General features: G+C 38.3%; 2 protein-coding genes and 1 pseudogene across 13 annotated transcripts; 1 reads left to right on the plus strand and 2 right to left on the minus strand.

Moving 5' to 3' along the window:
* The first annotated feature begins 35,423 nt into the window (after nucleotides 1-35,423).
* PACRGL (parkin coregulated like) lies at nucleotides 35,424-54,930 on the plus strand. Of its 4 annotated transcripts, none has more exons than XM_079921083.1 (10): nucleotides 35,424-36,449; nucleotides 39,401-39,468; nucleotides 39,585-39,733; nucleotides 42,098-42,165; nucleotides 43,842-43,932; nucleotides 46,684-46,818; nucleotides 47,293-47,400; nucleotides 50,964-51,044; nucleotides 53,906-54,003; nucleotides 54,793-54,930. In XM_079921083.1, exons 2-9 carry the CDS (start codon nucleotides 39,417-39,419, stop codon nucleotides 53,960-53,962), a joined length of 741 nt encoding a protein of 246 aa, XP_079777209.1. In that variant the 5' UTR covers nucleotides 35,424-36,449; nucleotides 39,401-39,416; the 3' UTR covers nucleotides 53,963-54,003; nucleotides 54,793-54,930. The 4 variants fall into 4 exon arrangements, with proteins under 4 accessions (XP_079777209.1, XP_079777210.1, XP_079777207.1 ...); XM_079921084.1 differs by having other exon boundaries at nucleotides 35,424-35,691; XM_079921081.1 differs by lacking the exon at nucleotides 35,424-36,449 and adding an exon at nucleotides 38,660-39,125.
* A 1,760-nt stretch (nucleotides 54,931-56,690) lies between these two features.
* KCNIP4 (potassium voltage-gated channel interacting protein 4) lies at nucleotides 56,691-684,838 on the minus strand. Of its 8 annotated transcripts, none has more exons than XM_079921091.1 (8): nucleotides 509,458-511,362; nucleotides 164,884-165,008; nucleotides 90,028-90,097; nucleotides 82,102-82,172; nucleotides 61,475-61,582; nucleotides 59,260-59,364; nucleotides 58,558-58,620; nucleotides 56,691-56,820 (listed from the first exon to the last, which is right to left on the minus strand). In XM_079921091.1, exons 2-8 carry the CDS (start codon nucleotides 164,983-164,985, stop codon nucleotides 56,773-56,775), a joined length of 567 nt encoding a protein of 188 aa, XP_079777217.1. In that variant the 5' UTR covers nucleotides 164,986-165,008; nucleotides 509,458-511,362; the 3' UTR covers nucleotides 56,691-56,772. The 8 variants fall into 8 exon arrangements, with proteins under 8 accessions (XP_079777217.1, XP_079777212.1, XP_079777214.1 ...); XM_079921086.1 differs by lacking the exon at nucleotides 56,691-56,820 and adding an exon at nucleotides 683,320-684,838 and having other exon boundaries at nucleotides 56,838-58,620; nucleotides 509,458-509,551; XM_079921088.1 differs by lacking the exon at nucleotides 56,691-56,820 and adding an exon at nucleotides 661,440-661,772 and having other exon boundaries at nucleotides 56,838-58,620; nucleotides 509,458-509,551.
* A 325,082-nt stretch (nucleotides 684,839-1,009,920) lies between these two features.
* Nucleotides 1,009,921-1,013,735, minus strand: LOC307186208 (bleomycin hydrolase-like; annotated as a pseudogene). Its single transcript has one exon. The product of its transcript is annotated as a bleomycin hydrolase-like (transcript).
* Between the last annotated feature and the right edge of the window lie 139,698 nt (nucleotides 1,013,736-1,153,433).

The following is a 1,153,433-nucleotide window of genomic DNA, read 5'->3' on the forward strand; positions in this document are numbered from 1 at the left end:
GGTTGAATCAATTGCCAAGGCCAATGATTGAATCAATCATGCTTATGTAATGCAGCCTCCATAAAACCCACAGGGGTGGCATTTGGAGAGTTTCTGGGTTGGTGAATATGTGGAGACTGGACAGAATGGCAAACTGGGAGAGGGAGTAGAAGACACGTGCCCTTTCCCCATTCCTTCTCCTTTGCTTCTCTTCATCTGACTGTTGATTGCATCCTTTAATATCCTTTGTAATAAACCAGTAATCTGGTGAATAAATAGGTTTCCTGAGTTCTGTGAGCCATTCTAGCAAGTTAATCAAACTCAAGGAGGGGCTCATGGGAACCTCTGATTCACAGCCATTTGATCATTGGCACCGGTGACAATCTGGACTTGCAACTGGCATCTGAAGCAGGGTAGGTGGGTGGGGGCAGTCTTGTGAGACTGAGCCCTTAGCCCGTGGGGTCTGATGCTATTTCTACGAAGATAGTGTCAGAATTGAGTTGAACTGTTGGACACCCAGCTGAGGTTGCAGAATTGCTTGGTGGTGTGGTATCTTTCTCCCCCCCACCATCCCCCTTCTTTGTCCCAGCCCCTGCCCATACCCACACAATGGAATTGGCTGTTAGAATCTTTAAGGTGGCAAAGGGGGTGGAGGTGGAATGTGAAAGAGGCTGAAAAAGTAGGCCTCCAACACACCACCCCACCCTTGAAACTTTAGTGAGGGAAGTCTCACTTTCGTTTCCTTCTATATCCCTTTATTGGGGCTTCATATACATATAGAAGTCTTTTGCTTAAAAAGAAAAAAGAAAGAATGATAATTATCACTCCATGTCTATTCAAGTGCTGGCTCAATTAGATAATGTGATACCTGGGATTCACTTCAAGTCTCCATTGCTGTCTGTGTTGACTTCAGAATGTTATAAGCATTTGTTACAATGGTCCAGATTTAAGGGTGACATGAGTTTCCAAGGAGGAGCATTTTTGATGAATTCACTGTAGACCGTTCATTACAGCTACAGTATAATTTTCAAAAAGGTAAATGCAAATCTTTCATATAAATATAAAATGAACATGTGACAAAGATTTTACTTAACATATTAGTTAATGAGGGAATATATAGGATATTAAAAACTGCATGTTTCAAGTGCTTCACAGCCACATGTGACTTGTGGCTACCATATTGGACAGTGCAGATGAAGAACATCCCCACCATTATGGAAAATCCTATAGGAGAGCACTGGTCTAGGTAATGGTAAATTCTGTGAATAACAGGCTGGTAACTATAGAGGATTCCCAGAACCTGGACAGATTGAGAAAGCTGTTTTGGGTTTCTTAAGGGAGGAAGCAGCCTTTGGTTTGAAAGACAAAGGGTTCTGTTAAAATCTGATGAACTGTTTAGGCTGATAGTTTGTGCCAAAGCTCTGAGTCAAGCAGAACAGAAGAGCTGGAGGAATGCAAGGAAGGCTGGACAGAAGGACAAAAGGAAGATTCTGAAGGTACATGGAATTTGCTTATGACTCTAAGAGTAGAAGCCACGTTTTTCTTTCCTTTTTTCCTAGAAGGGGTCAGTTTGGCAAATCCTTCTGTCATGCTCATGTACCTCAGGGGTCTAGTGTCTCACTTAATCGTAACCCTGCACTTTGATGATAAACTGTTATGCAAATACTACAAATGACAGTGTTAATTATTGAATCATCTGAAAGGCTGGGAGGGTGGACCAGGGAAGTCGTGGTTCTGGTTGTTGTGGACTTTTCTGTTCTGAGAGATTTGTGATTATTATTAAGATACTTCTAGACTTTGCTGTGGAGGTCTGGGAAGGAACTGGAAGGAGAGGTGACTCTGATTTGAGTGGGCTGCTCACAGGGTTCTAGAGATATAAATGGCTCAAAGGAAACCTGTGAGATGGAACCTGGCTGAGAAACTTTCAGATAAATGAAGTCCAGCAGCCAACTTAAATTTGCTTTCTTGTGTTGTGATCCCTTTACTTACTCTATCCTCACGTTTCCAGAAGTACCCATCAGCTCCGTGTTAGCACTGACTTCTGACTAAAAGTGGAACAAGGCAAACTAAGGAGGCTAAGGCACCAGAGAGTGAAGTAAGGGTGTGGCCGGAAGTAATCAGGAAGAAATCTAGGACAGACAATTATCAGGAAACTGTATTTCTCCTAGGGACACTTAGCAATCTTGAGAGGAGGCTAGACTTCTTGAAAAGTGGAGGGCTATTCAGAAGCCTCCATAACTTGACATCACTTGGGTTACATGATAATCATCCCAATAATTACAGTAACTAATGGAACACCTGCTATATCCCAGGTATCATGTTTACATGCATTGTCTCATTTAGTCCCCACAATAACCTTGCGGAATAAATATTATTGATACCCCAATTTATAGAAAAGGAAATTGGCAACTATAACAAATAACCCCAAATCTCAAAAGCTTTCAAAAATAGAAGTTAATTTCTCACTCAAAAAAAATGAAAAAGGGTGTTCTTCGTGGGCATGGAGGTCTCCTCCAAGTGACAGTCAAGGACCCAGATCCCTTCCACCCTGTGACTCTGCCATGGTCAACGAGACTGTGGTGATAATCTGTATCTCCCTGGGAGGAGGGAAGCGAACGTTGTCAGGGAGAGTTTTAAGTGCCTGCTTTGGAAGCACTGCCTGTCATTTCTGATGGCCTCCCATTGACCAGAACACAGATCGTGGCCACACCTGACTTCAATGGGTCTGGGAAAAGGACTCGCTGTTTCCTGAAAAAAAGAAGAAATGAGTTTGTGAAACAGGTTGCCAGTCTCTCCAACATCAGGCAACTGTCATTGCAATTGATCTAAGAATATCAGAAGAGGGATTTGAAACGAGATTTTTTTTGTTTATCTAGATCCCACACGACTGTTTATACACATACGTTTAGCATTTGGGAGCTGTTCAGCTTATCCTCATTGATTTGTTGGTTTATAAGCCTGTTTCAAAAATGGACTCGAGGAAGTTTACCTAATTATACCTAGGACAAAAGTGGGAAGAGAATACTAGTTTTGGAGCAAATAAATCTGGTTTTCCTTATCTGTAAACTGTGTAGAATAGTATTTGCTTTACTGTGTAATTATTACAGATACATAATGCACATAAAGCCCCCTCCCCCGCCCCAAATATGCCTGGTAAATAGTACGAGCTCAATGAATAGTAGCTCGTCTGATGTGATTTTCCTAATAAGAAAAATAAAGGAGAGTACGGTGAGATGAGGTTTGGCTAACAAGAGAAAGTCAAAGTATTTAATACGTGACTGTCTTAAAGCTTTGAAAAATGATAATCAGAGGCTGGCACATTAAATTCTGAGAAAATTAGTGGCCAAAATAGTGGGAAACATAATAACAGCCCATGTGCAGAACATGAATCAGCTGTCTGGAGAAACCCAGAATTTCCTGACACTGAAGATTGAGAGATATTTTAGGGAGAGGACAATGGTTTAGGAAGTGGGTCACATTCTCAACCAAAGACCTCAAATGAATAACAAATATTCTAGAACCATCTCTTATTGACATAATTTCCCTCAGGGGCATACTACCAAAACCAAATTTGGGGGGAAAAAAGCCAAAATACCCAATTCCATCAGGATCAACAAAATAAAATTCAAGTAAGCAGTATTCTAATTATTTAACTTGACCCGGGAACAACATTCAAAGATCCACAGGATGAGTGAACACATCCTTAATGTCTTTGTTCACCCAAAGGGGGTACAAACACCCCAGGATGTGTGCAAAAACAATCCAAGGGGCAAGGGAAGAAAATATTGCAACTTTTATCTACATTTATTTTTACCCATCCTATTCTGTTTTTATTTGTTTCACAAAGTATATATTTTCCTAGTACTACATGCATATCATCTATTAATAAATGAATATACCTATATTGTCAAATAGGCTCAAAATGTTTTTTAACTTAAATGATAAAAAATCCTCTGTTTTAGTTGATCATCCATGAATACTGAATTTATTTTTTGTCACAGTTCATCTTTTGATGAGAATTGCAGGGCAGGCTACCAAGGTTATATACTCTGACCAGAGCCTGTAAGGTTTTCATTTTCCAAGTTTCCCTTGCCTTTGGGAGGCACTATGATAAGTGGAAAGGATGCCAATAATTGAGTAAATTACAGTGTTCATGTTCAAATACCACCAAGGTCAAATACAGCTGAGTTATAGGGAACGATGATGCCGTCCCAGTTCTGTTTTCCTCAGGGGGTGGATGGATGGAGTAGATGGCATCTCTATTAATGTGGGTAGTAGCCCAATCTGAGTGCTTGATGCACAGTAGGTGCTCTCAGAAGTTTACTTGCTTCTCCTTAAGGGTTCTCCTTAAAGGCTCAACTGCTTTGTCCCGGCTGCTGGGCCTCCAGTTTATTTATCCCTGGGGCAGCTTCTCGCCAGAGAGATCAAATGTTTGCTCAAATTTAGCTAACATTATTCCTTTAAGGCAATCACATAGTCATGATATCGGGACTATGCTAATATCTCTGAAGTTTTTGTTTTAGAAAAGAGACTCCACACCAGGGAAAAATTAAACGTTATGATAAGGGAATATTTAATTCCCTTCCTCACCCTGGAGTGAAATTCCCCCATCTGTTGGAGGGAATGCAATTGAACAGAAGCAATCTGAATACATCACTGCTTTAATATGCAGTGGGAGCCATTGTAATATGGCAGTTGGTGGGTAACCTCTGATGTCCAGTGTCTGGTTTTCAAAACCCCAGCTCCTGCGTACATCCACTGTGCGACCTTGGGCAAGTCAAATCAACCCCTAGTGCCTCACTTGTGAATAGCACCCACCTATAAGCATTGTTTCAAGGGTAAAATGACTTACACTGTATGGAGTACTTAAAGTAAGCACTTATTAAACATTCAATAAATATTAACTATTATTATCAGTGATTCTCTCTCATTCCCCTTGTAGGGTGTTTATGCTGAAAGCGGATATATTTTTGGAGATAGCTACTCAGAAGGGAGATTCCAAACCCAATCGGAACATGTGAGAGCATCCTCACCTAATGCTTTGGTTACTGTATTGGAACCACCTCTGCTCACTGGTTTCCTCCTGAATCATAACCCTAAACCATCATCCTATTTTTCAGAATTCCTGGTCAAATAAGTTGTCCCACTGACCGCATAGACATCATCTTTTAGTCCATTCAGTACTTTTAATCCTAGTGCCAGCCACATGTGCTATCAAGGATGACATGGTGCAGGGGGTGTTGTTCCTCTCTCCAGCTCTTTGGACCACAATCCCCAAGCCACACAGACACGGTCTCTTCCTTTCCAGACCTCACCTCAAACTTTCCACTTTGCTTCACATGATGATGGTGGCTCAGCCCTGCCCATTTGGACTCTACGTGTATCTTCAGTTTCTCGACTCATCTCAGAATTGGATTGAAAGCCTATTTTACTTTGCTCTTTTGTAATTTTTCTTTCGCTTAGTTTGACAGTATTTAGAGCCAGTTATTTTTAAAAGCTTCTAAGTAACCCATTGTCTTTTTCTATCGGGACCAGCATTAGGAAATACTCTCAAGATGAAATAAGAATTAAACCTAACAGCCCATTAAGTGTGTTGCTGCTGGCTTCATTAGAGCCTCCCAAGTCGGAAATCCACTGGGTGTACACATTCAGGTCAAGACCACAGTATTCAGAGAGGTCTCTTTATCTGGCAAGTTTTGGGAAACCTTTTAAAAATATGACTTTTTCTTTAATGCTCTAATAGTATTTCCTACATCAAACTCTTCCCAGTCTGGATTCTCGAACACCAATATCCTAACAAGATAATTAATAAAGATCCAGAAACTGTGTGAAAGGGATTTGAGATTCAAATCCAAGTTACCAGCTGAGGAAGACTGAGGAAGTTTTTTTTTCCCCTTTTTAAGTCTTTGGTTCTGAATCTGCAGAATGGAGATAAAAATGTCTATGTCACAGGACCTGGAAAAAATTAATGATAAGATAAATAAGGTGCCCAGCACCACGACTGGCATATAAAAAGTACTTAATAAAGAGTTATGATTATTTTCAATCTTTCAGGACAGTACAATTTATTTTCTGGCAATGAGTCTGCACTTTCTTCCCTTTTGATTGGGAATTTATGAGCTCAGTGTCCTGACACTGGTTAGCTCATGCTGACCAAAAGCTATGATCAGCAGTTATAAACGTCTGTATTTGAAATCAGGAAAATAAATTATTTGTGGGTGTAGAGTGGAGCAAATCTCTCACGCAATGAAGCCCAAGGGTGAAAAATTACACAAGTGAACCATGACAAGTGGGTGCTATTAAAGAGCTGGGGTTTTGGAGTCTCTGTCTGACCATAAGCAAGCTTTTGAATGGCTCTGAGGTTTGGGTTCATCCTCTGAGAATGCTCATAATATACTGTGCCTTCCCCAGGGTTAGTGATGATGAAAATTGAGATAATATGTAAAATGCCTAGCACTGGCCTGAGACACAGTAGACTCCCCACAAATGATCATTTTCAACTCTTCCTTTATGGTAAAACACTGGGAACCACCGTTTTATCCCCGTATCCACTCACCAATGCACACATGCTTGGGAATGTGTGCATTTATTCCTGAGAATGACAGCCTCGTATATCATACGAGTAGCAGGTGATTAGGTTAGACAGCAAGCCTGAGTCTAGGAGATTCAGTGCTGGCTCCCATAGATCTAATTAATCTCACAGCTATGTCCTGATTTCTTAAACAGGAGACCTCTCTCAAAATTCCTTTGAAAACATATTTCTTTCTTTTTTCCTCCCACCCACATTTTAACTTTTAAATTGGATTCTGTTCTAGATGTCGATCCCGGCATCCTCCATTGGCTACCACTTTGCCTCTCATCCTAATGGGCTCCTTAAAGCCTCATGAAGCCTTTTTTTGTGTCCACCAGCATCCCAATTCTCCCCTTTCTGTCCTTGAGAGAAAAGTGCTTCTAAGAGGTGGAGGAGGAATGTGCTGGGGAAAAGCCTAAGAATTATCCTGGCTGAATTTGGTATTTGCTTCAATCTTTGATCTCGGATGCAGTAAAGTGTCAGCCAGACCAAAGTCATTTTATATATAGGCCTGCATAAGTGAAGTGGAGGGACTTCATGGTTAAATGATTAAAACGTTCCATAGAAGGTGCAAGATCAAAGGGCTGATGTCTGGTTTTATATTTCTCTGAGGTCCCGCAGGCCATGTGGGTGACACAGATGACCTTGGGCGTGAAAGTATTCAAAGGCTGGTGTTTGTTTGTTTTATTCTAAAACGTGATTTGTGTTTCCCAGGGCTGCCTGGTGACAGGTTGTATTGTGGGCTCCCCACGGCCCCAGTCTGTGTTTAAGGGGGGCTTTCATTGGAACAGCAACCATAGGCAAGAGGGCATGACCCTGTCATGTTGCCACCAGCACTTCTTTCTGCCAAACCCCAAGGAAACAGACTCCATTATATTACGGGAAGGAAAAGACCACAGTCTTCTCTCGCTTTTTTTCTTATTTCCAGTGAGAGTCAAGGAGAGGTTCACAAAGTCCAGGGTCAGTCTCTGGACCTAAGACAAAAGAGAAACCAGAAAATTTCCCATTGTCCCAACTGTCCTTGTAGGAGGGGAGGGAATCTGCTGGGCAGACATTTTTCTCAAGGTCCTCCAGTTACAGGAAACTTAGCAGGGGAGGAAGAAGGATCTGCTGTCCAGAGAAGCATCATCAACTATCTTGGGTGACATGGAGCCTTGACAATGGAATAGCTACCATTTATCAAGGAGCTGCTCTTTGCCAGGCACCAGCTCAAAGTGCAACTCACCCCTTGCAAAGTCTTTCATCCTCCTTCCTAATGGACATTGTGGAGGCCAGAGTGTGGAGGTGACTCCCTGAGATCACACAGTTTGAGCTGAGATTTGAACCCATGTTGATCTGGCTCTGAAGTCCACACCTCCTCAATCACCCTGTGTTGGGGTGAATTGTGTCCACCACGTGATAGTCACATGGTGAAGTCCTAGCCTCAGAATGTGACTGTCCTAAGAGATAGGGCCTTTAAAGGGGTCAATAAGTTAACATGAATTCATTTGGGTGGGAACTAAATGAATATGGCTGGTTTCCTTATATAAAGGGGAAATTTGGACACAGACTGTTACAGAGGGAAGACCATATGAAGACACCAGGAGAAGATGGCCATCTTCAAGCCAAGGAGAGAGGCCTCAGAAGAAACCGACCCTGTTGACCCCTTGATCTTGGATTTTCAGCCTCCTGTAGAACTGTGAAAAAATACATTGCTGTTGGTTAAGCCACCCAGTCTGAGATACTTTGTTATGGCAGTCTGGAAAATTAATAGATATTCCTAGAGTTTGTCTGATTTCCCAAAGGAACAACCCAGGGACGCAGGTGCTAGAGACACATCCCTCTAACTTACTCTGTGTGAGACACATACAATGAACTTATCAAAAAGTTGCTTTTTAAGGTACTTGAGTATAATTTCTGCTGAAAGAATACTGGTTCTTTTTTTTTAACTCTTTATGGGAGTATCATTGATTTACAATGGTGTGTTAGTTTCTGCTGTATAACAAAGTGAATCCGCGATACGTATACATATCCTCATATCCCCTCCCTTTGGCATCTTCCTCCCACCCCTCTAGGTGGTCACAGACACCGAGCTGATCTCCATGTGCTATGTGGCTGCTTCCCACTAGCTATCTGTTTTACCTTTGGTAGTGTATATATGTCCATGCCACTCTCTCACTTCGTCCCAGCCTACCCTTCCTCCCCGCCGTGTCTTCAAGTCCATTCTCTACGTCTGCATCTTTATTCCTGTCCTGCCCTAGGTTCTTCAGAACCACTTTTTTTTTTTGCATTCCATATATATGTGTTAGCATACAGTATTTGTTTTTCTCTTTCTGACTTACTTCACTCTATGACAAACACTAGGTCCATCCACCTCACTACAAATAACTCAATTTCATTTCTTTCATGGCTGAGTAATACTCCATTGTATATATGCTCCATATCTTCTTTATCCATTCATCTGTCGATGGACATTTAGGTTGCTTCCATGTCCTGGCTATTGTAAATAGAGCTGCAGTGAACATTGTGGTACATGACTTTTTTGAATTATGTTTTTCTCAGAGTATATGCCCAGTAGAGAGATTGCTGGGTGGTATGGTAGTTCTATTTTTAATTTTTTAAGGAATGTCCATACTGTTCTCCATAGTGGCTGTATCAATTTAGATTCCCACCAACAGTGTAAGAGGATACCCTTTTCTCCACACCCTCTCCAGTATTTATTGTTTGTAGAATTTTTTTATTTATTTTTTTGCGGTACGTGGGCCTCTCACTGTTGTGGCCTCTCCCGTTGCGGAGCACAGGCTCCAGACGCGCAGGCCCAGCGGCCATGGCTCACGGGCCCAGCCGCTCCGCGGCACGTGGGATCCTCCCGGACTGGGGCACAAACCCGCATCCCCTGCATCGGCAGGCGGACTCTCAACCACTGCGCCACCAGGGAAGCCCTGTTTGTAGAATTTTTGATGATAGCTATTCTGACTGATGTGAGGTCATACTTCATTGTAGTTTTCATTTTCATTTCTCTAATGATTACTGATGTTGAACATCCTTTCATGGGTTTGTTGGAAATCTTTATATCTTCTTTGGAGAAATGTTGATTTGGATTGAGTTGTTTGTTTTTTTGATATTGAGCTGCATGAGCTGCTTGTATATTTTGGAGATTAATCCTTTGTCAGTTGCTTTGTTTGCAAATATTTTCTCCCATTCTGAAGGTTGTCTTTTCGTCTTGTTTATGTTTCCTTTGCTGTGCAAAAGCTTTGAAGTTTCATTAGGTCCCATTTGTTTATTTTTGTTTTTATTTCCATTTCTCTAGGAGACGGGTCAATAAGGACCTTGCTCTGATTTATGTCATAGAGTGTTCTGCCTATGTTTTCCTCTAAGAATTTTACAGTGTCTGGACTTATATTTGGGTGTTTAATCCATTTTGAGTTTCTTTTTGTGTATGGTGTTAGGGAGTGTTCTAATTTCATTCTTTTACATGTAGCTGTCCCGTTTTCCCAGCACCACTTATTGAGGAGGCTGTCTTTTCTCCATTGTATATTCTTGCCTCCTTTACCAAGGATAAGGTGACCATATATGTGTGGGTTTATCTCTGGTATTTCTATCCTGTTCCATTGATTTATATTTCTGTTTTTGTGCCAGTACCATACTGTCTTGATTACTGTAGCTTTGTAGTATAGTCTGAAGTCAGGGACCCTGATTCCTCCAGCTCAGTTTCTCTCTTTTTTTTTTTCTTTTTGTGGTACATGGGCCTCTCACCACTGCGGCCTCTCCCACTGCGGAGCACAGGCTCCAGACGAACAGGCTCAGCAGCCATGGCTAATGGGCCCAGCTGCTCCGCAGCACATGGGATCCTCCCGGACTGGGGCACGAACCTGTGTCCCCTGCATCGGCAGGCGGACTCCCAACCACTGTGCCACCAGGGAAGCCCCTCCTTCATTTCTTTTTCATTTATTTCTGATCTGATCTTTATGATTTCTTTCCTTCTGCTAAGTTTGGGGGTTTTTTATTCTTCTTTCTCTAATAGCTTTAGGTTTAAGGTTTGGTTATTTATTTGAGATTTTTCTTGTTTCTAGAGGTAGGAGTCTATTGCTATAAACTTCCCTCTTAGAACCACTTTTGCTGCATCCCAAAGTTTTTGCGTCGTCCTGTTTTAATTGTCATTTGTTTCTAGGTATTTTTTGATTTCCTCTTTGATTTCTTCAGTGATCTCTTGGTTATTTAGTAGTGTATTGTTTAGCCTCTATGTGTTTGTATTTTTTACAGATTTTTTTCTGTAATTGATATCTAATCTCATAGTGTTGTGGTTAGAAAAGATACTTGATATGATTTGAATTTTCTTAAACTTACCAAAGCTTGATTTGTGACCCAAGATATGATCTATCCTGGAGAATGTTCCATGAGCACTTGAAAAGAATGTGTATTCTGTTCTTTGTGGATGGAATGTCCTATAAATATCAATTAAGTCCATCTTGTTTATTGTAATATTTAAAGTTTGTGTTTCCTTATTTATTTTCACTTTAGATGATCTGTCCATTGGTGAAAGTGGGGTGTTAAAGTCCCCTACTATGAATGTGTTACTGTCGATTTCCCCTTTTATGGCTGTTAGTATTTGCCTTATGTATTGAGGTGCTCCTCTGTTGGGTGCATAAATATTTACAATTGTTATATCTTCTTCTTGGATTGATCCCTTGATCATTATGTAGTGTCCTTCATTGTCTCTTGTAATAGTCTTTCTTTTAAAGTCTATTTTGTGTGATATGAGGGTTGCTACTCTAGCTTTCTTTTGATTTCCATTTGCATGGAATATCTTTTCCTAGCCCCTCACTTTCAGACTGTATGTGTTCCTAGGTCTCAAGTGGGTCTCTTGTAGATAGCATATATACAGGTCTTGTTTTTGTAACCATTCAGCCAGTCTATGTCTTTTGGTTGGAACATTTAATCCATTTACATTTAAGGTAGTTATTGATATGTATGTTCCTATTACCATTTTCTTAATTGTTTGGGGTTTTTTATTGTACCAGCTTTTCCTTCTCTTGTGTTTCCTGCCTAGAGAAGTTCTTTTAGCATTTGTTGTAAAGCTGGTTTCGTGGTGCTGAATTCTCTTAGCTTTTGTTTGTCTGTAAAGGTTTTAATTTCTGTGTCGAATCTGAATGAGATCCTTGCTGGGTAGAGTAATCATGGTTGTAGGTTTTTCCTTTTCATCACTCTAAATATGTCCTGCCATAGCCTTCTGGCTTTCAGAGTTTCTGCTGAAAGGTCAGCTGTTAAACTTATGGGAATTTCCTTGTATCCTATGTGTTGCTTTTCACTTGCTGCTTTTAATATTTTTTCTTTGTATTTAATTTTTGATAATTTGATTAATATATGTCTTGACGTGTTTCTCTTGCATTTATCCTGTATGGGACTCTCTGTGTTTCCTGGACTTGATTGATTATTTCCTTTTCCATATTAGGGAAATTTTCAACTATAATCTCTTCAAATATTTTCTCAGTCCCTTTCTTTTCCTCTTATTTTCCTGTGACCCCTATAATTCGAATGTTGGTGCATTTAATGTTGTCCCAGAGGTCTCTGATGCTGTCCTCAATTCTTTTCATTCTATTTTCTTTATTCTGCTCTGCAATAGTTATTTCCATTATTTTATCTTCCAGGTCACTTGTCCGTTCTTGTGCCACAGTTATCCTGCTATTGATTCCTTCTAGAGAATTTTAAATTTTATTTATTGTGTTGTTCATCATTGTTTGTTTTCTCTTTAGTTCTTCTAGTTCCTTGTTAAATGTTTCTTGTATTTTCTCCATTCTATTTCCAAGATTTTGAATCATCTTTACTATCATTTCTCTGAATTCTTTTTCAGGTAGACTGCCTATTTCCTCTTCATTTGTTTGATCTCTTGGGTTTTTACCTTGCTCCTTCATCTGTTGTGTATTTCTCTGTCTTCTCATTTTGCTTAACTTGCTGTTTTTGGGTTCTCCTTTTCACAGGCTGCAGGTTCATAATTCCCATTGTTTTTGGTGTCTGCCCCCAGTGGGTAATGTTGGTTCAATGGGTTGTGTAAGCTTCCTGGTAGAGGGGACTGATGCCTGTGTTCTGGTGGACAAGGCTGGATCTTGTCTTTCTGCCTGGCAGGACCATGTCCATGGTATGTTTCAGGGTGTCTGTGAACTCATTATGATTTTAGGCAACCTCTCTGCTAATGGGTGGCATGTGTTCCTGTCTTGCTAGTTGTTTGGCATGGGGTTCCAGCACTGGAGCTTGCTGGTCATTGAGTGGAGCTGGGTTTTAGCATTGAGACGGAGATCTCTGGGAGAGCTCTTGCCTATTGATGTTACGTGGGGCCGGGAGGTCTCTGGTGGACCAATGTCCTGAATTTGGCTCTCCCACCTCAGAGGCTCAGGCCTGACACCTGGCCAGAGCACCAAGGTCCTGTCAGCCACGTGGCTCAGAATAGAAGGGAGAAATTTTTTAAAAAAGAAAGAAAGAAAGAAAAGAAAAGTATGTTATTGAAATAAAAAATTATTAAAATAAAAAAATTAAAAAGTAATAAAGAAAAAGAAAGAAGAGAGAAAGCAAACCAAAAAACAAATCCACCAATGATAACCAGAACTAAAAACTGTGCTAAAAAACAAAACAAAACAAAAAACAGACAGACAAAACCCTTGAGTAAATGGTAAAAGCAAACCTATACAGACAAAAATCACACAAAGAAACATACACATATTCACTCACAAAAAGAGAAAAAGGAAAATATATATATATATATAAAAGGAAGAGAGCAACCAAATCAATAAGCAAATCTACCAATGATAATAAGCTCTAAATACTAAACTAAGATAAACATAACACCAGAAATAAATAAGAGGCAGAAAGCAAACCCTAAGTCTACAGTTGCTCCCAAAGCCCACCGCCTCAATTTTGGGATGATTTGTTGTCTATTCAGTTATTCCACAGATTCAGGGTACATCGAGTTGATTGTGGAATTTAATCTGCTGCTCCTGAGGCTTCTGGGAGAAATTTCCCTTTCTCTTCTGTGTTCGCACAGCTCCTGGGGTTCAGCTTTGGATGTGGCCCCACCTCTGCTTGTAGGTTGCCCTCTGGTGTCTTTTCATCACCCAGACAGGAGGGGGTTAAAGGAGTGACTGATTAGGGGGCTCTGGCTTACTCAGGCCAGAGGAGAGGTAAAGGTATGGAATGTGCGGGGCGAGCCTGTGGTGGCAGAGGCTGTTGTGACATTGCAACAGCCTGAGGTGCGCCGTGTGTTCTCCCAGGGAAGTTGTCCCTAGATCACGGGACGCTGGCAGTGGCTGGCTGCAAGGCTCCCGGGAGGGGAGGTGTGGATAGTGACCTATGCTTGCACACAGGCTTCTTGGTGGTTGCAGCAGCAGCCTTAGCGTTTCATTACCATCTCTCATGCCCGCACTGATAGCCACGGCTTGCGCCCATCTCTGGAGCTCATTTAGGTGGTGCTCTGAATCCCCTCTCCTTGTGCATCCCGAAACAATGGTCTCTTGCCTCTTAGGCAGTTCCAGACTTTCTCCCGGACTCTCTCCAGCTAGCTGTGGCACACTAGCCCCCTTCAGGCTGTGTTCATGCAGCCAACCCCAGTCCTCTCCCTGGGATCTGACCTCAGAAGCCCAAACCTCAGCTCCCAGCCCCCACCCACCCTGGTGGGTGAGCAGACAAGCCTCTCAGGCTGGTGAGTGCTGGTTGGCACCGATCCTCTGTGTGGGAATCTCTCCGCTTTGCCCTCTGCACCCCTATTGCTGCGCTCTCCTCCATGTCCCTGAAGCTTTCCCCCTGCCCACGCCCTGTCTCCACCAGTGAAGGGGCTTTCTAGTGTGTGGAAACATTTCCTCCTCCACAGCTCCCTCCCACTGGTGCAGGTCCCATCCCTATTCTTTTGTCTCTGTTTTTTCCTTTTTCTTTTGCCCTACCCAGGTACATGGGGAGTTTCTTGCCTTTGGGAAGTTGGAGGTCTTCTGCCAGAGTTCAGCAGGTGTTCTGTAGAAGTTGTTCCACATGTAGATGTATTTATGGGGAGGAAGGTGATCTCCACGTCTTACTCCTCCGCCATCTTGAAGGTCCTCCACCCCAGCATATTGGTTCTTATATAGGGAAGTTCTGATCATAGTATGGAAGGTTCTGGATAAGGAGTTCACATCCTTTGAGAAGTGTTCCATAACCCCATGTCTCCAAAATAATTTAGATCAATCCCTTTTTTGGTACTTGAACGCCTAGTGCATGCCTTCTTCTCAACATTTACACTCTTCTCTATAATTACTAACGTAACTCTGCGTCCTACACTGTAAATACCTTGAGATCCCGAATTTGTCTTATTTGACTTTATGTTGTCAAGACCAAGAAAAAGCCTTTATTCGGGATAGTTGAATGAATCAGTGAAGCCACTGATTCATTCACACCTGAATGAGGCCAGACACACCTGAATGAGGTCACCATCCACCACAATTACCTTGACAGGTACCATGGTGCTGTCAGTAAGCTCCAGGTGAGATTCCTGGAGTTAGGAACATAAACAAAAAGGAGCAACCCACGTTCAAAAATTAAAGAGCCTGTGGCCTTTTGAACTTGTTGGAAGGAATTTTGAGCTGATGCAGGTACTTGACTCCCAGGGAGTAGAAACAAAGATGGCATGCACAGGATGTGGGCAGAAAGGGAGCTCTTTGAGGGAGAAATAAGGCAAGGTGGCTGCAAAAGACCTGGTCCAGTGGACAGAGCCTAGGTAGAGGGGATGGCAGAGCCCAGCATTCTGGCAGACCCATCCCAAAAGCCTGTGGGGCACCTACCACGCAGCCCCACCTGCAGTGCGCTGCAGTTGTAGAAACTTTTAAGCAGCTTATCCCTTCTTCTTCCCTTTCCTTTTCCTCATTGCCCCACCTTCTTTCTACTTTCCTCATCCCTCCCCCTTTCCCTTAAATTTCTGTCTTGCTTATATCCCTTAGAATTTAGTGAACACAATGTTGAAAACGCCAGCCTCCTTTACTTTTGCAAAGATAAACCGTGGCCAGGAGCTGTGCTGATGTCACATCCAGAGTTCTATACAAGGACCAGGACCAGGACCTCCATAAGGTCCTCCTTATGGAGGGTGACTATAAGGAGTCCCCCAACAAAAGCAAACATCCTGGGCTTGCTTTTTCAACAAACATTACCTAATTTGTCCCACTTTTCTAAAAGCTATAGAGTCTTGTGTTTTGTCTTAATAAAGGTGACCCTGTTCTTTTGTGTGACTCTTAAAGATAAGAGTTACAAGCTCTGAAGAGTTGTCTTAGGAGAGAGCAAGCTGTCAGCTAAATAAGGGCTGTCATTAGATATATGGTCAGTAAATATATGAGTGAGGTCATGGCATGGCTCTTCAGACACTGTTCTTTCTCACTCAGCTCTCTTTCCTTGGTCACCCAAACCAGAACATTTGAATTTTGCACTCCATCCTGGAAGGCTGTTTTCTTCTTTATAGTCCCAGAACCTACCAAGGAAGGGAATGCACATGTCTGCAATGCCTCTTACATGCTGGGCCCAACCTAATGCATGTGACTCACTCTTCTTTGTTAATAGAAAAGCAACTTGGAGATGGTGTACTATTGATGAGAGGTCACAAGAACCATCCACCCATCCCTCTATCTAGCCATCCAACAAATGTTCATTGTACATGTACTATTGGCTCAATTGGGTACCATGCTAAGGAACAGGGTAAACACCAAGGAGTGATGTCCAACAGGCATAGATCCCAAGAAACAAACAAGCCCATGGTGGAGACTTGAAATTCTAAATAGCAATGTGAGGCTTCAACAGCAATAAAATATCAGATACATAAAGCTCTAGAAGCAACTTAGGATTTGGACCAACTAAGTGACATAGATAAGAAAAAAGCATCTCATGATAGGGTTAGATTTAAAGCTGCTGCTTGAAGGTATGTCTGTATGAATGAGCAGAAGGCACAATTTTAGCAGGGATAATAGTGTGAATAAAGGGTAAGAAGAGAAATGTGCATAGTGAGTAAGGAAGATCACTAACAGTCCTGTCAAGAAAGGAGGATGCTCAGGTCAGGGAGTGGAAGAAGATGAGATGAAAAAAATAGTGTAGCAGATTGAATAGTATTCTCCCCCAAATTCATGTCCACCCAGACCTCAGAATGTAACCTTATTAAGAAATAGAGTCTTTGCAGACTTAATTAGTTAAGATAAGATCATACTAGACTAGAGTGGGCCTTTAATCCAATGAGTGGTGTCCTTATGTAAACAGGAGGGGACAAACAGAAAGATGCAGGGAAGTAGGTGATGTGAAGATGGAGGCATAGATTGACTCATCGGTCTACAGGAAAAGGAGAGCCAAGGGTTGTTGGGACCCACCAGAAGGTAAAAAGAGGCAAGGAGATATTCTTCCTTAGAGCATTCAGAGGGAGTGTGGCCCTCCTGACACCTTGATTCTAGTCTCCAGAACTGTGGCAAAATAACTTTCTCTTGTTTTAAGCTACCAGTTTGAGATAATTTGTTATGGAAACCCTAGGAAACTAATACAGTTAGGTTAGCACAGATTAAGATTCTCACTGTGGAGTCAAGCACATGAGGGTTCACATCCCAGGTCTGCAGTTTCCTAGCTGAGAGACTTTGAACAAGTCAATTTTAATTCTTCAAACTTTAATTCCTTAGCTATAATGTGGATAGATAATAATACCTACCACACATGGTTTCTGTAAGAATTAAATGAGATAAAATATGTAATGTATTTAACCTGGTACCTGATACAGAATAAGCACCCAGACCATGTATCTTATGATCACCATTATCATTCATTATTTTTAATAATACTCAGTGCTCTCAATATTCAAAGAACTCTGACAGATGATACATGCAATGTGAAAATTAATATTTCTTACTCTTAAATTACTGTCTTGGTCAGCTTGGACTACTATAACAAAAATACCATAGACTGGGTGGCTTAAACAACAGACATTTATTTCTCACTCTTCTGGAACTGAGAAAGTCCAAGATCAAAGTGTCAGAAGATCTGGTTCATGGTGAGGGCTCATTTTCTGGCTTGTAGACAGCCACCTTCTTGCTGTGTGTTCACATGGCCATTCCTCTGTGCATTTGTGTTAAGAGAAAGAGACAGATATTTCTCTTTCTTTCTGTTTTTATAAGGGCACTAATCCCATCATGAGGGCCCCATCCTCATGACCTCATCTAATCCTAATTATAGCCCAAGGGTTCTACTGCAAATATCATCACATTGGGGGTTAGAGCTTCAACATAGGAATTTAGAGAGACACAAACATGCAGCCCATAAGAGCTGCCCAAACTAAAAAGAATTATATCATCTACATGTATACAGAGTAACACAGTGAAAACTTCAATATACTATTATCTATTGATGTTTTACTATAAATGTTAGGTTTTCTAACACACAAAACAATATTTCCCTTTTTCCAACATTTTCACTTCTACTTTGCATCAGAGGCAGCAACGGCAGTAGAAAACACATTAGAAGCCTCCTGTTTTGGAAAATGCAGGATCTTTTGGCTATAAGACTAGTTACACTGGCAAAGTGAGAGCCAGCTGAGACATATCAGAATAATATCAGTTGAAAGAAAACGTTTGGCAAGCCAGGAATACCCATACCATCTTAAATTTTGGTCAGTGTCCTGGGATAATTGTTCACCCCTTTCCAGACTTTGCCTTTGTGGGTAAAAATCTTAAATTGAACATTTTAACAAGTGGTTAAGAAACTGGATTTTCGAATCTGTTAAGTCATTTCTTCTTCCCAACAGGGAGAGACTGGGAGGCAGCTCTCCTGTCAAATGCTGGCTGGTGAATTCCTCAGGGTTGATCTTACAGCTCACAGAGCTATTCATCATTTTAGTGAGTATACTCAGAGGGGGCCCCTGGTGATTTACATGCTCCAGATAAATTATGATGCCTCTCATGATGTTATCATCATTTCGGCTCATGGATTCGAACACTTTCTGGGAGAGGACTTTTTTTACCCTTTCTTAAATGATGAACAACTCCCAGACAGATTATATTGTAGTTGTCAAGAAAAAAGATATAGGTATGTTTTCTTAAAGATAAACAACTCGGCCACCACAGCTAGTCGGCCTAGCAACAGGAAAACATTGTCCACTGAGAGTTCACTGTTTATACCACCTGGAAAAGATCATCACACTTGCTTGGTCTTTTATTCCTATTCTATTTAATGATGAATATTCTCCTGTAGTTTTACCAGGCTATTCCATCTCCAACAGGGGATATCCTAAATAAAACAAAATGTCTGCTTCTCAATTCCAGTAAATCTACAAGGTGTCAGTGCTTGGCTTTGACCTCATTTGACCTTGAGTTGATTGGGCTTTGCATTCTGCCCTGATCACAGACCAGGTGATGGAAAATGTGTTTTCCTTTCCCCAAGCCTGCCTTGTGGCTTCTGTTGGTGGTACATCTCACCACAGTCTTTTGGTGCTAGACCATAAACTTCCAAGATGAGCGTGGTAAGCAGAATAATGCCTCCCCATTCAAAGATGTTCACGTCCTAATTCCTGGGATCTGTGAATATGTTATGTTTTATTGCAAGGGGGCATTAAGGTTGCAGATAAAATTAAATTTGCTAATCAGCTGACATTGAAATGGAAAGAGGAGTCTGGATTATCCAGGTGGGCCCAGTGAAATTACTGGATTATTCAGGTGGGCCCAGAGAGAAATGCAGCCTGCCAACACCTTGATTATAGTCCTATGGGACACATACGGACTTCCAACCTCCAGAACTGTGAGTTAATATATTTATGTTGCTTTAAGTCAACGTTCGTGGTAATTTGTTAAAGCATCAATAGGAAACAAATAATAGGAGAAGCATTTTAATTGTCTTCCACTTTGAACACTCAGCCCAGTGCTGGCACATAGCAGCTACTTAATAAATGGGGGGTGAATGAATGAATGACGTCCCAATGTCACAAAACAAACGTCCTATCTTTCAAAGTTTCTGATCCCCCTGGAATGCTCTGGGTTCTTTGTTCCTCTCTGTAGATGCTTCTAGTTCTCCTTTCACTTTCACAACAGTTGGGGACCATTCCATGGACTCCAATGAGTCAATCTGCTCCCTTTGACAGTTTAGTCCCTGGATTCTCTTAGATGATCCATCATTTCAAAGGGAAGTGTCACCACCTTTCTCACTTCTGTAGCTTCATTCCTACTCTTTTCTTCACCTTGGTGCTCAAACCTCTTAAAATACCTGGACTTTCCCAATGCATCACTTCCTCTATGATGCAGATGCTGTTTCTTGTTTTGTCTTCGTTTTCTGTTTTTTTTTTTTTCTTTGTCATGGGTATATACTTGTTCTCTTGGTTCAGGTGACAAGCTGATATTTGTCCTTCAAAACTTACATTATACAGTACTTCCAGGAGACTTCTTTGACTCTTAGATGTAATTATTTAAATCTTCCCTTTGGCTTTTCTTTTAAACTTCCTTACTATGGTTATTGATGCATTTGGTTTTTACAGTAAAACTTGGCTTCTTCCTTTTCTTTCCCCTCATTTTAGTGTCGACAACCTCATGTCCTGTAACAATATCTTTTACACAAAAGGCTTTCAATCATTATGTAGTAGTTAATGAATATGTGGTAGTTAGGAATTTAACCTTTGAAATTTTAAAGTAAGAAGATATTTACGTCTATATTAGGAAGGACTGGCAGAATTTTCACCTAGGAGAGAAGAACCTTCTATTATCAGCGTGCCCTGAGATTTAGGAAGGCAAACCATTTAACTTTATTTTTTTAATAATATATTTTTTTCACTAATACAAATCACCAGTATATTGTCAGAAGTAATTCTTTTTATTTTGGGTTGAAAAGTTGGGGCTGCATTACCTAGTGTATAGTATTCAATTCAGAGCAGACGTCTTATATGATTAAGATTTTATAGTGTGTGTTCTCACTTAGTGTAAAGGAAAGGAAAAGGTAAAACAAAAGGATTCCTAAAGCTAGTAAATTGTGTTTAATGGAATCAGTTAAAATTATCGTTTGTCGGATGGCAGGTTCTGAGAAAAACATTACCTCCATAACTTTTTTTTTTCTCAAATCTGTTGAAATCTCTTGGAAATGAGCATAGGTTGAGAGGAGGAGGTTAAGGTCAAGTTTATATAACTGAATCAACTGACTTGATGATTATTTTGGCTGTCTTCATGATTGATTTCTCTATGTCATTCAGAATTAATCAGGAGAAAACTCAGGTAATCAGGTCAGCTGAGCCTGAGTCTTGTTCGATGACCATATGTGACATGGCTAAGGAGTTATTTTCTTCACATGCCATGTCCACTGATCATCAACCAAAAGGGGAATCACTGGGTTTTCTCCATGGAATTGTGATTAAGGAGGGAGAGGAGGACTGAGTTTAGTTGCAGTCAAGCATAAAGGAAACAGCAAATATGTTCTTTGCAAATGGTTGGTATCACAGATCCTGTTTTCAGGATATTGTGGTTCCATAATTTGAAACTAGAATTTATGACTGCATTATTTTCAGTGACATAAACATTCCTATGGATTTATGAGTATCCCCTCATTAGAAGAAGTGTCCATGAATCACATAAAAAGAAAGTATTCTTACTAATATCACTTAGAATGAATTCTGTATTACAGGCACTTACAGAGATGTAAGCCCTTGGCAAACAAGCACTAGGATTGTCAGATTAGCAAACTAAAATATAGGACACCCAGTTAAACTTGCATTTCATATAAACCACAACATTTTTAGTACAAGTAAGTCTCACATATTGCGTGGGACATACTTATATTGGAAAAAGGTGTTGTTTATCTGATATTTAACTGGACAACTCTATTTTATCTGGCAGGCTTCACAGGTACTCTCTGGCATATGCTATCTTTAATGGCTTTAAACAACTGCAATTGTAGCAGCATGTATGTGAACCCAACTAAATGTCCTTTTAATGACCATATTTAATTATCTGATTAATGGAGTTATAATTTAAAGATGTTAAATAAGGATGAAGTCTCAAATGTGTTTACTAAAAAGTTAGTAAGTCTAGTTTGGAAAGAGGATGACACTAAGTAATGACTCTGGGAATTGTGCTGGAAAAATTTATGATAGTCACATAGTACTTTGTATTCCATTTGATGTATTAGATGGGATTACTGCCATACATGGAGAAGAGAAATATGCCTCTTGGATATTTTGGTAGCTAAGATGATAGAGTGAAATTGCTCAGGGAACTGTGGGAGTCGAGGAAGAAGCTTAGGGTTGGAGTTCATCAGAATAGCAATTACCCAAGTGGGTCAATTTTTTTTTAAGAAAATAGATTTTGATAATTGAAGTCCAGGAGGAAACCACCTGGTTTATCCGAAATGACCTTCAAAATGCAAATACCCAAGTGATTTATGTCACTTTTAAACTCTGTGTCTCCAGTTAATGGCTACTCTCTGGATCATTTGGGAAAAAACAGCTGGTTTTTATAATTATTATCATTATGGGATTTGAATTAATGTAAATAAGACACTCTATTCTTTTTTTTTTTTTTTTTTTTCTTTGCGGTACGCGGGCCTCTCACTGTTGCGACCTCTCCTGTTGCGGAGCACAGGCTCCAGACGCACAGGCTCAGCAGCCATGGCTCACGGGCCTAGCTGCTTCGTGGCATGTGGGATCTTCCCGGACCGGAGCACGAACCCGTGTCCCCTGCACCGGCAGGCGGACTCTCAACCACTGCGCCACCAGGGAAGCCCGACACTATTCTTTTAAACATTTCTTATGCACTTTCATAAACAACCTGCTGCCCCCCTCCCCAGCTATCACATCACTACCCCCTTTTAATCGTAGGTTCAGTCTCTATAGCTCTAAAAAGAGTCCAGCCAAAGAGCCAGTCACCTGGATATTCTGTCTACAGAATTCTAGATGTCATTAAAAACAAACAAACAAACAATCTGGGTCTTTGACCATGATCAAGCCAGTTGTATCTTTTTTCATTGAGAACACTTGGCCTTGTATAGATGAAGAAATAAATTCACAATATCAAAAGGTGCCTAAAAAGATTATCTGAAGAATCCCTTGCTTCTAAACAGGTTAATGCTAAACCAGGGTTTCTAAATAGCAGTATTCATGAGATTTTGGCCCAGATAATTCTTTGTTGGGGGGAGGGCTGTCTTGTTCAATGTGTAGCAGCATCCCTGGCCTCTACCCATTAGATGCCAAAAGGCCCGCATCTCCCAGTCATGACGACCTAAAACCTCTCCAGACACTGCCACATGTCCCTTGGGGAGGTCAGTTGAGAAACACTGACCTAAATTATCCAATATTGATAGTTTTATTCTGGACCAACTAGCATGGGGGGTGGCAGTAAAAGCTGAATTTAGTCTAGGAAAGGTAAGAGAGTGACAGGGATGGGAATGGGATGAGGTAGTGGAGAGTAGGGGGATGAAAGCAGTAGACTGGTAATAGCCATCGCTGTTTCATTCATTCACGCATGCATTCATGGATTCAGCATTCTTCATCCATTTATTTGTTCATTCAACAAATGTGTATTGAGGGCTTACTAAGTAGAAGAGCTGGGGATTCAGTGGGAAAGCAAATACAAATTCTCTTCTCTGAAGGAACTTATATTCAAATGGAATGTAGGGGACAACGAATAAGAAGATCACTAATGTATCAGGTGTTAACAAATGATCAGAAGAGGATGTTAGTCTGGGTCTGGTTAGGAAAACAGAAAACACACCAGCAATTTTAACAGCGAAAATGTCATACAGAGAATGGGTTGACAGAGTGTAGGAGAACAACAAAGGCTATAAAAATGAAGAGAGGGTACTGAGGTCACATAGAGATAGAACTTTAGGAAGCTGCTGCTACCCCCAGGGCTGGGGGAGCAAAGGGAACAGGATGGAGTGACTAGAACCTGGAAACTTAGAAAAGAGGCCAGTGGAGGTGGGATCCAGGCCACTGAGGAGGTGGACCGCTGGCTGCTGTTGGTGCCTAAGGGGCTGGGATTAAGTCTGGGGGGGGAGCTGGGGGTGACTGGCTCATAGGGGACAGTGTCTCTGAGGGATGTGGTGAGGCTGCTTCTGAAAATATGGAAGCAGTCTGTTCACTGAAACCAGCTGCTGAGCTGGCCTGACACTGACATGAACAGCAAACCAACCAAAAGGGGCGAGTCTCCTCTTTACCGCTGCTGCTCTCTAGCGCCCTCTATTGGCAGACTTTAACAGGGAGCCAGGGGGCGCAGGGAAAATGTAGTCCGCAGAGGCCCAGCTCCAGCATTACACAGGAGGGTGTGGAAGGGAAGTTTGAAGTTGAGTCAGAGCCACGGAACCCGCGTAGGAAGGCTATTATTTTACATTGGAGGTCCTTGGAGCCTACTCTAGCCCGCTTCAGAGAATGCCTTGTACATGGATGTGCTTCAGAGAATCATTCACTGTGCTAATGTAAACTTCTCCAAGTCAGAGGCAGCCTGTTACCTGTCTCAACACAAAATGTTTATGAAGTGAATGAATGAATGAATACAATGATGCCTTTAACATAAAGCTATTGTTATTTTTCTGAATTACTTCATTTAATCTCAGACTCAAGCTTTAAATTGTTATGTTTAAAATTGAATACAAATGTCCTGGAAATTAAGTAACTATAGCTGAAATATTACTTGTCCACACCAGATAAGATTGTAGCATTAGTAAATTTTTCAGCTTGTGTTCTTCTGATTACCAGCCCTGTGTATGTGTGTGTGTGTGTGTGTGTGTGTGTGTGTGTGTGTACTTGTGCCCAATTCAATCTAATTCAGAAAATATTAACTAGGCACCCACTAAGTGCAAATCTCTGTGTCAGATGCTACATGGGACCTGAAACAATTAAACCAGTCCCTAAAGGACTCAGAGTATTGATTTCTATGTGTGCCATCTGGCGCTTATCACTATTTTTAAAAGGCCTTTTCTTTGATTTATTGAGGTCCCTTGAATCCTCTTCTTTTCTGTTTTTAAAGATATTAACAATGCACGTCTGCCCCCACCGCACTTCAGCTTGCAGCTCCGTCTCTTTTATGAACAGAATAAAATAGATTTCCTCCCAGAAGTAACCCTTTGGTAGTACTTGTCTAAAGAGAGAAATTAACTCTTTCAGACTCCCAGGGCACCATTACTAAATGTTCTGTAAAACTCCTTCCTAATTACTACCTGGAGAGAGACTTGGCATCTGGAGAACAGTACCCAATGTTTATATACTTATATCCTTCATCGTGACCTCAAAGAGGGCTGTGAGTTCATCACTCTGAAGAGAAGGAAGCCTCAGAAATGCTTATTCATAAATAAAATTAGGATGGGGCTGTGCCCTGGAGGATTATAGTCCCCTAACATATTTTGAAAGTTTGGCTCCCCAGATATCCTGAGTATTTGTTACCAAACTGGTCGACCAGACCTGTGCCAGGGTCCTAGCCCATCCCAAGACCCCCTGTCTCAGCCAGGGAGGTTCTTTTTCCAACGTACACAGCCAATAAGGAAACCGATACTGAGACTGGAACAGCATGAGCTCTATTCAATGGCCAAAGAATGGAGGAGCTGGAACCTAGTTTGCAAATCAACTTCTCAACCCAATTTGAGAGGAGACAGCAAATATATAGGAGGGTAGAAGTAAAAGGGAGGGATTTGGAAAGAATGGGAAGAATATTCATGAGTTATCTGAGTACTGGGGCATGGTTTGGACCTGGAATAGTTGCAGCTCTCTTTTTCAGTCCTAGTATGGGCTGTACCGGTTGTTGTCATGGCACTTGTCAACTGTCCTGGTGCTGGAGGGTGTGTCATTTAGCATATGCTAATGTATTACAATGAGTGTATAGTGAGGCTCAAGGTCTACTGGAAGTGGAATCTCCTGCCATCTTGGGCCCAGCTGGTTCTAACATGTTCTTGTTTTTTTCTCTTTGCAGCTTCCTCCCGAAACTTTGCTAAGAGTAGTTGGTTTCTATTTGAGGGAGGCACATGGGTTTGATTCTGGAGCAACAACCTTGGTAATAGATTGACTCCAGCCCTGAAAGGAAGCAGGAAGAAGGCTGCAGGGCTGGGGGCTGCCCTGATTAGGGCCATTATGCTAGCTTTGGTTGTTAAAGGTGATCTTCCTTAGCCTGTCTCTAAAATTACTGATAAATACTTCAGATGCTGTTAAATTTAACCTTGTTTATTGCCTCTTTCCCTTTGGAGAAGCACTCTATTGAACGTTAATACTTTCTTCCCTTGTTGCTTCAACATGTTTTTAAGGCCCAAAAATACCTTGCTCAACATTTGTGATTTTTAATATTCCCTAGTCTAGGCTTTCAGGGAGGAAGGCCTACAATGTTCTTTGGATTGCTTCATTATTGATATTCTGCAAATCTTCACCATTTATCTTATCAAAGATCTTGGAGCATTTTAACTTCAGAATTTTGCCTCTGAAAATGTTTTTAAAACTAGTAGGTAGGGCTTCCCTGGTGGCGCAGTGGTTGAGAGTCCGCCTGCCGATGCAGGGGACGTGGGTTCGTGCCCCGGTCTGGGAGGATCCCGCATGCCGCGGAGCGGCTGGGCCCGTGAGCCATGGCCGCTGAGCCTGCGCGTCTGGAGCCTGTGCTCCGCAACGGGAGAGGTCACAGCAGTGAGAGGCCCGCGTAACGCAAAAAAAAAAAAACAAAAAACTAGTAGGTAGTATTATTCATGTCTCACTTGATTTCTAATCTTAGCTTTACTTTGTAATCAGACCATCACTGAAAGAACATTATAAACCACACTGAATGATTTATACAGGCTAGACAAGCCTAGTGGTAAATAGAATCCAAAGGGCCAAGCAGTGATACAAGTCAAATACTAGGCCTCCAAGAAAATTTCTTACAGGGACCTTTTCTCTTTACTTTCAGGTTAAGTTCTCCAGAGAAAGAATCTTTTCTAACATTTGCAAGCCCTACTAGTGTTCTTGGGTGCAGGAATGATGAAAAGGCAAATGGTCTATTATGTGTGGTCAAAAACAGTTTTTCAAAGCTGCTCCGCAGATGTATTATGTTATAGTCATTTCCCTCCACATTATTTGGTCAAGATAACCACTGCCAGTCAATGCTGATTGCACTTAGCCAGACCATATTTTTTGTCCACCTTTCAGTGCTGGTCTTATTTCCTGCTTTTAACCATACAGATATATGACAATAAAGAAAATAATTTTGCCAGCAACTGAATTACAATATGTGCTTGGTTCTCCATTAATAAACCTCTATCTTGTTCAACATTTTCAGTAAATAGCCTTTATATTTCTTCCTCTCTTCAGTTTGCCAGCTGACAATAGAAAACGTTAACTGGGGTTGAAGGCTATGAAGGCAAAAAAATGAGAGAGAGAAAGAGAGAGATGGTTAGTCAGCACCATCTAGTGTCTAAAAGTTAAAATTTAATCAGCGTTTTTGGATCTTCCTTTCCCTGCAGCATACTAGAGAAATGAATAAATGCTGGTGGTATTTTATCTAGTATTTTATTTTATTTTTTAAATTTAAAATTTTTTAAATTTTATTTACTTTTTATACAGCAGGTTCTTATTAGTTATCCATTTATACATATTAGTGTATATATGTCAATCCCAATCTCCCAATTCATCCCACCATCTAGTATTTTAAAATATTTTCATTCTTTAAAAAATTTGAATGAAAGTTCTAATGTATAATAAACACATTAAATTTAAATTTATTTTAACTCCACTATTCATAGCTCAACCATAGCAAGTCAGGTAAGATTATGTGGAGCAAACAGTAAACCCAAGATTTATCAATTATCTGGTTATCTTCTCAGCCAAGACAGCTATTCAAGGAAGTTTCATCCTAAATGTATTTGACGTTAATTAGAAAATATATAGACATCACTGATGAAGCTAACTTGGTTATTTGTCTTCACTCTGTTCTTTGAACTTACTCAATTTATTCCAGCACTGATCTCTTTCTTTAAACCAATGTGGGATCTAGGGACGAAATTCGACACAGTGCCTCTCAACACACAGCAAGTATTTTTGAGTTTGTGGAGTTGAGAGCTAGAGATTTGGATCACAGAGTAACTATTTTACAGATCTTTGGTAATGCTTTTCAAAGCTGCTCTGTTGGGCAACTAGAACTTACTCCACAGCATGGAGAAATCTACTGTATTATTCTCCAAAGAGACAGAACGCACAGGATGTGTTAATATATAGAAATATTTATTTTAAGAACTTGGCTGACGCAGTTTTGGAGACTAGCAAGATTAAAATCTGCTGGGTGGACTAGCAGGCTGGAGAGATCCATGTTGCAGTTCAAGTCCAAAGACTGTTGACCACAGAATTTCCTCTTGCTCAGAGGAGGTCATTCTTCTATTCTACTGGGGCCTTCAACTGATTGGACGAGGCCCACCCACATTGTAGAGAGCAATCTGCTTTACTCAAAGTCCACTAATATAAATGTTAATCTCATCCAAAATCATCTTTACAGAAACACCCAGAATACTGGTTGACCATACACATAGATATTGTGGCCCAGCCAAGTTGAGAGACAAGATGAACCATCGCATCAGGTGAAGTGTGCAGAGGGAAAGATAAAGAATAAGGGAGAATTTGGAAAAGTTTTAAAACCTGCTTATTATTCACATCAATCAAATGATTGCTTTAGGTCAGAGGTTCTAAACAGCATCTTTATTTGGCACCAACACTTCAAGCACATTGGATCTGTGAGATCATGTGGCCCAAGTAGCAGAATGGCCTACAAGGCAGCCTGGACCAGTTGCAGAGCCTTCTCTTGTTCTGGGCCCCACTCAAAACTCGCAGCTTTTCAGTTCACTCAGTAAATGGTGTAGAGTAACACATGCAAATGACAAATAAGGTGCCTTCAAAATGCAAAGAGGCCCAGTGGGCATTGTGCCTATTTTGGGGTTGTAAAAGGGGTTAGATACAACTTACCCTTTACCTTAGAAGGAATATCTCGACATGTCCCATGCTACTGAATCCCTAGAAATTTCACAGACGTGGAGTCCCGTGCATTTTATTTAGGTTAATTTCCTGCACTCTGACAAGCAAATGCCTTCCCAATAAGCTTAAAGTAGTTTGCTACTTTTTGTTCATTAGGTCCAATCAGTATAATGATATCAATGTAATAGATCAGTGTGATACCTTGTGGAAGGGAAAGGTGATCAAGGTTCTTGTAGACTAAATTATGACAGAGGGCTGGACAGTTGATATATCCCTGGTATACGACAGTGAAGGTGTATTGCTGACTTGGCCAGCTAAAAGCAAACTGCTTCTGGCAGGCCTCTGGACAGATGTGGAGAAAAGAGCATTTGCCAGATCAAAAGCTGCAAAGCCCGGGATGTGTTTATGTCCTCAAGCAATGAAACTATTTCTGGTCTAGCAACTACAATAGGACAATAGGAATCACCACCTGGTTAAGTATATGATAACCCACTTTCTCCAAGATCCATCTGTTTTCCGCATAGGCCACATAGGTGAATTGAATGAGGATGTGGTGAGAACCATCACCGCTACATAATTTAAGTCCTCGATGGTGGCATTAATCTCTGCCATTCTTCCAGGAATGTGGTACTGATTGTGCTTTACTATTTTCCTAGGTAGAGGCTGTTCTATTGGCTTCTACTTGGCCTTTTCTACTATAATAGCCCTCTCTCCACAGGTCAGAGAATGAGTGTGAAAATTCTGGCAGTGTCTGAGTATGTCTATTCTAATCATGCATTCCCATATTGGAGAAATAACCAATAATGGTTTGGGAGATTCATTGGGGCCACCATGGGCAGATCCGAGCTAAAACTGCATTGATCACCTGACCTCTATAAGCCCTCACTCTGACCTGGTGGAACACAGTGACATTTGGCTCTCCTGGAATCAATTCAGTTCAGAGCCAGCATCCAGTATTCTTTGAGAAGTATGATTATTTCTTTTTCCCCAGTGACTTTTACAGTCACCCTGGTAAAAGGCCACAGGTCTCTTTGGGAGAAGACTTGGAGAGAGACTAACAGTTTAGATTTTTGCAAGAGGATTCATCCACCCTTTCATCCGAGGGGTTCTGCGTCTGGAAACTTCCTCAAGCTTGGGAATTTGTTGAGGGGCTGTTACTCTCTCGGTACTGGTGATTCAAGTTAAGTTTCTGTTCACTTGACCTATAGACACTTCCACTTATACAGAGCTGTAAGAATATGTTCTGCTAGGAACACCATCATCAACAGCCAGTGCCATAGGTCTCTGTGAGTCAGACTATTCTCATTACTGTTTTGACTCTAATGTCCACATGGCAACCACACCCACCTTATCTTTGGTGATTAAATGTGGACACATAGTCTCTGCCACCCTGAGCTCCATTTTATCCCCATTATATTTAGGGACCCAACTTTAGTGGCAGCAGTTTCCACTCTAATTTCTGACCTACAAAGAGTGACCACAGAACTCTTCAAGGATGCTGGGCTCTCCTCACAAATTTATTTCTCTAAGTTATGGAGAAAACTACCTTCCACCTGGCCTAGTGGCTTCCACCACCCTCTTAAGGCCAGGTGAGCAGGTCTCCCATGGTAAATTCACTCTAATGTTCCAATATCCCTAAGCCTTTGGATACTTTCTGCTGCAGTATAACAAGGCCGTTCTGGCATTTCAACTGCATCTACTGTAGGCCACTTTTTGGTGCATGTTTCAACCAACCAACAAAATAGAGCCTTTTCTGGCCCCTCAAACTACAACCAGATTCAAGAAACAGCCCTACAGTTAAGTGAGCAGTGTTTTTATTTTCTTTCCCAATGAAACTATTAGTTACTTAATCCAACAATTATTTATTGGGTAGATAAATGTGCACTTTGATCATACAGTCTGCTTTTAGGAAGAAACAGCAAAATTTATTCTGTGCCTTCTGTGTGTTTTGTCTGGATAATAACATTTTTATATCACATAATATTTTCACTCAAGAGCCTGTTGTCTTTCATGCATTTTTTTTTTCATGATCTGTAATCTATTTCAGTAAAAGGTTTACTTTTGAAAAGTTTAGACTTCTTAATTATTATTTGCTGCTGTGTTGATTTTAAATGTTATCACTCTGATCCAAGCCTACAATCACTTTTTATATTTACATTCTTATAAATTTTATTCGCATCTTGCCTCTTTTGAAAATTCTTTTAAAATTCTCCTTTGTTCCGGCTTCCCTGGTGGCGCAGTGGTTGAGAGTCCACCTGCCGATGCAGGGGACACGGGTTCGTGCCCCCGTCCGGGAAGATCCCACATGCCGCGGAGTGGCTGTGCCCGTGAGCCATGGCCGCTGAGCCTGCGCGTCCGGAGCCTGTGCTCCGCAATGAGAGAGGCCACAACAGTGAGAGGCCCGCGTACCTCAAAAACAAACAAACAAACAAAAAAATCTTTGCTGAATTCAGGTCCCACAGACAAAATATAACTGTTAGTATGTCTTCTATACCTAAACTATTTGGGGGTTTTCTTGACAGCTCTGGGCAACACCAAGTGTTTGCTTTCTCATGTTAGTAAGGAAAATACAAGAAAAAATTTAGCATCTCCAGATTTTTAATTAGGTCAACACCAGAGTGCAAAAAAAATTAACAAAACAAAAAGAGAGTCTCAACTCCTTCTGGGTAAATTATACACATATAATTCCAAAATGTTGTCAATATAAACATCTTTCAGCAATTGTGTTACTCTCAGTCTGCATAGAAGCCAACTTAAGTTCATATGTGCAGAGACTGGCATACTTGTCAACAAATTGATTTGTTTTTTCCAAAAGAAATATTTTGTTTCCAGGTTTAATATAACTCTTCGGCAGAAGGCAATCATACACACATTATAGGATGAACTGGAGGGCTCTGAGGATGCTCCTATGCTCTTGTATTAGCTTGGGAGGACTGCCATAACAAACTCTCTAGCTCAAAGCAATAGGAAGTTATTGTCTCATGGCTCTGGAGGCTCTAAGTGTGAAATCAAGGTGTCAGCAGGGTGGGTCTTTCTGAGGCCTTGAGGGAGAATCTGTTCCATGCCTCTCTCCTAGCTTCTAGTAGTTTGCTAGAAATCTTTGGTGTTTCTTGGCTTCTGCTGAACCACCCAGTCTCTACCTTCATCTTCACGTGGTGTTCTCCTTGTGTGTATATCTGTATTCAAATTTCCTCTTTTTATAAGGACACCAGACATATTGGATTAGGGGCCCACCTTACTCCAGTCTGACCTCCTCTTAAATAATTACATCTTCAACAACCCTATTTCCAAATATGATCACATTCTGAGGTACTGGGGGTTAGTATTTCAACATATAAATTTTGACGGGATAAAATTCAACCCATAACAGCCTGAATGTTCATAATATGTTCTTACCCTCAGTGTAATATTTGACTAAATCACTATAAAATTATTATGCATTGTACCTCAGTGAAGATTTCCATTCTCCTTCACTCCAGTGTTGTGGGTTTTATAATACTTTAAGAGGAAACACTTTTAATCATCAAGAGGCAGTTTCTGCTTCTCCCTCACCCATGCCTAAATCAATGCTTTTTAAGCTGTAAAGTACATTTCCTCATCTGGGGAATCTTGGTGAAATGCAAAGTCTGATTCAGTAGACCTGGGGTGGGGCCTGAGATTCTTTATTTCTCACGAGCGCCTAGATGATGATGATGATGATGATGATGATGATGATCTGAGAACCACACCATGAGTAGCAAGAACATAAAGATACCTCCACAAGCCACGGATCAGAAATTAAGTCAAAAGTCCAAACCAAACAAACAAAACAATTGCCTCAGCAAAAGACTGTACCAGATAGTCTTAACCATTGACGTTATAGAGAATGAAGTGGTGTGAACAGGTTTTCCATTATAACCTGACATCATCACCACGGACACCTGTCAGAGGGTAGAGAAAGCTAAGGCTTTCCATTTCTTTTAGCCCTGTTGCAAATGATTTTATGAAAGAAGAATCATTAACCCAAGATCAGCAGAACAAGATTTAATTACCTAGGACTTAATGAACTGATTTAATTGTGGTTAATTTTCTACTTTCTAACAGACATATGAGAAACCCATTCCTTTCCTGTCTATCTCTAGCCTTCAATTTAATAGGCTATATTTGAACTAAGTGGGATGAAAAACTCTTTACATGGTATATTATCCTGACTTGCACCTTGGAACAAAAAATATCCTATAAAAGATCCCAAAATGGGTTATAAACTAATATAATAAAAAATGTTTCTGCAAAAGTAATATCTTCAGCTATAGTATTTTATGCTTATTGCCTCAGGAAGGGGGATGTCATCATAAAAAGAAACTGACAAAAGTCAAATTTTTGGCTTTGAAGTTTCCAAAACCAAGTTCAATGATCAGTCATTATTTGGAAGATTTGGAAAAATAAGTCATAATTCAGAGTCAAGGTCCAGATCTGAGTGCAAAGAGACAGTGTCTTTTGATTCATATTTCGCTTGTGAATTTTTCTTAACTACATGTAGTTAGTCACCAAGCATTTTAAAGAACATATCAGAGGTATTATTGGCTTGTCTTAATTACTTTAAAGAAACTCTGTTCCTTTTTGTACAAATTACAGACCAACTAATCATCCCCAATCATTACTTGCCCTCCCCACCCTCCGAACGGTCCCAAATGCAACCCACAGGGCATGGGGGCTTTGCTGATGCCAGGCCACACAGATCAGCTTTCCAGAGTATACAGCAGGGTGGAGAAGGGTATAGAGTAAATCTGTAGGGACACAGGGGAGATATATATGGCACATTCTGTCTTTTTATATTATTTGCCATATCGCTGAACACATAGGTCAGCCTTCCTCCCCTTCTCCCTCTCTCTCTCCAAAAAAAGAACCTTGAAAAATTAAACCTTGGAACCAGGACAGAATTAGGAGACAGAAGTTCACTACCAGCTCTCTGTTTCTCACACACTGCACGCTCTCCCTGGAGCACCTCATCTACTCCTATAGCCTCACTTACTGTGTATATGAGACAGGCTGGGACCTGGAGCCTGGGACCCTTTGCTGCAGTGCTTGCACCTGGACAAATGTCTCCTCCAGCAACAAAATACAAAGAAACTGTAAGGGACTAAAAATAACTGCATGTGTGCACAGTTGGGGCAAATTATGGACAACAAGATACAAAAAGACCAAAAACCCACACAGCACCAACCAAGGGGGATGGACAGGCCATCTAAACTACCCCCGCCCCTAACAGACCCACCCCTTACTCTCACCCTGTGTAAGGAACAAGTTCACTCCCCTCAGGGAGTGAGCAAGGGAAACTGTTACATGTTCTCGCTCCCTCCTGCTGCAGCAGGAACCCCAGCAAAGACTTGTGTGAATTTCTTGTCTGGCCTCTTATCAATTTCTATTGATTAAGGAGGCCAAGAACCCTGGTCTGTAACATATGTGCTGATGACTTTAAAATCCACAGCTCACCCAGCTCTTGCCCCTCCACTCTAGATGGGCATATCTGCCTTCTGGGCAACTACACCTGGATGTCTCACAGCCTTCTCAAATTACTATGTCCAAGAAAGTATCCACCATTTACTGCATAATATCCAGACCAAGTCACAAAGCCAGTGGACCTGTTTTTTCTGTTGTTGTTTTTTTAATTTTTCTAAAATGAAGTAGAAAGTCTTACAAGAACCCTGTTATGATGAGGAAATTAAGGCTAAGAGGGGTTAAATGACTTGCAGAAGAACTCACAGCTGAGAAGCAAAGGAGCTGGGTTTCCAACCTACACAGCCTAACTTCAGAACATGTGCTCTTCACTTCTCTGCAGTATTGAACACGGATTATTCTTACTCTCCAGGCAGAGGGGCTAAAAGGTCATGAGCTAGGTGCTGCCAAGTCTGCCATTGTAGAGGCTAGGAGTGAAGAAGGGGAGAAGGTGATACAATAAGTCTTGGAGAAACTGGAGAAGAGAGATTATAAGGTGATAATAGCTAAGAAATAGGATTTTTTTTTTCTTAAAAAATTACTTAAACATGCATTGGGCTAGATATTGGAGATAGAAAAGTAATGGAAACAATTTCAGTCTAGTGGAGAAGATAGGTAAATACAATATAATGAAATTTAGAAGTTAAGATAGACTTGTATGCAAGGTTCACAGAACATTAGAGAAATTAGATACACATGGAATTCATTCGTTCATTGCATTTATTTAAAGAGTATTTCCTGAGTCCCCACTCTGTGCTAGAAGCTGGAGAAACAAAATGGAAAAAGGTACAGTCCTTGTCCTGAAGAAACTCACAGCCTAGTGAAGATGCTTCTGAGGCAGCAATTCAGGTACAAAGAATGGCGCTACAAGGGCAGGGAAGGATTACACTGCCTGCAGTGTTCAGACGATGCCAACTGTCTAGTTAGCTATTACCTGAGCGAAAAGTTAAGACCATAGCTTGACAACAGAAGAGGACACTAGAAAGGAACACAGTGGACAGGTCTGAAAGGGCTTGGGTTTTTTACTATGACAACCCAAACTGCTTTTGGTTGCAATTGCCAGGGTACATGCATTTTCCTGCAGTATCCGTTTTATTAAAATAATCTGGAGTACAAAAACACACTTTAAAAAAATATATGGATGTATTATGTAGTTGACTGCAACAGCATATAGTAAGATATGACAGGAAGGAAATTCCACAGATGGGCAGGCAGATGGCTCTCTCCGCAGAAGAGTCTGGGGCGGGAGTTCACGGTGGTCCTCAGCTCTCAGAGGGTTTAGGGCAAGATACTTGGAGAACATCGAGTTAAGAGTAAGAGAAAAACATACGAGTTAAATACACGGACTGCGGAGAGGGTGCGGCGCAGGTACAAGGAACCTGTGCTCCCCTCTGCTCCTTGGCTCTATTGTTCCTAAAATACCCTCCACCAGGAGCCCCTTTGTCCCCGGAGACAGAGCTCCTAGCTCGCGAGCTCCCCTTGCAAAACCCAGCGCCTCGTTGCCAGGGCAACCCTTTCCCGCCTGGCGAGCCTCTGCGATCTCCCTGCTATTGGCTTAGCGGACGTGGCGTGCGTCTGATGTCACTGCACGGCGCCGCGAGATCCGGGAATGCTGCGAAACCTCATTTCCGGGGCCCCAGCGGCCGGTGGCGGGACCTGTAGCTGTTGGCCCAGCGGGCGCTGGGCAAAGGCCCCACGTGGGGTGGCGGCTGGTGTACAGACCGCGGCGGGAGAGAGGCGCGGTAGGAACGGGTCTTTGGAGCCGTGACCGGCGCAGGTGCGGGAATCCGTGGTGCCGCCCGCATTCTCTCGGAGCAGGAGACTTCCTCTCTGGCCTGTTGCTATGGCCGCCGGACCACGTTGCTAAGGAGCCTGGAGATGTTGAGCGCCAAGAGCTCGCCCTTCGTGGTCGGGCTTTGACCGAGAGTTGCCTTGTCGGCCTTATTTGAAACTGGCCGCCTTTCTCCCACTCTCCCCGACCTTCTTAAAAAAACAAAAAAACCCCAGCTTTCTCTCCATTTTTTTCTCTCCATGTCCTTCTCATTTTCTAATTTTGACAACATCCCGGCTCTGAACTGGTCTTAGGTATTTGGAAATGTGTGGTGTTGGAGGCGGAGAGGCTAGGAAAATGGAAAGATATTAAGACCCTTAATACTGGCTGTTTGGATTTACAGTACTTTATGGTGAAAAGGATTGGGATAGGTGAATATTGGGCTATGTCGCTGTTTTTTGGAATTTGAAGGAGTTTTAGAGATGGAGCTCATCTTCTTTTGTGGGGCTCCTATTACACTTTTGGAACTTCCCAAACACCAGATTAGAGAGTAGGGGAAAAAAAAGTGGCCTCTGCCTCTGAGAATTTGCCAGATAGTTTAGTGCAGTGGTCTCAAAGCCAAGTGCGAGAAGAAAATGCATGTGGGAAAAGAAATAGGTTATATGAACTGTCCAAAACAATGAAAAAAGAGTACGCTTTCCTGGCATTGACCCAGATGCCTATAATCCCTTGTAGATGACCTGCAGCATCTAAGGAAACCTAAGGTAAAAATGAGGGGTCCACAGTGGGGGCCCTCCTTGGTTTGTTTGCTCTCTGACATAGTTTAGGTGATGGGGTTAAGTGGATTTATGGATTTTAGTGTCTATTTAGGATTTATATATTGTTTTGTAAAAGATTGAGGGGTGTCTGTTGCAATATTTAGAACACAAAATAGTTCTTACTTTTTCACTTCCTCCCACCATTAACCCTTTATATCACCCCCCACATGTTATTTAACCAAAAAGCACTCAAAATTTAGTGTAAGATGAATTACGCTTTTTTCCCTTTACAAACAACTTATGCTCTGGGTTTGCTGTCAGTGGTATGCTGCGAGGTGGATATTATTTTTAAAAATTGAGTACACTTCATTTGTCTGTAAAGTAAAGGGTGATACTTTTTAACAGTAACTGAAAAACTAATTGTTTTGGAAAGAAACTAACAGGGTGTTTTGGAAGTGGACAGAGAAATGTTTGCATCATTGTGTGTGGGTATGTTTTGATATTGTTGCTGAAAATTACATAATTGTATTACACATAAAAACTGTCCTGTATCCTTAAAACCTTTGGAAGCTCAAATTTCTAACATGTTTGTCAAGTGAAGAGTTTCAGTGGCTTTTTGAACGTATTCAAAAATATAACGTAGGACTTTCGTGTTAGTGCCTTACAGAAACAGCTATGTGACATAAAAGGAGATAGATAGAAATTGAGTCATTCTAACAACAACTTTTGCAGAATTGGAAGGTAATATTGAAAAATGTGCATCATGATTTGACGTGGTGAACAATGCTATTTTTCTGTTTGTAAGTAGGTATCTTTGTGATGCATCTTTTTCAGATATGACAGCTATTACAATTTACAACCAGAAAAAAAAAACTGAATTTAAATCAGGTCTTCAAATTGATAGCACAAGTATTAAGCCAATTTTTTCAAAAAGGAGAAGACATAATTTAGTTACATTGACCCCCACTATTATTAGTAATACTAAAAACATTTTGTACCATTATAAAGAAAATGACAATAGCTAAACTCATATAGTACTTACTATGTGCCAACCACTTTTCTAAAGTCTTCATCTACTTTTAGAGTAGCTAGCTACTGTAATTATCCCCAGTTATAGACTTGAGGAAACTCAAGTTTCCTTGACACAGATTTTTTTTTTTTATTAAACAGAAACTTAGATCATATTGTTCCCCATCAGGAGTTCTCAAAACAGAGACCAGGTGCAACAGTAAATACTTGTTGAATAATCACTGAAGTGCAGTATTAGGTTGACGTAATTAAAGCCTGCCTTAGCTTATCTTAGAATATTATCTGACAAATTTAATGAGCTAATTACCATATTTCTAGAAAATGCCTTGGGGATGAATGTGAAGTGTAATATTGGGAAGTAACTCATCTGCTGGTAGTAGGATGAGAAAATTAGATCAGTGTATTAAATCAAGAACGTTGAAATTTAAAATTATTCTGTGTACAGAAATAATCTTAACATTTAGTTTATCTTTACAAGGTACTTTGGTCACATCGTATTTGAAATATTTGGGGGCTGAATGTTATTACATGGAGCTTTGTCCTTGTGAAGATTTCTAATTTGTCAAGTGAATTAAAATAATCTCATGTTAGTACTCATTTAAGAAGGCATCAGCATTTATCCTGAAAAAGAGAAAACTAAGGAGTTATGACCCATGTCTTCAAATATTTGAAAAGCTGTCATTTGGAAGTGGAAGAAGACTTCACCTGTGTTGCCTTAAGAGAAGATCTTACAGATCTTTTAGAAAAATAATTGAAGACTTAAAGTGGGAAGTGCTCTAATGGAAGAATAATTGCAGTGTCATATAAATGGGGGAATGGAGTAACCAGATAGAAATAAGAAGAAGGAAGCAGTGCATAAATCAGAGTGCTGTGGATGTGGACATTTGAGAAACAGAAGATCAGGAAAGGCTGCATGGCACTTGGGATTGGAGCTAGACCTAGAAATACCAGCAGGCAGTTGAGTGTATGAGTCTGAGTGTTGTGGTGGAAGATTCCTTGAAATAATTTGATTAGGCAGGGAATCAAGGGCTATGAATGAGAGCTCTCCCATTAGCAAAAAAGAGGGAACTGTGAAAGAGGGAGAAGTGAACTACCATTCACTGGATAAGCAACTTTATATATTACCTTATTTAACCTTCAATAGCAGCCTTGATAGGTTTGTATTATTTCCCCCATTTTCATAGGTCAAGAAGTCAAGGCTCAGAGAGATTAAATAATCTGCTTAAATTCTTAAACATATAATTGGTAGAGATGAGATGCAGACCCAGATCTGAGCCCAAAGCTCCTACCTTGTCACACCACACTGATCACATCTGTAGGGTTGAGTGTAGGAAACGGAAGAAAAGGAGACAACAGAGATCCTAAATTTTTCAGCCTGAGGGACCAGAAAACTGGTTGTACCTTGAATTAACAAGAGGTTCATAACTTCAGTGTGATAACTTCAGTTTTGGTTACGTTCAATTTAGGGAACTTACGGTACATTTAGTAGGAGAGTTCATTTTGTCACTGGAAAAGTAGGACTTGTTATGCAGATGTTAACATTTGGAACTTTGGAAATACGGAGGCCAGAGAAGGTGAAGACAATATGGAACATGCCAGCCACTTTTTCCAGAAATCTGGTCTGCATTTTCTGAATGTAGCCAGAGGATTACAGTTGAGTTTCTAAACGTATATTTTGACTGTTTGAATGGAAAAATGCATATTTTTATACATCTTACTTTCTTACAGATGGTTTTTAGTTTACTGTTATCGATATTGAAGTTGATATAATTTCATATGTTCTTATTGGTCTTTCAGGTATTTTGTTCCATACCATATCTATTTTGTGGCTCTTTTACTGTATTTCCTACTCTGTTCTGTTTGGTCTTTATATTGTTAATGAATCCTTCTCCCCAAAAAAGTTGAAATCAAGTTTCATTTGACTGCAGGAGCAAAAGAGAAGCAATGCAGAAATCCGAGTGCCATAGAGGCATACAGTTAAGAAACAGAGTGACAGGTACAGAATGTTGCTTTTAAATGAAGAGGTAAATTTTGTTAATGACACATTCTGTTATACTGATGGATGCAGGATGAGCTTTCACCTCTTCCTTGTTGACATTCTGTTTCTTCCAGATAACTGTGATCAAAGGACATCATCAAGTGCACAAATAAAACATAGGACTACAGTTCAGCAAAGGAAATCCTCCTCGTCAACCAGTTCTCCAGAATCTGCAAGACATCCTCGACCAAGTGATAAACTTAACCCTAAAACAATTAACCCTGTAGGTACCAAAGAGATTCCTGACTCAGTAGATTTCCGAAGTAGTAGACATTTTATTGAGCCATTCTGAATGCTATCCCAAGTTCTTTTGTTCGTTAGTTTTAAGCTAGTGGTGAAGGAAGGCATATGGTAATCATGATGAAGAATGGAGATAATGATGTGAGTGTGGAAGTGAGACGGTGTAAAGTAAAAACCAGCTTTGGTATATCCTATCACATTCATGGATGAGTATTGTAGAGTATAAAATAAATTGCATTATCAGCTTTCTTTTTTTTTACTTTACTATGGTTATTGTACTTCCTAATGTCAATGAGTAAACTTGTATTCAATTGCCATAGGATGAATTACATGCTTCTATAGTTGCATAAAGTCTCTGACCATTTGTCTATCATCTATAAATGAGCTCCACTAGAATTCTTAACTACAGCCCTAGTTTTCTTTTGCCTTCTCACAGCAATTTAATCACATTTAGCAAACATAAGATTCATGTACATAAACGTGGGTAATTGTAAGTTTCTAGATCAGTTTATCCAAAAAGTGAACACATTTGTGCTCCAACACCAGATGGTGTCTGGCCCAGCCTTACATAGGGTAAGATGATAATGGTTTCAGCCTTTAAAGGGGATTATGAGAGTGGCTGAGACATGGACTTTGATGGCAGGTAAAATATGGCAGATACTTAAGTAAGGATACAATGAACTATCCAAGGGCAGAGGGAGATTTTCTGACTTTATAAAAGGAAAATGGAAAATAGTTTAAGCTTCTATGTTCCTTCACTTCTTTCTGTAATTTGCAGTGTCAAGGAAATCAAACATGTGAAAAATGCCCTGATATCTCTGTGCTCTTGCTTCCTTTTCTCATATTTTGTTGAGGGAGTTTATGGTGACACTTCAATTTTCTCCCTTTCTTTAAAGAAAAACTTTAGTAATATTTAGTGGCCCTAGTCTAAATTTTATTAAAAATTAAGAAAAGCTTTGGGAAATAATTTAACGATTTGACTTGAGAATAGGGTATATTAGAAAAGACCATGTCTAAGATATGTAAAAACTCCTGATCCAAAGCAAATCAGTTGGAAGTCGGGATAGTGGTTACCTTTGGGAGAAAAGGTGGAAAGGGGTTGGAAAGAGGCACCGGTAACATTCAGATTTTCCACCTGAGTGTTGGTACACAGGTATATTCACTTTTTGAGAACTCACTGATCTATACACAGTTTTTAAGACTTACATTTTTCTTAGCAGGAATTATAATTAGATAAATGAAATGTTAGTATTGCTGTGAATTGTCACACAGAACATAGGTTGAGCTTTGTAAATTAATCTTTTATTATAATATTATATTTTAATGAAATGTCATTTATGTATTTTTACTTAAAACATATGTGTTTTTCCAGAGGAAAAAGGGTTCGTTCTAAACTTAGACTTTTATGTACATTTTAAAATTACTGCATGTGACTTTAAAAAGTTTTTTTAGCTAGTTGTATCTTTAAAATAGATTAGTAAGTTTATATTTTGTAATTTAGACGGCTGTGTTTCATTTGATTATGTTCAAAGTACCATGTGGCAAAATATTTACTTTCTGTGCCTAAATTCTTAAGCCTCTGATCACTTACATTGAGATTCTGTATGCTGCGATTGTTTAACTGTTGTGATTGATCATCTTTTAAATTATCTTTGAGAGTGCATATAGAATTAATTTAGTCATAAAATAATTATATAGAAAAACTGAAAGTTGTGAAGTTATATATCTAAGCAGACACATCTGGGCATGTGTTTGTGAGAGTCTTGCTCTGTCTTCAATTCTGTCACTCCTGTTCATCCTAAGACTTTGATTTTTATTGAAGCACAAAACCAGATTGGAGAAATTACAGGTTCTCTGACCATCCAAGACCGTGCATATTTGAGTGGAGGAGAAGTAGGAGATGTGTGGGAGGTTGAAAACACATTATACTTTCCCTGTACACCTTTTCTCCATTTAGTCCTCACTTTGAAAGGTCACAGTGCAGAAGGGGTGGAAAGATGTTATTATCATTATTGTATTTGTTTATAGTATTTATATTTAAAAATATTTATCTATAGTATATTTATTTTATATATGGTTTCAGCTACCTTCAAACCTTCTGAAACAAGTTAAGGGTAAAAGGAAATATACAAAATGCGTTTGTGGTTGTGGTTTCAGTATTGAGAGGATTGATCATTTTTCTTAGCCATTTTTCTGAGTAGAATGATGTTGTACTTGATATGAGCGTGGTGGCTTGGAAGTCAGGGTGTCCATCTGCCTCTGACCGCAACAGGATTGAAGTTGATTAGGTATCACAAAGTGGAGGTGATAGTAATATTTATTGTATTCTTGTCATTTTTTATTTCAGTTTGGTGAACAGTCACGAGCCCCTTCTGCATTTGCAGCTATTTACTCTAAGGGAGGTGTTCCTTGCAGGTAAGATCAGTACAAGTTATAATTGACTATATTATTCAAAATAATTGAGTAAAATCAATACAGTTTTCAGTTTAAAGTTTTGAAAAATTTATTTACTAGGGAGGTTGAAATAATGGTGACTTATTCATACTTTGGCTGTTGGAGTGGTATAGATCCTGGGACATTGTTGAAGAAAATCATTTTAATTCCAAAACAGAATTACTGATAGATGTACAGTAAACCACCAAATAATTTAAGAAATTGAATGAACCAGTTTCTAAAACAATTTAAGCATTCATAGGCTTGGGCGAATTTCAAATAAATAATCCTTTTTTGTTCGTGAACTGGAAGTTGACAATTTAATGAAATTGTTTCATTATTTTTTTAATTATACTTCAAAAATCAAAGATTTACAATTTTATTTATTGAAATTATACTTATTAATGAGTAATATAGCTGTTTTTGTTTACTTTTGATGCAGTTCTTGTAGCTCTCTTGGATAGAGATCAAAACTATTTTAAAGCAGACGATGCAGGTTACTAATAGAGTGCGTGATATCATTTTAAGATTTCACTACTGAGAAACATTAATTTCTTCTAAGTATAACCAGTTTTAGCCTGTTATAGATGATAGAAAATTTTGTTTTCATTGTGGAAAGAATAATCAAAACATTCTTTTTGTTGTTCTAAAGTTAAAGAAATGTAGTTTTTAGTGGTATTTTCAGATTTGGAGGGCTAGGAGTGAAAAATAAGCTCAGGAAGCATTCTTTAATTTATTGTTGTTATTATCTTGTACTTGCATTCTGAATTGAAACTCTATTTTAAGGGTCTTATACCCCCTCCCCATTCTGAGAATTTATTATTGCTAAAAATGTAAAAACAGTCTTGCCGAGGCTTCTTGCTATTATGAAAAGAAGGTGTCAAGTTGAGAACATTACAAAAGGAGCGTGAAGTAACAGTTGAGTGTGTTGAATAAGTTCACGGTCATGAGTGTGATGATGGTTCCATGGGTGTATTCATACATCAAAACTTACCAAATTCTATACTGTATAACAATGTCCATTTTATTACATGTTGGTTATGTCTCAATAAAGGCTGTTAAAAAGAAAAAAAGCAGCAGCAGCAGTGACTTTAATTCAAGGGGCTGCCTCTTTGTTACCCTGCATGGGCCATTGCACCTTCCTGGCCTAAGTTTTCTTCTCTTTAACAGGGATAAAACCTGGCTTGCCTTTAGATTATTCATGTTAGGGTTAAATGATTTACATCTGAAAAATAATGTTACTTATTAAAAAATCATTGTTGCTAATTATCACATTTTGTTTGCATGTTTTGTGGTAGGTTTGCTATAGTTTTGTCTATATTATTTGGTTATAATTATAACTGAAACATATCAACTGTAACATTTGCATTAAGACACAAATAGCAACATGCTGGAACTCCAAAATTGTAGGCTAAACAAATGTGGAGTTTAGTTTTGCCACCAAACAATTTTGCTAAAAGAGTAGGAATTTGTAGGATTATAAATATATAATTATTGCTTTATAAGATGCCTTTGTAACATCATTTAAGGTCATAGTATTCCTACATGTTACAAAATAATTCTAATATGATTATGTTCTAGAAAGAATATGTATATGTTAGATAATCACTGCTTAATATATGTTGTCCTTGTTACATGCACTGCCTTTTATATTTTAGATTGGTCCATGGTTCAGTAAAACACAGGTTACAGTGGGAGTGTCCTCCTGAAAAGCTTCCATTTGATCCTCTTCTTATTACTTTAGCTGAGGTAAATACTCTATCTTTCCTAAATGTTTATGGAAAGCAAATTTTTTAATTTGTGTTAAATGTTATTTTGTAACTCATCAGTAAATACTTTTGAAATAAAAGCCAAACAACAGTATTAAAGCACCACGTTCCCTTAGGAACTAATTATGATTGGTATGTTTATTAAACTGTTTAAACAGCTTTATAAACATGAAATTAAACATGAAACATGAAATCTGCACAGGTATTTATAGATAAGTGGATAAAATATTCATATTTAATTTAAAAAAAAAGTTCTTGGAATCAAATTGAATTAGTCAAATCAGGAGAATATCACTGATTTGAACTTATATTGCATCAGATAACAATTACTGATTGGTCTTTCTTTATAGAAGCAGGCACCTTTAATATGATATGTTTCTTAGGGAACTGATATTACCTACCTAATGTTCTTTGGGAGAATTCTCTGGGCTTTTGCCTACTGGTACATTTTAAGTAGAATATCATGGAGATGGTTTTTGTAGAGGATTTTAGAAAAACTGCTGATAGGTTCCTTTATATTATTTAACATTTGTTTCAGGAAAACAGTTGGCATAGTATTAGCTTGAAGAGAGTCAGTGATATCTCCTGTGAATTTTATTATTTATAAATGTATAGAGTTAGAGTCAGAAGTTGAGAAGTGAATTAACCAGTTGTACTTAACCTTTGAGATACTTGTCTTCTTTAAGAGTTAAGGATCATTTTTGTTGTTGTTGATGTTAAGAACGACAGCAAGAGCTTCGATGGTATTAATCTGAATAGGCAGTGCCTCTAGGATAAGTCATACAGTAATAAGTAATCTAAATAAAATACGACACAGAAAAAACTCAAGCTTTTTTTCTTCATTTAAAGAAACATTTGCTTTTCCTATAAAACTAGTGGGGAGGGCCAGGTGGCGCCAAAACAGAAAAGTAGATAATTGTGCTGATTGAGATTTCTTAATTATAGTGAATCCTTAGAATTTCTAGTTCCTCCTTTAGTTTTCCAAGTATACTTACTCTTTTAAATGGACATAACAGTTACTACTGAAGACTGCCGAATTTTCTTAGGTCTCAGCTTTTCTTAATTTGTACCTCAGCTTGCCGAAGGTATTTTGGTGTAATAAGCAGTATATTTTTATGGGTAGCCTATTTTGAAATTAAATTTTAATTAGTCTCTTAAACTTGGTATTGAAAACTAAAGATGTTCTAATATTTCATTAGTTCTTTTTTAAACTTTTTATATATGGTAGCAAACAATATTTTAGATGAATCAAAACTATAGTGATACCTTTACAAACATACTCCAGCTAATCACAAGGAACGGGGAGTGCTTTAACTTGGGGAGTCCCCAAAGGGACTCTGAGTTTAGTTTAGACCTCATAAAGTCAGTCTTTTAAATACCCGTTTTCCAAACACCAATGCTTTTATTTGTGTACTGGGTAAACTCCACTCATTTAATAATGAGGAAATAGTGACAGAACCACCACTATTGAAATCCATTTCACCTCTTGACCTGAGATTCCTCATCTCTAAAATGAAAAGGATAGGGGTGCTCCTAAGACCATAGAACCTGTGTTCCAAAATGGTGCTGGTGTGTTTGGCATCATAGTTTTCAAAAGCATGACAGCATCTAGGAGAAGAAGTGCTTCATCACCGTTTGGAAGCAGATAGTTTGGTCTCAAGGACAAATTGTTTGAAAATTAGTATTTTTAGGCATGACCCTGCAGCTGGTTTTAGTTATTCCAAATAATAATTAGTCAAACTGAGGGAATGTTGCCATTGCTTTCTTTCTTTTTTTTTTTTAACATCTTTATTGGAGTATAATTGCTTTACAGTGGTGTGTTAGTTTCTGCTATATAACAAAGCGAATCAGTTATACATAAACATATATCCCCATATCTCCTCTCTCTTGCGTATCCCTCCCACCCTCCCTATCCCACCCCTCTAGATTTCTTTCTTTGTTTTTTCTTTTTAAAAAAGGTACCTATTTTATCCTGACTCAAAGTGATCAGTTAATCAAAAGACTACTGTCTAATTGTTCCTAATGCATTTGGGGTGAAAGGCATAGTAAGAAATGATTTACAGTGGTTTTTTTTCATATTTTTGTTTGACATTCTGATGTTAAAAATGGCATTTGATATCTTACAATGCATTTTAGACATAGTATAAGATTTGTCTTAGTATTTAAATATGAAGGAAATATAATATTTTAGAAAGTCATTAAACAAGTTGCAAAATCACCTTTAAGATAAGGGGTCCAGTAATTTTGCATTCATAAAGTGGAGTTTATTAACATACATTTTAGACTAATTTGCTCTGATTTCAGGCAGTGTTTGGGGGTATATACAACATGTTTTTAGTATCCTAGTGAGGTTTTTTTTCCTTTTCTTTATTTCTTTTTATTTCTTTCCTCTCCCTCCTGTCCTCCTTTCTTTTTTCTGTTTTCTTTTTCTTTATTTCTTTTACTTTTCCTTGCTTCTCCTTTGATTTTTCCTGTTCCTTTTATTTTTTTCTTATTCTTTTCCTTTTCCTTTCCTTCTTTTCTTGGTTAGAGATCCCTCCTGCCTCATGTATGTCCTGTGTTCCACGATTTCTTAGTTTAATTGAAATTGTAATTACTGAAATGATATTTCACAAATAGGAAAACAATAATAATAAAACTTGATTTTTACTTACACAAGTAAGGATTAATTTTTTTGGTATTAGCATCACTAAATGGGTAGTAAATCATGTTTTTGTCTTTGTTTTGGCAGGGTCTGAGGGAGACTAAACATCCATACACCTTTGTGTCAAAGGAGGGTTTTAGAGAATTACTTTCGGTCACAGGTGCTCTTGAAAAAGCTGTGCCTTTGCTTCCTAGACTGATTCCTGTGCTGAAGGCAGCTCTGGTATGTCCTTTATTCCTTTAGACTTTCTGTGGTACATTTAGAATATTTCATGTCTTTTTTTCTTTCAAATTATATGCCAATTTGTTCTTTACCTGTGATTTTGATGTGTGTGCAGAATTAGGCCACTGTTATTCAGGGCCAGATGATTACTTCCTGGAAGACACCTTGGGAGGATGTACTAAAGGTAAAAAGGGACATCTTGAGTAATTAGAGAAAATAATGAACCTCAAATCAGCCTTTCCGTAGGCTACAACATATTTTAATTAATGTTTCAGTCAAGCCAAATTTGGTTTTTGCTTCTAGATGTCCTGTACTAAAGGTTATGTTTTAAATTCTGGGTTTGGTTGACTATCTTCTAGGACTGAATGTTCAATCTCTTTTTCTCTACCTGCTTGCCCTTTCTCCTCACCCATCCTGCCTTCTCCCCTCTTTCTGTCCCTGCCTGTGCACCCCTAACCACCCAACCCTCCCCAGGTCCACTTGGATGATGAAGTGTTTGAAAGAGGATTGAATGCTCTGGTACAGTTAAGTGTCGTTGTTGGCCCTTCTCTAAATGACCATCTGAAACATCTGCTTACAAGTGTAAGTACTGAAAAGATTAGGTAGGGATTGTGTATATGTATCTCTTCCTGATGTAATGGCTTCAAATTAATCATTAAAATGATTCAAAACATTAAGAAAACCTTATCATCCTAACCAAAAAATATAGACGTCAGACCTAGTTGTTCATAAAATATTTTTACTAGTGGACATGGAAAGCAGCCACATGAGCAAATTTAGAGTTGTAATCAAAGTAAGCAGAAGTTGAATGGACAAAAATTAATGAAGTGTGAGGACTTCATGGCTATGTGGACTGGCTATGAATTATAAGCAGAGCTTATATGTATTCTTGTGGAATTGGATATTGTCAAAGTGATGTTCTTCATCTTTTTTCTTTTTCTTTGTTTCACATTGTAAGTTTTTTAGTGAGTCTCTAGCATTCAGGATGAGACATTTTCCTGTTAGGAGTAGTTTAACCATATCACAAACTTATATTGGGGTACTCTGCAGTTCAAGTGGTCCCCAAGACCACCCTTAGGTTGAACAACTTGCTGAAAGGACTCATGGAACTCAGAGAAGCTGTTATTCAGTGTTGCAGTTTATTACAGTGAAAGGATACAGATTGAAGTCGGCCAAGGGAGGAGGTGCATGGAGCAGGGCTGAGAGAGACCAGGTGTGGAGCTTCAGTTGTCCTCTCCCAGTGGAGCTGTGTGGCCAGTGCTTGCATTTTCCAGCAGTGACGTCTGGCATGATGCATGGAGTATTGCCAGCACGGGAAGCTCACCTGAGCCTGGGTGTCCAGGGTTCTCATTAGAAGTTTGTCACATGGCATCACCGCCTGCCTGCCTGGTTGACCTTGGTCTCCAGTCTCTAGAAGTTGAGCTGATACCTTGTGGCCCGAGGCCCCCACTTAAATCACTTTTGTTAGCATTGACTATCTGGTGTGGCCCAAGGCCCCAGGTAAACAAAGACATTCTTATCTGGAAGGACCTTCCAAGAGCTTCAAGGTTTCCATCCAGGAGCCAGGGGCAAGGACCAAGCCTTTCTTTATGCAGAGTTAATCCTTTACCGCACACACTGAAAGAAAGATTAAAGTCCTGGCTGGGATAAGCTGTAGCTAGAATTTCTCTGCATGCATCCTTCTGTAGTTCAGAGCAGAGACATCTATGTTGATCATAGTTCCACTTTTTTCTTGGACCCATCCACCTGAGAGATCCTAGAAGTGTATTTTTAACTTCTTATTCTGCAGATAGACTAATACACCCCAGGAACCACCTGGCTAAGCCTATGGAAAGAAGGGGTGGTGGTGCAAGTAGGGGTGCTGTGGTTAGAAATGGTAGGAGATAAAGTCTCACCATGGGTCTGGTGGGGAGAAGACAGAGTGAGACCAGACTCTCAAATGTTAACATATGGGGAGTCTCAGGACAGAAGGAGGAGAATCCTGGCAGATCCTTGCTTATCACCCTCAGGTCAGCAGGTTGGGTTGTGGCTGACTAACTACAGGAATTTCACAGTAATATGTAGAATGACTCATTGTAGATTGATTGCTTCCTTCAGACATTCAGCAGTTCAACATAAATCTGCTGTTCTCTGCCCTCCCATTTTGTGTCAGGTATCATGTGAGGCACAGGGAATATAATGCTGAACAAAACCAGATATGCCCCCTGTCCTTGTGGAGGTTGGTATTTGTTTGGGGGAGAAATAAGTAGCAAGGACGTCCTCTGAGAGAATTAGGATGAGGTGAAGAGGAAGTGACATGGAGATAAAAGGATCCTTCCCCCAACTGGAAGCTGAGCTTCCTAAACAGCCTCCCATTCCTGCCCAGTGTTGGCGGAGGGAGAAGACCAGATCAACAGTTAAACTATTTTCTTTTTTTTTTAAGGGACGGTAGCATTAATCTTTGGTCAGTCACATTCCTGCCCACAGCTCTGCTTTTCCTAAGACAAGGACTGACTGAAAGGACCTCTTCCCTTCATGGGGCGGCAACACTTTGGGGAGACCTAGCTACCACACTGGGCTTCACACCCCAGTGGGATTCCACAGAGGAGAGATCCTTGGAAACAGGACATGTGGAAGTTTGTCCCTGGTCTGTTAGCTACATACCATGAGGACCACTGAGGCGCTAGATGCTCCCTCCCCTCCCCTCATCCACCACCCCCTTCAGCCAGAAAGGCTCCACTTTCATGTCTCATAAACTTCTACATTAGGTGTTTATTTTAAGAAAGGACTCGTCTTCTAGAAAAAGAATTTCAAAACCAGTTACTGAACCTATATACAACTGATTTTCTTCATATGTGAAATAAGTCATATCCTTTCTGAGCTTCAACTCTGAGAGACTGTCCACTGACCCTAGGACAGTGATCCTCAAACTTGAAGGAAGAAAGAAAGAAATCACCTGGGAATCTTGCTAAAAGTGCAGAACCTGGGCCTTTGTCCTGCGATTCTGATAGAGCAATTTATGGGGTGGGACCAAGAATCTGTACTTTGTAAATGGGCATCTGTGGTGGTTCTGATGGTGGTGGTTCATTGTTTGTCCTGCACTCCCATGCCTGAGAACATGGTCTCGAAGAAAGCAAACTTAAGATCTATAAGAGGTGCCTTTTCTGTTCATCCCCAGGATGTTGATAAGCCCAGCCTGTCCTCTCTTTTAGAGTTGCTTTTCTCACATTTTTAATCTTTCTGGGTGTCTCTTCTGACCCTCCCTAACCATTGATGACCTGCTGAAAGGACCCATTCCTCAGTGCTCAGTGGTGGGAAGTATGCCGGGGTTACTCACAGATCTGGGAAGAGGAAGAACCAGAAACCTACTCTAGGACAGGGGCTTTATGTGTTTGATCAATGAGGAATTCTTGCCTGGGCTCCATTTTTATCCCCAGAAGGTGGAGCCGTGAGCAAGTCCTGCTGTAGCTGAAATGTTTAGGTCTTTGGGTGAGTGTTGCAGACACTTGGTGGGAGAACACAGTTATGAGTTGTGCCTGAGGGCCTGAATTGCGCCGTTTCCCTCTTTGCTCTTGTTCTCGCTCACCTGTGCTCTCTCCCTTCTTAGCCAGAGCTCCACCTGTGCAAGGAGGCCCCTTCAGGACATAGCTGGGGGTGATAGGTGGTCTTGTGGTTTTTAGTCTGATTCTTTTGCCTGCCACTGTTAACCGAGTTATTCATGTAAATGCTCTGTTCTGTTGTCTCTTCCTTTTTTAACTGTAGGAAACACGTGTGTTTTAGAAGCTTAGCTTTCCATCGTAGTCCTGCAGATGCTCTTGCAAATTACAGAATGGGAATGTATACAGTTTCTTAGAAAACTTACTCTGGAAAACTTACAGTATGCTAGTACTGTAGTGGATTTTGTAGGGTTGGTATTGTTTCAGATAATAGAAATCCATTTTTTTAAACAAATACAGTGGTGTCTATTATATGTAAATTTTAATGAGATGTTTCCTAAAAGAAGCCTTGAAATCTAAAACAAATTAAGTGGGGTTTATGTACTTACTATACAGTAAAGACTCAATGGTATTATTTCTAGTTAGCCTATTAGTGAAGTTTTACTTATGTTTATAGTGAATAGTGTTACTTTTTCAAATCATTTCATTCCCTTAATCTTATTTGAAAAGCTTTCCAGGAGACTAAGGGACAAGAAATTCAAAGAACCAATCACCACTGCATTACAGAAGCTGGAGCAGCATGGTGGAAGTGTAAGTGAACATTATTCCCCATAAATCATACTTTTTAAACATTTCAATTGTACTATGAAATTGACTGAATAACATATATTATCTCACTTCAGGCTCAAGTAACCACGTGGAGTTGGTATTATTATTCTCATTTTAGAGCTCAGAGTTTCTGTCTTGCCGAGGTCACACAGTTTTGTTGTCTTTCTTAATTGAAGTATAGTTGATTTACAATGTTGTGTTAGTTTCAGGTGTACAGCACAGTGATTCAGTTATACATATGTGTGTGTGTGTGTGTGTGTGTGTGTGTGTGTGTGTGTACATATTCTTTTTCAGGTGCTTTTCCCTTATAGGTTATTATAAAATATTGAGTATAGTTCCCTGTGCTATACAGTAGGTCACACAGTTTATAAGCACGAGGATTCAGACCCAGGTTAACATAGGGCCTGTGCACTGCACCGTGCTTACTGTACCACACTCTGTGTAGTACAGCTGTATGTTTTTTTTAATTTTGGTTGTATTTTGGATGTTTTTGCTTTGACCCTTGGGAAATTCAGAAAACAAAAGGATTAACTTAACTCGTTGAAGAAAAAGTGTTATTTTTCCTTTCATTTGCCATCTTCTCTGTCTGAAAAATTTACAATCTGCCCATAATCGAAGATTGAAATGAGGTTCCCAGGTGGCTGCGTTGTTCTCTCTGGAAGGCATGTGTGCTCGCTCGAGCATGCTCACATGCACACAGAGGAATGATTCAGCTGACTAGTCTAGCTTGCAAGAAGGTGCAGAGCCGTGGGGGATTGCATTACTGTCTGTGTGTTGTGAAATAACTGGGTTAATTGAATTTTTATCACTTGAAAGAAGTGTTCAAATAATCTAGTCTTGGAAATATTTCCATAATGCAGTAATTCCACCATGTTTTGGAGATTACCTTTAATCAGATCTTAATGATAGAGTTGCATGTGATTATCTTAACATTGTAGAACTTAGTTACACTCTAGGTATTTGATTATAAAGAAAATTTGCGTGATCGATACAATCTTAAAACGGCAGATGTTTGAGTTTAAGCATTGCCTAAATTACTTAATTTGACCAATTTCAGTGACTTTTAAAACTGATTATATATTCTTTTCGTGATGAATGCCTAGAATAAAGTTTATGAGGAGGAAGTCAGTCCCTGGGCTACTAGATGATGAATTTCTTTGTTGTGTGTGGGTCTAGGCGGAGGGTTAACCTTCTGACACCTTGTTGAGATGCACAGAATCATCCCGCAGTCAATCCAGTGTCCCTTCCCAGCAGAAAGGAGATTCTTCTTGCTTACAAACGTGTTCTGAGAATTGGAATGCGAAATAATTCGCCCTTTCCTCTCTGTGAAATGCAGATAAACACATGCTAAATAACATGGCAAGGCTTTTCAATCTGAAACTCTCCCCAGATGGTTTTCACACATCCTGTGCTGGTATGGGACATGGGCGATTAGAAAGGGGTGGGCCCAGCAGGTTAGATTTCTTGGGGGGGGGTGTGTGGAGGAGGGGATAGTTTTTGAGTAAATACAGGTTAGAAATAGCACACTAGGATTTGGAGGGGGAATATTGAGTATGTAGGTGACCAATCCAAGGGTCCCAGTGATAGCTAGCAAGGAAGTTCTCTTATTGCCACTCAATCTCATTAGTTTTTAATCATGCTAATACAGAATTTAAAAAGATTTTGAAGTTATAAGGACTATTAAGTGTTGTTTATTCCCTCATACTTTGCTCTTCTTGTTCCCCCTTCTAATGTCCTACATAATATTTTAGTAATAATTAATGTAATTGCAACAGGAAGTTTCAATCACATATCAAAGACTTCCCCTTGGCTTAATTATTATTGTGCTTGCTTTAGGTACTTTATAATCCATCATGAAATTAATGATGTTTTTTCCTTTCTAAAAACTTAAATGTTTACATCGTTCTCTTTCTTTAAATATTGGAGATGAGTCTTTATGAGAGATTCTTCTCAATATTATAGTTTCTCATTTCTTAAGGCTCACGTGTATCACAATGATGAAAAGACTCAACTTCTAGAGAAACTAAAATATCAGTTACAGACAGCCAGTGTCATTTTTTAGAACTAATTAGTTTGCTATCTGCCTTAAACTGAAATTGGTTCATTCTCAGCCTGATTTAATTTTTTTATGTTTTTTTTTTTTTTTTGGCGGTACTCGGGCCTCTCACTGTTGTGGCCTCTCCCGTTGTGGAGCACAGGCTCTGGACGCACAGGCTCAGCGGCCATGGCTCACGGGCCAAGCCGCTCCGCGGCATGTGGGATCTTCCCGGACCGGGGCACGAACCCGTGTCCCCTGCATCGGCAGGTGGACTCCCAACCACTGCGCCACCAGGGAAGCCCTAATTTTCTTTTTAAACGATATACACATTAGTCTTGAAAAAAATACATACATATATACATCCTGATCTTTATCGAACAAGTAAGAACTTATTACATGAGAGGTACTCTATTGAGTATATTTTAGACATTAAACTCATTTAATCTTCGCTACATCCCTCAGAGGTGGATTTTTGTTGTTATCCCCCCGTAAAGAGCTAGAAACTGAGATGCAGAGAAGTAATTAGCCCCAGATTTGACAGTGGAGTGACTGGCAGAAGCTGGATTCAAGTACTGGTAGTCTGGTTCCTAACTATTTTTCTAGTTAAATATTTTTAAACCACAAAAAGAGACAACGTATATTTTATTTAACTCAGAAAAAAAGTTCTGTTTCCATCATTCTGCTCCTATCCCATTTTGTGTGTTTGGAGTTTTGAATACTTTTTTAGGCATGCTCCTGCAAATGTAGTACCTCTTAGGGGAACCCTGCATGATACTAATGAGGCTAAATTTTTTTCTGTTGACAGGGAAGCCTTATCATCATCAAATCTAAAATTCCAACCTATTGCTCCATATACTGCTGAAGAAACTAGCCCTGGTGACAGGTGTTAAACGCTGACCACGGGTATGCACGGAACCTTTTCAGAGTCACTTCACTCTATTCTTTTGTAAATCACAACCACCCTTCATTATTCCTGGCTTTAGATGAGTATACACAATTCCACTGAATCATAGTACAAGTTATTCATTAAAAAAAAAGAGTGGTTGATGGAAAACTATTAAAAAATAAGTTCTATAATAGTACAATCTCGTGGGGTTTATTTTTTCGTATTTTTTATGGTTTGTGTGAGCAAGCTATTTGGTTTACAATGGATATGTTTGTATATATTTTCTAGTGCCTTTTATATATAACATTTATACAGTTCGTGTGTAGCTGTGCACTTACTTTTAGACATTTTGCCATTTCCGGGTTTTATATTTATCAAGTCTATGAAAATTTCAAATAGTGGACAAACATTTGTGAATTCACTATTAATTATTGTTTGTAAATATGTATTTTATAATGTAGAATGCTTGGAAATAATTTTGAGTATTCTAGTTTTAAGAAAAAATGTTTAATGTGTAAGTTCTCTTATAAGTATGGTTGTTTATTACAAATCATTAAAACTACCTAAACTTTAGGTATTAATTTAAGTAAATGTTATTTTTGTAGTTCATAGTCTGAAAATACTGATATTCAGTACATGAAGATACTCAGAAATTAAAACCTTAAAAGTCTTACATGTATTCAGTGATTTTGTTGTGCTTGCTTATGTTTAACAATTAATTCAGTTGAAAAAGCTTTTAAAACGTAAGTTACAAGTGTAGCTCTGAATGTTGATGTTACAGAAGCTGATTCTGGATCATTCTACAGGGAAAGGAGTAGAGGGAGAGAAACATCTGGGCAGGAAGAGCGCCGTTAGGGACCCGGCTGGCCACACCAAATCCAAGGCTAACAGACTTCTGAAGGGCTGGAGATTAGGGGCAGCAATATTCTGTCCCAGAAGCCTCGGAGAACACCCTTTCTTTGCTCCATCCTCAGGTACCAAGAGTGATCTCTTTGTAATTCTCATTTCAGATCCAATCTCACGGATGTAACTTAAAATACGAGGAGTTTCTGAAGAGTGTTAACAGCAGAAATGCTCCTCCTCCCTCAGAGCTCCTATCATTCCTGGTCCCCTGGCTGGCACACTCTGTCCTCAGGTGTCTAGTCACATCCTCAGGTTGCATCTGCTCACAGGCCTGCCTGCCCACTGGCCTTGCCCTGACTCCTCTATCCTTGCACTTAGCTCCACCCAAAGACCAAGATCTCTACCTTTTAGAAAAATGCCATAAGAAAAATGTAACGTTTTTAATCTAGTAATTATAAAATTTATTGTAATAAAGACCTGTAACATAGACAGTAGAGTTATAAACATTTTATTTGCTTTTATTTTTTCTTTTTGAAATACAAAATGTGCACATTGAATTTACACAAACACGTGATGGCCAAGTTCAGTGTACATGTATTGTACTACTCTTAATTTCTACACTGGTGATAGCAGGGCAGCTTTCAACATCCTATCTCTACACCAGAATAGATACCTGATTTATTGTTGCAAAGACAGTTGCAAATTTCCTCCTACTCTAGCCTCTTGGTCTTTGTGATATTTCTGCAAAACAAACGGAAGGTGTGTGTATCTTTAGTAATATTGTGGCAACTTTACAATTTTGGCTTAAGATCATTAAAAATAATCTGAATTATTGGAGTTTTATGATGAGCTAAATCATAATACAATCCAGATGAGTTGCTTAGCACTTATATTCCTTTTCTATTAAATTTTGATATTATAGTTCTCGATATAATGGAATCACTGGTGCTTTCAAAGTGAATTCTGCTTGCTGTTTGTTCTTGGTAGGCATTAGGGTAGCAAAGGTTTGTTTGTCCCTAAATGGCATCTAATGTAAAGGTGCCATGAGGGAGTCAGGAAAGAGGATGGACTAGGCCTTGAATGCAGTTAAGGATTACTTGTTGCTAAGCATTGCCACATACTGGATGACAGATGTCCTGACCCTTTGCTAAGCCTGTGGACATCCTTGCTTTGTTTCACACCTTCTTGGACTTCCACTTAGTGACATAACAGTCAACCTGTAGGACTGAACAAATCCAAAATTACATACATCATGTAGGCCTTGGCTGTAATATGTATTATGAAAAATTAAGAAATGCTTATTAAATAAGCTTTATTAGGCATATGCTGACATCTGGTGATAAACTGACTTGTTTCATGTTATAAAAAAATGCCAGGTAAATGAATGTCTTTAACAGAAGGAAGCAAATCCAGAGAAACTGGGACTGTGTGTTTGTTTGTTTGTTTTTTTCCAATTGTAGTAACCTTGTTTTGTTTACTTAAAGTATAAATGGAATTACAGCATACAAACATGAAAACTAATATCTGGAAATTAAGTGCAGATGCCAGTATGTCAGAAAACCATTTAAAATCCTGGGGCTGAATACATACAAATGAATAGCAAAAAACACAGATATTTTAAAATCACCGATACTGTGAAAGCCTCAATAATCCCGTGGCTAAAGAATCAATAAAACTATATGCCAGATCCTGTTACTTTTGAATATTCACAGGGTATGAACTGACTTACTTAGAACATCCCATGAACTCAGTGGCATTATGAGAAGGATGCAAATTTATAAATGGAAAACTCAACTCTTTTGGGGATTGCTTTATATTAAAACAAAGCTTGTTTGCATAATATGCCTCAGTGTAAAGCTGAGCAATCTATGCTAAAAGTGGTAGCTCCAGCTTTGTGTGATAGAATCGTTCACATTTGTCTGATTGAGGACGCATTCGACAAGTTAGATCACATTTTCAAAGAGCTGCATGGAGCGCATGATGTTTTCATCCTGTAAGGGAGAAAACGTGGAATTAAGTTCACCATATCGGCAAAGGAAAGTGCACTGTTTTGCCTCTAAGTACTGCCACCCTCCACCAACGCCTATGCCAAATGTTCAGATACTAGGGGTCTGCAAATGTAAATACTCTTCTACCCATTTTCCACACAGATAAGTATGGAGAGCCCATTTTGTTGAGTCTACTAGGCTTTAAACACTTTATTTAACTCTGACTCGGTGTTAAGAGGGGCTATTTCTCAAATTATTAATAGAATGCCAGCATGGAAACTGGAGAGGCGCAGAGCATAATCAAAGCGAGCAATGCAAACTGTGGCATTTTAGGTAACCGCCCGCCAAATCACAGCGACTTGTACACATGGAAGGATACAGGGTTTGTGTATGAGCCAAGAGCCAACTTCATAAAGATTGGAGGTTGGGGTTTAGGAGACAGGTTTGCAGTAATTACACCTCTCTTTCTGAGTCTGTTAGGGCTAAATCTGTGTGGACTTTGGGAATCTTTAAAAATGAATGGTCTCTCAATGCCAGAGAAAGGATTGTTTGTGAGAAACCATTGCCCAGTGTCTGCAGTTTAGCATGTTCCTTAGAAACTTAGGGGGACAGACTTAGGGCAGGATAGGGGCACTTGGAGATTGTGACTGTTTATAGCAGTGGAAAATGGTAGCAGAACTAATGATGCCTTCCACTACTAGATGCCAAGTAACAATACCACCATTAAGTAGGTTGATATCACTAAGTTCGTTCAAAGACCGTCGTATTGAAATGTGAGTTGAGAAAAAGGCAGGCATCAGGAAAGGGAAAGTATATCAACTTGAAAATAATGAGAAAAACTAAAGCACCAGCAAACTTCTTTGTCTCCATAATTTTTTTTTTCTTTTTTTTTTTGCGGCACGTGGGCCTCTCACTGTTGTGGCCTCTCCTGTTGCGGAGCACAGGCTCCGGACACGCAGGCTCAGTGGCCATGGCTCACGGGCCCAGCCGCTCCGCAGCATTGGGATCTTCCCGGACTGGGGCACGAACCCATGTCCCCTGCATCGGCAGGCGGACTCTCAACCACTGCGCCACCAGGGAAGTCCTGTCTCCATAATTATTTTAAAAATTCTTAATCATGATTCTACCCACGTCAAGTCAAATAACTAGGTATGCTAATACTGGTCTGCCACCAGATGGTGGAGAACCACATGGACTTTTCCTCAGGGAGAATTTTCTGCTGTTTAATTTTGTGACTGAAGACCATTACTGGTTCAGCCAAAGACATCTGTTGTCCACATACATTGAAGCAATGATGTTTCTCTTAGAAATCGGATATAAGTTTGGCCAGTGATACACTCTTGGCTGTACTGGAATTCTAAATCTATGGAGGATACGGTAGACAAGTTACATGTTATATGCTAGTTCTGGGGAAAGAACAATTCAAGTCTCACATATGTTTTATCCTCAGTGATGAATATTGTAAAGGATCTGAAGAGCAAAAACACACATGTGCAACCTTCATCTCTCCAGGGCTTCCCTCATAGCCTGCCTTGGGATAGACAATGAATGCTGATGAACTGAATGTGCAAATTGGTGATTGTTTTCACAGTGGTAGGCTTACTCATCTCAGCTATGTAGAAGTGGTGATCTTAGGCATATGATCTTTATACTTTGCTCAGTTCATGGTGGCTGGCTGGAAGGACCGAGTTCAGCTGTTAAGGAAGCAAAAGGGATAGTTCCTTTACTATCGTTACTTACTTTTTGGCAACTTTCGATGAATTCATCTATGGTAACGACTCCATCTTTATTTTTGTCCATTTTCTGTTCAGGAAGAAAAGAACAAAAAAATTTGCTCAGACTTACCCCTTGATACCCTCACCCTGAACTGAACAAGCTGAAGCTGATGAAAAGAAAGCCCAGCTGCTTATTTTATGGGGAGGAACTGCTTCAGAGCACAAACTAGTAGCTTCTTAGTGATAAGAATCGTGGCTGACTGATTTTAGGCTGTTGCCTTTTCAATAGAATGTGGTATAGATCTAGAGTCACTCTGTTCTAGTAAAATCCTGCCCTCCAGCTATGACAGACTTCAGGCAACTTGCTGAAACTTTCAGAGCCTTGGTTTTCTCATCTGTGAGATGGGGCTAATGAGGATTTATAAATAACCTCATAGGGGCTTGTGAGAAATGAATGAAAACAAACACCCCAAAACATATGAGACATGGCAATTACTTGGTGTTCTATCCAGGACATGGTGAGTGTTCAATAAGTGGAGTTATCAATATTATGATAAATTCAAAACCAAAATTACTAAATTAGTATGATGGTAAATATTCTATAGTTTTGTCTCTTTCAGTAAAAATTATTTTCCTGTACATTCTTTTGAATCATCATGATGCTTTGCAAACATCAGGAAATTTGCTCTTAATTTCACTTCCTCTCTGACTTCTATTGCATTCCTACCTGGAAAAATGTTTCAACGTGTTGTCTGGGAGCATCTTCTTTGAGGACAGGATATGTGCATTTACCCATCATATCGTATATCGCTTTCATTATATCAAGCATTTCCTGAAAAGGAAAAGGCAGTCACATGAAGCCTCATGCAATGTGAAAATAAACCACTCCGAGAAGCTTTGACAGATTATCCCTACTCAATTTCAAATTTTTTATTTTTCTTTGATTCTTCATTAAATGTCTTGGTTGTCCCAGAGGAAAAGCCAATGGCCTTATGCCGTAAAAGCAGCAGAATCAGAATGTAAGAATCAAGTCGGATCTTGGTTTCAAAATGAATAAAATTCCCATGTATCTAACATGATCAGGAAAGAAACATTCTGGTTTAATGTTTGGACTTCTCTAGACTTCACATTGGCTATCTTTGCTTTATTGAGTTATCATATATTTTATATGTTGATTATCAATTTCTGTTTATTGAGAATAAAATAAACTCCACATCATGAGAATTATACTAAAACTGATAAGTCTCAAAGCTCATTAGGGTTTTCATTGTGTTTTTCCTACTGTGGCTTTAACTAAAGTCACACATGTAGATTAGTCAAAATATGACCGTGGAAACACTTCGAAATTTTAATTTTTTAAATTAAAATCTAGTTTTTGATTTGTAATTTTCAATCTTAGTGAAAATAATATCTAGTTAACCTAGACATTCAGATTTATTGTTTACACTTGTTTCCTTCATATCGAAGTTTCCACAGAAGAGTATGGATTAAGTCAATAATATGGACGTAATATATATTTACTTCTGAGAGTATTCAATTCCATTTTAAATGATAAAGCAATTTGTAGTTTGTAAATTTTATGTGAAGCCCTTTAAGATGTTTTGAGCATAGAAGTTTGTTTGACATAGAATTCATGTGATGTGTTGGGTGTAAATGGTAAGAACAGCATGTTTATGTTAAACATAGAAAGGGATAGAAAGGGATCAAAGGACCAAGAGATACCTAATATCCTGGAGGCACCTGAGTACTAAATGTTTACTGTGTACTAAATATACAAGAGACACTAAGTATCCAGGAGATATGCTCGATATACCTGAATACTTAATACTCATGAGGTCTTAATTAAGCCACCCATTTGTGAGACCCATCTGGCCCCATGTGTCTTCTGCTCAACAAATAAAACCCATGGCCATTGATCAGGTTAATTGTCACATTGTAACTGTGGTCAGGTGAACTTGTCCCTGTGTCTTCAATAGAGCAAGTTGATGTCATTGGCCCAAGATACCTTCTATTTGAAGAGCCCAATGCTCAAAACTCAACTCGGGGGAAAGCTAGTGAGAGAAAGAGGACATATGGACATTGAACCACATCCAGGCTTCAGGTAATGTGGTCTTTCAACCCTACCTCCACTCCATCCTAAATTTGTTATCTTACCCCATCCTGCCCCCCCCTTGCTTCTTGCTGTGTTTTAAATTAATTTATTAAACCACTTGATATGAGCATCTGAATTTGGTCTGTGAGGCTTCCTTTTTAGATAGCCCACGTGGGAGTTTATTTGGGGCTCCACTATCACATCAGGTCATTTCCCACACAGTACAGGTCACTACATAATCCACACGATTTTAAAATTACATCTGTTTCCATATGGACCACATTATATGATAGAAAAAAGGTTACAGGCCAAATATTCTAACGTGTGGATATATTTTCTTCCTATTTGATTCCAACTACTATCTTTATTCCATGTACAGTATTCATTAAAATGCTATTAGGAAATCAGGATGTAATCCTTCTATTTTTTTTTTTTTTTTTTTTTCTGTGGTACGCGGGCCTCTCACTGTTGTGGCCTCTCCTATTGCGGAGCACAGGCTCTGGACGCGCAGGCTCAGCGGCCATGGCTTACGGGCCTAGCCGCTCCGCGGCATGTGGGATCTTCCCAGACCGGGGCACGAACTCTTGTCCCCTGCATCGGCAGGTGGACTCTCAACCACTGTGCCACCAGGGAAGCCCTCCTTCTATGTTTTATATTTACTTTGAAGATTAACCATAAACTGTTTCTAGCATTCCAAATTTTTCATCAGAATATTTCCCCAGCACTACAGAAAATATTTTAGACTTCCTGAAAAAGTGGTTCTAAAATAATAATTGCGATTGTTTAACATTTTGAAGTGAAAAAATGAAAATGGTCTGAAAGCTAGCTGTGTTGGTGAGGCATTTCTTACTTCTTTAGTGATGTAGCCATCTTTATTTATGTCATACAAATTAAATGCCCAGTTGAGTTTTTCTTGTACTGTCCCCCGGAGCAAAATGGAAAGACCCTTGATGAAATCCTAAAAAATAAAAATAAAAATATAATTTGATATGACATTTCTAAAAAAGAAAAGTAAAACACAAACTCTAATATAATTCTCTGTCAAATGATGGAAGCAAGGGTTACAACCCTCTGGATTTTGAACCATTTATTTATAGCAAAATGGTCCATGTGTTCCTGACTATCTTTTTTTCCAGAGATTTTTTGTGGGCATAAACCACTCCTTAGGTTTAATATTCTTACTTTCTAATTGGAAACTGTGACTTAAATCAACCTTGGAACTGGAAATTGTGTCAGAACAGACACCCAAACAACAAGACGCATGTGTATAAGTGGTATTACTTTCCACTACAAGTGCACACAATTCTTTTACTGAAAATCTAATAACATTGTAACTTTAAAAATACAAGCACATACATAACACAGTTCCCATGAACAAGATCTGCTAACAAGAAATATGGGCTGTCCTTAAGATACAGGCCAATTGAAGGCTTTATTTAGAAATCAAGTTATAATATGCATGGGGGCAGAAGTTAAGAGAATGGAGCTGAAAGCCAGGCTGCCTGAATTCAAATTCCAGCTGTTTCATCTGATAGCTCTGTCCTCAGACAACTTACCATCCTTTTGCCTCTATTTTCATATCTGTAGAAGGGATATGTTAGTATCTACTTCTTAAATTTTTTATGAGGATTAAAGGAGTTAAGCTGTTTATAACAGTGTCTGGCAAGGGCATCGGCTATGTGTTTGTCCAAGTAAATGGAAACCTCAGTCAGTATCACTGTTAGGCTGATATGACTGAACGGCAGGCAAACCAGATTAACTTGATCAAATTCATATATATTTGTTGTTCTGTAGGCAGGGTTAACATTACAATATGGTGAATTCTGATCTCACATAGAACTGACAATCTGTAGTTAGGTAGGAATGAAAGAGCAGAAGGTGTTACCAAGTCCAAGCTTTCTCTGCTCCCCGCAGGACAGGCCAGTAAATCTTGAGACGAGGTGTTGAGGCAAGGAATATGACTTTATTCGGAAAGCCAGCAGACCGAGAAGATGGCAGACTAGTGTCTCAGAAAGACCATCTTATCAGGGTCTGGATGCCAGTTTCTTTTATAGAACAGAGAGAGGGAGGAGGTGAGGAAGTAAAGTAAAAAGGCCATGAGTCTTGCAAATATCTCCTGGAATGGCCAGCCTCAGGGAGGGGATGTGTTAATTTCTTCTTTTCTTGCAGCCATTCACAGGTGGACAGGGTCAGGATGCTTCCCTGAACAAAGGCACTTTGGTTTACCATTCAGGCAGAGGGGCAGTGTTCCCCGAGGCAGGCCATTATGTATAGACAGTATCCTTTTAGTGAACAAAAGCAACGGGGAAGCAAAAGCTAAAGTAAAAGAAACAGATCCAACATGTAGTCAGATTTTGTTCTTCCCTGTAACAAAGGGAAATGCAGAAGTGGCCTCTGGGTGAATTTGTATTCTCTCTACATTTTTACATTCCAACATTTTGTAATTGTTTTCCTGTCTTAATTTCTTTAAATGCTTTTTTTTTTAATGGGTGACATTCATGTAGTTCAAAATTTTAAAATATATAAGATTACTGATAAAAAGTATGCCGCCCATTCTTGGACCCTAGTCACCCTATTTCTTTCCCCTAGACAACTGGCGTTAGTAGCTTCTTGTATTCACTTCCAAAGAGTTTTTGTGCATATACAAGTGTAAGGCATATTTATTTACACAAATGATAGTCTAACAGGCTGTTCTGTACTTTATTTTATTTTTAACTTAGCAATAAATCTTGGAAATAACTCTTGTCTTTTTCACTGTTGCATATGTATGAATATGTCATAGTTTACTTAACCAATCTCCCATTGATGAATATTTAAAGATTTCCAATCTTATTAAAAACAAAGCCACAAAGAGTGACCTTATACATACATAACTTACATTTTGAACAAGTATATCTGTAGGATGAGTCCCTAGAAGTGGAATTGCTGGGTCAAAGGATTTGAACATTGGTAAATTTTATAGTTATTTTCAAATTTCCCCCCAAATTTCCCTCTCAAAATCTGTATATGAGAATAGTATAGCTTGTCAGTACTATATGCCATCAAATTTTTTATCTTTTTCAATCTTAAAGGTTAATATTTCTTTTTCAGATTACTTAAAATTTGTTATTTATTATGAATAAATTTGAGCATTTTTTCCAAATGTCTTGATTTATAGAAACTCTTCACATATTAGTGAAATTAGCCCTTGTCTGGGATATATCTTCAAGTATTGTTTCCCAGTTTATCATTTCTTTCAATTTTTATTACATTGATTTTTGTAAAGTAGGCATCTTTTAGCTTTATATTCTAGATTTTGTCAGCCTTTTACTTTATATTTTTTGGTTTCTGTCATATTGAAAAGACCTCTCCCATTCTGAAGTTATAAAAGGATACTCCCATGTTTTTGTTCTAGTACTTTTAAGGTTTACGTTGTTACATTTAAATCTTTATTCCATTTGGAATTTACCCAATGTTTTTAGATAGCTGTCTGGTTTCACAATATTATTTGTTACCCACTGATTTGAGATGCAAGATTTATCATATCCTTAATTCTTTTATGTATTTATATTTCTGGAACTTATGTTTTATTTCATAGTATATCTGTTTATCTAAGCACCTCTACTACATTGTTTTAATTATTAAAACATTTTAGTAATTTTAATAGCTGTAAGGGCTATTTCCTCTTAACCCTTCTTTTTCAGCTATTTTCTTTCCATTTTTCCTTATTTAAGTATTCCACCTGACCCCTATTGGGATGTTTATTGAGCTGGAGGTAAATTTACAGATCAACTTGGGCAGAACTGACAACTACATGTTGATGAGTCTTCCTATTCAAGACAATAAGAAACCTTTCCCTTGTCCAGGTTGTGTTTGTCATTGAGTATGTTAGTTTCCTCTTGCTGCTATAACAAACTACCACAGATTTGGAGGATTAAAATAATACTTGTTTATTATCCTCCAGATCTGTAAATCAGAAGTCTGAAATGAGTTTTACTGGGCTGAAATCAAGTTGGAGGCAGAGCTGCAGTCTCCCCAGTGGATCTAGGGATAGAATTTGTTCTCTTGCTTTTTTCAGCTTTTAGAGGCCACTTGCATTGATTGGCTTGTGGCCCTTTCCTCCATTTTCAAAACACAGTACTCCAACCTCCTGTTGTAGTATCTCCTCTTTGCTACCCTGATCTTCCTGCCTCCCTCTTACAGGGACCCTTGGGATTACATTGGGCCCATCCAGATAATCCAAGGTGATCTCCCCATCTCAAGATCCTTAATCACACCTGCAGAAAACCTCCTTTACCATGAAAGATAACACATCCTACGTCCGGACATTAAGATGTGGACATTTTTGGTGGGTCTTTATTCAGCACACCAAACTCTAATACATTTTAAGGCCTTTTGTTTTTTCCAAGTTGTTCTTTCACATTTCTTAGTTATATTTATTTCTAGGTATTTTAATCCTTCCGTTGCTGTTATAAAGGAGGCCACAAGAATTCCTTAGTAGGCAGAAAAAAGAAGAGACGCAGGCAACAAATCTTGAAAATAAGTTTCTCAGGAGGTAAGAGAGGTCAAGAGAAGAAAGCATTTCACTAGGAAAGGATGGTTCATCTTGATACCAATCTTCTGGGGAATGAAAAGAGCTTACTGAGTCAGCAACATGGAGGTCACCAGTGACTAAAGGGAGAAGCTTCAGTGGAGGGGAGGGAGCAAAGAGTGATAGAGACTGTTAGAAAATTCACCAACCATGGCTGCATGTGAAGACAGAGGGACAGGGCTATATCTGAAGAGGAGGACAGGATCACAGAAGAGAGTTTTGAAGATGAGCACTTTAAACACTGAAGGGACGAATCTAAAAAGAGGAAAATACTAAAGATGTGTGTGTGTGAGAGAGAGAAAAAGACAGAGAGAGAGAGAGAAGTGGACTACTCCTGCGATGGTGGGAGAGATGGAGATGGTCTGCCCTGGGAAGAGAGGAGGCACATTTCCTCAGCTAATACAGAAGGAAGGAGAACACCATGCAGATGCCCACAGCTGAGAAGAGGTGGGAAGATGAACGAGTCCTCATCTGAGACCTTTAATGGGTGTTGTCTGCTTGGGAGTGAAGGACATGGTGGAAAGGATAAGAACTGAAGGTTTGAGGAGAGACAAGGAGGCAGCTCTGCTCCTGGACAATAAGGTGACTTGTGCAAATTACGGGAAGCTGCAGCTCCCTCAAAATATTTTTCTGCCATCTGCTGGAAAATTGTTGTTAATATATTTAAACCTGTAGTATATAATATACTGTAATTAAGAGGTAATGACCCTCCTTGGAGTTGTGTAGTATACAACTTGCAAACTATATAAGCTTTGGCTTTTTTGGAAGGTATAAAATAGTCACTGCAGAGCATGGGAAGGTAGGCTTACCAGAGAAGGATTGCTGGACAATTTTGAAAAGCCAGATGAGGTGGATGGTTATCAATATAATCCTTACCTGTCACTTCAAATCACAAAGTAATAGTTCTATGCCTTTAGCTGAAAAGAGAGGCTGGACACAACATCCATGAAGATATGCTCAGAGCATTGGTTTTCAAGATGTAGATTGCTGCAGAATCACCTGGAGGGCTTGCCAAAACAGCTTGCTGGGTCCCACCCCAGAGTTCCTGATTCATTAGGTCTGGGGTGTGGCTCAAGAATTTACATTTCTAATAAATTCCAAGGAGATGCTGATACTGCTGGTCCAGGGATCACACTTCGAGAACCACTGGCCTGCAAGAACCATCACTGGCATTGGCCCCATCACCAAGCAGAATAGGCCAGAGCAACAATGGGAGATTTAAAGTCATGTGTGGACTTTTGTTGTTTGCCTCCCTAGTTGGCCCCTATTTCCATTTGGTGCTCCATCCAATTCTGTGGAAGCGCACTCCATCTGTGGCTCTAGTGATGGAGCCATGCCCTGGGCAAAATCAGGAAGCACCTTTTATTCCTTTGGTCAAGGCAATTGGATCTGTGGTTGGCCTGCAACTGAACCCAGTCTACATGAGTGATTTTCAGGACTTCTGCTAGGAAGGGGTATGACAGAGATGCTTTTTCTTTCCTGCCTGGGGAAAAATCAAGCCTGGAGCTCAGGAGCTGCTGGCATCTTCTTGTAACCACGAGGGAGCCCACTCTTAGGTTGCAGCCAGACCTATCTCTGGACTTCTTATTCTTTTTTTTCTTTTTTTTTTAAATTTATTTATTTTATTTATTTCTTTTTGGCTGCGTTGTGTCTTTGTTGCTGCGTGTGGGCTTTCTCTAGTTGCGGTGAGTGGGGGCTAATCTTCATTGCGGTGCACGGGCTTCTTATTGCGGTGGCTTCTCTTGTTGTGGAGCATGGGCTCTGGGCACACGGGCTTCAGTAGTTGTAGCACATGGGCTCAGTAGTTGTGGCTCGCAGGCTCTAGAGTGCAGGCTCAAGTGCAGGCTTGCGGGCTTAGTTGCTCCGTGGCATGTGGGATCTTCCCGGACCAGGGATCGAACCCGTGTCCCCTGCATTGGCAGGTGGATTCTTAACCACTGTGCCACCAGGGAAGCCCCTGGACTTCTTATTCGCCAATACAGTTATATTGTTTTTGTTAGTGTATGATTTTCTATTATTAGTGAAAAAAAGTACCCTGATTCACAAGCTGACATCTAATTCCCATCTTTCTCTTAAATACTATGTATCCTGAAACTGCATACATTGAAAGATAGCTATGAACCTTGAACACCCCTCTCTCTTTTAATATACCATCTTGCAGGATGATATCAATAAACAGTTATTTCAGAACAGGAAATAACTATTTGTGCAAAAGGAAAATGAAAGACTCAAGGTATCTTGTACTGTTCTTGCTCCATGCTTTTCTGAATGGTAATTGAAATCTGTCAAGCAGGAGTTACAAGGCTAAAAAAAAACCAAACAACTCTCAAGAGTACTTTTCACAATCACCTTACTTTTGTCTGTGAAAGGTTACATCTGTTCCCTAATGTACAAAACTGATAGATGGGGATTGGTACTGAATTCTGGTTTCTAATATCTTATGATAAAGGCAATAGAAGGAAAAAGGCATAGAGAAATGACCCTATAATAACCTAGTCTTGTTCTATAGTTAGCTCTGTTTATCGACCAAACCTTTAATTGGTGCCTTAGTGCCCACATTCTGCCCACCATTCCCACACTAGGAGCTGCATCAAAGACCCAGCCTTGAGAGAGTATGTGTTATTGAGACCATCTAGATGGTATACATGACTGGACCCAGGTAAGGCCTGGAAAGTCATACATGTGTTTAGTATATTTCTTACTTTATGCTTGCTTTTACATTTTTAAGAAAATTTTTAAAGTTGTTTATTTTCTCTGATATGACCTCCCTTGACTGGAGTTAAACTTCCATAGTGGTTGAAAAATACAATTTCAGGTACTACCTGAAGTTTGCATTTTTGTTTGGAACTAATAAAAGATATCAACATGTCTGAAAAGGAAAAATGTATATTTCCCAAGATTTGTAGCCTAATTTTATCAGGTGAAAGAGATAAAATACTTACGTTGATTGATATACAATTGTAGTTAAGTAATTTAATATCTTAAAAGATGAAACCAGCCACATTAAGCTAGAGGAAAGTGGTTTGATCTCCCTGAAGGCCATTAAAAATTAAATAAGTTTTAAACAAAAATCACAGATATATAATAAATGTATATGTAAATATCATGCTTGATGTAGGTAAAAAATACAGAAAACTATAGAAGAAAGTTGCAATCACACATAATCCTATCACCTGTTCACATTGAATATTCCCACTCTTTTTTAATGCATACTTTGGCATATACTTATAGTACAAGCCATATATTATATATAAAATTATATTTATTTCACTTAAATTACAAGCATTTTCCAATATCACTGACAATTCACTGTGACATCATTTAAATAACTACAAAGTAGGTTTAACTGTATGAAATTGCCCATATTTTTTATCATGTTTGCCAAGAATTTCATATGATAGTTTCATATGGTCTTATCTAATAATACTAGCACAATGAATTTTGGACACTTTGGACCCCAAACCACAATAAGAATTACAATTTAAATGGCAGCCTAGTACTTAAGCAAGCACACACACATACACACACAAAATCATACACCAGAAACTAAAGTTATTAGTCTATTTCCATTTCTCTTCTATTAATTTTTTAGTACTCTTGTCATTAATGTCTAAATCAATTTTACCACCTGGTAATCACTGCAATCTCGAGTGTGAAACACTGCTTTGTCTTATGAATATATTCTAATTTATTTAACCATTCTTTCTTATTGGTATATATGTGTATTAATTTAAATTTTTCTTTATTGTACATGACGCTATAGTAAATACTTTTCTCCAACTATTTCCCATCATTCTGACTTATTTCCTAAGGAAAGATGTGGAATTCCTGGGTTAAAGGGCTCTGGGAACACTGAAATTTATTAGTAGTAATGAGGACAGTTTATCGATAAGTGTGTGGGGCTTGGTATTAGGCAATTTCTATGCATTACTTTATGTCAGCCTCACATAACCATAGCGAATAGGTATTGTCGTCCTTATATTAAAGATGGAGGCTCAGAGAAAATACGTGACTGAGGCAAGGGATGCAGCCAATGAGAATTAGAGCTGGAAACTGAACCCAGAACTCTGACTCAAAGCCCAGGCTCTCATTTTGTCTAGAACTGAAGCAATGGGCTGTGGTTACACAGAAAAGTATGATATAAACAAATGCTACATCTCTTTTTTCTGATACTATAGGACATAATTGTACGGTGATATGAAACAGTGACTCACAGTGATTGCAATTTTACTAATAACATTTGCAGAACGTTTGGAGGTACCAGGAATTCATAATTCTTGCCATGAAATGACATGGATAAATGAATTAGAAAATGGCCTTAGCTTTTAAAAAGGGAAAGTGAGTCAGTATGTGAATACATGTGTGACTAGGAACAGAATAAGAAGATAAGATCAGCTGAAGAAGAATCCCAACAGTTAGATGCCCAGGAAACAAAAGAAAATAGAGTGAGCAAGAGAGAGAGAGACAGAGACAGAGAGAAATTGATACCAGTTCTCTGAGAGAGACTGACCAGTTGTTACAGGATCACTAACATTACTGAGCATATTAATTGTGCCAGACCATTTTCTAAACTCTTTAGATTCATCATTTAATCTGACAACGAGCTTGTGAGATATCTATCCTTATTATTTCCATTTTACATTGAGGAAATTCAAGCACAGAGAGATTGAGGAACCTGCCCCAGGTATCCCAGCTAGAAGTGGTAGAGTTTGGATCGAGCCTTCTGACTCACAAGCATGTGCTTTTTCAGATGAGAAGAGATATCTGGCACCTCCTTGGAGATTGGAGTGTTAAAAGAGGAGACTGAAAAATTCTAGGACTGGGTCAGAAAAAATAGAAGATGAGGCTGGAGCATCTTGTAGTGTCCAAAAGTAAGGAATGAGCAAAGAAAGAAACAAAACAAAACAAAAAAATAAACAACCACAATGATGGGGCCATGTTGAAGCCAACTGCAAGAGCTTCCAGTGGCCCAGCTGGAACAATTTAAGCAAAAAGATAAAATATTGAACTATAACTCAAGTATAAAATATATGTCCATTTGTCCACACCGATATGAATCACTGGTGGAATACATTCATAAATGGAGGAGAAGAGACAAATCCTTCTCTTCTTTGGAAGAGAAGAATTCCAAATCAACTATGTGTACACTCTACCCTTAAGGAGTCGGAGCATAACTCCCAATCTGTAAGTGTGATCTGTGTATAACTTCCTTCCAAAGAGTATGGTTTGGAAAGAGGGATAAAAGCATAACTTTACAGTAAAGAAATTACCAGCACTACGTCAACCAGGTGATCAAGTTTTAACATCAAACGGTCATAAATCATGTTGATACTATGGACTCTTGTTATGTAATAATAAAAGCACCTTACCTCTGTGGTCTTCCTCCTCAAAACACATATCCCTATTCCAATCATGAGAAAAAACATCAAACAAATCCCAACTGAGGGACATTCTGCAAAACACCTGACCAAAACTCCTCAAAACTGTCAAGGTTATCAAAACAAGGACAATTTGAGAAACTGTCACAGCCAAAAGGAGCTTAAGGGGGCATGGTGAGTGAAGGTAATGTAAGATCCTAATAGAATTCTGGAACAGAAGAAAGGCTTTTGGTAAAAACTAAGAAAATCGGAATAAAGCATGGACTTTAGTTAATAATAGTGTATCAACATTAGTTCATTAATTGTAACAAGTTTACCATATTAATGCGTGATGTGAATAACAGGAAACTGGGTGTGAGGTGTATGGGAACTCTCTGTACTATCTTTGCAGTTTTTCTGTAAATGTAAAACTGGTCTAAAATAAAAAGTTTATTTAAAAGATGATTTATAAAAAGAGGGACCTGACCTTCAGACTTTTGAAGCAGATAGAGATATTTATTGGATGCTTTTTCTCTTGTCCCTCTTGTAATAATCTTCTGCTACCCCAACTTTCATTAAACATTTCAGTGTATGATAAGAGGGATTCAAAGAACTTGCCCTTGGGGGCCACAGGAATGTGGACAAGGGCAGCCATGGCTGGAGGAGCTGGATACCCCACAAAGACTATAAGGACAGAGCAGGCCAGAAGGACAGGGTGACAAGCAAAAACTAGGACACATGCAGCATGGCCACAGTCCTTGGGAATCAATAGAAATGCATGGGTGAGGCCCAGGTTGAAGAACCTTTATGGCAAGAATTGTTGGATTCTACAAAAATTAGTCATGAAAATGGGGGAATGTCAGCTCCATAAGGACAAAAATTTGTGTCTTTTGTTCACTGTTGTATCCCCAGCACGTTGAATATATATATATATATATATATATATATATATATATATATATATATATATATATATTTTTTTTTTTTTTTTTTTTTTTTTTTTTTGCCACCCTGTGCTGCATATGGGATCTTAGTTCCCAGACCAGGGATTGAAACCGCACCCCCACAGTGGAAGCACGTTGTCTTAACCACTGGCCCTCCAGGGAAGTCCAAAAAAATATTTGTTAAATGAAGGAACGAAATGAAAGGACATCTCAGCTACCTTTCCCTTTACTTCGCCAAAGAGCAAAGCTCCTGGAATGGGCACAAGAAAAGAAGAGGAGAATTATGTGGACAGGATGTGTAAGTGTGTGTGTGTGTGTGTGTGTGTGTTGAGAGATATAATAAAACTTAATGATTTAATCTAACAAAATGGAATTCTATACCTATTGGTAACATTGCCTAAATAATTCCCCTTGATGCCTGACATCTGAAAAGAAAATAGCTATTTTACTTGACAGAAATGACTCATCCTAGAAGGAAAGTTTTCCTGTAACCATAATTGATATTTGGGGAGAAAAAAACCCATTTTTTCTCATCACTGTGAATGACAAAGGGATTATTTTGGGGGGTTTATAATGCCTCCCAGGGTACCACTCACATTTCATTCTGTCATAATTGAATTGTCAGTGAATGGTGTTTTCTTAAAGCTCTGGACTGCGGCAGTCCTGCTCTCAATCGTCAGTTACCTGTAGTAAGCAGGGATAGCTATTCCAGAATTGTTCCAAAGGAAAAATACATTTTCAGACTCAACAGTTCAAGTAAACTTGCCATTAGGGATGTGCTCAGAGGAGTGCACTGCTCTGATGGTAATATTCTAGAAAAGGTAACTATTGAAATGGTGGTAAAAGTTCAGGGTTGCTTTTGCAGTCAGCAATTGGGTCATTCAGTAATCACTGCGTGGGATGAATTACTGAGTGGTAATTGTAAACATTGGTGATAATACTCAGTAATCAAATCATAGAAGACCATCTCAGATGTCTTCCAGCAAACATAGTGCCTCAGTATCTCCCTCTGCAGGAGGCAATCTATTGTGAGGGTTAAGAGTAGGGGTTGGAAAACTATGGTCCAGGGCTCAAATACGGCCCACCATGTGTTTTTGTTAATAAAGCTTTATTGAAACACAGCCATGGTCACTTATTTCGGATTTGTCTGTGGTTGCTTTTGTCTACAACAGCAGAACTGAGTTGGTAGAATGAAGACTATATGGCCTGCAAAGCCAAAAATATTTACAGTTTGGTCCTTTACAGAAAAGTTTGATGACCCCTGGTTAAAACCAATAGGTTTTAGAGACTTAGGTAGAGCTGGGGTTCAATCCTGGTTCTGCCATTTACTAACTATATGACTTTGGACAAGTCACTTAACCTAAGTTTGTAATTCCTCATCTCTAATACGTGGCAAGTAATACAGGTCCTTTATTTTTTATCTGCAACTTACCACCCCCATCCAAAAATGCTTTTGTAAACTGAAAAAGAAAAACCTTTACCGGGAAGACAGGGGAGGTGGTGAATTTTGGTGCCAAAACTCATTTGATGCCAAAACCTGAACTGAAATGGCATGAAAGTATTCTAATATCTATCTATCTATCTATCTATCTATCTATCTATCTATCTATCTATATCTATCATCTCTATCCTTTATCATCTACTATCCATTATCTATCCATCGATCACATTAATGAGAAGACATTAAAAGCTATTTTAATACTTGCAAATCGTAGTAGCTTGACACAGTATAAGCTTATTTACCACTCACAGTGAAATACGAGTGGGCATGGGGTTCCCTTCCATGTAGTCATGCAGAGATCCAGCCTCCTCCTACTTTGCTGGAAGGCAAACTGAAATATGTAACCTCACAGTCTCCATAGATGGGAAGACAGAGGAAGGAGATGTGGTCACTTCCACTAATCTCCCAGTGGTCAAAACTCAGTCCTGGTGCCACCTAGCTGCAGGAGAGGCTGGGAATACGGCCTAATCATGTGATCATAGAGCAAAGCACATGGACATTGGATCAGTAGTGCTCTCTGCCATATTTATTGTTTATCAGAGTTTTACTGAACAAATGTTACACCCTTGATTATAGCATACTGCAGACCCTGCAGGAGACATTAAATAATATAGAGTATAGGCACAGCATTACGTTTGTAAAATCTGCAAGACTCTGAATGAAACTCAGCTGACTCCAAGGATTTCAGATGAGGGACTGGGGACCTACATATTCCTCACTGGCAGGATAGCACAGTTGCTCAGAGATGCATTCTGGGCCAGACTGCTTGGGTTTGAATCCTGGCTCTCCTACTTTCTAACTAAAATGACAAGTTACTATATGTAATTCATTCAGCCCAATGCCTGACTCATAATGAGTGCTAAACAAAGGTCAGCTGGTATTATTGTGTGTAGCTATTACTATTGTTAATGTTATTTTTACACACTTAGTACAGTGATTGACACACATTAAGTGCTTGTTTTATAATCAGATGCAGAGCAATCTTTCACAGCATCACAGAGCAATCATCTGGCCTGTGCTTGAATGTTTTCAGTGTTATAAGATCACTATGTAATAAGATGACCAATGTCATTCTTAACTGGCTTCATTAGAAAAATCTGCCTTGTAGGGGGAAGTTTATAGCAATACAAGCCCACCTTAAGAAGCAGGAAACATCTCGAATAAACAACCTAACCGTGCACCTCAAGCAATTAGAGAAAGAAGAACAAAAAAATCCCAAAGCTAGCAGAAGGAAAGAAATCATAAAAATCAGATCAGAAATAAATGAAAAAGAAATGAAGGAAACAATAGCAAAGATCAATAAAACTAAAAGCTGGTTCTTTGAGAAGATAAACAAAATAGATAAACCACTAGCCAGACTCATCAAGAAAAAAAGGGAGAAGACTCAAATCAATAGAATTAGAAATACAAAAGGAGAAGTAACAACTGACACTGCAGAAATACAAAAGATCATGAGAGATTATTACAAGCAACTCTATGCCAATAAAATGGACAATCTGGAAGAAATGGAGAAATTCTTAGAAATGCACAACCTGCCAAGACTGAATCAGGAAGAAATAGAAAATATGAACAGACCAATCACAAGCACTGAAATTGAAACTGTGATTAAAAATCTTCCAACAAACAAAAGCCCAGGACCAGATGGCTTCACAAGCGAATTCTATCAGACATTTAGAGAAGAGCTAACACCTATCCTTCTCAAACTCTTCCAAAATATAGCAGAGGGAGGAACACTCCCAAATTCCTTCTACAAGGCCACCATCACCTTGATACCAAAACCAGACAAGGATGTCACACAGAAAGAAAACTACAGGCCAATATCACTGATGAACATAGATGCAAAAATCCTCAACAAAATACTAGCAAACAGAATCCAACAGCACATTAAAAGGATCATACACCATGATCAAGTGGGGTTTATTCCAGGAATGCAAGGATTCTTCAAATCTATCAATGTGATAAATCATATTAACAAACTGAAGGAGAAAAACCATATGATCATCTCAATAGATGCAGAGAAAGATTTCAACAAAATTAACCACCATTTATGATAAAAACCCTCCAGTAAGTAGCATAGAGGGAACTTTCCTCAACATAATAAAGGCCATATATGACAAACCCACAGCCAACATCATCCTCAATGGAGAAAAACTGAAAGCATTTCCACTAAGATCAGGAACAAGACAAGGTTGCCCACTCTTACCACTGTTATTCAACAGAGTTTTGGAAGTTTTAGCCAGAGAAATCAGAGAAGAAAAGGAAATAAAAGGAATCCAAACGGGAAAAGAAGAAGTAAAGGTGTCAATGTTTGCAGATGACATGACACTATACATAGAGAATCCTAAAGATGCTAGTAGAAAACTACTAGAGCTAATCAATGAATTTGGTAAAGTAACAGGATACAAAATTAATGCACAGAAATCTCTGGCATTCCTATACACTTATGATGAAGAATCTGAAAGTGAAATCAAGAAAACACTCCCATTTACCACTGCAACAGAAAGAATAATATATCTAGGAATAAACCTACCTAAGGAGACAAAAGACCTGTATGCAGAAAATTATAAGACACTGATGAAAGAAATTAAAGATGATACAAACAGATGGAGAGATATACCATGTTCTTGGATTGGAAGAATCAACATTGTGAAAATGACTCTACTACCCAAAGCAATCTACAGATTCAATGCAATCCCTATCAAACTACCACTGGCATTTTTCACAGAACTAGAATAAAAAATTTCACAATTTGTATGGAAACACAAAAGACCCCGAATAGCCAAAGCAATAGTGAGAACGAAAAATGGAGTTGGAGGAATCAGGCGGCCTGACTTCAGACTATACTACAAAGCTACAGTAATCAAGACAGTATGGTACTGGCACAGAAACAGAAAGATAGATCAATGGAACAGGATAGAAAGCCCAGAGATAAACCCACGCACATATGGACACCTTATCTTTGATAAAGGAGGAAGGAATGTACAGTGGAGAAAGGACAGCCTCTTCAATAAGTGGTGCTGGGAAAACTGGACAGATACAAGTAAAAGTATGAGATTAGATCACTCCCTAACACCATACACAAAAATAAGCTCAAAATGGATTAAAGACCTAAATGTAAGGCCAGAAACTATCAAACTCTTAGAGGAAAACAGGTAGAACACTCTATGACATAAATCACAGCAAGATCCTTTCTGACCCACCTCCTAGAGAAATGGAAATAAAAACAAAAATAATCAAATGGGACCTAATGAAACTTCAAAGCTTTTGCACAGCAAAGGAAACCATAAACAAGACCAAAAGACAACCCTCAGAATGGGAGAAAATATTTGCAAATGAAGCAACTGACAAAGGATTAATCTCCAAAATTTATAAGCAGCTCATGCAGCTCAATAACAAAAAAACAAACAACCCAATCCAAAAATGGGCAGAAGACCTAAACAGACATTTCTCCAAAGAAGATATACAGACTGCCAACAAACACATGAAAGAATGCTCAACATCATTAATCATTAGAAAAATGCAAATCAAAACTACAAGGAGATATCATCTCACACCAGTCAGAATGGCCATCATCAAAAAATCTAGAAACAGTAAATGCTGGAGAGGGTGTGGAGAAAAGGGAACACTCTTGCACTGCTGGTGGGAATGTGAATTGGTGCAGCCACTATGGAGAACAGTATGGAGGTTCCTTAAAAAACTACAAATAGAACTACCATATGACCCAGCAATCCCAGTACTGGGCATATACCCTGAGAGAACCAAAATTCAAAAAGAGTCATGTACCAAAATATTCATTGCAGCTCTATTTACAATAGCCCAGAGATGGAAACAACCTAAGTGCCCATCATAAGATGAATGGATAAAGAAGACGTGGCACATATATACAATGCAATATTACTCAGCTATAAAAAGAAACGAAATTGAGCTATCTGAAATGAGGTGGATAGACCTAGAGTCTGTCATACAGAGTGAAGTAAGTCAGAAAGAAAAAGACAAATACCGTATGCTAACACATATATATGAAATTTAAGAAAAAAAAATATCATGAAGAACCTAGGGGTAAGACAGGAATAAAAACACAGACCTACTGGAGAACGGACTTGAGGATATGGGGAGGGGGAAGGGTGAGCTGTGACAGGGCGAGAGAGAGGCATGGACATATATACACTAAAAAAAGTAAGGTAGATAGCTAGTGGGAAGCAGCCGCATGGCACAGGGATATTGGCTCAGTGCTTTGTGACCACCTGGAGGGGTGGGAGAGGGAGGGTGGGAGGGAAGGAGACGCAAGAGGTAAGAGATATGGGACATATGTATATGTATAACTGATTCACTTTGTTATAAAGCAGAAACTAACACACCATTGTAAAGCAATTATACCCCAATAAAGATGTTAAAAAAAAGAAAAAGAAAAAAGAAATATCTCCCTTGTAGAAACCACTGTGGTTAACATCTAATAAATACTGAGGACATATTTGGTGCTGGGTACTCAGCCAAGCCCCTAACTGACATCACTTTGTCATCCTTCCTTTACCCTATGAAGTAGCTTTGCTTGCTGATGATTCGCAGAGATGAACACTAAGCCCAGAGGGTTGAACTACTCAGCCCAGGGTCTCACAGCCACTTGGTGGTGAAGGGGTTTTAGATCCAGTAATATCTGGATCCAGGGCCCCTCCTGTCTTACTCACTCTACCCTTTGGAATTAAGCAAATTAAGTAGGAAACTTCCATTTCCCTTTATCTCAGAATCAGGATGGTCTCTGCTGTGCCTCTCAAGATGCTATTGTTACCCCAAATATGTTCATTGCCTAATCATCTCTGTTTTCTAGAGACTTTTCAGGTAGGTAATCAATTTAGAAACATAACTACAATAACTTAGTTTTAATTTTGATTTAACATTTATTAATTTAACCATTGGTTTGTCTTTAAAGAAAACAGTTTTTTTACCAACATGCTTATAGTATATAGCCATTATAACTAATTTCCCAAATTTTAACCAGCATTCATCACAATTACTGTGACGAATGTTACGTATTACAATAGTGACATTATGCATGGTTCCATATCATTAACACCAGACTAAATTTACATGTGAAATTGGATACAATGTGCTACAAGTAATTGATGGAACGTTTCTGATACATTAAGTAAGTTCAAGTAATGAAATCACTAGCAGTCTTTGTCTTACTCAAACTAGCTATGAAAGATTGTATTAGGTGAACTGGGATGTTTGACTTTTATGTTATGGCTAAACTAAGGCCGGTGCTGGAATTAATCTTGTTGGTAAAGTGCAGCAGACACTAATACGATATTGTTCATAGGCTGCCAAATCGGAAGAAACGTTACAGGGGACTGGTACCTATGACAATCTCACGTCTTCCCCACTAACTGCTGCTGCCACATCGGAGTCGACCCAGCTGCCCTCGCCTTGACCACTGCCAGCTTCTCCTCCTATTTTCCCGGTGATATTTCTTGGTTAAGTTGTGAGATGACACATTGAGTTTCCTGGCCCAGAATCTTCATTTTAGTAGCGCTCAATCTCTATGAGCATCTAGGATGTATGAGGAAGCACTTTGCTGCCCTGGTCACTCTGCCCCAGGGCCAAACTGAATGACCTCTCAGCAGGCTGCACCTCCCTTTTGTCATCCTGACTCCACAAAGCGTTGAAATGTAAGTCTACCAATTTAATTTTAATATCTCTTGAACTTGTCTCCTCCTCTCCAATGCCTTAACTGTAGTTCGGGCTGACTTCAGCTCCTGTCTGGACCCTTGGATAAATAGCTGCTAAATGGACTTGTTTCTAGGAACACAGCCCTGATACCTTAACTTCCCCGCTGAAAATTCTCCAAGGGCGCCTCACCTCCTGCAAGATAATTCAGCCTCTTTAGCATCCTGCCTCAGATGTGTGAGGATCTGTCCTCCGCCTCCTTACACAGCTTTCCTGTCACCCTCCTCTTTTGTATTCCACCTTCTAGGTGGTTTACAAATGCTTTCTCTTCATTCCCAGGCCTCTGCCTCACTCCCACTGCTTCCCATCCTGAGCCATTAGTCTCTTGAGCATCTCCGGCTTGTCCTTCAGACCTAGTTCATCAAGTCCATGGACAGGCTTCCCTGATACAGCCCCACCAGTGCCCTTCCTTGTTGATTCCACACCATCATCTGCTTTCCTTTATCCTGGCACTCACTGAAATTTCTGCTCATGTGTAAGATGCACCCTTCCCAATCCTAAATATGCATACCCTCTAAGTTATCTGGTTCCCATTAGTGACAATTCTGCCCCCAATTCCAGTGTGTGAGTGGGGATTTCCTCACACCATCAAGTTATCTCCAACACCAGATGTGTGTCTTATAATTGAACTTAACGCTGATACTTTCTACCTGGAGACAGAGCCAGATACTACATCATTGCCCCCTCCCAGCCCCCAGCTTCAGATGCTACTTGCAAGTATAGGTTGTCACCTGTGCTGCTGACCAATGGGTTACATATTGGAGGTTCCAACAAACCTTTTCTAGGGTTCAATGACTTTGCTAGAGCAGCTCACAGAACTCAGGGAAACATTTACTTACTAGATTACTTGTTTTTTGTAAGAGGATATATCTCAGCAACATCCAAGTGGAAGAGATGCACAGAGCAAGGCATGGGGAAAGGGCTTGAGCTTCCATGCCCTCTCAGAGTCCCCAGCTCTCCCGAAATCTCCAGGTGTTCACCAACTGGGAAGCTCTCTGAATCCTGTCCTTTTGGGTTTTTAAGGAGGCTTCATTACAGAGGCATGATTAATTAAATCATCGGCCATTGGTGACTGAACTCAGTCTCTAGCTCCTCTCCCCTCTCAGGAGGACAGGACGGAGGGACTGAAAGTTCCAACTCTCTATAATCAAGTGGTTGGTTCTCCTGGCAACCAGCCCCCACCTCTAGCTGAGGTTCAAAATTCACCTCATTAACATAACAAAAGACATCTTTGTTGTTCTCCTCACTTAAAACCCAATGTTTTAGGAGTTCTTTGTCAGAAACTGGGGACTAAGACCAAATATATATTTCTTTTCTTGGATATATATTTCTTATTATAAATCACAATATCACACATATATTAAAGAGTGATAATAATGTTACTTGCTAGAGACAAAGCACAGCCATTCAGAATATAAGCAAATAGATGATTTACACATTCTACCCATGTAATATAAATAAAATATACATAATAAAACAAAATAATACATAATATATAAGTAAATGTAATAAATATATAAATAAATATAAATAAAATATATTTTATTTATTATTATTCTATTATAAATAAATAATGTATTTAGCTATGTGAATACTCAGGACATATTTCATCTTACTGATGCTTACATGTAGTATTTTATGAACAAAATTAAATACAAATCACTTGAAGTACATAATTTGAAAAGGGATTTCCTTATAAAATTGTCAGTGTGGTGAATGTAGCATTTTGTTATACTTAATTTCTTTCTTCTATCTCTCACTTACGGACCTTCGAGAGCAGGGTTTTTATCAGCTTTGTATTTCCAAGGCCTACCACAGTAACAGGCCCACAGTGGATGCCAGTAAATACTAATTAAATTGTTTGCTTTCTGGGTTTGCTGTCATGCAGTTGGGAAAATGCGCTTTTCTTGTATAAACACATAGAAAGTACTAGAAAGCAAACTCACTGTGTGCTGTCATTCGCACTTATTTTGAAAGATAAGAGCAGCTTCTTGACAATAGAATGAGGGAAAGTAACTGTTCTTAGGCTTTTTCTTTCCTCTCCTCAAAAATTATCAGGCAGTACTAAGAGAGAAGTTTATAACAATAGATGCCTACATTAAAAAAAGGAGAGATGTCTCAAATAAGCAATGTAACTTTATCCCTCAAAGAGACAGAGAAAGCACAAACTAAGCTTAAATTAGAAAGAGGAAATAACAAAAATTAGAGCAGAAATAAATAAAATAGAGAATAGAAAAACAATAGAAAAAAAATCAATGAAACCAAGAGTCGGTGTTTTGAAAAGATAGACAACATTGACAAACCCTTAGCTGGACTAAGAAAAAAAGAGAGAAGACTCAAATAAATAAATAAATCAGAACTGAAAGAGGAAATATTGTAACTGATGTTACAGAAATAAAGAGAATAATAAGAGACTACTATGAAAAATTCTGTGCCCACAGATTGGATAACTTAAAGAAAAAGTGGATAAATTCCTAGATACACACACACAACTTACCAAGATTGAATCATGAAGAAACAGAAAGTCTGAACAGACCTATAACTAGGAGATTGACTCAGTAATCAAAAACCTCCCAACAAAGAAAAGCCCAGCAGCAGATGTCTTCACTGGTGAATTCTTCCAAACATTCAAAGAACTAACACCAATGCTTTTCAAACTCTTTCAAAGAATTGATGTGGAAGGAATACTTCCAAATGAGGTCAGCATTACCCTGGTGCCAAAGCCAGACAAAGACATCACAAGAAAACTACAGGCCAATATTCCTGATAAACACAGATGCAAAAATCCTCAACAAAACACTAGTAAACCAAATCCAACAGCACATTAAAAAGATCATGCACCATGACCAAGTAGAATTTATCCCTGGGATGGAAAGCTGAATCAACATATGAAAATCAATTAATGTGATACACCACACTGACAGAATTAAGGGTACAAATCATATGATCATCTCAATAGATGCAGAAAAAGCATCTATTGACAAATTCAATACCCTTTCATGATATATACTGTCAACTAGGAATAGAAGGAAAGTATCTCTACATAATAAAGGCCATACATGAAAAGGCCATAGCTAACATCACACTCAGTGGAGAAAAACAGAAACCTTTCAATGGAGAAAACTAGAAACCTTTCCTTCTAGGATTAGGAGCAGGGCAAGGATGCCTACTCTTGTTGAGTGTTCTTATTACAACAACAACAACAACAACAACAACAACAATAATAATAATAATAATAAAGGAATAAAAGGCTCAAAAAGCAAAAAAAAAAAAAAAAAAAAAATGACACCACCAAACTCAAATTTTCACCTTAGAAGCACTAAATCCCTTTCAATGTGTCTAAAGTCAAAGCATATTAAAAAAAAAAAATCTAAGACTTACCTCAAAACTTACAGCTCCATTGTGGTCCGTATCAAATGCATTGAACAGAAAATGTGCGTATGTGGTAGAGTCTGAAATGTTGAAAATAAAATAATAAGTTAGCATTTCATTATCCTACAAAGGATTTGTATAGCATGTCCCAAGCCTCTTTCTATCTAGGAAAATCTACTCTACCTCCTTTGACTTGTGCTTTCTTCTCAGCTGCCCACCTTCTCTCCATAGAGGATTGTAATTTGAGATTCATAGGTGTGAGTTACCTACAGAGGCCATTGGTGACAGAAGCTCTCTAAGTTTCTGGCTGGAAATGCTCTGAACACATGGGAGACTTAGGTGATATTACTGACCCTGGGATGAGTAATGTTACCATAGGTGGGTGTGAGGATTAACAAGATGCATCTGGAAATCGCATAGTGCTTGGCAGGGACTATCTCTAGAAGAAGTAAAATAATAAAAATACTAATAATGAGGCACAGATGAATTGCTATTATTGGTGTTGTTATTATTAGTTTGTTCATCATTTTACAACCCAGATAAGGATATCAGGACTCAGAGAAGTTGAGAAACTTGCCCAAAGTCACACAGTCCATACGGAGTAGAGTGGAATATAACTTAGGTCTTTCTGACCAAAAAGCTAAGCTAGCCCATAGCCAGTAAGGCTGCCTGATGAAGTGGAAACCAGGGTGATTTGGGAAGTTTCTGAGGCCATGTTGAAAGTGGATTGTGTGGTCCTAAAGGTTCCCAGTTGAAAGCAGTGAGGAGCTCCTGCTTTGCCTGGGTCCTGGATGGGATTAGAGGCTCTGGGCAATGGTAGACAGCTTTGGACAGCTCTCTTGTCCCAGTGCCACACGATGGTACCTAATGATACTGAAGTTCTCTGAAATCTAACACTTCCTCTGAGTTTGCTTCAAGTAGGTTATTTCCCTCTAATTTTTCTTTCCTTCCATTCTTCTCCTTTGTCTCCCTAATCTCTGAAATTTCTGCCTTTATATTTTTAAAGTATATGTATTTTTCTTATTGTTTTCTTTTCTTAGTGCACAGTTTTCATTTTTAAGTGCTTCTGTGCTTGACCCTTGATCAAATTGACGTGATTCTTTTAAATGTTTCATCTCATGGGTTTTAGCCTTTTATTGTAACCTTTTTTATATTAAAAGATTATAACCTTTTAGCTCATTGGCTCTAGCCTTATATCTTCTTTTGAAAACCTCATCTATTTCTATTTTATAACTTTTAACCTTTATTTTTACTGGGATTTAGCAAAACTTCTGTTCGCCTTTTACTTTATGATTTGCTTTTTGAAGACTGTCAAGAAAGTAAGTCATAGAAGCAGGAGTAGAGAATAGCTCTCCCCAAATAAGAGAGAGGTCAGAGGTCATGCAAACTTCTCTCCTAGCTCTCAAGCATCCATGGCCTGTGTATGGACTGTCTTCCCTGAATGCCTCACCCCAATGGTTAACTCTGTTGCAGGCCATATATTTCACAAGGTAAACTGTATACTCAGTTTCTCAAAATGGTGGTGGTACTTTCTTTCACCTCTTATCTTGAAATATGATGTGAGGAACCACTTATTTTTAAACGTATGAATTAATAACACTGTTTACAATGAGCCAAACAGGCACCACAATTGGGCCTTAACAGTATGTAAAACTGTTGTTTGTAGAGTGGATGTCTATCTTGTGTTTATTGGTCACAGGAAGAAGCCCTTTCGGGTATGAAACCAGGGTTTTGACTACAATCAATTTAGTGAGATTGTTGGGAAGTTCCATATAGAATTATCAAGAATTGCCAGTCTATTTCTATTTGCAAAGTTGTTTTGCTCTCAACAGTACTTTTACATAGACTTCTTGAACTATTTAGTGCCCTATGGAGAAATGAGCTGACAGATGGTATGCTAAACTTATTTTCAGGGAAGAAAAAATAAGGGATTTTGCATATTTTAAAATGAGCTTCATTAAGCAGGTCTCTTGTTACTTTATTTATACAGTAAGAGTAAATGCCTTTACCTTAGCAAGCAGAACTCACCATGAATAATGGCTCAGAACAAACGATGTTGGCAACTTTTAAAAACTTAAAACACAAGATAATGTAGGCATACAATAATTACCATCCTTCTCAGATGAGGTTGTTCTAGTTTAAAGCTTGACACAGGGGACACACACTCTCAAGGTTTTCCCTAATGTGGTTCAGAGGACGTCTTTTTCCTCTAAATGTACCTTGGCAAGTTTCCTGGAAGTGAAGCCAGTTTTCTAACCTACATATACCAGGCGGAGAGAGGTTGCTAATACAGTAGTGGAGTCAGATTGCCCGAATTTGAATCTCAGCTCTACCAACTATTAACCGTGTGACCTTGGGTGTGTTGTTTAACCTCTCTGTGACTCAGTTTCCTCAGCTACAAAATCATAACAATATGTACTTCAGAGAGTCATCATAAAGAGATTAAATGAGGTACTATACCCAAAGTTCTTAGAACAGTCCTAGGCAAATATTAAATGTTCACTAATTATTAGCTATCATTATTAAATAAATGTGATCAAATTTTTTTTTACAGATTAATACAGTTCACCTGAAAACATTTCTATATTTTGTGAACTCTCAATTGTGTATCTAAGTGACCGAAGTTCTAACCTAATGGAACTTCATGCTCAGTGAAAACCAGTATAATTATATCATGAATGGTATTGAGTTTCTGACAGAGTTTGGATTTCTTCAGTAGACATCCGGAGACAGTGAAAGATTTTAAAGAAGGGGAATGATGCTACTAGCTTTGATGGGGTGAGAGGAAGGAGATAAGGCATTGGAAGTGTCTGACTGGGCACAGAGGTGGATTCTGTAGAGAGAAAGGAAACTGTCCACAAAACCATCTTGGTCTGATTTCATCTGACTGTGCTCTTCTTAAATACTCAGTAAATATTTGCTAACAGGATGAATAACTGGCATCCTGGATTCTAGATTTCAGTACAGTGCTCAAAAGAAATGGCAATGGTTTCTGCTCTTCCCATATGAGCTGACAGTCTTCTTTGACCATAATTCCTTCCATATAACAAAAAGTTACTGAGTATCATATGATGACTTTGCTCAGTTTCCTGTAATTTTACTTGTGAAGCTGAAAATTAAGTGTTGAAATTTTACAGTTAGGGGACACAATTTGTGGAGTCTTAAGATAGGAAGTGATCTTGGATACCATTTAGCTATTTATCTACATTTAACAAAGGCGGGAAGTGGGTGTAGGTAATGTTAGGGACGTCGTTATGGTCACCTAGTTAGTTAACGGTAGAGTTGGTAATGAAATCAAGACATTCCCACACTAACTCTTAGAAATAAAGGATGTTAGAACAGAAGGAAAACATGAGGATTCTTCTGTTCCACATCTGGTGAAGGAACAACCTGAGGCCCAGAGAAATAAGCTATTTGAGTCACACATTTTCGTGGGGGCAGAGAGTCTATCTGTAAACTCAGGACTCTTGACCTAGTCCAGTGTCTTTAACCCAATTATGACACAGTGACGATACCAACTAATCCCTTGGTTGAAAAGGCCATGGATACACATACATTTCAGAATATTTAAACAAATACACTTGATTATCATGTCCCAGGTCTGTGGTTGAAATCAGTCTGGTTGATTTCTTTCTTCCACCACAAATCCCCTACTCCCACCTGAATTCAGGCAAAAGGTACAGACTTAGATTAATGCATTTGAATATACAATTCATGGCAATGTTACTACAGTAAGGCAGGTTCACATACATGAGTGGTAGTCTCTGTTAAGTATGTTCTCTCTAAATCACCCTGAAAATTCCTAGAAATATTGTCTGTGCATGAGAAGGATATTCAGTGGGTGGAGTTATTTGGAAAAAAAATTTAAACCTTTATGTCCATGGAGCTCATCTAAGTGCCTCAAGTGTCTTGAACGCAGTGATTGTTCGATAAATATTTGTTGACTTAGATTCTTCTGACTGAAGCTCACTGATTCGTTCCTTCAGTAGCTGTTTATCAGGTGCCTTGTATAGTCAAAGCAAATGCAAAATTCCTACAACAGAAGCAGGAGTAGCCCAGGAAATTGGAATTTTCATGAGCTTTAAAAATGCCTGGTGAGCTAAGAGTTTCTAAGCTAAGGTTTCCCCTGTACGTGGCGCTGAAAAGCATTGCTGGGCTTCCCTGGTGGTGCAGTGGTTGAGAGTCCGCCTGCCGATGCAGGGGACATGGGTTTGTGCCTCGGTCTGGGAGGATCCCGCATGCCGCGGAGTGGCTGGGCCCGTGAGCCATGGCCGCTGAGCCTGCGCGTCTGGAACCTGTGCTCCGCCACGGGAGAGGCCACAACAGTGAGAGGCCCACGTACCGAAGAAAAAAAAAAAAGAAAAGCATTGCTGTAATGATACAGGTAATGGCACAAACAAGCCATTTCCTCTCGGCTTGTTTTATAGGAGACATACTTTATCCCTTACGAACAGGAAGATTCTGTTCAGTCCAGCTGTGCTGACATCCAGAACTCCAAACAAGTCGTGCTTGGCAAACCATCTTGCTAAGAAGTAGAGAAAACTAAAGAGCCTGACACAGTACAAATTGCAGAAGGTTCTGGCAATAAGACAAAGAACCTCCCTGGAGGAAACTGTGAGACATTGTGATTTATGGACCCATCATTATTACGACTCATAATGAGAGACATCTGTTGCTTTCAGGCCATCAACCTAAATAAATGACTACACAGAAATGAGAGGATGGCCATAACATGGATTTGCCTGCCATCGGAGAATACATTCCTCCTTAGGACATTTTCCCTTTTCTAGCGGCACTGCAAGATACAATTTGCATGTGTGATATTAATTTTTAAAATTGCAAGTCATCATTTTTAAAAATATTTCATTTCCTTCAGTAATGCTGGCTGCTTTTAGATTTATGCATTCAATTAACAGGAATAATCAATGAATTTTTAAGAGTGCAAAAGTGATCTTTCCACAAATCCCTTTGGACTTTGTAACAAGAATCCCTTGCAAAGGATTGTGCTTAAGTAGATGTTCTCTAATGTTGAAATGTTATTTTTCAGATGAGGATAAAATTTTAATGTGAAGTTGTATCCAATTTGTAGCATGTAATAACTTTCATTTGAGATAATCAAAAAATAAAAGATTTCCATTTGTGCTAAGTGTTTTTTTTTTTTTTTTTTAATTTTTATTTATTTACTTATTTATTTTTGGCTCTGTTGTGTTTTCGTTGCTGTGTGCGGGCTTTCTCTAGTTGCGGCGAGCCGGGGCTACTCTTCCTCGCGGTGCGTGGGCTTCTCATTGCGGTGTCTTCTCTTGTTGCAGAGCACGGGCTCTAGAGCGCAGGCTCAGTAGTTGTGGTGCACGGGCTTAGCTGCTCTGCGGCATGTGGGATCTTCCCGGACCAGGGCTTGAACCCGTGTCCCCTGCATTGGCAGGCAGATTCTTAACCACTGCACCCTCCGTTTGTGCTAAGTGCTTTGATATTAATGCCTATCAATATATTGTCAGACACTTAGTTTATAGTAAACATCATTCTTTTAAAAAATTCCATGGTTTTTAATAATTTAGAAATATGTGTTAAACAAATGATATTCTAAATTCCTTATCAATTCAGACAAAGGATCCATTACAATCCTGGCATCAGACCCTATGACCAATACCTGTCTGTGGGCTGTTATTAATGAGATGGGGTTAGGGAAGTTGTCACCTATGATGTACCCAAATTCATGTAGTAGTGGGTCACCCTGTGTTTTCTCCGAATTCTAATTTAATTCTTTGAAAAGTCCATCATAAGTGAAACTTTCTAGTTTGATAATCCATGCCCAAAATTGAAATTTTCAATTTCAATTTCAACCTATTAAATATCTAAAGCCAAAAGTGAATCTAATTTTTGTATGAAATAATTAATATTTAAGTGTTGTATACATTCAAAGTTCCTTTTACAGATATTATCCCATGGTGAGGTGGATGTCATTCGTTCATCCATGCATTCACCCTGTTTTGCAGTGAGTATCTAGAGCAACTACTTGTCACTCACTGTTCCACGACCTGTGGACACAGCAGTGAGCAAAGCTGACAAAAACTTCTGTTCCCTTGGAGATGACATTCTAGTGGAAAAAGAGACAGTAAGCAACAACACAAACAAATGAAATATATATTATTAGATGCTCTTGAGAGCTAAAGAGAAACATAAAGAAAAGGCCTGGGGGATATGTAGGGTTGTCATTTAAGCCAGGGTGGCCAGAGGAAGCCTCACTGAGAAGGTGGCATTTGAATAAAAGCAGAGGCGGTGAGATATTGAGATGGATATTCGGGAGAAAAGAATTCCAGGCAGAGAGAATAAGGAGTGAATTCAAAGGCCCAGAGATAGGACTTCCCTGGTGGTCCAGTGGTAAGACTACAAGCTTCCACTGCAGGGTGTGTGGGTTCAATCCCTGGGTGGAGAACTAAGATTCCACATGCTGCACGGCCAAAAATAAAAAATAAAATAAAAAAACAAAGGCCCAGAGGCAGCAGCAGGACTGCTGTGCTGGAGGAAGGGCAAGAGGCCAGGACCTCTGGAATAAAGTGAGTGAAGGGGAGGGTCAGTGAAGGACGAGGCAGAGATAGAACAGGAGACGGTGACCTTGCCCTATGCTCTGAGTGGATGGAAGATTCTGTGCAGAGCAGTGAGACGACCTGGCTTACATTTCACCAGGATTACTCTGGCTCATGTTGAAAATACAGCATGGCTGGGGAGTGGAGAAGAGGGGTGGAATCAGGGAGACTTAGTTCAGAGACCACAGCAGTTATTTTGGCATCAGATGATGGTGGATCTTTTAAGTGGAATTGAAGTGAAAAGATGATGGCAAAGAAATGGATGAATTTCTCTGCACCTTAGTTTCCACATTCATTAGAAAGGGAGAACCATAACTCGGGTTGTTGGGAGGTGATGGGTAACACATGCCAAGGCCAGACACGTATCAGATACGTGATGAAAGGTGGCTACTTCAGCTCAGGCTCAATTTATCTGGATAGACTTTTTTTATTTCCTCCCTGTTGTTCAGCTTGTCTAACTGTGCCTACATTGTGCTTTTATAATACTATATTTTTAACCCCTATCCTCACATATATTTTTTTCTGTTGACATTGTTCATCTGCTACTCTAGACTCTAACATTCTTTGGGGCAGGTACCACATCTCACCCCTCTTACATCATCAGCACCTAATACACAGCTGGACACAGAGCAGGCTGCAGGACAAGTGTGAGCTGGGCATCCTGCTGAGTGATTGAAGGAGAGACTATAAGGTCCAGTGGCAAATATATCTCTCACTCGTCTCTAACAGGTATGTATTATCATTATGCGTTCCTTGTTCTCTTTCCAATTAAAATAATGTCTAGGGTGGTATTAATTTTCTTAGATGCAGGGGTAGGGGTGATAGTGGAGAGTTCCTGAAAGAGAGAGGAAGAGCAGAAAGAATATTAGATGAGGTTACAGAAAAATCTGGGTTCTAACCTAGATCTGCCACTTAGTGGATGTGTGACTCTGAGCAAAACATTTAGCTTCTCTAAGCCCTGGATTTCAGATCCGAAAATTGAGGATAATTCCATTTGTCCTAATTTTGAGAGTTGGGAGAATGAGACGTATAATGCATGTGAAAGCTTTGTGGCATATCCAGGACTCACCCATCATAGTTAGAAAGCACCGCGCCTTTGAGAGATGTGGTATCGAGCACACAGGAATACTGCTTGCATTAAGCTAAAGAGTGAACTCTAGGGTATTTGATAATCTGTAAGTAGCTCACTTTTATGATGTATTGAGAATCGTATGCACTGCATACTGTGTATTAATTCTCTGACATAAAGATGAAAAATGTAGAGTCATGCCATGAAAGATTAAACCAAACTCAAGATTGCAAGCATAATTCTAACTGAGAGTAGAATTCACTGGTCCACATTTGTACTTACCTCCCTGTGGAAAGAACTGCGAGTAAATCTCTTTGAAGGTGTCTTCGTTGACAACCCCGCTGGGGCATTCCTAGAGAAAGTGGTAGAGAGGCAATATGAGCAAAGTGTTCATAAAACTGATTTTGTGCCCATTTGAAATAGAACTGCCTACGTGCAAAGCTGCAGCAAGAAAGTTCCCCATCCACCCATTATCACAAAAAGAAAAAAAGCACACTATAAACTTCTCTTTGTTCCAGTTCTCACAGACTGAAAAAAAAGTTGCTGTTGTAAAAATCTTTGCCTAGTATCAGCATCAAAGCTGGTCTGACACATTAAAAAAACACACTGCTGTTTTTAAGAACATGTATGTATATTATCAACGAGGTAGGAAAACATTACTTCGTTTTTCATATATCAAGGACATTGCAAGATGCTTCTGATGTGGTCTTGGCTGGGTCTTGGTGCTGTATCCTCTGGAGATGTGCTGGACCCCCATGATCTTTAGTTCAATGAGAAAATGCTGTGCTCCCTTTGGGTATAAGGTGGCCCAACAAGTCTCAAACAGAAATAGTTACTAATTTCTGTTAACAGATTGTAGGACTGAATGATAACATTGTTAGTAATAAGTAACTCTGAGTAAGGCAGGACCTGAAGATCTGTTGAATTTCTGGAGAGGAAGGTTTGAAAAGAAACAGGCCTGAACATAATGAATTCCCACCTTTGTCCCATGGTTGGAGTTATTTAAGACTAAAGGATATTGACCTTGGGAACTCCACTAATGTTGGACTACTGACTTGGTGGGACCAAAGGGTAAAGGTACCCCTCTGAGATTGGGCATTTTCTGTAAAAGGAGCTGCAATCTAAAATGTTAGAAAAGATCTGCCTTGATGCCGAAATCAGGACTAAGTAAGTGGACTTGAGACTGAGGTAAGCGCGAAAACGCTTTCACTTTCTGGAGTTGCAAGAACAATCTGGTCAGGATTCTGAACTGGAGACACTCCTTGAGCAGTGGAGACTGACAATCACAAAATAATCCAACATCAAACCACATGTGGGACGTTAATCATACACTGAAAGTAGGGAAGTGATAAGTTCTATCCATTTCTTCTGAGTAGCTTCTTGTGAACAGGTGCATCTTACCTGAGCTCCCTTGCTTCAGTTCTCACAGGACCCCATTTCCCTGCCTTTAGACATGAATATTCTGTATACTTTAAATTTGACACTGTTACTGGGACCTTCAAAAATCATTTGTGGTCTTTAAAGCTTTTCTTAACTCTTAAAAATCATTGTCCCTTCATGAATAAACTTGATGTATTAATTTGATCTTTCTTTATTCTAATGAGCCAGTTATTCACAACTATAATGTGCTTCACATGAGGAATTTTCTGGTTTTTCCTTTGTTGGTTTGAAAGGTAGTACCTTTGATATATAAACACAGTTTCGAATAGTAGTTTCAATGTGAACTTGTGTTTATAGAGCTCGTCAATGTGGACTTTCCCCATTTGATCATTGTAATAAACCTATGACTTAGGAATCTCTATTCACTGAGGAAGAACTAGGCTATGTGGTAAAAGTTCCTTGTTACTCAGCTAGCCAGTGGGAGAGCTGGAATGTGAGCTTGGAACTTTCCAGATCATCACAAGGTTTTGAATGAAATAAGCCCTGTGGAAATAATGACCCCCAAGGACCTAAGAGGATTGGAGCAAAAAATGACAGCCAACAACAAATCAGGAAAAAAGCAAGCAAGCAAATTATGATGGTTAATTTTACATGTCGACTTGTCTGGGCCACAATGCCCAATTATTTGGTCAAACATTATTCTGGATCTTTCTATAGGGTGTTTTTGAATGAGATTTACATTTAAGTTGGTGGATTTTGAGTAAAAGAGATTACCCTCCATAATATGGGTGGGCCTCACCCAATCAGTTGAAGACCTAAATAGAACAAAATGCTAATCTCTCCAGAGCAAAAGGGAATTCTCCAGCACATTGCCTTGGGAGCTAATATGCAACATTGGTTCTTCTTGGTTCTACAGCAGACTGCCTTTGGACTTGAACTGCAATTCCTTCCTGAGTTCCTGAGTCTCCAGTCTGTCTCTCTCCTCCATCAGATTTTAAGTCTTCACAATCATGTGAGCCAATTGCTTAAAACAAATTACTTTCTGTATATATACACATCTATTGGTTTTTATTTCTCTGGCAAATCCTAACTAATACATAAGCAAATGAACAATCAACAGCTACAACTCCAAAAGGAAAGAAGATGGCATGTAGATAGCTCATCACTCAAAAGTTTTGACTAAATGACTCTGTCTAGTTGGCAGCAACAGAACCAATTTTAAAAGCAAATAAGCACTTTGTAGTTGGACCCTCTCATGCATGGAAATTGTGATTTATTGGCTATTTATCTCTGAGCCATCTGCTGGGGATAGGAAGGCGAGAACAAATAGATGGCTGTCTGCCATCAGGTGGTGAATTTGTGCAAGGTCAAAGCTGGAAACTTGCCTTGGAGTTCAAATGATTCTAGCCAGAGACAAAGATGGGAAATGAACGGACAGCTGCAGCCAGCAAACTTGTCAGCTGTCTCTAATCTCTAGATGTATTTGATAGATATATCTTATAATGTGAAATGAAATTCAGAAAGTGATGGTCTCATATGTCTGTTTTATGTTTAATCACATGTCTGTGTCAAACGAAATCCATTCTCTGCCAACTAAAAACTCCTGGTCAGGGACTTCCCTGGTGGTCCAGTGGTAAAGAATCTGCCTTCCAATATAGGGGACGTGGGTTTGACCCCTGGTTGGAGAACTAAGATCCCACATGCTGTGGAGCAACTAAGCCCACGTGCCACAACTACTGAGCTCTCGCACCTCAACTAAAGAGCCTGCATGCTACAACTACAGAGCCCATGTGCTCTGGAACCTGTGCACCACAACAAAGAGCCCGCGCACGCAATGAAAGATCCTGGATGCCACAACTAAGGCCCAACGCAGCCCTAAAAATAAATAAATAAAAATATTTTTTTAAAATTAAAAAGACAAAAATTTCTGGTCAAGTTTTAGGGTGGTAAGTCTCATCAAGTGGATCTGTCTTTATCCATCTTATATTTATTACATTAACTTACATCTTTAACCCATGCATACTGTATGTTTATTATTCTAAGAACTTTTCTGGGAAACAAGGCAGCAGCAATAAACAAGTTAAATGTTGTGCCATCATGGACCTACATCCAAATAGAACAAGAAAGGTCAGAAGCAACAGAAAAGAACACACAAAAATAACAGTCCATAGAATGGTGATCTTTTATTTATTCTAAAGAGTTCTTATGGGAAAGCAATTCATTTTACTACCTTCAGGTAAAAAAAAATTAATCTGATTTTTTAAGACTCTAGTGATTTACAAAATGGTATGAATGATCTATTCTCTAACTCTTCCCTCACCAGTTTTGTGAAGTCATTTCTGCACAAAAGAGGTATCTCTACCTCTCCATTAAGAATGAATTTGACGAGGCCCTGCGTACAGCTAAGTGTATACCATAAAAGATGTGGCTGTGTTAGGTTAACTCTTGCTGCTGTAACAAACATGCTCCCAAATATATAACTTAAATATATATAAATTTAAAAGAATGTAGTATATTTCTTGCTTATCCAACAGTCTTGGAGGGTGGGGAACAGATCAGAGTTCTTAAGGGACAGAGGCTAATGAAAGCTTGGCCATCGTCATGTGGCGTCTATGTGATCATTTAATCTGAAGGAGAAAAAGACATTGAAGAGTGAGTATTAAAGGTGTTTACGGACCAGGTCTTAAGGTGGTACATATCCTTTCCATTCTTATATTTTTAGTGAGAAATCACTTAATATGTCCACCCCAAACCACAAGAGAAGGCTCATGTGCCCAGGAAGAAGATAAGAAGACAAACTTGGTCAACTGTTAGCAGTGTCTGTCTCGGAGCCTTATTTGAAAATGCTCCAAATGTATGTGCTCTGAAATAGTTCTCCCACTGATGCTTTAATAGAACCATCATCATATCACTTAGCCATATAAATTCTTTTCATTTCCCCGGGGGTCATTTTTAAAGGATGACATTTTCAAATAAACAAGTGCAGTAAGGCCTAGATATCTAAGTATGAATTTGCTAATTAGGATTTCTTTACTCTAAGAGGAAGAACCCAAGAAGCAGTAGAATTCCCAGCTTTAGAGAGAGTGAGGAAAGCTTCACTCGTATATACTTTGAGAAGTTGCTATAACCTTCTATAAATTTTATGGTTTCTATATTATATTTTCTAATGACATTTCATCTGATTATTAGCAAGTGATCATTTCATGAATATATGTTGTCTATAGAAAAAAAACTAAAGATTACCCTTAATTATGCTACGGTAAAACTATTTTAGTCTTCTATCTAAGCATGTATTAATATGCTGTACAAATAAAATTAGAATAATGTAAGAATATAGTATTGCATCTTCTTTTTTCTTACTGTAACAAAATATCCTGAGCATTTTCCATGTCATCATTATTAATGGCTGCATAATAATGTGTCCATTGCACTTGTCATATTGTTGGATATTTAGGGGATTTCAGCATATTTTTGAACTACATAGGAATAACAATGTAGTTAACATTCTAGTGCATATATCTGTGATTGAGCCTGTGGTTCTCTCTTTACAACTAATCCCAGAAGGAGACTCACAAGACCAAAGGGCTTAAACTATGTTAGGCTCTTCATAATGCACAGTCACATTGATTTCCAGAAAGGCTGTACCCATATGTGCTACCACCACTTGTTTATGAGAAAGTTTCACATTGAGAGGGGCTGCTGACCAGAGTCACGTGGTAATTTGACACTCACCAAATCCCATGAACAAGCAACAGTAATTTGCTTTCCTCATGAATCTAATCATCATTCTGAAAATTATCAGAGGACATCAAGGCATTTGTCCAGATCCCTCCAGATGTGCAAGTTTTTCATGCAGACAAGGATGCTTTGATGGCAGGCTGCTGGACCACATCACCATAGCTGTTTAATGAAGGTACATTCAATGCCTTCTTACATACATCATCTCTTCTAACATTTTCACTAACCCTGAGGTGAGGAAAATGAAGCTTGCAGAGATTAAAATGAAGAAACCTGTTGGCATCACATTGTTTTCAGAGGCATACATGTGTTTATTCTTTGAACAAATAGTTATATAGTGCCTTCTGTGCATCGAGCACTGTTCTGGGCAACAAAGAAACAGAAGTGAATTTTTTTTTAATTTTATTTTTGCTTTTATGGAATTTAAAGATTAGTGGAATCAACCTCCCTGACTCCATTCATTGCGATGTTAGCCTTCTGGATTATCATCTTTTTCTCCATCAGGACTGAGAAAGTGGCCTTCTGGTGCACAACATGGTTTGCCTCCAAAGCCACCCATCATGGCTGTGTTGGAGAGAGCCATGTGCAAAAGGAAGACTTTTCAACCCAAACTGGGGATATTGATTAAGAAAAAAATTTTAAAAATTAAAAAAAAAATGTATCTGTTATGACCAGCAAGTCTCCTTTAGTGCTTCTTAAACCCTTTGCAATGATATGATCAGGATGCAATGAATGTGGAATGAGATTTTCTCAGCACGTTAACTGCCATACTTTTGTCAAGTGGTGAAGAGACGCTTGCCCTTTGGGGCCTTGTAGATGTGTTCTTCTCAGCTCCCTTAGGTAGGGTTATGAGAATGTGTCAAGATCAGTTGTAAATGTTCTATGATTACTTTGCTGCTACTAATATCAGTATTAATAAAAGAGATTTTTATAAGAATAATTAGCATCATGATGATGATGATGATAAGTTAATACATTGTGTTAAATGCTTTACATGGATTTTCTCATGTGAATGGACAGATGCTAGCATTACCTCCATTTTACATAAGCAAACTGTTAGGGAGAAACTACCCACGTTCTCATAATTAGAAAATGGCAGAGCCTAGTCTATTGATCACAGAGTCAGGAAACTTGAGTGTTTAAGCAACTTTAGAGATACAGGTTTCCCCTGCTCTCCAAAAGTAGAGTGCTCCTATGAAACCTTCTGTAAGCTGAAATGGCAGAAAACACAGAAGCAATTACCTAGGACACACCTTGCTAATGTGTGCAGAAAATAAGTTGAGATAAAGCAGAGATGCTCACAGACAGACAGTGGGATATTACTCAGTCATAAAAAGAAATGGAATTAAGTTATTTGTAGTGAGGTAAATGGACCTAGAGTCTGTCACACAGAGTCAAGTAAGTCAGAAAGAGAAAAACAAATACTGTATGCTAACACATATATATGGAATCGAAAAAAAAAATACTGATGAACCTAGTTGCAGGGCAGGAATAAAGAGGCAGACATAGAGAATGGACTTGAGGACATGGGGTGGGAGGGGGAAGCTGGGAAAAAGTGAGGGAAGCATCGACATATACACACTACTGAACGTAAAATAGTTGGCTGGTGGGAAGCAGCTGCATAGCACAAGGAGATCTGCTCCGTGCTTTGTAACGACCTAGAGGGGTGAGATAGGGAGTGAGAGGGAGACTCAAGACGGAGGGGATGTGGGGATATATGTATGCATATGGCTGATTTGCTTTGTTGTGCAACAAAAAATGACACAGTATTGTGAAGCAATTGTATTCCAATAAAGATCTATTTTTAAAAAACAACTATGGAGGCTCAATGCTGAGATGCAAAGTGTAGTTCTTCTTAGGGAAGGAGATTGGTGGTGTTCCTTTATGCTTGAGGTGTGCAGCCTCTATATCAGTTAGCTGCAAAATGAACGCTGAATGCTATTTTTACTTTTCTCCTTTTTATATAAAAGTGAAAAATCCTCTTCAGACTTCTTTTGATTAGGGAAAACAGGTACTAATACAGGTCTTTCATAAAGAGAACTTTTGAAAAGCGGGGAATACCTGTAATCCAGTCCAATGGCTTCATTTTAAAAACAAGGAGACTGAGGTTGAGGTTACAGGAATTGCCATAAACCACACGGTGGGCTGCTGAGCCTTACCTTGTGTCTGTGTTTCCTGATGTCTAGGCTGATGTGTGGACATTGCAAACACCCTCATGTCCATACAATAGCTGGTATCATTCTGCCAGGAAGCATTTAGAATAATTTAGTGAAATGCTTATGCTCCTGGGCTCTGGAGTGAAGCAGAAGGACTGCACTGAACCTCTGCTTAAAAGCTGCATAGCTTCAAATTGTTTCATCTAAGTCCTATTGTTCTCTGTAACACGGGGATAACTATTGACACCAGAGGTGTGTTATGAGAATTAGTAAGATAACGCATGTTATGTTATTATCTTAGTCCTCTTCTTTGTGCACCGTATTTGCTCATTAAATATGAGCTGTTAGTATAATGTTAATAATCTAGAATTTGGTAAGCAGAACTCCATGATACAGAGAGTCGCTGTAACCTCAACATGGCTATACCAAGGTTAAATGGTATTCATCAAAGCAGTTGAACCCAGTAGAGTACCGGTCTGATATAATGCAATGAGCCTATAAAACAGATATGAGTTATGCCTCCTCCTCTAGTTTTATAAATTGAATCTGCTCTCTCTAATATCATCAGAGTTTACCCTCAAAGGCAGGGGAATACTGCAGTTGTAAATGACAGCTGAGAAGAATAAAGGCTACCATACTGGAAATAAATGTCAGTAGAAACCCAGGAGACTTTTTATTCATTAATTTAAGGAAAAGTTTTCCCTACTAATGCTTAGATGAGTACATTAGAAATAAAGTAGTCCATGAAAAGTGTTGGGAATGGTGCTTTGAAGGGAGATCCACGTATGCATAGGAAATTGCTAAAGAAATTATTTTCTGAGGTGCATTGTGAGTTCCTATACTTTTACCTCTTAAGAAAGCCTTTCAGCATTTCCTCGAAAGTTGTCAGAACTCTGGTGGAATGCTCTAGAAATGGTTACAGTGATATGCTCTAGAAATGGTTACAGATGTATTTTCTTGCTAATATTTGTCCACTACTCCACTGGCTGAAATCTCCTCTTCCCATAAATGATTCTGTTCGGTGTATACCATCTCCTCAGGTTCAGAACAATTATTAAACATTTAGAGATACCTCTTCAGGAATCAAAAAAAAAAAAAGGAATTATGGTACAAAAATATCATGGAGAAAAAGTAAAAGTCCTTGTGAAATAAATAACTCCTTGGGAACCCTTTTATGATATCTAAAATGTCACATCTTTTAAGCATCTATGTTTTTCATCAACTCTCACACCTACTCCTGCTGCCAAGGAAGGCATACATGACAATGGTTGTGAGGTGCTTAAGTTGAAAACCTAAGGTTTCTACCCACAGAAATGTAATGACATCCATGTTTCATCCAGAGACTGTTTTTTCAGTTATTCTTTCTGACAAAGGAAGTAGACTGACATCTTTGATAAGTATCACAGCAGACTGTGGGCGGAACAAAAAGGGAACACAAAGACTGGACACTGGGCACTCAGACCAGAGAAGAAAACGAGGGAGACTCACATCGCTCCCCAGATAAGAAGAGCATCCATTCTTCTGGCAAAAATAGATGGCAGGTAAGTTGGCCATCTTAGAGGAAGTTACCTTCTTAAGCAGTACAATTGTTACAGACCACACTTAAAGCGAGCTGGGTACGAGTTCATAAGCAGAGACCAGAAAGCATCTTGGACACTTAGAAGAACATGCAGCAATAACCCATGAGATACACCGAAAGGGAACCTGATGAATTGGACAAGACAAGAAGAGGATTTCAGGTGTGTGTCTTTAGGGTTTTTTATCAACAAATTCTTCCTGCTTCCAAACCCATGGGAAGATTGTGTTTCATGGGTCCTTAATGGTTTGCTGGAACCATGTGTCAAACTGTCCAATGAAGGGGAAGTAAAAGTGACACTGTAATATTGTGATTTATAATAAGAAATATATGTTTGGTCTGAGTCCCCATTTCTAGCACAGAGCTCCTAAAACCATGAGAGAGATAAAGTTATCTCTTGTTATGTTGATGAGGTGACTTTTGGACCCCACTCAAGGATGGGGGCTGGTTGCCAGAGGAGCCAAGCAAGTGATTAGAGTGTTGGAACTTTCAGTCCCACCCCCTGACCTCCAGGAAGGGGAAAGGGTCTGGAGATTGAATTCAATCACCAATGGCTAATGATTTAATCAACCATGTTTCTGCCATGAAACCTCCCAAACCCCCAAAGGACAAGTTCAGAGAGTTTCGGGGTTTGTGAACACATTGAGAGTTGGGGAGAGTGGCATGCTCGAAGACATATTTGAAATTCATCTGAGAACTCAACTGTTTATGTAATATATGTATATATTTGCTTATACTTAAGTGAATTTAATCATAAGCTATTAAGTTCTTATTTTGAGTATGAATCCAACTGTTTATTAATTACTTACTACTTTACAAAGTCATAACTTAAAACTACTTTCAAACTACCACATGGACTCCATCTAATTATTATAGTAAAGATTCTGGTGTCTGGAGTGCCCCCAGATCAGATAAAAGGTCTCTTTATGGGAGGATGCTTAAACAAGTTGTATTTTTGTCTGACTGTGTTTTGTGCTACAGATGTATCATAATTGTTTGTATATATTTAACATTTGAGAAAGTGGCTTTTATTTTCTTAGTTTTCAAGATGTGAACATATCAAGCTGAGTTATAGTATAATTATTTCATAGGCAAGACAACTTTTTATCCTTTGAGATTTTAAAAAATATTTCCCATTACTTAGTTGATTAAATTGTGAAAACAAAACACCCCACCACCTCCAGCAAGGATGACTTTCGAAAGGTAGATGAAGTGAATTCACTGATACAATAAAGATGATGGATGGAGACTTTCATTCTCAGAGACGTATCATTGGGAAGCATGACTGTCTTCACATATTATTCCACCCTGTTTAATATGTAATCCAATTGGAAAAGCATAGATTCTTTTAAATTAAATTTCCATTCTCCACTTCCCTCGTTTGAAACTGGGGCTGCTCTGGAAAGTCACTCTCCTAGTAGCATGACAATTTAAAGATGACTTGGTATTCTACAGTTGGAGGAGAATTTTCAAAATTTACATGGTGCAATGCCATGAACTGTCCTGCTCTCATCACTAGATTCTGTTTGTGGACTCCTCTTCTCCCTTTAGACTTGGTAAATACCTTGAAGGCAGGGACTGATTTTTATGGAGCCCAGCAGTGTTCACAACAGAGTATTAAAAATGTTTATCTTGAATGAATAAATACAGAAACAATTCTTAGCTTTTAAGAAACTAGAAAATAAACTTGATCTGGCAGTTTCCTTTAAAACTTGTGTGCAAGTTTTTACAACTCCTTGCACTCCAAAACAATTTTTTTTTTCTCTGTAATTCTTCTGTTCTCTTCTATCCAGTTGTGCTGAGGGGAAATTTTTGATGCCTTGTGCTGTATTATTCAAGGTCACCACTTTGTCTTAAATACCTCTCTGTCCCTGGACTTTTGAGGTCAAAATCTTGGTTCCACTTCCCAAACCTCATGACTGCTTATCATAAATATAATCACAGAAATTAAGGGAAGACCACCAGGGTCAAGAGAAAACACTTCTTAGTTCAACACAAATTTTAAAAACCTTACCGTATTCAACATTTGGGCTGTTAAAAACTCATTTCAGAATGATAAGATTAGCCCTTCAGTTTTCAGAGCATACAACCTGATCACTAAGAACTAAAACTAGCTTTAAATTTTTGTTCCAATATTCCCAGGTGTTTGAACTCTTAGCAAGTCATTTATTCTCTCTTAGTCTGTTTCCTCATCTGTAAAATAACCTCTAAGGAATACTGACATCACAGGGAAATAAAACAAATGAAAATTAAAATAGATAATGAAAAAAAAAAAAAACTGGATACAACCAACACATTAGATATTTTGCTGCTTCCAAAATTTGCATTAAGAACCTTCTGTATTTCCCGAATATACTCCTTGGGGCCAAAATGAGGCCAAAGTGGTTAAATATGAATTTCAGATTGGAAAAAAAAGGGGGAGAAAGACTTTCCTACTTAATATTGGAAAAGAGATGCGTGCTGGGTGATAATCAAGATTCGACTCAGCCACTAAAGCGTGGAGATGTAGGCACATCCTCAGCCCCACGAGGCCCCCCTGTCACCCAGGATGAAGGACAAATATAAGGTACAAGGCACATTTTCTCCTCGTCTCCAGCTCTACTCTCTAACTGTGTGGAAGAGGGAAATATTATGGGAGATTTACAGCCAAAACAAAAAACCCAAAACACCAAAAAATAGGCTCCGGTTTCAGCTGTACTAACAAAGAAGTCATTGAAATGTCCCAGGATTCTGAGTCTCAGTCTATAAAATGTGAAAAGTAACAGCATTTTATAGTGAAGAAATGGTAACTCATTGACATTATGTATATAAAGATCCTAGTACTCTTCTAAGAATTAGACAAATGTTGATTTCTTTTAACATTCTCTTTTCAAGTCACTTATGTTGATTCTGCACAATGAAATTGCCCATATTTTGCAGGAAAAGGCTTCCCAGGATCTGGCCCAAGTCCTGAGCCTTTATTGGAATGCATGTAGAGTTATTTGATTCAAAGAGTATTCAAAAAGGGATTTTCCCAACTTTACACAAAAAAAGGGTTCAATTGGTCGACTCATTGTGTTGCTTCCAACATGAGTAAATTCTACAGGTACTCAAAAAATCGTCTGAGGACATAAAAGACAAAAGTGTCCAGAGAGCTGGTCTGTGTACAGTTTTCAATTGCTGTACAACAATACCACAAACTTGGTGACTTAAAACAACACAAGCTTATTACCTCACAGTTCCGAGGGGAAAGAGTCTGTCATGGCTTGGCTGTGTTCTCCACTCAGGGGCTCACACACAAAATGTTGGCTGACTCTGGTTCTCACCTGGACTTTGTAAACCTCTTCCAAGCTCATTCAGATCTTTGGCAGAATTCAGTTCCTTTTGGTTGTAGGACTGAGGTCCCTGTTACCTTGCAGGCTATTAGCCAGTGGCCTCTGTCAGCATTCTTTTCACATAAGTTCCTCCATCTTCAAATCAGCAAAGGTGTATTGAGTCCCTCTTACCCACTGATTCATTCTACTTCCCTTATCATTTAAAGGGCTCATGTGAATAGATTAGACTAATAAGGGTCTCTCCATTTTAAGTTCAACTGATTTGGGACTTCAATTACATCTGCAAAATTTCTCCACAGCAATACCTGGATTAACGTTTAGCTGAATAACCGGGAGACAGGAGTCTTCAGTGGGTCATCTTAGCTATCTGCCTACCACATCTGCTTTGTCTCAGTATGGGCTGACTTTGGTTTTCATAGCAGTTTCTGTTTAACAGTCTTTTCTATAGTTACATTTACAGTATATCAAACAATAGAAACTCTTCAGACTTGTACAAATACTGTACTATTTTCACCACAACTAGCAACTATACTACTTGCAGTCCTAGTTTAACCAGATTTGGAAGGAATATATCCTGCCGAGGCTGTGCTCAGCCGCGTACAGGACCAGCTGAGACTGCAAAACTGAATATTTTTTTAATGAACGCTATGAACAGTATTCCATACGCTGAGGTGTGCCCTGTCCTTATTTATTTCTGCTCTATATCACCAAGGTCATTAGGCAGATTTTATGAATTGATTAGATCACTTTCAAATTGGCATGCCATCAGCCTAATGATATTGGAAAAAAAAAAAAAAACCTCAACAAAAAATCTACTTAAAAAATCATGGGCTTCCCTGGTGGCGCAGTGGTTGAGAGTCCGCCTGCCGATGCAGGGGACATCGGTTCGTGCCCTGGTCCGGGAAGATCCCACATGCCGCTGAGCGGCTGGGCCCGTGAGCCATGGCCGCTGAGCCTGCGCGTCCAGAGCCTGTGCTCCGCAGCGGGAGAGGCCAAGGCGGTGAGAGGCCCGTGTACCACACAAAAAAAAAAACAACAAAAAAAAACATGTAATTTTTCAATCAGAAAGAATAAAACACTAAGATGATATTCATGTACGTGTACAGACATAAACACAATTGTAAGAGAATCTATTTTCTGAAGCTTTGCAATAACCATATACTCTTTCAGTCTAATTTTCCCCACCTACCAAATTGGCTGGATTCTGGCTCTTTGATGACTTCATTGTGTCTGTTGTCTCTTGACTTCTTATGTGAGAATATACATTTTCCTCACTCTGTAAGCTGTTTTTATTTATTGGTTTTCAGTTCTTTGCAGTCAAAGACACTTTAACATAAGCAATAACCTTTTGTCATTTTATTACATCTCTCTACAGAACGGGGAAATGAAAATGAGTTCTCTTTATTGGTTGCTGACAAATTTAGTGGAAGTTCTACCGGACCCAGAAGAATAAGCTAGAGATTACAGTGATATGTGCATGTACGGGGTTGATTTGATTTGCCTAGGTCCAGATATTTGAAAAACCCATTCTAAGGTATATCCAAAGAAGCTGTGAAGGAGTGTAGAGGTTGGAGGATTAACAGAAGTAATGTTTCCTGTTCACCTGTGGTCTGCTGGACACTGAGCCTGATGGTGTAGGAGATACAAGTAATCATTAAATCCTCATAACAAGTAGAGGAGGTAGATATTTTCTCACATGGTATATAACAAATGAGCTCAGAGGAGTTTAAGAAACTTCCCCAAGATCAGACAGATATTAGGCAGTAGGAGAGATCGGAACCTGAGTTTGACTATAAAGCCTTTATACCTTACAAACCTGCCATCTCTGAAAAGCAAGTGTAACTATAGAAAAGAAAAATAAACGAATAGAGAACTAATTATCCCAATATTTTTCATCCCTATTAATTCACCAAAAAATCAGTAATCAATGATTCAACAAAGATTCCTAAACCACCAAGCACAGTCCCCATCCATTTGGAGTTTACAGTCCATCAGGGAGAAGGGTATTATTCAAATATTCACACAAATACATATCATATTAAAACCCATGGGGCAAAGCAGCATGAAAAATCAAACTGCTTTTCATAAACGAATTCAAATGTCACAGGTGAGGAGATGTAGGGTAGCAGTTCAAGTCCTCTGGTCATTGGCTTTCGTGAGGGAGGGGGAAGACATGGTCAATCCAGCTCTAAACACATTTTATTACAGATTTATTTACCTCTACTTTCTTATTATCAGTTCTGAGAAAGGAATGCTCTGTCCTTTTCTCACATAGTTGCCTCTCATCAAGTTACAATTTCAAGAGCAGCCCTGGGTCTCTGAAGCTTAGCTGTAAGTCAAAGGAATGTTTATTCTCTTTAATTAACTTCCCTTTGTTGCAAATACTAGAGAAGTTTCTACCCACTGCCTTCTGGTGATTCTTCAGAGGTTCTTCTCTAAAGGGGACAACAACAGCCAGACATGGAAGCAAGGTTAATGTCCATTGACGGATTAATGGATAAAGAAGACGTGGTACATATATATAATGGAATACTACTCAGCCATAAAAAAAGAATGAAATAATGCCATTTTCAGCAACATGGATGGACCTGAAGATTATCATACTAAGTGAAGTAAGTCAGACAGAGAAAGACAGGTATCATGATATTGCTTATATGCGGAATCTAAAAAAAATGATATAAATGAACTTATTTACGAAACAGAAACAGGCTCACAGACTTAGAAAAAAAATTCATGGTCACCAGTGAGGAGGGGTGACCCCCTGGGGGGAAAGATAGATTGGGAGTTTGGGACTGACGCATACATACTGCTATCTTTAAAATAGATACCAACAAGGGCCTACTGTCCTTGTCCTAGCACAGGGAACTCCGCTCAATATTCTGTAATAACTTAAATGGAAAAAGAATTTGAAAACGAATAGATACATGTATATGTATAACTGAAGCACTTTGCTGTACACCAGAAACCAACACAACATTGTTAATCAACGATACTCCAATATAAAATAAAAAATTTTTAAAAAGTGGGGGGGCAATTAGCCAGGGTCACAAAAGCTGCCTGAGAGGACAGTGTGTCTCGACCTGTACTGTTTCCAGGCTCCCAAGGCGGCGGAGTGGCCCCAGAGACCTCGGCCTGCTAACTGTCAGTCGTAGAGCACATCACACGGCCCTCTGGAGCTTGGGGGACCCGCGGGACGCGCGGCCTCATTCTCCGAGTGTTTCATTACAGTGTTGAGGCACAAGGGGGCAGCAGTGTCCCCCACGATCGCTAGAAATTCCATCTCTAGTTCATACACTTCGGCAGTTCTTTCCCTAAGCTTGGGGCAAGTTGGAGTAGATTTCTCTCCAGAAAGATATTTTCTCTTTATGAAACGTGGCAGGAGAGCTCTTGTTCCCAAATTAGGTAGAAACAAAATTAACTATTTCAGGGAAAGGGACCCAGAGACTGTCTCCTTTCTGGATATTATAGTTGGAGTAAGTCAGCCTAAAACTGCCATCTCTTTTTAGGCAGTTGGGCGGCCCTTAATTTTAGTCACCAAAAATCTGTAGGTTGTAGGCCTAAGGAAACAAGTAAACAAACAAGACAGCCACAAAAATTCTAAAGTTTGAGTATGAAAATTTTATAAATTTGCTTTTAAGTACATGGGGGCTCTGCTTGTTCGGTTATTTATTGGGGAAAGTTTTAAATCCTCCGTAAAACAGAAATAATGATAATACCTATCTTGGGGTTATTATAAGGCTTAAAAAAGGATAACCCATATATAGTGCTTAGTGTGATACTTGGCATTAACTATGACAGGGATTATTTGTATAATGGTGGGGATATTCATTATGAATCTTTTTAGGTTTTGTTGTTTTTTTCACCTTTATCAAGGATATTAAATTTATCTTTATTAAATGCCATCTGCTTATTCATCTCAAAGGGTTTTTTTATAATCCCAAACCAATCTTCCATTTTCTTAGTTGCTCTAGGATATAGCTTTTGGAATTTGGTGTCCCTGGCTTAAAATCCACTCGTATCACCTACTAGTTGTGGGACTTTGAATAAATTACTTAACTTCTGTGATCCTGAGTTTTCCCATCATTCATTTATTCATCACATATTTTTGAAAATATAGTATATGTCAGAGACTGTAATAAGTGCTGGGGATAAAATAATCAACAAGACAGATGAAGCCCCCCCATGGGGAGCTTAGAGGCTTATCAGAGAAGGTACACATAAAACAAAGAGCTGCACAGATAATCATTTAGGGTTGTGATAAATGCTACAAAGGAAGTACAGGAGACCTACCTGAGGAAGTCCCACTTAAATGACTTTCACACAGAGACCTGAAGGATGAGTAGAAGTTAGCAAGAGCCAGGGTAGAAGCCAAGGGCCCGTACATAGCCTGGGATTTGTTCAAGGACTAAAGTGATGACAAATGTGCCAGAAGTGATAGTCTCAGAAAAAGTTAGTTCAAGGCCCGCTAGATGGGTTAAGGATCTAGGTCTTTACCAGTCATATGATGGGGATAATACACGTGCTTTACAGGCTCTGGAGAGAATTAACATAATTTACCTAAAGTGCCCAGCAAAAGTCCCAATCATATTATACATAATCAATATGGCCGTTTTCTTTTTGTCCTACCAGGGCTGAATTTCTAACTCTGATATAGTATTTTTTCAACACATAATTATTTAGCATCTACTCTGTACCAGGCTCTTTGCTGCAAGCTGAACAGACAGAAGGGGCAAAAGAGACATGGTCTTGCCCTTGCCTTGATCAATCTTTCCACTGATCAACTATTAGGTTCTTTGCCTTGTGTAAATTTATTTCAGCTGAACAAGAGTTTCAGCATAGCTGAGACATGATATCTCCTGCTCCCATCTCCCAATACAGAAAAAAACCAAACACACAGAATAAATTCACATTACTGTGGATTACAATGTAAATAACTCAGGATTATATAATTTGTAAGTAGGCGTTCCTTCTGCATCTTTCTTTGCTTTAGCTAATGATTAATAATAATGATGATGCTAATTTCTACAGTGCATACCTATACATGGTGCAGTGGATTAGGCTGGATCTCTATACTGTTGAAAGGGCTAATAAGACCTCCATGATATTCTCTGAGGCACTAGCATCTGAGGCACTGGAGGGTTAGAAGACTGGCAAGCTATTAGATGTAGCTAATGCCTGTGTGGATATGTTTACCCTAAAACCGAAGTACTCTAACTCGTATTCTTCTCTGCTTATCTGTTGTAATATATTACATAGTGCATATTTATTTATTTATTTATTTAACACATAAAAATCTTGACTTCTCAAAAATATTCCAGGCATAGAAAAGAACTATCAAATCACAAAACTCTACTACTTTTACTCTTCATTTATATCTGCACTTTTTCATTTTTAGAGCTCATAGATATTCAAGACATTTATTTGTAAGTATGGTGAAGGCATTATTCCCATCAGCAAGAGATCCTCTTCAAAATTCATGCTATATAAGTTTGTGATAATTTGTACTCTCTTTAGTGAGGCATAAAGCTACAGGCTTTATGTTCTTGCCACATACTGAAGGAAAAGCAATGCATGTTTTCCTCAGTATTTCACAGATATTTTCATTCTCTGGTTCATCTGCTGTTAATCTTAGTGCTTCCCAGAAAGAGATTAATGTTTGGAGTTAATGACGGTAGCTTTGCCTCATATTTTCTCTGTTTTTGTTATTTTTGTTGGGAGATGAGGAGTCTTGAATTGTTTGGTCCCTATACAATCTTCTGAAAATATTCCAGAAATCTTTTGCATTTTTTAAGGGTGAAAGAGACTTGAATAGGTTTAGAGGATATAGGGAAGCAGCCAGGAGAGAGAGGATGGGGAGAATTACAGATATAGGTAAAGAGGGAGCAAGATATCAGAGGGAATGGGATTAAGAACACAGGGGAAATTGACCAACCTTTTGTTTTACACTGGAAAGAATAAATCAGTAAATAAACCTAAATCAAGTGCCAACTACGCTTTAGACCTTGATCTGGGAACTGAGGATGTGGTGGCGACTGATGAAGAAAGACAAGATCCCTCTGTTCATAACTCTCTGTGGGAGCAAAGATGTTTCTGCATATGCATTTACTGATGGAAGCAGGAGAGCTTTGCAGGATGTATAGTTCTAACTGAAGTGAAGCGTAGAGGAAGAGATATTTGATCATGGAAAAGTAATGAGACTGTCAGCTTGTGTGTGAACATTGTAAATAAATAGTGACGGTTAGGCAAGTAGTAGAAGAGTGAAGAGAGAAGACTTGGCTGAGTTGGATTTTTGCCACGTGGGTATTGTGATAGGCAAAAAAATGCCCCCCCCCCAAAGACATTCACACCCTAATCCCTGGAAACTGTGAATATTACCTTATATTTTGCAGGTGTGGTTAATTTAAGGATCTTGAGATAGAGAGATTATCCAGGTGGGCCCTAAACGCCATTACAAGTGTCCTTGTAAAAAGAGAGGCAGAGAGATTTGACACACATGTAGAGGCGGCGGCAATGTGAAGATGAAGCTGAGAGAACTTTGAAGATGCTGGTCTTAAAAATCGGGTGATGCAGTCCCAAGCCGAGGTAGGCTGGCACCCACGAGAAACTGGAAGAGGCAAGCATTAAATCTTCTCCCACAGCCTCTGGAGAGAGCATAGCCCTGCCAACACCACGATTCTGGCTCAGTGTTACTGATTTCAAACTGCTGGCCTCAGACTGTGAGAGAAAAATGTCTGTTGTTAGCTACCCATTTTGTGGTATTTTGTTACAGCAGCCCTAGGAAATTGATACAAGTATGATCATACAACAAGAGTAAGGGAGTAGGGATGCTCAAGAGGTGTATTGAGTGATCCAAGGTATACAAGCCCAGAGGAATATGAAACTGGGGAGACGAAGGAAGGGCTGGTGGTAGTAAAGCTCTGGTTTGTAAAGTCAATGAGCAGGATATAGTAGGAGATAGGACCCAAGACAATTGAACAGATGGAAAGTTGTGGTCAAAAAGGTGAAACTAATTGAAGACTTCAGGAGGTGCACATTGTCAGGTAAAGATAAGGTTCAAGTTATGCCCATCGAAGTGAAAAGTTGAGTGGAGAAGAAAATAATGGCATTTAAAAAGTCAAAAATCACCGGAGGTGGGTGCCTGTTAGGACAGGTGGGTGCCTGTGAGGTCAGCTTCATGGATATTGCTTGCAGGCCAGTGAATCAAAAAGATTTTAAATTCAGGGATCAAAGTCTTAAATGAGTATGATATAGTGATTCTGAAAGTGACAGCATGAGATACACCGACTTTAGCTTCCTGTGGCTCTGTTTTATTCTCCTCTCTTCCTTGCTTTAGGAAGTGTCAGTCCCCCATAACACATGATACTGGTGGGGCTCTCAGTCTCAGTACCTACCATATCCCCTGGCCACCGGGCTAACTCATTGTTGCAAGCTTATCTAAGAACAATTCTCCATCTCCCAGGTCACAGTGATTAGTTCAGGTATGTCATGTGACTAAAGCCAGATCCTTCCTTGCTAGAGCTATCAGGACTGATGAAGAGAGAACAGAAAAGATAATCCTAATGATATTATTAGAGCCCTGATCCAGTTGTGCCTGATGCTCTAATTATTTCTCTATCCCAGTTATGTGAGCCAATAAAACTTCTAAAATTTTAATTTAAGATACTTTGAATTGTGCCATAAGGATGAGAAATTGTTCAATAAGGCAAGAAAAGGAGACAGAGTGGAAAAGAAGGCATAAAACTATCTTTGTTCTCAGATGACATGATCATCTATGTACAAAAACTGAAAGAATCAACCAAAAAATTCTTGGAACTAATAAGCGATTAGTTCCAAGGTTGCAGGATGCAAGATTAATATACGAAAGTCAATTGCTTTTCTATATACCAACGATGAAAAAGTGAAAATTGAAATTAAAAACATGATATCATTTACATTGGCACCCCCAAAATGAAATATTTAGGTATAAATCTAGCAAACTATGTACAAGTTCTAAATGAGGAAAAATATAAAACTCTGATGAATGAAATCAAAAAATAACTAAACAAATGGAGAAACATTCCTTGTTCATGGAAAGGATAATTCAATATTGTCAAGATGTCAGTTCTTGCCACCTGTATCCATAGATTGAAAGCAATCCCAATCAAAATCCCAGCAAAGTTATTTTATGAATATTGGCAAACTGATTCTAAAGTTTATATGGGAAGGAAAAGGACCCAGAATAGCCAACAGGAAGGAAAAGAACAAAGTTAGAAGACTGATGTCACCCTACCTCAAGACTTAGTATGGAGCTACAGTAATCAAAACAGGGCTGTATTGGTGAAAGAACAGACAAATAGACCAACGGAACAGAATAGTGAGCCCCAAAATAGGCCCACATAAATAGAATCAACTGCTCTTTGACAGGAGCAAAGGCAATACACTGGAGCAGATATAGTCACTTTAAAAAATGGTACGGTAAAAACTGGACATACACATGCAAAAAAAAAAAAGAATCTAGACACAGACCTTACACTCTCACAAAAACTAACTCAAAATGGATCATAGTCCCAAAAGTGAAACACAAAAGTGTAAAACTCCCAGAAAAACACAGGTGAAAACCCATAGAGGATCTTGGGTATGGTGACGTCTTTTTAGATACAATGCCAAAGACACAATCCATACAATAAATATTTGGTAAGCTGGACCTCATTAAAATTAAAAACTTCTGCAAAAGACAATGTCAAAAGAAATTAGAAGACAATCCAAAGACTGGGAGAAAAAATTGCAAAAGTTACATCTGTAAAAGAACTGTTACCTAAAATATACAAAAAAAAAAATCCTTAAAGCTCAACGATAAAAAAAGAATCTGATTTAAAAATGGGCCAAAGACCTCACAGACACTTCATCAAAGAAGATATACAGATGGCAAATAAACAGATGAAAAAGGGCTTATATTATGTGTCACCAGGGAAATGCAAATTAAAATGGCAATGGGATATCACGATATACCTACTAATATGAACACAATCTGGAGCACTGACAACACCAAATGCTGGTGGAGCAATAACAATGCTCATTCACTGCTAGTGAGAATGCAAAATGGTACAGTCATTTTGGAAGACAAAAGTAAACATACTCTTACCATACCATCCAGCAATCGTGCTTCTTGGTATATACCTGAAGGAGTTGAATTGTTACATCCACACAAAAATCTGCACACAGATGCCTTATCCATAATTGCCAAAACTTGGAAGCCACGAAGATACTCTTCAGTAGGTGAATAGATAAATAAACTGTGGTACATCCAGACAATGGAATATCATTCAATGCTAAAAATAAATGATCTGTCAAGCCATGAAAAGACATGGAGGAATCTTAAATGCATATTACTAAGTGAAAGAAGCCAACTGAGAACGTTATATATTGTATGACTTGAACTATATGACATTTTGAAAAAGGCAAAAACTATGGAGACAGTAAAACAATCAGCTATTGCTAGAGGTGAAGGTGGGGGGTGGATTAATAGGCAGAGCACAGAGAATTTTTAGGGCAGTGAAAATACCCTATATGATATTACAATGATGGATATGTTATTCTACAGTAGTCCAAACCCATACAGTGTGTAATGCCAAAGTGAACCCTAAAATAAACAATGGACTTTGAGTGATTACCATATGTCAGTTTAGGTTTATCCTTGGGAAGAAATGTACCATTCTTGTGAGTGATGCTGATAACGGAGGAGGCTCTGCATGTGTGGGGTTGGGATATATGGCGAATCTCCGTAACTTCCTTTCAATTTTGTTGTGAACCTTAAACTGCTCTAAAAAATATGGTCTTAAAAAATTACCTAGAATTAGTTTTTATTACACATACTCCAAAATATCCTAATCTATACCACAATGGTATTTTCTCCCTGCTTTTTGTTCTTTGTAGGATGGTTACAAAGGGATAAATGTAGTCCCTTGTTTCTCTTGTTGGTGTGTTTTGGTGCTTCAGGAGATAACAATCAAATGAGTGAGGGAGAGTTCATATTTTTCTTAGTTATTGTTTCAATCTCTAACCCCAGGCACAAGAAATGATATATTAGTTTATTTTATGAATGTTATTTTCACTAACAGAGAGTTTTAGCTTCAGAGAATTATTTCAAAACCCAGCAGGATGCCGAGACAATGCAAACAAAAACAAAAACAAAACAGTGAAACAAAACAAATTAATCTACAAGAACATTTGAAATTTTAAGAAATAACAATATCACAGCTGTTCTTATTCAAATCAAATCTATTCAACAAATCTCTATTAAACTCCTACTGTAAACCAGGCACATATAAATGAATAGGTGAACAATTTGAATTGACATCTTGTTGTGGCCTAATAATTACATTATATGATGAACTGCTTTGAGAAGTAAAGTGTGGTAGAACACTGAACTAGAAGCTCTAGGTCTACCATGAATTAGGCAGAGAGAAATACAGTATGTCAATATGAGTAAATATTGATGATTTTATGACAATAAGATTCTGTAATAACTGCAATTCAGATACCTCAATTCCTTACATTATCTGATAATTAAAAGAGCCTGAGTGCTATTATTTGAAAACCACAAAGGATCTATCTCGTTAACACTGTTTTTGAGTCCCTACCATTTATCTGGCACTGAGCTGGGTACTGGGGGAACACAACTGTGAGAAAGACAGGTCCAGCTCTTGTTCCTTGCCCTGTAGTACATATCAGGGGACACTCCAAGGCATCATTATCATAGTAATTATCATTTCACTCTTTACGTTTAGTAGGTGATAAAACTCAATTCAAACACTAGTGTCGTAAAACAGTACAAAGGTCTCTCTCTCTTAAATGGTTTCATTATTTTTATTTTAGTCACCCCAAAATAGAATCCTTAATTCCTGTGCAATACGATAACTAAATAACTGATCATTATTCCCAGAACATTAGTTTGCTTGAGTTAGAAAGGCTCATTGTGCTCAAGTGTCTCATTTTTAATCTGAGCAACCTGAGGCAAGGGATGCCAAGTGATCTGTTCAAGGTCATATTTTGACAGAGCAGGAATAAAATGCTCATAGTATCACTCTCAGCCCAAATTTGTTCCACTAAACCACGCATGTCTATAAAAGACAAAAATCGAAGAAATACAAGATTGTCAGGTTTAAAATTCTCTTCTTCAGTTGTACATGTGGTGATGGGAAATAATATTAAGTCTGTAGTTATATTATTGACTTGAGTGGTCAAATTTAGGATGACTTATTCTATAAGATTGGAACTCTCACTCTAGAAGTACTTTGAATTACTAAGGAAAAATTCCTCCTTCCTTTTCTTTTCCCTTCCTTCTCTCCTTTATTTTTCCTACTTTCTTCCCTTCCTTCTTTGATTCTTTTCTTACACAATCATTTATTCCACACAAAGTTATTCAATGTGTAGAGTGTTTATGCTGGGATATAAAAATGAGTAAGGCACGGTCCCTGCTCATAATGGGTTCGAAATCCAGTGAGAGGAAAGATGCATAAATAAGTCATTATAAAACAGTGTGATGTGTGGGTTAATGGTTCATAATAGAAGGAGTGGTCACTTTACTAGGGAGGAGAGGACTGGGAGCTAGAAGGCTGGGAAGAGTTTGTAGGGAAACAAACATCTGAAGATTTGTTAGGAATTTACCAGATTTTGAAATAAGGGAAGGGCATTCAAGAATGAAGTGAAGGTAGATGACTATATATATATACATATACAGGCATTTTTCAATGCACTTACTTTTAGTGTGAGACTATTATGCAATGATTAATTTGCTATCCAAATTTTAATGCTGTTAAATCAATAAGCACATTTTACTGATTTTTGAGCATTTATGTCATCGGTAGATTGATGAATGTTGCCTTAGTTCACCTTTAAGTTTACAATGGCAAAACTGTTTAAAAATCATTTACTTCTGTTTCCAGCATAATTTGTTTTTAGTGGAAATTCTCACTTGGGTTGTTTTTTTTTTTTTCTTTTATAAGTGACTCTGAGATAATTGTCTGAGTGTCCAATTATACTTTCTTACTTAAGAAAGTTTAAAATATGATTATATCTTAAAATGGGCTATTCTGTAATAGTTTTTCCCCCTTAACTATAAGGGTTTTACTATATACTTCCTTCCATGGTATTTTATTTTCCCCTTAAACACTTTTCACTTGGTATTTTGATAACTCATTTACTTGTATATATATAGCTCATCAGATTGTAAGTGCTGTAGGGAAAGCGACTTTTTTGTATATCGTGTTAACTCTGTATTCCTACATGTAGCACAGTTCCTAATAAGTAACAGATTAGTATTTTGAATGAATTAATGAAGGTGCCACAAACTACGAGACACAAGGGAAGAGATGTACATATAAATGCATGGAGATATAATTCACATGATAATGGACGTGTTACATTAAAAATAAACCTCTGAAACATATCAGACAAAATATTTTAAAGTATTATCCAAAAATGCCATGATTGTTGTTTCTATGCAATGAGGAATACCTTGGATCCCAACAAATTAGTCTTTCCACCAAAAGGAGCAGAATTTCACCCATCCTATCATTGTAGTACATGGTGGAAGATGAGCACAGAATGCACTTGACTATGTCTTCTGGTGGAAAGTCAGCTCTGAAAAAATAGATACAGAAGGCAATCCCAACCCAGCAGATCATGTTGGAATTCAGCATCTCATAGAGGATGCTGAAGGAAAGCAAAGACCCCAAAGTAATGTAGTTATACTTAGTCTATGCTCATAGAGAACTTTGAATAAGTGCATAAGCAAAGACTATGAGTCTTCAGAAAATTGTATAAGGCTCTAATGAAAACACAGGGATACCTCAGTGTGATTATCAAAAAGAGGAGAAAGAGCTACTAGACGCAATCCAATAAGTAGTTGGTGAATTTAGAGCAAACTAAAATAGAAAAATGTATTTTCTCAGCCACACAAAATAAAGCATTTCTAAGAGTTTAAACTAAGAGTTCCATAGTGCGGAGGAAGAGGGAGTTGATGTAAGAATTCCCTGATCATTGGGTAAAATATTTTATTTCTATAACGACTTCAGTTAATGAATAAGAAGCCATTCATTAAGGCCTCCTTCCATAGTGTGCATTTAGTCCTTCTCAAAGAATCCATTTGTTTTCATATTAAATTCCTAAGTTAAACAAATGAGCAAACACAACTTCTACATGTGTTATTATCATTTTTTGCCTAAACTAGGTAGGCAGATTCTGTCTATTGCAATTGCAAAGCTGTTTGCCAGGGCGAAAAAAAGAGGAAAGGAGCCTCCCTTTCCCTAGCTCCCATCTCTTCAAGAAAGCTTTACCAAGGGTTACTTCCTCATATTAAAAATCCTGCCATTTGTGATGACATAGATGGACCTTGAGGGTATTATGCTATGTGAAATAAGTCAGACGGAGAAAGACAAGTACCATATGTCTTCACTTATACGTGGAATATAACAAACAATCAAACAAAAAAATGAGCAAACTAAACCAAATAAAAACATGCAGATGCAGAGAATAGAGTAGTGGTTACCAGAAGGGAAGGAGAGGAGGGCGGAGTGTAAAACAGGTAAAGGGATTATCTGTACAGTGATGGATAGAAGCTAAATTTTTGGTGGTGAGCACACTGTAATAATGTATGCAGAACTAGAAATATAATGTTGTACACATAAAAATGTAATGTTATAAACCAACATTATATGAATAAAAAATAAAACTCGTTTGCTAAAACACTACTACAGTAGCTCAAGAATCACGATAGTCCGTAAATATTGCCAGTATTTTGTTAGGTTTGTACCATTTCTATAATCTAAAAAATTTCTAACAGAGCCAGAATTCATATATTTAAAATCTGTCTTAGATAACAAATATAAAAGAAACAAGGGAATAAACACCACAGATTAAAGAAAGACAGGTAAAGGCAAAATAAACTTTTTAAAGATGATGTAGAAAAACAAATTTATGACTTCAAAGTAGCACTAACCATAAGTATTAGATTGCAAAAACTGTAATCTAATACTTCCTAAACCCATGACCTTCAGGAGTCCCTTTCACAACTATGCTGGCTCTGTCATGTGACTTTCTTTGGCCAATCACAAAGCTGCTGTAATTACATGCTTGAGAAGTGCTAGTGCATTGAGCTTTGCCCTCTTCTGCTACTCTCAGGACATCTGCTACTACTGTCAAGTGAAGAAGTACAGGCTAGTTTTCTTGGCTGAAAGCCTGCCAACCATTGGACATTTATGAGACACCATCCTAGATCTTCCAGGTTCCAGCTGACATATATGCATGAATGAGCAATGCAGATGTCAGCTGAGCCATCAAGAGCAGCATTGCTCAGGTGACTCACAAAATCATGAGCTAAATAAATGCATGCTGTGGTTAGCTCCTAACATTAGGGTGGTTTGTTACACAGCAAAAGCTGACATGTAGAAATTGGCACCTAGAGGTGGGGTGCTGCTGTAACAAGACATAAAATATGTGACATTTGCTTTTGGACTACGCAGCAGGTGGAAGGTGGAAAAGCAGTGAAGCAACAGCAGACTGTGGAAAAATGGTGAACAAACTATTAATAGAAGCTGAAAAAGCAATAACAACCTGCTTTAGCTGATAGAGAAATAAGAAAAATGTCACCTGCAGTAACAATGGAGGAGAGACAATGCCTCTAAGGAACATATGGAACTTGGCAAGTGGGTTTATAGGAAAAATATTGCAAGTGCCATTCAGATTCCTTTTTAGCTGGCTAAGGTGGAGGAAGGAAAGAGAGAGATCACCCAAATAAAGATGGTTTATTTTGCAAACAGAATTTAGGGAGGAAAAGGAGAGGCCAGAACTTACTGGGTTGGAAACTAAATCTACCTCATTCTCAATTCTTCTGTTTGTAAAAATTCTTACGTTTGGGGGCCAGAGGAAAAAAGGCATGTTATATACACAGGAATGACTGTGATGATGGAAGAGATTTCTCATCATAAACAATGCCAGTTAGAAGACAATAGAGCAAAATCTTTAAAATCCTGGAAGAAAAAAAAAATGTCAACTTAGGATTCTTTATCCAGTGAAAGTCTCTTTCAATTCAAAAGGCAAAATAAAGACATTGTTAGACATTAAGAGAAGAAAGACTTCAGCAACAGCATACCTGTACTGTAGGAACTGTTGAAGGAAGTCAATCAAGCAGAAGAAAATTGGTATCAATAGAAACCTGGTTCCACATAAAGAATGGAGAGCAATGACTGTGGTAACTACATGGATAAATAAAACATTTTTTAAGTATCTTTAAAAGGCAACCAATTGTTGAGGGAAGCTGGGTCAGGGATACATGGGACCTCTGTACTCTTTTGCAAAATATTGTTTAAAATAAGTTTAAAATGAAAAGTTTTTAAAATTAAAAAAAAATATATCTAAAGCAAAATTAGTAACAATGCCTTTTAGTTATATTCTATGTAAAACGAAATGTATGAATACAACAGCACTCTGCCAGGGGCAGAGAAATGAAAGTATACTGTGGTAAGAGGTTTTTTTTACTATATGTGGAGAAAAATGATATCACTTGATAGACTGTGATAAGTTAAAGATATGTGCTATAAACACTAAAGTGACCACTAAACCACAAACCACTAACAGCACAATTAAACTTTATAACTAATGTGATAGTTAATTTTATGTGTCAACTTAGCTAGGCCTCAGAACCCAGATTTTTGGTAAACACTATTCTAGATGTTTCTTTGAAGATATTTTTTAATGGGATAAACATTTAAATCATTAACCTTTGAGTAAAGCAGATTGCCTTTCATAATATGAGAAGATGTCATTCAATCAGTTGAAGACCTTAAGAAAAAGGCTGACTGCCCTTGAGCGAAGGGGAATTCTGCTAGCAAACTACCTCTGAACTCTTCCTTGGCTCTCCAGCCTCCCAGCCTACCCTGCAGGTTTTGGACTTGCTAGCCTCTACAATCGGATAAGCCAATTCCGTGAAAATACATTTCTTTCTCTCTGTATGTACACACATCCAGTTGGCTCTGTTTTTCTGGGGAACGCTGACTAGTACACTAAAAAGCCAAAAAAGGAGACAAAAATTAAGTAATAAAAATGACTAAATATAAAAGAATCATAAAATGAGAAAAATTCTTATGTCTTCTGTGAAATGGACATTAATAATTACTCATAGTGTGACTATGAAATCAAGAGGTTACAGACCTGTTAAAATATGTTTAAACCCCTTAGCACCAAATCATGTAGCAATTCTTAAGAAGATGTGCTTCATTACTATCAGTAACTATGTCCTGGTTTCCACTGTAATTTTTTTTTTTAATTTACCGATTTCCTATTATTATTCTCAATAATGCAGAGTCTTTCTCTGAGTTGCAGCTTTAATGTTCTTGATCCAGTGACTCAAGCCAGCATGTCTAATTTCTCAAATTTGAGAAAAGTTTTTGATGCAGAGTGAGCAGGAAAGATGGAAATAATTAAGAAAGAAAACCCCCCAAAGTTGAGGGCCCCAAAGAAAAATGGTTTCAAATGAATATGTAATATGCATAAAACAGGTACATTGATTAGTAATAGATGGAAGTCATCTGTATTGCATAAGTTGATTTCCTAAATACCAAGTATTTCAATAAATAGCTATTTTAATAACATATATGTTCAAAGAACCCAGCAGTTTGTGCAAATGCAAAATTCTGAAATAAACAGCAGTTCTCTATTTTTCATTTCTCTTAACCCTAGCGGGCTCAAATGTTTCCCTTTGCCAACCCTTACAATGAATGTAAAAATCCAATTTTAGTGCTACAACTGAAAAGGGCTCAAGTGTTGCCAGATTTTTCTAAGGGGATATTTTCTGTTTTTGTCTACATTTGTATTCTACTCATTTAATGGAGGGAAGTAATAGAATTTTTCTCTCTGCTATAGAAGCTATTTCAGAAGTATATAGATGCAAGGTTAGAAAACATATTTTAAAAACCCCAAAAGGGAAAACAAAAATGATTTATTGGTTTTGAACCCTGAGGTCTTCCAACATAATAGTCAAGCATGCTTGGAATATAAAATTGTGCCTTTAGAGAAGTACAGTGGCGCACCCTGCAGTCCACTGAAGCAGTCTTCCATGGTATGAAGGAAAGAATTCTAAGGTGGCCCCCAAGATTTCCTGCCCCTTATGTACATACCCTGCGTGAATTTGATAGACTTTATTTTGTGATTGGGTAATGCTACATGGCACAGTTAACCTGTAAACTGTTAAAACAGGCAGGTGGGTCTGACCTGATTACAGAGCCCTTTAAAAACAGAGCTTTCTCTGGCTGACTGAAGAGGAATAAACCAGAAAGGGGAAGCAGGAAAATCCGAATCACAATTGCTGGCTTAAGGATAGACAGGATCAGATGGCAAGGAATGGATGCTGTCTTCTAGGAGCTGAAAGCAGTCCTAGCTTGTCATTAGCAAGGAGATAGGAAGCTCTGAAATATAGCCCCAAGGAACTGAAATATGCCAATAGCAAGAATGAGCTTGGAAGTGAATTTTCCTACAGAGTCTCCAGAAAATAACTCAGCCTGGCTGACACCTGGATTTTGGTTCTGTGATTCCCTTGGTAGGGAACCCAGTCATCCCGTGCTGGACTTCAAACCCACCCAACTGTCGGTTAATGAATGGGCATTTTTAACCCTTAAATTTGTGATAATTTGTTATGCAGCCATAGAAAACTAATAAACATGGTTTGGATCCTACCCAAAGAGTTTTTGTTCATTATTTTATATTCATTAATTTATTTATCCATTCATTAATTTCTGAATGCATTAATTAAGTGCATACTGTGTGCCAGGCTCTCGAGCTTTCTCAGGAGTCTTTAACTTACAAGGCAATTTCATGACCCAAAGCCTGAAGACAATGTTATTAGGATACTGGAATGTAATATCATCATCTCTCTCCAAACATGATGATATACAGAAAATATAGACACTGCAAGTTGGGAAACCAAGAATTCAATATGTATGTAGTTTTGTGGCTCATTTAGAAAGCTTGGTAGGCCTTGTGAAAAGCTGTAGATATTGCCCATATTTTAAAAAATGAAGGCAGTAGATGACAGCATGTCAGCCTAATTATTTTGGCTGTCTCACAGGCTTATTGAAATTTCCTCCTAGTTTTTCAGATATCCAATGACTATCACGCCTAGAAGTTCTAAATGCAGTGTCCCAGGCCACTTTAATTAATTTTTTTTTTTCACAGAGGTGGGGAAGCAAACAGGAACCTGAGTGGGGTTTGCTGTCAGATGATTCTTCCCGGCTCTGCCAATGTCCACTCCCATCAAATAGGCAAATCTCATGCCTTCGGGGAAATGAAATTCTTGGCCTCCTCTGGGTTTTGCTTATTAGACCAAGAGAGAGCAAATTAACACACCACCGCTCAACATAAAGCTTTCTTCCTGAACAAGAGAAAATATTTGGTGGCCAGGCATTCATGGCATCTGTAGGTAATGGAAGAGAGAGGGAAAACTTGATTCCTGCACTGAGGCATTGCTAAACAGGTTGTACCCTGTCTCTTCAGAGAAACATAGAATCTCTTCTCTTTCTTTCTCCCTTTCTCTTTCTTCCCCTCAGCTTCCCTCTCTCTCTTTTTCATTCTTTCTCTCCTCCCTCCTTCCTTCTCAACCCTCCTCCCTTCCTTCTCTCCTTCCTTCTGTTCTTCTTTCATGTCCTTCTTCCTTCCCTTCAACTCTCCCTCTCCCCCTCCCTCCCTCTTTCTCCATCTCTTCCTTTCTCCTGTCTTTATTCACTTCTAATTATCCCAAATTCCAGTAATGGTCCTTTCCTCCCTTCTTTAGCGGTAACCAACATTTTGTGTTTGCTATGTATCCTTCCAGACCACATTTAGTACCTTTTTATTCATATATTCCTGTAGAAAATATAAAGTCTTGCAGACAATAACAGTGTTGGCTAGGACGTGGACCAACAGGATCATTTATATTTTGCTGCTGGACTGTATGCTGTCACTATGTCTTTGGAAACCACTCCAAATTATTGAGTAAAACGTGCAAAACTTATAAGTCAGCATATGTTTTTTCCTGGGCAGATACTTCAGATGTAACCTTACTCACATGCACCAGGAGAGATGTACAAGAATTTTCACAGCAGCATACAACACAGGGGCAAAATATTGGACTCTTTCTGTCATGCACATGACAGAAAGATGAAGAAAGAATTGTGGTGTATTCATTTAATAGAATACTATATATCAGTAAAAATGAATGAATTGTTTCCCACATGTATTAGTTGCCTAGGGCTCCTGTAACAAAGTGCCACAACTGGGTGGCTTCAAGTAACAGAAATTTATTTCCTCTCTCCTAGTTTCTGGCAGCCTTAGGCATTCTTTGGCCTGGAGATAATTGTCTGTTCTTCACACAGAGTGCTTCCTGTGTGTTTGTCTGTCTCTGCGTCCAAATTTCCCTTTTTTATAAGGACACCAGTCATATTGAATTAGGTCCCACCCTACTCTAATGTAACCTCATCTTAAATAATTACATCTGCAATTACCTTGTTTCCAAATAAGGTCACATTCTGAGACACCTGGGGTTAAGACTTCAACTTTTGAATTTTGAGGGATGCAACTCAATCCACAACAATACATATATATCACTCAATATCACAAATATAACATGAGGCCTCAAAAGTGCAAATCACATAAGAATATAAAAGGTATGATTCAATTTACATGAAGTTTAAAATATACAAAAATAAACATATATTGAATAGTATATATACATATGCTGTGAAACTATAAAGAAAATGTGGAAATAACAAGCACAAAGTCTAGCAGAGTTTTTACTTCTGGTGTCAGGTACGGGAATGTGACTGGATAAGTGTCAGGAAGGTTGATGGCTCTCTTTTCTAAGCTGGGTGGTGGATAGAAGGGTGTTTGTTGTATTACTAGTCATTAAACTATACACATGTTTTATACACTTTATAAAATATCTGACATATTTTATGAGAAGTGGAGGATGGGCAACATGGGTGGTGGTGGTCAAAAGGTACAAACCTTCAATCATAGTATAAAGTCACAGGGGATGTAATGTACAGCCTGGTGACTGCAGGTACTAAGATTGTATTTTATATTTGAAAGTTGCTAAGGAAGTGAATCTTAAATGTTCTCGTCATAAGAAAAAAATTGTAACTATGTGTGGTGATGAATGTTAACTAACCTTATTGTGGTAATCATTTCACAATATGTACATATATCAAACCATTATGTTGTAAACCTAAAACTAATGCAATGTTATATGTCAATTATATCTCAATTTTTTCAAAGTAGGAAAAAAAGTAAAAATAAATAAATTTAGAGACCAAAAAATGACATATTCCATAATAAAATAATCAAGGGGAAGAAAACAACTTGGCAAAAAAAATCTCAAATAAAATATATAGTTCTGTTTTTGTGATTTCTGCATAAGCTCTATCATAATGAATACATTCCGACTCTTGCTATTTTTTTCTAAATATTTTTGGATCATACATGTATCCACATATAGATCTAGTTCATTCATTTTCAAAGTTGCATATTTATTTCTCTATTCCTGGACATTCCCAATGTCCCATTTTTTCTCTATTACAATTTTCAAGGTTTGATGACAAATTTTCTTTAAATAACAAGTTCTTCTGGAGACCTGGCAATGACTTCAGTCACTTAAGCTAGTTTCCCTTTACCTCAGTTTCTTCCTCTGAAAATTATTTATATGAACTATGTAGCACTTCAGTAATTAGCTAATTGCTTTTATAAATATATTAGATTCTGTTTCCCTCTATTTTAAGTGGAGAAAGGAAGGCCATAATCTCTCTTGTGAGTCTATTTTTTCTAATCCAATCTTTTTCAAAGTGTGGTCCCCAGACAAGTAGCATCCACATGTCTTGGAATTTGTTACAGATGCAAATTCTTGGGCTTCACACCAGACTTAATGAGTCAGGAACCGTGGAGGTGGGGCTGTGATCCGTGGCCCCATCCTCTCATACCTCACTCAGACACTGGAAGAGGCTCCACATTGATCTCTCAGCCTCTGGAGTTTACCTTCTTATAGAATTGCAGTTCTAATTGTGCCATTATCCTGCTTAAAATCTGATACTGGCTGTCCAGTGTCTTCTGGATAAAATAAAAAATGGCATGACTTCAAAGTCACTGGGAATCTGATTTGCGTCCCCCTGTAGCATATCTTATCTCACCTCTTCTTTCGCCCACCTCTCAGAATGCAAGCTCACCCTGCTCTCTGGCAGTGAGTAAAGATGTACATTTCCTGACTGGCCTTACTCTCTTAACCCCTGGGAGCCTTTCAGAATGCAATGATCTCTCCTTCCTCTGTCATAGCCATCCTACATCAGGCTTGGGTTTCTTCTTCGGGTTCTCTGTCCCTCCGTGTCACACCAAAAATTCACTGTATATATATATATATATATATATATATATATATATATATATATATACATTTTTTAATTAGCCCACTTGGGTCCTTGAAAGATGTAAAGTTATTTTGAAATGCAAAAAGATGGTATTTTTGCAAATGGAGCAAAACTCAAGGTTTTTGGATGGAAACACAAGAAAATATTCATAGAGTTTTCCTCTGGGGAGGGGATAGGAAAGTTGGGTTATAGGATGGGGAGGAGGTTTACCACCTGCACTCTTGATTTGTTATCATGACCAGGCTTTTTTTTTTTTTTAAACCTAAAAATCAGCTTAAAAGTGAAAACACATTTGTCACAGGGTACATAGATGTGTGTTGCAGGGAGAAGGAATGTTAAAGGGTAAGAAAGTGTGCAAAAAAGAATAAAAGCAATGCTTGAAATGAATAAGTACTGGGGAAGGAAGAAAAATGCATATCCTAATAACTATTCCAGTTTTTCCTAACCTTCAGAAATATACTAAAGCCTTTTAAATGTAAAATTTTCTCTTGATTCCCTTCTTCATGTTATTTTTATTATTCCTTTTTTAAATATGTATAAATGAACAAGGTGTATGGTGATGGTAGCATCATCCATTCTAAGAGCTTTATATATATAATTTGTTAATCTCAAGTAAGTTACACATAGGTAGGAAGTGGCAGAACTGGGTTTTGAACAAAGGAATCTCGTGGAGTCTATAATGTTCTTGTACAGCCACGAGACCAAATTAAACTAACAAGTTAAACATAAACACATTAAAAAGCCAGTCGATTTTGAACTCACAACTTTGATTTAATAAGTGCTGCTGTTTTGCTAAAACAAAATTGCCCCTCACAGTGTGACTATGGAACAGGATTCTATTCCATATGGGACAAATCACATCCTTGTGAGTTTGCAGGGTTCTGCCATGGCTGTAGGTTGTGTGCTCAGCTCGTTCTCTCACCATCTTTTGAAGAACTCGAGATCTTTATTTGTAGATTGCCTTTCTGACATTTGGCTTTTCTTACACCAAACATGCCATTTACAGTTAACTACAGTTAATGCCAGCCTTCTTTATTTTCTCATTACCCCATGTCAGTGCAAATAGCACCACTTGGCACCAGCAAAAACCTTAGCGCAAACACAATTTGAAGATCTCGCAATCACATGGCACTTTTCAGAAATGAGGTTATCCAGTGATCTTGCAACAGGGGTCAGAAGACTATGGCCTGTGGGCCAAATCTGGTATGTTGCTATTTTTGTATGGTCCACGAGTTAAGAATGGTCTTAACATGAATTTGTCTCTCTCTGTCTGACTCATTTCACTTAGTACTGCTTATACGTGCTTATATACAGTTACCAAAGGGGAAAGGAGAGAGGGATAAATTAGGAGTTTGGAGTTAAAATATACATACTACTATATATGAAATAGATAACCAGCAGGGACCTACTGTATAGCACAGGGAACTATACTCAGTATCTTGTAAGAACCTATCATGGAAAAGAATCTAAAAAAGAATAGATACATATATATATGTATAACTGAGTCACCTTGCTGTACACCTAAAACTAACACATCATTGTAAATAAAATAAATATTTCAGTATTTATTTTATTTATGAAATAATATTTCAATAAAAATTTTTAAAAAAGAATGGTCTTCTAAATGAAGGGCCAGACACTATAAAACTGTTAGAGGAAAACATACGAAGAACACTCTTTGACATAACTGCAGCAAGATCTGTTTTTGACCCACCTCCTAGAGTTATGAAAATAAAAACAAAAATAAACAAATGGGACCTAATGAAACTTAAAAGCTTTTGCACAGCAAAGGAAACCATAAACAAGACCAAAAGACAACCCTCAGAATGGGAGAAAATATTTGCAAATGAAGCAACTGACAAAGGATTAATCTCCAAAATATACAAACAGCTCATGCAGATCAATGTCAAAAAAACAAACAACCCAATCAAAAAATGGACAGAAGACCTAAACAGACATCTCTCCAAAAAAGACATACAGATGGCCAACAAACACTTGAAAAGATGTTCAATATCACTAATTATTAGAGAAATCAAAACTACACTGAGGTATTACCTCACACCAGTCAGAATAGCCATCATCAAAAATCTACAAACAATAAATGCTGGAGAGGGTGTAGAGAAAAGGGAACCCTCTTGCATTGTTGGTTGGAATGTAAATTGATACAGCCATTATGGAGAACAGTATGGAGATACCTTAAAAAACTAAAAATAGAACTACCATGTGACCCAACAATCCCACTACTGGGCATATACCCAGAGAAAACTATAATTTAAGAAGACACACACACCCCGATGTTCAATGAAGCACTATTTACAATAGCTAAGACAAGGAAGCAACCTAACTGTCCATCAAGAGAGGAATGGATAAAGAAGATGTGGTACATATATAAAATGGAATATTACTCAGCCATAAAAAGGAATGAAATTGGGTCATTTGTAGCAACGTGGATGGACCTAGAGTCTGTCATACAGAGTGAAGTAAGTCGGAAAGAGAAAGACAAATATATTAACGCATGTGTGTGGAATCTAGAAGAGTGGTATAGATGATCTTATTTGCAAAGAAGAAATAGAGACACAGACGTAGAGAACAAACCAAGGGCAAAAGGGAGGGTGGGATGAATTGGGAGATTGGGATTAACATATATACAGCATTAATGCTACATATAAAATAGATAACTAATGAGAACCTACTGTATAGCTCAGGAAACTCTACTCAGTGCTCTGTGGTGACCTAATGGGAAAGAAATCCAAAAAAGAGGGGATACATGTATACATATAGCTGATTCACTTTACTGTACAGTTGAAACTAACACAATATTATAAAGCAACTACACTCCAATAAAAATTAATAAACAAATAAAAAGAATGGTCTTTATAATTTTAAATAGCTGAAAAAATATATATATATATGACAGAGATGCATGTGGCCCACAAAACCTGAATTATTTACTATTTTAGATTTTTTATAGAAAACTTTTTCTGATCCCTATCCTCAAATATCCTTATATCAGTTTTTTTTTTTTTTTAAGTAAAGATTATCATGAAGTAAAAACACAAGCTGGACAACATCTTTTGGAAAGCTTCAGGACCCTTGGGAACACATTTTCAGAAAGCCAGGAGGAAAACACATTTTTTTCTACTGGAGAATGTGGTCTGTTACTCATGGTCCAATATTTGTGAGATAAAAGCACAAATAGACCATTGCCCAGGAGAAGCACAGCCATTCTTGGTACTAAAACCAAACAGAAATTACTCCCAGGACTGTCATAAAGAGGACACTGTGGGAGGTAACGACGTCCTCCCTGGCGTGCCTACAATAGATGTAACAGCAAGTTTTGTACAACAATCCACAGATAGCCTGATGAGGTCATACCAAATGTGATTCAGTAAAGGCAGTTTTCAAGGGACCTTAGAGTGTGGGTCAGGTATTTGGCTTTCTATTGAGCTGGCTAGATGTAAGACTAGATTGCAGCCTCTGGGGTATGAAGACACTGGAGGCGCTTGGGGCAAATCTCCCTCGATATCCTTTCACTTGGAGGAGCTGTTTGGCTACATGAGGAAACACTTTGCCACGCAACTGAAGGTCAGCTTGTCTATGCTGCCAACTGAATTCATACCTACTTTATGTCTTCACTGTGAAAGAACACAGCATAAAACTGAGAGCATGGCAATGCAAAACTCTGTGGGTAGGATTAAACACATAAATAAAACAATGATGCCATGAAAGCAACAGATCTGCTGCCTGAGACAGCTCCTCTCTTCACGTATCGTGAAAAAGACAAAGGACCCATGAGCAGTCACAACACAGCAATGACATTCACGTCAACAGGCAAGATGAAATCTCTGCCTCGATTTGGTGAGAAGCTATGCGTAGCTTTCCCACGAGACTGATCATTGTATTTATTAAATTGTATACTTTAAAGGATATAATTACTCACATTTATTTATAAACACATTTATATTTTATTAGTAATTGTTGAGTGGCCTGGCTTACCACACTTTATGCCAGTTCAGTCAATGTGATAAAATCAGAGCACACACAGCCCAAGTGCTCCTCTTAGAAAGTGTCCTGTGAAACCCCAACTTGCTCTTTGTTAAAGGAGTAGTTATATATGCTGTTATATACATATGCTGTTATACATACAGTTATATACGCTGGATTAAAGGTCAGCTGTACTCTGGGTCTATCAGACAGGTCCACATCCAGAGTTAATAAGGGTGAACTAGTTATGAGAGGATTTCAGATCACTGTTTGGAGCCACTCGCTCCTGTCTCCACCTCTGTGGGCAACACTTTTTTCTGGAAACTCTATTTAACTTAGATTTTAAAATCAGCTGTCAATGATTTATCTTCCATCAACAGTTGACTGCCCAGTCCTCTCTCACCCCCAGCAAAGTTGATGAGACCTTTAGGATCAGAGGCTACTGTTATTTGTATTTCCAGGACTCAGCCCAGTGATGGAGTGAAGATGCAATTTTTACCCCACACCTTCTATACTCGGGACCCTCTGAGCTAAAACGACTTATATCTTTAGTATCAGAGTCCTTCGGAGGTGGCAAACTCACATGTACTTCTTTAGTTGTCCGACCTCTCCAGTGACAGTAACGGTCTATACCCTGCAAATCACTGGGACTTGGGAAACACTCCGAGCGATTTTGGCCAATGACTTTTGTGAATGAGAAGAAAACAAGAATTGATAAACATACCTGTGACTTCCTGCCATTCAGTTGGTGAGTTGTGAGGTTAGAGGGAGTTAGGGTTGGGATGGGGGAACACGTGGAGCCTATGTTTTCGTTGTTGTTTGACCTACTTAAATCTCTTCACACTCTGACTATAAAGTCCAAGGTTGACTGGGGGAACTGGCATTCTGGCACCTCTCTGCCTAGATTTGGACTTGGGCTTCCTCTTCCTCTCTCTCTCTCTTTCTCTCTGTCTCTCTCTTCACTCCTGAAATGAATTTATAAATTCTCAACAACCTGGTTACGTATTTTCTACCTTTCCTGGCCATCAGCTCTATTATCACGATGATAATACAATTATCAGTCCTGGAAGTCATAGGGTGCAGTATCCACTTTCCTATTATCAGGAAAGTTTGGGTAATAAACTAATTAACTATCTTGCAATTTCCTATGAAATTTTCCTTCAACTGACATTTTCAACAGGAAACTTTACGAATTTGTGGTTGCTCCTTGGAGGTGGCAAGCAGCAGCAGCTCATCTCAGGATGAGATGCTCATGTACACACTGTTTGTTCTACACTTCCTCCTCCATGGCAGGTTGGAACCCAGCCCTCGTTCCAAAATGAGATATCCAGAGGGTCCTGCCTGCTGGCGTGCTGACAAGCGTGCTGTTTAGGGCAGGTACTCAGAAGCAAAGTCGGAGAAATCTGATGTTTTCAGCAGCGCTGCTCTGGAGGTGAACTTTGAGAACTCGGCATGACTCACTCAGACCAAGGTGAATACTATGATGTGTACAACCAACTGCAGCTCTCAAGAATATTCACCTCTCTTTGGCAACCGGGGACAAGCTACTGCTCTCTAGCTCCCAGCGTGGACGGTTCCTCACTTGAAACAGTTTTCCCCATTGTTGTCGTCCCTGGAGAACAAAGACTGCAAAAGCAAACCATTGTTCGAGCTGAAATTCATTTTGTGGAGAAAATGAGATTCTTGGACCAGTCTCTTTGTCCTTTATTTTATCGTCCCCTCTGGCATCCGTTTATGGATCTAATCTGATTTCTGTTTTCATTTTGCGTCTTTTCTCTATGACCTCAGGTCAGAGACAATATCAAAAGCAATGTGTTTTGGTGGGCTTATTTATCTGAGTCAGTGGAAGAAGAGAGAGGGAACAAAAATGGAAGGGTTGGGGGGAGAGAGAGAGAGAGACCAACTGAGACTAAAGCTACATGTGTATGAAAGGGAAAAATGACTACAGTTGGATCCGGAACGCTGACCATCTTCCCAACTAACCCTGACGCTGTTTACAATGTAAGAATCCACTTAAATTTTCAACATGGCTACAGTTGTCACAATCCATCAATATTTTATCCCATCTACATGGTCACCAAGATGAATGGCAAGGGAAGGGAGAATGGGGAGATAACCAGCAGCAAGAATGAACACAATAGATTGTCTTTTGCCATTGAAATAGCAAAATGTTATGTTTTTGAGATAACAAATTGTTTTCACAAATATTCTGGATTTGCCTTTTGTAAAATTTCATAAAACTTTCAAATCAAATTTTGACTAGAACCTTGGCATGCTTTCATTAAGTGCAGCTGTGTGCTTGTGAAACCCCATAGCGTTTGGTGCTTCCAGGGATGTGGGAAATTAGCAGTGTTGGCACTGGGGCATCAGTAGAGATGGCTGATGCACAGGAAGTGAGCGAAGGAAATGAACTGAACACAAGTGGGGAGTACACCAAGTGGCCACCTGTGGCTGGTGTCACCATTGATGCCACCAAACAGCTCGGGAGGAGGGAACCTTCCCCTACGTTAAAGAAGAAGAGTAAACCACAGGCTATAAGTTCTTTTCAAGAATTAGGCACTCAAACCAAAAGATCCAAATGGACAAACAAATGATCTAGTGAATTTTGTTCGAAGATAGTTAAAGCAATGAGACAGAATTCTCCTTCAGGTGAATAAAGTTGTTAATAGGGAAAATGTTTAATAAGCTTATTGATCTAGTGATCTTGGTTCAATTTTCCACTCTGGAGACTTTCCCAACCCCATAAAAAAATTTAAATGGATATTACAAATACTTAGAAAAATGGGGGTATTCATACTTAATTGAACCAGTTTTGCTTATTAAGTATGATGTAAGGCCATGGCTTCAGACTTCAGTATGTATTTAGGATTGTGTTGGATGTATGTTAAAAATACACGTGCCCAGTCTAGGCCAATCCTAATGATTTGGATTAAGTTGGTCTTGGGTGTGGCCCCTTTCACTAAAGTGAAAAAGGAATCATCTGCTAAGAGGAATGGAGGCACAACTGGGATTTGGGTTTGGGATATGTGGAAAAATACCTGCAGCTACCATAGCGGATACTGAGAACGCAGCTAATGAAATGAACCAAAGGAAGGTAGCAAAAATAGCACAGCCACAATGAAGGGAAACTGGGTGTAGCTAGAATGGCTTTGCAGCATTTCCAACTTCCCCATGAAGGGACAAAAGAAGAGAAAGTCTGTACTGAGGATGAGTTCAAGATGGGTCCTGGAACACCGCATCAGCCCAAAGGCAGAGGGATGGGGTGTCTCTAGGGAAGCAAGGGCGGCGTGGAAATGTTCCATGAAGGGGTCAGATCAGCTTTAGACAGTGCTGGGTCACCTCATATAACATATTTGGGCTTCAGTTTCATCATCACTAAAATGGAAACAGAAATAGCCCTCAGCTCCCAGGTTTTTGTGAGGACAAAATGAGACAACACATGTAACTGATTTTACATTGTATCTAATATATCTTAAGTACCCAATAAATATGCGGTGGTGACTAGACTCTAAGCTCCTGTCAAAGCAGGAAGGGGAGCACCAACAGCCCCCATACATAAGAAATAATGTCAGATAATGACTTCTGAGTGCACTATACTTCCTTTTTAATCAGCAAGCTGTATAAAAATTCCACTCACCATGCATGTTAGTAAGTTTCTCCAAAGTTGAATTAAGGAAAAAGGAAAACATTTCTGGCATAAAACAGCCTGCATATTTTAACAAGACAAACTCCATCTAAGCTGGCTGCCGCAGCACCTACTGATAATTTGCCAACGATTTTTCTTTAGCCAACATGTGATCTTCATTTAGCTGGGCCAGCGAGCTGCCGTAGGTGTGGTCACTCATCTTGCCCACTGGGCTGGGTGGAAAGGCAAACACAGATGAGCGAGCTTGCCAAGGAACCAGCTCTCTGTGCAGCTGTGGGGTTAAGTCTAGGAAACTGCAGATTTCTTGTAGCTTAAATTTCTCTAGTTCTTTTCTCTAAAACCTCCTCCACCTCGTGTGTTCCCGGGACGGGATCCACAACATTAGCATCACCTGAGAATTTGCTAAAAATGCAGACTTTCAGGCTCCATCACAGGAGAACAGAAGCGGAATCTGTCCTTTAATGAGACTGTCATGATGAGTGAAGTAAGTCAGAGAAAGACAAGTATCATATGATATTGCTTATATGTGGAATCTAAAAAAAATGGTACAAATGAACCTCTTTACAAAACGGAAATAGAGTCACAGATGTGGAAAACAAACTTATGGTTACCAGGGGGGAAAGGGGGGAGGGAGAAATTGGAATTGACATATACACACTATTATATATAAAACAGATAACTAATAAGAACCTACTGTGTAGCACAGGGAACTCAATACTCTGCAATGACCTACATGGGAAAAGAATCTAAAAAAGAGTGGAGATATGTATATGTATAACTTATTCACTTTGCTGTACAGCAGAAACTAACACAACATTGTAAATCAACTATTCTCCAATAAAAAATTTTTAGAAGAGATTAATAAATAAAAAAAATAATAATAAGACCTCCGCATGATTTTTGTACACACACATCAGTGTCCGAGAGACACTGATCTTAAGGACTTGTCTGAAGCCGCCTCATGTGATGGGCAAAGAATTAGCTTCCCTCAAAGGCCCTTTCACGTCCTTGCTGTCGTTTCATGATGTTGCATGTGGGTGCTCAAGTGAGCCCCAGCTTCACAAAGGCCCTCACTGTTGTGCCACATGGAGGCCAGCCCTGAGTCACCAGCGAGCACTGCTTTGGACCACTTTGATTGGAGGGCAACAGAACTCAAGGAAATGGTATGACCTTGGGTGGGTTTGGGTTTATCGCAGGCTCTGCCTCATGTTAGTTATTTGACCTGGGACAAATGAATCCAGGTCTGGGATTGTGCCTCCCCCAGCCCAATTCACAAACAAGAGCCTCTGAAGCCCTGCTTGTAACTGTTAACTCTTTCCCGGTGGCTGGCACTGACTGAAACAGGGGAGGACACTCGGGGGCAGCTGGGGAGGGCACCTAAAAGATGACTGGCCAGTTAGCTTTGCTCCCTGGAACATCTGGATGGGAAATTAGAGACACCAGTTGTCTGTCTCGGTGTTTGAGCCAAGAGGAGTCGTAGGAACATCTGGGGAGATTATCTCTCAGCTGTGGGCTCAGAGATGAAGAAAAAGCAAAGACAGTATGGCTGTAGAAATATGAACCTTAATTCCTGATAGTTTTTCAATTTTGGATCCCAATCTCTACTGAAATTCACTTTTACTTTCTCCTTTTTGAGTTCCTTGAAATACCTTTTATTTACCCAGTAATCAATCTCTCCTTCTCATGTTCTCTCGCTCTCCCTCTCTTTCTCTCTCTCCCGACTCTAACAAATTTTCTTAAATCCCCAAAGTCCAGACCAAACAATAAATTTTAAATAAACGGCCATATTATTATTATTATCTCTACTATTACATTATCAGCATCATGATTATTATTGGAATACCTCCTACACCAGATCGTTTCATTCAGATGTAGTAGCTGCCAATTAATTCTCAAAACTATAAGAAAACCAATCATCTGAATATGGGGGAGAATATCACTGATGGATTGATGTTCAAAGAATTAACTAAAAAACTAATGATGTCAACCATTACTGAGCATGACGGTAGCTGCCTTTCAAGAGCACTTTTATACGTTAACCACTGTACCAGGGAGAGATGGGGTTGTCTCAGTCTCCAGGGCTGTAATGTGCCAAATTATCTCTCAGGTTTCACAGGAGCACTAACTGAAGCCAGAAAGGTAAACTCAGTGACCTAGGTAACAACACTAGCAAGTTATAAAATGAATACTTGTAGGTCCCATTTGCTACCATGGTGCTTATATAATGTAGCCTAGGTTCAAGTCTGCAGAACCTTATCTCAGCTGGCAGCCAACCCCAGAAACTAATCTGAATCGCTTCTTGAGATACCGACTTCGTTTTTTTTTTTTTTATTGGGGGTATAGCTGTTCTACAACGTTGTGTTAGTTTCTACTGCCCAGTGAAATGAAGTAGAGTTCCTTGTGTTGAGATACTGACTTCTTGAAAACCTCAAACTATTTCCATCAAAAGATTGACCATTGAATGTATAAAATATTCGACATTGTCCAGTGGAAGATGTTTATTATTATCAACGTTAATGATAAAAAAATAACTCACATTTGGATGGCAAGGTTTACTAAGATGCTTTTCAGAATACAACATTTGTTAAGCATCATTTTCTATGTTTTAGTATTAAGAAGCGTGACGCTTTGAGAGGTGAAATAACTTTTCCAAGGTTTCCAGCTCACCTTCTAAAATCACACTATTGTGACAAATACAGATAGTTCTTCTCAGTGAATGCACTCAGGAATGCCCTTAGAAATCACTGAGTAGAAGGCAGAGCCTTTCTCAAGATGCTGTGCAATTGAAATTTCACATGCTCCTTTCCTAGAAGGAGGGAAGGTGATTTCAGGAGAAACTGCCTCTTATTCAGAGTTGTGACTGGCAAAAAGTGGAGGGCACCAGGGACACTTCTCAACAAAGTAAGCTCTGTAAGAAGCAGATCCAGGGCCAGACGGTTCTAGTTACCATGGAACAATAAATCAAATATCTTCATCCTTGGCAGGATGCTTTGCTGCCAAGCATAACCCAGCAGCATCATTATTTTCTAGTGTATTGATCTGAGGAAATGTTTCTGAAGGAGACTAGTCCTTAGATGAAGAGTTGAAGACCCTTTAGCAGTTCTCTTATCTTGAGGACTAAATAACTCAGTAATTGTGTCCCCAAGGAAGGGCAGATTTTTCTTTTGAAAATAGTTTTATCTATTTGAAAGTTCTAGGCAAAACTGAAAGGACTGTGGACGTTGCATAAACCATTTGGATTTTTGAAAGGTTGGCGCAGACCTACCAATAGGGACTCTAGAATGAATTGCATATTTTCTTATGAAAGGGTCAGTTCAGACAATGTTAGCCTTTCTCTGTTTCTTTGAGAAATTGAATGTGTGTTGGCCTGGGGGACTTACTCATTGGATTGTCTAAGTAATTCTATACAGAAACAAAAGTTCATGCTCTGATGTTCAGGTCAGTTTGATAGAGAGTAGTAATTTAGAGGCATTCAACATAGTTTTAATGGAGAAGGAAACAAGTCAATATTTTATTCATTCTGAATATGAACTGACACCATTATGTCAGGAAATCCTTTTGCTGAGAAAATAATGTCACCGAGGTTCAACCAATCACTAGAAGAGAGAGAAGGGTTCATAAGAGACTGTGTAGTTTACATGCATTGGTAGTAAATTCTGAGCCGCGTTGAGCCTGTGGAATTAGCCCAAGCCTTCCCTTTGTAAAAAGAGGCTTTTACCTCAAGCCAGGTTTCTAAGGAGGTTTCAAATTCTGCCTTTAGAAAAAATTCCTAGCCCTTATTATGAGTATAAACCCCATAATATTGTGGCTATAATACCCTCTTTAGCTGCTAACCGATGTCTCCTCACCAAGAGTCCCACCCTTGATGTAAACCCGACTCCATGCTGCTCGCATCCTGCCATGTCTGGTTATCTCTCCTTCCAATGGCTGCAATGCCCCTTCCCTGTCTAGAAAATGCTCTGTGGTCTTTCAAGTCTTGATTCAAATATAAACTTTCCTAGATCCTCTTTTCACTCTTCTCACCTGACCTGGCAAGCTTAATTCTTCCCACTTCATTCTACCTTTACTATTGTCTTATTGTGGCTTATCTTGGTAGCTCATTTTACCATTTGTCTCTCCCCCTTGAGTACAAGTTCTTTTAGGATGTGTTTTGACCTGTCTGGCCAGGGTCTAATATACACAAAATGCTGGAATAAACATAAACTTGAATGATGCAATTACTGTGCATTTTAAAATCTAAGACCAAATTATTATATCTGCTATATAATCAGATGTTGCTTTGAAAAGTTATTCTTTTCCATTCAGTGGTTCCTTTGAGGGTTGGTGGCAGGCTATGGGGAGAATTAAAGGAACAGATGAGTTAAAATGGTCATAAAATCAATCATGGAATTGTGCAAAAACAACAAGACAGAAGTTACTCTTTAGATCCATGTACACGCATTCACGTTGAGTTCATATTCACAGGATTAACTGAAAAGGAGTGCTACCTGTCGCTGTTGAGCACCACAGATTTGGCAGAAGTTATGTGGCTTCCACTGTACAAGATACTTTACGGTGTAATTTCTAATGATCACAATGCTGCATGAGACATTTCTTGCCCAGTTTGAGAGACGGGGAATCTGAGGTTCAGAGGTGTTCAAATGATATTTCAAATGTCAAAAAACTAAAAGGGGAGTCCTTCACAAAAATTGCCTATATCTTAATCATTTCAGGCTGCTGTAACAAAATACCACAGGCCAGGCGGCTTAAACAACAGAATTTATTTCTTACAGTTTTGGAAGCTGGGAATCCTAGATCAAGGTGCCAGCAGATCCAGTGTCTCTGCTTCTGATTTATTGGCTGTCTTGTTGTATCCTCACATATTAGAAAACAGAGAGAGGAGGCAAGCTTCCTCATGTCTCTTTTTATAAGGGCACTAGTCTCATTCCTGATTGCTCCACTCTTATGACCTAATTAACTCCCAAAGGCCCCACCTCCTAATTTCATTACACTGGGGGCTAGGATTTCAGCATATGAATTTCAGGGGATACAGGCATTCAGTAACAGAAGGCCAGGGTGGTGGGGTAATTGTAGTAGTATCAATCCCAGTACATGTAATCAGATATGAAAGTCTCTGAAACAAAGGTAGCACAGGCCATTTTAGTACACACATATGATGACACTTCTGCTCCAAGTTACTATGAGAAATGCAATCCTCTTCAGAAGCAGCTGACTCTAGCCCTTGGTGTGGCTTGTCAGTGGACTGACTCAGCTCTCGTAACTGTGCCATCCCATGGAGGCACAATTCTTTTTTTTTTAATTATAAGAAAGGTTTTTTTTTTAAAATATTTATTTGGTTGCACTGGGCCTTAGTTGAGGCAGGTGGGCTCCTTAGTTGCAGCTCACTGGCTCCTTAGTTGTGGCATGTGAACTTCTTAGTTGCAGCGTGCATGTGAGATCTAGTCCCTGACCGGGGATCGAACCCGGGCCCCCTGCATTGGGAGCACAGAGTCTTAACCACTGCAGCGTGAAGGCACAATTCTTGGAGGCTGAAATTCTCTTGACATAAGTAGCTGTCTAGTGAGAGCATAGCTTCTCCAAGTACTAAGGGTTGATTTTCAAATGTCCCAAGTGCAGAGTCTGAGCAGAACATCTATAGCACCACAGTGATGGAACTTGTTGCTGCATCCACCAGGAAGAACTCTACTTGTGTTTCTGTCAATTATAACATTAACCCAATAGGCTTGAGGCCGGTTGGGAAATTAAATTCAATGTACAATAGGTATGAAGTGGGATCATTGCCCTTTCAAATTAAGATTCAGAATTAAAGAAAAATATGCATGATACTTTCATGAACGCGATGATGTTAAATGACCCAGAATAGTCATAGGAAGACTGTCTAATACTTTGGGATATTTACCATGTGTCAGGTACCTGGCTAATCATTATGTATACATTATCTCATTTAATCTTCACAAACAATTTATAACATATGTAGGTGCTGTTATTATCTCATTTTACAGTTGAGAAAACAAAGTTACACTGTTAATAACTGACAGAGCCAACACTCAAACCACACTACACTGATCTATTTATTCCTTTAAATTCACTGAGGACTGAAGACTCAAAGATGAAGGGACACAGCACTGCCCTAAAGAAATGGGCACATAAACCATCTACACAATGTAACCACGCCATAAGCGAGGTACACAGGATGGTCTGGGAGGTGGGGAGGACAGAGGAGGCTTCACAGACATCTGAGAGTCAGAGTAATAAATGGAGTGCCTGAGTTCAAACAATCGAATTACAACTTGGCAAGAGAACATATCACATGCTCTGGAAAGGTTGGGTGTCTAGTTCCTTAGGACTAGAACTTAAAATATGAGGCAGAGAGTGGCAGGGAATGAGGGTGGAAATACAGGAAAATGTCAAATCCTGAAGGACTTCAAAAGTCATGCAAAGGAATTAAAATTTTATCTACATAAAAGAAAAGAGAGTGATTAAAGAATTTAAGCAGAATTAGCATCAGTAGATTTGTTATTTATAAAAATCACTTTGACAAAAGCATAGTGGATGGATTGCTGATAGTGAGACTAGAAATAAGGAAGTTAATTAAGACATTGCAATAGTCAGACCCTTGAAATTGAGTAGGGGGAGTGGAAATGGAAAGCGGATAACAAATTTGAGAGCGTAGAAAACATAGAGAGTGGTTAAGAGCATGTACTATGGGCTGACTGCTTAAACTTGAATCTAGGTCTGCTGCTCCCTGACTGTGTGTTCTTAGGTAACTCTATCATCTCTGTGCTTGAGTTTCCTCATCTGTAAAATTGAGATAATAGTGGTATGTAGTTCATAGTGTTGTTGTGTATATTAATATACGATGCTTTGTATTTAATATGACACATTATTGTTGAACATTATTGTACAGTTAATGTAAAGTGCTTGAAATATTGCCTAGCACAAAGAAAGGGTTATTCAAGAGACATCTGGAAACTGCAAACAATCTATATATACTTTTTCCTAATCTTCGCAATGGACAAAATTTGTTATTTTTCCTGTTGTAAAATTGCATCCTAAAGCAAATTTAATTTGCTTAAAATGAAACTCAGACTGAGAAGGCACAAAAATCAGCCTGGTTTAGAATTGCACATTTGTACAGAAAGTGAAATGTGATACTTCAATAGTTTAATATTTGTGGCCCTTTCGAGGTCTTGTAGTTGCATGGTGTAATGACTTTGGAGGTAGATTTTTCCAGAATAGGTAGAATTGTCATGTATTACTGGCTTTCATAATTGCTGTTTCTCTTCTTGTTACTACTCAATGTGCATTTAAAAGATATATAACCACAGACAATCCAGTTCTCAAGAATTACTAATACGCAGTTAAATATAGCATTACCCTTAATTTGGTTAGATCCTATATTTGAAATTACTGACTTCTGAATTTCATATGTTCTGAGGATTTTAATTTGCTTTAAAGCAAAATATAACAACATGAACTAAAGAGTATTTTCCTTCTAACTCTATGTTGGACTCAGACTTTCTATCTCGTCTCATTCCTCAGGGTAAACTTCAGGAGCAGGCAGAATGCCATGGCTCAAGAACTTGAGAAATTTGGTCTCACTGACAGAAAATAGAGTCAGTAAAGAATGAATTTCAGTATGAATTGCCTGGTTGGTTTTCCGTTTTACTTGAAAGATCTGGTGTTGGGATGGAGACAAAAGTCTGAGTAGAAGATAGAGGCATGGAGGCTGATTAGAACATTTCTGACCATTTCATAAGACAGATGATGTAGGCTTGAGCTGTGGCATGAAGGACTGGACTGAAGAGGAGGGGATCAATCTGAGAAAACAAAATCTGACAGAACTTGATGGCTGATTGGATATGGGTCACTAAGGAAAAGAAAGGATCAAGGATGATCCCAGATTTCTAGGCTGAGTAATTGGGTGGAAAATCAAGGACCCTAAAAGACAGAAAATGCAAGAGAAAAATGCAGTTTCAGGGTATGAAAAATGGCATGCTTAGTTTGTACATATTGAATTCAGAGGGCCTATGCCAGAGTTAGGCAGGTGTGACAGTTAGATAATTGGACAGCTTGAGTGAGATGTGGGCTGGTGAGACTGATTTGAGATTTATTGGCATAGATGGTAGATGGTTCCATGAACATGGATGTGCTCCTCTTAGGAGAATGGAAATTAAAAAGAACAATTGGTCAAGAACAAAATTCCAAGGCAAAGCAATGTTTAATAGATGTGCGTAGGAAAAAGAAACCCTTGAAGATGAAAGACTTCTGGATTAGAGAGACAGAAAGAACACAAGAGAAACCAAGAAAGTAGAAAATATTTTCAAGGAGGAGATATCTATTCTATGATGTGACACATCCAATATGGTAAATATTGAAAAGCTTCCATTGTTTTTTTGTTTTTTGGTTTTTTTTTTGCAGTACGTGGCCCTCTCACTGCTATGGCCTCTCCCACTGCGGAGCACAGGCTCCGGATGCGCAGGCTCAGCGGCCATGGCTCACAGGCCCAGCCGCTCCGCGGCATGTGGGATCCTCCCGGACCGGGGCACGAACCCACGTCCCCTGCATCGGCAGGCGGACTCTCAACCACTGCGCCACCAGGGAAGCCCTTCCATTGTATTTTTAAAATAGCAGGCTATTTAAAAAAATTTATTCGGGGCAGTTTCAGGGAGACATTAGGGATAGAAACCACATTGTAGAGTGTTGAGAAACTAATCCTAGGTAATGATGTGAAGATAGGGAGAGTAAATCCTGCTTCCAAAGCTTCTGATGAGGAGAGGAAAAGAGTAATATCACGGTAGAGCACAATTTGGAAAACTCTGCCCCGTGGTGGGAGATACATTGGGACCAGGAAAGCTGTTTGCCTATGAGGAAGGAGTTGATAGGTGGCAGTTTCAGACTCAAAAGAGAAAGTGATGACTGCAGGAAAATGTCTTGGAATGAAGAACACTTTACGGCCCAGGTACATGAATTAACTTTGAGTAGAAAGAAAATTCTTTCCTATTAAAGCCTGGAGGAAAGGAGCAAAAGAAATAATGGATATTACTGTGTGATTTTAGTAGAGAGGTAGAAAACTGTGAGTTTTAACACTAGACGGTGTCAGTGTACTGAAGTAGGAATCAAAATCTAAAAGTGAACAGGAGAGATGTTTAATAGAGGGGCTGAAGAGAATGGGAAGTTTTGATAGAGCCTGTGGTAGATGATCTCCATTGATGGCCACCATCAATTTCTCCTCTCCCTGTGAGCAAATGCTACTCCACATGTCAAGAGGTAGAATTTATTTCCCATTCCTTTGAAGTTGGGCAGAGCTTGTGACTTGCTTTGGTCAGCGGGATACAACAGATATGATGTTATACCAATTCCTGGCCAAGGTTTACAAGCACTGGTAGATTTCTCTTTCTCCTCTCTTGGAAACCAGCTACTGTGTCCAACTGTTCTGAAATCAGCATATTGTGAGAAAACTCAAACGAGCTGTATTACTTTGTTAGGTCTGCAATAATAAAATACCAGCTGGGTGACTGAAGCAACAGAAATTTACTTTCTTACAATTCTGGCAGCTAGAAGTCCAGGTTCAAGGTGTTGGCAGGGTGGTTTCCTCTGAAGCTTCTCTCCTTGACTTGCAGGTAGCTGCCCTCTTGCTGCCTCTTCACGGGGTTGTTTTTCTGTGCATGTGCACCCCTGATGTCTCTTTCTCTTCTTATAAGGACACCAGTTATACTGGATTAGGGATCCATCCTCATGTCCTCATTTAACTTAATCACCTCTCTTATAAGGACCTTATCTCTGAATATGGTCACATTCTGAGATACAGGGGGGTTGGAATTTCAACATATGAATTTTTCTGGGGGGGATACAATTCAGCACATAACACTAGCCAAGCACAGAGGTCGTGGGAGAGAGAGAGATTCTCAACTAGTCCGCAATTTTCCAACCTTCCCTGCTGAGGAGTCAATTTGCGAGTGAAGAAGCTTTCTAAGAGATCCTAGCTTCCCAGACACTGCACACACCGAAGAACTTTCTGCCGGAGCCCTGTCTGGTTTGAAGAATGATGAGAATCCAAAGTCTGAATCTAGAGCACTCTCTCTATGCGTCCTTGTTGTTTAACCACTAAATTTCAGGGAAGTTTGTTATGCAGCAATAGCCAACTGAAACAAATACTGAAGCTAACAGGAGTTGACTAAGAAGTCATAGGACTGGTGGACAATGTGAAGATCTATCAGTCGTTATTCAGAGCTTTGTATTTTCACAAATAGAATCATCCTTCCCATGAGGCCATTGCTGCATAGAGAGGAAAACTGTGCTAACTCTGGTACCAATTTCATGCTGCAGGCATGCCTTTTTGTTTGGAATTCACACACAGACCCCCCACATCAACATCTCTTAATAGAACTAGATTTGACACGTGAAATGATTAAAAGGAAAAAACCCACCCAAACCTAGCTTCTGAGACTGTGCTACTTCATATTAGAGTAATAACATAACCCACTAACATCACTGGCTTCTGATACAGTTGTGATATGTAACATACAAGCAGATCCCACTGAGGATATATATTTTTCTTTGGATTTACCTTAAATAATTGGTGGAATAGAGAGAATTGTAAACTGCAATTTCCTCCTGCCTAATAACATCCTGTACATCCCTTGAGAAGGTCACAAATCTGTAACTTTAAAATATATAGAAAGTCAAAGGACGCCAGTTTAAGTAATTCCTTGAGAAGATCCATATTATTGTAGGGGATTAAGTGACGTACATTGGCCCAATATTAAATAAAATCAGGATCGTCTTCATCAACAGGTAGAAGACTTGAAATTGTCCAGTTTACCCATTTCTCTGCATCCTAATTGAAACTCCAATAAATGTATTCTCAAAGCTGAATCACCAGACCCCTTTTACTCCTTTTGTTTTCTAAGCAACATATGCTCCAGTTTCTCCTATTTTGTTCTTTATTTTCTTATGCACATTGTTCACTGAATTTTAACACATACACAGAAACACGCCCAGCCCTATTCCCACCTCTGCACACATAGAGATTTGTGATGTATGAATGGTGGACACAAGGAATAAAGAATTATAATTAGGCACTTGGAAGAAGAGAATGCTGAGAAATGAGAAAGACAGGCTTTTCTAACGTCCAGACTTTCTGGGAAGGAGACAGTATCCTAAAGAAAGTAAATATCAGAAACTTCCCTGACTGCCTCTTTTGTAATTGTCTCTAGGTGATTGTGTTGGTGAGGGCAGGGGTGGAGTGAAGGCAAAATCTAAGGGATTAGAGTATATATCCTAAAAATATGTGAGAGCTCATCTTTAAAAGATTGTGAAGTTTGTCTTTTATGAGTTAAAGGTGAAAGTCCAGTCTTCCCACATTGGGGCAGTGGCACAAATTCCAAGAGACAAATTAATCTCTGCCTTCCTTGCCTTTAGATCACAGAAATAAGAGGAGGGGCCTGGCCCTTGCAGCCTTTTTGCTGTACTTTTACTGTAACTGGTATTGTATTCATCTTTCACTATGATTCCATTGCATTACAACTCATTTCTGTTACTACCATGGTTACTGATGACGTTTATCACCGTTGCTTATCTCAAGCTTGAACTACTGCAGTAGGTTTCAAGCTGGCCTAACAGCCTCTATTCTCATTCTTCTTACTCTGCTCTGTCAGAGTGGCATTTCTAAAACATAAATCTGACCTATTTTGTGCTTGTTCCCTTGGTGATCTCATCTAGCCTCATGGAGATAAATATGATTTAGATATTGAGGTCACTGATGCTTATTTCCCAGCCTGGACCTCTCCCCTTGAACTCTAGACATACATATGCTACTGCCTACGCCATAACTCTCCTCGGATGACTACCAGGCGCCCTAAATCCTTAAACAACATGGGGCTCCTCTCCAAATACGGTCCTCCTTCAGTCTTTTAAAGCGTCAATTCATTCTTCTGATTGCTTAGACAAAAAGGTCAGAGTTATCTCTGAACAGGAATTGAGAGATACAGAGAGGCTAATGACATCTTCAAGTTCACGAGTAAGTAAACAGCAGAATCAGGGTGTGAACCCAGGTAGTCTGACTCTGGGGTCTATGCTCTTTACACTTACATCAGGCTGCTTCTCTATCTTATAAACTTCTTTACATGTAATTTGGAATTTCATATGGCACCTGCATGGCAAACTGCATGACATGACCTGCATATCAACTGTTCACCCTAGGGCAGTCTTGCTAGAATTATAAATTCTGGTTCTACCTAGTTGTCATAAAAAAGAGCTGAAAATTCCCTTTGTTCAGGGCCAAGATGTTTTTTAAAATTTATTTTCACTCTATTTTTTAAGAGACATTCTGTGTGTTCTTATTGGAGAGGAGGCTGGGATTTTGAGATGGAAGCTCAAACGTGTCTGTTACAATTCTATCTCAGCTACTAATTACCTGTATGACCTTGGGAAGTTTCTAAACCTCTTTTATGATCAGTCCGCCCCCATACATGCAATAGTTGGTCCAGGCTCTATGGTAATAATGTAGAAAAATAAATAACAAGTTACACGGTCCCTTTACTGCCTGAGGGCAAGAATCATGTCTATTTGCTTACTATCCACTTTCCAAGAGTTTATTGCAGTCCATCTTCTGCAGAAGCTCAATAAATATGTGTGAGTTGCTAGTTGCATATTTCATGATTTGGTATGTGGTATGGACAAGGTGAATTAAAATTCCACAGGCGGTTTGGTAGAGTAGAGAGAACCCTGACTTGAGAGGTGGAAGACAAGGTCTGAAGGCAAAGAAGGCAGAGATTTATTATTTCATTGGCTATTTCATTCATTATTTGATTTCAGGACAAACAATCGTCACCTAGGTCATGTCTTCAGTATTTGTCTCTGCAAAATTTGGAGAAGGTGGGATTAGTTGTTCTCAATGGTGTATTAACAGAGCTCTGACTGCATAATTTACTTTCACCACAAAACCCAAAGAGTGTCACCATGGGACATTTTTGTTTGTGTTGGATCTATTCGGTGGAAGGGCTCGGGAACTCAGCATCAGGACCGACCATGCATAAACATCTCCACTTACACGTGATTTCTTTTAGAGCCCTCACCAATATTGTGAGGAGATATTACCCCTATTTACAAATGAGGAAGATGAAGTTCAGGGAGATTTCCCAGGGCAAAAAGACTACTAAGTGTCATAGCTGGGATTGGAATTCAAGATTAGATGGCTCTCAATTCCTCACCTATTTACAGAAGCACACGTCCTCCCTAAACCTCCAGTCCTAGTGATGCATGGAGGAGGGCAGTGCAGGGTGCTGCCGGGGGTGGCCTCACTTCAAATACCACCTTCATCTGACTCTAGCAGAGAGCACTATTATCAGCTGAAGAATATTCTAGTCACATAAAACTCTAATTAATTAGGAAAAACTAGTAATTAACTGCATGCTCCATTCTGTTTTCAATAAATGCAATCTATCTAATAAATCAGGAGCACTTATTCATGATAATACAAAGTGTGTTCAGTAATAGGCTTGCCTTCCATTAGGGAACTAATATGAGATTTTATGTGGCGTTCCAGAAGAAACCAAGTAGGCATGATTAGCATTTGCTTCATTGCACAGATTACATGGTGCCTTGATTCTGCGCTGACAAGCAGTAAATTGCTCAGTTGCGTATGGTGTATTAAAATGTGTTTAATCAACAATTAGTTCCATGAAAAACAGTATTGCCTACCCCACTTCCAGTCACCATGGATAACATATGGGTACTTAGAGTCCTAACATAATTACAGACCACGAGCTGTAACAATACACCACAAAGGGACTAATCATATCCTTTCTTGGAATTTGTTTATGTCAAATAATGTTTAGTTAGGTGTTTTTGTTTTTGTTTTTTTCATAAAGAGCTCTGTATTGGACCATATTTTTGGTAAGATGATCCAAACGTGGATTTTAACTGCAGAAGTTATGTTATTTACTTTCTTGGTGATAAGGAACTAAATTACTGCTTGGAATATTTTATGTTCTTTTTTTTTTCTAGATATTTCAACAAATCTTTTTACGATCTCTTTTTGGAATAAGACAGAGCATAACGTTTAGAAACCTACATGTTTAGACTAAATAACTAGATAACTAAAGTTAACTAGCCCTACAGTTGAAGGGCTATAACTAGGAACTATGCTGAGAGGTCCTAAAAAGAAAAAAATAATAATAATAAGAGAAAGTGTCATTGAGCATTTATGCAAAGTCAGTTCAAAAAAAAAGGCTGAGTAGTTTGCTTCTGAGAAGTTAATCGCTAATTGATTCTGGGTTATTCTTACAAATGTGCTACTCCTTATTTCCTCTTTCACAAAATGTTAATATTTCCCTTGATATGGCTTTGAAATGATATAACCTAATGTATGTTAAAGCATTTTTTAAGATAATGTTTAGTGTACACTATACATCAAGCTTTATTAACATATTAGCAACATACCTTATTTGGTGACATGATTCTCTCTTTTCCCCTTAAGGTATTTCAATGATGATTCTCAAAATCTTTATGGGTCATATTTGCCCCCTGCTAGTTCTCCAGCTTTGCCCTTCCATTCCTGAAGTTTTCCATAACCTATTAACTCTGATATATTTCTACCCATTTCTCTAACATGGTTTGGTACCATGTAAATTGGTCACTTATGCAAATTAATTTTTATGGTGGTGATTAACTTGATCAGATTGGCTCAAATATTAACTCTTTTCTCAAAGTTGCTAACCTCAATTACAATGACGTAATGCTCACAAATGGTGTTTTAAAAGTATTTCTTATTTGCAGATAGATTTTTAGACTCGACGCTTATTTTGTAATTAGCTTGTAAAGCATTTGAAGACAGAGCATTGTTTCCTTAATCTTTGTACCTCCTTGTTCCAAACCTTTTTGCAGACACATAGAGCCAGAGAAGCACCCCTAAACTAGGTGTTTGGTGAAGGGAAGGGTGTGTCCTGTGCAGGGCTACAGGTCCTGGGATCCAAGAATACCTGGAAGATAGCTTGTGAGGGGTAGAGCTCCACAGAGAGTTCAACTAAAAGGTTGGAAAAGAGCCCAGAAACCAGGAACGGAGACCAGAGATACCATAACATGGTAAGCAGGTTCTAAAGGGAAGAATTAGCCGAGAGGAATCCCCTGAGGCTGAGATTTAGCGCCAGGGGCCCTTTACAGAGTACCCACAGCCCTGTCCATGGTTATGGAGGGAGTTATCTGAGGTGTCTTGAACATATTCATTTATTCAAGCAACAAGTACCCATCAAAAACCTATTCTGGGCTTCCCCGGTGGCATAGTGGTTGAGAGTCTGCCTGCCGATGCAGGGGACACGGGTTCGTGCCCCGGTCCGGGAAGATCCCACATGCCACAGAGCGGCTGGGCCCGTGAGCCATGGCCGCTGAGCCTGCGCGTCCGGAGCCTGTGCTCCGCAACGGGAGAGGCCACAACAATGAGAGGCCCGCGTACCGCAAAAAAAAAAAACAAAAAAAAAACAAAAAACCTATTCTGTCCCAGGAACAGTACTGGGTACTGAATATAAGTGGGTGACCCAAACATCAGTGGCCCTGCCTTCATTAATATCCCATCTCATTGGGACTCAGAAAACAAACAAGTTAATTTATTATTACCGATGATGATACATGCTGAGAAAGGAACAAACTGGGTGCAGTGATAGAGTGTATCTGGGAGTAGTGATTTGACCTACACAGACATGTGATACGTAGACATGTGATCAGGGGAGGCAAGATTTAAGATGCTATTGAAAGCCATAGGAAGAACCATGCCTACTAAATAATAGGGAAAGTGTGTCCCAGAAACTAACATGTGAAAAGACTGTAAGAGCGGAAAGAACCAGAAGTTCTTCACTGCAAGTTATATTTTTCCAAAGATGTTCAAAAAAAATGTAACCTATAGACAAGATTTTGGGGGAAGAGGAGAGGGCAGCGCAAAGGCAGAAAAAGTTGGCAGGCACAGTTTTGTGCTCCCAACTCTCCCAGCCAAGCACAGGCCCTGCCTCCACATTTCCTCCTGCAGGGGTCAGAATTTGATTATTTCTCTGGAAAGCACTTGTGCCTAGGAAACTGAAAGGAGCCCAACACAGAGAATGAGGCGTGTTTGAAAGAGATGTAGTTGTAGTTCAGTGAATACTGTGGCCACCATCATTAGTTTACTCCTGACTCCCTGGAGCTTCCCCAGTTCTTCTCTCTTACAGGGCTTGGGTGTTTGTGTCTTCCTTCAGTTCTGTGAGCTGCCCTAGATCCTTCCAAAGACTTCTTTTTTCCCCTCCTGTTAAGCAGGCTAGGATTCTGTTGCTTACCATCCAAGAGCGCTAATTGATATAGACACTTCTCCATCCTTATCTTGCTTTCTTGCTTGCCCGCTTAGCATCACTCAACACATTTCTTACTTCTTGGAGGAGTATGGTCTCTAGGCTGATGTGATCCCACATTCTCCTGGCTTTACTCCCATATCTCTGTTCTCCTTCAGTAATTTTTTTGCTGTCTCTGCCTCATCTCCTTTACTGATCTTCTAAATGTCAGCGTTCCCCACACCTCAAGGCTGAATCCTCCTCTCTTTTCTCTTTTCAGTCATTCCCAATGGTTAAAAGCATGGACTCTGCAGCTAGAGTACGTTGGTTCAAATTCCAGACTTGTTCATTCCTAGCTGTGTGACCCTGGGAAAGTTACTTAACCATTCTGTGCTTCAGTTTCTTTATTTAAAAAGTTTACTTTATAGGGCTGCTAAGAGAATGAAGGCAATTAATTACCTCTAAAGTACATTGGACAGAGCTTATTTCACCATATGTACTCAATACATGTTAGAGTCACTATAATTTTTACTAATCATCCATTCTCATGACCCTGTATGCTGGTGACTCTTAAATTTATACCTTCAGCCCAAAATTCCCCTCTTAGCTCTGTAATCATATATCCAACCACAGTAACTTATAAAACTTTATGAGACTAAATCTGAACTTTTGATCCCTGACTCTTAACACCCCATTCCCACTCAGCATTTTTTTCTCCCAGTTTTCTGTGTCTTAGCAAATGGCTTCCATATCTGTCCATTTGCTTAAGTCAGAAAGTTTGGAATCATCTGTACTGTTTCTCTTTCTCTACTGGTCACTTTCAATCCATCATCAAATTCTGTCATTTTTATTTCCAAAATACAGATCAAACTCCTTCACTCATTTACGTCTCAAACACCACAATTTTTAGTCCAAGTCACCATTATATTTTGGCTAGACTCCTGCAATATCTTCCTTACTGCTTTTCTCTTCTTCATCCTTCCTCCTTGACCAAACCCTTTATCTGCCAAAACACAGGTCATGTTACTCCCCTACTTAAACTATCAATGGCTTCTTACCACACTCTGAACAATTTAGCCTACAAGGCTCTGTGTGACTTGTTCAATGCTCCCCTGATGGCCTCATCTTATAAATCCCTCTCTCCTTCAACCTCAGTCATGTTAATCTCCCCTTTCTTGTCTTAGGATGTTCATACTTGCTGTTTCTTCAACTGGGGATCACTTTATCCTTGCTGGTTTCATGAGTGGTTCTCTCTTTAGGTATGACATAAAACACCTGGACTTAAGAAAGGCTTTCTGTATCAGTTAGAGTAGGGGTCCCCAACCCCGGGGCTGCGGACCAGTACTGGTCAGCGGCCTGTTAGGAACCGGGCTGCACAGCAGGAGGTGAGCAGTGGGTGAGCGAGCTAAGCTTCCTCTGCCTCTCCCCATCCCTCCCCATCGATCCCCATCCCTCCTCATCACTCCCCATCGCTCCCATTACCGCCTGAACCATCCCCCCCTCCCACCCCCGGTCTGTGGAAAAATTGTCTTCCATGAAACCGGTCCCTGGTGCCAAAAAGGTTGGGGACCACTGAGTTAGAGCCATTCAGAGAAACAGAACTGTGTTCACATGTGTGAGAGAGAGAGAGAGAGAGGATTTTAAGGAATTAGTTCATGGGATTGTGGGACTGGCAAGTCTGAAATCTGTAGGGCAGGCTGGGAACTCTCTGTTACAGTCTTGAGGCAGAATTCCTTCTTCTCTGGGAAACCTCAGATTTTGTTCTTAAGGCCTTCAATCGATTGGGTGATGCTAACCAGATTATCGAGGGTCATCTCCTTTACTTACACCTACAAGGTTAATCACACCTACAAAAATAGCTTCACAGCAACATCTAGACGGATGTTTGACTAAACAACTAGGAACCAAGGCCTAACTCAGTCAACAAGTAAAAATGAACCATCACACCTTCTAGGTCGCCTGTGTCCACATGAATCTCACTCACAGAATTCTGTCCTTTTCCTTCATTAAATACACCACAGTTTGCACTTAATTATTTTACCCTTTCTTATTAATTATACACTTTCTACACCAAACTCTAGTGTCTATGAGTTGAGGACAATTCTCTTTTATTCATAAATATACATCCAATATTATCAAAGTACTTGCCATATAGTGAGTATTCAGTAAAGGATTGGTGTTCCATATGTGTTTGTGGAAAGTATTCACAGCCAGGAGGAGCTTGAGATGTAAAGTTCTGACTCAATCTCCTAAAATTCTATGGGAGTTAGAATGTCATAAATTAAGCATGATTCATTAGAATGTGCATAGATAAGGAAATTACTGATTCTACCACATTTTCTTTTGACACATTTCTTTGTATTTCCCTGAAGTTAAATTATTCAACACAGATTTAAGAGGATTTATAGCCTAACACACTCAACTCAAATGTAGCGTTGAAAAGACGAAGTTTTGGCAACTTATTTTATTTTAATGAGGATTTGAACACCTGCCAGGGTCACTGGAATAATTGTCAGTTAGGCTTATATTAATGAACACGTTGAAGTGGAATTGTAAAAAATGGAAAAGGATCTGACTTTATGGGGTAGGTTCACTGCCAGGAGCTTGCAGTGATGAATGTTGCCCCGGATTTATTGTTAGTTTTAGCCACAAAATATCTACAGTTGCACAGAAGGCTCTTTAGGGAGCATGTACTGAATCTGAAACATTATTTATTGGGCTCCCAGTGATGTATTTGTGTGAACCAGTCACTGCTTCCAAAAAGAATATGAAGAAGTCATGCTGTTAAAGTTCATTCACACAGCATCTTACCACCACCTGTGTTGGGTTCTGTGCTGTGAAGACTTGGTTCCACGTACAACAAATTGTATTCACAAATCCTTAGAGGAAGCAGCTTTTGAACTTGCTATGTATGCATTTCTGATATAATGCTAAGGGAAGTAGCAAGGCTTGAAGCATTCAGAAGACAGAGACATTATTATTATTTTTAACAAATCCTGATCCTTCAAGGGATATGTGAGTTTGAGGTCAGTAGACACATTACTCCCAGACTAAAAAAATTTGCCTCAGGAGGATGAATTGAACTAACTTAAGAAATCTGTATGATTCTCTAGAAAAATTCAGTAGGGCTTCCGTGGTGGCGCAATGGTTGAGAGTCCGCCTGCCGATGCAGGGGACGTGGGTTCGTGCCCCGGTCCGGGAAGATCCCACATGCCGCGGGGCGGCTGGGCCCGTGAGCCATGGCCGCTGAGCCTGCGCGTCCGGAGCCTGTGCCCCGCAAGGGGAGAGGCCACAACAGTGAGAGGCCCGCATACCGCAAAAAAAAAAAAAAAAAAAAAAAAAGTATCTAGGAGAATAAAGAAGAATATTAAGAGTAGTTACCTCCAGCGAGGTGGAGTGGGGAGTCGACTGTATATAGGACACTTACACATCTCAGTTTACACCCCTAGTATGATTTCAAATGTTTTGCATGGCACTTAATTAGGTTAAGATAAAAAAGAAACAAATAAACCAAGAAGCATCCAATTGCCACAGAATATATGTAACGTAAACTCATGCTTAAGGCCATATACTTCAAGATGACATCATGATCTTCCTTACGAATTTTAGTTACTTTTGTACTTAGAAGAATGAGAGGAAAAAAATGAAGGGCTCTAATGTCTATTTTTCACACTCTAAATGAAAGGGATTATGCAAAACATTTCTCATCCTTTTCTCATCTACACCAGCATTAAAATCCTGAGTCTTCAAATGATAATTTGATATCCTGAGAAGCTGAACTACTTGCTCAGTGTAAGAAATGGCAATTGAAAGTTTCAAGCCCAGGAGAACATGTGCACCATGCCAGCCCCTGGGATTCAGAAGGGCTGCCATGTTTACCTGCTTAGACCTGTAGACAACCTTCTCCTCAGAAAGCCCTGCTTCTTGGAAGTCTGATAGAAAACTCTGCTAGGGCATAGGAACACTTTAACTCTGTTCTTCTACCTAGATTCTAGAGTACATGAGTGATACTTTGCACTTAAGGAAGACTTACCTGACTCTTTCAAGAGCAGAACAAAACCATTTATTACCCACCTCCCTTCATGAGTGGAAAGGAAGATCTTAATCCCTAATTTGCTGACAGGGAAACAGAAGCTGCCAAGGATGAAGTGATTTACTGAAGGTCATACAGTCAGTCTACAAAAGCCTCAAGAATAACTCCGAAGGGGTAGCTTCAAGATGGCAGAGGAGTAAGATGTGGAGATCATCTTCCTCCCCACAAATACATCAAAAATGCATCTACATGTGGAACAACTCCTACAGAACACCTACTGAACGCTGGCAGAAGACCTCAGACTTCCCAAAAAGCCAGAAACTCCCCACATACCTGGGTAGGGCAAAAGATAAAAGAAAAAACAGAGACAAAAGGATAGGAATGGGACCTGCATCAGTGGGAGGGAGCTGTGGAGGAGGAAAGGTTTCCACACACTAGGAAGCCCCTTCGCGGGTGGAGACTGCGGGTGGCAGAGGGGGAAAGCTTCGGAGCCGCGGAGGAGAGCGCAGCAACAGGGGTGTGGAGGGCAAAGTGGAGAGGCTCCCGCACAGAAGATTGGTACCGACCAGCACTCACCAGCCCGAGAGGCTTGTCTGCTCATCCGCCAGGGCGGGCGGGGCTGGAAGCTGAGGCTCGGGCTTCGGTCGGATCGCAGGGAGAGGACGGGGGTTGGCGGCGTGAACACAGCCTGCAGGGGGCTAGTGCACCACAGCTAGCCAGGAGGGAGTCCGGGAGAAAGTCTGGAACTGCCTAAGAGGCAAGAGACCATTGTTTTGGGGTGCGAGAGGAGAGGGGATTCAGAGCATCGCCTAAATGAGCTCCGGAGATGGGTGCGAGCTGTGGCTATCAGCGTGGACACCAGAGATAGTCATGAGATGCTAAGGCTGCTGCTGCAGCCATCATGAAGCCTGTGTGCAAGTACAGGTCACTATCCACACCTCCCCTCCCGGGAGGCTGTGCAGCCCGCCACTGCCAGGATCCCGTGATCCAGGAACAACTTCCCCGGGAGAACACACGGCGCGCCTCAGGCTGGTGCAACGTCATGTTGGCCTTTGCTGCCGCAGGCTCACCCTGCATACCGTGCCTCTCCCTCCCACCGCCCCCCCCCCCCCCCCCCCCCCGCCTGAGTGAGCCAGAGCCCCGTAATCAGCTCCTATTTAACCCTGTCCTGTCTGGGTGGGAAACAGATGCCCTCAGGTGACCTAAAACCAGAGCTAAACCCCAGGAGCTGTGCGAACAAAGAAGAGAAAGGGAAATCTCTACCAGCAGCCTGAGGAGCAGCAGATTAAATCTCCACAATCAACTTGATGTACGCTGTACCTCTGGAATACCTGAATAGACAACAAATCATCCCAAAATTGAGGTGGTGGACTTAGGGATCAATTGAAGACATCGGGTGTGCTTTCTGCATCTAATTTGTTTCTGGTTTTATGTTTATCTTAGTTTAGTATTTAGCGTTTACTATTATTGGCAGATTTGTTTATTGATTTGGTGGCTCTCTTCCTTTCTTTTTATAAATATATATATATATATATGTTTTTCCTTTTTCTCCTTTGGTGAGTATGTGTATGCTTCTTTGTATGATTTTGTCTGTATAGCTTTGTTTTTACCATTTGTCCTAGGATTCTGTCAATTTTTTTTTTTTTTTAGTATAGTTTTTACCACTTGTTATCATAACTGGATTTGTTTTTTGGTTTGGTTGCTCTGTCTTTCTCTTTTTTTAAATTACTTTTTCAGTTTTAATAATATTTTTTTATTTTAATAACTTTTTCTTTTCTCTTCTCTTCTCTTCTTTTCTTTCTTTTTTCTCCCTTTTCTTCTGAGCTGGGTGGCTGACAGAGTCTTGGTGCTCCAGCTGGGTGTCAGGCCTGAGCCTCTGAAGTGGGAGACCCACCAGAGACATCCAGGCCCCACATAATATCAAACAATGAAAGCTGTCTCAGAGATCTCCATCTCGATGCTAAGACCCATCTCCACTCAATGACCAGCAAGCTACAGTGCTGGACATCCTATGCCAAACAACTAGCAAGATAGGAACACCACCCTACCCACTAGCAGAGGGGCTGCCTAAAATCATAAGTTCAGAGATATCCCCCAAATACACCACCAGATGTATTCCTGCCCACCAGAAAGACAAGATCCAGCCTCATCCACCAGAACACAGGCACCAGTCCCCTCCACCAGGAAGCCTACACAACACACTGAACCAACCTTACCCACTGGGGGCAGACACCAAAAACAACGGGAACTACGAACCTGCAGCCTGCAAAAAGGAGACCCCAAACACAGTAAGTTAAGGAAAATGAAAAGACAGAAAACACACAGCAGATGAAGGAGCAAGATAAAAACCCACCAGACCTAACAAATGAAGAGGAAATAGGCAGTCTTCCTGAAAAAGAATTCAGACTAATGATAGTAAAGATGATCCAAAATCTTGGAAATAGAATGGAGAAAATACAAGAAACGTTTAACAAGGACCTAGAAGAACTAAAGAGCAAACAAACAATGAAGAACTGCACAATAAATAAAATTAAAAATTCTCTAGAAGGAATCAATGGCAGACTAACTGAGGCAGAAGAATGAATAAGTGAACTGGAAGATAAAATAGTGGAAATAACTACTTCAGAGCAAAATAAAGAAAAAAGAATGAAAAGAATTGAGGACAGTCTCAGAGTCCTCTGGGACAATATTAAATGCACGAACATTCGAATTATAGGGGTCCCAGAAGAAGAAGAGAAAAGAAAGGGACTGAGAAAATATTTGAACAGATTATACTTGAAAATTTCCCTAATATGGGAAAAGAAATATCAATCAAGTCCAGGAAGCACAGAGAGTCCCATATAGGATAAATCCAAGGAGAAACATGCAAAGGCATGTATTAATCAAACTATCAAAAATCAAGTACAAAGAAAAAATATTAAAAGCAGCAAGGGAAAACAACAAATAACATACAAGGGAATCCCCATAAAGTTAACAGGTGGTCTTTCAGCAGAAACTCTCCAAGTCAGAAGGGAGTGGCAGGACATATTTAAAGTGATGAAGGAGAAAAACCTACAACCAAGATTACTCGACCCAGCAAGGACCTCATTCAGATTTGACGGAGAAATTAAAACCTTTACAGACAAGCAAAAGGTAAGAGAATTCAGCACCACAAAACCAGCTTTGCAGCAAATCCTAAAGAAACTTCTCTAGGCAGGAAACACAAGAGAAGGAAAAGACCTACAATAACAAACCCAAAACAATTAAGAAAATGGGAAGAGGAGCACACATATCAATAACTACCTTAAATGTAAATGAATTAAATGCTCCAACCAAAAGACATAGACTGGCTGAATGGATACAAAAACAAGACCCGCATATATGCTGTCTACAAGAGATCCATTTCAAACCTAGGGACACATACAGACTGAAACTGAGGGGATGGAAAAAGATATTCTATGCAAATGGAAATCAAAAGAAAGCTGAAGGAGCAATTCTCATATCAGACAAAATAGACTTTAAAACAAAGACTATTACAAGAGACAATGAAGGACACTACATAATGATCAAGGGATCAATCCAAGAAGAAGATATAACAATTATAAATATTTAAGCACCCAACATAGGAGCACCTCAATACTTAAGGCAAATGCTAACAGCCATAAAAGGGGAAATCAACAGTAATACAATCATAGTAGGGGACATTAACACACTACTTTCACCAAGGGACAGATCATCCAAAATGAAAATAAATAAGGAAACACAAGCATTAAATATTACAATAAACAAGATGAACTTAATCGATATTTACAGGATATTCCATCCACAAAAAACAGAATACATTTTCTTCTCAAGTGCTCATGGAACATTCTCCAGGAAAGATCATATCTTGGGTCACAAATCAAGCCTTGGTAAATTTAAGAAAATTGAAATCATATCAAATATCTTTTCCAATCACAGTGCTATAAGACTAGATATCAATTACAGGAAAAAATCTGTAAAAAATACAAACACATGGAGGCTAAACAATACACTACTAAATAACCAAGAGATCACTGAAGAAATCAAAGAGGAAATCAAAAAATACCTAGAAACAAATGACAATTAAAACAGGATGATGCAAAAACTATGGGATGCAGCAAAAGTGGTTCTAAGAGGGAAGTTTACAGCAATAGAATCCTACCTCAAGAAACAAGAAAAATTTCAAATAAATAACCTAACCTTATAACTAAAGCAATTAGAGAAAGAAGAACCAAAAAACCTCTCAAAGATAGCAGAAGGAAAGAAATCATAAAGATCAGATCAGAAATAAATGAAAAAGAAATGAAGGAAATGATAGCAAAGATCAATAAAACCGAAAGCTGGTTCTTTGAGAAGATAAACAAAATTGATAAACCACTAGCCAGACTCATCAAGAAAAACAGGGAGAGACTCAGATCAATAGAATTAGAAATGAAAAAGGAGACATAACAACTGACACTGCAGAAATCCAAAGGATCATGAGAGATTACTACAAGTAACTATATGCCAATAAAATGGACAACCTGAAAGAAATGGAAAAATTTTAGAAAAGCACAACTTTATGAGACTGAACTAGGAAGAAACGGAAAATATAAACTGACTAATCACAAGCACTGAAATTGAGACTCTGATTAAAAATCTTCCAACAAACAAAGTCCAGGACCAGATGGCTTCACAGGAGAATTCTATCAAACATTTAGAGGAGATTTAACACCTATCCTTCTCAAACTCTTCCAAAATATAACAGAGGGAGAAACACTCTCAAACTGATTCTGTGAGGCCACCATCACCTTGATACCAAAACCAGACAAAGATGTCACAAAGAAAGAAAATGACAGGCCAATATCACTGATGAACATAGATGCAAAAATTCTCAACAAAATACAAAATACAGCAAATAGATTACAACAGCACATTAAAAGGATCATACACCATGATCAAGTGGGGTTTATCACTGGAATGCAAGGATTCTTCAATATATGTAAATCACTTAAAGTGATAAACCATATTAACAAATTGAAGGAGAGAAAACATATGATAATCTCAATAGATGCAGAAAAAGCTTTTGACAAAATTCAACACCCATTTATGATAAAAACTTCAGAAAGTAGGCGTAGAAGGAACTTACCTCAACATAATAAAGGCCATATATGACAAAACCACAGCCAACATCATTCTGAACGGTGAAAAACTGAAAACATTTCCACTAAGATCAGGAACAAGACAAGGTTGCCCATTCTCACCAATATTATTCAACATAGTTTTGTAAGCTTTAGCCACAGCAATCAGAGAAGAAAAAGAAATAAAAGGAATCCAAATCAGAAAAGAAGAAGTAAAACTATCACTGTCTGCAGATGACATGATAGTATACATAGAGAATCCTAAAGATGCTACCAGAAAACTACTAGAGCTAATCAATGAATTTGGTAAAATAGCAGAATACAATATTAATGCACAGAAATCCCTTGCATTCCTATACACTAATGATGAATAATCTGAAAGAGGAATTAAGGAAACACTCCCATTTACCACTGCAACAAAAAGAATAAAATACCTAGGAATAAACCTACGTAAGGAGACAGAAGACCTGTATGCAGAAAACTATAAGACACTGATGAAAGAAATTAAAGATGATACAAACAGATGGAGAGACATACAACGTTCTTGGGTTGGAAGAACCAACATTGTGAAAATGACTCTACTACCCAAAGCAATCTACAGATTCAATGCAATCCCTATCAAACTACCACTGGCCTTTTTTTTTTTTTCTTTTTGCGGTACGCGGGCCTCTCACTGTTGTTGCCTCTCCCATTGCAAGGCACAGGCTCCAGACGCACAGGCTCAGCGGCCATGGCTCACAGGTCCAGCCGCTCCGTGGCATGTGGGATCCTCCCAGACCGGGACATGAACCCGTGTCCCCTGCATCAGCACGTGGATTCCCAACCACTGCACCACCAGGGAAGCCCCCACTGGCCTTTTTCACAGTACTAGAGCAAAAGATTTCACAATTTGTATGGAAACACAAAAGACCCCGAATAGCCAAAGCAATCTTGAGAAAGAACGATGGAGCTAGAGGAATCAGGCTCCCTGATTTCAGACTATACTACAAAGCTACAGTAATAAAGACAGTATGGTACTGGCACAAAAACAGAAATATAGATCAATGGAACAGGATAGAAAGCCCAGAGATAAACCCCCACACATATGGTCATCTTATTTTTGATAAAGGAGGCAAGAATATACAATGGAGAAAAGACCGCCTCTTCAATAAGTGGTGCTGGAAAAACTGGACAGCTACATGTAAAAGAATGAAATTAGAACACTTCTTAACACCATACACAAAAATAAACTCAAAATGGATTAAAGACCTACATGTAAGGCCAGACACTATAAAACTCTCAGAGGAAAACATAGGCAGAACACTCTATGACATAAATCACAGCAAGATCCTTTTTGACCCACCTCCTAGATAAATGAAAATAAAAACAAAAATAAACAAATGGGACCTAATGAAACTTAAAAGCTTTTACATAGCAAAGGAAACCATAAACAAGACCAAAAGACAACCCTCAGAATGGGAGAAAATATTTGCAAATGAAGCAACTGACAAAGGATTAATCTCCAAAATTTACATGCAGCTCATGCAGCTCAATATCAAAAAAACAAACAACCCAATCGAAAAATGGGCAGAAGATCTAAATAGACATTTCCCCAAAGAAGATATACTGATTGGCAACAAACACATGAAAGGATGCTCAACATCACTAATCATTAGAGAAATGAAAATCAAAACTACAATGAGGTATCACCTCACAATGGTCAGAATGGCCATCATCAAAAAATCTAGAAACAATAAATGCTGGAGAGGGTGTGAAGAAAAGGGAACCCTCTTGCACTGTTGGTGGAAATGTAAATTGATACAGCCACTGTGGAGAACAGTATGGAGGTTCCTTAAAAATTAAAAATAGAATTACCATACGACCTAGCAATCCCACTACTGGGCATATACCCTGAGAAAACCATAATTCAAAAAGAGTCATGTACCACAATGTTCATTGCAGCTCTATTTACAATAGCCAGGACATGGAAGCAGCCTAAGTGTCCATCGACAGATGAATGGGTAAAGAAGATGTGGCACATATATACAATGGAATATTACTCAGCCATAAAAAGAAAAGAAATTGAGCTATTTGTAATGAGGTGGATGACCTAGAGTCTGTCATACAGAGTGAAGTAAGTCAGAAAGAGAAAGACAAATACCATATGCTAACACATATATATGGAATTTAAGAAAAAAAATGTCACGAAGAACCTAGGTGTAAGACAGTAATAAAGACACAGACTTACTAGAGAATGGACTTGAGGATATTGGGAGGGGGAAGGGTAAGCTGTGACAAAGTGAGAGAGTGGCATGGACATATATACACTACCAAACGTAAGGTAGATAGCTAGTGGGAAGCAGCCGCATAGCACAGGGAGATCAGCTCAGTGCTTTGTGTCCACCTAGAGGGGTGGGATAGGGAGGGTGGGAGGGAGATGCAAGAGGGAGGGTATATGGGGATATATGTATATGTATAGCTGATTCACTTTATTATAAAGCATAAACTAACACACCATTGTAAAGCATTTATACTCCAGTAAAGATGTTAAAAAGAGAAAAGAATAACTCTGAGGGCTCATGTCAAAAGAGAAATTGCCTCATACAATGAGCAGCTTATTTCTCTATCCTAACCACTTACCCCACTGTTTCCCATGCATGTGCCTAACTCCTCCCCTCACCTTCACCGTAAGTGGGATTTAGAGCTTTTTACGTACATGTCCTTTGTCAAAAATGTAGATCCCTGTAAATTCATCGTCAGTTCCCTTCGTCTATTTTTAAAGTGCAGACGTTCTCAAACCCTTCGAGTGGGGTGGAATAGCCCCATCAAAGAACTTTCCTCTTTTACTGGTTCCTTTGGCCATAACATCAAATCTCTTGTAGAAACCAGGGGGGAAGGTTGGTGTCACTTTTGGTAAAATCCCTCAGGAGAAGTCTGGATTGCAGGCAAAAAACTGAGGGGGGGTATTAACTGTGCTTGAAATGTGACTTCAGACCAAATTTAGCAGCTCTACTCCATAAGGGTTGCTGCCTCCTCACAAAGACCACTGTGATGGATATCATGGAAATGTGACTCCCCATAAATCACACGCTTTTTAATCCCCTGCCTTGAGTGCTGGGATGTACAAGAGTGACGGGAGGAGATGTTAGTTCCACGATTATGTAACATTATATGGCTCTGCTTTATCTGAGTAGAGAGAATCTCTCTTGCTGGCTTTGTAGAAGTGAGCTTCCGTGCTATGAAAGAGTCTGTGAGAGCACCATTGGCAAAGGACTACAGGAGGCCTCTAGGAGGTGAGTGGCCCCAGGTTGACAACTAACACAAGAGTGGGGACCTCAGAAATACAACCACAAGGAAATGAACTCTGCCAACAACCCCATGAGCTTAGAAGAGGACTCCTAAACCCAAAGAGAAATGCAGCCTTACCAACACCTGGATGGTAACCTTATGAGACCCCAAGCAGAGGAACCAGGTAAGTCATTTCTGGACTCCTAACCTTCAAGACTGTGAGATAATGAATGTGCATTTCTTTAAGTCACTAAATATGTAGTAATTTGTTATACACAATAGAAAACTAATACAAACATCTTGCATTTTGAGGTAAAAAGAATATTAACACTTAAAAATTTTAGGGAAGAATGACATTAACAATTATTAAAGTGATACTTTAAAGATGTATTTGAATGTAAAGGATATTTTGACCTATTACAACTCAAAATAGTGAAAGAAAAGGAAGCAGAGAAAGATTTGGGACAGGAAGCAGTCAGAGGTCCAAAACATATTAGGTCTACCTAGCTGCAACTATCTTTCATCCTGTGCCTTAAAAATTGGGAAGACTATGCTGTAAATTATTTATTAATGAGAGGAAATGTCAAAGAGACATAGCCTTATGAAAACTTAATGCCCAACGGACCATTCATTATCACCTAGTGTTGAGTGAAGTTATGCTTGATTCTGAAAGAGAACAGCAAAGCAAGTTTATGCGTCATGTATACAGATACTTGTATGACTTGTATGACCTTCTAAGTCGATCTTTTTCAAATGTGACCTTCTATTATCAGTTTATTAAAATGGGATTTTTTTTAAAGAAGTTTTTTAAAAAAAAGATTATTAAACATCACCCCATATTTAACTAAATCAGAGTCATCAGAGTCATCATCTGCACACACATCCCACCCCACCCACCAAGGGTTTCATAAGGCTCCAATGTAGCCGGTTTAACCGTTGATATTTGACATTAGAGGGTTCATCACAAGTAGGTCAATTCTGTTTGTGATAGAAGCGCCTTTATGGCTATGATCTTATACATTGAGAACCGTTCTCAATGTTGGTTCTCAATCTTGGCTGCACATTTTCATTACCTGGAAAGTGGGGTAAATCCTGATGCTCACGCTTCTTCTGGGAGCAATTACATCAGAATCACCAAGCATGATACCCAGCTATCTGTAGTTTTTAAAGCTCCCTAAATGATTGCAACATGAGACTGCTGATGTGTACCTAATAACTTGCATCTTTCTGCAACCTTTTAAATACATAATTATGTAGCTCAAAACCTAAAACACTGCTGAGGAAGTATGTAGGTCAACCAGGACTGCCCCACTCTGATGGAACATAAAACTGACGTTGACTATTTGGGGCCACACTATAATAATTCCTTTTTGTTGAACTTAATGTTTATTATCTGAATTTACTAAAAAAAACCCCAGCAAAACAAAGGCAAAACCCATGTAATGTAGATATCATTATCCCAATTTGTAGAGACAAGGACACACAAGCCACTGATTCAGAGGAATCTCCCTAAACAAATAAGATATGGACCTGAGTCTGAGTGACACCAGTGTTTATGATGTTTGCATTGTACTAGTGTGGTCACCAGACAAGGAGCGTCAGCAGCACTTGGGAACATAGGAGAAAGGCAAATTCTCCACCCCAATCTCAGACACTAAATCATAATGTTTCAGTCTGGGGCCCAGCAATCTGTTTTAACAAATCCGTCAGGTTATTCTGAGGGACAGTAAAGATTGAGATACACTGTACTATATTATCCATTTCTATCAGTTGCCTACTTTTGAAGATTCAGTTTAGTATGTGGTAAGAGAAATAAAAATGTGGGGATGAGTCAGTGGGTAAGACAGGGTGAGGGGCAGAGAAATCTTCTCTCACTATCTTCCTTTCCTCCAATTTCCCATTTATATTTACAATATATGTTGGAGAAATGCTGTCAGAGATATAGCACTGGAAAAAGATTGGGGAGCTCTGGTAATCTTTACTTGCAGGGGAGTTCAACCACTTTCATATAAGTGTGACTGGTTTAAGATGTTGATGAATGGTTTATTCTTTTAATCAAAATATGGGGAGTTTGTCACTCCCTCTTGCAAGAGCACACAGAATCACAACTAACTGCTGAACAATTATTGACTGGAACTCACCAAAAAAGATACTCCACATCCAAAGACAAAGGAGAAACTGCAATGAGATGGTAGGAGGGGCACAATCACAATAAAATCAAATCCCATAACCACTGGGTGGGTGACTCACAAACTGGTGAACAATTATACCACAAAAGCCCACCCACTGGAGTGAAGGTTCTGAGCCCCACGTCAGGCTTCCCAACCTGGGGGACTGGCAATGGGAGGACGAATTCCCAGAGAATCAGACTTTGAAGGCTAGTGGGATTTGATTGCAGGACTTTGACAGGACGGGGCAGGGGGAAACAGAGACTCCACTCTTGGAGGGCACACACAAAGTAGTGTGCACATCAGGACCAGGGGAAGGAGCAGTGGCCCCATAGGAGACTGAACCAGACCTACCTGCTAGTGTTGGAGGGTCTCCTGCAGATGGGGGTGGCTGTGGCTCACTGCAGGGACAAGGACACTGGCAGCAGAAGTTCTGGGAAGTACTCCTTGGTGTGAGCCCCCACCCCCACCCCCAGGAGTCTGCCATTAGCCACACCAAAGAGCCGGTAGGCTCCAGTGCTGGGTTGCCTCAGGCCAAACAACCAACAGGGAGGGAACTCAGCCCCACCCATCAGCAGACAAGTAAATACAAGTTTTACTGAGCTCTGCCCACCACAGGTCCCTCCCATCAGGAAGCTTGCACAAGCCTCTTGGATAGCTTCATCCACCAGAGGGCAGACAGCAGAAGCAAAAATAACTGTAATTCTGCAGCCTGTGGAACGAAAACCACATTCACATAAAGATAGACAAAATGAAAAGGCAGAAGACTATGTACCAAATGAAAGAACAAGATAAAACCCCAGAAAAACAACTAAATGAAGTGGAAGTAGGCAACCTTCCAGAAAAAGAATTCAGAATAATGATAGTGAAGATGATCCAGGACCTCAGAAAAAAAAATGGAGGCAAAGATCAAGAAGACACAAGAAATGTTTAACAAAGACCTAGAAGAATTAAAGAACAAACAAACAGAGATGAACAATACAATGACTGAAATGAAAAATACACTAGAAGGAATCAATAGCAGAATAACTGAGGCAGAAGAACGGATAAGTGACCTGGAAGACAGAATGGTGGAATTCACTGCTGTGGAACAGAATAAAGAGAAAAGAATGCAAAGAAATGAGGACAGCCTAAGAGACCTCTGGGACAACATTAATTGCACCAACATTCTAATTATAGGTGTCCCAGAAGGAGAAGAAAGAGAGAAAGGACCCGAGAAAATATTTGAAGATATTATAGTCGAAAACTTCCCTAACATGGGAAAGGAAATAGTCACCCATGTCCAGGAAGTGCAGAGACCCAGGCAGGATAAACCCAAGGAGAAACATACCAAGACACATAGTAATCAAATTGACAAAAATTAAAGACAAAGAAAAATTATTGAAAGCAACAAGGGAAAAACAACAAATAACGTACAAGGGAACTCCCATAAGTTTAACAGCTGATTTCTTAGCAGAAACTTTACAAGCCAGAAGGAAGTGGCATGAAATACTTAAAGTGATGAAAGGGAAGAACCTACAACCAAGATTACTCTACCCGGCAAGGATCTCAGACCGGGGCACGAACCCGTGTCCCCTGCATCGGCAGGCGGACTCTCAACCACTGGGCCACCAGGGAAGCCCATGACTAAGAATTCTTGAGCCTAATTTTCAAAGTCCCTTTCTCTTTAGGTCTGTTTATTTGTATGTGTCATCTTGATAGATTACACATCTTGATGTGTAATATGAGTCCTACCTGTGTGGGGTAAGCACCCATCTCCATTATATCGCCTTCCTCCCCACCCAGTCCACCCCCACAAATGCCTGGGTGTCAGAAGAGGACCAGGCTTCAGAGGAGCAATGGAAGGAAACATTTAGGTAGCCCAGGCAACGAGAGCAGTGAAGAGCAGAAATGGGGTAGAGAGAGACCCCATGGAGTCAGAGAGGTGGTGGAAGTTTGTGTGTAATATGCATGTTGGGACCTTATAAAAATATTCTGAAAAGGCAACTAGCATTACAAATTCTGTAAGTAAATTTTTGTGTGGATACCGTAGAAGAGGCAGTTTTTCATCTTCATGAGGTTGGACAGAGATACATTGAGGTGGACAGATTTCAAGAGGATGGAATTAGCAGAAATCTTTGGACTCTATAGATTCCTACAGACCGTGGAATGGAGGCTGTTAGGGGCTGGATTTGAGGAGGAATTGAAGCAATTCACTAGGATCTCAAGGGAGACCTGTAGCATATGTAACTATGGTTTACATATGTGTAAGAACATAACACATCTTGGGCTGTGTATGCCACTTAATATACGACCATTTAATACTTTTAAGGATGAATTACTTTCAAATAAATTCACGAGGGCGAGTGTTCTCTGCCTATTCAGACCATTAGCTCCTTGAGGACAGAAGCTGGCTTTCGAATACCCTGCAGTATCTAGCTTAATCCTGAGCATATACCAAGGCATCACTAAGAGTGTATGCCTGACAGATCGCCCAGCCCATTCCTTGTCTCTCACTGTCACCCTCTGGTGTGCAAGGACTGTCACTCTTCTTGACGATGATTCACTCAGGAAGGAGCATGATAGGTGCTCCTGGATCACAGAGAACCGAAAGGAGGGACTACCTACAGATGCCTGTTGTTCAGAGTCATGGGTAACATGTTCTTTTAGAAATTATCAAACTTATCATGACTTTTCTGCAATGCTAGGAGTGGAGTTCCTTGATAGGCTCCAATCGATAGTCAATTAGTCCTATAGACAATTAGAGCTTATTGAAATGATGTCGATATAACCAAAAAGGAAAAAAAAAATCCCAACTGGAAATTGAATAAAGTAAACCTCTCTTCTGTACTCATCCTTGTTTGATTGGACAAGCAACGGTGTACCAAAGTGAACCAAAGCCCAAATGGATATCAACAATTTTCATATCTAGGAAAGATCTATAAGAAGCGTACATAGGATGGGGCTCTCACAGAACTGCACATTTTCCCTTTTTCCCTGTCTTTTCTCAGTGCTCCTCTGAGAACTGCGTGAAGGTAAAGTCAAAAAGAAAGTTCTTACATTCTTAAATCCTCTGTAAAGGATCTGGAGCTCCTTCTTGGTAAATTTGCTCTGGGCTTCCAGAAGCTCGAGAGCCTCAGGCCGATGCCTGACGGTGGCCATCTCCAGTTCATCTTCCACGCTGTCTGTGGAGGAAAACCAAAGTCTTAAGAACGGTCACTGCTCACCAATGTGTATACACAGCAACATAGGAAAATGGAAGGAAATCTTTACTGCATGTCTGATTTTTCCAGAGGAAGGATTCTCACACTGCTAATAACAGTTTTTACATTTCCCAGAGTATACAGTATTCTGCTAATTCTACGTAATATTTTTTCAAACTTTCTAGTCATCAGACACCACACTATGAACACTTTTACAGTACAGTTTGAAAAGTGTAAAAATCATGGAAAATTTTAACACTTCAAATGTGTGTATATATCAGGCACTAGTTATAAAAATGGAATTTTAGTTTGATAGTCTGTACCACCCTTGTATCATGCAACTGTGAGATAGGACTCTGCTAAATACACTCTGAAGATTCCATTAAAATCAAATATTTTGCCTGGGGCTACAAATAAAGCAGAGAGATCAGGTGCTGAAATGAGTGAAGTACTCAGCTTCCAGTTTGACTGGCATAAACCCAGTCTTCATAGGTGCACACTGGATGGACTGGAGCCCAGGGAACTTCTGGCTACACCCTACTTTGCAGCCAAGGGAATCCATAGCTACGGATAAATGCTGAAATATTATACTTTGCTTTGTGAATTATATTTACACTATAATTTCTCGGAGATGCTCTACACAAAAAAAGACTTTTGTATCCATGTAAATTTGGTAAATTCTGTTAAGTTTAATGTAGTTTGGGAGCAAAACACTGGAATATAAAGGTTTTGAGAGGATTTGCAACAAAGAATTCTGTTTAACTTTGTTTAACCCATTGACCCCAAATGGCATTTGTCCACTGAACTCTTTTTCCCCACAAGTAACCTCTGCTAACATCTTCATCTGTGCCCTAGGGTCCTGTAGAATGCAAGTCGGGAGGTATTGGGATATATTAGGATCTGGGTGCCCAGGTCTCAAAGTATAGCATCCTTAAGTAACTTCAGCTGCTTTGCAGTGGGGCCCAATGGAGACCTAAGAGATTCTTCCTGCCATGGTCCAGTCCACACCTCAGCTAAGGAACTCCTCACATCCAGGGCCAGTACTGAAGCCATGGCTTCTCTCCATTATATCCCTTACTCTTAGCTACAGATTCCCAACTCAGACAGCTGAGGCTCAGAACATCTTCTCATCAACTGGTCTCAGGGCCATGCACTCCTGATTCCGCGGCTCATGTGTTAGTTGGAAATTTAGACATTTTTGACTACAAAAGTCCTAAATTTTTGATAATTAATGATGCTGTCTCTCATTAACATCTGTGCCTACTTACTGCCCTGACACTCTGACGTTAGTGAGGGGCCAGAGCTCTCACTTATCAGGGAAAAGAAAGTCAGTGGAACCCTAATCTTGGTGTGTCTTAATTACTGCCCTCAAGCAGTTTACAAAAGACCACTAATGGCAATGAAATAAATACTTGGAAAGGTTGTGTTTGTCAAAGTGAGGGAGAGGAGATAAAAGCAAATATTTGTTTTGTACTTTTCATATTATAATAGTTTATTTTGGAACAATGATATGAAAAAGCTGCAGAATAGTGATGGCGGGATAAGAATAATAAAAGTCTATGAAAAGATGGGCAGGCCAAGAATAAAGTCTGAGCTGACAAGGATAAAATTGATGAGGAACTAAGCGCAGTGTGTACCTAAAGAATTTGCACAGGGCTAACAGTAGCTGAGAAAAGGCAGCTAGGCATTAACAAACTGACCTCAGGCTGGGTTTTATGGGGAAAATTTTAAAAGCTAAAATGGGTTTTTTTCAATTTTCTTTTTTGTTCTCTGGATTGGATGGGTTGATTCTACTCTGGGTCCTGAGCTTGAGAGGATGTAGGAAGATGGTCCTCCATAAAATTTCTGTTGATCCAGTGCATTGGACTGTGTTGAAGTTATTGCAGTTGTCAATGCAGAAATACATGCCACGGAATAGACCTAATATAAATAGGCAATAACAGATGGAAAGACTCTGCTTTCTTGAAAATGTCTTGATGAAAGCATCTTTTGAATCATTTACAGTATAATTTCCTCAACTTAAAATATTCCTCTTGGGCTTCCCTGGTGGCGCAGTGGTTGAGAGTCCACCTGCCGATGCAGGGGACACGGGTTCGTGCCCTGGTCTGGGAAGATGCCACATGTCGTGGAGTGCCTGCGCCCGTGAGCCATGGCCGCTGAGCCTGCACGTCTGGAGCCTGTTGCTCCGCAACGGGAGAGGCCACAACAGTGAGAGGCCCGCGTACCACAAAAAGAAAAACAAAACAAAACAAAACAAAACAAAAAATATTCCTCTTTCCTTTTTCCTCCAATTGAAAAACATATATCTTTTATAATCCCATTTAAATATTACTGCCTTCTTTCTGAAGGCTTTCCAATTATTCCACCATGCAGAACTGATGGGTCCTTGGTCAGAGTTCTCACATCTTACCTACCTCTCATATAGCATGTAAAACACTAATTACATTTATGATCTGTTCATGTCTGTCTTCTTCATTGTGAGTGCCATGAGGACAGGAGCAACGTCTTAACAGATCTGTATATCCTCTGCACCTAACATAGAGTCTAATACCCCAGAGTTCCTCAAAAATTATTTGGGGGATGGATGAATCAGTGAATCAATTAACAAATGATGTTGCCGCTGAAGTTTCAATCCCCTTGGAGCCCCTTGAACCTTAGCTGCCCTCTAGAAAATTATTTCTCAAACTGGGGTTTGTGGACAGTTGGTGGACCTTGAATGCTTTCTTTGGAATCACAGTATTCTCTATGCATTGTTCTGAGAAACACAGCATGGGCAAAAGTAGAGGAAATTTTAATCAGATTATCTGAGCAATCTTTCAATCATAGTATAACCTCCTCTAAACCTAATGACCTTTCCACTGGAAAGAAACAAAATAGCACATTAACTTCTCAGCCTTTGTAACAACAGAGCAGTCAAAACCACACTATCAACAAGGTTTCTTCCTCCCGCTGGCTCAGGCTTGCAGATGATGAGACTGAGACAAAAGAACCAGGGCTGAAGGGTCAGTGTAATTAAGTTAAGCATGTGTGGTAGGACCAGCATCACGTTCAGTATTCAAAGCACCACACTTGAAGAGTCTGCCTGCAGACTCTTTGTTTTCCTAGCTGACTGATACCTTACTTCTTAATGACTCCTACCTGCCAAAGGGCTGTTTCTAGTTCTAGAAGGCTGACAAGCTCTAAAAACACACCTGAAATCATCCCCAATCACCAGCATATAAGTTATAAAAGCAACATCACCTAACCCAATCAAGATGCTGATGTGGGAGGCAAGCTCTGTGGAGAGCACAGCATGATTCCTCATAGGACTGGGAACTTCACGGTGTGACTCAGCCACCATTTAAAAGCATGCACTCTGGGGGGTTTTTAATAGAGCGCTTAACATTTATTAAGTTCGTTATATGCCAAGAGATGGGCTAGGTGCTCTACTGATATCATTCTAATCCTCACAATAACTCCGCAATGAGGTAGAATTATCCATTTGTTTACATATGGGGAATCTGAGTCTCACATTGGTGAAGAAATGAGTGACCAGGTGTTACACAGGAGAAAAGACAGAGGTAGAATTTATACCCAAGTCTTTGATGCCGAACCTTATGTTTTTTCTACTTTGCCAAACTCTCTCTCAATATTGACAGAAATAACAATGATAAAAATAATATTTTTCTCTCCTCTCCTGCACTGTCAAATGTCTCAGAAAAGTTGACTGTATCCACTGGGTCCATTTCCTACCTCCTGTTCTCTTTTTAATCTACTGCAGTCTGACTTCTGGCCTTGTTATGGGTCGAATTATGCCCCCCTAAAATTTGTATGTTGAAGGCGTAACCTCCAATATGACTGGATTTGGAGATGTGACCTTTAAGAAGATAATTAAAGTTCAATGAAGTCATAACGGTGGGACCCTAATGTAATACAAATGGTGTCTTTATAAGAAGAGAGAGAGAGAGACGCCAGGGATACACAGGCACAGAGGAAAGGCCGTGTGAGGACACAGCGAGAAGGCAGCCACCTGCAAACCAGGGAGGGAGGCCTCAGGAGAAACCAACCCAGCTGGCATCTTGATTTGACTTCCAGCCTCCAGAACTGTGAGAAACAAATTTCTGTTGTTTAAACCACCCAGTCGGTGGCATTTTGTCATGGCAGCCCGAGCTGACTAATATATGCACCTATATTCAAAAGACATACAACTCCAGTACAAACAGGTCTTGCTGTTCACAGTGAGCCCAGTGAGCACTGGGTAGTCTAGCCAATCATATCATTTAATCTTTATAGCATCCTATCATCCCTATTTTATAGATGAGAAGACTGAGGCTTGGAGAGAGAGTCTAAGTAAATTGTTCAAGTTGAGATGACTAGTTAGTAATGAAGCAGACAGTTGTCTCTAGCACCCTAAAGTCCAACTTTTTATTTTAATTTTTTAGAATTTTAATTTTACTGGAGTATAGTTGATTTACAATGTTGTGTTAGTTTCAGGTGTACAGCAAAATGATTCAGTTATACATATACATATATTCATTCTTTTTAAAATTCTTTTCTCTTATAGGTTATCACAGAATACTGAGTAGAGTTCCTTGTGCTATACAGTATGTCCTTGTTGGTTATCTATCTTATATATAGTAGTGTGTGTATGTTCATCCTAAGCTTCTGATTTATCCCTCCCCACCACATTTCCCCTTTGGTAACCATAAGTTTGTTTTAGACATCTGTAAGTCTGTTTCTGTTTTGTAAATAAATTCATTTGTATCATTTTTAAAAAAGTAGATTCCTAAACTACAATGAGGTATCACCTCACACCAGTCAGAATGGCCATTATAAAAAGTCCACAAACGATAAATGCTGGAGAGGGTGTGGAGAAAAGGCAGCTGTCCTAAACTGTTGGTGGGAATGTAAATTGGTATAGCCACTATGGAGAACAGTATGGAGGTTCCTTAATAAACTAAAAATAGAACTACCATATGACACAGCAATCCCACTACTGGGCCTATATCCAGAGAAAACCGAAAAGATACATGCACCCCAATGTTCACTGCAGCACTATTTACAATAGCCAAGACATGGAAGCAACCTAAATGTCTATCGACAGAGGAATGGATAAAGAAAATGTGGTACATATATACAAAGGAACCTCCATACTGTTCTCCATAGTGGATTAAAGTCAGAACCAGGTAGCACTCTGGTCTGTTGAATCATCTCCAGGCTTCTGCCAAGGTACAACTATGTAGGCGTCTTGCTATTGGAATAGGATTGCTAATTCCAATGTTGCTTTTGCATCCTGAGACAAACTGCCTACAACTAGTATGCAGTATTCATGTATCTTCTAACAGATTTATTTTTAATCAGATGACAAATTCCCAAACCCAGACAACCTTGAGCTTTCCTGACTGTCTCTTTTTGTTCTTTGTTACTTAGATTTCAGTCTCTCAGGGCCAAGGATGTCCTATGTCTGAGTTAACAGTCCCCTCAGGCCATGACACATTTGGGCTAGAAATTGGAATTCAAATCCCCTGGGATCAACAGTATGAGTTTTAATAACAGACCTCTTTTTCTCATGTCTCACAACTTCTCTTAAAATACAGTGGAAGCCTATTGTAGCCCAATTCATAATTATGGAAATTTGACTCTATGAGGTCAAACCATATCCCCCAGAACATCTTGCTTTACAAATATGAGTGTGAGGCCTGCCTTCCTAAGACACACATTTGTAAACAAGGATTGTAATGTTAAAGTAAAACTGTTTATGAAGAATAATGTCACTCCTTCCAAGAAGCTGGTTCAGAGATGAGCCTTATCGTAGCAGGGAACATTGTAAGACTGTTGCCACATTCTTCTACCTGGGACCTGCCAGACTACTGGATAGCCCAGCCCAACAGCATCTGATTTGGCAGACTAAAATTGCTCAATTAAAAAAATGTGGAATCAATTAATCACTACTTGAAGAATCCCAATCATAGTGGGTCTATCTACAAGAGGTCCATTTCTCAGTACAGGATAACTCTTCTTTAAAAAACGTATTCATGGGCTTCCCTGGTGGCGCAGTGGTTGAGAGTCCGCCTGCCGATGCAGGGGACAAGGGTTCGTGCCCCGGTCTGGGAGGATCCCACATGCCGCGGAGTGGCTGGGCCCGTGAGCCATGGCCGCTGGGCCTGTGCGTCTGGAGCCTGTGCTCCGCAACGGGAGAGGCCACAATGGTGAGAGGCCCGCGTACCGCAAACAAACAAAAAACAAAACAAAAATGTATCTATTTTCATTGTAAAAAATCATAAAAACTATAACTTTAAAATTCTATTTGAGCTGAGACTGATTTGTCTAGCAAAAATTCAGCTGGCTTGACTTATATTGCTTTATCTCATTTATAAAAATACCCTCTGAGTCTTTACTCCCGATGTTTACCCTTTATTAGATTGGTTTCATAGTGACTTGACATGTACAGCAATAACATCACAGAGAGGATGATTACATCTAATGACACATATTATTAAATATTTAGAAGTTTAGTCCAGTGACAGGATTTGGAAGAGGCTTTGACTAATTTTGCTCCACGTTTTGACTTTCCACTAAAAGATGCTGGAAGATTCTTGACTATAGCTTTGGAAACTACTCCTAAGAACTTCCGGAATAAGGAGGAGATGCTATTGCCTGTTTAATATTCAAGTCTGATACACTGAGACAAAGATACTGCCTGGGAGAAATTTCCAAAGCTATTGTTCATGACACCTAAGTAAATTCTTTCTTTCCTTTCTTTCTCCTGTAAAGGCATCGGTAAGATGCCATATACCTTGAGCACTCCATTCCTTAGTTCCACCCTTCCCAATGCTCAAAGGGGTTGGAATTATAATCAGCTGAGGAAACTGATGTTCAAGAGTTAAGGAATTTGCTCAAGTTTACACAGCTACACAGTTGATAGCAGGGGAGCTCGGATCTGACACCAACTTGTCTTTTTGTTTTATCATTTGGCTTCTCTGGGTGGAGAGTTCAAACCTGAGCCAGAACCTGAGGAAAATTTTTACATTTTGCCAACTTTAAATGCTTAATCTCAGGAATGTGAAGGCCTGGGAGCCCTCTTGACTCTTCCTGTCAAGAGCTATTTTTGGGTGCACAAGAAGAGTATATGAGTGATTAACTCCAAGCTAATCACGCACAGCCCATGAACAGAAAGCCATACACCTATCCGAAGCACTGCGGGAGTCTTAGCACTTCCCAGACCACTGTGAACAATGAGTACCCACAAGTTGTTGTTAGTCAGACATGTGTTTCCTCAACTCTGGACCTGAAAGTACATTAGGGCCCCAAAAGCCCTTTATAATTCGTACTTTATCCTATTTACTATTCATATATCAAATGGAAAATGAAAAGTACTTTGAAAATGGCCAGCTATTTTGAATGTCTTCTGTTAGAGGTGGTTGTTGGCAATGACATTGCAGTTTCCATTCCAGGAGAATTTGAACTGCTTTGCAATTTCGTGATTGAATTCAATCACTTATAAAATGTAACTGCTCAAAGGGAAATTGATGGAGCTATTTCTCACAACACTTATGAATGGATTGTCTCTACCTTATTTATAAACATAAGTAACTCTTCACATAAGCTTAGGTTTTAAAATATAATCGCCTTATTGGAATACTTGCTATTAGCATGAACCATATTATTACTGCAACCATTCATGAATAGCCCCTTATGATAGGAGCTATTATTTCATAGGTGGTAGGGTCTAACTGGCTTTTTGGTAAATGGGGGAAATAAAAATTATGCTGCCAGTCATTATACACAGAGAGAAAATCTACAACAGAAATGCTGAGGTTGGGGGAGAAGGAACAAGAAATGTGATTGAACTTTCACTTAAAGGCAGACCAAAAAGATGGATATTTTAGTCAGGAAAGTCAACAACTGATACGGACTCTGATCAAAGAGAAAATTTTAAACATAGTGAAACATGGAGAGAGACAAAGAAAGCCCATAATAGTTCACAAAATTAAAAATGCCCTAACAAGAGTTTCTCTTGAAACTTGATAGACTTTCTCCTGTTTGTCCTAAAAATCTAATAATAATAGCAAACCACTTTTTACAGCATTTGTTCTATGCAAGAACAAATACATTTACATACATTAACTCATAAACTCCCCATCAGCGTACTCTGGGTGCTATATTCTGTTCTATAGATGAAGACACTGGCACAGAGAGATTAAATAACTTGCCCATGGTCACAAAGAAAAGCCAGTGTATGAACTCTGGAAAGACTGGTTCCAGGGTTTATGTAATTAACTATTCTGCTGTTCTATCTCCCATAGAAAATGAGGGAGGATGATGCCCTACTTATCTACAAATGACACGCCCAACCAAGAATCAGAAAGTTAGTAGCAAAAGGGCTTTAAGCAGAAGATAGAGTTAGAATTGAAAGTGGCCTTTAATCCAGCCCCTTAACTTTATAAATGCACATTTAAATACAGCGTCTTAAATTTAGTGGTTGTAAATCAAAAGCTATTGGGCACATCAGTGGCAGAACTGGGCCTTGATTCCTAGTGCAGCACTTTGCCAAATGCCTGTTGCAATGTCCTGTCACAATCAATAAGCAGACCCATCCTCACTTCATTCATATTTTAATAAGCTTCTGACCCCACCTCAGGAGCAGGTGGGGATGCTGAAGGAGGGCCAACAACTAGAAGCAGTCCCTGAGTCACATAATAATACCTGACATCTGATGGCTGGCTCTTTGTAGTAAGCAAAGTTATTTTCCCTTTCGTTACTATAGCTAAACATCATGATTACTCTTTGTACAGGTAACGTCACCCTGTTTTTATAGATGAGGAAATCACTGTTGGAAGGAATGTTATAACTCAGCTATAGAGTCAGGACTTAAACCCAAGTTTACTGACTGTAAAGTCTAGAAGTGACAGCTGATTACCTGAGAACAACAGAAGGGACATAAAGTTGAAAAGGAGCTTGAGCATATTACAGCAAATAATAATAACAATAAAAGAATCAGGGAGCAAATTCTGATCTTTAATAGTTAGGAAAAAAGCTGTCTTCATTTTATGCCATTTCAGAAGGTAGGCTGCAGGTGATACGTTCCTAAAAGATTCTTAATTAAACATGTTACATTTATAACATCTTACATGTTATATTAATTACATCTTACATAAACATGTTACATTTATAACATCTGCTGTAAAGGAATAAACATTTGGAAATTTTATTTATGCAAAACATAATGCCCGATTCATAAGATGTTACTGTGTTGTATGTTGCTTTGGTAGAGGGTATATAAATGGGATTCGTTATCCTGGGAGTTAAAAACAATTTGCGTAAGTTTAGAGATAAATTTTTGGTGATATATTAGGGAAATTTTTTCAAGCTAATATCAGTGATGGCAGTAATATTCTGCCACAAAACATTTATCCATCATGGCCATGTTTAAAACAGAGTACTAGGAAAACTGAGCAGTGATCTAGGTTTTGTTATGTTTCTCCTAGGTTTAAGCTAGTTTTTTAGTTCAGAGAAAGTTAGACTGTGTAGTCCAAATGTCAGCTGGACATTTATTGTGTGACTAGGATAAGTTAGTAAAACATTCCATGCCTGAGTGCTCCCATATGTTCAATGCCATAGAAATGAGCATAAAATTGTACCCAGTATTGTAGCACAGAGTGATTAAATAAGAAGATACATGTACCTGGCACATAGTAAATGCTCAATCACAGTGTTATTGTTATTATTTGTATTAGTATTAGCATTAATTACAGTAACATCTGGTGTCACCCTTCACATGATAAAGCAGAATGGTGCCTGGAACTCCTCATTCTAGGAAATTATTCAGTAGCTCTAGATTTTTGTTTTTTGCTGGGTCTGTTTCTCAATTCTGACACTGGAAAATGAGTTTGACCTCTCCAAGCTTCCATTTAAAAATTTCTAACTAAGGATAAAATTTGTTTCAATCTCATAAAATTGTTTTGAGAGATTGCTTCAATTACTTACTGACATACAATATTGATATATTGTATCAATCTATCAACTGATCAATATATTGATACAGTATTGATCAGTAAAGGACCACAATTATGATTACAAATAGTTATTGCATACTTCCTAGTGAGGTTTTGTTCTAGAACCTTCAGGAGTGAAGGTTCTGTTACTACACTTCTTGAGTGTGAATCCCTTTTCGGACTCTTGTTAACTGTATGACCTTGGGCACGGTGCTTAGTCAGTCTATGCCTCAGTTTCTTCATCCATGAAAGGGGCATAAAAATAGGACTCGACAAAGAACTGTCAAGAGGTTGAAATGAAATAATGTGTTAAAAGCGTGTAAAAATAGAGCCTGACACGTAGTGTTTAAAATATTATTATCATTTAGTTATTTAAAAGTCCTTCAGGGTGAGTATTATTTTGCCCATTTTAGATGGCTAAATCAAGGTACAAGGCAGTTGAAAAAGGGTAATTCCATCAGCTGTCAAAGCCCTTGCCCTAAAAATTGCGCTCAGTTGTTTCTTTTTGCAGAGACTCAATGCTGACCAATTATTGTTCATGGGATCCACTGAAACCACAGCTCCCTTTGGAACCTTTTATACTCTTCTGTTTGGTGTTGACACGAGAATAAGGACCATTTTTTTGGAATGAAATTCGAGGCAATAGCGTAGCTTTATTGCCTGTCATTTCCTCCCACACACCTTATGATCTAATATCTGGGACAATTCTCTATTCTCTGAACAAAGCCTGCATTGTCAACTTAAATCCTTCTGCTTACACTATCTCCTCCACATGGATCTGCCTTTCTTCCTCATCAACCTCTCTCTTTTCTCTTTAAGGCTCATCTCAATGGGGTTCACAGTGGAGAGGCCTCCTGAAACTTCTATGCAGCATGTATACTGTCTGTTGTCCGCTTTGATGGAGTTGTACATCATTGACCTGCTTGAATATTGAGAGACATGGGCTTGAGTCTCAGCTCTGCTGCTTCGTAGCTATGGAATTTGGGGTGAGTCACTTAAAATCTCAAATCCTCAGTCTCCTCATCTGTAAAATGCAGACAATAATAGCACTAACAAAAACACTGAAGATTAAGTGGAATAATGTATGGATTTTGCAAAGTGTATGGTGTGTGATAAAAATCCACATGCGTGCTTTCTGCTATGATGATGATGATTTTGCCATTGACCCCTCTAACATCTGCTCATCTAAAGCATTAACTAATTTTACAGTGTCATTGAGATGAATCAAATGTGATTTATATTACCTTCAGGAGCACTCACTGGACAATATATCTACCTCCAAGCATATTCAGAGAACACTACAAGGTAATAGTTGGAACTGTTGTTCTACCCAAAGTCTCAAATGAGAGTGTTTTGCAAAGAGGTGAATAAGGTTTCCCCTGTCAGTACATCTCCAGAAATTGTTTTTCTGCTTTTTGTTTTTTTTTCTGAAAGCTTGCAAGCAAAGAGAGGTCAGTGTTTCTGTAAAACAAACTTTGCCCATCACACTTGCTGCTCTATATCCCCTGACAAGAAGGCAATTTGAAACTAAGAAAGTTAAGCTTTAACCTCGCAATCTAAGCAGATAACATAGCCATGGTCTATATTTTATAGACCTGGTGGAGTGTAAAATTGAGTCCGCTTGAAGTGTTAGGCTCCCATTTTAGTGTCTTAAAGAAACCAGCAGAAGCCAACATTGCCTGGACTCATGTTTAGCCCAAATATTACTTCTGGGTCAATGCAAATGGAAAATAGGTATTTATGACTCCTATTAGAAACTGCATGAGGGACCGATCATGAAATCATTCATTAAAAAAGACAAAAAGAGAAGATTTTTGTTTATCTAAACTTTTATGTAGCTTCTTATAAGTAGTCATCACTCTACCTCTTCTGTTCCAAATTAACAGTAAGGAAAATAGTGGAAAAATCAAGTGGGAAGCAAAAGATTTCATCATATAGGTAACTTGACAAAAATACATCAATCAACAATAAAGCTTTATTCAAGCATGGCTTGTGTTCTTCAGACACTTTAAGCCAATGTGTCTAAAATAAACCTATCATCACCTTTTCTTAACCCACTTTCATGATCTTCTCTGTTTCTTATCTTGCTTACTGTCACCATTATTCTTTTGGCAGAACTGTGTTGTCCTTTTGCTATTTTTCACTTCATACCACCAACTGTTTCCCAGTGTTTGCAGTTACACTTTCACCATGTGTTTCAAATCCATCCTTTCCCTCCTACCACTGTTACTTTATATGTAGGCCTTTTTCCTCTCCTGTAGGTCTAGTGGTGAAGACCTTAAGCTCTGGCATCACTCTGTCCAAGGTCAAATCCTTGCTTTGACACTTGGTAATTGTGAGATCTTGGGTTAGTGATTTAATTTCTTTGTTTAGTTCTCTCATCTAAGTGGGGATTATAATTGTGCTTTCCTCATAGGTTTGCAGGACATACTTACAATACTTGTTCAGGCTTAGAATCGTGTTGTGCCCAGTAAGAGTTAGCTGTTTATATTATTTCTTGCATACGATTTTTAAGCAGTTTTCCAACTGATCTTTCTGTTTTCTTTTTTCTCTTCCCTCAACAATTTACCTGTTTTCTGATTTATTTTTGTGTCATTTTCTCACTCCAAGGTTTGGTTGGCTCCTTGATTGAGAAACTAATACCCAACTAGCTCTTGGTGACAGTTTTGAGAACTTGTCTCTGTCTTGTCTTCAAATGATGCTTATCCTTTGCTACTCTTTTCTCTGATTTCAAGTTCACCAGCAACCCTTCTAAAGTTGGATTTGTGTCCAGCTCCTTTGACTATTGGCTGGCTTTAGCCATCTTACAACCTTTTCCAGGCAAAGAATCATGCCCCATCATGATCTAGCAATCCCACTTCCGGGTGTATATCCAAAGGAAATGAAAACAGGATCTCAAAGGGATACTAGCACTCCCATGTTCAATGCAGCACTATTCACAATAGCCAACACATGGAAACAGCTTAAGGGTCCATCAATGGATGAATGGTTAAAGAAGATGTGGTATCTATACTCAATGAAATATTCTTCAGCCATGAGAGAAAAGGAAATCCTGCCATTTGTGACAATATGGATGGACTTTGAGGGCATTATGCCGAGTGAAATGAGCCAGGCAGAGACAAACACTGCGTGGTACCACTAACATATGGAATATTTGAAAAATTCAAACTCATAGAAACAGGAAAAAGATGGTTGCCAGGGTCTGGGGGTAGGGGAAATAGGGAGAGGTTGGTAAAAAGGTACAAACTTTCAGCTATAAGCTGAATAAGGTCTGAGGATCTAATGTAAAACATGTTGATTATGGTTGATGACACTGTATTGTATAATTGAAATTTTCTGAGAAAGTAAAACTTATTCTCACCGAAAAGAAGATAAATGTGTAAGGTGATGGATGTGCTGATTAATTAAATGGAGGGAACCCTCTCACAACATATGTGAATATCAAATCACTACGATGTACACTTTAAATATTTTGCAGTTTTAGATGTTCAATTATAACTCAACCAAGCTGACATTAAAAAAAAATAAATAAAAATCTTGGCTGACTCAACATTTCCTCCCTTTACTGCAGAGTGAAGTCCAGCCTTGGGTTGGCTGTAAGGAACTTCAAACTCTGGTCCCAGCTCACCTTTTCTGGCTGCCTCTCTTCCCTATTTCTCATTCCTCTGACTATCTTACCCTTGATCTTTTCAATACTAGAATCTTCCTCTTGCTTTTTCTCCCTCCAGTGAAATAGTTCTTCTCCAAAGAGCCCTGCTGAAATACCACCTCTTTGTGAAATGCACCTGGGGGAGATTCAGTCCCATCTCTGTGTGTGTAGCCGTCATGATCATCACAAGTAGTGGCAGAATAACAGTATTAACAGCCAGCATTTATTTTGACCACTTAACTAGCCAGTCACTGTTGTAAACACTTCACGTGCTCATTTAATCTTTTGATCAAAAGTGTAATATTTACTATTATTACCTCCACCTTGAAGATGGGAATATGAAACTCAGAAAGGGTAAGCAACTTACTTAAGATTTCTATAGCGAGTCAGTCATGGAACCAAGATTTTAACCAAATAAGTTGGTCCCAGTGGTATCACTCTTAACTTCTTGACTCTAATACCTCCCTAGTATTGCCTCTCACAGCATTTTAATTGTATTCATTGCATCTGAATGATTTTTATACATGTTTGTTTATTTCTGTATAATGTCAGCCTTCAGAAAGGGATTTAGAGTGTTCCCCTGTTCCTGGCACTATTACTTTTCAAATAGTTAGTGCTCCATAAATGTCTGTCACATCGAAATGAAATTTACTAAACCTGACAACAGGAAACAGCTGCCCTGGGACTCCCGCCTCCAACTTTCCTGTACTAAGACTCATTCATGATTTAATGAAGACTCCCAGTTGATAAATGATGGGCCAGAAAAAAGAATTCAGGGACTTCCCTGGTGGCGCAGTGGTTAAGAATCTGCCTGCCAATGCAGGGGACACGGGTTCGATCCCTGGTCTGGGAAGATCCCACATCTGCAGAGCAACTAAGCCCCTGTGCCACAACTACTGAGCCTGTGCTCTAGAGCCCACGAGTCACAACTACTGAGCCCACGTGTCACAACTACTGAAGCCCGTGTGCCTAGAGCCTGTGCTCTGCAACAAGAGAAGCCACAGCAGTGAGAAGCCCGTGCACTGCAACAAGAGTAGCCTCCGCTCGCCGCAACTAGAGAAATCCCGTGCATAGCATCGAAGACCCAATGCAGCCAAAAAAAATTAATAATATAATAAAAATAAAAATGAAAGAAAAAAGAATGCATACCTTTCTATTTGTCACTAAATACCTATGTAACTTTGGACAAGCCACTTAATCTCTCCAGTTTTTAGTTTGTCAAATGGAGACTTTAACCCCTAGGATCTTTCATTCTCCCAGGAGAATGTGAATGAAATGTGAGGATGAAATGACACACTCAAGAGGAAGAATTCTAAGACTTGTAAAAGACCACGCAAAAGGGAAGGGACAAACATTCTAATTACTATAAGTAAATGATGGTGCCAATTAATATTAAATCTGGGTTAAATGGAGTTTTTAACTTTTCCCACTTCCTGCTTCTCATGGGTAATGAAATGCCACGAAAGGAGGAAATTTCGTGCTAGCTTTGAGACATCCACCATTTGTCACAGGTAGAAGAAATGTCATCTCACTGGCTCCCGCAGTGCAAGATATGGAAGGAGACTTGAAACACAATCTGTGCTTCTCATTTGTACATGGTGAGACTGAGGTCCAGAGCGGGGAAACAACTCATTCAGGAGGTTACCACATCTTTTTGGACAATATGGGCTGCATGAGGGTGTCCTATGTAGAGTAGATAATTGGAAAAAAAGACTGTCTTGGTTTTTTGTTTTCTTTTTTTTCCCCCTAAAACTGACCAAAACAATGAACATAACTAGAGATCTGGTAAAGTACAGCTCTTTACCACTGGAGCTCCATTTCTGGAGTCAACCCGTCTCTCTTCCACCACACCCTTTACTGATGATGTGATTCAAGTGAGTTAATTAACCTCTCATCCCTCAGTTTCCTAGTCTGTAAAATTGAAATAGTGAAGTGTCCATCTTAAAGGAGTAATTTGAGGATATAATGAGTTAAACTGTGCAAAACTCTTAGAACTGTACCAACCACAGAGTAAGTGCTAGATGCTTGATAACTAAATAAAAACATCTGAGAATTTGAAAATAGCATTTTGGGAACTCATACATATGATGAAATTGAGGGACCATGCTTTCTACTTGCAAATTGTGTTTATAAACCTTCACAGCTTATGCTTCTGTTCTTCCAAAGATTTTCCTCACTACATGCCCAGGTCAGAGTTTTTAGCAAAGTCACCAAGGAGTTAGCATGAGATTAATTAATTGTCAGAAGGTTAAACTTCTTTTCCTGGAGGTTACTGTTGTATTTTTAATTGTTAGGATGTTGTCAGTTCGTCACTTTTTTTCTTTTGGCGGTACGCGGGCCTCTCACTGTTGTGGCCTCTCCCATTGCGGGGCGCAGGCTCCGGACACACAGGCTCAGCGGCCATGGCTCACGGGCCCAGCCGCTCCGCGGCATGTGGGATCTTCCCGGACCAGGGAATGAACCCGTGTCCCCTGCATCGGCAGGCGGACTCTCAACCACTGCGCCACCAGGGAAGCCCAGTTCGTCACTTTTTGAAAACAAATTCTCCAACAGTCAAATGCTGATGGTTTCTCTGCCAAAAAAGGCATCTAAAACTTTCCACGATCAACACGCTACCAGGAAAAACAAAACACGCTGAAATGTTATGCTGTATTTGTTACCAAAGATCTGAAGTCAAGTTAGGAAATTATGCTTTGCAATTACACAAGGCAAAAGCTGATGGTGGCTTATCAGTTATGAGTAGTCTGGCCTCACAATAACCTTGTCACATTTGCCCTCTTATGTCTGCTCAAACCAACAACAAAAACCCCTGGATGAAGTTTTAATTTAGTGAATCAATTCTTTTGATTGAATGTGGGCACTGAGATTGTATTGGGTAGAAGTTATTATGAAGTAAATTTAAATGAAAACGTGCATATAAATACACATATAGTCAAGTGTTCAATATTTTATCTTTTGCATTAGTTCCTGATGTTACCTAGTAACCTTTTTATCACCATAATGTCCTTTGAATAAACAGGGAAATGATTACTTTAGAAAAAAGTAACTGAGGCACAGAGAGATAAAGTGAATGAGTTGGAATTATCCAATGAGGAGATACAACTACAGAACTGACATCATTTATTTTTCAAAGAAAAAGTATCTGTGCTCATGTAGAGTACAGTAGCTAGAGGTGTCTTTTCTTTTTTTTTTTTTTAACTTAAGTACAGTTAAGCTACAACATCATTTTAGTTTCAGGTGTACTATAGAGTGACTTGATATTTTTATAGATTACATTCCATATAAGTTATTATAAAATATTGGCTATATTCCCTGTGTTGTACATTGCATCTTTGTATATTATTTATTTTAAACCTAGAGTTTGTATCTTTTAATCCCCTTCCCCTATCGTGCCTTTCCCCTCTCCCCATTGGTAACTACTAGTTTGTTCTCTACATCTGTGTCTGCTTCTGTTTTGTTGTATTTGTTCATTTGTTTTAATGTTTAGATTCCACATATAAGTGAAAACATACAGTATTTTTCTTTCTCTGTCTGACTTATTTCACTAAGCATAATATCCTCCAAGTCCATCCTTGTGTTGCAGATGGCAAAATTTCATTCTTTTTTTAACGGCTGAATAATATTCCTTTATATACATATATGTATCTATATAACATTACATATATATATTATATATTACATTTTCTTTATCCATTCCTCTGTTGATGGGCACTGAGGTTGCTTCCATGCCTTGGTTATTGTAAATGGCGCTGCTATGAACACTGGGGTGCATATATCTTTTCGAATTAGAGTTTTAATTTACTTTGGGTATACACCCAGGAGTGGAATTGGTGGATCATATGGTAGTTCTATTTTTAGTTTTTCAAGCCATTCATGAAATAGCTAGATAGATTCATTCATTCTACAATTATCTACTCAATATCAACATACACCTATAAGCCAGTTGTCAGCCTCCAAGATGTCATGAAATTGGGAACAAATCTTACCAGAAGAGCAGTGTGACTCACTCTGAGAATTGCCACTGATTTTGTAGGTCCCCAACCCTAGCTTTCAAGATGTGGAATATCTGGAAAACATCTTCATGTGGTCTGTTGAGTCACCTTCAATCCTTCTACATTCTGCTGTGGGTCTGGGAGGCTGCCTCTGTGAATAACGTTATCTGAACTCCCTGTCCTCTGGCTTCCCACTGGGCTCCCTCTCTGCTGGGGATTGGATTGATATTAGCTGCATTCCTCTTCCAAAGGCCAGAGTCCTCTTGCAAAGCCTCTCTGATAGTTAGAGCGATAGCTATGGCTTTTTTCATCTTCTAGTAACCATTGGTCTAGAAATGATAATGCTCACTCTTGCTAGCACTGGGTGCTTCAGCAGTCTCGCTGGGTCCAGAAACCCTGCCCACATCTTTGTAAATAGTCCCTTTATTAAACTCCCCTCCATTGCCCCATTTAAGTGGGCTTTGTGTTTTCTGCCTGGACCCTGACTGATACCAAACCATAGAATTTCAGTGTTGGAAAGTACTGGACTAGGAGCCAAGCTTCTCTTCCTCATTTTTTTTTTCTTTTTTGTGGTCCGCGGGCCTCTCACTGCTGCGGCCTCTCCCGTTGTGGAGCACAGGCTCCGGACGCACAGGCTCAGCGGCCATGGCTCACAGGCCCAGCCGCTCCACAGCATGTGCCCTGACCGGGGCACGAACCCGTGTCCCCTGCATCGGCAGACGGACCCTCAACCACTGCGCCACCAGGGAAGCCCCTCTTCCTGATTTTTTTAATAGCTCAGTGATTTTAAGCACATTGGTTCCCTTATCTAGATCTCAGTTTCCTCACATATAAAATAAGCTATATTATCATACTAATAGGCTATTATTATTATAAAAATAGGCTATGTTACTTACAATGTTTAAAGTATGATGAACATATCCTTAGACAGTATCTGGTCCAATGGACCCTCCCATGTGCCAATCCCATGAAACTGCCCTTCACTCCCTCCTTGAATTTTTCCATTAAGGCTTCATCCACTGATGTGACTGTCTCATGCACTTATTCAATAAGTATATCTGTACCACTGCACTAAGGGGCTTTTGGGTTTTATTCCAACTTCTCAGTTGTGTGATTCTGCACAAATCATTACCATCTTTTCACACCACGTTGTCTCAGCTGTGAAATGGGGACGTCAGGCCTAGCTTTCTGGAGGCAGAGGGCCAGACCTAATGCTTTCCCCTGTTTCTTAACAATTTTAAGATTTGCGATTTATATAACGAAAAAGAGCTACAATTATATGCCTAAAGGGGCTTCCTCAATCAATATCAGAGCTCAGTCTGATAAAGTGATGAAGACAGCAGGCTCTGGAGTTGGAGTCCCAGTTCTGTCAATACGAAAAGTTGTTTCACTTCTCTGTGCCTCAGTTTTCTCAGCCACTGTATGGGGAAAATAGTACATCTGCCTCAGAAGGTGGCTGGGAGTATCAACTGAGTTAATACTTGTCATATATGCGTACTCATGACATTTCATTTACTAAGTACTTTGCATGAATCAACTTTTTAATCCCCACAGAAACCCATTTTCCTGATGATCACAATGGTCTTTTTCTGTACCGTGAATAAACTATGCGACTTTTCTCCTTAGAACCTTTGCAGTTGCTGTTACCTCTTCCTTGGACCTCTCCAGACCCTCTCATGACCAGCCCCCTCTGGTTTTAGGGTCTCAAATGTCACCTCATCAATGAAACAAAGTATCTCCTCTACCTGCATTCAGTTTCCATTATATTACCATAGGTTTACTGCCTTCATAATACTCATCAATTCCTGAGATTATCTTGGTTTTCATGTTTATCATCTCTCTTCCCATATAAGCTCCATGAAGGCAGTGAACTGATACATCCTATTTCCCACTATAAATCCAGTGCCTAGAATCGTGCCTGCCACATATAGTCCCTCAAAAATATTGTGGGATGAATGAGTCAATAAGGGAGCTAGGGTGCAGAGGATTTAAGTAAAGAATTGCAGGCATTTTGTTTAGTAGGAAGCACAATAGGAATTCAAATGTATGAATGACACTAAACCCAGGCTGCCACCATTTGCCTTTTTCAGTAGTTCTTGGAGGAGGTAATAAGGATTTGCTTGACAGTCCTAGGACAAGAGATAGGAAGGGGAAGTTAATGTAAAAGATATTTCAGGGAGAAACTGACCAGAGTTTAGTGACCCATAAGATGGTGGGGGGCAGGCAGAAAGCAGAGGAACGGTGGATGAATCTAACTTCAGCAACTGGGCAGCTAGTGATGCCAATGAATAAATGATGGTGATCAGGCCATCACATCTGGTGGATGGTCTTGTCTGCGTCCTGGCTTGGGTGTTCAAAGAGCAGTGGGCAACTGGCCAGCTCAGGGGACAGGGGCAAAAATCTTAAACAGCTAATCCTTAACTCGTGGTCCAGGTGTCACCAGCCTCAGCTCTTATTCATTTCTCACTCTTGGTTGGGAGTTATTTGAGTCAGGGAGAAGACATTCTAAGTTCTAAATGAACTCTCACTAGATCACATCTATCACTTCTGATCAACAACTAGCCAGGCTGCCCCACGGCAGGCCATTGCGTGCACCTGTCACCTCCTTCCTAAAGCCTTGTTTGTTGTTCCCCAATATCTTTCCAAGGCAGTTGGACTTTTGTATTTGTCTGACAGTCTCCTCAAACATCAAAGTCAAGATGTGGGCTCTAACATAAGAAGATCAGGGTTTATGATTTTTACCTTTTGTTAAAAGTGAGCAATACATGTGATTTTCAGAAAAATGTAATAATGTCTATTGGTTTTCATGCAGAAAATCTTTGTCATATGCTACTTCTTTTAATGCTTTCATTTGAGGCACAAGAAGCAGAGCTAATATTTCAAGTCTGCATTTAATAAATGGCTAAAAAATACATACAGATTCCAAATATTGAGGATATTAAAAACACTCAAGAAGTAATAATGTGTGATGTGTTTAAATATTTGAAATACCAACTCAAAAAACAATTTTCTAATATACATAGGGAAGCTGCATTCACTTTAATTCTTTCATCCAATAATTTCAAATCTGGGAGAAAATAATCTAAAAGACATACATAATTATATACACAGAGATATTTATCTCAGTGCTATTTATATTATGGGAGAAAAAGGGAAAAAATCTAAATATTCAAAAGCCAGGGAATGCGGTCAAATACAACATATCGTAACTATACAATGGAATATTATGTTTGCCATTAAAATATTTACATTTTAATAACAAGGTTAATACTTATGAAGGTATGCAATGTAAGAAAAGGATAAATATTTGGTATGGATGGGATCATTAATGCACACACGGATGAAAAAAAGATGTTACTTATTATCTGTAGATACTTCAAAGTACAGGAGCACAGTAGGATTGTGTGTTGTGTGGTGTGAGTGTGTTATGTGCTGTGTGTTGTACTTTCCAAATTACTGCCATGAACATGAGTGACTTTCTTTATTAAAAAATGTTTTTTTTTTTACTTTTTATTTTATATTGGAGTATAGCTGATTAACACTGTTGTGTTAGTTTCAGGCATACAGCAAAGTGATTCAGTCATACATATACATGTATCTATTCTTTTTCAGGTTCTTTTCCCATTTAGGTTATTACAGAATATTGAGCAGAATTCCCTGGGCTATACAGTAGGTGCTTGTTGGTCATCTATTTTAAATACAGCCATGTGTACATGTCAGTCCCAAACTCCCAATATAACCCTCCCTCCACCCTTCCCCCCGGTAACCAAAAGTTCATTCTCTAAGTTTGTGAGTCTGTTTCTATTTTGTATATAAGATATGGAAGCAACCTAAATGTCCATCGACAGATGAATGGATAAAGAAGATGTGGTACATATATACAACGGAATATTACTCAGCCATTAAAAAGAATGAAATCATGCCATGAGTGACTTTTATAAAAAAAATGATTCACCCTCTCAACTCCAGAGGAGAAGGAGGCAGAACCCTGTCCCTGGGAAAAAGAAGCAGACCGGACGATTCTCCCAAGGGCAGGACAAGGACCACTATCGTTGGAAGTTAAAGGAAGGCTGCTTTGGGCTCAGCATGAGGAAGATTGCTCTGTAAAGCTGGCAATTACCAGCTGGTTATTTTCTTAAAGAAGCAGGCCTGCTCCTAGTAATGAGAGAGGAAGTCTTTCGGGGAACCAGACGTGAGGGAAGGCTCCCTTCAAACTCTTGGGTTCTCTGGTTTAGGGAATCCAAGTGCTCTATAACTCAGCAGAAGTTTGCTTTTTCTCTACAGAAAAGACTTTTTTTTCTTTTGTTATTTGCATAATATTGATAAATCACACATTCCTGCCAAGAGGAATGAAAAACCCTGTCATTTCTGCCTTCCTGAAAAAAGAAAATGGAATTTAGAATGAGTATTGGCCTCTTATTAAACTAAATTTCAGCTCTCTAGCTTTGAAGCTGCATAGGATCTCGTGGAGAATATTTCTGCAGCCCCTGTGCAGGTGATTCAAGCCTGGAACTCACCCAGTCAAGCCAAACCTCACTGGAGGGCTCTCTGTGGTCCCACATGGAGATGTTTGGTCCCCATGCTTTTTCTCCTGGGGGCTAGGGTCCTGTCTCCAACCACCTGCCTCCTGCTTCATGTTTTCACATCAGCTTTTCAGTCCTGTGCCCAACTGCTTAGGGCCCGGAACATGGTTAGGGATCTAATTTAAAAAAAAAAAAACGTTTCTAATATAGCAATGGAATTAATGTGGTCTCCTTTTCAAGTAATCTACTTCGATGTGCTGGGGTTTTCTTGCGATAGGTGGATAAGAGGGAAAGTGGTGGCTAGTGGCGGAGGGAGTTTTATATCTGTGGACCTTTGGGGGGGTCCACAAATCTTAGGCCACATCTAGTGTGGGTTCAAGAGCAGCCAGTTTTGTGAAATCCCATTTTTATAAAAGTATTAGCTTTTAGGTCAGTCTCCTAATTTTTTAGTATCTTCTGTTATTTTCTTTTCCTTTCAAGAAATGTCCTGACTTTTTCCTCACACTTAGTTGAAAATTGCATTGCCATCCTCTGTGAACACTTATTTAGAGGTGTGGCTTTCCACAGTACTGATTCAGGAAGAGTGCTAGCAAGGCACAACGATTTTGTTCTTCCCTAAGTGAGCAGAGAGATCCATCTGAAAGTTACATGTTACTTGTCTACTTTGTACAGATGACTCTGGTTTTGGTAAATATCTGATAAATTGGCAATTTTTATTTCAACTTGAAAGGGGAAAAGCAATGGCTCTAATAAGCAACATTCACTGACGAACAGTAGCAATAAAAATGTCTACAGCTTCAATACCGTGTAGAATTAAGGTTCTGGTATCTTTCTGAATTGTGGCCTTCCAGGCTGATGGCCTGTTATGTTTTGTTTGTGAGATAGTGTGTGTGTATGTGCAATGAAGGAAAAAAATCAAAGCAATGTAGCTTAACTATGTATTTTCTTGTCCATAGGATTATTACTGATAAAAATAATTTTGTCCTGCCCTCTTTCCCCACAGAAGGTTCTAGTAGGACAAAGCTTTTTAAAGGCTGTTGTACTTACTTCCCTATCTCCCAGCACAGGAACAGGAACTGTTATATAACGTATATAATAAATATACGTTGAATGAATAAGTGAATTAATAAAATATTATTATGATATATTAACTTTGGTCAGTGCCACTGAAATAAATTACTATGCTACTCTGGGACTTTTGACAGGACATACTGGGTTAACTGAGGTACATTCCATATTTTCTCTATCTGTGTTGTCGAGACTAGTGGAATTTTAGAGCGTTCACATATTTTAATCACTCATTGAGTTCATCAGTTCCTACAAAATGATGTAGCAGAAAAGAAAGAGAGTAGGTGAAGATATGGGTTGTAGCCCTACACCTGGAATAGCTCACCTAGCTTGTTAATGTTTGTTACCTCACTGGCAAAGAACGCTACCTTTTCTATCTGATTTTAACACGTTTGATGCTAGAAAAAAATTGTGCATGAAAGAATGTAAAAATAGGATGTTGTAAATGTTCACTATAAATTGCATAAGATATCTTTACAAAATAGAGGGTGTCCCTTTACATATCCTCTATATTCTACTGCTTAAGAATGCCACAAAATTGGAGAAAAAGAGGATGAAGACGTGATGATTAGTCTGATGGATCAATTTGGCTAGGCTATAGTACCCAGTTCTTTAATCAAATACTAATCTAACTGTTGCTCTGAAGGTATTCTGTAGACCTGGTTACCATCTGTAATCAGATGACTTTAAGAGATTACCCTGGATAATGTGCGTGGGCTTCATTCCATCAGTTGAAAGGCTTTAAGCAAAAAGTGAGTTTTCTTGAAAAGAGAATTCTCACTCAGGACTGCAGTATCAAATTTTGCCTGAGTTTCCAGCCTGTTAGGCCTATGAATTTTGGACATGGCAGCTCCCACAGTCATGTGAGCCAATTCCTTAAAATAAATCCCTTTATATATGTATATGTTTGCCTGTGTATGTGTATGCACATGTCTAGGTGTATGTATATGTATACAGATGGTCCCGGACTTTGGATGGTTTGACTTACGATTTTTCAACTTTACAAATGGTGCAAAAGTGAAACGCATTCAGTAGAAGCTGTACTTCGAATTTTGGTCTTTTCCCTGGGCTGGTGATATGCAACCTGGTAGATCCTCTCTCATGATGCTGGGCAGCGGCAGCAACCCATAGCCTCCAGTTAGCCATTGCTCACGAGGGTAAACAACTGATATGCTTACGTCTATTGTGCACCCACACAACCATTCTGCTTTTCACTTTCAGTACTGTACTTAATAAATTACAAGAGATATTCAACACTTTATTATAAAATAAGCTTTGTGTTAGATGATTTTGCCCAACCGTAGGCTAATGGAAGTGTTCTGAGCACATCTGAGGTAAGCTAGTCTAAGCTACAATGTTCAGTAGGTCAGGTGTATTAAATGCATTTCTGACTTAAAATATTTTCAACTTACGATGGGTTTATCAGGATGTAAGCTAAGAAAGACCTGCATGTATTGGTTTTGTTTTCCTAGAGACCCCTGATGATACAGGGAAAGAGTGGGCAGAGAAGAAAAGTCATATTTGGTAAATGTTTTCCACTTTATAGTAGTTTTTCAAACCTAGTAACATTTCTGATGTTTGGCAGTATCTAAATTACACAACAAATACGTGTATGTGAATCAGGAAATTTACGAGGCATTGCAGTTTAAAGTGCACAGCTGCTCTGCTAACAATTTAGGCAATGGGAATCCCTAGAGTTATCTGAGCCGCGTCCCTACACCTCAGATCATACTCCAATAAAGATGTTAAAAAAAAAAAAATCACATGGTGGATAAGTGTGCAGACAATAGAACACAGCTGCCAGGAATCAAATATTAGCTACATATCGAACAAATTAGGTGATTTGGGCTATTTGCTTAATCTCTCTGGTATTAAATTTTTGATCTGTAAAATTAAAATGATAATACCTACCCTCTAAAATAAAAAACAAAACAAAACAAAAAAAACAAAAATTTCCCAATGTTTTGAAGCCCAGACTCCTGTCACTAGCACTGTGCTGTCAGTCTGCCAAATGAGAAGTGCCTCACAACTGCACAGAGGTTCCCCTGGGTATTTAGGTAAACACGGGTACATTAATAGAGTTACTTTTGCGGAATATAATATATGGATTCTTTTTAGAAGCAGAGAACTGCAATGCATGCAGACCTAAACAAAGAAAACAAGCGAAGTTTGGGGGAGAAAAACAAACAAACAAACTTGCTTTGAACAGCAGGAGACGACGTTTTGGCAGCTGAGCAGGGCAAGAGCTTCATGAGCCGCTCTTTAATGCTGCGCTTGGTGCTGTTCTGAGTGTAGAGGAAACCTAGAAGATACGGGATGGGTTCTGTTAATGCTGTCTGCAGAGAGAAACTCAGGCATGCTGCAGGGTGTGTCAGCAGACGCCGGGCAGGCAGGATCTGGGAGCAGCCATCCACTCAGGCAGAGGGTTGGGATCCCAGAAGGAAAAAATTAAATCCTTGTTTTCCCCTTGCTTTTCTCACTTTTTAGGTTTCCTTTATGTTGCATTAGATCACGATTACCCCATGAAAAAAGAATCATGCAAATATATCTTCTGAGTGGCAAAAATAAAATTTGCTGGCTTCTTTTGGTCTTAAATTGGGAATACAACAAATATCACTAAAAGAGTTAACTGGATTGAAATTTCAATATTGAAACCAGTATTAAGGGCCCACGTGACAATTTTGTGCATGCATTGCTCCCCATCTTTGATTCCAGAGGAGTGGGTGCTCTGCATAAATCATTCACATCGCAATCATCTGTTAGTACTTTTGCCTTCCCTGAAAGTGAGAAAATAGATGTCCTTCATACACAGCTTCATGAGCATAAGCTGACGTGCCCAGAGATGGGACATCCTTCACATATTCACATGTGGACATTAATGGATGGGGCTCATTCAAACAGAGTGATTCCAAAAGAAACAAGGTGTGTTCACAGAACGTTAACCCAGAAGTAGACGGAGCAGTATCTGTGACTTCAGATAGCTGGAGACGACTCAAGAAAAATCAGTAGTGACCCAGTGGGCAAGCTAGCAAGCGCTTGAAAAACTATTGGTGTCGGGAGTCACACTTGTTCAGCTCAGCCTCAACTTGCCCACTCTGAGTGACCAGAAGGCTGAATTTGCATGTTGCTGTATATATTGCTTCCCTAAGTATAAAGCAACAGCGAAAGGACCAATTTAAATCAAGGTTAGACCATCTTTATAATATGAACATGGCAAATGTATCTCTTGTTGCTTTTCTACTTTATAATTCCCATCTCGGAATTATAAAGAGTCCTGACTGCAAGGCTACTGATCTATTTCCCTTTGGAGCTGTTCATCCTACCATTGGTGTCCACTGGCTAAAAACCCTGATAGATCTCTTGTGTTGGGCTGACGGCAAACTAGTAGCTACGAAAATCACATCAGATCATTTACATACTTGAAAGCCCCCTAAAACCTTCATGAAAAAAATCCACGCTTTCTAGCACGGACCCCAATCCCTGCATGATCTGGCCCTGTCTCACACTTACAGCATTGTCCACCACCCTCCCTGTCTTAGACCATCAGCCACCGGCCACGCCACCCTTCTCGCCTTTGTTGAAACGCACACAACAGGTCCCTCCTCTCCCCTTGACACATATGGTGTGAAATATCTTGCTTACTTGATATGCCAAGTGCTGGCTGAGCGTCTGGCACATGAGAAGAGATCAATAAATGTCTGACAAATGAGTGAATAGATTCACTTTCAATACCAAAAGAAGACCTGATTTCATTTCCTAGATTAGTATCTAAGGGAGCTTTTAAACTTGTGAAATAAGTCTGATTTACATAAAACAGAGTCTAGTTGGCTTCTTTGTATATTTCTAAGGAGACACGTCCATCTAAGTGTCCTCTCCTTTGTAAATGTGTCTGGAGCATGATGATTTTGCTTTAGTTTCTCAAGCGGGACATTCTGCTTCTTCCATTCATGTTCTTTCAAACCTCTGTGCCACTGTATGCGCAGTCTGGTGGGTCCTTCACCACTTACCAACTTCTACCTGCTCGTGCAGCCTTCAAAACTCTGTTCAAACACACTTGCCTTGATAAACTTTCCCTGTCGTGTTTGCAGCCTTCCCGAGAGAAGAAGGACCCTCCTCCCTCCTCTGCTCTATCTTCTCTATTGCCCCTGTATCACACCCCATTGCTCTGGGTATCGTCCCCTCTTGCTGATTGAGACCCTATCCTGACAAGGAGTTAGAGAGAGAAGGTTCTACCAGCCATCTGCAGTAGGAGAGAGACGAGTGTTACCTCCTACCCAGCTGCTTTGCTTCAGATTTGATTTCTTGTTGTCTAGTCCAACTCTACAAACATGCCTGAAACTGGCATGCGGCAGACGCTCAAGAAATATTTGCTGGTTGCTTGATTTCCTCCTTTTCCCTTAAATTCTGAAATCTGCCAAGCTCACTCTCTCTGTGACAGCTTCCTGGACCCTCAGGCCTTTCTGCTTCCCAGGTACTTAAGTATTAACGTTACATTCTGTGTCCCCATCTCCAATTTGGTAATTAATGATGATCTTCCCTGGAGCATCTTCTGAACTGTACTTGGGGCTACAAATTTTACAGGTTGCTGTTTTCAGTCAGTAGTTAAAAGTCTTAGATTTTAGTAGTGACCTTGGGCAGATTATTAAACTTCTCAGGGTGTCTGTCTTTTCTTTATAAAACAAACGAAGACTTTATACTAAAGATCTTGGTTGTCAAAACATATTTTTTAAATCCCTTTTAGGAATATATATATATATTTTTTTTTCTTTTGAAAATGAATAGCTGAGATTTGACATTTTTGTTTTTTGTGATTTTCTCTTCCCCTAAGAGAGAAGTGAGTAGGAATGAGAAACACATACATAAAGAAAAAAAAAATTATCTTGCTGCCTTTGCATGGTTATAATTTATAGGAGGCCCTTTTCAACAATAATCTATTATCAGAATCAATAAAATATAATCTCCATGAAGGCCAGGCCAGGATATTTGTCTCTTTTTCAGCAGATTGCAATACAAACCACATTCATGGATATGCTTCTTGATGATCTTTGTAATACTGGAACAGTTGACCATTTCCTCATGCCTCTTCACCTTAACTTCAACCTGGTTTTTCACTAATGACCTCACATTTCCTTCTCTTAGGAATATATTTAAATGTAAATTGTATACGGTGGTTTTTATTGTGTTTTCTTCTCAATGAGAGCTTTAGCTAAAAAGCTAAAGAGAGCTTTAGCTCTCCCTTCCTCTCCCTCCCCATCTTTCCTTCTCTGCTATCAGACCATTCTGCTCTTTTCCCCTTATAGTGTCTGAGTGTTCCAGCATGGTAATAAAACAGCCTAGGTAGATCCCAGTGCTATGTGATTTGGGATAAGTATTTAATCTCTCTGAATCTCAGTTTCCTCATCAAGAAAATGGGTTAGTAATAGTATCTACCTCATAATGTTGTTAGAATCTAATGAGATAATATATAAAGCATTTAGCACAGTGACTGTTCCTAACATACACTCAGTGAATGTTAGATAGTAATTTTTTTCAGTCCTTCAGTGTACCCCTCAGGTCCTTTCCACATGCTATTATCTCTCTCTGAAATGTTGTTTTACTTCATTGTGGCCTAGTTAACTTCTGCTCTGTCATACTTGAGATTTCAGTTCAATAATCACTTTCTGAGGAAAACTTTACAGGGCAGACCAAACTAGGTTATGAACAGCTTTACTTTATGCTCCTATAGTTTCCTGTGTTTCTCCTTTATAGCCTTATCACAAATATAATTAAAACAATTGATGATACAATTATGTATTTGACATGTCTTCCCTACTGCAATGTAAGATTGAAGATTTCTACCTCCAGCCTTTAGAGAATAAATAAATATTATTGGAAGTATTATCTCACCATAAGCAACCATATAACTGGCAAGTTACATGCGTACCTCAGAGACATTGCAGATTCTGTTTCAGGCCACTGCAATAAAGCGAATGCCACAATAAAATGAGTCACATACATTTTTTGTTTCCCAGTACCATCATCTGACAACCCAGTGTTGCCACAAACCTTCAATTTGTAAAAAAAAAAAAAAAAGCAATATCTGTGAAGTGCAATAAAATGAGGTATGCCTGTATATGAGGCAACTGTTTTTAAGCACTGAACAACAAGCAATGTAGAACAGTGGTACTGGAGAGAAAAACCCAAAAGGTGAGCTCCACAATGCCCAGCTCCCTCTGCCTGGGCGCATTTTCTTTCAAGAGTTCAGAGAGGTGGAGCGCATGCTCACTGTGCTGAGGTGGCAGAGACTGGAGTTTGCAGGGCAAGGTGCCGAAGAAGAGAGAACTGTTATGTGTGTCAGAGGGGAGGAGCTGTGTGAAAATTAAATGAATGTGGGCCATTGTGATAGTTAATTGTATGTGTCAACATAACTGGGCTAAAGGTTGTCCAGATAGCTGGCAAAACATTATCTCTGGGTATGTCTGTGAGGATGTTTCTAGAATAGATTAGCAATTTAATTGGTAGACTGAATAAAAAAGATCACATTCATCAGTGCTGGTGGGCATCACCCAATAGGCTGAGGGCTTGAACAGAACAAAAAAGTAGAGGAAGGCGGATTTGTTCTCTGCCTGAGTTCAGACGTCTATTTTCTCCTGCCTTCAGACATTGGCTCCCCTGGTTCTCAGGCCTTTGAGTTTGGACTGGAATTATACTATCAGCTTTCCTGGGCCTCTAGCTTGCAGATGGTAGACTGTGGGACTTCTCAGCCTTTGTAATTGAATGAGCCAATCTTTCAAAATAAGTGTCTTTCTGTTTATCTGTATACATCCTCTTGGTTCTGTTTCTCCGGAAAACACTGACTAATACAGTCACTGACCAAGGGCTGGGTGATGCACGCTCAGGGACAGACTTCATAATACTCAGCAAGCAGAAGCTACTCTAGGACTGAGAACTGAATGGAGATATCAGAAATCGTACAGTGCTGTAAGATGTGGGAGTTCTGGCCCAGGCTCCCCACAAAAAAATTACAATAAAAAAGAAGGGGAAAAAAAAGAGAGAAAGAAGGAAAGAAAGAAATTGCACAGTGCATTGAGCACCTCTGGCATGCACTGGAGAGCTCAGAAAGACTATGCTTTTGGAGAAAGTATCATTTCCCAGAGTAAGAGCCACACCCTATAACTAAGTATAAAATCAAAATTGACCTATCCTAACATATAACAGAACTGAACTTGGCAACACCAAAAGTGCGAGCAACTGTGGAAAGCCTTCCAGAGGAATACTCAACACACTTTAAAAGAAGATAACACAATCTAAACTCCTTACAGTGTACTATAACAATGTCCATCATGCTACCAAGCATTAGTAGACATGTGAAGGAGTACAAAAATGTGACCCATACTCAAGATTTTTTAAAAAGCAGTCAATAGAAACAGACCCTAGGATGACACAGATGTTGGACTTTAAAAAAAAAATTAGTCATAATAAGTAAACATTTTAGCAGTGAAAATAAAATTACAAAAGGAACCAAATGGAAATTTTGTATGTGAAAAGTAAGATATCTACAATGGAAGAGCTTTTTGAGATGGGCTTAACAGCAGATTGGGGACGACTGAGAAAAGAGTTAAGAGCTTGAATGGAGATAGAAAGAGACAAATCATCCAATCTGAGTAACAGAGAGGAAAAGAGATTAAAAAATAAACAGATCCTTAGTGATTTGTGAGACAATATCAAATAGTCTAACATGAATGTAATTAGAGAACCAAATGAGATAGAAGAGAAAAATTAGAAAAATAAATGGCCAAAACATTCCAAATTTGTTTATAAACATCAATGTACATATCCAAGAAACTTGAACCTCAATCAAGATAAATACAAGATGAATCACATAGACATGTCATAGTCAAGTTATTGAAAACAATTAGAAAACAATTAGAAAACTCTCAAAAAAAAACAGACTAAAAAGATGTGTTACAGAGGTTAAATAATATAAGAATGGTTTTCCATCAGAAACAATAGATGACAGAAAACAATGGAATAAGTTCTGGGGGGAATAAAAAGACTTTCAACCCAGAATTCTATATTCAGTGAAAATAGTTTTTTGAGAATAAAGATGAAATAAAGATATTTTCAGATAAACTAAAGCTGAGAGAAATCATAGCTACTAGACCTCTATTATCAGCAATTATAAAGGAATTTCTTCAGGCTGAAAGGAAATTACATGATATGAAAAGTTAGATGTACAGGTAGAAATAAAGAGCACTGGAAATTGAAAATACGTGAATAAATATAAAATATTATCTCATTTTCCTCTTATTTCCTTTGTTTAAAACAACCAAAAAATATTGTGGGGTTTATTTCATTTGTAGATACTACATTTCTGACAATAATAGCATAAAGTATGGGGGAAAGTAAATGAAATTTTACTGTTGTACACTTTACACAAAGTGGGACAATATTAACTGTAAGTAGTCTGAATAAGAGAAGAAGACAGATTACAATTGCTAGATGCTAGGAAAACAAATGAAAATAATAAAAGGAAGGGCAGTCAAAATTCCAACTGAGGAATTAAAATGTAATATCAAAAATATTTGGTTCACCCCAAAGAAGTCAGGCACAGAAGAACAGAGAAGCAAGGAGAATATATAAGACAGTAGACTTACACTCAACCATACCATGAAATCAGAAACCCAATCTTTTTTATTCACTACTGTATCCCCATTACTTTCCACAGTTCCTAAAATATAAAGAGCGTTCAATCAATATCTAATGAAAGCATGAAATCAGACTCTATGTCTTGTGACACGGTCTCAAAATGTGCAGATTGGCTGCATGTCTGTAACTGGCAGATGCATTTGGAATCTGCATGGGGGTATACATCCTCGCAGCATGTGAAGCAATGTCCTTCCCACACTCCAACTGGACAGCTGTGTGTGAAGGCACTCTACTAAGGATGCTATGGACTGCATTCCCCAGCCAATAACACTGAAAGAAGATTGATGGTGAAGGTAGCTCCAGCAGCAAAATGCCTTAGTCTGGAGGGCAATTTACCCCCATAGAAACCAAATACTCTTTGATAGATTAATTGCATCACATAAATATTTATTTATTCTTTTATTTAAAAAGCACTTATTATAATGCATATATTGTAAATAGTGTTTGTTGTAGAATTGTGTATACACAGTGGTCATATAAGAAAACGTCCCTGTTCTCTGAGGTCTAACCATCTACACTGATGGTAACACCTATTGTATTACATGACTGATTTATTCGTTTCTTTTATTAAACCTGCATTCTCTGAGGGACGAATTCTATTCGTTCCTTATTTCACTTTTTCAAAAAACATTTATTGAATGCCTTCACTGTGCTTTGTACTATCCCAGGTGATGGGAATACTTCAGTGAATAAACCAGACAAAAATTCTGGCTTTAATCGATCTTACATTAGAGTCAGGGAAGAAGAAGTAATAAACAAAAATAAATAGCAAAATATAAAGTTTGTCAGATTGAAAGCAGGGCTGAGGCCTACTGGGGAACAGGTTGGGAGGTGGGATGAGGAAGACTTGTAATTTTTTTTTTTTTTTTTTTTTTTTTGCGGTACGTGGGCCTCTCACTGCCGCGGCCTCTCCCGTTGCGGAGCACAGGCTCCAGACGCGCAGGCTCAGCAGCCATGGCTCACGGGCCCAGCCGCTCCGTGGCATGTGGGATCTTCCTGGACCAGGGCACGAACCCGTGTCCCCCTGCATCGGCAGGCGGACTCTCAACCACTGCGCCACCAGGGAAGCCCAAGCCTTGTAATTTTAAATGTGGTGGCCAGGGAGGTTTCATTGGAGTGATATTTTAGCAAAAATACCTAATGAGCTGAGAAAGTTTCTTACCCTATTTTGATTATTAGCAACTACCACAGTGTATTACATATATTAGGCACTAATATATATATATTTATTGAGTGATTAATCTTACTCATTTATTAATTTATTCAATTAGTATTTATTGACACCTATAATGGACAGATGAATGCCGTAAATTAATTGGCTATATAAACTGCTGAATCCAATAATCTATAACAAATTTATTGCCTTACAAATCAAAATTAAGTCAACTCCCTTATCCCTGCAACTAGAAGTTACTCCAGTCTATTAGCGTCCTAGTGCTTCAGAAATCATGAAAGAAAGGAATACAAACCAAAGAATAAAAAGTAAGTGTGCAAGTACGTAGGCCACTTTAAATCATGATATAACTGAATGAAAGTGCATTCATTTTTACCAATGGGAAAGGTTTCATCTTACAAAGCCTGACTTTACGGAGAACCAATCAGCCCATCATCACTCTGGTTGCTCTGTATTTCTGACCCTTCCACATCTCAAAGGTGTATATGCAAGTGGTCATTCTTCACAGACTGCTTTTCCTGTTACACAAAGAAATGCCATTACGTGTAAAAGTCAGGCTTCAGGGATGAGTGATGGTCCATGAATTATGAATTTAATAAGTAACTATCATGGTAATAGAAATGGTAATTTCACCATAATGAGAATTACGCTTGAATCTTCCTCCTTTTTCTAGGATAGCTGACAGCAAAAACGAGTATTTCCTGTGGCTTTGCATAGGAATAAAGGCTCCTGCCCCAGAATTCACAGCCCTGTTCAAGCTTCCATCTTGTGCTTTTGAATTATGGACGATGTTTTTCTTTCTGGATCCTAAGCCTGTGGATGTCTGGTGGAGGAAAATGGCTAATAACGTTTCCACAGACATGGTGTCTTCCATGAATCAATAACTATGACAAAATCACCGGGCATTGCAGTGGCACGGCGATCCTGCCTGTATCTCCTTTGAATCGGTGACAAGCTGATTCATGAGCAGTGACTTGGTGCTGGGCTAGGAAGCACATGCTTCACTGGTCGCAAATGGGAACTTACCACTCACAAGTCTATTTTTTAAATGGGTTTGGGGCTCATAAACACACACACACACACACACACACACCACACACACATACACACACACAGAGTTCATTTTGCCTTTTCAAATTTATTTCTGAAGAAGCAGGGCCCCAGACAGTTTGTACTCTGGTGATGATTCTTGCTGAAAATTGCTGTCAACCTGCACCAATTGTTATCGGAGGCTGCAGTCAGCCCGCCATTGTAATCATTCACTTTTTTTTTTTTTCACACACACAGACTGTATTTTATTTTTACAAGAGATAAATCAACTGACACCAAGCATTGTAAATGGATAACCATAACAAAAGCAACAATGATTGCAATTACCAAACACGAAACACACTCATACTGTGTCATAATATTGACATTCAATCCAGGAATCCTCCACTGTAACGGCTCCTTTACTTTGCAGTGAAAGACATCATGTATGAAGGGTAGCAGCAGGGTTAGTGACTGAAAATCAGGGGGAAATATCTACATTTAATTTTGTAACTATGAATCTGGGGGTATCACACTGACCTTCCTAACCCACCTGCTTTGTTTTGCCTGGTTGAGAAACAAGTTACCTTCTTTATCAGCTAATCCAGAAGAGGGAGCCAGAAAGTGCTTGAATTTGCTGGCAATAATCTATAAAATCTAAATGTAAATAGAGTAAATTTGACTCAGAGCTGCCATTTGAAGACACCTGTTTCTCATAAAACGAGTGCTGCTCTGTCAACCTCTTCGTCTCTCTCCTGTTTCTCCCTGCCTCTGTCTCCTTTAGATTTCTCTCTCACTTTCTTCAGTGTTTCTTGCTTCCTTATCTCTGTCTCCATCTCTGTCTCTGTGTTTCTCTGGCTCCATGTCTGTCTTTGTTCTTCTAGGTGTCTCTTTGTATTTCTCCTTTCTGTATCTCTGCTCTATCTCTGTCTGTCTCTCTGCCTCTGACTCAGTCTCTCTCTCAAACAGGACAGGGTCCCATTTGATCTTCTTTACCTCTGTGTTGAGTGTGTGCATCATGAAACATTTAGAGAGAGTTTTAGTCAGCTGAGTATAGGATAATCATTGTAAGTTATTGCTAGGCGAATTTCAGTAAACACCTAGATTGTCAAAAGCTCTAACGCTTTCCAAACCAGTACTGAGTGCTTGTGTTTGTTCACGTTTCTGCCCTGCTCTATTGGCAATACTAGCCAGAGGATGTTAGCAGAAAATAACATGGTAAAGGCATCCACTTTCTTTGGGATCCTTTAAGATTCATCACTGAAGCCCAATTGTCCTTTGTTCCTCTGCACAGATTGCCAAAACTGCTTATGTGGTGAGATCTTTCGTGTGGGAGTTGGGAAGTTATCTGGAGTTCCCTATAAGTAGGGTGACAAGACCTCCTGGTTTGCTCAGGACAGTGACAGCTTATGCGTTGTCCTAACATCCCATTCGTTAGCAGCCCCTTTTTGTGTTCAGAAATGTTCTGGTTTAGATGACAAATGATCTGGTCATGCTGGATTAGCAACTGGTAAGGTCCGTTCCCACAGAGCAATGTGCAGTCATTGAGGTCATTCCACTGTCATTGATGTAAATTGTGCAAATTTGTTTCAAAAACTGGTATTTAAAAATAGCTGTAATTAGTAGGAGAGATGAGTCAGGGAGCTAAAATATAAATATTTGCGTACGATAGAATATTATTCAGCTTAAAAAAAAGAAGGGAATCTTGCCATGTGTGACAACATGGATGAACCTTGAGGGCATTAGGCAAAGTGAAATAAGCCAGTCGCAGGACATGGTTCCACTGAGAGGAGGCATCAAGAATAGTCAAGCTCATAGAAACAGAGAGTAGATTGTTGGTTGCTAGGGGCTGGGGGAAGGGGATGGGGAGATGATGTTCAACTGGCATGAACTTCCACTTAACCCAAGTTGAAGTAGGTCTGGGGATCTGCTGTACAACATAGCGCTCTGTGGTGCACTTAAAAATTCAAGGGGCTAGGTCTCATCTTGTGTGATAAAGCAACATAAAAAATGTACCAACATAAAAAAATGTAACGTAAGAAATGTAAGTAATTTGGGCAACATTTGTAGCGGAAAGACTTGCAGCTTTGGAGTCAGAAAGAACTGGTTTGAATAAGTTCTGCCACTTTTTGTTCGTAAGACTTTGGGTAAGTAACTTAAACTCATGAGCCTCTTTGATCTCACCTGTATCACGGGAATGATAGTAATGTCAGCCTTTGCTATGTCCTGGGGTGTTAGGAGGTTGAAATGAGGTTACATATACATAGCTCCCGGCTTGATAATGTTCTCCTCCTGAAATGTGTTTAATGCTCAGCACCCAACTCAAGAAGGAATATTTCAAAAATGATAGCAGTACCTTTTTTTGATATAACAGCAATTAAAGCATCCTCCAAATCTCTATCTTGAGTGTTGCCCCTTTAATAATAATTGTATCATAAATATGAATTAAACCTAAATCCAACTGTGCTATTTCTTTTCTTCAAGCTAACACAAATAACCCATTTAAAATAGATAGCTAGTGGCAAGCAGCCGCATAGCACAGGGAGATCAGCTCGTTGCTTGGTGACCACCTAGAGGGGTGGGATAGGGAGGGTGGGAGGGAGACGCAAGAGGGAGGGGATATGGGGATATAGGTATATGTATAGCTGATTCACTTTGTTATACAGCAGAAGCTAACACACCATTGTAAAACAATTATACTCCAATAAAGATGTTAAAAAAATTTTTTTAAATATATTTTTAAGTGTTTGAATGATTAAGCATTGTATAACTTCAAATTTTCCTTTGGGATTAGTCAATCATGTATTTTAAATTAGAAAGTTAGTTATAATTGAGTGAAGTTGAGTCTTCTGATGACAAGAAACCACAAATGCAATTTATAAATTGAGTTATAATAAGATTTGAGATTATAAAGTTTATTTTCTTGGCAAACAGAGTCTTTATTATATAATGAATCTTTCTGCCCCTCCACTACCCCAGTCACATTAATTTTAGTATAGCCTAGGCTACCCTGTTCATTTTATGATTGGCCAGTTACCGGACTACTGCCCTTTAACAACATGCTTGAGAGGATTTTTTCAAAAAAATTAAAAACTGCTTCCTTTTCTTCACTTTACTCAGCTCCTTTTAGTATAAAATCCTAGAGTCTCATAGTGTGTTATAAGAACTTTGGCTTTTACTTAGCGTGAAATAGGCAGAAGGGAAAGATTTTGAGCGAAGTCTTTAGTGAGGTAATCTAACCTAAGTTTCATTCTAGAAATATTCAGTGTTCACCTACTAAGCAGTGTCAAAAACAAACCTAGTTTCTGCTCTCATAAAACTTACAAGCCAATGAGGAACGTAAATATGAAGAATTAAACAATTAAAACAGAAAAGTCCTTTAGACCTCACTTGAACATGATCTTGCCCTAAGGAAAGGTGGAGATAAATAAAGCCTACGACTGAGGCCTCTAACAACAGTAACAAGAACTTTCTATGTGTCAAGTATTATGTAAGGATTGTATCATTTAATCTTTACAAGAACTCCATGTGTCAGATAATATTATGATAGACAAATCACAGGTGAGGCCATTAAGCATAGGGAGATGCATGTAGCTTATAAGTGGCAGGACCAGGATGTAAGCACATGTCCATCTGTCTACCTCCTGGGTCTGACATTCTGACTTCCCTACTGCACTCGTAACGGCTCCAGTAAATAACTAGACTACTTCACTTACTGCGTGTGTCTAACTGTGTAACCTTCAGTTACAGGACATTTGTTTCACTTTGCAGAGCAATTTTTATTTCCTTCCCTGCCCCCTCAGTTAGCCTTCTTAAAACTCATCCTGTCTTGAATATAGAACTGAAAACTTGGTGACCTGCGTTCCTTCACCAGAAATGCTGCCTCTAATTGCATTTTCTGCAGGACATCCATCAAATTCCCGGTGGTATTAAAAAATAATAAGGCAGTTGAAGAGAAGGTTGCACTAGGAGATCCAATTTCTTCATCTGAAAAATAGGGGTAATAATACTTGACACTTACTAATCTCAAGGAAGTTAGGAGATGAATGAGGTAATTGTTTCTGCAAAATCTCATGAATGTAGAAGAAATAACATATAATCCATTATAACTTCCAATGTGAAACACTACTTTCCTATCCTTTTGGGTCACTGTATTCAATCTTGATCTTTCAACAATGTGTTTATTCTATAAAACTATTTGTTCATTAATCTAATGAATAGTATTTACTGAGTATATTATAAGGCAGACCCTGTGCTAGGTGCTTGGGATAAAAATCAAATAAAATATGGAATGAAGCTAATGTTTACAATTTTGTGAATACCAATGACCTGGTCTTTACTGCTCATAAGAATCAAGAGGGTGGCTTTGAAAAATCAGCCCTGCCTAATCACTCCAGGCTAACTGAATCAGGTAACTCAAATGTGAAGCCAAATTTGAGAACCATTGTTCTGTTCTGGGCTGATCCCATACCAGACAGATTTTCCAAAGAACTGCAGTTGTACAGTTCTGATATTGCAAACTAGTTGCTTCTACATGGACATTGTCCTGGGTTGAGAATGGTCTCTCAGAAATTCATGTTCACACTGAACCTCACAATGTGACCTCATTTGGAAAGAGAGTTTCTCAGATGTAATTAGTTAATGAGGTCATACTGAATTAGGGTGGGCCCTAAATTGAATGACTTGTGTCCTTATAAGAGAAAGGACACCTCCCCCCGACCCCTACCCCACACACACAGGGAAGAAGGCCATGTAAAGATGGAGGCAGAGACTGGAGGGAGGCAGATACTGGAGGGAGGCAGCTATAAGCCAAGGAAGGCCAGTGATTGCTGTCAACCACCAGAAAGTAAGAAACAGGCATGAAATAGAGTCTCCAGAAGAAACCACTTATGCTGGCACCTTAATTTCAGAATTCTGATCTCCCAAACTGTGAGAGAGTAAATTCTTGTTGTTTTAAGCTATCTACTTTGCGGTAATTTATTACAGATGCTCTGGGAAACTAATACAGGCATCAATTAACAGATTTTTAAGAAGGCCAGAAAAAATCGAATTACGCCATAGCCACATATTCATTCTCGACTTTATATATGGAGTCCCTCAAAATTTATTGGGCCTCCCTGGTGGCGCAGTGGTTGAGAGTCCGCCTGCCGATGTGGGGGACACGGGTTCGTGCCCCGGTCCGGGAGGATCCCACATGCCGTGGAGCAGCTGGGCCCGTGAGCCATGGCCGCTGAGCCTGCACGTCCGGAGCCTGTGCTCCGCAACGGGAGAGGCCACAACAGGGAGAGGCCCGCGTACCGCAAAAAAAAAAAAAAAAAAAATGTGTGTGTGTGTGTATATATATGTATATATATATATATATATATATAAAAGACATGGTGCTATACTTGTGATATCTTCTTAATAGTACTGTTAAGTTTTGCAAATTGCTACTAAGCATATTCATTCTAGGTAAATTAATCCACTTCACACTACAACTGAGTGGATTCCTAACTGTGTGGCAATGCCATGTTCTTTATTTTGCAGTTATTACCTGCCTGTCTTCACTGGATAGCAAATTCCTTGAGGGCAGGAAATTTCTGTATTTTTATTGCTTTATACCCAGAGCCTTAGTGTCTGGCACATAGTAGCTTCTCACTGAAATGTATTTTGAATAATAAGTGTAAAATGTATCGAGTGGTTGATGTTCACTTATCTTTCTATAAAAGACAGCTATCTCAATACGACTACCAATTATTTTGCACCTGCTACATGCAAGGCAGGGTACTAGGCGTCTTACATATGTCATCACTCACCCTTACAACAACTTTGCAAGCTGGGTATGATTCTTATTTTATACTCAATAACCTAAATATCTCAGAGATTTTAAGCCACTTCTCCTATATCCCTCAACAAGTAGCTAAGGATTTAAACTCCAGTTTGCATCTCTTAATGTAAAAAAGATGTTTGCACATTCTCAGAGCTTAGGAAAAAGCATAAATGCAGATTTCTTTTTTTTTTTTTTTTTAAGAAGCGGCCACCCAGAGCCCATCCTTTATTGCTCAGGCTGTAAATCTACTGAAATGATCGATACTTGCTAGGCACAATATCGTACATGTTGAGGTACAAGTGATACCCACAAAACATATCAATATGGGTCCAGAATAAGTTATATTCAATTAAACAGTATAGTTGGAAAGATCCCTAACTTCGATCCTAAATTCTCTATCAACACTGCAGAAAAATCAAGGACAACAAATCAATGTCCCTAAGACAGATATGAGTAGCTCTTCCTGCTAATTTGATTTTTAGTAACTAATGCTTTATGCTGACACACATTGTGAAATACTGTCCTTGAAGACAGACAGCTCTGTCTGCCTCTAGACACTTTTATTTATTAGAAATTGAGTCAGGAAAATCTGATGTTAAAATTTATCACAGCAGCTAAGGGGCTATGTCCTGCTGAAGAAAATTAATTTCACGCCAATTTGGTAGATGTTGTCTGATATCTTCCATAAGTAACTAACTTGACCACATCAAAATATTGCCTAAGAGAATTCTCTGAGCTGCATAAAGTGAGGTCACATTTTAAATGTAAATTCAAAATAGTACCATATATGTAATAAAGTCTCACACTATGTGCCAATTTGAAAGTAATGCAATACTCAAATTTGTGTTACATTTGTCAAGAATTTCATAACTTCAAAGCTGGGAGATTGAATGAATGGTGAGCTATGTAGGATATTGCTTTAAGGCAATATCCCTTAAAGCTTGTAACAGAAACTCTGGCCATCCTCTTCAGCCTTATGGAAACATCCAATTAAGACCTTAAATTCCTTGAGGAATAAATAAAACATATGGGATTTTAGATTATAGAGGGATAAATAAATAAAACATAAGGGATTTTAAATTATAGAGGGATAAAACATAATCCCTCTGTAATTCACACTAACCATGCCTCACCCCAAATACAGTGGACTGAAATTTTAATTCTGAAAATCCTAGCATCACTCCTTTCAAAACCACAAATGTCTGTTGATGCTTAAGTCTCATTAAATGCTCCTTGCTGCATTCTCTTTCCAGGGATCTTAGAGTTTTACTGGAGAGAGGGTTAACTTTTAAGAGATAAAAGTGAAATGATTTAGAAAAAAATCACTTCACTCCATAGGCTAATTCTGTGCCTTCCTCTGTCATTCAGAACTCCTTAGACTGTATTGAAGCAATCACATTCTCTGGCTCTTCCAGGTCTCCATGAAATGAAATAGAGGGCTGTTTACGAAACCCCAAACCATCATATTTCAGAAATCTGCTATGACTAAATATTATAAAAGGCACATTATAAATACTGTCTCATATAAACTTCGTAAGAATCATTTCTTAAGGAACAAACTGAACTCAGTAATATTTTAGCTTGTCCAAGATCAGAAGTCCAAAAACTAATGGAATGTGTCTAAGAACCTGGTCTGTCTGAATACCAAGGCCGCACGTACACTATTTATGTTTCATTCATCTCTGTCTCCCCAGCATCATGCACGATGCCTAGTATTGGCTGTTCAATGCATATTTGTTAAATGAATGAATCAATGTTGGTTGAATTCCAAAGGAGAAAGGAAGGCTCCTTGTTAATGAATAAATCATGACTTCTTCAAGGTTTCCAAAAACAATCAGCATTTCATTGGGACAATCTGAAATGCCAGATCCTGGCAAACCTATCTGTCAGTTGGAGACAAGGGCATTCAGCAAATTGAGCCTTGAAAACTCGCAGAGCCAGCCCTTACTCGGTGGCCTTCAATGTTAGGCTGCTGGTTACTGGGAGCTGGCGGGGGAAGGGGAGGTAGTAGTAGTAGGGAACCCAGCATTGTCAACAAACTCTAATAGTCTGAGATAACGGTGCTGTTAAAATATACTCAGATCAGAAAAAGGAACAGATTAGAGTTATGAAATTGAGATAAGATATCCTTACAGAGAGAAAGCAATATTGTGCTCTCAGGCTAAAATTTCATAGGAAGCTTGTGCAAATGGCTTTCTGGGTAAGGAAAATTATGGATCCTATCTTATTCTCTGGATGAGTAAATCCACTGAATTCAACCTGACCTTAGGATCATATGCACACAGAGCCAAGCAGGACAATTGGTCTGATAAATATTTTTATAACCAGGATAGATCTGAGGCTCATTTAGGCTTCTGGGGACATTGCACTGAACAAGTCTGAACTTCATGTTAATGATGATAGTAACACATGCCTTTTTTTTGAGCACTTTACAAAGCACCATCCAATATGATCATCAAAACAGTCCTAATAAAATAAACTACAAGGATGTATTGCAGCACCGGGAATACAAACAGTACTTTATAATAAGTGTAAATGGAGTATAACCTTTAAAAAGTGTGTATCACTATGTTGCACACCTGAAACATATAATACTGTACATCAACTATACCTCAATTTTTTAAAAAAGCTTAAAACAAACAAAAGTAAAACAAACATAAAACCAGTCCTGAGATATGCATGTTTGATATTACAGTCCACATTTTGCAAATGAGAAAATTAAGACGCTTAGGAAACGTACAGCTCAGTTGCTGTCTAGCTGAGACTCTATTCCAAGGCCTCTCACACTGGTTAGTCTTTTCCTTTCTGTTGTTGCTACTTAAAATGGTACTCAAACCATCAGCCTCATCTGGGAGCTTGTTAGAAATGCAGACTCTTTGGAACCACCCCTGAGCTACTGAATCATAATTTGCATTTTAATAAGATCTTCAGGTGATTTGTATGCACATTCAATTGTGAAAAGCACAGTATACATCATGTCACATTAGTCATCTAGAATGCCCCTGCTTTGAAAATCTCATCTCAACTTGATATAAATGAGAGGTAAGGGAAGGGCACTGTCATTAAGAATAAGCTGTCAATCTATGAATCTTCTCAAAACATGACCAGGTTTAAATACTGATGGCATCAAGGACGTCAGTACAGTACAGGTTAAGATTATAGACTGTGAATCCTGTTTTGCCATTTCCTGTGTGGCTTTGGGAACACTCCCTAACTCTTGAAGCTTCAGTATCTCATCTGGAAATGAGGATAATAAGCATACCAACCTCATGAGGTTGTTGCGAAGGGCAAAGGAGATGAGTACTCAGAGCTGGCGCGTGGTGAGCACACAGCAATGCTCATTATTTTAAGCACGATTCGCAACAGAGATTCACTCTAGCTGCCCACATTACCAAAAAAAACTTTTAAAGTGGTTCTCTTGGTTCTTCATCAAGTTAACCCTTTGAACTCTATCACAGAGACTCATCACTTCATATTAACTCTGACCTTTGGAATTCCACCCAGTGGCACAAGGTCATTGTGAGTTTCAATAAACTATCCCAGAAGGAATCTTTGACACATTTTCTAGCCTTCTCCCCTCAGGGATTATTCAGCAGTGAGTTATTAAAATATATAACCATCAAGGACCTACTGCATAGCACAGGGAAATATACTCAATATCTTGTAATAACCTGTAATGGAAGAGAATGTAAAAAAAGAATATATATATATTTATATATATATGTATAAGTGAATCACTTTGCTGTACATCTGAAACTAACACAACATTGTAAATCAACTATATTTCAATAAAAATTTAAAAAATAAATAAAGAAGTGATTTGTTATTAATGTTGTACTATTGTTTCTCATATGGGAAGAATTTTCTAGCTTCAATATGTGTGGTGCACAATTTAAAATTAGGTATCATAAACCACTAGGGTAAAAGTATATGAGACTAATACCACTACACTATTCCTGAATGCAGAATCATTGGTCTTTATAGAGCTAGCAAGTCCATAAAAGGCAGGTTGAAAGCAAAGATCCAAAAACACTGCAAACTGTAAGAGGCATACAATGAATTTAGCAATGCAAAATGAAATGAATGGAAATCTTCATTCTTCTTGCTTTTCCTACTGAAGAACAATCCTATATCTTTCTGTTGATCTTTATTTTGCTCCATTACTTAATTTGACACTTCCACCTCCTCACTGATTTCCACTGGACAAATTTTAACAGAGGAGATGAGTGCCATGGCTGGGATTAAAGCTGTTCTTCCTCATCTGCCAGGATCATTCAATCCACCTCTATTTCTCCTGTTATAGGACCCCGAGTTTGATTAGCCAAAGGAAAGAAACAATTTTTTCTTCAATGCAGACTTAAAGATATAAATAAAAAATCATAGGCCACGGACTTTACCAACTCTCCAAAGATAAAATTTTTTAAATTTTCAAATGGAAAATAATTATTTTTCTTTAAAATATGAAGTAAAACCACATTAATCTGTAAACACGTTGCCATATTTCGAAGGAGCTGAGGGTCATCTTCCAATTATTATAAATTAGTTGATGCCTAGCTTCACCCACATGATTTTTCACGTGTGGCTTCTTTCTGAGCTAAATTTGAAATATCTGCCTCTATTTTTCATCTACTTATTAAAATTCATTTCTCTCTTTAACCTCGTTGAGACTTTTCTTTTGCGTTTGCCTTTTGGTTATTTTTTACTGATGATTGCCTATATTTTATCATTTCATATTGTATTTTATTTTACCTTTTGTTGTTTTATATGGGTCTATTTCTTTTGTCTGGTTTCTCATAATTTTTCAACATATTTCATTCTATTTTAAAAGTTTTGAATCATTATTTTATTACCTCTCCAGTTTTTATAGCTTATAATCAGCGATATTTATTTTTTCCACCTTATATTTATTCTTCTTGTTAAGGCCAGACTTTTAGCCACTTAAATTGCTCTCATTTTTATTTAGTTGTGCCTAGTTTCTAGCTTTAACTCAATTTTCATCACCTTAAAAAACTTCAAGCTACTTTTGTGTTGCCCAGTTTTGTATTTACTTTTAACTCTTAATTTACAATAGTAGGCCAAGAAAGTGATCATAAAAGCGGCATCCGGGCTGAGCCCCAGGACTCATAGAGGCTGCAGAGAGCCACAGAAAGTCAAGTGCCGGTCGGGGGTCTGGTCTGGATCCCCAAGTTACTTTCTGTTTCATTTTGAAATGTGCCCTGTTTCTGAAACTGCTGCCTTCCAATGTCAAGGAAAATGCAGGACTCCTTGGAGACGCCAGCCAGGCTTTTAAGAACTGGGGCTTTGTACAGGGAAAGTGCCCTCAAGAGCTGTGAACTCCATCAAAAATGCTTCTGCCCACAGAGCTCAAAGGTTGGAGGTTGTAAGAACAGAAAGCGTGAATCTCTGTAGCCATGTGGCTGACAGGGTCTTGGTGCTCCGGCTGGGTGTCAGGCCTGAGCCTCTGAGGTGGGAGAGCCGAGTTCAGGACATTGGTCCACCAGAGACCTCCAGGCTCCACATAATATCAAATGGCGAAAACTCTCCCAGAGAGCTCCATCTCAACGCTAAGACCCAGCTCCACTGAAAGACCAGCAAGCTCCAGTGCTGGACACCCTATGCCAAACAACTAGCAAGACAGGAACACAACCCCACCCATTAGTAGAGAGGCTCTCTGAAATCATAATAAGTTCACAGACAACCCAAAACACACCACCAGACGTGGTCTGGCCCACTAGAAAGACAAGATCCAAACTCATCCACCAGAACACAGGCACCAGTCCCCTCCACCAGGAAGCCTATACAACCCACTTAACCAACCTTACCCACTGGGGGCAGACACCAAAAACAACGGGAACTACGAAACTGCAGCCTGCAAAAAGGAGACCCCAAAACAGTAAGGTAAGCAAAATGAGAAGACAGAGAAATACGCAGCAGATGAAGGAGCAAGGTAAAAACCTACCAGACCTAACAAATGAGGAGGAAAGAGGCAGTCTACCTGAAAAGGAATTCAGAGTAATGATAGTAAAGATGATCCAAAATCTTGGAAAGAAAATGGAGAAAATACAAGAACTTAGAAGAACTAAAGAGCAAACAATAATGAACAACACAATAAATGAAATTAAAAATTCTCTACAAGGAATCAATAGCAGAATAAATGAGGCAGAAGAATGGATAAGTGACCTGGAAGATAAAATAGTGGAAATAGCTACTTCAGAGCAGAAAAAAGATAAAAGAATGAAAAGAATTGAGGACAGGCTCAGAGACCTCTGGGACAACATTAAACATACCAACAATCTAATTATAGGGGTCTCAGAAGAAGAAGAGAAAAGAAAGGGACTGAGAAAATGTTTGAAGAGATTATAGTTGAAAACTTCGCTAATATGGGAAAGGAAATAGTTCATCAAGTCTGGGAAGTGCAGAGAGTCCCATACAGGATAAGATCAAGGAGAAACATGACAAGACAAATATTAATCAAATTATCAAAAATTAAATACAAAGAAAAAATATTAAAAGCAGCAAGGGAAAAGCAACAAATAATGTACAAGGGGATCCCCATAAGGTTAACACCTGACCTTTCAGCAGAAACTCTGCGAGCCAGAAGGGAGTAGCAGGACATATTTAAAGTGATGAAAGGCAAAAAATTACAACCAAGATTACTCTACCCAGCAATGATCTTATTTCGATGGAGAAATTAAAACCTTTATAGACAAGAAAAAGCTATGAGATTTCAGCACCACCAAACCAGATCTACAACAAATGTTAAAGGAAGTACTCTAGGCAGGAAACACAAGAGAAGGAAAAGACCTACAATAACAAACTCAAAACAATTAAGAAAATGGTAATAGGAACATGTGTATTGATAACTACCTTAATGTAAATGGATTAAATGCTCCAACCAAAAGACATAGACTAGAGGAATGGATACAAAAACAAGACCCATATATTATGCTCTCTACAAGAGACCCACTTCACATCTAGGGACACATACAGAGTGAAAGTGAGGGAATGAAAAAAGATATTCCACGCAAATAGAAATCAAAAGAAAGCTGGAGGAGCAATTCTCATATCAGACAAAATAAACCTTAAAATAAAGACTATTACAAGAGACAAAGAAGAACATTACATAACGATCACAGGATCAATCCAAGAAGCAGATATAAAAATTGTAAATTGAGGTGCTCACAGGAGCACCTCAATACATAAGGCAAATGCTAACAGCCATAAAAGGGGAGATCAACAGTAACACAATCATAGTAGGGGACATTAACAACCACTTTCGCCAATGGACAGATCATCCAAAATGAAATTAAATAAAGAAAAACAAACTTTAAATGACACATTAAACAAGATGGACTTAACTGATATTTATAGGACATTCCATCCAAAAACAACAGTACACACCTTCTCAAGTGTTCATGGAACTTTCTCCAGGATAGATCATATTTTGGTCACAAATGAAGCCCTGGTAAATTTAAGAAAATTGAAATCGTATCAAGTATCTTTTCTGACCACAATGCTATGAGACTAGATATCAATTACAGGAAAAAATCTGTAAAAAACACAAACACAGGGCTTCCCTGGTGGCGCAGTTGTTGAGAGTCTGCCTGCCGATGCAGGGGATGCGGGTTCGTGCCCCGGTCTGGGAAGATCCCACATGCCGCAGAGTGGCTAGGCCCGTGAGCCATGGCCGCTGAGCCTGTGCGTCCGGATCCTGTGCTCCGCAACGGGAGAGGCCACAACAGTGAGAGGCCCACGTACCACAAAAACAAAACAAAACAAAACCAAAAAAAACACATGGAGGCTAAACAATACACTACCAAGTAACCAGGAGATCACTGAAGAAATCAAAGAAGAAATAAAAAAAATCTAGAAACAAGTGACAATGAAAACATGACAAGCCAAAACCAATGGGATGCAGCAAAAGCAGTTCTATGAAGGACGTTTATAGCAATACAATCCTAACTCAAGAAAGAAGAAACACGTCAAATAAACAAGCTAACCTTACACCTAAAGCAATTAGAGAAAGAAGAACAAAAAAACCCCAAAGTTAGCAGAAGGAAAGAAATCATAAAGACCAGATCAGAAATAAATGAAAAGGAAATGAAGGAAATGAAGGAAAGATCAAAAAAACTAAAAGCTGGTTCTTTGAGAAGATAAACAACATTGATAAACCATCAGCCAGACTCATCAAGAAAAAAAGGGAGAAGACTCAAATCAACAGAATTAGAAATGAAAAAGGAGAAGTAACAACTGACACTTCATAAATACGAAGGATCATGAGCGATTACAACAAGCAACAATGTGCCAATAAAATGGACAACCTAGAAGAAATGGAAAAATTCTTAGAAAAGCACAAGTTTCCAAGACTGAACCAGGAAGAAAGAGAAAATATGAACAGACCAATTACAAGCACTGAAATTGAAACTGTGATTAAAAATCTTCCAACAAACAAAAGCCCAGGACCAGATGACTTCACAGGCAAATTCCATCAAATATTTAGAGAAGAGCTAACACTTACCCTTCTCAAACTCTTCCAAAATATAGCAGAGGGAGGAACACTCCCAAATTCATTCCATAAGGCCACCATCACCCTGATACCAAAACCAGACAAAGATGTCACAAAAAAAGAAAACTACAGGCCAATATCACTGATGAACATAGATGTAAAAATCCTCAATGAAATACTAGCAAACAGGATCCAACAGCACATTAAAAGCATCATACACTATGATCAAGTGGGGTTTATCCCTGGAATGCAAGAATTCTTCTATACACGCAAATCAATCAATGTGATACACCATAATAACAAACTGAAGGAGAAAAAACATATGATCATCTCAACAGATGCAGAAAAAGCTTTTGACAAAATTCAACACCCATTTATGATAAAAATCCTCCGAAAGTAGCCATAGAGGGAACTTACCTCAACATGATAAAGGCCATATATGACAAACTCACAGCCAACATCATTCTCAATGGTGAAAAACTGAAACCATTTCCACTAAGATCAGGAAGAAGACAAGGTTGCCCACTCTCACCACTATTTTTCAACATAGTTTTGGATGTTTTAGCCACAAAAATCAGAGAAGAAAAATAAATAAAAGGAACCCAAATTGGAAAAGAAGAAGTAAAACTGTCACTCTTTGCAGATGACATGATAGTATACCTAGAGAATCCTAAAGATGTCACCAGAAAACTACTAGAGCTAATCAATGAATTTGGTAAAGTAGCCAGATACAAAATTAATGCTCAGAAATCTCTGGCATTCCTATACACTAATGATGAAAAATCTGAAAGAGAAATTAAGGAAACACTCCCATTTACCATTGCAACAAAAAGAATAAAATACCTAGGAATAAACCTACCTACGGAGACAAAACACCTGTATGTAGAAAACTATAAGACACTGATGAAAGAAATTAAACATGATACAAACAGATGGAGAGATGTACCATGTTCTTGGATTGGAAGAATCAACATTGTGAAAATGATTATACTACCCAAAGCAATCTACAGCTTCAGTGCAATCCCTATCAAACTAGCAATGGCATTTTTCACAGAACTAGAACAACAAATTTCACAATTTGTATGGAAACACAAAAGACCCCAAATAGCCAAAGCAATCTTGAGAAAAAAAACCAAGGTTGGAGGAATCAGGCTCCCTGACTTCAGACTATACTACAAAGATACAGTACTCAAGGCAGTATGGTACTGGCACAAAAACAGAAATATAGATCAATGGAACAGGATAGATGGTCCAGAGATAAACCCATGCACATACAGTCACCTTATCTTTGATAAAGGAGGCAAGAATATAGAATGGAGAAAAGAAATCCTCTTCAATAAGTGGTGCTGGGAAAACTGGACAGCTGCATGTAATAGAATGAAATTAGAACACTCCTTAACACCATACACAAAAATAAATTCAAAATGGATTAAAGACCTAAGTGTAAGGCCAGACACTATAAAACTCTTAGAGGAAAACACAGGCAGAACACTCTATGACACAAATCACAGGAAGATCCTTTTTTTTTTTTTTTGCGGTACACAGGCCTCTCACTGTTGTGGCCTCTCCCATTGCGGAGCACAGGCTCTGGGCGCACAGGTCCAACAGCCATGGCTCACGGGCCTAGCTGCTCCGTGGCATGTGGGATCTTCCTGGACCAGGGCACGAACCCGTGTCCCCTGCTTCAGCAGGTGGACTCTCAAACACTGTACCACCAGGGAAGCCCCCAGTAAGATTCTTTTTGACCCACCTCCTAGGGAAATGGAAATTTAAAAAAAACCAAACAAATGGGACCTAATGAAACTTAAAAGCTTTTGCACAGTAAAGGAAACCATAAACATGATGAAAAGACAACCCTCAGAATGGGAGAAAATATTTGCAAATGAAGCAACTGACAATGGATTAATCTCCAAAATATACAAGCAGCTTGTGCAGCTCAGTATCAAGAAAACAAACAACCCAATCCAAAAATGGGGAGAAGACCCATATGGACATTTCTCCAAAGAAGATATACAGAATGGCAACAAACACATGAAAGGATGCTCAACATCACTAACCATTAGAGAAATGCAAATCAATACTACAATGAGGTATCACCTCACACTGGTTAGAATGGGCATCATCAGAAAATCTACAAAAAATAAATGCTGGAGAGGGTGTGGAGAAAAGGGAACCCTCTTACACTGTTGGTGGGAATGTAAATTGATATAGCCACCATGGACAGCAGTATGGAGGTTCCTTAAAAAACTGAAAATAGAACTCCCATAGAACTACCATATGACCCAGCATTCCCACTATTGCACATATTCCCTGAGAAAACCATTATTACAAAAGAGTCATGTACCACAATGTTCATTGCAGCACTATTTACAATATCCAGGACATGGAAGCAAACTAAGCGTCCATTGACAGATGAATGGATAAAGAAGATGTGGCACATATACACAATGGAATATTACTCAGCCATAAAGAGAAATGAAATTGAGTTATCTGTAATGAGGTGGATGGACCTAGAGTGTGTCATACAGAGTGAAGTAAGTTAGAATGAGGAAAACAAATACCATATGCTAACACATATACATGGAATCTAAAATTTAAAAAATGGTTCTGAAGAACCTAGAGGCAGGACAGGAATAAAGACACAGGTGTAGAGAATGGACTTGAGGACACGGGGAGAGGGAAGGGTAAGCTGGGACGAAGTGAGAGAATGCCATGGACATATATACACCACCAAATGTAAAATAGATAGCTAATGGGAAGCAGCCGCATAGCACAGTGAGATCAGCTTTGTGACCACCTACAGGGGTGAGATAGGGAGGGTGGAAGGAAGACGCAAGAGGGAGGGGATATGGGGATATACGTATACGTATAGATGATTCACTTTGTTATACAGCAGAAACTAACACAACATTGTAAAGCAATATACTCCAATAAAGATGTTAATAAAAAAAAAAAGAGTTATGATATTGGGGTGTTGAGCCCAGCTTTAGAAGCTCCATGAAAACATATTGATCTGATTTGTTTATTGCTGAATTGTCAGTGCCTAGAACAGTTTTTGCAACACAGAAATACTCATTTGACTTAATGAGTATGTGTTTGTAGACTGTGGTAACGAAGGAAATGATGCTATATCAGAAATCACACAGACCTAGTAAGAACCCATTTATTCCAATAAAATAAAATCCCAGCACCACAAAAGGAACAAGTTTACTCTTGAGACTCATTGTAATGAAGACTGGGTTGTAAATGCTGACATAGGTTAGAGCTGAGGTGACTTATTATGTCTTTATGTAAATTTAAATAATTTTAATATATTTTTTGGTCAATTAACATACAGAGGTCAAGAATTTTGACTAAACATCTGGAAGCCCTAAGTTCGACTCTGTTGACCCACTAGATTTGCAACTTTAGTTAAGTTACTGAACGGATCTCCTTAAATCTATGTAAAATGTAGACAGATAATATACCTATCCCATGTGATTAGTGATTATGAAAAATCAAGTCGAATAATAAATACTGAAACACATTAAAAACTGAAAACTTCATCGGATATTATATACAGCCACGATGACCATGATAACATAGTTTTGCTGAGTAAACTCTGCTATTGACAACTTCAAGTATGAAATACATTAGTTATTTAAAAGTGTATCCATTGAGAATTTAAAAGAGATTGGTAGTTTGATAATTAAGAGATATGACTATTCACGTTGGCTTTTCTCTTTGTGCTGTTGTTAGAATATGAGGAATTAAAAATAAATCAAATTTCCTTGAATAAGTGACTGTTATCAAAGTATCAACATTTTTAAGCTAGTTCCTCATGTATATTTACTCATAAGAACTTATTCTGATAAAGGAGATTCCTGATCAAGAATATCATACATTTTTGTAATATTCCTGAGCAACTACTACAGGGTATTAACTTAATTAACCAAATTATATGTAACTCTTTCTTTGTATCTATTGGACATCCTCTTGTCATTTTTTTCTGACAGTCTAATAGTTTGAATGCTACTTATTGTCATTATGGTTTTCCCAGCCTATTAATTGTGCTGAAATTGATTTAGGTTTGTTTCCTCACATGGTTCGAAACCACCCCCTATAATTTATTTATTGTAAACCTGGTGAGAATTCCCCTCAAGTGGATGGATGAAGATTCAGATTGAGCCACCTATACTCTGCCATTTTCAACAGAGAACAGATCGGGATAATTCTGTATTTGTGACCAAGTTCTAGGAACATCTCCTCAGTGAAGTTTTCCCTCACACCCCTCTTCTCCTGCAGAACTGACAGCTGCCATTTGAGAAACTCTTAACACACATGTGCAGGGCATGGAGAGCCGTGCTGCTTGGCAAGTTACTTAAACTGCTAAGGCTCAGTTTCCTCATAGGTAGAGATAATACCTCATAGGTAGCGATATTAACAGTGTTTGACTCATTTAGTTGTTTGAGAGCTTAAATTATACCATTAATATAAAGTACTTAGTACAGTGCCTGCTACTTAGTAAATAGCTCACAAATATTTGTTATTGTTATTATTGGAATAACTTTAACCACAGTAAATTATGACAATTGATGAGTGGAAACACCCTCATGTTCACAATCAGGAATTGGGAGTGTTAATTATGGTAACTCAAGATGACATACAATGATATGAAGTCATTAAATATTCTGTTACAGGAGAACAGGAAGATAGGAATGTGCTCTAGATCTGTTGCCAAGTGAAAAAGTAGGCTACGAATAGTTTGGTCATAGAATAGACTGGAAAACATCCACTGGAACATTCCTAGTGGTTACCTTTGGATCGTGGGACTTTTATTTTTTGTTTGTTTTATTTTCCTTTTGTATTTTTCTGCTTTCTTCACTGCTTTTCATAGAGTGCTATTTATGTATTAAGGAAAACTGCTTACAGGAAATCTGTAGTCCTTGTCACTCAGTGTATAATACTTCCCATTATTAGATATTCACACAAAGATTGAACTGGTTATGCACATCACCCTCGGCTCACCACCCCAGAAATGTGAGATTTTATAATGCACACAACTCTCCCCTAAGTCTCGTATGTACAACCAGCCCAATAGGCACTCCCACTAGGTGGGCTGGGGACCATGAATGCCAGAAACATTCTCCCATGTTCCTCTCAGTCATTCTGTCATTTGGGGTACATGGATTTGGCCATATTTACACTTACTTATTCCAGCCTTCTTTTCCCTTGCCTGCCTCCACTGTAAAGATTGAAAAAAAATCATCCATTTCCCTAGTCTTCTTTCCATTCAGGATTGGTGAGGAAGTACAATTTGGGCAATAATATGTTTGCCAGTGTCTATTTTGTTGTTTCCATGGGTGGGTGGCAGTTTGAGCCTTAGGAAAAGATGACGGTTACGACTAGCACATCGCTTCCCTCCCACTTGCCTGAGAGTAGGTACTGTTGAGCCGTTGCAGTTATTTTACAGCCATGAATGAAAAGCTAAACGATTCTCACAGATGCCAGCCCTGACATCACTGAGGCAAGAAATTAATGCCAACAAAAACTCTGTACTTCCAGTCTTCTCATAAAGTGAAGAAAATAAACTCCTATAGATTTAAGCAGCCACTAGACAGTTTTTAAACTATTGAAATCCTAAAGTATATCTCTAATCAATACATCATTCCTACCTAGTCCCACTGGGATCCAGATCCTGTTTGGGTTTCTTTTTTAAAAATTATTTTGTTATAATCATGTTTTCCTTTCCTTTTAGTGTACTTGGATTTCCTGCACTGACTCACTTTCACTTTAAAATAGTAAACTTAGCCCCCGCCCTCCAAAGACTATTTCCCATTCAAAGAAGAGAGTGTGTGTATGTGTGTGTGATTGTGTGACTGTACGTGTGGTTGTGGGTGTGTAGTATGTTAAGGGAGGGGCTTTTGATCATCACATACACTTTTTGTCAAAAGCACATGGCCAGGTAAAACTAGCCCTTTTCCAGCATCATCACCTTTCAGATCGACCTCACTCTGCCTAGCTCCTTCCTCTTCCTCTGCCTCACCTCCTTCAACACCACACCAGGGTTAAGAAAGAAAGACAGGGGGCTAAGTCTAACAAGAACTGTGACCATCATCTAGGTCTCAAAGAAGAAATGAAAAAAAAAAAAGAAGAAGAAGAAATGAAGCAGGACAAACCTAAAGAAAATTTCAGGAGAAAGTTTTTACTTCTCTTTCCTACTCCCATATTGTAACCTCTTCCTGGTCCTTTCCTCTAGAAGTTTAGTGATCTAATAGCAACACCTCTGATTTACTAAAACCTGGAGTATCCCAGGTTATTGATATCCATGGTATAACTCTTTATTCCAATATAATGACCTCTTCTGATTCCATCTCTCCAATAAAACTTCCCTCCTCTTCTATTTGAGAAGTGATCTGATGACATTGGACTGAAGACACAGTTGCTCTCTTTCTTGAGCCTCTGCCTGGCCCAGACCCTTCTGAGTGTGACACAGCTCCCAGGGTCAGTCTTTGGACTTCCTTACTAAGGGAAGCTTTGTCTCTTACTTTAGCTGAGAATTTGATTTTTTCCCTAGAGAATTAAATAATAGGTGTCTGAATCCTTTGATATTCTGGGAATCTCACAATGAAGGGTTTTACTCAAAAAGAGAAAAAATGAGCTATCGTGCAAACTATATTTCTAACTTAAGAGAAAGCCACATCAGACAGATTAGGAGAAAGAGTGAAACAGAAATTTAGATTTGTTGTAGCAGGAGTTTTCTGTTGATCTCTCACAGGGTTACCCTTTCCTCTTACTAAACAAAGAAATGGTTTTTTTGACTCTGAAAATTACAAATTATTCTTGTTTATGAAAATGACCTCATTTTACGACCAAGTTTACAGTATAGCACAATGATCGTTATGAATATTATTAAATAAGTGTCCAATACTTACTTATTACTAAGTCAGTAAAATAAGTTTACTGTAATGTACTTTACTGTAATGTACATTTTAATTGCTTACAGCCCTAACTCTGCTCATGGTGTTCAGTTTCCGTGGTTCATCATTCAAGAGCCAGGGGTTTTTGGCTTACAAGTTTGATAGAACACAGTGAACCCTAATAAAGTATGAGCAGAAATAGGTTGACTTTATTTTCCTATGTCTACTGCTTTGGGGTGGGTTTAATTCACTTTAAAAGATTATGTACAAAGGAGAGGAGAGTGGGTAAATTTCTGGTACTAGTTCATAACTTCAGTGTTTTCTGATTCCATGACTCACTGTGAAAGATGAGTGCAGTGGGGCTGAATCACATTGTTCTCCTATCCTCCTGACATCTCGATGACCTAGGCTGGCAGTGATTAACTGAGGCTTTGCTCCTAAGACTTTTCTTTTTCTCTATTAAAAATAAATCAGTGTAGAAATGGCCTTCACATATTGGATTCACAGTCTTCCTTGATTTAGAAAATAAATTCTCACATTTTAAAATTTCAAGTATTTTTTTTAAAAAGTGTAGAAGCCTATCAAACAGGTTTGTGAATGACTCTATTATCCTCCTAGTTGCAGAAGCCAGAAAACTGGAAATCATTATAGAGGGCTTTTGCTTTCAAATAATTGTCCACATAGACACCAGATTGAATCTTCTGAAGCAATAATCTGATCACATTCTAACCCAGATCACAATGCCTCCTTATACTCCTCTGCTTGATAATTATCTGCTTGATAATAAAGGCCTCCCCAATTTCACCCCTTGGTTACTTATTAAGTCTCATCTGCCACACACTTGCTCAAACTAGGGCTTTCATAATCTAGCACTATGGTTACAAGAAGGCAGATTAGTTTACACTTGGGGGCTGTAATCAGAAGGACTTCTCTGCCTATCCTCCAGGTTAAGTCCCACATATATTTCCAAACACAGATTAATCCATATTGGAATGAAAGAAGTACAACTACCTATCTATTTTCAGATGACATGATCTTGTATACAGAAAAAATCTAAAGGAATTCAGATCTTGAGATCTGGATCTCAAGAAAGAGAACTGTGTCTTCAGTCCAATGTCATCAGATCACTTCTCAAATAGAAGAGGAAGGGAGTTTTATTGGAGAGATGGAATCAGAAGAGAGAATTATATTGGAATAAAGAATTATACCATGGATATCAATAACCAAAAAATAATTAGAGTTAATAAGTGAGATCAGCAAGGTCACAGTATATGAGATCAACATACAAAATTCAATTCTATTCCTCTACAGTAGCTGTGAACAAGTGAAAATGAAATTAAGAGAATAGTTCCACTTATAGAATCAAAAAGAACATAGTGCTTAGAAATAAGTTTAACAAAAGAAGTGAGAGACTTTTATACTGGAAATTATGAAATGTTGAAAGAAATTAAAGAATACCTAAATAACTGAAATAATACCTATGTTCATGGATTGGAAACCAATATTTTTAAGATAGTAATAACTCCAAATTGATTTACAGTTTCAGTGCAATCCCTATCAAAATCCCAGTTGACTATTTTTGTCAGGTATTGACAGGTTAATTATAAAATTCAAATGGAAATATGAGGGATCCAGAATGCCTAACAGAAATCTTGGAAAATAAGAACAAAGTTGGAAGACCCACATTTCTTGATTCAAAATTTTGTAGTGTTATATAAGTCAAGGCTGTCTGGTACCGGCCTGAGGACAGACATATAGGTAAATGAAACAGAAGAGTCCAGAAATAAACCTACAAATTTTTTTAACATCTTTACTGGAATATAATTGCTTTACAATGTTGTGTTAGTTTCTGCTGTATAACAAAGTGAATCAGCTACATTTATACATATATCCCCATATCCCCTCCCTCTTGTGTCTCCCTCCCACCCTCGCTATCCCACCTCTTTAGGTGGTCACAAAGCACCAAGCTGATCTCTCTGTGCTATGCAGCTGCTTCTCACTAGCTATCTATTTTACATTTGGTAGTGTATATATGTCAATGCTACTCTCTCAGTTCGTCCCAGCTTACCCTTCCCCCTCCCCGTGCCCTCAAGTCCATTCTCTATGTCTGCATCTTTATTCCTGTCCTGCTCCTATGTTCATCAGAACCATTTTTTTCAAGTTTTTCTAGTTCAAGTTATGAACTAGATTCCATATATATGTGTTAGCATATGGTGTTTGATTTTCTCTTTCTGACTTACTTCATTCTGTATGACAGACTCTAGGTCCATCCACCTCACTACCAATAACTCAATTTTGTTCCTTTTTTTGGCTGAGTAATATTCCATTGCATATATGTACCACATCTTCTTTATCATTCATCTGTCAATGGACACTTAGGTTGCTTCCATGTCCTGGCTATTGTAAATAGTGCTGCAATGAACATTGTGGTACATGACTTTTGGAATTATGGTTTTCTCAGGGTATATGCCCAGTAGTGGTATTGCAGGGTCATATGGTAGTTCTATTTTTAGTTTTTTAAGGAACCTCCATACTGTTCTCCATAGTGGCCGTATCAATTTACATTCCCACTAACAGTGCAAGAGGGTTCCCTTTTCTCCACACCCTCTCTGTTCAACTTTTTTTTTTTACAAGGGTGCCAAGACAATTAAATGGGAAATGAAATAATCTTTTCAACAAATGGTCCTGGGACAACAAATGGTTCTTTTTCTCCATATATAAAAGAATGAATTTGGGGCCATAACTTATATCATATGCAAAAATTAACTCAAAATGGGTCAAAAATCTACATGTCAGAGCTAAAATGATGAAATTCTTATAAGAAAATATAGTTGTAAATCTTCCTGACCTTGAATTAGGTTTCTTACGTATAGCACCTAAAGCACAGGCAACCAAAGAAAAAATAGATAAATTGAACACCATCAAAGCTAAAACCTTTTTGCGTTTCAAAGGATACCATCAAGAAAGTGGCAAAAACAACCCATAGAATGAAAGAATATTTTTTGCAAATCATGTATCTGGTAAGGATCTAGTATCCAGAATGTATAAAGAACTCTTACATCTCAACAACAAAAATTTAAAAATAACCCAATTTTAAAATGGGAAAGGGATTTCAGTAGACATTTGTCCAAAAAAGATACAAAAATGGCCAATAGGTACATGAAGAAGATGCTTAAATCATTACTTATTAGGGAAATGCAAATAAAAACCTTAATGAGGTATCATTTTATGGCTATTAGGATGACTATAATCAAAAAGGTGAACAATAATGATTGTTGGAGAAGATGTAGAGATATTTGAACACTTATTCCTGCTGGTGGGAATGTAAAATGGTGTGGCCACTTTGGAAAACAATTTAAAAGTTCCTCAAAAATTTAAATATATAGTTACCATAAAGGCCAGCCATTCCAAACCTAGGCATATACCCTAAATAATTGAAAACATGCTCACACAAAAAACTTGCACACAAATGTTCAAAGAAGCCCTATTCATGATTGCCAAAAAGTGCAAACAACCTAAATATCAACTGATAAATGGGTATAAACAAAATGTGGTATATTCATTCAATGGAATATTATTCAGCTGTAAGATAGAATAAAAGAATAATACATGGTACAACATGAATAGATCTTGAAAACATCATACATGTGAAAGAAGCCAGACACAAAATACCACATATTGTATGATTCCATTTATATGAAATGTCCAGAACAGACAAATCCATAAAGACAGGAAGTAGATTATTAGTTAACTGGAGCTGAGGGGAAGGGAGAATGAGGCGTGAACATTAATGGGTGTCAGGTTTCATTTTGGGGTGATGAAAATGTTCTGGAGTTAGCTAGTGGCAACGATTGCACAACATTGTTTATATACTAAAACCCACTGAATTGTACATTTTTAAATGGTGAAATTTATGATATGGAAATGATATCTCAATTAAAAAGGAACTCAGCTGCTAACTTCTCTATGCAAACCTTCCTAAACCCTAAGGCCAATTCCATCACTCCTTCCCCAGTTACACCCGGGCAGTTTGCAATTATAGGCAATGAAGTGTAGTGGTTAAGCAGATGGACAGTAGAGATAGTGCCTTTCTTAAAATTCCTCTCTAACTGTATGAATGTGGGCAAGTTACTTAATCTCACTGTACCTCAGTTTCCTCACCTGTAAAATATTGATAATAATAGACCTAGTTCACAGAGTTGTCGTGAGGATCATCTGAATTAATATTGCAAAACACTTGGAGTAGTACCAGGCATTCAATAAGCACTTAATAAATTTACTATTATTAAAGCAACAGTTATATCTATTGTTATTATTGTTATTAATAGTAGTAGCTATGTCTCTTCAGCACTTTCCCCAGCTCTCTATCAATGCAGGCACTTTGAGATTTGTTGTTTCCCAGTAACCGGTCCCAGAGTTTATTTGGACTCACACCATGCCTCTTCAGAGTCAACAGCTCAAATGCAGTCTGGTAATGATATCTTTAGCCAAACTGTGTAAAAATAGTCAAGATGGCGACCAGCCTAGTTAGTTGGATGACATACCAAGTATACTGTAATCTGCTTCTTCTAAAAAATGTATTTGCCTATGCGACCACAGAAAGATCTGCTTCTTTAGTAGAGTCTTTGGGAATTAAGAGAGAGCTCTGAGAGATAATCATTCCCTGAGAAGTCCTGGACCTTTGGGGCCCCTGAGAGACAGCTCACACATCCTAGAGAAGAAAAGTCTAGGTAGGAAATAAGCTCTATAGTAGTCTGTATCCCCTATCTAGTAGTCTTCTCTCTCCAAATGACTACTTTACTCCTCAGTTTATAACCTTCCAGCATGATATCTATTTCTTTAAGTGCCAAAAATTTTGTTTATTCTCTATATGAATATTTCTCTTATATACCCCAGGAAAGAAAGTATTATACTCAAATAAGTTTCTTGTCCTCTACACGAGCCCTTGCAACTGAGCCGTAAGCAATGTTTTTTGAAGTTCATCCTCAGATCTATTCAGCAGGAGTGCAAAGCAAGATGAGAAAATGGTTCATTACTTATTTTTAGGAAGGATGAGTTCCAGAAAGAAAGTTAAAACTTTCTTGAAGATAATTTGCCTTGTGGTACATATTTTCAGATTGGGCAAAAAGAGCAAGAGAAATTTTTATTTATGTATGCTATTATATACAGGCAGCATATTAATATACATCAACTAATAGAAATTGATTCTCTTTCTGCAAAATTAAGAAAATACCTATATAGTCAGTAGGTTTTTTTTCTAAAATAGCATTCCATTAAAATTAGCTTCAAGCCACTCTGGACATAATCAGTTTTCTGTTTTGTTCAGTAAAGGATTTGATGTTGTCTAATGTAGAACAAGGAAGAAAATAGATACATACATTTATATGTATATAAGTAAACATATAACAGGTTTGAAGCAGAATAGTATTTAATCTACTAGTCAGTAAAGAAGTAAATATTTTATGAATTTAGATACGATATTTAGCACAGGCTTGTCATTGCCAACTTCACTCTACTCTTGTCTTTAAACAGAAGTGTGATAAAGTGTTTTACCTCAGTTTAACATTGCAAGGAATGAACAAAATTGAACGTTTCTTTAATGCCAGAGAAAAAATTTTTTATGGGCACATTGGAATTGAAAATCCTTTTCAAACTGAATTTTTAAATTTCCCATTTTGGATTCTTTGATCATATAGCTGGATAATGGGAAAAAAATTGTTATGCCCCAAAATATATATTCCTGAGTTCATTTCTGAGGGAGACAGTTTAGGGGAAAGAATGAATGAGTCCAGTTTTCAGTGTTGCTCAGTCCTACCATCCAACAGCTTGCTTCGTGGTCCTACCACAATCAGCTCTGTCCACCTCAGTTCAGAATCACCTCTCTTATAAAATGTCCTCTTCACTCCCTCAAGTCTCTTTTGACTATTTCTGCCCCAAAGAGCTCTCTTCTCTGACATGCACTAACATTTCCTGTCTACCTGACCACAGAGTGGCTTTTTAGAAGTGCTTACCTTTTTGTGGTTGTCATGGTACACTTGGTTTATCCTGTTAAAAACAGTAGTGATATTGCCTCTTTCTCTCATGAAATTTTCTGTAGATTTACCCACTAACAGAAAATATATATGCGGTCTCCATGGGCAACCCAGTAGAAAAATAGTAGTATTACAAAACAGAAGAGAGAAACAGTGGGGAAGGGAAAATGAGTTCAAGGGATTCTAGAACTTCATTTTAATTGGTAGCCCTTAGCATCCACTCAAAAAATCAGAAAGAATATTTCTTATGATCACAGCATGTTCTGGATGCAGTTTGTTAGATAAATTGAAATCTAGTTTAAAATTTCTCCCTGCTCGCCCAAACCCTGGAGCAAATCTTGTTCACGGAAAGTACGGCTGATCAGCTTTCAAGCGATTTGTTTTGAATCTTAACTGTCCTGCAGCAATGGTTAAGCCAAAACCATAACGGATGAACATTTTTCAAATAATCTGATAATGATTAGCTGCTCTAATGTCCTAAGCTAAACTGTTTTTGCATAACCCCAGTCAACCTTATTTTCCCTTCCCTTCTCTTCCTTCCCACCCTTTTTAATTTTTTTTGGTTCTTCTCCCATTAACAATTTTATGTTTATCACATAACTGTTGAAGGACTCGTGCCTCAACTCTTTTCTCTAGAGGGGGCGTACATGTAATTATTTAAATTTCTCCTCATTGTCTTAAGAAATGTCCATCAAGCACCTTCTGTACCAAACTCTGCCTCGCCCTAGAATGCAATGTTGAGCAAAGACCAGACCCGGTCTTGACCTCATGAAGCTTACAGTCTAGTAGGAGTGGGTGACTTATTCACATTAATGTTTATATAGCCACAAATGAGACAATGTCTTGAAAGATAGGAAAATGAGTTCCTGAGAAAGAATAAGAATGGAATGAACCAAGATTGGGATGTTGGGAAAGAATCTAAGGACAGCCGGAGATGACATCTCAGGGATGAGTAGGTTACATTTGTAACACAAATCTGATTATATTCCACCCTTACCCCAAATTCAATCTAACCTTTCAGTGGCTTCCCATTGCTCTTGAGATAATAATGACAAGCTCTTGCTTGTCATTATTGCTACATTGCTACAAATATTGCTACATTATTGCTACAAGTTCTCTTGTAGCAATACCTCGTTCTTTTACATACTGGTATCTTTACTACTCTTTTTAAGTACTGGATGCTTTATCTACCCTCCTGACACAGGGCATTGCACTTGCTCTTACTTCTCTGGTTCCTTTTTTCTATTTATGTCTCTGTTTCCTAAGGAGTCCTTCCTGGGCACCTTTTTAGAGCCATACTTCTCCCAAAGAATGCCTCCAAACCATTCTTTATCACATTGCCCTGGCTTGTTTACTTCATAGCACTTGTTTTTATCTAAAATTATGCTTTTCTTTGGCTTACTTGTTTAACTCCCTTCTCCAACTGGAATATGAGCTCTGGGAGAGGGTAATTTGTGGGGTCTTACTTATCACTCAATTTTAACACTTGGAACAGTGTCTGGCAATGAATGAATGAACAAATCAATCAATCAAAAAAGATCTGTCTTTCCGATTATACCTAGACATTTAAACGACAGCATTGGAATCTGTGTTAGTACACAATATCTTGTGATTTGGCTCTTAGAATATTTGATTTATTTCAATTCAACAAACTTTTATTGACTATCTCTTGTATTCTAGGCACTGTATCAAGCACTGGTGAGAAGGTTTGGCAGGAAATCACAGTTTGGTGAGAAAGAAAAACTGACAGATGTTTCCAAGTTTTTTAATAGAGAGAAATGCTAAGCCCTAGTGAATCTTTGCTATAATTGACCATATGATCTCAAAGAAGGAGAATAATCCCAGGCAACTCATTACCTCTCTGTATCTTAGTAGTTTCGTCTCTAAAAAAATGAGTAACATTACATTATAAAATTAATTTTCCGGTAACATGACAAAATAAGAAAGCATTTGGAAAATTGAACAATCTATTCTTCCAGCAGGTATTTGCATATTCTTTGACAGCAGAGTGATGGGAGATGAAGGTGGAAAATTACTTACTGACCTCATTGTGAAAACCTTTATTTGTCATGCCTATAATTTAGAACTTAACTGCTAGCAACGAGGACTTCTTGAAGATTTTAAAGAGAGCCAAGCTATGATTAGATATGTGGTTTAGAATGCTCACTTCAATAGCAGCGCCAAGATAGATGAGATCCAGAAAGAGATGTTAGTTGCTAGATTTCAAAATGCACATGCTATGGCTTGAACTGTACCTAATACTCAAGTCCCCCTAAATTCAAGTGTTAAAGTCCTAAGCCTCACCAGTTGAGAGAGTGACCTTATTTGAAGATAGGGTTTTTACAGAGGTAATCAAGTTAAAGTGAGGTTATTAGGGTGGGCCTAATCCAATATGACTGGTGTCCTTTTAAAAAGGAAAAATTTGGACACAGAGATAAACACAGAGGGAAGATGATATGAACAGGTAGGGAGAAGATACCCATCAATAATTTAAGGAAAGAGGCCTAGAACCTTCCCCTTCCCTCACAGTCCTCAGAATGAACTAAGCCTGTTGACACCTTGATCTTGGACTTCTAGCCTCTAGAACTGTGACAATTAATTCCTGCTGTTTAGACCACCCAGTCTGTAATACTTTGTTATGCAGCCATAGCAAACATAGAGCACTGTTGAGGGTTAGTGAGGGTCTAACTAGTCTAGGAAGGGAGAAAATTGTAGATTCTGGAAAGACAGAATTGTCCAGTGGAGAGCATATATGTTCTAAGTCAGAATTTGAATCCTGGCACTGATACATTTCAGCTATATCACTTTAGAGAAGATATGTAGTCTCTCTGAGTCCTGGTTTTTCAACTAGGAATAATGCCCATTTTGTAGGTTTGTTGTGACAATTTGAGACAGTATTTAAATATCAAGCACGATGCTTAGCATATAGGAGATGTTATGCAAATATTGTTGCTGCTGTTGATGGTGATGACAGTAGTATTTTTTTTTTTTTTTTTTTGTGGTATGCAGGCCTCTCGTTGTTGTGGCCTCTCCCGTTGCAGAGCACAGGCTCAACGGCCATGGCTCACAGGCCCAGCCACTCCGCGGCATGTGGGATCTTCCCGGACTGGGGCACAAACCCGTGTCCCCTGCATCGGCAGGCGGACTCTCAACCACTGCACCACCAGGGAAGCCCAACAGTAGTATTTTTAAAAATTATTATTTGAGACTTACGAGAAGGTACTGGAAAGTCTAGAGATGATAAGCCAACATTGGATACCAATCTCCCAACCACTTGAGTGATGCAAAGAACATTCCTAGTTGGGAAGTTTGTTAGCATGCAGGAACTCTGGCTTTCATTTGAAATCACCAAAAGTATTTCAAAATATTAATTCTAAACATTGTTTTTTCTACAGCCTCTAGGAATGAGGCTTATAATCATTCTTTTCCATGAACCAGAGATTTGTCACAGAATGAGCTGATATTCTTTTATTTGAGTATCTCCTTTCCTGGACTAGTTGTTCCTGGAGGGCAGAAACCGTGGTCTGTTTTTCCCTGACTACCGAGCATAGTATCTGTAGTTCTAAGTTCTTAGAAATATTTGATGGCTCTATAAAAAGTGAATTAATGTAAAAGTCCATCTTTGTCCTCTATTAGGCACAAGAAAATTTGCAGTGTTTGGTGAAGAAATTTGGGAGTGCTCTGTTCAACAGATCACATCCCAGAATTCAAACAATCTTGCACAGATTATAAGCATTATAATTCCCTCAAGAAAACGATTAGAGATAAAGTGTGATTCTTCCATGGATATCTGTTTTAGCCAGTCAACTCATCTGAGTAAAATTTAATAAATTGTAGGTATGTGGAAAAGACTACCATGTTAGAGCCCTTTTGTCTTAATATAGCTAACATAGCCTGTCTTCTGGATTGGGGATGATTTTCACATGACATAGATCTAATTTTCTTCAGGTAAGACCTTTTAGTTTCAGTGTTCCTCCTTTCCAAGAAAGTTCTCAGTCTTTATTAAAGGCAAAAGTACTGAAACACGTTTGGTGCAAGTTTTCTTCTTTGTGAATTATTTATTTTTGGAAGAATTTTTCAAAGTCACTAAGTCACAGAGTTAAAGGGATGTTGCACAAGCTCATCTCTGCTGTTGCCTGCTCCTCTGCTCAACCATCATACAGAGGGGGTGCTAATCTGACAGAGGCTTCCTCTGTCAAATACTCCAGGGTTTCACAACCTCTCTACTGGAACACAGTTCTACATCTTACTTCTTTTTTGCACTGTAAGTCTACATTCTTCTGTAAGTACAGACAAAGAACCCTACACATACTTGGTAATAATTGGTTTCTCTGATATTAGAAGGATTCATAGGTACTAGATATAGCAGTAGATCAAGGTGTACATGGCATGGATTGATGTTGAACCAAGTCTATCCTTTTATTCTTCTAATATTTTTTTGGAGGGGTGGAAAAGCACTCTGTAATCCTGAACCCACCATGGCCCTTCCTGCCCTGCCTTCATTTTTTGACACATATTTAGTGAATTCCTACTGGATTCCAGATGGTATGCTAGGTGTTGGAAATTCAGCAGTAAACACGACTGACATGTTCCCTATCCTTGGGAGCCTGCAGCCTAGCCAGAGTAGTCTCACCCTGCCTCCTTGTTTTTCTTCTATGTTCCCTTCCACTCACTTAAATCTTCCTCCTTGGGATTTCATGGTTTAAAATTGGGGGAGGTAGTCTCTTACCCCTCTTTGCCTTCTGTTAGGCACAAGAAAACTCATAATGTCCAGTAAAGAAGCTTGGGCTCATTTTGTTCAACAGATCACCTCCCTGAATTCAAAGAATCTTGCATAAAGTATACCCAAGAATGCACTCTACATCAAACTCTAGGATTAAGTCTAGACTCAGTCCAAAAATCCACAAGGGAAGTCTAAACAGCTGGGAAAACCAAATCTGTGAGAAAAAGGGTCAATGGCAAGTAGGCCAAGTATAAGTAAGATATGATGTGAAGCACAGGTATTTCAGGGCTAAAGCTCTCTTCTGCCCAGGTGCTAACATGCAAAGGGGTTCACACAAGGCATCCACATGTAAAGGCCCAATGATAGGAGGTCCTCCTTTCCAACCACTTTGTTCTTCATTACAGAAAACGATCAAGAAATGTAAGGTCATCAGGATTAACAGTAGGGCAGATGTGAGAGAAAAAGATCATAATAGTAAAGAAAATAACAATAACAGGTCTATTGTGTTTTAAATTTGACATGCCTTATTTAGTGTATTACAAGGCGGTCCTGAGTGTCAACCCAATAGACATGAGCTCTTGCTGAGCAGGGTCTCTGGTGTAATCATCACTTACATTCCGGGTACCAGGCACTGAATTGGAGCATGGAAGGCATTCAATGGATGGTTGTGAATGAAAGCATGACTTTTTGATCTGCTGCCTCAGACTTAAATGTCCAGGGAAGAGTCCCTGCTCTTTTCTCACTCTCATAAATATATATGTCTTAGTATTGTTTTGAAGGTCAAATGAGGAGGCACCTAGTACATGGAAGGTGCTCAGTAAATGCTTTTTTAAAGGATTATTATTATCTCTGACTCCCTTCCTCTATCACCAAATTGTAGTGAAACTGGCCTCAGAAACCCAGTTTCAGGCTTGCACATCACTCTATACATGTAGTAAAAGATCCTCTTCACTTTCAAGGACCTTGACTTAATGTCTGAAGAGGAACTATTCTCTACTTCTTCCTATCACAGAAATGTTTACTAAAGGGCTTTAGGCATTTTGAATAAAAGAATTATAAAAAATGAAGATTACAGTGTCATTATGCCATTCTTAACTAAACAAATTAATTCAGAATGGAATTTTCATGCATCAAAATTTACATCAAATGATATACAATTACATGCAATGTCCAAGAGATATGAGAAGAGGCTATTTGAATTTTACCGAAGTCATTCAGTTTTAAAACCATTCATTTTGTCAGATCTTTTAATTCTGGTGTGCTAAATGGCATACTAGACTGTTCCTTGACAGTCTTATAGATGGATATTAAAAAAAAAAATCGATTGTCATTGTATGCCTAGGCTAAGAGTTTTTTATATTATTAAGATTTGTACAATAACATTAACAATAATTTTATAGTGTAGTACTTCTCAACTTTAAATACTTTTATTTCTATCTTTACACAATCCTGTCACATTGAGAATATTTTATATGGAAAGGATAGCCCAGCATAGGCTTAAAATCATGAAGAATCATATTTGTGGAAAAGTGTGAAATTCAAAGTGGCTGAAGCAAAGGATGTACAGTGGGAGAGGCAGGGTTTAGCCTGGAATTAGGTCCAGCAGATTTTGATGGGAGTTGCATAATACATGGAGGACGCAGGCCTTAGTTATTTTAGAAAATTGGGAGTTACTGAGAATGACAATGATCTACTTGTATTTTTGAAAAGATAACACGTGCAGCAGGGTAGAGGATGGATTTGAATAGAAAAAAAACCCCATAGAAACAGAAATATTATACAAAATGTTGTTTCTATAGTTCAAGCAAGAGTAGGTGAAAAGCTGAACACAGGTATTAATTAGCATTGGAAAAATACAAAGATACCAGATTCAAGTGATGTTCCTGAGGCAAAACTGACAAGATTGGAGGGAGAGGAATCTAAGATAAGACATGCTATAAGACATGGCTGATGAGAGTGCAGCTGAGAACATGCAGAGCATGGTTGCTTTGGCTACCATTTGCAATTTTTGAACTGAAAGAGACACACCATGGATTTACAATGACCACTAGTAAAATGTCTAGATATCTAGGGTGCTTTAAATTGTGTATAGTATTTTCAAACACATTGTTTTATTAGAGCCATACAATAATTCTGTGAAATAGGTAGCTACCTAGATAAGGAAACAAAGGCTCAGAGAAGTGGATTTAGTTTGTAAGGTCACCTGATAATAAGTGAACTCATTTGTTTACTATGTCATGTTATTTTTTATTAAACACAGCCAATGAAATACAGAAAGTTACATGTAGAAATAGAACTATTTGGCATTATAAAATTTATAACATATTTGGATGCTTGATATCTGCTATTTATTTAAAAAAATGGAATTGTAGAATTAAAATTATGAAAAAATGTGATTACAAAATAAGTTCAGTGGCCAACTGCACAATATTCTTTTTGGTGTGTATTGTCTTATGCGGAACATGTTATCCTTTGGAAATAAAAGCAATAATGAATAAGTTTTCCACAGCAATCAGAGAAGAAAAAGAAATAAAAGGAACCCAAATCAGAAAAGAAGAACTAAAACTGTCACTGTTTTCAGATGACATGATACTATACATAGAGAATCCTAAAGATGGTACCAGAAAACTACTAGAGCTAATCAATGAATTTGGTAAAGTAGCAGGATACAAAATTAATGCACAGAAATCTCTGGCATTCCTATACACTAATGATGAAAACTCTGAAAGTGAAATCAAGAAAACACTCACATTTACCATTGCAACAAAAAGAATAAAATATCTAGGAATAAACCTACCTAAGAAGACAAAAGACCTGTATGCAGAAAATTATAAGACACTGATGAAAGAAATTAAACATGATACAAATAGATGGAGAGATATACCATGTTCTTGGATTGAAAGAATCAACATTGTGAAAATGACTATACTACCCAAAGCAAGCTACAGATTCAATGCAATCCCTATCAAACTACCACTGGCATTTTTCACAGAACTAGAACAAAAAATTTCACAATTTGTATGGAAACACAAAAGACTCTCAATAGTCAAAGCAATCTCGAGAATGAAAAACGGAGCTGGAGGAATCAGGCTTCCTGACTTCAGACTATACTACAAAGCTACAGTAATCAAGACAGTATGGTACTGGCACAAAAACAGAAATATAGATCAGGATATTGGATATCCTGGATATCCAATTCCAGGATAATGGAACAGGATAGAAAGCCCAGAGATAAACCCACGCACATATGGTCACCTTATCTTTTACAAAGGAGGCAGGAATGTACAGTGGAGAAAGGACAGCCTCTTCAATAAGTGGTGCTGGGAAAACTGGACAGGTACATGTAAAAGTATGAGATTAGATCACTCCCTAATACCATACACAAAAATAAGCTCAAAATCGATTAAAGACCTAAATGTAAGGCCAGAGACTATCAAACTCTTAGAGGAAAACATAGGCAGGACACTCTATGACATAAATCACAGCAAGATCCTTTTTGTCCCACCTCCTAGAGAAATGGAAATAAAAACAAAAATAAACAAATTGGACCTAATGAAACTTCAAAACTTTTGCACAGCAAAGGAAACCATAAACAAGACCAAAAGACAACCCTCAGAATGGGAGAAAATATTTGCAAATGAAGCAACTGACAAAGGATTAATCTCCAAAATTTATAAGCAGCTTATGCAGCTTAATAACAAAAAACAAACAACCCAATCCAAAAATGGGCAGAAGAAGTAAATAGACAGTTCTCCAAAGAAGATATACAGACTGCCAACAAACACATGAAAGAATGCTCAACATCATTAATCATTAGAGAAATGCAAATCAAAACTACAAGGAGATATCATCTCACACCAGTCAGAATGGCCATCATCAAAAAATCTAGAAACAATAAATGCTGGAGAGGGTGTGGAGAAAAGGGATCCCTCTTGCACTGTTGGTGGGTATGTAAATTGATACAGCCACTGTGGAGAACAGTATGGAGGTTCCTTTAAAAACTACAAATAGAACTACCATATGACCCAGCAATCCCACTACTGGGCATATACCCTGAGAAAACCATAATTCAAAAAGAGTCATGTATCAAAATGTTCATTGCAGCTCTATTTACAATAGCCCAGAGATGGAAACAACCTAAGTGTCCATCATTGGATGATTGGATAAAGAAGATGTGGCACATATATACAATGGAATATTACTCAGCCATAAAAAGAAACGAAATTGAACTATTTGTAATGAGGTGGATAGACCTAGAGTCTGTCATACAGAGTGAAGTAAGTCAGAAGGAGAGAAACAAATACCGTATGCTAACATATATATATGGAATTTAAGGGAAAAAAATGTCATGAAGAACCTAGGGGTAAGACAGGAATAAAGAAACAGACCTACTAGAGAATGGACTTGAGGATATGGGGAGGGGGAAGGGTAAGCTGTGACAAAGCGAGAGAGAGGCATGGACATATATACACTACCAAACGTACGGTAGATAGCCAGTGGGAAGCTGCCGCATAGCACAGGGAGATCAGCTCGGTGCTTTGTGACCCCCTGGAGGGGTGGGATAGGGAGGGTGGGAGGGAGGGAGACGCAAGAGGGAAGAGATATGGGAACATATGTATATATATAACTGATTCATTTTGTTGTAAAGCAGAAACTAACACACCATTGTAAAGCAATTACACTCCAATAAAGATGTTAAAAAAAATAATGAATAAGTTTTACTGAATTGCTAGAAACAACTATTGATGTCAGTGTGGTTGATGTTAAGAGTTGAATATTAATGAATGGCTGTCTCTACCATATTTGTTCATGGGACTTTTGATATCTTTTTGGGCCAAGAATTATCGTATCAATAAATGGACACCAGAATTCCAACAACAATTACTACTATGTCTCTTGAGTCATCAGTGAGTAGTTCTGCTAATAAGTTTATCTTTCTTTTGACATATTTATATACAAACTATATATTCAACATGTATCTATTAGAAGAATTACTGAAAAACACATATTAGTCTATTTCCTTAACTGTCAACTATTGGAATAATGGTCTGTTAATGGCCTAATTATTAAATTAGAATTTTATTGTGAAACCCAAACCAGACGATTTAATCAAAATGAAGTATCTTTGGCTCTAACTTTGTTTTGATACATAATTAATTTTCCTGGAATGTTGTACTGTGTATCTGGAAAATACTCTTATAGTATCAAAAATTACTCCTTCTGCATTCTCAGGATTTATTTGAAATGCATGTCTAAGTTTACAAGAGTGCAGTAGCAAGGCAATCAATTTATTAGAATTGAAGAGACCCTTATGAGTTAACCCACTAGAATTCTCAGTAAACCACGTTAATTGTCTGTATTATGGATTATTTGCAAAATTCTGTCTTTTAAACATTGTCATGCATTCATCAGATGTCTTGATTCCACGTGGTCATTTTAAGGGACAGATATAGATGCGTAAAGGGGTTAAAGTAGATACTCCTTTTAGAAACAAATGGTAATCGTTATACTATGCATTCTGTCTTTATACAATTGTACTTTTTTTAAGAAAAAATCTGGTTTTAGTACCATATTTAGGAGACTCTTTTGCTCTACTACTTAATGATAATTTTGATTATTTTTAATCTAGAGAGGAATGAGAGTTTCTTCTTTTTTTTAAAATCAATACATCCTGTTAGGAATACACTAGGAAAACAGCCAACTCCCCTTCAGGACTTCTCAAATTGTTTAATCATCTATGTATAACATAGACCAACATAGGATGTCACGTTTAATCCAAGAGTACTTCTGTCTGTGAAAGGACAAATGGCCTCTGGAAATGCACTATTAGTCATTTAGCTACCTTTTTTCCAATGAGAGGCACAACTTGGAATAAATAAGGTACAGACAACCATTTTATGTTATATTCTATCTCATTGATTTCCATACACAGAAAACTGTTTGGTGTGTAGAGCAAGGAGATAGGTGTAAATATGTTCTAGGGAGCATAGGTGGTGTTAACAGAATCAATTTTCTAGATTTTCTTTGCATATTTTCCCTTTCATAAACCATTTTCACATTGGAAAACAAAAAAGCTAATCTCTTGCCCATTCCAGAAGCTTACTATTGTGAATGGCCCTGGGGTTTAAAGTCCTCCTGTGTGTCAAATACAGGGATAATATCATACATGGTTCACCAGTTAGATGCTAATTCTAGAGTAAAAATCATTTTCAAAGTCAATTTCTACTTCTTCACTTTCAACAAAATTGATAGGGGACATAACTTGTCAGCTGATAGATCATCAAAAATTATTTTTTATTTACTAGATGATTTTTGGCAATTAAGTTGGAAGGAGTTCAAAGAACTATAACACTATTTTACAAAACTCACTCCTTTCCAATCTACTTGCTGCTCTTCAGAGGGTCCCTATAGAGCCAGACTCTGGTCGAATTCAGACTCAGCTGCTTACTTACCTGTGTGACTACAGGCATTATTATCAACTTTTCTATGCCTAAGTTTTAAACTCTAAAACTAGGTACTTAGATCTAGGTACTTTGGATATATTAATTCATGTAATCGTCACAATAACTCTGTGGGGTAGGTAATGTTATTATCCCATTTTATATAAAGAAATTGAAGCTCAGGAAGATAAACATGGTAAATATTTTTAAATTACAAAATCTAAAAATTATACGAAGAGAACCATAAGAATACTACTTACTTCACAGGGCCACATGGTGAGGATCAAATGAGTTGAATAAAATAGCAAGCATTTGAACCTTTGCCTAACATCCTACAAACATTATGTGAGTTTAGCTGTCATTACCATTTAAGTGAACAAAATTTTTGGCACTTACATCCATAAGAATGTAAAGGAGAAATATAATTGATGTTGAGCCCATTCTTATTCTGGTGGTTAATGTGAGTCTTCCATGGAAATCCAAACCATGGGACAACATTCCAATGAAATTTTGTTCTTTTGTTTAAATTATTTTCAAAATTTGAAATAAATTCTTTTGATCAATAGTATACTATTAATGATTATCATTCATGTAAACTGAAAAAAATTTTTTAATTGAATTCCTACAGCACAATTTTTTAAAAAACTAAATTACAATTCATACACATATTTTCTTACAGAGAAATATGATAACATGATGAAAAAAAGGTTTTCAACCATAAAAATCATGTATATTATATTTAGATAAATTTATCTGGAAAGAATAAAAGATGGATATTTCTGCTTTTTAAGAAAAATAATGAATGTATGATGGGCATCAATTTGCTATAGCAGTTAGATGCAACTTAATACATTTAAAAAGATAGATGAAACAATTTATTTTAAAATATCTATATTTACACTATGCTGGGAATTATAACATTCAGAACTCAGTAGTTAAACTTCTGATGAAATTCTAATTTCAATGAAAAATGTGCAACAGTGTAAATAGTTGCTCAAAATTATTTTAGGAAATATGAGCCAACAAAAAACGGAAGATTGTTTAACAAACAGTAGACTTGGATGCAGAAGATCCACATATCAGGCCTGGTTCAGTGACTCTTATTAATTTTAGAACCTTAGGAAATTTACTTAATGTCTTTGAACTTCAATTTTTTTACCTGTAAAATGAGATTAGTTATGAAATTTAAATAAAAATATATGGAAAAGCTCTTAAAAGCCCTAAAATACTCTATAAGTATAAAAATATGGAAAAATCAACCAAGAAAAGTACCTGCACGTGTTTCTTGCAAGATTCCTACAGCCCAAGATGTGGAATTCTTTCAAATGTGTTAAATGTTCTTTAATAATATTGTTTATAAAATTTATTTTACAAATTTGTTCTCCTGGTGTACAAAATGTGGCCTAAGTTATCTCTGAAAGCTTAATTTTTTATGGTCCATAGTTGAACTTGTGAGATTTTTGTTTTTTTAAGTGTGACTGCAAAGTAAGGAGATGGATTTTCCTCCTTAGATTGTAAACTGGCTCCTTTCAAAAGGATAATTTATCAAAAGATTCTATCAGTATCATCAGGATCAGAGAACAGTTTTTTAAGGTCATTTCATTAAAGGTTAGCAATTATCTGCATGTATAAATCTGGAGTGTTTGCTAAAATTTGTCATTCCCTTACAGTTTTATAAGTTGTATTTTTATTTTCTCATTTACTTGTACAAAAAATACCTCCTCACACTTGGCATGAAACTAACACCATGAGCAGAACAGCTACCTGGTGATATTGGAAACAAATTTGAAATTCACTCAGGAAACTCAACTATTGTGTAGGCTTGTGAATTTCCACATCACTCCTATTGTTTTCTTGTTATTTTCTCCTGCTTTGGAAATGGTATCTGAGGTGGACATTGAATCATTTGTATCTTCTTGACAGCATGTTGTCTGGATTCTTCATTGTACAGAAGCACCAGAAAAATACTCACAAATATTTAATTCACAATTTGTCAGGGTGACTCTAAAATGGCTTCAGTGAGGGGACATTCTCATGCTCAAAGATGGCTACCATGGATACCTCCAGACATTCCATCTACATTCCAATTAGAAAGAAGAGGAAGGTTGAAGGGCAGAAGGCAAGTGCCAGCTGAGTTTTTTCCCCCTCCTCCCCCTCTTTGTTTTAATTGGGAAGACAATAGTTGGTCTGGAAATTCTACCCACCAGACCTGTAGACTTCCACTTGTAGCTCATTGTTTCCAAATGCATTATATGACTATTTCAAATGGCAAGAAAGCCTGGATAACTGTGTATTTCATCTCAGCTCATTGCTGCCCCAATTAAACTTGGTGTTCTGTAAGTGAGGAAGAAAAGAGAATGGATAAAAGCAGCTTCTAGGCCTAACTCACTCAGCTTTAACAATGCTTTTTATTTGTTTTGCTATCTTATTTTATAATTGCAGCTGTGTAAAGGTAAGTAATAGTCTGAGTTTCCCTCCACTTTTTTTTAAACAACTTTATTGGAGTATAATTGCTTTACAGTAGTGTGTTAGTTTCTGCTATATAACAAAGTGAATCAGCTATACATATACATACATCTCCATATCTCCTCTCTCTTGTATCTCCCTCCCACTCTCCCTATCCCACCCCTCTAGGTGGTCACGAAGCCCCAAGCTGATCTCCCTGTGCTATGCAGCTGCTTCCCACTAGCTATCTATTTTACATTTGGTAGTGTATATATGTCAGTACTACTCTCTTAGTTCATCCCAGCTTACCCTTCCCCCTCCCCATGTCCTCAAGTCCATTCTCTGCGTCTGCATCTTTATTCCTGTCCTGCCCTAGGTTCATCACACCATTGTTTTAAAATTCCATACACGGCTTCCCTGGTGGCGCAGTGGTTGCGAGTCCACCTGCTGATGCAGGGGACACGGGTTCGTGCCCTGGTCTGGGAAGATCCCACATGCCGTGGAGCGGCTGGGCTCGTGAGCCGTGGCTGCTGAGCCTGCGCGTCTGGAGACTGTGCTCTGCAACGGGAGAGGCCGCAACAGTGAGAGGCCCGTGTACCGCAAAAAAAAAAAAAAAAAAAAATTCCATACATATGTGTTAGCATACGGTATTTGATTTTCTCTTTCTGACTTACTTTACTCTGTAAGACAGACTCTAGGTCCATCCACCACATTACATATAACTCAATTTTGTTTCTTTTTAAGGCTGAGTAATATTCCATTGTGTATATGTGCCACATCTTCTTTATCCACTCATCTGTCGATGGACACTTAGGTTGCTTCCATGTCCTGGCTATTGTAAATAGTGCTGCAGAGATAAACTCATGTACATATGGTCACCTTATCTTTGATAAAGGAGGGAAGAATATACAATGGAGAAAAGACAGTCTCTTCAATAAGTGCTGCTGGAAAAACTGGACAGCTACATGTAAAAGACTGAAATTAGAACACTTCTTAACACCATACACAAAAATTAACTCAAAATGGATTAAAGACCTAAATGTAAGGCCAGAACTATAAACCTCTTAGAGGAAAACATAGGCAGAACCCTCTATGACATAAATCACAGCAAGATCCATTTTGACCCACCTCCTAGAGAAATGGAAATAAAAACAAAAATAAACAAATGGGACCTAATGAAACTTAAAAGCTTTTGCACAGCAAATGAAACCATAAACAAGACGAAAGACAACCCTCAGAATGGGAGAAAATATTTGCAAATGAAGCAACTGACAAAGGATTAATCTCCAAAATATACAAGCAACTCATGCAGCTCAATATCAAAAAAACTAACAACCTAATCCAAAAACGGACAGAAGACCTAAATAGACATTTCTCCAGAGAAGATATACAGATTGCCAACAAACACATGAAAGGATGCTCAACATCACTAATCATTAGAGAAATGCAAATGAAAACTCCAATGAGGTATCACCTCACACAGGTCAGAATGGCCATCATCAAAAAGTCTACAAACAATAAATGCTGGAGAGGGTGTGGAGAAAAGGGAACCCTCTTGCACTGTTGGTGGGAATGTAAATTGATACAGCCACTATGGAGAACAGTATGGAGGTTCCTTAAACAATGCATTTAAAAAAATTTCTTTCAAAGGTTCACAAAATTCACTCTAGTTAAACTCCAACATATTCAATATATTTGTAGTTTTGGGGCATCTTGTCATGTACTCAATTGCATGTTCCTTCTCAAGATCAAATGTTGTATCTTATTCTTCATTGTGTAGCTACTAGAACATAGTGGGCACTTACCCATGATTTACTCTTTTCTTGTATTAGGTTTGTGTCATTCCAGCTCTGGGATATAGTAAAATGACTAATACATTCCTAAGGAATTTTGAGTATGTAATGGCTTAAATTGTTTTGGTATTAAGGGTTGACCACTAGGTAAGCGGTCTTGAAGCTTCTGTACTTTGAGTCTGATTACCTTGATTTGATTGAGAGCATGTGATAGTCCATGTTATGTTTTATTTTTTAATTGAATGAAAGATTCTTTAAATTCTACAGTGCTTTACAGTTTTCAAAAGTTTTACACACATGATTTCCTATAATCCTATAACAACCCTTTTTTTCTCTCCTACCCCTATATTGTTCCTCCCCGCTTTCCCTCTCCCCACTGGTAACCACTAGTTTGTTCTTTGTATCTGTGAGTCTGCTTATATTTTGTTTTATTCACTAATTTGTTGCACTTTTTAGATTACACATATAACTTATATGTGGATATCATACAGTATTTATCTTTCTGACTTATTTAACTCAGCATATGCCCTCCAAGTCCAACCATGTTGCTCCAAGTGGCAAAATTTTGGTTTTTTTATAGTTGAGCAATATTCTATTGCATATATATACTACATCTTCTTTATCCATTCATCTGTTGATGGACACTTATGTTGCTTCCATACCTTGGCAATTATAAATAATGCTGCTATGAACATTGGGATACATGTATCTTTTTGAATTAGTTTTTGTTTTTTGGGGGCTATATACCCAGGAGTGGAATTAAAAGCTGAAACTAGAAACATGTTATGTTTCCACACTTCCAGGCCATTACTTCAGTGTGGAAAACCTATATATATTTTTCACAACCAAAGCACCTTGGATTGGTAAGGTTGAGTGGAACTCCTCTGAATGGTTGTATCAAGGGTCTTAAGACAAACTTTGTGTCAAACTTTGGGATGCCTATAATTTTTTCTAAATATTAATTATGTGATTATTTAGCTAGAGAATCCTCCAGTTCCATTGCCCCTTCATACATTTTTAAATTAAGGTTTATTTCACCGTATCAAAAAAATACTTTGTTTTCTCTTTGCCTTTTTTTTCAATCTATATCCCTTGGCCTAGCATAATCCTGGCACATAGTGGGTCAAAATAAATTTTGAATGAATGAATGACTTTGAGCCAGTTTTCAAGCCTCTGTGCTGTAGTTTCCTCATTAGTAAAAATACATGTGAAAGTGCTTAGTAATAAGGAAAAGTAGCAGCGTAAGGGAAGTATTGGTTTTACATTAAAGAGGCATGAGTTTGAGTCCCAGCTCTACTTATCATCTTGTAGAAACTGCAAAATTAACTTTTTAATTAATGCATTCATTCATTCATTCATTCAACTACCTAACAAAGGCTGCTCTAGACCTCGGAAACATATGAGTGGGAAAAAAGAAGTTATTTTCTAGTAGCTCATAGTCTAGTGTGAAAGACAGAATTGTGTATGATAAATGCTTTAAGTTTGTTTCTTTACATTTCAGGTGGGTTAGCAATGTCTGCTTCCCAGATTTTATTATTGTACAGAATTATCATACAGACTCAGTCCATAGGTATCCACACCCACCACATTTTAAAATGTTCATTGCCCAGAACTCTGTTGAACGGGAGCATTCATTCAGCAAGTCTTTTGTCTCTCTTGTCATTTTTCTTTAGAGGAAAACTGTGCATATTCGTGAAGTTTTATCTATAAAGAAGATCTAGGGACCATTTGGGAATCTATAGCATGCCGAGTCTTCCTCTGCCAGCGTTCCTCATCAGAACCATGGAACAAAAAAAAATGATTTTTTTTTCAGTTCTTCCTAGAAAAGAACAGAGCTAGTACCATGCTAGATGCACAGGAGAGAATCTAATTTATTATATACTGTATAGTCACATTTTACATCACAAGTGCTTGTGTTGGAAGTCCCAAAGACCACCCCCAGGTTTGACGATTCACTTGGAGGACACACAGGACTCAGCACATAGTCCCCCTCATGGCTATGGCTTATTACAATGAAAGCATACAAAACAAAATCAAAAAGGGGACAGGCATGCCAGGCAAAGTTCAGAGGAAAACAGAGGCAATCACCCAAGAGTCCTCTCCCTGTGGAGTCTTATGGGGCACACAATTTCCCCAGCAAGAGTTGTGACAACATGTTGAACTGTTGTCCACTATGAAAGTTTATTAAACACCCAGTACCCAAGGTTTCTACTGGGGTCAGGTCACATAGACATTCTCCACCTAGGACGTACCACAGTTTCAGACTCTCAGAAGGAAATTAGATGATCACTATAAACCATATTTTTTGAGCAAACAGTTTATGAAGAGTGAGCCACTCTTCACCAGTTAGGGAATACGGGGAACCTTCCCAAAATCCAAGTGCCCAGATGCCAGACAAGGGTCAACCTTGCAGGCAGGCCTTTCTATGGATATCAGTCTCAGTCGTGTATGTTAACTTTTCTGCACAATGACTAAGGGCATTTGGTTAAGAAAGATTCCTGGCCTTTTGGAGTCTTAGCAATGATTGACTAAAGGGAAGCTTGAGAGGTGAGGGGTACAGAGAGTAAAGCAAGATTACAGTGGGTCCTGTATCCCCTTCCCTCTTCTGGGCAGAAGGAGATAAAAGCTTGGAAGGTGCTGGATTAATTATAACATCTTCTTGTCTTCCTTTTTTACTTTACTGCTCATAATAGAGGAAACAGAGATGATTTTCAACCCATTGTAATTGCAAGACATCTTTAGCTGCTTCCTGAAAAGTACTCATATATTGTGTTCCTGTGTTTTGCATGTACTGGAACTTACAATTTAAAGTCAACTTCTGCAGAACTCTTTGGCAAAGTGAGAAATTTATTTATAAAGTTCACTTCTTAAGTCATTCATCCTGTAAATTCAGAGTTTAGTCTTTTGAGATTTTGTAAAATAAAGGCAGAGTTGTGGGACTTTTTTTTTTTGTAGCTGAGTTTCTACATGAATCACTCCAACATACTGACCTTCCTGGAAATTACTGAACTTAGAAAAGCTTCTGCTAGATTTCTTGCTATGGTATGGGATTTGTGCTTTCAAGTTAGTTTCTCCTGCTCAAATAATTTAGGTTTTGGCCACTGGAAATAATTGTACATCCAAAAATAAATCCTTACACCTCTCTAAACAAAGCAAGAAATTATAAAATCAACAATTAGTTTCAAAATATAAACTTTTTTGTATTTTTCTTAAGATATTCTTGCTGGTTTTATTTTGGGACTGTGGTTAGATGGCATTTTTCCAAGAAAGTGAGTGATTATTTTAGTGAGCTGAAAAGGAGAAAGAAGTGTGTTGGAATAAAATGTTTAAATTGCTGTTTTCTTTGCAGCTGTAATAGTGTCTGTAACTGGTGGGACTACAATATTTAGAATTCAAGGGTATTTATCCCTATCTTAACAATATTTTGAGTACCATAATGTTTTCAATTGCAGTTCTTTGAAATGTGATAACAGTTGATTAAAAGTAAAAAAAAACAAACAAAAAAAGCCTTTTCCTTGATGCAATATTAATGCCTTCATGGAATAGCTTTACTAAAGAAAGAAAAAAGTGGAAGATAAAAATATTTCCTTCTTGCTAGCATTTTGACCTTTGGAGGAGGATTTGGGACCGAATCCTAGCTGTTTGTTTTCAGTATTTATTACAGTTCAAATTAAAATGTGTGGGATTTAGTCATAATGTCCTAATACCATTTCAGTTGTATACAGCTGAGCAGTTTCAGTGCCATGGAAAATGCCACATGTATCTATATTTTTAAAAGGGTATTTTAAAGCTAGAAAACAATACAATGGCATATATTTTTAAACTATTATTTGTTTAAGCGGTGTTATATTAAAATGTCTACTGTTTCTAGGGCTTCTTAAAAATTGAAGACATGATTTATTTCCAGGGGGACTAACTTATTCAATTCTAAGAGGAACAATAGAAAGAAATATTAGAACAAAAACTAACTTTGTGTGCTTTTGTGTATGTGTGTGTGTGTAATTGAGCACAGAGAAGAATAATAAAAGTAATAAAATATGTTCAAAAAAATGCATTTTTCAGGGTACACTCTAATATATGGCATTTTGATATCACTTTTAAAACTAAGTAAAAGCTATAGATTATATTACCTTATGCTTAGAAAATGCAGAATTTCTAAGACAGTTCCAATTTTATCATATTTATTCTTTTCTGTCACAACTGACTTGTCAAAATGTGCTTAAGTGCAGACTGAATTTTAAGTTTTTAAAGACTTTAAAATAAATTAATTTTTAAAATTTTGTTATGGCATACATTAATGTAAATAAACAAATTAGAAAAAAATTGCCAAGTCATCATACTTTCGAGTAATATGGCAAAATATAGGCTTTGATTTCAAAAATCATGTATTCACATCACTGAAATTTAGAGTGATCCTTATAACTTAAGTATTCCTTGCCACCTTTGGAACTATTATGTATAAGAATACTGAGTAGAACCTAGCTAATTCTATCAGTATTTATTAAGTGCTTAGTAAGCATAGAACGTAATTCTCTAATCAAATCTCATGTTCTAGTGGGAGATGAATACAAGTAAATAGATATTTGTAATACAACCTGATAAGTATGATGTTCTAAGTTAACAAAAATGTTTGGAAATCCACAGAAGGGGCATGCAACAGTACACTAACTGAAGAGGATACTTTTACGAATGTGTTTCTAAAGGAAGGACACGGAAGTTGGATTATTACATAGATTCAAGTAGGTTATCCACAATTCACGATATTGATATTTTAACAACAATTTCAAGGTAAGATCTGGCAGACCCAACATTAGTAAATGTTCAAAATGTTAACCCAAACAACTGTTGCTTTAGGCTAGAAGTATACTGATTTTGACTCTCCAGTCCTTCCTTTCCCAAAATCTTTAGATACCATGTCTAGCTAAAAAGAAAAAAAAGGAAGAAATTTAGCCAGCTCTGAATTAAAATTACTTAACAATGTTCGTGAGTAGGGTGGCCACCAACCCTGGTTTGTCTGTGGTCTCTCAGGATTTTAGCACTCAAAGTCTCATGTCTCAGGAAACCCCTCAGCCCCAGACAAACCGAATGGTTGGTCACACTGATCACGGGTTCTCCCCAATCAATGGGATACATTTCTACCCTTCTATTTGCATATGTGCATTTAGGGGAGGAAAGGTTTGGTAAAGTTGAATGTCATCTAAGGGATCAGAAACAAGCACTTGTTTGAAGTAAGTATGGAAAATATACACAAGAAAGACACTTGCTATATAAATGATGAAAAATTTAGAAGGCAAATCTAAGACATTATGATGTAAACAGAGTAGAGTCCAAAAGATAGATCAACTTGGTTTTCTCTTCTGCTAATTTTCCCCCATCCATTTGTTCCTGACCCCCTCCCTGCCTCATGTACACGCATATTTAGGCCTCTTATATTTTAGCAAAATAAAACAATTTATTCCTCAACCTGCTCCCATCTAATACCAGAAGTTCAGGCCACCACACACCTGAACTTCTCTCCTAAAGTTCATCAAGGATTTCCATATCTCTTCTCAATTTACTAGATCATTTTGTATCATGTGCTACTAGGAACTACTCCTTCCTTAAATTTCTCCCCTCTTTCGATTTATTGACACCATATCCTCCTGGTTTTCCTCTCACAAATGCATGGCCTTTCTTTCCCAACATGCACTTGGGCATCCTCTTATTTCTATTGCCCTTAAATTTGAATATTCATATTCCTTGCAGTTCTGTCATTGGTTTGCTTCTGTCTTTAATCCACACTTATACAGTTGACCCTTGAACAACACAGGTTCGAACTGGTGCATCATGGATTTTTTTCAATAGGTAAGTACAGGAGTAATACATGATCTGTGGCTGGTTGCTTCCACCTACACAGATGAACTGAGGATATAGGGGAACTGGGTATATAGAACGCCAACCATATATTATACATGGATTTTTTTACTGCTTGGAGGGTTGGGGCCCCCAACTTCCCATTGTTCAAGGGTCAACTGCAATACAAGGTATTGCAGATATTACAGTGGATTAAAAAAATAAAGAGGGCTTCCCTGGTGGCGCAGTGGTTGAGAGTCCGCCTGCCGATGAAGGGGACACGGGTTCGTGCCCCGATCCGGGAAGATCCCACGTGCCGCAGAGCGGCTGGGCCCGTGAGCCATGGCCGCTGAGCCTGCGCGTCCGGAGCCTGTGCTCCACAACGGGAGAGGCTGCAACAGTGAGAGGCCGCGTACCGCAAAAAAAATAAAAAAATAAAAAATAAAAATCTCTGCCATCATGGTGCTTAAATTCTAGTTAGGAAAAACGTACATTATATACATTAAAAATATAAATAGATTATCCGGTGGTTCCAAGTGCTACAGAGAAAATTAAAGCTGGGAAGGGGGCTGTATTAGTTCCTTAAGGCTACCGTAACAAATTACTTCAAGCTTAGTGGCTTAAAACAACAGAAATTAATTCCTCACAGTTCTGGAGGCCAGAAGTCTAAAACCAAGGTGTCCGTAAGGCTGTACTCTCTTCTAAGGCTCTAGGAGAGAATCATTTCTTGCCCTTTCCAATGGCTCTAGGCATTCATTGGTTTGCAGTAGCATAACTCCAATCTCTGCCTCTATACTCATATGGCTTTTCCCTGTGTTTCTGTCTCTTGCATGTCTCTGTGTCTCCAGATCTCCCTCTCCTTATACCAGTGGTTGGATTTAGGATATATCCAAGTCTAATATGATTTCATCCTAACTTGAGTACATCTTCAAAGACCCTATTTCCAAATAAGGTCACATTCACAGGTTCCAGACAAACATGGACTTTTAGGAGATACTACTCCACCCACTATAGAGGCTAAGGAATGTTGATTGCAGAGGTAGATGGAGAAGATGAGGAAGTCATTGAGATATCTGAGTAGCTCATAGGACCTCAAACTCAATCTATCCAAAGTGGAAGTCATAATTATCTCTTAAAGCCAGCTCTGAGCTCTTGCAAATACTCACCCTGGTCCTCACCTAGAAAACTAGAAATCATCTTAGGCTCTTAGGTCTTGCTCAGCCTAAACCTCCATGTCCTAACAATCTCTAAATCTATTAGTCTTACTTCCTAAAAATCTACCAAGGTATCTCTATCCCTACTCTACTGCCTTTATTTAGGCCATTTTTCTGTCCAAGTTCCCCATTCACATTCCCTACACTGCCTTAGAGGGAATTTCAACAAGAACAACCTTATTAGGTCACCCTTCTGCATAACCTTTTTGAACAGCTCTCCAATATTTGAGATAAACTATGGTCTCTTTTATAAGTACAAGATATTCCACAGATACTCCTAAAGAAGCTTCCATGACTCAAAAACTCTTTCTGGGGTTTCTAAAGACCTTTTTCATCCTGTATCAACCAATATTCCCCATTCTTCCCCACCACAATCTATTCAAACTTTCTGTAAACCAGTCATACTCAACTAGTAGCTACCTGCTAGTCAGCCATAGCTATCACCATCATCACCCCCACCACTTAGTGAGCAGCAACAATGTATGTGACAGTGTTTTCTTGCACATGCCTACTTTGTATGTAAAATTTTTAATTTACATAAGAACCCCAATGAGGTAGGTGTTATAATTCCCATATCATAAACTAGAAAGCCGGAACACAAGCGCTTAAGTTTCTCACCTGCAGGTCCTAGATCATACACAGGATGAAGTTGTGTTACATATAAACTAGGGTTAATAATTTTCACCTCATAGAATTGTCATTCTAAGGGTTAACTTAATTAAAAAGATATTTAGTACAGACACTGGCACCCTCGCAAGTCTTCAAGCAATGACGATATGATGACAAAGTTCACCATGCCTTATAATCACTCTTCTGGCAGAAGACAAGGAGGTGCTCAAGGGAAAGGTGCTGCCCAAGTTAAGTCCGTCCTTAGCCTGTAATAGCAGCAAAGAGTTCTCTTTCCATGCGGGCAGATACCTACCCCTTAGACTTAGGTAGGATTACCTGATACAACCACAGGATAGGAATAGCTTTAGAGTAGATTGTTCTAATCACTCAGTCATTTAACAAACATTCTTTCAGGATCTTTTCTATGCCAGCTTCTGAGATTACCTAGATTTATTTTTTTTTTAAAAATCCTGTCCTAAAGTTTTTATCATTCAAAAAGACATTAATATATGTACATACCAATATATATATATGAATCTACAGTAATTTTCACTCTTCAACAAATATTTATTAAATACTTACTCTATCCTTTGTGCTCTAATAGGTATGAAAAATACCCCAATGTTCCAATCTACAGGGTAGAGGTTTAAAATGTCAGTACTGGACATGTGGACACAGGGTGGGAAGGAGAGGGTGGGATGAATTGGGAGATTAGGATTGACATATATACACTACCATGTGTAAAATAGATAGCTAGTGGGAACCTTCTATATAGAACAGGGAGCTCAGCTCGGTGCTCTGTGATGACCTAGAAGGGTGGGATGGGTGGGGGGTGGGAAGGAGGTCCAAGAGGGAGGGGATATAGGTATACACATAGATGATTCACTTCACTGTATAGCAGAAACTAACACAACCTTGTAAAGCAACTATACGCCAATAAAGAAAGTCAGTACTTTTGATGCCCACATTCTCCACCAAAAAAGGTCAGTATTCAGACTGCATACAATATTGCCCATATCCCACCTATATCCACTCATCTCTTTATTCTCCCCTATTATTTGCATATGTCTCTATCATGAACTAGTTCATAAGCAATTGGAGAAAAACGTGTGTCTCGTTTATATTTTAATCCCTCACCACTTCCTACCCAGTGTAAAGCAAAATAGTTAACATTTAGCCCAAGGCTGGTATCTGAAAAATGGCTAGTGATAAAACCACGGTTATTAAAACAGAGTGCAGATCACAAACATGAATAATAGCTACCCCTTCCCTGTGGATACTCTGGGATGTGACCACTGGCTCAGGCAGGCAGTTCAGTGGATTAATCTGCTGGCTGAAGGAAAAAGTTGTCCTCTTCTTGGGGTCTGCTCTACTCCCTTGCACAGCTTTGCTGCTTTGAAAGAAGAGGGGTAAAACTCTTCTTGAGGGTAAGGGCTGGCTTGGTGCTGAAACATCCAACACCCACCTAGAGTGGGGGGACACTTGCATGACTTGTAGGGAATTTCTTTACTTGGTAAATTTCTTTACTTGGTAAATTTCTTTACTTGGATTTTCTCTTAAGCACATGCTTAGGGCACTAGCAAAAAGTGATCCCAAAGAGTTTTTTGAAAGAATCTGACATTTGAAATTGGGAAAAAAAGCATTTATGAAACCATCATAGGAAAATCAGAATGCAGGTTGACTTTCTTGCCTTTAGCTGATCATTCAGAATTTATTTTCAATATGCAAGGGGAAATTACCAAAGACTTTTCAATTTTTAATACTTCAGTGTAAGTTCACTGCTCAATTAAAGGTAGACATTGAATCAGGAGAAGCAAGATAAGGAGCAGCCCAAGAAAGCTTGTGTGTTTATTTTTGAACTGATGGGCTCAGAGATCAGTCATATTTCATGAAGCCAAATTGAATGTGGCCTGTATTCCTACCACTGTGTTTGTCACCACCATGTAACCAAGGTCACCACTGATCCTTTTTACGTTTTATCAGGCTTTGCCGCTGTTCTGTGATGGCTAGTGTCCTCAATCACTGAGGCACCAGAATGACTAAACTTTGAGTTATAATATTTAAGGGTAGATCTTTCTGACTATGGCTCTCCTCCCTACTGTCTTTGGTCACTGCACACAGAACTAGCCCCTTCCACTCTCTTCTCATACAACCATGTCTAAATTCCTGCCCAGACTGAACCCTTCACAGGTTCATCAATTCCTCCAACTTGCCTCTCCACCAAACCCTTTCCATTAAGACTTCTGGGACATACATCTCAACATAAGAACAAAACAAAACAAAGAAACAAAATTTCCCTTCCATATTCTCCAATTTTGTACAACATTCTTTCTATTGCTTTTCTTTACTGAGCCTCGGCTTAGTCCAGCCCCAAACAAACAAAAGGCACATGTGCCTCTGATGACTCTGATCCTTAGAGCTGAATTTCCACCTCCTTCTCCTAATCTTCATGTGGAAATTTGTTGAAATATTATTTTATGCTTATTTCTCCAATTTCTCATTGCCCATTTACTATTCGACCAACCAGAAATGATTCCATCCCTCACCCCTTTAGCAAAACTGTTTTCAACAACCTCATCTACTATCCCCTAATCTGCAAATTCAATGAATTATTTTAAGATCACTTACTGAACTTTCTATTACATTTGATACTGAAAATTCTGGAATCTTTACGGTTTCCTAATATCTCACCCTAAATCTCTCACCAGTCCTTCTTACTCTTCCTCATCCTTAAATATTTCTGTAATGCCTTACATCATCTTTGACCTCACTCGACACATTTTTTAGAGTGATCACTTCCAAACTCTGTGCCCTCATTTGCCAACTCCATGCTAAGACTCGTTCATCTAACAGCCTGCAAGGCAGACCCTCTTAGATCTCTCATTGTCTCCCTCCATGCTAGATGTCAAAATTTGAACCTCTGATCTTCTCCACTAAACAGCATACACATCTTTTCTTCTTATCTGAATTGAATGCACTACTGTCTCACCCAGTCACCCATAAGGCAAATCTGGAGTCATCTTTGACCATCCTCAACCTCACTTTCAACTAGTCACAAGCTGCTGTTAATTTGAGCTCTGAAATATTTATAGAATCTGTTGGTTACTCTTTCCATCTGTTCTTTACACACCATTCAATGACCATTGCTCTGGCTCCAGCTTTTATCAACATCTGAACTTGTGCTACAGCACCCTAACTCACCTCCCTACCTCTAGCTTTAGTCTTTTCATATGTAAACCCCAAGCAATGCTCCATGAAGATGCAAAAAAATAACTACGTCATTTCACTTCTAAACTTATTTCTTACAATTGCATGATTTGCCCTTGATGTAGATCCCTGTATTCATCAATTATTTCAGAATGATGTGCCTCTGGTTTTACAATGTTCTCCTCGACCTGAAATGCTCCTCTATGTCTACTTTCAATCAGCTATTTTTCATTTGTCCATTAAAACACAGCTCAGTTTTCACGTCTCCTAGGAAGCCTCCTTGTCCATCCTAGGTTGAATTATATGCCATCTCTCAGTACTTCTATGATGACCAATTAGTATAGCTGTCATTTAACTGTTCTGTAATTCTTATAACTGTGACAGCCTGGAAGCCCTCTGAGGGAATCGTTTGTATCTCATTCATCTTGGAGGCTCCCAGCATCCTGCAAGGTGCCAGGCACAAAATAGACATTAAAAAAAAATTAAATGGACAATTGAGGAGGTGAGTCCTAAATTTTTATTTTTAACTTTTATTTTTCCCATCAAAAACAAGGATAAGATGTGCTTCTCATGTTCAGAGGTTGATGAATAAATGGGTTGATGAATAAATGAATAAATAAGGATCCTCAGATCCTTATTTTTAACCATTCAGGATATAAAGCTTAGGGAATAAATTTCTTAGGCAGTCATTTCCTATGAAGTATATTCAGATTTCTGTTCATTTAGGGGAGTGTTCTTATCATTCTTTCTCTCATTCTTCTTTGACCTACCTTTGCTCATGTTGTTCTGCTTCCACCAAAGACTAAACTTTAGAAGTAAACACGGACATGGGCTGCCTGCCGGTTGTAGGACCGCAGGGCAAGATTCTGGAAAGAACACGGGCTTAGAGGTGGTCTCGTTGGATCCTAACATCAAGCATTTAACGACTTGGTGACACTGAGCAAGCTTCTCAACCACTTGGTCCTCATTTCATCTCCTTTTACGAGAGGAATAACAATGCTACTCTACTGGAATTTTGTGAGATTACATGAGCTGATGCCTTTAAGATACACCGCACAATAATTTGATTTTCCTTTTCACTATCTAAAGGTGGTATGCAAGGACTAGATAGAAAAGCCTAAAAGAACTAAATAAATGTTTGAATATTCTAAGTATTTGCATGCTAATTCATATTAACATGAATAGTGAAAATAGGGCTTCTCAAAAGTAAGGTTGTCAGTAAAATAAAATAAAAGCGAGTATGATATGATTTTTTATTTTCCTGCGTGGCTAATGAACTTACTTCTGCTTTGCTTGACTGGTTGCCAAAGCTTTGTCCTTGACTATATGAAATTAGAAATTGGATGAACTTTTCTTAATTGGCCAAAAAAAAAAAAAAAAAACCAAAAAAACCAACCCTACCTCAAAGCAAAAGTTATTAAAGACAGATATTCTTAACAGAAAGCTTAGCACAGACAGAAAGCTGCAAATGGAACATTCCAGGGTCAAAGGGATGGAGAAAGAAGGACAAAAGGAGAGGAACATTAAAGCTAGAAATTCTCTCATTATGAAGACTGATTATTTAAGCAAGGTTAGTTTTTTGAGGCTTATGGACCTGTTACATTTAAGATGGCAAACAACACAATGTTACTGCTAATTAGACATCCAATGAAATGTCAGATGGAAAGGTTAACTGTTTTAAAGAATGTTATATATTCTTGTATTTAAAATGCCATTGTTACTAGTTTTGAAACAGGGCTTGTTGACAAAACAGGAAAGAGTACATGATCCAGAGAATGAGGTAGAAATATTTTATTTGTCCAGTATATAAAAATATGAGAAAAAATATAGTGAGCTTTCATCCTTCATTTGAAACACTAACATTTGACCATTTCTACAGTGACTTAGAACCCGAATTATTTTGATTTATGCAGATCTCACCCCAGGCAGATTTGCAAACAACCATAAAATGTATGTGTGGAGGGCCTATTATATGCCAAATACTGCTCTAGACATTGAAGAAAGAGAATGAACAAAACAGTTAAAGTTCCTGGCCCCATATGGAGTTTACCTTCTAGTGGGGGAAGACTTACAGTAGGGAAATCATCACATAATGTGATGTCCTATAGTAACAGGTGTTATGAAGAAAGAAAGTAGGGTTTGGACATTGCTTTTCCCTGGCTACCCACTATAGTAATAATGGGTGGTTAACATTTCTCTGAAGAGATATTTAAGAAGAGACCTCACTGAAGAGAGGGAGCAAACATGTGGCTACCTCAGGCAGGAGTCTTGCATGCACAGTTGAGAATATTTGCTTGTGGCTCCCTGGCTTGCCTCCCATCATTACAATCTTTGGCCACTGCTGCTGTGGTGGGTGAGTGCAGAGAGAATTAAGAATTATGCTCTGGGCACTGAGCAAACTATCTGATAAAAGCCGTCACATTTCCCCATCCTAAACAACGTATAAGACAGGATGAGTTACCTCTATCCTCCAGATAAAGCAACTGGGATTTATGAAACTGAAGGAACTCACGTGGGGCTCTCAGCTAGTAAACTTCAGCTAGTAAACTTAATAATTTGGTCTCCAACCCACAGCCTATGCAATACTGCATCTCTGAAGATTCCTAAAGCTAGCACAGTTGCAGAAGCAACCCTAACGCTTACCCTTTATTGAGAGCATGCTCAGTACCAGAGGTTTTCTTTATACTATCTCCTTTGGTCCCCACCATACCCCTATGAGGTAGGGCTGTTATTATCCACAGTGCTCAGTAAGGAAACTGAGACTAGAGAGGGTTAAGTAACTTGTTCAAAGTGATGATGGGTCCATAATAAAAGCTAATATCTGCTATTTCCTTTTCTCTGAGGAGCTTATATATGTTGCCTGAGGTTACTGACTTCAACCATGAATCAGAATCAATATGCTTAAGAAATGCATTTATGAGAATAATAAAATCCCAAAGTACAGATGTAGCCTTGCATTTATATTTTGGTTTAACTTATAATTTTTTTTTCAATCATTTTACGCTGACATTTATGATAACATTTCCTTTCAAACAGAACCAACTGCATATATTCTGTGAGAAATGCAGTGGTGTTATACTGGTCTCAGTTCGTCAGAAGACAAGAGGCTGCCTAGACACTGGATTGTGGAGCCTCAGCTACAAATGCTCTTAGAAAACAGCTGCATGCATGCCAACCAGTGCACACCCTGTAATGCTTTAGTCTCTCCTTATGAATATTGAGCATCTATTTATAGCCTAAGCTACCATTTGGGGCAGAGGCAATATTTTAGTGATTAAGAGCTGAGGTTCCAATCTCTGCTCTGCAATTTACTACAACTGATTTGCAGCTTCCTGCAGCTGATCTGTTCACTGCTCATTATGTTGCTGGATGCTCATTATGGGTCAGGGACTATTCCAGGCACTTTACATTTAGTCCCCTTAATGGTCCCAAGATGGATTATTAATCCCATTATATGGAGGAGAAAACTGAGCTCAGAGAGGAAAAATAACTTGTTAGTGGTCATGCAATTAATAAGCTGCAAAGCTCTCATTTGAACCCCAGGTGTCTGATTTAACAGCCTGTGTTTCCTTCCCTATGTGACACTGTAGGACTAAAGAGGGATGGTAATGTGACCATGTAAGAAACACTATCAGCTCTGTAATGAGGGCTAGGCAGGCAGATCCCGTACAAGCTCCACAAGGCACTATTGCCTCAGTTGGTCAAATTCTTGGTGTTTTTAATTAGTAGCCCAGTCTAGGATCAAATGTATAAGGATATATTCTTGGGAGTGTTAGGAAGACTATAGATGGCAGAGAGAAGGAGCCTGTCTAAGCCTCAGGCTACTCATCTACTGCCAGGTAACCCTTCCTCTGCCTTCCTCCCAAGATAAACCAAGACAAAGATAAGTCAGGAAAGTATGGGGACTACATCCAGTCACTTATTCATATGTACAAAATGCCTCCTACTTCTGGGGAATTCAAAATTCTGTTTTCAAAGCCTTTGTTTGCCAAATACCCCCCTTCCTTGCTAAACTTAAATTATATATTGCCTCTTTCAGATACAGTTAGATCTCCATGAACCAGCTCAATCAGGCTAAGTGACTTTTCCAAAGATCTCAGCTCAAATAGGGATGCACCTGAGGAGAACCTTATCCTCAGAATTGAAGTTCATTAGATTGTGCTCCTCCAATTCTACCACCATGTGCCTGCAAATCTCAGAGGACCTTCATCCACCAAAAATCTGATTCTCTCTAACGCCTCATTTTTTGGAGTGGAGTCCATGAACCAGCAGCTTGTGCATCACTTGGGAGCAGTTAATATTTGTTAAAAATGCAGAGTAGCAAGCCCTATCCAGACCTGCTGATTCAGGACTGCAGTTCAACAAGAGTCCCAAGGTGATCCATTGACACAATGAAGTTTGAAAGTCCTGCCTTGGAAGTCATTCAACCCCCCTCATTTTCCAGGGAGGGAAACTGAACTTCAACTAAATGACTTTCCAGTACATCCCACAGCAGAATCCAGTTTGGATTCCAGGATTCTGATTCAGCAGTATAACTTTTGGCACTATCATGAACCTCTGCGGGCCTTTGTTTCCATATCAGTAAAATGAGGGTACTCACAACTGCCTGCCTCTTTCTTGGTATAAAATGTGATGATCTGTGAAAGCACCTGATTAATGCCAAAGACTTAAGCAAACAAATGTGTGTGCCATTATATCAAATCAAACTAACTTGAATCCTCGAAGACTGTGTGTGTGTGTGTGTGTGTGTGTGTGTGCGCGCGCGCGCGCGTTCACGCAGTCACGTGCACATGAGTTCTAGGAGCAGAACTGGGCCACATATGACAAATTTTGCCCTACTTAATTGACAATGTAACCTAATTCTCAGACAAGTTGCCAAAAAAAGAATCCTTTCTCCTTTAAATCTCAGAAGGGCTCTTAAAATGGATGGGCCCTCTGGGCCTCACCAATGTGTTTCCACTGCCCCAGAGTCAAAGCAGCCTGAGAGCACGGGGCTTTATAGCAATGGTATTAGATCTCAGGGCATGCATGAGCTCAGGTGGACAGACTACAGGGGAGAGGTGGGCAGCTTTTTTATTTTTCTGATTCCCAAGAACCACTAAAATCAAGTGTGGTTTAGAGGGGAAAGAGACAGGAAAATAAAAAGATTGGGAGAAGAGGAAGACGACAAAGGTGGGGAGGAGGGTTCTGTTGACAGTATCCAGCCATTCATGAAACATGTATTTATTGATCAATATTTATATGGCAGACACTGTTCTAGGTATTTTGGACACAGCCATGATCAAGTCCAGTGGATCAAGTCCATGCACCATCTCATAAGGATCCCACCCTTAGATGGTCCAGTGGTGGTGGTGGAGAGGGAGGTACATGGAAAAGCAAACAAATGACCAGGACAACTTGGGGTCACAAAAAGTGCTTTGAGGGGGACTTCCCTGGCGGTCCAGCGGTTAAGGCTCTGCACTTCCACTGCAGGTGGCCCAGGTTTGATCCCTAGTTGGGGAACTAAGATCCTGCATAACGCAAGGCATGCCAAAAAAAAAAAAAGAAAGAAAAAAAATGTATTACATGTTAAAAAGAAGTGCTTTGAGGAACACAGAGATGGGGGGTGGAGTTCTGCTTATGAATGGATGGTCAAGGGGGTTTGTCTGAGATGAAAATTCAACCTTAAAGACAAGAAGCTGTGTGCAGACAAGGGGAAAGGGCTTCCCAGGCAATGCTGGTGCTCCAAAGAACAGAGAGTGGTGAGAGCAAAGCAGGTAGGAGATGAGGTCAGACAGGCTGATCTAAGTTAGTTCACAGGCACCTTCTGGGTCATGGTCAGGGGTGTGGGCATCAGTCTGAGTGCAGTAGGGTATCACTGCCCATCCAACTGGTGATTTACCTAAGAGTAGAAATTACAATCTCAGAATCCCAACATAGCAGCACAGGTTAATAGACTCAAAGCAGGGGAACAGTAGTGTCTTTCTTCACTTTAGTTCTACCTTCCATCCCTTCTTCCTTTCAGATGTTTATTGAACACTTACTACATGTCAGCTACTGTGTCTCCGTGAGGGTGAGCGTTTGGCTTTCTTATTTAGATTCATCTCTGTGAATTAGTACCAGATACTTAATCAATGGTCCCCCATTGCCAAGAGCAACTCTGTTTTGTTGTACTACAGAACTTGTTACGTGTAATACGAGGATTCCATCCAGCTGTACTGGATAAGAATCTTGAGAGGTGGGTCTCCCATGGATGACGAGTGATGCTGCAAACCACACAAGCCTCTTGTCTGGGCCTCTCTCTGGGGTACCAACATCTCATCTCTGCTTCCGCAGCTGCCCTTAGTCTTTAGGGATCAGATCAAAGCCCCTCTCCTCTGATATCAAGTCTCCATGAGCATCTCTAACTCACACTACTCTGAGTGCTATTCCTGGACCTTAAGTCCTCATTGCCCTGTCCCCCCACCCCCAGCTGAAGTTTAGCGCCTTCAGGACTTGAGCTGATCCTTTATCATTTCATCCTCCCAGAATCCTGCCTCCTGCTCAATAGAAAGTTAAGAAATAGCTATTACTGTTGATAAAAATAACCTCAATACAGAGAAGTCTCAAGGGGCAAGGATGTCTCAACTTTATTTTAGGATGGGAAGAAATAATCACAGAGATAACACTGACCCAATGACATTGATAAGGGTTAGTCTGTACTGGACACATTGTGTGCCAGATACTGTGCCAACTGCATGCACCATCTCATAATCTAATTTATTCTCTATCTAGTCTCTACCCACATGAATCTGGATTTTATCCTAAAAGGCCCAGCCTGGTGGGAAATGCTCCCAGTAAACTTGGATTACTAGAGTAATAGAGTGGTCCTTTTCAAGCTCTCTGAGCCTCAGTTTACACATTTGGAAAAATGGGACGATAAACCCTTAACTCTTCTCTTTTCCAAGGTTGTTCTGAGGATCAAATGAGGCAACATAGTAAGTGCTATGTAAACATATTAAAGAAGGCTAGACATAAAAGTGAAGAAGAAGAAAAATAATTTTTGATTTTGGGGCAATGCCAGAATTCCAAAAGCAACTGATGGTTCACTTTCCTGCTCCAGAATTAGATCTTATTTATTTGCAATACTGCCATGTTACTGGTTATTTCTGGACTTATCTCAGAAGCAGGTCATAAGTAAAAGAGAGTTTGATTCAATATAATATTGGAAGGCTGAAAAGCCCAGGTAAGCAAAATTCAATAAGTATCGACCAAGGTCCTTCATTTCTAGCTTGCTTTGACAATGACCTTTATTTTGCAATTAATTAAACTCAGCGTTTCTCCTACTCAAGTAACAGGCTGGACTTGGCAGGGCCTGGTTCTCAGCTCTCATCTCTGCTTCTCTTCTCCACGCTAGCTCTGAGTGGGCTCTTCTATCCTGGAGTGGAAGATGTCACCCACCCCACCTGGCTGGAGGGAGAATCTTCACTATGCTTCCACAGCATGGCAGCCACCAAGGAAAAGAATTACAGTCCCTGGGAAACAGTTTTTCTGCCTGGTGCAGCTTTGCCTAAACTTACAGTTCAGGATGTGGTTCTCTGGGAGATAGGGCTGGGGGTCCTCCGAGGAGAAGTGGGGGGCTATTATTTGAGTGGAAACAGGAAAACCCTTTTGTCTTCTTCTCAATAACATCAGCACCATTATTGGAGTTGACCCACTTTGTTTTCTCCTGAGTTTTTTTTTTTTTTAATAATGATAGTATTCCTGAGAATGGTAATCTATAAAGTATCAATACCTTAGTGTCAGTTTGTCTATTAAGATCTCTTTTCTGACAGAAGGAAGTTCTGGGCTTTATAGAACACATACTCCAGGCTGTGTGTAAGGCCCTTTAACTGCATCATCTCTTTGACTCCCTACCAGGCCTCTGTATGGTAAGAACTGAAGGTCAGAGGGGGATAGTAACTCCCCACAGGTCACGCAGGTGGCAGGTGGCAGGTGGCAGTGTGTTTTGAGCACATATAAATGTGGCCTTTTTTCTATGATTCCTCATAGCTGTCTCAAATAAAGGAGAGTATAATATTCTGATTTCTTGGAAGAGAGAGTGAGGATGAATTTGGGCCACTTTGAAAAAATCCTTTATGAATCCTGAAACATCCCGTCACAATTTCTTTTGTAGCACCCAAAAGTCCCGAGTGGAAAGTATTATGTTTACACTGGTTAAAAAAATAGTACCAAGTCCCCTACACATTACTCTAACAGACTTTTTGTGGCTATGGGGGTCTGTCCTTTGGGCTTTCTGCCCATGTGCTTCACTAATTGGGTGAAGCAGATTTCATCCGCCACCAACTGAAATACTGATTCTTCTTCCATCAGGGAAGGAGATTTCTAGGGAAATGTTTCCTTTACCTGGAAGATCCAAAGCCATTAGCTAGTGTGCCTCCCTATTATCTCAGCTCCTTGCCTTCTTACCTTTTGCCTTTTCTCTTGATTTCAAGCTATGATGTTGAGTAGAAAGTGAGAAAGTTGCCCAAAGTTTCATTTGGTTCCTTTGCTGTGGATACTTTATTCTGTCCGTATTTCCTGGCTAGAATGAATAAGTCTTTGTTCCTTTAAATCTACATTGTTGTTTTCTGATATTGGAAGACATTCCACTCATAGCCATTCTGCAATCAAAATCCCCAATCCATTGAGGAGAGATCTAACTATATTTTTGGTGGTAATTTAACTCCAAGTTGATGCAATCAATACTCTGTGCAAGCGAGTGTGTTGCCATTAGAAACTTTCTCTCCTTTGTAGGTTCACAGATATAGCTTTTCTAAGCAGTGGAGAAGCATGTGATGTGGATGCCAATGAAATTACAGCCCCTGAATCAAATATTGCAGTTATTAATGCAATCATAGCTTTTTGCTCCAGGACTCTTACAAAACCAACTGACTTCCCCGGATGAATTTGCTGCCAGAATGCTCAAGAAGAAAACTAACATTAAATGCAAGGGGCATAACTTTGCTGCATTCTCTTTTGTTCTTGCTCTACTTCTTTTCTGTTCTTCATTTCAAAATACTCACACTCCTTTATGGACTACATTTCTAAAGTGATATGGGGCTCTATTTGTTATGGATTGAAATATTTGTGTCTCCTAAAACTCACATGTTGAAGCCCTGTAACTCCCAGTGTATATTTGGAGATGGGGGCCTCAGAAGGAAGTACTTAAGTTTCAATGTGGTCATAAGGATGGGGCCCTGATCTGATAAGATTAGTGTCCTTTTAAGAAGAGACACCAGAGAGCTTTCTCTCTCTCTCTCTCTCTCTCTCTCTCTCTCTCTCTCTCTCCTTGCATACATAAAGGATGCAGGGAGAAGGCAGCTATCTATGCGCCATGAAAAGAGCCCTCAGCAGAACCTGAGCATGCTGGAACTTTGATGTTGGACCTCTGGCCTCCAGAACTGTGAGAAAATAAATGCCTGTTGTTTAAACAACCCAGTGTGTGGTATTTTGTCATAGTAGCCTGAGCTGGCTAATACACAATTGATCTGGGAAATTCTAAATATTTGAATCAATTGGGTAAAGTGTTAGATGAATTATTTCAAAATCCTTGCAAATGTGGTTAGAATTAATATTAAATTAACACTGAGGAGAAAACTTCTGATCCTTTGGAAATGATTAAGCATATGATCTTTTTTTTAAGCCTCAAATAACTAGCAGCTTCTGATCAAGCAGTTTCCTTCCAAACTGAAGAGTAAATACTAACCCTCTCCTCTCCCTCCCCCCACAAACACACTCATACACCTTTTTGAATAGGCATCATCTACTACTGTCTAAAGGTAATCAAGTTTCAATGTAATTGAAACCAGATTAACAGTACATTCTATTCATTTGAGTGTTGGGCCTGCATTACTGTGTTTTATTGAGTTAATGAATTTAGTTTTCTGATGGAAGAAGGAAGAAAATGGGAGGAGAAAAGTCTGGGATTATTTAAGTAGTTGAAGATAGCACAATGGATTTGGAAACTGAGCAGTCAAAAGTGTTTACTCAGAGGGACCCAGGTTTCTTTCCTTCCTTCCTTTATGAAAATACATAGTAAATTTGTTAAGAAGCAAACTCGACTCTCCTACAGCAACAATAATAAACATATACTTTGCTTATTGTTACATTCCTGTAGGTGACTGGGTGCCTGTCACAGTGTGGGCACTTTATAAATAGGTACAATTGATCGATTATTAATGAAAAGTCTGGCTGTACTACAAACACATTTCTTAATAAGAAGAAAGAAAGAAAACATAATTTACGTTTTTGTTATTTATCTATGATAAACCTAACAATAGAAGAGATTGAGATTATAAAATTAAGTATGTTTTAGCTATAATCTATTGCAAAATGTTTTTTCTCAAAATGACAGTGATTCACAAAAAAAAAAGTTAGAGATTATAGCTAACCATTTTCATGGATTCACGTATTCAAGGAGCAAAGGGCATTTAATTTTATTATTCAAATTTAGAATTACTCCTTCATTATCATCTCAAAACTCCTTTATACAGTGACAGTGATATTATTACTTAAGAATTCAATTATCACAATATAAAGTACTAAAGTTATTACTACTTTTATTCTTCCCTGGCCACGACCCTCAAAAATATAGAATTTTACCACCTAGTAATAGAAATCTTGACAAGAAGTACATTTCAGTAAATCAAAAACTCTATGTTCAAAAGCTATAAGAAATCATATAAAGTTCAGATATATTAAGAGACTATTTTCCCATTTAGAATTGATTTACAACAGAAAGCATAATTTTTGCCCTTACCTGACGTCACACCACTTTTGAATTACTAATCTGTCATAATAATTTTATATTAGATCAAAAAATTAATTATTGATTTAATACCACAGCAGTCTTAAGGGATGAGGACCCTGACCTTGTGTAACTTGCCAAGGTTACAAAGCTGTTAAATGGTGAAGGGTGGATTTGAATCTTTGTCTGTTTGACTCAACAGTCTTTCTTTCAGCCAGTGAAGCATGCGTTACCTTCCCCCTCTGTCATCCACTCCCAGGGCTTCAATGTCTCTCCACAGAGAGCCTCATAATGCCTTGTGCAGAATTTATTGCACTTCCTCCTTTTCATAGCATCTATCTGTTTGACCCCTAATGACCAGCTGCAACTTGAGACTTCCATATCACAGGGACCTAGCAAAGTGTATAATAAATAATAAGTACAGTATATGATAATTACAATGTAATTTACCAAATGAATGAATGGTGTTAATGAGATCCATCCCTGTATTCCAAAGCCATGTATGCTTACTCTAATTTTATCAATGTTCCCCCCAATTTGGTCTTCTTCATGAAGAGTTATCAAAAGAGAGTTGTTATCAATCACCAAAAATGGATCAGCCCAGATTCTTCTCCTCCTAGAAATGTGATTCAGGCTTTGCTTTTCTTAGAGTAGGTCATACAGGTTAGCACGTGGAGACACATGGAACACTTCCTGTGTTCTTCTCAAGAAACAGACAGCCCTTCTGTGCAGGATTTGAGGAAAACATTGTGCAGAAATCATAAATCAACATCCCCATTTCAAAGGTCTATGCACATCCATTCTATGTGATATATGTCTGCATACTCTGAGAGCAAAGCTGTCTTTATGAACAAATATCAGCTCAAGTGAACACAGGAGCTCACGATAAAAAGAGATATAAAGAACATAAAATTCTGAAGGGCTCCAAGTAATACACTGAGTCCACAGTCCATAAACAAGTATACCTTCTAAGTTGCTCCAAATTGACTTCTTAGGATTCTGCACATGTGGACAAAACATGCTCTTTTTCTAAAGGAGGCTTGGCAGGGGAGTGGGGAGATCCCTTAAAAACATGGGTTTCACTAAGCCTAAGACCATGACATATGATATTTTGTGCAAACTGAACACTGAATTAATGTCTTTTGATGGAATGATTGAGATTTTAAAATCAAATCAATAGATATGAATTTAATGTACATCAAGTACTGTGCAGGGTGTAGAGATGATTAAATCCTCAAATACTTTATAGCTTGCTTTTATTCAATAAAGCATGATGACCATGATAAAGCAAAGAAGTCAATCAAGATATAATTAAATAGTGGCAACAAAAACAGCAAGAGTGCCACAGGCTTTACGGAATAATCTGTAAACCAAGTTGGTCAGGCAGCAACTAATTTATCGGGTGTATGTGGCATTCAGAGAATCCTGATCACTTCACACCCATACTTTTGGCAGACATCACTAATCAGCCACCAGGCTTTATCCTGCTGGGCCAAGATGTATCCCTCAAATCTTTCTCAATTCTGTGTTCCTGGCAGCCAATTAGCTAGGGCTGGCTAGCAAGATGAAATCTATTTGTCACCCCTGTCATATTATTCCTCACATGATATGGTTTGGGTCCCCTAATCCTATAATTTATCACTCTATTGGGTTCTCAGAAGATGGTCTGGATTGTCTCATTTAACATCTACTTCAAGCTCCTTCTGGCATGTCACTCTTTGTTATAGAAACGGGAAAGTTCGCCATACCTAATTCAGACTCCCTTGCAGCTAGAGATCTATATTTTGGTTTCACTTGAATGTGGAACAAAGGGGAGAGGCTGGGGCAGAGACAGCATGGTTCTGAGACCACAGCTTCTGAATATGGGGTCCCACGTTGCAGTGGTCAGCTATGCTGACCATGGCAGACGTGGGATGAAGCTGGGAGCTGAGAGTTGTTCCTAGAAGCCCTTCCTAGAGCTTGTTCTTCAAGCCCTTCCAACTAGTTTGTAAGCCACATAATACCTGGTACTAAAATCTTTTTCTCTTAACTCTGATAAAATATTCCTTTTGTCTGTAATTGAACCCTAATCTATATAGCTTTTGTCCCTTAAAATAGCTCTTAATATGAAGTCTGCCCCCAAACTAAGCAGAATAGGTTCCTACTTCCCCCCTTATCTGGAAAATAGATTTCCGTAAACAGATGCTGATATCATGCTAAGTATTGAAAGACGTCAGCCACCAGATCTGCAGCTAAGAGATGACTTTGTAAAATTCCCTCAATTCCTCTGGGGCTCAGGTTCCTCGTCTGTAAAATGAGAGAAATTCCAGGCCACTTCCATCTCTAGCAATCTTTACACTTGGTAAAATGATTTCTATCTGTCTCTATGCAAGAAATTTAAAAAATCTACTTATCATCTACTCTGCAATTTTCTTGCATAAGGTGAAATCTTTTTTTTTTGAATAAATATAATTGATCACTTGAGAGAGAGGTGACGTGAAGCTACTTCTGAGATAAGCACCTTATAGCTTAAGGAAATTTTAGGGCTCCTAATTCCATTTTACAAATATAGAAACTTAGGACCATTAAGGAGAAATTACCTAAATTCAGACATCTATGGGATGACACTAGCTTCTTATGCTAAATACAGTAACATCCTCCTTTCATTATTCCAATTTTACCAGAGAGAAAAAGGGAAGAATATAATGCAAAATTGGGTGCTTATTCTTTGAAAGGAATGACGGGTGTAAACTAAGGGTTTACATTTTTATTTCTCAGCAAAACTCATTTAGTATACTACCAGTTTCTGTGCCATGTGTCTTTGTGTATTTCTGATGATTGTTCAACTTCAGACATCTAACACGTCATGTCTATACATGTTTATACATGTCTAAATTTGATTGCAAACTTTTTGGTAAGGATCTGCTTTTAACATTCTCAGTGAACCTTGATGTGCCTTGTGTCACATAGGAATTCAATAAACATTAGTTATCATTTACTTTAAGTTATACTTAAAAGCAAATAAACTTTTACCTCCATAAGGAGTCAAATGGATACAAATTCAGAGTACTTTCCTTTAAAAGTTTGCTCTGACTTCATCATTATTATTATGTATTTATTGTTTTGTTATGTTTTCCCACCTCATTTGAGGTGATGTTCAAAAATGTATATTCACTGTAGAAGAATAAAATAATAGATTAAAAGTGAGAGATGAATCAAAAATATAAAGAAATGAATTATAATGCTTTTAGTCAGTATGCAATTATTCAATGTGGGTTTTAAATCTGACATTGAGCTTCCTAGCAGCAAAAGCAAGAAGTAAACCATAACACCTGTAAAAAAACAGTGACCACTACATATAAGTTTATTAAGTGCTTGAGAAGACAGTTTTTCCTTGACCTGAGTAGAACGAACAATATGGTGAAAAGAGTACCTAACAGAAGTCAGAGTAACAGAAATAATTACTAACATTTGCATAGCATGTATCATATAAAAACATTTTATATACATTAAAGTTCACCCTAGCCACACAATAATTCTGGTGTATGTTTATGTTTATTAGCAGTGTCCCAATTTTTAAATGGAAGAAAGAGAAAGCAAGCAAGCAAGGAAGAAAGGGAAGAGGGAGAAAGAGAGAGAGACTGAATCAGGTTTGTCTGGATTCAAAGCTTGTGTTTTGCTGCTGGACCAGTCACCTCCTCACTAATCAGCCACATGACCTGCAGCAGGTTTACACTCTTCCCCAAGACCTTCATCGCCCATGATCTTCAGATATGGAATAACTGATCCGTGCCTTTCCTGCCATAAAGGGTCATGGAGGCAAATAATGAGGTGCATGTGGAAGCTTCTGGGGTACTATTATAGGTATTGAAAATCCACTAATTGCACTGTCTATCAATAATATTAATAACTATAATTAAATCACTAAACAGAATATAGAATTATCTAAAAGGAATGGTTTGATTTGCACATGGTATAGGAGATGTTTCTGGTTATTCTCAGATTCTCATGGTAGTCTATGATTTCTAGCCTCAGATCCTTTCAGAGGTGTAGCCTGCAGGGAAGGAAGGAAGGGAGGGAGGCAAGAGTTTGCCCAATGACTCTCTTAAAAGAATACTTGCATAGATGTGCCACATCTTCTCAGCCATAAAGAGAAACGACATTGACTTATTTGTAGTGAGGCGGATGGACCTAGAGTCTGTCGTACAGAGCGAAGTAAGTCAGAAAGAGAAAAACAAATACCGTATGCTAACACATATCTATGGAATCTACCAAAAAAAAATGCTTCTGAAGAACCTAGGGGCAAGACAGGAATAAAGACGCGGATGTAGAGAATGGACTTGAGGACATGGGGAGGGGGAAGGGTAAGCTGGGACAAAGGGAGAGAGTGGCATGGACATATATATACTACCAAATGTAAAACAGATAGCTAGTGGGAAGCAGCCGCAGAGCACAGGGAGATCAGCTGGGTGCTTTGTGACCACCTAGAGGGGTGGGATAGGGAGGGTGGGAGGGAGATGCAAGAGGGGGGAGATATGGGGATATATGTGTACGTATAGCTGATTCACTTTGTTACAAAGCAGAAACTAATACACCATTGTAAAGCAATTATACTCCAATAAAGATGTTAAAAAAATAAAAATTAAAAAAAATTTAAAAATTAAAAAATAAAAGAATACTTGCAAAATGTGGCTCAGTTTTATCTTCTGAGGAAATTAGGAGTCTAATCCTTGAGCCAGTCAAAGATTACAGTTGTACATTTCATCAGCCTGTCACAAACCGCTACTACCTGGGCCTCCGGTTGCCTTAGTAACCTTTCTCAGTATGCGTTTAAAACGTCCTAATGGAAGTGTTACAGGAAGGATCCATGTGACATTTACCAGACTGAGGAGACCCACTTTTATGGCCCAGAGGATGTGGTAGCGGGGTTCCTAATGGCCAGTGAACTTCTTCCTCAGAAGAACACAAATCAAATGTAACATCTACAAAACTTACCACCGTGCTCATTCCTGTGGAAAATAGGGTGCTGAACGGAGAAATGCATGGAAAAGAAAGATTTCTACTAAATTCAAAGGGCAAAAGAAACCCACTGTCCTTTCTAACAACATCACACGATTGAGTAAACAAGGAAAGTTACAAATTCCTCTGGAGGCAGGAATAAGTACAGACTTTTTTCGTCTTACTCTATAATAAAAACTGATAGAGGACACAGGAAGTGTAGTTTCCCTTTAAGTGGATCTCAGTGGATTTATCAACTAAATTGAGAAAGAAAGTAAGACTTTGGACCAGTCATTCCTTAAATGCCATTTATTTGCAGAAGTAAGCAGCAGTATCTTTCTTAGGTGTTTATTATAGGACCCCTTCAATAGAGCTATCTGGGAGACAGGCAAACCTCTAAGATAATCTAAGCTAAATTAGCTGGTATGTGCAGCTGACAGGAAGAATAGGCATACTCAGTCCTGCTCTGTGTCTTTGACGTCAAACAGCGCCTGGAAGAGCTGTGTTGATTTTCACCAGCATGAATATCAGCAGTTGCAGACACCTTATTAGAGGAGGTAAGTGATGGACAAGCACAGCCTATGAAAAGATTAACATTGCCGGACACAGTCCTGGCGATTAATCCTTCACAGCTGTGGGATACCAAACAAAACTGAAATCCAACCACGATGGAACATGTTGAAATCAGTAGGTCTAGAGAAATCTCTAAATGATTACTTTGACCAGAGGGGAAAGGTTCCATTTACTACCTGCTGTAGAGGGTTTAGTTGACAACACTGAAGAGGAAAGAAAGATTTAAAATAAGGTATATCTCACATGCACTAAGACCATTATTTCAAGAATAGCATAAAAGAGGACAGTCACAAGGCCAAATGGATGACATGGTCCAACTCTAGGCTTCTGACAATCGGCAGCCAAAGTAAATTTTGTACTTTTAAGTAATTATATTTAGCACTGTGTATTCACTGTCTTCTATTATTACAATGGCTATCCTATAAGGATACACTTAGCATTTAACTTGTTATGGTTTCAGACAGTGACTCTTAGGTTTATTTACAAATGAACACAAGTTAAGTTTGAGCATTGGTTCCACAATGCTCAAACTGTATCTGCAAGAAAGAGTATGGATGGGAACTGCTGAAAACCAGTATAAACTAATTCAAAAAGGAGATTGATTCTTAAAATTCCTCTTCCTTCTATCTTCAGTCTGTCTTGTTCCTTCACTTGGAAAACTTCTAGCCATCCCTCAAAGCCTATGATGCTATCTCTCTTTGAAGCTTTCCCCAGCTCCAGTAAACAGAGTTTGTTGCTTTGTCTTTTGTTTTTATCACATCCCTTTCATCACATTTTATGATGTTTCTGTTTATGTATCTCTTCCCATCTTGAACTCTTTAGGAAGGAAACCATACCATTAATGGCATCATTATATGGTTATTAAAAATGGGCTCTCCAACCAGACAGACTATGCTCAAACCCTGGTTCTACAGCTGTGCAACCATGGGTATAATCCTCAATATCATCTGTAAAATGAGGAAAATGGAATATCTGCTTTATTGTGTTATTGCAAGGATTAAATTAGATAGTAACATACAAAATGCTTTGAATAGTACCAGGCTCTGTTAAATATTTGCATTATTTCTTTTTTAATATCACCATGTCTTGCTTAATGTCAAGCATAGAGTAGATGCACTGTGATTATGTATAAAAAAGATGAAGAAATTCCATAATAAATAAGTACTTCTAAAGTGTTAACTTTTGCATGGTTCTTTATCAGTTCTTCAATACTTATGATGAAACAGGAGCACATATGATGAAAGTATGTGTTCCGGGACTGAGCTTGAAGGCCCCCTTAATCCTAAATCAGAGTTTCTTCAATAAACTTCCACATATTTTCCTAAAATATTTTATAAGGAATTAAGAGTATCTGTAAACATATTTATACCCTACAGAGTTCTAAAACAGACTTCAGGTAAGGAACAGTGGCTATGGTTGGCTAGGTTTGTATTAAATGACTATCTTCCGAAACATTTTGACATAACTAGGTACAGCCTGGGAAGCAATAAAGAATCTGCTCTTCTCATTCACTGAAAACTCCATTAGCTGGCTCTCCTGTGACCTGGTCATGGAGCCACTGGCTTCTAGTTCCTCTTTTGTCTCCTATGTGCACCTGTCTGGCAGTGAATTTTTCACTCAGAAAAAGTTTTGCCATATGCACAGGGAGTGGTACCCCAGGTATATGTGAAGGGAATGGGGGTTCATGGAAAGCAATATCTTCATCCTGAGAAGAACTCCATCTAGCAGGGGCTACAATCCACTGAAACTCTGACCAAAATGTGCTCATTCCTTCAACCAGTATTGAGCAATACAAAGTCCTGGCACTATTTTAGGGGCTAGGAATCCAGTAGTGAACTACCCAAGAGTATAAAAAACTAAATAGACCATAAACAAAATGAAGTCTATTAGAAAGTAATGATGCACTATGGGGACAAATGAAATAGAAAAGGCGATCAGATAATCTTGGAAGAAAGGGTAGGAGGCATGCAGTTTTAAATGGGAGGATCAGGAAAGGCCCCATGGAGACTTCAGAGATTTCTGATCATGCGTGCAATGGACTGAAGGTTAGTGAGTCCCCCACATTTATATGTCGAAACTGTAATCCCAATGTGATGGTATTTGGTTGTGGGCCTTTGGGAATAATTAGGTCATGAGGGTGGAACGCTCGTGAATGGGATTGGTGCACTTACAAGAAGTGGGCAGAGAGCTAGCTGGCTTTTTCCCCACCATGTGAGGAGACAGAAGTCGGCAGTCTGCAACCTGGAGGAGGGTTCTTACCAGAACCTGACCATGCTGGCACCCTAACCTCAGACTTCAGCCTCCAGAACTGTGAGAAATAAGTGCTTGTTGTTTAAGCCACCCAGTCTATGGTAATTGGTTGTAGCAGCCAAATGGACTAAGACAACATTTATGAAGCACACATATGGGAGACTTTTTATATTTTTGAAAAGAGAGTCTGCTCTTTTTTTGGTGTAATTTATTTCACGGAAAAGGAATGATTTTAAACATTTGCTTACTTAATAAATTTTGACTACTGAGGAATATTTTTTCATTGCTTTTCCACTTTATAAATAACAATGTATTTCTCAGGCAAAGAAAAGCCTCAAGAAAAAATAGAACTTTAAAAGTTCAGTAAAAATTAAGTTTATGTTTATTAGCTTTTCAATGATAATTCCCAAGGCAAATCACAAAATTCAAAATAACAAATTGGTTTTATGTTTGGTATCATTTAATAAATAAATGTTTAAAAAAATCTGTGATAGCTCAAATTAAAAAAAAAAAAACTTTGTGTACTAAAAAGGTATTCAATTCCATCAAGCCTCTGCCCCCATGTTCTACCACAGATTATGCAAAATCCTGTTTGTGCATAAAGGCACAACTTCTGAGACTTTGGAAGACACTTGTGGTTTTGAGAAATAAATAACATTTATCTCCCGTGAAAAATGAAAGAGTCCCAAAACTCATCAGAGGCAACAATTCAAACTATTACTGAAAATGAACATACACAGAGTTTTTTTTAAAAATGGAAATTGATTTTGATAACTCAGATTTACATGAGTGTTCCATAAACTTAAATTGCCTCGCAATCACTTGGGTGCTTGTTAAAATTGCAAAGTTCTAGGCCCAGTCCCAAGATGTGAATGTAAAAATAGAACCACGGAATCTGCATGAGAATTAAGTACCCTGGATATTCAGGTCCCAGGGGTCCCCAGATAGAAAACAGTGGTTCCTGAAATGCAATGAAAACAAAGAAACAAAAAATCCACTTCTATTAAGGAAATATTAACACACTGTACACTCACTCCATGAACATTTTCACGCACTTTGATTAGAAGTGGCTTTAAAATTAACAATCCATGTGTGTTTTACTTCTTAAAACTAACACTTTCTATTTGGAGATTACCAAGAGGCCAGTGTTAGGCAAAAGTCCCTCTTTCCCACCTTTTCATTTCTGTCTTCACTAAATCATCTTGGCAACACTTGACCCTCACTTCCTCCCTCCTTGGGGAGAAGTGACTTAACTGAATGGTAAATTTGGAAAGGATAACTTCCCTGCTCTGCTTAATTTCTCTCTGTTGTCATTCTGGAAGCAAACTGCCCACAGGGAGCAGGATTCTCCTGTGCTCTTCCAAGCCTAAGGCTCCCCAGGCAGCACCACCCTCCCCATGCTATGTGCTGGCGACCATCCAGGGCAGCATCACCTCTGACTGAGAGACTCCCTAATTCTGGACCAGTCGGCAGGACCATGTGGCTCTCACACTGGGCTACAGCCTCTGACCTGGTTTCTATCATTAACAGACCACGTTAACACACCACATCCTCCATCTCCCACTCCTTTATCTTAGTTCTTACTCCTTCAGAATAAGGTGGGAGCAAAAGGGGGTGCTGTTTATCTGGCTCTTTTCAAAATCCTCAGAGTCAGAATAAGGGCTATTGCCAGATATACATGTAAACACTGGAGTAGCAGTATTGGTCATTGACCCAAACACTGAAACCAACAAGCCATGTTTGTACCATTTTATCTAAAACAAGTCTAAAAAGTTGTATTTCTTTTATCATTTTATTCATTCAGTAGTAAACAAAAAGAAACTAAAAGTAAAAATTCATACCATCCAAATCACATGTTGAAATGTTGAAAAATACTTAAAAATTTATAGGTAGCAATAACATGATTTATGACTAAGTCTCAATCTAAGCTAGGGTGTTTACTCCAATCTCTCAAGTGTCATTCAACTCATCTATTATCCATCTGATTTGGATTTAAAATAAAGCCTAAACATTTAGTTAGAATATGCTGACAGAACAATATTGGGAAGTCATTTAATTTCTCTAACCTTCAGTTTCTTCATCTGTAAATGAAAGTTATAAACATTTTTCTCTTCATATATTTGTGGCAAAAATAAAATGGGAGTACCTATCATAGTGATTTATAAGTAATAAAATATCATTACGAATTATTATTTTTTTATAAATTAGTATTCCTATTACTCAGTTATTTGATTTTTCTCAGGGAATCATGTAACTCTGCTATATGTATTTCTTCATATTAAACAACGATCTACTGAGGAAATCCTACATTCAGTGGGACAGGCGCTATATATGCTATGGATAATACATATTAGTGCATGCTTCCTGTGCTCAAGAAGCTTTTACTTAAAAGAAGAGATGCAAGAAGTACAGTGGAAGCAAAAAATAGAATAGCAGAGCAGATTTTGTGCAGTAACAATCATAAGGAAAGCAGAGATTAAAGAAATGAAAGGAGAATGGGCCCGATCTTAAAGATATCCTCGACTCACCTGGATGAAAGGGAGCAGGTAGGTAATTTCAGGGAAGACAGACACGTGGGCAGAATGAGACAGGAGCAAACATACCGTGAATGCTGGAGTAGTCGGGCAAGATGATTTCCTGCCCTTTGGTAAGCAGCTCACTAAGCATTGTCCTGTTTCTTCAAGGTGAACAAGGATGCGTGTCAACTACTCAGTTATGGTTTTTGGTAAGAATATGGCAAAAATATGGCTTTTAAAGGTCTCTGTAAAAAAGTGTCTTTGGACTGTCTTTAACCAAATTTTCTAGCATGTGAAGGAAAAAACGGAGCTAACATGGAGCAATCGGTGATAAGTGATAAGCAATCGGTGATAAGACAGGGTAAAGCTCAATTACGAGACTCCTAATTCTCATCTACAGAGTAAGACATGTATCATTATGTTAGAAAGTGTTTGGGGAAGATTATTTTAATTAGGTGGCACTTTACATAAATATTCTCTAGCAGCGTATGGATTCCAGGGGAGAGAGAAATCTCTCATTTGTTTACTTTGTTTCAACTTTAAGTAATCCTATATAATCAAAGAGGAGAAAATAAGAATGTCATTAAGTAAGTTTTACCTCTCTACTGGGGATCTGCCTCTACTCTTTCCCAGCATAGTTATGAATGTAGTCGGCACTCATCCATATTTAGGAGAAGGTACACAAAGAAGCAAAGCAAGGAAAGAATGGCCAGTTAGTCAATTCCTATCCTATATCCCTGCCTATATCTGGGATTGGCCTCAGACCAATAACCTTGGTACCTCAGAATCCATAATGTACTAAAGCAGACTTCCTGTGTGTTTACTGTGTAAAACATAAGCCACATCCCAGAGTGAAGAACACAGCACTGCAAGGAAACACCACGAATGACACCATATATAATGAAATGATTGGAGGTTCTCTAAGAGGAGGTGACATGGTGTAGACGTCACGGCATAAGATCTCAAGCAATCCTTGTCCGCTTGAAAAATTTCCCTCCCTTCCCAGCCTGAGAAAATGTATTTAAAGGAATTGACAGACTTTCCTTAAATAATTGTTCTAGGATTTAAATTGTTCCCTAAAGAACAGACATTTCAGGTCCTTCTGGACTGTGGTAGGGTGAGGAGATGTGCTTCATGGAAATATTTCTAGACTCACCTTAGATAGCCATTGGCAAGAATAGTTCTTACTGTTGTAAAATGTGTGTATTTGAAATATATTAGCAAGGCAGGTCAACTCTGAAGTTTACAAAGATTTTGCAACTACACGGTTTCTTTGCTGATTTTGCATTTCCCTTGAAAACACCTACAAAATGCTAAGCTATATGTTAGTTTTATTGTTGTTGTATTCTAGAAGAGATATATAAGAATACTGAAGCCAGCTTACTATCTTGAGCATTATATTTTTAGTCTAAAATCTTGTTAGGGACCTACAGCTTATGTGCAAATTTGTAACAGAGGTATATTTTCTAAAAAGAATTTTAGCTATGTAACCTCTATTGTCATGAAAGAAGGCATTTGGCTAAGTCCCTCTGTGTCTCCTTGAACATTTGCAATAACAGGAAGGAGTTAATTCTGCTTTTCACTCAGGTGATGTTTAAAAGCTTCTGCTAATTTCTTCTTAAAGGCACCAGTGATATTTAGGAATTGCTGAATATAGGGAAGACAGACGTAGGAGTTGGGTGTTTGTTCAGGTGCTTCTGGCTTCTAATTATTTTATCATTATCCATTTTTCCCTGTAATTTGTTTAAATTTGGAATCACATCATCAATATATCTCATTGCTGCTGGGTCTTCAGTATTCTCCTGTTTATTCATGAGAGAGTTTCTGTGACCAAGTCATTAATAACCATGAGTTTACTGAGATATAGAGTCACTCATGTACTTAACTCTATTCAAATGGATGTCTGGGAAAGCACTTGCCCCCAGTATACTACCTTGATCTTACTAATCTAGGATCCTTAGAGTATTTCTTTACTTGTAGAGATTTAGAAACAAACAAACAAGCAAACAAACAAAACAAAAAAGTTAGCACTTACGAAGAAGGTTAGAGTGGAAAAAACATGAGTTCTAGCTTCTGAAATCTGTGGTTGATTCCAACTCTGCTGTTTGGTTTCTCAGAAATGAGACAAGTTTCTTAGCTCCTTTGAACAAATTTCCTCACCTATAAAAGTGGTTATTGAAAATACCTGTGAACTATCTGATACGTGGCAGAACCCAGCATAGTATAAGTTGCAACACAAAGTACTCAGAATCAGCATAAAGAAAATTACGTTTTTGACAGCTCTGTTCACAATGTTTAGGAGCCTTTCTACCTAAACTAGTTTTGTAAGAAGAGGGGAGACTGAAGCAATAATTAGAAAATTTGAGTTACAATAGGGTGTGTGCCTTGTCTCAAAATTATTCTATGATTCAAAATCACTCTATGGTTTTGAAGATCTATGAAGCTGACATTTTGATGACCTCTATTTTATGGATGAGGAAACTGAAGTTCAAGGAGTTTGGTGATTTACATAGGACCAACAGCCAGCATGTTTCAGGGGTGGGATCTGACCAGTGTCTGTCTTTTTTCAAGGCTCAGTGTCTCCTAACGTGAATGCTGCCCTGCCTCTACAGCCAAGTTCTACCATTAATTCACAAAGGAACTCTGTGTAGCTCATTACATGTAATAGGAGGGAGTCTGACTGCATGGGCTTTCATATCTTCCTACTCAAAAGATCTATGATTCTTAGTTCCAGACTTTGTCACATAAACAAGATATCACACATTCTTACTTGAGATGAACACAAGCATACCTCTAAAAAGAGACATTACTCTCCCTCCCTGCTATTTAAATGTATCTCAGTAAAATGCATGTATTAGTAAGGCTCAGGAAACATTTATTAATAATAGCAATAATTTTATGTATTCCAATTTTCCTCCTAAATCCATACAGGCCCAGGTATTACTTCATCTAGAAAAATAAAAGCCATTTTTTTTTCAATAAATAATCTGATGCCTACTAAATGCCACTCTTGATGGTTGTGATGGGCATGATCATTGTTAAGAAGTGGAGATCATTTCATTAAGGAAGTGCATCCTGACTGACAAGAAAGCAGAACAAGAAGAGCATCTTCAAGCTACAACGTGAAGTTCATATCTGCACATAATTATGATTCTTAATGTTAGATTAAAAAGCATTAGCAATTCAGCCCTAAGACACAGTTTCTTAACATTGAGTTTGCCAACATGGTCCTCAGTGCCCACCTTCAGAATGTCCCCTGATCAACAGCAGATGGTGACAGTGCAGTGAGCACAAAAGCCTGGGCACTCCTACATTACAGACGGGCAAGTAAATTTGTGCCACCACTTTGAAAAGCAATTTGATCTTAAATATATGCTAGGATACATGAAACAGCCCGTTCTCTTGTTCCATTAATTTTTCTTCTAAGACTCTATCCTAAGAACATAATTCTAAATATGTAAGCAACTTCACACACAAAGATTCTGTTAAAGAATTTTTCAAATACTGGACAAAATGCAAATAACTTACATGTCCTAAAATCAGGGTAAGTGAATTATATTGTACACATTTATAGAATATAATGTAGGCATTAAAATATTTATGAAGGACCTATAATCTAATATAAAAAGATTTCTGCTCCACTGTTGAATTTAAACTACATAAACTTTTTTACATACAGTATTATTAAGTTTAAAGGAACAAAATATTACCAATGGTTATTCTTTGAATGGTGGGATTATGGGCATTTTATTCATATTTCTTTCTTTCTGTATATTTATAAACTTCTTACAATGATTGTTTATTACTTTTGTAATGGAAAATCATTCCCTTTCTCACCATTCAGGTTTGACTTCCAATGCTATAATCTTTTCACACTTAAATGCAGTTTAGTGACTTAAAAATATATGTATATAAAAAGACTTTATATGTGTATATAAAAACACAAATTATGTCTGATCATACCTCAACCCAGTGGTTCTCAACCCGGTGAGAGGTACTTTTGCCTGCCCTTCTTCCCCTCGCGGGATTCAGCAGTGCCTGGAGACACTTTTGGTCGTCAAAGTCTGCGGAAAGGTGCTGCTGGCATTTTGTAGGTAGAGGCCAGGGATGCTGCCGATAGCCCTAGCATGCAGAGGACAGCACGCTCAACAAAAAATCACCCAGTCAAAAATGTCGAGAGTGCTGAAGTTGAGAAAGCCTGCCTTAAACAAAATGTTTAAAAATGATATTCATTCAAGACTGTAATGGGAACTCTGGGTTTATTACCAGAACCTCTGAATAAACTTGCCTATCTATCATCACTCCATCCATCTACTCAATCCCATAGACATTGAGGGTACAGAGACAAGTGCTCTGCCTATGTGGTGCTTGAAGTTTAGTGGAAGAGAAAGGCATAGAAATCAAGTTTAATGTAATTTGAAGCGCTAAGGCAGAGTGCTTTGGGATAACAGATATGGGTACTTCATCCAGTTAGGTGGTTCAAGGGAGGCTTTCTGGAACAGATGGTGCCCGAGCTGAGCTTAAAGGATAAGGAGGAGTTAATCAGGTGAGGGGCAATGAGAATTTTCTTCTAGAAGGAGGGACAGTCATAATACAGGGAAAGGCATGACACATGAAATAGCATGGGGTGCTTGGGAAATAATGAGTTTGATAGCCTTGGAACATAAAATGGGCCCAGGGGAGGGTGGGGAAGGGGCACAGAGGCCTTAGGGCCAGAGTATCGTTTTCTGCTTCAGGAAGTCAAGAAATGCCTCCCAGAGAAGGAAGAATATGAACTATGATTTGAAGGTTGAAAAGATGTCTCCAGGAATATGAGGAGGGAAGGGCATTCTGGGAGAGAGAACAGTATAGGCAGAAGTATGGTAGCTGGAGACCACACAAAATGCTCAGGGAACTTAAGTTTAATGTGCTGAAACATAAAGTTGGGAAGCAAGAGGGGAAAAAAAAAGGAGAAATGACTAGAGATGAGATCAGTCAGATAGGCACTGGTCTGATAGTGACCTTTGTATTATATGCAAAGACATGGAGATTTTATTTTATAAGTGAAACAGAAGAATCTTGAGTATCAGCTCAGTCGCATGTCCGGAAAGATTTCCCTTTTGAGAATATGAAGTCAGGTTGGAAGAAAGTGGGATGGGGATGGTGTTAAGATGAGACACGTGTATTGATTTAAAGGGACAAGCTATCAAAGATGCAGTGAGAAACCCACTGATACATATTTGTTGTGCTTCCATGATATACTTTGTACTGCTCTGGACCCTATGGAAATACTGGGAAAATTCACTCTGTGCTGAGGTAGAGTGTTCTCTTCTCTGGCTGAGGAGAACATAAATGAACACAAAGTAAATGACTTGGGGAACAGTGCATGAAGGTTTGTTATTATCAAGTATACCTTGTATGACATACATCAGGACTGACTGAATTCAGATTAAGGAGGAACTGTGGTATTAGAGAGAGGGTAGGTTTTGATCTGGGCTGAAATGGGGAAATATGGGTGGCATTTGGGTAAGAGAAGGCATTGTGGGAGAAAAGGGAAGAATGGGAGGGAAGACTTAGAAACTGGGATCAGTACAAAGTGTCCTTGAAAATGTGAAACTAGGTTATATCAACTGTCTGTAGTTCCCAAGGATGTGTGATGCTGTCACTCAGATTCAGCTCAAAGGTCACCTCTATGAGTCCTTTCTGATGTTCCCCACCTTCTAAATAGTACTGGTCAGTCTCTTCTTATGTCCTTCTACGTCTTGCAAAGATGTGAGACCAGGAAAATTTACTAAACCAATTTGTCTGTGTGTAAACCCCTCTTAGCTAAAACTATGCCTTTAAGTTCCCAATTACTAGCACCGTTAAGTTCCCAGTACAGTGCCTGGTACACAGATCACTTTTAAAAACCTTCATTTCATGGATGGTTGAATGAACGATCATGTTTAGTAATAGGTATGATGGAAGTTAAGAACAAAGACAGCAATGATACTAACTCTGTAAGTAATACAAAGTATTTGGTGAGCTCTGTGTTCCAGTCACTGTGCTAAACATAATTTTAAGAAATATCATTTAATTTACTTCTCACAATAATCCTATGAGGTAGCTACTATTATTCTCCCCATTTTTGAGAGAACCGACGTTCAGGGTGGTTATAAACTTTGTCCAAGACCATGTGGACAGTCAAAAGCAGAGCTGTGAACTGACTTCAAGTCAGTCTCACTTCAAAAAACATGAAATTAACCACTATTTATAGATTTTTCGTTTTCAAGAGAATTCAGACTTAAGGTGATTTTACTTTTTAAAACCTTGGTTGATTCAATGTATTTGTCCTTGACGCATAAGACTCAATGTAATACAATAGGCGGACGACCAGTTTACTTTGAAGAGTTGAAATGTGTCTTTAACAAACCCACAAGATAAGGGTTTAAAAACTCAATGAAAAAAGCATAATGTCTTCCTTGTCCAAGAGGCAACGAAACCTAAACAAAAATCAGTAAGAAGGGGGGACCCTAATTGCCTAGCCCCAGCATTGACTCATTGTGTAACACAATCATGTTGATGGCTTAATTTACATAACAACCCTCTAAATTGGCCTAGAAATTGTGAAATTAGGGGAAGGGAAAACACTGCACACATACATCCTAATTCAAAACACTTGCTAATTTGGCAGATAATTCCATCAACCCAAAAAGAAGGACTAGACCCCCATCCACTCAATGAGACTCAGGACTCAAAAAAACCTAGATAAGTTTCCAAAAGGCGACATCTTACCAACCTGAGACCCCTTCTCAACGGGTTCCTTTATTGCCAACTCTAGTGTAGGGGTTGGCAAATTACAGTGAAAGGTCAAGTCCAGCCTGCTACCTGTTTTTGATCTTTCAGCGGTACTGTTTTACATTTACAATGGTTAAAAAATAAAATTCTGTGACATGTGAACATTGTATGAAATTCAGATTTGAGTGCTATTGGAAGACAGGCACACACATTCAGTTTTATACCTTTCGTGCTACAACAACAAAGTTCAGCAGTTATAACAGACTTCATGACCCACAAAGTTTAAAATACTTAACATATAACAAGATGACTGACAACTGTTCTAGAATAAAGCTCAGCAGGGGCCCAAGAACTCAGTGAAGAAATCACTGCAAACATCATGGGTTTGGCCTTTCAGATTTTTTGCCTAACTCAGTGGTTCTCAAAGTGTGTGCCCTGGAACAGCAGCAGCCTAAAGTGAGAAATCATTAGAAATGCAACTTCTCAGACGCTAACCTAGATCTACTGAATCTGAAACTCTTAGGGTGAGGAATAGCAATCTGTATTCCAACACACCATCTAGGTGATTTTGATAACACGTAAAGTTTGAGAACTGCTGGTATAACTCAAGGAACGTGGTATCTTTTCATAATTACCAGAAAGGCATTTATTGGCTTCTATTTGTATCCCAAGCACTGAGCTAGATATTTCACTTATATGTTTGTATGCCCTACAACAATCCTGAAAGGTTGGGCTTATTAGCCTCATTTTACAGAAGGAACTCGAACTCAGGAAGGTTAAGTAATTGGTTGAGAGTTACTGAATTAGGATTTAAACTCAGAGTTTCACTTGCCCTCACTTTACTCTGCCCTCTCCCTTATCATGTATGAGAGAAAGCAGCTCCTTAGACCGTGAGAGAGCTGCCCGGGTTTATCAGGTCGGCTTTGGCATTCTCTTGTTGAATATAAACAATTTCACAGACTACTAACACCAGACAAGACCACTCTGTACCTACGGATCAAGAAAAAAACAAGACCACTCTGTAATCAAGGCTGAGAAGAGGACAAACATGAACTTCGTCTAAACCACAAAAATAACCAAGTATCCACCATTCTAGCTAATGTAGCTTGCTTTTTGCCAATTACAGCTTGTACATAAGATTTATTAAGCCAATTACCCTGGATTACTGACTTCACTGAACAAAGCCCTGCTTCCTAAATCATAATCCTCTAACACAAGCTCAAATCCAGAAGTCCTTTCTAACACTCTGTTACCGAGATGCCCCACAGTTCTCCATGGTGTGTTCTCCTTTTCCGCGAAAAGTAAGGAAGCGAAATTGTTTGGCCACAGGTGTGTTCCTGGTGCTTTTTGGCTGGAAGTCATTGAAATGTACAACTCCTCCACCCTCATCCCTCCTCACTAAGATTCCACCTCTCTGTTCCAGGCTGGGGTGGGAAATGAGTTCCCAAAGTAAGCAAAACTAAAACAATAAGAGTCCCCAAACCAATCAGTACCAAGCACATTGCCAGGTTCAGAGCAGACATTTACATGGATTAATTATATCTCAAGTGGATTAATGGGCTTTTTAGAACCAACCTGATTACAATAATGACTTCAGGAAGCTGCCTTTTTTTCCTTTAAATTACAGTTTAAATTCCTATTTTTAGCTTCCAGTCTTTACTTATCAAAGTCTTTTGATCCCTCAACTGATCAGATTTCAAATACCACCATCTTTGTGTAGCCTTCCCTGAAATTTTCCAACTGGATGAGATGCTCTTCTCTTTGTGTTTTCTAAAGGCCTTGCTCCCCCGCACCAGACACTTTTTCATCTTGGATTAGTTATTCATGAGCTGTTTGGTCTTTAATTTGAAAACTTCCTAAGAACAGTAAAATGCCCCATGTCCTTTATTCCCCTTCACACAGTAGGTGCTTAGTAGATATTTGTTCAATTTCACTTAGAAATCCAAGTTGTTGTTGTTTTTTCCCAGTTATGGAATTGAAAGGGCTACTTTCCCAGCCAAATCAAAGTCCATCTAAGCTGGGCTTTTTCAGCTCTCTGCTGGACGTCTGATTTGAAATTATTTCCCAGGGCCATAAGGTTCTAACGGACAGCTACCTCAGATGCTTTTGGTGTGTGGTTTATCTCTGCTTTGCAGGGTAATATTGATGTTAAATCTTTCTAGCAGAGAAGAAAAGAAAGTAAAAAAATCGTAATCAACTAATCAACAGTTTCCAAGTTACTTTGGAAACTTGAAGGAGGCACTAGAGGCTCTCAAGTATGTAGCACAAGTAGGAGTGCACTGGCACTATTACTGTATGGGAGTAAATTACACTCAGGCCATGATTTTTTTAGTATGTTCTACATATCAAGCATTGTGCTGGACAGCAAGGTTAATTATATAATCAAGGGGAGGGGCTAAAACTATGTTTATTTCCCTTTACATTTTTTTCTGGTTTTGTTCCAGGAATTCCACATTTTATACCATGTTCCTATGTTGGTATTACCTCACCCAGTACCCTGCATGCAGAACTTGTGCAAGCAACTTTCTGGCATATGAATTTGATAAACTTCTCTTTATCCATTAAAAACCCAGTTTAGAAATCATGTCCTCTGGGGAGTCATCTCTGATCACTTCTATCTCTTCCACTTGGGCTTAATTACTTTCCATTCTTTGTATCTCGGACTCGTACTGATTTAGCTACCATAATGTATTGCATTTTCTTTGTTTATACTCTACATACCCTTATACAACTGAGAGTTCCTTGAGGGTAGCAACTATTTTTAATTCATCTTTGTATACTGGACCTAGCAGAGTGCCTGGCATATTGTAGACAAATGAGAAACAATAAATGTAAGCCACTGCGGAAACACAAATAACAAAATATTGGTAATTATTGAAGTTGTATGATGGGTACATCAAAGTTCATTATACTATTCTCTATACGTTTTGTGTGTAAAATTTTCCAAAATAAATGTTCAAAGTAAGTGAAGACCTTGCAAGATGTCAGATGTATCTTTCAAAATTTTTAAATTCCCACCGTAAATGAAGCTACTATATTGGTAACTACAACCTCTGTGTGCCCCAGATTTCTTTTTTTTTTTCTCATAAGAAATACATTTGAGGCCAAACAACACTGCCCTGAAATAAAAAACAATCATGCCATTTCAGAACAGGTGCAGGTCAAGAGTATTATACTAAACATGAGTTTCTGGAAAAACTGGAAATTGACCTTTCACATTAAATATCTTATTGAGGAAGGCAATCTGTGGAATTTTGCCCATGTTGTCTCCCACCTAAATTGTTCCAGAAGCATAACTGGTACCTCTGCTTCCACTCTCTTACCTCTGAACTCACCTTCACCTACTCCCAGGCTGACGCACCTGAAACACTGGTCTGCCATATCGCTCATTATTTCCCCAAAGCTGAAGACTTTGACCAAATGGCTCTTCACCAGTGAGAGAATGTGTGCTCTCAGCATTCACCCCAATGGACCCCTTCAGACACATCTCATTTCAACATTCTGATGCCCGCGTGCTACAAGCTGCTGCTCTTCTCCATGAAAGCTACCCTCGGTCAGTGCTCAGGGTCACAATTCAAGCTCTTTGCTCAGCCTGGAATGTTATTTCCCCATTCTCCCATCTGGGAACTCCTTCTCACACTCTAAGTCCTATACAACTGTTTTTCTCCTCCACGAAACCTTCCCTTGAGCCCTTTCCAGAATGTTCCACTCCATTTGTGCCTCTACAGGCCATTTCTTGGGTTTGTGCCCAGAGCTTATTTCTCCTGTCTTGTTAGGTAATTAGTTTCCCTTTCTAGAAATGTAAGGTTACTGAGAGTTCATTCCTTCAGTGTTCATCTTGTCCCTTCCCACCAACTCAGTCAATGCCTAAGAGAGGCCCTGCCCACATTTAGAATCCAATAAGCTATATATTACATGCAACGCTGTGAAATGATGAGATTAATCTTGTGAGTGTTCCTCCTCCTTCCCTTTATTAATGAGTGGATATATGTAAAACCTCAACTCATTATATTAAAATCCCATTAGTCATTTTAATCCTCTTTACAAATTGCTTTTGCTCCCTAAACCTTGAATTTTAACTGAAAGAGAATTATTTTTTAAAGTAGGGCTTTATTGAAATCAGAATCTAATTTAGGTGGGAGCAGAAATGTTTCTCTTTACCTTTTCCTATTCATGGCTAATTCTCACTAGCCATTGTAGATAATAATAAAGTAACACTGCTTTATCCTGACACTAATACAGAAGCTCTCATTCATATAGGCTCAGAACTACTTTCTAAGTTAATCAATCCACGGAGTCACACTAGAGAAAATACTCCACAATGGTACCAGTGAAGAATCACTGCCCCCTGAGGACAGTTTAAAGTTTGATGTTTCCTAAAAGAAGCTCATAGTTCTGCTCTGGGCCTCATCTTTACTTCTCCACCAAAAAGAGTGGCTAATTCTCTGGCCATTTTCTGCGCTATTTTTTCTAAGTGGTACAATCGCAGTTAAATGTTTGGCAATCTACATTGGGAAAGCCCTTTTTGGCCTTTTTATCATTTGCAGGTAGAAAGGATGAAGGACTTGATAATCTAATATTTTGTGGCTTGCTCTGTAAAGGCTTTTTTTCTTCTATCTCCACTTGACTGATGATCAAAAAGTTCTGTTTCTGCTTGGAGAGTGCCCCAATCTGAGAAGACAGAGACAGGAGGCCTAGGCTAGAATTCTTACGATTTCATTGGGTCTCATTGTTGGATTCTACTTGGGCTAGCCATTCATGGACATTGAATATGTCACAGATGGTCAGAATTCAGGGCAGGTCTTCGAGGGAAAGGGGCTCAGGAAACCATTTGGCTTGCTTCTGTTCTAATCCTGCCTCTAAAGTCAGTAGTCTGGTTTAGCTCACTTCCATGCCATGCTTGGGTCCTATACTTGGGTTGGGAAATTGTGTAGCCATTGTGTAATCTTATTTCCTATGAATGCATTTCCCTCAGATATCTCATAGGGTGTTAGTGGACAGTTCAGTACAAGATTCAGGAATTCAGGAAATTTCCCACCAATGTTTTCGTTAATTCTCTTTCCCAATATTAGGAAAGAGAAATAAGTGAAAAGTGTGTTGTAGTAGGAAAAGCACTGTATAGGGTTCAGCAGTCCTTGGATTCGGTTCTGTCTCTGCTCCCAGTTAGTGTTGCCTTCTGATAAATCAGTCAACATCTCTGGGTTGCAGTGGTCTTCTATGTAAACTGAGACAGTTGGACTAGACCAGTACTTTCTAACATATACTTCAGAACAAAAAAGGTTTTTTTCCCATTTTTTTTCTACTTGTCAAGGAAATATACCTCATGTATGGTGATAACCTGCATCTTTGTTATTTTAGCACAACCAAGCCTTGCATATTGAATCCAAAGTTTGCCCAGCTTATTGGACATTTTACACAATATCTTAAATGTGTAGGTACATCATCTCTATATATGTGTGTGTTTAGAAATAAAGATTCATATATGGACATGGATATTATTATTTGGGTATGAATACGGATACCTATCCCAAGAAAGATGTTTCAGACTAGCTCAAAATTCTGTGATTCTATTTGCAGGAGTCAGGTTTACAATTCTACTTTTTGTATTGTTGGAACTCAAATTTGAAGGTTCTGTCAGAAAATCTTTAAGTGACATAAAACAGCACTTAAAGAATAAAAGCTGAGTTATTTGCAGGGGGCTTTTGCAAACTTGGGACTTTTGACTTTAAATGTCTACATTACCAACACTGGCAATAAAAAGAACTGTGCGCTATCTTATAGGGCTGTGAAAGTTGACTTCCTCGAATCCCTCCATGATGGTTTTCCTTAGAGCCTGCTTCATCTAGTTCTGAAACCAAGCCATTTTGAGTATAGTGCACTAAAATTGTGGGCTATGGCTCAACTGAATCCAGAGAACAAAAACTAATATGGAGAAGGAATGAAACAGAAGCAAATTTTTCCAATCATAGAAACTGAAATGATCTTATCTGTATTTTGTTAAGTCACCACTAGTGAGTGCACTGAGGCAGAAATCTCAAAATAATGCAAGATTGTTTTGTACCACTTGGAAAAGTTTGTTTCTGTATTGTTTTCCTTCCAGTAAAAAATGTAAGGTTAAATAAAATTACTCCCACGGTTAAATAAAATTACTGTGTAATATGAGAAAAAGCAGAAATTATTTTCTGAGGTTTTATTTAATCCCATTACAATATTATTCTTATGTGTGCCTGAGCAGAATTTGTCACAGATTGAGAATACTTAAAAGAAGATACGAAAATTGCATGGAACTTTTTCTGTTCTTATAAGGTCTAAATAGTAGAATCTAATGAACCCACTTGTAGAAAACAGGACTTTCTGAAGATAACATACATTGACCATTATTAACGTATTAACAGAAACAACCTGTGTACCGGATGGATATAGTTTGGGATGATGTCATCTTAGCTCTCAGGTCTTAGCTCCTTAACTTGGTCAGAAAGATTAGAAGCATGGGCAGGCTTAAATATGTTCCTCATCTTCCCCCATTGCACACAACGTGAGAAGTGAATATTCATAAATAACTCGGCAGTAAAAGATCATATCCTTAGGAACTCCATTCTTTCACTTGAGAAGAAAGAAGAGCTTGGATGTAGAATTGACATCAAATAATTAGGGTTTAAATAATTCAAAGCATGTTATTTCAGTAGAAAGATTGTATATGTATATATAAAACTATATATATAACTATATATATATAAAACTATTAAATGGAAGTTAATCAACTTTTTTTACTCCCCAATCGTTGTATAGTAGAATTGATTTGGGTAGTAAAACTTATATTAGATGGATAAAATATTTATTGGTAGCACCAATGCTGTCCTTTGCTTATATGGGTTCCCACTCAAGAGACAAATGAGCAAAGTGGCTTCACTGGAAAATGCAAATGGAACACTTTTGCAAATTAAGAGTTCACAGCACATTTTTGCTAAGCATTCATTAACTCAATTTTAAAGCAAAAGCTTACCCAGAAAAAAAAAAGCTTACCCATTTTATATCATAATCAATAACCCAGCTCCACCCCCATACCTCCTAACTAATGAGGCAGCCACATATTTCCCTCACAAATCTGGATACTCTTCCAGAGGATGGAATTACTAATGACATTACGGCGTGGTAGCCAACACGAAACTTGACAACCAAAACAGCAACCTGTATTATCACCCCATAATAGAGAGTCCTAACTTCCCACCTTGGAACTATATTTAACCCAAAATATCACCCTAAACTCAAATAGGTTTCAAATAGAAAGATAATGGCACAATACCCCTTCCTTTCCAATGTCAAATATCTGGGTAAACAGAAATGAACTGCCCAGTGCTAGGCGGCTCCATGTCAAGCATGCATATTTTAAAACTTTTACTTTGCGTATTAAGCCTGCTCAACTTCTGCAGCGTCTGTATCCACTTCTGAACCAGACCTGACCAACGGCACAGATGGGAGCGACCACTTTACCTTCCGAAAAATCAATCAGTCCCAGCAAATGAAGCAGCTTCAGAGATGCACATATAATCACAACAATACCCACTGTTTGCAGTCCTTCCGACTCCCACTCGAGAGTCAACATCCTTCAAGCTGGTAGAGCATCCCAGCCTCCGAACCCCTTCGGAGTGGAGGGAGTTAATTAGAGAATCCGAGCAATATCTGGCTTGGAACGAAGACTCACGAGGGGGGAAAGTGAGCAGCTCCTCAAAGATGCACCTGGCAAAGCAGCGGCCCCCCGGGGTGAGGACCGACCTGGGCTGAAGTCCAGGCTCTCATACTGATGCTGGCATTTGCCTGGTAGGGTCCCTCAATCACAGCGCGCCGGCCTTGGGACTCTGCGCTGCAGCCAGCAAGTACTTGGACTTCAGAGCTGCTAGGGAAACATCTGTTGGAGAACCGGGGAGTTTGCTGTGTCCCTGCCGAGAAGAGACACTCCCAGGAAACTTGCCCTAGAGAGCACAGCGGCGCTCCGCGCGCTGACGACGCAGCACCGTGCTGAGAAGAGCTGTCTGCGCGCTAGTTTGCAGCCTGGTAAGCTTGCGAATGTCCTCTTTTTGCCATAGCAACTGCTCTCTCTTCGCGGAGCAAGTTCAACCCGTTCGCTCTCAGGCTGCTAGGAAAAATTCAATTTTGGTGGCTGGTGCCTACAGCCCCTTAAAAAAGCCCCTGCGGAAGCCCATGGGCAGCTTTTCTCGGGAGAAAAGTGCAGGGGCAAAATATCCATGATTCAATGGCTTTTTTCAAGCGGGGGCATCCAAACCGCAGCCCACTTGCCACTACACTGGGCCTGTTCTGGTCCCCGTTGACACATGATTGAGAGCATTATTAGGGAGATTGATTTAGTCATTATATTTACAAACATGGGTAGAGGGGTGGGCAGAGCAGTGCCTTGCAAGAACACTGCTGCTCAGTAACTGCCCCCTGGAAGGTGAGTGCTACGATCGTCCTTAAATTCTTGCTTTAGCCTGTCTCAAAGCAAAGTTTCACAGCCTTCCCTAATGATAAAAATTACTCGGCTTGTTAAAAACAATCTTTTGTGGAGAGTCTGATTCAGAGGATTCTGGAGTTTGTGTTCTTAAACTAGAAGCTAGGTGATTCTTACCATCAGGGAAGCATGAGTCCTGCTGTCCTGAAAGATCCCAAGGGGTAGTCTATTCCAAACCACACCAAGCAGCCTAGGCAACTTTGTGGGAATGGTCACTGGATTCTGGGCTATGTCAGAACCACACTGGCTTAGTGTGGTTTTGACATAGAACCCCAGCCCAAGAGTGGTGGTGAAAAGAATCAACTGGGATTCTGTATGTGAAGGGATTTTTAGCCCCTGGAACTCACTGTGAAACATAAGGGCTTATGAGTAATGTCTTAGACCCCAGGGGATATCTCCTGGTTCTGCTACTTTCTTGCTTTGTGATTATTTTGCAAGACACTTAACCACTCTGAAAACAGTTCTTATTCTGTGAAGTTGTGATTATGATCCTTCAATGCTTTATTTAAAGTTCTCCATTTAGGGCTTCCCTGGTGGCGCAGTGGTTGAGAGTCCGCCTGCCGATGCAGGGGACACGGGTTTGTGCCCCGGTCCGGGAAGATCCCACATCCCACATGCCGCAGAGCAGCTGGGCCCGTGAGCCATGGCCGTTGAGCCTGTGTGTCCGGAGCTTGTGCTCCGCAACGGGAGAGGCCACAACAGTTAGAGGCCCACATACCGCAAAAAAAAAAAAAAAAAAAAAAAAAGTTCTCCATTTAAAGGGACTCTGGCAACTTAGAGTGGTCATAATAATAGTTAACATTTACTGAGCATTTACTATGTGCTCATCAATATTAGCTCATTAACTCATCCCCATAGCTCTATGTGACAGGGATTACGGTCATCTTCATTTTATAGGTGAGGAAACGGAAACATAAAGAGGTTAACTTGCCAAAGCTGTGGGCACAGCGCTTGGTAGGCAAGGAGCGTTCATTCATTCAGTTATTCTTTAACATTTATTAAGCTGCTACTATGAGCTATAGATGATACATGAATGATAGAATGGGAAACAGCGTCCAAACCTATCCTTTGGGGACTTACAGGCTAATGGTGGAGGCAGGCATGAAATTGAATGTGACCCATAAATGTTCCAGCACTTGAGTAGATATCTTTGACGGTACAGTGCGAGCACAAGAAGGGAACGTCAGCTCCACCTGGGGAAAGGTGGGTGGTGGTAACAGGAAGGAGACTTCACGGAGGAAGTAACCGTCAGTGATTGTAGCTTTCATCATTATGGGAAATACTGTATCATACACAAGCTTCAGGGTAGGCAGGCTTGGGTTAAATCCTGATTCTGTCATGTGAACTGGGGGAAACCTCTCCATCTCTGAGTCTCAGTTTTCTAAATCCCAGATAGGAATGCAGCTGCTTCCTTGTCATGGTTGACATGAGAGTTAACAGACCGTGGAGAGCTGAGCCCAGCCCCTGGTATTCCCTTGCTCAGCACAGGGTAGTTGTGGGATTATGATAGAAGTGCCAACTCTTTAGAGGCTCTGCTGGGTCTAGATGGATGAAATGACTTTGCTCTTCTCTGGTCCTGCTACTCCTCCCTGCCCCTAAAGTCTAGTTGCAGTCTTTTCTCCATAAAGACTTTTTGAACACCCCAGCCCACAGGGCTATTTTTCTCCTCTGGGTACCAGGAAAATAACTTGTACATACAACTTTAGGTCATCAAGTTGGCTCTTTTCATTTTGGATAATACGCTTATGGGAGATATCTTTATATCAATCGGCCCAACCATCTAACCATCTAAACATGTTGCTTTTCAGTTGCATCACCAAGCTAGTGAAGGGGAAACAGTTCTCAGCAGTTGATGGGAAAATAAATGTTTTAAGTAACCATTCTCTGAAATTCCTGCCAACATACAGCTATAGGAAGTCAAAAGAAGTTATAGAAATTAATTAGGTCAAACTATAACTGTATTTTTAAATCCTACCCAATACCATATTATAGTTAAAAAAACTTAAGGTACAGAGAGGTTAAGTGATTTAGTCAATGTCACACAGCTAGAAAGTAATAGAGCCAGAATTAAAATATCCCTTTGATACCCAAATTTATTTTCTCCCTTTATGCATTCCAGCAGATTTCAGCAAATATTTGTCAATTGATCTTTTGAATTATAGAGTTAGGCAAAGTATTTTAAAGTTGCCACATCCCATTTTCCAGGAAAGAAATCCCAGCCCTGCTTGAAATTCACATAAAGCCCCATGGGTACGATTTTGTTAATTCCAGGCAGTATTTCCCTTCAGGACAATGGCATTCCTAGTGTAGGATCCACCAGCTGAGAGTCTTGGAGGCCCATCCCTTTCCTATCTACCTTAGCTACATTTGTACTAGGTTTTCAGAACACTTTCTGTTGGCTCCAGCTATCCATCTTCTAGCTCTCAAAGAATACAATGGGCTCTTTCACATGCAGCCCCCTAGGATTCTGTAAGGTAATAACACCATTGAAGAGTTTCATTCTTCATCTGGAAATCTAGGGAAATGGGAAACACCTGGAGAAGAGTGTCTCTCTAGGGGCATTTTGGGAAAGAATAGTTGGCTGCATATTATTTAAAAAAAGCAACAACTCCAGCTTAGGCGCTATCATTTTGTTGTAATAATTTGTTAGCCCCAAGTCAGGTTATTATATTAAAATATGCTCTGGCTTTCTCTCCCCATTCCCAGGCTCACCGCTTTCTTTACATTGTAAGGAATACCCACCATAGGAAAGGAATACCAAAGGAATAAACTAACATTTCATGCTCACTTACTCTAAGCCAGGCACCGTATACTTTACATGTATAAATTAATTTAATCTTACTACAAACCAGAGTTAGGTATTGTTATTCCTATTTCAAAGAAAAATAAAAACCAAGGTTATTGAGATTACATTATTTCCACACAGTCACATTCAATAAAGGGCGCACTCAGGATTTATGTCTGATTAACTCTAAAACTAATAGCCACTAGCATTTATGGAGAACTTATAAATGTTAGGCACTATTCTAAAATCTTTAAGCATATTAACTAATTTAATACTTTCATAATTCCCTGAGATTTATATTATTACTTGGGTTTCAAGGAGAAAGTTCAGGCTTTTAAAAGGTGAAGTGGGGCTTCCCTGGTGGCGCAGTGGTTGGGAGTCCGCCTACTGATGCAGGGGACGCGGGTTCGTGTCCCGGTCCAGGAAGATCCCACATGCCGCGGAGCAGCTGGGCCCATGAGCCACGGCCGCTGAGCCTGCGGGGGGGGGGGGGGGGGGGGGCGGGCGGGGAAGGTGAAGTGATTTGCCTGAGGTCTTGTAAAGAGTACTTGGCAGAGTTGAGATTTGAATTTAGGCATCTTGGGTGCCAGATTCTATACACCATGGTGCCTCTCCACACCATGATGAAGGGTTCTTTAACTGGGGCTCTGCTAAGGGATCCTGAAGAATCGCCAGGAACTCTTGGGAAAATGAACTTTAAAATGTACTCAAGGAGGCATGGCCAAGCCAATTAACTGGTCTGAGGAAGAGAGGATCAGTGAGTAGACTTTCAATTTTCTTGCAGCAATCCACTGTGATCCTTTAAGTAATCTCAAGTGAGCTAATTTGTCTGAAACTGGAAATTGATCACTTCCTCTTCTTTTTGTAGCTTCAGTTTGAAATTTCACCAAGTTGAGAAAAAATATTAAAGTTGGATAGATTTACCTACCTACCTATTTCCTCTCCAAAATATAGGTAGAATGAGAATACATACAGTAACTAGTGAAGTCAAATCTAAATTTAATCTTATCAATTTATACTTGTGTCAACTTTTAGAGATCATTTAGAGGTCAAATCATCCAATCTTTTTATCTTACAGGGGCTTAAAAATGAGGTGCAGAGAGCAGAAGTGACTTATTCAAGGTCAAAGGACTTGGTAAATGGACAAAATTGGCTTGAATGTCATGATTCCTGAGCTATTAATGACAGGAGAAACCAGGATGATACACTGAGAAGTTAAAAAGAAATTAAGTTCTAAAGGAAAAATCTTCTACTCTCAGTCAATAGGAGTTAAGAGAAGCAAGACATCAATGTGGTTGGCATCATTGAGAAGGTTCCATTGAAGAGAAAAACTAATCTGGGTCTTTAAAAATAAGTGAGGAGAGCAGGAATGACTTTCCCAGAAGTAGAAATGCACACACGCTAGGGCAGCATTCACGACGGTGGCGTGGCTGGATTGAGGCCTCCTAAGCAGGAGAGAAAAATGGTCCTGGAAAGTTGTTGGAAGAGGCAAGTAATGAGGACAAGGTTGTTGTATGACCCTTAGTGTCTCTTCTAATTTTAAGATTTTCTCACCAAAATGATGAAAGCTATTCACTTTCTAATGCCGTCTAATCTACCCCAAACCCTTACTTCTACCCTTAGTATATCACATATCTCTATCTCGGGGTTTCTCAATTACTTGCAAAGATCCCTAAATGTTCTCCAGACAAACTTTCACTCAAACATGACAGGACTCAAGCTATTTTACTTAGTCGCAGGGCTTATTGTGAAAGGTTAGTAAATGCGCCTGGCATGCATTTCTTTAAAATACGTATATGGTTGCCCATTAAACAACCGGCCTCCTGGTTTGAGTGCCCCATTGAATCCGTAAGTTGTTTGTAGGAGAATACCTTCTACTTTAAGAATTCCAGCAATATTGCACTAATGTATTTTGAAAAGAGTTCTCATGTACCTTTTTTTTTTTTTTTTTTTGCGGTACGCGGGCCTCTCACTGTTGTGGCCTCTCCCGCTGCGGAGCACAGGCTCCGGACGCGCAGGCTCAGCGGCCGTGGCTCACAGGCCCAGCCGCTCTGCGGCATGTGGGATTTTCCTGGACCAGGGCATGAACCCGTGTCCTCTACATCGGCAGGCGGACTCTCAACCACTGCACCACCAGGGAAGCCCCTCATGTACCTTATGATCAAAGTATGTGGAGTATGTAATCTTCATATAAACAATTGTCAGACTACTTGGAAATGCAACAAGAAAACTTTTATAAGAATCTAATCTTCCCCTGTGATTTATGATTTTTTTTTTTTTTTTTTTGCCTGCTTTAGTTTCCTTTTCCTGGCCTTTCTGGCCTAACCTGAGTGGGTTCCTGGGTTCACCAATTTAATAGGACATACAACTTTGTCACTCATGTCAAAACCCTTTTCACGTTCTCTTTCTATAAAAGGTGTCAGCCACTTATCACTACAATGGGCTGGCTTTAGGGCAATGATGATCAAGGATAATAATATGATTATCCTTTCTTTATTATCTTAAAATTAGGATCCAAATAATTTTGAGCCCCTGCTATGTGACAAACACTATACAGTGTGCATTACATAAACTATCTCACTGAATCCTTACAACGTCCAGGTAGGATAAGTAATATTAACTCCATTCGATAGTTGAGGACACTGAAATGCAAACACTTAAATTTTCTTATACTGCAACATAGGGGAAGTGATTTTGGCTTTGTGTGGTCCAACTTGAAATTTATGTGAACTACGTGAGTGCAGAGGGCCTGATTGATGACCTATCAAACATACATTGTACATCTGCTTCTGCTTTACTCATTAAAGATTTCATTATCCTGAGGTAAAGATTGCTGCTCACTTGTAAGATATAGATCATTGCCTTTCTTCCTGTGATGCTGATATTCATACTCATTGTCTCTTTCCCAGACACCAGGATCATGCTGCCCCACTATGTATGTGCTAATCTGTAACTATACTTCTGTGATGAACTTTTGAAAGAATAACCCCCTGCCAGGCTTGATGTTCTTTTTTCTAGCAAGGTATTAGACTATGCTAAAAACCATGCTTCTGGAGCATTTCTCAGAGCTGAGAGACTGTCTCATGGCCTATAGCCTTCAGCTTAGCTGGAATAAAACTCTTTCTTAATCTTAGTCACAGATTGGTTATTGACTTTCCATCTGCATTGCTTGGCATAGTCGACAGGGTATCAGAGAAGCTCACCCGAGGTTCCGTGTGTTCTCCTTTGGACAGGCACTCAGTATCAGCACAGGCCCCTTGAGCCCCTCTGGCTTCCCAGCATTCTCCTAGTGCTTTGGTGAGTTCTCCTGATATCCAGCCCTCATAGATTTTAAAAAGTGACAGTCCTGAGTTTTGCCCAAGCTGTTAAAATGTTAAGACTTGGAATCTTACGGAGGTACCAATACATTTCTTAAGTGGAAGGGTACTATAGGAAAGTCCTTAGGCAGAGAAAGCAGAAGGACCATTCGAGTCAACTGTGTTGGCTCAACTTTTTAAAACATGTGGCTTAAAAATTGGAAAGATTTGTACTTTATAGTAAAATGAAACAAAAAAGGGGGTTGGAGATTGTGCTTCTAAAGCCTACCCGCTCCTGGATGCACAGCCACAGACTGGAACTCCAGCTGGCTTCACATACAATGGGTACAAAGTCAATACTCATCTTGCCCCCAAATTACTAGGATGGGGTGCTTTTGACATTCCAAAACTGTTTTTTTTTTTTATATATATACTCAGTTAGAGAAACTAACTTGATAAAACATCTTTTCAAAATTCTGACCCTAAGAGAATAAAAGTATTCCTAGGAGAAAGCTTGAAGTTATAACTCTTATCATGTCCTTGAAATGTAGACATAGCCAGCATCACTTGAGACTAAGGCCTTGGCTCAGTTAGTAGAACCCAAAACTAAGAAAAAAAAAAAAGGAAAAGAGATTTTTTAAAATTCAAGCAGGAAAACTATGAGATTTCTGTCTGTGTCTATCTGGATGTATATATGCCTGCGTGTACATTATAAATATGATATCTCTATCTCTGAATGGTATTATCAAAATAAATTTGTAAAAGAGCTCTATTTAATTAATTTGAAAGTAAGCACAAATCAAATATTTCTAAATGTAACATAAGCTAGTCCCAAAATTTAAAGGACCACATGATCTAGGATTAATCTTTAATGAATAAAAACAAGTTTAAGTTGCTAGTTTAATTAATACAGATATGTCTTTAGACATATTTAGAGTCATCAATATTTAAGTATAATACTTTTATTGTACTTAGGTTTACTGAAAGTCAATAAGCTCATGTTATCTCTGTTACAAAATTTGTCAACAAGAAAATTAACTTGGTATGATGATATTTTCATAAATAATGAAATAGAGATAAATGGGAAAAAAAAGTTTTTTGGGTGAACTCTTTAAGAATACTTAAGTAATTCAAAAAGAGTCATGTACCAAAATATTCATTGCAGCTCTATTTACAATAGCCAGGAGATGGAAACAACCTAAGTGCCCATCATCGGATGAATGGATAAAGAAGATGTGGCACATATATACAATGGAATATTACTCAGCCATAAAAAGAAATGAAATTGAGTTATTTATAGTGAGGTGGATAGACCTAGAGTCTGTCATACAGAGTGAAGTAAGTCAGAAAGAGAAAGACAAATACCGTATGCTAACACATATATATGGAATTTAAGAAAAAAAAAGTCATGAAGAACCTAGGGGTAAGACAGGAATAAAGACACAGACCTACTAGAGAACGGACTTGAGGATATGGGGAGGGGGAAGGGTGAGCTGTGACAAAGTGAGAGAGAGGCATGGACATATATACTCTACCAAATGTAAGGTAGATAGCTACTGGGAAGCAGCCGCATAGCACAGGGAGATCAGCTCGGTGCTTTGTGACCGCCTGGAGGGGTGGGATAGGGAGGGTGGGAGGGATAGAGATGCAAGAGGGAAGAGATATGGGAACATATGTATATGTATAACTGATTCACTTTGTTATAAAGCAGAAACTAACACACCATTGTAAAGCAATTATACCCCAATAAAGATGTTAAAAAAAAAAAGAATACTTATGTTATGATATGCCTACCTAAGCTTCTCCCAATTTTTGGTAACTTGAAACTTTAATGTTTCACTGAATTAAGTTAAATGATGGAAATTCATTGAATTCTAGATCATTTTTAAATAAGATAAAATACTGAAACATTAATTGCTAAAAAAGTCTATGTTTACCTATTTTTGACCTCTTATTACAATGATACTAAATATATTTGAGACTGTAAGTAAATATATTTTGTGCTTTATTGCAATATTATACAATAAAGTGTCATATGTTCCTAGAAATTAATTTTTAAAAAGGACTGTATATGTAAAGTAGGATATATGTTGTTGGTAAGAGAAAGTATAAAAAATTGAGATATTTTGTTAAGGAAAAAGAAAGTGATTTTGTCCAGAAGCTGGTTATTTCTAAATGGAAAACGAAAGAAGGGACAAACATATGAATATAAAAATTTGTGGAAGGTTTGTGGAAAAGGAACCCTGAGAAAAGAGTTTTGTGTGTAATTAAGTTGAATTTGAGTGAATGAATTTTAATATTATAGGTAAAATGGTGGAAAACTAGAATTTGTGTTTTTCTCTGCTAAGAGGACAAAGTTTTCTTGAAATATTGATCTGTTGTTGTTTTTGACAACTGACTGTAAAGCTTCTTTACCTCTTAAGTAGTCTCTTGTAACTTTCTGTATTTGTCTTAGAATATTTTATTGTCACCTTGATTAAGTGAATAAGTAGTGTTTCACAGTGACTTATGAGCCTACTTCACCAAGCGTTTAAAACCTTTTGATATCTTTGACAAACTTCCTCAAGTCAAATTCTAAATGAAGTTCTTTTGACCTCTAGCTAACTTTTGGATGCTTCAGAGAGCCCTAAAACAGCTCAAAGGGAGATATTAAACTAATTAGGCTTATTTGGTAGGTTAAATTACATGGGAATCATTGTCAAATGAGTAGTGATAAACCTTCTTAGGTTTTATTGTATGAGTGAATGCTATTAATATATATGTTCTAGAAATTATATGAAGTTTCTAAAATTTGAAATGTCCTGGTATGTCGTCAGTCATAATTTTAGCTATTATCTTAAAATGTATGTCACAGAAATAGCTGAATTTCCTCAACAGTTGCAATGTAATCAGGTCTTTAACCATGCTTTTTAAGTCTTTTGTAATTTATAGGTAGTCATTGTCTTACTCTGATGCTTTTACAAAACTGCTTATAGATGACTTGCTTTTATGCTCTAAAACGAAGTTAGACTAGGTAGCAAAAGGACTTCCACCATGTATGAAGGCTATTTCAGCAATTGCTCTCTTAATACAAGGCTACTGAAAAGATAGTAGCGTGGTCTCCTTTAACTATTTATGTCCTCTACTCAGTTTGCTTCCAGCACCACAGTAAGAAAACAACCAGGACTGCATTTTATTAACAGATTATCTTCTTGCTCCTAGGAATGACTTACTAGAAATTCCTATTGATAATGAGGATCTAATTTGATTTACAGATGGGTCCTCCTTAAAGGATGAGCAGGGACATTACTGAGCTGGATATGTGGACATAATTGAAAGCTCTTATTTACCAAAAACAAAGCCAGCACAACAAGCTGAATTAATTATCTTAACCCAAGCTTGTCACCTAGCTAAAGACCAGACAGCAAACATTTATACTGGCAGTCCCTATCCCTTTGGAGTGGCACATGATTTTGGGATGCTATGGAAACAATGAGGTGTTTAACCTCTTCAAGACAACCTATAAAAAAATGGAAAACAGGTTTCAGAGTTATTAATTGCTATACACCTGACAAAACAGTTAGCAATTATTAAAACACCAGCATTCTGACACTATGGAAGCTAATGAAAATAAGCCTGCTGACGCTGTAGCCAAACAGGCAGCTTTAAATACTCAACCTGTCCAGCCTCGAGAATGTCCACTGTTCTCTGTTAACCCTGCTAAGTCAGTAAAAGATTTTCTTCTACAGGCGCAAGAAGAGAAGAGATCACCACTGAAGAAGAGAAACAGATGTGGCAACAAAAAGGGGAAATTCTTGACCCCATCACACAAATATAGTTTGGACCTGATTAAAAAAAAACCTATAGTGTCTGTTGGAGAACAATTGCCATTCTGTAAGTCATTTGGCACCTGAAAAAATGGTTTTGTGGGAAAACAGTGTTTTTGGAAACTTTCACCCATTAGTGGTTCAAGGGAGATATATTACATTATTTTCAGGGTCTTATTAAGGCACTTAAAAGATATAAAAAAATTGGTAGCTAACTCCTTTTTCAGCAACTTCTCCAGAGGCAGCTACCTTAAGGATCATGGATTAATAAAAGATTATTTGCAGCCACAATGGAAAGGATCTTATCAGGTATAATTAACTAATCCATGCTGAGCCTAACTGAAAGACATAAATTCATGGATTCACATCTTTCATTTAAAAAAGGCTCCTCCACCTGATGGGACACTGACCCTTGTTTTTGATACCTGGATTCAACAGACCAAGACAGATATCAACAAACCAGAATGAGAAGACAACAACAGAGGCAGACGGCTAAGGCAAGATGCCAGACCTGACCCATATGATTATTTATAATACTTTCTTGATTTTTTGGTACTTTTGCATACGATTTAAATGTTTTTCCTATTGTGGGCACAATCTTATGCAGATTTTAAGAATCAACCCAATTGTTGAGTTTGTGTTTAATTACTTATGTTCAGCATTTCTGGCTTACCTTGGTGGATTTCTCCTCTCCAAGCTCTGAGTGTATGTCCCTTAGAAAATTTATTTCAGAAGAAAGAAGTTATAGTCCTGTTTAGGCCACTACTGATATTACTAGATGGGACCCTCTCACCTGGTCAATCAATGATACTTGCTCTGACTCTGGCCATAAATATGAATTCTCTCTTAATGGTACCCAAGCTCAGTCTAAACAATGAGCTAAAATTCAGTCAAATAATTTAACTTCCCAATTATACAGGACCCTCCCTCAGCTATGGGATGGATTTATATGGCTAACACCAGGCTATGGTTGTTTAATTTTAAGAGCTCCCCTACGTTGGGAACCATTCAATCATACTAAGGGCAATCAGCCTAGTAATACTAGAAAATTAAGCTGGGTGCCTTATAAAAAATGTCACCACAGCATTTCCCTTAAAGTTAGTCATTGGTATGAGGCAGATTGGGTTATACAACTAGGAATACACTGGGTTTTACCTAATGGAACTCAATGGGTCTGTGGTACCAACCTATGGCCCTGGCTTCTGCCAGGATTGATAGGAAGATGCGTTCTAGGATTCCTTTGGTGTTAAGATAATATGCCTACCAATTTAGATGTAACTCCAGCAACATTTACCCTTAATGTAAGCCCAATGGCCCAAAAAATAGATATTCCATTGGTATGACCATTTGGCAGCATTTCAGTGCCTTCAGTAGGACTGGAAGACATAATCACCCATATCGAGGCCCTCACAAAATTCACCCAACAGGCCTTGAATGACAGTAATCAGGCTATAGTCCTACTGAATTCTGAGAGCTCCATGATGAGAAAAGCAGTATTATGAAACCACCTGGCATTTGACATTTCTACAGTGCCCCAAGAAGTCACCTGCCCCATAAATCAAACTGAATGCTATATTTTATACTGTTTTATACCAGATGAACCCTCTGTTATAACACATTTAATGACCCACATGAAAAATAACATTTCTGCTTTAGGTGAACCACTTCCCAGTCTTGGTGACCTTTAAAAAACGGGTTTGGCTCTGGAACTTCATGGCTTAAATTTCTACTTATGAGCTTATTAATGTTATTAACTATATTACTTACATACTGTCTGTTTTATAGGATTGTTGTTTCTTGCATTACCCAATGTGTAACCAAGCCTCAGACAAAATTAATGATGACCACATAACTTGATCACATATATAACTCTATATAAACAATTATCATTAATGTAACATGTATTAATATTTCTTTAAGAATTATTATTAAAAGCACAGGTACAATGCCTGTGAGACAATTTGATGTAGTTGATAAAAGGTAGAATCTATGAGATGTTTCCCTTTCAGCATATAGCTTTGTGCCTGTTCACCATATATAAATAACTCCCCAACATAGATGACTATGCAAATCCAGAGATAAAAGAGGCCTAAAAAACCCCCAAAGAATTAAAAAAAGAAAAAAAAAGATGCTAAGCACCAAGGGACATGATGGACCCATGGCAGACAGCACTCACTCTGGCATCAAAGGACAAAATTTGATAATTAAGGCTTTCTATCTAAAGATTGGCTATCAAAAGGGGGAAATGATAGAGAAAAATTTCAAATTTTCACATATTGAGATATAGGAAAGCCATTTTGGTTTTACATGATGCAGCTTGAAGTTTATGTGAACTACGTGAGTTTAGAGGGCCTGATTTATGGCCTAACAAACATACATTGTACACCCGCTTTACTCATTAAAGGAAAGAATGCATTATCCTGGGGTAAAGAATGCTTACATTGAAGATATAGATCATTGCCTCTCTTCTTGTGATGCTAATGTTAATACTGTTAATCTTGTCCCCTTCCCAGATGCCAGGGTCATGCTGACCTGCTGTGTATGTGCTAATCTGTAACTATACTTCTCTGTTGAACTTTTGAAATAATGTACCCCCTGCTGTACTTGATGCATGTTCTTTGTTCTCACAAGGTATAACACTGCTGAAAGTCATGCTTCAGTGGAACAGTTTTTCAGAGCTATCTGAGAGGCTTTCTCCTGGGCTATAGTCTTCAGCTTAGCTTGAATAAAACTCTTTCTTGTTCTTTGCTACAGACTGGTTATTGATTTTCCATCAGTTGTAACTTGCCCAAGATTATGAAGGGGATCAGAATAGGCCACTTCAAAATAATGCCACTCGGCATAAGGATTATGCTGAAAGTAATTGAGAAACAGCAGGTGTGAGAAGTGTTTTCTGCCCTCCTCTTGTCTACCTAAAAGCAGGGCATACATTTCACTTTGTGAAGCTGCCCCCATCCCTCCTTTTTCAGGAGTCAGAGAGCAAATCTTATCACGGGAGACAAAAAGTCATCACCACGATGAGTCTGCATAAACAAAACTAACTACATAGAAGCCTTACCTTCTATTAGTTTCCCCTATATACTTCCCCACAGTTTATCATCCCTTGAAACACAAACTCCCTTTCTTTTGTTAAAATGGTACATAAGCCTCAGAATCTAACTGCTTCTTTTTTTTAAAAAAATATTTTATTATTTATTTTTGGCCGTGTTGGGTCTTCATTGCTGCATGCAGGCTTTCTCTAGTTGCGGCAAGTGGGGGCTACTCTTGGTTGCAGTGTGTGGGCTTCTTATTGCGGTGGCTTCTCGTTGTGGTTCGCGGGATTCAGCAGTTGTGGCTCACGGGCTTAGTTGCTCCGCGGCATGTGGGATCTTCCCGGAGCAGGGCTCGAACCTGTGTCCCCTGCATTGGCAGGTGGATTCTTAACCTCTGCGCCACCAGGGAAGTCCCTAACTGCTTCTTTGTGTTTCACATCTTTTCTGTGAACTTCCATGTCCAGAAATATTAATAAAAATTGAATACCTTTTCTTTTGTTAGTTTCTCCTTTGTTAGTCTAGTTTGCAGGCCCCTAGTTACTTAACATAAGAGGATAGAGAAAAAGTTTTCCCTTCCTAATAATTACATGCTAGAAGTCAATGAGTTGGGATTTAACCTCAGGAATTCTCACTCCAAAGCCAGTGTTTTTACATCTTTGGGGAGGTATATGTAAAGACCACTATTTTTGTTTTGTTTTGTTTAGTTGTTATTGTGGCCCCATTAAACAGAGAGAAGCAAGATTTTTTTTTTTTTTTTTTTTCGGTACGCAGGCCTCTCACTGTTGTGGCCTCTCCCGTTGCGGAGCACAGGCTCCGGACGCGCAGGCTCAGCGGCCATGGCTCACGGACCCAGCCGCTCCGCGGCATGTGGGATCTTCCCGGACTGGGGCACGAACCCGTGTCCCCTGCATCAGCAGGTGGACTCTCAACCACTGTGCCACCAGGGAAGCCCGAGCGCAAGATTTAAAATGCAAACAGTATCCAGAAAGATGTGGTGTGGCCTTAACTTCACACTGAAGTATAATGCTTGGCATCAAGTTCTTTCCTGGCAGCAAGGTAAAGAGAGCAAGAAAGAGAAATGAGATAAGGGAAAGGGCTCAGGAGGGAAGGAGGAGGAAGGAGCAAAGTTGAAGGGGGAAGAGAAGAGAAGAAGGAAAGGGGGCGGGTAGAAATGAGAGCGAGAAAAGACAAGCAATCCTCTATGCTAGCCACCATGGGAGATTCAGAATACAAAGCTGGATGTGGCCTATTTTCTGTTTGCTAGATTCTCAGAGACTTCCAGGGAGATGGGATCTAAAATAGGAGTCAATAAGGCTAAAGGAAAGGAATGGGTAAGGGGTTATTTCTACCTGAATTAGTCCTACCTCCCTGGTCCATTAGTCTCTGGGGCCTCTGTAACTAGACATGCAGAACATCCATTCAGCGCCACTTTCTCAGCCACAGCTTCAAATGACCTTGGAAATAGAGCAGGCGGTTTTAAAAGTGAGATGAATGACATCTCCATGGATATTGCACTAGCCATAGCTGGGCCTTGGGCACTGCATTCAGTGTCTGTTTCTTGGCCCTGTGATGCCTTTCCCTTCACTTGGGGAAGGACCCTTCATCAGCTTGATTCTCTCAGTTTTTAGGCACAAGATTACCATAGTTTGACTCCAGTGTTCTCAGCAGCATTGGCTCATTTCCTGTCCCACAGCAGCACTTTGGGAAAGACAGCCCAACTGGTTTAGACTTTAATGCATTCTGAATCTCAAGAGACACTGAATGATTACCTTGGTCAGGTTTTGTTGTATAGGGTTGTAGGGACTACATGGAAAGGATATTTGCAGAGTCCTCAACATCCTTCTTTGAGAACTCTTCCAACCCCCTCTTGTTTGTTTATTCTCCTTCCTTCCTTCCTTCTTTCTTTCTTTCTTTTCTTTCTTTCTTTCTTTCTTCCTTTCTTCCTTTCCTTCCTTCCTTCCTCTCTTTCTCTCTTTCTTCTTTCTTTTTCTCTCTCCCTCCCACTCTTCCTTCCTTCCTTCTTTCCTTTCTCTCTCTCTTTCTAATGTGCACATGCAGGCAAGTACATGAGCGCACACACACACACAAACACACACACACACAATTATCACTGGGATCATTTCCCTCTTCTGCCAGGTACATGCACACACACACATAATTATCACTGGGATCATTTCCCTCCTTTGCCAGGTTATAACAAGTCCCCATGAATAGAGAAGTCCCCTCTGCACTGAGCTTAGTGCCTTCCTACTGGGTGAGAAACAAGGCTTAGTGAATGTCTACAAAGAAAATCTTTAGGATGCAGGGTGTTGGCCATGGTAGGCATTCATGCTCTAATTGCAAGTTCTCTGAAGCGACTGGCCAGGGCCTGACAGCCAGGATTCATAGCCGGGTCTTTGGACCCTCAATCTAGTGCTCTTTTTACTGTGATGGAATTTAAGATGTCTACACAATTACCAAGATACAAGCAAGAAGGGACGATGCTCTATTGAATAGAGACATTCCTCCTAGTGAGAAGATCAGAAAAATCCACAATAAAGAGAAGCCATGTGAATTGGCCTTGAAGGCTAGGCCTACTATTACCTATGTACAGATATTGCTCACAAGTGCCAGCTGTTGCTAGTACCCCAAGTCAGACAAACTGATGCCTCGCTGCCAAGATCTGCTTCAAGCTAGCAGCCAATGAACCTGGGGGCAGAGTCTGAGTCAATCTCTTTAGCAAATAGGACTAAGCCTTATTCAAAATAAAAGAAGAGGTAAAAAAATTTTTTTCTTCCTACCCCAGCTCCAAAAACAGAGGCCTGGAGAGTCAGAAAGGGAATCCCTTCTCTTCTGGGAATTACATGTTTCCCAGAACTTTGGTAGTCTATCAGTGTGGTAGCTTATCACTGCTGGAGATGACTTGTTTTCTATCATTACACTCATGTTGCTGTAATGCCAAACTCAGTTTGTATTAGTTTCCTATTGCTGCTATAACAAATTAACACAGAACAGGTGGCTTGAAACAACACAAGTTTGTTACCTTACAGTGCTGGAGGTCAGAAGTCTGAAATGGGTCTCACTGGGCTAAAATCAAGGTGTCAGTAGGGTTGTGTTCCTTTAGAAGGCTCTGGGAAAGAATCTAGAGGCTTTTCCAGGTTCTAGAGTCTGAACACATTCCTTGGCTGGTGGCCACCTCCGACTTCAATGCCAACAATGCCAAAGTTGAGTCTTTTTCAGGTAGTGTCATTCTGAACCATACTATTTGCCTCTTTCTTTCATTTATCCTTGTGAATCCATCAGGCCTGTCTGGATAATCAAGGATAACCTTTCTATGTCAAGGTCAACTGATCACCAACCTTAATTCCATCTGCAACTTTAATTACCCTGTCATGCAACCTAGCATATCCATGGGTTTCAGAGATTAGGATGTGGATGTCTTTGGCGGGGTGGGGGGGGGGCATTATTCTGGCTATTACACAGTTACAACATATAAATTACTTTTAACAGAAAACACCCCTTTAAATAAGAAAAGAAAAGCTAACCCTAAAATGAAACTCACAAAAATAAACTCTATTTAATCAGGAGCAAGCCAATTGATATATGTGTGTGTATTTAATATACATAAAAGGAACCTTATCTTTGAGAAGCAAAGGGCAGCTTTAATTAGCATTTCTGTCTTTAAACTTCCAATTTTCACTAAGAAAGGACTCTGAAGAAAGTACCTTTTAAAATATTAAAAAGGAACAGCAAACAATTTAGAAGATTTAAGCTAATGATCAGACCAAGGGACATTCTACTCTCATTTTAGTGGTCAGAAGCAATTAGATGCAGAGCAGGTGTTTCCTGTGAGCCCGGAACTAACCTGGGAGGTACAGGAGATAGAACCTCAGAGCAGACAGAACTGGGATAATGTTCCCCCTTTGTCGAATTTCTAGGAGGATCACAGAAGATAGTGAAGGAAGAGGCACTTCTTAACAGGGAAAAGGCACTCACACGTTAACACTCTAATTAACTCTCCCAGGCATCCTAGGACGGATAAGACTAGAAATAAGCCAAGATCTGCAGCTATGGAGGTTTTCATTTTTACTTAAAGCTGTCAATCCTCTGAACATGAGTAAGTCACAGATCATGACTTTCAGAAAGACTTCTCACTGCTTTAACAGCACTGTGGTAAATGAGGGACTTTCCTCTTTGAAGAGCCATATGATGCTTTCTCCTAAGGACACTGCTTTTAAATGGGCTGGTTCTTACACACTTGAGCTAAAACATCAATTCTAACACTTTCCAAAAATCTACATTTATCCAAGACTTTGTTATAATTTTATGTGTATTTTCACTTTCGCAGACTTTGTCTCATTTATTCTTTTTATCTGTCCATTGTAAAAATGAGAGCACTGGTGTTACTTGGCCTTATCCAAGGTCAAAACCAAGCAGCAAAACTGGGTTTTAAAACTAGGTTTTTGACTCCATATCCAGTTTTTTTTTTTTTTTTTTTCCTCTGCTCTAGTATTTACAGCATAGTTTCTCTGTGTTGGGTGTTGTGGTGAGGGCTTTATTTCGGTGATTTATAAAATGGGAATAAGTGCATAGCTCCCAGTGTTGTCAGGAGCAATAAATGGGTTAGTGCACAGTACATTTAAAGCATTCAGGCCATTGCAGAAGATTTAGCAAGTGCTCTATTTATAAGAGTAATTATTAGCATTTCTTCACAAGCCATCTCCGAGGTGTTTCTATTATTACACCCATTAGACACATGGAGAAAACTGCAGTTCAGAATGGTTAAGACACTTAACCACTTTTTCGGGTATGTGACCAAGTGAGCCACAGGAATCCTCATTCACACAAGCCAGCTTCATGTTGACTCTCTAGGCTTGGTTCTTTAAAACAGAGCCATTCTTAGTCACACACCTGGGTGCTAAAATATGCAAAACCCCTCAATATAATCCAGTCAACAACTCCTGTTGGCTCCACCGTAAAAATATCTTTTCTCTGACTAATTCTCACTAATTCTGCTAACAGAGCCCTTGACTCAAACCACTATGTGACACATTCCCAGCTGATTTCCCTGCTTTCACTCTCACACCTCTACAGTCTGTTTTTACACAGCAGCCAACTTACAGAGTATATTTTCATGTAACTTCCCTGCTTACGGCCTTCCGAGGGACAGCTGTCCATTACATTGAGGATAACGTTCTGGCCTCTCTTTGATTTCAGCTGAGACCAATTCCATCTCTCCCACGTCCCCAACCACACTTCTCACATAGTCTTTCAATCCTTTGAACAAACTAAGATTATTCCCGGCTAAGGTCTTGTGTTTGGGGATCCCTCTGTGTAGACTACTCATTCCTCCAAGGCTGTCCCCTTCTTTCATTTTTTAATTTTATTTTAATTAATTAATTAATCTATTTATTTATTTTTGACTGCGTTGGGTCTTCTTTTCTGTGCATGGGCTTTCTCTGGTTGCGGTGAGTGGGGGCTACTCTTCATTGTGGTGTGCGGGCTTCTCATTGTGATGGCTTCTCTTGTTGCGGAGCACAGGCTCTAGGTGCGTGGGCTCAGTAGTTGTGGTGCATGGGCTTAGTTGCTCTGTGGCATGTGAGATCTTCCCGGCCAGGGATCAAACCCGTGTCCCCTGCACTGGCAGGCAGATTCTTAACCACTGTGCCACCAGGGAAGTCCTCCTTCTTTCTTTCTTTTTTTTTTAATAGGCTTTTGTTTTTGGCCGGGCAATTACAGCATATGGGATTTTATTTCCCCAACCAGGGATCGAACCTGTGCCCCCTGCAGTGGAAGCATGGAGTGTCAACCACTGGACCACCAGGGAAGTCCCTGTCTCCTTATTTCTTGCTCTTTCTCATCACTCAATTCTAGGCTCAAATGCTGTCTTCTCAGAGGGAGTTTTCTTGACCAGAAATAATCTGTGTCTCCTCTCATTACTGCCAGTCACTCTCTATCTCCATAGCACTCATCACTTTCCCTGAACTTTTTTTTTAACATGTTTGTTAGCTCATTCATTTCCTATCTCTTTCCACTTGTATTGAAAACTCCCAGTATGACTTCTTTGTCATATTGTCTCCAGCACCTAGAAGAGTGCTTGATGACTGTAGGCTTTTCATAACTATTTGTTGAATGAATAAATGAATGGCATAAGACAGCGCTCTTCACTCATGCAGGCATTTGAAACCACATGAACTGCCTCAGCAACAGTCATAATCAGAGATTAGCAACTAACTTCATTTTATATAGTACAGTGGGTTCAAGAGAGAATTCTCTTGTGGGGGCTGTCAGACTATGAAGAATCATAAGTATCTGTAAGAGAGCTGAATGATGAGGCTCTAATAAGTGTTTCTGGGCAGTAGAGTGGTATGGTCAGAGAAGGGTCCTCTTTGCTTCTGGTAAAAAAAAAAAAAAAAAGCAATCGCAGCAAAGAGAGAAAAGAGAAAAGAAACTGAAGACAAGAAGATCAGTGAGTAGGCTATTGCAAGGGTCTAAATCAGAGGTCACATCAGTGGGCAGAAAGGGACACGGATGAGATCTGGCACTAGAAAAGATGCAGAGATGAGCTTGGCAGGACAGTGTGAAGCTGAGACTGAGAATAGGGGGCATCACAGGTGATCTGAACTAATTGTGAAACCTGGGGGATATATCTGTCAATATTTTCCTGGAACTGACTAGTGAAATGAAAGGCTGGTGGAAATATATTAAAAAAGATGCAAGGATAACACATGAACTTGAAATCAAAACTGAACAGCCAAGACTTAGGAAGGGGAAGAAAGAGAGCAGCTCTGGGTGGCCCACATCAGTAGTCTCTAGCCCTCTACTTGACAGGGCTACACTTAACTAGAAGTGTTCCAGGCACTCTTGAGCATGGCATCTACCCATCTCCAAATTTCAAACTTCAAAAAGGAAATCCCGCTTGGCCCACCTTGGGTCAGGCAAAAGCCCCTGGATTGATCAGTTATAACCAGAAGTCAGGTCTCCTAATGCAGAAGAGCACTGGGGACTCACTCTTGTGGTCGGTGGTCCCTTTAGGAGAAAGGAAACTCTTGAGGGTTCAGCCAGCCACTCCAAGTCATCCCCGGGTGCAAATGGAAATGAGAACATGTAGGGGGGCAAAGATAACTAAAGTTTTGATAGAACTATATTTGAGTAATGAGCAGGGAATCCAAGGAGAGCTGCTGAGTTGGTAACTTAAAATGTGAAGCTATACCTTGGGAGAGAGGCTAGAGATAAAAAGCTGGGATTCATCCATATAAAGGTAATTGTTGAAATGACAAGAGTGAATAAGATATTCAAGGAAGAGAGATGTTCAGAGACAGAGACCAGAGCAAAGAATCAACACTGTATGAAAAAGAGGAGCCAAGTATACCAGCCTAGTATACCAAGTATACCAGAACAAACATGGTGACAGAGATCCAAGGAGATTTTGGAAAGTAATATTTTCATGGGAGTCAAGAGACAAGAGAGCTTCAAGGAGAGGATTGACCCCTGTGTTAAATATAGAAATCCATTCATTCTCCAAGTTAAAGTGTAGTCCTAGCACAAATTATCTGAGGCGGGTCAAAGTACAGGTATGCAAATATGTGTGTGTATGCGGAGGAGTGTTTGTGGATGGGATGTGTGTACACGTACAGAAGACTGGAGTGCAGGGGTGAAAGAAGAGAGAGAATGCTTGAAAGGATTTTCAACTGATTAAGTTTTTTCCATTCAACCCAAGACAATTCTAAAAGTATTACTGACTATTCGGTATGTGCCCAACTTTGATGCAGGTACTGAGGATACCATATGCACAAGTGAACTAGCCCCTGCTCTTTTGGAGCCTAGGGTTCAATGGCAAATGCAGAGAAGTAAGGAGGCAGTTATTAAATATTATAATGAGAGCAATGGTGGTTCATCGTGGGATCTCACTAGATAGACACAACCCACACTTGAATTTGGACAGGTTTGTGGGAAAAAAGATATTATCTGAGTTGAGATTTTAAGGATGAGCAGAGTCAGATAAAGATGGGGAAAACATGTTACTGGCAGAGGGAACAGTAGGTGAAACATCTTAGACATGGGTAAGAGCTTAGTGCCCTGAATGAGTTTGGGCAGAAGAAACACAGAATGGACACACTGGATGGGAATAAATTGTATTTCAAGATATGAGGCTGCTAAGGTAAGCAGGACCCAGATCACAAAGGCTTTTTAAGCTGCTAAAGGAGTTTGCTTTTTTATCTTGAGAGAACTGGGGACCAGTGAAAGATTGTAAGCAGAGGCAAGACAGCATCAAATGTGTACTTTAGAAAGATCATCGTGGTTGCTGTATGGAGAACTGATTGGGAAGTTAGTGTGGCTGAACTACAGGCAAAGAGACTAATTATGAAGCTACTCCAGAAGTCCAAGTGAGAGACGAATTAGGAATGTGGCCGAGGTAACAGATCTCCAGGATACTGGGAACTGATTAACCGTAAGAGCTAGAGAGAGAGAGTCCTGAATGATGTTCAAGTTTCCAGAAAACAAAACAAAACAAAAAATTTACCCTCTCTAGTTGAACGATGAGATTATTTGCAAAATTAATTATATTATAAAGGCCTAACAAACTGATGCATGTAGGTTTGAAACAAGGAGCATTAAGTTTAGTGACTGCACAATATGCTAACTAGTCAGATAAGATGAAGAAAAGTCATGTACGTATGACTTGGAATTTGCTAGTATGGGAAAATTAATCTTCCCAGAGCAATCATCTCCACCTCTGGAACTTCTAGTCATTATCACGGAATGGAGCAAAAGAGAAGTGAGGGTAAGTGGCATGTGAACATTTGTTCATGGCCATTTAAAATCAACTGCTTTTGCTGAGTGGACTCTCCCCACTTCCACCTGGCTCAGAATGGTGAATTCTCTAGGCAGGTATATGCCATCTATTCTTGTAATGTCAAGTAGGAGGCTCTCCAGTTAGCATACAAAGCATTAGCAAATTTATTTGGTTCTTTCCTAAAGACTATTCAGAACCTGACCAATTCTCAGCAACTCACTGCCACACTCCTGATCCAAGCCATCATCCTCTCCTTCCTGACTTTTGTCTTATAAGTCATCTCTCAGCTTCTGTCCTTGCTTTCCCACGTCTATTCTATAAGAAAAACAGCCAGAGCAAACTTTTAAAAACATATGTCAAACCATGTGATGACTGTTGCTCAAAATCTCCCAATAACTCTCATTATTTTTAAAAAGTAAAAACCCATTTAAAATGGGGGCGTTGAGTCTTTTACAATAAGTTCCTGATCTCATCTCTCATTACTTCCCATTTACTCACTCACTCCAGCCACTCTGGTCTCCTCAATGTACCTCCATCATCCAAGGCATGCTCCTGCCTCAGGGCCTTTGCACTTGTGGTTTCCTCTCCCTGGATCAATCTTTACCCAGATTTCTACATGACTCACTCCCTTGGCAATATCAGGTCAGTATTGCATGACCACCTTCATAAGCATTCACAATCCCTAGCCCTGAGAACAGACTTGATGCGTAATAGGTGCTAGATAATGAGTTGATGAATGCTGCCGAAGTGTTTACTCAAAGCAACAAACATTCTTCATAAGTACACACAGTTTTCCCCTTAATAAACGCAAATAGATGTAATACATCACCGTTAAATATTTCATACTTAAATGTAACATACAAGTAAATAGAGAAAAAATTCCATGTTTCCTCTAGCAGAAAACACTATGAAATTATTTGAGGCAGTGCTTATAAAGAAACTGAAAATATAACAGGCAACTAAAGTTCAAAAAATGTTTGAGTGAGGTAAAAAGGTCACTAATCTTCCTTTTGAGGCTGGTGAGTCCTGAAATGGAGAGCGCTTAATGGTTTTTGAGTGCTGAGGTAGATCTGGTATAAAGTTTTAGACTTGAACTGGCTGAGCGGAATTGCTCTGCTTAATTGAGGAAGGTAGGATTTGAAGTGCCATCCTTCTTCCTGTTTCCTAGCTCTTTCATGCGTATAGTTCTGTGTGTGAAAAAAAGGGATGGAAGTGAAGGGGTAGAGACAGAGGCTGCATGCTCCTTAAGAAACGACAACAGTAATTTATTGAGTGCCTACTTTGTTCAAGATAGGGAAGCAGAGAGGCCGCACATATATATTATCCCGTTTAATTTTCGCAAGGGCTCTGTGACCTGTATATTATCTGCTCTCAGCAGATAAGGAAACTGCCAGAGGTTTAAAGAGCTTTTATTTTGCACAGAATTTGTTGGTGCTGAGATTGAACCTAATCTGCTGTAACACTTCTTTCTCCAAGAAGCACTGCTTGTTTGTGCTTTGAATCACTCTTTCCTTCTCACTGCAAAGTAGGAGACATTTTATCTTAGAAATTTTTTTACAAATGGTAATTTGGTTTCCAGTAAGTTCATTAAAACCCTTTGTAATACATAATGTAGCCAAAAGAACACGACTGTTTCTATGGAAATATGAGCCCAGAGTGCTAAACTGCCAATTTAACAAATGAACTTTGTGGATATAATCTGTTTCCCTTTCCTCAGAGGAGATAAATCGGTGGCAGTGTTCAATTCCTCAACACATTCTGTGTATCATCTTTCCAGGTAACATTTGGTTGTGTTACATTTTCTCCCACCACCGAAGTACAAAAGCTGCAGGGTTTTCTCCCACACAGAAGTAAATGCTGAACCCCAAAGCCAGTTGTTCATTTCAGACACGGCAGATTTCAGTGTGTACTTGCAAGCTTCAAATATGACTGTAAACACGTCAGCCAAAACAAACTGTCATTTTTATAAAATAAATCTGGGAGGTATGTTTTTCTGAAACCTAAGGCTCCTTGTCCAAGAGTGTAGAAGGAAAAGGGAAGGATGGGAGAATAGCTCATACTCCTTTCATTGGCAGTGCTGTATCCATACAAAACCTGGTAGGAAGTAATCAAGACAAACGGCCTCATCTTTCTTTGACACTTCTTGAGAGTGAGGTGTTTAAGAAAGCCAAGAACTCCTCCCAGCCAATTCAGAACAGAGTTATCTATTACAATGCTACGCAAAGCACAGCATCAGCAATACCTAGGAGCTTGTGAAAATGCAGATTCTCCAGCCCACAACAGATCTACTGAATGAGGATCTCTGGGGAGGGGGTGCAGCAATCTGTGTTTTACAAGCTCTCTGGGTGATTGTGATGAAGCTAAATTTTGAGAAATATGAACTAAAGGGAAGGGTCTAAACTATGACCCAGAGAATGGGGTTCAAGTCCCTGTAGCATCACTTGATAGAGAACTATTTTGGGATAAATCATGTAACCACCTGAGTTTCATGTTCTTGTCTGTAAAATAAAGGAACTGAACTAACATCCTTGATGTGATATTCCTAATATCAGAGCATCCTGTGGTTACCTGATGCTGATATAAATGACTCCCACGTTAATGAAAGATTTGGTTATCATTACCTGCCTGATCTTCTCTCTTATAGCTAGTGTAATAATGACGATGATCACAATAATAATAATAAAGCAATAATAATATCTTTATGCCTCCTGCGTGCCATGCACTTTGTGAGTAGTGACTTTTGTTTGACCTATGTTCTCTAGTAGTAATTCTTTCAATTTTAGTACTAAGAAAACCTACAGAGGTTACATAACTTACCTAAGGTCACAAAGAAAGTAAATGACAGTGCCAGAATTGAAATCCAAATCTGACTTCAAACATCCATGCTCCTTCCCCTCTGCCAGTGTCTATCTTCCCAGAACTGGTATCTTTCATTAGTGGAAGGAAAATCAAAAAATCACTGCAGTCCACAAGACAGGGCTAGGTAGACCAGACAGTTTGTTTCCTTTAAGTTTATAAAGCAATTACTTTGAATATATTTAACACATACATTGACTTCATATAAAAGCCACTTTACCTAAGAGTGATCAATAAACAAGGCTGTAGTTGTACTAAGCTGCTGATTTATTGACAACTCTGAGATGCTTTGTCCCTGATGAAAAGATGCAGAAAATGGAAGCTGGAGAGAACTTTGGAAAGCTTCTAGCTTAAAAAGGTCATTATAGGCAAAAGGAAATTTAGAACCAAAGCAGTTAAATGATTAGTCCAAGGTCACATAGCTGGTTAGTGGCAGAGATGTAACCAGAATGTATCTTACAGTCCACCTGAACTGGTGCTTTTGCTGATACTGTTTTATTAAATCAAACTGAATATTCCTTATTTTAGGAGCAGCCATATACCACGCATCCATGTTCAAGGGAGGTTCATAAGGAAGATGGGGTGCAACAGTCTTAAACGACAAGCAAGGATTATTAAAGCTAATAAAGTTAGAATGATAATTCTGGGCAGAGACAACAACATAAGCAAAGGTATGGGGTTCTGGAACCAAATGGTGTGTCTGAGGAACTAATAGAAACTGTTGGAACTATTAGAAGACTCCATAGTACTGAAAATTAAAAAGTACAAATTAGGAAGCAGTTGGAAATGAGGCTGGAGAGATACAGAATGGCCAGGTCTTGAAGGCTGAATATGTCATTCTAAGGCATTTGAAATTCATAAAGAGCTACTAAAAATTTCATGCAGGAGAATGACATGGTCAGATTTGTATCTAAGCTGCCTCTGGCTGCAGTGTGGACTATGAGACATCTACTTAAGTGGGGGCAGGGAGGGAGGAAGGAGAATCCAACTCAAAATAGTGAAACATTATACTTATAATATTCTAGGAAAAAGAAGGTAAATCTTGTGCAAGGTCAATTCTAGTAGAAATAAAGAAGAGAGGGAAGATTCAAACAACTTTTTGAGAGGTAAAATGGCCTTGATTTAGTGATTGATTAAATAAGAAAGGAGGGGCTTCCCTGGTGGCGCAATGGTTGGGAGTCCGCCTGCCTATGCAGGGGACGCGGGTTCATGCCCCGGTCTGGGAAGATCCCACATGCCGCGGAGCGGCTGGGCCCATGAGCCATGGCCGCTGGGACTGCACATCCGGAGCCTGTGCTCCACAACGGGGGAAGCCACAACAGTGAGAGGCCCGCGTACCGCAAAAAATACATAAATAAATAAGAAAGGAGAAGGTATAAGGTGACTCCCAGATTTGTACTTTGGGTAACTGATGGATAGTGATGAGAGGGAGAACAAGAAGGAATGCATTTGGCCACGTGGAAATAGTAAACCCAGCATTGAGGTCATTGTGTCCTTGGATCATCACTGCAGAGATATCCTGAAGAGACAGTCTACACATATGGCCAAAACCATTGTAATGTACAATTCTGCTTAAGGCAAGATGGTAGCATGATTAAGGTCAGAGTCTTGGAGAACACTGCAGAAGAGGAGGAGCCTCAACAATTGCTACGGAGAGAGAATAGAAAAGTTGGAAGTGGAGAGGGAAAGCCTTAGGTCAAAGAGGAAAAAAATGGTTTCACACTTAGTGAGTGATAATTAAAGGCAGAGTCCCATTCAAGTAAAAACTAATTCCATTGTTTCAATATAGGTCATTGGTCCAGAAGAGCAGTATGGATAGAAACTCAATTGAACGGGGATGTTAGATGCAGCATTAAAAACAGGAGTGGGGCTTCCCTGGTGGAGCAGTGGTTGAGAATCTGCCTGCTAATGCGGGGACACGGGTTCGAGCCCTGGTCTGGGAGGATCCCACATGCCGTGGAGCAACTAGGCCCGTGAGCCACAACTACTGAGCCTGCGCATCTGAAGCCTGTGCTCCGCAACAAGAGAGGCCGCCATAGTCAGAGGCCCGCGCACCACGATGAAGAGTGGCCCCCGCTTGCCACAACTAGGCCCGCGCACCACGATGAAGAGTGGCCCCCGCTTGCCACAACTAGAGAAAGCCCTCGCACAGAAACAAAGACCCAAAACAGCAAAATAAATAAATTACTAAACTCCTACCCCCAACATCTTCTTTTAAACAAAACAAAACAAAAAACAGGAGTGTTTCTGTTTTAAGGGTTTTTAAAAAATGTTAAAGGAGAGGGAGAATGTAGGAATGGAATGACTTAGGCATAACGTATAAACATATTGAAGAGCCAGCAAAGAAAAAGAAGTCAAAGTTGAGAGAGATGGGACAGTTGATGGGGCATCTCTGAAAGTGCAGTAATCAACAAGATGTTATTTGGAAATGGCTTAGAGAAAACTTAACTCATGTGAATAAAGTATAGATCTTTTCATATCAAATGTTACTTTTATGGGAGTTAATTCCATACTACAGCTGGAGGTTCCTTGTAAAACAACAGGGATTCCAAGATTATAATGTTAACTGAAGATCAGATGTCTGGAAAGGCTTAATGACTTTTTCCGACACTCAGCTGGTGGCATGGAGTGCCTCACTCACATCCAGAGGCACAGCTAGTCTGATGTGACAAGCACATTACATCTCTCTCTAATAACCAGGAGAGTATACCCCGGCAATACAGGTATGACAGATAAAACTAACCAATGATCATTGGGCCTTTCCCACTTTCCCTCATCTATTGAAATGTTTTCTGAAAAATACCAAAGGGCCTAATTGTAGAAGGCTTTAATCATTTCAGCTGTCTTAACAGATGCTTCAGAGAATTTATATTTAATATTTATTAAATTAACTAACCTATGAAAACAAAAATAAACAAATGGGACCTAATAAAACTTCAAAGCTTTTGCACAGCAAATGAAACCATACACAAAACAAAAAGACAACCTTCAGAATGGGAGAAAATATTTGCAAATGAAACAACTGACAAAGGATTAATCTCCAAAATAGACAAGCAGCTCATGCAGTTCAATATCAAAAAAGCAAACAACCCAATCCAAAAATGGGCAGAGGACCTAAATAGACATCTCTCCAAAGAAGATATACAGACTGCCAACAGACACATAAAAGGATGCTCAACATCACTAATCATTAGAGAAATGCAAATCAAAACTACAATGAGGTATCACCTCACACCAGTCAGAATGGCCATCATCAAAAAATCTACAAACTGGGCTTCCCTGGTGGCGCAGTGGTTGAGAGTCCACCTGCCGATGCAGGGGATGCAGGTTCGTGCCCCGGTCCGGGAGGATCCCACATGCTGCGGAGCGGCTGGGCCCGTGATCCTGTGTGTCCGAAGCCTGTGCTCCACGGCGGGAGAGGCCACAACAGTGAGAGGCCCGCGTACCGCAAAAAAAAAAAAAAAAAGAAAAAAAAATCTACAAACAATAAAGGCTGGAGAGGGTGTGGATAAAAGGGAACCCTCTTGCACTGTTGGTGGGAATGTAAATTGATACAGCCACTATGGAGAACAGTATGGAGGTTCCTTAAAAGCTAAAAATAGAACTACCATACAACCCAGCAATTTCACTCCTAGGCATATAACCAGAGAAAACCATAATTCAAAAAGACACATGAACCCTGTTGTTCACTGCAGCACTATTTACAATAACCAGGACATGGAAGCAACCTAAATGTCCATCAACAGAGGAATGGATAAAGAAGATGTGGTGCATATATACAAGGAATATTACTCAGTCATAAAAAGGAATGAAGTAGTGCCATTTGCAGAGATGTGGATGGACCTAGAGATTGTCATAGAGTTGAGTAAGTCAGAAAGAGAAAAACAAATATCATATAATATCACTTATATGTGGAATCTAGAAAAATGGTAGAGATGAACTTATTTGCAAAGCAGAATTAGAGTCACAGATGTAGAGAACAAACTTACAGATAGGATATCAAGAGGGGAAGGGTGGGTGGTATGAATTGGGAGGTTGGGATTGACATATATATACACTACTATGTAAAAAATAGATACCTAATGAGAACCTACTGTATAACACAGGGAACTCTACTCGATGCTCTGCAGTGACGTAAATGGGAAGGAAATCTAAAAGAGCGGACATACGTATATGTATAACTGATTCAGTTTGCTTCACAGCAGAAACTAACACAACATTGTAAAGCAACTATACTCCAATCAAAATTAACTAAAAAAAAAAAGTAAATTAACTTCCCTGAAACACAGTGTGGATATGTCTGTGTGTGTATAAGTATATGTCTGTGTGTGTATAATACATATATATGTATTGTATATGTATATAACATTTTTTTCAATATGAGAGCTCAGACCAAATGGGCTTCTAAGCTGTGCTGAACAGTGGGACAAGTTTGGTGAATTTCACTAGGAATATGGTTTGGCACAACTTTGTTTGAAAACAGAGTGATCGAATTTGAGGGAGCTGGTGTCCAGCATTCTTGCATCATTTGAATATAGAATGACTTTGGAGACAGTGCAAGAGAGAGAACAAGTCCTTGCTAGGTGCCTCAGATACCTTCTTATTTTATCACAGCATCCACCTTTCCAGGGAAGTATGATCCAAATATATTGTGAACAATTATTGTGAATTAGTGTGATTCTGGAACATACATTTTCCCCTGACACTTTAGTTTTCTGAAATTTGCATGCAACTTTTGGTTGACCTGCTCGTTGAATACATTTATTTTTTCCCTTAAAAGTGGTTATATCTGGGCTTCCCTGGTGGCGCAGTGGTTGAGAGTCCACCTGCCGATGCAGGGGACACGGGTTCGTGCTCCAGTCCGGGAAGATCCCACATGCAGCGGAGCGGCTGGGCCCGTGAGCCATGGCCGCTGAGCCTGCATGTCCGGAGCCTGTGCTCCACAACAGGAGAGACCACAACAGTGAGAGGCCCGCGTACCGCAAAAAAACAAAAACAAAAACAAAAACAAAAGTGGTTATATCAAAAGGATAGCAATAAGGATCCTTAGAATGGAGGAGACTGAGGCATAGAGAGATTACACATCCTGCCCATGGATACAAACTGGGATTAATAGAGTCTGGATTTAAGCCCAGGTTTATCTTATTTGAAAGCTGGTCAAGAACAAATATTTATTTACCATCCACTATGCTGATGGAGACACTATTCTAGGTCCTGGCATATAACAGGAGAATAGAGGGGTATCTGCTTTCAAGAAGCTTGCATTCCGGAGGAGGGAGATGGACACTAAACAAGTAGATAAAGGAAACTTAGATGCGATAAATGCCATAAAGCAAGTAAAATAGGGCTAGGTGACAGAGACAGATTGGGGAGTTTCTTCTTTTTTTTTTTTTTTTTTAACATCTTTATTGGGGTATAATTACTTTACAATGGTGTGTTAGTTTCTGCTTTATAACAAAGTGAATCAGTTATACATATACATATGTTCCCATATCTCTTCCCTCTTGCGTCTCCCTCCCTCCCACCCTCCCTATCCCACCCCTCCAGGCTGTCACAGAGCACCGAGCCAATATCCCCGTGCCATGCAGCTGCTTCCCTCTAGCTATCTACCTTACTACGTTTGTTAGTGTGTATATGTCCATGACTCTCTCTCGCCCCGTCACAGCTCACCCTTCCCCCTCCCCATAACCTCAAGTCCGTTCTCTAGGAGGTCTGCGTCTTTATTCCTGCCTTACCCCTAGGTTCTTCATGACATTGGGGAGTTTCTTCTTGCATGTTTCTTCTGGGAGGTAACATTTAAATTTCTTCCTACCCTTGCATGGCAACAACATATACTGTGTGAAGGAAGAGCAGCTGCAAAGGCCCTGAGAGAGGAAGAAGCTTACTCTTGACCATCTTTCAAATCAGACACTCCCTATTATAAGCCCCAAGTGTCTACCTTCAAGGGCTCATGATCTAATGGGGAAAACAGATCTGTCACATGATAAATGCTGGTATTATATACCAAGAACTGTGATGGAGATGTGTTCAAGATTCTACAGAAGCATGGAACAGTGGAAGTGGCTGTGGGTAGGGTGAGTGTGCCGGGGAAGGAGGTGCAGGTTGAGCTGGGTCTTGAAGGAGAAGTAGGATTTTGCCTGGGACACGGGGCAGGAAGTGTGTGGGTATGTACTGTGCCTGGAAAGAACAACATGTGAAATGGCAGGGGGGTATGAAGGAACATGGGGTATTCCATACATTGTCATGGCTAAGCTAACTTGGGGTTCCAAAGGAAGAGTGGCAGGGGATATAGTTCAATGAAATGCAGCACCTGGAAATGATTTAGCTTGTCAAGGCCTTGCAACAAATTTTTCTCTCCGTTTTTAAGGATAATGACACTGAAAACGCTCTAGGTGAATTTGCTGGCAGTGCCTGTCTGGCTTTCCAAGCTCTCTTAATGAATGAGATGAAAAGTGTACTGTTTAAGTCAGTAGCTCTCAGCCCTGGCTGCCCATTAGAACAACTAGAGGAATTTATAGTAAATATAAATTAAAAAAAATGTCAATCCCTGAACAATTAAAATCTGGGAGTGGAGTTTAGACTTTGGTGGTTTTCTAAGCTCCCCAGGTAAATCTAATGGGCAATTTGTGTTGAGACTCACTCTTTCCAAAAGGATCAGCAGAGAAACCGAGTTCTCCTGAAGACATGGGGCGTCTCATGCATTGCAGAAACCCTACAGGAAAAGGTCATCCATAAAAGGAGAAGGAACCGGCAAGGACTGATCTGAGGACTGACAGTGTTCCAGGGTTTAGAGAAAGTCATTTTGAAAATTAAGCAAGTGAAAGAAGTGTAATCCTTATGCAACCAGGCTCTGAAATGTAATGGAGAGGTCTGAACTTAATGGTGCCCCAAACACTCCTCAGTAATTATCTCAGAAGAAAACTGGTGCCAAAGGGAGGCTCTGATTTTGAACAGTCCCAAGCGACAGGAAATGGGAAGTAATCTGACTGAGAAAGTAATTGTGAGTCATGCCTTGACTTGCTTTACAATAATGACACCTGAAGCACGCTTGTTTGTTCTGTAAACCCTAGTTAAGCAAAGTTACCCTCCAAGACACCAGGGGTTTGCCAGAGAACAGTTAGTCTATTTGGAGCTCATCTGTTTTTGTTCCTAATGAGCTTCCCATTTTATACCCTGCTTCTAGTTGCAAATAAAATGTCCCCCCTGTCTGGGATGATTAAAAACCTGTTTAAGCCTGCAATATATGGTAGCTGCCAAAATGTTTCCAGCAAGCAATGTTGCTCAGAACTGAGGCCTGCAGGCAGGATGGGAATAGAGAAAAAACTTGATTGCTCTAGCTTAAAAAATCACATCCAATTATCCCTGGCTTTTGTTGTTAAAAAAAAACACCTTAGAATTGTGTTCACTTCCTAAGGTTTGCTACCACACTCTATCCCCACCCCATCCTCTTTGTTTTCCAGTTGGTTTTTCATTTGTAGAGTGTGATAAACAATGTTGGGAGTCCATACCATTAAGTCTTACCAGTGTTTACGGCTAAAATTTGGTTGTCTATTCTGCTTGTCATAGAGCTGCTATGCTATAAAATGTCTTTGTTAAAAACAAACCGCTTATTTATGAAATTAGTCATTCTTATGGGTCAGAATAAAGGCAACTTCATCTTATAGCTATGGGCATTTTCCTTTTAGAAAACTTCAAGGAGCTAATTACTGGGTGCTTCTTTAGGAGAAACATTTAAATAATATAATGCCAGGAATCCTCACCCTCAAACTTATACATCCCTTTCACTCTCCTCCAAAGATTGGAATCTCAGGATTTCTGCTGTCTGCCTTATACATTTTGCAAACTATTGAACTAGTGTACTAGAAAAAACATTCACAAACAATAGAGGGGCAGATGATTCCTGGATCATAATAATAAACTAGAGTGAGCTAAATTGCCCATTGATTTCTGGTTCTTAATCATTTGAAAATCTGATGAAAGGTGTGAAACTCCTTAGAAAAGGCAAATTCACACACCCTATTACACACATCATGAACATAAGCGGTGGGATCCATGACATGTGCACCTGCACCTGTCTCAGTGAATGGCACATGGTTGCTACTCAATAAATATCTGTTCAACAAGTGAATGAATAGTGAGTGAATGTGTAAGCAGCTTTTGTCAGGAAAGACCTCCTTGCAGAAGGCCCCCTTTTGTCTTGTCACTTTAACAGAGCTGTATTGTAACTAACCTTAAACCAGGCACCCCCATGCTCTACTCATCTCCAGCTCAAGCACACCTTTCAAAACTTTTTACCTTGTCTAACTTGTTGGCTCTTTCCAAGGTCAAAGCAGTAGCAATGAAGAATAAATAATTAACAGATGACCAGATCTCTTCCCTAGCTTCATATTCAGTAAACTCACAAACAAACTGTGTGAAAAAAGATAGCACCTAAAGAAAGATCACAAGGAGTCGACAGGCATGCACACAGCGGGAGATGGCTACAAGTCCAATCCCCTATCTCAGTGATTAAGTGCAATTACTTCCCATTTTCCATTTAAAAACTTCCATGGTTGAGCAGAATATTCAGAGTTGGTTTTGGGGACATGAGTCCATCTTCTCCCCAGATTGCTGGCTTTTCTGATTAAAGCAACTTTCCTTTCTACCAACACTTGCCTCTAGATTATTGGCTTTTGAGTGGCAAGCAGCCAAACCTGAGTTCTGTAACAAATGAAATTTCAGGGTAAGTTTGGATGACCACGAAGGCTAGTTTCAATAAACTCTGGATTAAGAGCCTCCACCATGAATGAAAAACATTATGAAACTGAATTCTCCAAATTTCTTCTGGCCCTGGAGACTTTCTTTCCTTTTCTGTGTTAAGGATTGATCATATCCTTCCTTGCCACACAATTTAAATCTAAACAGGGCATGCATGTTCGGTTAGGTTTCCAGGTAGATAATATAATCACTTCCAGACTGTCTCATAGAGATTAATCCAAATTTCTTTGATGGAACCTTTGGTTGTTCCTAAACTGCTCTGTAATGCATTTAATTACCATCTCTTGTTTTTCCCCATATATCTATTGTAATGCATTTTAATTTATCTTTATTCTCAGAAGACATTATCTTCCCCTCTATTTCCAAATTCCTAGGGCATCTTAGTCCATGTCCTGCCTAAGGCAGCTGGAAAACATGGGCTCAGCTTCCTCTCTGTGGCTGAGACAGGCTGCCTGCTCTGAGCTTCTCCAGACACATGCTCTAAAAAGGTCTACTTACAGGAAAAAAGTTCTGCCCACACCCCATTCCTACTCAGCTGTACTGACTGTGTCTATGCAATTTTAAAAGTCTTGTTTGCCTACACCTTAGTCTTCTTGGGCTGCCATAACAAAATACCATAGACTAGGTGGATTAAACAGCAGAGATTTCTTTCTCACAGTTGGCTGGGAAGTCCAAAATCAAGGTGCTGGTTGATTTGTTTCCTGGTGAAAGCTCTCTTCCTAGCTTGCAGATAGCTGACTTCTCACTAAGTTCTCACATGGCCTTTCCTTGGTATATGCACCACACACACACACACACACACACACACACACACACACACACACACAGAATCTTCATCTTCTTATAAAGCCACTAAACTCATTCCAAAGACTCACCCTCATGATCTAATCTAATCCTAATTACCTCCAAAGGCCCCATCTCCAAATAGCATCACATTTTGGTTAGGGCTTCAACATGAATTTTAGTCTTACATTTAGTCAACATTCAGTCTGTAACACCTACTGACTGGGGAGAGGAGTGATGTTAAAAGAAGAGGAAACAGGAATTCTTTTGAGAGCCTACTGTGCACCAGATATATCTCATGTGTGGTTTATTAAACCCTAACAGTATCATGGGGTAGCAATATAGACTTCCATTTTAGTAATGGGGACTCTGAGGTTCAGAGAGGTTAAGTAACTTGTGCCTGGTCTTATAGGTAGGAAACAGTGTCACAGGACTCTCATCTAGGTCTCATTTCACTAAGCTTAGATGGCTACAAACACTGATCTGAGGATCAGATGTGTTAGTCTCACATATGGGGATCTTCAAATAACACCAACATCTAGGACCCGCCCTCCTTTATAAGGATTCAGCCAGACTGAGGATAGGACCATCTCCACAGGAGATTCTGACTCTTGGCTGTTTTAGAAACCACTGCACCTCAATTCGCTCCTTCCCATGATTAGTATATACTGAGGTTGCCTTTCAAGTATGGCAATGATATTTGATGTTCTAAGACAGACATCATTTCAGGGCTCATCCCTGGCTCCCTAGGAAGTAACAGGTATATACCAACTACAAAGTTCTCTGTGAGGGGTAATTAAGGTCACATACCTATTGTTTCTTAGATGTGCCTCTGTTACTAATTAAGTATGGAGGGTCTTGAAGATACTAGAAGCCATAGGAAACATAGACAACACCACCGACAACAGCAATGAAAAAGCAACAGGCATTTTCTCCAGTTCCTTCTTATAGACATATGTCTACACTTTTTTTTTCCTGCCCCGTTCACAGAAGTAATGCTAGATGTGACTATAAAGTCATGTATTTGATTTTTAAATTAAAACGATAACAACAAAGGGGCACAAGGAAACTTTTGGAGGTGATATATGTATTTGTTACCTCGATTGTAATGATGTTATCATGAGTGTACACAAATGTCCACATTCATCAAATTGTATACATTAATTATGTGCAGGTTTTTTTGCACACCAACTATACCTCAATAAAGCTGAAAAAAATTTTAAAGCAGAATTTATACATTTAAATGAAATATGGTACCTACCCTAGAAGTACCTTGGGGAGTCACATGCTTAGTTTAATGGTGTGACTGAGGCTCGAACACTTTTTTGAATTCCCCATGCAAAATGCCTGCAGAACTTGTGGCGTGTTCTTTGAATGTGCTCTGTCAGGAAAATCCCTGCCCTTTACACCATGGATTTGATTTTTGGAAATAGAAAAATTGTATTTGGAGACCAGTTCTGCAATCAAGTTAAGTGAACACACTACAGAATTCTGCTTTGGGGACAAAACTGGGACATACCATAGACTAATAGGAACGCCTTCACTATCAGGTTTGCAAAACTTGCTTGGAGACCAATTACACTATGGATATTTTCCAACTGATTTTTAGCAAACATGACATAGTATATTAAGTGTATAGATTAGGTGAAAATTTTGTAGGACAAGATACGTTTGAAAGTGTAAACTATGATTTTTTTACTTTTATTTTTTTCAAGATTTTCTTTGTACACTTTGACTTTCATTTGAAATAAAATCAATTTCAGTTGACACTAGGTAATTTGATGCTACCAGATCAAGGGTTGATGAAACCAAACAGTTTCAGAAATTACTGTGTGTTGGAGCAGGCTGTCCCAAGATCTACCTTTCAGGAAACATAATCTGGGCATATACCTCATTATTCTACTAAGTATCTCCAGATATTTAGCAGCAACATATGAATAACAGGAGAATAATTGGGCAAAAGATGAATGATAATTTTGATTATAATTAGGGGCATCAAGAGAGAGGGAATAAAATGCAGTTAGGTAAAAAAACAACTGGAAATAATTGGCATCTTTGCCTTCTTGTGAAGTATACACTAACCCAGCATCATGATTTCTCCTCATTAACTTTAGAAGTGCTGCTTCTACCATATTCACTTCCTGGTTGCATTGCAGTAGATCTGTTTGCACTCTGTGTAACTGACTCAAGATTTCATACAATCCTTGTTTCTGAAATGTCTTCTGATCATTGAGTCATAAGGTTAGCTATTCTCAAGTTGTCATTGTTCTGATCTTTAAAGGGTCTCAGATTCTTGAAGAAACCTATTATTTCCCTCAGTACTTCTCCATCTTCCTGTGCATGGTATTATTTACAACCAACTTTGGAAAAATAACATCAATTATCGTAACAGCTTTGCATACTTACGTTGTACCTGTTCCCGCACTATAAATGATGATTTATAATTTAGGTTTATAGAAAATGTTCATGATAACCAGATCTCTGGGCACATATGTGCTTACTGAGTGTTTCAATTTCTTAATTTCCAGCTAGAAAAACACATTTATAATAAAATCTCTTTCTCACTTTGTGCTTAAGTCAACAAATAGTAAGGTTCTTTGATACTGGCTGTATAGATGACACTCCCAAATTTGGCCTTAATGAAGCATAACCAAACCCATTAAAATCCTACTTCCAAAGTGCCTTTTGAAAAAGTCCCTTACTTTCTCACTATCCCCAGATTCAACAGATGTCTTTTTATATGTACTTAATTTTTTTTGTTTGTTCCACTTAGAATCTAATTTCATCACTTAGCTTCTGTGGCATAATAGAGACAAGCTGGATGAATTATCTCCTGTTTCATACTGAAAGAAGCCCAAACTGGTCTCAAAATAGTTTTGATGCTTGGAGTCTTTCAGAAAGAAAGAAAGAGAGAAGAAGAATCAAACATAAGTCATAAGTCATAAGAATTTTCTAAGCTAATGTGTAAGTGAAGCAATTGTGGCACAACTGAACAAGGGTGTCACAAATTATTTCTACACAAAATTCCAACATTTCAACAGAACATAAGCTTGTAGAGGGCAGAGATCGAGCCTCGTGGTGCTTGGTGAGCTAAGCACTGAGCATTGTGCTTGGCATAGACTAGGCACTCAATAAATGGTCATTGACTATAACTTGGTCTAAGCTCTTCCAGGGAGAAAAAAAAAATGGTGTGAAGTCAAGGTGAAGAATCTAATCACTAGACTCTCCAAATACATATGTGCTTTTCATGTTTGGCATCCCATGTCATAGAACAAGGGCCTGGAAACTAGATTAGCCTTATAAAGTAGGGGTTTGGGTACCACACAGGAAGTAAGACTAAATTATGTCTACCTTCCAAATTGAAAATGAAGCAGTGTTTGAAAGTACATCTGTCCTGTATCCCTCAAGATCTTACTTGGCGTTGGGGCAATGACCAGTTTTCTACATGGTGTGATGTTAACAGGCAATGACAGCTTAATGCGCTAGCTCTTCTAGGCAACATACTTAGCTTGGAACAGACGCCTTTAATCTGAAGGTGTGACTCATTCTACAGAAATTTGAGGGTAGAATATCATGGTCCAGGGCAATGTCTTGACTCCTTATTTTCCCTCAAAGTTCATCATTCTAATCCCTCAAGTCCTGCTCACATTGCTCCCACACTGTTTATTTATTTTATTTTATTTTTTATTTTTTTTGCGGTATGCAGGCCTCTCACTGCTGTGGCCTCTCCCGTTGCGGAGCAGAGGCTCCGGACGCGCAGGCTCAGCGGCCATGGCTCACGGGCGCAGCCGCCCCGCGGCATGTGGGATCTTCCCGGACCGGGGCACGAACCCGTGTCCCCTGCATCGGCAGGCGGACTCTCAACCACTGCGCCATCAGGGAAGCCCTCCCACACTGTTTATTGACTGGGTCTCATGTCTTCTGTCCCTCTCTCCTGGACTGCTGAATCGGCCTTGCTCCTGCCCTTCCTGCCCCAGTCCTCTCCATAAAACCAACAGCTATATTGTAGCCAGAGTGATCTTTTAAAATGCAAATATACTTGTACCCCTGAATCACAGGAAAGCAATGATTACAACGAATCAGTGTCTGCACATCACTCAAAGAATAACATTCAAAACTGCATGCCCTTTGCTAGGGAAATGCAAATCAAAACAACGAGATATTACTTCATCCCCATTCAGATGGTTATTAGTTTAAAAAATGGAAAATTGCAAGTGTAGGTGAGGATGTGGAAAAATTAGAACACTTGTGTATTGCTAGTAGGAATGTAAAATGGTGTAGCTGCCGTGGAAAACAATTTGGTGGTTTCTCAAAAAGTTACACAGAATTACCATATGATCCAGCAAGTCTACTTTTAGATATATACCCAAAAGAGTTCAAAGCAGGTACTGGACAGATATTTGTAGATCAATTTCCCCAGCAGTGTTATTTACATGATAGCCAAAATGTGGAAACAATCCAACTGTCCATCAGGAGATGAATGGGTAAACAAAATGTGGTATAATATACATATAATGGAATGTTATCCAGATTTAAAAAGAAATGAAATTCTGATACACACTGCAACATGAGTGAACCTTGAAAACATTATGCTAAGTGAAATGTCAGACATAAAAGAAAGAATGTTGTAAGATTCCAGTTATCTGAGGTACCCAGAGTCGGCAAATTCATAGAGATAGAAAGTAGAATAGTGGTTCCAGGGACTATGGGGAGAGGCTGTTGTAAATCATTGTTTAACAGGTAAAGAGTTTCAGTTTGAGATGATAAATATGTTCTGGAGCTGGACAGTGGTGATGGTTGCATAACATGTACTTAATGTCACTGAACTTTACACTTAAAATGGTGAAAATGGTAAATTTTATGTTATATATATTTTACCAGAATAAAAATAAAATTAATTACATGCAACTTCCTGCTTCACCCCTTGGTCTCCAGCAGCTCTACAGTCACTGATAGAATCTTCATCCACACCACACTCCCTGTCTATGTTAACCTGACACTTGACTGACTCTCCAGGACTCCTTCCCTGCTCCCTCACAAGCTGGATGAGGGGCTCAGTTTCAGTGACCAGTAATGCTCCACACGTATCCTTTACCCCAAACATACTACATTGTAATGGTCTGGTTTTGACTGCCTCATAAGATAGAGAGCTTCATAATGGAAAGAACTGAGTCTTTTACATCCTGAGTTTTTTGATTGAGCACAGCACCTGACATGCAGTAGGCTCTCAATAAATACTGAGAGAATGAGCTCAGGAGAAAGCAGCTAATTTTTAAAAAATAAAATATCAAGATTGGAGGAAATCTTAAATCTTAGTCTAAAATTCTTAAGAAAAGAATTAAATGCTAATTTCACATAGTAACTAAAACGTTGCCTTCCAGAGGTCTAATTTTCATTTGAAATTCAACAGGAGCCATGTTTTCTTTTGACCATTGATTCTATCATTTAATGACTCATATCTGAATCGTACATTCTTCATGTCAATGTTTTCTAAACTTTAATGAGTCTTCATAGTGTTTGCTCTACCCATGGACTAGTTGTCCTAATGTCTAATTAAGTTCATCTTTAGCTTAAGCGATATTGTCAATTAAATCACAGCTTTTATGTTTTATTTTTTCTAGTATGTTAAAACAGATAATTAACTATAAAATAAAAAGTCACCCATATGCCACCTAAAGTCATCTTCTTGAACTATGTGGTATGTGAATCATAGGAAATCAGTCTGAACTGTATGACTGACTGCTTTCTTGAATTATTCTCCAAGGTCCAGCATGCAAAACTCATGATTCCTCAACAAGTTTTTAGACTCCCTGAAAGTTCCTTAGCTCCTTTATGGTTGACAAGCCTTCATTAAGTATTCAACACGTATCTGTTGACTAAAATACACTTGTTGCTTCAGAGATGGTGCATATGATCTGCCCTTATAAAATCAAAGCTATTTCAGAAGGTTAGGAAATGTGGAGATGAGGTGTTGGCGGAGAACCTTCTCCTGACCAAATTCTATTCAGGCTCCCTTGAAATTTTCAACCAAGCCTTGATTTTTGAACTTCTGTATTCCTCTTTGTATTGTCCAGTTTTAGCAAGAATTCTGCTAATTGTTTAGCCAGGATCCCCAGTCCTCCATATATGTTCACTTTCTATATCTAATTGGGTTTCTCATTCTCCACCTTCCCCCAGGTGATCACCCTGGCCTGTCTTCAGCAAGAATCCTGTTAGATTGGTTTAGCCAAAATCTTCTCTTCCCTCTGATGTTTCCTTTTTGTAATGTTCCATCCACTGATCACCACCCTTCTCCTTGGCTATAAGTTCTCACTTTTCCATGCTGTTTTCAGAGTTGAATTCAATCTTTCTACCCCACCATAAAATCCCATTTCAGTGGTCCCTACACCTATCACCATGGCCCCGTAGAATAAAGTCTACCTTACTGTGCTTTAACAAATGTCCTTGAATAAATTTTTCCATAACAGTTAGAATATTATTTTTCCTTTAACAATGTCTATGAGAATGTATCTTACAGACATCCAACACAAGGAGGTAGTTGACTAAGGGTCATAGTTGCTACCACTTTTGCACATTTGCACTAAAGTCACACATTCCACAGACTAGTACATCCAATAACAAAACTTATTGTAGATACTAAGGCAGGCTTATCTCTGGGAGACAGGGACTCCTCTCACAGCTAACTTTATTTCAGGAATCCTCAAAGGATTACACAGTCTAGATGGTTCCTCCAACTTTCCTTCTCTGTCTTCTTCACTTGGGGTCAGACTTACATCATAGTTTGATGACTCTCCCAGCCTTTCTTTCCCCTTTTTCTCTTACAGGCATTTCTCTTAATAAAATTCTTGTACATTTACTACTAAGCCTGTGCTCTAGAGCTTACGAGCCGCAACTACTGAGCCCACGTACCACAACTACTGAAGCCCGGGTGCCTAGAGCCCGTGCTCCGCAACAAGAGAAGCCACAGCAACGAGAAGCCTGTGCAACGCAACCAAGGGTAGTCCCCGCTCACCACAACTAGGGAAAGCCCCCAGGCAGCAACGAAAACCCAACACAGCCGAAAATAAAATAAATTTATAAAAAATTCTTGTACATTTATAATTTTCTTGAGATCTACTTCCTGGAAAACCTGGACTAACACAGGAGATATTAACATGAGCAACATAAATGTCAGTGGTATTTCAAGCTGAATTTGTTTATGAAAGTTTGGGGTATAGTTAATTCCAAATTCTGACAATATTGAGTTGAATTTATGAATTATTAACCGTATTAGTTTGCTGGGGTTGCCACAACAAGGTATCGAAAACTATGTAGGTAAAACAACAAACATGTATTTTCTCACAGTTCTGGAGGCGACTCAAGGTGTTGGCAGGGTTGGGTTTGTTTGAGTCCCCTCTCCTCGGCTTTTAGATGTCCATCTTCTCCTTATGTCTTCACAGCATCTTCCCTTTATGTGAGTCTGTGTCCTAAGTTCCTCTTCTTATAAAGATGCCAGTCATATTGGAGTAAGGCTCATTTTAATTTAATTACCTCTTTAAAGGCCCTATCTCCAAATACAGTCACATTCTGAAATACCGAGAGTTAAGACTTCAACATATGAATTTTGGGGAAACATAATTTGGCCTATAACACTAGCCAATAACTTTCAGCCAGTCACCTGACTCTACTGAGCCAGGGTCTGTAAAATAAGAAATGATAATATTTACCATGTAGTTTTATTCAAAATATAATAACATATATAATGTCACTGGCTCAGGCCACAAATACATATCAATTAAAAAAGTAACAGAGAGAGTGATGGGCTGAGGCTTTTTATCAACATACACTCAGTCTGAACCACAGTATATTTGAGGTGATACTCTCCTGTCTGTAGGAAGGTAGGCACCTTCTGCACTCCAGATTTCCAAACTGTTCATGACTGACCCACCCAAAAAGGACATGATCTCTAGAACGCACAGAGAATTTTTTTAAATTTAGATGCTTCATAGTATTGCCATTCTATCATCCTTTAGATATATGAGCTTGTTTCTTCAGAAAGATGACTTCAGTAATCTGGTATCCAAGAAAATAGAACACTTTTCCAAGTTTTATTGTATTATTTTCATTATCAAGACTAGAAGGTAACCCGAAACTATTATCATGATTAACCCCTTCAGATGGTTATGAAAATAGTGAGTGAATAGAGTCAATTAAAAACTGAATAAAATGATTTGTATGACTGAGTATCAAAGCAAAAGAGGAGGGAGGCGCTTCAAGATGGCAGAAGAGTAAGACGTGGAGATCACCTTCCTCCCCACAAATACATCAGAAATACATCTACACGTGGAACAACTCCTACAGAACACCTATTGAATGCTGGCAGAAGACCTCAGACCTCCCAAAAGGCAAGAAAGTCCCCACGTACCTGGGTAGCGCAAAAGAGAAAAAAAAAACAGAGAAAAAAGAACAGGGATGGGACCTGCACCAGTGGGAGGGAGCTGTGAAGGAGGAAAGGATTCCACACACTGGGAAGCCCCTTCGCGGGCGGAGACTGCGGGTGGTGGAGGGGGAAAGCTTCGGAGCCATGGAGGACAGCGCAGTAACAGGGGTGCCGAGGGCAAAGCGAGAGATTCCCGCACAGAGGATCGGTGCCACCCAGCACTCACCAGCCTGAGAGTCTTGTCTGCTCAACCGCCGGGGCGGGCGGGGGCTGGGAGCTGAGGCCCGGGCTTCGGTCGGAGCGCAGGGAGAGGACTGGGGTTGGCTGCGTGAACACAGCCTACAGGGGTTAGTGCACCGCGGCTAGCCGGGAGGGAGTCTGGGGAAAAGTCTGGAGCTGTCGAAGAGACAAGAGACTTTTGCTTGCCTCTTTGTTTCCTGGTGCGCGAGGAGAGGGGATAAAGAGCACCGCTTAAAGGAGCTCCAGAAACGGGCGCGAGCCGTGGCTACCAGCGCGGACCCCAGAGACAGGCATGGGATGCTAAGGCTGCTGCTGTGGCCACCAAGGAGCCTGTGTGCAAGCCCAGGTCAATCTTCACACCTCCCCTCCCGGGAGCCGGTGCAGCCCGCCACTGCCAGTGTCCCGTGATCCAGGGACAACTTCCCCGGGAGAACACACAGCGCGCCTCAGGCTGGTGCAACGTCACGCTGGCCTCTGCTGCCACAGGCTCGTGCCACACTCCGTACCCCTCCCTCCACCCAGCCTGAGTGAGCCAGAGCCCCCGAAGCAGCCACTCCTTTAACTCCATCCCGTCTGAGCGAAGAACAGATGCCCTCAGGTGACCTACACAGAGAGGCAGGGCCAAATCCGAAGCTGCATCCCAGGAACTGTGCGAACAAAGAAGAGAAAAGGAAATCTCTCCCAGCAGCCTCAGGAGCAGTGGATTAACTCTCCACAGTCAACCCGATATACCCTGCATCTGTGGAATACCTGAATAGACAACAAATCATCCCAAATTGAGGAAGTGGACTTTGGGAACAACGATATATATATATTTTTCCCTTTTTCTCTTTTTATGAGTGTGTATGTGTATGCTTCTGTGTGTGATTTTGTCTGTATAGCTTTGCTTTTACCATTTGTCTTAGGGTTCTGTCCATTTTTGTTTTTGTTTCTTTTAGTATAGTTTTCAGCGCTTGTTATCATTGGTGGATTTGTTTTTTGGTTTGGTTGTTCTCTCTTTCTTTTCTTTTAATTACTTAATAAGTTTTTTTAATAATTATTTTTTTATTTTTATATCTTTTTATTTTATCTTATTTTATTTTATCTTTTTCTTTCTTTCCTTTTTTATCCCTTTTATTCTGAGCCGTGTGGATGACATAGGCTCTCGGTGCTCCAGCCAGGCATCAGGACTGTGCCTCTGAGGAGAGCCAAGTTCAGGACACTGGTCCACCGGAGACCTCCCAGCTCCATGTAATATCAAACGGTGAAGATCTACCAGAGCCATCCATCTCAACGCCAAGACCCAGCTCCACTCGACCAGCAAGCTACAGTGCTTGACACCCTATGTCAAAAAACTATAAAGACAGGAACACAACCCCACACCTTAGCAGAGAGTCACCTAAAGTCATAATAAAATGACACACACCCCAAAACACACCACCAGACGTGGACCTGCCCACCAGAAAGAAAAGATCCAGCCTCATCCACCAGAACACAGGCAATAGTCCCTTCCACCAAGAAGTCTACACAACCCACTGAACGAACGTTAGCCACTGGGGGCAGACACCAAAAGCAATGGGAACTATGAACCTGCAGCCTGTGAAAAGGAGACCCCAAAGACAGTAAGTTAAGCAAAATAAGAAGACAAAGAAATACACAACAGATGAAGGAGCAAGGTAAAAACCCACCAGACCTAACAAATGAAGAGGAAATAGGCAGTCTACCTGAAAAAGAATTCAGAATAATGATAGTAAAGATGATCCAAAATCTTGGAAATAGAATGGAGAAAATACAAGAAATGTTTAACAAGGACCTAGAAGAACTAAAGAGCAAACAAACAATCATGAACAACACAATAAATGAAATTAAAAATTCTCTAGAAGGAATCAGTAGCAGAATAACTGAGGCAGAAAAACGGATAAGTGACCTGGAAGATAAAATAGCGGAAACAACTACTGCAGAGTAGAATAAAGAAAAAAGAATGAAAAGAATTGAGGACAGTCTCAGAGACCTCTGGGACAATGTTAAATGCACGAAAATTCGAATTATAGGGGTCCCAGAAGAAGAAGAGAAAAAGAAAGGGACTGAGAAAATATTTGAGGAGATTATAGTTGAAAACTTCCCAAATATGGGTAAGGAAATAGTTAATCAAGTCCAGGAAGCACAGAGAGTACCATACAGGATAAATCCAAGGAGAAACATGCCAAGAAACGTATTAATCAAACTATCAAAATTTAAATACAAAGAAAAAATATTAAAAGCAGCAAGGGAAAAGCAACACATAACATACAAGGGAATCCCCATAAGGTTAACAGCTGATCTTTCAGCAGAAACTGCAAGCCAGAAGGGAGTGGCAGGACATATTTAAAATGATGAAAGGGAAAAACCTACAACCAAGATTACTCTAGCCAGCAAGGACCTCATTCAGATTTGATGGAGAAATTAAAACCTTTACAGAGAAGCAAAAGCTAAGAGAATTCAGCAAAACCAAACCAGCTTTACAACAAATGCTAAAGGAACTTCTCTAGGCAGAAAACACAAGACAAGGAAAAGACCAACAATAACAAACCGAAAACAATTAAGAAAATGGTAATAGGAACATACATATTGATAATTACCTTAAATGTAAATAGATTAAATGCTCCAACCAAAAGAAATAGAGTGGCTGAATGGATACAAAAACAAGACCTGTATATATGCTGTCTACAAGAGACCCACTTCAGACCTAGGGACCCATACAGGCTGAAAGTGAGGGGATGGAAAAAGATATTCCATGCAAATGGAAATCAAAAGAAAGCTGGAGGAGCAATTCTCATATCAGACAAAATAGACCTTAAAACAAAGGCTATTACAAGAGACAAAGAAGGACACTACATAATGATCACAGGATCAATCCAAGAAGAAGATACAACAATTTTAAATATTTACGCACCCAACATAGCAGCATGTCAATACATAAGGCAAATGCTAACAGCCATAAAATGGGAAATCGACTGTAACACAACCATAGTAGGGGACTTTAACACCCCACTTTCACCAATGGACAGATTATCCAAAATGAATATAGATAAGGTTAAACACAAGCTTTAAATGATACATTAAATGAGATGGACTTGATTGATATTTGTAGTATATTCCATTCAAAAGCAACAGAATAACTTTCTTCTCAAGTGCTCATGGAACATTCTCCAGGATAGATCATATCATGGGTCACAAGTCAAGCCTTGGTAAATTTAAGAAAACTGAAATCGTATCAAGTAACTTTTCTGACCACAACGCTATGAGACAAGATATCAATTGCAGGAAAAAATCTGTAAAAAATACAAACACATGGAGGCTAAACAATACACTACTTAATAACCAAGAAATCACTGAAGAAATTAAAAAATACCTAGAAACAAATGACAATAAAAACACGACGACCCAAAACCTATGGGATGCAGCAAAAGCAGGTCTAAGAGGGAAGTTTATAGCAATACAATCCTACCTCAAGAAAAAAGAAACATCTCAAATAAACAACCTAACCTTATAACTAAACAAATTAGAGAAAGAAGAACAAAGAAAACCCAGAGTTAGCAGAAGGAAAGAAATCATAAAGATCAGATCAGAAATAAATGAAAAGGAAATGAAGGAAAGATCAAAAAAACTAAAAGCTGGTTCTTTGAGAAGATAAACAAAATTGATAAACCATTAGCCAGACTCCTCAAGAAAAAAAGGGAGAAGACTCAAATCAATAGAATTAGAAATGAAAAAGGGGAAGTAACAACTGACACTGCAGAAATACAAAGGATAACGAGAGATTACTACAAGCAACTATATGCCAATAAAATGGACAACCTGGAAGAAATGGACAACTTCTTACAAATGCACAACCTGCCAAGACTGAATCAGGAAGAAATAGAAAATATGAACAGACCAATCAAAAGCACTGAAATTGAAACTGTGATTAAAAATATTCCAACAAACAAAAGCCCAGGACCAGATAGCTTCACAGGCAAATTCTATCAAACATTTAGGGAAAAGCTAACACCTATCCTTCTCAAACTCTTCCAAAATATAGCAGAGGGAGGAACACTCCCAAACTTATTCTACAAGGCCACCATCACCCTGATACCAAAACCAGACAAAGATGTCACAAAAAAAGAAAACTACAGGCCAGTATCACTGATGAACATAGATGAAAAAATCCTCAACAAAATACTAGCAAACAGAATCCAACAGCACATTAAAAGGATCATACACCATGATCAAGTGGGGTTTATCCCAGGAATGCAAGGATTCTTCAATATACGCAAGTCAATCAATGTGATACACCATATTAACAAATTGAAGGAGAGAAACCATATGATCATCTCAATAGATGCAGAAAAAGCTTTTGATAAAATTCAACACCATTTATGATTAAAAAAACCCTGCAGAGAGTAGGCATAGAGGGAACTTACCTCAATATAATAAAGGCCATATATGACAAACCCACAGCCAACATCGTCCTAAATGGTGAAAAACTGAAAGCATTTCCACTAAGATCAGGAGCAAGACAAGGTTGCCCACTCTCACCACTCTTATTCAACATAGTTTTGTAAGTTTTAGCCACAGCAATCAGAGAAGAAAAAGAAATAAAAGGAATCCACAATGGAAAAGAAGCTGTCACTGTTTGCAGATGACATTATACTATACATAGAGAATCCTAAAGATGCTACCAGAAAACTACTAGAGCTAACCAATGAATTTGGTAAAGTAGCAGGATACAAAATTAATGCACAGAAATCTCTTGCATTCCTATACACTAATGATGAAAAATCTGAAAGTGAAATTAAGAAAACACTCCCATTTACCACTGCAACAAAAAGAATAAAATATCTAGGAATAAACCTACCAAAGGAGACAAAAGACCTGTATGCAAAAAATTTTAAGACACTGATGAAAGAAACTGAAGATAATATAAACAGATGGAGAGATATACCATGTTCTTGGATTGGAAGAATCAACATTGTGAAAATGACTATACTACCCAAAGCAATCTACAGATTCAATGCAATTCCTATCACCAGCATTTTTCACAGAACTAGAACAAAAAATTTCACAATTTGTATGGAAACACAAAAGACCCCGAATAGCCCAAGCAATCTTGAGAAAGAAAAACAGAGCTGGAGGAATCAGGCTCCCAGACTTCAGACTATACTACAAAGCTATAGTAATCAAGACAGTATGGTACTGGCACAAAAACAGAAATATAGATCAATGGAACAGGATAGAAAGCACAGAGATAAATCCACACACATATGGTCACCTTATCTTTGATAAAGGAGGCAAGAATATACAATGGAGAAAAGACAGCCTCTTTAATAAGTGGTGCTGGGAAAAGTGGACAGCTACATGGAAAGGAATGAAATTAGAACACTCCCTAACACCATACACAAAAATAAACTCAAAATGGATTAAAGACCTAAATGTAAGGCCAGAACTATAAAACTCTTAGAGGAAAACATAGGCAGAAAACTCTATGACACAAATCACAGCAAGATCCTTTTTGACCCACCTACCAGAGAAATGGAAATAAAAAGAAAAATAAACAAATGGGATGTAATGAAACTTAAAAGCTTTTGCACACCAAAGGAAACCATAAACAAGACCAAAAGACAACCCTCAGAATGGGAGAAAATATTTTCAAATGAAGCAACTGACAAAGGATTAACCTCCAAAATTTACAAGCAGCTTGTGCAGCTCAATACCAAAAAAACAAACAACCCAATCCAAAAACGGGCAGAAGACCTAAATAGACATTTCTCCAAAGAAGATATACAGATTGCCAACAAACACATGAAAGGATGTTCAACATCACTAATCATTAGAGAAATGCAGATGAAAACTCCAGTGAGGTATCACCTCACACCAGTCAGAATGGCCATCATCAAAAAATCTAGAAACAATAAATGCTGGAGAGGGTGTGGAGAAAAGGGAACCCTCATACACTGCTGGTGGGAATGTAAACTGATACAGCCACTATTGAGAACAGTTTGGAGGTTCCTTAAAAAGCTAAAAATAGAACTACCATACAACTCAGCAATCCCAGTACTGGGCATATACCCTGAGAAAACTATAATTCAACAAGAGACATGTACCACAATGTTCATTGCAGCTTTATTTACAATAGCCAGGACATGGAAGCAACCTAAGTGTCCATCGATAGATGAAAGTATAAAGAAGATGTGGCAAATATATACAATGGAATATTACTCAGCCATAAAAAGGCATGAAATTGTTATTTCTAGCAAGGGAGATGGACCTAGAGTCTGTCATACGGAGTGAAGTAAGCCAGAAAGACAAAAACAAATACCATATGCTAACACATATGTATGGAATCTAAAAAAAAGAAAGATCATGAAGAACCTAGGGGCAAGATGGGAATAAAGACGTAGACCTACTAGAAAATGGACTTGGGGACATGGGGAGGGGGAAGGGTAAGCTGGGACAAAGTGAGAGAGTGGTAGTGTATATATGGATATATATACACTACCAAATGTAAAATAGATAGCTAGTCGAAGCAGTCGCATAGCACTGGGAGATCAGCTCAGTGCTTTGTGAGCAGCTAGAAGGGTGGGATAGGGAGGGTGGGAGGGAGGGAGACGCAAGAGCGAAGCAATATGGGGATATATGTATAACTGATTCACTTCGTTATAGGAGAAACTAACACACCATTGTAAAGCAATTATACTCAATAAAAACGTTAAAAAAAAAAAAGCATAAGAGGAGCTGGAAGGAAGAGTTAACACCTTGTCTTCCTGAAGACAGAATTATCTGAGTCTGTCAAGAATGGGGAGTCACTACAGAGAAAACCTGTTAAGCCTTTAAATATATTTAAGATGTTAAAATAACTTTAATTGGTGTTCCCATTTTCTCAGTCACTCCGCATTTCCTCATGACACCTTTGACCATTGGAGAATGGAGCGTATCTCATACTTGATAAAATTACATTACATGTGCACCTAGCCTATAAACAATCAATCCGTACAAGCATCTTAAAAATAAACAAACTCAAACCCATTTTTCATATTATGTAGGCCCTAGGCAAATCCAACCACTTCACTTGATGCTATTTTAAAAATCTGTTTGTGCAGAATGACAAAGCCATATAGATTGGGGAGGGGGAGGTAGAGAGGTTAATACTTATAGGATTTTCAAGATAATTTTGACTCTTTTGACTAGATATCTAGCAGTACCTTTGCCCTGTCTTTAGCATCCCCTAGCATAAAATGAGAATCCACAGGAATTTAAGCCTGGAATTAGATCATCTGAAGAAGAAAATTTGATTCTTTCTTTTTTTTTTTTTGATGCATGTCAGAAGTAGCACATATACAGGAATACAATAAACAAAATTCAGAAGGTATTCCTCTAATTCCTACTAAAACTATCACAAATGAGCTCTAGAGTTTTCTTTGTCAAAAAAAAATCACAAATCACTGGGTCTAAATGACTCTGACCATCGTTTAATATGTCTTATCCCATAATTTTCTTATTCCATATTTATCCCAAAAATGTAAATAAGAAAATTAATGCCTCAGGAAAGAAAACACCAGAACAGTAGTGAAGCCATTAACTATCAGCTATTATAAAAATGTTACAAGACCTAAAGGAAATCATGATTATAGAAGTAAAGGAAGCTGTGATGACAATGTCTCATCGGAGAGTGTCAGTAAAGATATAGAAATTATTTTTAAAAAGAACAAAATGGAAGTGCTTGAGTTAAGAAGTATCATACCCAAAAAGAAACACTCACTAGTAGAAAGTGAAAAGATAACCCACAGAATGGGAGAAAATTTTTGTAAATCACATATCTGATAAGGGAAATATCTAGAGTAGGTAAAGAATTCCTAGACCTCAATAATCAAATGATAATAATCCAATTTAAAAAATGAGGAAAGGATCTAACAGACATTTATTCCAAGATATACAAATGACCAATAAGCACACACAAAAAATGTGCCACATCTTTAAGTCACTAGGGCAACGAAAATCAAAATCACAGTAAGATACTCTTTCACACCCACTAGTATGGCTATAATCAAAAAGACAGATAAGAAAAAGCTTTAGTGAGGATGTGGGGAAATTGGAATCTTCACACACTGATGGTGGAAGGTAAAACTGTGCAGCCTCCTTAGAAAGCAGTCTGACAATTCCTTAGTTAAACATAGAGTTACCTCATGATCTAGCAAGTAACTTTAATTTTATATCATGGTTTCTGTTGTCCATTTTTGATTAACTTATTTTATTGATAAAATCACACTTACATATTTTCAATTTAATATGGTTTGAAATCAAGTAAGTTAACGCCTTTTCCTGGTAACATTATTAGCTGGTGTAGTGAGTCTTTAAATACCAATTGGTATCATTCATCAACAGTGTCCTGTCTTTAACAGATTCTCTGGTTCAAGATGACTAATGTTGATGTGGCTGACAAGGGAACTGGGCATAATTTTGAGTTTTCTTCTGAACCATGAGTGAAACACTGAATTATATTCAGTACCATGTTTTGTTAAGCCGTTTTCTTCTTGGAAAATTGGCAAACATTGAGTAGTATGTATAGTGATTCTCTGACAACTAAAATATATGATTAAGCCTGCCAGATCATAGAGTTTACAGTAGGATTTTTAAAGCTTGCATTTCATCTGCATATATTTCCAAAGAAATCCCTATGTGTTGATACATTTTCTAAAGTTTTCACTAAATACCAAACAATAAATCTATTATTGTCTGTACTAATTGGCTATACTTAGGCTGAGTAGAAAGTTTTCCTTAATGATCCCTTCACAATTTCAACCTTACTGCTGGCATTTAGTGAATGTCAAGATACTTAATTCAGGAGTGAACATTCTGGTTTTTTCAAAAGGATTCTATTGTTATTGACTTTATCCTGATTAAAAAAAAAATTACCTCAAATCTTAAAAAATACATTTCTGGGTTCAGTAAATGTATTATTTTCTTAAAGTGACAAATCCTTCATGGGACTTTATCCTAATTAAAAAAAAAATTACCTCAAATCTTAGAAAATACATTTCTGGGTTCAGTAAATGTATTATTTTCTTAAAGTGACAAATCCTTCATGGGAATTCTTTTTTTCAAAATGTTAAGAAGAAATAGCAAAGTAAAATATTACTTGTTTAAATGTACAGGTCTCATTGAACTACCCTAAAATAGAATGAGAACATGAGATGGTACCAAGCAGAACCCGAGAGGAGACCTACTGGCAAAGCCAAAAGAGCTTTTACTTTGAGTTATGATTATGAAAATTTCCTAAGGAAAGAAAAGCATGAGAATTTAGCATGTTAAAGTCATATAGTCACCATTATTTAAACTGCTGTCGATTGTCATAGTTCATCATTTGTCATATAGGGTTTATCTGATCCCCATATAGGAGAGGTAGCCAGGGAGAAGAGAGGGGGCAGGTCCATCTCTGGTGTCTGCTTAGGTCCCTTAGAGCTTAGGAGGTAAAGGAGAACTGAGTGGCCAGAGGAGTTAGAAATCTTGTCCTAGGATGGGCCAATTATCAAAGCAGTTGGAAGTCCAAGAATTTAGCAAGAGACTTAAAGAGACAAAGGCAAGACTGCTGCCAGAAGCGAAGTGGAAACCAGGATGGTTCATGGAGTGAGAACAACTGAGGGAGAGAGCAAACTGAAAAAAAGTTGATTGATTGATTTTTTTCTTTCAAATATTTAATAACTACTTATTGAGTACCTTCAATATGCCAGGTCTAAAGTAGGATTTGGTGATATAATCATAAGCAACACTGGCACAATCTTTGACATCACGTGGTGCAGATTCTAAGAGAAAGAGAAAAATATAGTCCTGCTATTTCTAATAGTCCTGAAAATAAAGACAAATTACAATTATAAAGAGCGTTATAAAGGAAAAAGTTGTTAAAAGAACATGTAAGGAGGAGACCTGACTTCTACATACTGCTTCTCTCAGGATCCCTTGTTTTCTCGTTTCTGGTTGGATTCAACCAATGGGAGGCACTTGTCCTAGACAGTGGGAGGAGTTAGTGGCACTTTGTTATGGTAACAAGAGGAAGTAAAGAGGAATCACTGGCTTGTGGGTGGTAAGAGGCATCAAGATAATTTCCAGTAATGAGGATGGTGTGCCAAAGGCCTGTTTTTGTTGTAAGCGTGTTGGTCTGTAGGGTAGACTTTTACAAATGCAGTGTTTGATGCAGTCACATTTATTCAGAGTTGGTTTTGACAGTTACGTTGCAATTTCAGACAGGGTCCCTCATCATTTTGAGCTCTAATCTTCTTGAATTGGCACCCAATCATTCCAAAGCTGAGTAACACTCCATTGCATGGGAAGTTTTTTTTTTTTTTTTTTTTAAATAAACTCAGCTTCTCCTCTGAAGAACAAAAGTGGAAAAAACTTAAGAGGGAATGGACCACTATTTTTGTTGGAGTATATCAGAACTCAGGCCTTTACATATACTTACTCCTTTTTGATCTTATGCAACCTAAGGGCTTTAAGTAACTTGTATATGTAGACGACTCACAATTTATATTTCTAGCCCTAACCTCTTAAGCTCCAGATTCATAACTAATTGCCTACTGGACATCCCCATTTGAATGTCTAATAGATATCTCATAATCAACATGTGCTAAACTGAGTTCCTGACCTCCCTCCTAATCAGCTCCACCCATAGATTTCTCATTTTTGTCAATGAAAACATCATGCTTTCAGTCATTCAAGTCAACAACACTGGAGTCCTTCATTAGGAACCCTGATGTCTCTACCTTCAGATCAGAGTTTTACCACTTCTCACCATCTCCACTGCTGCCACTCTGATCAGAGATGTTATCTTCTCCAGCCCAAGTTCCTGTAATAACTCTCTAATAGGTCTACATGTTTCTATCTCTACTCTCTATACATTCTGCTTTCAAAGCGGCAGAGTGAGACTTAACATGGAGACAGATCATGTCACTTATCTGTTTAAAACTATGCAAGAGCCTCCAATTTCAGTTACTCAGCCAAAGTCCTTAAAATTGTCCACAAAGCCTTACATAATCTGGCCTTCACTTGTCCCTCTGACCCTTTACTCCACTGCAACCATAAGAGCCTCCTTGAATGAACATGTCCCTACTCTAGATAAACTGTAATACAGGAGTGGAAAGTACATGTAATTCCCAGAGAGGACCTAGTGAGATAGCTGGAGGTGTCTCTCCTCCTCTCTCTCTCTTTCCTTCCTTCCTTCCTTCTTACCTTTCTCCCTTGTATAATTCATTTGGTAAAACATTTAGTACCTTCTCATACATGTTATATGACTGATAAATGCTGGAGATAGGAAAATCAATAAAACCCTGGCATTCACAATTCTGTAGGGAAAACTCTTATGTAAACCAGCTAATGTAAAACAATGTAATAAGTGCAGACATAGAATTGTAGGATGCAGTTAAAAAATACCATGTCGAAGCTGGGAACAATAATTCTTTACCATATAAGATAATTCCAACCAGTGTAGTCTGGAAGCACCCAGGTATTCTACATTATATAGTGACTGGCAAGTAGCTCTACATGGTAAAGGTAGCCATGCCAATGCTCTCTTATGTGGCATGAGTTAACCACTGAACTAAGTTCCTTTTGCCAGCTCTAGAACATTATAAATTCCTGTCATTATTTTTTCTTTTCATGAACTAGGGACAATGATGGTTATAGGGAACATTGCCATCCTGAAATTATACTGAGTCTAGAAGCCTGAGGACAGGTCTAATCAAGACCTCTCTAAAGTACTTTGCAGAGTAAACAATAATTTGAGAACTAAATTGTAATCAAAGCTTGATGACTTTCTCTAATAAAGCAAAGTGCCCAAGGAAATAGAAAACCAAAGGCACATACACAGTATATTCCCTTCACTTAAAACAAGGTTGTTTTTACCCTTAGCATCCATGATAAAAGAGATTGGCAGGAATGTACATTGCAACTTCTATGGAAAACAGTATGGAAAAGCAATCCTACTTCTGGATATCTATCCAAAAGAAATAAAAACAGGATATCAAAGAGATATTTGCACCCCCATGTTCATTGCAGCACTATTCACAATAGCCAAGATAGGGAAACAACCTAAGTGTTGATCAATGAATGAGTGCATAAAGAATATATATATATATATATATATATATATATATATATATAATGTATATATACACACACACACATACACAATGGAATCTTATTCAGCTATTACAAAAGAAGAAATTCTGCCTCTTGGGAAAACATGGATGGACTTGAGGGCATTATGCTAAATGAAATAAGCTAGACAGAGAAAGACAAATACTGCCTGGTGTCACTTATACAAGGGAACTTAAAAAAAAAAGTCAAACTCTTAGAAACAGAGAGTAGAAAAGTAGTTGCCAGGGACTGGGGGTGGAGGAAATAGGGAGAGGTTGATAAGAGGGTATAAACTTTCAGTTATAAGATGAATAAGGTCTGAGGATCTAATGTATAACATGATGATTACAGTTAATAACACTATATTGTATAATTGAAATTTTCTAAGAGAATCCAACTTAAATGTTCAGCCATAAAAAGGAATGAAATTGGGTCACTTGTAGAGATGTGGATGGACCTACAGAGTGGATGGACTTACTCCATTCTCATACAGAGTGAAGTAAGTTATAGATTCTTAAATAACCCAGTCAAAATTAGACACGGGCTAAAGATGCACTTGAAAATCCCCTTAGGGTTCTGAAGAGCAGAGAGAGAAGTTTCTGTGGCCCATTGGGTGCGTTGAAATGCTTTCCGGCCCAGTAAAGGCGAGGTAGACTAACCATGAACAATCACATTGGAGGGAAACCATTGAATCTAGTTCCTTCCCCTTGAGTCTCCATTGTTGGAGGCCCCTGGACTCCATCAGGGAGGTCACTGTCAGAAGTGTTCCTAATCACACTGGTTGGTGAGCATCCTTAGGAAACATGGATGGCCCACACGTCCCCACGTTGGCCTTCACGCTTTTACATTGATGTGGGAGCCTTTAATTGCATAGAGGCCTCTGACTGGATGTAAACAATGACTTTTTTCAGTCAGATTTACTCATTGTTATTTTACCTGAACTCCTATCATATAAAAAAATTTAGTGTTAATAGCTCACACAACTTCTATGTCCCAAACACTCATTATTGAGTTATCTCCATAGAAGTAAGACTTGAACTTTGGAGTTTTATCTTTTTAAATGATTCAGTGGGAGACTTCATCTAATACCAAAAGCATTTAACAGTCTGTTTCTCACTCTTAGTCAAACCACACATGAAATGACTGACTTAACGAATGTTTTGTCTAACTGGAAGATCTCAGGACTTAGATTGTTTGCTTTTATCATTACCATTTTTACTTATAATAGCACTAATAATAACAAATTATATTATATATATTTATATATAATTTATATAATAATAATAAATGTGACAACTGCTTCAGAAGCTCAAAAAATGTGTACTTAATAATTGCTACTAGATTGAAATGTCTGTTGATTAGAATTTATGTAACTGAACTAGGATAAAAGGGACTCCAGTATTATCTGTTTTGTTTGTTTACTATAGCAAACACAGTCGATATCTTAGGCATATCCCCTTGACCTATCCTGAAAGCCACCTAAGACACTACAGCTGCCTGAGGGTGCTCCCTGAGCCCAGCAAAATGCCTACCACGGATGTAATGGCATGGGAGCAACCCTCACCCAACGTCCAACAAGAGACAGCAACTGTCCCACTGGGCAGGACTCTGAGAGGTTCTCCGCGAGACTAAGCCTCACACGCCCATATACGCTTTACTCACCTTCCCTTCTTCCTTGTGCCCCCCTCTCATTCTTTCAGATGGCTTCCTGGGGTCACATCCAAAACAAACTCCTTGCACCTACATGCTTGTCTTGGTATCTAATTTCAGGGGCACAGAGAGGGGAACCTTAACCAAGACATTTACTTGTTAATTTTTTGAGATTTATCGAATCCTTGCTCTGTGCCAGGCATCTTTCCTTTATTACGTCTGAATCCTCAGCAACAGTAGTTCTATTATTACAATACTCATTTTACAGAGGATAAATTGAAGTTTAAAGGGATTAAGATAATGTATAAATCATAGCAGGTGGCAAAGCTTAGAATCAATTTCTATTCTTCTATTGCTTTTATTGTTTTACTACCATCCTTTGCTTTTATGGGGTGAGGGCTGATCAGTAAAGTTAACACAGACTAACTGTTGTTATATAGTTACATTCTCTAAAGTTCAAATTTCTGAGTGGGTTTTGACCTATAGGATACAAAGTTGTGTCTTTCTATGACACATGCAAAGAAGGCTCCTCTTTGCTGGACAATCTCCCATTGACTCTGCACCTCACCTGCTCCCTGCTCTTGGCTTCATTTTCATCAGATGGAAAATGAAAAGCCTTGATCTAAATGATCTTTAGGATCCATTAAAGAGTTAATGTTATACAAACCTGAGTGGTGCGTAGTCTACTCCCTCTGGCCAATCCTATTGCTCTAGTGTTTTTCTTAGGTTGAATTCTCTTTATAACCACTTCTAAAGCCGAGATCGGCAAACTTTTTCTATAAAGCGCCAGACAGAAGATATTTCAGGCATCGCGGTCCTTAAGGTGTCTGCTGCAATTACTCAATCCTGCCATTGCAGTTGGAAAGCAGCAAAAGACAATACAGAAACGAATGGGTTCCAAGGAAACTATTTACTAAAATACGCAGCAAAGCCTCTGGACGGTCTCCACGTAGCACACAGAAAACACTTCCATGAGGCCCTCATGTCAAGATGTGGCAGGTGAGAGATGGCAGGAAAATTCCAAACAGCGCTTTTATTTTCTGTCTTCTTGGTCTCCTAGAAACTTTGGTGATCCTTCTCTTATAGCCCCTCAAAAGAACGAAGAAAAAGAAAGTTCTTCTGTGTCTTTCTTGTCTGAGTCTATCTGAGCAGCTTCTGTTTGACAGGGAGTGTTTTGAGTTTGTGTTTGTGCTGGGCTTAAAGGCCAAGAACAGTCAATACTCAATGGCACTGTCATCTGGAGAGCTGGAGAACATATAAATATTGCATTTGGGATGTATTTTCTTTTTGAACAAAGTTTCTGAGCAGGTTTGCTTGCTAAGGGTCTATTACTGGCATTTTCATTATAACCTCTCTAATACCAAGCTTTTTGAAAGGACTCATGACTCAGAACAAACATTTTTTTGAGTTTGAATGTGGCATACTTGATGTTATTCAAGAGATACATTTCTTTGTAGAAGCTTTCCATGGAAAATTCCCTGAGCCTTTTTTAGGGAGCCCAAAAGACCCTAAGAAAGAAATTGATGCCTCATGCTTGAATTTTTAGTCAGCTCTCTGAGCTGACAATGAGTAAACATAGGCTAAAATTATTTCTGATCCAATTTTTATTGAAAATCTTTCCTGGACTAGTGATTTGTAATCAATGATAGTTAAGGAAACCTATCTAAGTATCTTAGAGCGGTGGAAAGATGAAACAGGCTTCCTTGTGAAGCAATGAGTTCCTTGTCATTAGATGTAATCAAGCAGATGTTGAATAACAACCCACCAATGATGCTGCTTAGAGGCTTTGCATTAGGTGAGGGTTTGAGCAAATAGGTTCCCAGAGCCCCACCTTCTCACCTGTTAGGAAAAACTGAGGATGGGGCCAGAAAATGTGTCTGGACTGCACATCCGCCTTCCTTCCCATTCCCTCCTTGAATTGGAGAAGGTTTGCTTTTACATAATTTACATTTTGGGCATTAAGGGTGCTTCCTTTAAAGAAAATGTTATACTAATAATAATTTTTAAAAATAAAGAAAATAAATTTTAAACCAGAAGAGATTTCAATTTTTTCTAACTCTTAAGATTTTTAAATTCCCTACAAGTAGGCTTTGACACATTCTAAATGTGAACTCTTCCCTTTTCATCTTTCTCCAAAGTGTCTCCTGATCTCCACTCAGTAAGCATGGAACCTGTTTATTCTCGGTAAATTTTATACTCGACTTCCCATGAAAGAGTAGAAAATTCCCCACAGGTCTTCCATTCACAGGGAATAGCCATCAGGTTTAGGGTTTTGACCATCATTAATAAGTAAACTCTTCAAAAGTCAAGCAGAGTTGTGTTTATTGAGAACTCAGTCCTTTAGGGAAAAAAGGAAACCTTTAGTTAATATCCGACAGCCTACCGCATCTTGGCCTTAGGGGCACAGTATTTGTGCTGTTTCCTCACATGACTTTTAGATTTTTCTCCATCGTTAAAGCTGAGATTCTCTTAAATAAAAATAGAATCAGAGAGGAGTCGGGAGAGACTCTTCACTCTTTTTGTTAACATGACAGAAATTTATTTCTCTCTTAGGTAACAAAAGAGAATCAGTGAAAAGTAGGAAGGTATTAGCATAAAATAGGGAAAACCCCAAAAATATTACCATCAAGTATGTATCAGATAGGATAGGTACTCAATGAAAATTCCCTGAATGAATACATGATTGAGGTCATTATTACACACATTCTATATTGAATCCTTCTATAAAAAGAAATAATTTGAAACAAATATCTTCTGATTTAAATATTGGGTGGATTTAAATATAAAAATCAATGTGGATTTTTATAGTAATTTGGGAAAACTGCTTCTAGTGGTAAACTTCAAAGCAATAAGCAGGCATTCAGCTTATGTAGAAACCACTACTGGTGACGAGTATTGATTTACTTATTGTGCAGGCTCTGAAGGAAACGACATATGTTTTCTGGCAAAAGCTAGTGAATTTATGGGGAAAAGAAATTTGCTTTGTATGGCAAGTGTCCTAAACACATAATTACATGATAAACAAAAATATAATTCCATTTGGTTTTCTAAGTAATCCATGTTTTAAATTTTTGCGCAGGGCCATAGCAAAAAAAAAAGGAATCTATGTTTTTCATGTAAAACCTAACCAGTTGGCAGGCTAGAAAGGGGAAAAGTTTTTCATATACCATCACTAGGATTTAGTTCAAACTTATAAAACAGTCCCTTTCCTGAACCCTAGGGGTCTGGCATAGAACAGAACCAAACCTAATTATGTATCACCCTAAAGATTCATTAGGAGGATCACTTGTATCTGTTTGCCCATCAGTATTAAACGCAAGTCTGCCAGAGGCTTCAGCTGTCCAGGATGGAGGCAGTTTGCCTCTTTAATAACACAGCTGTGTTGAGAATGGTCTCTCTGGGCTCTCTACGCTGTTCTGTTTTGTTTCCACTGTCAAATGCAGAGTGAATAAAATTAGAATGGCCTTTTTAACTTCAGCCAAAGTCTCGAATGCCTAAGATCGAGGGGTACTCTGGTCTTCCTGAGCATGGTAGCCCATGATGCTTCTCAAAGTTGAGCTCTGGGTGGCTGGGACAGCCTTAGAAATCTTTAGTCCCCGCGATGGCTTCCGTCTGTCAGTCACCAGCGGAGGGACACATTAATTTTCAAGGCACGGCATAAGTTCCATCTGTTATCCTAAGTGTTAGTGGAGATTACATGCCAGACAAAAGACTTACTGAATGAATTAAAAGTAAATGTCACTTCCTAAAACTCAGCCTAGTCAACACAGCTTGGGGAAATATTTCCTTTCACCTGAGTTACAGCTATTGGGGTTAGGCAATATGGCAGTTTCAGACCTGGTTTACAGCTGGAGAACCTCACAGCTGCCCTGCCCCCTGTGGTAAGGATCATTGGACAGTTCTTTCTCACTTTCAATTTGCAGAGCCTATAAGGGTAAGCCTACGTGAGATCCATGAACAGCATGTTACAGTCCAATGTGATCAATAGGAAACCTGATAATGGCCCAAAGCAATTCCCATCTCTTATCCCTGGCTCTCAATTACCTTTGCTTTTAATGGACATGAGTCCCGGCTGGCAGTTGCTGAAAGTTTCTCAGATGCAGTGTTTTGTGTGAGAGCATCAAGCTTCATTTCTCATCTCAGTGGCTAGTCGATTCCTGTTCTCATCTTTAATACATTGAAGAACAGATGCCTCTCTGATGAATTTGTCAGAACTGCTAGTTTCTTAAATATCGAATCATTTACCTTGCCTGCAACTCTCAAAGCTAATTTTAATATGTATCAAAAATATTTGTATCAAAAACAACCCAATCCAAAAATGGGCAGAAGACCTAAATAGACATCTCTCCAAAGAAGATATACAGATTGCCAACAAACACATGAAAGGAAGCTCAACATCACTAATCATTAGAGAAATGCAAATCAAAACTACAATGAGGTATCACCTCACACCAGTCAGAATAGCCATTATCAAAAAATCTACAAACAATAAACGCTGGAGAAGGTGTGGAGAAAAGGGAACCCTCTTACACTGTTGGTGGGAATGTAAATTGATACAGCCACTATGGAGAACAGTATGGAGGTTCCTTAAAAAGCTAAAAATAGAACTACCATACGACCCAGCAATCCCACTACTGGGCATATACCCTGAGAAAACCATAATTCAACAAAAGTCATGTACCACAATGTTCATTGCAGCTCTATTTACAATAGCCAGGACATGGAAGCAACCTAAGTGTCCATTGACAGATGAATGGATAAAGAAGATGTGGCACATATATACAATGGAATATTACTCAGCCATAAAAAGAAATGAAATTGAGTTATTTGTAGTGAGGTGGATGGACCTAGAGTCTGTCATACAGAGTTAAGTAAGTCAGAAAGAGAAAAACAAATACCATATGCTAACACATGTATATGGAATCTAAAAAAAAAAAATGGTTCTGAAGAACCTAGGGGTAGGACAGGAATAAAGATGCAGACATAGAGAATGTACTTGAGGACATGGGGAGGGGGAAAGGTAAGCTGGGACGAAGTGAGAAAGTGGCATGGACTTATATATACAGTACCAAATGTAAAATAGATAGCTAGTGGGAAGTAGCTGCATAGCACAGGGAGATCAGCTCAGTGCTTTGTGGCCACCAAGAGGGGTGGGATAGGGAAGGTGGGAGGGAGACGCAAGAGGGAGGGGATATGGGGATGTATGTATATGTATGGCTGATTCAATTTGTTATAAAGCAGAAACTAACACACCATTATAAAGCAATTATACTCCAATAAAGATATTAAAAAAACATTTTGAGGTTAAAATATGACATTTCACTGATCATTCAAATATAAAAAGCAGAGTGGTTGAAATTGCCATGTGGTCTGTAGCAACAAGCAATAACAATCTTTGTCTACCATCCCTATGTGGCTCTGAGATTTACAGCAAACTAGAAATGAATAACAATCTTAGTTTCACAAGTTATGACTCATGTTCATATTCTAGTAGGCTGAGCAAATTCTTATTGGTGGTGATGTGTAGTCATTGGAAAGCCAAAAAATATACAATCTCTGACCTCAAGGCTTCATTAATTAGGGGGCTATACATATGGCAGAAGTAGAGACTGTTTAGGAAAAAATAAGGAAATAACATTTACTGAGACTAGACTATGTACTATTGTAGTGGACAGCCTCGGTGCTCTGCCTAGATCCCCTTGGGTCCCTGTTACCGGCTTCTAGAGCCTCTGCTGCTTCAGTAAGCTTTTGCTTCCTCTAATGGCCTGTGTCTGTGACTCAGCTCCGGTGGATGGCCTTTGGGTTGCTGGAGCCCCTGTGTCCACAGGGGCAGAGAGTGGGAAGTGCCTTAGGTTTATGGCCTCACTGTACCCTGCAGCTACAATGATTACTGAGGGAGGAAAGAGGCCCAGCTTTTTTGCCTTAAGTTACAGCAAACTCTGAGCCGTAATTCGCACAACGGAGTTCCTCTCTACAAAATCATGCTGAGGCTGGGACTTCGCCTGAAATCATATCCTTGCTGGAGTTCTTCCCCTTCCCAACCTTCCTTCCCCCACTGCTTTCCTCCTTTCTCCTGGGAGCACTTCCTGAATAAATCACTAGCCCCTGAATCCTTGTCTCAGGGTCTGCTTGGGATACACTCTGCTGAACCTTTTACTTGTGCTCTATTACATATGCTATGCTTTTTGCATGTATTATATTACATATGCTATGCTTTTTATATTATACTGTATATGTAATCTGCACAATTCTAGGAGGAAACTGAGGATCAGTGATTTTAATTAACCTGCCCAATATCATAGAGCTATAAGGTATTAGAGTTATGTGTCTCTTGAACCTAAGTCTTATTCCTTCATTTATTACATTTTATCCTCAGCATGGCAAAGTGTATGGAATGCATAAAGACTACTTTGGGAATAAATGCACTTGGAGATAGATGGCTTCCACACACTGGGTCTGATGAAAATGCTAACTTCTTACCAAGAAGATAACATTTGAGAAGGAAAAGATAAGCACAGGTTTGTTGTATTCTACGTTTGCTGAAAGAAGTTTCAAGCATCAGGCATATCTCTTGGCACTGGAAGCAAAGTGAATCTTGAAAACTGCTATGTGAGTTGTTTCATGCTTACTTTTTAAAATAAAGTACTTGAGTTAGAAGTTACTAGATTCACTGTAACATGGTGTTTGCTTGAAACAAATCTTTGCAAACACTAGATCAATAAAGTCGCCCCATGGCTGCCTACTAAGGAAGTTAACAAGCTTGGCAGAAAATGATAAACATCCAGAAAACCTTCAGCTTGAATATTTTATATCAAATTAGTTCAAATTAATGGCCTCAAATGGATAGAATTATAGTTCCCATTCAGCTTGATCTTTCTCATTAATTACTTCCACTGTGCATCTGCCACAATTAGTTTTATAAAGTAGCCCTGAAAGCAAGCAAAAGAAATGCTTACCACAACTTCCACAATAAAACATGCCTCTTAGATTGTCATTAAATTTACCCCAAAGATTCCATTATCTTTTGCTTTGTTTCTTTTTCGCCTTTGGTGCTTGGGGAATTCAGAGATGCCACAGCGGCAGGGCTGTGGATGACTCACACAAGTACTGCCTACCGTCTCACAGGGCCATGACTTTGAGACGGGCCTCGTTCTCCCACTTTCCTGGAGCTTCCAGGTCAGACACAGAAACACTGCCCACTTCACCTTCTGCTGAAGGGCTTCAAACGCCCTCACCAATATTAGGCAATGGCGATATGAGGGGTAAAAGTTCTGAAGTCAGAGTCCTACCGCGCAGCTGGAGGAATGACTTATAAGGCATGAGATTCTCAGAAAATGGCTTGATAATCTCTAAACATTGGTTGAACAAATGCAGATTCAACTAATGCACATTAAAGGCTGAGGATTTTACAAACAGCTTTGTGAGGAAAGTGCGATTACCTCTCCAGTTTACAGGTGAGGAGTCTGAGATTGAAAACTTGCTCACTCCAATAAGCAGAAGAGCTGAGATTCAAAGCCATAAATCTCCAGTTTGAGCTCAGTGCCGCAGCTCCTTTACGAGGAACCCTTGGCCTCAATGGTCCAAAATGGGAAAGGCTGCAACGTGAGAGGCCACAGGGAATTCTCCAAGTTCCCATCGCCATGTTTGCGTGGGTGAGTTGAGGCAGTTTTGCCAAATGCCTTAAAGTGAAGCCTAAAGTGGCAGACATGGGGTAGATATATCTGCAGAAACAAGCTTCGAGAGAGCAGCAGAAAATATTTTGTAGCCGTCTACAGACTTATCACTTCTGAGCCCTGGAATCCCCTGTAAGAATCCAGTATTCTGTTCTATACTATTCTATTAATTTTTTTTTTTTTAATTTTTTTTTTTTTTGCGGTACACGGACCTCTCACTGTTGTGGCCTCTCCCGTTGCGGAGCACAGGCTCCGGACGCGCAGGCTCAGCGGCCATGGCTCATGGGCCCAGCTGCTCCACGGCATGTGGGATCTTCCCGGACTGGGGCACGAACCCGTGTCCCCTGCATAGGCAGGCGGACTCTCAACCACTGCGCCACCAGGGAAGCCCCATACTATTCTAATTATTAAACTCATTCTTTTGGGTGTCTTCTGTATGCCAGATTCCTGCCCTCAGAGCACCTACATTCTAATAGGAGAGATAAAATAAACTAGACAATGTCAGGTTGTTCTAACTGCTATTTTAAGGAGATAGAGTGATACAATGGAGAGTAACATTTCATGGGTCTTATTTATTTACATGTCTGCTTTCATTAACAGATTGTGAATTCCTGGGAGTGGTACTTTCGTTTTGTCTTCATCTTTACATGCCTAATGTCTAGCATGATTTTAGATACTCAGTAAGTGGCCATTTAATGAATGAATAGACTAGTGAGCATAGGAAGCAGCCTATCAACAAGTGCTCCAAAAGCGTGCAAGAATGACTAGCTCAAAGGAAGGCCTATTTTCTCCATTTAAATTGAAGCCAAATGCTTTCAGACTTCCTGTCTTTAAAACATTTGGTGTTCCTATAATAAGAAGCAGACTTGACTCTGTCACATTTTCCACAAGTGACCACTTCCCATGAACACTTTAAGGGGAACAAGGTCACAACTGGCTATTTTCCAACAAGGATTAAAAATAATTAAAAAGGAATATTGATATGGGGCTTCAGGACCTAGGAGATTTGAGTTTCTTCGTTGGGTTTAGAAGGCAAGTTCACCGTCAAAATGTTGCAGCTGATTCTTTTACAGAAAGGAAAATGGTCACATTTTAAAAGTGCATCTTGATTTCTACCTACTACTGAACTTTTAAAAGTTGTCTCAGACCTTAAATCAAAGCATTGTTTTCACAGTATAACCATACTCTTCTTTATTGTAGTGCTGCTTTAGGCAGGATATATATGAAAAATAAGTTTAAAAGAAACAAACAAAGATATAATCTGCACTTCAGCTTAATCTTGACCAAACCAAAATCTGAAGTTACTAAGGACTAATGAATGTGATCTCAGGCACCTGAAAATACAAAAACAGGACTCAAAGTGTGTAGACAGAAATGACCAGAGAGGCTTTCAAATGCCTCATCCAAAAACATCTGGAGTTCTTTTTCAAACAGCATGTATTTCCCTTTTCATCTATCTTACTATTTTGATTAACTTTCTTCATGTGATAAGATAAATGCATTTTTTTTCTTGAAATGGAACTCAGTTTTGAAGAACATAAAAATTACCATATAGGACTTCCCTGGTGGCGCAGTGGTTGAGAGTCCGCCTGCCGATGCAGGGGCCACGGGTTCGTGCCCCAGTCCAGGAAGATCCCACATGCCACGGAGCGGCTGGGCCCGTGAGCCATGGCTGCTGAGCCTGCGCGTCCGGAGCCTGTGCTCCGCAACGGGAGAGGCCACAACAGTGAGAGGCCCGCGTACCGCAAAAATAAATAAATAAATAATTACCATATAATGCCTGACCAGTCAATGTTCTACCTATCTTTATTGTCTCAGCTTGTCTTCTTCAACCTGTAACTCCTAATAGTCTTTTAGCTTCAACCCTAAAGTTTTGTAGCAAGGATATCTGACAATGTATATGAATATCCGAAGATACAAAACAGTCAGAATTGATACTGTATAGTGAGATAGTGAGGATTTCAGATATTGAATATGAACATCTGACATGTTCTAGATAGACTGCTGACTCTTAGTGAAATTAAGCAGTTTTATTGGACTTCTCTTTTGGCCTGTAAATTTCACGAAAAACTGGCCCATTAGCGAGAGTCAGCAATCATTATATGTACCCTTTCTACTTTCCTTGCTCAATGAAGTGTTCTATCAGAGGTTTCTCAGACAGTCTCAAACTTAAAGATTTAACTTCACATTTCCAAAAACTAACCATGCAAAGCAATTTCAAATTAAAGTAACTGAATTTGGATTATGGAGCAAGCAAGCCAGAAGAAGGGCCTTCTCAAATACGCAACTGTTCATATTTCAAAAACTGCACACTTGCGAAACACACAAATACAGTTTCACTCTCTGTATTCTGTTTGCTACTGACCACAAATTTGTTGCAATCAGATAGAAAAATCTGATTTCATCCTAGGGAAGTCCAAGAAGCCAGAAAAGATGATGATGATGACAAGAAACTAAACATTTTGGTCTGCAAAGCAACTAGAAGGAAAACAACTTTAGAGAAAACATGGGACCATAAGCAGACAGCATGTATACATAGCTGAGAAGCAAATATTATTTATCTAAATGAAACATATTGTGGATTTGGCAGCCAACAGCTTCTGTGATGAAATCAGCAACAAGTAGAGGAAGCAGGAATCGGGAGAATTGGGTTTGATGTTAGCCTTGCCACTTCCTGCTGTTCCCTTACCTATAAAATAGACAAGATACCTAATCTTCTTGGGGGGCAGGTGAAAGGATTAGATTAGATGACCCAAGAGCAAACAGCCAACACAGTGCTACAACAGGCCACATGCTCAGTCAACATCGATCTCCATTCTCTGCCTCCCTCCTCTGGGCATACCTTCGGACTGTTTCAGGTCTCAGTTTCCACACCTGTAAGATGGGAACAGTCTTAAAGGTGTTGTTTGTTTTCCTATGATTCTAAAAGGAGGGTCAGAATGTGACCTCACAATGCTACAATTTTGTTTGGGGGAAAATAAAAAAGACAGAGATATGTATTATGACCCTAGAAAGGAGAGAGGAAGACTTTTCCTTAAGAGGAGAAATCAGAGTTCTAAGTGACACTAACGTATTATAACCATGGAGAATTTACTATCTAGGCAAATTGATTCAGCTCGCCTTCCATGTTTAAAGGCTTTACTAGGCTACCTAGAGGAACATTCAATATATTTCTGTATTCTGTTTACATTGCGGAGATTATTTCATAAGTAGTTACTGGAGGTGTTTCTAAGCACCAAGAAAGCCAAATTGTCAGGAAAGAAAGTTATCTTGGTCTGTGACAGCACAGCAGTCTCTGTAATCCTCAGATTTACCTAAAGTGGAAAGACATTCTTATTTAACTAATTCCATTAAATTAAAATAATACAAATAGATCATGACATAGAGACAAACAATGTTTTTTAGAGGTATGCTTTACTTTGTACTTGTTTTTTAAAAACAGAGTAGAAGAAGAAAATAGAGCAATTTTTTTGGAAGCCTGATATGTGCCAGAAAATGTAGGGATTTTTTCAGATAAATAAAATCAAAATAACCATTTATGTATCAAGTATTGTGCCAAGTGTTTTGCACGCATTGTGTCCCTTCATTCTCATATGCATAGGAGGAAACTGAGGAACAGAAAGGGAAATTTGCTAAAGATGGCCAAAATTCAAACCCAGTGGACACAAAATCCACTACATCTCACTGCTGTACTATGCTGTCCAGAACACTTACCAAAACTTCCAACAAAATGTCATTGGTTTCCACTGGGTGGATTAAGATTATAGCTGGGTTAGATCAATCACATGTCATAATTCTGGAGTTGACGTTCTCCTCCAGAGTCCTGGCAGATATGATCTCCGCAAACATCTGCTGAAAACTTTATGACTGGCCCCGCCCACAGCTGGATGATCCTAACAGAGTCTCTCACAGAATTCATAGCATCTCCTGGAAGGGGCAGTTGCCAGCTTCCTGCTCATTTAGCTCACTCTTATCTCCCCAACAATCTTTTTCCATATCACTGTTGTAACATTCTTATTTGAATTCTCCAATAAATGATCTTATTGCCTCAGTTTTCTCACCAATAATTACCTCCTAAATAAGTTGCACCTGTGTTCCATCCCTTCCTCTGTTGAAAGAAATTCAGACTTGCCCTCAAATGTCCCCATAGCAAGAACTCTAACCCCCTAAACTGCCAATATTTACCTCCAAATCCACTTGCCAGGATATATCCGGTCCCCCTTCTGGCGGCACCTTTCCTCTGCCTTCTTGTTCACCCCTTTCTCTATTATCTAAGTCACTTTGATGAGTCTGTGGATTTCTCTTGCCCTGGGTATCTTCCTCCCACTACTCCTCAACACTGTTGAGTGATCCTTACATAGCTAGGGATTAAATATGGGACCACCGGCTTTTTCACCTGATTAACATTCACCTTTAAAACATTGGGATAATCATCACCATTTGCACATCGCAGGTTTGTGGTAAGGATAAATGAGATCATGCATCTGGAAGGGACTTTGAAGGTTTATACAAATCTAAGACATCCTCATTATTTATTATGGGACTTATGTATTTCCCAACAAAGGGGATACATAATTTTTGCTTTTCTCTCTTTTTTTTTTTTTTTTGCGGTACGCGAGCCTCTCATGGTTGTGGCCTTTCCCGTGGCGGAGCACAGGCTCCGGCCGCGCAGGCTCAGCGGCCATGGCTCACGGGCCCAGCTGCTCCGCGGCCTTCCCGGACCGGGGACGAACTCATGTGCCCTGCATCGGCAGGCGGACTCTCAACCACTGCGCCACCAGGGAAGCCCCCTATCTTATTATCCCTCTCCATGGCCTCTGTACAACTCCAGAGCGTGCTGGATTTGGTCTTGGTAGCTTTTCCTTGTTTCCCACGTGTAGATTTTGTGACCTCTTCCTCATTAAGTAAGACAATTGTACTTCCTCATCAGTGTCTGGTTTAAATGCCACCTCCACTTGGGAGGCTTTTATGATGACTCCAGGCATCATTGATCAGGCAACTCAATAGGATTATTCATTATTCTGTCCTGAATTTTAATTGCCTGTATTCCATAATTATCATACACATACCACATCATCAAATTCAACTGTGATTTCCTAGGGAAAATTAATGCCTGAAGATGCTCTTGATAGGCTTAATGGTTCGTGAAAAAAATAATGTATAGAGAGTACCTATATATAGTAGATGTCCAGCTAAAAATGGCACAGAAAAATGACTGAAAGGTAATATGACATTGTGTATTCCTAACAAGAAAAAGTACAAAAAAATCAATTCTCATTATTTGTAGTAGCTATGTTCTATAAAATTGTTGTGAACACTGAATCAGCAAATATTGAACCACTGCTCTAGGAAAAATACAGGGTTAGGGTCCTGTGAGCCCCTGGTTACAGGATTTTCATCAACCAATCAATACATAACCTTGTTTTATGTGTACCTCTATTTAAGGTTACCTTCTTTAATATATGTTGTTAATTCATTAGCATTGAGTTCATAGCCAACAACACTGTAACTCATACCTGAACAAAGCTTATCTAACACACGTATTTTCCCCATTAAGTACCTCACAACCTTATAAAGCACAGGAAAACTAGACAGCACTCCAGCGCTCCATGTGGGGACCATCTTAGAGTGGAATCACCAACAAAAAAGCACAAAAATGTAAAAAACGTGGAGCTAAATAGATAGTGAAAAGGATACTTGTTTACAGTGTGAGAATTGAAAACAGAAGTCAGAGCAGCACCTTGTTCAATCTTGGCCGGAAATGTGTACATCAGACTCAAATTTTCCACATTCTATGGATGTCCACAATGATTGTGAAAGTGCCATGAGTACGGATGCTGGGGTTACAAATAAAGTTTAGCAAGTTGATGAGTTTGCAAATATGGAATATATAAATACTGAGCACTGGATGTATGTATAAAGAAAAAATGGAAGGCACTGTGTAATGTCTTTAAAAGTGACTTTTAGTGTCTTTTAGATTATTATTATTGAATAGGCATTCCTTTAATACTCGGAAGGATACATGTTTAAAAGTTTTGTCAGCCACTTTGGTTTCATCATCTAAATTTCAAAAGAAGAGAAAGAAAATCCTGCTCTCAGAGATTACCAATAAAATTCTTTTTCAATCCCTATCAAACTACCACTGGCACTTTTCACAGAACTAGAACAAAAAATTTTGCAATTTGTATGGAAACACAAAAGACCCCTAATAGCCAAAGCAATCTTGAGAACGAAAGAAGGAACTGGAGGAATCAGGCTCCCAGACTTCAGACTATACTACAAAGCTACAGTTATCAAAACGGTATGGTACTGGCACAAAAACAGAAAGATAGATCAATGGAACAGGATAGAAAGCCCAGAGATAAACCCACGCACATATGGTCACCTTATCTTTGACAAAGGAGGCAGAAATGTACCGTGGAGAAAGGACAGCCTATTCAATAAGTGGTGCTGGGAAAACTGGACAGCTACATGTAAAAGTATGAAGTTAGATCACTCCCTAACACCATACACAAAAATAAGCTCAAAATGGATTAAAGACCTAAATGTAAGGCCAGAAACTATCAAACTCTTAGAGGAAAACATAGGCAGAACACTCTATGACATAAATCACAGCAAGATTCTTTCTGACCCACCTCCTAGAGTAATGGAAATAAAAACAAGAGTAAACAAATGGGACCTAATGAAACTTAAAAGCTTTTGTGCAGCAAAGGAAACCATAAAGAAGACCAAAAGACAACCCTCAGAATGGGAGAAAATATTTGCAAATGAAGCAACTGACAAAGGATTGATCTCCAAAATTTATAAGCAGCTCATGCAGCTTAATAACAAAAAAACAAACAACCCAATCCAAAAATGGGCAGAAGACCTAAATAGACATTTCTCCAAAGAAGATATACAGAGTGCCAACAAACACATGAAAGAATGCTCAACATCACTAATCATGAGAGAAATGCAAATCAAAACTACAATGAGATATCATCTCACACCAGTCAGAATGGCTATCATCAAAAAATCTAGAAACAATAAATGCTGGAGAGGGTGTGGAGAAAAGGGAACCCTCTTACACTGTTGGTGGGAATGTAAATTGATACAGCCACTGTGGAGAACAGCAGGGAGGTTCCTTAAAAAGCTACAAATAGAACTACCATATGACCCAGCAATCCCACTACTGGGCATATACCCTGAGAAAACCATAATTCAAAAAGAGTCATGTACCAAAATGTTCATTGCAGCTCTATTTACAATAGCCCAGAGATGGAAACAACCTAAGTGTCCATCATCGGATGAATGGATAAAGAAGATGTGGCACATATATACAATGGAATATTACTCAGCCATAAAAAGAGACGAAATTGAGCTATTTGTAATGAGGTGGATAGACCTAGAGTCTGTCATACAGAGTGAAGTAAGTCAGAAAGAGAGAGACAAATACCGTATGCTAACACATATTTATGGAATTTAAAAAAAAAATGTCATGAAAAACCTAGGGGTGAAACAGGAATAAAGACACAGACTTACTAGAGAATGGACTTGAGGCTATGGGGAGGGGGAAGTGTAAACGGTGACAAAGCGATAAAGAGGCATGGACATATATACACTACCAAACGTAAGGTAGATAGCTAGTGGGAAGCAGCCGCATAGCACAGGGAGATCAGCTCGGTGCTTTGTGACCGCCTGGAGGGGTGGGATAGGGAGGGTGGGAGGGAAGGAGACGCAAGCGGGAAGAGATATGGGAATATATGTATATATATAACTGATTCATTTTGTTGTGAAGCTGAAACTAACATACCATTGTAAAGCAATTATACTCCAATAAAGATGTTAAAAAAAAAAATTCTTTTTCAAGGTGATATAGGGAAAAGGTCAAAGTGGGCTCACATCTATAGTCACATCCAGCTTCCACTCTTACAACCATCTAACTGTTGGCAAGGCACACAGCTAGCTGAGTTCTAGTTTCCTTAACTTTGTGTGAAGCCTTTCTCCTTGAATCTCCCTCAGTACATTGCACTTCCTCTCTCTCCTAAAGGGTTTTTGAAGTTCATGGTTAGTGTTTGTGTGTCCTAGTATAGTGCTTCTCAAGTTTTAATGGGCACACAAATCCCCTGGGGATCTTGATCAAGTGCAGACTGATTTAGTAGGTCTGGGTGGGACCTCAGATCCTGCATGTCCAGCAAGCACCCAGATGCTGCTGACGCTCCTGATTTATGGACCACACTTTGTGTAACAAATCCCTGCAAAATTTCAAGTGACTTCTAATCTCCATGATCTGCTTTGTCGCAAAATACTTCCTTTCTTCCATTTTTCACTAGCTTTTATTTATTGACCAAAGCTCTGAATCCTAAGCATAAGAAGCCTCATGCAATTAAAGGGAGAATCACAGTCCAAAATTGCTAACAACTCTTTTGGCTTCTCTATGCTACTCTCCTCTTGGATCCACTGAGCATAGACTGTACGTAAGTTTAGATGAAGGGCACATTTAAGACCTATTCTTCAACAATATAGATGATGTAAAATCATAGCTCTCACATGCATATTTTAACCATTAGGGAAACAGAATCGTGGAAAAATGAACAGAGAAAGCTGAAGAGGAAAAAAACATGAATAATGAGTTAAAAATACAATTTGCCTTTCAAATAGAAATAATATCTGCCATTTATTGGGCACTTCCCATGTGCCAGGCATATCATTACATGCGTAATGAAATTCTCTAGCAATGAGTGATTGATTATCTGAGTAATTTGATAAACTCAGGCAGCTATTGCCTTTGTTTTGTGCTATATGACACTGCTGGATTTTTTTCAATGACTGTGAAGTGGTAGGCATTTAAATAGGAGAATGGGGAATTTTAATTTGATATGATTGACAAGATGTTTGATGGGGTTGTCACAATGACAGCAAATTTTCAATGCATTTATTGGAATTACCTGGGCTGACTGAAATTCAAAAGGCAGTTGGAAATGTTTTCATTCACACTGACCTATTTTGAGTGCAAAGCAAAGGAAAAGAATAACATGACATGGAATTACCAAGATTCCTAGGAAGAAAACGCTGTGGTCCAATTTGTGTTGAGGAATGAGGAGAATCACATATAGAAGATGACTGGCCATATTGAAAAGACCTAAAGTGGACCTCGTAGAGCAAAAGAACAAAGCCTTGGACACCAGTACAGAGAAGGGTCGAACCACTGAGATCTCTTAAAGTTCGTATTATTTTGCAGAAACATATTATAAAATACGGATCTTGACTTCTTACTCAATTTTTGTCTGGCTGGAAAGGTGTTAGTTCATTATGTGTTGACATTTCTGTTTTGAGTTTCAAACTCAGAGTGGTAAACAGAATAGAAGAAGATAGGCTCTAGACTTTTAAATCATCAGGACATTCTGTTTGAAAAATGAGAGATCTTTGAGGGCGAGAGTTACTGGCTAATTTATTAAAGATAAAATATATATTTTATATATTTTTACTTAAAGCCTAATGAGATCTCTTGTACCCTGCCACTGTAAGAGCATGAGCCCTAAGGAACAAAACATAAAAGGCACAATCTTAGGACTGTCACTTTCTCTACCTGTGGAAGTATCTACGTGGGTTCTTATTAGTAATAATATATTTAAAAAATTAACAACATAAATTTCCAATGGTTTTAGAATAGATTATTTTCTCACTGACAAAATACATATTATCTCTGTCATTATATTAAAGTTTATTTAGTGCATTGTGTCATCTCTTTTTCCAAGCCTTTTCTTGCCAGTACATTAGTTTATCTCATCATGTTTTTTTCTCTTATCTTCTATAACAAGGCTTTGAGCATGAGGATAAGGGCTATGTCATGAGATTCATGGGCTCCTCCAAAGTGCTTTTCATACAATGATTGGCATAGTCTCATGAGTACCAGTCTACATCATTAGTTATAATAAAATGATAGCTACAGTTTTATTGAGAATCCCCTATATGACAAATATTCTGGTAAGTTTTGTGCACATATAATTGATACTTCTTACAATAACCCATCTATGGCAGCGTCATTATTCCTTTTTGACATGTGAGGATATTAAATCTTGGAGAACTTAGTGATGAGTCTCATGTCACAGAAATAGTAAGCAAAAGATGGTTTTCTCTGGCTCCAAACATATCCATCATCACTGTGAGCTCTGGAGAAGCACCTATCTAAGAAAATAGTATTTAAGAAAATTTTATAGTGTTATCTGCTGTGTTTAGTCTGCTGTTTTGTCAATCCTTTCTAATTCTACATGCCAAAGTCATTGCCAAACGTTATTATAAAGCTACCCCTACATCCAAAAGTGTGGGGTAGTTTCCAAAGTTATTTGCTAAAAATATCCTGGCCTACATAATCTGGCTTTCAAGATCTTCCTCTGTTAGATAATTCCAACATTATCTTTTCTTATTCTCCTTTAAAGCTCAACAGACCAGTTTTTTTAAAATGCTAATATCATATGTATCCAAATATCAAGGGCATCTGCAACTCTCCAATATATATAGGAGGTAGTGTGGTAGTGTAGGAAAAGTCTGGGACTGGGTTTGAAAGTTCTAGTACATTTTAATAACAAGATGTCTTAATTCTTGCCCTGATCACTTTGTCTACAATTGTACTCTTACATTCACAGTCATTCTGTATTCCTTTACCTTAATTCTTTTACTTCATAGCACCAATTACATGCATCAGTCAGGTTAAGTAACGCTGCATTATTCTGTGGTAATATACAAACCCCAAACCTCAGTGGGTTAACACAACAAAAGTTTTTTCTTGCTTCCATCAGAGATTGAATGACATTTGTCCCTCCTCTATCTTGTTGCCACATGATCCAGTACATGCAAATTCTAAAGACAAAAGGATGAGAAAGGATGAAAGAGGCACATCACTTGGCCTGAAAGTGACACACGTCACTTTTGCTCTCAGTCCATGGACCTAAACTAGTCAGATGGCCCTAAACTAATTGCAAGCAAAACTGGGAAATACACAGGAGCTTATGTGTATTTTGTGAACACTATCATTGCCACACTACCTTACTATCAAACTTACATTTATCTGCTTTTCTCCTCTTTCTTTTCTTTACTAGAAAATTCCTTCATATAGTCATAGATTTTATTTTGTTTGCCACGGTAACAAGATCAAGTAGAACAGTGGGTGGTATACAGTGGGTACTCAATAAGCAGTTGTTAAATTAAAGAATACTTACAATTGATTAAAGATGGCCATAAATTACTTGATTTTCTTTCATTGAGAAGTGGGGTCTATGCTCCCTCCCCTTGAATCTGGGCTGGCCTATGATAACTTGGATCAATACATTAAGGCAGAAATAGTACTATGCCAGCTGCAGGCCGAGCCTGTAAGAGAGCTGGCAGTTTTACTTTCTTCCCTGCAACACTATGTAAGGTGTCTGGGTATACTGAGGCAGCCATGCTGTAAGGAGGCACAAGCTAGTCATCTGTGGAGGATGCATGGAGGAAGAGAGAGAGAGATGTCCAAACACCCCCCCCCCCAAGCTATTTCAGCACCTTCTGTTTATCCCACCTAAGGTCACAGGCAGTGTGAAACAAAGACACATCACCCTTGTCCAAATATTTGATCGACAAAATAATATGTAATAATGATAAATCGTTCTCTTAAGGCACTAATTTTTGGGTTGGTTTGTTATGCAGCATTAGGTAGTTGGACTAATCCTTCACCGTGACTGATTTTGCCTTTTCAATCCCAATACACACAGTCTTAGCCCTAATGCATGCATTCTCTCTCAGGACCTAGGGCTCAACGTTTTAAAAAGACGCTAACTTTTTCATGTTAATGTACAAATGATTCTCTACCAAGACATCTTTACCTTCTCTCTGGTCTGATTTTGAGGACTGTCTTCTTGGATACACTCTGTACGTGTGCATCTCTCATAGCACTCAGGCAGGACACCTGATTACTTCTACATATTTATTCTTCATTTGCTGTGATCTGCATGACAAGTGTGCTCACCGTGCGACACATTCCAGGGAGCATTCTCAGGGGCCCCTAGTTATTCCTCATCCTTATCTTCCACCCAAGGAAATAATTTGAAATACAAGCGAATGAGAGTGATACTCTCTGAAGGATAATTTTTAATGCATTCCCATGTATTAGAAACAATTTTAAAAGCCAGTCATTCACATTAGCTTTTATTAGTTAAAGTTTACTTGTGGGCACACTTTATAAGTGAATACCATCCACCTCACAGCTCATCTTGACATCCCCACTTATCCAGCAACCAGAGGTGATAAGGTAGCTGCTTTAATATATGCATATGTTTAAAAGCATTTCTATTCCTATTAGCTGTAAACCCTTAAGGGTTTGATTTAATCTGTATGATTTATCCCTGAGTCACAGTTACTCAGTGGAGGTAACCAGCAAATACTAATATTTATGCATAAAATTAATAAATGAAAATAAAAATGGCAATGCCATACAAAGCTGAAAGTAGTATTTTGGACGTGTTCCTAATTTTTTAAACTTTCAAGCCATTTGAAGCTACAGTGCAATTATAATATCGTTATCCTGGCAGTACAAAAGGATCAAATTATGGTGGTACTATTTTAAATCGTATTTAAATATAAGAAAGTATTGCAATATATGGTCATAATTGCAGTTTGATCGAAATTAATATAAAAAAATTAGGAAGAAAATTTCTCCTCCCGGACCCACGTCAATGACTCTGTGGCTTATTGGTTGCAAGGTAAAAAGAAGGTAAACATTTACCTGTTATGTTAGATACTAAGATATTAAGTACATTTGGAAAAGTTAAATCAAAGTTCCCATAGGAAGGAGACGAAACAAAAAAGATCATTCCAAACAAGAATGATATATTTCCTGGAATATTCTCAGAATAGAAATCTGCCTTACAAACTAAATGGAGCATACGTAGTTGCATACTTCTATAATCCTTTTACAAAAATATGGCAATATGACATCACGGCAAAAACGGTAGGTCAACCCAGCCAAGTAAACACTGAGTAAGAATCAGGGGTGATGACAGCATTAACAGATATTTTCCTTTGGTTGACCACACAGGTTCAAAAATATCAAATTTATCTCAAGACATTCTAATTAGACGAAGCTACTTGGTGACTTGAGCAGCTGGAGATCAGAAGCATGCAGACAATTAAGAATGTCACTGTTTTTTATTTACTGGCCTCTTCTGTAATTTAGTTCAGATTCAGCACCTCATTGAAAAGAGTCATATTCAAACTCAATTCTTTCTCTAAGACCTGTTCAAATGCCACGTATTTTAAAAATGGCTCCTGAGGTTCCTTTCTAGAACCACTCTTCTCTCCTCCTAAGCTGCCCTACAGAGCACGCATCAGGAAATCCGTATTTTCCCCTCTGAATTGCAATTATTTCTAGGCATTAGCTCCTCTGCCAGCCTGGAAGCTCCTCAAGGAGCAGAGCACATGTTTTATTCACATTCGATTCTCTGTGGGACATCGCACTTGGGCCGCGCTTCTTTGAACACCGAAAGCAAAAACTGTCATTTTTCTTTCACTTATTTTTCACATGCATGTCCTTTTCTAGGTTAGATCTTTGCAAGGCATTTCGTTGTGTTATAGAGAATATGTCTAAATTTTAATAGATAAGTGAGATAAATGACAAGTCCAAGAATAAACAGGAAACATTCTTTTCTGTTGAGATATCTGTTGTATCTTTCAGTTATTTGAATTTTCAGGTCCATTTGCTTTCATGATTGACAGATTTTCTCAAAATTAAAAATGGTAATTAAGTTTTCCCTAATGACATATTACTACCACATACTTGTCATTCGATGATGTAGCTAAAAATTCAGATTGTAGAAAGAAAAATCTCATTGCTTTGAATCATAAAATACAGATGTAGATGTTGTCCAAATATTATTTAGTTCCTTCTCTTTTACATTACACATAATGGACAACGTTTGACCATTCTCAAACGTTGTAGCAATAAAAAATACAACTCCTCCACTGAGATTTGAAATCCATTTGACTCTAAAACATAACTTTAATTACAATCTTTAACTTATTATAGAAAGTATTGCATTTCTACTAAAACTTGAGAGTGTACAGCATATTGCAGAAGGTGCATGGAAGATTAAGCCTAATTTTGCTCCAAAAATCTTTCAGTTTAATATCAATGGTAAGAGGTTTGAAAAAGGTACACTACCACAGCTTTATAACATGCAGTAAGACATAGGTCACAAAGGAGAGGCAATTTTCAAACAGAAAATAAGTTCATACTGCAGGAAACACTGGCCCTGCATGTTGGATTGGCAATGTAGAATTGCTGGAATTCTAGACCATCTTGGGTAGTCCATGATAGAGCTACAACTTCAATACATTGGTATTTGAAAATAGAGGGAACATCAGTCAGACTCTATTTCCTCCATATGTCTTATCCCCATTTTCTCCTTTCTATTTTCTCTGTTCCCCTCCTAGGGTATCAAACTGTCATCATATCTCCTCCCATCCATAATCCTCACACTTTAGATAAATCTCACTATTTTCCAAGTGTATAGAATTGAGAGCCTTGCTCATGCCCTTTGCTGAGAATTCCAAATGTCCTCAGCTTATCCTTTAAACCCTCTTTTGATAATACCCTTGAACAAAATGCCTTAAACTAGAATTTGTACATGCAACTGAAATGCCAGTGAAGGGTCTTTCCAAGAATCCCCTGAACCTTCTGAAATTATATGCAAAATTGTGTATGAATTTTTCTGGGATTAGGGTCCATGACTTTTGTAAAATGCTCAAAGGGAGCCCTTATCCCACTGCATTTGAGAAATTCTATTGCTTCTAGACCATTGAGAATATATATTTTTAAATGCTGTGAAGTAGCAGCATTTCAGATTTGTAAAGTATGCAAAAAGATTTCCTGAAGATAGTTGGTCACCAAAAGAGGGACCATAGAATTCCTCTTTTTATAACTCCCTATCCCTGGGCAGAATTTCAGCATGGAGCGAAAAGTCTAACTTCCCCAAATTGTTATGCTTCCTGTACCTGCTCTGTCGCTCTCAGGTTTAGTAGGGTCTTCTGCTGACTTAAATCAGAGTCGCAATTCAGAGCTGTGATCATTGCTGCCTTGACACTCCCACTTGTGAGTTGAAAGGACAGTTGCAAACTTCTAGGGCTGGAAGAGTTAAGGCTCATGGTGATTTAACTGTGTGCATGTGCCAGAAGAGGAGAAAGAAAGAGAGAGAGAGAGCTGATCTCCAATGACATTCTCATCAGACCTCTCAAACTGCAAGGAACCAAACAGGTAAACATAACTGAGTGAAAAGATCTGGTGGGGTCAATGGTAAACAAGAGGAGGGAGGTCTAGGCAGCTGCTTCTTCATTTCCACTGATCTCACTGATTGGACAAGTGGGTAATGTTGTTAAATCACATAATTTTTGGGCAAAGCTGAGAATCCGACTTGTGTGTGAAATTTTCTAAGGTGTATGCATTGACGGCTACTTAGAGACATTTAGAAGTGTACAGAACAAAGATAAAACATACCTTAGCTGATGCAGACTCTAGAGGCCTAAGTTTGCAAAATTTGGTATAAAATTTAATCCCCTCCATTATTGTCTCCCACCATATTTGTAGTAAATTTGGGCTAGTTAGTATTCCCAGCAAACACCTTGAAATCCCCTGTCTTGTGGCTTATTCTCATAAAACTTCCTCAGTTAATAATTCCTTCTCTTCACTCATCTACCTCTTTACTCTGCCAAGCCGAGGTTATCTACGTCCATGAGGAGAACTGTTCCTTCTAGAACAAATCAATATGCTGTCTCTACCACATGCATGACAAATTGTCATATATTTGCCCATAAGACATTCTTTTTGATGTTGCTGTTATTTTTGAATGTTCATATCTGTCTCATCTCTCTTTATTCATTTATTCACCCTACAAACACCTCTTCCATACTCTGTATTATTGTACTTGGCACTGAAGATGAAACCAGGGAATTACACATTTTCTGCCCTTCAGAGCTCACCATGAGTGCACATCTAACACCCCTCTAATTCCTCGGAGGGTTATTATAAACTGTTGAGAGAGAGCTGAAATTCTCAGACTTTTTGTACTGACATATTGCTATGGACTGAATGCTTGTGTTTCCTCAAAGTTCCTGTGTTGAAGCTCTAATCCCAATATCATGGTATTAGGGGGTGGGGCCTTTGGGAAGTAATTAGGTTGAGATGAGAGCATGATCTGGTCTATGATATTTTGCTATAACAGCCTGAGCTAAGACAAACAGTATCTAGAGAGTAATGTATACATGGTGGATATCAAAATATTTATTGTTTGGCTACTTATTTTCACATGTAATTAGTTATAACTTATTAACAATATATTCCTGCATTTCTCCCTGTGGATGCTATTGTCACTGGGTATCTGTGTAGGGAACCACTTAGGGACCAGCAATGATTTATGTATTTGTCTACACTGCCATCATCCATATAGACTACTCTTACTGATTCAAAAGAAGCACATAGTTCTGCTACAAAGTAGATTTTCAATCATTTTTTATTTGCATTTATTTGAGAAATCACTTGCAATGCTTTTCACAGTTCGTCATTTGTGAAAGAAGCCTTTGTTAGCCTAAAATGTAGCTGTAACAATTATTTCTCAAAAAAAAAAAAAGAAAAATAACCTCAACACAATACTTTTAAACCTTATTTGATTACCTCAAAAATTTTCTGAAAGAGTGAATATGGACTGAAATCCACTTTTCATAAAAAAGGATTAACTATTGTTTCTTATAATCTTAGTGAGAGTCGAACAATAGCATCTCCATTTAAAAGAGACTTTTTCTACAAGGTTGAAATTAAATTTAATTTTTTTTTAAATGGTTCAAAAATAACTCACAGCATAGTGGTTATCTTAGAGGTGAGAATTATCTGTTTTATTAGTTCTCTTAGGGTGTATTTCACAGAAAAATTATCATGGCTTACTAATGTGTTTCAATGCATTGTTTGGAAAGCACTGGAGAAGAATTGTAATGATAACAGCTAAAATATATGAACACACTGGAAACTGAGGTTCTCATTATTGTAGCATGTTGGTGTACCTCATTCAATAGCATATTTTAAAAGTGTCACATTGACATCCAAACAGGAAAGAACAATTTAAAGAATTTCAGGCATTGCATGCTATTTAAACCTATCATGATAATGTTTTATATTCACCGAATATATCTTTAGAAAAGATAATCTAAAGAACAGAAAAGAAATAAAGGTATGCATAAAGACAGTCAGGGCTAGGTAGGTATTTATCTTAGGGCAATGACCTGAGTTAAGAAAGTAAAAACCTACCTAGATCATCTGGATTTCTTCTGACTAATTAGGGGTTAGCAAAGTAGTAAAGAGGAAGGATGCAAACTTTCAGTGGCCAATCAAGAAACATAACTTGGAACAGTAGGTGATAAGTCTAAAGATTGGTGGCTTAGAACAATAGAGAAAGAAGAGACCAAATTGGACAAGAAGGAAATTTATCCTTATTGTTCACAACCCCATGTCTTTTACAAGTTATGGACAAAAGGAAGATAAATCTGTGATTGTTCAGAAATTAAATGGGTAGCACAGCAGAGTCACTGGGGTCAAGCTCCAGAGCAGACACATACTGGTTTCTAACCCTGCTCTATAGTATATTACTTTTATCCATGAGCATATCACTTACTCCTTCTCAACTCATTTCATCACCTGTAAATGGGATAATAATGGTACCTGCCTCATAGCACTCTGAGTATTAAACAAGATATTGAAGGGTTGAGCACCATGCCTGGCATTTACTAAGCCCTCATGAAGTCCAATCATAATGCCCAATTATATTAATAACTAAATATATATAAAGGATTTTATCCATCCTTTGATAAACTCAGCTACCCAAACTTTTTTTTTCCATAACAAACTCTTTTCCTAACACTAGGGATTAGGAGAACTTTACCCTCATGGTTGCAAAAGGAACAGGGTGTTGCATGAATGTTGGTGTTCAGGAAGCTTGCACTGGTAAGGCCAAATGGATTTCTGCTGGTTGGTGTTGGATCTAATGGCTGGAGTTGGGAGGCAGCAGTTGTTTGGTATTTTGACTATTGTCCCAGAATATATTAATAGTTCAAGGATGTATATGATTGAATTAGAGATAGATGAATCAAGGGACTGATTTCTTTTATTCTATTTTTGATCTATGTGATAGACAGGGGGTTCCATTGCCCAGACCCTCCTTCAAGGAAAGCTGTTTTGCCCCAGCACCGAGCCTCAAGCTGTCAGCAGCTTTGGGGTTTGACTCAGCTGCACAGAGCTGCCTAGTCCAAGGACCAATTGTGGTCGGTAGAAAGTCACAACTCTTGGGCTTCCCTGCTGGCGCAGTGGTTGAGGGTCCGCCTGCTGATGCAGGGGACGCGGGTTCGTGCCCCGGTCCGCGAAGATCCCACATGCTGCAGAGCGGCTGGGCCCATGAGCCATGGCCGCTGAGCCTGCGCGTCCGGAGCCTGTGCTCCGCAACCGGAGAGGCCACAACAGTGAGAGGCCCGCGTACCGCAAAAAAAAAAAAAAAAAAAGTCGCAACTCTTTTGACAACCACAGGATAACTCAGACACCCCAGCACTCTCTCTGAGGTTGGTTGAGATTTTGTGGTTCTGCAATAATTAGACTTCCTCATCTAAAGTAATCATACTTCCTCCCTGCCTTCTAATCCCTGTACACCAAACTTCTTAAGAACCCAGTCTCCTTGGTTGGCTTGAGCCATTCAAAGTCTTTCAGAAATCTAGTGCTTTCATTCCTTCTTTTTTATACTCACAAAGTTACATGGCTTAAGTGTTCTGCTGTCTGAAAACCCTCAGTACGTAGGATCCTCTTGGACCACGGTAGGAATCTGCTGATATTCTGTTCCAGGACGACTTGGGGAAGAGAGGCCTGGGACCATACAAGAAAAGAAGGGCAGTGGGTGTCCTAAGTCTTGGGCAAAACACCAGGGATGAGGGCTGGATTACTGATCTGAACTTTGTGATTTTAATGAGAGTGCATTTATGAAACAGACAAGGGAAATGATAAATTATGACATTAATTATAGATTTTAGAGAACTGGAGAAAAAAACGAAAAGTAAAAACTACTTAAGTATGTTTACCTAATAAAATGAATGATAATTATCCATCTATATGAGCCTCTTTCTATTGAATTTATTTATTCTTTTAGTCATTCAATATGATCTAACTAAACAATTATATAATGCCGGGCACAGTGTTAGATACTGGGACATAGAGTTCATTAAAAACTGGTCTTTGACCTTAAAAAAAACTCACATTTGATCTCATTATCTTGCAATACAACATAAATATATCCTATTATACACATGCCAGGTCCATTTTTTATGTCCCAACCAATTTTGTCTTACAGAGGCAATCTGAAGCTGTAAAGATATAAGATTATGTCACTGAAAACTATAAAAATACTGTTCCATTTTTTAGAGTTATAACTTGGAAGTTTTTTAGTGTTCTGTTCAGGTATTATAGGTATCTGCTAAAATTTTTACAATAAAAAAATAATAAAATTGGCTACATGCATCCCCAGAGGCTTTGGATAAATATTCTGACAGTTGATTTACCCATAGATTTGAGCTGATTGATAACAGCCTTAAAACAATTAGATGCATAATATATATTAACTGAATAATAGGTTGACTAAGGAAGATATTTCACTAGATACTATTGAATGGCTTAACTCAGAATTGTTTCTCTATTCAAAATTAGGGACACAATCTACTGTTTTATTTTTACAGAAATCATGTTAATTCCACTAGCTGCTAAGAAACAGTCCCAATAAGATGTATAAGGTCATTGCATTGTTCATTTAAAGGAAATGTTTGTTACAGAGACAATTAGCCTTTTTACCAAATATTCATGCTCTTCTGTCTAGTGCAGAGCAATGCTAGGAAGTAGCTGTCCAGTCAAGAACTACATTACCACTGCAAAAGTGGTTAAGAAGCAGGGGGACAATTTCCACTTTCTTTCCCCTCAGATGCAGGGATAAGCTCAGGACTCTGAATCCTGGGAAGACGACAAAATAGGATGAAAGAGACTGAGTCCTTGAAGCATGGCTTGAAAGAATGATCATTAATCAGAAATACTGGTTTAGACCTTACAAGAGTGAGAAATCTCTTTCTACTTGTGTATTTCCCTTAACTATATTGCAAACTTGGGGTTGAATCTAAGAATTTCTTATGGAAAGGTGGAGAAATATATGTTAATGACAAATTGGGTCCAATATCACAAGTCTATTAGAAGATATGCATATTTTCAAATGATTAAATAGATTTTAACATTATTACATTTTCCCAGTAAGACAAATTACACTTCTAAAAGAATGATGCACTTGTGGCTAGACCTTATATTGTAAGTGGATGGATGAGTGGAAACTGTTCAATCTTCATTCTCTTGAAGATTAATCTTTTATAATTTGGCATTTGGCTTTTCACATGTGCATCAATAGTTAACAAATAACCATCAGAAAATATGTTCAGAGTCTTAAACATGCATTGTGGGGTTTTGTCAAGAATTATGAAAGGAAATAGCGTCATATTTACTCAATGTGTTAGGTAATTCTGGACTCTCCAATTGGGATAAGAAAAGTAAGACAAATAGTTTGCTGACTTATACTATGCATTCGTAATTTTCCTTTTTATGACAGTATTTTAAAAATACAATTATAATAATATAATATATGCAAAAGTGCTAAATCCTGGCAAATTGAAAGCAAGGTGATGAGCCAGTCTCAACTATACCAATGAGAATCGTACCTTAAGGGATGGAGAAGCAACAGGATAAATGGAACCTAGATGTTTAGATGACCTTATACAGCAGAGGCTATTAATCACTCTGTACCTCTTCCTACTTTTGAATTATTTTTACATGAGAAATAAATAAACTTTTATTTCCTTTGATTCAATTACATTTTAGGATTTTATTGTTACAGGAGCTTAAACTATTCAAAAGTGTTATGGGCTGAATTCCATCCTCCCAAAATTCATTCTGAGACTCTAACCTCAAAATGTGACTGTATTTGGAGACAGGGCTTGATAAAGGTGATTAAGTTAAAATGGAATCTTCAGGTTGGGACCTAATCCAGTACGACTGGTGTCTTTATAAGAAGAGGAGATAGATATGACACAGACAACAGACAGAAGGAAGACTGTGAGAACACAGTAAGAAGGCAGCCATCTGTAAGCCAACCAGAGAGGCCTCAGGAAAAAAACAAACCTGTGGACACCTTGATGTTGGCATCCAGCTCCCAAAACTGTGAGAAAATAAACTTCTGTTCTTTACGTCACCCAATCTGTGGTATTGTGTTACGGCAGCCCTAGAAAACTAATGCGATGAGTAATACACCATCCATCCATTCATTCATTCAACGTTTACTTGGCACTTATTTTGTGACATGCCCTGTCTTAACTGATGTAGATGACAAGGTAACGAAAATCATTCTGTGTCCTCAGGCAAATCACACACAATGGATAGGAAATATTTCCTTCCATTATAATTTATTCCTTCTTAGGGAATACGTTATGTAAATAAAATATATTCCATTAGTTATGGGTTATATTTTGTCCCCTCAAGTCAGCTCCCAGTGTCTCAGGAAGTGATTTTATTTGGAAATATGGGTGTTGTGAATTTAATTAGTTAAGATGAGGTTATACTGGATTAGGGGTGGGCCCCTAATTCAACACGACCGGCATCCTTATAAAAAGAGGACGCTTGAACAGAGAGACAGACAAGCATAAAGACACAGGAAGAACACCATCTATAAGGAGGGCCTGAGTTTACCAGAAGCTAGGAGAGTGGCATGGAATAGATCCTCTCTCACAGCTCTCAGGAAGAACCACCCTGCTGATAGACCAACCTGCTTCCAGAACTGTGACACAATAAATCTCTGTTGTTTAAGCCACCCAGTTTGTGGAACTGTGGAATGTCATTACTGCTGCTTTAGCTAACTAATGCATCATCTGTTCCACAATAAAGGTTAAGCATTTTAAATTCTGGAATGAGTAAACAAATCCTGCTACTTGACATTTAGAACCAGGGGAGCAAGTCATGCCAGTCTTACACTATTCAGTGATGCACCCCCTGTTCTTTCAATCAATGCTTACTGAGTAATATCTTCATCCATATCCTTTATATTGTGCCATAGAAAGTGTGGTAAATACCAATGAGCAGGAGACGCCAACCTCATATTTTAATATGTTGTAATTCTCAGGGAGACATGAAACAATGACCTGAAACTGATTTATTTTCTTAAATGAAATTTCTTATATTCCGCCAGTCAAAAGAAAATAAATCCTAAAGGTAATAATATCACCTTTAATTACACACTGAAGGACAAGAAGACCAAAGAGGCCAGATAGGCTATGTAAACTTAAATCACAAAATAAAGTAGATATCTGTGGGAGAGGAACACACAAGATACAGCTTCTCGTTATTTTAGAGTTTGGGGAAATGAGAAGAGAGAATGAAGAAAGGTTTTCCTTACTGTCTTGTTTTGTCCTGTTTTTCTCTGAACAAATCCTGGATGTGTAAGAAACAATGACAGTAAAAGAGATAGCAAAATTTTATGGCATTTTGCTGTGTATTAAGGATAACCTACTCCTTTACCTTCCCGTATCCAGGTAAATATTTAATTGCTCTTACATTAAAAACAAAAACTACTTGTCTTATTATTTTTTTCTCTCCTCTTTTTAACCTCTTCACACTTGCAAAGACACCTGTCTAGATCTAGAAACTGACTCCATTGATTACGTGGTAGCATACAAGAACACATGAAAGGCTCCGCTTAACTTTACAAGTTTAACACTTTAGCTTTGTCACAGTTCTCTGATCGCAATGTTGGAAAAAACTTGTGTGGCTTTCTCTCTGTTCTTTTCGTTTAGCCCAAACAATTGCTTTAGAAAACATGGTTGTTTATAGATTCCCTCTATTGCAACCAGCGCCATCAGTAAGTAAAATTTGGATAACTTGCTTCTTCAAATCTCAGTGCCTGGTTATTGGTGGTAGGGCTAGGATGGAGAGAGGGTACATTTTGGATATAAAAGAAGGTAAGATTAGGGCCCTTGACTAAATAGCATAAAAATCTCTTTGTTTTTCATGGTAATGTGGGGAGGGGAAGGGGGGCAGATGTCTTTAATGAGAAAAAATATCCTATTGAAATACAATAAAACATAATACAATCTTTATGAGAAAAGCATGAAATAAGATATTGCCTAAATTCCAAGGATCAGTTCAGAAAAGGAACTCCAAGGAGTTCAGAAAAGACTGTGCCAATAAAATCTAAGATTCTGATAGCCAGTGCATATTCTCTTTTTTTTTTTACTTTATCCCAGGACATTTAACGGATAAAAAGTATAAATTTATCATCATCATCATCATCATGTCTTAATGTTGTAATGTGTTACGATTATCAGAAGAGAACTATAAAGAAAATTCAACTCTTGATTGAGTATTGATAAAAATTTCAGAGGATGTGACATTGTTCAGATCCACTCTTATCCTAAATCCCGGGATTTTAGGAAAGAAGTCCTGATTCTGGGAAATAAGATCTAGGACTACCTAAAAGAGGGAAAACAATAAATTTTTCAAGTATTTTGAAAGAACTTCTATAATAGTTTTGGGAAAAGGAAGTATGGATTTGAATTATTCAGGTATGACGCTCTCAGTCCAATGACTCTTGAGTCTATGGTAACATGAAATATTTTTAAGCTTCATACAAGTCAACACCTGTATCCCAGTGTCAGTGTCAAGGAAGCTACTTTGTGTTTAAATTTCTACAAGTTTAAAGATTTATACTAACATCTCAGAGTTAGAAAACTGTAATTGAATGGAATCTTGGACATAATTAATTCTTAAGCTGTATAATTTTTTACTTTCCATTTCAAGGATTGTCACTAAAATAGTAATTTTCTTCTCCTTTTGCTAATCCAACAATTTCATACTGACAGCCTGTCATAGGAATTTACTATCGCATTACAGCTTTACACACTTTAATACAAACATTTCCAAGCCGAAATTAGATACACTGACAAGAAATATGGCTTTTAGTTAATGATGTATATTTCTGCTTTGGAAAAAGAACTGTTCTCTTAAATATATCATACTGGCAGGTGGCTTCCAAACTTTTTGTTGAAGCATTCAAACCAACTCGTTGACAATGTCTGACCAATAAAAATAGTGCTTTGACATTTTTATATCTCTCTCACCACAATAAAGAAAGAAAATACTACAATATTAGGTCACAGCAATTAACAGTATGTAAGTTGGAAACTGGTAGGCCAGGGTGTACATCTTGGATTTTCTGTTACCTACCTAGCACTGTGGTTTAGGTATATGGTTTACCTTCTTATGCTACAGATGTCTCAGCTATAACATGGGATCCTTGAAGAGTTTAGAAGGAATGACTAATACAATCCATGGGAAACTAAGATGAAGGAAACATCAAATAGGATTGAATAACTTATTTGAAGTTTCTATGATCACTACTTATTGGGTATTACTCAGGTGCTAGGTATTGGGCTAGGGTGTGAGGACATAAAGATGAAAAAGTCACACTTCTCTTAGACCCTCACAAACTAGGTTGTGAAACACAAAGCGGGTGGCATATGTGAAAGCACATTGAAAAATGGGAAACTCGACATAAATAAAAGAATGATTTGTCAACACTAGTGGTCACCAATGCCTTCAGAAATAATTTAATGCCGAAGTGTGGGTCATCATCTCACTTCAAAATGTTATGGCTTTTATTTAAAAACCATACTGCCAATAGTTTAATCTTAAATACATTAAGCACCTGCTCATTAATTAACTCAATTATGCATTCAATTCATGCACTCAGCAAACATTTACGAGTGTCCACTCTGTTTTGGGCACTCACTTCCTGGCCTTTATAGGCCATGTTTTGTTTCTGGAGCACACAGTCACACATTTCTTCCCTTTAATGTCAGTTACTCCTTATTTCATGTCTATGAGGCACTCTGAGCAGAATGGTGTGTGGGTAACTTACAAACATCTTAAAAAGATTAAGCTTCCCTAAGTCATCACAGCACCAAATCTAGCTGAAGAGGCTGCCATGAAAATGAATACCGGACAGGCTTTGGCTGGGCTTGGGAAAACAATTTGAGAGCCTAGATTTTGGCAGACAACAGTATCAAGATCTATTGTAACTGCCTCCAAATATTTTATCCACGTGACAAGACCTAACTTCTGCGGAAATTGGTTTGATTTACAGCTCAAGAGAACAGAGCTTCTAGTGTCCCAAATGCTAAAATACCTTATTTAATTGCTTTAATTCACTATTAACCAATTTTCTTAATACGCCACTAAAGAACAATTCTTTCCAAGTTCCACAAGCGTGAGTAACACAGCTAATATTATCTTTCCAACTTGTTGACTGCACAATATTGTGAGAGTTAAAACTACAGTATAATGAAGTGGTTTACTAACTGTTACCACTGTAATGAGAGATTATGTTTGTATCATTTGTCACAATCTATATAACTAGAATTTTATTCTTAAAAACAGTAAATGTAAATATCAAATGAGTTAAAATAGATCTTATAATTTACTGTTTTTAAATCATATTAAAACATAAATATAGATTAGATCTTTTCAGCATGACCCTGGAATAATAATAATAGTAGTATATTTTAATATTTGTGATTCTAGCATGTATAAAGTCCCCACTTGCCAAGATGCTTACTTGCAAAATTCTTCTTAAGAATATGGAAGAAAAATAGTATAGTTTAGGAAAAATACATTAAAAGTTAATAATTAATAACCTCTTCTTTTTTTTTAGTATCAAAGGGTTAGAAGAATGCCATCCTTGGCTTTGTCTCTTGCTTTTGTGGATTCTTATAGGGTAAACTCTACTGATGGGGAATATCCAAGAATCTACCTTATTGTGGACAATTCTAATGGTCCCAAGATTTTTCCTTGTGCTGAGCAGACACTTACTTATCTGTAGCTTCCATTCTTCAAATTTTAGTCTTCCTTTTGGTGCTAAATGAAAGAATCCTGTTTTCCTTATACTGGAAGGAAGATATTTAGTCCCAGTTTTCTCCTTATGAGCTTAAACACTCAATTTCATCAACTTTTCTTCACAGAACATGGTTTCGACTCATCATCTAGGTGAATCTCCTCTGAATGTGGCCTTGTATGAAGTTTCTCAAACTTTTTTCATAATATGTCTCATCAGCATAATTCATCAAGTTTGGTTTCCTATAGTTTTCATTATGAAAAAGCAGGTTTTGCTTGTTGCTCATGTAAAGAAAAAAATTAATGTTAAATTTATTAAAATGTTAAAATTTTCTATTAAAATATAAATTATCTGTTAAACTATTTAAAATGTGATAGTATACATACAGAAAGTTCTCTGGCTATTCTAATAGGCTCTCATCCCTGCTCTATCCTGTCACTACCCTTGCAGTAAATGATGCCAAGAGTTGAATACATTACTCTGAATGTGGTTTGACCAGCAGAAAACTGAGCAGAACGGACAGCTACTTCCTTCTGTACCCAATTTCTCTCCATTTCCTCTGGCACCACTCATGTCCACATCACAATCATCTCTCACCTGGACAACCTAAACAGGCTTTTAACTGGCCATCTCTTCCCCTTGTACATCCTTACAATTTATTCTCTACTTAGTAGCCAAAGGGCTCTCTTTTTTTTTTTCTTTTTTTTTTGTGGTACGCGGGCCTCTCACTGTTGTGGCCTCTCCCGTTGCGGAGCACAGGCTCTGGACTCGCAGGCTCAGCGGCCATGGCTCACGGGCCCAGCCGCTCCGCGGCATGTGGGATCTTCCCGGACCGGGGCACGAACCCGTGTCCCCTGCATCAGCAGGCGGACTCTCAAACACTGCACCACCAGGGAAGCCCTAAAGGGCTCTTTTGAAAGCATAAAGTAGATCAAGTCATCATCTGCTTGAAACACTCCAGAGACTTCTCATTATAATAGAATGAAATCCTAACTCCTTGCTCTCTGTTGCTACATAATCTCACCTACCTCAGTCTCCCTCATACCACTCACAGCGCTCTGGCCTTAGTCATCCTTTTCTCATTTCTCAACCAGGCCAAGCTGATTCTATCTCAGGGCATTTTCACTGCCTGTTCTTGTGTGGAATCCCTTTCACCACATATTTGCATGGCTGCCTGCTTGTCATTCAGGTCTTAGTTTGTATGTTCCCTCTTCATGAGGCCTTCCTTGGCCACTGAACACGAAGTAGCTTCTCTCATTACTTTCTATCATGTCACCGTATTTTAATACTATAATACTTGCCACCATAAATATATTATCATTTGTTTGTTTACTGTCTATTTCTTTAATGAGGTAAGACCCAGGAGAGCAGTAATCTTAATCATTTTATTCAGAACAATTCTTGGCACATAAGTATTGTTGAAGGGATGCATGTATGACTACAGGATAGTAGATTCATGGCTGTGAATAAATCAAGTGATTAAGATCGAAGAGTCTGAACCTGGGTTTGAATTGCTGATCTGCACTTACTAGAGGTGAGACTTGGAACAAGTAAACTGAATATTTCTGTGTCTGAATTTATATATACAAAGAAATGGGGATAAAAATGTTACTTGCCTCAAGTTTATCATAAGGATTAAATAACTAACTTTGTGTGAAACGCACAGACAACTGCTATATAAACTTAACAATCAATAGTAATGCAGCCTAATTTTTCGTGTTTGACTGTTGACTCACATTACCCTTGAAGTATAATATAAAATTATCTGAGTCTTTTTTTGTGTACTGCTGTGTAGTGTCATCTCTACATTTGGGGGCTCATGCTGTTGCCTTTGGAGAGCCAACTATAGTATTTTATATGGATTGGCTTTATTTTGTCATATTATATTTGAACCTGTTGAAAATACTGAAGATCTCAATTTTGTTATTCATTAAATGTCATTTTGGATATTTGGAACCAGGGCCTTAATCTAAAATCTGAGATACTCAACATCCTCTTGCAGCTTCCTTTCTCTTCTCCCCAGCAGAGGCCTGTGAATGCCCAACCTGTCTCTACAAAGCATATACCACATTGGAGGAAGCATAAGGGCTACAGAGAAGAGGTACAGAAGAAGACGAATGAAGCAATATGGGCACCTTGGCTGGCCAGGATCAGGCTTATGGGAAAGAGATGCTGAAAACAGGAACGTAGTTATAGAGCAACTTTTTAACTTTTCATTTTGAAATAATTGTAAATCCATAGGAAGTTACAAAGATAGTGCAAAGAAATCCTGAGTATCCTCCCCCATTTCCCCCAATGGTTACATCTCACAGAACACTTAATATCAAGACAGGGATTTGACATTGGTATAACATGTGTGTAGTTGTGTTTCATTTTCACACATGTGGATATTCATGTAAACCCCACAAGTGAGATACAGAAATATTTTATAACCACAAAGCTTTCCCTGCCCTTACTCTTTTATAGTCACCACCCCCTTCCTTTCCACCATCCCTAACTCCAGACAATCACCAACCAGTTGTCCATCTGTGTAAATTTGTCTTTTAGAGAATGTTATATAAATGGAATCATACTGTGTACGACCTTTTGAGATTGTTTTCTCATTCAACAGAGATTGTTTGCTCATTCAACATAATGCCCTTGAGATTCTTCCTAGTTGTGGTGTATATTGGTAGCGTGTTCCTCTTATTGCTGAGCAGAATTCCATGGAATGGATATAACACGGTTTGTTTAGCCACTCACCTAAAGAGGAACATTTGATCACTTCCAGTTTTGGGCTGTTAAAAATAAAGCTGTTATGAACAATCATGTACAAACTCGTGTGGACACAAGTGTTTTTTCCCTCTGGGATAAATGCTCAGGAGTGCAATTGCTGGGTTGAATGGTAACTATATGTTCAGTTTTTCAAGAAACTGCCTAAATAGTTTTTAGGGTGGCTGTACTAGTTTTCACTCCTATAGGCCCTATGTTTTACTTTAGCTGCTCTAATAGGTGTGTAGTGGTATTTCATTGTCATCTTAGTTATATTTTCCTAATGGCTGGTGATATTGATCATCTTTTCTTGTGCTTATTTGCCACCCATATATTCTTTTTGGTGAAATACCTCTTTACGTCTTTTGCCCATTTTCTAATTGCATTGTTTGTTTGTTTCTTTTGTTTTTACTGTTGAATTCTGAGATTTCTTTATGTATTCTAGAAATGTCCTTCATCAGATATGTGGTTGCCAAATATTTTCTTCCAGCCTTCTGCTTGACTTTGGTTCCTCTTAGGGATTTTCACAGAGCAAATTTGTTTAATTTTGATGAAGTTTATTTACTGATTGTTTTTTCTTTTATGGATCACATCTAAGAACTCATAGGTTCTGAAGATTTTCTCCTATGCTGACTCCTAAGAGTTTTATAGTTTTTGTTTTACATTTAAATCTATGGTCTATTTTAAATTAATTTTATAAAGTTTAGGTTGAGGTTCTTTCTTCCCTCTTTTCTTTTTTTTTTTTTGCTTACTGTTGTCTGATTTCTCCAATATATTTTGAAAAGATGATTCTTCCTCTATAAAAATTGCTTTTGCACTTCTGTGAAAAATCACCTGAGAATACTTGTATGGGTCTATTTTTGGGTTCTCTATTCTGTTCCATTGATTTGTGTGTCTATCTTTCTGCCAATACCACAGAGTCTTGATTACCATCGCTATAAAATAAGTCTTGAAGTCAAGTTGAATGATTCCATCTACTTTATTCTTCCTTTTGCAAAATGATCTTAACCACTGTAGTTTCTTTGGCTTCCTATATAAATTTTAGAATGATCTTGCCTTTGTGTACAAATACCTTGCTGGGATTCTTAAGAGAAATTGTGTTAAGCCTATATGTCAACTTGAGCAGAATTGACATTTTTGCCGTGCTGAGCTCCTCCCAGTGTGCATGCCTCTCCATTTATTTAGATCTTCTTTAGTTTCTTCCATCAGCATTTTTTGGCCAGATGGTACTGGATGTCCAGCCTCCCCATGCTGTCTCCACAGTCACTGTGCAGGCTGGGGTCCCCTGCTGGGCCTCCTGTAACATCATCCTGGTGTGCTGGGGTGACTTGTTACAGCCTGGTGAGAGTAGAAGTCTAGACTCTCCACTAGTTCTTTGATGACAGGGTTGGGAGCAGGGTCACAGTGTTTTTGGTGGTGTTTGGCTGGAGTAGAACTATTGCCTGAAATTCTGTTCTGCTTGGGTGCCCCATCCTGGTTCCTTGGCTAACGAGAGCAGGCTTTGCTTTGGGCTTCTTTTGTCTGCACCTATTGGTGGTTCCAAGTTGCTGGGTTCCTCACTGTCCTGTGGTCCTACTAGCTGGTGTGCTTTCTACTCTACATCTATTAGAATCGTCTTACATTTGTTTTATATGTGTGTGTGCATGTGTATTCCAGAGTTTTCAACTGTACCTAGCAGGAGGAATAGAGAAATGTACATGTAATCCTTCTTTCTGGAAGAAGTTAGAAGTTATAGAGCAAATGTTACCTCTTTTCAATGTGTGTTTCTATTCTTTGCTCTATTAGATCATTACAAAAGGCTGGTATTAACCCCATTGCACTTATAAGAAAGTAGGACAAAGAAGTACCCTATCCAATTGTATCTGGTCAGTTTGTTCATGGTACTGATCTTTGTACCAAATATGCATATTTTTAAAGATTAGTCTCTCTTCATATGAATACAATGGTCATTAAGTTATCAAAAATCATATAAATGCCTAGGTTATACTGAAACCAGGTAGAAGTCAGAGAATATGCTAAATTTGTTTTTACTGTCTATATTGCAATATTGCATGAAAATATTCCAGTTGGAGACATGTTCCTGAGTTCTGGCAGAAGATTTAAGAGTCCTGGTTCTTCTAACGTCTTGCTGTTTTTCTTAGAACCAGGCACTTAACTTCCAAATCTGTAAAAGAGTGGTGATAATACCTGCTTTGCTTATTTCTCAAGGTTATTATTGTTAAGGATCAAATGAGATAACATATGTGCAAATATTTCATAAGTTTTTAAGCTATTTATAAGTGTAAAACGTTATTTTCACCTCCATCATTATTACTCAAATACTTGCAAATATTCTCCTTATTCAGCAGAATGGAAAGAAATAAAAAAATACGCTTAAGGAAGAACATATCAGCAATTACAAGTGCAGGCAAAGCAAATATAATAGATTCAATAATTTTGAGTTTATTTTGTAAGACTGTGATGTAACATACACAAAGATGTGATAAAGAATTTCATGTAATTATATAAAACAAGGAAATTAATTATGAGATTTTTCTGGAAATTTAAAATTAGATTTGTTATCCAATGGAGTTTAAAGACACACATGAAGAAGAAGGAAAAGAGTCCACTTTAATCCCATTTCATTCCAACATGAGACATCTATTCCTATGAGGCAAGTCTCTTAAATATACCCTGTGCTTCCCATTCCATTATTCCCCTTCATTTCTTCCTACCCATTCTTCAAGATCCTACCGATATCCTCACCTCCCTCATGAACTTTCTCTGACAATTCCAGCCCACTCTACTCTCACCGTTTTCTGAAATCTTATTGCTCTTATAACCTGTACCACAAAATTAGGCATTTAATTATGTATTATTGTATTGTTTCATAACTTGTTTTGTTTTCTAACTGTGTCATGGGTATCTTCTCACCCATGCTAGCTTGTAACTTCTCAGCAAAGGACCAATCTCATGTGTTTCTGTTCTACCTTTAGCATTTAGAAAACATAGGCATATAACAGGTGTTCAAAGAATAATTGTTAATTGACTAAAGGATTTTTCTAGGCTTATTATAACTCTTTAGCTCTACAGAATTAAAAAAGTACAGAGAACAAGACCAAAGATGCCCATATTATGACCCCAAATGATAAAGCCATTCAACATATCTGGACTCTGACAGCTACTGAGATATCTTGTTGATAGAGTAAACAGTAGTGGTGAATTAAAGGACCATCCAAAGCAGTTCCCATACATTTTGAATCTGAGAGTGAGTTTTCACCATCTACTAAGTAGAATAGTTTGGTTTTTTTTGCTTTTTTTTTAAGTATTTGAGTTTTATTCCACCATTTACTGAAGTTGTGTTGGCATCAACCTTTTGGTATCCATTGCCTCAAAGTAAATCAAGAGGGTCAGAAGGGTTAACCTGTGCTGGAGTGTTAACCTGTTTCACACATGGATTGGATCCCCACGGGACTAAGACAAGAGGCTTTGATTAGGACGTTTTTATTCCTGGAAAATTCTGTAAAGTTCTTTTATCTCATTTTAAGAAAAAGTGCACATCTTTGAGGAAGTTACCACTGGGATCTTGGAAATCATCTAGTCTAGCTTCTCATTTATAGACCAGAGGCCCTGGCAGTTACATAACAAAGCTTAATGTCACGAGGGTCCCTTTGCCAGTTAATCGAAAGTTCAAAAAACATTGTTTTTACTACTTGACTCATTTTTCTGCTAGTATTTAGATAAGCACCACAAAGCCAAAATTCACATGTTTTGTAATCAGAGTTCTGGGAGCTTAAACTCTAGATTTGTTACTTAGTAGTTATGTGACTCTAAGTAAATATAATGCCTTCAGTTTCCTCATGGGTGAAATGGACAAAGCAATATTTATTTCTCAGGATTCTTGTTAAGAATTCATTGTCTCTTATAAGAAATGTGCTTAACACTATTCAGAAAAACACAAGATTATAAGGAATAAGTTATTCTCTATATGGGAGCCATTCCTTTTTATCATAATATAATAATATTATAATCATCATAATTGTTAACCTCAAATTTAGAGTAGGGCATATATTATTGATTAAAATGTAATAAAACTAGTGAAATTTTAGAACTAGACTAAGATGCCATAGTAGCATAGAAGGGGGAACCTCACAAAACCTAAATATCAGAAAGTATACTTAGAGTAGAGGACTCTTATTATGAGTCTTAGAGATTAAAAGAAGTCATTCATGGGGACTCTGGAAATAAGGTGGTTGGGTATGTTTAGATTCTAGATACATTTATCAGGAGGGAATACGGTAGAGTGGAGAGTATGACATTAGGACATTAGTGAAAGTTATTTCAGTAAAATAAGGACACATGTTAGGAGAGATAGGGCAGATGGAATTCTTTTGAGAAAAGGTCACACTTTGTGATTGACTGGAATGAGTCAATTACTGAGGAAAAAGAGTTGAAGATGATTCTCAAGTATCTAGTTTGGGAAACTAAGTATATAGTGAAATGGTGAATTTACTTTGGGCCAGTAGCAACTTGAGGTGTGTTACAGGGAAATGCTTCTTCCTACTTCTCATATGTCCTGCCAGGAAGAGAAAATTCCCCTAGTATGACACTTCCGGCTTCTCCCTCTCCCTTTATACATTCTGCCCTTGGGGAGATGAATGATTTCTTTGGTGAAACTGGGAAAAGTTACATCGGCAGAGTTACTCCTCCATTAGGAAGCAACCTGCCTATGAAGAGCATGGTCTCTCCTCTTTTTCTCCATACTCTAGATCTGTAGGTTGTGTAGGAGCCTGCCCTTTGGAGAACAAACTGCCCCAGTCCAGATTAATTTGTGGTTCATATTAGCAGTTCCACATACCCATATTTGTAAGTCATGTGCCCTAACCTAATCATGGTTTGACTTACATCTTTACTCCTTATTTCTGGGATTTCTTAGGGCTGAGGCCGGAAAGAAGAGTGTACCTTATTGAAGACTCTTCAGAGACCATACAACAAGGCCATCTTTCTGAACTTTACATGATTTTACCAACACATCTGAGACTCCCTTTGGCATCTCGCACAACTGACTCACTTAAATTTTTAAACTTTGAGCCATCTATAATATAAGCATGTCATATGCTTTTATATTCCTCCAAAGTACATAATAAATGCTTAATAGGTATCTGTAGAGTTTACATATTTCAAATTAGGAGGGAAAAATAATTATCCTGACTGAAAAGATTGTTTTAGAGAAATTTAGAGATATTAATTCATTGAATTAGTAGTTTGTGAACTGCCCCCTTTCAAATTTTGCCAAACTGGATTGCCTTTCCCATGATAGACCTTTCTCTTTCTTGTCAATGAACCTAAGTTCATGCTTTACGTGCTAGGTGGGATAATAAACCTCTAAAGATTACCACATCTTAATTCCCAGACCCTGTGAATACGTTGTTAAATGGCGAGGGGTAATTAAGGTTGCAGATGCAATTACAGTTGCTAATCAGCTGACTATAAATTAAGGAGATTATTCTGGACTATCTGGGTGGCTCCACTGTAATCACAAGAGTCCTTATAAGTGAAAAAGGAAGGCAGGAGAGTTCGAGTCAGAGAAGAAGATGTGCTAGCCGAAGCAGAAGGCAAAACGATGCAACTGGCTTTGAACATGGAAGGGAGGCATAAGTCAAGGGATGGGCACAGACTCTGGAAGCTTGGAAAAGTAGCAAAAACATATTTATCCATAGAGCCTTTGGAAAGGAATGCACCCTGATAACATTTAATTTTAGCCCATGAGACCCATTTCAGATTTCTGAACTGCAGAACTGTAAGATAATGAATTTGTGTTGTTTTAAGCTACTAAATTTGTGGTGATTTGTTATAGCAGCAATAGAAAACTAATGTGCTCTGCAACTCACCCTGCAAGTCTCCCTCTCTTCTCTGAGTGGCAGTGTATAGATGGATCGACTCCTACCCAGACTGCCTGAGATGAACCTTGGCTCCTCCGCTTTTCCACTTGCTCATTCGGTGACCACAGGCAAGTTAGTTAACTTTTGAACCACTATTTCCTTGTCTGTAAAATGAGGATTATAATAATACCTTCCTTGTAGGGCTGTTGAGTAGATTAAATTAGTTAATACATGTGAAAGCATTTAGAACAGTAGGCAGTAGGCACATAGTAAGCACTATAAAAGTATATGCTATTATGCAGTATTATGTCTAACTCTACAAATTATTTCATAACCAGTTCAAATCTCACCTCTTCCATAAAAAATGCCTATCCCTTCTCTTCCTCTTCTGGACAATCAGATCTCTCTTCCTTAAATCCACAGAAGGCTTTGTATTTACAACTTTTGTTTGTTTGTTTGTTGTTGCAGTACGCGGGCCTCTCACTGTTGTGGCCTCTCCCACCATGGAGCACAGGCTCCGGATGCGCAGGCTCAGCAGCCATGGTTCATGGGCCTAGTCGCTCCGTGGCATGTGGGATCTTCCTGGACCAGGGCACGAACCTGTGTCCCCTGCATCGGCAGGTGGACTCTCAACCACTGCGCCACCAGGGAAGCCCTGTATTTACAACTTTTTAATTGAACTTAGCTTTCTAAATTTTATTTAATCGCTTTTGTAGTTAAAGTGATAAATCACTTTTTGTTGAATTGTCTATCCTAACATACAAGATCCTATAAAAAGTCATTAATACGTGTTTTGTTTATTTTACTTTATTTATGTTAATCTTGTTACTCCCATAGTTTCTGAGCCAGTGTTTCGCATATCATAGGTGTTCAATAAACATATTTTGAGCTGCCAATGGTGTTTTCCACTTGTACCAATTTCAAGAAACAAACTAAACCACCCGCCATTCAGCCAAGCAACACCCATACAAAGTATTAATCAAAGCTTAAAAGAGTGTCACTAAATTAATACAAAATATTCTCTGCAATTATTTAGGAGGGGGGCTCAGACTTTTTAGGAAGTCACTCTAGATGTTCAACTTTAATTTAAATCACATGTTGGATCAAGTATGTTTTTTTAAATTATTTGCCCATAAAGTCTGTTTTCTATAGTCCACTCTGAAGCTTATCTCTTTGATAAGGAAGCATGATGCACTGTGGGGCCTGAATTTAGTTCTGTGCAAAGACTTGCCTGGAGTTACCATTTCTGAGCTTCTAGGATCTCTCAATTAACACTGGAGTAGGTTATAAAGTTGACTGCAGAGGGTTTTCTGGTGGCAATAGTAAGCTGATAGTGTTTCAGAAACAGGATTTTTAAAAAGTACAAATGTAATTGCCACAGGTATCAGTATTTTAAGTTCTAAAATTAAAATTCCCATTAGTGGCTATATTCATTTTCTTGTCTATATCTACAGTTAATCTCAAAACATTATTAACTATTGTAGGGTTATTATATCCTGTCATGGCACAAGAAATGAAATCCAACTGAGGTCAACTGCCATTAACCTTGATGGTATTTTTTGTAATATCAAACAATTACTCTCCAAACAGTTCTAAATTTTGTTAAAACTATGGAAGGAAAAGTTATTTCTTGGGTAGAGGGAAAATTAAATCTTCTAAACAATACAAACTCTTATTTAGAAGCTCTAATAAGAATGCCAATTCACATGGTTCTGCTTTTGTGTCATTATTTTGAAATTCCAGTATAATACTTGACAAAATATTATAGACATATAGAAGACAAAATGTCTTTACTTACATCATATGCATGCTATACTGAGGAAAGAACATTCACTGAAGAGCTCACTGACTTTTGAGAAGGTAATTAGGGAACTTTTTATAGAAAACAAAAACCATAATGGCTCATACATTAAGATATTGAAGAAATATTTGAAGTGAGCATCCTTTATAAATGAAGGAACTGTGTCTTCAGTTTGCAAACTCTTCAAAGCTCTACTACGTCAAATGAAGAGATACATCTTCCTTTCTGATGCCACTCATTTCACACTCAGAAATTAATTTTCCTTTCAGAAGGGAGATCACTGATACTGTCATTGATATGCAGTCTACTCTTTTATGTTGTTGTTATTGAAATACAATTGACTTACAATATTATATTAGTTTCAGATATACGACATAGTGATTTGATATTCTTATATATTACAAAATGATCACCACTATGAGTCTAGTTACCATATATTTCCATGTCACAATATTATTGACTACATTCCCTATGCTGTACATTACATCCAACCCCATGACTTGTTATGTAAGTCTACTCTTTTTAGTGGGTTGAATTGATCTGCTAATGCAGAAACTGACTTTCTCAGATTTGTTTAGCCTTTGGTGTAAGTGACTTTTTTCAATTTCTCTTTGCTGTTTTAGAAATAACTATAATGATTTTTTCTCATACTGATTTTTAAGTGTTTAAAGGAAAACAAGGGTTGATAGCTCATCGAGACACATGAGACTCCCCTAAGAGCTGACAACTCCCATTTTGATAATGCATTAGCCAAACACTTCCATTTCCACTGGAGGGTGTTACTAGGGGCACTTAAGCAAAGAAAGCTACTAAAAGCAAAAACACCCCAGAGATTTTCTGTAAAGGCTTTGATGTACGCTTTGCCCCATGTTTTAAAATGATATATCACTCAGGGAGCAACCCCACTAACAGATCATTTGGATTATGATGAGTTATGATGAACTCAAGCCTCTAATATTCTAACCCAACAACTTGCTTTATCACATCAATATCACAGACGTCTGCCTTAAAGAGTAGTCTTACTTCCTCTTCTCTTGGATACCACTGAGATTTACAGCATCTGGGGCATCTGAGGCAGAAGTAGTAAAGTCTTGTAGAAAAAAAACTGTTACATAAAGTCATTATCAGAAATGAAGAAATGATGTGAAATAAGTGAAGCCAAGATTACCATTTCAATTAGAGCTGAAGAAAGTGGCTGTAAATCTGGTCTCCTCTGGGGGAAAATGTGCTTATAACTAATGTGCACTGAATACTTTTTAGAGAAATGACTGTGAAGTTCCTAGCTGTGTGCCAGGTTCTGTGCCATGATAGATAAATAAATATAAAAATTATAGATATAGATAATTTCATGTAAGTGCTAAAGTAATGATGTTTTAGACATTGCCACTGCCACTTTAAAGGCACTCCCAGAGTAGCATAGCTAGTAAGTCATTTAGGTGGGATTTGAATGCAGGTCTCATTGGTTTCAAAGTCTGTGGTCTTTATTCTACATCACATTGGTCATTCTTTTGTTCTCCTCTTTACTTCTCTCTCTGTTTCTTACTCAGGCAAAGGTAAGAACTGACTACACGTGAAGACTCTTCTTAGCCTCACAAAATCAAATATTTTTATCCCCATGCAGAATTCCGATTCATTCTCTCTCTCTCCTTCCTTCTCCCCCTAAACAGCTAGCCTTTGATTGAATCATGACTCTGCCAAAAGATATGCCCGGGTCTTAACCCCAGAAGCTGTGACTGTTACCTTATTCAGAAAATGGGTCTTTGCATATGTTGAAGATTTTAAGAGAAGGAGCTTATTGTGACGTATCTAGATTGTCCCTAAATGTAATCACACATCTTCCTATAAAAGAGAGATAGCTGTCTCCCTCTGAGTTTCTTGATTCAGAGGGACGAGATACCAGAAGAAGGGGAGGTAATGCAACCACAGAGACAGAGCTTGGAGTAAGGCAGTCACAAGTCAAGAAGCACCTGGAGCCACCAGAAGCTGGAAGGGCAAAGAATGGATTGTCCTATAGCAGCCCCTGGAGGGAGTGTGGCCCTGTTGACACCTTGATTTCAGACTTCTGGCTTCCACGTCTGTGAACAAATACGTTTCTGTTGTTGTCAGCCAGAAAGTTTGTAGTACTTTATTGTGACAGCCACAGAAACTACTATAACTCTCCTCTTTTAAAATTCTGAAATCGGTGGCAGGGGAAATCGCAGTGTAAACACAGCACAATGCTGACTTCTAACCTGTGAAGTAATAGCAAATACAGATATACTTTAGGAAATATAGGTGCATTTTACCTCTGCACAAGCCTATAAAACTCCTGATGGTTTCACAGACTGGCTTCTTCCACCTTCTTGTCCCACAAGGTAATCTTCTGATTGCTGGAACATAGCCCGTGATCAATAGATTTTTGTTGAGCAAATCAACCTGACTGCAGTGGCTCCAGCAGAACAGGAAATTTCAAGAAGGAATAAAATTTTCTTTTATTTATTTTAATTTATTCTGAGAGGAGAGTTAATTCTTGCCTGAATTCTCTTGGACACGCTAACGACTGCTCTGACACGCATTGGCATGTCAGAACTAGCCAGCCTTTGTAACTTGAAGAAAAGAAGAGGTAGGTAAGAGATGCAATGCTGAATGTGGAGAGTCTCAGAGTGCGGTGTCAATCGTGACTTAGTCATCAAAGATAAACTCATACATATTTTTAATATATTAAACTAGATTTTTTCAGACATCTTTAAAACGTGAGAGAAATGGGAATGGCAGGGCATATATAAATCTAAATGGCATTACATGGGAATATTCTCCCATGTTGGGAAGTTATGAGAAGTAAAATCAGATCTGGGAATAGATCAGGTGGTTTTCAGTGTGGGTCCTCCACACCCAGGCAGCTAATTGCCCAGAATGCACCAGGTCCACCATCCTGGGGCTTTACAGTCAAAGTCCATTTTTACTAGTGGGTACCTGGTAGGACCAGCTGTCAAATATTTTTAACATCATTTCAATTCATCCGTTTTCTCTAGAATAGACATTCCCTTCTTTCCATCCCCAGTGATGTGGCTCTAGTCCCTGATTCTGTTTGGATCCTTGTTTCCCACTTGGATGTCCAAAACTGCTTCTTCGGAGACCCCTCTTTCTACAGAAATTCTTAACACAAAATTTCTGGAAACTCAACTCAAACATATAATTCCTCGGGCTTCCCTGGTGGCGCAGTGGTTGAGAGTCCGCCTGCCGATGCAGGGGACACGGGTTCGTGCCCCGGTCCGGGAAGATCCCACATGCCGCGGAGCGGCTGAGCGTCCGGAGCCTGCGCTCCGCAGCGGGAGGGGCCACAGCGGCGAGAGGCCCGCGTACCGCAAAAAAAAAAAACAAAAAACAAACAAACAAACAAAAAAACATATAATTCTTCTATTAAAACGTATAAATACATAAAGACCACATACAGAAAAAGTCACCACTTGTGGTTTCCTATCACCCACAGGATTAAATATAGATTTCATTATATATATATGTAAATAATATGCATAATTATATATATATATAATTATATATGCATATACACACACTTAAATATATTACATCTATATCTGATAATTATCTATATTATATAACAATAATGTCAATATTAAAACTATATATTCTATATATTAATTTGAACCCCATCTACCTCTGCTGCTACCTCTGCCTTTTCTTTGGAGTCTGCTTTGTAGCCATGCATACTTCTCATGGCTTTTTGAAATCACCAATTTCTTGGCTCTACCGCAAGATTACTGTATAAACCTCTCCCGTCCCTTCTCATTGTCCATAAGCCCAGTAATATCTGGCCCCACTTATCTCACAGTCTTATCTTTCACTACTCTCTCTCCCTCTCTGTGTTCCAGCACTACTAACCGTTCCATTACTCAAATGTGTCAGGAAACAGGCTTTGAATGTAGGGATGCACTGGTGAGCCCAAACCGGAAGACATCTATTCTGATTGATCTGGGCATCTGCTCTATTTGATTGGTTGGTTTGGGCTCCTCAAAAGGCAGAGCCTGAGATAATGAATTGGATACAAGTAGTTAATTGGAGAGGTGATCTCAGGAAGCAGGAGTGAGGAAGCAGTGAGAGTGATACAAGGATGGAGAAAAACCAACATAAATGTGACTTGCCAAGGTTGCTGCTGAGAAATCAAAAGTTCACATATGCTAAGACTTCTGAGTTGCCTATGGAATGCTCCCAGATGTATCCAGAAAAATAAAGCTTCGATTCTTCCATCAATGACTAAGTTTGCTGATTTCTTGCCACTTTCAGGCTGCATTTGTAGACAGGCTAAGGGAGCTCCAGTGACACCACCCTAGGCCAGGAGGCTGACTCAGAAAGATTACAGTGAGCAATGAAGTAAAACCCTGAGATTGCAAGGTGAGTCTGAGCTCCTGTGAAATTGTTGCTAATGTTAGAGATGGTCTGAGATAGGCACTGGAGGAGTCTCCTTTAAACTTGTGTCATAAAGATTGTTAAAACTTTAAAATATTACCGTTGCCTTTACATATGTTCGTCCTTTATCTCAGAAATCTCTTACTTTCCTTGAAAACTCCTCATATCCTTGAAAATATATATCAATGTCCCCACCAGTGACATATATGACCGGTTTGCCCTTCACAGGGATTCTCCAGGTGTAGCTGGGCCTATGGGATTTGAGCATAAATTATGTGCTCAACACCCAGCATGCCCTCCATCACCTCTGCTCCCTTCCGGTGCACTGAAGCATGGTTATTGAAGCCAGGTTACATCATATAGATTTAATGGAATAACAAAGTTATAAAAATCTAGATCCTTGCATGACTTGGTGGAGTACAGCAGCCTTATTCTTCCCACCCACCCACCCTTGAGATGCATAATGATTCTACATTGTAAAGTCAAACTTATTTTAGTCTTATTTAGACTAAAATAAGGACACGGCTAAACCCATGTCCTAATCCACGTGATTCTCATATGACATTGTTTCCGGCTCTCCACTTCCACCACATTCTAGTCCCACCTTTTGTCAGGTTGTATTGCAGTTATCTGTTTAAATGCCTGTCTCCATCACTACACTGCAAGTCCTTGATGGCAGTAGCAGTGCCATCTCTGCACCATGAGTGCCTGACAATGATTAGATCTACAATACATTTGCTTATAAGAAATGTAATTTAAAAATTTTAAAGAATTATTCAGATAGTAAAGCTATAATAGATGCAATTATGAATATATGATACATAATCATTCACTGGGCTGCTTGCTATACTTTTTCTCATGAAGCATAATTTTACACATTAATGCTCAATGAAATGCTTCCTATGAAGCATACTTTTACATATAACACAACTCTGAGATGCATCCCTGCACCTTCCCTTTCCTCCTTTCCACCTGTTACAATTAGGAAAGTGGTCCTTCTCTTAGCTAAGAGAAATTCTTCTACCATTCTCTAGATCCTCTGTCTTTTATCTTTTCTTCTTAAGACCCTATGCTTTCTCTTTTTAAGTCCTTCACGTTCCTTGAATCAGCCGGCTCAAGTCTCTCTCAAACCATGAAAGGAAATGCTCTTTACCCCATTCAGGTGACAACCTCTTTGTATTTGTTATAGTTTCAAAACAGCTAGTTCACTTTTTGAAAACCATGGCTTTCCTGGTTACTTAAATCCAAAATCTTAAATGTCTCCACTTCACTTGCTGCCTCCATTTCCTTACTCCTCCCTGAGTTCACAACGCAATGCCTGCACAAGCAGGCTTTATTTCTAGTAATATACAAACACAACTCTTACAAAAATCTCTCAAAATACAACAAATTTCAGTTACCATCATATATACGTGTCAGCGACACTCAACACAATTCACTTCTCCCTTGAAACACTCATAGTGTCTTGGCCTCCTTTTATTCTTCCTCTCTTTGTAGCCACTCTTCCTCAATAAGCTTTTCCTTATTAGACACTTAAAGTTGAAAATCCTCAGGACTCATATTCTTCTTCTCACTCAACATAATCTCAGTAGCTCACTTTTTGTATACAATGGCTTTCCTGGTTACCTAAATCCAAAATCTTAAAAGTCTATCACTGCACAGATCTTACGTCTAAGTTCCAGAAATTTTCAATCAAATGTGTACTAGTTGTCTCACTAGCAACTCAAATCCACAAGCTATTGCTACTTGAAAACTGGCCTCCATCAGGGATCTGACACAGGAAATGGTATCATAATTTACCTCATTCTTCAAGCCAGAGAAGTAAGAGTCTTACATGATTTCTCATTCTTCCACTTAGAATGACCAAACATCCTTATTTGCCTGCAACTGAGGGGTTTCCTGGGATGTGAAACTCTCAGTACAAAAACTGTGATGATCCTTGTCAAATCAGGATGGTTGGTGACCCTCACACATGGCACCAAATCCTGTGGACTCTACCACCTAAAAATGTCTTGTAGCTGTCCAATTATTTCCATGCCCAGGATTACCACTATTGTCTCACTACAAGGGTACATGAATCCATTCTGGCGCTCCATCCCCTACCTTCCAAATACTTTCTGCACACTGTGACCACAAGATCGTAATGAAAAACATGATTATTATATAAAGCTCTTCCATCTCTTCTTATTATCTATAAGACCCACTAATATTGGGCTACACACATCTACCAGCCTCATCTTTCATCACTCTCTCTCCCTCTGTGTTCCAGCACTACTAACCTTCCCGTTACTCAAATGTGTCAGGAAACAGGCCTGGAATGATTTCTCCTTCCTCCTCCTCCCATATTAACTCTTCATCTTAACAGGTCTCAGATTCGATGTCATTTCCTCAAGACACTTTTCCTTTTTTCCCAGATATGATCAGGCACATATTTTTCTCCCTGCTGTTGGAAGCTACACTTCTTCACAGAACTCAGCAGCATTGATTATTTGTTCATTGTCTATCTTTCCAGCCAAACTAGAAGCTCCAAGAAGCCTGTGTTCTTGTTTTATCCTCTTACTCACCATTGTATCCCCAGGCCCCCTCTCAGTGCTGGGAATGCAACAGATATTTGTGACATGAATGAATACACATTTGAAAATAGAATGTTTCTTTGTATGTTGTCACATCCAATTGTAATAGATATCTTAGTTAAAAACGAAACTATATTAAGAAAGGAAATTAAGGTCATTATCCCTCACAAAATTTTAGCAATTTTTATCATATTCCATCGAATAAGATTTCAACGATTGTAACTGTTGTCATTATTTTAAGTACAAGTAAGAAAGAAAAATAATGCTGGAAAATAAACCATGAAATGCCGTTGACTAAAAGACACATCCAGCTTTCAGATGTTAAAAAGTGAAAAAATGGATAAGACCACAAGGCAAGAAGTACCAAAACATGTATCAGATCCACATACTTTTCTCCATACTCCCCACTCCCTCCTCCATCACCTCCATGGTGATGGTCCATGGAACCATCACCTCATTCCTGAGATACTGAAGCTGTAGTTTCCTAACTCGTAACTCCCCTTGCATTTTTCAACCTCCAGTTCATTCTCCACTCATCCAGAGTGACCATTTCAAAATGCAGACTCGATTACACTACACAAACCCCTGCATGACCTCATCCCCGCTATTTCTTCTGTGTCACATCACACGCATTTCCTCTTACTTTGTATTCTTCTGATAGTTTCTAAAATATGCCACCTCTTTCATTCACCCAGACTGTTCTTCAACTCACTGTCCTCACTGCTTCTTTAGCTCCTCAACTTACAGGTTTCAGTATAAACATACTTTCCCCAGAAAGATGTTCTGTGATCCTACCATTGTAAGTCAACAGTCCCCCCAGCCTCCACCTCTGCCATTATTCTTTTTCAAACATACACCCTGTTGTCTTCCTTTGTGGCCCTCATCTCAAGATTTAATCTATATTTACTTGTGTTTTTATGTGTATAATGCCTGTCTCTTTCACTGAAATTTGAGTACCATAAGGATAGCTATGAAGATGTCATTTGGTAGCTAAACGATTATCTATTGAATGAATAAGGCAATGGAACAGACACATTTTGCCAAAACAAGGACAATAAGAAACCCAGTGGTTAGATCTGAGGCACTGCGTGCTGCTGAAAAGGAGCAATATATATCCCCAAAAGTTAGGTAAGGGATAGACTTGCCTTCCAAAGGATTTGTTTAAGGACAATGCACATTGTACTATGTCAGGTGACTTAGGACCTTCTATTTAAAAAAAAAAAAAAAAAAAAGTTTTTTTATTGTTTTATTTTTCTTCCAGATATTTTCAAATTATTTTAATCATTGTTTAAGTGTAATAATTTCATTTTTTCCAAAAAAATATTTTTTTAAAACTCTCACAAATGCATTAATGGACCTCAGTAACATTTGTTATGTTTTATTTTGAAAAGTAATCAGATTTGAAATAAAATGTGAGCTACAAGATTAAAACATTACAAACACATTTTTTTCTCAACTATGTTTGTGAAAATATTGGGTGAATGACTAATGAGAAAATATTACTATGCTAAATTTACAAAAATTATAGAGCAAAACCAGACTGATTTTAATAGAATCAGTGCCAATTACATCTTGTGCATCAATGGCAGTGAAAGTAAACTTGATTTTGACACATGTAATTGTGTTAGGAATAATTGCATATAGAGGAAAATGCTATTCATCTTTAATATCCTTGGGGACATTTTGCTCAACCAACTTCCAGTTTTCTAGGCCTAGCTGTAGTTCGTGTAAACAGCAGGGCCAGTATTCAAACTCTGGTTTGTCCAATCCTGAAACCTATGCAGTGTCTCTACTCGCTAGCTTCCTATCTATTCCAGTTCACTCAATCCCATGTATCTGTGGAATAATTTAATTATCATAAATAACTACCAGTTATTGAGCATTTGAAATGTACCTGGCACTCCTTAGAGATATTTCCTATGAATTAACTTAAAGGTACTTCCCATAAATCAACTTATGTAATCCTCACAAAAATAATAGGTAGGTCCTGCTATCCCAGTAGTATCCTGAGCACTATCTGCTGTCCCAAAGATGGAGAATTAAAGGACTAAGGTCTCTATATTTCTCAGCAGAGGTCAGTCTAAAAAGCACAGTCATATGTGCTTAATTATTCATCAGCCAGAAAATATGCCATTTTCAAATTACATATACAATTCATTGCATGTTCCAAACCCAGAACAGTCAACATTTTTTTTTCTTTCCTATCCACTCTGTTTCGCAAATATTTATTATGGCAAAGAATGAACCTGAGTGAATATCTGGAATCAGAGCCATCTATTTACATTTCTGTTGTGACTCATCCCCTCCCACTGCCACTCTCAACCACATGTAGACATTTCTAGCAGAAGGAGAAAGAGCCAATGAGGGAGGAATCAATGTGGTTCCTTTCTCTCAGCATCAGGCCTCAAGGTTCCCCATGAAGGGCATTGTAAGTAATGGCAGAGAACATAGCTTCATGATAGAATTAAATAGCGAGGTTGCTCAAGCAATGACTAGCCAGGTCCCTGGAAACTTCTCAGGTAAGCATCAGCTTGCAACCTAGTCTGGAACCAGTGGTACAAATGACTAAATATAATATAATATGACAAGTACTATTGCAGACATATGGGCTGAAATCATCTGAAAGCACCAGGAAAGAACTCATTATGTCTTTTCAATAAATGGTGTTGGGAAAACTGGAACACTACATGTGAAGGAATGAAAATTAGAATATTTTCTTACACCGTATACAAACATATACTCAAAATTGATTAAATACTTAAATGTAAGAACTGAAAGCATAAAACTCCTAGAAGAAAACATAGGCAGGACATTCGTTGATGTTGGACTTAGTAATATTTCCCTGGATCTGTCTCCTCAGGCAAGGACAACAAAAGCAAAAGTAAACTAATGGGATTATATCAAACTAAAAAGCTTTTGTATAGTGAAAGAAACAATCAACAAAATTTAAAAGTCCACTTACTGAATGGGAGAAGATATTTGCAAAAGATATCTCTGATAAAGGGTTAATATCCAAAATGTATAAAGAACTTATACAACTCAATATCAAAAAAGCCCTAACCTGATTAAAAATAGGCAGAGAACCTGAATAGACATTTTTCCAAAAAAGACATACAGATGGTCAACAGGCACATTAAAAGATGCTCACATCACTAACCATCAGGGAAATGCAAATCAAAACCACAGTGAGATATCACCTCACTCACATCAGAATGGCTATTATCAAAAAGACAAGAAATAAGACGTGCTGGAGAGGGTGTGGAGAAAAGGGAACTCTCCTGCACTGTTGGTGGGAATGTAAATTGGTACAGTTTATTCCACTACAGAAAACAGTATAGAGGTTCCTCAAAAAATAAAAACTAGAACTACCACATGACCCAGGAATTCTACCTCTGAGTATTTATCCAAAGAAAGTAAAAACATTAATTTGAAAAGATATATGCACCCCAATGGTCACTGCAGCATTATTTACAATAGTTAAGATATGAAAGCAACCTAAGTGTCCATTGACAGATGAATGAAAAAAGAAGATATGATATCTATATAAACATATTTAAATATATAATGGAATATTTCTCAACCATTAAAAAAGAATGAAATCTTGCCATTTGTGACAACATAAACCTGGAGGGTATTATGGCTTAGTAAAGTAAGTCGAACAGAGAAAAACAAATACAGCATGATTTCACTTATATGTGGAATCTGAAAGACTAAACAAATGAACAAATATAGCAAAACAGAAACAGACTCATACACACAGACAACAAGCTGGTGGTTGCCACGGGGGGTGGGGGGTGGGGAGATGGGCAAAATACGTGAACGGGATTAAGAGGTACCAACTTCCAATTATAAGTCAGGAGGATGTCATGTACAGCATAGGGGATATAGTTAATAGTCTTGTAATAACTTTGTATGACAACGGATGGTGACTAGATTGTGGTGATCATTTCGTAATGTGTAAAAATATTGAATCACTATGTGGCACACCTGAAACTAAAATAGTATTGTAAGTCAATTATAGCTCAGTAATTTAAAAAACCTCCAACTTATACCAGAAAAGAAATACATATATTTATCTAATATATACATGTATTTATCCAATATATATGAATAGTTTCAAAACTATTAAAATAAAAAAAAGAATAGGACAAAGTTTTTTTAATAACAAATGTTGTATTTACCAAAATTAAAAAACACAAACCAGTGGAACATATGAAATGAAAATAAGGTAGAGTAGATATGACAAAAATGAAAAGAAAAAGCTTTTAAAATAAATTAATTTAGATCTATACCTTATAGCAGATGGCAAAACAAATTCCAAACGAGTCAGAAGTTTATTTAAAAATAAACTTTATTTAAGTAATATTCTAGTCCAAACTAGAAATAAATATTCGTGAGCTTTTTAGAGGAATATACATTTTTGCATGAGAGGAGAAATCACGACGAAAGTACTAACAGATTTGACAACAGAAAGATTAAAACTGCCTCATATACAAAGAAAATTGTTAACTAAACAAAAGGGTACGATCAAAGAAGATATTTTCTAATATGACAGAAGTTAGTATCTGAATTGTATAAGAGGTACATTGAAATTGATAAGGAAAAGTTTTGGTAATGGCTATAAGACTGTTGGAGATTTGAGAGGTATGAAGGAAATCTCAATTGGAAGTACACTGCAAGAGAAGAGGAAAGGGAAGACAGATTTGGAGTAAAAGCATTGTTAATAAGAATAGCTAACTGGGCTTCACATCGGCTCCCATGAGCCTCACCTTCTGGTATTCACAACTTTGTGTGAGGGGGTCCCATACTGATCTATATAACCAATAGGTTATTACATTAATGACACTGTCTGACTTCTGAGGCTAGGTTATAAAAGATATTGTGGCCTCTGCCTTGTACTTTTTTGAGCACTTACTCTGGAGGAAACCATCTGCCATGTTGTGAGAAAACTCAAGCAGTCCCGTGGAAAGGTCCATGTGGAGAAGAACTGAAGCTTCCTGCCAACAGCCAGCATCAGTTCACTCATTGTACAAAACTGGGACACAGAGGATAAGAGACTTGCCCACGTTTACACAACAGGAAGTGCCAGATGTAGAATTAGAAACCCAGAGTCTGTGTCCTTATCCACTACATGATACTGTCTCTTGATAGAAGAAACAGGATGGAAAGTTACTAGCAATTGCATGAAATATAAAAATAACAACAAAAAAACAATGCTGAAATTCAGAAACCAGTTTGATATGGGGGCATTAGGGAGGGCAAGGAGAGGGTTAAAAATGGATCTAATATTTCAAATATGCATAACAGGGAGGATATTAGGGTTGTTAATTAACATGGGTATCAGACACTAGCAGCTTAGGAAGTCAGGTGTGTTCACAAATGTATGTGTGTGTGTGATCACTCACAGAGTAAAGTTTAGAGAGTAAAGTAGATACACAGGGAATGTAATGAGTGGACTAGTTTGGGAAATGCCTGATTCGAGTTTTCCCAGGCAAGGAGAATTCCAAAGAGGTTTCATTCCACTAACATATGATTAAAAGATGGCTTCTCTCAAATGAAAATATTTATACTGCCCTCTTTCTGAAGATTAGAAATTTCCTCTTTCCATTTCTTTTTGACTATATCTTATCTTTATCAATCAGTCTAGGTATGGACAAAATCTAAAATTAAAAAAAATAAAATTGACTCTTTAAAAAGAAATATCAATTAAGTAAAATCCAGTCAAATTAGGTCAGTGAAATAAAAAATAATTAGACCAGTTGCTTTGCAATAACTGGAATACAAACGACTACTCTGAATGTATACTCTGTGCTTCATTAGTGTGTGAGAAAAAATATTCTAGTTTGAGAATTAATGTTTTCTCCATTTTTCTCTCATGGCTAGTAACCACTAAGAGAAATGTTAGTTTTTTATTTTTTTGTTCCACAAACGTTATGTGACTTTATTTCATTTTAATATGTTAGTCACGTTAATAAATAAGATTCTCTCTATGGGGATCTATGAAAAGGTAGATGTCACAGGTGTTATTTTTGAAGAGTCCTGTATGTATTCATAGCTGTTTAGTTGTAATGCACTGCTGCAGGTAATAGCCAAGAAAATTCAGCATAATGCTACAACAAAAATTCCCAGGAAACCAGCAAAAGTGAAATTGGACAAATCCTAATACATAATGTATACACTACAATATCCATGCTTGCAAATCTGAATATGTCACTTGGCTTGTCTTTGTGTTTCACTAAAACAAAATTAAAAAACTCACAGACTCCCTGGGGAGATTTACATTTACCATATACAAAAATGCTCAAGGGAAGGTTGAATTCCTTTTATGATAGACAAACAAAATTTACCCAACAAGGGCCAGCACAATGTAATTAACCAAACTATTGGTAATGAATGGATATTCTTGTTCTACCATCCTGTCTTGATTTACTGCCAATCTCATGACTTACTGTCATTTCTTAGTGCCACGCCATTTTTGTTCCTATGTCACTTGCATAGAAGAAAAAATCAGATTCTAAAAATCAATATGTTGCTGAATCCTGAATTTATCTTCAGTCGCAGCTGTTTACTGTTTCCGTATTTTATTAATAGTCACATTTTATTTCTAAATGGACCCTAATGCTCACTATGCAGGTAACAGGCTCCTTAATAGGCTATACTCATTTTAGGCTTCTTAAACTTTTATATTCTTTTTCGCTGTGTGTTGTCTTAATCAGGTATCTCCTCATCTGGACACCAAACATAATAATTTTCATTATAGAAACCAACAAGCATCATGATCCAAAGCACTGAAGCTAGTTCTTCAGGAGTTAATTTGAAAATAGTTCTTTTGAATATAGAAAATGGATTTCCTTGTATTTTATACTTCATACATTAAATACATTAAATATATAAATTTATAAATATGTATTTGATTTTCTCTTGATATGTTTGTCTCAGAATAATTTTATTAAAAAGAAGACACAATTTTTAATTGTTTCATAAAGCTTCTTACAGTTTTTACATTGTGCAATAACTGTATAGCTATGAAACCCGACTGGAAAATCTCATGAGAAGGAATGAATGAGGGTACTCAAAGGGTGCTCTGTCTGCACACCTGGCCAGTCCCCAGAGCATACAGCCAGTTCAAAGCTGAACAAACAATGCCACAAAGTGACACGCTTTCTACAAAGCTTTTGTCAAATTCCATTCAGGCATAAACCTCCAAATACCTCAAAATTCAAACAAAACAACACACAATTCTACCAAAAAAACAAATAGCATGTATTAAAAAGTTAAATATGGACTTAAAATATGACCATATGACTCAACAACTTCACTCCTAGGTATCTTCTCAAAAGAAATGAAAACACATGCCCGCACCAATACTTGTAGGCAAATGTTCATAGCAGCTTTATTCTAAGTGGCCCAAAAGTTGAAACAACCCAAATATCCATCAACAGGTGAATAAACAAAATGTCTTATACCTACACAAGGAAACATTATTCAACAATAAAAAAGAGCAAAATCCTGATACATGCTATAACACACATGGACCTCAAAAACATCGAAAAGAAGCCAGACACAAAAGACCACACATTTATATGATTCCATTTATACGAAATGTCCAAAAAAAAAGAGCAAATATATAGAGACAGAAAGTAGATTCATGGTTGCTTGGAGCTGGGGAAGGTGGAGGAATAGGCAGTAACTAAATACACATGAGGTTTCTTTTGTAGGTGATGAAAATGTTCTATTATTAGTTTGCAGTGACAACTACATAAATATACTAAAATCCACTGAACTATACACTTAAACGTGTGAATCTCAGGGTATACAAATTACATTTCAGTAAAGCTATTAAAACATACAGTATAAACATAAAACTAACACTACTATGGTTACTGAAATTCTGTAATCTACATATGGTTCAGATCACAGAGAGAGGTGGCTTAAACAAAAAACTGTGGTTTAAGTTTATGTTTATCTTTAAGTGACTGAAGTTAGTTCCTCTTTAAAGATGTTTGGTAAAAGAAGATGTATAGAAAGCTAAGGGAAGTAGAAACATAGAGGCACAAAAAAAGGCCAGGTTCAGGAAGCCCAAGTGCACCTAAATCCCAAGAACGAGCCTTGCGACTCCTTATGCAGACCCGTCACTTTTATATACCCTCATGGAGAGCAACTAGAAAATCTCTTTAGGAGGGAGGTTGGCATAATGTAATACCATATAGGGTTTTGGTGTTTGTTTGGTTTTTAAAATGAATGTGTGTAGCATTTGTACGATATTAGAAAGAAAATTTTACCTGTATCTCATTGCTTTATATGCTACATTTGCTGAGGCAGAAATTTGAATCAGCTCTGCTGATTGACACAGAGTAGACATTCAACAAATATCTGTTATATAGAGGAATAAAAGAACTACTGTACTACCTATACATTGAAACATTAAACATCCACGATATATTATCATTCAGGGGCAATGGGGCATGGGCTATGAGAGAGAATTTGGAGGAAAAGCAGGTTTGGAGTATGGAGTAGGAAATAATGAGGCTGGTCTTGGACACGATGAATTTAAGAGGACCTCACCCTGAGGAACTGGAGCTGTCCAGCATGCATCTCAGTGTAGAATTCTGGACTGCAAACACAAATTTGGAAGTTTTCAGTGTAGTTTAACTCATGGGTGTCTGTGACTTAAAAATCAATAACAAATCAATTTCTTTTAAATAATATACAAAATATTCCCAAGTAGTTCAATTTTTGGCTCTGATTTTAAATCTGATTAAAAGCCTACCAAAATCGTCAAACATAATGCATTTTCTTTGAGAACAATAGTAGCTGTAAACAAAGCTGCCTTTGTTGGCTCAGAGAATATTTGCTGTTCTCTCCAATTACTTTCAACCATGCGAAAGTCTCTTTGAGACAGACTCACCCTGCAGTTATTAATTTTTCCTTCTAATCTCATTTGGTTACTTTTCTACAATATATTCCTTTTAAGGCACCCACAATCTGAAAATACGAGTCAATCCACAGATGAACTAGTAGGAAAAAAGAAAAATAGTATAACTATTTTCCTTTATTAAATGCTTCTTTTTTCTTTTTTTTTTTTTTTAAGAAGGTGTTGGGGGTAGGAGTTTATTAATTAATTTATTTTATTTTTGCTGTGTTGGGTCTTCGTTTCTGTGCGAGGGCTTTCTCTAGTTGTGGCAAGCAGGGGCCACTCTTCATCGCGATGCGCGGGCCTCTCACTGTCGCGGCCTCTCCTGTTGCAGAGCACAGGCTCCAAACGCGCAGGCTCAGTAGTTGTGGCTCACGGGCCTAGTTGCTCCGCGGCATGTGGGATCTTCCCAGACCAGGGCTCGAACCCGTGCCCCCTGCATTAGCAGGCAGATTCTCAACCACTGCTGCACCAGGGAAGCCCCCAAATGTTTATTTTTATTCAATGTAAATTCACTCATTCTTGCTGTGTAGCATTTGAATATTCATTTCATTTGTAGGGCTGTTAAAATATTATCAAACAGGAGTAGATAGATTTTGAGGGGACAAAACCATGATCTGGAGTCAAGTGAAGCTTGACTTAAATAATAGCTTTTCCATTAACTAGCTTTATGATTTTGAGTAAATTACACAATTTCTCTGAGATTCAGTTTCTTCATCCATAAAATTTAAATTCATTTATGTCCCCAGTAGGGTTTTGGTGAGAGCTGCATAAGATAATATATATAAACCCAAGTAAATTGGTTGCTGACTTTATCCTTAGTAGATGGTAGGCAGGATAATTATGGAGATGTCTTTTAATTATACCATTGCTTTCCACATCTAATGAGATCTTAAATCAGATAAGACATTATTCAGATGTATCTCCCACAAAATTTCAATGTAGCCAAGTTTTTTGGAGCAGCTTGAAATGTGTTTTTTTTCCTACTGTCCTCTGTGTGTTATTTTCCTCTAATCTTCCCTTCTTTTGATCTTAGCTGCTTTTAGAAACTCACTGCTTACTTACTTGAAACTACTCTTTTTTGAAGTAAGCAAGAATTTAAATTTTAAGAAAATATATAAGGAAAACAGATGATAGTGTTAATATATATATATAGTTATTTAAAATACACAAATTAATCACATAGAAAACACCAAATGTTCTTGAACATAATGAGGTCTTCCAGCTGTAGTTCCAGCTCTACTGATAAGTACGTAGTTTGGGGTCAAATTTTTTTTTTTTGAGTTTCATAATGACTTTTTTACTGGCTTTTTAAAATTGAAGTATACTTGATTTACAACATTTCATATGTACAACAAAGTGATTCAGTTTTAAATATATATATATATATTCTTTTTCAGATACTTTTCCATTATAGGTTATTAAAAGATATTGAATATAGTTCCCTGTGCTATACAGTAGGTCCTTGTTGTTTATCTATTTTATATGTGGTAGTATGTACGTGTTAATCCCAAATTCTTAATTTACCCCTCCCCCCCTTTCCCCTTTGTTAACCATAAGTTTGTTTTCTGTGTCTGTGGGTCTATTTCCATTTTGTAAATAAGTTCATTTATAGCTTTTTTTTAAAGATTCCACATATAAGTGATATCATATGCTATTTGTCTGACTTACTTCACTTAGTATGATAAATCTCTAGGTTCATTCATGTTGCTACAAATGGTATTATTTCATCCCTTTTTATGGCTGAGTAATATTCATTTATATATATACATATAAATATATATATCATCTCACATCTTCTTTATCTATTCATCTCTCGATGGATATTTAGGTTACTTCCATGTCTTGGCTATTGTAAATAGTGCATGTATCTTTTCAAATTAGAGTTTTCGTCTTTTCATGATATATGCCCGGGAGTGAGATTGCTGGATCATATGCTAACTTTATTTTTAGTTTTTTAAAGAACCTCCATACTGTTTTCTGTAGTGGCTGCACCAATTTACATTCCCACCAACAGTGTAGGAGGGTCTCCCTTTTCGCCACACCCTCTGCATTTATTATTTATTATTTGTATGATGGCTATTCTGACTAGTGTGAGATGATACCTCATTGTAGTTTTGATTTGCATTTTTCTAATAATTAACATTGGGGTCAAATATTGAATCACACACACACATATATATCACATCTTCTTTATCCATTCATCCATTAATGGGCATTTAGGTTGTTTCCATATCTTGGCTACAGTAAAGAATGCTGTGCTGAACATAGAGGTGCATGTATATTTTCTTTCTTTCTTTTTTTTTTAAAGAAGTTATTTAATTAATTTATATATTTATGGCTGCATTGGGTCTTCGTTGCTGTGTGGGCTTTCTCTAGTTGTGTTGAGAGAGGGCTACTCTTCGTTGCGGTGCACAGGCTACTCATTGCAGTGGCTTCTCTTGTTGTGGAACACAGGCTCTAGGCACACGGGCTTCAGTAGTTGTGGCATGCGGGCTCAGTAATTATGGCTCACGGGGTCTAGAGTGCAGGCTGAGTAGTTGTGGCACATGGGCTTAGTTTCTATGTGGCATGTGGGATCTTCCCGGACCAGGACTCAAATGCATGTCCCCTGCGCTGGCAGGTAGATTCTTAACCAGTGAGCACCAAGGAAGTGGCACATATATATTTTTGAATTAGTGAGTTCGTACTCTTTTGATACATACCTGCCCATAAAAAAAGATGAAATCTTGCCATTTGCAGCAACATGGATGGACCTTGAGGGTATTATGGTAAGTGAAATGTCAGAGGGACAGAGATAAATACTATGTGATTTCACTAATTTGTGGAATATAAAAAGCAAACAAACAAGCAAAACAAAATAAATGAACAAATCAAACCAAAGAAAAGCACAGACAGAGATATAGAGAAGAGAGTAGTGGTTACCAGAGGGGAAGGGGCCGGGGGGAGCACACTGCATGGTGTACAAAAGTAGAAATATAAAGTCGTACACATGAAATTTGTATAATGTTATACACCAATGTAACCTCAATAAAAAATAAAAGTATTTAATCCTTTGGAACCTATCATTTTAGCTCCATCTCCAAAGTAAAGTAATCAGATTAGAATTTAGGTCTCCAGGAATGTATTGGTTATTGCTATTTTAAATGAGAATTTTAGATTTGGGGCTTTCATTTTGATGATTGTACCAAAAAATGAATGTAACCATAATCTGCCTCATCAGGATGACCACTTGAATATGGTCATCTGATTTCAATCTTTATGGTCACCTTTGTAATGCTACTTCACTTGGTGAGGGCTAGGAAGGAGGGAAAGAACCAGATGTATATAAATGATGCATCCATAACAAGGAAGATTAGACATCATCACAGCCCACTGTACCAATGAAAGTTTGGCTAGAGTTTGGGAGGAGAAAAACAACAGAATAATTGAGTTAATATATGACCTGTGGCAATAAACATGTCAAACTTGAACCTGTTCTTGGCAGTGAGTACCATAACCTTCTGTCACGTTAATGCCAGTTATTTCATTATTCTCTGGTCTTGTCACTTTGCTTATACCATTTCATTTATAAATGAGTTTTAGGCTCTTGGGTTAAGATCTGTAAACATAAAGAGTTTTGTTTTCGCTCTGTACAAATTTAAATAACATTTTATTAAATATAATTTCACATTTGCCATTCTAGAGAACTTCGTCCTTTAAAAGGAGGTTGGTACTTTTCTGAAGTTTGAGAAACACTGAACTAAAATGTTTTCAAGATCTCTTTCACCTCTAAGTAGCAGCTCCCTTTAGGGGGAATGGTTTTCTTGCCTTCTTCTAAATAATTCACAAAAGACTCTTGGGAACCACAGAAGCTTGCTTTCTTGTGACTCCTGCCTCATATCTTGCTGGTGAGATTGTAGATACCAACACTGATGCAAAATAAAGTGAAAACTACAGAAAAATGATACAAAATGCTCAGAATATAATTAAGTACATTTATTAATATAGCTAATATTATTAAATGTATTCTAGAAACTTCTGACAACACATAGATTCCATGGCGTCACAGCTCTTAGGCTCCACACACACCCTTCCTTCTTTCTGCTTAGTTGGCTCTATTGTCCAAGAGAGTTCAGTAGTAACTTCCTCTCTAAAGACTTTTCTGTGCCTCACCCATTCCGTCCACATAAAGCTTAGGATCAATTTCTCTTTGCTCACAAACTTGTACCACTATAGTAGCACCTATCACAACTCCTTACGTGTATCCTTTCCATGTCATCTCTGTCACTCTTGTACGAGATTTCTCATGACAAGGACGGTATCTTATAACTTTCTTCCTTTTCATTATCTGACATAATGCTATGCACATAATAATGTCCAAAAACCATTAGTTCACAAAATGAAATACATCCCCATCTTAAAAAGTTATTTGCAACTGCTTCAAATGTAACTTCCCCAATTGAAATGGATCTAACTTAGACATTTCTTAGTCATTGTGGCACCAGGGAATGAGCTCAGACTGTGAGGCCAGATTGATATATCTGAAATTTAATTCTGTATCTAACACATTTTAGTTGTGTGACCTGAAGCGAACTACTTCCTGTTTTGAGTCTCAAGTATGTCATCTCTAAATTGGGAACAATAATTATATATCTTGCAAGTTTGTTTTGAAAGTTAAGGGGAATCATTAATATTTTCATTTTTTTACACAATGCACATCATAAGACAAAGTAATCACAATGAAATGTTAGTTCTTTTGCCCCTTTGAGTCTGATGGAATTTTTGTATTAAAATGACTCCAATCATCAGAATTTTCAAACTGCTCTTATTTGCTGATATCTTAGTAACTACCACAGAGGGATAATAAGTTGATTTATTAATCAATTCTGTTTTGTTTCCCGACTTTTGGCAGCAGCCAGAGAAGAGAGAACATAGGAGATAGAAAGAACAAAAGAATTGATCCTTGGCTTCGAGTTTCAAATAGCTGAGCTCCAACACAGACAAAACATTGAACAGAATGTATAGCATGATTAGAGAAATGTGTCCCTGCACTCTACTCCCATCCTCAACCAAGGCCAAGATTCCACAGGACTGAATTCAAAGGTGGGGAAGTAAGGGAGACAGTATAAGTCCCAGACAGGTTTAGGGAATGAGGTTTAGGAGGAAATTGACCTTTACCTTCAAGTAAATCCCAGGGAACCAGCAATCCCCTGGGGTTCTCTTCATCTAGCACAGGTGGGAACAGAAAAAAAATCCTGCCTGGGGTCGCCCGTGGACTGGCCTGAATCAGTCTCTCAGCTTCTCATATTCTGTGGCACGAAAGGAGTTCCCTGATGCCCAAAAGGGGCTCTGAGAATGGGTTTATTCTAGCCCACAATGGAGTCAGGAGAAGTAGAATGCTTTCTGTGTACCCCGCAGTGGGGCATTGGGACAGGATGACTCAGAAAAGCACAGACCTGAAGAGCTCTTATAGGCAGGAATGAGGCAGGACCTGGGACAGTGCAGGCAGGTGAGGAAGGCGCAGACATGATCCACAGCCCAACCCCATACCCACAAGCCCCCACCAGGTCCTTGCACTACATAAGCTCCATGTAAAAGGAAAGGGAGGAGGGAGCGTGCTAACTCAATGGAATCACATTTCTAATAACTAATGGAATGAGAGGTTAAAATAGAAATAAAGTTTCTTATATAAAACAAAGTAAAAACAAACAACCACAAATCTGTTCATCTACCTCCCCATCTAACTGAAGTTGTGATCGACTGAGATTCATGAGGAAATTAAGCCTGTAATAGAATTTAAGATACGAGAAGTCTTTTAGGATGGGAATTGAAAGGATAAAATGAACTAGGAGAAAAGCAGCTGTTAGAGGGATCCTAAGATCAATATCCTTTCAAATCTGCCTTGCCCTGACTACCTCTGAATTTTCTACAGTGTTGGACTTTGGGGTTTTAATCCTGATAATACTGAATAGTCATCACGTTAGAGTTCTAATGCAGAAGCACGGCTGGGTACAATGGTCCACTGCTCCAGTGGATACAAGTGTACCCGCTGGATACAATTTATCCACTTTGCTTGCGGATAAAGTTCAAGGAGATAAACAGTGAGCCAGGAAGGGGAGGTCCAGACTTCCAATATCCTCCAAGTAAGGAGAAGCATTTGTGTCACTTTAGAAGATGGATATGGACTGCTTCCCACAAAAAGAAGAAAGGGGATAATGTTCTGTTTATAATCAAGAGATCTCCAATTAAGGAATCAATGTTGGGATTCTTTATACCGACTGTCTGCTGGTGAGTGGTTCCTGGATCGCTGAGGTTAGAATCAGAGCCATCTGAACTTCACCAGGTCTATCTACTTCTCAGTCATCTAGAACACTGAGACTGCCTACCAGACCGCTAAATACAACCTGTAGTTGAATAGAAAACAAGTTGAATAGAAAACAGAAAAGGGAAGCTTATTTCCTACTCATCTGGCCCCTAGGGATTGGTATAAATGTTCATCCTCTTCTATCCTTCTTGTCTAACAGCCATGGAAGAAAAACAGAATCTCATCCCACTGATATTAAAATAGCCAATCTGTTACCATTTTTAAGATCTGACTGTGTTTGCTTTCTAATGCTTCCCTAATTGTAAACCTTCTATACTTTATGCTATTTTATAAATGTTATCAATACTTAAAACATAAAAATAAGATTTTTGACATGCTTGACAATACCTCTTCCACTGAGTCCAAATTCAAGGGAAATAAATATCTGATAATGTACAAAGGAGCTGCAAAAGGATGGCGGAAAGTGAGACTTGCTGACCACACACAGAGATGAAAAACTTTGCAGGTGGCAACAGCACAATCTAGTTCTAAGTAGGACTCTCAAGAAACAGATTCTTTCAACCCCAGTGACAAAGAAAATTTCATCAAGTTGGATTTCACACAGACATGGGGCTGTAATTCAGCTGAGGCAAACAGCAGGGGAAGTCATTTCCTTGCTACTTCAATTGAGAAAATGATTCCTCTTTCCCTGTTTATAGTTTGCCTTTTCTCTTTTGCTTTTGAAGACTGAACGAAATATAAAGTAGAGATTGTATCTATCTGTGAAGAAAGGTAAAGACGTACTCGGTGGAAGAGGCTGGAAGAAACACTTCAGTTAGCTTCTCTGGGGCCTAATCTAGACTAAGAGATCTAAGATCACAATTTGCTCTACTGTTGAGAGAGAGATTGCTCAGCAGGTCTTTTTTAAGTACTGAAAACAATTGCACAGCTCCAGCCCATGTGTCAGCATATGGAACTGTCCTCGGGTTGAATTCAAGCATGCGTAAGCCATGAGAATTTTCACCGATGCTCAATATTTGCACAGGTAACATCCGAATTAGTGGTTGAATTTTTTTTTAAAGTAAAAAAGGGACAAAAACTACTACACAAGGTGACATCCTAAACCTCAACTGACTTTCCAGCTTTACAACTCATCCAATCAAATCAACATTCCTTTAAAAACCATTCTTATATGATTATTCCCCTATTCTGAAACCTTAGATGATTTCAAGATTCTAATCCTCAGCTTTTGTTTTTTTGTTTGTTTGTTTAGTTTGATCCTGGTAGACTTTTCTAATCAGAACCTCTTAAGCTAGGCTAAAATACCTTGGTGTGTTCTTGACTCTACTTTGGTTATCCTAATAATGTTCCTCTTATCTTACCCATCATCCATTTATCCAGTTCAAATAAGAAATAAGGGCAAACTTAACTCCACAGTAATATTTTATCTCTTATTAGAGTTACTGAGTTGGTCAACAATTTGTAGGTTCTTAGGCTTTATCCCAGTCCTACTAAATTAAAATCTGAGGTTTGTCCTAAAAATCTGCATTTTAATAAACTCTGAAGTTTTAGATACACTAAAAATCTGAGAAACTCTGCTTGTAACCTCTTTAGAGAATTTGTCTTATACTGCTGGTGTGTGCCTGACTACTGAGTGTTTAATTAACACTTGTGTAAAATGAAATAAAATCACACACTAAGTCATTAAAAAGAAACACACACCAAATATACACATTAATATACATAAAATAGGTAAACAACAAGGACCTACCATATAGCACAGGAAACTATAATCAATACCTTATAATAACCTATAATGGAAAAGAAATTTTAAAAGTACATATATGTAAATATATATAATATATATATAAATCACTCCACTGTACACTTGAAACTAACACATTGTAAATTAACTATATTTTAATTGAAAAAAGAAAAGAACACACACATACACAGGTATCTGAATCAATACTAAAAAACAGGGGACATTTGACTTAAGTTTAATATTTCATAAGTTGTTCATTCCTCCATCAAAAAACCAAAGTTAGTTAATTCTGATCTAAGTCTAGAATTGAGATTTTTTTCCTGCCTTTCTTTTGGCTGGCCACATTGATCAGGATAAAATGGGGAAGCCAGAGAATTTGAAGTGGTCCAGAGCAATCTGTAGCCTGTTCCCTATTCCCACTTCAACCTTATCAGATCTCCTTTCATAATCTGTAAAACTACCCTGCCAGCTTCAAATATGATAAAGTAACTGGGCAGAAGTGCTGTGTTCAACATACAAATTCCTTCTTTGCCTTTCCCAGCATGGATTCTGCTATTCTCTGAGCCAATGCAATCAGCAAAAGGCCTCATTTTAAATAAACAAGCTCAATCCATCTATGCTTTCTAAGTTGCAAGCAAAAGTCAAATTGGGACCAAGAATAATCTGCCAATTGTTAAATTCTTCATTTCCCCTTCATGTGTATTCACAGCACGCACATCTATTGTACCACAGACTGGTACAATATTCTGGATTATCCAGGGACCTAAATAAAATAATGGGACCTAAAATGCATATATTCTTTTATTGATAATATCTAGTTCCATGCTCCATTTTTGTCTTAAACTCAATATATTTTAAAAACAAAACCAAAAATCTTCACTGTCTTCCCAGTTAGGTAAGAATGAGCACTGAAATACTAACTGCAGTAGATCCTAACTTTGAAATCATGACAAAAGTTATCATATACTGAGTGTTTACTATGTCCCCAGATACCAATACTAAATATTTACTAATTGTTATTTTATTAAAAACTCGTAACAATTCTATGAAATACAGGACCATTAATACCACCATTTACAGATGAAGACACTCAGGTTAGGAAGGCTAAGGAACCTGCCCAAAGTTATTCAGCTAGTAAGTCCTGGAGACATAAATTGAACATATGTCTCTTTGACTTTAAATTCAGAGCTATTAATCCTTTGGTAACACAACAAAGTCAGTCCTCCAATCAAGAATCATCAATGGGAATAAAAATGTAATATTAATCTCTGAGCCAAAAATATTAAAAATAATCTGAAATAAATGTGCTTTTGAAACTTCTGAAGTTAAACTAAAACAGAATGTTAGAATAAAAAAAAGTCACACATTTATGGTTGTGTACTTTTATGAGTATATGATATATTTAATAATGAAAAGATGTATAAGAGAGCAATACATTTTACATCCTCTTTTATATATTCTACGATAATTAAGTTCATATATGCAACTGAAATCAAAATTTCATGAAATAATTTAAAAAAATCATCAATGACTTCATGTCCTATACCAGGGGAACAAAAAACCTTAAGATTTTCTTCATGTCCTATACCAGGGGAACAAAAAACCTTAAGATCTGGGCTTCTCTGGTGGCGCAGTGGCTGGGAGTCCGCCTGCCGATGCAGGGGACACGGGTTCGTGCCCCGGTCCGGGAACATCCCACATGCCGCGGAGTGGCTGGGCCCGTGGGCCATGGCCGCTGAGCCTGCGCGTCCGGAGCCTGTGCTCCGCAACGAGAGAGGCCACAACGGTGAGAGGCCCGCGTACCGCAAAAAAAAAAAAAAAAAAAAAAAAAAAAAAGATTTACAGTGATTTGGCTGCTTTTTGTTTATTTAATCCTTATTTTCACCAGTCTTCCACAGGGGTCCACCACACTACCAGGCCATTATCCTTAAAGTTCCTGTTGTGGCTCAGTGATCCTCTGTCTCCTTCCTTCACGTGTTTTCCCTAAAGTGGTCTTCTGAAATGCATTTCCTGCCTCTGTTCCCATAATCCCACTGTCACTCCATCTGCATGCTACCTTCCAGGTCATGTCTCTAACCACACACAGTTTAATATAGTTTCAATCAGAGTTAACATCCATACTTTAGCTCCCAAAGGTAATAGTTTCATGTAGCTTACATTCATATTTTATCTAAAATAAACTCTTATCCATTGAAATCAGGGTCTATGGATTCACAATTTGTCTTTTTACCTGAAAACAGAATATTAACCTCATAGAAAGCTCTGCATAAATCCTTACTGTTTAAGTGAATAAATGAGAACTAATTTTAAACATAATAAAATATTACCACATGAATTTTCTAGAAATTTTACAGTGGCTTAAGTCGCTTCAAAATAGTAGGAAAGAGATTAAGCACATATTTTTTCAATACTTATTAAGATGTTTGACAATTCAGATTCAGCAGGAGTTTAAATATAAAGCGAAAGTAAGAAAAGATGAAAAAAATCTAATCCAAAAGATGTCTGCACTATGCTGAAAGATCAATAATAATAAATTGGATTTTTAGTCTTTGCGAATACATGGGTACCAAGAAGAAAAGCAAACTTAGGTAAAGTTTTTCTGAGCTACCTCTAGTGAGTGGACAAAATTATTTTACGATCAATGCTATATTTCATTGGAATGAAATAAGATGTATTAGAACCTCAGCAAGATAAATGAATGCTTGATGTTTAATAATAACTCTAACAGATAGAAGCTTTTTAAGGACACACATGTGACCAAAGTCTTTGAGGGAGGATCAATTCAACTGCTAAAGTCATAAAGTCATTTAGAACCACTGACAAAAAATAAAAAGAATTTCCAAAGTTTCGGCCAGGGTCAGGCCTAGGTGAATTGATGAAACAGATGACGTTGGAATACTTCACTTTCCTTTTCACTCTTGTTCCCTCTACTTCATTCCAGACTCATCATGAAGCTAGTGAAGCCAAAGCTTTAGGTCTTCCTGTTTACTCAGGCCCCATCTAGTTCTCTACATTTATATATAGCAGGTAAGATTATTTAAACCCTTTTTCTTAAGGAGAGCCCTCCAAACTGTTTAAACTTCAGGTCCCACAAATCTTGGTTAGCCCCTTGACCATAAGCATGCACTCCCTTGAAATCCAAGAGACTTTTAAGATTCCTTTTGGCAAAGATTTTCTTTATTCTGGTTATCTGAGGCTCATTCATTCACTCATTCATTCTCCAAGGAACAGAGACACATTCTCCTTGTCTCCTGTCATGTGGAGAGGAGGAAGGACTTGTGAGGAAACATGGAAATAAGCAAGATAGTCTCAGGCAGTCAGGCTTCAGGTTGCATCGGAACATCTCTAGACTTTGCAGTGCTAGCGACCTAGTTCTGAACTGAAAAGATTGAAAAGGGAAGCTTTAGGCATTGAGATATTTAATTTCTTCCTTGGCAGGTAGAAATCATTGGTCTTACACCTCTATAATGACTGTAACTTCCTATCTCTTGCTCTATGGCTTCTGCCACTAATAACTGAAGATATCACACTTCCCTTTTCTTTACTATCGTCTGCAACTTTGTGGTCGGCTCCATTCATCTTACAATTTTTGCTCCGAGTAGTTCATCCTATCTTGCATTTACCATCCCCAAGATAAGCAAGTGATTAGTTCTGTTATAACTGATGTTATTCCTGGTGGGTCAAAGCTTTCACAGTTAATCAACTGAAAGATCATTTTCCAGCCATAGATTGGCTGCCGACTGATAACATGCCCTGCTTTGGCTAAATGGATATCTGGGCGTGAAGATATATGGACAGAACCAGACCACCTGTGCAGAAAATATCATTGGCAGGGACTGTGGGTAGAAGGGTTTCCCTCAGGAAAAAAACTAGATATGGCAATCTTTGAGCTATTCAATATGGTCTTTCATCCCTACTCACCCAGGAAGCTAGGCACATTAGGAACTTAACCAGTTTTGCTTTTCTCTTCTGGAATTTTCCAAAAGTGTAATATGACCCAACGTTTAAATCTATCCTCACCTGCCCCATTTATGCCCAACCCACCAAGGACAAAAATTAATTCACGAACAAAACAAAACTAATCAGTTCTTTTTGATCTGTTTAAAATAAAGTTTTCAACTCAATTATTAACAAATAAAATTTTCTTCTAATTAGTCAAATCATTAGAAGAAAAGACTTGAGATCCAACGAAATTGGTCCTACTTCAACGATACCTTCCATAGATTCACTTTTACATTTTTCTTTTTCTCATAGCACATGATTTTATCTTCATAGCTACATAAAATATAATTCTGCTCAGTATTATAATTAAATATTTCCTTATACTTTATTAGTTCTGTGTTTCCATAGGGCTTAATGACAATAGAAATAATATCAATATGATTGATTAAAATAATAGTAAAGCTAATATACAACATACTATGTGTCAGGAACTGTACTAGCATTTTCATGTATTATCTCCCTTAATCCTCCCTAAAACCTTTGAAGTAGATTCCATTCCCTTCACCATTTTACAGATGAGGAAATGGAGGCTCAGTGATATTATGCAACTTGCTCAGTTAATAGGCAGAGTTGCTGGGATTTAAATCAGAAAGTCTCACTCTATAGCAGCACTTTCAAATTTGGCTGGACACTGGGATCACCTGAGGAGCTTTAATTACCCTGGGTCCCTCCCCCAGAGTTTCTGATTTATTGATCTGACGAGGATTTTTTTTTTATCATCTCCCTAGGTGATTCTAATATTCATCCAAGCATGTAACTGCTGCTCTACAAAGTTATTAACCATTAGGTTATAACTGAGTTAATGGACAAGCTAATGCATTATCTCCTCATTGCCTATTTTTTAAAATAAGTATGGACTGACAGATCCATTTAAATAAAAATAATTGTAACATTTTATTGGCCACTCAGAGAAAATCATGAAACCAATTTTGTCAAAATTGATTTACCCTGACTAGACCACTTGCCAAAGAGTTAATGCTATTTCCCAGAGAGAGGCAGTGAACGGATTCTGTAAATGACCAGCTCAGTCCAACTCACTTTTTCATGTGGACAGGGTCCACAATGGGGAGGCGACAGAGCACATCAAACCGACTTAAGCTGTTCAAATGGGCTCCTTGGTCCATTTCTTTGTTTTATGCTCTCCAGTTCCCTCACCCTGTTATCCTTAATGTGTCGTCCCTGCTCGCTTTGCCTTCGCTGCAGAGTGGGAACCACAGAGCTTTAAGCAATTAGCAGAGCAGGCAACAGGAGCTTTATTTCCTACTCTGGGGTCAAATCTTTTCTGTTAGTCACAGTCAACCTGAAGCTATAGATAAAAGAACCTAGACAAAACTATAAATACCAATCAAGCACCAATTTGCTATGTGTTAGTCACTAAACTGATAGTAGAGAATGACTAAGAGAAATTTCCAAAGAGCTAATAACCTTGGAGAGAGGGCATGTAGACAAATGGGGCAGGTTGAGTTGTGAAGTTTTAACTTGTTTGTTAATATGTGTGTGTGTGTGTGTCTGTCTCTCAATGTGTGTGATTCAATCTGATCGTGCTAAAGTTTGAGAACCACTGCCTTCTTCAACTAGTCCTACCCGTTCCTCATAGGGCTGAGAAGCCGAATATATAAACAGACAACGGCAAGACCATGGATGACAGTGAAACTCTGATCCACAAATAATGTAGCAACCAATGTGGGCAGCCGAAAACCAACCTCTGCAGCAATCTACCTAGAACAGGCAGGACTTGGACAATGACTGTCAACGTCCCTAACTTTTGTCCCTGTTTGCAACTCAGAACCAAGCAGAAGAAAAGCTAAATATGCTTCTCAAACCAGTCACAGAAGATACCTTGCTTTTAGTTAGCCCACCTCCAGCTTTTCCATGCCAACAACCTCCAACCAGAGCACATCTGAAGTCTCCCCTTTTTCCCTATAAACCTTTCCCATTCCTCTGCCTGCCTTTGAGTCACTGCCAAACACAAGTGGTGGTGGTTGACTCTTGATACAGCAAGCTCTGAATAAATAACCCCTATTTGTTCTTACTGAATAGTCTTTATTTATTTCCACAGAGCAAGGGGAAGGGGGCTGTGTTGTAATTTTGAGCCCACTCTAAGAGTCAGGCAGGTGAGCCTTCTTATATGTGTTTCCTTGAAATCCCCTTGCCTCCCCCTTATGATATCTTCAGGGAGGTGGCAGTCACAATGACAGAAGGGGTGATTGGAACCTGCATCCAATCCGGAAAGATCAACTTGAAGAAGCAAAGACTTGACCTGTTGCCAATGTCACAGTGGTGTTTAAGTGAGAACCTCAGACCTTAGCATCAATCTCAAAAGAGAGATGAACTCATGAATTTAATCACCTTTATATCTGAGATAAGAAAAATCACACTATCTATGGAATTTACCTGGAAACTGTAAGGTTTTTTCTTTTTAACGTTGGACAGAATGACTGTTCAAGATAGAAGTCAAGTTCAGTTATGGGAAAACAGAGTTATATTTTGGTCCAGTTCACTACTTAAGTGGTGCTAACTTGAGTTGGTTACTCAGAAATTTGGAGGAAAGGACGTATTTCCTTTTTCCATATTTCCTCTGATAGAGGTAGGATCTCCACGCCTGATTCGTGGAGGAGATGGTGTCTCGAGCAAGAAGGAGGAGAAACGTTTTGATACTGCGCACTTTTACTCTCCCTCTAACCCAGAGCCATTAGCACAAATGCCTCGTTGAAATTAACCAAGGAAGATAAGATAAAGATAATACAGAGGTCAGCACTATGACCACACCCCATTCCTTCCCTGGCTGAACCAGCTTGGTGGGTGGGAAGATGCTGTAATGCACCCCCGGTCATTTCACACCAACCCACTGACATCAGTTCACTCATAACTTCCTGGATGTGAAGATGAAGTTCTTTTGGATTTCCACTATTATCAGATATGTGTCTGAGGGGTTTAAAAAAAGCATAACCAAACACCAAGAGAAACTATTTCTTATTAAGCCTGAATATTTAATTAAAAAAATGTCTTTTCCTACTACCTAACCTACATTTCTTAATCAGAAACTGGGTCCTTTATTGAATTCACTGTCCCTCTTTATCTCCAAAATGGATATTTTAAAGATTATTTTCTTTCTTCTAGAAGAATGCAGCAGAATTAGCACAAGTAATTAGCAGGTTTAGTTAGAATTTAGAAACTGAGAGTCAAAGGAAATTAACGCTGGGGTAAACTCATTAGTAAAAGGTGCTAGAGTAGTGCGTGCCTGTAAATTAAGTGTTGTTATTCAATGGGTCAGCACTGACAACCCCACGTGTGGTTTAAAAACACAGAGGAGAAAAGGCTGACACCCAAGGGAGCAGAACGGAAAGGTGCTGAGTGGGGTGTGGACTTCCGGGGAGAGGATGAAGAAGCAGTCACCTCCGTGACTGTCCCAGCCTTCCAGATCCTGACCCCACCTTTTCTTTCAGTGAAGGCACCAAGGTGGCCGTGGCAGTGGGAGTCTGCCCTGTTTCTAGACTTTGGCAAATCTGTGCTTGGGAGCCTCAGATGCCAATATCTAGTTCTAAGAGGTTATCTTAGCCTGTTTGGACTCTAGAACAAAATACCACAGACTGGGTGGCCCATAAACAAGAGACATTTATTTCTCACAGTTCTGGAGGCTGGAGATATGAGATCAGGGTCCCAGGATTATTGGGTTTCAGTGCAGGCTCTCTTCCATGTTGCAGACTGCTGACTTCTCCCTGTGTCCCCACTTGGTGGAAGAGGTGAGCTAGCTCTCTATGGCTTCTTTTGTAAGAGCACTAATCCCATTCACGAGAGCTCTGCCCTCATCACCTAATCACCTCTCAAAGACCCTACCTCCTGACATCATCACCTTGGGCATTAGGTGTTCAACGTATGCATTTTGAGGGTACACAAACATTCAGACCATAACAGAGGCCAAAGTGCTCATAAAAAAGCTGGGCCTATTTGTTAGTATGCTATGGCTGCTATAACAAGTACCACTCTCTGGATGGATTAAGCACTAGTGGCTGGAAATCTGAGATCTAGGTGCCAGGCTGGGTGGTTTCTTCTGAGGCTTCTCTCCCTGGTTTGTAGATGGCCGTCTTCTCCTGTGTCCTTCACGTGGTTTTCCCTCTGTGTGTGTCCTAATCTCCTCACATATAAGGACACTAGTCATATTGGATGAAAGACTACCCCAATGACATCATTAACCATAATCACCTCCTTAAGACTTGATCTTTAAATACAGTCACATTCTGAGTTATTGGGGGTTAGGCCTTCAACATATGAATTTTGGGGGCATAGAATTCAGCCCATTCAGCCTGCTGGAGAATTTTATAGAGAAGGAAACTATTTATTTTAAAATAACAAACTAGCTTTTCATGAATACACAAGACATCTTATTCTGGAATGGTACAAATGCTTTCATAACCCCCATTCTTCAGCAAAACTGGTCAGTGAAGGTGAGAGAAATTACAATCTCAGAAGCTATTACAATCCATATTCAACCCCAGATGTCTCCTGCCCACAATTTGCCCTCTGTTCCACTCCTATCTTGCCCTGTTCCCCAGGAGATGGAATTGAAAGTCAAAGGTGGAAAAGCATTTGTGTGGTGCCTATACTTAGAGATTGCATTCTAGTGATTCTTAATGTGTATTAAACATTAATTTTCTTGATTGCTGGGCAATTTAAATTGCTTAAATGTTTGAAATCATCTTAGCTTTTCTTTATTTTGTTGTTTGATGCTGGGTAATCATGCACCCAAGCTTAAAGCACTGTCTTATTACATAAAAAAAAAGAATCTTATACCTGAAAAGGTAATATTCCTTCTGAAGGTACTTCTCATTTTGAAGGTACTATTTTGTAATGGAATCCGCAAAGAAAGAAAACATGTTTTACTAAAATACTACCTCTAATTCCAGCTGTGTGACCTTTGGCAAGTTACTTAACTTCTCTGAACTGAATATTCCTGATTATTTAAAATGTCATAATGTAAGGGAAGAAGTAAGTGAAGTATGGCATGTAAAACAAAGAGTACACTGTCCAACATATAGCCTTTCTCCTCTCTAGGTTAACTACGAAAGTGGCCATATGATTTAGTCAGACCTTTCTAATATACTGTCATGAAAATAAAAGGTCCTGCAAAAGGACTCCAAAAGCCTGGATTGTAACCCTAATTTGAGGTCTTATTCAGAGTTAATTTGCCTCTTTGAGTCTCAGACTTTTGGATATTGAAATGGAGATGATGGTTGCTATGGTCTGAATGTTTGTGCCCCACCCTCCAAACTCATATATTAAAATCATAATGTCCAGTGTAATGGTGTTTGGAGGTGGGGCCTTTGGGAGGTGCTTAGGTCATGAGTGCAGAACTCTCATGAATGGAATGAGTGCACTTATAAGAAAAGACAACACAGAGCTCTCCTTTGCCCCTTCTGCCATGTGAGGACACAGGGAGAAGCTGGCCATCTATGAACCAGGAAGTGGATACTCACCAGACACCAAATCGGCAGGCACCATGATCTTGGATTTCCAGCCTCTGGAACTGTGAGAAATAATTTTTTTCTTTATAAATCACCCAGTCTATGGTATTTTGTTACAGCAGCCTGAATGGATTAAGATAATGGCCAACCTTTGGACTTGACACAATCAATCAAGAGGACAATGCATGCAAAATACTAAAACCAAAAGAGTCACTCTGTCTTGTACACAGCAGACTCTGATGATGAAACAGAAACATTTTCTCTGTCAGGAAGAGTTCCATTTTGGAGAAGAAGCATTAATCCTGACACTTTACAGAGGGCTGGAATGGTAGGTTTAATTTATTAAACATTTCTCTTGTTGGAATTATTTCTCAACAAAACCAAACAAAACTTGTAGCCTAAGGAAAATATATCAGTGTGTAATTTTTATAAATCTATATTTTTTCCCCAGTTATTCAGGGTCATCTGATGATTCTGAGCACAATAAAAATGGAAATGGGGCCAGAACTTCATATTCCCTAAGTTATAATTTTCCAGGTCACCTCTCTGCATCTTAAGATAAACCTGGTACTGAAAACAGAATTATGTAGAAGATGGGGAGGCAGAAGGGGAATTGAGAAGGGAACACAGGTGAAAAGGGGCTATAGCACATCATCCTGGTACTTCTTGCTTTATGCTGATTTTGGAACATCAGGATGTCTATTGAGGTTGGGGTTATCTGCCACTGATTCTAGCTTCTACTTCCAAGACTCTAGAGATGGGGCAGTTCCTGTGAAAGAATTTTGTCTCTGAATTACTTTAAAACTATGTTGAATACTTACTGTTGACTTTTGTATAAAATATATTTTCTTTTATTTGTTCAGTTAATATTTATTGAATGCCTACTACATGCCAGACACTGATTTAAGAACTTGGAAAACAATTCTGAGCAGATAAAGACAAATATCTCTTCCCTCACGAAGTTTATAATTTCAAAATAGTCTTTTTCTAACTGTATTGAGATTCAACCATTTATTTTTAATGTTATGGTAGAGTGTAGCTGTTCTCAATCTTTATGCTCTCAGGACCTCTTTACACTCTTAAAAATTAAGGACCACAAAGAACTTTTGTTTATGTAGGTTTTATCTATCAGTATTTACTATACTAAAAGTGAAAACTAATGGTTTAAAAACATTATTTATTTATAAAAACAAAACTAAACCCATTACATGCCCCAAATAACATATTTTACGACAAAGAACTATATTTTCTAAAACAAAGAAATAGTGAGAAGAGTGACACTGGTTTTCATTTTTGCAAATCTCTTTTCTGTCTGGTTTAATAGAATAGCTGGATTTTCATGTCTGCTTCTTCATTTAATTTGTGGTATTAATAGCATGCAGTCTTTGGAAAACTCCTCTGTATTTGAGAGTATAAGAAAGAAAAGGTAAGTACGGTTTTATTATTACTATGAAAATATTTTTTACTTTATGGACCTCTAAGATGATCTCAGGGACCCCTGTAGTGAAATTCAGGGTCTCCATTTCGAAAACTACTGGTAGTGGCAAAAGTACACATTTGGAAAAACGGAGCTCTAATCTGTGATCTTCAGACGTTATTTCACCCCTCTTAGCCTCTGCTTGCTCCATCTAAAAACAAGTGGTTCAAATTAACTTATGGCCAGAATCTTTTCTAGCTATGACATTCCTTGCTGTCTGCCTTCTCTAAGTTGGTCATTTAATATTTTAATGGAATGGATTTTTTTCTTCTTCTTTTGATTTTCCCTTATCCCCGTCTTTCTGGGCCTGGCACTAACGGAGCTAGAAAAAAAGGAAGGGAGTCTTTATGACATTCAGTGATGAAAAAGCTACAGACTCTTGGCAAAGTAAAGCCCAAGATCATTCAATGATGCCACCTTGACTGTGAGGCTGGCTTAGTATTGTCAACGGATGTTTGGCCCCAGAATGGACTGGGAAGGGCAGCTTTTATATACATATTTATTTGTCCCTTCCCTTATCAGCATGATCTCATGCACATGATCTCAATACCTTAGCACTCTTATCCTGGAAAACCTTGATGACTGACATTAGTCATTTAAGCCAAAGTCTTAAAGGAAGTGGTGAGACTTTGGGGTAGTGAAGTCAGAAGTGAAGTATTGATAGTTTAGAGTTATCCAAGGTACCTAAAGGATGGAGGCAAACAGGAGTCCCCATGCAAGTCTGCCCCACCTGAAGATGGTGGGACCCCAAGTCCCAAATGATGCCCCTGCCCCTGCCCTTTGCTCTAGAGAAGCTCTCCTTCCCCACTCTTTGATAAATGAATAAAGCAGTGGTTCTCAGACTTCAGTGTGCATCAGAACCTCCAGGAGGACTTGTTAAAACAGATTTCTAGGCCCACTCCCAGAGTTTCTAATTCAATAGGTCTGCAGTGAGATTCGAGAATTTGTATTTTCAACAAGTTCCTAGGTGATCCTATGGTCCAGTTTGCTGGACCTCAGACCACACTTTGAAAACCACTGGAATACCAGACATTACAAGTGATTTGAGCTGAAAGGAAATAACGAGGCTTTTGAACTCTGAATGTCTCTACAATCAGGTTACAAAACAACGACACTTCGAACCCCCATTCCCCAACATAATGGTCTGTTTCATTCTAACCTCTTATTATTAAAAGTGAAGTAAGAGGGTCACATCACTCCTTACATACTTTAGCACAGCTATTCTGAGGGGAGATTCCATAAGGAGCACACTAATCATAACGTCTTTTTTAAAAGTTTGTTATTTTACTTTCTTTTGGGTTGAGGAAAGGGGGGGTTTCCCAGATGGATAGCAGTGGTTACTGTATGGCTGATTCCTTAATTTGGACAATTCCTTTTCAGTTATTAGGGTTCAGATGTAAAGCATTTGGAGTGAACAGGGGGCTTCAGTTAATGATTCAGACTCGAGTTTATAGATTCCCTGCAATTGTCTTGAGCAGACAAGCCTGTAACCTTTCCAGTCTAAGTTTAGCTTCAGTTTTCCATGACCTTTTACCAAGTATAAACACAACATCAAAGACTCTAATGATTAAAATAAATGTGATCTATTATGTTATCCAAATGGTGATCTTCCTTGGAAGCCCAGGACTGTAATCAGAGCACTTCCTGGAGACCATCATGGCTACAGGGTAAGGCCTTACTGGCCTTATAGGGCCAAAAGATGGGATGGTAATAAATCAGGTAAGCACTTGGTGTTGGGCTAGGTGGTTTCACATACAATATCTCATGTAATTCTGGTGGTTTTTGTTAAGAGAAGCACTACAAAGAAAATCCCTACGGAACACACAGGGAAATGGAGTTTCTGAGAAATGACAGAATTTGTGCTAGGGAGCACAGCTCAAACAAGGAGAAGGCAGATTTGAGCTATTGTATATCTGACTCTGAAGCTCATGGCCCTTGGGAAACAAAAATGCAACCTTGGGTCAATGGATATGTATTGAGCACCAACATTGTGTAAGAGGGAGAGAAGCTAGCAAAAAAAGTTCCTGCTCTCCCGATGCTTACAATTTAGTGAAGAGGAATAAGCATGTTTCTGGAAAGGAACGGGTCCATAGTCCCATTTTACACATGAGAAAATCATGGTCCAGAGAAGACAAATAGTTTATTTACAGACACAAAGCAAATAATAATGGTGCTCTGACACCTTTAAATTAAAAGAGAAATTTTTTAAAGTAGGTTTATTTCTTGCCAAGGCAAACCATCAGTATGGAAAGAAGACTGGTATCTAGGCTTTCACACGGGCTTTCTACCAAGGTCAGGTATAAATATCAAATCCAAAATCTTCACCCTTACCGCAAAGGCACTGGTCTTTCTGTTCCTGCAAGAGGCAAGCTTGTTTCTACCTCTGGGCCTTTGCATCTGCTGTTCCCTCTACCTGGAATATTCTGCATTGAGATCCTCACAAGCCCAAGTCTTCCTCACCATTCAGGTCTCAACTCCAGAGGATACCATCCAAAAGGTCTTTCCTCACTCTGATATCTGCAAAAGCTGTTTAGTCAACCTGTCCTGAGGACCCAGGCTGACAGTCCCCAGACAGAGCAATGGTTCTCTGCAACCCACTGCCAGAGGAAGGCTGTTTTCTGGTCTCAACTGGCTCTCCTCATGTTACTGTCTCAATTCCCTACTTTCTCACTGTACTTCTTGGGATCAACTCCAAAACAAGTCACTTGCCTCCAGTTCTTTGTCTCAAGGTCTGCTTTGCATCAAGCCAAACATAAAGTCATACTTGACCCTGTTCCTCATGATTGTTTATTTTTTCATCGACTTCTATCTACAATTACCTTATTCATAATTTGTTTACTTATTTATCATCTGCACTGCCATCTTATCTGACCCTCCAATGCCTCCCCAACATCCTCCACCCCACCAGAGGCCCAGTAGAATATAAACCCTATGATGGCATGACTTTGCCTGTTCTCTTCCCTGCGATATCCCCAGAACTTAGAATATCTCCCAGCAGAAAATAGGTGCTCAACATACGTTTGTTGAATAAATGAAATGAATAAATTAAGACGCTGAATATCAGGAACTCTCCAACATGTCAATGTAGAGAAATCTTGGCTAGCAGATTATATTCTTCAATTACTAAATCATTGGCATTCTCCATTTGCTTTTTTCCCACTTAGAGGCCATCAGTCTTCCATTTTTGTAGCCTCTCCTTTATCAGTCACTTTATGTTAAACGGGATGTCCTGCATAATCAGAAGTTTATAAAGGTATATACAAATCATTCCAGGCTTCTGGGGCAAAGAAATTCATTATCCACCTCAATCTATATTTATAAGAGTATATTAAAGACAACCTAAAACAGAAGCCTCTGTTCCTTTGGCTCCTATCACATTTGCCTTGCATAACCATCTATGTTTATTAAAAGAACTCCTGGTCTGTTTAACACTGTGTTTCTGTTTAACACTGACCTTCAAGTGCTTGATTTAATAAGCTGGGGAATTAGAATAAATCATACTAGCTTGTTCAATCATCTGTATTACAAAGAGCTTCAAGGAGAAGCTACAACAACATAAAAACTCAGGAAGCTGCAAACATCTTTCATAGAGATGAAGAGGGGAAGTCGAGGGAAAAGAGCCCAGACAGAGATGCTCACATGGAATGAAGATAACAGAAGCCCATGACTTTCAGGATCTTTTCCCCCCTGGTTAAAAAAACTTTCAAAGCAAAATTCAACTTAGTACTTGCTCTGGAAGCAGGCAACGCTTCAAAACATGACATAGTTATATTTCTGTTAACAGGTTTTTAAATAAACAAATACTGGGGCTTCCTTGGTGGTGCAGTGGTTGAGAATCCGCCTGCCAATGCAGGGCACACGGGTTCAATCCCTGGTCCAGGAAGATCCCACATGCCGCGGAGCAACTAAGCCTGGGTGCCACAACTACTCAGCCTGCACTCTAGCCCACAAGCCACAATTACTGAGCCCATGCGCCTAGAGCCCGTGCTCTGCAACAAGAGAAGCCACCACAATGAGAAGCCCGCGCACCACAATGAAGACCCAACTCAGCCAAAAATAAATAAATTAAATAAACTTATTAAAAAATAAAATAAAATAAATACCACCCAAGAAAAAAAAAGAGCATTTCTAGCAGTTTTTTCCCCTCTACCAAGTCATAAAGGAAGCTATCTGGACTGAGGATGAAGATGCTATTTCCTGAAATGTCCTGCCTTCTAAGAGACAAACGTGTACTGAATATGGATATTTTCCAACCCCTTCTCATACACAGTGCCTAGAAAAGGACCTGGCATATGGTAGGTGCTCAATAAATACTTCGTTTAAAGATAGAAAGCATAATTATTGGCATTTTTCTGGGAGAAATGATTCTTACTAGCAACATACTCAAACCAATGTAGCCCATCTCTTGCTTATATATGATCAGTAAGGGGCACTATGACTGGAGGCCATTCTTTACATATCTTACTGCCTCCACAAAAACAGAGAATATGCAATTTCTTGATATGTTTTGTGTTAAGAAGTGAATGCTATGCGGTAAGTAAAAGATCAGGTTTTGGAGTTGGTCACTTAAGTTTTAAGCTTCCTTTTCCTGATATGTAAAATGGGCTATTAATGCTAATTACTTCATAGTAATTCATTCATTGGGGCGATTAAATAAGGTTGTACTTGTTAAAAGCATACATGCAATGCTTGGGAAAGAGTTCACACTCAATAAAATATTGGTTACCCTTCCATTTTACAAATAAGAAAATCGTTCCGAAGGATTGAACGACTGTCTCTCCGGGCTCACCCCTTTCGGAACTGATGAAACTGGGATTTCAGGAAACAGGAACTCAGGTCTCTCGAACCACAGAAACCATGTTTTTTCTCCACACTCCACTGGTTCTTGTGCGGGGAGTATAATTCAGGTATAAACCTCACGTATCGTGACTTTGGCTTCCCTCACTCACACACAGCAGCTGCTGGCGTCCAAAATCCCCACTTCCCAAGCAGTGAACAGGCTGTTGGTGACCTTGGAAATAGTGAATTTACAGAGGTTCTCAACACTGGGGAATTTTTCTCACTTCACAGTATAGAGAGACACAGACCTAGGATCATTATAAATGTAAAATATTTAGGGTCAGATTCTCTAAAGTTCGCTATTTTAAAACGTGTTTGTTTGGTATAAGTTGATGTTCTTGGGACAAATGTGTCAAAAAACGTGAGATAATGTAACTGGTGTTGAAGCAGAAATGCTAACTAAACCAGTTTGAATGTAAATTAGGTTTTATACATTCCTGACTTGGAGACTTTGTAAACACCACTCCTCTACCTATTTTTCATGCTATATTAGCTGAATTACATAAAGTGTCAATGTTGTCTTTTTTTTTCTTGTCGAAACTTTTGACCAAGGAGGAAGCCTTGGATAATAGCCTGCTCATTGATCTTCAGTTCTAAGATTTTTTATTACTATTTCCTCCCTCCTATACTATGCATAAACCATACTGAACGACTTGAAGTTTTGTAAATCCACTAAGCCAGCGGTTCTCAATCATGACCTTACATTAGAATCACTTGGCAAGATTGTAAAAATTTCAGATATCCAGGCCTTACCTGCAGAGATTCTTAATTAATTGGTCTGAGATGGATACCAAGCATCATATTTCTAAAAATTTTCTAGATGATTCTAATGTGTAACTAGGTTTGTGAATTACTGTACTGTTTTACTGCCTCTGAACCACTGCACAACTAAAATTCCTTTTTTTCCCTTTATGATCTGTGTAATTCCTGGCCATTCTTCAAAATGCAATTCAGAAGCATCAGTTCCAAGAAGCTTCTCCATTGAGTAACGTAGGTCTTCCTCCTTTTATTAAAAAATTGCTCTATGCACAAATGAACTTGTCTATGAAATAGAAACAGACTCACAGACATAGAGAACGGACTTGTGGTTGCCAAGGGGGACGGGGAGTGGCGAAGGGATGGAGTGAGAGTTCAGGGTTAGCAGATGCAAACTAGTATATATAGGATGGGTAAACAACAAGGTCCTACTGTATAGGACAGGGAACTCTATTCAATAACCTGTGATAAATCATAATAGAAAATGATATGAAAATGAATGCATATGTATGTATAACTGAATCACTTTGCTGTACTGCAGAAATTAACACATTGTAAATTAACTGTACTTCAATAAAAAAAATTCTCTATGGCTCACCCTAATCCTTAATAGATTCCACCCTACTGTTAATTCCTTGAAAGTGAAGACATGGGATGGAAGTGGTTTGCTTTTTGTATCTACAGTGCCTATAACTGTCCATATAGGAGCTATATATAAATATGTTAAAAGATAAATGAGTGAATGATGAAAAGATTATTAGAGTGGGGTTAATAGCTCTGGGTACTTGTCTATTTGTAGATTTGTAGTATAACTGATGTTATATCCACTGTAAGTAGCTTTAAAATACTACAGTATATAAAGTTGAACATATGCATATGTTTTATGACCCACTAACGTCACCCCATTTATATATCTAACAGAAATGCATATACACGTTCACAGCAGCACATTTTTAAATAGCCACAATGACCAAAATGACCATCAACAGTAGAAAAATTAAATAGAATAGATAACAGGATAGATAAAATGATTATGACCTAGAATTCACACATAGACTACCATGCAGCAACAATGTGCATGAATGCAGTAAAGATAATTTCGAGCAGATGAAGCCAACAACAAAACAGTACATACTGTATGTTTCACATTTACATAGAGAACCAAAAGTAAAAAAATCATCTCTGCTGTTAGAAATCAGGACAGTGGTTACCATAGTGGGAGGTCATAATGACTGGAAGGGAGCATGAGGGTGGCTTCTGAGATGCCGGTTATGTTCTCAACCTAGTCAACGGTTACACAAGTGTGTCCAGTTTGTAAAAATCCATCAAGATGTAAATTTAGGACACGTGTACTTTTATGAACATAGATTACGCTTCAGTAAAAAAAACGTTAAAAAGTACTTTGGCATAAATGATATGACGTATACTTGTATATGAAGTAACTTCAATCTAAAGCTCAGGAACACTTAGTTCACATGTTGAAGAATCTGTCTTCCAGATACGGTTTCTCAGATAGAGTCAGTGGATTACATGGCAGTGTTGATCAGTGTTGATTTCTGATTCAGAAAGTGGGAAGGAGGGAGAGAGAGAAGGAAGGAGGGGGGGAGAGGTAATGGGGAAACTGGGTAAAATGAAGGATAGGACTTTATGCTGACCTGGTAGGCTTTCTCTGAGTTTGAAAAGATTTCAAATTAAATCATTTAAAATGTAAAATAAGAGGACTTTGTTGCACACGCTTTCAGAACTTTTCACACAATATGTTTATCAGGTGCATAAGAGGCCAAGAGCCAGAATTTCACCAAGGGTGTAGGGACAGCTTGTATCCATCTACCTTGTTCTTGTACCACTTGCTATTAGATGCTTGGACATTTGGCAGAAATGGATTTGCCGCTTGCTTTTGTAACATAGCACCCAGCAAATCATCTGAGGCTTCCAATGTTTACCCAAATCCTCATACTTGTTGAATGGAGACACTAGATTAGGATAACTCACTTACCCTCTTGGAGCCTTCATTTCTCATCTGTAGAACAAGGGGTTGCACTAGATGACATTCTCAGTTTTTAATTACAATCTGGCTAATTATTGAAAGTGTCCTCTTTCAAAGGTGTCTTGGTTTGGAAAGTAAATTATGTGGTCTCACTGCTCACTGCTCCCAAGGAATCTTCCAGGTTTAGCTTTCTAGACCTCAGTAGCTCTGAAGATGTGACCCTGGACTCCACAGGCAGAGTAGGTAAAGTGCAAAAGCCTCTGTATGGGTTTCTGGCTATGCAGCAGATGCGATCGATAGGATGTTAGAATACGAAGTTTTGGAAAATGTCAAAATAATCTCTTATTTAGGGATGGGAATTCATTAATTGCCTCACGGGTAATTATTACATGATGCTAAGATGGGTTTAACAATAATTATCAACTGATTTAGCAATATGTACTATCTCCTGTGTGCCAAATACTAAAAGGATCAAGGCAGATTAGTGAGGCAATTGGAAAATCAGGACAGTATCTTCTGCATCCCATAATCTCATGGAGCCCAATAGGACTCTCATTTTCTCACACTCATATTCCCTAGTCCATTGTGGTGCCTCACTTATTCTTGTTTTGTATTCTGTCTAAACTCCAAGGTTAGGCAATGCAACCATCCTTTCCCTGGATTCATCAGCCTCCTTGATCTTCCACCATCCTAATCAATGCCACTGACTCAGCAAATCTTACCACCCACTCTCTTCTGAATACTGGAAGTCGCAGAAATTAAGACAATATGATTACAATTTTTTCTGATTCTAACACAATCTCTTTTTATATGATCTCAGCCAAACTCTTGGGACTATTCATCATTCTTTTTATTAAATTGTATTTCATACAATTTCTATTTTCTACTCGCAAGCCACCAACCTTCAAAGAAACAAGCACACATATACCAGAAAGCTAAGGTTTTTTGCTTTAATGAGCAGATTGAGACCATTCATTTACTTTTAATTTAAAGTCTCTGTGCTATTACTCATACTTTTCTACTTCCCTCCTCTTTCCCAAGTTGCTTTAACACCAACTTGCTTCTGTGCAATTCTTCCATAAACCACTTCCCTTTAACCCCATGTAATCTAGCTGGAGTCCTCAAAATGAGAGGACTTATTTGTTGTTGAGGTCCCCCCAAACCATTTGTTTCCAAAGTCAACAACTTTTCTAAGTTCACCTTCACCATCACCAAGGGGATTTAAAAATTGGACCTCCTGTTCTTGAAATGATCTCTTCTCTTGGCTTCTACTCACAGATTCTTCCTTTATTGTAGGTTCCTATTCTATCTCCTCTATTCGTTTTTTTTAAAAATTTTTATTGGAGTATAGTTGCTTTACAATGTTGTGTTAGTTTCTACTGTACAGCAAAGAGAATCAGCTATATGTATATATATATCCCCTCTTTTTTGGATTTCCTTCCCATTTAGGTCACCGCAGAGCACTGAGTAGTTCCCTGTGCTATAAGGTAGGTTCTCATTAGTTACCTATTTCATGTATAGTATCAATGGTGTATATATGTCGATCCCAATCTCACAATTCATCCCACCCCTCCCTTTCCCCCTTCATATCCATACGTTTGTTCTCTACGTCTGTGTTTCTATTTCTGCTTTGCAAATAAGATCATCTATACCATTTTTTTAGATTCCACATGTATGTGTTAATATACAGTATTTGTTTTTCTCTTTCTGACTTACTTCACTCTGTATGACAGTCTCTAGGTCCATCCACGTCTCTACAAATGACTCAATTTCATTCCTTTTTATGGCTGAGTAATATTCCATTATATATAGGTACCACATCTTCTTTATCCATTCCTCTGTCAATGGATATCTCCTGTACTCTTGTTTTCTGAAAATATACACCCCCAAGCTATGTCTTCTGTCTACTCCTCCTTTATCAATGTGATCCCGTCCATTATCCTTGAAGATCCGTAACAGCCTTTTACACAGGAAGGCCACATTATGGATCAACATAGAGTACCATACAAACTCCATGACACACCACAATGTCTGGCCTTGAACAGAGATGGGCAATAAAGACAGAAACCACATGATGCAGTGAGACTTCTTGACCCAGGCGTCTGGTCCCTGCTGGCAGCAGGCAAAGCTGGACCAGGAGGCAAAGCTGTAAGCAGGAGCTGATGCCTCCCTTGGTACCAGCAGGACTATACCATGAGATGGAGATCTAGGCCAGCAGCAACAACCTCCTACGCTGAGTTCAGGGAATTCCCAGGATCTTTTAACAATAAGCCACTCAAAGACTGTGATCACTAAAGACAGAATCTTTGTGGATCTCACAAAGTGGACATTTTAGAAAAGATGATCAGGTTCACCAGACTTGCTCTTACAAAGTATATCATTGCTGCTCTCTGCTGGTCAAAAGCATTATTCCCCTCAATTAAAATTAGAGATGTGGTTAAGGGTCAAAGAGGGAAGGAACAGTGCTTTTAAGATGATATGGACTGGTGCTAGATAACTACTGTCATTAAAATGACTTCACTGGCGATGATACATATTCTTATGTAAAAAAACTAATTTGAATGAGGATCTATTGGACCACTATGGAAAAGATGTGCAATCAATCACCAGTTTTCTTATTGTAGTAAGAACACTAAACATGAGATTTACACTCTTGACAAACATTTAAGTGCACAATACAGCATTGTTGACTACAGGCACAATATTGCACAGCAGAGTCCTAGAACGTACTCATCTTACGTAAAAGAAACTGCATACTCACTGAAAAGCAACTCTCCACGTCTTCCCAAAGCCCCTGGCAACCACCATTCTACTCTCTGTTTCTATGAGTTTGACTATTTTAGATTCCTCGTATAAGCTGAATCATGCAGTATTTGTCCCGTGCCTAATTTCACTAATTAATATTTATTTTTATTTTTATAGATCTTTAATTAATAAAGCATATGGTCTATATCACATATTTCAGCAAGCATTAGTCACAATGTTTTAGTGCCAAACTTTCTATTAGCCATCATATTTGCATTTTTGCAGGATAATTAAGTGCTATCAAAGATTATTACCTCAATACAGTGCAAAATCCTAAACAGTTTTCTGAATCCTAAAAGAAGGTTAAATTTAGTTATATATAATTATACATTTTATTTATTTATTTATTTTTGTCTGCGTTGGGTCTTTGTTGCTGCGCGTGGGCTTTCTCTAGTTGCGGTGAGTGGGGGCTACTCTTCATTGCGGTGCACAGGCTTCTCATTGTGGTGGCTTCTCTTTGTTGCAGAGCATGGGCTCTAGGTGCGTGGGCTTCAGTAGTTGTGGCTCGCGGGCTCTGGAGCACAGGCTCAGTAGTTGTGGCGCAGGGGCTTAGTTGCTCCGCAGCATGTGGGATCTTCCCAGACCAGGGCTCGAACCCATGTCCCTTGCATTGGCAGGCGGATTCTTAACCACTGTGCCACCAGGGAAGTCCCCACAATTTTTTAATTGAAAACTTACTTTTGCAAGTATACCAGTAATTGCTTGTGACTACTCAGAATATTTGCATACTAAGAGTACTGCATGGTGAGGACAAACTTCGGCTCAAAAGCCCTAACACAACAGGTTTTGCCCGGGCTTATGTCACTTATTAGCTTTGGGTCAATTACTGAATATCACTGAGCTCCACTTTTCTCTCTCGTCAAATGGGGAAAGTAATAATATCTGCCTCATATTGTTATTATAAATAATAACTAAAATATCCCATATTAAGTGCTTAGCAGTCCCTGGCACAAAGTAAATGGTCAGTAAATCTTAACTGTTACCATTAAATTTATAATTCAGCCTAAGTAGCAGAATTTACTATATATTCCAAAACAAAGTTATTTTACCACAGGTTTAAAATATACTCTGTAGGTGACTGGGGAAAGTTGTTTTTAGAGTATAGCCTTGGCTCTGACACTAACTGTGTAATTTAAAGTAATGTCTTAAATTTTCAGAGCCTTGAAAATGTTTCCAGATGCTTGCCTTGCCCCAAGGTCCCAACATATCTCTGGGTTTTAATTTTATTTACAACTGTTTAATGGCCTATGGTACAAAGTGTTTTGTTTTCTGACCTTCTGTTCCCCACCTAATGACTTGCCTGAAGAACAAATAACCACTGGAGGAAGCTAGTAATCTTTTGGGAAAATTAGCAAAGAATATTTTTTAGAAGGAACAATGGAAGCAGCAAAGTGCACAGACTCAAGCATGCATCCTTCTTTTCAAGCATCACCACACTGAAATGTGCTGTTAGTTCAGTAGTAAATAGGGATTGGGCAGTTGTGGGGCTTGTCAGCTGGAAGTTCAGTGTGCTGAATCTTGAGGAGACTGTCCAACCGTTAGAGATGGGCTCTAACCAGAATGTTCCATATGGTTTCTCTCCTCTCCTCCATCTTGGAAACCTAGGTCAATTACAATTCTCCTGGGATGCAGTTCAGCGAACCATATATCAAAGAGACATGCTAGGGAGTCATCTTCCAATCCAAACCAATTCATGAAGTTCAGTACCATTGCTGGAGGGTTCCAGCAGTATGGAATCTACAGATTTGGTAGAGAAAGCAGGATTCAGTCAGACCCCTAAGTCCTGATACCACTCAGGGAGAACAATTGGTTCAGCCCAAAACTCGTAATTTGGCAAAACGTGTCTTCAGTGGCCACTATCCCTTCTCCTTAAGCACCTTCTCCGAGACCGCTCCTAACTTCATACTATTAATCTATACAACCTCAGCTATGTCCATGCTCTTCCTTAGCCAACACCCTGTGAACTTCTAGCCCCTTCTCAAAACTGACCTCTGTGTTCCATTCCATTGATCATCCTATTAAGCTAACAAATACATCAGGTTAATGTCTCCTTTTTCTGTCCCATTGTCTTGGTGAAATATTCTAGCAATAATGATCAAGGTGGAGCATGGTAAAGGATCAACACTCACGGTGAATTTTCAAGGGCAGAAAGACCTCAGAGTCCCCTTAAAATTCGGGTACCTGACTACTCACTGGTACACTAGAAGAGCTGCCCATCACAATGCAAATCACTGTATCTTCATGGAGAAAAAGTAACCCTTTCAGCCAAAAGAGAGCAGCAGTGAGTGGCATTTCCTGAGATGGCAAATAGCCTAACCACTTAATGCCTGTAAAGAGGCATCTCTCAACTCTCAACAGTTGATTCTTCAAGCTTTCTAATCAGGGGAGTCAGAAGGGATTCTTTCTCTCCCCCCGTCTTCCATTTTTTTCCTTCTTTCATTTCTTTTGTGTGTGATACTTTACAAATTTGAAGATACATATCTTGAGGGGGGAAAAGCGGCTTCTTTTGTTTCTGCATTTTATCAAATTGGCAAAATATTTTAGCTTCATATAGTCTTATCATAAAGTTGTTTTTAAAGAAATATCTTGGATCTACCTCTGTGTTATTTAAAGTAATGTTTTATCTTGTCGGGCTCTCCCTCTGTTCTTCAGCTGTTCAATGGGTATAACGTTTCCTAACTTAGCACTAACTGCTATGTTGGCACATAAGAACTTGATAAAGGATAATTATAATTGACATAGTAATGGGAAACTTAGTAACAGGAAAATTTTCTATAATAATGGAAAACTTTGAATGTTGGTATGACCATGTTTAGAAATAACACTTAAAGAAAAATGTATTTTCCCTAAATGAGTGTTTTCCCCTTTACCTTACCTGTTTTGTTTTGGTTTTGAATCCTGAAGCATCAACTTTGGGTCTAACAGAAATTTTTGATAACCATATTTCCCAGTATATCCTTTGCGTTCCCTAGGATGGAGTCAAGATGAATATGCCTAGCCATCTCTATCTCTATGCCTTTGCTGGTACTGTTTCTGACACCTTCTGGAATTTTCTTTGTATTTCCAATTTCCTCTAACCCCTGCGCCCTTTGGATCCCATTCAAATTGTTTAAATATTATTATTTCCTCAAAACCCAGTTCAAATGCTCTCTTTTCCATCTGATTTTCCCATCTGACTTTTTCTTATTGTACTTATATCTTGCTTTGAATGACAAAATTAATATATTTCTGTATTTCTCCAGACATACATATACTTTCTCATGCTGTGGTCTTTCTGCCAAGAAAGTCTGTCCTCATTTTTATTCCCCCTAGGCATCACTTACTAATCCTAAAAGCTCAAATTCTGAAGTCTTTTCCAATACCTTCCTGGGCAGAGGTAAATCACTTCTCTCCTGTTCTCTCATAATTGGTTTACATCCTTCTGGTAAGTACAACAACTGCCTCCTAAAGACATCCAATCCCCAGGACCTATGAATATGTTACCTAACACCGCAAAAGGGACTTTGCACATGTGATTAAGAATCTTGAGTTAGGGAGATTATCCTGGATTGTCTGTGTGGGCTCATTGAATTCATAAGGGTCACATGTGAAAGAAGAAGGCAGGAGAGTGAGTGTCAGAGTCATTGCAGGTATAATTAGTTAAGGTAAGTTTACTGGAGTAGAGTGGGTCTCTAATCCTATATGACTGGTGTCTTTATGAAAAGTAGATGTTTGAACAAAGACATGCACACCCAGAGAGAATGCTATATGAACCTGAAGACAGAGATCAGGGTGATGATGTGTTTACAAGCCAAGGAACAACAAAGATCGCCAGCAAACCACCAGAACCTAGAAAAGAGGCAAGGAATAGATTCTCCTATACTGCCCTCAGAAGGAACCAACCCTGCCAACACCTTGATCTTGGTCTTGCATACTCCAGGCTGTGAGACAATAAATTTCTTTTGTTTAAGCTCCCTGGTTTGTGGTACTTTGTTATGGCAGTTCTAGGAAATAATACAGCCACTAGGGTCTGACTCATACCCACTTTTTCAGTCTTCTTTCTGGCTTTTTCCCCCCAGCAATGTTCGCTGATCTAGCCAAATTAACATAGTCCTTTCTGCAAGAGTGCATTAACTCGAGTTAGTTGCCGTGGTTGGAAAATTCCTCTCTACCCTCTATCACTTTTAAGGCCCTCGGAGTCCCAGTTTTCTCCATGAAGCCTTTCCTGCCCTCCAGAGCCTACCTCCCTCTCTGCCCCCACCAGCATGTATTATTTGGAACAATCACTTGTTTCTTGCTCCTAATAACTGCATATTGCTACTGATCTTCTTGGTCAAGTGTGGCATGTAGGTAAACTAGATTCTGAGTGCCTGAGGTTCAAGGGGTCTGGTTGGTGCCCCTTTTCCATAGTGAGGAGTATGGTGATTATTCTTATCATACACATTCAATAACTAGATATTAATTTTCATTGAATGACTATTTACATGATGCCTTTTTGTATTGTTTGTTTGGGTTGAGAAAAATTATCAGCTATGATTTGAAGAAAAATAAGAATAAGGAAGATTTTTGCCTCTTCATTGTAGGCTATGAACTCCCTGTTTCTATATAGTATTTGTGTTGTCTACTGTGTTGGTTAAATGTTTGAATATACACTTACCACAAAGGAGTCAGGTAGTAAAAAAATAGGAGAAGCATGCCCCGTCTTTTATTGTCAGGCACACTTTATTCCATGAGTGTATTTCAATGGAAAGTAAGTGGTTCAAATGAATCTGAATTGATTTGACAAGAAAATTTTATTGTAGGGCATTAAAAAATATAAATGGGATAAAACGTGCTGGTATTTAGGTCTGTGTAGAGTGTTTCAGGACAAGAGAATAACAGAAGACAGAAAAAGAAAAAACAAAACAGAAAAAAGAAGGCAGCCAAGGGCTGAGGGAGATTGGAACATGTTTTGATAAGGAGAAAAGTCTGCTGGAGGCTAAACGAGCTTCTGTATATTTGCCACCCCATGTTGGAGATTCGGTAGGGAAGATTATCCAATCATCTCTAACTTGCTGCTGCAGAAATGCTATTTCCCACCAGTGTTCCTAGGGCACTGCTGGCTCCTGGATGTGTGAGCTGTAGGGTAAGCAGTAAAGATGTGAGGTCAGACGTGCTAGATTCCTTCTGGTCCATCTCCTAGCCTTGCTGTCTCACCAGCATCCCATCCCTTTGTCAGGCTTTCTCAGCAGCTACTGACAGAAATGAGATGTGTGTAGACACCTGCAAAATATGTCACAGCTATTTAGAAAGTGACAATAACCCCAATGCCATGGAATGATTTCAGGATTAAGGGATTAAACTGTGAAAATTATGGATGACATCTAATGTTTGGATATTGAAAACTGGTGCTACACATGGAGACTAAAACTATAAGTGAGAAGGAAGCATTTGTAATTACTATATTCTTACTATGTTTAGTTCATATCTACCTAAAACACACAAGAATGGATCCTGAAAATTAAACAACAGAAAGCAATTTCTTTATACTGGTATATAAGAAAAAATGATGAAAGACACTGAAATGGACTGAAAGGATTATTGGGTGGTGGGCAGAATGCTAAACATCATCCCCCCAAGATTCCGGTTTCCTGGTTATTCAATCAAACACTAATTTAGGAATTGCTATGGAGGGATTTAGCAGATGCAATTGAAGTCCAAAATCCATTGACGTTAAAATATGGGGATTATCCACATGGGCCTAATCTAATCACAGAAGCCCTTAAAAGCAGGAATCTTTCTCAGGTTCGTGGCAGAAGAGGAAGCAGAAAGATTCAAAGGGGAGAGGAGCTCAAAGGTCCACTGCTGGTTTGAAGATGAGGAGAAATACAGGTGGGATCCAGGAGCAAAGAGTGGCCCTTGTCTAACAGTCAGCGGGGAAACAGGATCTCAGTCCTACAATCAAATGCAACTGAATTCTGCCAGTGATTTGAGTGAGCTTGGAAGGAAATTACTCCCTAGAGCTTCCAGATAAGAGCCCAGCTTAGATGACACCTTGACTTTTCTTTGTAAAATCCTAAGCAGAGAAGCTAGTTGAGCCATGCTCAACTTCTGCCTGATAAAACTATGAGCTATAAATGGCTATGTTTTAAGCCACAAAGTTTGGGGTAATTTGTCACACAGTAATAGAAAACTAACACAATGCATGTCTATCTTCTGGGGTTTTTTTTTTTTCTAGTGTATTTAAGACTTTCATTTTTCTTAAGACTTTCATTTTTCTGTAAGTCATAGATAACATAATAATACAGATGACTTTTGTCCAGAGAAATGCAAATGAATTTTATTCATCAGAAATACAATCTCCCTCTACCCCATGGAATAGTCAGTATTGTCTCTGTTTGTAAATTCCTTACAGCATTCCAAATCTGCCTATATATGGGTGGTGCTTAAAATTCTCTTTTGATCCAGTAGTAACATCCTAGTGGTTACCTTATTCATTGATGACTTAAATATTTTACATGTGTTCATTTTGTATCTGTATAAAAGTCGTGTTTTTACCCTATTTTAAAAGGTATCATTTAACAGAGATCCATTCAGGGATATCCAAAAGTTATAGGGAAGGGACAAATATCTATTTACCTCATAATTTAGGTCAAGAAGAGAGCTAAATGCCATACTTAAATTCTCATCTAGTCTTCACACCAAATCCCTGATCCTGGTAAAAGGCATTCCCATTTAAAATAAGGAAATGAAGACTCAGACGTATCACATCATTTATTGAAAGGCACAAAGTTTTGGAATCTTGAAGCTGAGATTTTAACACAATATAATTTCGGGCTACCCCTTCTTCCATCCTGCCATACAGCTTTCCAATGTCAAATGGTACTCATCTCCTTTTATGTAATCCAACACCCTTCCCAATTTCCTTATTCCATTCATTTTTTTAGAATTGGGGTATATTTGCTTTACAATGTTGTGTTAGTTTCTGCTGTACAACAAAGTGAATCAGCTCTATGTATACATATATCCTCTCCCTCTTGGACCTCCTTACCTACCCCATTCCACCTATCTAGGTCACCACAGAGCACTGAGCTGAGCCCCCTGCACTATATAGCAGGTTCCCACTAGCTATCTGTTTTACACATGGTAGTGTATATATGTCAATCCCAATCTCTCAATTCATCCCACCTCCCCTTCCCCTGCCTCATGTCTACACGTCCATTCTCCATATCTGCGTCTCTATTCCTGCCCTGCAAATAGGTTCATCTGTACCATTTTTCTGGATTCCCCATATATGTGTTAACATATGATATTTGTTTTTCTCTTTCTGACTTACTTCACTCTGTATGACAGACTCTAGGTCCATCCACATCTCAACAAATGACCCAATTTCGTTCCTTTTTATGGTTGAGTAATATTCCATTGTATAGACGTACCACTTCTTCTTTACCCATTCATCTGTCAATGGACATTTAGGTTGTTTCCATGTCCTGGCTATTGTAAATAGTGCTGCAGTGAACACTGGGGTGCATGTGTCTTTTTGGATTATGGTTTTCTCAGGGTGTATGCCCAGTAGTGGGATTGCTGGGTCATATGGTAGTTCTATTTTTAGTTTTTTAAGGAACCTCCATACTGTTCTCCATAGTGGCTGTATCAATTTACATTCCCACCAACAGTGCAAGAGGGTTCCCTTTTCTCCACACCCTCTCCAGCATTTGTTGTTTGTAGATTTTTATAAAACTCTTAGAGGAAAACACAGGCAGAACACGCTTTGATATAAATCACAGCAGGATCTCTTTTGACCCACCTCTTAGAGTAATGAAAATAAAAACAAAAATAAACAAATGGGACCTAATTAAACTTAAAAGCTTTTTCACAGCAAAGAAAGCCATAAATGAGATGAAAAGACAACCCTCAGAATGGGAGAAAGTATTTGCAAATGAAGCAACTGACAAGTGATAAATCTCCAAAATATACAAACAGCTCATGTAGCTCAATATCAAAAAAAAAAAAAAAACAATTAAAAACTGGGTGGAAGACCTAAATAGACATTTCTCCTTAGTCCATTCTGGATGCCAACATTTTCCTAATCACTCAAGCTTTACAACATAAATCCATTTTGTCCTTTCATTTCCCTTTCTCCCTGTATCCAACTGGTTTTCAAATGCTGTGAATTCAGCAACTACCGTCTCTTCTGTAGCCACCTCCACTTCCTGTTTCTGCTTCCAATCATCCTCATTCTTTCTCACACTAATAGCAGCCCAAACAGGGCCAGACCCAAATGATGGGTGCCTGACACTTCTAATATTTGGAGGGCCATCTTTAGGGAGAAAATAGTAACATGTTATGAATATAAATTTAGATATTTCTTCAAAATGAGAAAAGAAATCATAACGAACTAACAGAGTCTTAAAGTGCCATGTCCTTTTGTTTTGCAATCTCTTATGGCAATTTACCAGTAATGTTTACATAGTAATGATATCTGATTGTAACCTGGCCCCCTCCCCACTTTAAACTTCCTGTAACCAGAGAATTCACAGGGGCCATGCAAATGAGGGTCCCTAAAACTTACACTTCATTCCAGTCCACTGTCAAATCTTTCCCCACTCTTAGTAAAGGAAATAAGTTATGCAATGAGAGGTCCAGAGAATTATTCAGAGCTTCATGGAGGTGGGGAAAGGTTACAAATCCAGGAGATTTTAAACACTCAGATTCCTGAACTGTGGACCAACATCCTGAGTAAGACTTCAGGGCATTTGTTCTTTTTTTTTTTTTTTTTTTTTTTTCGGTACGCGGGCCTCTCACTGTTGTGGCCTCTCCCGCCGCAGAGCACAGGCTCCGGACGCGCAGGCTCAGCGGCCATGGCCCACGGGCCCAGCCACTCCGTGGCATGTGGGATCTTCCCGGACCGGGGCACGAACCCATGTCCCCTGCATCGGCAGGCGGACTCTCAACCACTGCGCCACCAGGGAAGCCTCATTTGTTCTTTTAACAAGCTCTGTGGTTTTCTCAGGATACCCTGAGAAAACCATAATTCAAAAAGAGTCCTGTACCACAATGTTCATTGCAGCACTATTTACAATAGCCAGGACATGGAAGCAACCTAAGTGTCCAGCAACAGACAAATGATTAAAGAAGACGTGGCACATATATACAATGGAATACTCAGCCATAAAAAGAAATGAAATTGAGTTATTTGTAGTGAGGTGGATGGACCTAGAGTCTGTCATGCAGAGTGAAGTAAGTCAGAAAGAGAAAAACAAATACCATATGCTAACACATATATATGGAATCTAAAAAAAAGAAAAAAAGGTTCTGATGAACCTAGGGGCATAAAGACATAGAGAATGGACTTGAGGACACAGAGAGGGGGAAGGGTAAGCTGGGATGAAGTGAGAGAGTGGCATGGACATATATACACTACCAAATGTAAAATAGGTAGCTAGTGGGAAGCAGCTGCATAGCACAGGGAGATCAGCTTGGTGTTTTGTGGCCTCCTAGAGGGGTGGGATTGGGAGGGAGATGCAAGATGGAGGGGATATGGGGATATAGGTATATGTATAGCTGATTCACTTTGTTATGAAGCATAAACTAACACACCATTGTAAATCAATTATACTCCAATAAAGATGTTAAAAAAAAAAAAAAAGCTCTGTAGGTGAAATGGATGCAGCTGGCCTATGAATTATAGTTTGAAAACCGCTGCTCTAACTCAACTACCTGAAAAGTGACCCTAAGGGCTAAGCTCTCAAAGGGCAATGGAGTCCTCCAACATTTCCTGGGCACAGTAGGAAATGCAGAAGCCATAAAAAATGCAGGTGAAAAGGGCTCTGATTAAAATCTGAAATCGAAGCAACTGCTTTTCTCTCATAACTACATTGGCCTTGATTCAAGTAAAGCAATCAGCCTTATGAGGATCATCACAGCACAGAAAATGGCCTGGTACTCAGAGGAGATGAGCAATGAATCTCAAGTATAAGAGAAGTCAGACAGGACCCGGAAAAGATGTTTCCAATAGCCACACCCAACTGAAGATTTCACTGGGCCCTTAACTAGAAGAGACTGGGCATAAGCATCAGGACCACACTGCAAATATGTCTGCATGTTATTTGCAATGTACTGCTAATATCATTATGCTTAAATTATACTGTTTAATTTAGTACATACAATGCATTTTAAAGTGTGAATTCATTCTCAGTTATACATTGGCTTTGTAAAATCCGTCATTAAAAGAATTCTTTCAGGGCTTCCCTGGTGGCGCAGTGGTTGAGAGTCCGCCTGCTGATGCAGGGGTCACGGGTTCGTGCCCCGGTCCGGGAAGATCCCACATGCCGTGGAGCGGCTGGGCCTGTGAGCCATGGCCGCTGAGCCTGCGCGTCCAGAGCCTGTGCTCCACAGCGGGAGAGACCACAACAGTGAGAGGCCCGCGTACCGCAAAAAAAAAAAAAAAAAAAAGAATTCTTTCAGATACTATGAAAGAGAAAATTCCTTAAAAGTAGGACACTGAAATGAAGAATCAAGGTAGTGTCGTCCAGAGAGGGACTATCTGTTACCAGCATTATACTTATATGCCCACCACATATGCCCACCCCAAATGAAAGGCAGGTTAGAGAGTCCTCTGTATTTCTACAACGATGAGGATAAATCTTCCTGTCACTTCATGGCACAGTCTCACAGTCCCCGAATAACCACCCATAGATAGAACTCCAAGCAAATTTATTATCAGAGGTATATGTATTTACACATGGCAAGTCTCTGAGAAGTGAAGAAAAAAAGAAAATATTGTCAGTGAAAGAATGTTTTTCCTTCCAGAAACTAATATAAGATTTTAAAACATAGCAGAATAAAAACATATATTGAATTTATTGAATATATGCAAAACAAGCTAGGCAGTGGTTTAATATTAAGCAAAATGGGAGCTGTAAATAAATATTTTTTGTTCATTACTCCACCAAAACACATTCCGCTGTTTCCCGTGTTCACTGGGAGGTGTGTCTCCGTTTGCCCCTCTCTGCTCTCTGGCTCAGGAGGTAGACAGAAGTGCTAAAGGCTCCCATGCCCTCTAGCTTGTGGTTGGGTTCAGCCCTTGGGGTGCCCTGGCTTGAGTTGATAAGCAGGAGGAGAGGGAGATGGAGTGTGTAGCCTCCTTCCCTGAGTCCTGGCTGCAGGTGGGTGTACTTCTTACTAAAGGTCACTGTTCCATCTGTCAGCCCTCTGTAGACAACCCCCATCTCAACCCTCACCAACTTCCAGCAGCTGCTCCTCCTTCATTTCTCCAGGTCTCAGGATTATCCACTTGGTCCTGCTGTTACAAGCCTGAGAGACTAAACTATTTCTTATGGCTTCCCTATACCCTTTGTAAGTAGTTCCTTTATTAAACTCTTCTCAAATTACCCAATGCCCGTGTTCCATACCTTCATGATTTGTTAATGGATATATTTACTCCCTGACTGATACCTTTACTGAACGTTACTACCACTTGTAAGCTTTTTGCTTATGAACAGCCTGAAAGTTGTTTAGCTTCTAACATAAAATTTAACTTCCTCTATTATCAAAGATTTTTAAAAGATGTACCTATTCCTAATTTGTTTCCAAAATAGATTTATGGCAGGATTTTTTTTTGAGGTTATAGATTAAACCATTAAAAAAGAGGAAAGGAAAATCAAGTAATATTCTATGAATTCTGGCATTTAAGTAGATTTATGCCCATACAAATTATTAGCAACTTTTTCTTCCAAATCATAGACTAAATATTAATCTCTTCAGAGTATAAAAATTGGGAAACTATTGCCAAATGCCTTAACTTTTGATGTAATGCATTTTGCTCAGTATCTTAAATCCATGACAGTGTTTATATTTGTTGTATTGTATTGTTTGCCCTTAGACTAAGAAACCACGTGCTCTTAAACACTGTTTATTATACAAGAAAAATCTATCCCAAAATAACCTTCAGAGAGTAAAAATAGAATATGCTTGTATCAACAATTTGAGATCCTGGACAAGAAGGTGAGTAGTGGAGTTAATAATATGGAAATATGGAATACTGACATTACCAAAACCACATTTGGATGATTAAATTAATGTCACACTTTTCTCCTACATGTATAATGTGTTTGCATTTGATGATGACAATTGTGTTTTATTTAATATCAAGGCATGCTTACACCATTCCTCCATATAATGCTTTTACCAAATGATAATTATTTTACTAATTTTTAACATATTTAAATATAAACAGCTAAACTTCTGCTGTCAAGATACACTGTTCATTGATTTTTCTTTTTTCAGTAAAGAGTGTTGTTCCTAAAAGAGAAAACTCAGGAAAAAAAAAAGTAGCAGAAGTAAATAACATTAAAAAAGGCCAGGTAAAGTGACAAATCACAGGAAATAACAGACACTTTATCCCTACTGAGAAAGACAGCACAATTCAATTTGCTAAATTATTTCATTTATCTCTAAGCAGCAATACGAATGATCTGTTTTGATGAACACTCAAACTTCGCTGAATGGAAAACTGCACTGCGTCTAACATGTCAAGTTTGGATACAATAAAAGAAGATGTGAATTAAATTGGCTTTGAGTATGCTGCGTTAAAAGAAGAACTGTTAGTTAGAAATACCTTTCCAGTAGTTTTATTTGAACCAAAACACTTTGCTTAAGATGAATTTCATAAGTGTGCAAACTAAAATAGTAATTGATTATGTCTTGGTCCCTATATTTGAAATGTTCTTGAAATTCTAAACTCAGTAAATGGCTTAGAAGATTATACAAAGAGAAAGACCCAGTTTGATCAAAGACATTGGCAGTGAATTAGAAAAGGTTTTATAGTTTCAGACTAACCAATTTAGCAAAACTTTGAATTTCAGTCTCTCTTCATGCATTTATGCATTTTACTATTTATTGAAATACTGTTATGTGCAAAGTTTGTTCAAGGAATTGGGAATTAGGTATTGAAACCTCCCTGTCTTCAAAGAAGAGAAAAGTATTCAGAATATTCCATCTAGTAACTGGAATTACCATGTATTTGAAAGTGCTCTAAGTGACTGTTTCAGAAACACATAACTTTGCCTCATTCTTCAGGAAACTGAGAGATGAATTCTAAGTTGAGACCTGAAAGATGAGGTGGAATGGTCTAGGTGAACAGAGAAGGGTCACAAGTGAAGGAGTTTCCGAGGAGAGGTAGCAACATCTTCAAAGGTCTAGAGATGGGAGGGCCCTGGACCATTCCAGAAATTTCAAGAAGTTGAGTTTGGCAGGAACAAAGATGTGAGAGAAGTTTTGAAAGAAGGCATTGTTTACATAAAGTAAGATGAGGAAAGAAGTTTTAGAATAGCGAGGTGAAAAAAATATACATTATATTAGTATTTGGCCCCAGAATCCCTGTTCGGAAGAAAACAAGCTTTGTTTATGAATATATCCAAATTTTGGACTGGGAGATAAGACTCTGAGGAGAGCTGTTAGCAAACAATGAAAGCAAGAGAACAGAGAGCTAATTGATCTGCGCTGGAAATGAACCGGATTTTACGGTTTGAGGACATGAGAAAACTGAGAAGAAGCAAGGAGAAAAAAAAGAGTAGGAATAGAAATATGAAGGGAGGACAAGGAGGTATAAGAATGGGGATTTTAATTTGATTATTTTACTGTGCTGAAAATGACCTTTTATCACCCTTCCCCAAATATTCACTATTGTCTTCCACAAAGACAAAAGACATATATGGGTTTGTAGTGTTTTGTTCTATAGTTAGGAAAATCAAAGAAAGAATTCAAGTTGCACATCTGTTGTGATATCAGGGAAGAGATGAACTAACAGAACTCCTGCTAGAATCAATATGTAGAGTAAGTAGTATTTGGTGGAGGGAGAATGCAGGAGTGAGAGGTGACTCTGGGACCTGCAGAAACCTCGTAGAAGGCAGGAGACTTTTCACATGGCAGAGCTGAAGCCAATCCTCCGCGTTTCAAGAAGCGCCGAGCTCCAGCCAATGCTTAGGACATACAGAGCTCAGGGAAGTTTGGGATTGATGTAAGAATGATGGGAGTGTTAGGTGGGGTAGTGCTTGAGTCTATTTGTGCTCTGCATACACTGTGGAAATGGGTTTGGAGAGAGGCAGGACTGCAAGAAGAGAGTCCAGTTAGGGAAGCATCTATGCTGGATCACTTGCAAAGCCACTCTTGACTCATATTCTGGGAGGGCTCGCTGAACTATGATCTCAGTTAGCCTGGTCCCAACCTCGGGACTCAGACCAGGTACTGAGAACTTGGTAGAAGACATCACCACTTGTCTTGGAGGAGTGTGCAATATAGTTGCACGATTGTGTGTGTGTGCGTGTGTGCACTGGGGAGGGAATAATTATAAAGAGAGCAAAAAATAACAACATGATTAAACTGGTTACTATGCGAAGACAACTTTTGAGCTTAAAATTGTGTGTGTGTTTACCCATTCAAGAAGAGAATTGTCAAGAGTTCAATTGAATCATATCAGAAATTTATAAGCCCCATATTTTGTAATTCTGCCCTGGTAGAAAATTAGACCTGAATCTAGAGACTATCAGTCTTAATAAACAGTTAATGAAGGGGCTTGAAATAAAGGCAATCTGTTGAATTAGTGCTTTGAAAAGACGAGCCCTGAGCTAGCCATTACTCTTGTTAATCGACACATAAGCTAATGAATACAAAATTTATAGCCCTGTTACCATAACATTTAAGTTACATCTCTACACTCATTCTGTACCTTGTCATCATAGACTTATGTTTCTATCTAAAAATGTACCTCCTGAAAGGACAGAGAGCCTTCCTGTAATATTGAAAAGTTTCTTTTTAATAGTTGTAAGCACTATAGACAAACTTAAGACTAGTAATGTGTGTCAAAGTGTCTTTGCAAGAACAATTGCAATAGAAACCTTTGTTCCTTAAAGGCTTACCTATAGTTTGTAACAGGAGATTGATTTTAACTATGAATCCTAATGGCACTGACATCATTGATCAAACTCTAAGTAATTCAATTTGTATGAAAGAACTATGAAGATTTTAGTAAAGTTAGAACTGTAACTAATGACTTCCACAGGTTTCCACAATCACATCTGGCCCTTAGCTTTCTGTCTTAGTTTACTCAGGCTGTCACAGCAAAATAACACAGTCTGGGTGGCTTAAACAACTGAAATTTGTTTTCACAGTTCTGGAGGCTGGGAAGTCTGAGATCATGGTGTCAGCATGGTCGGATTCTTGTGAGGGCTGTCTTTCCCGCTTGCAGATGGCTGCCTTCTAGTTGTCCTCACATGATGGAGAGATAGAAAGTTCTCTCTTATCTCTTTTTATAAGGGCACTAATTTTATCATGAAGGCACCATCCTCATGACCTCATCTAAACCTAATTACCTCCAGAAGGCCCCACCTCCAAACAGTATCACATTGGGAGTTAGGGCTAGTATGACCTAGGAATTTGGGGGGAACACAATTCAGCCCACAGCAGTCCCTCTGTGCTTATATGAGAGCCTTCCCTTCACTTTTCTTCCTTTCCTTTCCTGCCTATGAATGGTAAGGGCTCCTATCTAAGGCCACCCATACCCCCTCATGCACTGGCTCTCAGGATTTCTTCCTGCACACGACATCACTCCAAGGATTCACCCCTTTCTCTTCTACACCCTTAATTTTCCCCTTATGTAGGCTGGATCAGTCTACATAATACTATGAGTGTTCCTTTTTTTAAATAAATATGAAAATAAAATAAAAATTCAAGACCTTTTGACTCTATATCCTCCTCCAGTTTATTGCTTCATTTCCTTACTCCCCAGTTCAGCAAATTACCCTAAGTAATACATTTACATTCATTATCGCTAGTTCCTTCCCTTCTATTATCTCATTTTAAAAAAGAAATAACTCCGCGCTTCAAAATTCAAACAATATAGAAAGCTGTGTGTCTACAATCTGACATTTCTCACCACTAGCGTCTCCACCAACTTGCCCTGGACACTAGGGACTCTCTTCAGATTACTGATCTCCCTGGTTCAAGCTGGCACACCTCCTCTATATTCTCACCATAACAATCAGAGTGATTCTTCTGAAACATCAGCCAGATTATATCATTCCTCTGTGCAAAACCTTCCCATGGTTTCCCTTGACACTCAGAGCAGAATTCAAAGTCCTAATAATAGCTTACAAGGTTCACATCAACTGCTAATTTTTCACTTTATTCTTTCTTACTTCTTTTTCTCTAAACATGCTAGTAGTTTCCTTGCTGTTTCTTGAACATGTCCATCATGTGACTGTTCAGAGCCTTACATGGGAAGTCTTCGCTGTCTTGAGTACTTCTGCAGCTAGCCATGTGGCTTTCTCCCTTCCTCCTTCACCTCTTTGCTCATATCACATATTGTCCTTAAGGCCTTCCCTGAACACCTATTAAAAATTGTTAAGCCCCTGCCCCCCCCCCAATATTCCCTATCCTGTTTTGTTTATTCTGCTTTAGTTTTGTGAAAACATTTGCCATATAACACAGTATGTATTTTTATTACCAACACATTTATTTTTCTCCCATTGTAGTAGGATGTAAGTTCCATAATAGTGGGGATTTTTGTCTGTTTTGTTTCCTGCCATATCCCCTGGTACATTACCTGGCTCACAGTATGTGCTCACTAATTATTTGTTAGTGAAGAGGCACGTTCCTCCCTATGGTATAGATTTTAAAGTAAGGTGACTCAATGGATTTACTTTAAAACAAAAATCCGAATCTCAATTTTGTCTCTATAACAGTTGTAGGGCACTAGAGACCGAAGATGGATAAGATATGGCCTTGCCCTTAAAGGAGCTCAGAGTACAGTGGGACTGTTGAGCAAGAGTAAATGCATATTTATACATGAGCACCAAGAAATTCAAAGTAAGTTGGATCTCAAAGTATATGTTGAACAGTCACTAATTGTTGTGTTTTCAACTCATTTCAGAATTGTGATCAACCCATTATGTTACAGTTCACATTAATGGCACAAGCACTGTATGATGCATTACTGCTACAAGTCTTATTAATGTTGAAACAGCAACCTAGAGAGCTTAAATGAGTTATTATCAGACCTGCAACACAGACGGATATTTGCTTATCCAACGACAGTCATTTTAATAACAGAATGTTGATATTATTAGGAGTGATACTGTTCTCAGCTGAAAGAATCCATGTATCCAGATTTGATGCTGCCTAATCTGACACATGGTAAAGTTCAATCCCATGTGTAGTAAAATGTGATGTGTAAGACTTCAGGAATGCTCCTTTCCCTCTGCTTCACCTGGAAGTCATGCCCTTCTTGCCATTTCCTCTTTTATCCTTTCTGTTGCTTGGACTGAAAGAATGATGGCTGGAACTCCAACAGCTATGTTTGACCATGAGGTGAGCTTATGAATGAAAACTATGCTCTAGGGCAGGGGTTACCAAACTCTGTAAATGGGCAAGAGAAATATTTTAGGCTTTACGGGTTACGTCTGGTCTTCATTGCATATTTTTCTTCATTGTTGGTTTGCTTTTTGTTTTATAATCCTTTAAAAATATAACAACCATTTTTAGTTGATAGGCCATACAAAAACAGTCTGTGGGCTATATCTGCCTGTGGGGTGTAATTTGCTGAGCCCTGCTCTAGGCTGGTGGAAGAGAAAGAGTAGAGGGCTCCTCTCGATGATGGAGCTGTCATGCCAGCCCTTTCTTACCTGCCTCAAAATTTCCTTTACATGAGAGACAAATTAATATCCAACTGTTTGAGTTACTATTACTTTGAGTTGTCAGTTATATGCAGCCAAACAAATTCTAACTAATAAATCTTCCTTGAAGAAAATGTTCATCCTACCTCTGCCTAAGAACCTTGGAAGATATTCTTTTGAGGATAAATTCTATACACAAAAGCATGCAGTTGGGAGCAAACTGCAAGGCAACATTTAGGAGAGAAGCTTGAAGTGAAGAAGTTGCTGTGGAGGTTACAGAAATACATTTTGATAGATATTATTTCATTGGTAATATCAGGCAGATACTGTTGATTGCAGGCCTGGAAGTCAGGCTGAACAGTTGAACTTGATTCAACAGGTAATAAAGAGCAATTGCAGGACATCAGAAAGCCATGTTTCAGAATCATTTGTTAACAATGTATTCTGGACCGGAATATGGTAGCTCCATGCTGATAATCCTGGAAGGCTAAAGCTTGAAAGTTTGAGATGACAATGGGAAGGAAAAGTTGATTTTGAGATATGTAACACAGGTAGGAGCAGAATACGTAGACCAGTATTCGTTAAATAAATGTATATCAGTATTAGGCGAGGAGCAAGAAGCCCGATATACCTACAGGTAATAAACCCCTGCTCTTATAACTTCCATAGTTATTTTTAGCTGCCTCGTTCACCTATATGTTATTTCCTATATTGTACTTATTTCAACAGAATAAAGACTGTTCCAAAACCCAGAAAATCATCTGTGATCTGACATAAGTTTATATCATTTAGTTGAATTTCCTTATTTCTTTCAATAAATAGGTAAGAAAACTCAGTTTCTAACTAAATATTCTTTATTGTATCCAGATCAATAGACTGATTCATAATAATATCTCCCCAGTTTTTAAGAGGATAGTATATGCCAATTGCTAAGGGCTCTACATATATTCTCCCTTTAGTCCTGATAACAGTCCCATGAAAAATGTATGGCAGAGAAGGTCAACTTCCCACAAAAGATTCAAGTTCACCTTCAATAGTATAGAATGGCTACTGGGAAAAAGCTAGCTAGGAACTGTACTTCCTTGTAGCTACAGAATTTTAGTGAATCTTTGTGACTGGATTTTACCAATTAATGTGAGCAAGAGTGTTGTTTATCACTTCTTGGTCAAAGTGGTCAAGAAAGTGCAGAAGATACCCTTTGAATTTTCTTTATCAGTCAGCTGAACATAGGGTCTCTGGAGGTAAACTCCAAAGAGATTCTAGGGGATGATGAAGCAAGGAGTTGGAGACACACTGCATCCCTGAGAGATTGCATGGAAAAGAGCTACTCAGGCGAGTCACCTGACACATCCAAACTGTGACATAAATGAGAAATATACATTAATAATTTTCTTAAGCTGTGGATACTTTTGAACCAAATGTGGCCTTTTCTAACTGATATAGAGGGTGTTATTAACATTACCATTTATACACATGGAAACACGATTTGAGAAGATTAAGTAACTTGCCTAGGATATTAAGTGGCAGAACTGGGATTAGATCATGGGTTATATCATTTCAGTTTCCATACTCTTAACGATTACTCAATTTCACCACCATTTTATATAAATTTATGAACAGTTGTTGCTATTGTTTTTTAATAAGTTAGAGAGAAATTCTAAAACCCTGCATTTTAAGGCATGTAATCCATGTTCACAAAGCCCCAGATAATATGGTAATATGCATTCCTAATGGTAATATACATTTCATTTAAAAAGTAACATTTGCTTTGAGGAACTGAATGATCTTGGATTTAATATTTTGCTTCAAGTTTAATTTATAATTAATTGCCCTCTCAGTTTTTCTCATTGATGGTCTTGTATGACTTAGAGGAAAGTATAAGAGCTGAGCAGTCAGAATTACCTGGACCAGACCATGACTTATATGACTTTGAGCAAGACATATAACCTCTCTGAGCCTTAGTTTTTCCTCTACAAAAGACAGATAAGGTCACCAGCTTTTTAGGATGATTCTAGATATTAGAAATAAGGATGGAAATCCTAATGAATTACTCAGTATACAGTAGATGGTTACGTAATTCAATCAAGAACTATTTATTTAATGCCGACTATATGCAAGACATCATTTCAGGCACTAAAAACACAAAAACTAAAAAAACAACTAAAATATCTGCCTCTCTGCACTCAATATATTGCATTTCATCATATTTTTTCTAGTAGTCCATAATAAAAGAAATCACCATTTAGCTATTTAATTCTGACCCAGATGGAGTAATAAGGATAAGATTTACACTCCAATCTAAAACAGAAACAGGCAAAATTTACTTCATAACATTTTAGAAGACCCTGGGCATAAGGCAATGATAGATAGCAATCTCTGAGACACTGGGGATGGACGAATGAGATGAGCCCTACAATTGCCCCAGCTTGCTACTTGAAAGAATTTCCAGGTGATAGTGCAGGGAGTAGGAACTCAGGTGGACTTGCTGAATTAAGGAGACAGATATGAGAGTGGCAGCCAGAGTTTGCTGGACAGGGTACTAGAGAAAAGGAAACTGTACAGAGAGAACACTCAGAGATCTGCAGAACATTTCTCTTGATTACTGATTAGAGTTCTGATCATCATGTGTATGAGAAATGAACCAACTGCGGGGAAAGAACCACGTCAAAAGATTAGAGGGGACAATACTCAGACCTCACACAGGACCAGACATAGTAACTTACAGTAATTGTTCTCTAAATTATGTGATTGCAACAACACATAATTAATTAATGGAGCATCAATTAGAGCACTGGGTAGACTACTCAGAAAAGTCTTGCCTCAAGAGTAGGAAATAATTACCATAGACAAAAATCTGTTCTCATCCTAGCTCACAAATATTAAAAGAAAGACCCAAAAGGAAAAAAAGTATGATCCTAAGCAACTTAACTGAATTCTAGTACAAGGCATAAGAATATTTACAAGAAGGAAAAGAATCCCAGCACACAACAATATAAAATTTACAATATTTGGTGTTTACTCAAAGAGTACCAGTTCTATACAAGGAACCAGAAAAATACAACCAATAATGAGAATAAAAATTATTCAATTAAAACTAAACCAGAGCTGCCACAAGGGTTAGCAAAAGCAGTTAATAAGATTAAAATAGTTGTTATAAATGTATTTCATATTTTCAAATCATTAAGTAGAAACATGAAAGGTATAAAAAAAAACCCAGATAAAACTCCTAGAATTAAAAACTACAGTGTCTGAGATGCAAAATACAGTATATATTCTTCATAGCATATCAGACATTGTAGAAGGAAAAGATTAGTGAACTTGAAGACATAACAGGTAAAATGGTACAGGCTTTCAACTAAAAGATGAATAAAGCCTGAAGATCTAAAGTAACACATGGTACTATAGTTGATGACACTTTATTGCATCATTGAAATTTGCTAAGAGAATAGAACTTAAATGTTCCCACAAAAAAGAAATAAAAGATACGTGTAATGTGTGACGTGATGAATGTGTGTGTTAATTGACTAGATAGGGAGAATCCTTTCACAACATATACGTATATCAAATCACCACAATGTACACTTTAAATACCTTACAATTTTATTTGTCAATTATATCTGAATATGAAATTTATAAAATAATAGATCATCTGAATAACTCTGTATCTGTTAAAGTCATTGAATTTGTAATTACAGACCTTCTAGCATAGAATATTCTAGTCCCAGATAGTTTCACTGGTGATTCTACCAAACATATAAGCAGGAAATCATACAAATTCTAAGCAAGCTCTTCCAGAGAATTGCAGAATACAGAAGAATTCCCAATACATTCCATGAGGTCAGCACTATCCTAATACCATAGCCAGGCAAAAACACTACAATGAAAGTGATCCTCTCAATAGATGCTGAAAGACCATTTGATAAATCTCCAACATTACTTCCTAATGAAAACTCTCAGCAAACAGGAACAAAAGGAAATTTCCTCAGCCCAATCAAAAGTATCTTTGAAAAACCTACAGTTAACTCAATGGTGAAAGACTGAATGCTTTCCCGTTAATATGAGGAATAAGAGAAGGATATCTGCCCTTATCTCTTCTATTCAACATTATAGTGAAGCTTCTAGCCAGTGCAATCAGAAAACAAAAAGAAAGAAGGAAGGAAGGAATACAGGAAAAAAGCAAGCAAGAAAGAAAGAAAAAAAGAAAGGAAGGAAGAAAGAAGGAAGGGAAAGAAGGAAGGAAGGTATTGTTGAAAATAAAGAAGTGAGCCTGTCTTTACTTGAAGATGACATAACTATCTATGAATCCCAATCAAATCTGCATAAAAAGCCAACAGAAATAATAGCAACTTAGTGTTGTTATTACATCAATATAAAAAACACTTGCATTTCTTTATACTGATGTTGAACAACAAAACTTTAAATAAAATAATATTATTTATAACAGCATTACAAATTGAAAGCTAAATAATGTTGTGAGTTTTCCCCAAGAAGACTTATAAATTCAACACAATCAAAATCAAATTCCCAGAGAGCTTTTTTTTTTCTGTTTGTTTGTTTTTGGTAAAAAGGAACAGCTGATTCCAAATTCATATGGAAATTCAAAGAATCTATACTAGCCAGGGAAAGTTAAAAAGAACAAATTTGGAGGAATAACACTACTTAATTTCAAAACTTACTGTACAGCTAAATTTATAGATACAGTATGGCATGGGAGTAACAGTAGACAGATCAATGGAATAGCAATAGATCACCAAATAAATGAAAAATTGATTAAGAACAGTGCAGGCAAATCAATTAAGAAAATAGAGTCTCTTTGACAAATGACACGAACACACTTAGATATCCATAAGAAAAACAATATCTTCAGTCTTTACCTCACATGATACACGAAAAGTACCTCAAAATGGGTCATAGATTTCAATGTAAAATCTAAAACTATAAGATTTCTAGAGGAAAAAAATCTTAGTGATCATAGATTCAGTAAAGATTTCCTAGATATAAAAACAAAGCATAATCTATTATAGAAAAAAAACGTTGATTTGGACTTCATCAAATCTAAAACTTGTGCTCTTTGAAAGACACCAACAGAAGAAAATACTTAGGAAGTATACATAGGGGATAAAAAGAACTTGTATGCAGAATGTTAAGAACTCTCAAAACTTAATAAAAAAACAAACAACCCATTTAAAGAATGGGCAAAAGCTTTGAGCAGGTACTTCACCAAAGAGATATACAGATGGCATATGAGCACAGGTAAGATGCTCAGTATCATCAGTCATAGGAAAATGCAAATTCACATGATAATGAGATACCTTTACACTCCTAGCAAGTTGACTAAAATTAAAATTCTGATGATACCAAGTGTTGGTGAGGAGGTAGAACAGCTAGAATTCTCATATGCTGCTAGAAAAACTTGGAAAACAGTTTAGCTGTTTTTTTTAAAAGGTTGAACATATACCTACCACATGATCCATCCAACCCACTCCTAGAGATTTACCCAAGAGAAAGAAAACATATGGGCATACAAAGGCTGGTACACAAATATTCATATCAGCATTATTCCTAATAGCCCCAAATTGGAATAACCCAAATATTTAACAAGAAATGAATCGATAAAATGTTGTATATGTATACAATGGAATACTACTCAGCATTAAAAAGGAATGAGCTACAGATACACACAATAAGGAATCTCAAAATAATCATGCAGAATATAAGAAGCCAGATAAAAGAGTACAGACTTCATAATCCCATTTATTTAACATTACAAAAGAAATGAACCAATATAGTTTATATAGAAAACAGACCCGTGGTTGCTTGCGGAAGGTGGTGGGGAGGCCAGGAGTGAGAGATTACAAAGAGATACGAAAAATCTTTTGAGGGTGATAGGTGTATAGGTTCACTATTTTGCTTGAAATTATTTCATGGGTATTTACATATATCAAAACTTGTCATATTAAACACTTTTAAAATGTTCAGTTTATTGCATGTCAATATGCTTTAATGTAAAAATATAAAACAAAAAGAATTATCATTTAGGATTTTTTCCTTATTCAAAATATATTACAGATTCATCAAATTCCCTGCTTCCCTTTGTTCACTCAAGCGTTTGTATGAGGGCTAAAGGTCGCTTTGGTCTGCAGCAACAACTAGTGTCCCTCTACTTCCCAATGCTAAAAATTCACTTTTTAAAAAAAAGTGTGAACATAAACAGATTATATGTTAAATGCATGTTTGCTGATATTTTCTTCAGCATTGACATTCAAAGCGTTATTTTCCCTCAAAGATTAGTGAGTCATTGCCGTCAGTAATCACTTCTATTTAATGAATATTTACAAAATTATAAGTTGATCACGTGCTTATGACTAAGAAGAATTCAAATTATACCCAAGAGTGCAGAATGCAAAATGAACGTCCTCTTGCTCACCTCCTAACAATGAAGCTGAGGGTGACAAAGATGATGAACTGCCCTTTCCAGTTCTTACTGACAATTGCATTCACTTATGTTCTTTTGTGAACAGGAAAGTACTTAGATGGAAATTATGCAGTGATTCATGGTCCTAGGGAAGACTGCTGGTATTTGATGAGGCCCCCTCAACGTCCTCAGGAAATCAGTGTCCTGTCAGGCTGTAGCTATTATCATTACAAAGCTGGGCTGCTTTAAACCACCTTGCCTTTCAGGAAGTAAATGCTTTTTTTTTTTTTTTTTTTTTTAAATAAATGGTGTTCTTCTAAAGGGATTCTTTGGCCATTTGCTTGATCAGAAGAACATAATTTTTTTCCAAGAAAAAGAAGAAAAAGAGAAAGAATAAAGAAAGAGAGAAAGAGAAAGAAAGAAACAAAAGAGAAAGAAAGAAAGAAAGAAAGAAAGAGGGAGGGAGGGAGGGAGGGAGGAAGAAAGAAAGGAAGGAAGAAAGAGGGAAGAAAGAAGGAAGAAAGAAGGAAGGAAGGGAGGAAGACTAGTTTTATATACTCGAGCAATTTGCTTTAATCATTGCCTTTATCCCAGCCATGTTTGGTGATGGGATGGTACTGACTGGGAAATATTTATCTACACGGATATAATGACTAGAAAGAGAGCCTTAGAGGTGGTGTCAGGGAATCAAGAGTTTCTGACCTTAGTAGCCCTCCATGAAGAGTGTTGAACTCTATCCAATACCTCCTGAAAGTGGATGGCTACGGTAGACTCTCAGCCTCAGGTGCACCCGAGAGAGGTGCCCATACCTAGAAAAGACTATGCAAAGGTAGGCAGGGTCTCTACTCCTAGGCTGGGCAGGCTACAGAAATGGATATGCAAATAAAGGAAAGACAGCTTTACGGAAACCTTCTCGGATTTTTCTCCTACCTCCGGAGGCCTATTATCGTAAAGTAAATGGAGGCTTAATTTCAAACATTCTCAGAGAAGAACTGCACAACTTCTGCTAGATCAGGAAGATAACAGTACTTACTGAGTTCCCATTATCTACTTCCCCTAATTCCAACACAATTAGGAAGTTTGTATTTGTAAAGGCTATATCTCAGGATACCATTAACCTCGGAAAAAGAAAGTGGGATCAAGACAAAAATGATCAAATAGCACATCTGCCTCAGCCCTCATTGCCTCTTATAGGATGGCAATACCACCTCTTTTAAACATGACTTGGCAAGTATTCGGGGAGTTTTCTGGTATATCTCACGTATACTCACAAATGCAATCCTCTCACCTGACAGTTTCTTACTCTTTGCTGTCTCCCTTTCAACCATGACTGTTATTAGAGCTGGTGACAGTCACGAAACACACCTAAACAACTTCTGTTCTGCCAATAGCATTGGGAATGTTGGGCACAGCAAGTACGTTTATGTAAAAATTCTTCTTTACATGAAGTTGATGCACGAATGTGTAAGTCAGCCTATATCTATAGCTTTGAACGCCTATGGCAATCAGGAATTAAAACTCCAGAGGCAGTGACTTAAGCACTCCAAAGAGTGTTATCAAACTCTGTACCAGATGGTTTATTGGCAAAATAGATACTAGGAAAAAAATTTCTTTGCATAAATGCTAGCCCAATGCTGCTAAATTTGGTCACAGACTTTTGTTTGATTCTATTTATTTTTTGTGGTGTTATGTTTTAGATTTGCTTTATTAGTGCAGTCCTCTCTCCACAGGCTTCCGATATAAGAACTGAGTCCTAAATTGAAAGAGCAGAATGATTGGCCCCATGTGGTACTGAAACACTCTCTCAGCCTCTGGCCCTGATTTTTTGGATTTAAAGTCTTTTGTATATCTCTATGCTTTCTCACCTTAAGTTATTTTCTAGGAGAATCCTTATTCTCTTAAGCAATTAGACCCCTGTTAGGCCTATTCTATAATGCCTGCAAGTATTCCCCCCACATACCAAAGAGGAAGATCCCTACCTTGTTATCCTATTTCTATAGAGAGAAAAATAAAACTTCTATTTATTCAGAGTATAACTGACTAGGAGTTCAAACAGACAGAATGTTTGTAGAGAAAAATAAGGAATCTTGAGAGTAAAATACCTTCAAGGAAATATTAAATTATATTTATCAGAGCTTTACCAGTGAGATTTATTTTTGTAAACTGCCCTGATTCCCCATTCATGGAGTTCTGTGTGGAGATACTTAAAATCATAGGTTAAACGTGGTAGATCTTTCTTTAGCATCAATTTTACCAGGCGATTTTTGGCAGGATGAAGGAGAGGTTTTCGTTTCATTTTGTTTTGTTTGTAATAAATATAACCATGAGTATACTATGGAATAAAATGCATACTTTGCTTGCTTGGGTTTCTAACAGAAGTCTTTGAAGAAATTTTGCATGGGTGGTCAGCCACTAGTGTAAGCCCCCAGACCTCTCTGGAAAATTTAGATAAGCATGAAAAAGTCATATTTGGGACCCTGAATAAACATAAAATCATTTTACCCAAATATGAATTTTCTCTATTTTAATTTTTAAAAACTAATCCCTGGGATTTGAGGCAGAGTAGGAGCAGGGTAAGGGAAGACCATTGGTTTCAGAGAATAAAGAGGCTGCAAAAACCAATACTGTAATAAATGTAGTTTGGACATCTAGTGAAACCTGAATTTAACTTCATTGTGATTACATGGTATACACTGTAGCTCTGTGTGTTTTAAAATTGCCAAGATTTTATTTGACATGTGGAAAATAAAACACCAAAAATTAGTTTTAAAATACATTTGTAATATTTATGATAATACTTCTATGGCTTATATATCAGCTGAAATACATTTTATACAAGGTAAATTTCCCCTTTTACAGATATGAAAATTTGATTCATCATTCTAATTCTTCAATTCCCTGCATCAGATAATTCCTTTATCTCCAACTGCTGTATTTAATTGAGAGTAGGTTTAATATTTAAGTGGAAAGAATGGGCTATGATATAGAAACAAGCTTTGATTTAACATGCCAACTATTTTGCTTTCCTTAGCTTTAACTTGTAATTCTGAGAGATAATAATATTTTTCAATTCAACTGCCCTCAACAACTGAGGTATCAACTAACTGGTCCACGTTTGAATTACAAATAAATCTACATAAATGCTTCCATATTCTTTACTGATTCTTTTCGCAAACTTCTAATTATGCTTTCAGGTACTAAATGGCCAAATCCAACTGCATCCACTGCCAAGTCAGTTTTATCTAAACCACTGGAGTAAAGAAGTCCTATGTAGGAGAAAATAGTCAACGTTTTCCTAAAACAACTGTTAACAAGCTCCTAGACAAATGGTGACCTATATAAACCTAATGAAAGCAAATTTTGTAAAATGAAACAGTGCCTTGTGCTGCCAAAGAATTCCTTCTCTTTGTTAGAGACACTTAAAGCCCTAAAGCTGGGCTGCTCCCAGATAGCTATAGCCAAACATGAATCATCTTAATGGGCAGTTTCCAAACCATTAAAATTTCTAAACGAATTGGCATGAACAAGTGTCCATATACTACATAAATACTAAATGCATTTTTAGAAGGGTTGAGAAGATCAAAATTCACTCAGAATCAGTTGGTCAGGAGAATCCAGGACCCTCACAAAATTGCAGTGTAGGGATTAAGAACGTGGATTTAGGGTCAGAAAGCCTGGACTCAAGTCCTGATCCTTCATCTTTCTAACTTGGGGCCCTTGGCCAGGTCACCAAGCAATTGCTTACTTGTAGAGTCGGAATAGTCATCAGCTCCAAGATTCCTTGGAATAATAAATATGATGATGCATGTGCAAGGGGCTTAGAGCGCCTAGCTCTCACAAATTTCTGAGACACTGGGAGCTAGCTGACATTTCTGCAAGAGCTTGTCTCAGTTCTTTGGGCAACTGGGAACTTCTGCTCTACAAACTCCGACCACTTAATAAATAAAACTTCACTTAGAGTAACTATCTAACTTTCCTAAGAGCGAATATCTAGTGAGTACTTACTATGTGCCAGGTTCTACTGCGAATGTTTTAATTGCATTAACTCATTTAATATTCACATTAACCATATAAGGAAGGAACTAATATGTTACTTTACAGAGAAAAATAACACAGGCGTAGAATTGCCTTGTATTGCAAAATTAGTGGGAGATCTAAGAGCTACAAAAGATGGGATTGGAATGTAGATAATCTAACACAGGAGCAAACGCTCTACAGCCTCTCCTACCGAGATGTAATGTCCTTAAGGGAAAGATAATTATGAATGTTTCTCTGAAGCCCTCTAAGCACTCAACATGGTGCCCTGGCATAGCACACATACGGGTCTTCAAGAAGCTCTCCATTTATTAGAGGAGATTGAATATGCAAAGATAATAAAACATAACACCATTTATAAAGTCCCCATGTTGTTCCAGATATTAGGTTCAGCACATTACTGACCTTGTTTAATCCTCAAACTGACTTTACACCATAGCTGTGCCTACCCACATATAAAACTCAGCGTTTCCAGTTGAAGACACAGACCCGCCTGTAGTGAGTTAGAGCAAAAACAGAATCCATTAAAACATAGTTATTAGCTGTAAGAATTTCTGAGACAGTGGAAACATCACTCTGAAGTGATTCTTGGTCAGATTCAATGCTCAACCACACCTCCGGGACTGCTGCTGGGAGCAGCACGGCAGCTTGTACAGCTAATGCTGGGCATCTAAATACCCACCTCTTCTCTTGGAACCTAAGTGACTCTACCACCACCACCCTTTACAGAATGGCATTCTTAGCAGCACCTGTTTCCTCACATTCAAGTCAAAGTCTTGCGATGGTACATGACTGATGGCTAGAGGATTAGGTCAGACGTCTGAATCCTGGTTGCAAGGGAAGCTGCAAAGTAAGTTTGTGGTGTAAATTTGGAGAGGAATACTCATAAGATGGGGGTTCTCCAATTACAGGAAAGATATTTTTAAAAGTGCTAGGCAAGGGGGGAGAAAAAAAAACACTTGGAAAATATCCACTACACCTGCATTTTACAGATGAGGAGAAGACTGAGGCTGAGGTTAGATCATGTATTCCACATCACACGTGTGTAGCAAGCAGCACCCTGAGCATACAGGCATAGATCTGCCTGGCTCTGCGTGTTGTTCTGCTGAGCCAGGCCGTCTCCCACACACAAAAAAGAATAGGACGGTACCTCTGAGAGGTCCAGTCAGCAGGATGGGAGCTCAGAGGAAGAAGGCTCTCTCCTGGCTGGGGGGATGCCAAAAGATTCCTGGGAAGTAACATCACTTGGACAGCTTTCTAGAATTCTAATTACAAGACAGCAAGAAACCAATTTTAGGAATGATTTAGTTACAGTTTTCCATGGAGGAGGAAACCGAGACTCAGAGAAAAAAATTTTGTCCAAAGTTATAACTTCTTACTGAAAGTAGCTTAAAACCCACACACGCCTGTGGCAGTAGGTCCAGTACTGTCGGCAGAGCGCTGCTGACCTCAACTGGGTGAGTTCACCTCCTAAATCACATCTCCAGCAGAATTGTTGAATAAACTTTCTTTGAACTGATAAGACGAGCAGGAGAGAAGAGAAAGTCACACGCTGTAATCTGAGCAAAAAGAAAAGCTTCTGTTTTGTATGCGGCTCCTCATAGAATACTTCTTGCCCAACTGTGCACAAGGAGGCAAAAGGTTCTTGCTTATGACAGAGAGCTGTCCTTGTGTCTGCACACGCCACTTCTTTCCTGCTAATGCCAAGTATAGAAGGCAGGGAAAGAAAAGGTCACCTGCCTTCTACTTAATGGGCCACTGATGTCTTTAAGTGCTCACATGGCCTGTCCCAGAAAATGTCAAATTGTACCCTTATAATTCTTAGCTGGCGTTTAGCTGAAAGGCTCTGTTGTCCAGTCCATGGGCCCACTCAACTTTTGCCTCTCATTTTAACACCCACACACAGTCAACAAAATTGGGAACAAAAGAATGGAAAGGTTGCCCACTCTGTTTTCTAGACAGGGTGACTATATAGGTGTGCCTTCTCTGGGCTTAGGCATGATGAAGTTTCGAGAAGTTTGTTGTTTTAGAAAAAACAAGGGCTTGGAGGTTAGACAGTACTGTGGTTGGATCAGAGCTCTACCCCTGCTGGTATGTGTCCTTGAACAAAAGACTTAAAGTCTCTGAGACTTAATTTGTTTCTCTACAAAATTAGAATAATGATAAATTTGTAGGGGATTAGAAATAAGGTAGGTACTTGACATTTATTAGGGACTTGTTATGCAAGAGAAATGATCAGTTTTACCTTTTATTTCATTTACTCCTTTAACCAAAGCTGGTCTCCTCTAAGAAGCTCTCATTGGCTCTCTGGTATTTGATATTTGTATGACATTAAGTTATATGTATAAAATGCATTAGTAATATTAACCCATGTAATTTTCAAAAACTTTCTTAAGATATAATTTTGTTACCTCCTCTTTACAGATAAGGTCAATGAACATTTCCTCAGCTATACTAAACTTTAGACTTAAGTCTATACTAACTTTAAACTTAAGTTTCTTCCTGACTACAGGCTCCTGACCTCCCTTTTTGTGGAGCATGTACTTTATGGAACTTAAGCTTGTAGATTTTTTTCTCTGACTCTTTGAGATGTAAATTTTCTACAACCCAGAAATGTCCTTCTCAAGGACCTGATTACATTTTCTTTGAAATGTAATCACCAACAAAGGTAGGGCTTCTATTTCCAATCTCTGTGGGAGAATAGGAGCCTGACTTCCATAAGCAACAATTACCAAACACAGATGGCCTAATAACATCGACCAATCACTCCCCGTAATATTCTCCAGGACTTTTCCATTAGTTTATCCCAATATTTAAAAATCCTTCCACGTTTTATCTCAGAGGAGTTGAGTTTAATCTCTCTCCTCTATTGCAGTAATCTTGACCCTTGCTGCAATACTCTTGAATAAAACTTTCCTCGACTGTTTAATTTGTCCGGTGAAATTTTTCTTTTACACTGGCCCAAAGTTACCCAATTAGTCAAGGCAAAGTTAGGATTTGTGTCAGATCATTTGTGCTCCTTTCATATGGACTTGAGAGAGGATTTAAGTCCAAGATGGTAGCCTGAATTCTTATCCTAAGAAGGGCATTATCCTGCATACATAATCTAACTCAGATGGCTTTGAATTCTGCTCTTCTGAAAAATGAGAAAGTTGGACTACATTCCTGGCTTCATAGTTGAATCTGACAGATCTCTCACAAGCCTCCATGGACAAGAGAAAGGGAGACCATGAGGGGCCTACGTGGGAGTTCCAAGATCATCTACATTTAACAAAAAAATAAAATAAAGTGGGCTTCTGTTCTGACCTCATTAGGAGGAGACAGGTACTGCTACAGCTAGAAAAATGTGAAATTACTGCATTCTGACATTTTTAAGGTCTCTTTTAGTTCTAACATTTTGAGGCTCTTCCCAAACCTCAAACCCCCTCCTAGGATATTAAACCAAATCCAGCACTTCTCTCCTTCTCTCGGGGGCTGCTTTCAAAACTTCAGCTCTCTCATATATTGATCTGATAAACAGGCATCCAGTGGGTAGATACCCCTAAGATAATACATATTTACATTTTACAGGCTCTACTTTGGAGATAATTTCCAATCCATAAAAGAAAATCACTTCGGTGGTGGTAATTCCAGATCCCTGGACTAGGATGACTATTGCAATTAACTTATTTATTCAAACGATTGAGTGCCTACTGTATGCAGACATTGTATAAGTGTTTGAGGGTAGAGTAAAAATAAAGTGGCCCTGGGGCTTCTCTGGTGGCGCTGTGGTTGAGAGTCCGCCTGCCGATGCAGGGGACACAGGTTCGTGCCCTAGTCTGGGAAGATCCCACATGCCGCGGGGCGGCTGCGCCCGTCAGCCACGGCCACTGAGCCTACATGTCCGGAGCCTGTGCTCTGCAGCGGGAGAGGCCACAACAGTGAGACGCCCGCGTACCGCAATAAATAAATACATAAATAAAGTGGCCCTTGACCTCATAAGAATGCAATCGAGTGGAAGATATTTGCCATGACTCAGCATTCTTAGAATTCTAAATTCTAAAAAGTGGAATGGCTGGTTGGATTCTCTGGAGTTGTAGTTCAATAAGAATGCTTTAAGCATAAAGTATGTGCATGACGACTTATCAGATCATACATTACGGGTAACAGGTGATTATGAGATTCCCAAGGTTAGGGAAGCTTATGCTCATCTTTATATCTCTTCTCTCTGACCCTCCACCTTGCATGCAACTTGTACATATTAGGGGTTAAAACATGGCTACTAAATGTATGAGTGAATATTTTAAAAATACTTCCCGCATTAACATTATAGTACATCCAGAATGCAAACTTTAAACAAAGTTTCCAATAATTTTGCCACATTTCATAAGCTATTACACTTTTCCAAATTCAATTCAGCATTCAACTTTTAACCTTAGCTTGAATAGGACCTGTCTATTAGCATGAGCCAGGCAGGTTTATCAAAAACATCTTTTCACTATTAAAGCCTCAACCTAGTTCAGCTACAAATCCCTGTGGACTGACTTAGCATAAGACACTATCATTTCTGTCTTCATTACAACATATTTTAATTATCTGCCTTAGAAATAAGGTCCTACCTCTTAATGAAAGTGGTTAGTCTGGGGGCTCCAAAGGGGATAAGGTAGTTTCAAGACTTACTTTTGATTATATATGCAATTATAAGTTAGAAAATATGCTTGCAAGTCAGTGTAAGTTTTCACCTTTTTCTCTAGTTGAAAAACATAAATATGATAGAATGAAGATTTTATTGTTGCAGTTTCACTTCTTGTCCAGAGCAGTGTTTTTCAAATCTGACGACGGTACCTTCCAGGTGTCGCCTAGTGTCATCTGGTATCAGTTCCATTATTGTTATATGAGGAGTTCATACGAGGGCAGTGGATTCATAGATCTAGGTTTATTTCCAGGTGTAGTAACCATGTGTCTATAATAGTTACTCAAGTTCCATGAGCTTAATTTCTTCATCTGTAGTCCTACTTTGGGGGGTTGGTGAGGAAATTAAATAACAGTACAATTAAAGTCCAAGCCCCATTCCTGGCACATGATTGGTATTCAGAAAGTGTCAGTATTTGTACTACTTTGCTTACTTCCCCTTCCAAACGTGGATTATTCTAAAGTTTTGTCTCCTCAAGTCTTCAATTGCATTCCCGACTTCGCATTCTCATAAGATGAGCATATTTCCTGTGTCACTGAAAAGAGGGATTATCAGGACTCCCTCTGCTTTTCCCTCTTCCAACACCCAACATCTATATTTTCCACCATCTTTCCTTCTTCCTTTCTATCTTAGAGGAAGTAGATCCTGGATCCTTTTAAAGACACATTTCTCAGGTCATGGTTTAGCCATTTCATTTGATCTTCCACCAGCCCTTGCTCCATTATTTACTCTCTGTTCTCTTAGTGAAACTTCTAACTTTCTGCTCACTCCTTATTTGCCTCAACCCTGAAAGTAGTTTTAGCTATATTCAATCCACAAATCATACTTCCATTAAATCTACCCTAAGGAAATAATAGAGATGTGTCTAAATATTTTTGCTTGAGGATAGCCATTGTGGAAATATAGTAGCAGATATTAGAAAATGCCCAAATGGCCAAGAATATAGGTTGGTTAAATAAATTAGGAGATGGAGAAATAGAGGAGGGGGACGAGAATGATGGAATGTTTTAGATAGATAACAAATGACATGGGAAACTGCTTAGTCATGAGTAAATATCTCAAATTTGTTTTAAGAATCATATAAACTAGTATGTGGGTGTGTGGGCATGTGGGTGCATACAATGGGAAAAGAGTAGAATGTCATCTCTGGCTTGAGAGATCGGGGGGTTTAATTTTCTGTGAGTTTCTCTGAATTTTCTAAATTTCTTATAACAAATTTCTGCTGCTTGTATAATGGGTGAGAAAACAATGGCATTTATAAATGCTTTTATTGTACCATGTCCTCTTCTAAATGACATCTCATTTTTTTCTTTTAACTACCCATCTCCTTAAAGTACAGTCTACATCATCTACCTCCACTTTTTTCAGCTCATTTAGTATTCACCCCAATGCCAATTCATGGAGCCTCCACTATGGGCCACGCACTGTGCAAAGTACAGAGCAGGTCACTGAGGTGATAATGATAGTGGCAGCTGGGATACTATTCAGACAATAAATAGTTTTTTTCCATCAAGGACTTGTAACAGCCTGCTAAGAAACCAAGTACTCTTTCCACTGCATCTAATTACTCAAGCAGGAAGTATTAAAAATGTTGATGGCAACATTTTAAATAAGTGCCTAAAAACACAATCACCCAAACTCTCATAATCCTGACTCCTGCATCCTTCCAGAATCCATAAACAAATACCTAAAATGCTCTTAAGGTAAGTCCAGATTAATTATGTGAATAAGACTTCCAGTTCCAGAGTTTATGACTAGAATTCCACTAACATTTTTTTTATTTATAGTGCTTAAAAATAAGAACGTACGATTGATATTGCAACTGTACGCTTAGAATTCTACTTTAGAAATATTAAAATATAATTTTTCTAATGTTGGCAAGTTGCAATGGTTTCTCTCCTCCAAGTGCCCCCCACACCTTCCCACTCTGAATACTTCCAGGTAAATACATAAAAGAATGACTATATTATGTCTTCATAAATATCCCCTATCAATTAAAAATGCAAATATCTCTCTATCTATAGTATCTTTATGTAGTGAATACAACACTGACCACAAAGTGATGATAGTAACATCCTAATCTCCTGCTTACAGGGATATATTTAAAGACTTATACTGGAAGAAAAGGATCTATTTTAAGTTTGAACTCCAGGTAGAGTGACTTCTTCCACTCAGAGGCAATCCCTTTGCTAATTTTAGTATATACTAGGTTTCAAACACTGAGGTTATAACTTGAAACAATGTGATGTAACATTTACACAGCAATTATAGTATATTCTTGTACAATGGAGGCACCTGGGATAATCACTCAACATGCCTTGGGGGTTAGGAATATATTTCTGAAAAAAGTGACCTAAAGACATCTAAGCTGAGACCTAAAGAGTTAGCCAGTCTAAAAGGGGTTTCAGGAGAGACTGACAAGTTTTGTCAATTAATATCATTTGATTAAATGTCCTTGTCTTGCTCCACACTTGGAAATAGGAGAGGTATAAATCAGCCATTCCCTAGATATTAAAACTGATTATCAATAATATTTCAGATCACATGTTACCTCATCTGGTTTGATTATCACCAAAGTGCCCCAGTGGGAGAGAGCATTACGTAGACTGCACTCTGCCTCTCAAGATCTTTGAATTCTCATTTATCTGTTCATCCACCTGTCCAACCATCTATCCATTCACCCACCCATCCATCCAAACTAACCATATGTACCTTGTAAATTGCAAGGCTTCATGCTTGATGCTGTGGTAATAAAAAGCTGTAAAGCTTCTCTGCTTAGGGAGTTTTTGCTCTAATACGTAAGCCTAAGACATAGGTACAGGCAGAATACTGAGGACGTTCAGACTCCATGTATTTGAAGAAGCATGTGCTGTGCCTCCTTTTTGACAGCTGGTAGCTTTTCTTCTGCCCTCGCAGCACTCATTACATACATTACTATAGACACCATAATTCTTTGGGCCTTTAGCATTGTGGGAACATTACTCATTAGAGAGTAAACCCTTGAAACTTAAAACAAACATAGAAGAGATTCATGACTAACATTGGTACGATAGTGCCCTTGGGTCAAACATTTGCTTTACCAAATGCCAAACAGTCTCCACTTTCTAGCAGTAAAACATGATTTCATTTGCTTTCAGCACTGTTAGAATGCCTCTTCTGTAGCTCATAGTCAGAGGAGATAAAATTATGGCTATACCTTCACTGATATTGGATGCTGTAAGTGGACATTTACACCAATTAGAAAGAAGAATGTCTGGAAAAGAATACTCAAGAGAAAGAAAGCTGTTGGTCTTTCAATGAGAAAATAAGTCGAAGACATTTGGGATATTAGAGGCAGGTCACCTATGTATGTGGTGAAATATCTTGAGAGATGTTGCAGAAGCTATGAATAGGGAAAACATTTTCAGCAGAAACAATCTGGATAACAAAAGGGTTTGTATCGTTTCCTTGCTCAAAGCCAGCCAGTGGCTTCTCATTGCGAATACAATGAGTCTCTTCAGAGGGCCTGGCAGAGTCTTTGCAGTAACAGATAACACAGTTTCTTACTTTTTGCCTTTTAAGGCTTTGCAGGATCAGGACCCTGCTACCTCTTCAGCTTCATCCCCTCTACATCTTTTTCTCTACACTCCGACGGCAAGAGCCATCCTTCTCCTCCCTGAACCTTCTCAAACAGTCTTCTTGCCTTTGAACTTGCTGTTCCTTCTGCCTGGGAGCCTCTTCCCCCTTGATCTTTGCAGAATGGATTCTCTCTTATTATTCAGATCTCAGCTCTAACATCATCTCCTCAGAAATATCTCTGGCCATCCAGTCTACAGGAGCCCCTCTACCATCCTCCCTTCTCTCCTCCCAGACCACTACACCCAATCTATCCCTACTGTTTTATTTGATTTTCTTTATGGCTCATTTTGCTACTATAAATTATTTTATAATAATAGTAAATTGTAAAGTAATTGTTTTTTTAAAATTATTGTAAATCTGTTTATTAGTAGGCTTGTCTATTGTTTGTTTTCTTGTTTACTGAGAGGCGGTAGAGAGCAGTGGTTAAGAACAGACTCTCGAGTTGGCTTGGGTTTTGAATGTCATCCCTACCACTTACTGTTTGGATGACCATGGGCAAGTTACTTAATTTCCCTGTACTTCAATTCCTTCATTAATAAAGTTGGGATAAAAATAGTACCTACCTCATAGGGCTGTTGTGATAATTAAATGAATCAATCAAAATAAACCACTTGGAACAGAGCCTGGCATAGAGCAGCACTAAATAAATTAATAGGAGTATAGTAGTAGTAGTTGTCTCCTTGCATTAGAACAATAAGAGTCAAAATTTAGCTCTCTCTAGTTCAACGTTAAATCCCTAGAATTAGCATAGCATTTGGCAATAGTGGACACTCAATCAATATTAGTTGAATAAATGTTTTATAGGAGAGTGCCTCGAGGAAGATAAGAAATTTTCAGGGGACTGGATCTAAAAAACCAATTTACATCAGTAATGAAAAGAAAGTCATTGTTACATAATGATGGGGGAGAAACTGGAAAGTGTTGCTAGCACAGTTAGCTGTAACCTGATACTAATGAGGCCAAGGTGATAAGTTTGACACCTTTGTATATTCCACTTTGGCTGGTTCTTTGCAGTGATCATTCACTTGGCATTTCCTACTGCTAGTCAGCTGTCTTTTGCATCAATGCCTGGAATCAGGGAGAAAGGGAATGAAGAAATAATCATTTATCAATTATAGCTGAGGAAAATTCACCAGAAGATACTCTCCTTATAAATAGTGGGGTGATTCTTGGCATTGGCAACATGACAAGAGATTTCAGCACTAAGCTATCCACTGAGCTAAAACCACCTAGCACACATGACCCCACCAATAATATTTCCAGGGCTTGACATCTCCCTGAGACTGAAGTTGGAATTTGAGAAATTGAAAATGTTGTCTTCTGCTTTCCTGAAATATTTTTAGCTGCCACCAGGTGGTACTAGGTAAGCACATCCAAATAGGAAAATGCAATTTTATTATACACAAAATTGCCAAGAGTTGCAAAAAATTGTTTTCATTTCGTATAATGTCTAGAAACATAAATCTTGTGTAACTCAGAGTACACATCATTCTTGATTTGGACTTTTAAGGCAATGTTTGGTTTTCTCTAAAATTCAAATTGTACTCAGATTTCAGAGAGAACTTCATCTTCCTGTGACTCAGACTTTCATTTTAAGGAAACGTTTATTTTTCTCAGTAAGTCACACAGATTTCTGGGCTCCAGGAAAAGTCTTTACATTTTCCCTTGGACATTTACCTGGCTTCTCCTCCCTGATTCATAGCTTCATGCTTTTGCCTGCCTCAGTTTACTTATCAGTGAAAAGGGGATAGAAATACACAACTTATCAGTTTCTGCAAATGTGAAAGCTTGTCAAATCTTGAGTAAAAGGTAGGTGATCGTTATCATGAACAACCTCATGGACCTTCCCAACTAATCCTGAAGAGCAAAATACTTCCAGTTCATTTTCTTTATATGAGAGGAGTTTCTTTTTTCATTCATTACCACAAATGGCAAATGGGGCCACACTAGCCATCTGCAACACCAGCAGACAGCAATGAGAAGCATCATCATAAAGAATAATTTCTACCGGCTGAACACAAAGTCTTTGTCACTTTTCTTCATGTCTTCTTTAGTTCTGATCCTTTAACTACACTGCTAATTGTTCAAAGCTCAGAACATCTTTCAATGCAGGCTCAAAACACAATTTTTCTCTATTGTCTAGAATACTAGGAGATGCCTTCTCTTCTTGATTTCAAACAAAAATAGCCTAATTCTTATTTCCAAATGAATAACAATCTACCTCTAATTTGCTTTCCTGCTCACATGTCCACTTTATCAAGTATAACCTTAATACCTCTGAAAAAATATTTATCCCCTCTTTCCTTTCTCTCTGCTATTCTCTTACTCTTTTAAGAATTTTCTGCTCCAAACTTTTATTATCCTAAAGATGACAGCCACATTGTGATAAGGAGTCAGTGATTTTTTTTTTTGCGGTACGTGGTCCTCTCATTGCCGCGGCCCCTCCCGTTGCGGAGCACAGGCTCCGGACGCGCAGGCTCAGCGGCCATGGCTCACGGGCCCAGCCGCTCCGCGGCATGTGGTATCCTCCCGGACCGGGGCACGAACCCACGTCCCCTGCATCGGCAGGCGGACTCTCAACCACTGTGCCACCAGGGAAGCCCCAGGAGTCAGTGATTTTATGAGGGAAGTATATACCCCGATCAACTTATACTGAAACGGACGTAGCAACATCTACAAACATTTCTGGCAAAGGCTCCCGCTGTGGTCACAGAGCCACTGCAGTATATCAGCGGATTTTTAATGTCCATATACTCTGGGGAAGTGGGTAGCAGGCCCAAGGTAGAAGTAAGGAAGAGAGAAGGCAGATGAAATAAATTCTCCTGAAGAACACGTATCACTTTATCAAGCATCTTGAAATGAAATTAGTTCAAAATTCCTAATCTTGTTTAAAAATTCACTTATTAAAGCAGGACTTAGATAATATTCAAACCAGCACCACATTATGCACTTAGATGAAACATGCAATTTTCCTTCCTGCCTTTCTCAACCCATTTTTTAAAATAGCCCAACTTAGGTTTTGGAAAAAACAGCCACCAAGCATCATATTTTATGGTAGCATGGGCTTTTAATTTTATTTTTCTTGACTCCATATGTTTGGCTTAAGGCAACATGGGTATTTCCTTGTTTCATTTTCTTCAGGGAAATATGGCAATAAGCAATTCATTTCTGTTGTTACACCTCTAAGGGACAGCTTAGCTGAAGCCAATAAATGTCAAAGTTATCATTTACATGGTCCATTTCTGACAATCCAACCATAGCATGATATTTATTTATTTTTCAGTGATTTTATGTTTATTTATATAAACATTTCAGTTTCTCATTCCAAACTAAGCAAATATGAAATTCCAAGGAAGCTAACCATGTGTGACTACAGACAGTAGAATTCAAATGGACCTTCTAATGGCAGAAGTAATAAATATATAATAAGATCACTGCTATTTATTAAGGGCAAAGGAACATCCAAGAGACTGCTGCAAGTTGCAAAGGGTGTAACCTCTAAGAGTAAGACCCGCGCATTCATCCTCACTGAGAAGATGTCTACCTACTTTATTGAAATGCATTTTTATTTTCTTTAAGTATGTGTGCTTGTCCCCTGCTAGAGACAGAGGAAACTAAGTGAGAAATGTAACAGGACTTTGATTACTCAAAAGAACAAAGGAGCACCATTTTCCAGGAACACATTACCTGCAGGTCAGCCTTTTACAGCACCCTGATGACTCTGGCATTTGGGCAGGTAGATCTTCCTTACTCTTTCTCTAGCATTTCCTTCTTCAACAAGTTTATAGCTCTGCCTGCAGATCATTCACTCTATGCTTGATAATCCTGACAACATAGTGCTCCTACTCTAATTAGCCTGAGACAGAATGACAGCTCGCACCGAATAACCTCCCGGCTAGGGTGGAACGAGATAGGCTCTGCAGCCAACAGCCCCAGAAGCGAGACCTGACTATGCACCATACTAGCCTTTGACTTTGAGAATTTCACTCAATTCTTCTGAGCCTCAGTGTTCTCATCTGTCAAATGGGTCTAACAGTATCAACAATAGTCATTGGCACCAGTTCTGGTTCATCAGGTTGGTGTCACAGTAAAATGAGAAAACCTTTACCAATCATGTAGCACCTGGCACTTGGTTAGCAGCCAGGAAATATTACCTCTCTAGATGGAGGAAAGACTTGTCATATTTAACAGTTTCGTCAGCTGCTTATCTTCGTGATGAGTTTTGCATGGTGACAACACTGTTCCAAAGAATTCCTGCTGCAATTGCCTTACAGACGCAGGTTTATAAAAGGGGACAGTTTTTTGCTGAAGAAAAAAATCAGCAGGGGAAAAGCAAATCTTCAAAGCAAAAACCTCTTGACTAACTTATCCTGCTTTTACTCACTTAAACTGCTAAATCCACAGCAGCAAGCCAGAGGTCCCAAACAAGCACTTGACTCAAATAAGACACTGAATCAAAGTATGGCTTCTTTTTTCTTCTCAGTTGGCATGAAAATATGTTGAAGGTGAAAATAATAATAATATATTTAACATTTCTTATGGTTTCTAAAAAAATGACTATATTATCTATAGAGAACTGCTAAGACATTCAATTCAGTCTTCAGCAAATTAAACACACATTATTGGAAGAATATTTTGAATTGATGATTTTTGAAATTAAGTTAAAAAAAGGTTCCTGACATCTGTAATGATCATCCCTTCATATGTATGTTAGGACTTCCTTCTATCTCTTTTGAGTGCCATCCCCCTGCCCACACTATCAGCCTGGACTTTTCCTTCACAGCATTAATCACTGTGGTAATGGATTAATTACTAATCTATTTAAGATCTAACTCACTAAGAGGAATATCTCTAAAAGTAGGAGTCACACCTCTTCACCACTTCGTCCCTAGAAACTGGAAAGAAACTGAGCGCATAGCAGACCCTCAAGAAAAGTTTGGAGAGGCAGAACGGGCCATGCTGAGGAGACAACTTTAGACTTAGAAAGACCTAGATTTGAATCTGGATAAAACCCTACACTTTGCATATTTGGGCAAAATTGTTAAGTTCCCTAATCAATTTCCTTTTCAATAAAATGAGGAGAAAACTATTTATGTTGTAGCACTATTGTAAAGAGTAAAGGAAAACATATATCAAACACATAGGATTGTACCTGATACATGTCAAGTGTTTCATAAATAATTGCTGTCAGTATCATGATTATTAGATAGTGAATACACGTAAAATGAATTATTTAATGTTATGATGAGGACCAGGCTTTCAAAGGTATCACTCCCTCCCCACCATCCCACTTCACAATTCCATCCATATGCCTTTTTTTTTTTTTGAGGTACGCGGGCCTCTCACTGTTGTGGCCTCTCCCATTGCGGAGCACGGACTCCGGACGCGCAGGCTCAGCGGCCATGGCTTATTACGGGCCCAGTCGCTCCGCGGCATGTGGGATCTTCCCGGACCGGGGCACGAACCCACGTTCCCTGCATCGGCAGGCGGACTCCCAACCACTGCGCCACCAGGGAAGCCCCATATGCCTTGTTGAAATGTACATCCAGCTTCCTGGTCCCTTTTACACTTCAACAGAAAGGAGCTTACAGCACCAAAGGTAATGTCAATGAAATATAATATTTGTTTAAGATTCCACCTATTATCAATCAATATTTTGAAGAACAAAATATATTATTGCTAGCAGCAGCTCATGTCCATTAGTAATATAAAAATGCTTTTCATAGTGTGTACAAAACCTACTTATGTTTTAAAAGCCCAATGATAATTCACTAAGGATAGCACTTTCTTCAACATGAGGTTGTCATCTGAAAGGTATATAGGAAAGCAAAACATACGAATAGTTGCCATGTAAAATGAAAATGCTCCTGAAAGCAAATCAGTTCAGCTCTCCTATTCTCTTTGGTTAATTATTTTTTACCACTTGAGAGGGAAAGATTGTGTTTACAGAAGTTATGCTTTTTAGTCCTTATTTAGGTTTATAAAAGGTTTATTCAAATGCCAGAGGTCTAGCGAAACACGAAATTCTGGGATTTCACTTTCCCCTTCATTTTATTTCTAAAATTTGCATTTCTTTTTGCATTTTATGCCCTGAGCAACACCAATGACAATTCAAACATGTTCATCACCAAACCATTGATGTGCCTGAGTATCTACAACCTCGTAGTTCAAGTCCATTCCTACTGTTAAACATTGAAGAAGAAGAAAAAAATCGAATGTGATCTTTGTGAGGAAACACGATTCTTAAGAAATATGAGAAGAGAGTGTCAAAGATTTCAAAATTTCCTTGTCAGTGTTACCGGCTTTGACCATTTCACACTTCTCGATACTAACATTGCTCCTTCTAAAACTGCAGTTCTCCCAGAAAGAGGACACAACAGAGAAAGGGCTTTTGGCTTTTTCTTAGTACTTTTAATCAGTTATATTGCTGTTGTTTCTTTTACTAAGTACTATCTACTAAACAATCTTGGGGCCTGTCAACCACAGACCGCATGCCCTGTCCGTTAACTAACTATGGAAACCATGGAGCTAATCTTGCTTTAGCCCTTTAGCCATACTGGAAACATGACCTCAGGTCTATAGGAAGGCACTGCCTAACAGAATGTGGCCTGTGCAACCTCCATCTTACCATATTAAACTAAGTGCAATTTCTCCTTGTTTCTTTTTTAGGGGACTTGGGGGTGGGTAGGAATTCCTATGTTCCAGGCATGGGAGCAGGTGCTGGAGATTCAAGGAAAGATGAACAGTAACCAAAAGAGAAAGGTTAGCAAATAGTTACAACCAACATCCTAAACTACACAGGCTTTAAAAGTAAACCTAGGGACATTCGTACCTTATTTGCTCTCCTTAAAAAAAAAAGACCAGAAGAAAGAAATCCTAATGGCCGATGGAGATGAGAATCTATTTACATAGTCTTCCACCTACCAATTCCCATGCAAATTAAATATGTAATTACATTTAGGTGGCACAGCTGCTCTGGTACTCTTTCCTCACAGCATTTATTTGTGTGTTTCAAAGTTTTCATAGGGAAACCTTGAAAGAAAAAAGTAAATATTTTGAAAAGGAGTTACAATTTGTCAGCAGTAATCCTTCCCTGGATAGGGAAAGAAAGGCAAACCCTAGTAAATCAGAGAATTGTGGCTTTCAAAAATAATAGCATTACCCTGAAATTCAATCTGCTAGTACCATTTTTCCGATCAATCCCTCTGTGCATTCAATTTCTCTGTCATTTATTACAGTAAGAAGCAAAATGGTTCAAAAGAAAATTGTTTGCAGTAAGCACAGAGATATTCTGAACAAAGACAGAATCTGATAGCATGCACAAACATGGGGGTAAAAATAACACATTACTTATCTGGCATTCTTAGTCACCTCATCTGAGAGTTTTGTGTATTTGAGAGCAGAGCAAGAAAAAATCATGTTTATTGAATGTTAAAATGTCTGATAAGGTGCACATGATATTTTAAAGGAATATGAGACTGGGATCTTATGCTGCTATATAGAAAGCCCGGAAAGAATTCATAAATGATCAACCACATACAGCTTAATGATAGAAGGTGGACATAGGTCTTCTGAAGCTTTTTAAGCTACAAGGAAACCACATACTGGGTGCTGCCATGGGCCAATTTGTTTTACTGGTACCAAATAATCCCATTCTGAGCATGTCAGGGAGATGTTCCCTAGTGCTGAAAGATGGTGGTCACACGTGTGACAACAGAATGCTAGTTAATTAGGAAATGAAGACCAGGGATCCACATTTACCACGGCCAGTGCCCAGTAATATAACACAGCTGTATCACTCTTGGAAGATGAACAATCCCTCATGGATGAGACAGATTTTTCCAGAGATCAGTTTAGGCTCTTAAGAGAGGGATGAAACCAATTTAAGGGTGGCAGGGTTAGTCTCAAATAATATGGCTTAAAATACTTAAAAGGAAGCAATGTTTTTATTCCTGATTTGTCAGTTCCTTTATACCCTCCTCCTTGACTATTTGGACATCTGTAAAGCAGAGCATACACAGCCTGGTACATAGTAGAAATACAACGAATGGTAGAAATCTTATTTGTGTTACTATTACGATTATTTTTCTTGCTAGAATGACATAACATCAACACATGATTTTTATCTTCTGTATAGAGATCTTAATTATAACTCTTCCTCCTATTCATCCATTTCACATTGTTTCATATTATTCTTAAGGACATGAATTGATTTTGAATCCTTTCCTCTAGACTTATAACTTACAAGCAGCCATCCAATTATACTCAGAGGGAAAATTTATTACAGTTCGGGTGTGTAGGGTAATGTCAGCATTTTCTTACAGGTAAATAGTTTCATCAAAATGTTATATTGCTTTAATTCTATGATGACATCAATTTTGTTCACATCACCAGTTTAGTCTCAACTTTTTTCTCTTCTGAGAAAAACACTCTATTGAAGGTACAGATTAATTATAAATCATATCCTGATTTTAGAAACATTCTAAGATAAACTGTGTTTTTCTTCCCCGTTGAGGAAAATGATAGTAACTTGTGAGCATAAATTAAATGTATAGAGTCTTACATACCTTTATGTTCTGTTAATGTAACTTAAAATTATAGTATCAAAAAAAATTAACACTGAGCCTAATTACACCCATTTTATTAGTGACAGCTCTCATCTTATTCAGTCTCCGGTTGACTCTTGTCTTAGTCTGTTCAGGCTGCTGTAACAAAATAACATACCCTGGGTGTCATGAACAACAAAAATTTCTTTCTCACAGTTCAAGAGACTGGAAGTCCAAAATCAAGGGGCCAGTATTGTTGGGTTCTTGGTGAAGGCCCTCTTTCTGGTTTGCAATGGTGGTCTTCTCATTTTCTCATATTGCAAAGAGAGAGAAAGGGCTAGTTCTCTTCCTCTCTTATAAGGACACTAATTCCACCATGGGGCCTCCACCCTCTTGACCTAATTACCTCCCAAAAGTTCCACCTCAAATACCATCACATTAGCGCTTCAACATATGAATTTGTGGGGAGATACAAACATTTAATCCATAGCATTCTGGTGAAATGTTGTGGATCTAATGTTTGTAACCCGTACCCCCAAAACCCATGTCCTTATCCCATGTAAGATACATTCATTCCATCCTAATAGTCCCCAAATCTTAACTTGTTCCAGCATCAACCCGAAGTGTAAAGTCCAAAGTTTTATCTAAGTATCATCTAAATCAGATATGGTGAGACTCCAGGTACAATTAATCTCAGGTAAAATTCCTCTCCAATTGTGAGTCCGTGAAATCAAACAAGTTACATGCTCCCAAAATGCAATGATGGGCGTAGGATAGAGATCCCATTTCAAAAGAGAGAAATAGGAAAGAAAAAAGGAAATAGGAAAGACAGGTCCCAAGAAAGCCTAAAACTCCAGAGATCTTAAGGTTGGAAAGTTATCCTCTCTGGCTCGATGCTCTACCTTCTAGACTCACTGGGGTGGCAATACCATCCTCACAACTTGGAAGGATGCTGCCCTGCCACAGCTCTCTGCCTGTTGGGGATGGTGCCCCATGGCTCTGAGTGGCCCTTCCCCAAGCACTTCTGGTGCAGCCTGTCTGACCTGTTGAAACCTAGGCTATGACCCTGATGATCTCTGGATTGCCTTAAGGGTCCTTCTTCCCTTTCCTTGAAGGATAGCACACACTCACAGCTTTCCTTCATCAGGTTCCATCTCCCTCCCCTTCAGTTCACACCCACATGAATATCCTTATCGAATGGTAAGTCTTCCACACCTTGGGTCTTGTCTTCTGAACACGCTTTCTCATTTTTTTGTAACATGGACAGGCTGTGAGTTTTCCAAATCTTTAAGTTCTAGTTCCTTTTTACTTGACAGTTCTGTCTTCAATTTATTTCTCTCATCTTGCATTTTATTATAAGCAGTCAAGAGGAACCAAACCACTTCTTCAGCACTTCACTTAGAAATCTTCGCAGCTAAATATCCAATTTCATCACTCACCAGTCCTACCTTCCACAAAAATGTGACCATAAGCCATTGTTTCAGGCTCCGTACCTTTTTTCTAGAATTGTCCATGGCTTTCATGACATAGAGGAGCCTGGGATCTCTGTGGCCAATCTCTGTCCTTCTTCTTTTTTAAGAATTTTTTATTGTGGTAAAATATATATGACATAAAATTTACCATTGTAACCATTTTTATGTGTAAAATTCAATGGCATTAAGTACATTCACAATGTTGTGTAACCATCACCATGACCTATTTCTAGAAATTTTTCATCATCCCAAAATACAACTCAAGGTTCATCCATGTAGTATGTATCAGAATTTTATTCCCTTGTGTGTATATACCACATTTTGTTTATCCACTCATCTCTTGAAAGACATTTGGTTTTTCTTCTTCCTTTGGGGCTATTGTGAAGACTGCTGCTATGAAGATTGGTGTACAAGTATCTGAGTTCTTGCTGTCAGTTCTTTTGGGTATATACCTAGGAGAGGAATTACTGGATCATATGGTAATTCTATATTCAACTTTTTGAGGAACCACCAAACTGTCTTCCTCTCTGCTCTTCTTTTAATGTCCTTTCAGTCTCCATCTTTCCTGCTCTTTGCACAGCTGTATCTTTTTTCTGTCTTGCCTTTTCTTTTTTACTGTTTTCTTTCCCCTCTCCTGCCCTTTCCATTCTTAAATAACCATTAGCTACAGCATCCAGTTGATTCATCATATTCATTGAACAGACTCAGACTGAGCTGGTGTTCATTTAAAGGCAGGTACATGTGAGAATTCTTTAAGAAGAAAATTAAATGGCTCTTCACAGTTGGTTTATGTTTTGCTTGTTTGTTTTGTTAATGCAGATGACTCTGAACTGATTTTGTTTGACAGATGATTTGTTCTTACATTCTCAAGTGGTATGTGCTCTGTGCCAGAGGTTGGCAAACATTTTCCCTAAAAGCTAGAGAGTAAATAGGCTTCATAGACCATAAGGTCTCTGTTGCAACTATTCAGATCTGCCACTGTTTCACAAAAATAGACATTGATATGACAGAAATGAATGGGCACAGTTATGTTCCAGTGAATTTTTATTTACCCAAACCAGGTGGGTTGGATTTGGCTGTTGGGTTGTAGTTTGTGGACCCCTTACATTTGGGGACAGAAAAACAGTTTTTATTCTTAATTTTTGTCAAATAAATAAGATTAGGCAAGAAGAAGTTTTAGAACTGTTCATTCATTTGTTCATTCATTTGTACGCTTAGTAGGTATCAGGCATTATATCTTATTTTCCTTCTGGGGATATAGTGTAAATCAAGAGAGACTAAGTCCTTGCCCTGATATACCTTACATTTTAGAGACAGGAGACAGAGAGTAGAAATCCAATATACATAAATTCAAATATTAGTCAGTGCTAGAATACAAACTAAGGCTACTTGAGCTAGTAGTGGCCAGAGAAGATCCCTCTAAGGAAGAAACATTCAAATAAAGACCTACAAGATTTGCAGAAACCTATGGTTCTGTTGGGGAAGAGCAAAGCACATGCAAAGGCCCTGAGACAGAGGTAAACAGTGAATATTCAGGAAGGCAAGTGTGGCTCCAGGATAGTTGGCTAGAGAGAGGGAGGTGATGTAATCACAGAAGCTGAAGAGTCCAGGTTACATAATGCCTTATAGATCATGACACTTAATGCTACCATGGTCAGCACTCGTTGCTGGGGCAATACGGAGAACAAGTTACACATGGTTCTTGATTTGTACAACTGTAGTTTTGTAGGGAAATATCACAGAAATCACGTGATAGGACTGTGATCTGGGCCAGCTTCATGGGCAAGCAATCTTTGCATTTGTACAGGGCCCCATGCTCATTAGGCCTTCGGGCTTAATTTAATGCTCCAATGTTGCCTTTTTTAGAGTCTTAATACTTTTTTAACATGGGTTCTGCATTTTCATTTTTCAACAGGCATGCAGATTATTTAACTAGTCCTGGCTATGATAAGTGGCAGAATGGGAGGTACAGAAGCCCAAAATAAGTGTCCAAATGGACTCCTGAAAGGCAGGAAAGGTGGTAAGGGAAGATTTCTCACAACAAGTAATGGATAATCTGTTAGTTCACATGGGAGGATTGCAGAGAGAAGCAGGTCCAGGTAGGTGGAACATGAAAAGGGACATAGGTAAGATATAACAACTTGGGGTAAAAAAGTTCAAAGTACCAGTGAAAATTTGCTTTTGCAAATTTTTTTTGTCTATTTGTTTGTTACAAAAGAGTAACAATAAAGACCCATAAATGATCATAGCCTGGGCTGCTCCACAAGATGGCTGCAATTATGCTATTGGTGTCGGGTAAGCTATTTTTTAAGAATCAATTAGTTAATTGCTTGTTGCTTTAATTACTCACATTCTTTTCAAATCTATCTTTATGTGCCACAGCTGAGCCAAGAAGAAAGTAAAACTCACAAATTCTTCAAATGTGAATGTAAACTAAGCTAATGGATTTATTAGATGGTTGGCATGGTGTTTAAATAGGGTCATACTTAGAAAACTATTTTATCAGCCAACTGACTCCAAACAGTTAAGAATATGGAAAAGAAATCTCACATTTCCCTCTGTTTGGGTAATTTGTGAATCTGCAAATCCCTCTCTGGTAGTCATTCAGTATTGACCACATATTGCAATTTAAAATTTTATTTTAAAACTACAAGAGGGGAATGGCAAAGTTATTACATATTTCTTAACATCTTCCTTGGCCATTAGTAAAGCAACTCAAACGCCTGAGCTTTTCAAGGCATAAAACGGGTGGTTTATGTACAGTATGCCTGGGACATCTAGTAGCACAGAGAAACTTGAAAGAATGGAACAACGGAATTGCACTAAAGACAATTTTACAAATTTTAGTTTATCAGTTGTTTCTTTCAAGAAAAATAATGAACTCCCTATTTGAAAACTGCAGCACTATGTACAATAGCCAGGATATGGAATCAACCTAAACGTCCATCGACAGATCAATGGGTAAAGAAGATGTAGCACATATATACAATGGAATATTAGCCATAAGAAGAAACAAAATTGAGATATTTGTAGTGAGGTGGATGGACTTAGAGTCTGTCATACAGAGTGAAGTAAGTCAGAAAGAGAACAAATACAGTATGCTAACGCATATATATGGAATCTAAAACCAAAACAAAACAGGTACTGATGAACCTAGCTGCAGGGGAGGAATAAAGAGGTAGACAGAGAATGGACTTGATGACATGGGGTGGGAGGGCAAAGCTGGGGCGAAGTGAGAGTAGCATCGACATACATACACTACCGAATGTAAAATAGTTGGCTGGTGGGAAGCAGCAGCATAGCACAGGGAGATCGGCTTAGTGGTTTGTGATGACCTAGAGGGGTGGGATAGGGAGGGTGGGAGGGAAGCTCAATAGAGAGGGGATATGGGGACATGTGTATGCATACGGCTGATTCGCTTTGTTGTGCAACAGAAACTAACAAGGTATTGTGAAGCACTGATACTCCAATAAAGAGCCATTAAAAATTTTAAAAAATTAAAAAACAAAACTCTCTCCCTAATTCTACCTGTTCTATACTGATAAGAATTTAAGCACCGGCTAACGGGGAAGATGGCGGAAGTGTAAGACGCGGAAATCACCTTCCTACCCACAGATACGTCAGAAATACATCTACACGTGGAACAACTCCTACAAAACACCTACTGAACGCTGGCAGAAGACCTCAGACCTCCCAAAAGGCCAGAAACTCCCCACGTACCTGGGTAGGGCAAAATAAAAAAGAATAAACAGAGACAAAAGAATAGGGACGGGACCTGCAACAGTGGGAGGGAGCTGTGAAGGAGGAAACGTTTCCACACACTAGAAGCCCCTTCACGGGCGGAGACGGCGGGTGGCGGAGGGGAAAGCTTCGGAGCCACGGAGGAGAGCACAGCAACAGGGGTGCGGAGGGCAAAGCAGAGAGATTCCCGCAAGGAGGATCAGTGTCGACCGGCACTCACCAGCCCGAGAGGCTTGTCTGCTCACGCGCCGGGGCGGGCGGGGCTGCGAGCTGAGGCTCGGGTTTCTGTCGGAGCGCAGGGAGAGGACTGGCGGCGCGAACAGAGCCTGAAGGCATTAGTGCACCACAGCTAGCCGGGAGGGAGGCCGGGGAAAAGTCTGGAGCTGCCGAAGAGGCAAGAGACTTTTTCTTACCTCTTTGTTTCCTGGTGCGCGAGGAGAGGGGATTCAGAGCGCTGCTTAAAGGAGCTCCAGAGACAGGTGCGAGCCGCGGCTATCAGCGCAGACACTGGAGACGGGCATGAGACGCTAAGGCTGCTGCTGCCGCCACCAAGAAGCCTGTGTGCGAGCACAGGTCACTATCCACACCTCCCTTCTGGTGAGCCTCTGCAGCCCGCCACTGCCAGGGTTCCGTGATCCAGAGACAACTTCCCCGGGAGAACGCACGGCGCGCCTCAGGATGCTGCGACGTCACGTCGGCCTCTGCTGCCGTAGGCCCGCCCCGCACTCCGTGCCCCGCCCTCCGTGCCCCGCCCTCCCCCCCCCCCCCCGCCCCCGGCCTGAGTGAGCCACAGCCCCCGCATCAGCGGCTCCTTTAACCCCGTCCTGTCTGAGAGAAGAACAGACGCCCTCCAGCGACCTACACGCAGAGACGGGGCCAAATCCAAAGCTGAGCCCCGGGAGGTGTGCAAACGAAGAAGAGAAAGGGAAATCTCTCCCAGCAGCCTCAGGAGCAACGGATTAAATCTCCACAATCAACTTGATGTACCTGCATCTGTGGAATACATGAATAGACAACGAATCATCCCAAATTGAGGAGGTGGCCTTTGAGAGCAAGATTTATTATTTTTTCCCCTTTTCCTCTTTTTGTGAGTGTGTATGTGTATGCTTCTGTGTGTGATTTTGTCTGTATAGCTTTGCTTTCACCATTTGGCCTAGGGTTCTATCCGTCCGTTTTTCTTTCGATTTTTTTTTTTTACTTAAAAAATTTTTTTTCTTAATAATTATATTTTATTTCAATAATTTTATTTTATCTTACTTTATTTTATTTTCTTTTATCCTCTTTCTTTCTTTCTCTCTTTCTAATTTTTCCCCCTTTTATTCTGAGCCGTGTGGATGAAAGGCTCTTGGTGCTGCACCCAGGAGTCAGTGCTGTGCCTCTGAGGTGGGAGAGCCAACTTCAGGACACTGGTCCACAGGAGACCTCCCAGCTCCATGTAACATCAAATGGTGAAAATCTCCCAGAGATCTCCATCTCAACACCAACACCCAGCCTCACTCAATGACCAGCAAGCTACAGTGCTGGACACCCTATGCCAAACAACTAGCAAAACACGAACACAACCCCACCCATTAGCAGAGAGGCTGCCTAAAATCATAATAAGTCCACAGACACCCCAAAACACACCACCAGATGTGGACCTGCCCACCAGAAGGACAAGAACCAGCCTCATCCACCAGAACACACTTCCCCTCCACCAGGAAGCCTACACAACCCACTGAACCAACTTTAGCCACTGGGGACAGACACCAAAAACAATGGAAACTACGAACCTGCAGCCTGCAGAAAGGAGACCTCAAACAGAGTAAGATAAGCAAAATGAGAAGACAGAAAAACACACAGCAGATGAAGGAGCAAGATAAAAACCCACCAGACCTAACAAATGAAGAGGAAATAGGAAGTCTACCTGAAAAAGAATTCAGAATAATGATAGTAAAGATGATCCAAAATCTTGGAAATAGAATAGAGAAAATGCAAGAAACATTTAACAAGGACCTAGAAGAACTAAAGATGAAACAAGCAATGATGAACAACACAATAAATGAAATTAAAAATACTCTAGAAGGGATCAATAGCAGAATAACTGAGGCAGAAGAATGGATAAGTGACCTGGAAGATAAAATAGTGGAAATAACTACTGCAGAGCAGAATAAAGAAAAAAGAATGAAAAGAACTGAGGACAGTCTCAGAGACCTCTGGGACAACATTAAACTCACCAACATTCGAATTATAGGGGTTCCAGAAGAAGAAGAGAAAAAGAAAGGGACTGAGAAAATATTTCAAGAGATTATAGTTGAAAACTTCCCTAATATGGGAAAGGAAATAGTTAATCAAGTTCAGGAAGCACAGAGAGTCCCATACAGGATAAATCCAAGGAGAAACACAAAAAGACACATATTAATCAAACTGTCAAAAATTAAATACAACGAAAACATATTAAAAGCAGCAAGGGAAAACCAACAAATAACACACAAGGGAATCCCCATAAGGTTAACAGCTGATCTTTCAGCAGAACCTCTGAAAGCCAGAAGGGACTGGCAGGACATATTTAAAGTGATGAAGGAGAAAAACCTACAACCAAGATTACTCTACCCAGCAAGGACCTCATTCAGATTTGATGGAGAAATCAAAACCTTTACAGACAAGCAAAAGCTGAGAGAGTTCAGCACCACCAAACCAGCTTTACAACAAATGCTAAAGGATCTTCTCTAGGCAAGAAACACAAGAGAAGGAAAAGACCTACAATAATAAACCCAAAACAATTAAAAAAATGGGAATAGGAACATATATATCGATAATTACCTTAAATGTAAATGGATTAAATGCTCCCACCAAAAGACACAGACAGGCTGAATGGATACAAAAACAAGATCCATATATATGCTGTCTACAAGAGACCCACTTCAGACCTAGACACACATACAGACTGAAAGTGAGGGGATGGAAAAAGATATTCCATGAAAATGGAAACCAAAAGAAAGCTGGAGTAGCAATTCTTATATCAGACAAAATAGACTTTAAAATAAAGACTATTAAAGAGACAAAGAAGGACACTACATAATGATCAAAGGATCCATCCAAGAAGCAGATATAACAATTGTAAATATTTATGCACCCAACATAGGAGCACCTCAATAAGGCAAATACTAACAGCCATAAAAGGGGAAATCGACACTAACACATTAAGTAGGGGACTTTAACACCCCACTTTCACCAATGGACAGATCATCCAAAATGAAGATAAATAAGGAAACACAAGCTTTAAATGATACATTAAACAAGATGGACTTAATTGATATTTATAGGACATTCCATCCAAAAACAACAGAATACACATTTTTCTCAAGTGGTCATGGAACATTCTCCAGGATAGATCATATCTTGGGTCACAAATCAAGCCTTGGTAAATTTAAGAAAATTGAAATTGTACGAAGTATCTTTTCTGACCACAATGCTGTGAGACTAGATATCAATTACAGGAAAAGATCTGTAAAAAATACAAACAAATGGAGGCTAAACAATACACCACTTAATAACGAAGTGATCACTGAAGAAATCAAAGAGGAAATCAAAAAATACCTAGAAACAAATGAGAATGGAGACATGACAACCCAAAACCTATGGGATGCAGCAAAAGCAGTTCTAAGAGGGAAGTTTATTGCAATACAATCCTACCTAAAGAAACAGGAAACATCTCAAATAAACAACCTAACCTTGCACCTGAAGCAATTAGAGAAAGAAGAATAAAAAAACCCCAAAATTAGCAGAAGGAAAGAAATCATAAAGATCAGATCAGAAATAAATGAAAAAGAAATGAAGGAAATGATAGCAAAGATCAATAAAACTAAAAGCTGGTTCTTTGAGAAGATAAACAAAATTGATAAACCATTAGCCAGACTCATCAAGAAAAAAAGGGAGAAGACTCAAATCAATAGAATTAGAAATACAAAAGGAGAAGTAACAACTGACACTGCAGAAATACAAAAGATCATGAGAGATTACTACAAGCAACTCTATGCCAATAAAATGGACAACCTGGAAGAAATGGACAAATTCTTAGAAATGCACAACCTGCCAAGACTGAATCAGGAAGAAATAGAAATTATGAACAGACCAATCAAAAGCACTGAAATTGAAACTGTGATTAAAAATCTTCCAACAAACAAAAGCCCAGGACCAGATGGCTTCACAGGTGAATTCTATCAAACATTTAGGGAAAAGCTAACACCTATCCTTCTCAAACTCTTCCAAAATATAGCAGAGAGAGGAACACTCCCAAACTTATTCTACGAGTCCTCCATCACCCTGATACTAAAACTAGACAAGGATGTCACAAAGAAAGAAAACTACAGGCCAATATCACTGATGAACATAGATGCAAAAATCCTCAACAAAATACTAGCAAACAGAATCCAACAGCACATTAAGAGGATCATACACCATGATCAAGTGGGGTTTATTCCAGGAATGCAAGGATTCTTCAATATACGCAAGTCAATCAATGTGATACACCATATTAACAAATTGAAGGAGAAAAACCATATGGTCATCTCAATAGATGTAGAGAAAGCTTTCGACACAATTCAACACCCATTTATGATAAAAACCCTGCAGAAAGTAGGCATAGAGGGAACTTTCCTCAACATAATAAAGGCCATATGTGACACACCCACAGCCAACATCGTCCTCAATGGTGAAAAACTGAAACCATTTCCTCTAAAATCAGGAACAACACAAGGTTGCCCACTCTCACCACTCTTATTCAACATAGTTTTGGAAGTTTTAGCCACAGCAATCAGAGAAGAAAAGGAAGTAAAAGGAATCCAAATTGGAAAAGAAGAAGTAAAGCTGTCACTGTTTGCAGATGACATGATACTATACATAGAGAATCCTAAAGTTGCTACCAGAAAACTACTAGAGCTAATCAATGCATTTGGTAAAGTAGCAGGATACAAAATTAATGCACAGAAATCTCTGGCATTCCTATACACTAATAATGAAAAATCTGAAAGTGAAATCAAGAAAACACTCCCATTTACCATTGCAACAAAAAGAATAAAATATCTAGGAATAAACCTACCTAAGGAGACAAAAGACCTGTATGCAGAAAATTATAAGACACTGATGAAAGAAATTAAAGATGATACAAAAAGAAGGAGAGATATACCATGATCTTGGATTGGAAGAATCAACATTGTGAAAATGACTCTACTACCCAAAGCAATCTACAGATTCAATGCAATCCCTATCAAACTACCAATGGCATTTTTCACAGAACTAGAACAAATAGTTTCACATTTTGTATGGAAACACAAAAGACCCCGAATAGCCAAAGCAATCTTGAGAACGAAAAACAGAGCTGGAGGAATCAGGCGCCCTGACTTCAGACTATACTACAAAGCTACAGTAATCAAGACAGTATGGTACTGGCACAAAAACAGATATATAGATCAATGGAACAGGATAGAAAGCCCACAGATAAACCCACGCATATATGGTCACCTTATCTTTGAAAAAGGAGGCAGGAATATACAGTGCAGAAAGAACAGTCTCTTCAATAAGTGGTGCTGGGAAAACTGGACAGGTACATGTAAAAGTATGAGATTAGATCACTCCCTAAGACCATACACAAAAATAAGCTCAAAATGGATTTAAGACCTAAATGTAAGGCCAGCAACTATCAAACTCTTAGAGGAAAACATAGGCAGGACACTCTATGACATAAATCACAGCAAGATCCTTTTTGACCCACCTCCTAGAGAATTGGAAATAAAAACAAAAATAATCAAATGGGACCTAATGAAACTTAAAAGCTTTTGCACAGCAAAGGAAACCATAAACAAGACCAAAAGACTACCCTCCGAATGGGAGAAAATATTTGCAAAGGAAGCAACTGACAAAGGATTAATTTCCAAAATTTACAAGCAGCTCATGCAGCTCAGTAACAAAAAAACAAACAACCCAATCCAAAAATGGGCAGAAGACCTAAATAGACATTTCTCCAAAGAAGATATACAGAGTGCCAAAAAATACATGAAAGAATGCTCAACATCATTAATCATTAGAGAAATGCAAATCAAAACTACAATGAGATATCATCTCACACCGGTCAGAATGGCCATCATGAAAAAATCTAGAAACAATAAATGCTAGAGAGGGTGTGGAGAAAAGGGAACACTCTTGCAGTGCTGGTGGGAATGTGAATTGGTTCAGCCACTATGGAGAACAGTATGGAGGTTCCTCAAAAAACTACAAATAGAACTACCATATGACCCAGCAATCCCACTACTGGGCATATACCCTGAGGAAACCATAATTCAAAAAGAGTTATGTACCACAATGTTCATTGCAGCTCTATTTACAATAGCCAGGAGATGGAAACAACCTCAGTGTCCATCATCTGATGAATGGATAAAGAAGCTGTGGCACATATATACAATGGAATACTACTCAGCCATAAAAAGAGAGGAAATTGAGTTATTTGTAGTGAGGTGGATGGACCTAGAGTCTGTCATACAGAGTGAAGTAAGTCAGAAAGAGAAAGACAAATACCGTATGCTAACACATATATATGGAATCTAAGAAAAAAAAATGTCATGAACAGTCTAGGGGTAAGATAGGAATAAAGACACAGACCTACTAAAGAATGGACTTGAGGATATGGGGAGGGGGAAGTGTAAGCTGTGACAAAGTGAAAGAGTGGCATGGACATATATACAATACCAAACGTAAAATAGCTAGTGGGAAGCAGCCTCATAGCACAGGGAGATCAACTCCCTGAGGGGTGGGATAGGGAGGGTGGGAGGGAGGGAGACGCAAGAGGGAGGAGATATGGGAACATATGTATAACTGATTCACTTTGTTATAAAGCAGAAACTAACACACCATTGTAAAGCAATTATACTCCAGTAAAGATGTAAAAAAAAAAAATGTAAGCACCAATGAGCAGTTACATTTTTCTACTTAAATGATTACCAAAAATGTGAAATTAAAGTTTTCCCATGTTTCCTTTTTTTAAAAATTTAATTTATTTTTGGCTGCATTGGGTCTTTGTTGTTGCGTGTGGCCTTTCTCTAGTTGCTGTGAGCAGGGGCTACTCTTTGTTGTGGTGTGCGGGCTTCTCATTACAGTGGCTTCTCTTGTTGCAGAGCACAGGCTCTAGGCGCGTGGGCTTCAGTAGTTGCAGCACGTGGGCTCAACAGTTGTGGCTCGCTGGCTCTAGAGCGCAGGCTCAGTAGTTGTGGCGCATGGGCTTAGTTGCTCCACGGCATGTGGGACCTTCCCAGACTAGGGCTCAAACCCTTGTCCCCTGCACTGGCAGGCAGATTCTTAACCACTGTGGCACCAGGGAAGCCCCCGTGTTTCCTTTTGATGTTTCTTTTTGGAACCTTGTTCACCCTATTAATTTCTGCATGAAAATACACTTTATTGACTACTGGCATGGCACAGTATAGGTACCTGAGAAGTGTTCAAAGAATGAATGGATAAAAGAGTGAATAAATGAGTAAAGGGATGAGCATATATTTCAACTCAGCCACAAGTGATAAACAATCTCGGATTCTAATAGCCTCAGTTATAATCGATGAAAAGTTTCTGAACTTTGAATTATTTTCTTAAAATTGCAGTTCCTCCATGGGTTTGACCATCCTTTGTGGCAATATTCTTGAGATATGAGTGGAAGGGTTATATTCCCTTTCCAGACCTGGCTCCCAGGAACTCCCCACACTATCCTCCATGCTCTTTCTCTTCCCTTCTGCAGCTGGACTGTCAATGCACAAATGGACATTGAAGGTCAAGCACTGAAGATGGTGGAACCTCAGTCAGCCATGGTTTCTGAATGACTGTGTGATGCAGTGCCCCTGCTGCAATTTTGGACTATGTAAGTAAAAAATAAACAGGTATTATGTTAAGGCACTGATATTTCAGGGGGTTTTGTTTTGTTTTGTTTTTTGTCATTATCGTTATAGCACCCATTTTTTCTTTAACATATTCCCCCTGTCCACAGCAAGCTCCCTCCCACCAAAGGGTTTTGCTCCTCCTGTTCTGATATGTGTTAATTCCCACATATCCTTTAGATCTCAGTGCAAATGTCACTTCTTAGGGGAAACTTTTCTTCCTCCCTTGCCTGGATCACATCTCTTCTGCATTCTCCTTAGTATCATATGACTCTCCCTTTTGGCACTTGTCCAGGGAATCTTCAGTGTCACAGTGTCTCAGTCCCCAAGGTCATCGATAAGGCACAGACTTCAAAGTGGCCTCAGGAGCTGCGGGCATCCAGCAGGAGGCCAGGGCAGAAGTGCAGGTGAGTACTTAGGACACACATCTTAGGACACCCAGAGATAACTGAGGGAGGTGATTGCCAGTACAATGCAGGTGGGGATAAATTCAAATGTTCATACAAATAAAGCTTCATTTATGTCAGCAGCTTTCTTACCCCTTGGAAAGTTCATGTTACAAATGTTTGCTGAATGGAAGACTTATTGTCAGCATAGCCATCCATGAAGGAACAGAGAAAAGTTTTACTAAAAGTCTTAAGGTCCACATTCACTTGTGTATCCAAGCAGCTCAGAGTCATCACACTTTAATTTTAATAGTGTGCTTGCTTTATGCTACTGGATCTTCAAAAAGTTCTTATTGATCACCTGTGCAGGAAAAAGAGGCATTGATATAAATGGGAATATTAACTGCCATTCAAGAATCCAAAGCAACTAAAAACAGTTAGTTTAGTTTAGTTTATATTCGATTAGTTTAGTTTTATTATGATTTATTTCTCAAAGTTAACAGTTATTTGCCATCTATAAGACAACTTCCCTCACTTGGATTCCAACGGAGAACAGCCAGGTTGCAATGCCTCATTAAGAATAATGTGGCGCTTCCCTGGTGGCGCAGTGGTTGAGAGTCCGCCTGCCGATGCAGGGGACACGGGTTTGTGCCCCAGTCCGGGAAGATCCCACATGCCGCGGAGCAGCTGGGCCCGAGAGCCATGGCCGCTGAGCCTGTGCGTCCGGAGCCTGTGCTCCGCAACAGGAGAGGTCACAACAGTGAGAGGCCCGCGTACCGCAAAAAAAAAAAAAAAAAACCAACAAAAAAACAAGAATAATGTGACTTTTTCCTGCTCAGGTAGACTCTCATCCTCCAGCATGCTGAACCCTCTGGACTCTGGAGATGCTGTTTCTGAAAGGCAGGAACTGCATCATCACACCTGCCGGGTGGTTCTCACTTTAGTAGGGAGTAAGCATCACTCTTGTAAGGAAACAAAGTCAGAGACCAGCTACCTGAGCATTCCCAAGCCTTCCAGCTTCCCTTTATGCTTCCTATACTTTGTTTCCATGATCTCTTAATCTTGCTGTCACCTTCACCTTGGAGGCATGGATTTCCCAAAGAATTTCAATATATTTAATGATTAAAGTAATAGAAATACAATAGAGTATTAAAAATTCTCAATCAAGGAAACAATAGTTATCACAATACGCATGCTATTCTAGCTTATTCTCACTGTACCATTTCAATATTTCTTCCCTGGCATGGAGAGCACTGAATATTTCATTTTATTTTATTTTATAAGATTATATTTCATTCATTCTCACTCTTTTGAAGGTTTCTCTATGTTCTTGTATTAATATTCTGAGACTCCATATCTTGTGCCTTCTGACTGTGTTTTCTTTTATTTTTTTGGCTGTACCATGTAACATGTGGAATCTTAGTCTCTGGACCAGGGATTGAGCCTGAACCCCTTGCACTGGAAGCACAGAGTCTTAACCACTGGACCACCAGGGAAGTCCCGAATATTTCATTTTAATAGAACACATGTTTTCTATTCATAACCCTCATGTAAATTTTTTTCCCTCTTAATTAAAGCATTCCATGTAATCTCAGTTTTAGTTTATTTTCCATAATAAGTATTTATCCTGTTGCCTTTTCAATAGAGTAGAACTATGCCTTAGTTATCCAGCCCAATAGGACATAACCCTTTTAACTCAAAGCTATGCTTTCCTAGAAAAACCAGGAATTTCCAACATTCATTTTACACCATGCAGATGCCTGACCTTAGAAAGTCTTTCTCAATTTTGAAGATACTTTCTGTGTTATCTCTGTGCAGGACTGACCTCATGGGCATGCATCAGGGCCCGGGCTTAGAAGATTCCTACACTTGGTTTAATGTTCTGCTCTTGCCATCATGAAATTCTTAATAATATTTGAACAAGGGGATTGTATTTTCATTTTACACTGATCCCTATCTCTATGCAAATACTTAATACAAAGCAAAGATACAGGCCCAAATTTCACACAATGCTCATTATTCAGAGAAAACAGGTATAGTCTTATCCCTATTCAATTTAACATTGAGGTAGAAAATAGATAAAGGACACAAATCTTACATGTATATATTGATGCATTTTTATATGCACATACACACACACACTTGTAACTTCCACCCATTTCAAGATAATGAACATTTTCAACCCGTCATATGACTACATCATACTTCTTCCTACAGTGTCTCCCCATATCAAGGGTAACCACTATTCTGACATATCACCAAAGATTAGTTTTGCTTGTTTTTGAACTTCATATTAACGGAATCTTACATAATTAATGTTACATAATTAACATTATGTAACATTATGTAAGATTCATTATGTAAGATTAATTCATATTAATCTTACATAATTAATGGAATCGTCTGTTGTTCTTGTTTGTGCTTTGTTTTTATCAATCTTACAACACTTTGAGATTAAAAAATCTCTCCACACTTACAGATATTTTTCTATATTGCAATTTAGAGAATTTACAACCAGACCAAAGTCTCAAGGTTAGTAAATGGCATCGAATCTAGTTATGATACTAGTTTAATTTCTATTGACATGTAACCTATCTGCATTTATTGAACTTATATATTAGAGTGTAGTCATAGAACAAAAGTCATAGAAAGGTCCAGTAGACCACCAATCCAAATGCCTGGTGCATAGTAAATGCTTAATAACTAGTCCATAAATATATATTGAACTGTGAGTATCTGCCAGTTAGAAACAAAAACTGTATAAGCAATCTATATTTTTATGAACATTTTTGTTAAAGTTACTTATTATTTCTAGTTCTAAGAATAACTTTGGATTCAATCAGAACCATCATCCCAGGAGCACAAATATACTTGGGTCTCACTAGTAAGTAAAGAAAACCTCACCACAAATATGCCTCAAATATTAGAGTAAGGAATCACAACTTCAACAATTTTATTTAAAAAGTCAAGATACTCTTGCAAAAGAAGTATTTAATATTTTAAAAGAAGTACTGAAAGTACTTTAAAAGTATTTAATAATTTTAAAGAAGTATTAAAAATATGTGGAACTCTACAGAGACCTTTCTCTCCGATATATAGTACTATTTTTTTTTTTTCAGAAAATCCAGGTAAGGATATTAAGACCAAATTACTGCATAAAGCAGACATTTGGCATTCCAAGAGTAAAATTTTCCAATCATGTTGTTCTTACTTCTTAAAATAATGCCAGCTTGGCATGTTTCCTCAACTCTCCCCCAAAGTCCTCCTTCATGTGCTTAGCATTGTCAGAAGGAATTCACCACTGAGAGTTTTAACCTGAAGAACCACTGCTATCATCAATGCTCCCTTCTGTTCACAACTGATAAGAACACAGAGACACAGCTTAATCAGAAAAATGTTCAACATTGCTAATTATTAGAGAAATGCAAATCAAAACTACAATGATGTATCAGCTCACTATAGTCAGAATGGCCATCAACAAAAAGTCTACAAATAATAAATTCTGGAGAGGGTCTGGAGGAAAAGGAGCCCTTCTACACTGTTGGTGGGAATGTAAATTGGTGCAGCCACTATGGAGAATAGTATGGAGGTTCCTTAAAACAATAAAAATAGAGTTACCATATGATCCTGCAATCCCATTCTTGGGCATATATCCAGAGAAAACTGTAATTCAAAAATATACATGCATTCCAATGTTCATTGCAGCACTATTTACAATAGCCAAGACATGGAAGCAACTTAAATGCCCATTGACAGATGAATGGATAAAGAAGATGTGATACATGTATACAATGGAATATTACTCAGCCATAAAATAATAAAATAATGCCATTTGCAGCAACATGGGGAGACCTAGAGATTATCACACTGAGTGAGGTAAGTTAAACAAAGAAAGACAAATATCATATGATATCACTTATATGTGGAATCTGAAAAAAAAAAGATACAAGTGAATTTATTTACAAAACAGAAATAGACCCGCAGACAAAGAAAATAAACTTATGGTTACCAAAGGGGAAGGGGCAAGGAGGGATAAATTAGGAGGATGGGATTAACATATACACACTACTATACATAAAATAGGTTGCCAACAAGGACCAACTGTATAGCACGGGGAATTATACTCAATGTTTTGTAATAACTTATAAAGGAAAAGAATCTGAAAAAAATATATATATATATAAACTGAATCACTGTTTTGTACACTTGAAACTAACAGGATTTTTTTTTTTTTTTTTTTTTTTTTTTGCGGTACGCAGACCTCTCACTGTTGTGGCCTCTCCCGTTGTGGAGCACAGGCTCTGGACGCGCAGGCTCAGCGGCCATGGCTCACAGGCCCAGCCGCTCCGCGGCATGTGGGATCTTCCCGGACTGGGGCACGAACCCGTGTCCCCTGCATCGGCAGGCGGACTCTCAACCACTGCACCACCAGGGAAGCACCTAACAGGATATTTTAAATCAACTCTACTTCAATTAAAAAAAAAAAAAAAGAAGGATATAGGCAAGTAGAATTTCAGAATATTTGGGGCTGTATGAATGTTTATTTATTCAGGGTGACCGTATCGAGGGCTTTCTCACTGTGCCAGACATGATGTTTAGCACTTTATAAACATTTTTTAAAAATTAATCTTCATAACGCATCTATGAGATAGGTAGCATATTGTGCCCACTTTACAAAGGAGGAAACTGAGTTAAAGAGTGGATAAGTGACTTGTCCAAGGTCACCAGTGAGAGAGGGGCTGATATACAATAGGTCAGATCTTTCTCATTCCAAATATGGGCTTTTCCCCATATTCTTCTCCCTATAAACTTATATGTAACATCATTTTACTATAAAATGTATTTTGAGGATTTACTTGAGATTGCAGATGTCGATGTAACAGTTTCCAATGTGAGCTTTGTGCAGACCTCTGTTCTAGCAATATCTGTTATTGCCCAAATGCTTTTACACTGAGGCACTAATGTAGTGTAAAGCTAACTCAAATCTTTTAATTATTGCAGTACAGAGGTTGACATGCTTTGAAAACATTCAAGTTAAAAGGACAAGTGAAGGATAATGAATGAGAAAGATACGAAAATAAGGACTGGAAACATGATTAAATGTCAGGGAAGAATTCAGACTTCTGAATTCTACAGGACTCCTAAGTGCTCCCAAGTTTTCATTCGTTACACAGTTGCCCACTACCATGAATTGTGAGCATCTACTGCCCATTTATCACAGTCTCTTTAAAAAGAGGAAAATGTTTTTTACTTGCATTCAGAAATTAGGCAAATTAGTTTTCTCAGAACAGAAATATCTACTCTGTTTGACATTCAGCAGACATCACCTTCCAATTAATCTTGACCTTTCTGAGGTCAATAGTTCCCACTTCATCCTAGGTTTTTTCTATGTTGTAAGATCTACTTCCTCATTACCCTTCATACCTATAAAATAACTACCTTTATAAAACGCGTACTGTGTGTGTGAAGTATCTTAGGGCATGCTACTCACATTTTTACCCTCCACTACAATTCTATAAGGTAGGTTAAAATTTAAGCTTCATTTTAGAGACATGATTTAGAGAAGTTCAGTAGGTTGTACAAGTTCTCAGATCTAAGAAGTGTCAGGTCAGGGCCCAGTGCTCAGATCTGTCCCGTTCAAACCCTGCTCTTCCCACTTGTTTACATTGCTTCTTCTATCATATTCCTTCATGCTCCCAGGACTTTAGTAGATTCCTAGGCATTTACTTATAAATCCCATAGTGGGCCAGGTAGGCACCCTATTTGCTACTTCACTAAATAGAAAACAAAGGGGCAAAATTTTAAAAAGCTTCTGGGCCCACTCCTCACACTTACGGATCATGACAAGAATGTACATGGAAGCTCTTGGCGGATGGCCTGTTCTGTATTCTTACTCCTAGTTCAGTTCTGCACAATATGGAGCCTTGCGCAACTGCCTAAGGATGGACATTCCAGGCTGTATGTCCAAGCTCACTCCATACCCTTCACAAATAACACTTGGCTATTCTTCCAGGCTAGAATTACACATCCTTTTGTGCAGTCCACCATTCAGAAATTGGACTCCAGAAAGTGGCTCATGCAGGCCCTGAAAGTTGGCTCGGGCCACTTGGGTACTCAGAATGCGGAATAAAAGGCAGAGAGTGGGCTACAAGTGATCAGGTCTCCTTAGCCTCGTGGGGAGGGCATGGCTGGAACAGACCCATAATAAACCCTTCAAAATAATAGTACCCATGAGTCTTCAGAAAATGTTTTTTAACTGGATGACTGGCAGGAAAGAGGTGCATTGCAATAAATGGGATCACCCCAGGAATCCAAGAAAAGAGCTATAATCATCTTTTTTCTTTTTCTCCTTGGAGTTGCTAATTATTCACCATCTACAAGACAACTTCAGCTTACTCTATTTTGACTCCAACTGACAACAGCCAAATTGCAATGCCACATTAAGGGTGTTGCGATTTCTTTCTGCCTGGGTAGACACACCTCTCCAGCTTGCTGGGCCTGTGTGCTAGCCCTAGAGCTCCTGCCTCCAAGAGGCAGACAACTGCCCTGTTCTCACCCCTGCTGACTCTCACTCTGTGGGGAGAAGGCACTACTTCCGCAGGGAAGCACGGTAAGTAATCATGCATCCTTCTAAGAACCTTAGGTCAGATATGATATCCATGAGTCAACCTCATATATTTCTTCTGATCTTAAAGAATTTTTATGTATTTTAATAATACCAGTGAGATGAAGATAGCAGGAGATGAGGAGTGGTGTACTGATTTGAATTTTCTAGTTAGATAGATCTCAATTTTCTCTTTTTGGTAAGAAAAATTATTCCAAGTTCAATTCCCTGCAGGGGCTGGTTCTCTTTTTCCTGTTTTTCACCCCAAATGCCCCCTAGGTCGAGGGCAATATTATTTTTCTCATGAATTAAGTCAGGGAGTAACTTGCTTCGTGCTCGTCCTTGGGTTAGTTTCCTTTGCAGAGCTCAGTTATTCTAATTCTCAGAACTGTCCAGTTGGTATTTGATGAAGGGAGTTGGCAGGAAATCCTTTTGACTATCACCATTCACTTGGGATATACCTTTACCTTACCTTTCTTCCATTCTTCCCATTTTTTGCAAGAGATCTCCATTTTTATGTACATTTTCCTAGTTTGGTCCATTGCAAGGAAAAAAGAACTGAACTGAACCTGAAGACCTGGGTTCTCGCTCAGCTTTACTATTCCCCTAATGCAGGATGTCCTTGGGCCTCTTTGAGACTTTGTTTCTCTCTCTGAAACATGACAACATAATGCTTATTCTTCTTACAATATAGATTTAAGGATCAAAAAGCTATATCTTTTTGTAGGTTAAAGGAGCATTGTTGGGAATTCCCTGGCAGTCCAGTGGTCAGTACTTGGAGCTCTCACTGCCATGACCCAGATTCAACCCCTGGTCAGGGAACTAAGATCCCACAGGCCCTGTGGCACAGCCAAAAAAACAAAAAAAACAAAAAAAAACAAAAAGGAGCTTTGTAAATTGTAAAGTGCTTGCAGAATTGTGCTGTGGAAATAACGTGGGATTAAGTCAGGTAACCCGGCCTTAAAACCAGGCTCTGCTGCTGATTGGTTTTGGATTCCCAGTATGTAAAATGACTAGACAAGTCTGACTTTCTTTAGAGGTCTAGTAATCCATTAAATTAAAATGTCAAATATTTAAAATCAGTCTAAATTCAACCCTGAGTCAGGAAATGAAAACTGATCTCTTTAGATTTTAAGATTTTAAATGTAATAAGTTATATGTAAACAGAGGAAAGACTGAAAGTAGGAGATGTTTTACTTAAAATAAGCGACATCCTCAGGAAGGGAAACATAATATGGGACCCCCTAAGCATTTAATTCGTTTGCTCAATAAATATTTACTGAGCATCTACTAGGGGCATAGGGATACTCCATATGGAATTGGGAGCTACAAAGAGGAGTAAATTGGTGACCCTTTATCCTTTGTCTCAGAGGACTTACCATTCAGTAATGGACACAGGCTCAAGAACAACTACAACTGGGAGTTTTTAGTAGTGTTATCTATTTTAAGAGTGTTCTATGTAATGTCAGATCTATTCTTAAAAGTTCCACTTGAATGTAAGAGAAAAAGGAATATATTTAATCCAAGAAAGACTTACTTATGGATTGTTGGAAGTTTCAATAAGAAGCTGGTTAAGAATGCAAGAGAGAATATCACTGTGTTGGGTGACTACTCGATCGAACTTCATTGTTTCACAATTTTCTGAGTCTAGTTCCATGTATATCTCGTATGTCTTAGTGGGTGTCCATGTGATTCTTTTCCGAGGACATGTTCTAAGTTTAGACATGAATGGCTCTGTGCTACATGCATATAGAGTATTTTATAGGTGTCTTTATATCTTTTGGCTCTTTTTACAAACATTAATACAGAAAGTCCCAAGATGGATCCAAAGAACATGATAGAGCATTTGCTTCAGGGAGCTTCTGGTCTAGTTGGTGAAGTAAATACCAAGATATTAATTCTTTGCATGCATGGTCCCATTTAACTTTCACAACTAAGTAAGCCAGGCCCCGTGTTTAGACCCATTTCCCAGATAAGGAACCCGAGGCTTAAAAAGCTAAGTAACTTCTGTTAGGTGTGTAGCAAGTAAGTGGTACCACTGGGACTCAGGACTATATATAACAAATACTTATATAACACTTACCATGTGTTTCACAAATAGTAACTCCTTTGTTTAATCTTCCTAACTACTGTATGAGTAGATACTAGTATCATTCCCCTTTATGAAGGAAAGAGACAGAGACTCAGTGACTTGCCTGAAGGCACACAGTTAGTAAACAGTACATAGCTGATGTTTGAAGCCAGGCAGTCTGGTTCCCAAACTTTGCTGGTAACCAGTCCATGAGCTTCTTCTAAAATCCAGCTAGATCTGACGTCAGAGCCCTTATAGGTACCACTGTACCGAATGGCCTCTTCCTCGGTGTGCTCTCTTCTGAAGACAAACAACTGTGATACAACTTCAGTGACACGAAGAGAGCTAATTCAACAGTCTGTATACAGATTTTGCACCTCTGTGCTCACCCAGCCTCCTTAAAGCACCAACACACCAGTCCTTCCACTGTTGACCTACACTTTGCCGTTCCTGTGTCTTTAATTAAATATTAACATTCATTTGCCCTTTTCCATTGTGTTAAAGATAATCTTTGCATCCTGTCTCATCTAGATAAGCTTCACTCAGTAACAGGTACCAAACAGGTTCATTGTGATATAAAGTAAAGAATGGGGACTCTGATCCGCTCCACTGACATATTTTAAAATGGCAGCTTGAATATTTGTTTTGCACTTACTTCTTTTACATAATGTCAGGATAATAAATTATTTCTGAATACTGAAATAGTGAAAAGGTTCGAGCCCAAATTAGTCATACTAAGTGGCTGTGACCCTTCCTAAGGGTCAAACAGACTCTGTTGAAAGGTGGCTGGTTTTTGCTTTAAATAGTTGTAAGTACATCATGGAGAGGATTTAGAGGTCCACAGTTCATTGATTTGGGGGAACGGCATAAGGAGGTTTTCTGAATGTTTCTTGCAAACTCCATCTATTGGGAATGGAATGGAATGGCTTCTTGCTAAAGTGGGAAGAGTACTAGACTGAGAACCGGGCCTCGATTCAAGTCTCATTTTTGCCACTGACGTACTACGTGATCTTGAGCAAGTCTCTTATGTCCTCAGAAGCTCAGCTGCTTGATTGCGTTAAGGGTCATAGTGCATCAACATTGCATCACTGTTCTGACACAACTGAAGGATGACGTTGCGGCCGGCGCTTAACGTATATTATCTGATTTACTCTTCAAAACAAACCTACAAAGTGCATGTTTTTATTGACATTTTACAGAAGGGAAAGCTGATCCTTAGAGAGGTTAAGTCACATTCGGGGCTGTCCAAGTGGAAAAGCTGTGCCTTTCACCATTTCAGTGCCCCTTCCAGTGCCATTCAGCTCTGCAATTTAATAACTGTACTCATTGTCTCTTTTGACCTGGTGCATTTTGTTGTTGCCCCTTCTTGCCATTTATCTCCTAAAAATGTCAAACGTTCACGGTTTTTGGCAGCCCATTGCAACCTGAGTGACTGTTTCTTTGACAACATTTGCTTTCCCAGACTCTGGAAATTAGACATATTCTTGGTTAGTCAGGTTGTCTGGCTGTGTGTATAAGGGTACGTTGACGTTTTACAGAAAGTAGGGGATTCTCTGTGTTTCCATACTGCGGGAATAAGAGAAATGTTATGATTTTACTTTTAGAAATTATGACGTATTAGAATAAGTGTATTTTAAAATAAGAGACAAAAAGAGAAAACAAGAGTTAAAAATAAGCCAGGGGGGGCTTCCCTGGTGGCGCAGTGGTTGAGAGTCCGCCTGCCGATGCAGGGGACACGGGTTTGTGCCCCGGTCCGGGAAGATCCCACATGCTGCGGAGCGGCTGGGCCCGTGAGCCACAGCCGCTGAGCCTGCGCGTCCGGAGCCTGTGCTGCGCAACGGGAGAAGCCACAACAGTGAGAGGCCCGCGTACCGCAAAAAAAAAAAAAAAAATAAGCCAGGGGAGGGAGAAATGGTTGAAGAAAGATTACTCTTATAAATGCTTCTTACAACAAGTAAACACATACCTAGAGGATCTACAAGAACAAAATACCCCAAAACATTAACACTATTTATTCATGGATGGTGGGATTGCAGAATTTCTCATTTCTTTTCTCTTTTGAAACTTTGTTAACCTTTTCCAAGTAAATATTCATTACTTGGGTACTAAAAAAAATTAATGCAGGGACTTCCCTGGTGGCACGGTGGTTAAGAATTCGCCTGCCAATGCAGGGGACACGGGTTCAATCTCTGGTCTGGGAGTATCCCACATGCCACGGAGCAACTGGGCCCGTGAGCCACAACTACTGAGCCTGCGCTCTAGAAGCCGCGAGCCACAACTACTGAAGCCCCCGTGCCTAGAGCCCGTGCTCCGAAACGAGAGAAGCTACCGCAATGAGAAGCCCACACACCACAACGAAGAGTAGCCCCTGCTCGCCACAAGAGAAAGCCCGCGTGCAGCAACGAAGACCCAACGCAGGCATAAATAAATAAATAAATAAATATTTTTTTAAAAATGCATACACATATACATACCTATGGCAAGTAAATAACAAAATCATCAAGCAAAGACAGCAATTTACTTTGTGGCAAATTTCTAGACTAGATTAACTTCCTAGGCAATGGTGGCATCAAAAAATATATGTCCCTTTGTTAATATCTCTGATGTCATTCATTATTTCAGCCTCATTCCATATTAAATCATCAGTGTGACGTCTTCCTAAAGTAATGTAACTCCTAAATAGCTATACAACAGGAAGTCTTTAGGGGAAGAGCCTATTTCAATCAGTTAATTATTCCCATTTTTAAAATTGTATCTACTTTCTATCAATTAAAATGGATCAATTAAAAACACTTGCAATTTATGAAATGCATCCTTCTTTATTTATTCTTATTTTGTCCTCCATTCAGGATGCCTAGACTTTTCCTGATTTATTGCAGGTTCTCAATTGCCCTTCCTTCTTCCCATGATTCTTTTTTTTTTGAATTTTTGAATTTTATTTTACTTATTTTTTATACAGCAGGTTCTTATTAGTTATCTATTTTACACATATTAGTATATATATGTCAATCCCAATCATGACTCTTAACCATAGACACAATGCCACCAGACTAGTCTCTCTAAGACACATCACGTGGGAAAGATGCAGTTTTGAGTACATACAGTGATTTCCACATTACCTATAGGGTCTTTCCAAGATAGTTACAAAATAATCTCTTCATTATCTGGTTCTCTTACTTTTACATCAAAGCACATTACCCTAGACTCTTACCTTCCCAGACTTTCCGTCCCATATTCATGCCTTGCTGAGCCTCTGGTCTTGTGCTTTGATTCTTGTTTTTTTCTGGCCCATGACAGTCTTCATCTTCTCTTCTGCTTATCTTCTTTCTAGTGGGATCTCTTCTTAAAGCCTTCTCCAATTACCTTGCATGTTGAACTCACTCTTTTTAATTATCCTTTAGTAATGCAAATCCTTAGCATCTATTTTATCATTTAATGAGACTTTTTAAATTATTCTCTAGGATATATATATATGTGGATATATATATGTGTGTATATATATACATCTAGAGAGAGAGAGAGAGAGAGTTATATATATATATATATAGCTATATATATAATATATAATATAAATATATATAATATAAAAAATATTTTATATAATATAAAATATTACATATAATATGAAGTTATATATATAACTATATATTTATATATATACTTTTATATATATATATATATATATATATATATAAAACTTTGGCTCTCCAACAGGACTGTAAACTTTTGAAAGGGAAGAAATCCGTGTATTTCCTTTATATCCCTATTAGTGTCTTGTACAGTGTTGAGAATATAGCAGATGCTTGACAAAATTTCTCTAAATCACATTCAAGTTCGTGATAACTAATTGAATTGAATCCTCCACCAAATAAATGCAATTCCATCATTTGTAAATCAAATTTTTTAAGTACAAGATTATTCTAATTAAACAAACTTTAATAATTAATGTTTCATCTATTTTATATTTTTATCTCTGAATGGAGCATTGCTCATGCTCAAATGCTTAACTAGTTAAAATAAGCTCTTCCTCTGACAACTTCCTGTGAAGTGGTTATTTAAAACTCTGAGGTGTGTTGCTTTAGGAAACTGACAAATTGGTGATTTAATATGGAGTCATGCCTAAATAATGGATGACAGGGGAGCTATTAATAAAGGAACCTATATTGTGGTGCCCCCAAAGATTTGTGAATAATAGGAGAGTTATCTTAAGTAGACTAACTGCCTGCTAAAGATTGTGGGTTCATGAAGAATTGTTTCCTCATTTCTTTTACTGCTCTAAATATTTCTGGGCAGTTTTGTACTTAGCTGCTATTCTTATTAAACTGCCAAATCCAATATGGAAGGAGGGGTTGTACTTTTGTAATTTAGTATTCTGATCTGCATCCTCCCTTCGTGAGGTTTTCTACCATCAAAACAGCCTAGAGAATTAATATGCAGCTTAAAAATAAGCTCTGAGTGTCATTGAAAGCTAAAAGTCTACTATTGCAGAAATCCAGGCATAGAAAGGAAGACACTCTATATAAAATAATTACCAGTTACATTCCTATTAGCATTGTCCTTTAAAGCAAAATTATTTTTTAAGAGACATTTGCAGAAAAATCGCTAAGGGTAGACTTTATCTAATAACTTAGGTTTTAAAAACAAAATAAATCAGTTCTATCATTATTGCCCCATGTCACATCTTCTGTGCAAAACTGTGTATTATTATAAAAAGTTTTAGTATTCCTTCCAAGTACCTGCCAAAAAGGCTACAATTTTCAATCCTTCCACCTTAAGTCCATGAAAAAAAATACTGTTTTCTCAAATCCTTTCTTTAATGGAGAATTCAACTAAATTTCCAGCTTTATTTAAAGACCTAAGGAGATCTCAATGAAAGTTAGGAACAGGAATCACCAAAATAATGCACAAAAATTTAACCTTTATCAATGGAAAATTAATAAAATTGAAACAAAATGAAGCCACTTATATACTTTTAAGAACCTTAAAACATTCACTAGCTGTTGTGCTTGAAAAGTGAGGATTTGTAAGCAATATTAAGCAGTAGTGGAGTTTAGCTCTAGGTTTAGAATCAGAGAAACTGGATTTGAATTCCAGCTACACAATCTATTGCTCTGTGATCTTGTGTTGGTCACATGATATCTGAGTTTTCTGACTTTTAAAGTAGGGATAATAATGTCATTCCTACTTATTTCACCAAGTGGTCTCGCAGAATAGGAATGTGAAAATATTTTACATCTATGAAATACTCCAGAAATATAAGTTATTATATCCTCATATTTACTGTTATACAAAGTATGCATGTTTTAATCCCTTGTGTATATGGAATAATTGTACCCTATGACATTTCAGAGAAAAAAGCTGATTAGAGAGAAACTATAGTAACTTACATTGGATACTAACTTACATTGTCTAGCACTATAAATGTGCTAGACATTTATAGAGACATTATTTGATTTAATTCACAAAATAAGCCTCTAACTTAGGTGTTTGTTTTAAATCCAGTTTACAGATTGAGGAAACATAAGCTCAAACAGGTTAAATACTTGTCTAGGTCAGAGCATAAATACCAGAGTTAGCTCAATCCTAGATTCTCTCCAAATACTGTCCTCTTCACCATGGGACACTGAAAATCTCTTCTGCTACAGGACTGATAAAAGTGACAGTCCACTTCTGGGAGGAATCTACCCCCATGATAAAGGTTTACATGGTTCCTGCCTATCAATGTAGACAAAGGACAGAAGATGCTCCCTCTTTAGACAACCCTGACAGTACACCTGTTCCACAAGTTTTCCCAGTGTGACGTCTTCCTACTTTTTCCATGTATTCAATCTTTTCTGTGGTTACTCTGCCTCCTTGCTTCTACCTTCTCAGACAAGGGAGCAAATAAGAAGATGAAAAACAAAGTATAAAGGCTGAGTTAAAAAGGAACTACACCACAGAAACAGAAAAAAGTCATATTTTCTAAGTTCCTATTATGTCTTTGCTTCTGGGTTATCTAATCTGTTAATAAGAATTCCCAAGGTATATATTATTATCACCATTTTTTTAACAGAATAAATTTGCATGCAGTCAGGTTAGGTAACTTGTCTTGGAGGCTAGCTTGATTCCAAAGTATCTGTTTCCACAGTCGCCCTTGTCCTATTACAACAGAAAGCAAAACGGGGAACACAGCATAGCTTAAGGCCTTCATTGTCACTGGGGCTGTATATAGTCCCAAGGGAGAGAAAATTGGTTCATGGTGAAAAGTCTTATTCTTTTTATGTATAAAGCAAAGATATGCATATAGTAAATAAACAAATACACAACATATCCGGGGTATTAAAATATCATCAGTGGTGATTAGAAAATAAATTCTAAAAAGGCTAATTAGGAGGATAATAATGAAAAAAGATTGAGAAACAGCAGCAAAGAAGAGAATAATACAACTATAGTGAACTAAATGTATACTGACTTTAGTTCTTGTCACGGTCAGAACCAAGTCAAAATCGTTTCTCAGCTGCTTCAGCCATGAAGGGTATCATCATATATTATCCTAGAATGCACGGGATAGATTCGTGGCACTTTTCAATCCCTGTGCTGGAGTGCTGAAATTACATCCAGTACAATGCAAGTCCAGAAGAACCAGCCAGATCAAACCATCATGATTCTAAATAATCAAACAAGAGCAAGCCATGTCTCCTCTCCACAAAAAATGCCCTCCCATCATGCTCTGCCATTCTTCCCTCCATCCATCTCCCAGGAGTCAGTTCTGGCTCCACTCTTCCAAGAAATCTTTGCCTTATCCAGGTTACATCTTCTTTCTCCTTAGGGATGGATGGTCTAATGTCCCTGTACAGGGTGCCTTACAACCCAGATGTTGCATTTACAGAGATCTGGATTTGAACCCTGACCCTGCAACCTATGATTGGGTGCAGTTGACTTAGCCTCTTCTTGTATTGCAGTTTTTCCATCTGTAAAATGGGAATACTGATGTGTACTCACCTTACAGCCAGAAGGAGAAAATATGTAAAACATTTAGCACTGTGCCTGGCTGGTAGAGGTGTTTACTTGATGAGAATAGTTTCAACAACTAACTTAATCTCTCCTTAGACTTTTAACAATACATATTGTGTGCCCATTAAAAATCATGAATCACAGCTCAGATATCATCTCCTGCAAAAAGTTCCACCTGCATCCCTGCCTCTTCTCCTCTAACTCTGTCCCTGGTTCATGCATCTTTTGTTGTGCTGTTTATACTGTTTGTACTGTTTATACAAAGATTTTTGGTAATTTTTGTTAAATGACGAATATAGATCATTTCTACAAGTTTGATTACTTGTATGAATATAGCCTTCCCAACTATATATGAAAAAGAGATACAGCACATATCTTTTATCCACATATCTTGAAGCTAAGGCATAAATCCTTATCATTGTATACAAATTTATCTTTTATCAATTTAAAATTTGAATACACTGTAAACATTTTGATATGAAATCTACCTTAAAAATTAAAAACTAAAAAAAAAAAAAAAAAAAAAACTTAAAAACTTACCCCAGCCCCTGTTTTCCACAGTCCACACTTGTTGCTTTTTTTCATGCTGTTTTCTCAGTTATTATCAGTCCTTTTCACACACTGAGACTGAGCTCTGGGGGCAGACAAGCAGGAGGGGATTCATTTACAGTCTTCCCAGTGCTCCAGGGCTAATTTTTAGCAAATGCCCTGGATGGACTTTTTGAAAAGATTCTTAGTATTTATCTTGTGACCTTGTATTATGAGTCCCAAGAGCACCAGCACCCAAATACCAGTGAGAAAGATATGCACTGATACCCGTGCAGTGTGTGCTGGCAGCCCTTATCTGTAGAATTGCAATAGCGCTATAGGTACATATTGACAGCCAATTGATCTAATTACTCGTTCACAAATTAACTAAGTGATAACAGAATGTATTATCTTCACTCTGACATGTTTTTGGAGGTCTTCAGGGAGACCTATTTGATCACTTCAAGGATGAGCTTGAAACAACAGAGCATCTTAGAGTAGTTTAAAAGGATCTGATTCATAACGCATGGCTCGTAAAGCATCTTCCTTCCCTTGGTATATTTTTTCTCAATCAATGTACATACTTCAATTAGCAAGTGGTGCAGCTTTGTTGTAATGAAAAATGTGAGCCTTTATATGGTTGAACTCAATAGTCAATGCTATAATCTACATTTCTTTTGAGATTTAACTAAAAGACACATTCATTGATGCAACCAAACGAGTGATCTTTACTTAGTAACACTTTCCTCTCCTTTATCTTTTGAGACTCTGGACACGCATCAATTCCTTCCTGGGCTCCTTACATCTGTCGGGGGCTCCTCCTCTGTGCTCACCTGGAACTCCACACACACCAGGGTCATAATTATATGTCATAATGATCTTCCATCTCTTCAGTATTTTGAGGACCAAGGCTACTGCCTGGCATATTTCTGCAGGTAAGGCACTGTGTCAGGGATTAGGAATGGAAGATGAAGAAGAGGGGAGTCTCTCCTTGAGGGATTCAGTTTAGTAGGAAATGCAGAAATGTGAACTAAAAATTGTAACTCAAGTGTTAAAGTCTATGACCAGGCTATCTCCAAAGTGTGATGAATACAGACTAGCGAGAAATCACTTCACGGTGGTGAAGAATTCACAAAGATCAGTTCTCCAGACTAGCCATTTGTAAGAGATATTGTAAGAGGTAACCCCAGGGATCATTCTGATACGCAGTTATTAAATCACAGAAAATATTATAGCAACTACAAATGCAGCTAATATCTTTATATTGCAATGTGTCCTTGCTGTTTATATGATCATTTGCTGTCACTGGATGTAACAATAATTTAATTTGATTCAATATTTTCTAAGCACCGAATATATGTATGGCAGTGTGCTAACTTCTGTGAAGAATAAGAGGCTGAGTAAATGTGTCCTCCTGAAGTGACTGTAAAAGGAGAATTTATTCTGAACTGGACCCTGCCTACATGCCAGGCACAGTACTAGGTGCTCTTCTTATGCCAGATTATTTAATTTTCATAAACAGCCCAGAAGGAAAATATTATTGTTGCCATTTTAGAGATTAGAAAACTGAGGACCAGAGAGGTTGAGTAACTTTCTCAATGTCACACAGCTAAGAAGCAGCAGAGTCAGAGTTCAAAACCAGGTCCTTTTACTCCATGCCTTGCTTTTTTTCTATCTATATTGTCTCCAAAACTATCCAATTCAGGAAGAAGTACATATATAAATATCCCTATTATGTGAAGAATATCCTAGATCAAGTATAAACAAAGAATAATGATATTAAAGGAGGAAAATCAATGTTAGGCTTCGTGGAGAAGGTTGCAAGGAATCTGCAAATATTTCTGACACGCTGAAGTGAGAATGAGACTATCTAACAGAAGAATATACAGCATCTAGCCTTCTAGTGAGCCTCATACAGAAATACAGATAATAATAACTATTCTGAATACCAGTTATGAATTTTAATGATAATACTAACAATCAACATTTCACTGAGTGATTACTATACATCAGGCAGGGCGAGAAGTTACATTATCTTATCGACTCGTCACTACAACTTATGAAGTGGATGTTATTGTGTCTCATTCAATATCCCAGAAAACTAAGGTACAGAATTTAAGTAACTTGCCCAAGTCTCACAGTTAAATAGGTTGCAGAGCTGACATTCAAAGCCCACACTCTTTGTGTTACGTGACCTACCATTCATAATTGGAAAGTGTTTAGCCAGGTGTCAGACCCACAATAAGTGCTCAGTAATAATTATGAAGGCTGCTATCACTTATCAGTCAGATTATTTCCAAGGGCACAAAAGTGCAGTTACCAAGAATGACTTCAAAGAAGTCTTCACGGTGCCCTTGCTGAAGGCTTAGTGTTCCAAGTGGTTGGAGGTATGTGTGAAAAGGCAAGTTGGGAGCACAAAGTGCACACATATCAAGGTCAGAAGGAGTCTGACCTTGATTTAAGAAGTGATCATGAAACATAAAGCTTTTGTAGCGGACCAGTAACAAGCCAGCTTTTAAAATGCACATTTAAAATTCACATTTCGAAGTGAGAGATCATTGAGCTAGACTTGGAAAGTGATTGGATATGAGCTGCGAGGGGTAAAGAAAGAGTAAAAAGTAAGTTATGAGGAATTGAGCTTAAGTGGGTGAGTAGGATTTGGTGGTAACATAAATAAAAATAGGGTAAAAAGGAATAAAAATGGGTTGGGGCTGGAGCTGAGTCAAAAATCATGGAAGCGTGTGAGGAGAGGAAAATATCAACCAGGTTTTGGGAAACTGATTTATAGGAGCCAGTGTGACATACGCCTGAGAGTGTCCAGCAGGCTCTTTGAAATTTGTGTGCCTGAGCCTAGCCCATCAGAGGAAAAGACAGGATTAATAAATAATGCAGATTTGGGAATGATCCAGAACTGTGTAATATGAGCTCGGTTAATGTTTACTCAGTGTATCTAAAGCAGCTTCTGGTTACTAACACTTTGTATACATTGATTAATTGATGGCAGAATTTTCAGTGCCTGAAATTATGTATGCCATGTACAGTTATCTTTATTTTTATTACCTGTATTCTTCACTCCATGATTGTGGGGAATTTGTTCAACTGGTTCACTACTGTATTCCTAGGTTTCCGAGTAATGCTTGGCATATAGAAGGCACTCAATGCATGCTGCTCATAGGAATGAATGAGTGAATGAATGAATGATGAAGAAAGTGGGGTCTCAGTTTTTATATCCATGATGAAGAACTTGTTCTTTATTTCTAATAGGGCATTGACACTTCTAGGAAGATGAGGAGACCTATAAACTGTCTGCTTAGAAAAAGGCACACACACTGCAATTTCTCACACAATTAGGAAGAATTCACAGATACCCTGAGGCCCATGGACTAGTCTCCATGGAACTTGGGATAAAAATCTATGGGTTCAGTCAGTGTTTTATCTCACTGCAAACCTTGAGAAGGACCTAAATTGAGGGTTTCCGCTATATATATATATATATATATCTTTTTTTTTTTTTTTGGTACGCGGGCCTCTCACTGTTGTGGCCTCTCCCATTGCGGAGAACAGGCTCCGGACGCACAGGCTCAGCGGCCATGGTTCACGGGCCCAGCCGCTCCGCGGCATGTGGGATCTTCCCGGACCGGGGCACGAACATATGTCCCCTGCATCGGCAGGCGGACTCTCAACCACTGCGCCACCAGGGAAGCCCTCTGCTGTATTTCATACAGTTGATTTTAAAATATCTCAATAAAATATCTCATATATATATGTGTGATATGGTTAACTCTAATTTACACCCTGGAGAGGTTAGTGTTCGAAGCACACAAATCAGGAGTCCAAATTCCAGAGATGGCTACTGCAAATCTTGACAATGTTTTTAGGAGTTCTAGAAATATTGTTTTCACTGATACGATAAATTGGTTTCAAAAAATGTAGTTGGATTGACACCATCAAATGCTGGTGAGAATGTGGAGCAACAGGGAATTTTCATTCATTGCTGGTGGAAATGCAAAATGGTACAGCCACTTTGGAAGACAGTCTGGCAGCTTCTTACAGAATTAAACATACTCCTTCCATATGATCCAGCAATCATGTTCCTTGGTATTTATCCAAAGGAACTGAAAATTTATGTGCACACAAAAACCTGCACACAGATGTTTGTAGCAACTTTATTCATAACTGCCAAAACTTGGAAGAAACTACGATGTCCTTCAGTAGGTGAATGTATACACATACTGTGGTACATCCACACAATGAAATGTTATCCAGTGCTGAAAATAAATGAGCTAAAAAGAAATAAAGCCATGAAAAGACACGGAAGACACTTTGGTTTTAAAATTAGAACATTGGTCACTTTCAAGAAAAAAAAATTAGTAGAAAGGTGGAGTGGAGATTTTTGGAATAAGGAATAATGAAAAAGTTATTGAATGCTAGTTTTATGCAAAATGCTATGCTAGGTTTTGTTGGGAAAACACAATATATAATGTAGACTTTCTGAATTTAAACGATGTTTGAGTTGGAGATTCCTTCAACAGCCTAAGAAGATATTATGGAAATACTGTCCAAGAATGATGAGGCTAAAGAACGTTATTAATTATTTATCTGGTTTTCAATTCATTCATTCCTTTCTTATTTATTTTACCATCCAGTTTATTCACCCTTCTTTTGGTAAAACAGTACCAAGTTCTCCTTTTAGGTAAGCACTCTTCCCCCATTTTCACTATCAGCTAATAGCTAACACCACTATCAACTCTAGGGATGGGCCCAAATTAGGTTAAGACAATCGATATAATGTTCCAGTGACAATAACTGATTCATAAATGGGGTCGTGGCTCAATTCAGGTCAATGAAAATAAGGTTTAGGAACTGTGTTAGACTCCTAAGGAATTGTTTTCCTTTTTGCAGTTGGTAGGAGGATTTGGGGTCCTGAACTAAGCCCTTCTGCTGCTACTTGACAATGAGCCTAGAATAACCAGGGGTCCTCAGCCTGGAAGGCATAGAAAAGAAGGAAACCAGGACTCAGGTGTGATATTTTAATTGCTGGATTAAGCCTCACCTGAAGCTTCACTTTGAGATAGTTTCTCAAAGTTTAGAATTATTTCTAAACTTTTCAGGTACATGAATTAATATATTCCCATTACTATTTTAACTTGTATGATATGAATTTTATAAACCTGCCTTTTACAAAAGTCCTAACGGAGAATATTCTTTAGTAGCTTATAAAAAATGTAGAGATGAAAGTTCATGAATGCAAAGAACGGGCTAAATGTAGAAGGATTGAAACCAGAAACAAAGGCCCTTCAGAAGTACTCTATTTAGCTAGAGCTTGGGTTTTTAGATAATTCATTGTTCATTCCTCTGTGCTCTGGAAGCCTGATTCTTACACTCCAGTTGACACTGATGTCATCCAGCCCTGTATTAGAGCTCATTGTTCAAATGTTTCTTTTTTCTACTAGATTGTAAAGGGTAACTCCCCAGCCCTTGCTTAGTACTTGTCACATGGTAAATAGGTCTAGCATTACACTGACTTCTGGAGCAGGGAGGGATGTGGTGAGAGCATCATTTGGCAGATTACTTTGGCAGCAAGTGGGTTGAAAGACTGGGATGGGATAAGGAGGAATGGAGAGGGAGACCAATTAGGTATGCATTTCAGTATTCCAGGGGAGAATGCATAAGGGCTCAGAGAAATCAATCAGCAACATGTTAAGATCTAAATCTAGACAGCCACATGAATAAAATGGGCATAGCCACACAGACAAATGTTCATACAGTATTTTTTTATCCTGTTCTCTTTTATTCATATAAAGTTCTTAAAACTGTTGTCCATGGTAACGTTCAGTGGAAAGCTGACCAGCATCTGGAGGCATCAATCAGATCAAACATTGATGAAAGAGCCTGTTTCCTTTCTCTACTAAGTCAATTGTCCTAAATATAGACTGGACGGGTTTCCCAGAGCAATAGAATTGACTAGAACGGAATTCCAGTAAGGCAGTGTCCTTCCCATACACAAAACATAAGCAAGCGTGAAATTAAAAATAGTATAATCTGAAAAAGCTAAATGTTTAAAACATCCAAGTATTTTCCAACTTTTGTTGTATTTTAGAGGGTTGACTTTCCACTTTCTCTCACAGCAGCATGATGCTGAGTATAAAGAGAAATTTGCAATCTAAGGAAGCACTGGTCGTAAAGAAAACTTTAATGCATTTGAATGAGAGACACTGTCTTCTATGGACAAACTTTGGAAACAGGTCTGGCATTGATTTTCACAGCTGACTGAGAAAATTTTCTACAGATTCAATCTTAGAGGGCAACACACACCCCACCCCTTTCATAAAATGTTTCTTTCATTTTTCTAAAAAAGGTAATATTTCATCATTTAAAAATGTTTGGAAAACTAGGGCTTCCCTGGTGGCGCAGTGGTTGGGAATCCGCCTGCCGATGCAGGGCACGCGGGTTCGTGCCCCCGTCTGGGAGGATGCCGCATGCCGCGGAGCAACTAGGCCCGTGAGCCATGGCTGCTGAGCCTGCACGTCTGGAGCCTGTGCTCTGCAACGGGAGAGGCCACAACAGTGAGAGGCCCGCGTACCGCAAAAAAAAAAAAAAAAAAGTTTGGAAAACTAAGAGAAAGAAACAGAAAGTAGGATGGAATTACCCATGATTTAGTCTCTTAACATAACCAGCATCAATCCCCTTTGAAAGCTATTTCAAATATTATACGAACACACTATGTAAATTTTTTCATCTTTTGGATTTTTGCTTAAATGCTACTTCCTTAGAGAAGTCTTCCTTGACCTCTAATTTGTAATTTTTTCTCTTCCCTGTCTCCTCTATTCTTTTCCATAGTGCACTGTTCATTGCTTTGGGATTGTGTATATTTTAATACCAGTATTGCACACGAGGTCAGGATCATAGTTGTGTCTTCAGTATCACATGCCCAACGTGAGACAAGGGCTTGGCATACAGCACACAATGAAGATAAATATTTGTTGAGATGTTTTCAGGCACTATGGTGCAGTAGTTTATAGCAGCATGTTTTGCAGCCAGACTTGGGCTTGAACCCTGCAGTGGAAGGCTGAATACTGTTTGTTACTTTACATAGTAAAGGACGTGTAAAAGGAAAATGGAAATGGAAAGTAAAAGGAAATGTACAGGTATGACTAAATTAGGTATCATGAGATGGGATAATTATTCTGGATTATTCAGTGGAAGCAATGGAGGCAGGAGGTGACATGATGATGGAAGAAGCCCAGATACACACACACACATACACACACACACACACATACATACATAGAGAGATTAAAAGATGCTATGCTACTGGCTTTGAAGTTGGAGAATAAAGCCATGGGCCAAGGAACATAGGTGGCCTCTAGAATCTAGAAGGGACGAGGAAACAGATTCTCCCTAGAGCCTCCATAAGGAACAGCTCTGCCACCCCATCTTAGATGTCTGACCACCAGAACTATGTATAAGAGACTAAATTTGTGGTGCTTTTAGTCACTCTGTGTATGGTCATTTGATCCACCAGCTATGGGAAACTAACCTGCCCACTCTGTATAAGAAAAGTCTCAGGCGAGTTAATCATCATCTCTATACCTCACTTTCCTTGTCTGTAAAATGGAAAACAAAGCAGTACCTGCCTCACAGCATAGCTGAAATCTGCAGATACATACAAAACATGCAGAGCAGTGAGTGGCATGTCCTATGGCTTCAACAAACATTAACTGTTGGTCAAGTATAAATGACCAAGCAAATGCAATAGACATTAATGATCCCTTTCTTATTCTTCAATTTGTAAATACAACCTATTGTTGATAACATTTCCCAAAATTACTTAGTTGACCAAAATCAGGTATGAGTGTGTGTCTTTCTTTGTATAACATTCTTCAATTTGACTGTCTGGCTAGCTTATCTGCTGGAAGGAGAGACAGCCCCCAGTCAAATTTATTCTCTGGTTTACCTTTAGGTGCCAGTTATCTACATCTGCTCTCTCTCTTTCTTTCCCTCTTTGACTTGCCTATCAGTTGCCTTGTCCTCAGTTCTAAAGATCTGCCTAGTGCTTCAAGATCACGCCTTCATAATTGTTCCTGTCTTAGTTTGTGCTGCTATAACGAACTATCACAGACTGGGTGGATTAATCAACAGAAATTTATTTCTGACAGTTCTGGAGGTTGGGAAGTCCACGATCAAGGTGCAGAAAGATTGGGTGTCTGGTGAGAGCCTGCTTCCTGTAGATAGCCACCTTCTTGCTGTGGCTCACGTGGCCTGCTTTGGGTGCTTGCAGGAAGAGAGAGGGAGAGGTCCATGTCTCCTCCTCCTTCTACAAAGACGTTAATCCCACTGCGAGGGTCCTACCTTCACAGTCTAATTTAAACCCAATTACCTCCCCAAAATGCCACCTCCAAATACCATTACAGTGGGTGCTAGGGCTTCAATATATGCATTTTGGGGACATAAGCAACAACGTTCAGCGTATAACAGCTTTCTTGACTCTGTACCAGCTCCAGGGGCTATTGATGCCCTGACCCCTATATCCACCTCAGGTTACTAGGTTCTCATATTAGTATCTCAGTTTTCACTTGTATTTGGGCTCTGGCTGCCAGCTCAGTATAATAAAATCATAACAGGGAAGATCTTTTCAACATAATTGTAGTGAAACACAGGATTTAGAGGTTGTCTGGTGTTTGGGTTCTGGCTCTATAACTTCATTTTATCCACAGGGAGAATGGCCATGTGCCCCACTTGACCTGGGACAGTCATGGTTTTTAACCATTGACCCAGAATAATTATTAATAATGTCCCTTTTTTACTCTTGAAAGTGTCCTGGTTTATACAATAAATTGTATGGTCACTCTGATTTGGACTTTTGATGAGTCAATACGTCTGAGGGTTTATTCCTCATCTACAAAATGCAATGACACTACCCCTGTCATACGATGCTGGATAGATCATGTAACATGAGTAATGATCATGGCATACGGTAGATGCTCCCTCTGGGTTAGTTTCGTTCCTTTTCAATAATGACTGAGCACCTTAAAACCAAGGCAAGAAGTGCAATCAGACTGCGGTCCATTGATTAATTAGATTTGGAAGAAAGTATTTAAAAGTAGTGTTTTGCTGGAGATGGAGACACAGGCTTAGTCAACTTGCCAGTGGCCTAAATCTAGGAAGGACCACCAAAGTCATAAGAAGCTCAGAAACAGAAAAGATATTACTCATCATCAAGTCCAATCTCCCCTCTCATATACTGAAACCTCCTTGCAGGACCGTCCGTTAATTATTAATATCAGTGGTTAACATTTGTAGAGTGCATACCATGTCTACAACATCATGCCAGCCATCTTACACTTATCACCTTGAATCATTTTTATAAGAACCCTAGAAGGTAGGTACTATGAACACCTCACTGTGAAGAAGAGATTTGCAAATTCAGGTAGTCAAAATCCAGTCTCTTGCCTCCTAATAAACTTTTGGTGGTCACATGGAATTTTGGTGAAATAATTAAAAAGCTAAAATTTGTATTTGCAGAGTGGAGCATTCAAAATGTCCTTAAAATTTCTAAATAATTTACAGGTATTTCTTCATTGTAAAGGTTGCTTTATTTTTATGGACCTTATTCTGCCAATGTTAACTCTTATTTGTTAGTAGTTCCATCCTTAACCACCATGGAATGCTACAATAACTGGAGACACAGGGAGGCCCTCTGTAGTTCCTGCAGAGTGACAAAAATCACACATTAGGATTTTTTATTTTCCAAGAACAATCAACTGGTTTCAAGGTCTGGGAGTTTTGTTGTTTTTGTTGTTGTAACCAACGGTAAATTCATAATGCGATGACTGGACAGTTGACAGAGAAGCACTGAGGTGCAGTGGAAAGTGTGAGGGGTTTTGCAGACAGGAAAACTCCATTCTAGTTGATCTGAAATAGCGCATTACGTGCACTTGAACTAGTTATTTTACTACTTTGTGACTTAATTACCCTTCTACAAAATGGAAGCTTGGCTAGACTGTCACTAACATCCTATCAAGTTTGACCAGACTCTCTGGTCAGACCAGATTCTCTGAAATATGGCCTAGATTCCATGCGAATTGTCACTTTGGCAACACAGCCTGGTGCTTAGAAGGAGCTCAGGGCATTCAGAAGGATTCAATTTTATATTTCACAGATGGAAACTAATTGAAATTCTGTAGGTAGATTAAGTGTAACAACGAACGTTTACACAGACCTGTAGCAGACCCTTAGAACGGCTTTAATCTGTCGACAGCACGGCGCATGTTGCAGTGAGATCAGTAATCACCTGTTTTTCTTTGGGAAAGTCATCACTGAAAGCAGAGTTTTGTTGGGTCAAGGACACAAGGCTGCTTATTTTGGGATGGATCATGCTCAGGACTTTGAAAACTGGAAGCACTTTTCCAATTCTGCACTAATAGGTGTTTAACTTGATCCAGAGAGAAGCTATAGTCTCAGAAGGAAAGTGTGTTCATCAGCCAGATCTCACTGTGCCCTGCGATTCTGAAGACAGTGTCAGTTTCAGCCTCTTCGTCCCCATCTTCAGCGCACTCTTTTCTAAGGGTTTCTTCCCCAAAGTGTGAAGCGCACAAATGGTCTACCTTTTCTAGCTCCCTTTCACGGCTCTTCTCTCTTTTGTGGCATCTTATGGGAACTGTGTCCTGCTTACTTATGATTATGTATTTGAATTTATCCCTGCTTGTGTCTATTCCTGTCTGCTAAGTTCCAGTTCTATGACTTCTACCCCAAGCAGTCAACCTGAACCTGCTTGCTCTCTCCATGGTGAAAAATGACCAACTAGTTATCAAGATCAATCCTATTCTAATTATTTATTGATCACTTGTGTTGTGCTCTGACCCATGCTTGAAGTTGGGGTTTTCGAACGATGCAGTTACGTCCCTCCATTTGCTCCACTGAACTGGCAAGCTACTGGAGGAATAGACAGATAAACTATGCTTTATTTCAGTGAAACTGACTGGTTTTATAGAACAGAGCTTCTCAAACTGTCTATGGTGGAGGATCAATTCGTTTTTTGTTTCCCCAATCTGTGGTACACAGGTACATTTGTAAAATATAAAATAGTACTTACGGATGTTGTGACAATATCAAATTGCCACCATAGTTACTAAATGCTTACGCTCAACTTCTGTATTTTATCCTTGCAAATGGGCAACTATCAGTTTGCAAAACAGCCTTTACCCCGCAGACTACAATTTGGGTAGCACTTAGTTAAAAAACGAAAATAAATGCTGTTGGAACACAGATGAGTATGCAGTTCATCCTGGCTGGGGCATGAGAGCAATCTCACAGAGTCACACTGGGACCCACTTTTTAGTTCTCTTCTTCCTCCACCTTTGTTTTTGGAAGACAAAAATCACACATTAGAATTTTTTATTTTCCAAGAACAATCAACTGGTTTCAAGGTCTGGGAACAATCAACTGGTTTCAACTGGTTTCAAGGTCTCCATCTTACAAGTCTAGTTTCCCTTTACTTCTGTCAGATTTACTAGATCTGGTCACCTTCACCCTTCAAATCACACTTCTGCCTTTCATTTACAGCATTTTTTCCTTCTGCCCCTTATCCAATAAGGGCCTGTTCCTCAGCAGTGTGCTATCTTTACGCTCTACGTTGAGCCCCTCTCATGCTTCTTCAGAGCCTGTCTTCACTGGACAGTAAAAGCTCACCACACAAAGGCAGACAGAGCTTTGAACACATCTTTCTTCTGTTATGCCCCTATAATGTCTCCTTTCTGCACTGCCCCCAAGGCCTCTGTGATCTAATTCCCATCTAATTTTCAGTTGTTTTCATCACAACTACCTAATCATGTTTGCAACCCTGCATCAAAGCTGAATTATTTACTGGTTTTCAATGGGTCCTAGAAGTATACATCTTCATGCCTTCAATCATGCTTTATTTCCCTTCCGCCTTAAAGTTCTCCCCACCCTTCACTATTCCCTAGTGGTCCCACCTGCCCCACCAGACCATCTCCACAAAAAAGAGCTATTCCTCAATGCCCACCTTGAATCCCATGCCTATCATGAAATCTCCAGAGATTGTACTACAGCTGGAATCACTCAATCTGCACTTTCCTAATGTATTCCATTTTGCCTCTCTTCTGACACTTGAGACTGTCTGTCTCAAAACATGGTGATTTGTAGGCAATTATCCACCATCCTTGCAAGTTCTCTCACGTCAGAATTGATTCCTTGTTCACTCTCTAGTAGGTACCTACCACTGTGCCTTGGTTTGCCACTGTGTCAATAATTTACTTATTCATTTGCTTATATAGAATTTTCTGAACCTATTATGTGCTGGCCATACCTTCCCAGCCTTCCACAAACTCACAGTGCATCAGGACAAAGCAGATACAGGTAATTATCAAGCTGTTTGGTAAGTATAAAGAGAGTGTTTTGCACTGAACACAGCAGATGGAGAGAGGATGTCTAGCTCAGAATAAAAGTAAGAACAATGTCCAGGGAGTCATTCTTTAGGAGGTGCCAATAGAGATGAGAGTAGAAAAGATAAGCAAGGGCTTCCCTGGTGGCGCAGTGGTTGAGAGTCCGCCTGCCGATGCAGGGGATGCGGGTTCGTGCCCCGGTCCGGGAAGATCCCACATGCCGCGGAGCGGCTTGGCCCTTGAGCCATGGCCCCTGAGCCTGTGCGTCCGGAGCCTGTGCTCCGCAGAGGGAGAGGCCACAACAGTGAGAGGCCCGCATACTGCAAAAAAAAAAAAAAAAAAAAAAAAAGATAAGCAAGCCCAAGAGAGGCATGCGGACAGCCTGGACAAAGGTTGTAAGGCAGGAAACCACCACATGGGGCACACAGGAGGTATAGACAGGCCAAATCGATAGAGAATAAAGTGTGAGAGAGAGGGATGGCTACTCAGGAAGGGGACACATATAACTCACAAGTGTCAAGAAGCAAAACACTTCTTGCAAACAAGATAGCTTGATAAGCAAACATAAACACTAACAATATTAAAAAGTAAATGAGGAATCATCTATGATGCTAATATTCAAAAGGCTGGTTTGACAGACAGGTACTTATACCTATCTGCTTTTTTTCCCTTTTGATTTTGCTCCTTGACACTATTTCGAGTGTCTAACTGTGGTTTCGTCTCTCAGATATCTTTGTATACTCACAGGCACCTGAGGGCTACTCGATGGGTATGGCTAAGAGTCATTTAACCAACCATTATTTCAAATAAAGCCGTCTAGCAACTGAACTGGATTGAATTAAGTCCCACCAAAATTCATGTCCTGGACTTGAGAATGTGAGCTTATTTGGAAATAGGGTCTTTGCAGATGAAATTAGTTAAGATGAACTCATATTGGATGAGAATGGGCCCCAAACCTATCTGGTGTCCTTATATGGAGGAGATTTGAAGACAGAGAGATGAACACACAGAGTGAGAAAATGGCCAGGTGAAGATGGAAGCAGAAATTGGGGCGATGCAGCCACGAGCCAAGAAAGGCCAAGGATTTCCAACAACCACCAGAAGCTAGGAAGCAATGGGAACGCTCTCCCCTGGAGGCTTCAGAGAGACCACGATCTTGCTGGCATCTTGATTTCAGATTTAGACTGTGATCATACATTTTTATAGTTTTAGGCCACCCAGTTTGTGGTCATTTGTTCAGCAGCCCTAGGAAACTAATAAAGCAACGTAAATAGATCAGGCGTATACACGCTCTTTCTTTTTTTTTTTTTCTTTTGTGGTACACGGGCCTCTCACTGTTGTGGCCTCTCCCCTTGCGGAGCACAGGCTCCGGACGCGCAGGCTCAGCGGCCATGGTTCATGGGCCCAGCTGCTCCGCGGCATGTGGGATCTTCCTGGACCCGGGCACGAACCCGTGTCCCCTGCGTCAGCAGGCGGACTCTCAACCACTGCGCCACCAGGGAAGCCCTGAGTTAGCTTTTATAATCAGAAAAATATGTTATTTTGTCAAAGCGTCTCCTTTTGAGTGGGGAACACTTCTTGAAGAGGCCACAGGTTCATCCTCTGACACTTAAGTGGCGGGTTAGAGCCAAGTCAGAGGCTTATGGCTAGACCTATAGGTGAAAAAGGTGCAGACTAAAGGCAGAGCACAGAATGGAGCTTATAACAAACTTTGGTCTTTGCAGACAAATGAGCCAGATGGCACGTGAGGGTCTCTGTTCAGAAATAACAGGAATAAATCACAGAGGCCTTGGCAATCAGCCAGTGGGGCTTTTATTCTACTGTGACGAAAGTCCCTGTGCAGCATGTGTCACGCTCTGAGATGGGCTGAGGCTTTGTGTGTGTGTTGCATTGTTTGGTTTCGTTTTAAGTTCAAGTAGGCCTTGAGGTACCAACTAGAATCTGCACAGGCTGAGCTCTAAGCTTCCCACCATGAATTTACTGTAAGATGTGGTGCAGGGCATTTAGCTACTGAAACTGCGATATGCTTCTTGATATCATGGGTGGGGTGTAAGGATGGCTTCCCTACAATCTCTCAGGGTTGTTGGAAGGGACAGAGAAATGTGAAGTGCTTTTCTCAGTATGTATTATACATCACAAATCCAAAGCAAACAACTAACCAAACAATCCTGTGTAAGAGAAAACTTGGCAATTTGTAAATACTACACTTAGGTGAGAACTGGAGCAAATATTAAACTGTTTTTGAGATTCTGATATCATCTGTAAAATGGAGATAATAATAGTCACCGCTTCACAGAGTGGTACAATGATTGAATGTGTCTATAAAATACTAAGCAGGGTGTCTAGCATAGGTTAGTGCTTATTGTTAGCCATTTTTATTATTATTACTGTTATCAACATCAATATTATACCCTTTGCTCTCTATGAATTTGTCACTCTTTTCAGGGTGATTCATAGAAGTAGCTGGTACCTCCCTCAGATGTATTTATTCTCTGAACAAAAATAACTGCTTCAGAATAGCGCCCACTCTTTAGAAGATAGTTTTACTCATTTATGGTGATAAAAGTACAATGATGATTTAAAAATAGAGAGCCTTTGGTCATTTCAGGACCTTTCATAGAATAGTTTTGCATATGGAGCAAACAGATATTTTTACTGTTAGAGATAGAAATGATGGAAGAAATTAATGTTTCTGTGGAAATATCTTTAATCACAATTACTAAGCAAATGGCATTATGTATTAATGCTGTAAGTGATCCTGCTAAGAATGTAGGTTGGCATCCTTATAATGGGGGTCTATCCCCAATGCATCACAGAGTGGTTAGAACCTGCAGGTCTCAGGATTAGAGTGGGACATGGAAGTCATCTGTAAGCTTAAAAGAGCTTTGCATGGAAAAACTCCAGGAATTAGCAACTCTCCACCTGTAATTATTAGTTGCCTTAAATATTTTCTGCAGTACAGGAAACAACATGCAAACAAAAACAATGAAATCCATTACTTACTCTGGTCCTTTGGTAACCAGTTTAGAAAACCTGCCTGTATTTTTTTATTGTCTGAACATAGAGTCACCGATGATTACAAAATCAAAACGAAAACAAAACTCTGTTCTTTAGAGCGCTTATTGCATGAATTGCTAGAGGCCTTGCTGGTTGGAGAAAATCAGTGGTCAGTTTATTAGAGAAAATTACATGTGCCAAGCCCCATAGGCAAGAAGTGTAGATTTTCCTGCAAGATCACTAAATTCATTAAGATAGGGAGAGATTTAGCAAGTTGTAGCAAACACGGATGAATTGTTACTGAGGCAACCACTTGCCAAAATGGCTTTCCAGATGAGGGAAACACTTTTCACTGGCTCATTTAGTTAGCTTAATACTTTAATAAAAATTTCATTTTAATTTTTCATTCATTTTCCTTAATTGTGAAGACTAACAAATGCTGGCAAATAAATAGTTTCCCTTTATACCACTCTCCACCAAAACCAGGCTGTGGATGGCTAAAGATCAAAGTCATTCCTAAAGTAGCTTCTTCATAAATTGGTTGATAATTTGAATACTTTATCTTTGCTTTTTGAATAGACAAATGTTTACTAGCTATAATGCTATATCACAGTGACAGATAGCCTTGGTTTATACCAGTAGAAAAATGTCATTTTGGAAGAAGCCATTTGCAGTTGGCTATGAATCTATTCTATTTATAATATTGAATATAAACACACAAATCTCATGGAGAGGAGACCGTCTTTCCAGTTGAGTTCTCTATCAAACTGAGACATAGAATGTTAATTCTGCACCAGTGTTGATGAGCTCTGATTCTAAAAACATTCCTTTTAATGCATCACCAAATACTTAAGTTTGAGGTTAGTTGAAACTATTAGAATATTTTTCACCTTTTAGAATAAATGCTTTATTAAAATGCACATTTAAATGAGACACATCACTGAGACCTGATTACTTAAGTTGCTAAGTCCTCAATAACAATAATTAAAGCTTCCATCTCATTACTAATAAAATGACAAACTGAATATTGTTTATGTACTACTAAAATTAAAATTTATTTTAGAAGAAAATCTTGAATGTTACTGAATCAAAAGTCAATGTAGATTGATAATTTACTTAAATCTATTTCATCTATTACATTTACTTCCAAAATAAAGAGAAAGTAGAAAAAGAAACAAATTCCTTTCTATCCTATATGAATTACATTCTGGGGCACTGCTATTAGTGGAATGAAGATCTGGTCTCAAATCTTACATTTATGACTTACAAATTATTTGACCTATGACTGATTTATTTACCTCAGCTTTCTTTTTTTTTTTATTAAATGCGGCCACTAGTGCTACCTTATTAGTTTTCTGTGAGGTTAAAATTAGAAAACAAATGCCTTTTCCCTGCCTTTTCTAGGCAATGAGGAGGGGCCTGGTTTCTGAAGGTTCACTCTCCTCCCAGGCCTGCACTGACTGCCCTGATTACATCACACCCCTTCACACACCTTATAGAACTAGAATGAATTATAATTGCTCTTTTGTTTCTATTCATTTATGACTTGGGTAAACAGATAGGTATCCCAAATGCAAGGAGCTCTGAGTGTAAGCTCTATGAATGCAGTATTTTGCTTCCCTTTGGTCTTTGTTTTAGTGCATTATTTTTGCTCATTTTTGTCTATTCCATGTTTTTGCTATAACTTTCAAATAGTAGGTGCTTAACAGACACTTGCTGAGTGAACAAACACACAAAATCCCTGTAGACCATGTGTGATAAGGTTTTGAGGGAGGAATACTATCTAAAACTAATAATGGGGGTCAGATGAGAAAAGCAGAATATATCAGACTCGGAACCAGAAATTCAAGAGGCGCAACCGAGGCCACACTAAGAATGAGAGCACCTGAAGGAATCATGTGGCAGACAGATGCTCTAGGTGGCTCCCTCCATGACTCCCACCTGCTGAAAGTCATGTCTTCATGTAATCCTCTCCCCTGAGTTTGGGCAGGACCCGTGAATTGATTCTAACCTAGGGAATATGGCAAAGGCAATGCAATGTGCATGCTTACATTATATAAGACTGCAATGTCTGTGTTGCTAGGGTCTCTCTTTCTCTTATTGGCTTTGAAGAGGCCAGCTGCCATGAACTGTACAGTCACAGGGAACTGAATGCTACCAACAACCATATGAGCAGTGAAACAGATTCTTCCCTCAACAAATCTACAGATGAGAACCCACTCCTAGCCGACAGCTCGATTCCTACCTTGTGAGACCCTAAGCATAGGACCCCTCTAAGCTGTGCCCAGACTCCTGACCCACAAAAACTGTGACATAATCAATGTGCATGGTTTCAGCCACCAAGTTTGTGTTACTTTGTTACACAAATAGAAAACTAATACTAAGCAATCAAGGTTAAGATATAGAAGCAAAGAAGAAACAAAACCAAAGGTTCAAAGATGTGCAGGTAGAGAAAAAAAAAATTCATATCAGATTTTTCTAAAGCCATAAAATATTCATGAAGTGATACCTTAAGATCAGCTCCAACTCGTCTCAAAGGGGCCAGACCTTGGGGCCATGGGCAACATTAATGCAATATTAGTTACAATTTTCTTGTGAACTACATAACACTATTCCACTTGAGAGTCACAGCCTTGTGCTCTTTGCCCCAAACAAATGTATTAAAATGTGTCTTGATCACAAGAGATGAGCAAAGATTAGTGCAAATCCTTTATCACTAATGACAAAAGCTATAATGTATGTGTCAATAGCATCACTTTGAGATCCAAAAATAACACATAGCTTGAATATCATAAGCAAGTAGCAGTATTTTCCCTAATGATATTGTGAATTGTTACATAAAAACCAGCAAAGGGAGCACAAGGATAGAAGTTTTTTCAAATACCCTGAGGAGTTTCCTTAATGAAGAGGAAGTGTTCCTGGGCATGGCAGAAATCTTGTAACTAGATGGAGGTATCATATAAAGTAGAAAGAATTATTCCAGCTTAGGGAGTTCTAGCTCTGTGTGGGACACCACACCTAAGCCTGCTGCAAGTGAGCAAGACTGGGAATTCTGATCCTCCCAGTTCATGCGTGGGCCACAGTCACCCTTGTAGTATAGTGACCTGTCATCCAGGGGTGTGCAGACTCCCAGTGCAACAGCTCTGGGAGGTCCTGCCCTACAAAGAGGTGGCAGAAATTTGTAGTTCTTGGTTGCTGGAAGTTCTCTGCTTTCAAACATCCTAGTCTCCTCTCTCCAGAAAGGACCAGAAGACAGGCTGCCTGGCAGCCTTGATCTTAGCTGCCACCACCTCAATCCAAAGTGGAAGAGATGAACACCGCTCCCCTGCAGATACTTCTAAGCCTAAGCTGATTTTGTTAACTACAGCTTAGTTTTGGAGTATTTGTATTTGAGGCATCCTGCAAAATACTTACGGGTGCTAAAACGAAATATTTGAAGACATAACGCCTAAAATCATAGGCGATCCGTTATCAGTTTAGGCCATACAGTTGCCATGAGTTGTTTTCTGTTGATGTTATTTTTGCTTTTCTTCTTTCACTCAAGTGTCAGACAGCTTTGATGCACCTACTCCTTGCCAGGCACTGTTGGCCTTTGGGATACTGGGAGGGAGAAGCATATTGCAAACCCTTTATTCTCATGGAATAAGGATGCAGGGTTCACATGTTTACTGCAACAGATCCATTGGTTATTAAAAAAATTATCGTAAAAGTTGAAAAAAAAAGAAAGGAAATTAGTTCCTCATGGAAAAGGGAATGTAAAATTAGAACTAATTTTTTATAAGCACTAATAGCTGAAGTTCTGTTATTAAGTGAAACATAGACCTACAACAATTGCCATTTAAAATGCAATTATGAAAATGTAATTTCCCATTTCTTTTTATCTTTTATCTAAGTTTCTCTACATTATTTATTAATTAGTTCTTGCAGGGATCCCAAGAGATAAAGATGATATTACTGATATCCCGGTTGTACAGACTTTAGTAGCTTACCCCGAGTCAGTAAAGTTGAGCTTAAAATAGAGACAAAATGAACAAGGGAGATGAGGTATTTCATTGGATGCAAGAATTTTAGAATTGGAAGAGACCTAATCCAACCTTTACATTATATATAGAATAAGAGAAGGAGGATGAATGACTTGCTGTAAGGTCTCACAGCTCTCACCAACAGGTCCAATTTCTAAACCACCCCGCATTCTATTTACCATTCCTTCAGTTAGCCATTCCATACCAGTTATTCCCTAACTGTGCAGAACTGAGTACTGGGCAAGGTGCTGTGATTTTGTGAGCCAGAACCGTCCGTGGTTCTCGCTCATTAGGGCTCTTCAGTCTATTGGAGGGTGCAACAAAGGGTTAAAGATGTTGGAATAGACGTGCAGGGACCTACAGGAGCTAAAAAAGTTTAGATGTAATCCTGGTATTCTTCTCTAGAAATAAGCCTCAATATGCATGGAGAGGAAAGGTGTGGCCAAAGGACATTTACAGCAGGATGATATATACATAAGCTCTAAGGTGGGTCAGACACTCAAATGCCTGCAGGAGCTGAGAATTTCAAACAAAAGGGTGACTTGTGCATGGTGTGAGTGCACATGCAACACTGTGTTGAGGGCTGTGGTTGCCGGAGGCTGAATGTCCCACTTAAAAAGGCACAGCCATACTCAGCCCTGCCTCAATATTCCCCTGTGTGTACATGAGCCCAGTGCTGCTAGAGCTTCTGATTTTTTTTTTCCCAAAGATATCACGATATAGAGTTTGTGAAATTTCCTGAAGCTCTTAACTTGGCTGCTGGCCTCATAGGAGCAGAGCTAGAGTAAGTTGTCCATCCAATTAGCAAATACACAATATATGAAGAACATCTTTAAAATGAGTTGTGCTTAAATTCACTCCTTTCCCCTGGAGATATTTGCATAGGCTTGTTCACGGTGTTCTTCTGAATATCTGGTTGTTACTAGTGATGGCCTACACTGCTCAAAACCTTAACAACTGAGGAATTTCCAAATGCTGCATTTTTTATCCAGCCAAATGGCATGGTAATGGTATATGTGAACTTATGGCCTCCCTTTTATAGCAGTGCTGGAGTATCTAATTTACCTTCTGGGATTAATCTCTCCTTATTACAGGTGTTAAAGGAGCCCATTTCTACAAGTGGAGTGTTCAGCAGTTCTTGATGTCATGTACCATTTTAACAGGCTTAATGAAGGTCAGGCACAGTGCAAGGGCTTTATATACATTATCCCATTTATCCAAATGGTCACTCTATGGGATGGGTACTATTACTGTTCAAATTCATCTGAAAAACTGAGGCTCAAATAGGTTAAACAACTTTCAAAGTCACACGTCCATTAAGTAGTTGAGTGTGATTGGAACCTAGATAATAATGATTTTAAAGTCAATGTTTTTGCTATTGTATCTCCCTATGATGTGAACACAAGTGGTCAACTAGTGAAAAATTAGTACGTACCACATACTTTCTCTATACAACAGCGAACAAACTAGATCACGATTTTCTTTTCAGTTTAGACTATAAAATCATATTTTCTTTTGAGTCTAGAGTAGAAATGTCTAGATTTTCTGATATCTTGTATGCAGAGGTCAACTCAATAGAAGGAAAGAGGCTGATTTTTCAGAACTTGGGGTAATTATTCTACTACAGTGGGTATCCCACCACTGTGGTAATATATACATATATACAAAGCAGATCTGGATAATAGAAAACTAACAGGAAAAAAGCTTATAGTTTGAAATGGAAGTATCGAAGTTCAAAGTTGCAGGTCCTTTCATTACAAATTAGTGATGGTGTTGGAGATGCACTGGGTTGGAGCAGGGTGAAGTCAATGGTATATGAGTATTGAGTCTTTCCTTCCAACCTTGCAGACAGACTAAGTTTCAATTACTTGCTCCATACCCTGCTAACTTTGTGAACTTTGGCAAATAATAACCGTTATAAGCCTTATTTTCTTGACCTTGTAAAGATTGGTGAAAAGATTAAATGAAATAATATTTATCAAGTTCCTAGCAGAGTGTTTAGAACAGAGTAGATACCCATAAATACCACTTCTTCCCTTTGCTTTTCTCTTTATTGTTTCTCTGCTCACAGAAGACTTTCAAAGCCTGGGGAGTGGGGAGAATTCTTAGGGCTAACTAACCACAATGGGTCCAAAGATGCCCCCATTTAGAAGGATAATGATGAATGTTTCCTAGTATTAGACACTGTGCCAAGTCCAATAATGAACTTGCATGTCCAGTAATAATTAACCTTCCTGGCAATCTTGTGAGAGCATTGCCATAATTTTAACCATTTCATAGACAATGAAGTTGAACTATGGAGAGATTATATGATTTGTCCCAGATTAACTTGTCTAATAAACTGTAGTGTTTGAAGATGAATTTGTTTCTGTGCTAAGAAGCCTAAACCTGAGCACAGCAGTAAAGAACAACAGTAGCTGGCCCTTAGCCTCAGTCAAGGTAACTACAGGCACCATAAATTCTTAAACTTGTCCCTTTACTTTTGACAGTGAAACATGAAATAATTTAGTATTTCTTCTCAGATGATATTTACTTTCTCCTTTGCTCCAATATTCCACCCCACAACATTTTGTTCTTTAATACAAAATTAATAAAATAATAATATTTAATTTAATATATATTAAATATATTAATATAATAGGCTTATATGAGACTGTTCCTTTAGAATATGCACAAATGTTTTTATTTAAATATAATTGCTCTTAAAATCAACACGGTGCTCCAAAATGTAGCAACATTTTGGGAATGAAAAACTGAATATGCCAGTAATATGGATTATGTTAAGGCTTGTGCAATATTTTTCTATGAAATAATTTTTTTCCTTCAAAGTATTCAGTAATCTCATAGCCAGCAGTTTAATTATTTCTATGCAAGTGTAATAACTTCCCGATAACCAAGAGCACTGTCTTGTGACAAAACTGGTTCCTACGTACTTTTTAATAAGGAAGGGTTCAGAGGGGTGATTTCTTGATATCCCTGAAGGCTTTTTAGAAGGCATCTTATCCAAGCAATACATTTTCTAAACTGGTAAAGGGAGCAGTAAACTGCTCAGAAAGGCTAAAGCAACTCATTTCTTTCTTACATTTTTGTTTTCTAGGAATAGTTCTCTGCAAGACCACAGGTAGTCATAAAAGCATCCAGACAACTCCACTCCTGCTCAAAATCCCAGAACTCTTAAGAAATATTAATATCTGCATGAAATTGCTGATAATAAAAATAAGGAACAGAAATTCTATAGACTTGGAAATTCTGTGAAAACTCTTCTCTACAGTTTTAGCTCAGTTCTTCTCACATTCAGCTCTGAAACTTCCATCTGTAATAATGACAACCAGTGTTCTGCTTGAGTGGATACCTAATCCTTCCAATAAGTGCCAGTCACTGAAAAATCTCTGTCCCATGAAGCAGAAACCTACTGTTTTGCTGAATTTTACTGCTCGTTTTTCAGGAACAATGTGACCTGAAAATTTCATGCTGCCCTCTCTACTGTATCAAATATACACAAAAACAGATCTGTTCCTTACGATTTTTAAAAGTTAGATTTTTACATTGATTATAGACTGGAAAGAGATCTTTATGTTTTTGGCTGGTAATCCTATAGGCTGGAGAATTTAACTAAGCTGTGATTCAGAATTAATTGTTTGGCTTTAGAAAGAAAAAAAATTGTATTCAGCAAACACCCTAGGAGATTCTGATCTAGTGGCTACTTTATGCTGGGGCTTAAGAGGTTATGTTTTTTGTTTTAAATCTTCTCAGGAAAAAGTAGCAATATATATCGAGCATAGGTTAAAATATATGAATATATGTAATATGTATTATATATATATTTTTTAGTCATTTATACCTATATATATTATGAATGTATACACATTTTAAAAGATAATATACAAACTCTACCTACACTTTCTCCTAGAAATTCCTTATATACAAACATATCCTTTATTTTGACACATAAAATTCTTCATGTTCAGGACTGTTCAGTCATTACAGCTTTTTAAAAAATTATTTAAGAACGAGGGACAATTTAAATGTTCAACACTAGGGGATTTGACTAAATAAATTATTATCTAGCCAAACAATGGAATATTATGTAAGTATTAGAAAGCAAATGTTACATTTATACAGTTGAAATTGATTAAAGAAAAACTATCCAAGATATATTGCTAGAATATGGTATATTGTAGTATAAACCAGAAAATTTAGCAAAATGATACAGAGAAGAAGGTGTTTACTTCTCATCTTAAATCCTTTTCTGTGAGCTAAATTTTATTCTTTTCAGTTTGTATTTACATGTATTACTTTTATAACTTAAATTCAAAATTCGAATGTTCTGATGTTTGTTCTGTATTAGAACACTGTGGGCCTCATGTGATTCTGGTGTCCTACGATAAAGTTTAATGACTAGAGTGCTGAGAGATCAAACCAACATTATTATTTAAAATTTTGCCCAGGGTGAAAAATATTTATCTTGTACTCAAAAATGATCACACCTCAGTTATCTTTTAAGTAGACTACATGCTCAAGGTTGCTTTATAATACCCCTTCTGTGAGAGTGAGATGAATATGATAAGAAAGTATACCATTTCACACCACGACCTAAAGATAGCACCTTATGGAGACCTGATGAAATAAGTGCAACTGATGAAATCAATGCAACTGTGTGATTTCCAACAAAAATAATAATAAAAAAATGAATGTGAAAAATTGACCTATGTTGTGAATCAGTAATGATATCCTAACCCTGACAAAACTCAGTTCAGGAAGTTGACTGTAATAAATTGAAAATATCTGTCTTCTACGTTGGTAGATACTTTTTCTTTTGTTTTAGTAACTATTATATGTTAACTTTGTGATGAAAAGGCAGAGAGGTGACAGGGCCAACTCTCAGAACTCTGGAAGTTAGGAGCCTTGAGTGTCATCCTAAAAGGTGGAAGGATAAGCCTTGAACACACCACTTAACCTCTCTGTGTTTCAGCTTTCCGATCCTCGGCGAGATGAGAATAACACTTGCCATCCACCCCCATAAAGGGGTTGAAAGGACTGAGGAAGTCTGTGGAAAGCACTTTGAACCTCAGAAGTAAGTTTTTACAGAAGTACAAAGCCTTCCATCAAAAGACACGCTCTTACCTTTCTGAGACATCAGGGAACGGTTCCTGGATAGGATAATGTATAGGCCTGACACTGAGTGTCCTTTTCATTAAAATAATTGCCACGGGAATTTCTTTTCTTTTTTATGTGGACATTGTTCACATGCAGCCTTGACAAAACCCGACGTCCCTTCTCAGATCACTGTGAGGGGTCTCTGAGGCTCATTTTTGGCTCATTCAGCTGCGTTGTTCAGCCGACAGGTATAAAATATGTTACCCCCTACCTCTCTCGTTAGGCATTGCTAGAAAGCAATCTTCTGGGGCAAAAAAAACACAGTAGAATACATTCCAGGATGTTATTTATGCTATGGCTGCATTTGACAGAACTAATTCACTCACACCAATTGTTCATGCAGACTTTTTCTAGAATCATAGCTCTTTCTCCAGCTATCCATCCTGCATTATTGAGTAGCACTTGTGCACTAAGTCCTATAGAGGAATGTTATATCAGTCCTAGAAAAGGAATTTGCCTGCTAAATAGTGCTGAAATCGCATAGCAATTTAAATCTTTCTTCAAATCAACACGTTGAGCAGAAGTTTGCAGTACTGGTCCCACATTAAAATCACCTGGATGATTTTAACAAGATGAGTTAGATTAGAATCTCTGAGGCTGCTGATGCCTCTGCAGAGAGATGTTTGAAAAGTGGTGAATATATGTTGTAAACATAAATGATTGAATGGATGAATAAATAGTTTTCCAGGTATTTACTGAGTAAGACCCCTGATCTAGAGGGTCAAACATGGCTATGATATCAGTACCATTGCAACTGTAAAGTGCTGGCTCTGTTCTGTGCAACTCCATCGATCACCACTGCATTTCTCAAGGCTCTTCTGAGTGACTCATGGATTGCTTATAAGAGCATCAACTAGAGTGATGGCTTGTTAAAAATGCATATTCCCAGGTCCAACCGCTGACCTACAGACTCAGAACCTCATAGCAGGGAGATAGGGTAGGGTTAGGCATTTAAAATCATTTTCTCAAGTGATTAATTCTTATGTATTAAGTTTTAAAACAATGTCTAAAACCCTCTCTGGACCTTTCCTTACCTATCTATCATTTTTTGACCTTTCTCAGTGTAAGGCCAACTGGCCCGAGGCAGGGGAACACAATCAGACTCACAGGTTGCATCAGACCGAAATTCTCCGGACCACCCAGTTCCAGAAACTGCCCTGGAGACATTCCGGACCACCCAGTTCCAGGAACTGACCTGGGGACTTTGAACCCGGCCCAGCCTTTCGAGGGGCGGGACTAACGGTCCCCCAGGATACCCGAAAAGACCACCAAATTAGGAATACCCTACGCCCTCCCAGATTCACCACACCCCTTTCCCTTCTTTCCCTATAAAATCTTGCCCAACCCTCGCCTGGGTGTGACTTCTCTGGCCCCTTTCTCTCGGACCAGTGAACCTCGCCCGGGAGCGCTCCCTAATAAAGCTCACTTGAAGCTTTCCTCTGTTTCGCGGTGCCGTTTGTTAAGATCCGACCTTACACTCAGGACCCAGATCCTCTGCTAAGCGTTTAGGGCACATTACCTCTTTTAATCTTTACAAATGATAGCAATTCTCACTCACAGAAGAGAAAATTAAGGCCAAGAGGAGAGAAATGACTTGCTCAGAATTACATATTTAGGGCTTCTCTGGTGGCGCAGTGGTTGAGAGTCCGCCTGCCGATGCAGGGCCAATGCAGGGGACACGGGTTCGTGCCCCAGTCCGGGAAGATCCCACATGCCGCGGAGCGGCTGGGTCCGTGAGCCATGGCCGCTGAGCCTGCGCGTTCGGAGCCTGTGCTCCGCAACGGGAAAGGCCACAACAGTGAGAGGCCCGCGTACCAAAAAAAAAAAAAAAAAAAAAAAAAAATTACATATTTAGAAAAGGGTAAAACCAGTAACCAAACTGATGTTTATCTTTCTCAAAAACTCTTTTAACACTTTACTCCTTGACACTTACTTTATTCCCTCCAGTCATCAGGTCCTGGCCTCTCCTTATCCCATGGCTCTATATTTTATTTTATTTTTTTTTTTTTTTATTAACATCTTTATTGGGGTATAATTACTTTACAATGGTGTGTTAGTTTCTGCTTTATAACAAAGTGAATCAGTTATACATATACATATGTTCCCATATCTCTTCCCTCTTGCGTCTCCCTCCCTCCCACCCTCCCTATCCCACCCCTCCAGGCTGTCACAGAGCACCGAGCCAATATCCCCATGCCATGCGGCTGCTTCCCTCTAGCTATCTACCTTACTACGTTTGTTAGTGTGTATATGTCCATGACTCTCTCTCGCCCCGTCACAGCTCACCCTTCCCCCTCCCCATAACCTCAAGTCCGTTCTCTAGGAGATCTGCGTCTTTATTCCTGCCTTACCCCTAGGTTCTTCATGACATTTTTTTTTTTTTTCTTAAATTCCATATATATGTGTTAGCATACTGTATTTGTCTTTTTCGTTCTGACTTACTTCACTGTGTATGACAGACTCTAGGTCTATCCACCTCATTACAAATAGCTCAATTTCGTTTCTTTTTATGGCTGAGTAATATTCCATTGTATATATGTGCCACATCTTCTTTATCCATTCATCTGATGATGGACACTTAGGTTGTTTCCATCTCCGGGCTATTGTAAATAGAGCTGCGATGAACATTTTGGTACATGACTCTTTTTGAATTTCAGTTTTCTCAGGGTATATGCCCAGTAGTGGGATTGCTGGGTCATATGGTAGTTCTATTTGTAGTTTTTTAAGGAACCTCCATACTGTTCTCCATAGTGGCTGAACCAATTCACATTCCCACCAGCAGTGCAAGAGGGTTCCCTTTTCTCCACACCCTCTCCAGCATTTATTGTTTCTAGATTTATTGATGATGGCCATTCTGACTGGTGTGAGATGATATCTCATTGTAGTTTTGATTTGCATTTCTCTAATGATTAATGATGTTGAGCATTCTTTCATGTGTTTGTTGGCAGTCTGTATATCTTCTTTGGAGAAATGTCTATTTAGGTCTTCTGCCCATTTTTGGATTGGGTTGTTTGTTTTTTTGTTGTTGAGCTGCATGAGCTGCTTGTAAATTTTGGAGATTAATCCTTTGTCAGTTGCTTCATTTGCAAATATTTTCTCCCATTCTGAGGGTTGTCTTTTGGTCTTGTTTATGGTTTCCTTTGCTGTGCAAAAGCTTTGAAGTTTCATTAGGTCCCATTTGTTTATTTTTGTTTTTATTTCCATTACTCTAGGGGGTGGGTCAGAAAGAATCTTGCTGTGATTTATGTCATAGAGTGTTCTGCCTATGTTTTCCTCTAATAGTTTGATAGTTTCTGGCCTTATATTTAGGTCTTTAATCCATTTTGAGCTTATTTTTGTGTATGGTGTTAGGGAGTGTTCTAATTTCATTCTTTTACATGTACCTGTCCAGTTTTCCCAGCACCATTTATTGAAGAGGCTGTCCTTTTTCCACTGTACATTCCTGCCACCTTTATCAAAGATAAGGTGTCCATATGTGCATGGGTTTATCTCTGGGCTTTCTATCCTGTTCCATTGATCTATCTTTCTGTTTTTGTGCCAGTACCATACTGTCTTGATAACTGTAGCTTTGTAGTATAGTCTGAAGTCAGGGAGCCTGATTCCTCCAGTTCCTTTTTTTGTTCTCAAGATTGCTTTGGCTATTCGGGGTCTTTTGTGTTTCCATACAAATTGCGAAATTTTTTGTTCTAGTTCTGTGAAAAATGCCAGTGGTAGTTTGATAGGGATTGCATTGAATCTATAGATTGCTTTGGGTAGTAGAGTCATTTTCACAATGTTGATTCTTCCAATCCAAGAACATGGTATATGTCTCCATCTATTTGTATCATCTTTAATTTCTTTCATCAGTGTCTTATAGTTTTCTGCATACAGGTCTTTTGTCTCCTTAGGTAGGTTTATTCCTAGATATTTTATTCTTTTTGTTGCAATGGTAAATGGGAGTGTTTTCTTGATTTCACTTTCAGATTTTTCATCATTAGTATATAGGAATGCCAGAGATTTCTGTGCATTAATTTTGTATCCTGCTACTTTACCAAATTCATTGATTAGCTCTAGTAGTTTTCTGGTAGCATCTTTAGGCTTCTCTATGTATAGGATCATGTCATCTGCAAACAGTGACAGCTTTACTTCTTCTTTTCCGATTTGTATTCCTTTTATTTCCTTCTCTTCTCTGATTGCTGTGGCTAAAACTTCCAAAACTATGTTGAATAAGAGTGGTGAGAGTGGGCACCCTTGTCTTGTTCCTGATCTTAGTGGAAATGCTTTCAGTTTTTCACCATTGAGGATGATGTTTGCTGTGGGCTTGTCGTATATGGCCTTTATTATGTTGAGGAAAGTTCCCTCTATGCCTACTTTCTGCAGGGTTTTTATCATAAATGGGTGTTGAATTTTGTCAAAAGCTTTCTCTGCATCTATTGAGATGATCATATGGTTTTTCTCCTTCAGTTTGTTAATATGGTTTATCACATTGATAGATTTGCATATATTGAAGAATCCTTGCATTCCTGGAACAAACCCCACCTGATCATGGTGTATGATCCTTTTAATGTGCTGTTGGATTCTGTTTGCTAGTATTTTGTTGAGGATTTTTGCATCTATGTTCATCAGTGATATTGGTCTGTAGTTTTCTTTCTTTGTGACATCCTTGCCTGGTTTTGGTATCAAGGTGATGGTGGCCTCGTAGAATGAGTTTGGGAGTGTTCCTCCCTCTGCTATATTTTGGAAGAGTTTGAGAAGGATAGGTGTTAGCTCTTCTCTAAATGTTTGATAGAATTCGCCTGTGAAGCCATCTGGTCCTGGGCTTTTCTTTGTTGGAAGATTTTTAATCACAGTTTCAATTTCAGTGCTTGTGATTGGTCTGTTCATATTTTCTATTTCTTCCTGATTCAGTCTTGGCAGGTTGTGCATTTCTAAGAATTTGTCCATTTCTTCCAGATTGTCCATTTTATTGGCATAGAGTTGCTTGTAGTAATCTCTCATGATCTCTTTTATTTCTGCAGTGTCAGTTGTTACCTCTCCTTTTTCATTTCTAATTCTATTGATTTGAGTCTTCTCCCTTTTTTTCTTGATAAGTCTGGCTAGTGGTTTATCTATTTTGTTTATCTTCTCAAAGAACCAGCTTTTAGTTTCATTGATCTTTGCTATTGTTTCCTTCATTTCTTTTTCATTTATTTCTGATCTGATTTTTATGATTTCTTTCCTTCTGCTAGCTTTGGGGTTTTTTTGTTCTTCTTTCTCTAATTGCTTGAGGTGCAAGGTTAGGTTGTTTATTCTAGATGTCTCCTGCTTCTTAAGGTGGGCTTGTATTGCTATAAACTTCCCCCTTAGAACTGCTTTTGCTGCATCCCACAGGTTTTGGGTCGTTGTGTCTCCATTGTCATTTGTTTCTAGGTATTTTTTGATTTCCTCTTTGATTTCTTCAGTAACATCTTGGTTATTTAGTAGTGTATTGTTTAGCCTCCATGTGTTTGTATTTTTTACAGATCTTTTCCTGTAATTGATATCTAGTCTCATGGCGTTGTGGTCAGAAAAGATACTTGATACAATATCAATTTTCTTAAATTTGCCAAGGCTTGATTTGTGACCCAAGATATGATCTATCCTGGAGAATGTTCCGTGAGCACTTGAGAAAAATGTGTATTCTGTTGTTTTTGGATGGAGTGTCCTATAAATATCAATTAAGTCCATCTTGTTTAATGTATCATTTAAAGCTTGTGTTTCCTTATTTATTTTCATTTTGGATGATCTGTCCATGGGTGAAAGTGGGGTGTTTAAGTCCCCTACTATGAATGTGTTACTGTCAATTTCCCCTTTTATGGCTGTTAGTATTTGCCTTATGTATTGAGGTGCTCCTATGTTGGGTGCATAAATATTTACAATTGTTATATCTTCTTCTTGGATCGATCCCTTGATCATTATGTAGTGTCCTTCTTTGTCTCTTTTAATAGTCCTTATTTTAAAGTCTATTTTGTCTGATATGAGAATTGCTACTCCAGCTTTCTTTTGGTTTCCATTTGCATGGAATATCTTTTTCCATCCCCTTACTTTTAGTCTGTATGTGTCTCTAGGTCTGAAGTGGGTCTCTTGTAGACAGCATATGTAAGGGTCTTGTTTTTGTATCCATTCAGCTAATCTGTGTCTTTTGGTGGGAGCATTTAGTCCATTTACATTTAAGGTAATTATCGATATGTATGTTCCTATTCCCATTTTCTATATTGTTTTGGGTTCGTTATTATAGGTCTTTTCCTTCTCTTGTGTTTCTTGCCTAGAGAAGATCCTTTAGCATTTGTTGTAAAGCTGGTTTGGTGGTGCTGAACTCTCTCAGCTTTTGCTTGTCTGTAAAGGTTTTTATTTCTCCATCAAATCTAAATGAGATCCTTGCTGGGTAGAGTAGTCTTGGTTGCAGGTTTTTCTCCTTCATCACTTTCAGTATGTCCTGCCACTCCCTTCTGGCTTGTAGGGTTTCTGCTGAAAGATCAGCAGTTAACCTTATGGGGATTCCCTTATGTGTTATTTGTTGTTTTTCCCTTGCTGCTTTTAATATGCTTTCTTTGTATTTAATTTTTGACAGTTTGATTAATATGTGTCTTGGCGTATTTCTCCTTGTATTTATCCTGTATGGGACTCTCTGTGCTTCCTGGACTTGATTAACTATTTCCTTTCCCATATTAGGGAAGTTTTCAACTATAATCTCTTCAAATATTTTCTCAGTCCCTTTCTTTTTCTCTTCTTCTTCTGGAACCCCTATAATTCGAATGTTGGTGCGTTTAATGTTGTCCCAGAGGTCTCTGAGACTGTCCTCAGTTCTTTTCATCCATGGCTCTATATTTTAATATGGCCCCTGGAATGCTAAGCACTCTTATACTCACCAAATGATCACCTTCACTTGCTCCTGGACTCATCAACAAAGGAACCACTATTTTCAGTGATCTTTTCCTGAAGGTTCTAGGCCTTCTTACTTCAGGGGAAGCTGACCCCTCCACTTTGCTCATCACATCTCACTGAGACCAAATCGGTCTTGGATAAGCTCTTCGAATACTGCCCTGTCTGCTGCATCACATCCTCCTGCCTGCCTCTCTCCATCTTTCCCACAACTCTAGAGGGAGAGGCAGCTTTTGCTGTTACCCCACCCCTTCTCACTTCCTGAGCACTCTCACGCCCAAACTCGGGCCCCACCCTGGACTCTCCCTCTTCACTAGCTCTAATCTCACCTTTGTTTAAATATATTTAAATTCCACCATTTCCAAGTACTAAAATTATCTGAGTTTGAAAAGGGTTCTCTTTCTGTTTTCTCAAACAATCTCTCCTGTGTCTCTCCTCTATTTTCTCATTACCACTTTCCTCCTTAACCCTATTCTCCCCTTGATGCAGTTCTCTTCATTTATCAAAATGCATCTTCAGGCCAAATTCATTTGGCAATGATCAGTACCTCCTCAGCATCTGCTCACGTGACACTTAACCTTCTTAAACTCTCCCCGCCCTTAGCCCAGCCTTTGTAGTTTTGTTTTGAGTTCTCTTGTTCTTTGCCTCTACTTAAACAAGACTCAAAACTTCTTTGAACCTCAGAATTTTTACCTCTAAAACAGAAGAAATAATATTGAGCTCAAGATGTCATTACAGAGGCACAAGGAAGTGAAATGTCTACTTTATTTATTGACATTCAGCAAACATTTATTAAGCATCTACTATATGTATAGCACTAGATTAAACACTGGGGTGTAAAGATGAAATTGACATGGTCACTGATGTTAAGGAACTTCAAAGTGATTTGAAGATCTTGACAATTAAGTATAGTGCTTCATTCATTTACTTATTTATTCAATTTTTTTTTTTTTTTTTTTTGCGGTACGCGGACCTCTCACTGTTGTGGCCTCTCCCGTTGCGGAGCACAGGCTCCGGACGCGCAGGCTCAGCGGCCATGGCTCACGGGCCCAGCCGCTCCGCGGCATGTGGGATCTTCCCGGAGCAGGGCACGAACCCGTGTCCCCTGCATCAGCAGGCGGACTCTCAACCACTGTGCCACCAGGAAGCCCAAACCACTAAGTTTTTAATTTGAGCACTTGGGCTGAGAGTGTGTCCTCAACCAAGGACTGGGAGAAAGAAGAGGTTTGTGGGTGGAAAGCAAGAGTTCCATTTTAGGATCTCAGGGCTAGGATTTTTTTTTTTAATTCATTCAATTTTTTTCTCCCCATTTGATTTGCAAGCTCAGCAAGAGCAGGTGTTCCCTTCAATTATCCCAGTGTGCTCCCCAGACCAACAGTACCAACTTAACCTGGACTTGTTAGAAATGCAAAATTTCGGGCCCCATCCCAGATCAAGTGAATTAGAAACCCTAGGGGAGGGGTCCAGTGATCTGTGTTTTAACAAGGTTTCCTCCTGATTCTGATGCATGCAAGTCTGAGAACACTGGTCTAAAACACTGTTAGATATAGGCATCAGTAAGAGCTGAACAGAAAATAGTTTGGGGTGACTGTTCAAACTAGCACATTTCTGACTTTTTTTTTCCTTGCCTCTCGTCAAATCTCCTTTTATTGGTCAGCCTTCCTTAGCTGCTTTGTTTGTCCACAGAATCAAATGTTTTCCTACTTTTTAAAATTATATAGCAATAGTAACGACAGAACTTTCCAAAAATAATTCTACCGTTTCAAAACACTTTCTCATCTGGCATTTAATTTTAGCTTCAGAGGAGCTATGAAACAGTAGAGATGAAATTTCACATCACATATGAACGTATTTAGCCAAAGTCCTGTTAGACGATTTATTGACTATCACACGATAAGGTTAGGCAGATCTGAGACAAAAATTCATTGTTGGTGAATATGGGAATAAGCCTCAATTTCAAGTTTTCCTCGTAATATTCTGGTACTATCTAGAACATCATGGATGTGCGATAAATATTCATTGACTGAATGAATAATTCCTCAAACAGATTCTGTAGGTTGCAAGAAAATGCAGACAAACCTTAGCAAGAAAAAAAAAAAAAGGAGAAAATGAGAGAGAGAGCCAGAGCCAGACATACACACACACACACACAGAAATATAACAGAATAATATATAATCCTGTTCTTTTCTTTAATCGGAGACCCGTTAATCAGCTCATCACATCTGGCAACACTATCCAGACCCAATATCCAGCAACATGGGAATCTGGGGGGAGACATAAATTATAATCTGAAGTTGACTAATCAGTTTCTTCCTTAGCTCTTTAAGAGTATAACTAATATAGAATTCTATAATTTTTGATGCTTTACTCTTCTCATACTTAACAGTTAATTGTGCATTTGAAAGTGTTTCCATGTTCTTGTATTTTGACCTCTGTTTTGAATTACCTGAGCAATGCAAAAAATTGGCAACATCTCTGTCATGCTGAGATTGCTTCTTGCCAATGTCACCTGTCTCTTTATTTTAAACCTGAAATGCATTCCTTCTCCTACTGCGTTTAGTCCATTAGGCAGAAGATGATAATGAAACATTCCGTATTTGCATAAACCTGTAGAATTTTCAATGGGCTTTCAAACTACATTATCTGACTTGGCTTAGTTTAGAATAACCTAGACACAACTGTTTGGTTTTAAAACCTACGAGGGAGCATTATTTCATTCATAGTTACATTCATTCAGTACATTCATTCAGTACATTCATTCAGTAATTTACTGAAAATTAATGATGCTGATAATTACACCACTAATAATAGCAAGCATTTTTTGAGCGCCTACAATGTTCCAGCCACTTGGCTATGTTTTAACATGGATGGTAACATTTCTCCATCCCATGAGAAGTACTGTTGTCCTTACTTTACAGGTGATCAAACTATAGTCCAAAGGTATAAATAACCTCCCAAATCACACTCATAGTTACTAGTTGAGATTTGAGCCCAGAAATTTCAGACTTTAAAACCTGTGGTATTAACCCCCTTTCCACTCTCACTCCCTTAACACAATTACCAACACACCCTTGAAGCCTGTATTCAGAGTTAATGGTTTAGGCAATGAAAAGACTCATTTAGTTCATATGGTCAAAGGCAACAGGTCTACTCGAATTAAATATTTGCTTTGTTAAGCCACATGGGCATAAATACACCTGGTTGAAAAGTGAAAAATTCCTTCAATTTCCTGGTTCGAAGGTTAATCACAACCATGCCACAGTTCTTCCACAAAGGTTGTTGGCAATCTCAGATTTTCATACCATTTAATCCCATCTCTTATCTTTGTTTTTCACCACCACTCCCCTCTCCCCATGTCATTTTCTGCCTCTTGTTACTGGTTCAGATGTTGGAACTCTTGTAATTTCAAAAAACACGTGTTCAGCTCCTATTACATAGCAGGTCCATTTTGAGCATGAGAAATATAGAGATCAACGAAAGCAGTCTCTTCCCTAAAGGGTCTTACAGTCAGGTGGGGAAGGGAGTCATGTAAATAAATAAGGTATTTTGTTCTTTTTACATTTTAACCTCAGCTCTTTGCAACTTGTCTTATCTGTCACCCTGGGTGTCTGCTGCCCTGGTTCTTTCTGGCAAAAAAAAAAAAAAAAAGTCTCCTGCTTCTACTTCTAGTTAATGGACCACCATCCTGATGATTGGACATTTGGCAGAGTGCTCGAAGAAAGACAAACCTGTGTGTGTGCGCGTGTGCATGTGTGCAAGCTATGTGGAACAGAAGTCCTTATTTCCTATCATACCGCAGTACAAGCAACCAGTTTAAAGCTTACGAAGCAGAAAAAAAGACTTATGGTAACTACATATAATTTAAGTCAAGAAGATGGGATGGCTACACATTTAAATCTGAGATTTTGACCTTGCCTCCAAAAAGGCAAGGATCCTGTATGAATCCTATTTCCCTCTAAGGATTCTCTTGCTTTAAGAAGCTATGCCTAACTGTGCTTTCTTAGAAGGTCTATTTGAAATATTCTGGGGTTTCAAAGTATCACTGAATTATAACAAAAAGCCCCTATCCTAAAACTATGAGATCAAGATTATATTTTTACTTTTTTGGACAATCTGGAGAGGCAAGGTCTTCTCTAGAGGATCACATATAGCTATTGATAAAGTAGATATTGTGGACTGCCTTATGCTATAATACATTGATTTAAGCCAGACATTTTCATTATTACCAGCCTAATGTTCTTTAGTACTTTAAACGGCATGTACAATATTCAATTTCTGAGAAAAGGCAAACCATTAGATGTGAGAATTGAACTTCACTATCTTCTAGCTGTCACACACGCTTCTGATGTCCACGGTAGATAGAGCTGCTCTACAAGGGTATATTATTTTGTAGAATCCAGAAATGGTCTAAGAATCCTTCTCTACACAGTGCTTCAAGCATTCACTGATGATGGATATGAGTGGGCCCATGACATTGGATCTATTTGCCAATACCACTGATTCGCAGTGCTTCAAGCATTCACTGATGATGGATATGAGTGGGCCCATGACATTGGATCTATTTGCCAATACCACTGTAAATCAAACTCTTTCATCTACTGAGGACAAGACTGGTTCTCAGAATGGTACTGTGACTTACCCAAGGTCAAGCAGGTCAGTAGTCAAGTTGCCACTACTGCCAAGATGACTTGCTGCCTCTACTCATTAGCCCAACTGCTTGGTACGGAAATCGTGTGAGGCAAGGGGATGAGTTTTGATTGAATTCTCAGCTGCTTTCTCATCAACATTAACATCAACAGGTTTTCACTGGCAGAGCTCCTTCCCACTCCCACAGTGATTCTAGAATTTAACTGCCAACTGCACTTCCCTGTGTTTAAAACTGTCTGCTCCTATTCATATATTTTTTTTTTGCAGGGGCTATTCTTTCTGTTTCCATATAAGACTTGATTATAATATCAAACACTAAAGAAACTGAAATATGATCCATTGCTGAGAGAAAAGGGCAAGATTTTTCAAAAAGGATTTGTTCAAGATGATGTTTAACATGGCTCTGCTTACACATCACATAGATAATTAGAATGGTTTCATCAGTGTCGTTTCTGAGCCAGATTAGAGTATACATCAAGAAGAAATCCCTTGTGTTAAAGTCACCACCTTCCACTGAACCAATTACACTCCTTTGTCATGAACATCACTAAGAATCCTAGATTTAGGGCTTCCCTGGTGGCGCAGTGGTTGAGAGTCCGCCTGCCAATGCAGGGGACACAGGTTCGTGCCCCGGTCCGGAAAGATCCCACATGCCGCGGAGCGGCTGGGCCCGTAATAAGCCATGGCCACTGAGCCTGCGCGTCTGGAGCCTGTGCGCCACAACGGGAGAGGCCACAACAGTGAGAGGCCCCCGTACCGGGAAAAAAAAAAAAAAAAAAGAATCCTAGATTTAACACAGCATCTTCACACAGCTTGAAGGTTATTCATCGACCTTAGCATTATCCCCATCTGACTTGTCTTACTGGTTTTTATTCTTTGTAGTCTCACCCCATCCTCCCAGTTACTACATCCAGAAACCCAAGAATTACGTTCAACCCCTTCCATTCTCTCACCTTCACATCCGATGCATGAGCAAGTCCTATTGGCTTCACGTTCACAATATACGCTATCTCCATCCTCCTCTCCTGGTCACCACTCCTTCCCCACCCTGGTTAATACTACTATCCCCTCTCACCTCAACTAAAACAATAAACTACAGAATGGCAGCCCTGCTTCTTCTCTTCTTCCCCTGCTCCAATCTATATTCCATACAACGGTCAGGGAGATTTTCCTACTACCAGAACCACATAATGTCACTCCAAGGCTTGAAACCTGCAAATGGAAATCATCGCAGCCAGAATAAATCCTAACTCCTTTACATGGCCTACAAATTTCTGGACCCTGCATACTTCCTAAGTCTTATCTCATAACCTTCTTCTTCTCACTCACTGTGCTCTTGGCATACAGGTCCATTCAATTTATCAAACTCACTGTGCTCTTTTCCAGCTCATTGCCTTCCCACAAACAGTTCCTCTTTCTGCAAAATGTGATTCCCTGTTCTTCACAAGGCTGGATTCTTCTTCTCTTTCAGGTCTTGATTTTAACATCATCTTATCACATGACACCCCCCAAAGCAGATGTTGTCAGTACTCTGCTCATCTTACCTTGCGTCTCCCTTTTATCTTCACAAACATGAACTCCCAGTGTGCTTTCACTCCCAACTGCTGGCATCTGTGTCTCTTTGTCAGAGGATGAACTTCAGGCTTCCCAAATGGCTTTGCCTGTACTTGGAGAGCTGGAAGTGCCTATTGATTTATATTCCTCTCCACCTTGGAGCACAGCCTTAACCAATGCCTGATGGGTGAGGAATATAAATGCTCGATTTGTGATGGGTCCAACTCTGAAGCTGAACTACAACTCCCTTACAGCTCTCCTGCAGAACTGAGCCAAAGCTGCCCTCTGAGAGTCTTTGCTTGATATTGCATGCCTACCTTTTATGGACCTATTCCCATTTCCCAGCCACATTTCCCTGGAAGCACCTTCTCGTATATTACATTGACACAAAATCTCACCTGAGGATCTGCTTCAGGGAAAGCAAGCAAGACTACCCCAACTTTTATCCAATTATTCTCCATCAATGCACCTCACTTTCTTTCATTTTCTTTCTAGCATGCGTCAAAAGCTGTTCTTATAGATTGAGTCACTTGTTCACTTGTTTATTATCTTTATCTCCCATGGACTGTGAACAAGTCGAGGGCAGAACTGTAACTTTCGCTTTAACTAGTATATCCCCAGCACCTAGCACAGCGTTTGGTCCATAGTAGTTGCATAATTAATATTTGTTTAATGAATAATAAATAACAAAACATTTTCCAATGCTGCTCTTCAACCAGTATGAATTACCTGTCTCTTCTCTGGTTTCCATGGCATCCATCAAGTAGCTTCTGATTAGGCTCCAGGTTTTCCTGGAGCTTGACTAAAGGGCAGCATGTCTTGGTCATGCTGACACGAGTACTCTGTCTATGTGACAATTCTAGTTGTTATAACATATCATTATCCTTTAGGAGTTTACTATGTGCCAGGTAGTCAGGTAGAGACACAACATCTTATTAAATGCTAACAAACACCTTAGCGAGGAAAGTACATTATCTATATTTGTCAGGAGAGAAAATTAAATTTCATAACTAAAGAATGTGCACAAGGTCACCCGGCTCATCAGTGGTGAAGGCTCTCTTAAAACTCAAGTCTGACTCCGAAACACATTCCCTTAACTTATCACGCTGCCTCTGTCCTACGTGGGGTTTGCTTAGCGTCAGTCATCCTCTTGGGGATTAATCAAGTGAAAAGAGTAAGCCTTCAAAATAGATATTTTGGGCTTTAAAATAGATGCCAAAGCCTAGAATGCCATGACTTATTCCAGCAACTTCTCAGCTCCTGCTGGCCTTGATGTTTAAAATGCCACCACCACTTCTGCCCTTGGCAGAGCCGGTAATCTAGCACAGGCTTGTCTGATCCACAAATTATAGCCCACTTTCTGCTAAAGATAAGGGATACTAAAGGTAAGGAAACGTCTTTGCTTTCTATGCCCCAAGAAAAATGTTAAAGACTCTGAGGTTAGAGAGGAAGAGTATGGGTGGACGGGAGTTTTAGAAGAGCTGCTGTGATACCCACAACCATTTCACAGAATAAATTTTGGTCTTATGGTCTAAGGAGACGACAATCTGGAAGGCTTGAAAAGCCAAGGGAATGATTTAGGAAAAGCACTGAATTGTTAATGCATTCGACTACTTCTATGTATCCAACATATACGTATAGGAAATAGGCTCTTAATATGAGAAAGACACAGCAAAATAGGAACCAGAAAGAGTCCTTCCAACACCAGTGTGGGAATAGAGATGGATAGCATGTGGTGAAGAACATAATGTAGAACTTAATGTTTATGTTCAGTAGGCTTAGTGCTGAATTTGAATGCTTGCTTTATGTCTTACTTATTAGCCATGTTTCTTAATCTCTCTGTGCCTGAGTTTCTTCATGTATAAAATGAGGATAAAAATACTACACCCACCTCAGAGTTGTCCTGAAGATTAAATGAGTTATTATTTGCAAATTTCTTTGAATAATGCCTGACACCTAATGAACACCAATATAAGGTTGTTCAATAAATAAAGCAAAGAGATCAGAGCTAGAATAAAATAGACACAAGATATTACAGGCATACAGAAGGGAATACTTAATTCAGCCTAGAGTGAAGCTACAAAGACCAGAAAAGGATCACAGAGATGTAAGATTTGAGGTGAGTCTTTAGAGATGATTTAGAATTCACCAATGAAAGAAACGAAGGAAAGATAAGGGGTGGGGGGAGCGGTGGGGACAGGCAGAGGAACAACACAGGCCAAGTCTGGCAGATGAGAAGCTGCTTGTATATATACCTGAGTGTGTTTGAGCAGGTAGTAAGAAAAGAGGCGTGGTGAGATATAATTGTATTGGTTAAGAGGAGTCAGGCCATCAAGGGCTTTATAGGATAAAAAGGGAGTTCTGACTTTACATCACTGATGAAGTACATTTTGAGAATGTTAAGCAAGAATTTAGTGATCAGATTTGCAATCTACAAAGATCACTCTGACCACAGTGTGGAGGATGGATTTTGTTGAGTGGAGCTGGGAACATGGAAACCACCTACTGGCCTGCAGGAGTCAGACAGGCAAGAGTGGCAAGGGCCAAAAAGAATAAACTATTATGGGAAAGGAGATTTCTGGTAAATGATAGCAAAAGACAAACCAATTTTGCTTGCAATGGTCAAGTTTGTAGTAGCTTTTTTTGAGTGAAAATATTGACCTCTGAGGCAAAGAGATAGAAGCACAATCAAAAATAACCTTCACAATCAGAAATCAATGCTCCAAATTAAAAGCCAACAGTCTTCACCCATTTGATGAGTGGAAGGGCAGTTAAATACATGCCATTTTTTTCTGCCTTTTGCACACACGGAATAAGCCATCAATTTTTATGCTGCTTGGAACATGGAAAAGACAATTATATATTTGTAAGGGCTAAGAAACTGTGTAAAACGCCTATAAATAAGATAATTATTGGTGAATTAATTCAATAAGACCATAGTAATAATTGTTAGAATTTCTTGACCACTTGCTCATTTCCATTATATTAGCAAACTGCATATATTATCTCAGTTAGTCCTCTCAGTAATCCAATGAGATAGGTTTGTTGTTGTTGTTTTTTTTTTTTTTTTTGCGGTACTCGGGCCTCTCACTGTTGTGGCCTCTCCCGTTGCAGAGCACAGGCTCCAGACGCGCAGGCTCAGCGGCCATGGCTCACGGGCCTAGCTGCTCCGTGGCATGTGGGATCTTCCCGGACTGGGGCACGAACCCGCGTCCCCTGCATCGGCAGGCGGATTCCCAACCACTGCGCCGCCACCAGGGAAGCCCGGCTTTTTTTTTTTTTTTCTTTTTTGTTTACATCTTAATTGGAGTATAATTGCTTTACAATGGTGTGTTAGTTTCTGCTTTATAACAAAGTGAATCAGTTATACATATACATATGTTCCCATATCTCTTCCCTCTTTCGTCTCCCTCCCTCCCACCCTCCCTATTCCACCCTTCCAAGCGGTCACAAAGCACCGAGCTGATCTCCCTGTGCTATGTGGCTGCTTCCCACTAGCTAGCTACCTTACGTTTGGTAGTGTATATATGTCCATGCCTCTCTCTCACTTTGTCACAGCTTACCCTTCCCCCTCCCCATATCCTCAAGTCCATTCTCTAGTAGGTCTGTGTCTTTATGAGATAGGTATTATTAGTAGCCTTTCACAGATGAGAATAGAGGTTTAAAGAGATTTAAATACTTGTTTAAAGTCACAGGGACAACAGGTGGCAGAGAAGAGAACTCACATCTTTTCGAAGGTTAGGGATTTCATACTGAGTACATGTGTGGGGTCAGCTCTTCTCATATATGTATTTGAATTTAGGCCTTCTTTTTAGGGAAATAAACATACAACTTCACAATGTGTGCCATGAACAGGAAAGACATTATTTTTCCTATTTCGGTCTGTTTTTGTACACATTATTCCTCGGTTTTCATATAATGTTTTTTTCATTGAGGTTCAGCATCTGACTTACACTAACAAATTATTACTTAAAAACAGAATGCCAAGCAAACAAAAAAAAATGAAAAAAAAAAAAAACCACTGAGGGTAACCCAGAATGACCATCTGATAACAGTTCCTTGTTAATAGAAAGAGATATAATACAGTCATGACAGCTTAGATAATGTGAGTCAGCCATGATGGAATTCAAATCCCAGCTCTATAGTTTACTACTGGAGAGATATTCAGCAAGTCACATAGCCTCTCTAAGCCTCAATTTCCTTATCTGTAAAATGGTGGCTACTATAATGCAGTCTATGAGATTAAAAGAGATGATACAGGCAAAGGACCTAGTTCAGCTAGATATTATAAATAGGATAACACAGTGATGATGAAAATAATGAATATTGGCTCAAGTTTGGTTATTTTTTTCCCAGATATAACAAACTCAAAAATTTTGTATTATTGGATTTGCCTAGGTGAATAATATTCATAGGGGCTGTTTCCCAATTTTTTTTGTGTAATTTTAATTGAATTTGTTTTTCATTGACGAGTGCATTAAGCTGCCTTTTAATTCTCTCATCAGGATAATGTCATAGCCCTATCTTTGACTAATCTCAGGCCCCGAATGGAAAAGGTGAATTTTTAAAAACTCTTCTAGAGTTATTTTTATACCATCTATCCTGCGTACAACATAACAATCCTGCAGCTAAATTTTACAACACATTTTAAAAGGTCGCTTTTAATGATTTGGGCTTTTCATGTATCAATCTTTCTACATTTACATTTTCTGGAACATCAAAAGCAGAGTTTTCTTTAACTGAGTAAATATTCCAGTCTCAGTGTGTATTTTGAAATGACTATTTGCATAATAATATTTTTAGATGAAAACAGAGCCTCTGGCTACACATAAACAGGTTTTACAGATCTTTTAATTGGACCAACTGAAACACAGAGAACTTTAACATCAAACAGTGCTCTCAATGTTTATGAATATTTGTATAGAGATGCCATTTCCCATTCTAATCTTTTACTACTTTAATACAAATACTACTATATTTTCTTTCACTAATTAGCCATTAATGCTCCACAAAATTAATTTGGAAGACATAGATCACTGACAGTTCTAAATTAATAAGCTTGACTTTGTCGTGAGGGATGCAGGGGAGAACAGAAAGTTATAGACATATGTTGACCTCTGCTTCCTTTAAGGAGGAGAAGAGTGTATCTTGTACACGTGGTCTTTGAGTCTGTGAGATACCTGAACTAAGGAGCAACTCACCCACCAATACTTTCTGAATACCATTTTTTTTTTTTTTTTTTTTTTTTTTTTACCGGTACGCGGGCCTCTCACGGTTGTGGCCTCTCCCGTTGCGGAGCACGGGCTCCGGACGCGCAGGCTCAGCGGCCATGGCTCACGGGCCCAGCCGCTCCGCGGCATGTGGGATCTTCCCGGACCGGGGCACGAACCCGTGTCCCCTGCATCGGCAGGCGGACTCTCAACCACTGTGCCACCAGGGAAGCCCTGAATACCAATTTTATGGCAGGCAGTGTTTTAGGTATGCGGTGGGTATCGGAAGGCAGGAAATCAGAGAATACACAAGATACAGTAGCCCCTGCCTGGAGGGATTTACAGTCTGGTTGGGGAGTTTGAATAGGAAACAGGTGATTGAAGTCCCGTTTGGGTGCCCTGGGATGACAACCAAGGATCACCTAGTCTAGCCTTGAGATTGGTAGTCAGGGAGAGCTTCCTGGGCAAAAGTCATGGCTAGAGCTAAGATGTGAAACCTGAGGAAGGTAGACGGGAATTGGGGAAGGGGGAGATGAGGTGTGCCTACCCGGCAGGAGAAATGGTATCTGCAAATGCCCAAGTACTGGCATATTTCGTCTTGATTAGTAACTTACAAGTACTTCACTATGGCTGGAAAGTAGAGTTCACGAGATGGGGTATCAAAAGGTTAAACCAGAACAATGAGCAGGGAACTTATATACCTTGTTTAAGAGCCTGGCCGTGGTTTTATAGAGAGGGGTGGTAGAGTCATAACTTGGCTATAGTGAAGAAGGAGGACTAGAAAGCTGCTAAGAAGAAGATGGAGAAACATCTTAGAAGGTTGCCTTAATGACCTAAGTGAAACATGATTTTCTAGTGATAGAAGAGACAGAAAAGATGTATTGGATCAAAAGATAATCGGTATGTCTAATAGAAATCGTTTGATGATTGATTAGGTATCACAAGTTAGGGGACTGCCTCTGTCTGAACAAATCCAGTGAATCCCTTTATTACATTTTCACTGTGACTCCTTCACTCCCATTCTTTTTTAGAGTGGTCTGGGTGAATACTGCCATGACTCACATAAACTAAATTAGAAACTTTCAAGCAGGAAAGAGAAAATAGATGGCTCAAAAGTTCGAGGAGGAAAATAGATGGAAGCTGCATGGAAAGAATTGGGACTCTGGGGTTCAAGAGCTCAAATTAAGCACCACCTGCAACAGCTGCATGACTCTCAGAACTGTCCTTGGTTTTGCATGTGACCTAAAAAGAAACAGTTTGGCAAGACAACCTAAATTGAATGCACCTCCGTTCTGCCCTGTTACTCTTCTGTTTTTTTTTTTTTTAACATCTTTATTGGGGTATAATTGCTTTACAATGGTGTGTTAGTTTCTGCTTTATAACAAAGTGTATCAGTCATACATAAATATATGTTCCCATATGTCTTCCCTCTTGCGTCTCCTTTCCTCCCACCCTCCCTATCCCACCCCTCCAGGCTGTCACAAAGCACCGAGCCAATATCCCTGTGCCATGCGGCTGCTTCCCACTAGCTATCTACCTTACTACGTTTGTTAGTGTGTATATGCCCATGACTCTCTCTCGCCCTGTCACAGCACACTCTTCTGTTTTTGAGCAAAGCTTGTTTGAGTTTATCATGTTGAGCATCTGCCTCACCCAATAATTAAATCAGGTGTTGGTGTGGAATGTGGGTGGCAGCTTTTCATACTCTAGTTAAACAGTTTAGCCACCAAGGAATATCATAGGCTCAAAGACGTTTCAAGCTCTGAGTGAGCTTAAACATTATCTAGGGCAGTGGTTCTCAATTTTTTCTTTAATCTTTTAAAATTAAAGTAGCACTTACATGGAAATCCAAAATGCCAAATATGAAAAGGATGAAAGTGCTTTGGTTGAGGAGGCATGAGGGCCCGGCCAATGGGCCCTCACTCCCATCTCCCAAGAAATAGCAATTCAGCAGAACTCACAAGTGTTGCTGATGTGCACACCTGTATTCATAGACCTGAAAGGTGGCTTTTTGCTGAGGAGACGATAGCAAATTAAAAGTGTTCAGATGACAGAGCACCTAGAAACCATGCCACTGACAGTACAACAGTTTAAAATATTCACAAATTTAATTATGTCAAGTGGATCAATGTCAATTTCATTGTAAAAAGCAAGACTACTGCACATGAAATAATTACCCGTATGCACAAAGAGATCCGAAGACATTAAAATATGACCTGCCACTCTTTATTGGTTCCTCCATTAATAGATATTTGCTATTTGCTCATTCAATTTATCATCTTCCAGAGTTATTCAGCATACATCAATAATTTAAGTATACATTATAGAAGGAAACTTAAAATTGAAAAAGCTCTATCCACATTTTTTTCCCCTGAAAAATGGGAAATGCCTGCATTATTCAATTTAGGGTAGAGAAAAGCAGGTTGGTTCAGCTTGAAATACTGATAGTTCCCAAGAATATGGTTTGGGAACCAATGTTTTAATCTAGTCATCTGATTTTAATATACGAAAGCTGAGGCATATAGGACCTTCTATGAGGTCATTAACCTAACGTTTACTTATTTATTTATTTTTTCTGCAACGGTGTCAGGCAGGTCATGGTCAGACACTAATGACCTGGTCTTTAGTCTAGAATCTTTAGTCTGGAAGATTCATGGCATAGCCTTTTCATTCTTGTTTTTCGAGATCAGGTGAATCTGAGACATTTGATGAGCTCCTGTTCTGCTCTTGTGTTTCCAGGTAGAATGGAGAAAATCAGATACGAAAGAATTGCTTTCTATTTCTAAATATTGAGCTTGCTCTCTAGACAAATCAAAAGCTGTTGGTAGTCAGTCAAAAACACTGATTCATACTTTCAGACACAGAATCTTAGAGGATGTGTCATTACTCATGTAACTTGTGTTCATGTGCTCTTAACATGCGTTATTTATGATTTTCAGGGTACCAGTGCTTATAAATAGTTCTTGGAAGCAACTATACTAACATTTTCTGAAGGACTGATGGAGCCAAAAGGAGATACCTCAAGGGGGGCTTTTTGTCTTTGATCACAGGGGTAAGGAGAGGAGGTATAAACGTGAAAGTGGTCTTGGCCTCATAATCACTGCACGGTGCTTTTAAGCACTATCTCTGGAAGCCTAGGGTCAATGGGAGAAATAAAATCTTTCCATAAATAAATCAGCAGGTTGCTAAAAGGCTCACAATGAAAGAAAACAAGACAGACACTATTGGTGAAAACAGGAAAGGAAAAGAATTATCAAGTACTTTGGCAGTAATTTATCAAGAATGGGAAAGCAAATCATTTAGCAATCAAAAAAGCTCTTAAGATAGGGCAAGACAGAGAGGTAAAACAATTAGAAGCACTCACTTCATCAGCACCCCATACATTTTCCTTATTTTACTATTTTTTAAAGAGCCATCATCTCCTAGATACTGTAGAATATGAAGAATGCCAGTTCTTAGTCAAACAGCATTATTAAATTACTAGCAATTTACCTTGAGACGGTTATCATATAGTGGTCAGGCACACAGTCTCAAAGGCAGACTCCTAGGTTCCATTCCCAACTGGATATTTTTTGACATTTTTCTTAACCTCTCTGTGCCTTTGTTTCATCATCTATAATTCAGGATAAGAGTAATACTGCATAGGTTGTTGGAAGAGCAAATGGGTTATTACATGAAAAGCACTGAGAATAGTATCTGACATAAATACTATATTAGAGTTGGCTTTTATTATTTATTCATATGTAAAAATAACACTAAATTTATGATAATAACTAGTGTTTTTTGAGTGCTCTCTGAGTCAGATAGCATTCTGTATGCAAGTATATCATTGGATCCTCATGGCAACCTATTAGATAGATGTATAATTATCCCCATATTCCAGATCAAGAAATTCAGCAACTAAACCCAAGCTGGAAGTGCTTTACCATTTCTTGAACATGAATTTTGTATTCCCTTTTCTAATAATTCCAAACATTTCCTTCATCTCGTAGAACAATTATAGAAATGAATATATTTTGTATATTTAAAAAAAGAGCTAAACCAAGGAAAGAAGAATTAAGGCATGCTATTCTTATTTAATTCAGCTCAACAATTCATACCTCCATAAGCCATGACACTGCTCTCATTTTATTTCACTTTAATGTCATTATTTTACTAGGCGACTTGTACATGTAAATATTTTATACAGTCTTCTTTTTTGCCATTAGGATGAGGAAGCATATATATGCTAATGGAATTCTAAGGTCCTCTGATTTTTCCTTTACTGCCAATTATCAATTATCTACAGCACAGTTATTGTAAGACTAAGCAAGTTTCACTTCCATATTTTCTTAACAGTATCACCTTTTTTAGATGAAGCATTTTAGTGGCAATAGCTTTATGAATAACATGGCTAGATAACAGTGTCTCATCGCATTGTGTCATTGCCAAGGACAATACAGGAAGATTCTGTTGCTCTGTTGACAATACAGTTGCCACTATTTATTCTTACTTTTAATTATTACTAATAGTACATCAAAAGCTGAAAAAGACAATTGAATAAACATTTCCCTTATTGATTTGACCTCTCCTAAGAGTACATGATCCCTTTGACTTCATTCCATGTAATCTAAGTGTCTGCCTCACTACATCCCAAGTGCCTGCCTAATCAGTCCATTTATAGACCCTTTCTACTGTGGATTGTTACTAATGGAAAGCACGCTGGGTGGAAGCAACGTGATGCAATGGAGAGATTACGTATCTTCTATGGGAGAGAATTCAGCAGTATTCCTTCCTTCCTGTATTACCTATCTGTACTACCTGTATTACCTATAGGGTTATTACTTCCTTCCTGTATTAACCTATCTCTGTGAAAGCCATTTCCATCCAACCAGTCACTCAAGCCAGGAATCTGAGAGTCATCTTTTGACAGTGACACTGAAAAGGGGTGCCTAGTGGCATCAGCAAACTCTTTGTATCCTGTGATTTGGATAATTGACATTTTCTCAATCTTACGTAGAATTCTTTTCTAACAGGTTTAAGACAAAACAATGTAACATCTATTTCTGTCCAAATTGTAGGGCAACTAAGCTCCACCTTTACTGAAAAGCTAAGGCTGCTACAGATTTACCAACTTTTTCTCTTACTACACCCAAACCCCCATGGAGATTTGATTACTGTTTCTGTATTCTACAGCTGTATCTTGTGCTTACTTCTACTGTTGAAATTCCAAAAACTGTATGTATGTATGTGTGCATATATGTATGTGTATGTGCATGTGTGTGTATGTGTTTCCGTTAGACTGGAGCTCTCCACAGGCAAGGTCTTATTTATATCTGAATTTCAAGTGCATAGTACACTTCCTGGTACATGGTAGGATAGGAGGTGCTTAGAGTAAACAGTTGATGGGTAACCTTGGAGAAATCACCTAACTTCTCTCTGCTTAAATTTACTCGTCATTTAAAAAAAAAAACAACACATAATAATGTATGCCCCATAAAACATATGTTCTTGTAAAAATCAAACTACTTGTAAAAACTTTCTATATGCTATAAAGGACCATGCCAGTGTGTGAGAGATTAATATACTGTAGATCTAATTAAGGAGGAATAAGGAAGGAAAAACTACCCTGGAAAACGCTCCAAGATGTGTACTTCTGGGAAACCATGTCTCAGTTAACAGTCAACAATTTGAGGAAAAGTTTAGGAATCTAATGATAAGAAGAAGAAACTTTATTTCTCTCTTTGGGATATGACATTTAACAAATTAATTTAGAATCATTAAAGACCAACAGAGCTAAGATGAAATTGAGAACACTTGTACTAATCACTTCCAGCTTTAATGTAGAATGCTATGTATCTAAAAGGTTACTACAATGGAAAAATTCAATTACTAGAGATTCCTAATGGGCTTTTTACTTAAAATAGCACAGAACTATAATGTCTTCAATTCTAATGAAAATCATTATATTTCCTCAAATACTGTGAATGATTTGGGAAATACATACAGTCTCTCTAAGCACAATTTCCCAGCATCTGAAGAACTCTGGAGCCCAAAGTCCAAATATTCAAACATCTTGGCATGAGTTTTAAATTTGTTGACCCCAGCAAGTTCACTCAGCTATGGTTTCTGTTCTTAGATGTCCCATTTCTGTTTGATTTCTAGAAAAGGTGGAGAAGATCTCATTTCACATTCACTATGAAGACTGTTAATTTGATTTTTTCCTTCTTTTTTTTTTTTTTTTTTTTGCAGTACGCGGGCCTCTCACTGTTGTGGCCTCTCCCGCTGCGGAGCACAGGCTCCGGACGTGCAGGCTCAGCGGCCATGGCTCACAGGCCTAGCTTCTCCGCAGCATGTGGGATCTTCCCCGACCGGGGTACGAACCCCTGTCCCCTGCACCGGCAGGCGGACTCTCAACCACTGCGCCACCAGGGAAGCCCGATTTTTTCCTTCTTTTAACAAGTGATTTTTTTAGGAACTTTTGAAAAATTAAATGTGATAATCTAGGTCCACAGAATGCCAAAATTTAAAAGAACTTGATCACCACGTCCCATTGTACCCAACCTTAGGACAATTCATAAAAGAAAACTAGCCTAGGCCATGCCATTAATATTCAGAGTATGTTGGTCTAGGATGCAGCCCAGGATTTTGTATGCTTAATAGGCACACACTGCAGACTCATGGATCAGCAATTGGATCTATGGATTTCTAATTTATATATGACAACATCCGAGATCCTGAGAGGAAAATGCTTTCCCCAGACTCCCCAGATTCTCACAGTTGGCTTATGGCAGATCCGTGATCATAATCCAAGTCTTCTGACGTTCAATCCCGTGCTCCTTATCTTATGAGATACTGCATCCTAGACAGTCATACTCCTGGGCATCCATATTTAACATACACTTTTCTGAGACCTTATTAAATCCCATTGGCCACATTAGATCACAGTGATAAACAAATGTATAAAACATTTGTTTTATACATTTAAACAAATGGATAAAAACATTTGTTTTATACATTTAAACAAATGTATAAAACAAATGATAAAACAAATGTATAAAATGTATAAAACAAATGTTTATCACAGTGTTAAATCTGAACTCACAGAATTCAGCCTAGTGAAACAGAATGAACAAATGGGCCCTCAAATCCTACAAGTATTCATACTTAGAGTTATGAAAGTTGGTAAAATAACTCCCATATATTTATGATCTTAGTGTAGGCCAGGTCCCAATGAAACACAGGAATTCACACAATCCTCCCAACAATCCTATGAGTGGTCACGGCCGTTATTCTCATTTAAAGATGAGAGGGGGCTTCCCTGGTGGCGCAGTGGTTGAGAGTCTGCCTGCCGATGCAGGGGACACGGGTTCGTGCCCCGGTCCGGGAAGATCCCACATGCCGTGGAGCAGCTGGGCCCGTGAGCCATGGCCGCTGAGCCTGCGCGTCTGGAGTCTGTGCTCCACAACGAGAGAGGCCACAACAGTGAGAGGCCCGCGTACCGCAAAAAAAAAAAAGATGAGAGGGGCTCCGTCCGAGCAGGTAACTCTAGTACAACTTGACAATACATGCCTGGGACAGGATTCAAACTCTATTCTCTCTGATATTTCCACAATCCACCTTGTCTCCTTCTCCCTCCTATTGTAAAACAAACAAAACACCAAAACAAAAAACAAAAAACAAAAAACAGATAATTCACAGCAGGGCATTTTTCATGAACTTTGTAGAAAGCCAAGTGCTTAAGCCTCCTCTTAATGCACAAGGGAGCAGCATGAGTTGATGACTATTGCCCTCCTGCATCATTTGTGAATGGTGTCACTACGCTTAACCCAACTGGTACAGCACAGTACTCCACAAAAGTAGTAATCACTGTGAACAGCGCACAGCCACCCTCCACCATGGTCCTCAGGAAGCCGAAGAGGTGTTGGCACAACTTCCTCCTACCTGTCCCTGTGCTTTCTGGAGACTAGCAGTGAGGAAAGGGTGAGGAGAACACAAGGCTGCGATATCTTATTGTGCCAGGGAAGAATTCTGTCCAAGTTGGAATTATAAAACAGAATGAATATGTCATTTACAAGTGTACATATATTGGTAGGTCTTCATCCTAACCCAACAATCCTGTGAGTGAAAAATATTTTTTCCCATCCAGGGAAAGTAAAAGATGTTTTGGTTTCTTCTCCAAATGTTATCTCAGCTAGGAATAAATCAGATCTGAAAGAAACCTGAAAGAAGCTCAGAATGGGTGAGGAGCTGAGCTTGCTCTGGGTAATGGTGAGACCTTGAGTTTGGTGGCCTTGGGGAAGGCTCTGGGGGAAGCAGCTTCTCTCACTCTGCTCCCCTTTCAACACCTGCTCTGGAAGGTTTCACGGTCTGGAGCCACATGGACTTGAATCTCAGTCCTTAACAGCCGTAGGCAACTGCCTAAACCTGTACCATAGGGTTATTATAAGCATTAAATAAAATGTAAAGATCTTGGTATGCATGTACTCCTGAAAATCAGTAGTATTTCTTTCATTATCATGTTATAATTATTAAGTATCTGAAATCAACAATCAATGAAATATGGTCTATGAAAATACTTCTTTTATATTAATATATGAATTGAGATTTTAAATATAAAATGTGCCAGTGATTTTATAAAAAAAAAATTAACAGTCTTTCATAAGCAAATGTGGTTTATTGCATAAATCCACAGTACCTTGGGTAGGGAAAGAAATATATTTAAACACAAATGAATATCAAATAAACCACACGGTAGGAACTATGGGTCTTTCATGCCTTTACTGAGTATCAGGCACAGCTGTCCTGATTTTACGCATGTGAACAGTGAGGCACAGGGGGGATACATTAACTTGCCCAAATTTTTCAACTAGCAGGTGCCAGACTCATGCTTTGAATGCACGCAGCCATACTTGAGGGTCCACACTCATGGTCACTCTATTGCACCACTGTTCTAAACAGCAATTCTATCCATTTCACTGGATTTCCTCAAAATATTGCTGGCCTCTGGCTAAGTGGAAAAAACCTCAGGCAGTATGAAAAGTGAAAAAAATTAAGAATTCTTTTTTCAAAATTGAGTTCAGCTCAGTGGAAGAGTTCAATATCGACGCTGAATTACTATCAATAAAAGTGACTCATTCTAATCAATTATTTCATTCAAATAGAGTGATTAATATCCACAGAACTCTTTCACTGTGGAATCACTGAGTACCTGTCACTGCAGTATATGCCATTTTAATCCTCTCACTCTCATGAAGCAGGTAATTTTTTTTTCTCATTTCACAAACGAGGAAAGCAAGGGCAGATAGAGTTTATCACTTACCCAGAATCATTCAGCCAATAAGTGATGGATCTGGGATTTTGGTCCAGTTTGGCCTAAGTCCGCTCTCAGAGTGTAGTGCCAAGAAATGAATAGAATCACCACGGCTTGCTCTGACCAAAGAAAAGTAGGGCAGGACTATAATTTCTGTATCCTGGACAGTATATTTTTATTTAAGATCATATTTTCTGAGAGTAAAATCACATTCTTCACTCAAAAGGAACCTACTCATCAGTAAAAATTAATGTCATTTTCATGAGCTGAGGACCCTTCACTTTGTATTTTTTAGGACCCTATGGTCCTAAACGGTCTAAGGATTTTTAGTAACTGGGTGTAAATCCCACCTTTCTTATTAGCTTTGTGACCGTGAGCAAGTTAAGATTCTTGTGAGGACTGATGGAGGTAAATTTTTCTCACACACAAGAAAAATCATTGAGTATGTATTCCACAGTAACCATAACATAAATCTTACTTATTATTTCATATATCTCTGTGAAATTTCATCATTCTAAATTCAGCATTCCTCTTCTCCCACTCCATCCCCTTGTGGATTTTTTGTCTTTCTAACTTTTCCATCCCTGGCATTGTTTTTCACTTCCCTCTATAATTTCTATGTAAGAAATAACATGTAAGACCCTGACTTTTCATTAATGAGAGCATCAGAGTTTCTGGGAGGTGTTTATTTGATGAGGTTGTATATAAATTTTAGATCTAGGAATCAGAGAGAAATAAAATTTTCTGCCTAAAAGAGGAGAAAAGAGCTGGATATCTGGGGACAAAATTGGTGAAAATCTAGGAGTGAGGATAGACCAAGAAAAAAAAAAATTCCCTCAGGGACAAGGGGCTGAAGCAGACTTGGCAGAGAAGAAAGTTTTAGTGAAGTTTTCACAAGTTGTGTCCCGGGTACTGTATGGTGTGTATTAGAAATTCTCCCTCCTCTCAAAAATTTTCACTGGAGCCAGCATTGATCCCTGATATTTTTGTGTTAGTGGATCATTTTTGAGGACATGATGAGTTTCACATGTGGGTCAGTGAGGCACGGTGCAGCCCACAAGGACGTAATGGCCTGAGATCCACAGAGCCAGGAGAGCAAAAGTCAGTAGGAATCCACAGGTATCATTCTGAAGCCTAGGGCCTCAACCCCATCCATTGCTCAAAGGCCACGAAAGCACCTGGGTTGCATACAGATTTGGTGAAAATATTAGCTATGGCCTCATCTGAGTCATGCTTCATATAAGTTGAATTGCATCCCATTGCCCACCAATATGTTAAAGTACTAACGTAATTATGGATGTGACCCTATTTAAAAATAGAATCTTTGCTATGATTAAGTTAAGATGAGGTCTTTCGGGTGGACCCTGATCCAACATAACTGACGTCCTTATAAGAAGAGAACATTCGAGCACAGAGATAGACATGTAGAGGGAAAATGATGTGAAGACACAGGGAGAATACCAACTACAAGGCAAGGAATGCCCAAGGCTACCTGAGGCTGGGAAAGAGGCAAGAAACAGATCCTCCCTCAGAGCCCTCAGAGGTAAATAAACTCCTTAACACCTTAATTTCAGACATCTAACTTCCAGAACTGTGAGACAATAAATTTCTGTTGTTTAAGGCACCCAGTGTGTGGTACTTGGTATGAAAGATTTAGAAAACTAATACAATGCCTGAGCGAAGATAGTGCCCACTGGGAATCTTAATGACAGCTGATAATCACTCGAATTATCCCTTTTTGTATATAGTTGCTAAATTTCTTATTGAGTAATCTAATATTCTTTGTATCCATATGCTTAAAAAATAGCTAACTTTGATTAAATGCTTACTGACCAAAGGTATTTATATAGGTGGGTCATTTAATCCTCACATCAATCACATGAGCCAGGTGTTATTACTATCCCCGTTTTACAGATGAGAAAACTGAGAGATGAGAATATTAAGCAATTTGCCTAAGGTCACAGTGCTAGGTAGTAGCACAGCTGGGGTTGTACCTGGGCAGACAGATATCACAGTGTGTATACGCACATACTATAGGATGCTGCCTTAGCAGGAGTTAAATCAACTCCTTCATTACATTTCCCTCAACTTTAATTCAATGGCCTTTCAACAAAAAGTTATGGGATGTTAAGATTTCCTTTTTTAAATAAAACCATGCTGGCTGCTAGTGATCAAAATTTTCCTCCTTCCTTCTTCTTTCTTTTCCTTCTCTCTCTCTCTCTCTCTCTCTCCCTCTCTCCCTCTCTCTCATTTTCTTCCCCTCCCTCCCTCCCTTCCTTCCTTCCTTCTTCACTTCTTTCCTTCCTCTTTAAATGCTCAATGTAAAAAAAACAAGAAATGAATGATCATTTACACAATAAAAAATTTAGTTATATAGCAACGACATATTTTGATGTGTTCATTTTACTTATCAAATACTCTTGGTCAGAAAAAGATATTAGATGCTAAATTTATAATTATGAACAAGTTTCAGCTACCATACTTAACAATATTACGGTTTAGTTATAGTAGAGTTTGCTAACTCTAAGGAGAGCTGGGAAGCACAACGGAGCACCTAACAGAGTCTTGCCTGGATAAATGTTTCCTAACCTTACTATTAGAGTAAGCACACAAATATACTCATGCCTTTTAAGTCAGATCCTGTATCACTGGATCCTGAATTAATAATAGGACACACAGTGTATTGGGTCTGAAGCTCTTCAACTTGACCTTGGACACAGTGCATTTTATCTATTTTATTTTATTTTATTTTATATGTAGTGAATACTGCTAGTTTTCCTATTCAATATCCATCCTCCTTTCTTCCTTTCTAATGGAAGCTTGATTTTGTTCGGGATGACAGTGGTCCAGCTATAGACCAGACTCCCTTACAACTAGAAATGGATTTATGGCATAGTTTTGACCAAAGAGATCTGCTAGGGACTTCTGGGATGTTTATTTATTAATTAATTCATTTATTTATTTTAATATTGGTGCTACCCTTTCCTCCTTCAATATTTCTTCTCCCTCCTGTTTGTAACATGAACATGAGGTTGAATTTGGAGCAACGATGTTGAGACCATGAGTGATAAGTGTGGATGATAAAAACCATATGCTAAGCTTGGTGGTGGTAAAAATACAACTTGATTAGGCCTTTGGCTTTTTACTGAGAGGGCAGGGGAAAAAAGTCTCACAGGATTAAGCAACTGGAGTTATATTTCTGTTTCCTACAGCCTAATCCATTATCCAACAGATAAATGATAGGAAATCAGCTCTAGCCCCAGAGAAAAGACCCACAGATAGGAACATTTCAGGATCTTCTGATGAAATGGCTGGATTTTTAACTGAGCAGCGGAAAGTGAAAACCACTAATACACAAGGTCTGCTCAGTCACACAGGTGATGCAATCACAGTATGTTATTATCTCACTCTGAAATATTCATAGATAGCCTGGGATGGAAAGGCAGAGGCCAAACAAGTGATAAAAGGGATTCAGAAGAAACATTCAGTACAGGGAACAAAATAAAAATAAATTAAAAAAATATATTTGATAGCTTCAGATAAAATTTTTTAAAAGGTCACAAAAGTGGAACAAGAACAAGTAGCCATTGTAAAAGAGGCAATAATTAGAATAATAATGAACTCTGGGAAATAAAAAAAATGTGTTAGCAGACATAAAAAGGAACACATTAAAAAAGACAGAGACATAAATCTGAGAGATTCTTACATAGAGAGATATGAAAAAAAAGTGCTGGAAAATAGGAGAGAAACAGAAAAGTACAAGATCAATTCAGAAGACTCAATATCTGACTAACAAAAGTTGCAAAAAGAAAAAATAGAATCATTGGTAGATAAATACATTTCAACCCAATAAAATGGAAAGTTTCCCCAGAATTGAAGGCTTAGGGTTTCAGATTACAAAGACCTACCAAAGGCACAAAGCAGTGAGAGGCAAGAAACCCACACAGAGAAACAGGATTTGGAATTTCAAGATATAAAGAATTTCAGGAATAAAGACAAAATGCTAACACCTTCCAGAGGGGAAAAAAGAAACTCTTTAGATTAAAAAATGACAGTGGGCTTTTAAACAAGATACTAGAAGAGTGAAAAAGTAAAGCTTTTAAAATTCTGAGGGAAGTTGTTCTCCAACCTAGAATTCCAACACAAACTATAGGTCACATGGAATGACAAAATTAAAAAAAAGAAATTGAGAATGAAAAATCTCTTTTAAAAATGACTTCTTTCTGTCTTAGGAAGTGATGGAGGGCATACTCCTCTAACTGGAGAGAGTAGCAAATAAGAAGAGGCCATAGGATGCAACCCAAGAGAAAGCAAAAGGAATTCTAAGTGAGACTCCAGCGGAGGCTTATGCAACAGATCTAGAGAACAAGAGCTGTAAATTGGAACAAGGAGGGATTTCCCAAGGGGAAAAATGGATTTAGGGGATTTTTGAATATGTTTATTTGTACTGAGAGGAGAATTACAGTTTGAGATTGAGATTGGGATTGGGAAACCATACCTCCATGGAATGTTTAGGCGAACTAAAAAGAAAGAAGCCATTATTAACTCCAGGGAAAATGAGAAAGTAAAGCAGTTGCTGTCTACTATCTTGAAGAGCTTTGAATAATATTATACGGTAAGCTCTTGAATGTTGAGTGAAAACTTTGGGAGAATGGAGGAGGGGACTTTGGTGTAGAAAAAGGGGTGTTGTAAGGAAGTGTCATTCTCATTTTCTATGCCAGGAAGACTACAGGTAATATCTGAAATTGAGAAGTCAAGAAATGTGAGTAAGAACAAACTTATTATAAAAGTCTATAGTAGAAGAAACAGTCCAAAGGTTCAAAGATGTTGCATCTAGGGAGAGGAATTCAGAAGTAGAGTCTCACGCGGCTGGTTTTTGGTTTCTCATCTTATTTGCATGTTTTCCTGTTGTGAGAGGGGGTCACAACTTTAAGGTACAATTTCCTTTATTATATTTTAGTTCATTTATCACTTTGATGAAAGTGAATATGAAATAATACTATTTGATTTTGGATTTACCTTTTGAAAACTGATCACTTGGTATTGGCCTATTGTTTCACCATACAGAATTTTTTAAACGTCATACGTATTGGCTACTGTTCCTAGTTTTTCACTACTGTGACTGTGTAGGGCATATTTTCTACACCTTTATCAAGTTATTCCCCTTCCAGTATTTTCAGTTAGGTCTTTATTAAAATCTTGGTTCTGTGACTTTCATTTATCCACGCGTTCAGTCATTTGCTCTTGAAATATTTATTCAGCCAGCACTAGACTAAGCCTTCGGGATAAGCAGTGGACATAACAGACAAAACTCTGCTGACATCAAGCTTTTATTTTGGGTGTGTTGGGGTAGCATGACCTTGGCCAAGTCATGTATTCTATTTGTTCTCCAGTTCCCTCCTTTGTAAAATGGGCATAATATTACCTGCCCATTCTTTCAAAAGTGAATTTTGAGGACATGTCCAGATTTAAAGTTTTCTGTGCTAAAGAAATAATCTCAAAAAGTACCTTTTTTTTTTTTTTTTGCAGTACACGGGTCTCTCACTGTTGTGGCCTCTCCTGGTGCGGAGCACAGGCTCCGGACGCGCAGGCTCAGTGGCCATGGCTCACGGGTCCAGACGCTCCGTGGCATGTGGGATCTTCCCAGACCGGGGCACGAACCCGTGTCCCCTGCATCGGCAGGTGGACTCTCAACCACTGCGCCACCAGGGAAGCTCCAAAAAGTACCATTTTAATATTCAAAGGGTTAATTTCACAATCATTTCTAGCACCAACAAACTGAACTATTAGTGATAAGGCCATTGACAGCACAAAACGACTGCCACATTTGTCTTTAGTGCTACCAGGCAGATTGACGAATTCTGCATCTAGTCACTTGGTTTTGTCTAAATAGTGCAGGTTTTTTGATGTTGTTATCAGCAGAGTATGCAAACCATATCCATTCCATTCTTTTTCCCTGCCTATGTTAAAAATCTAATGAAACTATTCAAAATAGAAATGCACTCAACTGCATATGATGCAAAAGAATGATTCTGCTGAACACAGCAACTACATAATGCACCACATTCCCTACCCATCAGCTTGGATACTGAGACTACTTTGTAAATATGCAGAGACAAGCCCTTTTTATATTTATTGGAAGGTCAAGAGTTTGGAAAGTGTGAAGGTATAGGCAGACAGGAATATAGTATCACTTATTTATTAAACAATATATTGAAAACAGAAACATACCAGGCACGTTGAAAAGTGTAAAACAAGCACCTGTGACCTCCACCACCCCGGTTTATGCCACCATCACCTCTCATCTTGGTAATTGCAAAAGCCTCCAAACTGATTTCCCTTACTTCTGCCTTGCTCCCTTGCCCATGAAGACATCAGCTAGAGTGACTCATTAAAAATACAAGCCATATCATAACATCCGAACAAACCTTTATCTTCTTCCCCAAAAGGCCAAATTCCCTGCAGTAAACTACAAAAAGTATGTGCTGAATGAAAGAATCAATCAATCACCGGTTAGACTTAGGTCACACATATGACTCAATCCTTGCCCTCTGTGATCTGTTAGGTGTTAAAATAGACATAAAAAGCAAACAGAACATTGTAAAACAATCTATTCCTGGGATCCAGGACAAATGGTATGAATAAGGACTTTTGGGGAAGTTAGGAGAAGTTCAATGTTGGCCATAGTGGTTTGCATTCCTTGTAAACACGAGTTAGAGACAAGAATGTCCTGGAAATTATGCTGTTATCTAGTTAAACACAAGACAGAAAATACACCTATAATTCTAAATCCATATGTATCATCTCTCTGATTCTACAAGATCTAATTTATGTTCCCTGGAATAGCTTAAACTATCACTCTAAGCACAAACTAGTTACCTCTGTTGATGTAGTAAGAGTACCCGACATAAAAGAGACACACATGGCATTGAATTAAGACACTGACTTGAGATGTCAAATTTAGAACAGTGGCAGGTCCATCTTGAAGGTGGTAGATACACTTGAGCTCAAGTAAACTCTCATCTGGCAACCAATAAACTGCAATTTGATTAAGTGGTATCTTTGCACATATATGGTATAAATCCAATTGATATTCTCTGTAGTCTTTGAGACCCTGAATTCAATTGTGATTCAACAAGGAGAGATTAAATTATACACAGTGTCAAGAGAGCATTGGGTCTATTTTTATTGCATTCTAATGATTTGAAAATTGGTAATCTGTGTACATATGGCAACTTCCCATTGATCTGAGTATTAGATTAAGTGAAACACTGTGGCATTGCCAACTAACTAAGTTGATTACATCTAATGAGATAGAGACACGGAAACAGCTATGGGCCCTTCATCACAGGCCGCAAACTTTCTGCAGATTCTTTAGCAAAGAAAGAAGAAAAAGAAATTATATAAAAGAGTGGTTTTCAAGCCATGCCTGCCCCTCTCACCAGCAAACCTTCAGTTCTATACCACTGCATATTATTTACTTGACTAACTTCTAAAATAGTTGATTCCCAGGTAAGAGAATATGATCATCAAAAATACGTGAAACAATTAAAAAATGTTTTAAATATCAAGGGAGTTCTCATAAGTAAAGGATATTCTCAGCATAGGTAGAGGTTAGAAATGTGTTTCCCAGATTTCATTTATTCACAATCACCTTTAATATCTCTACCAAAATCTATATTTCACTTACACTAGTGTTATTTTTCTTAACGTACTTCACTTAAATATATTATTTTTAAAGGAAATATTGTATCACTACCAAATGGCAAATAAGTGTCAATTGCCATAAAGAGGTAACTACAATATAAATATAATGAAACAACATCGTTTTCAAGTTTTAGGTCTGAGCTCAGGACTTCATCTCTTTTCAAAGAAGACACAAACAATTGTTGTATTAAAGACTGGCACCAAAAGGAGAATATCTCATTTCTATAATCAAAGGATTGAACTAGGATTAGGAGGTATACAAATAACTCCCTACTAATACAATATTTGTAATGATTGTCCATGTATCACCTAAAAGCATCTTGCATCATGATGATACTTTTCTTAAACTTTGGGAAAGGATAATTTAGGGAAAAGATTTTCATTTTTTTATTAAACTGTAACTCACTGACCACATATTGGGATAACACACAGACATGCACATGCACACACACAACTGAAACAAAAGTTTCATAAAACAATACTTATCTTAACCACATCTGGAATGTTTTTTCTACTTCATTAGAAATACTGGTAAGACCCCACAAAAATGATGTCTCAACCAATAATGGCATATGACCATTGACTGTGTAAAACACCAACTTGGAGGAATGGGATAGAGTGGTGTTACCCTCATTTTAATATCTTAAATGCTAGCATAATGTGATGTTCCTTAACAGAAGTATGAATTACAGGTTGGGGAGAAATCAAAGAGCTACATTAATTTTATAAATGTCCACATTATCTTTTATATACAGTCGTTTTTTTTCATATTTCCTGTCCTGGCCTTCAAGGCAGAACCTTGCATGTACCTGTTTTATATGCATTAATCAAAGTGTTTTCATAGAACATCAGATTCACAAAGTATTGATACTGCTAATTAGTAAAAACAGAATCCATGCTTACTTTTTTGTGTGTGCATGTGAAATTCCAGCTTAAATGAAATTTAGATGTTTTAAAATATATTTTTAAAATTGGTAGTTTTACTACAGAACTTCTCAGAACCTTTAAAATGCTAACAAGCATTTCCCATAAGGGCATATGTTACCCAGTGTTCTTCAAAATGTTTTGAGCACGAAATATTTTTCTGGGCAGAATAGATTGGAAGATACATATTTCTCTTGATGTATATTGGTAAGTTGTGTTGTTGCTTTCAATGCTTTCCATAGTCCTCCATGCCTCTCTGATACACTTTGCTTTTGCTAAATAAGCAGTCACTCCCTCTCGATCACAACGCAAACTTCATCGCCATTCCTCACTCATGGCATTTCCTTCACTGCCAGCTCATATTCAACTGTTAAAATGCATTTATCCTCCACACAAAGACTTGCACACAAGATAGACAAAAAGTAGAAACAATCTAAATGTTCATCAACAAGAGAGTGGTTAAACAAAATGCACTACATCCATACAATGGAATACTATTTAGCAATAAAAAGAATGAATTATTGATATATGAGACATCCACAGATCTCAAACATTAAATTAAAAAGCCAGTACAAAAAGCCACATATTCTATGAACACATTTGTATGAAATTATCACCAAAGGAAAACCTATAAGGGCAAAAGGTAGATTAGTAGTTGCCTGGAGCAATGGATGAGAGTGGAGATTAACCATAAAATGGGCAGAAGGGATCCTACTAGGACGATGGGTATGTTCTAAAACTGGATGGGTATAATCGTTGCACAACATGGTGAATTTACTAAAATTCACTGATTTGTGTACTTAAAGTGAGTAAATTTTGTGGAATATAAATTATTCCTCAATAAAATTATTAAAAATTCCAGCCAGCCACCCAGCCAACTATCCATTCACTCACCCAACCTTCTTTCCTTGAAGAGTCTTTCTCTCCTGCCTCAATCTGAATGTTGCCTGTCCTTGTTTTGAAAGAGCACACCATTTTGTTTTTATATATGTTGGACTCTAGTCATTTGCCTTTCAACCCTTCCTTACATTATATTAATTTGAGTACTTGTCTAATATCCTTACTGGACTGTAAGTTTTTGAAGACACAAACTATACCTTGGACTAGTCCATGTAAAAATAAATATTGTTGACTCTAAGTATAGGAAGCAATTCTATTTAAGGAAGGTTAACCATAATAAAAAACACACATGGAGATGCCCAGTAGTGGTTATTCTTAAATTGGCTGCTCTGAAATCTGAAATTGACCCTTTTTACTTAACTGTAAGTAGTACTTCAATACCTCATCATAACAGCTACTAATTCAAGGAATAATAATAATAGCAGCAGCAAAGGCAGAAACATCAGGAGAACTAACTTTACTGAACACTTACTTTGGGCTGGTGATGGTGCTAGGTGTTTCTCATTGTGTGGATATTATTCCAGAAAAAGAAATGAGGCACAGTGAAGTTCAGCCACTTGTCTTAGGTTGGGTGCTCTGGGAGCAGAGCCTGAGGCAGATTTCCCCTGCACATGGCTTATGGAGGGAGTGTTTTCAAGAGAAACTAGATGTAGGAAGCAAAAGAGGAAAGAGGAAGGAGCTAGGATACCTCCAGGGGAAGTCTAGCTATAGTCTAATCCATGGGGAGTTCAGGAGGATAAATAGGAGAGCAGAGCCTGTCCTGTCTTGAGGCAAAAGGAGGTATATACTGACAGTGTCCCAGCTATTGTGTTTGTGCGTGTGCGTGTGTGTGTGTGTGTGTGTGTGTGTGTGTATGTGTAACTCCCACGCACCTTGGCTGCAATCACCCAAGGGTAATCCTCCAGAGCAGGTCTCAGGTGTGAGCCCTTAGTAAGTGTCAACATTTGGGGGATGGACACACCCACCAGGAAGAGGGGTTCCAAGAGACCTGACCAGACACCAACCTCATCTACTATAGCTCTTGGCCCAAATCACATCCCTAGTAAAAAGTATACCTCAGATTAAAACCCAATAATTCTGATTTCTACATCAGTGCTCTTAACTCTACCTTTTTTCTTCAGTATCACATTTTGTTATGTTTTGCCCTTAAAGCATGCACAAACACACACATACACACACACAAATGCACAAACGCCTCTGTTACAGCCTAGGTTGATCCATTAGCATTTATTTTTAAATTAAATATTAATTCAAACTAGGATAACAAAGTCAAGCCTATCTGACACCCTTCTTTAATCTTGCTTTTAATGAATAGATAAAAATAATTTTTAATTACATGCATTATTTAAATAGCGTCTGAGGAATTTGGAGGTTGCAGGAAAACAGCTCACTTCTTCCAGCATTTTAAATACTCTCCATGCCAAATCTTTGTTAGAGTAACACATTTACATTCTATGAATAAAGATTTGCTTAGAACTTCAGTTCAGACACTGCTCCAATCACTACATGTTCCAAATGAGTCAGTCTGAATTTTGGAGAAATTACTATGTATTTTCAATTTTCTTTTTATCAGAGATAAAATCATAAAGGCAAGTGGAATCTGATGCTAGAAATTACAACCTAAAAATCAAACAAACATACCAAAGCATAACATGATGCCTGCCATCTAGCACTGCACAAAAGAGTTGGCTTTGTTCAACAATGGCATGACTTACTGCAATAACACCAAGCACTATCTATAAGGAATGACAAACCCTAAATGAAAATTTCTTGCTGGAGCCCCTGGAGCCTATGTTCATCCATTTCTCTCCTGCCCCCCCAATTCAGCATCCTTTCTATTTAAACGCAGATATACAGGGGATTTCTATGTCCTCCACTCACCTTGCATCCCTCTCTTTCCTCTACTCTCTCTTATTTTACCAATTTTGAAAGCCAGTCTCAGAGCTCCCAACTTTAGAATAAGTAGCCAAGAGGTCAGGACATTTGGAGTAAATAGAATGTTTGATTAGATGACATCGTGTGTATGCATTTCATGTAGAAAATAAAATGCTACCCTGGATGGCTGCGTATGATAAAGCTGCCATGCCCTATTACCATGACACAATAATTGGTTGAGCAGGTGAAAATTAACATGGCTTGAGCATGTTATGTGATAAATGGCATCCCAAACTGGCTACATTTTAAGCCTTGGAAGTGACAAAATGGGGAGATAAGGTATATTGCTTTGGGGTAAAGGAAGTATGAGTCAGAGACCAAGTCCCTGGAAGTATCTTCTCTGAAAAGGAATCACACAGAATGAGGCATCTTATATCCTATTTTAAACCATAGCCAGAAACATTTCTCCTCAATGAGCAATTTGCAAGACACTTCCCTAAGGATTCCAGATGTATGTCAGATACCTCTCTGTAAATTTCTTTCCATTCATTGGAGAAGGAAAGGGAGGTAATATTTATGACATACGTTATGCCTTCCATCTGTTATTTAATTTTCACAAAGAATACTTGAGGATAAAATATTATCCTTCTTTGCTGACAACAAAACTGACACTTAAAGAAATTAAAAATAAAGCAAAAAACAAAAGAAAAATAATAACACAGATTCACTGAAAGAAAGAGCTTAGATTCAAATCCAGACCTTTTTGACCCAGATGTTCATGCTCTTTCCACTCTTTCATGCTGCCTATAGCTTAATACACCATTTCCCAAACGTGTTCTGTTGAATGTTAATAGAAGGCAGGCTTTGCTTAAGGTGCAGTAAAAGCAGGCCAGTTTGTTTACAAGACTTCTCAACACTTTTAATATGGCCAGGTATATTCGGAGTCTCCAAAGGGGGCTGCAGCACTGTGTTTCCAAATTCCATGATCATAGATGCCTTTTCCTGCCTGACCGTCAACTCTACCGAAAACGCTTTAGAAACTTTGGTTACTCTGGTAGTATTCCCCAGCAGGAGACAAGAGAGAATAGCAAACGAAAGGGCTTAAGTTTTTTTTTATTTCTTAGACTTTTGCATTGCCTGAAATTTTACGAGCTTGCATTAATTTGGGAAAGAAAAAACAAAGCATCGTTTATACGAATTAAAATAATACTATTAAAATAATACTAATAATACTATGTATATTTCCATTAGAACGTATTTATAAATATATGAAAAGAAATGTCCTAAACAAAGTCCCATATCTCTTATAATCACTACGTAAAGGCAAAAATGAGACTATATTCATGTAATGTCTGATGAGTATTATAATCAGCCCTCCATATTCTCGGGTCCAGTATCCACGGGTTCAACCAACTGCTGATGGAATTTGGTTGAGTCCTCGGACGCAGAGCCCTCGGATACAAAGGGCCGATTGTACTACTGTCATTTTATATGAAGGACTTGAGCATCCTCAGATTCTGATATCCAAGGGGGTCCTAGAACCAATCTCCAGCAGTTACCCAGGAAGAACTGTGTAATAATAAGTCAATAATAAACAAAGTTATGTAAGATCAGACATTGTACTAATTCAGTTAATCATCATAACAACCCCCTGAGGTAAATATTATCTCCATGTGATACATGAGGAACATGGAACACAGATAGGTTAATTTACTTCTCAGAAGTCCTACTAGTGCCCCAGCAGGTGTGTGGCAGAATCTTGTTACCAAATGTTTTTTTTATTAATTCCATACTGTTTATGACCCTCACTTAAACCTGTTTTGCAACGGAGTCTAGATGCCTTTGTAGGGTTTCTGCAGCCTATGTAAAGACTAATAAGGGCTCTTCCCATTTTACTTCCCCTCTTTAACTTTCCACCCCTACTTGCTCCTCCTCTTGAACTTTTGGGAAATATGATATGTATATAATATTAAAAGTACTTCAGAATAAAAAACTATAACATTTGATTTAGCAGTGTAAAAGTAGTCGTATTTTACAGTCACCTGTCTTACTCCCTTATTCTTATCCACTCGTGGAGTTTCTATTAAGTACTACTGCAGGGGATATAAGCATGAGTTACAAACTCTTTCTGCCTGAAAAAAGATGCTTGGCTTTACCGAAGAGGAAAGATGTTTAACTACCAGAAGTTGGGTTTGTTCCTCCGGTGGCAGGATTAGTGTTGATTCATGCACAGCCTCTCATGAGGTCTTCCTTGTCACTAGAGGCATATGCACCTCTATATGATGACCAGTCCAGGGGAAGCTGCAAACTCAGTACTGGCTCACAGCACAGCTATCCCCCAAGGTGCTAACTGTACCTGCAACCTGCCTGTTTCTCTGTGAGGCTTTAACCATGCACAGGGGTGTGCACAGACCATAAGCAAAACACATCCAAAACAATGCAAAGTGAAAGAGACTTAAGCTAAAACAGAAGCCACTATCACTGTTACAATAATAATAATAATAGTGATAAAAAAGAAAGAGGAAAAAATGGACAAACCCCCTAGACTAGATTTTGAAAAAGAATCAATAATTATTAAAAATAATAAGAGGAAATGCTTACACAGTGCTTACCTTGCACCAGGCACTGCAGGTGCTTTACATATCTTAACTCATTTATCCTCAAAACCCTATGATATCAATACTATCAATATTATTATCTTTTTACTCATCTCCAGGGATGAGGACCCTGGAGCACAAAAAGGATAAGCAGTGTGCCCAAGACTACAAAGCAAGTAAGTGCCGGGGCTAGGTTTCAAACTCAAGTTGTCAGACTCCAGAGTGTCAGACTATTAACACCATCAGGCCATCTATGATACAATGTGTAAAAGTACTGATTCGATGACCCCCCTCTGCTGGCTACTGCCCTTGATTTTGTCATATATTAACTCATTACTCTTCACAGGAATGCTAGAAGGTCAGTCTTATCCCCACTTGTCAGAGAAGGAAAACTAAGATCAGATAACTAGCTAGTGGCTGAGTCTGGATAAAAACAAGATTGTTTGAAACCAATGCTGTGTTCTTTCCACAATGCTATCATTTCAGGGGAGTTGTTTTTGGACTTAAGTTCTGTCAAAGTGCAGATCCTATGTTACTTTCTTTATATTCCCAGATCAGAGCCTAGAGCCTCAATGTAGAGTTTTTTCCTCCCCCAAATTGCATCAACATGAATCAAGGTCAGTGTAGTTTTCTTCACATTCATTATGTAAGAAAAAAAAATCTAGTAATGAAAAAGGAAAATTATGCAGATCATCCCTATGGCCAAATTTTATAAAGTACTTTTGAAAGAAAAAAAAAATGTAGGAGGGGTATTTAGAATTCCTTGCTAAGGAGCCATGCAGTGGAATCTTTGCAATGGTCTTAACTGCTTCCTTCTACTTCTTGAAGCCTCTTTATATCACTCCTTTCCTTTCAATCTGTTCCCCGGATTAAATAATTCGTACCTAGGTTTTCGCATGAATGGTGCCCACTCAGACGCAAGCAAGCTGCTGTCCGGAAAGAGAATTATTTCAGCTCAGAAGTGAGGGAAGCCAAGGATTGCCAAGAAGCAGCAGACTCCCCCTCTGCCCTCTCCTTCCTTGCCCCGCCCTTTCTCACATATCACACAGCCAGTCCAGTCTTCCCTTTCAGAGGAAATGAAGCAAAACACATAAATGGAGTGAAATGGTTTCTTCCTCAGAGTCGTAAAACTACAGTTTCTTGTAAAAGGTGCAGAAAATGAGCTCCTCTTTCAGATAAGTGAGGCTCTTAGGTAAAATATCAATATCCCAGGCCTCTGATAACTTCTTTGACATATGAATACCTATAGAGACAGCTCTTTATCAACCACTGTGGAAATTGTTTGACTTGAAGTTGAAAAATGACTTCAAAGTATAAAAATCTGACCTTCAAGTTCCAAGATGTTTCTTCTGAAGGATCTTAAAGATAAATAAACACAGAACTCCTCAATTTTAAATATGTTTTCTGGATCAAAAAAAGTTTTTAATTTTTAAATTGATAAATGATTGTGTTCCAATGGGTACTGTGTTTCTCCTACTGGAAAAAAATAATGTGTATTTCATATTAATATTCTTTTCCTTTTAAAAGTAACCTCTAAGGTATTATAGAAACACAAGCCCAGGGCTTCCCTGGTGGCACAGTGGTTGGGAGTCCGCCTGCCGATGCAGGGCACACGGGTTCGTGCCCCGGTCCGGGAGGATCCCACATGCCGCGGAGCGGTTGGACCCGTGAGCCATGGCCGCTGAGCCTGCGCGTCCGGAGCCCATACTCCGCAACGGGACAGGCCACAACAGTGAGAGGACCGCGTACCGCAAAAAAAAAAAAAAAAAAAAAAAAAAAACAACCAAAAAAAAAAACACAAGCCCAAAATAGACGAGTTCAAAGGAGAAATCAAAAATGTCAGCGTTTGTTCTCTCTGCACCCTGTGTATACATTTTAAAATGGGGTCATCATTTTGCATACTGTTTTGAAATTTGTTCTTTTAACTTAAGAAATGTGTTCTAAACATCTTTTCAACACAGTGGTATTTGACAGTCTCATAAGACATATGCTAGGCAAATGGGAGCATTTGTCAACATGCAAATGAAATGGGGCTCTTGCTCACACTGAATGAATTCAGAACTGAAACATGGCCAAGAGAGGTGACACTGATCGGGTGAGGCAGGAATCCAAGCTTAGGAAGGGCAGCAAGTTGAACCCACAAGAGGCATCCAGGAAACCACAAGACAGGGCCTTTCCAAACTCAAGGAGGGAGGTGTAGGACCTGGTGAGCAAAAACCGGGAAGACGTAAAAGCATTTACCTGGGCACTTACTAGCGACCAGAACTAGTCTTTCTAAGCACTTTATGTCCATTAAAAATGTACTGTTTGCAGACAATAGTCTGTGAGCTAGATCTATGAAAGGATTTTACAGAAGAAATAGAGGATCAGGAAGGTGAAATAACTTGCCTGAGATCACATAGCTAGCTAGAGACTGCAGTCAGGGTGTTTGTATTCCAAAGATATATGGCATATTCCACTTCAACCCATAGTCAAGCTTCATTTTCCCTCCAGTGCTCTTTTTCATTATGCCTTTGTTCTTGTACATATGGTTAAGTATAAGTCCATCTCCCAAGGAATCTTCACAGGTCTTGGTGCAAAAGAATCAAGAATCAGGTTCTTCAAAGAGCTCAACAGCTTATCATATCAACTGATAAACTTCATGGCTTATGTTGTGGGAGCGTGTGTGTGCCTGTGTATTTGTGCGCACGTGTGTGTGAAGTATTTAAGTGTGTGCACTCATGAGTCTAGTGTATGCTTACACAAACACATATTTGGGTACAAGTGTGTATGTATACATGAACATACAAAATTACATACCTCATTGATTTTAACAGTCATTGAACACACAGTTTTGAAGGTAGGGCATCAGATTAGTAACTACCAGATATCGAACTTCCCAAAAGCTAAGAAGAAACTGGTGGCTAAAAGTTGTGGAAACAAGAAAAGCACAAATGCATCATCACTAAAAATATCTGATGAATAAAGCTTTGTTTCAAACTCAGAATTTAAGCAGAAAATTCTTTTCTGTGTATTTAAATTTTACTCCATTTATGAAGGAACACTAAATACACAACTTTAAGGAGTTCATCTGTTGTTTGAAGAGCAGTCTGAGAGTATTTTCTCAAGCATTTTCACCATAACAAATAAACTAATATTTGTAAACACTGTGTTGGATCCTCTACCCCAAGCAATTTTACTAGTTGTTTTGATTTATACTACACCATTATGGCCACAGAATTGAGAAATAAAATTTTCAATCACTGGTCTCCACCTCATCACACAGCTGGAGGACACAATCCTCACCTGGTTCCATTTCAAGTCTTCTATAGTTGTACCTCCACAGTCTGAGCCACTATATCTGTTTTTGTATATTTGGAGATCGTATTAACCATATTCCCTCTAATTCCCTTGCTATTTTTCTCATTTTTCCACTTGCTACCCCGTTCTGTCCTTCTCTTTGAACATGTCTGGAAAGAATGATCTAGCAGTATTGTACCCAAAAGAGTGCTTACTGTATCCCAGCCAGGGAGAGTCTTCTTTTAAAATGATGACCACAGATCTCAAATGGGCACTAAGCACTGCCCAGCAATGGTCTCACATTTGCTCAGTAAAGTCACTCCCCCAAGCTCTGAAAAGACTATACTATACTTTCTCTCTCTTTAAAACATCCATTACTCCCCACCCCACAAATGCTTTTTACCTCACTCTGCTTCATTTTAACAGAAGAAAGCAATCAGACAGTGTCTCTCAACTTCCCGTTATGAATGCACCAACATTTACATCCATATTCTCTGCCTTCCCCAGCATCTAATACAGGGAAGGAGAGTCTCTGCTGCAACCAAGGCCAACTCCTCTGCAACAGCAGGGACCTCAGTGTTTTTGTCCTTGTCATATCTCCAGCCCCTAGAACAGCATCCAGTAGAAGCTTGGTAAGTATAGCTTAAATAAATGTATGTATGAATGAATGAATACCTATGAACATGAAAGGGTCCATTTGTCCTAGATGAAGAGGAGGGCAAAGGTAAGCACAAAGATTTCTAGGGTGGCACTCCGAATCTGTAGCGTACAGCTAGATAATCGTATATAAAACAAATGATAAATAATAGATGATGCTTACCCATGCCTCCTTTCCTCAGTCTTTGCCCTACCTGGCTTTTATACTGTATGTACAATAAATGGCCACATTTATAGAGCACCATAATAAAGCCAGGGACTGTCCATTCTTCTCTTTTAGTCTTCACGAAAATGATCAATTTACATATGATGAAACTGAGGCTCAAAGAGATCCAGTGAGTTGCCCAAGGTCAACTAGTAAGTGAAGGAGGTCAGACTCAAATCCACATCTGTTGATGTGAAAGTCCATGCTCTCTCCACTCAGCCCTGCTGCTAGTCAGCCCTTGGGACCTTCCTGCAGGTTCAAGCACAACTAGTTCCTGAGTCAACTCTGTGGGGAACTGGACTTCACTCCCCCTACAGCCAGCCACACCTGGAGATGTCATGCTGCCAGATGGTCTCTTCCTTATCGTGCCAGTCGTGAAGCCTGGGTAGCCATGGAGATTCACAGAGAGACATGGGGACCCCTAATGGGAAGTTTGTATCCAGCTTCCTGTCTTAGTGGATGAACCTCTATTTCTGTATCCCCAGCTACGGACTTCATGTGCCAGAAAATGCAAGATTTTCTAAGCTCACAGTAGGGGCAGATCTTGGTTAGGTCAGGCCTGAATCTTATATAATTTGGAAGATAAGAATCTTTTAAAAAAGAGGGAAAAATGACATATACAAAATTTGGTGTGGAAGTTAATATTTATTTACAATGGGAATGGGGAGGGGCCCACATACTTAAGGAAATCTATAGCTTAACCTTCATGTATGTCAAGGTAATTCTGTCTCTGACCGTGACCTAGCCCTACCTGAGAGGCAGGTACATGGTGGCTGAGAACCTGTGTTCTCCAGTGGACAGCATGGATTTTAATCCCAGCTAGACCACCTCTAGGTATATGATCCAAGTGTTGAAACTTCCACAGCATGTACTTTCTCATTTCTTTAATCTTCAATTATGTAACTGGTTCATAAAAATCATTGTCAACATGAATAATGCACAGACAGTGCTGGCCATGGTGCCTGGCACAGACTCCACAAATCTCTCATTCAGGTGTTACTGGTATTATTAGCATCTGATGCCAACTTCTTGCTCACCGCTCTGGGACCTCCCTACTCGAGGCCCCACTCCTATGTTCATGTGATGCCTGCCTGAATGCCCAAGCACTAAGCATTCGGTGTGTCTTCACCATTGTGGATCACGTGTTGGCATACCTCACCAGTTTTTTTCAGGAGACTTATTTCTGCCTGTGTATCAGAAACCTCCCCCTCCCCCACATCTTCCTGAGACAAAACACCAGAAAATAGCAATATAATGAAAAAATGTTCATAATACAATCTTAAGAGCCAGAATTCCTGTAATTATGGCTAATAAGATTATTCTTACACGGTTTTGTAAAATTAGATACTATAAAATGTAAAGTTATTAGCTTCTCACCTAGAATGTAATTTATCACTCTATCATAGATTGTATACTTATTATGGTATCTAATGCTACCAGTTAGTTTTGTCATTTCTAACAAGTCAGTTAACCTTCCTGGACCTCAATTTACTCATAAAATGAGGGGGTTGGACTACAGTGTCTATAATTCTTGCTAGTTCCAAAAAAATGTTATTAGTACAAAGATCTGGGATCTTATTCTCATCTCAATATGGAAAGTGTCCAATTTGAATAGTTATCTTTGAAGCTAATATGTGGGAGGGGAGGAGTTACTCAAAGGATAACAACATGGCTTTCCTTTTTGTGAAATCTGCCTCTTTGCCTCCACTATCTTAACACTCTCACTATGGCAGGTGCTCAAGGAATATTATTTGATTGTTTTTAAAATACCTTCTCTAGGAAAGTCTTACTGAGACAATTTACACTGTTCTTATAGATGCAATTAAGAGTAGGGTTTGTATCCTAGGATCTTGAAGCAGCCTGGTACGGAGAAATGAAGACTAGACCTGCTTTCCAACCTCACAGGGCTGGTAAAAGGGCAGATCGAGCTCAACAAAAAGAAAGTAATATTTAGTCCACAGCATATGCTAAAGATCAGTCATGGGAAATAGAGGAAGTTCTTCCAGATAAAAGAAGTCTGACAAAAGGTAATGAGTCAATGTCCTGGCAGTTGTCTGGGGCAGGGCAAAGAGGTGTCTGCCTACCCTTTGCTGACATTGGGGCAGGCAGATATGGTGTGAAAAATATCAAGGCCCAGAAAATAAGCTGGAATAGGGGACTCATAGAGACTTCCTAGCCTAATCATTCAGTGACTTCCCAGTACACAAACAACAAAACCCAAAGTCCTTGTGATGGCCATGTATGCTGTGCCCTTGCCCATCCCTCCACTGTTACCACCAACCTTCCAGCTCACTCTGCTCCACTTCCACCAGCAAATCTGTGCTCCCTGGACACAAGAAATACACTTGTAAACAAAGGCCCTTGTACTTGGTCATCCCTTTGCTTGTAATCCTCTTGTTCCAGACTCTATGATGTCACATACACTCATTTCATTCAGTTATTGGCAGTAAGATCAATTCTTCAGAAAGGGCTTTTCTGACCACTCTATTATAACATGCCTGTTTCTGTCCCCTTATTACATTTTGTGCTTGTTTCTATTAAATATCAGATTATATATTCCTTTGTTTCTTTATCTTTTTGTCTTGTTTCCCCAATAGTATATAAATTCCACAAGGACTTGGACTGTGCTCATTACTGTGCCTAGAACTATGTGTGAAGCATAGTAGAGAAACACATATTTAGTGAATGAATGAATGAATTATACTATAACTACTCTGTCTTCCATACATTTCTGTAGCATTTATAGTTTGTATCTCAAAATTTAGCAGATCAGCTTGCAAGAACAAAGATTTTGTCTCTTTCCTTAAGGCTGCATCTCCAGTGTCTAGAACAGCGGCTGATACTTGGGAGGTGCTCAATAAATAATCTTAAATGTTGTTTACTGTGAAAATAAAAAGTTCCTGTACTGTAGTTTCAAGGAAGGAAAGGAATGATCATTTTTCAATTATATTAACAAGTAGCACCAGAACCAGTTTTAAACCCAACTCAATTGATCAATGACAACTTCCCATTAATAATAACCACTCTTTGGAAAGCTGAAAACTCTAAATAACATTAGCAGTGTTTTTCTCTGAACAACTGTATCCTACAAGTGCGGCTCTCACTTGCTTAGCAAGCAATGAATTCAGCTTTTGGCTTTAGATATTGAGTGGTGGTTTCCTTTTTTTGGAAAGAAAGATGATGTGCATGGCCATGATGGCAAAACACACAAATCATTTATAATATTCTAGAGCTGGCTCTAAGCACACACGAATAGTAACATTTCAATCTGTACAACACACAGGAGAGGGAGGTGCTATGATTATTCTTATTTAAGATATAAAGACACTGAGGCACAGAAGGTTGGGGTGCTTATCCAAAATCATACAACTAATACATATTAGAGACAGGATTTAATTATTGTTAATTCCAATTATTTTGGCTTCAGAGTATGTTCTTAGCATCTATACTCTACAGCCTCCCTGTAACAGCTGAACCACACTATTGGTATATTTTTAGCAGTAAGATTCATCTTGATGATGTTCAATGCTTTTCAAATAATTGCCCCCAACAGCCTGGACAGAGCGGGTAAATTTCACCAATTTCATGGGTGCGAGACGGTGCAAGCAATAAACAAGGTGCTTCTTGTTTTTAATAATCAGAGTGGTGAACAATTAGGATAAGTACACTTGTAACTTGTAAATGTATCTACTGGTTATTAAGCCTGTGCCTTCCAGAAATTCATCCACTGGGGTCACTGAATGGCTGTCAGGGGGTAATGACTCTCTACCACTAACTTACTCAGACAAGTCATCAAGGTGGAAAACACCTCAATTTATGACCAAGTCCCTCAGCCTAAGGATTCTTTGTGGTGGCACCTGTCTCTAATGACAAAGCGAAGGCACAAAACCACTTCCCATCACCCACATCTTAGAATCCTTGAACTTTAGAGTGATTGGTCCACTAGCAGAATTAAGGAGAGCTATAATTCGGATAAATATTTGGTGCAATTTAGATTATATTTGAAGTTTACTGTCTGAGTATAATCCATTAGATTTTTTCTCTGCAGAGACAAGCCTGTCAAAATCAAGTCATTCAGTAAGTCATTTATTCTCTCTGGGACTCAGTTTCTTCATCTATGAAATGATTGATTTGGAATTGGTAATTTCTAAGTATTTTCCATTTTATGAAGCCTTAATAAATCAGAGCTTCAATTACGTGATTTATAAATGTATCTTTCCTTCCTCATTTTCCTTTTGTTCATTATCATAGCTGTGTTTTTACATAGAATGCCTCTACATAGAAGCAGAAGTAAAACAAAAAATAAAAGTCAAATTTTTGAAAAGTAACAATTTTTAGGGATAGTCTGTATTAAAGTTTATATTAAATGTGGCTTTTATCTATCTGTGTAAAATGTATCCCATTTCTGAATATTTGTTTTCTGTAGTATAGTGAATGTCATTTGGATCAGTACCACCATGAAGGTATTGCAACTATTCCAGGTTCCTTCACTTATTCCCCTGTGACCTCGAGCAAATTATTAATCTCTCTGAATCTCCATTTTCATCCATCTGCAAAACAGAAATAACACCTACAATCTCACTTGCCGGATAAGATAATTCCAGGGCATGGTATATGTAACACTCCTCTTACTCTGTTTGCCTAGTAGTGAATTCTCAGCTAAGTTAAGTTTTCCTCCCTCCCTTGAACTCTGTTCCCCATAGCTAGAACTGTGTTCCTTCATGCTTTATACCTGCTGATAAAGGCTGGAGTATGTGTTTTCTGTTGATGACCATGCTTATCAAGACTAAAACCCTTGTTTTATACTAGAAACCAACACTGGATGCACTTGACCCAAAATCCAGTGTGGATCATCTATTCCTTTATCCATGCTCCAATCATTCCTGCTCATAAATCTTAGACCCTTTTATAAATAACCCCCTTCCCGGACTCAGGGTCTCATCTTTACACCGTAACATAATATATAGAGTTTTCTCCTTCACCAGCCCTTCTCTGTCCCACCTATTTCCAGCAGTCCCACCTGTCACCCACAGACAAACCAGAGAGAAACTGGGCTCAGTCTGAGACGGAACACATATATCGACTTTCTTCTCAATTTTTACCCCAGAGCCCAACTGAATACTGTCTTTGATTAGACTGAAATTTAATGAAGATTCATTTATGTTGTAAGATTTTATGTCTAATTTATAAGATAGGGGCTTTATAATATTCTCTATGCTATGCGTAGAATACTACAGTCAGTATGAACCTTTTTGCTTATTAAACAATGTTAGTGATTGAGAGTGTTCACACAGAGAATGTATTCAAGAAAGCCTTGTAGAAAGAGTTAATGGATACTTGACTTAACACTTTCTCCCCTTCACCAAATTATTTGCCATTGCCATCATGCTGTAATGTCTAGGAAATTAACAGATAGGATATAGAACCTGATGGCCTGAGTTTGAATTCCAGCTTTATGACTTATTGGTTGAGTAACCTTGAGCCAAGTTACTTAGCCTCTATAGCTCTAAATTTTCTCATCATTAAACTGAGAACAATAGTACCTACCTCAGAGGACCAGGGTGAAGATTAAATATTAGTATACTAATATTAATACTAATTCTATACTATCCTAGAGAACATTTTAATACACAGTTTAATATCATACTGGTGTCTAAAACTTGCCTTGCATATTGGTAATCCTCAATAAAGCAAGATATTAATATTATTTATCATTATTTCATTTTATGGATAAAAAATATGGATTACAGAGGTCAAGTAACAGCCCCAAATCATGACTATTAAGAGGTGAAACAGTGATTAGAAGTCAAGCAAAATAATTCTGGATCCTCTGAATATAATCTCTGACCACACTAAATCCTCTTCTTCCAATAGCCCCTTTGTCAATATTAATGTTTTTGAAATATTAACTATAAAAGACCCCAAAGAAGATCAAACTATATGAGTATTCCCTTTATTCCACATTGAGATTGTGTAAAAAATAATTTAAGTTTTCTAATATCTCTATAAACTCTTTTATCTTTCTTAAACATTTCACTTTAGAAAGACTTTCCAGATAGTCGAAATACACATAGCTTTGGTATCCCATTGCATCTGGAGAAGCAGAATTCTAGGAGAATTTTAGAAGTCTGCTTTGTAAATTTCAATTAAGCAATCCGAGATAGAAATCATAACCCCCTCCCGTCGTCTCCAGTCCTTCGGTCCTCATTAAACATCATGGAATGGTCACACAGTCAGTACAGTTTTCCAGTTGGCCCAATTTATTGACAGACCCAACACACCCACAATTCTGTCAACAGCACAGCAGAATTAAGAACCAGGGTTCTGAAAATCCATCTTTGAGTATATGGCTAATGCCTTGCTTAGACCTCTTGGGGAAGCTGTATTACAGCATCACAGATATCTGCTAAATAAAGTGAGCTCAATAAATACAAAAGAAATTCTAATGTGTATTCTACAAAGGGATTAGATTATCAGTTAATTTCTTTTGTCTTTTTATCAAAGAGGATTACCAATAAAAGATTTTTTTTCAAGTCACGTGTGTTATTGCATTTTTGTAAAATTTTGCCTTTTATCAAGGTTAGTAGTAGGGAGAAGAATGGCTCTTTCTCAATTCAGTAACTACTTCAGCATGATTTAATACATATTTGGATGAAAAGTAGATATTTTCACAGCCCAGTGTTGCATATAGAGATAATGAAATAGCTTTGCCATTAAAATTTTGATTCAATTTCTCCCTGGAATGTGTCAACAGAAAACCACTTTCATTTTTATAGCCGGAAAAGAGGTAATTTACTCTTGTGAGGTTTTAGGAGTGATCCAAACCAGCATAACCCTGGAGCTTCCTGAACTCCTCACTAAGTAGAGAGAATCTGTGAATTCAAAACTCTGGCATTGTGCATTATCCTCAAAACTTTGCTCAAGTTAAAAATATTATTTGCATGCATACTGACCTGGTATTAATATTTCTTTTCTTAAAAAGAAATACTGAACTTTGAATTGCAAAAAAGAAAATGAAAAGAAAGAAGAGAACTGAACTATGAAATATTAATAAATTATAACATGATGTGTTTATCTGTTGTTGAAATCCCATGTAAGTTTTGAGAAACTCTATCACATGGATGCCTAAAATAGCAGCCCCAAATGTCAAATTCTAGAGCTACAGGAAAGGACATTTCTCTATTCTCCTGAAATACAATGAAAATCTCCTGAGGTATGATGAATTATCCCACTATGGAAGAGAAGGAAAGATCAGCCTAGTAACAGCACTGCATATCAATCCCAAAGTAGGCCATTGATACCCATTTCATAAAAAAGGATATGTGTTATATAAATGATCAAAGTTTAATTACCTGATAGACTTATAGAACTTTTTAAATGGAAACTTCCATGAAGGTTATCAAGTCCAGTTTTCTCATTTTAGACAACTAAAGAGGTAACGTAGCTTACCCAAGGTTAGAAAGCAAGAGAGTGGCAAAGGAGGGGTAAGAGTCTGTACTCTTACTACTGTCTTATTTTCTCATATTAAAGACTGTTACCTGCTAAATGAAACTTTTTTGTTTATAAATACATGCCATGGATCTATGTGTAGCATTATGTGTTTATGCATATCATACATAGACTGGAAGAGAAGGACCCAGGACATCCAGGACCCACTCCACAGTCTTCTGCAAAGAATGGAAGCTCAAAGTACTCAAAGATAAGCAAATACAAATATTTCAGATTTTAATGTTACCAATTTATTTTGAAGTACATTTTTTCTATACATACTTAAAGCAAGATAATAACTATATTATGCAAACATAGTATTATACATGCCCTTGAGGACATAATGCATGTTGCATATATAATAATACAAAAAAACTACATTCTGAATGATGACTACACTATAAAACAGTTATAAGTTTAGATGAAAAGGTTTAATTGTTTAGGGGGAAAAAAACCCCTCAAAATCATCCTCATAGGGCTTTAACCTAGGTTCAAATTTTTCTACTTAATACTCAAATTTCTTTACTAGGTCACTTGAGCAGACAGAAATAAGGAAGGTGAAAGAAATCATTATCCTCAACTTAGATATGTAAATGAGGGGGGAGGAAGAGAACTCTTATTTGAAAATAAATCTGAATGAAATGAGCACCCGTGTTTGTTTTGAAGAAAGCTTCAGAAAAATCTATGAAGATGTTATTTTGATATTAAATGTTCTTTATACTTTTTATTCATTAAAACTAGGTTGTAACTTTAAAGTGTGCGCATTCTGATCTATATATTCAAACTATATTCAATGAATTAGAGCTTATCAGTCTGTTTATTTGTTTTATAGCTCCAGTAAACAAAGTGTGTGGTCAACTTAAATATTGTTTTGAAGGTTTTCTGACTCTAGCATTGATTTTGGCGATAAGTCTTATACAAACCTCAAAATGGAAAGCACTATTGCTCTCTTTCTCTATCAACTTTTACATATTGAGTATAATTCCTCCTTCACGTGGTCATTAACATTTTACCATTTCAAAATACTTTCTAAAACCTGGAATTCAGATATGGGTTTATATTGAAGTTTATGAGAAAGCACATTCTCTCCACAGTATAAGTACAATGTTGGCCTGAAAAATGCTGATACTGTAAAATATAAAATACAAGATAGAAACTGTTCATGCAAATTAGTATATTTTGAAATATAATAAAGAATAGGAAAAAAGAGTTTCATAAAGGTTAGCAGTCCTTAGAGGAAGGAAACACATGCTATCATTTGGGAGAGTAAATGTTCGTGCTCCTAAAACAAAACCAATATCAGAGGAGGTTTCATCACAAAACGCACAGTAAAATGTCAAAAGAGTTTAAAGAATGACCACAAATCATCCATGAACTCAGGTTAAAAAAAAAAAAAAAAGTCCCTCAACACAGCTAGAAATACCAACACTACTCCAAGGAACTGTCAGTCTCAGAGAGAATAAAAACCAGGGCATTAAAATGGGAGGTCCCGATCACATTTGCCAGGAAAATAACACACACTAAAGGGCAGAGAAGCCAAACCAAGTTATTGCTTTATCACAACAGTGCAAAAGATAAAGGCAATTTTAAAGAGCAATCACTACTCCCAAAATTTAGAATTTTGTCCTCTTTTTAGAACTACAAATATTGCCATCAGAAAGGGCTTGCAAAAAGCATTGTGCAAACTTACTTCAAAATTACTTCAACAAACCCTGCTTTCCACCCTATCCCCCCACACAACCAATTACAAATGTAGGTTTCTATAACCTACATCTGAGTGACACACTTACTGTAATTTGACGTTGGCTATTTGTAAATGCAGCCTTATTTATGTCACATGTGGCAGTCATTCTCCAGAGGACTGAATTAGTTGTGAATGTAAATACATTTATAACATATTTGCATTTTTACTCAAGTTTAAAATTTGAAACAAGAAGAATATCAAAGCATAACTACTTCAGACATCACCTAGGGATGCTTTTAAAATTGCTCTGACAACTTTACAGAAACAATTACTGGCCATATGCAAAAATACTCTCAAATGTGTTCCACACAGTAAGAAAATAATCATCTGAATTTACTCAGATTCTCAAAGAAACATCAGATTCAGGAAAAGATACAGGCAAGTACACACCTTATTTTTTAAAGAAAGAGAGATTGTTGAGGAGAATAGGGGAATGAGCATCTGATGAATGTAAACAGCAACACCTGAAAAACAATTGGCTCTTTGGAATCTATGTTAAGGTCTGTCATATGAATTGGGGACTCTGCCCCTTAGAATCTCCGTTGGGATGTAAAATAAGTAATGTTATAAATACTTCTTGAGACACCTTATAAAAAGCTTATCATTCTTAGGCTCCAATCTTAAACCACAAGAAATTATAATCAATGTATAACCATTTCAATTTGATGAATGCATTTACACAGCAATAAACAAGTGGACCTCACAATATATCCAAATAAAATTTGCTGATACAATGAAAGGGGATATTAGATAAAATAATATAACATCAATATGGACTAAATACTCTCAATATAAGCAGACATACCAATTATAAACATTTTATCTCAGTTTAGGTTCTAACATTTTGATTCAAAGTGTTTCTCATACTTTTAACATTCTTTTGCTCTGAAAACATTACTGAAACTTGCAGAAAGTTTATTTTATTAATCTTTCCTATCCTGAAAAACCCACCTCTCTTTATGTCCACCCCAGAGTAACATTTCTCTGATCTCATTTCAGGTGCCTCTTATACTCGCTTAAGAAATTTTTATTGCAAAACAGAGAATTTTTAGAAGTCACTAAAAAGCACTCCCTTACCTTCTAAACCTGCTTCAATCAGCCCAAACTGTTCCAATAATTTAACAAAAAGCACAATGACGATCAGAACTGCTATCATTTCAAGCCCTTCCAAGTTCATGGTCAGCTAGGTCATGGTCCGACCACAGCTACTGAGAAGTGCTCCTCTGCCTGGCTTTCTTTGTAAAGCCATTAAACTACATTAAGGCTACTGCCAGAGGAGAAGGGGAGGAGGAGAGCTAGAGAGAGAGGGAGAGAGGGAGAGAGGGAGAGAGAGAGAGAGAGAGGGAGAGAGGGAGAGAGGGAGAGAGGGAGAGAGGGAGAGAGGGAGGGAGAGAGGGAAGGAGGGAGGGAGAGAGAGAGAGACAGGGCGAGGAGACGACGAGATGGAGAGAGGGCGTGAATGAGAGAAAATGCATTCATCCTGTCTATTGTAGCAGAGGCTAGAAGTGGCAGTCGGATAAAGTCGGGCCTGTCGAATTATCAGCTTCCTCTTTATCACTCTTACACAAAGAGACAGCCACGCATGAAGTAACGCGCAGATCACCCGAAGACCCGGGAGATCACCAGGAAGGTCCGGAGAAAACAGGACGCACGGCAGTGATGGCTCCGCGGCCCCGGGACCAGCGCGCCCGGCGCCGCTGTGGCTTTGTTGGGCTGGTCAGTTGCCTTGGAAACGGAAACTAACCAGAGTCTGGACTCCCGCTGCAGACAGGGACCAGAGCACCGCATCTTGAAATAAGAAGAAAAACCGGAAAATGCTGAGAGGCGAAATGACAGCTTGGATTCAGCTGCTTCAGAAACCTTGTTTACTAGTCAGGAAAAGCAGTGTGTATTTTGTCCCAACTAGCTGAGCGCAGAGAGAAATGCGGCTTAAGGGACTTGTTCAATATTGACTTTCTTTTTTCAATGAGTTGCCTTATCCTGGGGCTCTGTGTGAGTCATTGTGAACTAATACTCTGGTTTGAGTAGTAACTATCACATCGTTTCAAAGCATGATTACGATAAATTAGTAAGTATTCTTAGTGTTTGTAAATCTTAGAGTTGAGCAGTTCCCTTATGTATTAGCTCATTGCCATTCAATACACCAAAACATGTACATATTTTTTTTCATTGTGTACCTTCTATGCTTGTTTGTATGTTTTTAATTGATTGAAGTAAATTTGAAGCAAGAGAAAGTTTCAGAAGAAAAAAAAATCAATCAGAAACAAAACTTGGTTAGAGTTTCTGTCTTTAACTTGCACAACCATTTCACGTTTGTGTTTCCTCCATTACTGTACTGATCAAATAGATCAGGCCCACATTCAAATACAGAATTTAAACAAAAGAGAAAAAAACAAAAAAGAAAACCCCAAGAGTTAGAAAGCATCTCAGAAACCCAATTCAAGTCTCCTATTTCAGAGATGAGCAAACTGAGGAGCAAGGAAGAGGAAGAAACATCAGGCAGAGGCAGGGCAGGGTAGCATGCAGGCATCCTTAACTTCTGGTCAGCTTTTTTTTTTTTTTTTTGTGGTACGCGGGCCTCTCACTGTTGTGGCCTCTCCCGTTGCGGAGCACAGGCTCCGGACGCGCAGGCTCAGCGGCCACGGCTCACGGGCCCAGCTGCTCCGCGGCATGTGGGATCTTCCCAGACCGGGGCACGAACCCGCGTCCCCTGCATCGGCAGGCGGACTCCCAACGACTGCGCCACCAGGGAAGCCCCTGGTCCGTTTTTGAAGCAATACAGAGTAATGGTTTGGAGGATGGACTCCAGAGTCTGACTGCCTGGATTCAGGACTGACCTCTTATTAGCTGTGTGACCTTGGGTAAGTTACTTAACATCTCTATTCCTTAATGTCCTCATCTGTAAAAGGGGGCAAGACAGTAGCACTTAGCTCATTGGACTGTTGAGGGGATTAATGAGTAATACTGTTAGAACAGAGTAAGTGCTCAATCACTGCTGGCTCTTGTTTCTAACACAAGTCTCTCCATGCTCTATGCATACCACGTAGAGTTGCCAGGGTACTTACTTTGAGATGCAACCCTCATCTTATTGTTCCCTTAATCAGAAACCTTCCATGGCTCCCTATCTGCCTACTGAATAAAGGCAAGATCCTTGGAACAGCGTCTTGTTCGCTACATGATCTGGTCCCAGCTTGAGGACTGCACCTCGTTGGCCCTACTTCTGTTCATTCACTCTTCCTGACAGCTCAGCTTCCTTCCTCCAGACTCATTCTGAGCTTCTCCATCTCTGAGCTTTGTTCAAAAATACTGCATGTATGTGGAAAATCCTTTCCACACTAACTCTGCCTGTCGGGCTCCTAAAACTCTTCCATGAAACTTCTCCAAGCAGAATTGGAAGAAATCTCTCCTTTTTTGTGTTTTTATAGTACTTGTTTTTCTCTTACAGTACTTTATATTATAGCCAATTGGGTGGACATCTTCACAACTTAAGAGTAAGTTTCTAGAGGGCATAAGTCACATCTTCCTTCCCTTTAAGCTCCCCACATGCCTCCATGGAGGGCATATAGACGTGCGGTATAGATACTTGTTGGATAACAAATCACCATTAATTATGTAATTACCACATACCAGATGCTTTACTTTGTTTTTCCCTCTTACTCTGAAAATAAATATAATTAGATGAGATTTACAGATAAACACTATACCTCATAGAATTTAAATAACATGGGGCTTCCCTGGTGGCGCAGTGGTTGAGAGTCTGCCTGCCGATGCAGGGGACACGGGTTCGTGCCCCGGTCCGGGGAGATCCCACATGTCGTGGAGCGGCTGGGCCTGTGAGCCATGGCCGCTGAGCCTGTGCGTCTGGAGCCTGTGCTCCGCAATGGGAGAGGCCACAACAGTGAGAGGTCCGCGTACCGCAAAAAAAAAAAAGAATTTAAATAACAGGCTCAAGGCCATGCTGCTGTTGAGTGATGGGACCAAGATTCAAACTCTGATTTGTTCAACTCAAAGTCCATTATTTCTTCCCATTATTCCACACAGCTTTAAATGAAATAAAAATCTAAGCATTGGCACAAGTACTTATCAGCCCAGGAATGAAGGTTACACCCCAAATGACCCTCCCAAACTGTTTCGTGACATTCTAATTAATCCATTAACCCCCATAACTTTGCAACATGAGAAGTTTCCAAACTAGTAGTTAACTGAATTCATGGCTCTTCCTTCCTGCTCATTCACAGGATTATTATTACTTACTTAAACACACATAACCTGTGGTCCTCAGATGGGATTTTTCTATGTTTTTCTACCCCGGGGAACTCAGTAGAGCCCTTCAATTTGCCTCATAAATAAAATTCAATGATTGAGTTTTTTATGTTCACATTTAAAACTGATGTCTTGGTAATAAAAGCAAAAATAAACAAGTGGGACTACATCAATTTAAAAAGCTTCTGCATAGTATAAAGAATCAACAAAATAAAAAGGCAACCTACAGAATGGGGGAAAATATTTGCAAACCATATATCTAACAAGGGATTAATATCCAAAATATATAAGGAACTCATACAACTCAATAGCAGAAAAAGACAAACAACTTGATTAAAAAATGTGCAAAGTCTTGAATAGACACTCTTCCAAAAAAGACACACAAATGGCCAGCAGGTTGGGAAAAGGTGCTCAACATCATTAATCACCAGGGAAATGCAAATCAAAACCTCAATGAGATACCACTTCACACCTGTTAGGATAGCTGTTAACAAAAAGATAAAAGATAAGTATTAGCAAGGGTAAGGAGAAAGGGTAATTTTATGCACTGTAAATTAGTACCACCATTGGGAAAACATTATGAAGGTTCTTTAAAAAATTAAAAATAGAATTACCACATAATTCAGAAATCCCTCTTCTGAGTATATATTCGAAGGAAATGAAATCAGTACTTTGAAAAGATTCCTGCACGTTCATTATTCACAACAACAAAAATATGGAAACAACTTAAGTATCTGTCAGTGGATAAATGGATAAAGAAAATGCCTCACACACACACTCTCACACACACACACACATGACTATTATTCTGTCTTGGAAAAGAAGGTAATCCTGCCATTTGTGACAACACGGATGAAATGGATGAACCTGGAGGACATTATGCTAAGTGAAATAAGCCAGACACAAAAAGACAAGTACTGCATGATCTCACTTATTATGTGTGATCTAAAAAATTTGAATTCATAGAAGCTGAGAGTAGAATGGTGGTAACCAGGGGTGGGGAGGTGGGGCAGGTGGGCAGATGTTGGTCAAAGGGTACAAAGTTGTAGTCATGTAGGATGAATAAATTCTACACATTCAATGTATAGCAGGATGATTACAGTTAATAATACCATATTGTATACTTGAAATTTGCTAAGAGAGCAAATTTCTGGTGCTGTCATGACAAAAAAAAAGGTAACTGTGTAAGGAGATAGATATGTTAATTAGCTTGACTGTAGTAATCATTTTACTATGTATATGTATATCAAAGTATCATATTGTATACCTTAAATATATATAATTTTTATTAAAATAAAATAAAATTGATGCTTTTGGACTGAGAACTGTGTGTAGGCAGTTTGCTAGTGAAAAGTGCCCGAATAAGGATCTTACCACCCAGTCTGGATGTTACAGTTATGGGTTCCTCTGGAACTGAATTGTTCTTCCCAGTGCCTGTGGGGTTTCCTTTCAGACTGTTTACCTCATACGCTCAGGCCTTTGCCCTTGCCATTCCCTCTACTGGAATGCTTATTCCCAGACTGCTCCATGAATAAGCGGCTTTATTTAGGTCTTGGCTCTAAAGCCCCATCCCAGAGAGGCCCTCACTAGCTGCAGTATGTGGAACAGCACACCAGCCCTCAGACCTTGGAGTCACTACTCTCTGAACAAGTGTTATTTTCCTCCAAAGCACTGTCACCACTTGTTACGTATATCTGTCTAATTATTTATATAATATCTCTTCCTACTAGAATATAACCTCCTACCTATGAAAGCAGAGATTTTTATCCATCTTGTTCACTGGGATATCCCTGAACTTAGCATAGTGCCTGGCACACAAGAGGCAGCGACTAGCTTTTGAATGAGTAAGGTAACCGATACATTCGCCTTCCCTAAAAGCCACCTGCTCTCTCACTGATTCCAAGGCCTCACTCTCTGTTATCTAGAGTGCCAAGTCTGCCTGGGGATTCCTGTAAGATTTCTGCACACTCTCTTAGGATGCTACAACAGCACGGTGCTGCTGGTACCTCTCCTTAAGGTGAGCCACGCGCCTGCACACCAAAATGTCTTGGCCATGTTCTTTTCTGTGTTTAACGTGAGTAGTATCTGTGATTCCTGACAACATGACCAAGGAAAGCAATACAAGGAAGGCATCAGAGAAGGTGTCCCTGTCCAAAATACCTGAACACCATTGATATGGAGGGTGAGAAGACCCTGGCATGGCATCCACTCCCATCCTTTGACTGCAGCTGGAAGAACACTGCAGTCTAAATAGGTAAAGTGACTTTGTCAATAACTCTTAGCTTCGATTCATAGCTTGGACTCAAATTAAAGCATTAATCCAATGTTTTTTCTTCCTACAGAGCCTGGCCTTCCCTTTTACAAGAGAAAAGCTAGAGTAATCAATAGAAAGAAGGGACCTGGGCACAGACTCCAGACCTTTGACCTCCCTCAAGTGACTTCAACTCTCTAAACCTCAGTTTGCTGGTCTTCAAAATGGGGCCAACATACCTCCCTTGGGGGTTTTGTTAGGATTAGGTGCGATAATATTCGTAAATGATAATTAGGCTCATGGAGCACATAACTTGCCAAAACACAGGGCTAAGCACAGTGACTGTCCTGCCCTCACAACCACTCTGAAGAAGATAAAGATTTTCATCCTCATCAAACAGATGAAGAAGTGGAGTTTTAGGTGGAATTGGTACATTGCCCCATGTCCCAAAGCATCAGAGGCCAGTCAAGCTGATAGCTATACACTGACAGTGGCCAGATATACACTAAGTGCTTGACACATGCTTTCCTTCACTAACTCCACAGGGATAAATAACCAACACTTTATGGTGACTTTTTAGAAAACGGCTTACCCTTTCTGGGTTGATGTGATTTTAGACCCAGGAAAGTTCTGCGCCCTGCCCTGGGGGTGGTTGGAGGCGGAGGGGTGAGCATGAGGTAGTGGTGAAAGAAAGGGGATGCTGTTAGGATTGTTTACCAAAAGCTTTCCATGACATACTCTCAAGAAGCTAACGAGGAGGGTTAAAGGCAGAGTTGAGTATCTGTTTAAAAGAAACATCAACAAAGCAACTTGGGGGAGTCGCTCAGACTCTGCTGCCACTACAAGGTTTCCTTGGCCTGTCCCCAGAAAAATGAACACTTAATTAGAGATACTTTTGCACTTCAGAGCATATCCCTAAAGTACTGTTTTTTTCAAAATCACCAGTTACTGGAAGGAATGAACCCATTTCTGCTTCATTTTCAGCAATATGGCTTTTGCAAGGAAAACAATGTTTCCTTCCAAGATGAGAGATGAGGCTGCCCTTTGATGAACTGAGGCAGGAAACAAAGGGATTCTAGTTATTTGTATCTGTGTCTTTTTTTTTTTTTTTTTTGCGGTACGCAGGCCTCTCACTGTTGTGGCCTCTCCCGTTTCGCAGCACAGGCTCCGGATGCGCAAGCTCAGTGGCCATGGCTCACGGGCCCAGCCGTTCCGCGGCATGTGGGACATTCCCGGACCGGGGCACGAACCCGTGTCCCCTGCATCGGCAGGCGAACTGTCAACCACTGCGCCACCAGGGAAGCCCTGTATCTGTGTCTTTTGATTCCGAGTTGGGGATGCTATTAAACGGGGTGGGCTGGAAGAGCTTTCTCCATACCCTAGTTCTAGAGTCTCAATTAGTTAGCCTGGTCAAAAACCAAACTTCATTCCATATATTTCTGATTATGCATTCATTCACTTGTTAGATTTATGGTCCAGGTACTATACAAGGTGGTATGAGAAATAAAAACCCTATCTTCAGTCTTTGCAAAGCTTAAAATCTATTAAAACAAAATTTAGATGATAGTGCCTAATATTTTTAGGATAATCACTATTTGACAGATTAGTGAACCAAGCACTTTATATGAATTCTTCCACTGCATCCTCACATAAACCCTATAAGGTAGGTGCCATTATCTCCACTGTGCAGGAGAAACTGAAGAGTAGGGGGCTTAGTAGATTACATCAGGAAATACCCAAGCCAGGATTTAAACCTAGGTGTGACTCCACAGAGATCATGATCAGATAGTGTTTTAGATGCACAGCAGCATCTGGTGAAAGCCTTTAAGGAAGTATGGAAAGTACCATGAGAGTGGGAGGTCCCACTTAGACCTGAGTGGGAGGGAGGAGAATGGAACCAAGATCAAGTTCACTGCATCTGGCTTGTACCATACACAACCATACACACATATTAAGTGGCATTTTTTTTTTCATAGCAAGGGCAGTCTTCATTACAAGACCGGTGGAGAATAACACTAGTCTTACCAGAGAATTCAACCAGAGCCTGGAAAATACTCAAAGCCAGCTAAATCACTTGCCCTGACACCCCCATGAAGTTCCTGGCATCCTTCAGGCCGTTGCCCATTGTGACACACAAAATGAGCATCAGTTGCCTGCCTCTTTTAACTCCTTCCTCTCCTTTGGCAGTTACTCAAACCAAGAGATTCCTGGCTAAATCCTATGACTGAGTGAATAGGGAGGATAAATGAACTGAAATAAAATTAAGCAGCGAGGCATCAAATGAGAAATGTATCAATATTAATGTGAAGAAATAATGACCCACATTTATGGAAGTGGTAGGATAATGCAGAAGTTAGGAGCATGCTTGGGTTCAAATCCCCGTTCTGCTACATCAGAGCTTCCTGACTTCGAGCAAAGTTGCTGAGATGATTCATGTAAAGAACTTAGAACAGACTGTCACATGGTAAATGCTCAATGAATGGTAAGTGTTATTGTAATTACTTATTGAGCCCATTGCTATACATCAAGTGCTGTTCTAATTGCTTTATACAAATTATCTCAATAAACCCAAATAGCTCAATTAGTTAAATACTATTATTATTCCCAGACACCATGTGGATAAGAAGGAGTAGGGTATCTTTGGGACTTCCCTCGTGGTCCAGTGGTTAAGACTTCTCCTTCTAATGCAGGGGGTGCTGATTCGATCCCTGGGCCAGAAGCTGAGATCCCATATGCCTCGGGGCCAAAAAAACAAAACATAAAACAGAAGCAATATTGTAACAAATTCAGTAAAGGCTTTTAAAATGGTCCACATCAAAAAAAAAAAATCTTAAAAAAAAAAAAGGAGTAGGGTATCTTCAATTGAGTTGGGATTCTAAAGAAAATACATTGCTCATACCCGCTCATGAGGTTTACCATCATCTTCATCACAAGTGATATGAGGATAATCTATTCATTTACAATGACTTGACTTTTAAATTGCTCTTCTTAAGAAAAATGGAAATCTAGATATCCTTGTTGCAAAGGAAAAAAAATGTAAATAGCATTGAAGAAACTTTCCTGGGCCCTGGTTTTTGAGAACATCTTAATCACTTTCCATTCTGGAACACTCCACAGAATGAACAGGTACAGTGAGGTGTTAGTGTGGCATCAGACTACAGACTCAGGTTCAACTGGATTTTCAGAGCCCTGCCATGTGCTAAGGAAATTCATTTTCAAGGACATATTCCATTGCCCCTTCGGTCTCATCAGCCCCACCTAGGCATCACACTCACATTCCATGACTAGATATCCTGGATGGTCAGGGACCAACACTGCACCAGACTTCACCAGGCAACCTTGTCCTCAGGATAAACAGCAAAGGCAGTCTGCTCAATGGGTGAAGGTAGTTAAACAGAGGAAAAACAGGCATGACTCAGACACACTTTGAAGCTGTATATTAGTGCATCTTTACAGGATTGAAGACAAATTGAAAGAACTGTAAATAGTAGCAATATTATCCAGGACTGGCAAGAGAGAACAGAGAACTATTATACATATATATTAACTGGCGGTGCTCGAAATTTAGAGTGCAACAGAATTACCTTGAAATCTTCTTCAAAGTGAATCCTCAGACCTTCCCCAGAGATTCTGATTTAATAGGTCTTGGATAGAGCTCATGAATCTCCATTTTTATCAAACTGTCCAATGATTCTAATGCAGGACTTCTCTGGACCACACCATGAGAAACACTGCATTAATCTGCTTAAACACTCTCACCCAGTAAGTAACACAGCCTCCAGGGAGACATTTCCCCACCTTATTAAAAACTAGCTGAGAGTCACACATTTTACAAACTCGACAGGGTTAAGAATAGACAGGGGCTCCATCAGTTTCTCAAACTTGTCTAGAAAGTCTTTTTTTGTTTTCTACTAGAAGTAAGATAGTTGTAAATCATTTGTGAATAGATACAAGTTTCCATACCATGTTGTCAAAGTATTTTTTGATGATTCATTCCCAGCATCCATCACTTCTTCTTTCACCAAGGGACTTCAGATGCAAACTTAAATGGAAACAAGACTGTAAACCGTTCCACACTTCTCTGCATTGTTACATATCCTCGCTTCCATCTTGAATCTATCTCTACAGCATCCTCCTTTTAGCTCTAAATGTAATCACTTAAGTGAGGGAGAACACTGATATGCAGCTGTCTCAATAACCAAGCAAAGTGAAATAAATAGCAATTGATGGATGCCAATGTTTGGAAGTGTGAAGCTGATTTAGATAAAGTAACATTTCAGTTTGAGATCTAATAAAAAACAAAACAGCAGCCACAAGGAGCCTTTTCCCATTACTCTGCCAGGGATAATCTTTTTCTAAATCAATACTATAAAAGTAACAAAAGACACAAAGTTGTCTGATGCATAATTCATTTATTATGAAATCATGTAAGACTCAAATAATGGAAACAGGATTATTTATGGGATCATTAAACCCAGGGCAATTTCTACAGATTTTTAGCCCTGCTTAATGGAAATCTTAGTCGCAGATACATATTTAGCCAGATTTCATTCCAAATATTGTTCCTTCCAACCAATCATTCCTCATTACAGTTGACATGCTGTACTTCCTCACTGTAATAGAGTATAAAAATTGCTTATTCTTTTATTGCACCGAAGAAATACAAAATATGAAAAGTAATACACAATTCCGTTGACAATTATTCATGCTACCTATATGTTGTAGTTTAATTACTAACAACTCTAACTTAATCACTTTTTAATAAACTTGCTTTTCAACAGGAATATTTCAACTATACTAGCCATGATATTGACATCACGCAAGAATCAAGTTTTGCATAATAATTAAGCTTACGTTTTATGTGAAGCACACACATAAGACTTACGTTTAGTAGGACCACACTGAAAAGAAAAATGATCATCAGCGCCATGGAAATGTAACTCATTAAACAACACAAAGTGGCCTCAAAGAGTTAAAAAGATTAACTTCTATATAAAATTGATGGCATACTATGTTAAACTTATATAGAGAGCCATGAAAAGCTTAAAACATTTTTAAAGGGGCCTAAGAACAAGCTAGTCCAGCATGACCTGCTAGTTTGATAACTGAGGAAGGCACCTCTCTGCACTGTGGCATTAGTGTAGTAGTTTTCTACTGCTGCATAGCAAATTATCACAAATTGAGGGACTTAGAAAAGCACAAATTTAATATTTTACTGAGGGACTTCGAAAAGCACAAATTGAATATTTTAAAGTGTCCATGGATGAAGAGTCTGGTTATGGGTTTTCTGAGTCCTCCACTCAGGCTTAAATCAAAGTGTAGACTGGGGCTATGATCACATCTGAAGCATTGGGTCTGCTTTTGCAAACACTGGTTGTTCACAGAATTCATTTCCTTGTGATTGTATGACTGAGGTCCCTATTTTCTTGTTAGCTGTTGGACAGGGACCACTCTCAGTTCCTAGAAGTTGTTTTTTAGTTCTTTGCCCTCTCTACAACAGGGCAGTTTTCTCCTTCGATGCCAGCGGGAAAGCATCTCTTATGTTTCACATCTCTCTGACCTCTTCTCAAGGATTACTTGATTAGGTCAGGCTCACCCAGGATAGTCCCTTTTTGATGAACTCAAAGGCAACTAATTAGGAAACTTATTTACATCTGCAAAGTCACTTCTGCCATATACAGTTCCATAATTATGGCACTAATACCATATCACTACCACAGTTACAAATCCTACTTAGATATCATAGTTACCACAGATCCACAGATATCATAGTTACAAATCCTACTTATGCTCAAGGGAAAGGGAGTTTACAGGGCATGTACACCAGGGTGTGGAATCTTGTGGCCATTTTAGAATTCTGCCTACCACAGTATATTTCTACTCTAACTTCTGAATAGCATTTCAGATGTCCTGTGGTTATGGGATGCTGAAAGACAACTTTTATTCTATTATTTTTCTTCAAACTAAATTTGGGAGGATGCTCAGCAGAGAGCTATGAGGCATTTGGCTGCGGAATGCATAGGAACCAACAGACAGATTTGAAGTCCTGGAGTGGAAGCTGTCCACCAGCCACTCAGTGCAGCAAGAAGTGAAAATGGCTAGAAAAAGCCACAGCTGCACTTTGGTTGTCCACTCTGGCACTAGACTGCACATTGACCAGCTGGCTTCATCCACTGACATGCAGAAAGCAGAGAAAACAATCTAGGAAAGGGTGAAGAGTAGCATGTTTGGTGCCCTGATGCTATAGCTTCCATATTACCTTCATTATAGATTCTTTATAGACTAGATTTTTCTTCCCGCTTCTTATAGCAAGGAACTGTGGCCTAGCTCTGTTCTTACTGTGGTCATGGCCAATTTTACAGATATCTCTTTTACTCCCATCACAATAGATCACAGTGAAATTACTGCCTGGGTGCAAACCCTAATTTGACAGTTTATTGGCAACACAGCTTTGGGAAGATACCATCTCTTAACCTTAGTTACCTTGCCTATAAAATATACATAGTAATAACAAATCAGAGTTTCTGAGTCGAAATACTTAAAACAAGTGAAGCAACCCAGATAAGTACCAAGAAAAAAGAAAAGAAATGGTACTGTTGTTATCGTTATTGTTATACCTAGAATGACGTGGGTGTTATAGTTACTTTGCTCCCTAGGTATACCCAGAATCTAGTGCCATGTCTGGCCTATGACATCCACTCAACGTGTGCCTGTTAAAACTCTGTTAAGCCTATCTTCCCCGTTCTGATGTACCCTCAGTCTACACTGGTGTTAGAGTGATAGGAACATGTCATTCTCCATCTTCAATTTTCGGTGGCATCTCACTGACTCCAGAATGAAATTCCCAAACCACAGCAAGGCATACAAGTTTCCTTCCAACCCTTCGAGGAGATCTCCAGCCTCATCTCCCAACAATCTGTCTTCAAGTCATGCTGAACTACTGCTGTAGCCAAAATACCAGGTTTATTTCTCCAACTGCTTCCTTTTCCTTCTGAGAAATTATTATCCATAATTTAAGAATCAGCTTAAGTGTTTTCACTTGGGTGGGGTCTTTCACAAGCTCCTAACCAGACAAGATTGACCCCCTTTTCCTTTCTGCTTTGTACTTATCTCAACTATGATCCTTTCAAGATTTATGAACTGGTTGGCATAACTACCTCCTTTATGAAACTATGAGTCCTTGAAAGGAGGAATCATAGCTTATTAATCTTTCTAGCATCAGTACTTATCCATGTGACTAGAATACATTAGTTGATCAGTAAATGTTGCAGTAAATGAAGGAGGATTGGAAGGAAGGAAGGGCACAAAGAGGATTTAAGCCAGATGCATAACCCTCCAAAAAAGAATCACCATGCCTAGAATCCCACCATTAACTATATCATTTTTCATGTCCTGAAAATAACTTGAATGGCAGAAAACATTAATCACTAACACCTTGATGTGAGAGTTTCTTTCATTACTTTTGTGCAAGAAAAGTGAGACCACTGGCAACATGGCTATTTGATGCTTGATGACAGTAATGCATAAAGGAGGAGATATATCTAAGAACCAGTTTATTAGCAGGTATAGAAGCCATCCAATAGAACAGCTGGTTGAACTGGAAAATCTAGAGTCATTCTAAGAAAATCCAGAACATTCTAAGACAGTCCAGAGGTTCTAAGACAATCACTAGTCTGAAAAAGTGTGCCTTCCTTAGTCTTTGTTAAGGTTTTACTGTACTGAACATCCAAATTTATTTTTCTAAATAATAATTTAATAGCCACTACCCCAATGGCGGTTGATGCAATCAATCAAGTTCATTGATTCACACTGACGGATGCAGGCTCCCAAATTATCAAGCCAGCTTTTCAGTGGCCAGCTTCTGCTCTGGGAACAACTAGCTTAGGGTTTCATATACTCCCTTTCTTTAGGGACTCAAGGGACTGCCCGACACGGTATTCTCATCGGTAACATCACTTTTTTCTTATGAGCTGCTCTGACTTTCATATTTCTTGAATAGCCAGCTTTTCAGAGACACTGGAAAGGTGTCTTGTAAGATGGAAATGCTTGTCATTAGCGAGAGGAGAAAACTGGCATTTGGTCTGGGGTACCGCATATTTCAAATTGTTTTTACATAATCTTGGATTTGATCAAACTCTCAATTCACGTGCCAACTGATCCTTTTTCATAATTTTTAAACCCTAATGACTTTAACATAAAGTTAATCAACACATTTTCATTAATAAACATAGAAATCATTTTGATTAATTTACATAAAATTGTGAAAATCTGTTTGTTACTCAGTGTCCAAAAAACACTTTCATCATTTTTCTATGACTCTCTATATTTTGGGGGGGAAAAGCAATAAAATTTATGGAGGAAATCAAATGGGCAAACATGTATTTATATCAACTGTGTTTTTTTTAACAATTAGATCATTTCAAAAATATGATAAATAGAACATTCATTGCTATTATTTATCTATGAGTTGATAAAGTATGACTATAAAGAACAGAAAGTGTATGTACGTGTGAGTATTTACTGTCAGAACTTGTGTATCCAAATGGGCCTTTTACCCTTCAAAGAAGCTGTGTGGGAAAGTTATGCAGTGGTTCCGATGATGCTGCCTTTGCTCAAACATTTTCTAGCTCCCCTTTTGGGAATTCCTTTTAAATTCTGGCTACTATCAAGCTCAAACCTTCCAATCCTCTGTACCAGTGAGAATGAGAATGAATGGGATTTTTAGAACCATATCTTTACTGGTAAGCATTTCTGAAAATGACAGATGACTCCCATGGCAGATGCCTTGTGGGCCCTGGTGATGAGTAACCTGGTAACGGCTTGAGCTTCCCATGGTCGCTTGTCTCTCTCACCTCACCAGGAGTGTCATATCTGGCTAACCAGCAAATATGGGCGCCTGAAGCTTGGCGTGGCTGGCCAAGGTTCCATCTGTAAATGGTTTCCTCATGCATAAAGGCAATAGAACCTAAAGTCTGCCTGAAGCCCACTAGTGTCCTCACTGCCATTAGCATGAAAAATAACTCAAGCTTTATCCAACTCACAGAAAAGGCACAGACTCTTCTCATCTTATTTAAACTACTTTGTCTCGTAAACTGCATCACCAAAAAGGGAGATTTTCAAAGAAGAGAGCAACATGGCTACTTTTCATTGACTTATGCACAGGTTTGCTAGGGAAGGAGGCTGAAATCCATGGTTAGAATAAGCCTTTTGTATTATCATTGAATTTCAATTATGCAGTATCCTTGCCTACATTACCAGAATAATTAGAAGTTCAATTCACAGCATCATTGTTAGTCACAGCAATCCTAATAATTAACATCTTGCTACCCAGGGTAGAAATGAGCCTCTACAATTCTATCCCATTTGGAAAAAGCATCTTGGATTCACCATTCCCTTAAGCTCCTGACTTGGAAAGTTAGAAATGGGATTTTGAAAAGGTCATTTTTCTATATATTATATCAGTTATTTACTTTTATATTTTTGAGACTTATGCACTGTGTATTAAAGTACTTTTTTACTATTGTACCACTAAATAGCAGAAAAGAAAATGACATACTACTCTGTGCTTTCTTCTCGTTCTAAAATCCTGTTACTGTTGTAGTGCTCACTGATAATGTGTCCCTACAACTGCAAGTTTCTACATGAACTTGGGATTCATTTTATTAAAGATCCTGGGCATAAAGAGAAGCTTATTTTTCTCTTTGTGGACTTAATCCTGTAACTTCACAGGGTTAGTAAAAACCCTTTAAAGCTTATATTTTTCCAAGATTTCAGAAATATGGAGTCATTCAATCAGGAATTGTTTAAGAAAAAATTATATTTAAGCCTTAAATAAGCAACGGAGAAAACGCAATATAATTCTTCCTGTTAAGAAAATCAACTCTGGAATATTACTAATTTGATAATGGCTGTGCATACCTGGGAAGAATGAGTTGCAACTCTAAGCAGATAATATACCAGACCAATTTGAAGAGAGAATTTATGAAGTAAGTCATAAAAAAAATACATTAAAAGACATTCAGGGAGGTACAAATTCTTATGTGGTACTCAGGCCCTGCTCTCTTCACAGGCAAAAAGAGGGAAATGCCAAAGATAAGTTTAAAGGGGGCCAAGGCCCATCTGCTTCCCAAGATCTACCAGGCACCGTTCTTTCTTTGCTCCTTCAGACAGGCTTTGCTTGCAGCTGTGATCACCTGGTCCCATTTGCATGTGGTTGGATCAATTACCTCTGAAGTAAAAATAGACTTAAGCAGCAACAAAGCAACAGATAAATTATGTAGCACAGAATGACTGAAGCCCTGCTGTGATCTTAGGATCCAGTGAATAACTAGTTTTTCCTTTTTATTTATTTATTTTATTATATTATATTTTTTGCGGTACGTGGGCCTCTCACTGTTGTGGCCTCTCCTGTTGCGGAGCACAGGCTCCGGACGCGCAGGCTCAGCGGTCATGGCTCCCGGGCCCAGCCGCTCCGCGGCATGTGGGATCTTCCCGGACCGGGGCACGAACCCGTGTCCCCTGCATCGGCAGGCGGACTCTCAACCACTGCGCCACTAGGGAAGCCCTTTCCTTTATATTTAAATCCATAGCTTACCTCTAATACCTGTCTACCATTTACCAGAATTCCTCTTTTTGCTTAGAAAGTCCCAAATACTGGTTACCTCCCTGGGTCTCTGGAGATTGCCTTCTCCTCAGTGTCCCACTGCGGTAATCTCGCTATCCACGCAATATGAGCCTACTACTTCTTGAGGAATTTGTCTGATCCTTGAGTTACCTAGTAACCTGTTAAATATCAGTACACATGAGATAAGGATGACCCGTCAAGGTTAATGCCCTTCTACCCGTGGTGAAGTCAGACAAGCTTTGCCTTCTACCACCCTACACAGGCATACACAGATACATGCATGCACACAGTCGTATATACAATCAGTTAAAAGTCTGTTCCCTAGCAATCCACTGAGTTCCACTGAAAAACGATCCTTCTGAGTGTTTTTTTTTAAATGAAGTATATTTGCTTTATAATGTGTTAGTTTCAGGTGTACAGCAAAGTGATATATATGTGTATATATGTATATTCTTTTTCAGATTCCTTTCTATTATAGGTTATTACAAGATAGTGAATATAGTTCCCTGTGCTATACAGTAGGTCCTTGTTGTTTATCTATTCTACATATAATAGTGTGGATCCTTTAATCCTAAACTAATTTATCTCTCCCCCCTCTTTTCCCCTTTGGTAACCACAGTATTGTTTTCTATGTCTGTGTTTTTTGGCTAATTATTGTTTCATATTAACAAATAGTAAAATCAACTTAATGGGTTCCTGGTCAACAATTTTTTAAAAAATGGAACAAACTAATATTGAATTGAGTACACTAGAAAAAAATGGAATGAAATTCATTCTTAAGGATAAGAGAAGAGAAGAGAATAGGTGAATGCCCTGAAAGTAGAAAGGGTCTGTAGTATTTTGTGGAATTCTTTTCTAATTATGTTTATGTGTTCTAGGTCATGACAAAAATACACTTCTTACTGCAGTTCATGATCAAATACTTTTAAAAAAACATATATTAGAGCACTTGGAGAGTAAGGCATCATATCTACAAAATACCTAAATGAAATTACAAATTTGTCACCTTAAGTGGGTTACACATTAAGCCAGTACTTCCTTATAGATACAACAACAAATGTAGTTTCATCTGCTAAATTTGTTATTTTCAAGAAAGCAGATAAGCAAAGCTCTGAGGGAATGGGAATCTAGATGAGCAAATTCTGATGGCAGGATAAGGAAATAATAAGGCCTGTATCTGAACAGTATACTGGGTGAGTTTGGGGCTGGAAGTGCCTGGGTATGCAGGGGCTAGCATAATCAGGGCACCCACATGAACTTGGAAGAGTGAGCTAATGACACTAGAGAGAGGGGCTTGGCAAAGGGAGCTCCATATGTGTGATTATTCCAGTGTTGATGGGTTGTGTTGAGCTGAACTGGTGAAGAACAATGATGGTGATACCTGATATCTGTCTATATCTTCACAGTTTTCAGAGCATTTTTCACACCTATTATATTATTTTATCCTCATGAGAAGGGGTGGAACTAAAATGAAGCAAGTGAGGCACCAAAGTGCAAACTTTAAGGAGGTACTCGTTCTCAGGGTCCCATAAGTGTCCTGCACACTTCGCTCATGTCATCCTAATCTGGGTTGTCATCATGAGAGGAGATATCATTAATTCTGTGTTAGATATCAGGAAATTTAGGTACACAGAATTTAAGGGCAAGTGTCACTAATAGTGTTGAATCTGGGTTTAAACACTTGTTCCCCTGACTCCTGGGAAAAATGCAATTTTTATCTATTTCAGACAACCTCAGTAAGGACATATTACATGAATTTGCAAAACAATAAATTGGCAAGATAGGAATCATACTACACTTACTTGCTATGAAATGTTTGTTCAGAAAGAATGGCAAACTGTAACCAGTAAGGTTTCAGCCTTGGATCCCTGCATTACATTTGAGGCACTTCCATTTCAGAAAGACACAGACAAATTGGAAACCATTTAGGGAATGATAAAAAAAAATGATTAGAGAAAAGAAAGGTCTGATTTATGAGGCCATATTAAAGGAGATAAGTGCCTATTACTCGCTAAGTGACAATGAGGGATATGATAAGAATCTACAAATATTGGGAGACTGTAAATACGGGTAATACAAAGGACTTTGAAGTATGCTACAAGATAGAACTAGAAGGAATGGAATGGAATAAAATGTGACATTGCAGACAATAAGAAGAGGACTTTGGGAAAGGGATTCATTAAGTTGAGTAGTAAAACATAAAAGAAGGGGGAGGAGAAAGGGGAGAAAGAGAGAAGAAGAAGAAAGAACGGGAGTATGAAGAAAGAAAGCAAAAAAGGAAAAAGGAAGGAGGGAGAGAAAGAAGGAGAGAGAAAGGGAAAGGGGGGAGAGAGAGAGGGAGAGAGACCGAGAGAGACAGGGAGGGAGGGAGGAAGGAAGGAAGGAAGGAAGGGAGAGAGGAAATTTCAAAATTTCCCCCCTATATATATTTTTCTACAAAATACACCAGCAATATTGATATTGGTTTCTGAATAGAATTTTTAAATATAAAAGACATGAATAATTATCGTAATTTTAATAAATAAATGTTCATTGGTGACTTACTAAAAATAGAATCCAGAGTGTAAGGAATGCTTCTGTAAAACAGCTCTGTTTTACAAAAGAAGTTACCAAAAAAAGAAGAAAGAAAAAAAAAAAGAAGTAGGAAACTATGTCTTATATCTATATAAGACATATCTAATAATAGGAAATATCAGAAATAAATTTCTGGCAGGTCCCAGGCAGCATAAACATCTTCCCAGAAAACTGAGCCACAAGGAGATGGCATCAATACTCTACCTCAGGGGAGAAGGCTGCCACTAAATCAAAAGGAGACAGTAATGGGGAGCTGATGAAGCCCTGCAAAGCCATTGCTGCTGTTAAATTCAGGACCTGGGCACAGGGAACTTGCCAACCTTTGGCTAGATTGCTACGCATAACAGTTACTGTAATTGAAACTGAATTATAAGACTGCCCTGGCACACATCCTACTTTAAAAATCCAACACATAATAATGTTATTAAAATAGAGACATCTGGAAAGAACCTATGGCCCCATTGTCTCTTTGTAACTGGCACCTGCCTTCTTAAGGCATCCTTCATGCTTCTTTCCTCTACTGTAAAATGGCAAAGTGGTGAAAAAGGTGCTCCTTTTAGGTGAATAACAAGGTTAACATGGGTTGAGCGCCAACTAGGTTCCAAACACTGTGCCAGCCCTGTCTCTTTTATAACCTCTTACACCACTGAGATCCATATTCTTCATTTCACAGATTAAAAATCTGCGGTCAGAGAAGTTAAGTAATTTGCCCTAAATCACTTAGATAGTAAGAGAAAGAGCTAGAAATGAATAGAATTCCAGTCTGCTTATCTTCAAAGCATTTCTATTATACCTTCACACTCAGCAAGTTGCCCAGTGCATAACACATAGTAAGCATTCAATTAATATGTATGGATTTATTTGAAGGGAATTGATGGTATAATTGAGATGTGAAAGGAATCTCCAACAACTTTGGCCATAACTTGAAGTGTTGCCAAATTTTCACCAACTGTTGAATTGTATATGAGCCAATTACAGCCACATCTATAAAATGGCATTTTTGAAGAACAAAGTATCTTTGCCTTCTTTGGTACTTATGTTACCACAAAACATACTAGATTTCCTTGGATAAAGAGAAAATGGATCTAGCATCTGCTTTGTTTCAATAAATGCTAAACTTGTACAAAACGACATATAGGATCACTTCATGCCTTGTATGGTATTAGACTGACTGAGAAGACTGACAATCATTATTTGATTACCTAAATATAAAAAGTACTGTTTATGTGTTCCCAAGAGGATACAGAGAAACTGGAGACCCAGTCTCTGTACTAACAGAGCTTATAATTCCACTGGAAGTCAAGATATAAATGCATGGGAAGGTAAATCAAGGTTTAAATAGCCATTTGAGATTTCCTTTCCAATAGATTTCATTCAACTAATATTTAGGGAGCCATACTACGCACCAGAATATGCATTAGGTATCAGCATACAAAAAAAGAGTGAGATGGGATCACTGGCCTCAAGAACCCTATGGTCTAGTGGGGAAGAAAACTGTCAAATGTACAGTTTCAAAACAAAATGATTCGCCCTTTAGAGAAAGGCATATGGTGCTAAGGAATGCAGATGAGGAAAGGTTTAACTCTGCTGACAGTGGGCCAGAAGGTTTTATCAACGAAGACTTTCCAAAGGAGGTGAGGCCCAAGCTGGGTCCTGACAAATAAGTAGTTTTCAGGCCAAAAAGGGAGAACGCTCCAAGAAGAGGAAATATTATGAACTAGTTTATGCAGGCATAAAAATAATAGAAGAATGTGGCAGGTAGTGATAAGGAAGTCTTATTAGCAAAATTACTAATATTTGATGGGCAGGATGGTATAAATATTACTTAAAAAATATTCAATTACTGTTTTTTTCAGGTTCACTTGAACGCCATGAATACTGAGATGGATTCAAGGAGCTCTCAAGCAGTACCTTAACATTCAACCAGCACATTGGCATGTTTCCCTTCTGCACTGTAGGGTAACTCATTAAAAGGAATGTATTCAGACAACATAAGCTAAAGCATGCCTTCCTGTTTAGATTAGCATATCCAATATATGAGGACCATCATTAACATTTTATAAATCATCTATCATATAATTTAAATGTTCAATAGTGTTCAAGAGCATATCCACTTTTGGGAAACTAATCAGAATTGCAGCAGAGGCATCAGGAAATATTTGATTAGTTAAAAGCTAAGAAGTGAGAATCATTTCTTTTAAATGCCCATTTATAAAAGTGTATACATTGATCAGCATGGATATGTTACAGAAATTTCTGAATCTGAATAAGTCTTAAATCTCACAAATAATGCTGTGAAGCATTCTTTGGAATCGCTGAGTGTAAGGAACACAGTGGAATCAAATTTATAAAAAATATAGACAATAACGTTTACAGCCACAGAATTCTGATTATAAGAATTCCAGGAATTAAACAGTTGCACTCTTCACTTTCCTACAAACATAAACTAGAAAACTGAGTGATGACATTCACCTTGCCCATTTCTAAGGTTAGGGAAAGCTTTATGTATTAATTCTCTCAAAATGAAAACAAGGAATAAGTTCACATTTAACCCTGGACAAATTTAATTGAAACCTCATAAAACATTCCACATGAATGGTTTTCAACAAAAACGTGATGTCCTTAAAGAATAACAAACTCTAGAGCTTCCTCTTCAAACATAATCAACGTTGTCGTTGAACTCGGTCACTCGTACCTCCTGTGAATGATTGCCTTTTGCAAATGAATTTTAACAGAATTTCCCCACTCCACTCTCAGCAGTGTCTTTACCTCCCCCTCTTTATTTTTTGCTTCCTGAAAAGACTCCACTTTTTTCTTAGCCATGCCTTGCCCATCACTTCTGGCAGGACTCAGTTGCACCTTTAAGACATTGAGCAGCTGGTTCAGAAAGCTAAGACCTGTCCCTTCAAATTCAAACCTGAATCAGGCACTGAATTATATTGGATTAAATCCTGATTTGCTCCAAGCCCCATTTTCCTATTGACTTCTGTTTTCCCAGTTACTGATAATCTTGCCTGGTTCGTGTATAAAACTGTATCCTGCTCTCCCTTGGTTGATGGAGTCTCTCATTTTGACTTCCTATCACAAGCTTTGACTGCAGTCTTTGTGTCTTGCTCTTTTGGATAAAACCACTACTCAGGTATGTTTTTCCCTTCCTGAGCCCAATACGTCCTGGTTTCTGTTTTACAGGTTTTGCCTTGTGTCAACTTACAGCAATTTCCTTTAATGCTCATTTCTTTCAAGATACATTTTTAAAATTATTTTTTATTCTCCTTTCCTTCTTTTTTCTCTCTCCTAACACACACACATATACATTTTTACCACATTATCAAATACTTGTTTACAATTGTCTCTAGGAATTTCACATGCGATTGTATGTTTATAGTTATATAGTTTATATATATATGCATATATATAATATAGAGGTATATAGTTTATATCTCATATTAATACATAAAATCTAAACACAAGGAGTCCTTCTATTTCCCTTGCCTGAAAACTGAAGCTCAGTAAATTGTATTGAGTGAGTAAACTTGTTGGGCTCATTCATTCATTTATTCATTCAACAGATATTTAATGAATGCCTGATATATGTTAGGCATACTAAGCGCTACGCTCGACATTAGATTCATCCGCATGACATTTCTCATACTGCTTTACTTTCTCTACCTTGCACAGATCTTTTTCATGGTCTTCTTAGAAATCTCTGTTCATCATTCATGATTCAATGTAAACATCAGGTTTTTCATAAAATATTTTCTAGCCTTTAAAAGTTGATCAGTCCCTTCTCTTTAGTATCATCCCAGAATACGGCATTTTACCACATTTCACAGTAATTACTTGCTCATGTGTCTGTCTTCTCCCAACTAGACTCACTCTGTGGGAAGACAGGTGATTTCTGCCTCCCCAGTCCTTGTGTCTACTATGTATGGCACATAGTAGGTCCTCTATCAATAGTAAACTAAATATGATAATAAGGACACCTCTATATGCCAGATTTAGTATAAAATCAACATCCTGCATTTTAATAGTGTTACCCATAAGCAAGCCAAAACAAGTAATTCCAGGGACCTCTAAAATTTTAGAAGCCTTTTAGCGTTAATTTAGACCAGCTTGTTTTTTTAATGGAATCATAAACACTAAATTTAATTGTCCCATCTCCTAAATGCAACACGTTGCAAAACCCATTGGGAATTTATATTAATCCCCCTTTTGTAACCACATAGCGAATACTGTAAGTTAAGTAATTTGATACACTATGTGGATGAAGAATGTCACCTGAAGAATATCAGTAAACAAAAGATGTTGTGGCCATCAAGCCCTCAGCCACTGCAGTACCCCCAACTGTGTACCCTGAGGGGATTCAGGATGTAGAAAAACAGGATACTGGCCTTTGATGGTTAAGGTGCATGTCAAAGGAATGATTTCAATGAGCCCAGATTCTTACATCTTCCCACACATAGAAAAGCAATACATTCATTAACCTGAGATGTCTTTTTTTTCTTTAATTAGCAGCAATCTTTTGTTGCTCAACTACTTGGGGTTTTTTTGCGAAAACTTTAATGTATCCTGGCCTCTCCCTTACCTCTTCAGAACAGTCCCTCAGAGCTATCTGAGAGGTTGTCTCCCAGGCTTAAGTCCTCAGTTATGTCCTCTGAATAAAACTTAATTCTCAACTTTCGGGTTGTGCTTTTTTTTTTTTTTTCAGTTGAATACTATAAAGGGCTGAATCCAAAGATTCTGATTGTTTATTATTAGAAGAATGGCCCTTCCTCCATCATTTACCTACAGCCATTCAATTTTACCATTGTTTATGATAATGATTCCTCATTCATATCTCCAGCTCAGAAGTCCCTGCACTCCAAATTTCTTTTCCGTCTCAGTACACGTCACCTCCCCTGGAATATCTCAGAGACATTTAACACATGACGTGTCCAAAAGAGGACTCTCAATTCTACCCTCATTCCTCCCCATCACTGTAAATGGCACATCTAATACCTCAAGTAAGAAGTCCAGGCACAGTGACCTTGATGTGGTCTTAACTCTGCCCTTTCTCTCTCTACTCTTCTCCAGCCCTTAATAAGTCTTGCTGAGTCTCCATCCAAAACAAAGCAAACTCTTCTGTCTCCTGTAATGTACTGTACTAGTAACAATCCCTATTACTTCTTGACTTTGGTACTGAAACAACTTCTAACTTGTCCACCTTACTTCTTCTCTTATGCCTTGCAATCAAAGGGGTTTCTTAAAATATGTATTGGATCATCTTATTCCATATATATATATATATATATATGTAAAACAACCATTCAGTGGCTTCCCATTTTATTAGAATAAAATTTCAAATCCTTTTAATGACTTATCAAGTATTGCCTCCCTCTCTAATAGTTCTGAAATGTTCCAGCCTCAGTGATCTTTGAGCATCTGCAACAGAAGTTCTTTATGCACTCAGAACCTTTGCACCTGTTATGCCTTCTTCCTGAAATGTTCCTCCCCCTTATTCTTTTCACTGTTGGTTTCTTCTCAGCATTCTGACCTCTGTTCAAATATTACTTTTTAGAGAGACCTTCCCTAACCATGCTATTTAAATAGCTGTCCCCTCAACTCCACAGAAACACATAATTTAAAATATATTCTCATCATCTTATTTGATTACTTCTTAACTCTTAACACAATTGGTAACTTTAATAATACTTCTCTTTACGTGGGTCTGATTTGTCTTCCCCCTTAGCATATAAACTCTGTCATGCAAAAACTCTGACTGTCTGACATTTTATCTCCAGGGACTAGTATGGAGTAAAACACTTAAAATAATATGTGTTGAACACAAATGCAGTAAAATAATTAAAAATAAATAAACTCAACAGACCTGAATGAGCATCTACTCTCTGCACATAGGTATATCCTCACATTCATACACCTTTAATATTCACAATAGTACTGTAAGGTACAGACGCTTATTCCGACATAAACCAAGAAGGAAAGTAAGTTTCTCAAAGTGTTAGAATCATTTTTAGATTTTAACCGAAGTTCTTGAATCTAATCTCAGTGCTCTACTTTTTTCATAATCTACATTATCAAAACCATTGTTTAATTTAAAAACAAATTTACCTCTTGCTGACATTTCACCATGAAATTTTCTTCCACCAGGTAAATCGTTTTTAAAAAGTCAAGGGTAACGAAAAACCATAACAACACACACTGGCTTTCTCTCTATAAAAACAAAACAAAACACTCATCGATAAAAATCTCCTACATAAATCTGCCACACTAAAGTAAAGATGGGTTAAAGAGAGAAAATGGATCCTTCTGGTGATAAGACTTAATGACTGGAGACCAAAAGGCAACCGTCTGCTTGCTTTTTGATAACTTAGCCCAAAAACCTTGGGGTCTTTATACCACAACTTCATCATATCACTTCAGAAATAAACTGCAGTAAAGGCATTATTTTCCTAAATACACTAAAAACTGTGACAGAAAGAGTTTGTAATACAGCTTCCCACTGTCTGTTGCAAAGCCAGTTCAGGAAGGCAGCCACAAAACTCATCTTTCATTCATCCAACAACCATTCATAGAGCACCTAATAGTCAAGCAGTAGCATCATGGTTGAGATCAAGATTCAGAAATCAAGGATTCAAGACTCTCCTCAGCTTTGTACAAGCATGTGGCATTGAACAAATTACTCAGTTTCTTTATCCTTAAAATAAGGGTAATATAATACCTACTTCATAGGCTGTGGTAAGGAATAAGAAAACAAAATGAGTAAAATGTCCACTACATAGTAAAGTCTCAAAGAAAGGTTAGTTTTGCCACAGAATAATGTATCCCGAGGGACAGATGTTTAAGATATCCTGCACTTGAGAATATAAGTTTTAGGAGAGGATGAAAAGGTACCTGGTGGAGTGGGTGGAGTTAAATAACTTTGGGTCTTTTAAGGATAAACAGTGCCCCTTCTCCATTTTTAAAAACATCTTTATTGAGGTATAATTTGCATGGCATTAAATTCACCCATTTAAGTGTACTAAATAAATTAATAACTTTTAGCAAATTTACTGAGTTGCACAACCATTGCCAAATTCCAACATAAGAAGATTTTTTTTTAATTGTTTCTAATATTCTCCAATTATCTTTTTTTAAAATTTATTTATTTTTGGTTGTGTTGGGTCTTTGCTGCTGCGTGCGGGCTTTCTCTAGTTGTGGCGAGCTGGGGCTACACTTCGTTGCTGTGCGTGGGCTTCTCATTGCGGTGGCTTCTCTTGTTGTGGAGCATGGGCTCTACGTGCGTGGGTTTCAGCAGTTGTGGCTAGCGGGCTCAGTAGTTGTGGCGCATGGGCTCAGTTGCACCATGGCATGTGGGATCTTCCCAACCAGGGATTGAATCCATGTCCCCTGTATTAGCAGGCGGATTCTTAACCACTGTGCCACCAGCGAAGTCCCTAGAATATTTTTATCACCCCTCAAAAGACCTCTCATGCCCATCTGCGATCATTCCTCCCAGCCCCAGGCAACCTCTAGCTTACTTTCTGTCTCTATAGATTTGCCTTTTCCTGATATTTCATATAAATGGAATTACACAATATATGGTCTTTAGTGTCTGGCTTTATCATGTCACATAAGGTGAAAGTCAGCCCTGTGATAGCATGTATCTATACTTAGTTCCTTTTTATTGCTAAATAGTATTCCACTCTATTAATATACTATGTTACTCTATTCACCAGTTGACTGACATTCGAGTTGTTTCCAGTTTTGACTGCTACCATAAACATTTGCTTACAAGTCTTTTTCTAGATACATGTTTTCATTTCTTCTGGGTATAATCCTAAGAATCTCCCTTCCCCACTTTAAGTAAAGAATCTGCCCCTGACAGACTCCAGTGCAACTCACTGGGGAGAGGAGTAGAGTTCTGATGCCAGCTCACTTGTAACTACTGAATCAGCTCATACGATGAAGTAGAGAAAGCACATCAGTTCTTGTTTCTGACCTTTTTCCCTATAAATTTCCTTGTGACCCTGGGAGAGAAGCAGCATACCTCTCAGAACCTAAGAATCTCCATTTGTGAACCAAAGGCAGGAACTAGATGTTCTCTGAATTGGCTTCGACCTTTAAAAGCATATAGTATTTTCAGTTACTAAAGAATTTAAAAACAAACCAAGAACACAATCAATGAATCATCTCCCTTGCCTCTGGCATTTTCTGGGCTGGCACTATGTGGGAGACCAGAACTAGTTACAAAAAAAGATACAGAAATGGATGACACAGGGCTTCCCTGGTGGCGTAGTGGTTGAGAGCCCACCTGCCGATGCAGGGGACACGGGTTTGTGCCCCGGTCCAGGAAGATCCCACATGCCGCGGAGCGGCTGGGCCCATGAGCCATGGCCGTTGAGCCTGCGTGTCCGGAGCCTGTGCTCCGCAACGGGAGAGGCCACAACAGTGAGAGTCCCGTGTACCGCAAAAAAAAAAAAAAAAAAAAAAAAAAAGAAATGGATGACACAGAAAGTATTTGTATACTCTCCTAGGCACACAGAATCCAGGACTTATAAGTCGGCACTCTAAATATGTCTCTTCTGCTTTTGAGGTTCTTCTTGCATATCACTATATTTCTCTGACCATAGTTTCTAAGGCAGTCATTTCACTCAAAGTTAACTGGGCATAAAACAAACATCACCACAACAGAATAGGGTGGCTTATTTTACCAAACACTTTTAAAAAATTTAAATCCAAGTGACGACCATTCCCTTCAAAGCAGTCATCTCAATGATTAGACTTTTTTTTTTTTTCATTTATTCTGACATTTCTCAGAGCATATTTCACTTTGGAACTGCCCTCCAAGCTGGTGGCAGAGACAATTTTCAAAATTCATTTCAAAAACTTATTATTAAATATGTAACATATAGCAAAAAGTATAAAGGATAATAAAGTGAACATGCATGTACCAATCACAGAGCTTTAAAAAGTTCACTGGCAATGCTAAGAAGACTATCTGTACCCCTCCTTGGTCACATCCACCTCTCCTCAATTCCCTCTGTCCCAACACCTTCCTCATTTGATCATAGCTATTCCCACACATATATTTATACTTTCCTACATATATATGTTGTCCTAAGTAATATATGATATTGTTTTTTCAGGTTTAAATATTTACATAGATGGTATCACATTATATGTATCCCTTATCAATTTTCAATTTTCACTCAATATTTTGTTAGATTTATCTATGGGTATTTATCTTTGGTGATTTGTGAGTTCCTCATCAATATTCACACTGTGGAACATCACGTTATTTTAAATAAGTCTCAATGATTTATCTTACTTTTGAGGTATATTTAGGTGGTATCCAATATTTTGCTACCATAAACACTTTACCAATAAACATTTTTGTTTCTAACTCCTTTGTGAACATATCAAGGGGTTTCTCCAGGGTATATATCTAGAAGTGGAATTTCCATATTGTGGCAAATGGACATCTTCACTTGTACTATTTATTACTAAATTTTCTCCAAAGTGTTTGCATCAACTTGCATTCTACCCATCAAGGTATAAAGTTCTCATTTCTCTATAACCACCCCAAACTTGGTACAGTTAAACATTTTAATTTTTTTTTGAATTTTTAAATTTAATTTTATTTATTTTTTTATACAGCAGGTTCTCATTAGTCATCCATTTTATACACATCAGTGTATACATGTCAATCCCAATCTTCCAATTCATCCCACGCCCACCCCCACCCCCCACTGCTTTCCCCTGTTGGAGTCCATACGTTTGTTCTCTACATCTGTGACTCTACTTCTGTCCTGCAAACCGGTTCATCTGTACCATTTTTCTAGGTTCTATATATATGTGTTAATATACGATATTTGTTTTTCTCTTTGTGAATTACTTCACTCTGTAGACAGACTCAAGGTCCATCCACCTCACTACAAATAACTCAATTTTGTTCCTTTTTATGGCTGAGTAATATTCCATTGTATATATGTGCCACATCTTCTTTATCCATTCATCTGTTGATGGACACTTAGGTTGCTTCCATGTCCTGGCTATTGTAAACAGAGCTACAATGAACATTGTGGTACATGACTCTTTTTGAATTATGGTTTTCTCAGGGTATATGCCCAGTAGTGGGGTTGCTGGGTCATATGGTAGTTCTATTTTTAGTTTATTAAGGAACCTCCATACTGTTCTCCATAGTGGCTGTATCAATTTACATTCCCACCAACAGTGCAAGAGGGTTCCCTTTGCTCCACACACTCTCCAGCATTTGTTGTTTTTAGATTTTCTGATGATGCCCATTCTAACTGGTGTGAGGTGATACCCCATTGTAGTTTTGATTTGCATTTCTCTAATAATTAGTGATGCTGAGCAGCTTTTCATGTGCTTCTTGGCCATCTGTATGTCTTCTTTGCAGAAATATTTATTTAGGTCTTCTGCCCATGTTTGGATTGGGTTGCTTGTATTTTTAACATTGAGCTGCATGAGCTGTTTATATATTTTGGAGATTAATCCTTTGTTGATTCGTGTGCAAATATTTTCTCCCATTCTGAGGGCTGTCTTTTTGTCTTGTTTATGGTTTCGTTTGATGTGCAAAAGCTTTTAAGCTTCATTAGGTCCCATTTGTTTATTTTTGTTTTTATTTCCATTACTCTAGGAGGTGGATCAAAAAAGATCTTGCTGTTATTTATGTCAAAGAGTGTTCTTCCTATGTTTTCCTCTAAGAGTTTTATAGTGTCTGGTCTTACATTTAGGTCTCTAATCCATTTTGAGCTTATTTTTGTGTATGGTGTTAGGGAGTGTTCTAATTTCATTCTTTTACATGTAGCTGTCCAGTTTTCCCAGCACCACTTAATGAAGAGACTGTCTTTTCCCCATTGTATATCCTTGCCTCCTTTGTCATAGATTAGTTGACCATAGGTGCATGGGTTTTCCTCTGGGCTTTCTACCTTGTTCCATTGACCTATATTTCTGTTTTTGTGCCAGTACCATACTGTCTTGATTACTGTAGCTTTGTGGTATACTCTGAAGTCAGGGAGTCTGATTCCTCCAGCTACATTTTTTTCCCTCAAGACTGCTTTGGATATTCGGAGTCTTTTGTGTCGCCACACAAATTTTAAGATTTTTTGTTCTAGTTCCATAAAAAATGCCATTAGTAATTCAATAGGGATTGCATTGAATCTGTAGATTGCTTTGGGTAGTAGAGTCATCTTCACAATATTGATCCTTCCAATCCAAGAACATGGTATATCTCTCCATCTGTTGGTAGCATCTTTAATTTCTTGCATCAGTGTCTTATAGTTTTCTGCATGGAGGTCTTTTGTCTCCCTAGGTAGGTTTATTTCTAGGTATTTTATTCTTTTGTTGCAATGGTAAATGGGAGTGTTTCCTAATTTTCAGATTTTTCATCATTAGTGTATAGGAATGCAGGAGATTTCTGTGCATTAATTTTGTATCCTGCTACTTTACCAAATTCATTGATTAGCTCTAGTAGGTTTCTGGTAGCATCTTTAGGATTCTCTATGTATAGTATCATGTCATCTGCAAACAGTGACAGTTTTACTTCTTCTTTTCCAATTTGTATTCCTTTTATTTCTTTTTCTTCTCTGATTGCCGTGGCTAGGACTTCCAAAACTACATCGGACAACAGTGGTGAGAGTGGATATCCCTGTTTTCTTCCTGATCTTAGAGGAAATGTTTTCAGTTTTTCACCGTTGAGATGATGTTTGCTGTAGGTTTGTCATAAATGGCCTTTATTATGTTGAGGTAGGTTCCCTCTATGCCCACTTTCTGGAGAGTTTTTATCACAAATGGGTGTTGAATTTTGTCAAAAGCTTTTTTTGCATCTATTGAGATGATCATATGGTTTTTCTTCTTCAGTTTGTTAATGTGGTGTATCACATTTATTGATTTGCATATATTGAAGAATCCTTGCATTCCTGGGATAAATCCCACTTAATCATGGTTTATGATCCTTTTAATGTGCTGTTGAATTCTGTTTGCTAGTATTTTGTTCAGGATTTTTGCATCTATATTCATCAGTGATGATGGTCTGTAATTTTCTTTTTTTGTAGTATCTTTGTCTGGTTTTGGTATCAGGGTGATGGTGGCCTCATAGAATGTGTTTGGGAGTGTTCCTTCCTCTGCAATTTTTTGGAAGAGTTTAAGAAGGATCGGTGTTAGCTGTTCTCTAAATGTTTAATAGAATTCACCTGTGAAGCCATCTGTCCTGGACTTTTGTTTGTTGCAAGTTTTTTTTTTTTTTTTTTTTGCGGTACGCAGGCCACTCACTGTTGTGGCCTCTCCCGTTGCAGAGCACAGGCTCTGGACGTGCAGGCTCAGCGGCCATGGCTCACGGGCCTATCCACTTTGCGGTATGTGGGATCTTCCTGGACCAGGGCATGAATCCGTGTCCCCTGCTTTGGCAGGCAGACTCTCAACCACTGCACAACCAGGGAAGCCCTGTTGCAAGATTTTTAATCACAGTTTCAGTTTCATTACTTGTGATTGGTCTGTTCATATTTTCTATGTCTTCTTGGTTCAGTCTTGGAAGGTTATACCTTTCTAAGAATTTGCCCATTTCTTGTAGGTTGTCCATTTTATTGGCATAGAGTTGCTTGTAGTAGTCTCTTAGGATGCCTTATATTTCTGTGGTGTCTGTTGTAACTTCTCCTTTTTCATTTCTAATTTTATTGATTTGAGTCCTTTCCCTCTTTTTCTTGCTGAGTCTGGCTAATGGTTTATCAATTTTGTTTATCTTCTCAAAGAACCAGCTTTTAGTTTTATTGAGCTTTGCTATTGTTTTCTTTGTTTCTACTTCATTTATTTCTGCTCTGACCTTTATGATTTCTTTCCTTCTGTTAACTGTGGGTTTTGTTTGTTCTTCTTTCTCTAGCTCCTTTAGGTGTAAGGTTAGAATGTTTATTTGAGATTTTTCTTGTTTCTTGAGGTAGGCTTGTATAGCTATAAACAACCCTCTTAGAACTGCTTTTGCTGCACCCCATAGGTTTTGGATCACCGTGTTTTCACTGTCATCTGTCTCTAGGTATTTTTTGAGATCTTCTTTGATTTCTTCAGTGATCTCTTGGTTATTTCATAACATATTGTTTAGCCTCCATGTGTTTGTGTTTTTTACATTTTTTTCCCTTTAATTCATTTCTAATCTCATTGAGTTGTGGTCAGAAAAGATGCTTGATATGATTTCAATTTTCTTAAATTTACTGAGGCTTGATTTGTGACCCAAGATGTGATGTATCCTGGAGAATGTTCTGTGCACACTTGAGAAGAAAGTGTAATCTGCTATTTAGGGATGGAATGTCCTATAAATTTCAGTTAACTGTATCTGGTCTATTGTGTCATTTAAAGCTTGTATTTCCTTATTAATTTTCTGTTTGGATGATCTGTCCATTGGTGTAAGTGAGGTGTTTAAGTCCCCCACTATTATTGTGTTACTGTCCATTTCCTGTTTTACAGCTGTTAGCAGTTGCCTTATGTATTGAAGTTCTCCTATGTTGGGTGCATATATATTTATAATTGTTATATCTTCTTCTTGCATTGATCCCTTGATCATTATGTAGTGTCCTTCCTTGCCTCTTGTAACATTCTTTATTTTAAAGTCTATTTTATCTGATATGAGTATAGCTACTTCAGCTTTCTTTTGATTTCCACTTGCATGGAATATTTTTTTCCAACCCCTCACTTTCAGTCTGTATGTGTCCCTAGGTCTGAAGTGGGTCTCTTGTAGACAGCATATAGATGGGTCTTGTTTTTGTATCCATTCAGCAAGCCTGTGTCTTTTGGTTGGAGCATTTAATCCATTCACATTTAAGGTAATTATCAATATGTATGTTCCTATTACCATTTTCTTAATTGTTTTGGGTTTGTTTTTGTAGGTCCTTTTTTTCTCTTGTGTTTCCCATTTGGAGAAGTTCCTTTAGCATTTGTTGTAGAGCTGGTTTGGTGGTGCTGAATTGATTTCTCCATCGAATTTGAATGAGATCCTTGATGACTAGAGTAATCTTGGTTGTAGGTTCTTCCCTTTCATCACTTTAAGTATATCATGCCACACCCTTCTGGCCTGTAGAGTTTCTGCTGGGAAATCAGCTGTTAACCTTATAGGAATTCCCTTGTATATTATTTGTCATTTTCCCCTTGCTGCTTCCAATAATTTTTCTTTGTCTTTAATTTTTGCCAATTTGATTACTATGTGTCTCAGTGTGTTTCTCCTTGGGTGTATCCTGTATGGGACTCTGTGCACTTCCTGGACTTAGGTGGCTATTTCCTTTCCCATGTTAGGGAAGTTTTCAACTATAATCTCTTCAAATATTTTCTCAAGTCCTTTCTCTCTCTCTTCTCTTTCTGGGAGCCCTAAAATGCAAATGTTGTTGTGTTTAATATTGTCCCAGAAGTCTCTTAGGCTGTCTTCATTTCTTTTCATTCTTTTTTTCTTTATTCTATTCCACAGCAGGGAGTTCCACCATTGTGTCTTCCAGGTCACTTATCCATTCTTTGCCTCAGTTATTCTGCTACTGATTCCTTCTAGTGTATTTTCCATTTCAGTTATTGTACTGTTCATCTCTGTTTGTTTGTTCTTTAATTCTTCTAGATCTTTGTTAAACATTTCTTGCATCATCTTGATCTTTGCCTCCATTCTTTTTCCGAGGTCCTGAATCATCTTCACTATCATTACTCTGAATTCTTTTTCTGGAAGGTTGCCTACCTCCACTTCATTTAGTTGTTTTTCTGGGGTTTTATCCTGTTCCTTCATCTGGTACATAGCCCTCTGCCTTTTCATCTTGTCTATCTTTCTGTGAATGTGGTTTTTGTTCCACAGGCTGCAGGATTGTAGTTCTTCTTGCTTCTGCTGTCTGCCCTCTGGTGGATGAGGCTATCTAAGAGGCTTGTGGAAGTTTCCTGATGGCAGGGACTGGTGGTGGGTAGAGCTGATTGTTGTCCTGGTTGGCAGAGCTCAGTAGAACTTTAATCCACTTTAATCCGCTTCCTGATGGGTGCGGCTGGGTCCCTTCCCTGTTGGTTGTTTGGCCTGAGGCGATCCAACACTGGAGCCTATTGGGGCTCTTTGGTGGGGCTAATGGCGGACTCTGGGAGGGCTCATGCCAAGGAGTACTTCCCAGAACTTCTGCTGCCAGTGTCCTTGTCCTCACAGTGAGACAGAGCCACACCCCACCTTTGCAGGAGACCCTCCAAAACTAGCAGGTAGGTCTGGTTCAGCCTCTATGGGGTCACTGCTCCTTCCCCTGGGTCCCAATGTGCACACTACTTTGTGTGCCCTCCAAGAGTGGAGTCTCTGTTTCCCCCCGTCCTGTCAAAGTACTGCAATCAAATCCTGCTAGGCTTCAAAGTCTGATTCTCTAGGAATTCCTCCTCCCATTGCCAGACACCCAGGTTCGGAAGCCTGACGTGGGGCTCAGAACCTTCAATCCAGTGGGTGGACTTCTGTGGTATAAGTATTCTCCAGTGTGTGAGTCACCCACCCAGTGGTTATAGGATTTGATTTTATTGTGATTGCGCCCCTCCTACCATCTCATTGTGGTTTCTCCTTTGTCTTTGGATGTGGGGTATCTTTTTTGGTGAGTTCCAGTATCTTCCTTTGTCTACACATTTTAATTTTTACCAGTTACCGATTTGATTTTTAAAAATCTAATTTAACAATCACTGAGTATCTACCCTGGATATACCGCTGTACTTGGTTCCATATAGAATGCAAAGCAAGATGTAATGGATTTGGAGGAACCTAATATACAGCCTTCACTCCTTAACCTTCTCAGGCCTCAATTTCTTCATCTGTAATATTAAGGGCCCGACAAGAAAATTTCTTTTCAGAAATTTCAGACCCCTTTTACCTCTGATCTATGATGCTCCATGGGAGCTTACAAACCCATAGAAGAAACAGCATATACGTAAGTAACTGTAACAGCAGCAAAATACACAAATAAGAGATTAGGAGAGTATAGAAGATGGAATCCAAATAGGAAAGAGGGAGGAACTGGAAAGACTGTATCAAAGAGGTTTGGATGATCTGCATCCAGGATGGCATGGAGGACAGTTTCAGGAATGAATGGAGGAAAGGAAAGTCAGAGAGAGGAAAGAGCCTGGGAAGAGGCCTAAAGATGAGAGAGTGAAGGGAACAAAGGTAGAGGGGTGGTGTGGCTACCGTACAAGATATGAGGTAAGTGCTGGGGGTGCAGGGGGCAGGTACGTGGTATTTTTATTATGCCAAAGTGTAGTAAATCTTCATTATTTTGTTGATGATTTTATTTTTAAAACCCCCCAAAGCAACTTGGAATCAAATCTGTAACTAAGGCAGATGGTCAATTTATTTTCCCTTGAAAATGAAGCCATAAAACTAATTACTGTGAGGCTCATAGACTGACTGGATAGTCACTTCTCAAACAAGATTGCCCAGGGATTTTGGTAAACAGGAAGAAGCATTGTAGAAATAAGAATGTAGCCTCCTCAGCTTACTACTTTGAGTAAACATGCTCCTTTGGATTTTTGAATTCTGGTGGGTTGGTTTAAAAATGTCCATTATTTACAGTTATACCTGGTTCACAAAACTCTCAGAACCTGATGGAATCTTAGCATTCCCAGGCAAAATTTCTAAAGTACAAAATATATTTTATTCCTGAGAGGAAAACAAAATCCCTTCTAAGGAGCTATAACATTTTATACTAGAATGGCAGAGAATTTCAGTTTGAAAAATAATTTATGTATCTGATTCTGAATAAGCTGTTATCATTGGTTAAGAATATGGACACAACAGGCAAAATATTTACATGGATACAAATCTTGACTCTCCCATTATAAACTACGATATTTATTTAAGCAAGTTATTTATACTGTTTGCTAATATTAGAATTGCATTTGGCTACATGCAGCAAAATATCTAAATCAATTTCCATATGTTTAAGTCACTACTCTTTTTCCCATAAAATAAGAAATCAGAGGCAGGCAGCTCAAGGGTGGTACAGCGGCTCCACTGTACCACTCATTGTTATCAATGGGTCAATATCCTTCTCTATCTTTCTGACTCACCATTTTTTTGTGTGTGTTTTTTGTTTTTTTAATACTTCACTTTGTTAGAGCAGTTTTAGTTTCACAGCAAAAATTGAAAGAAGGTACAGAGATCTCCCATATACCTCCTGGGTCCACACACATACAGCTTCCCCCACTATCAACATTGCTCACCAGAGTGGTACATTTGTTACCAAGAATGGAAGTACATAATAATCACCCAAAGGTCATAGTTTACCTTAAGGTTCACTCTTAGTGCTGTAAATCTATGGTTTTGGACACATGTATAGTGATGTATATTTATCCTTTTAATATAATATTATTTTATAACCCTAAAAATCCTGTGTTCTGCCCATTTATCCCTCCTCCACCCCAAAAACCACTGATCTTTTTACCGTCTCCATAGTTTTGGTTTTTCCAGAATGTCATATAGTTGGAATCATACAGTATGCAACCTTTTCAGACTGACTTCCCTCTCTAAGCAATATGCATTCAAGTTTCCTCCATGTCTTGTCATGGCTTGAAAGCTCATTTCTTTTTAACGCTGAATAATATTCTGTTGTTTAGATGCAGCACAGTATGTTTATTCATTCACCTACTGAGGGACATGTTGGTTCTTCCAAGTTTTTCAAATTTTGAATAAAGCCGCTATAAACATCCTTATGCAGGTTTTTGTGTGGACACAGTTTTCAACTCGTTTTACTAAATTCCAGGGAGCACGACCGCTGGATGGTATAACAAGAATATAGTTAGTTTTGTAACAAGTGCCAAACAGTCTCCAAAGTGGCTACACTATTTTGAATTCCTACCAGCAATGTATGAGACTTCGTGTTGTTCTACATCCTCACCAGGATTTGGTGTTGTCAGCGTTCTAGATTTTGGCCATTTTAATAGGCTTGTAATGGTATCTCACTGTTGTTTTAATTTATGTTTCCTTGATGACATATGATGTGAAGATTCTTTTTGTATGTTTATTTGCCATCTGTATACCCTCTTCCCCCCCCCTTTTTTTTTTGGTGAGAACAGTATGTTATACCCTCTTAGTAAGTTTCAATTAAAGAATCAGTATGAACAACTACAGTCACTGCATTATACATTAGATCCTCGACCCTTATTCATCTCATAACTGAAAATTTGTATCCTTTTACCAAACTCTCCCCATTCCCTCCACCCCTCTAGCCCCTGGCAACCACCATTCTACTCTCTGTTTCTATGAGTTCAAATTTTTCTTTAGATTCACATATAAGTGATACCATGCAGAATTTGTTTTTCTCTGTCTGGCTTATTTCACTTAGCATACTGCTCTCCAGATTTATCTGTGTTGTCACAAATGGCAGGATATCCTTTAAGGCTGAAGAGTAGTCCATTGTATACCACATTTTCTTTACCCATTCATTAACTGACGGACACTTAGGTTGTTTCCGTACTTTGGCTATTGTGAATAATGCTGCAGTGAACAGGGGACTGCAGATATCTCTGCAAGATAATGATTTTATTTTCTTTGGATATACACCCACAAGTGGATCGCTAGATCATATGGTAGTTCTATTTTTAGTTTTTTGAGGTCCCTCCATGCTGTTTTCCATAGAGGCTGTAGAGTTTAAATTCCCACCAACAGGTGTGCAAGGGTTCCTTTTTCTCCACATCCCTGCCAGCATGTTTTGTCTCTTGTCTTTTTGATAGTAAATGTTCTAAAATGTGAGAGGTGATCTCTCACTGTGGTTTTGATTTGCATTTCCTTCATAATTGGTGATGTTAAACACCTTTTCATATACCTGCTGACCACCTGTATGTCTTTGGAAAAATGTCTGTAACAAAAATAAATAAATTTGGCTACATCAAATTAAAAACTCTTACTCACAGTACACGAAACCATCAACAAAATGAAAAGGCAACCTATGGAATGGGAGAAAATATTTCTAAGCCACATATATAACTGGAGGTTATATACAAAATATACAAGAAACTCATGCAACTCAATAGCAAAAAAAAAAAAAAGAAAAAAATGAGCAAAGGACCTGAGTAGACATTTTCTATCATTCTTGATATGTAGCTTTGAGTTTGAGGCAGAAACAAGGGAAAAGGGGCCAAAATATTTCCCTTTGCAATACTTTGCATTTTTATTCAGAAAGGCACTCTATTCAAGGGACTGTCACTTAAGTTCCACTGGTCAAAACTAAGAAACAGGGTCACACCTTGTTGCGTGGAAAACTGGAAGACCAAATACTTTTGCTGAGTACACTGCTACCCAACACAAAATCAGGGTTCTCTTACTGAGAAAGATGTCAAAATAAAATTTTGACAGACAACTAATAGTGCCTGCTATTTACCATCACTAAAGAGTTACTTGAAAGTTAAAAACAAAATGAATGAAAGTCTTAACATACAGTAAACATTCAATAACTCTTACCTCAAAATAACTGTATTAAGGTATGATTGATAATGTTATATCTATTCCTTCAAGGACATGTTAATCCTTCATGGCCCAGATCAAATGCCACACCTACTAAGATAGTTCCCTGATTCTGCTGCTCACATCTTTTTTATTACACTTGATGAAACAAATTAATCTGACAAACAAGCAAAAAAGGCATGCATTGAAATTATAGAATTGAGAAGACAGCTAGAGATAGCTGCTAAGGCAGTTTCATAGAAGTAAATACCACGAAGGGTGTATTTTGAGCTCCATGAACTACTATAGGAGGGAATAAGCACCTGCTTCCCACCAAGGTCAACAATGGGATTGTCCCTAAATAGGTGAAGTGTTTTGCTGCTAGATAGATAAAGCATGATTACGCTGCACTACGAAGTCAGAAGCACATAAGTAGTTGACTTTGGCCAAATGACAGTATGATAGCTCAGTGTTATCCAATTACAAAAATAGATATTTGCTCACCTTAATACTTCTGAGTGTCTACAGTAAGAATGAGAGAGAAATTATTTCAGAGTAAATGGTGTGAATCAATATAGATGCAGTAATGCAGAGTCCTAATTCATAGAATGACAGGCAGAACGCTTTAGTTTGAACACAGGATATGGAAAGGCAATTACTTAGGAAGCAAAAAACTATGCAGCATTAGCAAGAAACTGAATATATTTAAGTAGTAACATGACAAAATCAAAACCACGCATTTGGAGGCCCAATCTGGTATGCTGAACGAATAGGAAAGCAGAAACAATGATTTTCTGAATGTGGCAATACATCTAAATATGGGATCTGAAGTGGAGATGGAGAGAAAGGGAATAGATGAGAGAATTAGGGAGGCATAGCAGAGAGAAAATGTCAATTGAAATTATTTTTAGAAAGCAAGGATGAAAGCATTCAAGATTTCCTATGAATTCAACCTTGACTGAACTGTTGCTTCCATGAAAAGTAATGAGATCAGAAGAGGAAAAACAGCCATAAGAAGTAAGATAAGACATTGCATTTTATATAGTATGAAATGCCAATAGAATCTCTCTTAGGATATATACAGAATTTGGAATTATGTATCTGGTGCCAATGAGAGAACAGAGCTGATGGTATAGAAAGTCCTTTGTCTTTTTTCATAATGTTCTATATTTTTCCTCTAGTCTTGCTGTACACCATATTCTCATCTTCATCAATCACTCAATTACTTTGCACATGTCTAATTCTGTTCAGTTTCTATGCCCTTCTGTGTAATGCTATCTCACATGACCCCTTTAACCAGTAATCACTGTACACTTCAGGCAGCATTTTTCCTATTTTTAAAAAGGTAACTGAGTCTCAGAGACAGCCTACATCCTTTCCTAACTTTTTTCTTTACTCGTGAACCAAAGGAAAGGCTTATTACTCTTTTTTTCCTTCCTATTCCGTGAGTTATGGATAAGATTTTGGGCCCATGCAAAATCATTAAAATTTTTTTAACTGTAATTCTTTTTACAGATTTATGACCTGTTAAAACTTTCCAAGATCTATTATCTCACCTGTTGGCAGATTTTTCTTTAATGAATGTTTTCTCATTTTAAAATATCCATTTACATTGCAAAAATCTTATCAGGATTAAACAGATTATTCCTTCTAATTATTCTTGCAGGTCTGATTTCAGAAAACTATTTGAAGCCATCTGTTATTTAAATTAAAATTTGTTGCACATGAAAGAGCAGAATTTGATTTATATTATCCCTGGTTAGTTCTAGTATGTATAGAATAATAACTTGGCAGGATCTCACGCATAGCAGCTATAGTAGGTACAAATCTACAAAATGACTGCCACTGAGATTCAAGATCACACACATTTACTAAGGGCATCTAAAGGGCATAAACATTTCAGAATTCTGTCTATAATCAGTACACGCCCTGCTGATATAGAACCAGAAAAACATTCTACTCTTAGCAAAAAAGTATGTATCTCTGTTTTTCATGCAATATCTCAAATACACAGACAAGGGTCCAACCTGGCAAGAGTCAGTAGCCAAGTTTATGGGAACTGAAGCTTCAGTAGAAAAACCTTTAGTGGATTCATCAGGTTTGCCTCAACCTGGCCAGCTCCATACATTACATTTTCTACATTACAAGTACATAAGGCAGATAAAAGGCTCCGTATTGAGTTGCATACTATCCCCCAAGTTTCATGTCTACCCAGAACCTCAGAATGTGACCTTATTTAGAAGTAGGGTGTCTGCAGATGTAATTCATTAAGATGAAGTCATCTGGATTAGGGTGGGCCCCAAATCCAATGGCTGGCATTGTTATAAGAAGAACATGTGAAGACACAGAGGGGGAAGAAGGCCAGATGACAAAAGAAGTAGTTTGGATCAACGTAGCTATGAGCCAAGCAACACCAAGGATTGCTGGCAACTACTAGAAGCTAGAAAGAGGTAAGAAAATATTTTTTCCCTAGAGCCTTCAGAAGGAACATGACCCTGAAACCACATTGATTTCAGACTTCTAGCCTCCAGGACAGTGAGAGAATAAATTTCTGGTTTTTTAAGCCACTCAATGTTGTTAGGGCATTCTGAGAAACGGATAGAGGCTCTCAGTGACACACTGACCACTCTTACTTTATTTGCTTCCCTTACGTAAGTACAGACTCAGAGTGGCACCACCTCCACCGTGACCCTTGTCCCACAGACTTGATAAGTAATTGTACAAGACAAGGATAAAGCACACGCACTTTGATATCTTTATGCAAAAGTGTTTCCAAATGAAAAATAATTTAAGGAAAATGGTAATCAAGTTTAAAATGTCATTTTAAGTAGTTTCTTTTAATTCACAATTCTTACTGCTTCCCTAGATGTGCAAATTATCAGCACCCAGGGGATCAGTAAGAAGAGAAGACATGTAACAGTATTTTCTTCTTGAAACACTTAGTTCTAAGTGGAACTAAGAAGAAGTGGAATCTTCTGCGTCTTTCTGTCTACTCCTCTTCCTCAGTGGTTCTAGTTCCTACCACCCCTGGAATATAAACCTCTCTTTGATTCAGTTCTTGGCCCTCAGCTCTTTGGGCTTTCCTGGGTGGGCTTGTCCTCCCACATGGTTTCTACTATCACTACACTTCTGATGGCATCAAATCCACAATCCTATCTGATGTTTGACCTGATCTCTAGTCTGATGCCTTCACCCACTTTCAGTAGTTGGTTGACTTGTCACTTCAAACTGAACACTGGGAAGAATGCAAGATCTACACTCAACGAGTGGCTATTCTGTAGTATATATCAGATTGTTTCCATTGTTCTTTTGTTCCCTGTTACTAATATTCAAGGAGCTGTTTTGCACCACACCCACCAGAAACAAGGATTCAGAGAAACCACAGACCTAAGTGGAGTCTTGGAGGCATGTTTGCAAAGCTTATTTTTTCCCTTTAAAAACAAAAAACAAGAAAACAGGCTAAGACTACACAGGGGAAGGAGGAAAGGAGGCAAGAGTGGTGACTCCAAAGTGTAGAAGGATCAACCAGAGGGACAGAGCTAGGAGGGGTGGGATCCTCAGCAAATTAGGACAGGAAGTCTCCATCTCAGGGTGAAGGGGTAAGATGGGAGAGAGTCAGGGCACTGACTCATCATCTAGGGATAAATAAATTGAATGTTTTGCATTTTTTCTATATATAGGGGAAAACATTATTTTAGTATACGTACAGCTGTCTTCACATCACTTCACTGAATCCTCAAAGCAACCTATAAATACAGCATTGCCACTATTTCTCTCTTGAGGAAACTGAAAGATTAAATAACATGCCCAAGTACACACAACTACTAACTGCTAGTGTTAGAACTCGAACATACTTCCTCTGACTATAAATCCATTGTTCTCGTTCCAATCGTTTACATATGATCCTTGATTTATGTGGGTTTTTTTCCTGCCCTCTGAGCACTGGATGAGTAAAATCACAAATATTTACCAACCATTCAATGATTTATAATTTGACCTAAATTTTTTATTCTTCCCTATTCTCTACTAATTGCATGTATGCAACATCTGATCATGTTGTTAGATGCTGAAAAAATATTGAGCCTTCGCTGAGCCTTGAATTTTCCTCTTAAGGTCTACTTCTTGCCATCCACTTCCAGAAGGCGATGCTTCAGCCTGCTTGAAACCAGCAATATGTGAATAAGAGAAAGAAAAGGTTTGTGAAAGATGGACCCAATTATAGCAGTCTGCATTTTCTTATAATACTGGTGACAGCAGGGAAGTTGAGAAGCTGCTTTTAAGTCTATGATAAATAGACTTAAATAAAAGCATTCTGCAAGTCCAAAGTCAATAAAAATGTATATAATGTACTTGGAGTTAAGGTGGTAAATGAGGTCACAAATGCACTGAAAGCAGAAGAAATACTGAAAAGCCAAGGGCATATTTGGTAGATACTCCTTAAAAAAAAAAAGTGGAAAGAGAGGCCAGAGAAATTTCAGAAAGAAAGAAATCCATGTACTTGGTATACCTCTACTTTGGACAGGGAAGGCAGCTCTTCAAGGAGTTATACATCCCCTTCTTCTAAGTATATTATCTCCCTTAAGTCAGTAAAATGGCTTGTATCATGATAAGCCTGTTCTTTATTAACCCAATTCAGCCCATAGAATAAAAAGGCTACTTGTCTCAACTATTGGAAAAAAAAAAAAAAGCCTACTTGTCTAAGAATCTCTTTGCTAGGACCTGTGAGCCCAGGGCATTGCCCTAGGAGCAATAATTCTCAAACTTTATTGTCCATGAGAATCACCACGGAGCAGAAAACGCACATTCTCTAACTTCACCCCCAGAACTTTTCTTAGGAGAAGCTTTAAACATGCATATTTTAAAACCCCCTAGCTAATTCTGATTCAGGTCAATCCTCCTTGCCATGCCTGAAACTTATAAGGAGGACACAACTACTGTTTTTAACTCATTAAATGTTCACAACACTCTAAGGCAGATGCTGTGAACTCCATTTTACCAATGGGAATACTAATAAACATCATAATTGGTAAATTACCAAGATTAAGTCCTCCCGTCTATCCATCCCATTGCCTTGCCTTCTTCACTTCATCACATAGGAGTATAGCTGCTTAGAGAAATAGGTTAGCCGAAGAGGCAAAGAACTTAGAAAGGATACAATTATTTGAGAGAACATGCATTGACAAAGGATCAGTAGTTCAGTCAATGAGAATAAGAAGAAAACTTTCCCGTAACCACAGAACCTAGTAAGTCTGGAGGACCAACCTACAAATGGAAGCTGGGTGTTGGGTAAGGGGTCTAATTATTAGAATCCTTATATGGACTATTGAAAGGAACATTAAGTTGCCAATAAGAAGAAAGACTTAATATGGCTTTTTTTTTTTCTGTTTTTTTGCAGCACGCGGGCCTCTCACCGCTGTGGCCTCTCCCGCTGCGGAGCACAGGCTCCGGACGTGCAGGCTCAGCGGCCATGGCTCACGGGCCCAGCCGCTCCACGGCATGTGGGATCTTCCCGGACCGAGGCACGAACCCGTGTCCCCTGCATCAGCAGGCGGACCCTCAACCACTGCGCCACCAGGGAAGCCCAATATGGCTTTTTTACTATGGAAAATGAAAGGTCAAGAGAACTGTGTCAGAGGATAAGCAGCAAACTAAGCCCTGAGGCCATCTGGGTATGCGGCATTAGATCCATAAACACATTTCTTAGTAAGATTTCAGTAGCTAAAGGTCTTAGAGACCAAATTGTGAAAATTGGAAGAGAGTTTTTAAAAATAGTGGGACAGCAATACTATGGAGATAATAAACATATCCATGGTTGCCTGGGGTGGAATGTGAAAAATAATAGGCAGAGAACAGAGAATTTTTAGGGGAATGAAAATACTCTGTATGATATTATAATGATGGTTAAGGCATTGTACATTTGTCCAAACTCATAGACTGTACAGCACCAAGAGTGAACCCTAAGTTAAGCTATGGATTTGGGTGATTATGATATGCCAATGGAGGTTCACCCTTGGTTACAAATGTACCATTCTGGTAAATGATGTTATGCACATGTGAGGGTAGTGGGTATATGGAAAATCTCTGTATCTTTCTCTCAATTTTGTTGTGAACCTGAAAATGCTCTTAAAAAGAAAAGAAGAGTCTTTGGAAAAACAAAACAAAAGAAAACAGTAGGACAGAAAAGTTTTATTTATGGAACCTTAAAGGAGCAGCCACTGATGGAAAGGAGAAGATAGGGAATTTACCAAGCCCCTCTAATCCTGAGATACAGTTATGATGCAAAGAGTAGAGAAGATGAAGTAAACCAACCTCAGAACTGCTGCTGGCCTGGCATATTCCAAAGTGTGTTCAAATACATCATCTCATTACAGCATCACAAAATTGTTGATGTTTATAGTCGGAATAGGCATCAATATCCCCAATTTCCAGAGAGTGAAATGAGAATAACATCTCTTCCAACTCCAAAAAAATAGGTAATTCTTAAGATCACATTGCTTGTAAAGGTAACATCCGGGACTAACAACAGGTTCTAACTCCTATGACAGTGCTCTATCCAAATATCAACACACCAGAGGCACAAACACTGCAGAATTCAAATCTGGTAGAAGAAAGATCTGGCCACTGCACCCACTTATTCTGTAGGTGTGTCGGTTTTAAACATATGTCCATACATTTTTTGATACTCCTCTCCTTAAGAGATGCAACTTAATTCTTCTCTCCTTGAGTGTGGGCTCGACTTAGTGCCTTCCTTCTAGAAAGAAGAATACTACAGAAGTGATGAGATATCACTTCTGAGATTAGGTTATAAAAAGACTGTGGCCTGCATCATAGGTGCACTGTCTCTCTGTCTCTCCCTCTTGACTCTAGGCTCTGAGGAACGACAGTTGCCATGTCATGAAGCAGCCCTTGTAAGATGGAAGCCAGATACCATGTGCAAGAACATTCAGGCAGCCTCTGGAGAGGTCCAATGTGGTGAGGAACTGAAGCCTATCAGTGACTTAGAGTGAACTTGAAAGTGGATCCTCTCTCAGTCAAGAATTAAATAAGAATTAAATTAACTGCTGACCCAGGCGGCAGCTTGACTGCAACTTCACGTGAGATCCTGAGTCAGAGGCACTCAGCTAATTCACAAAATCTGTGAGATAAGAAAGGTTTGTTATTTTAAGCCACTAAGTTTGGGGTAATTTGTTACAAGAGATGGATAAGTAATAGAGTAAGGAACCAATCGATTGATTTTTGCATTACAGGTAATCCTGAATTATAAGCAAATCACATATTCAGACAGGAAATCTTTGTCCTATGCCAGGGGAACCACTGTAAAAAGAAAACCAATGGCAACAACAAATTTAGAGCAGATGAAGGCAAGAAGCTATGATGATCAAGGAAAGTGAATGGGGAGTTCTCAGGGTGTGCTCCCAAGGAGCAATTTAAGATCCAGGAGATAAGTATAGTGGTTAAGAACATAGTCACCAAGTCACCTCCATGTCTTGAACTTGTTTCTGTTCCATTTATTATATTAGGTGAAATTCCACAAATTAGAGATTTAATTGAGCTAACAACTACCCCATTACAAATATGTAAATCCTCGGAGGGTGTTTAAATGACTAGTTATCCACTCATTAGTTTGAATTAAAGTTCATTACTTTCATAACTCCTTGCCAACACAACCTGTGCTGAGAAATGTGGGAATGGATGAAGGCAGCGCGGTGTTAGCTCTGTTTGGAGAACTTTGGGGACACAGCTGGCCTGGGTAAGGGCCACAGAGGGCTGATACCTGGGAGAGGAATGATCAAGTGGGAAAGCAGCACCCTGGGTGGAGTAGCATGATGCCAAGGCGTGTAAAACAAACAAAAAACTTTGTAGCCAAGAAAAAAGAGTTTTCTTTTACTTCCTACTGCAATCAACCTGATACTCTTCATAACAGGATTTAACCTAAGTTCTAACGGGCCAGCCCGTAAACCTAATTGAGATCCATAACACAGTTCTCATGAGGAAATGATTCCCCAAATTGTACCAACAACTAGAATGTTGAACATAACTCATTTGTAAGTTGGGATAACGGCTGGAACATAGTGGCTGTTAAATTTGGAAAAACACAGACTTACAAACTTTTTAATGGTCCTAGTCTTTAAATTTTAAGGATGCTTTTGCTTTATTCTTTCCTCAAATCACATTCATTTCACAGTGTTTCTCAAACTTTATTGTGTATATAAATCACCTGGGGATTTTCTTAAATGATTGTCATCAGACCCAGGGTTCTGCGTTGTTCTAAAAGGCTCCCAGGTGATATGAATCCTGCTGGAACTAAGACTACCCTTTGAGTAGCAAAACTTTACCCTGCACAATTTAAGAAAGCAACTGTGGATTTTCCATGCTGCAAAAGATGACTCAACACTGAACCTTATGGCTTTAGGTCAAACTTCACCAAATTAGGATGACATTTAATAGTAAATTCATACATCTAGGCCTAAAATCAAATATTATTTTACTTATTGTGAAATTTAAGATCCAGGAGATAAGTATAGTGGTTAAGAACATAGGTCTGAAGTTAGATACACACAGATGAGAATTCTAGCTTTATAATGTTCTAGCTGTGTGACCTGGGACAAGTGAATCAGAGCCCAATAAAGAAAAATTAAAAAAACAAAACACATTTGGTATTTTAAGCGAAAAATATTTAATATAAGCAATGTATTATGCATGTTAATTACTAATATTAATTACAATTAATATTACTAATGTTAATGTTTAGAAGCCAAACAATGACCAACAGGGCTAGGGAGAGGATAGCAACAACTAGATAGAGGAAGCCACAATCTTCCTTATGAGTAGAGGGACAAAAGGAGGAGGTGATGTTATAGGACTGTCCAGGGAAAGCTGGAGCCACAGAGGAGATGCCACTGCCAGAGACACTGCTGAGGCAGGAGTGGGTAGATACCCTGACTACTCCCTCCCACCCTCCAATCTCCTCCAGTATATTCCACAGGCTGAACTTAGACATAGGCTGTCAGCGAACCACCCTGAAATGTAGTCCCTTGTGAGGTAGGTCAGAGTAAGGGAAGAGCAGGAGATGGATCTGAGAACAAACTGGCCAAGAACCAGGACATCAAGTTACTGATGCTCTAATATTCCATCTAATACTCAAACACATCTGTAATACAGATGTTGTGTTATTTAAATGAGATATGTTACATACAAAGCTCTTAGTAGAGGCTTGGTACATAATTTTTGCCATCATCATCTTCATCATCTTTTTGTGGTCTGAGAACATTTTCTCTTCATCCCTTTCTCTATCACTCATTTCCTCATTGGTATGCGGAGTGTTAGGGAGATTAGAAACAGAATATTATTAGTACAATAATACATCAAAATTATGCTGTGAGAAATTATCTGTATTAAGTAGAAAAATATCTATTTGTTTCATCCACACGATAGACTCAGAAAAGCTTGAAGTCTTCTACCAGGCACACTGTAAAGACCCAACATTTCTCAATGAAGTGGACTCAGGAGAGACACTAGAACTTTTTGAGGACCATATTTTGGATTGAGACATGCGATGTGGGGTTGAGAAAAAAGAAAGGTTCAAGGGAGAAGGAAGAAGAGGGAGGGAGACGAAAGGAAAGGTGCTCTCATCCACCCATGAAGGTCAACTGTGAGTGCCTGAGGGTTACCCGGTGAAACGTACAGATATACACGTTATCCTCATCTGGATTTCAGGAGTGTTGATACTGACTGCTAATTTGATTGTTTTTTCTCTTGATTAGGACCAACCCTGCCTGCCTTTCCAGATACTGTGGCCCTAACTGTGGAGTTACAGCATTACTGAGGCACTAACAATCCTCGGTGATGAAAAGAACAGTTTTCCTCAGTAGACCTGTTCCCCAAGTTAATTTATCAAAAGCTTACAAAATAGACCCAGATGTCTCTGCTAGGTTATACTGCAAAGAAATCAGAGTGCTAGCGAATAGCTCCTCTGTGGAAGAAAACGTAACCAAACCAATTTATATCCTGGACTGTGTTTTTACGGCATACAAAATGCAGCATTCTGTCTCGCGGTTCCATCCTGGTTCATCTTGTTTGAGAGTCAGCAAGCCAAGCCCATACTGAACATAACAGTCTCTCCCTGCGAACGACCGACACTGCCTTAGCTAATTCATTCTAACCTTAAACCAGTTCATCTGAAGATAGATCTGTTTGAACAGCAAACACTATACAGAGAAGAGCATTAAGGTAATTGTAAACAAGGAGCCAAAATGTATAGTTCTGGGGTATTTCAGTGCTGCACTGTAATATTTTATCTCTTCATTCCACATTTATTGAGTTAAAAGATAATACAGAGCAATAATCTAAAGACTTTACCATCTGGCATATGCTGGGAGCCCAAAGACCTGGTGCAGAAAATGAGTGCTGTGAGTTCTGGGGGGGGAGGGTTAGCTGAGGATTGCAGGATTCAAGATGTCTCCATGGTAGAGTAGGGATAACGTTGGGTTTTGATGGGCTGGTTGGAGCTGGCCAGCTAGATTGAATGGAGGCTTCCTGCTGGGAGCGTGGCTTCCGCAAAGGCATTGTGGTAGGAACGGAGGAGTGGGCTGAGCATCGGTAGAGTAAGTGCAAGAGAGTGTTCGAGAGCCTGCACCCTACTACAGCTCATTTGGCCAAGTTAGAGCCTTGGCTTTCACACTTGGTAATTTAATAAATAACGCTGCCCGAGTCACGTAACCTGTTTCCTCAAGAGCAAAATAGGAATAATACTAGCACCTGACGCATGGGGTTATTGCCAGTCTCAAAGAAACAGAGAAACTGCCTAACGTATTATAAACACTCAGTTAATATTTGCTACTATTCTTTTATCATTGAAGAGCAGAATGCATTTATTCTTCCCATAGATATTTATTGAGTGTCTGCTATATGGAAGGCAGAAGAATAAACTGAGTCAGAATATGAAATGATTCGATGGTAGGCCAAGGTGCAGACGTTCTCTGGGCCATTGTTGGAGGAACCGGGGTTAGGCAGAGGCAAAATGAGGGCTATTTTTAAGGATTAATAGCAGTATAGCAGTTTATTAATAGCAGTATAGTGCTAGTATAGTGCAATGTGTCATCTAGCAACTTCTTTTATGAACCTTTAATGAAGCAGTAGATAAACTGCAATGAGGAATCTCTTGGCACCAGAAAATGGATTTAATTCCCCAGCAATAAATCTGGGGGCCCTAACAAGTAATTGAGACTCTCATCAATGACTGACTGCACCTTGTGGAATGTATGGACTGCTAACATGGCCAGCCACCAGAACCTGGGGATCTCTGGGTGCCTAAGGATGGAGGGTGAAGGGGCAGGTTACCCAGTCTTCCCCCGACTCAAAATGGGGGCCAACAGATTGCAATAACAAGTAGCTGATACCACAGGAAATGTTTCTATCAGCTCTCCAGGGTCATAAAGTATAAGGGAAGCAAGCACAAGGGATGGAATTCTCAGGGACATTAACTTTGATCTAAAGAGATAGAGCAACAGTTCTCAACCTTATGTTTTCATGCTGATTTACATAATGAGTTTCTAGTCTAGGAAATACTCCTGTGGGTGTAGCAAGGTTATGTGCAATCTCTTGCTATATTCCTATAACTCCACCTCTCTCAACATTTATCAACATGAAAGTGTATTGTAATTACAGGAGAAACTACTCTAATTTATTTAATAAGCCATTCATCAATGTTGATACTTTATCAGTAGTAAAAAAATTATTTGGGAAACCTCAGAAAACTGATATGTACATACCAGGTTATCACTAACATTTTAGTTAAGAATTAAAAGTCAAAGACTACTTGAGTCATCTTCTATTTCTTCCCCCTTATCTACACTCCATTCCTTCCAGATGTCCTTTTATATCTTTTCTGATAGGAGCCAGTGATTGATAGTCTTATAGAAAACAAAGGTTCTCCACATCTCAAACTGACTGATGATGGTACACAATGACATCATTGTGTGGGAAGGCCACATATTAGACAGGTTTCCATTATGGTCCAAGCATCAGAAGAAAAACTTTCTTTCCATCTTACAATAAGAAAAACCACTTGTGAATGTCAGTTAACTTTTCTTACTTATTTGTTCAACAAATATTTGAGTGAGAACTCTATGCCAGGCACTATTTTAGGTACTGGAGATATAATAGTGAATTATTATACGAAAAGCCTTGCCAATGTGGGCTACATTCTGGAAAGGCACGGTAGAGTGAAAGCACACACTTTGAATCTTGGATTTGAACCTTGGTCCCATTCTTCACTAGTGGGTGTGTTCGCCCAAACTATTTGATCTCTCTGAACTCCACATTTCTCATTTGTTGAAATGGAGATGATTCCGACCTCATCAGGTTGTCAAAGGATTGAATACAATAATCTAAAGTGCCTGGTATATGGTGGGCACTGTTCTTTTTGTAATATCCTGAGGCATTTGCCTTTTAAGACTGTAATGAGTTAAACTGTGTCTTCCCCAAAAAAGATGTGTTGAAGTCCTAACCTCTAGTACTTCAGAATGTGACCTTATTTGAAGATAGGAACTTTACAGAAGTAATCAAGTTAAAATGAAGTAATTAGGGTGAGCTCTAATCCTTTATGACTGGTGTCCTTATAAAAAGGGGAAATCTGAACATAGAGACACATACAGAGAGAATGGTACGTGAAGACGAATCCAGAAGCTGGGGTGATGCTCCTATAAACCTAGGAATGTCAAATATTGCCAGTAAACCACCAGAAGCTAGGGGAGAGGCATGGAACAGATTCTCCCTCATAGCCCTCAGAAGGAGCCAACCCTGCTGACACTTTGATCTCAGACTTCCAGCCTCCAGAGCTGTGAGACAATAAATTTCTGTTGTTTGAAGCCTCTAGGGTATAGTACTTTGTTAAGCAGCCTTGAAAACTAATATAGATAATTTTGCCTTTAGGGGCGGGTTTGAAAAACATTTTTTATTCTATTTTCTTAAAGACGAGGACGTGATATTCTTCTTTTTTTTTTTTTTTTCACTGTTGTGGCCTCTCCTGTTGTGGAGCACAGGCTCCGGACGCGCAGGCTCAGCGGCCATGGCTCACGGGCCCAGCCGCTCCGCGGCATGTGGGATCTTCCCAGACCGGGTCACAAACCCGTGTCCCCTGCATTGGCAGGCAGACTCTCAACCACTGTGCCACCAGGGAAGCCCATTAATCACTATAGATACAATGAACAAACTGAAGTTCAGAGAGGTCATAAGTATTTATAAACTTTACAGGATAATTATTACTCTGCAAACACTGTGCCCTGGCCTTCTCTTCGATTAAAAATAAATCAAGAAAGCATGTAAAATACCACTGTAAACATTCAAGACCATTTAAAGCACTTCCATTGCCTTGAAGGACACTGACCTGTGAAACACCTGCAGTGACTGTTTCCAGTGGTATAAATTTCTTCTTGTGACTTTTAACAATGTCATCAGCTCATGACACACTTATAACCACACTATGAAATAGTGCTCTTGGCAATCAAATTGGTCCTGGCTTCAAATAGTTCCTGGAGAACACCATGAAGAAATCAGATAAATGAATCACTTCCATTCCACATTTATGCAATTTACATTGGATGAAGAGATAAAATTTGGAAAATTGGTCATTCTACTATTAGTCACCAACACTGAGTTATCAAGAAAATAAAGACGAATCTGGAAAAAAGATTCAGATTTAATTCATAACCTAATTTATGTAGGAACAAGAATTTGCAAGTAGTTTGTATTATAGATCCATTCACTCATTCAGCCATCTAGCTATCCATTCATTCAAACATATTTATTGAGCCCTACTATGGGTAACCCCTGTCTCAAAATTCAAACTGATTTTTGTAGGATTTATTTTTTAAGGGGTTTGAGTCAATGAGTATTTTATTGAATACACACCATACCAGTCCTATCAAGGATACAGTTAAGATTCCTGCTCTGAGGAACTTAGAAGGATGAATAAAGACTGTGGTAGGGCTTCCCTGGTGGTGCAGTGGTTAAGAATCCACCTGACAATGCAGGGGACATGGGTTTGAGCCCTAGTCCAGGAAGATCCCACATGCCGCGGAGCAACTAAGCCCGTGCGCCACCACCACTGAGCCTGCGCTCTAGAGCCCGTGAGCCACAACTACTGAGCCCACGTGCCACAACTACTGAAGCTCGTGCGCCTAGAACCTGTGCTCCACAACAAAAGAAGCCACCACAGTGAGAAGCCCGCGCACCACACAAAGAGTAGCTCCCACTCGCCGCAGCTAGAGGAAGCCCGCGCGCAGCAACAAAGACCCAACACAGCCAAAAATAAATAAATAAATTTATACAAACAACAACAACAACAACAACACTGTGGCAGGAAGGGACACATGCACACCTGCAAAAGGTATGCAAAAGGGGGGGCGGGGGGGAGGAAGTTGAGGGATCAGGAGAAACACCACAAGTAGGTGCTGTGTAAGCTGAGCTTTGAGGATGGAGTAAAATTCCAGGTAAACTGAGAAGGAAAGGCACTGCAGAGTGAAAAAACAACATTAACAGAGGCAGGGGAGCACAGGGAATGCTGAGAGAACTGTCTGCTAGCTCAGAGAAGCAATAAATACAGAGAGTCAAAAGGAGAGAGGCTAGATTTAAGTCAAACTATACAAAGCCTTGAAAGCCACACTAAGAAGTTTGACATTTATGAGCACAGGAGTAGCAAAACTTGGCCTCTGTGTTAGGATGATAATTCTAGAATGAATTGGAGAACCTAGAAATTTGTGGAAGGTAGACCAGTTAGGAGACTGTGGTAGTCCTTTGGGGGCTTGAAATTAGCTAGTGTCAGCAGGAATATAAAAAAGGGACTGAATAAGAGAACCACTGAAATTCAGGTAGAATATAGCAAAGTATGGATGTCCATTTTCTTAAAAAATTATTTGTGAACACTAAATTTAATAATTAATGAAGCTGATATAGTGTCATATTTGTAGACACATAAACATTTATTTATATTTTGCAATTTTCTTTTTGTTTTCTGGAGCAAAAATATTTTGTTTCAGGTTTCAAGTATTTTTATAAGTTTTTGAAAAGCTCTTTGGCCCAAGGCCTGTGATTGTAATATTTACTGATTAATAGCCTGGGTATTTCTACACTTAATATGAAACCCAGACACCATAAAGAAAATTACTGATAAATTTGATTATATAGAAACCTAAAATACATTTGAACACATAAAAATTTAAAAGTTACACCACACACAAAAAAATACTATATACAAAAGTAAACCATAAACTGGGAACCATATTCACCTACATAACACAGACAAGAGGTTTTTTTAATATCCAAAAAAAAAAAATCAATCCGAAAGAACAATGGGCAAAAGAATAAGAAAAATCAAAGATGATACTGTGCCACCGGGGCTTTCCTGGTGGCGCAGTGGTTGAGAGTCCGCCTACCGATGCAGGGCACACGGGTTCGTGCCCCGGTCCGGGAAGATCCCACATGCCGCGGGGCGGTTGGGCCCGTGAGCCATGGCCGCTGAGCCTGCGCGTCCGGAGCCTGTGCTCTGCAACGGGAGAGGCCACAACGGTGGGAGGCCCGTGTACCGCAAAAAAAAAAAAAGATGACACCTATGTTTTTAGGCTGGGAGAACATATAGATGTTGGCGACATTATCTCTAAAATAAGGAACAAGAAGAAGGAAGAGCACAAGTTTTTGGAGGGGAACAGAAGGAGAAAATTATGTAAGGGGGAGAAATAATATTGGTTTGGGACATGATAAACATGTGGTGCTAGGTGATATCGACATTGATAAGTTCAGAGGGATGTAACATTTGAATCTGCAAAAAAAAAAAAAAAAACCCACTCATGCCATACACATTGTTATCTCCATTTTTATTGTACTGTGTGACTTTCTGAAGACATGTTTTGGGCTCAAGATTTTTAGCAATTTTTCTGGATATTCTTTTAAATGTATTTATATTACATGACCACCCTGGCCAAAGAGTTCCTTACCTAAGATGGTCTCCCTTACCATGCTGAAGAAATACGTTTCAAAGAGACATATGAATTATTGAAAATTCCTAATGGTGTCCTTACCAGTAGACACATTTATGTCGTTGGAAATAAAAAGCTTAAGAGGCAAAGACTGTTAATACCCATTATTAAATTTTTGCTTGTATTTTTTGCTACAATTTACATTCATCCACTTTACTTTTTTGTTGTTCTTAATCACTGAGAGTGTTTTACTAATGATCATTTTACATGATCTCTGCCGGGTTTTCTTCTCCCTGTACACAGGCTTTAGTCTTCTTAGCTCTTTAAAAGCCCCCTTATCAAGCCTACTTATAATGACTGTCCTTTGCCGCACCTGGCCTCATCCTTCACCATGTTTTCAATAGACTCTACTGCAGTGAGCGTGCGTCAGAATCACCTGGAGGGCTTGTTGGAACACAGGCTGCAGGGCACTACCCCTACGGTTTCTGACTGGTTAAGTCTGGAGCGAGCAGGTCTGAGAATTTACATTTCCTTCCAGGTTTCCAAGTGATGCTGATACTGACCTCACTTTGAAACTCAGGCCTCTACCAGCATGCCTCATGCCTCGTACTGTTTGCCAATTTTCACAGCTAGAGCCACTTAACTCATACGTGTTGATTCTGCCCCACCCAGGTAAGAAGGAATCCAGGCCTTTCATTGGTTCCGTAACGACGTAACTTTACGGCAGATTTGATGTGGGTAGCAGAGCTGAGCCTTTGCTGAGTTTTCCATTTCCCGTACATTATTCCTTCCAGGATTCCTTGCTGGACATGCTATTTCCTCTGGGACTAGGACACTCTTTTTTTTTTTTTTTTTTTTTTGCGGTATGCGGGCCTCTCGCTGTTGTGGTCTCTCCCGTTGCGAAGCACGGGTTCCGGACGCGCAGGCTCAGCGGCCATGGATCACGGGCCCAACGGCTCCGCGGCATGTGGGATCTTCCCGGACCGGGGCACGGAACTGTGTCCCCTGCATCGGCAGGCAGACTCTCAACCACTGCGCCACCGGGGAAGCCCTGGGACTAGGACACTGACTTCCCTTGTTCAGTTCCTCTGGAAGCTGAAGATGAGCAGGTAAGTTCACTTCCCACATCTGGGAATTGACCTGGTTACCTTCTGGACATTTGTGGCCCTATGCTCATCTTGGTAATGTTGGTTTGCCTGCGCTGATTTCTTTCTGCTGATTTCTTTCCGTTGCTTGTTGTTAAGAGTTTGAAGTTTGCCTTTTCTGGGTCAGTGTGAGTCTAGTGTCCTGGGTCTGGCATTCCCGAGCCTGACTTCAAATACCCAGGCTACCTTCTTCTCTGCTTTTCAAACATAGATTATTTATTCAGTTGAACAACGTTGTTGCTATTTCTATGAATGCTGCCCATTCTTTCCCTCTCTTGATTTCTGTGTGTGTTTCCAGACCCCTCAACCCCAGGCTCCACGTCCCACATGCTCTGAGACTCACTGCTGGCTTGATCTTTTTCCTCTATGTATGATTACTTTTCTGGTAAGATCATGTACCTTGGCTGGAAAGTTCTAATGCCACCTGTATGCATGACTTAGATCCAAGTCAACTGTTTTTTTTTTTTTCCTTTTTTAAACCTGTGTCAAGGAGGTCTACGGGCTTGCCGTGCAAGTGTATTCTGAGGATCAGTGGCTTTCAGCATGTTAGGGGAGCTCGTTAGAAATGCAGAGCCTCAAGCCCCACCTCAGATATACTGAGTCAGAATCCACGTTGTAACAAGAGCCCCAGGTGATTTTTATGCACATTGTGAAGAACTGGTGTATGGTATAGAGCCTATAGGATGAACTGCTCCCACCTGAGACTAATTGTGACTCTCAACATTACCAATCACTACTTTTTCCAACTTCCTTATCCCGCCGCTAATGTACTTTTACAAACCCGTGTTCGATGAGTTTCCCACTGACAATGTGAACTGTGACCAACAAACACATGATTCTTCAGAAACCCGGAGTCTCTCTGTGTACATCTCACATTTGTTGTTTCTTGGTTAATCTTTTGCACAAGGCCTTTTCAACTATGTCAATATACCAAAGGAATATTTCTTCATGCTTTTGGCCATGATCTGATGTGGGCTCGGATGACAGGCAGCCTGAGGGTCTGGGGTGGATGAGTACCACTCAAGTTCAACAATAAATTTTAGGTGCTTAATGTAATGCTGGCCCACAGTAGTTGATCATCCAAACATCTCTCATCAGCATTTATTATGGAGAAGGTGTTGAAAATAGATCAGACTGGGCAAACTAACTCTACCCCAGAGCTTCTGTGGTGGGTGGCACCAGCAGTACTGGTCTTGACAGGGACCAGTGAATGGCCTTGTTGCCAGAAATCTCATCCCTGAAGGAGCAGGACTCCAGCCCGTGACTGAGTCCACAAGTCAGGTCCAACCATTGCAGGGAGGGGGCAAATAAGACATATATGGGTGGTCAGAGCCTAAGTCAAGACTGCCTGGGCTTCCCTGGTGGCGCAGTGGTGGAGAGTCCGCCTGCCGATGCAGGGCACATGGGTTCGTGCCCCGGTCTGGGAAGATCCCACATGCCGCGGAGTGGCTGGGCCCGTGAGCCATGGCCGCTGAGCCTGCGCGTCCGGAGCCTGTGCTCCACAACAGGAGAAGCCACAACAGTGAGAGGCCTGCATACGGCAAAAAAAAAAAAACAAACCCAAAAAAAAGACTGCCTATGTTCCGGATAGGGCTACAGCCCCAAAAGGAGGAAACTGCCACATTAACTTGGAGACGCAGGTAGACAGGGCCTTATTCATAAGCAGAGCCATAGAAAGAACATGGGTTCTAGAATCCAAGCTGGGTTTGTGTGACCTTGAGTAACTTTATCCTCAGATGGTTTTCCTAGGCAAATGATAATGCATGTCTAGGGCCTAATAGAGGTCTCAAATAGTAGATGCTTAGTTAAATGGTAGTTGCTATTGTTTATTATAGAGGGAATCATAGTCTTATGTGAGGCTATGGACCTCAGGGCTGCTCCAGGTTCTTTGAATTCTGACCCTATTGGTTGCAGGGTTGGGTAGCTAGTGTAGTACCTTGCTGAGGATCTGAGCAGAAGAAAGGAGGCATGTTCAAAGCACAAGTGCTTGTGATTTGATGACTATCAAATCTGTGTTTGGATTCCTTTTTCTTTTGTGTGTATATCTATTATAGATTTTTTGTTTGCAGTTACCGTGAGGTTTTGGTATAGCAATCTACATATATAGCAATTGTTTTAAGTTGCTGATCTCTTAGTTTCAAATGCATTTTAAATATCCTGCATTTGTACTCTTCTCCTTTCACAGTTACTGGTTTTGATATCATATATGTGTCTGGATGATTTCCTACCTTTACTGTATGTTTGCCTTTACTGGTGAGTTTCCTATTTTGTAATTTTCTTGTTTTTAGTTGTGGCTTTTCTTCTCTGCCTAGGGAAGTTCCTTTAGCATTTGTTGTAAAGCTGGTTTGGTGGTGCTGAATTCTTTTAGCTTTTGCTTGTCTGTAAAGCTTTTGATTTCTCCATCTAATCTGAATGAGAGCCTTGCTGGGCAAGGTTGGTTGTAGGGTTTTCCCCTACACTTTAAATATATCCTGCCACTCCCTTCTGGCCTGCAGTTTTTGCTGAAAAATCTACTGATGGCCTTATAGGAGTTCCCTTGTACGTTATTTGTTGCTTTTCCCTTGTTGCTTTTAAAATTTTCTCTTTATCTCTAGTTTTTGTCAATTTGATTACTATGTGTCTAGGCATGTTCCTCCTTGGGTTTATCCTGCCTGGGACTCTCTGCCCTTCCTAGACTTGAGTGACAGTTTCCTTTCCCATGTTAGGGAACTTTTCAGCTATTGTCTCTTCAAATATTTTGTCAGGCCATTTCTCTCTCTTTTCTCCTTCTGGGACCCCTATAATGCAAATGTTAGCACATTTGATGTTGTCCCAGAGATCTCTTAAGTTTTCCTCATTTCTCTTCATTTTTTCTTTATTCTGTTCCGTGGCAATGATTTACACCACTCTGTCTTCCAGCTCACTTCTTCTGCCTCATTTATTTTGCTATTGATTCCTTCTAGTGTCTTTTCATTTCAGTTATTGTATTGTTCGTCTCTGCCTGTTCTTTATATTTTCTAACTCTGTTAAAAACTTCTTGTAAATTCTTGCTCTGTGCATCCATTCTTTTTCCAAGTTCTTGGATCATCTTTATGATCATTACTCTGAACTCTTTATTGGGTAGATTGCCTGTCTCCACTTCACTTAGGTGTTCTTTGGGGCTTTTATCTTGTTCCTTCGTCTGAAGCATGTTCCTTTACCATCTCATTTTGTTTAAGTTTGTATTTTTATGTCTGTGGTAGGTTATTACATTTCTCAACCTTGGAGAAGTGGCCCTCTGTACAGGATGTCCTATGTGTCCCATCCACGTACTCCCCGCTTGTCACTCCAGGGCCAGGGACCAGCTGTTCCCAGGGTAATTTCTGACCTGTGTTTATGAACTCAGTTCCACAGGCTGTGGGATCATAGTTTTCTTGCTTCTGCTGTCTGCCCCCTGGTGGGTGAGGCTGGTCTGGAGGCTTGTGCAGGCTTCCTGGTGGGAGAGGCTGGTGCCTGCCCACTGGTGGATGGAGCTGGGTCTTGGCCCTCTGGTGGGCAGGACCATGTTAAGGGATGTGTCTAGAGGTGGCTGTGGGCTCAGGAAGCCTTTAGGTCGTCTGTCTGCTGATGGGTGGGGATGTGTTCCCATCCTGTTGGTTGTTTGGCCTGAGGCATCCCAGCACTGGAGCCTCCAGGCTGTTGGATGGGGCCAGGTCTCCGTGCTTATAACCCAGGCCAGATGTCTCCCTTCAGTGAGAGTTCACGTGATGGCAGTGTCTGATATCTCTGCCACCGCCACCTGTGTCCACATCCCCAGGGGGAGCTACTGCCACCCCCAGCCTCCCCAGGAGACCCTCCAAGACCAGCAGGTAAGTCTGGCCCAGGCTCCTTTGGAGTCACTGCTTTTGCCCTGAGTCCCAGTGTGCATGAGATCTTGTGTGTATCCCCCAAGAGTGGAGTCTGTGTCCCCCATCCTGTGGAGCTCCTACAATCAAGCCCTGCTGCCTTCAAAGCCAAATACTCCGGGGGATTCTCCTCCTGATGTGGGACCCCAGGGCTGGGGAGCCTGACGTCTGGCTCAGGACTCTTACTCCTGTGGGAGAATTTCTGTGATATAATTGTTCTCTGGATGGTATGGAATTTTTCATATCAAGTGCACTCCTCTTACCACCTCGTTTTGGTTTCTTCTTTGTGTCTTTAAGTGTAGAATATCTTTTTTGGTAGGTTCCAGTCTTTTTTATTGATGGTTGTTGAGCAGTTAGTTGTGATTTTGGTGTGCTTGTGAGAGGAGGTGAGCTCAAGTTCTTCTAACTCCACCATCTTGTCCCTCCCCTTTTCTCAGAATTTAGAATTAAAAGATATTTAATCTTTTACTGATTAGTAGACACAGTCTTACATTTATTTCAATTTACCAGAAAAATACGAGGAAGAAAAATGATTTTGATAAATTACCCATTATATTCTATTTGTGAATATATTCCAAATTTAGAGCAATCTTATAATAAATTTTGTTTATGTCTCACCTAGTTTCATAAAAGGATATAAAGAAGCTTGCTTATCTATCCAAGTAAAAGTCATTCAGAGCTTTAAAAGAGAATATTGATTTTGGTGTTTTGGTTTTTTGAGGCCTTCTTTTTAAAGAATTGATATGCTGTGAAGGAAACTTTATGTTTAATTAGGTTTTTTGGTTTTTTGTGGTTTTTTGTCCAGGTAATGTTCCTAGTCAGTGCATAATTATCTTTCAAAAGTACAAGAATACACTGTAGATTAATGGATTTCTTTAAACTAACAATGGGCCCTCTCCATCTACTTTGTTGTGTCTTCCATAACAGCCTTTAACAGAAAGAAGATATTGTGTTTCTAAAACTTCCTCACAATATACCCCCTTTTCTTTTATATGTTAAAAAATATTCAAAATAATATTGTTAATCATATAAAAATAGGTGAAGCAGTCTAAGAATGAATCAGGAGTTTTGAATTGAAATTATGAGTCTCTGCCTATCAGGTTTAGGTAAAAAAGCAATTATCCTCACATTCTCTCAAGTCAGGGGCCAAGTATCAATATTCCCCAGTATCATTCTCAAGTGTTAAGTCCATGAATCTTTTAAATTTTGCTTTAGATCAGCATCCACTGCTACACCTTGGCAGCCCAGAGGTGGAAACTGGCTCAAAGATGTGTTTTTCTTGGCCATCACACCATTCATCTTCTTCATCATCCTCATCATTTTATTTACATGCTTCAGGCAGATATATACTCTGCAGTTCCCACTTTCTAAACTACTACTATCTTACTCTTGGATACTTTGGATAGTTAGAAGGGAAAAGCTTAATGCTGAAGACAAAGACTCTTGGGTCAGATGCCTTAGTTTTTAACCTTGCTCCAGCACTTGTTAACTGTTTCACTTTTCAATACTTCAGTTTCTCCATCTATAAAGTTAGTATAATAGTCCTGGCTTCAATTTCATGTAGTGAGAATTAAGTGCAATACTGCTTAAAAATGCCTCAAACATCATCTGGCATGTCAAGATGCTCAAGAAATGTTAGCCATTATTCTTGTCCGCTCCCTAAAATGTTCATTTACGACCGCTTCTACAGTGGACTTTACCCAGAGAGGGACATTATCCAGGACAGTTAATACTCAATGTTAACTGTTTTTATGGTCTGGCTCCTAAAAGGATTTGAGTTGTAATTGCTGCTGAAGTTTACTTTATCTAAAGAACTAAGTACAACTTTTAAAGTGGCTATGATCTCAAATCCTCAGGTCTCTTAGATTACGTTATTCTACTTTTCTTTCCTTTTTTTTTTTTTCCATTTGCAACTGAGCCATGTTCTGAAAATCACACAAAGATTAAAGAATGAAATACATGAATAAAACATAAGAAACTGTAAGAAATAATTCTTGTATGTGTTATTCAGCCAGACCTCCACTCCCCTATTTTATTGTAATTAATGATGATAGTAATAACAGCTAGCATTTATTGAGCCAAAGTGCTAAACACTATATACATGAACTCTCACTGAATCCTCTGTTACTCTTTGAGATTGGTTCTCTTTTTTATCTCCTTTTGATAATGAGGAAACAAGGCTAAGAGAAGTTAAGTAACTTGCTCAAGACCGCACAGCAGCTGGTGAGAACTTGCTCGGGAGTAGCTAGTGAGTGGTGAAGCCATGCTTTAGATGCTTGTCCATCTGATTCCGTGTTCTCTCCTCTTATGCTCATCTTTCTAGTCCCTCTGATCCTTGGGTATTGCACTTGGAAGACCATCCCATCCCTGCAGCCCTCCTTGATCTAATTACTACCCAGTTGGATATGCTTCTCAAGTTGTAGTTCTGAGCTCTTCTCCTGGGCATTATTTCAGGCTTGCTTTCTGGTCCCAAGTGGATAAAAAGATGTTTCTCAAGCCTTGCCCTAGCCCTGCGGAGCCTGACCTTTTAGGATAAATGTATCTGCAGTGAACCAGGAGTGTTTGTCCCGCTGTTTTTATCACCAACGGCACTAGCATTAGGAAAATCACCAGGTGCTTACATTTTTCATTTGTAAAGTAAAAATCCACAGTGTGCTTCCAAGTTATGTAGTTCTTCTGGAAATGAGAAAATTGAACTTTTCAAATTTTTGCTTGCAAGCTGTGCTGTAAAACATCATTACTGATTTTTTGATTTGCGCTTTCTGGTCTTTGCAATTCAAAGATGATGGTTTTGAGTGTCATCGCTCTCCATGTGAACAGCAGGAACACAAAAAGGGACCAAAGCTTGAGGTGGTCCCATCCCCCATGCTGAGGGTTGAGATAAGATGTCTTCTTTGAGATCTGAAGTGTATAATTAGGAATTATCTCCATTCTTTTTCCATAGCATTTAGGAACCTGTAAGGATGTAGTCACAGAGGCCCTAAATGCTGGTACACTAATTCACCAAATCAGAAAGTAAATACTCAGGGCTCAGAAATCGCTCTCCTCTTCGTTATCATTTTGAGTTCAGAAAATAGCTACCCGATAAAATGTGAGTGGTTTTGATTGTGGTGGCTGGGAGGACAAAGTGGGGCTAAGCTTGTATGGCAGGAGCTATTCATCTTCAGACCAAGAAAATCTGAGCCCTATTAGGTCTCTATATCTTAATGGTCCTTCTTTTGCAATTCTCATTGTTAACACTTAATTGAAGTAATATTATATTAGGTATTGTGCCCTCAATTGGACTTTTTGGCTCCAAACACACTATACCCCCAGCAACCGTGTTATTTAGACATAAAATATTAAATTCATTCATGTATTCATTCTTCTATCAATGAATCCAACCTAATACGTTTATTAAACAGACATTTATGTAGAGCCTATTAAATGCTAGGTGCTGGGAGATTAAAACTGAATGGCATGGTTTCTGTCAAGAGGGATATATTATGAATTTACGAAAGGCAGAACACTATCATATAGTGTGATGAGAGCTGTAACAGTGATGTGTAGAAATTGTTCTGAGAAAAAACATTTGGACAGAGTACTCAAACATAGGAGACATCAATAAAATGTATTAAATGCAAGAACATGTAATCCACAGATGGAAGGATCTTAAGACAGTATCTCATTATAAACTAAATATTTATAATATAACATGCATGTTTTATGATAGGAATTAATACATGAATAACAAGCAAATGCATCTATGTTATGAGAAGAAAAGATATCAGAGGAAAATAAAGAGAATCTCAAGAACCATATAAGCAAGTAGATCATGAGGAGACACGAACCAAATTAACTGTAGTAAAAGATAACATGAGATAAGAACAATGAGAATCATATAAATAAAAGGTGGATGATTTCATAGTATGAGGAGTGCTATTGGTCAGGGGCATTCATCTTCAGAGAAAACAAATGCATGTGTTGGACTTTTGCAAAGAACAAAGTCAGGAAAGGGCATTACTAGTGGATGTAAGATAGCACAGCAAAAGTAAGAAGGTGGGTAATTATGGGACATGTTGAATTTGGCAGGAGTGCCAGGATGGAAGGGAAAGCTGGGAAGGTAGGTTTGTACCGGAAGAGAGGGTAGTGTTCTCCTAAGGACTTTATGGTGAGCAACAGGGAGATGTTAAAGTGTTTGGGGCCAAGGACTACCATGATTATCTCTAAAGTTCAAATACGTCAATAAATACTATCTTTATTTTCCAGATTATATTGAAAAAAATTAAACCTTTTCCATTCCTGAAGCAGTTGTATTTTCTCCATCACATTTAGGTCTGATTGATTTGAAACGATCTGCAGTTTGTTTCTTACTCTATTTTGTTCTCTCACCCAATAGCTATTTATTCTGTTTCTGTTGTGGTTATTAATCTTGGCAGTGAGCATTTATCTAAAACACCTTCAGAATAGAAATTATTCAGATTGGCAATAATTACAAGCCTGAGATCTGGATAATGTATTTGTGTTCATTAAGGAAACATTCATACCTCAGTTTTAACTACCTCACATCCATCTAACAAACTCAAGAATACTCACACTCTGAAATATCTGAAATTACAAATGTTAGTTTTTATGTAAATTATTCTGCTCTTTTTCTCATGGTGACTATTCTGGCCAAGTCAACTATAAACAGGTGATCGTCTGGGGTAAAACACCTAACCACGTTCATGTTGCTTGGCCATTCTATCATGAATACAGTCCTTTGATATAAGCAACAAATTTGAGGCTTTGGAATTGAATTTTCCACACATATCTATTAAGAGAAATGTAGTCACTATTTCTTTTAATGGTTAAATGTACTCTCAAATATACAGGGTTTGAATGCTGTTTGTGAATACGTTATGCTCAGCCAGCTAACCCAGGGGTGACAAAGAAGGAAATATTACATGGTTGGTTTGGCAAAGAGCAACCCCTTTTTAAACTTTTTAAAGCACTCTAGTTCACAACCTGCAGAGGATGCTACGTTGCAATGAAATTATCATGAATCCTCCCAAATTTCAGCCCTTTAAGCAGTTTGTCTACCTCGTATGGAAATCTCCCTTGTAGCTTTGTCTTTAGAAGAAAAACCAAAGCCAGAGGGAAAACAAGGAACTCCCTGAGGTTTGAGCGGTTCTTGCTTTAGTGCTTGCAGGGTCACAGCCAGGGTAGAATAGCCAGGGCATTGAGCATGAGAGTGTAACAAGTATTTGGGCTGGACAGCTCAAGAAAGTGGTGAAAGGAATGTTACACAGGTAGCCCTTGAACTACAAAAGACAGCTTTTTTTTTTTTTTTTTACGGTACGTGGGCCTCTCACCGTTGTGGCCTCTCCCGTTGCGGAGCACAGGCTCCGGACGCACAGGCTCAGCGGCCATGGCTCACGGGCCCAGCCGCTCCACGGCATGTGGGATCTTCCCGGCCCGGGGCACGAACCCGCGTCCCCTGCATCAGCAGGCGCGCTCCCAACCACTGCGCCACCAGGGAAGTCCCAAAAGACAGCTTTTATCCTAAGGTTGAAGAAAATACCGCTTTTGCTCTCCAATACCTAAGTCTTAAGCCTACAGATGAAGAGGGGGAAAAAATATCAATCCCAATTCCACGATCCCTGGCCTTTATCCAGGGGGAAAAAGAAAGAATAAGACAGAGAGAAAAGAGAGATGGTTCCAGTTTACCCTGTCTCAATCATACCTCAAATAAACACACACACACCAAAAATGAAGTCTTACTTGGCAAAATTACCCTAAAGTGGACTGCGGAAGTAGACTCATCACCTGGCTTCTTATACCTATTTTGTCCTGCCTGTACCTGCTTTACCCACTCTCTCCTAGCCTATCTTGTTTTATTTTGCTTACTTTGTTTTTCTGCCTATGTTTGTTTTATTCTCTTTATCAGGGCCTTAGCCAAGCATTGTTCTGCATGCTAGAGATCTGACCTACTCATTGCCTTTCAAGAGCTCACAAGATGGTGGTGGTAAATGATGATGGTGGTCAAGATCAAGGCTGGGGCCAGGATACTCATTTCGGGAAAAGTCAGACATTTTATTTTCAGAAGCATTTTACAACTTGGAGAACATTTACCATTCCTAAAAGGTTTGGATAAGAATGTCTCCCAACCAGTGCAGCTGTATCAAAAAGCAGACACGTGATGGAAATCCATGGCTCCACAAGGAGCATGCAGTAGTTGAAATGCACCTGTGTAGGAATTCCGATTAAAAGAAGACACAGAGCTACATTTTACCTGTCAGGAAATTTTTAAGTCTACATATGCAAAGTCAAGGCTGTTACCAGCTTGTAAACACAGAGTCTGTTGGGAACATTCGCAATCTGACATCTTTCCATGTCTGCTCCATTTGATCCGAGATAGCAAAAATGCAAGCGATTCCCCAAAGGCTCCCTATACAAGCAGGCTTGTAGCTCTTGTTTGTAACTGGCAGAGATTCTGAAACAAATATATTTTTAACTCTCAACACCTCCTGCTAGGCTAAGATAAAATGCCATTTCAAACTGGTCAGCCTGGGTGTTAGAAAGAAGGCCAGATTTGAATTCAGAAAGATGTGAGTTTGAATCCAGGCTCCTTTATTGTCAGTATGAGAGTCTGTAAGGTATACTTTGATGGGGGTAGTGGTACCTGCTGAGGTTCGTGTGATGAATGGAAACAATGTATAAGAGAGTATTATTGAAGTAACTAGAATTTAAGAAGTTTTCACTGAAGAAAAATTATGGTGAGTTACAAGGACAGTAGTATTGACTGAACAATACAAGAGGATAAAGCTCACATTTGTGGTAAAGCTTATTCTGCTAGTGACATCTCGAATTACTTAAGTAAAGCATGTCTAATATACATATATAAGAGAAACAGATCCAAAGGAAAAATAGCTAAAATATATAAGACACATACTATAAGCCAGGACATGTTCTAAATAATTTACATGTGCTAACCACTTTTACTAAGCCCAATTATTATTTAAATATTATCTTCACTTTGCGGTTGTGGTAACTAAGACCCAGGGAGGTTAAGTAATTTGACTAGCATTACACAGTCGTCAGAGCCGCGGCTAAGTAGACTCAAATGGTCTGGTACTAGAGCCTGTGCATTTCCTTACGGTACTATACTTCCTATACCATTCCTAGGGAGTCAACAGTTTTTGTTAGAGAAGAAAGGAGCCCCATATAGTGTCAATGTAACTAAGATTCTTGCCCTCTAGTTTTAAGATGAAAAGAAAAACTGATATAATACTTCTAGTATCTGGTTAACTGGTAAAACACTGTAGTATAGTCTATATGTGCTCCAGATTATATAGGTTAAGATAATAAGAAGAGAGTAAATTTGGAATGACCAAGAACAGTCTTCATTTGTCGATTCAGCCATCCTTTCTGGTTGTAGCAAAGTGATGCAGAGTAAAACTTTAGAATTAGGTAGACCTCAGTTCTAGTTCCAGTTTTATCACTCACTAATTGTGTAATCCTGAGAAAGCAAGATTACATGATTGAGTCTCCTAAAGTATAAATTTTTTTCTAAAGTATTTTTCAATAGGGTATTATGAGAATTAAACGATATCATGTTTGTAGACTTCTAAGCACAGTATATAGTACAAAATTAAACTCTATATGATGGTTATTAATATTAACATTCAGGCTTTTATGTTATGCCGAGTTATGTTCTGAAGCTATCAAGATGAATAAGACACACCTCTTGCCCTCTATGAGATCCAATGATCTAGTAGGGACACGGCATAAGTGTGATAAATGTGGAATGGTTAATTCTACCAGGGTTTAGGTATAGAAGAATCAGGAATGGAATAATAATGATAATTTGTTGAAAAAAAATTTTTTTTTTGTGGTACGCGGGCCTCTCACCGTTGTGGCCTCTCCCGCTGCGGAGCACAGGCTCTGGACGCGCAGGCTCAGCGGCCATGCCCCACGGGCCCAGCCGCTCCGCGGCATGTGGGATCTTCCCGGATCGGGGCACGAACCCGCGTCCCCCGCATTGGAAGGCGGACTCCCAACCACTGCGCCACCAGGGAAGCCCTGTTGAAATTTTTTGATGTTTCAAGCACTGAGATAAGTGCTTAGGCATCTCACGTGCTATCTCATTTAATTCTCACTATGACCCTAAGAAGTAAGAACTCATATTATCCCTATTCTACAAATGAAGAAAATAAAGCTTAGAGTAATGAAGCTATCTGCCCAGAGTCATATACTCAGGGAGAAAAGAGTGGAGGACTTAACCCAAGTTATTCCTAACATGAAAAACGAACAAGGCAGCCTTTAAGCTGAGTCTTCAGTGATGACCAGGCATTCTGGTATTCAGGACATAGGAAGCAGTAAGAAAAATGGCAAAAGGATATCAAACCATGTGACACATTTAGGAACTTTGGGTAATTCAGTATTCATTCAAGGGCTATTTATTGAGGGGCCATGATGTGCCAGGGGCTTTTAAGATATTGGATATATGAAGCTGTAAGAGACATAGACTGAAATTCCTGCCTGTGTGGACTTTATTCTCTTGGAGAGAGACCAAAGTAACACACACACACACACACACACACACGTACACACTCACAGAAAATAAGAAGTTCTTTATAAAGTAAAACATAAAAACATACAGTAAAGTATAAAACCTATGCGCTAATTGCTATTGAGAAAAATGAAATAGGGAAGAGGTTGGAGTACACTGAGAGCAAGGAAATTTTCTGATTTTAAATAGACAGGGAAGGTTTAGTGAAGCAGATGATATAAGAATAAAGCTCTGAAGGTGGGGGACAGTGAGCCATTCAGGATATCTAGGGGGAAAGTTTGCAGGGTAGAGGCGACGAAGGCCCAAGAAGGAAGTGTGACTGGCATGACTGATGAGCAGACACGAGGTCACTGGATTTAGTGACATGGAAGCCACTGGTGACCTTGACAGGAGCATTCCGAGGAGATTGGTCTGAGCAAAACCCTGATCAGAGAGAGCTAGAGAGAGAGAGACGGGGGAGAAAAACTAGAGACTACGTACTTAGGTAACTCTTTGGAGGAAGGAACAGAGGCAGGCAGAAGTGAGGTTAAGAAAAGCTTTTCAGATGAACATAGAGGGGAAGAAAACCAAAAACAAAACTGGCGATGCAGGAGAGAAAGCGGAGAATTCCAGAGCAAAATCCTTGAGTAGTGGGAGGGGCAGGGTTCACAAGTATGGATAGAATATAACATGTGTGGATAGAATATAAAATATGTGCTCGCTTATTGATGGGGAGAGTGATGGAGGCCAAGTAGGGCAGTTCAGAGATTTAATTAGAGTTTTGTAGGGACCAAATCATGAAGGGTCTTCCATGCCAGGCTCAAAGGTTTGGACTTTTGAAAATGGGTGTCTTTAAAAAATTTTAGGGACATGAATGAAATGTTGGAATGAGCTTCACCATGAAGGTGAGACTTGTGCTGAGCTTTGAGGCATTTATGGGGTTGGAAAAAGGAGACGGTAAAAGACAGAAAACATTCTAAACAAAAAGGTCAACACGCCACAATTTCATGAATTTACTAGTGATAAGCTGGAATGAGAATGAGTTTGGTGTATGGGAAACCAGTAGATAACGGGTCCTTCTGGGGAAAGACTAGAAAATAGGAATTAGCTTACTAGGTCCTGACTCTACCACATACTATCTCTGTAACATTGGGCATGATACCTAATTTCTCTTAATCTATTTACTCCTTATAAAAACTAGGGATACTAACAGTACGTCCCTCATAAGGAGAATTACATCAAATAATTTGGATGAAGTATTAGCTTTGTGCCTGGCACACAGTAAATTTTCACAAAATGTTAGCTGTTACTATATGTAGTATCTTGGGAGCTGGGAGGGTATAGGAGAGATTGGCCCCAGGTTTACGGATTGTTATAGAAGGAAATGTGATTGAAAGCACTATGATTTCAGGAGGCTGATTATATTACATGAATCTAAATACTGATCCCTAATATCCAAATTCATAATCTAAAAGGCCAAAGCTTATAACAGAGTTTATGTAGACTAACCCTTGTGATAATACAAAGGTCAAAACAGCTCTAATAAAATTAATAATTAGGATGTTTAAGCTTTGGAAATGGAAGGATATCTGAATGGCTCTTAAAACTTAAAAGAAAGGTGTCATTTTAAATAAACATAATGCCTATCTCCTTCTGCCATATTTTCATTTTTTATGAATTCAAATAGGCTAGCAACAAAATTCAGTGCTTCAGAAGAAGGTTTGATTGATGGTCACTTCTGTGTAATGAGAGTTATTTGAATGTGACAGCAGGCATCAACATACTGAAGAATTCAGCCAGAAGGACATGCATTATACTATAGCCTGCCTCACAAGGGGTCTTCACATTTACCAGAAACCCAAATGATAAACAGATTCTTATCTCACTTATCACAAGAATAAATTTCTACCTATGTGTTTCTTAATTTTATCTTAAAATTACTTTTCTTTAAAGTTAATATGTGCTTAATGAATCAAATTGGATAGAGTTCTAGTTTGAGTTTTCCAGCTCAGTCGCAATAAATACCTTGCTTTTCTCTGAGAAACAGCATCAGTTATCACTCAGTTCTGTTTTATGCATTAAAGATCACAGCAGGTAGGTTTTTAAAGGTAATCATAAGGTGCTACTCTGTTTGGGGCTACTCAGCTAATATCTGCAACTAGAAGTGGGAAAAGACACGGATTTGGTTTTACAATAACAGATTTAACTCTCAGCATTAAGAATTTTTGTCAAAGGGGATGCTTAATTGTAGTAAATTCATGAAATCTCATTCTTTGATCACAAAAAACTACAGGAAGTAGGAACAAAACAATCGCAAGGGGCTACCATAGGAACAACTAGATAGTAGTTAACAGGTAGATATCAGCTTTTGTGTTCAGTTCTCCAAATACTGGCTATTCCAAAATGTTCAAGAGTGAATACAACAGCTTTAATCAAGTTTGCCTGGCACATTTTGTTGCCAAGTTGACAGGCTCCCAGGTAAAAAGGACACAACTTCTGAAAATGTATGGTTGTGTTGAGAGGATTCAATTTAAGTGAATGCAAGCCTACCAGATTATTGGGCATAACAAGTAATTTAAATATAATTTCTTCATTAATTGGTCTTAATGTAGTAGATAAAAGGGCTCAATAAATAGATTATATTGAAGAACAAGTCTCCTAGTGGCAAATAAGGCTATGAGAACATCCTTAAAATACAAAGATGTGATAAAAGAAATTTTTGGTGAAATTTAGAAAGTAGAGATAGAGTAGCCAGTTGAACACAACTTGCAGTCAAGATGGTGTGGTGGACCTGCCGAGGTTTGCATGACAGACATCTAGGGTTTGGTTCTTCTCGGTATCTGTATTCTTTTCTTTTGATAAGAAAAGCTGGGTTTTCCTTTGGGGAATTGTCTCTGTCCCATCGCACACTGTCACATAATCTTGGTATCAGTGTGACTGAAGAGAAAGATCAAGGGACACAAGCCAGAAGACTGAGGTCCATGGCTAGGCTCTGGCCCAGTGTAACTCTGGGCAAGTCATTTAACCTTCAGGAAAGTTTTGTTTTTTTCATTTTTAGACAAAAACCAATACTAGTATTAATACAAATACATCACAGGGTTATTTTGAGGATTACATAAGTAATACATGAGAAAACATTGCTGCACAGATATTAAAAATACCCAGGGAGCGCTTGCTAAGGTAGCCCAGTATGACCGACCCTGATTGGTGAGCTTACTACAGGGTAAAAACAGGAAGGCAACAATAAATGAACTGGAGGAGCTTCAAGATGGCGGAAGAGTAAGACATCACCTTCCTCCCCACAAATACATCAGAAATACATCTACATGTGGAACAGCTCCTACAGAACACCTACTGAACGCTGGCAGAAGACCTCCCAAAAGGCAAGAAACTCCCCACGTACCTGGGTAGGGCAAAAGAAAAAACAGAGACAAAAGAATAGGGACAGGACCTGCACCAGTGGGAGGGAGCCGCGAAAGAGGAAAGATTTCCACACACTAGGAAGCCCCTTCGCGGGCGGAGACTGCGGGTGGTCGAGGGGGGAAAGCTTCGGAGCCACGGAGGAGAGCGCAGCCACAGGGGTGTGGAGGGCAAAGCGGAGAGATTCCCGCACAGAGGATCGGTGCCAACCAGCACTCACCAGCCCGAGAGGCCTCTCTGCTCACCCGCCGGGGCGGGTGGGGGCTGGGAGCTGAGGCTCAGGCTTCGGTCGGATCCCAGGGAGAGGACTGGGGATGGCGGCGTGAACACAGCCTGCAGGGTGTTAGTGCGCCACGGCTAGCCGGGAGGGAGTCCAGGAAAAAGTCTGGAGCTGCCGAAGAGGCAAGAGACTTTTTCTTACCTCTTTGTTTCCTGGTGCGCGAGGAGAGGGGATTCAGAGCGCTGCTTAAAGGAGCTCCAGAGACAGGCGCGAGCCGCGGCTAAAAGCTCGGACCCCAGAGACGGGCATGGGATGCTAAGGCTGCTGCTGCCACCACCAAGAAGCCTGTGTGCGAGCACAGGTCACTCTCCACACCTCCCTTCTAGGTAGCCTGTGCAGCCCGCCACTGCCAGGGTCCCGGGATCCAGGGACAACTTCCCCGGGAGAACGCATGGTGCGCCTCAGGCTGGTGCAACGTCACGCCGCCGCAGGCTCGCCCCCGCACAACGTGCCCCGCCCTCCCCACAGCCTGAGTGAGCCAGCCAGAGCCGCCAAATCAGTGGCTCCTTTAACCCCGCCCTGTCTGAGCGAAGAACAGACGCCCTCAGGCGACCTACACGCAGAAGCAGGACCAAACCCAAAGCTAAACCCCTGGAGCTGTGCGAACAAAGAAGAGAAAGGGAAATCTCTCCCAGCAGCCTCAGGAGCCACAGATTAAATCTCCACAATCAACTTGATGTACCCTGCATCTGTGGAATACACGAATAGACAACGAATCATCCCAAATTGAGGAGGTGGACTTTGGGACCAATGATATATATATATTTTTCCCTTTTTCACTTTTTGTGAGTGTGTATGTATATGCTTCTGTGTGTGATCTTTTTCTGTATAGTTTTGCTTTCACCATTTGTCCTAGGGTTCTGTCTGTCCGTTTTTTTTAAATTACTTTAAAAATTTTTTTAATAATTTTTTTTATTATAATAACATTTTATTTTATTTATTTTATTTTATCTTCTTTCTTTCTTTCATCTCCCTTTTTTTCTGAGCCATGGGGATGACAGGCTCTTGGTGCTCCAGCCAGGCGCCAGGGCTGTGCCTCTGAGGTGGGAGAGCCAAGTTCAGAACACTGGTCCATAAGAGACTTCCCAGCTCCACATAATATCAAACAGCGAAAATCTCCCAGAGATATCCATCTCAATGCCAAGACCCAGATTTACACAACGACCGGCAAGCTACAGTGCTGGACACCCTATGCAAAACAACTAGCAAGACAGGAACACAGCCCCATCCATTAGCAGAGAGGCTGCCTAAAATCATAATAAGGCCACAGACACCCCAAAACACACCACCAGACGTGGACTTCCCCACCAGAAAGACAAGATCCAGCCTCATCCTCCAGAACACAGGCACTAGTCCCCTCCACCAGGAAGCCTACACAACCCACTGAACCAACTTTAGCCACTGGGGGAAGACACCAAAAACAATGGGAACTATGAACCTGCAGCCTGCAAAAAGGAGACCCCAAACACAGTAAGTTAGGCAAAATGAGAAGAAAGAAAAACACATAGCAGATGAAGGAGCAAGGCAAAAACCCACCAGACCTAAAAAATGAAGAGGAAATAGGCAGTCTACCTGAAAAAGAATTCAGAATAATGATAGTAAAGATGATACAAAATCTTGAAAATAGAATACAGAAATTTACAAGAAACGTTTAACAAGGACCTAGAAGACCTAAAGAGAAAACAAACAGTGATGACCAACACAATAAATGAAATTAAAAATTCTCTAGAAGGGATCAACAGCAGAATAACTGAGGCAGGAGAATGGATAAGTGACCTGGAAGATAAAATAGTGGAAATAACTACTGCAGGGCAGAATAAACAAAAAAGAATGAAAAGAATTGAGGACAATCTCAGAGACCTCTGGGACAACATTAAACACACCAACATTAGAGTTATAGGGGTCCCAGAAGAAGAAGAGAAAAAGAAAGGGACTGAGAAAATATTAGAAGAGATTATAGTTGAAAACTCCCCTAATATGGGAAAGGAAATAGTTAATCAAGTCCAGGAAGCACAGAGAGTCCCATACAGGATAAATCCAAGGAGAAACATGCCAAGACACATATTAATCAAACTATCAAAAAGTAAATATAAAGAAAAAATATTAAAAGCAGCAAGGGAAAACCAACAAATAACACACAAGGGAATCCCCATAAGGTTAGCAGCTGATCTTTCAGCAGAAACTCTGCAAGCCAGAAGGGAGTGGCAGGACATATTTAAACTGATGAAGGAGAAAAACCTACAACCAAGATTACTCTAATCAGCAAGGATCTCACTCAGATTTGGAGAAATTAAAACCTTTACAGATAAGCAAAAGCTAAGAGAATTCAGCACCACCAAACCAGCTTTACAACAAATGCTAAAGGAACTTCTCTAGGCAGGAAACACAGGAGAAGGCAAAGACCTACAATAACAAACCCAAAACAATTAAGAAAATGGTAATAGGAACATACATATTGATAATTACTTTAATGTAAATGGATTAAATGGTCCAACCAAAAGAAACACACTAGCTGAATGGATACAAAAACAACACCTGCATATATGCTGTCTACAAGAGATCAACTTCAGACTTAGGGACACATACAGACTGAAAGTGAGGGGATGGAAAAAGATATGCCATGCAAATGGAAATCAAAAGAAAGTTGGGGTAGCAATTCTCATATCAGACAAAATAGACTTTAAAATAAAGACTATTACAAGAGCCAAAGAAGGACACTACATAATGATGAAGGGATTGATCCAAGAAGAAGATATAACAATTGTAAATATTTATGCACCCACCATAGGAGCATCTCAATACATAAGGCAAATACTAACATCCATAAAATGGGAAGTTGACAATAACACAATCATAGTATGGGACTTTAACATCCCACTTTCACCAATGGAGAGATCATCGAAAATGAAAATAAATAAGGAAACACAAGCTTTAAAAGATACATTAAACGAGATGGACTTAAGTAATATTTGTAGGACATTCCATCCAAAAACAACAGAATACACTTTCTCCTCAAGTGCTCATGGAATATTCTCCAGGATAGATCATATCTTGGGTCACAAATCAAGCCTTGGGAAAATTAAGAAAGTTGAAATTGTATCAAGTATCTTTTCCGACCACGCTATGAAACTAGATATCAATTACAGGAAAAAAATCTGTAAAAAATACAAACACATGGAGGCTAAACAGTACACTACTTAATAACCAAGAGATCACTGAAGAAATCAAAGAGGAAATCAAAAAATACCAAGAAACAAATGACAATCAAAACCTGACGACCCAAAAACCTATGGGATGCAGTAAAAGCAGTTCTAAGAGGGAAGTTTATAGCAATACAATCCTACCTTAAGGAACAAGAAACATCTCAAACAACCTAACCTCTAAAGAAATTAGAGAAAAAAGAACAAAAAACACCCAAATTTAGCATAAGGAATCATAAAGATCAGATCAGAAATAAATGAAAGTGAAATAAAGGAAATAATAGCAAAGATCAATAAAAGTAAAAGCTGGTTCTTTGAGAATATAAACAAAATTGATAAACCATTAGCCAGACTCACCAAGAAAATAGGAAGAAGACTCAAATCAACAGAATTAGAAATGAAAAAGGAGAAGTAACAACTGACACTGCAGAAATACAAAGGATCATGAGAGATTACTACAAGCAACTGTATGCCAATAAAATGGACAACCTGGAAGAAATGGACAAATTTTTAGAAATGCACAACCTTCCGAGACTGAACCAGGAAGAAATACAAAATATGAACAGACCAATCACAAGCACTGAAATTGGAACTGTGATTAAAAATCTTCCAACAAGGGCTTCCCTGGTGGCGCAGTGGTTGAGAGTCCGCCTGCCGATGCAGGGGACACGGTTCGTGCCCCGGTCCAGGAAGATCCCACATGCCGCGGAGTGGCTAGTCCTGTGAGGTATGGCTGCTGAGCCTGCGCATTTGGAGCCTGTGCTCCACAACGGGAGATGCCACAGCAGTGAGAGGCCGGTATACTGCAAAAAAAAAAAAAAAAAAAAAAAAAATATCTTCCAACAAACAAAAGCCCAGGACCAGATGGCTTCACAGGCGACTTTTATCAAACATTTAGAAAAGAGATAACACCTATCCTTCTCAAAGTCTTCCAAAATATAGCAGACCCATTCTATGAGGCCAAACCCATTCTATGAGGCCACCATCACCCTGATACCAAAACCAGAAAAAGATGTCACAAAGAAAGAAAACTACAGGCCAGTATCAGTGATGAACATAGGTGCAAAAATCCTCAACAAAATACTAGCAAACAGTGTTCAGCAGCACATTATAAGGATCATACACCATGATCAAGTGGGGTTTATCCCAGGAATGCAAGAATTCTTCAATATACACAAATCAAACAATGTGATACACTGTATTAACAAATTGAAGGAGAAAAACCATATGATCATCTCAATAGATGCAGAGAAAGCTTTCGACAAAATTCAACACCGATTTATGATAAAAACCCTCCAGAAAGTAGGCATAGAGGGAACTTTCCTCAACATAATAAAGGCCATATATGACAAAACCACAGCCAACATCATCCTCAATGGTGAAAAACTGAAACCATTTCCTCTAAAATCAGGAATAAGACAAGGTTGCCCACTCTCAATACTATTTAGCATAGTTTTGGACGTTTTAGCCACAGCAATCAGAGAAGAAAAAGAAATAAAAGAATCCAAATCAGAAAAGAAGAAGTAAAGCTGTCACTGTTTGCAGATAACATGATACTGTACATAGAGAATCCTAAAGATGCTGCCAGAAAACCACTAGAGCTAATCAATGAATTTGGTAAAGTAGCAGGATACAAAATTAATGCACAGAAATCTCTAGCATTTCTGTACACTAATGATGAAAAATCTGAAAGTGAAATTAAGAAAACACTCCCTTTTGCCATTGCAACAAAAACAATAAAATATCTAGGAATAAACCTACCTAAGGAGACAAAAGACCTGTATGCAGAAAATTATAAGACACTGATGAAAGAAATTAAAGATGATACAAACAGATGGAGAGATATACCATGTACTTGCATTGGAAGAAACAACATTGTGAAAATGACTCTACTTCCCAAAGCAATCTACAGATTCAATGCAATCCCTATCAAACTACCACTGGCATTTTTCACAGAACTAGAACAAAAAACTTCACAATTTGTATGGAAACACAAAATAACCCGAATAGCCAAAGCAATCTTGAGAAAGATAAATGGAGCTGGAGGAATCAGGCTCCCGGACTTCCGACTATACTACAAAGCTACAGTAATCAAGACAGTATGGTACTGGCACCAAAACAGAAATATAAACGGAACAGGATAGAAAGCCCAGAGATAAACCCAGGCACGTATGGTCACTTCTGTTTGATAAAGGAGGCAAGAATATACAGTAGAGAAAAGACAGCCTCTTCAACAAGTGGTCCTGGGAAAACTGGACAAGTATATGTAAAAGTATGAAATTAGAACACTCCCTAACACCATACACAAAAATAAACTCAAAATAGATTAAAGACCTAAATGTAAGACCAGACACTATCAAAGTCTTAGAGGAAAACATAGGCAGAACACTCTAGGACATAAATCATAGCAAGATCCTTTTTGACCCACCTCCTAGAGAAATGGGAATAAAAACAAAAATAAACAAATGGGATCTAATGAAACTTAAAAAGCTTTTGCACAGCAAAGGAAACCATAAACAAAACCAAAAGACAACCCTCAGAATGGGAGAAAATATTTGCCTATGAAGCAACTGACAAAGGATTAACCTCCAATATTTACAAGCAGCTCAGTATCAAAAAAACAAACAACCCAATCCAAAAATGGGCAGAAGACCTAAATCGACATTTCTCCAAAGAAGATATACAGATTGCCAACAAATACATGAAAGAATGCTTGACATCATTAATCATTTGAGAAATGCAAATCAAAACTACAGTGAGATATCATCTCACACTAGTCAGAATGGCCATCATCAAAAAATCTACAAACAGTAAATGCTGGAGAGGGTGTGGAGAATAGGGAACCCTCTTGCACTGTTGGTGGGAATGTAAATGGATACAGCCACTATGGAGAACAGTATGGAGGTTCCTTAATAAACTAAAAATAGAACTACCATCCGACCCAGCAATCCCACTACTGGGCATATACCCTGAGGAAACCATAATTCAAAAAGAGACATGTATGAAAATGTTCATTGCAGCTCTATTTACAATATCCAGGACATGGAAGCAACCTAAGTGTCCATCAACAGATGAATGGATAAAGAAGATGTGGCCCATATATACAATGGAATATTACTCAGCCATAAAAAGAAACGAAATTGAGTTATGTGTAGTGAAGTGGACGGTCCTAGAGTCTGTCATACAGAGTGAAGTAAGTCTGAAAGAGAGAAACAAATACCATATGCTAACACATATATATGGAATCTAAGAAAAAAAAAAAAGGTCATGAAGAACCTAGGGGCAAGATGGGAATAAAGACACAGACCTAGTAGAGAATGGACTTGAGGATATGGGGAGGGGGCAGGGTAAGCTGTGACACAGTGAGAGAGTGGCATGGACATATATACACTACCAAATGTAAAATAGATAGCTAGTGGGAAGCAGCTGCATAGCACAGGGAAATCAACTTGGTGCTTTTTGACCACCTAGAGGGGTGGGATAGGGAGGGTGGGAGGGAGGGAGATGCAAGAGGGAAGAGATATGGGAACATATGTATTTGTATAACTGATTCACTTTGTTATAAATCAGAGACTAACACACCATTGTAAAGCAGTTATACTCCAATAAAGATGTTAAAAAAAAACCAGTAAATGAATTGTATGGTATGTACATGATACCTTAATTGATTGTTGTAAACAATGACGGCAGCTTATTTTCATCAGGGAGTGGCTTTTTCATTATTGACATGAGGATAATAAATGTATCTCATATAAAGTAAGGGATTAGATTAATGCCCATTTGACATACCCTGTGAGACAGGCTGACATGAGGGAGACATTGGATATATTAGCTTTGGCTTCCTGGGAAAGGAGTGCAGCCTGGTGAGATGGTTGGGCAGAGAGCCCCAGGCCTGCCCACCATTCACATCTAGCGAGCACTACCATGGAGAGCATCTCTTGGAGTTATTTATACCATCAAGGCTAATTCTGTTTTCCTTTTGTAAATGCAATAGAACCACTTGCCCACAACATGATTACCTCAGGATTGTACAGTGCCCTAGCGACAGTAGAAATACAGCTTATTTTACGTTCATTTTTTCCCTTACACATTGTACACACAAAAGAAGTGGTACAGAATTCAGAGGTAATGGGGAACGAAAAGCACTTAGTGTGTTAATTTAAGGAGTGTAGTAAACTTCATGCAGATTTAAATTTCCCAACAGCTTGCAGATGGGTTACTCAAGTATTCAAAACAGAAGTTTCTGGAGGTATATTAGTCATAAAGACCACAGAATGTAGCTTTTTATGTTTGTTTTCTTTACAGTCTGTCTCACCCTGAGTCATATAGTCTAACAGGGTGGTACATGGGTACCTGACTGCATCCAAGAATGTCTGTGGAAGCTGAGCCCCTCCACAGTGGAATAAGAATAGAGCTCTGAAGTAAAACCAGCCTGGGCTGAAATACCAGTTCACCTCTTCTCAGCTAGGGTGGTTGACCTTGGGGCATTTATTTCTATTTTCTGAGCCTCAGTTTCTTCATCTATAAACTGAGGGACTGACAATGTCCTCACAGTGCAGTGGTAAAGATAACATGGGAAATGTATGCAGAGGGCTTAGGTCCAGTGTAGGGCATTTTATTGTGTATTAAATAATTACAATTATTAGCCTTCTCAGTAGAGTGTGGGGGAGTGAAAAAGTCCCACATTCTAAAAGGTATTTCACCTGCCAAGTCAGAGTGTCCCCCCCGAGGGAGGAGGGATTCCAAAAACAAAAAAACAGGTAGCCAGGATATCTCATCTCCTTGAAATCAGTCTAATCCTTCGGCTTCTAGCTTCTACTCAGGAATAGCTTAATCCCTGGGAAAAATTTTTGTGTACTTTTCACTAAAAGTACAGATATACCTTCTGTCCAAATTATTATTGTCCAACTTATTTTTCTTCTTTCAAAATTTTTGTTATAGATAACAATTTTAAGTGTAAAGGAGTTTGAAACAATAACAGTGCCAAAAATTTGCCACTTGAAAAGTTTTGCTAAAACTAGTATGCTTCTAAGGATTCTTCAATATATGCAAATCCATCGATGTGATACACCATATTAACAAACGGAAGGATAAAAGCCATATGATAATCTCAAAAGATGCAGAAAAAGCTTTCCACAAAATTCAACACCCATTTATGATAAGAACTCTCCAGAAAGTAGGCATAGAGGGAACTTAACATAATAAAGGTCATATATGACAAACTCACAGCCAGCATCATTCTCAATGGTGAAAAACTGAAACCATTTCCTCTAAAATCAGGAAGAAGACAAAGATGCCCACTCTCACCACTATTATTCAACATAGTTTTCGAAGTTTTAACCACAGCAATCAGAGAAGAATAAGAAATAAAAGGAATCCAAATCGGAAAAGAAGAAATACAGCTGTCACTGTTTGCAGATGGTATGATACTAACTATACACAGAGAATCCTAAAGATGCTACCAGAAAACTACTAGAGCTCATCAATGAATTTGGTACAGTAACAGGATACAAAATTAATGCACAGAAATCTCTTGCATTCCTATACACTAATGAAAAATGTGAAAGAGATATTAAGGAAACACTCCTATTTACCAATGCAACAAGAAGAATAAAATACCTAGGAATAAACCTACCTAGGGAGACAAAACACCTGTATGCAGAGAACTGTAAGACATTGATGAAAGAAATTAAAGATGATACAAACAGATGGAGAGATATACCATGTTCTTGGATTGGAAGAATCAACATTGTGAAAATGACTATACTACCCAAAGCAATCTTCAGATTCAGTGCAATCCCTATCAAACCACCAATGGCATTTTTCACAGAACTAGAACAAAAAATTTCATAATTTGTATGGAAACACAAAAGACCCCAAATAGCCAAAGCAATCTTGAGATAGAAAAATGGAGCTGGAGGAATCAGGCTCCCTGACTTCAGACTATATTACAAAGCTACAGTAATCAAGACAGTATGGTACTGGCACAAAAACAGAAATATAGATCAATGGAACAGGATAGAAAGCCCAGAGATAAACCCAGGCACGTGTGGTCACCTCTGTTTGATAAAGGAGGCAAGAATATACAGTGGAGAAAAGACAGCCTCTTCAACAAGTGGTGCTGGGAAAACTGGACAGCTACACGTAAAAGAATGAAATTAGAACACTCCCTAACACCATACACAAAAATAAGTTCAAAATGGATTAAAGACCTAAATGTAAGGCCAGACACTATCAAACTCTTAGAGGAAAACAAAGGAAGAACACTCTATGACATAAATCATAGCAAGATCCTTTTTGACCCACCTCCTAGAGAAATGGAAATTAAAAAAAAATAAACAAATGAAACCTAATGAAACTTAAAAGCGTTTGCGCAGCAAAGGAAACCATAAACAAGATGAAAAGACAGCCCTCAGAATGGGAGAAAATATTTGCAAACAAATCAACGGACAAAGGATTAATCTCCAAAATATACAAGCAGCTCATGCAGCTCAATATTAAAGAAACAAACAATCCAGTCCAAAAATGGGCAGAAGACCTAAATAGACATTTCTCCAAAGAAGATATACAGATTGCCAACAAACATGTGAAAGGATGCTCAACATCACTAATCATTAGAGGAATGCAAATCAAAACTACAATGAGGTATCACCTCATACCAGTCAGAATGGCCATCATCAAAAAAATCTACAAACAATAAATGCTGGAGAGGGTGTGGAGAAAAGGAAACCCTCTTGCACTGTTTGTGGGAATGTAAATAGATACAGCCACTATGGAGAACAGTATGAAGGTTCATTAAAAAACTAAAAATAGAACTACTGTATGACCCAGCAATCCCACTACTGGGCATATACCCTGAGAAAACCATAATTCAAAAAGAGTCATGTACCACAATGTTCATTGTAGCTCTATTTACAATAGCCAGGACATGGAAGCAACCTAAGTGTCCATCAACAGATGAATGGATAAAGAAGATGTGGCACATATATACAATGGAATATTACTCAGCCATAAAAAGAAACAAAATTGAGTTATCTGTAGTGAGGTGGATGGACCTAGAGTCTGTCATACAGAGTGAAGTAAGTCAGAAAGAGAAAAACAAATACCGTATGCTAACACATAAATATGGAATCAAAAGGTGGAATCTTTTGATATATATATGAATCTTTTGATATATATGGAATCTTAAGAAAAAATCGTTCTGATGAACGTAGGGGCAAGACCGGAATAAAGATGCAGACATAGAGAATGGACTTGAGGACACAGGGAGGGGGGAATGGTAAGCTGGTACGAAATGAGAGAATAGCATTGACATATATACACTAACAAATGTAAAATAGATAGCTAGTAGGAAGCAGCTGCATCGTACGGGAAGATCAGCTTGGTGCTTTGTGACCACCTAGAGGGGTGGGATCGGGAGGGTGGGAGGGAGACACAAGAGGGAGGGGATATGGGGATATATGTATACATATAGCTGATTTTCTTTGTTATACAGCAGAAACTAACACAACATTGTAAAGCAATTATACTCCAATAAAAATGTTAAAAAAAAAAAACTAGTATACTTCTTCCCACATGGCAACATGTTACTTTTTCTTAAAGCATAAGTATTTCCCAATCACTGCCTTCAAAATAAAACCGAGAACCTGACGACAGTATTATGCAAGTTCTTTCATGATCTGTGTCCAGCTTCGATGCTAGACCATACAAAGCATTTCTCCAGTCCTGACAGCCTGTATATCTGTAGTTTCTCAAACGCATCCTGGTCTTTCAAGTAATCCCTGTCTTTGCATATACTTTTCCTTCTGGCCATTTTTCCCTCCCGCACCTCATCTGGCTAGCCAGTTGCAGCCTATCCTTCTAGATTCATCTCAAGCACATCTTCCCAGTAAAGTGCGTTCTGCATGTCCCCATCCACCACGTCTTGCTGAATTTCTGGCTCTTCCTCTGTTTAGTTAAAGCATCCCCTGCAGACCTGCACTATGAAGCTTATTCTGTGTTAGATTTGCCTATTTTCCTTTTTCTCCGCAGCTTGTTCGTTCATGCCTGGAAAACAGGTGTGTGTCTTTATCTCCCCACAAGGCCAGGCACACAGTGCAACTCAGTAATTATTCACGTTTGGCCCTGTGGCTTATGTCCAAAGCAAAGCTGTTGCAGGCAAGATTAACACTAAGAAATGCCAGAGTAACTGAATAATCGCATATAGCAGATTATTATATCCACAGCAGAAGAGGTTATTTTAAGAACTACTGCTTTTGTGTCTGAGTAAAGATGGAGTATCAAACGTAATTTCTTTACCATCAAAGGAAGCTACCTTCCAAGATTGGAGAGCCCTCTTTTTAAAAGTAAGGAATTAAATTAGAAGAAGCATTTGCATTTTCACATTAGTCTTCTCTGAATATGCATGGCTGGTTGAATTCTGTCTGACACCTTCACAAAACTCACTAAAGTAAGCTTTCCATTACTAAATAAATTGCATCTATTCTAATTAAAGATACGCAGAGAATACTACCCAGACAGGAGACGTAAGGTGGAATCAGGAGCTAGGGCTTCCATGGTAACCCTGCCAGGGACAATGTAATTGATTCATATGGTTCCTTTTGCTACGTATTGATTCCATGCCAACAAGCCTTGAATACTGTCCATCATTTCACAGAGCTATTTATAGACAAAGTCCAGCTATGACAAATAAATGGTGATGGGCATTCAGAGATGATTACTAAAAAGAATAATACAAAATACTCCTGCTTTCTAGCTCCCGTGGCCATTAATTATCAACAAGGTTTAAATAACTATATAGTAAATATAAGGATAATTTACTGAAATAAAATATTTGTATCAGATCTTTTTTGTGTGTGTGGTACATGGGCCTCTCACCGTTGTGGCCTCTCCCGTTGCGGAGCACAGGCTCCGGACGTGCAGGCTCAGCGGCCATCGCTCACGGGCCCAGCCACTCCGCGGCATGTGGGATCCTGCCGGACCGGGGCACGAACCCGTGTCCCCTGCATCGGCAGGCGGACCCTCAACCACTGCGCCACCAGGGAAGCCCTGTATCAGATCTTTTTATACAAAGGATCTGCTGAGGGAGGAAAAAACTAGAAACTCAGGTCTGAAGTTGCAGACACCACATCATTGCACGGTATTGGTACCTCATTCTACCTTATTGTTGGTTGTTACCATTCGAGTTTATAAAGCGATGTGTCAGAATATTAAGCACATAAAAAAGGAAGTGATAAATTAATGCCACATGGATATAAAGATTCAGAAACTGAGACAAAGCTTCAGTAGCACAGTTGTTTTTCATGCCCTTTAAAGCATATTACAACTCCTCTGGTTGGGATACTGGTGAAAGAAGTGAGTTGTGTGTCCATTAATTTTTGTAAGCCAGACTTCTAAATGATGATACCTCACATTCCTAACCTTCAGTTTGACTGCTGAACTTGCCAGCAGTACCCAAGGCTGAGCAATGAGTGTTTCACTGGGAGACGGTAGTCTGTTTGTGGAGGTAGCGATGGGGGTGGTGGTGATATTTACTATACGGCTGGGAGGCAACCTGCATCAATATCCTTGTTTAACCAGCTTGCTCAAACATTCACTTCACTCCAAGTATTTCACATGCTTTAAACTTGATCTTGAATTGCTGCCTGGGTTACACTTAATAGCCTGCAGATTTAGAAGTCAATTCCTGAGATGATCGTCAAATTACCACATAATTCTCTTAGCTTAAACCTAGTGGAACGCTCAGATTGAGCTCTTTCAGCTCAATTTTGTTCTCTGAAAATCTTAAGATTTCAAACTTTCATATATCTTACTCCTTGGTTAACAAAAAGTTAGTGCTATCTATTTTTAATGTTTTTTTCCCAGTATCTCTTGGTATCTGCAACCGTAATAAATTCCTTTAATAAAAATGCTCCAATGGATGCATTTTTAAAAACATTTGCTGCACAATATTATCTTACAGTGGCAGTGATAGAAATCAGCTCTCTCTTTTTAGAGGGTGGGATGTGGGTAGAGAGCCTTCATCAATTGGGTCTAAATTCTATAAACTGAAAGTCAAGGCTCTTTTCAAAAGTTGGCCTGTGGTTTCCTGTCTTTCCTCTTGTTTTCATTCTGACACAATTACTCTCTTGCATTTTTACCTTTTGAAATATTACCAAATATTTATGAACCACCTAAAACCTGCCCTATTCCCTCCCAGTCACATTTGATCAGGTCACATTTTCAACCCTCATAGCATTTAAAAATAGTTTCCAGATGTCCCTTAAGATGAATTGCCTTGTATTTATAGATCCCTAAGTGATATAGTGATAAATAAGGGATTTAGCCTTATTTATCACTATATTCTTTTTTTTTTAATTTTCTTAAAATGTAGAAAAGAAATGTGGCAAACTACTTGTATACACACTACATAGCTGCCCTCATAACATTTATTAACAATTTTTAAATTTTTTTAAAAATATAGTAGAAATCATTTTTTTCCTTCTTTTTTTCCTTCTTTCCAGTCTAATTTCTTCTCCCTTTCTACTCTGCCCATAGGTAAGATCACTCAGTGAATTTATTGTGTATCCTTATAATCCATTTTAAAACTGTATCTATGCATATAGATATGCATATAGTATAGACATGTATCTATGCATGTATAGTATTGTGAGGGGTTTCTTGATTCATATAAATTCTATCAGAGAATAGAATTATTATATATATTAGTTTTGGTGTTCATTATTTTTGAGATTTCTAGAATCTTTAGATTATCAGCCTACTTCATTCTTTTTAACTGTTGAATAGTGTCATTGTATGAATTTACCACAATGTGAATATCATTGGCTGTATCTTCAAAATATATCCAGAATCCATCTACTTCCCACTATCTCTACTGTTACCTCCACCCCCAGACCAAGGTACCACATGTCTCACCTGGATTATTAAACAGTCTTCCAACTGGTCTACATGTGATCTCCTTGGAGACTCCCAAAACCTATTCTCAATGGAGTCAGATGGATCCTTTTAAAATGTACGTCATATTGTGTCATTAACCTATTCAAAATCCTCAAGTGACTTCACACCTCTCACTAGACACTTTAAAAACTGCTGTATTGAATCTCCTTTTACTTCTATGTGGGAGAGTTTCTCTAGGGCAAATTCCTATAAAGGAAATTCTTTTTTAGACACTGAATCACACCTTTTTTTCAATATTACTACTTTCTTCCATGCTACTTTCTCAAGTGATTATACCAATTTATGATCACACCAGCAATGTATAAGCCATTTTTATGCTTTTGTAGCATCCTGGCATACAACCTTGTACCCAATAGATGGTAAATAATTATTTATTTAACTCTTTCGTCCTTCAAGGGACAGTTCTGCAACATACGCCCACCTTAACTCTTCTTATATAACCCATTCAGAAAGATTTATGCTTGACCTTGCTCTGTGGAAATTTTGTAAATACTTTTACTATGGCATCTGCATTTCATATTGTAATATGTATTTCTGCTTCCCCCTCCCCCCTCCTACTTATAGACCTACTTGACCTCAGGGACAGGGTCTTCATTGCATCCTAGTATCTAAGAAGGAAAAATGAAAATTTTCTACTTGTGGATCATCTGTGACGAAGCACAGGGCAATTTCCTTGCACACGTTAACTTTTTCATATTTACAGTTATTACTGGTGATAGATACTCTTATTATTCCCATTTTACAGATGAGAAGATGGAGGGCCACAATTTTCTCACTGTTACAGAATCAGGAAAAGGCAGGGCCTATGTTGTAAAACTGCGAGACTCTAAAACCTAAGCTCATCCTACCATACCATGTGCTTCTTTTGTCTCCTTGTCTGATATACAGGAGGTGCTTCATATATAGTTGTTGAATAGATTCCTTAGATGATACTATAGAGATATTGATGGATTCTATTCTGTTTAGCCAATATCAAATTTTGTTAATGTTGTATTTACTTTGATCTTAAGTATTTTGATTCTTAAGTAGAGATGGCCTCAACAACTGGAAAAAGTATATAGTTTATCTGTCCTTCACCCTTGGTGTGTGTGTGTGTGTGTGTGTGTGCGCGCGCGTGTGAGAGAGAGAGAGAGAAAGAGAGGGAGAAGGAGAGGGAGAGTGACTGAGGGATTCTATATATTACTTCTACACCCAAGGTAAAGTATAGATCACTTTTAATTTGAGGATTTTTTGATGATTATTGATGGGTTGGTTTCCAAGAATGACTCATTAAAATGCTAAGAAAGATGGAACATCCTAAAACTTATTCCAACCAACTTGCTGTGAGTGAAGAAAGTCAGACACTTTTTAACTTGAATTAAAAATCAGATTTTTAGGTATAGATTACATACTATTTACTATATCGGACATATCTATTTCATTTATACCTAATCTCCAAAACTCACTTTTCTCCACAGTGCAGTACTTTTCCCCACCACTCACATATATACCATATTCTCATCTGTGTCATTGATTGAGGAACAGCCCACTGACTTACAGTACAGCAAGAGGCGTTTGATAAACTTGGCAAAAGGTGCCTGTTCTAAACTCAGCCCTATTAAGCTTTGGAGGCAAGCTCAAGTGTGTTTGCTGTTTTGCTTCTTTTAATCTGAAGGGTCAAAGCTCTTGTTTACTGGTAGTGAAAGGCAGCTGTGGGTGAGATCCACAGTGTCAGTGTCTACAGATTTGGCAACGAGTTTAAGTAAAGAACTAAGAGGTATTCTGACCCTTCATTAATAACTAAATGTCAGCTTGAGGGAAGGTACAATATGTCAGTTTTTCCAGTTATCCCACTGGCTTTATTGAAAACTCAGCTTTAAACAATAATTCTCTGCCTTTTCACTGTCACCCAATTAAGCTTGAAGCTTTTATTTTACTTTTTCAAGATCTCTGAGTCTCTTCGGGAGGAAAGAAACATGAAATGGATAGTTTTCACAGTATTGCAGGCAGGTAGTAGATTTGTAATGATTAGCAATGATACATACTATTTTGGGACTAGTTTTGTCATTCATATGCATCTACACTCCAAGTAGGATTTTTCCTTAGCTTTTTTTTTTTGCGGTACGCAGGCCTCTCACTGTTGTGGCCTCTCCCGTTGCGGAGCACAGGCTCCGGACGCGCAGGCTCAGAGGCCATGGCTCACGAGCCCAGCCGCTCCGCGGCATGTGGGATCTTCCCGGACCAGGGCACGAACCCGCATCCCCTGCATCGGCAGGCGGACTCTCAACCACTGCGCCACCAGCAAAGCCCTTCCTTAGCTTTTATAAAAGTACTTGGCATTCTTGGGTGATTCATGTACATAGTGAGAATAACAGTAGATTTCTTTTCTAAAATCTTTTAAGGTTATGTTGAGTTTTGCCACTGAAATCACTGAGACTGAGAATTTTAATTACATTCATCTTATTCCCCCCACCCCAATAAAAGATAAAGAGGTAAAATGTAAACTTAGGGGAAAATCATGGGTCATGTGTAATAGAGCTTTCCCATTGAATTGATGATCAGTGCAGGTAAGTTAAAATTTTGAATTCATTATAGTTGATTTATTCTTAGTTTTAAAATCTTACTTGGGTTTCATAGTCTCCCCAAAATTAACTATTTATAACCATGTCAGAGAGCACAATGGAATTGAGAGACTGGCATTTCAATCTTCTTACCATTTTGGAATTACCAATGAGTAAATTAATGTTTCCGTTACTGCCAGATTTAGTTTCCATCAATAGCAATTCATTGAACACCAACTAAGTGTTCAAGTAGATAAGCCCTGGAGATACAGCAGTGAAAAAAAAGAGACCCAGTAACTCCCAGGTGTTGTTGACAGTCTAACATGGAGGCATGCATTAGTCAAACATATGTATTTAAGTTAATAATTGAAAGTATCAAAGTGTTGTAAAGGATGCAGGAGAATTCGCAGGAGCTAAGGCAGCCCAGACCAATGGAACATAGCAACTAGTTTGAGGGAAGGGGAGATATCTCAAAAAGTTGTCTTAAGAAAATATTGTATAACCTAGATGAATGTAGGATGAGAAGAGACGGAAGGACAGATTTCCTGACAGAGATAACAGCACATACTAAAAAACTGTAACACTTGGAATGTTCAAGGGACAGGAGAGAGAATGGCAGGCCAAGAGCCCAGTGAGGTAAATGACAGCATTCAGGGCATCATAGACTATGTGGTGAGGATTATGGCTTTCATTTGAAAAGCAATGAGAAACATAGATGAGTTTTAAGCAGGGCACTGATCTGACCAGGTTTATGTTAAAAAGAGATTACCCAACTGAAAACTGAGTATAGTGAGGGCTTGTATTGGCAGCTTCAAAGGATCAGTATAATGACCAAAGAGGGCCATATGAATAAATTCAAATAAATTCAAAGTAAAAATTAAAATTACAAAGTATCTAGTAGAGTTAATGAATGCACTCTCAGGATACAACTTTAACTATGAGGGTATATGGTTCAATCTATTATTCAAAACAGACCAATGCTCAAACTTTAGAAACCTGCTCTAAAAATGGAGTGTTAATGGAAGATTTCAAGAGTTAGTAACATCTTCACCTACAGTAATCTTTGAATCTCGGTAATAAATAGTAACATCTTCACCTAGAGTAATCTTTGAATCTCGGTAATAAAGAAGCCTACTGCCACTTAATGTTTTATCTATTGAAAAGGAAGCTGAACCCATGGCTCAAACCCTGGATCATCCAGGAATCAATATACTTGGAGTTGTAAATGAGACATCACCCTTTGATATAATTATTATTAAGATAATAATTCTAAAATAAGATATAATTCATCACATATTTATGAATGCCTACAATGTTCCAGATACTGGGTATATACAACAGTGACTATTATGGGCTGAACTGTTTCTCCCCAAAACTCATATATTGAATCCTAACTCCCAGTACCTCAGAATGTGACTGAATTTAGAGACAGGGCCTTTAAAGAGATAAATAAGGTAAAAGGAGGTTATACAGGTGGGACCTAATCCAATGACAGATGTCCTTATAAGAAGAGGAAACTTGGACACCAAAATAGACACCAGAAATGTGTGTGACAAGAGAAAGACCATGTGAGGACACAGCAAGAAGGCCACCGTCTGCACGCCAAAGAGAGAGGCCTCAGAAGAAATCAAACTGGCAGACACCGTGATCTTGAACTTCCAGTCTCCAGAACTGTGATGAAATAAATTTCTGTTGTTTAAGCCACCCAATCTGTGGTATCTTATTATGGCAGCCTGACCAAACCAATACAGTGACAAAGCTGTAGCTCTTTCTTCAAGCAGTTTACTGTCTAATTGGAAACAGAGATAAGCAAAGATACAGAAAGACAGTAAGTTTCATGATAAGGGCAATGTAAGTTGCTATGAAGTAACTTATCTTAATTTGGGGATCAGGGAAGGCTCCCTGGAGAAACTGACATCTAGGTTGAAGGCTAAGTAGAAGTAACAAGGCAAGGAAGAGGGTGGAGGAGTGTTTCAGAAAAAGAACGTAGGCAAGAACGTGTGCAGAAGCCGAGAGGACAAGTAGGAATCCCTCCATGCATATTTGCTGATTCTTTTACAGGCTTATCTATTATACTGTGGTTAAAATATCCTCATATTTCATCTGGATTGATGCAAATTCCTACAGATTGTTTTCCCTGATTCCATTCTTGTTCTATATTACCTTGTCTCACCACAACAATGGGAAGAGCCTTCAAAAACCTAAATTAGATAAGGTCACTGCCCTTTTTAAAGAGCCTTGAGGACTTCTCACACTACTTACAAATAAGTAAATAAGCACATAATAAATAGATAACTTCTTACCTGCAAAGCTCCATGTGATCCAGCACATGCTTACCTCTCACACCTCCTTTAATTCCACTCTCCATCCCCTTATCCCATCCCATCCTAGGCCACACTGGCTTCTTGCTGCTCCACAAAAGCTTGCAAAGTTCACCCCTGCCTCAGGGCCTTCGCGCTTCCTCTTTCCTTTATTTAGAATACTCTTTCACCAGAGTTTTGCATGTCTATCTCCTTATCTTTCAGGTCTCATCTAAAATATCACCCCATCAGAAAAGTCATCTCTAACTTATCTAACTGTACCTCCTTCCTACTCCTCCATGGTGATATCTATTGTATGACCCTAGTTTATTTTTTTCTCATAGAACTTATATTAAACCATAGTGTTTAGTTAAGTGCTTCCCCTGACTCGCCGTTGTTCTTTCTCCCCACACTATGATTTAAGCTCCATGGGAATAGGAAACTCATCTCTTTGTCCACTCCTTTCCTCAGCTTAGTAACTCGCACACTGTAATTATTAAGTAAATATGTGTTGAATGAGGGCTTCCCTGGTGGCGCAGTGGTTGAGAGTCTGCCTGCCGGTGCAGGGGACGTGGGTTCGTGCCCTGGTCTGGGAGGATCCCACATGCCGCGGAGTAGCTGGGCCCCCGTGGGCCATGGCCACTGGGCCTGCGCGTCCGGAGCCTGTGCTCCGCAGCGGGAGGGGCCGCGGCAGTGAGAGGCCTGCGTACCGCAAAAAAAAAAAAAAAAAAAAAAATGTGTTGAATGAATAATGTCATTCAAGCTGATTCTAATTGTAAATTCACATCATCCATCTTTAACATGAAACAGTGAACAGTGGGAATATGTGAACCGTGCCAAGAGAGTAGAGACACATTTAACCCCAGGGTACAAGAAGATAAAGGCAGCAGTAAAACCGCATCACGTGGTGTGTTGTTAAGTCTATGTCTATTATAATGCACTGACCATTTCTTGCCTGTCCACAAATCACAGTGATCCAAAGGGATAGGAATTGATCCAAAAGATTTGCCAACTGGCATTGTCAGAAAGACATTTAATCATATATTCTGTGAATTATAGATGACAATAACTGGCCATGTCTCTATCACACAGAAGTAGTTTGGGGGGTATGGAATTTGTGTTTTAAGTGGCTGAGCTCCCTGGGTAGAAGGTTGGGAGGGGAGATAAAATAGGCTGCAGCCAAATACTGTTAACTCTGTATATCTGCAACATAATTTACACTGATTTACTGGGTTATTCCTGGCACTAGGAGGGGTGCCTTTGCTCTTTCCTGAAGATAAACTTCCTCCATATAGTTTCAATGACATAATAAAGCAGACCTTGGGGCTTCCCTGGTGGCACAGTGGTTGAGAGTCTGCCTGCCGATGCAGGAGACACGGGTTCGTGCCCCGGTCCAGCAGGATCCCACATGCTGCGGAGCGGCTGGGCCCGTGAGCCATGGCCGCTGAGCCTGCGCGTCCGGAGCCTGTGCTCCGCGATGGGAAAGGCCACAGCAGTGAGAGGCCCGCGTACCGCAAAAAAAAAAAAAAAGCAGAGCTTGCTGGGACTTCATTGATACAGACCCTCAAGGTTAAAAGACAGTACTAGGAGCAACTGGATACAGGTGGGATAGGAGTTAAGTACAGAGTGCTTCACATAAGTGTCTGAGGCTCCTTGCAGGATACTGGTTCTAGGAGGAAATAAGAACACCAGAACAAAGAGCACATAGTGCAGTGGTTAGAAGTGTGCACTCCTGTGCTAGAATGCCTGCATTTGAATTTGTTTCCTCGTGGGGTGAACTCAAGCAACTGACTTTACTTCTTTGAGACTCAGTTTGTTCATCTCCATCAGGGACCAATGCTAGAACCTATAGGATGGTTGTGAAGATTAAAATGATTCAGATATTTTAAGCATCTAGATTAGTTTCAACGTCCTAATAAGTGCTCAGTAAATGTTTTTCATTACTATTATCATCATCATCACCATCAAGTACTGGAATGACATTGTGGAGCTTAGAGAGGGCGCTTAGATGGGTCAAGAGCTGGATCAAGCCACCTAGAAATGTTGCAGATCAGATGTCACACGGTTTATGTGTGGAAAGCCAGATTTAAAGAATCTGCTGGAGAAATTATTTCATTCCAAATACCACTAAACACACAATTTTGCCCGTCTCTTCATAATTTTGCTGGACATGTCAAAACTTGCTCAAACAAGGGATTGAGTAGATACACCAATCAACTTGAGAGAACTAGAACAAACGATGCCGAGGGAAGTTGATGATCTAATACTCATCAACCAAGGAAAGAATATTACTCTAATCTCTTTCTAAGACTATATTTTAGTCTATAATGGATGGTATAAATTCTGGGGAATGACGTTTTAATAGCAGATGCTCTAGAAACAATAAGGAAGGTGACAATTACTTTTCAGAACGTGGTGGTTTGTATGTAATTGCATTTTTCATTATGTTCTTATATCCGTGATCTTTTTTGAAATGGAATGGGCTCTCAGAAAATAATGGGAGATTGAACAACTGCTGAGACAATGAATTTCCCCCAGTAACAGACATGAAGCTGCTCAAAGAGTACATGAGAGAGATGATCTCTGCTCCACTGTGTTTGCTCTCAGTCACCTGGCCCCTAAATTGACCTACCCTTAGGGCTACACTTTGACTGCTATCTATATTCTAACCAGATTCATGAGTGATTGTCTTAAAAATGAGAGAAGTACTTTCCATATTCTCCACACTACCTGTTGGCAAACCACACAATTTCCCCCTCGTGAGATACACCTTGACATAGAAACTCATTAATTCATAAAATATTTCTAAGAATTCCTATTAGCTACACATTGTTAGGCAATGCCGAGGCTGCAGTGACTAGAAATATTCAGTCTCTACCTTCATGAATCCTACTTTTTAATAGCTTCAACATACAGTACTGAGTTCCATGTATTTCCCGAGGAAGGGAAGATTATCATTTCTCGAGTGCTTATTGTACCAGGCACCATGCTAGACACTCTACAAATCTTCGGAGGGACAGCTTACCTTCTGACAGGTATAGCCAGGCAACTAGCTCCCCACTGTACCTATCCATCCGGTCTCATTATCTTCAAAGAAAGAATTTCCACACACTTTGAAAAAAAAAAACAAAAACAGAATATTCAGAAAGCTTATTGCCTAGACACTACTCCTCTCTTGCACATCTTAAACTTTAAATTCTCACTTTAGTGGAAAGCCCCAAAGAGAAGTAACTTCCTTTTGGTATGAGATGTATGAACTGCATTTTGGAGACAAGAGCCTGAAGATAGATTAATTTCATACCTAGATTCAGACTATGTTATCTTTAAACAGAGCAGGCAGGAGAGGAAGGGAAGGAATATCAATTGATGCCACTGCTTTCACAAGTCCTTTATGGACAGCTCAGTAGGAACTAAATAATTGGTAATAGCTATTGTGTTTCTCTGTATCACTAAACCAGAAATGAGTTTTCATGGAAATGTCACTCTGTAGCCAAGAGAACAATAAGGAACAATGATCAGTTTGACATTTTAAATAGGAGATATGTTTTTCTTTGGTTCAATATAAAAGTTTCTATGCAATGTGTAATTATAGTTTACACCAGATTTCAGGTGTGCTTAATTACTGTATCAACTCTTTTGTTGATGTATCCTAAAATACACTTGGTTACTATTCTGAGAATGTCTTTAGCCTCTCTTCATGAAGCGAGGTGATCCAACCAACAAATGACATGTCATCAAAAATAACTTGTAAACGGGGGCAAGAGTTAGAAATTACACTTTTTTTTTCATTTTTGAATAAACAGAACAATACACACTGTCAAATTCCTGGTTGAGAAGGTTAGTCAATATGAATCCTCTCTCTAGGCTGACCAACCATTTTGGTTTGCCTGGGACTAAAGCGGTTCTGGGGACATGGATTTTCAGTGCTAAAATGGGAAAATCCCCAGCAAACCAGGATGCTTTGGTCACCTTACCTCTCTCTTCAACAATTTGTTGTAATGACTGAATAAAACAATGCTTATTAAAGGCATATCATAAAAAGCTGAGTACTTATAAGCATTGAAAATGCCAGCTATTGTTAATGGACTTACTAGAGACAGGTGTTATATACTAAGCAGTTATTTTTGCATGAAGCTTCTCTGCTCCTGAATATCTCAGCTTGCATAATTGATGTCAGGGACAACTCAGACACCCTTTCTCTGGGGTGGGGATGGGGGCATTTACACACAAAACTGCATAGGAAGGGAGGTTTAGAGAGGGCCACGGGTTACCTGAGAATAGGTTCCTGAGCAAGAATGAGGGGATCTAAAAAATTAGCTACAGGTAAGAAAACTATACTGATGATCACTATTTAAAAAAATGTTTTTAAAATATATTTATTTTATAGAGTAGTAGCATTTTATATATACTGCATAATTACATGTTATAATACATATAAAATATATATGTACTAATATGTTTCACAACTATCCCACCCACAAACTGTACCTCTAAGTTTTGGTTTTCTTGCCTGTAAAATGGTGTTAAAAATGTCCCCATTTCATAGGGAGGCTTGCTTCAATGAGTAAATGAGATAATTTATGTATATTACTTTTCATGTACGAAGTACTCATTGTTACTTTTCCTGTTTTTTTTAATAACAGCTTTATTGAGATATAATTCAGGTACCACACATTTCACCCTTTGAATTGTATTGAGTGGAATCAATGGTGTTTAGTGTACTCACAGTTGTGCAACAATCAGCACAATCAATTTTAGAACATCTTCTTTGCCCTGCTCTCCCCACAAACCCTTGTACCCCTCCATTTCTCCTTAACACCCCAACCCTAAGCATGTCGTACAATTATCTATTCTAGAAAGTAAGTATAAATAGAACATACTGTTTTTGTGGATCATACAATCATAGAGTCTTTTGTGACTGGCTTTATTCACTTAGCATAATGTTTTCAAGGTTTATCCATGTTACAGCATTTATCACTAATTCATTCTTTTTTTTATTGCTGAATAATACTCCATTGTACGTAGTACATTATTGATCTTTTCACCACTTGCTGGGCATTTAGGTTGTTTCCACTTTTTAGGTATTATGAATAATGCTGCTATGAACAATCTAGTGCAAGTTTTGCATGGACTTATGTTCTCATTTTTCTCAGGTATATTCCTAGAAGTGAAATTGCTGAGTCATATGGTAACTCTCCATTTAACCTTCTGAGGAACTGCCTGACTTTCTTTTTCTACAGTGAATACACCATTTTATATTCCTGCAGTAGTTCACGAGGGTTCTAATTTCTCTACTTCCTTGCCAACAGTTGTTTTTATGTGTTTTTTATTATAGCCATCCTAGTGGGTGTGAAGTGGTTTCTCCATGTGCTTTTGATTTTCATTTTCCTAATAGCTAGTGATGTTGAGCATCTGTTCATGTGTACGTTGGCCATTTTTATATCTTCTTTGGAAAAATGTCGATTCAGATCCTTTGCCCTTTGTTAACTGGATTATTTGTGTATCAAATGTTGTTAATATGAATTCATTCCTCTACCCTCTCAGTATTTAAAGAACACTTGCTATGTTCCAAGTACTTTATATTTATAGTCTCTAACATTTAAAAAGTAATCCTTCAAATTAGTATTATAATCCCTGCTTTTTAGATTAGGATACTAAAGATCAGAGAATGGAGAAAGTCATCTAGCTAAAAATGTGGCAGATTTAGATTTAACAAACATGTAGCCTGTATGCTGATTTTTCTGAGGCTAGGTGGCTACCTGAGCATACTGGGGTATGTGAGCTCATCCTCTGTTTTGCTACCTTCTCTGGTTTCTATTAGGAATGTACCCTGAACGCACATTTTTGATGGCTCCTTCAACATAGTGAATAACATTCAAACTCCTCAGCATGCCACTCAAAGCCTTTCCATTCTTGGCAACCCCATCATCCCAGCCTCACTCTAAGCCATCCCCTAGCCCCTGTACATCATATATCTGGAAAACCACAAGTTTCCCAGTTTGCTAATAGAAGTTTGCACTCTTGTCTCCCGGAAAAATTCTACTGATTCTGTGGGCATCTGCTCAAAATTTGTCATTCACTTTGATACCTGCAGCCACATTCCTTTCCCTCCTATGTGCATATACCTCTTCTTAAGCCAAACAACACTGCTTTTGTAACTAGTATGTTCTTGATGTGTGCAAAGCAGTGGAAATATAATAGTGGACATGATTCAGTCCCTGACCCTAGAAAGCTTACATTCTAGTCCGTGTCTGTTTTCACCACTATCCTGTTAATGATCTGAGCCCAGGGATTATATCATTAATCTCACTACCAAGCACAGTCCCTGGAAAAATTTGGATTTTAAGGAAAGTGATTCTGATATGTTACTGGAACTACTGACCCTCATACATTCCATAGAAAGACAGACTCTTGCTAATAACAATAAATGGGGAGAGAATCCAGCAGTATACTGCTGAGAGCTGCACAGCAGCATTTCCAAGCTATCTGCCATAAGAGTTTTAGAACAAAACAATGTAACTCAAATGTGAAGGTGTGAGGGCACAATGAATATGCAAAGCTGTGAACTAAGTGTTAATTTTGCCTTGACTGTGTGAGCTAACTTTTTTTTTTGCGGTACGCGGGCCTCTCACTGTTGTGGCCTCTCCCGTTGCGGAGCACAGGCTCAGCGGCCATGGCTCACGGGCCCAGCCGCTCTGCGGCATGTGGGATCTTCCCGGACCGGGGCACGAACCCGTGTCCCCTGCATCGGCAGGCAGACTCTCAACCACTGCGCCACCTGGGAAGCCCATGAGCTAACTATTAAGAAGGTCATAATTAAGGGTGCATTTCTTATAGTACCAACAAGCATCTTAATCAACCTCTATGGCATTAACTCCAATTACCATTAGTATACTATGAGGATAGTGTTTTAAACTGCAACGAGTCAATAAATTCCAGATGGCATTTTGGGAGTAAATGTTAACAAAACCTTATCATTTTCCTGAGCAGTCACTTAAGACATGGATGGGGGCTGCACTGAGATGGAAGCAATAATGGGATATTGAAGAGCTATTGGATTTCACAAGTGGTATTTGTACTCTGATGTAAAACAAACAATTATCCTTAAGAATTTTTAATAATTATTTGATTGACGAATTTTAGCTTTATAGCTTTAAAGAAAGACATTTTATTTAGCTGAACAAACGGGCAGACTAATAAACTCAAAATAAATGCTGATAAACAGGGTCCTTTGAAACTCTCATTATTAACTTACAATATTTGCATAAATTTGAACGAAGATGGATGGCTTTAAATGACTGTCACTAATTAAGAGACTGGAACAAACAAAAGAGTAATAAAGTATTATATACAAAGACAGGCTTATTAGCATATTCTATCCCATATCTCCATTGCAATGACATGAAGACAAATATTCCTGATTACACCTGAAGCAATAATGTAACTAAGGCAATAAATCATTTAAAGAAACCTAAGGGGGCTTCTTTTTAAACACATTGATTTAGGTATTAGGCCTGTCACCAAAATATAAACATAAAAGGGAATCAAATTTGTTGCGATGATATATTGTTCAAAGGGTTGTCTCACTTTCCTGGAAAAATTTAATCAGTAGGAGGACATGTGACTGTATCTGAGAGGTATTTGTTAAAGACTGTCAGGTTATTATCAGAAAACTTCTTTCAAATGTCCATTGGAATAGATATCATTAGCAGGGCACATCATGAGATCTAAAGTCAAGTCAAAAGTAGTTTAATGCTTGACTGTTGCATTTTTAATCTACTTTTTCCCCTTAAAAGAAGATCTAGAAGATACTTTTCTACTTAATTTAACTCTGAAGTCTTATCTTCAAGATGTGTAACAAAGTTCACATTATGGAAGAAAATTTGAATATAGAGAAGCGAAGGAAGAGCAGAGTTATGCTATAACAATATAAGGTGCTCTACCTGTTTTTATTTTCATTTATTTTTTTAATTTTTTTTATATTGGAGTATAATTGATTAACAATGTTTTGTTAGTTTCATGTGTACAGCAAAGTGATTCAGTTATACATATACATGTATCTATTCTTTTTCAAACTCTTTTCTGATTTAGGTTATTAAAGAATATTGAGCAGCATTCCCTGTGCTGTACAGTAGGTCTTTGTTGGTTATCTATTTTAAATATAGAAGTGTGTATATGTCAATCACAAACTCCCAATTTATCCCTCCTCTCAACCCTTCCTCTCTGGCAACCATAAGTTCATTCTTTAAGTCTGTTTGTTTCTGTTTTGTAAATAAGTTCACTTGTATCATTTATTTTAGGTTCCCATATAAGCAATACCATATGATATTTGTCTTTCTCTGTCTGACTTACTCCACTTAGCATGATAATCTCCAGGTCCATCCATGTTGCTGCAAATGGTATTATTTCATTCATTTTTTCTGGCTGAGTAATATTCCACTGTATATATGTACCACATCTTCTTTATCCATTCATCTGTTGATGAACATTTAGGTTGTTTCCATGTCTTGGCTATTGTAAGTAGCACTGCAATGAACATTAGGGTGCATGTATCCTTTCAAACCATGTTTTTTTCCAAATATATGCCCAGGAGTGGGATTGCTGGATCATATGGTCGTTCTATTTTTAGTTTTTTAAGGAACCTCCATACTGTTCTCCATAGTGGCTGTACCAATTTACATTCCCACCAACAGTGCAAGAGGGTTCCCTTTTCTCCACACCCTCTCCAGCATTTATTGTTTATAGACTTTTTGATGGTAGCCATTCTGACAGGTGTGAGGTGATACCTCATTGTAGTTTTGATTTGCATTTCTCTAATAATTAGCAACGTTGAGCATCTTTTCATGTGGTCTTGGCCATCTGTATGTCTTCTTTGGAGAATTGCCTATTTAGGTCTTCTGCCCATTTTTTGATTGGGTTGTTTGTGTTTGATATTGAGCTGTATGAGCTGTTTGTAAATTTTGGAGATTAATCCCTTGTCTGTCACATCACATCATTTACAAATATTTTCTTCTATTCTGTGGGTTGTTTCTTCATTTTGTTTATGGTTTCCTTTGCTGCGCAAAAGCTTTTGAGTTTAATTATGTCCCATTTGTTTATTTTGGTTTTATTTCCATTACTCTAGGAGATGGATTGGAAAAGATCTTGCTGTGATTTATGTCAAAGAGTGTTCTGCCTATGTTTTCCTCTAAGGGTTTTATAGTATCCAGTCTTACATTTAAGTCTGTAATCCATTTTGAGCTTATTTTTGTGTATGGTGTTAAAGAATGTTCTAAAGACAGTCTCGTCAATAAATGGTGCTGGGAAAACTGGACATCTACATGTAAAAAATGAAATTAGAACATTCTTTAACACCATGCTCTACCTGTTTTTAAAAACTCCATTGCAAAGAGTAAGGAAGAAGGCCCTCTATCCAATAATCCCCTGAATTCTATGCTGCAAGGTGTGCAGTATCCCAGGCCTAAAATTTATTAGTTTACTGGTACACAAAACAGAGCTGTCCTACAGACCAATGGTGACTATTGATTTGAACCCCAAGAAGTTTAAGTTATTAAGAATTGATATTTTTATCAAAATCTTGTCTTTTCAAACTATTTGAATCATGCTGTGATGTTATATTTTATGATTTTCTTTTCTAGTTGTGATTATCATGTTCCCTACTACCATAATTGAATTTTTCCACTGAACTAATGCCTAAATTCTTTTATAGTTAGGTAACTAATTTTAAAGACACCTTAGATACTGTTATCAGTCCAATAATTAGTCATACAGATATCCAGAATCTACAGAATCTGTATGAAGACTATGGCCTCACATCCCCTGATCAAAATGTCTGGATAATCTATCTATTTAATCATCAAATAATGACTGAATTCTTAGGTGCCTACTGTGTGAAGTATTATTAATTTATCTAAAAATAAATTTCTAGCTTTTGTTTATCTACTGAGTGGCTTTTGGAGGAATAAGTATGAACCTATGGACAGTCTAAGATTCTTTGAACAAATTTTAGGAAAAACAAAACAAAAATCCATGGTTCCTTAATGGCAATGGATTATTTCAGCCTTACTACCATTTGCGTAAAAGCAATGTCTCTTTTACTATATGAAAAGGAAAAATATATTTTAAATTTTTAAAAAAATGCTGGTCTTTAATTCTTATAATAGACCATAGTACTTAGTGTATTGATAATCTTTTCCATTTCCCCTTTTCTTTTGGGGACAGGTCTGCCTCTAATTCTTCAACTTCTTCCTATCCCAACACACATAGCTATAGAAGTCATGTGACCCAGAATTGTCCAGAGGATTCCATTTTCCTGATATCAGTGATTAATAAAAAAAAAAAACCAAAAAGGAACACATTTAAAAATCAGTGTTCTTCTCTGGGATTACTCACACAAACCCCAGGGTAAATATGTTTTCTTATTCTGTAAGGTTGGGACTTCTGTGTTCCATACTACTTAAGAAGGCTAACTAGAGTGGGCTAGGATGATACCAACATGCAATGGGAAGCAGAGAAAACAAAAGATAAGAGATTGATGGAAAGAGTCCTGCTATTTCTGAGTCCCAATTCTAGTGTCGAGATTCCTGGTCTCTATAGATCATCCTTGGATTTGAATTAGGCACAGTGTGCTTCCTAGTAATATATGCCAATAAATCCCTTTTGATTCAGTGATTACTTTTTTCCCTGTAACTGAAAAAAGTCTTGGCTTGCACTTCTCCTTTAATGTTGCTGAATACATTGGTTAGCATGCTTCAACACTCTTATTAAAATTATATTTATTGAACATCTACTATATGCCAAGCACTAGCCTCACAAAAACAGAAGTGATAATCCTTATATTTAGGAAGCGCTCACTCTATGAGAAACTTACACATAAACCATTAACTATAATAAAAAACTTGTATGTTCTATTAAAATGTATACAGTATGCTCTATGAACATGGAGAATTTTTTTTGGTATTTTTAGTCTGTGATTATGAGTGTTAGAAACCCTGCACAGAGAAAATGTCTATAGAGACAGTCATATACACATATGTTGTCACCATCGTCATCATCATCATCATCATAAAGAATCTCATTGTAACTGACACAGGAGTGGGGAGTAACCTTCACAGAATCTTAATTTTGACACTTCAAGTCATTTCAAAGTTCTAAACTACCTATTTGGTCTAAATGCAATTTATTCTCCACAAACTTTCACTTTGGTTCCTTTTCATCGAAAACTGCTCAAAATGGAAAAATGCTTTTATATTTAGATTTTTTGCTTTACGTTGATGGCTGAGATATATATATCCACCTTCCCTCTGTGGAAAGGACTGGTACTAAAGACCATGCATAGACGATTGCATTTAATTCTTTCCCAAACCATATGAGATAGACATTATTATTATCCTCATCTCAAAAGTGGGGATTCTGACACACAGTAGATTTGGCAAATGATCGAAAGTTGTATCGATATTAAAGGTGGAGCCAGGTCTTGTCAAATTCACCAGTGACCGTGTACGGATTATCTGAGTGGGCCCAAGGTAATCACAATTGTTCTTACAGGAGGGAAGGAGGCAGGTTAGGGTCAAGGAAGGAACTGGAATGTTGGAAGAAGGGTTTGGAGTAATGAGGGGCTTAAGCTAAGGGATACGGGAGGTCGTTAAAAGCTGAAAAAGGCAGTAACAGATTCTCCCCTGGAGATTCCAGAAGGAACCTAGTCCTGCTGACAATTTAATTTTAAAACAGTGAAACAAATTTGAACTTCTGATGTGCAGAACTATAAAGGATAAATTTGTATTGTCTTAAGCCACTCAGTTTGTGGTAATTTATTACCACGACAATAGGTAACTAATACAGCTTCCCATGTTTTCCCACTAAGAGAAGTAAAACACAATGTTTACATGGCATCTGCCTCTGCATCTGTGAGTGCATTATCAGTACCTTCAGTTGAGGCAAAAAAAGAAAATATATGTATATAAAAGGAATGCAGAAGACAAAGCCACATGTTCATATTCAGGTCTCATTAAAAATTAAATCTGGGGGGAGACCTTCAAGATGGCAGAGGAGTAAGACGTGGAGATCACCTTCCTCCCCACAAATACATCAGAAATACATCTACATGTGGAACAACTCCTACAGCACACCTACTGAACACTGGCAGAAGACCTCAGACTTCCCAAAAGGCAAGAAACTCCCCCACATACCTGGATAGGGCAAAAGAAAAAAGAAAAAACAGAGACAAAGGAGTAGAGACAGGACCTGCACCTTGGGGAGGGAACTGTGAAGGAAGAAAACTTTCCACACACTAGGAAGCCCCTTCACTGGCGGAGAACGGGAGTGGCAGAGGGGAAGCCTCAGAGCCATGGAGGAGAGCGCAGCAACAGGGGTGAAGAGGGCAAAGCAGAGAGATTCCCGCACAGAGGATAGGTGCTGACCAGCACTCACCAGCCTCAGAGGCTTGTCTGCTCACCCACCGGGACGGCCGGGGGCTGGGAGCTGAGGCTCAGGCTTCAGAGTTCAGATCCCAGGGAGAGGACTGGGGTTGGCTGTGTGAACACAGCCTGAAGGGGGCTAGTGGGCCACAGCCAACCAAGAGGGAGTCTGGGAAAAAGTCTGGACCTGCCTAAGAAGCAAGAGACCATTGTTTTGGGGTGTGTGAGGAGAGGGGATTCAGAGCACCACCTAAATGAGCTCCAGATATGGGCATGAGCCATGGCTATCAGCGCGGACCCAAGAGACGGGCATGAGACGCTAAGGCTGCTGCTGCAGCCACCAAGAAGTCTGTGTGCGAGCACAGGTCACTATCCACACCCCCCTTCCAGGGAGCCTGTGCAGCCCGCCACTGCCAGGGTCTCGTGATCCAGTGACAACGTGCCCAGGAGAACACAGAGCGCTCCTCAGGCTGTTCCAATGTCAGGCCAGCCTCTGCCACTGCATGCTTGCCCCGCATTCTGTACCACTCCCTGCCCCCAGACTGAGGGAGCTAGGGCCGCCTAATCAGCCACTACTTTAACCCCGTCCTGCGTGAGCCAAGAAAAGATGGCCTCAGGCGACCTACACACAGAGGCAGGCCAAATCCAAAGCTGAAATCAAGAAGCTCTGTGAACAATGAAGAGAAAGGGAAATCTCTCCCAGCATCCTCACGAGCAGTGGATTGAATCTCCACAGTCAACTTGATGGACCCTGCATCTCTGGAATACCTGAACAGACAACGAATCATCCCAAAGCTGAGGTGGTGGACTTTGGGAGCAACTGTAGACATGGGGTCTGCTTTCTGCATCTAATTTGTTTCTGGTTTTGTGTCTATCTTAGTTTAGTATTTAGAGTTTATTATCATTGGTAGATCTGTTTATTGATTTGGTTGCACTCGTCTTTTTTTTTTAAATATAGATGTATTTTTTTTTCCTATTTCTCTTTTGTGAGTGTGTATGTATATGATTCTTTGTGTGATTTTGTCTGTATAGCCTTGCTTTTACCATTTGTCCTAGCGTTCTGTCTGTCTGTCCATTTTTTTTTTAGCACTTGTTATCATGGGTGGATTTGTTTTTTGCTTTGGTTGCTCTCTTCTTTATTTTTCTTGTTTTATTACGTTTTAATTTTTAATAATATTTTAAAATTCTCATATCAGACAAAAGAGACTTTGAAATAGACTATTAGAAGAGACAAAGAGGGCACTACATAATAATGAAGGGATCAAGAAGAAGATATCAAGAAGAAGATATAACATAATTGTTATATATAATATAATTGTTATATCAAGAAGAAGATATAACAATTTTAAATATTGATGCACCCAACACAGGAGCACCTCAATACATAAGGCAAATGCTAACAGCAATAAAAGAGGAAATCGACAGTAACACAATCATAGTAGGGGACTTTAACACACCACTTTCACCAATGGACAGATCATCCAAAATGAATATAAATAAGGAAACACAAGCTTTAAATGCTACATTAAACAAGATGGACTTAAATGATATTTATAGGACATTCCACCCAAAAACAACAGAATACACTTTCTTCTCAAGTGCTCATGGAACTTTTTCCAGAATAGATCATATCTTGAGTCACAAATCAAGCCTTGGTAAATTTAAGAAAACTGAAATCGTATCAAGTATCTTTTCCGAACACAACACTATGAGACAAGGTATCAATTACAGGAAAATATTTGTAAAAAAATAGAAACCCATGGAGGCTAAACAATACACTACTAAGTAACCAAGAGATCACTGAAGAAATCAAAGAGAAAATCAAAAAATACTTAGAAACAAATGACAATGAAAACAAGATGATCCAAAACCTATATGATGCAGAAAAAGCAGTTCTGAGAGGAATATTTATAGCAATACAATCCTACCCCAAGAAACATCTCATATAAACAACCTAACCTTACACCTAAAGCAATTAGAGGAAGAAGAACAAAAAAAACCCAAAGTTAGCAGAAGAAAAGAAATCATAAAGTTCAGAGCAGAAATAAATGAAAAAGAAATGAAGGAAACAATAGCAAAGATCAATAAAACTACAAGTTCATTCTTTGAGAAGATAAACAAAATTGATAAACCATTAGCCAGACTCATCAAGAAAAAAAGGGAGAAGACTCAAATCAATAGAATTAGAAATGAAAAAGGAGAAGTAACAACTGACACTGCAGAAATACAAAGGATCATGAGAGATTACTGCAAGCAACTCTATGCCAATAAAATGGACAACCTGGAAGAAATGGACAAATTCTTGGAAAAGCACAACCTTCCAATACTGAGCCAGGAAGAAATAGAAAATATAAACAGACCAATCACAAGCACTGAAATTGAGACTGTGATTAAAAATCTTCCAACAAACAAAAGCCCAGGACCAAATGGATTCACAGGTGAATTCTATCAAACATTTAGAGAAGAGCTAACACCTGTCCTTCTCAGACTCTTCCAAAATATAGCAGAGGGAGGAACACTCCCAAACTCATTCTACAAAGCCACTATCACCCTGATACAAAAACCAGACAAAGATGTCACAAAGAAACAAAGCTAAAGGCCAATATCACTGATGAACATAGATGCAAAAATCCTCAACAAAATACTAGCAAACAGAATTCAGCAGCACATTAAAAGGATCATACACCATGATCAAGGGCGGTTTATCCCAGGAATGCAAGGATTCTTCAATATACACAAATCAATCAATGTGATAAATCATATTAACTAATTGAAGGAGAAAAACCATAAGATCATCTCAGTAGATGCAGAAAAAGCTTTCCACAAAGTTCAACCCCCATTTATGATAAAAACCTTCCAGAAAGTAGGCATAGAGGGAACATAATAAAGGCCATAGGGCTTCCCTGGTGGCACAGTGGTTGAGAGTCTGCCTGCCGATGCAGGGGACACGGGTTCATGTCCCGGACCGGGAGGATCCCACATGCTGTGGAGTGGCTGGGCCCGTGAGCCATGTCCACTGAGCCTGCGCGTCCGGAGCCTGTGTTCCGCAATGGGAGAGGCCACAACAGTGAGAGGCCCGTGTAATGCAAAAAAAATAAATAAATAAAAGATAAAGGCCATATATGACAAACCCCAAACCAACATAGTTCTCAAAATTGAAAAACTGAAACTATTTCCCTTAAGATCAGGAACAAGACAAGGTGGTCCAGTCTCACCACTATTATTCAACATAGTTTTGGAAGTTTTAGCCACAGCAATCAGAGAAGAAAAGGAAATAAAAGGAATCCAAATTGGAAAAAAAGAAGTAAAGCTGTCACTGTTTGCAGATGACATGATACTATACATAGAGAATCCTAAAGATGCTACCAGAAAACTACTAGAGTTCATCAATGAATATGGTAAAGTAGCAGGATACAACATTAATGCACAGAAATCTCTTGCATTCCTATACACTAATGATGATAAATCTGAAACAGAAATTAAGGAACACTCCAATTTACCATTGCAACAGGAAGAATAAAATACCTAGGAATAAAGCCACCTAAGGAGACAAAAGACCTGTATGCAGAGAACTGTAAGACACTGATGAAAGAAATTAAAATGATACAAACATATGGAGAGATATACCATGTTCTTGGATTGGAAGAATCAACACTGTGAAAATGACTATACTACCCAAAGCAATCTACAGATTTAGTGTAATCCCTGGCAAACTAACAACGGCATTTTTCACAGAACTAGAACAAAAGATTTCACAATTTGTAATGGAAACACAAAAGACTGCAAATAGCCAAAGCAATCTTGAGAAAGAAAAACGGAGCTGGAGGAATCAGGCTCCCGGATTTCATACTGTGCTACAAAGCTACACTAATCAAGACAGTATGGTACTGGCATAAAAACAGAAATATAGATCAATGGAACAGGACAGAAAGCCCAGAGAAACCCACACACATATGGTCACCTTACTTTTGATAAAGAAGGCAAGAATATACAATGGAGAAAAGACAGCCTCTTCAATAAGTGGTGCTGGGAAAACTGGACAGCTATATGTAGAAGAATGAAATTAGAACACTCCCTAACACCATACACAAAAATAAGCTCAAAATGGATTAAAGACCTAAATGTAAGGCCAGACACTGTAAAACTCTTAGAGGAAAACGTAGGCAGAACCGTCTATGACATAAATCACAGCAAGATCCTTTTTGACCCACCTCCTAGAGAAATGGGAATAAAAAAGAACTAAACAAATAGGACCTAATGAAACTTAAAAGCTTTTGAACAGCAAAGGAAAACATAAACAAGACGAAAAGACAACCTTCAGAATGGGAGAAAATATTTACAAATGAAACAACTGACAAAGGCTTAATCTCCCAAATTCACTAGCAGCTCATGCAGCTCAATATCAGAAAAAACAAACAACCCAATCCAAAAATGGGCAGAAGACCTAAATAGACATTTCTCCAAAGAAGATGTACAGATTGCCAACACACACATGAAAGGATGCTCAACATCACTAACTATTAGAGAAATGCAAATCAAAACTATAATGAGGTATCACCTCATACCAGTCAGAATGGCCATCATCAAAAAATCTACAAACAACAAATGCTGGAGAGCGTGTGGAGCAAAGGGAACCCTCTTGCCCTGTTGGTGGGAATGTAAATTGATACAGCCACTATGGAGAACAGTATGGACGTTCCTTAAAAAACTGAAAATAGAATTACCATATGACCCAGCAATCCCACTACTGGGCATATACCCTGAGAAAACCATAATTCAAAAAGATACATGTACCACAACGTTCATTGCAGCTCTATTTACAATAGCCAGGACATGGAAGCAATGTAAGTGTCCATCACAGATGAATAGATAAAGAAGATGTGGCACATATATACAATGGAATATTACTCAGCCATAAAAAGGAATGAAAGTGAGTTATTTGTAGTGAGGTGGATGGACCTAGAGTCTGTCATACAGAGTGAAGTAAGTCTGAAAGAGAATAACAAATACCGTATGCTAACACATATATACGTAATCTAAAAAAAAAAAAAAGGTTCTGATGAACGTAGGGGCAGGACAGGAATAAAGACACAGATGTAGAGGATGGACTTGAGGACATGGGAGAGGGAATAGTAAGCTGGGACGAAGTGAGAGAGTGGCATGGACATATATACACTACCAAATGTAAAACAGAGAGCTAGTGGGAAGCAGGTGCATAGCACAGGGAGATCAGCTTGGTGCTTTGTGACCACCTAGAGGGGTGGGATAGGGAGGGTGGGAGGCAGACGCAAGAGGGAGCAGATATGGGTATATATGTATATGTATAGCTGATTCACTTTGTTATAAAGCAGAAACTAACACACCATTATAAAGCAATTATACTCCAATAAAGATGTTAAAAAAGGAAAAAAATTAAATATGAAACAAAAGACATTACAGTTGGTACTCTAAGTTTAATAAATTATATCCAAATAGCTAGGAGACAACTTCTGGAAAACATCAACTTACCCGGCTCTGCAGTATCCATTTTAAACCCTCCCTTGGTGTTTCAATTATTACAGAGGATGTTGGGAACACTTGGAATGAGAGAAACATTGAGAATCATATTTCTATCATGAAATCATATCATCAGTGTTCATAAATATTTTAACTATTTAAAATATAACACTGCCTCTGCCTTACCCAATGATCTAGAATTACTTTAATGAATTAGATGCTCCTGTGAAAAAGCTAAAGATGCTAGTCGATCAATGTTCACTTTAACTCTTCAAGAATAGAGGTGGGATGTCCTGTATACCTTAGCTGTCTGGTGTTGGGCATGTCATTCTTCCCTAAAGGGTAATCTGCTTTGCACCTATCAATTGAAGGGGGGTGATGGACTACATGATTGAAAGTCATAAAAATAACATGTTATTCTAAGATGGCTGGGTACTGAAAGCCCCAGGTCAGCTCTTATGTATTTTTCAAAAATTGGAAGCAAACGCAATCACACACACCATGGGGTCACTCCCCACAGGGATGATTTGGGGAGTTAGCGGAAGGAGGCTGAGAAACCAGACCTCACAAGTTTGTTATAGGCAGCTGCAATTTTAACCAAGGTCTGGGCCTCTCGGACTCAATTTTTTTGTCAAGGTTAAGTCTGGCCAAGTCTATTCACGTCTGTTTTCCCAGAGTTTAAAGCAAAATGATGAAAACTGCCTTTGAACTTGAAGGCTCTGTGATAAGAGAACAAATTAAAAGACATCTGAAGACAGGAAAAAGGGAAATTGACTTTTTTCTTCATTTGACTGTTCAGAAAAATCAGTAATTATACTTGTTATTTTAAAAATTTAATTTAATTCCTTTAATCTGAACATTTCAAAGTGCTTTCAAAAGCTCACAAATTACTATTAATCCCATGGCATAAAATGATCTATGTCATTATAACGGTATGCTATGATGTTCAAATAAAATCACAAGAGTTTTGATCATTCTGCTGAGATTTCAGTTTCTTTTTCCTCTCTAATAAATTAATTTGGAGAGAAAAACCAACTTAGTGTCAGTGATTGAGCAGTAATTTCAATGCATACACATCACATATGCAAATTTGCATAGACAGAGTTAAATTTATTTTTTTTAAGTAGCCACAAAGAACCCCAAAAAAGCAGAGAACAGTCTAACTAAATAGTAAACATAAAACTCACATTCAATTTATACTAAGACTAACCCACCAGCACTTTGATCCCAAACACATAAGATGCTCTGGGATTCCTTTCTTTGTATATCTTTCTCTCATAATCTTCTTGCTACCATTTATGGGATGGGGAAATGTTAGACGAGAAAGGACTTCGGAAATCACCTGTTACGTAGCTCCTTCTCTTACATGTGTGGAAAGCGATAACACAAAATTAAAGCAACTTGAACAGGTTAGTAGAATAACCAGAATTTATGCTCAGAGCTTCTGCTGCCATCTCTTCTTTCAAAATCTCTTCAAAAAATAATTACAGGGTTTAGGAATCTATAACAAATGTGGTGAGTGAGTTTTCTTCTTCGTTTTTCCTTTTGCTTCTGTCACCCAGCATCCATTTTCCTTCAAAAAAAAAACTTAGCCACCACAATTTAATTTGTAAGTAATGACTCCTCTCTCACCATTAGCCCAGGCTTAAGAGGCGTAAGGTTGAGGCATGCAGCCCAGGTCTGAGCAATCAGAGCATGATGTTGTCCTGGCCAGAGAGTAGATTCAGGATGGGGCATGTGATCCAGAGTGGGCGTGAGGAATCTTCTGGGTCTGCTCAGTGGGCAGGAAGCAGCTGCTCTTACCCACTTCAATTGACCCTAGCAGGATATGAGGCAAGCATTGTTAGCAATCCCCTAGCACCATACAAAGCCAGAAAATAAAGCCATTAGGGTAGAAGCCAAAAGGTGAGAGATTAAACGGATTTCTATGCCATGTTAAATTAAGTGCCACTTGAAGCCCAGAATTACCACCTGGGCCTTTCAGTTCCGTGGACCAATAAATTGTCGTTGCTGTTGCTGAAGCCATTTTGGGCTAGGTTTCAGGCCACTTGAGTCTTGTCTAAGGTTGCTAGATAAAATACAGGCTGCCTCGTTAAATCTGAATTTCAGAAAACAGCAAATAACTTTTCAACATAAGTATGCCCCATGCAATATTTAGAAAATTGGGCAACTTTAATCCTAACTCCTAGAGCAAGCTACTTCTAGATGTGGAGCAAGGTCAGTGAAGAAAAGGAAGACACCTGTGACCATAGAACAGAGACAAATAATACCATGGGATGTAGTGTACACTTCTCGTTAGAGGAATAAGAGCTACTTTACACAAATAACAGAGAAAAAAAAATGCAAGGTATTTATCAAGCTGCTATTCCAAATCCTTTCTTTCCCATCCTATCTCTATGTTGGTTTCAACCCCAAAGTCCAGGAATTCATCCACTCAGGAAGGAGGCAGTAACAGCCATTATGTTAATTTAAGCATGACTTTCTCTCTCGGAGTTCAGCTTAACTCAGACTGCCTATACTACAGATATGCAGGGCATTGTTGGCGAGAGTGGGTAAGAAGGTCCCAATTCCTCCACTTCAAAGGCCTTAATCTGTCCAGAGGAACACACAGAGGTGGAAACATGAGAATTGTAATGCCTGTTGCATTGGTACAGAGAGAATAAGAAGGTCAGTCTCGGAGGAGATGGCATTTAAGCTGGACCTTGATGGAGAGGTATGGGGTGAGGGTCCCAGACTGTTCATCTCAGAAAGAACAAATGCCCTCTTAACAACTCCTCTCTCCTTCCTTCTCCTTCTTTTGCCCCATTGCTCTTCTTTTCTTCCCCCTTTCCTCCTGCTTTTCTAATAATAGTGATGTTGTTTAGCAAGATAGCACTGTCAAGGGCAAAGCTAATGGTAGGGTGGAGTCTAGTGGGCTTAAGTGGTGCTGGTTTGGTTAGGGCTCATGAATATAGAATTCAAACTATGTTACACTTGCATTCCTCAAATGCATAGAATTTTAGAGCTAGAAAGGACCTTTACCAAACCCTGATTTCATAGGTGAGAGAACAAATGGGAAATCAGATAGCTGATGACAGTTGCAGATCTGGGACTAGAACTCAGTGAGGTTGACTCTAAAATCAGGCTTGTTCTGCCTTACTTGAGGGCATTTAACCAGCAGGCTTTTTATACCCCAATATGATTCCCTCTCAAAGATTACCAGGTGAAAATATACACCTGAGTTTTATTTTCCTCTTATTCTCTGTCAACCTAGAGTGATCTCATTTAGATCTTTCTCAGATCAGGAAAAGCATGGACTTTCTCTTTAAGGAATGAAGATGTGTGCGGACTGTCCCATTTTACAAATCTCCTATGCCGTGCTCAAAGGGAAACCCAAGGGGCTCCCCAAACACTTCCATTTCTCTTTTTCTGGGACAGATCTATTAAGGTGTCACTGTTCAAAAAACTCAGCAGCAAGTGAACTTGCCCATGTTGGATGTGGGTCTGCTGAACTTGAGTCAAACCATGTCCCTATTCCAGTTGTGAATGTAGCAAGAAAAGGAATCATTTTCAGCGTCTTAAAAATCTTGTACTAATGTACTTGAGAAAGGCTGGCAACAGAGAATTAAGGAACAGAGGATCCTGACTGCTTTTACTTATGGCAATGAGATGCACACTGTAAAACCAGGTTACCAGTGAAAATGAGCCTGATGTGCTAATTCATAGCTCATTTTCTATACTTATGTCATAGGTTCATTATATAATTTAGCAAGATTCTGGGGCCTTTCTCTAGGGAGGGCAAGTTCTAGAAAATAGAGTTGCTAGACAAGCATGCGGGTAGTCCTTTGATGAAGGGAGACGTTAGGTCTCTGTTTTTCTGAAGCTCATGCTATTCACACCTCTAGCCTCTGATATCTTAATAATGAAATAATGGTGCAGATTTTTACTTCCCCCAAAGCATACACTTCTGCTTGCATGGAAAGGATCCTTCAGCATGTCATGGATGAAAAAGCGAGTAATGCCCTATTGATTTAAAATGAGGCATTAAAGGGTCTTTGATGTAATTTATCTTTTAAAAGCATATACTTTATCCTCCAGGTTACTTACGGTGGATACATTCTTAACTGCTTTGAAATGCAGAATGAGAAAAAAAAAGTGATTTGTCTTCTTTATACTCACTGGCTAGATGGATTCTCTGGATTTACTTCAATTTCCCCACATCTGAAGGCTACATTTTTTAAGAACGCAGAGTTATTCAAAAAAGATAGTCTTCTCATGGTTGCAAAGTCATATTTCTTCAATGGAAACATACATGGCTATTTCTTCCTCAAAGAGTAAATGAATCCCAGCAAATTCCCATCTACTACTGTCTCTTCATGTTACCATAACCATGGATACGATATGGTCACGCCAAATAGGAATAGCTCATCATGGAATTCTGTTCACAGAGAAAGCCAAAGCATTAAATGGCTAGTAGGCCCTGTCAATCCCCCAATGACTCCTTGTAGGTGGGAGTGACTACGTTCTTATGCTGGTTTCCTAACATAGCTCGTGGCAGACAGAGACAAAACGCTCTTCCTCTTCCCTTTACTACCGTTTCTAAAAGTCTTCAGCCCTACAATGGAAACTTTAGAATGAATGCCCACATAATCCCACCTGCCAATCTCTCACCTGCACCTGCTTGTGCAGACTTCTCTCTCTAGTTATAGATGCACAGCCAGGCTCGGATCTCAGAGGTACTCTTCTACTCATTCTGTGGTCCCATTATCTCTCCAGGATGTACCTATTCTCTCTTACATCATCATTTTCCCTCTTCACTGAATTTTTGGCATACAAACATACTATAACAAATCCTATATTTAATAAAGCCTTCCTTGGGCCCCTCATGCCTCTTAGACAGGGATTTCCTGTGCCCCTTTAAAATTAAAACCCTTTGCTTCAATATCCCCTCTCACTCATTCATAAACCTATAAACTCACGTCAGTCAGAATTTAGTCTGTACCACTCCATTGCCATGGTCACACATGACACCTCTGTCAAATCCAGGGGTCTTTTCTAGCTCTCATCTTACCGGACTGATCAGCAGCATTTGACACAATTGATAACTTTCTCCCCCTTGAAACATTTTCTGCCCTTGGCTTCAGTAAGATGTTCTTGACTCTCTACCTCTAGGCTGTTCCATCTCAGTCTCCGTTTTTTATTAACTAACAGTTTATTGATCTTTAGACACTGCAAGGCCTCAGGGTTCTGTCCTCCAATCTCTGTTATTGTCTATGTACACTCAACTGGAATTGCGTTGGCTCTGCATTGAAGATATACCCAAGAGCTGTTTATGACTCAGGATTTCCACTGCTAACACTTTAGTCCATATCAACATGTTCTCCCCTCTGTACAACTGAAATGTCCTCCTAAGAGGTTGCCTAGCTGCCACTTTCGCCACCTACAGTCTGTTCTCTACCCAGGGGCCCCAGCAGCCAGTGCCATCCTTTTAAAATATAAGTCAGACCGTGTCACTGTTCTGCTCAAAATCCAGTGTAAATTCATCCCTCCACTTTTCCTTTGGAATAAAATTTAAAACTTCAACATGATCCATTCTACCTTATGCCTTTACCCTGACTTACACTTACTACCCAGCAGCCACAGTGGGTTTGGTTTCTTACTCTTTCTTGAATATGCCAAGGACACTCTCATCCATGGGCCTTGTGCTCACATATTTCTCTGTCTCGAGAGCTCCCCCAGCAGATATCTGAGCAACTTGCTCCTCCAAATAACTCAGCTGTTGCCCAATAAATTTATACGTCCCCTTCCTATTGATCTCTATTCCCCTGAGCCTGATTTTTTTAAGTACTTACTAAAACAAAAAGAATTATTTGTTATTGTCTGCCTCCTTCAGATTATAAGCTCCATGATAGCAGGGATTTGTTTTATTCTCTTCTGTCCCCCCAGAATCTACAACAGCACTAGTCACTTAACAGCTACTTAATAAATATCTGTGGTTGAATGAATCTCTATGAATCTCTGTCTCTGCTATATAACATCATCTATGTCTGTCTTACTAACCCAAGGTACCTCAGAATCTCAATCAGATTGAGTAATTTTTCTGTTTTAAAATATTCTAATGGTATACACAATTGAACACATAAATATTAGTTTACATACACATATGTATACATGCATACACATATAAAATATGAACAATTTTCAAATGATCTAACCAACATCTAATGTGAAAAGATGTTATAGATATATTCTAAAAATGTTAGAGTAATTTCTAGCCATTGTGTTTGGACCAAACAATAAGTGAATTATATACAATGTATGAATGAGAGAAAAGTTTTAGATTTAGTGGGAATGATTAGATTGGGACATATTGTAATTACAGTTGATTTGTCATACATCAGAAATCACTGGTAACTAAGTTATAATATAACTTTAAGATTTCTAAGTGTTTTGTAATAATTTCATAAAAATAGAAACTTCTGATATTATATCCTCTAAACTAGAACCTTTCAAGGAAAATCCCAGCAGATATTTCTTTTCTAGTATTGGAGCCCAATACTATGAGGCAGGGAATAGTATGAGGCAGTATGAGGCAGGGAAGTGTTCAGGTGGTAGGGTAAAGAAATCCATCTCTGAAGCCACACAGATGTGCATTCAGATCTTTACTCTGCCACCTACCAGCTCAGCAACTTGCTTATCTTTTCTGTGCTTCAAGAGAATTAAAATGAAATAATGCCTATAAAGCAATGAGCATCATGTGTAACACATGGAAAGACCCAGCAAATGTCAGTCACTATCATTATTATTGTTATTACTGTTAGTCCAAGTATTACCTACAAATATGTAAACTGCTTATAGTCTGTAGGGCCAGGCTGAGATCACTTCAGCTAATTATCAAGGAAGTCTCAGTCCATCACAGGTAGTGGCCTGTCCTCTTTTACGTCTTAAAGACAGAAGACCTTGCTCTCCTTTCAAAAGCCAACATTGTTCAACCTCTCAAGCAGATAAATGACTAGTGGCTGAGGAGGTGGAAACTTAGAGGACTTTGTGAAGATAAACTTTATTTGGTTAGAAAAAAAACAAAACTTCTATAAAGAGGCACATTGAGATCCTTTTTTGCCTTTTCCTCCCTATCCAACAGAGCAGAGGATATAAACTTTATCATCAATAAAACAGGCAAAAATGTTTTCATAGTTATAGTAAATGTTACTGGCTTTTTTCCACTGAGTTGATATTTATACTAATGGTCCCAAGTCAGAGGTGGGTAAAACAGCTAGTGTCTTAGCTGTGGCATCAAGCAGTACTAGTAGTCACTGTATTCTTTACCATCACACACTGGCAGAGAACAAGCAGGCCAGTCTCAGTTAATAATGTATTTAATGACAATAAGTACATTTATTAAATCTCAACTCTTGAGCACGTCTGTTTACTATTCTTTGTGACAAAATAGGAGGTATATATAAATGGTACATCCGTTGCCTACCTAAGAATGTCTCAAGGAATGGCACTTGTGTAATTGTGAGCTGAATTAGTCACCTTTTGCAAGGGTCAGTGTTTTTACTTGAGAGAACAACTGACAAACTATCATTATTATTGGGAATGATCAGTGAGCTTAATCCTTCAGGGAAACAACTGACGGTATTTGCAACTAAGGATAAAATTTGAGTTTTCAAGCAGAAATTCGAATTTTGGAAAACTCTGATCTGCCACCATGAGCTTGGCAGTTCTGCAATACTTCAATCTTTTCTGATGAGATTGGTGGTAATATTAATGAATGTGATTTTTTGATATCATATAATGAAATGTGACAACTTTTGGAAAATGTGCATAACTTAGTGACTCAGTATTTTCCAAATGACCAATACATCATGTTACAATACATGATGCTACAATACCAGGCATGGGTAAAAGATCCATGGTTCAAGATGGATCCAGTAGATTTTTAGAGTAACTGCAATTCTGCGTGGTTACGCCAAGTCTCTCCTCTCACCTCCTCTTTGTTAACTGCCTTCCAACAAGACTGGACTCCTTATGTTTTGTTTTGTTTTGGTTAACATGCCTCTGGGCTCTTCTCGTGGCATTTCCTCTTCCTGGAGAACATAGTTACATAGCAGGTCTTAACTTGATTCAGATCTCTCCATAAATGCCCCCTTCATAGAGAAACCATCTCTAACAGCCCTATTCAAAGCAGCCTCCTCCACATGTTCAGTTTTCCTCATTGTCCTAGTAATTACTGGCCATTCACTAACAAATTTATTAAGTGTTTCCAAGGGGATGTAAGCTCTGTGAACTTATTTATTTTGTCTCTCTTGTTCACTAATGTCAGCCAGAGCCTTGAACAATGTCTGGGGTATATTATGTACTCAGTAAATGTTGGTTGAATGAATGGATCAATGAGTGAATAAATCTTTTAAATTTTAGTATTCTCAGGGTCAGAAGAGTAAATACCTTGAAAAAATTCACACAGATTTTTGGTGACAAAGCTAGAATTGATATCAGTTTAATGCCAGAATCCAAACTCTTAAATAGTACAGTTTTCTACATTTTGAGTTCTCTAAGTACTTGTCCCTCTATTTCCCTTGCCAGCTTTTATTTTAGGCCATATAATATAACTTAATTTGAAAAGAATTTTTTGTTTTTGGTTAGGCAAGCTGTTCCTCTTTCACTTCAAATAATTTAATTAAGGAGAGAAAGAGTAAGATGTATAGTCATTTGTAAGAAGACTTACCTACTATACAAACATAGGTCATCCAGAATGTTGGAATAAAGTTGTTCGATAGATGAGAACTTGCAAAACTTATCAATATTCACAGGGCAAAAAAACCAGCAGAATCTCCCTGGGATACAATTTTGATTTTCTATGGATAATTTACAGGGTTCTAAAACAGTTCAAAACACACAGACACACAAACCCCATAGAATCAAAAAAAAAAAAAAAAAACAAACCCAAAAAACAAGACAATGACCGTAGACATCAAAGATACCCAGTAATCATTCTTGGTCCATTTCAAAATCTTATACAATTTTTTAATACAAATTTTTTAATCAAAGGGCCATGAGTGTCTTTCAGACCTAATAACAACACAAGTTAAGATTTATCTTATATACCAATATGATAGTATAAAAATATTTGCATTCAGAGACTTCTCAAATCCTTTGTCTTAATTTTCTGTCTTCCCCACCCAAGTAGAATTCAATGTTGATCTGCTCAGGTTTTGGGTAATAGCCTGTTTTGCTAACCATGAGAAGGTGTGAAGAGACAAATTACAAGAATGAAATTTGGACTGACTTAAGTTATAAAGCTTCTGAAAGAGAGCAGAGAGGAGGAGGGACTGGAGGAGTATAGGCTGAGGATTTTTGAGGAGGAGACTTTAGATGCAGCTCTTATGATGTGAGGGTTTGGGGAGAGAGATGCTTGAAGGTATCTGGAAGATGTTTTGCTGTGTTCGTTGAACGTAATTTTTTTTTGATGCAGTTGTTTCAATTCAATTGTTTCCATGCAATGCAATTTAATTAATCCTTTAGACCATTTTTGAGAAATGTTATGAAAGCCAAATTACTTTGCTATTCTAGTTTGCACTTGGAATTATATTTATTTTGTATGTAACAAGCAAGGTGTGGATCGTTGTCATAAGGAGACTCGGTATAATTATTGCTATAGGGATTTGCTAACCAAATTTAATTTGTGGAGTTTGGTCACATATAGTGTTGATATGAGCTATATTTCTTTTCACTTTTTCACTCATAGGCATTGCTTTAAGTAAGGTTAGTGTACAGCCCACGGACATCCCAGATTTGTTTCTTCTGTGATTTTACAGTTGTACTGTCCAATATGGTAGTCATCAGTCATAGACTATTATTGACCACTTTGGATGTGGCTAGTGAGATTGAGAAACTTAATTTTTATGTTATTTCATTAAAATTTTAAAATGGATACTAAATTTAATTATTGGAAAACTTTTAAGAATTTTTACGATAACATGTATGTGGGTCTACTTTTTTGACCTATATATTTTATGAAATCTAAATACAGATCAGGTATTCCTGATGCAAATTTAGCATATGAATTGAGATATATAAAAGGCACACAAGATTTTGGAAAACTTAGTACAAAAAATAATGTAAAATATCTTATTAATTTTTTATATTGATTACATGTTGATAATATATTGGATAATTGGGTTAAACAAAATCTTTTAATCTAACATTGATTGGCTCATTCGACAAATATATATTGAGTATTTGCTATGAACAGGCATTATTATCGAAACAGAGATGGCAAAGATAGTCAAGTCTTCATAGAAAAATGAGACTTGAATTTGTCTGTCATAAGTACTGAACAGAGGAAGGAAGAATGGTCTCAGTAAAACCACGAAGGCAGCAATAAAAGCAACAAGCCCTGGAAGGGTGAGAAGACCAGCCTGGTTGAACTGGAATATATTTTCAGAGAGTGAAAGAAAAAGCAATAAAGCACAGTTGTAATAAATGCGGTTGATGTGACTCCTTCTACTGGAGAACGGTAAATACGCTATAGAGTGTTCAAACAGCCAGGAAACACAAAGAAAATAGTGTACTTACTATACTTTGTTCAGATTAACAATGGAACTTATTTCTTTAGATTTAGAGGCATTTTACCTAAAGAGGTGCTGGAGATTGAAGAGAATTATATTGAACATATTCCTGGAAAACGTAATTAAGGTTGTAGTGGTTTTAAAATAGGTCTGCAAATTCTTTGACAGTTCTCTCTTCCAAAGGTGATGCTTAATTCTCCTCCCTGGGAACGTAGGTCAGACTTAATGATTCCTTTCTAAGCACAGAATGTAGCAGAAGTGACTTGCTATGTGACTTGCAAGGTCATCTAAAGGATGTCGTTTCTGCCTGGCTCTCTCTCTTGCATCCATCTCTCTGGGGGAAGGCAGCTATCATGTTGTGAAGACACTCAAGCTGCTCCGTGGAGAAGCCCACGTGGAGAGGAACTGAGGTCTCCTGACCAAAGCCAGCACCACCTTACCAGCCACGTAGGTAAACCATCTTCGAAGTGGATCATCCAGTCACAGTTAAGCCTTTAGGTGACAGAAGCCTGAACCAACATTGTGACTGCAACCTCATTAAATATGGAGCCAGAATCATCCAGCCAAGCTGCTTCCAAATTCTGGACCCACAGGAAACTGAATTATAACTAATGCTGACACTTATAAACCAATAAGTTGTGTGGTACTAATTTATGTAGCAGTAAATGACTAATGAAAACATACTGTTTAAAATAAATATGTCCTATGTTTTCTGACCTTTCTGATACTCTGTAGGTACTTGCAATGGGGAATGTCATGATGATGATGCCATCTTGGCAGTAACAGTCTGGCAACATTGACAAAAAGATCAGATGGCCAAGAGACAGATAGCACTGAAAGGTGACTGGGTCTATTTTAGTCTCCCAGAGTAGAGATGACCTGGAGAAGGGCAGTGGTAGAAGAGATAGAGAAATGAAAGAGGTGAAACCTACAAATGTCAGGAATTATTCATTCAAAGATGACACCAGATTTTTGAGCTAGAGTATCTTGGTGGTTGACATTGCCTTAGGTGAAAAATCCATAGATGCTTAGGAAGAGGGGTTCACTTTTGGATAAAGTAAAATTTAGGGTCACAAATGCCTTGAGGTTGGATAAGGGTAAAGAGTCTATGTTAGTGAAAAGTGGACTTTCATGTAATTGTCAATTAAAAAGAAGAAAAGTAGCAGGAAAGTTAACTTTGGGATAGTGAGGAAAATTAATTATCTCAGGATATCGGATATAGTTCCCTGCACAATGAAGCATTTTAGATTGCTACTTCGGTTAACCAACTTGATTGTCTCCACAGCTTTTGGAGACTAGGGACCATAACTTCTGCTCCTGTGACTTCCTCCATATCTTGCTGGTTATTGGTAATCAATCATTTTCATATGTTTATTTGATTTTTAAAAGACCCAAAGCCATTCTGATCGGTCTACAGCCTCATTTTTGGTTTATCTAAAATTTTCCAAAATTTCCAGACATTTCATCTTCCACCACATCCAACACAATTTTCCCACAATGGTGCACGCTATTTTCTATTTGCATCATTTTTCTCACAGTGATTGTGTTCCTTCTACCTTTAACATTACTCTTCTCCATCATCTCCCCGGAAAGTCCTTACTCATCCTGTAAGATTATAGGGCATACTGCAGTTGCTATGCAGACATTCCTCTGCTCCTTTCCCATTTGTGTAGCTGCTCTGTGTTTGGGGAGGAGCAACCACAGCACTCTGCTTCAAAGATGGACCTTCACTGTCAAAAGCCAGAGACCATAGTTCCATTACCCTTGCATGTAGTAGTGGGTATAGGGCTGGGCAGGGAATCCATACATATGTCAATTAATCCATGGCATTTTCTGGGTATAATAACTGGGGAAAGAGTGAGCAGGGGCTTAGGTGATCCAGGTAGATTAACCATTGTATTTTTATTCAGCAGTTGGGGGAAAACCAACTCTTGATGTGGATGGTACGGCAGTAGGGTAGGCAGATAGGAGATGTGGTGCTGGTGGAGCTAGTTCCAAGCCATGAGAGAAGCCAGCCTGAGGGTGAAGCTGCCATGGGAAAGAGATCAATCCTGAGAAACTCACACAGAGAGAAGGCCATGGAGATCTGATCTCTAGCTCTGAAGTCCTCTCTATCTCTGGCTGTTTTCAGCTACTTGAGCCAAGATGTTTCCTTAATTGCTTAAGCCTAACTGAGTTGAGTTTTCCATTACTTGTAATTGCAAAGTGTCTTAAACAAAAATCCAGATAAACTTTAACTTCCTTTGTAAGGCCCTCCCAAATCTCTATAGGCAGGTCAGCTTATTGACCCTTCTTTTCCCCAGAACTCTGCTTATACAGCACTCATACTATTGAAAGTATTGAATTGTAATGAACTGTTTCATTATCTGTTTCCCGGGTACACTCTGAGCTCATTAAGGACGGAGACCAAATCCTATTCAGCATTATATCCCCAGAGCCTTGCACACTGCCCAGTTCCCTTAGAAGCTATCAATGTGTGAATGAATGAATCTTCGACTCCTTTTCCTTGTTCCCTATTTCAGCCCCTGACAAGAAGCAATACGTTCAATAGCTGGGGAAAGTAAGAGTTTAAGTAAAGTGTTTGGATTGGCGTAATGCAGTCTGCAGTGGTTCAACCTATTTTTCACAGGGTTATCAGTCTCTGCCCCAAGTAACCTTTATACCATTTCCATTAAGGTCAATTTCCTCTTGAAATTACCTATAGCTTCTGCACAACAGTGTGCTTTCATGTTCATTTATTCAACAAGTATTTATTTTAAGCTTGCCTCGTATTGGTCACTGGTCTGGGGATACAATAGTAAACAAAATTCTTTCCCTTACAATTCTAGCAGGGGGATTCAAACTATAAAAAAATATATAAGTAAAATATAGAGTATGTTAGATGGTGATAAGGTCTATAAAGAAAAAGCAAGGAAATAGGGCAGGGAATGCTGGAGGTAGTTGGATTGCAATTTTAAACAGAGTGATCAGGATAGCCTCACTGAGATGGTGACAACCAAAGGAGGTGAGGGAGATATATGTACATCTTACAGAAAAGTGTTCAGGAAGGAAAATGTTAAGTGCAAAGATTCTAATGTGGGAGCACCTGGTGTATGAGAGGAAAAACCAGGGGGCCAGGGAGACTGGAGCAGAATGAGTGAGGAGGAAATCATTAAGGAGGTCAGGGAACAACAGTATTAGAGAAATAATGCTGATCGGTAAGCCACTGAACTTGTCTGACTGGCTTTTTAATCAGAGAAAATTGAGAAGGTTCTGGAGGGATTTAACAGGCAACACAGGATGACAGTCTCACCATTAGAAGGCTCGAAGGCATGGCCATCTGTATTATTCTGGGGCTCAGAAAAGCATCTGCCTAGCTCCACACAGGGAGGCTTTATCTAATTAGTATTTGAATTTCGTATCAAGTTGCTCTGTTTCCTTCTAACGAAGCCCAATGTATTTAATTCTTATTAAATATTTTAGCTAACATGTCAGTTACACACTTTTTAATATAAGGGTGGTGGCATATAAGTGGAAATGAAATACACAGGGCTTCAAATTATGTGTAACTCGGTAGAGGGATTAGAAGGCATCTTGAAAAGATATGGAGTGTCTAATATTTCACTTTGTTTTTCCTGGGAGAGGACTACATAATAGAACCACCTTTCTATTTTCTCCTCTTGCAGGCCAGCTGCCTGTGACTGATAGCTATTAAATTAGTTTTTACCTCCTCAGATTTGTCTAGATTAAATACATTTATAGCACAGCAAGCCACTGAGAGACAAAGGCACAAGGGGCAATCTGTCTATTTTGGTCTTCATAGTTAACCATCATTTAAATATGCAAAGGAAAACAGTCTGAAGACAGGAAAAAAGGAAAATGAATAAAGTACACTGAGCATTAGACACATATAAAGCCCCCCAAATTTATAAATATAAACTAGCATGTGCATATATTTCTTAAGACAACTTACTTCAAATGCAGGAGCAAGGGAGGAATCCTATAGAATATATAAGTTCATTGAGAGTGATTTGCAGTATGGTCCTCTTTCCCACCACGTCAGGGGAATATATATGTTAGTCCTATTCGAGGAGAATTGATTTGGGAAGAATTCCACTTGTGCAGTATACTCAGAGGACAGAAGCACATGTTCCCTAAACAGTGATGCCGAGGTTACTACTTTGAAATGAGTAGGTCAAAGTCATGCTAGTAGGAGGAATACGCTTTCCCCGTGTAAAATTGTGTTTCCTTTAGAAAAAATGAATCATGTTTGCTGCAGCCAAGTATGTTTGCCGTTGGTGATTCATAAGGAAACAGATGGCAGCTTCCACTCTTTGAAAGTGTGAACTAGAACTGTAGCACCTATCATTACTCTGTCCCTCAAGAGATCGGGCCCCCCACTCCCTCTCACCCAGTAGGGCCAGCAAAGTCTGTATACAAGGAAGCCATGTTTAACATCCTGTCCGAACATTAGGGAAGAACTTGCAAAGCACATGAACGTTGAGAGATTAAAGGCCTGCATTTCTATCACAGGTAGGAAAGCTTGGAGTTCCTTAAAATGTAGCAGAAGGAGGGGACACCAGACAAGGGACTTGAAAAGAGATTGTGGGAAGATAAAAGAAAAACAGGAAAATGCTGGGATTATCTCTAAGGATCTAAAATGTGTGACTTTCTTCCTAGTTTTGTGGTATTAAGGAATAAATTAGTTAAATATAGTAGCATTCCCAAGTCCTTCTCCTCTCTTCTGTGTTGAACAGGGGACAAAGAAGAGCTCATGATCTCCTGGAGGGACCCAATCAGAGCAGGATCTGGTCAGCAGGTCACACTGGCCCATTCTATGTGACCAACAGAGAGAATGCTCCAGGGCAGCAAAGTCCTTCCCTAGCAAGAGAGGTCATGAGCAGCTTTCTGATTTTTATTCTCTTTGGGGAGGAAAGTAGGGCCTTCCTACATCTGCTCATAGATAATAGCAGGGCGATATAGAACAACAGAGAATTTCACTTTTATAGTAGATGCTGGCCCTTCAGTTACAGTTGGAGCCCTTGGGCCAGGGCATATACTTCTGAGATTTTCTTTCCTTCTCAGAAAATGGTTTCTCAGTGTGACCTAAGTTAGACATTAGAAGAGCTGATGGAAATGAGTATTTAAAGGGAAGGTAGAGGCAGGAACCAATACTCTTTAACGGTAGAGTTAGTTACCTATGCCTTTTGGGCCTCTATACAAGAAATTCAAAGAATAGTAGAACAAAGGAATTCCTCTAGAAAGTAGTAATGAGAACATGTTTTTAGCCTTGATTTATCTGGGTAATTGTTCAGCTTAAAACTGTGAGGGGTCTATGATGTTATAATCTGTATCTCTTTTTATAGATATATGTACACGTACACACACGCGCGCACACACACACACACACACAGATAGGAACACAGGACCTCTGAATCAGGGATCGGACTGTTTATTTCCTCACAGAGCAGCTTGAATCGGTTCTTGATGCCCAAATGTGATGCAGTGAGAGCCAGATGTGCCCTGTGTATACGTTGGAGTTTGTACCATAGGAAATGAACCTTAGAATTATGAAGTTAGAATTTATATAGGGTGGCTTTCCTATCTGTCCCTCTGCCCGTCTGGAGAGAGAAAAAGCAACTTTTGCTTTTGCCCTGCAATGTAAAAATTCATATTTGTGGAGGGAAGGGGGAAGGTCTCTACTCCAACATACTGGGGTGTAATCCAATGTCTCTGGGGAGAGATCAGAGTTTTCTTTCTCTATGGAGCGCTCCACCTTGAGGGCTACTAGTCAATCATCCTTTAACCCAGGTGCCAATGTTCTTTGTTCAGAAAGCCCCAGTTGTTCAGAAACATGAAAATATTCATGGTGCATTGTTTCCCCACAAAAGCAGGGATAATAAAAATTCTTCTAAGTATGGTTTGAAGCTAGAATGAGATTATACAGAGATGAAGATAAGAAGCAAAGGGAAACAAGGGCAAGCCAGGAAAGAGATGAAGTCAGTGTGTACTTCCTTCAGCTTCTAAGGGGGGAAGCTGTGCCCACGCAGGGCCTTTCACTATGGAGTTTTCATCTGTACTTCACGTTGCACTCTTCCAGTAATGTGAATCAAGGCTGATGCACCCTTCTGCAATTGCCATTCTGCCACGGTAGTTTTCCTCTTTTCCACACTATTTTATAATGGGACAGAAACTTGTTCGTGATGGTACTCCTAGGTATATTACCAATGACAGTATCTGTAATGTGAAAAGTGTTGAAAAATTAATGATGCAGAGTACTATCCCCTTTCATCCCAAGCAGTAGCTTTCTAAGTAGTTTCCTAGAGCATATTCCTCATTTCCAGGGAGTTATGTATATAGTAAGGTGATGGTGATGATGATGATTTTGGTGGAAGAGAATGGAGAGCATAAGTGTACAATCAGATAGTTATATTGAGTCAGAGAAGACTGAGTTTAATGCCACTTCCACCACTAAGTTTTTTTTTTTAATTTTAGAAGCCTTTGTTTGCTCATCTACATAGCAGAAATAATACTGTCAATAACAACATCTATTGTATCTAATAAGAGGATATTTATCTTAGAACACCTAAATGAGATATGTACGGTACTTAGCATTGTGTAAAGCACTTAGCAGCGCTCAAAAATGATTAGCTATTGTTAGTTACCATTATTGATTTTTTTAAAGGAGGTAAAGAAAGAGCATAGGAAGGCAAGCAAGCAGAAAAGTAAATGATTGATTTTTTTTGATTTAATTCTATTTGGTGTTGCTCCTTGCCAAGTCATTGTTATAACCAATCCAAAGAAGAGATGGGTTGTGCAGAGAGATTTAGAAAAAAACTACGAGACCAAATGAATCTCAGTACATGCAGAAATTGCATTGCCTACAGCTGTTAGATTTGGGCAGAAACAGATGACTAATTATAAATGAGCTGTAACTTTGATTTTCCTTCTGAATTTGCACAGGGGTCATTCTGACATCAAAAGTAATCACAGTCAAAGAGACTTACAACTGTTGTAGCTTTGACATTTTGCATGAGCTGGGTCAGACCTCTCACAAGTGCTCCAGCCTCACTTTTCTTTATTTGTAAAAGCTGCCCTGTGTGGCCACATGAAGTAAACAGACACTGTATGCCTAATTTCCAACATCGGTGAAATACTCCAAGATGCACTAAAAGAAATGCACCAAAATATTATCATAATTGAGCAATGTATTATACTAGATATCTGTGTTTTTACTTATTTAATTTTTAAAAATTAATTTTTATTTTTGGCTGCGTTGGGTCTTTGTTGCGGAGCGTGGGCTTTCTCTAGTTGCAGCAAGCGGGGGCTACTCTTCGTCGTGGATTGCAGGCTTCTCATTGCGGTGGCTTCTCTTGTTGTGGAGCAAGGGCTCTAGTTGGGCAGGCTTCAGTAGTTGTGGCACTCGGGCTCGGTAGTTTTGGCACGTGGGCTCTAGAGAATAGGCTCAGTAGTTGTGGTGCACGGGCTTACTTGCTCCATGGCATGTGGGATCTTCCCAGACAAGGGCTCGAACCCGTGTCCCCTGCATTGGCAGGTGGATTCTTAACCACTGTGCCACGAGGGAAGTCCTTTATTTATTTTTTAATTCAACTGTAAAAAACAAAGTTAAAAGGACAAAATGCATCTTATTTAAATCTTGCCTGTATCCCTCCCCTTCCGCACTGGCATCGCTCTACTTCACTCCAGTTTAAGCTGCCATCATCTTGTTCCTGAACTGCTCTAATAGCTGCCCACAGGTTTTCCTCTTTACTCTCTTGTTCTATTCCTTGCCTCCAGCCAATCTGTTCTCCACAGCAATCTCTATAACATATACATCAGATAAAGTCAACATCGTGCTGAAAAGCCTCCAATAACCTCCCATTAGGGAAGTCCAAAATCCTTAAAATGGTTTAGGTGATCTTCCAGTTCCTGGACTGGCTTTTCTCCAGTGTCCTTTATTGCCCTTGATGCTCTTACCTTCTACCTATTCCACACATCTTTCATTTTTCATTGTTTCTCCTTTGGAATATGCAATTCTCTCTAAGTAGAATGACTGCTATTCAACTTTAAGAACTTAAAGTTTAAGAATGTTTTTTACTCTGAGAAGGCATTCTTCATTCTAGACCAATGTAGGACCTACCAAACTAAATATATGCCATTTCCTCTGGTGGAATCTATTTTTCCTCTACCATATCACTGTTTACATTGTGTTATTTATGTAGCATTGGTAGTCTCTGATAGGCCCTATGTGGACCATGTAACAGTAACAATTCTTTGCACCTAACCTACCCACCCCCCCATTTAATGAGGGGTATCCTTTTCCTACAGGTAGGATTAGAAGGAATGAAATGAAGCTTTTGGCTTCATAAACACTAACTTAAAGCTGAGAGCCTAAACACTATCACGAAAGCCAAGGTATTGAAATTATGGAAAAGGATTTTTTTTTAATCCTAAATTTTTTGTAGTATATCTTTATAAACAATGTTTTATTATAAGCCAACGGTTGGAGAGAATTGGCAGGATTTATTTAAGGGAAGGGCCCCTAAGACCAAAAGTGGAATTAGTCTCCCGCCATTGAAAGAGAAAGATAAGTAGAAGTGATATGGGAGATTAAATGTTTCTTTTCCCTCTTGGGGGTGATGCTTCAAGTGAAAACAATATGAGTTCACTTATCTGAGATGTAATTTCTGAATTTTCATTTTGCTCTACTTATAGAAGCCGCGTCCCTATGGCTCATTCTTTGCGTCTTTAACACCATGCTTAGCACACACACAACAAGATCCTTTGTAAACATTTGGTAAATGACAAAGTAACTTAGTAATGCTAATTCAGGAAAGAGAACAATTTAGTGATTGATTTCTAACATGTTTCCTTAACTGTTTCCCACATCACTCTTTCTGTACTCCTCCCATCCCTGTACTTATGTCCATTGTACTTATGTCACATTGTTCAACCTAATTGATTTTTTAAAGTTTCAGAGTTTTTGAGATGAGAGGTGATGTGTTTTCACAAAATCCATAGACAGAAAGCCACATTACTAGCTTTGCACTTCATTTGAATGTACAGCATCCTGTATTTGAGCCATGTGACTTAAGATATATATTTTTTTCATTCAGGGGTTCCTTGCTTTGCCAAGGTTGGATGGAAGACAGGTAAAGGGAAGTGTAATAGTACATTTACCTTTTGCATCAGTAAAGGGACAGGGTCTCTACATTTGGGCTATCCAGTTATAATAGATGTTTAGTAAAAACAATGAAGGAAGTTTCCTTTCTTTTTTTAGGCCCATCTCACAACACTCCTACTAAAATTGTACCTAAGGTTTCTAAATTATGAGAGAGAGAGAGAGAGAGAGAGAGAAAACTCAAGTATTAAAAAAATAAAACTCTAGGATATTATATTTAGGTTTTGCATTTCTCCCCTATTGCATAATTTCTAATTCGTAAACATTAAATAGGATACCCAGTGCCATATGCTGAGACGTACAAAAGCTAGGTAGAATAGATCTTGCCCCCAGATGTGCTTAGGCTATTTTATTTTTATTTTCCAACTACCCTTCATAAATACCCTGCCCCTCATAACAAAGTTTTTTGTTTTGTTCTGTTGGTAAAACATAAAGGAGGACAAATTTATCCAGGTCTAAGATGAGACAGATAGAAAATTTTAAAATGGTGGAAGAAACAGTGAATAAGAGAAGCAAGAAAACTCAGGAGAGATGAAAGAAACCTAAGAATCCTCAACAATGTGTTTTCACTTAACCTTTGAAGGACTCTGGTTATATGTGGCATTTTCTCTCTCTTGCCGTAACTCTTTTACGATATTAATGAAATACAAAATAGGCATAAAATGCTTCCTTTCTCTAACGTAACTTGGAGTTCAATATTATAGGATTAAAAATGGCTAATTTTCCTAAGCCAACTTTTCTCAACTAAGCACTATTCATTAGATATTCTGGCTTTTCAAAAGACAACTAAAACTGCCTATGATAATACTACAGTTTCTTTTTTTCTTTATATTAGTTAGTAAGATATTAAAACTTAACTCACCCACATCTTTCTATACCTCATATTTGAAGGGAAATATTTAAGTATGTATGCATATTAAGTTCAGAGAAGAATTTCAATGAAAGTAATAGTTTAAAGAATTAATGAATAGATAAAATGAATACACAAAATTTAGGAAGGTTTTTCTGTATATTCAGATTTTATGCATATATAATTTATGTGTCATTAGCCTTTACTATAACTCTTTCAGAAGTTGTGACATAAATTACATTTTTTAAAAAAGAAACTGTTCAGAGTTTCAAACACATTTGTCTTCAGTGCTGTATCACGTGCTAATATATATTGAAAACAGTGTGTGGGAATATTACTCATCAATAAAAAGAACACAGTATTAATACATGCTAGAGCATGGATGAACCTCAAAAACATTATGCTAAGTGAAATAAACAGGCACAAAAGATACATATTGTGTGATTCAATTTATGTGAAATCTCTAGAAAAGGCAAAGACATAGAGACAGAAAGTATTTTAGTGGTTTCCAGGGACCAGGAGTGGAGACAAGAGAGATTGCAAACGGACACTAGGGATCTCTTGGGTGTGACGGAAATGTTCTAAAATCAGATGATTTTAATGGTTGCACACCTCTGTAAATTTAATGAAAAGTATTGAATTATATACTTAAAATGAGTTAATCTTATTATATGTAAATTACCCTTTAATAAAGCTATTTTAAAAGTCTGTACATTCACTCTTGGAAAAAGTAGTTAAATATTTAGAATACAACAGAAAGGAGAAAAGTGTATAACAAGAGGATTTTAAAAGTCTGGAAATCTACATTTTTGTGGTATTAATCTTTTAGAGCAGACTCTTTTTTTGCTTCTTTACATGAATTACCTTTGAGTATTTTAAAATACAACTCCTTTTGGTTAATATGTGGAAAACGCATATCCTTTGATAAAAAGAAATCAACATACCTTAAGACATGAATTGGGTTTATTTTCTGTAAAATCCAAACTATTTTTTTAAAAAAGAAAACATTTTAATTAAGCAATTATATCCTATTATTTTTCTTCTTTGCTCAAGATACTTTACATCAAGTTACATCCTCGATACCTTTCACATTGATCATTACCTTTCTATTCTCACAAATGCAGTCTAATTCAGGCTGGCAGCAAGACCAGCTCTTTTTGTGCTGGGCTTAGCGTTTTCCTAATCTGGAGGTGAAATTTCCAATACATGACTAAGAAAATGTTTGGCTTAGTTGGAGCCAGACCAAGAAAAGTGGGACTTAAAATAGGGACTTTAGGCTAGGAAACAGGTATGCCCATGAGGAAATTTTAGGTAAAGATATAATTTATTGCCTCAGTGTGGGAGCTCTTCTGACCCTGCCCTGGATGGTGTTCCTGGAGCATCCAGGTCATCCCTCAGGTGCCTGAGGCATAGCGAGGGCATCGTTTCCTATTCCCAGCAAGGCACTCGGATCCCCACTGCAGTGGTGTGTCCAGTGAACAGCTTTCTTGGGGGTCAAGATGCCATGTGGCTGACAGGGTCTTGGTGCTCCAGGGGGTGTCAGGCCTGAGCCTCTGAGGTGGGAGAGCCGAGTTGAGGACATTGGACCACCAGAGACCTCCTGGCCCCATGTAATATCAATCAGCAATAACTCTCCCAGAGATCTCCATCTCAACGCTAAGACTGAGATCCACTCAATGACCAGCAAACTCCAGTGCTGGACACCCTATGACAAACAACTAGCAAGACAGGAACACGACCCCACCCGTTAGGAGAGAGGCTGCCTAAAATCATACTAAGTTCACAAACACAACAAAACACACCACCGCATGCAGTCCTGCCTACCAGAAAGACAAGATCCAGCCTCATCCACCAGAACACAGGCACTAGTCCCCTCCACCGGGAAGTCTACACAACCCACTGAACCAACTGTAGCCACAGGGCGCAGACACCAAAAGCAATGGGAACTACGAACCTGCAGCCTGGGAAAAGGAGACCCCAAACGCAGTAAGTTAAGCAAAATCAGAAGACAGAGAAACACACAGCAGATGAAGGAGCAAGGTAAAAACCCACCAGACCTAACAAATGAAGAGGAAATAGGCAGCCTACCTGAAAAAAGAATTCAGAGTAATGATAGTAAAGATGATCCAAAATCTTGGAAATAGAATAGAGAAAATAAAAGAAACGTTTAACAAGGGCCTAGGAGAACTAAAGAGCAAACAAACAGTGATGACCAGCACAATAAATGAAATTAAAAATTCTCTAGAAGGAATCAATAGCAGAAAACTGAGGCAGAAGAATGGATAAGTGACCTGGAAGGTAAAATAGTGGAAATAACTACCACAGAGAAGTTTAAAGAAAAAAGAATGAAAGGAATTGAGGACAGTCTCAGAGACATCTGGGACAACATTAAAGGCACCAACATTCGAATTATAGGGGTCCTAGAAGAAGAAGAGAAAAAGAAAGGAACTGAGAAAATGTTTGAAGAGATTATAGTTGAAAACTTCCCTAATATGGGAAAGGAAAGAGTAAATCAAGTCCAGGAAGCTCAGAAAGTCACATACAGGATAAATCCAAAGAGAAACACACCAAACACATATTAATCAAACTATCAAAAACTAAATACAAAGAAAAAATATTAAAAGCAGAAAGGGAAAAACAACAAATAACATACAAGGGAATCCCCATAAGGTTAACAGTTGATCTTTCAGCAGAAACTCTTCAAGCCACAAGGGAATGGCAGGACATATTTAAAGTGATGAAAGGCAAAAAACTACAATTAAGATTACTCTACCCAGCAAGGATAACATTCAGATTTGACAGAGAAATTGAAAACTTTACAGATAAGCAAAAGCTAAGAGAATTTAGCACCACCAAGCCAGCCTTACAACAAATGCTAAAGGAACTTCTCTAGACAGGAAACACAAGAGAAGGAAAAGACCTACAATAACAAACCCAAAACAATTAAGAAAATGGTAATAGGAACATACATATTGATAACAACCTTAAATGTAAATGGATTAAATGCTCCAACCAAAAGAGGTAGACTTGCTGAATGGATACAAAAACATTGTATATGCTGTCTACAAGAGACCCACTTCAGACCTAGAGACACATACAGACTGAAAGTGAGGGAAAGGAAAAAGATATTCCATGCAAATGGAAATCAAAAGAAACCTGAAGTAGCAATTCTCATATCAGACAAACTAGACTTTAAAATAAAGACTATTACAAGAGACAAAGAAGGACACTACATAATGATCAAGGGATCGATCCAAGAAGAAGATCAAACAATTGTAAATATTGATGCACCCAACATAGGAGCACCTCAATATATAAGGCAAATGCTAACAGCCATAAAAGGGGAAATTGACAGTAACACAACAATTGTAGGTGACTTTAACACCCCACTTACACCAATGGACAGATCAACCAAAATGAAAATAAATAAGGAAACACAAGCTTTAAATGATACATTAAACAAGATGGACTTAATTGATAATTATAGGACATTTCATCCAAAAACAACAGAATACACTTTCTTCTCAAGTGCTCATGGAACATTCTCCAGGATAGATCATATCTTGGGTCACAAATCAAACCTTGGTAAATTTAAGAAAATTGAAATAATTATCAACTATCTTTTCCGACCACAATGCTATGTGACTAGATATTAATTTCAGGAAAAAAACTATAAAAAATAACAAATGTATGGAGGCAAAATAATACACTACTAAATAACCAAGAGGTCACTGAAGAAATCAAAGAGGAAATCAAAAAATACCTAGAAACAAATGACAATGAAAACATGGTGGCCCAAATCCTATGGGATGCAGCAAAAGCAGTTCTAAAGGGAAGTTGTAGCAATACAATCGTACATCAAGAAATAAGAAACATTGCAAATAAATGACCTAAACTTACACCTAAAGCAATTAGAAAAAGAAGAATAAAAAACTCCAAAGTTAGCATAAGGAAAGAAATTATAAAGATCAGATCAGGAATAAATGAAAAAGAAATGAAGGAAACAATAGGAAAGAAGAATAAGACTACAAGCTTCTTCTTTGAGAAGATAAACAAAATTGATAAACCATTAGCCATACTCATCAAGAAAAAAAGGGAGAAGATTCAAATCAATGGAATTAGAAATGAAAAAGGAGAAGTAACAACAGACACTGCAGAAATACAAAGGATCATGACAGATTACTACAAGCAGCTATATGCCAATAAACGGACAACCTGGAAGAAATGGACAAATTCTTAGAAAAGCACCACCTTCTGAGACTGAACCAGGAAGAAATGCAAAATATAACAGACCAATCACAAGCACTGAAATTGAAACTGTGATTAAAAATCTTCCAATAAACAAAAGCCCAAGACCAGATGGATTCACAGGCAAATTCTATCAAACATTTAGAGAAGAGCTAACACCCATCCTTCTCAAACTCTTCCAAAATATAGCAGAGGGAGGAACACTCCTAAACTCATTCTATGAGGCCATCATCACCCTGATACCAAAACCACACAAAGATGTTACAAAAAAAGAAAACTAAAGTCCAATATCACTGATGAACGTAGATGCGAAAAACCTCAAGAACATACTAGCAAACAGAATCCAACAGCACATTAAAAGGATCATACACCATGATCAAGTGGGGTTTGTCCCAGGAATACAAGGATTCTTCAGTATATGCAAATCAATCAATGTGATACGCCATATTAACAAACTGAAGGATAAAAAGCATATAATAATCTCAAGAGATGCAGAAAAAGCTTTTGACAAAATTCAACACCCATTTATGATAAAAACTCTCCAGAAATTAGGCATAGAGGGAACTTATCTCAACATAATAAAGGCCTTATATGGCAAACTCACAGCCAATATCATTCTCAATGGTGAAAAACTGAAAACATTTCCTCTCAAATCAGGAACAAGAAACAGTTGCCCACTCTCACCAGTATTATTCAACATAGTTTTGGAAGTTTTAGCCACAGCAATCAGAGACAAAAAAGATATAAAAGGAATCCAAATTTGAAAAGAAGTAAAACTGTCACTGTTTGTAGATGACATGATACTATATATACAGAACCCTAAGGATGCTACCAGAAAAGTACTAGACCTAATCAATGAATTTAGTAAAGCAGTAGGATACAAAATTAATGCAGAGAAATCTCTTGCATTCTTATACACTAATGATTAAAAATCTAAAAGAAAAATTATGGAAACACTCCCATTTACCATTGCAACAAAATGAATAAAATACCTAGGAATAAACCTACCTAAGGAGGCAAAAGACCTGTATGCAGAAAACTGTAAGACAGTGATGAAAGAAATTAAACATAATACAAACAGATGGAGAGATATACCATGTTTTGGACTGGAAGAATCAACATTGTGAAAATGACTATACTACCCAAAACAATCTACAGATTCAATGCAATCCCTATCAAACTACCAATTTTTCAAAGAACTAGAACAAAAATTTCACAATTTGTATGGAAACACAAAAGACCCCGAATAGCCAAAGCAATCTTGAGAAAGAAAAATGAAGCCGGAGGAATCAGGCTCCCTGACTTCAGACTATACTACAAAGCTACAGTAATCAAGACAGTATGGTACTGGCACAAAAACAGAAATATAGATTAATGGAACAGGATAGAAAGCCCAGAGATAAACCCATGCACATGGTCACCTTACCTTTGATAAAGGAGGCAAGAATATACAATGGAGAAAAGACAGCCTCTTCAATAAGTGGTGCTGGGAAAACTGGACAGCTACACATATAAGAATGAAATTAGAACACTCCCTAACACCATACACAAAAATAAACTCAAAATGGGTTAAAGACCTAAATGTAAGTCCAGACACTATTAAACTCTTAGAGGAAAACATAGGCAGAACACTGTATGACATAAATCACAGCAAGATCCTTTTTGACCCACCTCCTGGAGAAATGGGAACACAAACAAAAATGAAAAAAAAAAATAGGGGCCTAATGAAACTTAAAAGCTTTTCCACAGTAAAGGAAATCATAAACAGGATAAAAAGACAACCCTCAGATTGGGGCAAAATGTTTGCAAATGAAGCAGCTGACAGAGTATCAATGTCCAAAATATACAAGCAGCTCCTGCAGCTCAATATCAAAGAAGCAAACAACCCAATCCAAAAATGGGCAGAAAACCTAAATAGACATTTCTCCAAAGAAGATATACAGATTGCCAACAGACACATGAAAGAATGCTCAACACCACTAATCATTAGAGAAATGCAAATCAAAACTACAATGAGGTATCATCTCACACTGGTCAGAATGGCCATCATCAAAAAAAAATCTACAAACAATAAATGCTGGAGAGGGTGTGGAGAAGAGGGAACCCTCTTGCACTGTTGGTGGGAATGTAAATTGATACAGCCAGTATGGAGAACAGTATGGACGTTCCTTAATAAACTAAAAATAGAACTACCATATGACCCAGAAAGCCCACTACTGGGCATATACACTGAGAAAACCATAATTCCAAAAGAGTCATGTGTACAGTGCTCATTGCAGCTCTATTTACAACAGCCAGGACATGGAAGCAACCTAAATGTCCATCGACAGATGAATGGATAAAGAAGATGTGGCACATATATACAATGGAATATTACTCAGCCATAAAAGGAAATGAAATTGAGTTATTTGTAATGAGGTTGATGGACCTAGAGTCTGTCATATAGAGTGAAGTAAGTCAGAAAGAGAAAAACAAATACTGTATGCTAACCCATATATATGGAACCTAAAAAATAAATGGTTCTGAAGAACCTAGGGGCAGGAGAGGAATAAAGACGCAGACGTAGAGAATGGACTTGAGGACATTGGGAGGGGGAAGGGTAAGCTGGGATGAAGTGAGAGAGTGGCATGGACATATAAACACTACCAAATGTAAAATAGATAGCTAGTGGGAAGCAGCTATACAGCACAGGGGGACCAGCTTGGTGCTTTGTGACCACGTAGAGGGGTGGGATAGGGAGGGTTAGAGGGAGACTCAAGAGGAAGGGAATATGGGGATATATGTATACATATAGGTGATTCACTTTGTTGTACAGCAGCAACTAACACAGCAATGTAGGGCAATTGCACTCCAAAGGAGATGTTGAAAAAAAACCAAAGATAAAATTTATTTCCCTGGAATAGTCACACTTGAGATTTATTTATTTAACAAATATTTATTGAGTATCTACTCTGGGTCCCGCAACGTTATAGGCATGGGGATAAAACTCAACAAAAAATCTAATTTTAAGGTTCTTTTTTTTTTTTTTTTTTTTTTGCAGTACGTGGGCCTCTTACCGCTGTGGCCCCTCCCATTGCAGAGCACAGGCTCTGGATGAGCAGGCCCAGCGCCATGGCCCACGGGCCCAGCCGCTCCGCAGCACGTGGGATCTTTCCAGACCGGGCCACGAACCTGCGCCCCCTGCATTGGCAGACGGACTCTCAACCACTGCGCCACCAGGGAAGCCCTAAGGTTCTTTTTTTTTTTTTCAATCCATTACTTCCAAAATTTCAGTAAAGCAATATTTAATGGCTTTTTAAAAAATTGAGATCAAAATGGTAGATAGTATTTTGTTAGTTTTAAATGTACAACATAATGATTTGATATATATATATATAGCAAAATGATTACCACACTAAGTTTAGTTAACATCCATCACCATGTGTAATTAGATAAAAATGTTTTCTTGTGATGAGAACTTTTAAGATCTCTCTTAGCAACTTGCATATATACAACCCAGTATTGTTAATGGGTTTTTTTTTCAGTTTTATTTTTTATTGAAGTATAGTTGATTTAAAATTTTGTGTCAGTTTCAGGTGTACAGCAAAGTGATTCAGTGATACATATATATGTTTTTTTCACATTGTTTTCCCTTATAGGTTATTATAAATTATTGAGTATAATTCTCTATGTTATACAATAGGTCCTTGTTGGTTACCTATTTTATATATAGTATTGTGTATATGTTAATCCCAAACTCATAATTTATCCCAACCTCCCTAATTTCCCCTTTGATAACCATAAGTGGTGTTTTTTGCACTTTATTTATTTTTATATCTTTATTGGAGTATAATTGCTTTACAATGTTTTGTTAGTTTCTGCTGTACAACAAAGTGAATCAGCTATACATATACATATATCCCCATATCTTCTCCCTCTTGCATCTCCCTCCCTCCCACCTATCCCGCCCCTCTAGGTGGACACAAAGCCCCGAGCTGATCTCCCTGTGCTATGCAGCTGCTTCCCACTAGCTACCTGTTTTACATTTGGTAGTGTATATATGTCAGTGCTACTGTCTCACTTCATTCATCCGGGCTTCCCCTTCCCCACCTGTGTCCTCAAGTCTGTTCTCTATGTCTGCATCTTTCTTCCTGCCCTGCCACTAGGTTCATCAGTACTGTTTTTTTTAGATTCCACATACGTGCGTTAGCATACGGTCTTTGTTTATCTCTTTCTGACCTACTTCACTCTGTATGACAGACTCTAGGTCCATCCACCTCATTACAAATACTTCAATTTTGTTCCTTGTTATGGCTGAGTAATATTTCATTGTATATATGTGTCACATCTTCTTTATCCATTCATCTGTCAATGGACATTTAGGTTGCTTCCATGACCTGGCTATTGTAAATAGTGCTGCAATGAACATTGTGGCACATGACTCTTGGAATTATGGTTTTCTCAGGGTATATGCCCAGTAGTGGGATTGCTGGGTCGTATGGTAGTTCTATTTTTAGTTTTTATAAGGAACCTCCACACTGTTCTCCATAGTGGCTGTATCAATTTACATTCCTACCAACAGTGCAGGAGTGTTCCCTTTTCTCCACACCCTCTCCAGCATTTATTGTTTGTAGATTTTTTGATGATGCCCATTCTAACCGGTGTCAGGTGATACCTCATTGTAGTTTTGATTTGCATTTCTCTAATGATTACTGATGTTGAGCATCTTTTCATGTGTTTGTTGGCAATCTGTATGTCTCCTTTGGAGAAATTCACTAGGAGTGGGTGGGAGCTAGGTCTTGTTATTATATGGATAAGAATTATCCAGGGGTCTTCCCTGGTGGCGCAGCGGTTGAGAGTCTGCCTGCCGATGCAGGGGACACGGGTTTGTGCCCCGGTCCGGGAAGATCCTACATGCCGCGGAGCGGCTGGGCCCGTGAGCCATGGCCACTGAGCCTGCGCGTCCGGAGCCTGTGCTCTGCAACGGGAGAGGCCACAACAGTGAGAGGTCCGTGTACCGCAAAAAAAAAAAAAAAAAAAAAAAAAAAGAATTATCCAGGTATGGCAGAAACAGGAAAGGATTTTCAACAAAGAGTTTCCCTGTCGTTTTTGAAAGTTCTTCAGGAAACTTACTGCCAGACATTAACTGTAGCCAACATGAATTCTCCTTCCAATGTAAGCATAAAACAAACTAAGGTATAAGGAGTGATTGATCATTGTCTTCGTTTTCACGGAAAATTGGACAACATGCTTGAGCAGTAATGGGTATGGTAACCTAGAGGAAGGAATGGTGCTGAGAAGTGTCTGAGTGGGCTTTTATGTGTGTAGGACTCAGACAAATGGATGGCAGATAAAACAATTATTACAAGCTAAGGACCGTCTCTATATTTTCTCATGCTGTTACTTCTGAAACAGAGAAGGGCACTGCATTGTCATTTTTAAAGTAGACACACTGAAGGATTCCAATTTTATTTGTATGCATTCCTTTTTAAATGTAATATCCTGACTTGCCAGCCACACAATTGTCCAGTAGGGACATTAGGCCACTGTGATACTGATAGGAGGCCACAGTGAGAGAAGGCATAAAAGTCAACTGAAATAAAAGTTGATATTTTTTCATCAGGAGAATTCATGTAACTCATTCTTACTTTGGCCAGAATTAAAATCAGCCTGTAGCTTGCAAAACCACTATAGCTGACATGAGGGAATGAAACCCATAATTATGCTTAGTGGTAGGAGGAAGCTATCGTGGAATCCACAGTAATTTTTAGACAATTTACAAATGCAATTCCTATAGAAATAATTCAAACTGACAACACCTAAGTATCATTTAAGGTAGTATGCCGGTTGGCTAACTGGCCAAGATAAAAGGTGATGCTCTCTGGTAGAAATGGTGGGAATTAAAGTACATATTTTCTAGTATGATTTTAAAATCAGCCTCTAAAATAAGGAAGGTTGACAAGAATCATCACTAAGATCCCTTTTTTATTCTGGTCATTTATAATTCTGTAAGTTTACTTGCTTAACCCATAAACTGGAAAGGAAAATATTCTAGAAAAACCCAAAAAACATATCTCTTATTATTTGACCAAAACATTCTTACCAAAACAATGTTTCTAACTTCTCTTCCAATCCACCTACCTCCAAAGTAACATTAATTAAGCGTTTTTAGTTTGATCTTTCCTTCATTCACCCCAAATGCACTCAGCACCCATCCTTTTTCAGTCACTGTGAGTGTTAAAAAAGGAACTTCCAATTCAACAAGACTTTCTCCTGACAAAATTGTCATTCTTGACAGGCTTGAAACACTTTGGTATCACTAAGAAACCTAAAACAGTATCTTGCACAAAATATGTTCTCAGTAAGACTTGGTAGAGTTAACTTTCTCCTTTTTGTTTTTTTCCTGCCTTTCTTCTCTCTTCTATCAGCCTTCCTTTCTTATTTAGTACAATTTACTCCTATTGACACATCTTTTATCCTAATAAACTGAAATAAAAATGACTCTATAATAGCCTATTCTTGCATCACATTACATATTTACATATATATTAATATATTACATATATTTTAATGATTTGCACAAATATTTCAAAGTGGTAACAGCTCTTATGAATGGCTTTTCTTCAAAGGGAAGGTAAACAGAAGAGCCTAATAGGGGAAAGGTTATCAGCAATATTCTATTACGAAAATGGAAGAGATCAGCACAGTATGAGGTAGGTCATGCAATAACCTTCGCGGAAGCCTGCCATAAACCCATTATCAACAGAGTGCAACGATGCTAAAGAGAGTGAAGAAGCCTCAATTAAATCTACCCCAGATTAATTCTATGGGTAATGACTCAAAAGTAATTTTCTGAGTATCTTTCAGGTAGATGTCAGCATCATTTAAACATCTTTTACAAAAGGTATACCATGTGTCAGGTATTTTTCTTTATCTATCCTCAAAATAGCCTGTGAGAGTTAAAAGCACTATAGATGAAAACAGAAGACTAATAGGTGAGAAATCTGAAGCTCAGAGAGGTTCAGTAATTTGCCCAAGGTCATATAGGTAAAGGGGCTGACCTAGGATTCAAAACCTTAGATTGAGTAAATCCAGCTCTTTATACTCCGCTATCCTGCTTCTAAATTGGATCATGAAATATAAGTGGAGCTGAAGATAAAAATAGGCACACTATTCCAAATAGATCCAAAGACCTTCAAAAGAAAGGAACTGATTTAAGATATTATTTACAGAAGAAATTCAAAGGATCAAAGCAATGTAAAAAATGGAATGGAATGTACTTCTGGTGTGCACTTCTTATAAGAACAATCTCATTAGATATAAAGAAATATGAGGGATGTGGAGGCAGAATGTTGTCAACTTGCCATGAGCATACCTTTAATAAAGTATAATGAATTAAAGAAGAAAAGAGGAGGGCTTCCCTGGTGGTGCAGTGGTTGAGAGTCCGCCTGCCGATGCAGGGGACAAGGGTTCGTGCCCCGGTCCGGGAAGATCCCACATGCCGCAGAGCGGCTGGGCCCGTGAGCCATGGCCGCAGAGCCTGCGCGTCCAGAGCGTGTGCTCCGCAACGGGAGGGGCCGCGGCAGTGAGAGGCCTACGTACCACACACACACAAAAAAAAAAAAAAAAAAAAAGAAGAAGAAAAGAGGAGAAGGGCCATGATACCCAATAAATTCAAAGAAAAGGAAAGGAATATAGAACTGTGTATAAGAAAATACAGAAGAATATCAAAGAGAACTATGAAAAATTCAGGAAAAAGTTAAGAGTCTGCAGGAAAAAAATCTAAATAAATGAAAGAAAGATCTATCTCAGAACATTCTAATCACTAAAAAGTGAAATCAGGAACAAATCATAAATACAAAAGGCCATGAATGAAATACTGATCTTTATAACCCCATAGTATCAACCACAGTCCTCTGATTTGCTTTGACTCTGACTTTTCCCAGATTAAAGATTAAAGAGTATATATACTATACAATAGTACTGAAATGCCTTCATAAGATAACAGTAAATGATATTCAGACATGTACAAATTCAGAACTGGTCCCTAAAGGTAATTTTGTTAGAGATTATGTGCTATATGTATCTCAGGTAACAACCGGAGAAGAATGATACATTCCCAAAGAAGTACAGAACAAGAATTATCACTAAGATGATACAGAATGGAAATGTTCAAGAAAATATAGGGGGATGATTTAACTAGGGATAAAATCTCAAGTTAGATTAGTATCTTGTATCAGCATATAGTCATTTGATTAAAATGATTAAAAACAACTATAAGCTGCTAGGACAGATTAGTGCCTACAAGCCACCATTTCTCAGATGTCATAAGAAACACAAATAGGGAAAATTGTTGACAAAAAAAAATGTGGCTAATGATCGAAGTCTTGATCATAATGTTTGATATGGTGCACCTAAACACAGTGAGTTGTCATTTAATAAAATGTAATTTTAGGTACTGAATGCAAACATGAATAAATGCTTTGGGGCTTCCCTGGTGGCACAGTGGTTGAGAGTCCGCCTGCCGATGCAGGGGACATGGGTTCGTGCCCCGGTCCGGGGGGATCCCACATGCCGCGGAGCGGCTGGGCCCGTGGGTCATGGCCGCTGGGCCTGTGCGTCCAGAGCCTGTGCTCCGCAACGGGAGAGGCCCCAGCAGTGAGAGGCCCGCGTACTGCAAAAAAAATAATAAATAAATAAATAAATAAATGCTTTGTACCTGCCATATTGTTCTCATAAGCTCATTAGGGAAATTAAATAAAATAATATTCATAATTCATTTACAGTGATTTAATAAAAGGAGCATAGAGATCTGAAGGCAGGGAGATTGTCCTCCATTTCTACCAGAGAAAACTACATTAAGGAAGCATTATGCCAGGTGAGACTGCTTAACTCTAAGCAAAGTCAGAAAAAGTCTAGACTAGGCTCAAGCCACTCAATGAATAATCACAGTTGTTTCTCCCGAGAGCCAGCAGGAGTTCCCAATAAAACTTAATCTAAGTTGCTTCCCATACTTTGACAGTAAGAAATAATCTCAGTATGATACCTGCAAAACACTTAAATCAGAATTGATTCCACATATATCAATTTGGGGGGAAGATATGCACTGCAAATGTTTAACAGAAATGATGATATTTAACAGCTCTAAAGAGTGCATCAATTCATAAGCACAAAACAAGGAGATAGTCATATTGAATCTTTACTAACACTGTTCAAATTAGTCAGCTGGGAAAAAGCCCAGGACCAATGGTGAAGCAACTGATTTTTCTGCATTCTATACAAATACAGCTCAAGAAATGGAAAATTAATAGTTAGACATGAAATTCCTGGAAAAAAATTAGGAAAGCAAATGGATAAGTAATCAATAGCTCCATCAATGTGTACCAGCAACCTTGATAAAGGCAAACAAATGAAACCTCAGGAACCAAAGCAAAGCTTTTAAGGGTGGCATGCCACAAACAGGTTTACATGGACCCGGTCAAATAATTGAACCACAGTCACAATCAGGCTGATTTGTTCTTTTACTAGTGCAATTTTCATACAATTTCTAGAACTGACATCTCTCAACCCAAGCTGAAGTTTCAGGTCTAAATTCTAGAATAAGTCTACAGAGCAGGCAGAAGACTCTCTAGATCAATAGCTAAAAGGTTTAGCAATCTCTAAGTTTTATATGTTAGATTAATTTAACTCATCCCAGTTTTTCATTCCCCTGTAATAAAACTGTATGTCCATATTATTGTCTGATGGTGGGTGGACTATAATTCACTATATGAAGTCATGTAATTTGCTTTAGCCAACTGGATATTAGAAGATCTGATGAAAGCTGAAATGTGCATATATAAGTGAGCTTTTTCTGTTACAATTTAGTAATCTGCTATGAGAAAAACATTCTCTAAAACCTGTTGCCGTTTTAGCCTGAGCATCAGAACAAAAACTCATGGAACAGATCTAAACTGAATCTTCAGCCTTTAGCCAAGGCTAGCTGACCCACAGTATGAAGCAGAGATATAGCTGAGCCCATCTTAGATAAGACAAAATGAGTGTGAGAATAAATGCTCTTGTAAGCATTGTATTTTGGAGTTGTTGTTTCTCAGCATTATTGTGGCAATAGTTGACTGATACAAATGCTTCTGAGTGTTAGTAACCGCTATCTTAATTACCTTGCTCTTTTCGATCAAGCTCAGCCTTCTACTTTATCTCCAGTAACCAGACTAATGCTCTACTATACCCAATTTCCGTTCTAATCTGAGTCCCTTTGGTTGGAATTTTTGCTACAGGCTGTCATACTCCCGATATTCTGCCTAACTGAAACCTACTGTCTACCTGCTTCTATATATAAATATCATCATATGCTTTACACATGATGCAGGATAAATAAATGGTAATAACTAATAGTACCATTTATTAAGAAACAGTTACAGGTCAGGCACATTTAGTTATATATTTCAGTTAATTCTCTAAAATTTAAAAAAAATATTGCAAGGCAAATTTTATAATTGCCAGTTTCTGGGTTAAATTCATTCATTCTTTATAATGTCTATATTCGGAAGGCCTTCAGCTCAGAAAAGGTAAGTTACCTGCTCAAGACACCTCAGACAGTAAATACTAGAACCATGGTCCAAACTCAACTGTTGTTTTTTAGGCTATTCCATGTCACACATTTAAAATGGAGGGATCACAAAGTTTTGAAGTAATAAGATAGTTGTCCATGTTATGATTGATTGTTATAGTTTCCAAGGGATAAAAATTGTCCACTGTGTAGACCTAAAACTACTGATAAAATTTCCTTGGCTCGTCTAAAAAATAGTATCATGTCACTTGGCAAGTAAGTTCGAAGAAATGAGGATGGTTGGATAAGGTGATGCAATTTTCATTAAAAAAATATTATTCATTGCAGTCATTCTAAGAAAGATCAGTGGTGAAGTTTTAGTGTTTGGACATTTTCCAACTGGGAGACTGTCCTGATTCTCTTCTGAAGTGAAAGACCAGCATAAGTCTGAACATAAGGGTTCAGTGCTTGGGCTCTGGAACCAGAGAGAACTGAGTTTACATCCTGGGAGTCTAACTTTTCCTGGCTTGATGAAGTTACTTATATTCCTGACACCTCAGTTTTCTCATCCATAAAATGGGGCTAATAGTAGTAACTACCTCACAGATTTGTTGAGGGAATTAAATGAAAAGTGTCCTATAAAATAATTTAGCACTATATCCAGATAAATATAGTTGCCTGAAAATATATGTACTGAACTTCTATAACATCACTGAGAATGGGAATTACTCTTCTAATGAAGAATGGACTTTTATTAAGGGCAGAGAAAGGCAGGGTAACATGCACACCAAAGGGGAGGAGGAAAAGGAAAGTCAAGAAATTTAAACTGATTTGGTAGCTGGTATAGAAAAATGTAAACCATGGCACGATGGAGAATACCTGGACAAGCAAATATACTATATGAAAGGGCATAGAGTGAAAGGTATGACTATAGATTGCATTTCACATAAGCAACCGAATGCTATTATAGTCAGTAGGACCAGGAAATGCTATTGTTTAGAGGTGAATAGAAGCAATTTAAAATGCAGCTACTTCCACTTTGTCCTAGTGAGATTAATCCATGTTTTGAAGCTGCTGTTTTCACCTCTTCATTGTTTATGGGGTTTGAGTCTAATTGGGCTTGATTGGAATCGTGGGAAGCCACTAATTAAAATGATTAACAATATCAATAACAGCAAAGGGGATAGAAAAGGAAGCCTCTTATTTTTAATGGGCTGAACACTGTTTCTTGCTGGCTGAATGAATAGAAGTTAATTAAAGAGTGACACTGGATAACAAATTTCTAAAATGTCTATTTTCATGCTCTTAATAAAGAGCACATTTTCTAGACTAGGAGCTATATCAAAATCACAAATATGGACAAGGTGTTTTTTTTTCCTCCCCCACTAGCTGAATTAAAACCAATTTCTAACCTCAGATGTTTTCAGGCAACTTGTTATGGAGGTCATCTCCTAAGTGTTGTGTTTAACATTGGTAATATTTCAGACTTGCCATTGATCTTTAAGTTATTCTAATCTGCTTTTGTTACAAATACAATTTCTGCAAATAGGCTTGGACCAGAACAGATTTTAGATGCAATAGCAGGACAAAATCCAGGCTCAAGCAGAGAAGGGAAAGGTGTACCCCTCGAGCATCTCCTTACTACTATATCTTGACAACGCCCAGTGGCTTATTTCTAGAACACAAGTGAAATCATTTGGGCAGTACATTTTCACCCTCTAGCTCAAAGGGGGTTCCTTGTTTCATTCCTGATACCCAACCCCAGCTCCTCGTTGGCATAGGTGAACTCAGTGTCATGAAAATCATACGTAGTTACCTTTGGATTGTTTTGCTGGCTGCTGAGGATGAGATATATATAGTCAGAGCCTGAGAAATACCTGGTCTTTAATTTCCTTCCTACCAACATTTAATCCAGAAGGGACTCTGAATGAAGGCACAGGAATACTTTATAGAATAATATTTATATTCTAGAAACCTGAGAATATATAACAACTCTATATTTTGCTTGCATCTTTACATTTTGGGGGGAACACGTCCAAGTGACTTATTTAACTTTTGATTCATTTACCTGTCCTTGATTTAACAATAATTAACACTTGCACAGAACACCACTGTTTCCAAAATGCATTCACAAACCCACTACCTATTTCCTTCTTATCATATCTCCTCCATTCAGGGTTGGCAACAGAATGAACTTGTCTATGGGACAGGATCTTGAATTCTGAGAACTAAGCTCAGAGACATCTCTGCACTTTGGGGACAAGTTATTGAACTGATCTATATCTCATTTCCATACCTATAAAGTGGGAATAGATATATTATGTACCTAGTGGGACTACCATGAAGATTTAAAAACTAATTCTTGTAAAAGTGCTTAGAACATTGCTGGGCCCAGAACAATTACCTAATAAATGTTGCCTGGTTGACCGTTCAGATGACTATTACTATTCGGTGAGTTCTTTCAGGGCAGGGCAACAGATACATTTGAATCCTCGGGACCCGGCACAGTGCCTGGCACATAGCAGGTGCTTAACAAAGAACCGTGCCACCATTTTACTAACTGACAAGTCACTTATAAGAGGACAAGTTAACTGTAGCCTCCAATCCTTCAGGTGGAGTCAGTAGAGGAAACCAAATTTCCAATTTAAGGGCAGTGCTCTTCCTACCTTAGCTCTATCCCTTCATAAGTTACTTATTTTGTCTCATCCCCTGACATATTAGAGTGCTAGGCAATGGGGATGCCCAGTCATAACCTGCTGGACTAATTTTCTCCTTTGGGTGCTCCTTTCACTATGTCTCACAACAGTTTCTCAGGCTTATTTTTTTTTTTTTTTTCTTCATATGTCTGTATCCCTTTGGCACAATTGTTTTCTTTCTTTTTTTTTTAATTGGAGTGTAATTGCTTTACAATGTTGTGTTAGTTTCTGCTGTACAATGAAGTGAATCATCTGTATATATACCTATATCCCCTCCCTCTTGGACCTCCTTCCCACTCACCCCCCATTCCACCCATCTAGGTTGTCACAGAGCACAGTGCTATACAGCAGGTTCCCACTAGCTATCTACTTTACACATGGTAGCGTATTTATGTCAAACCTAATCTCCCAGTTCGTCCCACCCTCCCCTTCACCCCCTGTGTCCACATGTCCATTCTCTATGTTTACGTCTGTATTCCTGCCCTACAAATAGGGTCATCTGTACCATTTTTCTAGAGTCCACATTTATGCGTTAATATACGATGCTTGTTTTTCTTTTTCTGGCTTACTTCACACTGTATGACAGACTCTAGGTCCATCCACGTCTCTACAAATGACCCAATTTCGTCCCTTTTTATAGCTCATGGAGCTCAATATCAAAAAGGCACAATTGCTTTCAACAACAAAAACAAACATTTTAAAACAAAACACACTTTCTTTGAACAAAATCTTTTATAGAAACCAAATTAGACAACAAGTAACACACAGTTCTGGGATATCTCCAGAGAATTCAAAGGCAAGAATTCTGGAACCTTGGACTCACCAGGCAGCCACTCCTCCTCCCAGTTTCTTTCTAACTCCCTTCTCCTAAGCCCCGGAGGCAGTTTTGCTGAACCTTCAGGGTTTCAGGGAACACCATCTTAGATCTCCTGCCGGGGGCCCAGGAATTCTGGATGCCCCAGCTCCCATTAACCCCTCATTTCCTTCCACGTGTTATAGAACTGTTTCCAGTTTGCAAAGAGGGAAAATTGAAATATATAAATAAGGTATTGTGGATCTTCCAAAGTGGCTTAACTAAACTCTCAGTGATAGGGTTGCTAAGCAAGATAGCAAAGAAACGCTAACTCCTCTGTAACAAAAAGGGCTGATAAAGCTTTCATTACTTCAATTTCCTTTTAATTAAAACTGCTGTGGCTAAAGTGATCAGTCAACATGACCTCAATGGAACTTAAGTTTTTATGTCTCTTTATTTTACAAATGGCTGTGTGTGTGTGTGTGTTTGGTTGGTTATTGGTCTGAAGGACAGCACTGATTAAATTTCTATGTTCTCGTTATTTTAGTTCATACTTGTTAACTCTGTTCTTCGGCAATAGATTTCTTGAGCCTTTTTATGACGATGAAACATTCTGCTCTTGGAATTATTAGACAGTCCTCCTTGCCAGATATTTTCACAGCATTTGTTCACCTAAAAGCAAAATTTCTCTATCTGAAACATCTGTTTAGCCCTCCAGTTGAAGATAACCTGCCAATAGCAGGTTACATACCCCTCAAAGCTCAAACAAGGCCCAGGAAGGAGACATGATAAGGCCATTTTGGTGTTGGTGAAGGCAATATTTCTTTTCTAGAGCTAAAGTTCTCTAAGTATTCTGAATAGAATTTTATACAATTTGCTGCTGTTTAATAAGTATATATAAAGTTAGCTTTATGCAATATATTATATAGAGATATACAATCTTTTTTAAACTTAAGTCAACGCAGAATTTTTGTCATTTCCATAAAATGTTTAGCATATAATAATATTTCTTTCTGTGCAAAAATATGACTCAAATATGTCTTTTTCAGGGCTTTTTGTTTTCAAGAATGGCTAGTTTTTGTAAACATGAATGAGCTGGTGTATGTACAACTGAGTTACCAATATTGTATATGAAAAAAATCAGGGGGTTTTCATAAAGGACCTAGATGGCTATATGAAAAAATAAGAAAGGTAATTATAAACTATTAGTGAAATACCATAAAGTAGATATTTAAACTAATGTGGACATGTAAATAAAATCAATTCAAATTGAAGTTCATTTACATAGGAATTTTATTAATTATAGATGTTTCACACGTTTGTGCTAATTTAAATATACATTTGAGGCTATAACTTAGAAAACATTGCTTTTTAAAACAAAAACACGGTTTTAGGAGAACTCCAGGGATGCAACCAAGTTATGTTAAATACTAGAAATGATCAAAAGAGGAGAAAGGAATCAGTAAGAGGGAAGTCTGCACCCTGACCTGACCTAGACTTTCTGGTGCCTCTTGTATCTTGTTGGGGAGTAGGTGACTATTTCAAGGCCATGTTCATGCATACCCCCTGGATGTCTGCATTAGTAATCCCTTCCTAACTTCCGGTGGAATCTTAAACAGAATTAAGTATAGCAGAGCCACGGAAACCCTGGGCACGGAAACTCTTTCATATAACTCACTGACTGTTGCAGACATGGTTGGCTGACTAATTAAGCAATGCTCATTCCCAAACTCTTCCTTGTCTGCCTCCACTAGAAAGACTGTGAAGAGGACATCTTCCCAGACCCCCTTGTACGTTGGGATGGTCATGTGATACAGTTCCAGCCAATGGGGTGTAAACAGAAGTCTGCTGGATTGCTGGTAGAGTTAGTGCTTTCTGATAAATGGGACTGACATGCTCAGAGCTGACACTTCCCTTCTCCCTTCTTCTTGCCTCGAGCATGGATGTTTCGCCTGGACTTCAGGCAGCTGTCTTGTGAGCGTGAGTGAAAGATACAAGAGATTCCAAATCATGGCTCAACATGGTTGATCCACAAAACCAAAGTAAGAAATTACTTCCAAACTTCTTGGTATGAGAGGAAATTAAGGTCTACTTGTTTAAGGCAGCATTTGTTTGGTTTTTCGTTACAGAGGAAGCATATAGCTAATAGACTTGGTGGCACAGTATTCATTTCACAGTCCATCCATTTCGCTTTGTAAGTAAATATCTTGAATACTTATAACTCTAACACACTTGACCTTAGAAAATCACAATCCACACTCAGACTTTTCAAATACTCAGGTTGGGAAATCCAGTGAATTTGCTTATTCTCTACCAAAATTACAGAGGAAATGAAAGCATTAAATTTAGAACCCTAGCCAAGACAATTAGAGTGGAAGAAAATAAAGCTTCCAGATTCACTAATATTCAACATAATATTGTTGCAATAGTGTTAATAGTACAAACAATACAAGTTCCTATATGGGTAAAACATTTAGACCATAAATTTGAAATAGTAAAATAATGTATGTTTGTAAGTACAGTCTTTGCATATGATCATTATAATGAGGATAACCTCTCAGGTAACCTACTGAATAGAAGTACAGATCAATACTCTTAATGCAGAAAACATTTCAGGAAATATCAAAAGCTATCAATTTTCAACTAATTGGGAGATTGTTTTTCTAAGTGAATAGCTATAAAATTCCAGCCACTCAAATCACTGTAATCATTTTATTTGTCCTATTCTCTAGAGGAATTTTAAACAAAGCCTGGAACGATTGCTTTGTTATTTCAAGTCTGCCCAGTAATTTTCTGGTGTATTAAAAGACATTCAGTGTAGACACTGGTAGGGGGAAAAATTGGGTGTCTGCCTGGTGGAACTGCTCATTTTCAGTCAACATAATTACTTTGTATTAACACATCTGCTATTTAAACAATATCACACTTTCATTTTTTTCTTTCTTGCTAATAATTAACTTGATGGAATCATACATCTCTATTCAACTTGAATAAATATCAGAATCATTTCTATATTGTGAAAATCATGCTGAGCCAAATGAGATGATTGGGTTTGAGCTAATAAGTATCAGTCACATGACTCAATTGCATGACCTCCTGAAACGAAGCAAAACAAATCAAAACAAAGTGCCTAATTCCTAGAATATACAGCAATTTATGTAATATTGGAAGTATTTTAAAAAATCAAGGGATATAAAATATGTTTCCCAAGACCTCAAATATTGCTTTATACTATGAAATGTCCAATCAGTACCAAAAGCTGTCAAAATAATCTTCCTTGCTCATAGTTTTGACTGCATATTTTCCTTTCTCAAACCTCCAGGGCTGCCTGTCACCTTCTGTATCAAATGTAAATTATTCTCAGTGCTTCAGGGGCTTCCACCTGCCCTTGTTTACAATGCCTTTCTCAATTTCCCTTTCCCCATTGTCCATTCGCTAGAGTCCATCTAATTCACAGGACTTTTCATACTGCAGTATAACTGATTGAAAGAATGATACACTGAGTCAGAAAACACAGAACTTGAGCAAATAAATTATATAACTTCCCTGAACCTTTTTTTCTCTCCCTAAGCAAAAAAAAAAAAAAAAAAAGATCGAGGGCTTCCTTCTCTATCTTTCTGTTATAAATACTCATCCTTCTATGATGACTTTCAAATCTACTGCACATTCCTCAGATATATTGGAGAGAGGGGATCTGAGGGAGAATGACAAGGTAGGTCTGGAGGTCCTGGAAAAAGATATTATATTTATTGAACATCTAATCTACTGACAACTTTACTTCATTTAAGAAGTACCTGCAAATATCTACTGAAAAAGATAAGATACTCAAGACAAGTCCTACTTTCCATTGCTTATCAACTTATGTTTTACTTTTGTATTGTACTTTTATTATTTTGTTTTCAGTTTTTCAACTTTACCCCTCCCTCCACCTTTTTTTTTTTTTCATTATTGCTGAGATCAGGATTTGCTCTCAGTAACACTGTCTTCAACTCCAGGCCCTGCCAGTGAGAGATTATAACTGACAAATTCAGTTAGAGGCTACCACGGACACCCTATTCCCCAGGGCTTACAGAGATTCCCCAGGAGGGAAAAAGAGTGAGGCCTTTAATAATTCTCCCTTCCTGGCACTTGTGGTTCATAATGTCATCACTGATACCAAAAGCCCTGACTGATTTTATCCACTGGGGACTAATAAATCAGTTAATCTTCAAGTAAAAAACGAAGAGCCTTTAGTCTTAGGGTCTTTAGATCCCCTAGACTTAGTCTTTAGACCGTTAATCTCCACCCTTTGTTTTACAGTAGAATTGTTTATATTTGTTGTGTCCAATTCCTCTCCTCCCATACTCTCTTGAATTTATTCTAATCCAAAATTTCTCTTAGCAAGGACCGTAATGACTGGTACATTGCTAAATGTAAGATGTAATTTTCAGTCTTTACCTTACTTGGCATATTTATCAGCTGACCACTTCCTTTCCTTATAAAAGTTTTCTTATCTTTCAGGACACAGTTAACTACTTTTTTCCATTCTCACCAATACCTCTGCTTATTCTTCTTTGTTGGTGCTTTGTTATTTTCCTACCTCTGAATGTTGGAGTGCCTCAGGGTTCAGGTCATCTCCCCTTCTTTTTCTGTCTTGTTCTCTCAATGACCTCATCCAGGCTTATCGCTTTAAATCCATCAATATCCTAACAACTCTCAATTTCATCTCCATGCCCTGGACATCTCAGGATTCATATCAAACTCCTCTTAGATATCTAATAGGCACCTACAACTTTACAGGGCCACTGCTAAATTCTCAATTTTTCCTCTACATCAAGTTTCCATTTGATTTTCCCATACCTGATAGTTCAATGGATTTGGATAAGTCACTTCTCATATCTGTGACTCTGTTCAGCATCTATAAATTGAGTTTAATAATAATATTTCCCTTGCCTACTCATAGGAGTATTATAGGGATTAAATAAAAGCACTTGACAATACTTTACAAATTTTAATTGCTTTACAAATGTAAGTTATTTTTCGTGAAGATATCTTATTGAGATTCTATCATGTGCCAATCAGTATTTACAATAATTTCAGTCATAAAATAATCTGGAATTTGCAAAAGTGAGAATTCAAGGCATTAAACTTTAGATATCCTGCTTACAGATATGAGGAAATATGGGTGGGTTTAAACACAGAGCAAAAATGACATAAAACTGAATGTAAATCACATGAGAAGTATTTCATACATTGAAAAGAATACTCTTTTTTTTTGATAATGGAAATTCAATGTCCTATTCACAGGCAATGGGATAAATTTCTTAGACCTGTAATAAGAGCTAGTGGTTGTTTGTAATCTGAAGATAGTTTTCATTCCATAATTATTGCTCTTCCTGATTAATGAGTAACAAGATCGCTTTCCCATCTGGCATTTTGTGGCTGAAAAGAGCAGTAGCATAAGGTGAAATGTCACTGCTAACATTTGTAAAATATGATCACAGACCCAAACATCAATGGTGGCATAAAATCCCGGAAAATATTCTAATGCAAGTGAATCCAAGTCTGTGGGGTAGTAAAAGAGATTGAAGTCAGAAACGTGGTTTGAATCCTAGTTCAACTATAGACACATGTCACTTAATCTCTTGGTTCCTGATTTTCTTTATTTATAAAACAAAAACAATAATAATCCCTATTTTGCAACATTGTTTGAAGAATCAAAAGCGTGTGAATGCCCTTTAAGTTGTAGTGTACTATACAGAAGTCAGTGGTTACTGCTGTTTTTGTTGCAGGGAAGATAACTCAAAAGCGATTTTCTCTCCACAATGACAAATGAAAGATTCCTTAATGAAGTCACATCGTGTAGTCACAAGGTTACTGACTATATCAGTGGTGTGGTAACAGTAATCAAAACGATCTTAAGGTGGTCTCAGTAATTTTCGCAAAAAGACATGTGAGAAAATGTGAAAACATCTTTGCTGGTTACAGTGTACCAAAGTTTCAAGTCTATTTTCTGGTCCAAAGTCAAGTGAAGATTGAAGGAAAAGGAAACTGTAAGAGAGCAATTCTTAGAGCTTCTGAACATTGAAGATGGTTAAGGATTTTTAGTCACTTAAAATACAATGATTCCTTATAGAACCTAAGCTAGCTGAAATAAGTTTAGTATGTTGGCAGCTAAATAAAAAGGAAAAAAATAAGTGATTCTCCTTTTTCTAACCTTCCAGAAGCTAGCAGGGAGAATTTGCCTCCCCAACTTCTTGGTTTAAACCGCTAAGGATTTAGTCATTAAGCGAATCTGTGATAATTGCACATGTTGGAAATAAGCCAAAGAATTTCAAAAGTTAACATTCTAAAAGAAGGAGGTAAAAAAGCAGAATTCTATGAATTAATGCCACTGCATTGGAAATTCTATATTTTAAATTCTCTAATACGCAGCTAGGAGTACTTACATCCAAGATCCAGCCTACATGGAAGGAGAAGGCGGCAGTTAGAAGCTGTCAGGAGAGAAGAATCCTGGAGAGTAGAGGGTTAGAAATTCCTGGACAGGGAATGAGTCTCTTTTATGTGAGTTGGCATGCTCTGTTATCAGGCGTTTGGGCTCTGTCATCACACTGTCTAGGTTCCCACACTGGCTTCCACGTTTACCAACTATATGGTCTTGGGCACTTTATTTAACCTGAATGGGGATAATAGTAATAAGATCTCCCTCATGGGGTGGTTTTGACAAATACTTAATAAAGTGCTCAAACAGCACCTAGCACAAACTAAATACATAATAAATATCAGTCTCCATTATTGCAGCTACTATCATGATGACAGATGCTGTAATCAGCATTACCATTGTCACCACTAGTACTATCATTTGTCCTGCATGTGGAATTGTGTTTCTTTGGAGAAGTCAGAGTGTGAGAAGAAAGCCGAAGCTTCTGCTATCTCGGGGGAGAAAAAAGAATCCTTTTTGCAGGGCCTTTTAAAAATGGTTAATACCATGAAAGTTTTTAGTGTGAAGAGAGGCTGTATTCCTTAACAAAGGGAATACACAGTTTTGTTCTTATTTTAATTAATACTGATAAACCTGTTTCATTATTGATATGTGCTTATTCAAGAAAATTATTTTCACATGGGGCTACCCATATTTTCACTTGGGGCTACCCATACTTTAGGTCACTTTTAACCACCAGTAGAGTATTTTCCACTGCTTTCTGGCAGTCATTTTACACTCAAAGAGAAGGTTCTTTTGTTTAGGAAACAGAGGCTCATTTTATAGTAACAGGTGAGTCAGCTGTGCTGATAAAACATGCAGACTTGAGGGTGAGACAAGCAGGAGACGTACAACTTCTAAGATTCCTTCCAGTGCTGAGACTTTATAATTATCTGCCAGAGGATAATGGCTTAAAATTCGGGGTAAAACGATTATGACAGGTAAAGGTACGTAATAATCATTTATTGAATTCTTCATATGGAACTGTAGGCTTGATACCTAATGAACATAATTTCATATAATTCCTCCGGTAATCCTAGAAGATGGGTTTTACTAACCTCATTTTACAGGCGAGGAAACTGAGGTACAATTTGATGATGAGCAGAACTGAAAGCCCCATCCAGGCTTCTCAAACTACAGAGAGCTCACTTTGCACATTGTGAGACTTCTTGAGCCCTCATCCATTCGAGCCCTGCCCTTTGCTTCAGGCAGCTCATTTAAGCCTCACGACAGTGCTGCTGTGAGGTAAGGTGTGGCATCCACAGACTGCAGGTGAGGGGACTGAGGCAACACAGGATCCCCAGAAAGCGTATCTGTCATTCATCATCAGCAACACAGTAAACTGAAGCCTTAACAGCTTTTGCTTTTCAGGCTTTGGGGAACGTCTTCCCTGAACTGCTGATTAAACATGGTTCCCATCTCCTTTCACCTTTGCATACCTGTTTGCCAGGGTACATAGTGTGTGTGACTGCTTAGTACCCAGCTCTAAAATCAGACCACCTGCCTTTTTGAAGCCAGGTCCTATCACTCACTTGCTGCTGAACTTGGGAACTTCCTGTTTTTACAGCCTCCGTTTCCTCATCTAAAACCAAGGACCTCTAGAGGTTTGTTAGGAGGATTAACTGAGCTAAGCCATGGTAGAGCACTAGAGTTAATGCCTGGGACATAATAAGCACTCAGACACATTAAGTTTTGGTGGTGGTGTTATTCTTGGCCCAGAAGATGCAAGACTGTATTTCTTTTCTCAACATGTGGTCCTTGGACCACTGTCTCAATCTTCTAGGGCAGGACACCTCAAACCTTATGCTATTTAGTAGGTCTAGGGTGGGGCCTGAGATTTCACTTTTCTCACAGGCTCCCAGCTGGGGCCAATGCTGCTGGACCAATTTGCACTTCGAGTAGCAAGGAACTAGAGTACATCATTAACGGCAGATTCAGGGGCCTTGCGTAAGACTCTGGGGAGGAGGCCCAAGAGACTAAGTGTTTAACTCGCTCCCAAAGAGATTCTAAGGCACACTAAAACTTGAGAAGGCCGTGAGCAAGGCTTCAGTTGGTTCTATTAACATTGTTTGACAGTGCAATTCACTGGAGATACAGCCTGATTGAATTCCTGATTCATCATCATGACTTCAGGGTAAAATGCTTCTGATGCTAAGACACCCTCATCCCTTTCTGTAACAGAGGTAATGAGTCAATTTTCCAAACAGAATAAGTAGATAATCCTTCTCAATTTACTAACATAATTCCCCCAATATTAAGGAGCATTAAAAAAGGCATCCTTTTTTGAAAGCTCAACTAAGCAGTAGTTTTTTAGCACAAATATTAGTGGAAATAAAGAATTTTGTTCAAGGTTGACAGCTTGATTTAACAGTTTCTGTTTTATATTAATGTTTTCTTCTTTTTCGTCTTCCTTCAATATATTTTTTTTTGCATATAGCACTATCTTTTTCAGATTCTTTTGGTTCAATTCTGGATAGTTTAAGTTTAAAATGAAGTTCATAGAAATGATTCAGGGGTAGAAATTCAAGGGGGATTTGAACAAATTAGTCTTTGCATAGGGTAGTGACCAGGGCAGCTCATAGGGTGACCAACCACCCTAGTTTATCCAGGACTGTTCCAGTTTTAGCACTGAGAGTCCTGAGTTCTGGGGAATTCCCTCAGTTCCAGGCAAACTGGGACAGTTGGTCACCCTAATGTAGACCTTGCAGTAGGCTTTCTATTTAGCAGTTAATGTGAATCTGATTCAATTTTTCCTATTTTTTGTCTTTCAACAAATTGGATTGGCTTGGGTCAAGATGTGTCATTCTGTAAATTCAAATAATTTAAACAAGGAATTTCTCTTGGTCTAGGGAAACTTTACATTTGCTGCCTTCATTTTTAAGTCACTCTTAGGATATGTGTGAATCAGTTTCCAAGAGAAGCAGGTAAGCTCAGTAAGCTTATTTGTGGAGTCAGCTAGGCTGACCCATCCCTCCAGCTCCATGTAGATTTGCTGCTCTTTGATTATTCCTGGGTAGCCCTCATCATGCCCACATAGCTGGAGCAATTATTCCATTACACAGTTACATTTAGTTCATTTTACAGGATGAATTACAGAGTATGATGCTATTTATGAATTTCCAGACTCCCAAAGAGCTCAAGATATGCTGTTTAAGAACTCCAAGGGACACTTCTTCATATGACGCTCCTTGCTTATCCAGGGGATTCAGGCTGTCCTGAGCTTTTCCTATATCTTCTCCTCTGATGGAACATTTCTAATGAGTCAAATTCTGAATCTGGTGATCTTTTTTGTGGTCTTTGCACATTTCTTCTTCAGTTGTGTGAAGCACCATCATGTCTATTGTATTGAACATTTCCATTCTCACTCTCTGTCCATGTTACTAAGGCTACTTTAAAAAAGAAATCTTTCATTTAGTAAAGTCTAGGTTTCTTCCTTTGCTTCCACCTTCATTTCCCACTGAATGAATCAGGTCTCAGCTTATGATCATTTGTTATGTCCTGCTCCTTCTCCTGGACCGACCCTAGCAGCCTGACAGAGCTCTGGGCTATATTCCATGATCTCTTTTAATTCCTTGTTGGCAGCTTACTGGCCCCTTTTCTTTACCTTCCTGCCAAGTTTAATGCCTTTTAGCATGCCAGCTATGTTTTTCAGAATTTTTCCAAAATGAGATAAAAATATCTCCAGCTCTCAATTCTCAGTAAGCAATTTTTTCAGATAATACTTCACCATTATTTACTGTCTCAATTCCTCATCTTCTGAGCTTCTCCCTCCATAGAAAGAACTTCATAAAACAATCAGAAATGGCTTCATGTCAATAAGAAATTTCTTCTGGTATTGAAGAGTTTTGGGGCTAGAAAACAGTAGAATGTAAGCAGTGCAAGACTAGTTCATTCATGCAAATAAAAATCACACAACCTGGCCAGCATCTCTCTTTCCTGCGTCTTGTAGAGAGTAAAGGCAGATGGAGGATGCTGAGGTCTGCGGAATTGGCATATGGCAGTCCCAGAACAAGGTTAATCAAAAGCAAATGCCAAAACCATCTTATATAGAGGACTGTAGGGGATGTACTCCTTCGTTGCTCTGTGGAAAAAGAGAATATCTCCTCAAATATGACATTATCTGAACCACGTATAGACACAAACGAAAATAAAAGAATCTCTATTCATTCTCGATTCCTGCCTGACGGTCTCAATAGCCTACTACCTAAATTTTTAACCTCCATCTCATTCCCTATGAATCCATCCTACTTGCTGATGTTGTGGGGACCCTCTTACTATGTAAATTTGAACATTTTTATGTCCTGCCTAAAACTGTTCACCTATGACCTAGAATAGTATTTCACAAATAATTTCAGCTGACTGGCAAGAAGCATAGCATGAAAAAGGGTAGTGTGCTTAAACTACCCAGCCATGTTGACAGGTCTCACCTTAAGTTCATGGTCACTAACCTGAGAGCCCTCAAGGCTGCCTGGCCATTAAACCACATTACTGTGGTAGATACAGTAATATCTCCTACAGACCATACTTGCCCCCTCTCCCAGAAAACTGGTTCATATTGTCTCTCACCTTTCTTGTACCTGTTCCATCCTCATTCTCAGCTTAAAACCTCCTGAAAAAATAGAAGCAATCAGAAAAGAAATTCCTCTAGCTTCTGCCACTATAGCTACCCACCTATCTGTATCTATGTTCATATACCTCCCTCCTTTCTTTTTTTAATTTTTATTTTATATTGGAGTATAGTTGAATAACAATGTTATGTTAGTTTCAGGTGTACAGCAAAGTGATTCAGTTATACATGTACCTGTATCTATTCTTTTTCAAATTCTTTTCTGATTTAGGTTATTACAGAATATTGAGCAGAGTTCCCTGTGCTATACAGTAGGTCCTTGTTGGTTATCTGTTTTAAATACAGAAGTGTATACATGTCAATCCTAAACTCCCAATCTATCCCTCCCCCTCCCCCCTTGTAACCATAAGTTTGTTCTCTAAGTCTGTGAGCCTGCTTCTATTTTGTAAATAAGTTCATTTGTATCATTTTTTTAGATATCACATATAAGTGATATCATATGATATTTGTCTTTCTCTGACTTACTTCACTTAATATGATAATCTCCAGGTCCATCCATGTTGCTGCAAATGGCGTTATTTCATTAATATTCCATTGTATATATGTACCACATCTTCTTTAACCATTCATCTGTCGATGGACATTTAGGTTGCTTCCATGTCTTGGCTATTGTAAACAGCTCTGCAATGAACATGGGGGAGCATGTATGCTTTTGAACCATGTTTTTCTCCAGATATATGCCCAGGAGTGGGATTGCTGGATCATATGGAAACTCTACTTTTAGTTTTTTGAGGAACCTCCATACTGTTTTGCATAGTGGCTGTACCAATTTACATTCCCACCAACAGTGCAGGAGGGTTCCCTTTTCTCCACACCCTCTCCAGCATCTATTGTTTATAGATTTTTTGGTGATGGTCATTCTGACTGTTGTGAGGTGATACCTCATTGTAGTTTTGATTTGCATTTCTCTAATAATTAGCAACGTTGAGCATCTTTTCACGTGCCTCTTGGCCATCTGTATTTCTTCTTTGGAGAAATGTCTATTTAGTTCTTCTGCCCATTTAAAAAAATTTATTATTTTTGGCTGCATTAGCTCTTCATTGTTGCATGCAGGCTTTCTCTAGTTGCAGCAATTGGGGGCTACTCTTCCTTGTGGTGCGCAGGCTTCTCATTGTGGTGGTGTCTCTTGTTGTGGAGCATGGGCTCTAGGTGCGTGGGTTTCAGTAGTTGTGGCACGTGGGCTCAGTAGTTGTGGCTTGCAGGCTCTAGAACGCAGGCTCAGTAGTTGTGGTGCATGGGCTTAGTTGCTCCACAGCATGTGGGATCTTCCCGGACCAGGGTTCAAACCCTGGTCCCCTGCATTGGCAGGTGGATTCTTAACCACTTCACCACAAGGGAAGTCCCTTCTGCCTGTTTTTTGATTGGGTTGTTTGTTTTTTTGATATTGAGCCGCATGAGCTGTTTGTAAATTCTGGAGGCTAACCCCTTTTCGGTTGTGTCGTTTGCAAATATTTTCTCCCATCTGTGGGCTGTCTTTTCATTCTGTTTATGGTTTCCCTACTGTGCAAAAATCGTTTAAGTTTAATTAGGTCCCATTTGTTTATTTTTATTTCCATTACTCTAGGAGGCAGATCGAGAAAGATATTGTTGCAATTTATGTCAGAGTGTTCTGCCTATGTTTTCCTCTAAGAGTTTTATAGTATCTGGTCTTACATGTACGTCTTTAATCCATTTTGAGTTTATATTTGTGTATGGTGTTAGGGAATGTTCTAATTTCATTTTTTTACACATAGCTATCCAGTTTTCCCAGAACCATTTATTGAAGAGACCAACTTTCCTCCATTGTATACTCTTGCCTCCTTTGTTGTAGATTAGTTGACCATCGGTGCATGGGTTTATTTCTGGGCTTTCTATCCTGTTCCATTGATCTATATTTCTGTTTTTGTGCCAGCACCATACTGTTTTGATGACTATAGCCCTGTAGTATAGTCTGAAGTCAGGCAGCCTGATTCCTCCAGCTCCATTTTTCTTTCTCAAGATTGCTTTGTATGTGTCTCCATACAAATTTTAAGGGTTTAGTTCTAGTTCTGTGAAAAATGCCACTAAAAAACCCACCAGTGGGTAAGCTGATAGGGATTGCATTGAACCTGTAGATTGCCTTGGGTAGCATAGTCATTTTGACAATATTGATTCTTCTAATCCAAGAACATGGTATATCTTTCCATCTGTTTGTTTCATTGTCGATTTCTTTCATCAGCATCTTATAGTTTTTGGAGTACAGGTCTTCTGTCTCCTTAGGTAGGTTTATTCCTAGGTATTTTATTTTTGATGTGATTGTAAATGGGACTGTTTCTTTAATTTCTCTTTCTGATCTTTCATTGTTAGTGTATAGAAATGCAACAGATTTCTGTGTATTAATTTTGTATCCTGTAACTTTACCAAATTCATTGATGCGCTCTAGTAGTTTTCTGGTAGCATCTTTAGGATTTTCTATGTATAGTATCATGTCATCTGCAAACAGTGACAGTTTTACTTCTTTTTTTCCAATTTGGATTCCTTTTCTTTTTCTTCTCATTTCCATGGCTAGGACTTCCAAAACTATGTTGAATAAAAGTGGCAAGAGCGAACATCCTTGTTCCTGATCTTAGAGGAAATGCTTTCAGATTTTTTCCGTTGAATGTGATGTTAGCTGTAGGTTTGTCATAAATGGCCTTTATTATGTTGAGGTAGGTTCCCTCTGTGCCCACTTTCTGGAGAGTTTTTATCATAAATGGGTGCTGAATTTTGTCAAAAGCTTTTTCTGCATCTACTGAGATGATCATATGATTTTTATTCTTCAATTTGTTGATGCGACGTATCTCACTGATTGATTTGCAGACATGAAAAATCCTTGTATCCGTGGGATAAATCCCACTTGATCATGGTGTATTATCCTTTTAATGTATTGTTGGATTTGGATTGCTAGCATTTTGTTGAGGATTTTTGTGTCTCTGTTCATCAGTGATATTGGCCTATAATTTTTTTGTGTGGTATCTTTTTCTGGTTTTGGTATCAGGGTGATGGTGGCCTCATAGAATAAGCTTGGGAATATTCCTTCCTCTGCAATTTTTTTGGAATAGTTTCAGAAGGATAGGTGTTAACTCTTTTCTCAATGTTTAATAGAATTTGCCTGAGAAGCCATCTCATCCTGGAGTTTTGTTTGTTGGGAGTTTTTTAATCACAGTTTCAATTTCAATACTTGTGATTGGTCTGTCCATATTTTCTATTTTTTCCTGGTTCAGTTTTGGGAGATTGTACCATTCTAACAATTTGTCCATTTCTTCCAAGTTGTCCATTTTATTGGCATATAGTTGCTTGTAGTATTCTCTTATGCTCCTTTGCATTTCTTACCTCCCTCCTTTCTTAAGCTGCTCCTAGTTAAGACCAGTTGCTCCATCTATGCACAAGATTCCTTTTCCTCTTCCTGCTCAAAGACATTGGTTCTCTCCCCCCTATATTGTTACTTTGTTCCTTAGCATATGAACATATTATTTTCTCATAACCACCACCACCACCATCATCATCATCATCAAAACACCACTTATTTCACATCCAGCAACTGCCCCAAACTCCTCAAGAGAGTTTCTATGGTGTCCCTTCAACTCCTTTAGTCCAAATTCCTCTTTAACATACTTCAATCAGACTTTCGTCTGTAGTACATTCAGAATCCAACCACTTTCACCACCTCCATTACTTACACTTCACCCTAAGCTTTGTCCATCTCAAGCTTCAATTACCGCAATAACTTAGGAGTTGGTATCCCTGCTTAAAACTTTGTTTCCTGTAATCCCTTCTCTACAGAGGAGCCAGAATGGTCCTGTGGAAACACAACTTGGATGATGCCACTCCTCTGATCCAACCCTCCAATCCTACTCAGAGTAAAAGCCATAATCTCACACAGGCCTATAAAGCCTTACATGATCTGGCCCCCTCCTACCCCTCTGACTTTCTTTCTCACCTCTCTCTTCCCACTCATTTTGTTCTAGCTCTTGCTCAAATTTACAGTCATCCACCTGCATCAGAGCATTTGCACATAATGATCTCTCTTTTTAATCACTCTCCCTCCCACCCCAGATCTGCATGGTTTGCTTTCTCACCTTTGGTTTTTACCCAAATGTCATCTTTTCAGTGAGAACATATTTAACTGCAGCACCTCTTGTTGGACACTGTCACTGTCTCACTTGTCACCCCAGCGTTTATCATAACCAAATTCACTCTAATCTTCTTTACTTATTTAGTTTTTTGCCAGTATCCTCCACTGGGACACAAGGTACATGAGAGCAGGGACTTTTGTCTGTATCCTCAGTGCCTAGAATGTTACTGGACAAATAGTAGGCACTCAACAAACATTTGATTAATGAAAGATAAAATAAATGCATTCATGAATAAATGAAAAAAAGAAAAAAACTGTAAATGCTAATTTAAGCAAATGTAAGTCAATTTATTTATTGCAAGATTTCTTAGGGTTTTTAGTTTGATAATGCTATTTATGCCTCTCCTGGAGGAGGATATGGCAGATACAATTCCTGATGTTTCTCATACACATTTATCACTGGTGTCTCAGGGCATCTTTTGAGATACGTTCTTTAGACCTGTGCTACTCAAAATGTAGTCTGTGTACCAGTGCTGGTTCAGAAATTGTTTATTAATTATATGCAATGAGAAAAATACAGAAATCAAGAGTAAATATTTAGAAAATTTTATAGTAACTTGACATTGCTGCCAAGAGCATTATCGGCAGGCTTGTTTTTTGTTTTGTTTTTCTCATTTCATTTTTCTAGTAATTCATCATTATTGTTTTTTAAAAAGTATCAGTTCATGACAGATTAAAAATAACAATAAAAACAAAAAATCTGGTCCTTACCACAGATAATTTGAGAAGCAATTTATTAAAGCACACATTGGGAAACATAGGTTAAAGTCCAAAAGTATAAAAAAAGCATTTTGAGATACAGCTGCCACTTTTGTTTCTGGGCTACTTTCTTGTCATTTCTCCAGTTGCACCCTATATGCCAACTGAGTCAATTTGTTTTTCTGTGCACATTTGTCCAGGCTGTTCATTTGCTTGATAAGCCTTTGTGGCCTCCTTACTGGCCTGGTGCACTTTTCTTTATCCTTCTAAACCCAGCTCCAAAGCCTGGCTCTGTGAAGAATCCTCAGATTCTTCTACACTGATCTGGGTTGCTTCTCTGTGCTTCCACAGCATTCTGGTAAGCTTATCCCAAAATTGATTCCCCTCTCTTGAATCATTTTCTCTACCACAAATACGCATTGGCCACCTGCAGTGTGCAAAGATCTATAGTCTCACTGGTAGATATGAATAAATCCAAATTCTTGCTTTGGGAATTCACTCTCTAGCAAACACAACATCATCTACTAAGTAATTATTCAGAATTTATTGTTTAACAGATTTATTAAGATATAATTCACATACAGTACAATTCACCTGTATAATTCAGTGGCCTTTAATTATTCACAGAGTAGTATAACCGTCACCACAACCAATTTTAGAGCATTTTCATCATCTCCCCAAACATGTACCCATTAGTAGTCAATTCCTTTCTCTCTCAGCCCATATCTCATCCCTGGGGAAACCACTAATCTACTTTCTGTCTCTATAGAATTTCCTGTTCTGGACTTTCCTATAAATTGAATTATACAGTATATGTTTTTCTGTGTCTGGCTTCTTTCACTTAGAATAATATGTTTCAAGATTCAACCACATTGTAGCATGAATCAATACTTTTTTCCTTTTTGTTGCTAAATAATACTTCATTACATGGGTATGTCATGTTTTATTTATTCATCAGCTAAGGGACATTTAGTTTGTTTCTACATTTTGGCTATTAAAAATAATACTGTTATGAACATTCATATACAAGGTTTTGCATGGAAATATGTTCTCATTTCTCTTGAGTATATACCTCGGAGGAAAACTGCTGGGTTATATGATGTAATAGGTTAAATTGTGGCTCCCCAAAAAGATATATCCATGTCTCAACCTTAGAATCTATGAATGAGAAATTATCACAGATGTAATTAAGTTAAGGATCTTGAGATGAGATCATCTTGGATTACCTGGATGGGCCCTAAGTCCAATGAGAAGTGTCCTTATAAGAGACAGAAAAATACAGAGGAAAAGGCCATGTGACGATAAAAGCAGAGAATGGAGTTATGCAGCCACAAACCACAGAAACACTCAGAGCCACCAAAAATAGGGAGGCAAGGAAGAAGTCCCACCTAGAGACTTCAGAGGGAGTGTATCCCTATCAATAAACTTTATTTTAGACTTCTGACCTCCAGAACTGTGAAAGAATACATTTCTGTTTTTTTAGGCTACCAAGTTAGTTTGTAGTCATTTATTATGGCAATCCTAGGAAACTAATATATGTGATAAGGCTATTTTAGTGTTTTGAGGATCTCCCAGACTGTTTTCCAAAGCAGTTTGTACCATTTTACATTCCCACTAGCAATGTACGGAGTTCCAGTTTTTCCATATCCTTGTCAATACTTCTTATTATCTGTGTTTTTTGATTATAACCATGATATTGAGTGTGAAGTAGTATCTCAATTTAGTTATTTTTAATTGAAATATAAGTGACATACAATATTATGTTAGTTTCCAGTGTACTACATAGTGATTTGACATTGGCATACATTATGAAGTGATCACCATAAGTGTAGTAACCATCTGCACCCATACAAAGTTACTGCAATATTTCTGGCCATATTCCTTATGCTGTATATTATATCCCTGTGACTTATTTTATAACTGGAGATTGTACCTCTTAAACTCCTTCACCTATTTTGCACCCCCCCATCCCCTCTGGCACCCACTTGTTTGTTCTCTGTATCTATGAGTCTGTTTTTATTTTATTTGTGTTTTAGATTCCATAGGTAAGTGAGATCATACAGTATTTGTCTTTCTCTGACTAATTTCACTTAGCATAATACCGTCTAGATTCATCCATGGTGTTACAAATGGTAAAATTTAATTTTCTTTTTCTTATGACTAATATTCCTCTCTGTGTATGTGTATATATATATGTATATAATATACCACATCGTCTTTATCCATTCATCATCTATCAATGGACACTTAGATTGCTTATAAATCTTAGGTACTGTAAATAATGCTGCAATAAACATTGATGTGCATATATCTTTTTTTTTTTTGCGGTACACGAGCCTCACTGTTGTGGCCTCTCCCGTTGCAGAGCACAGGCTCCGGATGTGCAGGCTCAGCGGCCATGGCTCACGGGCCCAGCCGCTCCGTGGCATGTGGGATCTTCCCAGACCGGGGCACAAACGCGCGTCCCCTGTATCGGCAGGTGGACTCTCAACCACTGCACCACCAGGGAAGCCCCCTATATATATTTTTTAATAATTTTTTTAAGTTGGCAAGTCATGTCAATCTGAGATCATTCTTTTTATAATTAATATAGATATTTATAGTTATAAATTAACCTCTAAGCACTGCTTTAGCTGCATACAGTAAGTTTTAATATGTTTGTCATTTATCTCAAAGTATTTTCTAATTTTGCTTGTGATTTTTTTTGACCCATTGATTATTTAGCAGTTTGGTGCTTAATTTCCACATAATTACAAATTTCTAAATTTCTTTTTTGTTATGGATTTCTAATTTCATACATTGTAATCTAAGAATATGCTTTGTATGATCTCAGTCCTTTTATATTTATTGTGGCTTGTTTTATGTCCTAACAAACATATGGCCTATACTGGAGAATGTTCCATGTACACTTGAGAAGAATGTGTATTCTCCTGTTTGGGTGTTCTTAAAGAGAGAGATTTATTTGTTTTCACTGTTTATAGTGTTGTTCACCTCTTCTATTTTCTTGATCTTCTGACTAGTTCAAGATGTATTTTTAATTTTAATATATTTTAAAATGCATTCATTTTGTGTTTCCATTTCTCTTAAAAAATAATAAAAAAATAAGTAATAACCCGGTATAATCAACAGGTGGATGATTTCCTTTTCCAAATTAAAGCTAAACTTACTTATGGCTGTTTTCTACTCACAGGATTAACCAAATACCCCTTTCCTTGTCCCAATCAATCAATTCTAGATCTGAGCAAAAAAGAGTGCTTTACCTAATAAATAGCCCAGCATACAAGTTAGTGGGAATTAAAACTGGGTTTATTTAACTTTCATCAGTTGTCTAGGGCAATGTCCAGTGTCCTGGGGGCTCAGCAGTTGCAACCTTCTCCCTCATTCCCATTACATTGGCTTGCTTGCTGTCTTGAAGCAGAAAGATCTCTGGATACAGACAGACAGACATGGATTAACTGCTCCAACCAAAAGATATAGACTGGCTGAATGGATACAAAAAAAGACCCATACATATGCTGACTGCAAGAGACCACTTCAGATCTAGGGACACATACAGACTGAATGAAAGTGAGGGAATGGAAAAAGGCATTCCATGCAAATGGAAATCAAAAGACAGCTGGAGTAGCAATACTCATATCATACAAAATAGACTAAAATAAAGACTATTACAAGAGACAAGGGCACTATAAAATGATTGAGGGATCAATCCAAGAAAAAGATAGATATAACAATTGTAAATATATATGCACCAAACATAGGAGGACCTTAATATATAAGGTAAGTGTTAACAGCCATAAAAAGGAGAAATTGACAGTAACACAATAATAGCGGGGGAGTTTAACACCCCATTTACATCAATGGACAGATCATCAGGACAGAAAATCAGGAAACACAGGCCTTAAATAACACATTAAACCAGATGGACTTAATTGATATTTATAGAGTATTCCATCCAAAAGCAGCAGAATACATATTCTTTTCAAGTACACATGGAACATTCTCCAGGACAGATCATATGCTGGGCCATAAAGCAAGACTTTGTAAATTTAAGAAAACTGAAATCATATCAAGCATCTTTTCCAACCACAATGCCATGAGATTAGAAATCAACTACAAGAAAAAAAAGCTGTAAAAAAAACCACATGGAGGCTAAACAATATGCTGCTAAACAACCAATGGATCACTGAAGAAATCAAAGAGGAAATAAAAAAATACCTACAGACAAATGAAAATGAAAGCACGATGATCCAAAACCTATGGGATGCAGCAAAAGCAGTTCTAAGAGGGATGTTTATAGCAATACAATCTTAGGAAACAAGAAAAACCCCAAATAAACAACCTAAACTTATACCTAAAGCAACTACAGAAAGAAGAACAAACAAAACCCAAAGTTAGCAGAAGAAACAATAAAGATCAGAGCAGAAATAAATGAAGTAGGTATGAAGAAAACAATAGAAAAGATCAATGAAACTAAAAGTTGGTTCTTTGAAAAGATAAATAAAATTGATAAACCTTTAGCCAGACTCACCACGAAAAAAAGGGAGAGGGCTCAACTCAATAAAATTAGAAATGAAAAAGGAGAAGTTACAACTGACACCATAGAAATACCAAGGATCATAAGAGACTACTATAAGCAACTATATGCTAATAAAATGAACAACCTGGAAGAAATGGACAAATTCTTAGAATCTCCCAAACTGAATCAGGAAGAAATAGAAAATATGGACAGACCAATCACAAGTACTGAAATTGAAACTGTGATTTAAAAACTCCCAACAGTGGATATATGTATATGTATAACAGATTCACTTTGCTGTACACCTGAAACTAACACAACATTGTAAATCAACTATATCCCAATAAAAATTTTAGAAAAACTCCCAACAAATGAAAGTCCAGGACCAGATGGCTTCACAGGCAAAGTCTATCAAACATTTAGAGAAGAGTTAAAACTTATCTTTCTGAAACTATTTCAAAAATTTACAGAGGAAGGAACACTCCCAAACTCATTCTATGGGCCACCATCACCCTAATACCAAAACCGGACAAAGATACCCACAAAAAAAGAAAATTACAGGCCAATATCACTGATGAACATAGACGCAAAAATCCTCAACAAAAGAATAGCAAACCAAATCCAACAATACATTAAAAGGATCATATACCATGATTCAAGTGGGATTCAATCATATACCATGATTCAAACCAGGGATGTAAGGATTCTTCAATACCTACAAGTCAATCAGTGTGATACACCACATTAACAAATTGAAGCATGAAAACAATATGATCATCTCAATAGATGTAGGAAACGCTTTTGACAAAATTCAACAACGATTTATGATAAAAACCTGACTCTAGAACTTACTAGATATGTGACATTGAGCAATTTACCTACCTTCTCTGTTCCTCAGTCTTTTAATCTGGAAGTCAGACATGAAAACATCAATTTTACAGGGTTGCAATAAATGTTAAAATATGATAAGGTCATTATAGTTCATGGCACATAATAGCACTCTCCTCAAATAGTAGCTTAAAACATACCAGTAACAATCCTTACCTTCTCACTCTCTTTTCTGTTTATACTTCAACTTTCAGCTAGAAGTTGAGCTCATTCTAAAGTCAAAACTGCTGACCTGCTTTCTCATCCTGTCCAGTACCTGCAAACAACTGATACTCTTTTGGGGGCAAGAATGGGTAACAGGAGTGTTGCCTCTTCCTAGTTCTTTGGCTACCAGTTGGAATTCTACTGTGAATGAATTGACTACCTGGTCCCATAGAGCTGCTAGACATTAGCATCTTGCTTCTACAACACTCAAGTGCACCATGATTCTTTATATTCTAAGCACACCCTTTGCAGGTACTGCTACCTGAGACCAGGATCACTCTCCTGCCTCATTCCGTTGCTTCCATAATTTTTCCATATATTCAGGTTACTTAAGTCCAAAAACCCCTTAGGACTCAGCCCAGCTAAATTACAGACAGTAAACATTGAATTCCAGGGTCATATTGACAATGTTCATAATAGTCAATAGATACATCTGACACTTCAGGGAACTTACAGCTTCTCAACACTGACCCAGACAGCCCTTTAATCTAGGCCAGATGGCAAACTGATCATTAACCTCATTCTGATGGAGTTGTTTTTCCCCAAAATGAGGCATTATAATTAATTATCTGTTATCTGGCATTTTATCAACAAATACCATCCATTAACACATTCAATGACAGTTCAATGATAATTAATTATCATAGTGATAACCTGTGTCACTAAATGATTCTGAAATCACTTCAGAATACAGAGAACGAAAGTAACAGTAAAAAGGAGAATGAGAGACAGTGAACCAGATCAAATAATGCTCAGCTTGTCTTAATATTGAAGGTATGACACATCATTTCTTTACCGTCCTCAAAACCCCATCCCACCTACAGAAATACCCCACGTAGCATCTCCTAATGGAGATCCCATATTATATCAGAAAAATCAATATACTTTAGAGTTGGCTGTGTCTTTTCCAAAATTCATGCCACCACCCCACTCTAAAGTCATAACGTGACCCATCCAGAGGACTGGTCAGTAGAAGTGGAGCAAACACGTCTAATCCCAAAAGAAATAACACATCAGTGCCCATTATTACATTTACCGCCCTACACTTTAAAAAGAAACAACTTCCCTTTCCCTTCCCCTAAGACTTTTCATAACAGTCAGAAATCTTTTCTGACATATAGCGTAGCAAGGATCTAAACAAAAAAAAAATAATAAAATAAACCTGATACAATAACTTTTCATCTGGGCTTGACATTATTTTTATTGCTTAAAGATTGTTTATTCCACATACACAGTAGGCATTCAAGGCATTGTGGTTTGATTTAAAAGGCTAAGTGAGGAAATGTGGTAAATGCCTGAATGAAATGTCTGTCCAACTTGAAAACTTTCTCTGACTTTCTCTCTTTTTGGATTTGCTGTGAGAGCTTATTTGTTCACAGACACTATGCCTCAATATGTGCAGCTTCCCCTGGGAACTGGTACCCCCTCTCAGTGATGGTGGAACCACTCGGGAGTTACGGAATTAGAATAGACAGGCCTCAAAATCATAAATGATAAATGAAAAGAAGCAACAAAAGATGTTTATCTTCATGAACACATGCTCAGATAGAGTACCACACTGAAGTAACAGGAGACGTGCCTGAAGAAGATATGAGAATACACAATGAAAATTTTGGAATTAGTTTTTTCCGCCAGTATAGTACTGGCACAAAAACAGACATATAGATCAATAGAAAGGGATAGAAAGCTCAGAAATAAGCCCACACACTATGGTCAATTAATCTACAACAAAGGAGGCAAGAATATACAATGACGAAAAGATAAGTCTCTTCAACAAGCGGTGCTGGGAAAACTGGACAGCTTGAATAAAATGAACATTCAAGAATGAATGAAATTATAAAAGAATGAAATTAGAACATTCTCTAACACCATATACAAAAATAAACTCAAAATGGACTAAAGGCCTAAATGTAAGTCCGGGTACTATAAAACTCCTAGAGGAAAACATAGGCAGAACACTTTTTGACATAAATCACAGCAATATTTTTTCGGCTCTGTCTCCCAGAACAATGGAAATAAAAACAAAAATAAACAAATGGGACCTAATTAAACTTAAAAGCTTTTGCATAGCAAAGGAAATCATAAACAAAATGAAAAGGCAACCTATGAACTGGGAGAAAATATTTGCAAACAATGCAACCAACATGGGATTAATTTCCAAATATACAAACAGCTCATACAGCTCAATATCCAAAAATAAAAAACCCAATAAAAAATGGGCAGAGATCTAAACAGACATTTCTCCAAAGAAGATATATAGATTGCCAACAAACACATGAAATGATGCTCAACATCACTAATCATTAGAGAAATGCAAATCAAAACTACAATGAGGTATCACCTCACACCAGTCAGAATGACCATCATCAAAAAATCTACAATAAAGGTTGGAGAGGGTGTAGAGAAAAGGGAACCCTCTTGCACTGTTGAGAATGTAAATTGATACAGCCACTATGGAGAACAGTATGGAAGTTCCTTAAAAAAACTATAAATAGAGTTATATGATCCAGCCATCCCACTTCTGAGCATATACCTGGAAAAGATGAAAACTGTAATTAGAAAAGATATGCACCCCAAGGTTCACAGCAGCACTATTTACAACAGCCAAGATATGAAAGCAACCTAGTGTCCATTAACAGAAAAATGGATAAAGAAGTGGTACATACATACAACGGAATATTACTCAGCCATAAAAAAGAATGAAATAATGCCATTTGCAGCAACATGGATAGACCTAGAGATTATCAAACTAAATGAAGTCAGATAGGGAAAGACAAATATCATATGATATCACTTATATGTGGAATATTTTTTTTAAAAAGTTACAAATGAACTTATTTACAAAACAGAAATAGACTCACAGACATAGAAAACAAACTATGGTTACCAAAGGGGAAATGGGAAGGAGGGATAAATTAGGAGTTTGAGAGTAAAATATACACACTACTATATATAAAATAGATAACCAAGGACCTACCATATAGCACAGGGAACTATATTCAATATCTTGTAATAACCTATAATAAAAAAAATCTGAAAAAGAATCTAAATAAGAATCGAATAATCTATAATGAAAAAGTATTATATATATACACACATATATAATTAAATCACTTTGCTGTATACCTGAAACTAACACAACATTGTAAATCTACTATATTTCAATAAAAATTTTAAAAAAGAAAATTTTGGAATTGGAATTTTGAGACTCCTGGAATCCTTCTCTTCTATAATGACTGTTACTTTTGAATAAAGGGAGCATGGCATTTCCTGAAAGTTTGATGGCCATCATGACTCATTTTTGGAGTTTCTGAGGCCCTCTCCCACTTTGTTGTGTCAAATGGGCATGCTACATTGGTCAGGTTACATTCTTAAAGCCAGATAGCACAGGGTCACTGAGGATGTGGCTATATTGACAAAGGAGAGCCACATAACTTTAGCAAACCTCCTGATTTCTCATCTGTGTGGGCAGAGTCTTGGGTAGTATCAGCAGACCCTGAACGATTCTGCTATGGAAAGCTGGTACTGATGGTAACAAACTTGGAACATCTGCCCCAGAAGATCTCCTGTGAGAGTCATGAACAGGACAGACTGACCAGCCTCCAATTAGTTTACTGGAGAAAATACAGGGCTACATAATCTCATGCCTGATTTCTTACAAACCAGGTTCTAAGAGGTGGAGAAGATATATTCCCAGATGAAGAGTCAAAAGTGACAAGAAAGCCAGAAAACAAGGATGATCAGATAGTTACTAGAAAAATTAAAATGCCCTAGGAAAGACAATAAACATCAGAAAGGCCAAGCGTGTGAGAAAGTCCTGAGTTCATGCTTTTGCATAGCAATGGAAAATCATCTGGGCAAGGCAAGCAAGGGAGCGTCTATTGCAAAGTGTAAGCTCTGGGCTTCTACTGTAAGAATGCCGGCTCTGAGCAAAACCTGCTGTCACCAGCGCAGAGAGGGCAAGGAAGACCCAATCTCAAAAGGAAACATTTCAGACCGAGAGAAAGCTCAGTGGACTCTGCTTTGATCACTCATCCTATGCAGTGCATTCTTCTTCTCTTGCACTGTAGGCTTGCAATAAACTCATACATGGAACTGTGTAAGTTGTGCAGGTGGCTCTTCACACATAACTCTGTTCCTCTTTATGGAAACTGGAATCATAGTGGTGGATGTGGATCTGGGGTTACCCAAAGAGTGGAAGGAAATCCAGGATGAGCATTTCTCATTGCAGGCTTAGTAAGATCTTGGAAAGTCCTTTTTGAATAATTTTCTCTTCAACTCTATGATGGCTGAATTCAGATGTTGTGAGTCTCAATGTTTGGACAAAATCTGATTTAGTTAAGTGAACTGTAACTTTCCAACCAAAAACAAAAGTTCTGTTTAACCTCTCTGTTTGTTGTGTTTTAAAATTCTTAAAGCAAAACAGTTTTCTTTTTACCTTTGAAATTCATATTTTTTTTAAAATTCCTCAATCCACTGACGCTTTACACAGTCACAAGTCTCCAAAACTATTTTTGTCCTTCTAAACTTACATTGTAAAACATACACAGATTAAAATATTTTAAAAATAAAATCTGTATCATTGTGTTATAGCCAATAATTCCTTTTAAAAAATTCTTTTGGATATCTTCACAAGTTAATAATCAGTATAAATTTTTTCACAGAGAAAATAAATGCCTTCTATATATGAAATATACTAAAAGGTAATATCTTCATTTTAAAAGAAGTATATTACAAGCACCTTTTAAAGTATAATCCTTTACTTTCCTTCCAAAGATAAAGCTTCATAGAAGTTACCCGGGAAAGAAAAATATTACTCCTGGTTAGCTAGAAATTTTTCAGACAGTTCCTCTACTGCCCTCTGAAGCTCAAGAACAACAGTAACACCTCTACTTTGAAGACAGTAATTTATTCATTTGAAATACTGTGCCAGAATTAGTGAGACCCCAGAGAGAATCAGACTCATTATTTCCCAGTCTCAACGCAGTGTGGCGAGGCACATTTGCTTAAATGGAAGGTCTACAATTAAGACAAGACCTTTTACAGAATAGAGAACTTAGAAGGTAGGCAATCTTATCCCTGACGCCAGAGTTATTAAATGGGTCCCTATTATTCACTTTTTTTTTTTTTTTTTTTTTTTTTTTTTGTGGTACATGGGCCTCTCACTGTTGTGGCCTCTCCCGTTGCGAAGCACGGGCTCCGGACGCACAGGCTCAGCGGCCATGGCTCACGGGCCCAGCCGCTCCGCGGCATGTGGGATCCTGCCGGACCGGGGCACGAACCCGTGTCTCCTGCATCGGCAGGCGGACTCTCAACCACTGCGCCACCAGGGAAGTCCCCTATTATTCACATTTTAATACATGACCTAATCACACCAGTAGCCAGACATTTGAGTTTTAAAACATTCAATCCTTTCAGGGTGTTTATAGATTGTGTTTTTGTGTTTTTATACTACCTATGCCATAATTATGACAGAGATACATTACAAGGAAAAAATGGAGGACAGTATAGGTAATATTGAGAATGCCATCTAAGAAACAGTACATAAAACTGTTTCAGAAAGTGTTCTATGTTGCTTCATGAGATCATTTTAATAGTGTACACTGGAACAGAGTGAGATCTTGGGTCTTTAAGTGTGATGGGATTCTTAGAACCTGAGGATAGATTGCACTCCTCCACAGAAGGAAAACAAGATATGGGCAAAAAATAGGCCTTGTGGAACCCTTTGGCAGAGGTAGGAAATGGAGAAAAACTATCTCTTGTCTGTTTTGTTTTTTTTTTTTACATTGGAGGTGAGGTAGGAAGTAAAGGAAAAAAGTCAGGAATGGAAGAAGGGAAGAAAAATGGGAAAGCAAGAAGTCACGGAAGAAAAGGCAATACAGAATATTTATTGAGCCCTACTTTTCACTCTGTACTTTGTTCACATAAACATATAGGGTGTTATCCCTATTTTAACAGATGAGAAAATTGAACTTCAAAAATTTTTTTAAAAACCTAATTTGGTCTAGTCATACAAGTGTTAAGTGGCAAAGCCAAGTACAGAAAAGAAAGGCAACTGCACTAGACATTGCTTATCTTGCACCTCTCAATGCCTTGACCAAATAACCTCCTGGGTCCCAGAGAGGGAACTAGCAGGAGAGACTAAAGCATATAAAGGAAAAAGAGGAACAAACAGTCACAGACCAGAAAGAGGGAGCAAGGGTAATTACAATCTCAAAGAGCCTTTGGTGACCCACTGAAAAGCCACAGGGAGTCAGTTTGTTATAAGAGAATTCTTGGCCAAATTCCTAATTCAAGGCCCAGGTACTAATAAAATAATAAAAAATAAACTGTCCTCCTTGGAAGCCTATAGTCTTTAGGATGCTGCTTTTAACTCTAGTTGTCTATCAGAGGGTTGACAGGGATGAGGAGCTAGGGCTGGGTATCAATGCTTTCAGTTCTGTGATTCTCAAAATGTGGTCCCTGGACCACCAGCAGCATTATCACCTGGGAATTACCATAAATATAAATTTTCAGCACTCCTCCACTCTCAGACCCATTAAACAATAATTTCTGAGACACGGCCCATAAATCTGTGTTTTAGCAGGCTCTGCAGGGGCTTTAGAGGTATGCTTAAGTTTGAGAACTAGGTTTGGATAAGTCCTTTAGCACATGCTCTGGGTTCCTTTTACTATCAGGCGAGTTCAATGGGTCCTGCTGTAGGTATTGAGGGAAACTTTTACCATAGACCTAATAAAATGCTCCTTTCCCCTGGAAAAAGGTAAAGTAATTCAAATTCCCTTCCCTCATTTTAGCTGTGGATTGATTGAAATTAGGACAGTAGGCTACCAGTTCCCAGAGTCCTAGTAAATTTGATTTCCTAACTGGAAAGAGGAAGGAAATTAGGCAAGTTAAAAAGTTAAGGAATTACAAAGAAATGGAAAGATATCCCATGCTCTTGGATTGGAAGAATTAATATTGTCAAAATGGCCATACTACCTAAAGCAATCTACAGCTTTAATGTGATCCCTATCAAATCACCCATGGCATTTTTCAGAGAACTAGAACAAATGATCCTAAAATTTATATGGAACCAAAGAAGACCCAGAATTGCCAAAGCAATCCTAAGGAAAAAGAACAAAGCAGGAGGCATAACACCATCCAACCCCAGACTTCAGACAATACTACAGAGCCACAGTAATCAAAACAGTGTGGTACTGGCACAAACACAGACATGCATCAATGAAACAGAATAGAGAGCCCAGAAACAAACCCATACACCTATGGTCAATTAAACTTTGACAAAGGAGGCACAAATATACAAGGGAAAAAAGACAGTCTCTTCAGCAAGGGATGTTGGTAAAGTTGGACAGCCACATGTAAATCAATGAAGTTAGAACACACCCTCATACCATACACAAAAATAAACTCAAAATGGCCAAAGATTTAAACATAAGACATTACACCATAATATTAGAAGAGAACATAGGCAAAACATTCTCTGACATAAATCATACAAATAATTTCTTAGGGCAGTCTCCCAAGGCAATAGATATAAAAGCAAAAATAGACAAATGGGACCTAATCAAACTTACAAGCTTTTGAACAGCAAAGGAAACCATAAACAGAATGTAAAGACAACCTACGGAATGGTAGAAAACATTTGCAAATGATGCGACTGACAGGGTCTTAATCTCCAAAATATGCAAACAGTTCATACAACTCAACAACAAAAAACCAAACAACCCAATCGAAAAATGGGTAGAAGAACTAAATAGACATTTCTCTAAAGGAGACATACAGATGGCCAAGAAGCACATGAAAAGATAGTCAACATCGCTAATTATTAGAGAAATGCAAATCAAAACTACAACGAGGTACCACCTCACACCAGTCAGAATGGCCATCATTAAAAAATCTACAAATAAATGCTGGAGAGGGTGTGGAGAAAAGAGAACCCTCCTATACTGTTGGTGGGAATGTAAGCTGGTGCAGCCACTATGGAAAACAGTATGGAAGTTCCTCAAAAAGCTAAAAATAGAGTTACAGTATGATCCAGCAATCCCACTCCTGAGCATATATCTGGACAACACTATAATTCAAAAAGATACATGCACCCCAATGTTCATAACATCACTATTCACAACAGCCAAGACATGGGAACAACCTTAATGTCCATCAACAGAGGAATGGATAAAGAAGATGTGGTACATATATACATGGAATACTACTCAGCCATAAAAAAGAATGAAATAATGCCATTTGCAGTAACATGGATGGACCTAGAGATTATCATACTAAGTGAAGTAAATCAGAAAGATAAAGGCAAATACATTACGATAACACTTATATGTGGAATCTAAAATATGACACAAATGAACTTATTTATGAAACAGAAACCAACTCACAGACATAGAGAACTGACTTGTGGTTACCAAGGGGAAGGGGGCATGGGGGAGGGATGGAGTGGGAGTTTGGCGTTAGCAGATGCAAACTGCTATACATAGAATGGATAACAACAAAGTCATACTGTATAGCACAGGTAACTATATTCAATACCCTGTGATAAACCATAATGGAAAAGAATATTTTAAAAAGAATGTATACATATGTTTAACTGAATCACTTTGCTGTACAGCAGAATTTAACCCAACATTGTAAACCAACTATACTTCAATTTAAAAAAAGGGAATTAGGTAAGAATAATAAGAAAATTACTGATGGCCTTTATCTCTACATTTCAATTCTAGAAGGTGAGCATTTTATATTTTGCCAGGATTATATAAATGGAGCTGGATGACTTTTCTTATATTTTCATTTTGTGCTCAGAAATATTTGTATATACTAGTTCCTATGGGTTGTGGAAGGGGGGATGAGACAGTAAACAGTCCACTTTAATCCCATATCATATTAGCCAGACAGGTATATCACTATTTTGTTTTCACAGGTGAGGACACAGGTTCCTCCACCTACTGGTTCAGCTGTGGATGAGATTCAAACAATTCCTTCTGTCCCAGGATTTGACATTCAAGTGGGAGAAGACCACGATATCCCTTTGTGGTAGAAAATGCATCATACTTGATTTTACTAACAATGTCTAATAAAACATCTGATTAAATGATCTGGAAGGTCATTTAATAGATTTCTTGAAAAAACATGTATATTTAATATTATAGTCTGCATTTGGATAAAGAAAATGGAATGCACTCACCAACCAGTTACATGAGTGAGAAAACCAATTTTGTATTGTGAATCTGCTGAAATTTGGGGTTTTGTATATTACTGCAACTATCAGTATCCTAATTAATGCATTTAATTTCTTCTCTTAGATGATAATTTTATTGAGGATTATTTCCATGTTTGGAAAAGTATGGATTATATAAAGTTTCATGATCTGGGTTCTTCACTCATTGGTTTTGAGGAAACTGATGGGTTTTTCCCCTCTTTGTTCCTCTTCAAGGAAAGTGTACCGTTTGAGATACGGCTCAGAGAGATCTGGATCTAATTAGGCTCTACCACTAGATATGTGAGCATAGGCAAATTGATGAGCTTTTCTCCTCTCCTGGCAAAGTAAGGATTACAAATCCCTATATTCTAAGATTATTATGAATATTAGAATTAAAATCCATAAATGCCTAGTGTAATGCCTGGCTCTTAGCTAGTATTAGCAGTTGGTGGTAGAGTTTCAAAAATATGTGCCGCACCTTCCCGGAGGAGAATCATACTTTTCTGTCCCATTATCGTTGGGTTTGGCCATACGACTTACTAGGTTAATGAAATATAAGTGGAAAAGATGTGTTACTTGCTTAGAAGTTGAAGCCTGACCTCTTTTCTTTCTGACATGATGACTGGCACTACTCTAATTAGAAATTGCTTCATAACTCTGGATCCTGAAATGAAGATGACACGGAGCAAAGCCAGAGTTGCCTGACAATGGGACAAATGACAACCTTTTGATGTTATAAGATATGGGGATATGGGGGCCATATGTTACTACAGCATCCCCAGCTTTTATGACAAGTGCATCAAATATGTTTCTCAACCAGACAATATGGGAAAAATTCTTTAAATTTCCTAACTCTCCACCAAGAACCAGGATATCTAGCACTTTCCCTGTCCCTCCTTCCTTGCCTCCCATGAATAACTACTTTACAATAAAAACAATGTAGGCTCTGTCTTCTAAGAGGTGATAAGACTTACAGAGAATGAAGTATTTTCTGACAGTAGTTAAAAAGAGTTAAAAAAAAAAAAACCTGAAGATGAGATCTGAGTTCCATGATGTCCTTTGGAAGTTCATATTTAATAAATAGAAATTAGGTCTTTACAGAAATTCAATTTACACTATTTTATTAGACTGTATAGCTTTAGGGAGTACAAATGAAAGCCTTGCATAAGAGATGATACTTTACATGAGGCAAATTCAGTATTTGGGGAATAACACAAAAGGCTTGGATTTCTTAACAGGGCTATAGAGTAACAGAACTTGATAGAAAACTGACATCTCTGTAGAATAATTCTATATCAGACAAATGGCAAGAAGCCCAGGGTAAAAAAATAATTGCCTTTAATTATTTTCTGTCATGAGTTCTACTGATGAGAAATATTTAACTGAAATTTTACTTAAGAACGGGCAAAATGAAAAAAAATGAGTGTCAGTGTTCATTTTGTTGATAACTCTAAATTTCTCATTTTATTGTTATTAATTTTTGGAGGGCTGGGGGGAATCTACTGTACACCTAGAAATTTGCTACTCTACAGTCCTATTAACTCAGAGTCTGCAGATGGAGAAAACAATGTTTTCATGCTGATTTTACTATATTCACAGTAAAACACAGAAGATAAATTCCTTGAACTCCTGGGGGCAATGCATGCCACAGGCTATGTTCTTACCTTATGGGACATTCTTTGGAAAACCAAAGAGTTAGTTCAAAACTGTAATGTTATGGAAGTCTCACTCCTCTTCTCCCACAGTTGCTACGATTCCTTGAAAAGAATGCCTTTTCCAAATAACATCATCTATAATGATCATACCCTTATGCAGAGGCTGCCCTGGATCAGGTAAGGGTAAAGGAAAAGGCAGGAAGAAAAGGCAGAACCTGTGTGTAAGGAGGAAGTAAGCACATTTTTTTAAAAAGCTCTGCCCTACATTGCCTTCCTTATGTTTTTCAGAGCTTTCCTTTCACACTTTATCGTGCCGTATTTTTTATTAGAGGCTTAACTGACACCATGGCAACCTCTTCTCTCTAAAATATTGTTGAAAGGCACACTTTGAAGAATGCACACTTCTCTATTTTTACTTTAAACATGCTTTATAATTTGCCAAGTGTTTACACGTCAGATTGCACTTTACCTCCAGATCAACACTGAGTTGCATTCAGTGTGGATCAAGCATCCACTTAATCAAGCATATCCTTGTCTTGCAGATGAAATGAAGCTTGGAGAAGACATGACAGAAGTGACTAGGAACTCAAGCCACTGCACCCACAGCTCATATCACATGGGAAATGCTACTACCTACGTGTGGAACCAACACTGAGAGCTTGATGAGTTGAGTTCAATTCCATTAACTGACATTTCCTAACAAAGGCAAGCTATGTGTTAAAATGGTGTTGCTAAAAACGAACCATGATTTAACTAATGTTCTAACAGTCATGAAACACTTACAGCATATATTTAATACTGACCACCCTTGGTATATTTTTCAGAGTCTTTTTGGGTGATGAAAAATAAGTTCTCAGTTCCAGGGCTTGCAAAACTGTACTCTGGTACATTCCAGGAAATGCAAATTCAGCTATATTGCAGCTGCACAGATGAAAGCTTTGTGAAACTCTGATACTATAGCCAAGGAACTATTCTTCTCTATTTCACTGGTGATTTCTGATTCTGACAAGTAAAAATTGTATTCATATTTTTTACCCAGTTCTAGAAGATTAGAAATCTAGATGATATAGCCATGCTATTTAATTTTTAAATTCCATAAACTCAATTTAAAATGCATAAACTATTTTATCATGAAGAACATATTTCTCTTCAATACTATTAAATTTTTATTCCTGCAGCGTCTTCTCACAGATTAGTTCTCTAGAGGGAAAAGAAAAGAAAAAAAAATATATATATATATATGTATATATAATCTGATTGCTTTTCATATGAAGACCCAGAATGCTGCCTTCTAGATAAATGGAGTTTGGCTCAAATCTGGTATTTAATAAATAAACATCTCCAGCCCAAAAGGAAAAGTTCACTTTAGGTGTTTCTATCTTCACTTGAGAGCCAACAACATTCTATATTTCATGGAGGTAAAATGAGAGGAAAAGTAATATTTTTCTATCTATTTATCTATCATTTATCTGAGTTTCTCATAACATTGTTGAAAGTAGAATTTATTAGCCCTATTTTAAATAATAAGACCCTGAAACACAGAGAAGAGTTTGCATAGCCTATGTGTTAGAATCTGTTAAAACCTGAGGGTCAAACTTAAGTTGTCAGCCTCTTATACTTTAATACTCTTGTGTTTTCCATTAGACTCTCGGACAAAGTATGTGTGTTCTTCCCTCTCCCTGCAGGAACTCTGTCCTTTAAGTTCTGCTAATAAAACAGGGCACTGCTTTATTCTTTGTGTTCCTGTTCCCACTTCCCTTGTCTCCTTTAACAAAGCCAGGCAGGACTCTGCACCAGGCACTGCTCTAGGGGCTCAGGGTACAACAGCAGCCTGAACACAGCCCCTGACCCCCAGGGATGTACTAGCTGTGCTTATCGCCAGCAGTTTCTCACTTGAATAACGTGTTGAATAAATTTTTAAAAATCAATGTGTGTTTTTAAAAGTTCAGCTCTGATCCATGGTCGGGATATAAGGACTGAGAGTCCTATAATTTATTCTGATTATATTTCTAGAGCCAATTACTCTTTAGCATGTCCATTCAGGTTTCTTTTCTTTTGCAAACTACTGTCTTTACTAAACTTTCTGCAGCTCCCTAGGGTAAGTTTGCATTGCCAAGCTATTTCTCAGGAATTTGCCTGACACCCATAGCTCAGTGTCTGAAGCAAATGTGATGAGCTCATATCACAGTCTCTCCTCTAGGTCTTGATGAAAATATTAAATCTAGGAACCAAGACTGAAAATCCCATTGAATGCCATTGACTTTTCTTACATTCTGAATTTAGAAATACCCACTCTTTTGGTAGGACATACCAGTCAACAATATATCAACTAATCCACGTATCATGGCGGCCACAAATCCACAGCTTACTGAAGCATGTCATGGGGCAAAACTAGTAGCCTTGCTGTGAAAGAAGGTATTTATGAGGCTTTCCTTGACACTCCAAACCTGCTCATTCACGATAGGAAGAGGCTGTGCTATTTGAAAAATCATTGTTAGTTCTCATAGGATCTCTCAAAACATTATTAAATCCATGTTGTTATAATTATTTTCTTATGAGTGCATTGTGTATAGAAGGTGAGTCAATCCCACTGCAGACTCATTCTCCAGGCTCCAAATAAGTCTGAAATATCCCCCAAGTGTCATAATAACTAGAGTATTTTAGCCCAACGAATACAAGCCTGGAGGTATATTCCTACATAATTTATTATAATCTTCATTCACAATTTATTTCCTTATTTTGTTGTTATAAACAAATCCATTAAACAAAACCTGTCTTCAGTTCCTCTAACCTTTTAATATCAACCTATCAACACATCCTCCTACCATTCAAAAAATACCACATTTGATGTTAAGTTGGTGCAGCCACAATGGAAAACAGTATGGAGGTTCCTCAGAAAACTAAAAATAGAATTACCATATGATCCAGCAATCCCACTCCTAGGCATAGATCCAGAAAAACTATAATTCAAAAAGATATATGCACCACTATGTTCATAGTAGCACTATTTACATTAGCCAAGACATGGAAGCAACCTAAATGTCCACTGACAGATGAATGGATAAAGAAGATGTGGTACATATATACAATGGAATACTGCTCGGCCATAAAAAGAACGAAATAATGCCCTTTGCAGCAACACGGATGGACCTAGAGATTATCACACTAAGTGAAGTCAGTCAGAAAGAGAAAGACAAATACCATATGATATCACTTACATGTGGAATCTAAAATATGACACAAATGAACCTATCTATGAAACAGAAACAGACTCATGGATATAGAGAACAGACTTGTGGTTACCTCATGGATATAGAGAACAGACTTGTGGTTGCCAAGTGGGGGGATGGTTTGGGAAGGGATGGAGTGGGAGGTCGGGGTTAGCAGATATAAGCTATTATATACAGAATGGATAAATAACAAGGTCCTACTGTATAGCACAGGACTATTGATATATTCAATATCCTATGATAAACCATAATGGAAAAGAATATTTTAAAAAAGAATGTATATATATATGCATAACTGAATCACTCTGCTGTACAGCAGAAATTAACAACATTGGAAATCAACTATACTTCAATAAAAATATATTAAAAAATATAAAAAATATCTCATTCTTAGAAAAACTTCTGCCATTCCCCTTTATGTAAGTGGCATTTGGTTTTCTATTCGATTTCTTTCACTGTTAGTATTTCTATTTGATGTGTCTTATTTTTTTAATCCCATAATCTGGTTAACTTTCCATTTACAAAACAGTTCAAATTAGCATCAAAAGACTAAGGGCTCTAGGTTGTGTTCATTGTTTGTTTATTTATTTATTGAGTCCTCTGTTATTTCCTAGGCAGTCTTTATCTCAGTAGAGATTCCATGACTTCTTTCTACCTAGGACTTGAGTCTTTAGAAATCCCAAAGGTAAGGCTTTCCTCCTGTTGATGTATCCCAGTCTGGCACATATTACTTCTACTTCACCATCCCAGCTAAGACCTAAATAACTACTTTCTGCTTGCTGCTCCATAATAAAATAGGGTGATAAAGCCAGTTTCTCTAATGTTTAAAAGTACAAGTTTCCCTGGTGTCTTTTACAGTTGTAGTACCACAAAAATCTATATTGTATAGAAAAACAATTATCTGTAAAGCAGTTAAGATTCTCCTCAATAGAAGGAAAACTAACAAAGCAAAACAAAAGAAAAACACATCAAAGGTATAGTAATAAAAGGATGTTTTCAAGTCACTGAAGGAATGAGGATACGAAGATGAGCTGGCTTCCCAAATCGCTACCACTCAGACTCCAAATGCACAGTTATTTTGGCCTCCATAAACACTGCTTTCCCCTAAAACCCTGACATGGGGGAATGACCTTGATTTTAGTCATCTCTCATTCCCTTATAGGACAGGAATATCCAGGAGACAGCAACACAGTGAATGCCATAATAATAAGCAGTACGGCTTTCAGTAAAGGTTTCTGATCTTTCCAGCTTGATTATAGGGTTTATCAATTCAATCTGAATCCCTTATATACTTCTGAAGGAGAGCCTTTTGTTACTATGTTCAGCAGAATTAGATGATCTAGATGGCAACATCCCACAGGAAAAAGATAATTGGATTTAAAAATATACATAATTGGATTTCAGGGTTAGGAAACTTGAGTTCAAGTTCCAACATTTCTACTTACCTTGCTCAGTTTTCTACTTTCAAAATGAAATTTTAATTAATTACAAATACATAATGCCTACAATATGCCAGTCACTGCAGTAGATGATCTTTTAGGTGCAGTGGATGATCTTTAAGGCCCTTTGGCATTTCCCTTTAAGGACTGTTGAACCAGACCTCTGAACTTTTACATAAACTTCTGTGATTTAAAAGGAAGAGAAATGTGAAAAAGCCCAGTTTCCATAGGGCATGGGTTGGCCAGGAGACACTTACTCTTACCAACTCCTGTTCTTTACAGTATCCAGTCAATCTCATCCTGCCACCACCCAAGAAGAACAAAAGATGAAGCAAAATATAAAGTACATGAAGATAAAGCTGATATGATAAAACATAGCAAATCATGACAATAAATTAGAAATAATTTGCTGAGCATTGGCTATTGTTTAACTCTGTGGAAAGGCAAATGTGTCTGACATGATTCTTGTCCTCAGAAAGCAATATTCCATGACTCACATGGAATCAGTAATGCATTTTAAAAGGGACATATGATTGAGTATAAACAGTGTGGTTAAGACTTTAAAGCTGTAGGATTTAAGAACAGAGGACCACGTGAAGCAGGGTTGACTTCATGAAGGAAGATAGTACTTGTGCAACTCTGCAAGTATAAGGTTAGTCTTCAAAACATACACACATGTGCATATATCTTCATGTACATGTATATACACATGTATATTTATGTAACCTCAATGTTTATCATATAAAATGAAAATCATATAAAAATATTAAATAGGGTATTTAGTAAAACAATTCAGAATGAAAGATAAGTCACATACATTCATAGAAAGCATAATATTGAAAATAAGTATGTGAATTAATAACATAGAGAAAACATTTACAAAATAAGAAAAATATTTAAAAATCATAAACATTAATAATATAGAAAATAAATTCAGAAAAGTTGAATTGTATAAAAAAGCCAGTTATTTGATACTATCAGTAACAAACAAGAAACAGATAACAAGTATTAGGAATAAGAAAGAGTGCACAAAGAGAACTTGGACACAAAGAGATTTAAAAATTTTTATAATAATATACAAATTTAAATGGTAATGGTTTTATAGGAAACAAAATGACTCAAAACTTTAGGAAACCTAAGTAGGCTAAGAGTCACATAAGAAATTTTAAAGCAGTCATATAGTCACAGCCTACTGCATCTAAACACTTGGGAAAAATATTTTTAAGAGGAAAACGAAATCAAATTTTCAAAAATCAACTGTTTCCTAAGTTAACAAATAGAGAGATGGACAAATTCCCAGTTCATTTAATCCTACCAACTAAGTCTAACTCTGATACCGAAAACAAATAAATAAAAATAAACCCAAACAAAACAGACAGGGATAGCTAAAACAAAACAAAAAAAAGTCAAAAACCAAATCTTTTTCGTATAGATAAAAAACTCTATGTAAAACAGAAAAAGAATCTTTGTAGGGTTATAAAATAAGGAATCTTCCTTAACTTGGTAAAAGGGTAATTAAAGAACCTCATCAAAACATTATACTTTACAATGATGATTCACTAGAAGCAGTCAGTTCCACTAAAATGATAAGAATACTTGTTTACATAAAACCAGGCAAACAAAAATCTTAGAACTAATAAAGTTGAATAAGGTAGTAAGGTACAAAATAATCATTCAAAAAGCTATAATTTTGTATATGTCAGCAATAATCAGAGAAAATATAAAAAATATTCAGTTTGCAAAAGTTAACAAAATCTATAAAACATGTAGGATAAGTCTAATTAAAATAATTAAAGACCCATATGCAGAAATCTATAGAACACAAATGGAGAACATAGAAGAAGACCTAAACAAGTAGAAATACATAAACTGTTCCTACTGGGGACACCCAATATTGTAGGGATATGACTTACCTCCCACCTAGTAATTTATAAATTTTTCACAATCCTGAACAAAATCTCAAGGGATTGTTTCATTGCATAAGGCATGCCCATTTAAAAATAGGGCTGATAGAATAAAGGAAAGTGAAAAGCAAGAGAAATTAAATAATAACTAGCAGAAACCTGTACTATCAGTTATCAAAACAATATTTACAGCCGTGGGATACTGGTACAAACACAGAAAATTTGATCATTGGAACAGATTTAAAAGTTCTGAAATAGAACAATGGATATTTGGAAAATCAAAATTGCTGTAGGAAGTATAAACTACTCAATAAATGTCACAGGTAAAACTGGTTATTCAAATGAAATATTAATAGATCCTGTACTGAGTTCAAGAGATTTGAGGGGGAGATCAAGTGGAAAAGGTAAGACCAGAAGTGGCAGTAGCGTAGAGTGAGTTTTACTTGGGGCAGTTCTTTGATAGAATTGTAGGAGGGAGTGTCCCTCCCAGCATGAGACCTTCCAGAGGTAGTGGTGCAAGGTCACTGCTCAAGATGGAAGGAGGGCAGAGGAACTTTCCAGGGGAGGAGAGTGGGAGAGAGGTTTGCCTAAGTGATGTTGCTCAGCCTCACTGGGGGTCTGACTACTCTGAAGGGCAGCACGGCTTGGTGTCTTACTGTGCTGGAGTTTGTCTTATTTATGTCTCATAGAGGTGGGTGCAGTTTTGTGGGAGATGCAAAGCAGGCAGTCTCTAACTGGCTAAGGATCTGCTTATTGGGGTTAGGGTTAAAACAACTGTATGTGTAAGAATTTGGTGCTGGTGAGATTTTGAGCTAATGGGCCCCAGCCTGCGTCTGAAGTAAAAAAAACTTAGGGCCAATATAAGAGGCATCTCTACCACACTTCTTTCACATACCTATATATTTATGCATACATCTTTGATGGAATTGATAAAAATATGAAAAAATATTGCTAGAAATATAGGAGCATAAATTTACACTCTTGGGGTGGATAAAGCCTAAACCTAGAAGTCATATACTTAAAAAAAATAAGGTTGAATTTACTATATAAAATGTTTAAAATTCTATATGGGGCTTAATTAAAAACTGATGTTTATATATGTTTCTACAGCATTTATAAAAATGCTTATGCATACTGACTGACCCATTTAATTTTCACTCCAACTTATGAGCTAGCTGTAGTGCTACTCCGATTTCACAGTTCATTACATAACTAATTATCAATATAACACACTAACACTAAATTGACATGCAGGACTACCATGCAAAGTTGTATAGGTTGTACACTGCACAGCTTCACTGGTGTGAGTTTTTTAGGGGGTGGCATTCTCACAGACTTGGAGGTGAGTCATACGCTCCAGGGTGGTACTGCGTATCAGCTGTATAACTGAACTTGGCAGCTTTCCAGAGTTTCTAAATTCCGTGAGGTCTTGCCACCTTCACACCTAATATACTACAGTCCCAGCTGCCCTCCCCCATCTACATCATGAACACAGGCTTAGCATTCAAGACTCAATTCAAAGGCCACTTTCTCTAAATGATTTTTCCTGGTCCAGTCCTGGCACTTAGAACAAGGTAAATCTGACCTCTGTCTTCTCCATCATCCCATCATTCCTTCCACACACAACTCTTACCACAATGTTAACTCTTCATCTTGTTTATTTAGTTACTCATTTGGTTCCCCTACCATATGCAAGCTGCTTGAGCTCAGGAATTCTTATTTATTGTTGCATAAATGGTTCCTGGCACTGAATCTGGTACATGTCAGGTATTTAATAAATTTGTTGAATAAATAACAAGGTCCAAAGGGATACTCTACTGGGATATTCTACTGGATGTCAATCTACAAGGTATCATTTTCTTTGCTCCCACTGGGTGATATTATCAAACATTTCATTGAGGGCATAGAAGAATTGAATAGTTGTCTTATCACACATTAATTAGCAAGGAGGCAGTTCTCAGCTATAAAATCTTTACAGTTAGCAAAACACTCCTATCAGCACTTATTATTAAACATTATAAATAAATACTGCAATATTAAGTTTTGTGGCAGTGTAAATAAAAGTGTTAGCAAGAAACATAATTACCACTCTTTTTTTTTCTTAATTATTAAATGCTAACACAGTACTCCATTTAAACCATTCAAATACTCCTCCCTGACTAACATCCAAAATTCTTAATATGGCCAAGAATGCTATTGATAACCTGGCCCTTGTCTCTCTAAGTTTCTATACTCCTAGCTCCTCCCATTCCCCACTCTCATGATTTCCACACCATACAGGTGCCACATATTCAGACACTTCGCAGCTTGAAATTGCCCTGATCCAATCTCAATACTTTAAATCATCTCTCAACTTCATTCTTTGTCATATTCTGTCACTTCACCCAAGAATATCCTTCCTACTCTTGGAGGATTTCAAACTGTTACTCATAATTTAGTTTCAGCTTAAAAGCCACATCACAGGAGACGTTCAAGATGGCAGAAGAGTAAGACGTGGAGATCACGTTCCTCCACACAAATACATCAGAAATATATTTACATGTGGAACAGCTCCTACAGAACACCTACTAAATGTTGGAAGAAGACCTCAGGCTTCCCAAAAGGCAAGAAACTCACCCCTGTCCCTGGGTAGGGCAAAAGAAAAAAGGAAAAAACTATTCCTTTTTTAGACAAAAGAATAGGGACGGGACCTGAACCTCTGGGAGGGAGCTGTGAAGGAGGAAAAGTTTCCACACACTAGGAAGCCCCTTCACTGGCAGAGAACGGGGGTGGCGGGGGGAAGCTTCGGAGCCACAGAGGAAAGTAGAGCAATAGGGGAGCACAGGGCAAAGCGGAGAGATTCAAGCACAGAGGATCGGTGCCGACCAGCACTCACCAGCCAGAGAGGCTTCTCTGCTCACCCACCATGGTGGGTGGGGGCTGGGAGCTGAGGCTCAGGCTTCGGAGGTCAGATCCCAGGGAGAGGACCGGGGTTGGCTGTGTGAACACAGCCTGAAGGGGGCTAGTGCACCACAGGTAGCTGGGAGGGAGTCCGGGAAAAAGTCTGGACCTGCCTAAGAAGCAAGAGACCATTGTTTTGTGGTGCGTGAGGAGAGGGGATTCAGAGTACCACCTAAATGAGCTCCAGAGAAGGGTGTGAGCCATGGCTATCAGCGTGGACCCCAGAGATGGGCATGAGACGCTAAGGCTGCTGCTGCAGCCACCAAGAAGCCTGTGTGCAAGCACAGGTCACCATCCACACCTACCCTCCTGGGAGCCTTGCAGCCCGCCACTGCCAGGGTCCCATGATCCAGGGACAAATTCCCCAGGAGAACACATGGCTCACCTCACACTGTTGCAACATCACATCGGCCTCTGCTGCCACTGCAGGCTTGCCATGCATTCCATACCCCTCCTTCTCCCCAGCCTGAGTGAGCCAGAGCCCCCTAATCAGCTGCTACTTTAACCCCATTCTGTCTGAGTGAAGAAAAGACGCTCTCAGGTGACCTACACGCAGAGGCGGGGCCAAATCCAAAGCTGAACCCCAGGAGCTGTGCAAACAAAGAAGAGAAAGGGAAATTTCTCCTAACAGCCTCAGGAGCAGCGGATTAAATCTCCACAATCAGCTTGATGTACCCTGCATCTCTGGAATACCTGAATAGACAACAAATCATCCCAAAATTGAGGTGATGAACTTTGGGAGCAACTGTAGACCTGGGGTTTGCTTTCTGCATCTAATTTGTTTCTGGTTTTATGTTTATCTTAGTTTAGTATTTAGAGTTTATTATCATTGGTAGATTTGTTTATTGATTTGGTTGCTCTCTTCCTTTTCCTTTTCATATATATATATAGATTTTTCTTTGCTTTTTCTCTTTTTGTGAGTGTATATGTGTAGGCTTGTTTGTGTGATTTTGTCTATATAGCTTTGTGTTACAATTTGTCCTAGGATTCTGTCTGTCTGTTTTTGTTTTCTTTTTAGTATAGTTTATAGCACTTGTTGTCATTAGTGGATTGTTTTTTTTGGTTTGATTGCTCTCTTCTTTCTTCTTTTTTTAAATTATTTTAAAATTGATTTTATTTATAATAATTAAATTTTTTAAAATTTTACTTATTTTATTTTTTCTTTCTTTCTTTCTTTTTTTCTCCCTTTTCTTATTAGTTGTGTGGCTGACAGGGTCTTGGTGCTCCGACCAGGTGGCAGGCCTGTGCCCCTGAGGTGGGAGAGCCGAGTTCAGGACAGTGGTCCACAAGAGACCTCCTGGCTCCAAGCAATATCAAACAGCAAAAGCTCTCCCAGAGATCTCAATCTCAACACTAAGACCCAGCTCCACTCAACAACCAGCAAGCTACAGTGCTGGACACCCTATGCCAAACAACTGGCAAGACAGAAACACAACCCCACCTGTTAGCAGAGAGGCTGCCTAAAATCGTAATAACGTCACAGACTCCCCAAAACACACCACCAGATGCAGTCCTGCCCACCAGAAAGACAAGATCCAGCCTCATCCACCAGAACACAGGCATCAGTCCCCTCCACCAGGAAACCTACACAACACACTGAACCAACCTTAGCCACTGGGGGCAGACAGCAAAAACAATGGGAACTACGAAACTGCAGCCTGCGAAAAGGAGACCCCAAACACAGTAAGTTAAGCAAAATCAGAAGACAGAGAAACACACAACAGATGAAGGATCAAGGTAAAAGCCCACCAGACCAAACAAATGAAGAGGAAACAGGCAGCCTACCTGATAAAAAAATGCAGAGTAATGATAGTAAAGATGATCCAAAATCTTGGAAAAAGAATGGAAAAAATACAAGAAACATTTAACAAGGACCTAGAAGAACTAAAGAGCAAACAAACAATGATGAACAACACAGTAAATGAAATTAAAAACTCTCTAGAAGGAATCAATAGCAGAATAACTGAGGCAGAAGAACAGATAAGTGACCTGCAAGATAAAACAGAGGAAATAACTACCGCAGAGCAGAATAAAGAAAAAAGAATGAAAAGAATTGAGGACAGTCTCAGAGACCTCTGGGACATCATTAAATGCACCAACATTCGGATTAGAAGGATCCCAGAAGAATAAGAGGAAAAGAAAGGACTGAGAAAATATTTGAAGAGATTAACATTGAAAACTTCCCTAATATGGGAAAGGAAATAGTCAATCAACTCCAGGAAGTGCAGAGAGTCGCATACAGGATAAATCCAAGGAGAAACATGCCAAGACACATATTAATCAAACAATCAAAAATGAAATACAAAGAAAAAAATATTAAAAGCAGAAAGGGAAAAACAACAAATAACATACAAGGGAATCCCCATAAGGTTAACAGCTGATCTTTCAGCAGAAACTCTGCAAGCCAGAGGGAGTGGCAGGACATATTTAAAGTGATGAAATAGAAAACCTACAACCAAGATTACTCTACCCAGCAAGGATTTCAGATTCAACGGAGAAATTATAACCTTTACAGACAAGCAAAAGCTAAGAGAATTCAGCACCACCAAACCAGCTTTACGACAAATGCTAAAGGAACTTCTCTAGGCAGGAAACATAAGAGAAGGAAAATACCTACAATAACAAACCCAAAACAATTAAGAAAATGGTAATAGGAACATACATATTGATAACAACCTTAAATGTAAATGGATTAAATGCTCCAACCAAAAGACATAGACTGGCTAAGTGGATACAAAAACAAGACCCATATATATGCTGTCTAAAAGAAACCCACTTCAGACCTAGGGACACATACAGACTGAAAGTGAGGGGATGGAAAAAGATATTCCATGCAAATAGAAATCAAAAGAAAGCTGGAGTAGCAATTCTCATAGCAGATAAAATAGATTTTAAAATGAAGACTATTAGAAGAGACAAAAAAGGACATTACATAATAATCAATGGATCAATCCAAGAAGATGGTATACCAATTGTAAATATTGATGCACTGAACATAGAAGCACCTCGATACATAAGGCAAATGCAAACAGCCATAAAATTGGAAATTGACAGAAACACAATCATAGTAGGGGACTTCAACGCTGCACTTTCACCAATGGACAGATCATCCAAAATGAAAATAAACAAGGAAATACAAGCTTTAAATGATACATTAACCAAGAGGGACTTAATTGATATTTATAGGACATTTCATCCAATTACAACAGAATACACTTTCTTCTCAATTTCTCATGGAACATTCTTCAGGATAGATCATATCTTGGGTCACAAATCAAGCCTTGGTAAATTTAAGAAAATTGAAATCATATCAAGTATCTTTTCCGACCACAACACTATGATAGTAGATATCAATTACAGGAAGAAATCTGTGAAAAGTACATGCACATGGAGGGTAAACAATACACTACTTAATAACCAAAAGATCACTGAAGAAATCAAAAAATACTGAGAAAAAGATGAAAATGAAAACACTATGACCCAAAACCTATGGGATGTAGCAAAAGCAGTTCTAAGAGGAATATTTATAGCAATACAATCCTACCTGAAGTAACAAGAAACTTCTCAAATAAATAACTTAACTTTACACCTATAAGCACTTAAAGAAAGAAAAACAAAAATAACCCCAAAGTTACCAGAAGGAAAGAAATCATAATGATCAGATCAGAAATAAGTGGAAAAGAAATGAAGGAAACAATAGCAAAGATCATAAAACTAAAAGCTGGTTCTTTAGATGATAAATAAAATTGATAAACCATTAGCCAGACTCATCAAGAAAAAAAGGGAGAAGACTCAAACCAACAGAATTAGAAATGAAAAAGGAGAAGTAACAGCTGACACTGCAGAAATACAAAGGATCATGAAAAATTACTACAAGCAACTATATGCCAATAAAATGGACAACCTGGATGAAATGGGACAAATTATTAGAAAAGCACAACCTTCCGAGACTGAATCAGGAAGAAATAGAAAATATAAACAGACCAATCACAAGCACTGAAATTGAGACTGTGATTGAAAATCTTCCAACAAACAAAAAGTCCAGGACCAAATGGATTCACAGGTGAATTCTATCAAACATTTAGAGAAGAGCTAACACCTGTCCTTCTCAGACTCTTCCAAAATATAGCAGAGGGAGGAACACTCCCAAACTCATTTTACGAGGCCACTATCACCCTGATACCGAAACCAGACAAAGATGTCACAAAGAAAGAAAAGTACAGGCCAATATCACTGATGAACATAGATGCAAAAATGCTAAACAAAATACTAGCAAACAGAATCCAACAGCACATTAAAAGGATCATACACCATGACAAATGGGGTTTATCCCAGGAATGCAAGGATTCCTCAGTATATGCAAATCAATCAATGTGGTAAACAAATTAACAAATTGAGGGAAAAACACATATGATCATCTCAAAGATGCAGAAAAAGCTTTTGACAAAATTCAATACTCATTTATGATAAAAAAACCCTCCAGAAAGTAGGCATAGAGGGAACTTTCCTCAACATAATAAAGGCCATATATGACAAAACCACAGTGAACACTGTTCTCAATGGTGAAAAACTGAAAACGTTTCCTCTAAGATCAGGACGAAGACAAGGTTGTCCAGTCTCACCACTATTATTCAACATAGTTTTGGAAGTTAGGCCACAGCAATCAGAGAAGAACAAGAAATAAAAGGAATCCAAATCGGAAAGGAAGAAGTAAAGCTGTCACTGTTTGCAGATGACATGATACTACACATAGAGAATCCTAAAGATGCTACCAGAAAACTACTAGAGCTAGTCAATGAATCTGGTAAAGTAGCAGATTACAAAATTAATGCACAGAAATCTCTTGCATTCCTACACACTAATGATGAAAAATCTGAAAGAGAAATTAAGAAACAGTTCCATTTACCATTGCAACATAAAGAATAAAATACCTAGGAATAAACCTACCTAAGGAGACCAAAGACCTGTATGCAGAAAACTATAAGACACTAATGAAAAAATTAAAGATGATACAAACAGATGGAGAGATATACCATGTTCTTGGATTAGAAGAATCAACACTGTGAAAATGACCATACTACACAAAGCAATCTACAGATTCAATGCAATCCCTATCAAACTATCAATGGCATTTTTCACAGAACTAGAACAAAAACTTTCACAATTTGTATGTAAACACAAAAGACCCCAAATAGCCAAAGTAATCTTGAGAATGAAAAATGCAGCTGGAGGAGTCAGGCTCCCTGAATTCAGACTGTACTACAAAGCTACAGTAATCAAGACAGTATGGTACTGGCACTCGCATAGCACAGAGATATCAGCTCGGTGCTTTGTGACCACCTGGAGGGGTGGGATAGGGAGGGGGGAGGGGGGAGACGCAAGAGGGAAGAGATATGGGAACATATGTATATGTATAACTGATTCACTTTGTTATAAAGCAGAAACTAACACACCATTGTAAAGCAATTATACCCCAATAAAGATGTTAAGACAGTATGGTACTGGCACTAAAACGGAAATATAGATCAATGAACAGGTAGAAAGCCCAGAGATAAACTCAGGCACATATGGTCGTCTTATTTTTGATAAAGAAGGCAAGAATATACAATAGAGAAAAGACAGCCTCTTCAATAAGTGGTCCTGGGAAAACTGGATAGCTACATGTAAAAGAATGAAATTAGAACACGTTCTAACACCATACTGAAAAATAAACTCAAAATGGATTAAAGATGTAAATTTAAGGCCAGACACTACAAAACTCTTAGAGGAAAACATAGGCAGAACACTCTATGACATAAATCACAGCACGATCCTTTTTGACCTACCTCCTAGAGAAATGGAAATTAAAAAAAAATAAACAATGGGACCTAATGAAACTTAAAAGCTTTTCCACAGCAAAGGAAACCATAAACAAGACAAAAAGACAACTCTCAGAATGGGAGAAAATATTTGCAAATGATGCATCTGACAAAGGATTAATCTCCAAAATTTACAAGCAGCTCATGCAGTTCAGTATCAAAAAAACAAGCATCCCAATTCAAGAATGGTTAGGAGACCTAAATAGACATTTCTCCAAAGAAGATACACAGATTGCCAACAAACACATGAAAGGATGCTCAACATCACTAATCATTAGAGAAATGCTAATCAAAACTACAGTGAGGTATCACCTCACACCAGTCAGAATGGCCATCATCAAAAAATCTACAAACAATAAATACTGCAGAGGGTGTGGAGAAAAGGGAACCCTCTTGCACTGTTGGTGGAAATGTAAATTGATACAGCCACTATGGAGAACAGTATAGAGGTTCTTTAAAGAACTAAAAATAGAACTACCATATGATCTGGCAATCACACTCCTGGGCATATACCCTGAGAAAACCATAATTCAAAAAGAGTCATGGGGCTTCCCTGGTGGCGCAGTGGTTGAGAGTCCGCCTGCCGATGCAGGGGACACGGGTTCGTGCCCCGGTCCGGGAAGATCCCACATGCCGCGGAGCGGCTGGGCCCATGAGCCATGGCCGCTGAGCCTGCGCGTCCGAAGCCTGTGCTCCGCAACAGGAGAGGCCACAGCAGTGAGAGGCCCGTGTACCGCAAAAAAAAAAAAAAAAAAAAAAAGAGTCATGTACCACAACGTTCATTGTAGCTCTATTTACGATAGCCAGGACATGGAAGCAACCTAAGTGTCCATCCACAGATTAATGGATAAAGAAGATGTGGCACATATACACAATGGAATATTACTCAGCCATAAAAAGAAACGAAATCAAGTTATTTGTACTGAGATGTATGGACCTAGAGTCTGTCATACAGAGTAAAGTAAGTCAGAAAGAGAAAAACAAATACTGTATGCTAAAGTATATATATGGATTCTAAAAAAAAAAAAAAAAGTTTCTGACGAACCTAGGGGCAAGGACAGGAATTAAGTTGCAGACATAGAGAATGGACTTGATGACACGGGGAGGGGAAGGGTAAGCTGGGACGAAGTGAGAGAGTGGCATGGACATATATACACTACCAAACGTAAAATAGATAGCTAGTGGGAAGCAGCCACATAGCACAGGGAGATCAGATGGGTGCTTTGTGACCACTCAGAAGAGTGGGATAGGGAGGGTGGGAGGGAAATGCAAGAGGGAGGAGATATGGGGACATATGTATATGTATAGATGATTCACTTTGTTATAAAGCAGAAACTAACACACCATTGTAAAGCAATTATACTCCAATAAATACGTTAGGAAAAAAAACAGCCACATCGCATCCTCTGTGAAACCTTTTCCCCCCAACCCCAGCAGAATCATGGGCTCCTTGCCTGCAATTTTTTTAGTCCTGGGTTTTTATAATTGTTTACTTGTCACATTTTACATCTGTCTTTTACCTCTTTGAAAGCAAGAATTGAGTCTTGCTTATTCATGAATCCCCAGTATCCAAGAAAACTACTGATGGCAGTCACATACTAGCTACTTAACCAATGAGTGGTGAAGCTGCAAACAGGAGAGTCTGGTTCAGGTCTGTCCCCAGTCACTAGTTTTGTGAAAAGTTCCCCTTGGAAGAAGCTCACTGCTGCCTTCCACAGCTGGGCCAGGCAGGGATTTGGTTTTCACCTTATTATTTTTTTTTCCCTGTGGCATAGGAAGGAAACTCACAATTCCAGGAAAATCAACTTCTTTGTCTTTTATCCATGCCAGTGCCTCACACCACTGGCCATCTCAGGGCAGCTTCATGGAAACTTGGCAGCACAAATGAGCTTCATTCCTTTACCTTTTATATATATATATATTCGCTCTGATGCTTTCTGATCATTACTAAGAATCTTCTGGACAGTACAGCACTGTAATGACCCGACATGTGTCTCCTACTCTTTTTTACAGTGAATTTTTCAGTTCCTTTCTCAATGCCGTGGATGGGAGCTGCAGGCAGAGACTCAGAAGTATGCTTTGAGCTTGGATTAGGACACAGACTGAATAATTCCACAACTCAAAAGCAATCTCCAAGATAAAAGCTGAATTTATAAATTGAGAGATGCTCTGAACATAGAAGATACGAAATAAGTAATGTATGTTAGGTGGTTTTAGTGTTTTATCTCTCTATCCCCCAAGATGAAAGGAAATAGAAGGATTCATCTCAAGAACCTTCAGTGGAACCGTGAGTTTGGCTCATATTTGTATTTTATGTAATTCTAGCTCTACCTAATTTATTGACTGAAAAATTATTAAGAGAAAACAGAAAAGCCTTTTTTTTTTCTTTTTAAAAACTCTACTTCACTTAGGACAGTACTTCTCAATTTTGTCAGCCAAACTCTCATTCTAAATATTCTCCCCAAATGTTACTTTCCTCCCATTATGCCATTTCCTAACAGCTGTACCATTTTAAAATAATTTTTCTAAATTTTAGAACAGTTTTATATTTATATAAAAATTGTGTACAGAGAGTTCCCATAGACACATACTCAATTTACCCTATTATTAACATCTTATATTACTTTGGCACATTTTGTTACAATATTTATACATATTTATTAATTAACTAAAGTCCACACTTTATTCAAAGTTCTTTACTTCTTCTCTAAAGTCTTTTTCTGTTCCAGGATCCCATACGTGATACCAAATCATGTTTACTTGTCATGTCTATTTAAGCTCCTCTTGGCTGTGACAGTTTCTCAGAATTTCCTTGTATACTTTGAGGAGTACTGGTCAGGTATTTTGTACAATGTCTCTCAATCAAGATTTGTCTCATGATTAGACTGGGGTTATATATTTTCATCACATCATATCAAGGGTGCATACTGTCAACATGACTTATCACTGTCGATGTTAACCCTGATCAGCTCGGTGAGGTAGCATTTGTCAGGTTTCTTCACTGTAAAATTACACTTTTCCCCCTTTTTCTATGCTGTGCTCTTTGGAAGAAAGTCACTAGGTACAGTCCACACGTAAGGAATAGGGAGTTATGGCCCACCTCTGTGAGGGCAGAGTACCTATAAAATTTATCTGGATATTTTCTGCATGGAGATTTGTCTATTCTCCTCCATTAAGTTACTGCATCATTTATTTACTTCAACATGGATGTTTATTTTATATGTTGAGTTGTAATGAAATACCACATTATTTTGTGGCTCAAATTATTCCAGCTCTGGCCCTTGCGAAATTATTCAGCTGATTTCTGTGTCTCTTTGACAGCACTGTAGTGGGGCTTTTTAACTTAGCATTTTCTTGCTTTCTGGCATTACAAAGTGATCCAGGCTCATCTTGTATATGTTCTGCTCAGTCCTAGCACCAACCATTTCTCCAAGGAGCCCTGGTTCCTTTTATTGAACAATGGTATTAATAACCAAAGTCTGGGCAATAGGTGTGCTCATTGCTACTTGGGTGTTGTTGCTTCTAAGCCCACTGAGCTGACAGAGCAAACAGAATATATGTCTGAATACTAGCCCATGCAGATATAGATATTTCTATATTTAGTTACTTGTACCTATATTAAGCTAAACATGAGTTCATACTAATATGTCTGACTGTAATCCTTTACCACATGGACTTTTCTAGCCTCCTCTATTTATGCAATTGTTCAATTCATATATATATGAATATATATATATATATATATATAATGAGTTGTTAACCCATACCCCATATTTTTTCAAACTACATTTCATTTCTAATTTTGGATATTTTTTTGAACTTGAAAGAAGTGTGTAAGGAAAAGAGGAAAGCTAATGTCAAGACAAGTTAAATGAGGCAAAACCAAAGAATTTGAATGTGGTAAAGAAGCCCTATATTAAGGCAGCTGCAGAATCAGGAAACCTGATTAAAAAATAGGGAAGAAGGGATTTGAATTAGATAGTCAGAGGCTAGGAGATGAATTTGAATTAGATAGATAGTTAGATAGTCAGAGGCTAGGAGATGTACTGAAAGTAAAGTAGGGCTAAAGGGTTCGGATCTCAGAATCCAGATGTCGTTAGCAAGGGAAGAATTGATGATATGTGGGCACAGGATCTCATCGTTACTTTATTTCAGGGATTTTACATGGGTCCTGTGAGGAAAAGTCTAAGTATGGATGAATTAAAGCTGATAAGAAAAGAAATGAAGAGCATTTGGCTAAACTCAAGCACTGAATAATATCCTTCAGGACCTAACATAAAGCTTTCTCTCCAAGAAGCATTCTGAGGCTCGTAGATAAGGGTTCCTCATTTATATCTCACAGTAGAATGTTCACACTCTTACAGCTCTCATCACATACTGTAATGATTTGCTTATATGTTTGTGAGCTAGAGAGTGAAGTCTGTAAGGGCAAGGGCGATGCCTTAGTTCCTTTTGATCATCAGCACTTGGCACTGTGCTTGGCAACAAGCAGTAACTCAGGGGCTTCCCTGGTGGCGCAGCGGTTGAGAGTCTGCCTGCCGATGCAGGGGACACGGGTTCATGCCCCAGTCTGGGAAGATCCCACATGCCGCGGAGCGGCTGGGCCCGTGAGCCATGGCCACTGAGCCTGCGCGTCCGGAGCCCGTGCTCCGCAACGGGAGAGGCCACAACAGTGAGAGGCCCGTGTACCGCCAAAAAAAAAAAAAAAAAAAAAGCAGTAACTCAGTACATATTGAATAAATAGAACAAAGAGAAAGTGAGAATCCCAGGCACTGAGGGTTTATGAACAAAGAGTTCAAGAAACTCTAGCACTAAACTCCCCCTAGCACTAAGTCAATGCCCTTCCAGTTCATTAAGAAGGTGGGCCCTTGGCATGATGATTTTTCCAATGACATTTTAAAAAATCTTTTTTTAATGCAATGATAGGTAATTCAGTAATCTGTCTGAAATGACTAAAATCTATGATGAAAATAAATTATATTAGCACATTCATTAATCCTATTACTCTGCAGTCCCTTTAATGGGTAGCTCACTAGAATCTTACATCTTTCTTTTTCAGGGAGATATAGGTAAGAAATTATACTATTAGGCATTTCAGTTGTACTCTAATTTCTGCTTGATGCATTGAGAATACATTTCATTACATCATCCTTTTCTGCAGACAATTCCATCTTTGGTAATTGCTTGGTGATGCAAAGGCCTGGAGGGTAGATATTCTGAGTTTGTCCTCTAATTAAAAGATGTCACTAGTTTTCTGTACAGTCAGAACATGGGCAACTTTTATCACTGGGAGCTTTTATTCCCAAACTGTTCGTAGAATGAGCTGAACTGTATAAACATTGAGATTTTGACACATTCTTCCAGTCTGGACGAAGAAAAACATGACATCCCAAAGTTCTTTGATTGGGAGAAAAAGTAAACTTTGATAAGTTTAGTGAGACTTGCAATTTCTTGGCTGACTAGAGTTTATTTTTCCAACGGTTAATTTAACTTGCATAATCTTATATGAAATATTTGAGGGTATAGAATACGTGGAAAGTGGTCTTTTTTTGCTTTGAAAGATATTTTTGATTTTATGTAGGTAGGCAATGTACTTAAAAGAGAACTTCTGAAGTATTTTCCGTTCTTACAAACTTACAGGTTTTGGGTTGGTAACATTGGGAAAGTCATTTAGCTCCCTGGGCTTTTGCCAGCTCCGCTGTGAAAAGGGGATAGTATTAAATTGGCTATATTCTTTATTTGAAGAAAGAAAGGTTTGAATAGCAGCTGAGATCTCTTCGAGCACTTAAATTTGATAGGAGAAAAATCAGCTAATGAAACACATTTATTTACTTTCCTGGGGCACAAATATCTCTGTGCTCACCCCATCATCACCCCCCAAAACTCATAAACATAAAGACTTTTCTCTCTTAAGAGACTTCAAAATACTACCAAGGCAGTAAGGCTGAAGAAAAAAAAACGAACAAACACAAAACCAAAAAGAAAACTACGGATATAGCTGGAAATATTACAAACATGAATTAGCAAATACTCATATTATATATCTCATTTAGGAAACAGGATTCCTAACAAAGAGATTAATTCATGTTCAGAGTCATTTAGAAAAACCACAAAAGTCAGCAGCACACACATTATCCATTTAATATTTGAAAAGTTCTTTGTAAGAAAATCTTTTTACTTAACCTAAAACATATTGTTCTTAGCTTTGGCCAGAAATAAATGCCAGTTTATAGGCTGAGGCAAATAGAAGAAATTGGCATTAATCACGGGCTTCTCATGTCCTACATGCTTTACATATACATTTCAGATGAAGGAAAAGTATGGTGTGTATTAGTGTGTGTCTGAGTAGATGGGAAGTTTGCTCAACTTGAAATTTTAAGAAAAGCCCTTTCTGAAATGGTAACAATTGAATTGAGACCTAAGGATCCACAGAAAGATTATTTGAAGCAAAAAGAAGAACAGGTGCAAAAACCGGAAAAAGGGGGGAAAAATCCCCATTACTCTCCAATTTAAAGTCAAGTCATGCTTATTAAAAAAGAAAAAAAGCATGGTTACAAGAAGGATGGTTTGAAAGGAGATAGAACATGCCGAGTGTGCCAGAGACTGGCTAGCTATTGACAAAGCTCTTCTGTTCTTCCTCCTGGCACATGTCAAGACAAGACAGCACATCCCAGGCACCCTTGTGGTCAGGTCTAGCCTTGGAAGCCGTGTGTTAAAGCTACAGAGCCACAAGATGAAAGAAACCTGGGTCCCTGAAATGGCATTCAAAACAGAGCTCTATGCTTATCAGAGACACCTACCGGGACTTTATAAAGGGCTAGAAATAAATTTTTGTTCTGACAAGCCACCTGTTTGCTTTGGGATTTGCTTGTTATAACAAGGTTGCCTCAACTAACGGTCTAAGTGTTACCTTAACTAACATACTAAGAGGCATTTGCTCTAAGTTTGGGTGCTACTTCAAATAACATAGTCAGAGTTAAACTGCCAGCAACTCCGAAATTAAAAACCCAGGGAGGAGTAGTAAATGCAGGGCAGTAACCGATTAAATGAAAAAAATAAAGATCGTAAAGCTTGGGAGAATCATAGAATCACAGACTTACTGGATTAAACTCCCTGGCACACAATCTAAGAAGTGGACATTTTACCTCCAAAGATAGATTACCCACTGTAACCAAGGACAACTAATTGTGATTTTGAACAGGAGTGTGACAGAAAGTTTGCTTTACAGTTGAAATCTGATTACTATAGTTTTCAGCTTAAGTAGATGGCCATTTAAAAAAAAAAGACTGAAACGGAAATATCAGTATGACAGTCCCCAATTTATGATGGTTCTACTTAATTGTTTTTTATTTTATGGTGGTACAAAAGTGCTAAGTATTCAGTAGAAACTGTACTTCGAATTTTGAATTTGGATCTTTTGGGGGGCTAGCAATATTCTCTCATGATGCGTGGCAGTGACCAGAGCTCCCAGACAGCCACACAATCATGAGGGTAAACAACTGATACACATATGACCATTCTGCACCCAGACAACCATTCTGCTTCTCACTTTCAGTACTGTATTTAATAAGTTACATGAGATATTCAACACTTTATTATAAAATATCCTTTGCAATTTTGCCCAACTGTAAGCTAATGTAAGTATTCTGAGTACGTTTAAGGTAGCCTAGGTTATGCTATGGTGTTCGTTAAGTTAGGTATATTAAATGCATTTTCAACTTACGAACGGTTTATCAGAAGGTAACTCTATAAGCCAAGAAAGATCTGTAAGTATAATATATCCACTGACATATCATTTTATTAATTCATTCTTCAAGGATTTCCTTGGGCAGATATTTAAAACATCATTGTTGATGATATGCCACTGGTTCTTCTGCCAAGATTCCATTTTGTGAGTTCACAGCGTTGAGCAGATACATGTGGGACTCGTCAATTGAATGGTCTTAACTTCACGAGGTATAACAGGAAGTAAATTGATTTTTCTTCATCTACTGTCTTTAAACGTTCTGTGGGATATCTCTTCCCTATCTCTGGATAATATCTGGGGATCATTCCAAGCACTAGAGTCACTGATGTTTTAAGGAAGAATCCCATTTTGAAATCTAGGATTCAACCTCCTATATGAACCCGTTCAATCCAGTCTAATAAACTTCATCCTCCAGTGCACACTTCTCCCCTGCAGCCTCCACCCAGACTGTGTTTCAGCCTTGAGGAGCTATAGTGGAGGAAGACAAACCGCTCTCTCACTTTTCTCTTCCTTTTACCTCTTCATCCCACTCACGCTGCTGCTTCAGAGTCCTCCAAAGTCTGAGCAAGGAAGGAGTTGAGACAGGTTTTAGTTACATGGAGCTGCTTAGAGGCTCCTTTGGCTTTGGATTTTACTTTGGGGTGAGGATGCCAAATTCTGGCTCTCTATTGGGACATAAGTAGAGTCCCCACTGGGCTATTTGCAGGGCACTCTTCTCTCACACAGGTGGAACATTAACTGGCTGACCTCTAATCACAGATCCTGCACTTCCTGTTCATTCAAATCTACCCCACAGCTCTAAACAGTGGGCTCCCTTTGCCTAGTAGGCAGTCCTCTTAGTTGGGGTCCCATTAGATGGGTTGTAATTATCTCCTAAGGCATCCACTAGGCCAGTGGGAAATCAATAGATCCTTGTGGTAGCTTCAGCTCCTACACTCTCTGTCTTTCCTGTTCTCCCATCACAAAGAGCTCTAGAGAATCATTCACCTTCAGACGTCTCCAGTGAGAAAGCAGGGCCAGTCTATGCTTGGGTGCATACACACCACTAACTCCTGAGGAAATCTGTAACGTCTCCTAAGAACTGTATCCTTACACTCCATTCGAATACAGTAGATTGGCCCTTAAGGTTCTGCTGCTCAGCAACTTCCTGGCAGGGCAACAAGTCCTGTCTGCTCATCTAGCAGACAACACAGTATCTTTGAGATTATCTCTTGAGAATTCCTTCTTTCACTTGAACGGAGCACATCCTTGCCATTTACAGAGGGTAGGAGAAAAGCCAAAGACCTGCCTCAACAGATCTAACACTCACTACCATAGTAACAAATTTCACCTCCCAAAGACTTTGGGCTTCTTTTTAATAGGGTGGAAGGGAGCTCAAATGATCACTTAGGCAACCTCTCAGCAAGCTCCCGGAGGGGTTGTCTGGCAGCTACAGCTAAAGCCCAAATATAAAGATAACAGAAAAAGGTTCATTCTACTTCCTATTAAATATTTAAAGAGAACATTTATTATATGCTCTGTATAAAAGATTTTACAATCATTATCTCCTTTAATCCTTATGACAATTTTATGATGTAGAGAGGATTACTCCACAATGTCAGAGATGATGAAATAGCAACAAGCTGGGGGACTCTGCCCCACAGCTGGGCGATGCCATTTTAACTGCCTCAACGTTAAAAGATTCATGAGAAGACAAACAGGAGACACAATTCTTTTTAATTAATACGAGTGTTGGCCTTAAAAATCTAGGAGAATTAATTAGAAATCTATTAGAAGTCATAAGGGATGGACTTTAAGAATTAATAATCTTCTAAATACCAATGACAACAAAATAGAAAATAAAATGGGGGAAAATATCTAATGCAAAACTGAACTACCACCAATATTAATAATATAATTTAAAATATTTAGGAATACACCTAACTGGAAATCTGAAAGTCTTCTATAAAAAGTAAATCCCAATAAAGGTTTAGTAAGACATAATATTTTAAAGAGAGGTATGTTATATATTTATCTGGGAAGTTTGAACATGGCAAAGTTAACACTTCTTTTTCCAAATTAATTTATAGGCTTAACACAATTCTACATTAAAATATCGTAGAAGAATTTAATTTTGAGCCTGACACAATAATGGGTTCTGGAAGAAAAGGTGAGTTAAAAAAAAAAATTAAAAAGATAATCAATGAGAGACATTTGCAAAAGATACTAAAGCAAGCTATAAATCTTAAATACATTTTTAAAAATATAAATGTGTGTGTGTGTGTACTGGTTATTGACTTATAGACTCTCAACTCCATATCTATCTTTCTTTAGTGATGTTTGAAAATGAAGCTAATCCCTTTAAATGTTATTCCTTTGCCAGCTGGCTGGATGTTAAGCTTAGTCAGCAGAAGGCACTGAGTAGGCATTACAGGAGGAAGGGCTTTTCCCTCCTGGCTCTGGCATGCTTTCTTGACGGAATACTACAGTGCACATAATTTCTCCAGAACCATCTCCCTTCGGGCACAGCAGCCAGCAGCTCCGCCCATCACCTCTCTTAGGCAGTTTTATAGTAGAGTGCCTCTAGTAAGACACCTCCTCAGGAGCTGCTTTCCCTAGAATCACTGCAATGCCCTCTCCAATAAGATCAGGATCCAATACTTGGGGAAGGGGAACTCAATGAATAAGTGTCTCAGAGCAGCTGGGGTTTTTCTGGAAGGAGAGAAGGACAAGCTTTGAAAGTAGCAATCAAGGTTTAGGAAGACACTCCACCTACTGGTTCTATGGTATTGGCGGAGAGGGGTGGAGAACAGCACCATTTGACAAGACTGAAGGAGCTGAAAGGAACAGTAAGAGGTGTGGACTTAAGGGACTTTGCCAAGGACAGGCTCTGCAATCCAGTGGACACAGTGGAAGACTCTGTGAGGTTGAAGAAGGGCAAGAGATTGGATCAAATCAAAGTATGGAACCAACCCCAGAATGTGAGGTTAAGACTCCAGATGATGATAGATGATGGGGATGGTTAGGAATTTGGAATGAGTATGATGAGTGGCAACATTGTTAAAAACTGACTTTTTTGTTGATGGTGGTAGTGCAGCCTGGATCCCTACACAGTCCAGAACTCAATGCACCCTTTGCATTTCCCTGTACAGAAACTTCACTCTCCACCAGTTCTGATATGATTACTACTAGAGGCTGCTGAAACAAACAGACCAACTTACTCCCTATTTCTTCCATAAGAGAAAGTGTGAGCTACACAGAGTTAGAGTTTAAATAAAGGGAGTTAACAATTCAATCAAAACAGTGTTCCAGTACTGCTAGGTCCTACATTAGTCTTTCTCAAAGTAGAGTCTGTTGACTGTCAACATCAGAAATAGCTGTGGGTGGCAGTTAAATAGCAAATTCTAGCTCACATCCAGAGGTCTGTGGTTGGTACCCAGTAATCTGCATAGTTTAAACCCTCAGTTGATTCTGATGGAGGTGGTTCAAGGGCCACTTTTGGAAAGACACTTTTAAGATAAATTAATGTTTTCACATGTTACAAGCTAAAACAAAAAGATATTACAAGCTAAATAAAAATGAACAAGAAGAAAAGATTTTCTTATGCTATTACACCATTCAACAGCTTTGGATTCCATTTCAAATGGAAGTTTATGCCTGTAGAAGGAGCTCAGGAGATTGGGAGTAAGACTACAGGTAATCAGAGAAAGAGGAAGGGATTGTCTTGGTGCTGGAGATAGGCTGACCTATGTCACTGAGAATCAACAAAGAAAAATCATGGGACCAAAACAGGGATTAGTGACAAGAGTGAATCAACCGCTTTCTTTCCTTGTTGTACAGTACAGTGGGACAGCTCAGACTGGGATACAGATTCAGAGTCTGGGTTCTTAAGCCCTAAGGGGAAAAAAAATGGCCTAGCCTAACTCTGGCAATTGGACAGACACCCAACACACTTCCAAACTGGTGCTGCCATCTTGATTATGGTTTGACCTTCAGCAGCTCCTAACTGATCCAACATGACTGGTCTCCTGCCTTCAGGCTCAACCTAATTCAGTCCTCTCAACATGCTTTAGCCAGAAATGACTTTCTGAGTACCAGGCTAATCATTGTAGTCTATATCATAATATTTAGTTCCCATTGCCCAGAGGATAATATCCAGTCTCCCTCTAATGGCCATGTGGAAGGGGTCATCTCTCCTTTACCTAAAGTAGACTAGTTGAGTTCAAATCCAGCCTTCATACCCACAACTATGTGATATTGGACAAGTTACTTAACTTCCTTGTGCTGAAGTTTTCTCATCTATAAAACAGATGTATTAAATTATAGGGGGCATCATTCAAATGAACTATGTTGTAAAAAGCACCCCCTGGAGCAGGGCAGTGAAGCAATCTGAAAATACATACCTCACAAAATTGTCAGAAAGATGAAATAATTTGATACCCAGAAAGTATCAGCTTCAGGAAGAGCAGTCTCTATTATTACCCCTCTGTCATTTCTCCACATGACTCTTATTTTCCATCCTTAGCAAGTTACTTATAGTTTTGTAATTGATGCAGCTGCATACCTCATGCATTACCACCACTACCTTTCAGCTCAAAGGCATCCCCTTGCCCAAATGATGAACTCCTTCACATCTGTCAAGCCCTGGCTCAGACGTCTCCTTTCTGTGGCCTTCCCTGACTCCACCTAGTTTTTACTCCCACCTTTCCATTAAAAGTATATCAAGTCCACGCCTCCGTTGTTATAGTCATGAGTCTTTCATATTTATAGGTTTCTACAAGAAGAATATGCCCCAAACGATATCATGAATTAAACCACCTCCAAAACTGATGCCACAGCCTCCTAAACCTTTACTGTAATTAACCTTTCTCTAAATCAACCTGCAATTTCACTTACATACATTTATTTCAAAGGAAACTTTATATGACTATCATAAGTTAGTCAATACATAAATTATTCTAAAATAAATAATAATTGCAACAAAAAAATCTGTGTCCATCTGTCACAGCAAAGCAACCATTAACAGTATCAAGGAAACAGAAGTAGACTCTAAGTGATAAAATAAAGTCTAACCTGTTTTTTTTTTTTTTTTTGCTTTTCCTTTGTGCTTAGTCTAATGTCACTTGCTCACAGGGGCAATAGGAAGAGGCCTTGCACCGGGCCCTTCAGACCAGAGTTCCCAGTGTGAAACGCCCGACACCTCAGCTTCATGGGTCTTTTGCAGAAGGGAAGCGCTGCATCACGCCGGGCACCTCAACCTGAGATGGCGGTGGCAGGCCGTGCGCCTGGCACTGCGATCTGGAGCCGTGAGCAGCACAGCGGTGCCACCCCTTGAGAACCCCTCCCCCTCCCCGCTGACAGATCCCTATAAAGCAGCCCTGCCCACAGCCTGTCCTGGTGCTCTCCCAGCCCGAGTTAGCACCTCTCCATTCTTTGATCAGAGTATAAAGCTCTCCTTTGCTTCTGAACCAAACTCAGTCTCCTTTTATTGGTGCAAGTGACACCAGGCAGGAGGACCCTTGTTGGGGCCCACTCAGAAGGGTGGGTAACACATCTGCCAGCTAACCCACCTGATCCCAGCACTCTGGTGGGAAATTCTGTACTAATATATGAAGACTCTTTGGATATGGTAAGTTCTACCTTTACATCCCCAGCGTCTTACTATGATGTTGGGCAAATAGCATCAACTAAGCAAATGATTCTTGAATTGCCACAAGCTTTCAGAAAGCCCTGGCTTCAAATCTCGACATTAAAAAGGGGGGTAGGGACTACAGATTTTTACAAATTACGTTTACTAGTAGAGTGAGATTTTGTGGGAACAAATTTACCTGAATATCATTCAGAATTCAGAAGGAAGCAGAAGTTTCAAATCTGCAGTTGAAGGTACAGGTTGTCTATATTAATTACCAGACATAACATAGGTTAGATCTTACCTAAATGAATTGAAACTGAACAGTTATCATAAATGAGAAATTATCAAACAATTCTTTGTCATTGCCAGTTTTTTCCCCAAGAATCTATAAACACCAGGATCTTAGTTTTTGAGTGAGATTTTTTTTCAAGCTTTGCAATGTATTTTTCACTCAAATCTTCTGATTTATCCAATATTGCCTCTTCAATGTTCCCTGAATCCATGATACTCTTTTCTTCGGCCAAAACTTTCCCTAAAGTTTCTCTCTTTCCCTGAAATTTCATTACTTCTTTTCTCCAATACTGTCTCTTTCAGAAATAAATTATAAAGCCAGAAATGTGAGTTTTATCTTTAGTGAGGGAATACATTTTTCTTGCTAAAAAGCCTTGAAAGTTGGCATAATTTAGACTAAAAGGTAAAAACCTGATCACACTTTGCACATAATACAGGGTTCACTATAACCCTTAGCTTGTCCTAAGAGGATCTTCAGGTTTCCTTGTAAGACCATGTAGTTGCTAATACAATGTAAGTTTTTATAAGAAATATATATCCATAGTTTGTGGAATCTATATTGACCAGTTCTTTTTGATAAACACGTTTTCTTTATTATTAAAAGTGATTTTATAATCATATACACCAGTTGTCTCATTATGCAGGCATGAAATAAATGTGGTGTGGAGAACTGGGACTTGCTTAATGTGATAAAATTCCAGCCCACTGTCTTAACTTGGGTTTATTACAACATCTTAAAAAGTCTGCTGCTTCTGTATTTCATTTCTTTAAAGAATATTATATTTGATGGGAATGAAATTTAAGGCAAAATATAAACTGAGCTGTAACATTTCATCCAACGTTTAACTCACATAGTCTTGTCCTGTAATACTTGTCTTGCCTTTAATACTAGTCTTTTAGCCACATTCTCCCAAATATTCCTTTCTCCGTGTATACAGCCGTCTTGGAGGGCAGGGTGAAAATGGAGGGAGGCATTCAAAACAAACCATCAAATACCTAATATAACCGATAGTTCCTTGAGGTAGATATACAAACAAACCTGTCATCATAAACTTCAACCATCCTAATAAATCATGAATTATATAATAGCAATTACTGTTACAGTAAGAAACATAATCTGTTATACTTTACATTGAAAGTATAAGGAATGCAGAATGGATCCATCTACTTATTGGTCAAACTGGAAACTTAGGTGAACTATTCATTTCAAATCATGTATTGAAATCATATATACATATATTTTTCTTTCCAGAAAACATACTGATTGACTGGAATTTCTCCATAGAAGAGTGGAAAGCCTTTTCATTTTTCCTTTTTTATTGAGATGTAATTAACATACAACATTATAATAGTTTCAGGTGTGCAGCATGGCTCAATAATACTTACATATCATAAAATAATCACCAAAATAAGTCTAACATCCGTTACCACAGTTATAATTTTTTGCTTTTGATGAGAACTTTTAAGATCTACTCTCTTAGTACTTTTTTTTTTCTTTTATGGCAGGAAAATGACTGATGGAAAGATTTGCCAGGATAGCAATGGAGCAAGTCTGCAGGGAGATGTTTTAGCTTTAATTCCCTAGAATGCTGAGGCAAGATAAAATCAGACTGAATGAACAGCACTGGCCAATTTAGGCTTCAAATTTCGTGATAGCAGTGTCTCAGTGTTTGATAAGGGAGAAGCTATATTAGCAACAGTTCTCAGCTCTTGATTTCTGGAAAAGTAGTTAGTGAGAATCCCCATGGAACAGTGACATACTTAATTACACAGACTATTGATAAACCACAATCTGATCCTGAGCCTCCCAAACTTCAGAAAGCATTAAAATCATCCAGGATGCTTGTTCAAAATACTAATTCCCATGCCCCACAGACTCTCATTATCTGGTTCTACAGGGTTTAAGGATCTGCATTTTAAACATCACTGAGGTGATTCAATCTACCCGTCACCAGAACTTGCACTTGTCTGTACCCAACCCTGGGCCAATGCTGTTGGGATGACAGACAGAACTGAAGACCCATCTCTGTGTTGCTGCTCTACACGAGGGGCCATTCTTTACGGAGGCAAATTTACCTAACATTCAGTTTGAGGAACGTCTATGCTGAGTCCTTCTAGTTCCTCAAGTTGAGACTAAAATGACTGTAGAGGTTCACATTGCATATCATCAGGTGATATTAAGGTCCTTTTAAAAATGTCATGAACAAGACCAAACTGTATTTTTAATTAGTCTCAGTTTGCATACATACACAGGCATTTTGACCATTTTACCAAATTTGCTTTGCATTTTAGTCAAAATCAATGTACCAATTTGTTGTGACCTGACCTCAAAAATCCTCAGGGTAAACCTATCACCCTTGTAGTGATGTAGCCAATAAAACTTTTAAAAAATATACACTATAGTAACAACTAATAAAAAGGGTATCCAAAAGTTTTATTTTAAAAATAATGGTATCCTAGAGCTTCAAATGGCCTGATTGATTCAACTCCCAGGTGGCGATCATTATAAAATGATCCTAAGTGGCACTGGCTGTTTTCAAAGTGGTGTCACATACATGAGTTCATTTGATCTTCACAAGGCCTGGAGAGCATTCAAAGTTTAGAGAGACATGTTCTTGAACTACTTTTGTGACTGCAGTTTCATAGATTTTCCCCCCAGGGCACTCATCTCATCAAATAGAAATTGCAATATTAAAGCAAAAAAAATTAGATCAAACCAAACTCAGAACTTATCATCTCCCCTACAAAATCATTTTCTCCTACTCAGGTTGGCAGGCTGGCACATTTCTGAGTTCAGCTTGGGAGTGGAAAAGACGTTCAGGACTGGCCCAGTAGACTAACACCCTTACCCTCCCCCATGATGGAAAGCTCAAGGAATACTGAAGCATTTCTACTTTTCTACATGTGTCATGCTGTTTTATGATTATGTAACTTTGCCCAAACTGTCACCTCTGTGTGGGACCTCTGGATTCTCTCTCTTTTCTGCCTGACAAATCCTGGTTTTCCTCCAAATTCTGCTTAAATGCCATCTCCCTTGGGGGCCTTCTTTTTGCATACCTCATCTATGTTATTTGTTTATGGTTGCAATTTCCCTCAAGTGTGATTGCCTGAAAGGTAAATCATGGGTCTTATTCATCTTAGGATCCGCATGCTGTCTCCCAATTGCAGGGGCTGCTAAATAATCCACGGACTACCTGAAACACAGAATTTAAATCTACTACATTCCTAGCTAAAGCTATTTGAATTTTATTAATAAGAACCCAATAACTAAAAATTTGGCAACAATCTATGATTACTTTCTAATGTTGGGGTAAAGGTGCTTTAAAGCAGTTTTCCGACGGCCGGTGTGGTTTTTATTTTTCATCCACATTTTCTCTTTAGCAGGAGGACGGCAGAGCAGTTAGAAATGTAGACTCCAGAGCCAGACAGACTATCCTCAAATCCCGACTCTACCTCTTCACAGCCATGTGATCTTGGCCAAGGCATTCAGCTCAGGGCCTTACTCTGTTGTGTGAGTGAAAAATAACAGTAACTGCCTCATAGAATTTTTGTAGGGATTCAGAAGTAAATGCATGCAGAGTTCTTAAAACAATGCCTGCAACTCAGTGAATTCTCAATACAGACACTTTAAGAGTCATTAAATCTAATAATATGATTAAATTCTTGTGATCAGAATTATACATACAAAGGAAAGGTGGATATATTTATTCCCTGCTCCTCTATTCATAATCCAACATGTTCTTTTGAATAAATTCAGATGGTTTACCTCCATACTTTTGCCAAATGACCTATCTGGGCAAAACTCCCAGTTAAGTCTCTAAGTAAGCACTGTCTCATAGAAATATCATGCAAAATACGGTGTAATTTTAACATTTCTAATAATCACATCAAAAATAATTAAAAAAATGAACTACATATTTTCTTTAACCAAATATGTCTAAATATTTTCATTTTAACATGCAATCAACATAAAAATTATTAATGGCATTCAACGTGTATTTACACTTACAGCAAATCTCAATTAGAACTAACATTTCAAGCACATGGTCAATGGCCTGTGTATTAGAAAAATGTCTAAGATGCCATCCGACTCAATAACATGCAGTTTTTAGATTTGTCACTGGGTGGTGCTGAAGCCAAATACTGTTCTTGAATAAACTAAAGGTTCTTAAAATGATGTAGTTTAGTCTTACAATATCATGTTCCATTGTTATGCTGATTCCAGATTCTACAAAGATAGTTATGATGAACTAATGGGAAAAAAGCATCATCTTATCATAAGAAACCAGCAATACTAAAAATCAGGCAAATCCCAATTTTCTTCAAACAGATGTTCTGAAGTTTGCCAGGCCCATTTTATGTGCAAGGCTATAAGATTTTAAAATTTCTGAGGAACTACTTTATATAATGTGTTTAATTTCACCAGATAGATTGCATCTAATGGGATCTTTTTATCCCTATAAGCTTAGAACCACAGTTTGGAACCATGGTTTCTTTAGCCAAATTTCTTTTTTTTTCACTTACAATTTTGAACAACACTTAACACCGTACCTGAACACTATGACATCTGTTCTGGAAGGTACAGTAGATGGTATTTATTTTGCTGGCGAAAAAAACTTGGATTAGGAACAATGTGATATTTTCACGTAAGGATGTAGCACTTGAAAAATACATGTATTATTTTTCCAACAGTTATAACAGAAATGGTTTGTAAAGGAACTGTTACTTAAAGCAACTTTCTTACTCCATCCCTTTAACTAATTCAAAATTCTCTCATTCTCCATCTATCCTATTATGTTCTTTATCTCTTAGCCCAAAAACACATGCACAAATAAATTAAGTTTCCAAGCTGACTGGAAATGCCATCATGCTTACTAGGCTACAGAGTTCCTATACCTCTAATCGGGAATGGTCCCTTCTCTACCAGCTCTGAGAATTGCACTGTGACAGGTACTGCTAGCTGCCTACCCATTTTCTTCCCATATTCCTTGTTAACCTAACTCAGATTTTCCTAGGAGAGCCAAATGCCTCATTAAATATTTATTTTCCCAGTGTTGATTGCAGCCAAGAGTAGCCATGTGACATACTCTGGCCTTTGAGATACAATAGAAAGTTTGCCAGGGATTCTGGGAAAGCTTTTTGTCTCTTTGTAAGGAACATATAGGGCTGGTGCCATTCCTTTCCCCTCCTTCCTGCCTTGAACATGGATAATGAAGTTGATGCAACTGTCTGCTGCCATGAGGCAACAACCATGGGGCTGAACACTGTGAACAGAGGATCAGAGAGATTCTAAGTCTCAGCATTGCTGCCAGCTGATCCAAGACTAAGAAAACACCTCCCTCTAAACTTGTTATATGAGAAGACAGTAGCTCATTAATTTAAGTCACTGTTAGTTGAATGCTATGTTATTTGTAGCCAAATAGATTCCTAATATATGCATCTTCCCTGTTTCTGCTCCCTAATCCTCATTTTCCTCCTATCCAATCAATACGAATCTCTATGTCCCCTCCAAGCCTGAGTTGTCATCTGGCTAGTTGCAGAGATTTTCCCCCTCATAGTTCAGTACTCACAGAGGAGAGCTAGAAAAGTTCATCCCAGCTAGCAAGTATATTTTATATTATTGTGGTATTGTTAAGATTATTATTACCATGAATCTGATTCATTAAAGATGAGACTTCTATGAAAACTAGAAAGGAATAGAAAGAGATAAAGATGATTACCAGCATTTGAGTAGCTCTTTACAAAGGCCTTTCACAAACACTCTTTCATTTGACCCCAAAACAACTTTGCACTGTAGGTATGATTAATATTCCATTTTTATAGGAATGGAAATTGAACCTTAGAACGATTAAGTTATTCTAGAAGGTCAGCCCATTATGATATAAACTTCTTCCTGGAGACTCGGTACGACAATACCGTAAGTTGTATCATGCCTACTTAACACTGTTGTCTGTAGGGATGATAATAAAGATTAACATTTATCAAGTAGGTACTATGGGCTAAGGGCATCCGGTGCATTAAGAGTTTTACATATATTACTTTATTCAATGCTCACAATGATGTTAGGCCTGGCACTATTATCATCCCCATAACAGATGAGGAAAGTGAGGTTCTACCCAGGGACAATCCACCAGCCTTACCCTTGTATCAAGCTGTTCTCACCTTATCAACCCGCATAGCACATTCCTACCCTTCTATCCAAGGAGGCTGGATTTTTGTCTTTGAGCCCAAATCAAGCTGTTAAACTAGCGTCTCCCCACCTTCTGCTTTTTGTTTGTTTGTTTGTTTTTTCCATTGCCGCTGGACTGTAAATTTCACTTGTATTACGAATGGCAACCATCTGTCTCACATCATGAAAAAATTCAGCATTGAATTATTTGACTTGCTCTTCCCATTGAATTGATGTTAACGAATTTCAGCTCTGAAAACCTGTAGTTCAAAAGAACTCCTTGGATTCATAACTTTTAAATTAGCTTACAGTTTTATTCCACTTTCAAGAAGAAGGCTTAATTTAAAATGTACTTAATAAAAATGTGTGCACTTCAAAGATAAGCAAATACATTTTCATGTGGTTTAAAACAAGGTCTTCGTACTTATCCTCCTGATGTCATTGATACTATATTCCTCTTCAAAAATAAACTCAGGCAGATTTAGATAATGGACACTTTTGCTTGAATGTAGATTTTTTTAAAAATGCTTCCTTTTGGTTCTGTTAGTGGAATGGAGCATCATGGGTCTGGTTTTATCCAAGTTCTTGTCATTTACTAGTTATGAGACATTGAGCAAGTTGCTTATACTCTCTAAACCTCAGTTTTCTCATCTCTGAAACGGAGCTAACATATCGACCTCTTTTATTTCTCTTTTGAGTGTTTAAATAAGCAAGTGTATATAAATTGTCTGGCACATGCCTGTGCATAATAGCCACTTAACATTAATTCACACTCTTCCTTCCTTCAATCTCCCCAACAAAGATGGTCATTGTAATCTTGTTTCCCAGGTTTGTTGAGCCTTAAAATAGATGCAGGTATTTCCAGGCACTTGAAATTAGGAAACAGTATATTAAAAAAACAATAAATAAAAGTCATTTTTAGTATATAGCTACCACTTTTATGACCTAAAGAAAAAGTTGATATTGAATACTGTAAAGCTATTTTCTATGTTCTTTGAGGTAAGATTATTTACATTCTATTTTTTTTTTTTTTTTTTTGCGGTACGCGGGCCTCTCACTGCTGTGGCCTCTCCTGTTGCGGAGCACAGGCTCCGGACGCACAGGCTCAGCGGCCATGGCTCACGGGCCCAGCCACTCCGTGGCATGTGGGATCTTCCTGGACCGGGGCACGAACCCGCATCCCCTGCATCGGCAGGCGGACTCTCAACCACTGCACCACCAGGGAAGCCGTACATTCTATTTTTAAACCCTGGTGGGTGTCCTTATTCCTGGGTGTTGCTTCCTAGAGATGCTTAGAACTAGATAAATACCAATACTGCATTATACAAATGGTAAAATACATGTGTACAAAAAGAAGTATATTTCTAAAGAAGGTTGAAAAGATCTCTACCTTTACATGTAAAGCTCTTTCAATTATTTTGAAATGGCATTGATTAAGTTATAGAGAAATGCTCTGTTTGATAATGACTTGCCTTAATCCCTATCCATTCCGATTGCCTTCCACCAAAGATGGCATACAATCGCTCTCATCATAAGGAGGCTAACAGGAGCTCATGGCATCCACAGAGAGTAGCCGCCACAGTCACTGGAAGATGTGATTTCTGACTCTCAGGAGAGGAAGTGTCAGAATTTTGCTGCAAGTAATTCAAACTGTGGCTTTGGAAGCTGCTTTTTTATAGTCCCATGATACCCTGTGCGTAACTCTCTCAAGCCTGCTTTATATTCTAATTTTCATTTTATACACCTTTCTTTATCACTAAAGAGTGTCCCTATTGAGATTTCGAGACAATGCCTAATTTGATCTTGTACTAATAACATTAGCAAAATGTCTGGAACAGGGTAGTAGATATTCAATAAATTTTAGTGGAAGGAGAAAAGGAAAAATAATGAAGGCTGAGAGGAAGAAAAATTGCAAGGATGTGAAGAAGGAAGTCTGTATCATTAATAGAATCAGAACCAAAAATTCATATTTGTTTCACTACACCAGGCTGCCTCTCTTAAAGCAACTATGTTTTGAACTGAGCTTATGTTACCCAAGTAGTCAATAAAGCAACCCTATCAATAATAGTACCATCACTCCCTCACTCTGCAATGACTTCACCTAACATCATCCTTTACCTGAAAGCATTTTTCTTTCATACTATTTTTATTTTTAAATTGAATTTGAGGCACTGTAAATGACAACTGCTCCTTGGTAGAAAGATGACAAAAATATCTAAGCTAATGTATTATTCTGTGTTTCCCCACAGTGTGGCAGCAGAGACTTAAAAACTGGGAGAAGCCACCAGTGTTGGGGGGGAAAAGTCATTCAAGAGTCTGATTCAGGGAGACCCAGGCCACAGAGTGGTTCTCAGCTGGAATATGCATGGGGATAAATGCCAATCAATTTTTATGTGCTTCAAACTCTGACAAAAGAAAATATTGGTTAATGAGCTTATGTTTACTGTAACACACCCACTGACCACTAAGGGCTTAAGTTCCTGCTTAGCTTTTAGTAGGCAATATTTTTTGGAAATGTTAATATTCGTTTTGGAATGAGTAAAGGTAAACACAGTAGCCTGATTTACATGATATAAATCTATTCAAAGAATGTCCAATTAATTGTACCTACCTTTTATTAAACAATGAAAAAACCTCTGTTTACGACAGATCATTGAAATGAAGACAGACGCAAACCCCTAAGGTTGTTACCAAGAGCAGATGAGGTATTTCACAGGAAGCACGCAGTAGCTGATCTGGCAAATGGGAGGTGAGCAGTAGATAAAGGCCATTATAGTATCACCATTTATGCCACCACTACTTTGTCACTCCACTTTCATGGCACCACTCTGTTCCAGGTGGAGAAACACAGATGGCAAGGAGGGCGGCCCTGCTGTGGAAGAGCTCATCCTTTAGCAGTAGACGTGAGCATGTAATTAAGTAACCTTGTCACTAAGTGAAATGAGACCAAAACCATTCACCTCTCCATGCAGGTTGAACACTGAGGACTGAAATGATTTACTTCCTACCCACAACATACTGTCTACGTTGACATGACTTCCTGTTCTTCTGTCTTCATTAGTATTCCTTGACTATTCTAGGAGACTCTTACCCAGGCAAATAACTTGATAGCTCATTACAGGAATTTCCAGAAATACCCATTAACCCTTCACTGGGAAGCATCAATCAACAGTTTATAACCTGAGACTATACCAAATTTTCACCTCAAAATCTTGCCTTGCTGTTTCCATCAGTCCTGGAAAATTGTGTAGTGATCCTTACCCAAGTCTAATCAAGGCCCCTCATTGAAAGACCTGCCTTAAATCAAAGCTAAAATTCTCAGTAAAATCCAACCCTTTCCCTCTTCAGAGACACTGCCCCAACAATCCCAAGGTGGAGTTCTCCCATACCAGGATACACAACAAATTCATCTTTGCCTTATCAACAGCTTGCCTCGGTGATATTTAGGGAGCTGGCACTGGACGGATAAGTACTACAAAACAGCATATATGTAAAATGAGAAGGGATTAATTGTCCTTGGAATGTCCACATTTTTAGATATATGGAGGTATTTTTATGTTTTGTATCTTTGTCATTAGATATCTTATACTCAAATCCTGTAATAAGAGAATGACAACACCTTGAAGACATCATTATGAATACAATCCTGTACTTTACTCTGCAATTACAAAAGTACTCATCCACATACTAATGAAATAAATTGTTGTAAAATATACTTACCAATTAATAAAGTTATTTTTAAAAGAGTCGTTCATCTTACAAAGAGACATTCAAGACTTTAATGCTTTCGGGAGAGGAAGTGAGATCCAGAGTTTATATGCTCTATCAAATACCACATAGCCAGTAGGAGAAAGATTGGGGCTACAATTCTGTTTTGTAAAAAGTAGTATGGTATAAAGCATTTTGTCCAACTTAAGTAACAAATAGACCTATTTTAAATGAAAAAAATATTGCGGGATCCATATAGTACACCTATGAATCCTTTAATGCTAGCATAATGGAATCAGAAAAACATGGGTTTGAATATTAGATATTTCTCCTAATATCTGTGGGATTTTGTTCAATTTATTAAACAAATTTAAGCACATTTCTTCATCCATTAATAGTATTTGTCCCAAAGGTTTGTTGTGAGAATTGAATGGCAGAACATAGGCAAATCATTTAGCCTTTAAGGGGCAGGCACTAAATGTCCAATACGTTTTTATTATCATCTTAATAATTTCTCTCTGTTAACATCTTATTCAACTTTGCCACTTGGCTGATTTTAGTTAGATTCCATTTCGATATCCAGAAAAGGAATAAAAAGAAGCAAAATCTTTGGCTTGAACAATGGCACAAAAAAACTTTAGTCCATCCTGCCTGGTCTATCTATCTGTGAGACCTGAAGGTAGGAGAAAGATTTAGGAGAGCTTGATTTACTAACAAGTTTAACAGAGGTGAAAAAGTGGCATCTCATATTCAAGAAAACAGGTTAAAAATTGTAAACAGGCCCAAGTCTGGTATCCTTTCATGAAACAGACACAGTAGGTCCTCACAACAAAGGTGCTTCATAAATCACAGGATAATAAAGTCCCTGAGAAAAGTGAAGACATTAGCCTTGTGTTGTCACCTAATATTTCGAGTGTGAAACTGTCAGACCTGTGAAACCAGAAAAATCTTAACTGTAAGATGCATCCTGACCATTTAGAGATAATGCCATTTCCCTGATATAACCTTAGAAACAAACCATTTGAGTGATTTGCATGTGCTGATACTGTTCCTAAGTTGTATTCATGCCTTCAGAAATGACAGTGATATAATGTCTTCAGTTATATTTCTCAAGGTAAAAACATTTTCAGTTCAGCAGAGAAAAGCGTGTCACTAACTCAAGGCAATTGGATCCCTACAAGGCTAATGTTTTTCAATATGGTACATAGAGGAAAAGGGCAGATACTTTAGAAAAGCCATCATCAGATTGTTGATATTCACACAATAAAACATAACCACTTCAAGCCAAGTGCATGTTTCCATGAGAATGTAGAGCCTACAAAGACACCCCTAGTGGGGAAAAATAGTAACTAAATGACTATGGCTTTTCTTTCCTCTAAAGAATTAAAATTACGTTTGTGGGTAAACAAACCCAATCAGCACAGGGTCATTGTAAGGTTAGAGAAGGGAAGGAGACACAAAGAATGAGAGGAAGAAATATTAAAGTAAAAGGAGGGATAGATATAGGAAGTAACAATTAAATTAGAACTGAACAAAAAAGTAAAGAAAAGGCTATCTCCTCATCTGAGCCTTTTCATTTATTTATTCCCAAATGTCCAGCCCCGCATCCTACTTGGAGAATGGGGGAGAAAGTAGGCTGATTACTCCTTCTCACTGGAAATATCACTATCTAAGCCTGACCTATCCATCCTTTTGGGGGAGATCTGCTCCTGAAAGAAGACTGTTCATTCATTTTCTACCCATTCATTCACTCATTCATTCATTCATTTTTACCTCCATTCTAAACATGATCTATGAAGTCTGTTTATTCAGTACCAATTTTCTAATATCACCTAACACAACTCATTCTCTATACTATTCCACCCATCTTAAATCTCTTTCAGTGGCTTGAACACGCACCCTCTTTTCTCAGAAACTGTTGTCGCCTTCTTTTTCTCACTAGCTTTTACTTATCCTTTGGGTTCCCGCTTAACCATCATTTCTCTAAAGAAGATTTCCATAAACTCCTTGACTTGGCTTGGTCTTAGTGACAGGTGCTCGTACTCTGGAAGAACTCTCTTCTTCTCTAGTATCATACTCATTGCACCTGTAAGTTTCTCCCTCAATGGGCTGTATCTGTCCTATTCTCTAGTGCGTTGTGCTGTTGTCTTCTTGCAGATGAGTTGCACAGAGTAGTAGCTCAACAGATGATTGTTGCATGAGATAATAAAGAAATGAATCAACAGACTGGCTGATGATCAAAAATGTCCAGTGAGAAAACCTACATGGAGCTGTAAGTTTGAGCAAGGTGCTATGTGAAGCAAGGGAGTGGGTATGGGAGGCATTGAGGAGCCCTCCTAAGGCTCTTCAGAAAAATTAGTCATTTTCCCTCTTCACTGCTATAAAGAATGATACTTGTATCTGCTCTATGATGTTGAGAGGGTCTCTTCTTATAGCCCAAAGCTTAGTCAAAGTGCTAAGTAACTCAACTCTAATGAATCACCCATAACTGAAGTCAGATGCCATCACATGTGCAGACCAAAAGAGCAGAGCAGGTCCTACCAACAACAATCCCTCCTCCACTTCTAACCATGGAAAACCGATGAGAGGATTTGGAGGAAAAGACAAGAGAGACAAGACTGGTAGAATTTCTTTCCTCTTTTCTCTCACAACCCTCCAAACTAAATTGGTTGCTGACACCCATGAGTCACTAGTTAACATCTGGGGTGCCTGGAAGAAGGGAAGACTTGCATCTATTTCTTTAGCTGTATGCTGCTTAGGTGCAGAACACTCAGGTCCACCTTAGTATAGCCAGAAAATCAGAGACGAGCCTGGTGATTTGTGCCTGGGAAGATCCGGAGTTTAGGAACATATGTGATAATAGAGACTGATGCCTGGTTGTAGTCTGGTCTGAAGAATAAGGAAAATTGAAAAATTGGTAGAGCAGCCCAGGTGTGCAAGAAATGTGGTGTACTTTGCCTAGGCAAAATGCATACAACTTATCCTAAGTCCATGGGACACTAAAAGGATGTCAGAGAAGATCCCAATGATGTCCGTGCCTCCCTGTGAAGGGTAATGATGGTTCTGGGGCTGCCTGAACAGTGGACAAGTCTGATACAGATAAAGAGTTCCCAGCGGAGGCAGGAGTTGAATAGCAACACCCAGGAAAGCCATGAGTACCACACACTCAGAAACAGCTACATCACACTGGAATCAAGGACTTTTTCCCCGTAAACAGTCACGCACACAGGACTTAAGTATTTTTCTTTCCCCCTCACTCTGCCTCACGTACTAGAGGAGCTAGGTCATAAACGAAAGGGGAGGGAAGGCAGAGAGTTTTGTACCAAACATGTGATAAAGAACTTCAAAATACTAAACTTTAATATCTGAAATTAAGTAAAAAGTTCTAGAAGATTCTCAAGATGTCATTAAGGGGCAGGAAGAAGGGGGAGGCATATTCAAATGAAGCAGTTATTGAAAGAAACAAAATCATTTCACATTTTTGCTCCAAAGAATTGAGATTCTTCAATAAACTGGTTATGCTTCTATTTATCACTGATTTTTCTTACCCAGTATGAGTTATTGTGTTCTTACCCTCCTTCAGGGTCAAGGATTTTGTCTTACTAATTTCTTTACCTATAGTACTTAACCCTGTTGCTGACATTGATTAACACTCAAGAGTATTTGTTGAAATGAAGAACGTTGTGCACACAAATTCAAATTTCTCTTAGCAGAAGGTTGAGGAAACACCCAGTGATGTGAATACAATGCCATCACTAGTGTACTTCACTTTACAGTTACACTCTCTGTATCCACAGACATCTGTGACCCATCATAGAAGACTCAAACTATGAGACTTCTGTAACGACTACTACCATTTATTGTGGGGTCTGCTATATGCTCAACATAGCACATTATCCCATTTATTCCACACAAGATTCCATGACTAGGCATTACTACTCCCATCTCACACAGAGAACTAAAGCTTTGAGAAGTCAGAAGTCTGGCCCAAGGTCATATAGCTAATAAGACATGAAAATCGGATTTCCCAACTCAGGTCTTTTTTATTCCAAATCCTGTACCTATTCCACCCTCCCAAGTTTCCACAGTGCCTCTTCTCTGAATTTTTATTACGATCAATTATAGCACACCAACTCACTCCACCAAATATTCACTGACTTTCCATGGAACCAATTAAGTGGCCCGGGCAAATGCATAAACAAGTGTGAGCACTTATGACTCAAGTCCAAAATCTCTCCAAAGAATAAGTTAAAGGAAGATGCTATCCCCCATTTATTGTTCCTTCTTCTCAGCAATCCGTTCTAAGGCAATAAGATAAACCATTGCATTTTCTTTATAATGGGAGGAGACAATCTTCCCTAACCATCAAGAAAACACAAATAGGCTGAACAGCAACTCTCTGAGGAGAGACACAGCAGGGGGAGGTGGAGCAGGTAAGAGTGAGCAGAAGAAGAGAGAGCAAAAGATTGAACCCCACAGCTCTCAGTTCACGTTCAGCTCTTAATCATTCTACTCAGTGAGGCCTCAGGATGTAGAAAGGACCTGAAAAGATGTACCCTCACTATAGAGGATGGGAAGTCAGGCCCTGAGAGGAACCTGTCAGTAGACAGTATTTCCCATGGGCCCATCAGCAGTGTGTTTGACCAGATTCTATAATGCGTGGGAGTGGTTCTATTTCTCATAAGATAGACACAATTTTCTTTACTAAAGCATAGGTCCTTAAGAGCTAAGCCTGGAAAAATACTAGAACATGCCAGCTAAAAACAGCATTTCTTTACATACAAAAAGAGATTTTTAGAAGAGTGTAGTGGTCTTTTGTCTAGATCAGAAAGGAGGTTCTAAGAGGCTTGTATCTGAAATGATACAATAGAATCCCCTGTAAGTTGTCTAAGTGGCCAGAGCAGACCAGCCAATTCCAAGTGGCCTAACTGCCAGGGTATATTTGGAGACACTAAAACAGATACCTAATAACCTCCTAACTTGCTTGGAGTCCAAGAAGAGAGAATATAAACCCTGGCCAAAATCAGATTTAGATTTAATAGCAGCTAATAATTATTGAGTGCCTCTTATGGACCAGGCCCTATTCTGAGCACTTTACACACATATTAATACACTTAAATCCCAAGCCTATAAGGAAATACCATTATTTTATCCATTTAACCCATAGAAGACAAAGAGACTGAATAACTTGCCCAAGGTCACAGAGATACAAATTAGTAGGGCTGGAATTTGAACCCAAGGCACCTCAAGCTCTCACTCCTAACCATTACATTTCACTAAAGAGAATAGTGTCTCTTCTTTTTCAGATGCTATTTAAAATCCGCAGACTCTCTTTCTTCTGTGGGGATATCTATTAGGACGTGAACTCAGCACTTGGCTTGATGTCCGAGCACAGTGCTTGGCACTCAGTAAATAATATTTTAAGGAAGAAGTCAAAAGAGGAAATTTTACAAGGCAGTGCATTCATGCTTTTACTTTTATCTCAGATAGTTCATTTTTAAATGAGAAAATGCTGTATGCCTATCTGAGAAAATACCTTAGAAAAATATTTCCACCAGATTTGTTTCAATATACTTTATCCCAAATGTGTGATATTTATAGACTACTTCAATTTGGGTAAGAAAGATTCCTGGGTTGACTTCTATGAGGTGAAAATGTATGCTTTTGAGGCATACAAAGATACTGGAGCATTCTTAATTTATTCCATTATCTTTTAATTAAATTGCCCTCTACTATCATTCTGTGAAGTAGAATTGTGAACTTGTTGGACCATAGAATTTGGCATCCAGTACTTTTGTCATAATCACTGCATCTTCTTCATTTGTCCTTCAGAGCTTTACCTATGCTGCACCTCTAATTACCATCTACAGGTGTACCTGGGTTTGAAGCACACTTTTTGAAACACTTTTTCAACAATTGGGCATCCAGCAGCTTCCAAAATATTATCAGTGAATAAGTAAGAAACTTAATGCATGTATTTTTTTGAGTATTTTCTTAGGGCTTATCACTGATCTATGCACTTTAACTTAGATTATTCATTTCATTGTATGAGCAACTACCTTCACATGTAAAATGGTAATAATAGTCCCTCTAAAGCCACGGACGGTCCTTGTAAGGGTTCAATGAATTCATGATATAAACTTTGTGAATAGACTTAGAACACAATGTGTTCTATGCAGTGTCAGCTGTTATTATTCTTTTTCCTTGAGTTCCTTGCTTGGAAGTCTCAAAAGGATCTCAGAATTTGAAACTGGAATCATCCCATTCTCCAAGACTGTTTGCCATACCCCCACTCCTGTCTTCCCTAAATCAAGAATGGCATTATCATCATCGTCTACCTCACATCAAAAACCTGAACGTAGGCTGTTGGTGGGAATGTAAGTCTGTCAGCCACTGTGAAAAAGTGTGGAGTTCCTCAGCAAACTAAAAAGAGAACTACCATTATGACCCAGCCATCCCACGCCTGGGCATATATCCTGGCAAAACTATAATTCAAAAAGATACATGCACCCCTATGTTCACAGCAGCACTATCACCATAGTGATAGTCAAGACATGGAAGCAACCTAAATGTCCATCAACAGATGAATGGATAAAGAAGATGTGGTACATATATACAATGGAATACTACTCAGCCATAAAAAAGAACGAAATAATGCCATTTGCAGCAAAATGGATGTAATTAGAGATTATCATACTAAGTGAACTAAGTCAGAAAGAGAAAGACAAATACCATATGATATCACTTATATGTGGAATCTAAAATATGACACAAGTGAACCTATCACAAATGAAACAGAAACAGACTCCCTGACATAAAGTACAGACTGGTGGTTGCCAAGGGGGAGGGGGTTGGGGGAGGGATGTAGTGGGAGATTGGGGTTAGCAGATGTGAGCTTTTATATACAGAATGGATAAACAATAAGGTCCTACTGTATAGCACAGAGACCTATATTCAATATCCTATGATAAACCATAATGGAAAAGAATATTAAAAAAGAATGTATATATATGTAAAACTGAATCACCTTGCTGTACAGCAGTAATTAACACAACATTGTAAATCAACTACACTTCAATTAAAAAGAAAAAAACCTGAGTGTAGGGATGTCTTCTAATTCTTCCTTTCTTGCACTGCCTAATCTATCAACAAGTCTCAGAGTGCCTATCAAAAATATATCTTTACTCTCTTAGGCACCATCATCTCTTGTCTGGACCACTGACATGGTCTACAAAATGCTCCCTCAACTTTCATTCTTAATCACCTTCCACCCTTCTCTTCATAGCAGCCAGAGTAATTTCTACTCATGAAGTGGATGGAAGTTGTTTCAATGATGTGTCTTCTTTAGAGGTTCCAGACAATCTGGAAAGCATATGTGAATCGCAAAAAAAAAAAAAAAAAAAAAAGACACATCTGTAAATGAACATTACAATAAAAAACGGTGGGCCATTTAAATAGCTCTTAGAAGCCTGCTGTCTTTCAGGACAATGTATCAACACATCTACCTCCTCTAGGGTATGATGGGGAAATGTAGTACAATTTCCAGAGACATTTTAAACACTAATTACTTCAACTCGTGTCTGTCATAGTTAAAGTAGCATTAATAGAAGCAAATGAGTTGACAGGTGATTGCAAAATAAAAGACTATTTTAATATAATAATCATTAGGATATTTTACTTCAGTCTACACATTATCATACCCCAAGCCAATTGACTAAGGAGTTGCGTTTAACCCTTCAGAAATTCCAGGAAAGAAATAACAGTAGGCATTGAATTTTTAAACCTTTTTATAAATGTTTTCTCAATGAATAATACTGTGATACAATGTTTTTAAGTAATTATGAATAAAGCAAAATACATTTTCACTTGTCACAGTATATTCTTGTTATGACCAGTTCTTTCTACCCAAAGCAGCAAAATGAAAAATAAGACAAAGAAAATGCAAACTAGTCCTTAAATTCTCCCACCCCTACCCTATTCATCTATAGCAGAGTGGTTAAAATCAAATACTACCCCTCTCAGTTTGACCTTAGACTAAACTTTCAAATCTTCTAATGTTTGAGATCTTTACCTCTAAAGTGAGGATGAAATATCATAACTCTTACTTCATTAGGTTATTAAGTGCATTGAGTTAATATTTGTAAAGCACCTGGAACATTACCTAGCACATAGTAAAAGATATTTTGCCTTTTATTTTTACTTCTGTGATTTTTTTTTGTAATGTGTCAGTGCATCTGATGCTAAAGATGATAAATTCTATAATTCTATACAACTTTCTCTTTTACTCCTGCCACTGTCAAATGCTATATTAAATATGAAATTGCATGGATGAGAGTGATTTGATATGATTCAGTTCTAAATACTATTTATGATATTTCTCTTTTTCAACACAATTACATCAAGCCGCTGAAGTACAGCTGACCCTTGAACAACACTAGCTTGAACTGAGTGGGCCCACATATATGCAGAGTTTTTTCAATAGTAAATAATACAATATTACACAATCTGTCATGATATGCAGGAACAACGGATATGAAGGGCCAACTGTAAGTTATACTCAAATTTTCAACTGTGGGAGTGTTGGAACCCCTAACCCCTACACTGCTCAAGGGTCAACTTTACTCTTTTAACAACATGTATTGATTGGATCAGGTATATCATCCTAAAACCTTAAGGTGATTTAGACAACATCCACATTGTATAATATTCCTGCCCTGTTTCTTTGCTAGCATGACGTTTCCTTTCTGTGAAGGACTCAGGTTTGGTGTGAGTCTGACCCTTCCCTGCTCCTTAATTTGCTCCACCCTTGAGAAGGTGTGAGACATACCTGACGGTGAACGTGGTAAGAACTAGTTGGCATACTCTGCCTTGCTTGGTCCTCTACTCATCTGCCCCTCAGGTAGGCCTGCCTTGGTGCAGTCCTTCTTATGAACGGGTTGGAGGTGTCCATCTTTCTGTGTTCCAGACATGGGCCCACAGAGGGTTTGGCTTCCATGCTTACCCTAGCATTTTATCACTTTGTCCACATTCAGATAGGGATAAGATTCTATTTATTGATAAGCCTTCTGAGAACCCCACCCCCCATGTTCATACAACTGTAAAATATACCTTGCACCTGACTTTTCTTCATATTTTGTCTGATGCTCCTTTCTGACTTATGCTACAGTCACTATGACTTTTCTTCTTCTTCCAATTTTGCGAACACATCAAGTTCTTTTTCATTTTTGCCTTTTACAACTTTTTTTCCTCTGTCTTCCCATTCTTCACATACTTAACACTTTTCATCCCTTGGGTTTTATTTTAAATATCACCTTTTCAGAGAAATCCTTTAAGTAAGCCCCCTGTTATTCTCTCTTATAGCATCTCATAGTTTTCTATAACTTATTTTTTGAACTATTTGCTCTCTGTCTCCCTCACCAGATTGTAAGCTCCATGAAAACAAAGATATTGTCAGTTTGCCTGTCAATAAATTCTTTGGCACCATGCACAGTGCCTAACACATAACAATACATACTTGTAACAATACATACTCAATGCATACTTGTTGAATCCATAAATGACTTGTCTTCATTAAACAAACCATGAATTCATCATATACCATGTGAAAAAAAGGCACTTTGCTAAGTTAGTCATGCGCCCTTGCCCTCTGGAAGACTGTTTTCCAATATAGTCAGTAGCAAGCCACTTGAAACCATCAAATACCCATCGTTTCCTTCCACTAGCTTTGTGGATTTCCATGCTCCATTTGACAAATAACAACTAACAAAGAGAACATCAACAAAGAACTACTTATTACAAGAAGGAGCAATTTAACTCCAAAAAAGTATCTCAAAGGAGACTTCTCTCTCTGTCTAGTTTTGTAACCACATGTAAATCTTACCAAGTATATGGAAAAACACTTATGCCATTATATAAATTTGTTTTGTGTATCTTGTCTTTCCAATGATACAGAAAGATTATGGAAGTCAAAAGTCCTCACTTTAGCTCTGTAATCTTTAAAATGCCTAGTAATAACTGGACACTTTGTAGGTATTCCATAAATACATGCTGAATTAACTTTTGAGTTCTCACAGTATGTATAATATTATGTTAGATACTGACGAAGTAAAATATGTATGTTCTACTACTTATCAACTCAAATGTGAAAGAAGAGTAGAGAGGCTTACATTTTTAACTTCAGGGAAAATATCCAACCAAATCCCTATAAAAATTTTTAAAAATGAAAGATGCTTCACAAAATAACTAGTATCATAGAGAGTTACTCACTGTTATAGAAGTGCCTCATTTCCCAGGACCTAGAAGGTCATTCTTTTTTCATTTAAACAATAAGGATACAAGTGTTCATATTATTACTGGAATAATGATTATTGTGAAAAGCATGCTCCTATGCTTGTGGTTGCCCTAAATCAGGGATTTAGAGGTGTAGCAAGGAATCAGTGAACATGATACTGTGCTCCTTAAGTGAGGGAAACTATATACAATTGAATTAATTAATACCAATTCAATCCTCAAGTTATTGTGACACATTTTAGTAAATCAACAGTAATTATTTCCTGTCTAATCTTTACAATCATTAATAATCAGGAAAGGGCTGTTCTTGATTTGAAAATTAAGTTATATTAAGCTTATAAGTGATATTGCTACAAAGAAAAATAAAGCCATTATCATATCACTAAATAAATAAACCAGAATTTTTTTTTACTGTCATATTTCTTGGATGGATGGGTATATGGATGGATGTTGAGTGTATAGAAGGATGGATACACAGAAAAATATATAAATAAGCATCTGTATATAAGAAAATTGAAACTATGTGCCTTTCCTTGATTTGAACATATAATTTCAGTTCATTTTAACAGTTATGAATCGCCTATTATCCCAAGCATCATGCTACATGGGACACAAATATAAATAAGATCTCTATGAGATCTAGGGCTCATATTCTAGTGTAGTGGAGGTCATATTTACAGAGACTAAATTTACAGCCTGATTTTCAACTCTATGGAGTTTCTACAAGCGAACAAACATAAAATTTTTCAAAGAAATGTTACTAAAGGATACACAGAGGACTCCAAGCTGCCTACAAAATGTTAGCAACTCACTCTTTTACTATCAGATGTCTTTTAATAAAATAATTGAGCAACTTGGGGAGATGCTTTTGTATTGGATATAACCCACAACAAATCACAAAGGGGTTCTTTTTAACGTGCTTTCAGGGGACAGAATGATGTTGCTTTATGCTTCTCCTACATGCATTTGTGTATCTTAGAGGACAGAATTTGGTCTACAGCATTTTGAACCTCATTAATTAGGATACCACTCTTTAGAGGACTGTGATATTCAGAAAATGCCTAGGCTGCAGTTTCCTCCCAAGTAAAGTTTCCACCAATGGTAGTAAATGAATACATATTTCCCAAGGTAATGATAAACATGTGTAAGGTGACATGCTGAGCGTACTAAAAATAAACACAAAACTGAAAAGAATTTTCTAAGATAGTCCCTCCCTTATTCTGATATTCCTCTATCCTCATCTCCTCACCAGGTCTAATATTAAAAAAAAAAAAAAAACAACACACACACACAAGAAATAACAGAAAGACAAAAGAATCAACGCTACCTAACATATGAAGTCATGGACTCCTTGACATACCTTACACTTCAGCTCATAGAAGGTGATGCAGCACAATGGAGAAGGTGTGGACTTGGACAGCAGAGAATTGGTTCAAATCCTAGCCCTGATAGTTCTAGTAGGGTGACCCTGCAATGTTCAGTTTTTCGACTGGTGAAATTGAGATAAAACCTAACTCAAAGGATTATTAGGAGTGTGAAATGGGTGATGGATATAAAGAGACTACCACCGTAGTTGACATATAGTAGGTGATCAAAAATGTTAAATAACTTTTACATCATATCAGTTTTAGAGGAAATCTGTCATGGATAAAATAGAAATCATTCATCATGCTCTGAAAATTTTCTACCATGTCAGATTTTAAAACCAAATTTGTATAGTCATAAAACATGAAAGCAGGACAATCGCATTAAATATTGTACAACTAGACTTCTCAAAATCAATCTGCATTTGTCTTTAATTAGTCAAAATTAGTGAGGATACATTGCATTTAACCCCTGTACCACAGGGTCCAGCCATTTCCTGCTTGTATTTATGTTTGTTGTTCCATGAAGGTATCTTCCTAGGTACAAGTCCCATCAATAGAGGCCAAAACCTTGCCTAAAGAATAACTTTTTGAAAACTTCCTGAAGAAACTGCTATGGGGTCAGCCCTAATCAGCACTTAATTTTAATACATTATCATCAAGTACTAAGGATTAATTTTATAATGATTAATGAAAGTACTTAATTGAATAGCACTTTCTGACATCTCCAGCTATTACAGGATTTTGCTCTCACTGATCCCAGATCAATGGTCCTTTAGATTAAAACACTAATTCTGCATTTCTCCAGGGCTTCATTTAAAACTCATCTGTGGCTCAAATAAAATATTTTTTGAATAATTATACAGGCTTTGTTGACTACTCAGAATCTAATTTTTGCTCTCCTCCATAGAAACTAAAGCTCAGTTTTGGAAATATGGCAAAGATGTCAGCTACACTGCATGTTCATTCCAGCTGTCCTCACAAGTGGTCATGTGACACTGCTCTGGCCAATGAGAAGTAGACCCTGCTTAGGATTTCTGCTAAAATTATGCTGTATTTTCATAGGTTTTGCTCCTTCCTCCATATGGCTTTTGTTCTTCTCTCCTGCCTAGAATTGGAAGGAAGATACAGTGCAGTGACTATTTGGACATTGGATGGATGAAAACCAAAGAGGTTGGGACAGAATGAAGAATCAGAGGCCCACAATTATTGATTGCTGATGCTTATTCCAGATAAATGGGTTTAGGTCATAATCGGTCTTGGAATGGGAAGAGAAGTGATAAAACCTATGTGAACACAGTGGAGGGGGAAAGGGTACAAAATACACTAAAGCTTCTTAGAACTGCAGCATCCACTGGTCATCCAAAGATGGGACACAGAGCATCAGGAATATATAGAAGTTCGAGACAGTGGTTAAAGTATACTTCTTCAAGTTAAGATTAGTTCAGGGACTAAAAATAGTCTACACCGTAACTAAGAGAGTTCAGTTTTGAGATGAGAGGGGTGACTGAAAGCCCAAACTAATGGAATCAGCTATATAATTTTATAGGAATCAATTTTCCTGGTCTTTTCATTTTTTTTACATTCTCTTGAAGAAGGTTTATTACAATGTAATATTCTCAGTTCTCTTTCCAGGCTTGTTACACTTTTTAATGCTACCCTGGGAAGTAGTAAATCCTTAGATTCCTTGGCAGGGTTCTAAGTGGAAAGAGTTGGGAACAACTGTCAAGAGAGACATTATAATCAACATTACAGTCTCTGATGCATGATCCCAGGTGTTATGAGATAAAAGACAAGACTGTTATTGCTTTGTGAATCTGAGGATGTCTGGTCTTTCTAGACATTAAATGCATCACGGCAAGTCCTGGAAACTTACACTTTGATCATGCTGAGTGAACAGAGATGACTGAGCTTTTGCTTAAATCACAGCAGTCGGGAAACTCTAAATTCTTTTAGTCATCATTCCACTATTCAATAATTAATAACTAGCACATATTGATCACTTACTAGATATCAGGTGCTGTGTAATGAAATGTCTACAGCTGAGATCATTTAATCTTCCCAACTCCAATATAAGGTGTCAATACCATCTTTGTTTTTCAGACAAATAGAATCATATGTGGCAAAGGCTGTTCCTTGACCTCTCTAAGACACAGTTTGGAAGAGGCACTGAGATATCTCAAAGAGTATTCATTTTTCTCACTGTAATTTTTGGTATAAAAAAATATGTTGGCAGGGCTTCCCTGGTGGTGCAGTGGTTGAGAGTCTGCCTGCCGATGCAGGGGACGCGGGTTCGTGCCCTGGTCCGGGAAGATCCCACATGCCACAGAGCGGCTAGGCCCATGAGCCATGGCTGCTGAGCCTGTGCGTCCGGAGCCTGTGCTCCGCAATGGGAGAGGCCACAACAGTGAGAGGCCCGCATACCGCAAAAAAAAAAAAAAAATGTTGGCAAATACATAATGTACCTTGGGCTCTGAGGTCATACATCCTATGTGCAGGTCTGTGTCCTATAGAAACTAAAATTGAGAGGAAACAATGTCACAAAAATGACTGCATTATTCTTTAAAATATTTTATTTACAATTCATTTTTGGTTAGTAACTATTTTTAAAGTCACTAACTTTAATATTAGTATTAATCCCTTAAATATTTGTCTTTTCTTTACATATTGTGATATATTAATGTCCAGGATTAGGTAACTGCAGTCTAAATGAATACAGTATACAACACAATAATATTTTAAGATATTAGCAAAAATTTTGGTGACAATATGGTAAAATGATTGTTGATATTATAATGAATTAATACATAGGGGAGAGGTACATGGAACATGAGATCTCTCATCTCTTTATAAATGTCTTAAATGCTACAGATGACTCATTGTGTAGGCTATTTCTAGATCATTGAATAAAGGGTTAGCAAAAGTTTCTAAGGTAATTAAAATATAATAAATGAGTAGATTCATCAATTTGTTTCTTCATTCCATAAATATTTACTGATAATTTTTTAAGGACCTTACTAAAAAAGACAGAAACCAAGTCTCTGCTTTCTTGGCACTTACACAACAGCAGACATTGTGTCCACCTTCAGCAAATTGAAGACAGCAGTGCAGGTCACCAGAGGTAAGCCAATGCAGGAGTTGCACCCACAGGGAAGAAACTGGGCTATGTGGGCTGGGTATAGGCAAAGACCCCAGAGACGGTTTCCCAGAGGCTGCAAAGTAGGTGTACATTGAGGTCTAAAGTCTAAAGGTTGGGGTTAAAAATCCTTAAAAAATGTGATTTGAGGGCTTATGTCAAAGCATATCATTCTGAGCTACAAAACCACTGGCAGAAGAGAAAAGCTGGTCCTATGATTTTGACAGAGACTGGAGACGTAACCTGCTCTTTGAGCTCATTATCCTAGGCTTCCAAGTGAATACCAACCTGCTTGCCTTGCCTTATCTAGAATTAGAAGATAAAGAGAAGGGAAATTGGAAAGTGGTTTTGAAAACTGCAGTTTGTTTTTAAACTTGTTATTACTGTAAAGTCAGAAGAGGGCAGGAATCTTGCATCTGAAAAAATAGTGATGGCAAGGGGTTTAAAAAATAAAAAGACAGTTATTGTGTGGGGTGGAATTTTTGTCTATTTTCTAAATGTTGTATTAAAATGCCTTACTGAATACATTTTAAATTCTATTTTAGGTGGAAATACATAAAGTACTTAATGGTCAGCAATAATATAATGTACAAGTCATAGTATACGAAATTCTTATTATTTTAAACCTTGATATGGAAAATTATTACAAGAAGTAAGTTAAAAATGATGCGGGTAGGAAATCAAGAGCGTACTGCTATTTTCAGCAACCCTCAAGGTGGTTAGTGTGTGATAAATATTTTCTGAGTATTTCTAATATGTTGATATACTTTGACTCTTGGAACATTCAACTGCAATATGAAATCACTGTGATTTTGAAACAGGAATATGTTTATGTAAATATATAGATACAAAGAAATAGATGGGTATTTATTGAGAAGAAAAAATCAGATTATACTCCACTGCAAAAAGGTGGTTTTTTTGGCTAATAGTTTTATATAAGAACAATAACAAAATATATCTTTGTTGTGAGTACCAAAGTACTAGGTGTTTTTTTGCAAATGCACTTTAAAAACATATCCATGCACGCAATCATCTCATTTTGTGGTGAGGTTCACAACATTTATAGTGATATTATTTTTCCCCATATTTAAAGTTCATATATTTCTATTACAATAAAATATGATTTTAATAAAAACACAAAGTTATTTCAAAATGAATGCACTCCTTTTTCATGCATGCCAAAAATCAAATTGGGAAACACATAAGAAAGAGGAAAATATTAGAAATATAATACACATACATACATCAGCAACATTCTATTCTCACAAGTCAGTAGATACGTTCTGTACTAAAAATTATTTCAATAATTAATATAACTTCCTTTTTCAAAAATCTCTAAACCTAAGAAGGTTAAAATCAATCTCTGTGTATCAACTTGCTAACGAGTTAATTTAGCACTTTGTCTTTAAGTGGTTTTGCCTCTTTTTTTCCCAGTTGCCGATGGGCAATCAGCAATGTTAATCCTGCTTACCAATTGAAACATTTTCTAAATCATATGGATCTCTGGAGAAGATGCATTCTACTTAACCTTGGCATTTGTTTTAAGTTACAGAAATCTACCAGGTTATATTACCCAAGCTTTTTAAAAATCAGCTTTTATTTCTTTTCTAATTTGTATCTTAAGGTTGTTACATGGCCCATTGAAAGCTAATTAATTAAAGAAAAAAAAAGAATTCTCTACACCTGCCAGCCAGAACCAACAATAATATTTATAACTATACAGTATCTTCTTCCAAAAGAGTTTAAAATACCCTTTGGATGACTAATCACTAATGTTTAAAGTTCTGAAAATCTGGGGAATAGCTAGACATGTAAGTATCAAAACAGAAGCCATGAAGTAGTGGCATGTTATGAACGTGGGCTCCTTCATTTAAACTGACTGCTAGAATGTTCTTTAAGGAAACTCCTGAGCATTTGTAGCAGAGCTAGTGGCACGTGCTCAGGCCCACTTCACAGGCTGGTGCACCAGTTCTCTAGTGCACAGTGTTGCTTGTAGCAGTGCACAGCTGTGCCCCTCTCCCAGGAATTGCCCTTGGTTAGAAATGCTCAACTCGAGTGGCCTGCGGCCAGTGGCTGAATGATGCAACATAGAAATGGCCAACCCCCTCATCCCAAAGTGGGGCAACTCTGTGGTGCCATGTACAAGCCAGAATCTTCCAGAGAATCAGGTTGAGGCAAAACTTCAGCTGCACTGACCTTAGTTAAGCACTGTCCTATAGTTAAGCGCTGTCCTACTCTGCCTCCCTCATTCCCTCATGTGTCCACCTGAGCACACTCACAATAAACTACCTGCACGTGAATCTGACTCTGTGGAACCTCACTTAAAACAGACCAACATCATTAATATAATACAATTCCTTCAAAGCCCAGTTTACAGGCACTTCACATTGTCATTTCACTAAATCCTCACAACGGTTTTGCAGGGTGATCGACTGCCACTGCTTGGGACTGAGGGGTTTCCTGGGATGTAGGACTTTCGGTGATAAAACCAGAAAAGATCCAAGCAAACCAGGAAATACTGGTCACCCTATCCTGTCCTCAAGCCTCCTTTTTACCCTTTCTGATACACTGAAGCTAGCAAAGGTGAATAACAAGCAAAATCTCAAGGAAGCATAGGTGAGACCCAGGACCCCAACTCAACTATGTCTGACTCCAAAGATTATGTTTATCCCAACATACCAGGTGGCTGCCTAATATCTGTGCTACTCACTCCAGCCTTGTTTGCTGTCCAAAGTCTTCCTCTTTTATTAAAGTATTATAAAAGCTAATTGCATGTTTGCTTGATGGATTAACTGATTTTTAAAGAATCAAAGAGGCAAATGGAGGATGACATCAAAATGTGGCCCAGAACCAATAGCTTGTCTTGTCTGTTAACTGGCTTTAGCCAGTTAGCTAAATCTAATCCCATTTTAGACCATTTTCATCTCTTATATTCAAGCACAAATTTAATATCCAATGGGAAAATATCTTGATCAATAATGACTTTCTGGAGAGCAGCCATGTTGATTTTAAATTTACTGAAATTGATTTGGAATTTAGTAGGGATGGATAATAAAGAGAAAGCAGGAAGCATTTTAATAAGTGCCTCACTTATTACAGGTACTATGTTACCCAAGTATTTCATTTACTTCTTTTCAGTGAATCCTATATAAAACCAACTTACTAAGAAATTGAGGTTGGACAGACAAAAGTGATGTAAAAGAAATGAAAACTGGAACAATTTTCACAAAGCATTGGGAAGTTAACAAGAAAAAGACTCAGAGTAAAACAAACGCTCGAGATAGCCACTGAGCTTTGGAAAGTCATCAATGTAGACACATAGAACATAAGACAGAAGACTCCTGTAGAAGGCTTCATGAAAACCGAAAAAGCCTGAAGTTCCTTTAAATGACGGTAATAGAGACATAGACGTAGAGAAAAAAACATATAGAGATTGCTGGGGAAGATGGCGGAAGAGTAAGACGCGGAGATCACCTTCCTCCCCACAGATACACCAGAAATACATCTACACGTGGAACAACTCCTACAGAACACCTGCTGAACGCTGGCAGAAGTCCTCAGACCTCCCAAAAGGCAAGAAACCCCCCACGTACCTGGGTAGGGCAAAAGAACAAAGAATAAACATAGACAAAAGGGTAGGGACGGGACCTGCAGCAGTGGGAGGGAGCCGTGAAGGAGGAAAGGTTTCCACACGCTAGGAAGCCCCTTCGTGGGCGGAGACTGCGGGTGGCGGAGGGGGAAGCTTTGGAGCCGCGGTGGAGAGCACAGCAACAGGGGTGCAGGGGGCAAAGCGGCGAGATTCCCGCACAGAGGATCGGTGCCGACCGGCACTCACCAGCCCGAGAGGCTTGTCTGCTCACCCGCCGGGGCGGGCGGGGCTGGGAGTTGAGGCTCGAGCCTCGGTTGGAGCGCCGGGAGAGGACTGGGGTTGGCGTCGTGAGCACAGCCTGCAGGGGGTTGGTGCGCAGCGGCTAGCCGGGAGGGAGTCCGGAGAAAGGTCTGGAGCTGCCGAAGAGGCAAGAGACTTTTTCTTCCCTCTTTGTTTCCTGGTGCGCTAGGAGAGGGGATTAAGAGCGCTGCTTAAAGGAGCTCCAGAGACGGGCGCGAGCCGCGGCTAAAAGCGCAGACGCCAGAGACGGGCATGGTACACTAAGGCTGCTGTTGCCGCCACCAGGAAGCCTGTGTGCGAGCACAGGTCAGTATCCACACCCTCCTCCCGGGAAGCCTGTGCAGCCCACCACTGCCAGGGTCCCGGGATCCAGGGACAACTCCCCCGGAAGAACGCACGGCGCACCTCAGGCTGGTGCAACGTCACGCCGGACTCTGCCGCCGCAGGATCACCCCGCACTCCGTGCCCCTCCCTCCCCCCCGGCCTGGGTGAGCCAGAGCCCCCGAATCAGGGGCTCATTTAACCCTGTCCTGTCTGAGCGAAGAACAGACGCCCTCCGGCGACTTACACGCACAGGCGGGGCCAAATCCAAAGCTGAGCCCCTGGGAGCTATGAGAACAAAGAAGAGAAAGGGAAATCTCTCCCAGCAGCCTCAGAAGCAGTGGATTAAAGCTCCACAATCAACTTGATGTACCCTGCATCTGTGGAATACATGAATAGAAAACGAATCATCCCAAATTAAGGAGATGGACTCTGAGAGGAACATTTATGATTTTTTCCCCATTTCCTCTTTTTGTGAGTGTGTATGTGTATGCTTCTGTGTGAGATTTTGTCTGTATAGCTTTGCTTCCACCATTTGTCCTAGAGTTTTATCCGTCCATTTTTTTTTAAATTTTTTTTCTCTTAAAAATTTTTTTTATTTTAATAACTTTATTATATTTTACCTTTATTTTATTTCACTTTATCTTCTTTCTTTCTTTTTCCCTTCCGTCCTTCCTTCCTTCCTCCCTCCCTCATTTCTTTCTTTCTTTCTTTCTTTCTACTTCTACTAATTCTTTCTACTTTACCTCCCTTTTATTCTGAGCCGTGTGAATGAAAGGCTCTTGGTGCTGCAGCCAGGAGTCAGTGCTGTGCCTCTGAGGTGGGAGAGCCAACTTCAGGACACTGGTCCACAAGAAACCTCACAGCTCCACATAATATCAAACAGCAAAAATCTCCCAGAGATCTCCATCTCAACACCAGCACCCAGCTTCACTCAACAACCAGCAAGCTATAGTGCTGGACATCCTATGCCAAACAACGAGCAAGACAGGAACACAACCTCACCCATTAGCAGAAAGGCTACCTAAAATCATAGTAAGTCCACAGACACCCCAAAAAACACCACCAAACGTGGACCTGCCCAACAGAAAGACATGATCCAGCCTCATCCACCAGAACACAGGCACTAGTCCCCTCCACCAGGAAGCCTACACAACCCACTGAACCAACCTTAGCCACTGGGGACAGACACCAAAAACAACGGGAACTACAAACCTGCAGCCTGCAAAAAGGAGACCCCAAACACAGTAAGATAAGCAAAATGAGAAGACAGAAAACTACACAGCAGATGAAGGAGCAAGATAAAAACCCACCAGACCTAACAAATGAAGAGGAAATAGTCAGTCTACCTGAAAAACAATTCAGAATAGTGATAGTAAAGATGATCCAGAATCTTGGAAATAGAATAGACAAAATGCAAGAAACATTTAACAAGGACCTAAAGAACTAAAGATGAAACAAACAACAATGAACAACACAATAAATGACATTAAAAATACTCTAATTGGGATCAATAGCAGAATAACTGAGGCAGAAGAACGGATAAGTGACCTGGAAGGTAAAATAGTGGAAATAACTACTGCAGAGCAGAATAAAGAAAAAAGAATGAAAAGAACTGAGGACAGTCTCATAGACCTCTGGGACAACATTAAATGCACCAACATTCAAATTATAGGGGTTCCAGAAGAAGAAGAGAAAAAGAAAGGGACTGAGAAAATATTTGAAGAGATTATAGTTGAAAACTTCCCTAATATGGGAAAGGAAATAGTTAATCAAGTCCAGGAAGCACAGAGAGTCCCACACAGGATAAATCCAAGGAGAAATACGTCAAGACACATATTAATCAAACAATCAAAAATTAAATACAAATAAAACATACTAAAAGCAGCAAGGGAAAAACAACAAATAACACATAAGGGAATCCCCATAAGGTTAACAGCTGATCTTTCAGCAGAAACTCTGCAAGCCAGAAGGGACTGACAGGACATATTTAAAGTGATGAAGGAGAAAAACCTGCAACCAAGATTACTCTACTAAGCAAGGATCTCATTCAGATTGATGGAGAAATTAAAACCTTTACAGACAAGCAAAAGCTGAGAGAGTTAAGCACCACCAAACCAGCTCTACAACAACTGCTAAAGGAACTTCTCTAGGCAAGAAACACAAGAGAAGGAAAAGACCTACAATAACAAACCCAAAACAATTAAGAAAATGGGAATACAAACATACATATCGATAATTACCTTAAATGTAAATGCACTAAATGCTCCCACCAAAAGACACAAATTGGCTGAATGGATACAAAAACAAGACCCATATATTTGCTGTCTACAAGAGACCCACTTCAGACCTAGAGACACATACAGACTGAAAGTAAGGGGATGGAAAAAGATATTTCATGCAAATGGAAACCAAAAGAAAGCTCGAATAGCAATTCTTATATCAGACAAAATAGACTTTAAAATAAAGACTATTAGAAGAGACAAAGAAAGACACTATATAATGATCAAGGGATCGATCCAAGAGGAAGATATAACAATTGTAAATACTTATGCACCCAACATAGGAGCACCTCAATACATAAGGCAAATACTAACAGCCATAAAAGGGGTAACACATTGATAGTAACACATTGATAGTAGGGGAATTTAACACCCCACTTTCACCAAAGGACAGATAATCCAAAATGAAAAAAAATAAGGAAACACAAGCTTTAAATGATACATTAAACAAGAGGGACTGAATTGATATTTATAGGACATTCCATCCAAAAACAACAGAATACACATTCTTCTCAACTGCTCATGGAACATTCTCCAGGATCATATCTTGGGTCACAAATCAAGCCTTGGTAAATTTAAGAAAATTGAAATCATATCAAGTATCTTTTCCGACCACAGTGCTATGAGACTAGATATCAATTACAGGAAAAGATCTGTAAAAAATACAAACACATGGAGGCTAAACAATACACTACTTAATAACGACGTGATCACTGAAGAAATCAAAGAGGAAATCAAAAAATACCTAGAAACAAATGACAATGGAGACACGACGACCCAAAATCTATGGGATGCAGCAAAAGCAGTTCTAAGAGGGAAGTTTATAGCAATACAATCCTACCTTACGAAACAGGAAACATCTCGAATAAACAACCTAACCTTGCACCTAAAGCAATTAGAGAAAGAAGAACAAAAAAACCCGAAAGTTAGCAGAAGGAAAGAAATCTTAAAAATCAGATCAGAAATAAATGCAAAAGAAATGAAGGGATCGATAGCAAAGATCAATAAAACTAAAAGCTGGTTATTTGAGAAGATAAACAAAATTGATAAACCATTAGCCAAACTCATCAAGAAAAAAGGGAGAAGACTCAAATCAATATAATTAGAAATGAAAAAGGAGAAGTAACAACTGACACTGCAGAAATACAAAAGATCAGAGATATTACTACAAGCAACTCTATGCCAATAAAATGGACAACCTGGAAGAAATGGACAAATTCTTAGAAATGTACAACCTGCCAAGACTGAATCAGAAAGAAATAGAAAATATGAGCAGACCAATCACAAGCAATGAAATTGAAACTGTGATTAAAAATCTTCCAACAAACAAAAACCCAGGCCCAGAAGGCTTCACAGGCAAATTCTATCAAACATTTAGAGAAGAGCTAACACCTATCCTTCTCAAACTCTTCCAGAATATATTAGAGGGAGGAGCACTCCCAAGCTCATTCTACGAGGCCACCATCACCCTGATACCAAAACCAGACAAGGATGTCACAAAGAAAGAAAACTACAGGCCAATATCACTGATGAACATAGATGCAAAAATCCTCAACAAAATACTAGCAAACAGAATCCATCAGCACATTAAACGGATCATACATCATGATCAAGTGGCGTTTATTTCAGGAATGCAAGAATTCTTCAATATATGCAAATAAATCAACGTGACACACCATATTAACAAATTGAAGAAGAAAAACCATATGATCATCTCAATAGATGCAGAGAAAGCTTTCGACAAAATTCAACACCCATTTATAATAAAAACCCTGCAGAAAGTAGGCATAGAGGGAACTTTCCTCAACATAATAAAGGCCATATATGACAAACCCACAGCCAACATCGTCCTCAATGGTGAAAAACTGAAAGCATTTCCACTAAGATCAGGAACAAGACAAGGTTGCCCACTCTCACCACTCTTATTCAACATAGTTTTGGAAGTTTTAGCCACAGCAGTCAGAGAAGAAAAGGAAATAAAAGGAATCCAAATCGGAAAAGAAAAAGTAAAGCTGTCACTGTTGCAGATGACATGATACTATACATAGAGAATCCTAAAGATGCTACCAGAAAACTACTAGAGCTAATGAATGAATTTGGTAAAGTAGCAGGATACAACATTAATGCACAGAAATATCTGGCATTCCTATACACTAATGATGAAAAATCTGAAAGTGAAATCAAGAAAACACTCCCATTTACCACTGCAACAAAAAGAATAAAATATCTAGGGATAAACCTACCTAAGGAGAAAAAAGACCTGTATGCAGAAAATCATAAGACACTGATGAGAAATTAAAGATGATACAAATAGATGGAGAGATATACCATGTTCTTGGATTGGAAGATTCAACATTGTGAAAATGACTCTCCTCCCCAAAGCAATCTACAGATTCAATGCAATCCCTATTAAACTACCACTGGCATTTTTTACAGAACTAGAACAAAAAATTTCACAATTTGTATGGAAACACAAAAGGCCCAGAATAGCCAAAGCAATCTTGAGAACGAAAAACGGAGCTGGAGGAATCAGGCTCCCTGATTTCAGACTATACTACAAAGCTACAGTAATCAAAACAGTATGGTACTGGCACAAAAACAGAAAGATAGATCAATGGAACAGGATAGAAAGCCCAGAGATAAACCCACGCACATATGGTCACCTTATCTTTGATAAAGGAGGCAGGAATGTACATGGAGAAAGGACAGCCTCTTCAGTAAGTGGTGCTGGGAAAACTGGACAGGTACATGTAAAAGTATGAGATTAGATCACTCCCTAACACCATACACAAAAATAGGCTCAAAATGGATTTAAGACCTAAATGTAAGGCCAGAAACTATGAAACTCTTAGAGGAAAACATAGGCAGAACACTCTATGATATAAATCACAGCAAGATCCTTTTCTGACCTACCTCCTAGGCAAATGGAAATAAAACCAAAAATAAACAAATCGGACCTAATGAAACTTCAAAGCTTTTGCACAGCAAAGGAAACCATAAACAAGACCAAAAGACAACCCTCAGAATGGGAGAACATATTTGCAATGAAGCAACTGACAAAGGATTAATCTCAAAAATTTATAAGCAGCTCATGCAGCTTAATAACAAAAAAACCAAACAACCCAATCCAAAAATGGGCAGAAGACCTAAACAGACATTTCTCCAAAGAAGATATACAGTCTGCCAACAAACACATGAAAGAATGTTCAACATCATTAATCATTAGAGAAATGCAAATCAAAACTACAATGAGATATCATCTCACACCAGTCAGAATGGCCATCATCAAAAAATCTAGAAACAATAAATGCTGGAGAAGGTGTGGACAAAAGGGAACCCTCTTGCACTGTCGGTGTGAATGTAAAGTGATACAGCCACTGTGGAGAACAGTATGGAGGTACCTTAAAAAACTACAAATAGAACTACCATATGACCCAGCAATCCCACTACTGGGCATATACCCTGAGAAAACCATAATTCAAAAAGAGTCATGTACCAAAATGTTCATTGCACCTCTATTTACAATAACCTGCAGATGGAAACAACCTAAGTGTCCATCATCGGATGAATGGATAAAGAAGATGTGGCACATATATACAATGGAATATTACTCAGCCATAAAAAGAAACGAAATTGAGCTATTTGTAATGAGGTGGATGGACCTAGAGTCTGTCATACAGAGTGAAGTAAGTCAGAAAGAGAAAGACAAATACCATATGCTAACACATATATATGGAACTTAGAAAAAAAAATGTCATGAAGTACCTAGGGGTAAGACAGGAATAAAGACACAGACCTACTAGAGAATGGACTTGAGGATATGGGGAGGGAGAAGGGTAAGCTGTGACAAAGCGAGAGAGAGGCATGGACATATATACACTACCAAATGTAAGGTAGATAGCTTGTGGGAAGCAGCCACATAGCACAGGGAGATCAGCTCGGTGCTTTGTGACCGCCTAGAGGGATGGGATAGGGAGGGTGGGAGGGAGGGAGACGCAAGAGGGAAGAGATATGGGAACATATGTATATGTATAACTGATTCACTTTGTTATAAAGCAGAAACTAACACACCGTTGTAAAGCAATTATACTCCAATAAAGGTGTAAAAAAGTAATTAATTAAAATTAAAATATATAGTAAAATTTTGTAGGATAGCAATACAGATAGAAAAAAAAAAACAAAAAACAAAAAAACATATGGACACCAAGGGAGGGAAAGGGGGTGGGATGAATTGGGAGATTGGGACTGACATATATACTCTATTATGTATAAAATATTGGGTTGGCCAGAAAGTTTGTTTGGGTTTTTCCGTAACATCTTATGGAAAAACCCAGACAAACATTTTGGCTGACTCAATAGATAGCTAATGAGAACCTATATGGCACAAGAAACTCTACTCAATGCTCTGTGGTGACCTAAATTGGAAGGAAATCCAAAAAGGAGGGGATATATGTAAACGTATAGCTGATTCACTTTGTTGTACAGCAGAAACTAACACAACATTGTAAAGCAACTATACGCCAATTTAAAAAAATGACCGTCACAGTTGTATAAAATAGTAGCGGAGTATGACCTTTGAGTCTGCTGAATTTGAATTACAACTTTGCCACTCACTAAATATGTGACTCTAGGTAAGCTATTTACCATCTCTGTGCCTCAGTTTCCTCATCTATAAAATGAGAATGATACCTACTGGATAGAATCTATGAAAATTAATGTCTAAATGCATGTAAAGCACTTAGCAGAGTCTGTGTTTACAGTAATCATGTATAGAATGTTAGCTCTATTTCTGTGAAGACAAATTGCTTGTGATTTTGTAGTATATTGTCTTTAGACTCCATAAAGTGTACTGGAATATCATATCAGTAACAACTTGTCTTTTAAATAATTACTAACATTAATATAGTATTTATCATGAAAAAGGATTTTGCTAAGGGCTTTATATGGATTTTACTTTCATTTAACTTTAACAACATTTTGATGTAGGTACTGTTGTCCTCATTTTACAGGTGAGGAAATAAAGTTCAATGAACTTTAATAACTTGCCTGAGTTCACAGCTATGGTGGTAGAGCCTATATTAAAATCCAGATATTCTGACGTTAAGTTCATACTCCTGAGAACTACTGATACATTATGGTGCCTTTTTAAGGAATAATGTGGACAGGTATAGAATGGTGCCAATGGTAACTGCAACTTCCCTGTTCATTTTCAGCTCTTACAGTGCTTTACAAAGTGCCCTGGCTGTTAAAGTGACTACTAAATGCCTGCCTGTAGGGTATGTCATCCCAGAGCACATTTCCTGACAGAGCACAGACCAGGAGAACCAGAGGGCCAACTGAGCAATTTCCCATCTGCAACCTCAGAGACAACTCAGGATTAGCACAGTATGGTGCTGAACTGTAGGCAGGGTCACAAATGAGGACAGAAGTTGAGTGAAGTATCCCCAAGTCAGGTCCTTATCTTTACAGCCCTGAGACATGATGTCATCAATTCATCCAGAGTTGATCCAAGTCAAAACTCTGGTGCTTCCAATGCTATGCTTCCACTCACTCCATTCCATTCCACATTCCATCCATTTCATCCCTTTCCATTGCATTCCACTCTATTCCTTTACTTTCCACTCTACTCTATTCCAGTTCATTCCATTCCAATGTATTGATTACTTATCCCAAGTTAGACTCTGATAAAGAAGCAGTTGTTGCTACAAAGTTGAAAATGATTAGGTTTTGCTCTCAAAGAGCTCTCAGGCTGATAAAGCTTCATTCAAGAGGTTGACAAAACCAAAATCTAACTTAGTAACTTACAACATATCTCAATCTGTGAAACAGAATGCATTATAAAATAAACTGAATACTCCTGGCTCTAAAACAAGATTCGGTCACAGCGTTCTTCCTATTGCTAGACGAGTCTGCTTAGCTATTTCATTCTTGCGAACTTCACTGTAAGAGTAAAATAAGACAGTTTCAAGGTATATTTCCAATGAACCATGAAAACTAGAAAGGTGTGTTTCACTATTCTGAGAATACTTCCAACTAAGACCCAGAGTCTACAATCTCAAAGTTCTGTTTTCCTTTGAATGTGCTAGACCATCACTGCTAGATTTTATACGGATCACATTTTTTCTGTCATTTTTGCCAATCCCTCCTTTCTGTAAAGCATCATGACCTCAGGTAGCTAGGACAAATAGAGTGACAATGTCATATTATTTGTAGGAATTCTAGACTCTATTTTTCTAAAACAGCCTACTTAATTTCTGCAGAGATTTGAGAAGCCCCCTCGTTGCATTAACCCTATGTTTAAAAATTATACTTCCATATGAGTTGGCTGGAGAAACAAAATGTGCTCAACACTTTTTGCTGTTACTTTGGGGGATATAGTCCAATCTTTGGGTTCCTCATTCTCTGCTATATATTATTTTCCCTTTTACTCTAGAATTTTTCAAAGATAAGCCTATGCACTATCTAAATTAGCAATACCTGGGGTCGTCTACTCTCTGATCCAACCTTATTCCTTATCCTGGCTCTTTGGAGCTAGTACGCCAAAGTGTCCAAATACTCTCCCTCATTGAATCTTAGCCTCTGTCTTTATCAATCTGCTGGAATAGTGATTAGGGCCAGTGATGCTGCCATGGGCTTTCCTTAACCTGCCTGACAGTGACTCCTGGGCATCTCACCCATACAAGCTCATGCAAATTAGGCACTATGAGAGCAAGGAAGGCTCAGGTGGGGAGGTTTCATTGGCTCCTGGATGCTTCATTTACTTCCAGGAAGTCAAGAAGAGAAAACTGGTCTAACAGAGCATAAATGCTAACACCCATGGGTCCAGCTGATGCCCTGCTGAGGCTGAATATTTGAGATTTTGCAAGCTAGCTAGGCAATGTTACAAGTTAACACGCTATACAGATTCTGATGTATAGCTGCATTTGCTAATTCTGTTTTCTTAGTATAGTTTTGTCTGTTCTACTTTGTAGTTTATATTTCATTTCAACAAATGACAACAAATAAGCAAGAGGTGAAAGAACAGAATGCTCTCTATGAACCTACTGTTATTACTTTATTTAATCTGCACAACTCTCCAATGAGAAAATATCACTGTCTTCATATTAAAAATAAAGCAAACAAAACAAAAAGAGGATAAATAATTTATTCAAAGTTAATAACTCTCAGCACTGGATGTGAAGCCCTACTACACCCAATGCAAAATCTATGTTCTCTTCTGCTATACCATGTTACTTCCATTTCTTCCCCTCAAATCTGTACCACTTAAAGAAAACAAATATGAAAGTATACTGCGGCCATACAGTAATGAGAGAGAATTTCTATAAAGTAACACAACAGTCTCATTTCCTCCGGGTCACACTCCATATCCATTTAGTGAAGAATCAGGGTCTGCTCTGGGCACCACTCATTGAGGATTAAATTGTAATAGATATTTCAGATAATCTTTTATTCCCCAAACTCTGCAGTAGATCAAGGTTCTGGCCACTGTAAACACTACTCAAAACTTTTGTTGTCATTTTTTTTTTTTTTTTTTTTTTTTTTTTTGCAGTACACGGGCCTCTTACTGTTGTGGCCTCTTCCATTGCGGAGCACAGGCTCCGGACGCACAGGCTCAGCGGCCATGGCTCACGGGCCCAGCCGCTCCGCAGCACGTGGGATCTTCCTGGACCGGGGCACGAACCCGCATCCCCTGCATCAGCAGGCAGACTCTCAACCACTGCGCCACCAGGGAAGCCCTGCTGTCATTTTTGAATTTGTATTTTAGACGAAGTTCAGTGGATAGTATACTGTTGAAGGATGCTTTTAATGTGGTGCCTAACAGCAGCTTATGGACAGTGCTGCACACCACTGAACACTGCTTATGCTTTATAGTTCACGGTTCTGAAAGAGCAGTAGGAAAATTTTAAACATTTATATTCTAAAGCACAGAAGCTTCGCAATTTTTGTGTGTTTGGCACAGCTTTTGGCACGCTGAAGAAACAAACAAAAAAAATCACTATTTCTACTGGGTTGAAGAGTGTTGCCTAAAAATGTCACGTCTATGCTGTTAATGTGACCTTATTTGGAAATAGGGTCTTTATATATGTAATCAAGTTAAGATGAGGTCATGCTTGTTTAGAGTAGGCTCTAAATCTAGTAAGACTGGAGTCCTTATAGGAAGAGGGAAATTTGGACACAAAAACAGAAACAGAAAAGACCATGAGAAGACAGAGGCAGAGATTGGAGTGATGCATTCGTAAGTCAAAGAATGACAAGGATTGCCCTCAACCACAAGAAGGTAGAAGAGGTAAGGAAATATTCTTCCCTAGAGCCTTCAGAGGCAGTACAGCCCTGCCAACACCTTGATTTTGGATTTCTAGCCTCCAGAACTGTGAGACAATACATTTCTGTTGTTTTAAGCTGCCCAGTTTGTGGTACTTTGTTACAGCAGCCCTAGGAAATGAATATGTCATTCATAAATGTCCACCTACTATGGGCAAGGCACCATGCTCAGTGTTGAGAGTATGGACCAGTGGGAATATGAGCCTGGCTTCTGAGGTCCATATCTGTTCTGTGCCTGCAGGTATACAGGAGGAAGGCAAACAAGTTCCACTTCCTTTTAGCTCTAGCCTACCATGTCTCTTCTAAACAGCCACAGACCATTATTATTTTTTAAATGTATTATTTTATTTATTTGTTTATTTATTTATTTATGGCTGCGTTGGGTCTTTGTTGCTGCACGTAAGCTTTCTCTAGCTGCGGGGAGCGGGGGCTACTCTTCATTGCAATGTATGGGCTTCTCATTGCGGTGGCTTCTCTTATTTCAGAGCACAGGCTCTAGGCGTGTGGGCTTCAGTAGTTGTGGCATGTGGGCTCAGTAGTTGTGGCTCATGAGCTCTAGAGGGCAGGCTCAGTAGTGGTGGTGCACGGGCTTAGTTGCTTCACGGCATGTGAGATCTTCCCGGACCAGGGCTCGAACCCATGTCCCCTACATTCGCAGGCAGATTCTTAACCACTGCACCACCAGGGAAACCCCAGACTATTATTATTTTTTTCCCTCTTCCTCATTACTCCTCATCTCCCAAAACTGCCACTTACATAGTAAAGTCCTACTATTTCCTTCTCTCTCCAATATGTTATGCCTTGTACTTGTGTTTTCCTGCAATATAATAAAATGCACAGGTATAAACACACTCTCCACATGGAGCACATATTACATGCTGTATTTATCAAGCCTTGTGTCCCAGCACTGAGCTAGGCACACTCTCACTCAAGCTTCTACAATGCCAGTGTGTGCCCTGTGTGAATGTGGCAGAACCAAAACCACAAAACTATTATCATAAAACTATGATGTTCATTGGAAAACACATAGCTTTTACAATCCATCCAATGCATGAAAACAGTAATTGGACTCCCCCAAATGCAGTGGGCCTCCCATGCTTTCTATTTTAACCTCTACCATCACATCAGTTAAAGTGTCTTTTGTCAGAGAGAATGGAAAGGAGAGAGGGAGGGAAGAGAGAGTAGAGAGAGGGAGGGAGGAAGAGAAGAAAGGAAGGGAGGGAGGGAGGGAAAGAGGGTAGATGGAAGGTGGGGGAACAAAAATAATGAGTGAATTCCAGGGGTTCTTCAAATTCTTAATACTGGTTTCCTTGGTGCTGTAAATTAGGAATTTTTTTAACTGTGCATAATGCTCCATGACTTTGTTTATAAGTTTATGTAATACCTTATAAAAATGAAAAGACCACTGAAATATTAATGTCTGAATTGAGCTAACATTCACTGAGGGCTTATTCTGTTTCAGATGTTGTACCAGACACCCTTCCACATGCTTTTTAAGAATCCTATTGGCATAGACAGAGAATCCTAAAGATGCTACCAAAAATCTGCTAGAGCTAATCAATGAATTTGGTAAAGTAGCAGGACACAAAATTAATGCACAGAAATCTCTTGCATTCCTGTACACTAATGATGAAAAATCTGAAAGAGAAATTAAGGAAACACTCCCATTTACCATTGCAACAAAAAGAATAAAATACCTAGGAATAAATCTACCTAAGGAGACAAAAGACCTGTATGCAGAAAACTGTAAGACACTGATGAAAGAAATTAAAGATGATACAAATAGATGGAGAGATATACCATATTTTGGATTGGAAGAATCAACACTGTGAAAATGACTATACTACCCAAAGCAATTAACAGATTCAATGCAAGAGGAATCAAGGTTGACGATTTCACAGGGAGCTTGAACCCTAGTCCATATAAAGCCAAGGAAGTAAGGTGGAGAGAGAGCAAGAGACAGAGATAATTCAATAGAGCAGAAGAGAGAGAAAAATAGAGAAACAGACTTGCCATGACCCCAAATACTGTGCATATGCTTTTTCCTCTCTGATTTGCTAATGTATCCTCTCTAAGAGAAGACATGAAACATCTAAAATGTTTTTTTCTTAAAAGTTATTTGCATCTCCTAATTGGTATGTCATTTCAAAACTGCACACTAGTACCAAATCTGAAGTTCTGAGACATTCTTATATCTTCCTTCCTTAAGTTGTTTATGCTGTGGAATGTTTGAGCCTATAATTAAATTACTGTCTCTAACAAATTAACCATATCCACACATACATTAACATATAATTATAAGCATGGGAAAACATAGATGTGTGACATAGAATGTCTAGCTGAATGGTTCTGCACAGATCTGGGCTTGCCTTTCTGGTAACTGGCCTCAATTCTGGGGGTAGAAGGAGGCAGAGAACATAATTTCAGGACAAAGAGACAACTTACCCTTATCTGAAATAAGGTGAAGGTGCGATAGCTGGAAATATTTTTGAGCAAATATCTACTCCAGTCTCCCTTCCTTTCTCACTATGGGAAAAATACACTTTTTAGTTCCTTAACATTGGGCTCGGCCATGTGTCTTGCTTTGGCCAACAGAACTCTAGTGAATGTGACGTAACAAGAGTCCTTAAATATATTTAAGGTTTGGCTTGCCTCTCGTGCTCTGGTGATCCACTATGATAAAACCAAACCCCTTCAAACTGCACACTAGAACACATAAATATGGAGCAGAACTGACAAAGCCTGCTGATCAGCTGAGCCTCCCAGTTGAACCTGGTCTTGATCCACTAAACCAGAGTCACCTACAGACCTGTAAATTTGAAGAGAAATATTTGCTGTTGCAAGCCTATTGAATTTGGAATGGTTTGTTACACAGCATTGCTCTAGCAAGAGCTGACTAATAGAAAAGAGAAAGGGAGGAAAAAAATCTAGAGATACAGATTTTGATTTAAATCTGATTCAGTTAAATATATACATACTTATATTCTCTCTCTCTCTCTCTCTCTCTCTATATATATATATATATACACATATATATACATACATATATATATAGCACATTCCTATGTATATGTGTAGTGTTTTCTTAACAGTGTATCACACTTATAAAACTACTGCTTTGGGACCGCCTGGAGGGGTGGGATAGGGAGGGTGGGAGGGAGGGAGACGCAAGCGGGAAGAGATATGGGAACATATGTATATATATAACTGATTCATTTTGTTGTGAAGCTGAAACTAACATACCATTGTAAAGCAATTATACTCCAATAAAGATGTTAAAAAAAAAAAAACTACTCTCTTTCGTAGATAATTTTATGCTAAAATTTATATTTAAAGAGGTCCTTATATAATAATATTGCTCACAGTGAAATGTAACAGCAGTGCAGCTGCAAGTGTTATTTTTCCTTGTCGGACTATCAGCCACTGTAGCCTCCTGCTTATTCATGATTTTAAAGGGATCTTATAACTCTATAAACATAGGCATATGCAGAAAACGGCCTTTTGAGAAGGCTATGACCTTCTAAATATTCCAAATATACATCACATCTAATTTTGTGAGATGTTTGATTTTCATAAATATGAGAAAAATACTTGTAAATCACATCAAGGTCACAACTGTCCCACTTGCATCAAAATAACATCAAAAGAAAAACAGGAATACTGGGGCAGAAAGAACACTTCAAAAGCACTGCTGAAATAAATTTAAATGAATGGGAAAGCCGCCTTCTACTTCAACAGTTGTAAAAGCACATCATTGTCTATAAAGACTTCTGACCATAGGATTTCCTACTCACTATGGAATCAAAGACAGTGAGTGGCAACACCACATAATCCAAGTGAATGATAAATATGTAAAGTGCTGAAAATGTACATATTCTTACCAACTTCTGTATCTAAAAAAACTTGGATGGTTTCAAATTGCTGAAATCATTACAACCAATTGCTGGAGCAGAATAAGGAGGGTTGGCAATGAGTAAAGGACTGTCTTACACATAGTTCTTCACCAGTAGGGACAGCACATATGCAATGACATGTGGCTGAAACTAGGAAACCCTCTCCCATTTATAAAATTATTATTGAGGCGCCATCATTTTTCTTTTTAAACTCAATTTTAATTCATATTCTAGATTCAAATTGTTATATTTTTAAACCTAGAGCACTGTTTTTCAACCTCAGCACTGTGGACATTTGGGGCTGGGTCATTCTTTGTTGTGTGGGCTTACCTGCTCATTATAAGATGTTCAGCAGCATCCCTGGCTTCTACATATTAGATACCAGAAACACCCTCTGACCTGAAGCTGTGACAACCCAAGATTTCTTCATACATGGCCAAATATTCCCTGGGGACAAAATTACCCCCAGCTGAAAACCAATGATCTAGAGAAATGTAATGCAATATGTTCTTTCTTCCAATACCAGATGCTAATCACAAGCACCAAAAGAGCCACAATTTTATGATGTTTACTATTTGCCAGACACAGAGTAACTCATTTTACTCCTCACAAAAGTGAAATGCCTTATATATTAGTATTACCTCCATATTATTGATGAGAAACTGAAGCATAAAGAAGTTAAGTGACTTGCTCAAGCAGTTAAATAAGACGAAAAGACAACCCTCAGAATGGGAGAAAATATTTGCAAATGAAGCAACTGACAAAGGATTAACCTCCAAAATTTATAAGCAGCTCATGCAGCTCAATACAAAAAAAAAAAAAAAAACAACCCAATCCAAAAACGAGCAGAAGACCTAAATAGACATTTCTCCAAAGAAGATATACAGACTGCCAACAAACACATGAAAGGTTGCTGAACATCATTAATCATTAGAGAAATGAAAATCAAAACTACAATGAGGTATCACCTCACAATGGTCAGAATGGCCATGATCAAAAAATCTACATACAATAAATGCTGGAGAGGATGTGGAGAAAAGGCAACACTCTTGCACTGCTGGTGGGAATGTGAATTGATACAGCCACTATGGAGAACAGTATGGAGGTTCCTTAAAAAACTAAAAATAGAGCCTGGATTTGAACACAGGAATTTCTCCCCTTATGGGGAGAAAGTCCTAAATGAAATGGGCTTCTATACATCGGGATTCCAGCAAGACCCTGGACACATGAGCAGTGTCCCCTTGGAGCTCTCTTTGCTCGTCTATTACATCTGGGAGCTGAGCTAGATGACCTCAAAGGATCTGTGGGTCCCTAAATTATAGGTAGATCTATTTGGCTGGATTTATTTCAATAAAGGCAAGTTAACCACACATTAGATAATGTCCAGCTACAGCAGCTCACTTCCTAATGGCAGGCATCCATCTTCACTGATTGAAATTCACAGTGTTTTAGTGCCTACATTTCCTTAAACCCATCACTGTGAGAAAACTCTGCAGGAAGAGAGACTGCCCACAAAACAGTCTTGCAATTTTTTTCATGGATCTCTTTAAAAGGTTTTCAAGGTCACAGCCAATCACAGACATGTTTAGAGAGAATACACATAAGTTCTCCCTGCCTGCATAGCCAACAGCAGAAAGGAGTTAACTGCTAGCCAGATGACAGCTAAGACTAACATTTGAAGTAAGTGCCAGAAAATGTGATCAGCCCAAGAGTGTTAATTAAATTAATAACGAACACTGGAAGAAGCCACTTTCCTCATCTGAGATGCCTACTGTAAATCCCATTCTCAAAACAAGTTGGAAGACTACCGTGCATGAGAAAATGCTAAATTCTATTCTGTAACCTCCCTGAAAATTTGCCTTCACTAGTTTATCTGTCTCTAACCTCTCTTCTCCCTCAATGAACCTATTCAGGTGTTGTTAAAACCACTTTTAAATCCACATTTTCTGTGGCTGAGTAAGGGCAGATGCATGAACCCTAATAATTGACCATGGAAACTATGATTATACATTTGTCATGGGGGCTCATGGCAGAATGGGTGGTGAGTGTCCCTCAGTATAGCTAACATCTTCCCTATAAATGAAAGTCCTCTCCACATTATGCTAAGTGAAGTAAGTCAGACAGACAAACATACTGTATGTATCACTTATATGTAGAATATAAAAAATACAACAAACTAGTGAATAAAACAGAAGCAGACCCACGGATACAGAGAACAAACTAGTGGTGACCAGTGGGGAGAGGAATGAGGGAGGGGCAGTACAGGGGTAGGATGTTAAGAGGTACAAACTATTATGTATAAAACAAGCTACAAGGATGTATTGTATAGCACAGGGAATATACCCAATGTTACATAATAACTATAAATGGAGTATAACCTTGAAAAATTATGAATCACTGTATTGTACACCTGTAACATATAATATTGTACATTAACTACACATCAATAAAACAATAAATAAATTTAAATTAAAAAAAATAAAAAAATCTCACTTTTCTGTTACAATAACTGCTCATTTCACGCAATTCCTTAAAGCCCATCTATCCCTGATGGGTCAAAATTCTTGACCACTTAACACCCCTCCCCACAGACATGATCCCAGACACGTATTCTTACAAATTCCAATGGAAAAATAATGATGTATACAGTTGCCTACATGGTAAATGACTTTTGGCATAATGGAGAGTCCAGGAGAGCTATGTCCTGAATTTATTATGATTTTTGACTGAGAAATTTTGTGAAAGTACACCATAAACAAAACTTTTAAAAAGAAAATACAGTTCTCAGTCTTTCTGAGCCAGAAACCCACAGTGCTATGTCTAGTGCCAAAGACTCCCTCCTCTGTCCCCTTCCATAGCCAGATGCATTAGCACACTTTAAAATGCAACAAGATCCTATTGTATAACACAGGAAACTATATTCAATATCTTGTAATAAACCATAATGGAAATAATGTGGAAAAGAATATACATATGTATAACTGAATCACTTTGCTGTACACCAGAGACTAACACAACATTGTAAATCAACTATACTTCAATAAAGAAATTTGTTAAAAATAAATTAAAATGCTTTAGAGGGTCATTTATGGTCATTCACTGCATATTCAGATAGTTTTATAACCCAATTACATTCTTGAAAATGTTAAGAAACAGAAATAATACAAACAAAAAAACACAGAAAACATGAGCCATTGTTATTATCATATATATATATGATATATACAAATGAATGTATTTATGAGTAAACTGCTATGTATAAAAATGTATCCTTTAATTGTTATACAAAACTGAAAAATGCTCTGTTACTTCCTCACTTCAAACTCTGAAAATTTTTCATAAGGGCATGATTATATTTGGAAAACAGAAACACACTTAGCTTTTTCAAGAGTAATGCAATGAGGCAAATGATAGAACTCTTTGATTCTCCTAGCTTTTAATGATAAATCTTCCCATATTGAATAATTATAATTTCTACCTGTACCAAATCCATAGCCAGTCTCACACTGCCTTGCCATTATGATACTAAGATATTTCCATACTGAATTATTAAATGATCTTTGGAGTTGGCTACAGTTCATAGAAATGTGACAGTCCAATGTGTCTTAGTGCTGTGAACTGTTACCAAAAGACTAAGCACCCTTGACAGCCTGATAAAAAATTAATTATTATTCTTTCAATGGAAAGGATATAATTCTGCCAAAAGCTATTAATTGTGGAGCTTTTAGAGCTCTCAATTTCTCTCTTGGTGAAACAGTAGGCTATTTCATGAGGATTAAATAGTATATACAAGATATCTAGCCTTGCCTGGCACACCTTGGGTCTTTATACCTTAGTTCCTTTCACTGGCCCTAGAATTTTTTGTCTTCCTTCCTCCATAAATGGCAATTAATCTTTGAAGAACAGACGTAGCAGTCAAAATGGAGAACGGAAGAAATACTGGATTGTGACAAAAGATTTCAGTTAAGAGATACTTAAATACAGTTAAAGTATTCAGGTACTCCAGGCAAGTTCAAATGGCTTGTCTGTCCAGTTCTAGATGATCATTGGGTTATTATATAGATTGAGAAAGATAGGGGAGAGCTTTATTAAATGCCTATTTGTTGCAAAATATAGGCATTCTTATTTTTACAACTAGTAAGTATGGAATTCATGTGGTAAAATTATATTATTGAATCATGTGATTAGGAAAAGGTCAATTAAATACTTAGTTTCCAAATGAGTTTCCATTCATTCTAAGAAAAACAAGCTTCTAATCTTACCATTTATTGATAATTCCTTCAAACCACAAACACAAGATCCTGCAAAGTGCTGATTAAATTAAGTTAGGCTATTACTGGATATAACAGAAATGCAGGTAAAGGATTAATCTGCAAAAAAATTACTAATAAAAGACATTAGTCTTTTTCATTTGAAGTCAACTTAGTGGATTGAGGTCATTTACCAATCTTGCATTAGAGGAGCTATTTTAAACATCTAAAAATCGATCATTCCAAGATTGAATAAATAGTGTGCAGAGATCACTTTGCTATTTTCTTTTGTTATTATGAAGTTATAAGAAATCCCTACCTATGGAATATTTCTTGCCCATACCCTGATCGGATATAACCGTGGAGTTTGAAAGTCTCTAGGACTGTGAATACTTTTATTTTCAAAAGGGTTAGAGGTTGAGAAGGATGTGGAGGACAGAGCGTTATCTCTATTTGCCGCAGCATAGCCTATTTTTTAAATATCTCGTTTTTTAGGCTTCTCTTGGCAGACTGACCTTTCCTTAGAGTAGCTTATCTTGGTGTGGAGCACTATTCCCAGGTCTCCTGGGGTTCACAAAGCTATGAAGAAGCAGAGTCAGAAAATAAAGGGGATGTGGGAACAAAATATACAATCAAAACAAAGTTTCTGCTAAGTTAGAGTAGGATGTTGAAGAACTTCTGAAACGCCAAAGGTGGCTTTTCAATGTCCTAGCTCACATCCTACTCAGCTGTCCCGAGAAAAGAAAGCAGCAGGAAGCTCAGCCTCCTGGGGAATAAGCACTAGGTGGTGACGGGAAAAAATAAAATCTTTCTTACAAGGGCAGAGAGCACTGATGAAAAAGGCTAATCAATGCAGCATACTTGTAGAATTGTAGGAAACCCCTGGAAGCTCAAAATGGGGCACAAAAGAGTTGAAATAACTTGTTCTGAGCACGGGTGTGCATAGTCTGAAAGTTGCTTACTGTGGAAAGATCAGGAACTTGAGTCAACCATAGCAACTTCAAAATGTCATCCATCTCTTTTAAGCTTTTTGCTAATCTCCACTAGCATATCTGTAAATTGAAGCCAACAATAGCAGCCTTGCAGAAGTGTGGAGAGGAATGAATTGAGATAATGTATATGAAAATACATATTGTAATATCTGCATATCTTACACCTTCATGGAACTTTGTTTCTTTTTCCTAGGACTAATGCCAATGCTAGAAGGCAATGCTCTTCAAGGAACACAGAGACAGAGCTGGGGTTTCAGAGAGGCAGGTGTGCCACCTGAGACCCCTATTCTGCTTGAGGAAGCACCTTAGTAGTTACGTGATGTCAGGGCATGTTATTGAGATTTTCTGAGCTTCTATTTAGTCAGTTATAAAATGGGATCATAATAATTCACCATCTCATGTAGTTGTTATGAGCATTAAAGTAGAAAATGAAAGCAAATTTCCTTGCGTATTAATATTAGCCTTTGTCATTATTACCATCATTGTTGGTACAGGACGAGAGAGTCAAAAGTTCTACCAAAAAAATAAAAGGTTCTACCTTCTCCCTTTCTCTTCTCTTATAAAGACACTTGTCATTGGACTTAGGGCCCACCCTAAACCCCAGGATGATTTCATCCCAAGGTCCTAACCTCAAAGATCCTTTTTCCAAATAAGGTTACATTCATAGTTTCCCCAGTGTTAGGAGATGGTCACATCTTTGGAGGAACCCCAATTCAATCCAAATGTGAAGAATATAAATTGACATGTTACGTAATGCCGAGTAGTGATAGCGCTCTAAGGAACAAGGGTTAAGGATGAATGGGGGATGATCTTTGGAGAAAGCAATGAGTAGAGGCCTTCCGAAGGTGACACCTGAGCCAAGAGCTGAATGACACCATGAAAGAGTAAGGTATGCAAACAAATGGAGGACACATGTCCTAGACAGAGTGAGCAGCAAATGCAAAGAGAGACAGGAAAACCAAGAGAGTTGGGGTGGCTGGAAGCACAGCGAGGCAGCAAGGAAGTAGGGAAAGAGATGAGGGGGTTGTTAGGAACTGAATGCATCACCCCCAAATTCATATATTGAAATCCTAATCCCCAATACGATGACATTAGGAGGAGGGCTTCGGGGAGTTCATGAGGGTGGAGTACTCAGTAATGAGATTAGTGCCCTTAGAAGAAGAGACATGAGAGAGCTCCCTTCTTGTCTCTGTCCTCCACCATGAGAGGATCCAAGGAGAAGGTGGACATCTGCAACCCAGAAGACTCTCACCAGAACCTGGCCCTGCTGACACCCTGACCTTAGACTTCTAGCCTCCAGAACTGTGAGAAATAAATTCCTGTTGCTGATAAGCCACCCAGTCTGTGGTATTTTGTTACAGCAGCCTGAACTAAAGAGCATACAGGTCATGAGAGGACTTTGCCTTTTATTCCAAGTTTGATGGGGAGGCTGAGAGCAGCACAGATTTCTTCATCTTTAAGGCAGACATTCTATTTTAAGCCAAACCCTAGACACAGGCCTAAACATTTAAATATTGTGTTCTCAAATAATTAGCTCTAATAATGAGACAGTACTCTAAGAGCAATCCTTTGCCAATATTAAAACTAAATGTGAGATTTCCTACCATTTCTTTTCATCATCTTGTGCTTCAGTGAACATGTCATGCGTCTGCATAAACGATTCCTTCTGCCTGCCTGCCCTCCCCGTGTGCCTCTTCCCTCTGCCGTGGTTGGTCAGAGGCAGCTCACCCTCCCTCCATGCTCCAGGGCATCTATTCCCTGAGCACTTCCTTCACTGCACTGTCACAGTCTGTTTACAAGGCTGCTTCCCCCACTGGACTCTGCAGTTCTTTATGGCCATGTCGATGTGTTACACATCTTTGCAGTCCCAGAAATTAGCATACTGCACAATGGGAGCCGAATAAATGTCTGTTAAATGTGTAAAGGAATCTCAGTCTTTTTTAACTTGATTTTGCCCGGGGTTTATTCATTCCATCCCATTAATTAATTAAACACAGACTCTCTTTCGGTGTTCAGTGAATTTGTAGAGGGTTAGTGCCAGGACACAAGCTAAACATTTTTCTAACCGTTCATTAGAATTGCTCTCAGCTACTGGCCTATTATTCTTGAATTGGAAATGCCTCAAAATGCTGATGCAAAAAAAAAAAAAAAAAAAAATGCTGATGCATGCTAGAATGTTTCCCCTACATTAAGTCTGAGATAACACACAAAGAAAGCTGCATTCACCCATCTGAGGCCACCCACCAAATCCCTGCAACAGAGCAGCCAAATCTGTGATTCAGGGAACTGCTTTCTTCCACCCCTGTTGTGTACTGAGCTCACTGAGGTGTGTTGTATTTCCAGGCACCCGAGTCCTGAAAAATCAATAAAATCTGTGAACCGTACACCCCACTGCACATACAAAAGCAGTGGAAAGAGTGCTCCCTTCAATGACTCCAGCATGAATGGACCCAGCAGCCATGGCCTTCAGTGATGCTTCAGGGCAATGGCGTCTTGGGAAATACTCAATTTTTTGATGAATCAAATTCTCCTGATTGAATGTCTCTAATGAAAACTCCGATGTGAGTATGTACAGTTGTGTTAAAGCATGAGAGTTGTGGAAATAAGAACACAGAACCAAAACGGATGCATCTTACAGAAGGAAGAGGCACCTGAACCATTTTAGACATCTATTCTCAGTTATTGGTGGGAATAAGAAATATTTCAGATGGACTTCTATGTCATGTTTGAAAAATGTCTTCCTTTAAATAAATATTGAATTTATCCCAATTAGCCTGAGCATCTAAACAGAGAGGGAGGCCACCATTATAGGTGGCAAAAATAGAATCATTGTGACCAATGTCCCCTGTTATTCCCACGGTTGTCAGATCCAGGTCTCAACTCCAGATCCAGGTCTAGTTAGCTGGTCTGTCAGAGGCTGGAAGCATGCTGGCTCACATGTGTGTGCGGACACAGCTGTATGCTGTAAAAAGCCCAGGCTTAGTTAACTATGGAATGATTTCAGATCTCAAACATTGCAGGGAAAATATCTTTTGCTTTGTTGCATCACACTATACTATTGAGGTAAATGAATTTTGCTCAAAACATTTGTAAAGCCAACAGTTTTTTGTTTTTATAGGGACAAGAAACATATGTTTTAAAATGAATTTTGAGAACATTGAGAAATGTTCATAGATTAATGGCTTTCAAGTTGGATAGCCTTCAAGGGATAATTCTAAGGGTGTTGATCTGATGTCAATTCTCTTTGTTACATGGTCCTTTCATTTTATGAAGTGTTCTCTCAACAGATATGTTAAGTACATGGTTCAGCAATCACTGTAACCAATTTAGAGATTAGGACCATCTAGTTTTGAGGAGTTAAATATTTGTCCCAGTTCTCACAGTTGATTTGTGTCAGAGATGGAACACAAACTCGTCTTTTATCTCCTGGTTTACATAGGAATAAACAGTCAAACCTCCTGAGAAGGGTTACCCTCCTCAAGGATGGGATGATGTGTTTTCTTTCTTCCAGACGATTTCAGAAATGGTTGCCATTACTGATTTCTCAAACTGCCAGTTACCTTGAAATAACTCTACAGGACAGTTTATTGCAAAGGGTCCTCTGCGGAACACTAATTCCAAAATACATCAGTAGACATCACTGAAAACAATATTAAAAAGTTGTCATGGAAAACACCGGTTTAAATTATGTGAAACAGATTTCTTTACTGCAGCACTTAACAACCACCTTAAATATAAGTATGTGTATCGCATACCTTCCAGTAGTGGGTAGAGTACACAGCACTTCCTAAATCTGTTTGACCACATGACTGCTTTATTATTTTTCCCCTAGATAACTATTTAGGAATGCTCTATTGATGGCAAGTTTAGTGCCCTATAGTAATAGACCTTCCTAGATTTAATATACACCACAGAAAACACACACAGGATAAATTATACTGTGACAACACTGATGTAATTACCCTGGCTGGTTTCACCATGGATCTTACCAGAATTGCATTATTTCACAGTCATAAAGATGGCAAGAAAGATCAGAAGAGTTAAATACAGTATTGGGGAAAGACAGAAATAAAAATGAAAATTGCCACCATATATACTTAGTCTTTAACATGGTTATAGAAAAATGTCCTGTATAAAGATAAAATTTATGACTCCAGTAATACTTCATTGGTGATTTTATGAAAAATTCTCCACTTTAAGCTCCCTGATTATCAATATTTTGCATCTTAAAATCAGAAAACTAGAGAGAACAACGTGCCCTGGCGACATGGAACGGAGAGTAGGAAATTTCCAAGTGGATTCAAATCCACCACTCAGGTCTCATTAGCACTATTCACTGGCCCATAGCAGTACTTGGTAGTGAGGATATCCTTGAGATAATGGTACATCCCATTTTCCAATTTTGAACCCAAAGTCAAACGTTTTGCAAATAACTTAATTTAGGCCACAGTGAATTCACTTTCCTTCCTGGGTTTTATAACTTCTATAGTTTTGTTTTTCTATAAAACAAGGGGTGGGGGAAATGAGTAAAGGTGGTCAGAAGGTACAAACGTGTAGTCATAAGTTCTGGAGGTGCAACGTACAGCCTGGTATAGTTAACAATGCTGTATTGTATACTGGTTGCTAAGACAGCAAATCTCAAAAGCCCTCACCACAAGAAAAAAAAAAGAAACTTTGTAACTATGTGAGTGATGAATGCAAACTACACTTATTTGCTAATTATTTTGCATTATATACATGTATCAAATCATTATGATGTACAGCTTAAACTAATACAATATTATATGTTAATTATATGTCAACAAAACTAGGAAAAAAGAAAAAAAAAAAACAGGTACCAAGGAAGGAACGAGGATTCTTCCACTACAGGTGGTCAGGTGCTGGACCAGCGATGGAGAAGGGCACACGGGACTTATAGATGAGGAAAAGGGGAAACAGCATGGATGTCAAGCTGAAGTTCCTGGCTGAGAGCCTGAATAGAAGCTACTGTGAAGGGGAGGTGGTTCTGATGCTTTCTGATTTTAAAAGTAGCTAGGGAGGTGTGCTGTGGCCAGAAGTGTCTGTGGCCAGATACTTCCCATAAACCAGAGTGCACTGCATCCAAGGGCTGTGCTACAAATCAGCTCTATTTTGGACATTTGCAGTCACTGTTCCTGTTACCTTAAATGAGAAGCAGTCTGTGTTTTTCAGGATATACATTTACCAAAGTAATACAAACCATACATTGCTAGCCTTATTAGGGAGTGCTGCCTTATTGAGTGACATAAAAAAGAAATATCTAGGTACAAAAACTAAGGACATCAACACCATCTACTTAGATACAACAATCAAAAGTGATGATTAAAAGAAAACAATGATCTCTTGCTTGTTTAGAGCCATGTCATGATAATAAATTAATTGTAACATGAAGCAAAGATTTTATAGATCATGCTTTACCATATGTTGTAATGTTAAGACTGTGGTGATTAAAAAGCAGTAAGCAGCTTGTGAGTGGTATAAGCAGTTCTTACTTTGGCCATTTACTCTTTGCTGATGTGACTTCCTAATCCTTGTCATTCTGTTCAGTGTATTTCATTGAGTCAATAAAATTAACCCACATGCGTAAGGATCTTTCCCTGTACCTTTTTACCTAGTGGATGAGAGAATGGGCTTTGGAATCAAAGGGACCTTAACTTACATGTAAGCTCTGCCATCTGTTTTGAACAAGACAAGTTTTCTAAGCCTCTGTTTCTCATCTGTAAAAAACTGGATAATAAAAGCTACCTAAATAGCTAGGTAAAAAGTTACCTAAAAAGCTACCTAAATACCTAAAAGCTACCTAAACATTTATGGCCAAATGGAATGAATATAAAGCTTTAAAACAGTATGTAGCACATAATCATCAGCAAATAAATGGTAAGAAATAATTATAATAATAATTATCACCTACTTTTAAGGGTGATTCAATCCAAATCTTTCACTATTTGAATGAGGACACTGAATTACTTAGTTCTAAGTAGTCTCAAAGAACTTTAAAAAAAGTATTTGGCAATATACTGCAGTCCCACCATTTGTCAAGCTCTGTGGTAGGCACTGGAAATTCAAAGTGCATACATTCTCCATTAGTGCATATACACTACTTATTCATACCCAGATTTATTCAAGAAATAACTGATGGCAGTTGCCTCTTGAGGTCAGAGTGTAAACAGGGGACGATGCACACGAAGCACCCCAGGATGTGGTGGAGGTCTAAACGGTGTTGATGAATGAAAAGAAGAAGCAATAACTCTGCAGTGAAAGTCACTTCACAGAAAAGGTGGTGACTTACTGGGTCTCGAAGCAAGAGAAGGAGAAGAGTGGACCATACCTTGTAGGGTGGACAGAGACAGTATCAACTCTATTTTACTAATGAGACAAACAAGAACTTGAAAAAATCACATCAATTGTCCATGGTCGCATAACAGATTAGAGGCAGAATTGGAACTGAAATTCAGGTCCTGTGACCCATATCTACTAAATACTTCAATGCTTTATAATCCACTCTTTCTCTTATTCTCCCAAACAAGTAATGTGTTTGCAGGAAGAAATAATTTCAGCTTTTCAGTTCCACTGGGGATAACTTTTTACTTAATTTCTTCATTTTTCATGGAACAGTTTTCTCTTACTTGATTTATACCTTTACTTGTTATTACATTTTACTTTGACTTTTTCCTTCTTAATTAGGTGCTGCTCCTTTGAGAATATTTCATTCTCTCTTTGTACATAGCAATTTGGCCCCCACCCAGGGAGTTAATTTATGCATATTCTAAAAACAAGCAGATAATGTAAACGCAAATAGGCTTCCAATGATACTTCATGGGGATCTAAATCGAACTTTGTTTCACTTGGTGTGGCCTGATGCACAATATCCTGACATTAAGGTCATGTACCCTTGGGTTATTCCAGTTGTAAAACCAACTCTGCATTTGATTTTCTGATTATTATATCGTTATGTTTATCATAACTCTGGTTAGAGGCCATTGCAGCAAATGGACCATAGCTCATAGTTGTTTCTGCAATTGAGCCGTATTAAAAGTTAAAGTGTATCCATAAATAAGTGCTTATTACAGATCAAAGTTCCGTAAATATTCACAAATACAGCTCATTTTACAAAACCACTCACTCAAAATTACTGAAAGCCAAATAATAGTAGTACTTAGTACCAAATTATCTTAGTGATGTCTGCCTTAAGTATACTGTATTAACATTAAGCAACTTCTTTTATAGCTTAAGAGGGCGTTTTATTTTATTTGGGGAACCCAGCAAATATAGCTCTCATTCATGGGAGTTGAAATGTTAATGTCTAAACAATGATAAGGTATCATCTAATATTATATTATTTAATGCATTGGCAAGGATACCATTTTAGGCTTATTTAGTTCACTGATGGATTTGATTCTGGCCCTTTTAAAAGGTTAATAAATTGGGGCATATTTCTTTTTATGATTATTCACAGAAGATAACAAGCTTTCATTTCTGTAACCCTCTAGGAAGGTTCAGCCAACAAGTACAAAACCGTGTGCTGCTACGAAGTGTCTAGGTTGATGCCTCCACAAATGAACAATGAAACCTTGTTCTTATTGATACTAAATAGATTATACTACATAATTAAAAGGGAAAAAAATCAATGCTGGAAAAAGAAAACAAGCAATACAATTAGAACCACATTTTGATTTGTCTTGGAAACTTTTTTTGGTATTAAAGTTACTGGTCTATTAAATTGCATGAGGAAAACTAATAGAACTCATTACATGGAGTGTTCCACTTTGCCACAGTTGGAGTCTGGGTTGCACACTTATTTGTTACGTGCACTGAAGCAAGTGGGGGAAATACAGATTAGTAAGGAAATAACCTTTCCCATTAGGGGAGTTTCGATGTCCTCAGGACCTTTTGGAGGATTACTAGGAATATAAAGAAGAGTGAAGTAACCATTTCCACCCATTGTCCAAAGTGAACAACAAGCACTAGAAAAAGATGGTTTTCCTTTCAGCATCCTTTCCTCATAGGAAGGAAAGAAAGTGGGAGTGAAAGGGAGAATCCATTAAAGACTAAAAACAGAAGGGATGGAACTACAATGTCCTTAGACACTACTGAGACAGGAAAGTCGGCTTGATCACTTCCTCAGACCAAAGACTAAACAGACTTCAGGAATTGGTTTACTCTCCTCTTACCCCTCAAAAGTGATCTCAGAAACAATTCATGGGACTTGTCCTTTTAATTCTGATCACTTAATCTCTGATGAATAACAATGATTCCACTGGTTTTCCTCATTTAGAGGAATGTGCCAGCTTGATGCACGCTCTATATCCCACCAGAAACATCAGACCAAAACAGTTATAGAAGTAAAAGTTAAGACAATTATATTATTCACTATCATTACTAAGGAAAGGATTATAATAGGTGCCATGAATTGAGCATTTAGTATTTACTAGGAGTGGTATGAAATGTTTCACATATTGATACATAATATAATTTCATCTTTTATGTCAGCCTGCCTCAAATCAGTTTTTTGATACCAGAGCCCATCCTTGCTTTCTGGAACATCATGCTGCCTTCTACACTGTTCATTTATAAGGAAGGTCCCATCCCTTGGCTGGTGGGGTGAACATATGATCCAAGGCTGGTTAATGAGAACTCCTTGATGATGATTAGTTTAGGAATGAACATGTGAGGACAACTGTCTGACCAGTGTGACAGAATCCTGGGACATCTCCTGAAATCATCCAATTTTGTGAAAAACCCTCTAGTCATCTATTGTGGATCTATGACTAGTAAAGTCTTTCCCTTCCTTTCTTTCTCCCTATATTCCCTCTCCTGCCCTTTTCATTAGACTTGTAGTAAGCTCATTCACCATGAAAACTATGAAAAAATCATTTTTACATTTTAAAAGAAATAAAATGAAGCTTTAATATACTGTTATTGAAAAGTTGCTGAACACTGGGATATATAAGACTATCAAAGTATTATTGAAGCATATAAGCAATTCTAGAAGAGTCAGAATGAATGATTAGAGTTTAAGTGGCTATCATTAACATTTAATTTACAGCGGACGATCAGCCTTTCACCATGATATTAAAGAGCCATTATCAAGAATGAACGTATGTGCACATTACAGCTAAATGGCTCCCCCACCTCTTGGGATAACTTGGGATCACTTCTAACTAAAAGAGCATTAATTGTGTACTTCTAATAAACATTCGTGCTTAAATTCCTCCAACCAAATGACATGTAATATTTGGAGATTTAATGATACCTTGCTGACTTTAAATATCCGAACTAAATAATGAATCACATGTTTATTGTGTATCAAATAGTAATGGGAAAACTTTTTATAACCAACACAAAAAAAGTATTAAAAGTCATGTAGAAAATAAAACAGGGAGGAGCCTCAAGATGGCGGAAGAGTAAGACGCGGAGATCACCTTCCTCCCCACAAATACATTAGAAATATATCTACATGTGGAACAACTCCTACAGAACACCTACTGAACGCTGACAAAAGACCTCAGACCTCCCAAAAGGCAAGAAACTCCCCACGTGCCTGGGTAGGGCAAAAACAAAAAACAGAGACAAAAGAATAGGGACGGAACCTGCACCAGTGGGAAGGAGCTATGAAGGAGGAAAAGTTTCCACACACTGGAAGCTCCTTCACTGGCAGAGACAGGGGGTGGGCAGGGAGGAAGCTTCAGAGCCACAGAGGAGAGCGCAGCCACAGGGGTGCGGAGGGCAAAGCGGAGAGATTCCCGCACAGAGGACCGGCGCCAACCAGCACTCACCAGCCCGAGAGGCCTCTCTGCTCACCTGCCAGGGCGGGCGGGGGCTGGGAGCTGAGGCTCAGGCTTCGGTCAGATCCCAGGGAGAGGACTGGGGTTGGCGGTGTGAACACAGCCTGCAGGGGGTTAGAACGCCACGGCTAGCTGGGAGGGAGTCCGAGAAAAGTCTGGAGATGCCGAAGAAGCAAGAGACATTTTCTTACCTCTTTGTTTCCTGGTGCGCGAGGAGAGGGGATTAAAAACGCTGCTTAAAGGAGCTCCAGAGACGGGCGCAAGCCGCGGCTATCAGCGCGGACCCCAGAGACGGGCATGGGACGCTAAGGCCGCTGCCGCTGCCACCAAGAAGCCTCTGTGCGAGCACAGGTCACGCTCCACACCTCCCCTCCCGGGAGCCTGTGCAGCCCGCCACTTCCAGGGTTCCGGGATCCAGGGACAATTTCCCCGGAAGAACGCACGGCGCGCCTCAGGCTGCTGCAACATCATGATGGCTCTGCTGCCGCAGGCCCGCCCCACACTCCGTGCCCCTCCCTCCCCCCAGGCCTGAGTGAGCAAGAGCCCCCGAATCAGCGGCTCCTTTAACACAGTCCTGTCTGAGAGAAGAACAGACGCCCTCAGGCGACCTACACGCAGAGGCGGGTCCAAATCCAAAGCCGAACCCTAGGAGCTGTGCGAACAAAGAAAGGGAAATCTCTCCCAACAGCCTCAGAAGCAGCGGACTAAGTCTCCACAAGCAACTTGATGCACCCTGCATCTGTGGAATACCTGAATAGACAACAAATCATCCCAAATTGAGGAGGTGGACTTTGGGAGCAATGATATATTTTTCTTCTCCCCTTTTTCTCTTTTTGTGAGTGTGTATGTGTATCCTTCTGTGTGTGATTTTTTTCTGTATAGCTTTGTCCTAGGGTTCTGTCTGGCTGTTGTTTTTTTAATTACTTAAAAAAATTTTTAATAATTATCTGTTTAATAACTTTTAAATTTTATTTTATTTTATCTTCTTTTTTTTTTCTCCCTTTTATTCTGAGCCATGGGGATTACAGGCTCTTGGTGCTACCGGACACTGGTCCACAAAAGACCTCCCAGTTCCACGTAATATCAAACGGCAAAAATCTCCCAGGGATCTCCACCTCAACACCGAGACCCACCTCCACTCAACGACCAGCAAGCTAAAGTGCTGGACACCCTACGCCAAACAACCAGCAAGAGAGGAACATAGCCCCATGCATTAGCAGAGAAGCTGCCTAAAATCATGATAAGTCCACAGACACCCCAAAACACACCACCAGACATGGACTTGCCCAACAGAAAGACAAGATCCAGGCTCATCCACCAGAACACAGGCACTAGTCCCCTCCACCAGGAAGCCTACACAACCCACTGAACCAACCTCAGCCACTGGGGACAGACACTAAAAACAACAGGAACTACGAACCTTCAGCCCGCGAAAAGGAGAACCCAAACACAGTAAGTTAAGCAAAATGAGAAGACAGAGAAACACACAGCAGATGAAGGAGCAAGGTAAAAACCCACCAGACCTAACAAATGAAGAGAAAATAGGCAGTCTACCTGAAAAATAATTCAGAATAATGATAGTAAAGATGATCCAAAATCTTGGAAATAGAATACAGAAAATACAAGAAACGTTTAACAAGGACCTAGAAGAACTAAAGAGCAAACAAACAATGATGAACAACACAATAAATGAAATTTAAAATTCTCTAGAATGGATCAATAGCAGAATAACTCAGGCAGAAGAACAGATAAATGACCTGGAAGATAAAATAGTGGAAATAACTACTACAGAGCAGAATAAAGAAAAAATCAAAAGAATTGAGGACAGTCCCACAGACCTTTGGGACAACATTAAACGCACCAACATTTGAATTATAGGGGTCCCAGAAGAAGAAGAAAAAAAGAAAGGGACTGAGAAATTACTTGAAGAGATCATACTTGAGAATTTCCCTAATTTAGGAAAGGAAATAGTTAAACAAGTCCAGGAAGCACAGACAGCCCCATACAGGATAAATCCAAGGAGAAACATGCCAAGACACATATTAATCAAACTATCAAAAATTAAATACAAAGAAAAAATATTAAAAGCAGAAAGGGAAAAACAAATAACACTCAAGGGAATCCCCACAAGGTTAACAGCTGTTCTTTCAACAGAAACTCTGCAAGCCAGAAGGGAGTGGCAGGATATATTAAAAGTGATGAAGGAGAAAAACCTACAACCAAGGTTACTCTACCCAGCAAGAATCTCATTCAGATTTGATGGAGAAATTAAAACCTTTACAGACAAGCAAAAGCTAACAGATTTCAGCACCACCAAACCAGCTTTACAACAAATGCTAAAGGAACTTCTCTAGGCAGGAAACACAAGAGAAGGAGAAGACCTACAATACAAACCCAAAACAATTAAGGAAATGGTAATAGGAACACACACATTGATAATTACCTTAAATGTAAATGGATTAAATGCTCCAACCAAAAGAGACAGACTGCCTGAATGGATAAAAAAACGAGACCCATATATGTGCTGTCTACAAGAGAACCACTTCAGACCTAGGGACACATACAGACTGAAAGTGAGGAGATGGAAAAAGATATTCCATGCAAATAGAAGTCAAAAGAAAGCTGGAGTAGCAATTCTCATATCACACAAAACAGGCTTTAAAACAAAGACTATTACAAGAGACAAGCACACTGCATAATGATCAAGGGATCAATCCAAGAAGAAGATATAACTATTGTAAATATTTATGCACCCAACATAGGAGCACCTCAATACATAAGGCAAATACTAACAGCCATCAAAGGGGAAATCAACAGTAACACAATCATAGTAGGGGACTTTAACACCCCACTTTCACCAATGGACAGATCATCCAAAATGAAAATAAATAAGGAAACACAAGCTTTAAATGATACATTAAACAAGATGGACTTAATTGATATTCATAGGACAGTCCATCCCAAAACAACAGAATAGACTTCCTTCTCAAGTGCTCATGGAACATTCTCCAGGATAGATCATATCTTGGGTCACAAATCAAGCCTTGGTAAATTTAAGAAAACTGCAATCATATCAAGTATCTTTTCCAACCACAATGCTATGAGACTAGATATCAATTACAGGAAAGAATCTGTAAAAAATACCACCACATGGAGGCTAAACAATACACTACTTAATAACCAAGAGATCACTGAAGAAATCAAAGAGAAAATCAAAAAATACCTAGAAAGAAATGACAATGAAAACACAACGACCCAAAACCAATGGGACGCAGCAAAAGCAGTTGTAAGAGGGAAGTTTATAGCAATACAATCCTACCTTAAGAAACAAGCAACATATCAAATAACAACCTAAACTTAAACCTAAAGCAATTAGAGAAAGAAGAACAGAAAAACCCCAAAGTTAGCAGAAGAAATCATAAAAATCAGATCAGAAATAAATGAAAAAGAAATGAAGGAAACGATAGCAAAGATCAGTAAAACTAAAAGCTGGTTCTTTGAGAAGATAAACAAAATTGATAAACTATTAGCCAGACTCATCAAGAAAAAAAGGGAGAAGACTCAAATCAATAGAATTAGAAATGAAAAAGGAGAAGTAACAACTGACACTGCAGAAATACAAAGGATCATGAGAGATTACTACAAGCAACTCTATGCCAATAAAATGGACAACCTGGAAGAAATGGACAAATTCTTAGAAATGCACAACCTGCCAAGACTGAACCAGGAAGAAATAGAAAATATGAACAGACCAATCACAAGCAATGAAATTGAAACTGTGATAAAAAATCTTCCAACAAATAAAAGCCCAGGACCAGATGGCTTCACAGGCGTATTCTATCAAACATTTAGAGAAGACCTAACACCTATCCTTCTCAAACTCTTCCAAAATATAGCAGAGGGAGGAACACTCCCAAACTAATTCTACAAGGCCACCATCACCCTGATACCAAAACCAGACAAAGATATCACAAAGAAAGAAAACTAAGGCCAATATCACTGATGAACATAGATGCAAAAATCCTCAACAAAATAATAGCAAACAGAATCCAACAGCCCGTTAAAAGGATCATACACCATGATCAAGTGGGGTTTATTCCAGGAATGCAAGGATTCTTCAATATATGCAAATCAATCAATGTGATATGCCATAATAACAAATTGAAGGAGAAAAACCATATGATCATCTAAATAGATGCAGAGAAAGCTTTTGACAAAATTCACCACCCATTTATGGTAAAAACCCTCCAGAAAGTAGGCATAGAGGGAACTTCGCTCAACATAATAAAGGCCATATATGGCAGACCCACAGCCAACATCATTGTCAATAGTGAAAAACTGAAAACATTCCCAGTAAGATCAGGAAGAACACAAGGTTGCCCACTCTCACCACTATTATTCAACCTAGTTTTGGAAGTTTTAGCCACAGCAATCAGAGTAGAACAAGAAATAAAAGGAACCCACATAAGAAGTAAAGCTGTCACTGTTTGCAGATGACATGATACTATACATAGAGAATCCTAAAGATGCTGTCAGAAAACTACTAGAGCTAATCAATGAATTTGGTAAAGTAGCAGGATACAACATTAATGCACAGAAATCTCTTGCATTCCTGTACACTAATGATGAAAACTCTGAAAGTGAAATTAAGAAAACACTCCCATTTACCATTGCAACAAAAAGAATAAAATACCTAGGAATAAGCCTACCTAAGGAGACAAAAGGCCTGTATGCAGAAAATTATAAGACACTGATGAAAGAAATATACCATGTTCTTGGATTGGAAGAATCAACATTGTGAAAATGACTATACTACCCAAAGCAATCTACAGATCCAATGTAATCCCCATCAAACTATCAATGGCATTTTTCACAGAACTAGAACAAAAAATTTCACAATTTGCATGGAAGCACAAAAGACCCCGAACAGCCAAAGCAATCTTGAGAACGAAAAATGGAGCTGGAGGAATCAGTCTCCTGGCCTTCAGACTATACTGCAAAGCTACAGTAATCAAGATAGTATGGTAGTGGCACCAAAACAGAAATATAGATCAATGGAACAGAACATATAGCCCAGAGATAAGCCCACACACATATGGTAACTTTATCTTTGATAAAGGAGCCAAGAATATACAGTGAAGAAAAGACAGCTTCTTCAATAAGTGGTGCTCAGAGAACTGGACAGCTACACATAAAAGCATGAAATTAGCACATTCTTTAACACCATATACAAAAAATAAACTCAAAATGGATTAAAGACCTAAATGTAAGGCCAGAAACTATCAAACTCTTAGAGGAAAACATAGGCAGAACACTCTATGACATAAATCACAGCAAGATCCTTTTTGACCCACCTCCTAGAGAAATGGAAATAAAAACAGAAAAGAAAAAACAAATGGGACCTAATGAAACTTAAAAGCTTTTGCACAGCAAAGGAAACCATAACAAGGTGAAAAGGCAACCCTCAGAATGGTGGAAAATATTTGCAAAGGAAGCAACTGACAAAGGATTAATCTCCAAAAGATACAAGCAGCTCATGAAGCTCAATGTCAAAGAAACAAACAACCCAATTCAAAAATGGGCAGAAGACCTAAATAGACATTTCTCCAAAGAAGATATACAGACTGCTGACAAACACATGAAAGGATGTTCAACATCACTAATCATTAGAGAAATATAAATCAAAACTACAATGAGATATCACCTCACACCAGTCAGAATGACCATCATCAAAAAATCTACAAACAATAAATGCTGGAGAGGGTGTGGAGAAAAGGGAACCCTTTGCACTGTTGGTGGGAATGTAAATTGATATAGCCACTATGGAGAACAGTATGGAGGTTCCTTTAAAAACTAAATACAGAATACTGTACAACCCAGCAATCCCACTACTGGGCATATACTCTGAGAAAACCATAATTCAAAAAGAGTCATGTACCACAATGTTCGTTGCAGCTCTATTTACAATAGCCAGGACATGGAAGCAACCTAAGTGTCCATCATCGGATGAATGGATAAAGAAGATGTAGCACATATATACAGTGGAATATTACTCAGCCATAAAAAGAAACAAAATTTGTTATTTGTAGTGAGGTGGATGGACCTAGAGTCTGTCATACAGAGTGAAGTAAGTCAGAAAGAGAAAAACAAATACCGTATGCTAACACATATATATGGAATCCAAAAAAAATTAAAAATGGTCATGAAGAATCTAGAGGCAAGACGGGAATAAAGACACAGACCTACTAGAGAATGGACTTGAGGATACGGGGAGGGGGAAGGGTAACCTGGGAGAGTGGCATGGACATATATACACTACCAAACGTAAAATAGATAGCTAGTGGGAAGCAGCCGCATAGCACAGGGAGATCAGCTCGGTGCTTTGTGACCACCTAGAGGGGTGGGATAGGGAGGGTGTGAGGGAGGGAGATACAATAGGGAAGAGACATGGGGACATATGTATATATATAGCTGATTCACTTTGTTACAAAGCAGAAACTAACACACCATTGTAAAGCAGTTTTACTCCAATAAAGATGTTAAAAAGAAAAAATCATGTAGTAAACTCCATATTTTATATAAGACAAACAACAATAACAAACCTAGTTTAATCAGTATTTTGTCTTAAAATATGAGACTCTGTGCACATACAAAGATAAGATTGCAGCAATGAATTTCATATTTTAACTCAGCATGAAAAAAATGTTGTAGTCTAAAAATTACTTCAAGCTCAAGATACCAAAGTGAACAAAAATACTTTCACATTTATATTCCACCTCTCAACCCTTGAGCAAATACACAGAACCCAAAATATCTTTTGTAATTATCTTAATTACTGTTACCTTTGATTTATCTTACAAGGGTAATGCATTTGAAATTGTAATTCCTTGTTACTGTCAGCTAGATTTTACTGGATTTTTAAAATATTACTTCTTTCTTGGTCGGTCTGATATTTCAAATATGTTTGACACAATGAATAGAGATGGTAAAATAAGTTTTCACTTCAACGGATTAGTTTCTGCAGAGGACCATAATTTTGCAATGCTAATCATCATTAGCTCTTTGAAAGATAGATGTATTTTGCTGCAAATATATTGGTATATATTGGTAGAAGGAACAGATATATTAAATACTGATCTGAACTCAAGACGACTTACTTCTATCAACCGAATGCTTTGTAGTTTCTGTGTATTTGAAGTATTTCTCCAGATAGGGCAGAAAGGATAATGAAATGTGCACTGGAAAGAGAGTCTGAAAAATCACATTTTTATTTAAGGTCTGTAACTACTTTGCTGTATGACTTTTGGCATACTACTTAAACTCTCTGTACCTTACAATATCCAAATTGAGAACACTTTTACTTGCATGACAGATCTCTCCACAGTTAATATGAGAACCAAAAGGGATGATAAATATGAAAGGCAATGAAAATTACCAAATGCCAAATTAATGACTGGCCCTGTCCATCATTGACTAATCAAATATTTAATGAGAAACTACTAAACATAGAGATTGTTTAGAAAAAATACTCAAAGTGGATCATGGGAGAAATACATAAATTATACCAACTGCTATAAGAACGGTTCAGTTCAAATTGCTATCAGAGTTCAGAGGAGGGAAAAGATGATTTTGACTAAGAGAGAGGGAAAAAGAAAGAATAAAGTGACACTATTTGAAATGGGTCTTGGGAAATACTAGCACCTGGATTTTAGATGAGAAGACAGGTGGGAGAGGAGGTTATGGGTTTGAAAAGAGGATTATCTATGGGTTTTTTTGTTTTTGTTTTGTTTTGTTTTGTTTTTTGCTGTACGCGGGCCTCTTGCTGTTGTGGCCTCTCCCGTTGTGGAGCACAGGCTCTGGACACGCAGGCTCAGCAGCCATGGCTCATGGGCCCAGCCGCTCCGCTGCATGTGGGATATTCCCGGACCGGGGCACGAACCCATGTCCCCTGCATCGGCAGGCGGACTCTCAACCACTGCGCCACCAGGGAAGCCCAAAAGAAGATTATCTATGGCATAGTTTGAACACAACATGCATGTCACCTCTTTAGTCAACTGAGAGGACTTTAGTCAACTGAAGATTTTGAAAGAAAAGGAAGAGGGAAACAGAAGGATAACAAATAGTATAATCAAATACCCTGTACTGAACAATCAATATATCTAAGATATTAAGGTTTTTTAAAATCTAGTATCTCAATGTTGTGATGTATTATTGTTATTATGTTCACTTACAGATTAGAAAATTGAAAGTAAGCCAAGAATTGCCTGAATCTAAAATCATGCCTTGGGCTTCCCTGATGGCACAGTGGTTAAGAATCTGCCTGCCAATGCAGGGGACAAGGGTTCGAGCCCTGGTCCAGGAAGACCCCACATGCCGTGGAGCAACTAAGCCCATGCGCCACAACTACTGAGGCTGAGTTCTAGAGCCCGCGAGCCACAAGTACCGAGCCCACGTGCCTAGAGCCTGTACTCCACAACAAAAGAAGCCACCGCAATGAGAAGCCCACGCACTGCAACGAAGAGAGGCCCCCACTCGCCGCAACTAGAGAAAGCCCGTGTGCAGCAACGCAGATCAAACACAGCCAAAAATAAATAAATAAAATAAATTTAAAAATTAAAATAAAATAAAATCATGCCTTTCCACAGCCCCCTACACCATTATACTATTTTTCAAGTAGATGGTGATTCATTTTATTGCATAACTTAAAATATTTTTACATTGATATTTCATGTGGCCAGTTGATGAGTGCAGAGCCATGGTGCTCACTCCCAAATGAGAAGTAGCAAGCTGACCAGAGTGATCCTTGACAGGGCGAGAGAGAGTCATGGACATATGCACGCTAACAAACATAAGGTAGATAGCTAGTGGGAAGCAGCCGCATGGCACAGGGATATTGGCTCGGTGCTTTGTGACAGCCTGGAGGGGTGGGATAGGGAGGGTGGGAGGGAGGGAGACGCAAGAGGGAAGACATATGGGAACATATGTACATGTATAACTGATTCACTTTGTTATAAAGCAGAAACTAACACATCATTGTAAAGCAATTATACCCCAATAAAGATGTTAAAAATAAATAAATAAAGCAACACCTTTATTTAAAAAAAAAAAAAAGAAAAGAAATCAGAGTTCAGAAATGAGAATGCATAGGCACCTGCTCAGCCCTCCAATGACCTACTCCTCAAAAGACTACATATTTGATATAGATGGAAAAAAAACCCACACGTCTTGGAGAAGGATGAGCCTGTGACTCCCTTTCCACGTGCCCCTGAATCATAGGTATTTGGGGAGTCCTCCGCCTGCCCTTCTCACATGCAGGTTCCTCCTCATTCCTGCCCAGGGTTTTATAAGCGCACCAGAGTATATTCATTAAGAGCACGAGCTTTAATTGAGACAAATGTAGAGGAAAGTCATAATTTTACTTGCTAGCTGTGTGACCTGAGGCAAATTGCATAAAGTGGAGATAAAAATATCATAGAATAGTTTGAAGCTTTCATAAATACAAATACGTGAACTGCTCAGCCTCAAACCTGGAATATCAGCACTCCAAAATTGGAAACTACTTGCTACATGACTACTCATGTTTTATGTCCACATCAGTAACATCTCCTACAATACGTGCTAAAGCCATTGACTTGTATATCAATAGCATTCGTTACAGATTAATAGTTCTTCAGTAATCATTTAGAGGGGGCTCTATATGTCAGGCACTGTACTGCATACTGGAGAGAAAAAAAGATATACAATAAGTATTATATGAAGTCCCTACTCTTGAGAAGCTCACACAACAGTGAGGAGTAGACAGAACTCTAAAGAGATTGCTGGAATATAAAATAGGATAAGAAGATGGGGAAAACTTGTGACGAATGCTGTCAAAGCAAATTAATAAAACCTTTAAAGAAGAGTGACATTTCAGGTAAATCTGGGTATCCAAGTAGAATTTCTCTACTATCTAGCACAAAGGGGATCAGGATGCTGTAGGTAGAGAGAATAGTATCTGATGTGGAAGCAAACAAAAAGAAAAATTAAGGAAACTAGAAGACATTAGGAATCATTGGAGCAGCAGTCACATAGAGGGAAGGATAAAGAAATGAAATTATAGATACAGTTGATCTTCAGACTGTGAGAGACCTCTTGTGCCACATAAATATACCGGGAAAAACCAAAAAGTATTTTTAAGTTAATGTTGGCAACAGTGTGAGGGATGGATTGGTCCAGGGAGAGATTGGTGGCAAGGAGACCAGTTAGGATACCAGTGTCATAGTCTCCAGACAAAAGAAGATGGATGGACTGATCCAAGTGGTAAAAAGGAAGAGGCAACACTGAGAGGTATTTGGACAGAATCAATACAAGTTGGTGACTGAATCTGAGGCAACAGAAAGAAGAAAATGTTAAGATTTCTAGTCTTAAAAAGTAGGCATGTAATGAAATAAAGGACAGAACCAATAAATATAGAGGAGGTATAATTATTTGCAGTTATATTAGCCTTCTTCCCACTTTTCCCTGACCCTTAGCCCAATACATATTAGCAAAAACAACCTTTTGCTATACATTTCTTGAATGTAAATTATGCTTGCCTAACTCAAGCTAGCAGAATTCTAAGTTATATTAGGATTTAATCAATTTTTCCACAATTAAATATACAATAGTTCTTACAACTCAACTCTAGATTTAAATAGCCATCCATGTACAGTGGTATTGTCATGTTTAGCAAGCTATTTATAATAAAACTTGTCCCAAAAAAGATTTTGAATCCTTTTTCTTGCTGATCCTCCAAATAACCCAGTGAGCTGCATAAGTAGACCTAAAGTCCCCATTTTTAGGTGAATTAAGAGATTTAAATCTACTGAGAAAACAGAGAGGCAGACACTAGTTGCTAGGGTAGAGTCAGATTTAATGACCGCAACATCAAGGAATCCACAAATGTAGCCTTGCAGACATATAAGACATGAAGAATAACTGCAAAAGATTATGCATCTGGACATACATACACTACCAAATGTGAAACAGATAGCTAGTGGGAAGCAGCTGCATAACAGGGAGATCAGCTTGGTGCTTTGTGACCACCTAAAGGGGTGGGATAGGGAGGGTGGGAGGGAGATGCAAGAGGGAGGGGATATGTGGATATACGTATACGTATAGCTGATTCACTTTGTTATACAGCAGAAACTAACACAAGAGTGTAAAGCAATTATACTCCAACAAAGATGTTTAAAAATAAATAAAGCTTTAAAAAGAAAGATTATGCCTCTATATTATGTAATGTCATATTTGTGCAAATCAATAAGGAACTGCCAGACTTACCAACTACCTCCTTAACACCATGATGACTATCAGTATAGGAAACTGGAATCTCCTATTTGAATTTTTTTAATTTGATTTTTAAAAATTATATTATGGAAAACAAACATTTATTAATTATCTCCTATAATCACTGTGACATAAATAGCTAATTACCTACCCAATACCATTCTTGCTTCCATTTTAAGAACAGAACCCTCATTTTATTAAGACTGGCAAGGTGCCCGATTTTTTTCCATTGTCTAATGAAACCAGGAGCAATCAGTGTGGTACAAATGGAAGTAACTGGGTGAGGTGTCTGGAAAAACAGTTTAAAGGGAGCTAGACTTAGATGGAAATCTAGCCCTTTGCCCTCCCCCCATTCCTTTTTTCCTGTTTTTTGGACTGTATCTATCAGGGCCATAGCACAAGAATGGAAATACATACTAATCCTTGTAGGACAAAGAGAAGGAGCTCACCTCTTCCATATCAGCCCAATTCAGCCTACTGCCGACCTTAGTACAATAAAAATATAACCCTAATTTATATAAGGTAATGTTATTTGGATTTTCTGGTGCATGCAACCCAAACTAATTAATATGTAGTATAGATTAGTGACATGCTTAGAGTTAGGAAAAGCAAAAATAACTAACATGCATAAATGGTGTGAGAGACTACAGAAGGATATAACCCTAAAACCAGTACTTTTTTATCCCCACTCCCAATAGTCTAATATAAATTGAAAAGTGGCATTTTCAGTCATGATAATCTTGAGTATCATGAGGAATGAGCGCTTTATCACAAAAATTAGAGTGATCAGTCATGGGGTGTCTTAAAACCCTATATTTTTCTAGGTACCAGTGGGGAAGAAAGACAGGATTCTTACTTCCAAACAGTTTATAAACCAGAAGGGGTGACAGAGTAGTGCTTGACAATAAACGACATATGTTATAGCCATAGTAAGCACTACTAAGCAGCTTTCAACTCAACAAATATTCTCCCAGGATTAGATGCCCTGGGGAGAGATTCCGGAGTGATTAAACAATGTTACAATACTTTAAAGCCTAGCTTCCTAGGGGGAAAAGAGACATTCAAAGGGTATTATAACATGGTAGACTTGTGTGAATTTAATAGTCATGATTTCAACTTTATGGAAGTAATTTTTTTATGAGTTGAATTGTGTCCCCCCAAAATTCATATGTTGAAGTCCTAACTCTCAGCACCTCAGAATCTGATCTTATTTGGAAATAGGATCATTACAGATATAATTAGTTAAGATGAGGCTATACTGGAGTAGAGTGAGACCCTAATCCAATACACCTGAGGTCCTTGTACAAAGGAGAAATTTGGACACAATTGCACACACAAGGAGAATGCAAAAGGAGAAAGGCTGAGATCTGGGTGATGCTTCTAAGTGCCAAGAAATGTCAAAAACTGCAAGCAAACCACCAGAAGCTAAGGAAGAGGCATGGAACAGATTCTTCCTTACAGCCCTCAGAAGGAACCAAACTTGCTGACACTTTGATTTCAGACTTTTCGCCTCCAAAACTGTGACACAATAAACTCCTTTTATTTAAGCCACCCACTGTGTGGTACTTTGTTACAGCAGCCTTAGCAAACTAATACAAACCTCAATGGAATGTACAGGTTTCCTGAGAGACATTTCTGAATCCCATGCATTAAGAGACTGATGTTCTCAGCAACTTTGGTAGTGGGTAAACCCAACTTGTTGAATATTTCAACACGACACTTGAAAGAAAACAGGGGAAAACTTTGCTTTTTGAAGAGCAAACAGCCTTCTTCAAAAATTGCTTACAATGAGTGTTGGTGAAGGAACTGGATAGAAAGCATAGAATTTTAATATATTGGTAGTACAGTATTTGGGGATTTGTTCTTAGGACACATTTTCAAAGACTGAGAAAGGGCTTCTGTAGAAAGCAAAGAAGGTGAAGTTCAGGGTTAATGGTGGAAAGAATCCATTGTGGGGTCAGAGAAGGAGCTGGCATTGGAGAACTCTGAAAGATGTTCTATCAATCAGGGTCCAGTGAGGAAAACAGAAGCCGTGACTAGTGTTTCAGACAGAGGGGATTTAATACTGGGCGTTGGTTACTCAGGTACTGAGAGGCTAAAGAAGACCATGAGGTCTTTCACACCATGCTGGTATAACCCAGAGGTCAACATGGGTTGCTTTAGGAAGCAGCTACCATCCCTCAGGCTGACAGAAAAAAAAGAGAGAATCTGGAAGAATGGGTCCCCTGCAGTTGGTGTTCAGATCTCTCAGAGGAGGGGGGCCACAGCCCTGCAGGTACTGGACCACTGATGGGGCCTGGGTGTTTTCTCAGACTACCCAAAGGGACATAGCTGGGTGTTGGAGGGACTGGGGTGTAGCTGTCTGGTACTTCTCCTGCTGCAGGTGGAGTAAAGCTGGGTCTGGCAGTTTCCACGTTAGTTGGAAGCTGGAGCCATAGTTGTCTGCTTCTAATGGAGAGAAAGACCCAAATTGGAAGCCAGAAAAGAGTCCTTCTCCCAGTCTGTCCCCTTCCAGTCCCCTGCCAGTGCGTCCCTTGGCAAAATAATACCCAGAATGTTCATTGCAGCTGTATTTACAATAGCCTGGAGATGGAAACAACCTAAGTGTCCATCATTGGATGAATGGATAAAGAAGATGTGGCACATATATACAATGGAATATTACTCAGCCATAAAAAGAAAAGAAATTGAGCTATTTGTAATGAGGTGGATAGACCTAGAGTCTGTCATACAGAGTGAAGTAAGTCAGAAAGAGAAAAACAAATACCGTATGGTAACACATATATATGGAATTTAAGAAAAAAAAATGTCACGAAGAACCTAGGGGTAAGACAGGAATAAAGACACAGACCTACTAGAGAATGGAGTTGAGGATATGGGGAGGGAGAAGGGTGAGCTGTGACAAAGTGAGAGAGAGGCATGGACATATATACACTACCAAACGTAAGGTAGATAGCTAGTGGGAAGCAGCCGCATAGCACAGGGAGATCAGCTCAGTGCTTTGTGACAGCCTGGAGGGGTGGGATAGGGAGGGTGGGAGGGAGGGAGACGCAAGAGGGAAGAGATATGGGAACATATGTATATGTATAACTGATTCACTTTGTTATAAAGCAGAAACTAACACACCATTGTAAAGCAATTATACTCCAATAAAGATGTAAAAAAAAAAATAATAAGGACCTTCCCATACCCCCTGCTTTCTTGAAATTAAACAAGGGACTCAGATGAATTATCATCATCATAAAGCTCCTCCTTACACTGACTAAAAGAAAAAAGAAGCTCTGTTAATAAATCCTATGAAATAAAAAAAACAAAAAACAAAAAACCTCAAGAGTTCAGAGTTCATTAACCCATCTTCACAGAGTATAGTAACATCTGTGTCATTCTGCCAACCTGAAAAACTGATCCCTTTATAAAGCTTGCTTTAGTGCAACATAAATCTATTTTTTAGGAATATGAACTCCCTCATTCTTTGAATATAAACAGTGTTCAGCTTAATTTTATCCTTGGAGTGAAACTGTTTTTCTCTGCCTCTAAAATATTATTAAACAGCTATATCATATATCATTTAGAGATCAATTTCTTTGGGGGCAATTTTTAAACTCTTGAAAATGTAAATTAGAATAATAAACTATATGAACAGTCAAAAAAAATAATACCCAGAAATTGGCTGGTAATAGAGTCTGGGAAATGTAATTTTTGGAGTTTTAATCCCAACTTCTCAGAAAAGAGTAGATAAGGGAGTGGCTTGGAACTAAGAGCCAATAGGCAACAGATGCAGAGATGTAAATGTTTTGATTAAAAAAAGTAGGGAAAAGAGGGTACTTGAAATGCGTGGGCACAGGCAGAGTCTGGAAGGTATGGGAAGGTCAGTCAATGATTTTGATTTCCTGATATGTGTCAGGAATGAGTCTAGGTGCTGGAGATAGCAAAGTGAGCAAAACAGATAATAGTTATTTGTGGACTATTTAACTTGAGTAACAGGTGTGTATAAGGGAGCAGTAGGAAATTAGACTGAAAAGGGAGAATAAAAGCCTAGAACTGTATTCTAGATAGCTTGGGGCACCAATAAAAGGGAAGTACAGCTAACCCTATAAACCATGCTTAATCTTCAGTGTTTTTGATAATGGGTCTGCATATCTGTCAGTGGGTTAGTAGCATTAGAGAACTTCATAAAATAAATTTACTTTTCTAATAGTCAAACTTATCATTTTATTATTATTACTAATATCATCATCATCACTGACATTATCACTATTATACTGTTCATCCAGCACTTACTCTCTGGCAAGAATTGAGCACTTTCCTTACATCACATCAAACCCTCCAGACGACACTATGGAATATGTATTATGACCTCAATTTTATGTGAGAAGAAACTGAAGATCAGAGATGATAAGTTATTTGGTCAAAGTCATGTTGAACCTGGATTCAAAAGCAAGTCTGACTCCAAATCCCTTTCTCTGAAGCACTGCGCTCTACGACAACTGAGAAAAGTCATCCAGACTCACACATTCTTTCAAAATATTCATCAGCAAGGTCATTTCAAGACCTACCACCTGGCAGCTTGAGCCATTTCTCCCAAGTTCTTAGCTCAGCTCATTTATAATCCCCTCTGAGTATTGCTTCCCGTCCTTCTCACTTTTTAAAGTGTGTCACAGTCCTCTGAGATGACAGGCTGAATGATGGTGATGAGAATGTGGTAATATAAAGTTAATAAACAGGAGAGGCTGCCAGGAGTGGGCAAGAAGAGGTTCACAGAGGATGCAACTGAGACAGAGCAGCCCCAGCTGTTTTAACATATGTGCAAATTACAACGGGTGTGCTCACACACCCATGCAGACCTGATGACAGGTGTTCGGAAGAAAGGACAGTTAAACTTAGAAATGCAAACGTATGGGTGATAGTTGCTCTATTTCCTAAGCCTTAATGGCTTGGCTCTTTATCTTACATGTATAAACACAGTAGACAAAACCTCCACATAAAAAAGCAGCAGGTGCATTGGTGTTTTCTTGCCAAGATATCATGCAGGTGTTAAGCCAAGCTCATCAGCAGAAGCACGCATCCATCGGTTTCACTGCAGAATGGGGGTGGGGAGAGGAAGGGCGCACTGAGCAGGTGGGTTAAATTGAACCTCACCTGGCTTACAGAAGGGCCACTTATTGCCCAGAGTTGGAAGGTGTTCAGGGGCACAAGAAGGGTAATTGCACTGAAAGAAAATCCAGAGCTTGCGAATTCTGAAATGTTTAAGACTTATTGGGGAGTTTGCACACAAATGCAAAATGACTTAGGAAAGGGAAAGCACTTGTTAAGAATCCTAATAACATCTATCTAGCCCTCTGCTAAGTGCTTTGCTTACATGAACACCTCGTTATCACCTCAAACTTACAGGATATGTATGGTGCACTATTTTATTAATAAAGAGTCAGAGTTGTGACTTTATTACAACTCTTTATTTAACTTTTCTAAAACAGATTTGATACATAGATGGTATAGATATAGAAAATAAGATGTAGAAAGAGAATTTTAATCTAGAACTGCCTAAGTTAGTAATTACTAGAGCAAACTGCCATAACTCACATCTTGATTGCTAGAGATTCTTCTCTCTGAAAGACCCAGTTCACTTAAAAGCATGTAACTTGTACTCTGAAACAACTTCATCTATTTCTAAAAGAGTCTGCTAATTGTGAAAATTTCTGGCAAGTGTGTGTTTTGGGGGTACGATGTGTTATGGCCAGTTTGAATCTCTAATTTTAACAAAATCTGATGCTTATATATTTTTCTTTTTTTTAGATACATCAGCAAACCTTGGTTTGTTCTGCCTGAAGAATTTAAAGTAAATTCACCATGGCCTCTTTTTTTTATCCTCTTTTATTTATGCATTCAAACTCTAGGGCAAAAGAAATTTAAAGCACACATCCAGGGCAAATCATTTTAAAATTCTGTATAGGATATCATGTAGATAAGCCAAAAAAAAACCCACAATAAACTAACTGTGCCAAAATCAGTCTTAATATCTTAATGTATATATATCCCAATTCATGCATTCACTTCATTTCTTATTATCTTCCCTTTAACCCTGCATGCATATTTTATAGAACAACAGTATTGAAAAATGTATGGGTCCACCAAGATTTCTCATCCTAATGTGCCTTTGTGCATTCTCTTTTCTCATTTCCTTTCCTCCATTTCTTAGTAGTATTTCAAAGTTCAGTTTGGTCCTCTTCTCTTCAGCTAATCTTCCCTGACCTCTCCTCTGAAGCAGGTACTTCAGAGGAGTAACCAGATGGGTTAGGTGTCCATCTCAGATGTTCCAAGAGCATCCTGGACAAGTTATTATTATCACCACCGTTTAGTTGGGCAATAATACTAGGAACAGTCAGTAGTAGTATTAGTACTAGCAGTACAAGTAGAGCAGCAGTAGGAGCAATAATAGTGATTCTAACATCAAAACTTACATCACCAGCAGCAGCAGTATTTGTCACGACCTGAATGCCTCCTGTGTGCACAGGATCAGAAGATTTAAATACATTAACTCTAATCCACTGAAGTCCCATGAATTAGCATAAATTAATTATCCCTACTTTACTATTGAGGGAAAATAAATTTATTTTCATTTCCTTTATCTGTTGCTATTTCTCCCTAATTATTTCTTATTTTCTGTTTTCATGACACCCTCTTTTCTCCCTTAAGTAGTTTAGATATATGTATTTATATTTATTTTACCCAAAGAATTATCTTTTATATTTATGTTGGTTCTTCTGTTTTTCTGATTTCTAAAGCATTGATTTCAGATTTTTTCTATTAAATCCCATTTTTCTTAGGTTCATTTTTGTTTCTTTTTTTTTTAACAGTTTGAACCTAGATACTTAAATTAAATGTGAAAAATTAAATGAATTAAGTATTTAAGCCTATGAACTTTCATGGTGCAGTGCCTTGGTTGAGCTCCATACTATCTAAATTCATTCTCATCATTTCTGAGACATTTTTTAAGGTCATTTCAACTTGTAACACTTCTTAGAATCAAGAGATGCCTTCACCAAAGGATGAATATATGTATCTATTAGTACACTAAGCTCCACTTTCATCAGATTCCAGTGGGTATCAGCCAGGCTGCAGTTTTGGCTATTCTCAGAGCCTGCACAGCCTCTGGCATGTTGTTCCTACTGGCATCACTCCAGTTGAGTTATGTGCATTACTGGTGCTATAAGAGGTGAGTTTAGTTCCTGTTTCGAATATCTTCATTTTTTCAATTAAAAATATTCTATGGACACTTTCTAAGAAGATCAAGAAAGGAGCACTTTAAAACATGTCAACGGCTTGTAAGAAAATTCTACAGATAATTGTGGACCACTCTCTTAAGTAATGTAGTTGGCGGTATAGTGGAAGAAATTCTAAGGCATAAGAAAAGAATTGTCATAGTTTATTGGCAGAAACTTTCTTCTTAACGAACATAAAATAACTATGCATACCACAACTTACGTTGTCTTAGATTTGATGAAAATGTTCATCTGGTATCTTTAAAATTATGATTTGCTAGAACTTTACAATTTTGTTTTCATTTCCATTTTGATCAATGTGTCTTTAAGAAAGGATTTTGAAATCTCTAGGTTATACTGGCTTTCTGCTTTCCAGTTTTGTTTTTAATTTCCAGCTTTATTACATGCAGACCAGAGAATGGTATCTACATTATTTACGTGCTTAAATAATCTACTGAGGTTTTTTGGTAAGTCTCAAAATGATCAGTCTTGTCAGTGTTTCATGGGCATTTGAAAGAAGGTGGTCTTCCTCTTTTGAGGGAACAGAATCCTTATACACTTGGTAGAATTTAATTTAAATGGGGCTATAAATAAAATAAAATTCTGTAATCCTAGCAGGAGTTGAAAAATTAAAGAAGCAACAAGATTGGAAGGAGAGTGGTTTTCTTTAATTATTGAAGGTGAACACTCGAACCAGGAGTCTAAGGCAAAATATATACTTGAGGAACTGAATAAAATAAATGGAGACTAACAGAAGATAAGACTGGATTTCAGGGTGGAATCAGAAAGAAGTGTCTTTAAAGCAGAAGGAAGCCTTATGCCCAGTCTATCCATTCTCTGCTTCCTGTGTTTGCCTTACTTCAACATTTTTAGTATTTCTGCCTTAAATGTTTGTCATTTCTGAGAATTCTGTGAATTATCTCTACTATTATTAACCTAACAACTTTCTTTAAATCTATTTTTTATCAATTTACTCTGTACATACCTTTGCTTTAAGTAACACTATTCATGAACTAATGGAATGATATAATGTGTGGCATTAAATATGACAATTAAAAAAGTCTGTCTACGTATCTTCTAGAATAATTTCACTTATCCTTTGTACATAAGACTTTCATCAACAGTTCATAATCAGTAAATGTTTTACACTTAGTCTGGCACCAGTGGTAGAGCTTGTATTGCCCTCAAGCTGACTGCAGGGAGGTAAGTCATGGAGGTGATGGTTAGACAGCCATGGGGCTTGAATTAGGAGTCACATGAACAAGTAGATGAGAGGTTAGAAATCTAATACTTATTGAATTAAGAGTCCAATATGATTTGGAAGTCTTCAGATAGGAAATTTAGGGCAAAATCACTTATTCTGTCTTGAATTAAAGTCAATGCTTTCTACATTAGAGGTCAGATTTTCAAGAGCTTAAGAAGGAAAATATATCTCTGTAGTTTCTTATACCCAGAAAACAATTGGACTATTGAAAGAGAATAATGTCCAACATCTTGCTTTCTTTTTCCTTTCCTTTTTTTCCCTACAGCTTACTTCTTAGCAGTTATTCAGCCATAAGTTAACTTTTCTATTATGTACACAATTTGTCATTTCCAAAAGGGACTACATTTAAACAGTCTCTAGACTCACTGTCCTGTACTCACGCTCATTGTCAAATACTTAAAGCACATTTTACATTACAATCTTCACATCATAGTTTATAGCAAGTCTTATTTATTTCATTAATCATAGAATGATTACCTATAGCTTTGATAATACAAAAGATATCACAAATTATGTAATTTTTAAAAAATAAATGCTAGCTTCTATTTATAGAGGACTTAGTCTGTGCCAGGAAAAATGGAAAATGAATATAAATATTCTAAGTCTGTCAATGAAAATATTAAAACTCAAATAGGTTAATTAATATACCCAATGTCACATAAGTAGCAAACTGCAGAGTTGGGCTGCAAATCAAGGCTGTTGGGCTGCAGAGCCCATGCTGCTTCTAGACCTCAAGACGAAATGATCTGATAGACCTCAAGCTACAGTCTTGTTTTTAAACGTTGAAATAAGTGCCACAAAGAAGTTTCTTGGGCTGTTGCCTACTTTGTAAGTTTGTGGTGACAATTAAATGAGGTAAAGTGAGTGAACATGCTTATCAGCACCCCCACACACACACTTGGCACATGTAGGTTTCCTGTACTTGAGCTCCTTTCCTTCCTCAGAATGAGCAGCTGGCACTGGCAATCTCTTCACCATGCCACCCTTTTCTTCCTTCTGTGCATGGAGTCTAGCGTACACCAGACTTCTAGAAGTGGCCACGTTACTGAATTCTGACCAACGGAATGTGCATGGAGGTGACATAAGCCACTTTCAAAAAGGATCATAAAAATCTCCTGCCTGGGGCTTCCGGGAAGATGGCGGAAGACTAAGAAGCGGAGATCACCTTCCTCCCCACAGATACACCAGAAACACATCTACACGTGGAACAACTCCTACAGAACACCTACTGAACGCTGGCAGAAGACCTCAGACCTCCCTAAAGGCAAGAAACCCCCCACGTACCTGGGTAGGAAAAAACAATAAACAGAGACAAAAGGATAGGGATGGGACCTGCACCAGTGGGAGGGAGCTGTGAAGGAGGAAAAGTTTCCACACACTAGAAGCCCCTTCGCGGGCAGAGACTGCGTGTGGCGGAGGGGGAAAGCTTCGGAGCCGCAGAGGAGAGCACAGCAACAGGGGTGCGGAGGGCAAAGCGGCGACAGACTCCCGCACAGAGGATCGGGGCCGACCAGCACTGACCAGCCCGAGAGGCCTCCCTGCTCACCCGCCGGGGCGGGCGGGGCTGGGAGCTGAGGCTCGGGCTTCGGTCGGAGCGCCGGGAGAGGACTGGGGTTGGCGGCGTGAACACAGCCTGCAGGGGGTTAGTGCGCCACGGCTAGCCGGGAGGGAGTCCGGGAAAAAGTCTGGAGCTGCCGAAGAGGCAAGAGACTTTTTCTTACCTCTTTGTTTCCTGGTGCGCGAGGAGAGGGGATTAAGAGCGCTGCTTAAAGGAGCTCCAGAGACGGGCGCGAGCAGGAGCTATCAGCGTGGACCCCAGAAACAGGAATGAGACGCTAAGGCTGCTGCTGACACCACCAAGAAGCCTGTGTGCGAGCACAGGTCACATTCCACACCTCCTTTCCGGGAGCCTCTGCAGCTCGCCACTGCCAGGAAAATGCACGGGAGAACGCGCGGCGCGCCTCAGGCTGCTGCAACGTCATGACGGCCTGTGCCGCCGCAGGCCCGCCCCGCACGCCGTGCCCCTCCCTCCCCCCCCCCCCCCCCCCCCCCCCCCGCCTGGGTGAGCCAGAGCTCCCGAATCAGCGGCTCCTTTAACCCCGTCCTGTCTGAACGAAGAACAGACGCCCTCCGGCGACTTACACGCACAGGCGGGGCCAAATCCAAAGCTGAGCCCCTGGGAGCTGTGAGAACAAAGAAAAGAAAGGGAAAGCTCTCCCAACAGCCTCAGAAGCAGCCGATTAAAGCTCCACAATCAATTTGATGTACCCTGCATCTGTGGAATACATGAATAGACAACGAATCATCCCAAATTAAGAAGGTGGACTTTGAAAGCAAGATTTATGATTTTTTCCCCTTTTCCTCTTTTTGTGAGTGTGTATGTGTATGCTTCTGTGTGACATTTTGTTTGTATAGCTTTGCTTTCACCATTTGTCCGAGGGTTCTATCCGTCCGTTTCTTTTTTGTTTTCTCTTAATAATCATTTTTATTTGAATATTTTTATTATATTTTATCTTACTTTATTTTATCTTACTTTATCTTCTTTCTTTTTTCCTTCCTTCCCTCCTTCTTTCCTTCCTCCCTCCCTCCCTCATTTCTTTCTTTCTTTCTTTCTTTCTACTTCTACTAATTCTATCTTTCTACTTTTTCTCCCTTTCATTCTGAGCTATGTGGATGAAAGGCTCTTGGTGCTGCAGCCAGGAGTCAGTGCTGTGCCTCTGAGGTGGGAGAGCCAACTGCAGGACACTGGTCCACAAGAGACCTCCCAGCTCCACATAATATCAAACAGCGAAAATCTCCCAGAGATCTCCATCTCAACACCAAGACCCAGCTTCACTTAACGACCAGCAAGCTATAGTGCTGGACCTCCTATGCCAAACAACGAGCAAGACAGGAACACAACTCCACCCATTAGCAGAGAGGCTGCCTAAAATCATAATAAGTCCACAGACACCCCAAAACACACCACCAGACGTGGACCTGCCCACCAGAAAGACAAGATCCAGCCTCATCCACCAGAACACAGGCACTAGTCCCCTCCACCAGGAAGTCTACACAACCCACTGAACCAACCTTAGCCACTGGGGACAGACACTGAAAACAACGGGAACTACGAACCTGCAGCCTACAAAAAGGACACCCCAAACACAGTAAGATAAGCAAAATGAGAAGACAGAAAAACACACATCAGATAAAGGAGCAAGATAAAAACCCACCAGACCTAACAAATGAAGACGAAATAGGCAGTATACCTGAAAAAGAATTCAGAGTAATGATAGTAAAGATGATCCAAAATCTTGGAAATAGAATAGACAAAATGCAAGAAACATTTAACAAGGACCTAGAAGAACTAAAGATGAAACAAACAATGATGAACAACACAATAAATGACATTAAAAATACTCTAGATGGGATCAATAGCAGAATAACTGAGGCAGAAGAACGGATAAGTGACCTGGAAAATAAAATAGTGGAAATAACTACTGCAGAGCAGAATAAAGAATGAAAAGAACTGAGGACAGTCTCAGAGAACTCTGGGAAAACATTAAACGCACCAACATTTGAATTATAGGGGTCCCAGAAAAGAAGAGAAAAAGAAAGGGACTGAGAAATTATTTGAAGAGATCATACTTGAAAACTTCCCTAATATGGGAAAGGAAATAATCAAGTCCAGGAAGCACAGAGAGTCCCACACAGTATAAATCCAAGGAGAAATACGCCAAGACACATATTAATCAAACGTCAAAATTAAATACAAAGAAAACATATTAAAAGCAGCAAGGGAAAAACAACAAATAACACACAAGGGAATCCCCATAAGGTTAACAGCTGATCTTTCAGCAGAAACTCAGCAAGCCAGAAGGGACTGACAGGACATATTTAAAGTGATGAAGGAGAAAAACCTGCAACCAAGATTACTCTTCCCAGCAAGGATCTCATTCAGATTTGATGGAGAAATTAAAACCTTTACAGACAAGCAAAAGCTGAGAGAGTTCAGCACCACCAAACCAGGTCTACAACAACTGCTAAAGGAACTTCTCTAGGCAAGAAACACAAGAGAAGGAAAAGACCTACAATAACGAACTCAAAAGGATTAAGAAAATGGGAATAGGAACATACATACCGATAATTACCTTGAATGTAAATGGACTAAATGCTCCCATCGAAAGACACAGATTGGCTGAATGGATACAAAAACAAGACCCATATATTTGCTGTGTACAAGAGACCCACTTCAGACCTAGAGACACATACAGACTGAAAGTAAGGGGATGGAAAAAGATATTTCATGCAAATGGAAACCAAAAGAAAGCTGGAATAGCAATTCTCATATCAGACAAAATAGACTTTAAAATAAAGACTATTAGAAGAGACAAGGACACTACATAATGATCAAGTGATCAATCCAGGAAGAAAATATAACAATTGTAAATATTTATGCACCCAACATAGGAACACCTCAATACATAAGGCAAATACTAACAGCCATAAAAGGGGAAATCGACAGTAACACATTCATGGTAGGGGACTCTAACACCCCACTTTCATCAATGGACAGATCATCCAAAGAGAAAATAAATAAGGAAACACAAGCTTTAAATGATACATTAAACAAGATGGACTTAATTGATATTTATAGGACATTCCATCCAAAAACAACAGAATACACATTTTTCTCTAGTGCTCATGGAACATTCTCCAGGATAGATCATATCTTGGGTCACAAATCACCTTGGTAAATTTAAGAAAATTGAAATTGTATCAAGTATCTTATCCGACCACAACGCTATGAGACTAGATATCAATTACAGGAAAAGATCTGCAAAAAATACAAACACATGGAGGCTAAACAATACACTACTTAATAACGAAGTGATCACTGAAGAAATCAAAGAGGAAATTTAAAAATACCTAGAAACAAATGACAATGGAGACAAGACAATCCAAAATCTATGGGATGCAGCAAAAGCAGTTCTAAGAGGGAAGTTTATAGCAGTACAATCCTACCATAAGAAACAGGAAACATCTCAAATAAACAACCTAACCTTGCACCTAAAGCAGTTATAGAAGAAGAAAAAAGAAAAAACCCAAAGTTAGCAGAAGGCAAGAAATCATAAAAATCAGATCAGAAATAAATGAAAAAGAAATGAAGGAAACGATAGCAAAGATCAATAAAACTAAAAGCTGGTTCGTTGAGAAGATAAACAAAATTGATAAACCATTAGCCAGACTCATCATGAAAAACAGGGAGAAGACTCAAATCAATAGAAATGAAAAAGGAGAAGTAACAACTGACACTGCAGAAATACAAAAGATCATGAGAGATTACTACAAGCAACTCTATGCCAATAAAATGGACAACCAGGAAGAAATGGACAAATTCTTAGAAATGCACAACCTGCCAAGACTGAATCAGGAAGAAATAGAAAATACGAACAGAGCATCACAAGCAATGAAATTGAAACTGTGATTAAAAATCTTCCAACAAACAAAAGCCCAGGACCAGATGGCTTCACAGGCGAATTCTATCAAACATTTACAGAAGAGCTAATACCTATGCTTCTCAAACTGTTCCAAAATATAGCAGAGGGAGGAACACTCCCAAATTCCTTCTACGAGGCCACCATCACCCTGATACCAAAACGCGACAAGGATGTCACAAAGAAAGAAAACTACAGGCCAATATCACTGATGAACATAGATGCAAAAATCCTCAACAAAATACTAGCAAACAGAATCCATCAGCACATTAAACGGATCATACACCATGATCAAGTGGGGTTTATTCCAGGAATGCAAGGATTCTTCAATATACGCAAATCAATCAACGTGATATACCATATTAACAAATTGAAGGAGAAAAACCATATGATCGTCTCAATAGATGCAGAGAAAGCTTTCAACAAAATTCAACACCCATTTATGATAAAAACCCTGCAGAAAGTAGGCATAGAGGAAACTTTGCTCAACATAATAAAGGCCATATATGGCAGACCCACAGCCAACATCATCATCAATGGTGAAAAACTGAAAGCATTTCCACTAAGATCAGGAAAAAGAGAAGGTTGCCCACTCTCACCACTCTTATTCTGCATAGTTTTGGAAGTTTTAGCCACAGCAATCAGAGAAGAAAAGGAAATAAAAGGAATCCAAATTGGAAAAGAAGAAGTAAAGCTGTCACTGTTTGCAGATGACATGATACTATACATAGAGAATCCTAAAGATGCTACCAGAAAACTACTAGAACTAATGAATGATGGTAAAGTAGCAGGATACAAAATAAATGCACAGAAATATCTGGCATTCCTATACACTAATGATGAAAAATCTGAAAGTGAAATCAAGAAAATACTCCCATTTACCACTGCAACAAAAAGAATAAAATATCTAGGAATAAACCTACCTAAGGAGAAAAAAGACCTGTATGCAGAAAATTATAAGACACTGATGAAAGAAATTAAAGACGATACAAATAGATGGAGAGATATACCATGTTCTTGGGTTGGAAGAATCAACATTGTGAAAATGCCTCTACTACCCAAAGCAATCTACAGATTCAATGCAATCCCTATCAAACTACCACTGGTATTTTTCACAGAACCAGAAGAAAAAAATTTCACAATTTGTATGGAAGCACAAAAGACCCCGAATAGCCAAAGCAATCTTGAGAACGAAAAACGGAGCTGGAGGAATCAGGCTCCCGGACTTCAGAGTATACTACAAGGCTACAGTAATCAAGACAGTATGGTACTGGCACAAAAACAGAAAGATAGATCAATGGAACAGGATAGAAAGCCCAGAGATAAACCCACGCACATATGGTCAGCTTATCTTTGATAAAGGAGGCAGGAACGTACAGTGAAGAAAGGACAGCCTCTTCAGTAAGTGGTGCTGGGAAAACTGGACAGGTACATGTAAATTATGAGATTAGATCACTCCCTAACACCATACACAAAAATGAGCTCAAAAGGGATTAAAGACCTAAATGTAAGGCTGGAAACTATCAAACTCTTAGAGGAAAACATAGGCAGGACACTCTATGACATAAATCACAGCAAGATCCTTTTTGACCCACCTCCTAGAGAAATGGAAATAAAAACAAAAATAAACAAATGGGACCTAATGAAACTTCAAAGCTTTTCCACAGCAAAGGAAACCATAAACAAGACCAAAAGACAACCCTCAGAATGGGAGGAAATATTTGCAAATGAAGTAACCGACAAAGGATTAATCTCCAAAATTTATAAGCAGCTCATGCAGCTTAATAACAAAAAAACAAACACCCAATCCAAAAATGGGCAAAAAACCTAAATAGACATTTCTCCAAAGAAGATATACAGACTGCCAACAAACACATGAAAGAATGCTCAACATCACTAATCATTAGAGAAATGCAAATCAAAACTGCAATGAGATATCATCTCACACCAGTCAGAATGGCCATCATCAAAAAATCTAGAAACAATAAATGCTGGAGAAGGTGTGGAGAAAAGGAACCCTCTTGCACTGTTGGTGGGAATGTAAATTGATACAGCCACTGTGGAGAACAGTATGGAGGTTTCTTTAAAAACTACAAAGAGAACTACCATATGACCCAGCAATCCCACTACTGGGCATATACCCTGAGAAAATCATAATTCAAAAAGAGTCATGTACCAAAATGTTCATTGCAGCTCTATTTACAATAGCCTGGAGATGGAAACAACCTAAGTGTCCATCATTGGATGAATGGATAAAGAAGATGTGGCACATATATACAATGGAATATTACTCAGCCATAAAAAGAAACGAAATTGAGCTATTTGTAATGAGGTGGATAGACCTAGAGTCTGTCATACAGAGTGAAGTAAGTCAGAAAGAGAAAGACAAATACCATATGCTAACACATATATATGGAATTTAAGAAAAAAAAATGTCATGAAGAACCTAGTGGTAAGACAGGAATAAAGACACAGATCTACTAGAGAATGGAGTTGAGTATATGGGGAGGGAGAAGGGTAAGCTGTGACAAAGCGAGAGAGAGGCATGGACATATATACACTACCAAACGTAAGGTAGATAGCTAGTGGGAAGCGGCCGCATAGCACAGGGAGATCAGCTCCGTGCTTTGTGACCGCCTAGAGGGATGGGATAGGGAGGGTGGGAGGGAGGGAGATGCAAGAGGGAAGAGATATGGGAACATATGTATATATATAACTGACTCAATTTGTTGTAAAGCAGAAACTAACACACCATTGTAAAGCAATTATACTCCAATAAAGATGTTAAAAAAAAAAAAAATCTCCTGCCTGAGATCTTCCAATGCAGGTGACCTGTAGAAGGGCCTGGAGAATCACTTTCTGAAGATGGTGGAGCCACAGACAGAAGGAGCTGCAATTCCTGAGCCATCACTTGTAGGAGAGCTATTTAACTGGGTAAACTTTTGGTCTATAGATAAGCAAGAAAATAAACTGCTACTTGGTTAAACCACTGAATTTTTTGATTTTATCTCTCACAGGAACTGGCCTAATGTGTTAGATTATGGATGTCCTCTGACTGAAAATAATACAAAATCCTTGGAAAGTTTTGAATACCAAAGTAGAAACATTATACCTGGCTTGCACACTGACTAAAAGCAAAGTCCTAAAATTGCTTAATGCACTCAGAATTATTTGAAATGCTGCTCAAAGTTGTTTCTGGAAATATATCTCAGAGATGAATTATAAATCTCTGATTAGTAATTTACCAAAATTTAAAAAAATTTTAGAGGACTTCAAAGTTTAATTTTGATTATTCATTTTATCAAATTATTACTTTCTTCAATAATACATTTTCTCTAACCCTTGAATTAATAACAGTTGAAGTGCTATGATTATAATTATCTTAAGAATATGCTAATTTCTTCAGAGCTTATACTCACTTGAAACACTAGGTTTTAACCACTGAAAATTTAATTAGGTTAATTAAAATACTGTAGTATTTTATTTTTACTTTACAATTACTCCATTATCATTTAATGATTTTGATAATAGCAATAGAATTTATTATTTATTGAACATGTTTTTTTCTCTAAAATATTAGTTTTATGGTTAATTTCATTAAAAAATTAATCAGCTACATACCTACTGCGGTTTTGCCTATATTTTCTTTAGTTTTATAAATTCTACACCATAACTAATGCCAACTTATCCTTCTAGTCATAACCTGCATTACACACTAACAAAACCCCTTTAGGTGAAAGGTGTTTACTTGTTCCTTGAATGTACTTTGGTGGACCCTACGCTGTGACTTCAGTCCAAACAGTGGGCCATGTCTGGAAAACCCTTGACTCTAAGAAGGAGAGCCACAGTAATCTCTCTCAAATGTCAATTCATAAAGCATGTGTATATTTCAAGATGCTTAATGATCTGGGGTCATACAATTTTATATATATATCATTTGCATGCCTTGCTCCCATTCAGATTCCTTTGTGCATGTTAACTATTGATTTAATCTTATTTATTTATATCTTATTTGTAAATTGCTTGCTATGCAGCCTATTAATTTGTTCTAATTGAATTACACACACATATATATATATATATATATATATGTAATATATATGAGTGAGAGACTCAAACAGGAAAGAAAGAAAAAGAAAAGAGGAAGAGACAGAAAGTAAGAGAGCAAAGTGAAAGGATTTATATATGGCAGATTCTTCAACACACCATTCTACTCGTTAGGTGAATAACCAAGGGTAAGTGGAAAAAAGAGAGGGAGGAGACTCTGCTGCTTTCCCACCTCAACTTTTGGGACCTTAATGTGAGCATCTTACAGTTCTGAGCATGATTCTAGTCTTTACTCATGTGTATTTTCCCCTACCTCTTGGCACCCCAGGACAAGCCACTGACTTCACCTTGTATTCAGCCAAAGAAATGGTGACCTTTTCCAGCATGGGGGTGATACAACCCACACTGGACTAACTCAGAGGCAGTCCCTCTGTCTGTAATGTTGCACCTTCTTAAAGTATGTTTACCTTGCACACTGACTTGAGAATATTACTGCTTTGCATATTGCAGGTGCTCTGTAGAATGACTTACTGAGTCAATAAATAAATGCTACTACTTAACATTTGTTTCTACTCATAGAAGTCTACATTTTTGTATTGTTTCTCCCTTCTCCAACTTAAACAGTTCTATATCAGAGATTCTAAGGGATCAACTGATTTAAGGCTGTTTCATATAAAATGTCTTTTATATGGTGGAAACCCAAGAAGCATGAAAATCCAGTGCTCTGCTTTGCTACTTATGACAGCTTCCCTAGGCACATCATAAGCCACGATCACATCGGCATTCAGCCAGAACACAGTGTCCTATAGTTTTTGAGAATCCAGAAAAACATACTGTGCCACAGTGCTGTCTGACATAACACAAGTACAAGATGAGTCTGTGGATATGTCCAAAAGAAAGAAAACTACTTTGGAGAAAAGTTGACATGTTAACTTGACCTCATCCCTGAAGAATGGGGACTTCATCCCTATTAATTTCTGTTTTAATTGAATTACATAAATTCATTTATATATTTGTTTATCATCCCATGGATTATTTTTTATCATAATTCCACATTCAGAATTCTGGATGCAGTAACCTAACAGAATCAACTACACTCAACCACCCTGCTTTTCACTGCTGAAAACCTTTGAACTATATTGAGGGCAAACTTCTATTGATACTTTCTATATTCTCAAAGTCAATGGATAATTCAATGCATGTTGAATAAAATGACATTCTAGTTATTATTCTCCATAAATTGCCTTTCAGCCTAGAGATAAAAATATAATTTAACTAAATGTTTCCATCTATCCTGACTCATGTAGCAGAGCAAGAATGTATAGCACAGTGAAAATTACTTTTGAAAAATATATTTTTTTTAGTTAACTTGGACACAATCCAATAAAACCCAGCTTTTGATACAGAAATACTTAGATAAGTTGAGAACCATTATGTTTTACAATAAGAGCTATCAACTGACCCCAACTTCTACTAAATATAACACTTCCAATTGTAATAACAAGTGCCCAAATCTATGCTGTAATAAAATATTTTTATTGGTGTGGTAGACTGTCAATATCTTTTTACCACTGAATTTTGTCTAGGTAACTTTAAAACTACAGGCGTTCTCAATACATGAGTTCACAATGTTTAGAAAGAAAAGGGAATGAATCTTTATTGAGCCTTGACCTTGAGCCAGAAACTCTTTTTGGCCTTATTTATCTCACTTCACATCCACAAGTACTTCCTTTAAGTATTATTGCCCTATGTTTCACATAAAGACACTTCAGCTCAGAAAAGTTAAACACCACATCCAAGGTTATACCGTTAACAGGCACCAAAGACTACATTTAAATCTAAATGTCTTGTTCTAAAACCAGCCTTTATTGAATAAAGTAGTTCCCTATGAAATGAAGAATTATGCCTTGATGGGAATGTTTAATATTAGCTAGAGATTATTTTTTAAAAGATAAACAAATAAATATTACTGAATAAAAATGAAATTTAGCCTAGGGTGGCATGGAATAGACACTTTCCTCTAGGTAATTACATAAAATGCCTTATGCAAAGTATAAACAAATGTTTAAAAGTGATCATTCTCAGCATTCCCCCAAACTCATCGTCTTGCAATTGCCAAGTACATATTTAAAGAATATTATTCTATAAAGGATGGTGAACTCCCAACGTGCCTTTCCTTTCCTCTAGAAAATCAACTCAGCCACAGTGCCAGCAAGTACTTAATACACTGTTAGGAGGGGCCATTAAAGATATGGAACACAGAAACTGGATTTCCTTTCCTGAGTATCACAGTGAAGAAGGAGAGAGAAAAGGAAAGCTCATAACATTTGTGCTTTTGTAAGGACATGTCACCCCTTCCAAGAGCAAATGACCAAGTTCAGTGAGTGTGCTGAGAGCTTATCCATCAGAACTGACACTCAACCAGAGCTCAATTTAGAAACCCTAGTTCATGTTCAATTTATTTTATTTTCTGCATTTTACTCTGTCACCCTGCATGATGACATTAAGTATAGACCTGCAGAGAAAATATCTGTTTCTGAAATGTTTAAGTGAAACATCATTATATTTCTAAATAAATAAAAGCAAGCACCTTGGTGAAAGAACGGCATAATAATAGACCTGCAGGAGGTTTATTTTGTGATTTTCAAGGGAATTGACAACTTGACTAATTCACAATTCTAAATTCGAAATATCTTTCTTGTTAGAAAAATTCCATGCCCCCCGCTCTCCTGAGAAATCTGGAAGAGACTGCAGACATTTCTTTGGATGCACATTATTGATCCATAACAAAACGTACTGAACTTTGCACAGTAAACTACAAAATATTTTTGAGAAGAAAGGAGATAGGAACGGAATGTATGAGAGCTTGGGCCTAAGTCATATAAATCTGTGTTCAAATTCTGGTTTTGCCAAATACAAACTATATGAACTTGAGAACAAATATTTTCAAAGTCTCAGCTCTTATATCTGCAAAACGGGGATAATAAATAATACTTATTACATACATAAGTAGCTGTTTAAGGGCTTAAATGGTAGAAATGATAGAATGCACTTAAAGCTAAGCTTTTCATAGGACATTCAACATGAAATTGTTCAATAGATGTGGGCTCATTATTATTTGTATTGGTTGGCTCAGACCCGTATCATCTCTATTGGAGAACTGGCTCCCAGTCTGTCCATCTGACACACTTGGCTAGACTTTTGTGATCACGTCATTCTCTTCTTTACTCACCTCTTAGAATTACCTACTATTTACACATAGTGTTTTTCAAATTTTAGTTCCTGATCCACTAATGGGTCATGAAATCAATTTAATGATGAGCCAGGATGAGACTGAAAAATAAAAGAAGAAACAACAGAACAGAACGGAATGGAGTTAGAATAGAATTAGAATGGAATGGAATGGAATAGATCAGACACTATCAGAGCAAAGTAAGGATAAAGGTTATTTCTGAAAACTTTTATTACAGTTAGTGTGTACATGTGTGTGTATGTCTGTCTGTTTATGTCTGTATGTGCATACATATGCTGGATTATAGTGAAACATATTTTCTTACTAGGTGATAATCAAAAATGTCTGAGAAGCACTGAACAGGATGACACCCAAACTTGGGAGCTCTCCTACCTATGTGGCAACTAGCCTTGGTCACTCTATGTTCATGACCCCATGACCAGAAAGTGAATACCATGTATTTTGCCTCCTTTATACTTTTGAAGTGGGATAAGTAGTTTAATACGATGGGAACTGGAGTATAATAAGATTCAGGATTGTATAAGCTGGTGATTTTATTACCTAAATGTACTGGTTCAGTAATGGAAATTTATAAAATTTAGACTTCAAATGGTAACAGTACCATATCATTGCCCCTTCTACAGAAGGGGCAATGCCCCTTCATTGCCCCATCCCCACAGAAAAATGAATATAATTTAATCATTGCTGAATATATTATGTACCACGAACAGCATAAAAATAGAAGTTTGAAAATTTCTGTTGCCTGGAATTTTTATATAAATATTAAAATAATGATTTTCCATTTGCTGGATGAAAATATTTCTCTACGGAGATGCATTTTCAAAGGAAAACATTTCCAACGCAAATCCATGTATCTACCTTGTAAATAAACCATGAATACATGATATAAAGAATGCAAACAGGGCATCTGGTATAAAAATATAATGCCCCTGAGATAACTGAGAAGTCTCCATTTCACATTGAGATAGTCAGTCAAGCATGATGAGGGTGGTGTTTGGGGAAGGATGAGAAGAAGCTCAAATACATTAAAATTAATATGTGCATACCTCCCCAGTTCACAGTATTCTTAGCTTCAAAGATCCTCATTGTCTTTCCTTCTTTGTAATTTCAGAGAAGTCAGAGGAACTTTGATGATTACTTACAACACTAGGAATTGTCTTAAATCAGGCCCTTAAATAAATATCTGTAACTGCCCTAATTCTAACTAGGAAGAGAGAACTCATCTGTGAAATCAGACTCATGTACATGCTTGTGGTATTTTCTTTTCCCCTTTAAATACATTCCCCTTTGGAGAAAAACTTCCCTCAGAACAACCAAAAGTCAATTATAATGCACATGTATCATCTTTAAAAACTGAGTTTACAAACAACTCAAACACTATGAACAATTTATAAGCACATTCATTAAAGGCTGTATAGCAGCATTCAGGGCCAAGGATTTCAGAATTTGATAAATGTGAAGTGTAAAAGTCTGGGTTCAAATGCCAACTCAGCTATTTTCTAGCTTTGTGATTTTGGAAAATTACTTAGGCATTCTGTGCCTCAGTATCTTCACAGGTAAAATAAGGACAATGACATCTACTTTATAGGGTAGAAGAGATGCTTAAATAAGGCAATATATATGAAACGGTTATGCCAGGACCTGACATATAATAAGTACTCAATAATTGGTAGCTACTCAGGGTGAGAATAGTCATAATCATAGGAACTAGTTACTTGGTACAATGCCAGGAATATACACCTGGCCTTCTATAAAATAAATTATATTAAGGAAACCATTTTAACATCAGCTTTTAAAATTACTATGTACTATTTTAATGTGATTCTAATATGAATTTATGTGTAAAAGATAAATGTTCATGGCTAAAACACTGAACAAAGCCCATTACAAAAATGCTTTTATTTTACCCATTTCTTCTGCATTCCAAGCAGGGAAGAAATGAGGAAGAAATGAATGAGTGGACGATTTGACTTTATGAACTTGAGAGAGACAGACATTGTGCTATCATGGCACTGAAGAGCTCAAATATTTCATTGTAAGATGATTTTTGTGGTGTAAAATTTCTATTCTTTTCCTCCATTTGTCCATTTACAAACACAAAATATGTCTCAATCATCCTCATATCACCAGAGTATCCATGACGCCTGGCAGATAGCTGGCCAGTCATTAGACTTATAATGAAAGATACTGACATATGATTTATACAAACAATTAAACAAGGATTTACCACTGAGCAATCTGCCTAGCCCATGGCTAGTAGGCAGTTGGAGGATAAATCTTCCTCTCATTTTTTATTTTCTTTCCCCCTTATCATTTAGACTTCAGTGAGAAAAAAGTTAAATGAGTATACTTTTCCTCCTACAGTGTTTAGATGTTAGGACTAAAATGTTTGTTTTCCTTTAAAAAATAAAATGAATTTTGAAAGATGTAATCGTTTTTAAGTTTTGTTTAATTCATAGAGGGTGATTCACATCAGCCTGAATTATACCATGCATTTACCCCAAATCATTCTAGTCTTGAAGAACTTACCTGCCATAACAGAAATTTAAAATCCAAATCAATATACACACACAAAGAGATTTAATAAAATGGCAAGGCAGAATATGATTGAGAATTTATATAATTTAGACAGTAAATTACCTGAATTAACAATAAACACTATTTATTGAGCACCTACCATTATTACTGATCCTCAAAATAACCAATTAGCCAACCTGCTCAATATAGAAAGAACAAGGCTTAGGCTCAGAGACTGTGTCTCGTTCCAGGTCATACAACTAGTGAAAGGCAGATCCTAGATTCAATCGTAGGGCTGTCAGCCTTCAAAGGTCAATTTCTTTCCAGTACCCTTCACTGCAGGGATAACAAGTTGGAAAGAACAAAATAAAATTTAAAAGGGAAGAAAGCACGATAGTGATTAGGCAGAGAGGTAGGAATTTCAAGGAAAGATGAAATAATGTATTGAACGGTTTGAACTTTTGTAGAAGAGCAAGATGCATTACTTTCTCCAAGCAAGCCTGACCATTTCCTATGATTGACTGGGTTTCATTTTATTTCATTTTTAAGAAGAAAACAAACCAGGCTGGAGAAGGCCAGTGGCTCAAGAGTAGAAATAGACATTGAAAAAAAAAGTTTAACATACTGAATCCTTACACTTAGCACAGGACTTGGCAAATATAGGTGCTTCATAAATATTTCTGGAATACACAACAGTAATAGCAAATGTGCACTGAGTGCTTACCATGTACCAGGCCCTAGGCAAGTATTCTCCATGTATTAACTGACACATTTCTCATGACAATGCTGCAAGGTAGTTGCTATTCCCATCTCCATTCCCCGTGAGGGATGAGGAAACTGACACTGGGAGAGGGTACGTTACATGCTTACCTCCAAGTCAGTGGAGAATCTTGCCTAACCCAGGAGCAGATCTTATCCACTAGGCTTCACTGAATGAATAGAATAATCAGGGCTTTCTTAGCGGATTCCGATTACGTATGAAACAAATTTTTACTTTAAAAGTTGACTATCAAGACAAAAACTACTCATAAAATAAAATAAATAATACTTACACAACCAAAATGAAATAGAAACAATTGAAAGCAACTGCACTATATTTCACTGCATCATAAGAATGAGAACCATTGATCCCAGCAGATCTGAAGCTTCCTCTTTGCTCTCTAAACACCATGCTGGTAGGTTGTCAGGAAAAGTGGAAAATACACTTGAAAACTCATTAGTACACATATACTACAGGGAGCGTTTCCCATAAAAACAATTGTGCTTGAATATATAATAAAAGTATTAGTGTATAAAGTCCATTATTTCAGAAATCACAAAAGGAACTTTCAAAAAGCTTAATTTATTGACTGCTATTTTTATGAAATGAGGGTGTTGGAGGGAAAGCAAAACTTTGAGATAATGGAAGAGACACGTAAGAAAGAAATATGGCTGATGAATGTCAGTTTGAAAGACTGCAATGAACCATGATTATCAATTAATCAAATGATTACCAATGAATACTTATTGATAAATTTAACATTTACCTAAAAAGAGAATCACCAGCTTTTTGGTGAAGAAGAGAAACTGCTTTTTAAATTTATGAATAACAATAGTATTGATTAAAGATAAGGCACATTTGTGACACTGTACTAAGCATTCATCTACTTTGTGTCATTTAACTGTCTCTGCAATGAGGTAAGTATCAATGTCTTCCTTGTATAAATGATGGGACTAAGGTGGGGAAAGTAAGAACTTGACCTATTCTAGCAGCATCCTGTAGTTTTCATTTGTAGCACATTTCCAAATGTTAATATTTATCTGTATAATTTTGTCTTTATTCATTTTAGATTATCTGTTCCATGAGAAGAGGAATGGTGGATTTTTATTGATCTCTATACATCCAGTGTCTGGCCCATTATAGGTGATCAGAAAATAAGTGTTGAATAAATAAATGAATAAAAGAGGGGAAGCAGGAGTTCCAAAATCTCTATGCATAAACCATTCCATACTGTTGCCTCTCCTGGTGTCTCACTTTGGGTGAGTATGTGATAAGAGTTAGGGCATTGAGATCATGAAACTGATAGAGATAAAAAAAATTGTCTAAAGAAGGTGTGACAGGAACTAATTAAACGGCCTCTAAAAAGAAAAGCTTCAAGATATGAGATCTCTCCTTTGACACTGATCAACTTACTGGAAACTTTTCACAGAGAATAGAGAGAAGGCTAAAAAAAAAAACTGATAATATGCAGCCTAAAGCATTAGCCACTTTGGTAACGTTTCTTTATAAATGAAGAGAAAAATGTATTTAGCTTCCAAGTCCATTAATAAAAATATAGTTCTCCCGATATTAAAATAATCCTTGGATTCTTCCTTAGTATAGAAAACAAGTAACCATCATTTAAGTGTGTGGTATTTAGAATTCAAGCTATTTTTTAATTGGTATAAGCCATCAAGTCTCAACCTCATTATTTTAAAGTAGTAGCTCCCATGAGGTAGGTTTAGCATCATTATTTACAACAAAAAGCAAAAGCTGTAGTCTTATTCTCACTAGTCAGGAGTCAAACTGTATTCAGTTACCAACAAAATTATCCTTGTTCTCAAGTTGAAATTATTACCTACTATGATATTGTGATTTACAAAAAAGACATATATAGTTGGTCTTCGTCCCCATTTCTGGAAACCCTAAAACCTTGGCATTTCCCAAATGGTGCGAGCAATAAAGGTGTCTTTTGTTATGTTAATGAGGTTATTTGGGGACTGCACCTAAGGATGGTGGCTGGTTACCAGGAGAACAAACCACATGATTAGAGGGCTGGAAAGTTCAATTTCATCCCCCTGACTTTGAAGAGGGGAGAGGGGATGGAAGTTGATTTAATCACCAGTGCCCACTGATTTAATGTATCATGACTATGTAATGAAGTCTCCATAAAAACCCAAAAGGACAAGGTTCAGAGAGCTTCTGGGTTGGTGAGCACATGAAGGCTGGGGCAGAGTGGCGCGCTGGAAAAGCACTGAAGCTCCACGCCCCTTCTCACATACTTTGCCTTATACATCTCTTCTATCTGGTTCTTCCTGAGTTATATCCTTTTACAATAAACTGGTGATCTAGTAAGTAAAATGTTTCTCTGTGTTCTGTGAGTTGCTCTAGCATATTAACGAAACCCAAGGAGGAGGTTGTTGGAACCAATCTATAGCTGGTTGGTCAGAGGCACAGGTGACAATCTGGACTTTCAATTGGTGTCTGAATGGGGGAGGGGGAGGGCAGTGTTATAGGGCTGAGCCCTTAACCTGTGGAATCTAATGCTATACCCTGAGGTAGACAGTGTCAGAACTGAGCTAAATTGTAGGACATCAGCTGGTGTCACAGAATTGAATGGATGTGTGGGGATGTTGGAATTGGTGTCACAACCTTCACCCAGCAAGGATTGCTTTGTATTTGCATTAAGCAATTAAGGCATTTACTCCAACTAAAGATGGTACAGTATGGTTTGTCTTCTTGCTACCCAGACTGTTAAATTTTAGAACAAGCCCTGGATTCACCAACTAAGTACAAGGACTTTAAAACCTTGCACTATTGGTTATGAGTGACCTTGTAAATTCCACAAAACCACTCTGACTCTCAGTTTTCTCATATCAAAATAGGATGATAATTCCTAACCTATCTCACTATCAGAAGAAACATAAATGCGACATAAAAACACACATAAACCATAGAGTGTACTTTTAACATCAACCAATCTCCCTTGTTTTACATCATTCCACCTCATTGCTACATCCAGGTGTCAGTTTGGGGGCTAGAAAGACACTGACTTGTCCTCAGTGGCAGCAGCAGACCCAGCTGAGGAACTAGAGAGTGAGACCTTTGGGAAGCAATGTCTTCCCTCAAAATAACAACAACAACAAAAAAAACCCACAATAGTAATAATGGTTAACATGTATTGAGTGCTTACTCTGTCAGAGTTTTCCAAACCATTACATGTAATCTGTACTAAGACAAACCTATCTTGCTCCAGGTCTAGTATTAACTAGCTCAGGAATGATCTAGAGCACCATTCTGCTTGGCATGCTCACAGAAACAATTACCTCACTAGCTGGAGAAATTGTACAGAAACCATTATGTATCAGGGTGCACGGGAATGTTAGCAAATAGTAAAAACACATGTCTTTCCCAAAGAGTATTCATCTAACACAATTAAAAGTTCACATAACCAATATTTGACAACTTTAAGTATGGGGCAACTCACTACTTTGTCAATCAGCTACATTCCATTTTTGTGGGCTTGACTACTAAAATGCCACTTTTTTAAATGAAATCTAGTTTCCTGTTTTTCCTATCCATTGATCTCAGTTTTCCCTTTTGAGGTCAAATTGTATAAGTCAAATAACTGTTCCTTGTGACAGCCCTTAAATATTTAAAGATAGCTAGTATATCTTAGCTAAGAGTTCTTCTCCTCATTGACAAGCAAAAACCATCAACATTATTTCTATTTTCAGATATAAAAAGAAAAGGATACAAAATAAATTTTATGTAGATAATTGCTAGTCTCTACCAATGAAAACAATTACTGCATATCTACTTAATTTTAAGGAAATCGGGAACCTTCTCTCTACACCACACTCCCAGGAGCCATATTTATCAACCATGTGTATCTAACATGCTATGGGTGGCAGGTAATTGCCAAATCAAAGGTTGGCGTGGTGAGGGAAAGTCTCTAAAAAACATTTAATTCCCAATAACTTGTCTCTGATCTGCCCTCCTCTCTTTATCATGGCAACTCTCAAACCAAAGAGGAAGGAGGAAAAATTCTGAGGCTGATTGGGCATTTAGGGTTTTGTCTCCTTTTTCTTTGATACTCCATGGTATATAAGGCCAACCCAGGTAGGGCAGGATCAGAACCCTAAGTATCTCAAGCCCTATAAAGACACTGAATTACCTAGCTTTCAAATATGGAGGATACTTTTAATTTTTATATCTTTACTTACAGGGAGCTGTGATCTTAAATGCAACCACCAACCAAAGGGGCATTAGCAGGGACTTCCCTGGTGGTCCAGCGGGTAAGACTCTGCGCTCCCACTGCAGGCGGCCCAGGTTTGATCCCTGGTCCGGGAACTAAATGCCACATGCATGCCGCAACTAAGAGTTTGCATGCTGCAACTAAGAAGTCCGTATGCCACATCGAAGATCTGAGTGCAGCAACTTAGACCTGGCGCAGCCAAAATAAATAAATAAAATACATAAATATTTTTTAAAAGTGGGCATTAGCAGAGGTACTCTAGAACAGGGATCTGGTAATGAAAAAGAAAAATGCATTATGCACCAATCATCATTGAAATCTACCTTGTCTCTAGGAAATATTGTTGAATATTCAGCCAGGAATGAGGTTTTGTACTTATGTGAATATTCTGACTCTTTGTTTGTACATTATAGTAATAGATCCCTGTAATATCAGGATTCTGCAATCATAATTTGGAATATTCCTGAACTTTTAAATTCATGAGATTAGCAGACTTAATAGAACTAATCATTTTTTCATCCATGTAGAAGCTGTTGAGCATCTCTTCATTCATTCAGAGCTGTTGGGTCTAGTGCTATGTTAGTACTGAGAATGAGATTAAAAAATGGTCTCTAATAGAATTAATGCACATATATATATATATATATATATATATATATATATATATATATATATATAGTATTCAGGCTTCTAAGGACAGTTAGGCAAGGGTTCTAGATAAGGTAATAGCTGAACTGAGTCTTGAAGGACAAGCATATGAGGCATAGTCTAGACCACAGTATAATTGGGGAAACAAGAAACAAAATATTAATGAAAAAGAGTTGAACTCGATAAGTAGACTGTAAATACTGTAAGCAAGGGAGATAAGTGACAAGAAGCTACATGTTAGAATGGCCATTTATCTGGATTTTGAACTATGTATGAGGTTTTAATCGTCAAAGGACAGAAGGCAAATTATGTTCCCTTTAATTCTCTTCCATAATTCCTAATTATCTTTCTTCAAGATTTCTTTAACAAGAAGGTAATTACTTATTAAATATCTCTATCCTATTCTAAACTGTGAATTACATGAGGATGGAGTCAAGGATGTTTTATTCTTCATTTCATTGCTATTTCTAGCATAGTGCTTGTCAAAGACTGCATGTTTAGTAAATATTTGTTAAATAGTTGAAGAATTGAATGAATAAACTGATTTCCCAAAGATGCTAAAACATGTAAGACATTTTATAACATACACACGTTTTAGTGAATTGATAATGCTACACAAATTAATGAGAAAACTTGGGGGAGCAGCAGGAATTAAGAAAGGATTAATCAGAAGGTACGAACAGATTACTGTTTGCAGATTAGGCAAAATTTAAACACAATATTGTTGAGATTTTTTGAGTATGAAAGTGATGAAAAAGGTATATTAAGGATTTCCTCGGGTCCCATGTGCCAAATGAGTTAAAGGGGGACTGACTGCAGTCAGCTGGGACCCCACTTGATCTAGCTGGAAAGGGACAAGTTCTAAAGTGTTTCAGAGAGGGATGGAAAGGGAGAAAAGGAATGGCTATCAAGCAAACAACTGTTTGTCAATAAAATGGCTCAGACTTGATTTGGTAAGCAGAAATAGCTACAGAACTTGCTGGGCCCATGACAGAATGCAATTGCACAGTACCTTGTTTAAAAAGCATTAATAATTTCCAGAGAGTGACAGCAGTGCATTAAAACAAGTACCAGCCCCTTCTCAACTTGGACACAGACTGCACACCCATGAAGCTGGTCCTGTTGACAAACATTCCATATTAAGGAAGGAAGAAAGGAAAGAAAAAAGAAAAGAAGGAATAAAAAGAGGGATGGAAGATAAGAGATGGAAGAGAGTAGAAAAGGTGTAGAGAATTTATTTGACCATATAGTCAAGTTGTATGACAGAGAGACACATAAATTCATTACATGGTCTGTCATAGCTTTCAAGTTCCACTAATATGTAATCTCAATAGGTTATGGCTGTCTTCAATGCATCCAGTGACATTAGTAGTTTATGTTTTGTAGAGAAGGGAACTTCATAACATGTTTGGACTACTCCATCAGTAAAGCTACACTTACAAAGAAAGTTGGCCTCTATCCTCACCTCAACATCAGATCATAACATTTTAAGCTATATAAAGAGAAACAGTATTCAGTAAAGGAAAGTAATTATCCCACTACCCTACTGAATATTGCTCAGCTCAGAACCACTGTGGTCATGTACTGTATTCTACTGTAAAATACGTTGACTTTTTCTTTTAATTTTTCACCTTAGTTTCACTGGTTTTCCTTAGACAAAGGGAGATAATACTGATTGATTGATTGATTGATTGATAAATTGACTGGAATTTTAAAAGGCCCAGATACCTTTGTTAGGGTTGGTAATCACTAATAGGCAAAAAGAAGAACTTAGGTATTTTGGCTTCTTTCGAATGGAGCGCTCAATAATTTTGTTCATGGTTGCTTGTATTCTAGGAATTCCTGAATCCAACACCTCATCCTTGAGTTCATCTTTATTATAAGGAACAGGCTTATAAAAAAGCTGAATCTTCAGTTTTCTATTTCATTGAAAAAGGTATAATTATAATTCTTCTAGTAAAGCAAACATGCAGGCACAATTAATAATTTTCACTTCTGTTTAAGGATCTAGCAAGAAAGAAATTATTTTATTTCTTTATTTATTTTTGTGGTACGCGGGCCTCTCACTGTTGTGGCCTCTCCTGCTGCAGAGCACAGGCTCCGGACGCGCAGGCCCAGCGGCCATGGCTCACGGGCCCAGCCGCTCCGCGGCATGTGGGATCTTCCCGGACCGGGGCAGGAACCCGCGTCCCCTGCATCGGCAGGCGGACTCTCAACCACTGCGCCACGAGGGAAGCCCAGAAAGAAATTACTGAAAGAACTGACTAACAAGTCAGAAAAAAATGTTTAGTGTTTGGGATGGGGAGGGAAGAAACAACAATCCATGGCTATAGGGAGTTTCTTAGCTTCTCTTCAAAGAGACAATCTCGTGGTTGCATGGGATGGCCACTGAAATGAGATGTATAGGAAGGAAAAACACACGAGTTCATTGAAATCTCCATATTATAACCTCCCAAGAGTTCTGAGCAGACATGTCCAATCCCTTTCCAACACCTTTTTATTCCTCTCTAAAATGCTGCATTGCATATATTCATCTTGCAATTTAAATCATTTTTGCTGTTTTTATAAAGTGAAAAAAAAATCCTGCTACTCCATAGGCACTGGGGCAAGGAACAAAGTGAGTGTATAAACACACTGGAACTATATACTCAAGAACAGAATTTTTAACTTATGTAGCCACTACTAGGCTGAATGCCCATGCTGGTTAATTTTACTCTAAAATTGCAGGAATTAAAAATGTGATGCATTTATTGTCTATCAAAGGGCAAAGACAGTGGGAGCCTCCGGTGGTTTTGTGGTCTGGGCACCAGGCTTGTGTGCTGACAATCTGTCAGTGTCCTGTTCATTTCTTAACCTTAATTAGAATTCTCAATTCAGAGGCTGCTGTCTGTAGCACTCTTGACAGTATGGTCTCCAGAACTGGCACAAACACAGCTAACCTCGTCCTCATAAAATGATTCACTACATTCCCCTGCTGTTCCCCTTCAGCACACAGATCTGCACCAATCTCCATGCCAGGTCACATTTCCCACTCTCCCCACTGCCCGGCAACACACTCCAACCAGCTGGTGAAAGTTTCCAAGCCTGGCTGAAGAGGATTTTTTTTTTTTTTTTTGACACATAAAGACAGACACATGCCCTTCAGTGGAACTATGCCAAGACCTGCAACAGGGTAATTTGTCCAATTCTCCGAATCATGGAGATTTTGAAAACTCTTGTTCCATAGCAGCACTAATAACATGTCAACAAAAAGAGAAATAATGCAAGGAATTGTCACTGAGTGAGCTGTGACTGAGGCTGTTCTTCCTAGCTGAAGAATCATTTTTTCTAGTGGTGTCAAGGTAAAATAGGAAGCATTTGTGTTCAAAAAAACTTTTAAAACTCTATCAGCCAACAATTTGCTGACTTAGTATATTTTGGGGCCTATATGTGTGTGCTCTGTTGGAGGATAGGAAATGAGGATTGTAGACCAGTTGAAAGGGAAATAACACAAGTAACTTGAAAGACATGATGCCAAGTTTCTTACGATTAAAGTAACTCCACAGGACCAATGTGAAGGGACAAAGGCAGCTACATTTGTTCTGTGAATGAAGCTGTGTTCTGTGCTGTATGTGTACTGCCTTAGGGAATCCTCACAACTACACCATGTGTCGGGATGTTAGGATACTATTTTAGAGACGTGGGATAAAGCAATTCAGTATCTTTTAAATGAGCTATCAGTCAAGGTTGCAAGATAATTCAATCGACAACAGTAAAAAAAAAAAACAAATAAAAGATAGCATAACAGTTATGAGCAAAGGCTTTGGGTTGGAAAACATATGATTGATTACTTCATGACCTTGAGCAAAGTTTAACCTTTATTAGAACAATACTAGTATCAACCTACAGGGTTGGTGAGCAGACTATACAAGACACAAAATGCTTAGGGCCATACCTGGCAGAGAGTGAGGTTTTAGTAAATGCAAACCAGCATTAGAAATTATAATGAGGAGAGCAGGAGAATAAAGAAGGAGAAAGAGGAACAGCAAAATGCAATCAATCAGTCAATTAGAACAGCACAAAATATGGGTGAATATTTTATGTGATCTCAGGAAGGAAAAATGCTGCCTAAAAGTAATGGAAGAAATCACAAGGGACTAAAAGTCAATAGGAGTGTCTGCACAAAAAATATCTGCTCATAAGAAATAACCATAAACAGAATTAAAAGGCAAGTCAATCACAATTACAGATGCCAATTATTTGGAGAAGAGGAAAGGAGAGTAATTAGAACAAGAGAGTGTACCATTTCTGCTCCTGTGGTGCTTAGCATTTAATTGGAAATTGGGACCACATTCACATAAAATAATTTACAATTACAGAACATCATAAATATGCAAATATTAGAGGGAATTAATTATGTGTATAAGTCTGGCTGGATATTGGTAAAGAAATAAGCTGCACCAGATGTGACAATGTTGGGGGGCTTCCTCGAGTTAGTACATCAATATTATGACATCCGGTTATGTGCAAGGAACCTTGTAGGCTCCTGATCCATGTATACTGCACAGAATTCCTTATTTGTCCCACCTGACTGGGCTTTATAAGGTCACAGTGAGGTCTTACATTTAGAGTTCTTCTTCCTCCTCTTTTCTATTCAGAGGTTGGTTAGCTAGTTTTTCAATGTTACAAAAGACATACCTACATTTTATGAAGATTTGGGCTTGAAAATGACTAAGGTCACAGGCCTATAATTACACCTGATCTCTTTTTTTTTAAATAAATTTATTTATTTACTTTTTGCTGCGGCGGGTCTTTATTACTGTGTGCGGGGTTTCTCTAGTTGCAGCGAGCGGGGCTACTCTTCGCTGCAGTGCGCAGGCTTCTCACTGTGGTGGCTTCTCTTATTGCGCACGTAGGCTTCAGTAGTTGCAGCACGTGGGCTCAGTAGCTGTGGCTCGCGGGCTCTAGGCACACAGGCTCAGTAGTTGTGGCACATGGGCTTAGTTGCTCTGCGGCATGTGGGATCTTCCTGGACAGGGCTCGAACCCATGTCTCCTGCATTGGCAGGCAGATTCTTAACCACTGCACCACCAGGGAAGTCCAACACCTGATCTCTTTTTATCACACTTAGAGGCTGTAGTACTTTAGAACACAAATGCACAATTCTAAGTGTCTCTAGGCCAAGATAATATTTGTAACAAGTAGATTGCTTTCACTAATATACTTTAAAAACTCTTCAATGCATTTTTGCCTACACAACACTTTGTGCTTTTTAAACTAAGTTTCTAAATTTACAGTCTGATCTACCTGACAGCTCCTCATAAATGGTAAATGGGTTACAGTCTCATGGTTCCTTGCTGGAATTATATTCATGTCTAGGTCTTCATTATGTTCCCACTTCCAAGTTTGTTTTTGCTCCCCTAGTTCTGACTTATGAAGCAAGCTCTCATATTTGGACAGCTTTACTATTTTAAGAATATATATATCTTAATGCTTCCTTTAATTAAGAGAATTTTGTTACCAATAACATTCAGACTTAAGCATTCTGCAGACTGTAAGCTATAAAGCTTCCAGGGCAGCTTACCTCTCAGTGTATATATTACAAGTATAGTTTCAGAATAAGGACATGCATAATCATGAACCTGCCATGTGGCTTACGTGTCTCACTGAGATCAGCCAGTGAGTGATAAGATATCTTGATCTTGAATTGAAGCACAAATCATAGTTGTAAGAAGTTGCCCACAGTATAATGATTGCACTGATAACTCTGAAAATCGATTAGTAAAACTAACAGTAAATGTTTAATATTATGGACTAGTGCTATAGGTAGAGTGCCTATAGATTAGTAGTGCTCAATGTTAGATGCTACTAGTATCCCATGGGGAGCTCTTAAAACAATACCGATGTCCTGGTTGCAAACCAGTTCTAATGGGTGACTAGTGTTGAGAATCACTAACTTGATATATGAAAGAAAAGGGGCCAATTTGAGGAGATAAATGCTACATATCCTTATCAATCTGACTGAATCACCACTCACAAATGGCTTTGGCATGAACTATTGGTAAAAGCCATGCGATTTTCTTTAACTAAAAGGCAGTTACAATGGAAATGGTGAATTTGTGTCCTTAGAATCTGTGGAATTCTGGGTCCACATGGACAGGTTGGTAAAATCCTTTTATACAGTATCACCATGATCACTATTTCAACACTTCATTCCCTGATGAGTATCCCATACACTTGGCACACTATTTACTATTAATGAAAAAGAAGCTCATTTTTCTTTCAACTCACCTGGTAGCAGAATATGGAATCTTTGGGGAGCTCAGATAGGGTACAGGTTGGGCTTTGGGGAAAATGAAAAGGGGCTTCTTGGCTTCCCTCTTCCTCAGAGTAACAATAAATGCTTTCATCTAAAAGTTCTTTTCCTATTCCCAGTTTCTCCCTGTAGTATCTTGTCACTAGAACCTCAATGACTCAGAATAATTTGATATGCCCTGTTTTGTAATGAGTTGGCTGCTACCATGATAACCACTGCATAAATACCTAACGAAATGAGAACTATCTGTCTCCTCCATCCCCGGCCAGGCTTGCTGCCTCTTAGCCAAGAGAATAACCTGGAGGAAACTGTCCAGACAGAATGTCTCTGCAAGAGTTTATGCTAATAAAGTGCTAAACTAAGGACACTTTTTTTCAGTCTCAAGAACTATGGCATTAGCAAGGATGCTTACTTTTGTCTAGTACGCTACTAATAAAACACTCATTAGCTGTCTCCTTCAGGGCTTATCACTTTTAAAACTACCTCACCAGTTGGGCAACTGGAATAAAATCAAAGTCTGAATGCAAAAAACTATCTCTATAGTAACGCAAAAACTGGAGTCCATTGTTTTTGGTCAAGAGCTCCACAGTGAATATTTTTCTATTCAGCAACTGTGGCAACTGTCAGAATTCTTCTGAGACTAGCTGAAATGTGATATTTCACACGTGTTTCAGCAGATGTCTTTAGTTACACATCATAGTAACAGACTGGCTACCTAAATAGAAAATAAATTGATTGGTTAAATCTTGTATAGTTCACTGGTTTGGGAAGTATACTTGGATGGGAAGACAGGTTGTAAACAAAACATTAAGAATCAAGGCAATAATGAGAGTCAAAGTACCATAAACTATTCGATAAACTTGTCAGATGCCACAGCTGGAATAAATAGCTCCCAGTATTTTCTCCCTCTCACCTCTTGCTGGCAAGTTAACTGCGGCAGCTTTAAACTTATATTCTCCCAGTTCAAGTTCAGCAGAAAAGAGAACCTGCTTTCCTGACAACATGAATATAAGTTTCATCATACGTCATTGACTGCAAGAGTCAAGTGCCTATTCCTGAAGCCATTACTGTGATCAGAGGATTCAATCCTCAGATTGGCCAGGCTTCACTTTTTTGCTCCCTCCCAGAATAAGGGAAGAGATGTAATCAACTCCATCTGACACCTGGCATCCGAGAGTTGAGAAGGGATGTTTCCCCAAGAAAATTTTCGTGAATACTGTCACGAAAGAAAAATAAATGCCAGTAAGTCACAAAAATTTGCACTGTCCCACAAAAGAACAGTCTCCACAAATGTTGGGAAGTAGAATTTTAAAATAATGAAAGGCAAACAGGCATATGAAAAGATGTCTGATATCATATGTCATTAGGGAATTACTAATGAAAACAAAAATGAGATACTACTACACATCAATTAGAACGGTCAAAATCTAAAACACTGACACACCAAATACTGGCAAGGATGTGGAACAAAAGAAACTCACATTCATTGCTGGTGGGAATGCAAATTGGAACAGTCATTTTGGAAGACAGTTTTGAGGTTACTTACAAAACTAAACATCCTTTTACCATACAATCCAGTGAATTGAAAACTTATGTCCACCTGCACATAAACCTGCACATGAATGTTTGTATCAGCTTTATTCATGGTTGCCCAGATTTGGAAGCAACCAAGATGTCCTTCAATAGATGGATGGATAAATAGACTGATATATTTAGACAAAGGAATATTTTCAGTGCTAAAAAGAAATGAGTTATTTTATGCCACAGAAAGACATGAAAGAAATTAAAATGCATATTACTAAGTGAAATAAGCCAACTTGAAAAGGCTACTACTGTATATGATTCCAACTATACGATATTCTGGAAAAGACAGAACTAGACAGTAAAAAAAAAAAGACAATAAAAAGATGAGTGGTTGTCAGCAGTTGCCGGGGGTGGGAGATGAATAGGTAGAACACGGAGGACTTTTAGGGCAGTGAAAATACTCTGTATGATACCATAATGATGGATACCTGTCATTAGACATTTGTCCAAATCCATAGAATGGACACTATCTAGAGTGAATCATAATGTATACTATGGGCTTTGGGTGATAAGGATGTATCAGTGCAGGTTCATCTACTACTCTGGTGGGGTATGTTGATAGAAGGGAAAGTTGTACATGCATGGGGGTAAAGGAGCTACGGGAACTCTCTGTACATTCCCTTCAATTTTGCTATGAACCTAAATCTACTCTAAAAATAAGGTTTATGGGCTTCCCTGGTGGCGCAGTGGTTGACAGTCCGCCTGCCGATGCAGGGGACACGGGTTCGTGTCCCGGTTCGGGAAGATCCCACATGCCGCAGAGCGGCTGAGCCCATGAGCCATGGCCGCTGAGCCTGCGCGTCCGGAGCCTGTGTTCCGCAACAGGAGAGGCCACAACAGTGAGAGGCCCGCGTACCGCAAAAAAAAAAAAAAAAAAAAAAAAAAAAAAAGGTTTATTATAAAACAAAGATAATCAAGGTCCCAGAAGCCAATACTCCTGACTTCCTTATTGCCCTTCTCATTAGCACCAAGGTCCCTGGCAGACCATAAAGAGCCAAGGCTTTGGAAGTGATGTTGGGTATTCATTTTGCCAGCTACATCTTCTTAGCTATATGACCTTGAGTCAAATGCCCAGCCTCCAAGATCTGGGATAAAATGTGATAATCTGGGTAAACCACATGGTTAAGCATCCAGTAATCATAGCAAACACGTATTGATCACTGTGTACCAGAAACTGAAATAAGTACTTTACATATAATAACTCACTTAGCCATCACTAAGCCCTGAGGTAAGCACTTCTGTTTCCCCTATTTCAGAGATAGATACACTGAGGCAGAAAGAGGTTAGGCAAGCTGCATAAGGTAACATGGCTAATAAGCACAAACATTGGAATACGAACCCAGATAATTTAGATCAAAAGCTTTGTTTCTACCAATATGCTGAACTGCCTTTATGTACCATATCCATACAGAGTAGGATTTATAACTCTTAACTTCCTTTTTCCCTCTATCTACTCTCTATTGGATAATAGGTGTTCCAGTAACAATATGACAGTTTTCCAAGTTTACAAATAAGGGGGGACAAAATAAGGTTGAATTAGAAATTCTAGATTCTAAATAATTTTATCTTGATTAGGTTCTAACTTTGAACAGGTTTTAGTTTTTGAGTAAGGAGATGTCTAACTCAGCTAACATATCTGAGATGGATATCAGACCAGTATTTCAATTCCTACTTAATTCTTCCCAACTCCATGTCTCTGCTCATTTTCTCTTACAGAAGTAAGAGGGGAAGAGTAAAAATAATGTCTAATTCAGGCTTTTTGTATGAGACCATTTTAGGTTTTGAAGGGTAATCCATTTATGGAACAAAAGAATCTTAAGTGAAATTGAACAAGAACAGAAAGAAAAATTATACATTAATCTGAAATCTATGAATATTCAGAGGAGAAGCTTTAGCTTCAACTACAGAAAAAAATATCATTGCTCTTCTCATCTGAGTCAAGCACATCAAATGACGGTTAACAATACTCACTCTCTGAGTTTTCTGTTTAGGTAAGGTGAACCCATTTTGTAAAACCAGTCAATGCTTCAGTAAGGCCCAGGGTTTTTCCCTTGCTGTTATTTTGTTTTATTTTTTAATTTTCTGACTATTGCACAGAGCTTCCTTCAGTTGCTGAGTTCTCAAAGATTTAGCATGACTCCTTCCTCTCTTCTCTCTTTCATGAATGCTTATCGGGCACCCTCTGTGAACAGCATTTAGGCCTTGTAGAAGATATAAAGATGAATAGGACATGATTCTTAAGAGATCATAAATAGAGCTAAACACAGTTAACATAGGGAGTTTATTCACTGAAGCAATGATGTCAACCAATGTGCTCAATGAATATTCATAAGGGTGCCCTGGACAAGGAGGTGCGGGCATGCAACTAACTCTGGCCATCAAGCTGTGAGCAGAAGTAAGACCTGTTATTTCCAGGCCAAAGTATTTCATTACTGGTGTGAGACTTTCCAGCAAACTCTTGTCTAGATGACTGAAGAAGCCAGATGCTCTAGATTATGCTGTTTCAAAGTGGACAAAGAGTCATCAGCCTGGGTTGACAGGTGACTGTATGGAATTCAGATCCCCCCTGACCAGCACTGAATATGGGCCATGAATGAGAATTGAACTTCTGTTGCTTTAAGAAATTTCAGGGCTAATTTGGGGTATAGTATGGCCTGTCCTATTCTGATTAATACCTTCATAACATGGGTTAGAGACAGGACATAATGACAACATTTATGATCTTACTATGGGCCCGGAACTACTTTAAGCATTTACCGCATACCACCTCATTGCATCCTCACAACAATCCAATGACCTAGATACTATCATTATTCCCATTTTACAGATGTGTCAGTTGAGGCACAAGTAGGTAATCAACTTTCTCACAAAAAGTGATAAATGTTGGAGCTGGGGATTAAGCCTAGGTCATTTGGCTTCAACTGAAAATTTGAATGACTATGCAACTGAAAATTTAAAAGTGTGTACAACTGCACAATGGAAGTAGAAGACCTCAAGGTTTCAATCTGGAATATTTGTATTACCTATTCCCTTGGAAAATATATTTATTGAGAGCCCACTATATGCTGGCTACTGTGTTCGGTGATGAGTCTCAATCCTGTACCCAGTTGGTTGATAACAGAATCCTCAGGAGCCTGTGGGGAATGAGGCAGCTCCAGGGGACACTCGAAATCTCCTGCTTTCCAGAACAACTTGTGCTGAGGCACCGAGGAGGTACCCCAGGTTGCTGGCTCAATAAATCCCCAAATATAAAATTGGTATTAGAAGATAACTGGAGTTTGTCCTTTGATACTGCTGACATGTTGTTTCATTGGCCCTACTTTCCTAATTGTCCAGCTCTCATTTTCTGTTCATTGTTTAACACAATGGTCCATACCTCACAGAGTTTCAAATGAAGATAGGCTAGCTTTGTTATACTGTAAATCCGTCCATAATCACAGTTCAATTAATATTTACATTTTGCAATAGAACACTAAAATTTTCCAAGTGTTTGGACTAATTCTAATGAGCAAATATTTATGTAAACCATAATTGTCTTTCAAAAGCAATTTTATTAGGACTTCCTATGCATATACTAGAAGGAATCTATTGACTCAATGCACGGTGACAACTGTTAAAATTACAAATTTATTTCTACTGTTGCTTTTAAGAGTTGTTCCGCTTTCTGGGGTAAAGGTTGTCTCATTTAACTTGAATTGTTGCTAAAGTCTTAGCCACATCAAATATGTGTGAGGGTCTTGAAATCCTCCCAGCCCCATCCACCCCTCTGGGAAGAATAAAAGAAAAACAGAAATAGAAAGCTTAAGAAAGCTGCCTCGGCCTGGCTTTGAGACAGGAAAGAAGAACAAAGCTTTTGTTATCACTGCTATTTATATCTCTGAATCACTCTGTTAGAAAGATGGAGCCTAATCAGGGGACAGTCTTTTGTTTGCTTAGCAAAACCACATCTTCACCCTCAATGGAATCCTTACTTAAGATAGTACTAACCAGAAACTGGAGATAACAGGTAGGGAGCTAGAAGCTGACAGAGGACCAAGATATTATAAAGAAATGAAGAACCACTGAGTTCCAGGTGGATCTGGGAATAGGAAACAGCAGCAGAGCGGGTGGAGAGTCAGTGCATGGGGAAGCTTTACTAGCAAAAGGCGCCGGCCTGTGGGACTCGGTCTGAGGAGTCTGAGAGGAAAAGAAGTGTCTAATGAAACATTTTGTCAAGTGAAACATGATGAGGGGTGAATATAAAGCCATTCCATCTACACTGTCGTTGATAAAATATTGCTCACGAGTGCCTCAGTGCAACTTTCTAGGAAGAGGGCCTGCTTCAAGATTAGCACAGGATGAAAGCCAGGCTTCTCTCAGAAAGCTGAGGTGAGGGCCACACCAACAAACCCCGCCATCAGAGGGCACGTCCCCCTTTAGCCCATAGACTCTATCAAAGGGTAGAAGACGCTTTCCTTTTGATTGGTTCCTTCATTATACACACCTCACTGGGGTCTCTGCCTGGGTCTACCGTATTCACCCAGTTAGAGTTTTCCTCCTCTCACCAGATTGAGGGGGTCACCAAAAGGTTGAGGGAATTTTCTTTAAAAAAATGCTCTTTGTTATTTCTATTGCTTCAACAGCCAGGCAACCAGACATTACAGGTTTTTATGATATTGTGTCTTTCAGAAGAAATGAAATGAATTAGATTCCATGTGGTAAATACGAAAATAAAAAGACTTATTTGATGTCTGGGAAAACAAACATTTAGCTTAAAAGGAGAGAAAGAGAGATAAGAAAAAGAAAAAAATACATCTTGATTCAGGATAGTCATAAATGATTATAAACCACTGATCCAGTTGGGAGAGTAAATTATTTCTGTGTGGCTGAAAATTTAGAAAGCTGTAAAATTACCAGTTAGCATGCCACTGACATTTCTGGATTAAACCAGCACCTGCTACCATTAAGTGAAGGTCATAGGAGGAGGAAGAATGAAACATTATTTTTATCCATAAACCATATTCCAAACGGTATGCTATAACACACAAAGGTTTTCTAAGTTTGGTATCATTATGCCCATTTTAGGACTGAGGAAAACTGAGTTCCAGGGAGATTAATCAACTTGCCCAAGGAACATAACTAGTATACATTTCAGGTCCATTAAAGAGTTATTGAACTCTTACTCTATGCCAGGCTTTATACAAGATCAGGGTCAGAAAACTTTTACTGTAAGGTGCCAGATAATAAATATTTTAAGCTTTGCAAGTCATACTATCTCTGTTGCAACTACTCAACATTGCAGCTGTAATATGAAAGCAGCTGTAGGCAATAAGTCAAAGAATGAGAGTGGTTGGTGCCAATAAAACTTTATTTACAAAAGCAGGCATCAAGTCAGATTTGACTTGGCATTTATTAACGAACTAGATGATGGGGCCATGATGGTGAGAAAGTCACCTCACTAATATGTCATAGAACCTCTCTAATTCTTTAAGGCACTGTTTCTCTTCTCTCTGCTTTGTTTAGACAATACCTCACCAACCTTCTTTCCCCCCAAAAGACAGATCTGAGATTTTTTTTAGCTAAAAAGGTTTAACTAAGCACATTAGTTATTTGTAAGATCTCCCCATCTGCGCCCTCGTTCTTTTTCATTCATGTACCAGTGGGGCCCCATAACTCTTCCAATTTATGGGTTTTCACTTTCTCTCCATCTCTTCCCATAGTTTCCCCATCCCATCCAAGTGCATATATCCTCCTAGCTGATTTTCTATTAAATAGAGCCACATTATGGCTCCTGGAAGGCACACTGCATCGGGTTTATCAGACTTCTCTTCAGGGGACGGCGATCTCAGAACACATCAGAATTTATGAGTTGATGTATTTGATTAACTGCACCATCCCTGCAGCCCCAGGCCTAGATTACCGTCTCACTGTCAACAGTCTTCAAATCTTGATTTTGTCATCCTTGCGATATAATTGCCCCTCTTTTCGCCCAGCTTCTATGTGAGGATAGGGACCCTTTAGGGAATGTTCTGGTATCTCCTAGGTCCTGCTTTGTCTATTTATCCCCTGTTCACATGTTAAAACAAATAATATATTTTGAATTAATACACTTTTTGAAAATTATGTTTCAGTTCTGTACACTCTTTTGTTTATCTATACTTTCCTTTCTTAGAAAGGGAAGAATAATCAAGAGGGCTTTTCTTCGAAGTTGCTATTATAATTGTGATTTATTATTTGGATGGTACTTTAATTTCAGAGGTTTCTTAAATTACATTCCAATTTTACAACTTCCCCTGAGAAAAAAATGCAAATAATAACAATAATATGAAAGAAGTGATAGCAGCTACTATGTATTAAGTGCTCAATGGCTGCCACAGACTATATTTAGTACCATAAATATGCTGCTTTTTTTTTAATATGCAGACAAAAGCAAAGGAAAATTCATGAGCAAAATATAATCACTGTAACCAGCTTGGGTGGCAGAACTGTGGAGAAGCAAGAGCACAGACTTCTTCACAGCCTTCCTCAGGTGCTTCTCTTATAAAATGATACCTAGGGTTTGGATTTTACTAGTGCAGTTTTGGTTTTAGGGTGTGAGTTAGTAACTATTTTGAGCAGACTTGCTCTGACCAAACTGTGCTAACTTACCTCGTTTATCTACCAAAGGTGAATTGTTCCAGATGCCAGGAGACTTGACTTTGGGGAATCAGAATTTTGAGCTAATCTATAAAAACTGGGGGCAGACTCAAAGCAGGTTCTGGAGAGTACTAGATATATGACTTGATTACAAAGGAACTATAACTCCATTCCTAGAGATTTTGAGTAGATCTGGGTGGGATTCAGGAGCATGTTTTTTTTTTAAACAGAATTCCTAGTGATCCTGTTTTAGATGATCCTGAGATCACACTCAAAAAAGATATTAATCTAAGTAGAACCGCTGAAACTGCCTTTCTTCATTCCTTTACTCTCTCTGCTAACCAGGTCCTCCCACTCAGTCCACTGGGAGGGCTTGCCCTGGTCATGTCAAGGTACTGCTTCCTCCCTAAAGCAGGTAAACAATACAAAAGCTTTCAGGCTGGGACAAGATGTTGACGCAATATCAACATACGATAACCTTTTGTATTTTGTACCTGAATCCTTGACTGGAACAATCTAAGTTTTGATCAATGCTTCCCAAACTTTCTGAATTATTGACTTTTAAGGTTCATCTAGGCTTTCCAACCTTGCCTAAATTCTTGCCCAAGTACTGGAAAAACACTCACGCACTGCATGTCCTCATAATACTTTTTTATTTCTATATGGTTGTGAGCTATTCTTCACATTTTGGTACCTGAATAGGCTCCCTCCAGACTACCACATGCTCCATTCCATTTCCACGGTGAGCACTTATTCCAAAGTTCCTTCTCAAATCTAGAAATATCTTTCATTCCAAGCCTTGAATTATGTCTCCCTGCTCCTCTACTGGCTGATGGACTTCGCCCCTTGGAAATCCCAAGAGATCCCAAACTCATCATATCAATACTTCAAACCTGAGCCCCTTTCTGAGTTTTTAAATCTTATTTAATTGTGCTGTCACTCATCCAATCACTTATGTTAACAAACAGAACAAATACCAGGTGCCATCATGGAGTTCTTATTTTTCCTTATGCCCAGCATCCAATCACTCACCAACTGACGTTGATTCTATATTACTTTAAAGCCAACCCTTCTACTTTATGCTTACCACATATGCCCTACTTTAAACTCTCAATATTTCTCAGGCATCAGTGTCATAGGGTTCTGTCTGGTCTTCCTGGCTCCAGTCTCCCTCCTCACAGCTCTTTCTTTACAGTGCAGCCTGAATGATGCTGTAAAACCAAATTTCATCATGCTGTGCTACCCTTTTCTCCTTAAGACGCTTCATGTTTTCAAATTGCCAAAAGAAATTTCAATATCCATACCACTAAAAATTAATTTATAACCTAGACCCTGCCAATATCCAAACCAATCTCCATCTTGCTCCCTATATATACTTAATATACAGACATCCAGCCATAATAAGTACTTAAAGTGCCCCAAATGTTTCTGGCTTCTACCACTCCAGCTCCAACCACCATACCACCATCAGGGTTTTCTGACCCTAGGCAAGACCCTCTTTTTCTTCCTTCTCACCTCCTAGTTATATTCTCCACCTGACCCCTAAAGTGAATTTCCAAAACATAATTATCATGCCAGTCCTTTGCATGGTTCACCAGTGGCTGAACCTGGAATAAAAAAATCCATACTCCACACCTTGGTCTATAAGACTCTACATGATCTGACTCTTGCCTACTCTCTGCCCTCCTTTCTCCATTCTCCCACTCAAATCACTCCAACCAAACTGACCTGCTTTCTGATCCTGAAATGAGGCAAGCTCCTTTCTGCTTTAAGGACTCTACACTTGGAACCTTTCTGTAGCCTTCTCTCCTTGCATATGCATGGCTGGTTTCCATTTATGCAGGTTTCAATTGTCACTTTATTAGAGAAGCTTTCCTTGACCACAGGAGCAAATGCTGGCTGTACTCAAAGTAACTTTGTTTTTTTTTTAGATTTTTAAATTCAGTTTTGTTTATAGATATTTATTGAGCATTTACAATCTATCAAATCTTTTCAAAGACATTTCCAATATTATTTTGTATGTGTGTGTGTGTGTGTGTTTAACATCTTTATTGGAGAATAATTGCTTTAGAATGGTGTGTTAGTTTCTGCTTTATAACAAAGTGAATCAGCTATACATATACAACTTTGAATTACATTATTTTACTTTGTTTCTGGCAACTCTCACTATGGAAAATAACTCTTAATTAATTAGTTTACTAATTTATTTATGCCCTCCCACCCCTCCACCCACTCAATTGTAAGCTTACCATACACAAGGCACTAGGCTCTGCAAGTGTTTGTTGAATGTCTCAGTGGCTTTGTATATGTATTTTTCTGTTTGGAATATGGTTCTCCAACCTGTCCACTGATTACTTGATGAGCTCTTGGTGATGCTTCAATCCTAGATTTAAACAGCTCTTCTTCTGGGAAGTTCACTCTTTACCCCAAATGGGGTTGATCACACTCAGCTTTGGCTCTGCTATTTATGGTCCACACCTCTGTAACAGCATCAAACTGTTTCATAATTGTTTGCATGCCCTTCTTCCGATCTAGAACTCCCTGTAGTAAAGACTGTGCCTTGTTCACCTCAGTATTCTCTGCATAGCACAATGAATTTGCTGCCATAATCTATGCCATAGGGTAGATAAGACGTTGTGACAACTGTAATGATCTGAGTGACACAGGTCTAAAACTAATAAATAAGCTGAATTTAAAGTCTCTCTATGTGTGTGTGTGTGTATGTTGGTTTGTACATCTACTTTTAATATAAAGATGCAGAAATATGTAAAACATGGATAACCTTCAAGTTCAATCATTTAAAGAAATTATGTACAGTTGATCCTCATTATATTATTTAGAATATATTTTTCAACATATTTGATCATTTACTGATGATTCTACAATTGGTTGTAGCTTACTCATCTTGCTGATTTATAAGTGCATAAACTTTTCTAAATTGATAGGTTTAGGATGAAGAAGGAAGGGAAAGAATCAATTAATATACAAAACTTAGTCCATAAAAGGGGCTTTAAAATACTTCTTAATTGAATAAATGAATAAATAAATGAATAAAAAGATTCAGTGGGGAACTAATCACTGGATTTCAATTCTTCCATTTCAAGTTTTATGAAACCCATTAATGGACAAGTAATAATGTCTATGTTTATACGCATTCCTATAAATGTAAGTGTACCCTTGTATATACATATCTATTCGGTTTCAATTATCTTTTCTTTTTGGCAGTTGCATTTAATATATTTATTTTCAGGAAAAACAACTTTAACAATCCTTAAGAGACTCATGATCAAGTCTCCTCTGTTGCTACTCCCAAAGAGCTTTAAAAAAATCTTTTATCACCCCTCATTACATGGATGAATAAGCTTATTTGGGCATTTATTAACTAACTTTTGCAGTTTCTTTAGTTTTCTAAATTCTGTGTTTTGAATCTCTCCACTGTGTTAGCAAAATGACCCTGGAGTGGAGCTGTATCTGCAAGTTAGATAAAGCCACAGAGACAACTGAAATTCATTCAGGTATTTTGAATATCTATAAGAATGTGTGGCATTTATTAACTAACTTTTGCAGTTTCTTTAGTTTTCTAAATTCTGTGTTTTGAATCTCTCCACTGTGTTAGCAAAATGACCCTGGAGTGGAGTTGTATCTGCAAGTTAGATAAAGCCACAGAGATAACTGAAATTCATTCAGGTATTTTGAATATCTATAAGAATGTGTGGTAGAAAAAGAAGGGAGAAAGGAAGAAAGAAAGAAAAATGCAAGACCTCAAGAAAGAAGAAAATCCAAATTCAGTCAATCAATTTACCTCTTTGGAGACTGAGAACAAATGGGGAATTACATTATGTGAACAAAGAGGCTAACTCCCTTTTTTAAAATTTTGAAGCCCACGACACCTGCAGCTCCAGTACCCTGCCAGCTGAGCTTAAATCACTGGATCCAGCTGTAATTTATGGGGAAGGCAATTGCCTGAGTGGCCACTCATTGTCCAACCCTAGGAGATTTAGAATTAAGTAGCAGTGATTGAAAATAACCCCAGATAACAGAAATGGTAATAGTGTCTCTGATTAGGAATGCATCTCTCAATCTAAAAGAACACATAAAATCAACAGTAAAAGGATTTAACAAAATCAAGATTATAGTATTTTAAATTATCCCAACTGAGTCCTCATGTCTAAGAATTTGCACATTTAGGCAATTTATGTCCATGAAATGCTGAAAAGAATGTGTTCTGTTGAAGTGATAGTCATGTATTATAACTTAAAATGTGAAATTAAGTAATTTACATAGATATGAGATTTTAACTTTAGTAGACTTATGTGCAGTAATGGGAGACCAAAGAGCATTTTTTGGTTCACTGATTATTAATGTTTACTTTTTGGCTTCACAACAATTATTTGGTGCACAGAAAAGTTTGACTAAGTCAGTTACGTAAAAATAAAGTAAAATATATTACTTTTGGCAGTTATATATTATATATATATTATATATTATAAATTATATATCTTCTATGACTGCACATAATTGAGGTTAATGAAATACTATCTATTGCTACACTACAGAAGTGGAGTCTTTCTTCAACTCAAGTCAAATAACCTGCCAAGAAAAGAGTATCAAGTGCATAACTACTCTTTGTTATTTTAAGTGATAACTACATTGATGATAGCCATTACTTACTGCCCTTATACTATGCTAGACAGTGTACCAAGTGCTGTGTGTATATAGACAGATAGATAGATAGATAATCCTATAAGATAGTTGTTCTTACTCCCTCTATTTATAAATAAAGAAACTAGAGAAAAAGGAGTTCAAGTAACCTGCTCCAGTTTACACAACATTTTGGGAACCAGAATTTTTACTCAATAGTTTTGTGATTTCAGAGTAAAATCCTTAAACTTCGCAATCTAGCAGTAAATGGTAATACCCCCCTCTATCTTGTTTATCACAAAACTATTTCTCTTCAAATATCAGGTATAAATGGAATTTAGCAAATCAAATTAAACTGACGGTCTATTTGCTATTGAACTTCTTTTTTAAAGGTGAATAATGGCCCTCTTTTATCTTTTATTTCAATACAGATTTTCATATACTGGCTCTAGTTAAAGTAAACCCAACTTTCACATGAAATAACTTTGAAAAATAGAAATTGGATGCTATTTTGTCTCAAGAAATTAAGATGCATTTTGATACCCCTTTTGCCGCACTAAATTTAGACAAACTCATGCAATTTTTTGAAAGTCACCGTGGGACAAAGAGATTGGAAGATAAACTCAGAAAAGTAAAGGGGCTGAGTGGAAACAGCTTTCAAGCCTCAAAGTGGTCCAGTTACTTGACTCTAGATCTCCAATTGTGTCAGAACATCCCCAGTGCAAATGGACATCGTAATCCAGTTAGCTTAGTCTAAGTGTTGTGCCTTTAGCATTCTCTAAATTTGAAAGGACACAAGAATGTTTCTGGGGACAGAATATTAAGCCTTCCTTGGTGGGCTTTTAGGTGGGCTGATCCCTGGAAGGCAAATGTAGTTCTGATTGAAATGAGGAAACACTGTCTGCCTAGGGCTCAGAAGCTTAAGAGACCAAGAGATGGGTCATGTCATAAACATGAACACCAACCCCTCCAGGGGACAATGCCATCTGGTTTGCTGTAGATCCGTCTTCAGAAATAACAGATTCCTTGGGCCCTCATTTACTCTGTTGGTCTATGCTGTGTTTAAAATGGCATACTGGCAAAGGCTCACAATATAGCTCAGAGGCTCAGTAAACTTTTCCTTGGGCGCTACAGGCTCTTTCCCAAAGTAAATGAGCAAAAGGCAATAAATGAGGCAAGTGAATTTTAGAACAGAGTCCTTATTGAGGATCTTCACATGATTCAGTCCTGCGGCCTGCACTGCCCTGGGCCACGGCCCAAAGCTTCATGGTATGATCAGTACACCCAGTCTGAAAACATTCTATTTTTAACAGTCCCTTTTAAAATGCTTATTTTACTGACTTTAAAAATCAGTACAAATTCATTTTCACATGAAAACAAAGATACCCACTTCCCCACCAAAAATGTAACAAGTTAGTTTTTGTATGTAAACAAAGATAGCTATGTAGCCCATGCTTCCATCACCACTAAATCACAAGGTTGGGAAGACACTGGCTATGAGTGGGTGGAAGTGGAGTGAGGCTTCTCCCAGCCAGAGGAAGTTACCCCTCTGATATCCTAGAAATGCTGTCCAATGTTTCCTTCTTTCCATTACCTCCTCTTTGGACAGGAAAATATGTAGAAAGAATGAGACATGCCTTCAACATTAAAACCAGCACTTTGGACAAGTTCAAATCATGCATGAATAGCCAAAGAAAGTATTATTTGGAAGGGGGATTGGGGCCATGGTCATCCAGATGTGGGAACTCAGAGAAAGGATATCCCTAGATGTAGGAACTTCATAATTTCTAAATCACAGTATTTTTGGGGGGAGTACAGTAGAACATTACCCTCGTGTCTCCATATGAACGGCAGCACGACACTTTAACACAGCCTTGAGGATTGGCTGTGATTAAGGGAGTCTTCTTTTTGAGAAACACATGACTTGAGAACAGTAGTTAGCAGATGTATTAGTTTTCTATTACTGCCGTACCAAATTACCCAAACTCAGTGGCTTCAACCAACACAAGTTTGTTATCTTACGATGCTATAGGTCAGAAGTCTAATTAGGGTTTCACTGGACTGAAATAAAGGTGTCAACAGGGCTGCATTCTTTGCTGGAGGCTCTACGGGAGAATCCCTTTCTTTGATTTTCTTGCTTTTAGTGGCTGGCTGTATTCTTTGGCTTGACCTCTGTCTCCATCTTTAAAGCCAGAAATGGTGGGGTGAGATCTTCCCACCTCACATTACTCCAGCCTTCTCCTCTGTCTCCCTCTTTCGCATTTTAGGACTCTCCTGATTACATGGGGGCTACATAGATATTCCAGGAAAATCTCCCTATTTTAAGGTCAGCTGATTAAAAACCTAAATTCTTTTTTGTCCAGTGACATAAGACATTCATAGGTTCCAGGGACTAGGATGTGGACATTTTAGGGTGTCTTTATTCTATCTACCACAGCAGGTGTGAGAAACATGATGACTGCGAGTCATCTTGTCTAGATTCAATCCCAGGGCCACCACATACTAGCTGGGCAACTGTGGGTTAATGGACAGCCTCTCCATGCTTCATTTTCCTCATTTATAAAATGCAGCCCTAATAGCTATCTTAGGGCTCTTAGAAGGATAAAATGAGTTAATTTATTAAATATACTTAGACCATTACAAAATAAGCATTCAGTTAAAGTTAACAACACTGATGTCCACTCACTTCTCCAAAGAAAAGGGCAGAATCATTATGTATAGTGAATGTCTAAAGTTTTCAGACCTAGAAAGGGGGATTTGATCATAGGTGTAGAAAACAGACATTTGCAGTGCTCTCTTGCTTGTCAACACTCTAAGTGTCCATGGACATAATTAACAAAGACCTGATTTGTTCTCAGGATCTCCTGAGTCATCCAGTCACTCTGGGAATTCCTGTACACAGGGCTTCACACATACAAGCAGAGTGCCTTGTGCAGCTCAGCTCTTTTTCTTAGTCTTTCTTCTCCATTGAAGGTTGGCATCCAGCTGCCCCCAGGGTGCTGCTCAAGCAGCTGTGCATAGAACTGCTGGTCTCCCGACCATGCATCTGCTTACCTGTCCTCTAGGCCATAGGAAAACATTTGCTTGCCCCGGATTTTCAGAATATTCCCACAGCAAAGCTGATGGGCTCCCTGGTAACAATGATTTCCATTGTCCCACAGTCATCCTCTTCACATGATAATGAGGCTTCCGAGATCTGGGGAGCAGAGAGGCTTTACATAGCTATGCAAGGTGACTAAAACCACTTCCAGGTCTAACGCAGGCTTGGATACTTCATCTAGCCCACTCTGCCAGACTTTTATACTCTGCCAGGGTACTTTTCTCTTAAGGGCCCCATGATGTTTTTTTCCATGGTGGTCTTCATTATGGACTTCTCCCGCTGTTCCTATATTAGTTTTCTATTGCTTCCCTTACAGATTACCACACACTTAGCAGCTTAAAGAAACACTAATTTATTGGCTCATATTTTCCATAGGTCAGAAGTCTAGAGAGCTCATCTGAGTCTCTATTTACAATTTCACAAGGCTAAAATCAAGGTCTCAGCAAACCTGCATTACTTTCTAGAGGCTCTAGAGGAAAATCCTTTTCCTTGCTCATTCAGGCTGTTGGCTGAGTTCAGTTCCTTGTGGTTGTAGGACTGAGGTCCCTGTTTTCTTGCTGGCTGTCAGCTGAGGGCCATTCTCAGAGTCTAGAAACTGCCTCTATTCCTTGGCTTATGGCTCCTTCTTCCACTTCAAAGGCAGAAGTGGCAAGTTGAGTCCTTCTCATAACACATCTCTATGATGACTCCCTGCCTTTTTCTTCCACTTTTAAGGATTTGTGTGATTATACTGGTCCTGCTAGTATAATTCAGAATAATCTTTCCATATCATATTCCATAACCTTACTCACATTTGCAAAGTCCTTTGGACATGTAATATAACATATTCACAGGACCTAGAGATTAAAGAATAGATACCTTTGGGGGTCATTATTCAGTCAAGCATTGCCCCCACTCTCCCACTCAGTCTATTAGGTCTGCATATATCTCATCTCCTTGGTTCTAATTCTTTCCCACAGAGTCCCTGGTTCTCAATGAACATCAAGGCATATGGCTGAGCATCTCTTTCAGCATCCCTGAACAGTCTGTGACAGCTAAGATATACTCCAAGAATGTAGCAATTAAAGTCCAAAGCACACAGACTCTGGGTGGATGGTGCTTTCTGACAACAAAAGCCCAGCCTCATCACTGACCTAGCCAAAGGCCATCTATTTTATACATATTAAGAGATACTTAATATGTATAAAATAGATTTGTCTCCCAGACAAAGTACTGGGAGAACAGATGAGAGATAAACTGGCTTTCCTGGGTGAATTAAAGAAAAATCTTCCTCAAGATTACATTTAATTTTAGCTTTGAGATATGTAGGAAGTTCAGCAGGATGAAGGGGAGCGGGTAGGAGAAATCATCAAATAAAAGAGAAATACATGTCTATGAATGTTGAGAAAGATACATTCTGAACAAAAACATACTTAAAAATGTACGGGGGTGTTTATGTTTAAATCAGGCACACCAATATTATCAATTGGTTGACCTCAATAGGGTGAAACAAATTGAGGTGTATCTCTTTGATTTTTCTCATAGAGTTACAGATAGCCCTCCCTTTGCACAACACCATCACTGTATTAACTGAACTACATTCATTTTTACCAATACCTAATTTTGCATGAGTTTCAGTTAACATGGTTCTGTACAAAATAAAGATTGCCTGTATATCTATTTGAATCAAAGATTAGAATAATGACTAAAGGACATACTCATTAATCCAGAGTTCCCTGAAGACAAGAGAATTTGTTAATAGTAAATAAAACAGGACTAGATTTGAAAATGATCTTGAAAAACTAGAGCAATATATAATCAAAAGGAAGATAATATATCTTAAGAAGATATCCTTAGGGTAAAATAGGGACAGGACAACATTATCTAATCAAAATATGGACATTGACCAGTTAGGGACAGTAATTACAGAAAAACAATCTGTGAGTTTTACTGGCCTACACACTGACATAAGAACAAGACATGTAGTGAGCACCCTACTATGTGCCCAAACTGCAGTAATCTAAGTACTCTTGTGTTCATCACACTTAATACCTGAAAAATCTCCGTAAGGTAGGTTTTATAATGCTCACTTTATATATGAATAACTTGAAATTCAAAGGAGTTAGATAAATATCTTGGTGCTGTTGGAGGAGGGCTTTGAAATCAAAACTATCTGACCTGAAAGATTATTCCATGCCTATGATTCCTCATGTCATGCCAAGAATATTGGCATGCAGAGTGTGTGACATGCAGGAACCAGGCAGAAACTGTTACACCCTGAAGATAAAATATACTGAGTAGATACCACCATTGCTATACTATGGATTTCCTTTAGATTATAAAACGATTTGGACTACAAACTACTTTTCTGTTACAAGTTATGATGGGTCAAACTCTTAGAACCATTTGCAAGTTTTTGGCCAACGGATTTCCCAATCTTAACACTGCAAATACAAGGATGGTAAAAAGTGTGTGAGACAAAGATTGGTAAAGGATCTTTGCATAAGGAGGGAGATAAATTTGAAGAATGTATTAAATACACTGGAGGTTTTGTCTCAGATAGTGCAGAGATTTAAAAGCACAGTGTATTAGTTCGTTAGGGCTGCCATAACAAAGTACCACAACTGCCATTACAAAGCCAAAAACTGAGTGGCTTAACCAACAGAAATTTATTTTCCCACAGTTCTGGAGGCTAGAAGTTCAAGATCAAGGTATCAGTAGGGTTTGTTCTTTCTGAGGACTATGAGGGAAGCTCATGTTCCAGACCTCTCTCTCCCTGGCTTACAGATGGCCATCTTCTCCCTGGGTCTTCACATCTTCCCTCTAGATATGTCTCTGTCCAAATTTCCTCTTCTTATAAGGATACCAGTGATACTGGATTGGGGCCTAACCTAATGACCTTTTTTAACTGAATGACCTTTATAAAGATCCTATCTTCAGGGACCTCCCTGGTGGTCCAGTGGTAAAGAATCTGTCTTGTGATCCAGGGGATGCAAGTTCGATCCCTGCTCAGAGAACTAAGATCCCACATGCCACAGGGCAACTAAGCCCATGTGCCACAACTACTGACCTCATGTGCCTCAACTAGAGCCCGCATGCCACAAATACAGAGCCCACGCACCCTGGAGCCTGCACAACTAGAGAAGAGAAAACCCACATGCCACAACTAGGGAGAAGCCTGCGCACCACAATGAAGAGCCCACACGCCGCAACAAAAGATCCCCCATGCCTCAGCAAGGATCCCGTGTGCTGCGACAAAGACCCGATGCAGCCAAAGATAAATAAAATATAAATAAATAAATTTTAAAAATAAATCTTAAAAAAAGTAGGATCCTACCTTCAAATATGGCTCCATTCTACAGTACTGAGGGTTAGAACTTCAACATATGAATTTTGGAGGGAGAACACAATCCAATCTATGACACAGAGGGGAAAATCATCACATTGGGGATTGGAATACATAAAATACCAATAGGAATATGAAGTCATTTATGTAAATGAGCAATCAAGGAATTACCAGGGTACTGTTGTGGCCTATTAACATTAGTGATAAAGATAAATATGGATCCCCTAATATCTACATCTCTCTATAACTTTACCTGGTTTAAACCTTTTTTTCCCCCCATATCAAGAAGTGCTCTAACTCTTCATTCTGCAATCCCAAGAAAAGGCATATAGGTGTACCACATATATTTCTTGGGAAATAACACTCTTCAATGTCACTTGGCTTTTGTTGGACCACTTCATGCCTAGGCATATTGTTAGGGAGATGGGGAAAACAGGAACAGAAGAATCTAATGCCTCTAAGCATTACATGTAAGATAAAGACCAGGATCACTGTTTGCTTTCTTAGTAAAATAAACTTAGAGAAACTGCATGTTTTGCATTTTTTCAATGCTTTAACCTTTCCTTAATCATTAGATAGCCTTTACAACAGCCACTCATGCAGTACAGTAGTGACATTATTGCTTTTTTAAAAAGAACTCCTCAAAATGTATGATACAGGCCTGTCAACTCGAAGTAAACATTCCACTCTCCTTCTATTTATTTTGTGAGAGAAAGAAGATTGATTTTTTTAAACCAGCCATTTTCTCTGTTTTGTTTTGTTTTAGGCTGAAATTGGTTGTCACTATTGAGCTTGGTTGAAATATTATGTGCACTAAATGAATGGAACTGGGTTGTATTCCATAAAAGTGAAAGCAAAACAAATTGTTTTTGTCCAGAAAACTAGCTTATTGATAATGCATTGATTTGGGCTGAACCCTTGAGTCACTGAATCATAAAATTTCAAAGCTGGAGGCTGACTTTTTGGGTTGTCTGTGGTGGACACTTAATTTAACTAAAGAGATAGAAAGTATCTGATGGAAACAATTAAGCCATATCAGCACATTTTAGATTGACATCTAATACGCTCCGGCTTTTTAATGAAAAGCTGAGTATTATGTTTGACATATCAATTATTCCTTGTATAGATGGGGCAGAAAGGGACATACAACATCAAAGCTGATTAACTCAGCAAAGTATTCAATAATACTGTCACCTTTTATCAAAGCCAGTGGCTTCAAGCACGGTGGCTTGATAGAGGGAAGAGTAATCACAATACAAATCATGATAAACGATAAGTGCAAATCATAATAAGCACTGTGTAAAGGGTATTATAAAAAACACAGGGAGTGTATCTTGCCTTGGTGATATCATGAAGGTCTCCTAGTAGATGTAATATACTACTAGGAGTTCTTAGTTTTTAAAAATGGCAAGCAAAGAACACATAAGTCATGTGTTCAAAGATCTTTAGGGGAAAAAAACTGCTCATTTTAGTGTTCCCAGATCCTGTTTGCATCAGTTTAATTTTGAGTGCCTGCCAGCTCAGGGAATACTCTACCAGGCTGTAAAATGAGAGCTAATTAAGATTCCTTCCTCAATCAAGTATATCCTATATCCATACAGGTAGACAGCTGCAGTCAGGGCCCCCAGTGAGTCAACTTCCCTATACTCATGCCCTTGGATAGGCCTCTGCCACCTTGAGTAGGACTGATGTAGGCTAACCAACAGTATATTGCAGAAATGAGTGTGTGGCATCAGAAGCAAGGTTACATAAGACATTGCAGCTTCAGCTTTGCTTTTCCTCTTGGATCATCCTCTGTGGGTGAAGCCAGTAACCATGCAGGAGGGCATTCCAGCAGCCCTGTGGAGAGCTCCACAGAGAGAAACTGAGGCCTCCTGCCAAAAGCCAGCACCACTCACTTACCATATGAATGAGCTACCTTGATAGAGGAAGCTCCAGACCCTGTGAAGCCTTGAAGTGATGGTAACTTGAGAAATTCCAGGCCAGAAAACAGTGAAGTTCCTGGATTCCTCACCCACAAAAGCTATGAGATAACAAATCCTTATGTTGCTAAATTTTGAGGTAATTTATTAGGTAGTAATTAGTTAACTAATATACTAATATACTCTAAATCTGAAATAATCTACTGGAATCCCTCAATGTTACCCAAGTACTACCATTAAATATGGCCTGGGTATTTTCATAAGGTATATGGTGAGGAATGTTCCAGGGATGTATGTACATTTGTCTCTGGAAGAATGTTCTATGGGGAAGCAACTCATCCATTTGTCAGTGGATCCAGATAGGACGCCATTGACACTTTCATTTCTCCTGCTGTTCATAGAAAATTAATTCAGCCTTGAGCTGAATAGAATAAATACAAACTAAAAAGATTATTAGAGTGTGACTTTGTATTCATGCAGACAGCACTCTCCTTGACATGAGGGATGCAACTGTTAAGGCATATAATATACAATCTGCCAGGGTATAAAACCATGCCAGCAAAACATATTCTGGTCAACCAAGTTCACAGCTTAAAAGCAACTCTTATAGTTGACAGAAAAGGGACGTACTCCCACCTTTATTAGTGACTGTTTTTACCCTGCGGCTAGAGAGGTATTCGGGGAAAACACTTAACTATCTAAATCCATCATGCATACAGATATACAATATTAAAGCCCATCAAAAAAGCTAGTATGTTAGAATCAATCACCCATGGTCATATTCTGGAAAAGGAGTCTAAATCATTGAGAAGCAAATTTCATGGTGCCAACTGGTCTTAAAGGAACATAACCATTGATTTTAATATATATCTGGCAGACTGTGAAGCCAACCTACATCCCTCTGAGGTGGAGCACACCTGTACTGTTCATGGAAATAGAGGATTAGGTTTTCTTTTTCTGAGTGTGACCACCTCCATGGGATGGACTTCCCTGGTTAAAGTATGAAAAAAAAGGAAGGAAGAAGGGATGGAGGGAGGAAAAATAATGAAAATTAAAGTTACAGAAAAGGAAAAGGAAGTAAAAGGAAAAGAGAAAAAAAAGATTAATGATTGGAGTAAATTAAAGCAAAAGAATAACATTAAAGATAGACATTTTAGAAACAGAAGGATACTCCTAACTCATTCTATGAGGCCAGCGTTACCCTAACACCAAAACCAGACAAAAGTATTACAAGAAAAGGAAACTATAGATGAATCTCTCTCATAGACATGGATGCAAAATCCTCAACAAAATATTAGCAAATCAAATCAAAAATTTATAAAAAGAAATATACACCAAGTGGGATTTACAGGAGGTATGCAAGGGTGGTTCAACACTTGAACATCAATTAATGTAATCCATCACATCAACACCCCACCCCCAAAAAATCACAGGATCATATCAACAGATGCAGAAAAAGCATATGACAAAATCCAATACCCAATACAATACTCTCAGTAAACTAGGTATAGAGAGAAACTTTCTCAAACTGGTAAAGACTATCTGCAAAAACCTTTAGCTTACATAATACTCCATGGTGAGAAACTTGAAGTTTTCCATCTAAGATCATGTACAAGGAAAGGATATCTCCTCTCACCACTACTTTTCAACATCATACTGAAAACTGTAGCTAATGCAATAAGACGATAAAAGGAAATAAAAGGTATACAGACTGTACATGAAATAAAACTGTCTTTGTTGGCAGTTGCCACAATCATATATAGAAAATCCTAACAAATTGAAAACAAACAAACAAAAAATTACTGGAACTAATAAACAATTATAGCAAGGTTGATGGGTACAAAATTAGTATATAAAAGTCAATCACTTTTCTATATGCCACCAACAAACAAGTAGAATTTGAAATTAAAAGCATAATACCATTTACATTCAGTATCCCACAAAATGAAATACTTAGGTATAAATTCAATGAAATATGTACAAGATCTATACGAAGAAAACTACAAAACTCTGATGAGTAAAATCAAAGAAGACCTAATTAAATGAAGAGTTATTCCATGTTTGTAGATAGGAAGAATCAATATTATCAAGATTTCAGTTCTTCCCTGTTTAATCTATAGATTCAATGCAACCACAATCAAAATCCTGGCAAATTATTTTCTGTATATCAACAAACTGATTCTAAAGTTTATATGGAGAGGCAGAAGACCCAGAACAGCCAACATGGTATTGAAGGAGAAGAACAAAGTCGGAGGAGACTTACTATAAAGGTACAATAATCAAGACAGTGTGGTATAAGCAAAATAATAAAGAAATAGATCATTGGAACAGAATAGGGAGCTCAGAAATAGACCCACATAAATATAGCCAATTGATCTTTGACAAAAGAACAAAGTCAATACAATGGAGCAATAGTCTTTTCAACAAATGGTTCTGGAACAACTAGATCACTGCGTGCAAAAAAAAAAAAAAAGTATCTAGACACATTCACAAAAATTAACTCAAAATGGATAAAAAACCCTAAATGTAAAATGGCAATCTATAAAACTCTTAGAGATAACAACATAGGGCAAAACCTAAATGAGATTTAGTATGGTGCTGATTTTTTAGATACAATACTGAAGGTAAGATCCATGAAAGAAATAATTGATAAGCTGGAATTCATTAAAATAAAAAACTTATGCCCTTTGAAAGACAATGTTAGAGAGTGAAAAGACAAAGCACAGACTGAAAGGAAATTTTCAAAAGACACATCTGATAAAGAATATCTGAATTCAAAACATACAAAAGCTCAAAACTCAACAACAAGAAAGCAACCTGATTAAAAAATGGGCCAAAGACCTTAACACACATCTCAACAAAGAAGATATATAGATGGCAAAAAAGAATGTGAAATTATGCTACTTATCACATGTCATCAGGGGAATGTAAGTTAAAACAATGAGATACCACACATACAAATTAAAATAGCCAAACTCTGGAACACTGATAACACCAACACCTGGTAAGGATGTAGAATAACAGAAACTTTAATTTACTGCTAGTGGGAATGTAAAATATCACAGCCACTTTGGAAGACAGTTTGGTGATTTCTTACAAAATAAGAAAAATATTTCTTAACATACTTTCTCTTGCCATAGATCTAGCAATGTTTCTTCTTGGTATTTACTCAAATGAGCTGAAAACATTAAGTCCACACAAAAACTTGAACACAGGTGCTTATAGTAGCTTTATTCATAATTGCCAAAACTTGGAAGCAACCATGATGTCCTTCAAGAGGTGAATGGATAAGTAAACTGTGGTACATCCAGACAATGGAATATTATTCAGTGCTATAAAGAAATGAGCTATCAAATCATGAAAAGACATGGAGGAACCTTAAATGCATATTACTAAGTGAAAAAAGCCAAAGTTTTTCCAAAGCTTCTTTTTCAAGAGGTTACATACTGTATGATTCCAACAATATGACATTCTGGAAAATGCAAAACTACAAAAACAGTAAAAAGATCAGTGGTTTCCAGGGTTGGGGGAGGGGGAGGGATGAATAAGTGGAGTACAGAGGATTTTTAGGGCAGTAAAGCTATTCTGTATGGTACTGTAAGGATAGATTTATGTCATTATACATTTGCCTAAACCCATAGAATGTGATACAACACCAAGAGTAAACCATAATGTAAACTATGGGCTTGGCTGATTATGATGTGTCAATGTAGATTCATCAATTACAGCAAATGCCCCACTCTGGTGGGGGATGCTGATAATGGGAGAGGCTATGCTTGTATGGAGGTAGAGGGCATATAGGAATTCTCTGTACCTTCCTCTCAATTGTGCTCTGAACCTAAAATTGTTCTAAAACATAAAGTCTTAGTTAAAAAGAAACAGCCACTATATGAAAGTAACAAATCTAGATACTAAACACTGAAACAGACTATGTTTTAAACAAACAAACAAAAGAAGGGAACACAAATTGAGGAATAAGAATTAGAAAATGAAGCAGATGAAGTACATCTCTAAAAGGGAAGAGGTCCCTGGCCTCTATCCCTCAATCTGCCTGCACATTTTAGATGATATCAATTCCTTTCTTCTGGAGGATAGAACTCCAGGAGTCATCCTTAACCCCCTTCTTCTGTTCACACTCCATATCCAATACGCCAGGACATCTTGTTGGCTCCCTATAATCCAACCACTGTTTACCCCGCCCTGTCACCACCTTGGTCTAAGTGTAATCTCTTGTCTGGATTGTTGAAATAACCCAGGAATTGGTCCTCTGGCTCCTATTCTTGCCCTTTCCAGTTAATTGTGAACACAGACACAAGTGTGATTCTTTTAAAAAGTAGGTCAGGTCACATCATGACCCTGCTTTAACCTTCAGTGGCTCCCCTTTTCATTTAACGTAAATCCATGCGAGCCTCTGAAGACTGGTTCCCCAGTTACTGCCCTAACCTCAGTTCCTTTACTCTCCCACTTGCTCACTCAGGCCATCATGACTTCTGGCTGTTCCTCCAACAGACTGGGTATGTTTCAGCCTTGAGGCTTTGAACTCGGGCTTCCTGCTCCTGGGAATGTTTTTTCCCCAAATATTTTTATACTTTCACCATCTTCACATTTTGCACAAATGTTACCTTTATATCTGGCCACACTTTTCATTGTAACCTTCTAACCTTCCCCTTCCATCCACCTCTACTTTGCAATACCGATATTCATTACCATCAAACATACTGTCCAATTTACTTGTTTTTCTTCCTGCTTGAGAATATAAACCCCACCAGTGCAGAAATCTTAGTTTGTACTGTTTGCATTGTTTACTGATGTATTTGAAATATCCACAGCTGTTCCTGAATGCATTGTTCGTGCCTATATCAGTTTGATAGGGCTGCCCTAACAAATTACATCAAAATGGGTGCCTTAAAAGAACAGACATTTATTGTCTCATAGTTCTGGAAGCTAGAAGTCTGAGATCAAGGTGTCAGCAGGGCCATGCTCCCCATGATACCTGTAGAGGAGAATCTTCTCTCTAGATTCTAACAGTCCTTGGTGTTCCTTGGCTTTCAGCCCTTCGGGCTCTGTCTCCGTCATCACACGATATTCTCCCTGTGTGTCTCTCTCTGTGTCTCTTCTCCTCTTATAAGGACAGCAGTCATACTGGATTAAGGCCCACCCTACCTCAGTATGAGCTCATCTTAATACTTTAGTTACAACTAATTAATTATTTAACCTAAGTCATTAATGACCCTATGTTCCAATAAGATCACATTCTGAGGTACTGGCGGTCAGAACTTGAACATATCTTTTGGGGGGACAAAAATCATCCCATAACAGTGTCCCAGTATGTTTTTTTTTTGTTTTGTTTGTTTGTTTGTTTTTTGCGTTACACGGGCCTCTCACTGCTGTGGCCTCTTCCGCTGCAGAGCACAGGCTCCGGACGCACAGGCTCAGCGGCCGTGGCTCACGGTCTTAGTTGCTCTGCGGCATGTGGGATCTTCCCGGACCGGGGCACGAACCCGTGTCCCCTGCATCGGCAGGCGGACTCTCAACCATTGCGCCACCAGGGAAGCCCCCAGTATGTTTTTAAATAAATCACTTGAAGTTTGAAAGTGACACGTGCTTAGAAATGTTCTTTGGCTGAGGATGATGAGGGAAGTTTCTTGCTACGGTTAATGCCTCTGAATGAAGATCCATTAAAAAGACACATGTAGCTGCCTGCATAGTTACTTTTGAGTTTACAAGTGTTTACCCTTTACCCTCTTTTCATAAAGATAAAAAATGTGTATTATTCCTTTTTTTAAAATATGACTTCACATTACAAAATAGTAGTAGTGATTCCTTAATATGATCTTCAATTATACTATTGAATATGTTTTTAAGAAACACACCACTGGGACTTCCTGGTGGCACACTGGTTAAGAATCCACCTGCCAGTGCAGGGGACACAGGTTTAAGCCCAGGTCTGGGAAGATCCCACATGCCGCAGAGCAACTAAGCCCGTGCGCCACGACTACTGAGCCTGAGCTCTAGAGCCTGTGAGCCACAACTACTGAAGCCCGTGCACCTAGAGCCCAAGCTCCACAACAAGAGAAGCCACTGCAATAAGAAGCCCACGTACCACAACGAAGATCAGCCCCCTCTCGCCACAACTAGAGAAAGCTCACGCACAGCAACAAGGACCCAAGGCAGCCAAAAATTAATTAAAAAAAAAAAACACCACCCCATATTCTCTCTGCTATGAAAATCATGATGAGGGACTTCCCTGGGGGTCTAGTGGTTAAGACTCTGCACTTCCAATGCACGGGGGACAGGTTCAATCTCTGGTCATGGTCAGGGAACTAAGATCCTACAAGCCATGTGGCACCGCCAAAAACAAACAGGAAAAGAAAACAGAAAACAATGAAATGGGCCTTAGTTTCAGAAAATAAGATGGCAACAAAAGTGAGTTTAAACTGTATGTCAATAAGGGAAAATGCCAACATGCTGTTACAAATATGACAATTATTGATGTTTCCTTCTTTGGTAGAAACATATTTTCCTTTAACTTCCCTAATGATCTACAGTTTTATTTCTAAATTACATGCCATCATAATTTCTTTTAGGAATTTTAAATAATAAACCCGGAGGAGCTTCAAGATGACAGAGGAGTAAGACGTGCAGATCACCTTCCTCCCCACAAATACATCAAAAATACATCTACATGTGGAACAACTCCTACAGAACACCTACTGAATGTTGGCAGAAGAACTCAGACTTCCCAAAAGCCAAAAAACTCCCCACATACCTGGGTAGGGCAAAAGAAAAAAGAAAAACCAGAGACAAAAGAAGAGGGACAGGACCTGCACCAGTGGGAGGGAGCTGTGAAGGAGGAAAAGTTCCCACACGCTAGGAAGTCCCTTCACTGGTGGAGACAGGGGGCAGGGGTGTGGCGGGGGGAAGCTTCGGAGCCACGGAGGAGAGTGCAGCAACAGGGGTGCAGAGGACAAAGCAGAGAGATTCCTCACAGAGGATCAGTGCTGACCAGCACTCACCAGCCTGAGAGGCTTGTTTGCTCAACAGCTGGGGTGGGTGGGGGCTGGGAGCTGAAGCTCGGGCTTCGGAAGTCAGACCCCAGGGAGAGGACTGGGGTTGGCTGCGTGAACACAGCCTGAAGGGGGCTACTACACCACAGCTAGCCGGGAGAGAGTCCAGGAAAAACCCTGGACCTGCCTAAGAGGCAAGAGACCATTGTTTCAGGGTGCATGAGGAGAGGGGATTCAGAGCACCGCCTAAAAGAGCTCCAGAGATGGGTGTGAGCCGTGGCTAACAGCATGGACCCCAGAGACGGGCATGAGACACTAAGGCTGCTGCAGCCCCCAAGAAGACTGTGTGCAAGCACAGGTCACTACCCACACCCCACCCCAGGAGCCTGTGCAGCCCACCACGGCCAGGGTCCAATGATCCAGGGACAACTTCCCTGGGAGAACACACGGCACACCTCAGGCTGTTGAAACGTCATGCTGGCCTCTGCTGTCGCAGGCTCACCCAGCATTCCATACCCCTCCCTCCCCCCAGCCATAGTGAGCGAGAGCCCCCTAATCAGCTGCTGCCTTAACCCCATCCTGTCCTGGTGAAGAACAGATGCCAGAGGGCAACCACATGCAGAAGTGGGGCCAAATACAAAGCTGAACCCCAGGAGCTGTGCGAACAAGAAGAGAAAGGGAAACTTCTCCGTGTACCCTCAGGAGCAGAGGATTAAATCTCCACAATCAACTTAAGGCACCCTGAATCTGTGGAATACATGAATAGACAACAAATCATCCCAAAATTGAGGCGGTGGACTTTGGGAGCAAATGTAGACTTGGGGTTTGCTGTATGTGACTGACTAGTTTCTGATTTTTATGTTTACTTAGTATAGTTTTTAGTGCTTGTTATCATTGGTGTATTTGTTTATTGGTTTGGTTGCCCTCTTCTTTTATTCTTATTACTTTTTAATTTAATAATTAAAAAAATTTTTTATTTTAATAACTTTTATTTTATTCTTTTTTTTTTTCTCCCTTTTCTTCTGAGCCATGTGGCTGACAGGGTCTTGGTGCTTTGGCCAGGTGTCCGGCCTGAGCCGCTGAGGTGGGAGAGACGAGTTCAGGACATTAGAAAACCAGAGACCTCCTGGCCGCATGTAATAACAATTGGCGAGAGCTTTCCCAGAGATTTCTCTCTCAACACTAAGACCCAGCTCCACTCATTGACCAACAATCTCCAGTGCTGGACACCATATGCCAAACAACTAGCAAGACAGGAACACAGCCCCAACCATTAGCAGAGAGGCTGCTTAAAATCACAATAAGTTCACAGACACCCCAAAACACACCACTGGATGCAGTCCTGCCCACCAGAAAGACAAGATCCAGCCTCATCCACAAGAACATAGGCACCAGTCCCCTCCACCAGGAAGCCTACACAACCCACTAAACCAACCTTACCTACTGGGGGCAGACACCAAAAACAACGGGAACTATGAACCTGCCGCCTGGGAAAAGGAGACCCCAAACACAGTAAGTTAGGCAAAAACAGAAGACAGAGAAATACACAGCAGATGAAGGAGCAAAGAGAAAACCCACCAGACACGACAAATGAAGAGGAAATAGGCAGTCTACCTGAAAAAGAATTCAGAGTAATGATAGTAAAGATGATCCAAAATCTTGGAAAAAGAATGGACAAAATACAAGAAACATTTAAAAAGGACCAAGAAGAACTAAAGAGCAAACAAACAGTGATGAACAACACAATAAATGAAATTAAAAATGCTCTAGAAGGAATCAATAGCATAATAACTGAGACAGAAGAATGGATAAGTGACCTGGAAGATAAACAGTGGAACTAATTACTGCAGAGCAGAATAAAGAAAAAACAATGAAAAGAATTGAGGACAGTCTCAGAGACCTCTGGGACAATACTAAACACAATGACATTCGAATTATGGGGTCCCAGAAGAAGAAGAGAAAAAGATAGGGACTGAGAAAATATTTGAAGAGGTTACAGTTGAAAACGTCCCTAATATGGGAAAGGAAATAGTCAATCAAGTCCAGGAGCTCAGGGAGTCCAATACAGGATAAATCCAAGGAGAATCACCCCAAGAAACATATTAATCAAACTATCAAAAATTAAATACAAAGAAAAAATATTAAAAGCAGCAAGGGAAAAGCAACAAATGACACACAAGAGAATCCCCATAAGGTTAACAGCTGATCCTTCAGCTGAAACTCTGCAAGCCAGAGGGGCAGAACATATTTAAAGTGATGAAAGGGAAAAACCTACAACCAAGATTACTGTACCCAGCAAGGATCTCATTCAGATTTGATGGAGAAGTTAAAACCTTTACAGACAAGCAAAAGTTAAGAGAATTCAGCACCACCAAACCAGCTTTACAATAAATGCTAAAGGAACTTCCCTAGGAAGGAAACACAACAGAAGGAAAAGACCTGCAAAACCAAACCCAAAACAACTAAGAAAATGGTAACAGGAACATACATATCGATAACTACCTTAAATGTCAATGAATTAAATGCTCCAACCAGAAGATACAGACTGGCTGAATGGATGCAAAAACAACACCTGTATATATGCTGTCTACAGCAGACACACTTCAGACCTAGGGACACATACAGGCTGAAAGTGAAGGGACAGAAAAAGATATTCCAGGCAAATGGAAATCAAAAGAAAGCTGGAGGGCTTCCCTGGTGGCGCAGTGGTTGAGAGTCCGCCTGCTGATGCAGGGGACACGGGTTCGTGCCCCAGTCCGGGAAGATCCCACATGCTGCGGAGCGGCTGGGCCCGTGAGCCATGGCCGCTGAGCCTGTGTGTCCGGAGCCTGTGCTCCGCAACGGGAGAGGCCACAGCAGTGAAAGGCTGTGGCCTTTTTTTGCGTACCACACAAAAAAAAAACAAAGCAGGAGTAGCAATTCTCATATCAGACAGAATAGACTTTAAAATAAAGACTATTACAAGAGAAGAAGAAGGGCACTGCATAATGATCAAGGCGTCAATCCAAGAAGAAGATTTAATAATTGTAAATATTTGTGCACCCAACATAGGAGCACCTCAATACATAAGGCAAATGCTACAGCCATAAAAGTGGAAAGCGACAGTACTACAATAATAGTAGGGGACTTTAACACCCCACTTTCACCAATAGACAGATCATCCAAAATGAAAATAAATAAGGAAACACAAGCTTTAAATGCCACATTAAACAAGATGGACTTAATTGATATTCATAGGACAGTCCATCCCAAAACAACAGAATAGACTTCCTTCTCAAGTGCTCATGGAACACTCTGGAGGATAGATCATATCTTGGGTCACAAACCAAGCCTTGGTAAATTTAAGAAAACTGAAATCATATCAAGTATCTTTTCAAACCACAATGCTATGAGACTAGATATCAATTACAGGAAAAAAAAACTATAAAAAAATAAACACATGGAGACTAAACAATACATTACTAAATAACGAAGAGATCACTGAAGAAATCGAAGAGGAAATCAAAAGATACCTAGAAACAAATGACAATGAAAACACGACAACGCAAAACCTATGGGATGCAGCAAAAGCAGTTCTAAGTGGGAAGTTTATAGCAATGCAATCCTACCTCAAGAAACAAGAAACATCTCAAATAAACAACCTAACCTTATGCCTAAAGCAATTAGAGAAAGAAGAACAAAAAAAACACAAAGTTAACAGAAGGAAAGAAATCATAAAAATTAGATCAGATATAAATGAAAAGGAAATGAAGAAAACAATAGCAAAGATCAATGAAACTAAATTCTGGTTCTTTGAGAAGATAAACAAAATTGATAAACCATTAGCCAGACTTATCCAAAAAAAGAGAAAACACTCATATCAACAGAATTAGAAATGAAAAAGGAGAAGTAACAACTGACACTGCAGAAATACAAAGGATCATGACAGATTACTACAAGCAACTCTATGCCAATAAAATGGACAACATGGATGAAATGGACAAATTCTTAGAAAAGCACAGCCTTCCGAGACTGAGCCAGGAAGAAACAGAAAATATAACCAGACCAAGCACAAGCAGAGAAATTGAAACCGTGATTAAAAATCTTCCAACAAACAAAAGCCCAGGACCAGATGGCTTCACAGGCGAATTCTATCAAACATTTAGAGAAGAATTAACATCTACCCTTCTCAAACTCTTCCAAAATATAGCAGAGGCAGGAACACTCCCAAATTCATTCTACGAGGCCACCATCACCCTGATACCAAAACTAGACAAACATGCCACACACACAAAAAAAAACTACAGGCCAACATCACTGATGAACATAGATGCAAATATCCTTAACAAAATACTAGCAAACAGAATCCAACAGCACATTAAAAGGATCATACACCATGATCAAGTGGGGTTTATCCCAGGAATGCAAGGATTCTTCAATATATGCAAATCAATCAATGTGATACACCATATTAACAAACTGAAGGATAAAAACCATATGATAATCTCAATAGATGCAGAAAAAGCTTTTGACAAAATTCAACACCGATTTATGATAAAAACCCTCCAGAAATTAGGCATAGCAGGAACTTTCCTCAACATAATAAAGGCCATATATGACAAACCCACAGCCAACATTGTTCTCAATGGTGAAAAACTGAAACCATTTCCATTAAGATCAGGAGTAAGACAAGGCTGCCCACTCTCACCACTATTATTCAACATAGTTTTGGAAGTTTTAGCCACAGCAATTAGAAGAAAAAGAAATAAAAGGAATCCAAATCGGAAAAAAATAAGTAAAGCTGTCACTGTTTGCAGGTGACATGACACTGTACATAGAGGATCCTAAAGATGCTACCAATAAACTACTAGAGCTAATGAATGAATTTGGTAAAGTAGCAGGATATAAAGTTAATGCACAGAAATCTCTTGCATTGCTATATACGATGAGAAATCTGAAAGAGAATTTAAGCAAACACTCCTGTTTACCTATGCAACCAAAAGAATAAAATACCTAGGAATAAACCTACCTAAGGAGACAAAAGACCTGTATGCAGAAAACTATAAGACACTAATGAAAGAAATTAAAGATGATACAAACAGATGGAGAGATATACCATGTTGTTGCATTGGAAGAATCAACATTGTGAAAATGACTATACTACCCAAAGCAATCTACAGATTCAATGCAATCCCTATCAAATTACCAATGGCATTTTTCACAGAACTAGTACAAAAAATTTCACGATTTTTATGGTAGCAAAAAAGACCCCGAATAGCCAAAGCAATCTTGAGAAAGAAAAACAGCGCTGGAGGAATCAGGTTCCCAGACTTCAGACTATACTGCAAAGCTACAGTAATCAAGACAGTATGGTACTGGCACAAAAACAGAAATATAGATCAATGGAACAGGATAGAAAGCCCAGAGATAAACCCACGCACATATGGTCACCTTATCTTTGATAAAAGAGGGTAGAATATACAATGAAGAAAAGACAGCCTCTTCAATAAGTGGTGCTCAGAAAATTGAACAGCTACATGTAAAAGAATGAAATTAGAACACTCCCTATCACCATATACAAAAATAACCTCAAAATGGATTAAAGACCTAAATGTAAGGCTGGACACTATAAAACTCTTAGAGGAAAACACAGGCAGACACTCGATGACATAAATCACAGCAAGATCCTTTCTGACCCACCTCCTAGAGAAATGGAAATAAAAACAAAAATAAACAAATGGGACCTAATGAAACTTAAAAGCTTTTGCACAGCAAAGGAAACCATAAACAAGAGTAAAAGACAACCCTCAGCTCATGCAGCTCAGTATCAAAAAAATCCCAAACAACCCAATGCAAAACTGGGCAGAAGACCTAAATAGACATTTCTCCAAAGAAGATATACAGTTTGCCAACAAACACATGAAAGGATGCTCAACATCACTAATCATTAGAGAAATGCTAATCAAAACTACAATGAGGTATCACCTTCACCAGTCAGAATGGACATCATCAAAAAACCTACAAACATTAAATGCTGGAGAGGGTGTGGAGAAAAAGGAACCCTCTTGCACTGTTGGTGTGAATGTAAAGTGATACAGCCACTATGGAGAACAGTATGGAGGTTCCTTAAAAAACTAAAAATAGAACTACCATACGACCCAGCAATCCCAGTACTGGGCATATACCCTGAGAAAACCACAATTCAGAAGGAGTCATGTACCACAATGTTCATTGCAGCTCTATTTACAATAGCCAGGACATGGAAGCAACCTAAGTGTCCATCAACAGATGAATGGATAAAGAAGATGTGGCACATATATACAATGGAATGTTACTCAGCCATAAAAAGAAACGAAATTGAGTTATTTGTAGTGAGGTGGATGGACCTAGAGTCTGTCATACAGAGTGAAGTAAGTCAGAAAGAGAAAAACAAATACCGTATGCTAACACATATATATAGAACTTAAAAGAAAATGGTTCTGAAGAACCTAGCGGCAGTGCAGGAATAAAGACACAGACATAGAGAATGGACTTGAGGACACGGGCGGGGGGAATGGTAAGCTGGGACGAAGTGAGAGAGTGGCATGGACATATATACACTACCAAATGTAAAATAGATAGCTAGTGGGAAGCAGCCGCATAGCACAGGGAGATCAGCTCAGTGGTTTCTGACCACCTAGAGAGGTGGGATAGGGAGGGTGGGAGGGAGGCTCAAGAGGGAGGGTATATGGGGATATATGTATACGTATAGCTGATTCACTTTGTTATACAGCAGATACTAACACAACATTGTAGAACAATTATACTCCAATAAAGATGTTAAAAAAATAATAATAAACCATTATTGTATCATAAATAAGCAAATTATCAAATAATTATTTTTCTCCAGAGCTCAGTAGAATTTTCCTGCTTTTTCACTTTAATGTCTCGTCTTCCTCTTTAATTCAATATTTATATTTATGACAGGAACCAGTTTTCAGTCAAATAAAAAAGCTTCTGTGATGTAAGGATTAGGGAATATTTTATTCCACCCTCCTTCGTCTGAGTAAACATGTTTAGAAATTGATGTCCTCCTCTTCCTAGATCTGTTATGTTCCAAACTCCCCCAGGCAACAAGAGGAGGCCCCACCTTGACTTCTGATCATTTGTGTCCACCTCTTTGACATTAAAGTCTTAGGAGGAATTCAAAAGGTCTGAGTTTGAATTACCTGACAGCTAATATTTTTATTTTTTAACAACATTTTTATTTTTTAACAACAAAACTTTTACAGAAGTTAATATACTAAAGACAGAAGGGATTCCAAAAGGAAGAACTTGTCCAGAATTTTCCAAATCGTGATGGGCTGGGTGCCACTGGGGGTACATAGGATGTTTTTAGGTAGTAATACACTATTTTAAAAGTTGATTACGTGTATTAGTTCAGTTTCCTGAGTTAAGCAAAAGATTCAAATCAATTCAGTTTGCTGAGGTAAGCAAAATATTCAAAGAGATATTACTCCTAGCATGGGTGGGGAGTTTCACCGAATGCAAAATAGATATTTCAAGAAGAAACAGCTCTTCAAGCCTATGATGCCGTTTAAGAGAATGTACATTTAAAAAAAAGAAAAAGGTCAACTAATGTCCATTGAAAAGAAACAAATAGTATGAAAGCAGTCCTTATATCTATCCAACATATGAAGATGGTACCAAAAATCACTGAAGTTTAGGAAACACTGATCTAGCAGATAAGCAGACTAGATAAAGAGGTAAAGTTGCTCCTCTGCTCAAGAGTTACTGCTCTAGTTGGAGAGTCAATCATTCTTTCCTCTTGGTTCCTTCATTCTCTTTCCTCTCCTTATCCATCTCCTTACCTCTCTCCCTGTATATATGTATTTATATATTTTCTATATTATTACCACTTCTTCTCTGATTTGCTTCCTGTAGTAAACTGTGAGTTACTTAGGATCTCACTTCATTTATCTTTGTGCAACCATCAGCTGATACGACGCCCAGCACATAGTAGGGGCTCAGTACATGTTGAGTAACAGCAGAGTTGGGGCTCAGTCCTCGGGCCTCTGACCTCCATCACTAACTCCCCTACCTACCTTCCACCTAGTCCAGAACTATTTCTACTGTACCATGCATCCCACATTTACTGCTTGGATATTCATTTCCAAAGTCAGAAATTAAAAGAGTGATAATGATGTCCTCTACATTTTAAAAAACAAGAGAAAAAAATTGTAACTTAGTATCCAATTAAATATTTTAATGTACTAACAGCTTTTCAAAAAATTAGTGCCTCAATAAAGATGTTAAAAAAAAAAAATTAGTGCCTGATTAAGCAAATGTTAAACAGGGCAGTACCACTTATTCAGAGAGAGTAGGAAAAATGATAATCAGTATTTATTATTTACATATGCTTTGATCATATCCTAGTTGTTAACCTGTGTTGCATACTACACAAGACATGTAATCAGTCCAAATTCTAATTGCAGCTCTGCTTATTACTTCTGTCTGGATTTGTTCAGATCATGAACACCAGGAAAAGAAAAGTAACAATCCCAGGTGACTTGTGCCTAAAATAAACCAAATAAGGCCTGGGTCCCAAGGCCAGGCTCCTTCTGTTGATTATGTTAATCAAATACATAGATTTCACTCATCATCTATTTGATAATTAAGACCCTACTCAGGAATCAGGACTTCACCCAGTATGGAGGATACTAAAATGAATAAGTTGTAGCCATTGTCAAGTTTTTACAATCTAGTGGAGGATGCAGCCTGAACAAAATCAAAGATATTGCAAAATGGTAAGTGATATAACAGACACGTTCAGTACCTCAGGAGTTCAGAATGATTAATTTGGTCTTGAAGCAACTGTGTAGAATTAGAAGGCAGCACCCGAGAAAGATTACAACCTTGCAGCCAGAAGATGAGAGTTCAAATTAGGAGGTGTATTGCTCTGGGGCTTTTATAATAAATTACAAAGTTTATTTATAGACAATGTATAAACTTACAGTTCTCTGAGATTCAGTCTTGTCATCTATAAAATGAGTACCATAGTATCTACTTCCTGACCTGATGGTAGGAAAGAAACAAAGTAATATAAAGAGTGCAGAGCTCAGTGCTTTTTTGAGCAAGTAATGATAGGCAACATGCCTTCTAGGCTGGAGGGGCAGTGTGCTGGGCTTATCAATAATCAGTTCTGGAGATCCAGGAAAGAAATCAGGAATTATAAATTAGGAATTAGAAAGCGAGTTTTAAAAAATACTATAAAGATCAAAAAGGTAGAAATCAGAAGTAAATAAATCATAAATAAAGGATAGTTAGGTAAAAAATAAGGTAGGCTGTGGAAAAAGTTCTTAGTGCTTTTGCCCTTCTTCCTAAGGCTATCCTGAAATGCTGTTATTTGAACAGAAAAAAAAGATTAAAAAAACAGGAAAAATAGCGTTAATGACTACTAGTTACAAAGATTTGCTTGGCTAACTAGCCCTAACCAGTGTTCCAACTAGTCCCTATATTTGTTGTCCACGCACTTGGCCAAGGTTTGGGGCTCAATCATATAATCCTCATGGTCTGGATTTATAACCTTGACTCCCTTGTCTTTCAGGGCTGGCTTCTGACCTGTACCATCAACGTTCCCCATACCTCCTTTGATGTTCAGCCAGCCCTCTGCCGGGTTGCTGATAATTGTTTCCCTGAGAGCCTGACTCTTGTGGTGTAACTAATAAACTTCCTTCTTTTCCCTATTTATGTGTAGATATTCCAGGCTCTGGACAGAAAATCTTACCAAGACTCACAGTATAAAACTAGGAACACAGACAAATGCCTTCAGTGGGCGTGAAGTGGGGCAGGGAAAAGGCAATACGTGGGGAGTTTCTGAATTGTGGCAGACAGCAGCCATGCGCCAACCAAAGATACTCAAATTGAACTTAAAAAGGCAAAACACCATTCCAGCCAAACAATATATGTCTGCAGGCCTGGGGGCTCAGTCTGCAGCCCTAGATAAACACTTAATGCTACCCAGAGCTCTCCAGTTAAATCTGCAGCCACCTCTAACCCTGGAGGGCACTTTTCATATGAAAATGTGCCATAATTTTGCCATCTTACAGCCTTTTTTTAATGGACCAAAAGGCTTAAGCTGGTTTTCACAATAGACTACAAGGCCTAAGCTGGTTTTCTTAAGATCCAATCCACTAGGGCACAAAGGCCTGAAGCTGGCCCATGAGGGTTACATCATGCAAAGGAAATTGACGTTTGATTCACCCAGAGCGATTGTCAGTAACAGGAATGTTCTGAGGTTAGTGCAGTACTTTCCTCCTACTGGGCAAGCAGACATAAAAATTAGTTAGAATAACTTAAGAGGGTATAAACCCCCTATAAGAACAGCAAAAGGCACACATCTATGAAGACCCTCAAGGGATACTCGTCTTAATTAGGGGCTGTCATCGGCAACCAAGCACCCCAAAGATTTGGAAGCCAGGAAATCTCACCCCTCAACTGTGAGTCCAGCTGCATTCCCAGCTCTGTTTTGCTGTCTTCATGCAGGTGAAGTTCTTATATCCATTACTCATATTAAAGATGTGTTCCTTGCCTGGTAGCTTTCTGTCAACCACTGTCACCCAGGTAGCAATTTCCAGGTAATTATTCACGGATGTACAAATGGTGTTTAAGTAAAAACTGCTTACTATTCATCTTGTAATGGCTTTACCAAAAGTGCTCCTCATTTTCTCTCTGGGGCAAGAAGAAAAGCACCTTACAAATATGTTAATCGAGGCCATAATTGATTGATATTTTTAATCAGTTATTCCATGTGTTTCTCAACATTTTGCCCACCTATCCCACAACTCCACCCCAATTAAAAAACAAGTTTATTAAATATATGTGTTCTTTTTTCCTAGTAAAATCTCTGAGTCCCCAAAGCACTATAAAAAAGGGAACACATCCCTGATTTTCCGGTCTTTACTGAGAAGGAGCTATGATTTTGAGTCATTGTGCAGAGCTTTTATGAAATTAAAAAATGCATTCATAATGTCTGTTAATTTAATATGTTTATATATATATATATATATATATATATATATATATACACACACACACACACATATATATATGACTGGAGCATGACTCCTGCATATAAAGGAACACAGTTTGTAGTGGAAAAATTTGATTAGAGATTATTACTGAAAGTATGTAATTCTCCATTTTTATAATTTTTAATATACCAGTCAAAAGCCCGACTAAGAGGTATCAAGTTTAAAAACTAGCTGGAAAATCGTCTGTGCCAAGGAAGGGGTGACCTGAATGTCCCAACTGGAGATTTGTTGAGTTACACCAGAATTGTCAGGGCAGGTTCTACTTAGAAAATTCACATCAATTTCGGAATGTTACTTGTATTTTATATTTCTGCTGTCCTCATTTAGAAGACTTTCAAATACAATAGGTGAAAATATGTAATCATTTATATTTTTGTATAAATGTTTAACAGTCAATATGATAGATTGTCTATAATAACTCAAATGGGTTAAGGAAGTTTGAGTTTAGCCAGATACAATACTAGCAGTAAATGATTCCTTATGTTTTATGAAATACTATAGTTTCCACTATATTTTCAGTTAGATACTTCCCTTGATTCCCTTGAAATCACAAAATCATAAACATTCTAAATTAGACAGCATGGGTCCTCATTTTAAATATTAGAAAAACAGATCTAGAAATTGTGAGTGGCCTACAGATGATGAATTATAACACACACCTAGTCAAGTCTGACTATTAAACAAGTATGAATTGACCAGATACTGAATGGCATTATTCTACATGTTAGAAAAGGTATTAAACATAAGACATGAATTATATGAAAGGAGATTATACATTTGGGGGAAAAATGCCCTATTCACCTTTCATATTTGTACCCTATAAAGCTCAGCTCAATATTTTACAAATAGTAAGTACTCAACAAATGTTGAATGGAATGGCACTTTACATTGCTGCTCTAATATAATTCAGTTTCTTTCCCTCCCTCTCCTTCTCCCCCCAAGCCCCTGCCCTCTCATTCTTCGTTTCCTTGGCATATGATGGTTCTCAAACTTTAGCGGTTCCTATTGCTTTAGTATCACCTGGGAGTTTAAATTCTGCCACCCTCTACTCTCAAAATTCTTTGCAACTGGTTCTGGAGAGGCTTAAGAAGTTGTAGCCTATAGACCACACTTGGAAAATACTGCCTTCAGAGCTACCAACAAGCCTTTCTTGTGGGAGTAGGGTTGAGAACCACTCAGGGTATTTATGGAGTCAGAGTGGAATCTGAAAAGGAGCCCTCCTCTCTGCTCCAGCCCAGTGAGGTGCAGGGAGGGATGCTTATATATGAGTGCATACAAACCTAGAATCTGTGCAGAAATAACAAGCCCTCACTCCAGGCAGCAGTCAGACCTTCCTTTTCTCCCAGAGAGGCCATGCACTATGGCAGGGAAGGCCACGGCCACTGGATGAGACAGAGCCAGGAGCTTCAAATTTGGCTTCCAACACTTACCAACAGTGAATCTGCACAAGTAACATAAACTCCCAAGTCAGCTCCCTAACATATAAAATAGAATAATAACTAGTTCAGAGGGCTTTTACAGAGATAGAGTAAGTTATTTTTCCTAATGCCTTTTCATAGTAGATGTTCAGAATTGTAGCTTTTTTTTTTCCATTTATAGACCCTCAGTTAAGGAAACAAATATTGTATTATTAACCACATATACTTGCATACTAGGTGAAAATGTTACTGTGATTTCAAAAAATAAGTGGTGTCAAACAGGTGATCTTTAACATTCATTCTTAATCCAGGATTGGAAGATTCTATGATTCACACTGACTTATTTACTGCTATAGACTGAATGTTTGTGCCCCCACTGCCCCCAAAATTCAACTGTTAAAACAAAATCCACAACATGACAGTATTAGGAGGTGGGACTTTGGGAGGTGATTAGGTCATGAGGGTGGAGCCTACAAGAATAGGATTAGTGCCCTTATAAAAGAGACCTCAGAGAGCCCTCCACCATGTAAGGACACAGTGATAAAATGGCCTTCTATGAACCAAGAAGCAGGTTCTCACAAGACTGGATCTGCCAGCACCTGGATTTTAGACTTCCCAGCCCTTGGAACTATGAGAAATAAATGTTTATTGTTTAAGCACTCAATCTATGGTATTTTTAAAATAGTATCCTGATGGTCTAAGACATTTACGTATCTGTAATTTGCCATAGGATTTTGCTAAAATTGTCAGTTGAATGTATATCATCTGACATGACCAAATAGTTATATTTCATATTTTAATAGATATCAAATTGACTCTTAAAATGTCAGTACCAAAATCTTTGGAAATAATATTCATTTTTCACTAGAATCTTAAAAAATAATGAATAGATTTTTTTCCCTTTTTATAAATAAAAGGAAAAGTATAAAATCTGAAAATAGGCACTGTGTTTCAACAATTGAAGAGGAACACTAAAGTAGAAGACTCTCTGATGCTGTAAATTGAACGTCAACTTTCTTTTTCACCTCTTATTCTTCCCACAATATACTCTCTTACAGGCTTAGAATGACTCTAACATGCCAATGTCTTCATTAAAACTTGACTATACTGAAACTGGCTGAGACTAGAGTTTCCCTCCTGCCTACTCCAAAGTTGCCTAACTTTGTGACAAAGTTACAGACAGAATGTGGCAATTAAACCATGTTCACATTAGAAAGGGCTCAACCTATTTTTTAACCAAAATGATTTGAGGTTCCAAATTATTAAGCAGCAAATCAACAATGTTTTCAGGGACAAACTGAATTTTAAAATTAATGATCATGGCTTTGTTGCTTCTCCTTTGCTAAGCACTAAAATAATGATGATCATGGTGATGGTGATGATAATGATGATAATGATAAAAATAAAAATACTATACATTAAACGATCTCTATGAACCTATATATACTACTTAATAGTTCTGTACCTTTCACATATATACAATTCAGATAATTATAGTACCAACCTCCATTGGGTGTGTCGAATGTTAAGTTAATAAATCTGCCCAGCTTGTCACATAGTAGGTGCTATCAAGATGTCTGTCATTACTATCATCCCATTAATAAATTCCAGGAATTTTATCCCAGCCCTCGGACTCCATGTGCTCTTGCCCTAACTCAGAATCTTCTGCTGCCTGAGCCGTCCACCTGCAGCATGAATTATCAGCGACCTTGACCAAGGAGGTCCTAAACAAAGGCTTGGTCTGCCACTCTCCATAAGTCAGTTTAAGTGTAAGAGAGAGAAGTAATTTTGACATGCCTTTCAGTTAAATGTACTAAAAGCAAAACCTTCAAGTGTTCCAAAGACTAAACTGATAGCGGAAATAATGAGCATCATCAGCCAAGACCTGACGCTGAAAAATTACTGTCTCTGTGACAGAGCAAATCATCACAATATCCAAATATCAGCTTATAAAGCCAGAATGTTCATACCGGTCAGGGTCTGTTCATCTTCTCCCTCTCTCTGTCTGGAATGAATAATGGATTGATTAGGCCAGCAAAAGCCTTTGACCCACAAATGAGGAGCTGAGGAGCTAGGGTTGCCAGATGTAGCAAACAGAAAAATAGGCCGCCTAGTTAAATCTTAATTTCAGATAAACAACAAATACTTTTTTAGTAAAGGACATTCCAAATATTGCACGGGTCATATTTATATTAAAACATTATTTGTTAACTATGTGACATTCAAATTTAACCAGGTGTTCTGGATTTTACCTGGCAACCTTAGCAGAGGCCTACTTTCAAAAGTTCTTTTCCAGGGCCAATTACCTAAGGAAGGATGTTGTTATGGGCTGAATATTTGTATTCCCCTCAAAATTTATATGTTGAGGCTCTAACCCCCAATATTATAGTATTTGGAGATGGAGACTTTGGGAAATAATTAGCATTAGATGATGTCATGAGGGTGAGGCCTTCATGATGGGATTAGTGCCCTAATAAGAAGAGATACCAGAGAGCTCACTCCCTCTCCTTGAAAACACAAAGAAGAGGCCATGTGAGCACACAGCATGAAGGTGGCCTCCTAAAAGCCGAGAGAGAAGAGGCTTCAAGAGAAGAAATCTTTCTAGCCAGCCCTTGATCTTGAACTCCCAAGCTTCTAGAACTATGAGAAATAAATTTCTGTGTTTAAGCCACCCAGTGTATGGTACTTTGTTACAACAACCAAGCCAACTAAGATAGAAGTACTAAGTACTTTGACTTGGGCAGCAGCAGCTACCCTGCTCTCACTCAAAGTCTTCATCAATGGTCACACCAGGCTGTGTGGGTAACTTTTTCTGCCTAAATTTCCTGGGTCTTCAGAATGTCCCCTGTATAAGGTGAGTCATACATGTTCCCTTTTCCTGCCTCACTTCAGACAAAGTCTCTTCCTCAGCTTCCATATTTTTCCTGTATCTTTCCAAAACTGGGTTCCATTTTACTTTTACCCAGACCACACTCTTCCAGGTTCTAGACACTGTTGTACAGTGTCCTACTTATAAACTGTCTTCTCTTTTAAGTCCCACCAATAATGGATTAACTATATAAAGCCCTTGCCTATCTGTTGTCAGCAGACCCCTTCTCTGTTGCACCTTGAATGTTATTTTTACCATGCAGTGGGTTTAGTGGATTCAGGCAAGAATGAAAGCTACTACACTAGGCTGGTGAATGAATGCTGAATTCCAATTTTATTTTCCACTTCAGAAAATATTTGTTATAGAACAGCTGGAAAATTCAGCCTAGATTTTAAAATTCTTCAACAAGTTTTGTGTGTAACCTCCAAAATCCCGTGTTAAATAAATTTTTCCAATTGCTTTAGCACACACATATTCACCCAGACTTATAAGGATTTTTACACTTCAATCTCCACTAGGCAGTTTAGCTCTTGACTAAAGATTTTGTTTTTCTCCCATTCCTGACCTCTTTTTACCCTAATTCCAAACTCAATGTTTCTTCCTCTCCCTCTTCCTTCCCCACAGTCTCTCTCTCTCTCTCTCTCTCACTCACACACACACACACACACACACACACATTGTGACTATCAAGTCTTACTTATTTAGCATTCACCTTTAAGCATAATTAAGACAGTGCTAAATATGTATCAGTTACATCAGCTGTTGATTGTTTTCTGACAACATTAACCTGAGTTATGCTCAATTATTTCTGATTTATGAAATTATTTCTGAGTTTTTCCCTCTTATTAATCTCAGAGGAAAACAAGAGAAAGATTGTGCCTGGAAAAAAGTTCAGTTACTCTCAAGGAATTTCTCATAAAATATTCTCAAAAACATAATACAAAAAGAATTGTGGTTTATGAAATTTACTTTAGGCCTCCCGAATGTTGATCTTTTCACTCCAAAGCTTTCATTTCATTTTGGCCCTTAGCTTTAAGCACAGGATAATTTGCTTGCTTGGATTATCATTGAGTCTAATAAGTGTTGGTCGTTAATAAAACCTTTTCAGAACATGATAATGGCTTAGGAAAGGTGCATTTGTATAGTAAAAGTTGAAGGGAAATGATTCTTGGGAGGACAAGCTTTCCGAATTATGCAAAGAATGAAATTTACTCAACTTTTAAAGATACAATGGGAGAGAATATGTATGCAGTTATGCCTGTTTAACTGACTTGGGCTGAGCTTTTCCACCCAAAATAGATATATTTTACATAAGAATGCTAGATATTGGTTTATTATAAGTTACAGGAGTCTGGATTCCTCTGTAAGTATTGCTTACTTTACTTCATTTCAAATTCATTACTAAATTCATGGCTCCTTCGTGCTTTTTTAGAAAAAGGTATTTCCCCAGTGGATGCGTTTTACTTCCTTTCAGCCTGCTTCTTCACCTCCTCCAAAATTCTAAATTCTGACTATCAAATACAGTTTAATGAGCTGAGAGTAGGTGTGTTGCTAGTCTGTGATTACCCAATGCCCTGTGCATACCGTTAACCTGCTGAGGTGCAATCATTGCTTTGCTTGGCCGTGTCCCCTGCTAAACCATGCATTTCTCAAAACCAAGGCCTGACTGTTATTCCCCAATGTGCATGAGTCCTAGTACATGGCTGGTACTTGATATATGGCCCAATAGACAAACCGACAAATAAATACGGACTTTAAAATAGGCATGATGACCCAGGCACTCAAAAGTCTAGGGGCCGTAAAGAGGTTGAGAGCAAAGCAATCTCTACAGACAGGTTTTTAAATTTCCATCGAAAACATTTCATCCCATCTACAGAAATATCACCTTGAAAAGTCTTGTTAGTTTCTGGTATTTGATACTGTTTGAGGCTAACCATAGTTACATTGATCCTTTTCACTAATATCCACTCTGCTCCTATGTTTAAGGTAATTTCTATGACAATAGAACAGAAACGAATGTCTCCCTACCAATATAATGTGTCACACAAGAGTAACATTTTTAAGTAAATAGAAAATTCTACTATACTAAGTCACCATTGAGCTCCATACTATAATAATTATATTATTCCCCACTTACATTTGATTAGCACTTGCAAGCTTACAGTGCCTTTTCATATAAACTCTCTTATTTTAAAATGCATGCAGTTTTTAGTTATACAAACATTGCAGGAATATGTGCTTTTTTGAGAAAATCTGAAGTACAGAATTATAAAAATTAAAAAGGTTGAGTTCCAGTTGACCTAAGGTAATAAAATTTCATTTCCTCAGTGCCTCCACAAGGTGTTATGTGGATCACAGGTCAGAAAGCTGAGCCAGGAGAGCTGACATGCTAGCGGGATTTACCAGGAGAGGCAGTCCCCAGAGAGGTGCCAAAGAGAAACCTGGGCTGGAAATAGAGAATTTATTTTCAAGAAAGACATATTGTGTCAATAGTTGTCACAATGTGACTTTCAAGTTTAAGCACTCAAGAAGAACAATAAATCAATGATCAGCTCTATCAGACGTAACTGATTGCATTTCAACACCGAGGCTAATATACAAGAAAATTATGTGGGGGAATTAACTAGTCTAGTCTCATGGCTCCTTAAGGAAGCAATAATACTAACTACTCTCAAAGCAACAAGAAGGCTGTCAGTTGTAGGCACTTTAATGTGAAATGTTCTTATTTGATGTCCTGCTAGAGTCCAATTCACTGCTAGTATCATTAGTCTAAATGCACCATGGGCACTACAGGGTTTTTCTACCATATCTTTTTTTTTTTTTAATTAGAGTATAATTGCTTTACAATGTTGTGTTAGTTTCTGCTGTACAATGAAGCAAATCAGCTATACGTATACATATATCCCCTCCCTCTTGGACCTCACTGCCACCCACCCGCCATCCCACCCCCATCCCACCCATCTAGGTTATCACAGAGCTCCGAGCTGACCCCCCTGCTACACAGCAGGTTCTTCATTAGCAGAAAATGCTAAGGTGTCCTTTTAGGTGACATTAAAACTGAATGGGAAACTTAAAATGAAACACTCTTTTAAATTTGGAAATAACTGGATGCCTATAGAGAATTTTGAGAACATTTCTGTTCTGGGTCCTGCCTGGCAGAGCATATGCTATACTCCTGGGCAGTTCTACATGAAAGGTACTAATGTTCTGATATCAGCATAATATGTATATTTTAAATATCCTTGAAGCTCATCCCCTTTTCTCTAACATCACCATATCCATCTTCATACCACCTGAATCTTCATCATAACTTACATTGATTGCTTACTCTGTAAGCAAGCCCTGAACTTATTTCTCCTTCCTCTGACTCTGTTGGTTTAGTTTCAAATTATCAAGTGTCTGGTTTACTGCAATCATTTCCTTACTGTTGTTCCTCAAACCTCCTTCCTCATTGCAGACACAATGATTAAAAAACAAATAAATGAATATGACTGCAAACCTTTCCTATTTAAAATCCTTCAGTCATGCCCTTTTCATTCATCCAGTAAACATTTACTTCCTCCATGCTAGGCTTCACGAACCTGCAAAAAAGAGCCCAAACTTCTTGGTGTGTCATGAAAGGTATTTCTACTTAAGGTATTGAGAATCATCTTCTGCTATTCTCCTCCCACCTACCTTTCAGAAATAGTAAGTAACCTATAGTGCCCTGAACACGATATGCTGTTTTACACTGCCATGGTTCTTCTCACACAGCGCACTCATTCTGAAATGTCTTCAGACTCTAGTTCACCTGATGACTTTCTACCCAGCCTTCAAAGTGTGCTGTAATAGTACCCTGTGAAGCCTCCTTGATATCTTCAGGAAGGTAAATGTACTACTTCTGTGTCACACTACTTTTTCCTTATTTCTCACATCACAAGTGGTGCATTCATCTGTCACTTTTGTTTCCCCTACCAAAACACGAGACTCCTAAAGGTATAAGCTTTGTCTTATTTATCTTCATATCCCTAGAATTCAGTATAAAATCTCCCTTATATAATAAACACAAAATAGGTATTTGTAGGTTGAAGAAATGAACTTAAAAGAAAGAGTTAACAATTCAAATAGAAGCCATGTTTTATTTGGATGACTGGTATTTTTAACAACAAAAAAAAGCCCCACAAGCATGTTTGATGATGTTATTTCCATATGTTGTTATAATTCACTTCAATTTTATATAATAGAATCCCCCAATTCACTTTTATTATACCTCTGAAAGTGTTATCTACCTAATTCTCTGTTTATTTAAGTAGTAACATTTAATTAAAAATAGAATAACTATGTAAACATTAGCTAAAGTTGACCTATCAAACAGGGACTTTGCAAAGAAATTATTTGCTTCTTAGATTCAAGAGGTAAATCAATAGTAACTTAACATTTGAGATGCAAGCTTGGACACGTCTAAACCAACATACCAGTACTCCAAATTGAAAAGTGGATGTAGTTCATTCTAGAAACACTTCATAAACTGACTTTTTCTATTCCCCTAATGCTAATATCTCTTTAAACAGTTTCCACAATTCCACTCTATGCAAAACCCTTTGCTACTTTCTCTCATAATATCTCCTCAATCCAGATCAGGTCAGGTCAATTCAACTCTATCTCTATGCACCCAAATTATGGACCAATTGAGTTCCATGACATCCACGCTTTATTCAGAACAAAGCCCTCCTAAGTTTCTCAGTCTGCTCACCTAAAGTGATAATTAATTTCCCCCTGGCACCGTTTGCCTTGAGGCTCAAGTAATATAATAAAATGAAAGGTGGTATTCCATCATCTATACATTTACCCAATATTTGAATATCTGCTCATTCAACAAATATTCGAGTTGCAACTTTCCAGCCATTATTCCATTACACTTTCTCAATAACTTCCCATCCCTTAAGATGGATGCCATCTTACCCCAGCCTCTCTCCATTTTTGTCCTGTCACTAGAAACTCCTACAACTTTTAATGACTTTAGGACATGAATCATTTTTCCTTTCTTTCCCATCCTTTCTTGCATCCTTGGTCAGTTATATGATCTTTCATAGTAACGACTCTTCCATGTAATGGAAGTAATGTGGATTCCATGCATCTTGATGTCCTACATTATTACTACATTTTAGTTACTTACCAGCCTATACGTTAAACTTCACAAATGTCTTTGATCGCAAACCCTTAACATCCCTCTTTATAATGACCTTCTCTCTTCCATTCATGCAATCCTCTTATCGAAATAAAATGTTACCCATTCAATAAATACCTATCCAAGGGCTTACAATGGGCCAGGCATCATGCTAATTTCAAGACACACAAGTAGAGTAAGATAGAAATTCTGTTTTTGTGGAGCTAACAGGAGCTAAAAGCTAAAGAGGGAGGCGGATAAGAAAACTCTCCACTATACGAAGGTCAGATACGTGCCACAAGAAGGGTATCTTAAAGGATGGAATTCCAGAGCAAAAAGATAGCAATTAGACATTTTATGAACATCCTTAAAGAACTTCCAATTCAAGAGCTTCCATGAAAGCACTAACTGAAAACTGCTTCCAGTTTACATAACCTTTATTTCCCATAGCACACATGATCTTATATTGTAGCTACTGTTACTACAAGTTTTATATCTATTTCTAAATATTAAATTCCTCTAGCAGACTGATTTAACATTTTTTGGGTCACAGACCTTTCTAAAAATCTTACACATAATTATCTGATAAAATTTTACCTATCCATTTTTAAACACTTTTGTATAAGCTCCCTCACAAAAACCTTCTCAAGTTGAAAGTTTATCATACCTATTTGACATATGAGAAAACTAAAAATTACTAGCTATAGAATTGGCCTATGTTGACCTAGCTAATATTTGGAGGACCTGGATTAAAACTGAGGTATGATAGAGATATCCAACTGTTCCTGAAAGTTTTTTGTTTCTTCCTGGACACAGGCCTGGGCTGCATTTCCCAGCCTTCAATGCAGCTAGTTGGCTTTGGACAGGAAACTGAGTTGTAGTCAATGGAGTGAACACAACAAGTGACACTTCTGGGTCTCTCTCTCCCACTTCTATCCCTCTGTGCTCATTCCCTTTTCCAGGTGACTCAAATCTCACTGTCTTCTAGGACAAATTTGAAAGTCAAGTATTGAAGATGGCAAAGTCATACCATTAGCTTGAGTCCCAGAATTATCATGCGTTAGAGAGTTACCCTGCTAACCTGAACACTTACTTAGACAATTAGGTGAAAGAGACATAAATCTTTTCGGGTAAACTTAATAACAGACAGGCTCTATTTACTACTACAGATTAACCTACCTTAATGAGGCACTAGGTCAGCATTTCTCAGACATTTTAGTCCCAAGAGCCCTTGACACTCTTAAAAGTTATTGAGGACTGTAAAGAGCTTTTGTTTATGTGGGCTTTATCTGTTGATATGTAGTGTGTTAAAATTTAAACTGAGAAATTTAAAAAATATATATTAATTTCAAAATAATAATAAACTTGTTATATATTCATATAAGTATCTTTTGAAAAAATAACCATATTTTCCAAAACAAAAAAGAATATTGAGGAGAATGACATTGTTTTACATTTTTGCCTCTATCTTTATTATCTGGCTTAATAGAATAAAAACCGGTTTCTCATACACTTCTACATTTAATGTTATGATGTCATACATCATGGAGCTTCTAGAGAAATCTACTGTGCGTTCATTCATGAATGGATATGAAAAGGGAAAATATCATCATAGTAGATTCCAGAAGTAGATTTCACTTCCTGAACCACCTGAAAGCAACTCAGGGGACCCCTCACCCCTTCACTGATCACATTTTAAGACTCATTGCACTAGATTTCTGACCATAGAGCCTCCAATTTTATTTACTATGTATTACCCAGCATTCTTATGAAAGCTACACTCTTCTCCAAAAAAGAAATGAACATAAGCAAACATTTTACACATAATTTTAATGGCTTCACAAATCTCATGTGCTATGAACCAAATGTTTGTGCCCTTTCCCCATTCATATGTTGGAACCTATTGCCCCAGTGTGATTGTACTTGGAGAGCAGGACTTTGGGAGATGATTAGGTCAAGAGAGTAGAGCCCTTATGAATGGGATTAGTGCCCTAAAAAAAGAGACCCCCCAGAGAGATTCCTCACCCCTTCCCCATGTGAGGACACAGTAAGAAGACAGTTGTCTATGAACCTGGAAGTGGGCTCTCAGCAGACACGAAATCTGCCAGCGCATCAATCTTGGATTTCCAGCCTCTAGAAAACTGGGAGAAATAAATTACTGTTGCTTATGAGCCACCCAGTCTATAGTAATTTTGTTATAGCAGACCAAATAGACTAAAATACCATAGGTATCAGTCAATGCAAATTAAAAACTTTCTCTAGGGCAGGTGTCTGTCATGTCTTTTCCATTTTGTATCTCCTATAATACTGAGAATCACACACATCATACATGACATGATTTCAATAAATATATACTAGAAACAGAAAATATTAACACTAGAAGGATCTTTAGATACCATATTGTTCAAATTCCTCATTTCTGTATTCAGATTATGCAAACCTGGGAAAGGTAAGTGACTCCCCACAAGGCCACAATGAATGTGATAAATATGTAACAGGGAAGAACAAATCTGACTCCATATTACATTTGTTCCTTTTGCTTTAACCTTTGTGCTCTGTTGCCTGTGCTTAGTCATGCTGGCTCTGTACCTTTTCTAAAACAATGTTGCCTATAGCCCAAAATATACAGGATAGCCTATTCTCAGGGCTCTGACCTTTAAGAGTCCATTCATACAGAGATAAAAAGTTGCAGAACAGAGAATAACATCTGTCTTGTTGGAGGTTTATAGGAACATCTTGACCTGACCTATGTGGACAACTGCAAGAACAAAGGATTCCTACACCAACAACTAACCATGCCCCTCTCTCACCTTGCCTTTAAAAATGCTTTGCTGAAACCCTTCGGGGAGGTCAGGGTTTTGGGGGCATGAGCCACTTGTCTCCTTGCACAGCCATGCAATAAACCTTTCTCTGCGCCAAACTCCAATGTTTTGGTTTGTTTGGCCTCACTGTGCGGTCATCGGGCACAGGAACTTGCAGTCAGTAACAAACCAACAATGTAGAAATAGAAACAGACTTCAAAGTTATCACACATCATTTATTCAATGTGAGAGTTATTTAAAAACCTTAAGTGATATAACGTTATGCCTTCAAAGAGACAAAAAAGACAAATAGATTTTTAGAATTATAGAACTTAAGGAGACATAGAGGTCATCTATCTAAATTAATCTCATTTATGAAAAAAGCTACAGAGTCTCGGAGGGATAAAATTCCTTCCCTAAATTCACAAAATGGTAAAGACCTGGTTTACCAACTCTGAATCAAGTGTTATTACTATATCATACTGCCTTTAAAATAACTCACATTTTGTAATAAATTAACAATTCCTACTTTGAGACAAATTAGTAGGAATAGCAACTAATATGCTGTATTCAAAAATAAATGCAAAAGTTCAGAATATACCACAATAATCAGGTTACAAATTTTATTCACTTTTATTCAGCTTCTCTCAACCTAAAATCTTAGAGAGCTAAGGCTGGAAAATTAGTAATATAAAATTCCATCTTCTTTTGTCAAAATAATATAACACATATATAAAGTTATTTTAAAATAAATTGTTCTGGCAAATGGGTACTCTGACCCAACAAGAAGTCATGAAATCCAGTGCCCTCTTCATACTTCATCAAAACTTATTCAAATCATTGTAATAGATTTTCTGCTCTTAGGAAATGAGCAAATAAATGGCAGCTTCCTTTCTAATGGCAATTCTCGACATTCTTATTAAAGTTCTGTGTTAAGTGCCCAGATACATGAAATCAATCCATTGTTTTCCATCCACACAGACAGCCCAGAGTTCTGGAGGAGAATGGAAGCTGAAAAGAAATCAATCATCGGAATGTGCTTCTTTTAACACATTATGCTGTTGGTTAATTGGATTTTAAAATAATCTGCTACGAATTTGGATTTGAATTCAAAAGTCCTTGAAAGAACTATTGCCAAGAAATGAGAAAGAAATGTTTTCCTAAAACTATTTCTTGAAAATAGTGAAAGAAGTGACTTATCCCTAAGGATTTAAAATTGTTTCCTATTTGAAAAGCTGCAAGGACCCAGTCAGCACTAGAAAGGGAAACATTATGTTGTAGATTCTACTTAGACACCTGGTGTAGGGTCCACGTTTTTTCCTGCTGAGCTGCAGACAATGACATGTAACATTGACATTCTCTTTGAAATTCTCCAGGGTCTACTAAAGAACTCCCTCTGTAGAGGTAGAAAGTTCACCTAAGAACCCCAGAAAGGCACACACCCTCAGTCAAGTCTTTAGATCAGATCTTACTTCCAGCAGAAGCTGGATAGCAAAGAGAAAATAATTGATTACTTCATATGAGCAAATAAGAAATAGTATAATGGAAACCATTATACATGGGTCCAAAGCAAAAGCTCAAATTATTTAATAGCAAAGCAATAGCAACTGAGAAATTTGACAAAATTGTGAATTCATGCCATTGATTCATGGCATCATTTTAGTACAAACACAATGGTGAGTGACTGTCTTTGTGTAGGATATATAGTGACTGACACTTGGGAAGCTTTTAGTAATAGTTGTTGCTACTGTTATTTTGTTGTTGTTACTGGGAGTGGCACTAAAGAGGGGAGCAAACTAGTATATGTCAGTCAGCTACTAAATGTCAAACACTTGGCAGTTTATACCAGTTTTAACTCTCAGTGGTTCTCCAGGTTGGGTATTCTTATCTTCATGTTTAAACTGAGGAAAAAAGGTGTGAAAGAGTAAATAGGGAAAGGTCACCCAGGTAGTAACTGCTATAACTTAGATTCAAACAGCATAAATAATTGTCCACATGGATTTATGACATGACAAGCACTGTGCTAAGCAACTTACATGGGCTGTCTCATTAAACACAAAGATAGTAAGTGGTTGCACAGTGATTCAAACCAAAACTGTCTGATGCCAGAATTCCAAGCTTGTAACTACCATTCCATAGTGCTTGTTAATTTTAATGCCCATGTTCTTTCCTCTACACCAACCAGAGGTTAAAAAACACACACACAGAGTAAAATTCACACTTTTCATTTTCTTCTCTTCCTCTCATCCAATTCCCCAAACAGTAAGACAATATATCACACCAATGCCTTTGGAGGTTCAAAAGATGCTAATGATAATTTAGCTGAACTAAAAGGTCCATTTCAATTGCCAAAGGAAACGTTTTCTAGAAGAATAAAAGAGCATTACAGGGAGCAGAGCTGCATTCATCTTGATGGATCCTTGCGTAATAAATTCCCCAACCAGGATCAAATCATCGAAAGCAATGATATTCATCAGCAACCCAAGAGACAGCATGGAGTTAAAGGCGCTTTAAAAGAAACTCCACATGTGTTCTAGATTTGGGTCTGCTGCAGATGGCATTCAATGTACTGCCCAGGTTCAAAGATTTTTAAATTTTTCTGGTACTTAGTGCAGAATGTTCAGTTTATTTTTTTAGGCATCCTTTGGAAATATAACAAAATTGTATAACCGCGAAAAAGAGAGTGAGTGCAGTAACATCTGCCATTTCTAACGTTTCCATATTTTTATTACAGTAGTGAAAGCTCTACCTTTACAAGGCAAACTGCAACATGATCTTGGCAGCCTCTCCTACAAATACAAGCAGAGTCCCAGACAACTGACATTCCTTGGGCACCAGAGATTTCAATTTTTGCACTCTGGATTTTGGAAACTCTCTTCTAGTTTGTCATAATTGAGGCTTTGACAGCCAAACAAATCTGCTGCAAAGAATGTTGTACATTTTATAGAAATGTTCCATCTAAACACACGTATTTTCTGTTATAGCCTACATGCCTGACTGTGTGAGACAGAAAGAGCATTTCACTAGTCTCGGAAGAAAGATCCTCCAGTGAGACTCTTTTTGGCCCAAGAAAAGTCACTTGTGATAACGTAGCAAAGCAAGAGCTTATAAGGTATTCCAGGTGTGTTCTGAAAACATTCTTTAAAATAACCTAAATTCACTGATGTACTGGTTAATTGTGAGTGAAGGATTATCTTAGAAAAAAAGGAAAAGTAATTATACGGGATTTGTTAGGCCACTAACACAAATTATTCTGCTGATTAATTGGGTTTTAAAAGAATGTCATAGAAATTTGGACATAAATTCAAAGTCCTTGACAGGACTACAGCCAAGAAATGAGATAGCAAGAAGACTTAGATTTTCAAGATTTTCCAGGATGTGAAATGATTGCTTGAATTTTTTCATCGACTGCATTTGCTTCTATTTCTCTACATTGCCAATCAAACAAAGGTGGCAGGAAACGCAATCCATTAGACTTAATCACATTGATTTCAAATCACATGTAACTATCCAACTGAAGAAAACTACCAGCAAAACTAATTAGGGACCTGAAAAATAGCAATGATAAAATTGAAGTATGACAATAGGATAGGAAACGCCTAAGAAATTGAGAATCAACAAATATCTATAAATGTCAGTAAAAAGAGGCAATCTATGTCACTAAATAATTTTGAGGAGGATTAATTAACCTTCCACCAAATGTTTTTTATATTGTATCTCAAAACTCTAGAATCCTCTTCCCTAACTAGACAAAACTTCAAATGATGAAACATCAATCTGATAAGAGTATCGATAAATCACAAATAAAATTTCTTCTTGTTTCAAAGATAACACAACCAAATTTCAGTAAACTTTATAACAAATTTGAGAATTGAATATACTTTAAAAATACTGTGTATCCCATTTTACACAGGTGGAAAAATGCCTGTCTCATTAAAATATTGTTTATCCCATTATACATAAATGGGAAAATGCCTGCCTCATTCCTTAGTTTATGGGTTCTTTGATAATTAAGTAGAGTATCTTACTCAAATTTGGGGATCTTGCCAGTTGCTGAGTATACCTATTCCAAGCATTTATTCCAGACCTGGGGAAATAATCACAAAACGAGTTTCAGGACCCACTGGACCCATTGTGAGATGGACCTGAGTGAAAACTCCATTCGTCTTAAGCCCCGACTCTGACTGTGGACCACAGAGACATTTTGCATCTCCTGGAACTGGTGTCAGTTCATAGCCAGTGTTCAGTAATCCCTGAAAGACCTGATTATTTCCTTTTCCCCACAGCACAGTCACCCTGGTAAAAGGCCCTAGGTCACTCTGGGAAAGGATGGGAGAAAGATTAACAGGACAGAATCCTTCCTCAAGGGGACTCGTAGGCCTCCCCTTTATTCAAGAGGTTGTGTAAACTGGCTCAAGTCCATGACTCTGTTATGATTCATGTTACACTTTTGTTCACCTGTCCTAGAACTCTGCCACTTATACAGATCAAGTAAGAATTTAGTAGGCTTCCCAGTTTTTAACTTCTACAAACACCATGATCAATTAGCCAATGCCATATAGATTTCTGTTAGGCTGACCGCTCTGAACTCTGCTTTGACTCTGATTTTCATGATGCTAACCACACCCTCCTTGCCTTAGGCAACTGAGGGCTCCCATTTGCCTCTGACACTTTGGGATGCAATTACCGCCACTGCATTTTGCTTTGCCAATTCAGCAGCAGCTGTTCCCATTGCTTTCTGGCTTACAGAGAAAAGTGATCAGAGAGCTCTTCAAGGTTGTTGGTACTCCCCTCACAAATTTATTTCTCACAGTCTTGGTGAAAGGTGTGTCCTCTGAACCCTCCTAGGATGGGTGAGCAGATCTCAGCGACAAATCCACTGTAACATTTCTATCTTCCTAGACCTTTGAATCCCTTCCCCTAGAGTATATCATACCAGGTCTAGCTTTTTTTTTTTTTTTTTTGCGGTACGCGGGCCTCTCACTGTTGTGGTCTCTCCCGTTGCGGAGCACAGGCTCCGGACGCGCAGGCTCAGCGGCCATGGCTCACGGGCTCAGCCGCTCCGTGGCATGTGGGATCTTCCCGGACCTGGGCACGAACCCGCGTCCCCTGCATCGGCAGGCAGACTCTCAACCACTGCGCCACCAGGGAAGCCCAGGTCTAGCTTTTTAAGTTAATTTTCTGTGGCCACTTTTTGGTCCATGTTTTAGTCAACCAACCAAACTGTTAATTCCCTGAGCTGCAACATTAAATCTAGAACCTCTGCCTAGTGGGCCTCTTTGGATTTTGAAAGTAATGTGTTCCTGATTTGGGTGTCTTACTCTGGCCCATTTACCGAATGACTTGCTAGTTTTGAGTAGGGCCAAGAACAAGAGAAGGTTCTGCAACAGGTCCAGGTTTCCATACAAACTGCTCTGCCACTTGGGCCATAAGATCAAAATATTTTTCCCTAAATTTATATATTAGGAAAGAGACTTTTAAGCTGTGTATGGGTCTCCACAGGGATTCTGTCCTGGTTTTTTAAAAATCAAACAAAATCTTGGAAGAATTATTGAATGCTCTAATCTTTCCATTTTCCAGCACATCCATGAACTGATGTATGTATCCAGGGTCACTTTGGATTCTAGGATAGTAAACACAGAAGCAGAATGAACTTCTACCTGATACATCACAAATCAAATCTGATATTACTTTTGAACAAAAAAGGGTTGGAGAATTCTAATGGGACAAATTTACAGAATTCTTATCCAACCCATGGTCTAGAATAGCGTAATGAATAAACTCTGAAAGAACTAGATTGATGGGAGGTACAGCTTGCTCAGTGGGGAGTGAAGCACACTGGGAGGAGTGAGGCCTGGATTTAATCCAGGTCTGAACTGCAAATAAATTATATGACCTTGGCAATAAGACTTCCTATTTCAAAGCCTTGATTTTCACTTCTGAGAGCTGATGAGGTTGCAGCATGTAAAACCAGTAGATGTGAAAAGAGTATATGCACGTTCAAAGCTACCCTGATACCCACACTGTTTTTGCTTTGGAGTTGTTGTAGTCAAGGTCTGGGTATACTATGAGAACATCAGAGACCTCTGGAATCCTCAGCTGATCTCATAAATTCTGCCAGAGTTGTTTTAGTAGATTTGGTGATCTATCTGGCTCTTAGGTGGTTGTCGTTTCATTCTGGTCTTTAAAATGGAATAACAACTTGTAAAATTTTTTTTTTTGATTTTTGAACTCTGTGATTTATTGTATTTCCTTTAAGCATCTTAAGATTCTAGGAATAAGAATACTATTATCCGATATAAATTGGTCAAGACAATTCATTTTGCTTAGTACCTAATTTGTAATTATTTACTAATAGTTTCCTGAGACTGTGGATTCAGAGAATATTTGAGTTAAATAATAAAGTTTCCCTAGAGTACCAGAGCTAAATTTTATTGAATGCTATTATACACCAGATATATTAACATTGTAATATAATGTTATATAACTATATTAACATTATCTTCTTTACTCACAGAAACAATCCTTAAAGTCATAATAATTATTAAGTACTTTTTTGCATAATAAGCATGCATATATTTATTATAAGCCAGGCAGTTTTCAAAGTATATTAAAAATATGAATAAATTTAATCCTCGAGATAGCCATATGAGGTTGTAGCATTATTGCTCCCATCTTGGAGATAAGTAAAGAGACAGAGACGTTAAATAAACACTCAGTAAGTCACACACTTAGTAAGTCACACACTTAGTAAGCAGTAGAAATTCAAACCAGAGGCCAGTTCTCAAGTCTGTGACTTTAACCATTGTATTAATCCATTAATATAATTTCCTAATTAGGCATACACTGTTATCATCCTCATTTGAGTAATGAAAAACTTGGCCATCAAATTCACTTAGTACCTTGCCAAAGTCATATAGATTCTAAAAAGTGGAGGCCAAATTCATACCCAGAACAGTCTGGCACCAAAGCCTATGATTTTTACCACCATACAACAGTACCTTCTATTTCAAAGGCAAAAAACAAACAACAACTTAAAAAAAAAACGAAACTGAAGTTCTGAGAGGTTGATGAAGCTATTAAGACAACTGGAAAAAGTGATGTTAATGATGATGTTAACATTTAATAAAAAGAGAATATCTAGTATCTGAGATATTAGTGCACTTTGTTTCTGTTACAAAAACCTTGAAATGCTGATGTGCCAACAGGAAAGCTAGTTAGAATCAAAACAGAGCCCAAGAGCTCGCAGGTTGGAATCAGCAGACCTATGCTGGCTATGATCCAATGTGGGACCGATTACAATCTGAGACCTTACATCTGATCTTTTATCTTGTGCTAGTCTCGATTCCAGAACAAAGTCCCAAGCCCGTCCACTACCACTGCATGTTGCCTGGGATGATCTGCTCAGTTGGGACTCACATGTGCCAACATGCCTTCTTCAAAAACTGGGACTGCCTCCTCCTGCCATGAGTACTAAAGATCACAACTACTGAACCATTTTGCCACCGCGTACTATGATAAAAGCAGAAGACTCTACGATGAGATGATTAATTCAGATAAGTTGGTCACACACTTTGCATTAAAATATGTCTTTGCCTTTGCTGTCAATGTCCACATTACTTCAAATGCCCTTTCTTATCTCCATCTGTTGCAATATCATTCAGTCTCTGAGAATATGCCAAATCTTACTTCATGAAGCCTTTCCTGATTCTCACAGCCATATTAAATAATCTTGTTTGAATTCTAGTAAGCGGTGTTCATATCATGAAATTTATCACCCTAATCTGCTGTTTTTTCTTGATTTCTCCATCAAGATGGCAATCTACTAGAGTAAAGACTACATTATAATCCCCGACTGGGACTTGTGCATAGTAGACTCTAAAATATTGCCCATACTGAACTGAACTCTAATTTGACTCAGTTGCCAATCTAGTTCCAACTGCCCAGAATAGCATCTTACCCAATCAAACTTCTTTCTTGCTATCCTATTAAACACACCCTCCTTCTCTAGCTAAATCCAACTCCTCTATAGCCCTGTCCATCTCATTCATGAATTGATGTTGTTGCACTGGTTGGTATAAGTAAGAAGAAACACATATAGATCTGTAGAATTATTAGAGATATTGAATCCCCGCATTGAATTACTGTAGGAATAATCCTCAACCACAACTTTAGATTTTCAACCAGATGTTATTTTTTAAGAGTATCTTAATTAAATAGTTTGTAAACATTTTTGTACTAATATCTTCAATTTAACAGCCATTGAAGAACCCAGGGATGCAACCCTGTGCCCAGCAGCATAGTAAATACAAGAGCATAGGACATGGCAATATGATATGTGACATTATTCTCCATTGCCCAGCTGTGGCCCCCTTCAGTCTCTCTTTGTGTGGTACTCCCTCCAGCACTATATATAAAGTTACTTAACACAAGTCACTGATTATAACTGATTGTAAGTCACTCTTCATTCAATTATCCATTGCATTAAATGTAAACAACTTGATTCTCTCACTGAATAGCAAACTGGGGAATCACTCTTGAGGAGGCATAGTCTCTCTTGAGAAGGCATAGTCTCACATGAGGTGGCCAAGGTTAAATTTGCAATTTTATTTTCTCCCAACTTCATCTCCCCATTTCAATTTGTTTAGAATCAAAAGAGCTAGGAAGTTTGAAGGAAAAACAAAACAAAAGAGTGATTTAAAGATGCTCCGGAACTGTAAAGCATACTCTAAAACAAAAATTAATTTTTTAAAATATACATTTAATATTAACTCTATCTTTCAATCTAATTCTCTTTAAGTTGCTATTTATTTTATAGCTTAACCATATCTTACTTTAACCATCACACCATATTTACTAACCTTACGGAAAAACACAGTACACACATACCCACATACTTTTCTTTGCAGAATGATAATACACGTGTTTCTAGAATTCTCCAGGAAGACTGCTTCGTATAATTTTCTTTCCCATAATAATAAAATTCTCATAACTATTTTTTAAAATTTTCATTCTGTTTCTCCTACCCTGACCCAAATGTGAGAACAATATTTAAGCCCTATTTGTGTGGGGGAGGGGTAAGGTGGGCACTTTCCACAGACCTTTACTCTTTGCCTACCTTAGACTGTAATCCTCATTTTATTCTATTTCTCCAAAAAGATCTAGTCTTGGCTTCCCTGGTGGCGCAGTGGTTAAGAATCCGCCTGCCAATGCAGGGGACACGGGTTCGAGCCCTGGTCCAGGAAGATCCCATATGCTGCAGAGCAACTAAGCCCGTGCGTCACAACTACTGAGCCTGCGCTCTAAAGCCCGCGAGCCACAACTACTGAGCCCATGTGCCACAACTACTGAAGCCCGCGTGCCTAGAGCCCGTGCTCCACAACAAGAGAAGCCACCGCAATGAGAAGCCTGCACACCGCAACGAACAGTAGCCCCTGCTCGCCACAACTAGAGAAAGCCTGTGCGCAGCAACGAAGACCCAACGCAGCCAAAAAAAAAAAAAAAAAAATATATATATATATATAGTCTTACAAATTACTAGTAAGAAGGGGACTGAAAAACTCATGAAAAGAAGAAAATTAAATTCACATTACATATTACAGAAAAGAACAATTAGTCAAGTTCCTCTTAAAGATCTCAGTTCTAGTGGTCAGTATCCCCCATTTTCCTGTTAGCTCTTCATCTCACTGTCTTCACCTATGGAAAGTATAGACTAAAAATCTCTAATTTTTCTCAACAGTTCAGCTCTGGCCCTCAGAGTGTGTACCCCACTCAGCCATACCAAGATTCACAGAAGAAAGACATCTCCTGTTCCTCAGGCCTTTCCCTTGGGTGGTATCCTACTAGACCAAGAACTGTTTTCAAACAACAGATGCATACATTGATCTCCTTATCCCCAATCCCTGAAAAATCCTGAAAATGGAAGAAAACCATATGAAAATATATTCTAAATGATTAATTCTTCAAGCCATTCCTACTTTAAGTCCATCAGGCTGTAAGGCCACATTTTTGGTATGTAACACATCTCATAATTTATTACCTAAAATGAGAATTTAAATGTGCAAAGAAGTGGCAAGAACTTGTATGGAATATGCTACCTTTTGGAGAGTAGAAATTCTGAAACTATATGAGGCTCTTCAGAAACTCTTTAGTAATTTCTTGCCTTTTGCAAATTATGAGGGAGAAGCAGTTCACAGGCATGGTTATACCCTATCTGAAGTGGAAAGAGCCACCAGACACACCTTCCTTATCCCCAGGTTCTGAAGCACAAATGTGCGAAGCCAATAGTTCACATCAATTTCTAACATGAAGGTCAGCAATTAGAGACAAACTCAATAGAAAATAAAAACTGGCTGAATAATTGTTTGCCAACATTTTGGTTTACGCATAGATCATTTCAAGAAAAAATCATGGCCATCATGAATTGATTGCAGTGGCAAAGTAAGGGCATATAGAGAGGGAAAATTCTGTTATATTTATCACTTTTATTTTCCATATACATCAGAGAAGACAGGCCCTGTACATCACAGAAAGTCAAATATGTATTCACTTCATCAAGATGTGATTTTAAAACCCCTTGTGTTTGTTCAGTGACATATACTTCCTTCCTCCTGATTAAACACTTTATGAAATGCTACTTTAGTTGTAATGAATATACTCTAGCTTTTGTCCAGTATCAACTCAATAATGGCTTAACATTTTCAATCAATTTAAATGGGCGATAAAGAAGGAAAGGAAGTAAAAGCCCCCTCCCATCCCCAGCCTTATGCCTTATCTTTAAGGCTGAAACACTTTGTTTCCAGGTAACTGGATACCATAACTCACATTTATTTCTGATTGGCCATCAGGTGTACTGAAGAAATAATTGTCAAACTGTATTGGAATGGCTTGGAGGAAAAGCATCAGAAAATAAAGATCATGGAAAGAATATTAGTACCTGAGCCATGTACACAGGGCTAATTTTTTTTACTATCATTCTTACAGCCATGTGTATGATAAGGAGAGAGTACCTAGAATTCTCATGAATGGATCTAGGATTTCACTGAAACTTACATTTAGTAAAAATATGCTAAGTGCCTACAAATATTCAACATGTAATACTATTTGGTGAAGATTCAAGAAAGAGATAAAAATCAGAAAGAAATACAACAAAATATGACAACTGCAATATAATATCAGTGTGTTCAAAGTAAGCATCTCTCTCGGGCCATAAAGGGATCATGGAAAGAATGAGATGTCTTATAACTAGTTAGTTCTCCTATATTCAGGATATTTCCAAGTATATGCTATAGGACTGTTTCCTTATCAATAGTGTGAAAAGGAGTTCCTATACTGTGTAGGCCTTAACAAATCCCTGCTAGGCTAAGAATTTATGATTATTCATTGGTTATTTAGGTCTTGTTTCTTTGATCCTTTTCACAGCCCTTTTTGCAAATCCCTATGTTTGTCTGTAGGTAAGATAAAGAATAGCCCTTCTTATTTGTACCCGTGTGACATTTTTCTCCAACTGCACTTTGTGAATTTTTTATACCACTCTGAACTACAGAGCTGAATCAATTGTGGGGAAAGTGCTGAATATCCATCCATAAAGGGAAACGATTAATGACCTCTAACTGTGAATGGGCAAAAGCAATTTACAAGAGTGAGTGAGGGTCATATTTTATTGCAGGCAGGTGCCTTATTCCAACTTTGCAAACAGTTACCAAAAATGCACACAACCACAAATCTTTAGGCTTTCCATCCCCATGCAAAACCACTGTGAGTTCTGGACAAATGATGTCAACTGTGTTTTAACCCTGAACTCAATCTTCATATGTTAATAAAGACTGAAATAGATTGCTAGAGTACTCCTTGTAGCAGAAACCAAAAGAAAAAGCATTTCCCTTTCTAACCCACTCCACAGTGTACGTACTTCACCCAGCAAGAAAAGCAGCATCAAATTGTGTTTCTCACTACTTGGAGAACCCTTAGTGCACGGGCTAACTAATCTTGCATTTTTTAAATTTTCTTTCACCTTGGACTTTGTCCTTGTTCCACTAAACCGTGACTTTTAATCAGTGTATCATATGGTGTTTTGTTTTTATCTTTTGTAGTCATAGTAGGGGATATTAAAAGGTATGTGATATGGGAAAACACTGGTAAAATCTTTCTAGTATAAATTGTAAGAACAAAAATAAAAACACTTATGATTTGGGTCCCTGTTTCTCACCTTGATGGTAATACCTCTAGTATAGTTTGGGCAAAGCCAATTCTAGTACTCAGTAAATGACCTGGGTGAGTTAGTCTACTTGTGAAACTTTGAGGTCAGGGCAGAAGAGTTAAACATTTGAAACCAAAGCCAAGATATATTCGCTACCTTTTGCTGTATAACAAATTATATAAAACTTAGTAGCTTAACATAACGTGAATTTGTCATCTCCCAGTTTCCATGGGACAGGAGTCCAGGCACAGAATAACAAAGTTCTTTGCTAATAGCCTCTCAGCTCCAAAATCATAGTGTCAGTCAGGATCCCTCATCATCTGTAGTCTGGGGTCCTTATGCAAGTTCATGTGGCTGTAGCAGAATTCAATTTCTTGCAGTTGAAAGACCGAGGTCCCCATTTCTTTGCTGGCTACCGGCATGGGGCCACTCTCAGCTCCTTGAAGCCATCCACAGTTCCTTTCCCTGTGCCCCATTCCAGCTGCAGAGCCAGCAATGAAGAATCTCCCTTCTGTTGAATCCCTCTCTCATTTGAATCTCTGTTGCCAGAAAGAGCCTTGACCTCTTAAAGGTTAGCTTGATTAGGTCAGACCCACTGAACCTAATCTCCTTTCTTAAAGTTAACTGTGCCAAATAACAAAACCTAATTATGGGAGTGATATTGTGATATCACCTCATCATCACAGGTCCTTCTCACAATCAAGGGGAGGATATTATATAAGGGCATGGGTCTTGGGTGGTCATCTTAGAATTCTGTCTGCTACATAAGGCACTGAAGGGAGCATCATGAAACCAAGGCTTGGGCCAAGGCAAGTAAACTGTTATCTCCAGGACGGCTGTCCAGAAAAGGCAGGGAGACAGCATCTCTGGAAATATGAATATTCACACGAGTGAGGATAGAATCTTAGTTAAGATTAAGGGTTAAAATAGGATATTTTGACCAAGAAATGACATAGTTAAAAGTATCCTATTCACAATAGTTAGAGAAATGTGAATATTTGTAACTTAACATTCCCTACCTGAAAAGATTCTAGCATGTACCCTTCTGTGCAGCTGGGTACAAGCTAAAGTCTAAGGGTCCTCGGTAAGGCCAACTTATGAAATGTGATGAATGCTGAATGAATCAAAGGATTCAACACAATTGGCAATATCCAAAGGAACTTCTGGATATTTTTTCAGAAGCAAAACAAAACAGCAACAAAAATAGCCAAATGGGGCTTCCTCGGTATCCTCACTGCGGATCTGGTGATAGACTATCTAGGTTTGAATCCCAGCTCTCTAACTTACTAGTGATCTGACCTTGGGCAAAGTTATTCAACTTCATTTGTCTCATATAACTTGGCTGTAAAAACATATAAAGTTGATGTGCAATATATATGTATATTACATATTATGTATTATATATAAACTATATAAAATTATATATAATATATATAATTTTTAAATGCCTGGCTTAGTTAATATGCAATAAAAATCAGTCATTATTACTACCATTAGTTGTTCATATTCCTCTTAATACCATTCAGCACTAAACTTTATATGTCTCCACCCTACCACTGACACCTCAAAGCTCCCAATGCACACGCCTGTAACACAGCACATTGTCGTTATTTGCTCCCACATCTATCTAACCTTAAGAAGAGAGAGCCATGCTCCTCACTGATGTATACCTCTAGGCCCACAGGAGACACTTTATAAATACAAGTTGCTTGAATATCACATATGCCTTAGCAGTAAATCATTTTTGCAGGATGAGTTTTCAGTTACGGCAGACACTGCCAGCTGCCCAGTTTACATTACACTTCTTACTAACAGAACCTGGATTTGGTTTGGGGGAACAATATGCTGGCCTCATGGATCCATCATCCCTTGTGGTATAATTCTGTCCAAAAGATGTGGGCATTAAAAAAAAAAAAAAAAAGATGTGGGCGTAAATACCTGGAATTTCCCTGTCTGGCGTGGGGTTGTGAGGTAGGAGGTGGAATGGTCGTTTTTTGACTTTGAGGCATAAACTAGAAGAGAAAAAGACACAGATTAAGCATGGCAGTGTGGAAGACATAAGGAGTCTGGGGCATTGAGGGCTTGAGGATCTGCTGCATTAATACTGGACAGGGTACTCCTGTACTTCCTGAATTGTGAGAAAAATAAATGCCTATTTTGGTAAGCTACAATAGTGAGATTTCTGTTAAATGCAGACAGGCACAAGTTTTTAACTGATACATCAGTTTATTCAACACTGAAGGGCAAAGATCACCAACGAGCTTGCAGAATATAGTTAATCCATATTAATGCCATCCTTCTGCCACTCGATGACATGTAATTGGATATAGAACCACTGTACAAGTAACTTGAGTCAGGGTGAGAGGAAGTAAACAAGGAGAATAATACCTAAGGATATGCTTAACCATAACTTCAAGCAATGTAGAGCAATCATCCACTGCTGGGCAACAGAGAGAGGTTTTAATTTAGCATCTCATTTTGCATCTGAGGTTCCATATCATTCAATCAGCCTGAGAGGGAAAAGGGAACCACAAACAGAAAAGTGTAAGTGTGGCTACAGACCTCAAAGAATACGAGAGGAAGGTCTATTCTACAAAGTCATGATGCATTAGCTTTTTTAGGCAAATACGCGCAAATACACATATTTGTGTATTGTAATGTATATGTTTGTATATATACATTAACCTATTTATCAATGAAGTTCAGAATATCATTGCTGTTAAAGACACAGACTTGGAGCAGATTGCCTGGGTTGAAATTCCACCTCTGCAGCTTATTACCTAGGGGCCTCATCTTTGGGTCTCAGTTTTCTCATCTGCAAAATGGTTATAATAGAATATACCCACGGGATTATTAGAAGGATGTTATGAGTTACTTAATATGAAGCACAGAGGAAAGGGTGTGGCACAGTCATGTATGTATTAGCTAATATTATTTTTACGATGTCATAAAAGTAAACATGCTCATAACTGTCCATGTGCAAAACAGTGGGTTTACCACATCTATTTCCCCACATCTATTCCATATAGATAAATGGAAAACCCATTGTTCTGGAAAACCCATTGCTCTGGTGTATGCAATTCTACTTTACATGTTGCAGATCCTTATGAATTTTAAAAAGTACCAGGAGCATCAACTAGAACTACCACTTATTGAATATTTACAATGTGCAGGTGCTGTGTTGAATACTTCACTTGCATTATCTCATTTAATCCTCACAAAGAATGTAGCATTACTACAAGCCCTCTAAAGGATTAGTAACTTGCCCATGGTAACAAAACAAGTAGGCAGAGGAACTGGAATTAGAATCCAAATCCAATTCTCTGTCTCCAGAGCCTAAATTTTTGTTTTTGGTGCTGTTATTTTTTATCTTTTGCACTATTTATTAACTTAGATGACACGCCACTTCTGAAAAAAAAATTAAAGTCCCTGTTTTGGAGACTCATAAATTTCTATTAATACAGGAAAATACTCTTGAGCTAATTTCTACAAACAAATCTCTTATTTGTCATTAATCTCTTCTACTTGATTCTAGAATGATAATGTTGGGAACAATTTTAGAATAAAGAGTAGCTAGTTTTAAAATGGAAAACCTGGGCTTCCCTGGTGGCGCAGTGGTTGAGAGTCCGTCTGCCGATGCAGGGGACACGGGTTCGTGCCCCGGTCCGGGAAGATCCCACATGCCGCGAAGCGGCTGGGCCCGTGAGCCATGGCCGTTGACCCTGCGCGTCCGGAGCCTGTGCTCCGCAATGGGAGAGGCCACAACAGGGAGAGGTCCGCGTATCAAAAAAAAAAAAAAAGTAAAGCCTGAAATATTTGCTCAACCAAATGCTGAGTAAACCACTACTGTTTACCCATTCACATATGAAAAAGTCGAATAGTTAGAGGGCACAGAATGAAATATAATAAGCTTCTCCAGTACACACATCTGCCCCCTCCACCCCCAAAACCAAGCAGCCCTCGGCGCATTATACAGTTAAATCGCCTTATTTGTTATCTGTTGAGCATGCTCTTTAGTACTTGCCAATTTAATTGCCTTAATCGTGTGCCTTAATTGCCTTAATCCGAAAGCACTTAGTCAAGAGGAGGCAACCTGAAATCCATTCCACACTCCACTTGCGAGGGTAGGTGTCCTAGGACAGAGCCGTGTCAGCCTGGAGAAAGGGTGTATTTTTTCTAATCAGCATTAAGGGATGATCTCCTCTAGCAAGCACCTTGCATCCAGGATTGTGTCATCTTGTTCACCACCACCCAAGTAACTGGGGAAACAGCTGGTGCCAAATAAATGCTTGATTAAAAAAAAAACCAAAAAAAACCTGAACGACTAGTATGCAAAGGAAGGAAGGGAAAATTACTCCTCACCCTTCTCTCCTCTCCTGCACCCTGCACAGTTCAGGGCTGATGCTACTTCCTAGGATGTTCTCACCCAGAATATCTGTGCAATGTTATGAAATGGAAGGCCTGGGGCCTAATGTGCAATTCTATCCAGAATGCACACTGTAGACGTGTGTAGCATAACAAATAACAAGATTAGACCCCGTGTGAGCTCTCTTTTGCATAATAAAATCCCACATGTTAAGATGCAGATTTATTTTAAGCCCTGGAAGTGCTGACCATATGCCTCAGTGGCTGAGGAGATGGCTACTTAATAGATAATCTGAAATGCACACCAAAGAACTAATCACGGCCATCTGATCATCACGCCCCATCAAAAACCAGAAGTGAGGAGCCAGGGAACAGAGCCAGAAACTGCCAACACATCTCACAGGCAGGGAGAGGCCAGGAGCCTAAAGGGATGGGATAATAAAATGAACATCTCCCCATCCTAAATAACAACAAAATAACAGTAACATAATAGCACAGCTCTATTACAGTGAGCTTGCTATGAAACATGCGATCAACTAAACATGTTACTTATTTAATCTTATTTAATTCTTCTCTCTGGGGAAATTGATGAGGACCTTGATATTTCAGAGGGCAGGATATTTTCCAAAAACATCCTAAAATGTGGGGTCTCTACTCATAGTTCTGTTGACAGTCCAAGCTTTGAACCACCATCCTACAGAACATGGAACATCATAGACGCTAAATACTTGTTCACTGAACAACCATATAACACAGTGATATCAATTATTTGTTATTAACTGAATTTAACAGCTCCTAGCACATAACTTATAGTCCCACAATGTGTTCTTTAATATGTTGATCATTATGAATGGAATAGCTCTAAAATTTCCTGGACATTTCTCTGCCATCTCAATAATTGTTAGAGGACAGTTTGCCCTTTTTTTTTTTCTCTTTGCGGTACGCGGGCCTCCCACTGCCGTGGCCTCTCCCGCTGCGGAGCACAGGCTCCGGACGCGCAGGCTCAGCGGCCATGGCTCACGGGCCCAGCCGCTCCGTGGCACGTGGGATCCTCCCGGACCGGGGCATGAACCCGCGTCCCCTGCATCGGAAGGCGGACTCGCAACCACTGCGCCACCAGGGAAGCCCAGTTTGCCCTTTTTAAATGAATGAGTCATGAGCCAAACTGCATGTCTTTGAACTCCTTAGCTTCTGTATGCGTTTGCTAGGGTTCCTATGACCAATGGCTTAAAGAACAGAAGTTTATAGTTCTCACAGTTTTGGAAGCTACAAGTCCAAGATCAAGGCATCAGCAGGGCTGATTCCTTTTGAGGGCTGTGAGTGAGAATCTGTTCCCTGTTTCTCCCCTACCTTCTGGTGGTTAGCTGGCAATTTTTGGTGTTATTTGCCTTGGACATACATCACTCCTACCTTTGCATGGCATTTATCTTCACACGCATTCTCCCTGTGTGTGTCTCTGTCCAAAGTTCCCCTTATAAGGACACCACTCATAGTAGATTAGGGGCCCACCCTACTCCAGTATGACCTCATCTAAGCTAATTACATCTGCGATAACCCTCTTTCCAAATAAGGTCACATTCTGAGGTACTGGGAGTTAGGAATCCAACAAACGATTGTGGCAGGGGGAGGGGGGGGGGACACGATTCAATCTGTAACGGTCTCTTATCTCTGTGCCTTTGCACACACTGTTTTCCACACTTAGAACACTCCCCCAACCATTGCATCTCTGTCTCCCATGCCCTTTACGATTGGCTAATTAATCGCTCAGGTCACTGCTACTATGTCCCTTCCTTCAGGAAGCCTTCCCTGATCTAGCTCAATGAATGTCAGCTAGTATTATGAATAATATGAATAATATCAGATAAATATAAACCGTATTGAGCAGTCACATAGCAATGACAGAAAGCAATACTGAGGCTTCCTAATCCTTCTCTGTGATCATTTGCTTTTTAGTTCTCTCAAAATGTTTTCATCTGTTTTTTAATGGAAGAAAATTAAGGCTGCTCCTGAGCGTTAGGGTGTTACACCTCTGTTGGTTTATTATTTTCTGATGCATACTTTGCTGTGATAACAGATCTACAGGTCTGATGTCAGATTAACTCCCTTTTCCACATTCCACACTTTGTGACTGATCTCAAGCAAGGCAAAAAATAATATCTAATCCTCATTTCATCATCTCTGAAATCAAGATACAATTCTCAGGTTGCAGAGTTGATGTGAGGATTAGAGATATCATACATCTGGGATAGTGCTTGACTCATGATTGGTACGCAGATACTCGTTATTTGATAATTATTATAATTAGAATTATCACTAATTTATAAAATGAGTATTTTTGTTTCTTTTAGTCTATAATTTATTTTTCTAGTCTACGGGGCCAAAAGTAGAAAAGCTTATCTTTTGGACCTATCTGTAACAAGAGATTAACTATACTCTGACTAGGGCTTTTTCTACGAGCCAGTATGTAAGCGTTGGTGCACAAGCCTGTGAAATCTACTGAGATCCTTTGGAAACGCTTTTGGCTTGTCTTTGCTCATAATCTGATGTTTCATCAATCTGTAGCACAGTGTTATTAAGGTATCATTAAATATCTCTCAATATCATTTTAGTTAAGATACACAAGCACAGAGATAAATATTGAAAACAAGGAAAATCCTATAACTACCAAATAAGCTTTCCAGAAGCAAACGGTTAAAAATCTCATTCAACACATTTACTTCTATAGGAGGTAAGTAGATTGCTTATTTAACTTGAAACATTCACCACTTTATCTTAGATAATGTAGCCAATGCTATATCAGACACAGGAAGACATAATAAAACTCCAGAGTATTGCATAAGGCATATTCTTAATACAATATACTTTGGTTTTGGTGGGGGAAGAGGGGCAGCAGAGTGTCATGAGCACTGGATTGAGGGTAAGAGACCTACGTTCCCTCCCTGTATTGCACCATGACCTCTGTCTCCCTTGTGAAATGAGGAGGGTCTAAATCTTCTCTTCAGCTTTAGGACTTTAATGATTCTGTAAATGCTCTCCAATAAAAGGTTGGTAATGTGGTAGAATTACAACACTCAGTTTGCAAATGTATCCTATTGACAAAGCTGAATCAGTAAATAGACCAATTCAAAGTCTCTTCAAATAATAAGTATAATTTATATGCAGTTTACAAAGCAGTCCATTGATTATTAGATTGGCCTCACAAATTTCACCTGAAAATCTATTGGAGAAAATTTAGCTCTAGCTGCTTTGCAATCAGTTGGGTAGTTTAATATAGTGAAGAGTGAGTACAAGAAATGGAATAAAACCTATATACATAAACTCTTCATTTTTCAGTGAAAAAAGTAACTAAGATATTATAAAAAATGTTTGGATGCTATATTTAATATGAATGTTTAATATTAATATTTAATATGAATGTAAGTTAAAAAGGAATCAGCCAGACATTTTAGCCCTGACTACTAACATATATGGCAGTTTACTTCTTAAAATAGTCTAAAAATACTGCTGACTTAATGTTAAGTCAAATTTAAGACTCTTTGAAGCTTGAACATTTCATCAGTAAGGTACACTGGAAGATCACAATAACATTTGTTATAGATTAAAATAATTTTTTAAAAATCTACCATGGGGTCTTTTATGAATGCATTTAAATGGTTTGGTAACTAAAGAAATGTAAAATGGAGTTGTCTAAAATATAATTGTCATGAAGAGGAAAGATAATAACATATTTATGTTCCAAGGTATGATGGTACCTCATCTTCATAAGCTGACAACACCACTGAGAACGAAACATGGCTATTCGGCAATCACTCACTCATTGATTTATTCAACCAGTGACTTTCATTGAGAGCCTACCATATACCTGACATAAAGAAACAGATAACGTAAGTCAAACTTCTAGGAATGCTAAGATCTTACATCCTCAGGAGGCCAGGTATGTTATCAAACTTCAAACTCAGAGTAATTTGCATACAATTGTCACTCCGGAAATAAGGTATTATATTTTCTTTAAAAACTGGTAATCTGTGTATAACTGGCCTTTTAGTTCACATATTTACTTTACCTGAGCATCTCATAACCTAACCATGTTAAGACAGGAAAATGATTTCTTAAAACGTATTTAAAACCTGAAGAGTGGCTGAAATTTGCGTCCATCCAACTTCCAGCCATCACCTGTTTATTTCACTGTTTAAAATTAAAGCTTCTTTTTTAGAACAGTTTTAGATTCACAGCACAATTGAGGGGGAAGTGCACAGGTTTCCCACATGTCCCCTGCCCCTACGTGCCCAGCCTCCCCTATGATCAACAGACCCCATCACAGTGATGCATTCGCTACAACTGATGAACCTGCATTGACACATCATAATCACCCAAAATCCATAGTTTACATTACAGTTTACTTTTGGTGCTGTACATTCTATGGGTTTGGACAGATGCACATATATCTATCATTATGGTACCATACAGTGCATTTTCACTGCCCTAAAAATCCTCTTTGCTTTGCCTATTCATCACTCCCCCGTCCCCAAACCCCTGGAAACTACTGATCTTTTCACTGTTTCCATAGTTTTGCCTTTTCCAGAAGGTCATATAGTTGGAATCATACAGTATGTAGCCTTTTCAGATGGACTTCTTTCACTTAGTAATATGCATTTAAGATTCTTCCATGTCTTTTCATGGCGTGATAGCTCATTTATTTTTAGTTCTGAACAGTATTCCATTGTCTGGATGTACCACAGTTTATTTTTCCATTCATCTACAGAAAGATACTTTGATGGCTTCCAAGTTTTGGCATGTATAGATAAAGAAGCTAAAAACATCCATGTGAAGGTTTCTGTGTAGATGTAAGTTTTTAACTCCTTTGGGTAGTTACCAAGGAGCATGACTGCTGAATAGTATGGTAAGAGTATGTTTAGTTTTGTAAGAAACGGCCAAACTGTCTTCCAAAGTGGCTGTACCATTTTGCATTCTCACCAGCATTGAATAAGAGTTCCTGTTGCTCCACATTCTCACCAGCACTTGATGTTGTCGGTGGTCTAGATTTCGCCCATTCCAATAGGTGTGTAGTGGTATCACATTGTTGTCTTAATTCACATTTCCCTGATGACATGACATAGAGTATCTTATCATATGTTTATTTACCATCTGTTTATCTTCTTTGGTGAGCTATCTATTATGATCTTTGACCCATTCTTTTAATCAGGTTGTTTTTCTTATTATTGAGTTTTAAAAGTTCTTTGCATATTTTGAATATTAATCCATTTAAAAATTTTTACTAAGGATCTCTCATTTCTTCATTTAGTCCCGATACAGCTAGCAGATTAATCTTCTTTAAGTATGATCCCAATCACGCATTTTTAGACTAATACGTTTAACGGTCACCTTGTTAGTGAGGTTCTTTTTTAAGGTTCTTTTTCTCAACCTTAATGTCCGTTATTTTTATACACCAAAATAAATTTTCTGAGCTAATTTTCTCACATGGATATTCGGATAATAGCTGCTACATTTTAGGTACTTCTTACGGTTAAGAAAAATGAAAACTATGGCACACAACAAATACTCAGTAAATCACAATATTCAGTATTGTTACTGTTGAGACTCCATGATAGAAATAGTATGGTTACTACAAGAAAAGAAAATCTGATTTCAAATTCTAAATGTTACTAGCTAGCTCTTTGTCTTCAGACAGATGAATTAATCTCCTTGAGCTCTGGTTTTTATATTTGTAAGCTAGGGATAATAGATGATTGACTGATATGAGGTGGTATTAGATTAAGTAATTAATGAGGGTAATGTAGTTTAAAAAAAAAAACAAGGAGAGTTTGTTTTCATTCTCTTTCATCATTTATGTACTCTATACTCTAGCTTCAGGCTAATCACTGTTTATTTATTATAGCTGTCCTTTCCTGCCACCAAAGTTTTTCTTGGGCTAGTCCCTTAACTAGCACTCCTATAGCTCCATCTTTCAACACGTTACCCATCATATAAAAGCTCATCTGAAATATATCCTTTATTAAAATTCCAGAGATTTTTTTTACTAAGAAATATCCTCACTACCCCCTATAGCCCCCTATATCATACCAAATATAATACTTGTATATATCCTCCTTATTTATATATAACACTTCCTTCCCCCATCTAGACTTTTAGCTATAAAAAGCAGGGATGGACATGTTATTCTTTTCCATGTCTCTTAAATTACCTACTCCAAACGCCCTGCACATAAGAAACATCCAGTAAACTTTGAGTTAACTATGTTATGATTTTTCTGTATATTTTGGACTCTATTACAGAACTCTTTACTTTCCATTTAAAGTAAGTTCTATATTTAGGAGCATTTCACATCAAGCAGAATACATAACATATTTAACTTCCTATTGATTTACCCAATAAAATTTGAAAAATTGAAAATTTGAAAATTTTCAAATTTTCCCTGAAGATGTAGGATCATGGGTTGGGACAGTCACAGAGGACAGCTAAAGAAGATTAGAGTAAGTGTAGCTCAGAGGAAATTCAACAGTGAACTGGCGCGCTCTGCTTCTAACATTATAAACAAAACAAGACAACTCAGCAGAAGGAAAGAGGCTAGCACTGTCAAAGTAGACGTGGAGGTCAGAGTTGGCTCACCAGGCTTGGGGTTCTCCATTCACTACCCTAACTTGTTAAAGCTGTCCCTAGCCAGAGGTCCAAAGAAGGCCTATTCTTGAAACCTAGTACCATTTTCCAGTAGTAGTTGTAGTGATGAAAATATAACACTGATACTTATTATCCTCATTTACATAGCATTCTCACTTCCTTATTTGTGTTGCAACACAATTCTGTGAGATGGTTTTATCCAATCTGTCTTTATTATGAGAACTCTGTGGCTCAGAGTGACTAACCGAACTGACCCAGAGTTACTAATATATCCACAGAGGATTCCAGACAAAAATTATTCTCTCAGTCCACCCCCACCCTCCTAGTACACCACACTTCACAGCTTCTCTTTACCCTTATTTTCCAACTGATACCGCTGAAATGTTGAGAGGCAAGTAACAAAATAAAAAATAAAATAGCAGATATGCTATTTTTGGCACTTTAAACCAGTGCCAAAAGGCAAAGGAAAAAATATCAAACAATTTTGGTGTAAGAAATTACTGAAAGCCTTTATTTCTCAAGGAAAAAAGAACGCCTTAGGTCAGAACTGAGTAAGGAGAATTTTCTAGCTGTGAAGTAGAACTCTCCCTTCTTGGAAGGGGGTGATACAATACAACCCAAGTAGTCTGCAGGCGCTTCAGAAAGAGGGCTGAGTCCAAAGCTCTTTTTCAGAAGTGTGATAGGGCTCCCTCTCACCTCTCGGACCAATGGATATCAGCCAGAGTGCGATTGTTTCTGGTACTTTAAACACCCTGTCACCTTCATCCTGAAGTTTAAAGGAACAGAAAGCAGAGATGGGGATGCCCTGAGATATGTCTGACTTCACAGACCTGTAGAGCTTGGGGAGATATTGACAGTTATTATATTTTTGTTAAATCCTTTTCCAGAAATAGAAAATACAGCTGCTCTTTATTTCTTCTACATAGTCATTTTTTGTTTTTTATTTTTGTCCATAAAAAATTTTGAAAGTTACGTGGTTTACTATCTGAAGATAGAATGTTTCCCTTGTCAAAATCCACAACAGATATTCCTCCCTACCCACTAACACCACGGAATAAAATAAATGCTGCCCCCTGGCCTTAACGATGGCACAACATAATATCTGCCTATAAACTGACTTGCTAAACCACATGGGAACTTGTCTCCTGTTATAAATGTAGCATTATGTAATCCACCCAGAAAAATGACAACGGCACAAAAGCAGCATTAATTAGGACCGTATTTCTTTCTACTTAGGCCTCCTACATAACATCTTCATGTAATTTTGGTTTGTGGTCTAAAATAATTGTTTCTATAGAAAAATGATTGTAACAGTTTTGCAGTTATACGTGTTCACTTTTTAAAACCACAGATCCCATACACAGAACCGACAGAAGGATGAAAATATTAACCAAGGAAAAGATTCAAGCTGGTATTGCACAAATAAATATTTGCTACATCTGAAAAAAAGAAAAAGCAAGAGGAATAGGAGAAAGGTTATTCTAGAATCCTCCAGTATTTTCAATGGGAAATTTAAGCAGTAACTCTAATAATTTGGTCTGAGGGCTGCTTGAAAAAGAAAATCAAACCCATATCAATATATGCGGTAGATACATTTTACACTGATAATTTGTACTTTATGAAAAAGAAGACATATCGACTTTTTAAAAATGTTGCTATAATAACTATTTACCCAGCAAATGTTTCAAAACAGTCTTATTTGGGGCAGGCAAGTGGGAGGAGGTTAAGATCCCAGAGTGAAGGCTATTTTAGAAATATCAGTGAAAAAGAAAAAGCAATTCTTCTCAACAAGACTTATGATTAAAATGAGTTTTTAAACTGTTAATGTGCCCTTGTCAACACTAGTTTCTAACTCATTTTCATTCTTGATCCTTTTAAGAAAAGTATACATGGATGACATTAAAATGCATATCATATCAAGGTGACTGTCACCTTGTATTTTAAAACCCTTTTGGCAAAGTGTAAGGTAGAGAGTTTTATGATAGTCTCCTGACGATGGAAAGCTGACCCTGGCCCGCAATGGGGGGTGGGGGGGGAGGGGAGGTGTAAGAGTTTGGGAGCACTGTGATGGCAGATGCTCCCCGTTTGCTCAGAGGCCAGCCAGGACTACCTTGAGGCTATTGTATCTGCTTTCTATATGCCTTCAGTGGCATAGGGTTAGTCTTAGAAGTAGCTTCTAGGTGTTGCTAATTGAGCCATATAGGCCTTGAACCTGTGATCATGACCTTGCTTGTGCTAAGGCCTAATACCCTTGAGTTGAGTATAACACTGCTTCATTTCTGAAAGGCCCTTTAGAACCCACTAACCCCCTTGCAGGTACTTCTACACATACTTTGGGACAACCTCTGACCAAATCCATTCCAGAAGAGTTGGACATCTAATACACTGAAGTCCCTGTGTTAGAAAACATTTACACAGCTTCGGAAATCTCCCTACAACACCACTATTTTGTAGGTAACAAATCCAAGGCACAGAACATCAGTGCTGAGATTCAAACCCCGGTCCTCTGAGCTCCTATCCATTGTTAGTGCCCCTAAACCACACTATCCTTCTGGGCACTGGTCACATACAAACTATGCTACGAATGCTCTTCAGTAGGTCTACCTGTAAATAAAAAACAGAGGCCACCGAAAGAAATGCCCTCTATAACCTAGTACTTAAACAGGCGCAAAGATGGTAGGACACTGAGAAAGTACTTATTCTCATTATATATTTAAGCCAAATAGATATTTCTTCTCCTCTTCTTGCTATCTGAAAGCTGAAAGTGGCTTATGGTGAGTAAAAAAGTTCAGATGTGGGCCTCCCTAGGGAAATAGCCTAGCAGAGCCGTTAAAAGCATGGACTCTGGGGTCAGACACCTCAGTTCATCTTTTAGCTTTGTTATTTACTAGCTGTGTGGCTATGGGCAGCTTATTTAATCCCCTGTGTCTCAGCCTCTTCCCAGATATACACACAGAGACTCAAAAAGGATATTCATAATATAATCTAACCATTCCATCTATAACACATTAAGTTTTAAAATATACATACTGTGAAGATTTTGTGCAAATCTTTTTGGTGCAAATTTATTGCACTGTTTTTATGTTAAAATTTTTATTTTGTTACATATGTTGTTTCAAAATTATCACAATAATTTTTGTGACTTTTTTTGGTATTTCTTGAATTTTTAATATTCCAAGAGTCTGAAAAAAAAAATGAACATGACGTGGCTCTCCAGACCTTGGAAGGTCCTGATTTAAACACAGCGATGCTTACTTTCTTCATCCATAGCATGGGCTGGCTATTAATGGCTACCATATACTATTTTTGGGTGAAGATTAAATAAAATAGTATATATAAAGGACCTCAATCAATCATTGCCATTGTTATTTTTCAGAGAGGAAAAATCACTCTTTTAAAAACTTACTACTGGTTCCTGATTAGTCAGTGTACTGTCAAAATTCAGGTAAGGGATCTTAAATGAAAATTTTACAAACCTCTGTAGACCTCTCCCACGTCCAGAGCCTCTCTGGAGAAGACAGAGGAAAATGTGTTCTCATTAACTCTCCTTTTTCCTCAATAGTTAGGGACAATGAGAAGAGAAAGCATAACAGACAAACGTGTGGGGCTGAAAATATCATAGTAAGTACATAGTTATAAACCTAACTCTTAATAAAATTGAAAACTTGGAAAGAAGTCAGGAAAAGCTGAAGAATGGCCACTATTGCTTTCACCATCACAGCCCTGCCCCCGCACTCCCATGTTTTAAATAAACACACACACATTCTTTGTAGAAGACATTAATGCCAAAACATGTCATGGCACTAAGAAGAACTGCAGAATACGGAAATTTAAAATGGAGTATCCACTAGACAAACGGGCACACAGTCAGATGGCTTTTCATACAATGGAATTTCTTTTAGGAGCATTATGAGATACTGTTTGCAATGGGTCAGAAGGTAAATCATAAAAGCATATCAACCCCGTAGCAAAACTTGTGTAGCAATGAGCCTTGAAGTCCTCATCTGTCCCCTGACCACACATGGAGTCCCTCTCTGTCTTTTGTCATTTTCAGTTAGTGTGGATTGAGGAGGGTAAAAACTTACTTTCATATCAGCTGTAGTAAAACGTAAATAACAGATAATTTATTAAAATTTATGTAGTAAAAGACACATTTATTAATGTCAAAACAATCAGTGACAAAAGCTTCTTTATTTTCTCTGACTGCCATTTTGCTCCAAGCATTTCTCTGACTGTACCTACACGGCTGTGGTTCCTGCCTATAGAAGAATATCAGAGTCCTTTCAAACATTTTACTGGAGCCAAAATAAGAGATGACTTTTCAAAGTGAATGCATAAGAATAAAACTGGAATGTCTCAGCTTTGTTACTTTTTTAAGATGAGAGCATAATGCACTGAGGTAACACTGCTTCTCTCTGATTTAGAGGAACGGCTTGACGGTAAGATATATGGTACTTTGTCCATAATAACTTTTGTTTTCTTTATGTCATCAATTGAGCTAGATCTTTACCTCATTAGAGCATTTGCAAATGCATCATTGCAGCAGATCATCTCTCCACATTACTGTATCCATTATCTATAGAGCAAGTTCATCCAATTTCCCCAGCAGTTTATGAGAAAAAACAAATCAAAAAAGGCCTCCTTTCCCATATATCAGTGTAATTTATGCCAGTGTTAGAGCCCAAGTATTTGTATTTTCTCTGGCTTTTCTATTTGCTTAACATATGAAGTAGCAAAGTTAATATTCTTCGGGAAAAAAACTCTGCTCTGGTCTCCACTGATTTGAACATAAAGTTCAAAAGGAGATGGTATCTTATAAAGACTCTAAGCTTACTGCATTAAATGAACAATACTAATCTCTGTGTTTCACATAGTCCTTCCTCAGAGCAGTTTTATAGACATTAAGTGAAAATGCCAAAGCTGTCTTTTAGATAAAAAACGATAAAGGAAACTCCTTTAGACATTCCTTCTGGTCTTTCATGGAATAAAGAGATGGTAAGGCATAAAAGGGAAAAGCTGCAGAAAGCTTTCATAGGCCTGTCTTCGTTAATTTGAGCTGCTATCACAGAATACCACAGACTAGGTAGCTTACAAACAATATACATTTATTTCTCACTGTACTGGAGGCTGGGAGGTCCAAGATCACGGCACTGGTAGATTCAGTGTGGTGGCTGACAAAGGCTCACTTCCTGGCTCATAGATGGTGCTGCCCATGGAAAGGGCTAGAGAGCTTTGTGAGGTTTCTTTTATATGAGCATTAATCCCACTCATAAGGGCTCCACCCTCAAGATCTAAATATCCCCCAAAGGCCCCAATTCCTAATACCATCACACTGGTCATTAATATTTCAACATGTATTTGGCAGGGACACAAACATGCAGACCACACTTGTCTATGGGGACCGTACATATTTCTCTGTAGCCCCGGCCACCTCTATTCTTGATTTCACATGTTCAGCAATTCAAAAATGATCTATTGGGGCTTCCCTGTGGTGCAGTGGTTGAGAGTCCGCCTGCCGATGCAGGGGACACGGGTTCGTGCCCCGGTCCGGGAAGAACCCACATGCCGTGGAGGGGCTGGGCCCGTGAGCCATGGCCGCTGAGCCTGCGCGTCCGGAGCCTGTGCTCCGCAATGGGAGAGGCCACAACAGTGAGAGGCCCGCCTACCGCAAAAAAAAAAAAAAAAAGATCTATTGAAAATCTTCACCGTGCTTTGCTCAAATTAAAGACATAGTATATAAACAATAATCACTACCCTTATTGGGCTCCTGGTCTTGGGGTTGGGCTGCATGAGGGAGGACGCTGGAGAAAGAGCCAGGGATAGACTATAACAAGAGTTTGCATAGGGTGCTGTGTGATTTCACACAATAACCATGTGCCCAGACATGGTTTTATGTTTTTGTATTAAACTTTCAAATCCACGATGATTGCCTATGTGCACAGCACAGCTAAGTCTTATTCCACAAAAAGATGAGACGACAATTACTGTTTCCTTATTCCATACATTGGCTGTCTCTACAATGGGTGTGGGAAGAAAACACTATTAACTAATATGAATAATGTTTCTGTTTATTTTTAAAAGACAATTAAATTGCACTAACCCTTAATGGACTCATTGATTGTATGCCAGTAAAGCACAGAAGTACCTGATAGGAGAGACAGCTATATAGTGGCACACGCTGTGCAGCGAGGCACCCTCACACTCAGCATGCTGCAAAGTCTTCTAGTTTGTGTGTGCCTGGTTAGGTCGGTTTATATACCACATTATTTGGTGTTATTCCATTGCAGTTCACACTCACAAAAGAAACAACAAAAATAAATGATTCGTAAAAAGAAAGCTTGGATTGTAAACAACACTCATGATGCACACCCAGGACAAGAACATGGCAGAGGTGACGCTTCTGCTCCTGGCAAGATCTTGCTTTCAGTCAGATGGCAGGTAAAGGAAATGATTTATTCAGATCAGACGCTATGGACATGAGAGTTACATTCTGTATCTTAAAAATGAACTTTACCCTACATACATGATGTGGACTTTTAACAACTGCTGTATGAAGGCAGGGATACAAGGGAAAATACTTATGTTCAGTAAGTGGGAGGTGTGTTGTGCTTCTTTCATTTTGATATACATATGTATGTGAGAACTTTTTCAACCATTAAAAGCAAGTATAGACTATACTGAACTTAAAACTAAGTTTGGAACTAATAGAAAAAAAAACAAAACCCAAGCCAAAGTAAAATCAAGATTTTCAAAAATAATTAAGAAGGTATAATCATATTGTTCTCACTAAGGTTATTATAAATATTCTGTTATTATATACAAGAAATAACATGATATATATTTTTCTAAAATTTTAATACACAAAAGGTTTAAGTTTTGTTAATTAAAATGTTTAAATATTTATTTAATGTCTATTTCAATATTTTACATTTTAATTTTTGTATTTTTATAATACACACAATATTTTAGTAGAGTAGTTATGTGTATAATAAATAAAGACACACATATTAAGGAGTATGTCCTATCTCTATTTCTTTTTTTTTTTATTTTACTCGTAAGGCAGATAATCAACACTATGATGACCACTGTTGTTGACCACAGGGAACCACTTCAGACACAAGTCAATGTGTGTCCTCCAAACATATCTAAAATTAATCAAAGGACTGCAACTAAAGATATTACCTTTCAAGCTAAGCAGCACTGCTTCTAAAATATTAAGCAGAAGCATGGTCTAAATAACAACCTTTTGTGAGGAGTCTGTCTTGGCCTACTGATCTCTAACAGCTGAAGGAGAATGCATTTCTCTGACCAATACAGCAATCTTGGTGGGTTGGTTTATAAAATCTGCTAATCTGGTTTGACTTGGGAGCTAAATTCAAGCCTAGAACTAATGAAGTCTATATTTTTTTCATAGACGTACATATACATTTCTTACACACACGTGTGCATACACACCCCCACATATATATATATATGTGGAGGGAAGGGGAGAGGGAGGGAGGGAGGGAGGGAGGCAGAGGGAGAGAGAGAGAGAGAGAGGGAGAGAGAGAGACAGGGAGAGAGAGGGGGTGAGCAGGGGAGAGAGGAAGAACCCACATTGCTTGAGTACCTGCTTATGTCAGGACTTCCAAAACATTTTTTTTCTTTTTCATGTCATCATCACATATGAATCCCTCAACAAACACTCATATAAGCAAGTGTGGTTTAAAGCACTTTTTGTATTACTCATTTAATTCTCATAATAGCACTGTGAGATAAAGGCTTTTACTGTCCCCATTTTACAGATGAAGAAACTGAGGCATAGAGAGATTAAATCCCAAAGTTATATAGACTTTGGGTGCAAAAAAAGTTTTGAATTAGGCAGTCTGGTCCAGAGTCCATATTCTTGCTCATTATGCTGTTTACTGAGGGAGAAACTAAGGCCAAGAGAGGTCAATTTTCACATTTTCATATTCATATTTATACGACTTATTTTTTCTCCATTACCATAATCTCACCACTATTCTTTTGCCAAACATGGAACTTTTCATGAACATAAACCCCAAAGTTGAAAAGCATTCAGAGTTAAGTCTCTTGCACCTTTTTTGTTCTGTGTTATAGAAAAAGGATCTATGTGGGTAAAGATGGAGATTTTCAAAGTAAAATCTGTGAGCAGAACAGTCACCTCTGCCATGTTCTTGTCCTGGGCATGTATTAACAGTATTCTTTGTAATCCAACGTTGCTTTTTATGAATCACTTACTATACTTTAGAAGATATTAAATTTTTCATGACAATCTTATTTTGAATAATCCTTAAATATAAGTCTTCTAATCTTCCATGATAGAATTTGTCTATGCTAAAATATTTGTTATTTTTCTGAAGAAAATATCCATAACTGGTAAGATTCCAATTTTTTTTCATTCGTAGTAAAATAATCTTCACTTAGGATTTGCTACCAACATGAACAAGACACACATCTGAAACGATGAGACTGTAACACATAAAATATATTTCTTAATGCTGAAATAGAATATTTCCATTAAATTTGAAGACTAAGATGAATTATATTTAATTTAAATTTTGAACCACATCTGATAAAATAAGTAGAACTTTATGAATAGAAAGTTCTCAAAAATTTTTAGTAATGTGTTTTGTTTGCCACTGGTTTAATCATTCTTTTTCTTTAGGAATCCAAATCAGAAAAGAAGTAGTAAAGCTGTCACTGTTTGCAGATGACATGATACTATACATAGAGAATCCTAAAGATGCTACCAGAAAAATACTAGAGCTAATGAACGAATGTGGTAAGGTAGCAGGATACACAATTAATGCACAGAAATCTCTTGTATTCCTATACACTAATGATGAAAAATCTGAAAGAGAAATTAAAGAAACACTCCCATTTACCAGTGCAACAAAAAGAATAAAATACCTAGGAATAAACCCACCTAAGGAGACAAAACACCTGTATGAAGAAAACTATAAGACACTGATTAAAGATGATACAAATTAAAGATGATACAAACAGATGGAGAGATATACCATGTTCTTGGATTGGAAGAATCAACATTGTGAAAATGACTATACTACCCAAAGCAATCTACAGATTCAATGCAATTCCTATCAAATTACCAATGGCATTTTTCACAGAACTAGAACAAAAAATTTCACAATTTGCATGGAAGCACAAAAGACCCCGAATAGCTGAAGCAATCTTGAGAAAGAAAAACGAAGCTGGAGGAATCAGACTCCTGGACTTCAGACTATACTGCAAAGCTACAGTAATCAAGACAGTATGGTATTGGAACAAAAACAGAAATATAGATCAATGGAACAGAATAGAAAGCCCAGAGATAAACCCACACACATATGGTCACTTTATCTTTGATAAAGGAGGCAAGAATATACAATGGAGAAAAGACAGCCTCTTCAATAAGTGGTGTTGGGAAAACTGGACAGCTACATGTAAAAGAATGAAATTAGAACACTCCCTAACACCATACACAAAAAATAAACTCAAAATGGATTAAAGACCTAAATGTAAGGCCAGACACTATAAAACTCTTAGAGGAAAACATAGGCAGAACACTCTATGACACAAATCACAGCAAGATCCTTTTGACCCACCTCCTAGAGAAATGGAAATAAAAACAAAAAAGAAAAAACAAATGGGACCTAATGAAACTTAAAAGCTTTTGCACAGCAAAGGAAACCATAAACGAGATGAAAAGGCAACCCTCAGAATGGGGGAAAATATTTGCAAAGGAAGCAACTGACAAAGGATTAATCTCCAAAATATACAAGCAGCTCATGCAGCTCAATGTCAAAGAAACAAACAACCCAATGCAAAACTGGGCAGAAGACCTAAATAGACATTTCTCCAGACATACAGATTGCCGACAAACACATGAAAGGATGCTCAACATCACTAATCATTAGAGAAATGCAAATCAAAACTACAATGAGGTATCACCTCACACCAGTCAGAATGACCATCATCAAAAATATCTACAAACAATAGATGCTGGAGAGGGTGTGGAGAAAAGGGAACCCTCTTGCACTCTTGGTGGGAATGTAAATTGATACAGCCACTATAGAGAACAGTATGGAGATTCCTTAAAAAATTAAAAATAGAACTACCATATGACCCAGCAATCCCAGTACTGGGCATATACCCTGAGAAAACCATAATTCAAAAAGAGTCATGTACCAAAATGTTCATTGCAGCTCTATTTATAATAGCCAGGACATGGAAGCAACCTAAGTGTCCATCGACAGATGCATGGATAAAGAAGATGTGGCACATATATACAATGGAATATAACTCAGCCATAAAAGGAAATGAAATTGAGTTATTTGTAGTGAGGTGGATGGACCTAGAGTCTGTCATACAGAGTGAAGTAAGTCAGAAAGAGAAAAACAAATACCATATGCTAACACATACATATGGAATCTGAAAAAAAAATGGTTCTGACGAACCTAGGGGCAGGATAGGAATAAAGACGCAGACGTAGAGAATGGACTTGTGGACATGGGGAGGGGAAAGGGTAAGCTGGGACGAAGTGAGAGAGTGGCATGGACTTATATACACTACCAAATGTAAAATAGCTAGTGGGAAGCAGCCGCATAGCACAGGGAGATCAGCTCAGTGCTTTGTGACCACCTAGAGGGGTGAGATAGGGAGGGTGGGAGGGAGACACAAGAGGTAGGAGATATGGGGATACATGTATATGTAAAGCTGATTCACTTTGTTATAAAGCAGAAACTAACACACCATTGTAAACCAAGTATACTCCAATAAAGATGTTTAAAAAAATGAAATAAAAATGGGTCGCTTGTTGTCATTTTGTTTCTACTCTGTTTCTTACAGGTCATATTCAGAGTTGACTGAGCACCATAAGTGTTCAACAGATTTTGATTTTATTTTTATCACATGCCTCATCAAACTAATTTAGAAACCTAAAAATGTGTCACTAAGATATTGAATTATGAACAGTCAGAGCTTATTGAATTCCCCAAATCTAACAAGAATGGTTGGCTATGAAAGCAAACAAATACTCTTCAGATATAGCCAGCCACATTTAAGAAATTCATACAGAGATCTAGAAGATTCTGCAGTGCCATGACTGATAGCATGTCAATTTTTCAGAAGCCAGTAACCTGTTTTTGGAAGACTCTTCCTTCTGCATGGGTGCCCAATATAATTCCCATCACAGAGTGGTTTGGATCTACTTTAGAATTATAATGGAGGTCAAGTAAATTTGTGGAAAATTCCCACCACTGGCCCATTTAGAGTTATTTTCTACGTGGACATTCTTCCTATGTTAACTCCACTTCACAGAATCTTCATCACATTTCAACTGTCAGCAGAATCCAGTTTTTCTCCCGGCTATACTTCATCATTTTTCTGTTGCTATTAATGGATCTATATTATTTATGGATCCCCTTCTGCTAACATTACTCAGAAGCAGAGGTGTTACAAGGCTTTGAGCTCTACACCAGAGTACCAGCCTGATACCTAGGCTGCAATGCGCATGTTGGGGGCAGGGGTGGGGGAGGGCAGGAACAAACCCGAATAGCTTGCAAAAATAAGTATTCATTTTAAAGGTCTAATGATTCCCAGGAAGAAAGCTAGATACTTACAAAGCTGAATGAAACCCCAGAAATGCCCCTCTCACTCAAAGGCCATACTTCAAGCAAACACATCCCCTTGAAGCCCAGTCCTGAAGCTTGAAGTAAATAAATTCTCCTAGATGTACCAAGGATGCTGCAGTAAAGCTGTGTACTTCATAGACCTTCTCTTAGAGGTTGATTGTTGCTTACTTAACATATAAGGCAGGGATAGGAGAGATCTGATTTAAGATATATATCTGCACCATCTCTGTCCTGGGATCATTCCTTAACCTCTGCCAGTTGTGGTTTCCTCCTTTGAGAAGAGGGATAATAGCACCCATTCCTAGAATTGTTGGGGACTTTAACTGAGTAAAAACCTTCTGATCACAACTTACTTATCACTAGGAGAGAAAAATAAAGGTCAGTGTATATTAAGCACGTGTTTTTTTTTTATCAGCCTAGCATATATTTGTTGGTAGGTATGTTTGCTTTCTAATTTGTTTCTGTCTAGTTCAGATACCATAAGGTTCCTTATAAGGGTTGGAGGGAGGGCGGGTGACTTTTGGGATAACAACAATGTCCTCGTTATCTGTCACTGGGTAACAAATTTAGTGGATTAAAACAGTAAACATTTATTGCACAGTTTCCAGTGGGCCAGGACTTTGCAAGTGGTTTACCTGGGTGGTTCTGGCCGAGGGTCTTTCATGAGGTTGCCGTCAAGACATAGGGCTGCCAGCATTTGAAGGTTTGACAGGACCAGAGGATCTGCTTCCAAGATGGTACACTCCCATGGCTATTGACAGGAGGCCTCACTTCCTCACCATGTGTGTTTCTCCATAGACTGACCTCACGACATGGCCACTGGCTTCCCCAAAGAGATCCAACAGAGACTGGGAGTGACTTCAGTGAAAGCCATAGTATCTTTTATAACCTAATCTTGAAAGTGACATACCATCATGTCTTCTGTATTGTAATGGTGACACAGATCAACCCTGGTACTTGTACAGTGTGGGAAGGAACTACCTGAGGGTGTGAACACCAGAAATCACTGGAGGCCAGTAGCATTTACATAGCATCTCTCAAGTTATAAAGTGCTGTTCACAAAGAAAACTGCTCTATGAAGTAAGTAATAAGAAAGTTTAAATTACCTGCCTATGGCCACAATTGTTGAGTGTGTCTACTCAAAATGACTCAGAAGTGCATGTTATTTCATATTATTTTCTTTAGTCCTCTCAGTTCCCTTAGTTGATGAAGATATACCATCTTCTACAATGACACTAACTAGCTTAATCTTGAATAAATTATAACAGTTACAGAAGTGACCGTTAATAACAAAAATATAAATAACTTTATGAGGACAGAAGGTTAATTCAAATAGGCTATAACAATAAGAATGGATTTTTTTTAATGGAAGATCAAAAAAGAAAAAAAGAGAGAATTCTCTCTTTAATGTAACAACATTATTGTAAGACCTTATTCCAAATCCTACATTCTAAAAATTTAACTTATACCTCTGGCAAATTTTTTAAAAAAATATGTAAACGATTTCATATTTGAGAAGTGTTATCTCTTTAAAACCATTATTCTAATCTTGAGTAGGCAATTAGCATAATACTAATGTACTGTATATACTGAGTGAGCTAATGATAATGGTGATGAACTATTCCCCTATGTTATTCCAAATAAATAGCCAACTTTAAACAGTTCTTTTTAAACAGATGATTTCAGCATAAGTATTAAACACTATCTAATCATTACTTGGTCCATCATTTCTACTTGACTGAGTTGTATTCAATGTCACTGAAGACCTAGTTAAATTTTTCATGGAAGTTAACCAACAAATTACTGTACACATGCTTTTATAGTTTTAAAAATCCCAACTCATTTTCAGACTTAAAGACACCAGCACATATGCTATGACTTGCAAGGAGTGTTCAGAAACAGAAACAGAAATGAAGATAAAACTGTGTCCTATCAGCAGACTCAATCTTTTAAACACTTTAGCATTAAAAATTCTACCAACAAATCAGATTTAGAATGGAGAATATTAATGACTTGTCAGCAGATTTAAAGCAATACTTACAGCTTTTTGCTATATTTATTGAGTTAGAGCCTCGCCTAAATCTTTTCTTACAGTAATAACCAGAAACTTGGCCCTGGCAGACATGGAAGTTCACAGATCAAGCAAGATTTAATGTATGTGCGTGTGTATCTGTGTATACACACCATGCACTTTTCTACATCTTCTATAGGATCATGGGTGTGGGTTTTTTCTACATCTAATTCATATAAGCTTTCTGGAAGGTTAAAATGATCTGTATACTTCTCAGTAAAAGTAACTTTGAAGCAGTAATAGTGTACTGTGATTATTGGGGCAATTTAGTCTCTAATGGTTATGATGAGTGGGTAATGTTCTATAATTGTTTTGAATATTACACCTTGAAGACAGTAGTGTTATAACTTTTGCAAATTATTTTAGAATGCAGAGCTGCAGTACACTTAGCTGTTCCCAACTGTAATCTCCTTTATTGTACCTTTGAGAAATGAAGCTTTGATTGAGTATTCCTACTTAATAAATCAAGAGCTAGAATGTGTCTTCTTGCTCCTATTCCAGGGGTTTTCACCCTATACTGTACCACTTGCATCTCAAGATATGACAGACTTGGTCATGTCTAGAGAAATGTCTCCAATGCTCGGTCATCTGTGGACCCCATTCAGAGTTGTGTATCATCTGTATTCCACCTACTACGTCCTTCAAGAGTTTTACTGTATCTGTGTAGCCTCTAGATTGATGTTTTAAAAATAAATCAGTTTTAGTTAAATATATTATAAAATACAAATTTCATTCTCATAAAATTATTATTTTGCCATAAATGGAAGAAATCCATAAAATACCTTCTAAACAAAATGAGAGCATGGTCTCAAAATTTAGATGTATCTTCTTGCCTTGCTCTCTTGTTAAAACTTGAGAGTCACAGGTTTTCCTGTGGTGATAAAGATACATTTGTAGTAACTCAAGGATGTCCACTGATGACATAAAAAGACTGAAAGAAAACATAAAAGGGCTAATTCCTTAGTATGTGATCTAACTGCTCTTTAACATCAAGTTTGAGTGCCATGTGAAGTCAGCTTACATCTACCAATGTAAGCTACACACTTGGAGGACTTGTAAACTAAACCCTACAGAAAGAGACAGGGGTTCTTAGGCTGAGAATGGAGTTTTAGCCTGAGCATGGTCACTAAATTGTTAGGTAAATCTGGTCCAACAACAAAGATATGCTGATACAAGTATGCCAAGCATCAAGGCACTCAATGGACTTGGCCTCCTGGGGCCTCTGGTTCCTCTGCCAAATGATGAGAATGGATTGGAAAGTCACTGCCTCTCATTTCTAGACCCTCGAGTGCACTGTCTTCACTGACTCTTCATTATCAACATTTGTGACACTTTCCGTTCCCAGAGTTTGGCAACTTTTAAGACATAATAAGAACCCCCCTTTTAACAAAGATAAACCAGAAAATATAAAATGAATTTTATCATCTTCCTAACTCAACTATCTGCATATAAATTTAAGAGTGGCAATTTCCAAAGTCACATCATAACGTGGATAAGTCATCCTCAAATCTTCTCCAGAAAATGACTCTTGTCTTGGAAATTCTAGCAAGGATACTCTACCACCTCTGTGTTTTTGGTAAAGAATGATTATTTTTAGATGAGCAGGAGATCCTACGTTCCTCTCCTCATTGCAGCAGAGATATTTCATGCTTCTTTCAACTAGTCCAAATTCAGAATATAGCTATAGACGTCTGAAAGAGCCTGTTAACAGGAATATATTCATTCAAGGAATGTTATACTCCTTCATTTATGAATAAATCATCTCTGACTTTGAGGTCTATTTTATGCTTTGTAACTTTTTATTTCTTAAAGAAGATTTATAAGATTTTAGCCCACTCTATTCTTATATTTGAGTGTTTTGTGTTTTAGCCTTACTTATCATCACTTGCATTTGGAAAGGTGGGGCTCAGTAAAGTTGGAATATACATATTAGGAAGCAAACTTGTATAACTTTGGACATAATACATGAAATACTGAGTATTTCTTTAAATATTCCAGCTAAGATTATATAATTAATATTACAATCACACTTTATAACAATAAAGGGTTATTTTTAAGGAAGAGGCAGAGTTCTCTGTGAACATATATGATTGAGATGATTTAAGGAACACATAAAATTGAGTTAAATGTCCTTTCACCCATCAATCTTCCAAAATACATATGGGAAAAAAACATGACTCAAATAGCTTAGCGAAGATAATGGATATCTATAGAAGTACTTTAAAAATAAGGTTGAGAATTATAAAAGTAGCTCACAGAACAAAACAGAAAAGCAAAGTTAAAGATTTTTGCTTTTAACCAATAAACACAAATCAAATACACTGGCAATCCAGGTTGGTAGTTCCTCAGACCACTCACGGATTACTAATGGTCTTCTTTTGAGTCTATATTTTCAATATCACACATCCAAAGGTCTAAATTGTAAAAGGCATCCAGCCTGACTCACTTGAAGAACTCTATTTTAACTCAAAGGATATATAATTAGAATACTACTACTCTAGCACTTCAAGATATTTTTAAAGTTGTTTGAAAACTGCTATATTATCACAGAAGGTTCCTCTCTGGCACAGAAAATGGAAAAGCTGCTCAATTTGTTCAGCGTGCTCTTGGATCTACCTTTTTTTACTGTTGTTGTCCCTCCATTTCCAGGCCATTGGGACCTCTTGCCTTCACCATCGCAGTTAGTCCCCTGTAGCCATCTGCTGCCAACTAGGCTTCCTAAAACACTGCTACAATGGTGACATATCTCTGTTCAAAGGCCTGCAGAATATCCCGTTTCACTGCAGTGCATTCAAACCCTACAACTTCTCCCCAGTGCACATTTCCAACTATTTGTCCCAAACGCTTTGCTTCACTAAGAATGCTGTCCAACTCCCACTGTGGCCTCCAAAGCTACAATCCTGATTGGAGCCATCACTCTGTTTCTATCCTTGACCATTTTCCACCTGTTTCTGTCCTTGATCCTCTCTAGCAGGGGTCAGAGACTTACTCTGGAAGGGTCAGAGGGTAAATGCCATAGGCTTTGTAGGCCTAGAAGTTTCCCTTACAACTATTCAACTCTATCATTATAACACAAAAACAGCTATAGGGGTATGTAATGAATGAGCAGAGTTCCACAAAAACTTTATTTTTGGATACTAAATTTGAATTTTATATAATTTTCCTGTGTCATGAAATACTATTCTTCTTGTGATATTTTTTCAACCACTTAATGTAGAAACAATTCTTAGTTAATGGACCATACAAAAACAGGCAATAGGCTAGATTGCTCCATGGGCTGTAGTTTGCTGACACCTACTCTACTGTACATCTCAAAAGAGCAGCCAGTGATTAGCATGATTGCATTTAACTCCTTCTCAGAATCCTGCAATGGCTCTCAGTTCCACTCAGGGCAAACATTCAGGTCTTCACCATGGCCCATATAAAACCTTATACAGTCTGGTCTTCTTTGTTTCTATCTCCAATTACTTCAGTTACTCTCTTTGGTTTTGCTCTGCTCCAGCTTACTAACCTGCTTTCTGTTCCTTGAACACACTGAACACAAGCCTGCCCCAGGGCCTTTGCACTGGCTGGTCTCGCTGCCTGGAATCTGTTTCCTCATATGTTTCCATGGCTGTCTTGCCTGCTTCAAGATTTTGATCTAACATCATTCTCTCAAAGAGTCTATCCCGACCACTCTATTTAAATTTCAACCACGCTGTTATGGGTTGATTATTGGTATGTTGGAGCCCTAACCTCCAGTACTTCAGATTCAGAATGTGACTGTATTTGCAGATAAGGTCTTTAAAGAGACGATTCAGTTAAATGAGGCCATTTGAGCAAGGCCTAATCCAGTTTGACTAGTGTCTTTATAAGAAGAGGAAATTTGGACACAAAGGAAGATATCAGAGGCCTACCCTCAGACAGCAGAGGCCATGTGAGGACACAGTGAGAAGGCAGCCACCTGCAAACCAGGGAGGGAGGCCTCAGGAGACACCAACCCAGCTGGCACCTTGATTTTGGACTTCCAGCCTCCAGAGCTGTGAGAAAATACATTTCTGTTGTTTAAGACACCAAATCTGTGATATTTTGTTATGGAAGCTCTAGCAAACTAACATACAGCCTAACTTCCACAGCCCTCGCGAACCCACTGAACTTGTTCTATTTTTACCCAGAGCACTTTATCACCCACTAACATACTATTTAATTAATCCACTTAGCATGATTATTATCCAACTCTCTGCTATACGAGGGCAACGATCTTTTGCTTGTATGATGTATTACAAGTTCCAAGAATAGTGCCAACCAAGAGGGTACATACTTCACAAATACCTGCTGGATAAATGAAACCTAACAATACATTATCTCTATGTATCCCCTTCCTCTCTTTCTGTGTTCTTGTTCGAAGGTCCAGTTGCCAATTCAGCATCTCCAAGCCCATAGCTACTAAAACGCAGCTTAAACGCCACCACTGCTAAGAATGTCTCTCTTGCCACCAGCACAAAGTGGATTCCCTCTTCGAATTCTACTAAAACACTGCCTGTACCTCTCTCCTGGTATTTAACACATTCAAGCCTGTAATAAGATTGTTTATATATGTTTTAACTTCTCTACAAGCTTCTTTCTGGTGCAAGCTGGTGTCTCATGCATCTTCAAATATCTCTTTTGCACATAGTGGAGCAATATACAAATAATGTGGCATTTTTTAGGTAGAAGAGGATTTTTTATAAAAGAACACTAAAGCATAATGAAGTATAAATCTTCAAGTATACAGATCTTAAATTTTATTATTTTTGAAGCATATATTTGAGCTATATATTCTATTTGCTTTTAGAAAATTTTAAATTGATATAAATGGAACACACTTTGACCTCTTTTGAGGACTCCAAAACAACTGAATGATGTTAGTTGCTATACTTTGCACTGATTTATCATTATCCGAAAGAGGGCTTAAGATTACTTGGAATGAGTATTGATCGCAACTACTGTTCTAAAAAATGCTGGCCTGGGGACTTCCCTGGTGGTCCAGTGGTAAAGAATCTGCCTTCCAATGCAGGGGACGTGGGTTCGATTCCTGGTAGGGGAACTAAGATCCCACATGCCACGGGGCAACTAAGCCCACACACCACAACTACTGAGCTCGTGTGCCTCAAGGAGAGAGCCCACGCGCCCTGGAGCCTGTATGCCACAACTAGAGAGAAAGCCTCATGCTGCAACTAGAGAGAAGCCTGCGTGCTACAACGAAGACCTGATACAGCCAAAAAAATTAAGAAAATAAATACATAAATATTAAAAAAAAAATGCTGGCCTGAAAAAGTACCTGGTGGCAGCCTGAACAGGGATAACTTAATTTTTCTGATGAGCAAACAGGTATGGAAGAATGTAAACTTGTCCAAGGTCTCCTGCTAAAATGAGATGGTGCTAAGATTTAAGTTTAGGTCTTCTTGGCTGCCAACACCAGGTATTTCCTATCAGAGCAGGACATCACCATAGACACTTATCACAATGTAAGGTTGAAAGAACAATGTCTTCTGGAAATAGCAGTGTAATGGACTAGTAACAGGACTAACCAGCTCCCATGATCTTGATAAAAAATCACTTGAGTAACTCTGACCTCAACATTCTCTTCTGAAAATAAAGTCAGACCAAATAATTTTTATGATCGAGATTTTACACGTCTATGATCCAATAGCATATTCCAACAAAACTATTTATGTAAGTAGCATAATCTACATAATATTGTTTCTATTATTGTCAGTGTGTTGTGCACCTTCACTGTTTAGAACTTGAACAAGCTTTTTAACCTTCCAAGATCAAAGACTAAGCCTTTACTTGGAGATGGGCTAGGAGGGCATCTCTGGATGACACATTTGCATGCATTTGGGTATATGCCCAGCAGTTGGCTGTATAGTTTCCCTTGGGGAATCTTTAGTAGACACAGCATAAAACCGATCTTTAAAGTTCTAAAAGCCGTTTATAGAACTGGCTTGAAAGCTCTTTGAAGACTTTTGACTTTTGTTTGGCTCAGGGAATTGCAAAATGTTTAGGAAACTCTTTTATGTATACCCCATAATAAAACAGGCTCTGTGTATCTCAAGGGTGTATTACAGAAGAGGAACATGACTGACTTGGTAGGCTTTAAAACTCTTATCTTAACCTGGTAACTTTGCAAAATGGAAATCTTCCCATTGTAGAGGTGATAATACTGAGCTAGGGGAAATTTAAAACTTTCTCAAATGTATATACAAGCTGGAGAAGAAAACTGCAGATACAAGACAGATCAACTGTATATATATATATATATATATATATATATATATATATATCTTACATATAAATATAAGTATATATAATTGTGTGTGTGTATATATATGTATGTATGTGTGTGTGTGTGTGTGTATATATATATATATATATATATACACACACACATATACAATTACAGTATATCCAAGGTGGTATCTTTTTGTTCCAACAGGTTTACCATAGTTAAAGATTGAAAGAACCTAGAAATTTCTATATTATTAAAAACATTATAGTGCAATCATTGCACCTATACTATGTTCACTGTAGAAAAATGAGAAAATACAAATACATAGAATTTTATATATAAATCCCTCATAGGATATATGACTTTTGAAACAAATGAGAAAATACACATCACCTACTCCTATTTGAAAATGTGCAGTTATAACTCCTTTGTGTACAATTAGAGAGAATTCAGACTTCCAGGGCTCTGGATTATCTATAACAGTTTCTATAATGGGAAGAAGTACTGGGCAGAGATAAGAAAGCAGAACTACAGCAGAGATTACAATGAGTAGCTGACATAGCTGAGATCTGAAGAAGTGATATAGGCAAGCAATCACAACCCTACCAACTTTGGGGAAGACATGTAGTGAAACAGCGGTATAAGATGTGGTTACTTTGTCCCCTAAAATACACTGGTGTGCAACTTAGTCAAACATCCAATGACTACTTATTAATCATTTATTATGCACCAGGCATGGTCTACACACTAGATTACAATATGAACAGAACAAACAGGATCCTTAAAAAGAAGTTCATATCCCGGTTTTACAGACACTTGTAAATAATCTAACTTATTTTAGATCATGGTCATTTCTGTGGAAAAGGTGACCATATATCCCAGTTTGTCTGTGACAGTCTTGTTTTGTGCCTATATTCTTGCTGTGATTATTAAGATGGCCTCCCTTTACTCTCCAAAGTGTCCCAATTTTGGCCACCCTATCTGTAAAAGAAATTTCAGAAAGGTGATATAAAAGAAAGTCACTGTAGGAGGGGTTATTTTGGATTGGATGATCAGGAAACGACTTACTAAGATGATTCTTGAGCTGAGAATTAAAGTCATCAGACAGCTCTTCAGACTGAGTTTAAGAAGGGAGAATTGTATAATGAAACAAAGATATAGTTTGGATTCTGCCAAATCTAGTTTTATATCTTACTCCCACCACATCCTAGGTTTGGCACCATGGACTAGGCTCCCCATAGGGTGCTCAAGTGCTCTCGTTTTAAGTCCGATAATGTGAGTCAGAAAGGAACACATTAAATTATATGGAGAAAGAAACTGATACTTATTTATAATATCCTCCCACAAATCTATATTTTTGAACAGATATACGGTAAACACTGTATTAGGGTAGAGCTGGAGAATTAAATATATTTATGTCACTTAGAAGACTCAGGTCTACTTGAGATACACCTCTAACACCTGAATCTGTTAAATAATACAGTGTTGATGACTAATTAAATGCTGAACAATGGGGGACAGACAACTTGTACTATGAGAGCTCAAAAGGGAATGAAATCAATGCACATCAGAGAGTGGAGACAGATCCAAGCAGGTAGAAATGGAATGTGAAGAGGCACTTAACTGATTCACTGCCTGATTCACTCAGTAAGCCACAGAAGCACTTTCCCGGACAAGGAACAGAACCTTCCGGTGGGCTTGCTTTGCTGGTAGTTTCTGCAGCAATCTGGTAGTGTAAGCAATTTGGCTTTTCAGCAAAACTTCCTTCTCCTGCAAATAAACCCACTGATCCTCTTTCTCCCAGCTGCTTTCTTACCTTCCTTGTTTGGCTTCCCTCTCATCGGCTTCTCTCCCTCTAATTTTCTTCAAAGGAGCATGTGTATATATATATATATATATATATATATATATATTTTTTTTTTTTTTTTTTTTTGCGGTACGCGGGCCTCTCACCGTTGCGGAGCACAGGCTCCGGACGCGCAGGCTCAGCGGCCATGGCTCACGGGCCCAGCCGCCCCGCGGCACGAACCCGCGTCCCCTGCATTGGCAGGCGGACTCTCAACCACTGCGCCACCAAGGAAGCCCCCAAAGGAGCATATTTTGAAGGCTTATTGCGTCACCTAGGTTGCTCGTTGTCCTCGCCTCTCCTTGGCTAAAACCACAAGAGACAGCTGTCCTCTGCTTTCGGAAATCTAAGCACACGTTGGTTTGTGGAGTTAACTGCCCTGCATTTATTTGCTGCACTAGCAGAGCAACGTGGGGCAGGCGGGAATCATGAAATAGCTTACAAAACCACAAGCCTCAGCCCTTAACAACCACTTAATAAACTTCAGTTGAATCAATAAATGGCAGTTATGGTTATTGAAAACTAACACAATAAAGGGCAAAATAGTTTTTAAAAATGCAGTCATTTATATCGGTTACTTTAGATTTATTCCGAATTACCAGGCAGCATGATGATTAGGTATCCAATTACCTTTAGGGAAAATTTATTTTTAAAAAAACAGAACATCCTATGGATATCAGCTCAGTAATCATGACAAAAGCTACCCATTTATGGGATATTGGCTAGCAAGAGAAATCTATGTAGGAATATCCCCATTTTACAGATGAGTTGACCCAGCTCAGAGCAGCTGGATGACCTTCACAATCGTAGAAATAAGGATAGAGCTGGAAGTCCAGCACAAGGCTCTTAACTCTTCCTCTGTGCACGCATTGCGCTCCAGAAGCATAGCTGGGGGTTAAGCAGAGAGAACAGCTCCTCTGGAACATTCTAAGAATTATTATTTTTTGTTTTTAATGTAATATATTCATATTATGGTCATTAAGACGATGATGTAAAGACATTCGAGGGAGCAAAACAGAGCCAGACAGTGAGCCAGACATGAGACACATAAAGAAGGGTGTCTAATGATGGAATGCCTTTCACTCCTCCAAGCAAAATTTTACTCCTTTTTTACTCCTCCAAGCAAAATTTGGCATAGTTCTTCTCCTACCTCAGCCATTCATTCAGTTCTCTGACTCACTCTTCCTGAAAATAATTAGTTGGCCCTCCTCAGCCATTATTACATGTTGATCTGCCTCAGAGTCCTATGCATTCACCTTTTAAACATATACACACTAATATATATATAATAGATAACTAATAAGAACCTACTGTATAGCACAGGGAACTCTATTCAATATTCTATAATAACCTATATGGGAAAAGAATCTGAAAAAGAATAGATACATGTATATGTATAACTGATTCACTTTGCTGTACACCTAAAACTCACACAACATTGTAAATCAATGATTTACAATACTCCAATATTTACAATACAATACTCCAATAAAAATTCATTTGAAAAAGTAAAGTGAACATTGGTCCCACATAAAGAACATCTTGAGACATTCTGATGGTATTGAGTGTATCTATCAGGCAGAAGAAATGGAGAATGGTAGGCACAGAAACATGGTTTGCAAAGGCTGGATCAAAACTAGTTTGTCAAAATTGTTGGCATATACTGCAAAAAATACACCAATGATGATTTTCATCACGGCCAGTTGGACTTTGCTTTCTTCCACAAGGAAGGGCAGCTCCTCAGATCTTAGCCCCTTCCCCGCAACTCACAAGGTATCTCATGCTGGAAAAAGGAGTCTGGAGAGAAAATATACTTTATGAAAGAAAATCCATCATCGTCCTCAGCAAGCACAAAGCGTAACCATATCATCCTGGGCTGTAATACCATCTACCTCTGCCACGAACATCACACTGTCTTCCTGTGTCATTTAATGTGGCTGATTACGGTGACACCTCCTCAAAAACAGAGTCCATCTGTTTGAAGGTGTAGGTTCATTTTACTTATAAAGTTTAAGAGAAACCGAGAAATTTTGGGCAGAAGCTATATGGTCAAAGTAAAAGATAAACAGCGATAGTAAAAGATGTGGTGGATTGACAGGAACCTTACAAGCCAACCCAGGGATATGATTAGGTTGCTTGTGCCTCTTTCAATATATTTTGAGGGGAAGCAATGTGACTAATGTTAGTAATTTTAAACAAAGCAAGCCTTGTCAGCGGTAGTCGGTGAATATAAAATAATAAATATGGCCATGAGCATGTTTCTCCTACTTAGTTTTCCCACTGGCTTCTAGGATGGGGTCAGCCAATGGAAGCACTAGCAAAAATTGGAAGGTTGGAGAAAGGAGAGGCCAGCAATTTTCTTTTTTTCTCTTTTCCTGAGCTCCCTTACTGTCAGGTCTCCATGGGTTGGCTATGTCCCTGGACTAAAGGCCACATCTCCTGTCAAGCAGTCTTCTGCCCACCGGTTCCCTCTCCAGGCTTCAGAAACGGCCCCCATCCCTTGCTCCTTCGGCGGTCTGCTATTATTCGAGTACCCCTTACCCCTTGTTGACTTCCTTACCCCTGCCCACATACATGGCCCCTTTAGTAAATTATTTTCCTGAGATCTCTTTCTTTCCTGCCAGGAAATAACTGATACATATCAAAATCAATGTATAATATCCTCAAGAGCCTGTATGGTGAAACTTCAATATTTCTTTGCATATTTAAATGAAGCACTGATGTGTAACTGTTGAAGTTTCTGCTGAGAAAGTCTGATGACTTTAACCAATAGCGGCAAATACAGCTCCTTCTATGAATATTAGCTCTTCCCTTGAGAGCACATGATTAATTTTGTCAGTTAGTCAAGAAATGAGTTTTAAGAGTTTAACATGACTCAGACTGTGAAATCAGATCACTTACTACTTTGAAGTTCTCACAATGGCCAAAACAATCTGCTCTTTGGAAGAGTCTTTAAGCCATATAAGCTTTACCTAATACACTAATTATGTGGTAATAATTATGTGGTAAAGAACTTAAAATACAAAGTTAATAAACGTTAATATGCAGATTTTCTTCAGAAATGAAAGGGGCAACCAGTATTCTGCATATATGGGTGTTTTATCCATTGAACCTAGGTATCCTCTAACCAGATTTGGTAGCCATGGCGGAATTTGAGATAAGGCAAGAAGCTGTGCCCCTCAAAATATCCCTTCACTCCTGAATGGTCAAATTTATTAATAGAGGCCAAAATAATTCTTCTGATAAAGCTTAAAATGTAAACTCTAGCTGGGAAAAGCAACCTAATTACAAATCTTCCTTGGCAGTCACGAAAAACATCATCCTTTGCATTCTTCTATTTGAGGGCAGGTTTCAATAGAAGAAGCAAATTGAGCATAACTTGTGGCATTTTATGCGCATTTCAATAATGCAAATTTTACATAGTGCTATAAGAAATACGATCTCCCTTTATCAGCAAAGTTGGAATGAATTAAAAAACATAAATGTGATCAAGTATAGCATAGTTTCAGAGCAGGCAGGCCAAGCAAATATAAGCTGTTTCATTCAACTGCCACATGCCAGGCCCACGTGAACTGAGAAATAAAAACTCCTATCACCTTTTGCCAGGATGAAACCTGAGTTTTATGAATCTTTAATTATGTGAGGTCTTCAGGGACACATCTTTTGCATGAGATGCGTCGGCCCTGTGTTCAGATGTGGCAGGGATGACGGACAGAAGAGGACAGAGGGGATTGAAAACATGATTCTGTGATTTGTAATCAGGAGGCGAAAGAAGGAAGTGTGCGTAGCTAGAAACAGTTTTTCTTAAGTCTCTTATTTTGCTAAGCATCAACCTTTATTTTCTCTTCATGCTTTAAAAATGCAACAGAAAAACAATCTAAATCTTTAAATCACTAGCTTTGTGAATGGCTTGATCCACAGTCCCTTTAACAATGATAAAGCTGGAAGCAATTCAATGCAAATTTGTAAAACAGATGCTCTCTCTCTCTCTCTCTCTCTCTCTCATCTAAAGTTCTCTACTTGATGAAATGAAGAATGCTTATGTCATGCTTTTAGTAATATAATTTTATTAAATTTGAAGTACTGTAACCCCCTACTTAAACAGCAATTCAAAGCTTAAAAGAATGTTTTGGTTTGAATTGCCTCTGTTTCCCTCAGGTGGAGAGTTGAACTTCACCACACCTGTAGCTCATCATCTTGAAGCCTGAAACAGAGCTCCAGGCAATAGCCGCTTCACACATATGTTTTGGGAATACCTGCTAATAGGAAAATGTGTTCAGGTCTTGATTTTTCAAGAAAACTATGTGCAGAGAATTGATAAATGTCCAAACAACCTTCCAAAAAGAACCATAAAACATTCCAATACTAAACTTCACACATAAAGAAGAGACAGTTTAAAATTCAATATCTGCAATATTATTTACCCTTCTCAACGGGTCAGCATTTATATGACAGGGTGTTCCTTGGGCTCCTATAGTACACAAATTGCCCATCAATAGAATATGTCTCATACTACTAGTGTCAGACTAAAATCCTCAAAATCAACTCCATTTCTTTAGATGTACAAAAATATATTGGTTACCATGAGCCCCATCTAGATTAGAATATAATATGGTACAAGAAGATATAGGTGTCAAATTGAAAAGGAATTAGGATAACTGATCCTGTATTGCACAGCACTACACTGAACATGGTGGCCACTAACTTTTAATATTCGCATATGGATTTCTGAGATTTATTATATACAAAAGAATCTTTAAAAATGCTTATATTTTCATAACAAGTAAGGCCAACACATGTGTTTGTAAAATCCACTCTTTGCAAAATGATTTGCCATGATAAAAATATGTAAAAAGTTTCTGGTAAAATGAAAGCATCTTATTTTACCTGGACAAATTTGTATTCCTGAATTTGCACTCTCTAACATAAAGATTATTTGAGAAAAAAATCACTAATTTAAAATTATTTATTTATAAGCAATCCTAGGCATTGCCAAAACTTGTATGAAAAGCTCCCAGAAAAGGAAACTGCTTTTCTCTAACTTGTGATAGCAATAAGGCACATCAAAGGAGAGTTTGTCTTCATGAAAATTTCTTTGCACTTCAAATTTTCTGTTTGTATAAAGGCATGGGCATTTTGGTATCAAATGAAAGGCAACTGCCAACAACACAGATTAAGTATTTCAGAAATAACCTGTTTCCAAACGTAAAACAAAATCACTATTTCCTCAGATTACATCTTTAACTGAAAAAGTGAAGATTAAGGGCTTGCTGGTAAAATGAAGAAAAAAAATCATCCAAGGCATATTCATATTGTTTTAAATTTTTGATAACTACAGAGACATATGCTGATTGTTCAGGATACAATTAGCAACTGCTTGCATATCCAACCTTAAAGCAAATTTTTTAAACTAATTCAACTCTGCTTCCTACTTTTTCATTAATTACTAGCTAAGGGACTTGAAAGTGCTCTAATGAATTTTACATTAGATTCTCCAATGTGAACAGTGTATATTATCACAGCATCTAGTAAACGCATAAATTGGTTTTTCCAAGTTGCATTCTGAGCAGTTGCAAAGATTCTGGCTGGATTTTACAACCTTTAGTATTAGAGACTGAGCTGAAAAGAATTTTTACGAGAAACAAGTTGCTGTAATCACATTTCCCAGGTCATAAATCTAACTTACTATTTTATAATAATCTGTCCTATTTCTCAAAGTTCTTATATTTTTCTCCTGTGGCTCAGAAAGAAGAGAATGAATCCCACCTATATTGATTTCTAAATACGCATTAAATAAGGCTTAAAATATTTCTGCTATACTAGCTTTCCATCAATTTCATATTATAAGTTACCATGCAGTCATTAGCCAACCGCTACATTTTGGATTCAATGCTTATGGTTTATGACTTCACAACCATTTACCATCTTCATAAAATTCTTTGAAATCAGAAGTTTCAGAAAACTATACACAAACTGAGCAAGAAAAGGCAGAGCACTGCACCCAAATCCAGCAAGAAACAGGTAGAACCTTAAAACTGCCTTATCAAAGAGGAAATTACAGATTACCGTGGAAACCTCATGCAAAACTTTCTTTTATAAAATAGTTCTCTAATTTCATAGCTAGATAAAAGATCCCCTATTGAGCATTGTCCCATAAGACATGACATCCTAAATGGCACATCATCCTTAATTGAACGTTTATAGCAAATATATTGATATTATTGATCACAATTGACATGATACAGCAAACTCATATTGGGACTAAGTATACAACAGAGCTCCAAGATAACAAAAGGCAGGTACAGACTCTCAATAACTATTCTTAAAAGTGTCAAGAGCCACCACAATTTGCACTGCTTGAAGATTAGTATCTGATAACAATCCTGTTATTATGTTTATGAATACTTAATAATGCTCTCAGAAAATCATTTGATTTTCACAGTTATCCCCTCAAAACTGTTTTTCCTGATCAGGTTGTCAACACAATCATATATGCAGTTCTGCTGTTCACCATAAAGACTTTACTTCCTAGAGAAAATGTTGCTCAAATTCATCCCTCATCCTTGCAGTATAGTGTATAGGTGTTGTTTTTTTTTTCACTAACTCTTCTTTCTCATGATTTAGATAAAAGAAGACACGTGTGAGTTGAAAAAATAAAGCTAACAATAGTTATTCGTAGCCAGAATCAAAGTGTGGTATTTCATCAACCCAGCTTTGCTCCTCAGAAGTTTGAGGGTCCATTAAAAATATCTATTACCAGAGTCAAAGTAGTTTTGGTCCCACCTGTCACTACCTTAATTACGGCATTGCCTAGGAATTTCACGGGCAGCAAAACTGCTGGTTTAGGCTCATAATTTTGGAACACCTTAAAAAAATATTCTATCAACGCTTAGATTTAAATAGAGTTTCCATTTCAATTGTGCAAACTGTTAAACATTAAAATCCACTGCAATGAAACAAATATCAAAGCTCTCATGGACATTATACTCTTCAGCTGTTTTCACAATTGGCTCACATTTTGCAAGGAATTCAGAAATCCAAAAGAAATGTCCTTAACTCTTTCACTGCTAAGTTCTATAATCAAATACTAGAAATAATCTATGGATTATAATGATCAAAGGTAGAGAATTTCTAAATACCTGCAGGAAGAACAGCTTTGTGATTTTCCAGCAAACTGCAGCAAGCAGGAGGAAGGGAAAAAACCTCACACAATCATGCATTTAAAAAAAAAAAAAATCTTTCTACTCTGCAGACACTGCTTCCTGAGATTGAGACACATTTAACAGCGACACTGCCAAAAAGACACAAAAGATATATCCACAGAATCCAGTTCTATCCCAAAATTAGAGCTGCATTGCACACATTTTTAGAAACGTGAATCTCAGCAAACATAACTGTATTTTATTGACAGCATTATAAATAAACACAACATAGAAATAGTGAGCCTTTCCTATTCCATTTCAACTTCGGTACCATGCTCTACCAGCCTCCATTAAAAAAAAAAAAAAAGTCATTACCTGTATGAAGAGAACCTGTTAATAGCCTGAGAAGGTACTGGGCAAATTTCAATATTTCACGTTTACATCGTTTTCTACAGCCACTCATCTTAAGCAACAAGGTATTCCTCTGAGAAGAGCCAGAAGTCTTTGCCAATAGAAAAAAGACAGTCTCTGAGGGGAAACTTCTGTCTCAGTTTATGTCACAGGCTGCCTTACAACTCCTGTGGAATTAGCTGTTACTGCCTGAATCAGAAATTCCTTTAAAAAGCTAGAGAAGCCGGATATAGATAGAACGGTAACAGGGTGGTGAGAAAGGGCTGCTTCTCAGGTCACCAAGTTCTTCTGTGGCAACAGATAGGCTGCCGGTTCCCACGTGTAGTAACCCACGGTGGCTCAGCTCCACATCCCCTCTCCAGGAGCAATCACAACCTCACAGACCATTCAGAGGGAGGCGGGGCCTGCAATGCCAGCTCATCAATGAATCAGCATGTAAGCAGGTGAGGGGACAGATGACAGGTCACTGGGGCTGAAACCCTTTGGATATCAGTAAAAGGAGCCCACAAATGCCATCAAGCCTGCTGGGGAGGAATCTCATTGTCCAAGGCTGTACAAAATGATTCCCCCCGCCAAAAAGGCAAGTAGGAAAGCATGTTGTTCAAGGTCAGACACCAGACAATTCCCTGATACAGTGTTAATCAGATTCAGAAAGCCTAAATGGTGAAAAGGCTCATTTGAGAAGCTGACCCTGATTCTAAACAGATTTGAAGATTTACCACCAAATAGAGGCAAAGCTCTTTTGTCACAGATAAATATATTCCACTTCATGGGCACAGAGGTGGAAAATAAGCTGTTACCTAAATCTGGCTGCGTTTTCTGCACTGTCCAGGCTCAGGGATTTGAAAATCAGGGGGAAAAAAAAATCATTGTCTCCTTTAAAATACAGTAGACTGGAAACCACAACTCTTAAGCCCCTATACTTGCTTCCAGGCAACAGAGCTCCAAAACGAATTTACTGCATTATCCTAAGAGAACGACTGCCTCAGTTTCCTCATATTTCTGAAAGGTAAACTGCAACTCGCTGGCTCCTTACCAGTTGACTTAATAGTGAGCACAATTGCGAGAGCTCACAATTTTCACAAAGAACTATCCTATTCAAGATAGTGTTACAGAGGTAGGCAGTTGCTATGAAAGCTAGAAAACTTCCTTGAATGTGCAGTTTTGGGGTTTTTTGTTGTTGTTGTTGTTTTTCATTCCTGAGTGCCTTGGGCAGTTTCTAAGATTTGTCGACACTCTATATTTCCAGGGTGTTTGGTAATTTATTTGTTTTTGCTTATTTTGTGTGTGTGTATCTCCTTGATATCTCCTTGATACTTAGTGTATGAACCTCCTTGATATTTAATGCACGTGGATGTGCCTCCTCCATTTTTTAAATACCTAGACAGGCCGTTTTTTTTTCTGACAGTTGTAATAATTCTACTTGGAGCTAATATTTCCCAACAATACTATACATGAAATGATGTTCTTTTACAATAAAGAAAGAAGTACTCCCGGAACCATAGACTTAACAAGATCTAGTAGTAACTCGCTCTTTTCTGTAACTCTCCCATATGTCCACCAGACTCAGTGATATCATCATCCGAAGGAGATAATGAAGCATGCTTTCCGAGAATTTTTAGGACTTCAGTTGGAAGTATCTGAGATAAAAACAGGTTTATAAACAAAGGTTAGCAATACACTTCTTAAAGTTCTTTCTCCCATGCATTTGCCATGAGTGATGGCATCCCAAAGCTTGAAATTGGCAGAAGAAATACACTCTTGTAGTTCCAGAGCTGGGACAAATGATTTTAAAGCCCCACTTTCTTATCTATAAAATGGGTAACAGGACACTGTTCATTTGTTGGAGAGTGAAATAAGATATGGTATAGATGGCATTAAGCAGAGCACTTTCATTCATTTATGCAGAAATTATGTATTGAGCACTTGTTTTGTTCAATACATGGTTCTAGGTGCCGGCAGTACAGCAGTAATGAAAAAAGGCAAAGCCTCTGCATACACAGAGCTTACACCTTAGATTAGAAAACAACAAATTAACAAAGAATAAATAAAAAATATCACATATAAATAGATGCTATGGAGACTATTAAAAACCCGATTAACAGAATAGAAGGTGAGTAGATTGAATGGTCAATGAAAACATTTCTTCTTCTGGAATACAGATTACAAGGAGACAGCCATCAACCATAAGATGTTCAGGCGAAAGAGCACGTCAAGTACAGTGAAAAGCTTGTGCCAACACCACCAGCTGGAGGAGAGCTTGGCATCCTCAAGGAACAGAAAGAAGGGTGTGACTGCTGAAGCATGCTGAGTCAGGAGAGCCTTAGAGGAGATGACTCCATAGGGGAGGCCAGGGCCTACAAACCAGGGCCTACTAGTATGCAGGGTCTTATAGCCAGGGTAAGGAATTTGGATTTAGTCCATGTGAGCTGGAAAGTCACTCCAGGGAGTAGGAAAATTATATGATCTCTCTGCTATGTAAAGGATGAACTGTAGAGGAGCAAGATCAGAAGACTGAACACCTACGAGGGGCATCGCAGTAGTCTAGGGGAGGATGATGGTGGCATGGCTTGGAGTAGAAATGAGAAGTGGTTGATTTCTGGATATATTCTGAAACAGAATTAGTAGGGTTGAAACTGAGGGAAAGCAAAAAATTAAGGATGACTTAGTTTGAGGCTTGAACAATTAGATAGATAACTCTAATGAATTAATAAAATAAAACAACTGTGGGTAGACTATGACAGTTGAGAAAGTCAAAAGTTCTACTTTGGACGTATTAACATTGAGGTTCTGTTTCTTTGTTTTAGCAAAGTGTTTTATTCAAGAGCTTCTCAGCACCATTTAGTTGTCAGAAAGAACGGATATCCCCTTTTCGTGCCCACCCAACTCCCAATCCCAGAGGCAGAAGTTAAACCATTTGGCAAGAGCTCCTGCTAATGATTATAATTCAGATCATGATAAGGTTTGGGTTGTTCTCTCACCTACTTTCTCCAACCCTCTACTTAACCCGTGACTCAATAGGAAGGAATCATGTCAGTCAGTTTTGATCAACCTCACATTCCTGGCCTATTAGAGGCACATAAAATTACCTTGAAAAAACTGAATTCAGTGACTGCCACCTAGGAGGGACAGTGTTACTGTCAGGCAGTTTTGAGAGCTCAAATATTAGGGTACCTTCCCCCTACTCTAGTCTCGGAACAAGGAACACTAGGTCTGTTTTCTCTCCACACACCTCAATTGCTCATCCTCTCCTGCCTTATAAAACAGACACTGAACCGAACTGGTGTGACAGACTTAAGACAAACAATTACATCTGATTAAAATGCTAAGAGACCCTGAGCTGTTGGAGATGAGGAGAGTCGATAGTATGAGCTGATCTTTCCTTCTTTTTTCTTTAGAGAGTATTTTGTTTCAGCATAAAGCACACTTTCCCAAAGAGATTCCTGGAGGAGAAATCCAAGAGTCTGACTGTGTCCGGTGGGAACACACAGTCACCTGTGTAACTCTGGCTTCAGTCCCTGGATCTGTCCTTTGCAACTACTTCAGGTCCCATGGGAGGAGGAAAGGCTGGAGGCAATATCACTCGGCCAAAGCCCCCATGGGGTCCCAGGCTGGCAGGACAATGGGTTCCTGCTCTGGTACAGCTAGCACCTCTTCAGGGACATGCTTCCTGTCCAACACCACTTCGTAGACATATTCAGAGAACCACTCATCTGTCATGCACAGGTAACCTTTGTGGCCATGGTCTTCACCCCACAAATTTTCCACTCTCCACTTCACAAAAGCACCCTCCTAATCATCCTTTTCTGAGACAGCAGTGAATGTCACGGCGTGGGTCATAAGTGACTCACCAAAAGTCAGCCTCTCAGCTTTATTCATGTTCTTCATGGAGATACCAAACACTAACTCAAGGTCATAGACATTCATGTCACTGAGGCCCAACTTGCCATTGAAGTGTTTTCCAACATCACAGCCAAACCACACAGCCTCTCCATCTTTGATGGAGGCCGCAACCATCTTCTGCAATAAGTCAATGGGCTGGTTGTTATATAGAGTTTTTCTCCCTCCAACCATATTGCTTAAGTAGTCCACTGTGTAAAGTTTATTGTACTTGTGCTGGGGCCGAGGGTCATTCACTAAACATATTGAAGAGTGGCTTGACATGTTCCCTGTAAAACTTCAAGGGTGTTATGGGGCCAATCTTTTGATAGTTTTTATCTTTGTCTTGATACTCCCAGGCGAACGTCTCTGGTGGATTACCCAGATAGATGCACACCACTCTGCACATCTCCTCCATCGTGGTATCCTGTGTGGCTGAGATTTCTCCTTTGGTTGTGCTGTTGTATACCAGGTTCCGTAGTCGTATACAGAATTCTCTCATCTTGTGATTCAGCATATCGTTCATCCTTCCGGTTGCCTCTGTTGTATAAGATTCAGGAAAGCACTTAGCAATAACACCATATTTTTCAACAATATTGACAAGCATATCCCATTATCCTCCATTATTTGCAGGATTCGTAAGCAAATGCTGCACCAGCCTACCATCCTCAGGCTCCTTTTACTGCGCTGTATCCACAAAAGCATTTAAGAAGAAATAACAGCATTCAACCTTGTCCCAGAAAAAGAGGTAAGATTGACTAAATTCAAATTCTTCAATATTTAATTTTCTCATGAATGGAAGTCTCATAACATTCAGACAAGGGAAGATCCAGCATCGCCCTGAGCTCTTCTGGTTGGTGACGGGCTTGCCTTCCAGATGCACAGCCTGTTGGAACATGTGCTGAACACCCTGGACCGTGGCCCTCTTCAGACAGATGTCCAGCAGGTCGTGGGTGGTGCCAGCATGCTGGGGCCAGTACGAACTGAGGATCGGAATTCAGTTTCTGAAGCAGAGCAGCTACCTTCCCTGAATTCAGTCCTGCCATGTTGTTCATGGTGCCCACGCTGCCCGGCAGGGGAACGGTAGTTTCGAGGTCCTCAGGCAAGCGCCAGGACTGCACAGCGGTTCGCTGCCTAAGCTGCCGACCTGCCTCTCCCACTGAGATATTTTTAATGTATTCAACATTTAATACATTTTTCAATTAACCCATTCATTTAAAAATATCTCTTTAAAAGGAGAAAAGCACTACAGAACCTGCAGATATCAGAGGATACTAGGAAAATACTACATAAACTCTAGAGAAATAAATTTGGCAATTTAGATGAAATGGACAAATTGTTTTAAAAAAATCTACCAAACATGAAATAACAGATAATAATTTGAACAGTCCTATAATTGTTGAGTAAATTGAATTTACAATTTGAAAACTCCCCCTCAAAAAAATCTTCAGGCCACATGGTTTCATTGGAGAATTCTACCAAATATGTAAAGAAGAATTAACACCAATTCTTCACAATATCTTCAAGAAAATAGAAAGGAAGTAACACTTCCTAATTCACTTTATGAACCAGTATTACCCTAATAAAGACAATACTAAAAAAGGAAACTACAGACAAATATCTCTCATTAATACACATGCAAAAATCCTTAATAAACATTAACAGAATAATTTAGCAATATATAAAAAGAATGATCTACCACAACCAGGTGTGGTTCAGTCTAAGGCTCTAAGGTCGCAAGACTGACTTGATGTGGAAAAAGCAAAGTAATTTACCATATTAACAAGCTAAAGAAAAAAAATCACATACATTGATTCAGAAAAAAATATATGACAGAGTTAACATGCATTCATAATTTTTTTTAAAAAATCTCAGTGAAATAGGAATAGAGGGCAACTTCCTCGACTTGATAAAGCACACCTACAAAAACCTACCGGTAACATTATACTTAATGATGAGAGACTGAATGGTTTCACCCCAAGATTAGGAACGAGGTAAGAATGTCTGCTTTCACCAGCATTATTCAATATAGAGTTGGAAGTAGTACCAGTGCAATAAGATAAGAAAGGAAATTAAAGACATACAGACTGTAAAGAAAAAATAAACATCCTATTTGAGGATGACATGATTGTCTATGTAGAAAATACAAAAAAAAAAAACAAAAAAACTTTAAAATACTCCTAGAATGAATAGTGAGTTCAGCAGTCATAGAATACGAGCTCAACATTAATTGTACTACTGAGAAGTCATTTGTACTAGCAATAAACATAAAAATTAAAACACAGTATCATTAACAATGGCTCAAAAAAATGAATACTGAGGTTTAAATCTAACAAAACATGTATGAAATTTGTATGCTGAAAATTACAAAACCTCTGGAGAAGGAAATAAAAGTTTTGAATAAACAGAGAGATACTCTGCGTTCATGTATTAGAAGACTCAACACAGTAAAGATGCCAATTCTTCCCAAATTGACATACGGTTTAACACAGTTCTAATCAAAATATGAGCAAGATTATTTTTAATATAGAAAAGATTATATTAATTATATGGAGAGTAAAAGAAACTAGAATAGCTGAAACAATTTTTAAAAGAAGATTAAGTCTTTAAATAATTCTACCTGATTTCAAGAGTTATGCAGCTTCACTAGTTAAGACTGTGGTATTGGTAGAGAGATGGGTACATAGTTCAATGGAACAGAATAGAAAACCTAGAAGTAAATCCACACAATTATCCACAACTGATTTTTGACAAAGATGCCAAGAGAAAATCAGTGGAGGAAAGAGAGCCTTTCAACAGGTGGTGCTGGGGCAATTGGACATCTATAGGCAAAAACTGAACCTTCACCAAGATCTCACATCTTATACAAATATTACCTCACAAAGGATCACAAAATTAAACGTAAAACTACAAAAGTTTAAGAAAAAATAAGAGAAAATCTATACAATTTGGGGCTAGGTGAAGATTTTTCGGACTTGGCACCAAAGGATTATTTATAAAAGCAAAATTGCTAAGTTGGATGTCATCAAATTTAAAAACTCTCACTCATTTAAGAGGATGAAAAGTTAAGCTCCAAAGTGGGAGAAAATATTTGCAAAACCACATATCTGACAAAACACTATTATCTAGACTATATAACGAACGTACAAAACTCAACAGGAAAATGCATACAACCCAGTTAGAACATGAACAAAAGACATGAAGACATTTCACCAAAATAAGATATTCAAATGGCAACAGAGCACATGCAAAGATGTTTGATACCATTAGTCATAACTGAAATGAAAAATAAAACTACAGTGAGTCCATCATTACACATCTAGCTGAATGGCTAAAATGAAAAACTAGTGATAAGACCAAAGGCCGGTAAGGATGCAGAGACACTGGACCATTCATACATTGCTGGTGGGAATGTAAAATGGTACAGCCACTCTGAAAAACAGTCTGGTAGCTTTTTAAAACAATTCTAAACATATATCAACCATTTAACCCAGCAATTGCACTCCTGAGCATCTATCCCAGAGAAATGAAAATATATGTTTAGACAAAAATCTTTATCTAAACCCTTATAGCGTTTTTGTCTATAACAGCCCCCAACTGGAAACAGCCTATAAACAAATAGTGATTCATACACACCAGCAAGAAAAAAGAATGAACTGTTGATATCTACAACCTGGATGAATCTCAAGGAGATTATGCTGAGCAGGGGCAGGGTTGTGGGGGAAGCCAATCTTAAAAGGTTACATACTGCACGATTATATTTATGTAACAGTCTTGAAATGACAAAATTTTTAAAATGGATGACAGATTAGTGGATGCCAAAGATTAAGGAAAGGGTAGGGGCCAGAGGGAAGTGAATGTAGCTATAAAAGTGCAACATGATAGATCCTTGTGCTGATAGAAATATTGTCAATTGACATTGACTGTATCAATGTCAATATCCTAGTTGTAATATTCTACTAGAGTTTTGTAAGATGTTACCATTGGGGGAAACTAAATACTTTACCACGGGTCTCTTTGTATCATTTCTTACAATTGCCTGTGAATTTACAATTATCTCAAAATACAGAGTTCACTTAAAATTAAATAAATTAAACATTTTAAATACCTTTTGAACACCTATTATGCATTACTATTTTAGGTTCTGAATATACAGAAGTGAACCAAACAGACAAAACAGTGATTCATGGAGCTTACATCATAATGGGGGGGAAAAGACAATAGAGAGGGACAAGGAGAATTGAATATGCTGAATGAAGGGAGGGGATGGTGGTACAAGTAAAATGGGGTGATCATTGAGTCCTCATCAAGGTGATATTTGGGTAAGCATTTGAAGAAGGCAAGGCACAAGAGTAAGCCATGTGGATATCTAGAACACACATATGGGTACCTGCTCCGTATATGAATATTTCTGTAATCTCTGAACAGCTAATTAATACTCTATAAATCATTCTGTTGAGGAACTTTCTTGAAATCAGCCCTTAGGGCTCATTTTTGATGTTAAAGCCCAGAGCACCAATCTGACCAATTTTTCCTCTAGGAAAGGCAACTATAAATCACCAATTTTGTTGGTGAATCCATTGCCTGTGTCTATTTACCATTGGGGGTGTGTAGGGAACATATTGTTGCTTAATGCTATCCTCAGGAACTTACAAAACAGAATTAGGAAAACAAATATAAAATGTCACAGAGCGTTAGAAAACAAAAAAAGAAAAATGCTCTTAATTATCAGCTAATTTGGATTAATACAACGATTATCTCCTATAATATATCAATAACCAAGGCTGCATGTTCAAAAATAACAGACGTCCTTAACATTTCAGAAGTGCGTGAGTAAAAGCCACTGTCATTCACAGAGAAATGTGAGTAAACTTCACAACAGTTCACAAGGGCTCAAGGCTTTTCTGGATGAACAAACTAGTTAGCACTTTTAGCACATGGTACAGAGGCTACTAAAGTTAACTGAAGTACAGTTACAGCTAAATTTAATTTAAAGGCAAGCCGGTACATCATGCAGTAAAAACCAAAGGTCCTACGATGAGGGATGATTCCACAGGTAACCACTGGTCTTGTTAAGTAACTTACAGGGAATGTGAAAGTACAGGATCATTTCAGCATGCATCTCTCCCAGTTACATTTTGGAATTTTATTTATTTTTCTGACCAGCTCTTCTTGAGCAGTCCAAATCCAGGTAAAGCAAATCTTAAATACACTTAGGTTATGCTCATTCTCCTTAGAATGGAAAAATAAATAAATAAACATGATTGATTAAGGGAAGAGTGTTGGCTTTCCTTCAAGGAAGAAAGAATCCAGTAATTCCCAAGAAGACTCTTGCCCCATGAAGTTTTCCCCCAAATGCTGCTCCTCTCGATACATGTTGGTGTATTTGGTGTGCCTCAGTAGGAATAGACATTATGATGCTTTTCCAATTGTCACAAGTTGCAAAATTAAACATGTGCAGCTTAAAAATAGCTCACCATGGGGCTGCAGAGAGAAGCAGAGCAGAGCCTTGCGGCAAAGTCACAGGTTTTGAAAGTGGGTCTTGATAAAATATCAGACTAGGTAGTTGTCCATTAGAGAGGAACGTGCCAAAGCTAGGTCCATTATTATTCCAGAAACATCACTATCCGCCTACTTCAATGAATAAACAGCATACCAACACACGGATAACTTTTGCATCAACTTTGGAAACAGCTTTGAGACTATAAAGCAAGTCAAAAATCAAACCTACTGGCTGGAGAAGTCCCCATTTCATGTGCCTAGGTCTAAATCAACCCAAAAAACCCATCTAAATAGTATTCTAGGTAACACCTAGATAATATAATAATTCATTAGACTATCCATAATTTACTGTGATGAAATGAGAACAAAACTGTTGATAGATATGAGAATTCTGCATCACACTGGCATAAAAGAGGTGAGATAGTACAAATATTTACATGCAAATAGATCCATAGAAGTATGTATTTAATACAAATCGTGAGATTTAAAAATACCCAGATGGCTGAAGTTGTAGCTATTTTTTGTTTGCTTTTCAAGAGGGAGAAACATAGATTTTCATACATGTGAATTCAGAGGTAAGTGAAAATTGTTTATGACATAGTTTAGGGAAAGAGTCTGTTGTACATATGTGCCAGCAAGAGCTGAGTGAGGACTCCTTCGATGGGGCTCCGCCTACCCGGAGCCCTATCTGAAAGCCTGATTATTATTGTTACGGGAGCTGGGAACAGATAGATGTATTTTGCTGATGGACAGCCCTGAAAGTCAGAGTCAGATGCATGCGTTGTACTTCAAAGAAGTCAACATGAAGAACTTGGAAGCAGGGTAGACTGAGGTACTCGTAGGAGGAAAGTTGCCACCTTCCCAGCCACAGATTTACTCCCAGATTATAAAAAGGAGGACCTGATGAATCCCAAGGCCCATTCTTTCACAAAAGTAGGCTGAAAACCACGTCTTGAAAAAATTTATATTAGCTTATTTTCTTTGTGATAGATTCCCCCCCCCCCCACTCTCTAATGAGCCATATAGAGTTAAGGAACTGGGTTCTAATTTAGCACTGAAATTAAATATCAAGTTAGTTACCTTTACTTAGATTCATTCTACTATTAAGCAGGTATGTAATCCCCTGCATGAAAAAAATGCATGTATTATTAAGAATATAAAAATAATATCCTATAAGTATATAGCAATTTTAAAGTGTTCGTATATAAATATTTTTACTTTATTGAGACCCCTGGAACTTATTCACTTCAATTTTACCCACACTCCTCCCCAGTTTTTCACAAAGTATGGTCCTTGACCTATTTCCATCAGAACTAGCTGTAATGTAATGCCTGTCTGAAAGATTTCTTGCCCGCCTCTCCCCTGCCCCTTCCACATAAAGTCACAGAATTCTTGGGTTTGGGTAGGAAATGTTACAAATTTAGAATCTCCTGAGTTCTCAAAAAACACAGACTTTTGATCATCAAAGCAACCTAAACCAAGTTCCGTCTCGGAATGCAAAGTCAAAGAAAAGTCAATTGCAACCTGAAGATGATAAAATTATGATTCTATGAATGTTTCAATAATCCACCAGATATTACTGCCTAAAGTCACCTACAATTGTTGAGAGCCTGGGATATCATCTTAGTAATGAACCCCCTGCCTTCCATTTCAAAACAAATCATGAGTGAAGGAAGCTTCATTTTCACTTATATCAAAGGCAATCAATAGGCTGGTTTAACACAATCAGGTTGCTCATTTGGCTTCAGCAAAAGTCATGAAGCAAAAGCAGTCCTGTGGTGTCTATTCAAATCTAATGGACACACACAGGCGTGGTGACACTGGCTTTTTTTTTTTTTTTTTTTTTTTTTTGTGGTACGCTGGCCTCTCACTGTTGTGGCCTCTCCCGTTGCAGAGCACAGGCTCTGGATGTGCAGGCTCAGTGGCCATGGCTCACGGTCCCAGCCACGCTGCGGCATGTGGGATCATCCTGGACCGGCGCTCGAACCCGCGTCCCCTGCATCGGCAGGCGGACTCTCAACCACTGAGCCACCAGGGAAGCTCGACACTGGCTTTTTACAACATTTCATAGAATGGCCAATGTACATAAAAACAATTAGGCCACACAGACGATCTGAACTGGGATCCAGCATGCTAATTCGCTTCCCTCCCTCCCACTATTATATTTTTTGAAGATTAGTCTTTCTTTTTCAATTATCACATGTTATATACAATTTGGCTAATATAATTATGATTAAGCTGAACCCAACCAATGTTTGTTTTTGTTTCATAACGTATAGGCACAGGGCTTTCGGCTTCATTCTCTTGGGAGGTGAGAGCTCAGAAAAGATAATTTTGAGACTGAAGTAACTAAGTAAAGGGCAGTATACAATAATAAAAAAAAAAAATTGAAAGGAGCGATAAACGTATTGGCCTCCCCCAAATCCCAACTAACACATACAGATGATCGCTTCAGAAATTTTTTTATTGAGTCTCTACTATTTTCCAGGCAGAGGTCAGTAATTAACTCTTAGATAATGTTAAGGTATATACTGAGCATTTAGAAATGCTAACCTAGCAGTCAGAAGAAAGGTCAAGGTTGAAGGTCACATGTAGAAGTCATTCACGTAGAAGTGACAGTTAAAGCTGACTATGGATGGAACTCCTGAAGGAGACAGAGGTGACCTACAAGGCTGCTGTCACATTGTCTCAGTTATAAATGGATTTGCCCTATTTGTCACTCAAGATCAAATTGCCTTACACTGTTTATCATAAAACAGTTTTTTAAAAAGAGAAGATGTAAATTTTAAAAAGTCAAAGAAGAGTTTAAAATAAAAAACAAGGAAACAAAGAATTAGTCTAAAGATTATGAGAAATAACAGTGATATTCAAACTGAAATTTTCAAGATGGAAATGCTGCCATTTGCAACAACATGGATGGACCTTGAGGGTAGTTGAAATAAGTCAGCTGGAGAAAGACAAATACCACAAATTCTGTATGGTCTCACTTACATGTGGAATCTTAAAGAAAACAAAGACAAAAACGAACATATATAGATACAGAGAACATATTGGTGAGCTGGGGCTGGGGGATGGCAAAATTGGTGAAAATGATCAAAAACACACACTTCCAGTTATAAGATAAATGAGTCTGAGGGGTGTAATGTACAGCATGGTAACTGCAGTTAACAGTACTTATTGTATGTGTGAACATTGCTAAGGAGAGTAAATCTTAAAATTTCTCATCATAAGAAAACAATTATTTTGTAGCTATGTGTGGGAATGAATGTTAACTAACTTATTATGGTAATTATTTCACAATATATACATATATCAAATCATTATGCTGTACACCTAAAACTACACAATGCTATATGTCACTTATAACTCAATTTAAAAAATTATTTTGTAAAAAAAAAAACCTGAAATTTTCTTGATTTGTTCAACAAAAAATAATTTTCTCACTTATGTAAACAGCAATGACATTAGATAATCACTGAAACATATTTACTCATTAATATACCTGTTTATGATTCTCTTTTGCAAAGTTCCTGCTAAAGCTTCCACTGATGCTTTCATAACTACATGAAAGCAATAGGCCAAATGCCAAAAAACAGCATAGATTCTAGCCCTGCAGCTAATTATGATAACCTCCATCATATTATAATAACTCCTAGAGCTGCCAGGACATACAACTTTCAGATGAAATTGATGGGAGAGCACGCACTGGCACCCCATTATGGAAAATGAAGCAATGTAACAACAACAAAATACAACTGCTGCGATTCCCCCCAAATTATATTGATATATTCTTGTTTTGACTCACATAAAGGGAAATGTTAAATTATGCTGAAAATAAAGACTTCTTTGGGCATTGTTTAACAATTCTAAATTCAATTTTGACTAGCTGAAGGAAAAGAATGTCTCAGAATCCTCTGTGCCTCTTGAATGTCCTTGAGTGTGCTCCACGGATTCATTTCCAAACGGCAGTCTGAGGACGATAACACTGCACATACTCCCCTGAAACTTGCTGCCAGACCCCCTTCTCATCAGAGCAGCATGATTAAATATTCAGGATCCTGCCACAGTAGTGCCGAGCAAAATAACACGGGCTCTGACCTTCTCCAGGAACATCATTCAGGGAACAAATGTGTGACAATGAGTGACACTAACTGTGTGCTGTAACCGAAAACCACCTAATGAAGTTTTCATGTTACACACTCTCCAGGACGGTAAACGAACTATTAAACTCTCACTGTAGTAGTCACACTAAAAGCCTTTTTAATGCATGCTGCAAATTCATATTCAGATCCATCCACAGCGGACCCTCTGCTCTACGTAAAACTCCATAGCCAGGCTTCCCTGGTGGCGCAGCGGTTGAGAGTCCGCCTGCCGACGCAGGGGACATGGGTTCATGCCCTGGTCCGGGAAGATCCCACATGCCGCGGAGCGGCTGGGCCCGTGGGCCATGGCCGCTGAGCCTGTGCGTCCGGAGCCTGTGCTCTGCAACGGGAGAGGCCACAACAGTGAGAGGCCCACGTACCGCAAAAGAAAAAAAAACATTACCTATGACTGATATAGCATCTTTTAATAATCTGCCTTTTGAAAGTATCATATTTTATTGTATCAAGTTACTATACATCGATGTGCATTTCTTCTTTACTGCCAAACTATTTATTTGTTGCAGCATGGATGAGAGGACAGCATTCTCCTTGGTGAACTGGAACAAAATCCCTTCTGTTCCATTTTTGGTCTTTGGTCTTGATAGAACTTTAGATGGTGTATCGTTGCCATTTCTGCTATAAGATAAATTATTTTCAATTCAGTTTAACAAATGAGAATTGGGTCCTATGGCTTCCCTTATATCAAGCCCAAGAAGTAGATGAATTATATCTGCTCTGGAAACTGTATAGGACTACAAATGTTAGGGGTGAGCTGTATCTGTCAAAAAAGTGCTAACTGGAAAAAGTTACTTTGTAAAAATTAATTTGCTTTCCTTTTGAAAAGATCTACAGTTTTCATAATAAGTATTTTAATATTTTCTTTGTGCTTCTGGTGCCATCATTGCAAAATATTTCACTTGACTCTTACATTATTCATTCGCTCATTCATTCAAACATTTATTAAGGAAGGAACTGTAAAATCAGGTTACTTTGATAAAGCTCTGGTTTCTTTAAGATCGGCATTCAAGTGGAGACACCTGGGATCCATCTAACTGGAGGGAATTAGTGTGCAAAATTTATTAATATAGCCATGTGAAAGCCTCTTCTATAATGATCTCACTTTTATGGGGAGCAGCTAAGGCTAAGAATGAGCCAAATCATTCTTGGCCAGCTTTGATGGTAAGACAGTGGTCTAGGAGAGCCCGACTATATTAGCCACAGTAACTCAGTCCACATACGGGAGCAATATGGAACAGTCTTGAGCTTCTGATAAAAGGCAGAAACTTCTGCTTCCTTGAAATCCTATAAGAAGGATTCATTATTAGGTAAATTTAGGGCACTTAATTATAAGATGATCTGATAGACATACCCCAACAAGTGAATCAGTTGGGATCACATCCTCCACCTCCCAGGCTCCCACCCATTCAAATTTCCTTACCTCCAATGCTGGTCCTAACTCATCCTTGCCTCCTAAAACGGCTCGTTGATGGCAGTAAAGGGATCTGACCAAATACTGCTGGCACTCAGTTACTTTAGCTATTCCACTTTCCCAGGTAACTGACTATTAAGAGCTCAGAATAAGTAAGAAATTTCTTCTAAGAAATCACTTCTCTCCAAACCCAGGTAAAGGTGGTGGTGAAACAAAGTTTCGTGCTGGGTCAGTTTGCCTACTCTCCTTCCAAAGGTGAAACTACCAACACTGGAGTTACTTAGTTTATGTCACCCTGTACTTCTAAAACTATTACGTTTTACAGGCTTTAAAGGATGCTGGCAGATTCCACTTTCCTTATACTCAGTTTTCCTAAGCCAGCGTTTCTCAACCTTGACACTATTTTGGGTCAGGTAATTTTTGTTGGGGACTTTGCTAGTCATTGTACGATATTTAGCAGCATCCCTGGCCTCTGCCTACGAAATGTCAGAAGTACTCCCCCACTTGTGACAACCAAGAGTGTCTCCAGACATTTCCTAAGGTCTCCTGGGGGAAACATCACCCCTCACTGAGAAAGGACCATTGTTTTATGGCTATGACCCGATTAATGAGATCTTTGCGGATTCTTGCTTAGAGCCCTAGTGACGTGAATTTTACATGTGATTTTGACAAAATTAACTACATAACTTACTATATATTAAGTAAATAGCTCCCTAGAATCTAATAGGTTATAAGCAGTAAGTTAAATGCACTGAGCATCGTGTGACCCTCTAGAAAAGCTGAGTCTTTGTCTTTGCAAGGATTAAGCTATGCCAGAACCAATGGGACTCTCTTTTCCCAATGGAAACCCCACCTTGCAAGCTTTTGGCCGCCTACACTCTATCAGAAGTCTAACACTGGGACAAAAAGGCAACAGCCAGCAGTCCCTAATTTTACTCTTGCTAGCTGGCTTATTTTTCTTGACTGGGTTGAACTGATTAGAGTTTGCACATCTTAACTCATTAACCTGATTCTTTACTTCCTTTGTTTTCTGACTTCAAGGCTCTTGATCACTGTTCACTTACATCAGCTCCCTATTTCTGCTTAGAATTCCTTTTCTAATATTGCTCCCACTACAAGTTTGCTTTATATTCTGAATCTATGATTATCAATTTGCTTCTTTGTCTTGTATCACCAACATTACTTGGGATCAATCCAAGTTGTCTCCTAGTTCTGGCATCTTCTTGCCTTTTTTGTCCCGAATCTGCCCATATTGTGGCGTGTTAAGAGACACTCAGAACATAAAGAAGAGATAGCAGTTTACCAGTGGAGCAAAAAGAAAAAAACTATAAAAACCAAGCACACATTCTCAGAAATACTTCTGCAGACTCCATAACTTTTGAAAATATCACATCATCACACTAGATTATGACTAGAATATCTGTAGTAATGATTTTGAGCCTTCGATTAAGGAGTAGGGATACTCTACTTGAGAAGAGAGGAAAGGAGGTACTGTGCTTGGAAAGAGTTCCATCTCATCTGGTTAACAGGGAAGTTATAACACTTGAAGGGAGCTCTGGTTATCTGAAAAATATACTTATTTAAAATACCACCTTACCTAAACAGCACATTTATTAACCTTTTTGTACTTATACCTATTAGGTTGAATCATATAAAACTGATATTTTTTACAGGCAAATATTGACAATTACATTTTCAACCCCAGTAATTCTAAGAAGTTCCTAAACACAAGAAAATACTTAATACAAACTAGGAGGGCCTCCTTCAAAGGAAACACATTTAAACTTTCATAAAAAGAATTTATTTCTATTTTGCTAATATTTGATAAGTTCTTTCTTTAAACATGGATATCCTTATGATCACAGGAACCCAAGAACATTAAAGGATAAACTAAAACAGTGTGAGAAATCACTCTACAAGACTATATAACCAAGGGATACATAAAACTGATTAATTTCATGAGCAAACTTATTCGCAACAAACCTCTCCTGAATCCTCAAATTTCTGTTTTGCCAAGTTAGTGCATTTTAATTTTAGATGTCGGAATTTGCATTTTTCAGATTCTAATTTCTTGCAGCATGATCGATGATGTGCATTGCATTTGTCATTTTCAAGATGACGGCACTCAGAATAAGAATTTAACAAACAAAACATGTCAAAGATACATATTAAGTTTCACAACACAACCGTTACCCTAAAAAGTGATCGATAAAGAAGTAATATTTTTTCTTTCGTAGTGAAACCCCCACAGTTGCTAATCACTGATGGTACCTAATGTTGGAAATCAGTAAGAAAGACACATCTTCAATACATGAGATGGAACATAAGAGAGAAAGAGAGGAGAAGGAAAGGAAACAGAGGGAAACCTAATTATATTAGATACCCAAGAACTCTGAAATGAACTCCATTCATCTCAGAGGAACATAAAGAAATATAAGGGAGTCAATTTAAATTTATCTGTCTGCTGCTGCTTCAGCTGCTGCTAACAGATGCTCCATAGAGAACCTATGGGGAGAAAAGCTTATACATTCTCTTTGTATGAACCTGGAGTGATGGTGTTAAGAAGGGATGTAAATGTGAAAATATGGTAATTCATCAAGGCCAAGTTTTGTGTTACCAGCTCAATGGAGCAAGGAGAACAAAAGTTCAACAAACATTTGTTGAATAAATAAATGAATGTGACTTCTCCTAAGCCATCTAGAAATCCATGGTGCAATAGAGGCTAGCACTGGACCCTGACCTCTTATCAGCAGTGCAGAAAGGAAACTTTTGGGACAGGTAAAAGAAGAAACAATAGTGGGAGGGCCAGTTACTTGATATGTTTTCTTTATCTGTTTACACTAGTTGATGACAGTTCCTTTCTAATCCTTAGGGCTTCGTTTAAACATGACTCCACCTTTCAAGCTCAAGAAATGTGCACTGGCCAGTTGCATTAAATATCACATAAAGTATTTTCAATAGTAAGTACGGTACGTATTTCCCTAATGTCTCCATGTATAAGTAGAATAAAACGATTAAGAGAACAAAAGAAAATAATTCAAACTTGCAAAGGCAAATGGAGCCTCACAGCTGAGAGATGTCAAGAAAATTTAAACTATATTCTACTGTCTTGATTTTCATATCTAAACACTGGAACGTTCGTTTGTTCCTTCCTTCCTTCTTTCCCTGTTTGTTTTTTTTTTTTAGTTTGAAGAATCTATCCATGATTACCAAGCTGTTCTCACAGATTTAAATGACCATGCTTCACAGTAAAAGGGAATGATTCAGAGCTGTTATGTAACTTTAGAGCTTTAATTAATGTTTTCTTAAACTGCTCAATGAGCTAACTCCAATGTTTATGTGCAAAATAATTTTTCAGTGAAGGCAGTAAAGTGTAATGATTTAAAGTACGGATGCCTGGGTTTGCATCTTATCACTGCCTTTACTAGCTGTGTATCATTGGCCAAGTTACTTAAATTCTCTGCGCCAAAAGATTATGTACGATTATTTCTGCATTTGGGGGATTGATGGGGATTTACATTTTCTTCTTTGTGTTTTTATTTTTCAGTTTTCTGAGATTTCAAAAATGAACACATTTTTAAAAAGAAAGAAACTCTAAGTGTTGACAAGGCATTAAGTAAAAAGGAAGTATTAGACTAGGTACCTCCTTTAGTGATACACTTTACAGAGTTCAATGTCAGTTATAATCCACATAGTTTGCATATTTTAATCAGTTAAAATAAAGTATAAGCCAGCCGCACAATTTTTGAAAATAAGTAATTTCAGGGAGCAAGGACATAGAAGAGTTGAAGTTCTTGATCAACTGACAGAAATACCACATAAAAATTTACCCACCTTCTTGTTATCAAACACTTTTTGGTTTTTATCATTATGATGTTGAACTCGAGCGTCCAGATATGACTCTAATACATCCAATAACACTTTTTCTGCCATACTGATAAAGCCTGGTTGTAAACTCAGCACTTATTCACACGGTCTACACACTTCTTTCCTTCTTCCATAATAATAAACCAACATAAAGTCATACTCATGACCACATTAAAGAAAATTTCTTCCCAATTACATGTCATATTCACGAGACATGACTTTGCATTTAGATAATGCTTTAAGGTGCTCTATGCACAGCCTACAAGTTTTATTTATGTGAGTACATCACTGGTGTAAAGAAAGACAGATTATTTTATTTCAAAGGTATCCATTTTCTGATTTGCACTAAAACCTAAGAGTTCTTAAGATCATAAATGTAATATTCAGTCAAATTACTATTCCACTGAGCTCATTATTCAGTCTTTCACCAGAAAACAAAACGAGATATTTTACGAAGAACCATTCATTTATTCATTCTATGGCTAGGTGCTGAAAAAGCTGTAAAAATGAATCTAAGCCAGCTCTGAATTTTTTGGCTCTAATAGCCCAGTTGAGAAGAGAGACATGAAAACCATCCCAGTGCATCACAGGGCGATGAGATCCAAGGTTTGGGCACACTAACATGGGGAGAGGGGAGGAGGGACCATGTGTTCAGGGTAGGCGTTACTAAAAGGAGTTTGCGATGAATTTTAGGAAATGAGTAGGGTTTTTGCAAGTGGCTAAAGGAGAAAACAAGGAAACCCCATAGCCTGAGGAAAGAGCAACACCTCAACAGCACAGAGACATGAGTAGGCCTGGAGAGGGAAGGGAACTGGGTGAGTGACAAGGGCTCCTTCGATGCCAAAAGTACTCTTATTTTTAGTTTATGCAGATTTAATTCCACATACCATTTGGACAACCACCAGAATTTTTCAATTGAAAATAGAGAAAGCACAAGTCAGTTCAAATTATAAAAGCAAATTTGGCAAGATGGCACGGCTGCTTCCCTGATGTCTCCCTGACTCTAGAGAGAACGATGGACTTCTGGCTCTCTTGCACCAGCCCCCCAGGCAGCCCGTTGTATCTCTCTGAAGTCCCGTGAAAATGCGTTACTGATGCCATTTTACTGAGTATATCACATTTTGCTATTTCCACATGCCATGGTAATATTTTTGTGCCACTTGAGGATTAAACATCACTTTCATTATTGTAACTATATATATACATCTGCAGTCAATATGTCTAATGTTGAAGACAGGAGGCCATCAAAGGATCCCCAGTGTTAGCAACATGTAAGGCAAGTCCCATCTTCAGACAACAAGCGGCTCCATAAGGATCATTACTATCTAGATATCTATGTATATATGTGTCTACCTACTCACGACCTACCTACTTACCTGCGTTTTTACTTTATATGTAACAAAGGTAAACAATATAGAAAGATCTAATGGGTCATTTGCTGCCTTTGTCCCCAATCCCATTTACTTTCCATGGGACATGATTTCACACAGATGGCATAAGTTCTTCAAACATGTTGACTCAGACCCCACTTACTAAAAAACAAACAATTAAAAAAAATACTTTTTCTGCACTGCTAAAATTTGTCTATTTCTCCAATTCCTCAGGCATGGTCTGTGGGACCCAAATTAGGAACCAAGAGCTGCTGGAGAAGGTTATGCTAATGATCCCTGCTGCTTCTCCTTTTCTGTGTAGTAATCTCACTTTTGACAGGTTTTTAAGTACATGGCTGGTTAAATCAGGTGTATGCCTTTCACCTGGTATATTTATGCATCTCTTTCCAGTAATGCATAACCCACCCACACTGCTGTAGAGAAGAAATGTTGAGGTTAGCATAGCTAATGGAAAAGTGTGTGTTGGGAAATGGAGGAGACGAGGTAAAAACAAAAACAAAAAAAAACCTCACGACACATGGAAAGTTGGGTGCCCTATAGCTCAGTCATACACAGTTAGAGAATTTGCACATATAAACCATTGGCCACACACACAATCTGCTCTCCAAGGTAAGTGCAGGGCTTCCTGCCTAACCTTTCCATCAACTTTGATGTAATAGCCTCCCCAGGGAAATTACTGGGTTGTGGTCCTTTTGATATAAGTGAGTCTTATGACTATGACTATGAAAAACACAGTTTCCTTTGAGTTTACTTTTTCAGGGCCTTTACTCTGTGACAGTGTTAAGGCCTCGATGTGCCAGGACCATATTATAATCTTTAGGAAAGGAGCCAAGGGCATCACTCAACCAATTTTATATGCAGGGTTTATGCTGGAAGGGCCAGAATAATTATACAACTTGCATAGGATCTAGGGCAGAGCATCAGCATAGGTGAATGCCTTAGGCATTGGAGAGAAGACTCGAAGAGTTCCTGAATTGAGATAGAACCTACATAAATGATGGCAAATAATTTTGCGGACTCAGGATCTGTGCATCTCTTCTCTTTGATCACATATACCTGAACCGACTATCACAGAGCCCAGGTAATAACAGACATCCACGCAATAAGTGGTTCCTGAGAACCAATGAATGTAGAAATATGAAAACGGGTTTTGGAGTCATGAAAGCCAGAGTCTGAATTCCAGCTTTCCAACTTACTAATTATTTACCCTAAGAACATTTTCTTGGCCTTTCTCAGTCTCACCTATATAACCCTAAAATATTGTGAAAAGAGTTATAAATAATGCATGTGAGATATCTGGTGCACATTTGACATTCAACATGTATGAACTATCACTACATAAACAGCATCTAAAAATTTAGATGAACTGTAACTATAAAATGAGGTGCTGCATTTCCGAATATAGCTTGTGGGACAACACATCACTTGACAGTGCCTCCCCTATGTAAACTGTGTGAGGGCCATTTTTACATCTTCAGTTATCTTCAAACCTTTCAAGTTCTAGGAAAAAATATTGTACTCTTTTCTGTTGGCCTAAGAACTGCTATTAAATTATTAGATTTAGCATGCAGGTTTATGTTCATTTAGTAAATATATGTACACCACACATAACTTTTCCCAGTATTTTTTTTTTTTTTGCTTCCCAGTATTTTTATTCCAGAGGGAAGGGATAATGAAGACTTCAAGGTAACCATAAATATCTGCTGCTCAACGAAGAATAAAATGGCACGTAAACCTCGTTTTAACAGGTCCAGGGAGCATGTGGCACAGCTTGCTTTACAAGAGATCACAGCATTTAGATGGGATGCCAACCACATCATAACCAAAAGCCAAAGGAAGGACTTTGTATTTCTGGCCTAATGTTCTTTCCTCTACATTATCTTTTGAGATTCCTCCTCTCAGTCCTTACTCCTTCCTTTTTGGACCTGCTTTATAAACATTTTAGCTTCATGAAAGTTCCTGTGCGATGTCAAGATATTCCAACTCTGTATTTACTCAACCTGACTCAGCATCCAAACCTGTTCAATCTTGGATATGATTTGTTTGACACCTCTGACTTCACTATGCTCTGATTCCAAATATTATTGTCAAGGAATTGGAGGTTTCTTGTAAGTCAGTAATTCTCTATCAAAACACAGACCCAAAAATCAGACTTATCAGGAACTATTTCAAAACTAGATCTAGAGAAAAGCTCCAGCTCTCTTTTTTTCTTAGACTGGTTGTCACAACATTCATACCACTTGTGAATAATAATCAGGAACTGATGCTTTGGAGCATGGCTGAAAAATTGGATTTTTTAGACTTAAACTTAGAAGTCATCCATAAAATAATCATCGTAAAAAAGGCAAATAAAAAACATCAGCTACAAGGCGGACAAAATGAAATCAGTCATCAGCAGTAGACCACTCGAAGAGATAGGAAACATTCAAAGAAAGATTTGCTAACTCTGACGTGTCTCACTCTGGCAGACTGGTAGACATAAGTCTTCCACTTACTGACAAATGTGGAGGATTAACACTTCAGAACAAGCCCCAGTAACGTTGGCATTACCAGAAATAGAGTATACATATAGCTAAAACAAACGATTTTATCATTTTCATATTTTATCACATCTCCTCTATAAATGAAAGTAGAGGACACCAAGAAAACTTAATTTAGCAATAGTTTTCTTCTTCATAAGGATCTATTTCCCCCTTAAAACTGTGGAATATTCATCATTAAACTCTGACAAACACTGTGTTTTTCCTAACTTGTGGATTTCCAAGCAAAGCAACTGGCACGTAGCAGGCACGAAATAAAGGATATGAAATTAATTTACTAATTAATTAATTAATCCAGGATCTTCTGTACTACAAGGCAGCTCATACTTTTTTTTTTTTTTTAAATCTGTTTTACAGGGCAGTTATTTCCTTCTGTCTCATTTATTTATTTTTTATTTTTGCTGTGTTGGGTCTTTGTTTCTGTGCGAGGGCTTTCTCCAGTTGTGGCAAGTGGGGGCCACTCTTCATCGCTGTGCGCGGGCCTCTCACTGTCGCGGCCTCTCTTGTTGCGGAGCACAGGCTCCAGACGCGCAGGCTCAGTACTTGTGGCTCACGGGCCCAGTTGCTCCGTGGCATGTGGGATATTCCCAGACCAGGGCTCGAACCCGTGTCCCCTGAATTGTCAGGCAGATTCTCAACCACTGTGCCACCAGGGAAGCCCCATACTTTTCTTTTTAACATCTTTATTGGAGTATAATTGTTTTACAATGTTGTGTTAGTTTCTTCTGTATAACAAAGTGAATCAACTATATGTATACATATACTCCTATACCCCCTCCCTCTTGCGTCTCACTCCCACGCTCCCTATCCCACCCCTCTAGGTGGTCACAAAGCACCACGCTGATCTCCCTGTGCTATGTGGCTGCTTCCCACTAGCTATCTATTTTACATTTGGTAGTGTATATATGTCCATGCCACTCTCTCACTTCATCCCAACTTACTCTTCCCCCTCCCCCACGTTCTCAAGTCCACTCTGTACATTTGTGTCTTTATTCCTGTCTGGTCCCTAGGTGTGTCAACCTTTTTTTTTTTTTTTTTTAGATTCCAAATATAAGTGTTAGCATATGGTATTTGTTTTTCTCTTTCTGACTTCCTTCACTCTGTATGACAGACTCTAGGTCCATCCACCTCACTACAAATAACTCACTTTCATTTTTTATGGCTGAGTAATATCCCATTGTATATACATGCCACATCTTCTTTATCCATTCATCTGTCGATGGACACTTAGGTTCCTTCCATGTCGTGGCTGTTGTAAATAATGCTGCAATGAACATTGTGGTACATGACTCTTTTTGAATTATGCTTTTCTCAGGGTATATGTCCGGTAGTTGGATTGCTGGGTCATATGGTAGTTCTATTTTTAGTTTTTTAAGAAACCTCCATACTGTCCTCCATAATGGCTGTATCACTTTACATTCCCACAAACAGTGCAAGAGGGTTCTCTTTTCTCCACACCCACTCCAGCATTTATTGTTTCTAGATTTTTTGATGGTGGCCATTCTGACAGGTGTGAGATGATAGCTCACTGTAGTTTTGATTAGCATTTCTCTAATGATTAATGATGCTGAGCATCCTTTCATGTGTTTGTTGGCAGTCTGTATATCTTCTATGGAGACATGTCTATTTAGGTACTTTGCCCATTTTTGATTTGGGTTGTTTGTTTTTTTGATATTGAGCTGCATAAGCTGCTTGTATATCTTGAAGATTAATCCTTTTTCAGTTGCTTCATTTGCAAATATTATCTCCATTCTGAGGGTTGTCTTTTTGTCTTGTTTATGGTTTCCTTTGCTGTGCAAAAGCTTTGAAGTTTCATTAGGTCCCATTTGTTTATTTTTGTTTTCATTTCCATTTCTCTAGGAGGTGGTTCAAAAAGGATCTTGCTGTGATTTATGTCATAGAGTGTTCTGCCTATGTTTTCCTCTAAGAGTTTGATAGTGTCTGGCCTTAAATTTAGGTCTTTAATCCATTTTGAGTTTATTTTTGTGTATGGTGTTAGGGAGTGTTCTAATTTCATTCTTTTACATATAGCTGTCCAGTTTTTCCACACCACTTATTGAAGAGGCTGTCTTTTCTCCATTGTATATTCTTGCCTCCTTTATCAAAAATAAGGTGACCATATGTACGTGAGTTTATCTCTGGGCTCTCTATCCTGTTCCATTGACCTATATTTCTGTTTTCGTGCCAGTACCATACTGTCTTGATTACTGTAGCTTTGTAGTATAGTCTGAGGTCTGGGAGCCTGATTTCTCCAGCTCCATTTTTCTTTCTCAAATTGCTTTGGCTATTCGTGGTCTTTTGTGTTTCCATATAAATGGTGAAATTTTTTGTTCTAGTTCTGTGAAAAATGCTGTTGGTAGTTTGATAGGGATTGCATTGAATCTGTAGATTGCTTTGGTAGTATCATCATTTTCACAATGTTGATTCTTCCAATCCAAGAACATGGTATATATCTCCATCTGTTTGCATCATCTTTAATTTCTTTCATCAGTGCCTTGTAGTTTTTTGCATACAGGTTTTTTGTCTCCTTAGTTAGGTTTATTCCTAGGTATTTTATTCTTTTTGTTGCAGTGGCAAATGGGAGTGTTTCCTTAATTTCTCTTTCAGATTTTTCATCATTAGTGTATAGGAATGCAAGAGATTTCTGTGCATTAATTTTGTATCTTGCTACTTTACCAAATTCACTGATTAGCTCTTATAGTTTTCTGGTGGCATCCTTAGGATTCTCTATGTATAGTATCATGTCATCTGCAAACAGTGACAGCTTTACTTCTTCTTTTCTGATTTGGATTCCTTTTATTTTTTTTTCTCCTCTGACTGCTGTGGCTAAAACTTCCAAAACTATGTTGAATAATAGTGGTGACAGTGGGCATCCTTGTCTTGTTCCTGATTTTAGAGGAAATGGTTTCAGTTTTTCACCATGGAGAATGATGTTGGCTGTGGGTTTGTCATATATGGCCTTTATTATGTTGAGGAAAGTTCCCTCTATGCCTACTTTCTGGAGGGTTTTTATCATAAATCGGTGTTGAATTGTGTCGAAAGCTTTTTCTGCATCTATTGAGATGATCATATGGTTTTTATCCTTCAGTTTGTTAATATAGTGTATCACATTGATTTATTTGCATATATTGAAGAATCCTTGCATTCCTGGAATAAACCCCACTTGATCATGGTGTACGATCCTTTTAATGTGCGGTTGGATTCTGTTTCTTGGTATTTTGTTGAGGATTTTTGCATCTATGTTCATTAGTGATACTGGCCTGGAGTTTTCTTTCTGACATCTTTGTCTGGTTTTGCTATCAGGGTGATGGTGGCCTCATAGAATGAGTTTGAGAGTGTTCCTGCCTCTTCTATATTTTGGAAGACTTTGAGAAGTATAGGTGTTAGCTCTTCTCTAAATGTTTGATAGAATTCGCCTGTGAAGCCATCTGGTCCTGGGCTTTTGTTTGTTGGAAGAATTTTATTCACAGTCTCAATTTCAGTGCTTGTGATTGGTCTGTTAATATTTTCTATTTCTTCCTGGTTCCTTCTTGGAAGGTTGTAATTTTCTAAGAATTTGTCCATTTCTTCCAGGTTGTCCATTTTATTGGCATATAGTTGCTTGTAGTAATGTCTCATGATCCTTTGTATTTCTGCAGTGTCAGTTGTTCTTCTCCTTTTTCATTTCTAATTCTGTTCATTTGAGACTTCTCCCTTTTTCTCTTGATGACTCTGGCTAGTGGTTTATCAATTTTGTTTATCTCCTCAAAGAACCAGCTTTTAGTTTTATTGATCTTTGCTATTGTTTCTTTCATTTCTTTTTCATTCATTTCTGATCTGATCTTTATGATTTCCTTTCTTCTGCTTACTTTGGTGTTTTTTTGTACTTCTTTCTCTACTTGCTTTAGGTGTAAGATTAGGTTACTTATTTGAGATGTTTCTTATTTCTTGAGGTAGGATTGTATTGCTATAATCTTCCCTCTTAGGACTGCTTTTGCTGCATCCCATAGGTTTTGGGTTGTCGTGTTTTCATTGTCATTTGTTTCTAGGTATTTTTTGATTTCCTCTTTGATTTCTTTAGTGATCTCTAGGTTATTTAGTAGCATATTATTTAGCCTCCATGTGTTTGTAGTTTTTATAGTTTTTTTCCTGTAATTGATATCTAGTCTCATAGCGCTGTGGTCAGGAAAGATATTTGATTCCAATTTTCTTAATTTTACCAAGGCTTGTTTTGTGACCCACGATGTGATCTATCCTTGAGAATGTTCATGAGCACTTGAGAAGAAAGTGTATTCTGTTGTTTGTGGATGGAATGTCCTATAAATATCAATTAAGTCCATCTTGTCTTATGTGTCATTTAAAGCTTGTGTTTCCTTATTTTGTCTCATTTCGGATGATCTGTCCTTTGGTGAAAGTGGGGTGTTAAAGTCCCCTAGTATTACTGTGTTAATATTGATTTCCCCTTTTATGGCTGTTAGCATTTGCCTTATGTATGGAGGTACTATGTTGGGTGCAGAAATATTTACAATTGTTATATGTTCTTGAATTGATCCCTTGATCCTTATGTTGTGTCCTTCTCTGTCTTCTGTAATAGTCTTTATTTTAAAGACTGTTTTGTCTGATATGAGAATTGCTACTCCAGCTTTCTTTTGATTTTCATTTGCATGGAGTATCTTTTTCCATCCACTCACTTTCAGTCTGTATGTGTCCCTAGGTCTGAAGTGGGTCTCTTGTAGACAGCATATATACACGTCTTGTTTTTGTATCCATTCAGCCAGTCTATGTCCTTTGGTTGGAGCATTTAATCCATTAACATTTAAGGTAGTTATAAATATGTATGTTCCTATTACCATTTTCTTAATTGTTTTGTGCTTCTTTTTGCAGGTCCTTTTCTTCTCTTGTTTTTCCCACTTAGAAAAGTGTCTTTAGCATTTGTTGTAAGGCTGGTTTGGTGGTGCTGAATTCTCTTAACTTTTGCTTGTCCCTAAAGGTTTTAATTTCACCATCAAATCTGAATGAGATCCTTGCTGGGTAGAGTAATCTTGTTTGTAGGTTTTTCCCTTTCATCACTTTAAATATGTCCTGCTACTCCCTTCTGGCTTGCAGAGTTTCTGCTGAAAGCTCAGCTCTTAACCTTATTGGGATTCCCCTGTTATGTTATTTGTTGCTTTCCCCTTGCTATTTTTAATATTTTTTCTTTGAATTTAATTTTTGATAGTTTGATTAATTTGTGTCTTGGCATGTTTCTCCTTGGATTTATCCTATATGGGACTCTCTGCACTTCCTGGACTTGATTGACTACTTCCTTTCCCATGTTAGGGAAGTTTTCAACTCTAATCTCTTCAAATATTTTCTCAGACCCTTTCTTTTTCTCTTCCTCTCTGGGACCCCCTATAATTCAAATGTTGGTGTGTTTAATGTTGTCCCAGAGGTCTCTGAGACTGTCCTCAAATCTTCACATTCTTTTTTTCTTTATTCTGCCCTACAGTAGTTATTTCCATTATTTTATTTTCCAGGTCACTTATCCTTGCTTCTGCATCAGTTATTCTGCTATTGGTTCCTTCTAGAAAATTTTTAATTTCATTTATTGTGTTGCTCATCATTGTTTGTTTGTTCTTTAGTTCTTCTAGGTCCTTGTTAAACGTTTCTTGTATTTTCTTCATTCTATTTCCAAGATTTTGGATCGTCTTTACTAACATTACTCTGAATTCTTTTTCAGGTAGACTGCCTATTTCCTCTTCATTTGTTTGGTCTGGTGGGTTTTTACCTTGCTCCTTCATTTGCTGCGTATTTCTCTGTCTTCTCAGTTTGCTTAACTTACTGTGTTTGGGGTCTCCTTTTCGCAGGCTGCAGGTTCATAGTTCCTATTGTGTTTGGTGTTTGCCCCCAGTGGGTAAGGTTGGTTCAGTGGCTTGTGTATGCTTCCTGGTGGAGGGGACTGGTGCCTGTGTTCTGGTGTGTGGGGCTGGATTTTGTCTTTCTGGTGGGTTGGGCTGTGTCTGGTGGTGTGTTTTGGTGTGTCTGTAAACTTAGTATGATTTTAGGCAGCCTTGGTGAGGTTGTGTTCCTATCTTGTTAGGTTTTTGGCATGAGGCGTCCAGCACTGGAGCTCTTGGTTGTTGGGTGGAGCTGGGTCTTCGAGTTGAGATGGAGATCTCTGGGAGAGCTCTCACTGATTGATATTACATTGGGCCGGGAGGTCTCTGGTGATGTAGTGTCCTGAACTTGGCTCTCCCCCCTCAGAGGCTCAGGTCTGACACCAGGCCAGAGCATCAAGACCCTGTCAGGCACACGGCTCAGAAGAAAAGGGAGAAATCAAGAAAGAAAGAAATAATAAGAAAATAATAAAGTTAAATAAAATTATTAAAATAATTTTTAAATTATTAAAATAAGAAATAAAAAAGTAATTAAAGAGAGCAACAAAACCAATAAACAAATCCACCAGTGATAAGAAGCGCTAAAAACTATACTAGGATAAACATAAAAATCAGAAACCAGTCAGTCGCAGACAGCAAACTCCAAGTCTACAGTTGCTCCCAAAGTCCACGGTGTCTATTTTGGGTTGATTCATGGCCTATTCAGGTATTCCACAGATGCAGGGTACACCAAGTTGACTGTGCAGATTTAATCTGCTGCTCCTGATGCTGCTGGGAGAGATTTCCCTTTCTCTTCTTTGTTCACACAGCTCCCGGGGTTCAGCTTTGGATTTGGCCCTGCCTCTGCATGTAGGTTGTCCTCAGGCTTCTGTTCCCGCCCAGATAGGACAAGGTTAAAGCAGCAGCTGATTAGGGGGCTCTGGATCACTCCTGCTGTTGGGGGGAGAGAGGGGTATGGTAGTTTTGATTGGAATGCGGGGCAAGCCTGCAGCAGCAGAGGCCAGAGTGACGTTGCAACAGCCTGAGGTGTACTGTGTTCTCCTGGGGAAGTTGTCCCTAGGTCTCTGGACCCTGGCAGTTGCAGGCTGCACAGGCTTCCACGGGGAGGAGGGGTGCGGGTAGTGATCTGTGCTTGCACACAGGATTCCTGGTGGCTGCAGCAGCAGCGTTAGTGTTTCATGCCTGTCTCTGGTGTCTGAGCTGATAGCCGGGGCTTGTACCCATCTCTAGAGCTGGTTTAGGCGGTGCTCTGCCTTCTGTGGGCAGACAGGGAAGGAATCCCCTCTCCTTGTGCACCCTGAAACAATGGTCTCTTGCCTCTTCGGCAGGTCCAGAGTTTTTCCTGGCCTCCCTCCCAGCTAGCCGTGGCGCACTAGCCCCCTTCAGGCTGTGTTCATACCGACAACCCCAGTTCTCTCCCTGCGCTCCAACCGAAGCCCGAGCCTCAGCTCCCAGCCCTGCACGCCCCGGTGGGTGAGCAGACAAGCCTCTCGGGCTGGTGAGTGCCAGTCGACACCGATCTTCTGTGCAGGAATCTCTCCACTTTGCCCCCTGCACCCCTGTTGCTGTGCTCTTCTCTGTGGCTCTGAAGCTTCTTCCCTGCCCACCCCCTGTCTCCACCAGTGAAGGGGCTTCCTAGTGTGTGGAAACTTTTCCTCCTTCACAGCTCCCTCTCAGAGGTGCAGATCCCATCCCTATTCTTTTGTCTCTGTTTTTTCTTTTGTCCTTTGCCCTACCCAGGTATGTGGGGAGTTTCTTGCCTTTTGGGAGGTCTGAGGTCTTCTGCCAGAGTTCAGTAGGTGTTCTGTAGGAGTTGTTCCATATGTAGATGTATTTTTGATGTATTTGCGGGGAGGAAGGTGATCTCCATGTCTTACTCCTCTGCCATCTTGAGGATCCCCTCCTGGGCTCATACTTTAAATGGAAGGAAATAAATTCCGGTTTGAACATTTCTAGAAATAATTAAATGAATGGAAATCCATCACTGATTCCTCCTGCTTTAGCAAGATGTATTTTCTTAAAATAGAGCAAACGAATGCTATATGTAGGTTAAAAGTACACAAATGGAAATAGTTTGATTCCTATCAAGTTCATTTGTATAAAATCTGCAAACTATACAGTCAGAAGTTTATGGATAACAGCGTTATTGTCTCATAATTTCATTAATTTCGATGCTTAGATCCAAAGCAGCTAGGACATCATCATACCTTTAGCCTAGAGATGTTTACTTCTCCTTTCAGACTCCTCATGGATAAATAATATGATGGTACTACTGAAATGACTTGCTCCTGGGGCAAGCAATGCAGCAGTTGTTCCTTTAGAAGCTAAGCTCTGTGAGTGCACAGACTTTTATCTCTGTGCTTAGAGGTATATGCTGAGCACCTCATAAGGTGCCTGATCCATATAAGGCCGTCAATAAATACTTTTAAAGTAAATAAACAATTGTAGATCTGTATTTGGATAGGAATTATCGGCCTCTTGGTTGCCTTTTGCTTAGTCACATACTTTCGACCAATGGCATCTTCATAGATACACAATTTTTTATTTCATTATTAGAGACACTTTTGCATTTAATTTGCCATGCTTAGCCTAAATTAGAAAGGAACAAGGAATACGCCAGTGACTACTTAGAAGAGATGCTGCTGTAAGTCTTTTAATCCCAGTGTTAATCTAGGGAATATAATTTGTTAGAAACATAGAATTACTCCACTAGCAATTCTTACAGGCAAGGTGCAAGACTTCTGTGATAAGAATTTCACCATGCCCCCTCACATTAATGCAGATTATAGATTTTTGTTGTTATATGAAGGCACAAGTACAGCTTATGAATAAAATAAATTAATTTATTTTAACAAATGAATGGATTAAATAAACATTAATACTGCAGTGAATGAAGATAAGTAATGGAGAGATTCTTAAAGCAAAAGTATGGCTAAGGCTCATTCCACTGAAAATTTCCTGGAAGGACAGGAGAAATCAGAAGGCTTTGCAAACTTTCATCTTAACCAAGAAACTATTTTAAATGACAGTAGTTTTATTTATAAATGAAATATATATTTCACAAACTAAATTTTTTTTACTTTCATTTGAATACTTTACCATACACTGTTAAATACATAAACATATATGCATAATACATGACACATTATGAAAGTTAAGTATTGTTTGAAAAGTATTTAATGCATAAAGTTTAGCAAATCATAAATTAGATACAGTGTAAGGTTCACCGACACAATTGTTTCAGAAAACTCTGCATGAGGCAGATATTGCTAGCTGATTTCCCATCTCCCAGGACCACTGCCCTCTATAGACTGACGTCGTATGTTTTGAAAACAGTTATTTTATGGTCTGGCCTGTTTTTCACTTGTTTCAGTTGGGAGGTAAATCTGGTCCCTGTTATTTACTCCATCTTTACTGGAATCAGATGTCAAAAATATCCAGTCTTATGATATGGACATAAGATTATTTCAAAATGAACATAAGAAATGCCTTACTGACGATCACTTGGTTATTAAATTGAGGAAGGGGATTCAAACCTGTCTTAGCTCTTAAACACACTGATATCTGTTTCTTCCTAACTCTTCATTGGCATTTGCCACTTACCATTACAATGTCAACTTTAGATTTTTTTCTCTGGACTGTGAACTCCTTGAAGGAAAGGATTCCGTGTTGTGTTTAACTTTATGGCCAGGTAGCACAGTGTTGGTACACAGTTGACACCCCCTCAGTGTTCAGGAATGAATGAATACAGGTGAATAAGCAGCTTTTTAGATTTGTGCAGGTAGAGCCCTAAACCACACCAGTGACAGCAAGACAGGATACTACTTACTAGTGTCTTTGTAAGGAAGGTTGTGAGGCTTGGAGATATTAAGATACTTCAAGGAAAATAAGTTTCATGAGGGAAGAAATAAAAAATTAAAATATTGGGATGCCCCTATGAGCAAAGAGAGTCACAGAACAGCTGTAGAACTCTGTCTAGTTTCTTGCTCACTGGAATTTTGTTTTGATTCTAATTTGCTTTGAAATTAGCATCTGTTCAGAATCACGAACTTATAAGTGGAAGGAACCACATATGTCACTTGGGCCTTTTTCCTGCTCAGTTTAGGAATACATCCTGATGTACGACATCAAACTCATGGTTGAATCCCCCATTATTGACTAGAGAGCCTGTCCTACTATTAGACAATATTATTCATTATAAATCTTTCTAGTATAATCTAGCTTCTGCACATGTTAAGAGAAGGTACACACCACACACATACACGCACACAGAGCTACTGTTTACAGGAGATGTGGCAGATCTCTGTACGTTTAGACATAGAAATATACTTTCAACATGGTGGAGGATAAGGGAAGAGGTGGGGGAAGGGGAGGAAGAAGAGTTGGAAGTAAAACATAGATATGAAGAATAGTTTATTGGTAACCACACTGCATTTTAAGTGGGCTAGAAAGTTCAAAGAATATATGGCAAAAATAATGTGCCACAAATGTCATTCTCATCATTCTCATCTCCATGTTATTCTTGAATCAAGTCATTTTTGATCACCACACCAGTCCCTCATCCCAGACACCCTAAGGCTGAAAAGTGTATAAATTTACTGATAGTCAACATCCAAAGATGTGAACTATTAGGTCTTTATGGGAACAAGTCTCTAACTAGCCACACTTTGCATAGTCTTCTGATATCCAGGACATAAGTCATGATCAACTTAATTATGTGATACTATACGATCACAATATTATCATCATATTCTGGCAAAACATAGACACAAAAATGAGAACAGATAAGACAGTCCTGTACCGGTACACACTGGAGGCAGGGCAGACCCTAGCACTCAGTGAGAAACTCCAGAATTGGGAGTTGATCAGTATTCTTTATTTCTTATGTATACAGTTGACCCTTGAACAATGCAGCAGTTAGTGATGTTAGAGGCTCCATGCAATCAAAAATCCACATACAATTTACAGTTGGCCCTATAAATTAGCCCTGTATCTGAAGTTCCTCTGCATCCACAGTTCCACATCTGAAGACTCAAACAACCTCAGACTTTGCAGTACTGTAATATTTACTACTAAAAAGAATTCACATGTAAGTGGACCCACAGTTCAAACCTGTGTTGTTCAAGGGTCAGCTATATTCAAATAATTCCAATTATATATATACATATATATGTATGTGTATATATATATATTTAATTTGATTGAATAACCTTGGTTATATAAACTTGGCTTAGTTCTTAGTTACAACGTAAGTTGGTCACTTAGTTCTTTGGTTTCCCATTTTGTAGCATATGCAAAATGTATATAATATACCAGAGAAAAAGACTGCTTGGGAAATCTACTAGTAAAAATAATTATTCTACTTCAACTGAGCTCCATTTATCAATTATATTAGGTTATACTTGAGCCTTTACAGTGACACATTCTAGGATGAAATGATACATAATAGGGAAAATAATATGAAACTTATTAAAACAGTAGCCCCAGATTTTAAAACATATTTCAAAACATACCAGTAATTGTTTTGTCTTCCCTTAATTACTAAATTCAGTTCCAGAGAAGTGAGAAGGAAGAGAAACAATATTGATTGTTACCTATTGTGTTCTTTCTGGCTACTCTGAAGATCTGCATTTTTTAATTTATCCCTCACAATAGCTCTAAAATATTTAGTCTTGCCCAAAGTCGACCTAGCTATTTCATAGCAGTCAAGAGTTAGCCCAGAGCTACATCCAAAGCCAGAGCTCAGCAACATACTACCATTCAATGGTGGTGCCTCCCAGGGCTCATCCCTAAAGAAAAGTTCCTTCCTCTACTCCCCTCATTTCACTCCAACATCATTGCCTCAATATATTCACCTCTCAAGGTGGAGTCAAGGGAGGAGGACACTAGCGTTGAAAAGTTACAGTCTATCCATTGGTGTCTGCTCAGACTCTAAGTATCACCAGGATTCACATCATATGATGGTAAATGGGAGAAGTGAACTTGAAACAAAAAGTTTTAAAAACCTATCCCAAAATATTCCTATTCCAAAACACCACTCTTCTATTTCTATTCTATTTCTATACAATTTCACTTAACCAAAAATATGAAAAACTATATTGATATTAAAGATAACATGGTTTCCTAGAAAAGTGTTAATTTTCAACAGCTACACAACCCTCCAATGCAATCTGGATCTCAGCCCGGTGATGGAGAATGAGGCTTTCTGGGGGCACTCTCATCCTCAGGGGCAACGGCAGCTCCTTATATCTGCAGTGCACAGAGTCTTTGGAGCTTGCTTTATTTTTTATGAGCCAATCCTGATTTTTACTCAATCTTGTTATCATAAATAATTAAATTCCTTAGTTCAAATTACTGGGTAGTTTCTGTTTCCTGAGTTGACCCTGATTGATACACACAGTGAACTGAGTCTGGGAACCAGCAGACTGAATAAACACACACACATAAACACACACACACACACACACACATTTTTTACTGGAGGATTTCTCAGAGACTCTGAAGTATATTAATATGTTTTACAAATTTTTAAAAGGATAAATTGTGTACAGAATTTCACAAACATTAATATAGACACTCCTCCACACACACACATACATACATACGCTGGCACAAGGTAGTGTTCTGTGGGGCATCTTTGGAGACACAACTATGGGTTTTAACCTGTGGGTATAGCTGAATTTTACGTAGTAGAAATCTGAAACCAATGCCTGTTCGTGGAGAATAGTAAGTACAATTTTTATAAACCTGCAAGTCAACAATTTTTCTTTTTATTCTTCTGATAAAAAGAGCTATAGAATAATGTTTCCCACGTTTTCCTGTCCTTGACTACCTGAGACAACACCTTCTCATGAATACCATGGATCTCAACAAACAGCCAGGAGAGCAAGAATTCTCAGTCAGGAGGGGGAAGGAGGACAACCTCTCAGGAGTGCGGCAGTGTCTTGAGAGGAGGGGGAAGGCAGAAAGCCCCCCTTCTAGAGATTCTGTTTCATATTCTCTACCTGATAATTCCAGATTCTGAACATTTGGGCTTTCCCATAAATGTGTATGACATCCATGGAAAGTTGCAGACATGATCAGATTTTTCACTCCTTGCAGCTTGAAACAGTGTCATTTAGGAAAAGACCTTGCAGAGGCCTCTGCTTTTAGAAATATATGACTTAAGTAATAAGTGTCAGACACTATCAGAATCCAGGACTGTGACATGCTGCAGGACAGAACGCTGGTGGAAGCTATTATTACCTTTTATGTACATTCACTCAAATATTGTTAGGGAAATGTAATCACTGATGTAATTTATCCAAATTATTCTGGGCTACCAAAGAAACCTGACATGTAAACAATTTAGATAAGGATTCTCATAGTCTAGCTACAACAAGTATCTGCAATTTGTCATGCTAAGCACTCTTACTCTTAGCTGCAATGTTCTGCTGTCCTTGCCGTGTTAGTCCAGCTGAATGTACACTGGGAAAACAACTTTAAGTCATTGTCATGATACTGAGTGAATCAAGCTAAAAACAAACCACAATGCAATGAGATTTTCATCTACTAATCTCAAAGTAGAATGCAGTGGCATTCCTATAATAAAGAGACAACTAACTCATTAAAATGGAAACTACAGAAGATAAATAAGGAGCTTCAGAAAGTAATCTTGGATTTATTTGACCTGGTATTTGTGGTAGAAGTAAAACAGTCAAATCTTAAATGTGCTGAGTCACTATGATATGACCAGTAATGTGCCAGGTTAAAGGAATGTGAATAAAGCATAAGACACAATCACTGATTTTAATAATACCTCATTTGGGAGACTGAAAAAAATGTCAGTGGTGACATACAGATTATTTACCTAAGAAAATGTAATAATAAAACTCCAAAGAATAACAGAATTTTCTAAAGCTACACTCTAGATCTTGAATGCACATTTACCTCAAGATGTTTTCTAGAGAAATTGGCATTCACCCAAGGAGCAAAGCCGGGCTTCAAGATATTTCTTTTAAACAGCTGAGGATTTGCAGGTAAGGATAGTTTAACGTAAGAGCAACTGTGTGGAGTGGCTCTTTCTTAATAAAATGAAATGACTTGGCCCCTGCAAAGAAGGGTCAGTGAAAAAAGAAACCACTGATTTGCTTACTTCATGAAAAATATGTTTTCATGAATTCATTATCTCAACTAGTATTGACTGACTTTCTGCTGTGTTCCAAGCACCATGTCAAGCACTAAAGCATTCAACAGTGAGACAAAGCGCTTTGCCTTGAGGAGCTCACTCTCCAGCGGAGAAGACAGATGGGTAAATGAATGATTAAAATAAAGTTGATAAAAGCAATAATGGAACAAGTACAGAGCATTGTGTGAGTGCAGAGAAAAAGCAGGCTCCAGGGCTGTGCTGGAGCCAGCCCGTGAGCACCTGTGAGAGCCAACTACAAACTAACTTTTCAGGAATTTTGTAAGCCGGTCACTGAATACAGCCATTATTAAAAATTAAATTAGACAAAGTTTCAATTAAATAAATTAGATTTAAAACAAAGGTTCTAAATACCTGAAACTCCATCACTTCCTAATCATTTTATTGCATTTTACCATTATCTATGCACTTGAGGTTACTTAGTTCTATTGCACACGTATGGTGGAAATGCCGTATAATGGGGGTGCTTCTGGACATCCATTACCAACCTTGTGCAGTGGCATCACGTTGGTAGCCTGAGGTTTGCCATGGTGGGAATTTAACAAATGCTACCAAACAGAGTTTGTTTGTTTGTTTTTCCCCACAGATAGCCAGTTATTAAACATGTATCAGTATAACATTGAGACCATCTAAACTTGGCCCCTGCCAGCCACGATTAAGGAGAGCTTCCTGGAAAAAGAGAAAATTTAACAACACAGAATGAGGACCTGCCTGCAAAAATAAAAGTCTAAGCTAGAAATATCTTTGAAGTTTTCCTAGCTTCTCTCATCCTGTCTCCTCTAAATCTAATTATTTACTATCACGGTTATTAGAGCTGTTCATCTAATGCTAGTTCCTACTTCCAGAGCTCCCACAGGACTGCATTTTGCAGCTCCCTTGAAGTTGAGCATGGCCAAATGACTTGACTTTGCCGGTACAGTGTGTACAGAAGCGAAATGGGTAATTTCCAGGTTGAAGCTTTTAGAGACAGTGTGACTTGCCCTGTTCATTTAACCCTAATATGGTGACTGTGGAACCAGTCAACCTGAGTCCCTGAAGGACTGTGACAGGTAAAGAATATCTGAATGTCTCCCTCTAAATTCCTACTTGGACAGCTTATGTATATTCAGTGTATGTACATACATTTTTGTTGTTTTAAGCCACAGATATTTGGAGGTTATTCATGATTCCAGCATAACCCAAACCATCCGGACTCATACAATTGCCAAGTATTATAGATTCTTTGAAATAGTTCTTTCATAACTTTTGTCTCAGTTCACATGCCTAATAATCCCTCACCTGAATGACTGTAACAGCCACCTAACTTCCCTTCTTGCTTCCAGTCTCAGCATCCTTCAATCTGTCCTATGTGCCATAGAGTGAGGTAGGGGCCCCCAACACTCTTCTGTTTAAACATCTTTAAAAGATCCTCATTATATACAAGATAGATCTATATCGTTTAAAATGGTCTATTCAAAATGTCCTCATGATCTGTATCCTGATACTCAGGCTCCAATCACACAAAAATAATCAGTTTCCCAAACAAGCTTCCTGGCCTCAGGGCACTCAAACCTTGGGTCTTCATGCTCTCATCGCAAATCCTCCTCTTGACAAACTCACGCTCATACATCAAGTACTTATTATGGGAAACCTCAGCAAAAGAAGTGCCTTCTTCCCCTTTCTGTATTTTTCAAAGGCAGTTTGCTCACATTTCTATGATAGTGAAGATCTTATGGTACTACAAACAATTCTGTATATATCTCTATCTAGACTTTGCCTTCCGGGATCTATTTTTGAATTCCTGGGGCTTGACACATAGTGCTCATTTAAAGCCTGCAAGAAATATATATGAGGAAGTAATCTTTGATTCCCTAAACATGGTCAGCTAGAGCAGAACTATCCCTTTGGTTTTCTTGAGGCTGATTTAATTAAGATTGTATCTCGGATTCCTGACGAAAGTAGAAAAAAAAGGTTTACTCATTTAGTCCAATCCCTTCATTTGAGGGACAGAAACCAAGGCCCACAGATGTCTGGTGATATGCCGCCAATCCAGTGACTGAGTCAGAAATAAATTCCGAGGCCTTCTCACCCTGAGGAACTGCCATTTACCAATCTTGAGTGTCATCTTACAGTAATAACGTTATCTGAACGTGCACTAAAGTTCACACCCTCATCCTCACGCCTGAGAAAAGCAGTCATTTGTTTGTTAATATTTTTCAATTTATTTTCATGGCCCTGATTCCATACATTGATCTCTCCTTTCACCCAGTCTTTACATTGTTTTGATTCCCTAAAATATTTCTTGAAGCGGTCACCCAGTGAAAAGGGAAAACAATTTATTGTCAATTTTAGAATTTCTGAACTCGAAGAGACATGATTTAATTAAGGCCTCAGAGCCAACATTTAATTAAGGCCATAGGAGCCAACAGGACAATACACTCAGATTTCTCAAGGCCAAGACAAGGACTCCTCCTCCAACAAAACACAGGATTTTATTTTGCTATTAATCTTGATCACTGTTGCCTTCCAGCTCAGGGTCCCATTTCTGTGGCTTAAATTAAATAATACAAGTGACCTAAATAAAGTTCTTCATATTTTTTTATGTAAATACAAATAAAAAAGAAGAAAATGAAGGAAACATAGTCTGTAAAATCTAAATACCAGAGGTAATGAAAGGTTAAAAATGGTTTAAAAGTTAAACAAATGTATTAATATTTTAGAAGGCATAGGTAAGTATGTTAATAAAAAACAATTAAAGGAGTACAAAAAGGGGAGAGGAGAAAAACATGTTATGTTTCCTGAAATCCCTTTGTGTCTTTATTTCTCCTTCTATAGCCTACTTATAGGATTTTAAAAGAAAGCCTTATGCTATTAAGGTGATCACTTCAGATGAAACATGAGCGGCAAAAGGAATTCAAGCTTTCTAAATGAAATGGAACTACCCGACCATCCACTCCAGGCAATTAGGCAAGGGATTAGAGTAAAATTCTATACGTAGCTACATGTTAGAAATAAATGGAAAATTACTGATTTAATAATTTACCAAAACAAAACAACTCTCAGTCTTCTAAAAAGAGCCCCTCAAACAAAAGCTTTTAATGGCTGAAAAGCATCACTGTACGGATTTAATAGCATTGCTCTGGATTTTTGCTACACTGATGTTTGAGCAATTAAGAATGTATTTTATCCTTACCCGTGCCCTGCTTTCACAGTCGCTCTGGTCAAATTAATGTAACCTTTGACTATGTTGTCTCTCATTTTTATTTCTCTAACTCTACCCATTTTTTAAAAACTTTGTTTTTGTAGATACTATACTAGATTAAGAAAATCCTCTTCTATTATTTCTTTGTTACACTTTAACTTTTTACTTTTATTTTATTGTGGTAAGAACACTTAACATGAGATCTACCCTCTTAACAGATTTTTAAGTGTACAATACAGTATTAATAACAATGCTGTAAGATCCCTAGAACATATTCATCTTGCATAACTGAAACTTTATACCCATCATTGATTATTCCCCCTCCCTCCAGCCCCTGGCAACTACCATTCTACTCTCTACTTCTATGAGGCTGAGTATTTACCTCCGATCATGAGGTGACTGACCTCTTTCACTTAGTCCCCCGGGTTCATCCATGCTGTCACGTCTTACAGTATTTCCTTCTTTTTTTAAAGGACAATAATATTTCATCCTATGTATAAATCACATTTCCTTTAGACACTTATCTATCGATGGACATTTAGGTTGTTTCCACATCTTGGCTATTGGGAATAGTGCTGCAATGAACATGGGAGTGCTATCATCTCTTTGAGAAAGTAAACAATCAACAGAGTGAAAAGGCAACCTATAGAGCGGGAGAAAATATTTGTAAACCAAATATCTACTAAGGGGTTAATCTGCAAAATGTATAAGGGACTCCTATAACTCATTAGAAAAACTCCCCTAATAATCCAAGTAAAATATGGGCTAAGGACTTGAATAGACGTTTCTCCAAAGAAGACATACAAATGGTTACTAATTATATGAAAAGATGCTCAATGTCACTAATCATCAGGGAAACTAAATCAAAACCACAATGAGATATCACCTCACATCTATTAGAATAGCTATTATCAAAAGACAACGTGTTGACCAGGATGTGAAAAAATTGGAACCCTTACCCACTCATTCTTTATCGTCAGTCATATCCAATGTATCTGTCATGATGCTTCTCCAGCTATCAAGGTCAGCCCTTTGGTCTGGCGATTCCCCATGTCCTCCTCTTTTTCTCCTCAATTTCCAGTAGCATGCATCATGTATGCTGCTTAATTGGGATAGTAATCTGTAGTCAACAGCTCTAGATATGCAGACATATATAATGATCTGCCTCTAAATATGAAAGGAAGAATCAAAGGGTTTGGGGAATATAAATATTGTGATACCTTGGAATTACTGAGTAACGCTATTAAAAGGTACAAATAACCTTGATTAAGCTTTGATTAAACTCATAGTGAAATCATAGGCTACACATTTCAATAAGAAACGACTAGGGAGTAAAAGACTGTTGACCCAGGTACCTTAGACACACAGAGCACTAGACTACTACACATTGCTCAGAAAGGGAAGGAAAGGTAAAAATACATACAGAAAGTTATAAAATTTAAGTTTAACTTTCTCATCATAAAAAGTTGAATGTTTAAGTCTGTTTCCTAAACTGAGAAAAGAGCTTTCCTATAATATTCAAAAGTTTGTTTTCCTAATCTCCCAAGAACTGTTAATGTATAACCCGTAGACCATGTGTCTTTGTTATAGAAAAATATACTAAAATTCATGTTCGTTATAAAGAATTGTGTCAATTCACTTTAAGTTTATATATTGTGTTTACCATAAGAGGATCAATTTTATCACCAATTTGTAATGATTGCTCTTTGATAACGAACTTTTTCATCACAATCTGATTCACATCCAGTACATATAAAGTGTGCATTCTCTTAGTATTTTAGAGACTGAATGGAATTAAGAAACAAAAGAGGTTAAGTAACTTGTCAAAGAAAGGAACACTAGTTAGTAAGTGACACAGCAAGGACTTGAACCCATGTTAGTCTGGATCAAAAGTCTGCAGTGTTCTTAATATACTACTTTTCTCTTGGGTTTGCAGTGTATTTTTCTCACCTGCTCTTGATTCCACAAAATGTTAACGTGCTCAAAAATTTATGTCAAATATATACTATAATAAAAGTAATTGCCTTTATTAGTAATTGCCTTTAAAGTAAAATATAAACTCTAAAAGCTATCTTCAAGGTTTAAAAATTGAATCAATATTTTAAAAAGGACAATTTTTCAAGCTTGCAGCTCTCAGATTGTTTCATCTCTATTTCTCTCAAAATAATTTAGACAAAATTATTTACAGAATAGTTGAACATGTTTTTCAAAAAAAGTATTGGGAAAATTTATATGGAAAAATTTGCTCGCCAAAGACATACATGACAGCTTATAACTGTCTGCAATGAATCTCTGTATTATAAAAGAACTATTGTCTTCTGCATAGAAAACTCCCACTTCTACTCACATCATTATGACCTGTGAAAAAAATTACACTTGTTAAAATACAGTTGTGTCCAGAAACATTTTCCTTTTTGTCTTGAGTAGCTCCTCTGAAGTAAATCCTTTACATCAAGGCCAATTTTCTGTTTCTCTCATTATAATCTAACTAGCATTATGACAAAGGAGAAAAAAAATGAATAAACAAAATGATCGAACAAAAGTATCCAATGGTTGATTCATAGCAAAACCAAAAATGGTATCTATAAGGAAGCAGGGATTTCTGATTTAATTTGCTTTCATATTCACTCAATCATTAAAGCAAATAGTTTCAATCTTTGCATACGAGCTTAGCCCAAGAGTGTTTCAAAAACGTGGATGACATTGAATACACTTGAGTAACCACAGTTAAGCAAATTTTCAAATACTCAAGGCTAGATATGTATATAACACCATACCTATTATATTTATTTATACATGTATATCATATACACACATATATGTATATATATTAATATACAAATATACACATACACAATGATACTTTTTCAATAATTATTTCCATATATACACTAAGCAAGTTTACAAATTCCTTATATTCTATAGAAGTGATGCTTGAGCTACCTGAAGCAAAGTAGTATTTTCACAGACCTACCATCTTTCCTTCCTTCTTTCTTCCTTCCTTCCCCACTATCTTCCTTCACTCTATTTTCTATCCATTTCTTCCTTTTATCCTTCCACAAAAAATAATTAATCATATCATATATACTGGAAACTGGTTAAGTATCGAGGGTCCAATGGTGAATAATTACGGAAGGACCCTGCCTTCATGGAGCTGTAATTGTACTGGATGTAACTTTGTTGGCAGATAAAAATCATAGGATTTTAAATCAGACAGACCTTAATTCAAATCATGATAACATCACTTATGCACCTTTGGGAAATTACTTAACTTCGCTGTGTTTCCTTTTTCACAAAGGGTAAATGCCAATAATTTAAAACTCATCCTATATCTTACAGATTAAATAAGATAATGAATGGAAAGAGCAGAGTGGGGAATCTGACACATAGTAGATGCTCAATAAATATTACATATCTGCTGTCCTCATATACATTTGAACAGGAATTTACTATTAGACCCAAGGTTCACTGTTGCAGGTTTGCAAATAGTCAAAAAAAATATGCTCAGGGTTTTACATTGCTCTAAAATAAATATTTTACTCAGAAGAAGTACTTAAGAAACAGTGATTGAAAACCATTTGGCTATTATCAAAAAGAGAGAGAGAGAAAATGTGAGTGGCAATGACATGGAGAGCTACTGTAGGAAAATAAATAAGCCCATGTGGACATCAATATGGCAGTTTAAAAGGTGATCAGTATATCCTTTCCTGTTCATAAAAGCGGCATCATTCCTCAGTGCTCACTTGTAACATTCTCAATCCCAATTTTATTTTCTAACTTTTACATAGGAGGTGCTTTCAATCACTGGGAAGGCAGCTACAGAAAGAAGGCCTCCAGCCATGGTGGGCAATATTCTTTGTTTCCACAAAACAAGTTACTGCATAAAAGATAGATGAGCTGGAGAGGGAAGGAGGTCTGCTAGATACTCAGAATGATGGAAACAACAAGCAAAATGGATATTCTCACCAGGAAATTACTGCCTAGGGGCACACTGAGTATTCCAGAAATGCAAGGCATGTCCTGCTATCTCATCTATTGATGAATCCTTCATCGCTGGGATAGATTGGATGATTCTAAGTGAGATTTGAAAGCAGTGGGCTCCAGTGGAATTCAGCATTGTTTAGATCCTAAGCCTCACCACTGCTTGCTACACCATTCCAGAAACTCTGACTCAATCCAGATTGTTACCCTATCATCTTAGTTTTAAACAGACAATTTTACGAAAACAATGAAACAAAGATAGGTGCAGATCTGTGGTTAGAAGAAAAGCACTTTCAAAACTCTGGTTGTTAAAATATAAAATCAACTCCTAATTTAAAGGCAACAGAGAGAAAACGGATGTTTCTTCTCCATAAATAAGAAACTCAAGTGTAATACTGAAATGGCATTATCGTATCTAATGGAAAAAGTATTAAGGAAAAGGCAGATTGCTTTGCAGAGTTGCGCAAAAATGAGTTTCAGTGTTTTTGTTGTTCAACCAAGCACTGCACGGGAGAGGGGGCCAATACTAAGAGGGGGCCAATACTAACTCCTGACAGAGTCGGTCCTGTTTCAGATGGATGTTCCAAACAGTTAGGTCAGGCCTCTGAGCATGAAAAACAGAGTTAACTCCACTCAGGCTGATTCCCCGTTTGCCAAGCAACCTTTTGATTATGATTTGGTTCCCTACGTGGATCTTCTACTGTGAGTAAAGAAGACAGGTTGCTGGAAACCTGTGATCCATCTGACAATTTTATTTCTCACTGTAAAGTAAAAAGTTGGTATTCTACCTCATCTGCCTCAGTCTCTTGTGAGTTTTCTAAATATGAATCATCATCCCCAAGTCCAACACTGAAAAGACGGAACTACTAAAGCATGTAAGAGTTAGCGCCAGACCCAAATACTGGTAAATTTGCCAAGTTAATGGTTTGTGTATACAAATCAGTACTTAAACCATTGAAAGCATTGAGGGAGACACAGAGAAGTACGTTCAGACTTAGTTCCCCCTCTCAAGGTGTTTTCAAACCAGAGGAGGAGGCTATCAAAGAGATACTACTATAACCTCAAACAATGTGAGGTTAGGGTCTGACTTTTATAATAAACATTTTGTAGAACGATGCACATTAAACTTGATAATAAATCTAATGTAATAATCTATAATGGAAAAGAATATGAAAAAGATATCTATATATCACTTGGTTGTATACCTGGAACTAACACAACATTGTAAATCAACTATACTTCAATTAAAAAAAAAAAAGTAAATATATTCTTTACCTCTTCTGAAAAGGCCATTCAAATCCTTAAAGTAATTTCTCAGATGACATCTTTTACTATTTAGCATTGATATAAAGGTAGTTCAACTCAAGGAATTCCAGAACGGTCAGACAATTTTATCTCACAAGTCAAGACAGTTTTATATTTTGAAATGAATGCCACCAACAAAGAAATGACAGTGCCTTTAAGAGCCTAAGAGTAAAACTAAATGAAACATACATTTCTAAATAAGTTCTAGAAAGATCTTCACAGGAAAAAATAGAAAAAGCAGAAACGCTGGATAAAATGATCCATAAAAGAATACTTTAAATTTTTTCTTAGCACAAGAATCACAAGTGAAAACAAGGAAAAACAGAAGGGACTGTTTCTTTCATCTTATAAGAAAACATGCCCTTCACTTCAAAGAAGATTTCGGTAGAATTTCAAAGACATTTGAACAGGTTTCAGAGAGCTGTAGCTATTCTCCACCTTGAGGGTTTTTGTCCTTATAACTTTTGATCTTAATAAATTTGAAGATTTAAAAAATGAGGTTATTGTTCCATTTGACAATGCAGGTTTTCAAAATGAAGTAAAAGCCACTGAAAATAACTGTTATCTTAAATGGGTCATTTTAAATAAAGATGATTGGGTTTTGGGCAGGGCATAAAAATCTTAAAGAAAGCTTTGCTCTGTAAATTCGAAATTCACCTACTTTTGTGAGTCTGCATTCTCAAACTTGGAGAATAGTTACATTATACAGGTCAACGTCAAGCCACAGAAAAACTAACAAAAAATAGAACCAACAGTGTGTCAAATCTCTTAAGGAAGAAGGACTTTCTAAGCTTTGAAGTACTAGGAAGGGAAGCACAAAGGAAAAGGTGAATAATTGTGGCAATATATTAAATATACACATGGTGTAAGCTAAAAAATAAGAAAATACGAAAAAGCAAATAATCACTTTGCAACAAATGCAAAAAGGAAACAATAAATATGTTTAACATAAAAAGAGCCTGTACAAATTACTAAGAAAAGCTCTAAGACCCTAATAAATAAACTGGCAAGAAACACTGTGTTATTATGTTAGAGGTGCCATAACAAAATACTACAGACTGCATGGCTTAAGGAGCAGAAATTTATTGTCTCACAGTTCTAGAAGCCAGAAGTCTGAGATCAAGGTGCTACCAGGTTTGGTTTCTTCTGAGACCTCTCTCCTTTGCTTACAGATGGCTGCCTTCTTTCTGTGTCTTCACATGGTTCTCTCTTGGTCTTTGCGTTGCCTGTGTCCTAATCTCTTTGTATAAGGACACCAGTCATTGAATTAGGGCCCAGCCACATGACCTCATTTCCCCTTATTATCTCTTTAAAAGTCCTATCTCCAAATACAGCACATTCTGAGGTACTGGTAGTTAGGACTTCAACACAGGAATTTGGGGGAATACAACTGAGCTCATAGCAGAAATCAGCAATTCAAAAAATACTGTCTAAGAAAACATTAAAATGTTATCTTTGCTAGCAAGTAAAAGAATGTTAATTAAAGGTAAAATATGATTCTGTTTTTCATCTGTTCAAACTAGTAATGATTGAAAAAACATTTTAATGCTGTTAGCATTTTAATACTGGCAGGGATTCAGTCCAATGAGGACACTGAATGCTACACACAGAAACAAAAACTGGCAAACCATTTTGGAAAACAAATTTTCAATACAGATTAGGAATATAAAAAATATTAACTCTCAATATAGATCAATATAAACAAGAAAAAGATAATAAAAATATATCTAGAGAGCAGCATATTTCCTTCTGGGAGATATCTTTAATAAAATATTATCCATCTGAGTATTACTTACAATACCAAAATTATCTGAAACAATTTATATACCCACAATGGGGAAACTCCTAGGTAAAACCTATCCTTGATAAGATATTATGCAGCTATGAAAATATAATATTTATAAAGACCATGAAAAACATAAAATATCTATAATTTTATATTTTAAAAATAAAGCAGGATGCAAGGAATATGTTAAAAGGGTGCATAGAATAAAAGAAGTCAAGAAATAAACCTATAGTCATTATTTTAGGGTAATAAAACTGAAGTTTTGTTGTTTTCTTTCTGGTATTACATATTTTTAATTTCCAAAAAGCAACATGCATTCGTTTCTATAATTTAAAATAATCATTGTACCTTAGGTAAAATTGGATTGAATTTGGATAAGTTCAGTTTCAATTCTATCAAGCTTAGGTTAACATGTCAGCTGCTTACTTAAATGCTTTGCTTTCATACTGTTACATATGTTTTAACAACCGTTACGTTGAGAAGAGTGACACCTTCACTTAAAGACCCCATTGCCAACCCCACTTTATTCTTCCCCAGTTACTACAGACCTAGCAAAAACGAAAAGAGATCAATCTATGGAAAAAGTTGGAGATTCCTATCAGAAGGATTTGAGAATCACTGGTTGATCAAGCTCACCTTCCAGGGAGCCCTGATGACCACTCCCTATTCAGTCTGTCAACCTGAGAATATTCATTGCATAGGCCTGATGGTCAGAGCCATGTTTTATAAGTTCTGTACACATCTCAATAATAGGAGACACTCAGCATCTGCTGCCTTTCTCTATGACTGTGAGGGACATGTACAGCAAGTTCTGGCAAGTTCCAACATATGGGAACCAACTCTAGTAAGTACAGGGTACAGAATATTGTACCATCAGAGCTAGTGAAATGGTATAGTTTACTCTTTGGTAAAATATAGAGATTCAAAGCACAATCATAAAGAGCCCTAAATTTTAAACTTTGGGCAATCAATTGACCATCAAAAATATCAGGACTCAAACCATGTTCATTAATTTGATATTATTGTTAACCAATAGTTTAATTTTCCTACTAGAGTAGAAATAAGAAACATAATTATAATAGGTTGAATAGTGTCCTTTCAAAAATTTATCTACCCCCTGGGCTTCCCTGGTGGCACAGTGGTTAAGAATCTGCCTGCGAATGTAGGGGACATGGGTTCCAACCCTGGTCCGGGAAGATCCCATATGCTGTGGGGCAACTAAGCCTGTGTGCCACAACTACTGAGTCTGTACTCTAGAGCCCGCGAGCCACAACTACTGAAGCCCGTGCGCCACAACTACTGTAGGCCGCACACCTAGAGGCTGTGCTCTGCAACAAGAGAGGCCACCGCAATGAGAAGCCTGCATCCTGCAACAAAGAGTAGCCCCCGCTCGCTACAACTAGAGAAAGCCCGCGTGCAGCAACGAAGACCCAATGCAGCCAAAAATAGATTAATTAATAAATAAGTTAAAAAAATATTTATCTACCCCTGGAAGCTGAGAACATAACCATATTTGGAAATAGTCTTTGCAGATGTAATTAAGGTAAGGTCTAAAGTGAGATCATACTGGATTAGTGTGGGCCCTAAATCTGATGAGAGTGTCTTTACAAGAGACAGAGAAGGACACGTGGACATACAGGGAAGAAGCCATGTGAAGACAGAGGCAGAGATGACAGTGATGCTGCCATAAACCAAGGAATACCAGGAGCCACAGGAATTGGAAGATGCAAGGAAGGATTCTCCCTTAGAGGCTTTGGAGGGAGCGTGGGCCAGCCAACACCCTAATTTCAGACTTCTCACCTGCAGAACTATGAGAGAGTAAAATTCTGCTGTTTTAACCCACCTAGTTTGTGGTAATTTGCTATTGAAGCCCTAGGAAACTAATATAGTTGTTCACAGAGGGAACAATGTCACGTTTCACAAAAACTATCTCTTTATGTCGGAGGCAGAACAGTGTGGTGGAAAGCATAGAAAGAGCTGGAGTGAAAAGGTACTGCTTCCACGCTGCAGCTTTCCATTGGGCAATCCAGTTAGCCTCTCTGATATCCATTTAACATCTCCAAAAGATAGACACGATCACAATGTCAATCACACAGTACTGTTGACAAGATTAAACGAGATGACAATATAATAAGCATTTGATAAGATGTAGACAGAAATTTTGATTTTTTATTGTTGCTGTCAATGGTTCAGAGTAAATGTCAATTTTGTGCTAGATATGTATTTATGAAATATGAAAACTAAATATACAAAAGAAATTTATATAAGTATATGTTTGATTTGCCTTTCAGTTCTTTCTCTATCATAGAATCTTTTTTGCTTAAAGGGTGGGCTTATATCCTGAAGACTGACTTTGGACCCTGATATGAATCATTTATCATATAGACAGGTGACTTATCGGGGATGTTTTGAAAGGGGAGTAACTGGCTGCTCAGTTATTTTTAGAGTTGTTGTGCTGTCATTAATAATCATTTGTTGTATTTTTAGTCATCTGAGCTGAGATAAGAAAATAAATAGATGACCCTGACCATGGTAAGACAGTTTTAGCTTTGGTGATGGAAAAAACAAAAAGTTAGCGACAAAGCATCCTGCTGTTCACATCCAGATCCTGGGTCTTTACAGCATTCTCTGTACTTGAGAAGAGCATCCAATGGATGGTATCAAAGGCAAGAAGATGGATTGCAGTTAGTTAGTTCAGTAATAACTACAGTTCAATACTGCTTTTAAAAAATTCAAGAGAAAAAATGACTCAATTCTTTTACAGCTTAGGTGTACTATTCAGAAAATTAAATTTATAGCTCTTGATTCTGAATCACTTCATGCAATAAAAATATCAACGAGGCAAATGACTTCAAATACAATCTCTTAGAACTGAAATGATCCAAATAGGTTTTCAAAATTAAATGGAAGATACGATCCAAGGTCCTGGTGCTCCTGTTTTCTTCCCCATCAGAGCAGAAAGCAAGACTCATTCCTCGGTGCTCATTCCCAATGGGAAATCAATGGTGAACCTAATCGATGATGGGGAATCAATGGCATTCCGATCAAAACAATCAGTCAACAAACAATTTCTCCGAAGTCCATATCCTCAAGGAGCATTTTGTCAAGGTTAGGTCATGAGCTCTGGGAATCACTGCTGTCTTTCAATGAAAGTTTACCTTGACCTGTCCTTGTTCTCCTGCTGTCTTTGGGGTTCAAATGAGGACCAATGTGGCAAGTACTAATTCCTCACTGCTCTGACTTTTATTGACCTCTCCTCACTAAACACCACCCCCAGACATGTCAGTGGTAACTATGATGAAAAAGAACTTGACCACCCCCAAATTTCTGTCCATCCTCATCCATGAGCGCAGACCCTCACTCGCTCTTGCATAGGTCATTGCAGTAGTCACCAGTGGGGGCCTTCATCATTTGACTTCTGATTACTTCTGCATCTACATCTCCCACCACTGACTTCCCACATGCTATGCTGCCATCACACAGAGGGCCTGGGCCCTCTCACCCTTCTAGACCTTTGAGTAGAAAGAACAGTAGAGCATGTCTGCTTAGAACACAAGATCCTTCTGGAACCTCAGCTCCTAGCTGAATTTCCTGTTCTTCTCTTTTGCTCCCTGTGAGTATACCTCCCATCTCTTCATATTTCATACTTAGAGTCTAAGTTTCCTAGGTAGAACTATATCTTCTACCCTGATACCCTATGTAACCATAAAACCAGCACAAAGAAAGTACCAAAAACACTTTTTAATAAGCCAGTGGAATTAAAGCCAGAGTTTATTTCCTCTTCTATAACATTCAACAAATTGTTTAAATTCACCATGCTTCGTTGTTTATAGTGTATAAAATTATTTGAAACAGCATTGCTTAAGGATTAAATGATATGGAATATACAAATACGTTTCATAAACTCTGAAGTTTCTTTTAAATGAAAGGATTATGACCATCATTTTCATTTAAAGAAATCTACAGATTGATCAAACTGCACCCAATTCACTGATACTGTATGGAATTAGACACTGAAATCACCTCACAGTGTGTGACTCCATAGAATTTTGAGGGCTCATACATATTCCAGGGATGTACAATCCAATCTGACCAAGGAAATCGAGAGGGGAAGAAGGAGAAATAAAGAGGTATGATGATAACGTGAAGGGGAATTTTCATAACGATTTCAGAGCCCAGAGACCTTCATCCTAAGCTCCAGATCTGCGGCTGTGCTGGGAATCAGGGTGCAGCTGTTGAGCCTGAAGATGGCTTTACTATCAAATAAGTGGGGCACTGGCATCCCCTGAGAAAAGTGGGTAATTATAAATACATTTTCAAAATAAATGCTACCATTTGTTCAGCATTTACTAGGACTGAGTATTAAGTAGCTATATATTTCATATACATTTTTTCATCTAATCCTGTGTACCTGTGAGGTACAAGATTGAGTCATGTGGTTGCCCTGAGAAGGCTAATAATCTACTGTCCTTTCCAATTATATTTTCTAAGTGCCCCACACTGATTTATACTGGAAATGTGAGTTGTAGAGCAGAAGAAGAGAGAAGGCAGACTGCTGATGTTAGTACAACATTTCTCCTGTAGGGCCTCAAACAATTCAGCCCTGGCCACAAATTTAGAATCCCGTTAGGCACGTAAACTCAGTTAAATGGAGTGACCCACCTCTTAGTAAGATAAGACTGCAGGCATCTATTGTTACTTAAGGCTGCCCCTTTGCACAGATTAAGGTGTCCTATCTTCTACCCCAAAGCAAATCACAGAGAACAATTTCCTGAGTGGCAGTTCTGGGGAACACACTGGGTTTCATTTGCCTCCATCTACTGCTGCCTGGTTGATTACCTAGGCCTTGCAAACAGAACAGAACCTGATTTAATCCAGCCTCTACAGGGGGCAGGCTGAACAGAGGGGATGTGAATAGAGGTACCATGAGGAAGCCCTCAGCCAAGTCCACGGTGTAAGACATCATCCAGAACACATGCCAAGTTTCTCAAACAAATCAAAAGCCTGAATAAAAAGGAAAGCGGAGCAAGTGTTTTATATCAAAATAGACTTGGAAAACACAACAGTCAAATGCAATAAAAGGACTAAGTTCAGACTGATGTGACAAACACAATATTAAAAAAAAAATTCTTGAGATAAGTGAGGAAATGTGAATATGCAAATATGGTCCGAGTATTAATTTTTTTAAGAATATTATCAATGGTGCTAAGTGTGATAACTGCATGAGGCTTACGTATAAACATGGTCTTTTCAGCTGGAGTTGCATATGTAAGAATTTGCAGAAGATAAACATCATGCCTAGCATCTATTTAAAAAAATGCGTCCCCCACCAAACAAATTAATAGACAAAACAAGGCTGCCGGTTGTTGACAGTTGTGGAAGCTGGGTAAAGGGTCCATGGAATTTATTACACTATAGCCTCTCTTTTCATTTATATGTCAAATTTTCATCATAAAGAGCCTTAAGAAAAGTAAATGAACTGATTCTTTTTATCTCAAAAAGGGACATCTGCATCTGCCAGGTAACGTTTTATTAATGTAACCAGAATGCCCAAATCCATTTAAATTCATATGAAATCATAATTAGGTTGAACATGGGGATGGAAAAAACAAGTAGAGCCATGAGGATTAGAAGACTTAGGCAGGAAGATTATTAACATAACATCAGATGGAACAATAATAATTATGTGCATAATCACAATATGAAAGATGTTAATGAACTCCAGGTAAGAGAAGTTCAAGGAAAAGGTGGCAATAGTACTAAAATAAAACCACTCTCTGTGGCATAATCCTCCTCTTCCCTCAAGACCCATCTCAAAAGTTACTGTGTGGTTTTAGCCAGCTCCCCAAGGCTTTTAGCTGTTCCCTCCTCTGAGATTCCACAAAATTTTATTCATACTTTTCAGTTTAAATTTTAAAAGAAGAAAGGGATATTGACAAGCATAAGCCTTGGGATGTGGTAGCATATGCTTAGGAAATACTAGTAGAAGGGATGTATGGATGGATGGGTAATGGAGAAGGAAGAAAGAGAGAAGAAATAAAGAGAGAGAGAAGTGCTATTCCTTCCTGGGAAGAAAAATCAATGGGGTCAGCATAGGGACTCCCATTTAAGAAAAGACTTCATTTAAATAATTCCAAATCAATCAGAATCAAATACATAACTTTCCTTAGTAGCCTACTACCACGAATTTATTTGTTTTGTTTTGTTTTAGCTAGACTAAATCCACACATTCTCTTTGTGCAAGCAATTAAACAAATATGCCAGGCTGGAAACAGCTGAGGTTTTTTTATCTCTTGCTGAGAAAAGAAACTTTTCACTGAGCTATCACATGCACAGTTATTTTTATTTGACTCTCAGTTGAAATACCCCTGCTGCATAGAATACTGAACACTTTACTGACCATAAAATGTGCTGCTGCAATTAGAGATTTTTATTTTTTCTAAGCATTTTGCCTTTCTGGAGGCATTTGGAGGCTCATTCCTGTTTATCAGTTTTTCAAGGATGTTTGCAATTTAGCAAAACTGAACCAGAAACTGTGTTAAATGCCTGGCATCTTTGAATGAGTGTTTCCAAGATCTGCAATTAAACAGTGCAGGGTACACTGTGGTGAGGTTCCTAATACTTAACATAATCTACAAAGGTCTTTTACATTAGCTAAGATCCTGGGGGGAAAATGTATATTATAGTAAGTCCCCTACATACTTTAAGTACTTTAAGTCCCCTATAGTAAGTCCCCTTTATCCCAAATTTAGTCCCCTAAATTTTCCCACTTAAGTAACCATTTCCTTAACATGTCTAATAATTGAAACTTCCCTAAGCCCTCAGCTTCCTAGGGTGGGACGAAGACGGTAAGGAGAAAAAAGGCCACTGAACATATACTTGATTGGCCAAACAGTTCGTTCGGGTTTTACCATAAGATCTTTTTGACCAACCCAGCAGAAAAAAGGCAACAACAAAACTGCAAATGTAATTCTGAAAAACCTCTGAATAAAACCTGAGTATCATCTTGGACAGAGTTATAAAAATAAGTGCTATCGAGGGAAAATGGAAAGAAAAAAACTTTAAGAGTCAAGTGTGGATGTTAATCATGTCAGCCACAAATTATCTGTTCACTTGCTCAACCTCAGTTTTCCTATCTGTGAAGTGGGGGTGATGCCTCCGCCCCCAGCAAGGTTGTTGGCACAAGGAAATGAAATAATGAATGTGACGTTTCTGGGACAAATTTAAGTAGAATGAGTGACATCAGTCACGTTACTCTAATAAATCCTAAGCATATAGACTGAAATAAAATTTGGTTTCAGTTATTCATCTATTAATACATAACACAAAACCCGAGCTGAGCATCTCAAAGGAACAGCTGCCTTTCTCCAGAGCACATGGAACTAAAGGACAAGGGGCTTGTGACAGTCAATGATGTCTAATCCCACAAAAGATGTCCCAAATTTCAGTTTATTTGCTGTTGATCAAGCTGATCAATTGATCAGGCTGGGGGAGGAGGTGTATCTAAATATTTATTTGGACATAACTAATGAACTTCCCAAGCATTCTTAGGGAAATCACCTTATCATCTGCTAGTCAAATATCTGGTTGAAAAATGTGGAGTTAATGAAAGATCTTTAATAAAAGTATTGGTAACAGTCAGTATATATTCATCAGAAATTTAGCATTTGAATTTATATTAATACAGGTCTCAGAAAAAATTTACTAATGTCCTCACTCTGATGTGGTCTTAGCAATTTAGCTGCTCACAACTTCTACAGTTGTTGACAGCAGAGTACTAATGATCTTCTGCTATGTTACGGCTGAATTGATACAATAAGTTGCATGTTTTCCTTAGATTGTATTAGAAGCTACAAATGGTTCTATCACTTTTCAAACAGCCTGGGGAATATAACGTATTTTTAATTTTATGAGCCTGTCTCACATTTTAGAATCAGAATATTTGCTTGACAACCTAAACATGCTAGTCTACCTTAAAGGAATATCAATTGACATATTATACCTGAAAACATAATATTTTTTCCCATTTCCTAGAGAAATGCAGAAACATTTCTCTTTCTTCTATTTGGTCAGTTTGGAATCTCTAGATTGTTGAGGTTTGGTTGTTTTTTTGGTTTTATATTTTGTTTTCTTTTTCTTTTTTTTTCTTTTTTTTTTTTTTTTTTTTTTTTTTTGCGGTACGCGGGCCTTTCACTGTTGTGGCCTCTCCCGTTGCAGAGCACAGGCTCCGGACGCGCAGGCTCAGTGGCCACGGCTCACGGGCCTAGCCGCTCCGCGGCATGTGCGATCTTCCCGGACCGGGGCACGAACCCGTGTCCCCTGCATCGGCAGGCGGACTCTCAACCACTGCGCCACCAGGGAAGCCCTGTTTTCTTTTTTGCTATTAATTCTTCTGAATAGATAACTTTTAAAATAGTTGAGCTAAGCATTATAAGAAATATCTTTCCACTGCAGCCTCTCTTTCTTGTATAGGAGAAGTCCAAATGTATGTTTATTAGTTTAGTAACTATCTGACCTCTTTAAAAGGGGCACAAATTTGCTTTGGTATTTCTGAATTACTCCTGAAATTATTCTTTATCCCAAAAGCAAATCAATGAGAGATCCAGAAATTTGTCAACTGCCATTTAGGGATACGGAACACAAATGTAAATTGGAGAGAAAGGAAATCATCCAGGACACCTCTTTGTGTAGGTGAGATCTCTGCCAAAAAAATCAACTCATGTATAGATGTGGACTAAACCACTATCCAGAATCTATATTCATATATTATCTGCCCCAAGAGAGCACTTTACAATGGAATCACAATATCTACCATGCTACAACTCTTCCGCTTGATACACAGTTTGAAAATAATGGTAAGGAAACCCGTGGCTGAAGATGCCATTTGTCTTTAATACATAACAGAGTGAGCAGGAGACTTGAAATCAACGGTCCTGGGTTTGTACTGCAGATTCACCACTTGCCAGCAATACTGATATTACTTACCTGAACTTCCTTTTTTCCCCTTGTAAAGGGACACTAATGATGTTTGCCACACAATCTATGAGCATGTTCAATAAATGTTAGTTGAATTTATATCTTGTCTGTAAAGTCAGTAATGAAACCACATAAATAACTTATTGGGAAGACCAACCAAGGAGTAGATCAAACTGTTCAGGACATTTGTAGTCACAGGGGAGGGCAATATTGGGTATGGTCTCTGGGTTGGCTTGTGCCTCTTAACCACTAGGTGTGTGTCCTTATGCAAGTAATTTGATCTCAGTATGCCTTATTTTCCTCAAGCTGATAGGACCAACTCCCTGATTTGCTGTTAGAAATAAATTCAGAAAATGTATATTAACACAAAGCAAGGCATATAGGGAACTGGTCAATAAAAATTTGCTGCGATGGGTATTTTTAATAAGGAGAATAAGCAAAATTCATTCATTCAATAGAAATTTTAGGTTGTACTTCGTGTCCTAGGTGCTGAGGTTAGAGTAGTCAATAGAACCAGACGCTCTCCACTCATGAAACTATTTCCCAGTAAAGAATAGATAGGACAACATTAATAGTGATAAGTGCTCAGAAGACAATAAAACAAAGTAACGCGAACAGCGAGTAACTGCAGGTGTGTGTGTGGGAGAATGTATATTTGGGATGTACTTTAAAAACATAACTTAGGGTGATCACAGAATATCTCTCTGAGGAAGTAACCTTTGAGCTTTGACCCAAATCATGAGAACCAGCCAGCTGTGCAGGGTGTAAATTTCTGCAGGACTGTGGTACATGCTTATTCAAGATGCATTTCCAGACATTCCGCCTTCTATCATTCTGTAAATCTAGAGTAGTAAATGGGGTCCAGATTTCAATACATGTATTTCATTCACTTTGATTTAGCAAAAAGAATATCCACAGTTATATAAAAACTCACAGAAGAGAGGACTGAACCCATCATGTTCTTTGGAATTAGAGGTTCTCAGCTAGGAGACTTACTAGCTGGGTGACAGTGGACTCGTAACTTAGGCAACCTGAGCCTCAGTTATCTCATCTGTAAAACAGACCTGATACAAGATCGTCTATGGAATGCTTCTGGCATAGTGCTCAGTGCAGAGTAGACCCTCAAAACGGTAATTATTGTCACTATCAGGTTAAGAACTCCGCTGTCTACTAGTATTGTGACCTTGAGTAGGTTGTATAACTTTTCTGTGCCTCAGTTTCCTAATTTATAAGATGATAATAGAAATAATAATAATGACTTATTAGGCTTGTATGAGAAATTAACTGAGCTGTGTGAAGCACTTTGAATGGGTCCTGGAACAGAGTAAAACTCATTAAATCTCAGTATTAGTATCACCATGATTTTGACATCTGTCATGATAGACTATAACCGTGGGCTCACAGACTACTGTGAAAGAAAGGACCCTTGACTTAGAAAATATGATGGGCCGAGTTGTCCCCATGCAAAATTTCCCTAGTACTAAGAGCAATCACTTGCACCACTCTTGTATCTTACACTTCTGACAATTTTAAAACATTAATTCAATTTATCATAATGATAATTAAATAAATTAAATAATTTATTATTTAACATAACGATGTGGTCAGTGAACAAGAACCCTTGCTTTGGATAACTTTGCCCTTTTTGATGGATTTACACATTTCCCTAAGATTGAGTCTTACTGTCACCACACAGCTCTTCAATTAACACTGGCTCTATTTTATATGTTATTTACAAATCATGCAAGAAATTTTAATACATTACTGATTTTTTTAACAAAGCCTTCAACTGAATCTTCCTAGTTTTACATTCGTAGGACAAACACATCTTCTGAAGTCAAAGAATTATAGAATATTTAACTTAGAAGATCAGCTGAGATGATTTTGTCTAAACAGAGTAATCACATTACTTTTCACAGACATCAATAATTGATCAGGACACTTTTATCCCTGAGCCGACCCTGAATATGGCTTAAACACTGAACTTTAGGAAGTCATTCCCAAGCATCAAGTTATAGAAGAGAAGACATATTGACCCCCCTGATCCGGGCTCAGTTCCCATATTAGAGTTGACTTCTGAGGACTCTGAATTCCTCAGAGGTGAACTTACTTTCCTGAGCAGTAGACCTGGAATGGCAACCTAAGTTTCCAGAATCCTCATGTCCATGCTTTTGCCACCACTCCTTGTGATCTGCTGTTTAATGACCACCTGAACAGAGCTGTGGACCTGGGAGAAATGGAGTTACAATATGGGTTAAAATCCTCATCCTTCATCTCTGCTGGAGCTCAATACACTGCTCCACTCAGGCTTCCTGCTCTTGATTTCCCTGTTGTCCTTTCTATTTTCACTGACACCTATATCCTGTTACATCTAACCTGAAAAAGAAAGGACTATGGGCCTTCAACTCATCCATTACACTGCACTCATGCTCAAGAACACCATCCTACTAGCAGCAATGTGCATATAAATACGAGTGATGATGTCCTCGCCCATAACCTTGCTCTGCATCTCAATTACTCATGGTTTCCCTTGCTGAAAATTTAGCTCAATTACTCCCCCACTCCAAGCTTCTTTCTTAATATTTTACTTCCACAGCCCAAACTTAACCAAAGTCAGTGACTAGAATCTAGTGTGCAGTGAATGACTGTTTAGTGTTCTGCTGACATTTATAATATAGCATGACAGCCCAAGAAAAATTCTGGTAGCAACTGTGCTATTTAAATGGGTGAAAACACTCATAGCACACCCATACACTCATGATAAGAATTAATAGTAATGGGAAAATTGGCTTAAATTCAAGAGCCAATTAAATACATGTTTTTATTAAAGTAATACCATGCATTTGTTCAATCAATAGGAAAATGATGGGCTTTTAGAGATTGACTTTATTAATATATATTTGTTCTGCTGGCAGCACAGCAAAATGAAAAAGAGAACTAGGAGACATGCGGTCTTAATTATTTTAATTGTGAAGAGCATCCTATAACTTTTCAACAATATAACTTCTAAATTGAAGCATGGCATTTACTAGGATTTGATACACAGTCCTTCTTTGGGTACTTTTTCTTAAATGCCCATCTGAGACTTATGCAGTGAACAACTGGAAATAATCTAAAATTTGGAGAAAAAAGATACGTTATATATAACTGTTCAAAACTGAATTCAGCCTATAAAGCCAATAGCAAAGGAAAATGATATATTCACTCAATAGAACATTGTACAGCTATTACATGATCTCCTTCTCTTCTTTTTACAATAACTTATAATAAAATGGAAAACATAAAATACTTATGTTCGAATAATGAAAATTCAATATATGTTTGTAAAACAAGAAATCAAAAAAAAGGAAAAAGAAAAAAAAGAAATATAACATTAAAAGTGAGTACTTCCTATAATGAAGGTATTTAATTTTTAATGATTTCTTCTAGATTTAACTTTTCCAACTTTACTCCAATGGATGTGGGGAAGAAAAATGGTATTGGTTAAAAACAAATTCATTTTTTAAAAGTCCTTACTTTGCAAATTGGAAATGACCTAAATGGCTAAACGGGGACAGAACAGGATGTTGTGTTTAAACACACGCTGGCCATTCACATGATGGATAATTATGAAGCTATTAAAAAGTCATGGCTTGAGAAAAAATATTTAATGATATAATCTTAAATACAAAAAAATAGATTATAAGTCTCTCTATATAATAATCCCCAAAATAACTAGCAGAAATCCACTAGAGCCACAAGGTCTAATAGAAATATAATATATGCTGCATAGATAACTTTAATTCTTCTACTAGACACATTTTTAAAAGTACAAAGAAACAGGTGGAATTAATTTCAATAAAGTTTACTATAAATAATGATGACAACCACTGGCCAACACTTAAACACTCTATCCATGTTATTAGCGGGCTGGGGCAATGAGATTCTTCTACCAGTAATCAAAACTCTCCCCCAGTCATGATGCTTCTTTCTTTGAATGAAGGCTCACAGAGTCTTTATAAGAGTGAGATAGGTAGGGGGACCTCAGAAGGTTGGAAGGAGGTGCAGAGAGAGGTGGAACTGGAAGGGGTGGATCCATGCAAGAATTTGAGAAGTGCCCCAGCTTTCAAAGTCTATCATCCCCAGATGACAGAGTGGGTATAAGTCTTCTTGTCTAGGGCAGTGCTTGGTACACAATGAACTTGTCACAGGACACTCCAGAATGCATCCCCGACAAGGAGCACAGGTTCCCTGGATAACAAGTCCTGAACCATGGTTGAGTTCACACAAATGAAGTGAGAACAACATTGCCCAAACGATCTGTCTACTTCCGTTACCATTTTAACTATTGTTGTTGACAGTACATCATAATAAAGCCCACAGCTATGTAATTCTGTAACACAACAGCACACGCCATCCAGGGCTTGTTAAACACAAGTGACTGGATGGTGACTGTGACTCCGCACAGACTGCTAGGTCAGCTGAGTTGTAACTAACAAATACACTTAAGGTTTGTTCTTTTCCCACAATGGTTTATCATTCTTTTCTTTTTCTTTTACTGAATATAAAGAACTGGTTTAAATTTTGAATTCCAGCCATGGAATATTATTCCACTAAAAACAACAGTCCATTCAGGGATGTGGAGCAAAGCCTTAGGTAGTCGGAAAGGGTAAATTCACCATTGTTGAATGTCTTCTGGGACCTGGGGCATTAACTGGAAGTGGTAGGTACAGAAGGACTGGGATCTGTCCACTGGACTGATTAACCTTGGGCAAGTTACTTCTCTTCTCCAAGTCTCAATTTTCTCAGCAAAAGGGAATAATGAAAACTAAACCCACACAGTTGGTTCTTCTGAGGATTAAATAACGTGTTGAGTGCTTTTTCTACAGTAGATGCTGAGTTTTTCATTTCAGCTTTGGTGCATGCATCCTTCTTTTGGTTGAAAAATGAAGGCTGGCAAAAGGAAGAAAAACTACCTCTGATTTATCTCAAATTGTAAAAATTTTCAAGTTTGCTTTTTATAGTTTGAAAAAAGAACCTGGAGCCAACACACAGAATTGGGAAGCAGCCTATGAGTCATAATAGGTTTGCTAGGAAATGGCCTGAGTGCCAGGAACTCTGGATCAGAAGAAAATTTACGCAATTAGATCATTTGGTCTAAATGCGATTATACGTTTTAGTAATGAACAGTATAATTCTGTAGGTAACGCTAGAATAATAGGGAGAAAACAGAAGAGATTTGATTTATTGCAGAAGTTTCACAGACCTTCAGAAATGGAAATCATGTCTGTATGATAAACAGGCATTTTTTCCATAATGGCTAAAGATAACAAGTAAATTATTTCAGACAATTGTGTGGAGAAAAGAGAGGGTTCAGACTGACAATTCTAGGAATGTGGCTATAATACCATCCTGGAGACAAACTTTGAAGTTCAGGAGAAGAGGAAAAGCAAAGATGCTAAAGGTGGCAATACTGAGTGTGTGTGCCAATTAATGTGCTAAATTTGCAACTCAGAAGAGGAAGAAGAAAAGTCCAATGAGAAAGCTTATAAATGAGCTAGTCTGATTGGGAGAGAAAGTGGAAGAAGAAAGAGCCTCGGGCTATGTCATGACACTAGGACGTTTGTTTTCAGAAAGGTATTTATATAAAAATGAAGTGTGGCATATTTGTACCCATAGTTGGTGATGATTAATCATGTCTCGCCAGAATCAGAACCCTGAATACATAAATCACTGCCAACTACTGTCCTGGCTTCTAGAAGACCCTAGAAGATGGTGAATGTGCTCTTTAAGACTAGCTAAGGCTTTGCTCCCCACCCTGAATGGACTGGGCCATACAGGAGCCTTAGAAACCTCTGCTGCCCTTTCCACCAAAGGCTCAGATGAGGACAAGACTAAGAGACCTCCTGCCCAGCCCTCTTTTATCTTGTCTGCTGCCCCTTGTGCTTCTTAGAACTGGTAATAGACCAACAGCACTGAAGAGAGGTATTTGCCAGAGTCTGGGAAAGGAGAGCCTTTGCGCCCTGGCGGGTCAATTCATAACCCCTTCGCTCTTCTCCTTAAAAGCTTTGTATTGACGCAGTGACTCTCTGAGACCCATATCACAGCTGTGCCCACTTCAGATGGAGATTAAGCTGAGTGACTATTACAGAATATATGCTACCACTGTGACAATCAAGATAAGAACAACATTAACAGGAATTTAAGACGGGCATGTTGTTGTTTCTGTTGTTTTACTATCAAAAGAATCTAATCTTTTTTTTTGTATTTTAAGGTCCCTCAAGCAGCCTTGCTAATTATGCAAATGACGTACACTGCCCTGAGAGAAAGTGACAGTAAATGACTGTGTGTGTGTGTGTGTGCATGCGCTTGTGTTACATAGCAAAGCTATTTAATCCCTGGTTCTGCAGATCTGCTCCCTGTGGAGAAGGTGGGCAGTTCCTGAGTGAGGGGCTGCCTGATAGAGAGGAAATTACTCCTCAGGATGGTAAGCCAAGCTTGGACACTGCCTCAGGGGTCACTCATTATTGACCACAGCCTGTGGTTGATGCTGGAAGTCCCTCAGGATCCAGAGAACTTAGCACCCTGCGTGTAATGACTGAGAGCTGGCACCCCTGAGCCCAAGCACCATGGGTGCTACTGCAGGGAGCTGGTTAGGAAAAGGCATAAAGTAAACAAATTGCTTTTGGACTGTAAAGGAGCCATCTGCAACAGTGACACCATGTGGCCACAACGTGTAATAGCGGCTGTGGACCAGGATTGTAGTTCTTGTCTCCACTTGGCTTTCACCTGAGACTAAGCCTCTGTGAGTGAGAGTTCTTGGATTACATAGGAATGAGAGGAGGCAGCGGAAGGAAAGGAAAACTCAGGTGTCTTCCCACTAATGGGGCAGGTGGTGGTCTGAAAAATACATTGTTTTAAATGAGAAGATGTGATCTTTGGGTGCTGTGAAGTTTACTCCAGGTCACCCCACTTGCAATAATAATAAAGCACTGTGCTTGACATGCATCAATCCCATGTAACATCTCTGTAATGATCCTCAAGGCAGTTTCAGTTACACCATTTATACAAGGAAGACTGAGGCCCAGAGAATTTGAATAATATGTCCAAAGTCACTTAGGCAGCAAGGGGCCAAGCAGGGACTCACATGCAAGTTCATTTGTCTTCAGAATCCTGAGCTTCCAATCCTGCTCTCCTTGCCCCTCTCACAGTCTGAAAACAAATGTCCCCAGGCTTTCCTTTACTGCCATTACTGCTGGTCTACAGCAAATGTGCCAGAGTAGTGAACTTAAAATTCTCAAATAACCATTACTTTTTGCTTGATTTCTCACAGTTTAGCAAGATCTTGTGAAACTGTCTTCCTTTTTGATCTTTCTATAACTTAATAACGTAGATAAAAGAAAATTAATTATCTCATTTTATAAATGAGGAACGTAGAGAGAGAGAAGAAAGCTCTCTGACTTGCCCTATGGCAAAGAGCTAGCAAGGGGCACCACACAATGTGCTCAATGCAAAGTCTGGTGCTGGCCCTAAACAAAACCTGATTTCACCCGTTGCGAAACTGACCTGTGGAGTAGTGGACTGAGAGAAAGTGAAGGCTTTATTTCTTCATTTATTCACTTATGTAAATAAAAATTCACTGACTGTCCACCACCTACCAGGCATTGTTCTAGGCACTGAGATGCAGCGGTGATCAAAACAGTCCCCTGCCCTTGTGGAGACTGCAGTCTAGTGAAAGAGACAGACAATATGCAATGAAACAATGTATTTTGGATCAAGTGTCAGAGAGTGATCATTACAATGAAGAAGAACAAAACTGAGTAAATGGACAGATGGCACAGGAAGTGTCAGGGAATCTGTCTTCACAGAGTGACCCCGAGATGAGGTGAGGAAGAAGCCCAGGGAGAAGACTTCAAGTGTCACAGGTCTAGAAGGGAGTGTGCTTTATGACAGGCTGAGGAGGCCAGTGTGACTGGACTCAAGAGCGGAGGAGCCCGAGCTCTAAGAAATGACACTGGAGTAGGGGACAGAGCCGGATCACACAGGCCTTGACATACCCTGCTGAGAAGGTTGGATTTTTATTCTGAGAATGAAGGGAAACTGTGGGAGGCTTTGGAACGGGGGTGTGGCACAGCTACCTTCATTTTAAAGGACAGCCCCTTGGCTATGTGGGGATTATACAAGAGAGCTGTGGGGTGATGAGGCAGCCATGGCGGGGGGTATCAAGGAGATGGGGATAGGAAGCAGATTCAGCAGTTTAGGTGAGAGAGGTCCACAGCTCAGAATAGAGTGATAACTGCAGCTGCTTTTTTTCCCCCAACTTTGAAATCCTTATAAGTTCTGTGACCCTGAGTTTAATTAACCCCTCAGTCTCAACTGTTTTTCTTTTTAATTTCAAAATACAGTTATTAAAAACTTTGCAAGTCTGGAATGAGAGCAAATTTACAAAATAAAATAATAGATCCTGAAATATATGAAACATTAATCATTATTCTTCCCCGCCATAGAAAAAATGTATACAGTGGGAGTCCATTGAACACAGAATTTCATTCAGAAATTGATTTGTAATATACGTGTGATTTAACCAAACACCAACTTGCTCTGAGTACCAAAGCATACTTATCACTGGCTTATCTATTTTAGTGTGTACTTAACTCTTGGATAAGGTCAAGTAAATCAAAATTGGAAAAGACAAAACTTCCGAGAATTTGCTCTTGTTAAATACACATCGTTCCTCAAAGGGAAATTGAGAGACGTGCTCCATACGGGAAACCAATCTCAGTGACACCACCAATCACTGCCTCCAAGCCTCCAAGCAAGAAACCTTCCGACGCGCTCATCATAAGCACATAATCATTAACTGAATTAGAAATGGAGTATAAAATAATTGTAATACTACACTAAAGTGTGCATGCATGTTTTAGTATTCCCTAAAAGTCTGGAGTTATTAGAAAACAATTGTTAGAAGTTTCTAAATTTTATGATTTGAGATTAAAAAGAATACTGAGTTAGACTGACAATGAGGCATATTTAGAGAGAGCTTTGAAGACCTAAGATTATGAATTTGGTTCACATTTTTAACACAAAAATAATCGATTCTGTGTTGACTAGGAATACTAATAAAATAAACATGGAACCGTGTAAAGTATAGATTCTGCTCTCCCTCTGAATAGTACTAGAAATTTCTCCAATGGTGTTTTGTTTGACCCTTTTTGATCATTTATATTTGAAGATAAATTCTTATCTAAATACATGAATGACTGTAAATCATAGCATCACTCTGGTACTATGGTTACAATCCTGCACATCTAGGAAAAAGAAGGAACACTTCGAAGTCTAGTCCCTCATTTCTAAAACACTGCTGTCTGCTACTGCCACCTGCTGGTAAACACCAAAATATACTTTTACAGGCAATAAATTCATACACATCCCCTCTTTTCCTTGGTTTATTTTACACTCCTAGGCTTCGGTAGGTTTTAGGAAAGTTCATTGCATATTTTAAATTATTAAGTAACATTATTTTTCATTATATAATGTACATATAGTCATTAAAATATAGAAAAACAGAAATAAAAAATAATCCCTGCGTTCCCACTTCCCAAAGATAATCTAGGTACATAAACTTCAAAAGCATACAATCTTGCAATATGATGTTTTTCACCTAAAACATATTGTTAAAATTTGTTGTTTAATATTCTTATAGTGACTATATTTAACCATATGAAATATTTTATTTTTGAACATTTGGGTTTCTTTAATTTTATTTATGATTTTAGGGGGGGTGTAGCAATATCCTATTTAAAAACTTTATACTCAGCTCTGACTTTTAATATAAAAAAGTACTAGAAATACAGCTCCTTAGTCAAGGGATATCAAAATGTGAAGGCTTTTAATATACAGGGCCAAGTTCATTCCCAGAAATCTATACCAATTCATACTCCTACAAAAGTGCTACTCTCTTCACATTCTCATCAACACTTCCTTTTATATACTTTAAAAAGCTACTCCAATAGGATAATGAAGAAAAATGGGATGCTGCTACTATTTGTGTTTATTGTATTAGTAGTGGACATTTTCTTCTCATATATCTCCTGGCCATTTCTATATTTCTAAATGCCTTAGGTTTCTATGCCAGGTTTTCTACTTCATTGTTTACATCAGAATTAAAAATAAACAAAACCTTTTCATGTATGTTCCAAATATTTTCCCTGTCCTATGTGATTTCATTTTATCTGTGGTATTTTTTTTAATATGTAGACATTTAAAATTTTGATTTAGTCAAATATTTTAGTCCTCTCCTTCATGTTTTCATCCCTGTGGTTTTATGCTTAGAAATTATTCCCCTGCTCTTGGAATCAGTCATTATTTTACTCTGAAGAAAATTGCTCACATCTCCTTTTCTATGCAAGAAGATGTTATCTCAGTATTTTTCCTATGGAAGTTCATGATGTAACCTGGCATAAGAAGGAAGGTTAATCTATAAATCATTATCACATCATGCCACTTGTCTTTTCTGCACCTGCCTGAATTATGACACTGATATGCAAAATATTGCGAGAACACTGTAAGGAATCTCCTATTTTTGATGGGCTAGCTTTGTTCCATAGCATGTCTATATTTACGTTTATAAACTCTGTTCAATTATCAACATAAAATGAAAATCGTATTTTATGTCAAATAAAAACTTACCATTAAGTTCAACCACAAACAAATGCAGGGTTCTATTGATATTATTGTGAAGTTAATGAAATGAGAAGGGGCACTAGGCAGAGGACAGACTGGCCAGCTGCCAATCACTTCATACCAGATTTTGATTTAACATTCACCTTGTAGGGCTTCCCCCGTGGCGCAGTGGTTGAGAGTCCGCCTGCCGATGCAGGGGACACAGGTTCGTGCCCCGGTCCGGGAAGATCCCACATGCCGCGGAGCGGCTGGGCCCGTGAGCCGTGGCCGCTGAGCCTGCGCGTCCGGAGCCTGTGCTCCGCAACGGGAGAGGCCACAACAGGAAGAGGCCCGCATACCGAAAACAAAAACAAAAACAAAAAAAACATATTCACCTTGCTTCATGGGGTGTTTCTGCATGTCTAATATGGTGAAGCAGAAAGTGTAGTAAACAAAAAAATCACAAAGTGAGTCTCTAGAAGCACTGTGACCTACAGAAAATCATCTACTTTACCCCTTCCTATGTCTTCTTTCCTTCTGATATAAAATGAAGAAATTCAAGTTAAAGATCTCAAAGACGTCTTCACTCTAACTCACCATGAATTTATATTTCTGACACACTTGGATAATATCCAGCTCCAAAATAGTAATCAATAATCAATTATCACTCTAATAATATACAACAATCATCAAAGTATGTTCATACTCTACAAGCATGTCATTTTAAGAGAACAGAATGAAATATGGAAAATTTTTATACTAAATATACTATGACTTATGAATAAATTGTACTATTTCTACAGTAGGATGCAATGGTGGGTAACTGACATCATCAAACACACCAAGGAATGGAACTAAAATATCTGTCACCTCTAATCACGTTTACATTACATAGACAACTACAGTCTTACACATGTCAAGGTTCATATTATGAACTCTGCCACTAGCAAATGACTGATCTTTTATAGGCAAGGAAATATAAACTGTCTCTCAGCTATCATAATGAGTCTATTACAAACATAGAACTTTCTTGGCTTATTATTTTTTTCTTAACATTTCAGTTCTTTAATTCTTCAAAAATGTTACTTAAAATTTATACTTTTCAATGATTTTCCTCTTTCATATAGTGCTACATACTGAATGTTTGTGTTGCCCCCAAAATTCATATTAAATTCTAAGCCACCAATGTGATGGTTATTAGGAGGTGGTGCCTTTGGGGTTATTATGTCATGAGGGCAAAGCCCTCATGAATGGGATTAGTGCCCTAAAAAAGGCTCCAGAGGGCTCCCTTGCCCTCTTCTGCTACATGAGGTTACACTGACAAGACAGCTGCCTATGAACGAGGAAGCAGGTCCTCACCAGACACCAAATTTGCCAGTGCAATGATCTTTGACTTTCAGTCTCTAGAACTGTGAGAAGTAAATTTCTGATGTTTATAAGCCACCCAGCCTATGGTATTTTTGTTTAACAGCTTGAATGGACTGACATACACGCGTTAGTAAAAATTAAAGTTTTTCTTTAAATGTCCAAACCAAGGGAAGATTTGCATATAAAATTTGTAATTTTAGACCATAATCATGGTTAGACTAAAATCCTCATTCAGGTGAGATAAATGTTAGTTTGATTATTATAAATATAAATAGTCCTTTAAAAATAAGTACAGAACAACTGTCCTGCCATTACTAGGTTGAATTCTCTATTCTCCCTCTGAAACCAAGTTTCAGGGCAGGAAAAAAAAATGCACAATTTTTATAACCCTTATGATCGAAAAGAAGGTCACACAGCAACTCCTTAAAATAAAATATGTTTATATGTTTTTTGTTTGTGTTCCTTAAACCTAAAGTTTAAAAAAGTTATTCTCTTGTATTGCTTTACAGAGGTGATTTGCATACTATAACAGAAAATATTACAAACAGCATTTTTAGAGCAAATGTTGAAGAACATTTTACATAACTTTAGAAGTATCCTTTGATTAAAATGAATGCATGAGTAAAAATAAGATTTTTAGAGGAGCTAATATAATCCAAATGTACTCTAATGTAGTAGTAATAATAATAATAAAAGATCCTCAGAGAGGGGTAAATACAGTTAAATACAGAGCCAAGAATCACAATGTCAGTGGACTTCACCGAAGCTAGAAAATGGAGGAGTCATTCCTCTAAACTTCTGAGGGAAAAGGATTTCTAGGTCTTGTGAGGTGTGAAGCTTATACAATTTGGAAGAGTCCTCTTTAAGAAAAATAATTCTGAAATGTAAATGCAAAATTAGACATAAGATCTTGAAAGGGGTATATGTAAATGAGAGGCCCTAAAGCATATGCTTCATGAATTTCTTGGTATATCTGCTTTCAGACCCAAAATTCTATATACAGTCAAACTACCAAAAAGTGGGAAGACAAAAAAAAAGTATTTCCAGACCTATAAAATCTAAAAATAACAACAATAATAAGTCCCATGCACCCTTCCACAGAAAACCACTGGAGAAGATCCTTTACTAAGAGGCCTTAAAAGAAGACTTCCATGAAAAACAAAAACACTAATTCAAAAAAATACATATACCCGTGTTCACAGCAGCTTCCAAGACATGAAAGCAACCTAAGTGCCCACCAACAGATGAATGGATGAAGAATATGTGGTATTACATATACAGTGGAATACTACTTGGCCATAAAAAAGAAGGAAATGTTGCCATTTGCAGCAACATGGATGGACTTGGAGGGTATTATACTAAGTGAAACAAGTCATACAGAGAAAAACAAATACTGTATGATATCACTTATACATGGAATCTAAAAAATACTACAATCTAGTGAGTATAATAAAAAAGCAGCAGGACTCAGATACAGAGAACAAAACAGTGGTTACCAGTAGGGAGAGGGAAGGAGGAGAGGGGAAATATAAGGGTAGGGGGTTAAGAGGTAAAAACTGTTAGGTATAAAATAAGGTACAAGGATATATTATACAACACAGGGAATATAGCCAATATTTTATAATAACTATAAATAGAGTATAACCTTTAAAAGTTGAAAATCACTATATTGCACACCTGTCACTTATGTAATATTTTACAGCAACTATACCTCAATTAAAAAAATAAACAACAAAAGAAGAAGATATCCGCTTCCAGAATGATGGACTAGACATCCTTTTCCCTACTCTTCCTTCTGGGTACAACTAAGAACTCTGGGCACTATAGGTATAACAAATATAACAAGATTCTGAAAGGCAAAGAGAAGGAAACAGATTGGCTAGGAACTGAAGAACCCAAGGAATGACATGGTGGTGAATTCCTTGGGTTTTCATGTTGCCTCAAATATCCCAGACAGAGTGATGAAGAAGCAAACAACCCGAACATGCCAAAAGGCACAAAGTCCCAAGACAATCCTGAAAAAGATACTTTTCAGGAATAGAGGAGGAACCAAGATTGTGTTAGTTTCCTAGGGCTGCCATCACAAATTATCAGAAACTAGGTGGGTTGCAACAAGAGAATTTTACTCTTTCACAGTTCTGGAGGTGAGAAGTCTGAAATTAAGGTGTTGACTGGGCCATTCTCCCTCCAAAGCCTCTAGGGGAGAATCCTTCCTTGCCTCTTCCAGCTTCTGGTAACCCCAGGTCCTTTCTCTGCTCTCACCCTCACATGGCCCTCTTCCTGTGTGCCTGAGTCTGGGTCTCTTCTTACAAGAACAGCAGTCATGCTGGATTAAGGGCCCACCTTACTCCAATATGACTTCATTTTAACTAATTTTATCTGCAATGACCCCTCTGCGAAATAAGATCACATTCTGAGGTATTGGGAGTTAGCTTTTCAACATATCTTCTGAGGGGATACATTTTAACCCATAACAGAGACATTCCATTCAGATGAAGGGATATTAAGAAACTCTCTTGCCAAAAAGTCTATCTCAAAAGAATAGCTAAAGTGAATTATCTAAACCAAAAGGAAATGATTAACAAAGGAATCTTAGAACATAAGCAAGGAAGAAAGAAAAATAGAGTGAAAATAGGGGTAAATGAAATAGTTCTCCTCCTCTTGAGTTTTTAACTTATGTTTGATGGCTTAAGCAAAAATTATAACATTGTTTGATATAATTATCAACATACAGAGAGGAAATATTTAAGACAATTATAGGTAGTACATACATGACAGAGAGTAAAGGGGGCTTAAAGGGAAGGTTTTTACACTATACTCAAATTGGTAAAATGTTGACACAAATCGACTTGTCAAGTAATGCATACACAATAAAATAGCTAGAGCAACCAATTAAAAACTGTAGAAAAGATGTACATAAAGACACTACAGACAAATCAAAATGGAAATCTAAAAAATATTCAGATAAGTCAAAGGAAGGCAGGGAAAAAATGGAGGAATGAAAAAGAAAAAGGAAAACAAAAATAAAATGGCAGACTTAAACCCTAACATACCATTAATTTTATTAAATACAAGTGGTCTAAATACTCCAAGTGAAAAACAGAGATTGGTAAAGTACATTCAAATAGCACGGCCCAACTATAGGCTGTCTACAAGAAACTTACTTCAATGATGTACGTAGGTTGAAAGTTAAAGGATGAAAGCAGGTACATCATAGGAACAACGACCAACAGAAAGCAGGGGTGGCTATATTAATATAAGAAACTAAGCATACACTCACCATATGACCCAGCAATCACACTCATAGACACTTATACCAGATAAATGAAATTGTATGTCAAAATCTGTATACAACTGCTTACAGTAGCTTTCTTTGTAACAGCTAAAATCTTGGAAACAATAAAAATGTCCTACAATAGGTAATTAGCTACACTGTGGTACTTCCCTACCATGGAACACAATTCAGTAATAAAAAAGAACTATTGACACAAGCAACAATTTTAAACAACCTCAAGGGCATTATGCCTACTGAAAAAAAGCCAATCTCAAATACTGTATAATTCCATTTATATAACATTCTCCAAATGGCAAAATTACCAGGATGGATAACAGGTTAGTGGTTGCCAAGAGTAAGGCATGGTGGGAGAGAGAGATGGGTATGACTATAAAAGGGTAATAACACTCAGGAGATTTTGGTTGGGATGGAAAAGCTGTGTATCTTGATTATGGTAGTGGCTAAATAAATCTACACATGGCAAAATGACATAGAACTGTATCTATATATTATAACAATGTCAATTTCCTGGATTTGATATTTGGCTGTAGTGACATAAGATGTAACAATTGAGAGAAACTGAGTGAAGGTTATGTGAGTCCTCTCATTACTATCTTAGCAACTTCCTGTTAATTTACATTTAATTCAAAATAAAAAGTTAAACAGAAAAGTACCTTAAAAAGAGGAAGAATGAGATCCCAGATACAGAAAATCCAACACAAGCAAGAAGTAAAGAGAAATCACAGGATAAACTTTTACAACAGGCCTAGAAGTGAATAAATGTGGATAGAAGCAAGCAGGAGGCTCCAGGGGAAGTTATCTCCAAGAAGGTAAAATTGATTAAAACAAACAAACAAACAAAAACTGAAGTGCTTGATCACATTGAAAGAATTGGTAAAAAAAAATTGGGGGAGAGTTTAAAGATAAATTAGTAATAAACACACATAAAACTAAAGAAAATCAAAACAGGAGACATCATCTCCTGGGAAAGAAAAGGAGGAAAAGAAAGGAAATGTAAGTATGATTACATAGATCTCTAGACATCAGGGTTATAATAATATAAACATTGAAGATTGATTTATCTAGAGTGATCATATAATTACAGTAGAAAGATGAAAGTATTGTAAGTGAGCATTTGGAAGAGTTGGTAAAGAGAGCTAAATCCCCATCTTCCACTGTAGTAAGTCAGCAGATAACATCCAAAACTGAAAGATCAGGAAGGAACAGCATATCTATATTATTTGACCAAAGAAAGAGTAAATAGAGTTGAAAGAACTGGGGGAAAGGGGTGTTATTTTTCATAATAAGCTTTGTAGAAATATTTATTTAATCAAAGCCATATACATATATAACAAAACATACTATGACTCCAACAAATCCTATGCCCTACCATTGCATGTGTAACAGCAACTTAAAAACCTTTCAAATGACCAAAAACTTTCATGCCCAAAGAAAGTATTCTTAAACCTAGAGAAAACATTTTCTGATTAAAAAATAAATGTTTATATTTTAAATAAAAACTGGGAGTTCTAAAAAATGCTATGAAGTTCAGTGGTTTTATCTTTGACATATTCATATTCTAAGATGTAAATCTGCCAAACAGAAATATTTGCATAAGGATGTCTTCTTGAAACCAGATATAATGACATATTTTAAATGTGAAAATATATACATATAAGTAGATGTCAAAAAACCTCAACAGAGTAACCATAAAGCCAAAAATTTTATCCCTGAAAATATATTTTCATTTGGAAAAATCTGATGAAAATTCAACTTTGTAAAGTAGAAATGCAGAACTTATCATCTAATACAACTCCTGGTTTCTTCACACAGCATTTTCATTTATCTTATCAAGATCATGTCTTAAATTTAGTTTCCTTCTACTCTTTACCAGAGTAAATTTGATCAACTACTTTTGAGTCAACATTGAGTTGATGTTAATTTAATATTTCCAAAACCTTCAGGACCAAGTGTCATTTCTTTCATACAAATTGTCTTTTAAGCTAAATTAGCTGATGTAAAGCTGGAGTGAAATTGTTCTTGAACTATGAAGATATATTATTGACTGTCCCCACTCCCACCCCATGGCTCCCAAACAACAGGTCATTGAAACTATATGTACAACAGTGGAGATGGATTAGTTTGGTTCACCTAAAATAGTAGTTTTAAACTCTTGCTGTGTATCAGAATCACCCAGAGAACTTTTCTTAGAAAAGCCGTAGTTGCTCAGACTCCTTATCCAGAGATTCTTTTTTCTAACAGCTTTATTGGAATATAATTCACGTACCATTCAATTCACCCATTTAAAGTGTCCAATTCAGTGGATTTAGTATACTTACAGGGCTGTACAACCATCACCACGATCAATTTTAGAACATTTTCATGATTCTTAAAAAACTCCAGACCTATTAGCTATCATTCCCAATCATTGCTTCCCCCCAGCCCTAAGTCAACACTAACCTACTTTCTGTCTCTATGGACTTGCCAATTCTGGACATTTCATGTAAATGGAATTACACAATATGTGGCCTTTTATCTGGCTTCTTTGACTTAGCATAAATTTCATCCATGCCGTAGCATAAATTGGTACTTCTTTCTTTTTATTGACAAAGAATATTCAATTGTATTAGATAAACCACATTTTACTTATCCATTCATCAGCTGATGGACATTTGAGTTGTTTCACTTTTTGGCCATTATGAATAATGCTACGATTACCATTCATGTACAAGTTTTTGTGTGGACCTATCTTTTCACTTCTCTTGATACATATCTAGGACTGAAATCTCTAGGTCATGGGGTAACTCTACATTTAACTTTTTGAGAAACTGTAAGACTTTTTTCCAAAGTGGATGCACCATTTTATAATCCTACCAGCAGTACAGAGGGCTCCAATTTCTTCTCATCCTGGCCAATATCTGCTATTATCTGATCTGCCATGTTATTATAACTATAGTAGTAGATGCCCCCAAGAGAGTTTGATTCACTCAGTATACCTGTTGTGTCCAGGCACTGTGTTTTGTTTTGTTTTGTTTTTAAGCTCCAGACTGAGGCATTTGAAACCAAGATTGTGAGTCACTATTCTAGCCTTTATCAAAGAGTGACTCATGTGACCAACAATGACTACATAAGAATAAAGGTTATGTCTCTAGACTTGGAACTTGGAAAGTCAAATATGCCAAGTGGAGGTGAATCAAACGAATCAGTGACCACATTTCATATATACATACACATATCACTTCTATATTTATTTGCGTGCTACAGAAGACTTCAGCCTCATCTCTCACCATGCCCAGCTCATCTTCAAATCTCAAACTCTAATGAATGATTAGTTCTCCCAACCAGGAACTGTTTATCAGTGCCACTTAATGTATGTACAGATTAGCCCTTCTTCCTGCACTATACTCTCCTCCACCATTTCAACTCCATTTTGTCAAAGAAACTCCAACTGAAAAACCTTCCCTTCCCAATTAGTGTTAGATGCTTTCTCATTTACACTGCCATGGGAGGACTAAGTATGTTCCAGATCCTATATTAAGTGCTTTACATTTTCTTTGTCATTCATTTCTCAAAACACCCCTATGATGTTGAATTAACCAAATTTTAAAGATGATAGGTTGAGAATCTAAATGATTAACTTGTACATGGTCCTTGCACATGGCAGAGCCAAGATTAGTTCCCAAGACTATTTGACTCCCAAGTTGCTGATCTTCACATTGATTCTCTTGCCTTCCCATTATAACATTTCACACAGAGCTGAAACTATTGGGGGGATATACTGTACTTGAAAATCTGCACTTTTTCTCTCCACCATTAATTGTTCATTTTTTCTTTATGTGTTTATTCACTCAACATTGGATATTGATTCTGCACAGGCACTGGGCATATAATTGCAGTCTTGTCCTCTTGGAGTTGATATTCTGGTGGAGGAAGCAGATATGAATCCCAAAACCCCATATTTAAATGCATTAACACAAACTGATAAAAAACAAAAAGAGATACACAGTGCCAATTAGAATATCTGCAGTTTCTAACTTTGAGGGCCATTTACCTGTATACCATCATTTCCACTGGGACTGTCCCTCCCCGCTCAGTGATGTTCTAGGAAGGGTGTGCCAATTACAGTACCCCAAATCTGGCCAAAGAGTTGGTATCCTGACTCAGCCTGCTTACCCATAGTATACTACCCACCCAGCCACAGTCAATATACAATGGAGGGGCATAATACCTGAGTCAGATAGACTAGTATCCTAACCTAGTCTACCAATAGTCAGGGAAGGCTGGGTAATGTTGTAATAATAATCAACCAGAAAAATCTCAGCAGCTCAAAACAGCAAAATACAGTTTTTGCTCACATGACACTTCCATCATGAGTCAACATAGAGACTCTGCTTATTGAAGTCATTCAGAGACACCGATGGCAGAGTTTCCAGCTGGCATAGGCTTCCCTGATCCCAGAGGAAAGGAAAAAACAGCTTCATGAACCATACACTGTTTCTTAAATCTGCTTCTCAGAAAAAAAACACTTTACTTCTTTGGTCAAATCAAGTCATATGCTGTGACTGAGTTCAAAAGAAAGGCTGCACATTTGACAAGATTCAACATTCACTTATGTTAAAAACTCTCAATAAAATGGGTATAGAAAGAACATACCTCAACATAATAAAGGCCATATATGACAAACCCACAGCAAACAACATACTCAACAGTGAAAAACTGAAAGTTATCCCTCTAAGATCAGGAACAAGACAAGGCTGCCCACTCTTGCCACTCTTATTCAACACAGTATTGAAAACCCTGGCCACAGAAATTAGGCAAGAAATAAAAAGCATCCAAATTGGAAAAGAAGAAGTAAAACTGTCACTATGTGCAGATGACCTGATTTTACATATTAATAAAAGTCAAGACTTGACCAAAAATCTATTAGAAATAATAAAAATGTACAGTAAAGTTGCAGGATACAAAATCAATATATAAAATCTATTATATTTCTATGCATTAACAATGAGCTAGCATAAAGAGAAGTTAAGAAAACCATCCCATTTACAATCACAACTAAAAGAATAAAACACCTAGGAATAAATTTAACCAATGAGGTAAAAGATTTGTACACTGGGGCTTCCCTGGTGGCACAGTGGTTGAGAGTCCGCCTGCCGATGCAGGGGACACGGGTTCGTGCCCCGGTCTGGGAAGATCCCACATGCCGCGGAGCGGCTGGGCCCGTGAGCCGTGGCCGCTGAGCCTGCGCGGCGAGAGCCTGTGCTCAGCAACGGGAGAGGCCACAACAGTGAGAGGCCCGCATACTGCAAAAAAAAAAAAAAAAAAAAGATTTGTACACTGAAAACTATAAAAGATTGTTGAAAGACTGAAGAAGACACAAAGAAATGGAAAGATACTCCATGCTATGGACTGGAAGAATTAACATTGTTAAAATATCCATATTACCTAAATCAATCTATAGATTCCATGCAATACCTATCAAAATCCCCATGACATTTTACACATAAATAAAAAATCCTAAATTTTATATGAAATCACAAAAGACCCCAAGTAGCCAAAGCAATCCTGAGAAACAAGAACAAAGCTAGAGATATCACCCCCCCAATTTCAAACTATATTACAAAGCTATAATAGCCAAAATAACATGGTGCTGGCAGAAAAACAGACACAAAGATCAATGGAACAAAACTGAGAGCCCATAAATAAACCCACACATATATGGACAATCAATTTACAACAAAGGAGCAAAAAATACACAATGGAGAAAGGAGAGTCTCTTCAATAAATGGTGCTGGGAAAGCTAAACAGTCTCACGGATAAAATGAAACCCTTATCTCATACCATACACAAAAATCAACTCAAAATGGATTAAAGACTTGAATTTAAGACCTGAAACCATAAAACTCTCAGAAGAAAAACATAGTACGCTCTTTGACATCAGTCTTAGCAATATCTTTCTGGATATGTCTCTTCATGCAAGGGAAGCAAAAACAAAAATAGATCAATAAGACTATACCAAATTAAAAAGCTTCTGCACAGCAAAGGAAACCATTAACAAAACAAAAATGCAACCCAGTGAATAGGAGAAGATAGTTTCAAATAATATATCCAATAAAGGGTTTAAATCCAAACTACATAAAGAATTTATACAACTCAACAACAACAAAAAAATCAGATTTACAAATGGGCAGAGGAGCTGAACAAACATTTTCCCAAAGATGACATACAGATGGCCAACAGGCATATGAAAAGGGATTCAACATCACTGATTATTAGGGAAATGCAAATCAAAACCACAATGAGATATTATCTCACACCCATTAGAATGGCTATTATCAAAAAGGCAAAAAGTAAGAAGTGTTTGGGAAGGATATGGAGAAAAGGGAAGCCTCATACACTGTTGGTGGGAATGTAAATTGGTGCAGCCACTATGGAAAACAGTAGGAAGATTCCTCAAAAAATTAATAATAGCTGCTAGAACTACCTATGATCCAGCTATTTCACTTCTGGGCATCCAAGGAAAATATAAACACTAATTCAAAAAGATATATGCACCACTATGTTCCAGAGGGGGTTACCAGGGGGGTAACTACTGTATACTACTTCTGTAGTATATCCAAAAGTGGCAGTACAATGTTATAAACCAATGTTACCTCAATATATTAAAAAAAATAAATAAAGGAAGGCTATATAAAGTCCTCTTGTAGGGAGGGACACCACAGTTTTCTGGGGTTCCCATTTTCCTTTCAAGTCGCTAAACTGAGATGCTGTAAGCCTAGAACTGTGTGTAGCCAAGCTCTTCTTCCACTTACCACATGGAGGACCATCTGCAGAATGAGGCCAAACCAAGAAAACAAAGCTGAGAGACTGAGTTCAGGGAGCCGCTGAGGTCAGCAAGTTCCAGAACTTTCTTGTTGTTTGAGGCAACAATAATGTACAAAATCTCTCTTTAAAAGAAAAAAAAAAAATAGGAACAGGTTTCTATTGCTTGTCACCAACAGTGCTCAGACTAAACTTGTCTGTAAGGTCAGGACGTGACACACTGTGAGCTGAGATATCAAAGATGGTAGTGAATAATCAAGTGACTCTACGAATATCAAACTTAATCATTTTAATTTCTACATCTGAACAAAAGGATTTTGACTTCTACCTCATAAGTTCTTATGTCAATAAAAAGAGTTCATGCATTAAGCAATTCAACTCACCATCTGCCACCTAGCCGGTGTTCACTAAAATTTAAGTCTCTCTTCCTTCCTTCTTTCCCTTATTCCTTCCCCCTGCCTTCCTCAAGGCTAAAACCACACAGTGTTTCATCTTCATGTTGCCATCACCCAACAATGTCATGAGGTTTAATAAAGACCTGTGGAATGAACGAATGAGGGTGATTAGGACAGAGAGTGGGCTGAGAGAAAAGATGTTCAAGTACAAGGAAAATCCAAATAAGTGGAAGCCTTGTCTCGGACCCCTATGTTCAGAGCCACAAGCAGTTCAGGGCCTTTCACTGAATTGGGAATAACACACTCTGCCCTGTGCTTCAGCTGTACACCAACGCAACTAGACCACAACAACAGACAATGGGTAACATTCTATATCCCTACAAATACTTCTCCATTTGTCCAGCGGAATTACAGCACTCAGGCCAAAGGTAGAACAGAACATGGGTTTAGGGAACCTAGCATTAACTTCAATGCATCATTGTCTTTCACTGCTTGTTTTTTTAACTGTATAAATTAATTGTCACATATACTTCTCAATTCTCATCAGAAGCCTGAACCACTCATTAAATCCACGCGTACAGTGCCCTGAAAAGAATCAATTACAGCCAAAAATGACAAGAATGACAAATCACTTAGCATTCAGAATAAAAATTAAAAGCACTAAAAATGTGATTACTTCCTCTACAAAAACAGGTTGCATCTCTGATTGATTTAAAAGCTTGTATACGTAAACCTTTATATTTGTTTCAAAGCTTCTTGTCTGCTCCTAAAATAATTCTCCATTAACTTCAATTCATTGTATACTTTTTGCCCAACTCAAAGCTTAAAACAAAGCGAGCCCATTTTATGCATTTGTTTGTTTGCTTATTTATTTTGTGAACGGTTATAGGAAATAGAAGTAATAGATTGATTCTATAATATATGCATTTTTATGTACATCACATTGGTTTGCACAGGGCACAAGACTTAATAACAATAGTAGTCAATGGTTATAGCTTATAAGTGCCTTATCTCTCATATAAAGTTTCTAAAGAGGATAGAACAAGTAGGATCACTAACTTACAAGTGAGGAGACCAAGACCTGGAGTTTTTAAGTGAGTTGCACAGTGAGTGCCTGGGAAGTACCCCTGCTGAGACTGGAACCCAGGTCTCTGATGTGATCATCACCATTGTGTAGACTGAACAGCCAGACTCTCAGCTCCACGTCTTACTAGTCACATGACCTGGGTGAGCCATGTCACCTCTCTGTGCTTCAGGTGCCTCGTCTGTAACACGAGGGAAATAAAAGTGTCCCCATGGGCCTTAAATGAGCATCTGGAACACAGTAAGTTCTGAACACGTATTCTCTTATTATACCCACCCAGAATGCTTCTCACTACATCATATTACCTCATAAGCAAGGTAATTTATTTTTCAAGTATTTTTGTAGATTCGAGAAATAGATAAACCTGGATTTGAATTTTGCCCCGAGACTTAATATCATGTGACACTGGCAAGTTACATAAGCTCTCAGAACCCATTGCCTCATTAATAAAAGAGAAATAATAATTGTCACTTCATACAGGTGTTATCTCCATTAAACAAGGTAATGCCATAAATCACTTAGTACGTGCTCAGCATGGTATAAGCACATTATAAATGGGAGTTACCATTATCTAAGTCATATAAGCAATATTTCTGTAGCTAATGCTCTCACCTACAGTTACAGGGTCTCTAATCCCTCGGAAAATCAGCCCTCAATGTTTTTTTTTTTTGGAAATTCCAAGGGGTGTTGAATATGGCAAGTTATCTTATTAACCCCATGGCCTCTGCCGCAGTGGCAGCCACCCTGGTTAAGGAAGGACTTCAATGATAGACTCCTTATAGAGTGGTGGGGACTAGAAATCACTTTGCTGGATACTCAGTGTGGGTCAAACCAATCATGACCATAAAACCCAAAAAGGAAGGCAACCTCTGATTATCATTTATAATATAACTATGAATACAAACACTAATCCTACTACTAATATTTAACATGACACTAAGGACATTTATTGAATGCCTACTAATGCCAAGTTCTGTTCTCAGGGAATAAGAACTTAGGCACAGAGATACTTTTAACATTTCCCTGAAATGAGTGTGGGGACGTTAGGCAGCTTGCCCAAGGTTGGGAGCAGCAGTGTTGGAATTTATACCTCGAAATCTGTTCCCAGTAACGTTAAACTAATCATGAACATCACTTTCTGCACTGCAGCTAACTCTTAGATTTTCAAATTCTATTTGAACATAAAACTCTATTCCCTGTACAACAACTTCGAAACCTCAGCAAGTTAGATTCCAAGAGGCTGTGCTTTGGTGAGGAGATTTATTTATAGGTGTCAGAAACTTAAGCCACTTGTATTTTGTATCTTTGCAGTGTCAGGTATTCCAAAGCATTTACAAACGTAATACAAATCAAAAATATCAAAGGCAGGACTTTCCCCTTTTATAGCATCCATCTCCAGCAGAATCTATAAGTAACCAGAGGGAAACCTGAGAAGCCACAGGAAAGTGACAGAGAAGGGGGCTTCCCTGGTGGTGCAGTGGTTAAGAATCCACCTGCCAACGCAGGGGACACGGGTTCGAGCCCTGGTCCGGGAAGATCTCACATGCCACGGAGCAACTAAGCCCGTGCACCACAACTACTGAGCCTGTGCTCTAGAGCCCGCGAGCCACAACTACTGAGCCTGCGTGCCACAACTACTGAAGCCCACGTGCCTAGAGCCCATGCTCTGCAACAAGAGAAGCCACCGCAGTGAGAAATCCGTGCACCGAAATGAAGAGCAGCCCCTGCTCACTGCAACTACAGAAAGTCCACGAGCAGCCAAAAGTATAAAGAAATAAATAAATAACTTTATTTTTAAAAAAGTGACAGAGAGGGAATGAGCAATGAGAAGGTGTCCCTGCGGAAAAATATCACAGCTGTCAAGCACAACACGCAGGCTGTTGGGGGAAGGGTTTATGCTGCCGGCAACTCCCTGAGCTGAACCACACACTTCTATACAACTTTCTAAGCTCCCCATGTTTCTATTTAATTTTAGAAGGAGTGAGCCACTGCAAAAGATAGGGAGGGACTCACCCATCAACTGTGCCATGGAAACTTCCTTCAGATCCTATGTCTCTTGCTCTAGGTGGGACAGCAAATGAACAAAGGAGGAAAAAAATCTATAAATCTGAAGGCAGGCCACTTGATAGCTTTCCCCAAAGAAATTTATTTATTTTTAATTTTATATATTTTTATACAGCAGGTTCTTATTAGTTACCTATTTTCTACATATTAGTGTTTATATGTCAATCCCAATGTCCCAATTCATCACACCACCACCACCACCCGCCTCCCCGCTTTTGCCCCTTGGTGTCCATACGTTTGTTCTCTACATCTGTGTGTCTATTTCTGCCTTGCAAACTGGTTCATCTGCGGCATTTTTCTAGATTGCACATATATGCATTAATATACGATATTTGTTTTTCTCTTTCTGACTTACATCACTCTGTATGACAGTCTCTAGGTCCATCCACATCTCTACAAATGACCCAATTTGTTCCTTTCTATGGCTGAGTAATATTCCATTCTATATACGTACCACATCTTCTTTATCCCTTCATTTGTCGATGGGCATCTAGGTTGCTTCCATGACCTGGCTATTGTAAATAGTGCTGCAATGAACATTGGGGTGCATGTGTCTTTTTGAACTATGGTTTTCTCTGGGTATATGCCCAGGAGTGGGATTGCTGGGTCATATGGTAATTCTATTTTTCATTTTTTAAGGAACCTCCATACTGTTCTCCATAGTGGCTGTATCAATTTATATTCCTACCAACAGTGCAAGAGGGTTCCCTTTTCTCCACACCCTCTCCAGCATTTGTTGTTTGTAGGTTTTTTGATGATGCCCATTCTGACTAGTGAAGGTGATACCTCATTGTAGTTTTGATTTGCATTTCTCTAATAACTACTGATGTTGAGCAGCTTTTCATGTGCCTCTTGGCCATCTATATGTCTTCTCTGGAGAGATGTCTATTTAGGTCTTCTGCCCATTTTTTTTTTAATATTAACCTGCATGAGCTGTTTATATATTTTGGAGATTAATCCTTTGTTGATTTGTTTGCAAATATTTTCTCCCATTCTGAGGGTTGTTTTTTCATCTTGTTTATAGTTTCCTTTGCTGTGCAAAAGCTTTTAAGTTTCATTAGGTCCCATTCATTTATTTTTATTTTTATTTCCATTACTCTAGGAGGTGGGTCAAAAAAGATCTTGCTGTGATTTATGTCAAAGAGTGTTCTTCCTATGTTTTCCTCTAAGAGTTTTTGTTTTTTAATAGATCTTTAATACTGTGTTAGTTTCTGTTGCACAACAAAATGAATCAGCCGTATGCATACACATGTCCCCATATCCCCTCCCTCTTGAGCCTCCCTCCCATCCTCCCTATCCCACCCCTCTAGGTCATCACAAAGCACCAAGTCGATCTCCCTGTGCCATGCTGCTGCTTCCCACCAGCCAACTATTTTGCATTTGGTATGTATATATGTTGATGCTACTCTCATTTTGCCCCAGCTTTGTGCGCCCACCCCATGTCTACAAGTCCATTCTCTATGTCTACCTCATCTAAGAGTTTTATAGTGTTCGGTCTTACATTTAGGTCTTTAATCCATTTTGAGTTTATTTTTGTGTATGGTGTTAGGGAGTGTTCTAATTTCATTCTTTTACATGTAGCTGTCCTGTTTTCCCAGCACCACTTTTTGAAGAGACTGTCTTTTCTCCATTGTATATCCTTGCCTCCTCTGTCATAGATTAGTTGACCACAGGTGTATGGGTTTATCTCTGGGATTTCTATAATGTTCCATTGATCTATATTTCTGTTTTTGTGCCAGTACCATATTGTCTTGATTACTGTAGCTTTGTAGTATAGTCTGAAGTCAGGGAGTCTGATTCTCCAGCTCTGTTTTTTTTCCCTCAAGATTGCTTTGGCTATTCAGGGTCTTTTGTGTCTCCATACAAATTTTAAGATTATTTTCTTCTAGTTCTGCAAAAAATGCCATTGGTAATTTGATAGGACTTGCACTGAATCTGCAGATTGCTTTGGGTAATATAGTAATTTTCACAATATTGATTCTTTGAATTCAAGAACATGGTATATCTCTCCATCTGTTTGTGTCATCTTTGATTTCTTTCATCAGTGTCTTATAGTTTTCTGAGTACAGATCTTTTACCTCCTTAGGTAGGTTTATTCCTAAGTATTTTATTCTTTTTGTTGCAATGGTGAATGGGATTGTTTCCGTAATTTCTCTTTCTGATCTCTCATTGTTACTGTATAGGAATGCAAGAGATTTCTGTGCATTAATTTTGTATCCTGCTACTTTACCACATTCATTCATTAGCTCTAATAATTTTTTGGTGGCATCTTTAGGATTACCTATGTAGAGTATAATGTCATCTGCAAACAGTGACAGTTTTATTTCTTCTTTTCCAATTTGGATTCCTTTTATTTCTTTTTCTTCTCTGATTGCCGTGGCTAGGATTTGCAAACCCACGTTGAATAACAATGGTGAGAGTGGACATCCTTGTCATGTTCCTGAACTTAGAGGAAACGCTTTCAGTTTTTCACCATTGAGAAGGATGTTGGCTGTGGGTTTGTCATATATGGCCTTCATTATGTGGAGGTAGGTTCCCTCTATGCCCACTTTCTGGAGAGTGTTTATCACAAATGGGTGTTGAATTTTGTCAAAGATTTTTCTGCAGCTATTGAGATAATCACATGGTTTTTCTTCTTCAGTTTGTTAATATGGTGTATCACATGGATTGACTTGCGTATACTGAAGAATCCTTGCATTCCTGGGATAAACCTCACTTGATCATAGTGTATGATCCTTTTAATGTACTGTTGGATTCTGTTTGCTAGTATCTTGTTGAGAATTTTTGCATCTATATTCATCAGTGATAGTAGTCTGTAATTTTCTTTTTTTGTAGTATCTTTGTCTGGTTTTGGGATCAGGGTGATGGTGGCCTCATAGAATGAGTTTGGGAGTGTTTCTTCCTCTGCAATATTTTGGGAGAGTTAAGAAGGATAGGTGTTAGCTCTTCTCAAAATGTTTGATAGAATTCACCTGTGAAGCCATCTGGTCCTGGACTTTGGTTTGTTGGAAGATTTTTAATCACAGTTTCAATTTCATAACTTGTGATTGGTCTGTTCATATTTCCTATTTCTTCCTGGTTCAGTCTTAGAAGTTATACCTTTCTAAGAATTTGTCCATTTCTTCCAGGTTGTCCATTTTATTGGCATAGAGTTGCTTGTAGTAGTCTCTTAGGATGCTTTGTATTTCTGCAGTGTCTGTTGTACCTTCTCCTTTTTCATTTCTAATTTTATTGATTTGATTCCTCTCCCTCTTTTTCTTCATGAGTCTGCCTAAAGGTTTATCAATTTTGTTTATCTTGTCAAAGAACCAGCTTTTAGTTTTATTGATCTATGCTATTGTTTTCTTTGTTTCTATTTCATTTATTTCTCCTCTGATCTTTGTGATTTCTTTCCTTCTACTACCTTTAGATTCTGTTTGTTTTTCTTTCTCTAGTTCCTTTAGGTGTAAGGTTAGACTATCTTGAGATTTTTCTTGTTTCTTGAGGTAGGATTGTATTGTTATAAACTTCCCTCTTAGAACTGCTTTTGCTGCATCTCATAGGTTTTGGATCGTCCTGTTGTCATTGTCATTTGTCTCTAGGTATTTTTTGATTTCCTCTTTGATTTCTTCAGTGATCTCTTGGTTATTTAGTAACATATTGTTTAGCCTCCATGTGTTTGTGTTTTATACGGTTTTTCTTCTCCCTGTAATTTATTTCTAATCTTACAGCATTGTGGTCAGAAAAGATGCTTGATATGATTTCAATTTTCTTAAATTTACCAAGGCTTGATTTGTGACCCAAGATGTGATCTATCCTGGAGAATTATCTGTGTGCACTTGAGAAGAAAGTGTGATCTGCTGTTTTCGGATGGAATGTCCTGTAAATATCAATTAAATCTATCTGGTCTATTGTGTCATTTAAAGCTGTGTTTCCTTATTAATTTTCTGTCTGGATGATCTGTCCATTGATGTAAGTGAGGTGTTAGAGTCTTCCACTATTATTGTGTTACTGTCCATTTCCTCTTTTATAGCTGTTAGCAGTTACCTTATGTATTAAGGTGTTCCTATGTTGGGTGCATATATATTTATAATTGTTGTATCTTCTTCTTAGATTGATCCATTGATCATTATGTAGTGTCCATCCTTGTCTCTTGTAACATTCTTTATTTTAAAGTCTATTTTATCTGTATGAGTATTGCTACTCCAGCTTTCTTTTGATTTCCATTTTCATGGAATATCTTTTTCCATCCCCTCACTTTCAGTCTGTATGTGTCCCTAGGTCTGAAGTTGGTCTCTTGTAGACAGCATATATATGGGTCATGGTTTTGCATCCATTCATCAAGCCTGTGTCTTTTGATTGGAGTATTTAATCCATTCACATTTAAGGTAATTATCAATATGTATGTTCCTATGACAATTTTCTTAATTGTTTTGGGTTTGCTTTTGTAGGTCCTTTCTTCTCTTGTGTTTCCCACTTAGAGAAGTTTCTTTAGCATTTGTTATAGAGCGGGTTTGGTGGTGCTGAATTCCCTTAGCTTTTGCTTGTCTGTAAGCCTTTTGATATCTCCATCAAATCTGAATGAGATCCTTGCCAGGTAGAGTCATCTTGGTTATAGGTTCTTCCCTTTCATCACTTTCAGTATATCGTGCCACTCCCATCTAGCTTGTAGAGTTTCTGCTGAAAAATCAGCTATTAACCTTATCAGAGTTCCCTTGTATGTTGTTTATCATTTTTCCCTTGTTGCTTTTAATAATTTTTCTTTGTCTTTAATTTTTCTCAATTTGATTAGTATGTGTCTCTGCGTGTTTTTCCTTGGGTTTATCCTGCCTGGGACTCTCTGTGCTTCCTGGACTTGGGTGGCTATTTCCTTTCCCATGTCAGGGAAGTTTTCGTCTACAATCTCTTAAAATATTTTCTCAGGTCCTTTCTCTCTCTCTTCTCTTTCTGGGACCCCTATAATGCGAATGTTGGTGTATTTAATGCTGTCCCAGAGGTCTCTTAGGCTGTCTTCATTTCTTTTCATTCTTTTTTCTTTATTCTGTTCCGCAGCAGTGAATTCCACCATTCTGTCTTCCAGGTCACTTATCCATTCTTCTGCCTCAGTTATTCTGCTATTGATTCCTTCTAGTGTATTTTTCATTACAGTTATTGTATTGTTCATCTCTGTCTGTTTGTTCTTTAATTCTTCTAGGTGTTTGTTCTTTAATTCTTCTGATGTCTTTGTTAAACATTTCTTGCATCTTCTCGATCTTAGCCTCCATTCTTTTTCCAAGGTCCTGGATCATCTTCACTATCATTATTCTGAATTCTTTGTCTGGAAGGTTGCCCATTTCCACTTCTTTTAGTTGTTTTTCTGGGGTTTTATCTTGTTCCTTCATCTAGTACATAGTCCTCTCCCTTTTCATTTTGTCTGTCTTTTTGTGAATGTGCTTTTCCTTCCACAGGTTACAGGATTCTAGTTCTTCTTGCTTCTGCTGTCTGCCCTCTGGTGGATGAGGCTACCTCCCCAAAGAAATTTAAAGTCAAGTGCCACAAGTCGACAATAAGCCTTGTCCATCTTATTTCAACCAGGGAGATACTCACTTTTTTGCAAGTAAACCACACAGGACATTTCAACATTTGGGAGGTAAAGATCACAAAAAATAACTGTATTGCTTTTCACAGATGAATTTCATACAGTTTTAATAGTAATACTATTCATGATGATTAAGCGATCAACAATAGAAACAAGGAGTTGAAATTTTATGGGAAATGGAAAAAAAAACTGGGATTGACGTTCAATACATACTTGAAGTAGAACTTCACTAATTAGCTGAATGACATTAATACTTAGCTGAATAATTAAGTGGACAGCACATAATTTTTAGCACATCAATCAAAATTCATCATTCACATGCTAATCAGGTACTCTAAGCTCTGTGCTACAAATGATAAGGAGTACAGAGAAGTCTCATCCCCAACCCCTAACCATGTGAAACTACAGCCTGGTTGGCAAGATGGAATGAGATGCATGCATTCTACAGACATTTACCCTGTGCCAGGCAGGCCACTAGACATCTACGACCGAGATGGCTAAGGCAGCTTTTTCCCTCAAGGGATTCACAGCTGATTTGGGGAAAACAATGACAACAAAAAAAAGACTATGAACAAATACTAATGTTTCAGTTCTTTACTAAGAGTTGATGCAGAAGTAACTATAAAAATAGCTACCATTCACAACCCTCCCAGGCCTCACATGAGCCCCTGCCATGTTAACAACAACCTGCTGTGGATTATGATCATGGCTTTGTCATAGTAAAAACAGAGTAGCTGAAGCTCAGAGAGGTTGTGTGCCTTGCCTCCAGTCACACAGCTACAGAGGCATTAGAACCCAGGCCCACCTGACTCCAAAGTCCACTATTTTTCTCTACAGTATTCCATTCCCATAGAGTAATTACATACAATGGCAGCTAAGAGTGAGAAATGACTAGCTTTGCTGGGAGAAATCAGGGACAGTTTTATAGAGGAAGTGACACAAGGAGATAACAAATAATAAAATCATAGGTGGTCAAAGGTACAAGCTTCCAGTTATAAGATAAAGAAATAATAGTGATTAATGTACAACATGATTAATATTATTAACATCATTGTATGTTACATATGAAATTATCAAGAGATAAGTCCTAAGGGTTCTCATCACAAGGAAATTTTTTTCTTTTTCTTTAATTTTGTATCTATATGAGATGACTGATGTTGACTAAACTTACTGTGGTAATCATTTCATGACGCATGCAAGTCGAATCATTATTCTGTACACCTTACACTTACAGTGCTGTATGTCAATTATGTCTCAAAACTGGAAAAATGTATATATTAATGTAGTACTATTAGAGATAAATTTTAATATATCTATCTTGGTCTATAAAAATTTTCATTTACTTTGTAAATGATTAAAAAGAAGATACAGATTACAGTCTTAATATTTCATCTCAGTTGACAGTTTATCTTAGGAAACAACAGAAGAGAGCTACTCCTAACTGGACATGGAAACCTTCTGTTTTGCGCTTGTCTCCTGCACATGACCACTAGATGGCGTTAGTTGCACATTCATTCCAAGGCCAGTCTGCAAAATGGTCACCATTTCAGCATTTGGCTTCACAAAAAGTACTTCTTTTAAAAACTTAAATTTCCATATCATTATTAGGTATGGCAAGTGGGTCACAGAAGGATGGCTGTTTAAGACTATGTAACGTCTTTACTATATCTGTGTTAAGAACTGGTTGTGTCTTTGACAGCTAAGCTAACGTGTTTACAACTTATATATTACAATTTCCTAAAAATTGCATAAACACAGAGATTTAATTCTGTGTAGATCACTGCTTTTATGCACAAAAGAAGGTATTATATTTGTATTCACTTTTTAAAAAAATCAGGGCTGAGGCAAAATCGCCTTATGTTACTTCTTCTATTAAATAAATATTATTTCTAAGGCAATCTGCCTAAATTTGGCTTTTTAACAATTACTCATGAAAATGAACATCAGATTCAGTTTGTGGTCGGTTCAAAGTAAATGAATTTGAATGTGAGCCCAGAATTGAAATTTGGTATCTTCACATTTTTCAGTCTCGATACCCATTTGACACCAGGAAAAGCATGGAAATGTTATTTTGGTTATAAAGCTGCCATGAGAGGCCAGCTCAGCATGTCATTTCATGGAAAGGGCTCCAGGCAAAGCCATTACATGGAGGCGCCAATGAAAGGAGCCTGGGAATAAACCACGTACAGCCTGTGTGCACATTAGGTTTAAGTCGTAGGAAGAGAGGATGAGAAGCTGGGAAGAAAAATGAAAATGATCCAAAGTAATCAACATGCTCATTTTTAGGAAATAACAGCGACTGTTAACCATTTTCTGATAAGGGTGTGCAAACCTCAAAACATTTTCGAAATTGCTTGTGGATTAAAAACACATTCCATCAATGATGCAAATATTTACAAGCAATTACTTTAATATTAAGACACTCTACACACACTTGCTTTATCTTGTTTTCAGAGTATTTTAGAGTACACTCAAATTTCATACACATCAGAATGAGAGAAGAATTTATCTTACCAAAACCTCACTTCATGATAATTTATGTTCTACTGTTCAACTTGAAATTTTTTTTAAATCGGATTTCCAGGACAAGTTCTGTATTATATTTCCATTTGAATAGAAAATAGAAAACATATTAAGGGGGAAAAGTACTGTTAATCACCAGAAGATGGCGCTATCCTCAGACCTAAAAATCCCACGCTCCACTGATAAAGTACCTTTCCTATCCTGAATGATGCTTCAGCATAATCTGGTTAACCACTGCATTACAATTTAAAAAAAGAACTTAACCATATATATAAATAACAATATGAGGTGGAATTCCTGCCTTGCAGAATGTGATCACTTGCTATGCTAAGAGCAGCCATCGTTTACCTAAGCTAATGACAACAGAAGCAAAAAGGATGCCATTCTGTAGCGCCACAATCATCACAATTTATAACTTTACTGCTTAGCTGTTGCATTTACCCAACTGAAATGTATGATTCCCTTATTTGCTTGCAGAGTCCACAAAAATCTCTATTTTGGCATTCATCATTTTATGAGGACTGCTATTTTTCTTGGTTAACTGGAAAATGAATAAAACACGCATGTGAGAGAATAAGGAAGAAAAAAAAAGGCTAAAGGACGTGAAGGGTTTTAAGTGCTCCTTTTAGTACTTTCAGCTTATTCCGGAAAACAAGACAGGAACAGGCATTTATGTGGGCCAAGGCAATGAGTGCCATGTTGGGATTCCCTCTGGTGAATAAGATGCCCACGCCCATTTTCAGGGGGGCTGGAGGAAGCCTGGCTCCACTGTTCACTACTTGTGTGACCTTTGGTAGGTTACTTTATACACTTAACTTTTACTTTCCTCAACTGTAGAAAGAAAATATTTAATAATGGTACCAATGTCTTAATCTCTCCTTATCTCAATACCCTCTCTATTTTTTAAAGCACTTACTACTTTCTGATCTTTGGGGGGGGCTCACTTATTTTTTAATCTTTTTTATTTCCTCCCTCAATGGGCCACAAGCACATAGACCTTGTTTGTCTTGGCTTTCACCTTATGTCCAGTGTCTGGAGCATGGTAAGCCTACAACAAATATTCTCATTATAAAGGAATTTGTTTGTATGTTTCATTTGGAAGTTGTGATTCCAAATGAAGCAATCAGTGAGGAGATGTAGTGAAGCTACACCCCAGACGTAGTGAAGATACCAACACAGAGCCTGGCGCATGGTAAGCCCTAAGAATTTCCGTAACACTTCATTCCCATTATGTGAATTTTTATATTTACTTTCCATCAATGTCAAATGGTATAGATTTTTAAATGTGTGCTAGTGACATAAAGTTGCCTTCATAAATAAACGTATTAAGTCAAACAACTATTTAGAAAAAGAAAACCTATTAAGTAAATAATGGTATAGGTGGTATGTGTAACTGGCAATAGTTATTAAATCGGTCATGAATAACCAAAGATCGGGGAACTCACTACATGAAGAATGAACGAGACAGGAGGTCAGGATCAAGAGTGAGGAGGAAGGCCTGGTGTAGGTGGGAAGGTCTTGATTTAACAGCTGGGTTGAGGCCAGCCGAGGGAGGAGCAAGAACTCTCTGCCTGGGGAAGCCCAATTGTGACTTCACGGGCTGCAGACATAAAGTGTATCTGAAGGTTTAACTACCACTCTAAGTTCATGGGGAAGAATCCCTCAATCATAGAGGGCCATGACTTACAAATTATCTATTGGATTTCAACATACAACAAGGAGAAGCGTCTATAGTTTCTGATTTCTTTATAAACACCAAACCTAGAAAACTGGATATGACAGTGAAGGGCACTATTCTCAATGCTAAGAGTATGTGAAAGACATTTGGAAAGAATCCTTTGGCTCAGAGTCAAGAGATGAGAGAGGGAGAGCTATTGCCTTATACATTTGGAAGCAGAAATTTTCTATTCCTGAGAAGCAAACGCAAGTAGGGATGGCCAGTGGGAATGTACAATCACAGATTTTCCTGTACATTTAAAGGTAACAAAGCATAAAATGAGTTCCTGAAAAAAAATCTACACCAAATATAAACTTGTAAATTTGTAAATACAGTATATATAAAATAGTATCGACTCTTCTGTGGGAAGTATTATGGGACATATCCAGAAATGTTCTGGTCTTCTAAAAAGCTAAGTAGTTATTCAATAATAGAAAAAAAAAACCAGTAAAATTCACAACTTATAATTCAAGAGGTTGGAAAAGAATAAATACTACCTGAATCCTTCCTTTATGTATAAATATTTATTTCCATTTAATTGTACAAAATTTTTCTATATAAATTGTCTTCCACTCTACTTGGAGAAACAAAACATGAAAATATACCAGGGGGGAAGAGAGCATGTATTGGATCACCTCAGGTTTTACTTAATTTTATTCTTTGTCAAAAGCCATATACTCATAAACGTTTGACTGAACAGTTCACTTTTAAATCAATTGTTTTGCATCATGAAAACGTGTACCTATGAGCACTGGCAACTTCCTGATGGCATCTGAGTATAGAGTAATAATTCCAACAGTAGGGATGCTGAAAATACAGAGTGCTGCCTGCTGGGGAGGCTTTTACTCTGGAGGAGATTCATAGAGCATGAGACTCTGGATTAAAAAATTGCTGAGACCTGAATTTCCCTTTCTCTCTCCAGCAAAACTCATGATTGCTGTCAGGTACTGTTGGCTCTTGTTATGGACTGAATTGTATCCCCGCTACCCGAACGCCAATTCGTATGTTGAAGCCCTAACCCAGTACCTCAGAATGTGGCTGTATTTGGAGACAGAGCTTTTAAAGAGGTGACCAAGTTCAAATGAGGCAATTCAGATGTGCCCTAATCTAATCTGACTGGTGTCCTTATTTATAATTAGGACACACAGATAAGGCACCAGGGATGCAAGTGCATAGAGGATAGACCATGTAAGGACACAGGGAGAAGGCAGCCATCTGCAAGCCAAGGGGAGAGGCCTCAGAAGAAATTAAATCTGTGGACACCTTGACCTTGGACTTTGTAGCTTTCTTAACTGGGAGACAATAAATTCCTGTTATTTAAGCCACCCAGTCTGTGGCATTTTGTTATGGCAGCCTTAGCAAACTAATACAGTTCTCGAGGGAAAATTCCCTTTGGACCTACACTGTACAATGCCCATGAAGTAAAAGGATGTTATTATAGAACCTCAGTTGTCAGGATAGAACAATTTTCAAAGAAATAGGTTACTTAGGATACGGTCAAAGTAAGTGAAAATTCCAGATAAGCTTTAAATGCTCTCCCCCTTTGCACTGTGAAGGGTGTTTCAGATGCCACTTCATTGTGTACATTCTACAGATTATACTTTTCTGTTGCTTTCGGTTTCCCTTAAAACAGATTAATAAAAATAGATGAAAGCACATGTTGCACAATCTCTGGTAAATTCTACAACTGCAAAACATTTAAAACCCAATAAACATGAACCTCTCTGTGATTTAGTTCTTACATGGTATAACATTAAAATACTTTAAACCAAGTTGCATTCTTTACTTCCATTTCTCATAGGATGTTAGGGGACTTGGCTTGCATTGCCTGAAACATGTTCCGTACTCATTTTTCTCTCTTCCGCAATTATTTGCAGTACAGGTTTGCTGGAACCTTTCATTCTCCATGAAGCTGGTAAATTATGTACCTGAGGATTGCGCTATTAGAGAAAATGAGCAATTTTTAAAAAGCTTTTCCCTCTAATTTTTGAAAGGAAGTAACCATCTCTAAGCATCTGACTGTATGTGAGTGCTACTCTTATTTTTAAATAATAAATCTATATATTATTTAATGATGATGAGTTTATAAAATACTATATCTATTACTTAATAACAATGTGGACTGAGAATATTATTTGTATGTGTGAATAATAAACATTCAGAGTGGGAATATGGGGCTGGTGTATTTAGCAATGATTTAATTTGTGGTCTGCAAGGGGAAAGATTATATATTCTGGAAAAGCTTAAAGTTTGTTGACATGTCACCCTTTAGGTGATTGGGTGTTCTATTGTTAAATGATGGACAAATTGAGAAAAGTTATCATCGATAGTTGATGCCTATCACACTCCCTTTAGATTTAATTCTCTTGACACTGGCACAACTTCCACACACTCCGAGCAAAGAGCCCCATTTTTATTTTGAATGAATGTACTGTAGTGTCTCTTACAATCACTGATCACAGAGACCATTCCTACTTCCCATCTTCTCAACAGCTTCCTTCAATGGACACTATGCAGAATTACATGACTGTCCCATCTCTGCCTGCTGCCTCACTCATTTTCTCAAAAAGATTTGTTCATTCTACTTAGACTGTTTGCATTTTTTTATGTAACATTTATATCCTATGGTTTGGCATTTCTTACAATGTAGGCTTTGTTCTCGCTAGAGATTTCCACACTTGAAAGTTTAAAACTTGTTTTCTTTGCAATCCCCTGCCATCAGAGTTTCATTATTGTATTTGGTTTTCATCTCATTTAGTTTCTATGGGATACGTTCTTGTTACTACGATTATTTATCTCAGATACAATGAATTTTACCTGATCTTCCAATTTTATACCAAGAGAAATATGTAATATTACAACAAGATATCTATTTACTTCTGATTCTTAGAGAATAAACTGAGACTGAAGAAACTAGTTAACAGCAATAGTTGAGTAGGGTAGCTGTTAGTTTTACATGACGCTCTGGTAAGATTCCTACACACATTCCTACTATCATCACTATCTATATGAGATTAATGCAGATGAAGGAATAGACACTGTAAGAGAAAAGATAATGTCAAAATATAAAGCAGAATTTTATGATGTAAGGATAAAAACCTTATCTTAAGAGAGATATTGGTAGATTCTCCTCCACTCCTAGCCCACCAAAAAGTACCTTGTAGTTGTAATTCTCCTCTCCTTCTTTCTCTCCCTTTCAAGACGTTTCACTTGGCTATATGAAACATGAAAATATACATACATTTTATACACACATGATAACTTGTAATTCTAGCAGATTAAGTACAGACACATTAAACCATTTCAGACAGATATGTGTATATGATCTGGGCATGTATATTATATACACTGAAGATTAGAAACAAAAGTCCATAGAGCCATTCTTTTTTTCTTTTTTCTTTTTTTTTTTTTTTGCAGTACACGGGCCTCTCACTGTTGTGGCCTCTCCCGTTGAGGAGCACAGGCTCTGGACGTGCAGGCTCAGCGGCCATGGCTCAGGGGCCCAGCCGCTCCGCGGCACGCGGGATCCTCCCAGACCGGGGCACGAACCCACGTCCCCTGCATCGGCAGGCAGACTCTCAACCACTGCGCCACCAGGGAAGCCTCATAGAGCCATTCTTTTAGGATATTATCTAAACGGCGAGAGAAAAACAAATAGGCTCCCTTGGGTAACGGACTTTGAAAGTAAAGAAGAAGCTATGTTCCATGGGCACTGAAAATTTATAGATTACACTCAGTTTCAGTTTTATATTTGCGCATTTCTCCAAAACTAATTGAATGTCTTACATTACTTATGCTTAGAAAACACATGAAACAAACCAACAACATCAGGATGGACAAAAGTTACTCTGCTGCAAAATAATCAGTTCTCTAAGAAGGTTAAAGACTACTAGTATATTTGACTTAGTCATTTGGTCTATGAACACTTTTTGCCCATACATAATAAATTTCTCTTCCAATCTTTGACAGCACTATCAAAATTTTTTCATTTGTCAACTATAAGCTGACATTTTCCTGGAAGAGAGAACGATTTTATGTAACAATCTATCCAGAAAAAACACTTATAATTTCAAACTGTTATAGTCTTGAAAGCATGAACATACCAACAAGAGCCTGTTTGGTACTTTAATGATATACCATTGGTAATGATAATAGGTGACAATTACCAAGCTCTTCTTACAGACCAGGTACTGTGCTAAGTGCTTTCCAAGAATAATTTCCTGTGGTATTCACAACAACCTAATGATAAGGCACCACACTGTCCCTCTTTTACAGATGGAGTAGCTGAGATTTAAAGAGGTGAAGTAATTTGGGCAGGTCTTATTCTAGTAAATGGCAGAGCCAGGAGTTTAATCCAGATATGGACAGCTCCAAATTCCACACTCTTAAACTTTTTTCTATGAAACTAAAATTGAAAAAACTTCCCCAAGTGCTAATCAGGGCCTACTTTATTTGTTTTGATAATCCTTTATACTAATATTGGTTAAGAGTATTGTTCCCAGAGTAGAAAGGTATACAATACCTGATTGTAGGAGGAAGGAAGAGGCAATGGCTAACAAAACGGCACACTAGAACCTACTTAAATTTGAATTCTCAAATTGCTTAGCTATTTCCTAGATAAAAGGTGAATCTTGACTTTAACATGTTAAAAACAGGTTAGTAAATGGTGCTGGGTGGGCCTGGTACAAAGGAGGTAGAGAACTAGAGACAGTATGAGGCATAATTCAATGTCTAGGCCCTCACAACACCATTGAAGAAAGACCCCTGAACTCCAGAATTTTGACTGTGTTGTATATGTTATACATCAACCATGTGGCAGAAGTGAGTGGCTTCCCTCCCGTCCTTCTCTCTAGAACAGAAATTAGCAAATACAATCTAGGGGCTAAATTCAACATGCTGCCTCTTTTTGCAAATAGATTTTATTGGAACATAGCCACATCCATTCATTTACATATCATCTGTCTGCTTTTACCCTACCAGGATAGAATAGAGCAGTTATGACAGAGACTATATGACTACAAAGTCTAAAATACTTACCATCTAGCTTCCTACAAAAAAATTTGCCAGCCCTTTAGTTATATTATGTTACACAAATAAATTCCTACCAAAGTGATTGAATATGTATCGAAAGCCACATACCTTTGGAAACAAGGCTTCTACAAAGACACAATCCCATTTTCTCCCTGGTTTCTTTCTTCAAATTCTTTTCTATGCTAAATATTTTAAGAGCAACAGTCACTTCTTTATTAACACACGCACATACACACACACACATACACAAATTACAAATGCTAAATCTCAGAATACAAAGATGAGTAAGACAGAGTATATGTCATCAAGAAACTTTGTGAGGATAGACAAACATTTTTAGTGAATAATTAAAAAGCAATGCTAAGCACTGTAAGAGATGTCAGAACAAATGTCTAAGGGTACTTGTGCCAGGGGTGGAAAATCCTGTCCTAAAGTCTGAGGAGCAATTTACCTTGTGACAATCCTTCCTTTTTCAGTGAAGAAAATTGGACTTGATATGCTGTTAATTTGACAATCTGGTAACAAAAGGCTTAGAGGGTGTCATTGCCAGGATGTTCGCAATATAAGGTTACAAGAAGAAGAAACTTAAGAACGGGATATTCTTCAGTGTCTTTATGACCCGTTTTAAGTCATGGGCAATTTTGCAGGTTTGCTACTTTGTAATTTTTACATAAGTGACAAACCTTCTTCTCAGTACTACAAACAAGAAGTTATAAGTGGGTGTCAATCTATCAATCATCTAAGTGCAGCATAGATGAAGGAAGTAGGTCTTCTCGTCTCAGGAAAGCAGTGACCTAGTCATGTCTGTGGACCCGACCACAGACCAGCTTCTCTCTGACTTTACCACCTAAAACAGGGTCAGCAAACTACAGTGCATGCCCAATCCAGCCCATGGACTGTTTTTGTATGGACCATAACTAAAATAGCTTTGATTTTTTTTAACTCTATTGAGAAATAATTAACAAGTGTAATTGTATATAATTAAAGTATATAACGTGATGATTTGATAAACATATACATTGTAGAAGGGGTTTTAAGGGAAAACAAAGAAGAGCATGTGATAGACACTATGTATGTCTGTGCCTAAAATATTTACAGAAAAAGTTGCAAACCTCTGCCAAAGATACAAAGGTCTGGACCATTTAGACTTGTGAAATAATTATAGAAAAGAATCTGAATCAAAAAGTAACTAAGAAACCAACGTGGGTAATAATTAATGATATTATTAAGTAATATCTTTGTCTGTAAAACAACAAAAAAAAAATCCCCAGAAATAAGGATGAAAAGAGTGAATCCACCAGTAAAATATAAAAAGTCAAAGTCTGCAATGCCCTGTATCCGTCAGGGTTCATGCAGAAGTGAGAGGCCACGTCAGAAAATGCAGCAGGGAAAAGTTGTCAATTAAGTGAAAAGTGGTGAACTGCTAATGGGGAGCAGAGGGACCCGCAGAGCTGAGAGATGAGCTCAAGGAAGAGTCTAGAACTCATGGGAAGGCCCGTAGGCTGAGGAAGAGCCCATGGAGCCACCACAGGAACGCCTGGACCGGCTCTCAACTCTGAGATTTACCAAGATGAGGGTCTCTACCATGGATCCTACCAATATCTATAATTGGTGATACGAATGATATTTTCTGGAATTTAGTCAAGAATTCATCACAGAAGATGGACCACTTTCTTTTTTAAATTTTGTCAAATTTTAAATGCACGCTGATATGACAGCTGTCACAATACAATCTAACAAAATCGTTTTGAATGAAGTTAAAGACAACTAAGCACTACTAGAGCCAGCTTACAGGGAAAAACGAATGAACATTTTGGTCAACAGAAAACAAAAGGAAGTTTGTTGAAAATCCCTTTGACTTGTGTCTATCTCTCATAATTCAGAATCTTCTATTCACTGCTTCAAAAAAAAAAACCAATGATTTAATTTAGAACTTCGCAAGGAAGGAAACTGCTCTTTTCAAATACTGACATTCCCTATTTAAACAGACATCTTTATATCTCTACTTTCTATTGAAGTATAGTTTATTTACAACATTGTATTAGTTTCAGGAAAACAGCATAGTGATACACTCTTTTTTTGGGGGGGGTAGTTTATATTCTATTATAGATTACTACAAGATTTTGGATGTAATTCCCTGTGCTATACAGTAAGTCCTTATTGTTTATCTGTTTTAAGTAAAGTAGTTATATTTGTTAATCTCATACTCGTAATTTGCCCCTCCCACCAACCTCTCCCCTTCAGTAACCATAAGTTTGTTTTCTTTGTCAATCTGTTTCTGTTTTGCAGATAGACTCATTTGTATTATTTTTTAGATTCTATATACAAGGGATATCATATAGCATTTATATTTCTCTGTCTGACTTATTTCACTAAGCATAATATTCTCTAGGTCCCTCCATGTTGCTGCAAATGGAAATATCTCATTCTTTTTTACGTTGAGTAATATTCCATTGTTGTGTGTGTGCATGTGTGTGTGTATATATAGTTATCACATCTTCTTTATCCACTCATCTGTTGCTGGACACTTTGGTTGCTTCCATTTCTTGGCTCTTATAAATAGTGCTGCTCTGAACATTGGCTGCATGTATCTTTTAGAATTAGAGTTTTCATTTTTTCTGGGTATTTACCCAGGAGTGGAATTGCTGGATCAGATGGTAGTTCTGTTTTTAGTTTTTTGAGGAGACCCCATACTATTTTCCATAGTGGCTGCACCAAATTAAATCCCTACCAACAGTGTACAAGGTTTCCCTTTTCTCCACATCTTCTATAGCATTTAGTAACTTTTTGATAACTTTTTGATAATAGCCGTTCTGACCAGTGTGAGGTGATACCTGATTGTGGTTTTCATTTGCATTTCTCTAATAATTAGCAATGTTGAGCATCTTTTTATGTGCCTGTTGGCCATCTGTATGTCTTCTTTAGAAAAATGTCTATTTAGCTCTTCTGCCCATTTTTTGATTGGTTTGTTTTACTGATACTGAGCTGTATAAGCTGTTCACATATTTTGGATATTAACTCCTTGTCAGTCACATCATTTGCATATATTTTCTGCCAGTCTGTATGTTGTCTTTCAGTTTTGTTGATGGTTTCCTTTTCTGTGCAAAAGCTTTTCAGTTTGATTAGGTCCCATTTGTTTATTTTTGCTTTTATGTCTTTTGCCTTGGGAGACTGACCTAAGAAAATATCACTACCATTTATGTCAAAGAATTTTCACCTATGTTCTCTTCAAGGAGTTTTATGGTGTTGTGTCTTACATTTAGGACTTTACACCATTTTGAGTTTATTTTTGTATATGGTGTGAGGGAATGTTCCAATTTCATTCTTTTGCATGTAGATGTCCAGCTTTCCCAACACCATTTGTTGAAGAGATCTCCTTTTTTCCTTGTAAATTCTTGCCTCCTTGTCATAGATTAATTGACTGCAAGTGTGTGGGTTTATTTCTGGGATCTCTGTTCTCTTCCACTGATCTATGTGTCTGTTTTTGTGCCAACACCATGTTTTTTTAATCACTGTGTCTTTGTAGTATAGTCTGAAGTCTTAAAGGGTTATACCTCCAGCTTCATTCCTTTTTCTCAGGGTTGCTTTGGCAATTCTGGGCCTTTTGTGGTTTCATAGAAGTTTTACGATTATTTATTCTAGTTCTCTGAAAAAATGCCATAGGTATTTTCATAGGAATTGCATTAAATCTGTAGATTGCTTTGAGTAGTAAGTCTGTTTTTAACAATATCAAGTCTTCCAACACAAGAGCATGGGATAGCTTTCCATTTCTTTGAATTGTCTTCAATTTCCTTGATAGTTTTCAACATATAGGTCTTTTGTCTCCTTGGTTAAGTTTATTCCTAGAGTGCTTTTTCTGTTTGTTTTGTTTTGTTTTGATGCAATTTTAAATGAGATTTTTTTCTTTTTTACTTTCTCTGATATTTCATTATCGGTGTACATAAATGCAACAGATTTCTATATATTAATCTTGTATCCTGCTACATTGCTAAAATCATTTATTAGTTCTAATACTTTGTGTGTGGAGTCTTTAGAGTTTTTTATATGGGGAATTATGTCATCTGTAAATAGTGACAGTTTTACCTCTTCCCTTCCAATTTGGATACCTTTTATTTCTTTTTCTTGTCTGATTCCTGTGGCTCTTTATATCTCTTAATCTCATGTTTTCCATTCTGTTCTCTGTCTCTGCTGGTCTGGATAATTTCCTCAGTTTTTACCACTGTTTGTTAATACTTTCTTACTTGTATCTAATCTGCAGTTTAAATCTACCTCACACTTTTAATTATTACATATTTTATTTCCAGAATGTCTATTTCTTTTCTCATTTAAAAAATATTTACTGAAAATCCCCTATGTACCAGCTACTGTTCTAGGCACCAGAGATAAAGTAGTGAAGAAAAAATAAAATGCACTGCCCGCATGAAATTTAGATTTCAGTGGGGGTAACATACAAATATATAAGCAAAATGTATATCAGATGGTAATAACTGCTATTTTAATAAATAAAAGAGATAGGGGAGGGGGAGAGTAGAGTGCCACAGGGGAAGAACCTCACTGTGCATGAAATCTAACTGGATAAGGGATGACCTGGGACATCTAAGTTGCTGTGGGCCTGGCTTGAACATGATGATGGGTACAATGGATCTCATTACTCCTGTCAATGATATAAAGAGAATGTGAATAGTAAGTCTTATCTGGAACACATGAGACTGGCTCCTGGACTCCCTTTGGTCTTTTGATGATGGTTCTGCTTCTGTAATTATCTTGTGGACATCTTTAAACTACATTTTAAGCTTGAATGTTTTGGGGAATGTACTGTTAATAGAAATTTGACCTACTAACTAACCCATGGGAGGACTGGATTGTGGTTACAAGTGCCAAAGGGAAATTCTACTCTTTCCTTCTATCCATGGCCAAGTTTTGAAACAAAAAGTTTTTGTGTTACCCATTCTCTGCACACCTTGAGGGTCCCAGCTTTTTGCAACAGGGGGGAGGTTTATTTTCATGTTCCCCACCTAACATAGGCTCTAATCTTTCTTCCCTTTCCCTCATGCCCCTATTGCCATCAAAATAGAAGTTCACAGACATCCATGATGAGAAGGTATCTTGGGGCAAATCAAAACAGCTCTAGAACCGTAGTCTTACATCTACAGATTTCAGCTTCCTTTTCGCTTTTAGCTTCTGAGGATCACCCTTGCATTCTTGCCAGCTCAGCAATGCATTTGAAAAGATACTTCACATATTTATTCAGTATTTTTAATTGTTTTGTAGTAGAGGTTCTTTATGGAATATAGTCTGTCTTGCTCTTTTCTCTGTTCAGTTTGAGCAAAAATTTTCCGTGAAGATAATCTCTACATAGAGCACAAATCTTTGACAGTTGAGCATAGACAAAGCTCCTGAACCTTCTCTAACCTCTGAACTAGAAATGAGTTCACTCCCCCTAAAAGTGTTCATTCTACCAGTTCATTAATAAAATTATGTCATTAATAATGAGATTATTTGAATCAGGATATTTACTACATTAATTCTAGACCACTAGGAATTTTGCCTATGCTATGGGGCTTGGTAACTAGCAACTTTCATTGTTGATTTTATTGTTTTCAACTGAAGATTGCTGCAATTCATTTCTCGCGTATAATCTTCACTTTAGATTTATACTGGGTTTTTAAATGTTTAGCAAAAGGGCTTTTACCACCATTTTCTTTCCTTTTTAGCCAAAGTGAGGATTACAACATGAACCAGACTGGATCAATTAATACTATGAAGCTTATTTCTTTATCATCATTTCTAAAGAAAACACACACATACATACAAATAGAACAGTGACTCTCAAGGCAAAATACTTCCAAATAAAATAGAAGTTTATAACCAGAAGAAGTAAGTGAATTATATGCCCTAAGACAACCACCCACTCCCCAAACATCTGCATTCTGTTTTCAATGAATGATTTTTACTTTCATCATTGTTCACATGATGATCTGAAAAATAAACAAGTAAGCCAATAATAAAGCAGGCAGGGCCTAGAGGAATTGAAGGAAAAATCCAATACTGCTTACTTTAATAGAACTCCTCATACAAACTCTTTCCCAAAATAAATTGCAGATATAGCAGAATACAATGCATTGCCAAACATTACATGCAATCTTGTGATGGAGGACATAAACCCACCCTGATGCCTCAGGTAATCAAGCGCTATACAGCTTCTAAAATGAATTCTAGTGATCACATTTGCCAACATTTCTTATAAGAAATCTCTCTTGTTTTCTTTAGTCCGCCTGAGGCAAACATTTTCATTGCATTCATTCCATAAATCAGTTACTTTACAAAGCACTGTGCAAGGTCCTTTTGGACATATCCTCTCTGATTTCTCAGAAAAATCCAGTGAAGTGTTTTGTCCATTTTATACGAAGCTGAGGTTCAGAGAATTTCATGTATTTTCCTCAGATGATTTAACTAGTAAGTAGAAGAGACTATATTCTAATACAGATTTTCACAGCTTCATGTCCAAGGTATTTTTCCCATTATATCAACTATAGAAAGTATGTTGGCATGTAATTTTTTTTTAATTTATGAGAAAATAATATATGTAGTCAAAAAAGAAAAGTAAACTCCAAAATAGGTAGATAAATGATCAGTAGTAGGTAACTAATAGGTAAGGAGTAGGTAAGAGCAGTGGTTTGCAACTGAACTTAAAAATAAAACCAGTGACCACCTACTATTCCACAAAATGGCCTGCTTTTTATTTTGTATCTGGGATAAGAGAGGGAAGGACCTGACATTAGATGAGTGGTTATGGAAATTGTGCCATGAAATGGTTTAAGACACTATGCAGAGATTTGTGGCCAAAGCAATACCAGTTTGGGACACGAGTGACAAAGCACATCTGCCTGGAACACTACTTGGAAAGTGGTGATAATTGGCACATGAAGGGTGTTTTTATGCAGCTGTGTGACACGAGGATATAGAAGCTGGGCTGGGAAGCAGCTCTCTCTTAGAGACAGCTGTGATGAAACACTGCTCTTAGGAGCTACACAGACAGAAATCAAGAAAAAAATGGGAGGAAAAGAATAGAGAACAAACAGAATTCAAGACATTAAAAAAGCACATATTTTAGATGGCATGGATAGGTAAAAAAGGGACTATAACCATGAAGTTTTTCATGGGAGAAAGATTGTGGGAATTAATTTTACTCTAATTTTTCATAATCCCATGCTACTAAGACCTAGGGACATCTATTTACCTTACAAATCAAAAGGAAAACATTTGTCCACTGTGTCCAAAATGCTAAAATCTATGACTTTCTTCAATAATAAATATTTTAGGTTTCTTGGTGTTTTAATATTTACTATGACTACTATTTATGATTTAGACTATTTCATATTTAACATAGTTTTACATGTCTTATTTATTTATTCTGAAAATGTTAGAAAAGCAATAATATTATCCTCATTTTATAAGAAACTGAAGCTCAGAGTGTAAAACTGCCTCCCTAATGTTGCCCATCAGTTTGGGGGGAAACTTTTTTTGTTTTTCCTTTCCAGAATAAAGGTAGATACCTATGAGGTAATCAGGATATGTATTTTTTACTCCCATACTGTCAGTAAAATAAAAGAAAGAATAAATTATTTAAAGAAACATACAGAAAAACAGAAATAGAGCTGAGACTAAAACTAGGTTTCCTGACTCCTTGGCCATACTCTACATTATCTAACAATTACTCATTGTTATTTATCTTCAACTTCTAGCAGAGGACATGGGAATTAATCACTCTAGAAATGTTTTTGAATGAAGATAAAAGTTGAGTGAATGAATGAAAGGATGACTCATTAATTTAAAACCACAGAGTCCCAATTCTAATGAAATCTAAGGGAAAGAGGTGGTTTCCATACATACAACTACATTTCCTCAACCTCATTCTCCTCTCTCCAACCTCCACCCTCACCTACTTCCAGAAAATACCCTTTCCTGTTCAGGGGAATCAGAGTTTGATTTAAAATAATTGATCTCAGAATGTAAAAAGAGCTTTAAAAATGATTATTACAGCATGATGCTATATTTCAAGACAATGTCTCTGCTTGCTGCATTCCAATCCATGAACCTGTTCTGGAAGTCTCCTAGCTCCACATCTTCCCTTTTACTTCTTTTTATAATACAAACAAGGGTTGAAAGTAAAAGGCAGAAAGGTTTGCTCCAGAAGACAAACCTTTCTGTGAGTTTTAGTTCCAACATTTAGTAGTTTTATAACATTAGTGAAGTCAGTAGATGTAGCATTTATCAAGCCAATGAATGACACCACACCACCTGTTTCATTGCCCAAGTCAGCCATACTTCTCCCTTCCTCACATTAACCCACCCCTAACCCATTATCCAATCCTATTTAGCTTCACAATAAAGTATATCCAAAATGAGTCTATACCTCTCCACCTTTACACCCTCTGTTGTAATCTGCACTTTCATTATTTCTTACCTGAATAAACCTCCTACCCTGTTTCCCCGCATCCACTGTGAATTCTCACCAATATCTTCTTTATACAACATCCAAAAATCTTTGCACAATGCACTGTGATATGATAACATCATGATCCTCCTCAAGACCCTTCAACGGTTTTTGTCTGCTCTTTGGAAGAAAAGCTTAAACATTCAACATCCAGACCTCTAAAACCTACCTCATCTGCCCCTATCCCTCCCTGCCCTCTATTCCATCTAGTCTTAGCTCAGATTCTCCAGAGCAACACTTTCTCCAGTCTCAGGTTCTTTCCATTGACCCTTCACATCAGCCCCTTATTATCCTTCTCACGTCTTAGCTCAAGAGACGTCTCCTCAGTGAAGCTTCCAAACCCCTGCTGCATATACAGCCAAATCCCTTTTGGCAAAGCATTGATTTCATTGGCAATTATCCACTAATTAGCAAGTTGTTAATAATGTCTGTCTCTCTGACAAGAAAGAAAGGTCAATGTGAGTTGATACAACATCTGCTTTACCTCCAGCACTGTTGTCAATGACCCCCAGTCAAAGACAACAAGGGACAGATCAGTAGTCAAGTAAAGTCAGACTTACTGGCCCATACAGTAAAAGACAGCTACCATGTGGAACTGTGGGTGCGGGCATCTCAGTAGAGGGTATTTAAGAGGAGCTTGATTTAGGATTTGGATTTGTGTTAGATGATTTTGTGGAAGAGGCAAGAAAATGTGATTTTGCTCTAGATTGGGTGCTGTTAGAAAATAAGGGCAATGGGATGACTGGATATGTGAATTGTTTTTATTTAGGAGGCAAGAATGGCAATGTGAAGTTAAAACTATAATTGGTAAAGAAACAGCAGTCGCTCACTGGTAAAGATAGCAGTCTCCCCATAAGCTGGGAAAGAGGCATGCTTTGCCATTTTTGTGGATTGGGCTGTGCTTTTGTTTTGTCTGTCATCAGACATGATTATGGAGTTGTCTTGTTTTTGCCTCACTCCATCATGATCACATGGTGACTCCATGTGATGCAGGTATTCTGGGAAATGGAGTATATATGTCAAATGGGTAAACACCATGAGTTTGCTGTGAGAGCCAGGCCAGCTCAGCTGACAGGAGTGGGGACCTGTTTTTTTGTTTTGTTTTTTTTAATTCTCACTAACAGTTAACTCTGTGGCTTGAATGCAGAATTCACTCAAATAATTGATGAAAAAATGAATGAATAAATGTAGACTCTCTAAACTTCAACAGTCTCATGTTCTGGACAATATTTCACTAGCCCGAAAATAGATATGAAGATTACTTTAGCCTCCTGCCACTTTAAAAAGCTATGATTCCAGAACACTCCATGACATAAATAACAGCAAGATCCTTTTTGACCCATCTCCTAGAGAAATGGAAATTAAAACAAAAATAAACAAATGGGACCTAATGAAACTAAAAAGCTTTTGCACAGCAAAGGAAACTATAAACAAGACGAAAAAACCACCCTCAGAATGGGAGAAAATATTTGCAAACAAATCAGCAAAGGACTAATCTCCAAAATATATAAACAGCTCATGCAGATTAATATTTAAAAAATAAACCCAATCAAAAAATGGGCAGAAGACCTAAATAGACATCTCTCCAGAGAAGACATACAGATGGCCAAGAGGCACATGAAAAGCTGCTCAACATCACTAATTATTAGAGAAATGCAAATCAAAACTACAATGAGGTATCACCTGACACCGGTTAGAATGGGCATCATCAGAAAATCTACAAACAATAAATGCTAGAGAGGGTGTGGAGAAAAGGGAACCCTCTTGCACTGTTGGTGGGAATGTAAATTGATATAGCCACTATAGAGAACAGTATGGAGGTTCCTTAAAAAACTAAAAATAGAACTACCATATGACCCAGCAATCCCACTACTGGGCATATACCCTGAGAAAACCAAAATTCAAAAAGAGTCATGTACCACAATGTTCACTGCAGCTCTATTTACAATAGCCAGGACATGGAAGCCACCTAAGTGTCCATCAACAGATGAATAGATAAAGAAGATGTGGCACATATATACAATGGAATATTACTCAGCCATAAAAAGAAATGAAATTGAGCTATTTGTAGTGAGGTGGATGGACCTAGAGTCTGTCATACAGAGTGAAGTAAGTCAGAAAGAGAAAAACAACTACCGTATGCTAACACATATATATGGAATCTAAAAAAAAAAAAATGGTAATGAGGAACCTAGGGGCAAGACGGGAATAAAGACGCAGACCTACTAGAGAATGGACTTGAGGATATTGGGAGGGGGAAGGGTAAGCTGGGACAAAGTGAGAGTGGCATGGACATATATACACTACCAAATGTAAAACAGATAGGTAGTGGGAAGCAGCCACATAGCACAGGGAGATCAGCTCGGTGCTTTGTGACCACCTAGAGGGGTGGGATAGGGAGGGTGGGAGGGAGACACAAGAGGGAGGAGATACAGGGATATATGTATACATATAGTTAATTCACTTTGTTATAAAGCATAAACTAACATAACATTGTAAAGCAATTATACTCCAATAAAGATGCAAAGAAAAAGAAAAAGCAAACCTATGATTCCAGAGAGTTTTAAAATTTATATTCATAACTTTATAACAACATATGTAAGATCACAGGTTTTATAAGAAAAAAGCTAAATTATAGGATCTTGCGACCTGATAAAGACTTTATTATCTCTCACTACACTAGCATTTACTTTCCTAAACGTATAACGTCGTTCTTGCCCATTCTAACCCCATTCCACGCACAAATAAACAATAAATTCAAACCTGAACTGTAGAAACCTAAGAACAGATTTACAATTTCTACCTGAATACAGAGCAGGGAATATAATTTAATGGAGAAGACAAAAAGCACAAATTAAAAATACTGTTTCACTAGCTTTAATCTCCAGTAGAAATTAAAATCTCACTTTGAGGATTCTCCCACCCAGTACGTTGGGCTGAGGAAGGAGAGGAATCCAGAGCCTTTTGAATAACCTCATGTCTTAACGGTTGCATTACTCTATAAACCTATTAAAAATCATTTGAATAGTACACTTAAAATGGGTGAATTTTACGGTATGTAAATTATACCTCAATAAAGCTGTTAAAAAACAAAAGTTGGTGGAACTATATCTAGATTTGTGGTTTACCTAACTGGGCTCCTAGGTTTTTTACCCTTTTTCCTGTAGTCTCACTCTAAAACATCCTCATCTAGAGAACGGACTTGAGGATATGGGGAGGGGGAAGGGTGAGCTGTGACAAAGCGAGAGAGAGGCATGGACATACATACACTACCAAACATAAGGTAGACAGCTAGTGGGAAGCAGCCGCATAGCACAGGGAGATCGACTCACGGCTTTGTGACTGCCTGGAGGGGTGGGATAGGGAGGGTGGAAGGGAGGGAGACGCAAGAGGGAAGAGACATGGGAACATATGTGTATGTATAACTGACTCACTTTGTTATAGAGCAGAAACTAACGCACCATTGTAAAGCAATTATACCCCAATAAAGATGTTAAAAAAAAAAAATCCTCATCTATGCCATCTCTCTACGATCTGCCACTGCAAATCTTCCCCTTTTAGGGACGATTTCTTGAGGAATACGGGAAGCAGAACAATTCCTCCTTCCAGCCACACTGATCCTGAGCCCTGGACAGTTAGCAAGCACAGCCCGTCCCAACCACCAGGACTATGGGCTCGTCTGAAGGACAAGGCTCGGCATGCATATAAGTAAACCACCCCAAGATCACCTATACAATTAATACAAGTTGATGGTTACTAATTAATTCAAGAGCCTAGTCTTTCTAGGAATGTAGAGGAGGTTCCCAGAAACCATATCAATAAACCATGGCTCCAGGATGATGAGAACATTAAATAATGTGTCAAGTCATTTCTATATTTGTGCCAATGTTCCTCCACTGGCCAACTGGCATTAAAGTCCCCTATTATTCAGAGGACCACTTAATGGAACAAAAGTTTTGACCTTTCTAATCCTCATTACGCACGCAACTAGCTGCATCCACGAACTGCTCACTGAAATGAAAATGGGCTCCTGGTGCACCCTCAGTCAAGGGCAACTATGGAAACTGGAACCTGGCCTTAACACTGCTTCTGTAACTAAGATACCTGCATGCGGAACTTTACATAGGATTTAGGAATAAGCTGAGTGGACAAAATATTGTACTGCCCTGAAAGTTGAGATTGCATATGATTGTCCAAAGTGTTTGGTAAGATAAGAAAATGATATAAAAAATGTAATTTAATCACGATGAAAATTCTGCCACCTAGAATTTTGGCATGTATTTATCAGGGGGTACGATGAATGGTAATCAATGGTTTCAGAATCTGAGGTATAGTTTTGATGTTGTCACTCCCCAATCATGGACCAGGATTTGCCTTCATCACTCATTTTCTCTAGGTCATGGATAGTTAAGATATAAAATAAATGGCTGGTCATAAATGATCCGTAAAGTCCATTTTAATGAAAATCTTCAAAGTTTGGAATTCCCTCTAGATTCTGTTTGCTTTCATTTCTCTTTCATGAACATGATTCCATTAGCTCTAAATCTGTTATTTTGGGGGTGGCTCTCCCCAAAATTTGGGGATGACCTGACGTGCACTCTAATCTAGAAAAACAAAGAAGCCACAAAAGTTCTGCTAGAACTTCTCAAGGGAAAAGCTACTCTGAAAAGAAACTCTAAAAACAGAGAATTCCTGACATACAAAGCTGGGCTTCACAGCTCAAAGGTTTCAGGAAATATGTTTCCTCAATGAAGCAATAGGTCCAGAATAAATCCCTCTGGATATGAAAGCATGGGTTCACCTAACACATTTTGAATTTAGGGTTCTAACCTTCCCAGGCTTCCTCATGCACACCTGGGCATTCATCTAGTGTATCACATGACACAAGACACTCCTCATATTATGTCGTATACCCCTAATAGGCTTAGCGTGTCTATGGTTTAGTTACTTACTCAAACCAGAGGAAGTTTTCACTCCTGCTTAGTTATTTTTACTTTACATATTAAGAATTACTCTGTCATGAGTTTATTTTACTTGTACAGCAACTCTCTGATGGGTCAGACATTGTGTTAGGCATTTGGGATTTGAAAGGGAATTAATTAATGAGGCCCAGGCCTGCCTGTTTAGAGCTGACATCCCAGAGAGAATGTCATCCCAGCTGACATCCCAGCTGACATCCCAGCTGACATCCCAGAGAGAAGTGAAGCATTAACCAAAGAATCATACAGACCATATAACTGCCTACTATGCTTAGAACTTATGCCCTCCTTTTAAGGTAACGTAGATGGAAGTGACATTTTACAATTCAATGGCTCACTCCAGAGCCTCCAGTTTAACAGCTCACTAGGAAGGACTAGGGTTAGAGGACGAAGAGAATGGAGAAAGACACCATGAAGGGGAGTGGCACTAGTGGAGACTGTGAAACATAGGCAAGCAAAGCCTTTTGGGGAAAGAAGATAAAGATAAGAGAAAAAAATAATAAAACTATCATTTATTTATCACTCGACGCACACCACATTTGGAGAGATCATATGCACATGATTTCATGTCATCCTGTAAAGTATATAAAACACAGACTCCTCAGTTTCATAAATGAGGGAAGTTGTACAAAGAGGATTAAACTGTATAAAATCACAGAGCTAGTAAATTACATAGCAGGCATTAGGATTCCTAGGAGTCTGTTCTCTCTTCTAAATCTTTATCCACTCCTCGCCCACCTTCTCTCCACCCAAACCCCATACAAATCAGAAAATTCTCCCTGGTACCTACAAACTTTTGACAAGAGAGAAGGACTATTACTGAAGGTGACTGACCGACAGTTAGGCCACTGTTTTCCCAAAAGAGAGGAAACAAATTCCTTTATATTTCAAATACCAAGCAACAAGAAATCCTTGAGTAAGAGTCTGAGTAAGGTCAACAAATTAAGAAAGCTATGATCATGGTAAAGGGAAATGAAGATTTTGCTATCCTCCAATACCAACCACTGAGTTAGCATTTAAAAACTTTTTGTGGTCCCAACATATTCTGTTCCCATTTTGCTCTTTCGGTAGGGACAGGGTAGGGAAAGAGGGAAGAGCAAGTATTAGCACGTATACTAAGCAGAGAAAGATATTTATTACATGCTTAACCTTAGCCCTCTGGCTCAAAAAATGTGGACAAATGTAACACAGAATGAGAGCATTGGGGATTCCTTAATGAATATCAACACATTTTAGATTTATAATACTTTAAAAACCTAAGATCCAACATGCCATTGAATCCTACATAGATAAGCTGCCTCAGTCTCCAAAGTTAGAGAAAGATGGGTAACAGTAAAACCCAGCATCTTTTTATTGCCTGAATCCTCCCATTACTACTCACCATGGGGTACATACATGGTACTATATAAGGAATTGGATGGAATAGAAGAAGGAAATTTCTAGACTTTAATGAAACCACAGCTCATATTTTAAAGAAAGCTTCTAAACGAATGAATTAAATGGATAATAATATAATGCTCTTCACGTGTTTTCAATAAAGCCTTCCTCTTATGATCCTGTTTTAGGACTTGTGTAAGTATAGCCCCAGCAAAACTCAGAAGTGGGCAGGATTTACCGAGCCCTTCATTCATGCGGGGAAGAGAGCTAGTAGTCCTAGCCCACTAGAGTCCAAAAAGGAAAGCTTCAAAAAGAAGAGCTAAAATGACCTTGGGTCTATAGGTCTGACTGCTTTGTTTTTTCTTTTCCTTTCTCCAAGACTGAATAAAAGTAGTATGCATGATTTGACCCAGATAAGGAGTATGTGACGTGGCCCGATAAGGATACAATAAGCATGATGACTGGAGGAATTTTAAATTGGCACATTTAAGGGGGTTCCAAGAAAGCTGTGAAATGTGTCTCAATGGACACAATCAAGGCCTCAGGGGGAGCCCCTGTCATGGTTGTAAATGAGACAAAAGGGGAATGAATAGTGGCAATTATCCATAAATTCTTAATATCCACAAATACTCTTAATGTTTGACATGAGTTATGTTAATTTTTCAGTCAAGTAATCATCATTGAATAAAGTTAAGTCTAAACAGTTGTAAGCAACAGTATGCTGGATAAAATGTACACTATTTGACCCAACAAAATAAATATCGTAAGTATCCTATATACCCAACAAATTGGTATATTTGTAATAACAAAATTGGGGCCTTCTTGGTAGCTATGCTTAGCATAGATATTATGCAGCTGTAACTGATTCAAAATCATCCCCTTATTCCTTTGTCTTTTTCTCAGGAAAATAAAAAAAAAGAACGCATCTAGTTCTAGGGAAACAGAAATCTATTTTAGATTATCCCACCCCTTTGTTTCTTATTTTTCCCCTTAAGGTGAGTACTGTTAACTGATCACAGTCTTCTGAGAGTCCAGGAAAATAAGCATTGTATCAATAATAAATATTGATTTTGATAATACTCTCCAGAAAAAGATATAATGGTGGGAATTAAGAACAGATACCTGAAGTGATATCCCAAATATTGTAGAGGATTCAAAGAAATAATGCAAGGACTTTGTACTCAAGGGACTCACATTCTAGCTCAGAAAATGAGACAAACAATGAAAAAATGAACAGCACTATAAGACAACATCGTGAGCTATCAGCTGTCAAAAGGTTAGACTTGTTATTAAATATCAAAATTCTGTAAGAGTTATTTATGTAATCATTGTACAGGGTGAAAATTAATCCCAGTCCATAAATCCAAATTGCAAAACATGTCAATTTCTTTATTTTCTTAAATCAACACAAACCCAAGTCTGTGCTAACATTACATCTTGTGATAGAAAATCAACCACGAGAACATATAAAGATCTCAGGCTCCCACATAATGTTAAAGAATTGAGAACCTCCTTTAGTAAGGCCATTGGTGGAGAACAGAAAGAGGAAGCAAGCTCTCTCAAGTCTCTTCTTATAAGGTCACTAACCCCATCACGAAAGCTCCACCCTCGGGCTTCCCTGGTGGCGCAGTGGTTGAAAGTCCACCTGCCGATTCAGGGGACACGGGTTCGTGACCCGGTCCGGGAGGATCCCACATGGCTAGGCCCGTGGGCCATGGCCGTTGAGCTTGCGCATCCGGAGCCTGTGCTCCGCAGGGGGAGAGGCCACAACAGTGAGAGGCCCACGTACCGCAAAAAAAAAAAAGAAAGAAAGTTCCAACCTCATAACCTAATTACCTCCCAAAGGCCCCATCTCCAAATACCATCACATTATGGGTGAGATTTCAACATATGCATTTTGGAGGGATAGAAACATTCAGCCCATAGCCCCATCTCCAAATACCATCACATTATGGGTGAGATTTCAACATATGAATTTTGGAGGGATAGAAACATTCAGTCCATAGCATCATCCTAGAGAAAAACTTTCAAGAAACCTGCCCAGTGGTCACAAACTATGAAACTTAACCCAAGTATAGCAATTCAAGAACACATATCCAGTTATCACTGGTACAAAACCATAAACAAACATAAGTAGAGAGTACTAAGGAGAGAAACCGGTAGACTAACACCAACATATTATTTTGGTTGCATACGAAAACCCTTTAAAATAAATAAGAGCTACATTTCCATTATGTCAAAATTATCATTATAGCATACACAGATGCTATAACGCAGTAAATGCAGTAAAGTGTAACTGAAGGAGGGCATACCCCCTTCAGACACCTATTTATCCTTCACTAGATGAGCAACTAATGCAGAGATAGAAACACGCCCTGAAACAGTGTCATGAAGCACTTTTTCTGGTTTCTGTGTTAAGGTATAATCATTGATGTCCTAGAGTTACCACTGAATGAAATATAATGCTAAAAATAATTTCCAGATGTACTGAGTGCCTCTCATATGCCAGGCATAGTGCTATGTGCTTTATACACACCATTTCATGTAAGAGAGAAATTCTTCTATGTCAGTTTATTTATTATCTTTTTAGAGGTGAGGAAGGCAAGGCTCAGAGAAGATAAGCCAGGTTTTCAAGGCTGCACTGGGATCATAGACTTATAATGCACATCTTTCTAATCTAATATTTTCCAGTCTAAGACTCTATGAAATGTCATGGATCCTTAATCAAAAGGATACTTAAGCAGACATATTAACTTAAAAGTTTAGTAATATCTAATATATTCTCCAGGCATCAATGGAGTTGACTGAACCCCAACAAGACCAAAAGACTAGAGGGGGGCCTTTTCAGGCTGACACAGGTCTAAGCAGAAGAGGGACCTGAAGCTCCATTTAACCAAACTTCACAAATCCTGTCACTACCGTCAAACTAAGAGCACATGTGTGTGGCTGATTCCCTTTGTTGTACAGCAGAAACTAACACAACATTGTAGAGCAACTATACTCCAATTAAAAAGAAAATTAAGAGCACGTGTCTCCTGCAGGCACATGATGTCCTTAATGACAGTCTCAATGTTCAGTCCCACAGGATATAATGTCCTGCTCCAGCAGAAACTATTAAAATTGACATGGACTTGTTGCCATAAAACTGAGGAATGAATCCCAGCTCTACCAAAGAGTTTTCTGTGCATTTTTGGCTAAGTCATGCACTCCTTCTTAAATCCATTTTTCACCAACTTCATAGTTTCAGGGAGTCAGATAATATAAACAAATGTACTAGGTAAACTATAAAGAATTATACAAATTACACATGTGATTAATTCATTTAATCAGTCATAAGAAACCCTATGGTCATAGTGTACATTGGGTTAAGAATGGAGAGTCTAGAACTATCTGCTAGTTGACTCTTGGCTCAAGCCAAGAGCTATATGGTCTTGGGCAAGGTGTTTGATGTATTGGTGCCTCTATCTCCTTATCTGTAAAATGGAGATAGTAATATACACGTGAGCATTAAACATGCAATGTAAAATGAGGATAAAAATGTAAAATGGAGAAAACAATAAATGGGATAAACAATAAATAATAAAAGGAACAAATATGTAAATATATGTAAAAACTTTTACAATGGAAGAATAGGCTTTGTATCATTATTAGTGAAATCATCACCACCCCATCATCATCACCAGTACCATTATTAGTAAAGATCACTAAAGCTCTAATATTTCTTTAAGTGATAGAATCCTCAGAGTTTTCAAGTAAGATTAAAAAAAAAAACAAAACGAAACTCTGACCTCTAGCTTTAACAAACATAGCATAATTATTTTCGGAGGATATGTAGACATATCTACAAGTATGCATTGAGACAGAAAAAAAATGCTGTTTTATCATTTTTATCACTTGATAAAAGCCGGATGCAAATGATTATGTTTAAAAAGCTAGTCTCCATTCTTATGAAAGTACAGCTTGTGAAAATATTATTATAGAACAGTTTTTAAATGAAAAACAGAGTTCATGAAGTCTCTTATTCAGGTCTCTCCAAGCCAATACATTATCTTCCCCCCATTAAAAAGCTTTGGACCATCTGTCCCATCTAGGCTACCAGCTGCTATGATCTCTAGAAATATCTCCTCAATTGTAGGTACAAATTAGGTTTTTCCATAAGAAAAAACTGTAGATTAGCTGTATTTACAAATAAAAATTTTTAAATCCAGTTTTGTCTTTGTGGCAGGTGACTTGATTTCAGTAATGAAGATGACTTGCACAGGCAGGTCCCTTGGGAGACTGAAATGTTTCTACTATCAAAGCTATTGCTGGTGGGAACATTGGGGTACTTTTGCTCCCATCCAAAATCAAACCTAAAATTATTATATCATTTTAAAAAGTGATTGTAACAGAAACCAACTGTGGGTTTGGAAGAAATCACCACATGAATGGGCACTACAGAAATGACCCTTAACACAGTATATATGATGGATAATGATGACCCCTCATCATACATACTGCAATTAACTATTTCTAGCTAATAGTGACCGTAACTCTGAATATCCAGGGACAGTTTATTAAACCTCAGGAATTCAACAAGTTGTAATACAATTCATCTTTGAAAGGGAAACAATCAAAAAGAAGAGGAAGCAATTAGGAAACTGAAAGGTGAAAGACGCCCCCCGCCAACTCTCACCCCCGGTCAAATAAAATGTCTATAGAAAGGCTTAGGCTGGAGGTTTAGACTTCAGAGGTCTTTACAGTCTGCTGATCACACCTCCTCCATGACACGTCCTCCAACCCTATCTCCCAACACACAGCACTTTCTTTGTTCTCTCCTTAACCCTCCACCTGTAAAGTCCTTATTATTTTCTCATCCTCCTGCCATCCTGTGTAGGATTCCTTGTGAGGAACTGTGTCTGCCTATCTGCTCTCCATATCCTACTCCTTTCATTATTACTTGATCTTCAAGCTTCTATCTGGAGCACTTTGTGCCTGAGTCTCAGATTCCCTGAGTTCAGATCATGGCTTTGGCACTACCCCTCAACCTTGGGAAATGTGTTTGACCTTCTCACTCTCAGTTTCCTTATCTGTAGATTGAGGATGATAATAATTGAGATTCAATGATGGCATTTAACCTTAGAAAGTGGTGAATTAATTGATGCGTGTAAAGCTCTTAAAAAGATCTCATAGTAAACACTTGGTAGATGTTAGCTATTACTATATTATTATTATTATTTCCATGTCTATAATGCTGACTCCTTTCTCCTCCTCTCCTCTTGGTTCCTTTGTCTGAATGCCCTTCATTCTAATCCCACATGTAAACAACCTTGCCCATCCTTCAAAGCCTAGGACCACTGCCACTTCCTCCACCACTGTCCCTTGGTTTCTCACCCAAAAAGCATCAATCCCTCTTCTGAAACCTCTAGTGGTTAACCCAAAACGCTGATGTGCTTCTCACTTTCTACGTTATATTCTAGAGATTCACATGTACGTCTTATCATATTTATAAGTCTGTGCACCCTTAGAGAGCAGGTTCTGTGTATTTTATTTCCTGCTGGCCTGCCCAACTGAGAACTCATGGTAAGTACCTACTGGATCAGGCTATTCAGTACAGTAGTCACTAGTGACATGCAGCTTCTAACTTTTAAATTAATTAAAATGAAATAAAATTATTAATTCAGTTCTTCAGTCTCATAGCCAAATTTTATATAGTCAATAAGCCACCTGTGAGAACTGGCTTCTATACTGGACAGTACAGATACAGAACATTCCCATCATCACAGAAACTTCTATTGGACACTGTTGCAATAGATGGTACTTGAATAAATAAATGTTTTATGATTTTTAGAGCCCCTCTGGATTTTAGAATTATTATAGTCTCAAAAACTCTATCTCACCATAAGCTTTTATCAAATAGATGCTCAAATGAAAACAAGATATACATCATCAATTTATCCTATAGGACTAGTGAAAAAATCATTTCTAGTGTAAGTATTGATAGTAATGAGGGCAGAACCAGTTCCTTTTTGCAGCTAGCTGAAGAGTATCCCAACATGGGAAAGCCATCTCCCTCTTTCAGAATGATGGGAAGCCCACCTACTCTCTGGTTCTAGAATGACCAGTCTCAAACCATAGCTAATCCATACAAAATTCATGCCCAGATTTCCAAATTTCTTTATCAAGTTTTAGATAAGTATTTTCCTGGAAATAAAAGGGAACCATATAGCTTAATGTGCCCTAACATGAGGCGAGGCTAAAGCCTTGCAAACGCTTCCTGTTGCACTTAGAATAAAATTCAAGCCTCGTCAAATGTTCTGGAAGTTACCTATCCACTTAAGCTTCATCTGTCTCCTTTGACTGCTGGCTTCCAGCCATACCGGCCTCCTTTCAGTTCACGGAACAGGCAGTTCTCCCCATTCCAACCCTGCTCTCCACCCCCAACACAGCTAACAACACACTGCACAGCACACTGAAGGGCAGACTGCTCCAGTCCTCACTTTGATTTCTACTTCCTTGGAGCCGTCTTCCATGACCAGTCAACACAAAATAGCTCCTTTCTTTATTATTTTTTATAGTATCTCTCACTTCCCTTCATTTATAATTTGATATTTGTTTGTTAACCTGTTTCCTGCAACAGACATTAAGTTTGGCGAATGCCAGGACTATATTGTTTTAGTTTCCGCTATTTATCCAGCATCTTACGTTGTGGCTGCTCAATACTTAAGAAATATTTATTAAATAAACGAAAGAAACAGAATCCCAGATGCCAACATGATTATGTTGCAGGAAACAATGTAGTGATTTTTATTTTAAAGAAATGAATTTTAAACTAACTCATTTTTGTAATTGCCTTTATAGATGTGTGTGTGTGTGTGTGTGTGTGTGTGTGTGTGTGTGTGTGTGTGTGTTGGGGGAGACATGGAGAGAGGCAGAGGGAGAGAGGTTTTATATTCAAAATACCATATAAAATTATAAAATCTATCATTTGTTCCAACATCTAAGGTCTGAGAGACGTTCACATATTTTTAGAGAGAAAATTACGAGGCAGTCATTTTTGATGCACAGTATGAGATTTGGTCACTCTTAGGGACACTGTGAACTCAGATTTAATCTCCAATGTTCATTATATTTAGTGGCTTAAAATACTGGAACAGTGCCCAGATGGAAAGTGGCGAGATATTTAAGATTGATATAGCTAACTATATAACTGTGAATAATAAAAAACAGCCTTTCCATAAAAGTAATGCATTTTTCACTCTATTAGTTGGGATGAATTAGAAAGTTGAAAAATAAAGGCAGATATCTAAAAAAATATGAGATAATCATAAAAAATTAGATACCCCTTTGGACTTATTTTTTTCCCATCTCTTATGTAGCTCACATCAAACGTCAATGGAACAACGTATAGTACAAGAAATCATTTTAAACGACACTAAGTTGTAAGATATGTATATACACACACACACACACACACTCACACACAGCACTGTAACCTTGATTTCCTATATATGTTGACCCACATGCAGAACTGATTTATTTACAGCCAGAAAACACTTTCTGAAAATGAGCCAACAGGATCTGTATCAATCTGGAAAAGCATTTAGGCTATAAAAAACCATCAGAATTATGGGGCACTGAATTCCCCCGATCAAGAGAAACAAATCACTACCAGAGGGGCAACTAATTCTGTTCTCTCTTTCATTTTAATTCATAAAGTCAACATACTATCTTAATCTAATGTATTTTTAGGACTCTAAACGGGCTTTAGACAGGTCCAGATGCTTTGTTTATTTTGCTGTGCTGATAATTTCACATTGGCCTCATAATTGGATTTCTCAAAGTTCACTGACATTTCAGTTGGTTTCAATGATCATTAAAGGTTTTTTTTTTCTTTAAACTAAATTTGCTTCATGCTCATAGGATTGTTCACATGCAAACAAACCCATCAGAAAACAGCTCATTTCCACATTAGAGGGCCATGCTCTGGTTGCAAGATCCTTGTCACTATTAACTGAATGTCATGCAACTGATAACTGAACATTATTATCACCGGTAAGTGACCATCAGGCATATGCATTGTGAGAAAAGACACTGAAATATAGTTTCAGCTGTGTTCTATAATTCATTCTAAGGACCATGTTGATGAGGTAGATGAATGAATGGATGAATGAATGAGTCAATAGGTACCTGAAGTCTCAGCAGTTACTCACACTGCTTATATATAAGTAAATTTATTTAAAACATTTAAATTAAATTTAAACCTTAGTTATTAAACCTCTTATTTTAAAATTTCACAATGAGAGAATTTTACTTAAAAAGGGAAGACTGATATTTCTCACTTGGACTATGAATTACTTCCTAGCTAACAAATAAGAAATGTGTTTAATAACATCTTTCTTAATTCGTATCTTTACAATGAGTTTCCTGAAAGGAAGCACAAGGGAAAAGAAGAGGTCCCCAACCAATTCTGGAAGCAAAATGTACGACCAGTGAAATAAAGTAGGCATTGACTTTGCATCAGGATTATAAAAGGATTCATCAGGATTTCTACCTGGCATCCAAGCATAGGATTTACCAAGAGACATATGACATACTGATATTACCTTCACAGGACATAGGATAGGACCAATAATATTTCAATTTTTCTTATGCTTTCAGAAAATAAAATGGCAAACAGCATACTGAGAATTTTTTATTAGATGATAATAAAACTGTTTAATTAGTCCGTCTCCAGAGGCAGAACCCTTCTCCAGAAGTCTTCCTGTGATTTTCTATACGAAGTTGCAAGGAAAAGAGTTTCTTTCCTCTGGGATTTTATTAAGGACAAATCCATAGTCTCAACCCAATAATCAAATAAGCAGATATAACCACAAGGTGTTAAACTCAATATATTTCCCAGGACTGTTTGATAATATTACTTCAAAACAAATGTTTTTAAACATAAATTTGTCTCTTGTTTTCTAACCATATATACATCTAGTGGTCTGCTCCATGGTAAACTGTTAGTTTTCATGGTGTTGTTTCAACAAGTGGATTATAAACTGGTAGAGATTATTTGCCTAGCTAGCATATAAAACATATGGTTTACCTATATTTAAGCAGATATAAGTCAAGTTTACAAGTTAAAATATAAAATTACTAGCAATACAAAGTATTTTATTGAAATATTTATCCAATCATTTTCACATAAATAACAAACTTGGCCAAAGAGTTAGAACTTAAATATAATTTTTCCTAATTTATCATTTAGAAATAGCACATATATCACTTGGAAAAAATCTAGTTTGCTACTTCCCTATTTCATCTGCTCACTTTTCTCAAATCCACAATGTTCAAAATCAAAAAAAAAGATCTTTTTTAGACAAATGCTTCATACAAGATCTGACTTCATGGAAGGTATATTATCAATTAAAACAACACATTGCACTTCTATAATATATATTTTAACAAATAGTTTTTCATACTCTTTAAGTTGATTTACATGACAGAAAATTTATCACATGGGAAAACAGGAATTTAACTCACCAGAGTTTAACTTGAGTTTAGCTAGAGATTAAAGAAAACCATATATTATTTAATTTTTTTTTCAGATAAAACATGAATTTCAAAGAAATGCAAGCTTTCAACAGATTTCCTCATACTTCTTGTCCAGACACTAGCATGCATACCATTTCTATTCTGTCTTCAGAAAAATGCAGTCCTTCTAGATCTCCTACATTACAATACATACGTAAGTTTAAAAAAAACAAGATTCGTGGACCTCACTCCAAATACACTGAATCAGAATGGGGTAAGGAAAGAATGCTGGAATCTGCATATCAAAAGGCATAGAAGATCATTCTTACCCATATCAAAACTGAGAACTACTACTTTAGGAATTCAGGCTAAAAAGTTAGAAAAACATTAATTCAGTGATTTAACCTTGAAATTTCTTGGCTCTGTGATATTTTGATTTTAAAAAATGATTTTTAGGAAGCCCTTCTAGTAAATCCCAAAAAATGATCACCAATCCCTCCTAATCTTATATGTACGCCCTTCTACAATGTGACTTCACAGCTCCTTCTAGGAAGAGGTGGTATATATATATATATATATATATATATATATATATATATATATATATATATATATATATATATATATATACTTCTTGCTATCAGTTCTTGGGCATGTGACATACTTCAGCAACCATGACAGAAGCAGAGACTTGTGCCATGGAGCATCCCCTATCTTGCTGCTGCCATGTGAAGAAGCCTGGACTAGTCTGCTTGATACTAGAGACACATGACACAGTTGCCTCCGTCCTTGCAGTCAGCAGTGAAACATGTGAAGAAGGCCATCCAGTATCAGCCTGCCCCTAGCGGACTGCAGCAGTGAATGTGAGCCCAGGAGACACCTGGAAAAAAACTGTCCGACTGGGCCCAGCCCAAAATGCCAACCCATACTATTGCAAGTTCATAAATGATTGTTGTTTTAGGACACTAATATTGTGGGTGGTTTATTATATACCAAAAGCTAACTGATATACCCCTTCTTACAAAAAGAAAAAATAAATAGGAGACAAAGTTTTTGAAGTCAATTTTGGTGGTGCTAAAACTTTACCACACTCTTGGATTATTTCAAATTTCAGGACCTGATATAAGTGGTAAACATGCTTGTATAGGACCAACTGGATTCCAGATATTCTGTCTTACCTAACCAAATGTCACTGAGTGATGTTACCCATTCAGGAAGAAAAAAAATTACTTTCTAGAAATAAACATGAAAAAAACACACAACTGGAAAATCAACGGTGACGTTTAGTTTTGACTTTTACAAAGGAATTTCATTTGCATTATTGAAAATCTAAGTTTACCATGGTAACTGCTTCATACATCACTTTTATTCCTAACAAAGGTATTTGTAGAGGCTGAAGTGAACTATACTAGAACATGAAATTCTCATCATAATGTTTGTGTAAGATATCTTGAAAATCCTATCACCACGCTTCCTCTGTCTAAAATTTCTTTATTACATTTATGACAATTAGAATCATTCCTACATGATTGAAGATAATGACATAAAGTATGTGAATATGCTTTAAAAACTGTCTTAGACTATAAAATGTTACATATTATTATAACAACAATAGTATTATATTGGGGAGAATTCCATTACGTAGATTTGATTTATTTAAGGGTACCTACTCTGTGTCATGCACATGTTTAAGTATCAGGGATGTTGAAGTTAATAAGATGGAAAATGTCCTGTTCTAATGGAAACTAATATTTTAGCAGGAAGAACAAGATAATTTCCAAAGTTTATAAGTCCTGTGAAGAAAACAAAACAGGAAAATGTGAAAGATCATGACAGATAATTTAGAGTGGGGATCAGGGATCTCTTGGGGAAGTGACATTTAAGATGGGATCTGAAATTTAAAAAAAAGAAGCCCGTTATGCAAATTTTAAGATGGGAGGACAGAAAGTTCAAAGGACCTAAAGTAGGAATGATATTGTCCTTTTTGGATTTCAAAAGAAGGCCAGCATGACTGATACGCAGTGAGCCAAAAGGAAAGTGCTAAGAAAGAAGATTAGAAAAGTGTAGAGGGGGTGGAGGACATAGTCTTAGAAGCCACTAGAATTCATTCAGATCTTATCCTAAATGTCTACGTATATGTGAAATCTGCAAAGTCATTTTTGACAGAGCTATATGGCTTTGTTTGCCAATAGAACTATTTGACATTGAAAACACACCATAAGCATACAAGTTGTACAGAATGTTAACTGAAGCAATGAAATGATTTCACATTGACTACTAAATGAGTAAGAATCAGAAATATTTGGGAACAGCAAAATATTTTGGTTCCATAAAAGGTTTACCATCCTAGTTAAAGCCCTTTAAATACTTCCTAAACTCTATCCACCTGGATACTTTGGCCTTAACATGTTCATGTGTTAACAGAACAGCAACAACAACAACAACAAGTACAGAACTAGTCAATGAAGTGTCTTTTTAAAGAACTTATTCAAACAAGTCTAGAAGAAAAGCTATAAATTAAGAGAATGGTCACTAAAATTAGACTGTTTTAGTAAATTAGTGTTCGGGCATATTAAAGATATCGTTGTGTGTGGAAAGAAAAGATGAAAAAAATTCACGAATAATCTAAAGTCCAGTGACTCTATTAAAATCCAATGAATTACAATTGTCAGTCATATGGAAGCAACATATATGTCCATCAACAAGTGACTGTCTAAAGAAGATGTGGTATATATATACTGTGGAATACTACTCAGCCACAAAAAAGAATGAAATTTTGCCATTTGCAGCAACATGGATGGACCTGGAGGGCACTATGCTAAGTGAAATAAGTCAGACATAGAAAGACAAATACTGTATGATATCACTTATATGTGGAATCTAAAAAATACAACAAACTAGTGAATATAACAAAAACAGATTCACAGATACAGAGAACAAACTACTGGTTGCCAATGGGTAGAGGGAACAGGGGAGGGGAGATATAGGGGTAGGTGATTAAGAGGTACAAACTATTAGGTATAAAATAAGCTACAAGGATATATTGTACAACATGGAGAATATAGCCAATAATTCATAATAACTCTAAATGAAATATAACCTTTAAAAATTGTGGACCACTATACTGTACACCTGTAACTTATATAATAATGTATACCAACTATACTTCAATTTAAAAAGACACTAAAAAAATAAAATTAAATAAATAAAATAAAATCCAACTACTTATAAACTGGAGACAACTCTGCTATAAATAATGAAAGATAATTTATTTCTTCTAAATTAACTATATACATTATATCATTTGCATATGATGAGAACTGAGTTAATAAGAAGTAGAAATGGTTATGTTTGAGATTTGAAGTAAATACTGAAAATCTAGGAATGATGGTAGAAGAAGCCTTAAAAGAATTTTTGAGTCTATTTACACAATAGGAAAAAATGTTTAAAATATACAGAACTAAATAATATAGAAAATAAATTACCATGGAAATAAATTTGAATAAACTGGTGTGTAGTGTTAATATTTCTTTACATGCAATATTTTGGGACTGTAATGGATTCCCTCATAAAAGCAAACTTAAAACTGTATCTTACAATAATAATCCAGTAAAGAAATTATTTATTGGGTAATTTATTAACCAACCAGTCAATAATTTTACTGGTATATAAGCAGTAAAATGCTAAAACACAAAATAATGTTCACTTAGGTTTAAATATTTCACACTAAGTAGGTATTCAATAAAATCTACAGTATACTGTAACAAAAAATGGCTACAGTCTACATCTCAAATTCTTTCCAAGTAAAACTGATAAAACTGTGTTCAAGTCCCATAACTAGTGAGAAAAAAGTAAGAAGGGAGGAACGTAAGAGACTTAGGAACAAACCGAAGGAAATGGAATAAAAAAGTACTCCTTGGGAGACTTTAAAGTCTAACACTACAGAGGAAATATTTTTTTAATATTGAAAAATTTAATGTACTAATAAATTGAAACAAAGGAAGAATTTCAGAGAGGCCAAAAACATAGTTAAAGCAGAAACTAGTAGATAATTAAGCAACAAAGTTTGCTTTCATCGTGAGGGTTTCTGCCAAATTCTGGAAAACTTAAGATTCTTCTTTGAAATATATCCAGAGAACAGAGGAGAGGAAATCTATGCATAAATACAGAACCACAAAACTGAAGAAGAATCTTGCCACACCAAAAGGATAACAAGCAAACCTGCCTGTTTTGAATCTGGCACTGTGTTGAGGGTAAATAAATAAACTCTCCTGAGACTTCACAACCATAAGCTGGACCTCATATGGATTCACAGTCTAAATTTATACTACCATGTCACGAAAAAGCAGCAAGGCTAGGATTTAATTTAAAGTGTTCCAGGTGTGGTATGCTCCCTGATGTCAGAAATAACAAACAAAAGCTTTCTCTAGGGGAAAACTCCTTTAACCCAGGCCTCAGAGAATTCCCATATATAAAATTTCAAGTAAAATGAGAAGATCTAAGTTAAAAACAAGGAAAAACTCACCATTAACAAGAGTTGGAGAAAAAACACAGTAGAATAAGATCCACAAATACTTCACTTATTGGAACTATCACCACAGAATGCTAACTATATATATTAATACCATCAAAAATTAAAATTTAAAATATGACTTAGGAGTAAGAAACTCAATTTTTAAAATAACTGAGTATATTAAAAATAAATTTCTATAAATAATATATAATTAGAAATTAATACTCAAAGAAGTGACTAAACAGATTAGACAGAATATTAGACTTGTAAGCTAGGAAGCAGTTTCAAAGAATTCACCCTAATTTAAGCATGGAAACACAAAGATATGGGAAATAAGAAAAACACTTAAGATACACCAAGGTATCATAAGAAGATGTAACACAACATAATCGAATTTCCAGCAGAAGATCATAGAGATAAAGAAGAAGCAACAATATTTGAAGCGATACCAGAAAATTGCAAAACTGTTGAAAGATATGAATCCTCAGCTCTAGTAAAATACATAAATTGAAAACAATATAAATAAAAAGAAATTCATTCCAAGATACATATAGTGAACCTATAGAATACCAAAGACAATGACAAGATCTTAGAGTAGAAAAAAAAGATAATTTAGGGCTAGACAGCAATTAGAATGATGATTGATTTCTAGATAACAATAAAAGGCAACGTGAAATAATATCTTCCTAATGCTGAAAAGAAAAAAAATCAAAATAAAATTATATACTCCAAAACCAAAAGTGAATCAATGAAATTTCAAACAAAATCCAAAATAAAGTGTACCACAGGCTAACTAAAATAATCACAGATATAATTAAGATTGAAGGAAAATGATACCAGATGGGAGCTTTGAAATGTAATAAGAAATGATCAGAAATATGTTGGTTAATATTTTGGTAACTCTGCAAAAATACATATTGGGGAAAGCAAGACAGAATGACAATAGAGGGGAAAATAGCACTAACATTGCAAGGAGGTGATGGCCATTAATATGTCCTTAGATCTTTATGCAGCTCAAAAAAGATGTGTACACATTTATTAATCTTAGATTTTATTAATTAGGAATGGCGAAGTGTCAAAGTAACTACTAAAGGAATGGAAAGTCAGTGTAAAACTTCCAAACGGCCAAAGGAAAAAACCAAAAAAACAAAAAGAAGAAAAATCTAAAAGAAAGAAATAAAAGAACTTTTAAAAATCACAAATAATATACAAACAAATCCAAATATTTCAGCAATCAAGTAAATAGATACAAATAAAAGAATCTGGGCTTCCTGGTGGCGCAGTGGTTGAGAGTCTGCCTGCCAATGCAGGGGACACGGGTTCGTGCCCCAGTCCGGGAGGATCCCACATGCCGCGGAGCGGCTGGGCCCGTGAGCCATGGCCGCTGAGCCTGCGCATCCAGAGCCTGTGCTCCACAAGGGGAGAGGCCACAACAGTGAGAGGCCCGTGTACCGCAAAAAAATAAAAAAATAAAATAAAAGAATCTCAGCTATATGCTACTTACACAAGACACACCTAAAACATAACACCAAATGGGTGAAAGTACAGATTTTGAAAAAGGATATATCAAGCAAAACATAAAGCACAAGAAAAGTAGTATAGCTATATTACTAGTAAACAAAATAGACTCAAAAGGTAGAAAGCACTTTTAGAGATAAAGGACAATGTAATGATAAATTTTCCCATTTCCCAGGAAAACAATTCTGAACATCTATATACCCAAACAACACTACCCATAACATGTAAGGCAAAAATTAATGGAATTATATGATAACACGGAAAAAGTCCATAACACCTTAGAAATTTAAAGATCAGATATACAGAAGTTGCTAAAGCTATAGAAAATTTAAACAACACAATGAACAAGATTGCTCAAATATACATACATTGAACAACATATGTACCATTAACAGAATATTTTCTACATGGAACAGTTACACACACACATAAAGACAATATTCTCTATGTGTCTGAAGGACTGGTATCATAGAGTATACACTGTATTCACTAATCACAAAATAAATAAATTAGAAATCAATAACAAAATAACAAATAGATAACTAGAAAAACTACATATATATGGAAATTTTAAAACTACTAAATCACTCATCAGTCAAAGAAAAACTCATTGGGAGTTAGATATTTAAAACTTAACACTAGATACCAAACTTGCTGGATGCAACTAACGGGTATATACAGAAAAGTTGGAAAAAGTTCAGAATTAATGGGCCCAGCATCAATTTAAGAAGTTAAGCAAAGAACAACAGATTAAGCTTAAAGAAAATAGAAGGTAGGAAAGAGAAGTTGAAATTAACAAAATTGAGAACATCAAAGCTGTAAGAATAGCAAAGAAAAATCCTAGCAAACTAGGAATAGAGGGACTTCTTTGTTTTACATGCGTCTTTTTCTTCCAGCTTTATTGAGGAAAACTGACAAAACTGTATATATTCAAATATTATAAAAATATATATATGTATAACTGAACCACTTTGCTGTACACCTGAAACTAACACAACATAGCATACCAACTATACTTGAATAAAAATTTAAAAAAATAAAGTATACAACATGATGATATGATACGCATATACATTGTGAAAATCATTACCAAGATCAAGTTAATTAACACATCCATCACCTCACTTAGTTAACTCTTTTTGTGTGTGTGGTAAAAACTCTTAAGATCCACTCTCAGCAAATTTTAAGTATACAACATCATATTATTAACTATAGTCCCCATGCTGTATATTAGATCCTCAGAGCATATTCATCTTATAACTGAGTTTGTACCCTTTGACAAGCATCTCCCCATTTCCCCACACCACAGCCCTAGCAACTACCATCATATTGTCTATTCTGTAAGATTTGCTTTCTTATTTTTAAGAGTTCACATATAAATGATACCATACAGTATTTGTCTTTCTCTATCTGTCATATTTCATTTGACATAATGTCCTCCAGGTTCATCCATGTCCTTGCAAATGGCAGGATTTTCTTCATTCTCCTGACTGAATAATATTCCATTGTATATACCACATTTTTTTTTTTTTTTTTGCAGTACGCGGGGCTCTCACTGTTGTGGCCTCTCCCATTGCAGAGCACAGGCTCCAGATGCGCAGGCTCAGTGGCCATGGCTCACGGGCCTAGCTGCTCCGCTGCAATGTGGGATCTTCCTGGACCAGGGCACGAACCCATGTCCCCTGCATCAGCAGGCAGACTCTCAACCACTGCGCCACTAGGGAAGCCCCAGAAGCTTTTTATTTGATGCAATTCTATTTATTTATTTGTACTTCCTTGCCTATGTTTTTGGTGTGATAGCCAAATAAGATCAAAGTCCAGAAGCTTTTCCCTTATGGGTTCATTTAAGTGTTTTAAGGTTTCAGGTCTTACATTTAAGTCTTTAGCCCATTTCAAGATAATTTTCATGATGGGTGTAAGGTACGGATCCAGTTTTAATTTTTTGCATGTGGATATTCACAATAACATTTATTGCAGAGGATATCCTTTCCCCATTGTGTGTTCTTGATGCTTTTATCAAATGTTAGTTGACCATATACTATGGGCTTATTTCTGGGCACTCTATTCTGTTCCACTGATCTATGTGCTGTTTATATGCCAGTGCCATACTACCTTGAGTACTACAAATCAGTTACTGTGTACACCACACTAACAGAATGAAGGGTAAAAAACCATGATTACCTCAATAGGTGAGGAAAAGCATTTGACAAAATTCAATCCTTTCATGATAAAAACTCCCAACAACTTAACATAATAAAGGCAAACCTACCATCATACTCAGTGGTAAAAAGCTTAAAGTCTTTCCTCTAAGATCATGAATAAGACAAAGATACCCATTCTCACCACTTCTATTCAACACAGTACTGAAAGTCCTAGCCAAAGCAATTAGGCAAGAAAAAGAAAAGGCACACAAATTGAAAAGGATAAAGTAAAATTTTCTTTGTTTGCAGATGACATAAACTTATATATAGAAAATAATACTCTACCAAAAACTGTGGGAATTAATAGACAAACTAAGTAGAGTTGCATGACAACATATGAAAATCAGTTGTGGTTCTATACACTAACAATGAACTACTGGGAAGAAAAATTAAGAAAGCAATCCCATTACAGAAACATGGAAAAACAGTAAATACATAGGAATAAATTTAGCCACAGAGGTGAAAGACATGTACAATGAATACTGTAAGACACTGATGAAAGAAAAAAGTATTTCATCAATGTCTTAAGAGGTGCCATTGTTAAAAAAAGAGACACAAGGAGAGGTGCGTTTGCTCCAGGAACTGGCAACCGTGGTTGGGTTAGTGCTTTCATCCTGGGGAATGTAGCTCACCTGGGATAACTTATTGTGAAAAAGCTGTGTGGTGTCTTGAAAAGAACGTGGTTTCAAGAGTCAGACAGAGGTGACTTCAGATTGCAGCTCTGCTACTTAGCTGAATAACTTTGGATTGGATCAAGATGGCAAAGTAGAAGGGCATGCACTAACTCCCTCTTGCAAGAGCACTGGAATCACAACTAACTGCTGAACAATCATCAAGAGGAAGACACTGGAACTCACCAAAAAAGATACCCCACATCCAAAGAGAAGCTGCAATGAGACAGTATGAGGGGCGCAATCACAATAAAATCAAATCCCATAACTGCTGGGTGGGTGACTCACAAACTGGAGAACAATTATACCACAGAAGTCCACCCACTGGAGTGAAGGTTCTGAGCCCCATGTCAGGCTTCCAAACACTGGGATCCAGCAACGAGAGGAGAAATTCCCAGAGAATCAGACTTTGAAGGCTAGAGGGAATTGACTGCGGGACTTTGACAGCACTGAGGGAAACAGACACTCCACTCTTGGATGGCACACACAAAGTAGTGTGCACATCAGGACCCAGGGGGAAGGAGCAGTGACCCCATAGGAGACTGAACCAGACCTACCTGCTAGTGTTGGAGGGTCTCCTGCAGAGGTGGGGGGTGGCTCTGGCTCACTGCAGGGACAGGGACACTGGCAGTGGAGGTTCTGGGAGGTGTTCCTTGGCATGAACCATCCTGGAGTCCACCAAAAAGCCTGTAGCCTCCAGTGCAGGGTGGCCTCAAGTCAAACAACTAACAGGGAGGGAACTCAGGCCCACAAATCAGCAGAAAAGCATATTAAAGTTTTACCGAGCTCTGCCCACCAGAGCAATACCCAGCTTTACCCACCAACAGTCCCTCCCATCAGGAAACTTGCACAAGCCTCTTAAATAGCCTCACCCACCAGAGGGCAGACAGCAGAAGCAAGAAGAACTACAATACTGCAAACTGTGGAAGGAAAACCATAGTCACAGAAAAATAGACAAAATGAAAACACAGAGGGCAATGTGCCAGATGAAGGAATGAGATAAAACCCCAGAAAAAAAAAACAAAACGAAATGAAGTGGAAATGTGCAACCTTCCAGAAAAAGAATTCAAAATAATGATAGTGAAGATGATCCAGGACCTCAGAAAAAGAATGGAGGCAAAGATCGAGAAGATGCAAGAAATGTTTAACAAAGACCTAGAAGAATTAAAGAACAAACAGACAGAGATGAACAATACAATAACTAAAATGAAAAATATACTAGAAGGAATCAATAGCAGAATAACTAAGGCAGAAGAATGGATAAGTGACCTGGAAAACAGAATGGTGGAATTCACTGCTGTGGAACAGAATAAAGCAAAAAGAATGGAAAGAAATGAAGACAGCCAAAGAGACCTCTGGGACAACATTAAAAGCACCAACATTTGCATTATAGGGGTCCCAGCAGGAGAAGAGAGAAAGGATCCGAGAAAATACTGGAAGAGATTATAGTTGAAAAATACTCTGACATGGGAAAGGAAATAGCCAGCCAAGTTCAGGAAGCACAGAGAGTCCCAGGCATGATAAACCCAAGGAGAAACACGCCAAGACACACAGTAATCAAACTGACAAAAATTAAAGACAAAGAAAAATTATTAGAAGCAACAAGGGAAAAATGACAAATAACATACAAAGGAACTCCCATAAGGTTAAGAGCTGGTTTCTCAGCAGAAACTCTACAAGTCAGATGGGAGTGGCACGATATACTGAAAGTGATGAAAGGGAAGAAACTACAACCAAGATGACTCTACCCGGCAAGGACTTTATTTAGATTCAATGGAGAAATCAAAAGCTTTACACACAAGCAAAAGCTAAGGGAATTCAGCACCACCAAACCCACTCTATAACAAATGCTAAAGAAACTTCTCTAAGTGGGAGACACAAGAGATGAAAAGGACCTACAAAAACAAACCCATGACAATCAAGAAAATGGTAATAGGAACATACATATTGATAATTACCTTAAATGTGAATGGATTAAATGCTCCAAAAGACACCAAAAGACACAGGCTTGCTGAATGGATACAAAAACATGACCCATATATATGCTGTCTACAAGAGAACCACTTCAGACCTAGGGACACATACAGACTGAAAGTGAGGGGATGGAAAAAGATATTCCATGAAAATGGAAATCAAAAGAAAGCTGAAGTAGCAATACTCATACAGATAACATAGACTTTAAAATAAAGAATGTTACAAGAGACAAGGAAGTACACTAACACTACATAATGATCAATGGATCAATCTAAGCAGAAGATATAGCAATTCTAAATATATATGCACCCAACATAGGAGCACCTTAATACATAAGGCAACTGCTAACAGCTATAAAAGAGGAAATGGACAGTAACACAATAATAGTGGAAGACTTTAACACCTCACTTACACCAATGGACAGATCATCCAAACAGAAAATTAATAAGGAAACACAGCTTTAAATGACACAATAGACCAGATAGGTTTAATTGATATTTATAGGACATTCCATCCAAAAACAGCAGATCACACTTTCTTCTCAAGTGCACACAGATCATTCTCCAGGATATATCACATCCTGCATCACAAATCAAGCCTCAGGAAATTTAAGAAAACTGAAATTGTATGAAGCACCTTTTCTGACCACAGCGCTGTGAGATTAGAAATAAATTACAGGGGGAAAAAAACGTAAAAAACACAAACACATGGAGGCTAAACAATACGTTACTTAAATAACCAAGAGGTCACTGAAGAAATCAAAGAGGAAATCAAAAAATACCTAGAGACAAATGACAACGACAACAGGATGATCCAAAACCTATGACATGCACCAAAAGCAGTTCTAAGAGGGAAGTATATAGCAATACAATCTTACCTCAAGAAACAAGAAAAATCTCAACATAGTCTAGCCTTACACCTAAAGGAACTAGAGAAAGAAGAACAAACAAAACATAAAGTTAGTTGAAGGAAAGAAATCATAAAGATCAGAAGAAAAATAAATGAAATAAAAACAAAGAAAACAACAGCATAGATCAATAGAACTAAAAGCTGGTTCTTTGACAAGATAAACAAAATGGATAAACCTTTAGCCAGACTCATGAAGAAAAAGAGGGAGAGGAATCAAATCAATAAAATTAGAAATGAAAAAGGAGAAGTTACAACAGACACTGAAGAAATACAAAGCATCCTAATAAGAGACTACTACAAGCAACTCTATGCCAATAAAACGGACAACCTGGAAGAAATGGACAAATTCTTAGAAAGGTATAGCCTTCCATGACTCAACCAGGGAGAAACAGAAAATATGAACAGACCAATCACAAGTTATGAAATTGAAACTGTGATTAAAAATCTTCCAACAAAAAAATGTCCAGGACCAGATGGCTTCACAGGCGAATTCTATCAAACATTTAGAGAAGAACTAACACCCATCCTTCTCAAACTCTTCCAAAAAACTGCAGAGGAAGAAACACTCCCAAACTCATTCTACAAGGCCACCATAACCCTGATAACAAAACCAGACAAAGATACTACAAAAAAAAAAAAAAGAAAATTACAGACCAATATCACTGATGAATATAGATGCAAAAATCCTCAACAAAATACTAGCAAACAGAATCCAACAACACATTAAAAGGATCATACACCATGATCAAGTGGGATTTAACCCAGAGATGCAAGGATTCTTCAATATACACAAATCAATGTGATACACCATATTAACAAATTGAAGAATAAAAACCATATGATCATATAAATAGATGCAGAAAAACCCTTTGACAAAATTCAACACCCATTTATGATAAAAACTTTGCAGAAAGTGGGCATAGAGGGAACTGACCTCAACACAATAAAGGCCATATGTAACAAACCCACAGCAAACATCATTCTCAGTGGTGAAAAATGGAAAGCATTTCCTCTAAGATCAGGAACATGACAAGGATGTCCATTCTTGCCATTATTATTCAACGTGGTTTGGGAAGTCCTGGCCACAGCAATCAGAGAAGAAAAAGAAATAAAAGGAATACAAATTGGAAAAGAAGAAGTAAAACTGTCACTCTCTGTAGATGACATGATACTATACATAGAGAATCCTAAAGATGCCCCTGGAAAACTACTAGAGCTAATCAATGAATCTGGTAATGTTGCAGGATACAAAATTAATGCACAGAAATCTCTTGCATTCCTATACACTAACAATGAAAGATCAGAAAGAGATATTAAGGAAACAATCCCATTCACCATTGCAACAAAAAGAATAAAATACTTAGGAATAAACCTACCTACGGAGGTAAAAGACCTTTACTCAGAAAACTATAAGACACTGATGAAAGAAATCAAAGATGACACAAACAGATGGAGAGATATACCATGTTCTTGGATTCGAAGAATCAATATTGTGAAAATTACTGTATTACCCAAAGTAATCTACCAATTCAATGCAAGTCCTATCGAATTACCAATGGCATTTTTTACAGAACTAGAACAAAATAATCTTAAAATTTGTATGGAGACACAAAAGACCCCGAATAGCCAAAGCAATCTTGAGGGAAAAAAACAGAGCCAGAAAATCAGACTCCCTGACTTCAGACTATACTACAAAGCTACAGTAATCAAGACAATATGGTACTGGCACAAAAACAGAAATATAGATAAATGGAACAGGATAGAAAGGCCAGAGATAAACCCATACACATATGGTCAACTAATCTATGATAAAGGAGGCAAGGATATACAATGGAGAAAACACAGTTTCTTCAATAAGTGGTGCTGGGAAAATTGGACAGCTACATGTAAAAGAATGAAATTAGAACACTCTCTAACACGATACACAAAAATGAACTCAAAATGGATTAAAGACCTAAATGTAAGACCAGACCCTATAAAACTCTTAGATGAAAACATAGGAAGAACACTCTTTGACATAAGTCACAGCAAGATCTTTTTTGATCCACTTCCGGAGTAATGGAAATAAAAACAAAAATAAACAAATGGGACCTAATGGAACTTAAAAGCTTTTGCAAAGCAAAGGAAACTACAAACAAGACAAAAAGACAACCCTAAGAATGGGAGAAAATATTTGCAAATGAATCAACAAAGGATTAATGTCCAAAATATATAAACAGCTCATGCACCTCAATATTAAAAAAATAAACAACCCAGTCAAAAAATGGGCAGAAGACCTAAATAGACATTTCTCCAAAGAAGACATACAGATGGCCAAGAGGCACATGAAAAGCCGCTCAACATCACTAATTATTAGAGAAATACAAATCAAAACTACAATGAGGTATCACCTGACACTGGTTAGAATGGGCATCATCAGAAAATCTACAAACAACAAATGCTGCGGAGGGTTTGGAGAAAAGGGAACCTTCTTGCACTACTGGTGGGAATGTAAAGTGATACAGCCACTATGGAGAACAGTATCGTGGTTCCTTAAAAAACTAAAAATAGTATTACCACATGAGCCAGCAATCCCACTCCTGGGCATATCCCAGAGAAAACCATAATTCAAAAAGACACATGCACCCCAATGTTCACTGCAGCACTATTTACAATAGCCAGGTCATGGAAGTAACCTAAATGTCCATCAACAGACAAATGGATAAAGAAGATGTGGTATCTATCTATATATATATATATATATATATATATATATATATATATATATATATATATATATATATACACATATACACACATACAATGGAATATTACTCAGCCATAAAAAGGAACGAAATTGGGTCATTTGCAGAGACATGGATGGACCTAGAGACTGTCATACAGAGTAAAGTAAATCAGAAAGAGAAAAACAACTATCATATATTAACGCATATATGTGGAATCTAGAAAAATGCTGTAGATGAACCAGTTTACAAGTCAGAAAGAGAGACAGAGATGTAGAGAGCAAACATATGGACACCAAGTGGGGAAAGCGGGGGTTGGTGGGATGAATTGGGAGATTGGGATTGACAGATATACATTAATATGTATAAAATAGATAACTAATAAGAACCTGCTGTATAAAAAATAAAATAAAATTCAAAAAAACAAAGAGACACAAATAAATGGAATGATATCCTGTGCTTGATTGGAAGAATTTCGTTATAATGTCTATATTACCCACAATGATCTACAGATTCAATGTGATCCCAATTAAAATTACAGTGGCATTTTCCAAAGAAGTAGAAAAAGTAATCCTAAAATGTATATGGAACCAAAAAAGACCCCAAATAGCCAAAGCAATCTTGAGAATGAATGACAAAGCGAGAGGCATCACACTCTCTGCTTTCAAACTATATTAAAAAGGCTTTAGTAATCAAAATAGAAGGGACTTTCTGAAATAAATAAATGACAAGGACAAAAAGCCTAGAGTGAACATTCCCCATAATGGTGAAATGTGAGATATTAAAGTCATTTTTTTTAACTAGGGAAAACATAATGCCTGGTATCACCACTTCTATTCTGTATTGTAATGCAGGCCCTAGCCAGCACAATAAGACAAGAAAACAAATCAAAAAATAAAATAAAATATTTGGAGAATCATTCTTAGTCCGTGATTTGTCTACACAGAATTCACACACATACAAGTATACAAATAGATAATAAGAAAAAATAAGACATTTATTTAAGTACATGGATACAAAATCAATTAAAATTTAATTATATTTATATAAACCAGCGAAAGCCAGAAAACTTCTATACTGAGGAAAGATACTTTTTAGGTTATCCAGAAAATCAATAAAATGCCTAGAAGCAAATCTAACACAAGATATAAAAGCCTTAATAGAGAAAATTATACATGGTTGAAAAGTAATAAAGCCCTAAATAAATGAATATTCCATGTTCACATATAGGAAGATTCAATAAATCTCAATAGCATTTTTCCAAAGAACCTAACAAACTTATTCTAAAAATGATATGGAAAAGAAAAGAGACAAAACTAGCCAAGATGCACTTGAAAAGAACAAAGTAGAAAATTTCCTTGGCCATAAATAAAGATTTTTTTTAAAAAACAAAGGTATGATAATTAATGTATTGTGGCACTGGCACAAGAATGGAAAGAATAATGTGGCAAGCTCAAAGACAGACTCAGCATTATATAGAGACAGGGTGGGATCTGTGGACTGGAGGAATAAGTATGGTCTCAGGGCAACTAATTATCCATACAGGAAAAACATAAATCTGAAACTCCCTCTCAATCCAAAAGAAATTCCAGATGAATCAAATTCATAAATATGAAAGGCAAATACTTTACATTTTTAGAATAAAATACAGAAAAACATCACTATGAACTTAGAGTAGAATAAGATTTTTCAAATAAGATACAAAATGTAAACCATAAAAGACAGTGACAAATTCTACCTATATAAAAGTTTTGAAAGAATGAAAAGACAAACCAGAGATGACAAAACACTAGTTAAACTGATGTTTGACTATGCTGACAAACAATAATTAATCATTGAAAAACAACCCACAAGAATAGATGATCTCAGTAGGCCTATATCTGCTAAAGAAGTTGAATCAATAATTAACAACCTTCCAAAATAGAAAGAACCAGGTCCAGATGGGTTCACTGGTGAATTCTACTAAACATTTAATGAAGAAATTGTACCAACTTTCTATGATGTCTTTCAGAGGATAGAAACAGACCCACTCTACTACCCTAATACCAAAACTAGACAGACATTACAAGAAAAGAAAACCAGTATTTCTCATGAACATAGATGCAAAGATCCTCAACAAAATATTAGCAAATATATGCAAGGCAGTTCAAGATTTGAAAATCAGTTAATGTAATCTATCACAGCAACACACTGAAAAAGAAAAATCACATGGTCACATCAATAGATACAGAAGAAGCATTTGACAAAATCCAATACTCACTCATGATAAAATATCTCAGTAAACTAGGAAGAGAGAAAATTTCTCACCTTGTTAAAGACAATCTACCAAAAACCTACATCTAACATCATACTTCAAGTTGAGAAAATTTAAGCTTTCCCACTAAGATCAGGTACAAAGGCAAGGATGTTCCCTTTTACCATTCCTTTTCAATATCTTACTAGAAGTATACTTGCTTATTTAACAAGGCAAGTAAAGGAAATAAAAGGTATACAGACTGGGAAGGCAGACATAAAACTGTCTTTTTTCCCAGGTAACATGATCATCTATGTAAAAAAAATCCTTAAAAAATCACCAAAAAATCACTGCAACTAATAAGCAATTATAGCAAGGTTGCAGGATACAAGATTAATATACACAAGTCAATTGCTTTCCTATATGCCAACAGTGAATCAGCAGAGTTTGAAATTAAAAACACAATGCCATTTACATTAGCACCAAAAAATTAAGTACAAATCTAATAAAATATGCACAATATCTATATGAGGAAAACTACAAAACTTTGATGAATGAAATCAAAGAGCTAAATAAATGGAGAGATATTCCATGTTCATGGATAGGAAGCCTCAATCTTGTCAAAATGTCTGTTTTTCCCAGCTTGATATATAGATTCAATGCAATTCCACTAAAAATCCCAGTAAATTATTTTATGGCTATTGACAAACTGATTCTAGAGTTTATATGGAGAAGAAAAAGGCCCAGAACTGAAGAAGAACAAAGTTGAAATACTGATGCTATACAACTTTAAGACTTATAACACTTCATGACAGTGTGATACTAGCAAAAGAATAGACAAACAGATCAGTGGAACAGATTAGAGTGCCCAGAAATAGACCTCCATAATATAGTCAACTTATCTTTGACCAAGGAGCAAAGACAATAAAATGGAACAAAGAGAGTCTCTTCAACAAAAGGTGCTACAACAAGCAGACATCTACATATTAATAAAAAAATCTCGGGGCTTCCCTGGTGGCGGAGTGGTTGAGAGTCCTCCTGCCGATGCAGGGGACACGGGTTCGTGCCCCGGTCCGGGAAGATCCCACATGCCGCGGAGCGGCTGGGCCCGTGAGCCATGGCCGCTGAGCCTGCGCGTCCATAGTCTGTGTTCCGCAACGGGAGAGGCCACAACAGTGAGAAGCCCGTGTACCGAAAAAAAAAAAAAATCTCAACCCAGACCTTATACATTTCACCAAATGTATTCCAAATGGATCATTAAACTCAAAATGGATCACAGACCTAAAATGCAAAACTATGAAACTTCCTAGAAAATAACATAGAAGAAAACCTAGATGATCTTGGGTATAACAATGCCTTTTTAAAATATACCAAAGACAGGGCTTCCCTGGCGGTGCAGTGGTTGAGAGTCCGCCTGCCGATGCAGGGGACGCGGGTTCGTGCCCCGGTCCGGGAAGATCCCACATGCCGCGGAGCGGCTGGGCCCGTGAGCCATGGCCGCTGAGCCTGCGCGTCCGGAGCCTGTGCTCCTCAACGGGAGAGGCCACAACAGTGAGAGGCCCGCGTAGAGCAAATAAAATAAAATAAAATAAAATATACCAAAGACATAATCCATAATGAAATAATTGATAAACTGGACTTCATTAAAATAAAAAAACTTCTGCTATGCAAATGACTATGTGAAGAGAATTAGAAGACAAGCCACAACTGAGGGAAAATATTTGCAAAAGACACATCTGATAATGGACAGTTATCTGAAATATACAAAGAACTCTTACTACTCAACAATAATAAAAAAACCTGATTAAAATATGGGCCAAAGACCTTCTCATTCACCTCATCAAAGAAATATATAGACGACAAATAAACATATGAAGAGATATTCCACATCATATGTCATCAAGACAATGCAAATTAAAACAACAGTGAGATACCACTATATACCAATTAGAATGGCCAAAAGCCAGAACACTGATGATACCAAATCCTGGTGAGGATGTGGAGCAACTGGAATTCTCAAACATTGTTAGTGGAAATGTAAAATGGTATAGACACTTTGGAAGACAGTTTGGTGGTTTCTTACTCAACTAAAAACACTCTTACCATACAGTCCAGCATTCACACTCCTTGGTACTTACCCAAAGGAGTTGAAAACTTATATTCACACCCAAACCTGCATAGGGATGTTTACTGCAGTTTCATTCATAACTGCCAAAATTTGGAAGCAACCAAAATGTCTTTTAGTATGTGAATAGATAAATAAACTTCAGTATATCCAGACAATGGACTATTATACAGCACTAAAAAGAAATGAGTTCTCAAACCATGAAAAGACATAGAGGAAAATTAACTGCATATTACTAAGTGAAAAAAGCCAATCTGAGAAAGCTACATACTGTAGGAGTCCTAAGACATTCTAGAAGAGGCAAAACTATAGAGACAGTAAAAAAGTCAGTGGTTGCTAGAGGTGAGAGATGAATTAGGTAGAGGATTTTTAGGGTGGTGAAAATATTCTATATGATACATAATGAGGGATATATGTCATTATACATTTGTCCAGACCCACAGAACGTACAGCACCAAGAATGAACTCTAAGGTAACCTATGGAACTGGGGTGATTATGTGTCAGTGTAGGTTCATCCTTGGTAAAATAAACAAATAAATTTTTAAAAATGCACTATTCTGTTGAGTCATGTTGACAACAAGGGAGACTATCTGTGGGTATGAGGGTATATGGGAAAGCTCTGTGCCTCTGTACCTGTTTCTCAATTTCACTGTAAACCTAAAAGTGCTCCAAAAATTGGTCTATAAAAAAGAAGAAAAGATTTTAAATTTCCTATCAAAAATAAAAAGATGGTCAATCTCATTAGTAATTTGGTAAATGCAATATAACTATGAAATAACATTGTATAACTACCAACCACCTCAAAAATTTGAAATTGTCCAGTAGTAAGCATAGATGACCATGTGAATCAATTCAGGCTTTCAGCAACTATCAGGGAGTATAGTAAAATGGTGCAACAACTTTGGAAAACATTCTAGCATTACAAATTATGTTTTCAATTTTCATACTCTATATCCTCGTAACTCTTCTCTATAGAAATGTTTGCACATATGGGGACATGCATGAGAATGATCTTTGCTGTTTGTAATAAGAAAGACTAGAAGCAAACCAAACTTTAATCAAAAATAGAAAAAATGGAATGAGGTATATTTATTCCATTCAATACTGAAAATGAATGAACCATGGGTAACTGCTTCAGTATGGACTGACCTTAAACATGTAATATTTAGCAAATTAAAATCACAAAAGAATACACGTAGTATAACTCAATTTTCATACAATACAACTACAACCAAAATGATAAATATTATATTTACTTATGGGTACAGGCATAGGTGGTAAAACCATAAGGAAAAGCAAGGCAAAATTCAGGGTGGTAGTTACTTTTGGGCTTACTGGTTGTAAAATCAACAAGGGGCCCAAAGAGGGCCCCTAAATTACCTGTTGTTTTCCTTTTGAGCTGGAAAGTAGATACATGGGTTTTCATTTCGGTAATCTTTAAGTTATACATCATTTAGTATTAAATATTTCATACCAAAAAAATTTAAATTACAGAGAGAAATGAAAGAAGGACTCAGCTGTACTTCCTGATGACATGCCCTTTTTTCTTTAGACACCCTGGGAAAACTCAATTATTGTACATCAACAGCTTTTGCCTGAAAGTCAAGAGAAGAAAGGAGATAATTGCCTCAACTTTATCAGATTGAGAAGCTATAGCCTGCTGGGAAAACCCAGGTATTCAATGATGCCAATTTTTCCAAGTTTTAACCCAAGAGAATGGCGTTTAAACTTACCTCATTTTATTCTACCTCAGAGTACATTTCCAGAAAAAAACCAAAAAACATATTTTGAAATAAGTCACAAAATGTGGCTGTTGGTAAATTTGCAGTTAACTAGATCTCTAACATTACAGTGTTCTAACATGACACTTTATTTCACACTGTAAAAGGAGCTGTTCCCTAAAGAAAAGGGAAATGCTATGGGAAAGAGAAGTAAAAAGTCCCTTGTCAAAGAGCAAAGAAACTTCTTCCCAGAAAACCCCAATACATGTTTTCTTGGTTTAATTAGTTCCAGGGATCTGAAAACAGCTCTGCAGTCATAGCCTCAGATGTACTCATGGCCTTAATCTAGGAGCTGGATGGATTTATCTTTTCCCAAAGTGCAGAGGCTTTGTGGGGAAGATCTGGAAGCTTAAACACAAGCTGGGATACACACCAACAGGCAAGGGCAAAGATACCAAACAGACCCCCCAAAACTGACAATCATCCACTTTGAGGGTTTCCACAGATTTTCCCTTTCTCCTCTACAGCTCAGGAGCATAATTAAATAAATTAAGTCTCATCCATAGAAGTTGTTCAAAATGAGTTTGCTCCCAAATTTAACTTCACTTAATTGAGATGGCACAGAGACAGAAAGAAAATTTTATAAATCAGATTTTTGGACCCTGAATAACCTAAAGTTGATTATCTGCCATTGCTAGTGAATAGGCTTTTCTTAGAAATTCCATCAATATTTCTACCAAAAGAATGTCTTAAATTATTTGGGGCACCACTGGACCAATTATCTCCAGGCACATTTTTCTCCCTATGTCTGTCATTTTGTGGAATTATATTAAATTCTGTTAAAAGCATTCCATAAATAATGAATTAGGACAAAAATAATTCATTACTCACTTAAGTACCATAAAATATTGAATATAAAATTTAAGCGTGAAAAAGTGATTTCTAATTCGTATGCTTTACACCAGATAATAAGCCCTGCATCTTCCGCTATACTGAGGAAAAGAAGATATTCCACTGGATTATTTCCTTTCAGGCTCCAGGTGGCAGAAAGAGGGGGGCAAATTCTTTTTATCCTCGAACCCCCTGGACCAGCAGCAGTAATTAAGAGGAACCCATGAAAGTAACACGAGGAAAAATCAGGAGACCAAGGTGCCAGGTCTTTTTATGCCAACCTAATTATTTCTGTTGTCTTGAAAAACTGTTCACACCCTCGTACTGTAAAAGTGGGGCTAATGCAATGAATGATCCCTAGGGCCCCTTCCTGGACTAGTAGTGCATGGGGCTACAAGACTCTCCCCCTGGGACAGTGGTGAGAGGGCATGGCCTCACGGAGAACCTTCTCATCTCAGCTAAGGAAGAGTGAAAATCCTTCCTTAACAAATTCCTTCTATGTATTCTGGTTCCCTGCTGGTTTATCCTCATTTTATACCTCCTGACGTGTAATATTATGATCACATAACCTTTTATGAATTCATATTGGACTATATTTCAAATGTTGATATCAGTTAAAACATACTTCAGCCGTCAGTATCAAATTTTATGCTGAACTGCCCACAATTTCCCTTTGGCCAGTTTAAAAAGGTATGCATTTATATCTATAGGGAGGTAAATACAGTTTGGGGCTCTGTAGCCTCAGGTAAAAAAAAAAAATCCTCTGTACTTTCCCAGTCTACTATAAAATTTTCTTCCCATATTATACTTAATCAAAGTATGAACGTAATTACACTTGAATATCTCATATTCCTATAATGCATGATAGTTATATGATATTTACCGCTGTACATGATTTTATATGAATTCCCCTCAAATAGTTAAGTTACTTAAGATATAGTAAGCAAGAGAATAAGTTATTTTCAAGGACACAACTGTATTCCTTGAATTAAATTAAAATCACCCTTTTTAAAGCAATATAACTAACATTTTAGATGAAGATAAAATGCTGTTTCTCTCAACACTGAATTTTATTAAATTTGTTATTAAGTATATATAAATGGATAAATATCCTGACATTTACATTCACATGGAAAATGTAGTTGAATGAATAATAAATCAAAATTAAATCCATAAATAATATCATATTCTGTTAGAATTTACAAGCTACTATATTTAAATTAGACAATAATTGATCTGTATTAAAGTTCATGTAATGAAACCAGACTATTATGAGTATCTGAAGTTAGATATCTCTAAATCTTCTAGAGGAATTTTTCTAAATGCCAAACAGGTATTTGAAGAATTCACTGTAATATATTGAATATGTGAGGTGATTCACTTCTTCCATCTTTCCTACAAAAGAGAGATACTCTTGTATAAGTATACTCTCTTTTTGAAAAACGTGGCCCAACACTGAGCACAAACTCAAGTTTGGCATGGGACAAAACAGCTGTAGGATAAACAGCTGTCATAGGGGTTATTATAATGCAAGTACCATAGCTTAAATCTCCATTTTAAGTTATGTGGAAACTATCCCTCCCCACTCTGCATCCTACCTGCCACTCTCAAGAATTTCAGGACAGCTTAGTTTCCTGGTCAAGAGCTTGCCTCCCCACAACTGTCTGTGGCTTTTGTGGAGGCCTCTTCTGTTATTATCTCACTCCATACTGATTCCTCACCATTCCAAAGAACCATGAACTTGGGGTCATTATGCACAGTTAGATTTGTAAGGCAGGTGTAGGGTAATGGAGAAAACTTAGGGCGTGGAAAGTAAGGCAAGAAATTAAAAGAGAATATTAGATGTGACTGTGGTAACCCTCCATCAACCATCCCCACCAGGAGGAATTTCATGTTGGCGATGGCCCTCCACAGAGCCCAGACATTCTGCATTAGTGGGGCTCCTCTATTTCTTCTTTCCACTGTAGACAACTTTGCACAAGCTGCTCTCTGAATTTCCAAATGCTTTTCATTTTATATGCACAACACTTCTTCACCTCTACATTGTGCCCCAATCTTCTGCATGCATTTTAAGAAGGGTGGGCACCACTGAAGGAAGCTGAGAGAAGTTAAGAATTCATGGCTCAAACCAAAGTGGCTCATTATGGTGCATATCTGTGTTCTCCTCTGTCCAGCTTATATTCCCCCTTCTAATAAGCACCACAGTTTTGCTTTGGGAAACTATCTCCCCCACCCATACCACTGAATAATATGTTATTAAGGAGTTTTTCTTTCCCAGGCCAAGGAGTGAGCATATGAACCAGGCCAGGCTTTGAAATTATATTCTCTTAACAACTTTTTACCACAATTTGAATATTGAGCACAGTGACACAGAGACCTAAAATGGCCAGCATTTTCCCCTGATGGTATCCTGGAGACACTATACATGAGTTCCTGATATCCCGATCTCCATAGAGGCTTTGGCTCCTGTCCTTCCTAAAGCCAATGTCTCAGAATTTTCTTCAATTCTGTGAGCTATTTTGTTTTATCAATAAATTCCATTATTTCTCATGTCATGCACCACCAGTTTCTATTGCTTGCAACCAAATCACACTAACTGATCTCATTGAGATATTTTCCTAACAGAGATACGTCTGCTCAGAAATTGTTCCTACCTAGTATGTGAAAGAAATCACTATAAATTGACTTTCATTTACTTTCCAAATACTTGTTTCATGTATTTTTAAAATAACTATGAAAATTATTTTTTCTATTGAAGCTATCCTTTTACGAAGAGCTCTGAGGTATTTTCTTTCTTTAATCCTTATAATGCTCATGAACTCAGGCAGTGATCCTCAATGTTTTTAAAGTTGCAACATTCTATCATTTTACTTTCTCAGATCATCGCATTTAAAAAGGTCCATACAAATCATTTAACCCAAACTCAGCAACCCAAAAGAAATTCTTTCCATACCATTCTTAATGAATGGTCGACTGGTCTCTTTTTAAACTCTCATTAATTCCTTCGATCAACCCATTCCACTTTAGTGGAATCTCATCATGAGAATGTTCCTCCTTATGTGGAGATACAATTTGATTTGCCATCTTATCCCCCCTCTTCATGTCTCTTTTTCCCTTCACACACACCTAGAAATGTCTGCCTTTAGATT

The sequence above is a fragment of the Stenella coeruleoalba genome (assembly GCF_951394435.1).
Source record: "Stenella coeruleoalba genome assembly, chromosome: 4".
In the NCBI taxonomy this organism is placed as follows: domain Eukaryota; kingdom Metazoa; phylum Chordata; class Mammalia; order Artiodactyla; family Delphinidae; genus Stenella; species Stenella coeruleoalba.

Coding starts and splice junctions, on each gene's coding strand:
- PACRGL (XM_079921081.1), top strand. CDS start 39,058: ATGGAACATGCCAGCCACTTTTTCCAGAAATCTGGTCTGCATTTTCTG. Junction 39,126..39,400: donor AATGTAGCCAGAGGATTACA/GTTGAGTTTCTA, acceptor ATTTGACTGCAG/GAGCAAAAGAGAAGCAATGC. Junction 42,166..43,841: donor AAGGGAGGTGTTCCTTGCAG/GTAAGATCAGTA, acceptor TTTATATTTTAG/ATTGGTCCATGGTTCAGTAA.
- KCNIP4 (XM_079921086.1), bottom strand. CDS start 164,985: ATGGCCACCGTCAGGCATCGGCCTGAGGCTCTCGAGCTTCTGGAAGCC. Junction 82,173..90,027: donor GCAGTTCTTTCCACAGGGAG/GTAAGTACAAAT, acceptor TCAACATTTCAG/ACTCTACCACATACGCACAT. Junction 61,583..82,101: donor ATGGAGCTGTAAGTTTTGAG/GTAAGTCTTAGA, acceptor TTTATTTTTTAG/GATTTCATCAAGGGTCTTTC.